Genomic DNA, 1,153,433 nt, shown 5'->3' on the forward strand with positions numbered 1-1,153,433 from the left:
TTACCTTGAGGACTAAAGTGCACCTGACCTATGTTATGGTATTTTCAATTCCCTGATATGCATGCAAAAGCTGGACAATGAATCAGGAAGACAGAAGAAGAATTGGTGCCTTTGAATTATGGTGTTGATGAAAAATATTGAATATATCATGGACTGACAGAAGAATAAACAAGTCTATATCGGAAGAAGTACAGCCAGAATGCTCCTTAGAAGCAAGGATGGTGAGACATTGTGCAACATACTTTGGACAGGTTATCAGGAGGGACCAGTCCCTGGAGGAGGACATCATGCTTGGTAAAGTAGAGGGTCACTGAAAAAGAGAAAGACCCTCAATAAGATGGATTGACACGGTGGCTACAACAATGGGCTCAAACATAGCAATGATTGTGAGGATGGCCTGGGATCAGGCAGTATTTCATTCTGTTGTACGTATGGTCACACTATCAGTCGGAACTGACTCAACAGCACCTAACAGCAACAACAAATATCTAGAGATAGATTTATATTTGTAGCTAGATATAAACATATATAATTTTGAAACAAAGTATGAGCCATAGTAATGTACATATATGGAGCCCTGGTGGTGCAGTGGTTAAGAGCTCAGCTGCTAACCAAAATGTCAGCAGTTTGAATCCTCCAGCCACTCCTGGGAAACCCTATGGGGCAGTTCTACTCTGCCCTATAGGGTTGATATGAGTCAGAATTGACTTGATGGCAACGGGTTTGGTTTATGTATCTACATATTATTCAGCAACTTCCTTTTTCATTCTAAAACATATGAAAAATTATCGTTGTTAGTTGCTATCTGGTCCCACATGTGCAGAGTAGAACTGCTCCATATGGTTTTCGAGGTTGTGACTTTTGGGAAGCAGACCACCAGACCTGTCTTCTGAGATGCCTCTGGATGGGTTTAAATCTCATTTGTAATAAAAAAACAAAAAACAAAAAAACTGCTGATTAAAAAAAAAAGCTATGAGATATTATTTTGGCAAAGATGTTACCGTAAGGACTAACGTACGCCTGACCTGTGCTTTTCAACCTTTCAGCTAGTAGCAGAGAGCTTAATCATTTGCACCCAGGAACTGTATCTATGGTATATTACATAAAAGAAAAAAAAAAAAAGGCATGTATAGAGTGATCCCACTTTTGTAAAGTGTGTATGTGTGTAGGCAAAGAAAAAAATTCTGGGCAAATAGATCCCTCAGTGGAGAGAGTACAGATGATATTTAGTTTTCTATAGACATTTTCCTATTGTTTAACTTTTAAAAAATAATGAGAATGTATTAGTTTTTATATTAATTTTATAATCAGAATAACATCTGTTTTGTCATCAGGAGAAAAAACCATATTACTGGAAAACATGTCAGACCATTTGGCTGAGGTCTTATTGGACTATTGCGCTAACACCATCTGTCCTCTCATAGTTTGCAAATTAATATTAATATTAATATTCTGTCTCTTTGATTAGGTGGGGAGCTTAAGGGGCAGTGCATTTACATTAATGGGGAAGCAACAGCTCAGAAAAGGAGGTGAGGATGGTTGTACAAGTCGAAGAATGTCATCAGTGTCACTGAATTGTACATGTAGAAATGGTTGAATTGGTGTTTTGTTTTTTTTTTTAATTATGCTTTAGGTGAAAGTTTACAGCTCAAGTTAGTTTCTTATTCAGAAATTTGAATTGGTGTATATTTTGCTGTGTATATTCTCAACAACAACAAAATAAAATTGAAAAAATATTCTATATATTTGTAAGTTAGAATATGAGCTACATTAACTATATATGTTATATATTTGAGTGAATTATGACTACATTCAGGACTTCTGTTTCTAAATAAGACTAACCTTTGTGGTTTTATTGACTTGGATAGGTATTTCTAATAAGTGTAGCAATAACAGGGCAAAATGAAGACGCCACAAGGGGAAGAAATTAAAAACCACAATTATTTTGTGGCCATTTTTGTTGTTGCTGCAGGTTGTGAGATTGATTTCCTTTTTGCATCCAGAGAAGTAAGCTAAAAATAAACCTTCCAAGGTGAACAGAGAGAGACAGACTTTCTACACAACCTTCTGCCCTCTCTGGCATCCATTTTGTTTCCTTCCTGCCTGGCTGCAAGAAGAGGGTCTCCCTGCTATGTAGTATCATCGTTGTTAGCTGCTGTATAGTTGGCTCCAGCTGCTGGAAACAGAACAAAACATCGCCTAGTCCTGCGCCATCTTCACTACGGCTCGTATGCTCGCGGTCATTTTCGCAGCCATCATGTATTCTGAGTACCTTCCAACCTAGTGGGCTCATCCAGCCCTACAATAGACAATATTCTGTTTTGATCCACAGAGTTTTCATTGGCTAATTTTTTGTAAGTAGGTCTACCACCAGGGCTTTCTTTCCACTCTTAGTCTGGAAGCACCACTGAAACCTGTGCACCATGGGTGACCCTGCTGGTATTTGAACTACTGGTGACAGCAGCTTCCAGTATCACAGGAACACACAAGTCACCACAGAGAAAAAACTAACAGATAGGTGGTATATATATGGCTAAACTGGGGAGTTTGCTTAGGTAATTCCACAGCTCCTTCGTGCCCTTTCTCCTCTGAGGATGAATATTCTTCTACTCTCACCCTCATTTTCCTTATAAAATCTGCTCTCAGAGAAGGATCCAAAATGAGCTTGTATTAAGCTGTCACCTTGGCTCAAGGTATTTGTATTAAAATGGAGGAAAAACCTTAAGGCAAAAAAAAAAAAAAAAGGCAAAGCCAGGGCTTAAATGGTCAATCTCCAACTGTCTCCAGACCTTGACTTAATACTGTCTCAAGAAGAAAGCATCAAGATAATATACCCCTGTCTCTACATAAAGAGGTGAATTTATAGCAGTAGTGAAAGATTCTACTCCATAAAATTCTGACTCTGTGGATGTGGGTGTTCCTTTATGCCTTTGTGGATGTCTGTCCTCTGTCTGTCTGTCTGTCTGCCTTGTTTATTGTGTTTCTATTTCTTTTTCTGTCTTCGTTTTCCTCCTTTTTTTTTTTTTTTCTTTAACTTTTTCTCTTACTTGGCCATAATATATTAAAATATTTGTGTTATTTACTTTATCAAATAATTACATCTTCTATGTATTTTATCTTAAGAGTGAAACTTGGCTGTCTCTTATTTACAGGTTAGAGATCTGCCATACTTTATATTTCTTTGTAGCTCTTATCACTAACTGTCATTTATTTGTTCATAAAGCATTTATTTGCTTATCTCTCCCAACAGAATGTGAATCCCCTGAGGGCTGGGACTCAGTCTCCTTCTCTGCTGTGTCCCTCTACTCCCCACTCACCCAGAGGTCTTCATTCACCCTGTCCCAATCCTAATCCTCCCCCTCCCACTCCCCCTAAAAGTAGCCACATCTTGACTTTCATGTCACCACGCCCTTGCTTTCTTTATAGTTTTATCACCCAAGATGCATCCTTAAACCCTATAGTTTAATTTGGCTTTTAAAAAATCAACATATTTTAAGTCCCTTTTAATGTACAGGCTTCTCCTCCATTCTCCCCACCCCGTTTTCCTTACAATTTTAGTTCTGGAAGAAACTGAGTTGTTTGACTTGACTTGTAGAGCTTCCATGTCTGCATTTTGCCTATTGCATTCTCCTGTAATTTACTCTGTTCTTCTGTTTTCTGTATTTTCTATAAATTGGTAGTGAGATTATGGACTTGATCAGATTCAGATACAGTTTTGGGGCAAGACTCCTTCATAGGTGGCATATAAATGATATGTAATACCATGTAATACCTGATTGTCTTTCTCAATGTAATGTTGGCAGTCGCTGATGCTCAGCCTAAATCCATTAATTCAGTAGGACTTGCAAAATAGCAATATTCAGATTTGTTTAGTAGGTGAAATACTTCCATAGTGAGAAACTCCTCCTCAACTTCTATTTACTTACTTTGTATACGAAAGGCAGAATAAATGCTTCTGGGCTTCCTTCACCTTGGTGATTCCACATGATACATTTCTGCCCAGTATAATATAAACAGAAATCTGTTGATGGCATTCCGAGAAGCTTGTGCTTTTTCTGATAAAAGGGAAACGCATAGCTAGAACTGTCCCATGCTTTCAACTCTCTTGAATGCAGAAATGATTTCTGAAACTCCGATGTCATTTTGCAATCTTGAGTTGAAAACCTGAGGTACAAGTTGAGAGAATCAGAAGCATGGGCCCTGGCATTGTTGCACTCCTGAACCAATGCCAGCATCTGCCACCACCAGAATTCTAATTATGTAAGAAAAATAACCCCTTAGCTTTTAAGCCACCATATGTTGGGCTTTCTGATACTTGCAGTTGATCACATTTTTCTTCTTCTTTTTTTTTTTTTTTTAATTTTTATCGTATTTTAAGTGAAAGTTTACAAATCAAGTCAATCTTGATCACATTCTTAACAGCAGGTGTCTAAGAATAAATCTATCGAAAGACATGCAAAACATTTTTGGAAGAAATTTCATGGAAGAACATGAAAATAGTCTTGAAATAAAAGGGTATATATATATATACCATTTTCATGGGTGAGAAGACCCTATGTCAGAATCAAATTTCTTAAGAATTAATCAAAACTCAATGTAATTCCAACTAAAATTCTAATGGGACTTTCAAGGAACTTGACAAACAGTATAAAATTCATTTGGAAGAGTAGTTATGAATAATAAAGAAATTTTGTAGAAGAAGGAGAATGGATTTGCCCATCGGGCATCAAGATTTATTATAAAACTTTGGTGTTATTGGATCAGGGTAGACAAAAAACTAAAGGGACAAATTAGAAAACTCAGAATCAGAACTACTCAGATGTGGAAACTTGATATATCATGGAGGTAGCATTACCAATTATTGGGGAAAGTAGAGACTATTCAATTAGTGGTATTAGGACAATTAAAGAAATTTTTTCCCTACTCCACACCACACACAAAATAAATTCCATATGGATTTGACACTTAAAATTAAAGAGCAGAACTTCAAATCATTTAGAAGAAATTATAAGAGATTTCTTTATGAACTCAAATTTTATGTATCAAAAGAAATACCATTAAATGAAAAGCTCCTATCTGCAAAACATCTCACAACATGGATCAATCTGGAGAGCATTATGCTGAGTGAAATAAGTCAATCACAAAACGACAAATATTGTATGAGATCACTATTATAAAAACCCAAGAAAAGGTTTACACACAGGAAAAAAAAAAAAGCAATCTTTGGTGGTTATGAAGGCAGTGAGAGGTGGAGAGGGGAAATCACTAACTAGATATTAGACAAGTGTTAACTTTGGTGAAGGGAAAGATAACACAATATAGGGGAAGTCAGTACAATTTGACCAAGGCAAAGTCATAGAAGCTTCCTAGACACATCCAAACACCTTGAGGGACCAAGTTACTGGGGCTGAGGGCTGGAGACCATGGTCTCGGGAGACATCTAGGTCAACTGGCATAACATAGTTCATAAAGAAAATATTCTACATCCTACTTTAGTGAGTAGCGACTAGAGTCTTAAAAGCTCTTGAGTGGCCATCTAAGATACATCTATTGGTCCCATCCCATCTGCAGCAAAGGAGAATGAAGAAAACCAAAGACACAAATACTAGTTCAAAGGACTAATAGACCGCTTGAACCACAGCCTCTACCGGCTTGAGTCCAGAAGAACTGGATGGTGCCCAGCTACCATTACCAACTGCTCTGACAGGGATCACAACAGAGGGTCCTGGACAGAGCTGGAGAAAAATGTAGAACAAAATTCAAATTCACACACACAAAAAAGACTGAGACTGGAGGAATCCCTGAGACTATGGCCCATGGACACCCTACTAACTCAGAACTGAAGCCACTCTTGAAGTCCACCTTTCAGCCAAAGATTAGACAGGCCTATAAAACAAAGAATAACACATGTGAGGAACATGTTTCTTAGTTCAGTCAGGTGTATGAGATCAAATGGGCAACACCTGCCCAAAAGCAAAGACAGAAGGCAGGAAGGGACAGGAAAATGAATGAATGAATATGGGATAGAAAAGTAAAGGGGGAGAGTACTGACACAATGCAGGGATTGCAACCAAGGTCACAAAACAATTTGTGTATAAAGTTTTTGATTGAGAAACTAATTTGCGCTGTAAACCTTCACCTGAAGCATAATAAAATAAAATGAAATAAAGCTTCAGATTGGTAGAAGACATTTATAATGCAAATAAATGACAACGGTACTAGTATCAAGAATGCACAAATCCTACAAATTCATGAAATAATAAAACGTAAATATAATAATAAATTGATAAAGAGAGTGAATAATTCATAGAATAGGAATCCTGAAAGACCAGTAATTTTATGAAATTATGTTTAACTTCACTACTAATCAGAGAAATGCAAAGTAAAACAACAATGAGCCTCTTTTTCACTGACAAATAATTGACAAAATTTAAAAGTCTAACACTAATCAAGTAAGGATGTTAGGGAAATGAGAACTTTCATTTGTTATTGGTATGAGTCTAAATGGTCACAACCATTTTAGAGAGCTTTTGGTAAAATCAAAGTTGAAGATAGCCAGCAATCCTATCTATAGATATATACCTTAGAGAAACACTTATGCACAAGTCAATATGAACAAGGACATTCCTTGACGCATTTTTGCAAATCTGGGAAAAACTGGAAGTAACTTAAATGTGCATCAACCAGAAAATAGGTGTACTAAAACGATATTCTAGACAGCAGTTAAATGATCTGGTGTTTACCTATTAGCATAAGATAAATTACAAATACATGTTATAAAGAGAAAAAAGGGAGGTTGCAGACTAAATAGAGTGTGATAATATTTAAAACTTGAAAACAAGCAAAACAGTAGTACATATCATTTGCGGATATATACTTGTGTGGTAAAATATGACAAAACAAATGGAAATGATGTAGAACAATATTTATAGAGTGATTATCACAAGAAAGAGAGAAAGAGAGGCTTCCAATGATTTGAAATAATTGTATTTACAGAGTGAGTACTATAGCCGTATATTATACAATTCAGTTAGGCTTAAAAGTTTATATAACTTTATAAGGGTCTAAGAAAATAGTCTGCAGTCAATGGAATGAAAACATACGTGTCTGCTCTTGGTTTTTAGAATTGCTGCAGTTATATCAATGAAGCAGCAATCTATATTCCTTGGGTAACTTGGAAAATGGGAGCCACATTTTGGTTTTAGCTAAGTTGTCCTTCATTTTATTTGTCATTTATAAATGCAACTCAAGTTGGGTTTGTGTGACTTAGGTGGAATTATTCAGTCAACCGTTGCAACTTTCTCGAGTGTCATATCTGCAAGGTAGTAGGAAATTCAAAATAAATATAAAATATATTCCCTAAACTCAAGGAACATAAAATCTAATTCTAGAAATAAGACATAGCACAACATGAAATCAAGTGTGGGCTAACTTGTATGTCATGTGCTATAGGGATTCAGAACATGCGTTCAATGTGGGCCCTGTTAGCAGTTGCTGAGATTTCATGAAGTAAATGAAATCTGAGCTGGGTTTTTAAAAATCAGTAGGATTTACTCTGGTGCGGACAGAATTTAAAAGCAAGACTTTCCGCTTGCTCCTCTCTTGTTCTGAATATTCACTGTCATCAACCATTGATACTGGATTTAAAAGCAGTAGAAATTGTTGAATTGGTGTTCTGTTGCGTGTATTGTCAACAACAACATAAGTAAAATGAATTATTTAAAGAAGCAGCTCAACTCAAAAAAAAATTTTTTTTGTCATTTTCCTGTAAGTCTAAAATTATTTCAAAACAAAAGCTAAAAGGTATCTCTTTGTGCATATAGTTATATGCTTGGAGTTTTTCTTGAAACTCTAAGATGTAGTTATCTTTGGGTGGGTAGATGGTAAGTGAAACTGGTAAATGGTAAAAGTTTGGGGACAGAAGAGAGGTTTTTCCTTGGATAACCTTTTATTCCATTTGAATTCTCCAGAGATAATAAATGTTTATTGTTGTTTTCAGACACAATGTTTTGAGGCAATTTGTTTTGCAGCAGTAGACAAAGAATATACTAGGTGACTCCTAGCAAAATAGAACTGCTGTAGGAGAAAAATGACAATCTGAATCAACAAAAAAAAAAAAAAAAAAAAGAGAGAGAGAGAGAGAGAAAGAAAATTTAATAAGATTTAATTATAGCGTAAAGAGAATTTCTAATGGCTTCATAGGGCTATCCAGCCAATTGCTCTAATGCTGTTTTTAGAGTTACTTTTCTACCCTCTAGTTTGGTGAGTAATGCCTGGGGTATTAAAAGCTTTTGAGAGGCCATCCAAAATACATTTTGGTCTCTATTTGCCTGGAGCAGCAGAGGAAGAAGGAGATCCAGGAACCAGAGAAGGAACTAGACTGCAGGTCTACTTGCCTCCAGGAACTACTGCCTCCTTTGCCATAAGAACCAGAAGGACTGGATGGTGAATGTTTTGATCAAGAATTCAGTACATGAGTGCTGATGGAAAGGGTGAAAAACGTGGAGCAGAATTTCAACTTTTGGATAGAATCCAGACTTACTAAACCCACTGAGGCTGGAGGAACCCCTGAATCTGTTGCCCTGAGAAAATGTTTGAACCTTGAATGGAAACTATCCCCTGAAGTCATCTTCAAACTAAATAATAGTTTAGCTGAATTAGTAAAGTGCTTGCCATGAGTACGCTCTTTTAAAAAATTATGTGAGATCAATTTGTCAACAGTAACTCTCAAGCACGGATGAGTAGTTTACGGGGCAGTGAGTCTATGTCAATGGTGGTGAAATAATTTCGGGAGAGATGGCAGAAGTGGTGACACAATTGAAGAATGTAACTTCGTCATTGAACTATACATGTACAAATCATTGAAAGGGGGTATGATCTTCTGTATATATTTCCACCAAAATTAAAATAAAAAAAACAATAACAACAAAAAAAGAATTTCTGGAAACTTAAAGTGTGATTTTCAAGTTTCACATTCAGTAGATAAATTAAAAGAAAGGATGGTCACATTGAAACCTGAATTAGTGGCCTGGAAAATAAGTGGAAGAAAGATTTCAGAATACAGAGGGAGAAAAAAGCAATAGAAATGATGGAAAAAACAAAAGACTTGAGGGGCAGATATAGGAGATGCAACATGTAAATAATAAGGTTATCAGGTGGAGAAAAAGGAATAAATGGAGGAAGGCAATAATTTAAAAAGAAGAAAATCTAAGCTAAAGTACCATGTGAATCTGAAGATTGAAAGGGCTTACTGAGTTTCAGTCAGATTGATAAATAACAAAAAACACACATGCATGGCCTTCCACACAGGCATATCCTGATAAAATTCCTGAACACCCCGGATCAAAATAATAATCTTAGAATCTGTCCAAAAGAAAGTTATTTAAAAAAGGAAAAATATCAGCCTGGCATTAGGTTTCTCATTAAATACCCAAAGTTAGAGACTATGAAATAAAATTCACCGATTACTGACAAAAAAACAAGCGAACAAAAAAACCGTACTCAAGAATCTATACCCAGCTCAGATATCATTCATCTGCTAGGGTGAAAAAAAGGTCTGTGTGGATCCACAAATACTCAAAAAACATCGCAGACGTCGCCGATCCAGGACACAAACAGCAATGGAATCAGAACTGGAGCAGGGGAGGCCGGCATACATAGGATTTACAGTGAGTTACATTTGAAAATGGATATAATACATTTTATTGGGAAAGCAATCTGGCAGTAACTCCTAAAATTAAAAATATGCATATCTCTGTTCCAGTCATCTCTTTCCTGCTCGTCCTTAGAAATAAAGGCGGCATATATAAGAACATGCATACCGAAAAAAAAAAAAACATTGCCGTGGAGTGGATTCTGACACATAGCAACCCCAGAGGACAGAGAAGAACTGCCCCATAGGGCTTTCAAGCAGCGACTGATGGGTTCCAACTGTCAATCTTTTGTTTAGCAGCTGCAGTTCTTAACCACTGCACACTAGGGCTCCAAGAATACGCATGTAAGGACTTATATTGCAGCACTTTTTGTAGGAACACAAAATGTAAATCAAAGGTGTCTGCCCACCAATAGGGAAACAACTGACTGAATTTTGGTATAGCCACGTCATAGAATATTAAGCAACAAAGAATATTACATTACTTATCAATTGGCTTGGAGAGATTTCCACCATGAATTTTTATTAAGAAAAGGAAACACAGAAATTGTAACCCTCTTTTTTTCTTCCATAAATAAATAAGGAGAAAATTCTCACAAATACATGTTTATATAATTAAGACAGTATGGAGTACAGTGTGCAAGGACGCACTCTAGGTTGTTAACATTGCTGGGAGCAGGGAGATGGGGCCAGAGGGGAAGTTAGCAACAGGGGAGCTAAGCAAGAGTTAATTCAATAATTCATTGTAAGTGTAGCACCTGTATATAGTGGGCTGGTGCTTTGTAAATAAAACTTTAAATTTGTGAAAATGAACATACGTTTTAGTGTAGCTTTTATGGTTGTTTTTCTAATCATAGGGCTCTGGCAGAATGGTTGTTCTACCTAAATCAGGGATGTATGCTATACTATCAAAGCTTACCTATGCAAATTCTCTCCTGTAGAAACTGAAATAAAGAGACTTTTAATGTAGGTTCTGAAACAAAGCCAAACCAGCAGTTCTTCTGAAACCTGGCAGACGGCCTGTTGGTCATTATTTGCCATTCTTTCCCAAACAAATACTTGTGAAAAAATGGGTTCAAAAGCCAGAGGTAGATAATCTTTAAGACCTATGTGATTTTAGAAATTAAATAAACTTGTGATTCACATAACCCCACTGTCACAGAAATAGTAGTATATATGGACATATATATGGGCATTAATGTATGGAAACTAATAATCTACTTTTGCATATCAGTAATATGATAGTTTCAACTTTTTAATCATATAAATTGCATATATTATTCACTCCTAGGGCGATCTCTCAGTCCCTTCATTGATTTGCATAAATTTTTCATATTCAAAGTTAGGAAAATTTTGGAGTCATTCAGTAATAAAAAAATAATGAAGTTCTTTTAAGTAGTAAAATAGAGGGCACCTAATTTTTGCTTAAAGAAGAAACTTCTTCAATAAGTATATCTATATGATTGATCAAGTTTAATGTATTAACTCTGTGGATATTTGCATTTTTAGAAGGAAAAAAGCTCTAGGACAAAGGAATAATATTCTAAAATAATATTTCCAGCATCAATGAAAATATGGGTTTGGCGCCTTGTTGGCAGGGAGGCTTCCGCCATGCCAATAAGTAGAACCAAGTTACTCCTATCCACTTGGTACCCTGCCCTTCATCAGACTCCACCCATCAGAACCCACCTCACATGCAGACCCCCCACGTTGATTAGAACAATTACCAGAATTCTCTGTGTTAATTTCCGACCTGATCTGTCTCTGACTTGGAAAGTGTAGCCTCTCTACCGAACATCCTCCTTCTAATTCCACACTCCGTCCCTAAATTCTAATCTACTTCGGATCATCTAGACCTGGGGTTTGTGCTTGGCCACCCAGGTGCAGTTTGACTTTCCACTTTCTCAGATCAAATGGCTTTGATCTAACTCCCCCTCTCTCCTTCCCAGGGCCATGTATCAGCCTTAAGAGTCCTGATGGAAAGCTACATGGAATGTAAAATTATAATCATAAGATTGCTGGAGAAGTGTGGAATTGAGTGATTTTAAAGGCTAAAGGTTCTATCAGAGTTAATATATGAAAGTACTGCCAAGTAGATGGTCAAGTTGGCCACTCAGTACGTCTCCATCTATGAGGCTTAGAGTAGCAGTGCCAAATGCCGTTATCTCAGGATTTGGCACTGCTTTCAAGATTTCCTTTCTATTCCTTGTTGACTCATTGTTTTTAGAGAGGCGAATAATACCACTTGATTGTCTAACTCAGTTCTTCATACTTGGACTTAAGAGACAGTTTCCTGTAGATATTATATTTCACTTATGAAGTATTGATTGTATTATTATAACCAGAATGTTCCCAAGTTCTCCAGGTTTTGGAGGTCATTCTCGTCTAGTGCTAAATTAGCAGGCTCTAAGGTCCCATCTCCATTTCCAAGGTTGTCCTTGTGCTTTGGATTTCTGCTCTACTCCTGCCAATCATCTTTTGCTCTCGTATAACTTCCTGCGCTCCCCCCCCCCGGCTCCTTTGTTCTCCTAATAACCATAATCCCCAAATGTAGGTACAGACCTCTGCCTTGATTCCTCAAAGAACAATAAAACCAGACTTTGTGTATTAGCCAAGACCCATGATTGCAAGAGAGAGAAACTCAACTCGAGCTGGTTTTAAAGAGTAACAACAGCAACAACAAAGACCCAAGCCATAGTGTTTTCGATCGCCTCCTGTGCATGTGAAAGCTGGATGATGAATAAAGAAGACCAAAGAAGAATTGATGCCTTTGAATTGTGGTGTTGGAGAAGAATATTGAATATATGATGGACTGCCAAAAGAGTGAACAAATCTATCTTGGAATAAGTACAACCAGAATGCTTCTTAGAAGCAAGGATGGCAAGACTACATCTCACACACTTTGGACATGTCAGGAGGGATCAGCCCCTGGAGAAGGACATCATGCTTGGTAAAGTGGATAGTCAGTGAAAAAGAGGAAGGCCCTCAATGAAATGGATTGACACAGTGGCTGCAAAAATGGGCTTAAGCACAACAACGATTGTGAGGATGGCGCAGAACCAGACAATGTCACGTTCTGTTGTACCTAGTGTTGCTATGAGTCAGAACTGACTTGATGGCACCTAACAACAACAACAATGTAATGCAATGAAAATCTAGAAGGTAGATGTAGTTCAAGGCTCAGCTGGATTCCTGGACTCAAACAATATGATCACAAATTGGTTTCTCTTCATCTCTGGCCCCTGCTTTCCTGTTTGGCTTCATTCTCCTGCAGGCTCTTCTGAGTGGTAGCAGAGAAGGCATTGCAAGCTCCAGGCTTACACTCCTACTGCCTTCATAAACCCAGATGTCTTGGATTCTTAGTGTTGCTACAACAGAAATACCATAAGTGGGTGACTTTAATGAACAGAAATTTATTTTCTCACAGTTGGGAGTCTAGAAGTCCAAATCAGGGCACCAGCTCTAGGGAAAGGTCCTTGTCTCTTTTCAACTTTTGTTTCTCAGTTCATTGTTGATCTCCATGTGGCATCAGTCACCACCACCCATCTCTGCACATTTGTGCTTGCTTGCTTCTCTGCCTAATCTCCTTTTATATCTCAAAGGTGATTGCTTTAAGACACACTCTACATGATATGGATTCATTAACATAACAAAGAAACCCTATTCCCACATGGAAGTACAATCACATGTGTATGGGTTAAAATTTCAACACATATTTTGGGAGGACACAATTCAATCCATAACACCAGAGGAAAGAAGGCATCTCTTCTTTCCAACAAATATCCCATGGTTGGGTCTTTTGATGTTTGGCTTGGGTTCCTAGTTTATTCCTTCAATAATCACTATGAACAATATGACCACTGCTCTTGGAGATTAGGGGTTAGAGTAGAGGTGTTGAGGGTGAGGAATCAAACCCACGCAACACTCATGGATAAGAATGGGAAGGAGTGACTTCTGAAGGAAAAACAGCTTCAAGATATTAGAGGAAAAAGGGATGCTGAAAAGTTAAAAACAAAACAAAATGACAGATGCTCACCACATTAATGAAAGAAAATCACTGTGCAGAAAAGAAAAAAATAATTGACCTTAAAACTAGTACATACTGGATGTCCTGATTTCTACATCCATCTCTACAAAGGGCTGCTCTATTGGCCATTGTTCTCCAAGTTCCTGATGGCAGGAATATCCTCCAGATACTGGATGATTGATGGGGGACTCCCCGACTTTGAACCCCTATCAGGGTGCAAATCCTCAACTACCCCATTTTTTTTTCTACAAAGAGAAGGAAATCTTTCCTTTTTGCTCCTCCCTTTCTCCAATACCATAGTCCTCTTCCTGCAGAGCCTCAACTCTACTCATAAAGGAAGGTGATATTTTACATCATCCTGCAGAGCTATTCTGGGTTTAATTTTGTATGATCAAACTCCTCATTCCAAACCCATTGCCACTGAGTCAGTTTCGACTCATAGTGACCCTACAGGACAGAGTAGAACTGCCCTATAGGGTTTTCAAGGCTATAATCTTCTCCATAGAGTGGCTGGTGAGTTCAAACCATGGATCTTTCAGTTAACAGCTGAGCACTTAACTACTGTGCCACCAGTGCTCCTCGTGTGATCAAAAGGCCTATTGAAATGTTTTTCCCAAATCAAATGTGTCGCCTCAAGCCTCAAATGAGAATTACCTTTCCATCTAAATGAGAAGACTGCTTATGTCAGGTTGGACACGTGTTTACATGTAACAGAAAAACCCAATATCATGACTTAAGATAGACGCTTATCTCTTTTTTAGTAAAAAAGTCTAGAGATAGGTACTCTAGGCTGGATTGGTGGCTCCAGGCCACGAGGGACCATGGTGCCTTTTATCTTGCTGCTCTGACCAGAAGACCAATTGCTGGCTGCAGGAAGGAGCAAAGAGGAAGGGGTGAGGAGGGCCTGCCGTTTTCTTTAGAGACTTCTAGAGGTCCTAGACTACCCTTCTGCTTATATCTCCTTGGCCAAATGCAGTTGCCACATCTAGCCAAAAAGAGGCTAGGAAATGTAGGCTTTTAACCGAGCCTTTTAACTGAGGAAGGAGAAAAATGGCTATTGAAGGAGGAAGCTGGCAGTAGCAGTGCCTGTCACATTGTTGTTGATGGCGTATAGCCATCAAGGTGTCTGTAATACTGACTGCCCTGGCTCCTCACTGTGCTCCTTTGACTCCTAGAGTTCCAGGATGCCTCTCTGTTATCCCTGGGCACTGTTCTCAAACCTGTATTTGAGCTTATATTTTGCTAGTCTATGATTCCTAAAAAGAGCCCTGGTGCACAATGGTTAAGCACTGAGGCTGTTAACCAAAAGGCCATTGGTTCGAATTCACCAGAGGCTCCGAGGGAGAAAAGACTTGGAGATCTGCTCCTGTAAAGATTACCAAACAAAACCCTTTGCCATCCAGTTGCTTCCAACTCATAATGACCCAGCTGGTGGATACGAACTGCTGACATTTTGGTTAGCAGCCAAGCTTTTACTCACTGCAACATCAGGGCTCCCTGTACAGGTTGTTGTTGTTAGATGCCATCGAATCGGTTCCGAGACATAGCGACCCTACGTACAACAGAATGAAACACTGAGCGGTCATGTACCATCCTCACAATCTTTGTTTTGCTTGAGCCCATTGTTGCAGCCATCTCATTGAAGATCTTCCTCTTTTTCACTGACCCTCTACTTTACCAAGCATGATGTTCTTCTGATCCCTCCTCATAACACGTCCAAAGTATGTGAGATGAAGTCTCGCCATCCTCACTTCTAAGTATTTTGGCTGTTACTTCTTCCAAGACAGATTTGTTTGTTCTTTTGGCTGTCCGTGGTTGTCTTACTTATCTAGTGCTGCTATAACAGAAATATCACAAGTTGATGGCTTTAATGAAGAGAAATTTATTCTCTCACAGTTTAAGAGGCTAGAAGTCCAAATTCAGGGCATCAGCTCCAAGGAAAGTCTCTTTTTGTCTGCTCTCAAGGAAGGTCCTTGTCATCAATCTTCCCCTGGATTAGGAGCTTCTCTGCACTAGGAACTCCAGGTCCAAAAGATGCCCTATTCTCCTGGTTCTTGTTTCTTGGTGGTATGAGGTCCCCGTGTCTCTCTGCTTGCTTCTCTCTTTTATATCTCAAAAGAGATTGGCTTAAGACACAATCTAATCTTGTTGATTGAGTCCTGCATCATTGACATAACTCACTAATCCCATCTCATTAACATCACAGAGATAGGATTTACAACACATGGGAAAACCACAAAATGGTGCACAATCACACAATACTGGGAATCATGGCCTAGCCAAATTGATACGCATATTTTTGGGGGACACGCTTCAATCCATGACAATGGTATATTCAATATTCTTCACCAGCACCGTAATTCAAAGGCATCAATTCTTCTTTGAGCTTCCTTATTCATTGTCCAGATGTTGCATGCATATGAGGGGATTGAAAATACCATGGCTTGAGTCAGGCACACCTTAATCCTTAAAGTGACATCTTTGCTCTTTAACACTTTAAAGAGGTCTTTTGTAGCAGATTTGTCCATTGCAATGCGTCCTTTGATTTCCTGACTGCTGCATCTGTGGGTGTCGATTATGGATTCAAGTAAAATGAAATTCTTGAACACTTCAATCTTTTCTCCATTTATCATGGTGTTGCTTATTGGTCCAATTGTGAGGATTTTTGTTTACTTTATGTTGAGGTGTAATCCATACTAAAGGTTGTGGTCTTTGATCTTCATCAGTAAGTGCTTCAAGTCCTCTTCACTTTCAGCAAGCAAGGTCTTGTCATCTACGTAATGCAGGTTGTTAATGAGTCTTCCTCCAATCCTGATGCTCCATTCTTCTTCATATACTCCAGCTTCTCAGATTATTTTCTGAGCATACAGATTGAATAAGTATGGTGAAAGGACACAACCCTGATGCACACCTAAAATTTCCAAAAAAAAAAACCTAACCCATTGCTGTTGAGTCAATTCCGACTCATAGTGACCCTACAGGACAGAGTAGAACTGCCCCATAGGGTTTCCACGGAGCAGCCAGGGTATTTGAACTGCCAACCTTTTGGTTAGCAGCCAAGCTCTTAACCACTGCACCCCCAGGGCTCCACCTAAAGGTCACAGCCTAGGAAACTCTGTGGGGCAATTCTACTCTGTCCTATAAGGTCACTATAAGTTGGAGTCGGCTTGATGGCATACAACAACATGGTTCCTAAAACTTAGTGCAATTTTAGTGTTATATAAAGTAGTAAGTTTGACAACCCTGAAAAATAAGTTTTGATAAATTTAAGCAATCACTAATAAGTCCCAAAGCAAAGCTAAGAGGAATGCATGTAAAAGTCATTTAAAAAAGTTTTCATTTAGAACCTATCATAAATATTTGACACTCAGGCAGAAAATGCTAACTATAAAAGGGGAACCTGAAGGAACCTCAAAGGACCTCATGATGATGAAGAAGTTCTGTATGTTGACTGTGTCAACATCAGCACCCTGGTTGTGATACTGTACTATAGTTTTGCAAGATGTTACCATTGTGGGAAACTGGGTAAAGGGTATACTGGATCTTTCCTCTTAACAACTGTATATGGAACTATAATTTCCTCAAAATAAAAAGATTAATTTATAAAAGTCAGCAGCATTTTATTGCAGGTAAATTATGTACGTATCGTAAGAAGTTCTTTATTTTTTAAATCTTTTATTATGAGAATTTGAAATATATTTTTAAAAAAGAGTACAGTGTAATAAAACTTCGTGTACTTATCACGCGACTTCAATAATTATCAAACTTTTGCCCACATTATTTTATCTGTCTGTCCTGCAACTTTTTCCCCCTTCTGGATTATTTTAAAGCAAATCCCAGGCATCATATTATTTTATCCACAAATAGGACTATTTTGAAACTGGAGGGACCCCAAGTAAGAGGAACAAAGGACATAAAACTCCATAATCGACAATTAAAGTAGCAATTTTCGAACACTGTAAAAATTTGTATGTCACTGATTCCTGGAGACAAGGAAGTAATGAAGTGTGTGGGTAGAGAGGAGGGCTACAAAGAAAGGACACAAAGTGTGGTGGTAGGCAGAATAATGACCCCCCCCATTGATCCCCCAGCCCCAAAAAACCAAACCCATTGCTGTCGAGTCGATTCCGATTCATAGGGACCCTATAGGACAGAGTAGAACTGCCCCATAGAGTTTCCAAGGAGCACCTGGCAGATTCTGATTGCCGACCTCTTGGTTAGCAGCTGTAGCACTTAACCACTACGCCACCAGGGTTTCCCAACCTACAAATATGTCACATGATAAAGAGGAATTGAGGCTGCTGCTGGAATACATGTTGCTTATCGGGGAGATCAGTCTGGATTATGCCAGTAAATCCAATCTAATCACAAAGGTCCTTAACGATGGGAGAGGAAGCAGAAGGAGTGAGCCAGAGGGAGAAGTGATTATGAAAAAAAGTCAGTGTGCTGCAGTATAATAAGAAATCATCTGCCATTGCTGGCTTTGAAGGTGGAGGAAGGGGACCATGAGGCAAGGAATGTAGATGGCATCTGGAAGTTAGGAAAGGCAAAGAAACTAACTCTCCTCCAAAAGGGGAACATGGTCTTGCTGACACCTTGATTTTAGCCCAGTGAGACTCATGTTGGAATTCTAACCTACAAAGCTGGAAGTTAATAAACTTGTGTTGTTTAAGCCACCACTGTTGTGACAATGGCAATAGAAAACTAATATACAGAGTAAGATTGTACCACAATTTTGGCAGTGCTGCAATGACTGTAAATAGAGAAGAGGACGCGAACTTTAACGAGGAAATTTTATCATGTGAGAAACGGTATCTTCATAGATTCGAATAATTTAACCAGACAATAATGTAATTTCCCTAATTCCTTAGACATGGAGTCCTACACATGGCAAAAAGCCTCAGTTATAAAGTCCCGCTTTTGTACTACAGATGTGAGTCAGCAGTATTGCATAAAATTTGAAAACGGAAAAAAGGAATGGACACCCTCTACTGGTAGCAAATAAAATAGACTTTTGATGTTTTGAATTCTTTTTTCTTTGTCCATCATGGGAATAGTTAGGTCTACCCAGACCTATCACAGGTGGGGTCTCTGTATTATACATGGGCCTATGAGCCCCATGGAGACCACATAGAGATATGATGCAGCCCTGAATCTAATTATAGGCATGCTCTCACAGTGGATCAAATTTAGCTGGTTATTTTAACAATCAGTGAATGGAGAAGTACTTCTTTGTATGAAATGTTCTGGTCAGTTTATTGTTTTTTTGGTAGAACCTCTTCTTTTAAAGATTTCAGTGTAAGAGTTTGTCTTAGGTCAGGTTCTTTAGAGAAGCAAAACCAGTAAAGTATATAAATATATATACAGAGAGAGAGATTTATGTCAAGGAAATGGCTCATAAGGTTGTAGATGCTGAACTGTCCCAAGTCCATGGGTCAGGATTGAGGTTTCTCCTGATGCACATAGCCACAGGGGCTGGTGAACCCAAGATCAGCAGGTCAGAGAGCAGAGCTGTTGTTCACAGGACATGAAAATCGATGAATTCCTAAGATCGACAGGTAAGCTGCTAGCTCAAAAATCAAGAAATGGAGGCCAGATGAACAGGAGCCAGCTGCAGGATCCAGAACGAGTAAATGCCCACAACCCTTGCCAGAATATGCAGGTCACACACCCAAGGAAACTCCCTTTCAACTGAATGGCTGCTCACAGCAGATCCCATTATGGAGGTGATCACATAATATCAAATCTCATCATGGAAGTGATCACACAATTACACAACTATGAAACCACTGAGAACCATGGCCCAGCCAAGTTGACACACAACCTTAACCATCACAGAGGTGCTGTAAGACAAATTTCTTTTCCCAGATAAAACACTTACATGGTCAGTGAAGACAAAAGAAACCAGCCTCAAGCATGCTTACTTACTAACAAAATTTATTCCAAGATTCAACGTAATAATTAATGTGTAAATTATTTTTGTTTAGTAATTATAAGGAAACCCTGGTGGCATAGTGGTTAAGTGCTACGTCTGCTACCCAAGAGTTCAGCAGTTCAAATCCACCAGGCGCTCCTTGGAAACTCTATGGGGCAGTTCTACTCTGACCTACAGGGTCGCTATGAGTTGGAATCGACTCAACAGCAGTGGGTTTTTTGGTAGTAATTATAACTGTGTTAGTAATTGTATGCTGAGAAAATGATCCGAGAAGCTGGACTATATAAGGAAGAATGGAGGAAGACTCATTAACAACCTGCATTATGCAAATGACACAACCGTGCCTGTTGAAAGTGTTGAAGCACTTACTGATGAAGATCAAAGATCACAGTGTGGATTACACCTCAACATAAACAAAAATCTTCACAACTGGACCAACAAGCGACATCATGATAAAGGGAGAAAAGATTGAAGTTGTGGAGGATTTCATTTTACTTGGACCCATAATCAACACCCATGGAAGCAGCAGCCAGGAAATCAAATGACGCATTGCATTGGGCAAATCTGCTGCAAAGGATCTCTTTAAAGTGTTGGAAAGCAAAGGTGTCACCTTGAAGACTAAGGTGTGCCTGATCCAAACCATGGTATTTTCAATCGCATCATATGCATGTGAAAGCTGGAAAATGAATAAGGAAGACCGAAGAAGAACTGACGCCTTTGAGTTGTGGTGTTGGCAACAAACGTTGAATATACCATGGACTGCCAAAAGAACAAACAAATCTGTCTTGGAAGAAGTAAAACCAGAATGCTCCTTAGAAGCAAGGATAGCGAGAATTCATCTTACATACTTTGGACATGCTGTCAGGAGGAATTAGTCCCTGGAGGAGGGCATCATGCTTGATAAAGTACAGGGTCAGCGGAAAAGAGGAAGACCCTCAATGAGATGGATTGACACAGTGACTGCAACAATGGGCTCAAGCATAACAACCATTGCAAGCATGGTGAAGGACCGGGCAGTGTTTCGTCCTGTGGTACACAAGTTTGCTGAGTTGGAACCGACTCTACGACACCTAACAACAATGACAACAGTAATTTAGTTTCTGAAATTTTAGGCCTCCCCCACCAAAAAAAATCCCTTCATCGATGATGAGGAGTTAGTAAGAGAATTCTTCAGAACTGTTGTACGGATTGTAGTTCTAATTTTAAAAACTAAGATATTATTTCTAAAAAAAAAATCATTAAACAACTTTATTTTTCCTGATTTGTCTCTCATGCAAAAGGTTGTTTACCTGTAGCTTAGAGCTTTGTCATTTGGGTTGGAAAACTTCATTTGCCCTTTTTCAACCGTCTCCTCTCATTCTGGGCAAACTCTCCAGAACATGGGGGTTAAATATGAGAGGGAAGAATGAAAGAGCAAAAGAAAAGGAGGATTTTCTAGACGTCTCGAGTCTAGACTTTTATATATATATATATATCGATAGAGCCCTCACAGTGCTGTATTAAAAATCGTGTTTTCAAAGGCATTATGCTGAGTGAAATTAGTCAGTTACAACGGACAAATATTGTATAAGACCACTATTGTAAGAACTCGAGAAATACTTTAAACAGAGAAGAATATATTCTTTGATGGTTACGAGAAGGGGGAGGGAGGGAGGGAACGAGAGGAGTATTCACTAATTAGATAGTAGATAAGAACTACTTTAAGTGAAGGGAAAGATAACACACAATACAGGAGAGGTCAGCACAACAGGACTAAACCAAAAGCAAAGAAGTTTCCTGAATAAACTGAATGCTTCGAAGGCCAGCGTAGCAGGGGTGGGGGCTTGGGGACCATGGTCTCAGGGGACATCTAAGTCAACTGGCATAATAAAATCTATTAAGAAAACATTCTGCATCCCACTTTGGAGAGTGGCATCTGGGGTCTTAAATGCTAGCAAGCGGCCATCTAAAATGCATCAATTGTTCTCAACCCACTGGGATTGAAGGAGAATGAACATCAAGGTCCAAGGTCACAAGGTAATTATGAGCCCAAGAGACAGAAAGGGCCACAAGAACCAGAGACTACATCATCCTGAGACCAGAACTAGATGGTCCCGGCTACAACCGATGACTGCCCTGACAGGGAACACAACAGAGAACCCCTGAGGGAGCAGGAGAGCAGTGGGATGCAGACCTCAAATTCTCATAAAAGGATCAGACTTAATGGTCTGACTGAGACTAGAAGGACCCTGGTGGTCATGGTTTCCAGACCTTCTGTTAGCCCAAGACAGGAACCATTCCCAAAGCAACTCTTCAGACAGGGATTGGGCTGGACAATGGGATAGAAAATGATGCTGGCGAAGAATGAACTTCTTGGATCAAGTAGACACATGAGACTATGTGGGCAGCTCCCGTCTGGAGTGGAGATGAGAGGGCGGACGGGGTCAGAAGCCGGTGGAATGGACATGAAAAGAGGGAGTGGAGGGAAGGAGTCTGCTGTCTCATTAGGGGGAGAGCAATTAGTATATAGCAAGGTGTATATAAATTTTTGTATGAGAGACTGACTTGATTTGCAAACTTTCACTTAAAGCACAATAAAAATTAAAAAAAAATCACGTTTTCTTTGCTTGGCTTCTTGTATTGAAAAATCCTATTTCCTTTGCTGGCTTCCCCCCTCCCCCCACCCCTACCCCAGCTTTGCATTTGAATTCTGATTTTGCTTGGAGGTTATATATAAACTACGTTTCTCCTGCATAGTGGAATTAAGAACATTGCCAACATAACTCCATTGAGCTCCCTAATTATAAACCCCTTCAAAGTACTTGCCTGCCCTCCGTTGGAGAGCAGTCTTGGCAGCAGCAGCTCCAACTGACTTCTTTCCTTGTACAAAGAAATAAAGGAGACTTTTCTGTTCTCCCACCTCAGTCTCTCATTTATTGGCTAATACGAGTCATGTGAGCAAGAACCTGGGGTTTCTACCCGGTAATAGTTCTGGCGAGAGAGCCAGGAACCGTCTGCTTGGTTCCTGAGGTGAATCGGAAGACAGACTGGCCCTGCTGTCTGGCACCACCAGGAGGTTTCTTCTGGAGACCTTGGAGCAGCTCTGAAAGCTAATCCTCCTGGGATACAAACGATGGCTCTGTGAGAGACACAAAATGAGCCTGGGTTGTTTCGTAAGTGCCTAGGTAAGACCTTAGAAGAGTCTCAATAAATTCACCATTGAGGGAATTAGGAATCTGAGGTTATTTGGTAAATAACAGGGTAATTCCAAGATAAGGCCTTAGAAGAGTCCCAAGAAGCAGGAGGCATAAAAGGCTTAGGTACATGTTAAATTGGTGCACCAGACTAGGTTGTGTGAGTGTGTAAGTATGTGTATCCAGAGAATGGGGAACGTTCAAGGAATCCCAGAATGCAGCCCTCTAAGATGAATCCTTAAGAACTGGGAACAGAGACTCGGACAGACATGGCTCTGGCGGAACGCTTGTCTCTTTCCTACTTTTGTCTCTTTAAATATATGCCAAATCAAACTTCTCATTTTGTTTTACTGAACTTTGTGGTATTTTCACCCTACAAGAGTTAATGGTGTAGTTGTTGCAGGGATTCTAAAACCATGAATCCAGTCAACCTCGAGGAGACCTGGACTGTGGAACAGCAGCTGGCAAAAAGAGAGGTCCTATCTTCTGGACCCAAACATTTGCACTCCATGTCCCTTTGACACCAATGGGGTGATTGTGCTCAGAAAGCAAGCCTTTGCTTATTCTTTTTGTTCTCTTCTTCATGTTTTTTGAAGTTTCGTTTGGCATATTTGTTTAAAAAATTGGTTGTTTAAGGAGAATCTTGGATTTTTGCTTGATTGTTTAAGAGTAATATCTAATAACTCTTGGTGAATTGCAGTTTAGGTCTGGATTCGGGCATATGAAACATTAAAGAGGTAATTCTATTTTCAAAGAACTCAAAGCCACTATAAGCCACAAAAATTCAGGCACTGGCCTACCAGTAAAAGCCATTAAGGTGGTCACTGGCTCTCATCATGAGCGTTAAAGACTGCTGTGACAGGAAAGGTGGTCGAGAGAGAGGTTAGAGTACTAGGCTTCCCGCCACCTGCAAGCAAACTTCACGCAACGAAGGTACACATCGGCCTAAGCGAAACACTGTCCAAACCCCACAGAGTTTCTTGTTAGGTTTCTTTTTGTGACTCAGAGAAAATCTGGAAAATAGCGCTCTGTTTTGCCAAATTTGCAGGGGAGGTGGTGGTTCCTGACTTGTTTTGCCAAATTCTCAGGGAGAGATGGCAGCTTCTGACCTGTGTTAAGAAATTTTCAGGAAGAAGTGGTAGCTCCATACCTGTTTTATGATACAGTTTCTCAATAAAGAATCACAAAATTAAAATTAAAATCACCAGTAGCTACTTTAAAGTACTTGCCAGTTGGAGGAACTACTATATTTAAGGTCTAAAATAAGAGACTAGGGCTCTGGCCAGCATAATGAATTAAGCTCAAAAAGAAGGAAACCGAAAGCTTAAAACTTAGAGCTTAGCACCTTTGATAAATGAGCCTAGATTTCCCCCTGCTACTGAGACACTGGTTTGGGGGTCATATTTACATACACTTTGAGAAACTAGACTCCTCATATCACTGTTGTGTGTGGTGTTGTTCAGTGAGTTTATGTGGTCTTTCTGTGTTGCTTTGTTCTGAGAGCTTGCTGCTGATCTAGAGCATTATGTCTGTTTCCGTCTTGTATCAGGTTGTATAGGCTATAGCTGAGAATTGCTGTTTTTTACAAGGCTGTCTTAGAACCTCAGTTCTTTTCTCATCTAAGAAAAACTGCGTCTTGTGTCTGTCTCATGATATAGATTTTTAGTAGCTACATTGAAAAACTTTATGTTTAAGTCAATTTAAAAGCAAAACCTTTCCAAGTAACTTAAGCTAGATATTATATGAAACGTGTTTTATTTAAGGAAAAAGAATAATTTTGTCTTAAAGTAAAACCAGTAGTTTCAGAGTGGGTAAAAGGAGGCATAGGACAAGCCTGGGGTGGTGGGAGGGGGGAAGGCTAGGCAAGAGTAGATGGATTCATTTACAAAATTGCTAAAGAGCTTTGGTATTTACTGGGTGGTAGCCTTTCAAAGGAAACCCTGGTGGCGTAGTGGTTAAGTGCTATGGCTGCTAACCAAGAGGTAAGCAGTTTGAGTCCACCAGGTGCTCCTTGGAAACTCTATTGGGCAGTTCTACTCTGTCCTATAGGGTCACTATGAGTCGGAATCTTTTGGGTTTTAGCCTTTCAAAATGCCTAAATCAATTTAAACATATGTAAATTAATTCAAATGGCCTAATCTTGTCTTCTACCATGAGTCAAAAATAGAGAGGATGGGGAAATATCAGGCTTCCCTAGTCCCCAGTCTCCAAGGTCATATAGCTCTAGGAAGGTTAATATAGTTATCAGAAATTAGGTGGATTCCCACAAAAAGAAGCAATCTTTGATGGTTAGGAGGGAGAGGAGGGGTGGAGATGGAAAAACGGTAAATAGACAGTAGATAAGTGGTAACTTTGGTGAAGACAGTACACAATACTGGGGAAGCCAGCATAACTTGTACAAGGCAAGGCCATGGAAACTCCATAGACACATCCAAACTCCTTGAGGAACTGAACTGCTGGACTGAGGGCTGTGGGGACCATAGTTTCAGGGAACATCTAGCTCAATTGGCATAACATAATTTATAAAGAAAATGTTCTACATTCTACATCAATGAGTAGCATCTGGGGTCTTAACCTGTGAGCCACCATCTAAGATAAAACACTGGTCTCACCCCTTCTGGAGCAAGGGAGAACAGAAAAAAACTAAAGATACAAGGGAAAGATTAGTCCAAAGGACTGATAAACCACATCTACCACGGCCTCCACCAGGCTGAGTCCAGTACAACTTCCACTACTGACTGCTCTGACAGAGATCACAATAGAGGGTCCCAGACAGAGCTAGAGGAAAATGTAGAACAAAATACTAACTCACAAAAAAAGACCAGACTTACTGGTCTGACGGAGACTGAAGAAACCTGAAGACACCCTTTTAGCTCAGTAATGAAGTCACTCCTGAGGTTCACCCTTCAGCCAAAGATTAGACAGACCCATAAAACAAAATAGGACTAAAGGGACACACCAGCCTAGGGACAAGGACTAGAAGGCAGGAGGGGGACAGGAAAGCAGGTAAAACGGAGACCAAGGTCCAGAAGGGAGATTATTGACATGTTGTGGGGTTGTTAACCAAAGTCATAAAACAATATGTGTACTAATTGTTTAACGAGAAACTAGTTTGTTCTGTAAACCTTCATCTAAAGTACAATTAAAAAGAAAAATTGGGTGGGTCCCAATCATAAAAGAACTTTAAACAAGCTCTCTCTGTCGTAGGGGAACTTTAAGTAGCCAAAGGAAAAAAAAAAAAAAGAGAAATCACCATGAGACACAACTGAAACGGCCTGGGAAAATGTTTTCGACCCTTGCCAGACACTTAAGGTTATGTCCACATCAATGAATTGGTCAGCTGAGCAGAGACATTGTGATTTCCAGAGCCAGCTGATAAAAACTTTAAGGGCTAAAATTAGATTGGGAAAATATGGGAAACTGTAAAAGTTGAATGAAAACTTAGCATAAACAGACTTTCTTTCAACAACAGTTATGTTTTATGGTATATGAATTTAAAATAATTTCTAAGACCTTTTAGGTAACTTACTGAAGTTAAATTGAGTTAATAGATATTTGCCATAATTTTTTTTTTTTTATAATTTGAGCTTACATACTCTTGCTTTTTATGACACAAGAGAAAGTCTGCTAATGAGTGTTAATTTTTGCCATTTTAAAAGAATGTTCTATAAGAGATATACAACAAAGACAATGTTTAAGAGGTTCATTAAAAAATTTATTTGATAGATTCAAAAATTTTATCTGTCTGACTAAAGTTTAATGGTTTAATTCATGATTTTTTTTTTTTTAGTGTTAAATAGGATATAAAACAAAGAATTGGGTCTGTCACTGTTGAAATAACAAAATTTTCTTTTATTTCTGAGTTTAAGGGTCAATTTATTCTTGGGATAATCTGCCTCGAAGGCAAAGGTTCGGTCTCTCATTAGAATAAGATCCCTGAATTGAAAACCAAGCCACAGGGCTTAAAAAAAAAAAAGCTAAGGTTTTTACTTTAACATTTTTGGCTAAATAACTTTATTGTTTCACGGTGACCTATAATAAACTCCTGACAACTCTGAAACTTCATGGAAAGCCACAAAACTTTTATAAAGGAAAAGTGCTAAAATGTTTTATTTAATAACTTACATGGAATGTGCAGTCAAAATCAACAGAAACACCAGATTCACTTTAGGTCAAAATTTGTATGTTAGTAGTTTTTAAAGAAAATGTTCTACATTCTACTTTGGTGAATAGCATCTGGGGTCTTAAAAGCCTGTGAGTGGCCATCTAAGATACTCCACTGTTCTCACCCCTTCTGGAGCAAGGAAGAATGAAAAAAAGCTAAAGACCCAAGGGAAAGATTAGTCTAAAGGACTAATTGGACTATGACTACCACAGCCCCTACCAGACTGAGTCCAGTACAACTAGATGGTGCCTGGCTACCACCACTGACTGCTCTGACAGGGATCCCAAAGAGGGTCCCAGACAGAACTGGAGGAAAATATAGAACAAAATTCTAACTCATAAAAAAGACCAGATTTACTGGTCTGACAGAGACTGGAAAAACCCTGAGGGTATGGCCCCTGGACACCCTTTCAGCTCAGTAAGGAAGTCACTCCTGGGGTTCACCCTTCAGCCGAAGATTAGACAGGTCCACAAAACAAAATAAGACTAAAGGGGCATACCAGCCCAGGGCCAAGGCCTAGAAGGCAGAAGGGGACAGGAAAGCTGGTAATAGGGAACCCAAGGTTGTGAAGGTAGACTGTTGACATGTCGTGGGGTTGTTAACCGATGTCATAAAACACTATGTGCACTACCTGTTTAATGAGAAGCTAGTTTGTTCTGTAAACCTTCACCTAAAGCACAATAAAAAAAGAATTTATGCATTAGTATTTCCTATTATGTTTTTGCCTAGTATTAGATAGCGAACACATGTCATGCCATGATTTTATTATTTCTTTATTGCTAGGAAACTCTGGTGGCATAGTGGTTAAGAGCTACAACTGCTATCCCAGAGGTTGGCAGTTCAAAGATATACCAGGTGCTTCTTAGAAACCGTATGGGGAAGTTTGACTCTGTCCTATAGGGTCGCTATGAGTCAGAAGTTTATCGCTAACTTGGCTGCTACTTTATTTTTTTTTAATCTAGCATCAAAGCCAATGGTTTGACTGGGGCACTCACATCATTTACCTATGAAGTCTTTTTATTACTATTGGGGAATTTATTACTATTGGGGAATTTAGAATTGATAATCTTGGTATATCCTGACTGTATGGTATTATGTCTCAAAATTATTATACAGTATATTTTATCTGAAGCTCTTTAAAAATAAGGTTAATCATTATATTTAAAAATATTTTTGTCTGGAGTTTTTTTTTTCAAACTGTCTTTGGTTCTGAATTTTTTTTTTATAATTAAGAGTATTATGTTTATAAATTAATCATGGCCATATTAAGATTTGTCATCTGCAGATAAGTTTTTATGTTGCTCATTTGCTGAAAACATTAGGCCAAAATATCTAAACAAAAAGATGGGCTATATTAGACTTATGAAAAGAACTGTGACTAGACTGAATCAAGATTTCCAAAACTCTTATGCAGAAGCTGATAGGTTCACAGACGGTGGCTTATCCAGAATCACATGGAACAGAGATTAACTGCATAAGACTGAGTAAAGGAATACTATGGGTTTTATGTGGGGACATTGCTGATGTTTTAAGGTCCTACTTTCTGAACAGAATAAACAATTTTCCTTGCTCCTAAATTATTTAACTAATGGGTTTAGATATTACAACTCTTAAATTAGAAGTTCCTCTCTCATAAAAACAGTTTTGTGACACTTCTGTTTCTGAGAAATTGACCCATGACTGTTAATAGGTGAACCAAGAAGGGGCAGCTTACCCTCGAGAAGACCACTTAGTATGTTTTAAACAGATTAACTGAAGACCTTCAACAGGAGAGGTCCATCCTATATTATCTTGTTAACCATGTATTCCCTAAGGAAAATCTGATCGTCACATGTGAATTTTTCTATACCTTCTGTTTCCTGTAGATAACTTTGTGTGCTCCTTATGGATATAATTGAATTGGAGAAATCTTTAAGAAATTTGTCAGTCACTAAAATAGCAAACAAAGTTGCTAGAGGGATTAAAAACAACAGTAATCTCTGACTTCATTAGCCAAGGTGAAGTGAGAGAACAAAATAGCCTTAGATTTTTTTATTAGCCCAAGAAAGTGTAGTCTGTGCTGTGGCAAATACCTCTTGTTGCATTTGGAGAAATAACACAGGAGAAGCAAAACAAGGTATACATAGAATTAGACAGCAAGCTACTTGGCTACACACTGTAACAACCTTACAAACACCAGATTTATTTGGTTATTACCATCAAGAATAAGTATATGGGCTAGATCACTACTGCAAGGGATAGTAATATTCTTAGTTTGCATCATGATAGTATTAGGCATAATAAAGCTTATCTTCTATTGTCTTATAAAAGGGGGCCTCAGGCTAAGATGTTGATGTACATTGAGTCTGCTCACTTTGGCAATGCGATCGATGAAAACGTCACTCTTACTTAAGAGCCTGGTGAAGTACCAGATGGTATCTGGTGGAAAACCACTACCATGAGTTTAAACAGCCTGCCATGGCCACCATCTAAGGGCTTGACTAAGTCCAAGTATTAATATCTCCATTCAAAAGAAAAGAGTGATTTAGGAGATAATATTAGAGCCATTATTCCCTGTCCTTGAGCATAAAGAATGTGACCCATCTGGAGCTCCACTCTCAAAGACTCATAAAGACACATGAGCTGGGCCCTGAGGTATAAAGACGATAGCTAAGACAATTTGAAAAAAAAAGAGAAAGACAGCAAACAATATAGGGGAGGTCAGCACAATTGGACTAAACCAAAAGCAAAGAAGTTTCCTGAATAAACTAAATGCTCCAAAGGCCAGTGTAGCAGGGGCAGGGGTCTGGGGACCATGGTTTCAGGGGACATCTGAGTCAATTGGCATAATAAAATCTATCAAGAAAACATTCTGCATCCCACTTTGAAGAGTGGCATCTGGAGTCTTAAATGCTAGCAAGCAGCTATCTAAGATGAATCAATGGGTCTCAAACCATCTGGATCAAAGGAGAATGAAGAACACCAAGGACACAAGGCGATTACAAGCCCAAGAGACAGAAAGGGCCACATGAACCAGAGACTACATCATCCTGAGACCAGAAGAACTAGATGGTGCCCGGCTACAACCAATGACTGCCCTGACAGGGAACACAACAGAGAACCCCTGAGGGAGCAGGACAGCAGTGGGATGCAGACCTCAAATTCTCATAAAAGGATCAGACTTAATGGTGTGACTGAGACTAGAAGGACCCTGGTGGTCATGGTCCCCAGACTTTCTGTTGGCCGAGGACAGGAACCATTCCAGAAGGAAAATCTTCAGACATGGATTGGATTGGACAATGGGTTGGAGAGGAATGCTGGTGAGGAGTGAGCTTCTTGGATCAGGTGGACATTTGAGACTATGTTGGCATCTCCTGCCTGGAGGGGGTTAGAAGCTGACGAAATGGACACAAAAAGAGAGTGGAGGGAGAGAGCGGGCTGTCTCGTTATGGGGAGAGTAAGTGGGAGTGTGTAGCAAGGTGTATATGGGTTTTTGTGTGAGAGACTAACTTGATTTGTAAACTTTCACTTAAAGCACAATAAAAATTATATAAAAAAAAAGAGAATCTTTTAGGGAGACATTCACATAAACAGAGCATAAATGCCACTCTTTTTCTTTAATATCTAGTAAATAGTTAAAAGCCAACAAGGGGTTAGTACCAACAAGGAAAGGCCTAGATCCAATATTTGCCCCTCCCTGATAATATGCCAAACAATTCCAAGCCAGGCTCTAGTTCAAAATGAACACTGGTCTTGAATGACCAATGTTCAAAGAGAATTGGAAGGAGTGAGACAGAGCTCCCACAGTGCTGTATTAAAAATCATGTTTTCTTTGCCTGGCTTCTTGTATTAAAAATCCTATTTCCTTTGCTGGGCTCCCCCCAGCCCCCAGCTTTGCATCTTAATCCTGATTTTGCTTGGAGGTTATATATAAACCCCATCCTTGGAAACCCTATGGGGCAGTTCTACTCCGTCCTATAGGGAGGCTATGAGATGGAACCAACTCAATGGCAATGGGTGGGTTTATACCTGCATAGTATGACTAAGAATGTTGCTGACCTAACTTGAAAGAGCTCCCTAGCTGTAAGCCGGTTTAAAAGTAACTTGCCTGCCCATTCTTGGCGAGCAGTCTTGGCAGCAGCAACTCTGACTGACTCCTTTCCTTGTACAATGAAATAAAGATGGGTTTCCTGTTCTCCCACCTCGGTCTCTTGGCTATTGGCCAATACTAGTCATGCCTAGCAATAACCTAGGTATATATATAAAAATATATACACATATCCCCCCCCCCCAAAATGCAAATCCGTTGCCATCGCGTCAATTCTGACTCATAGTGACCCTATAGGACAGAGTAGAACTGCCCCAAGGGTTTCTAAAGAGTGCCTGGTAGATTCGAACTGCCATCCTTTTTTTTTTTTTTTTTTTTTTATAATAACTTTTATTAAGCTTCAAGTGAACGTTTACAAATCCAATCAGTCTGTCACATATAAGTTTACATACATCTCACTCCCTACTCCCACTTACTCTCCCCGTCTTGAGTCAGCCCTTTCAGTCTCTCCTTTCTTGACAATTTTGCCGGCTTCCCTCTCTCTCTATCCTCCCATCCCCCCTCCAGGCAAGAGTTGCCAACACAATCTCAAGTGTCCACCTGATATAATTAGCTCACTCTTCATCAGCATCTCTCTCCCACCCGCTGACCAGTCCCTTTCATTTCTGATGAGTTGTCTTCGGGGATGGTTCCTGTCCTGTGTCAACTGAAGGTCTGGGGAGCATGGCCGCCGGGATTCCTCCAGTCTCAGTCAGACCATTAAGTTTGGTCTTGTTATGAGAATTTGGGGTCTGCATCCCACTGATCTCCTGCTCCCTCAGGGGTCCTCTGCTGAGCTCCCTGTCAGGGCAGTCATCGATTGTGGCCGGGCACCAACTAGTTCTTCTGGTCTCAGGATGATGTAGGTCTCTGGTTCATGTGGCCCTTTCTGTCTCTTGGGCTCTTAGTTGTCGTGTGGCCTTGGTGTTCTTCATTTTCCTTTGCTCCAGGTGGGTTGAGACCAATTGCTGCATCTTAGATGGCTGCTTGTTAGCATTTAAGACCCCAGACGCCACATTTCAAAGTGGGATGCAGAATGATTTCATAATAGAATTATTTTGCCAATTGACTTAGAAGTCCCCACAAACCATGTTCCCCAGACCCCCGCGCTTGCTCCGCTGACCTTTGAAGCATTCATTTTATCCCGGCAACTTCTTTGCTTTTGGTCCAGTCCAATTGAGCTGACCTTCCATGTATTGAGTGTTGTCTTTCCCTTCACCTAAAGCAGTTCTTATCTACTGATTAATCAATAAAAAACCCTCTCCCACCCTCCCTCCCTCCCCCCCTCGTAACCACAAAAGTATGTGTTCTTCTCAGGTTTACTATTTCTCAAGATCTTATAATAGTGGTCTTATACAATATTTGTCCTTTTGCCTCTGACTAATTTTGCTCAGCATAATGCCTTCCAGGTTCCTCCATGTTATGAAATGTTTCAGAGATTCGTCACTGTTCTTTATCGATGCGTAGTATTCCATTGTGTGAATATACCACAATTTATTTACCCATTCATCCGTTGATGGACACCTTGGTTGCTTCCAACTTTTTGCTATTGTAAACAGAGCTGCAATAAACATGGGTGTGCATATATCTGTTTGTATGAAGGCTCTTGTATCTCTAGGGTATATTCCTAGGAGTGGGATTTCTGGGTTGTATGGTAGTTCTATTTCTAACTGTTTAAGATAACGCCAGATAGATTTCCAAAGTGGTTGTACCATTTTACATTCCCACCAGCAGTGTATGAGAGTTCCAATCTCTCCACAGCCTCTCCAACATTTATTATTTTGTGTTTTTTGGATTAATGCCAGCCTTGCTGGTGTGAGATGGAATCTCATCGTAGTTTTAATTTGCATTTCTCTAATGACTAATGATCAAGAGCATTTTCTCATGTATCTGTTGGCTGCCTGAATATCTTCTTTAGTGAAATGTGTGTTCATATCCTTTGCCCACTTCTTGATTGGGTTGTTTGTCTTTTTGTGGTTGAGTTTTGACAGAATCATGTAGATTTTAGAGATCAGGCGCTGGTCGGAGATGTCATAGCTGAATATTCTTTCCCAATCTGTAGGTGGTCTTTTTACTCTTTTGGTGAAGTCTTTAGATGAGCATAGGTGTTTGATTTTTAGGAGCTCCCAGTTATCTGGTTTCTCTTCATCATTTTTGGTAATGTTTTGTATTCTGTTTATGCCCTGTATTAGGGCTCCTAGGGTTGTCCCTATTTTTTCTTCCATGATCTTTATCGTTTTAGTCTTTATGTTTAGGTCTTTGATCCACTTGGAGTTAGTTTTTGTGCATGGTGTGAGGTATGGGTCCTGTTTCATTCTTTTGCAAATGGATATCCAGTTATGCCAGCACCATTTGTTAAAAAGACTATCATTTCCCCAATTGACTGACACTGGTCCTTTGTCAAATATCAGCTGCTCATACGTGGATGGATTTATATTTGGGTTCTCAATTCTGTTCCATTGGTCTATGTACCTGTTGTTGTACCAGTACCAGGCTGTTTTGACTACTGTAGCTGTATAATAGGTTCTGAAATCAGGTAGAGTGAGGCCTCCCACTTTCTTCTTCTTTTTCAGTAATGCTTTGCTTATCCAGTGGTTCTTTCCCTTCCATATGAAATTAGTGATTTGTTTCTCTATCCCCTTAAAATATGACATTGGTATTTGGATTGGAAGTGCGTTATATGTATAGATGGCTTTTGTTAGAATAGACATTTTTACTATGTTAAGTCTTCCTATCCAAGAGCAGGGTATGTTTTTCCACTTAAGTATGTCCTTTTGAATTTCTTGTAGCAGAGTTTTATAGTTTTCTTTGTATAGGTCTTTTACATCCTTGGTAAGATTTATTCCTAAGTATTTTATCTTCTTGGGGGCTACTGTGAATGGTATTGATTTGGTTATTTCCTCTTCGGTGTTCTTTTTGTTGATGTAGAGGAATCCAAGTGATTTTTGTATGTTTATTTTATAACTTGAGACTCTGCCAAACTCTTCTATTAGTTTCAGTAGTTTTCTGGAGGATTCCTTAGGGTTTTCCATGTATACGATCATGTCATCTGCAAATAGTGATAGCTTTACTTCCTCCTTGCCAATCTGGATACCCTTTATTTCTTTGTCTAGCCTAATTGCCCTGGCTAGGACTTCAAGTACGATGTTGAATAAGAGCGGTGATAAAGGGCATCCTTGTCTGGTTCCCGTTCTCAAGGGAAATGCTTTCAGGTTCTCTCCATTTAGAGTGATATTGGCTGTTGGCTTTGCATAGATGCCCTTTATTATGTTGAGGAATTTTCCTTCAATTCCTATTTTGGTAAGAGTTTTTATCATAAATGGGTGTTGAACTTTGTCAAATGCCTTTTCTGCATCTATTGATAAGATCGTGTGGTTTTTATCTTTTGTTTTATTTATGTGATGGATTACATTAATGGTTTTTCTGATATTAAACCAGCCTTGCATACCTGTTATAAATCCCACTTGATCAGGGTGAATTATTTTTTTGATGTGTTGTTGGATTCTATTGGCTAGAATTTTGTTGAGGATTTTTGCATCTATGTTCATGAGGGATATAGGTCTAAAATTTTCTTTTTTTGTAATGTCTTTACCTGGTTTTGGTATCAGGGAGATGGTAGCTTCATAGAATGAGTTGGGTAGTGTTCCGTCTTTTTCTATGCTTTGAAATACCTTCAGTAGTAATGGTGTTAAGTCTTCTCTGAAGGTTTGGTAGAACTCTGCAGTGAAGCCGTCTGGGCCAGGACTTTTTTTTTGTTGAAAGTTTTTTGATTACCGTTTCAATCTCTTTTTTTGTTATGGGTCTATTTAGTTGTTCTACTTCTGAATGTGTTAGTTTAGGTAGGTAGTATTTTTCCAAGAATTTATCCATTTCTTCTAGGTTTTCAAATTTGTTAGAGTACAATTTTACGTAGTAATCTGAAATGATTCTTTTAATTTCATTTGGCTCTGTTGTGTTATGGTCCTTCTCGTTTCTTATTCGGGTTATTTGTTTCCTTTCCTGTATTTCTTTAGTCAGTCTAGCCAATGGTTTATCAATTTTGTTAATTTTTTCAAAGAACCAGCTTTTGGCTTAGTTAATTCTTTCAATTGTTTTTCTGTTCTCTAATTCATTTAGTTCAGCTCTAATTTTTATTATTTGTTTTCTTCTGGTGCCTGATGGGTTCTTTTGTTGCTCACTTTCTATTTGTTCAAGTTGTCAGGACAGTTCTCTGATTTTGGCTCTTTCTTCTTTTTGTATCGAACTGCCATCCTTTTGGTTACCAGCCCCAGCTCTTAAACACTGTGCCACCAGGGTTTCCATATATACATATAAAATACTTTTACGTATATTTATATATAATAAATTTTATATGTTCATATATTCTATATATTATATACATTTATACAAGTTTTTATTTGATATATGTGTATTATATATACATAGAGAAAAAGAGCAAGCTCTGTATAAATTAGGACTCTTTGGTGAAAGTGAAAAACTCATCTGACCTAGAATGAGTTCTTCTTTTCCAACAGATTTCTAAGCAGAGATTCTTCTCAGTCATCTTAACATTTTGCATCTCACCACCTCATCTCCAGTAACCTCAGCACGTTTTTGGTAAAAACTCATTCATTTGCCCATTCTTTATTTAACAAATGTTTATTGAGTGCCTTGTATATTTTTTTTGTATATTACGGGGATATCCTGAGCACTGGAGATTCAGTGATTAAGATAGAAAAGATTGCTGCTTTCCTAGGATTTATAGTATAGTGGGGGAGAAGGAAAAATTGACTGAATAAAATTCAAATTAAGGAAGCATACTATGAAAGAAACAAAAGAATGTGATTGATACTAACAGCAGAGACTATTTAGATAGAGTGGTCAGGGAAGGTGTTTTTGAAGAGGTGACATTTAGTACATAGGGGATGGACCAGAGGGAATCATGCAAGGGGCAGGGCAGCATTGTAGGCAGTTGGAATAGCATGTGGAATGAGCTTGGGGTATTTGGTGACGTGCAAGAAGACTAGTGTGGCCAGAGTGTGGTAAGAGACAGATGAAGATACAAGCATAACATGAAGGTACAAAGATAGGCAGACACCTTGTCATGAAGTTTTCTTAGGCCATGGTATGTAAATTGGATATTACTCTAAGAATTACGAAGATTTTCAAGCAGGAGAGTGACATGATCAAATTTATGTTTGAAGATGATCACTCTTGCTGCTATGTAGAGGATGAATTAAAATGGGTCAAATGGGGAAGGCAGGAGACTAGCCAAGAGCCTATGGAAGTAGCCCAAGTGGCCTTAACTAAGATGGGGAAAGTTGAGGTGGAGAAAAAAGGTATGGATCTTCAATATACTGGTATTTTGGAGATAGAATGGACAGGGCTCACTGAGGAATTAGATATGGTAAAGTACGGAAAAGAGATGAACCAAGGTTCACTTTGGGATTTCTGGCTTGAGCCACTGGAAGGCTAGTGGAACTATCATTTACAATGATTTGGGTGTAAGTAACAGAAAGCTTTGGCTTAAACAAAAAGAAATGTTTGAGTTCATGTAAGTTCAGAGGGAGAACAGTCTTTAGGATTCACTTACTCTAGGGATTGTGGCTCCACTTCTCTACAAGACTTTTAGCTTTACCCTAGTCTATGTGTTAACTTTACCCTCAGGATGATAGTGAGATGGCTATACTAGTTTCAACCATCATATCCTGACATGTCAACATCCAATCAAAGAAGAGAGATTCTTTCACCTTAAGGTTTTAAGCAAGTGTCCTAAGGCTCACTCTCATTGGACTGTGTGGGTACAAGCCCAGCCAGGGAATGGGTACATACATGACCAGGGAACGAAATGTGGTGATTGACTTAAACTGACCAGAACCCACGCTTGGAACAAAGAGTGTGGCTTCCCCATGGTCATTTGTGCGGCCTGGGGGAAGCAAGGGATACATGTCTGAACCAGGATTCTGTCAGGACACAAACGAGAAATGTGTTCAGGGCTGGCTGCAAGAGGCCAGGAAAGATTTCCCCCTAGATCCTTCAGAGAGAGAGCACGGCCCTGCTGACACCTTGATTTTAGAATTCTAGCCTCCAGAACTATGAGAAGGAGCCCTGGTGGTGCAGTGGTTTAAGGTATTGACTGTTAACCAGACGGTCAGCTTTCATAAACCACCAGCAGCTAGGCGGGAGAAAGATGTGGCAGTCTGCTTCTGTAGAGATTTACAGCCTTGGAAACCCTATGGGGCTGCTATGAGTGGGAATCAACTAGGTGGTAGTGGATAGAACTATGAGAGAGTGGATTTTCATTTTTTTAAGCCACCTACTTTGTGGTACTTTGTTATGGAAGCCCTAAGAAACTAATACAGTTTCTTCGTTTTTTGTTTTGGTACCCATTGCTGTCCAGTCGATTCCGATTCATAGTGACCCTCTAGGACAGAGTAAAACTGCCACATAGGGTTTCCAAGGAGCGGCTGGTGGATTTAAACTGCCAACCTTTTGGTTAGTGGTGGAGTATAGATGTTACTAAAGCATTTAAATGCAACTGGAAATGACCCACTAGGAACAGGGAAGGGGCAAGTATGTGTTGTTCTGTAAATGTTGATCGAATCGTAAGAACTCTGCAGGGATGTGAAATAGTTTTGGTAGAGTTAATTTTAACCCCACTCAATTTAAAAGGAGGCTAATAAGCAAAGTAAAAAAAACTTTTTAAAGAATTTGATGACAGCTTGTTTGTTGTCGGGATTACATACTGTATTTGAAAGGAGTTTTATAATATCTATAAATTTTTTAAATATGATGTGCTTTTTATTTCAAAAATCAAATCTAAACTCTAATTCTTTGATTCTTTGTACCAAATAATGTTGGTTTAGATACTTCCTGAAATTAATATTTGTTTCTTTTTTGTTTCTCTCTCTCTCTTTTTTAATTATTGTAGTAAATATATATAACAAAACATTTGTCAATTCAATAATTTTTACATGTATTAACATTAATTATAATTTTTGTGTCATTCTCCCTAAAGCTAAATACTGGCTATGAGTCAGAAGAACTGAATTCTAGTCTTGGCTCCATCATATAATGTCATTTAATTATTTATTCTTTATACATCATCTAATCTCTATAAACTTCATTAATCTCCACTTGCTGCCTGGGGGAAGCAAGGAATACATGTCTGAACTAGGATTCGGTTAGGAAAAAACAAGAATTCAGAGCTGGCTGGAAGAGGCAAGGAAATGTAGTTATAAAGACTAAATGAAACAGCATGTTCTAAAACTATAAAGGTTTTGATCAACCCAGTAATATTAAAATCATATCTGTATTATCGTTTTTTATTATAATTTAAGAATCCTAACCAAAAAAACCAAACTCATTTCCATCGAGTCAATTCCAACTCATAGTGCCCCTAGAGGCCACAGTAGAACTGCCCCACAGGGTTTCCAAGGAGTGCCTGGTGGATTTAAACTGCCAAAGTTTTGGTTAGCAGCCTTGGCTCTTAACCACTACACCCCTTTCCCTCAACTCCAAACTCCAATTTTTCTGCCTCTCTCAAGGTAAAGGCCACTGAGCCTTTAGGCATTTGGTTGCAAATGAGGTCTTGGGCTCTGCAAGTCACAGTTCAAAGGACCACTGTAAGGGCTGCTGCACTATGCCTTGAACGACTAAAACCCAGAAACCAGTGCCATCGAGTCAATTCTGACTCATAGCGACCCTATAGGACAGAGTAGAACTGCCCCATAGAGTTTCCAAGGAGCGCCTGGTGGATTCTGTGTGTGAGGAGGCAAGCAGGAGTGAGGACTGGGAGGAAACTCTCTTGGAAAATGTTCACCCACATATATCTCTGAAAGTCTTTTTTTTTTTATTGTGCTTTAGATGGAGGTTTACAGAGCAAACAAGTTTCTCATTAAACAATTAATACAAGTATTGTTTTGTGACATTGGTTGTCAACCCCACTACATGTCAATGTTCTCTCCTTCTTGACCTAGAGTTCCCCATTACCAGCTTTCCTATACCCTCCTGCCTTCTCGTCCTTGCCCCTGGGCTGGTGTGCCCCTTTAGTCTCATTTTATGGGCCTGTCTAATTTCCAGCTGAAGGGTGAGCCTCGGGAATGGCTTTGTTACTGAGCTATAAGTGTATCTGGAGGCCATATTCTTAGGGTTTCTCCAGTCTTTGTCAGACCAGTAAGTCTGGTCTTTTGTGTGTGTGTATATCTCTGAAAATTCTTGATGAGGGAGATTGGTGCAGTATTATGTGAAAGTTTGGGGACTTCATGGCCCATAAGAGCCAAAAAGGAATTGTGTAGCTTCTCCTGAGGTGGGACAGCACAAAGAGATAAGGCAGCAGAAAAGCTTCTTCCAGGTGCTTCAGCAAGTGACTGATAACCTGCTTCTTTCCATATCATTGACCCATAGGGATACACCTTCCACCATTGTGCCACTGCCATCATTTAGAGTACTCTAAAAACCAGACTTGAATTCCAAGTGAGACAACTAAGAAAAATAACCACTAAAAGAGCTCCTAGCCGGAGAAAAGATGCTCAGTCAGAACAAATAGAATGCACACCCAACAAAATACAACTAATGAAGGGGCTCCATTCATGCTTGCCACCTGCTAGCACCTACATTTCTTTGCTAGAATGCTTTTTCTGCCTACCGGAGCACACCTTTCTGCCCATCTGGTGGGCTGGGGTGCAGGAACTACGAATAGCCCTTAAGCAATGACCTACGGAAGTTTAAATGGACATATATATATATATAGTAAATCCCTGGTTTACGACCAGCCCTGGTGGTGCAATGCTTAAGGCCTCAGCTGCTAAGCAAAAGGTAGGCAGTTCAAAGCCACCAGCTGCTCCTTGGAAGCCCTATGGGACAGTTCTACTCTGTGCTATAGGGTTCCTATGAGTCAGAATCGACTTGATGGCAATGGTTTTTTTTTCCCCCTGGGTTATGAATGTCCAACTTATGGCCAACTCTTACTTTAATATTATGTAAATTTGATCTCACTTTGAAACAATTGAACCAACCCCTATTTGCAATATTCTTTTTTTTTTTTAATAATTTTTATTGTGCTTTAAGTGAAAGTTTACAAATCAAGTCAGTCTGTCACATATAAGCTTATATACACCTTACTCCATACTCCCACTTACTCTCCCCCAATGAGTCAGCCCGCTCCCTCCTTCCAGTCTCTCCTTTCGTAACAATTTTGCCAGTTTCTAACCCTCTCTACCCTCCTATCTCCCCTCCAGACAGGAGATGCCCGCACAGTCTCAAGTGTCCTCCTGATACAAGTAGCTCACTCTTCATCGGCATCTCTCTCCAACCCATTGTCCAGTCCCTTCCATGTCTGAAGAGTTGGCTTCGGGAATGGTTCCTGTCCTGGGCCAACAGAAGGTTTGGGGACCATGACCACCACGATTCCTCTAGTCTCAGTCAGACCATTAAGTCTGGTCTTTTTATGAGAATTTGGGGTCTGCATCCCACTGATCTCCTGCTCCCTCAGGGGTTCTCTGTTGTGCTCCCTGTCAGGGCAGTCATCGATTGTGGCTGGGCACCAACTAGTTCTTCTGGTCTCAGGATGATGTAGGTCTCTGGTTCATGTGGCCCTTTCTGTTTCTTGGGCTCATAGTTACCGTGTGGCCTTGGTGTTCTTCATTCTCCTTTGATCCAGGTGGGTTGAGACCAATTGATGCATCTTAGCTGGCCGCTTGTTAGCATTTAAGTGGGATGCAGAATGTTTTCATAATAGAATTATTTTGCCAATTGACTTAGAAGTCCCCTTAAGCCATAATCCCCAAACCCCCGCCCTTGCTCCGCTGACCTTTGAAGCATTCAGTTTATCCCGGAAACTTCTTTGCTTTTGGTCCAGTCCATTTGAGCTGACCTTCGTGTATTGAGTATTGTCCTTCCCTTCACCTAAAGTAGTTCTTATCTACTAACTAATCAGTAAATAACCCTCTCCCACCCTCCCTCCCTCCCTGCCTCGTAACCACAAAAGTATGTGTTCTTCTCAGTTTAAACTATTTCTCAAGATCTTATAATAGTGGTCTTATACCATATTTGTCCTTTTGCAACTGACTAATTTCACTCAGCATAATGCCTTCCAGGTTCCTCCACGTTATGAAATGTTTCACAGATTCATCACTGTTCTTTATCGATGCGTAGTATTCCATTGTGTGAATATACCATAATTTATTTAACCATTCATCTGTTGATGGACACCTTGGTTGCTTCCAGCTTTTTATTTGCAATAAATTCTTAATCACAATCACCTTTACTGCTGCAGGGGCAGCTTTAAAATCATTGAAAAGACTTTAAGCCTTTTCTTGTACTAAAACCAAACTAAAGTAGGCCAAATAAGGACTGTATGCACCTGTTCTGACTTAGCTACTATCTAAGTTTTCCAAGGCTGCTACAACAGAAATACCATAAGTGGATGGCTTTAACTAGCAGAAATTTATTCTCTCATAGTTTAGGAAGCTAGAAGTCCAAATTTAGGAAGCCAGCTCTAGGGGAAGGCTTTTTTTCTCTGTTAGCTCTGGGGGAAGATCCTTGTCATCAATCTTCCCCTGTTCTAGAGCTTCTCAGTGCAGGGACCCGGGGACCAAAGGATGCACTCTGCTCCCAGTACTTCTTTCCTGGTGGCATGAGGCTCCCCCTTCTTTCTTTTATATCTCAAAAGAGATTGATTCCAGATACAACTTAATCATGTAGATTGAGTCCTGTCTCATTAACATAACTGCCTCTAATCCTGCTTCATTAACATAATAGTGGTTAGGATTTACAATACATAGGATAATCACCCCCCCATGCATCTGTCAGTTTGTTTTACTGTAGGGGCTTTGTGATGCTGGAAGCTATAGCACCTATATACAAGTACCAGCAGGGTCACCCATGGCAGACAGGTTTCAGCTGAGCTTCCAGACTAAGACTAGGAAGAAAGACCCAGAGGTCTACTTCTGAAAAGAATTAGCCAGTGAAAATCTTATTAATAGCAGCGGAACATTGTCTGGCATAGTGCCAGAAGATGAGCCCCTCAGGTTGGGTGGCACTCAAAAGATAGCTGGGAAAGAGCGCCTCCTTAGAGTCAACCTTAATGATGTGAATACAGTCGAGCTTTCCGGACCTTCATTTGCTGATGTGGCAAGACTCAAAATGAGAAGAAACAACTGCAAACATCCATTAATAATCTGAACATGGAATGTATGAAGTATGAATCTAGGAAAATTGGAAATTGTCAGAAATGACATGGAATGCATAAATATCGATATCCTAGGCATTAGTTAGCTGAAATGGAGTGGTACTGGCCATTTTGAATCTGACAATCATATGGTCTACTATGCGAGGAATGAAAAATTGAAGAGAAACGGTGTTGTATTCATCGCCAAAAAGAACATTTCAAGATCTATCCTGAAGTACGATGCAGTTAGTGATAGGATAATAGCCATACACCTACAAGGAAGACCAGTTAATAACACTATTATTCAAATTTACACACCAACCACTAAGGCCAAACATGAAAAAATTGAAGATTTTTACCAACTTCTGCAGTCTGAAATTGATCGAACATGCAATTGGGATGCATTGATAATTACTGGTGATTGGAATGCAAAAGTTGGAGACAAAGAAGGATTGGTAATTGGAAAATATGGCCTTGGTGATAGAAATGATGCTGGAGATTACATGATAGAAGTTTGCAAGACCAACTTCTTCATTGCAAATACCTTTTTTCACCAACATAAACTGTGACTATACACATGGACCTCACCAGATGGAATACACAGGAATCAAATTGACTACATCTGTGGAAAGAGATGATGGAAAAGCTCAATATCATCATTAGTCAGAACAAGGCCAGGGGCTGACTGTGGAACAGACCACCAACTGCTTATATGCAAGTTCAAGTTGAAACTGAATAAAACTAGCACAAGTCCACAAGAGCCAAAATATGACCTTTAGTATATCCCACCTGAATTTAGAGACCATCTCAAGAATAGATTTGATGCATTGAACACTAATGACTGAAGACCAGGTGAGTTGTGGAATGACAGCAAGGACATCATCATGAAGAAAGCAAGAGGCCATTAAAAAGAAAGGAAAGAAAGAAAAGACCAAAATGGAGGTCAGAAGCGACTATGAAACTTACTTTTGAAGGTTGAGTAGCTAAACTGAAAGGAAGAAAATGATGAAGTAAAAGAGCTGAACAGCAAATTTCAAAGGGAGGCTTGAGAAGACAAAGTAAACTGCTGTAATGTCATATGCAAAGACCCTGGGGTTAGAAAAGCAAAAGGGAAAAACATGCTTGGCATTTCTCAAACTGAAAGAACTGAAGGAAAAATTCAAGCCTCAAGTTGCAATATTGAAGGATTCTATAGGGAAAAAATTAAAGGATGCAGGAAGCAACAAAAGAAGATGGAAGGAATACGTATAGTCACTATACCAAAAAGAATTGGTTGATGTTCAATCATTTCAGGAGGTAGCATATAATCAGAAACCATCGGTACTGAAGGAAGAAGTCCAAGCTGCACTGAAGGCATTGGCAAAAAACAAGGCTCCAGAAATTGACGGAATACCAAGTGAAATGTTTCCACAAATGGATGCAGCACTGCAAGTGCTCACTCCTCTATGCCAAGAAATTTGGAAGGCAGCTACTTGGCCAACTGACTGGAAGACATCTGTATTTATGACTATTCCCAAGAAAGGTGATCCAACCAAATGCGGAAATTATTGAACAATATCATTAATGTCACACACAAGTAAAATTTTGCTGAAGATCATTCAAAAGTGGCTGCAGTAGAGCATCAACAGGGAATTGCCAGAAATTCAACCTGGATTCAGAAGAGGACGTGGAAGAAGGGCTATCACAGTTATGTCAGATGAATCTTGGCTGAAAGCAGAGAATACCAGAGAGATGTTTACTTGTGTTTCATTAACTATGCAAAGACATTTGACTGTGTGAACCATAACAAATTATGGACAATATTTTGAAAAATGGGAATTCCAGAGCACTGAATTGTGCTCATAAGGAACCTGTACATAGATCAAGGGGCAGCTGTTTGAAAAGAACAATGGGATACTGCGTAGTTTAAAGCCAGGAAAGGTGTGCATCAGGGTTATATCCTTTCACCATACTTATTCAATCTGTATGCTGAACAAATAATCTGAGATGCTGGACTATATGAAGAAGAACAGGGCATCAGGATTGGAGGAGGATTCATTGACAATCTTGCTTGCTGAAAGTGAAGAGGACTTGAAGTACTTACTGATGAATATCAAAGACCACAGCCTTTAGTATGGATTACACCTCAACATAAAGAACACAGAAATCCTCACAACTGGACCAATAAGCAGCATTACGAAAAATGGAGAAAAGATTAAAGTTGTCAAGGATTTCGTTTTACTTGGCTCCACAATCAACATCGTGGAAGCAGTAGTCCAAAAGTAAAAGATGCATTGCATTGGGCAAATCTGTTGCAAAAGATTTCTTTAAAGTGTTGAAAAGATGTCACCTTGAAGACTAAGGTGTACCTGACCCAAGCCATGATGTCTTCTATTGCCTCATACGCATTCAAAAGCTGTACCACGAATAAGGAAGACTGAAGAATTGACGCCTTTGAATTGTGGTGTTGGAGAAGAATACTGAATATACCATGGTCTGCCAAAAGAATGAACAAATCAGTCTTGGAAGAAGTACAATCAATATGCTCTTTGGAAGCAAGAATGGCAAGACTTCATCTCACATACTTTGGACATATTATCAGGAGGGACCAGTCCCTGGAGAAGGATATCACGCTTGGTAAAGTAGAGGGTCAGCGAAAAAGAGGAAGATTCTCAACAAGATTGAGTGACATGGGGGCTGCAACAATGGGGTTAAGCATAACAATGATTGTAAGGATGGTGCAGGACTGGCAGTGTTTCATTCTGTTGTACATAGGGTCACTGTGAGTCGGAACTAACTTGGTGGCACCTAACAACAACAACAACAGGATAATCACATCAGATCACAAAATGGAGGACAACCACACCATAGTGGGAATCATGGCCTAGATAAGTTGACACATATTTTTTTGGGGACACAATTCAATCCCAAATACCTATGAATTTGACTTAAAGGTACACTTTTATATATATACTTACATATACACACACATACATATATACACACACACATTCACATACATATACACTGGGCTGGATTACCCAATAAGGAAGGCTCAATTGTGCCTTCCTACCAATCTGCAGTGCACAATTTCACTTGTCCCCCACCACATGAAAGATTTCGTGAAATCCATGTGAAATTGCTTACCACGGATTGTAAGTAAATACAATTAAGTCTGTGAGTACCTTACTCAATGCAAGCTGGTGTATATGGTGCTTACAGGTTAATCCACCCCTGCATATATGTATGTTTATATACCCCATCTCCCTTACTCCTTGACTGGAATAACTCTCAGGTGTGTCGCCCCAGAGTCCTCCAGTGGTTTTAAGCTAATTTTTTACAAAACTAATTTTCTTAATAATGAACACTTCATCGACTTTCTTTCTTGACTCACTTCCCCTACCCTACTCCACTGCCAGTGTTTGCCAAGATCACCTCCCACATAAACTACTTTCACTGAAATAATTTTCTCAGGGTCGGCCTCTTAGGAAACCCAGATTAAGACTGGTACTGCGTCAAGAGGGACTGAAGGAAGCAAATGGAATACTCTAGCCTTTGCTCTCCTATTTGACTTCTAGAATACTTTCAGCTGGGCCTTATCCTTCAGGCAGGAGATTGGAAGGATTTTCTCTTTAGAAAATTTAACTAGCCAGGAAGAATGACTGGAGGATACTGATGCCATCTGTTCCCAATCAATAGCCCAGCTAGATCAGCCTACAGTGAAGCTCTCAGAAAACAAGTTCCACCCACGCGCGCTGAGTTTCCAGTTAGCTTCATTAGCACTTTGCTCTTCATCTTTTTAGTGCCCTTTTTTTTTTAACTCTTAAATGTGAGTGGCAGTCAAGGACCATGCTAGAGACCAAATTAATAGCAAAAAGTAGCTGGAGGAGTAAGAAACTATTCAAAGGAACAAAACTTAAAAAATGTATTATTAGTATCCTCACAAAGAAGAAAAATATATCCATGAAGTAAGAATATAATAAAAGAAAGGAACACTTAACATTTATTTACTTAAAGAAAGGGATATTTGAAGGACAAAGATAATTCTAGAAAAATAAAAATACATTGTAAAAAAAATGAAAAACTGTGTAGATGGTTGGAAGATAAATTTGAAGAATTCATCAAGAAAGAGTAAAAAGACAAGGATGGAAAACAGGAGTTAAAATAGTGACAGGCTTCCTATACAATGATAAGGGAGTTTGAGCTTGAGCATACACAGAGGGAGCTACCAGAGGCTGAGAAGATAGTAACCTGTTCACATCTGAATAAAACAGAGCAAAACAAAACTTGGGTAGCTGCACCGGTAGAGAATGGAGGCAAAGCTGCTGGTTAGGTATTTCTCACAAGACTGTGAAGAAATGAATAACCTAAAGACTGGACATTTGGACAGAAATTAAGAGAAAAGACAGATTAGATGGTAGAATAGACTAAACTCATTACTGAGCAGGTGTGGGGGCCGGTTGGGTCTGATATAAGAGAGAAAGGAGGAGAACGGGTAGATTCAGTTTCTCCAAGGATCCTGAACGGATTGAATTCTATTAAGCAAGATGAGGAGTGAATCAGGACAAGCAGGTTGGAGGAGTGTGTGTGCAGAGGGTGGAATGCAGATCACAAGTTCAGCTCAATCAGTATTTTCTAAGATCTCACTATGTTCCAGACACTGGGATAAAGTCCTTGTTTTCCAAAATTGGGGCTGGGCGCTCAAAGGAGGGGGCAGAAGTGAGCCGCCTCAAACATGGCATACCTTCTTCAGGGGCTTGAAAGTGAAAGCAGGCACAGCCCTAGGCCTGGAGGTGGATGGCGCGGCGGCGAGGGTGTGTGCAATATTTTTGGTGAACTGACCATTGGCATCAGCCCTGAAGAGATACAAGCACTTCTCAGTCACCGAAAGGCGCTCAGACCATGCCAGATACCCGGCAGCCTGCACCGGTGTCTACAGGATAAACCGTCCCTCTAGACTTCCTAGTAGTTGAGAAACCTGGCAGGGCGCGCATGCGTGTATCCACCACTGCGCTCCGTCGAAGGCGGCGGGAAGTTGGTTTTCCGAGTAGCAACTGAGCCACTTGAAGACGGATTGGACAGGGCGAGCCAATAAAAAAACGTTTCATTGGCTTAGCTTGCACAGCTCCCGACTCTCCAGCTTCCCATTGGACCTTTCAAGCGGAGCAGGGGCGTGGCTCCCGGAGTTCCGCCCCGCGCCTTGGCCCAGCCTCGGGGTCCAAGGCTGAGGGAGCCGGACGGAAGTGAGCGGGTCCCGCCCCCACCCCCTCCTTCTCTGGCTTTCGTTGGAGCCGCCGCTGTAGCTACTGCCGTTGCTCGCTTTCGGGCGAGCCGGAGTCTCTGTGCCGTACCCTCGGTCCCCGGCCGCGCGGAGCCGGGATGCACTGCTCCTACTGTGGGTCCTTATCATGGAGACCAAACGGGTGGAAATTCCCGGCAGCGTCCTGGATGATCTCTGCAGGTACCCTGGCGCCCCGCGCTCGTTGGCCACGCTCCCTTTCGTCGCCTCCTCGGCCTCCGTGTTCTCTCAGATCTGCCGACCTCCAGAGTCCTCCCGGACTTTTCCGCGCCCCTCACACCCCGTCCTTGCTTTCCCGTCCCGCCGTTGCCCGCTTTCTGCCGTTGACCGTTCTCTCAGACACCACCCCTCTTTTCCCTCTGCAGCCTTCCTGTTTCTCACGGTCCCCTCCATCCTTCCCCGCGGAGCACCCAGAATTTCCTCATTTTCTTTTTCCCCAGCTATTTTGCGTTCCCGCAAGTGAAGGCGCTTCCTCAAAGCTTCAGCGTTTTTCGGCTGCCTCTTTCCCTTCCCCCTCCCATTGTTTTTTTTCCGCCTCTCTGACTTTCACCGACCGTTTTTCCACCTCTTTCCGCCGCCTCATTCCCGGGTTCTGTAGATAAGCCCCCACTGTTCTAAGCCTTAGAATCCCGGGCGCCCGGACCTACGCAAGGAGCAGTTTTCAAATTGACTGCTCTTCCTGTGTTCTTAGATGTCCTTGGCGTTCTCTGTAAATTCATATGAGCAGTTAGTCTTTGTGCCCACCTAGGGACTCCAAAAAAAAAAAAATTTTTTTTTTTTTGTTCATTTGGGGGAAGGGGGAGTCCAGAGCTGCTTTTCTTTTCATCTCTTAATTACCCTTAAGGAAGTTCTCAACCACAGGGTTTTAAGTCATGATATGCTTCTCAAAATAAATTTTCTGCATCAGCTTACCAGTTGTTATTTCAGATAGCCAACACGTGTACAATTGGACTTAAAATATTATATGAAGTAATATTTTTGGTATACCCTGGGCTCTCGCCGGGTGTATGTGAGTTGTGAAATAAGTTAGATTGCAAATGAGTAAGAACTCCGATGCAATAACACCCCATTTAGTTACGCGCACTGCCATCAAGTCAGTTCCGACTCTTAGTGATCCCGCAGGATTTCCAAGGGTGTAAACCTTTATCGAAGCTGACTACCGTACCTTCTTCGTGGAGCCGCTAGTGGTTTCGAACCGGCAAGCTTTGGGTTAGCAGTCCATCGCTTTTACCATTGCGCCACCCACAGCTCTTAACTTCTGTGGCCAACTTCTACCAGTGGTGTCGTAGTCACGCTTTTTTTTTTTTTTTTAATGGGAAGGAAAAAGCTAGTATTTGTGGAGTTTCTACTCTGAGCACTGGGTGCTCCTTTCACATATATCATTTAATTCTCGCAACAACCCTATTTAGTAGGTGCAATTATTTCCATTTTCATCAGAACGGAGAGGTTGTAATTTACACAAGGTCACATTCACTGTAATTGAGAAAATCGGGATTTGCAACGTAGGTCCCTTTCTTTCCAGTGCCTGTGCTTTTTCTTCTACACCAGGAGGATGTAATAGGGAGTTAAGTCAAACAGTTTAAACCTCACACCAAAAAAATACATGTATATAAGTAAATGGACTAATTTTGCAACTAATAAGAACTATTGACACAGTACTTTTCGGGTGATATTTAATTATAATTTTTGGAAATGATAAGTTCAGGTGAACCACTTACAAGTTTAAAAGGTACTTATTTTCTGTGATTCCAAATTTGGTAAGAAAAGAAAAAACCTGAGTATGGGTAAATGACTAGAAGAACGTGTACCAAAAATGGGAATTACGGGATTATGATCTTTATTTTCTTTATGTTTCCAATATTTTTAAAAGGATGTGCATATTATTAGAAAAAAATTCAGGTGACACTTTGGAAAGGTGAGCAGTAATTACGTGTGAGTTAATAGCGACAAGAGTTGATTTAGAAAAAGATAGGGCGATCTTACACTTTTTACAGGGCATCTAAACTAAAGTTTTCCTACTGGTCTCAGGATTAATTTGTATATTACCAAGGATTACATCATTTAAAGAAGTCATATCAGCCATTAGGAAGGTGATTGATTTTATATATGGAATCTGTTCACAAAACAATTATATTGTGTTTTGCAAGCAATGTGTTCAACATCTGTTAAGTGTTACTTGGTTTTCCAGTGAGTGTATTTAGGCTATTTTCTCATGCAAATCTTTTGGAGTAGAGTTAACTTTTTTCTTCTCTAAGAAAAAAATTTATCCAAGTAATTGATTTTTTTTTCCCCCCCTCTACAACTAAGGATGATGTGTTTCACAATTAGGGCTAGCCATTTGCTAAACTAATAATGAAATCATATAACCGTTTCATACAACTTCAAGTTTTAAAAAGTAATACTGTTTTCAAGTTAATGTTTACAGTATCTTCATTAAGTAATTTAAAGATTTTTAATGTTAATTCAAGTTTTGATTGGGTTTTTCCAAAAAGTTTTTTACGCTTAGAATTTGTTTAAATTTCTATAAAAATAAAACTTAAGTTGAAAGAGGTTTAATTTTTTGTACTACTTTGCTCTTGTATTTTTAATTTTATGAATTTTGTTTAGACCCTTGTTGTTACTCCCTTCATTTTCCACTAAATTCTACAGCTTATTATTAGTATATTTAGGAGGTTTTTTGGTAGATTACATATTCCTGCTAATCCTACCTACTCCAGTCTTTCATGTAAGCCTCTTCTATTCTAAAGCAATCTCTCCACCATTCCCATATATTAATGTTTTAGAAAGCTGTAAAACTTGAGATTTATTTTTATGTGAAAAATTAGAGGAGGAGACTTAAATTTTCAAAATGTGACTTTAACGCCCATTAGACTGCTTAATATCTAAGGGATGGGATGTTACTTTTCACATGGTTTAATATGTAACATTTCATTTACTGGAATACTGTGCAGCCCTTAGAAATTCCTAAGGCAACTTGCTGAGGGAAAATACTTATGTTTTGAAAAGATGTACACAGTGTACTATTGAGTGTAATACTTATTTAGTAATTTGATGCTAGTTTTGAAAACCTTCTGTGTGTATGTGCGTGTGTTTGCATAAACACAGGAATAATCTGGAAGAATATACCCTTAACTACTAACAGTGGTTACTTGTGGGTGGAATGGAATGAAAAGAGAGGAAGGGAAGTCTACAATCTTCTAGTGAACACATGTTGCTTTGTAATTAGAAACGTATGTATAAAAATGTAAATCTGCAGGATTTGGTGCACCATGATTTTTTCATATTTAAAGATTTTTGACAGAGCTCAATTAGTAACAATGTTTGCCTTGAACATTGTGCTCTTGAAGATTATCTATATGAGTTCAAATTGACAACAGTAACTCTAAAGCACAGAAGAGGGTTACAAGGGGTAGAGTCTAAGTTAATGGTGATGAAACAATATGGGTAGAGATAGAATGGTGACAGTGTGAAGTATGTAACCACTGTCATTCAACTGTACATGTAAAAGCTGTTGAATGGGTGTTGTGTATATTTTCACGGGGTGGGGAACCCCAACAAATACAGCTTTTCGATACTATTTAAACTCAATTATCAAAAAAATGAAAAGTATGTTTTTTAAGTTGAAACCCAAAACTGCAATTTGGCCATTTGTTTCTCTTTCAAGGAAATGCTTAGAATTTTTAAAAAGCTCTTTTGTTAAAGAATTAGTGAGGCAACTCTAGTGTTAAAAGGCGAAAGGTATTTTCTCACAACTAATGTTGCTGCTATTTTGGTGATAGAATAGACTAATTAATTTGTGCTCATCTTCAGCTTGCCATTTTAGTGTGGAATTCTACTGAAGCATTTTTGTACTAATTGCCTTTCCTTGTGCTAATGTTCTATGTGTGGGAACATTGAAAAGATGCATTCTGTGAGGTAGAGAGAAACTTTTTCCGTAACAAATTACTGTAAAAGCCTTTTTTACCAGCTATTTTTTTATTAGTATATGTGTCATATGTGTGTTTGTGTATACACATACATAAAACACGTATACATGTATACGCATTTAAATCTTCAAAGCAGGCCAAAACAGTCACAAAATGTAAGTGTTAAATATGTGCAATTTTCATTTATCTAAATTTCCTTTTTGTTATAAACTTCCTTAAAGACCTCCTCCACTATTAACTATATTTAAAAAAATTGTATTTTGTTGTTGTTGAGAATATACAGAACAAAACACACCAACCAACTCAACAGTTCTGCAGGTACAGTTCAGTGACACTGACTATTCTTCGAATTGTGCGGCCATTCTCTCCCTCCTTTTTCTGAGTTAACATAAACTCACTGCCCCCCAAGGTTCCATTTAATCTTTAAAGTTGCTGATGTCTCTTTGACCCCATACAATTAGTTCTTAAAAGAGCATAATGCTCAAGGCAGACTTTTCTTTTTTTCACAAGTTACAGCTTTTAATTGTTAAAGTCCTAATGCAAATGGTTTAAAAACAAAAGAGTTTGTAAATGAAAAGCAGCAGTCTCCTGTCCTACTTGTTTCTGTCCCTGTGCTGTGCTTCCAGGGCATCTGCTTTTACTTGTTTTATGTTGGATTCTCTGTTAGGTACTTCACTATTTTTAAATATACTTGTATTGGTTTCTTGTTTTATCAACTTTAGATGTTAGATTGAGGATTTAGTTTACCTTGTTAGATATTAGGAAACCCTGATGGCCTTGTGGTTAAGAGTTCGGCTGCTAACCAAAACGTGGGCAGTTCGAATCTACCAGGCACTCCCTGGAAACCCCGTGGGGCAGTTCTCCTCTATCTTACAGGGTTGCCATAAGTTGGAATCGACTTGATGGCAACAGGTTTTGGTTTTTTCAGGTTTTGTTAGATATTAGGTAAAGGTTTGGTTTATTACACCCTTGTTGCCTTTGCCCTACTTCCAACATGATTATATTACTATTTTAAGTTGTTTTGTTTGTTACCTTTGTGACTTGAATATACTTAAAATTGTATTTCTGCTTTATAAACTTATAAGACAATCTCTAAAGTCTCTGCTTGATGAGGTGAGGCAGTTAACGTTCTGTCTTTTCTTCTTAACCATTCCTTCAGCTTCTCTCCAGGTGAATTTAAAAATATTAAGCTTGATAATACAGTTTAGTCCTCATTATTCACAGATTCCATGTTTGTGAATTTGCCTAGTTGCTGAAGTTTACTTGTAACCCCAAAATCAATACTCATGTGTTTTCATGGTCATTTGCAGACTTGAATAAAGTGGTGAAAAATTTGAGTTGCCTGAGGTGCACATTTCCACCCTAAGTTGAATAGGCAGCACACTGTTTTCCAGTTTCAGCTCTTATACTGTAAACAAGTGTCCTTTTCATGTAATTTTTTTTTTTTTTGCATTTTTGTGTTTTTGTTGGTGATTTTGCTATTTAAAATGGCCCCCAAGCATAGTACTGAAGTACTTTCTAGTGTTCCTAAGTGCAAGAAGGCTGTGATGTGCCTTATGGAGAAAATGTGTGTTAAATAGACTTTGTTTAGGCATGAGTTACAATGCTGTTGACCATGAGTTCAGTGTTAATGAATAAACAGTATGTATTAAGTAAGGAGTCTTGAAACAGTAACACACGTACATAATACAAGGTTATGTAATGTTCATTTGAAAATGTTGTGATCAAAGGTATTGGCTAATTCAGCATTCACAGTGTAATTTATAGAACATAACTATTGCTAACAATGAAAATTTACTTACATTCCATTTTGCAATCTTAATGAAGTTTCTTGTACTTTTTACTGTTGGTTGATTGCAGAAGTGGACCAATAAGAATAATATAACTGTGTAAACTATTTTTTCACTGTAGAGGCAAATCAGGGGCTAGGATTTTATGTCTTTTTTGTGGGGCTGTTGACAAGATCCCTTTGTTAGGGATCTTAGGGAGAGTGTCCAGATAGATTCTCCTTATAGTCTACAAATTGGTCAAAATGATGCTACCTTTGGGAAGGAAGCGTATGCCTTGATTTCTTCCAGCTATTTTTTTTTTAATTAAAAAAATTTTTTAAATTTTTATTGTGTTTTAAGTGAAAGTTTACAAGTCAAGTCAGTGTCTCATACAAAAATTTATATACACATTGCTGTGCACTCCTGGAAACCCTGGTGGCGTAGTGGTTAAGTGGTATAGCTGCTAAACAAAAGGTCAGCAGTTCGAATCCGCCAGGCGCTCCTTGGAAACTCTACGGGGCAGTTCTACTGTGTCCTATAGGGTCACTATGAGTCGGACTCGACTCGATGGCAGTGGGGTTGGATTGGTTTTTTGGTAGGTACTCCCAGTTGCTCTCCTCTTAATGAGACAGCACACTCCTTCTCTCTACCCTGTATTCCCCGTGTCCATTCAGCCAGCTTCTGTCCCCCTATGCCTTCTCATCTCCCCTCCAGACAGGAGCTGCCCACATAGTCTTATATGTCCCTTCCAGCTATTCTTGGAAAAAAAAAAAAAAAAATTTTTTTTTTGATTGATTTTCTGTTCTAATTTTAGGTTTTTGCTTCATACTTGGACTATGATTCTGTTGTCCATCTGTGACTTTCCCCCAGAGTTTCTACATACTCATTTTTCCTTGCATCTGTACCTTTGTTATATACATCTACTCCAATTCTAGTCTATAGAATTCCTCCCCAGATTGTTCTCCTGGAGACCTCCACCCTTTTATTCCAATCTGGACTGGTTGCTCCCTAGCCTTGCCAAACAGCTGGCATGCTAGAATTCGCATTTACATATCCCCCAGGTTGTATACATTCACTCATGTTTAATCCTTTTGTGGTTTTCATTCTTGTTTTGCTAGTGTACATTCTAAAGTAGCTTCCGGGAGGTAAGTTTTCTTTTTTTTTGAAAAAATTTTTGTTGTACTTTTTTTTAGATGAAAGTTTACACGACAAACTAGTTTCTCATCAAGCAGTTAGTACAAACATTGTTCCATGACATTGTTTAACAGCCTCACGACATGTCAACACTCTTCTTCTCAACCTTGGATTCCCTATTACCAGCTTTCCTGTTGGGGAGGTAAATTTTCTAAGTCATTGTGTGACTAAAATGTTACTTCTCATCTTACACTTAATTTATGCTCTCAGGTGGTCCAGGGTCAGCACTTTGAGAAGCAAGGTTTTTATGTTCCAGTGCTTTTGTTAAGTTTAGTTTAGTAATGATAGTTTTAATTTCTAAGGGAACATATTCTCTGAGTGTGCCTTAAAAATAAATAGAGCTGCCCTGGAAAGGGAAATTTCTTTGAAGACCTTAGTTATAATTAGTTCCAGTTCTAACCCCAGTTTTCTTCTGGTTGCTGAATTATATTTTCTGTAGGGTCAGTTTTTTGGCTTGTTGAATTTTATCTTTGTCCTCTCCCAGGTTTTCCTTAGATGTTGGGTGATTCTTGGTTGCATTTTTATATTTAAGATGAGTCTGTAGATGGGCTTATTTATTGATAGGCCTCTCTTTTATGTGTATAGATAGAGAGCTGGCTCTTATGCTATGGACCCTTCAAATGCCAGTGTGTGGAATCTTTGTTCTGGGGCATCATCACTCAATCTGTCTACTAAAGTTAGGAAAGAACCCTCAGGCATTACACTGAGTGAAATAAGGCAATCACAAAAGGACAAATATCGTATGAGACTACTACTATAAAAACTCATGAAAAGGTTTACACACGAAAAGAAATAATCTTTGATGGTTATAAGGGAGGGGAGGGGTGAGAATGGACAAAACACTCAGTGGACAATAGATAACTGATTCCTTTGGTGAAAGGTAAGACAGTACACAATACTGGGGAAGCCAGCACAGCTTGTACAAGGCAAGTTCATGGAAGCTTCAGACATATCTAAACTCTCTGAGGGACTGAACTGCTGGGCCGAGGGCTTTGCAGACCATGGTCTCGGGGAGCATCTAGCTCAATTGGCATAACATAGTTTATAAAGAAAATGTTCTGCCTTCTGCTTTGGTGAGTAGCCCCTGGGGTCATAAAAGCCTGTGAGTGGCTATCCAGGATACTTCACTGGTCTCACCTGTTCTGTAGCAAGGAAAAATAAAGAAAACTAAAAGATACAAGGTAAAGGTTAGTCCAGAGGACTAATGGACTGCATCTTCCGTGGCCTCCACCAGACTGAGTCCAGTACAGCTGGATGCTACCCGGCTACCACCACTGACTGCTCTAGCAGGGATCACAATACAGGGTCCTGGAAAGAGCTGGAGAAAAATGTTGAACAAAATTCTAACTCAGAAAGAAGACCAGACTTGCCGGCCTGACAGAGTCTGGAAAAACCCTGAGAGCATGGCCCTGATACGCCCTTTCAGCTCAGTAATGAAGTTACTCCTGAGGTTCACCCTTCAGTCAAAGGTTGGACAGGCACATAAAATCAGACTAAAGGGGCACACCAGCCCAGGGGCAAGGGCTAGAAGGCAAGAGGGAACCGGAAAGCTGGTAATAGGGAACCCAAGGTTGAGAAGGGAGAGTGTTGACATGTCGTGGGGTTGTTAACCAGTGTCATAAAACAATATGTATTAACTTTAATGAGAAACTAAAATACAAGGAAAGGAAAAAAAAAAAAACGCTCCTCAGGTGTTGTGGTGTTCCTCCATTCCCCCCTCCCCCTCGCTTTGCCGGGGAAACATCTGTCAGAGGCGTGAACACTCTACTTTTTACATGAACAGACCTTGCCATTACCCAGTGTTTTTTGCCGCATTGCTTATTCCCAGTTTACCTTTTTTCCACTTGAGGGTGTGTTGGGACAGGGATAAGGTTGACTTTTTCCTTGTCTGAGGCATTTTCTTTTCACATTTTAAGTTGTGGCTAATATCCTCTGTAAACATGTTAAAATGAAGATTTCTAGGTAAAGATATTATATTGAACACAAACAATTGCTTTTGTTTCTTCCCTTCCGAAACTCCACTAAAACAGTAAATGCATAAACCTACAGGAAAGGGAAGAATGTGTTCAAGACATGAGCAACAAAGTTCTGAAAATTAAAACAGAGGGAAAAGTGGTATGAGACTTAGCAGACCTGAAAGAAGTGAATGAGAGACTACTGTAGTAGTGTTAATCTGCTCTGGATTATACTGCAAAATGGGAAAACCAAATTTATACATCTTGTATACTGAAAGTCCTGCCTGCTTCCCCGACGCAGTTCCTAGAATGACAGCAGGTTTTTACCTTCCAGGCAGGAGACTGGAAGATTCTTCTGTAGGCAGTCTGACCAGCCCCAAAAGAAAGACTTAAGGATACTGACAGTAAAGGTTCCTTAGCTAAATGGCCTAGATACATCCCCTTAAATTATGCCTCATAGCTTGATAAGCCTCCTAAACAGCTTTGTGGTCTAATACACTTAAATATGAACATCTGAGAAAGGCCTCTTAATATGAAAGGTGGAGATCAAAATTGACAGCAACCAGGAAGAACCAGACTATGCAAACAGAAGAAAGCTTAAAAACAAACAAAACTTAAATTGGTCTTCTTCAAGAGGTAGATTTTTTGCAACTATGAAATAAGGACAGGATATAAAAGCATAATTAAAAAAACTAAAAAGTGCTTTTGGAAACTGAAAATATGAGAGCAGAAACAAAAACCTCAATAGAAGGGTTGGAAGTGAAGTGATGGAAAAAAAAAAAAAAACTAGAGGGGGAAAAATCAGAGGTAGGAAATATCAGAGGAAAGACAAGAGTCATAGGTGAATTCGGTCCAGGAGGTAAAGAAAAGGAGAATGGAGAGTGGGAGGAAATCATCAGCAAGACAATTCAAGAAAACTTGAGCATCGAAGGACTTGAGTTTCCAGTTAGGATCCATTGAATAGTCAGCCCAGTGGGTGAAAAATAAAAACCAAAAATCAAACTCAACTGCTGTCAAGTTGATTCCAACTCATAGCGAATCCATAGGGTTTCCAAGAACGTAAATTTTTACCGAAGCAGACTACCGCATCTTTCTCCCAGGAAGTGGCTGGTGGGTTCGAACTGCCGACCTTTTGGTTAGTGGCTGAGTGCTTTTAACTACTGTGCCACCAGGACTCCTTGGATAAACAGTAGTCACTGGGAAATTTCAGAAAACTGGGGACAGAAGGTATGAATATGCAAAGTATTAAGAATCTGAATGGCTTGAATCTTCTCAACATCAAAATTGAAAGCAAGGAGCAATGTCTTCAAAATCCTGAAGGTAAATGATTTCCAACTTAGAATTCTTTACTCAGGCAAATTATTAAGTGTGAAGATATTTTCAGATGTACAGTGTCTGAATGTTTACCTTCCCTGTATCCTTCCTCCAAAAGGTATGGAGACTATACTTCCCATGAAAACAAAGTAAATCAAGGAGGAGGAAGACAGGATTAAGAAACATGAGATCTAATACAGGATAAAGGCATAGGAAGCCATAGGATCCTAGCGAAGAGATGGTATAGAATAGCAGATGTGCACTAGGTGTAGAGGGCAACCAGTCCGGATTGGGACAGGTCAGAAGACTCTAGGAAAAGCTTCAAGGTGAAACTGCTGCATTTGAATGAGCATCTTGAGAAAACATTTAGAGAAATGGTAGAGGGTTGAATTGGTGACAACTACAGAGAAAATGAAGCAAAAGAAAAGACAATTATTAATTACAGGGAGAAGAAAGAATTGTTCAGGAAAGGAAAAAAATCATGGTTTACCACATGGTTTAGTTGTGAATTGTGTTTACAGAGTCATAATAATGTAGAGACTGAATGTTGATCTAATCAGTAGTTCTCAGCTGGGATGAATTTGTTCCTCCCCAGGAACATTTGGCAATATCTGACATTTTTGATTGTCACAGTTGGGAGGGTGCTACTGCCATCTAATGGGTAGAGGCTAGAGACGCTGCTAAACATTCTGCAGGGTGCAGGACAGCCCTTCACAACACAGAACTACCTGCTCTAAAATGTCAATATGCTAAGCTTGAGAAACTTTGACCTAACCAAAACCATGATATAATTTTGTTGGGAGAACGGAGAAATGAGAAGGGTGAATGGGATGGGAATGAGAATAGTTATTCCTCATCTTCTATAGTGGAAGCCAATAGGAAATGCCCCAAACAGAAAATAAATAATAGGTGCGGTATTTTTTGAGACATGGAAGTAAATTAAATAAGGTCAGATTAAAAAGGGCTAATCTTTACGGTGTTCTTTGGATGTATCCCTTATGTACCACCCAGTGATCAGTATGGGATCTGTGTAGTCATCTGTCTCATAGTTCAATCCTCAGTCTGTGGCACGCTGTTAGAATCTAATCCAAGCACGCACAGATTGGGGATGGACTCCGGAGTTCATAAACAACTTTATGGGGCCGTTTCTCTGAGCCTCCCCTTTTTTGGTCCCCTGACCAAAAAGTTACTCTGCTGTGAACTTTTCTTTGACTGTGCTCATGTTTGGGACCAAGCAGCTGGAGAACAAAGAAAGCAAAAAAGCAGTAGAGGTTGGCCCTACTCTCATGGGACCACAATTGTAGCAAGTGGAGAGGAAGTTTCCCTTCTTTTAGCCTCTTTGGATCCCCATTGATGCTATTGTTGTTGCTACCTCTGGAATCATGAGATTGCTTGGGGGGGCTGGAGCATAAAAGAATGGAGAAGAGAAAACAAAGAATTTCTCTCACTAACTCAAGAGTGTTTGGAGACCCCATTACACCCCTTTTCTTGGTCCTTGAGGCAGATGTCACTAGAGGGCTTCTCCTGGAGCTCTCTGTCCCCTGATGTCCACTTCTATGCCCCCTCCCCTCCATCCAGGTCAGGGAGTGCAGTGGGGGGGGGGCAGGTGGGGAATGGTGAATTTACTTATAATACAGGTAGTCCCCAGTTTACAATGTAATTGAGTTATGATGAACTGCACTTAAAACTGTCCCTTTTTTGGGTACTTCTTATCGTTAGTAATATGTACTACATACAGTGTTGCACGAAGTAATTTGCTAATGTTATTCTCAGGTGTTCGTTCGCAGATGTCCAGTTTTATGATTTACTGTTAAAAATGCTGCCTTGCAACAGGCAAGAAATGCTGAAGAAGAAAGAAATAGAGAAGACGAGGAAGGAGAGAAGTTGTCAAAAATTTTTACAGTGAAAGGATTAGCCAGAGTTTTTTCTAAACTAAATTGAGCTTCAGTTGCTTGAAAACATAGACCCAAATGCTGGTTGCTTTGCTAATAGTCAATAGGCAGATTTGGGAAGCAGTGAGATGTTACTGAGAAATTTGTGAAGAAAAAAAGACAAAAACCATACAGACAACTGTCAGTAATTTTCTGACTAGAAACGCCTTCCCCATTCCCAGGTGATAATCCAGGTGATCCAGAACCTTCCACAAATGGAGTTATTACTGCAGCTGACAAAATGCCAACATCGTTCAACTCCTTTCTTCATCATCAGTAAATTTTTATGATTAGTGGATTTTTTTGTGTATGTATTTATTAAAATCTATCTTTAAGTTTATATGTAATGTTTCCAACTTCCAAAGACAAAGATTGGATTCTTAAAGATACTGATAATAAAAGGCAATAATGAAAACTAAAAACAGAGGTATTCGACTTATGTCAGAGCCGACTTATAGTGGGTCATTGGGGCGGAACCAGATTGTAAATTGGGGGCTACCTGTGCTGGTCTTCCTTAATTTTGCTACTTAATTTTACTTTTTAGAGCCCTCAAATAGTTGTTCTGTGCATTCTGTTCGGGTTTTATAGCTGTGATTTAGGGAGGGACGAATTGGAGTGTACTTAACTCCATTTTACCAGGAATGGGAACCTATATGAACATTTAAAAGATAAATTTTAATGGGAATAAAAAGTTGCAGAGACAAAGAATGTTACCTCAGTGAGCTAATTTAGAAGGGTTTATGGACAATTATAAAAATTAGATAATTGCTGAAATGGGAAGTCTGAGAGTGTTAAAAGTCTGTTCATAGGAGCCTGGTTTATCTCTATAGAAGAATGAGTTGTAAGTCTTGAAGAATGAATTAGGAGTTTGTTTGGTGGACAAGGGAAGAGGACGATAGATACAGTGTACGGATGGTAACTTAGGGCACCTTCAGAAATTAGGCAGCTTGGCTGTGTAAATCTCACAGGGTGTTAGAAGAGGTTGGGCACATGGGCAGGGACCAGATTCCAAATACTATACAGAAAAGTTTAAATTTTATATCTTAGATAACGTCATTAGGTAGCATGTTATATATTTTACTGTAGCGTATGTAAAACTTAAGCTCCTTTTTCTCCAGAATTTTTCCATATTGAAATGTAGATGAGTATGCGTACATTTGTCCTATCAATCATTCCCTTACTGGAATATTACATTACTTTTTAATTTAAAGGAAGCCCTGGTGGCGTAGTGGTTAAGTGCTACGACTGCCAACCAAAAGGTTGGCAGTTCAAATCCACCAGGTGCACCTTGGAAACTCAATGGGGCAGTTCTACTGTGTTCTATAGAGTCCCTTTGAGTTGGAATTGACTCGATGGCAGTGGGTTTGGTTTGGTTTTTTAATTTAAAAGTATTTTTTGAGGTTTAATTTGAAACTTGGAGACAACCAAAAATCATTTAGGATCAAAGCTAAATTAAATGGTCAAACATTTTTATCTTAAAAAATGTGATTTTTAAAAACCACTGGACTTTTTTTTTGTCTAGTTTGAACTGTTTCCAAAGATGGCTAGAAAAAATGCTCAGTAGTGGAAAATGTGATTGGTAGCTGCCTGAGGTGACTGCAGTGAATGACATTCACTTAGACAAATAAATTCTGATTTGCCTAACAAAAAAGCATGGCAGTGGGTTTGGTTTTGGTTTATCTTAATCACCGCATGTGTTCATATAAAAACCAAAAAACCAAGGCCATTGCTGCTGAGTCAGTTCAAGACTCTTAGTGACCCTATATTTGTGTGATATATGCCCTTGGAAATGTTACCAGATACTGGAGGAACTCCTGGTAAAGATTGTTTTCTTGTTCACCTTTAGTTTGTTATTAGTTGATCTCTGTACTTGTGAGCAGAGGGTAAATGGACTCTTAAAGTCTTTTAGGAATGAGATACATGTCATATATTCTTTTTTTTAAGACTATAATAATTTTCCCAAATATTGCTTCCTTGATCAGAATTGCTTATGGGCCCTCTTCTGTGTTGATGGGTCAGGGATGAAGCAGTTAATTGACCAAAACGAATTGCTGTGGTTTGTAAATGTAATTTTTATATGTGTTTTGTTTTTTGACAGCCGATTTATTTTGCATATTCCGAGCGAGGAAAGAGACAATGCAATCCGAGTGTGTTTTCAGATTGAACTTGCCCATTGGTTTTACTTGGATTTCTACATGCAGAACACACCAGGATTACCTCAGTGTGGGATAAGAGACTTTGCTAAAGCTGATATCCTTTTTATTAGTGTAATGATTGTCTTTCATTCTTGTTAATAAAATATTTTAGCACAAATTTCCTTTTGCTTGTCTTTGAGATTTATAGCATATAAATACGACATACTCGATTTCTAAAAATGGTTGAATGTAAATAGTAACCACAAATTACAAGTTTTCTAATATAGACCCCTTGAAATATATACCGATGATTAGAATTAAATATAGTTTTCTTTTTTTATCAAGTAATTAAAGCTAGCCTGTTTCTAGGACTGATCTGTATTTCACTTTTCTCTTGTTGCATATAGCCAGAACTTTTTTTTTTTTTTAAATGATTTTTATTGTGCTTTAAGTGAAAGTTTACAAATCAAGTCAGTCTCTCACACAAAAACCCATATACACCTTGCTACACACTCCCAACTACTCTCCCCCTAATGAGACAGCCCACTCTCTCCCTCCACTCTCTCTTTTTGTGTCCATTTCGCCAGCTTCTAACCCCCTCCATCCTCTCATCTCCCCTCCAGGCAGGAGATGCCAACATAGTCTCAAGTGTCCACCTCATCCAAGAAGCTCACTCCTCCCCAGCATCCCTCTCCAACCCATTGTCCAGTCCAATCCATGTCTGAAGAGTTTAGCCAGATAATCTTAAGCCGTTATCTTTCTAGGAGAGAAATTTCTTAATTATTAAATTCTCTGTGTTCAAAGCAAGGAGCCCTAGTGGCACAATGATTAAGCACTCGACTGCTAACCTAAAGGTTGGTGGTTTGAACCCACCAGAGGTTCCACAGGAAAAAAGACCTGGCGATCTGCTCCCGTAAAGATTTACAGCCTAGGAAGCCCTATGGGGACAGTTCTACTCTGTTCTATAGGGTCATTATGAGTTGGAATCGACTCGATGGCATACAACAATGACAACATGTTCAAAGCAGGAATTTTTTTTTTTTTAATTTTACTGAGTTTTTGATGGAAGTTTATATACAGTAAGTTAGGTTTCCATTTGACAGTTTCAGCACAAACCGTTCTGGACATTAGTTACATTTATCACAATGTGTCAACATTCTCTTTGTGTTGTTTGTTCTTTTTCCAGTACTCTAGTTTCCCTGCCCCCTTATCTTCCCATCTTTACTTTAGAGTAATTGTTGACCTTTAGTTCTCATACCGATGGCTTATAAGTAGAACACTGATATTATGGGTAATATCCTTTATTTTGTTGGCCGCTGTGTATTTCGCTAAAGGGTGATAAAGGAATAGGCTTAGTTCTAGGTTTAAAGAGTATTGCAGGGCGATAGTCTCAGAGAGTCCTCTGTTCTCTGCTGTTCCAGTTTGTCTTGCTTTTCTGTTTCAAATAAGAATTTGAGTTCTGGTCCACATTTCCCCCCCATTCTATCTGGAACCACTTATTGTGACTCTGGTCAGAACAGTCAGTGGTGGTAGCTGGGCATCATCTAGTTCTTCTGGTCTTAGGGTAGATGAGGTTGTGGCTCATGGAGACTTGTTTCTTCTCTCAGCTTTTGGTTACCCTCTTACTGTTTTGCACCAGCTGAGTAAAGACCCCATAGTTGTGTCTTAGATGACCTTAAAGCAATATGTTTGATTCTATGGCAAATACAAAGAAGTCATTGCCTTCCAAGAAGGCTTTTTTTTTCCATAAGACAGAAGCATATCAATTTATTCATTGTAAAAGATTTGCGTGAATATTTAAGATTTTAAAAGAAGCTGTGTTGAAAAGGTAAAAATGATGAACAGCTAATGATCCTGATATTAAATGTTTTTAGAATTTGGAAAAAGATGGAAAGATTTTAGGCAAAGCTATATTTTTCAGAGAATATAGGATTTTCTAAACAGAGATGGGGTATATGTAAAGAGAAGTAATTGAGGAGAATTGGAAAGTTGGCAATTATAAGGGATATCTTGTGAAGTAAATTAGTTTGTATTGAGTAGAGGGTTATTATTTTTTTTAGAGGGTTATTATAGCTCCCTAATTTTTTTAATAGGAGATGTGAATGGGAAGATACATAAGTGGGAATTGTGAGAGTTTTTAAGTCTTGAGTCAAGGTGCTTTGATTTTTTATTCTGTAGATCTCTGTTTTTAACCATGGATCATATGTTCAAATAGAATTGTACCAACAAACCCAGTGAGGACCTAAAATACCCTCACACTCAGCTTCTAATCACTTTCTTTGAGCCCGCTGAAATAAAGACTTCCTAGGGCTCTGCAGAAAATGGACGAAACACTGTTCTAGATAACTGTTAACCATAGGAAGTTTTTGAGTAAGGGTAAAGAATATTACTCATATCATCTGAAAATGGTATTCAAGAAAATAATAATTGGCAGGATAAATTGAATGTAGCCTGGACTAATACAGTACTTGAGATATGGAGCAATAAGGTCCTGAACCCTAGTAGAGGGACAACAAAGAAAAGACTGATGGGAGACAGATTACAAAGGAAGAAATGAAATCACCAAAGCTTTTTGACTGATGAAATATGTAGAAATGAACGCGGAATCAAAGCGAATGGAAGTATCTTGAGTACCCTCTTTGTTAAAGACTCAATGATGGACTCTATGGAGAATACATAGAAGACTTTGCTTTTAAACAGTTATCTATCTAAAGAAACAATTAAAACAGCCGGATCTCTAATTCTTTTGGTATTGCTGTGTTTTGTAGAGACTTAGGGTTTTGTCAGTGCAACTTTGCATACTTTGGAGTTCTGGATAATATTTCATCTCTAAGAAGAGACGGAAAGGAAGTTACTATGGTGTATGGTAAATTATGATAGGGTAGTACAGGGATCGTAGAGAACAGAAGAGGAATACCAAACCCAGATTTGGGGGCTAGATAGAAGACTTCTTTGGAAGAAGTGATTGCTAAGAACTGTGTAAGGGAGTCAAAGAAGTTAAATATGATTCACTTGTAGAGTAAGTGGTGAAGGAGAGGAGATGATGCTGGAGAGTTAGTTGGGGGCTAAAGTTAGTAGGGGTCTTGTAGGCCATAGTTCTTCAGACACTATCCATAAGAACAGTAGGGGAATAAAAACACAAACCCATTGCCATCAAGTTGATTCTGAATCACAGAGACCCTATAGGACAGAGTAGGGTTTCAAGGCCGTGATCTTTACGGAAGCAGACTGCCACATCTTAATTCTGCTGAGTGGCTGGTGGGTTCAGACCGCTTCAGACTGCTGACCTATTGATTAGCAGCCAGACACTTAACCACTGTCCCACCAGGGCTCCTTAACAGAGGCATACAGGAGGTTATCTTTTTAATTAAAGTTTTTATTTTGGAAAAAAAACTTAAATTTACAGAAAAGTTGAAGGAATATTACAGTGAACTGCCCTAATATCCTTCATATGGATTTGCCCATTGTTAACATTTTGCTACATTTGGTTTTTTTCTCTCAAAAATGGTGTTTTAAAAGACTACTTTGGAATAGTGTGGGCAGTGAACTGGAGGAAGGCAGGACTAGAGAACCTGCCTTGTTTCAGTAATTTATGAGAGGGCCAATGTAAACTTGTTGCAAAAGTGAATTGAAAAAAGAAAAAAAAAAGTGAAGAGGTCAAATTTGAAAGCTTTTTGGGAGATAAAATTGGTGATGACTTGGATGTCTGAGAAAAAGTAGAAGAATCAAGGCTGGTACTCAGGTTTCTGGTTTGTGCAGTTGAGTGGATAGGTGTGCTATCCCATTCATAGAAGAATACAGGAGAAGAATTTCTGTGGGGGAAATGGTGGGCTTGGTTATGGACAAGTTGAGTTTGTGATACCTTGGGGGTATTGGGGTAGAGAGGCTGCATACTGTAAAAGTTAATAGCATGTGTTACGGAGTCAGATTCCCCAGAATCCCAACTCTGTCATCTACTAACTGTTCCAGAGTCTTGTGATTTTTCTTCAGTTAGTTGGCCAGTTGATTCCAACTCAGGATGACCCCACGTGTGCAGAGTAGAACTGCTTCATGGGGTTTTCAAGGCTGAGACCTTTTGGAAGCAGATCACGAGGTCTTACTTCCCAGGCACCTCTGGGTAGGTTTGAACCGCCAACCATTTGGTTAGTAGTCCCACACTTAACCATTTGTACCACCTAGGGACGACTTTTCTTCAGTAGCATTTAGCAACTTGGGTATTCTGAATTTGCCCCAGGGTTTTGCTAGCGTGTGTATTCAGAGGACAATGAGGAAAAGGAGTTGAGAATATTATTAAGAGATTAAAGTGATGGGCCATGGAGTTTATGGAAGAAAATAATAGCAGGATGGTGCTAATAGGGGAAAAGGAAGAGTCAAAGGTTGATGTAGGGTAATGATGTAGTGAAGAAAGCTGTAGAAGGTTGTGATCAGAATATTTTATTTTGATCAAATTGCCAGGATAGTTCTAGTAATGGCAAGGTCTAGAGTGTTGCTGTGGTAGGTAGGTGGTCCCTCAAGTGGGAGTGCATGTGAAGGACAAGGAATTGAGACTAGAGTTTGAGATGAGTTTGTCATAGAGAAATGGTATCACTTCAGATAATGGTAGGATTTGGGATGGTGATTACTGTCCAGATGTATATACCTAGAGCATATTTTTCATGTTTTTACAAAAATGTTTGAGATCAAAGAGAGTATCAAAACCACTGAATTGTTGGAGAAATGAGAGAATATGTGTAATCCAAGGAACATGTGGTTAAAATTCTTAAATTTTCTTATTAACCAGTCCCCACACATGTGATCGCCATCAGTCTGAATCGACTTATGACAACTGGTAAACTGGTAGTAACCTTCCTTCTGTTTTCTTGTTAAAGCCTCTGTAGTCCGGATTAAAGAGTCAAAGTAATTTGGTTTGGGGGTTAAGGAAGTCATAGTAGTCAAGAATTTTAGTCAAAATTTTGAAGGGGTAGTTAACAAATATGCAGTACATGCTATAGGCTTTTTCTAGTGGAATATATTATTCCATGAAATAAAAATTGTGCTTAAAAAATTTCCACTCCTGCGATTGAATTGAATTGCTATCCCCCCCAGCCCCCCCAAAAAAGTCCAGTTGCCACTGAGTTGATTCTTACTCATGGAGACCCCGTGTGTTAGACTGGTTAAATAAATTATGTAAGAATTTTAGGTACTGACCCTGGTGGCTTAGTGGTTAAGAGCTACGGCTGCTAACCAAAAGGTCAGCAGTTCAGATTCACCAGGTGCTCCTTGTAAACTGTATGGGGTAGTTTTACTCTGTCCTGTAGGGTCGCTATGAGATGGAATTGACTGGAGGGCAACAGGTTTGGTTTTTTTTTTTTTTTTTTTTGCTGTGTGCTGTGGAGCCCCTTCTGACTCATAGCAACCCTATAGGGATTCCTAGGCTGTAATCGTTATAGCAGTGGATTCTCCTGTGGAGCCACTGATGGATTCGAGCTACCAACTGTTTAGCAGCCGAGTACTCGTTGCGCCACCAGGGCTCCTTTAAATACTATTAAGTACTGTTAAATATGAAGGAGGGTAGAAGAGTTGTCTGTGGGGAAATTAATATCATCTAAGATTCGTTTTGTCACTTGCTAATTGTGTGGAATTGGGCAGGTACTTAATGGGTTCTTTTCAGTGTTAATTACAAGTATATCTTAAACTTCAGTTGATTCAGGCAACTCAGTTATTTTGTTGTGGTCTTTTGGTAGAAAAGGACTAGCTAAATGAAGTCTGTAAAAGTTTCCGAACTTAAGTCAGGTGATTTAATTTTTCTCACTAAATCTTTTTCTTTCTAAAGAAGTTGTCTAATGGGTAGAAAAATAAGATAGCAGATGGAGGTTTTACCTCTTTGTGAAACTGATGCCCCTTGAAATTAGGAACACTGAAGGGAAAAGGAAGAGAGACGAAACACACAAACTGGATAAGCACAATTGGAAGTTATCATTGTTCCTGGGTCTTTTTATATCAGTTTCTCTGTGGTTAATTTTTTAATGGAAAACTATTCATTTATTTACAATTTATACTTAGCAATGACTTTAAAACACATAAGGGCTTTTATTAAACATCTAAAGCCAGACTTTTATTGGGACATACTTTCAGAATCTTTGCAAGCCTGCATAGAACCTTAACAGCTTCAGGGAATGGTTAATGTTGCATCCACACTTTGTGTCTTTCTTTCTCCCAATATGAAGGCATGGAATAATTACATTCAGATTAACGTCATGCCTGTGTTTGAACTGCAGTGTTGTTATAGATGGTTTTTTTTCAAGGGGCTATTTGCAGGTCTTTTCAGTTCTTAGTATTACTATAAAAACAAATGATAAAATACGAGACAAGTTTTTTAAATAGAAAATTGTAGAACTCATGCAATTCAGATGAATAGCATGAATTTAATGTTTGTGCTTAAACTAGACCTGATCACAGTGTGAATATGACGTTGACTCCTTTGAGGGTGTTTTGGGTTTGATGTGCTTACAGTACCAGCTCTTCTTACCACCTTTCTCTGCTTCATCTGTGACGAAACCTTTCTTTCTGTAGCCTGTTTGGCCCTAACCCATCAATTGCATATTAGATTGCTTTTTGTTTCTAATAGCCCACAGCAATTAATACAGTAGTAGTGCTGTTACTGCTTCTGAAATCAAGTGGCAGTACTTGATACAGGTGGTCATCCAGATGATTGAAAATATGCCCATATTACATGTTTTTATGTTAACATTGAAATGAAAACACGAAACATAGAAGTTTTTATAGAGGACTTGAGGACACTTAAGAAACATCATAAATTATACTTTGAGAAACACTATCATACGTTACAATTTTTGCGCACACTTTCCATAATAGTGTTACAGTGATGAGGCGTTTGCTAATGTGGAGTATTAGAAGCTTGAAGTACACAAAGAGTTTCAGGATTTAGAATGTGTTTCCTTTCTTAAAAAAAAAAAAGGCATACTGCCTCATTTTGAGGGCGTGCCCAATTTCTTTTGAAACTGGCTGTATTTTCCTTAATATTTAGATTTACCTTTCTCCTTAATCCTTACTAAATCTTCATTAAAAATATTTTTTAATTGTAAAAGCAGTACATGTACATGGTAAAGAAATTCAAACAGTATAGAACTTTATCCCCAGTTCTCCTTCCCAGAGTTAACCAGTTTCACAACTTCTTTTGTTCTTTCGATGATTTCTTCCTGTCACCAGTATAGGTGTACTGTACTTCTTTTTCTTGCTACCAGTTTCGGTGGTTCTTTACTCCATGATATGATGAATTTGGTTTCCATAATGAGAAGTGCTTGTGTTCACATGGTTCAGAGTTCATTTGTGTTACCTTAGGGATCCAAGGCTAATGAGTACCCAAAACTTTCTTAACTTTGTGTCCAGGCTAAATGCATGAGTTAACAGTATCTTGGTCAAGAGAAAACAAATGTGGAAAAAAACTTGGTGATGAGTTGTATAATTTCATATAAAATACACAGTTAATTTAGATGGATCTCTTTCTGTAAGTGCTCACGTTATGTTAATGAAGAAAGTAGCTTCCTTGACACTACTTATACTTTTCAGTCATTGTCCATTTTTGCTGCCTCAAGGTGAAGATGTGGAAAAAGTTTTGGATGAATGGAAAGAGTATAAAATGGGAGTACCAACATATGGTGCGATTATTCTTGATGAGACACTTGAAAATGTGAGTGAAATAACATAAAGGATTTTTTTGTGAAATGGTAGTCAGCTATTAATTTTTATCTTAGTAACAAATGCATTTTTTTTGAACTGCGGTTTGAAAATATACTGAGGTTTTAGTGCTAAAAGGCCGAATTCTTAACATGTTTAGCTTGTCTGTTTTCTGGGTCTTGGAATTTTATTCTTGGTTTGCAGTGTGACTTAGTGCAAGGAAATGTCATTTCATTTTGGAAGAAATATTTTTAAAATGTGCAGAATACCTTCCCTCACACTAATGGTAGCACATATATTGACTCATAGAAGATACTTAAACCAACTACTGTATAAAATTATTGGTCATAAGTTACTTTAAGTAAGGAAAAAAACACCTTTAATTTAGAAAGGAGCCTGGGAAAGGAGGGCAAGTTTTAGTTTTATCTCTGCTTTTTTGTAGGTACTACTGGTTCAGGGATATCTAGCAAAATCGGGCTGGGGATTTCCGAAAGGAAAAGTAAATAAAGAAGAAGCTCCTCATGATTGTGCTGCTAGAGAGGTAAGCTCCCGCACTCTGAAACCGTGTAACATTTGGTTGTTACGATCTGAGTGTGGTTTTTTTTAAGCCGTATGGACTTATATGTGTGGATAGTCTAGCCCTTTTTCCAGAACTTGACTGCATGATGAAGTAACTTACCTTTTATGTGTTTTTATAACTTGGTTCTCTTTTCCATATCTCCCTCATTTTTTCTTGCCCTATCCATTTTCTTTTTTTTTAATATGTATGTCTTTTTATGATGGTATCTTTTCCATCTTTATGTTTAGAATTGATTTTGTATTTTGCAACTTTGCTGAAGTCACTTATTTCTAGTAGTGTTTTTGTAGATTCCAGTGGATTTTCTACATAGATGATCGTGTTTGTGAATCAGGACAGTTTTACACCTTCCCTTTTCATCTGGGTGGTTTTATCTCTTTTTCTTGCCTTACCGTACTGGCTAGATCCACCAGTACCATGTTGAATAGAAGTGGTGAGAGTGAATATCCTTGCCTTGTTCCAGATCTTAGGGGGAAAGTTTTTATAGTCTTTTACCATTAGATATGCCGTTAGCTAAAATGTTTCTGGTTTTGGTATTAGGGTAATGTTGCCCTCGTAGGATGAGTTGGGAAGTGTTCCTTCTTATCAATTTCTGGAAGAGTTTGTGTAGAATTGTTACTGTTTTTTCCTTAAATGTTTGGTACAATTCACCAGTGAATCCATCTGGGCCTGGAGTTTTCTTTGTGGGAAGGTTTTTAAATAAAAAATTAAAGATGTTTAAATAGATATAGTACCATATAGATTATCTGTTTCTTCTTGGGTACACTTTGGTTTGTGTCCTTCAGAGAATATATCCATTTCATCATAAAGTTATCAAATTTGTTGGCATAAAGTTCATAATATTCCCTCCTCCTCTTAGTATCTGTCTAATCTGTGGCATCTTTCCTGAGACTGGTAATTTGTGTCTTCTCTCTAAAGAGTCTAAATTTTTATCAATTTCATTTACCTTCTAAAAGAACAAACTTCTAGTTTCATAGATTTTTCTCTGTTTTTTTCTTCTTCATATTTCATTGATTTCCACACTGATCTTTTATTTCTTTTCTTTTGCTTATTTGGGTTTAATTTGTTCTTCATCTGGTTTCTTAAGGTAGAAGTCGAGGCCATTGATTCGAGACCTCTCTTTTCTGATTTGAAGAGTACTGGACACTTATTTTGTACACTGTCCCTCAATTTGGGCTTATCTTAAATTTCCTCATCCATAAATTTAAGTTATGCATTTTTGGAAGAATACGACAGAAATGTACCATTCAAAGTGCATCATGAGGAGACATATGATGTCACTATGTCTCATTACTGTTGATAATTTTCATTACTTGGTTAAGGAGGGATATACCTGCTGGGTTTCTCTACTGGAAAGCAACTTTTTTGTTCATCGTAATTAATTAGTGTCTTTTGGAGAGACATTTTGGAACTATAATATCTTTTTCTCATCATACTTTATATTATCTCATTTAATTTGCCTAATAAGCCTGTAGAAATAGAAGTATTGATTTTCAATTTATAGTTTTAAAAAACAGGCTCTGGGAATTAAGTGACTTGTTGAAGGTCAGGATTAGCATTTGGGTCTAGCCATAAAGTCAGTTGTTTGCACTGTGCCGCCCCAAAAATGATCTAAGCAGTTACAAAATTGAGAAAGAAAAAGTATAAATTACATTCTAAACATTATATTTCATTCTATGTCAAATGGTATTTACTTTTGATATTAATATGTGAATATAGACCCCTGGTGGTTCAATGGTTAAGAACTTGGCTGCTAATCAAAAGGTCAGCAGTTCGAATCGATCAGTTGCTCTTTGGAAACCCTAGGGGGGCATTTCTACTCTGTCCTGTAGGGTCACTAAGAGCTGGAACCGACTCGGTGGCATATAAGAACAACAACATGTGAATACAGGTAATTACTAATTCAATCAGCATGTCTTTTTTTTTTTCCGTAGTGCACTGTATCAGCTAACGTGCGACGTGTTTTACTTATTGCCTATTGCCTCTCTTTGCCACTACATTATAAAGCCACCAGTTGCTATAGAGTTTGATTCTGACTCCTGTGTGTCAGAGTTGAACTGTGTTCCATAGGGTTTTCAATGGCTGATTTTTGGGAAGTAGATCACCAGGCCATTCTTTCGAGGTACCTCTGGGTGGACTTGAACCTCAAAAGTTACAGCCTAGGGACTCCTCACACTACATTGTAGGCACCTTGAAAACAGAGATTGTAATATGTTTTGTCTGCTGCTGAATCCCCACCACTTTTAGTTCTAACAGCAACTCTATGAGATTGTTAACTCCATCTGATAGGTCAGTTTAGTGACATGTGTGAGGTCTCGTAGTTAGCAGAATTAGGGATGCAAACCCTGGTAGTATGGCTCTGGAGTTCATGTTCTTAATCGCTAAATAGAGGCACCCAAGAAATATTTGTGAATATACGTGTATTTCTCCGTGTACGCGTGCACACACATACACATGGAAACAGAAGAAATCTGTGATTTTTAAGTATATTTTTTAACTAACATTCGATCATTGTGATTTTTTCCCCGTTTTAGAGTTTTTGTTTTGCCCTGAAGGTAAAACAGGCATTCTTAGATTATTCCTTTCATAATAAGAATTAATCCGAATTGCAAAAACTTTTTATTCTAAATAGCATCTTTTTAGATGATAAAGGAATTTTGCAGGAAAGTCTCGGCTTTCATTTATATAGATTTTGGGATCAAAATCTTTAAAAGCAAGTCTTTTGACTTCTTTTTCTGATTTTAAATTTCTGTGTCAAAAAAGAGAAAAGCTTTGGGTTTAAGATGAAATGTTGCTATTTTTGAGTGATGATGATGAAGTACTGAACTAGTGATCCTAGAATTGCAATACATCTTTCTGCCACTTGGTGGTACTGCAGTACGATAGAAACGGCACTGCCTGAGAATGGGGAAAACAACTAGTATTAAGGCTAGTTGGAGGGGAAAAAAAGACTTATTCCATTCTTTTGTGTTAATACCTTACTGTTCCTTTTAATTTTCACTGTATTGACATATGAGGAGAGGTATTGTTTTAATTTTTTAGCTGCCAATTAGACTTAGGCTGATGACTTGAACATTTTCTTTTCCTTTGCTTTTAAGTTATGTAGTTTTACCTTACCCGTGGGCGTTTTTCTCTTATTTAAAGTGGCTAACGTTTTTGTTCATTATAGCATCCTCAGAGTTACATTAATGTTATAGTTTCACTAAACATGGCAATCCAGAGGTGTTTTTGTTAAGTACTAGCAGAATTCGACTCATCCTTTGTATGTGGGCTTAGCCAAAAGAAGCAGTGCAAGCAAGCAGGCTTCTCAGGGACAAGGTATAAGGGCCATCTTAACTGCAGTAATTTCCAGTCTTTTTGACCTTTTGTTTCACCTTTGTTAAAACTTAATTATTAATGGATAATATTATTCAGTGAAGTAGATTTTGGACAGGGATGTAAAAAATGTTTTCTAGGTATTGTTAAAAGCAAAGCCAAACCCGTTGCCGTTGAGTCAATTCTGATTCATAGTGACCCTGTAGGATAGAGTGGAACTGCCCCATGGGGTTTCCAAGGAGTAGGAAGTAAATTTGAACTGCTCTTCTTTTGGTTAGCAGGTGAGCGCTTAACCACTGAGCCACGAGAACTCTAAGCATGTGTTAGTATAACCTTATTGTCATTTGGTAAATCATGTATGATAGGGATTTTGCAGTGTAGAGCACTGTCTTGGCAATTCATCCCTGGGTTCGAGGTTTCATATTATTGCTTATTATTTGGCAAAACAATGTATTATAGGAATGAAGCTGACTGATATACACTTATGATTAATCTTGATAAAATTTGGACAAAGGCACTATTAGTTGATTCAGTCTTCCTCTTCCTGCGGACTTTTAGGATGTAGATTATAGTCAAAGGATTTTATTGTTTGTCTATGCTGGTGCTCTTTGGGGAGCACTTTTTTTTGTTTTTTTGTCAATCTATCTTGTTAACGGTCTTCCTCTTTTCTTTAAATTGTGTTTTAGATGAAGGTTTACAGAGCAAATTAATTTCTCATTAAGTGATTAATACCCCATGACATGTTAACACTCTCCCCTTGTCGACCTTGGGTTCCCTGTTACCAGCTTTCCTCTCCCCTCCTGCCTTCGTGTCCTCGCTCCTAGGCTAGTGTGCTCCTTTAGTCTTGTTTTGTTTATGGGCCTGTCTAAACTTTGGTTGAAGGGTGAACCTCAGGAGTGACTTCAGTACTGAGTTAAAAGGGTGTTTGGGGCCACAGTCTTGGGTTTTTCCAGTCTCCATTAGACTAGTAAGCCTGGTCTTTTTTTGTGAGTTAGAGTTTTGTTCTACATTTTTCTCCACCTCTGTCTGTGGCCTTCTATTATGATCCCTGTCAGAGCAGTCAGTGATGGTAGCCAGGTACCATCTAGTTGTGCTGGACTCATTGTGGTAGAGGCTGTGGTAGTTGTGACCCATTAGTCCTTTGGACTAATCTTTCCCTTGTGTCTTTGGTTTTCCTCATTCTCCGTTGCCCCAGACAGGGTGGGACCAGTGGAGTATCTTAGATGGCAGCTCACAAGATTTTAAGACCTCAGACACTTGGGTAGCACATTTTTTTTATCTTCAGTGGGAATTTTTATCTGCGATTGTTTGTGAAGTTAATGCTGTTCCGTATGACAGAAGAATTAACAGTGTATTAAAGGAATGGATTTGGTTCACACAACATGTGATATTATGATTTCTGTCCTTGGTGTCCGAACATGTAAGTGAGCTATTGAAACTTCTCCCTGGTAAGTATTTAATGAGAGTGAATACCTAATTTTAGAGGCAGATCTATCTTTAGATAGATCTTCTAAGAATGAGGTTATGTTCCTGTTGCTTTTAATTACATTTGTTCCAAGTTTGGTTGTAGGGTGTTTGAATCTGCCTGTGCTAGTATTGTTGGCCTGTTTGATTTTGCCCTACATTGTACTGCTTCCTTCCATATAATTCCTCGGTTGTAGCCATTTCCAGATATTTAAATGGAATACTTTTCTTATTTAGATGGAAAACTATTTATGGTTCGAGTACTAGGTGAAGTGTAAACAGCAGAATAGGATAATGCCTGTGACATCCTTCATAAGGTGCTGCACCTCAACATACAAACACTTCTAACCCAGGCTGAGGTAGGCACCTTCACTCTACTCTCATAGCACCCACCTACTGCTTAGAATGTAGGATATCATATTACAATTACTTTTTCCTCTTTAGGCTGAGCTTCTTAAAGATTAGTGACTGCTTTATTCATTTCTGAATCTATTGCCTAGGATAGTACCTGTTCCTTGTTAAGTGCTCGGTGTATGTTTGAGTGAATACATTAAAAAAAAATATATATATATATATATATTAGTTATGTAAGACTCTTTAAAAAGTTGTATTAGTATTGAAATAATTGGAAGTATAGAGAAAAATAGTAAGAATAATACAAAGACTTCTGTACCCAGATTGACCAGTTAACATTTTAACATATTTGCCTTATTACACTTGATACATGTATATGTGTATGTTTTCTGTTTTTGCTTAATTAATAGTAAACAGTTCTTCAGTCTTTATTCAATATTTATTTTATTAACCGTTTATTCCGTTAGGTACTATTTGTAACACAAAGATAATAGATTCTGCCCACCAGAAACTTAGATTACACAATTTACTTTTGGCGTAGTTTCTATGATTATATACATCTTAATGAGGACTTTTATTTCTGATTATAAAGTATTATTCAAAGAAGAGAGCTAAAGAGAGTAACTGTAAAAGTAGAAGTAAGACCCTTATGTAATCTATTTCTGAAATTTTTTTGTTGAAGCATAAGTACATAAGGTGCATTAATCTTAATGGAAATGGAATGCATAAGGATAAATATCTTAGGTATTGATGAGCGGAAATGGACTGGAATTGGCCATTTTGAATTGGACAGTCATATGGTCTACTTTACCAGGAATGACAAAGAGGAATGGTGTTGCATTCATCCTCAAAAAGAATATTACAAGATCTATCCTGAAGTACAGTGCTGTCGGTGATAGGATAATACCCATATGCCTAAAGGCAGACCAGTTAATACGACTGTTACTCAAATTTACTCACCAACCACTAATGCCAAAGGTGAAAAAATTGAAGATTTTTACCAACTTCTGCAGTTTGAAATTGATCAAACATGCAATCAAGTCTCATTGATAATTACTGGTGATTGAAATGCAAAAGCTGGACACGAAGAAGCATCACTAGTTGGAAGATATGGCCTTGGTGATAGAAGTGATGCTGGAAATCACATGATATAATATTGCAAGACCAATGACTTATCACAAATACATTTTTCAGTAACATAACAACTGTACACGTGGACCTCACCGGATGGAATGCATAGGAATCAAATTGTTCACATCTCCGGAAAGAAGTGATGGAGAAGCTTAGTATCATCAGTCAGAACAAGGCCAGGGGCCAACTGCAGAACAGACCATCAATTACTCAGATGCAAGTTCAAGCTGAAGCTGAAGAAAATTAGAACAAGTTAACAAGAGCCAAAATATGACCTTGGGTATATCCCACCTCAATTTAGAGAGCATCTCAAGAATAGATTTGACACACTGAACACTAATGGCCAAAGACCAGACGAGTTGTGGGATGACATCAAAGATATCATATATGAAGAAAGCAAAGGGTCATTAAAAAGATGGGAAAGAAAAAGGACCAAAATGGATGTCAGAAGAGACTCTGAAACTTGCTTTTGAAAGTAGAGCAGCTAAAGCAAATGGAAGAAATGATGATGTAAAAGAGCTGAACAAAAGATTTCAAAGGGTGGCTTGAGAAGATAAAGTAAAGTATTATAATGACATGTGCAAAGGCCCTGGATTTAGAAAACCAAAAGGAAAGAACACGCTCGGCATTTCTCAGACAAAATAAATAAATGAGACCTCATAAAAATGAAAAACTTTGGTTCATTAAAAGACTTAACCAAAAACGTGAAAAGACAAGCTACCAACTGGGAGAATATCTTCAAAAACCATATACCTGATAAGGATGTAATAACCCAAAAAAATATATATATATATATGTATGTGTGTGTGTGTATATATATATGTATAAAACTTTTGACAACTTAACAAAAAGACAACCCAATCATAAAATGGGCAAAGGACTTGAATAGACATTTCAGCAAAGAGGACATTCAAATGGCCACCAAATACATGAAAAGATGCTCAGCCTCATTAACCATCAGAGAGATACAGTTCAAAATCATGACAATCTACCATTTCACTCCCACTGGGATGGCTAAGATAAAAATAAAACTAATAATAATAATAAAAAAAAAATAGCAAGTGTTGGTGAGGGTATGGGGAAATTGGACCCTTTATCCATTGCTAGTGGGAGTGCAAAATGGTACAGCTGCTGTGGAAAACAGTGGCGCTTCCTCAAAAAACTAAAAATTAGGACTACCATATGACCCACCAATTCCACTTCTAGGTATATACCCGAAAGTCTTGAAAGCAGAGACTCTAAAAGAAATGTGTACATCAGTGTTCACTGCAGCACTATTCACAATAGCCAAAAGGTGGAAACAACTGCCCATCAGAAAGTGAATGGGTAAACAAAATACAGTACATACATACAATAGGGTATTACTTAGCCAGTAGAAAAATGAAGTCTCGATACATGCTACAGTATGGATGGAGCTGGAAGGCATTATGCTGAGTGAAATAAGCCAATCGCAAAATGACAAATATTGTATGACTATGCTTATGTAAAAAGATAAGAAAAGGCAAATGTAGTGTATTATTTTTTTTTTTTGATATGATGCTGATTTCTTTTGGCTAGAATTTTGAGAATTTTTGCATCTATATTCATGAGAGATATTGGTCTATAATTTTCTTTTTTTGTGGTATCTTTGCCTAGTTTTGGTATCAGCTTTATGCTGGCTTCATAGAATGAATTCGGAAGTATCGCTTCCTTATCTATGTTTTGAAATAGTTTGAGTAGTACTGGTGTAAGCTCTTCTTTGAAATTTTGGTAGAATTCTCCAGTAAAGCCAGCTGGGCCAGGGCTTTTTTTTGCTGGGAGTGTTTTTTTATTACCTTGTCAGTCTCTTTTCTTGTTATGGGTCTGTTCAGATTTTCAGCATCATTTTGTGTTAGTTTGGGTAGGTTGTGTGTCTCTAGAAATTTGTCCATTTCATCTAGCTTTTCAAATTTGTTGGAATGTAGTTTTTCATAATTCTCTGTTAGGATTCTTTTTATTTCAGTTGAGACTGTTGTAATGTTCCCCATTTCATTCCTTATTTGAGTTACTTGCGTTCTCTCCTGTTTTTCTTTTGTCAGTTTGGCCAGTGGTTTGTCAATTTTGATCCTTTCAGTGAACCAACTTTCGGTTTTGTTGATTCTTTTCTATGGTTTTACTGTTCTCTATTTCATTTATTTCTGTGAAGCATCTCATAATATGGATGCACCTGGAGGACGTTATGCTGAGTGAAATAAGTCAGTCACAAAAGGACAAATATTGTATGAGACCACTACTGTAAAAACTCATGAAAAGATTTGCATACAAAAAGAAACAGTATTTGATGGTTATCGAGGGGGGAGAGGTGGAGATGGGAAAACACTTAATAGACAATAGATAAGTGGTAATTTGGTGAAGGGCAGGACAGTACACAATACTGGAGAAGCCAGCAGAAGCGATACAAGGCAAGCCCATGGTAGTGCCATAGACATGTGGACCTGAGGGACTGAATTGCTGGGCTGAGGGCTTTGGGGACCATGGTTTCAGGGAACCTCCAGCTCATTTGGCATACAGAGTATATAAAGAATATGTTCTACATTCCACTTTGGTGAGTACTGTCTGGGGTCTTAAAAGCCTGTGAGTAGCCATCTAGGATACTCCATTGGTCTCACCGCATCAGGAACAAGGAAGAATGAAGGAAACTAAAGACATAGGGAAAGATTAGTCCAGAGGACTAATGGACCACATGTACCACAGCCTCCACCAGACCGAGTCCAGTACAATTAGATAGTGCCTGGCTACCACTGACTACTCTGACAGGGATCACAATAGAGGGTCCCAGACAGAGCTGGAGAAAAATGTAGAATGAAGTTCCAACTCAAAAAGAAAGATCAAACTTTCTGGCCTGACAGAGACTGGAGAGACCCTGAGAGTATGGCCCCCGGACACCCTTTCAGCTCAGTAATGAGGCCACTCCTGAGGTTCACCCTTCAGCCAAAGAATGAAACAAAACAAGACTAAAGGGGCGTACCAGCCTTGGGGCAAGGACTGAAAAGTAGGAGGGAACAGGACAGCTGGTAACAGGGAACCCAGGGTTGAGAAGGAAAAGTGTTGACACATGGGGTTGTTAACCAGTGTCATACAACAATGTGCGTACTGTTTGATGAGAAACTAGTTTGTTCTGTAAGCCTTCACCTAAAGTTCAATTAAAAAAAAAAAAAAACAAATGTATAAGAAACCAAAGTTTATTAGTGGTTACCATAGATGGGAGGGAGGGGGAAGCGGGGGGTTAACATTGATAGAAAAATTGCATTGATTAATGGTAGGATTGTACAGCCAGTTATTGTAATTGATGTCAATAAGTTCTCCACTTGTAAAAAGTTGAATTCACAAAAGTTGTGTGATAGATATATTTATAACAATGACAAAAAAAAAAAAACTACTTAGGCTACTTATGTACAAACACCTCATGGAATTTGGTTCCTTGGTTTGGAGGTTTAGGGTCATGGTTTCATGGGACATCCCAGTTGATTGGCCTAATAACACGTTTATTGTGTCTGTTCTACCCGGTAGTTTGTTGTGTAGTGCCTGGGGTCTTAACAGCTTGCAGGCAGCCATCCAAGGCACAAAAATTGGCCTCTATTCACCTGGGGCAACAGAGGAAGGAGAGTCAGGAATTGGAGGAGGATATGGAATGTGTGGCTAATTGCCTCCATGAACAATTGCCTACTTTGCCATGAGTCCAGAAGAACTGGATAGTGGCTCACTACTGTTACTGAACATTTTGATCAAAGATTCCATAGAACTCTAGTCAAAAGGAGGGGAAATGGAGAACAGAATTTCAAATTCTCATGAACTTTTGACTTTCTGGAGCCATAAAGGGTAAACGAACCCCTAAAACTGTTGCCCTGAGATCATCTTTAAATCTTAAACCAAAAATATACCTTGAAATCATCTTAAAACCAAACAGTAGTGAAAAAGGTTTGCCTTGAGTATTGTAAGGATCCTTGGTGACTCAGTGGTTGAAGTGATGGACTGCTAACTGAAAGGTCGGCAGTTCAAAACCACCAGTGGCTCCGCAGGAGAAAGATGTGAAATTCTGCTTCTGTAGAGATTTACAGGCTTGGAAACTCGATGGGGTCGCTGTGAGTTGGAATGGAGCTGGTGGCAGTGGGTTTGGTTTGAGCATTGTGCTCTTTTAAAAACTGTCTAAATGGTTTAAAAATGATAACAGCACTGAAAGATTAGATAGAAACCTTAGGGGGCAGTGAGTTTATTTTAATGGAGGAGGAACAACTCAGAAATAGAGGGTGAGAATGGTTGCACAGCTTGAAGCATGTAATCGGTGTCACTAAATTGTACATGTAGAAACTGTTGATGGTATATGTTTTGCTGTGTATATTCTTAACAACAACAACAAAATAAATTAAAAAAAAAGAATGTTACTAGAAGGAAAATTTTAAAGCTAGAAGAGATGGATGGTTTTTAAGTTCATCTTCTTTATTGTGCTTTAGGTGAAAGTTTACAGAGCATATTAGTTTCTCATTAAACAATTAATACACAGATTGTTTTGTGTGACATTGGTTGCCAATCCTGCAATGTGTTAACACTCTTCCTTTCTCGACCTTGGGTTTCCATTTCCATTCATCCAGTTTTCCTGTCCCTTCCTGCCTTCTCGTCTTTGCTTTTGGGCTGGCATGCCTGTTTAGTCTCATATACATGGTTGAACTATGTGTGTTATTGAATGGTTTATAGGCCTGTGTAATCTTTGGCTGAAGGGTGAGTTTCAGGAGTGACTTCAATGCTGAGTTTTAAGGGTGTCCAGGGGCAGTATTCTCGGGGTTTCTCCAGTCTCTGTCAGACCAGTAAGTCTGGTATTTGTGAGTTTGAGTTTTGTACTACATTTTTCTCCTGCTCTGTCCGGGACCCTCTATTGTGATCCATGTCAGAGCAGTTGGCTGGTGGTAGCTGGATGTGATCTAGTTGTACTGGACTCAGTCTGGTGGATGCTGTGGTAGTTGTGGTCCGTTAGTCCTTTGGACTAGTGGTTTTCAGTTTTAAACAGAAGCCGAGTATGCTAATCAGATTAGGCAAGGTTTCTCTTATTGAAGGGGAAGGTGAGGGTTTGTTACCATGTTAATTCCTTACATTGCTATTTTCCTAGTCTCTCCTCTTCCTCACACAATCCTCTCCCCTGCCACCCCACTGAGGCACTGCCAAGGGAGGGCAGTTTTAATCTAGTCCAGTAGTTTTTATTTCTTTTGCGTTTACAACCCCCCTCCCCCCTCACCCAAACACACCTACACAAATGTGGTTATAGCTGTACTTTTAGAATCTGTCCGTAACAATCCAGTGTTCACAGGGTTGAAAAATAGTTACGTATGTGCAGGTCATTTTTTAGTGTACAGCTTAGTATATGTATAGATTCATGGACTCTGAAGTAAATCCATACATGGTCCTGAGTGGTTTACTTCCCTCAGATTGAGAAACACTCATGTGTTCCAACATCTGCCTTCATTTAGTAGATGAAGAAACTTAAGTCCAGTTACGTAAACAGGCTTTTCCATAGTCAGCCAGTTAGGTAATGAGACAGCTAGAACTAGAACCTGGAATCTTCTGACTCCCTGCTTAGTCTTTGTATGCCTTTAATTGCCTGGATGTTTCTGAATTGTTGCCTTTGAAATCAAGTTTAGTGAACTGGAGTCCAACAGCTGAAGTTAAAAATCTGAATCCAAATTCGTTATTTCTAGGTCTTTGAAGAAACTGGTTTTGATATCAAAGACTATATTTGTAAGGATGATTACATTGAACTTCGGATCAATGACCAGCTTGCTCGTTTGTACATCATCCCAGGAGTTCCAAAAGACACAAAATTCAACCCGAAAACTAGAAGAGAAATTCGGGTATGTAACAATTAAAACTATTTGCAGGTTTGCTGGACAGTATCCCAAAAGAATGAAGTAGGCAATTGTTCTTAGAAACTCCGTAATAATAACTAACTAAATTTTTTCTTCTGTATTTCAGAATATTGAGTGGTTCTCGATTGAGAAATTGCCCTGTCATAGAAATGATATGACCCCAAAATCCAAACTTGGTTTGGCACCTAACAAATTTTTTATGGCCATTCCATTTATCAGGTATGTTCGTATTTGTTGTAATACAAACTAACCATGATTTTGATAATTAATTTCTTTATATAGCCAAGTTTTAAAAATAAATCCTTGTTTCTAGACCATTAAGAGATTGGCTTTCTCGAAGATTTGGAGATTCCTCAGATAGTGACAATGGATTTTCCTCAGCTGGCAGCACACCAGCCAAACCCACTGTGGAAAAATTAAGGTAAAGAAAAATATTCATAGGTTCTGAGTTGCTGGTAGATTTTAATACAATAGCATTTTGCTTTTAAAGTTTGCAGAGGTGTATTATTCCTTGTATAGCTACTATTTTGTTACTAGTCTAACAGATAATAGAATTTTTTTTTTCTTAAGGATTTTGATGAAATAAAAAAGGTTAATTGGAGTGCAAAAGAGCTTCAGGCAGATTTTAAAATAGTATACTCAAGAGGGTACTAGTTTTTTAGATGGATAGGTTGAAAATTAGAAAAAAGAGAAGAAAAATGTCATCTGTGGATGTATGTGTGTAGTTTTTTTTGTTTTAATATTCTTAATATTTAATATTCTATTTGAGAGAGAACTGAATTCGTATGGAGGAGTGAATGTGGATATATTGAACTCTGATTTTATATAGAAGAGATGAAGAGTGCCAAAATGTAATTTTTCAAAGTCATAATGATAGACCTCTGAAGACTTTGGATTGTTTTTTTTTCTTTCTTTCCTTAGCATAGAGTGTGCATTATTTTTGTGGTTAGCTGCTATCGAGTTGGCCCCTGACTCATGGTGACCCCATGCACAACAGAATGGAATGCAGCCTGGTCCTGTGCATCCCAGTGATGGGTTGTGGGTTGAAACATTGTGATCCGTAGGGTTTTCATTGGCTGATTTTTGGAAGTAAATTGCCAGGCCTCTCTTCCTACTTCGTCTTAGTCTGCAGACTCTGCTGAAACCTGTTCAGCATCATAGCAGCATGCAAACCTCCACTGACAGACCGGTGGTGGCTGCATGAGGTCTGTTGGCTAAGAAGCAAATCTGGGTCTCCTACGTGGAAGGGGAGAAGTTTGCTGCTCAGCCACCACTGACCATGTGTCTGCATCATAGTGACTATTACATGGACGTGAACCTGAAAGAACATTTTCCTGATTGGAACTTAATTGTATCCAAATCACAATTATAGAGTAGGCTGGAGAAGTAACTTTGTTAAATTAGAATATATATTTTTAATAAGCTTGCTAGAACTTTGCCTGTAATAATGGGTTCACAGAAAGTTGCTCTTTTGAATTTTCTCAGTGTGGGTGTGTGTTTTTTTACGTGTGGTATGATTCCTAGAGTTTTTGGTCTTGGTGGGTGGAGTGAAGAGATAATGGAGCAACCTCTCTAACTAAATTTCCACTTTCTTATGTAGGGTGGTAGTTTCTTGTTTTTGTTTTGAGCTTATAGGCTAATATCTGTGATGATGTGTTAGAGGTAACATCTGAATTTTGTCTAAAGAAAAGGTTGAGAACAATTTTATTACAACTTTTTCAATAGGAAAGGGGAAGAACTCAAATGCGCTGTTCTGAAAGAGTCTTACTATAATGTGGTTTTTGGAATCAGTGAGTCTGGGCTGTATTATACATGTAAGTGGTACTACCTAATGAGATTTCTTACCTTATATTACAAAGTACTGCATGAGTACAACCTTTTAGACCCTGACTCCTTTGCATAAGAACTTTAGACTGGGTCTTTATTTAATTTTCTTATCCCGTTGTCTTGGGACCTTTAATTTTTTGCTTTAGAATACAGTATAATTTCTCAGATCTTCTTCCTGTGTGGCTGAGGTCCATAACTGACCTGTGTAGGATCAGATCTCATATTTTAAACTTCCTAATATGAATGTGTGTTGTCCCATTAAGAAGGAAAATCCACCTACGTTTGTTTCAAAAAAAATTTTTTTTTAAATCATTTTCTTCAGATTTGAAGAATGATCACTTATAGGTAGGAGGTGGTATGGATAATTTAATAAAGCCAATAGGGATTTTAAAAACAGGTTATTAATTCAGTCAACAAATATTAATTGAATACCAGGCTCTTTTTTAGGTGTGAGTGATAAAGCAGTAGACAGAGACAAGAATCCCTGCCCCTCATGGCACTTACATTCCCGTGGGAGGGAACAGACAATAAGTAAGGAATTCAGACATGTAAATAGGTAAGATAAACTATCAAGGTGTTAGAAGAAATACAAGCAAAATTTTTCTTCGTCTGAATTTTTATATTTTGTATCTTTGTACAGTCGAACCAAATTCCGCCACAGCCAGCAGTTATTTCCTGAGGGTTCTCCTGGCGACCAGTGGGTAAAGCACAGGCAGCCACTGCAACAAAAGCCATATAATAATCATTCTGAAACGTCTGACCTCTTAAAAGCCAAGGTGAGTAGTGTACGTTTGAAAAATTTCAGACCGTGAGATCGTTTGGCAAATGAATTGAGGAATTCCCGTATCTTTAGCTCTGTAAGCAAATTAATAGTTTATAGAGTTCTGAATTGTTAATCAAAGGCTCCTGTGTTCTTACTTGTGATTTAAAGCACGCTGAAGTTCCTTTACAGTTTGCATATGAATCCGATGTAGAAAATCATAGGGACTAACTTCTGGCTTTGGTATACATGTGCTGCCAGTGGAAGATTTATTTAAAAACAAACAAAAATCATAAGGAAAATATCTTCCAGATATAAGATGTATTGGCTTTTGTTGGGGGAAAAAAGTAACAGCGTATTGTAAAATTTCACTTTCATTCTGCTTTTTTCAGTATACTTTTTAAAAGAAGAAAAAGTAAAAAGGAAGAGTGACACACAATAACCAAAAAACCAAACCCACTGCCGTCGAGTCGGTTCTGACTCATAGCGACCCTATGGGACAGAGTAGAACTGCACCATAGAGTTTCCAAGGAGCGCCTGGCGGATTCGAACTGCTGACCTCTTGGTTAGCAGCTATAGCACTTAACCACTACGCCACCAGGGTTTCCTCACAGGCAATAGAAAGGCTAAAATAAAATACACAGATAATATCAAGTATTAGTAAGGATGTGGAGAAACTTGAACTCTTGTATATTTTTCTGGGAAATATAAATTGGTAGAATTACTTGAGAAAATTGAAATATGTATATATACTCAAGAACATTGGTGTGTCCGGTGATCCAGCAATTTCACTCTTAGGTATATACCCAAGAGAAGCGTGTGCATTCATCAAAAGGCATACACAATCATGCATCACTGAATGTCCACGATACGTTCTGTGAAATAAGATGTTATGTGATTTGTATGTTATGTGAACACCATATTATATGATGCTGCTGCCTTTGAGTTGAAGCATACACTGTTACATGGTAAACATTTTATTTGTAAGTAGAGAAAGTTCACATCTCAAACGGGAAGCAACCAGAATGTCTGTTAACAGTGGAATGGACACTGGAACTAATAGAAAGACTCAGCAGAGTACCAGGATACAAGATAAACATACAAAAATAAGTTGCATTCCTATACACCAATAAAGAAAACTATGAAAAGGAAATCAGGAAAGCGATACCATTTATAAAAGCCCCTAAACAAAGAAAATACGTGGGAATAAATCTAACCAGGGGCGTAAAAGACCTATACAAAGAAAACTACAAAACACTACTGCAAGAAACCAAGAGAGACCTACATAAATGGAAAAACATACCATGCTCACGGATAGGTAGACTGAACATTGTGAAAATGTCAGTTCTACCCAGAGTAATCTACAAATGCAATGCAATCCCAATCCAAATACCAACAGCATTCTTTAAAGAGATGAAAAAACTAATCATTAACTTTATATGTAAAGGGGAGAGGCCCCAAATATATAAAGCACTACTGAAGAAAAAGAACAAAGTAGGAGGCCTTGTACTACCTAACCCCAGAACCTACAGTAGTCAGAACAGCCTGGTACTGGCACAGTGATAGACACTTAGACCAATGGAACAGAATTGAGAACCCATGTGTAAATCCATCTACCTGTGGCCACCTGATCTGTGATGAAGGCTCAACATCCATTAAATAGCAAAAAGACAGTCTTTTTAACAAATGGTGCTGGCAAAACTGGATGGTCATCTGTAATTAAAAAAAAAAAAAGGAACAGAACCCATACCTCACATCATATACAAGAACTAATGTAAAATGGATCAAAGACCTAAATATAAAACTGAGAACTATAAAGAACATGGAAATAAAAATAGGGTTCAACACTATGGGTCCTAAAATATGGCATAAACAGCTGTAAACTATAGCAAGACACAGGCATGAGAAAATGAGCCAGATAAATGGGATGTCCTAAAAGTTAAACACACTTATCAAAAGACTTCACCAAAGAATAAAAAGAAAAAAAAAATGGGATGGATAAATAAATTGTAGTGTAGTCATATACTAGAATACTATACAGCAATGTGAATGAGTAAATTATTGTTGCACACATCATTGATTTATCGTGCATACTTGTTGTTAGCTGCTGTCAAGCCATCTGTGACTCATGGCGACCTTATGTGCTACAGAACAAAATATTGCTTGGTCCTGTGTCATGCTTAAGATTACCGGTATGGTCAAGTCCATTGTTGTGGTTATTATAGCCAATCTGTCTCATCAAGGGTTTCCCATGCCTTCATTGGCCCTTTACTTCACCAAACATGATGTCCTCCTCTTGAAATTGATCCATTCTGATGATATGTCCAAAGCTATTGAGTTTTTCATTGGCAAATTTTTGGAAGTGGATTGCCAGGTCTTTCTTCCTCATTTTTGTGCTGAGTAGTTTATATGTTGTCTTTTCTTCTTATTCGTTGTTGATTTTGTTTCTGCTGAGTCTCTATTTTTTTCTTGTATTTTATTTTGATGAGTAGGATAGTTAGTCTCCTTTGTGGTTACCTTAATATTTACTCCTATTTTTCTAAGTTTAAGCCTAAATTTTATTTCTTTATATCACCTCGTCTTCCTCTCCATATGAAAGACCTATGACTACATTTCTTAGTGCTTCTTTATTATTTTAAAGTTGTCTTCTTTTATGTAATAACATCGCTGTTTCCGTTTTGAGTGTTATCTTTATCTTGATTTATTTTTGTGATTTCCCTGTGTGGTTAACATCTGATTGCTCTGTCCAGTGTTCTGGCCTTGGGTTGATACCTGATATTATTGATTTTCTAACCAAAGAATTCTTTAGTATATCTTGTAGTTTTGGTTTGGTTTTTATGAATTCCCTAAAATTTTGTTAATCTGGAAATGTCTTAAATTTCACCTTCATATTTAAGAGACAGTTTTGCTGGATATATGATTCTTGGCTGGCAGTTTTTTTCCTTCAGAGCTTTGTATAAGTCATCCCATTGCCTTCTTGCCTCATGGTTTCTGCTGAGTAGTCCAAGCTTATTCTTACTGACTGTCCTTTGTAGGTGACTTTTCATTTATCCCTAGCTGCTCTTTAAATTCTCTCTTTGGTTTTGGCAAGTTTGATTATAATACGTCTTGGTGACTTTCTTTTAAAATCTCCTTATGTGGAGTTCATTGAGCATCTTGGATTGATGCCTTCTCATCTTTCATGATACGAGGGAAGTTTTCTGCCAACAAATCTTGCACAATTATCTCTGTTTTTTCTGTTATCCCTCCCTGTTCTGGTACTACGATCACTCGTGGGTTATTTCTCTTGATAGAGTCCCACATGATTCTTAAGGTTTCTTCATTTTTTTTTTAATTCATTTATCTGATTTTTCTTCAAATACATTGGTGCCAAGTGCCTTATCTTCAAGGTCCCTCATTCTTCCTTCCACTTGCTTGATTTTGCTCCTCTGACTTTTTATTGAGTTGTCTAATTCTGTAATTTTACTGTTAATCTTCTGAATTTCTGATTGCTGTGTCTCTATGGATTCTTGCAGCTTATTAAATTTTTCGTTATGTTCTTTAATAACCTTTTTAATTTCTTCAGCTGTTTTATCTCTGTGTTCCTTGGCTTGTTCTGCATATTGCCTGATCTCCTTCCTGATATGATGCCTTGAAGAGCTCTGTATGTTAATCTTTTGAATTCTGCATCCGGTAATTCCAGGAAAGTACCTTCATCCAGAAGATCCTTTGATTCTCTGTTTTGAGAGGTTGCTGAGGCGATCGTGCTCTCTTTTGTTATGTGAGCTGATATTGACTGTTGTCTCTGAACCATCTATAAGTTATTTCATTGGTTTATGTATGCTTACTGTATCCTAGTTTCTTGCTTTGTTTGCTTTTGATATGCCCAGATGGATTGCTTGAGTGAGCTAGCTTGATTATTTTCGCCTTTGGAGCTCTGACATACTGTCACCAGATGGCTAGAGCTGTTACCAGGTAAATGAGCTTATGAGTCCATTCACTTTTCTTGTGTGGATTCAGTTCAGGTGTCCAGGTTGCTGGTCATCAAGTGTGTGGTACAGGCTCTGTCCTACAGTTTTGGAGGGTCAGGGGTGGTTGGTGTAGGTACTGCTACCTGGTTGCAGCAGGGGGTCATGTTCTGAACAAGGCAGGGGGCTGGGAATCATCCCCGAGTGTCTCTGAGGAAAGCGTGTCCCTGTTCCTAGAGGGTACAGGTGGGTGGGTTCTACAGACTGACTGTAGGCACCCAGTGCTTTTGGTTGTAAGGACTGAGAGGTACCAGTTATCTTTGTACTTGTTGCAGGTGGCTGGGTGACTTGAGTAGAGCACCAGTCCGTACGCCCCTGATGTGGGTAGGTGAGGACCCTGTTAAATAGGCAAAGCGGTGTGAAATATCAAACACCCCCCTCTCTACTACACAGCTTAAACAGTTGCAGTCTGCCAGCAAGGGCTTATTTTCCTGAAATAGGCCCACACAGGTCCATGCAGGGGGGAAAGGTATTCAAAGTCCACAGACTGTTTATGCCTGGATAGGAGCTGCTTCTGTCTTGAGCTCCCCAGGTTAGTGGAACTGACAAATTATCTTTTCCCCCTGTTGCGGATTTATTCCTTCTCGAAGTCCGGGAGCATGCCTCGGGGCACTCAAATAGGCCTATCTCAGGCCCAGGAAAATCAACAGCCACTGAAGCAGGCTTGGGGGTGGGGGGCGCAGTAAGATATATGCGAGTACTCAGCTTTTGCCGAGAGCACCGTTCTTCTCGGGTCTGGATGTATGAGCAGGCTGTGCGGCTGGCTGCTTCTCCCTGAGGAAACTACGGCTGAATGCTACTACTAGCCCGCCTGTAGCTGCTCCCGGGAGTGGTGCCTGAGGGATCCCAGCAATTCAGGTCTGGTAACTGCTCTCCGCATCTAAACTGACTCTCCTTCCCCTGCCGCTCAGTCTGTTTTCTGACTTTGCCCTTGATGTTCAGGGCTCCTAGCTTGTCATCAATAAAACCATTTCACTTGATTTTTTGGGCCTTTGTTGTAAGAGGGATCACCGTAAGCATCTGGTTATTCCACCATCATGGCCCCGCCTCAGGTCCTTCTTCCTTATCTTAGTCTGGAAGCTCTGCCATAACTTGTCCACCACAGGCGACCCTGCTGGTATCATAGCTTCCAGTGTCATAGCAACATGCAAGTTGCCGCAGAATGACATACTGACAGGCAGTGGTCTTGCAATCATAATGTCCAGCAACAGAGGCCAGTAACAAAAGGCACGTGATTCCATTTGTAAAAAGTTCCAAAAAAGATAAAAAACTAATCTATGATGAAGTTATCTTTTAGGGGGTAGTGACTGGGACGGGGCTTTTGGAGTCCTAATAGGGACTTTAGGGGTGCCAATTCTATGGTTGCCTTCAGTTTGAAAATTAATCAAGTGACATGCTTTTGATTTGTATACTTTTTCTGTGTGTGGTGACCTGGTGGTTAAGCCCTTGGCTGCCAGCTGAAAGGTTGGCAGTTTGAACCCACCAGGGAGAAAGATGTAGCATCTGCTTCTGTAAAGATTACAGCCTAGGCAACCCTGTGGGCCAGTTCTACTCTGTCCTGTAAGTTCACTATGAGTCAAAATTGACTCAATGGCAGCAGGTTTGTTTGTTTGTTTGTTTTGAAGTTGTCAAGGATTTCGTTTTATTTGGGTCCACAGTTAACACCCATGGAAGCAGTAGTCAGGAAATCAAGTGACGCATCCCGTCGGGCATATCTGCTGCAAAAGACCTCTTTAAAGTGTTAAAAAGCAAAGATGTCACTTTGAGGACTATGATGCACCTGACCCAAGCCATGGTGTTTTTTTTTTTTAAATTGTGCTTTAAGTGAAAGTTTACAAATCAAGTCAGTCTCATACAAAAGTTTATATACACCTTGCTGTATACTCCTAGTTGCTCTCCCCCTAATGGGGTGGCACACTCCTTTTCTCCACCCTGTATTTCCCATGTCCACTCAGCCAGCTTCTGTCCCCCTCTGCATTCTTATTCCCTTCCAGACAGGAGCTGCCTACGTAGCCTGATGTCTACTTGAGCCAAGAAGCTCACTCCTCACCATTATCATTTTCTGTCTTATAGTCCAGTCCAATCCCTGTCTGAAGAGTTGGCTTTGGGAATAGTTCCTGTCTTGGGCTAATAGAAGGCCTGGGGACCATGACCTCTGGGGTCCCTCTAGTTTCAGACCATTAAGTCTGGTCTTTTTTATGAGAATCTGAGGTCTGCATCCCACTGCTTACCTACTCCGTCAGGGATTCTCTGTTGCGTTCCCTGTCAGGGCAGTCATCTGTTGTAGCCAGACACCATCTAGTTCTTCTGGTCTCAGGCTGATGCAGTCTCTGATTTATGTGACCTTTTCTGTCTCTTGGGCTCATAATTACCTTGTGTCTTTGGTGTTCTTCATTCTCCTTTGCTCCATGTGGGTTGAGACCAATTGATGCATCTTGGATGGCCGCTTGCTAGCATTTAAGACCCCAGATGATACTCACCAAAGTGGGTGGGATGCAGAATGTTTTCTTAATAGATTTTATTATGCCAGTTGACCTAGATGTCCCCTGAAACTGCAGTCCCCAGGCTTTGAAGCATTTGGTTTATTCAGGAAACTTCTTTGCTTTTGATTTAGTCCAGTTGTGCTGATCTCTTCTGTATTGTGTGTTGTCTTTTCCTTCACCTAAAAAAATTCTTGTCTACTATCTAATTAGTGAATACCCCTCTTCCTTCCTCCTTCCCCACCCTAGTAACCATCAAAGAATATTTTCTTCTCCGTTTAAACTATTTCTTGAGTTCTTATAATAATGATCTCATACAATATTTGTCCTTTTGCAATTGACTAATTTCACTCAGCATAATGCCTTCCAGGTTCCTCCATGTTACGAAATGTTTCATGGATTCATCATTGTTCTTTATCGATGCGTAGTTTTCCATTGTGTGAATATGCCATAATGTATTTTTTTTTATTTATCGTTTGTTGATGGGCACCTTGGTTGCTGCCATCTTTTTGCTACTGTAAACAGTGTTGCAGTGAACATGGGTGTGCATATATCTGTTCGTGTAAAGGCTCTTATTTCTCTAGAATATATTCCAAGGACTGGGGTTGCTGGATCATATGGTAGTTCTATTTCTAGCTTTTTAAGGAAGCGCCAGATCAATTTCCAAAGTGGTTGCACCATTTTACATTCCGCCTATCTGTGTATAAGTGTCCCAGTCTCTCTACAACCTCTCCGACATTATTTTGTGTTTTTTGGATTAATGCCAGCCTCGTTGGAGTGAGATGAAGTCTCATTGTAGTTTTGATTTGCATTTCTCTAAAGGCTAATGATTGTGGACATTTCCTCATGTATTTGTTAGTTACCTGAATGTTTTCTTTAGTGAAGTGCCTCTTCATATCCATTGCCCATTTTTTAATTGGGTTATTTGTCTTTTTGGAGTTGAATTTTTGAAGTATCTTGTAGATTTTAGAGATTAGATACTGATCGGAAATGTCATAGCTAAAAACTTTTTCCCAGCCTGTAGGTAGTCTTTTGGTGAAGTCTTTGGATGAGCATAGGCATTTGATTTTTAGGAGTTCCCAGTTATCTAGTTTCTCATCTGGTGTTTGTGCATTGTTAGTAAGGTTTTGAATAGTGTTTATGCTATGTATTAGGGCTCTTAGCGTTGTCTCTGTTTTTTCTCCCATGACCTTTATCATTCTAGATTTTATATTTAGGTCTTTGATCCATTTTGAGTTCGTTTTTGTGCATGGTGTGAGGTATGGGTCTTGTTTCATTTTTTTGCAGATGGATATCCAGTTATGCCAACACCATTTATGAAAGAGACTGTGTTTTCCCTATTTAACTGACTTTGAGCCTTTGTCAAATATCAGCTGCTCATATGTGGATGGGTTTATGTCTGGATTCTCAATTCTGTTCCATTAGTCTGTGTATCTTGTACCATTACCAGGCTGTTTTGACTACAGTGGTGGTATAATAGGTTCTGAAATCAGGTAGTGTGAGGCTTTCCACTTTGCTCTTCTTTTTCAGTAATGCTTTACTTATCCGGGGCCTCTTTCCCTTCCATATGAAGTTGGTGATTTGTTTCTCCATCTCATTAAAAAAAAGTCGTTGGAATTTGGATCAGAATTACGTTGTAGTTACAGATAGCTTTCGGTAGAATAGGCGTTTTTACAATGTTGAGTCTTTATCTCTGAGCAAGGTATGTTTTTCCACTTTAGTAAGTGTCTTTTGGTTTCTTGGAGTAGTGTCTTGTAGTTTTCTTTGTATAGGTCTTTTACATCTCTGGGTGGTTTTATTCTTAAGTATTTTATCTTCTTGGGGGCTGCTGTAAACTGTATTGATCTGGTGATTTCCTCTTCGATGTTCTCTTTGTTTTGGTGTAGGGGAATCCAACTGGTTTTTGTATGTTTATCTTGTATCCTGGTACTCTGCTGAACTCTTCTATTAGTTTCAGTAGTTTTCTTGAGGATTCTGTAGAGTTTTCTGTGTATAAGATCATGTCATATGCAAATAGAGATACTTTTACTTCTTCCTTATGAATCTGGATGTCCTTTATTTCTTTATCTAGCCTAATTGCTCTGGCTAGGACTTCCAGCACAGTGTTGAATAAGAGTGGTGATAAAGGTTATCCTTGTTTGGTTCCCAACGTCAAGGGGAATGCTTTCAGACTCTCTCCATTTAGGGTGATATTTGTTGGCTGTTGGCTTTGTATGAATGCCCTTTATTATGCTGGGGAATTTTCCTTCTATTCCTATTTTGCTGAGAGATTTTATCATGAATGAATGTTAGGCTTTGTCAAATGGTTTTTCTGCATCAATTGATAAGATCCTGTGGTTCTTGACTTTTGTTTTATTGATATGATGGATTACGTTGATTGTTTTTCTAATGTTGAACCATCTCTGCACAGCTGGTATGAATCCCACTTTGTCATGGTGAATTACTTTTTTTTTTAATAATTTTTATTGAGCTTTAAGTAAACGTTTACAAATCAAGTCAGTCTGTCACATATAAGCTTATATACACCTTACTCCATACTCCCACTTACTCTCCCCCTAATGAGTCCGCCCTTCCAGGCTCTCCTTTCGTGACAATTTTGCCAGTTTCTAACCCTCTCTACCCTCCCATCTCCCCTCCAGACAGGAGATGCCAACACAGTCTCAAGTGTCCACCTGATACAAGTAGCTCACTCTTCATCAGCATCTCTCTCCAGCCCACTGTCCAGTCCCTTCCATGTCTGATGAGTTGTCTTTGGGAATGGTTCCTGTCCTGGGCCAACAGAAGGTTTGGGGACCATGACCGATGGGATTCCTCTAGTCTCAGTCAGACCATTAAGTCTGGTCTTTTTTTTTTTTTTTAAACTTTTATTGAGCTTCAAGTGAACGTTTACAAATCAAGTCAGACTGTCAGATATAAGTTTATATACGCTTTACTCCATACTCCCACTTGCTCTCCCCCTAATGAGTCAGCCCTTCCAGTCTCTCCTTTTGTGACAATTTTGCCAGCTTCCAACTCTCTCTATCCTCCCATCCCCTCTCCAGACAGGAGATGCCAGCACAGTCTCAAGTGTCCACCTGATACAAATAGCTCACTCTTCATCAGCATCTCTCTCCTACCCACTGTCCAGTCCCTTCCATGTCTGATGAGTTGTCTTCGGGAATGGTTCCTGTCCTGTGCCAACAGAAGGTTTGGGGACCATGACCACCAGGATTCCTCTAGTCTCAGTCAGACCATTAAGTCTGGTCTTTTTGTGAGAATTTGGGGTCTGCATCCCACTGATCTCCTGCTCGCTCAGGGGTTCTCCATTGTGCTCCCTATCAGGGCAGTCATCTGTTGTGACCAGGCACCAACTAATTCTTCTGGTCTCAGGATGATGTAAGTCTCTGATTCCTGTGGCCCTTTCTGTCTCTTGGGCTCATACTTATCGGATGACCTTGGTGTTCTTCATTCTCCTTTGATCCAGGTGGGTTGAGACCAATTGATGCATCTTAGATGGCCGCTTGTTAGCATTTAAGACCCCAGACGCCACATTTCAAAGTGGGATGCAGAATGTTTTCATAATAGAATTATTTTGCCAATTGACTTAGAAGTCCCCTTAAGCCATAGTCTCCAAACCCCCGCCCTTGCTCCGCTAACCTTTGAAGCATTCAGTTTATCCTGGAAATTTCTTTGCTTTTGGTCCAGTCCAGTTGAGCTGACCTTCCGTGTATTGAGTATTGTCCTTCCCTTCACCTAAAGTAGTTCTTATCTATTAAAAAAAAACAAAAACTAACTAATCAGTAAATAACCCTCTCCCACCCTCCCTCCCTCCCCTCCCGTAACCACAAAAGTATGTGTTCTTCTCAGTTTATACTGTTTCTCAAGATCTTATAATAGTGGTCTTATACAATATTTGTCCTTTTGCCTCTGACTAATTTCACTCAGCATAATCCCTTCCAGGTTCCTCCATGTTATGAAATGTTTCACAGATTCGTCACTGTTCTTTATCGATGCATAGTATTCCATTGTGTGAATATACCACAATTTATTTACCCATTCATCCGTTGATGGACACCTTGGTTGCTTCCAGCTTTTTGCTATTGTAAACAGAGCTGCAATAAACATGGGTGTGCATATATCTGTTCGTGTGAAGGCTCTTATTTCTCTAAGGTATATTCCGAAGAGTGGGATTTCTGGGTTGTAGGGTAGTTCTATTTCTAACTTTTTAAGAAAATGCCAGATAGATTTGCAAAGTGGTTGTACCATTTTACATTCCCACCAGCAGTGTATAAGAGTTTCAGTCTCTCCGCAGCCTCTCCAACATTTATTCTTTTGTGTTTTTTGGATTAATGCCAGCCTTGTTGGAGTGAGATGGAATCTCATCATAGTTTTAGTTTTCATTTCTCTAATGGCTAACGATCGAGAGCATTTTCTCATGTATCTGTTAGCTGCCTGAATATTTTCTTTAGTGAAGTGCATGTTCATATCCTTTGCCCACTTCTTGATTGGGTTGTTTGTCTTTTTGTGATTGAGTTTTAACAGAATCATATAGATTTTAGAGATCAGGCCCTGGTCGGAGATGTCATAGCTGAAAATTCTTTCCCAGTCTGTAGGTGGTCTTTTTACTCTTTTGGTGAAGTCTTTAGATGAGCATAGGTGTTTGATTTTTAGGAGCTCCCAGTTATCTGGTTTCCCTTCGTCATTTTTGGTAAAGTTTTGTATTCTTTTTATGCCTTGAATTAGGGCTCCTAAGGTTGTCCCTATTTTTTCTTCCATGATCTTTATCGTTTTAGTCTTTATGTTTAGGTCTTTGATCCACTTGGAGTTAGTTTTTGTGCATGGCGTGAGGTATGGGTCCTGTTTCATTCTTTTGCAAATGGATATCCAGTTATGCCAGCACCATTTGTTAAAAAGGCTATCTTTTCCCCAATTAACTGACACTGGTCCTTTGTCAAATATCAGCTGCTCATACATGGATGGATTTATATCTGGGTTCTCAATTCTGTTCCATTGCTCTATGTGCCTGTTGTTGTACCAGTACCAGGCTGTTTTGACTACTGTGGCTGTATAATAGGTTCTAAAATCAGGTAGAGTGAGGCCTCCCACTTTCTTCTTCTTTTTCAGTAATGCTTTACTTATCCGAGGCTTCTTTCCTTTCCATATGAAGTTGGTGATTTGTTTCTCCATCACATTAAAAAATGTCATTGGAATTTGGATCGGAAATGCATTGTATGTATAGATGGCTTTTGGTAGAATAGATATTTTTACTATGTTAAGTCTTCCTATCCATGAGCAAGGTATGTTTTTCCACTTAAGTAGGTCCTTTTGAATTTGTTGTAGTAGTACTTTGTAATTTTCTTTATATAGGTCTTTTACATCTTTGGTAAGAATTATTCCTAAGTATTTTATCTTTTTGGGGGCTACTGTGAATGGCATTGATTTGGTGATTTCCTCTTCGATGTTCTTTTTGTTGATGTAGAGGAATCCAAGTGATTTTTGTATGTTTATCTTATAACCTGAGACTCTGCCAAACTCTTCTATTAGTTTCAGTAGTTTTCTGGAGGATACCTTAGGGTTTTCTGTGTATAAGATCATGTCATCTGCAAATAGAGATAATTTCACTACCTCCTTGCCAGTCCGGATGCCCTTTATTTCTTTGTCTAGCCTAATTGCTCTGGCTAGGACCTCTAGCCGAATGTTGAATAAGAACGGTGATAAAGGGCATCCTTGTCTGGTTCCCGTTCTCAAGGGAAATGCTTTCAGGCTCTCTCCATTTAGGGTGATGTTGGCTGTTGGCTTTGTATAGATGCACTTTATTACATTGAGATATTTTCCTTTAATTCCTTTTTTTCTGAGAGTTTTTTTTATCATGAATGGTTGTTGGACTTTGTCAAATGCCTCTTCTGCATCAATTGATAAGATCATGTGGTTTTTGTCTTTTATTTATATGGTGGATTACATTAATGGTTTTTCTAATATTAAACCAACCTTGCATACCTGGTATAAATCACACTTGGTTGTGGTGGATTATTTTTTTGATATGTTGTTGAATTCTCTTGGCTAGAATATTGTTGAGGATTTTTACGTGTTTGTTCGCGAGGGATATTGGTCTGTAATTTTCTTTTTTTGTGATGTCTTTACCTGGTTTTGGTATCAGGGATATGGTGGCTTCATAGAATGAGTTAGGCAGTATTCCGTCATTTTCTATGCTTTGAAATACCTTTCGTAGTAGTGGTGTTAACTCTTCTGTGAAGGTTTGGTAGAACTCTGCGGTAAAGCCATCTGGGCCAGGGCTTTTTTTGTTGGGGGTGTTTTGATTACCGTTTTCAATCTCTTTTTTTGTTATGGGTCTATTTAGTTGTTCTACTTCTGATTGTGTTAGTTTAGGTAGGTAGTGTTTTTCCAGGAATTCATCCATTTATTCAAGGTTTGCAAATTTGTTAGGGTACAATTTTTCATAATAATCTGATATGATTTTTTTAATTTCCATTGGGTCTGTTGTGATGTGGCCCATCTCGTCTCTTATTCGGGTTATTTGTTTCCTTTCCTGTATTTCTTTAGTCAGTCTGGCCAATGGTTTATCAATTTTGTTAATTTTTTGAAAGAAGCAGCTTTAGGCTTTGTTAATTCTTTCAATTGTTTTTCTGTTCTCTAATTCATTTAGTTCAGCTCTAATTTTTATTATTTGTTTTCTTCTGGTGCCTGATGGATTCTTTTGTTGCTCACTTTCTATTTGTTCAAGTTGTAGGGACAGTTCTCTGATTTGGGCTCTTCTTTTTGTATGTGTGCATTTATCGATATAAATTGGCCTCTGAGCACTGCTTTTGCTGTGTCCCAGAGGTTTTGATAGGAAGTATTTTCATTCTTGTTGCATTCTATGAATTTCTTTATTCCCTTTTAATGTCTTCTATAACCCAGGCTTTTTTCAGGGGGGTATTGTTCAGTTTCCAAGTGTTTGATTTCTTTTCCCTAATTTTTCTGTTATTGATTTCCACTTTTATGGCCTTGTGATCTGAGAAGATGCTTTGTAATATTTCGATGTTTTGGATTCTGCAAAGGTTTGTTTTATGACCTAATATGTGGTCTATTCTAGAGAATGTTCCATGTGCGCTAGAAAAAAAAGTATACTTTATAGCAGTTGGGTGAAGAGTTCTGTATAAGTCAATGAGGTTAAGTTGGTTGATTGTAGTAATTAGGTCTTCCGTGTCTGTATTGAGCTTCTTACTGGATGTCCTGTCCTTCTCCGAAAGTGGTGTGTTGAAGTCTCCTACTATAATTGTGGAGGTGTCTATCTCACTTTTCAGTTCTGTTAAAATTTGTTTAATGTATCTTGCAGCCCTGTCATTGGGTGCATAAATATTTAATATGGTTGTATCTTCCTGGTCAATTGTCCCTTTAATCATTATGTAGTGTCCTTCTTTATCCTTTGGGTGAATTTAAGTTTAAAGTCTATTTTGTCAGAAATTAATATTGCTACTCCTCTTCTTTTTTGCTTATTGTTTGCTTGCTATATTTTTTTCCATCCTTTGAGTTTTAGTTTGTTTTTGTCTCTAAGGTGTGTCTCTTGTAGGCAACATATAGACAGTTCGTGTTTCTTCATCCGGTATGAGACTCTCTGTCTCTTTATTGGTGCGTTTAGTCCATTTACATTCAGCGTAATTATAGATAAGTATGTGTAGTCCATTTACATTCAGCGTAATTATAGATATGTGTTTAGTGCTGTCATTTTGATGACTTTTTATGTGTGTTGTTGACAATTTCATTTTTCCACTCACTTTTTTGTGCTGAGACGGTTTTCTTTGTAACTTGCGTGTTCCTCATGTTCATAGTATTTGACTTTATGTTTGCTGAGTCGTTATGTTTTTCTTGGTTTTTATTTTGAGTTATGGAGTTGTTATACCTCTTTGTGAATTACTTTTTTGATATGTCGTAGAATTGTATTGGCTAGAATTTTGTTGAGGATTTTTGCACTAAATTCATGAGGGATATAGGTGTATAATTTTCTTTTTTTGAGCACGTTTGGTTTTTAATACGTGAATTTTTCTTTTTAAGGAGAGGGTAGTTTATTTTTTGTGGAACAAAGGATAGCACTGTTTCAGAAGCCTTGGTGCTGAGCCTGAATTAAAAGTGTGTGATAACATGAGATTCCGGAAGCTGTATTTCCCTCCCGTATTTTATTTTAGGTTAGCATCTTATTTCCAAGCTGTTTTAGCAACTGGTTGATTTTTTTTTTTTTTTGTATGTGTGTTTAAGTAAATAAACATTTTATTTCTATATTCTTAAATAATAATAAAATTATTATTTTATTTATATTGTTTTAGCCAGCTCTCTTAAGTTGCAATCTTTTCAAGATCTTTAAGGACATGTTAACATTAAAAACTTTGGATGGTTTTAGTTAAACTGAGAATTTTTTTGTTGTAAAATTAATTCATTGTTAAAGCAATATAATGGCAAGATGCAGTCTCATTTTACTCTCAGGCTACTTGCATATTCAGGGTTAACATTAGGTTTTAGGGCTAAAATTTAGGGATGATGGTCCAAATTTAAAACAGCAGTCTTTATTATCATTTAGTATAGAAGAGACTGTTTATTTAATAGTGCTTGTTTGTTGAGTAATAATTTAAAGCCAGTTGTAGAGTAACAGTTGACCATATCTGCTGCCTATTTCTTGCTCTTAAGAGCTCTGACTTTTGTTCCCTCAGCATTCCCCTCATGGAGAAGTTCCTTTTGATATGCAGATAAGGTTTTCAAACTCGTTATTCTCCCCTTTCTATTTTTTGTTTTCTTTACTTTTTTTTAAACTCATACATTTGTTCCACTTGTGCATTATAAACAAAATCTGTAAGCAGAAATAGGATAATGCAAGAGATAGGGAAAGATTTCTAGGGACCATTGTATTTGCAATTTAATACTTTTTAGAGAAATGCTTTCTGAAGCATTGTCTTCTATAAGGAAATATATTGGTACGGTGTGGTTTCCCAGTGTTTTATGAATTTTTTTTTGTGGGCTTTGCTAAACATATGTATAGGGATATGTTCTTTTGTCCTATTACATTACATTAATATGTTTATATTTTATTTCAAAAATAGAATCAAAATATGAGGGGAAATGGCAGAAAACAGTATCAAGACTCCCCCAATCAGAAGAAAAGAACAAATGGCGTCCACAGCCAGCCAGCAAAGCAGCAGAATCCCTTGATGGTAAGATTTAAGGCTCCCATGTTACGTTGGCAGGTCAGACTTCTTAAGAGAGGGGCAAGGGCATTGTGAAGGCACGGTATGGAATGCTATTTGCCTTGCTCTATTTTTAAAATACTGATAAGATTTTGTGGTGCTACATTGTTCACTAAAATGTTTGTGTGCTGAAAATGTCTCTGGCTACTTTTAATTATAAGTTTAAAGAAGTTTAATTATAAGTTTAACATTGATTCAGTTGTACATCTAATCTTTTTTTTTTTTTTTTAAATTTTTATTAAGCTTCAAGTGAACATTTACCATTCCAATCAGTCTGTCACATGTAGGTTTACATACATCTTACTCCCTTCCCCCACTTGCTCTCCCCCTATTGAGTCAGCCCTTACAGTCTCTCGTTTCGTGCCAATTTTACCTTCTTCCCTCTCTCTCTATCTTCCCATCCCCCCTCCAGTCAAGAGTTGCCAACACACTCTCCTGTGTCCACCTGATTTAATTAGCTCACTCTTCATCAGTATCTCTCTCCCCCTCACTGACCAGTCCTTTTCATGCCTGATGATTTGTCTTCGGGGATGGTTCCTGTCCTGTGCCATCAGAAGTTCTGGGGAGCATTGTCTCTGGGATTCCTCTAGTCGCAATCATACCATTAGGTGTGGTGTTTTAATGAGAATTTGGGGTCTGCATCCCATTGGTCTCCTGCTCCCTCAGGAGTTGTCTGTTGTGTTCCCTGACAGGGCAGACATCGATTGTGGCTGGGCACCAACTAGTTCTTCTGGTCTCAGGATATTGTAGGTCTCTGGTTCAAGTGGCCCTTTCTGTCTCTTGGGTTCTTAGTTGTCGTGTGACCTTGGTGTTCTTCCTTTGCCTTTGCTCCCGGTGGGTTGAGACCAATTAATGTATTTTAGATGGCTGCTTGTTGGCATTTAGGACCCCAGGTGCCACAATTCAAAGTGGGATGCAGAGTGTTTTCATAATAGAATTGTTTTGCCCATTGATTTAGAAGTCCTCTCAAACCAAGTTCCCCAGACCCCAGCCCCTGCTTCGCTATCCTTTGAAGCTTTCATTTTATCTCGGAAACCTCTTTACTTTTAATCCTGTCCAATTAGGCTGACCTTCCATGTTTTGAGTGTTGTCTTTCCCTTCACCCAAAGCAGTTCCCATCTACAGATTGATCAATAAAAAGCCCTCTCCCTCCCTCCCTCCCTCCCTCCCTCCCCCCTTTGTAACCACAAAAGTATGTATTCTTTTCCGTTTTTTCTATTTCTCAAGATCTTATAATAGTGGTCTTATACAATATTTGTCCTTTTGTAACTGACTCATTTCGCTCAGCATAATGCCTTCCAGATTCCTCCATGTTATGAAGTGTTTCCGAGATTCGTCACTGTTCTTTATCGATGCGTAGTATTCCATTGTGTGAATATACCACAATTTATTTACCCATTCGTCCGTTGATGGACATCTTGGTTGCTTCCAGCTTTTTGCTATTGTAAACAGAGCTGCAATAAACATGGGTGTGCATATATCTGTTTGTGTGAAGGGTCTTGTATTTTTAGGGTATATTCCGAGGAGTGGGATTTCTGGGTTGTATGGTAGTTCTATTTCTAACTGTTTAAGATAACGCCAGATGGATTTCCAAAGTGGTTGTACCATTTTACAACCCCACCAGCAGTGTATGAGAGTTCCAGTCTCTCCGCAGCCTCTCCAACATTTATTATTTTGTGTTTTTTGAATTAATGCCAGTCTAGTTGGTGTCAGATGGAATCTCATCGTAGTTTTAATTTGCATTTCTCTAATGACTAATGATCGAGAGCATTTTCTCATGTATCTGTTGGCTGCCTGAATATCTTCCTTAGTGAAATGTGTGTTCATATCCTTTGCCCACTTCTTGATTGGGTTGTTTGTCTTTTTGTGGTTGAGTTTTGACAGAATCATGTAGATTTTAGAGATCAGGCGCTGGTCTGAGATGTCATAGCTGAATATTCTTTCCCAGTCTGTAGGTGGTCTTTTAACTCTTTTGGTGAAGTCTTTAGATGAGCATAGGTGTTTGATTTTTAGGAGCTCCCAGTTATCTGGTTTCTCTTCATCATTTTTGGCAATGTTTTGTATTCTGTTTATGCCCTGTATTAGGGCTCCTAAGGTTGTCCCAATTTTTTCTTCCATGATTTTTATCGTTTTAGTCTTTATGTTTAGGTCTTTGATCCACTTGGAGTTAGTTTTTGTGCATGGTGTGAGGTATGGGTCCTGTTTCATTCTTTTGCAAATGGATATCCAGTTATGCCAGCACCATTTGTTAAAAAGACTATTATTTCCCCAATTGACTGACACTGGTCCTTTGTCAAATATCAGCTGCTCATAAATAGATGGATTTATATCTGGATTCTCAATTCTGTTCCATTGGTCTATGTGCCTGTTGTTGTACCAGTACCAGGCTGTTTTGACTACTGTAGCTATATAATAGGTTCTGAAATCAGGTAGGGTGAGGCCTCCCACTTTCTTCTTCTTTTTCAGTAATGTTTTGCTTATCCGGGGGTTCTTTCCTTTCCCTATGAAATTAGTGATTTGTTTCTCTATTCCCTTAAAGTATGACATTGGTATTTGGATTGGAAGTGCGTTGTATGTATAAATGGCTTTTGGTAGAATAGACATTTTTACTATGTTAAGTCTTCCTATCCATGAGCAGGGTATGTTTTTCCATTTAAGTGTGTCCTTTTGAATTTCTTGTAGCAGAATTTTATAGTTTTCTTTGTATAGGTCTTTTACATCCTTGGTAAGATTTATTCCTAAGTATTTTATCTTCTTGGGGCCTACTGTGAATGGTATTGATTTGGTTATTTCCTCTTCGGTGTTCTTTTTGTTGATGTAGAGGAATCCAAGTGATTTTTGTATGTTTATTTTATATCCTGAGACTCTTCCAAACTCTTCTATTAGTTTCAGTAGTTTTCTGGAGGATTTCTTAGGGTTTTCCATGTATACGATCATGTCATCTGCAAATAGTGATAGCTTTACTTCCTCCTTACCAATCTGGATACCCTTTATTTCTTTGTCTAGCCTAATTGCTCTGGCTAGGACTTCAAGTACGATGTTGAATAAGAGTGGTGATAAAGGGCATCCTTGTCTGGTTCCCGTTCTCAAGGGAAATGCTTTCAGGTTCTCTCCATTTAGAGTGATATTGGCCGTCGGCTTTGCATAGATGCCCTTTATTATGTTGAGGAATTTTCCTTCAATTCCTATTTTGGTGAGAGTTTTTATCATAAATGGGTGTTGGACTTTGTCAAATGCCTTTTCTGCATCAATTGATAAGATCATGTGGTTTTTGTCTTTTGTTTTATTTATGTGATGGATTACATTAATGGTTTTTCTGATATTAAACCAGCCTTGCATACCTGGTATAAATCCCACTTGATCAGGGTGAATTATTTTTTTGATGTGTTGTTGGATTCTATTGGCTAGAATTTTATTAAGGATTTTTGCATCTATGTTCATGAGGGATATAGGTCTAAAATTTTCTTTTTTTGTAATGTCTTTACCTGGTTTTGGTATCAGGGAGATGGTAGCTTCATAGAATGAGTTGGGTAGTATTCCGTCTTTTTCTATACTTTGAAATACCTTCAATAGTAATGGTGTTAAGTCTTCCCTGAAGGTATGGTAGAACTCTACAGTGAAGCCATCTGGGCCAGGACTTTTTTTTGTTGGGAGTTTTTTGATTACCGTTTCAATCTCTTTTTTTGTTATGGGTCTATTTAGTTTTTCTACTTCTGAATGTGTTAGTTTAGGTAAGTAGTATTGTTCCAAGAATTTATCCATTTCTTCTAGGTTTTCAAATTTGTTAGAGTACAATTTTATGTAGTAATCTGATATGATTCTTTTGATTTCATTTGGTTCTGTTGTGATGTGGTCCTTCTCGTTTCTTATTCGGGTTATTTGTTTCCTTTCCTGTTTTTCTTTAGTCAGTCTAGCCAATGGTTTATCAATTTTGTTAATTTTTTGAAAGAAGCAGCTTTTGCCTTTGTTAATTCTTTCAATTGTTTTTCTGTTCTCTAATTCATTTAGTTCAGCTCTAATTTTTATTATTTGTTTTCTTCTGGTGCCTGATGGATTCTTTTGTTGCTCACTTTCTATTTGTTCAAGTTGTCGGGACAGTTCTCTGATTTTGTCTCTTTCTTCTTTTTGTATGTGTGCATTTATCGATATAAATTGGCCTCTGAGCACTGCTTTTGCTGTGTCCCAGAGGTTTTGATAGGAAGTATTTTCATTCTCGTTGCTTTCTAAGAATTTCCTTATTCCCTCCTTGATGTCTTCTATAACCCAGTCTTTTTTCAGGAGGGTATTGTTCATTTTCCAAGTATTTGATTTCTTTTCCCTAGTTTTTCTGTTATTGATTTCTAGCTTCATTGCCTTGTGGTCTGAGAAGATGCTTTGTAATATTTCGATGTTTTGGATTCTGGAAAGATTTGTTTTATGCCCTGATATGTGGTCTATTCTAGAGAATGTTCCATGTGCGCTAGAAAAAAAAGTATATTTTGCAGCAGTTGGGTGGAGAGTTCTGTATAAGTCAATGAGGTCAAGTTGGTTGATTGTTGTAAGTAGGTCTTCCGTGTCTCTATTGAGCTTCTTACTGGATGTCCTGTCCTTCTCCGAAAGTGGTGTGTTGAAGTCTCCTACTATATATGTGGAGGTGTCTATCTCACTTTTCAATTCTGTTAAAATTTGATTTATGTATCTTGCAGCCCTGTCATTAGGTGCGTAAATATTTAATATGGTTATGTCTTCCTGATCAATTGTCCCTTTTATCATTATATAGTGTCCTTCTTTATCCTTTGTGGCGGATTTAAGTCTAAAGTCTATTTTGTCAGAAATTAATATTGCTACTCCTCTTCTTTTTTGCTTATTGTTTGCTTGATATATTTTTTTCCATCCTTTGAGTTTTAGTTTGTTTGTGTCTCTAAGTCTAAGGTGTGTCTCTTGTAGACAGCATATAGATGGATCGTGTTTTTTTATCCAGTCTGTGACTCTCTGTCTCTTTATTGGTGCATTTAGTCCATTTACATTCAGCGTAATTATAGATAAGTAAGTTTTTAGTGCTGTCATTTTGATGCCTTTTCATGTGTGTTGTTGGCCATTTCATTTTTCCACATGCTTTTTTGTGCTGAGACGTTTTTCTTAGTAGCTTGTGAGATCCTCATTTTCATAATGTTTAACTTTGTGTTTATTGAGTCATTACGTTTTTCTTGGCTTTTTTCTTGAGTTATGGGATTGATATTCCTTTTTGTGGTTACCTTTTTATTTACCCCTATTTTTCTAAGTAAAAACCTAACTTGTATCCTTCTATTTCGCCTTGTATCACTCTCCATCTGGCAGTTCAATGCCTCCTATATTTAGTCCTTCTTTTTGTTTATTTTGATCGTTTATCTATTGATTTCCATGATTTCCTGTTGTGTGTATTATTTTGTTTATTTATTTATTTTTTAGAATTAGTCTTAATTTGTTTGTTTTTGTGCTTTCCCTGTTTGATTTGCGTTGATATCAGGACGTTCTGTTTTGTGACCTTGTATTGTGCTGGTACCTGATATTATTGGTCATCCGGCCAAACAATCTCCTTTAGCATTTCTTGCAGTCTTGGTTTAGTTTTTGCAAATTCTCTAAACTTGTGTTTATCTGTAAATATCTTAATTTCTCCTTCATATTTCAGAGAGAGTTTTGCTGGATATATGATCCTTGGTTGGCAGTTTTTCTCGTTTAGTGCTCTGTATATGTCGTCCCATTCCCTTCTTGCCTGCATGGTTTCTGCTGAGTAGTCTGAACTTATTCTTATTGATTCTCCCTTGAAGGAAACCTTTCTTTTCTCCCTGGCTGCTTTTAAAATTTTCTGTTTGTCTTTGGTTTTGGCAAGTTTGATGATGATATGTCTTGGTGTTTTTCTTTTTGGATCAATCTTAATTGGGGTTCGATGAGCATCTTGGATAGATATCCTTTCTTCTTTCATGATGTCAGGGAAGTTTTGTGTCAGGAGTTCTTCAACTATTTTCTCTGTGTTTTCTGTCCCCCCTCCCTGTTCTGGGACTCCAATCACTCGCAAGTTATCCTTCTTGATAGAGTCCCACATGATTCTTAGGGTTTCTTCATTTTTTTTTAATTCTTTTATCTGATTTTTTTTCAGCTATGTTGGTGTTGTTTCCCTGGTCCTCCAGAAGTCCCAGTCTACATTCTAATTGCTCGAGTCTGCTCCTCTGACTTTCTATTGCGTTGTCAAATTCTGTAATTTTATTGTTAATCTTTTGGATTTCTACATGCTGTCTCTCTATGGATTCTTGCAACTTGTTAATTTTTCCACTATGTTCTTGAATAATCTTTTTGAGTTCTTCAACAGTTTTATCAGTGTGTTCCTTGGCTTTTTCTGCATTTATCCTAATTTCATTTGTGATATCTTTAAGCATTCTGTAAATTAGTTTTTTATATTCTGTATCTGATAATTCCAGGATTGTATCTTCATTTGGGAAAGATTTTGATTCTTTTGTTTGGGGGGTTGGAGAAGCTGTCATGGTCTGTTTCTTTATGTGGTTTGATATGGACTGCTGTCTCCGAGCCATCACTGGGAAACTAGATTTTCCAAGTAGTCAGCTAAAAAAAAATGCAGTCAGATCCCTATCTGAATTCTCTCTCTGGCTTCGGGTATTCGGATGTTAATGGGGTCGCCTGGGGAGGGTGGGGGAGGGATCTGAGAGCTAGGAGTGTAGCACCACAGATTGTAGAGCTGAACACCACGTTCACGCTCCGCCCCAGTTCGCCAAAATCCGGGCTGGACGGGTCCCTGGCTAGGACACTGCTTTCCTTGCTCGGAAACCAGTCAATTCCTCCTGGGGACTTCCTCCGGTGCGCGGCACCGCTCGTGGGCACTGGGTGGGCGTTTCCCGCAGGAACGGGTGGGCCCGCCCCCAGGGTCTATTCAGGCGATTATAATTAGGTCCCGCGGTCACGCCCCGCCTGTGCGCGCGCCCAAATCCCAGCGGGGTGACTTCCGGGTTAAGACGCTGCTTTCCCTGTTCGGGAACCAGTCACTTCCTCCCCGGGACTTCTCCTTCCAGAGCGCCACACCTCTCGCGCGAACTGGTTTGGGGTCACCTGCACGGCCAGGTGGGCCCGCCCCCTGGGTCAATTCAGGGCAATAAAAATGGACTCCGTGCTCACGCCCCGCTCGTGCGCGCGCCCAAGCCCCAGCAGGATGGCACCCCGTCTGGGACGCTACTTTCTGCGCTTCGGGACCAATCAGTTCCTCTGCACGGCCCGGTGGGCCCGCCCCCTGGGTCAATTCAGGGCAATAAAAATGGACTCCGCGCTCACGCCCCGCTCGTGCGCGCGCCCAAGCCCCGGCAAGACGGCACCCTGTCTGGGACGCTACTTTCTGCGCTTCGGGACCAATCAGTTCCTCCCGGGGACTTCTCCTTCCGGTGTGCCACACCTCTCGCGCAAACTGGGAGGGCGTCACTCGCACGACCAGGTGGTCCCGCCCCCTGGGTCAATTCAGGGTAATAAAAATGGACCGCGCGCTCATGCCCTGCGCGCGCGCATGCGCGCGCGCGTGCCCAGATCCCAGCGGAATGGCTGCCCGTCTGGGATGCTGCTTTCCCTGTTTTGAGACCAGACACTTCCGGGGATTTCTCCCTCTGGTGTGCCGTGCCACACGCGCGGACTGGGTGTGCGTCCTCCCGCACGAACGTGTGGGCCCCGCCCTGGGGTCACTTTAGGGAAATACAGTTGACCCCCCACCCGCTCGCGCCCCGTTGGCTTCTCACCTAACTCCCGGCGGGACGGCACCCCAGCTGGGACGCTGTTCTCCCCCCTCCCAGATCAGTCACTGCCTCCCGGGTGCTTCTCCCTCCGGCTGCGCCCCTACGCCGCCCGCGCCAACCTGCTAGGCTTCCTCCCGGGATGGGTTCGGGGGGGAAGGGGTGGGCCCCCTTTCTGTGCCGTCTGCCCCCCTGGGCTCTGCCCCCGATCGAGCTCCGAAGGTCACCTGCCTGGTGCGCTGGCTCCTAGTTCTGAAAACAGTCGCTGTCTGCCCGTATTTGTTCGTTTTCCGTCTCTAAGTCTGTGCTTGTTGTTCAGAGTTCGTAGATTGTTACGTATGTGATCGATTCACTTGTTTTTCCGAGTCTTTGTTGCAAGAGGGATCCGCGGTAGCGTCCACCTAGTCCGCCATCTTGGCCCCCGCCTCTAATCTTTGTTTTTTATGTGGGTATTTACATTCATTAATTCTTTGAAAAGAATGTATAGTCAGCAAAGTTTTTTAGAGTAATTTCTTGGCTATTGATCTGTGTCCTAAACAGTCTTTATTATTTTAATGAAGTGAGAAATTTGAGAGAGTGTCATAGTGTATTTTTTTTTAAGTTTATAGAATTTAGGAAATATAAAGTAAGAGACAACACTCATAGCCAGTGCCATGTGCGTTAGACTAGGCCTAAAAAGACAAATAACATTTTTGAGGCATTTCCTTCTATTCTTTGTTCCATTTTCTTCTATTCTGTGTTTCAGAAAGTTATTGACAACAAATGGTCTCACAGCTTAGTATTTTTTTTAAGTCCTGATATCTGTTGGATTTTCTTATTGCAGCTTCGCCTGTTTTTTCATTCTCAGTGGGTAATAATAGTAATTTCAAATTTTCAGCAAAAATACTTTGAATTCTTGGAGTGCTGTTTATTTTTCATTTAGGGTTTAATGACCCCTACCAGTTCACAGGAAACCCTGGTGGTGTAGTGGTTAAGTGCTACAGCTGCTAACCAAAGGGTCGGCAGTTCACATCCACCAGGCGCTCCCTGCAAACTCTGTGGGGGCAGTTCTACTGTCCTATAGGGTCGCTATGAGTTGGAGTCGACTAGATGGCACTTGGGTTTGCTTGGTGTTTTTTTGTACCGGTTCACATGTATTAAAGATCAGTTTAGTGTCAAACTACTTGTCCTTCACTATTAATCGCATTTTATTCTGGTAAAAACATTGACAGCAACAAAGGAGACAATCTTAATAGATGATTTAAAGGATTTTAATAAAATTCAACATCTGTTTCTAGCAAAAACGGGACAGAAAAATACTCTCTTAAAATGATAATACTGTAAAAATATTAATTTTTTCTAAATAAATATATAATTTAATTTAGCACCAACCAAAATCCTGTGGGTTTTTGGAGGAACTTCATAAATGACTCTCAGATTCATCCAGAAGAACTTGAGTAAATTTTTTCAAAGTTTTTTAAAAGAGTTAATGAACAAACAGTTCATAAGAAATAAAAGTGATTGGTTAAATTTTATGTGTAATCAGAGAATGCAAATTAAAATAGGATACTACTTTCTGCCATCAGATCGGCAAATAGAAAGATTGATGAGACCTCAGTACAGTTGGGAGACCTGGTAGCACAGTGGTTAAGAGCTTGGCTGCTGACCAAGAGGTCGGCGGCAGCTCCTTGGAAACCCTGTGGAGTGGTTCTGCTCTGTCCTGTAGGGTCGCTATGAGCTGGAATCACCTTGACAGCAGTGGGTTTTTTGGTTTCAGTGTCAATGAGTGTATTGGGAACAAGTAAAATTTGTTAATTGGTACAGCTTTTCTAGAAAGCTGTTGGATTATATCTATCAAACGCATGAAAAAGTGCTTACCTGTTTTCCATAGAAAGGGAATTTAAGAAATATTTACCCCATTACTTCTTTATGATAATGAAAAAATGGAAACAACCTGAATCTCTAAGAAGATGTTAAATGCCATATTATTGATTAGATTACTGGGTAGTCTTTAAAATGATGGAGTGAATTTATATTTATGCAAAAAAGGAGTATGTTTGCCATATATTTAGTACATCAAAAAGTCGGCTTCAGTACAGTAATGTGTGTAATCCTACTTAAAAATTACACAATTGTGTAAAAATACAGCTTCATAGAAAAAAAAAGCTGGAAAACATGTATACCAGAATATTAATAGCAATTATCTCTGGGTTGAGAGATTTAATTAATAATTTTTTTTTCCCTCTTTTAATGCTCTTCTACAATGTGAATGTAATGAACTAAAAAAGTTTTAGGCTTAAACAATAAATACATAAAAAATACAAGAAAAGTACCAATGAGAAAATGGATGTGGTGGTTATAATTCTGATTCAGTTTTCTTCCTGGGAAGTGTGATAATGTATCTTCCGATTTGTTACAAGTAAAATAACTTAGGATAGTGTGTTCTCTCTGTTTTTTTTAATTAGAAATGTGAAAAAAAATTTCATCCACGAAAACTTCAGGATAATTTTGAAACAGGCAAGTCAATTTTCTGTCATTTTAAAATCTCTTCTTGTGGGACTTGGTTTGGTTTTGGCCTAACTTTGATTTTAGACAGGAAGATAGTACATATTCTGCAGAGAGAGTTCATATATGTGGTCAAGTTCTCTTAATACAAAATTGGCTAAAACGAAAATACTTAAATGATCAAGGTGAAATTATTTGCCCTTCTAATGTGCTATTTCGTTTGTAGCTGTCCAGCCTTCATGCTGTGTATGAGTATTGTAAATAAATAATTGCTTAGGGGTTAAAACAAGAGTGGAACTAAATACAAAGCTGAGGATATCTAGTTCTTGAGTATTTGTAGGGGGATAACTAACTTGAGAGGGGAAACATTTTTGTCTTGTTTTAGTGGTAAGGATGGCTAAAGTTTAAAGGTTGTGCTTAAGGATAGCTTTTATTAAAGATCACACTTGCAGCTTCTCTTCCTTATCAAAAGTAGATCTGTGATCTGATTTGGAAAGTAAGGATAACGTAGAAGACGCTTTAATAGATGTCATTTGGAAGTACAGGAGACTATTTTTTCTTAGGTGCTATTTTGAATTGTATGAAATTGCCTACGAAGTAGATATACATTATTCACCATCTAAATTTAATGCTTTCATGTAGAAAAGCCTAAGAAATGTGAAGCAATATAATTATATTCCTAATTCGAGGTAAAAGTTATTTTACCTTAAATTTGAAAAGATGCATTAACCCTGTTTTGGAAAGTTAAGGTTAACTGAAGAAGTAGAAACTGTCATTAGAGTTTAGAAAAGTTACAGGGGTAGATGTCCTCTTAATAGGACTTTTCTGGCCACCTTGGGTGGTGGAAATGATGTCAGAAATAGTTTGTAAAAAATTTTTAAAAGCTGTGTTTTCTGGAACGCTAAAGAAGGCACAGTGTAACATAGTATATCCAGCTTAGTTGGGCATGATACGGATATATAAATCTTTAAGTTCTCAATCTTGTGAAAAAATTATAAAAGGATTCTTAGGATTCATTTCAGCCTTTCTTTCTGCCTTAGCCTCTTCGTGTCCATTTGAAACCTCGTTTCCTGGTCAGGTCCCTGCTTTATTTTAAAAAAAAAAAAAAAGACCAGATAAACTGGAGTGGGTTATACTCCTGGAAATCTGGATTTTTCTCTAGGTTAATATACTCCCTGAAGACTTGATAAGCATTAACTTTATTGTTCCAGAGTTATGATTTTTACAGTTCTTATAATTGTAATCTTCACAATGCTTACATTTTGATCTCTGTCAGGAAGTTCCCATTATGTTTGCACAATATACAAATATAGGAAAGTGAATGTCAAGCATGAATGCCAAGGGTCTTAAAGGCTGAGATTAAGATTTTGAAAATTAGTTTAGAAATAAGCAGTAATACGTTATCAATTCGGGGAAAGGACAGTATCTTGGTGGTTCTATTTAGATTAGGTTCAGAGTGTGGAAAGAAAAACATACACTCTATGTTCCTTTATAACAAAAGGTGGAGGGCAGGGCAGTATTTGATTTTTTTCTAAATGACTGAGCTTGTTTATTTTGTTTTTTAAACAGATGCTGTATATGACTTACCTTGCTCTGGTGAAGACCAATTGCTAGAACATGCTGAGGGACAGTCTGTGACATGTAATGGACATTGCAAGTTCCCATTTTCATCCAGAACCTTTTTGAGTTTCAAGTTTGATCATAATGCCATAATGAAAATCTTGGATCTTTGATAGCAGCAAATGTGTTATGGAAGTACCAAGATCAGAGACCTATTGCATTTGAGTGTGTCTTCAAGCCTTACCTTTCTCAGGTGTTTTAAAGAAATGCAGGGGGGCGGTGATGTTTCTGAACAGATTGCTCTTGGTTCAGAGGAGAGAGTGGCAAGAAACACGAGTTTGCACTGTAAATGCTGTTACAACTTTTTATACAGATGTACCTTTTCAGTGTTTGGCTACCTAAGTTGCCTTTTTTGAGGGCATTCTTTCTTTGTGATTGTGAGCTTTATTTTGTATTCTGGTCAAGAAAAGTGTTTGATTCATCATGAAATAGCCAAGTTAACGGGAATCCTCCATCTGCCCATTACATGATTGCAACAATGGTCTATATATATTGACATTCTTTAAAAAAAAAAAAAAAGGAAAACTTAAAATACACTATTATTACATTAACATGAGTGCTGAAGTATCACAGAAGTCAAGATTGCAGGTCATCTGCTTTGGTGGCATTTTGCACATTTATCTGCTTTTGATCACTTAGACTCTGATCCTCCTCTGCCTAGGGTCTTGTTGAAAGTTTTATTTAGAGCCAGCATCTGCAATATTATGTTCACATTCAAAATGAACTCTTAGCACTTCATTAAAGGACAAAGTCCGCAGCCTGGAAAGGGATCGAGTAGGATGGGCACGATGCTGTAATTTGAGTTGGGCTGTATGCAGTCAGGAAACCAGTGAGACTGCTGGGCGAGAGGGTAGCAGAGAAACGTGGAGGCTGGAACCCAGCAGCTACTTCGGTCATGTCTTTACCATCCTGCCTCCAGCCCTTTTTAGTATTGTATTTAGTATTGTAAAATGATTTTGTTCTTGTGAAAATTTCCTCTATACTATAGTTGTGTAAATATGTATGTAAAACAGACATTAGATTTTCCATTGCATCTCAGTGTTGATATGTGTAAACTGATGTTAGGTTCCGGTTAGCAGTAGTAACAGAGAACGCTGTGCTTTTATTGGCATGCTGAAACCTCTGGAGTGAGGAGAAAGGGTCTGCAACCACGTACAAAGTATTTCACTAGGGGGAGAGTCGAAATGTGAAAGTAACACACATAACTCACTCCTAGGAATGCATCTTGTTCTTTCAGGATTTTTAAATCCCAATAAGGGTAGCAATGTACGTTTTAAGAAAGATTTCAGCTATAATTGAGGACAATCACCAGGGCTTAAAGGGTCTTTAGTGTTTTGGGTGCATCTGACCTCATGGAAGGTATTTCTTTGTGAGGGGAGGTGTGCAAGCATATGGGCGGGGGCATCTGTCATGTGGGTTTTTTAAATCTTTTATGTGTGGTATCCACAAGGTATATCTCTGCTTGTAGATGTTATTGTAGAAGTTTTCATTCTGAATAGGTAGCCTGTTTAAAAGGGGCTCTATTTAACCCAGTGGGCCTTTTAAAGGAAGCCACTATTGTAAGGCATTCACTTGGTGTTACTTTGCTTTAGCTTTGAAATGGCTTAATTTTTAAGGCTAAATTCTATTTATTAATGAAAGTGTCACCCTCTTGGTGCTAAGCAGGAGAATTCACAATTTTAGCAGTTAGAATTAGGTTATCTAGAATCTTGCATCTTGTAATGTGACAAATTTGTGAATCCTGTGACTTTTTTTTTAATGCATTATATGGTCATGTTTGGAAGCTCTTACTGTTTCCAGAAATAAAGCTGCTTTGCTTGGGTCTCTTTGAGCCATATTTATAGTTGGTCCCAGCATTCCAGATTTCTGTCAACACGTCAAAGGAGTGAAAACTTAACTTTGTCTGGCAGGTGAATCATTGTCACTTATTTACTGCCATCCTGGAAACCATTTAATTGTGCGCATGTTTATTTTATTTTATGTGCGCATGCACGCAGGTGCATATGCTCTCTAAGTGAGTACCTTGGTGAGTCTATCAGGCGCCAAGAGTTGATTCTTCAGCTCACAATGCTAAAGTAAAAGAGGTTAGTTATCAGAAGTATGGCCTTTCACGGTGTTGAGCCTCTTCAAGAACCAACAGATATCTCTTTTCAATCACTGGTAGTTTAACTGGTTAAATGTCATTGCTGTTGTGCTGCTTCATTTAATGCACTGTGGAACCAAATAAGGATATTATTGGTGTGGGATTGTGATAATTTTAGACTTTCAGCTCTCTTGACGGTTTGGGATAAAAAATGTTAAAAAGATGTGAGTTGAAGCTTATGTGTGTGATGTGAATTAACTATGCAGAATATGTATAAGTTGGATGTACCTATTTTATATACATCCACTGTACTTATTCCCTTGAACCTGTGTATTAATTTCTCAGTGTTCAAGTTTAGAAAGGCCATGCTTAGTACAGAAACTGGATTTCTCCTTGAGAAATTTAGCATGGTTTGAGGAAATCAAGAGATAAAGGAGTATGCTGAATATGCAATATTTACTTCTACTGTGTGCTGCATTTTTAGAAGGTAAATGAGAAGAGTAGTTGTATTGGCTTCATTTTTTTTTTTTTAATTTTTTATTGTGCTTTAGATGAAAGTTTACAAAGCAAATTAGTTTCCCATTTGATACTTTGTACATAAAGTGTTCCACGACATTGGTTGCATTTCCCACAGTATGTCAGCACTCTCCCCATTTCCACCCTGGGTTCCCTGTTCTCTTTCGTGGGGATTTTCTACTCCTTCCTGCCTTCTCTTCTTTGCTTTTGGGCAAATGTCTGTTTGATACCGTATAAATTGATTGTTCTAAGGAACAGGTTCCTTTTGGGTGTTACTGTTTATTTTATAGACCTGTCTATTGTTTGGCTGAACGGTGGTTTCTGGGAATGGCTTCAGTTCCAGATAAGAGCCTTGGCCATAGTCTCGGGGGTCCCTCCAGTCCCTATTGGACTAATAAGTCCGATCTTTTTTGGTGAATTTGATTTTTTGTTCTCCATTTTTCTCCTGCTCTGTCTGGGATCCTCTCTTGTGATCCCCGTGGCTTCATTATGTTTTGTCTTTGAGAGAGAAATTGGTCTTTGAATTCACTTTTTAAATGTTTTTTTCCCAACCTTACATGTTCTAAGGTGCAGTGCACTGTGAATCTTTCATTTTTAAAAGTTTTGTAGGTGCTTTTATGTATAACTTTTATGATTTATGTTAGATGAATTGTTTTTGTACTTAACCATCGTAATCCAAAATAAGGGGTATAGTTTACATGCTTTTCATAAGTGTTTATTAAGAAATAGCAAATGAATGGTTTTAGGATTTCAAACAGTGATAGTCTCCTGAGAAATGAACATTTGGAGAGGTCCAAGAACCCTGGTGGCATAATGGTTAAGAGCTACGGCTCCTAACCAAAAGGTCGGCAGTTGAATCCACCAGGCGCTCCTTGGAAACCCTATGGGACAGTTCTGCTCGGTCCTGTAGGGTCGCTATGAGTCAGAATTGACTCAACGGCAACGGGTTAAGAACCTAATAGAACTCTTTTAGCATGGATGAGATCTGAGTAAGGTGTTTGAAAATTAAGTTGGATGTCTTAGTTAATATATAAAGGCAAGTTTCCTGTGTTGTCAAAGGAATTGTGGTGACTGCTTGCTTGCTGCTTTGAGCTTTGGAGATCCTTATTTTTCTATTAATATCTATAATCAGTAAGTACAGATTTATAGCAAAATTAATTTTATGCTATAAGATTGGGTGGGTACTTTTAAGGCTTTAGTAATTTTGTGTGGAATGTAAAACAGAAACTCTAAGTGAATAACATCCCTCCACCGTAAGAATTAAATTCTTCTGTAAAATTCAGCATATTGTGGTCTCTAGAAAAGGTCAGGTGTGAGTGCGTGTGTGCATAAAAAACATTTCATCCCTGTTCCCTTACTTACTATTTTTTTTTGCTCTCCAACAATTAAACAGTAAGCAGCAAAGTCAGTTATAAAAGGTAGACTTTGTGCCAACTTTTCTTATTGTGATAACCTCTTTTGATTTTTCTTTATTTTTGTACCAGTGGACTTTTCCCCACCTGCTCAGAGATTTTGTTTTGATAAAGAATGCTGTACTTACCTGTTGAAATCTGTTGTTTCAGTATTTATCTGAGGCAGTATTTTCTTTGTGTATTAATCATAGTTATAATAAAGTTAGATGCATCAACATTTCTTTGAAGAAAAATAAATGTTACCTAGTAATTTTGACTTGGATTATTTTCTAGTTTGGAATAAGGGGTTTATATGTATTGTTGTAACTTTAGTAATACCCAAAAGACAATGTTACTTTTTCTGAAGGTATCCTTTACCTTTAAGTACCTGTCCCTAGATAAACAGGTATTAGGAAAACAATTTTGTTAAACTTTATTCCTGATGGCTTGGAGAGGCCTAGCTAGAGTTCCTCATTTTATATCGTAAAGGGCATTTGTATAATTGCCAAAAATCTAAAAATTAGATTATGATGAGCTTTTTCAGCATCTTTCTCTTCTTAGAATTGAGTTGCTGTTGCAGTTTGCACACCCCATGTCATAGATATGGCAGATTGCAAATGAGCAATACAAGCTTGGTCCCATGCTTTCAAAGCAAGTTTTGGATTGCAATTAAAGTATAATAGGCTATTGTTATAGAACAAAATTGCCCAGAAGGTAGAAGACAGCTGTAGTTGTTTGGTTAAAGAGTATAAGGAAGGTATTTTAGAAGGCTAGACATACTTGTCTAGAAATGTGACCATTGAGTAGCCCAAACATAGCCTAATGTATGTGGCCATTACCAGGCTTTCCCCAGCTCTGGATAAAGTTAACTTTTTCTAATTTTTTCTCACTTTTTAAAAGACCAGTGTTTAGGAGTCTGGTCCTTTGTGTGCTGATAATTTACAACTCCAGCCACACTGAAGTGCTCTGCTTTCCTATAGAAAGACAATCTAGGTATGTCCACCCTACCAGTCAGGTGTGTGTCATAGTCATTTTCACAGTGGTGGTTAGACATTTGTCCTGTATAGGATAGGAGTGGACTTGAAGGAATGGTCTTCTTCAGCTGAGTTGCTTGAACTTTAACATAGTACAAAGAAGTGTAAAGAAAAAAAAATATATATGTATATATAGAGAGAGAGAGAGTATTGAAAATCTTCTTGAGAAATGTTCATAATTGAATCTTTAATCTGGGTCCCCAGAGTAATGAAATCTCCAGTCAGGAAATTCCATCTATCGTGAGTCTCCTGTGATTAACAGAGGGGATGGTCTAGCTATGACAGCAGCTTGAAAGCATGATCATCTGAGAGGGATTAACCTTGACAAGATGCTTGCATTAGCTGGGTTGTGTTGGTCAAGAGTGCTCTGGGAGAGACTGAATCCAGAAATCAGTTGCCTGTGTTTGTAACTCTGTCCTACATGAACCATCTTAACAGACTTCAGTCCTTTAGCCCAGTGCAAGAGTCAGGGTCTGAATGTATGTTTCCTTTTTGGTGGAAGGGTTCTTGGAGGTGGCTGGCCTTTTTATTTGGTTATTGGCCACTGTCTGTTGCATGCCATTTAAATACCTGTTGTTTCTTAAGCAGCTTTCTTGGTGTGTCTGGTGAGGAAGAGAGCATCGAGTCTCTTTTTTCCCCATTGTGTTTTTATTTGTGCTACAACCCTATGATAAATCTGTAGGAATTTGTAATCAGTGATCATATTCTTCTCTTGCAAAGATGATCTCATTTGGGCCACAAGCAGGTTAGGAGTATGGACACCTGTGCTCTGAGTCTTCCAGTGTACTAGCTGTTCGGGAACAGAGAGGAGATTCCTGTGTGGCTCTAGGGGAAACGGGCATTGTTCTGGTGGTCCTCAGCCTTTAAGAGAATAGTGAACTTTTTGAGATAGAATGCAAATTATGGTGTGAACCATTTTGGGCACAACTCTACGTTGCTATTAATTTCTCAAGTTTTACGAAATTAGCTAGTTTTTTGTAACATGACATCTTGGCTTTTCCTTTCCTGATACTAGGAATAGACTGGCAGCAAAATAAAGGTTATCAACTGTGAATGAATTTAGAAAGGCAATAACTATTGCTCAGTATTTTGGTTGGTTAAATGTGTTGAAACTCTTGGAACATATGAGTAGGAGTGGCCTTGCACTCTTCATGGTCTCATCACATACTATGTGTATGATATGCACTGACAGAAAAGCACAGAAGATGTATCTGCAAGAGTTTGTGCATTTTGCTACTGTCCCGGGCACTGCTGTCTGTACTGTTCATTTTAGATTTGTGTTTGGATCTTACACAAGCAATCATTTAATTTCAAATGCAAGTGTCCAAAGAACTGAGTCTTTAATTTTACTCTTTTGCTCATATTTCAGATTAGATAGCTAAAATGACTTCCATTTTATAAATATTGCGAGCTGTTTTTCTTCAGTAATAAAGAAAAAACTGTGAGCTGTTTTGCTTATAATATATATATTTTTACTTGTAAGTTTTTGAAGTTTTCTTAATTCTATAAGGTGTTAACCCTATAATAGTACTTTATGGAAATAATCCTTGGTAAGTTTTAACTCATCCTAGACCTGTGTACAATTCAGACTTTTAATTTTACCCCTCGGCTTTAATGAAAAGTTAAAACAATTTTATTTCAGAATAGAATGATTAATCAAATGGAGTTATAAATCATGTATTAATTAGCCAATTTAAGTGAAACCCTCTTATGTAAGATTGTCTTTAGTCTAATCAGAATGAGGGCATAAAGTTTAGTTTGGAAGGGAGAAAGACAGGTTTTTTATTATACCCTATTTCCAAAACAAGATTTGCTTTTACACATGCTGTGGCGAATAGGTGATGCTTATGAAAGATACTTAGTGTTCTTGGGAGTAGGTTTTAGTCTAGACTCTAAAGACACTTGAGTCATGCTAAGCAACTTATTTGGGACCTACAAAAGCTGGTAGAAAAAAATGAAATAGTCTCACTAAATATATGATACTCATATGAGAGAACTGGACTTTACAAATCTCAGTAATAATTTTTGTTTTATGTGAAGTGATTTTAACATTTAATCTTTGCCTAAATGATAAAAAAAAAAAAACCTAACAGTGTTTTATTACTTCACTTTCTAGGGCATTTTAATGCCTGGAGAAAGACTATAAATAAACCATTGAAGTGCTTCTGTCCATGGTAGTAATGAAGTTCTTGGAGTTTTTGGTTTATTGTCAAACATTTAGGGAGAGCAGATGAGGAACCAAAAAATACCTGTTGGATTCACTTTGTAGTTATAAGAATTGATATCTTTAGAGTGGACTCTGCGTTCTTTTTATTACATTCTGGCTGAACCATAGCATTGTCTCTTTCCCTCAGTGTTAATGAAACGATAAAGAATGATTTTTCACTTATATGGGGTTTCTAGTGACTCATGTTTATAAATTAGATTTAAATGTTTGCTGGATTACTGTACTTCCAAAGAAGACTAGAAGTGCCAGCCATACTCTTCATTGAGAAAATAAAATCCTCTGTCTTAACAGGTATTAAATGTTACAACTTTTTGATGTAAATATCAGTTTAGAAATTAAAAATCTTTTGTCTTATTATAAAATCGAATTTGAGTTATGGAAGTTTTCTCTTGAATTTTGAAACAATTTTACAATTGACTGTTCAAATTCTGGCTTTCTGTAAAAACATGTTAAATTTAGACTACTTGTAGTGCAATATTAATAAAATTTGCTGCTTTGATCACTTTTAGTTACTACCTTAACCTGGCTTGTGCTGTTGTTAATAAACAAGTGTGAGATAAAGTATGTTTATATAATAAAAGGTAGAGAGTCTGAAAAAAACAAAAATATGGTTGGGTTGTTGCTTTAAAGCAAGATTATAGTGGAGGACTTGATGTGAGTTAAAAAAAGATGTGAGTTAGATATGTAAAATCTGGTACTTAAATTTCTGCTGTAACCAGGTTTTCCAAATCGGATGCTTGAAGAAGAAATAATTATTTTCCATTAAAGACCTAATCTATATATGGCCAAAGGTACTCTGCTTCAGCAGTGATAGTCTTCCTCTAACAGACGTGGTGCAAAGCTGCTTGCTGTCCTTTCTTGTACTTTTAATTCTTGATTTTATTCCCTGTCTGAGCAACTCTTAAAAAGGAAAAAATCCTCCAATAGCTAACTTCCCATTTATGGCACATTGTGAGAACAAAACCAAGTAAAGATGGGCAATAAATAGGGTTTCCTTGGCTGTTGGGCGTTTTGACTTACTAATCTTACTTCTAGGCTCTTGCTTTTGGCTTTTTTTTTTCTTTCCCCAGTTGCTGTGGAGGTGATTCCAACTCATGGTGACCCTGTGTGTGTCAGAGTAGAACTGTACTCCATAGGATTTTCAATGGCTGATTTTTTTGGAATTAGATCTCCAGGCCTTTGTTCCGAGGTACCTTGTGTGGACTGCAGCTGCCAGCATTTTAGGTAGCAGCTGAACGTGTTAACCGTTAGCACTGCTTAGGACTCTCCTGCTTTAATGTGAAGCATCACAGGTTTGATATTTCCATGTTAGACAGTCTTACAGAAAACAGCTTTACCCTTAACACTGTTAAAAGTAGTACATCATGGCATTAGAAATATTTATTCAGAATATAAGAACGTTTGTAAAATATTATAAATGTCTCTGTATAAATAAATGGAATTTTTTTAAACAATTCTATATCAAATAACACAAAGTAGCTATTTTACAGGAGCTAAAACTAAAGGCATCTGGAAACACTTAAAGCCATAGAAGTGAAGAATCTAAAAAATTACAAGGTAGAAGTACAGTGGTAAGTGACAGCTTAAAATGAAGCGTTCAGTACAAACAGTAGAACAATACTGACAAATGCAAACTTAGTCACATGTGCTTTAATAAGTGACAGTACATTCAAGCAGGTTTTTCTACTTCAAGTGGCATAAAAGTAGCATGTTTTCAAATAATAGGAAACCTAAATCTCATGCAAAGTAAATAAATCTTGACAAAAAATCTTGACAAAGTATCTAAAAACTGATTAGAAGGAGAAAAAAAGTTAACACGTTTCATTATCTTTGCATTAGGTTCAAATAAAAGCAGAGTATTAGAGGCTCTCATTCACCGGCAGTCCTGCTGTGAGCGCTGTAAGTGGATGGCAGGGCGAGAATGACTACACCGAAGCAGGTGTGGGAGAACTTTAGTGTGGCCTGCTCTGTGCGCTGAGCTGATTGATAGACGACTCCTGGGCGAATGACGTGCAAGGATTGCTGGTCAAGGATGTGATTATCTAACAGTAGTTTTGTTAGGGGGATAGAATGGTTTTTCTCGCTCAGATGCGATGTGATAATTTACCCACTTGAAATCTTAACCAAAAATCTAATGGTCTGCATGTGAACTGTCTTCCTCTGGTACTGTATTTTTAGTACAAGAATGCATGTAACATAACAGTTGCTATTCAGCTTGGACCTTTGTTTGTATTGTAACAGCTGCTGTGTGCCCAGTGGTGCTGTGTTGCCAACAGCCAGCATCACACTGATAATTCTGATTTCAGTTCTAAAGTCAGTGCTTGGCACCCGAAGGCAGGAGATAACTAAGTCACAGGTTCAGACTGGCCCATAGAAACAAAGTTTTCATTGACTAGAGTAGGCTTTGGATAAACTTCAATAAGGACTGTTTTTGTGCAGCAAAGGCATAATTTTTGTTGTGTAATAAGCTATACCTCTTGTACAAAGTAGTACCCAGCTTCTGGACACAGAATTAGCAAGCCTCATTAAAAGGTGGTGATTATATCATTCCTTGTCAAATATACGGTTCCACTGTTTAAACAGAAAAACAGTTCCTGTGATTATTTTTTTTATTCTACAACACTTCTACCTAGTGCAGAGGAAAAAAAAAAAAATGTAAATGTTACTTATATTCCTCCTTCCCCAACCAAAAACAGACACATCCTTGGCAACCCTCTGGCTGCTCCCTAATTAAAGTTCAAATGGAGAAATTGCAGCCAGAGAAATTTTTCTCCTGTTGAGGCTCTTTCTAACTACAGATCTGTTTGCTACCTCTTGAAGCAGGTACAGCTGTACACTTATTAAACATGGTTTTTTCATTTTAAATAAGTCTGTATGTAGACTGGATGGGTCATAGTCCCTATTACACATTTGCCAATGGTTGAAACTTATGGAGGGACACTTTTAGAAGTCATTAATGACAGTTTTGATGTTTTCTGTAGTCTTGATGTCATTTCATTTAAAACATGAGCATGTCAGCATTAACCCCAAACTCTCTTGAGGGTGAATTAATAAGATTAAAAAATAATTGCAGGATAATTTTTGGGCTATAGGAAATGTTCTGAATTCATGCCAGTAGCATCAGCAGTCCAGCCCTGATAGGTAATCTGTATGCAACTAGGAGACTTTTAAAGTTTTCCTCAGAGTAGTAAAATCCTTACTACTCCTATCCTAACAGTTTTTAAGTAAAAGCCCATAGTCTTTAAGTTGGACTACATGTCAAGACTCTAATTAGAGAAATTTCTGAGATCCCTGTAAAGTATGGCTGCCGGCTCAGAGGACAACTTAGGAAGAAGTACATGCATCTGAAAGAAGGATTAAGCAATTATATTTAACCGGCACTTAGTTTTTTATTAACATTCCAGTTTTAGGCAGCGTAGATATTAACCTTCAGAAACCCAACATACCAGCAGATGAGCGTGAATGTTAAAAGTTAATTACCTCCATTGGTAAGGTAGCCTCCTTAGCCTGTGACTTTTAACTCAGGCCATTTAGTTTGCCTCAATTCAGCAGTGCAAAATACACTCCAAGGGAACTGTGAAATGGGTCCTTTTCCTCTTGCCCATTTCACCAAGAGCCAAAGGCTAAAAGAGAAGGTAATTGCCTAAAAGGGGTAACCACTGAGGAATTGGAAAGAAGACAAAAATTTCAAAGTCTGAGGTTTTTAACCTCATATAAGTTAGAATCAAGACCACTATTTGCCCCTGAGGGGAATGTTAATGTAAACCAGCTTCTGTTTAGAGAAAAAATTCATATAGAGTCAGCTTACAAAAAAAGAATTACATTCCCCAGTCACCTGCAGTCATTTAATCAGCGCACTTTCAGTAGACCCCACAGTTAGCATAACCAAGTGCCTGTTGGTTCACCTTCAAAAGGGATTGTGTCTTAGGAAGTATTTGAAAAATACAAGGAAGGAATATAAACCATTTCATAGATCTTTTATTCTATACATTTATAAATGTAACAGTTTTGCCCGGGAAATGGTTCTCACCCAGTCACCACATATTTAAAAGCATTAGGTTGAAGTATAAACTCAAAATAAGGCCAGGTAGGATCAGTAATACTGGGGCCCAGGATGGAGGAGCCTTTGCTGTCTGGAGGAGTTATATGACCCTATTAAGTGTGGGTCCTTTGTTTTAATTTGGAGCAAAAATGGTAGGCAAAGGTCAGCAGGCAGAATTTTATCTCTGCTTCAGCCACGTTTTTTATGCAGTGTTGGTGAAAACGATAAACTGTCCCTTCTGATGCTTGTTTAGTCACGAGAAAGCTGTGAACGAACCACTGTGCACATCCCAGTTTGTTCAACGGCAGGCTCTAGGTAAGCTGGAAAATTGGTGAAAACTGTTATCTATGAAAAAAAAATTTGTGCATACTTTCTTTAGCCAAAACATTTTCCTCATGATAAAATGCAAATTTATCCAAAGAGTAAAAATTGGTTAAAAAAAAACTTGCTTACAACCACCAACTTTGAGTAACTGATAGATTCAAAGAGAAGACAGTGGGCATTTTCCCAGTGATCAGAGCACCCTAAAGCTGATCCTTCCAGATGGGTACTAGTTGATTTTTTTGGAGACAGGTGGTTGCTTTTGGGATAGAATGCCTCCTCTTCTCCTAGGTGGTGACTGGAGTACCCTTCCCCATTGTGCAGAAGGCTGAGGAGTTTGTGTCATACACGTTCTCTGAGAATAGAGACCTTTAGCTCATGGACATGGGGACTTTAATGCAGGAACTTGGTCATAAGCAAAACAATTTATAGCTCACTGTGGAATTTGGATTTTTCTTATAGGGGACTTTGGGTGGTCCTCAGGTGCTACAGAATAAATTGCAAGCAGTCCTTTAAAACATATCAGTGTAGGGCAGCTACAAAATTGAAAGAAGGCAGAGGGTGAGATAGAGAAGGCTACAAGTAGAAAAGGAATGATGAATATATTTTAAGACAGAGGACCCTCCTGAAAGCAATTCAGGTACTTTGGTCCTGCCTGTCCTTGTTGGCATTTTGCCTGAGATTTAACCATAATGTTAACCATCACCATGTCTCTATAAAAACCCACTGCTGTCGAGTCATTTCCGACTCATCTCTAGGAGATAAAAAAGGGGACCTTAACAGCCAGTCTAGAAAAGGACATCATGTCTAGTAAAGTACAGGGTCATCGAAAAGGAGTGTAATCCTCCGTGAGATAGATTGATATGGTGGCTACAAAGGTGGGCTCAAACATACCAATGACTGAAGATGGCCCAGGATTGGGTACTGTTTTTGTTCTGCTATGCATTAGGGATGTAATGAATTGGGCTGGATGACAACTAACAATCACTGCCTCTACCACCATTCCCTCCTCCTTCATACTGGAAGGAGCAAGTCTTGAATTGGGGCAGGACTGGCCTCGCCAAACATCCAGTTACCTACTCCATGTCTGACAAGGCACAGCTTCTTTCTCAGAGACAAGTCCAGAGCTATGTATATATTCATGTAGTTAAGTTTTGATTCATAGAAAACATCAATTTTGTAGTGCCCTGGGCTGGGGGGAAAAGTGCTAAGAAATGGTTCTCTGCTTTTGAGGAAACTCCTAATAAAATTTTAGTTCCATTGTACCTGTCAACGGAATTGTAATTCTTGGCTCCACTGGGAAGGAAAAATCCCAGACTCAAGAGTTCCCTTTGCAGCTCCTGCCTCCAATATGAAAGATGAGGGAAGATTTTATTTTCTCAGTACAAAACTGTTAAGGGATAGCCATGGGGGTGCGCTACTTGTAACTTCAACATATCTAGGGATATAAAGACACCATGGACTATCTTCTGTGATCTGAAACTCCAGAACAGCCTTCTGAGTGACAGCCTGTATCTTGTAGTTGATACATGGGACTTGGAAACCAAAGCCTTGCAAATGAGCACTTCTGCTAGATGCTGGAATCACACATCCTGTGTGTCAGAGGTTTGCCCTGAAGGAACAAAGAGGAGAATTTGGGGATGCCAGAAGATAAACCCACTGTCTACCAAAAACAGAAGAAAAAAATGGAAAATCCTATAAAACAAATGGCTGGGATCCCACTGACGCACAATCTCTTGAACATACAAGGAGAATGAGAACGTGAATGCTGAAAGCAAAAGCAAGGTACTGCTGCTGATCATGGCACACAGAACATGTATTTACATACCATCTGTGGGCCTGGGAGGGGAGGAACACCATCCTCTCTAGATATAGTCCACACAGTGCCACTCGTCCCAAGGGGCTGAGTCTATCGCACTCCATTGTCCAAGTGCTGACCTACCTGCCAACCTTCCCTTTTCCGATTCTCCCAACAGGTACTCTGCCCTCAAGGGCCTTTCTCCCCTTGGTGGCCTGCTATAGTTTTACTTCTACAGCCAGACCTTTGGTGCCTGAAAGCCTGTTAGAGTGAAGTTTCGTTGGTGTGTGGCCTCGAGTTCTCCTCCTCCAGCAGAGCTATTCTTTGCTTGAGCATCCTCACTTGAGTCTCATGTCTTTCCACCATGGCCATCATCTGGGACTCCAACTTCTTCAGTTTGTTTTGATGCTTCTTCTTTGCTTTCTCATAGGCAGCCACTAGGTTGCTATATGGGAATGAGAGAAATGAGAGTGAAGATTCATCCTAAGTAGCATTGAGGCATACTGTCTTGTCCAACTGGGTAACCCAGGACTATTAAGCACCACTCCGAAGAAAGAGTGGCCACTCAGACTCTTCATAAAGAATCTGAAATCAGGTGGTTAGAGGAAGCATAACATCAGTATTTCAACACTCATGGCCATTCATCTGTTGGCATAACCATGATTATGTCAACACAACTGCCGGGGACTTGTCTGTCTTAACACAATAGGAAGGGTTTTGCGTATGAGTCAAAACCAACTATTCAAACCAACTGAACCCAAAATACATAAGCAGAAAAGGTACCTGAATTCCAGAAATCTGTTACTTAAATACAAATATGTTAATATCTGAATTATACGTGTGAAAGTGGTTGAATTGTCAAATGTTCTGTTACCCATATTTCTACCATAATTTGAAAAAACAGTGCCGCTCTTCTAATCTTTTTTGGAAAATTGTTTTCATAAAAATGCCATTTGTGTTACATGTAGTAAATTTATCTGTAAAATATTTGTCCATTTTAATTTCTAATAAAGATCGATATAATTTACATATACAAAAGCTTTTCTGAGGCTCTTATTTTTTAATGAGTTTAAAGGGGTTTTGAGGCCAGGTAGTTTCAGACCACTGCCTTAGAGAAGTGATTCCTAACGTGTTCCAACATATTATAAAGTGTTGCTCAAATAAAAGGTTCAGTAGCCAATTTTGTTTGAAAAACATTGGCTTAAACAGTTGTTTTCTACTGTATGACTTCTCAGAACGGTTACCCTATGAAGTATCAAGAGGGCACCACAGTACTAAAACATTTTCCAAATGTATTTGGCCCAAGGACCCGTCTTTACCAAGCCTCTTAGGACCTGTACCGTGGAACACCTTAGGAAATGCTGCTAAGGAAGACCAGGCTCTGAAAAGGGCAGTTGAGGAATCACCGCTGTCTAGAGTTGGTTCCCGGGAGTTATGGAAATGTTTTCCCTGGTGCAGTGTCTACATGTGACATTAATCTAAGTACCACTGGGGATCTATCTACAGATGGAGATTTTTACCTGTTGGCCCGTTTTAGGTCATTAACGAACTCTGCTGATTGCTGGTGTCTAATCTCACTGCTCTTGGTGAGTCTTTCCAAGGCGCTCACCAGCTCTTGTACTCTGGCCTTCAACTTCTTTTCTCTGTATCAAGGAGAGAGAACAGAAGCTGAGTGACTTGAGATGGTGGTAGGGGTGGCAAGAAGCGGGGAGGTCCAGTGTGCCACGTCAAAGGGCAAGGGTATGGAAAGGAAAATACTGCAGGGCCAGGAGCACCACTCTCGCCTTAGTAGAGCAGGAATACCTTCTTACCACAGCGTTGTCACAAGCCAGCTGAGCCTGTTCCTTTACTGATAGGGTCCTTTAGAGATCTTAAATATGTGTCAGAGGAATCCCGTTTGTAGTCAGGTGGGGAAAGAAGCTAATCTGTAGAAGTTACTTTATGCTACGGCATACCAGATCCTCAGCAGGCAATGGGTCAGTCTGGCCACAAACCCTTGGTTTCCTCCTTTTCTAAGTGTCTTGAGCACCTCCTGAGCCACTCAGGGATTCAAGAATGCTTCTGTCTTCTCTGGACTGGGCTGCCTACTTTGGACAAATCTGTGCTCACTGAAACCAACCTGATCCTACCCTGCAAAAACCAAACAAAAATGGTAGTAGTGGAGTAGTGGAATTGTTATTTTCTTTATTTTAAAAATCCTCATTTGCCTTTGGAGCCCTGATGGCGCAGTGGTTAAGAGCTTGCTTGGCTGCTAACCAAAAGGTCAACAGTTTGAATCGACCAGCCACTCCTTGGAAGCCCTACGGGGCAGTTCTCTGTCCTATAGGGTCGCTATGAGTCAGAATCAACTCACAGGCAACGGGTTTGTTTTTTTTTTTGTTGTTCGTTTGTTTCCCTTTAAAGAAATTATATTCGCAGATTGATCTGATTGCCCTCATTCAGGGCTGAAGAAGCTTCCAGTTCTGTGGATTCTTTATTACTTTACTAATCCAAGTAATTGACTTCTAGGAGTAAGTGAAGAGAGGCTTTGAGTCCAATCAGTGTCCTGCCTTCCTCTGACTCCCACCTGAGCACAAGACCTGGGCAGGGTAACGAGTCAGCAGCCTTCCCTGACACCCCTTCTTCCTCCTCTGTCACGTTCCTCACACTTAGCACAATGTGTGATTACAGTGAAGCCTCTGAGAGACAGAACTTGACAGGACTGCCTTGTTTTCTCGGGGCTCGCAAGTTTTCTGACTTGGACAGGGTGCAGTCTTACTACTTTTCTATCACTTGTTTTAATGGAAAGTATTTGAGTTTTCCTTTTCTGACACGTTTCTGCCTTAGGTGCTGGCTTTTGAAGGCTTTGCTGTGTCTATTACATATTTGAGCTCATTGGGCTCCCCTTTAGTACTTAGGCTTGAGGGTGGAAAGGGCCTTACTTGGTTTGGTTCCCTCAGGTGTCCCCAGTGCTGGATGCACTACCCCAGTGATAACTTCTCAGTGATGATGGTGGGTAAGAAAGCTTTAGGACAGCTCACTTGCTGAAGGTTTTGATTGCTTGGAACATACTGAGAGACCAGGATTTATGGAAGGGGTTCCTCTAAAAAGGACTGTGTATGGAATGTAAATTAGTACAATCCTTTTGTAAGGCGAATTGGCAGTATCTAGCAAGATAAAAAATGACTCGTTGGACTGACAACTTGACTCAGAGGAATTTACCTTACAGAGATAGAATTTGCATAGGTTACCAAGGATACATGAGATACAGCTGGGTTCACTTCAGCACTGGTTCCAAAAATTACAATGGGAAACAACCAGGGGACTGGTTGAATTAATCAAGGATATCCATACTGTTGAAATGCTCTGCAGTTGTTTTAAAAACATACTGATTTGCACTAGCACAGAAGGGCCTCTGATATACTGTTAAATAAAAAGGATGATGCCAGTTTTATAAAAACAACTAAAACTTCTCTTCGTGCATATACCTGATGTACTGCAACAGTAGACTAGAAGGCCAAACACCAGATAGTGGTTAACTCCTCACCTCAGGGGGTGAGGGAATGCTTTCATTTTCTGCTTTACTCAGTTTTGCACTTAGAATTTTTTTGCAATTTCGTAATTTTTTAAAACTGGTTTTTGTAAAGTTTATGAGCTAGAATCTTAGTTATGTGTCCTGTTGGAGGGGCATGGGAAGGTGACCGCCAGGGGTGCAAGTGTCTCCTTAGAGGGTGTCCAGTGGTACAGACCGTGCTTCTCCCTTCCTAGCCTTCAAATATCTAATCTTTCATATCTCTGCCTCTAGCTAACATGAGGGCAAGTCAGGCTCTCCTAACTAATTAGTGAAGAAAGGAATACAACACAGAAATCCGGGCCTGCTGCTTCTGAGTGAGGATGGAGAGAAGATCTTTAGGGCAAACCTAGCAACCAGTCCAGTATCCCTGTGAGGCAGTCTTCAGTGAGTTCTCCCACCCATGCTTGGGTCCAGCCCCAGCCACAGGCAGTCTGCTCAGAGCTGGTCGTACTTCCTACTGGAGTCCCAGAATGGCCGCATTTCCCACCAAAAGAAAGAATGGTATCCTGGGCAGGGCAGCGCCCTCCTTCTCCCCTCAGCTCCTACTTTTAGCTTTCCAAGCAGTCCTTGCTAGCTGAGGGGGAGGTTAGGAGAGCTGGAGGGATTTCTCCCCTATTCCCTCTGGCTAGAAAGGCTTATTTGTCTTTAGGAATCCTGGGTGGTACAAATGGTTGAGCATTGACTACTAACTGAAAGGTTGGTTCAAACCCACCCAGAGGCATCTTAGAAGAAAGGCCTGGTAATCTGTTTCTGAAAGATCACAGCCATGAAAAGCCTATGGAGCAGTCTACTCCATACATGGGGTCATGAGTTGGAATCCACTCAACAGCAACTGATTTGTTATTTGTTTTCTATTTTGTTGCTGTTTTGATTCTTTTTATTTCATTCTAGAGTTGATTTACAGCATAAAGAGAAAAAAAAAATTGTGAAAAGAATCTAAAATGTAACCATAAACTCAGTAAGAAATTGACAACAAAAAACTTTACCCAGAGCAATACTACCCCCGACTCCCAATCACCACCACACCCCTTCCCCATTCTCAAGACTGGGAGAGTACAGAATACCCTACAGAAAACAAAGGCTTTTTCCTTCCCCAGCAGCCAGGCCCTAAGGGGGCCAGATGGAACTTTCTGGACCTGGCAGGCTCCAGTGGAGGACAGAACCCCAGAAGGCAGGAGAGGCCCTCACAGACGGTGCCCAACCCAGCTGGGGTCGTGGGGGTGGTTCTTCTCCACTGGGAGCTGAGAACTGGTACAGAAGCTCCTCTGGCCTCAGGAAAGGAGATGGGAAAGGACTTCTGGTGCAAACTCCAGAGGAGAGCTATGATGCTGGCTTATTTAAAGATGTAAACAGAAGGCCAAACCTCAAACTTAAACATAAATCAGAGTTATTTTACCTGTTTTCATTTGAGGGAAATGGGTGCATACAGTAAAGGAGTCATTACTCTGGTGTCACTCATCTGGACCCAAATGCTAACCCACCATGCAGGAGCAGCTTCTCTGCACTGCCATCCAGTAAGGCAGCCATCAGCCATTATGCGGCTACTGAGTACTTGAAATGTGGTAGGTCCAAACGGGTATGTGCTAAGTGTAAATACACACAGGAATTAGAAAACTTAATATATGGGAGAAGAAGGAAGGTAAAATATCTCTAATTTTAAAATACTGATTACTTATTGAAACGATAACACCGTGAATATACTGGGGTAAATATTAAAATCTCACCTTTTTCTTTTAATACATTTTTTTTTAATGTGTCTACCGGAAAACTTAAAATTACATACGTGGCTTGCATTTGAGGCTCATGTTATACTTCTGTTGACCTGTGGTGTTCTAGAGCACATTTAAGATTACCGGGTCTTTTCCCTGGAAATTTCTGATTTACTAGGTTTGGGTGGAGGCCTTGGAATTGTAGTGTCCCAGGTGGCTCTTATTACCAGGCAAATTCAAGAAACTGGCGAGGTAGGGCCTTTCACCTGGGTCTGAGGACAAGCTCCGTGTGGTCTGAGAACTGAACTTGGACGCAAAATTACACGCACAGGCATATTTTCCTAAAGTCTACAACTTTTGTCAGACTTTCAAAGGATGACTTGAAAAAAGTTAAGAACCATAAATTTGCTAATCCAAGTTCACTTTGAAACCTCTACCATTCGTGGTGCAGGTTCCTTCTAGTTTTTAATTCAAATTGGCTTTCAGTTAAGGAAGAATATACTTGGTTTGTATAGATAATAAAGTTAAAATGAGAACTTTCATAGGTTCCATGTAGAGGAGAAAGTAAAAATTAAACACTGCACATTTCACTTGCCCACTCAATAATAATGCATTTATATACGGTATTCTAGAAACCCTGGTGGCGTTGTGGTTAAGTGCTACGGCTGCTAACCAGAAGGTCAGCAGTTCGAACCCACCAGGTGCTCCTTGGAAACTCTATGGGGCAGTTCTACTCTGTCCTATAGGGTTGCTATGAGTCGGAATCGACAGCAACGGGTTTGGTTTTGGGTATACGGTATTCTAGAATGCCTAGACCTGCATATTCCCTTCCTTCCTTGTTTTATTCCCACTAGTATAGGCACTCAAAAACATAAGCCTGCTCCATCAAATAAAAACAAAACTGGTGGATTATAACATTGCTGTGGAAACCCAGGACACCTTGTACACACATGGACTTCAGTCACAAGTCTTCCCCCTCCAGTGTTTGCACCTCTCACCAGAAATGAGTTATTTCCAGTCACAAAAGGTCCTCTGGAGTCTTACTCTAACCACAAAGAGATGCTTTTTTAAAAATTGAAACAATTTTAAACAGTGGAATATAGTGAAGACCCAGAGAATTGGTGATGCAGACTTAGGTGGGAATTTCGATGTAATAAGAAAATCCAAGCTGGGTGGGAGACTGAATGAGCATTTGAGGTAGTACTTGTCAGGGTACCTGGTTAGTCTGGAAGGATGGCTTTCTGAGTAATCACTGAAGAAACCTTTATTTCCCCTAAAATAAAAAGGCAAGCAGCAGTACTTTGTGATTAGAGAGAGTCCAAATGAGGATCTGCAGGGGTCAACAGGGCGAGAGCCCAGTCCTGATGAGGAGTAAGTGGCTTTGCTGCTGGGCCAGGAAACCTTTCTGAGGAGCTGTAATCAGACCAAACCACAGGGAGTTGCAGCTATGTGGCCACAAGGCCTGGAATTTCTTAGTAATTGCTAATTTACACTGAATTAGTCACCGAAAGAATTGTCTGCACATGTTGTTTGTCTCTTTTTCACCTTCCATTCAGTCTTTAACCCCAATCAGCCTCTGTCTCCAATAAAGCTGCTCGCCAAGGTCACCAGTGATCTCTGTGTTGCCACATCTAATGGCCACTCTGTTCTCATCGTACTTGACCTACCAGCATCAGCTGGCATGGGTGACCACTCTGTCCTCCTTGACCACGTCTTTACTCTTGGCTTTTACGACGCTAAGAGTGTCTGGATTTCAACTTATTTTACTGGCCGCTGGCTTCTGCCTTCCTAACTCCACCTCTGAATACTGGAGGTCGCTTAGGACTTGGCCCAGGAACGTCTTTTATATGTTACACTCTTTTGAAATGATTCTCTCCAGTCCCATTTATTTTCCCAAAAGCTATGTATATAATTAAAAAAAAAAACCTTCCAAATCTTTATTTTCAGGCCTTTCCTCAGAACTCTGGGCTTGTCTATTTGACATCTTCATTTAATAAGTATTTTCAATTTAACATGTCCAAAGCAGAACTTTTGAATTTACCTCCCCAATTACTTCCTCCTCCCCACGGGAGCAAATGGCAACACAATCCACCCAGCGGCTTGGAGCCATTCTTTATTTTTCCCGTTTCCTCATCCTCCACATCCCTCACTAGCAAACCGTCTACCCAGTCTTGTCTTCTTTCCATTTCTGCCACAACCAGCCAGTCCAGGCTGCCATCGTTTCTCTCCTGGATAACCACAACAGCCTCTTAATTGGTTTCTCTGCTCCAGACTTCGCACCCCTCTAATCTGGCTTTCACAGAGTAGCCAGAGTAATTTTGTTAAAAAGGCAAATTTGCTTGTACTGCAACCCTTTAGTGCATTTCACTTGCATTTGAAATAAAACCTGTGGTCTTACTTTGACCAATAAAGGCCTGCCTTCTGATGTCATCTCCCCCTTGCTTACTGTGCTTCCATCACAGGAATTCTGTCAGTTCTAAGCCTATGTCAGGCTCTTGGCCACCACAGAACCTGGTGCAGTGGGTTCCCTCTGCTTGGGATGTACTTCCTGCATTCTCTGCTCCTTCTATTCCTTCTTAGCTCACACATCACCTCCTCACAGAGGTCCACCTTGACCACCCCATCTAACAAATTTCCCAAAGTTACTACATTGTGGCGCTATGTTATTTCCTCCATTTGTACTCACTGCAATCCACATTTAAGTAGAAATATATATATCTATGAGCCTTGGTGGTGCAACGGTTAAAGTGGTTGGCTGCTAACTGAAAGCTGTTCTGAGGGAGAAAGATGTGGCAGTCTGCTTCTGTAAAGATTACGGCCTTGGACCCTATGGAGTTCTCCTGTATCCTCTAGGGTGGTTATGAGTTGGAATCAACTCAGTGGCAACGGGTTTGGTTTTGTTTTGGTATTTTACATGTATAGGAATATGTCCATGCATACACACACACACTGACAGAGAAATCCCCAGTTACTATATTACATCATTGTATTTAGTCCTTTTGTGGTACTCATCACACCCCATGAAATTTTTTTTAGCACATACAGCAAGGGGATAATACCTATCTCTAAGGGCTTTACAGGGGTGAGCATTCTCACAATCTGTTGAGGCTAGTACTATAATTATGCTAATTTTCAGACAGGAGCCTGAGGTACCTTAAGAGACTCCCCTACAGCCAGCAGGCCTGTAGAGCTGGGATTCAAACCCAGGCCACTGTCTGCACAGCCTGTGCTTTTAAGCTTCTTGCCAAAGTATCCTGTGATTCTTAAAGGGAATATGCTGGAGCACAAAATAAACGATCTCTGGTTAAGGGCATGGACCTGTAGAAGGGTTAAGTGTCCCCAGATGATAATGTTCAGCTGGTGTCATGTTTGAGTGCCAGGAGTAGCAGCAAGGTGATGGTAATAGTCTAACTCTTTTCCTGTGAGCATATTTCTTGTCCAGGAAATGTGTAGTTTTCAGAGGCACACCACTACCTTTGCCAGTGGGGGTAGGTGACTGATGCTTTCCATCACTCTGCCTCTGTTAGATCCCACGTAAGGCCTTCTCAGGTCCCTGGGTAGCACACACGGTTTGTACTTGACTGCTTAACCTAAACGTTGGTGGTTTGAACCCACTCAGTGGTGCCACAGAGGAGAGCCCTGGTGATCTGCTTCTGTAAAGATTACAGCCAAGAAAACTGTAGGGAGCACAGTTCTACATATGGGGTCGCAGTGAATTGGAATCGACTTGATAGCAAGGGGTTTGGTTTTTTTTTTTTAAGGGCTTCTCTCTAGCTTTTGGAACATCAGGTGAATGATAGAAATTAAAAGAAATCTTAGTTAAACAACACCCATCTCGGCCCCTTGGGTGAGCATCAGTCTTAATCTATGCCTTTCCAGGCCCTGGCTCTGGAGCTTAGCGATTTATTTCTGTGATAATGAACTGTGGGGCACACTTTGTATTCCATTAATGTACTGCATACCCATGTGCATGTATGGAATTCTAAACACAACTTCTATTGCTTGATTGCTATTATAAATCAGCCAAATATGAAGAATCAGCAAGTGCAAGTTTAATAAAACAGCACCTTTTAAAATAATGGTCCTACTGATAAAATGGTAAAGATTCTGCTGCTCGTTTGCTCAGTGGGGGCTCCCTCTTTGAAAAGAACCCCCACTTAGTTCCCTTTTCATTTCCTCCCATTACTTACATGGCTCAAAACAGTATTACTTTATTGCTCCTGAAATAGGGATCAACTGGTGCCTTCTTTGTTTATTCCCCTCATGGCCAAATGTTGGTTCCTACAAGATATCTAGAGCTCGGCAGACATTTTTGAATCTTGTACTAGGATTGTAACTGTGAGGAGGCTTGCTGGGGTTTGTGCTAATAGCCAAGGGCTCTGTGGTCACTGATGGGTAAAGAGTAGTCAGTGCAGCAGGGGCTCAGAGAAGAGCAGAAGGTGGCTGATGGAAGCTTCAGGAAGGTGAGCATTCTGATTGGAGGGGGGTGAAAAGGAGGGGCCCACAGGTGTGGAGAGACAGAGGGCTAAAGGATATACTTACTCTCAGAAAGATGAGTTGTCCAGAGTAGCTTGACTACAGATCATGTGTAAGGGAAACATTTGAAATAGGGGCCAGGAGACTAAGCTAGGGACCTACAGATGATCTTCAATGCCAAGTCATTGAAGGTTTTTATGCAGAACAACCTGATTAGAAGTGTGCTTTAAGGTATTTTGGTGGAAGAACATAGATGAGACTAAAGGCAGAATGGCCCATCAGGATGCTACTCTAAGTTCTGAGGAATTGAAGGCCAAACTCAGGAGAAGGCAATGCAAATGGAAAGGAATGGATAGAGTTTTGAGGGAAGAAACGATAATGATCAGCTGCTAAGAGGCAGAGATAGGAGATTTTGAAGTTGTAACCCTAGATCATTAGAATAGAATTTTTAATGTAAATAGGGAATTCTGAAGAAGAGACCAATTTCAAAAGGCAGGTGGAGACAGATTAGAATTTCTCTTTTGGACTTGCTGTGCTTTAAGGCTCTAACATAATATCTGGGTGGAGATGCCCAATGGGCAGAGAGAGGTAAAGCTGAGATAATTGAGGGACCACTTAGAAGGAACAGTTGAGTCAAGGAAGTTGAAGTCAAAACTGGCTGAATAAGCCATAATTCCTGCCTGAAAGCCTGAAAGGAACTTTCTTCTGCGGGAAGAGTTTGGAGGGTTGGTAGTGGAACCAGGCACATTAAGAAACAAGAGGAATGGAAGGGTTCTATGACAGAGGGAAATTCAGGACATATGGGAACCAAAAAGAAGGGAGGAGGGTATTGTCATTTCTGCTTGGAGGTGGATGAAGGGAATATCCATTTTATAGACAGGGTAAAGTCACGATGTGAGTGTTCGGGACATGGGGCTGAGTAGGGGTGAGAGTTGGAACCACCTCGATGGCACCTAACAACGACAAATCTTTATAGAAGCAGACTGCCACATCTTTCTCCTGTGGAGTGGCTGGTGGGTTCAAATCGCTGACCTTTCTGTTACCAGCCAAGCATTCAACTGCTGCGCCACCAGAGCTCCTCAAAAGAAAGCAAGCAGGGTCAAATCTTAAAAGAGAGCAAGCAGGTTTGAATGCAAGACAGTTGGGAGGCATTGGAAGGTTTTAAGTAATGGGGTGTGGTAGGCAGATTTCTAAGGCGACCTCAGATTTCTAAGGTGCCCCCTAGTGTACACAGACCTCCCAGTTATTAAACACCAATCCAGGTACTGCTGAGGTGAGATTTTGCAGATGTAATTAGGACCCAGAAACAGTTGACTTTAAAGAGATTATCCTGAGTGAACCTGACCTATCAGATGAGCCCTTAAAAGAGAGCAGGCTCTTTGTAGAGATTTAAAGCATGAGAGGGATTTGATGCCAGGAAGGTTCTCACTGGCTTTGAGGAGGAAGGGGGTGTGCAACAAGGAATGTGAGCAGCCTCTAGGAGCTGAGAGTGATGCCTGGCCAACAGCCAGCAAGAAGAAGGCACCTCAGTCCTACAGGTGCAAGGAACTTGATTCTGCCCACAAGCAGAACGAGCTTGGAAGTGGATTCTTCCCAGTAGCTGCCAGATAAGAATATAGCTCTGCCGATAACCTTGATTTCGGCCTGGAAGACCCTGAGCAGAGAGCCCAGACTTCTGACCTACAAACCGTGAGCTAATAAATGAGAGTTGTTTTAAACTGGTGAATTTGTGGTAATTTGCATCTTTTAAGGTTACTCCTTGGCCCTGAAAGATTTCCCCCTTTAATTATGTCATTTTGAGGAGCACACAGATGCTCTATATATTAAAAAAAAAAAAAAAAGTTTCCTTGATAGCTCTCCCATCATAACAAAACTTCTTAAACCAATTGTCTTGACCTCTTACCTCTCCCCTTTTAAACTTACTCCAATTTGTAGTGGTTGGCCCATTGCTTTGAAGCACTGTTCTTTGCTTGGCTTTTGTGCTACCCCATGCTGGTAGACGTTTCAGGATCTCTGTCTTTGCTCTCTCTTCTGCCTAGAATCTTCTTGGTCTGGATTTTCTCTTGATGGTACTCTCTCTTTGGTTCTGGTTTCTGCCCAGTCACCCCTGCCCAGTCCAGTGCACCCCTCACATTTTTGTACATCATTTGCCTTTGTAGCCCTTACTGCTATCTGAAATTATATTGTCTGTGGACTTGTTTATTGTGTGTCTCCCTCCTACCCTCAATGAGCTGTCTGGATAGGAGCCTTGCCTGTCTGCTTGACTGCTCCAGGGCCTCAAACCATGCTTGCCTGTCCTGACTCTTAGTAAACATTTATTGCATAATGTGTGGGAGGATGCTGAGATTTGAGTCAAGGAGATTAGTAGAGGGCCTACAGCAGCTTAGAAGATGATGAGCACTTGACTGGGTAGTCATGAGGGGATGGTAAGAAGGAGCAGTAACACAAGAGGAGGATATGAAGATATAAAGAAGGGGCTGAGATCGAATAAGAGCTAGTAAGCATCAGAGAGAGGGCCCATGAGCCAGGAGAACTGGTTCTTTAGGGGCCACAATGCAAGCAGAGGCAGGGGAAGTGTTTTAAAGTGTCAACCAAGTGAGAGAGAGAAAGATCTGAGAAAAGATCAAGAGCATAGCACCCTTAGGCAGCCATTGGTGCCATACCTCCGTCTTGTGGGTAGTGGGCCACCTGCAGTGAGGGACAAGAGACCAGGGAGGAGTAAGAGGCTACAGACTTGGACTAAGTCCCAGGTTGGGTCCTTGGCTCCATCATCCTAAGCCACATGCCTGTCTGTCCTTTCTCACTGTTGGGTTGCAAGTGCCAATTCCGTCTCAGTTGGTTGGAGTTGAGGTTCTACCACCCAAGCCATGCTTAGTGAGACAGAGGTTAGCTTTGGCAAGGAAGAGGGACATCTTCCTTGAAGATAGGAAGGAAGGTGCTGAGGAAGAGTTGAAGAAACAGAATATGCTCTCAATTAATTAGCAAATGTGACCGAGATTGTGGGTGGAGGGTAGAACTGTAGGGGCTTTTGGGAGGTTTGCAGGGAGGCCTACTGCAAACCATAGACAATAAAAGCATTTAAGCTTTTTAGGAGATGCCAAATTGATCTTATATTATTGCCATCATTAGAGAATGTTTGCATCTACTATATTAAAATTTACACTACTAAATTAGGTCCAAAGAGGAGCCTGTCAAGAAAGAGAAAAGGAGAGAAAGAAGAAGCGAGAGTTCTTGGTGTCCTAGAGCGAAGACGAGTCAGCATGAGGTGCCCTTTGGACTTCCCTCATCATGAATGATCCACACAGTGGTGAAGTCCCATGGTTTGGGGGTGCTCCCACTCGATCTCATTGAACGCTGGGACTTAGCCCCTTCCTGCCTTGGCAACTCCACTGCCACTCAGGGTCACGTCCAGCTCCTCCAGACTAATCATACCAGGAGCCCGGTTGCAGGGATCTTACATACAGCCCTCAGGGCTTACTTGGTACTCAACTAAGACAATGGTCTATGTGCTTCTCTTCTGGGGGATGAGTCGGTGCTTCCCGTCACTGGACAAACTGGCCACAGCAACCATTTATTGCATTTACTTAGCATTTTACGGAACCATCTGGAACACAAGCAGACGTGTGGCATACATATACTGAAGGGCTCAAGCAGAGCCCCCAGGGGGTGTAACTGACTGACTTCAGCTTCCCCCAGGAGCAGGGCGGCCGACTTCTGCAGGGAGCTGTGTCACACCTGGAGCCAGGTCCTGATGTCTCCCGGAGCTGAGAGCTGAGCAGAGCTTTAGGGGCAAGCGAAAGGTAGATGTGAAACCGTCCGAAGCAGCGCTACACTACATGCTGCTTCTCACCCTGTTGAACGCCCCTTTCTTGTCTTTCCCGTCTCGCAGCATCCTTATCTGATAACCAGTATAACACTGGGTCAGCGTATGGCTTTGCTTCTCAGGTGTGCTTTGCGACAGCGCCTTCCTACATAGCAGTTCACTCGCACTCAGCATTTGGTGGGCAAAGGCAGGAAGCTGTACCAGGAGCACAGAGGTTCCTGTTTGCCCAGAACCGTGCACATGATGGTGGCTGCCGTCTTCCGATAAACCCACCTGCAGGGGCTCAGCTCACACTTAACCTGTAGGCACACCCTCTGCCAGCACATGTGGGCTGCAGGTGGTCCAGCAGGGAGCTCGGAGGCACAAGATTGTCCCACTGGCTCCCTGTGTGACCTTGGGAAATCACTCAGCCTTGCTGTGCCAGCCCCTGGCTGGATCATACAAAGAGCAACACCTGCTCCTCACTGCCTGACGAGAACACAATGGAGATGAAAGGGGCTACTTCTCTCCACTGCGCTTAGGTCCCAAGGGCAGGTCTGCACACACCAGAGAAGTACCAAGGGCTGTTTCTGATAAATTCCTTTTATATAACTGCATTTTTATACTTCACTTCAGATCGTTCAGTTTTATTTTACTAGGTAGGACCAAGGAGGGGCAAGGGAGGGATCTAAGATGGAGAAGCATTTTGTAATACGCAGCCTGTGCAGACAACAGCAAAAACAAGATACCCTGATAACAAAACACCTCATGTGCAAGACTGGAAACCTGGTTATCCAGATGGGATTTTATGGCAATACCAGAGCTAGTAAACCACAATAAATGTTTGTGGAACTGGTGGGAATGTAATCAGACCAGATGGGAATTATACTGTAAATGTGTGACTGCATGGAGTCCTGATTTTGTTCCAGGCAGAAGTTGGGAAGAAGTTTTATTTTGCAATAATAAATAAATAAATATTTTGCAATAATAAAAGATAATTTGGCATCTCTTTAAAAGCCTAAAGGAGCCATAGGTGGCACAAATAGTTAAGTGCTCGACTATGTTGGTGTTTTGAACCCACCCAGAGGCACCTTGGAAGACAAGTCTGGTGATCTGCTTCCAAAAGGTCACAGCCTTGGAAATCCCATGGAGCAGTTTTACTCTGCACACATCGGGTCACCATGAGTTGGAATCAACTTGACAGCAACTAACAACAACAACAACAAAAAAGCTTAGATGAATTTACTGTCTATTGATTGCAGAATTAAAAAAAAAAAAAAAGAGAGAGACCCAGAGTTGTGTGGCAAGGGCCCTATTGAGGTTGAAGCCCAGCGGGCTAAGGGGAGCCAGAGTGGGTATGGGCAACAACACAAAGCCAGAGCTGAAATTCCACAAGCACCTCCTTGCGGGTGGCTGGTTCTCCTCAAGACAGGACCACTGCTTAGCTTCTTCCCCGCTCCCTTATCTATACCTGCTCTTCTCAATCTAGATGCCAGGCCCACAGCTTTGGTGCCTGGAACATCCCTCTTCAAGCAAGGAGTGTTTGGGAAAATGCTGGTAAGATTCCCCCAACTGACCTCAGCTGCTAGAGCTCGGTAGTGATTTCATACCTTCAAAAAAGGTGTTAGTTTCCTCTTAATTTTAAAAAATAAAAAAAGGCCCCTAAACCTCAGCTCTCAAGTGTCCATATTATATACTCTCATGAAATAATCTTTCCAGTTTCTAAGCTATATTTACAGTATAATTACGTTATTTTCCTTTAGCCCTGTGGGTTCTTTTTTGGCTCCGTATATCTGAATGCTGATTAGAAATCCATGCTAACCAACTTAAAGGCTGGTTATTGGAAGTCCATCGTGACTGACAGAACAAATGAAATCTCTTACGTTTAGTCAGCAGAACCTGCTTCCTACTTGTGCCAGAGAAGGCCTGTATGGTTTGGGGAATTTGAAAAATTTAGGGGCTTGGCTTACAGATACAATATCCAAATGGCTCCTTTTGGAGCCAGGGAGTGGATTCTCATCCCATGTTTCTGGCACAGTCAAGCCGTTAGGATTTACCTGTGCTGCGTCTCTCTCCCGCCCCAAGCTATGCAACTACAATTTAACCACATGGTCAGAGGCATTGGCAATGTAAAAACAGAGCTATTACAACTTGGAAGGAAAGACAAAAAGTGACAGTGAGTAAATCAGGAGGGTAGTGAAGTTCCCCACAGGGCAGCCTTCCACCACCATCAGCTGGGAGGCCCTACGCTAAGACGGATAGCCCTGGCTGGATCGAGACAGCAAACAGAGTGTGTACTGCAGCCTTCCCCTCCCACCCCAAACCCCCAGAAATGATGGAAAAGATATTTTCCCTGAGCATGTAGAAACCAAGGAGGGTGCTCCATAGACCAGAAACAGTGGTCATAAAAAATGATTTTTTTTTTTTTCTTCCTGATGAAGAAAGCCATAACTCAGAATTCACAGAGAATAGAAGTGCTGCAAAAGAAAGGAGAATCAGAGGTGCTCCCACCAGAGGTGTTGGCTATCAGGAACAGGACGGGTCTGATGGTTGGGTCAGACAGCCGTCTGAATGGCTGTTATCAGCCAGAAGGAATAGAAAGCCCAGAAGATAAGCTTCTCCTACAGCCTGACTGACGGCACATCACAAGGCCTGGCTACATTTTCTGGGTGGTGGGCTGTAATAGGAGTCCCTGGATGGCGCAACTAACATGCTTGACTGCTGGCTGAAAGGCTGGAGGTTAGAGTCCACTCAGAGGTGCCTTGGAAGAAAGGCCTGGCAATCAATTAAAAAAATAAGCCACTGAAAACTGACACACACGGGGTTGCCATGAGTCTGAATTGACTCCACAGCAACTGTTTCTCTAGGCTGTAATAAGCAGATAAGGTACTCACAAACAAGCTACCTGGGAATTTCACACACGAGGACCAACACAAACAAGAACCACCAAATATTTAAGGAAGGCCAATACCCAGAAAGAGTCACAAAACTCAACTCAAAAAAGAATTTGCATGTGAGGAAACAGTTAATACAGTGGACAAAATAAGGGTTTAGAATAAGTACAATAAAGATCCTCAGAGATGGAAGAGGACATCACTTCATTAAAAAAGAGAGAGATTTGGTCACCCAAATAAAAACTCAACAGATAGGCCAAACACAGTGGAGATCAGTAAAGGATAAATTAGTGAGCTGGAACACTGGACTGAAGGATTCTCTCTAAGGCTGCCCTGTCCGGTACAGCAGCCACTAGCTGGTCCTCGCTGAGGTGTGCCGTAGGTGTAAAATCATACGTAGGATTCTGAAGACTTAGTACAAAAAAAAGAAAACAAAATATCTCATGTAGTTTTTTTTTTTTTTTAAATATTGATTATATGCTGAAATGACAATATTTTAGATATACTGGGTTAAATTAATTAAAACATTCTAGTAAGATGTGAAATAAAAACTTACCTCTGGTTTTCCAACTAAATCCCCAAATGTGATATAAGAAATTATTTTCCCAACTTAAAAAAAAAAAAAAAATAAGAAAACTAACTTCACATGTATCTTTTTACATTTTAAAATGCGTTTACTAGAAAATTTTAAACTGTATCTGTGGTTCACATTGTATTTCTATTGGCAGGACTGCTCTAGAACATAATACAAAAAGGCAGTGATAGCACGGAAAGCTAAGATACGGAAGACAGAGCGAGATGAATCAGCACCTGTTTCTCCTTGCTGAAGGGGAGAAAAAATGGAGGGGAAGAAACACTGAAAAAATAGAGGAAAAATTCCCAGAGCTGAAGAAATAGAGGAGGCCCTCTGACCTAGAAGGCCACCAGGGCAGGAAGAAAGCATTCCCACTGAAATCAGATTGCCTGCCTTCACCGGCGCTATTTACCGCTGTCCTGGAGGTTCTAGCCAAGGCAGCAACACAACAAAAAAGGAAAGGGAGAGACAAGACTTCCTTATTTGCTGATAAAATGATTGCCTATATACTTGCCCCTTCCCTCCTCTTTCGAAAGGCCCGACAAAACAGTATGTCTCCATTTCTGGTCCCCAAAGTCATGGGCAAAAGTAGCACCTCCTCCTTCCCTGGCAGGCTTGTCGTATCCATGACGAGCTGATGGGAGCAGCCAACACAACCCAGAACAGAGCCTTTGCTCCTAGAACAAATCGCTCAAGGGGTCGTGGGACAGGTGCTTACCGGCGGATAGCATTGGTGAACTCCGCAGCCAGCTCACTCTCATTGCATGCCGTCCTGAGCTCAGCCAGGGACAGAGCTGGGGAGGTAGCATCAGCACACTCCTAAGAAGAGCAAAGCATTTTTGTTAAGACCTGAAACAATTACCGAGAGCACCTTGGAAACTCTTGCCTGCTCTGCAGCCGAACACGTTAGGGGAACGGTGCAGCAGCGGCATCGTGGGCGCACAGCAGCACCCTCAGATCATATTGAAGGGTGTAGTCTGGCAGCAAATGCAAACAAGTCTCCTCTGCTCCCAGATATGTGGTACCTTCCCAGGCTGACTGGTGGGTGATGCCTGACGCGTTCAGAGCACTCGCTGTGTGCCAGGCTGGTCTACGCCCTCCTCACATGTTAATTAATCACTGGAACAAACTGCTGAAGCAGGTACTATTATTATTTCTTTCATTGTGGTAAATATATATGTAACAAGACATTTGCCATTTTAACAATTATCAAATGCACAGTTTAATGACATTAATTATATTCATCACATTTTTTAACCATTACTCTTATCTGCTACTGAATTTTTCCATCACTCTTAGCAGAAACTTAGTGTCCCCTAAGGATTGAGTTCTGTTTCCCCCTCCCTCCTGCCTGCCTTGGGTGACCACTAAAAAACTTTGGTCCCTATGCACTTGCCTATTCTAGATATTTCATGTAAGGGGGATCATACAGTATTTGTCCTTCTGTGACTTTTTTCTCTCAGCATTTTCAATGTTCACCCATGCTGTAGCACGCATCAGACTTCGGTTCTCTTTATGGCTGAGTAATATTCCGTTATTATATACGCACCACATCATTTTTATCCATTCATCTGTTGATGGGAATGTAGGCTGTTTCCACTTTTGGCTATTGTGAATAGTGCTGTAATGAACGCTGGTGTGCAAGTATCTATGTTCCAGGGGAGATACTATTATCCTCATTTCCCAGAGGAAGAAACTAAGGCACAGAGAAATTAAGTTGCCCAAAGTCACCAGCTAGAAATGATGGAACCAGGATTCAAACCCAGGCCCCCTGGCTCCAGATCAGTGCTTTTAACCACTAGGTTAAGCCTTTTATGATCTGTAAAGAACACAAGTCAGGAATATAAGTTTCCTTGCTGCCCTATCCCACTTCTCCGTAGGAGAAAACCAATGTTACCAAAATTTAAAACTTTCACTGGGTTCGATATAATCATCTAGAAGTCCCAGAAAAGAAGGGGGAAAGAAGCAGCACAGCCCCCACCCATGTATTAGCGTTCGACAGAGCCCTAGACATCATCCCAACCAAATCCTGATTCCACAGATGAGGAAATATAAGAGCCAGAACTCCTAAATCCCAGCTAAGACCACCCCTGAAGCAATGATCATATCTGACTGAACACTCTCCTTTCTCTGTGTATAGACAGAGGGTGGCAGCTACGCGACACAGAAAAATGGCTTGGGGGAGGCACTTATCTGATAATTTACTCAATATACATTTACTGAGGGGCTACTACATCCCAAGCCTGAGAATAGAAAAGCTGGAATGTAAACAAATTTATATAATTTAAATTTGTTTATATCACAATGTGATGAGTACTATAAAGAGGTATGAACCCCGTGCTGGAAACCCAGATGACAGGAGCCTAAAGTGTCTCCCTCAACCTGCTCTGATAAAGGAATGCCACTATACCCGGGGGTCCCTCTGCAGCAGCACTGCCAGCATCTGAACACCCCTTTCCTCTACCGTGCCTGCCACCTTGCCTGCCTTCTCTCCCTCTTCTCCATCTCGCTGTCCTTGTAGACCCAGCGCAAGCCCCCCCTTCCGCCAGCCCACGGAACCTGTCTAGATTCCCACAACACCCATTTGATGTTAACATTTCCTAAGACCGTGAGCTTCTTAAAGACAGGGACTGTCTTTGTTTCGGAGTCCCTGGGCGATACAAATGGTTAACATGCCTGGCTGCTAACCAAAAGGTTGGAGGTTTGAGTCCACCCAGAGGCGCCACGTAACAACAACCTGGCAATCTACTTCCAAAAATCAGCCACTGAAAACCCTGTGAAGCACAGTTCTACTGTGACACACATGGGGTTGCCATGTGTCGGGGTTTTTGTCTCACCCTCTGAGCCTCTCACTAAACATATTTGGTAATATCTGTTGAATATAAATAAGAACTGCAAGAGCCTGATGGAACTTGCATAAGATTTGGGACCCAGCTGTGTTGGCTGGAGGGAATTTTTATAAAGAAGCCCAAACACTCATCCAGTGGAGCAAGAATGGATGTTCTAGACCTACAACTTGGTCCACCACCTGTTTTTGTAGCCTACAAGCTAAGAATGTTTTTTACATGTTTAAAAGGCTGGGAAAAGAAAAAATTTTGTGAAATGTAAAAACTATATGAAATTCAAATGATAATGCCCATAAATAAGAGCTACTGGAACACAGTCAGGTCCTTTTGTTTATATATGGGCCCTGGATGCTTCTGAGCTACAACTACACAGTGGCACAGTTGAATCATCACAGTGGAGTCCATCTGGCCAGCAAATCCTAAAATCTTTACTATCTGGCCCTTTACAGGAAAGTTTACTGACCCCTGTTCTACACGGCTTGCCTCAGCTACCAGCAAACGCTCCCGAATAAATTGCCCAGAAGGGAGATTTACAGGAAGAGTAAATGGATCTAACATTTGAAAGACAAGATAATCCAACTTATTCTAATTTCATTACCTGAGGAACACAAGGTATTTTATAACGGCCTCTTGCTCTAATGGAAAAAAAAAAAAAAACATTTGGCCTTTTCCCTCAGAGAGATTTCTGTACTTTGAAGCCACTCCGTGAAACACAGTGAGGCCACCAGTCAAAATAAACAGCAGGAGCTGGGGCAGAAAGCTCAGTTCATGGGCCTCTGGCAAGAACACAGTGAACCCGTTTCCACCACACCTACGAACACACTTGGGAACACTGGGGCTCTGTCCCAAAGCAACTGCTACCAAACGCAAAAGGCTATAAAAAGGTTTTTAAGGGGCTTGCGTGGAACAGAAAACACCATCTTCCTGAGTCCTGATGCTGCTGTCTGAAACGGCACTGTGTCGGCTTCTGCCCACCCCGCCCATTGCCTCAACTCCCCAGGCGTTTGGCAGACAGCTTCACAGTGCCCTCAGCACAGCTACCTTATCTGAAGCTGAAGTCAGATCATGTCACTGCTCTGTGGAAAGTCCTTCAGCAGATCCTCTCTGTCCTCAGGACAACGCGGCCGGCCGGCGACCTCTCCAGCCATTGTCATCAACTCCCCTTTCCTCCAGGTCTTTGCACATGCTGTTCCATTTGCTGAGAGCAAGCCTTCTCCGCTCCCTGGCCCTTCTGCCCCAGTGCTTTTTCAACAGGCTAACTCCCACTCTTCACGAGGTCTCAGCTCAGAAGTTCATTTCTTCCAGCAGAGCTGTCCTGACTCTAGTGCCCAGCCTGTTGATCCTCGCACTCAGGGCACCGTACTGTGATCATCTGTTTGCCCATCAGTCTTCCCCCAGGGATGTAAATTCTTGGAAGACAGACCTTGTGATGTTTGCCACGGCACGGCCTCCAGCACCTTGCCCACGGTCAGGGCACACATTTACTGGCTGCGTGGATGAATGGAAAGCAGCTAGGGTCTCACGAGAGCTGGCCCAGCTGGGTGCCAGGGCTGTGTGCTACCTTGGTTCCTCAGGAGGTGAGAGGTGGGGAAAGTGTAGCTGGGTCTATCTGTATGTAAAGCCTGCTTCAGAGTTCTGAGCTAGTTAAACCAGTTGCTGTCAAGTCAACTCTGACTCCTGACAGCCCCATGTGTATCAGAGTAGAACTGTGCTCCATAGGGTTTTTAAGGGCTGATATCTCAGAAGTAGATTGCCAGGCCTTTGTTCTGAGGCATTTCTGGGTGGACTCGGACCCTCAGAGTTTTGGTTTGTGGCTGAGTGCGAGTGTATGAACTGTTTGCACCACTCAGGGACTCCCTTACCTGTTTAGGGAGTGACAATTCCCTGCCATGGGGTATCAGCACTGCTCTATTCTTCCTAAGCACATAATTCCCCTGGAGACTGCCCTGCATTCTTGCCAGCCCGGCCACGAGAGGCCACTCGCCAGGACAGCAGCAAGTCAGTACATGCCCACAAACCCTGGCTCGAACAAACGGGTCGACAGAAGCTAGGATTGGTTAGGAATAGAAAATACAACACACAGAATACATGGTACCCTAGGACCCTCATTTTCTAGGGTCCAGAAGCTTTTTTTTCTTTCTCCAGTACAGTATTTGGAATAATTCTGAGATACAAGATGATTGAATGAATTTGGATTCTAGAAAAAAGACCTGTGGGCTGATGGGAGTGTTTGAGTTTACCAGATTGTATTGCCAGACTTCCTACTCGGTGATGATAAACACTGTGGACTCTCAGGGCCTGGCTTCCACCTCCTCTGCCTTCAGGCTGCTCCTGCTCACCACCTCATCGAGGACTAGAAAAGCCGCCAGAAGCTGGGGAGGCCACGCAGACAAGAGGAAAAGAGCCTGCTAGCCGGAGGCGGGGCAAGTCCTGGTTCTGCAGTTTGTAAGCTAGGATATGCTTCATTTTTTGGGGGGGGGGGGGCATCTCATTTTCCTCATGTAAAATAGGATAACTCCTCTTCATAATAAATGCAGTGATTGGTACAGAACCTGGCATGATAAGTTTTCAACAATTGCTGGCTGCTATGTGAAAGGTGATTAGAAAAAGGAGGTGAAACCTATCAGACTATTGGGCACTATCACAGATTACTCTTCTGATAAGTCTATGATATGTGAAAATGTTTCAGCTATTAGATAAAATCAGCTTATTCCCTACCCCCAGCCCCCCCTCCATTATGTGGATTTGGTTTCCTTGCGCTCAACTTGTCACCTTTTTCTTGAATATCCATACCTCCTATGCAAGTAAAGAAACTGAGGCAGTGGGACAGGGAGGTGTAGCCAGTGGTAGCAAGGCAGGCAACAAGACCTGAGCCCGAGGAGTCCCCGGTGCCCTCAGCCCTACCTTGCCAGACTTGTCCTTGCCGCCGCTGCTTGTGGAGCTGAGGGACCGCATACGCTGCTCCTTCTGCTCCTCCACCTCGGACTTCAGGTGCTCAATGTGCACCAGGTAGGCCTGCTCCTGGGCCTCCCGGGTGCTCAGCTTCAGCTCCAGAGCCTTCTTCTCTTTCTCCAGCAGGTAGAGCTGGGCCTTCAGCTCAGCCATCTCCTCCTGAGGAGCAAGAATCACAGCATATGAGGCACGCGACCTGACAGCAGGGTTAGGTGTGGGAAAGTGGATGAATGAGATGGGGGCTGTGGCTGGAACTCATGGACTTATGAGTTATCACTCTGAAGCTAAAGATTACTAGAAGATGACATGACAGCTGTCTCCACGTGTCTGAAGGACTCTATGGACTAGAACTAAGATAAAGGGGTACAAGTTATAGGCAAACAGATTTTGGTTCAATGTGAGAAACTAAACTAGGCAGCTAGAACCACTTTCTCCCCTCCTGCAGTGGGCACATCTGCCCTGCTGGAAACGTCCTCTGGCCTGAAGAGGCTGAGCTTCACCAGTCAAAGAGGTCACCCATCCAAGGCTGGGTCTGACTTATTCCTTCCAATTTCCATTTCACTTTCCCTGTTGGCACCTTGTTTGCCCTGCAGCTGAGCAGGCTGGTGGATAGTACCCACTGCAGTGATATTATCCCCCAGCTCTTATCTACTTCTGAGGACCCAAATGAAATCAACAGATAGTCCATCACAAGTGACCATACATCAGATAACTTCTAATGGTATCTTAAAAAAACCCGCTGCCGTCAAGTGGATTCCGACTCATAGTGACCCCATAGGTTTCCAAGGCTGTAAATCTCTACGGAAGCAGACTGCCACATCTTGCTCCCATGGATCTGCTGGTGGTTTTAAACTGCTGACCTTTTGGTTAGCAGTCAATTGCTTTAACCAGTATCTCAGAGAACTCAAAATAGAGTTTTCAGTGGAGAATAAGAAGTGAATCCAAATTGGGAGAATGCTATACTGGAACCAGGAGCCAGTTACAATGATAACCACTACCATTTATTGAGCACTTACCACTGTGTTAAGTGTTTCACGTGAAAAAGCTCCTTTAATCCTCCTAGTATCTCTATCCACAGATGAGAAACTGAGACCTGGAGAGTCAAATTCGCCTGCCCAGGTTACTGGGTAAGTTATGGACCCAGGGTTTGAACCTAGGCCATCCAGCTTGGAACTCAGGCTCTTAACCACTAAGCTGTACTACCTCCCTCCCTTTCAAGATGAGCCCATGCATGGCCTAGGCTCCCCTCACCCCTACTTGAAGATAAGTCCGCCACCACATGGCCACCAAGTCCAGCTCCTCAGCCATCTCTACGATCCCTGACTCGAAAGGATGCTTCATAAAGCAGAGTCACTACCTTGAGATCAACCCATCAAAGTCACTAATTCTGTCCATCCCTGAAGTAACCCTTCTGAGGTAATAAGCCACAGGCCTGGTGGGCCCTCCTGGATTAGCCAGAGTCCTTCATGGTGATGACTCACCAGACCCAGCGGTAAAATTTTCATTTTCCAATGTGGGGATGTACCTAGAGAGCATATTAACCACCAAGGCTTGTAGTACTCAGGGGTGGAGGGTATTATACCATGGAGAGGGCGGTGTGATCAGTGATTACGCAAAACAGCATGCTAAACCTTTTCTAAATATCAGGCATAAAAACCAGAATGAAAGGTGTTTCCATATGCAGAAGCTTTCTCATTTTTTGCCATTAGAAGCAAGATTGTGAAGGTTATGCCAACACTGCATACTGAATTAATGTGGGTGGATAATTACTCTGAGAACAAACATAAACCAAGCTTCAAAGAAGGAACAAGAAGTCCATAGGTGCCAGAAAAGAAGAGGGAACTCCACCAGAGAGGAAAGGCAGGGTGGACACAGCGCTGGCCAAGAGAGGCATCAGACCTGGATGCCAGCCCTATGACCTGGGACTTTAACGTCAGTGCAAGGGCAGGGCTTTGGCCTCTGTGTGCTGGAACTGAGGCCCCCACACGAGCTTGGACTTTTGTAGTACTGCCTAGAATAGACTAGGAAACTTCCTCTCTGGAGCTGTGGCAAGGGCACTTGTCATCTCTCAGGTTCTGGGTACTGAAAGAAGGAAATGTCTCCCTGAGGAATCAAAACTTCAAACTCGTGTCATGTCTTGCTGTGGTACAAGAATAGTAAAGCCAGAAAGTAATAAAAACTAGTCCTAAACCTCTACAACCCACAGTTCTCAACAGATCTAAACACAGAACCATTCTGTAGGGACATCTGCAACCCAAGACTCAGGACTCCCATGGAAAACACAGTGTCTACTGAAGATGAGCTAGTCCATGTTCTTCCCTCACCCTCCCTCCCTACAGACACGCACACACACACACACACACACACACACACTCACTCACTCTTGAAGAGGAAATGACCACCTTGAGGTAGAATCAGCAGATGCAACCCAAGTGAGAATTAGCACTTTACAAGAACCAGAAATAACAAAATGTGAAAAACTATAAACACATCAAACAATTAAAGAGATAAAGGAATAGAAGCCATCATGAAAGAGTATTCAAAAAAGAAGAGTGGATTTGAAAGGGAACCATGTAGATCATCTAGAAATGAAAAAGTACATACTGAAGATCATGTACAAGAAGGCGGGGAAAAAAACAAAACAAAACAAAAAAAACACCCAAACCAGAAAGTTAAGTTTCTGAGTTGTCTCCTGGAACAAAACGGTGAAATCCAACATAATGTGCCCAGTAATGGATTTGGTAGGATAAGCACATGAAGCACTGGCGGGACACATGGGGAAGTGGGATGACTCTGACGTTCATCTCTGAGAAGATTCCTAAGATGGAAACCAAGTCAGAATGCTAGCAGTGGTGTCCCTTGATCAGAATATTATGGGTTATTTGCCTCCCAGCTTTTTATGGTTTCAGCTCTTCTAGAAAATTTCTCAGATGAGTACATATTTTATTTTTAAGTGGTAAAGGGAATATTAGAGTTTTGAGTCCACCAAAAATGTCTTTCTTGGCCAGAATTAAACCAAATTTCCTACATAACACATTTGTCTGAATATCAAAAGGAAATTCTTAGTCTTTGGCCAGAGAAAACGATGACTGGAATAACTAATGGAAGGGCAGTCTCATGACTCATGCCACAGGGTGCAAGGGTCTGCAGAGGGGGCTCCTGACTGGGGAAAAATGTCATTGTGCTTATGGAGCCAAGGCTCACATCATGGGCAGTGAGAGGAGAAATAAGTCAACTTGTGTGAGGATCCTCCAGAGAAAACAGAAGTCAAGATCTGGGCTGAGTCGGTGGGCTTGAGACAAGCAAGCTCGGAAACAAAGGGATGATTCCTGCATCTGCTACCACTGCCCAGAGTCCTCCAAGGGTTCACTAGGCTCAAGCTGGCGCAGCCTCCCAGGGCAGAGACAAGCTGAATAAGTTAGCCCTGCGTATGTCAGGCATGACTGCTCTGATGGCCCCTCTCCTCTCCAGGGGTGTGCAACAGGGCAGAGGTCTACATCACTTCACAGCTCAAACCTCAGTGCATTTTCCTGAGGACAGTGTTGGTCTCGACAGGAGACTGGTCATGAGTTATTAGCTCAGCATGCTGCAACACACTCTGACCTGCTGCCCTGCCTCTAGTTCTTATACTGACTATGACCCCCACGTCTCGACACTGCAGAATCCAAGGCTGTGCAAATCAGGCCTTTACTCACAGGAGCACGGAGTTTGGCGAACAGACTTGGAAACATGGCTTCGATTCTACCCTTCACTCCCTGCGCCCCACAGCAACAGGGCCTGGCAGCAGAGGCCTGTGCTCCACCCAGGCCTGCAGGAACAGCCCCAAGCAGGCGCCCACCCTGGGTGTAGGTCTGCTGAGATGAAGTTGCAGCAATAGTGTCTGCCCCCTGGACGGGATCATGTTCTTAGGAGCCGTCTTCTGAGGAGAGCAGTCGAAGGTGCAGACTTAGTGTCTGGCACCCTGGCCAGAAACAGCCATGTGTCCTGTTGGAGGGATGGTAGTTTATCTACTTCCCAGTGAGGGACCCTAGCCTTCCAAGAAAGCTTTCCCTGCTTTAGAAACACCAGCAGATAACTCTCATCTTTGGGACAGCAGCCCAAGATATTATCAGGAAACACCGACAGAACAACACTAGTGAAGCTTCACGGGGAGGGCACTGGAATCCGTGCACACCCGACACGGTGCCAAAAGCAAAGGCTGTCAGGAAACCAGGGCTCTCGTCTAAATTCTGCAACTGGCCTTGTTGCACATCTCCTCCTGCCTCAAGGCAACATCCGAATCATCAAGCCTGGACACCAGGAAGGACCTTTAAGCATTCTTGAGATTGGGAGTCATATTAGATGGACAGAGGCATAACTCAACTGTTAGGGATTGAATTGCCCCCTGCAAACATATGTTGGAATCCAAACCCCTATACATGTGGATGTAATCCCATTTAGGAATAGGGTTTTCTTTGTTATGTTAAATGAGGCCATGGCAGTGGATGGTGTGTTCTAAACCTAATCACTTCTAAGTTATAAAAAGAGCGAATTAGACACAGAGACAGTCCCAGGGAGAAGACAGATGCTATCTGATGCTATAGAAATGGAGGCAGATGAATCTACAAGCCCAGGAATTCGAAGAACTGCCGACTACTAGAAGCTGAAATAGAAGAAGGACCTTCCTTTAGAGCCACACTCTGAATTTGGACTTCTAGCCATGAGAAAATAAATGTCTGTTCTTCAAAGCCACCCACTTGAAGTATTTCTGTTACATTAGCACTAACAAGACCCTCAAGGAGATGGGCTGACACAGTGGTTGCAACAATGGGCTTAAGTCTAACAATGATCATGAAGATGGCACAAGACCAGGCAGTGTTTCAGTCTACTGTACACAGGGTCACTGTGAGTTGGAACTGACTTGACAGCACCTAACAGCAACAAACGTAGACACTCTATCCTATTGAGGCTAAACTGGGTGTTTCAAAGCTGTGACACCTGAGGCATCCTCTGGAGATCAACTCACCCCTCAGGGAACACGTTGGGCCCAAATAACTCCCAGACATAGTGAAAACAGCCCATTCCACAAATGAGGTTCTGGCTCTCCTCTGGGGAGAGATGACTGAACGTGGATGAGGTTGATTTCTTGTCATCTGCTTGCCCTGCTTTCAGAGGGCCATTTATGTCTCCTTCTTATGACAGCCTAGTGGATGGGCACAGGGTCAGTGGGCAGGACCACACCAGTAAGTCTACCTTCATGGCCATCAGCTCCTGCATCAGCACGGCGTTCTCTAGGTCCAGCCTCTGGCTGTCTCCCCGAGGCTTGACGTCGTAACTGAGGGGGTCAATGTGGATGCTCTCCAGCTCCAGCATGGTCAGCTTGACAGCAGCCCTGTCATTCTTGAGCTGCTGGATGTAATCCTTCAGCCTCTGTTCATCTTCCTTAGTGAACTCGGTATCGCAGCTACTGGCTGTGGAGCTGGTTGTGCTGAGAAGAGAAAAAGCACCCATTGCTGTCATTCCTAATAGATCTTTTTCCTCACTCTTCTCCACATCTCCAATACTCAACAGTGTTTAGCTGATAGTAAAAAAAAAAAAAAAAAAAAAAAATTCTTCATGAGACAGGAAATCAATACCTCCTTTTAGGACAGAAATGAGATATGTATGAAGATTAATAGCAATGTTTATACCCTTGGACACAGTATTGTGGGCCCTAGAAATAAATTCTAAGGAAATAATTCTACCAAAGCAAAAAGATACACACAAAGATGTCTATGTAATATGATGTAAAACACGGCTCAGATTATAGTACAAAAAGAAATTATGTGGTCATTACAATAATAATAATTATTACAAGGCTGGAGATATTTTAAATGCGGGAACAGGAAGAAGAGTACTGCGTGCACAATAAAAAAAAATTGGTGTACACGTGGACAGGACTTACTAAAGGGATATGTTAAGGGAACAGAGCAAGTTGAAGAATAAAATATGTATGACATGTTCTATAGACATGTACACACACACACCTAAAACTGCTGGCAGCAGACCCCTTGGGGGCAGGAGCTGGAAAGAGTGGTAGTGAAGCGGGATGTTTTGCTCTGATTAACTGGTGTTACTTCAGTCTTGTACCAGGAAAGATATAGGTGTTAAGACTACCATGATAAGTCAAAAACCAGGGTGCCCCAGGCCTCCACATCCACCACAGAGACTCAGGCCAGTCCAAGAGGCACTTGTCAGCTGATGCCTAAGAGTGACTGGCCAGGGGCTTCCAGACTGAACCCTGGGCCTGTGGTGACCTGTGAAGGTTCTGGGGGATGAAGACCACCCTGAAAGTGTAAGCACAGTGGGAAAATGGAGGCCATTGCTCTTAAGAGGGTTCTGGCCTTTCCTGATAAAGTTACCTTTGAGTAGACTTGAACGAGGTGAGAAAGGGAGCTGTGGTGATATTCAGAGGAAGAGTGATCCAGCCAGAGGATACGGCAAATGCAAAGGCCCTGAGGCAGCAAGCCTGGCTAGTGAGAAAGAGATTGTGGCTGAAGCAGAGTCAGCCAAGGGAGAGAAGTAGGAGGTTAGGTCAGAGGTATGGGGCGGGGGCAGGGTGTCAGGTCATGTAACATAAGATATGTATCCCTTTCTCTAGAATTAAAATGGAAGCTGCTAGAGGTTTTTTTTTTTTTTTTTTTTAATTTTTTTAGAGAGTTTTTAATAGAGCAGTGACATGATCCCTATGGCTGTTGTGCTAAGAAGACAGGCAGTAAGGCAGGGGCAGAGAAGACCTGTTAGGAGGCCATTGCGACAACGCTGGGCAGAAATGGTGGAAGCTTAGGTCAGGGTGGGGGCAGGCACGGCAGCGAGAGGGATAAACATAGTAATTTTTAATCATCACTATTTGTTTTTTCAAGCTTTCTTTTAATGAGGCTGAGAAGGGAGAAAATGAAATGCCCTCCAGTTGGAACACTTCAGGTGCTATTTCATAATGAAATGATGCTGCTCCAGAGAAGCGTGAAAGAGCAATGTGCAGAGTGGAGGGTGCTGGGCAGCCTGGTGGTGCGTGTGGGGATGGGAGCTGCCGATGGAGAGGGACTTACCCAAGGGAGCCAACAAGGGCCCTCCCTCATCACCTCAGCAGTCTTCATGAAAGGCCTGCCTGCAGCAGCTTTGTGGTACACATGCCTTGTACAAAACCTAAGTCTCACTCTGGGAGCTCACTTTCTCAGAGTATCAACACTGACAGGAGGGACAGGCATCTGATGTCCCACAGACAGATGAGCAACACAATTAAAACAAACTGAAGCAGTGGCATTGTTCATGAAGCATTCCACAGGGAGGAGCGAGAGGCACCAAGAGTTCAGACAGTGCAGGGCTGTAGATGGCAACCTTCTCTTTCAGAGAGTCAGGAGGATCAGGTATGAGATCCTTCCCAGTGCAGCTAGAACTTCCTCGTCTTTCTTTTCATAAAAAATTAATTTGAAAACTTTCAAGCATCTAGAAAAAATGGAAGAGAATCACCATCGCTACATCTACCACCTAGATGACATTCTGGGATACTGTCTTCAAACTACATTTTTTAGAAAGAAAACTACCCCTGGAGTACATTTTGTTTCCTTTCATTTAAAAAAGTAATTGCAAAATTCAAACAGCACTAAAAGCTACAGTTCTCTTATTACTCTGTAGGCACTGAAGTGATAGTATTTTGGCATTTTTCCATGTGACAGGATGGTCTACCCCAGGGGTTCTCAAGGATGGTCACAGGCTGGCATCACCTGGGAACTTGTTAGAAACGGACATTTTCAGCTACCCCTCCCCCGCAACTACAGAATTAAAAATGATGGGGTGGAGTCCACTCCAGATAATACTGGTAAACAATCAGAACCACTGGTCTGCCTCATAGGATAAATCGGCATTTGCCAAGAAGCCTGTGAGGTAAGGGGACCCTCTCAGATTTTCTAGATAGGAGCCACTAATTATTGTTCCTCTGCCAAGTTCTAGCTCTATGGCCTACAGTAACTTGCCTAACTTCTTTGGACTGTGGTAAAGTGGGGAGGGACACTCATGGTTCCCACCTCATCAGGTGTGGAAAGAACACACAGGTCCTGAAGAAGGCAGGACGGCTAGTGCTGCCATACGGCACTTGTCCTGGGGGAGGAGGATGCATGGGCAGCAGCCTTCCTGACAGCTGTTCTAATGGCCCCAAAACACCCAGCAGCAAGCTTAGGGACCTTCATAGGATGTTAGCCAGCTACCAGGCCACTCACAAGCTCAGAAAACCTCCACCCAAGGAAGCAGAAAAGCAGCAAAGAAGCAGGTGCTTGAGGGGACCGGACGAACACCTACTACAGTTTAGAACATGTGTGTGGGAGGCCAGAGACTGGCAGGCTCTAGGGCCCGTGGCTGCACAGGGAAGTCTTTTTTTTTTTTTAATCTCCTTTGCTATGACTAGAGCTGTCAGAAAGGAAGGAAAGGAGAAAAGAACAAAAGCTCAATCCACAGATCCTACCCTGCAGGAAGCTCAGAGCACAATGCTTTTACCAGAGGAAAGTTTAATTTCCAGATAAGCCCCAGGAAACTGTAGCCCCTCCAGCTTCCTTCTGTCCCTTCCAGGACATCATGGGGACAGATCAGGCGAGGTTAATTACAAATCTGCTTTATGCCCTTAATGTTCCACTGCAGAATATGATTATGACAATGGCAAAAAGAGGGGAGTCACCAGCCTTTTCTCTAGCCTCCCGCAGACAAAGGTGCTGGCGGTCTCCCGAGGGCCTGCCGCTGGCCTCTGGGTGAGGGTTAAGTCATCCATTAACTCTCCCAGCTTGGACTGCTGGATGATCTCAGTTGTCAGAGGGGAATAAATCACTTTCTGTCCAGGCTGTGTTATTTCTCCTCTGCAGGGTGGGAGGCTGGATGTGAGGGGGATTGTGGGGGGTTGTAGGGGAAGGGTGTAGATGAAGAAAACCCGAGCCCCAGAATGGAGGAGCTGCGCATTTTTGGCTTTTTGCTCTGGTTTCGCAAGGAGCTAGGCCAGGCCTCTTGGGTTTCTCCTTATGGTGAAGCTGTTTGAGTTCAATCAGGCTGGCTCTAGTCTGTATCTTTTCTCTGCCAGTGATCTTTCCCAGTGAGCAACACAGACACCGCCAGCCAGCAGCTGGGAAGAAACACATGGCGGCAGGCTGTGGACCACTCCACTCTTGTGCCTGCCCAGTCCACTATGTGACATTTTAGTGAAACCAGCCATTCATTTTCAATGTTTTCTCTGTCTCTCTCCACCGTGCCCCATTCCCATCCTCAAGATAACGCTGAACACAACTCATTGAAAGAAAGATTCATTTTTTCTTCTGCTTCCTCAGCTCATCTTAGCAGAAAGATAGAAAGGTGTTTCATTTCTTTTGCTTAAAAAATCAGAGTTGGAGTTTTCCTGAAGTTTTTATCAACATATGCTTAGGAGGAGCCCCAGTGGCACAGTGGTTAAGAGCTCGGCTGCTAACCAAAAGAAAGGTTGGTGGTTCAAATCCATTGGCTGCTCCTTGGAAACCTTATGGGCCAGGTCTACTCAGTCCTACAGGGCCGGTATGAGTTGGAATTGACTTGATAGCAAAAAAAAAAAATTTTTTTATGTTGAGGAAGCGAGTCAGGCAGTCAACATTAGTTACTCTATTCATTAAAAAATTGTACTTTCTGATAAGACCATAGTTGTTTTCAAAAACGAAATAGCAATATCTCCGGGCTCCCGTGAACAGAATTAACTTCGCTATAATTTTTACTCTCCTGGATGGTAACCACCCCTCTGCTGCTGCTCTCCAAAACCATTAACCCTCCTGTCATGAGTGTTTGCTGGCAGAAATGCATCCGGAGGCCGGACACTCAGTGTGCCCTTGCCGAGATCTTGAACAACAGCTGACTGTCACTCTGATTAGAATTCTCTGTGGTAGTTGAGTTGCAATGGGAGGAAAAGGGGAGCTGGTGGTCCATATACAGTTCTCACTCAGAAACTTTCTTTTCTTTTTCCATAAATTTGACATGGGGGAACATCTGTGCTAGAATGGTAAGATTTACAAACAAAATTATTGCAATTATTATAATTATGAAAAAGGTCTGCTGGTTTGGAAATTTTTACAGAACCCACATTTTAGATAAAATAGTCTAGTTAGTTGTATCAGGTTCTAAGAATCACCCCACATCAATGCCTTGTGTTTTTTGTACCTGCTCTGAGCTGCCCTGATTTGGGTAGGTGTGTGGAAGTGAATTTTTAAAGTGAATTTAATGAAATCTGAGCTAAAGGCCTCTGTGCTTTGATTGGAAGATCCACTTGAGACTGAAATTAGTTCAAGGGCCATTCTTTTGTGAGGTCATCCTTGAAAGTAGAGGCTTATTTATGAATTCATCTCAATTTGCAGACTTGTATTACAAAAATTAAATATCTCTAAGAAAACTGTCAAAACCAAGGGTCATCTATATGTTAAAAGTATTTCTAACAAATATTCAAAAACAGAGTCTCTGCTAAATAGATGGTGACAAAATGTCCCCGGCTCCTGCCTGGTCCCAAATTTGTCTCTGATTCAGATTAAAACAAACAAACAAAAAAAAATTATATGGGGTGAGAGGGTGGAAAGGTATGAACAAAAGATATGGAGCAAAGACTTTATAAGCTACTGGTGCAACATAGGTGCCCTGGTGCAGTGGTTAAGAACTCAGCTGCTAACCAAAAAGTCAGCAGTTGGAATCCACCAGGTGTTCCCTGGAAACCCTATGGGGCAGTTTTACTCTGTCTTATAGGGTTGCTATGAGTTGGAATCGACTGGACGGCAATGTGTTTGTTTGGTGGTTTGGGTGCAACATAAATTTCCTGGCAACCTCATTCTGATGTTAACTAATTCAAAAGAAAAATATCACTCACAACGTTAGAGCTACATTCCTATTCTAAATGAACACGGAAATTATGGATTATACACATCTGGAAAAATCACTAAGAAAAACATCTGCTTTGTGTATTTAAACAGAAGAATCTGGTTTTGAGGAAAAAAATTATACTCTGTGCTTCATTGAATAAGACAATTGTTGCTGGGGTCAAAAGGAAATAATTCCCTTGTGTTTGTGGTAACTGGCCACGTGTGTTACTGGGAATGACCCCTTTCCTGGGGCACCAGACCCAGCCAAGACAGTTTAAGTGGAGGCACTGAGGTAGATGGCTGAGTTCTGCTAGCTGGAAAAGAGAGGGGAACATTAAATTTCCTGTCGGTCATCAAGAAAACATCAGTATTTCTCCCTTGGCTCTTGAGGTGCAGTCTACTCTTATGTGGTTCTGGTCACTTGATCTACAAGTAGACACTTTTTTAAAATTCCATGAGACTGAACGTGGTACAGTGGAAGGAGCAACACACTTGGTGCTAAAGTCCAGGTCCGAGTCCTGGTTTTTATCAGGCTTGTGACCTTACGCAGCAAGTCACTTACACATCTCTGAGCCAAGATTCTCTCACCTGTGAGTGCTGGATAAGTTACCCTTTCTGTTTTCACATGAGGCTCTCTAACAACGTACTTTCTAGATTGGGTACTGGTGTATAAGGGGAACACATTTGTGTTTTTAGGACTTCAGTGGAAGAAAGGGTAACTGGAAAAGGCTTCATTTTGATAGACTCCCCTCTACCACACACACAAAAAGAATCAAATGACTTTGGCAAATTGTGCTTGGCAAAGTCTTCATTGTCCCCCCCCCCCCCCCGCCCATCTTTTTCAAGTGCTAATTTTGAAAGCTTACAAAGGACAGAAGCACAGGGGAAAGGGGAATGGAGCATGGAGATAGGATGCAGTGGTCTGGGCTTTGAGCACTTAGGGACTATTTGCAGCTACCTTACAAAAAAAAAAAAAAACAAAAACCCATTGCCACTGAATTGATTCTGACTCCTAGTGACCCTTTAGGACAGAATGGAAGTGGCCCATAGGGTTTCCAAGGCTGTAAGGTTTACAGAAGCAGACTGCCACATCTTTCTCCTGAGGAGTGGCTGGTGGGTCAAACCAACGACCTTTAGGTTAGCAGATGAATTCTTAACCACTGTGACACCAGGATTCCTTTGCAGCTACCTTAGCTACCCCTAATCCTTCCTAGAAAGCAAGAATTATAAAGAAATGGTGAACAAGGAGGTGGGGTAAGATGGTGAAGTGACTGGATACTCCCATTTACTCCCGCAGCAAATAACTCACAGAACAACAAATAAAAACAAGCACAGACTGAGATCACAGAACTCCAGATAGCAGCTGAGGTATTAGAGAGTCAGGTGAATCCAAAAGCAGAGGAGATGAGGAAAGCATTTGTCCTACCTGCTATCATCAGAAGTGCTCATGTATCATAGCCATTTTGGGATAAGGCTGGTTAACATCCCAAACACAGAACACAGAAAAGGAGTTAATCTGAGGATGTTCTAGCCCAACTGTTTTTTTAAGGTGGTGCAGATTGGCCATGGGAGTGTTCAGGCTGTGCAATTGAGAGAGGGCAAAGGGAGACCCTGGTGGACAGACAGTGGGACCAGAAGATACTGCAATGGCAGCAGGATGAAAGGAATACTTCAGACTGACAGGGACAAAGGAAATGGCCTACAGCAGGGTACTGTGGGAGTGTCTGTGCAGGGGCACCAGTGAAGGGAAGACACAGAGAGCTCTATACCATCACCACAGGAAAGTCAAGCCCTACTACTTACAGCAAAGTCTCCAAACAACTAAACCCTCCTCTCCTCGTGCGTGTGTATTGAATTCCAGAGACCAAGCATATAGAACTCCTGAACCAACACTGGAAAAAAACCTAGGGATAAGAGTGCCATCTAGTGGTTCTCAGGAGGAGATATCAAGCCCATTCTTGCTGGCCATTTTGACTCATAACCTGCCAGGCTGAGAGAAGTTGCCTGTGGGGTTTCCAGAGCTGTGAATCTTTGTGGAGGTGGTCAGGTGTATCTTTCTCCCACAGAGTGGCTGGTGGGTATGGGCCCTGGCCTTTTGGTTGGCAACTGGGAACTTGGCTACTGTGCCACCAGAGCACAAAAATCATTAACCTAAACTGACAACATAAACAAACAGAAAAGAGTAAAAGAAGCCAAAAACTACTAGAAAAAAAGAAATAATGATCCATGTGTGCTAAAAATGTTTTTCAGGGCACCCAATCAGAAAATTTACCCACAATTAAAAAAAAAAATTCAACCAAAATAATAATAAAGCACACAGAAAACAAACTAATGGAGTTCAGGAAGCAAACGGAGGAACAAAATGAGAAACTTAGAAAAGAAACTGAAAACATTAAAAAAAAAAATCCAAAGAGTGCTACTGGAATTGAAGAATAAAACATCTGAATTAGAAAAAGTAAGAGAAAACTCAACAAAAGAGTTGAACACACAAAAGACAGAATAAGTGAAACAGAAGACAAAATAACTGACCTTACCAAGTCTCAAGAAAAACAAGAGAAAAGAACAAAGTAAACAAACCCAAAGGAAATGCGGGATTCAATTAAGAAATCTAACATTAGAATTACTGAAATCCCAGCGGGCCATGACAACAATAAAGCCAACAGAAACAACTTTCTGAGAGATAATCAAAGAGAATTTCCCAGACCTGAACAGAGAGCCAAGTCTGCAAATGCAGGAACCTGCATGAATCCCAATCAGAAGAGACACAAAAAGATCAATTCTGTGACATATCCTAATACGGAGAGAATTCTGAAATTGAAAACCAAAGGCAAGGAGAGAATTCTAAAAGCAGCAAGAGAAAAAGCAATATAACATACTAGGGTCTTCCATAAGAATCAGTGCAGATTTCTCCCCAGAAACTCCAGAGGCCGGAAGACAATGATGAAGTGATACATATAAAATACTGAACCAAAACAAATGCCAACCAAGAATTCTTTATCCAGCAAAGTTGTTATTCAAAAACAAGGGGGAAATCAAGACACTCCCAAAGGAGCAGAAGCTCTGGGAATTTGCCATTACCAGACCAGCTTTGCAAGTATTACTCAAGGGAGTATTCTAAATGGAAAAGCAAGAGCATTAAGAAATAAGTATAAAGTAAACTTATCGAATATAAGTTATGTATTGATATTAATGGAGATACATCAACAGAAAAGGGGAGGGAGAAGCATATCAGAAAATATTTATTTTGCTAAGGTTCTTTTCACTGTTGTTCATATGTCAAATGTTGTTGTAACTGTAAGTTGTGTAATGTGACATATGTAGTAACCACTAATAAATCACCAAGAAGAAACATTCAGAGGGAGGAAGATAACATCATAAGAAAACAACCCAATACAAAAACAGAAAAATCAGAAAAAAACAAAGAAGATATTACTCAAAAAGCAAATAGCAAAATGTGTGAAACAGACACTTCATTTTCAGTAATAACCGTAAATGTAAATGGTCTAAACACTGCATGAAAAAGGCAGAGTGACAGAATGGATTTAACAAAAAAAAGAAAAGATCTATCCTTTTCCCCATTTACAATAAACACATCTTAGATATAAGGACAAAAACAGACTGAAAATAAATAAAAGGTGGAGAAAAATATTCCATGTAAGAAGTAAGCAGAAAAAAGCAGGGGTACTGATATCAGATAAAACAGACTTTAAATCAGAATCTATTAAAGAGATAAAGGACATTACAGAATCCAGCAAGAAGACAGAACAGTTACAAATATATACATAACTTACAGCAATACACCAAAATACATGAAACAAATACTGTCCAATAGGAAAGGTAAAATAGATAACTCTACAATAATAGTAGGCGACTTCAACACACCACTTTCAGTTATAGACATAATATCTAAAAAGAAGATCACTAAGGACATCGGGAACTTAGATAAAACCATAAGCCAATAAGACCTAATATATATCGAATACTCCACCCAATATCAGAACAAGACAAATTCTTCTTCTGCCCTCCCGGATGGTTTTCCAGAATAGGCCATATGCTAGGATATGAAACAAGTCTCAACAAATTTACAAAGATCAAAATCATACGAAGCATCTTCTCTGAATATAACAGTATGAAGCTAGAAATTAACAACAGGATAAATAAGGAAAAAAGAATAAATACATGGAAAGTAAATAATACACTACTAAAAACTATTGGGTCATAGAAGAAATCAAAAGTGAAATTAAAAACTTCCTAGAATCAAATGAAAATAGAAACACAAACATATCAAAACCTTTGGGACATAGCAAAAGCAGTACTCAGCGGGGAAATTATAACAATAAATGCCTACATTAAAAAAGAAGAAAGATCCAAAATCATGAACTTAAACAACTTGAACAAATAGAAAAGGAAGAGGAAAAGAAGCCAAAAGCTACTAGAAAAAAAAGAAACAATAAAGATCAAGACAGAAATAAATTAAAAATAGAAAAACAAGTGAAAGAATTAACACAAAGTCAGAAGCTGGTTCTTTGAAAGGATGCAGTGTGAGGAATTACTTAGATGGCCTTTCTTGCCATGGTCTTGTTAACTCCCACCCGGGTGATTGGGCAGGGCTGTACAAATAAGATAATTGTGGCCCACCAAGGCGACTGGTCAGTTTTGCCTTAAAAGAGAAAAGAGCCCACCACCACCACCGCCAAGGAAGGAGAAACTGGCAGGAGAGACCTGCAGGAGATGACACAGTGGGCTTCCTGGCCCAGGGACCAAGAAAGCTGAGTGCCTGTAGGCAGAGACTTGAGGGCCAGGGAGAAGCCTACTCCTGACCCACAAATTTGGGACTTGCCAGCCTCCACAGCCATGTGAGCCATTTCCTTTATATGGTTCGTGTGTTCTGTGGGACGTTGTAGGGAATTAGGGAACCCAAAGACAGGAGGGATAGTACTGAGGAGAAAGGGAGTAGTTGATGTTAGAGATGATAGAGCACTATACAGCTTGGAAAAGTTGGACATTTGGGACATCTTTAACCTCTGCCTCGTAGGAACCAGCTTTGTGCTGATCCTTATAAAAGAAATTATTAATTTAAGGATCAAAAGAATAGACAAACTAATGGCTAGATTAAAAAAAAAAAGAACAGGGAAATAACCAAATTAAAAATGAAACTGGTGACATTACAGCCAATTTAACAGAGATAAAGACCATAACTGAATACTATGAAAAATTATACTCCAACAAATTTGAAAACCTACATGAAACGGACAAATTCCTATAAACATACTACCTACCCAAACTAACACAGAGTAGAAAATTTAAACATACCCATTTCAAAAGAAGAGATAGAAGATGTCATCCAAAAACTGCTAACAACAACAACAAAAGCCCAGGACCAGATGGCTACCCTGGAGAATTCTACCAAATATTCAGAGGAGAGCTGACACTAACCCTACTCAATCTCTTCAAAAACACAGAAGAGGAAGAGAACACTATCGAATGCCATGAAGCCAGCATAACCCTGATACCTAAACCAGGAAAAGACATAACAAAAAAGGGAAATTACAGACCATTATCCCTTATAAACATAGATGCAAAAAACTTCAACAAAGTTCTAGCCAACAGACTTCAGCAACATATCAAAAAGATCATGTACCATGATCAAGTGGAATTCATACCAAGATTATAAGGGTGGATCAACATTAGAAAATCAATGTAATCTACCACCATATAAAGAAAACAAAGGAAAAGAACTCTGTGATCATATCAATTGCTGCAGAAAAGGCATTCGATAAAATTCAACACCCTTTCCTGATAAAAACTCTCAGCAAAATAGAAATAGAAAGAACATTTCTCAACAAAATTAAGGGCATATATGCAAAACCAACAGCCAATATTATACTCAGTGGAGAAAGGCTGAGAGCCTTCCTTCCCTTTGAGAACGGGAACAAGACCAAATCAAAGCCAAACCCATGCCGTCGAGTCGATTCTGACTCGTAGCGACCCTATAGGACAGAGTAGAACTGCCCGATAGAGTGGGAACAAGACAAGGATGCCCATTATCACCTCTCTTACTCAACATCAGGGGGGCGCTGGTGACATAGTGATTAAAGCGCTTGGCTGCTAACCAAAAGGTCAGCATTTTGAACCCACCAGCTGCTCCACAGAAGAAAGATGTGCAGTTCGCTTCTGTAAAGATTTACAGTCTTGGAAACCCTATGGGATGGTTCTACTCTGTCCGATAGGGCTGTTATGAATAGGAATCAACTCGACGGTAGGTTTGTTTTTTTGCTTATTCAGCATTGTACTGGAGCCCTGGGGGTGCAATGGTTAAATCTTGGCTGCTAACCAAAAGGTCGACCATTTTTTAATCCTAGTGAAGTGAGTAGCATCTGGGGTCTTAAAAGCTTGTAAGTGGCCATTTAAGACACAATTACTGTTTCACCAGGAGCAAAACAGTAAGAAGGTAACCAAAAACAAAAACAAGAAACAAGTCTACAATACCCACAACCTCTTTTACCCTGAGACCAGAACTAGATGGTGCCTGGCTACCACCACTGATCATTCTGACTGGGGTCACAATAGTGGTCCTGGACAGACTGGGAGAAAAATATGGAGCAGAACTCAAATACTTACTAACAAAATAAAAGCCAGACAAACTGGAACATCAGAGAACAGAAGACCCCCTAACCCTGAGATACCCTTTAAACCTAGAACTGGGCCTATTCCCTGAGATCACGTTTTAGCAAAAGAGCAGTGGCACATAAAATAAACGATATTACCTGTAAGATAGGTTCCCTACTTAAAAACCATCAGTATGAGATGAAAAGGTCAACAGTTTCTCAAAAGCAAAGATGAGGAGATAAGGGGGCGGGGGAACTAGAGTACTGGAAAGGGAACAAATAGAACACAATTAAAGAGAATGTTGACACACTGTGATAGATCAAACTAATGTCACTGAACAGTTTGTATGGAAATTGTCAAATGGGAACGTAGCTTGTTCTGTAAACCTCACCATCACCTTTAATAGAAACTCAGTACCCTTTAAGCAATAACTCCCATTTTCCCCTCTTGCCTGCCCCTGGTAACCACTAATAAACTCTGACCTCCATGCATTCCCTATCTAGAACTGGGACCACACTTCACGCTTGGCACTGTGAGCTGCCAGTGCACAGGTACAGATCTGACTGGTCAGTGAGGCAGCTCCGGAATGGACCATCAGGTGGAATCTTGGAAAAAGCAAGGTTTTGGTGTCAAACAGACATGGACTGGCATCCCAGCTTTGCACTGGATGACCTGGAGCCAAGTCACTTTTCTCAGTCTCAGTTTCTTCATGTGTAAAATAAAGGTTTTGGAAAAAAAAGAAAAAGGGGAACATGGTTGAACCTTGAAAACATGCTGAGTGAAATAAGTCAGTTACATAAAAGGACAAATACTGCATGATCTCACTTACACAAAATTGGCAAATATACGGAAACCAAAGCTTATTAGTGGTCACCAGAGGTGGGAGGGAGGGGAAAAAAGGGGAGTCAGTGCTTAGGGGGCACTGGGTTTCTGTTAATGGAGTGGAATAATTTGGAAAAGGATAGTGCTGATGGTTGCACAACATGACAAACACAGCCAATGCACTGGATTGTACGTGTAAAAATTTTTGAACTGGCAAATGTTTTGTTATATATACTTTTACTACAATTAAAACAAAAAATGGTGAAAAAACAATATGGGAGAAAGGATACCAGACAAAAAGGTAGTTCGGGTCCCATCTCTACCCCTTCTCTTTGGGTTGTAGTTTTCACGTTGGCAAAATGAGATGGCTCCTTCCCAGCCCTCCCATTCTGATTCTCTGACTCCTTTTTGGGTAAAGCAGGCTGTAGGCCTGAGGAGAAGTCTGCCCTTACCCCGGCCAGGCAGTCCTGAGAGCCGGATCACTGCACGTCAAGCCAAGTGAACAGACCACACGTGGCCTCGACATCCTTCACCTGGAGGAAAGACTGGGCATTACCTGGTGTGGCTGTTGGAGGACAGGCTCTCCCAGGGCTGCACACTGCAGCCGGCCACAGCAAAGGCACCCCCGCAGCTGCCGTCCAGCTTCATGAGCAGAGCTTTGGCAGCGTTCTCCGCCGTCTTCCGGCAGTCATGAGCCCGCTTGAGCATCTGAGTGATGTTTTCATCCCCTGATTGGTCCCCTACATTGCAGAGAAGCCAATGGATTAGTCAACATGTGTCTGAATAAGGCAAGTCTGGGAACGAACTTGGTGATAAGCAAGTACTCAGGGCAGAAGGGGTGTGGTAGAAAGGAAAAGCAAAGGACAGCCAACAAGGGGATCTGAGTTCTGGGCTTGGCTCTGTCATTTAGTAGCTGTATCTGGGAAGGCATCTGTCTGCTCTGGGCTCCACTTTCCTCATCTACAAATGAAGGGGTTGTCCAATGTGATCTCTGAGATCTGTTTTCAGCACTAACATGCTATGATTTTCTAATTACCCAGGCTCCTGTCTTTGCCTCCCACTTGGTCACAAGTTTGGCCATTCTTTCATGTGCTGGCACTTTTTTGTGAGCGAGGGCAGGGAGAAATCAAAGCAAACTGTGCCATATCTACAGCTTTGCTTAGAGCTTTGTATAGGCAAGAGAGACCGAAATGAATGGTTAAAATGAGAACTTTATCCCTTCTCCCTACCCCTGAACTCCTGGCAGCCACTAATCTTTTTTAAGGGGTGAATAGGTGGAACACAAGACATCTGTAGGGCAGTGAAACCACTCAGTACGATACTGTAATGGTGGACACAAGATATTATGCATTTGTCAAAACCCACAGGACTGTACAACACTAAAGAGCGAACCTTAATGTAAACCATGGACTTCAGTTAAAAATATGGATCAGTGTAGGTTCATAAATTGTAACAAATGTACCACACTAATTCAAGATGCTAATAATAGAGGAAACTGTGTGTGGGGAGAGGGGACGTATGGGAACTCTGTACTTTCTGCGTAATTTTTCTGTAAATCTAAAACTGCTCTAAAAAATAAAAGAAAGTTAAAAAGAGAGAGGACTTTAGATTGTGCTGAATTTTCTGAACTGATGCTATCTGTGACATTTCCCTCGGCTTCGTCAGGGGTGGTGAACTCAGGTAACTGGGCTGGAGCAAGACACTGGGGAGCGGTGGGCATCATCCCAGAAACTGACAGTGACTTCCCTGCCCACAACCTTGTTGTGTCTAAAAAACTGGGCTGGCCGAACAAGTCACTAGTTTGCTACCTCTGCAGCCTAGATCCATGCTTTCTGGAATATTTTCAAGTGAAATCTTATGCTGAAGACTAATACACAATAGGTAAATGTGGAACCAGTAGAAGTGGACAAGGTTTGGCAGGGATATGCTCAGCTTCCTCACTCTCTCTAACTGCTGAGTCTCAAAGAAATTACTCCAGCTCTGCAAGGCACAGTTTGAAAACCACTGGCCTAAATCATCTAGAATGAATATAATGAATGCCTGTGAAGTGGGCAAGAAACAAACAAAGAAACCGCAGTAACTGATAGTGTGGGTAAAAGTCACTAACTAATACTTGCTCTGCTGTGCAACTATATGGTACGCTGGGGCAGAGTGGCAAGTTAATGGCTGCTGTCCGTAGGACAAAGCCCATTGCTGTCGAGTCGATTCCAACTCATGACTACCCCATGTGTTAAAGAGTAGAACTGCTCCACAGGGTTTTCTTGGTTGTGATCCTTAAGGAAGTGGATTGCCAGGTCTTTCTTCCATGGTGCTGCTGGGTGTGTTTGAACCACCACCTTTAGGTTGGTAATCAAGTGCAAACCATTTGCCCAGCCAGGGATCTTCAGTAGGACCAACGCTTCTTTTTTAAAATTTAAGCCAACCCTCAGCTCTATGTAGAGTGGGAAGGATATGGGGGTGGGCATGCCCCTCAGGCTAAGGTTCCTCGGACCTCCATTCATTTCTCTGACCACCTTCATACCTTTCTTTTTCCCACAAATAAAATATATTAATCTCACTAAGTGACTGCTCTTTGAATCTGCTCTGAAGTGGGCATATTACTCACTGGTTTGTCTTATATATGTGAGCTACCCAATGTTAGCCAAATATAAAGCATTTCATTATTGATTTTAAAGATTTTAAATGCAGATTTATTTAAGCATTTTTAGCTTCTACTATGGAACTGTGCTGCGCAGGTACAAGGTTAATAAAAGCTGCTTTTTCAGGATAAAATGGTTTAAGATATTCGTCTGATACAACCTAGAAATAAGATGATTGATTTTTTTCTGTAATTGATCGTTTTTCTTAATACATATATTTAAATTAAAAAAGAAGAACTAATAGCAGGCTAAGATCATTTTAGGATCTGTTTCATAGGAGAACAAAGTTTTATGGTTTAGTTAGAAGACCCTGAAAAATGAGGTTTCTAATGGAAATGCTGGCAGGGTTTCCACTTCTGGGCTAGGATTGTAATTACTATTAAAAAAAAAAAAAAAAGACCCAGAGGGAAGTGTGGAGGGTGGTCACCCATATCAACGAAGGCCTGCTCCCATGCTCGGTAACTTGGATGTGAAGCAGGAAATTAATAATGCTCAAGATACTTCCCTTCCTTCAGATCTGCTTCAGATTCCTGTGCATGTCAAAACCAAAGAAGGAAAAACATACCCTTTTTTTTTTCTCCAGTGAATGTTCTGTATAAAAGCTAGACCCCAGAAAAAAGGAGGGAGGAGCTGGAAAGAATACAGGGAGATGCGTTTGGGAGGTGCCTTGGTTATGACTGTATTTGTAGGGTACATGCTAGAAGAGCAAGCCCCAATGGAGGCTCACAGACCTTGACAGAAATGTGCAAACCCCGAGGCACCTCAGAAGAAAGGCCTGGCAATCTGCTTCTGAAAAATCAGCCATTGAAAGCCCTGTGGAGCATACAGGTTGAGGTTGACTTGGTGGCAACTGGTTTCCCCTTACTCAAAATTGAAAGGCAGAAGGGGGCCACTGCAGATCTTGAGATACAGATCATATGACCATGGGGGTGGGGGAAAGGAAGGGAGTAGGGAGGTGAGGTGGATGAGCAGACGTACCGGGGCTCATGGGCTTAGCATTCTCTGAAGCTGACAGCATGGAGCGTACAACTAATTCCTCCTTATTCATAAGATACCTGGAGATGAGGTTGGGGGAACCCAGGCTTCAAAACTACCCCAAAAGACATACTAAGAAAAAGCACAGCCACTAAAAGCAACAAGATAAGGCAAAGGCCACATGCACAGCAAAGGGGCCCTCCACAACCAGCACCGCAGTGGGAGGCCGTGGAGAAGTCGGGTCCTTTAATCACTGTGAGCCTCCCGCTCCATCTGGTCCTACTGTCAGCCCAGAAGAGTATGTTTCCTAAGAGGGGCTGTTTGTTTTAACTTGTCTGTAATTCTGTTTCCACTCCAGTTCTTACTGCATTCAACATAAACAATTTACTCACTTAGTCATGAGGAAAAGTGAAAAACACACTTGACAAGCGAATTTCATGTTGTTGGGAGACGATCCAAAGCTAACAGCTGGATACGTGGGTGGTGAGCAAAGGAGGTAGGGAAACCAGACAGGAAAAAGGGTGGAGGGACTCAGGTACCACTCACCAGCAGAGGACCCTACACCAGCTGCTCGGAACTGCCCCAGGATGAGGCTCTGCTCACTATCGGCCAGCGCCAGGAGGAGTTCGTAGGCTTCTATGCACTGCTCGCTGAAATGCAAACACAGGGTCCTCAACTGCAGCAGGGAACGAGGAGCATCTTCAGTGCCAGCACAATTTCCTGGTAGCGAGGCAGCTCTGGATCCACCTCTCAGCCTCATTATCCACATAAGCAGAGGGATCGCCCACGAATATTCCCCGGAAAAAGCCAGTGGCTTGTTCACTGTTGCTGTCAGTTGCCCTTGAGTCAATTCCGACTCATGACGACTTTATGTGTGCAGGGTAGCATTGGTCCATAGGGTTTTCCAAGCTGTGACCTTTCGGAAGTGGATCACCAGGCCTGTCTTCCGAGATGCCTCTGAGTAGGTCTGAACTGCCAGCCCTTCGGCTAGTAGTCAAGAGCTTAACCATTTGTGCCACCCAGGGACTCCTTTGCTTTACACTAAAAAAAAATCAAAACCAAACCCATTGGCGTCGAGTTGATTCCGACTCATAGCGACCCTGTAAGGCAGAGTAGAACTGCCCCATAGGGTTTCCAAGGAGTGGCTGGTGGATTTGAACTGCTGACCTTTTGATCAGCAGCTGAACTCTTAACCACTGCACCACCAGGGCTCCTTACTTTACGATAGGATATAGAAAAATAAAAGAGAAGCAATAAAGCTGGGAGAGGCAAGTTTGTTATCCCTTTGAGGATCAGCTAAATGGGAAACAAATATACTTGTAGAAGTGCGAACAGTTAAAGCACTCAGCTGCTAACCAAAAGGTTGGAGGTTTGAGTCCACCCAGAGGTGGCTGGGAAGAAAGGCCTGTTGATCCACTTCTGAAGAATCGGCCACTGAAAATCCTATAAAGCATAGCTCTACTCTGACACACACGGGGTTGCCATGAGTTGGGAGTCGACTTGACGACAGCCGGTAGACAGCCTCCAAGATGGCTCCCAAAGATCCCCACCTCCTGAGAGCCACACTCTGGTGTAGTCTCCCCCCGCCCCCCACCCGCCACAGTACCAGGGTGGTCTGTGCCACCAGTAGAATATGGTTATTACAAAATACTGTGGCTTCTACTTTGGTCTCTTTCCCACTTCACTTTCTCTCTTGGATCATTTGCTCTGGGAGGAGCAGCTGACATGTCTTGAAGACACTCAGAAAGCCCCGTGGAGAGGCCCAAGTGGTAAGGAACTAAGGCTTCTAGCCAACAGATAAGAAAATGCTGAGAAATCCAGCCAACATTTAGGAAAGACACAAGGAATCTGGCCAAGAACCACGTGGATGAACTTTCTTAGAAGCAGATCTTCCAGCCCCAGTTAAAGCTTCAGATGATAAAGCTCTGCCTGACAGCTTGACGGAACCTCATGAGATCCTGAGCCAGAACCGCCCAGGTAAGCCATTCCCAAATTCCTACCCTCGGCAACTGTGACATAACAAGCGATTCATTACACCACAATAGATAATATAGCACCTCACAAGGTGCACTGCTTTGATCTAGACCTGCACTGTTCAATGTAGGAGTAGCCGCTAGCCACATACGGCTATTCAAATGTAAATTTTTTAAAGTTTAAAAAAGTGGCAAGGTCAGTTTCTCAGATAGGAATATTTCACATGTTCAGTAGCCACATGTGGCTACTGGTTACCATATTGGACAGCACAGATACAGAATGGTTACATTACTGCAGAAAGTTTTTTTACTTTGCTTGTAAAATGCTTGTAAAATTGTCTCATGAAATATTCTTGGGCCTTCACAAAATCTATGACAAGAGTTTGCCTCTGGGTTTCTTTGTGTCCATCGTCCACTGGGCAAACGAAGTAAAGGATCAAAGAAGGTCCCCCTTCCATCACTGCCTGAGACCCACATGGATCCATGTCCACATAGGAGGGACAGCATAACACCTGCGTGGTCCCAAGCAAGATGGGTGCAGTAGCAAAATTTCCCCTTTAGGTAAATAACGGAGTAGTCTCCAAGATAAGCAGGGGAAATGTTGCTTTAGCCAACATTTAGTCAACAGACCATGTTTTGGATTGTCTTTACTTTCATCCACCTTTACTGAGAGTTAAGGAAAAGGGCCCAATCACTAGCTCTGGGGATTGGCAGCTCTTCCTTTCAAGGACAGTCCATCCTCCAGGCTGGAGATGCTGGGACATTTCCTCATCTGTAGGGGTGTGTGAATGTGAAGAAAGATGTTTCTGATGCAAGGCAGACTGTGGGCACAGAGCAGCCTATTCTAAGAGTTACCATAGACAGATCATCTGGTTACTTTGGTGTGTTTGTAAACTAGTATGATTGCTCTCTAGCTTTGGTCTCATATATTTTGTTTTTTGAACAAACGTCAATGTTTCTTAAAATAATACTGAGCTTTTTAGAGGATGTGAAGAGTGAGATACAGTCACTACTCTGGGACCTTGGCACACATGCCTAAGTGGTGATACTAATATGATAAATCCATAAAAACAATAATAAAGCATAGTTTTGTGGCTATTACTAAGCAAGCAATAATTTAAAAATAGATAAATTCCAAAGCTGATGAGGCTTAAAAAATGTGGCACATTCATACTCCAGTGACCCATCAATGAATGGACTGTAGTCATTTCAAATGGCTTGTTTTTAACGGAAAAACATTGGTGGCAAGCCGGAAGAGCCATGGAAATATTCATATCCTTTGACCTATAATTCCTACCCTAGGGATTTTATCCTGAGGAAAACATTCAAAAGGCATAAATTTTCTGTATTAAATTATTAACCATAGAATTACTTTCAATATCAAAAACTCTTCAAAAGTCTAAATGTCTTTTAGAGAAATGAGTAAATACAAATAACAATACATAAACTTGATGCAGGGGATACAGTCATTCAAAATAAATGGAGGCTATTAAGCAACATTTTTAAAAAGTATAACAATGAACTACATAAAACATACATGAGTAAGAATAAAGACTTAAAAATATTTAAAACAAAAATGGGTATTTTGAATGCTTTTACTTGAATGAAATAAAATTGACCATGCTAGCAGAAACATACCTGTTTACTAATCCCATATTCATTACGCTCATTTTCTTATTTGCTACAGAGACATAGAATGATTTTCAATATGTATTACACTAATATTTGCTGGTCCGACTCCCCAGTTACGTCTTCTAAAAGACTGTTTTCTGCTTCCATGCAGAAAGTTATTATGGATGCATTTCTAAATTACAGTAACTACACAGGTATAGATGTGTGGCTTCCCCACTTCCGACTGCTTGCCCACCTGTACTGTAAGGCCAGCCTCAGCGCTGTGGCGTTGGATTCATATTTTCCCACCAGCATGCTCATCCGCTCAGCATTGCTTTTGCATTCCTCCAGGGTTATGGTTAGGAGGTCATTTTGGGATTTGAGGTGTTCGATGCGGCTACAAAGGAAGAAAATCACTTGCAAATTTTACCGTTGGATTATAATTAATTTCAGTAGTCTAACCTATATTCAAAGAGCCCTGGTGGTGCAGTGGTTAAGTGCTCTATTGCCAATGGAAAGGTTTGAACCTACCTGTCGCTCCATGGGAGAAAGATGTGGCAGTCTGCTTCCATAAAGACTATGCCTTGGAAACCCTATGGGGGCAGTTCTACTCTGTCCTATAAGGTCTCTGTGAGTCGGAATCGACTCAATGGCAATGGGTTGATGGGTTAACCTATATTCAGGTCAGAATGCATGTTAGGATGGGGGCTTATCGCAGGCTTTAGCAAATGCAACTTACACAAAATAATAAAGAAGTAGCTCTAAATAAATGAATCAGGAGATTCTGTGTGAATTGGAAATAAAAAATAAGTCCTATGGTCATTTCCCATTCTGTCACTCATACATCCTTTCTGTGTTTGACCTGTGTCAGGTACAGTGCTAGGCTCTGGGGATACACCTGGTAAAGGAGACACCGCCTGACCTTGAGGCCCTCACGAGAGTAACGTTGGGTACGCTTCGGTAAGCTAGCCTCCACAGGGTCAAATGAAAATCAGCATCATCACCATGGTTACTATTTGTTGAACTCTTGCTCAATAATCCTCCCGGTAAACTCTCTGCTTCCATGCTTGCCCCATCCCTTTCCATTCATCACACCTGTAAATCAGATCTTGTTTTTCTCTTACTTAAAACTCTTTAATGGTTTCCAACTACACTTAGAATAAAGAGTAAACTTTGTCCATGCCCTCAAAATCCAAATACAACCCAGCCCCTGCCTATTTGGCCACCCTTGCTCATGAACGCGCCCCTTTCACTCCACCATTTCAGTCACGCTGGACTTTGGACAGTTCCTACTTCTTGCTGACCTCCTTCTAGCCTTGAAGTTGATGAGTTGGCCCCTAGGACTCTTCTTAGCTTATCATATGGCCGCTCCTTTTTATCCTTAAAAATCTCAACTTAAATCTCTTCAAAAAAGTCTTCTCTGACCACCTGTCTGAAACAGACATCCCACCCCGCCCTTGTTACTCTGTCACAGGGTCCTATTTATTCTTGGAACTTTTAAAAGTAATCTCGTTTGTTTCCTTTTTGTCTATCTCCCCTCACAGAATATAAGCTTCTTGAAAGCAGGGACCTTGCCTATTTGATTTTTCTTTGAATGCTAAATAGCCTAACACATATTTGTGCTTAAAATAGATTTATTGAATGATGAAACACACTTTTGATAAGTATAATCCTACCTCCTCAACATACTCACACACAATCACAAAGTTAAAGGCTCTCTCTTTTGTTTATTTATTTTTGACAGTAATAGGCCTCTAACTTTGAGATAAGTGGTTAAATAACAGGTATCAGGACATACTGGTAGGTTATTGCCAGGAACCCATAGTTTCTACTACCATCTATGATCACAAAGAGAACAATGGACATGAGATCAAAGGGCAGGGGTTGGAATTCTGGCTCAGACTATTTAATAGCTCTGGACCCAAGGCAAGTCACTCAACTGCTAAATCCTTGTTTTCTCATTTGCAAAATGAACTGCCCTATCCTAACAAATTGAGGATTAAGTGACATTTCTGTGAAGGCCCTTTGTAAACTGCTAACCACCACAGTAATGTGAACTACCAGCATCAAACATTCCCCCTTCTGTGGTCTTTCCTGAAAGCACATAGCTGAGGAGAAAGGAACCTTCCCAAGTCCAGCCACAAAGCAGGCTGGTTAAATCCCAGAATCTGTAGAGAGGAGGTCCTCACTAAACTGAGGGCCCCCTGAAGGCATCTGACTTTGTTAAATTACAAAGGGCAAATTTGATTCAATTTTTGAGCATCCCCTGTCCAGTGATACTTAGAGGGCTGCTGCTTCTTTACTGCTACACAGTAATCATCATTTAATAGGAAAACCATTTAATTTCAAGATTTAAAATGACCTACATTGCCATATTTCCTCACTTCTCAAGAACTATATTAAACAGTTTCAAATCATGAAGGATGAACATGATAATTCAATTTATTCAGGTTTGCCATACCCGAGGGGAATGGCATTGAGCAATGGTGAACAGCAGATAGTATCCACATTTCTTCCTGGTTAGTTCATAAGACTTTCAAACCCATACTATGTTCTCCCACTAAAGGTTTGTAGGTCAAGGCAGCCACACCATGCTTTGGTGTAATTTAACAGTCTGTTCTGCCATCGGGAAGCCAATTGTGAGGCAAAGTGGTTACCCTGGTTTGGCCCTGGTCCTTCTCCTTTGCTTTTTTAGTAACTCCCTCACTGCTGGAATGACACACAACCAGTGTTTGCCAAGAGGCAGGAGGACAAACTCAAACCACCTTTATTGTGAGACTTGGGAAGAATCCACAAAACTGGGTATATGGTAAAATTATTTTATGTAGAACTGTTAGGATATGATGTAGGGACTCAGAATTGCACAAAATTCAAACAGCATAAATAAAATTAGGCAATCATCTGGAAGAGAGAGAGGGTCAGACCAGCTTGCCTGTTGTAAATGCATGCCTGGTCAATCCCAGAAACGTCTAGATCAAATTGCCTTTGCTGGTTCCGGGTAGCTCAAGGCGCCCCTGGGACTCTACCTCAACATTGTGGAACTTCTCTCTGTGGGTATTTCTGTAGCACAGACCATCTTTGACCTAATTACCGTTCTATATGGACTGCTCCCAGGACTGGCTACATACTCTGTAAAGTCCAATGCAAAATGTAAACGCGGGGTCCCTTGTTCATAAATTATTAAGAATTTAAAAAGGTGACAGCAAAGCAGTAAAGCAAGTGTGGGGTCCTTCTAAGTGCAATGCCCTGTGTGGTTGCATAGATCCCCTGCCTGTGGGGCCAGCCTTGACTGCTGCAAGCACTCCGTTGATGACTGAGATGGCTGGAAACTCACAGTCCCACCAGCAGGACAGCATCAGCCCATGCCACATACACAAACCAACTTGCCTGGATCTTTGGAAAGGGAAGCGAAAGGGTGATAAAGACACTGAGACACTCTGCACCATTCCAACAGGGTAAGCCCTTCCGCTAAACTGAGAAGACAGGAAACAAAACCTGTGCAGTAACTATAAACTAAGCTTTGCTATGATGTCTTCTTCTGTATGTAAAATGAAAGATCTCATATGATTAGCAATTCACAAGAATCACAGTCATGGCCAGACTGAGTTCCAAGGGCAGAGATCAATCCACTGCTGACTCCTAACACCGACCACAGTGCCAGGCACTAGTAGTTGCTCAGTAAATGGCTGCTGAATGTACAAATGATTGACAATAGCACCCAGACCATCACAATGAGGTAGAAAAAAGGGGAGGCTATTTGACGATACAGTCATTGCTAAATGCATCACACATTATAAAAGGCTGTTATTTATTATTGCATCCTCACAAGAACCTTTGTATTAGGTAGGACAGGGAAGGTTGTTCCCATGTTAGACTCAGAAAGGCTAAAGGACATCTCTAAGCTAAAATGAATGGAATTGGGACTTGACCAAGCCCTCTGACTCCAAGTCCAGTGCCCTCTCCATTCCACCGTGAAGATGACAATACAGAGTAATAAGGAAGAAGCCTCATCATTTCCCCTCACCCTACCCACCCACCCAGATACATAAGATTTCTCCTCACCTATTCAGCCGCTCTGTTTCCACCTCAAACTCTCTAATTTTGCTTTCTGAGATGGCAGATCCATGTGAGTAGAGTGTTTGGAAGATCTCTTGGATGTTGGAGCAATCCTGAAGGGAGTGGGCCAGGTGTTCTGCCACGCTGCTGGATACCTGTGTGAGTGAGCATTAATTCCCTTTTTTTTCTTTTATTGTACTTTAGATGAAGGTTTACAGAACAAACTAGTTTCTCATCAAACAGTTAGTACACACATTGTCCTATAACATTGGTTAACAACCCCACGACACGTCAACACTCTCCCTTCTCGATCCTGGGTTCCCTATTACCAGCGTTCCTGTTCCCTCTTGCCTTCCAGCCCCTGCCTCAGGTCTGGTGCAGCCCTTTAGTCTTATTTTTTTCCATGGGTCTGTTCAATCTTTGGCTGAAGGGTAAACCTCAGGAGTGACCTCATTACTGAGCTGACAGGGTGTCCGGGGGCCATACTCTCAGGGTTTCTCCAGTCTGTCAGGCCAGCAAGTCTGGTCTTTCTTTTTGAGTTAGAAATTTGTTCTACATTTTTCTCCAAGCTCTGTCCAGGACCCTCTATTGTGATCCCTGTCAGAGCAGTCAGTGGTGGTAGCTGGGCACCATCTCATTGTTCTGGACTCAGTCTGTTGGAGGTTGTGGTAGATGTGGTCCATTAGTCCATTAATTCCCCTTTGGACAGTGTCTGTTGCTTCAGGATTGCTGCGGCATGCTTTGCAAGGAAAGCAATTTAAAGCTGACATTCTTTGAGAATCAGGCATCAGGAAATGTTTATCCTGATCTTTCTCAGTTTGTATAATTTAATTCTAGTGTAAAAAGCTAACTACTGTGAAAGCTGTACATAAAACAGGATCAAAATACAGCTGCACCCTCCAAGTATGTGCTACTAGGCAGCAGGACAGAGGAGATCATAGTCTCTACAACTTTGGATGGGGCAATGGTGGTTCAGTGGTAGAATTCTCACCTTCCATGTAAGGGAGCCAGGTGAATGTGGGAAGAAGGAGAAACCAGAGTTGATTGGTAGGAGGAAAGCCTCCCTGAATGCAGGAATTAATGAACAGTAAATGTGGGGCTTTGGTGGCTCAGGGATAAAATTCTTGCCTTCTACGCAGAAGACCTGGGTTCACATCCCGGCCAACGTACTTCATACACAGCCATCACCTGTCTGTCAGTAAAGGCTTGCATGCTGCTATAATGCTGAATAGGTTTCAGTGGAGCTTCCAGACTAAGATGGACTAGGATGAAAGGCCAGGAAGCTACTTCTGAAAATCAGCCAATGAAAACCCTATGGATCACAAGGGCTGATCTCTTTGTGCGTGGGGTTGCCATGTGTCGAAGACTGACTTGAAAGCAGCTAACAACGATAAAACTGGAAGTTTGGACTCTCCTCTGCCTTCCTCTACTCCAGGCCATTATCTCTGGTTACTGTAGCCAAGTAGAATGGCTGACTCCTTTATTTTCACAATCTGGTTTTTTGCATGATATCTAATGTATGTAATTTTCGCTCAATGCAAAATTCTAAATTAGGGCTTTAAAAGTGCTCTTCAGGCTGTTTCCAGCCCCGAGGATCAAATAGCTGGTTCTTCTGGCCTCATTTCCAATCCTAAAAAGTATCCCTAAGGGAACTGGAACTACTCCCTTTTCACCATCCATCAGCTCTTAAAGCTGCAAGGGCTCACAGGCTCTACAAATGACAACTCTGGGTCTAAACTGGGAAGTTCTGGTCCTTCATCACACGGGGCTACACTCCAGAGGCAGCGTTCATCCTCACTGGAGAGCACATGCCCTTTCAAGAGGGTGTAGGAGAGGTAAAGTTCTTTCACAGCTTCATGACTCAGTCTCTGGGGTAGCAGGGTGAAAGAAAACAGAAACTTCACGACTTTCATCTCCAGCACCAGTAACTAGACCTAAATCATTTTTCTGAATAGTTTCCAGTAGAGAGAAACAAAAAACAAACAAAAAAAATTCCCTTAGAGCTGAAAAAGAATGTACCATGTGGAAACAGCTATACATTTTAATCCGATCCTTTGGAAGGATATCAAATATGACTTATTATTATAATTAACTGGTTTACTGGAGGTGAACTTTGGAAGTTCTTCCATCGTCTGTAAGTCACTGTCTGGGTAGCTCTCTTGGACAGTTTCTTGTTTTGCCTGTTGTGAACACTTACCCCTATGCTACTGATTTCTGAGCCCAGGACTGGCCGGTCAGACGATGAGGATTCGGACCTTGTCTTTGATAGCTTCACCCTCTCAGCAATCTTAAAAATCAAAACAAACAACAAAATGACCAAAAAACTACACATCATTCCCCAGATAAACTTGTTCACGCTGTTTATACAGCGCTACCATTTAATCATGCCAACTAAAATGATGAATCAACAGTTCACTTGTCTGCCTTTTCTACCATCAACTTAACCCAAGGTTTCTCAACCTCAGTACTACTGACATTTTGAACCAGATACGTATTTGTTGTGAGCACTGTCCTGTGCATTGTAGGGTATTTAGCAGCATCCCTGGCCTCTTCCCACTAGATTCAAGTGGCAATCCTTCCACAGCCATAAGCATCAAAAAAGTCTCCAGACATTGCCTAATGTCCCTTGGAGGGGAAAAAAATTGGCCCTGGTTGGGAACCACTGGTTTAAGCTAACTTACTGAACTTGATAGTTGAGAACCAACTGTATTGTAGAGACCAGTAAGGTTACCTGGCAAGAGGACACACATCACATTAACAGCCTGTCCATGGGAGACTCAACCAATGCATGTAGGGGCTGTGGCAGGGCTTGGGTGGTGCTGTTTCTCACAACTATCATAGCCTGCCTATCGCAATCCATTTTTCTGCTGACAGGGCTGTCCATCTTTTGAGCAGGGAGATCACTGGTTCAATACTCAGGGTCCCTCACTGGGATGAACCTTAGTCCTTGAGAGCAGCTCTCCATCCCCCCTGAAGTATTGCAGAGCTTGACAAAATGTCTCACTTCCCACAATGACTTGTCAGCGGTGACATTCTCCAGCCGGTTGATTAATGAGAGCTGGCATCCAGGTTGCAGCCAAGAGAGACTTAAAACTATTAGTGGGTTATCTCTCCCTGCAGCTCTGGTAGAGGAGCCCTGCACTAGACCCTGGGGAAGGCCTTGGGGCCTGGCTGAGCTAATCGTGTGCCTGCACAGCCTGCGTGCTTGGTGGAGGCTGGTGCTTCCAGATACCAGGAGGAGTTCCTGTCCGTCCACAGGAGCTCACCTTGGCGATGGGAATGTCATTGCTGCTGCTGCTTGTGCTCAGCTCTCCAGTGCTGGGGTTAATTGGGCGGTTAGCTGAAGTCAGGCGGCCAGGGCTGGAGGGACCTGTGGCCTGCACACTCTGTAGTCGAGTTTGGAGCTCTCGAACCTGAAATAATAGTGACTTTAGATACATTTGGCAGTTTCCCTGGCAAAAGAACCAGATTGGTGGATGGTGGGCTTTTATTTACATGAAGGGTTCAATATCACTGAAAAACTAAATAGGTTGCATCCATATAAAAGTTACTGTATTCCTAGCTAGACCTGCCAGTGACCATCATCTGTTCTTCACAAGTATGACGTGGGCATGCTATCTAAGTCACTGAAAGCTTTTAGCAGACAATGTTTGAGGAATGTGTATTTTATTCAGCCCTGTGTGTCTGTAGATGGAAACCCTGGTGGCTACGACTGCTAAACCAAAGCATCAGCAGTTTGAATCCGGGTGTGCCTTGGAAACTCTACGGGGCAATTCTACCCTGTCCTATAGGGTCGCTATGTGTCAGAATCGACTTGATGGCAGGGGTTTGTTTTTTTTTTTTTTTGGCTGAGGTGTCTGCAGATAGAGGATCCCAGGTGGAATCTCCACTCTCACGGGACTTGAAGCTCAGAGAAGGAAAAAGATAATTTCAATACAAGTGCACGTGAGTGCTGTAAGTATCTGTCTGGAGTGCTATAAAGCAAGAAATCAAACTCAAGTTGATGCTGACTCATAGTGACCCTACAGGACAGAAGAGAACTGCCCTATAGGGTTTTTAAGGCGCGACTGGCGGATTCAAACTGCTGACCTTTTGGTTAGCTTCTGAGTTCTTAACCACAGTGCCAGAAAATGGGAAGAAGTCATTTGACCTAAGGTCGTGCACAGAAAGCTTAACAAGGGTAGCAGTACTGGAGCAGAGGCTTAAAGGTGCACAGAGTTACGATAGACAAGGGAGGGCTGGCTTTGAGAAGGTAGCATGGGTGATGGGGAAGAAACTGCACAAGCATCACCAAGACATGCTATGCTTGAAGAACTGCAGGTTATTCAGTCTGCATGGTTTCAAAGAGAGATCTGCACTGGGAGGGAGCACAGACTAAGAGGAAGGGTCAGTGATGGCACAAACAGCTTTTCCCCAAGTGACTTCAAGATGGGCTTGTCCCTGGGATAGTGGGAAGGAATATCTGAATAGCCTCATTTAAAGAAGAAACACAGTGCCCTTTGAATGACATTTAAAACACACATTTACCCATTCAGAATTCCAATGCTCAAATTCTGCTTCTCTGTGGTTATGGCTCAGTGACTGCCAAAGGGAGAAGAGTTAAAATAAGTGAAGGTAGCTGGTAGAACTTGGGTTTTTCTGATTAGCTTGATCACAGTTTTATTGTCATGGTGGAATGTCTACCTTAAAGGACGAACTGACTACAGACCAAAGGGCCCTTGTAAATGGGCACCAGACATCTAAGGCAGGGCTTTCCAAACATTAAGGAGTACCAGTATCCTCTGGGAGGCTTCTTAAAGCAGATTCCAGGGCCCCCTCCCCAGAGATTCTGATTAAGTAGGTCTAGGATGAGGTCTCAGAATTGCCATATCTTATAAGCTCCTAGGTGATGCTGATGCTGCCGAACAGGGGACCACACCTTGCGTAGCACTCATCTAAAGGAGTCTCAAGGCCATGCAGCACTTAGTCCCAGAGACAGGAAGAACAGAGCCACACCCCTGCAATAGCCCTGACGCCAAAACCCTTCTAGGCAAGGGTAGAGAACAGGCTCTCGTGGATCCACTCTGAAAGCTAATGGAAAGCTTTTCATATATGTCTTGGATGTTTCCATCTTGCTAAATTAGGAACCAAAAGTAATTGAAATTTCAATAATTCATCAACATATTAGAAGCCAAAGTAGGAAAATTCCCTCAGATTAAATTGCACTCAATAGTGAAACAGCTAAAAAAAAGTCTAACGTTCTGCTGTGGCTGCCAGTCACTGTGGGTTGATGGAAATGTGTATCATCTTCATAACACGCCAGACACAGCACTGACCTCAAAATAGTTTAAAGCCTAGAAAAACATATGCTTGTGGAAGCCAACTGGTATTGCTGATGAGAGATTACAGGGCTCGTTTTGGAATGGTCCCTGACAAATCCAGCACGGGCAGCCTGTTTGAATGCTTTGGGTATGCCGCATGGCAGAGGGTTAGGGCTCTTCTTCCCCTCAGGCCGGCTTCCTGACACCAGGGACACAAACCTTCTGAAAGGGAAACCTCCCCAGGGTAGACCATGGATTCCAGTTTCTACTGCTGGGAAAGTCTGAGGAGGCCCTGAATAGTTAACGATGTTAAACACCATCACTCTGAAACCTAAACGGTGTCTGAATTGTACACGGAACAATCACCGGTCTATTCCTAGAATCCCAATAAGCCCGCTTGTCTTGCTTTTTAAAAAATATAAATTTTACAAAATCTACATTAAAAACCACCCATGTTTTAAAAATGTTTCTTCTTCCAATCACAAAAGTAAAACATGTTCACTGTGTAAAACTTAGATGACACAAAAAAATAAAAACAGAAAAACTGTCAGCATCCTCACTATACGGAGATGATTTCTTCTAGTTATCTTCCAAAGAGCGTGCACACACACATGCACACACACGTGTGTGCGTGCTTAAAATGATTTCTAAATCAAAATATCCATTCTCACTTAAAAATCTTTGGACCCAGAGAATGTCTTTGAAAACTAAAGTATGATAAACACGCCTATTTTGGGCTATGCTTTATTATTTAATGATGATCGTTAGCCAGTGACAAAAAAATCCAGCTGACGAGTGTGTAGTGAGCCTGTCATAGAAACAGAGAGACAGCTGGGCGAGGTGAACAGGGTTCTCCTCCTCTTGATTTTGGGGGAGAGGATATTATTTAAATTTAAAAGAATAAATGCACCAAAATGAAGTTCCCAACCAATTTGCTGGTTAAGCTTCAGGTTTGTCATACTGTGGCTGCATGTTGCTAAGATGCTGGAAGCTATGCTGCCAATATTTCAAATACCTGCAGAATCACCTATGGTGGACAGGTTTCAGCAGAGCTTCCGGACTAAGACAGACAAGGGAGAAAGGCCTGATGATCTACTTCCGAAAATTAGCCAGTAAGAACCCTGTGGATCACAACAGAACACTGTCTGATATAGCACTGGAAGATGAGCCCCCCCCAGGCTGGAAGGCAGTACACAAAGGCTGCAACTATGGACTCCAGCATACCAAGGGTCATGAAGATGGCACAAGGCCAGCAACATTTCACTCTGTTATGTGTGGGGTCGCCATGAGCCAGAGCCAACACAATGGCAACAACAACCGGCTTGGGAGAGGGGCAGAGACACAGCTATCAAAGTCCTCACTTTTGTTCTCACCTATGTTTCAGCAGGGATACTTTTATTAAAGGAAATATGGTCCTCTCTACAAAACAAGTATTTTCGAGTCAGGGAAGAGCTAGAAATCATGGCTAACCTAAGGCAGGGACTGATACTTATGGAAAAATCATTGATCTTCCTTCATAGCCTTTCTAATCTGAGAAATGATTTCAGCAGCCATTTTCTCATTTCTCTCAAAGTTAGCATATAGTCAACGCCCATCTAGGAAACAGGAGAGAAGTTCATTCATTATATAGATTGGAATCCTGGTAGAATATGAAGTTAAGATTTGTGTCTTCCAGGGGCTCAGAGTCAGGCCGATCTTTGCAATGTGAACCGTACTCTGAAAAGGGATACCAAGAAAGGGGTGTAGAATTGTGGAAGAAGAAATACCTCTGCCTGTGCAGAGCAGGAAATGCTGGAAAATTTAATCTTGAATGTTGGTAGCTATTGACGAAGCAAAGAAAGGACAGAAGGCAATGGAGAGGCTCTGAAAGGTTTCAAGTAAGGAAGTAATATTAAAATGTCATAATCCTGCTTCTCTTGGGTATATCTTAATGACTCCCAAAGGGAGAAAAAGGTTTTATAAAGATCATTTGATTAGAGAAGGTAATGGATTGTAGTGTGGAAGAGAAAGGAGATGATTCAAGAGGTATACTGACAGTTCAGGTAAGAATGGCAAGGGCCCAAACAGTGAAGTGGGAATAAAGAGGGCAAACTCTCGACCAGCATTGTCCAATAGAACCTCCTGCAACACTGTTCCATGTGGTAACCTCTAGTAGCCTGTGGATACTGAGCACTTGCCATGTGCCTACTGCACCCAAAGAACTGAATTTTTAATTTCATGTGAATTTTGCATGTTGCAAGCAGCTACTGTATTGGTCAGTGCAGTTCTGGAACTATTCAAGGAGGTAAAAAATACCCAAATTTGTGGCTGGGATGACTAGGCAGATCATGGTGCCACTCAGCAAAGTGAGGAAAATGTGAGGAGTTGATTTTTTCAGGGAGAAATGGGGATGCCGAACCCTGGTGGCACAGTAGTTAAGAGCTCAGCTGCTAACCAAAAGGTCAGCAGTTCAAATCTACCAGTCACTTGTTGGAAACCCTATAGGGTTGCTATGAATTGGAATAAACTTGATGGCAACAGGTTTTTTTTTTTTTTTTTTTAATGGAGATGCCAGCTTCGGACATGCTGAATTTGAGGAAACTCTCAGGCAGATGAGTGGGAATGTTCAGTCAACAACTAGAAATATAAGTTTGAGGAAAGGAGATCAGAACTGGATATGCAGATTTAGGCATTTTGGGTGTGGGTAAGCCTGCCCAGGGTGGAGGTGGGTGTGGAGATGGGGGCCTACGAAAGCTAGAGAAAGTGAAAGGTCAAGGTCAAAAAGAAAGGCAGTAAGGGGACAGGAAGAAGGGGGTACCTCTTTCTGTGGGAGGGATGAAGAGGAGAGGATGGGCAATAAGAAGGGTGAGTTTGCAGATCAGAGAGGGAGGATGGGAAACAGAGGGGTTCCCTTCTGATGGTTTCTATTTTCTTTAAAAGACTTGAGGCTCTCTGCCAGGAGTGAGAGAGAAAATAGCAGATGTCAGAAATGAGAAAGGAAGCTGACTTAGGAGTCCTCCTCCCCCGTCCCCGCCCCCCCCCGCCCCCGTCCCCAAAAGCTTACACAGCAACATTGAGAACTTAGCTGAAGGCTTTTATTCAAGATGGTAGACTTAGCAGTGATTTCTTCAAACTCTGAAGACCTCATTAAAATAACAGTAAATAATAAAAAAGAATTAAAACCATAACAATGAAGAGAATGTGTTTGGGGTACTAGCAGAAACAAGATTTTGGCACATACCTAGAAGGCAAAATGAAAGAGAGTTCTAATGCAAGAAACAGAATGGACAAAGTCAAATTCTATAATACATATGCAAAGAGAGGTGGCCAGTCTACCCAGAATAACAATGGCAGGGTTTAAGATTCTGCCTTGGCAGGTTTTACGCAGGACAAGAATGAAAAGTAGAGCTGAAAACAGGAGGAGTAATTGGACACGGAGCTGAAAATTTCCAGCACTGCACAGCCTCAGCTGAAGTAAACAGGCACTCCTCCCATTAAAAATGCATAGAAATGCTGAATAAAAAGGAACAATGAGAAAGAAATTCATTGCCAAGGTTAAAAGAAAGACAGCAAAATCTCCAGGTGTCAAAAATAAAGCTGGAGAGGTGAGGAGGGAGGCAGTGCTGCACCAAGAGAGCCAGGCCTGGAATGTGAGTGCTGGGAGGGGCAGGGAGGGAGAGCCGCCCCTGCAAGTCAGGCTGCTGGAGCTGTTCCTCCCACACAAAGCCTGGAGCCTTCCTGCCCCGCCCATCTGTGAAGAGTGGACTCAAAGTGCTGCCCATAGGCCAAGAGGAACTCTGGGGCTGTGCCGGGGACCTGTGACACATTTGGGTGTGGTGTCCAAATTTATATTATCTGCATATTGTGGGTTCCCAAACTTACAAACTAACCTTGAAAACTGGTCCGGATTATGCCAGGCCACCCACTGCCTCAGAGGCCTTATTTGTAAATCATCTAAAATCACTAGGGATCACGGGACCTAAGCCTCCAGTGACTGAAAGCCCTGGAGACCCAGGGAAGACAACTAGGAAGCTGCCAGACACGGAAGGATAACTGCAGAGAGAGGAGGATAAAACAAGAGCGCAGCAACATAAATCAGGAGAGGAAAGCACCCTAGAAGAAATTAAAATGAAGCAATCAGTAAATTGTTTTAAAAGAAATACACTTAGAATCTTTAAAAAAAGAATCATATACATAAATAATAAGGAACTGTGAAACAAAAATAGATATCACATAAGAATAGGTAGATGAGAAAAAGGGCCAATGGAAAATGTAGACAACAAAATACAACCCATGTACAGGTTTAACTCTAGACTGGATAAACTGAAAAGAGACCTGGCGAATTAGAACACGGTATATGAGCGACTCGATGGCATGGGGTTGGGTATATAGACATTAACTCAGAAATAAGCATGGGGGAGCTAAAAAAAACCCACCAAACCCACTCCCATCGAGTCGATCACGGACTCATAGTGACTCTACAGGACAGAGTAGAACCACCCCATAGAGTTTCCAAGGAGCACGTGGTGGATTCGAACTGCTGACCTTTTGGTTAGCAGCTGTAGCTCTTAATCACTATGCCACAAGGGGGAGCTAAAAAGAGATAAACTATGTAAGTGTACTTCTTTAGTTAAGAGACGTAAGTGATGGACTGAAGCTCCAATATACTTTTATTTATTTTTTTATGTGTAAGGACGCAATATAAGTTTCAAAAAGGTACAATAAACCAATGGATTATGGTGGCGGTAGGTACTTTGAGATGCTAGCTAGGAGCCCTGCAAGTGGGCTGCCAGTTTTCCATTCCTGGGCTACACTGAAGCATACTGTCATGTACAATATAATCCTAAGAAACCTTTTAAACTGCTGGAAATGGAACCTAGAACGTATCTCTAAGCCAGCCATTTCAGTTTGAGACCAAGTCATGGCATATGTCAGTCTGTCAAGGATGCTGTTATTCCCCAGGCAAACCTTAGAGGTTGAAATAATATTTTCTTGAAAATTCGTGCACCAAAGAAAATTTAGCTATTTTATACACAATAAATATTAATACTTTCTCAGGTAAGCAGATGAATTATCAGATTTAAATTCTGACTCCTTTGAAGACAGCTGCTATTCAGAAATATTAATTAAAACCCAAGCCCTTACACTCCTCAGTATGTTCACTACCAGCTATTAGAGATTCAACATGTTCTTCTGATCATTGTTTTATTTTCTTATTTTCATCTTTAATCAGTTCATACGCTCAGTATATGGGCAGTATTTTTTGGCTTTGTAGTGCATGTTTGAATCTGTTTTAATAACGTGATTAACTATCACTTTTAAAATCTGTGGATATGGCCATTTTGAAATGTTTTAAACTCAGGAAATTTGATAGCTTTTTTATAGATTACCTGTAGAGATTGGAACTGCCAAAAAATAGCTTAAGCAGCCCTTTGGGTATTCTAAAATAGGGATACCAACATACTTTTAAAGGAGTTCCAGAGGAAGAGAACACAGGGAGTGACAGAGAAACAATATTTGAAAAGGAAATAGGCAAGTTTTCCAGACGTGAAGACAGTAGGTGTGGCAGCTTTACAATATACCCATAATTTCTTTGATACTTTCTCCATCAAGAGGTAGGGATGCCACGTGACTTCTGAGGCTAGAGGCAGTGCTGTTTCGTCTGGCTTTCCCTTAAGATACTCGCCCTGGGAGCCTAGCCCCTATATTGTAAGGAAGCCCAGGACACTTGGGGAGGATGCTTGTGGGAGTTCTGGCCAACAGCCCTAGATGACAGCCAGCCTCAACCACCAGACATAGGAGTAAGGAAATATTCAAGGTGATTCTGAAGTAGGCCACCATCTGACTGAAAGCACATCAGACCCCAAGTGAGAACTGCCCCAACTGAGCCCAGTCAATCTCAGAACCATGCAGGAGAACAATAAATGATTGTTACTTATGTCTCTCAATTTGTGGTCATTTGTTATGCAGTTATAGGTAACTAGAACAGTAGGAATAAAAAAAAACTAACTTCATATCTAAGACACGCTGTAGTGCAAATGCAGGGGGGAAACAGGATAAAGGGATAATTTAAACGCGATCTAGAGGGACAGGTACCTTAAGCTCTGAGGAAAGGGCTGTTTAACTCACTACTGTAACCGTCAATACCTTGACCAGTGTGCGACAGTCCTGGTCTCAATAAAACGTTAAATATTGTTAAAAAAAAAAAAAAAAAACTGTCTCCCTAAAAATCCAGTACTCATCTAGACTACTGTGGTAGGCTGACTAATGCTCTCCCCAAAGATGTCCACATCCTAATCCCTGAAATCTGTGAACATGTTGCATGACCAAAGGGAATTTGCAGATGTGATTAATTAAGGCTGCTGCGATGGGAAGGGTATCCTGGATTACCCAGGTGGGCCTAATGTAATGAAAACGGTCCTTATAAGAGGGAGGCAGGAGTGTCAGAGATTTGAAGACAAAGACTTGCTGGCTTTGAAGATGCAGAAAGGAGCATGAGTCATGGAATGAAGTGGCCTCCAGAAGCTAGAAAAGGAAATAGATTCTTCCCTAGAGCCTCAGAAGGAACACAGGCCTGCTGATACTCAATTTTGCTTCAGTGAAACCCATTTTGGACTTCTGATCTCTACAACTGGAAGATAATAAATTTGTGTTGTTCTAAGTTGCAAGATTTGTGGTGATGTTATAACAGCAACAGGAAACTAACGACAACTGTTGTCAAGAGTGGGGGCAAAAATGAAGGCATTCTCAGACAAAGATTAAGAATTTACCATCCGTACACCTTTGCTGAAAGAACTTCCTAAGGACAGATGGTTTTCAGAAACAAGACAATTAAACTCAGGAAAAGAATAGGATGAAAGCAACAACGATGAGCACAAAAACTGGCAGGGATGTAAGGGCAGAAGAGACCTCCTGCACTGCTGGTGAGACGATGGACCAGTGAGCCATAGTGGAGCTCATTGCAATACTAGGCCAAAGTAAGGATACGCACACCAAGATTCAACAACCTCATCCCTGGTGTGTATTCCAGAGAAATTCTCACATGGAATGGAAGGAGACATGCACAGGGTACGTATATGCACTCGAGTGCTGTTTATGGTAGCAGGGAATAGTGGGAGGCAATCCTAGTTGTCCACCAAAGTGAAATGGGATGGGTGGCCACAGGAGAATACCAGGAAGCAGTTAGACACATCAGACCAGGTGTATATGCAGCCATGTGGACAGCCCTTGAAATTAGAGTGCCGAGGGGAAAAAAGTTAGCCTATAACACAATAATATTTATGGGAATTAAAAATAACACATAAACCACTGTGTATCTCATAAGGACATACACAAATGGGGGAAAGAAGTGGGGTATAAAAGGAAGAATAAATTAAAAGAGGGACCTTGCAGAGACTAATGATGAGTGTGCCTCTAACTAAGGAATGTAATTAGCTGATCCCTCCGTCCCTGAAGGCCAAGTTAAAAAAATAAGTAAAATAAATAAAGGGGTGAGAGAGTAAGAGCACAAGAGATAACGTGCAGCCAGAGATCGAGATGCTGGCAATTAAGAATTTGGTGCCAAAGAAGACTCAGCGGTGTTGGCGTCAGAAGTGAGTTTCTGGAACAGGGGAAGTTTAATGAAAATGTAAGGCTCGGGCTAGTATAATAAAGATAGGTCAGCTATAGGGACACACCAGTCTCCCAGGGCAATTGTAGGAGCTCAGACCAGGCGACTGAATTAGCTGATGAAGTCATCTGTGAATGCAGTTCGCAGCAGATGAGTGACAAGCAGGAAGGAAAGGTGACGGAGTCCCAAGTAGGATTAGAAACGTTATTATTAGCCATAAAATAATGAGTCTGTTTCACTTACGATATGCAGCAGTGCTCACCGGGTAGTTGTAATTTCAGGCAATTAGGCTGTAATTCATAATTTCACTGTGTAATGGAGCTGGGTGAGATGAGATGACTTCTACACTGTAGAAAGTTGGGAACCACCAGGCTGGAAAAGCTCCACTTAATGAGATTTAGGCCATTGTAGTTCTGGGAAAACTGCTTCCTAAAAGCCCAGGGTCTGCAAGTATTTTGCAGAAAACCATTCCACTATTGCAGATTTTAGAAGACTTTTCTTGGAGCCCTCAAATAAGTGAGAAATCAGAATTTATTTATAGAAATTATATATTCGTTCCTATAAATCTCATTTACATGGTATTGCAGGAAATTAGTCTTTTATTGTTAATGGCAATTTAAGTAGGCTGAAAACGAAAAGAAAGACTACAGAATAGAAAAAAGGAAAGCAAGGCCAGCAGCGTTCTCATCTCTGGAGATTTGATAGGTGTATTGTTTCCTCTTTGTTTTATAGCCTGCTAAAGAACCTGGAACTGATTATCATAATGGTTGTGTCAGGAAAAGGTCAGTGTTCTGGCTGTCTTCCTAATTTCTTACCAGCTTTCCAACAAATGGAGTCAGCTAAACAGCCTGAGTCCTCACATGAGCAGGGAGGCCAGGGATAGATAAGCCCACACTGGGGCCCGACAAGTGAAAAAGTTACCTCACAATTTCCACGGCACGTATGTGCATAAAGCTCGTTTACAGTGACTAGGAACTGTTTCCAGAGAAGAGGTGAAGGAATCATAGTTCTGAGGATTCTCTGCCTTGGATCCCACTTCACTTCCTCAAACTGCAGAGAGGAGGGGTGATGTGTTCTACCAACGATGCTCAGGTCTAGATAAAATACTGACACAAACAGCTGCGTCTCTCTGAAACAAAGCTGATTTTGCCTTCACTTAGTGCTGTCTTAGAACACCCGGAAACTTGACTTGCGGAACCCAAAGGAATGCGTACCACGTAACTGTAATAGAGGACGTTGTACTAACTTGTGGTCTGAGCGGAAGTAAGGGATAGAATGGGGAAAAGGGTGAAGACTAAAGCATAGGAAAGTAGCCCAAACAATAGAAAAATGGAAACTGCATCTCATAATAAGGCTATTATAGAGTTCCAAAAAAAAAAAAAAAAAGAGTTCCAGGGTGGTGCAAATGGTTCAATGCTGGACTGCTAACCAAAGTTTGGTAGTTCAAACCCATCCAGAGGTGCCTCAGAAGACAGGCCTGGTGATCTGCTTCTGAAAGGTCAGTCTCGAAAACCTTATGGAGCAGTTCTACTCTATATACATAGTGTCATCACGAGTTGGAATTGACTTGATGGCAACTAACAACAAATAATATGGGCCTTGAGTAAGTCCTGCTTTGCCCTTGGAGGTGCCTGTTTTTAGTCTGAAAACGCTCAAAGAAAATGTTAATACTACCAATATATTAACAAGTCCTTTTAAAAAAACAAACAAACCCTGTTTTAAACATCAAGCTCTTTCAAGCTTGCATTGGTAAACAGAAAAAGGTGGTACAAGTCTGCCTTCATTTATTGGATAAGCATAAAGGTTCTGTGCCGCGCCTGCATTGCCTCCTTGCCTTTGGAGCCCCACAGCCGCCATGTCGGGCTGGACACTTCTCTCTACTCTTGCTTTCCCTGCTGCAGTGACCCAGGTGCAGGCAGGCTCTTCACAGCAGGTAGGTTCCTCCTCAGATGTGGAGTTCATCAAGGCCATACTGCAGAGCCAGGAGTGAGTAGAAGGTAGCAGAACAGCTTTGGTTCTCGCTTCTGCTTACTCCACCAGCAGAGGGACAGCTGGAGACCCTGGAGAAGCTCTTGGGCCCTGTCCAGTGGGTGCTGCAGGACACTGCCTCTCCCTTCCTGTCACTGAGGTGCCCTATACCACTTTGTTGACTCAGTGGCTCACAGAGGGGTCTGGGCATATATTCTGTAAAAGAGCTGCCTAGTGACTCTGATACACATGTTGACAGCCACCCCAGGATGGATAGCAAAACTGCCTGTTTCTCTGGGACTTGGATTCACATCCAAGCCTATTTGGTATCACACTCAAAGCAAAGAAGCCCGCTGTGTCAGAAACATGTACTGCTCAACAGATAGCCACGTGGTGCTACTCCATATTTCTCAGTTCCTTATGGTTGGGTGGAGCCATCTGTCTAGTTCTGGCCAATGGGCTATGAGCTGAAGTATTTAGGAGCCAGGTTAAGACCCTTCGGCTCTACAGCTAGTAATGTTTTAGATGTTGGCTGCTCTCAGCCTGGTGCCTGAGTGAATATACAGAGCAGAGCCATGTTACTATTCCTAAACCTGCATTGGACAGGTAGTGCAAATGAGAAACAAGCTTTTTTGGTGTGCCATGACACTGAGACTTTGGGTGTTCATTTGTTACTGCAGTATAACCTAGTCTGATTCTGACTGATATACCAGCCAGACATAAGAAGAGCCACCTGAGACCCATTGAGGATACAAGAGTGCAAGTACCGGAACCAGACTCCACTCCTCTCAGCCCCCTCCCACAGAGCTAGATTAGGGCTGGGAGGAATAGTGTTGAGACAGGGCTTGTTTTTACAAATCTATTATTAATTTGAACTTAGCTAATGTTGGCGTCTGCTTCCTTATCATAAATAGAAACTTCGAAGAAGAAATGGAATGAATAAGATATGAACGAAGTTCCATAAAGGACAAAAGAGAAGACTATGCCTTTATATGAATACCAGACCATTAAAGCTGGGAAATACAGATCATTCTCCCTAATCCTACTTTATTTTTGGATTGTTTAATTTGAAAATTAAGGAAGAGTACTAAAGAAAAAAAAAAAAAACCTCCTATACTTTCACTGCCTTGATTTAGCCTCTGTTAATATTTTGTTATGGGGGCAGTGATGGTTCAGTGGTAAAATTCTCACCTTCCATGTGGGAGACCTGAGTTCAATTCCCAGCCAATGCAACTTATGCACAGTTACCACCTGTCAGTGTGGCTTGTGTGTTGCTATGATGCTGAACAGGTTTCAGCTGAACTTCCAGACTAAGCCAGATTACGGAGAAAAGAATGAAGATCTACTTCTAAAAATTAGCCAGTGAGAACTCTACGGATCACAACAGCCCGGTCTGCAACCGGTCATAGATGGGGATGGCGCAGGACCAGGCAGAGTTATGTTGCACTGTGCAGGAATGGGGTAACCATCAGTCCATGCTGACTCAACAGCTAACAACAATATTTTGGCAAATTAGCTTCCACTCTATTTCCATGTATACACTTCTACATTTTAAAAATACGATTATATGAATACATTCATAAAAAAAAAAAAGAACACTACAGAAAAGTTCAAGTACCCTTTTGACCTACACTCCTAGGCATGCTGTCCCTTCCTCCCGCACCACATAATCTTTATGAGATTGGTTTATGCTATTCTGGTCTATTTAAGAAAAGCCGTAGTGGTGCAGTGGTTAAGCACTCAGCTGCTAACCTAAAGGTCAGTGGTTTGAACCCATCAGCCACACCACGGGTGGATATGGCAGTCTGCTTCTATAAGGATTTACAGCCTTGGAAACCCTGTGGGGCAGTTATACTCTGTCCCATAGTGTTGCTATGAGTTGGAATCAACTCAATAGCAATGGGTTTTGTTTGGGTTGGTATATTTTAAATACTTTCACACACACACATATAAATTCATAGCAAATACAATATAATGTATAAATTCATAGTGATATAAAGTAAATATGAAGCATTGTTCTGTAGTTCCTGCATTTTCCATACACAGACACTATGGTCAAGAAAAGCATCAGGGAGGGGAGAGGCAGAGTGGGAAAAGCTCAACAAGAGACCTCAGGCCAAATAAGGCTAAAACAGATTTGAGGGCAAAACAAAAGTTAGGTCTTTATTTTACCTACATTAGGTCACAACAATTTCACTTTCAAAAATTGTTACTGCTTTTTAGTTAAAAATATCAAAGTGATCCTGACTTAGCATGTAACAGGAGACAATCTAGACAAAGAAAAGGGCTGCCTCAGAGACAGACCACACTCTGGACATACAGTATGACACTGTAAATCTTATTTCCCAGTCAGGGTGGGCAGCCTAGTAGTGAATATATATTAAAAGTGAATTAATTAGTAGAAAAATACATACATGGCCAACCTTTAAGATAATTACTCTTTCTAAGCAGACCCTTCAGTTTAATTCTGATTCCCCTTTTACCAACTCCCTTAAGCATGACCACTAAACAAAGTGCCCTTGGAGATAAAGTGGTATGTGTACAAGGTATACAAATTTGTTGTTTGCATCCCATTAAGAAATTGACACCAATCAATTCAGAACAAATGGCTCTGGGGGAAGATCTTTGGGTCATAGAATAGGATACTCCATAAATCGCCCCAGTTGGTGGGTTCACGGGACAAGTGCCTGACCTGTGTGTTTTTCTGCACACTTGGGTGAACACAACAGCACTGGATGACCCCTCTGGGGTCTTTCCTGCACGAGAATGACTAGGAGTAGACGCTGTTCAGCCCCATCATGCCTCTCACAATCACAAACATAAAAGTGGCCCAAAGGAGTATAAAACAGGATTGTTACTTTTAAAGCTTATGAAGTAAACTGGCCCTCAGAGAGTGGCAACGTATGAAGGAAATTTCTCTTTTCTTCTTACCTTCATCTACCCTTCCTTTCACCCCTCCTCTCCACCTCCTTCCCCATCCCCAACAAAGAGGGACTAGGTGTTACTTTCTGTTAAGGAGGGTGAGTGAGAGGAAGGAAAAGGTCACTGAAGCACTATGAAGTTTACCTGACCTTTTCCTTAACCATGGAGCCAAATAACAGCCATTTAAAAATCTAGAGTTTAGAGTCCTCACTTATATATTAAGAGACTTTAGCTGAACTGGGTGATTCCACTTTTATTACATGTGTCTTATGAACACAGAACAATGAAACCCCTTCATAAAAATGATACTGTATTTATGTATTGAGAGGAACTCATTAGGAAATGACAGACACGTGCTTCTTATAGAAACACAGCCCTCCTCACTCTCAACCAAAATCTTCAGAAAGCCAGGCTAATGTAACTAACAATAAGGGTTTTTAAGACATTTTGAGCAGGAGTAGGAAAAGTAGAGAGGAAAAAAATTTCTGATTAGCGTGACTTTTATATGGTTCAGAACATTGTGTCATCTAGTCACTTAGGTTTACTATGGTGATGACCAGGGAGTCAAAGCAGACGGCAGATCCCAAGGAAAGAAGAAGCCAAGGAGATGTAGATGGAACTTATTCCTGGCCATGCTGAAAATACCCAGGTGGGCATGAGGTACAAGGCAGAAACTGCTACCACCACCTTATGCTGTGAACTGTACAACTCTCTGAAGAACTTGTCCAAAATCTCAGAAAGAACTTGTGTTTTGGCTCAAGTCTTTGATTAAATGGACCACAGATTCATGTGGCTGCAGTCACATCATGCTTGCTTTACCAAACAATTTGAGGAAAGTGTTTATCGTTTTTACTACATGGCAGTTGACCTAACAATCTATGTGAACAACACTGTACCCTGCCATCACCTGCCCCTCCTATGAGCTCCCGGCCACAACCTGTATCGACCCCGCTCTAGCTGCTGACACACACCATTGTAATGACCTCTTACTTGCCTGTCTCCCCAGATCCTTGAAGCCAGGGAACATGTCCTGTTCTGTCTGGTACAGAGGTAACACCTAGTCATGCTTATGAAACAAATGAATGAAGGAAGAGCAAAGTGCCTCCTTTCTGGTGTAATTAATTCTACCTGGCCTAAATTAAGCCCACATCTTCAAGTGTGAGGAAATGAATGGTTATTTTACAGAGCATGCAGAAATAAATGATTATCTCATTTAATAATGAACTTGGACCAATAATACAAATTGTCTGCCTGTTGTTCCTTAGTTACTGCTCTGCAAAGCAGCCCAGTCTGTGAACTGAATACATTAAAGATCTAATTTAATTAAATCTTGAACAAGGCTCAGAAAACCTACTGAGAGCACTTCGTTTAATTACAGGCATGGGGACAAGTACCAATCCTATTGATCTGGTCAGTTTAAGTTTTATGCAATGAATGTGGGCAAAGAACAAAACCAAAACAAAGCTTGTGGCCCCAGTTGCTTTTTGGTCCCTTTTGATGAACTGTGGGTTCAAGGCTGCTACAAAGCCAGGAAAGACAAACCAGCCATGTATCATGTGGTACTTACAGGATGGAAAGGAAACCGTTCTGCAGTCACTCCACAGAGCTACGTATCACGAACAGAAGACAATGCCAACAACAAAAGACAGATTCCTCCCCAAGGAAATGAAATATATTGGGTGGTGGGGGGAGTCATCCAGCATTCGAAGTCATCTAGTAAATTCTACAAGAGCCACAATTGTCTTGAAATGCAAATGCTGTGTGTACCAATTCCTGAGGACATTTCCAGTTGAGAAAGAGATACAGGTCCTTAGCATTTTATTATTTGGGAGTAATTTGAATATAAATTATGCAAATTTATATAAAAGCATATTAACTAGATAAATATAAAAGGTAATATACATGATTAGAAGACAGGTTTTGACTAGAATGCATATAGAGAGAAAAAAGATAAATTTTTCAATGTCAACCTTAGAGTCATTCAAATATCTAAGGAGCCTTAGGAAAAAAAGATGGTACAGTGTTAGACCTGCTGGATCACTCAACAGGTAACTTTAGATTTGGCCTCAAATAACTACTGACATTTTTTGAGCATTTACTATGTGCCAGGCATTGTCTAAGTGTTTTATGAGTATTATCTAAATTTCAAGCAATCCTGCATTGGCTACTTTTGTCCCCACTTCATAGCAGAGTAAACTGCAGCACAGAGAGGGTAGATGACTTGGTCAGCCAGGCTATGAACTCAGGCAGCCTGGCTCTGGAGTCTCTGGTATGTAGTACCACATACTATGCTACTCTCAATATTGACCACCTGAGTTGGAGAAAACAAAGGGAGAAGAAGGTTGGCTTTTTACATTTTGCTAGTTATAGTCAAGGGCTGTCTTGTGCTTTAGTAATTCAAGTGTGAGGAAGGAATTTATTTTGAACCACAATATATAATTACACCTAAGAGCAATATTTCCTTCACAAAACATGCACCATCAGAAGGTATACTAAAAGCAAGCACACCAATTAGGGCCTTAGTCATAACAATCAGGGAGTGGAACCTAGGAAATTACAGGAGGTGCGGGCTTTGGCACTAAATAAATGTCATTAGGTTGCCCAGATAGAGCCTTTGCTGACTGGGGTGGTTTACACCTGCTGATGCAAGTATGTAGCGTGGTATCTGATATAGCTGGTACCGAAAATATGCTTAGGCACATGAGTTCAGCCAAGAGAGGCAGGAGTACTGGCCTTTTAATTATGACATTACTGACATATAAGGAAGAGAGTGGATAACATTCAAAAATAGTCATTTCTTCCATACCCATGCATAATAAAAAAAACATAGCAACTAAAAAACCTTGTATGGGGATTAAAAACAGAATGATTTATACATGTTGTTGATCTTTTTAAAGAATAAGCTATTTCCAAGGTGCTCATTAAGGAAGAAAAAGCAACGGTGAGGGGTGATGAGACTTACTAGAATTTTTTTTCCCTGTTTCAACTTTATGTGTGTGCGAAATTACCAGTCAGGGTACAACTAGAAAGCAAGCTTCTACTATTGCAAAGGTCAAGAAAGAGAGTAAGGTGGGTCTACTAATTCAAAGTGAAGTTCAGAGGGAACTGTTTCTGATTGAAGAATTCATTGCTTCACTCTAAGCCCAATCACAGCTCAAATTCACAGCCAAACAAAGAAGAACTTGTGGGTTCCTGGGAAAAAACGCTATCTGGAAAACTGAGTGCTTTAACAATTCACCCAGACATTTTTATCCTGAAACATCAGCTCCTGTAGTAATGGCTGTATCTCCTAAACAAAGTGTTCTCAAATTAGTTCAGGTGGTGAAACCGTTGGTACACTGGGCAGAATACCAGGAATTAAACACATATACACACGCACACAGAGCAGTTGACAGAGTCAATTTGAACTCATGGCAATTCTATGTGTGTCAAGAGTAGAACTGTGTTCCACAGGATTTTCAATGGCTGATACTAATATACGATAATCTCAATTTTAGAAGTCCCTGGGTGCCCAACTGGTAAGTGCTCAATGATTAACAGAAAGATTGGCGGTTTGAACCCACCCAGAGGTGCCTCAGAAACAAGGCCTGCTGATCCGCTTCCAAATGTCACAGCCTTGAAAACCCTATGGAGCAGTTAGTTCTACTCTGCACAAATGGGGTCACCATGAGTTGGTATCGACTTGATGGCAACGGATTTTTATTTTAACTTTAATAAGTTTGCACTGGATAACATTTTACATTAGATTCTGTACAGATACGTGAGAGCAGGTAATATAAGGTTAAAGAAAATTTTGTAGAAAAAAAACCTGAAACAAGTGAAAATTCTATATTTTGTTTCCAATTTGTAAAACACATAGTTAGTCTATCTTAAAAGAAGGACATTTTAATTGAGGTTGGGGGAGACATGCATTCCTTGGAGAGTGGTTTGAGAATTACCGCCCTAATATAACTGTACTGTGCACTTAGACCTGAGATTGCAAATTTTTTTTAAGTCTTACCTCCACACCTTTGCACTTTGAAATGACTTTGTAGCAAGAAAGAGATAGTGATTTCCAACACTACAAATGCCACAAAATTCCTGGGCCTGACTTTGGCTTTATACACTAGCTTCTCTCACCCCATGCCAGGAAAGGCCTGCCCCATTAGGTGCGGTACTCTCACCCTCCTCCGGAGCCGGTCCCGCTCCTCCCGGATGGCATTCATGGTGGCCTTGGTCCTGTTCAGCTCCTCCTCTTTGCTGCACAGCATGGCAGTCAGGCTCTCATTCTCTTCCCTCAGCCCAGCTAGCTCCTTCTCCCACCGAGAACGCTCTTCAGCCAGGTTGGGGTACAGATCTCGGCCGAGCACCCCCTCAATCTCCTCGACTGTCTGTAAAACACAATCACCAAGAACAGCCAAGTGAATTGCCTTGGAGAAAGGGGAGAGGAAGAAAACAGGCCAGAGAGCAGCAAATGTCCACAAAGAAGTCGATTCTAGAGACACTTCAATGCAAGTAGTATCATGACTAGTGATGCCCCCCAAATCGTTCTCACCCCATTTTCAGTGAGGGTCTATGACTTAACCTGGGTCATAGTCTGTGTTACCCAGTAGTTCCCAGAGTAAGAAAAACACAGTCCGTCCCCGGTGTTTAAGTCTATCTGTGGCACTAACTGCTATGTCCACACAAATGGTTATCTCCCTCATTCAAGCTCCAGAACTGGTGAATACACGTGACCAGACAAAAAGCCAATTATTAGTCCTGATAACGCAATGACAAACATGGAGCTGCAAACTGCATATAAAATCTAACTTGGACTTTCCTAAATTATAGGCCTCCCATGTTCAAACTCAGCAGTAAGATAGGTCCCATCACCATTACCAGCTTTTATTTATTTTTTTCCTTTTGTAATCTTTTTTAAATAATGTTTATTGTGCTTTAAGTGAAAGTTTACAAATCAAGCCAGTCTCTCACACAAAAACCCACATGCACCTTGCTACACACTCCCAATTACTCTCCCCATAATGAGACAGCCTGCTCTCTCCCTCCACTCTCTCTTTTCGTGTCCTTTTCGCCAGATTCTAACCCCCTCCACCCTCTCATCTCCCCTCCAGGCAGGAGATGCCAAATAGTCTCAAGTATCCACCTGATCCAAGAAGCTCACTCCTCACCAGCATCCCTCTCCAACCCATTGTCCAATCCAATCCATGTCTGAAGAGTTGGCTTCGGGAATGGTTCCTGTCCTGGGCCAACAGAAGGTCTGGGGGCCATGACCACCAGGGTCCTTCCAGTCTCAGTCAGACCATTAAGTCTGGTCTTATGAGAATTTGGGGTCTGCATCCCACTGCTCTCCTGCTCCCTCAGGGGTTCTCTGTAGTGTTCCCTGTCAGGGCAGTCACCAGTTGTAGCTGGGCACCATCTAGTTCTTCTGGTCTCAGGATGATGTGGCCCCTTCTGTCTCTTGGGCTTGTAATCACCTTGTGTCCTTGGAGTTCATTCTCCTTTGATCCAGGTGGGTTGAGACCAATTGATGCATCTTAGATGGCTGCTTGCTAGGGTTTAAGACCCCAGATGCCACTCTTCAAAGTGGGATGCAGAATGTTTTCTTAATAGATTTTATTATGCCAATTGACTTAGATGTCCCCTGAAACCATGATCCCCAGGCCCCTGCCCCTGGTACGCTGGCCTTTGAAGCATTCAGTTTATTCAGGAAACTTCTTTGCGTTTGGTATAGTCCAATTGTGCTGACCTCCCCTGTATTGTATGCTCTTTCCCTTCACCTAAATTAGTTCTTATCTACTATCTAATTAGTGAAGACCCCTCTCCTACCCCCGCTCCCTCCTGCCTCTCATAAGCACAAAAGAATGTTTTCTTCTCAGTTTAAACTATTTCTCAAGTTCTTATAATAGTGGTTTTATAGAATATTTGTCCTTTTGCAACTGACTAATTTCACTCAGCATAACGCCTTCCAGGTTCCTCCATGTTATGAAACGTTTCACAGATTCGTCACTGTTCTTTATTGATACGTAGTTTTCCATTTTTTTTTCTTTTTTTTAGTATTCCATTGTGTGAATATACCATAATTTATTTATCCATTCATCTGTCGATGGGCACCTTGGTTGCTTCCATGTTTTTGCTATTGTAAACAATGCTGCAATAAACATGAGTGTGCCATATATCTGTTCATGTAAAGGCTCTTATTTCTCTAGGATATATTTCAAGGAGTGGGATTGCTGGATCGTAAGGTAGTTCTATTTCCAGCTTTTTAAGGAAGTGCCAAATCGATTTCCAAAGTGGTTGTACCATTTGACATTCCCACCGGCAGTGTAGAAGTGTTCCAATCTCTCCACAGCCTCTCTGATATTTATTATTTTGTGTTTTTTGGATTAATGCCAGCCTTGTTGGAGTGAGACGAAATCTCACTGTAGTTTTGATCTGCATTTCTCTAATGGCTAATGATCATTACCAGCTTTTAGAATCGCATCAGAATTCCGATAGTGTGACTGAGGCTCAGTCCCAAGATGGGAAAGTTAAAAACAAACCGCAGTGACACAGGGGAGAGGAAAGGTTTCTAAGACAGCAGGGGTTTAATTAATTAATAAGACAGCTAGGAACAAAAAACAGCAGAATCTTAATAGTACGTGGAAATAAAGAATTAAAAAAATTATTTAAAAGAGTACCAATGGGAAAGAAACATGCATAAAATTAGGGGGAAAAAAGCAAAAAAGGAAGCACTCATGCTGCTTGCTTTCAGGAACTATTCACTCACATTTATTGTCTTGTGGAAAAGGAAGCATAAGTCTACTGATATTAAAAGAGGAGAGAGAACTCGTGTATAGGGGTAGAAGACAGTGAAGGAACATGAGAAATGGAAGGCCTCAGAAACAAAAACCCTAAGGGTATATCATTCTCAGATGCTTGCACTGGCTCCCAGATGAAGATGGTTGGCCAAATCTTGCTGTCACCTTCCCTATGTTGTGCTTTGTCCTTCTTTTCAAATCTGAGATTCTTATCCTACTTGGTTCTGCTCTAGGCCCACGATGCCCCTTTCTGGTTGGCACAACCAGAGGCCAAGGCTAACACCCAGGTTGACACTGCAATCAAATATAGAGCCTAGAAGACTCCAGAGAAAGAAACACCCGTGGTTGCTTCTCCCCATCCCAAACCACATCAACTGTATATTTATAAATAAAGATGGAAAACCAGCTGTATCATAAACATGTGTCATAGTTTACATTGAGATACCACAGCTCTTCTGTGAAAGCCAGGACTCCTGTTGATGGAAACTTGGATGTACACTTGGACCTACAGTCCTAAGATATGTTCCCAATAACACATCACATTTTCCCTTGCACAGGCTCCTCCCAGACTTTGAAGTTAGGCAATGTTTGAATGGCTATGCTCAGGTAACTAAGCTGGTTAAGTTACATGAAGATACCAGAGGCCTGGTATCAGTAGGACTTGTCTTTTCCATTATCCATGATGAGTTGATGCAGATACAGAAAATTTCTCTCATCTGATCAGTAGTAAAGTGGTTGCTTATGAAAGCATTTGAGAGTCCCAGCTTGGGAAGGATGACTTATTCTTTGTCAAGACAACAGGCCCATTCAGACCCTGAACCTCCCTCTTGTTAGCACCATGAATTGGTAACTCCTGGAATAATATTCTAGAGGCCTTAAAGCTTTAGTAAAAACATCCAAGTTAATAAACGAGCCACACTAAAACGATGTGGTTCAACACTCATACTCTAATAGTTTCCAAGTATGTTGTTCTTTTTGCTGCAGAACAAGTGATCTTGGCTATCAATGACTTTTTCTGATGTAATTCAGCCCAGTAAGAATTTATGAGACTCCTACTTCCACCTGGTGGCCCAGTCGATATATAGTATGGCTTTCATAGAAACATTTATCCCTAACAGATATTTGAGAAAACCAAAGACAGGGATGTGACCAATCTCCTCATATGATCTGGAAGGGTCTGATAGAGGAGTGGCAGGGGGCCCTACCTTAATAGCCAAGTCACAGTGTTCGCTGGCCGTGGTCAGCTGCTCGATGTGCCTGTCCACCTCGGCCACGGAGAGGCTGCAGCTGCTCTTCTTCCTGCCGCAGACGACACTCTCCAGCCCCGTCAAGACCCTCTGCAGTTCTGAGTTCAGGTCGCTGCAGTTATCTGTGAGTAAATGTGGACAAAAAGGCATTAAGCAGGTAAGCGGACAATGAACGCTCTTGCTCATCTCACTACTGGGGGACCCCTGGAAGATGACATTTCCAAGTTCAGCACCACCCAGCCTGACTTCACAGGCTGCCAGCACTGCCCATGAGGTTTGGAGCTGCAATTTAAAGTTCTTTACTAAGGATTTTCAGACCACGGTCAGTTTGCAAATGCTCTGCCACCCTGAATTATCTTTCATGTGAAGGCAGCCACATCTTGAGTTTCTTTAAAAAGAACAAAGAAGTGCCTCAGAAGGGGCTGCTGGGGCTTTAGAAGTCTTCTGGTCACCTTCCTCCTTGGCCATTCAGTCAAGCACCAACTACAGAAGAGTTTCACCTAAGAAGATCCCACAACTTTAGTAAATAAACATAACAAAAAGCCCCAGAAGAAGGAGAGACTTTAGGCACTAAAAAAAAAACAGAAACCATGTAAGAGATAACCCTTGCCCTCAAGAAGCTTATATCAGGATGTTTTTCTAATAACCTATTGACATAATCTATCACTTCAATTTAACCCAGGTTCTTCCATGAGGGGAAAAATAAACCGTTCTAACAAATTTCATATTGTTCTCTGTGTACCCAATTCTAATAATTGGTTTCTGACTTTAAAGTCTGAATTACCTTTATTTGCTGGACACCCAGGGCCTGGTCAAGAAAGGAGGATTAACCATAATCTTAACGTGAGCTAGACAGACCTTGGCACATAATTTCTTGGGAAGGAAATTGTTTAAAGTCAAATTCAAATTTCTTACCCTGATAGTTTGGGTTCTGTGTATCAACATGCCATTCATTATTGCTGCAAGTCAGGTGTTGACTATATGCAAGCTCTCAAGGTATGTCCTTTCCCTACATCTAGCCTGTCAGCATGGACTGCGTGTTGCTATGATGCTGAACAGGTTTCCGTGGAGCTTCCAGACTAAGACGAATAGGAAAAAAGGCCTGGTGATCTACTTCCGAAAATCAGCCAGTGAAAACCCTATGGATCACAACAATCAGATCCCCAACCAGTTATGCGTATGGTGTAGGATTGGGCAAGCATTTTGTTCTGTTGTGTGTAGGGTCCCCCGCGAGTCAGGGGCCAACTAGACAGTAGCTAACAATAACACACCCAGCCTGATTTCTACTCGAAAGAAGCTCAGTGTCTTCAGCTTCTCTTCTGCTCTCCTTTCTTCTCACAGGTCCCATGCAGTAAAATGGTCACTGGCTTTTGGTGATTACCTATGGAAGGCTTCAAGAAAACTATTAGTACTATTTGAGTCGGGTTTCTCAGAACATTTTAGTCAACCTCATGTGGCTACCTGTATCTCTAAGTTCCTTTAGGGAGAAGACAAGCCTGAGGCTCTCCCTCTAACCAAGGCACACCATATTCCATCTACCTTTTGAACCTGTTCTTCCCTGATCTCTCCCACCTCTGTGAATGGCACCATCATCTACCCAGTTACTCAGGCTAATGCTGTGAGGCAACCTTGACCTCCTTTTGCCTCACATTCCAAATCCAATCCATCTTGTTATCCCAAAATGTATCCCACAACTGACCTATTCTCACCACCTCCACTAATACTGCCTGGTCCAAGCCACCGTCACTTCTCTCCTGGGCTACCATAACAACCTCCTATCTCCACTTCCCACACTGGAGCCAAAGTGAGCCTCTTAAAGACATAGATCATGTTATGCTCCTAGCCCAAACTATCTAGTGGCTTTCCATTGTCCAAACTCCTTATCATAGTAACAAAAGTCAAAACTCCTTACCATAGTCTATAAGACCCTGCATGATGGAGACCAGTGGTTTTCAACCCAGGCTGCGCCATGAATGCCCTAAGGAGCTTTTATAAAGTACCAATGTCCAGGCCCCACCCCAGACCAATTAAATCACAATCTCTGGGGGTGGGGCTCAAGCATTGAAAATCTAAAAAAAATTTCACAGATAACTCTAGAGTATGGTCAGGGTGAAAGCCACTGATCTAGACCTTGCCTCATCTGTCTACCTTCCCCGTCATTCACCACGTTCTGTTCACATTCCTGGCCTTTTCTCCATCTCTGGAACACACCAAACTCCTCCAAGGGCTTCCTTTACCTTTGCTGTTTCCTCTGCCTAACTGATTTTCACCCACATCTCCACTGATCATTCAGCTCTCAGCTCAAATGCCCCCTCTTATCAGCTTACCTAAAGCACGGAGTTTCAGCTCCTCTCCTCACAGGCCCTACCCCATTACCTTATTTTCTTTCTAGCAATTATCATTATCTGATCTGACTTCTGTGTTTGTTATTTCTCCTCTACTAAAATGCAAGCTCCATGAAAGAAGGGACTGTGTCTTCCTCACTATGTATTTTCACCATAGAATAGTGAGAGTGATCCAAAATCATTTTCTGAATAAACAAATACAGACACTACATCACTGTATATTAAGAGACAGCAAAACTAGAAACACAGACTCTCAGCCTTACAAATTTTCCCGTGTTCTGGATCATGCTGTGAGCTGCTAACAGTTGGGAGACATTCACTACTGTAGAAGGCTCTCTGGAGGTGGAGGGCAAGTGCCCACCACCAACTCACTCACAGCAAGGGGTTTGGGGGAGAGGAGCAGCACTCCCCAGAGAGCACACATGCCAATGAAACTGTCTCCTGCACACACTTAATTCCAGGATGATAATCAGAGAGGTTTCTCAGAATGATCATCCACCTCAAGGGTACAGGGTTTCTTGGTACCCTGAGCTGGAGTGAACACACATTTCTTAATTATTTGCATTATTAAGCACTTGCAAGTGGAATGAGGAAGAAAGATACCTCCCTTCAGCCATCCCATGCATTTCCCAAGCACAGCTCTACCCGATGCAATAATCATATTGAGCATGTCAGTGGAGGAGCTCTCATAGAGCAGGACTCAAGAGGGGGCAACCAGGCTGTCTCCTGAAGATGCTGGGCTATGAGGAAAACGAGGAGGATCTAGGGATCTCACTAGTATTCCTTTCTCATTCTTTACTCAGTTGCTGAGCCCTGGCCTCAGGTGAGAAGCAGGGGTACAAGGATGAATAAAAGACTGTCCCCCACTCTGAAAGGAGCCCTGGTGGTGCAGTGGTTGAGCGCTCAGCTGCTAACTGAAAGGTTTATGGTTCAAACCCACCAGCCACTCCAGGGGAGAAAGATGTGGCAATCTGCTTCTGTAAAGATTACAGCCTTGGATACCTTAATGGGGCAGTTCTACTCTGTCCTTTAGCATTGCTATGAGTCAGAATTGACTCAATGGCAACGGGTTTTCTCCACTCTGAGAGGCTCAGAGATGTATAAGACAAACTCCACAGCCCTTTCTCAGCTGTCTGCTATCACTCTGGGGAAGGAACCCTGGGGGCCTCAGTACAAGTACAGGAGAAAGGATCAGGAGGACATGAAGAAGCTTTTAAAATTAACATACAGACTAGTAACAGCTAATGGTCATCTCCCCTTTAAACCAAGGAGGGCTATTAATGCTTACTTCGGTTTTTGGAAGCAGAGTGTGAAAATGTAGGTTGGATGATGAACCTAAGCAATGTACTCCAGCCTAGTTGTCCACAGAGCTCTGCACTGTGGTTTTATACACACCCCATTAATGATCAGATGACACCTGGTTGTCCTTTGTCATTGTTCCCTGTTTGGAACTTCACACAAGAGCAGATATTCTGGGTTGCCTGGCTGAGTACCATCACATAGTGCCAATCATTCACTATCATTCACCTCCAGTATCAACACTATTCAACGTGGTATTTAATTATCCTTTACAGTAAGTGGTGTATTCTTTTAAATACATGCTTAGAATAAATTTCAAACTCCTCCCCATGTCTACAATGCCCTGCACAATCTGGCCTCTGCCAGGGTTCAGAGCTTCAATACCAAAGTCTGAGGCAGTTGGAGTTTCCACAAAAGAGAAGAGGTGTGATCTTAAGGGACCAGAAGGAACGAGATAAGCCAAGACAAGGGACCAAGTGTTCTAAAGTCATGCAAAAGGTGCCTCATTTAGGTGACAGTCAACACCGACTTAGGATCCTGAGATGGAACGATATAGTTCCTTTGGTTCAATTGGAACCTCTGACAGTTTAAAAAGTGCTTTTACACACATCATCACATTCCATCCTACCAGGCAGGTGAGTGAGCCTTGCTTCAGAGAGGAGGACTCTGACGCTTGGAGAGCTTCAGTTAGTCATCACTCAGGCTGCACAGCAGGTGGGCAGCAGAGCTGGAGCTTCAGTGTTAGCCTTCCATGTCCAGGGCTGTTTTCCCCACACCAGTCCAAGCTAGAACAAGTATTTCTGTGCAAACAAGCAAGCCAGCTCAGCCAAGCACATGTGCATGCCTACCCACAGTCGCTGCTTCCCAAAAGAGGAGACAGAGGAACAGAAAGCATGATGGAGGAATTAACTTTAAGTAGACTCAGAAAAGTTAAGGGTATTTATTGTAATTCCTAGGCCAACCACTAAAAAAAAAATGCAAAAAAGAAGTATAGCCAAAACCAATAGATAAAATACAATTCTAAAAAATATCCTATCTATCTGAAAGAAGAAAGGGGGAACAGAAGAACAAAAAACAGATGGAACAAATAGAAAACAAATAGTAAATTGGAAGACTCAAATCAACCATATCATTATTATATTAAATATTAATGGGCCAAATACAACACAAAAAGAAGATATTATCAGAATGGATTAAAAAAGCAAGACCCAGCTAATGCTGCCTTCAAGAGATGCATTTTAAATATAAAGACACAGATCGGTTGAAAGTAAAAGGATAGAGAAAGCTATATCATACAAACAGCAAGCGTAAGAAGGCTGGAGTTGCTATATTAACACCAGATGAAGTAGACTTTAAGATAAAGAATATGGCCAGAGAGAGAAGGACATTTCATTATGACAGAAGAGTAAATTCAATCAGAAAGCCAAACAATCATAAATGTGTATGTACCTAATAACAGAGCTTCAAAATACCTGAAACAAAAATTGACATAGTTAAAGAGAGAAGCAGACTAATTCACCATCATAGTTGAATATTATAACACCCCTCTCTCAGCAACTGAAGAACACCTAGACAAAAAGTCAGTAAGGATATAGAAGATCTGAACACTATAAAGTACCTGGACCTAATCGGGTATAGACCACTTCATCCAAGAACTGCAGAATACACGTTCTTTTCAAAAGCAAGTGTAGATACATGAGATAAACCATATGCTGGACTACAACAAAGTCTCAAAAACTTAGATGAAAAGCTTTGACTATGTTTTTTAAACACAATGGAATTAAAAATACCAGTATGATACCAGAAACTTCCCAAATATTCGGAAATTAAACAATTAGGACGGGGAAGTCCTGGTATGTTGAAAGTAATGGCTGCAATAACAAACAAGCCCAGGATCAGGAATAATTAAGAACAGTTTCTCTGTGGGGGAGGGAAGAGAAGCAGGCATACAGTACTTCTTAGAAGGCACATAAAGGCTGACTTCCCAGTTTCCTGCAGAAAAGCCCATTGTTTTCTGAAGCCTGAACCAAACTTGATGCTGTTGAGTCGATTCCGACTCATAGCAACATGGCTTTTTGTGCATATTTAAAAATACAGAGAGTAACCAGTTTCTAAATAATAAAGTCTCAGTAACTAAATAAATAAGGGCATAATTAGCTGCTCTAAAAATATTTCAGTGAGTAAAGTGGGAAAATAAAAACAGACAGACATATATGAAACAGAAAAACAGGAATGCCAGTATATTCAGAAAGGATCTGACCTATTTTAATTTTCCCTGTATGGGTAGGAGGCAAGAGAAAGAAGAAAGTAGAGATACAAGAAATATTAAGAACTAGTGGGAATAACTGATTCTTTAAAACTATGGCATATCTGTCACGGAATGCCAACGCCAAGGGTGACACTGAGGTAGACATCCTGCTGCACCTCGGGCTATGCTGTCCTTCTCATGCGAATGGAAACAGCTCTGTGCCTCCTCCTTGATACGAAGAAGGTCAATTTGTATCAAATATACATTCTTCTAATACAGTTTATTTACATTATACCTCTTTTCAAAAAAAAAAAAATTTTTTTTTAGGTATTTTATAGCAATTAAGCCCAGATATGGGGAAAACATAGTAATTGAGATGAGGGAAAGCCCAAGGAAGCAGAGAGATGCTAATGCAGCTAATGGAACTGCCTATTCCATTTAAGCCTGAGCTTCCTGGCAGCCACAGCAAAAATGAATTATCTCCTGTCAAAAAGCAGGAAGCATTCCAGTTTCACTGGGGAGACATTGTGCTTTGGCAATAAATGCTAAGAGAATTGAGGTACAAGAGACTTAACTTGCTGCATTAAGAGATATGATTCCCAGTCTCCTCAGACACAGTTTGACACATGTGCTGATTACACATGATTTCTTCTTATACCCAGTAAAACTAAAGCTGCAGACCATTAAAGTACAATGTAAAGATAATTCTGGGAAGGGCTAAGCTAACATAATCTTGGCATTCAGCTTTCTAGTTGTCTAACTTGCTGTAAAGATGAAACAGTGCACAGAAGAATAAATGGTATGGACACGTCCCTTACACCAGAGGATGCAATCCAGCCACCTGCAGCCAAAGATGTGTTTTGTTTTGTTGGCAGTGTTATGGTGTCTGGCATGGCCTTGGTCTTTTTTCATATTTTTAAAACAGCTTTTGAATTAATTATCAATATCTAAAAATATTAGAATTCATGGCTACTCTTGTAAATTTAGAGGCTGGGTCTTACAATGCTGGGCCAAGCTGCTAACATGATAACTGTCAGCGGAGTGGCCAGCAGCTGGCCGCTTTGGACTCAGCGTGTCCTTAGCTCCCCAGGGCTCTGCTCCCCTCCCTGTCCTTCACTGCCCGTCGTCTCCCTGTCCTTCGCTGCCCATCGTCTCTGTAGGAGTCTGCAATTCCTGCCTTCCCCTGCCTTTTCTAAATGTAACTTTTTTCAGTTACACTTCTGACAGGAACTGGAGAAAAGACAGTTCAGGTTATATTTTTCTCTCTTTTTTTTTAAATTGTGCTTTAGATGAAGGCTTACAGAACAAATTAGTTTCTCATTAAACAATTAATACACACTGTTTTGTGACATTGGTTGCCAACTCCTCGATTTGTCAATACTTTCCCCATTTCTATTCAACTAGCTTTCCTGTCCCCTCCTGCTTTCTCATCTTTGCCCCTGGGCTGGTATGTCCATTAAGTCTAGTATATATGGTTGAGCTATGTGTATTATTGTTTGTTTTATGGGCCTGTCTAATCTTTTTTTTTCTTTTTTTTAATAATTTTTATTGTGCTTTAAGTGAAAGTTTACAAATCAAGTCAGCCTCTCACACAAAAACCCATATGCGCCTTGGTACACACTCCCAATTACTCCCCCCCTAATGAGACAGCCCGCTGTCTCCCTCCACTCTCTCTTTCCGCGTCCATTTCACCAGCTTCTAACCCCCTCCACCCTCTCATCTCCCCTCCAGGCAGGAGATGCCAACATACTCTCAAGTGTCCACCTGATCCAAGAAGCTCACTCCTCACCAGCTCCCTGTCCAACCCTTTGTCCAGTCTAATCCATGTCTGAAGAGTTGGCTTCAGGAATGGTTCCCTGTCCTGGGCCAACAGAAGGTCTGGGGGCCATGACCACCGGGGTCCTTCCAGTCTCAGTCAGACCATTAAGGCTGGTCTTATGAGAATTTGGGGTCTGCATCCCACTGCTCTCCTGCTCCCTCAGGGGTTCTCTGTAGTGTTCCCTGTCAGGGCAGTCACCGGTTGTAGCCAGGCACCATCTAGTTCTTCTGGTCTCAGGATGATGTAGTCGCTGGTTCATGTGGCCCTCTCTGTCTCTTGGGCTCATAATCACCTTGTGTCCTTGGTGTTCTTCATTCTCCTTTGATCCAGGTGGGTTAAGACCAATTGATGTATCTTAGATGGCTGCTTGCTAGCGTTAAGACCCCAGACGCCACTCTTCAGAGTGGGATGCAGAATGTTTTCTTAATAGATTTTATTATGCCAATTGACTTAGATGTCCCCTGAAACCATGATCCCCAGACCCCTGTCCCTGCCACGCTGGGCCTGTCTAATCTTTGGCTGAAGGGTGAACGCCAGGAGTGACTTCACTACTGAGTTAAAAGGGTGTCTGGGGGCCATATTCTCAGGGTTTCTCCAGTCACTGTAAGGTTATATTTTTCTGATGAGAACTTGGAGCCTTAAATTTTTATGATCCCATTTGACGAAAGATCCATATGCTTTGGAACTCTGGAAAGGGGGTAATAGGATATTTATGGCAAAGAAAATTAAGAAGCCTAACCAGCATTCTTGCTTGGTCACACAAATACTAGTGGGCAAGGCTGGTTTTCTTCTTCCTCCCCCAGGAATAATTCTGTCTACCCCACAGTTGCACAACATCGACTATACCAGAGTTGGTTCACTTTGAATCAGGTGTTAAGGACGGTGTGTTTCCCCACATGCCTCCCCTTCTCCATAAAAACCCTAACCCAAATAAAAAACACAAGATGGCTAATCTAAGATACTCCACCGGTCTCACCCCATCAGGAGCAAGGGAGAATGAAGAAAACCAAAGACAAAAGGGCAAGATTAGTCCAAAGGACTAATAGACCCCAACTACCACAGCCTCCACCAGACTGAGTCCAATACAACTAGATGGTACCCAACTACCACCACTGACTGTTCTGACAAAGATCACAATAGAGAGTCCTGGACAGAGCTGGAGAAAATTGTAGAACAAAATTTTAACTCACAAAAAAAGACCAGGCTCACTGACCTGACCTGACAGAGACTGGAAAAACCCTGAAAGTATGGCCCCAAACACCATTTTAGCTCAGTAATGAAGTCACTCCTGAGGTTCACCCTTCAGCCAAAGATTAGACAGGCCCATAAAACAAAATGAGACTAAAGAGGCACACCAGCTCAGGGGCAAGGACTAGAAGGCAAGAGAGGACAGGAAGCTAGTAATAGGGAACCCAAGTTTGAAAAGGGAGAGTGTTGACATGTTGTGGGGTTGGTAAGCAATGCTGGTAACCAATGGTGAAACAATATGTGCACTAATTGTTTAATGAGAAGCTAGTTTGTTCTGTAAACCTTAATGTAAAGTACAATCATAAAAAAAAAAATTTATAAAGAACTCAAACTCAAGAAACCAGTTAGGAGGTAGTATAAGCTTAAGTTTTGTTTTAACTCAGGCTAAATAAATAATATGCTTGTTACAGATGGAACTGTGTCCCTGCAAAATGTGTTGTAAATCCTAACCTCTATGCCTGTGGTCATAATCCTATTTGGGAATGGGTTGTCTTTACTATGTTAATGAGCAGGATTAGTGTAGGGTGTGTCTTGAGTCAAACACAAAATATAAAAGAAGCAAATTAAGCAAGCAGAAATAGGTGAAGATAGGTGCTAAACTACATGGAGATCTCCAAGGAACCAGGGGACAGAAGCTGAAGAGACAAAGACCTTCCCCAAGAGCCAAATGAGAGAGAAAGCCTCGCCTCAGAGCTGGTTTCCTGAATTCGGAGTTTTGGCTTCCTAAACTATGAGAAAATAAATTTGTTTGTTAAAAGCCATCCACTTGTGGTATTTCTGTTACAGCAGCACTAGTGAAAAAACTAAGATTAATGCTTAATAGTAGAAATCACATAAATGTTGGGTCTTTTAAAAAAATCAATTGACAATGTTACTGAACTGTACTTGTAGAATTTGTTGCAATGACATGTTTTGTTACGTGTATTTTCACCACAAGAAAATGATTACATTTCTGCAAAAAACAAAACAAAAACAAGATGGCTAGATGTTAGAAACATATCCCATATCTACTTGATTCTGAGCAGCCCAGCCTTCTCCAGAATGAATCTCCTCCAAATTATGATCACAGCTTCAAAAAGTACATACTCCTGGCATTTGCTTCACAGTTGGTAAAGTGTATGCCTAGTTTGGAAGCCCCTCATTCCTCCTCTCACTAATGGCTCCTTTTTAAGTTCCTGCTTGGAAATCTCCTCCTCCAGGAAGTACTCCCTGATTAAGTATAAAATAGCCTCTATTTACTTCTTTTTGGAGCTACCACATTCCTCATAATTACCTACTGACCAGCATGTCGACCCTACTAAGCTCACCGACTTAGCTCATTTGTGAATTTATTCCCAGAGACTCACAATGCTGTGCATGGCGCTCGAGAAAAAGAGGATGACTTGAAAACTTGAAAGAAATGAATAAGCCAATTTTTAAAAGTATCAAGTTTTTGTTAACCTACTGAATGATCAAGTACCATTAACTTTAAGACATATCACATCAGGTATCATATCCTGCTAAAAAGGCAGAGAGCTTTCAATTAAGATCCCCAAGGTAGAAAGCTGCACTGAAGTTACAGAGATATTAACAACAATGAATTTTAGTCACAATGGTGTGGCAATAGTGGTAGAGTCTAAGAAATGGAAACAGCTGAAGGCCTGCTGTGAACGCTCCCAAAGTCTTACCTGGGTGGGTTGTAGCAGGACAGGCCATAACCACAGCCCTCACCACCTGCCATGGCCTGACATATGCCCCCCCATCCCTACCCCCTCTTCTGACCACGCATACATCATGCCTTGTAAAGTCATTCAAAGTGGAGGAAAGAGCTAGAGATTCTCTTAGCATAAATATAGACACTCTGCTAAAAGATAAGATGCTATATCCTAGCTATTTCAGATCTTGTCATAGCTCTAAGGCTGAAACCAGGAGGGCTGTTGCTTTCTGTGAGTTTCTTTGTAATAGTCCATTCTACTTTGCATGGAGTAAAAAAACAAAAACAAAACAAAACAAAAAAAAACCCCACTGTGGTCGAGTTGATTCCGACCCATAGCGACCCTACTGGACAGAGTAGAACTGCCCCACAGAGTTTCCAAGGAGCGCCTGGCAGATTCGAACCACAGACCTTTTGGTTAGCAGCCATAGCTTTTAACCACTATGCCACCAGGGTTTCCGCATGGAGTAAAGCCCCTCTAACTCCATCAAGCAATACATAAAAACAATAAAACATAGAAAATGATAACAGAATAATGGACTTCCTAGTCTGAATGCCAAGGAGAAGACTGAGGGTCTGAGAGGAAAGGAGTAAGACAGTCCACAGAGGTTACCCCTGCATAATGTACCACATGCCCATGACTACCTAAGACAAGAGCATATATATATATTTTTTTATGGTGTGCAGTTTAACAGCATCTCAATGTCACCACTAATGGACAAAACAGCAAATGAACCTCCTGCTATGACACTGTAGTGAGGACACACCATCATCCACGTATGGGCTAGCAAAAAAAGAATAAAAGAAGTTAACACTAATCTAATAACGGGAAAACAATTAGATTGAAAGATTTTCTGCTAAACTACTGGCCTAGACTCCTCAAAGATGTCAATGTCAGTGAAGCCCAAAGTAAAAAAAAAGGGGGTGGGGTTATTCTATAATTAAAGAGAATAAAGAGAAATCATAATTAAATGTAATGCCTGAGTCTTGACTGGATTCTGGCTCAAAACAACAAAAGACATTAGTGGGACAACTGGGGAAATTTGAATATGGATTGTGTGCTAATGTTTGATGAATTTTAAATTTATTGGGTGCTTTATACAGAGAAGGTCTTTGTTCTTAGGAGATTTATGGTGGGATGGAATACACAGGAATTAAACCAACTATATCTGTGGAAATAAATAAAGAAGAAGCTCAATATCATCAGTCAGAACAAGGTCAGGGGCCAACTCTGAACAGACCATCAATTGCTAATATGCAAGTTCAAGCTGAAGCTAAGAAAGTTAAAACAGGTCCACGAGAGCCAAAGTACAACCTTGAGTATATTCCATCTGAATTTAGAGACCATCTCAAGGACAGACTTGATGCATTGAACACTAATGACTGAAGACCAGATGAGTTATAGAATGACAAGGACATCATACACGAAGAAAGCAAAAGGTCATTAAAAAGACAGGAAAGAAAGAAAAGACCAAAACGGATGTCAGAAGAGACTTCGAAGCTTGCTCTTGGACATCGAGTAGCTAAAGTGAATGGAAATAATGGAGTAAAAGGGCCTAACAGAAGATTTCAAAGGGCAGCTCGACAAGAAAAAGTATCATAATAAAACGTGCAAAGACCTGGAGAAAGAAAACCAAAGGGGAGAACATGCTCAGCATTTCTCAAGCTGAAAGAACTGAAGAAAAAATTCAAGCCTTGAGTTGCTATATTGAAGGATTCTACTGGCAAAATATTTAACAACGCAAGAAGCCTAAAAAGAAGACGGAAGGAACACAGAGTGACTGTATCAAAAAAAGCTGGTAGACGTGCCACCATTTCAGGAGGTAGCTTATGATCAAGAACCGATGGTACAGAAGGAAGAAGTCCAAGCTGCTCTGAATGGAATGGTGAAAAACGAGGCTCCAGGAATTGATGGCATACCAACCAAGATATTTCAACAAACAGATGCAGCACTGGAAGTGCTGACTCATCTATGCCAAGAAATCCGGACAACAGCTACTTGGCCAACTGACTGAAGAGGTCCGTATTTGTGCCCATTCCAAAGACAGGTGGTTCAACAAAATGCAGAAATTGTGAGACAATATCATTAATATCACACTCAAGTAAAATTCTGCTGAAGATCATTCAAAAACAGCTGCAGCAGTATATCGACAGGGAACTGCCAGAAATTCAGGCCGGTTTCAGAAGAGGACGTGGAACCAGGGATATCATTGCTGATGTCAGATGGATCCTGGCTGAAAGCAGAGAATACCAGAAGGATGTTTACCTGTGTTTCATTGACTGTGCAAAGGCACTTGACTATGTGGATCATAACAAATTACGGATAACATTGTGAAGAATAGAATTCCAGAACACTTAATTGGGTACATGAGGAACCTGTACATAGACCAAAAGGCAGTCATTTGAAAAGAACAAGGGGATACTTTGTGGTTTAAAATCAGGAAAGGCGTGCATCAAGGCTGCATCCTTTCTCTATACTTATTCAATCTGTATACTGAGCAAATAATCCAAGAAGCTGGACTATATATGAAGAAGAATGCAGCATCAGGATTGGAGGAAGATTCATTAACAACCCGTGATATGCAGATGACACAACGTCGCTTGCTGAAAGTGAAGAGGACTTGAAGCACTTACTGAAGAAGATCAAAGAGTGCAACCTTCAGTACAGATTACACCTCAACACAATCAACACCTATGGAAGCAGCAGTCAGGAAATCAAATGGAGTATTTTCATCGGGCAAATCTGCTGGAAAAGATCTCTTTAAAGTGTTAAAAAAAAAACCAAAAAACAAAGATGTCACCTTGAAGACTAAGATGTGCCTGACCTAAGTCATGGTGTTTTCGATCACCTCATATGCACACGAAAGCTGGACAACAAATAAGAACACTGAAGAACTGATGCCTCTGAATTAGGATGCTGGCAAAGAATATTGAATATATCATTGGCCACCAGAAGAACGAACAAATCTGTCTTGGAAGAAGCACAACCAGAATGTTCCTTAGAAGCTAGGACGGTGAGAGTAAACTGTGCTCCACAGGGTTTTCAATGGCTGGTTTTTCAGAACTTCATTACCAGGCCTTCTTCCAAGGCACTTCTGGGTGGACTTGAACATCCAACATTTCAGTTACCTGAGCGCATTAACTGTTTAAGCCACGCAGGGTCTCCTGCCTGTACACAGAAGCTACCAGACAATGTGCCAGGTACTGGGGATATGAGGTGCAGAATCTGCCACCAGATTGCTATACTCCCACGGTCAAATTCCTCACACCTGGAATAACATCCAGACTCCTTATCTTGGCCTAAAACCAAAAAAAACCCCATTGTTATCGAGTTGATTCTGACTCATAGTGACTCTATAGGACAGAGTAGAACTGCCCCATTTGGCTTGCAAGGAGCAACTGGTGGGTTCGAACTGCCAACCTTTTGGTTGGCAGCCTGAGCTCTTAACCACTGCGTCACCAGGCCCCTACCTTGGCCTACAGGGCCTCAAAGGACCTGGGCGCCCTCCTCCCCATGTGTCAGGCCTCAACCTCTTTCACTCTCCATTTTTCTCCCAGCTCTGACCACAATAGCCTCCTTGATGTCCTTCAAACCTGGCCAGAGTTTCTTGCCTCAGTGTCTCTGCATTAGCTGTTCCTTCTGCCTGGAGTCCTCTTTCCTAAAATTTACACATGGCTTCTCCCTTATGCCAGTCAGATGGCTTTTCATCAGACAGGCTGTCATGGATTGAAATATGTACCCCCAAAATGTGTGTATCAACTTGGTTATGCCATGGTTCCCAGTATTGTGTGGTCGTCCTCCACTTTGTGATTGTAATTTTATGTTGAGAGGATCAGAGTGGGATTATAACACTACTCTTACTCAGGTCACCTCCCTGATCCAATGCAAAGGGAGTTTCCCTGGCATGGAGCCTGTACCACCTTTTATCTCTCAAGAGACAGAAGGAAAGGGAAGCAAGCAGAGAATTGGGGACCTCATACCACCAAGAAAGCAGCACCAGGAGCAGAGCATGTCCTTTAGACATTGGGTCCCTGTGCCTGAGAAGCTCCTCAACCGTGGGAAGGTTGAAGACAAGGACCTTCTTCCAGAGCCGACAGAGAGAAAGCCTTCCCTTGGAGCTGACACCCTGAATTTGGACTTTTAGCCTACTTTACTGTGAGAAAATAAATTTCTCTTTTTTAAAGCTATCCACTTGTGGTACTTCTGTTATAGCAGCACTAGATGACTAAAACAGAGGCCTTCCCTGGCTGCTCTATCTAGAGCAGTACAACATCTACTCCATCCCCTACACAGTCACTCTCTTCCCTTTCTCTGCGGTATTTTTCTTCACAGTAATTAGTACTACCTGATGATAGACTGTGTTTGTGTTTATTTAGTTATGTATTATCAGTGTTGCTATGACGCTGAACAGGTTTCAGCAGAGCTTCCAGACCAAGATGGACTAGGAAGAAAGGCCTGGCAGTCTACTTCCAAAATTCTGCCAATGACAACCCTATGGATCACAACAGGGCAATCCCCAACTGATCATGGGGATGGTGTAGGACTGGGCAGCATTTTGGTCCATTGTGCATGGGTCGGCTCGGGTCTGACTCCATGGCAGCCAACCACAACAGCAATCTGTCTCTCACACTGGAGTACAGGCTCTGTGCAGGCAGGGGCTTAAACTCTCTTGTTCACCAGCCTAACAGTGCCTGCACATAGGAAGGGCTTAAATATTTGAGTAGCAATGAATGTTACCTTAGAGCTCATAGTTCTTTGGAAGATGCAGACGAGTAAATAAGAAACGACAAACAGTGGAGTAAGGACCAGAACAGAAAGCATAGAGGGAGCCCCTAGTGTCAACCTCAGACAGGAGCATCAGAGAAAGCCCAGGTAAGCAGAAATCTGAGGGATGAAGAGAAGCATGCAGGTGAAGAGGAGGGGGTGGCAGAGAGGATTCTGGGCAGAAGGGCAGCCCTGCCAGGTCCCTGAGGAGGGCAGGCACTTGGGGACAGCTACTGGGGAGTTCATTAAGGCTCTCACACAAAGTGCAGTCAATGTGTTTGTTAATCGGAACTGGACATCTGCCTCTCCTTGTTCGTTTGCCATTTTCCAATTAAATTGCTTCAATAGGGAAAAAAGCTTCCATATATAAACACCATTATAGGAAATCATTAAAAAGCAGCCATTTCATTACGGTTGCTATATTTGCAAACCTGCATTAAGGAACCAGAGGTTTTTTTTGAGCTGGATTTTATATGCAGAGTTTGCCACGATGTATTTGCGGATCTCTTTTAAAGATAACAGGAATAAGTCCAGCCTATTTACTTCTTTTTATTTACTTCATCAAAAAAGCACTTTTCTGCTATATTCAAACTCTACCCATCACAGCCAGGCTGACCCTTCAGTAAGCTGACTTCTGAGCACTCATGGAAGGGCCTGGAGACGCAAACCAGCAACTTAGAAAGTACTTTGACTCACTAAAACACGTTGTTTTATAAAGGAGAAAGGGCCCTGGCCTCTGTCACATTGCATCTTAAATAAATTGGGTTAAGCCTGGTCACACAATTGTTTGGAAAACAAAGGTAACAAAGCTAAGGTAGAAACTGTGGCTTGGGATCTTTATTTCCTCAATTTGGTGAAGAGTTCCAGTTAAAAGAAAGGCTGGATATAATAGCTAACATGCTTTGCTGACTTACTCTGTGTCTGGCAATGACATACATCCTCACATTTAATCTCCAACCTTGAAGGAGGCCCTGTTAGTTTCCTCACCTGTTAAATCAGGGTAACAAAGTTCAGAGAGGGGTAATAATTTCTCCAAGGCCACACAGCTAAGAAGTTCTTTTTGTTGTTGCTGCCAAGTGTTTCTGCAGATGGCTTTGCCTTTACAGTTCCCTGTTTAACCGGTAAAACATGCCTGTGGTTGGTGTGCTACTACTGCAATCCTTTGAGGTCTCTAGTGCTGATGGGGGAATTGAGGGAGCAGCTGTGTGATCACAAACACCTGGCTTAATAGCAGAGTGTTTGTGGTTAAACGAGATTTCGCAGATCTCCATATTAGAAACAACACTCAGACCAAATTATTCTGGGCATTGCAACAGAGCAGAGCGCAGACGTGTGTACCACGGGCTCACTGCATCATGCGTGTCAGAGCATGTTTAGTGTACTCTCCAGCAGGCGGTTTTCCCAAGTCTGTTAACAGAACAGCAAAACTTGTCTGGAGCAATTGTTTGTAAAACAAACAAAATCCTTTGTCGGATAGGCCTCTGCATTAGTATTTTGAGATCTCTTCTGGTTTTTGGTGAGAAATTATTTTTCTGGGATTTAGCAATACTAAACAATTATTCCTTCTGGTTGAAAGGAAGTGTAAGATACCTTGCTTGGGTGCTGGTGCTATCATTTAGATGTTTCCTCAGTAGCAGTTTTTGGAGTTCTGGCTTTTTGGCACAGCTATGACTATGAAATGTGTTTAACATTAAAGCCAGCCTGTCCTGGCTTAATGGCTGATGAGGCTTAATGGCTTCAGGAAAAATGTTTAGATGTGTCAAATAGTTGCTAAGAGCGGGGATGGGGAGTGGGTAACAGGGCAGGGAAAAGGAGCCCTGTCTTTTCCAACAACAATTTCTGTAGACTTGGGGAGAGTGTTTACCAAAGGCAAGGCAGTGTGCTTCCAAGTTTCAGCTTGGCAGAGGCCTAGGCACAACTTTCTCTGGTTGACCGGCTTCTGGGTTTGTCTGACACCAGCCGCCTCTGCCATGCTTCCCAAGTTCAATCCCAAATTCAATCCATGCTGCCAAATTCAATCCCAAGGATCATACTTGTGTACCTACTGTATACTGGTGGGGAAACTGGTGCCACATTCACCCTGGCCCCCAAGATTGGTCCCCTGGGTCTGTCTCCCAAAAAGGCTTGGTACGTTGCCGGAGCACTTAGTGACTGGATTATGCTGAAACTGAGCAGTTAGAACAGAAGGCCCTCATTCCTTCACCATATTTAAGAATACCCACCATATTCTGCCTCTGCCCTGATCATCAAAGCCCTCAAAGAACTCAGAAACAGGAAGAAGCAGAAAAATATTAAACACAGTGGAAATACCTCTTTGGATGAGATTGTCAATGCTGCTTGACAGATGCGACACCAATCTTTAGCCAGAGAACTCTTTAGAACCATTAAAGAGATCCAGGGGACAGCCTGGAGCCCAAGAGTGCAGTGGTTAAGAGTTCGGCTGCTAACCAAAAGGTTAGTAGTTTGAATCCACCAGCTGCTCCTTGGAAACCCTATAGGGTACTTCTACTTCGTCCTACAGGGGCACTATGAGTCGGAATCGACTCCACAGCAACTGACTTGGTTTTTGTTTTTTTTGTAGACAGCCTAACCTGTGGAATACAGTGCTGATGGGCTCTACCCTCCTGACACCACAGATAACACCAACTGTGGTGTAGAGGAATCTCAGCTAAGAACTACAAAGAAAAATATTTCAATAAAGATTCATTTAATAACAACCCTCACTTTCCCCTCCCTTCCCCACCCCTCCACCCCTACCCCCCTCTCCCCCAAAAAGGGCAAGGCAGCCTATTTGGAGAATACTTGCTTTTTGTGAGGAATGAGGTGGCTAGGTAGTCAATTATCCTCCAGCAAAGATTTTTAAAAAGAGAATCAGAGTACTTGTAACCTGATTCTGCAACTTCGAGGAAGCAGTCCACAGGTTGTAAAGGTTACAGGAGACTGAAAATAACACCCTAACCAGTTGATGCAACAAATCAAAGCCCTTTGTTGCCTTTTTTCTTCTCCTTACTTTAACTGGGCAACTTAATTTCTCCCAAGAGGTCCGAGATGCTATTGGTTATCTCTGAGAACCAGATCCAGGGCAAGGCTTTGAAATTTGGAAAACCGATTCACTGGAGCATTCTCTGAGGTGACTGTGTGCTTTCGCTCAGAGATCTGAGCCTGAATAAACAAGACCTGTCTGCAAGTTAGCACAGTTCAAGTGCTAACATTCAGTCCACTTAAAATCATTCCGGAACTTTCTTTCAGTAACCAGGGCTGAGAGCAGTAAGTTATTGATCCACTTCAGTTTATGTCACTTTAGAATATTTCCTGTATATTCTAGTGTTCAATAATTTTTCAGTCCCCAAATAGACTTGGGGTATAAACTGGAATTAGAAAGGGATCAATCTTCAACATTTATTCAAAATAAGCTTCCATTATTGTTGGGATTCATAAATCCCTTTTCTAATATGAACAGTCTTTGTTTTCCAAACAGACCGTATCTCCTAAGGTTCGTTGTTATTTTGGTTGCTGGAAACTCATGACATATTTTCTCTTAAAACCAGCATCATAAAGGAATGTTAGCTACTAAGATGAGCCTCCGACAACCTATCTGATCTATAAGGTAAATGAAGTATGGGGCCTTAGTAGTGTTATTACCGACCCCAACCATCATTGCGAACATTGTCTCTATGAGGAAGCACTTTGTAGACCACATTTGGATGCCAGAGACACATCTTCCCTCTCTCTTGGCTATTGAGAAACTCTCTCACTCCTGCCCCAGTGAGAGCCGCAGGGCCCAAGAGAAGCACTGATTGCAGGCTTACTGCACAACAGCACTGTCCTCTAAGTTGGCTGGAGACAACCTCCCTGAAGAGGGGGCTCTGGAGCTGAGCTGGGTGATCCGGCCACTGAGAAAGGACCATTTTGGGCAGAACTTAGTGAACCTGGGGGAGAGTGGTCAGAGGTGAGGACCAAGAGCTGGGCAGGGTCCACTGATGGAGACGGCGGGAGACAGTTTCAGCCTGAAGCTTGCAGGGGCCCCTTTACTCCTCAGTACATTTCTGCCTGGTTAATGCTGGTTAATGCTGGTAGCAGAACACAGCTCTCAATAACCTCGGTTTTATTTGGCCTCAGCAGCAATCATACTGCTGACTACTTCTGATGATCTTATTCCTTCTCTGCACCGCTGACTTCGAGGACATCGCTCTCCCCATTTTCTTCCTACATCTTTCGCTGATTGATTGGTTGGTTGGTTGATTCACTTATTTATTCCAACAAGTATTTTTAGAACAGATACTACATACCAGGCACCGTGGCAAGCTCTGGTGATATACTAGCAGATAAAACAAACCTGTGTTTCTGCCCAGTGGAGTTTAGTGGGAGAGATGGTCAAGCAAATAAATATAAACACATGATTTAAAATTTCAGCGGGATATAAGAAAACAAAATGGGGCAGTGACTGGGCCAGCACAGGAACTTGCTTTCTGAGGCGTTGCTTTTAAACTGAGACGGAAATGATGAGAGCTGCATTTCTGCCAAGAGCTCCTGCTGAGTCTCCTTATTGGCTTGTGTCCCCAGGGTGCAGTCCTGGGCTCTCTCCACTTCTCACTCTACTGATCAGCAGCCATGGCTTCAGTTACCAGCCACAAACATCCTGATGTTTCCCAACTGCTTTTCTTCAGCCCAGACCTCTCCTCTTGGTTTCTTATCTGTATACCTACCGCTTCCTAAGCATCTCCATCTGGAACTCTTCACACACATCAAATTCATGACTAAATCAAAACACATTATCTCTACTACCGTCCCCTCCTGATAAAGCAAAACAAAAGTCAAAGCAACCTAGTCCTTTTGCCATGCTCCCATTTTGGTGACTGGCCGCATTGTCTATCAGTTATGCAAACTCCCACTTCCTGCCTCACCCTGTTTCCCAGCCCTTCAGCAAATCTTGTCAACTTCACACCTTTTCTACACCTAATCCTACCACCCTAATCCTAGCAACAATTTTGCCCACCTAGACTTTTGCAATGGTTTTCTAGTCGGCCTCTCCCATTCCCTCTTGATCTTTCTCTACACTACAGAAAGAATGATTGATTTGAAATGAAAATCTAATCATCTCCTCCCCTCCCCCAACTATTTAAAATCTTTCCGTAGCTTCCTATAGGTTTTTGGATAAAGGCCAAAGTCTCTAACAAGGGCTACAAGACTGTGTGATCAAGCCTCTGTCTACTTCTTCAGCCTCTATCTCACATCTCTCTGCCCTCAAGCTACAACACTTCTCTCCTCCTTGAATTTACTCTGCATATAAGACAAAAAAAAAAAAAAAAATTTTTTTTTTTTATAAGACCCTGACCCCCACCCGTGGCTGAATGCTATCTCTTCTGGATTTCAGCCCAAATACTAAGACTTGAAGAAGCCTTCCTGGAACCATTCTGAACCAAATTCCTTTGATACACTCTTCTGCTACTATGCTCCTTGATGTTGAGATGCAGTAAAACAGATGGAGGTAGAAAGGGTGTAAAATTGGCAAGATTTGCTAACGGATTGGAAACAGAGGGTGAGGGAGGAAGCATGTGTGTGTGGGGGGGGTGGGGGGAGTTCCCATAAATGTAATAGTCTCTTTCCCCAACTAAACTTTAAGTTCCATGAAAGCCACACTGTATTTATTCTTCCAACTCCTGGTTCTTCTTCTAGCTCTCCCTACATGTGAACATTTCCTAAGACATGGTGCTCCTCCTTTTGACTCCTAGCCTTTACAACCAGAGAGGTCTCTTTAGTTCAGATGACCTCAAATACTGTTATCCTCAACCCCAAACTCTCTCCAAAGATCAAGGTAGGCATTTCCAACTAGACCGGTGGTTTTGCTACATTTTGAATGGAAACTACAGAACATTTTATTTGGCAAACTAGTACAGACACACACACAACTAATAAATTTCATGAAACAAAACTGTCACTATTTTTCCTGTCCTATTTAATTTTTTTTTTTCATATAATTTCAAGATCCACTAATGGGTCATGACCTGTAGTTTAAAACACACTGTACTAGATATTTCTACATGGACATTTCCCCTCAATCTCAAACATATTATATCTATTTCCCAACTCATTTCTCAATCAAGCCTCCTTACTAAGGAGTATGATCAATCTCTTAGTCACTCTGGATCAACATGTTAGAATCATTTTGGACTCCTCTTTCTTACCCAACAGTTGCTAAAAACCAATTGGTTCTTTCACTGCAATGTGTTGCCATCCCTCCCATCTTTTCCATCCTCACCACTTTAGTTCAGATTTTACTGTAACTTGGAATGCTTGCTGCAGTAACTTCTTAACTAGTTCCCTGCTTCTGGAATTTTCAATTAGAGGTGACATATGTTTGAAATCACAAACATATCAGAATAAAGGTCTAATTTAGCTCTCCAGTTCCACTCTAACCAACAAACTAGTATGTATCCCAGGGACTGAAATGGATGTGCCTTCATCCACTCACCAGACTTCTTGAATTATTTATTTTAATTCAGCCTGCCTCACATTTCTTAAAATTCTTGTCACAATCCAGAGGCCAAACTCTGGCTTAGTGGTAATGTAAGGCAGACTTACCCATGTCAGCAGTGACCATGGTAGACTGGTTTTCGGGGATGGAGACAGAGGTCTGGTCTTGGTCCATGCTTCGAGAGTCCTCATTGACCTCGTGTTGGCTCTGACTGAGCTCTGACCGCAGTTCTGAGTACTCATCTTCCTCTCTGAGAAAAAAAAAAGGAGAGTCAGCCACCACTGACAGAGGATGTAAGACAAATCCATAGAGAATATGTCTTTTAAAGACAAGAAGGAGACATTCAGAGAGAAGACAAACAGATCTTCCTCCAAAACACATGGACCAGGCTTCCTTTCAGGTCAATTAGATGGTCGCATCTATGGTCGGTGTGTGAAACTGAAAGGCTGCTTCGGTGTCCTCATACTTACTTGTGTATAGATTCATCTATCAGCCCACTGGAAACTTTTTCCCCTTCAAAGATTTCCTCAAGAAATCAGATTTCTTCGCTTCTCAGATTCTGGGATGAAAAAAACTGATAAAGCTACTAGTACTGAGGTACAGTAAGAAAAAAAACCAAGCAGAGTCTGATGAACAGAGTGGCACACCCCATCACCTGGAGGGCCCCACTGGTGGGCTTTCTTCTTGAAAGAGTACACACAGAGATGCTGGGGCTGGAGGTACTGGAAAACTTGCACCTGTCTGTGTAGGCCTCACTGGGTCCTTTGAAACATAAATGGATCAGTAAGTCTAAGAAATACCACACTTACTTTCCCCAAAGAAAGTGGGTAAGATCAGAGGGATGGAAAAGAGGAAGGGGTAAGGACAAAAAATGAGAGACAGAATACCGCTCAAAGGTCTATTTCCTTCAACTTGCATTTGCTAACAGGAGGCCAACATTTAAATGCAGCCACATTGCATTTTCACATGTATACCTAATGCATTCTCTGTCCTTCACAGATTCCCAGACCTTTAGTTCCTGAATTGTACTATTAGCATGCCAGGAAAACTGAGAACTGGGGTATGTATTTCAAAGCACATGCATCTCCCCCTCCCTGACCACCACTACACACTGGACATAAACCAAAAAAAAACCAAACCCGTTGCTGTTGAGTCAATTCCGACTCATAGCGACCCTATAGGACAGAGTAGAACCGCCCCATAGAGTTTCCAAGGAGACCCTGGTGGATTTGAACTGCCAACCTTCAGGTTAGCAGCCATAGCACTTAACCACTATGCCACCAGAGTTTCCATACATTGGACATAGGTATAAAAAAAAAAACCCATTGCCATCCAATCTATTCTGACTCACAGCAACCCTATAGGATGGAATAGAACTGCCACATAGGGTTCCCAAGGAGCTCCTGGTGGAATTGAACTGTGGACCTTTTGGTTAACAGCCATAGCTTATAACCACTATGCCACCAGGGTTTCCAGGTATGGAGAGGGCAAAATCAACCCTCTTTCAAGTATTTATTTTACAAATGGGCCAGAAAAGAAAGCAGTCAGGGGATTAATTGTGGATTTGGGAAGCCCACCGGTGTGTGCTCAGCCCCAAGGGGAGGATGTCTGTGAAGAAATCTCGGAAGAGGTGAAATCCTCTTAGCCTGGCATTCATTGTAAGTTCTCAACAACCACAGGGACAGAAAGTCTAGAGTCTTGGGTTTTGGGTAGACCAAGATGATAAGTGGTGATCACTGAGGTTGGGGAAAAGCAAGTGCCATTTTAAACTGGGGAGATGGATCTATAAATTAGAGAAAAGTGAAGACTCTCCAGAGTTCTTGGTTCTCTTAAGAAATCAACAGCTTCCCCCTGGTGTGATTCAGATGAGTCCTTGCTTTCTTAGGCATTTTTAATAAAAGACAAGTAGAAATCTAGGAAGACTTTTAAAAGACAGAAAGCCCCCAGCTATGCAAAATATGAATTAGAATGGGAGTGGTAAAGACAAACAATACAGGTTACTGTTCCATGAATAAGTTAATTATTAGACATCTCATCTGCCAAAGCCAACTATAATTAGCTTTAGGAACAAAAACAATCAAAAAGTACTCTTAAGAGTCACCTTTTTGGTATAGAGGGTAATTGTTTGTGCACTGATACATCAGCTTTCCTTTCAGTCAGCACTTAAAATTCTGATTTTAGTTAACAGGAAATTGTGTGCATGATGAATAAATTACCTTTGTGGCATGGCCAATGTAATCAGCTTCTGCTTGGCTGAGGATGTTTACAGCCAAGAAAGCTAATGATAAATGCTGCTGCTGTTTCCCTGGTATAAATGGCATTTATAAAATCTTTAATAGCCACCTTAAGCTTTCCTGGCTTGGCAGGGTCCAAATCATATAGTGCCTGCCAAATCTCCTCCTTTGTACTGAATTATTTCCAGGGATTATTGGGATGAACTTTGTAAAAGAATGAATAGGGAAGGGGCTGGAAAGGGAAGCTGTTGATTATAGGAAACAATCCCTCCTGAGGTCAGAACACAGTCTGAAGGAGAATTATACCTCACAAGAAATATCATCTTAGAAGGCTTTCAGTGGAATGAAATTCAAACTAAGGTTCCCCACTCAAAATATTTGAGCGCCAAAACAAGGATAGGAAAGCACAGACTAGCTGGATTTGTCTTCCAGGAAAGAAACATGTTCACAACCCATTCTAACCTAGGAAGGATGCTGTGGGTGAATACAGGAGGGGCGTCTGGGGCTGCCGGTGTCGGTAGTGACCAGGGAAGACCTCCTGGATGAAGCAAGATCAAGATGAGTGCAAGACAAGTAGCTTTTAGATATGTCCTGAGGGTGGAAGGGCACACGCAAAGGCTCAGAGTTGTGAAGGTATGTAGCTACATAAGTATAAGTGGTTCAGTATGACTGAAACCAAAATGGGGTGCAGAATGGAAAAACGAGGCTGGAGAAGCACTCAGGGACCTCAAGACCAAGGATGCTTTTCTGCTAAGCTAAGAGGCTCAAGCTTGATCCTGAAAGTATTTGGAGGCTACTGAGGATCTCCCAGCAGAGCAACATGGTCAGATTGTGATTTAATCTGGTGGCTATGGAGAAAAGACTTAAGGAGGCCAAGGATAGTGACTGCAAGATTCCAGGCAAGAAATGATACAGGCCTTACCCCAGTGACTTGCCCAGGGGTATATAATTACAGAAGTGACAGTGGGTAGCAAGGAGGAGGCAGGTTCAAGAGATATTTAGGAGGTAGCATCCATGGGACCCTGGATGTTAGAGATGGTGAGAAAGGTTCCAGGGATGACTCCAAGGTTTCAGGGTAGATGGTGAACCTTGGAAGAGGGAGGATCTCAAAAGGAAATCATGGGTGGGAAGAAATACTCTGGACAGAGAAAACAGACTGTGAGAAAGCTCAGGGCCTGCTGGAGGAGAGGCAACAAAAACACATGCAAGTAAAGCAAATAGTACTCGGAGGTGGAAAGCTACCTTGCAAAAACATCAGGGAGCATTTTGAGAACTAGTTATAAAAGAGTTAAACTGAGTAAATGTTAGAAAGTTTGCTCAAATGTGTTGTTTCTCCCATTGACTTTGGCAAAACACCATGCAGTTGCATATTCATCTTGTCTCCCACCTGCATCATTCCTTAAACGAGGTTGGAGCCCGGGACTGGAAAACAGCAAAGCTAATTGTCTCAGGGCCTGTTGGGAGTCAACCTGGGATCACAGCATAGATAACCAACTGATGCTCAGGGGCTTCCTCTCTCTCCTCTATTATGCAGAAGCACTGGTCCATCAAGAGTGATGGGACACAGATGTCAAAAATACTCTAAGGGCATTTTTTCACAAAGACACAAATCCGAGGTGCACTTGCCAGGCTGCTCTACGCCGCAGGGAGTCACCGACCTAGTGATGGTGTCTAGCTGACCACACAGCATCAGCATCTCAAAGTGACTGCACTGATTCCCTTCTTTTGTACATAGTAGTAACTCCTGTCAAGTGATAAATTACTTCTTTGGGGGAAAAAGTACCTCCCAAAAGAACACCAACTGCTAATGCTGATGATCAAAAAGAAGACAAAGTGGAAAGGTCCAAGAAATGATCATTTTAAATCAGACAACTAGAAGCTTTGTTAGACTGATGAATGTGGATAATTATATGCTATTGTGGTAGTTTCATAATTAGGGAATTATAAAGTTCTCAGGTATTTTTCTTTGGAACATAAAAGGTCATCTCACAGTATTTTAAACGTGTATTATTTGATTCACTTAGAAGCATCTGTAAAGTGTGTTCTCGTCATTCTACCTAGAGTTGCAATAATAATGCTGCTAGCTTTGGAAACCCTGGGGTATAGTGGTTAAGAGCTATGGGTGCTAGCCAAGAGGTCGGCAGTTCGAATCCACCAAGCGCTCCTTGGAAACTCTACGGGGCAGTTCTACTGTCCTATATGGTTGCTATGTGTCACAATCAACTTGATGGCAGTGGGTTTGGTTTTGGTTTGCTAGCTTCAAAAAGAAAGAAAAAGCTTCTAAGGAGGCAGGCATTGCACACACACACCTCTGTAATCACTGGCAGGGGCAGAAAAGTCACTAACTGTTCAAATTGGAAGTGATCTTAGAGACCATCTCACCTAGGATGGGTACCTTTATTTTATAAATGAGATAAACGAGGCCTCAAGAGGCAAAGTGACTTATACAGGATTATGTAATGAGTTAGTAGCGCAGCCTAAGTCCTTTCTAAATTTAGTACCAATGAAACAGCCATCTACTACTGTGGCTCAAGAAAAATATTTTTTATTGTTCTTTATTTTTAAAGATCATGTCTCGTTATTCATTATGGGTGAAAGGAACCAATCAGAAAAGGGAAAAGTCAGTGAAAGTATAACTCTCACCTGCTGTGCAGACTTCAAGCTGAAGTATTATGAAGTCTGCAGCATTTGATAAAATATCATATATCATTAGCTATCCTTATAAAAAAAAAAATTATAGCTACTCTATTTTCGGCACACACTCATGCCTTGTCACTGGAGAGGAGTAATCTGTGAAGAAGATCCAGGGGAGACAACTGTCTTCCTTGGCAACAGTCAGTCAACTGTGGGCAGCCAACCCAGCCTACCTGGCCTGGTGTTTTTTATTGAACCACATTCTGTCATTCTTAAAATTAGAGGTAGTCTTTCCCTGAAATGGCTGTCATTCTTTTAAAGAACAAAGAATTTTTATAGATAATAAGGAGGAAAAGTATTCCTTTCAGTACCCTCAGAAGATCTGTACCAGGAAAGAAGTGATGAGTCAAGCACTATTCCTCTTGGAATTCTACTTGCTCGTGCATTTTCCATTGAGCTGACAGAAAGATCTGACTCATGCATGAGTCTTTTGGTGAATAAGTGAACAAACAGGATTTTGAAATGCTCTCCTCTGTATGTAATAATCTGTCGTTATCAATTTAGTGCCAGTTTTAACAAGATCTAATTGATATGGAATCCAAATTCAAGAACTTCCAAATAGTGAACAAGGGTTTAATATACCGCATACAGGAATACTGTATATATATATATGTATATATGTATATCAGCAAATGGTTATTGCTCAGCTACTAACCAAAAAAACTGGAGGTTCAAGCCTACTCAGAGATGCGTTGAAAGAATGGCCTGACAATCTACAATCTACTCCCACAAAGTCAGCCATTGAAAACACTTGGAGAACAGCTCTACTCTGACGCATATGGGGTTGCCATGAGTCAGAATCAACTCCACAGCTATTGGTTAAATTGATACGCACATACATATATTTATTTATTACTTCTTAGGCCATAAATAAATCAGAACACCATGTTTTGTTGGGAGATAAAGAGGCTTTGGCTGCACTGTGTTTGAAATGCAGGAACATCAAATGGACAGATCCAGCATGCAGGTTAAAGTGTGGGCCTAAAGATCAGGAGAGAGATCAGGCTCACAGGGGCGGGTCTGAAGTCTTAAAGGTCGGATTATATTACAGTAGATGGAGACTTTGGATATTATCTCAGTCCCAAAATGAGGGGCATTTTGGAGACAAGGAAGCTGGGGCCCAGAAGGGTTAACTGCTATGCCTGTGGTCATACACCTAGAAGGCTGCTTCCATTCAAAGTAAAGGTGTGGAGAGGAGTGCCCAGGACAAGAGCCGAGGTTGAGGATAGATGCCAAGGAAAGAAGAGAAGACCCAGGAATGACGGGTCCTAGAGGTTTGAGAAGAACACATCAGAAGGAAAGGAGAACTTAAGGTAAAGTGCTGTAGAAAATGACCTGTAACAAGAAAAAGCCATTGGATTTTGCAGTTAAGAAATCATTGGTGATTTAAAAAAAAAAAACGTTTCAGTAAACTGTCAGGGTCAGAAGCCAGGCAGCAGTGGGCTAAAGAACAAACTGGAAATGAAGCAGAAAACATGGACTACTCATGAGAGCTGGCAGTGAAAGGCTCATATTATGAGAGTAGCTTATGGGAAAAGAAAATAATCTCCCTGGGAAACAAAAGATCTCATGTTTAATTCGTTTAGACTTATTTTTTCAGATTTAAAGTGAACTACTGATGTACTTTTTTTTTTTAATGATTTATTTTTGTTGTTGTTGAAAATATACACAGCAGCATATATACCATTTCTACATGTACAATTCAGCGACGTCGATTACATTCTCCAAGTTGTGCAAACATTCTCACCCTCTTTTTCTGAATTGTTTCTCCACCGCTAACATAAACTTACTGCCCCCTAAGGTTTCTATCTAACTTTTTGAATTGGCTGTGGTCAATTTGATCCTATATATATAGTTCTTAAAAGAGCACAATTCTCAAGGCAGACATTCTTTACTAATTAAAAAAAAAAAAACCATTGCTGTTGAATCAGTTCAGACTTATAGCAACCCTATAGGACAGAGCAGAATTGCCCCATATGATGTGCTTTTCCATTTTCCCCATCCTATTATATAATCTCCCAAGTCAGATGAGCAATAATAATAATAATAAAAGCCACTTATATTTACAACAATGACAAAAAAAAAAAAAAAAGTAGCTGCTGAGGCTGCTTATGTATAACCAAACACCTCAAGGGATTTGGTTCCTTGGTTTAGAGTCATAGTTTCATGGGATATCCCAGTTAATTTGCCTACTAATGCATTTAGTGGTTCTGTTCTACCTCCTGGTTCGTTGCATAGTGCCTGGAGCCTAAAAAGCTTGCAAGTGGCCATCCAAGGCACAATTGGTTGCTATTCACCTGGAGCAACAGAGGAAGAAGGAGAGTCAAGAATAGGAGAAAGATATGGAATGTGCAGCTAATTGCCTTCTTTGCTATGAGACCAGAAGAACTGGATGGTACCTGGCTACCATTACTGAATGTTTTGATCAAAGATGGCATAGAAGAACCCTAATCAAAAGGGGGAAAATGTAGAACAGAATTTCAAATTCTCATTGACTCTGGACTTTCTGGAGCCATAGAGGGTGGATAAGCCCCTGAAACTATTGTTTTCAGATCATCTTTAAACCTTAAACCAAAAATATCCCTGAAGTCATCTCAAAAGTGAACTATAGTTTAGCTTAACTAAAAAAGGTTGGCCTTGAGAATTATGCTCATTTAAGATCTACCTACAATGGATAAAATTAACAACAGCAACTGGAAAGATTAGATAAGAACCTTAGGGAGCATGGTGTATGTTAATGAAGGAGTTTATGTTAATGAAAGAGGAATACCTCAGAAGATGAGGGAGAGAATGGTAGCACAATCCCAAGAATGTAATCAATGTCACTAAATTGTACATGTAGAAAATGCTGAATTGGTGTATGTTTTGCTGTGTATATTCTCAAGAACAACAAAATAAATGAAGTTTAGGGAAAAAAGCCACTCATAACATATAGTTAAGTAAAAAAGCACATATTAGAAAACACAGTGTACTGTATGACCCAATTTGTGTAAAATACTCATGAATAAAATTTTTACAAGGCCATTTATATACAAAATGCCCAGTGTTTATTTCTAGGAGATGAGGTTTCGGATGCAAAGAAAACAAAAATCCTCACGACTGGCCAATAAGCAACATCATGATAAATGGAGAAAAGACTGAAGTTGTCAAGGATTTCATTTTACTTGGATCCACAGTCAATGACTGTGGAAGCAGCAGTCAAGAAATCAGACAATGCATTGCATTGGACAAATCTGCTGCAAAAGGCCTCTTTAGAGTGTTGAAAAGCAAAGATGTCACTTTGAGGACTAAGGTGCACCTGACCCAAGCCATGGTGTTTTCAGTTGCTTCATATGCATCTGAAAGCTGGACAATGAATGAGGAAGACCAAAGAATTGACACCTTAGAATTGTGGTGTTGGCGAGGAATACTGAATGTACCATGGACTGTCAGAGGAATGAACAAATCTGTCTTGGAAGAAGAACAACCAGAATGCTCCTTAGAAGCAAGGATGGTAAGACTACATCTCACATACTTTGGACATGTTATCAGGAGGAATCAGTCCCTGGAGAAGGACATCATGCTTGGTAAAGCAGAAGGTCAGTGGAAAAAAGGCCCTCAACGAGAGGGACTGACACAGTGGCTGCAACAATGGGCTCAAGCATAACAATGATTGCGAGGATGGTGCAGGACTGGGTAGTGTTTTGTTGTGTTGTACACAGGGTCACTACGAATCGGAACCAACCTGACTGCACTGAACAACAACAACAGGCAGAATCCAGTGAGGAAAACAAACTACGCTGGGTGTTTTAAGTGAAGAAGGGAGGGTGGGTGGAAGCCACCCCGAGCTGTCATGTTTGCCATCACAGCTGCAGTCACTCAAAGATCAGGAAACTGCTGCTGCCTTCATACCTGGTCCACAGCCCCAGACAGGGCTGCACCTGGCAGTGGAATGAAGAGTCTGGCCAGTCAATGCACCAAAGCCTGTGTCAGCAACCACTGTCATGGCCTGGGGGAGAATGGCTCCCACCTCCCTTCTGTCTTCCAAACCCACGCAAGGACATCTGACTGGTGAAGCTATTTATGTGGTCTGGAAAGTAGTCCTAATGGTCTAGCCCCTTTGATTCTGGGAAGGTTAAATAGATGGGTAGAAATGGACCAAGTGCCAGACAATAACCTCACAGTCTACCCTCTTTGGCTACTCAGCAAACATAAGCACCCTTTTACTCACATTAAAACTTCCAAATTGCAACAGCAATGGCACCAAGCTTCTGTAGCTGTCCCTTGCTCCAATATAAAAGGAAACCATTAGTTATTGTATCCACTGCTACATGATCTTCACTCCTCTTCTATTTCAATGACAAACTCACCTGGATATCTTATAACCTAACTACTAAATTATAACTTTATAATTTATAAACCAACTAAACTTACGTAGGAGTACTGGTGGCACAGTGGTTAAGAGCTCAGCTGTTTACCAGAAGGTTGGCAGTTTGAATCCACAGCCGCTCCTTGGAAACCTTATGGGGCAATTCTGCTCTGTCCTATAGGGTCACTATGAGTCAGATTCGACTTGACGGCAATGGGTTTTGAACATTATGTAAACTCATAGGGGAAAATAAGAGGAAAAAGAAAATTGCCTAGCCTCAAGGTTGGTGGCTTGAACCCACCAACCATTCTGTGACAGAAAAGACCTAGCGATCAGCTCCCATAAAAATTTCAGCCTAGGAAACCCTATGGGGCAGTTTTAGGGTCACTATGTGTTGGAATCAACTCGACGGCATACAACAGAAACAACAATAATATAAAAAAGCAAGAAAATAGCCATCATTTCTGCGAATCCATGTATTCTACCTATGAGAACAGCAGCACCATATACTGTTTCTAGTTGGTAGCATTTACCACATCTCCAGGGCATGGAAAAATGATACCCCTCAGATAGTGTCATAACTAGGCCCAATGGGATGGACTCAGGCCCAAATGCCACTTGCCGCCTGTCCTTCATAAGCCCCACTCTGACTGGTAGACTTTGGTGGCATTTTGGGTCTCCAGGGACTGCCATCAGCTCAGAGCCAGTGTCCAGTAATGTCCCCAGAATATGGTTATCTCTTTTCCCCATGGCACAGTCACCCTTGTAAGTGGCTGTGTTCTCTTTGAGATGGCTAGAAGGAAGATTTACTGTCCCCAGTTGTGGCAGGGTTGTACACATCTTCCCCTTCATTCAAGGGGCTCTGGATCTATGAACTGGGTCAGATAAGGGAACTTAATGAGAGACCATGATTTTCGATGGTGGTGGCAAGTCAAGTTCACCAGTTTTTTGTTTGTTTGTCTTACTATAAACAATAAGTAAGACTATAGTAGGTTGCCTATTTATGTCAGTCAGTCCTAGAAACCCCATGACCTATTGTTGTTGTTAGGTGCTGTCGAGTCAGTTCCTACTCATAGCAACCGTATGCACAATAGAACGAAACAGTGCCTGGTCCTGTGCCACCCTCACAATTGTTGCTATGCTTGAGCCCATTGTTGCAGCCACTGTGTCAATTCATCTCATTGAAGATCTTTGTTGTTTTCACTGACCCTCCACTTTACCAAGCATGATGTCCTTCTCCATGGATTGATGCCTCCTGACAACATGTCCAAAGTATGTGAAATTCAGTCTCGCCATCCATGCCTCCAAGGAGCATTCTCGTTGTACTTCTTCCAAGACAGATTTGTTCTTGACCAATTAGCCACTAACAAAGATCCCTACAGGTCAAATCATTTTGATTACTACTCAGACCCTGTTGCCTAATACAGTGACCAAGTCTACGTTGATTTCAGCAGTTAAGTGGTATCAAGAACCCCATTTTAACAATGTCATCTCCAACTCAACTTTCCTGATTCCCTAGGCCTCTGGATTCCATCTACATTAAATCAGGGAAGCTCTGGCATTTCAACATCATTTAATGTAGCCCTCAGCAGAGTCCAGGTTTCAGTCACTCAAACTGCCTGAGCTAAATTCTGGATTCAGAATCTTTGGTAGTCATATAAATAAATTCATCATCAATCCAACGCTGTATTCCTCTCTCCCTGGTCTAGAATTCTTAAACCTTAACCCCACACATCCATTTCTATGAAATTAAATTAACAAAATCTTACAAATCTTTTGGCATGTTAGCTGTATCTTTCAAGGTTGGACTTTCTTCTTATCCCACTGGGGCATCTTGGAATTTGACTAATTTTAGGTCTAGAGGAATGGAGGAGGAGAAGGGCATGAAGATATCTGGTATCCCCTTTCAAGGTAAATACCTCCGATATTATTTCAGTCTCTAAGAATGGTAGGACTAGCTTTATCAAGATGGAAAAGAGACTGCTTCTGTTGGAAGGGAAACTCAGTGGTATTTGCACAAGCTAGGTATTTGAAGTCATTTGACTCTACCCAAATATCCCCATTCAAATTCTCAGTTTCATCTTTTTCTATCAATGTTCAATCTTCACGTAAGAGACCTAATGTGGCTTTGAATTCAGCTTACACTGGAATCCAGCAACCTGCAGTATCTAACTCTTGGCTACATTAGCCATGTGGCTATAAGAGATGAAGCAGAAAACATGGACTACTCTGATTGTGACCTGAGATTAAAAATTCAAAACTATGAGCTTGTCATTTTCTTTAAGCAATTCATTATTGCTTAAATGTAGATATACCACAGCTATGTAAACTATTCCCTTTTCAATGTTTTTTTTCAGCTTCTGAAATAAATTACTGACTCAAGCCCAGATTGAAAGTAGAAGAGATTCTGTAACAGCATGGCACCTGACTAGAGTGACAATCAATTGTCTAGACCCTGGATATGAGGGCAGTTTGATTTCATCCGAGAAGTTCCAGTGGTGCAGTGGTTAAGTGCTCAGCTGCTAATCAAAAGGTCAGTGGTTTGAATTCACCAGCCATTCTGAGGAAGAAAATATGGCAGTCTGCTTCCATAAAAGATCACAGCCTTGGAAATCCTATGGGCAGTTCTACTCTGTCTAATAGGGTTGTTATGAGTTGGAATCAACTGGATGGCAGTAGGTTTGGGTTTGAGTTCATCCAAGGTGTCTCGTTCCTGCTGTATCAGGCCTATCGCAGCATCTCAGGACCTGAGGTCAAACCAATGTCCTAGAGTCCTTGGGCTGGGGAGCTGCCTTAGCCATTGCAGCTCAGAGGATAAGAAGACCCTTGTCTTGCTGGCCCACATGTCTGCCCATCTTCCAGCCTTGCAGGGCGTCCCCTCAAGGAGGGGCCAGCTCATTTACATAATAAAAACTGGCAGAATCTAATGTGACATCTGCACAGATATAATCTCTCTTAAATAAAAAGTACTAACGAATGTTTATGGTCAAGAAGCTCACTGTATTTTAACATGAAGCAGTTCGGCCATTACATTTAAACATCCTGAAATTGAGTTTTCTAGTTGATGTGTGAGGCATTTTTTTTTTTTCACAACTCACTGAGCCCATTTGCCTTCACCTTCTCAAATGTTTAAAAGAGCAATACGTTTTAATGGAAATTACAAATTTGCCTGTGTCCTCTGTTGGGCTCCTTTACATTTGCTATAATCATTTCTTTAGGCTAAAAATTCTATTCTGCTCATGTATTTCTAACCTACAATCATTCTGAAGACCAGGATACAATTTTAAAGGCTTGAGGTTCCAAGTTGGAACATGAAATTTATTGTGTGGCTCCAGCTCAGTGCAAATTTTTCCACAATTATGCCCAAAAAAACAGAGGCCCATCAGTACCCTCATCAAGTAGCCCTGTCATTACTGTTACTTTCAGAGTTGGAAAAAAATGCATCCAAAGTTTCCTCTGACCCAGGACTTCTAGAGCATGAATTTAAAGTAGCTGCCTCTAAAAATGTTTTAATTGCGGCTTGCACAAACACAGCACAAACAAAGTACCCTTTCTTCAGAAAGGTAGGTGCCAACCACTTGCTTTCCTCAGAGCTGCTCCCTGAGCTCAGCCAGTAAGATAAATGTTCTCATCTCTGGCTCAGCAAGTAATTTAAAGCAATCCCCTCCTCTAAACGAGGGCAGGCAGTCACACCAACTTAGTACTGTGTGCGGGAGATTTAGTGAATGATGAACAAGGAAAGCAGGAACCCTGCCACTTTTTTTTTTTCATTATGTAAAATTTATTTGTAAATTAGAGTTAAGAGAACAGAAATCACCATATGAAGATAACTATTACTAATATCTTGGTATATTTATTTCTAGCATTTTTCTATTTCTAAATATAAATATGAGGAGCCCTGCTGGAACAATAGATAAGCGCTTGGCTGTTAACCGAAAGGTCAACGGTTCAAACCCACCAGTTGCTCCACAGGAGAAAAATGTGGCAGTCTGCTTCCATAAAGACTACAGCCTTGGAAGCCCAGTGGGCAGTTCTGCTGGATCCTATAGGGTCTCTATGAGTCAAAATTGACTTGAAGGCAATGGGTTTGAATATATGTCTACAAAATTGGGAGTTTAATGGCCTCTACATTTTTTTTTATCCTGCCCTTTTTCATTGTGATAAAAATATATACGACAAAACATTTGCCATTTCAACATTTTTTACATGTACAATTCAGTGACATTAATCATGATTATCATGTTGTACAACCATCATCCCTGTTTCCAAATTTTTCCATCTCTTTTAACAGGAAGCCCAATGCCCCCTAAGCAATAGTTCCTTTTCCCCCCTTTCCTCTCACTTTAGGTAATCACTAATAATCTTTGGTCTCCATACATTAGCCTACTCTAGATATTTCGGGTAAGTGGAGTCATACTGTATTTGTCCTTTTATAACTGACTTATTTCATTCAGCATAATGTTTTCTTTTTCTCATGAACTATTTATTGATTTACACACAGTGTTTAAATCTATTCATTGAACATCAAATTGTAACCCTCAGAAATGTTATAGTCTGGCTTCTAATGTAGACTGCCCTCTTTAAACTCCCAATTCCTTTTCACTGAAAATAGCATTTTAAGCACAGGTTTTTTTTTTTTTTTAATAATTTTATTTATTTTGTTGCTGTTGTTGAGAATATACACAGCAGAACATACACCAATACAACAGTTTCTACATGTACCATTAAGTTGACATTGATCACATTCTTCGTTGTGCAACCATTCTCTCCCTCCTTTTCTGAGTTGTTCCTCCCCTATTACCATAAATTCACTGCCCCCTAAGACTCCTATCTAATGTTTCCAGTTGCTATTGTCAATTTGATTCCGCGTAGACAGTTCTTAAAAGAGCATAATGCTCTCAAGGCGGGCATTTTTTTTTTTTTACTATTTAAGCTAAACTACTACTGTTTGGTTTTAAGAAGATTTCATGGATTATTTTTGGTTTGAGGTTCAAAGATTATCTCAGGGCAATAGTTTCAGGGGCTCATCCAACCTTCATGGCTCCAGGATGTCTGGAGTCTGTGAGAATTTAAAATTCTGTTTTACATTTTTCTCCTTTTGATCAGTATTCTGTGGAATCTTTTGTCAAACTCTTCAGTAATGCTAGCTGGGCAGCATCCAGTTCTTCTGGTCTCATGGCAAAGGAGGTATCAGGATATTGTTTTCAAGGTTCATCCATGTTATAAGCATGTATCAAGACTTTGTTTCTTTTTATGGCTGAGTAATATTCCATCATAGGTACGTACCACATTTTGTTTATCCATTTATCTGATGATGGAATTAGTCTGTTTCTACCTTTCGGCTATTGGGAACAGTGCTGCAAAGACCATTTGGTGTACAAGTATTTGTTTGTGTTCCTGCTTTCAATTCTTTTTGGTAATATACCTAGGAGTAGAACTGCTGGATCATAAAGTCAAATTCTGTTTAACTTTTTTGAGGAAACACTGAACTATTTTCCACAGTGCCTGCCAGTCACTTTTATGGAAAGAAAATTAAGGCAGAAATATTCTGGACTCTGACCCTTTGCTAAGTATAACTTCAAAGCTGTCCTTTAATAATTTCAAGCTCAGTTTTTCATCAATAAAATGATGGATCACATCTTGCCTCCTATCTTAGGAGTCAGGTAAGAGGATAATAAGCCAGTGATGGTAAAGCAACTTGAAGTAAGCTCAAAATATTATTAGATTATCTAGAAGCCTACAGTAATGCTTAGTTATAAGCCACATCCACAAATCTCTTAAGATCCTCCAGGGAGGCACAGAGCTTACACATCTAGAGCGGACCTAATGAACCAAAGAGAGGGGGGTAGGTATGCTGGTCTCCAAGACAGACGGGAACACCATTTAGAACCAGTTAATAAAGCACTTTACTTAACTTCAGAGAGTCTGTACTCTTATCCATAAACTGGTTTATTCTTACCCTGTCTACCTCCATTGTGCGGATCAATGTCGGAACAGGATAAGGGAGGTGAAATCTCATAGTTAATAAAGCCTAGAGAAAGTACTTTATAAATCGTAAAATTATAGTTACAAATAAAACATCATCATAATTTCAGGAGGACCACTTCAACTCCAAGACCCATGGTATGGCACAGAGGGCAGAGAGAAAGCCATGACTTGGACCCTCTTTACCTGATAGTGGTGCCTTGCAAACGGTCTATCTTCTTATTGAGCTCTGCGATGATGCTGTGGAGCTCTGTGATGCGCTCCTCGTACCGAAGCGTCGTTCGCTCCTGGACATCCTCATGCTCTCTCATGAGGTGGGACTGCTCACACTAGGATCAGAGAATAGAAGTGCCAATGAGTTGATGCCCCTATAGATGAGTGATTTCAAGTTTTACGGCCTCAACCCATCAAAACCTCAACACAGAGTATGCCCAAAATAAAACACCTGCCTGCTCACTTGTCTGGCAATCCTAAGAACCACATTAACAGCTACATTTTACAATGTCCATGGTGGACATCTGAGTTTTTGCCTTCTTTGGGGAAACACTGCATATAGTCTTTGTGAGATTATACAAGTACCCTACTTTCGCCCGAGCCAAGAAGTGAGGACGCGGCCCAAACTGGACTCAGCTATCTTCTTTTGAGGACTTAGTCTTGAGTGGATGAACCTAAGGCTGCTTGGAGTTGATTCTCCTGACTGAGCATCCTGAAGAGACTGCCCCTTAGCTGCTGCTGCCATATCCCTAGAACTTGCTCCCAGAGTTCCTTTATGGCTATTCAGTTGTCTCTTCTTACCAATTCCTTCCTTTTTTTGCTGATTTTGTCAGGGTACGCATCAGCTGCTTTTAGACTAAATAATCTTAAGTGTTCTAATGCTATTTCTCACCTGGCTATGTTATCTGCAGTCATAATGCTTTCCAATATTCTTTCCTACCAGACACTAAAAGCTCCTCGAAGGCAGTGACTAAGTGTTTTCATTATTTAGCTCTACCAGTTGCCATTGAGTCAATGCTGACTCGTAGAGACTTCACGTGTGTTAGAGTAGAACTGTGCTCCAACGGGTTTTCAGTGGCTGATTTTTTTTTAGAAGTAGACTGCCAGGCCTTTCTTCTAAGGTGTGTCTAAAACCAAAACCAAACCCATTGCTGTTGAGTTGATTCCGACTCATAGTGACCCTTTATGACAGAGTAGAACTGCCCCATAGGGTTTCCATGGCTGTAAATCTTTCCAGAAGCAGACTGCCACATCCTTCTCCTGTGGAGCAGCTGGCAGTTCCAAACTGCTGACCTTTTGGTTAGCAGCCACTGCACCACCAGGGTTCCTAAGGTACCTCTAGATGGATCCAAACTTCCAACCTTTCAGGTAGCAATCAAGGACGCAAACTGTATGCATCACCCAGGGTCTCTGTTTAGCCCTAAGCACCGGGCATATGGCTGGTTTACTGTGATGATCTGTAAGTGCTTGGAATGAATGAACTGCAATGTCATCAGTGTCAGGATGGCTACTTTGCAGAAATAATAACAAAAGAGGCTAAGGAGCTTTGCTTACTCAGCGTTTGATGTACTAAGAGGCAATAGGTACTATAAATACATTTTTGTAACCAGAGTTTAAATTCTAAGGAGCCCCTTTCACCTCTTCCTCTTTTCTCCACCCTCCTGAGCCTCCCTCCAACCCCTGCCAGTCACTGTGCAGCTAATCTAATTCACATTATAAAGAACACTCCTCAGTGATGACACAAGTAGTCCAGCTTATGTCTCTGTCTACTACATTCAGCCTCAATTAATTTCCTGTCTAGCAGAGGAATTCTAATTTCATTTTCAACAAGATTTTTTTTTCTAATGCCAAGAGCCTGCTTTGTAGGTTTGCACTGTCAGCTGGTAGCAGGCAGGAAAGGGTAAGACTTCTTATCTACCAACCCTAACACCCTCCCCCACTTTTAGTAGCATAGCACAGAGGCTATACTGGGCGGGACAAAAAGGCTTCAAAGGTAAGAACAACTGTATGCTAAGCGTAACTCAGTACCGAAAAAGAAGCACTCGGCAAAGAGGTCTGACGATAAAGAGGTCTGACAAATGCTGTCAGCATAAATCATGGCAGGGACCACACCTATGAACATAGCCCTTAATATCAGCTTGACCAGTATTACAGTGGTTACTGCTTGGGGATTGCTCTGAGCTTCAGAAGCAAGACAGGAGGCATGGAGTAGTCACTCTCAGAGAAATGGTGACATGAATTACTGTTCTTTGGGACAAGCTGAAACATCAAATAACCTTCAGTCAAGGTCAAGTGCCTGGCTGCTAACCAAAATGTTAGCTGCACGAACCCACCCAATGGTCCCTTGGGAGAAAGACCTGACGATCTGTTCCTATAAAAGGTCACAGCCTAGGAAATCCTATGGGGCAGTTCTACTCTGTCACATGGGGTTGCTATGAGTCGGAAGTCGACTTGATGGCATCTAACAACAACAACGCTAAACTGAAAGGTTGGTGGTTCAAATCAAACTACTGATGCTGTGAAAGAAAGGCCTGGAGATCTAGTTCCATAAGATCACAGCCACTGCAAATCCTATGGAATGCAGTTCTACTCTGACATACATGGGGTCACTGACTCAATGGCAATGGGTTTTCAAGATGAAGAACACAGGGAATAAATGGAATCAGGAGCAAGGATTAAGGCCAAGTGAAAAACCGCATGTACACGGAGGCTTTTCTAAACAGAACTAGACTGTTGTTGTGATTGCGCCCACAATGGGTCACAATGCTGCCTGATTATGTGCCATCCCCATGATTGGCTGTGGATTGGGCTGTCGTGATCCATAGAGTTTCATGGTTGATTTTCAGAAGTAGATTGCCAGGCCTTTCTCCCTAGTCTCTTACTCTAGAAGTTCCACTGAGACATGTCCAGCATCATGGCAACACAAAGCCCTCCAATGACAGATGTATGGTGGCTAAGCATGAGGTGCATTGGCTAGGAATTGAACCTGAGTCTCCCGACTGTAATAAGCCACAAATACTCTTCTCATGAATTTACCCATCTACAATCCTCTACACTTAAAAAGGAATAAAAGAAGTCCATAAATGATAGCGTTTCCAAGAAAAACATAAAGACTCAGCAAACATAAAGTCGAACTATGAAAATGAGGATCTCACAATTTACAAAGAAAAACGTCTCAGCACAAAAAAGTAAGTGGAAAAATGAAATTGTCAACAACACACACAAAAAGGCATCAAAATGACAACACTAAACACATACTTATCTATAATTACGCTGAATGTAAATGGACTAAATGCACCAATAAAGAGACAGAGAGTCTCAGACTGGATAAAGAAACACGATCCATTTATATGCTGCCTACAAGAGACACACCTTAGGCTTAGAGACACAAACAAACTAAAACTCAAAGGATGGAAAAAAATATATCAAGCAAACAACAAGCAAAAAATAGCAGGAGTAGCAATACTAATTTCTGACAAAATAGACTTTAAAGTTAAATCCACCACAAAGGATAAAGAAGGACACTACATAACGATTAAAGGGACAGTTGACCAGGAAGACAAAACCACGTTAAATATTTATGCACCCAATGACAGGACTGCAAGATACATAAAACAAACTTTAACAGAACTGAAAAGTGAGATAGACACCTCCACAATTACAGTAGGAGACTTCAACACACCACTTTCAGAGAAGGACAGGACTTCCAGTAAGAAGCTCAATAGAGACACAGAAGACCTAATTGCTACAATCAACCAACTTGACCCCATAGATTTATACAGGACACTCCTCCCAACTGCTGCAAAGTATACTTTTTTTTCCAGCGCACATGAACACTCTCTAGAATAGACCATATATTAGGTCATAAAACAAACCTTTGCAGGATCCAAAACATCCAAATATTACAAAGCATCTTCTCAGACCACAAGGCCATAAAAGTGGAAATCAATAACAGAAAAATTAGGGAAAAGAAATCAAATACTTGGAAACTGAACAATACCCTGCTGAAAAAAGACTGGGTTATAGAAGACTTTAAGGAGGGAATAAAGAAATTCATAGAATGCAACGAGAATGAAAACACTTCCTATCAAAACCTCTGGGACACAGCAAAAGCAGTGCTCAGAGGCCAATTTATATAGATAAATGCACACATACGAAAAGAAGAAAGAGCCAAAATCAGAGAACTGTCCCTACAACTTAAACAAATAGAAAGTGAGCAACAAAAGAATCCATCAGGCACCAGAAGAAAACAAATAATATAAATTAGAGCTGAACTAAATGAATTAGAGAACAGAAAAACAATTGAAAGAATTAACAAAGCCTAAAGCTGGTTCTTTGAAAAAAATTAACAAAATTGATAAACCATTGGCCAGACTGACTAAAGAAATACAGGAAAGGAAACAAATAACCTGAATAAGAGACGAGATGGGCCACATCACAACAGACCCAACTGAAATTAAAAGAATCATAACAGATTATTACGAAAAACTGTACTCTAACAAATTTGCAAACCTAGAAGAAATGGATGAATTCCTGGAAAAACATGACCTACCTAAACTAACACAATCAGAAGTAGAACAACTAAATAGACCCATAACAAAAAAAGAGATTGAAACGCTAATCAAAAAACTCCCAACAAAAAAAAGCCCTGGCCCGGACGGCTTTACTGCAGAGTTCTACCAAACTTTCAGAGAAGAGTTAACACCACTACTACTAAAGGTATTTCAAAGAATAGAAAATGACGGAATACTGCCTAACTCATTCTATGAAGCCACCATCTCCCTGATACCAAAACCAGGTAAAGACATCACAAAAAAAGAAAATTACAGACCTATATATCCCTCATGAACATACATGCAAAAATCCTCAACAAAATCCCAGCCAAGAGAATTCAACAACATATCAAAAAAATAATCCACCACGACCAAGTGGGATTTATACCAGTTATGCAAGGCTGGGTTAATATTAGAAAAACCATTAATGTAATCCACCGTATAAATAAAACAAAAGACAAAAACCACATGATCTTATCAATTGATGCAGAAAAGGCATTTGACAAAGTCCAACACCCATTCATGATAAAAACTCTCAGCAAAATAGGAATTGAAGGAAAATTCCTCAACATAATAAAGGGCATCTATACAAAGACAAAGCCAACATCATTCTAAATGGAGAGAGCCTGAAAGCATTTCCCTTGAGAAAACGGGAACCAGACAAGGATGTCCTTTATCACCGCTCTTACTCAACACTGTGCTAGAAGTCCTACCCAGAGCAATTAGGCTAGACAAAGAAATAAAGGGCATCCGGATTGACAAGAAGGAAGTAAAATTATCTCTATTTGCAGGTGACATGATCTTATACACAGAAAACCCTAAGGAATCCTCCAGAAAACTACTGAAACTAATAGAAGAGTTTGGCAGAGTCTCAGGTTATAAGATAAACATGCAAAAATCACTTGGATTCCTCTACATCAACAAAAAGAACATCGAAGAGGAAATCGCCAAATCAATACCATTCACAGTAACCCCCAAGAAGATAAAATATTTAGGAATAAATCTTACCTAAGATGTAAAAGACCTATACAAAGAAAACTACAAAGTACTAGTGCAAGAAACTAAAAAGGACCTACATAAGTGGAAAAACATACCTTGCTCATGGATAGGAAGACTTAACATAGTAAAAATGTCTATTCTACCAAAAGCCATCTATACATACAATGCACTTGCAATCCAAATTCCAATGACATTTTTTAATGTGATGGAGAAACAAATCACCAACTTCATATGGAAGGGAAAGAAGCCCCAGATAAGTAAATCATTACTGAAAAAGAAGAAGAAAGTGGGAGGCCTCACTCTACCTGATTTCAGAACCTATTACACAGCCACAGTAGTCAAAACAGCCTGGTACTGGTACAACAACAGACACATAGACCAATGGAACAGAATTGAGAACCCAGATATAAATCCATCCACGTATGAGCAGCTGATATTTGACAAAGGCCCAGTGTCAGTTAATTGGGGAAAGGATAGTCTTTTTAACAAATGGTGCTGGCATAACTTCATATCTATTTGCAAAAAAATGAAACAGGACCCATACCTCACACCATGCACAAAAACTAACTCCAAGTGGATCAAAGACCTAAACATAAAGACTAAAACGATAAAGATCATGGAAGAAAAAAATAGGGACAACCTTAGGAGCCCTAATTCAAGGCATAAACAGAATACAAAACATTACCAAAAATGATGAAGAGAAACCAGATAACTGGGAGCTCCTAAAAATCAAACACCTATGCTCATCTAAAGACTTCACCAAAAGAGTAAAAAGACCACCTACAGATTGGGAAAGAATTTTTGGCTATGACATCTCCGACCGGCACCTGATCTCTAAAATCTATATGATTCTGTCAAAACTCAACCACAAAAAGACAAACAACCCAATCAAGAAGTGGGCAAAGGATATGAACACACATTTCACTAAAGAAGATATTCAGGCAGCTAACAGATACATGAGAAAATGCTCTCGATCATTAGCCATTAGAGAAATGAAAATTAAAACTATGATGAGATTCCATCTCACTCCAACAAGGCTGGCATTAATCCAAAAAACACAAAAGAATAAATGTTGGAGAGGCTTCGGAGAGATTGGAACTCTTATACACTGCTGGTGGGAATGTCAAATGGTACAACCACTTTGGAAATCTATCTGGCATTTTCTTAAAAAGTTAGAAATAGAACTACCATACAACCCAGAAATCCCACTCTTCGGAATACACCCTAGAGAAATAAGAGCCTTCACACAAACAGATATACCCATGTTTATTGCAGCTCTGTTTACAATAGCAAAAAGCTAGAAGCAACCAAGGTGTCCATCAATGGATGAATGGTTAAATAAATTGTGGTATATTCATACAATGGAATACTACGCATCGATAAAGAACAGTGACGAATCTGTGAAGCATTTCATAACATGGAGGAACCTGGAAGGCATTATGCTGAGTGAAATTAGTCAGAGGCAAAAGGACAAATATTGTATAAGACCACTATTATAGGATCTTGAGAAATAGTATAAAATGAGAAGAACACATACTTTTCTGGTTACGAGGCGGGGAGGGAGGGAGGGTGGGAGAGGGTTTTTTACTGATTAGTTAAGTAGATAAGGTGAGGTGAAGGACAATACTCAATACACGGAAGGTCAGCTCAACTGGACTGGACCAAAAGCAAAGAAGTTTCCAGGATAAACTGAATGCTTCAAAGGTCAGCGGAGCAAGGGCGGGGGTTTGGGGAACATGGTTTAAGGGGACTTCTAAGTCAATTGGTAAAATAATTCTATTATGAAAACATGCTGCATCCCACTTTGAAATGCGGCGTCTGGGGTCTTAAATGCTAACAAGTGGCCATCTAATTGGTCTAACTGGTCTCAATCCACCTGGATCAAAGGAGAATGAAGAACACCAAGGTCACACGATAACTATGAGCCCAAGAGACAGAAAGGGCCACATGAACCAGAGACCTACATCATCCTGAGACCAGAAGAACTAGTTGGTGCCTGGCCACAACCGATGTCTGCCCTGACAGGGAGCACAATGGAGAACCCCTGAGGGAGCAGGAGATCAGTGGGATGCAGACCCCAAATTCTCATAAAAAGACCAGACTTAATGGTCTAACTGAGACTAGAGGAATCCTGGTGGTCATGGTCTCCAAACCTTCTGTTGGCCCAGGACAGGAACCATTCCCGAAGACAACTCATCAGACATGAAAAGGACTGGACAGTGGGTTGGAGAGAGATGCTGATGAAGAGTAAGCTACTTTTATCAAGTGGACACTTGAGACTGTGTTGGCATCTCCTGTCTGGAGGGGAGATAGGAGGGTAGAGAGGGTTAGAAACTGGCAAAATTGTCACGAAAGGAGAGACTGGAAGGAGGGAGCGGGCTGACTGATTAGGGGGAGAGCAATTGGGAGTATGGAGTAAGGTGTATATAAGCTTATACGTGACAGACTGACTTGATTTGTAAACTTTCACTTAAAGCACAACAAATATTTAAAAAAAAAATGATAGTGTTTCAAAGACCATTTCTGTCAATAAATAAAAATGCTTCTTATTTCTTGGGAACATACTAGCAGAAGAATACTGCTCCTTCCAATCCCCACAAAGTATCTATGAGCTTTTATGATTGATCTTTACTTCCACCTTAAATTGTGTGTGTGTATATGTGCGTATACAGACAACAAAAAGGTCACCAATTCCAGGTCTTAAAATAATGACAGAACAATGTCTGGTCCCTGGCCTGGATCTCATCTATGCCACAACTCCTCCACTGCCCTGTTACCGGTTCGTCCTCTCAGATTTTCCATGTTCAGCCCTTTAGCAAACTACTTCCCTTTCCAACCTCAATGAGCTCTCAGCCTCCCTTAATTTTCCACCCACTCTTCTTCCTTTGCAGTCTTTACAGGCCAACAGGCCACCACTGCCACGCCTAGGCTGACAAGGCTCTGCAAAATCTACTTAAGAATAAAAATGTATAAGTGTTTATATGAGAAAAATGGTACACAATCAATTCATAACCACAAAACCAACTCTGGGCATTACTGTTGCCTGTATTCAGCTGCCTAGAAGGTTAGGATCCTGTGGGGCTGCCCAGGTTGTAGATATATTGGATGGTCTTTGCCTAGATCATGACAGCAAGCTATTTGATACTGTACCATCTTTGCCCCTGCCTCTAACTGGAAAGTCTGCCTGGAGGGTGTGTGTGTGAACAAGAGACAACAGGAAGCCTGGTGATTCAGTCAAGTGGAACAGCACTTACAGCTAAAAGGAGAAAAAAGCTTCGTAATGTATATTTGGAACTCAGGTGTTCCCATTTAGGAGTAGCAACAAGAATTTATTGGAGAAAAATTTCTCTTGGCTGAGGACAAAGACATCTGGTTTAAATACCTAAGTTTCTCTACAAGTATCTAGCTATCTATTTTTCACTGAATAGTGTCTATATTTTTTAAATGGTATAAAGTCTCCATAATTTAATACTTTCTTTATAAAAAACCAAACCAAACTCATTGTCATCAAGTTGATTCCAACTCATAGCAACCCTACAGGACAGAGTAGAACTGCCCCATAGGGTTTCCAAGGAGCGGCTGGTGGATTCGTACTGCCAACTTTTTGGTTAGCAGCTGTAGCTCACCATAGCTCTCAACCACTGTGCCACTTTCTCTATAAATATTAGATGTTTGTTGATTTCCTATAACATATAAGGTACTGTGTTAGGTACTGTAGGAGAGGTGACTGTGACATATACTTTGGAGAAAAACGTGGTCACAGTTTCCTGGTGGACCGAAAGAATCCCAGACATTTCTTTTAAGGAGAACAAGAAACATGGACAGCAGTGTGCATGGGGGAACGAGTAAGGAAGGCACTGAAAAGAGAATGTTGTTGCGGGCAGTTGAGTTGATTCCAACTCATGGTAACCCTATATGGCAGAGTAGAACTGCCCCACAGCGTTTCCTAGGCTGTAATCTTTACAGATATTGAGGTCTTTTCTCCCTCGGAGCGGCTGATGGGTTCAAACCACCAATCTTTCGGTTAGCAGTACTGGAAAATTATTATCAAACTCATAGCACTGAGATGCATGACTGGCTAAGAAAACAACACCCATGGTTCATCTGTATCAATCAACATCCCCTTGAGGTATCATATTAAACACACTTCACTCATTCTGTGCATGCTCATTGCACCCAGTCTAAGGGATGTGGCAGCAGTGATCTCAAAGCTTAGTGAAAACCACTCGAGATTTCCCAAGCTGTGCTGCAGGAGAAAACAGCAATTCTCAAGTGGGCAGCCGGTAGGAGGGAACAAGCTGTCACCTGCAGGAGCCAAAGACCCCAACACAACGCCCTTGTTAAGCAGCTCCCATTCCTGCCCAAGAGCGCATCCCAGGGATGTGGTACTTCAGCGCAGGAGAAGTGGAAGATGAGGTGCGTACTCAGGACAGACAAAGCCATTCTGTGCACATGCGCGGCTTTCCGGCCCTGGTGTCCTGCCACACAGGCAGGACTGGCCTTTAAAGTGGGGCCCCAATATTGTTACAGACCTTGTGCCTCTCATCATCCTGTTTCCCACTAGCTGTGAGAGCGTTTTGTAAGCTGAGAGCACGTTTGATTTTGGGTGTTCTGTTTCCCAACATCCTAGGCTGGGCCTAGCTTCATGCCTCACCTTCACGTAAGAGTCACCTGTGGACTATCCCAGTGAAGCCTCATGAAGAAAGATACAGTGACAACAACAAAACAGAAAAAGGGATATTACTTCTATGACAAGGAACCCTGGTGGCACAACCGCTGAGCACTCAACTGCTAACCAGAAGATGGTAGCTTGAACTTACCCAGAGGCTCCATGGGAGATAAGACACACCCATCTGCTCCTGTAAAGATTTCGGCCAGAAAATCCTACTCTGCCATGTAGGGTTCTATGAGTAGGAATCAACTCAACAGCACCTCACAACAACTTCTATGATTACTACTTAATATTTGCATAAGCTTTTCAATTTCTAAGTTACAAATTATAGGCGCTTAAAAAAATGACAAAAGACTCATCCATTTTCTTGTAATCCATTAACACATTCCCTTCTCAAGTGTTTATTCCCCTCCAGTACTTTCTTATACACATCTTGGCTCCACTAGGAGTACCAGGTGGGGCACACATCCTTTGAAGTATCAGTTCCCCATATGGTAGCTAGGAGGGGTGTTCACCACCATGCAAACACATGGTGGGATAATATTTCCATGCTTCCCTTGAGCTAGATATGGCCACTTGACTTGTTTTGGTTAATGAGATAGGTATGAAAGTGAATAGATGCATTTTTGGCTAGAAGCCTTTAAGAGCCCCTGTACAACTTGCCGTACTCTCTTCCCCAGGTCAGGGCTACCGGCAACCTTCTAGATGGTAGAAGGTCATCAGTTTGGGAGCCTGGGGTGAGGACAATGCAGCACAGAGCCCCTGCCAGCCTTAGCGAACTCCTAGCATGAGCAAGAAACAAATTTTTAAGCCATTGAAAATTTGGGGTTATTTGTCATCACTGCATATCCTGACTGATACAACTATTTTATACATGAGAAAACAGGCAAAAAAAAAAAAAAAAAAAAAAAGCGAAGTGATGGATATATTGGCACCCAGGTAACAAGCAGAAGGAAGCATACTCTGATTCCTGTTTATGCCGTCAAGGACCGCAACTGTTGTAGCCACAGTCTTCACCCTTCTACTTCTTCCCCTCCAGCTCTTTGACCTGTGGGCTTATTCCTCCTTGCCATTTACCTAAGGATCTCAAGTGGTGCAGAGTGGTCCCACCTTATTCTTGGGCCTTGAAACACTTCTTGTGAAACTCCAGAAAACACAAATACTATAACTTATACCAAAGCAGAGATAGAAACACCCAGACAGCTCTCTCCTCAGCCCCACAGGGGCCCTGAAGCAGAAAAAGGTGATGCAAGGGGGTGTAAAAAAGGGGAATTCAAATCCCCTATAGCTTCCACCAAGTCAGGTATTCAGCAACAACTTACTTAGCAGCCTGAGGTACAACTTATTCTAACAAAACTTGCTCATTAGAGATTATTATTATTTTCTTCCTACTGTACAGGAACACCCCACACAGTTTCAGCTGAACAAAATAAGAAATGGTCTCCAGCAACATGCTACTAATTTTCTATTGTTGGAGGAAATTGCATCCAGTGTCCTCCTTCCTCCCAGCCTAAATTCAGTTTTATCATAGCCAGATAACCTGTGGTTGCTGCATCTTTCTTGCTATGAATTTCTGGAGGTTAGTATCATTAGGAGTTTGGACTTCAAGCTACAACAGATTTTCAATTTAAAAGGAAAAAAAAAAAAAAAGAGATTGGATATGATGAAATTCTATTTTTCCTGAATTTCTTCTGACACTTAATACACACATCAAGTTTCCTTTCAAGATCTCAGCTCTCCGATCCTGATGATGAAACAAATTAAAACTCTACAGAAATCCTGTGTCTAGTCACATAAGTTAGTGAAATTGCCTATGTGGAAAAATGCTTACTAAAGGCAAGCAACATTGTCATTACAACCACCAGAAACACAGCCCTTTAGGCTCCTCTTTGCTAATGGTGCAATCCAGGGATGAAGCCATGATCCAGCCTGAGACAGGCTGGCCTGAAAACTTGAGCCTCTGTTGGAAAAACTCTGTGCAATGTGGTGATGCTAAGTAGCTTTACGGTTTTGTTAATGTTCTTCACTGGGTTTTATCTTACTCCACAGAGACCACTGAACTTTAATCATCACTTTAGTCTCAGACTTCAAACCTAAGAACATCATGAATGAGATTTTTGAAAAATGCAGTGCCATCATTAATTTGTTAACCCTTCTCAACCATCCTGTGAAGGGGTCAAGATCACTCTCTTTTTAAGTATGCTAAAAAGTGATGTTACTTTCTCAAGGTCTCATTGAATTGGTTGCTAGTAATACCTCTCAGGGTGTTTTCATCCTCATTCTAAGTCCTTGCCCAGCTTCTCCTGAAGGGAAGGTGGGGGAAATCAAGCCAGTTAAACAAAGAGGCACTAGCACAAATGGAAATGCCATTGAAGAGTGAAGCAGCCATAGCAGTTCACCAAAGAAGAATATAAACAAATTGGGAGGAGGAAGGAGGTGAGCACTAACAAAGCAAATGAGATGCAAATTACATCTTTAAACATCCCAGAAAGAAAAAAAAAAGGATAAAAGAAAATACGTTCTGCGTTACATTTAACGAAAACTGTGTTTTCTCCCTGAAAGCCAAGAGACAGAAAATTCAGGAGGCTTTTTTTTATACGGAGCACTGGTGACTCAGTGGTTAAGAGCTTGGCTGCTAACCAAAAGGTCAGCAGTTCAAATCCACCAGCTGCTCCTTAGAAACCCTATGGGGCAGTTCTACCCTGTCCTATAGGGTCGCTGTGGTTGGAATCAACTCGATGGCAATGGGTGTTAAATTTCAAAGGCACAGAGCTTAGAAATAGAAAGCATTCCATATTACAGCTACCTGGTTATAAAGGGGGTCATGAGTTTGTTTGATATATTTCCTTCTGTAGTATTTAAAAAATACGGTAAGATAATTTTAAATAATTGTTGGTACTAAATAAATAGCAGTTACGCTGGAAGCATAAAATTGGTACTATACAGTCATCCCTTGATAACCATGGGGGATTGGTTCCAGAACCCCCACAGATGCCAAAATTTGAAGATGTTCAAGTCTCTTAAATAAAATAGCACAGTATTTGCATATAACCTATGCGCATCCTCCCACATGCTTGAAATCATCTCTAGATTACTTATAATACCTAATACAAATGTAAATGTTATGTAAACCGTTGTTTCATTACAATTAAAGACTTGCTCTGGTAGGTAGCCTTTCTCATCTATGAGTTTCTTGAGCTCTTCTGGGAATGCTGATTCTGCCTTGACATTAGTGCAGTGTGGTTCTCCTGTGATCTTTCAGTTCCTGAAGCAGTAGTGCTATACACAGCTAGCCAGCAATCCCTTACTAGCCTTGCACTCTTCCTTCTCACTTTCCTCAGCTTCCTCACGCTTAGCCTTTAAGTGGTTGCTTTGACCACTCCATTGCTTTTTAGGAGCCATTTTTTCACAGAAACAAAGGGTTTACACAAGTTGTGAACAAACAAGACGCAATGTGATCAATACTCAAACAACTAAGGATCTGTGAAACAGCTACAGCACAGCGTGCCTACACATCACTTCATTTAAGTGGATTCAGCATAGTGATTTCGTGTGGCAAACTCACGTTTTGATTTTCGGTCCGCAGTTGGATGAATCTGTGGATGCAGGACCTGCAGATATGGAGGGCTGACTATATATGATCTTAGCCTGTTTGCCACAAGCCTGTTTTCCACAGGTCCTTAGAATGTTGGCACAAATGCATGCATGCATCTATGCACCTGTTTGACTTGGAACGGTAGGGATATCTAAACCCAATTAAACTGTGCCCCATGCCCCACCCCTATCTAGGTCCCCTTTGGATGCTAAGGGCAGCCTGGGCAGCATAAGGGGCAGTACAGGATGTAGTACAGCTATGAATTCCCACTGTCTCAGTTATCTAGTGCTGCTATAACAGAAATACCATAAGTGGGTGGCTTTAACAAACAAGAATTGTTTTTTTCTCACATTTTAGGAGGCCAGGAATCTGAATTCTGGGTGTTGGCTCTAGAGGAAGGCTTTCTATCTCTGTTGGCTCTGGGGGAAGGACCTTGTTTCTTTCCAGCTATGTTTCCTGGTTCCTTGGAGACCTCATGTGGCCTGGCATCTATCTTCCCGCATCTCTTCTTACTTGCTTCTTTGCTTGCTCAATCTGTTTCTTTTATGTCTCAAACAAGATTGACTTAAGAAACATCCTGCGCTAATACTGCCTCATTAACAAAGAAAACCCCATTCCCAATTGGGACTATAACCACAGGTATAGGGTTAGGCTTTGCAACACATGTTTTTGGGGGACACAATTCAACCCATAGCACTCACCAAACTGGATTCAAATCCTGACTCTTGGTACTTTCTAGCTGTGTAATCTTGAGCAAGACATTCAAGTTCCCTAAGCCTCAGTTTCCTCATTGATAAAATGGAGATATTAATAGCATCTGTGCCAGAGACAATTATGAGAAATGAGTGAAATAAAGTACCTGGAATACTTGGCATACTGTCTGGCACAACATAGAGCTAAAGAAATGTTATTATTATCACTACTGACATAAGCTAATAGTGGTGCTATATAATAATAAGCTGTAGGGGGCAGATGTTAAGATGGTCCCTCTGATAACTGTGCCTCCTTATAATCATGTCTTTGTGTAAGCCCCTCCCCTGAGTGCAGGCAGACTTGTGACTTGCTTCTAACTAATAGAACATGACAAAGTTGATGAGATGTCACACCCATGATTACATTATATTATTTAAGACTCCGTCTTGCTAGTAGACTTATTCTAGAATCTTCCTATCCACTGGTGGCTTTGAAGAAGCAAACTGCCCTGGGTCCTCTAACCACAAGGAAATAAATTCTGCCAAAGACCTCAACGAGCCTGGAGGGGGACCCTCCCCCAGCTGAGCCTCCAGTCCTGGCCAACCTCTTGAATGTCACCTTGCAGAGACCCTAGCTAAGCCATGTCTGGACTCCTGATCCACAGAAATGAAACGGGTGTTGTTTTAAGTCAGTAAATTTGTGGGTGGTTTGTTATGCAGCAATAGAAAACTCATACAAGAGTATGTTGTTATCCCCATCATATAGACATTGGGCTCCTTTACCCAGCTATTCCCTTCCCATCACTGCTCTCAAAACTCTGCCTACAGGTTGATTTTATGACCCTGTATAACGAATGAATCTTCTAACAATTGCCCTACAGATGTTAAAATTTTTTTTTTTTTAATGATTTCTGATGAACACAATCACCATTTACATTTTAGTTTAATCATAGCACTGAGTAATACTTAGAGAGCTGGTAAAACTTACTAAAGCCACAGAACATACATTTACACATGAATTTGTTCTTTCAGAAAGTAGAAAAGCCTCAACCATGAACAACCCACCAAGGTACATAACACAGAAACCATGGCACTATTGTTTTTATTTTATTTTTTTGCTTCACTCTCATCTTTATAAAAGATATAAGATTGACAAATAAGACATTTATTCATATTCTCTCTCCTGGGCCCCAGTGTCTGAACCGGGAAGACATCTCCAATGAAAGGACAGAGTAATTTTTAAGCCTATTTACTGTCAGAAAGTAAACAAGAGAGTTAACTAATGGGGCTATGAAGTGACCATTGTCATCAGGGGTAAAATCAGCTATCAAAAGCTATTGCATGGAATGACTTGATTTTAAATAAAGTCAAAAGGGAGCTGAATCAATTCTTGACATAGCAGAGAAATGGTCTTCCACTATCCGTTTACCATCCATTGCACAAGCTGCTCTGTCTTTGTTTCCTTAAATTTTAATAAGTACCTCCCAGGTCACCTTTTAAAATCCAAGATTGTGATATTTGCCAGCTTCCAGTTAAAAGCACTCAGTTTTTTCTTTTTAAAGAAATTCTCACTGATAATAACTATTAACAATGGCTAGCTTTGGGTGTTTGTAAATTAGAAAGCTCAGTCACTTATCACCACTTCTTTGTTTCTTTAATATAAAAATAACTACTTTCTCTTTAAAAAACGTATGTAACAAAACATGTTTTAAACCACCAGAGCCTACCACTGAAACATTATAATGCTTCTTTCCAGTTTTTTTTTTTAACTACCACAAAGAGAGAAGGAAAATACTTTAAAATTTTCATCTAGGTAAAACAAAAACCTGAAGAGGATTGTCATATATAACATATGGGTTGTAGAAAGAGGAACAAAGAAAAATGGAGAAAATTGTCAAAGAATGAGTACAAAAACATTTATAAAATAAGACATGAGTTTTCAAAATGAAAGTATTTACTAAATGTCAATCGTGATGAATGAAATAAGATTCATAACTATAATGTGAGGTTTAATTTACAACAACCAAGCCTAGAAAACAAATAACCAATGCCTCCAAAAAGCTTTAAAAAAAAAAAATTAACCTAGAGCTCTATGTACTACCAAAATATTAGTAAACTGTGGGTGCAGAGAACAACACTGGTGGCCTAGTCTTGGCCCTGGTACTGAACTATTCGTGTGACCCTGGATAAGCGAGTTAATCTCTCTGGGCTTCAGATCCTTGCCAGTAAAATGTAGAAGTAGCTGAACTTTACAAAGGGCTTTTCCCCCATTCAAACAGTCTATGATTATAAGACTTTTTTTTTCCCCCCAAAAAAACTTCCCATAGATGATTTTGGAGAGACTGTAGGGGCAGCCTAGTTTTTGGATCTCTCTGAACTCCTACACAGAAATATACAGGACAACTACATAAAACCCCAAACCAAACCTGTTGCCGCTGAGTCGATTTCGATGCATAGAGACCCTATAGGACAGAGTAGAACTGCCCCACAGGGTTTCCAAGGAGCAGCTGGTGGATTCTAACTGCTCTTAACCACTGTGCCAACAGGGCTCCATACAACTACATAGCAACATCAAAATCTCAGAGACAAGTTAATCCCCTGAACAACAAAATGCAAGCAGTTAAGGGCAAACCAATACCAGACACAAGCCCTGAGTGGCATCTGTGTGGGTAGGAACTGAGGAAGCAAAAAGGTTGATAGATTAGAGAACTGGAAAGCCCCAAAATAACCAAAAGGTGTTCCTAGAAAAGTGAGGAGGGCCAATTTAGGAACAGCAGCTAAAGCCAAAGAAGTTTTGAATGATCCAAGTGTCAGTGAGTGCAAGGGACCCACAGTAAGATTTGATGAGGCTAAAACAGTTCCTATGAGCTTTCAAGACTGGTCCCAGGGCTCCTTTCCAGGAGGAGAAACTCCTGGCAGTAGGGTAAAAATTGAACAGAATAGGGATAACAGAGATAAAGGAATGAAGAGAATGGAGTAGGTGAGGGAAACACAGTGAGAAGTCTCAGAAAGTAGGCTGCCATATTTTTTAACACTTCATGAAAACAACAGAAGACTAAGCTCTATGAACTTAGAAAAGCTATCTTGAACCCTGCCACTTAAACATTCAAGGAAACTATTTTTCACATAAAAATGAAAAACAGGAAAGAACCAAGGTCAAATACCACATAAAGTTATAAGAAACAGAATAAACAGCAGAATAATATCCCTATAAGCAACAAAAGCATGCCACAAAATAAACCCTCCCCCTAGAAGGATCAAAATAGACCAAAACTGTAGCCTGCCATTTTAAAATAAGCTAAAAGACATTAAGGAAATGATATAAGACATGAAAGAACATAATTCGGAATTAGAAAAAACTCGGATATGAGGTGATAGAACACAGAAAAGAATTAGAAGTAAAACAAAAATGCATCTCAGAAATGAAGACTAAACTAGAAAGCACACAAAAAGGAATAAACACAACCTATAAAGACCCAAGGGAAACAAAATATGGAGAACAGAAAGATAAATAGAAGAAAGGGAGAGATACATAGAATTTAAGGTAAAGTGACAGAAGTTGAAGACAGGAAAGGCTACCATAAAAATAACAGGAGTATTTGAAAATCAAGGGAACAAATTCAATATTAAAAATCAAGGGAACAAATTCAATATTAGACACTATAATTTAAAAAAACTATCCCGAAATTGAAAGGAAACAAGATTTTAAGCTATGATCAAAAGAATATACAGGAAAAAAAAGAAAAATACACGGAAAACCTGAATATATCAAACCAGAACGACTAAGACCGAGACTTAAAGACTTACTCTAGTAAAATTATTGGATGTAAAAAAAGGTGAGAGAGAATCCTTCGGGCATCTAGAATAACCAAGTGTCTTGTAAGAGAAAGAAAGATTATTATCAGACTGATTGTAATACCCTATGCCAGAAAAAAATAAAGCAATGTATTCAAGGAAAGTAAAAATGAACCAAAGTTTTTAAATCCAGCAAAAAAGCCTTTTAAGTATATAGGACACAGACGCACTGCTATTAGCATGCAAAGACTTGGGGAAGATAATTCCCATGAGTCCTCCTGTAGGAATCTACTAGAAAACGAGCTTCAGACCAAAAAGTAAAAAAAGAAGGAACACTGATGTAAGGGCCAGTGGAGAGCATTAAACAGTTATACCTACTCCTACTTACCGACTATGTCATTGTTCAACATTTTGCATTTAGGACAACAGTAAAAAATCTACTACCTGACTATTTTGCGCACTAAGGAGGAAGCAAGGCAGGGGGAAGGGGGTGGGAAGAAGAATAAGATGGTGAGGTTCGTAAGAGCAAGCGAGGCCCCTGTCGATTCATATTACCCATATTACCCAGGTTGGGCAAAGGAGCCCAGCTGGCTGGCCTGCTGGCTGTGAGCTGAGCTGAACGCAGGGGAGGCTGGCAGTGCGTAGGAGGCAGGGATGGCTGGGCCAAGAGGACGCAGTGGGAGCCAGGCTGTAGGAGTTGGGCTGGGGGGCTCAGAAGTTTCTTCTTCCAAAGAAGGCTCTCTGCCGCCTCCACAGCTTTCACCAGGCCCAGGTGACCAGGCCTCACCTGCCTGCAGGCCCAGGAGCCACCCGCCACTGAGGCCGCATCTCCCAGGCCAGCAGAGCAGGAAGGTGGAGAGGTGAGGCTTGGGGGTCCGCAGTGAGGCCTGGAGTGCAGCCAGGTGATGGTGGGCCCCTGCTGCTCAAGAGGTGGCAGGCAACCCCTGACCACTACCACCACTTCCAACCCTCCACGGATTCCACAGCGGTGGGGAAGGTGATCCCAGAATGGGCCAGGAGTGCCCAATGAGTGGTGAGTGATGGGAGGGGAGACACTGGCACTGGAATTCTCACTCTCGCATGATGCCAGTTCTCGCGTAACAACCCGATCTTTGGAACCTAACCAAGTTAGGAGTGGGTATACTTGTAAAAGGCAAAATGAAGACTAAAGAGGAGAGAGTATAAGATGTAATGGCTGTATGGTCTGCTGATGTGGGTATCGTGCAACCCCAAAAACCTGAGAAAATGAGAAGAGCGTGACGCAAAAAAAAATTTTTTTTAACTCTTTTCAGTAACTATTGGTTGTGTTAATATTAACATTGTGATTCCAAGACTGTACATAACGTGGGATAAAGTAGTTGAATAATTATGGGATATTCTATCAACCTCTTTGAAGTTGTCAAGGATTTCATTTTACATGGATTCACAATCAATCCCCATGGAAGCAGCAGACGAGAAATCAAATGATGCATTGTATTGGGTAAATCTGGTGCAAAAGACCTCTCTAAAGTGTTTAAAAAGCAAAGATGTCACTTTGAGGACTAAGGTGCGCCTGACCCAAGCCATGGTGTTTTCAGTCGCTTCATATGCATCTGAAAGCTGGACATTGAATAAGGAAGACCAAGGAAGAATTGATGGCTTTGAGTTACAGCGTTGGCAAAGAATACCGAATATACCATGGACTGCCAAAAGAAGGAACAAATCTGTCTTGGAGGAAGTACAGTATGGCGAGACTACGCCTCACATACTTTTGACATGTTATTAGGAGGGACCAGACCCTGAAGAAGGACATCATGCTTGGTAAAGTAGAGGGTCAGAGAAAAAGAGGAAGCCCCTCAATGAGGTGGATTGACACAGTGGCTGCAACAATGGGATCAAACATAGCAAAGATTGTGAGGATGGAGCAGCAGCAGGCAGTGTTTCGTTCTGTTGTACATAGCGTCATTATAAGTCAGAAATGACTCGATGGCATCTAACAACAACAACTATAACTTTAAGAACCAGGATTCTCAGTGGAAAGAAAGGAGATACAGACGTAATAGAAAAGTAGTTAAGTAAAATATCCTGTAGTCCTGCATTTGAATTGGAAGCATTAGTATGAACTTCTAAGGTATTTTATCCTAAATTTTCTGAATGGATAGACAGATAGATATAGCCAGGTAATGTCCTGGCTCTGTCTACCAAAGAGTCCTAAAAACAATGACCAACTTACTAGCAACAAGCATCATTAGCACCCAGATTGTAGTCTTGAAATACCATTTCTTGCTGAAAGAAACCAGGGCTTGCTGGATAATGGGCAATTCCAGGTCTGAGGCAGATGAACCTAGAATAACTGCTAGGTTCATGTCAAAAGACCCAGGAGCCAACTTGAAGAGTCTCTGACTGCCTAAAGATATGATACTTTAGGCTGCTAAAAAGAAAATAATTGCAATGAATTAAAACCATAATGATTAAATCCATAATTACATTAAAAAAAAAAAGCAAGCACTCAGCAAACATAAAGTCAAATACTATGAAAATGAGGATCTCACAATTTACAAAGAAAAACATCTCAGCACAAAAAAGTGGAAAAATGAAATCGTCAACAACACACATAAAAAGGCATCAAAATGACAACACTATAAACACTTATCTATAATTATGCTGAATGTAAATGGACTAAATGCACCAATAAAGAGACAGAGAGTCTCAGACTGGATAAAGAAACACGATCCGTCTATATGCTGCCTACAACAGACACACCTTAGGCTTAGAGACACAAACAAACTAAAACTCAAAGGATGGAAAAAAATATATCAAGCAAACAATAAGGAAAAAAGGAGTAGCAATATTAATTTCTGACAAAATAGACTTTAAACTTAAATCCACCACAAAGGATAAAGAAGGACACTACATAATGATTAAAGGGACCACTGACCAGGAAGATATAACCATATTAAATATTTATGCACCCAATGACAGGGCTGCAAGAAACATAAATCAAATTTTAACAGAACTGAAAAGTGAGATAGACACCTCCACAATTATAGTAGGAGACTTCAACATACCACTTTCGGAGAAGGACAGGACTTCCAGTAAGAAGCTCAATAGAGACACGGAAGACCTAATTACAACAATCAACCAACTTGACCTCATTGACTTATACAGAACTCTCCACCCAACTGCTGCAAAGCATACTTTTTTTTCTAGCGCACATGGAACATTCTCTAGAATAGACCACATATTAGGTCATAAAACAAACCTTTGCAAAATCCAAAACACTGAAATATTACAAAGCATCTTCTCAGACCACAAGGCCATAAAAGTGGAAATCAATAACAGAAAAATTAGGGAAAAGAAATCAAATACTTGGAAACTGAACAATACCCTGCTGAAAAAAGACTGGGTTATAGAAGACATTTAGGAGGGAATAAGGAAATTCATAGAATGCAACGAGAATGAAAATACTTCCTATCAAAACCTCTGGGACACAGCAAAAGCAGTGCTCAGAGTCCAATTTATATTGATAAATGCACACATACAAAAAGAAGAAAGAGCCAAAATCAGAGAACTGTCCCTACAACTTGAACAAATAGAAAGTGAGCAACAAAAGAATCCATCAGGCACCAGAAGAAAACAAATAATAAAAATTAGAGCTGAACTAAATGAATTAGAGAACAGAAAAACAATTGAAAGAATTAACAAAGGCAAAAGCTGGTTCTTTGAAAAAATTAACAAAATTGATAAACCATTGGCTAGACTGACTAAAGAAATACAGGAAAGGAAACAAATAACCCAAATAAGAAACGAGAAAGGCCACATCACAACAGACCCAACTAAAAGATTATTAAAAGAATCATAACAGATTATTACGAAAAATTGTATTCTAACAAATTTGCAAACCTAGAAGAAATGGATGAATTCCTGGAAGAATACTACCTACCTAAACTAACACAACCAGAAGTAGAACAACTAAATAGACCCATAACAAAAAAAGAGATTGAAACGCTAATCAAAAAACTCCCAACAAAAAAAAGCCCTGGCCCGGACGGCTTTACTGCAGAGTTCTACCAAACTTTCAGAGAAGAGTTAACACCTCTACTACTAAAGGTATTTCAAAGCATAAAAAATGACGGAATACTACCTAACTCATTCTATGAAGCCACCATCTCCCTGATACCAAAACCAGGTAAAGACATCACATAAAAAGAAAATTACGGACCTATATATCCCTCGTGAACATACACGCAAAAATCCTCAACAAAATTCTAGCCAGTAGAATTCAACAACATATCAAAAAAATAACTCACCACGACCAAGTGGGATTTATACCAGGTATGCAAGGCTGGTTTAATATTAGAAAAACCATTAATGTAATCCACCATATAAATAAAACAAAAGACAAAAACCACATGATCTTATCGATTGATGCAGAAAAGGCATTTGACAAAGTCCAACACCCATTTATGATAAAAACTCTCACCAAAATAGGAATTGAAGGAAAATTCCTCAACATAATTAACGGCATCTACACAAAGCCAGCAGCCAACATCACTCTAAATGGAGAGAGCCTGAAAGCATTTGCCTTGAGAACAGGAACAAGACAAGGATGCCCTTTATCACCGCTCTTATTCAACATTGTGCTAGAAGTCCTACCCAGAGCAATTAGGCTAGACAAAGAAATAAAGGGCATCCGGATTGGCAAGGAGGAAGTAAAATTATCTCTCTTTGCAGATGACATGATCTTATACACAGAAAACCCTAAGGAATCCTCCAGAAAACTACTGAAACTAATAGAAGAGTTTGGCAGAGTCTCAGGTTATAAGATAAACATACAAAAATCACTTGGATTCCTCTACATCAACAAAAAGAACATCGAAGAGGAAATCACCAAATCAATACCATTCACAGTAGCCCCCAAGAAGATAAAATACTTAGGAATAAATCTTACCAAGGATGTAAAAGACCTATACAAAGAAAACTACAAAGCACTACTACAAGAAATTAAAAAGGACATACTTAAGCGGAAAAACATACCTTGCTCATAGATAGGAAGACTTAACATAGTAAAAATGTCTATTCTACCAAAAGCCATCTACACCTACAATGCACTTGCAATCCAAATTCCAATGTCATTTTTTAATGTGATAGAGAAACAAATCACCAACTTCATATGGAAGGGAAAGAAGCCCCGGATAAGCAAAGCATTATTGAAAAAGAAGAAGAAAGTGGGAGGCCTCATTCTACCTGATTTCAGAACCTCTTATACAGCCACAGTAGTCAAAACAGCCTGGTACTGGTACAACAACAGACACATAGACCAGTGGAACAGAACTGAGGACCCAGATATAAATCCATCCACATATGAGCAGCTGATATTTGACAAAGGCCCAGTGTCAGTTAATTGGGGAAAAGATAGTTTTTTTAACAAATGGTGCTGGCATAACTGGATATCCATTTGCAAAAAATTGAAACAGGACCCATACCTCACACCACGCACAAAAACTAACTCCAAGTACATCAAAGACCTAAACATAAAGACTAAAACAATAAAGATCATGGAAGAAAAAATAGGGACAACCTTAGGAGCCCTAATTCAAGGCATAAACAGAATACAAAACATTACCAAAAATGACGAAGAGAAACCAGATAACTGGGAGCTCCTAAAAATCAAACACCTATGCTCACCTGAAGACTTCACCAAAAGAGTAAAAAGACCACCTACAGACTGGGAAAGAATTTTCAGCTATGACATCTCCGACCAGTGCCTGATCTCTAAAATCTACATGATTCTGTCAAAACTCAACCACAAAAAGACAAACAACCCAATCAAGAAGTGGGCAAAGGATATGAACACACACTTCACTAAAGAAGATATTCAGGCAGCTAACAGATACATGAGAAAATGCTCTCGATCATTAGCCATTAGAGAAATGAAAATTAAAACTATGATGAGGTTCCATCTCACTCCAACAAGGCTGACATTAATCCAAAAAACACAAAATAATAAATGTTGGAGAGGCTTCGGAGAGATTGGAACTCTTATACACTGCTGGTGGGAATGTCAAATGGTACAACCACTTTGGAATCTGTCTGGCGTTGTCTTAAACAGTTAGAAATAGAACTACCATACAACCTAGAAATCCCACTCCTTGGAATATACCCTAGAGAAATAAGAGCCTTCACACAAACAGATATATGCACATCCACGTTTATTGCAGCTCTGTTTACAATAGCAAAAAGCTGGAAGCAACCAAGGTGTCCATCAACGGATGAATGGTTAAATAAATTGTGGTGTATTCACACAATGGAATACTACTCATCGATAAAGAATAGTGACGAATCTGTGAAACATTTCATAACATGGAGGAACCTGGAAGGCATTATGCTGAGTGAAATTAGTCAGAGGCAAAAGGACAAATATTGTATAAGACCACTATTATAGGATCTTGAGAAATAGTATAAACTGAGAAGAACACATACTTTTGTGGTTATGAGGCGGGGAGGGAGGGAGGGTGGGAGAGGGTTTTTTACTGATTAGTTAGTAGATAAGAACTGCTTTAGGTGAAGGGAAAGACAATACTCAATACATGGAAGGTCAGCTCAACTGGACTGGACCAAAAGCAAAGAAGTTTCCAGGATAAACTGAATGCTTCAAAGGTCAGCGGAGCAAGGGCGGGGGTTTGGAGAACATGGTTTAAGGGGACTTTTAAGTCAATTGGCAAAATAATTCTATTATGAAAACATTCTGCATCTCACTTTGAAATGTGGCGTCTGGGGTCTTAAATGCTAACAAGCAGCCATCTAAGATGCATCAATTGGTCTCAACCCACATGGATCAAAGGAGAATGAAGAACACCAAGGTCACATGATAACTATGAGCCCAAGAGACAGAAAGGGCCACATGAACCAGAGACTTACATCATCCTGAGACCAGAAGAACTACATGGTGCCCGGCCACAACTGATGTCTGCCCTGACAGGGAGCACAACAGAGAACCCCTGAGGGAACAGGAGATCAGTGGGATGCAGACCCCAAATTCTCATAAAAAGACCAGACTTAATGGTCTGACTGAGACTAGAGGAATCCTGGCGGTCATGGTCCCCAAACCTTCTGTTGGCTCAGGACAGGAACCATTCCCGAAGACAACTCATCAGACATGGAAGGGACTGGACAGTGGGTTGGAGAGAGATGCTAATGAAGAGTGAGCTACTTATATCAGGTGGACACTTGAGACTGTGTTGGCAACTCTTGTCTGGAGGGGGAATGGGAGGATAGAGAGAGAGGGAAGCTGGCAAAATTGTCACAAAAGGAGAGATTGGAAGGGCTGATTCATTAGGGGGAGAGCAAGTGGGAGTACGGAGTAAGGTGTATATAAACTTACATGTGACAGTCTGACTTGATTTGTAAACGTTCACTTGAAGCTCAATAAAAGTTAATAAAAAAAAATAAGCAAGCACATTCAGAGGATAATGGACAATCAATTCACTATTTTGAAAATTGTTAAATAAAAGAGAAAGAATCAAGCATTTAGCCTGCTTTTCTTCTGTGAGTAAACCCGGGTGGCATAATGGTTAAGAGCTACGGCTGCTAACCCAAAGGCTGGCAGTTCAAAAATCCACCAGATGCTCCTTGGAAACTCTACAGGGCAGTTCTACTTTGTCCTAGAGGGTAGCTATGAGTTGGAATCGACTCAACAACAATGGGTTTTTTTTTTCTTTTTTCTCTTCTATGAACTGTACCATTGTTTAAACAAATAGTAGATGATAGGAAAAGTCTCCATAAAAGCATTCCAACTAATAACTGAAAAAGTTACAACAGAATTAAAGTATTGTGATTTTGCAACATCTAAAGAATGTAAGCATTGAGTATCAACAGCTGCTAACATCACAAAGAGAGAGACAACTAGATGCTATATGCCTCTAGAGAAAAAACAAATGCTGTCTACAGTCTTGCCAAAGGGATGGGATATGAATCTGATTGAGCCTCTGGATAAAGTTGCCAATTTGCAGGAAATACAGGAGACAGAGGAACATGTTGAAATGTGCCATAAGTGTGCAAATCAGCAACATCCAGACTGTGGGAAACCCTGTATGTCAAATGGCCAGGTTTTAACAGGTAAATTATAAAGAAAATAAAGGAATGGACAGAAAACCTGTAGATTAAGAAATATAAAGGAAATACACATTTTTATAATAGGCAAGACTAAACTAAACTATACTGTCTAAAGGTATGCATATATGAGTGGTAAGGAAACACAAGGAAGCGATTACTATAAAAGTCAGGGTAGTGGTTCCTTTTTGGGGAAGTAAAATACAGAGTTTGGGCTGGGGCACATAGGGAAGCTTCTGGGGTGGTGGCAAGTTTTATTCCTCGACCTAGGTGGTTGTTTATGAGAGTGTTTGCTCATTAAGCTGTATATTTCTTTTGAGGGAATTTCTGTATGTTTTGTCTTAAAATAAGGAAATTAAAAAAAAAATTCCATGTTTTCTCTTAAAATAATTAAAAAAAAAAAAAATTCCATAGCCTCACCTGTGCCTTGGCCAATTTCTTCTCCAGAAGGTCCCGTTCCCGCTCTGTCTGCTGCAGACGCTTATTAAGCTCCACTATGTCTCCCTTTAGTGATGCCAGGGCTGCCAAATGGAGCTGTGGAGACAGAGGAAAAGAGCACAAGGTTAGACTGCTTCAGCAGAAACTCATTTCCTTTCCTCTATTCCCTGTAATTAGGGGGATCATATAAAATAATGTATTATCTAAAACAGGACACTTTTCTGAGCAAAAGTAAGTGCTATTAATTTGAGAGGGATAATGGGCATAAGTCATGTTCCAGGCAAGCTAGGTTAAATGGTCACCCTAAATGTAACATGGAGAACACTGCTGTGTGTGGGCAGTGGGATCTGATTTTTAGATGGAAAAATCACAATGCAAAGCAAAGCTCCTCATTCCAAGGGCTTTCCCTGAGTTATTCAATAAGGAGGGTATTAAGAGTTGGTGTGGGGCTGCCTGGCTTTCAGCATAAAAGTCAATGAAAATCAACTTGTATATTTGGGAAATATGAAAGTTGAATAGGGCACTCCTTACAGCTTTGAAATTTATTTACCCAAATTGCTGTGTGTACAACAGACAGACCAAGGGGCTGACTATTAATAAAGAAATGGGAGGGCTCACATTCCAAAATGGCCTCCTCTTAAAGTTAGCCCCCTTATTTTCTTGCCAGCTCCTCCTTCCTCACTGTCCTCCAGAAAGACTAAACTGATTGGATCCAAACCAAAAAAAAAACCAAACCCACTGCTTTTGATTCCAACTTATAGTGACCCTACAGAGCAGAGCAGAACTGCCCCGTAGGGTTTCCGAGGTTGTAAATCTTTACAGAAGCAGACTTACACCTTTCTCCTACAGAGCGGCTGGTGGGAGATTGATTGGACAGATGCTTCTTAAGTGCTACCTGGCCCTCTCCCAGGAGCAGAACCAGAACTCTGATAAATTATGCTATGAGAACACAAACCAAGGACCCATCCAGATCTCTTTCCCCACCCAACTCTCTCAGGTTAACTGGAGCTAGGAAGAATGTTCTTCAATAGATCTACAAGGGAATCACGCACTTCCAGAATCTTAACCTGACCAACTTTCAAGTTGTGAATGGTGAGCTTCAGCTGCACACAGAAGTCTACCAGGTCTTCTGTGGCTTTTCAGACTGATGGATGGATTTACCTTTGGGACCTGGTCAACATGCTGATGGCAGAGAAACACCACTCTTAAACTTTCTTTGCCCTGAGTTCTAGCTTCTCATTTATCTTCTCTGCCAATTCCAGGTGGAGCTCAGACAATTCCCTGGCAGAATGCTACATTATAGTTCAGTGAGCACGGAGAAACAGAACAATCTCTCCCTCTTTATAGGCTTTTTGTAGCTTCTGTCAAAAGAGATTTAAGGTAAAGAGTGAGCAAATAAATTTGATCTTTAAAGCTGGACACAGTTATGACGGTAGACAATTCAACTTAGAAGATTTTAATTTTGGGTTTAGAAAAATGCTCTTTTCTGCAATTAGCCTCAGCAAACTGCATGTTGGTTGGTATGTTTAGGGTGAGTAGTGGGGAGGAGGTAAAGGATGGGGACTGGGGTTTAAAAGCAGTTGTTTTTGTCAGAGTACAATAGCAGTGAATGTGACTTCGTTTAACTGCATTGGTGCTGTAAACCAACGGATCAATAGCTGACTGAAATCAGGAATGTCTGAAATTTAAAAAAGAAAATGTCAGGCAATCTGGCAGTATTTGCCCTCTCATGCAAGGCTGGGGCTGCTCACAAAAGGTCACTTTGGGTTTCAGATACATTTTATGTGATGATTTCTCAGCACAAATACCACAATGTTCACATTGTATGATATTTTTGAAACTGTGTTGTTCAAATGTGGCGGAGAGGAACAGAAATTCACTTCCTTAGACAGCTGGGTTGCCCACTGAGCCTGTGAGCTGCCAATCTGAGGATAGTCCTTCAGTATCAGACACTATGACACATTTTACTATTATGTCAAGTCTTGGGAGAAGATGCATCACCTCACCTCTGTTTTTTAAGAAATACAGGAATTGGAACAAGGATCTCAACTGTGTGAGCCTAGGCTTGCTTCCTCCCTCATAATATCTCCCTTCTCTTCTGGGGGAAAGGCTTGCCTGAAGAAGCTGGGGAAGGATTAGGGGAAAAGCTGACTGAGGAGGCAGTACACTCTACCACTGACTTTGTGAACAGAGCTAGATGGGGAGACAGAGTAGTTACTTCTAACATAGTATGTGACAGAGGGATCTGCCATGGGGAAGAGCACTGGGCTTGGAAGTGATGCTACCTTCTGGTCCATCATTTCTCCAGATCACCAGAAACGTCCATGGGATGTGTGTTTAGGGAAAGTTCTTTCATGTCTCTGGATGGAAGATGTCTTTCATAAAATGAAAGTAGGCCAGTTGTTCTTAACCTTCTTCAAGTCACAGATTTCATTAAGAATGTCGTGAATAAAGTGTGATGGGCTTTTCTCCCAGAGAAGACTATAAATTTGGGGTAAGTGCTTGTTTTCCATCTAATTAATGGTGATCAGAAACTCTGAAACCTATCCTGGAAGCCCAATTTAAGAAACATCTGGATTAGATGTCAGCTCTAATTCTATATAAGTTTTCTATACATTGTCTTATGTGTATTAAACATAAACATTTGAGTGGGGAAAAAGCCCTTTGTGCTTGCCTTCATTTACTTCCACAATTTCAGGCAAAGACCTAATTTAAGGTCCCATGAATAGCTTAGCACCAAAGCCAAGGCCACTAGTGATCTTTTCTCACTATAGGATATCGTACATGACAATAATTTTCCGTTTTTTCCAAGTGGATGGAATTTTTACTTAAAACATTTTAATTTTGATTATGTAAAAGAAATAAAATGTGGAATCCAGAATTTCTGGAGCCATGGAGGTTGGGTGAACTCCTGAAACTACTGCCCTGAGATAATCTTTAAACCTTAAACCAAAAATATCACCTGAAGTCTTCTTAAAACCAAACAGTGGGTTTAGCTTAACCAGCAAGGAATGTCTGCCTTGAGCACTGTGCTCTTTTAAACTTTATCTATATGGGATCAAATTGACAACAGCAATTCCAAAGATTAGATAGGGACCTCAGGAGGGCAGTGAATTTATGTTAATGGGGTTGGAACAACTCAGAAAAGGAAGGTGAGAAAGGATGGACAACTTGAAGGATGTAATCAATGTCGCTGAATTATATATGTAGAAATTGTTGAACGGGTGTATGTCCTGTTGTATATATTCTTAACAACAACAATAAAAATGAACTACCTTAAAAAGTAATGAAATGTAATAGAAAAATAAATTGGAAAGACAGCATTTTAATGTTTCAGTGGTGGGCTCTGGGTGCTTCAAATTTTTTCAGAGGGGGATTTTTTTTTTCCTATGTTGTTTTGAAACAGAAAGAGGTTATTTTTGTATTAATGAGATAATAAAATGGAGTTAAATGACTGTTTTCTACACATATAGACTGCAGCATAATAAAAACTTACAAAGGGTTATTTTCTTTCCTTGCTACATCATTTTTCCTTGTCCATCAGCTCTTCTGATAGAGGATAAAACTTGAAAAATGAAGAGGAACAAACACACATTGCTTAATGCTACTGACAATCAGCAGAAGTGACAACTACAGAGAGTGGGAGGTGGAATGGGGAGGAAGTTTGCCAACAAGTTGTAAGTCATGTTGCTTAGAACCTGGCTAAGGAGACAGACCACTCCCTTACTACTTGGTGACTGAGTCGGAGAGGAGCTGAGTTCTCACCAAAAGAATGAGCCCTGGGCACTCCCTGTGATTTTTCAGTTCAGCAGCTCTCCTGCTCTCACCTTATGACTACCTCAGTATACCTTCTCACTTATCAACATGGTTAGGTGCCAAAGATCAGGTCATTATGTGAAATTGGCATTATATGAAAATGGAGGATGACCACATCAGACACAAAATGGAGGATGACTACATCATTACATACCTGCCAAATTACATCATTACATACCTGCCAAACCACTGAGAATCACAACCCGTTCAAGTTGACACATAAGTTTAACCATCACAGCCAGTGTTAACTCTTCGCCTTACACCTTGGCATTTGTTACTGCCAGATGTACATTGTTAATGCACAAAATAGTTGGAAAGTAGATTTTTTACTTTTGTCATAAATGCAAAATGTCAGATAATGAGACAGTCAAAAAGTGAGGAGAAGGTGTCATCAAAAGTTGACTTGAATTCTATTCTTTTGGGATTTCACTCCCTTTACTCTGTCATAAACTCTAGTATCCCGACAAATTCAAAGATGGTTTGTGAGTGATACTACAAGTAATAGGAAGAAACCTGTCAAAGCAAGCATTGAGAAATAAGAAGTATAGGTATCTCCTGGGTAATTTTAAGAGTGGTTATAAATCCTGGAAAGGCAGATATACTAAAGCAAGCAAAACTGTGAAGAATCTATATAGGAAAATTATACTTCAGTTTTGGGGATCCCTTTACTCATATTCTGGTTTCTGAAATGGCCTCTAATTGAAGTCAGAGTTTCAGACATAGGACAATGAAGTAACATCAAGAAGATGTTTCTCTAACCAAAGAGAAAGAAAATATATGATGTTTGGAGTCTGTGTTTTCCTCAACATTCCTTCTCTTCATCCTCAGTAACAGAACCCTGATTTTTAGCTGGTCATATTACTGCTCAGCTAAAATACCACAGTTCCAAATTTCTCTTGCAGTTGTAGCAAGGTGTAGCTATGTGACAAATTTCTGTCCAATGAGATTTAAGTAGCAATATTGTATAGGAATTCTGGAAAAAAATTTTTTGAGAGTGGTCATATCCTTTTTCTTTTCCTCCATCCTTGCTGCCTGGTATGTTAATGTAATGGCTGGAGCTCTAGCAGCCATTTTGCTCCATAAAGATGAGGTCCACATCCTATGGAGATAAAAAGTGTCTGAGTCTCTAATAACTTTGTGGACTCATTCAACAACTTTGTACTGTCTAACCCTAGACTTCTGTAACAGATGAGCAAGAAATAGAACTCTTTTGTATAAACCACTATTATTTGAGCTATCCTGGCAAATGAAGCGGATCTAATCCTAATTTACACAGAATCAGATAAACCTGATTTCGAATTTCATTTATGCCACTTGTTGGCAGCATGTCTTTGGACAATATATTTAATCATTTTGTTACAGGATTGTCGTAAAGAGAAAATGTGGCAGCATCTATGAAGTGACTATACTATGTCTGGAGCCAGAGAGACACTCAGCAACTGTGTGTTTCCCCTTTGTTACCCATGTTTCAAGTCAACACCAATTTAACACCTTCTTCTCAGACTTGATAGACCACATCATAGGTGCTGACAGGGACAATGAGATAACAAAGACATCCCTGTCTTGGAAAAGCTTATTGCTTGGTTGATACCAGCCCACGACTGAGAGGCCAGAGAGTTCCTTTGTTGAATGCTGCTGAAGTCCTAAGAGTTATTGCAAGGAGCTGACTGCCAGGGCACTTAATTCTTCGTGAAATTTTAACACGAGGCCTAAGTGAGTTTGGGCTAGGACCTTAGAATTTCCTATACTAATTTGGGTCTAATGTGTGAATGGCATAAATCCCTACATACCTCCACTTCTGGAGATAAAAGTCCCCTAGGCGGCTTTGAGCTGTGCTTCAATATTCATTTTACGGTGTGTATCCAAAGGAAACAAACCCACCTGGAAATTCAGCTGCAAGATAACTGTCAAAATGATTATTACTTTTGGATGAAACATTTCTTGACTAAAATTTCACTGTTCAACTGGCTATAAGGACAGGCTTGCTTAGCCTCTGACAGATAAGTGTGCAGTCTCCAGGGCCCAGGTAAGAAGTGAACAACACCCCAGTGACAGCCTCTTCCGCAGGTTCTCCTGTGCTAAGTAGACAGATGTCCTTCCTATTACGTCATCTGCCACGAGACAAAGGATTTTGCACTTCTAAGATGCCTTTCTGACCCAGTAGCCCCACAATTCTGATGAGCCCCTCCAGCAGCATAACTGTATTTACAGTTATAAGGTGCTTCCCATCTTGTGGCTACTAGCAATAAAAACAATGACAAACACATCCCTGCACTATCCAGAGCATCCTGTGCATCATCTCATTCCATCTTCCCCACAACTCTGTAGCCATTCTTCCGAATTTGTAGAAATAGACATTAAAGCTGGGTACAAGTATTTTTCCCCAAGTACCACACTTGGTGAGGGGGGCCCAGGACTTGAATCTAGGCTGTCAAGCTCCAAACCCCTCATTTTTTACTTATCTTACTGGAACTTTAGTCTATTCTTCAAAATAGCACTGTCTTCAGAGGAATTAAAGGCTCCTGTAGCCACAAGTGATACACAGGAATGAGTTCATCCTGAGTCTTCTTCCAGATACAGGTACCACTGGGCACTGGAAGGTACCTATGGCTAAGCTGATCTTCCTTGCTCTGCTGAGAGGTAAGCTGTGCTTGTTCTCTTTCTTTCTCCTTCACTTGCCCTAAGCTACCTGAGGTGATTATGGAAGTTGTACCATTCACTGCCAGAGTGCCTATCTTTCCTTCCCACTAAGTGATGACGGGAACTCTCATTCTGTCCTTTTAACTGAGCCACTTGCCTTCCAGATAGAGAAGGCAATGGGTAGTACCAACTTCTTTCACCTAGTGACCTGTTCTCTGCATTAAGGGGGAAGAAACAAGTACAACTAAATTTACTTGACACAGACTCTTGGTGGGCTCTGTGCTACGTACTTTGTGCACTTGACCCAATTCAGTCAGCTTCAAAGTCCTGCAGAGGAAAGACAGTGTCAATACCCCAGTGCCAACCTCTGAAAAGAGTCTGATAATTCCAGGCAATTGGATAGTAATATGGAGCCCCTGGATGGTGCACACGGCTAATATGCTCAGTTGCCTAGCTAAGAGGTTGGAGGTTTGAGTCCATCCAGAGGTAACTTGGAAAAAGGCCTAGCCATCTACTTCTGGAAAATCAGCCACTGAAAAACCTGTGGAGCACAGTTCTACTCTGACACACCTGGTGTCACCATGAGTCTGGGTTGACTCAACAGCAACTGGTTTGTTTTTTGGTTTGGGGTAGTAATACAGAAGTAACAATATTAATAGTAACCACTCACTGAATACTTAATGGGTGTTGGGTGCTACAGTATCTCATTTAATCCTCGCAATGCTGTGAAATAAGTATTATTAGCTCCTGACAAAGGAGTAAATCAAGGCAAAGAAATTAGCCCAAACAAATGGTACTGGTAAAACTGGATATCCATCTGTAAAAAAATGAAACAGGACTCATACCTCACACCATATGCAAAAACTAACTCAAAGTGGATCAGAGACCTAAATATAAAACCTAAAACTATAAAGTTTATGGTAGAAAAATAGTGGCAACTCTAGGAGCCCTAATATATGGTATAAACAGAATACCAAACATAACTTAAAGTGCACAAACAGCAGAAGATAAGCTAGATGAATGGGACTCCCTAAAAATTAAACACTTATACTCATCAAAAGACTTCTCCAAAAGAATAAGAAGAGAACGTACAGTCTGGGAAAATTTGGCTATGACATATTCAACAAGAGTCTAATGTCTAAAATCTATAGAAAACTTCAACACCTCAACAATAAAAAGATCAAACAACCTAACTGAAAACTGGGCAAAGGATATGAAAAGACACCTCACCGAAGAAGACATCCAGATGGCTAACAAACATATGAAGAAACGCTTGAGATCATTAGCCATTAAACAACAATGAAAAACCAAACCTACTGCCTTTGAGTCGATTCTGACTCATAATTACCCTAAAGAACAGAGTAGAACTACCCCACAGGGTTTCCAAGACTGTAAATCTTCATGGAAGCAGACTGCTACATCTCTCTCCCACAGAGCAGCTGATTCCTTCAAACTGCTGACCTTTAGGTTAGCAGCCAAGTTTTTTAACCACTGAGTCACCAGGACTCCTTCATTAGCCATTAGAGAAATACATACCAAAATTATAATGAAATACCATCTCACCCCAACATTACTTGCACTAATCAAGAAAAAAAAAAAAAAACAGAAAATAACAAACATTGGAGATGTTGTAGAGACACTGGAATTCTTATACACTGCTGGTGGGGATATTAAAAAAAAAACCATTGCTATTGAGTCGATTCCGATTCATTGTGACCCTATAGGACGGAGTAGAACTGCCCCATAGAGTTTTCAAAGAGCACTTGGTGGATTTGAACTGCTGACCTTTCAGTTAGCAGCTGTAGCACTTAACCACTATGCCATTTTGAAAAATGGTATGGCACTTCCTCAAAAAAGCTAGAAATAGAAATATCATATGACCCAGCAATCCCACTCCTAAGTAATACCTAATCCCACTCCTAGGTATATATCTAAAGAAATAACAGCAGTGACATAAATAGGTACGTGCATACCCGTGTTCGTTGCAGCATTAGTCACAACAGCAAAAAGATGGAAATGACTTAAATGCCCATCAACAGATGAATGGATCAACAAACTGTGGTACATACACACAATGAAATACTACACAATGATCAAGAGTAAATGAAGAATCTCACAACAAGAATGAATTTGGAGGACATTATGCTAAGTGAAATAAGTCAAAAACAAAAGGACAAATATTGTATGAAACCACTATTATAAAGAAATAAGAAATGGCTTACATATACAATATGGGTGAAGTCAGCAAAACATGACCAAGGCATGGGAGGACACTGAGAGGAATACAAGAATAAAGGTCAATTACTACAGCACAGACAATCCTGCAACAATAGTATTAACAAACACTAATTTATGAATGGATGATACCTAGCTAGATAGATATGACAAGAGGTGTGGGAGGGCATAAGGAACATATCCAACTGCAGATATAGGTCTGGTGGTAGATATTTCTACATATTTAACTGTAGGTGCTGCTTATATAACAATACAGACAATAGAGCACTCATAGTTGACAGTCAGGGCAACTTCTTGGACATAACCAAACATCTCACTGGATGAAGTTCCTAGGCTTGAAGGTGAAGGGCCATAGAGAGGACATTTATGTCAATTGGCACAACATAGTTCATACAGACAAAGTTCTAAATCCTACTTTGGTGAGTAGCATCTGGGGTCCTAAAAGCTTGTGAGCGGCCATCTACGATAGAACTATTGGTCCCTTACTATCTGGAGCAAAAGAGAATAAAGAAAACCAAAGACCCAAAGGAGCAATTAGTCCAAAGGAGTAATCTGCCATATGAACCACAGCCTACCCCAAGACCGGAAGAACCACGTGGTGCCTGGTTACCGCTACAGGCTGTTCTGACTGGATCACAGCACAGGGTCCGGGACAAAGTGGGAGAAAAATTACAGAACAAAAAATCAAATTCACAAAAAAGGCGAGACTTACTGGTCTGGTAGAGACTGGAGGAACGCTGAGACTATGGCCCTAAGACACCCTTATGAACTGGAACTGAAGCCATTACTGGAGACCACCCATCAGCCAAAACATACACAGGCCCGTAAAATAAAAAAACAACACCCAAGAGGAGTATGTGCCTTAGAACAATCTATTATACGAAATCAAAAGAGCGACAAGCAAAGATGAGAAGGCAGAAAGGCGTAGCAACTCAAGACGAGATGGGAACCTAGGATGGAAATGTGGGGACAGCAGGTACATTGCATGGAATGGAACAAATGTCATGGAACACTTGTGTACAAACTATTGAATGGGAAACTATTTTGCTATATAAGCTTTTATCCGAACACAATTTAAAAAAAAAAAAAAGAAATTAGCCCAAAGTCAGAAAACTAATTAATACAGGTAGTCCCCAATGTACAACGTATTCTAGTTACAATGAACCGCACTTACAACCTGTACTACATACAATGTTGCAGTGTATAATTTGCTGATGTTATCATTCTCAGATGTTCACTCACAGATGTTCAATTTTATGATTTACTGATCAAAACGCTGCCATATACCAGGCAATAATGAAAAGTTAAAAAAAAAAAAAGGTATGGACTTGCGCCAGAACCGACTTATGACGGAGTTGTAGTTAAGTCAGAGAGAGGCCACCTGCAGTAAAACAGATAGGAACACACAGGCACTCCGTGCTCGTATCTTCTATGCTTTGTGCCTTGCTGGCACTTCCAACTCAACATGCCACTGCTCTCTGCCGCCTGGTGGGATGTATGTGCGTGTGTATCTGTGCATGTATGCAGGTAGGTGGGAGGATGTGGCAGTGGGAGGTGAGGTGTGCACATTGAGAGGGTTGGTACATGGGGAGAAGCAGGGTCAGGATCTCCATGGATGGGCAGCACACATGTGATCTCAGGTGGGGCCAGGGTGAGGTGGCAGGTAAGCCCTCTAGTAGTGGCAACAAGGCTTGGGGTTGGCAGTCAGCTCAGCTCTGTGTGAACTTGAGTGCCTCCCTTTACCTTCCTGTGTTTTTTATATCCTTTGTACCTGTAGGGTTTGTACCAGATGGTTGATTATACTCCTCTGATTTTACACCTGTAAGTGTGTACACCTGGCACAGTCACCTGGTCAGGCCCTGCCCTGAGTTCTGCTGAATCTTAGCTGTTCAAGAAGCTCCATTATAAACAGAAGTGATCAGCAAAGACTTTTCCCCTAGAAATTGAAAGAACACTCAGAATCATATGATATGTTAGCACTGGCAAAGGAATTTAAGAATGTCTAGTCCAATTCCCTTGTTCTAAAGAAACAAAGCTGAGACTCAGAGAAACAAGGCTCATCAAATTCAGACTTCCTGGTTCCCTGTCCAGAGGCTTCCTACTATCCCATATGGCAGTCCAAGAGCTCCCGGGTAGTGAATAAATGTGTATATTCCAGCCTTGTCCTTTGAAATAGCAGGACACATTTGCACATGAGAAAGCGGCCTCATTCAACTTCCTCTCCGAGACTCCCCATGCCCCGGGTGCCCTAATTCAGACACATAAAGAACAAAATCCCTGGCAAAAGAGTAGTGCTCCTTGCCAAATGGACACAATCGGGCCTGTTAGTGGCTTCCAGGACTGGAACACTCCTATTTACTGCTAGAATTCCAGCTAAGGGCACCTGCTGTGTGGTATTTCAAGAAAGGCTGCTCATAGCCTAGGAACTTAAAACTCATTAAATATCATCTACAAAAATTGCTCACTGCATGCAAAGTGCTTTTTGCTGCCCTAGATTGTCAACTCAGAAAGCAGCAGCTTTTTTGTTTTTCATTTTACCTGATAATTTAATTGAAAGGTCAGTGGTGCATGAGTTACTTTTTAAACCTCAGTTGCAATTCAGTTATTGAAAACAGCACCCTAAGGCCCTTCAACGTGGCAGCACATACCGTGCACATAAGAAGTATTCACCATGTCCGGCTGCCTGACACAGCTGAGAGTGCCAAATCACAAAGCAGAGCCCGGTAACTGTGAAGGCAATCATATCATCCCTCCTCAAACAAACAAAAAACTCATTGCCATTGAGTCGATTCCAACTCATATCGACCCTACAGGACAGACTAGAACTGCCCCATTTCCAAGGAGCGGCTGGTGGGATTCCAACTGCTGACCTTTTGGGGAGCAGCCATAGCACTGAACCACTGAGCCACCAGGGCTCCTAGATCGACCTAAAGAAATTTCTCCCTTGCCTCAAATAAAGTGTTGGGGCAACAACTCTCAAGGAGAGGTGTTCAAGACTGACCATCACAGCTTCGAAGATGACACTCAATCCCACTCCATCCCCAAATATATCCTCCAAAAATAAGTCACATAATTTATACTGGAAATAATACTAGCTAACCTGTATGCTTACTACATGCTGGCTGCTGTACTCAGCATATAACAAGCATTTCCTCAATTATTCTTCACACAACCTTATGAGGTGAGTACTATTGTTGTTATCCCTAATTTAAAGGGGTAGAAAGCAAGGCTTAGTCCTGATGGTGCAGTGGTTAAGTACTCAGCGATTAACTGAAAGGCTGGTGAATTGAACCCATCAGCAGCTCCGTGGGACAAAGATATGGTAGTCTGCTTCCGTAAAGATTACAGCCTTGGAAACCCTGTGGGGTAGTTCTACTCTGTCCTACAGATTCACTGTAAGTAGGAATCGACTCCACGGAAATGAGTTTGGTTTTTTAACTTGCCGAACTAGGTAAGTGGCAGAGCTAGGATGAAAGCTCAGGTCTGTCTCAGACCTCAGGTTATAAGCCTGGCTTCATAACCACCATGCCCCATGCCACTGCCTTGCAAGAATATCACAGAACTTTGAGATCCCTGTAGATACAGTTAAGAAGCTAAGGCCTCATACAGAGGGTTCTTTTTATAAGAGGGAAAAGCAGAATTGCAAAATTAGCGTGCAGTGGGTGGGGGTGGGAGGTAATAATTCTTTAAAGTTTTCAACATTTTGAGAAGCAAAAGACCATTTGGCTAGTACAAATCCCAAAAAGGAATCAGAGAAAAAAACTAATACCTAGCTATTTCTATATCCTATGAGAGAAAGTTAGGGGATTAACCCTTGAAAAGCATTTAATTATGTTTATTAAACATTATATGGGGAGAAAGATTACTTTAAATGCTAAATTTTAAAAATATTTAAAAATCCAAATAGTGGAATATTTCATATACATTTAAAATATTTATTATATAAATATTACAATACTAGCTATGCAAAATAAGCCACTTAGTTTTTTCACTAATAAATTCTTTTGGTGATGTTATTTTATGTTCAAGGAAAACTGAAATTATATGGGTATCAAGGATATTTGGAAAGAAAAGCAGGCAAAATTAAAGACACTGCAGTGAACTGGCAGCACACACTTAAATTTCAAGGTGGGCTGCATCCTAATGACAAATCATGAAGGAGATGAAGATGTAACAATTAAATCCGTCTAATCGGAAGACATGAATATTCTAGCGAGCACTAAGTACTGATGTGATCCCTGAGGCGGAAACTCCCGCAGAGAATTATATGAGCAGGAATGAGAGTTCCCTGACAAGGCCTGCATTGTTCGTAAGTTTTTACACTGATCCTCTTTAGGAGGTATTGAATTCCCCATTCTAGAGAAACCAAGTACCTTTACTGGTGAAACGGTTAATAAACCCTGCAGATCAGGCCAAGGCCAAAGCATTTTTACAGCAATGGTTGAAGCCCTTTGGAAGAACCCTATTTTTACTGATTGAGGACAATGTTTTTTCTTTAGAAAAACAACAGAGCATTTAAATTTGAGTATAACTAAAAAAATTTGAGTATACACAGATATAATTCATTGCCTTCTAGTCAATTCCGACCTATGGCAACCCCACGTGTTACAGAGTAGAACTGCTCCATAGGGTTTTCTTGGCTGTAATCTTTATGGAAGGAAATAGATCATCAGGCCTGTCTTCTGCAGTGCTGCTGGGTGGGTTTGAACCACCAGCCTTTAGATTAGTTGTTAGATGCCAATGAGTTGGTTCCGACTCACAGCAATTCTATGTACGACAGAATGAAACACTGCCCGGCCCTGCACCATCCTCACAATCTTTGCTGCACTTGAGCCTATTGTTGCAGCCACTGTGTCAATCCATCTTGTTCAGGGTTCTCTTTTTTTTTTTTTGCTGACCCTCTATAAAAAAAAAATTTTTTTTTTTCTTTCTACTTTACTAAACATGATGTCCTTCCCCAGGGACTGGTCCCTCCTAACAACATGTCCAAAGTAGGTAAAACAAAGTCTCGCCATCCTAACTTCTAAGGAGCATTTTAGCTGTATTTCTTCCACGACGGATTTGTTTGTCTTGTGGCAGTCCATACATACTCGATATTCTTTGCTGACACCACAATTCAAAGGCATCAACTCTTCAGCCTTCCTTTTGAATGCATATGAGGCAATTGAAAATACCATGGCTTGGGTTAGGTAAACCTTAGTCCTCAAAGTGACATCTTTGTTTTTTAACACTTTAAAGAGATCTTTTGCAGCAGATTTGCCCAATGCAACGTGTTGCCTGATTTCTTCACTGCTTTTCCCACAGGCATTGATTGTGGATCCAAGTAAAATGAAATTCTTCACAACTTCAATCTTTTCTCCGTTTATCATGATGTTGCTTTCTGGTCCAGCTGTGAGGATTTGTGTTTTGTTTATGTTGAGGTGTAATCCATACTGAAGGCTATGGTCTTTGATCTTCATCAGTAAGTGCCTCAAGTCCTCTTCACTTTCAGCAAACAAGGTTCTGTCATCGGCATATTGCAGATCTTCCTTCAACCCTGATGCCTCGTTGTTCCTCCTATAGCCCAACTTCTCGGATTATTTCCTGAGCATACAGATTGAATAAATATGGTGAAAGGACACAACCCTGACGTATATCTTTCTTGATTTTAAACCATGCACAGTATTCCCTTGCTCTGTTCCAATGACTGCCTTTTGGCCTGTCTACAGGTTCCACATGAGCATGTTTGAACTAGTAGTCATGTGCAGATGGTTTGTGCCACTCAAAGATCTATATATATACTTATATATTAACAGACACTTATACATATATGGATTTTATATGTATACAAAACTCAAGGCACATCCTTTCAGACTTTTATGTAAAGCAAAAAGATAGTGAGCCAATGTGTCGAATATTTTCAGATAGTCAACATGATCCTTTATAAATACATTCTCAACTTTTTAAAGATACTCTAACAGACATTACTTGATTTAAAGAAAATTACTTTAGAAAATATTTGATGCCATGCTATGCTCACTTTTCAGTGACGGCACAGGCAGACCCTGGCTTCTCTTTCTTGACCATGGGGCTGCCGCCTGATGGGCCATTTTTCTGCTCACTAGTACATCTAATCCAAAACACCAGGAGAGAGCAGACACATTTCATATCTGCTCAGTGTTCTCTCCCACCAGGGGCTCTGCTGATTGCTTCAGAGAACGGTGTGTTTAGATAGAAAGAAGAAAAGATTTTCAGGTGGAATCGTCTCTCCAGTGCTACTCTCAGGTAATATTACTCCCATTTAAAATCACCTTGTTCCCAGAAAGGAAGAAAATAGGAGTGTGATGAGAGGGAGAAAAAACAATGAGGAAAAATAGTTTAGTAATTAAAGTACATAGGCTTTGTTAAAAAACAAAACAAAAATACCAGACTTGGGTACCAGTTCAGTTTTGGGTAAACTGTTTAACTTACCTAAGTCTCAATTTACTCATAAAATGGGAACAATACCCACTCATACAGAGTTGTGAAGATTGTATGAAATACTGCAGGTACATCACAACCACAATGCCAGTGGTGGAAAGTCAGCCACAATGACTATTGTCATCTTAATTGTCATGATCATGTCATGCTTTTTACATGCTAAAAAGTAGCAAGATAAAATTGGGCCTTGGTAGCAGTGGCGGGTACTATCCTATCTCCACGGACAAGTCCTCATTAAGCAGTCAAAGTGGTTCATCACATTGGGTCTAGATCACGTCAGTCACAGTAACCTACATTTTGCCCTTCAACATGTATAACTGAATCAGCTGCTTCCTGCACCCTGACTGGGTCAGCAGGTGGGTAGACAAAAACATTAATCTTAAACAGTCTGGAAACTGGAATAGCCTCACGTCTAGTCTGCATCCTCCATCTTCTGGCCTCGTATCACTGAGATAAGAAATGATCAAAAATCAAGCATGACATAAATTAAAAAAACCCAGTTGCTACAGAGTCAATTCCAGCTTATAGCAACCCTATAGGACAGATCAGAACTGCCCCATTGGGTTTCCAAGGAATGGCTGGTGGATTTGAACTGCTGACCTTTTGGTTAGCTGCCACAGCTTTTAACCACTGCACCAATAGGGCTCTAGGACAAATACCCCCCCAAAAAAAAAAAAAAAAAGAAAAAACCTGTTGCTGTCAAGTCAATTCCGACTCATAGAGACTATACAGGACAGAGTAGAACTGCCCCATAGAGCTTCCAAGGAGTGGCTGGTGGATTTGAACTGCTGACCTTTTGGTTGGCATTCATAGCTCACTGTAGCTTTTAACCACTGTGCTACCAGGGCCCCAGGACATGTACAGTGACCCCAAGATGAATTACCACAAAAATTTATCTGAATGGCAAAGAGAAGAGAGATGAATTTACTGTAAGCAAAGATATGCATAAAGGTCTGTTCAGAACAGTAAGAAAGGAAAAATGGCTCGTTGAATAAATGACATGATATGTATAGAACATTATGTTGTCAATAAAATGGAGACATAGTAATTATCTAAGCACATTTCTCCATATGTACGACTCACTCTCTGTTCATTCAGGTTGCTGTCCTCCCCCACAACCACATAGAACAAGTTTTCCTTCTTCTCCACCAGCTCTCTATCACTTTACCCCTTCTTATTTTTCATAACACTTATCACTACCTGACATTATATCTTACTGGTTTTTGACTCTCTCCTCCATGAGACTATGAGATCCAAGAAGGCAGGATTATCAGTCAAAAGGCAGGAGATATAGCTAATGAACAAGAACAGTGCCTGGGACGTGGTAGAACCTCACAAAATATTTGTTGGGTGGATAAATTACAAACATAGATAAAAGGACTTTACATTATTATCTTTACCCCCATCACCTAGAATATCATCACTTCCAAAAGCTTCTGAAACAGTATGTTTAACATAATACTATTTTCAGCCAAAATACGCACTTATCTACCTAGAAAGCCACCTGGAAGGACATGTACTAAAACGTTAGCAGCATTCCCAGATTATCTCTGTAATGTAACTACGGATGATTTTATTTTCTTTTTTATGTTTACCATATTTTTTTTCTGTAATGAACATGTACTATTGGTATAAAAAATTAAAGAGTTTTCTTGGCCCTATGCAGAAATAAATATACAAATAAATATAATATGTGGTCCTAGCGCTCAACAAGCTCCCAGTGTCCTCAGGGAGATAAAACAAGAATTTTCAGAATCTGGGAGTTGGAAGGATCATTAGATGTTCTCTCATCCAACAGCCCAGCCAGTGCCAGAATCTTGTCTACAGTGCCTCCTGCAGATGGTATCTATGTCTATGTGATAAAGAGCTCAGCAACTCATCAGGCAGTGAAGCCTGTTCGCTGTTGGACAGCTATGGTTGTTTGCAAATTTTACGTTACACGGTGACTCTGAAATTGCCTCTTTGTAACTTCTCCCCATTGGTCTAGCCCTGTAAGTAGGACAAAATTAACTCTCTTTACTTCAACCTCTCCAAATAATTCATTGTTATCACTAACATTCTCTCATCAAATGTCCAAAACAACCCTCCTTTCCCCAGTGGCTCCCCAGGCTGCCAATGTTTCTTTTGATAACTGGTACCCAGGATGCTGTAGATGAGGTCTGCCCTGCACACTTGCTATGTGCCAGGGACTGTGCTGATCACTTTACATGGGTTTGCATTGAACTCTCACAGTAATCCAACAAGATAGGTGCTATTATTACCTCATTTCACAGATAAGGAAACTGAGGCACAGTCAGTTTTCTAGTGCCTGAGAACAAAAACCTTGAGGCTGACCTATCACGTTCACCAGTGCTGCATCTCCTTTACCATGGGCGTTCGGGGTCACTTTCAGACTGCACGATCTAGCGTGGGCCAAAGGAGTCTGAGGAGACAAGATTGCAGACTTGGATGGTACCCAGTACCAGATGGTTTAAAGCAATGCTGCTCAAATTAGAAAAACCACTGGTTCTAGGAGGGAGTTTCAGGGAGATCCCATGTACTTGCTTTTAGAATGCCTGCCACTGGAAGGAAGAAGCTACCTTGTGAGTCAAGGTCAGGGTGAACGCTGGAGGCCAGATAAGGGCTGTTTTACCCAAAGACCAGGGATCCTGCAAGTTAGCTGCCCACCCACTAAAGTGGATGCCTGCCCCATCTGCCAGCGCTAGCCTGGCCAGGGCCTCTGAGAATTTCACAATCCCTTGCCAAATCACAAAGATGTCAGAATTGCAGATAAAAGCTGCAGCACAAGGCAAGCGAGCCACAGACCAGGATGAAACCCTGTGGTTTGATTCTAGCTTGACAGCATTCCGGCTTCTTTCCTGTGAGGAGTTGCCTCTCCCTCCAAGGCAGCCTACCCTCCCACTGTGTCTTTAGAAACTACAACACAACAGTAATTTGGCCAGGCACATTAACAGCTCGGCATTATTTCAACAAACAATGCCTCCCCCTTTTTTATTTTTTCCTACCTACAAGGAACAGAAACATTTTATTGCATATGCCTTGCCAGTTTTCACTCTTAAATACTGACTTATTCTCTTTTCCCTGTCCCCTCCATTTCGTAGGCTAACTTTGAAATTAATGAAGTGCAGCAATGGGTGGGGTGGGGTGGGGTTGGGGTGGGGGTGGGTGGCAAGGCAGAACTCACTGACCACAGATGGGGCAGCTGAGGACAATGTGAGTTCTCCTGTACGGTGCTCTCCTCCACCTTTCAGCTGTTACACAGGGATTCGGTAACCCCCTTTAGAAAAGAAGCAGCAGAAAGACTAAATAAAGGACTGATAATATTTGAGTTGTTTCTGACCTTCTCTAAATGGAAAACACCCCACCCCAATGGGGAGGCACCATCTCCCACCTGAAATATGTGGCACCCAACAAGTGCTTGGGTCTGGACCTAGATGAAAGATGGTAACAGAGAGAGCATTTGGTTGCTCAGAGAGGTGGAGAGCTTTTGGGTAATCACAAATAGCATAGGGCCTCCTGGAAGTAAGGAGTTCTTCTATCACAGATTTTTGGAAACAGTATTGCTTCCTTTCCACCACATAGATTCATTTGCAAACTAAAGTCCTCCTGTGCTTATCATGGAGGATGGAAGGAGTGTACACTTCATATTTTCCCATTTCCAAGAAGTTCAATCTTAATCATTAGTTCAAACACGTCCCAGCCAAAGGAGGTGCCATCCACTCCCTAGTTTTCATGCAATGTCTATCCACTCACCCACACACACCTCTGCTCTTCTTGTAGACACAGTAAACCAAAACCATTGCTGTTGAGTCCAACTCATAGCAACCCTAAAGGAAAGAGTAGAACTGCCCCATAGAGTTTCCAAGGACTGCCTAATGGATTTGAACTGCCAACCTCTTGGTTAGCAGATGTAGCTCTTAACAACTACACCACCAGGGTTTCCACAGTTTTACTGCTCACTGCCTTTCTGTTTTCAGGAATCAAAATAAGGCAGCTTTTTTTAGGGGGGTTTTCTGTTTGTATTCTAGTACTGGGCCTATGGAGACCCTGGTTCCAACCCTGGCCTATAAGGTCACTGTGAATTGGAATTGACTCAATAGCAACGGGTTTGGTTTTTTGGTTTGGTGTATGTCCTAGAGCCCTGCTGGCACAGTGGTTAAGAGCCACAGCTGCCAACCAAAAGGTCAGCAGTTAGAATCCACCAGCTACTCCTTGGAAATTCCATGGGGCAGTTCTACTTTGTCCTATAGAGTCGCTATGAGTTGGAATTGACTCGAAGGCAAACAGATTTGGTTTGGTTAGTAAAACTATGAAAGATTCCCAGGCTGTTTAGGAGTGAGACATTTCCCACCTAGATAAAAATGTCACAGGAAAGCCCAAGTCCAGCAGTGACTAGAAATACTGCAGTTTCAACACACAAAAAACAAGATCTACCCAAATTATTAAAGCTAAGCCTAACTGCTGTGGAAGTTCACACTGTCCATCATTAGGCACAGGGCCACAGGGGCAGGAAAAAAAAAAAAAAAGATATTCAGATGCAGTCTCCTAAGAGGTCTGAACAAGTTAACCCTGTATGTTCGAAATTCTGAAATTCTAATGATGAAACAGGGGTGGTGATACTATGGTTTAAATTCAATCATCATCTTAAAATGGATGAAAAGGATTATAAGATCCAAAGACTCTGTGAGATAGTCCTTCCATCAATCTCAACACGGACATTTTTATATTATATAAAAAATGTCAAGCTTAGTTCTGGATTCCCAGAAAAATATCATAAATCTGAAATGGGATTATTTAGCTCAGAGAGGAGAAGGATGAAGGGCAAATTAGCACTAGCTGACAAGCATGTGATAACTCTTATACTCAGGGTAGTCACCAACTTATACAGCAAAAGGTAATGGGTTTAAATTTCAGCATGAAGGATTCAGGTTTGCTCTAAAAGTCTTTCCTGACAGTGACGCTTGTTATGTCTTAGGAGGCACGGCAATGACTATGGAATTGCTCTCCCGTAAAACCTTTCTAGACAGGGGAGATTCTCATCTCTCTGGGATAATGTGGGTGCCGTCCTGCCTGCAAGTTTAGTCTACAGCCCTCTTGAAATTCATTCCAGTCTGATGATTCCCTCATTTTACACCAGTAGACGCGCTGGGGTAAAAAAAGGTGAGTCAACACACAAAGCAATTATGGAGGGCATTTCTTTTCATGTGGCAAAGAAAAACAGAGGTTATTTCAAGGGAAGCATGGGGACCGCAATGTAGGTTTTTCTTTAAACCCCTGGCGATGATTCCTAACAGAGCAACGTTCACAGGAACACAGGATTTGCACACTTCATTCCCTGCGGTGCTGAGAGCTGTGGCATTTGCATTACAGCAGGGCCCAGGGCTACCCAGAAAATAACTGCAATAGAACTGGTTATTTATTTAATGTGATTTTTTTTTTTACATAAAGAAATAGCTCCTACTGCTCCCACAAATAACAGCCTAGAGTGGGAAAGGTAAAGAGAACTACTACCTCAAATTTGCAATTCAACAGATCTACACTGGATTTAGAAGCCCTGGTGGCACAGTGTTTAAGTGCTTGGCAGGTGTTAACTGAAAAGTCAGGGGTTGGAACCCACCAGCAGATGTAGCAGTCTGCTCTGGAAAGTTCTTCTCAGTCCTGTAGGGTCACTATGAGTCAGAATCTACTCGACGGGGATGAGTTTGGTTTTTCAATTAAACTCACTTTAATCCTTTAAAGTGATCTTTTCTGGGGCAGAGATACCTGATAGACAAATACCAACTTCCCCTCTCAATTACCATCTTAAAAGAAACCAAAATATTCAAAAATTGCCTGATGCCTCAGTATTTAAAACTTAATGCATTTCATTCCAGATGTTACCGTCTTCTGGACAATAGTTTTATGTTCACGAAGAAAAAAGTGCAACATATCATTTCCTGAGGAAACAGAGCCTTTGAGTAGCCTTATAAAGCAACAAAGCTATGCTGACGTTTCTTTAGTCATTCCACATACCTAGTATAATATTAAATCAAGGGCATGCCACAACACGCCCATTTGGAACTTAGACACCCGTACATGCTTGCATCAACATGGTGACTAGAGAGACATAAGGAATTGATAACTTACATGTGGAGTGTTAAAATTTTGCTGAAAATGTGCCCTTTTCCCAATTAATTCCAGATGTTAGGAGTAGCTTCATACCCATTTAGGCCAGTGCTTTTCATAATCTATTCTTTGAAATCTTCTGAAAAAATACATTTGCATGTTTTCCCCATCCCATTTTATAGACAAAAATGGAGATATTAACACACATTTAAAAAAAAACTTGTACCAAAAAAAAAAAAAAAAAAATTTGCTATGCCCTTTAAGTTAAATCATGTCCTCAGAAATAGATTACTAGAGTATATAAAAAAAAAAATTATAGAGAATGATAAATCTATGCTATGAAAGATGATAATATAAAGCAGACCTTACCTCTGTAGAATTCAAATTCCAGAATATACCATATGCACAAAAATGCTTACAGTTTATGATGTTCTGAATCTCCAAGCTGGAATAGTGGGCACAGGCCACAGCAACTTATACTTTTTCTGATATCTCTTGTTTTTTACTAAATCTATTTAGTGGATGGGAGGGGGAGGGAAGCACAGAGATTGTGGGTGGGCAGAGGCAACAGACTTATCAACAAGGCTAATTCCATGTACATTTTACCCCTTAAGGTCTGCAGAGGAGCCAAATGTACTAACGTGGAGTTGATTCTGACTCATGATGATCCCATATGTTACAAAATAGAACTGAGCTCCATAGGGTTTTCTTGGCTGTAATTTTATGGAAGAAGTTAGCCAGGACTTTGTTTTGTGGTGTCATTGGATAGGTTCAAACCACCAGCCTTTCTTTTAGCAGCAGAGTACAAACTGTGCAGTCCAGAGACCTCCTACATAGCAAAACCGGTCATCATCAAGTTAACTGTGACTCATAGTGACCCAATAGGACAGAGTCAAACTGCCCCATAGGATTTCCAAGGAGTGGCTGGTGGATTCAAACTGCTGACCTTTGGTTAGCAGATGAGCTTTTAACTGCTGCACCACTAGGGCTCCACAGAAGCTATCAACAGAGAGCATTGACTATACAAACAGAGCTTTAAGACAACCCCCAGTGTGCCTCCCCACACTCCCAGCCCTAGAGAATCGTAAGTCCCTTCTGTATAGAAATTTTGGAGCTACCACTCACTGCCTCAGACTCCCCACTTTCTGTGCCAGGAAGTGAGGAAAAAGGAGACAGTGATTCATACCGGGTAACATACGAAGAGGAAAAGGTAAAGGGAGAAAGAATTGAACCCAAAGGATGGAAAGAAAAGGAGTAAATAGAATAGGTATACAGTGTACAGAAGGTAGCCATTCTGAAAGAAACCAAGAAACCCAGAAGAAAGGAAAATAAGGAGAAGATAACAAAGAAATTAGCATTGTAGGTTAAAAAACAAAGACAAAAAATGGCCCTTTGAAAGACTTTTCCTTGGAGGATTGTTTCTGCACCTAAACATGCAAAGCTTTTACCTTCATTCCTCCCTGTAATGACATCCTCACACCCTCCCCACCAGCATACTCCCCAGGAGCATTCACGCTTAGATAATCGGGTGGAGATGGGCTGTGCATGGAGAAACAGCTTGAGGTTGTTCTCAAAAAAGAATTCTCTCATTTCAGACCCAGTCAAACCGCTCAGGTGCAGAGCAAGTGGGTTAACGCACAAGTTCAGAAAACCCTGTGTGGGTCTCATTCTGGCCAAGGGGAGACACAAGGGTTGGTTTCTTAAAATGCGTCAACTTGCCCTCTTCCTTGTGTGCAGTCACCTCTTGAACCGCTGTGGGATGACCTGAGAGAAAAATCGAAAGCTCAGCAACCAGGCACTCCTGTGTGACTGTTGTCAGGGAACAATCAGAGGGCTGTCTCGAAAACAAAATGCCTCATTTCTTTAATAGTAGCTATTCAGGCTTCTTTTTTTTCTTTTTTTATTCAGGCAGCAAGAGGCAATTCAGAGACCGGCCAGGAAAGTGCGCTGCTTGGGAGATCAGCATAAACAATATCGTTTCTATTCTGCTCCAGCTTTTATGCATTGCCCAACTTCATTTTGGTTAAATAAAGTACTTTCTTCTGGGGATGTCAAGTACATGATAGCTTAGCAAATAGCTACTACGCTACCTAGAATTGGATGGATATACCCCACATATCTAAACTCGAATGCAAAATTCTTAGTTTTTACAAAAATGCACAAATGGGTATTTTTTTAGGACAAGATTATTGTCAGGTATGGTCTTCATAGAAAGAAGTAACTCATGTGGAGTCTTAAGTAAAAATTTTATTTTCTTATATTACTTTTTTTTTTTTTCCAATTTCATTGTGCTTTAGGTGAAAGTTTACAGCACAACTGTGTTTCTCATTCAAAAACGTATACACAAATTGTTTTGTGACATTGATTGCAATCCCTGCAAGGTGTCAGCACTCTCCCCTTTCCACGCCGGGTCCCCTGTGTCCATTTGTCCAGTTTTCCTCGTTGCTTTTGGGCAGGTGTTGTCCATCTGGTCTCATACTTGATTGAACTAAGAAGCACATTCCTCATAGGTGTTATTGTTTGTTTTATACACCTGTCTAATCTTTGGCTAAAAGGTGGACTTTGGGAGTGCCTTCAGTTCTGAATTAGCAGGTTGTCTGGGGGTTATATTACTTTTTCACAAGGGCAAATGGAGCTGTAAAGATGTAACTTTTTTTTGTTCTTTTCATCTTTTTTTTCTCCTTTTATTCAATAGATTTTATTTATTTCCACCCCCTGGGTCTCTTAAAGTCATCCCCCTCTTGTAGAATTGGGCAAATACCATTTCCCACTTCTCAGGCAGGAAGTCACATTTGTGAAAATTTCTGATAAACCATAGCTGCATAAGTGGTGGGAAGCTCAGCTGCTGTGTGTGTGTGTGTGCGCATGTGTGCATGTGTGCGCGTGCGTGTGCACAGGTAACTAAAGTACCTCAGGGCCTAGACTCTGTCTCTCCCTGCACACCCCTGTTTCCTTATCAATTCTGTAGAAGATAATATCTACTCTGCCTACTTCCCAAAGATACGGGGCGGGGGGGTATTTATTAAGGTGTTATATGTTACAAGCACTATAAAAATGTTAATATATGATACAGTTCAAGGTGGTATTTAGTGACTTTTATATGTAACTCCCTTTTCTTGGGTCCTTAAAATCCATTTCTAACACACTTTATTATTCTTGCCTCATTAAGTTTGACAAGAATTCAGGCTATGGTAGGTAGCTTCTTTGTGAACAGGGTTAAGTACTTAAGAGTATAAGCAAGTAACTTTGCTTTGTTCTGCTCTCACAAAGGAGCCTAAGGAGTACTGACTGACCTTTAAGACATGACATCTGAGGGTTAGGGTGGGGATATGTTTAGTTGGCAGTCCTGAATGGTTTCTTACCTTGCCAGATGACCGGCAATATCTTTAAGCTAATGAGAGACTTTTAAAGTAAAGAGTGGGTGTTTGGCTCCCATGCTGATTTTTTTTTCCATCCTGAACTGGGACTTCAGCATGGGTATATGTGCCCTAAAGCTTTGGCTTCAAATACACTGGAAGCTGGTCTAGTCTCTTCTGAACGATTGTATTTTATAGGGGCATTTGGCCATGACTTCACTGAATTACAGAAAATGAGCTCCTGGAAATTCACTCAGATGTGTTCCCTCAACACAGAGTGTCTAATCACAACTGCCTATATCCATAAGGAAGTTCCTCACAAACATTGTAGAGCATAACTACAGCATGGTACAAGAAAATTATCCATCAGACAGGGAGCCATTCTCTTGGCTCTGAAGACTAAAGGAGGAAACACAAAAAATAAAACTGTTTCATCACTTTGGTAACCATTAGCCTTCGTCTCTTCCCCAAAATGCATTAAGCTTTAGTCCTGTAGCTGACAAGGGCAAAAATGCACAGGGGGTGGAGGCCCTCTAATCTAGAGAATGTAATTTGTTGACTCCATGTTTCATATCATCTCACAGGTGGTTACTGTGGCAGCTGTGGCAAAAGAATCCTCCAGAAATTTTGAGGTTTCTAGGCACAGAGAGCTTCAGAGATATCTGCTTGTTGCATCAAGAGGTCCTAGAACTCGTCAGTAATTGCCACTATCCCAAGAGCCTTCATATAAGGAATGCTCTCCCTTCCCTGCCCATGACTAGTCAGTCTACCACCGTTCTGGACCATCGGTTAAGCTTTCTGATCTAGAAAAAATAAAATGGAAAACTATCCAAACATGGGCTAACTGACTTCAGGCCCTGTTGGAGCCTTGAGAAAGAAAGGAATTTTTACCTAGGGAGAGGATTCTGTATGAGAATGCACAGGACATTTTTCTCCAAGTCAAGTATTGGAAGAGAACAGAGATACATACAACGGACATGTTGTTGTTGTGTGCCCTCAGGTCAATTCCAGCTCATAGCAACCCTATAGGATAGAGTAGAACTGCCCCATAGGGTTTCCAAGGAGCAGCTGGTAGATTTGAACTGCTAGCCTTTTGGTTAGCAGCCTGAGCTCTTAACCACTGCTCTAGCCCTCATAATGAACATAATTCAGGTCAAACAACCCAGGTACTTGACTTAGTATTGATCAAGTCCTACTTAAAAATGACACAAGATTCAGAACTGGCTGGCAAAGCTTCTGTTCATACGACCACAAAACAATGCAAGCAAGCATTTCAGGAGTCAAAAACACCTCTTCCAAGTTATTTAACCACCTAGGTAAGGGTTTGGAGGTTATTACAGCTATTCCGCTATTCCTTTGGATACGAATATGCTTCATTTCCCCTTCACACTATATGCGGTCAGTTTCAAAGTGCCACTTCCTATGGCTTTTTATCTGAGAAGTCTTTAATTATATGGTTGTGTGCATCTCTTCTCTTTCTAAGTAACCTTGTTTGACTAAAAAGTTGGGGTAACAGGTGTAAAATTTTGTTCTTTCCCCACCCCTTTTTAAACTTTGATATGTTGCTGTTAGGTACCATTGAGTCAATTCTAATTCATAGTGACTCCATGTGATGCAATAAAACTTCCCTATAGGGTTTTCTTGGCTATAATCTTTATGACAGCAGATCACCAGGTCCTGTGGAGTCACTGGGTAGATTTGAAACGCCAGCCTTTCAGTTAGCCACCAGAGCTCCTTAAACTCTGATATAACCCAGAACAAACCAGGGCACAAGAAAGATGACGACTCTTTAGCCCCACAGCCATCTGTCATCCATCTTTACTTAACATAATTACCTATGTGCTGAATGTACCATAATTTAACCACCAACAACCAATTACTGGATATGTAACCAATTTCCCTTGATACATAATGTTGCAATCTAGAACCTTAGGACAGCTTCCTGGAAAACTGGTTAAGCTTCTAAGTGTGCAATTGCCCTCTCCCCGCAAAAGCTATTGCAATATGTACTCCTGCCAGCTGTATCTATTTCATTTTACTCCACATTCTAGATATCATTAAAATAATTTTTTTACGGAGAAGAACACATACTTTTGTGGTTACAAAGAGGGGAGGGAGGGAGGGAGGGTTTTTATTCATCAATCAGTAGATAAGAACTGCTTTGGGTGAAGGGAAAGACAACACACAATACAAGGAAGGTCAGCCTAAGTGGACTGGACTAAAAGCAAAGAGGTTTCCGGGATAAAATGAAAGCTTCAAAGGTCAGCGGAGCAGGGGCTGGGGTCTGGGGAACATGGTTTGAGGAGACTTCTAAGTCAATGGGCAAAATAATTCTATTATGAAAACATTCTGCATCCCACTTTGAATTGTGGCGCCTGGGGTCCTAAATGCCAACAAGCGGCCATCTAAGATACATTAATTGGTCTCAACCCACCTGGAGCAAAGGCAAAGGAAGAACACCAAGGCCACAAGACAACTAAGAACCCAAGAGACAGAAAGGGCCACATGAACCAGAGACCTACATTATCCTGAGACCAGAAGAACTAGTTGGTGCCCGGCCACAATCGATGTCTGCCCTGTCAGGGAGCACAACAGACAACTCCTGAGGGAGCAGGAGGCCAATGGGATACAGACCCCAAATTCTCATGAAAAGACCATACCTAATGATATGAATGCGACTAGAGGAATCCCAGAGACAATGCTCCCCAGAACTTCTGATGGCACAGGACAGGAACCATCCCCAAAGACAAATCATCAGGCATGAAAAGGACTGGTCAGTGGAGGGGAGAGAGATGCTGATGAAGAGTGAGCCAATTAAATTAGGTGGACACTGGAGAGTATGTTGGCAACTCTTGACTGGAGGGGGGATGGGAAGATAGAGAGAGAGGGAAGATGGCAAAATTGGCATGAAACGAGAGAATGAAAGGGCTGACTCAATAGGGGGAGAGCAAGTGGGAGAAGGGAGTATGATGTATGTAAACCTACATGTGACAGACTGATTGGAATGGTAAATGCTCACTTGAAGCTTAATAAAAATTAATTAAAAATTACATACAATCCCAGGAAAAAAAAAATAATAATTTTTTTGCCAATATGGTTCTAAAATGACTTTTAGTTTTCATTTCCTTGATCATTTGAAGTTAAATGTTTTTTCATAAATCTATTAGACATGTGAATTTATTTTTTAATTACTTGTTCATGTTCTTTGCCATTTTGACACGATGTTGATTTCTTACATATTAACCTTAGATACAATTCTACAGATATTAATTTTTCACCATAAATATTACAAATATTCTTTCCCAGTTGGCTGTTCATCTTTTAATTTATATAGCATTCTTGACATCTATATGTTTTATATTTTTATGTAGTCTCCCTAAATCTTTTCCATTACAGATTTTTTTTTTGTTTGTTTAGAAAGTCATTCTTCACTCAGTTACCTATATTTTCTTCATTGTGGTTTTTTTAAAATGCAGTCATTTTTAAAATCTTTAACTCATCTAGAATTTCATTACATACATAACGTACAAACAACTTTGTTTTCATTTAATATTTGTCCTAGTACCACAGAATAATGAAATCCTGCTGTTCTGAAATGCAGCCTTTATATAGCTATATGCTTTATTTTACATTATTTTAATGATTGTGGGTGCTGTTGTGTGCCCATTCCAAATCATAGAAACCCTATAGGACACACTACAGCTGCCTCACAGCGTTTTCTAGGCTATAATGTCTATAGAGGATTGTCAGGTCTTTTCTCCCGAGCCACTGGTGGATTCAAACCTCCTCTCTTTCAGTTAGTAGCAGAGCGCTTAACCATTGTGCCACCAGGAGCTTAGTATTATAAAGTTTAATGTTGCATAGCATAAAATCTCCCTTTTGTTACTCAAAACAAATTTACCTCTTTGTTTATTCTTCCAGATAAATGTAAAGTCACTATATCAAGATATTTTAAATTTCACAGGGCTTTGGATCAGAACATTAAACTTCCTCTTCCCCCAAATCAGTGTACTTATTCATTTATAATACTGAATCCCACCTAAGAGCATAGACATTTCAGTTATCATTTGTAATTTTCTTTGTAAGGGCTCTTCGTAACCTAGACACAAATTTCTTGAGGACAAATGCCATGTCCGTTTTGTTCCTCAGTGTATCCTATTCCCAGCAGCACACACAATGTAAGCACACATATGGTTACTGAAAGAATGAAATCAAAGAGACCTAGAAAGTGTGTCTTATTTTGTACCTCTAACCCAAAATAACTAAAACAGCAACATAACCCTAAACGCACTTAATGTGTGTAAACTGAGAAAGTGAGCAAGGGTGTGCAGGGATTTATAGGCTACTGCATCTAACTCTGGAGTCCTTGTAGGATGTAAACAGTTAACAAGCTCAGCTGCTAACTAAAAGATTGGAGGTTCAAATCCACTAAGAGGCACAATGGAAGAAAAACCTGGTGATCTTCTACTGAAAAAATCAGCCATTGAAAACCCTGTGGAATGCAGTTCTACTCTGACACACATGGGTCCACAGCAACTGGTACTGGTCCTACACCCAACTCTGACTAATAGCACAACCAGCTCCAAAGAGAGGTATCATTGCAACAGTACCACAAAGGGCAAAAGAAAGAGTAAAAGGCCACTCCGGGGTAGATAAAGAGGAACTATAATCAAGAGATTAGGAATTCATGCTTGAGAACTATAGATACTCGTGAGAGTGAGGTCCTTTGTACACTGTTGCCACAGAGTAAAAGAGGTCAGCAAACTGCTTTAAAAAGTCCTAAACGAATGCTAAGAAAGATTTAGGGCATTTAAAGAGCAATGGCCCGGGGACAGCAGTGGGTAGAGAGAGAAGCATCCTGGGTCAACAAGATGACCTGAGTAAGTATTCCTGGCTTGTCTTCTTCCCAATTCCTTGCAGAAGGGATTCAACTAATACAACTCAGCCTGGAAGGAACCATGGTGGATCAGGCCCAGATTGCTGGTACTTGTCACCTGCATTACGTATGACACCAAAGGAATGCCTCCTTTGATCTAATAATTCCACTAGTTTTAGGATATATGCACAAAGATATTTATTGTAGCATTGTAATAATGACAAAAATGAAACTAAAAAGAAAACAATAACAAAAAGCCCTGAAACACAGGAATGCCCACCAGTAAAGGATGACAGAATAAACTGTGGTACATCCACATTTTGCAGTTGTGAAAAAGAATGAGATCTATTTCTCCACTGACTTGGAGAGAAAAAAAAAAACTGTTACATTGTTAGGTTAAAAAAAAGTTAGCCTAGGATATATATGTAGTATGATGATCTTTTTATTAAAACGTTCACTACATATATAAATATTTGTGTATTTTATATGGACACAGATGGGTGTTGAAGAACAAACCACCAAGATGTTGACATTGGTTATTGAAGGAGGTGGTTATAGAAGGGGAGAAAGAGACTAAGCTGGCTTTTTTATGGTATACTTTTATGTTGTTTGCTTTGTTACTGTGGGCATGGGTAGCTTTTGTGAAAGGAAAGGCTCATGAATTATTATTCTTGAAAATAAACAGATGTGTCAACAAATTTTGAAAAAATTGACATTAACAATGCAAATGTAAAATTACCTCAAAAAATTATCAGATGAAGAACAAACAAAATAATGAGCCCCATTAGAACATACTTGAGACAGTCAAGCTTTGATGACAATTAGTTTTCCTTTGATTTCAGGGACTTATTTATTCTACTTATCTCAAGACAGAGCTAATAGACTAAATGGTTTTGAAAAGTTCTAAATGGTTCTCAACGTTTGGGTATATTCCAGGAAGACTAAATTTATTTAGCTATTCACAGAGTGGCACATTTGACAGAGAAAATGCAAATTAGATCACTGTAGTTCGTGTTCTATTAGCCACTCAAACTGGAAGGAAAGAGGATAGATGAGAGGATGCTTCTGCTGCCGCAATTTATTTGACTTTTGAAAGCCTGTTCAACTTGCTCAGGAACATATTTAGGAGGTTGTAAGAGATTAAAAAAATCTGCTGTGGAATATTCCAGGGGATTAAAGATCAACTACATGATAAAACCAAAAACCAAACCTGTTGCTGTCGAGTCAATTCTGACTCATAGCAACCCTAGAGTCCTTACGATATACTCTAAAATATATTTATCTCTAAGGGGTCCCCAGTCAACCATCCCTAGAGGACTTTTTATAAATGCTTTCCAAACTGTGGGTTATTACCTCTGAATAGTCCCTGAAATAAGCGTCATGTGTTGTGATCAGCATGAGTCTAGATTTAAAAAAATAAAGTTTTAAAACCACTACCATAAATATTCCCTTCTTTCCTTCCCCTGTACTCTAACCTCAGGTCCTCAACCAGCAGGGGAAAAACATTTTCTCTCAAGTCTGAATAGCCACGTCCCGTGCTGACTTTCAAGGAGTTGATTTCTCAATTAAAAAAAAAAAAGTCAAGTTTAAGTACCTATTAGAAAATTCAAGACATAATTCTATTTTCCACTTCTCGGTAAGGTGTTTGTTATAATGAGTATGTGCCTTTGTCTTTGGATTTCTCCTGAGAAACAGTTCCTAAAGTCCCCTTCCTTGCATATTAAAACACCACATAAAAACAAGGGGGATTACAATAATCAAGTCATAATGCTGGGATGATGCTGATTTTCTAAGGAGTGCATTAATAGCTCAGCACTAGTTGCTGAGGTACAGAAAGGAACTGTGCTCTGAGTATAATAGCTAGTGAGCCCCAAAATCTGAAGTTACTTCTTGCAGCTGTGCTGCCAGGACTTTAGAGTCCAAAAACTGCTGTTGCCATCTGAGAACTCCCCAGAATTCTCAGAGGAAAAGACTAGAATGTGTGTAACACTCTAGAATATGTCTCAACGCATGGAAGTAAAACACTCATCTCAACGTCCAATGGTCATAGGTGACAGCTCCCTGTGCTCCAGATTTTCGCGTCCATGACATACCAGACCTCTGTACCCAGAGGGACATACTCAACCTACCCCAAACTCAACTTGCCTTCTTCCTTTGCAAGCCATCCCACCCCAATTGCCCACTCTGCAGTTCAATTAAACGAACAAATAAGTACCAAGCCCTAGCTTCTACGTGCCCATTTGCCTAAGCCAGAAATTTGCTTATCCTTTTTGAATTCTTCCTTCCTCCATCTCATTCTTATTATCGACGTCTGTTTATCTTCTTAAATCTTCTTAGAAACTGTCCACTCCTACCCATGCCCACCAGCCTCAGTCTAGCTCCGTGTACCACTGCTTACCTGATTGTAGCATCAGCGTTTTAACTGCTTTTCCTGCCTCCGACTTCTCTCCAAACTTCTCCAGTTCAAAGTGAACACTAAAGGGCAATTCTGATTATATCACTTCTCTTGCTAAAAGATAAATATAAACAACCACCACCACCATTTTGTGGCTGCCCTTTGCTCTCAGTAGAATTCAAATTCCTCAATGTGACCTAAGAACATTCCGCTCCCCAACCCTACCCAACACTGACCCAGCTGCAGTCCTTCAGACATGTCAGAGCCCCTCTCTGGCCCTGCCCCACAATCCTACTTAACTCCTACATAGCTTCTTCCCATGGCCTCTGGAAAGACTTCTCAAGCTCTATAAGCCTAGGTGGGTACCACTCCCATGTACTCCCAGGGGCCCTTCCTCATTCCTATCACAGCATTTACCACACTACCTTGATAGCCTCATTTCTTGGGTCCGTAAGCTCCTTGCCACCCAGTATTGCGTCTGACTGGTTTATATCACCCAGCTCTGTGCCTGACACAAAGTAGGTACTCAATAAATATGTACTGAAGATTAACATTAACCAGTTCTTCCGTGCGAAGCAATGGGAACTATGGGAAAAACTAAGCAAGGCACCAGAGGTCATTGTGTGGTTTGCACAATTACACAATGTGGACTTTAACCAACTGCGAAAAAACCATCCCATCAAACCGCTGAGGTGCATAGGGGTGGAAAACCTAGGGTGAGACGGTTATGCAGTAACCTAACCACATCATCTGAAAACAAAAGGAAGCACTGAAATAAATTCTATCATTCTGTTTATAATTATGAACAATGTCAACTAAATATATTTTACCATGAAAACCACTTTATGTAAAAAATTATACCAAAAAAAACCCCAAAAACCCACAATTGTAATAGTTATTAGATTTCTTCATAGGCTTTTCTACTTTTTATCTACAAATTTGGGTTTTCTTTTCAAAAACAGCTGTAATTATAGCATACATATACTGCTATTTTTGTGTTATTTTGCATGTTTTCCCATGTTGGTACACAATCTTCGTATTCATAATTTTAATGACTGAGTAAATTCCATCAAGCAAATATATCATAATTCTCTTAATTATATTTAGGTCATTTTTAATCTTTACTAATTTAAAATAATGCTGCAACATATAAAAATGATTTCTGTTCTCAAATTAGGACAAAATTAATCTTTTCCCCTTGACCTTAGAAGATTATTTTACTACCTGAAAGAATACACACTTGGGACGCTGTCCACAAGAACGATGCTCAAAAGGGCAGCTAATGTGAGAATGGGAGAAAGCCAGTCTTGCAAATCAAATCAAATCTGGTAGACAGAGGGGAATGAGCAAGAAAGGAAGCTGTGAATGGCAACAGTGAAGTTCTGAGAAGGGAAGAGAAGCAGCTGAAATGGGTAAGGTCAAAGCAGGAATGTGGGCAGGCATGAGGCAAATGGAATATATTCCTGAAAGACGGGGGAAAGCAAGTGTAGTTACTCTAGGTTCTCAGATCCTTAACTAATACTCCACCTTACACCTGTCCCTGTTCAGAAACGAGACATCATAGTGGTGACTGGGCTCTCTCAGTATCTCTGAGAGTGCAGCACCTTCCAGCAAGGTAAGCTAGCTATTGTTTGAGAGCAGAGGATTTTGACCTATCTTCAATAGCTGGGGAACTGGAAGGCAAATAAGGGGAGAACAGGGCTACCAGAGGATAAAATTATTTATGAGGATATGTTGGAGAACATACAAGAAGGAATGGAGTCCCTGGGTGGGGCAAATGGTTCATGCGCTCGGCTGCGAACTGAAAGGTTGGAGGTTTTGAGTCCACCCAGAAGTGCTTCAGAAGGAAGGCCTGGTGATCTACTTCTGCAAAAATCAGCCCCTGAAAGTTCTGTGGAGCACAGTTCTCCTCTGACACACATGGGGCCACCGCGAGTCAGGATGGACTTGACAGCAGTTAGTTATAAGAAGGGATAATAGAATCGAGACCCACTCCACCTCTGACAATTGGTCACTCAGTAGTACCCTCCTCACCCCAAAGTCCGGCCCTCGCAGCAACAGTTATACTTCTGCCAACAGCCTGATTCCTTCCTCAGTAGGCTTCCTATAATTAAAACCCTATTCAGCACTCATGTAAATATTTCTCATACAACGGTCATCTTTTATCATTCTTGTGCTAACCTCAACAACTTTCCCATTCTACTTCCACTGTGAAAGAATAATAAAAACCTCCCAGATAGCTCAGTCTTAATTAATATGTTCTGTTTTCTTTTCCTCCTACCCTGGTAGCACAGACCCAGCTCTAATGGAAGGCAAAGGGGGTCTGAAGTCTCCCTGCAAACAGACAGACCTGTGGTCTCAAGCAATTACAGTCATTTCTATCTATTCCATTTACTTTATATATACAAAATCTTATAATATTTATACATCCTCTAAGAAGCCAGGTTACCATTAAGCCTTGAATTCTGCAGTGCTTAGAAATAAGAAAAAATGGCCCACAAGTCATGCTTTACTGCTAAAAATGCTATGTACCTCATCTACCACCCCCACACCCATGCTTCTTTGGTGCCTCATTCAATACTCTACAGAGACCCTTTGCGAACATTGTCTGTGCTTTCAGCAATAACTGACATCCTTGTAAATCCATGTAACGTTCAGAGAATAAATCCAGTGCTCTCCGCTGCCCATACAGCAACATTAATCTTACGAACGGTACCACAGAACGTCCCCCTCTCCCTCCCTCCATCTGCTTTAAGTAGGGCAAGTATTTTACTCATGTTAATTGTTCTGACAGATGAGGATCAACACTGCTTTAATCCATTTGCAGCCTAGCACTGGGAACATTTGTCTTCTCAAATGCTGTTAGAGACAAGTACACTGGCTGTTAGTAACACGAGAGCTATTTCAGGGCAATGCTCAGCACCCTTAAGTGACTGGCTCCACTTTCCTTATGGTGGGATTCAAGGAAAATTCTTCCAGAAACTGGTTCTAGGTTTTTGGGTTGCCATTGTGGTGGTGTTTTGTTCTTTAAAAACAATGGATAGTAGGATTTTTATTAAATTAGGACAAATTGACTTTTGTTGATTTAAAGTGTTAGCTTATCTTCTCTTTGAACCAGTTAATCATATGCAAGTCCCCCAAAAGACAGAAGGATGCAGTCAAGTTCAGAAGGATTTTGCCATAAAATTGAACAACCCAGTTAGGAACCATGTCCTTTTTAGGAACTAGGTGAGTATGCCACCTAGATATGCTCACACTGGGAGCAGTAGAACCAAGGCCTCCAGAGTTGACAAGACCAGGAGCCTTAGAGATAAGGACCAAAACAGTTGCCATCGAGATGTCTCTGACTCATGACACCCCCATATGCTGCAAACTGTGCTAGAACTGTACTCCACAGGAGTTTTATACAGAGATATAGACATATGGTCAATGAATTATGTGATGGTCAAGGTTGTGTGCCAACTTGGCTGGGCCATGATTCTCAGTGGTTTGGCAACCGTATGATGTTGTGATCACTTCCATGATGAGATTTGATATAATGTGATCACCTCCATGATGGGATCTACTGTGAGTAGCCAATCAGTTGAAAGGGAATTTCCTTGGGCATGTGGCCTACGCTGAATATAAGTGGACATTCTGGCAAGGCTTGTGAGCTTTTGCTCGTTTGGATCCTGCAGCTGGTTCCTGTTTGTCTGACTCCCAGTTTTTGAAACTTGAGCTAGCAGCTTACTTGCGGTCTTGACTGCCGATCTTGGGATTCATCAATTGGTGATCTTCCTAGTCTGTGAGCAAGAGCCCTGCTCTCTGACCTACAGAATTTGGGTTCTCCAGCCCCATGGCTACGTGAATCAGAAGAAGCCTCTATCCTGACTCACCAACTTGGGACTTTCCAGCCTCTACAACTACGTGAGCCATTTCCTTGATATAAATCTCTCTCTGTATATACTTACATACTTTACTGGTTTTGCTTCTGTAGAGAACCCAGCCTAAGACAAACTACTTCATTTGCTTTATTTAAAATGTGCTTTTTAGTTTCAGTGACATAGGGTTTTCAAGGCTGTGACCTTTCAGATCAACAGGTCTTTTTTCTGAGGTGTCTCTGGGTGGGTTTGAACCGCTACCCTCGCAGTTAGTAACTCTGTGCTTAACCATTAGTGCCATTCAGGGACTCCAGAGATGATAAGATCAAGTGCCTTGGAGACAGACACACCGAGGTTCAAATCCCAGCTCCAGCACTTTTCACCTCTGTGACATGCTGCTGTGGGCAGTACAAGTATGAAATGATTTAGCACATCTAACACCTGGCAGTGGTTAACACCTGGCCCATGACTGTCCCTAGCCAAGGGCTTTGGGTGTGTTCACTTAAGTTACTGTTATGTATACCTAAGCCTTGGCTCTAAATTACCTGAAAAAGTAGCTTCATACGATGTGCTAGATATTCCTTACAGATTTCTATTTTTGCCCAGATGTGTAGTCAAAGAGGATTTCTACGGAAAATAAATACAAGCAGCCTGACGCCGTGCTCCCTCTCTTCTCCCCTCCCCCTGCCCCTGCTAAACATCACCCTAGGATAAAGCAGCTCTTCCCTGTCCTTTCCCAAGCAGTATTTCTTCACTAACATCTGGACTCCACTGGCCCATCTGTACCCACGGCTTAGCCCCTCACATGGTTTTGAATTTGTCATTTTCTCTTTCCTAATCCCTTTTTCTGTCATATTTTTATTTCCTCTTCAATTCCACTCTCTGTCTCCTCTGCTTTTAATTTAATAACCTTATACATTTCAAGTTTTCAGTACAGTGCTTCCAGCTCAGAAATCTAATGAAGAGAAATAACTATGGTATGACTCAGATTTACGGAACACATTGCAATAGAGAACTCACTTGCAAAATTCACTCCTTACCCTCTCAGAGGCATGACTACTGATTTCCTCTTCCTTCCCCACACCCCCTGCTTTTAGCCCTATTCAGGCTATACTGGTGAGAAGAGAGTAGTCAGACAGGAGAATATTCCAGGTGGCAGGCTCTTTTTTTCTTCAGATTCCAGGTATGAGGTTGGTTCAGAAAGGGGAAATGTGTAACCTGTAATGCCAGCAGCCCTCTTTGCCCAAGAATACGCACTTCCATATATGTTCATATATGCTAGGACCTCAAGGGTGTAAAAAATATATATGTTTTTTCTCTATACGAGGGAAAATATTAACACATTAATGGTAGGATCTCTGGATGGCAGGATTCCAGGTAATTTTTGTTTTAGCATTTTTCTGAGTTTCCAAATTTTATGAGGGACTTGAATTCCTTTTCTAACCAGAAAAACAAAACAAATAATCATATAAAGTCATTTATGTTCTCCCTATCACCGTTTGTCTTGCACTTGGAGCCCTGGTGGCACAGAGTGGTTAAGAGCTCAGCGGCTAACCAAAAGGTCAGCAGTTCAAATTCACCAGGTGCTCCTTGGAAACCCTATGGGTCAGTTCTACTCTGTCCTGTAGGGTCGCTATGAGTTGGAATTGACGCAGTGGCAATGTGTTTGTCATTATCTCCATTCAGCATCCTAGTTTACACGTCATCACTAACCCCGTTTGTGGTTAAATCTAAACTCATTCAGAGCAGTCACCTACAATTTTGAAGTACGGAAGGCTGGACTTGCCAAAGTGATTAGATTAATGCAACAGTGCCCTAAAAACCGACACGCATTCTTCTAAGCTCTGATTTTTATACTGAGACCAATATATCTCCACACAAACTATGACACCCATTAAAGACAACTTACATTACACCATGAGAAACAGACATACCCAAATTTAGACCATTTTTAGACATGGATTTTGATGAGAAGCTTTGATTCCCAGGAAGGAGTCTTACTGGATCGGTTACTACCAGAATATGCGTGGATGCTCACAGGCCTCTTCAGACCACACCAAGCAAATTTTAGACCCCTACTATTTGTCAGGCCACCATTATCAGCCTTGAGATGTTCTGACTAGAATTTAGAAATGGATTCTGATGAGCTACAGTTTTACTGAGACTCACGGGAGTTTGGTTGGACTGTTCTGTTATTTAAAATCTTTGAAGTCACTATTTAAGAAAATAAGAGATAATATCTATTAACTCCAAAGACATCTAAACTGATAGTATTCTACTAAAATACCTTGTATCTATAACTATAAAAAGGAATATAAATGAGAAATAACTCAGTGTTGTTATTGTGTGCTGTTGAGTCAATTTTGACTCAGTGACCCTATAAGACAGAGTAGAACTAACTGCCCATGAGGTTTCCTAGCCTATAATCTTTACTGGAGCAGACCGTAAGGTCTTTTCTCCAATGGAGCCACTGGTAGGTTCAAACCATTAACCTTTTGGTTGGCAGCCAAGCACATAACTGTTTATTGCAACACCAAGGCTGCTTCAACTCACTGTAGCCTTTGCTATATTCTGACTACGTGTTTGCCATCAGAAGAGTGGGGTCAAATTTGACTTTACCTGTCTGGGCCTCAGTTTTGCTAGCTACACAATGGGGTAACTAGCCCTCCAAAGAGGATGAAATGAGATGATGTGTGTGAATGAATGGAAACAGTAATGCAATTGACAACTGTGAAGTGTTGGGCTTACAAAATTAACCACAAAAGGCAAACCTCAAACCAGCCATTGCTGGATCATTTGACCAAACTGGAAGACATTAACCCAAATAGATCCCTTCATCACACGGAAAAGTCACATTTCCAAAACTGAAATCATAAAAAAAGAAAAAAGGGAAGACAATACAAGAAGTTCCTGGGCATGGTGGTTACAGTGCTGGTGGCACAGTGGTTAAGCACTCAGCTGCAAAAAGAAGTGTTGGTGGTTTGAACCCACCAGCCACTCCATGGGAGAAAGATGTGGCAGTCTGCTTCTGTAAAGATTTACAGCCTTGGAAACCCTATAGGGCAGGGCTACCCTGTCCTATGGGGTTGCTATGAGTCGTAAGTGACTCCTCGTAGTGGGCAGGATTCTGCCCTGGTACTTGTAAAGCAGGTCTTTGAACCAGTTACAGTTTAAACACTTGCTGAGAATCTGCATTTCTTTTTTTTTTTTCCCCATTATGTTTTAGGTGAAAGTTTACAGAGGAAATTAGTTTCCCATTCAATAGTTTGTACATGAAGTATTCCATGACATTGGCTGAATTTTCCTCAATGTGTCAGCACTCTCCTCATTTCCACCCTGGGTTCCCAGTTTCCTTTTGTCTGGATTTTGACCCCTTCTTGCTTTCTCATCTTTGTGTTTGGGCAAACGTTGTCCTTTTGATCTCGTATAACTAATTGTTTTAAGGAACACATTCCTCTCTGGTGTTATTGTTTATTTTATGGGCCTGTCCAGGGAATGGGTGAAAGGTAGTCTCTGGGAACGGCTTCAGTTCCAGGTCAAAAGGGTGTCATTTTAGGGCCATAGTCTTGAGGGTTCCTCTAATCTCTGTCAGACCGGTAAGGCTGGTCTTTTTCGTGAATTCGATTTTTTGTTCTGTGATTTTTCTCCCACTTTGCCTGGGATCCTCTGTTGTGATCCCATTCAGAGAGGTCTGTAGTGGTAGCTGGATACCATCTAGTTCTTCTGGTCTCAGGATCAGATTCAGTGTATCTGGGGTAGAAATGCAAATTCTCAGCAGGCGTTCAAATGGATGAAGCCCTGTTGTAAACTCACTACAGAGGTGTGGTGCTCTCCACAGGAAGCTGCTCCCTGTCAGCTGTGGCTCATCAGTACCACCTGTTCTTCCCTAACATCCTACTCAGAGGCCCTGCTGCAGTTACTATTACACTGTGTGTCTGTCAGCTCACTGGATGCTGCTGGAAGCATCTTCATTCTCTTGTTTCTGTAAGACAGGGCTTCAAACCAGTTCATTTCAGTTTGAGCCCCTTTTGAGAGCGGAGGGCCCATCCACTCACATTGTACCTGCCCTCCCAACAGAAATGCTTTTAAGGAGGTTTTTATAGGAGACGAGGGATTAAACTGTGTTATAGATGTAATATAGAATCTCTTCATTCAGTTAGCCTTTCGTGAATGGCTCATATGAAAGGTTCTTTCTTTAGCCCTCCAGAGCTTAGGATCTACTCTTCCATGATAGCACTCAAGCCAAACACAGTGCTATGTTGTTGTTGTTGTTAGGTGCCAGGGAGTCGGTTCTGACTCAGTGACCCTGTGTACAGCAGAATAAAACACTGTCCAGTCCTGCACCATCCTCATAATCATGGCTATGCTTGAGCCCACTGTTGCAGCCACTGTGTCAATCCATCTTCTTGAGGGTCTTCCTCTTTTTTGCTGACCCTCCACTTTACCAAGCATGATGTCCTTTTTCCAAGAACTGGTCCCTCCTGATAACATGTCCAGAGTGGGTAAGACAAGGTCTCACCATCCTTACGTCTAAGGAGCATTCTGGCCATACTTCTTCCAAGACAAGTTTGTTTGTTCCTCTGGCAGTCCATGGTATATTCAATATTCTTCACCAACACTATAATTCAAAGGCATCAATTCTTCGGTCTTCCTTATTCATTGTTTAATTTTTTCATGCATGTGAGGCGACTGAAAACACCATGGGTTGGGTCAGGCACACCTTAGTCCTCAAAGTGAGGACTTTGCTTTTTAACACTTTAAAGAGGTCTTTTGCAGCACTATAGAACAGTTAATTGAGCACACATTCTTTTTGCTAACTAAATGGTAAGTGATGCATTCAATATAAACACATTGGGTATCTATTGTGTGCCAGACATTCTGTCAGGTATGGAAAACTAAGACACTGTCTTACATTCAAAACACAAGACCTCAAAAGCTACACAAATATATGCACATGAAACATTGAAGCACTTAGTTTCTCCTCTTCCTGCACAACACATTATCACAGTGAATTTCGTATCTAATGCCAGTTTCCATATATGATGGAGAGCTCCTGGATTTACCTATTTGTAGCTCCTAGCACAATGACTAGCACACAGCCAGCACTCAAGGTATGTTTATCCATTGAGCAGTTTACAGCCTAGATAGGAGAAAGTTATATACCCAATAACTATGGTGTCATAGGAGGCCTTACTTGATCAGGGCCACAGTGGAAGTCCCAGTGATGTGCCGTAAATCAGCACAGGAGAGCTCAATTCAGACCCCTACTTAAGGTGACTTAGGGAGGGTTTTTTGGAGAGTGAGCATTTGAACTAGGCCTTGAAGTAGGGTTTCAACAGGTTAAAAAAATGAGAGATTAGGGGAGGGGGGAGATTGTCCAGGTGGGCAGAACAGTGTAAATGAATGCATCATAGGATTTATACTGGGCATGTAGCTGCCAGAGGATTGGCCTTATGCAGCTGGGGCTCTGGATCTCCTTATTGTTATTGATTTCAAAATCTGTCAGACTATTCTTAAGAATATTCTTTCCTTTCTTATCTCAGATGAAAGAGGGGTTCAGAATTGGTGTTATGGCCACTGATAAAAACATCATAATAATATAGTCAGTCACCTCCTCCTGGACATCTCCCTCCTTGGGAGGAACCTGGCTTAACCCAATGATTTTAGTTCCAAATTAGCCTGGAGGGAAACACTGCATTAGCTGCCCCTAATGACAATCCATCCTAAGTGGGATTCACAGGAATACTGTGTCCAGCATAGAGAAGGGCTAGGGTCTGGCCCAGAGCTGATCAGACATCTGGAGTCGTGTGCAGATCCCAAAACCACATCTTAAGAGCACCACAGGGAAACTGGAACCAGTCCAAAGAAACATGAGCTATGTGGAAATCATGACCAGTGAGGAACGTCTGCCAGAATTCTCTAAGCTCTATCTGAAAAAGAGATTTGGGGAGCAAGGGAAGGAGGGAGGAAGGTAAAGTCCTAACATCCATTTAGCTCCTTCCACTTCACTCCTTTCCTTTGTCCCCCTCACTCTTGGATCTTCACAACTCTGAATCCCATTTTTCAGTTGTATAAACTAAAGCCCATGGAGGTTAAAGGAACCATTCAAAGTCACAAAGCTGGTAAGCAGAAAGAATGTCTGACATCAAAACCCATTTCTACTTCCCTCCAAAGATTATTAGAGAAACAGCTGGCATTTAATTTTTAGAGGTCTTCCAAATAACTCTAGTCCTTAACATTAGAGTTTTTTCTTAGAAGACTGCTTTCCCACTTACAAGCACCGTGTATCTGTCAAGATGGGTTTGAATAACACCAATATTTTGGCAGAACATAATGAGATAATTCAGGTGCTTAATCCAAAACTCTGTTTCTATTTAAGGTTATCTAAAAAAGCGACAACAGATCCTAATTCCCTGCTACCGACTTTCCTCTCAACTTAACTAGTTTTCCCTAATTGCTAGTCACAGCTTAATTCTTTTGTTTGGACTAGTTAGAGATATGTTGGAAGAAAAATTAGACCAACTTGTAAAACTTTGCTGATTTGTGGAAGTGACCATGGCTTTATTCTATAGCGGTTCAGTTTTTATAATTTTATAGAAACAGAGGTCAATAGGCTTATTTCATTAAAAATATCAAGGGAAGGGATAGATAGGTATAAGTCAAGTGAGTAAGTCTGAAACTTTAGAACACATAAATTCTGTTTAAAATCTTTAGATCCCACTGACAGACAGTGGTATGCAGATGGCTGACAGCTTCAATTTCACATCTCCAAGTCTAGAATTACACGCTGAAATAGACAAGCAGACAATCTTAACTCTAAAGGACTAACTGACATACACTTAGTCAGAAAAAGAAGGAAAAAGTTACGGAAAACCTCTATCTGTCCTCCAACCCAAATCTCAAATCCCTTTTAACTGAAAGGGATGAGAAGGACTCCAAAGGCACCCCGGGGAGCCCATGGGAAAATATAATGATAATGCACTAGCCTACCTATTACATTGACTTTGGTCTAAAAACCTGGAATTAACTTTAAGCCACAGAAGGCTATTGGCCATTTGCTTCTAGTATGGTTGAAACATCACCTTTATGTTGAGAGAGTGTGCAAATTCACACCTACAGTTGGATCCTGACTGTAGAAGGTGTCTCTAAGATCAGGTCCCAGTTCTCCAGTCAATCTACTGGAACAGGAATAGGATTACTCTATGCAGTCAGATTTAACTTTACAAGACAGAAGTCCTATAGGTAACATCTCCTTCATGGGCCTGAGAACTGTGGAGAGAAACAACTGGTTTCGAGCAGCCAGAGGGAACATCAATGTTCCATGCTCACATGACTCATAAGAAGACCTCTTGGGACTGTACGCAGAGACTATCTTTTCTGAAATTCTAAAAATCCTGGTTAAAATATTCTAAAATTCACAGCTATATGATTCTCCAACCAATAGATTAGAGGCAGAAAATTAAAAGGCTAAAGACAGCTATACAGATTATCACAAGAATTGACAGGTGACAGAGAAGAAATAGAAAAATTATTCTAAAACACAAACTTATTTAAAAACCCACACAGTCTAGGACCACTGACAGAGACTCACAGCTTCACAGACCTCAGTAGCCCCTTAGTTATTACCATTTCCAACCATGCTAAGATAATTTATTACAAGTGTAGGAGAGAAATATGGTTTGGTAGCAAAGCATATAAAAGAGATTTAGGAATTCTAGTTCACACTAAGTTCACTGTGAATTAAGTGTGCTTTGGCTGCCAAGAGGCTACACAGTCTTAGGATCCAGCAGCAGAAGCTGTATGAGTAGTGTGAAAGAGGGTAATTCCACCCTTCTCAGCACTGGTCAGATGAGTTCCTTTCTGGGTTCCTTGTTTTGAAAAGAAGAACAAACAAGTATGTATTCATATGAGAGCCACCAGGACCCTGCGGAGATTTGGGTGGTTTTAGTGTAGAATTCTCGCCTTCTATTCAGGAAACTTGGGTTTGAATCCCAGCCAATGCATATCATGTACAGCTGCCACCCGACTGTCAGTGGAGGCTTGAGTGTTGCTATGAAGCTGGACAGGTTTCAGCAGAGCTTCCAGGCTAGGAAGAACGTCCTGGCAACCTAATTCTGAAAATGAGGCAATGGGAACCAATGGATCATGGTGGTCCAATCCACAATTGATCATCAGGATGGTGTAAGACTGGGCAGTGATTTGTGCCACTGCGCATGGGATTACCATGAGTCGGAGGCCAACTCGATGGCAGCTAACAACAATAATATGAATTGTTTATTCATTTATTTTGCAGGGGAATGATACATAAACCCAATAAACAAAACCAAACCAGCTGCCATTCAGTCAGTTCTGACTCACAGCAATGCCATGTGTATCAGATTAGAACTATGCTCCTCCACTTGGTGATATTTTGGAAGTAGATTGCCAGGCCTTTCTTCAGAAGCAGCTCTGGGTGACTCAAACTGCCAGTCTTCTGGTTGTCATCTGAGGTGTTAACCATCTGCACCATGCAGGGCCTCTATAAACCCAGTAGGTAGGACTAAATTCAAGCTGCTGCAGCTGAAGCAGGGTAAGGCCCCTGAGGGAACTTGCAGGTGGAATCCCTGGGGTTCCCCAGAGTAGTACCCACATCTGTGTTACAACTGATCTTCTCACTGCCACTAGTAATCCCATCATATCTGCACAGTGTCCCTTGCTCAGAATCTTTGTGGCTTTGCTTTGTCTTCAGCCCTGCATCTCAAACCAGGGGAATTCAAAGTGAAGTTAACAAGTGTGTGCCAGCAGGCACTTGATGCCACAGTGTACATGGCTTAGGAGTTACAAACTGGCCATACAGATGCCTTTTGTTTGGTTTGCCCACTCCTTCATCTGAACCTGTTCTAAATATGAATGGATTTAACATGAAAATATGTTTCCAGATTTCTTTAAATAACCAAAACTCTGGCAGCCCAGGGTCTGCGTCAGGCATGGGACAATGGACTAGGACTAATGGCAACTTCCCCCCGGCCTACTTTCGGCTTGCCACTGCCCTCCATCATTAACATCATGTCCTTTAAACCAAACAAATAAAATCAACTATTACACTTTATTTAACCTGCTGGTGCGATGGTTAAGCGTTCAGCTGCTAAACAAAAGGTTGGCAGTTTGAATCCCCCAGTCACTCCTTAGAAACCCTACAGGGCAGTTTTTCTCTGTCATATACGGTCGCTATGAGTTGGAATCGACTTTTTGGCAATGGGTTTGGTTTTTTGATTTTTGCCTGACATTTGAGTTTGTAAATACTGCCCTAGAGCAACACTTTCACTTGATTTACAAGTAACTTAAAATATTTTTATACTTAAGATCAATACAGGTGTTTTAGAGAAACAAAGCAAAACATGAGTGAACTTTTAAGAGAAAACATATATTAGCCCTGAGATGTTGAAGAACTGTCAAGCGCTTATGGAGGGTCACATGGGCTGTGTCCACTTCCTGAGGGGTGGAAGTTTCTACTCTGTATTTATTTTAGACCAGTGGTTCCCAACCAGGGGAAATTTACTCCCCAGGAAACATTTGGTAACGTCTGGAAATATTCTAGGTTTTCACAATGTGGTGCGGGGAAGGGAGGTGCGGAATGCTACTAGCATCTACTGCTAAACATCCTACAATTATCCAGCCCAAAGTGGCAAGTGTGAGAAACTCTATTTTAGGAGAATGTTTAAGAAGCACTGGGCTATAGGATATAGGCTATTTTGAGGCTGTTCAATATCTGGTCCCAACCAACTATTCCAAATTCATCTAAACTTTCATCTCCTGTCCTTTCTCCTCCATTCCTTAACTGCCCAGTCACTAGCAGTCTTTCCTCCACCCTTCACACACTCAATTTGGCCACACCATCCCTGAATATATTAACACCATACTTCTTTATCCCTACTTATCTTTCAAGATCACTGTCAATAATATCTCCTCCTAAAAGTTGACTCCAAGGTCTCCTTGCCGAAATTAGATAATTTTCTTCTGTGTGCTATTTAAAAAATTAAAACAAAACAATACAAAAAAACCACACCACTTTGCTAATACCACCACATTTGTTACAGGTTGCTCAATCTGTTTTTATTTACATAATTTAATTCTTACAACCTTGCTGTTTGATTGGTAACAAAAAGCATATATTAATGGGGTAGTTAAAAGCATAGGCTCTGGACGTGGGCACACCACGATAGGAATTTCTGCACTGCCTCTTATTAGCTCTGTGATTGATTATGGGTAGGTTTCTATAAAGATGGGGATAACAGTACCCTCAAATCTCTGGGTTGTTGTAAGGATCAGAGGAGCCTGCTACATATTATAGGAGCTACCAGGTCTAGCCCCAGGGTAGGTTCACTTCTGATAGCACAGCTAGCACTGGTTTTCTTTGTAGGTATCCCATTTGCACAAGGAAGGAGCCAGCACCAGCTTGAGAAGTGCCCTGTGTTCCTCAGAAATGGTGCTACTTGACCCCGGAACAGCTGGGATCCCCTGAGGAGCTAATAAAATTCTGAGAGAGTGCCTGTTTCTAAAATACAGGAAAAATAACCATCTATTCATGTTCACAGCAAGAGCCTAGTCCCAACTTGTGTGTCTCTTGTAAAATTTTTGACATAAAACAAATTTCACTAAGGGTTATGAATCCATTTACAAATCCGATAGCTTTACAAAGAATCATTATCAACCTGTGTAGGTTAGCCTTTTCGCATTAGCAGGAGGCATTCATATTTTACTGTGAGAACCCCTGTACACCATTTTAGGATTTACGTATTACGGAGTCTAAGCTGGCTGTGGAGACCTCGTCTCTTATATCGTGATGAGCACTAGACAAACTCCCAAACAATCTATAAGTATCAAACAAACGTGTGTCCATGATCACAGCAGAAAAAGCAAATGGACTCTTTCCCAAAGAGTGAGTTCTCACACATGTGAGCCACACCAAGTTAATGGAACCCAAGTTACAAGCCAGGATTCTACAGTTCTGTTGCACACTCAGAACAAAACAAGGGACAAAGACATAACAACAGAGCCATAAACAAATCTGGTGTGTAGCCCTGTCCCAGCATGATCTCATTATCACTCTAGCGATGGAAAGGAGCACCAAGTAAACCAAACCGTAAACGAGTCTCTCTAGGCCCTAGTGTTTTGAAAAGGGGATGTAAAACGGGCCATGCATTATTTAGAGTTAAGGAGGCAGGGGCCTCAGATAGGAAATGAAATAACAGATACAGCTTATATTAGTGCCAGCTTGTCCACGTTACATGCAAGCCTTGTGGTTGTTTCTGGATGCCCCGTTTCCCATTATAAATTCATCAGGGCCGTGACTGGATGTTGTCAAGCTTCATGAAAAGGCAAGAGCCAGGTGACAAACTAAATTCTTCATTGTTTTAAAAATAAGTACCTCCAAAAGGAGGTTTTTAAAAAGAAGATGCTAATTATTCTAGCATCATCATGAAATAGGTAATCAACAAATACAGAATCACGTGTTCTGCTACCACACAGGACAAAAAATATTATATTTTCAGTTTCACACAGCCACAGTGACTGCAGGAGCATGGCCGCAAGGTTTATATTGTTTTAATAAGTAAATTCTATCAACAGGTTGAAGGCTTTATTTTTCATATTCATTATGTAAAGTATTACAAACAACACAGTAGCAGAGGGGAAGAGCAGAGAAATGATTGAGGGTATCAGAGGTTTATGCATGAAGACACCATGTGTGAGGTCTCCGCATTCATCATCTCATTTACTCATCACAACAGGCTGTCAAGGTAGGTGCTATTGATTGTCCTCATCTTACATGTGTGAGGTAACTGAGTCTCAGAGGTGAAATAATTTGCCCAACGTCACACAGCTGGTAAGTGGCAGAGCTAGGAATCAAAAGGTCTGCCTGACTCCAAAGACATGCCTGTTACTTAGGTAAACTCTGAGCTCAAGTAACTACAAAAACAGAGCATAGGATACTAGAAACCAGTATTTAGATAGTGTAAATAAAAAAGGGATACTATTATGGCTTGAGCTGTGTCCCTCCAAAATACATGTTGGAATCCTAACCCCTATACCTGTAGATTTAATCCTACTTGGAAATAGGGTTTTCTTTGTTATATTAACGAGGCCCTATTTGTATTTTTGTATAGGGTGTGTCCTAAACCAAATCACGTCAGAGTTAAAAGGAGCAGCTGACAAGAAGCACAAATGGGGGAAGGTAGATGCCATGTGAAGATCACCAAGAGACCAAGGAATGCTGGAAGAGACAAGATCTTCCCCCCATAGCCAACAGAGTAAGGGCACCTTTCCCTAGAGCTGGTGCCCTGAATTCAGACTTCTAGCCTCCTGTACTATAAGAAAATAAATTTCTGTTCCTTAAAGCAACCCACTTGTATTTCTGTTACAACAGCATAGGCAACTAAGATAGTAAACAAGGTAAAGTATAATTGTGAGAAGAGAAACCTTGTTCCCTCACGGGACAAAGTTGAACTTTGTGCCACAAATTTTCTGAATGCAAAGCCCAGAGACAGCTTCACCTCCAAAGAACCAGGCCGTTTACTGAACCCTGAGAAAAGAAACCACTACGCAAAGCACTGCAAAAGTATCCCATGAGCCAAAAGAAACACAGAAACCACCTGACCTCAGACTTTGTCAGTGCTTCGTAGGGCTTCAAACCAGTGTTCACAAAACAATCCCTTGTGTGCACTTTGAGCCCATGAGCAGCCACTGTCCTCACCTGGCTCCAGACATCCTCCTCAAGGCGGGCTGCTGTCTTCTATTGTGACCTGACAGTCAACTGTTCCTGGAGCGTAAGATCTCAGTTGTGGCTCCAGTGGAGTGACTCACTGTAGACTACGGACCTAATTTCAGAGGACTGGAAAATGTAGCTTTGAAGGTTTCAGCCTAATTTTACACCTAAACAGAAGAGAATGGAGCTTGAAGAACTAGATGATCGACGCAGAGGCGGACCACACTGATCTGTTAAGAAGTTGTATCATAAAGGTTATGAAACAAAAAAAACCCATTGCCATCGAGTCGATTCCAACTCGTAGCAACTCTATAAGACAGAGAAGAACTGCCCCAAAGGGCTTCCAAGGAGTGGATGGTGGTTTAGAACTGCTAACCTTTTGTTTAGTAGCTGAACTATTAACCGCTACACCACCAGGGCTCCTAATGGTTATGAGGCAGGTGAAAAACAAGAGTGACCTCTCCTGAAACTATTGCCTTGAAATAATTTTTAAACCTTAAACCACAAATACCCCTGAAGTCTTCCTAAAACCAAACAGTTTAGCTTAACTAGTAAAGAATGTTTGCCTTAAGCACTGTGGTCTTTTAAGAACCACCTATGTATATGGGATCAAACTGACAACAGTAATTCGAAAGATTAGATAGGAACCTTAGTGGGCAGTAAGTTTATGTTAATGGAAGAGGAACAATTTGACAAAGGAATTAGAATGGTTGCACAACGGGAAGAACGAAATCGATGTCACTGAATTGTACATGTAGAAATTGGTGAATTGGTGTTATGTTCTGCTGTGTATATTCTCAACAATAATAAAAATAAAACAAGTTATAAAAAACAAGAATGACCTACTGACAAACACACCCGCACTTAGACGTTGATGTGGATGCAGCCTGTTCTGCGCAGCAGCTTACTCGGAGGAAAGACACTTGCTTTCACAAGCCTGCTGCCATGCAAACATATGCAGTCTCACTCGGACCTCCACACCAACATCTCCATTAAAATGTGGTCTTCTCTGGATTCATCATCTGCCTCACTCAGATTCAATGTAGACTGCTTTTATTTAAAACCCTCCCCCAGAAAAGCCCTCAAAGGATGAAGATTTGTGGCTACTAAGGTAATAACAAGAATGTGCGGCAATATTTGCAAGAAATTCCAAGTGAAAAGTTCCCCAAATATAGCCTCTGTGTTTTCTCTCTCTTACCAGAAAATATTTTAAACATAGAGTCCGGAATTGTACCATGCACTGACTACCCTGATCTAATGTTTGCCTTTGGTCATACTTGCTTCCAGGTTGTTTTCAAGGAAGTAGCATGCTATAGCTACACTTGAAGCCCCCTTCTGCACCCATCCTTGATCCCATTCTGTCCCTCAAAGACAACCACTCCACTGATGCTGATGTGAGCCTGTCCAACCACATTTTGTTACTTACAACTATACATAAATATCTTCCATTTTCTAGAAAAATGCGTTTGAAATATATTTTCCAAAATGGTGGTACCAATTTCCACTCTCACCTGCATTGTATGAGTGGTGATTCCTTCTTGTATTTACATTTTATATACAGTGTCCTCCAATACACATCCTTTTGCATCTTGCTTCCCCATTCACCATTATGTCTAAGATTATCCATGCTGACAGTAATATTAATGAAGTATTAATTTTAACTGCTTCCATTTTATTAGCTACAGTCTTAATGATATATTAACTTTAACTGCTGTATGGTATTCCATCCTGTCATGATGCCACAGTTTACAAGTTCTCCTACTGCTAGACATTTAGGCTGCCCCTAGTTTTCTACAAACAATGCTGTGAGGAACAGTCCTCTACTTGTCTACTTGTGATCAGAAGGACCATCTCTAGGATACATCTAAGAGTGTGATGTGCTAGGCTATCTTCCATTTTCCAGAAAAATGCATTTGAAATGTATTTTCCAAAATAGTGGTACCAATTTACACTCTCACCTGCGTTGTATGAGAGTGGCGATTGCTTCTCATCCTGATACAGCTTGTCTGATTAGAGTTTAATTTTTGATAAATGGATGGATGTGACAATCTTCTTCCACTCAATATTAGTGGCTATCATCATCATCAAAAAGCAGTCTCAAATTAAAATCCTGCCCTTTTGGGTACATGCTCATTTTACAGGTAGGGAAACAGACTGAGACATGAACTGAAGTGACCACCCAGGATCACTGTCAACTAGGGAGAGCCAGGACTCAGGTGGCTCCAAAACCCACAGCCTATGACTGTGCTGTGCTGCCTTACATTTCCCTTCAGAGTCGTGCCACACAACAGACAGCCCGAGAGTAAATAAGAGTGAATGCAAGCCCACTGAGAAAACAGGAGGCTCCAAGTGCTGAGGGCCCAAGAAGTGAGCAAGTTGAGGTGGGGGCAGTCATTGTTTTTTAAGCTTAGAAAAAAGAAGCACATTGTGTTCGAGGACAAGGTTGGGCATAACAAATTAAACTTAAAAAGGCTAATCGCTCATTTTTTACTAGCTACAATCTTAATTCAACAGCCCTTAAAGAAGCAGCCCTGCAATGACCACCATGGCAGCTGCGTAACGTTCTTGCAGCCAGACACCTAGGCCTTGTTCTTGGCTGCAGGTTACTACGAGAGGCTCAGTACCCCTACTGAGATCCTGGTCTAGAGGGCCAGTCAGGAATCTGCCTACCCATCTGCGGCTCACTACCCCTCCACCTGGTTCTTCTGTTAGCATCTGATCAGTCATTAAAGTGCCTATAAGGTCCCAATCATTCCTGCCTAGACAGCTGCTGTAATGATCCTCATCAAACTATTGTAAAGTGGCCTAGCTCCACAGCTTACAGGTCCAGTGACAAACGTGAGAGAACTAGAGTCTGTTGCTCCCATTTGCAAGACTGCTCTACTTCATGAAGGCTCTGACAAGCCATTTAGTCTCCATTGCCACATGGAGCGAAAGGGCTACAGGGAAGGATCATAAAAACAAATAGGGGTGACAGAAAGTTATGTTTCCCTAGACCCGGGTTTTCTGGCCCAGCAAGCAGCAGGGCAAAATCAAGTGGAAAAGAGCTACAAGAATTCTCTAATGCTAGAAAACCTTAAATGGTGCACTTCACAGGAAAAGAAGGAGCCTGGGACACAGAAGAGAAATGGCTCCAGATTAAAATAAATAAATCAAATCCAGGGAGAAAAACCTTGTTCCTGAATCACAGCTAAAGGGTGCTGATTTAACAGAGCAATGTAAAGCCATTTAAATATTAGTTCTCTCTTCTGCTGACAAAACAAAACAACAACAAAACTTACAGAGTGGGATGGGGTGAATAGCAGGCAAACCTGGTATCATATTCACTGTTTTCAATCTACTCAACTTCCCAGTCAGCTGTCTCAGCCTCTCATTTCATGTCAGCCCCAGCTTTGCTTCTGCCACTCTCCTTTCCTTCTGTCCCTCGCCTTTTTCCATCTCTCTCTCTGGTCCTGTCCCATCCAGGAGTATCACTGGCCATTGCGGGGAAATGAGGCTGCATACTTTCCATACCACCATTCTCCCCCACCTTCACCATGACATCTACCAATCCAGCCATGAAGAGGGACCCACACCTGAGAGTAACTGAAGACAACTCCTAGAGATGTAGTGATAAGGCCAAACTATTAGGTCAAGGCTGCCCTTTAAAACCCACCTCTGAGGAGGACAGTCTAGAAGGCTTCCAATCCAGAAAAGAAAATTCTCTGGGTGAGTCAGTTGTTAAGGATGATCAATCACGATAGGTAAGTTAAGAGTCTTTCATTGAGAACTTTTTTTCACTTTGTCTTGAATATGAGAATATATATTCTCTTCATAATTAGCAAATTTGCAAATTACGCAAACAGATGAGCAGAAAATATCACTTATAAACCCATGCACTATTTAAAATTTTATAACATGTCCTTTGTGTGTACTCATATGTGTGGATTAAACACACGCATGCATGAGCTTTGGGGTCATGTGGACCAGGTAGAGTCCTGGTTCTGACACTAACTGTGTGATGTACAATTTAACAATTTAAGCCTTAGTTTACTCATCTGTAAAATTTAGGGTTATACCACCTTGCCCAAAGGTTTGTGAGAACTAAGTGAAGTAATACATTGCAATGCACACAGCAGTCCCAGCATGGAAACACTTTCTAAGTGTTAGCAGCATCCTTCGTTTAGGCTCTGTATTAGTTTCCTACCACTGTTGTAACAAATTACCACAGATTTAGTGGCTTAAAACAACAGGGTTTATCTCACGGTTATGGGAGTCAGAAGCCCAAAATGGGTTTCAGTGGGCTGAGATCAAGGTGTCGGCAGGGCTAAGCTCCCTTCAGAGGCTCTAGGGGACATTTTCTTTCTTTGCCTTTTTTAGCTTCTAGTGGCTGCTGCTTCCTTGGCCCAGGGCCTCTTCCTCCATTTTCAAGACCAGCAGTGTAGCAGGTTCTTATCACTCTGACTCTGACCCTCTGCTTCCATAATCAAATCTCCTTCTACTCTCTTTCCTGCCTCCCTTTATAAAAATCCTTGTAATTACATCAGGCCCACCTGGATAATCCAGGCTCATCTCCTCACCTCAACATCCGTAATTGTATCTGCAAAGTCTCGTTTACCAGGTATGGTAGCATATTCGTATTTTCTAGGGATTAGAACATGGGGATCTTATTCAGCCTACCTCAGGCTCTTGCTATATTCAGCTGTTTGTGGATAATAACATGAATTCGTTACCAATATTTTTTCCAGTGATCTAAATTCTTTGGTATAAAAGGTTAACACAATTGTTGTTAAATGCTATTGTTCTTTTGTCACTTTGCCTACTAATTTTAAGCCTAGGAATTCCTTCCATATCCAGTCAAGTTTGTGTGTGTGTGCGTGTATTTTAAGTGATTTGGTCACAAAAAACATCATTGTTACAAATTTAAACAATACAGAAATACATACAGAGTGAAATGTGTCCCCCAACTCCCAGGTCTGCTCCTTACAGGAAACCACTCTTGGGTCCATTCTTCCAGAGTTTTATGTGCGCGTGCGCACACACACACGTGCATTTCCATTTGTTTACGGGGCTAATTTGGCTACCTAAGTCTATAGTCCAACTGGGATTTACTTTTGTGAATGGTACACACCTAGGAATTCTTCCTGTGATTTGTTTCTTTCTAATGAATGATTAACCTAAGTACTACTTAGGAAATATTTGTTATTTTTCTATAAAAGTGTGTTCTGTGAGCTATTCCTGTTTTTTCCATTTACCCACACCTGGGGATCATCTACCTGCCAATTCCACCTGTTTACAGGTACCACTGTTCACCTGGTGGCAGCTGCACAAATTGCAGAAATAGCCCTTGGGTGAAATTAACCAGCATCCAGAGGGCTAATTTTGTAAAATACAAGGCCATTAAGTGACGTAAAAGTCACTTTTCCTGTTTTATGGGGGGGGGGGGGAGCGCGAATGGTTACATTTGACAAGTAAATTGGTCTGTCTTGAATTTGTCACCAAGAAATCCAGGAATCCACCAGGCATACATGTCACTCACTGCATCATCTCCAGGGCCTTCCACAATACTTAGCACACACAGAACATCCTTGAGAAATTTATTTTGAATGAATGGAGTAAAAAAGCCTTTTGATGCCACGTGGTTGCCAAGTGATGAACACTGCTCACTAGGAAGGTTTCACAATCTTGAATTCCCTAATCAACAGTCATTTCTAGAGGAGTCATTGTAAAACTGAATTTAGAGGCTGTGCAAAAAACAAACGAAACAAGCCACGCCTAAAACAGCCATAAGGACAAAGGAACGAGCAAGCCTACAGCTCCTGTGCGAGACCTCCTTCTCTGTTTCTGTTTTGGTGGTGACATCACAGCCAGGCTGGCTGGCTGATTTGTCGGAAGCAGGAACGAGCAGGAACGTTTCATTATGAGTGAAACCAGGTCACCTCAGCTAAGAAGCAGCCACATCCGCTTCAGATGGTGACTGTGTTACAGGCGAGTACAGTGTTCAGTGAAGGGAACAGCAAAGGAAGCCAGGTCCAATACTGCACGTAGATCACACTTGGTGCGAGGACAGCTACAGGCCTCGTGAGGGCGTCAACCAATAAATAGTCAACAGCGGCATTCTTAGCTGAACATGTTCCAAATGGGTTGGCAGTGTTTATCACCATCACCCAGCCCCCAGCACAAAGCCACCAGGAAGAGAGAACCTCTCTGCTAATGTTCACAGACAGGCAGCAAAGTATAACAATCAGAACCCAGGGAGTTTCACTTATAGAATTAAGACAACCTGGTTTGAACCAGACACAAACAACCCTCCGGTTCAGCCTGACATAATTTAAAGAGGTCCCAAACACTTTCTCCATCTATTTATATGACAGACAAGTTAAACTCCTAAATGTTTCCACATCTCTTGTAATGTACTGTTCAAATTGCATGTGAAATTTATCACCCGCTCAGGGGCTTTGGGCCCGAGATCACTGGGACCCTGCCAACCTGACACAAGCTACGGGTCCGAAAAAGGTGGGGATCCTCCCAGCATTATCGGAGTCCCTTGGAAGAAGTAGGCTTCAGAAAAAGCCAGATGGAAGCTGCAGGAGATATCCAGGGAAACATATCAACAAGCAATTTCTGCCTATGGAATATTTGTAGACAGTGGAAGAGATTTTCATTGCTGGAACTCTGATCACAATATTCCTGTTCTCAAAAACTCTTTAGCAACTTCCTACTGCCTACAGTCTAGAGGCCACGCCCAGGCCTTAATGGTCCCTCCTCTTTCCAGCCATAACTCCCTCTGCTCCTCCATGTGAGGGTCAAACTGGTCAAGTCATAGCTGCCTTGTCCTGACCCCACACCAGTATCTGTCACACCCTCTGTGCAGAAGGCCATTTTCCATTCCAGCTATTAAAATCCTATCATCCTTAAGAGTTAGCCTCATTCACGGTATTACCCCTCAAGCAACTCAAGCAGAAACAGACTCTTCCTTCAATTTTTCATGCACAACATTTGTGTGGCACACATCTTTGACTGCAGTCATCTGTGTACATGAATCATCCTGCCTTTGGGGTTATACACGAAACAGCCCCATTATTCATTTACCATCTCCACTGTCCCACCCCCAGCACCCCACACCAGGTCTCAGAAGTGGCAGACACCCAATACGGTTGAACAGATGACTAGCCTTCCTTCCTGCTACTGGCCTCTCACAATAAACTCCAGTGCCCAGGAGGCTAAGCAGGTGGGATATGAGGAAAGTGGGCTAGGTGAAGCAGCAGGGAGTGGTACAGGCCATGGAGACATGAAGAAAGCACGCCCCCTTCACCACTGGGCTTCTGCTTCTCAGTTCCAGCATTCATTGCCATATAGGAATGTGGATCCCAGTTAGCCAGATATATAATTTTGTAAGAAAACCCAGAAATCTAGATTTTTAAGTAAAATATTTTGATGTGTAAAGGCTAATTATCAATTTTAATTCAAAAAATATTGTGTGGAAAAACAGAAGCATGTTCATGGGTTTCATTGGCACGACTGGGGCCTGCCCGAGCCATGGTATTTTCAATAGCCTCATCTGCATGCAAAAGCTGGACAACGACAATTGACAAATTGACATTTTGCATCCCACTTTAGAGAGTGGCATCTGGGGTCTTAAACGTTAGCCATCTAAGATGCATCAATTGGTCTCAACCCACCTGGAGCAAAGGAAAATGAAGAATACCAAAGACACAAGGTAATTATGAGCCCAAGAGACAGAAAGGGCCACATAAACCAGAGACTACATCAGCCTGAGACCAGAAGAACTAGATGGTGCCCGACTACAACTGATGAGTGCCCTGACAGGGAACAAAACAGAGAACCCCTGAGGGAGCAGGAGAGCAGTGGGATGCAGACCTCAAATTCTCATAAAAAGACCAGACTTAATGGTCTGACTGAGACTAGAAGGACTCCAGAGGTCATGGTCCCCAGGCCTTCTGTTAGCCCAAGACAGGAACCATTCCCAAAGCCAGATCTTCAGGCAGGGACTGGACTGGACTATGGGATAGAAAATGATACTGGTGAAGAGTGAGCTTCTTGGATCAAGCAGACACATGAGACTATGTGGGCAGCTCCTGTCTGGAGAAGAGATGAGGGGGCAGAGGGGGTCAGAAGCTGGCCGAAGGGACACGAAAACAAGAGAGTGGAGGGAAGGAGTGTGCTGTCTCATTAGAGGAAGAGCAACTAGGAGAATATATAGCAAGGTGTATATAAGTTTTTGTATGACAGACTGACATGGTTTGTAAACTTTCAATTAAAGCACAATAAAAAATAAAAAAAAAAAGCTGGGCAACAAAAAAGGAAGACCAAAGAAGAACCAATGCCTTTGAATTATGGTGTTGGTGAAGAATGTTGAATATACAAACAGCGAATATGGTTTATGTAAGGGGTTCTTAACTTGGAGTTCATGCACCTTGAATAGGATATGCTGAACTCCCTGAAACAATATAAAATGGTACCTGTGTGTATTTTTTCAGGGAAGAAGGTTTTCTGCTTGCAGATTCTTGAAAGAATTAACTAAAAATTAAAAAGAATTAAAACTCAAGTTTAAGAATGAATGAGTGCAAATAACCACTGTGGCAGGCACTGCACGTCACAGGCCATAGAACACACTCTCCAGTGGCTCCTGGGAAGTGGTGAGTGGTGGGAAATCTGTTGGGGCACGAAGTGGATGGATAAGATACTTAATCCCCAGTGGTGGCTAACTTCCTGAAGGAAATGACAACAAGAATAGAGAGAAAAATGTAACAAACTGCCAAGACTGACCTCACCCTCTCCCTCTCTAGAGGAACAAACGACACCCTGAAACACTTTGGATTTTCTGAGGATGGTCATGAAACTCAAGGGAAGGGATTTTCTTTGCTTCTTCCAGGAGAGGGCTGTTGATTTTGGAAGATGAAAGTGGACATGTATTACAGCAACGTAGGCAGTGATGAAAACAGGACTTTTTTTTTTTTTTTTAAATAATGTGTATAAAACACTAAAATGATGGCTCCTAAGAGGGGAAAAAGGGCATCTCATGAGCATTGGTGTAAAGAGATTTTGCAATGGAAAAACTGACAAGATAAATAAGTTTTAATGTGAAATTTGGGAGGTAGAAAAAGACATTTAGGTAAAACTTAAAAGCCTAGCCATGGTGGGAGAAAATAAATATGATAAATTACTGCAGAAGGGGCTTCAAACCTAAAAGGAAAAAAATAAAGTCAGCTGGAATATCATCATAAATGCACGGACTATGGGTAGTAAGGAGCCCTGGTGGCCCAGTGGTTAAGAGCTTGGCTGCCAGCCAAAAGGCCAGCAGTTTGAATCCACCAGCCACTCCTTGGAAACCCTATGGGGCAGTTCTACTCTGTCCTATAGGGTCACTACGAGTCAGAATCGACTCAACAGCAACAGGTAATACGTATGGGTAGTAAACATTATGAACCTGAAATTATGAAGGCAAGATGATCTCATACAAATATAGCTGTGGTAGAAGGTATATAGTAACAGAAAGGTATATCTCGCTCGACGAAAGCCATCTAGGAGGGTAGAGGAGAACAGCTCTGTATATCAGCTTCACGGTAGAAACGTGTGTGGCTGTAACAATACCTTCCTGACTGCCTGCTTCCACCAACTCCCTCCCCATTAGAACGCAGAAGACTACTGAAAGGAAGGTGATGGCAGGCTTCCATCCAACACCAAGATTTTCTGGTTTGATCAAAGAAGCTTTCTCCCACATTTAACTTCCAAATTCTATGTAGTTAGGCTAGCACTTGAGTCTGTATACCAAGCAGACTAAGACTAAGGAAGCTCCTTACCCATTTCAAACATATAGAAATGTTGGGTAAAAAACCTAGCCAACTTCATAAGCAAGACGGTCAATCCCCAGAAACAAAGAATTTCAAAGATAGAGCAATGAGGGGGCTTGAAGCTAGATGAGACCCCATAGCTACCTATGTGAGGCCAGGACTGGGAGAGGGCTTTTGTCAGCTAAAACTTTAAATGTATTTGCATTTTTGGACACAAACAAACTGAATTGGAAGAAGGGCAATGTGTGGGTAACAGTCTGCCATGGATATCATGGAATAAAATATGGTGGCTTATTTCAGATCAAACACTTAGTTTAATTCTTACGCTAAAACCCTGACACACTGAGAAAAAGCTTCTACTGTATCCGTCTAAACTTAACCTGCCATCACATATGCTTGGATCTGAGACTAGAAAACTCCTGGCCCACTGCATTCTAGCATCTCACCCCATGCATAAATCCGGGGCCCAAGTATGATGAAGCCCTAATCCATGGCACCTTACTGGAGACTTGAAAAATCTAAGACCCAACTAGCTTTTGTCTCCGTCACCCCTCCCAAGTTGTAGGATTTTCTAAACAAGCTTTCTTGCCTTTCAGAGTCATGCTTTTGACATTCTAATTTTTCGAACTTTCATTAAACCTTGAAAGAAAGATTTAAAGCAAGGTCTGGACCATATTTCAACGTTTAATTTTTAGGTGCTGTTATACTTCAAAGTAAGTAATTTAATTACGCAGAAAGGTTGGTTTAGTCAAGGTTCATTAATGCCCAAGACACACATTTCTTTCTCTTTAAAAGGGAAAAGTCTTGTTCTACTAAAGGGACAGATTAAACCAAGCAAGTTTTTACACTCAAGCTAATTGAGACCAGGGGAGGCAGGAATGAAGTGATTTCCTGACAGGCCATTCAAGCAACATGCCTTTAGGCAGGCTACCCTCACCCCAGCCATGAAAAGGGTGACAGAAGCCAGGAATGGCTCCACAGCCCTATGCTCTTCATCTTTCCTCTCATTCCCTCTCAATCCTCACTGGCTGCCAACCCAGCCAACTGAACAGCAAACTTTTCTAACACCAAAACAGTCTTCCTTCTTCCATGTCCCTGCACATCCCTACCCCCCCACCCCCACTGTTCATTCCCCCCTTTAACAGAAGCCACCAAACTTCTGCTGTCACCCTTCTGTGTCTTTAGACACCTCTGAATTTAGGTGTTTACCTTTTCAAAAAAGACACTAGAAAAAGTGGTGGAGGAGATTCACTAGGAAGTTCCAAAAAATTAAAGCAACCCCATGTTCTGCCTTGTGTCTAACCCAAGTCATGGTCTTTTCAATTGCCTCATATGCATGCAAAAGCTGGTTGATGACAATTGAAGACAAATTGATGCATTCTAATCGTGGTGTTGGAGACGAATATTGAATATACTGTACCAGAGACTGCTAAAAGAACGAGCAAATCGGTCTTAGAAGAAATACAAGCAGAATGCCCTTAGAAGCAAATATGGCAAGACTTACTCACTTACTTTGGACATGTCATGAGGAAAGCCCAAGTGGTAGAAAAGGACATCATGGTTGGTAGAGGGTTAGCGAAAATGATGGAAACCCTCAATGAGATGGATTGGCACAATAGTCAGAAAAATGGACCCAAACATACCAATGGCCATGAAGATGGCACAAGACTGGGCAATATTTTGTTCTGCTATATATAAGCTCACTATGAGTCAGAACAGACTCAGCAGCAACTAACAACAACAATAACAGTACTTCTGCCTGAGTGCATGGAGAACTTTAATGGGAAATGACTTTTTACTACTTTTTTAAAAAAAATACAAAAGACTCACTCTGTCCAAGCAGTCACTTCTTAATCTAGATTTATACTTCTTATTGAAAGCTATCTTGTTCCTCTTATACCCACTTATTCCTTTTGTTTTAAAAAACTGAGGTAAATGACCAAAATCAATACGCCAGGACTAATAACCTACACTGGGGTAGCTCCACCCTTCAGAGTTTGCTTTAAAGATTTTCTCCCCCCAGCTACCACCAATTTTCAATCCCTTTTGACAACACAATACATACAGTTGGTCTACAGAAGACCTATTCATCTTCGGAGTTCCTTTTTGGATGTGTTCATGTATTAGCAGTCATTCAGGATACGCTTACGGTGTATGTGGAAGGGACACAAAGACACACATGCTAACTCCATCTAGCATGCAGCACACACTCATATGGAATATTAGACTTCTAAGGCTATGGGGGCACTAGAAAAAAAAAAAAAGGCTGGGAATAAAACTGAAGGCAGAGAACAACATCATGACCCTCTCAGGGAGGTGAGAAGCTTTATTAAACTTTACAACTTCTCCCACAAGTGTTCCCCCAAATACCTTTCACTTCTGCACCAGTCCCAAGGAAAGTAAAAACTTCCCATTTTCGTACATTTCCTAGTGGCATACAACCTTCAGGATTTTTTCTTTTTTTTAACTAAATGGCACCTATTGAAAGAACAGTAACAACATACTCTCAACCCTGTTTTTCTATCCACAATACCTGCTCACTGCCAAGTTTAAATGTGACGTTAAATTGTATTCAATTCGGCAAAATAGTATTTGACTGCTGGCTACTAGCAAAAAGTGTACATATCTCCCTTTTCTCTTTCAGAACCTTTGAGCTCTCTTCCCATTTGTATACAGAGAAGGCACCACTCAGAACCAGAGGGTGGAAATGGAAAATTTGAGTTCACCTGTTTCAGTTTGGGCCTCACTCTTCTACCAACCCGGTATCTACCCACGCTCACATAAGAGGTATATGGGACTGTGAGATAGAAACCAGCTTCTAGGGTTTGCTCTCCAGGGCTTGCGCTCCTACCTTGTCAAGCACCGTAGTCCTCCTTTCCCCAGCATGGAATGAAGTCTTAACTAAACCTTGAGGTGTGGGAGGGCCACCATCAGGGTCCAGGGGTTGGTGCTGTGGCCGCCCGCCCCTTCAGTAGCCTTTTAATGAACTCAGTGACTCAGCGTCCCCTTCCCCCACTGTCCTCAGATCTCACTCCCCTCAATCGCAGCGATGTCCATGTGACAGTATGATGTTTCCACCGAGACTAATCCCATATCAATAAGAGCTTTCAGCACGCCCCAGGCCAGATTACTCTGTCTCACAACCACTTTGCTGACCTTCCCTGGGGGCCACAGAATACTCCCTGAGTGCGTACTATTTACAAGGGAAGTCGACATAAGCCAGCTCGCTTGGTGTGATGATTGCGCTTCCAAGGTTTGTGGCTTTAACAAAGTAACTCAGCAACCAATATTCAACCAGGCACCCTGTGAGCCGCTGGGATGAGAAAACAACACTGGATTTTACACAAATGCACCTATAAAAATCATTCTTGGGTCCCATAAACTACTACTACCATTGACAGAATATTTGTTTTTGTACACACTACTCCTACCACAAAATCAAAACAACACAAATAAAGGCTGCGCAGTAAATGACAGGTGAAGATGGGCTCCAAAATACCGCATTTGTGGGTGTGGCTACTAGATTTCTTTGACACAGATCCCAGGAAGGTAATATGGTATTTCAGTCTCAGATTAATCTGGACTAAGTACTATATACTTCATTAAAAAAAATAATGCTTTTGCCGCCAAGTTGATTCTAACTCATAGTAACCCTATAGTCTACAGGAATGTTTAAAAAATTACTAAAATTGATTAATTTTCTCAATCCATTCTAGGCTGATTCTTAAAAAAAATCTTAACAGAGGTAAATTAAACTAAACTTGAGAGAACGTGCCAGGGAAGCAGATTCCAAGCACGGATCCAATTTCCCTCCACTTCCCCGTTTCTTTTTCTGCTAGTTTTAGTCTGTTCCTAAAATATGACCGGTGACGCAAGAGAATGCTGGTCTCAATCCCACAACCTTTCTGAGCAGACAAGTAAGAAGAATCAGTATAAAGCCTCCAAGTACTGTCAGGGAGATAACTGCGTGTTCCCAGAGAACTGTTACGTGCCTGGGGAGTTGGTCTTCAGGTTTTGTGAGAAGTTTAATCAGCATCACAGGTAAGAACAAGTATGCTAGGCCATATATATAAAATCAGCACAAAGGATTTTTCCAGCAATAAATGCTGTCATGAAGTCATTCCAACAGATGAAGCCCTTAGCACGCAAAGCCCTCTTTTTCAGAGGATGAGAAGATTTACTGATCCTGAAAAAAAAGATTTTTAATTCTAAAACTGTGATGATAAAACCCATTGCCATTGAGTCGATTCAGACTCACAGTGACCCTCTAGGGCAGAGAAGAACTGCCCCACAGAGTTTCCAAGGAGTGGCTAGTGGATTTGAACTGTCGAACTTTTGGTTAGCAGACAAGCTCTTAACCACTATGCCACCAGGACTCCAAAACTGTGATGATAGGTTGATTTCCAAAATTCAACTTATTTCCTTTAGAAATAACACTAACATAAAAAACGCACCAAATAAACACTTTTAGTATTAATTGCTTTATCTGTGTGTTCCTCGGCTTGTTCTGCGTATTGCCTCATTTCCTTCCTGATGTCTTGAAGGGTTCTGTATATTAATCTTTTGTATTCTGCCTCTGGTAATTCCAGGAATGCAATTTCATCTAGTAGATCCCTGGATTTTTTGTTTTGAGAGCTTGTTTAAGTGATCATGGTCTGTTTCTTTATGTGACTTGATACTGACTGTTGTCTCTGAGCCATCTATAAGTTAATATATTAGTTTACTTTATGTTTGCTTACTGTGTCGTAGCTTCTTGCTTGTTTTGTTTTGATATGCCCAGTTGGGTTGCTTGAGTGAGCTAGCTTGATTATTTTGGTCTTTGGAGTTCTGACGTCCTGTCCCCAGATGGCTAGAGCTGTTATCAGGTATATGGTCTAGGAGTCCATTCACTTTTCTTGTATGAATTCGGCTCAGGTGTCCAGGTAGCTGATCATCAAGTGTGTGGTACAGGCTCTGTCCTACAGTCTTAGAGGCGCAGGGGTGATTGTTTTTGGTTGTAAGGACTGGGAGGTACCAGTTATCCTTGGACTACTGTCGCGGGTGGCTGGGTGACCTGAGTGGAACTACCAGTCCTTAGGCCCCTGATGTGGGTAGGTGAGGACCCTGTTTAATAGGCAAAGCAATATCAAACATCAAACACCCACCTCTCTGCCACATAGCTGAAACAGTTGGAGTCTGCCAGCAAGGGCCTATTCTCCTGAAACAGGCCCACACAGGTGCATCCAGAGGCGAAAGGTACTCAGAGTCCACGGACTGTTTATGCCTGGACAGGAGCCGCTTCTGTCCTGAGCTTCCCCAGTTAGAGGAGCTGAAAAGTTATCTTTTCTGTCAATTGCAAATTTATTCCTTCTCCAAGGCTGGGAGGATGGCTCTAGGTGCTCAACAGGGCCTATCTCAGGCCCAGAGAAATCAGCTGCTGAAGAGGGCTTGGGAGCAGGGGTTGGGGGGGGGGCGGGGGGAGATGGGGGGAGGCACATAAAAATATACGCAAGTACTTAGCTTTTGTTAAGAATGTCGTTCTTCTCTGGTTCCAGAGGTGTGAGTAGGCTGTGTGGCTGTGAGTAGGCTGTGTGGCTGTGAGTAGGCTATGTGGCTGGCTGCTTCTCCCTGAGGAAACTGCAGTGGAATGCTAGTATCAGCCTGCTGCCGCTGCTCCCAGAAATGGTGCCTGAGGGCTGCAGGCGATTCAGGTCTGGTAACTCCTCTCTGTTTCTGAACCATCTCTTCCTCCTCCTGCCCCTCAGTTAGTTTTCTAAGCTTGCCTTTGATGCTCAGTGCTCCTAGCTTGTCATAAATATACTCACTTCACTTGTTTTTTTGGTCTTTGTTGTAAAGAGGGCTCACCAGAAATGTCTATTCTGCCATCTTGGCTCTGCCTCTCTTACTTTTAGTATTAAAATATTTGATTCTCACTTTATGTCTCTGTTCAAACCAGTTGGATATCTGAGGGAGCTGTGAGAACACTACAGTGGAGAAATACCAGGGAAAGAGAGAAAACAGGCTATGGGCTAAAGAGTCAGAGGTTCCAGGTAGGAAAACAAGGTTGGCAAGAAACAGGAATTAAGTAAAGGTAGTTTGATTCAACTTTGCTTCTGTCACAAAATTCCAATTATTATCATAGGCTTGAGTAATTAGAACTATTTTCCAACCAAAATATCGTTTACAGCTTTGAAATAATAGGTGGATTAAATTCAAAGTGGATTAATTTGGAAAACTAAGTTGAACCCATTTTGAAGTTTCACTTTCACATGCACCAGTTGATAAATGCAAACATGTGATAAAGTAAATATCCAGAAACCTAGAATGAACCTTCCAGTAACTGTCCTTAAATCCAGCGTATGACAGGGCTTAACCAGGGAGTTTGAGGCTGTCTTCTGGTTTTATATACAAAACAGCAAAGAATTCCATCAGCCAAGAGTTGCCTCCTACTCTTGGTTAAGGAGATAGGCAATTCAAACCCCAGTTTTAGTCTTTTACCTCTTTCCCTCTTTCTTTAACCCTGCCTTACTAGCATTTTCCTCGATGAGTTCTTAAAACACGTGTTTTGTGTTGGTGAGTTGAGCATGCTTTATAGGAGAGGATGAAATGAACGTCAGCTTATGTAGTGTAAACCGCAGGACCTGAGTCAGGGTATGTGTACTTGAGATCTAGACTAATTAACAGCTGCAAGCCCATGGGCAGAGTTTAACTTCTGAGTCTCAATTTCCTCTGCTGTAATGAGAGCATTGCCCACTGTATTGGTTTCCTAGGGCAGCCATAAAAAAATACCACAAAGTAGGTGGCTTTAAAGAACAGAAATGTATTGTCTCACAGTTCTGGAGGCTGTGTTGATTCCTTAAAAGGCTTTGAGGGAAAATCTGTTCCATGCCTCTCCCCTAGCTTCTGGTAGCTCCAGGCATACGTTGGCTTGTAGCCGCAGAGTCACATGGCATCTTTCCTCCATCTCCTGTCTCTGTATCTGCTCTGTTTTTATAAGGACTATTTTTTATAGTCATATAGTTATATAGGATTAGGACCCTCTCTACTCTAGTATGACCTCAGGTTAACCTAACTGATAACATCTTCAAAGATCTATTTCCAAACAAGGTCATGTTCCCAGGAACCAGGGGTTAGGACTTCATCATATCTTTTGGGAGGACAGAATTCAAACCATAATGTCTGCCCTGCCTGATTACGTAACAAGACTGACCTGGTCAGGTATGTGAACATGACTTTATACTGTAGAGAAGGTAGGTGGATTAAATAGGATCGTGAAAATAAAGCTCCAGCTCTCCATGTCCCTTGTGCACTTCCCTCCCCCTTCTAGGCTCACCTCCCTCATTGGTAAAATGCGGATAACCATACCTGCTCTGTGTATCAGTCACTGTCAATATGAAGCTCAAATGATGCACTTGAAAATAAGTATTACAAAACTTACTATCGGAGGGCACATTCTTATCAGTCTTGAAGGGGCTTTCTATTCAAAGGCCATATGATCTGACAGTATTAATAGTTCCAAGGCTTAAAAAAAAATCTTAAAGAACATTTTTATATTGCACTGTATAAAAATATCTTATTTGCTTTAAATAGGAGAAATCTAACCATTTCAAATCAGTGGATTAGGAGTGAGGTGGTGCAGAAATGATGGGGGTACAGGAAGTAAAATGCAGAATTCTCCTAAATAAGACTATTGAAATCAGATTTAAAGTTGTTAATGAGGAACCTAAGTTGACACAGTACACAAACCAGCTTTGGAAGACCTGCTTCACGCTCCATCATCTTCTATAACACACCTGAAGGCATATGACAAGGATAGGGTCTCTTCTGTTCTGTCAGCCTGTGGCAGTCTGCGCAGGCCTTTTGCCAGCACGGAGAAAGGCCTACAGCTGGCAGCAAACACAGAACTCTGACATCTGGCATGAGCAGTGACACAACTGGATAACTCAATCCTGCATGATTGTCCCCAGCACCCAAATTTAGGATGACAAGTTACTGGAGCTTAGAGTCGTTCAGTCCAAACACCTACTATTACAGATAAGGAAATTAAGACTCGGCAACAAAGTGGGGGGAAAAAAAAAAGACCCCGAAAAACCAAACCCATTGTCCTTGAGTTGATTCTGACTCACAGTGACCCTATAGGACAGAACAGAACTGCCCCATAGGTTTTCCAAGGAGCGGCTGTTGGATTCAAACTGCTGATCTTTTGTTTAGCAGCCAAACACTTAAACACTGCACCCCAGGGCTCCAAAACCCATTGACATTGAGTCTATTCTGACTTATAGCAACCCTTCATAGAGTTTCCAAGGAGCAGCTGGTAGATTCGAACTGCAGCCCTTCTGGTTAGCAGCCAAATGCCTAAGCCCTGTGCCATCAGGGCTCCAGCAAAGTGAAGGCACTTGCTTAAGAAAAGTAGCATTGAAGCTTGACTGAGAACCCTGCTCCTGGGCTCCTTACCCAGGGCATACTCCATTGGTCTAGGGATGCTTTTCTGTACCTAACTGGAAACCTCATTTGCCGGTACATGTATATGCATCCTAAGACCCTGAAATTATCTTAGATCAGTTTCTCCACCTAGCTTGCTAAAAATCTTTGTTCCCCTAGCTTTTCATTAGAAAAATTATTTTCCAAATATTTAAGTATTTCAGGTGCTTTGAAGAACCCTAGTCTTGAACCATCTTGAATTTACAACATAGGTAAATCAGGTAATTCTTTTAATGAATCATTCTTAACATTTATATAGCCCCTTAGGGTTTTCATAGCTCTCATTTGATCCTTGCAGCATCTCTGTGACATAGGTAGGGCAGGGATTATTGCCCCCAACTTCTGTGAGACTCTAGAGAGGTAAACTAATTTATCCAGGGGCTGAACTAGAATAGATCCCAGGTCTTCTAACCATAATTCTGGCCCTCATTACTCCCTCTACTCATTCAACTACTCATTAAAAGCCTATTATACACTAGGCACTATGGCTGAAACCTAGGGAGTAAGGATGTTTAAAACAGAATCTAGGCTCTCAGGGAGCTGGCAATCTAATGGATACACACAGAGGTTACAAATACATGAACTCGGAGTTAGAAGTGAGGGCTTTTGAGTTGGACAGATTTACATTTGATACCAGACTCTACCACTTAGTTGTGTGACCACAGGAGAATCATGTATCCTCCTTAAACCAGTTTCCTCATCACAAAGGATTGCCATAAGGATTAAATGAGATAATGGATGAAAGATGTTTAACACGGGGTTTGGCTCATGGTAAGCACCCAATAAATACTAGCTGTTTTTATCGATGCAGAATAGTGATGGAGACATATGAAGGCTGGAACCAGGTCCGGCACCACTCACTCTAGGTTCAGAGGAGAGTGTTTCAGCAGAAACAGAATCTTAAGAGAATGGCTTTAATGATAAGGTTGTTCTTATACAAGGATCTTTCATTTCATCTGTCCATCCACGTAGTTATCCAGGGCCTAGCATGAGCACAGCACTTTACAAAATGATTCTCAGCAGGGCTCCCTTGAATAGAGGGCTTTCCTAGGGTGCTTAAAACACAAGTTCATTTACAAAAGTTATATTCACACAACTTTTCAGGGTTTTACCTACGGGGTGAAATGAGGCATATCTGTAGGCCATTTGATGCTAGCCAGTGGTAACAGCTTAAGAGAAACACACCTATAAAAAATAAACCTCAACATAATAGCTATTGGTAACAAAATAAAAATCCTTCCCCAGAGTCACCAGCTGAATGAAGACTCTACTCTCCACAACAGAGGCAGAGCCTGAGAGATTTCAGATTTAAGTTGTCTTTGAAGGAGAGAACTTATCGGGCCAAAAGCTTCTTCACAGATGATATTTTCTTACAAAAAGTTGCATAGATAATCCCACACTTTCCACTTGGTACTAGGATTTCAACTTCCTCTTTATTCATACATTTCAACTGGCCTGCACCTAGGAACCACATGGACGAATGTGGATGAAGCAAAGATGTGGCCAAAATGGGCTAGCCTGTGAACTTTCCTTTGAAATAAGGAAAGAGAAAAGTTATGCTGCTAAAGATAAAAGTATGAAAAAAGTCACCAGATATCATAATCCATAAACTGGACAGTTAGTTTAAATCAATCCCTTATATGGCAAACTACATGATAAGGAACTTGGCATCCGTCTGTCCATTCGCCTAATGAACACGACTAACTCCTTTCTACAAAGTTCCTTAATCTTATGCAGAAGGAAAACTATCATCCTTCAAGACTGCTCAGAAACTCTTCAGAGCTGGCCTCCTGGGCAGCTCTCACCTGCCTCAGGCTGCTTGCTGCCCTGTATAAAAAAACAAAGTACCACATTGTCCTCTGGATAATGATGTTAGCAACTTTCCCTAACTAGTCTTTTGAGGATGGTGGGATAAGACTTTCATTCTTATCTGAAATGCGAGGTGAAGAAACTGAAAAAAGAAACAAACAAAAAACTCAAGTCTTTCAAGCACAAAAGACACTACAGTTGTTGTGATGCAAGAAGGTAACACTCAGTTTTAGCGTATGCTAGAAACTAAGGCAGAAAGGAAGTAACAGAAAATTCAGATAACAAGAGTATTATGTGAAAAGTAAAAACACCTCCATTTCTTAAAAGTTCTTAGTGACAAACTCAAGAGACATCTCTCACCTGAGGAATTAATGGTTCCCACTACATTATCCAAAGGCAATATCGTCAACAATATATTCACAAAAATGCAGACACAGTTTCTTTTATTGCCCCTGTGTATGGTAACCAGTTGTGTCAAGTCATTTTTGACTCATGGTGATCCCACGTGTCTCTGAGTAGAACTGTGCTCCATAGGGTTTTCAATGGCTGATTTTTCAGAAGTAGACTGTCAGGCCTTTCTTCCAAGGAGCCTCTGGGTGGACTCCAACCTCCAACTTTTCGGTTAGCAGCCAAGTGCATTAACCATTTCTACCACCCAGGGACTTCTCTCTGTAACTCACTACAAAATTCAGAGGGCCAACACTGAGGTCAGCTCTAGAAGCAATTCCGCGAGGGTTAGGGGATGCAGTACCTGTCGATATCCTAAAAAAAAGTCAATATTCTATAGTGTCCTAATTTCACTCAAGGACAAATCCAAAAATACTTCAAGAAATAGATAGGTACAGACCACCTCCTAAACTATCTTCCCTAAATATCATCTCTCAGAACCAGAGTTTTTACAGAAGCTGTATATCAAACAGCAAGATTATATTCTGTATCCAAGGCCTGGGCTCTCCTGACAGGTTCTTACATTCCGAGATTCACCCTCTAAGCAATTCATTAATTCACACATACAAAACTCATTCTGATTTTAGGAAACACTTGACATGTTTACCTAAAGTCATAAAAAATAGACTTATTAAAATGCCTCAGAAGTACAGGATGCAGGGCTTCAAAAATTATTATCATTCCCAAAATGTTATTGCTCCCAAATGTCGTATATCAATGGCTCCCCAGTGAGTCATGCTCTGCCTAAGCAACACAACAGAACATCAGACTATGCCTAAGGCAATTCCACTGGGTTTCTCCAAATAGAGCCCATAAAGACTACAGAGGAAATAGAAAGATGACAGAATATCTGCACTTTATTTTAGACCTGTGCTGATTTCCTTTAGGCTTTGGATACATGACTACTTTTATGGCTGCAATAATTTAGTTTTAAAGACCCAGTGCAGAAATTTCTTTGGGGGAGGTGTTTTATATTAAGTTGTCAAGCAAAAAGCAAGGTATAATTTTTTTTTTTCCTCATTCAAGGACACCACTGCACTCAGTACAGGAAAGTCACTGCTGTCAAACATTAGGCAGTAGCTCCTGGTGTCAGCTGACCTACTTACACTCTCCTTGCATAGCCATTCTGACAGGGAATCATCTACTTCCAGAGACATCACATTTTGGTCAAGCTCCTATCACACTCATCTTACCTACACTTCCAAAAAAGAAATCCCAAATCAGGCAACAAAAAAAGGGTGAGTGGATAATGCTTTTGTTAAATTTATGAATGGATGTGTCTAGAGTATTACTCCATTTTTTAATTATAAAAATGGTGATCATACTTCAATTGGTTCTAACCCAGCTGGGGCAAAGGAGAATGAAGAACACCAAAGACACACGGAAAATATTAGCCCAAGAGACAGAAAGGGCCACATAAACCAGAGACTCCATCAGCTTGAAACCAGAAGAACTAGATGGCATCTGGCTACCACCAATGACTGCCCTGATAAGGAACACAACAGAGAGTCCCTGACGGAGCAGGAGAAAAGTGGGGTGCAGAACTCAAATTCTAGTAAAAAGACCAGACTTAATGGTCTGACTGAGACTGGAGGAACCCCAGAAGACATGCCCCCTGGACTCTCTGTTAGCCCAGAACTAAAACCATTCCCAAAGCCAACTCTTCAGACAAAGATTAGACTGGACTATAAGACCTAAAATGATACTCGTAAGGAATGTGTTTCTTAGTTCAAGTAGACACATGAGACTATGTGGGCAGCTCCTGTCCAGAGCCGAGATGAGAAGGCAGAAAAGGACAGGAGCTGGTTAAATGGACACAGGAAATCCGGGGTGGAAAGGAGGAGTGTGCTGTCACATTATGGAGAGAGGAACTAGGGTCACATAACAATATGTGTATAAATTTTTGTATGAGAAACTAACTTGAGCTGTAAACTTTCACTTAAAGCACAATAAAAAAAAATGGTGCTCACACTTGCAACCATCTGTTATGGACTGAATTGTGTCCCCCCAAAATATGTGTTGTAATTCCTAACCTTTATGCCTGTAGTTATAATCTCATTGGGGAATAGGTTGTCTGTTATGTTAATGAGGCAGGATTAGTGCAGAGTGTATCTTGAGTCAATCTCTTTTAAGATATAAAGAGATTACACAAGCAAGCTAGAAGAGAGATGGGGTAAGGCAGATGCGAAGACACATGGAGATCTCCAAGGAACCATGAAGCAGAAGTTGAAGAGACAAGGACCTTTTTCCAGAGCCAACAGAGAGATAAAGCTTCTCCCAGAACCTTCTAAATTGTGAGAAAATAAATTTCTGTTTGTTAAAGCCATCCACATGTGATATTTCTGTTACAGTAGCACTAGATAACTAAGACACCATCTCTGACACCAGTTTAAGATTTGAACTTAAAAAACATATGGTTGAGTTTTTTTTTTTCTTTTTCCTCTTTTTATTGCAGCCACCACAACTCAATCTCCCTAGCACATTCATTAGGGTCCTATAGCAGGTATTTTGGTATTATCAGGGACCAATTAGGGCAGGGAATGTGGTAACAAAGCTGTGGGTGGAAAGAGTGATCCTTTAAACCCTTGACGGTGCAACGAGATCTTTTTTCCCCCCAGATTAGTGACTCGGAGCAGGAATTAGGCATCTAAATATACCTTCTAATAATCTGCCCATATTCTCTTCCTTCTCCTCAATTCTCCCTCTTAAATATTCATTAAGTGTTTATTGAGGGTTTGATGCTCCGCTAAGCTGGGAGTGGTAGTAGTTTAGAAAATTTAAAAGAAGCCCTTATCTTAAACCTTATATTTGAGTCAGGAACACAAGAAATATAAGACCACCACCCTCACGAACACATACATAAAACCAATATTCAATATGATCCAGTGTAGCTGATAAATGTGTGTCCCCAAATTCATTGCAGTTGAAATTCAGACAGGGGTTGGGAATTATCAAGTGCAAGTGTGGCAGAGAATGTGAAGGTGAAATTTGGTGAGGTGAAAGGAAAGGGGACTTTCTGGAGAAAACACACACACAGGTCTACCGGTAAATGGAGGAACTGAAGACAGTGTACATGGGGAAGAAGGAGAAACCAAAGGTGACTGGTAGGAGACAAGCCTCCCTTAATGAGGGTATTAATGAACAGTAATTTACTGTCTTCCTCACGCATCTGTCAGTCTGTCGTACTGTGGGGAAATGGCATTGCATTCATCACCAAAAAAAAAAATTTTTTTTCAACCTCTATCCTGAAGTACAATGCTATCGGTGATATGATAATATTCATACATTTGCAAGGAAGACCAGTTAAAATGACTATTATTTAAACTGATGCACCAACCACTAAGGCCAAGATGAAGAAACTGAAGATTTTTATCAACTGCTGCAGTCTGAAATTGATTGAACATGCAATCAGGATGCACTGATAATTACCAGTGATCGGAATGTGAATGCTGGAAACAAGAAGGATAGGTAGTTGGAAAATACGGCCTTGGTGATAGAAAGGATGCCAGAGATCACATGATTGAATTTTGCAAGACCAATGACTTCTTCATTCCAAATATCTTTTTTCACCAACATAAAATGGCGACTATACACATGGACCTCACCAGATGGAGTACACAGGAATCATACTGACTACATCTGTGAGAAGAGACGATGGATGAGCTCGATATCATCAGTCAGAACAATGCCAGGGACCGACTCTGGATCAGACCATCAATTACTAATATGCAAGTTCAACTTAAACTGAAGGAAATTAGAACAAGTCCATGAGAGCCAAAGTAAGACCTTGAGTATATACCACCTGAATTTAGAGACCATCACAAGAATAGATTTGACACGTTGAACCAAAAACCAGACGACTTGTGGAATGACATCAAGGACATAATACATGAAGAAAGCAAAAGGCCATTAAAAAGACAGAAAAGAAAGAAAAGACCTAAATGGATGTCAGAAGAGACTCTGAAACTTGTTCTTGAACATCGAGTAGCTAAAGCAAAAGGAAGAAATGATGAAGTAAAAGAGCTGAACAGATTTCAAAGGGTAGCTTGAGAAGACAAAGTATAATGATGACCTGTGCAAAGACCTGGATACAGAAAACCAAAAGGGAAGAACACGCTCAACATTTCTCAAGCTGAAAGAACTGAAGAAAAAATTCAAGTCTCAAGTTGCAATACTGAAGGATTCTACGGGAAAAATATTAAATGACGCAGGAAGCATCAAAAGAAGATGGAATACACAGAGTCACTATACCATAAAGAATTGGTTGACATTCAATCATTTCAGGAGGTAACATATGATCAGGAATCAATGGTACTGAAGGCAGAAGTCCAAGCTGCACTGAAGGCACTAGTGAAAAACAAGGCTCCAGGAATTAACGGAATATCAATTGAGATGTTTCAACAAACCTTGGCAGCACTGGAGGTGCTCACTCATCTACGCCAAGAAATACGGAAGACAGCTTCCTGGCCAACTGACTGGAAGAGATCCATATTTATGCCTATTCCCAAGAAAGGTGATCCAACCGAATGTGGAAATTGTAGAACAATATCATTAATAACATACACAAGCAAAATTTTGCTGAAGATCATTCAAAAGTGGCTATAGCAGTATATACACAGGGAACTGCCAGAAATTCAAGTTGGATTTAGAAGAGGACGTCAAACCAAGGCTATCACTGCTGATGTCAGATGGATCCTGGCTGAAGAAGAGAATAGCAGAAAGATATTTACCTGTGTTTTATTGACTATGCAAAGGCATTTGACTGTGTGGATCATAACAAATTATGGATAGCATTGTGGAGAATGAGAATTCCAGAACACTTCATTGTGCTCCTGAGGAACCTGTACATAGATCAAGAGGCAGGGGTTCAAACAGAGCAAGGGGATACCGCATGGGTTAAAGCCAGGAAAGGCGTGTGTCAGGGCTGTATCCTTTCACCATACCTATTCAATATGTATGCTGAGCAAATAATTCGAGAAGCTGGACTATATGAAGAACAGGGCATCAGGATTGGAGGAAACTCATTAACAACCTCTGTTATGCAGAAGGTGAAGAGGACTTGAAGCACTTACTGATGAAATAAAGAAAACAAAAATCCTTACAACTGGACAAATAAGCAACATCATGATAAACAGAGAAAAGATTGAGGTTGTCAAGAATTTCATTTTACTTGGATCCACAATCAACACCATGATGCAGCAGTCAAGAAATCAAAAGATGTGTTGCATTGGGCAAATCGGCTGCAAAGACCTCTTTAAAGTGTTGAAAACCAAAGATGTCACCTTGAGGACTAAGGTGTGCCTGACGCAAGCCATGAAGTTTTCAGTTGCCTCATATGCATGAGAAAGCTGGGCAATAAATATGGAAGACCTAAGAAGATGCCCTTGAATTGTAGTGTTGGCAAAGAATATTGAATATACCATGGACTCCCAAAAGAACGAACAAATCTGTCTTGGAAGAAGTACAGCCAGAATGCTCCTTGGAAGCAAGGATGGTGAACTGCATCTCACATACTTCGGACATGTCAGGAGGGATCAGTCCCTGGAGAAGGACGCCATGCTTGGTGAAGCAGAGGATCAGTGAAAAAGAGGAAACCCTAAGCAAGATGGAGTGACACAGTGGCTACAACAATGGGGCTCAAGGATATCAACAATTGTGAGGATGGCACAGGACCAGTCAGTGTTTCATTCTGTTGTGCATGCAGTCACTATGAGTTGGAACTGACTTGACGGCACCTAACAACAACAATTTACGGTCTGAAACCCTGGTGGCATAGTGGTTAAGAGCTTGGTTGCTAACCAAAAGGTCGGCAGTTAGAATCCACCAGGCGCTCCTTGGAAACCCTATGGGGCAGTTCTACTCTGTCCTATAAGGTTGCTGTGAGTTGGAATTGACTCGATGGCAATGGGTTTTTTTGTTTTTTTTTTTTGTAATTTACTTTCAACTTGGGGCTTGATGGTTCAGGGGTATAATTCTTGCCTTCCATGCAGAAGATGGGGGCTCGATTCCCAGCCAATGCATCTCTTTCATGCACAGACATGCACCTGTCTTATCAGTGGAGGCATATATGTTGCTATGAAGCTGAACAAGTGTCAGTGGAACTTCCACACTAAGACAGACTAGGAAGAAAGGCCTGGTGATATACTTCTGAAAATCAGCCAATGAAAACACTATGGATCACAACAGTCTGATCCTGTTATGCATGGGGTTACCATGAATCAGGGGCCGACACAATGGCAGCTAACAACAACAATAATCATTTTTGAATAGTATAATATAATCAGTGGGCTAGAGATGCATGTGCTGGTTTTAATCTATACTCTAGAGGCTGTGATTTACCCTACACAGGATTACATACTACTGAAGTGTTTTTGCTAGCTTTCAAAAGATGCTAATCAAAAGATGCTTTCAAAAGATGTCACTTTAGAGGCAGCTACTTTAAGCACTTCACCTCTTTCAACACTAAAGGCTTTGTAAATTGGTATAATGGAGGTTAGAAATGGTTTCTTGTTGGTGAAATTGTAGTGTTTAAGATATATGCGTTAGCTAGAAACATGGTATAGGCACTCCATATGTGGATGAACAAGGTAAGAGAAGCTGACGAGCCCAGCCTCAACCTGTGCAATGGTGCCTACAGCTTGATTCTGAAATGATCCTATGTGCATCCACTGGCTTGGAGGTTTCTGATCACCTGATCCTAACGGCGTTGGCAGAACCCTGTCCCCAGAAATGTCACATTTGCTTCACGTTAACCTTTCATTTAAGGTATTGTTAGAGCATCTGAAATTCCTGAGAACCAGCTCAGTGACTGTTTTTTATGTACTTCTTACCTACTTACAAACAAGTATTTGTATACACAGCAAAATTTGGTGAGAGTCTTCTTTTACATCTGGAAACAAGACTGAGAGGGAGGAGACCTAAAACCCTTATCTACCTCTAGTATTGGAGGTTACTGATATATACCCCAAAACCCACTTAATTAAAGGTGACTAAATGGATTTAGAGGTCAGTGTGTAGCACATAGGAATGAAGACTTTTGGAAACAAACATATCATAAAAACATTCTTAGATGCATGAAAAAAGGGAATGGTTATGTGTGGCACATACCTGAGAAACAGAAATCAAAAGAGCAAATTACAATGGATTTTCATTAAAATTAGAACTTAAACAAGAAAGGCTTTAAGTATCTATAATTTTTATACCACTAAAATAACTGGTTTCCCTAAGAGAATGTTCCTAAGACACTGTAAGATCCCAAATATTATAGAAAGATTATATATATGCAGCTTAGTAAACTGTACTTTATTAAGACCTACATTTGAAAATTGAAGGGCATTTGATAACTCATTAGCTCTCCCAAAAAGACATACTGGTAAACACAGTTAGGTTGGTATATAAATTATGTATATAATCTGTTTATCCACATATATAATCAATATATATACATACATAACAGTATATATGTGTATATAATGATTATATATATATTGATTATATATGTGTATAGGCAGATACATTTTATGTAATATACATGCGTGTTTTTTTATATATTTGCATATACACACACAATCAATTCATACACAGACAATACAGATGCATCCAATGCTAAAAGAAAAGGCCATATCTCTCCTCTGCCAAGCAGCATAATATACATTTCTGGCTTGCTAATCTGGAATTTCTAGATTCTTTGGACATGGACATTTGTTGCTGACATCCACCGTCAGGCAGAGCTCCCTGACCTGGCTCCACTCCAGGGAAGGCCGCAGAGAAGGCTTCATACCATTCTTGGAAAGCAGTCAGTTATCACATGAAGCCTGATGTCTTAAAACCAAACAAATTCCACATCGCAGGCTGTTCCCCTATAATGCTAACATTCTTGGTTTTTACATACAACAATAAAGATGTAAGTCTCTAAACAGAGCCACCTCTATTTTACGATACCAATATTCAAACACAAAATTCTCCACCACTGTAGGCACCATTTATCACCACCAGCAATCTCATTCTCTCAACTCCCAAGCTCGTACTCCTCTTTCTATTATTCACTCACCAACACTTACTGTATACCACGGCACTATGCTAGGCACAGAGAACACAACACTGTGTAAGACCCAGCTCCTGCCCACAAGGAGCCCAGAGACAGACATTCATGTACTTTCTGGGTCACACAAGTTCTAGCATGTCGTTCCTCTTCTAACTACTGCTTAAAAAGGAGGGAGAGGAGGGACAAAAGCCATCTTGTTCCAACCCTTTAATCTATCTTCCTTCCTACTGTTTCTCTTCCTATCCACCTCCAATGGGAACTGGAACTTCACCCCTTTCTTTAATCATTTCAATCTTTAATTTCTCCCAAACACTTCCTCACTGTTTGTAGCGCTCAGCTACCTTCTTCCTTCTGAAGTGCATTCATTTTCCTTTTTAAAAATGCTTTTCTGCAAGGTTTGCTTTCTCGTGAAAAATGCTCTTGGCCTGTATTTTAGGATAACCCATAACTGTTTTGTACAGAAATTATGATAACCAAAATTGCTGCTATTATGTGCTATATGTCATTACTGCCCAAATTTGCCTGTGTTCCCTAGGGCATCTGCAACTTACTGATAGCTCTATGTATACCTTTCTAACTTTCCACTGAGAAGTATACTCATGGAACTAGGAATCGACATGAAAACAATCACAATCTCGAGGAGCTTAGTTTACTGGGCTAATAAGATACACCACAAGGTACTAAAATATTAACCAGAATGTGAACAAACGCTGCCCTACGAATGAAACAGTGCTACGGAGGGAGGCTTGGAAGGGGGGATAAAAAGATTTGATTTGTAGAAACTGTAAAATGCAAAGCATTAAGGTCTCACAATATTCATGGCTTTCAGTAAATGCTCATAACCAAAAAGACCCTTAAAGCAGTTCATACCAAGCTGTATTCTAATAAAATATTTAGTCCAAAAAAAAAAAAGAACAATAACTTAACCCGAAGAATGTGTGGAGCCTTAAGGATGAAGGACAAGCTAGCTACGCTGACAAGCTCCCCATGGTTTTAACAAACCCATGCCAAAGCATGTCAGATAACAGAGAGAAGGCAGCTGAAGGTCCCTTTCAGTACCCAGGGAGAGGGTGGGTACAATAAAATGCTTGCATGTTCTGAAGCTTCCTTACTAAAAAGGTCAGTTTCTCATTCCTGACATGCGCTTTCTTTCATACACATTCACAGTGGACCACCAACTTCCCTTTGTTACCCCTGTCACTCACAATTCTGTAACTCACCAAAAGCTAAGTTATCCAGAAGAGGACACCTAATCCTTAAGACCTTTTGAGTATGAAAGCATTTCCCTGCAGGATGCATCATTTATTTTTTCTCTCCTTCCTAAATCTTCCCTATTCCTGGGGCATATACACAGGACGAGAGACCCAACCAACCAAATCAGAATTTGTAGGGCTGGCATTTTTTGGAATGGTGTTGTTTCTCCTGTCTCTCCTACCAACCTCATTCCCTTATTCCAGACTTTAAATACAAGGCCATGCACAATCGTGTGAATTTATAGAAACTCAAAGCCACACACCAAGCAGCTCCAACTTTCAGCTCTGAAAGCCTCCCAGGTTGTAGTCAAGGCATGACATGTCCTTTGCGTATTCCCTGGGGTCTGCTTTCAAACCCACACAGGGAGGAGCTGAGGAGCTGCCAGAACTCTGCTACCAGGCCACATCCCAATGAGGAGACATCACCACATGTTCAATCCATTCAGAAGGCCCTTCCTGTTGACCATATCCACAGAACTCTCCATTTAATCAAATTCCATACATTTATTTACCTTGCGTGTTCGCCTGATTCACTCCTATACTGGGTGCTGCAGCTACAAAGGTGAATCCTTGAGTAGCTTAAGTCATAGTCAAACTAAGAAGTAAACACTTAAATACAACATGGCATGTGCTAGAACAAATTTGGGCATGAGATTCTACAAGATAGGTTTGTTCCTAGACTCCTCCACCTTCTTCATCCAACCACCAAATGTTTTCAGTTCCAACATCTAAATTCTTTTGAATCTCTACTCTTCTTCAGCTCCACCATCACCAACTTAGTTCAAGTCATCAGCATCTTGAGACCCCCTGGATCACTTTACTTGGCTAACTGTCCTTCCTGCTACTAATGTTACTGCTTTCCAAACCATTCTCCACACTGCAGCTGGAGTCATCTTTCAAAGCCCAAATTTGATGTGGTCCCTCACCTCCCATTTAAAAAAATATCAGTGAAATGTTCCACATGACCATCAGACTAAAGTCCAAATCATAATGCTGTTAGTAACCATTTCCTGCCCCTGCTCCCATATCTCACCAGCACCTGGTTCAGCCATATTGAAAAACTTGTAGTACCCCCAGATAACCTCACGTGACCCAGCCCCTGGGACTATGCACAAAAATAATTCCTTCTGCTCAGAACATGAGTCCCATCTCTTCTACCTTTACTTAGCTAGGTGCTCTCAGTCTTTTAAGTTTGGGCTTAGTTATTTCCTCTAAAAGTCTACTAACTCCACTAGATGCCTCTCTATGTTCCTTCCGTAAAACTTTCTAACATGTATTACAATTGCTTGTTAGCTCACCTACCTCCTCTATCAAACTCCAAAAAACTTGTGGGAACTAGATTGGAACCTTACATAGTCTCTTAATATCTGTTGAAAAAAAAAGAAATCAAAGGACATGAATTATGGTTTGTTTACCTTTATAATATCTTTTTTCTTAGCATAGTGCCTGACAGCAGCAGATGATTTATTTATTATTTATTGAATGGAAGGTCTAACTCTGCTTGTAGGCTTCAGTGTAAGGTTTCATAAAGTAACAGATCATCTGAGTCTTGAAGGAATAAAAATGGTTCAACCAAGGTTTGGGAAGACCCAGTTGTAATCATGGTGCCAGTGGTTGTCACTCTGGGAAGATCCTCAAATTAAAACAAATGCCAAGCCTACAGATCTGTTAGCCTTGTCTCCTTACACCAATCATGAGTGCCAGAGACAGATTCAGTTGGCCTGTCTTCAGCAATGTGACAAAGTACTTTATTTTGGTACCACAAAAGTCATGTTCTATATTATCGATTCCTGGCTTATACTATTATAACTTATTCAGTGGGCTTCCTTCCTACCTCTGCAATTGTGCCTTCTTATTCTGCTGCCCAATGAAGGTATAAACTGGTACTCCTCTAATTCAGTTACACCAAATAATTAAGACTAATTTTATTTGTACACATGAACTGTGGACATTTGTATGTTGCTGTGAGTCAAACAGTAAAATAGTTGGTTTGTTCTGTTATCACATATGCCCAAAAGTGGGAACAGTATGAAATGAAGTAAAGATATTCATATATCAATGGGGTATTACTAAAATCACCTACTAACAGCAACAAAGATTAAAGCTTTACCAAAATTCTGGTCATATTTGAGAAGCATTCTGCCCGTGCCTTGTGGATAATATATATTCTCAGACTTTTAATGAGAAATCCAAATTTTCTTCAACTACTTCAATACCTTTGGATACTTAAGTACCATAAAAAAAACTATAGTGTGTACTAGGCCCAAAACAGGTGGCCAGCATTATGACTCCATTTAAAAGAAAAAGGTTTTCAAAGACTTCAAATAATATGTTTTTGTTTGTTTAGTTTTTCTTTAGCATAAGACATTAGTTAATTTATACATACTCCATTTAAAATTTGAATTGCATTTCAAATATTTTACCATATAATTTCTCCCTTCGCTACCAGATAGCCTCAGTTACCACCTCCAGGCCAAAAAGAAGCCTTCATTTATTCATTTGACAAATACTTACTATATGCTAGACAGTAGCACTCTTACCTCTCAAAGTAGCCAGTAATTGCTTTGCTGTTCAATCAAAACTATTACTTCTCCATTATATCATTTGATAACAAAGCCCTCTCCTTCTACTATACCAAAGGTCAGCAAACTTTGGCCTATGAGCCAAATCTGGTCTGCCACCTGCTTTTGCAAATAAAGTTTTATTGGAACAAGCCACGCCTATTTATTTACATATACGTATAGCTGCTTTTGCTGCTAAGATGGCAGAGTTAAGTAGCTGTGACAGAGCCCATATGGCCTGTATCATATAACTGGCCTTTTACAGAAAAAGTATGCTAACCCCTGTTCTATATTATTATAACTTATTCTGTGGTTTTCTATGCCATCATATGCTCTTCTTATTCTGTTGTCATTGAAGGTATAAGCTGGTGCTCCCCAGGATTCTGTCAGTCTTTTTCTCACCCTACACATTCTCCTCCCTCCAAGATGGTTCCCAGGGCACCTGAACATCCCTCCATCAAGTTCTACAGTGTAATTACCTGTAAGCTTATCTGACTTCCCCAACAGACTGGACTCCTTTGAGAGCAGGATCCATGTTCTATTGCTGTAATTCAGCACAGTGACAAGCACACAGCAGACATACAAAAAATATCAACTATGTAGATGAATGCTTATAAAGTATTTTAGAAATAAATATACTTAAATGTTCTAGTTCAAGTTGAAGCTGAAGAAAATTAGAAGGAGTTCATTACAGCCAAAGTACAACCTTGAGTATATCCCACCTGAATTTAGAGACCATCTTAAGAATATATTTGACGTATTGAACACTAGTGACCAAAGACCAGACAAGTTGTGGAATGACATCAAGGACATCATACATGAAGAAAGCAAAAGGCCAATAAAAAGACAGCAAAGAAAGAAAAGACCAAAATGGATGTCAGAAGATACTCTGAAACTTGCTTTGAACTTTGAGTAACTAAAGCGAATGGAAGAAACGATAAAGTAAAAGAGCTGAACAGCTAAGATTTCAAAGTGCAGCTCAAGATGACAAAGTAAAATGACATGTGCAAAGACCTGGAGTTAGAAAACCAAAATGGAAGAACACACTCAGCATTTCTCAAGCTAAAGAACTGAAGAAAAAATTTAAGCCTCAAGTGGCAATGTTGAAGGATTCTGCAGGGAAAATATTAGACGATGCAGGAAGCATCAAAAGAAGATGGAAGGAACACACAGAGTCACTGTATCAAAAACAACTGACCTATGTTCAACCATTTCAGGAGGTAGCATATGATCAAGAACTGATGGTACTGAAGGAAGAAGTCGAAGCTGCACTGAGGCATTGGCAAAAAACAAGACTCCAGGAACTGATGGAATACCAAATGAGATGTTTCAACAAATGGATGCAATGCTGAAAGTGCTCACTCGTCTATGCCAAGAAATTTGGAAGACAGGTACCTGGCCAATCGACTGGAAAAAAAAAAGAAAAAGAGAGATCCATATTTAAGCCTATTCCAAAGAAAGGTAATCCAACCTAATGTGGAAATTATCAAACAATATCATTAATATCACGTGTAAGCAAAATTTTGCTGAAGATTATACAAAAGCAGCTGCAGCAGTACATCAACAGGGAACTGCCAGAAATTCAAGCTGGATCCAGAAGAGGACACGGAATGAAGGATATCATTGCTGATGCCAGATGAATCCTGACTGAAAGTAGAAAATACCAGAAAGATGTTTACCTGTGTTTTATTGACTATGCAAAGGCATTTGACTGCGTGGATCATAACAAATTATGGATAACATTGTGAAGAATGGGAATCCCAGAATACATAATTGTGCTCATGAGGAACCTGTACATAGATCAAGAGGCAATCGTTCAAACAGAACAAGGGGATGTCGCATAGTTTAAAGTCAGGAAAGTTGTGCGTCAGGGTTGTATCCTTTCACCATACCTATTCAACCTGTATGCTGAGCAAATAACCTGAGGAGATGGACTATATGAAGAAGAATGGAGCATCAGGATTGGAGGAATACTCATTAACAACCTGCATTTATGCAGATGACACAACCTTGCTTGCTGAAAATGAAGAGGACTTGAAGCACTTACTGATAAAGATCAAAGACCACAGCCTTCAGTATGGATTACATCTCAACATAAAGAAAACAAAAATCCTCACAACTGGACCAATAAGCAACATCATGATAAACAGAAAATACTAGTGTTGTCAAGGATTTTATTTTACTTGGATCCACAATCAATGTCCATGGAAGCAGCAGTCAAGAAATCAAACAATGCATTGCACTGGGCAAATCTGCTGCAAAAGAATTCTTTAAAGTGTTAAAAAGCAAAGATGTCATCTTAAGGACTAAGGTGCGCCTGAACCAAGCCATGGTTCAATCACCTCATATGCATGTGAAAGCTAGGCAGTGAATAATGAAGACCAAAGAAGAAGAATTGATGCCTTTGAGTTATGGTGCTGGTGAAGAATGTTGAATACACCATGGAACTCTTTCTTGGGAGAAATACAGCCAGTATGTTCCTTAGGAGCAAGGATAGGGAGACTTCGTCTCACATACTTTGGACATGTTATCAGGTGGGACAGTCCCTGGAGAAGAACATCATGCTTGGTAAAGAAGAGGGTCAGTGAAAAAGAGGAAAACCCTCAACAAAAAGGGCTGACACAGTGGTTGCAACAGTCGGCTTAAGCATAACAACGATCATGAAGATGGCACAGGACCGGGCAGTGTTTAGTTCTGTGGTCCATAGGGTGGCTATGAGTGGGAACTAACTGGACAGCACCTAACAACAACAAAAAAGTTTAGCTGTGGTTCCCTGGTGAAAAGCTAATCATTCAATTCATGAAGTTTCTAGTCTTTTGTAATATGAGTTTTGACCTTTCTGTAGGCAGCATGGGTGACAAATTGGAAACCCTGAACAGAGCACTTCTCATCTAGATAAGGGCTGAAAGTCTGGCTTTGCCATTTACTAGTTTTTTTTTTATGATCTTAGTTAAGGTGCTCCCTCTTGGAGCCTTAGTTGCCTCATCAGTGAAATGGTGATAATGGAATAATACCTATATCTTATGAAGTTGTTGTGAAAACAAGGATGTGTATAAAATACCTAGCACCATGTCAAGCAATTTTGCAGGTGTTCCATAAACAGGGGCTATTATTAATTTTATAGACAAGCTCTTCTGCTTTGGGACTCCAAGTACATTGACAATGAACATGGCTGTAATTGTCACTGCTTTTCACAGCAGGATCCCAGGCTCAGGTAGTAGCTTTATACTTCAAACGATAAAAGCAAGTGATTGGATCTTATATTAACAAAATTTCCCTTCAATATAAAACATGCAAAGCCTAAAAAGAGAGCTTTTTCTCATCCCCCACATTGCCTCATCAGTTAAAAAGCTTTAGTGTTGATACTAAATCAAAGCATCAACCAAATATTCTGTAAGTTCTTTTCCCCATAGATTTTACCATGACTTTTTTTTTTTTAAAGGTATAGCAAATACCTTAAAATTCAGACTGCAAAATTTTTAAAAGGGATTATTGTAGTAATCAAAAGGACAGTATTGAGCAAGCCAATTTTTAAGGCCTCACGATTTCAAAGGTACTTTTTTCTAAGCTAATACGAGGTGTGTGTGTGTTTAATTTCACCTTTCTTTAAAGGGAAAGGCTATCACACTGGGGCTGGAATAGAAGATGCTTGAATTTTGTGTGTGTCAAAATAAAAAGGGAGGGGTCAAAATCTCATAAGACCAGACTTAATGGTCTGACTGAGACTAGAAGGAACCCGGTGGTCACGGCCCCCAGACCTTCTGTTGGCCCAGGACAGGAACCATTCCTGAAGCCAACTCTTCAGACATGGATTGGACTGGACAATGGGTTGTAGATGGATGCTGGTGAAGAGTGAGCTTCTTGGATCAGGTGGACACTTGAGACTACGTTGGCATCTCCTGCCTGGAGGGGAGGTGAGAGGGTGGAGGGGGTTAGAAGCTGGTGAAATAGACACGAAAAGAGACTGGAGGGAGAGAGCGGGCTGTCTCATTAGGGGGACAGTAATTGGGAGTGTATAGCACGGTGTAGGTGTATATGGGTTTTTGTGTGAGAGACTGACTTGATTTGTAAACTTTCACTTAAAGCACAACAAAAATTATAAAAAAATAACAAAAAAAAACAAAAAGGGGGAGTTACACCAGGAAATTCACCAAAAAGGAAACACATACACATCCCAGCAGCTTTTAAAAAACATTTGGAGGGGCTAGCAATTCAGGGAAAAGAGTGGGGTTTTAAGTTAATTAGAGGAAAAGCTCTTCCACCTATACCCCCAAATTGATGCTGTAGTGCATCACATGACTATGATAGATGGTCATGGCTCTGTCATTTATCTTTTGGAGTGAAACTAGAGAATTCAGGCAGATCCCACTGAGCATTGATCATGGAAGTGCTATCCTATCCATTCCCAGGAGAGAACATTGAGAGGTCAGCAGGACATGCGCACATGTGGGTGGGTGTGTGTATGCATATGCATTCGCACACACATGCATCAAGCCTGAATATTTCCTCTTCCCTTCCAATCCGACATGTTTTAAAAGGGAGGGAAGTGTGAAGTCGACACCCAAAACAGAACTCTTCAGTAATTTCTACAGACTGATCTGCCCCACACTGACCAGACTCTGCAAATAGTTTAGTCTAGAAAAAAACCACAGCTTCTATCTGAGCTCTGGCTCCTAAGAAGAAACCACAGGGTGGTAGGGGTGGGGTGGGGTAGTGGAGCCCTCTACTTGGCTTTTCTTACCAACCTAACTGATCCTGCTTCATTCACAATAAACAGTCTCCTGAATGTACACTGGGCAGGTGGATACACATCCTGGCTATTATTATTATTTTTTTGTAGCTCTAACATAGCTTTGTAAGATCAGCTGGTATTTTTTTCACTGAGCCAAAAGGTTGGGGGTTGGGCAGAGCAGTGTTTCAGGAGCAGAGCTGAATATCAGAGGAGGGCAAAGGGCACCATGTGATCTACTGAGTGCCTCTGCTTTCTCCTTATTACAGACATTACCATCCACTCAACCAGGAGGGGAGAAGGTGGGTCAGAATAGCAGGTTAAATGCATTAAGGTTTTTACCCCTTCTGCCCTACAAATCCCACAAGTGCAACTAATGAGACAATGTTTAGAGGCAGAAAAAAACTGCATAGTAGCAGTGGGTGCATTTTGATTTACATGAATCAAAAAACTTAAAAAAAAAAAAAACTGTAAATAAATTAGGGAGCTATCTTTTTCACATGGATTCTTTTAGAATGTAAATGCCTTTTTTTTTTTAACATTTTATTTTGGTTTGGGTGACAGTTTACAGAGAAAATTAGTTTCCCATTCAACAATTTATACACATTTTGTTTCCTGACATTACTTGCAACCCCGTCAATGTGACAGCACTCTACCCACTTCCTCCCTGAATTCCCCATTTTCATTTGTCTATTTTTCCTGCCTCTTCCTACCTTCTGAGCTTAGTTTTTGGGCAAAGGGTGCCCTTTTGGTCTCCTGTGGTTGATTGTCCTGAAGACTATGACCCTCACTGGTGTTCAGTTTACTTTATAGGCCTGTCTATTATTTGGCTGAGAGGTGATCTCCGGGAGTGGGTTCAGTAACAGGTTTGAAATATGTCTAAGTGCCTTAGCCTCAGGGGTTTCACCAGTCTCTATCAGACCAGTAAGTCTGGTCTTTTTTATGAATTTGAATTTGGTTCTACATTTTTCTCCCTATCTATCCAGGACCTTCTACTGCGATCCCACTTAGAGAGGTCCGTAGTGGCAGCCAGGCAACATCTAGTTCTTTGAATGCCCTTTCAAGCATTTAAGTAATTGGGTCACACACAGCGTGTTTAGAATATTTTTTGCGTAAATCAAGAGATACTCTTCAACAAACCAGGCACACAAAAAAAATCTGTTTCAAATTTCTAACTACTTAAACAACAACAACAACAAAAACCTAAGTTAATTATTGCCCTTCAGAATAGAACGGGAAGATTATAAAAGTGACTTTTGAAATAATCATAGAGCTAAGATTACCCACATAAATTCTCGACATATTATAGTTAATACATAATTAGTGTTTTGTTTTGTTGATGGGGGTAAGAGTGGAGAATCTAAAAAAGAAAAAAAGCCCTTGTGTAAGGGAGAAACGCAGTAAAACAGCAGTTTTCAAACTGTTCTCTGCCTCCTGAAAGTGTTTCAGGTTTCTGCAAACAATAAGGTATTATCTGCCAAATACAGAAAATGCCTAAGGAGGTAACCTGTTCATTGCTTTTATCTTTGTTTTTTTTTAATGTTGGAGCGCTGAAGATTTCATTTTAGCAAAGAATTCTGTTGCCAAAAAGTTTGAAACTATTGTTTGAAAGGTGCCATGCAGTCTGTACAGAAGACGGCTTGGGGAAACAAACCCTGACGATGCACTCAGGAGACCTTTCCTGGGGCCCTTAACTCCTGTTATGACTTCAGTAGTAATTCACCAGCATTAAGAAACATTAATTAAAACTCAAGGGTAGTGTTGCACAACTGAGTAATGTAACTGCTGTCAATGAGTTTTACACCTGTAAAGGGCTGAACTAGAAAAAATTAAAAATAAAGCGTTACTCCTAGAAAAAACATTTATATTCATAGGTATGAAAGCCCAATTTAGTGAATTAGAAAAGAAAAAACTAGAGGATGTATATCACTTCAGTATCTCTTTCTGTGAGAAAACCGGTAAAATACAGTGGCAAATCATATCAAAGAAAAGGGAGAAAAAACAAGGCAGCATAATAACGAACAAGCACACACAAAAAAACTAAGCAATCAATTATATCTATCTATGAATACTTTTCAAATGGTTTTAACATGCTTTTTATTTTTTAAAAAAGTCTGTGAAGAACTATGAGTTAAAACATCAATATCTCAAAGACCAGGTAATTCCTCATTATATTAGTAATTGCATATTATTGACAGCCATACAATCATTGTTTAAAAATTTTAATACCGCTCAGCTGGGGAGGGGGGCAGTAAAATGAACCACCTTATGCCCATTTTCTCTACTTTTGTATATGGCTGAAATTTTCCATAATAAAGTGTGTTTTGTTTGCTTTTTTTTTTTTTTTAAGTCTTGACAGGCCAGATACTGTTATTAGAGGCTAAACTTCACGTGCCTCAATTATAGACCAGGAGGTTTGAGTGGGCCGTGAGAGATATTGATCCCTCTTTAGCATGTATAATCTGGCATTCAGAATAGCTCCCACTGTTGGGGTTTTTTTTTTTTTTTTTTTCCTACACTCATTTCCTCTCTATACCAGGGATATTGTAGAATCTGACCACCCAGGTACAAATGACTGTGGCTCAGCACATCCTCCAGATCAATGATTGCAATAAAGCCAGCCCATCTCATCAAAAATCCTTCTCCCCCTTTCACTTCACTTGGAAGCTCTAAAAATAGCAAAACAATCCAAAGACAAAGTGACTAAGGTAATTTCCCACAGAAATACAGAGGCACATTACTAAGCCAACTCAGACTAAGGGTAAGTATTTTTTTACCCAGTGTCGAGTTACGTTTGCTAAAAAATAACCACCACTAACACCATCACAGAGTCCTGGTAGTACAGTAGTTAAGAGCTTGGCTGTTCGAATCCACCAGCTTCTCCTTGGAAACCCTATGGGGTCGGTTCTACTCTGTCCTACAGGGTCGCTATGGGTCAGAATTGACCTGACAGCAATGAGTTTGGTTTTTAATGAGTGCATCACCACCAACACCATCCTCTTAATCCTCTTTGAAATCAGACAGGAAAACAAACTACAGTGGCAATGTGGCTTGGAAAAAGCACCTAACTAATTAACAGGAAAGCTAATAAATATGAAGCCATTTTATTTAAAGCTCAATGCTACAGTATCAGTTGGATTTACACCTCTTTGGGTCCCAGTTTGCTCCCCTATAAAAAATGAAATCAACCTCCCTGTGATCTAAGGCCCCTCCTGGGCATAAAGTTTACGAGTTTAAAGCTCTAACTATCATACCTAAAACCAGCTCTATTTTAGTCTCTTCTTCCATAAACTATTCTATTAAAGACAAGAAAATAAGCATTGGAGTGGTTAAAAATGAAAGGTGGTCCCAGCCAGACTTCACCTGAGTAAATTAAGTTTAGACTGTAGAATCTGTAGTGGTTCTTCACAAATATTCCTAGCACAGTCCCTCTCCTGTTCCCACGCATACTTTATTCTAAAAGGAAATTCACTTCAGGAAGTAATTATCAAGCACATATTATAAAAAGAGAAAAAAATATTTTTTTCTCTTTTTATAATAGCAAGTAAGTATTATAGATAAAGATCAAAGAAATACAGACCCTTTCTTTTTCTTTTCCAGTTTTGTGGTATAATTATACAATAAACTGCACATACTCAAGGTATACAATTAGAAAAGTTCCGTCACATGTATACACTAGTGTATTGGGATTGAAGGAAGACTCATTAACAACCTGCAATATACAAATGACACAACCTTGCTCGCTGAAAGTGAAGAGGACTTGAAGCACTTACTGATGGAGATCAAAGACTACAGCCTTTAGTATGGATTACACCTCAACATAAAACAAAAGTCCTCACAATTGGATCAATAAGCAATGTCATGACAAATGGAGAAAAGCTTGACGTTGTCAAGGATTTCATTTTACTTGGATCCACAATCAACATCCATGGAAACAGCAGTCAGGAAATCAAGCAACGTGTTACACTGGGCAAATCTGCTGCAAAAGACCTCTTTAAAGTGTTAAAAAGCAAAGATATCACTTTGAGGACTAAGCTATGCCTGACCCAAATCATAGCATTTTTAATCACTCATAGACATGTGACAGCTGAACAACAAATAAGACTGAAGAACTGATACATTTGAATTATGATGTTAGTGAAGAACACTGAATATACCAGAGGTGTATGTTGAATATAACTTTTATCTGTTTATTTTCTATTTGTGTATCTTTATCAGTAAAGTGTCTGTTCAAATCTTTTGCATATTCTTTAAATGATGAATACTGAATGTGCCAGACCGCCAGAAGAGTGAACAAATCTGTCTTGGAGGAAGTACAGCCAGAACACTCCTTAGAAGCAAGGAGGGATCAGTCCCTGGAGAAGGACATCATGCTGGGTAAAGTGGAGGCTCAGCAGAAAAGAGGAGGACACTCAAGCACATGGATTGACACAGTGGCTGCAACAATGGGCTCAAACACAGAAACGATTGTGAGATTGGCACAAGACCAGGCAGTGTTTCATACACAGGGTCACTATGAGTCGGAACTGACTGGATGGCACCTAACAACAAACAATGATACACCAGTGAAATCATCATCACAATTAAGATAATGAATATATCCATAAATTCCAAAAGCTTCCGCCTGCACCTTTGTAATCTTACCCTCCTAATCTGTCCCCTCTTCTCCAACCTCAGATAACCATTGATCTGCTTTCTGTCACTATAGATTAGCTTGCCTTTCCTAGAGTTGTACACCAATGGAATCATACACTCTGTGTTCTTATTTGTCTGACTTGTCTCACTCAGTTTAATTATTCTGAGATCCGTCCACATCGTTGCATGTATTAATACTTCGTTTCTTTTTATTGCTAAGTATTATTCTATTGTATTTTTATCCATTCACTTGTTGATGGACATTTTGGTCGTTTCCAGTTTTAGGCTATCACAAGTAAAGCTGTTACGAAGATTCACGTACAGGTGTTTAGAATGGCTGGGTAATATATACGGTGTATGCCTAGCTTTTTAAGAAACTGCCAAACTATTTTCCAGTTTGGTTGTACAATTTTGCATTCTCACCAGCAGTGTGTCAGAGTTCCAGATGTTCCACATATACACTGATGCTCGTTACTTTTTAGTTTCAGCCATCCTTTATTGGGTGTATAGTAGCATCTCATTGGGGTTTTCCTTCCCTTTTGCCAGTAGTTAATGAAACTGAGTACCTTTTATCTATTTATTTGCTACTGTATATCTTTATTGGTAAAGTCTGTTCAAATCTGTATGTTCTTTAAATGATGAGACTTTATATGGGCTGTTTCATCTTTATATTACTGGGTTTTAAGAGTTCTTCATGCATACTAAATACAAGTCTTTTGTCAGATACATGTTTTGCCAATATTTTTTCCCAGTTACTTGCCTTTTCATTTTAATAACAGTGCCGTTTGAAGAGCAATTTATTAATTTTTTTCTTTTACTATTCATGCTTTTTATGTTATGTTGAAGAAATCTTAAGTTAGGGAACCCAAACCAGGTTAGAACATTTTCTTCTATAAGTTTTATAGTTTTAGCTGTTACATTTAGGTCTATGACCCATTTCAAGTTCATTTTTGTGTATGTGTGACGTTAAGAATAAGGTGCAGAGTTTGGCAATTTTTCCAGCATCATTTGTTGGGAAGATTATAGCTTCCTCCTTGACTTGCCTTGTAATCTTTGTAAAAATCAACTGACCATATATTTGTGGGTCTATTTCTGGACTCTCTATTATGTTCCATTGAGTTAATTGTCTATCTTGTTGCTAAAACCACACTGCCTTAAATACTTTAACTTTATAAATTTTGAAATCAGGTATTCTATGTTCTCCAGCTTTGTTCTTTTTCAAAGTGATTTTGGCTAGCTTAAATCCTTTGTATTTCTATATGGATTTTAGAATCAGCTTGCCAATTTCTACAAAATGCTTCCTGGGATTTTCATTGAAATTATAGATCAATTGGTAAAGCATATCATAGCAACGCTGAGTCTTCTGATCCATGAATATCATATTTCTCTCCATTTATTTAAATTTTCTTTCACTTCTCTTAGCATGTTTGTATTTTTCAGTGCAGTAATCTTGACATCTGTTGTAAAATTTATCTCTAAGTATTTTATAGTTTTGATACTATCGCAAGTGACATTGGTTTGTGAAACTAGATGTTAGATAAAATCACTTTGGTGTCAGTGTAATTCCAATTTCTGATTGTTCATTCCTGGTATATAGAAATAGAATGGATTTTTCTATATTCCCCTTGTATCCTGTAATCTTGGTTAAATTCACTTATTAGTTGTAGTAACTTTTTGTAGATTCTGTACGATTTTCTATATGGACAATTATGTTGTCTGTAAATGAAGACAGTTTTATTTCTTTTACTTCCTTTTTGCGCTGACTAAAACAATGCTGAGTAGAAGCAGCAAGATGCTTGCCTTGTTCCCAATCTTAAAGGAGAATGCTTTCAGTTTTTCTTATATATCAAGTATGATGTTAGCTGGAGTTTCTTTCTTTCTTTGTAGTTGCCTTTTATCAGATTGAGAATGTTCCCTTCTATTCCTAATTTCCTGAGAGTTTTTATCATGAATGAATTGATATTTTGTTAAATTGTTTTTCCACATTTACTAAGACTCACAGGAGACAAAGCCAAGATGGCGGAATAGACAGATGCTTCCAGTGAGCCCTCTTACAACAAAGACCAGAAAAAACAAGTGAAACGAGTATATTTATGACAAGCTAGGACCCCTGAACATCAAAGGCAAACTTAGAAAATAAAGTGAGGCTGGGGGAGGAAGAGACAGTTCAGAAGTGGAGAGAAGTTACCGGACCTGAATTGTGGGGAGCGCTCAGGCACCATTCCTGGAGCAGCAGTAGTAGGCTGGTACTAGCGTTCCGCCACAGTTTCCTCAGGGAGAAGCAGCCAGCTACACAGCCTACTCACACCTCCAGAACCAGAGAAGAATGGTGCTCTTGGCAAAAGCTAAGTGCTTGTGTATATTTTACACCCCCCTTCCCAAACTGGCTTCATCAGCTAACTTCCCTGGGCCTGAGGTAGGCCCTGTTAAGCGCCTAGAGCCAACCTCCCAGCCTTGGAGAAGGAATAAATTTGCAACTGAGAGAAAAGATAATTTGCCAGCTCCACTAACCGGGGGAGCTCAGGACAGAAGCAGCTCCTGTCCAGGCATAAACAGTCCATGGGCTTTGAGTACCTTTCACCTCTGGATGGACCTGTGTGGGCCTATTTCAGGAGGCAGACTCCAACCATTTCAGCTGTGTGGTGGAGAGGTGGGTGTTTGATGTTTGACATTGCTTTGCCGATTAAACAGGGTCCTTCACCTACCCACGTCAGGGGCCTAAGGACTGGTGGCTCCACTCAGGTCACCCAGCCACCCATGACAGTGGTCCAAGGATAACTGGTACCTACAAGTCCTTACAATCAAAAACATTGGGTGCTCATGGTTCGTCTGCGGAACCCACCTACCAATATGCTCTAGGGAACAGGGACACGCTTCCCTCAGAGCCACATGGGGGATGATTCTCAGCCCCCTGCCTTGTTCAGAGGGTGACCCCCTGCTGCAACCAGATACCGGTATCTACACCAATCACCCCTGCCCCTCTAAGACTGTAGGACAGAGCCTGTACCACACACTTGATGATCAGCTACCTGGACACCTGAGCTGAATTCATACAAGAAATGTGAATGGACTCCTAGACTGATACACCTGATAACAGCTCTAGCCATCTGGGGACAGGACATCAGAGCTCCAAAGGCAAAAATAATCAAGCTAGCTCACTCAAGCAACCCAACTGGGCATATCAAAACAAAACAAAGCAAGAAGCTACGACACAGTAAGCAAACATAAAATAAACTAATACAATAACTTATAGATAGATTGGAGACAACAGTCAATATCAAGTCACATAAAGAAACAGACCATGATCACTTCAACAAGCTCTCAAAACAAAGAATCAAAGGATCTTCTAGATGAAAGTGACTTCCAGGAATTACCAGAGGCAGAATACAAAAGATTAATATACAGAATCCTTCAAGACATCAGGAAGGAAACGAGGAAATACGCAGAACAAGCCAAGGAACGCACAGATAAAACAACTGAAGAAATTAAAAAGATTATTCAGGAACATAATGAAAAATTTAATAAGCTGGAAAAATCCATGGACAGACAGCAATCAGAAATCCAGAAGATTAACAATAAAATTGCAGAAGTAGACAACTAAATAGAAAGCCAGAGGAGCAGAATTGAGCAAGTGGAAGGCAGAATTTGAGCTTGATGATAAAGACTCATATAATTTTCCTTCTTTAGTCTGTCAATGTGGTGAATAACACTGATTTTTAAATGTTTAATCAGCCTTGTATTCCTGGGATTAACTCCACTTGGTCATGATGTACTCTCATTTTTATATTGTTGGATTTGATTTGTTCAAAATTTTTACATCTATGCTCGTATGAATATTGGCCTGTATTTTTCTTTTACTCCAATGTCTTTTCTGATTTTGGTATCATGGTGAGGTTGGGAAGTGTTCCTTCTGCTTCAGTTTTCAGGAAGAATTGTTGTACAGTTGGTTTTATGTCTTACTCAAATTTAAGACCTCACCAGAAAAGCTAGGTCCTGTCTTATCTAGTAATATTCAAAAGACCCAGGGCCAACTACAATATCTCTGTCAGATGTTGAATATATAACAGGATAAAAATAAAATTAGTATAGGAATGTATAGGAAGGAGAGATTATGTAATTCTTACTTGGGGAGAGAAGAAGGGAATACTCAAATCATATTTCAAAATGGCATACAGTCCTGTTGACACACAGTCCTGTTGTTGACTTATGTGGCACTGATACAGTGCCAGGCACTCTTTTAGGATCCAGGAATGCAAAGAGGACCAAGACTTGACCCTTGGCCTCAAGAGGATTCCGAGTACAGCAGCAGTGGGAAGAGATATGCACTCTACAGAACACCTAACCTTAAGATAGTTTAGAGAACGGGTCTTCAAGGAAGAGTCCCTGAGGGTATGACACCTGAGCAATCAGATACAAAGGCACTAAAGGCAAAGCCTATCCCAGTTTTCATTACAGCTTAGTGCCTGGGGCTCAGATATTTTTCTTCAAATTCAAAGTTAAGCAGGGTTTGCCAGGCTAAGGAGGTCCCCCTTGGAATCCTTGGCACCAAGGTACATAGGCCCTTGGGAGGCATTTGAGTTTTTGAAACTAGATGTTAGACAAAATCAGGTGGGTGTCAGTGTCAAGCCTGTGATAGAAAGACTGGCTGCAGGGACAGGGAGCATGCAGCTAATAAGTGGCAGAGATGGAATTTGAACCTAGGTTATCTGACTCTAGATAGAACACATATTCTTCATAATTTTTAACACTATATTTGAATAATTTGTAATTTACAGGCTTAGAAAACTCAAGAGTGTATAGCAACTTATCAGGGTAATATGTCAATCATGTCTGTATCATCCCTGTCTCCTCCTTGATACCCTCTAGCCTGGTGGTTTCCAAACCTGGCTTATCAGGTTCTTGGAGAGATTCTTTCAGACCCTAAATCCCTACTTTGTACAATACCCCTGTCTATGCCTGAATGCTCAGACTAGGAATAGTGGTCTACTCTGTCTGCACAGTATATTAGAGGGCTACATCTCATTAGTGGCCTGGGCTAACACACTCTTAATTTCTACTCATAGGTCCTACAAGTGGGAATAAGTATCCCATGAATTCCAAAAAGACACATCTAATCCCATTCTCATATGAACATCCTTCAAAAACCTAAAGTCAGCTATCATCTCCTCTTCGGGCTTCTCTTCTTCAAGTTACTTTTGCTCTATTAATAGGGTCCCTCAAGCATTACTTGTAAGTCCTATTTGGTTTCCTCTCTAACCACTGTTATCACTTATGTTAATTTCCATTTTCATGAACTTCAATTAACTGTCACTTCTAACACTTAGGCTTTAAGCTTCATTGCCACCACACTGATATTTGAAATAATGCTTTAAAAAAAAAAAATAGACTTGGAAGTATTTATAGATCAGTTAATTCTACTCTACCCCTACTACCTTTTCAAGTTCAAAATAAGATACTATTTAAGCGGGGCACACCAGTACATTATTTCCTCTTTTGACCCTTAATTTCTTTTTCCCCACCTTCTCCTTAAAAGTCTGCTCTTACATAGTTAATGCATGCAAACTACTTTTCTTTATTCCAAATCTGAATTGGAGGGGCTGTAAACTAAAAATGCCTTTTTTCCTGGAGGAAGTATCTTTAACTTTAAGCATTTTCTGATGGTGGTATAACCATTAAATCATTTAAGCTCACTGCAGGAAAATCAGAAGCCTTTTAAGGCTCCCAGACTCAGCGAACAGAATGTTTTCTTCTGTGTAAATTTCAAAAGTTCCACCGGTAATCCAAACAACAGCTCTTCAAACAGGAGTCAATAGACGAAAAACTTTCAACTGAAAGGTCATAAAAAGAACCTTTCTGAAGTACAAACAATGGCCATGTGTAGCTGCTACTAACTTCAAATCTTTTACAGATGCAACAAGATAAGTCTAAGTTCACACTCCCTTTCACAGGAACAAATTCAAACACAGAATAGGAATGTGGCTCCTTAGAAAAAACTTTTGTCAGAGAATCAATTACACAGTCTAGAGAGGCTGAAAATTGAACAAAAGTTGGCATATAGACCATTGGTGAGGTGCCCAAATAGGATATAAGAGATGTAGAAGTGGTTGTTCTGCTCCCAGGCAGTTTACACCCAGGTTGTAAAGAAAGACACTGAAGAACAAGGCCATGTACACAAGAGCCAAACAGAAACTGGTACCTGTACAATACTTTTATCGATTCCCTAAAGCCTTTACATACATTGCCTTACTTGGTGATATCCTGTGAAATGGGAATTTACAGAGTTGATACAGAGTCACTGATGTCAACCTCACAAAACTGGTTATCTCAGTTGTGACCTGGACCCAGGTATGACACTAATCCTTATGTGTTTTCTCCCATATCCCACTGAACTAACATTATCAATGAATTTTGTTTCTAAAGCAATCCCATTGAGGTGTTCTGGTCATCACTATGCTAAAGACTTCATCTATGCTCCAATCCACCCCAGGTACTCACCATTTAAACACTGATACCATGTAGAATTGATCTACCTCTAAGAGCTAAACACCAAGATTCCCTTTTTTAACAAAAATCTTTTGACTACCCTTCCACTTCTCCCACAAACTCCTACTGAACTTTCTCTAAGCCTCAAGAGTCACCTCCTGACATTCACTGAAAATCGGTGAAATTTAGCTAAATTCCCCCGTTCACTCCTTCTGAACACTCACACCCTCATCCACCCTCAACTTCAGCAAGCACTTCATGATGGCAAGCCCCAGATTCCTTTGCCTCCTTGATCTTCTACATAATTACAATGGGAGGGTGGAAATCACAATCCAGGAAACCTATACCAGTCACCTCCTCTGTTCCTGGGTCATGGATGTGTGCTGGATAGGCACAGACACATGGCTCATTAGGGTACCAGGAAGCAGTGGGAATCATGCAATGCCAGAATAAGAATGTTAGATAATCTCATCAGATGCTTTCACTTTAGAAATGACAAAACCAAGATTAAAGAGAGTGAGCTAGCAGATGGCAGAGTCTGCACTAACACAAGAAAACTTCCTTGTTGAGGGTGGAGGGGGGCGGTTATTGAGATACTTAATGGATCAGAAGAGCCGGGATAGAACCAAAAACAGTAGCGTTGAATCCCTAGCAAGAGACTAATGTGAGTGGACAGGTAGAAGCTATGTTGGAGAAAAATGAAATGAGATGCTCAAATTTTAGTTAATAATCAACAGGAAGGAGCCCTGGTCGTGCAGTGGTTAAATGCTCAGCTGCTAACCAAAAGGTCAGTATTTGGAGAAAGATGTATTAGTCTACTTTTGCAAAGATTTACAGCCTTGGAAACCCTGTACGGCAGTTCTACTCTCTGTCCTGTAGGGTTGCCATGAGTCAAAACAGACTTAAGGGCAATGGGCTTGGTTTGTTTTTGTTTTTGTTTTTTAAACAACAGAAAATCTATGAACATTACTGCATAGGAATGCAACATGATGAAAAGGTTTGGAGAAGATTGCTCTGGCAGCCAGGCATAGAATGAAATCAGGCTTTCAAATGATAGCTTGCATTTTCAAATTAAGTTATGTGTATGTTTAAATGCCACAACATCTGCAAGTAACTGGCGATTTTGGTGTGAGGGTCTGGAGTTATTAAAGCACCATTTTAGAAGAAAAGATGGTGCAAGTCAAATAATTTCCATATGCTTTTCACAAGCTTTGAATTAAGCTAATTGAACACTTTCTAAAAGCAATAATGAACACTATCCCCTAAAATGTTAAAAGTGTTTATCTCTGGAATATAAAATTATGGGTAATTTAAATTTTTAAAATTCTAACTTTACAATGGTTTTCTTTGCAGTATTATCTGTACTTTGCATATTTACTTTCTATACCTTTGTAAATGAGTATAAGGGGAAGAACGCCTTACATAATAGTAGTGGTATCAGAGAGAGTGAGTTCAAAGTCTGCCTCTGCTATTAACCAGCTGAGTGGCTTCAATTTGGGTACTTTACTGATCTTAATAACCTTTTTTGCATCTGGAAATGGGGAAAATTGTACTTTATGTATTATTGCAAAATTAAGAATGTATATTACTATTGTTTGCTAAGGATAAAGCAATGTGGATGTTAGAGATATTTAATAGTAGCAGCGACATCAATCAAAATCAAGCCTCAGTTTTCATTTCACTTTTTCAACCAAAGTGACAAGACAATATATTTCTAAAAGAGACTAACTGATAATGTTGTACAATACTACAGCATTACCAAACTTTGGATGGTTAATAAAAATTGCTCATATTTCTCCAGACACATTTTATCTTCTTATAATTTTCTGTGCCTACTTTACCTCTAGGGTAACAACTATCAGTGGTATTTCAATACCATCTTCAAAGAATAAATTTCCCACTGTCATGGATTGGATTATGTCCCCCCAAAAATGTGTGTAGCAAATTGGTTAGGCCATGATTCCCAGTACTGTGTGGTTGTCCTCCATTTTGTGATTGTAATTTTATGTTGAGAGGATTAGGGTGGGATTGTAACACCACCCTTACTCAGGTCACCTCCCTGATCCAATGTAAACGGAGTTTCCCTGGGGTGTGGCCTGCACAACCTTTTATTTCTCAAGAGATGAAAAGAAAGCAAGCAGAGAGTTGGGAACCTCATACCACCAAGAAAGCAGCACAGGGAGCAGAGCGTGTCCTTTGGACCTCAGGTTCCGGCGCTGAGATGCTCCCAGACTAAGAGAAGGCTGACGCATCACAAGGACCTTCCTCCAGAGCCAACAGAGAAGGAAAGCCTTCCCCTGGAGCCAGCACCCTCAATTTGGACTCCTAGCCTACTGGACTGTGAGAGAATAAACTTCTCTTTGTTAAAGCCATCCACTTGTGGTATTTCTGTTATAGCAGCACTAGATGACTAAGACACACACTGTATCCAATGCACTAGAAAATATAAGCATTATTGACTCTGTCAAATAATCTTAGCTTCTATAAGAGATGCCAAAAGATTAGAGAAAACAATGTGAAACATCACCAAAAGATACTATACACTGTGTGGTATATAACCCTGACCCAAGCCATGGTGTTTTCAATCACCTCATATGCATGTGAAAGCTTGACAAAGAATAAGACTGAAGAAGAATTGATACCTTTGAGTTATGGTGTTGGTGAAGAATATTGAATATACCATGGACTGACAGAAAAACAAATCTGTCTTGGAAGAAGTACAGCCAGAATGTTTCTTAGAATCAAGGATGGCGAGACTTCATCTCACATACTTTGGACATTTATCAGGAGGGAACACTCCCTGAGGAGGAAATTATGCTTGGTAAAGTAGAAGGTCAAGGAAAAAAAGGAAGACCCTCAATGAGATGGACTGACACAGTGGCTGCAACAATGGGCTTAAGCATAACAACAATTGTGAGGATGGTGTAGGACAGGGCAGTGTTTCATTCTGTTGTACATATAGGGTCACCATGAGTTGGAACTGATTGATGGCACCTAACAACAACATGTAACCAAACCTCAGATGATTCAGACATCCATTTTCTAAATATTTCATTCCTGAGGTAGCCCAAACTTTACAAAATTCAAGTAATCTATATGGGGACTTTCAAATTAGAGAACATGGTTCCCAAGTTTGATGTCAGCTCCTGTTTTGTAGCTGTGACACTTGGTTCACTCATGTAACTAATCTTTGTACTTTAAGTGAATATGATTTATAGAAGATCTCCTCCCCACTTTTTTCCTCTTTAAACAAAGGTCAAATTACATGTTTTAGTAGACAACAGAACTTAAGTCCAGAGGATGGGATAGCTTATGAATTTTTCACGTGCAGGGTCCAAACCTTATACTACTTCTAAGACAACTATAGTGTCACTATGAGTCAGAATCGACTGGATGGCAGTGGGTTTTTTTTCTTTTTGGTATAACTATAATGGTTTTAAAGTATGAGGTGGATGTCAAGAACATTCTTTTTCTATCATAAAAGCCAAGTCCAAGGCAGATTTTTATTCCTCCTATAATATCTATTCTTTTCTATTACTACCCATTTTTTAGCACCTGCCATGAAATTCTTGTAATAAAGAGTATCTTTAAGGAAGACTGCTCATCAGCTATGGGCCTGATCTTTCACTCCTGGGCCATGCATCCTTCTGGTCAAATGTTGGTCTAGTCTCACCCAAACTAGGTAAACGTATTAAAGCACAACAGAGCTTATGCCAAGCAACTTGCAATTAATCTGCAAGTTATACTCTTTAATCTGAATAAGCCAGGGCTCAATTAGACCCAATAAATGAAAGGATTTATCTATTCAAGTACTTGTTGAATGAATGACATGGTTTGTAAACCTAACATACCATCATCATAAAGTTTTAAACATTCAGAGTAGGTATGAGGCCCAATCCAAGACAGTATGATGCTTAAGGCCTGGAAGCTCTAGTAAAAAACAAGACAATACAAAAGAAAATTAAACCATGACGAATCTGTGAAACATTTCATAACATGGAGGAACCTGGAAGGCATTATGCTGAGGGAAATTAGTCAGAGGCAAAAGGACAAATATTGTATAAGACCACTATTATAAGATCTTGAGAAATAGTATAAACTGAGAAGAACACATACTTTTGTGGTTATGAGGCGGGGAGGGAGGGAGGGTGGGAGAGGGTTTTTTACTGATTAGTTAGTAGATAAGAACTACTTTAGGTGAAGGGAAGGACAATACTTAATACACAGAAGGTCAGCTCAAATGGACTGGACCAAAAGCAAAGAAGTTTCCAGGATAAACTGAATGCTTCAAAGGTCAGCGAAGCAAGGGCAGGGGTTTGGGGACTATGGCTTAAGGGGACTTCTAAGTCAATTGGCAAAACAATACTATTATGAAAACATTCTGCATCCCACTTTGAAATGTGGCGTCTGGGGTCTTAAATGCTAACAAGCAGCCATCTAAGATGCATCAGTTGGTCTCAACCCACCTGGATCAAAGGAGAATGAAGAACACCAAGGTCACACAATAACTATGAGCCCAAGAGACAGAAAGGGCCACGTGAACCAGAGACTTACATCATCCTGAGACCAGAAGAACTACATGGTGTCTGGCCACAATCGATGACTGCCCTGACAGGGAGCACAACAGAGAACCCCTGAGGGAGCAGGAGATCAGTGGGATGCAGACCCCAAATTCTCATAAAAAGACCAGACTTAATGGTCTGACTGAGACTAGAGGAATCCCGGCGGTCATGGTCCCCAAACCTTCTGTTGGCCCAGGACAGGAACCATTCCCGAAGACAACTCATCAGACATGGAAGGGACTGGACAATGGGTTGGAGAGAGATGTTGATGAAGAGTGAGCTACTTGTATCAGGTGGACACTTGAGACTGTGTTGGCATCTCCTGTCTGGAGGGGAGATGGGAGGGTAGAGAGGGTTAGAAACTGGCAAAATTGTTACGAAAGGAGAGACCGGAAGGGCTGACTCATTAGGGGGAGAGTAAGTGGGAGTATGGAGTAAGGTGTATATAAGCTTATACGTGACAGACTGACTTGATTTGTAAACGTTCACTTAAAGCTCAATAAAAATTATTAAAAAAAAAAAGAAAGAAAGAAAATTAAACCAACCACTGCTGAAGGGGCACGCCTGAGTCTTTCCAGACTTTGCCAAAATTGCCCCACTCAGGATAGGAGTGATCCAAGGACAGAAGGGGCCCTGTTCCAGACCTGCCTCAGCCAGAATTGTATTTATCAAGTGGTTGGCAAGAAGCCAGCTGAACAAAGCTGTTACTTGTTCACCCTGGGACACCTAAGTCTTCTTCGTTTTCCCCATGAAGATTTCACTTCACTATCAGTCCCCCTCACTGTTTTGCAATTATTGAAAGATTCCTTTATTCTCTCAAACACCTGACTATCTTGAAGAAAATATGCTTCAATTATTTTTCCCATCAAGATTTAATATAGAACTCTCCTCCAAATTTGGGACCATTTGAGCATCAAAATGAAAACAGTAATGGATTATAACACACTGAATAGAAAAGAATTCATGAATTTATACTGATATTAAATTTTTTAAAAACAGGACTAGAGAAGGGGAAACTTTTTATAGAAGAATGTCAAGTGATAAACACAAAAGAGAAGAATCATTAATGGATATTGAACCCACTGGGTGAAACGTGTTGGGGAACAGGATGACCCCATAGTCTCAAAATATCACTTCAGAAATCTTTTCGTACAAAAGGAGAAAAGCCATCTTTACAATGGAGAAATTTGATGAACACCATCTTAAACTAGTGATCCAAGTTAACATTACTGTCTTGGTCATCTAGTGCTGCTATAACAGAAACAACACAAGTGGATGGCTTTAACAAAGAGAAATTTATTTCATCACAGTAAAGTAGGCTAAAAGTCCAAATTCAGGGTGTCAGCTTCAGGGGAAGGCTTTCTCTCTCTGTCAGCTCTGGAGGAAGGTCCTTTTCATCAGTCTTCCCTTGGTCTGGGAGCTTCTCCGCACAGGGACCCCGGGTCCAAAGAACGTGCTCTGCTCCCGGCACTGCTTTCTTGGTGGTATGAGGTCCCCCCTCTCTGCTTGCTTCCCTTTCCTTTTTATCTCTTGAGAGATAGAAGGTGGTGCAGGCCACACTCCAGTGAAATTCCTTTTACACTGGATCTGGGATGTGACCTGGGTAAGGGTGTTACAATCCCACTCTGATGGTCTTTAACATAAAATTACAATCACAACATGGAGGACAACGACACAATACTGGGAATCATGGCCCACCCAAGTTGACACATATTTTGGGGGACAGAATTCAATCCATGACAATTAACCAGTATAATAACACAAAATGACATCATGTGCCTACTGCTGTGATATGCTCAGAAGCATAACACATTATAATCCTGCAAAAGATATTTTCTTATGATTAGGTTCTGGTTAAACAATCAGAAAAATTTAAATTGAAGGACATTCTGCCAAACATCTGGCCTGGGTTTTTAAATAATGTTAGGTTATGAAAGACCAGTAAGAACTAGGGAACTAAGTTCTAGATTAAAAGAGACTAAAGAAGCATGACAACTAAATGCAGTTCATGAAATCTGATTAGATAGTAGATTTTTAAAAAAGTTACAAAGGATGTTATTGGGACAATTGGCAAAATTGGAGAATGAACTGAATATTAGACTGTAGTATTTTATCAATGTTAAATTTTCTGAAAATGATCACTGTATCATGTTATGTAGGAGGGCATCCTTGTTCTTAGGAGATATATGCCGAAGTATTTAGGTGGAAGGCATCATGACGTCTACAACTATCTCAAATGTTCAGAAAAAATATGTATAGACATTAGTACAGATGGAGAAATAAATCAAATGCAGCAAAAGTTAGAATCAGTGAAGTATATACAATGTTTGCTATACTATGCCTGCTACTTTTCTGAAGGTTTGTCATTTTTTCAAGAAAATTGTAATATGTACAGCTAAGGCTTTTTGATGGAGAGAAATTAAACCAAAATTATCCTGGAAGATATACAAAGTTACTAACAATCAACATAGCCATCGAAAGTGGTATAAAATTATTCATTCTTACAACTTTTGCAGAAAAAAAAAACAAAACACCCCAAGTCCATTCATTCAGTTGAATATTTATTGAGAGCCTATCATGTACTCAGCATTATTCTGGCTGTTGGGAACACTGCAGTATGCAAAACAAGTTCCTCCCCTATGCAACTTTGTTGTGAACAATAAAGACATGGTAATTCAGACAATGTTGGGGAATGCAAGGGATGGAGAGGTGGGGAGAGTGTTGCTTTTTATATAGATGGTCCAAAGGCCTTGTTGATAAGGTGAAATTCAAGCCAGGACCAAAAGGAAGTAAGGGAGCAAGACATGTGGATATTTGAGGAATGGCAAGTGCAAAGGCCCTAAGACAGAAAATGTAGGCATGCTAGAGGAACAGCCAGGGGACCAATGCTGTCTGGAGGATTGGAAGCAAAGGGAAAATCAGGTAATAGTGGTGGTGGTGAGGAGCCCTAGTGGCGCACTGGTTAAGCACTTGGCTGCTAACCAAAACATCACAGTTCACATCCACCAGCAGCTCTGTGGGACCTGGCAATCTGTTCCATAAAGATTACTGTCTAGGAAACCCCATAGGGCAGTTCTACTCTGTCACATGGAGTCTCTATGAATCGGAATCTACTCAACAGCACACAACAAGTGGTGGTGGTAGAGGGCGTTATGGTCTACTTTCAGGGTTTTGCAGCTTTTATCCTGAGTGACACTGCAAGTCAGTAGTGGATTCTGAGCAGAGGAATAATAGACTGCTTACATTTTAAAAGGATCACTCAGTTGGTGTGGTGAGAAAATACTGTCTGGGGCAATCATGGATGCAGAGAGAGCAGTTACAGAAACAAAAACCCAAAACAAACAAAAACAGGTGATACAGATGATAGCGACTTGGCCTAAGATGGTAGCAATGGGGATGATGACTAGTGGTCCAGTTTTGGAGAGTTTTTGAAGATAGCGACAGCATGACTATTGACAGACAGAATGCGGGGTATAAGGAAGAAGAATTAAGGAAGACACCAAGGTTTTTTACCTGGGCACAAGGAAGGACGGAATTGCCATTTGAATATGTGGGCTGTGAAAGGTTCGGGTGTAGGGGTGGGGGGAGGATAAGGAGTTTAGAATGCTTGGTTTGCAAAGCCTGTTAGATAGTCAAGTAAAGATATTGAAGAGGTAGTTGAATATGAGTCTGGAATGAGAGAGGTTTGCAGTGGTGATACAGATTTAAGAGTCAGTGTTTAGATGGTCTTTATGGCCTTAAGACTAGATGAGATGAAGGGAAGGATTGAGCTTTAGAGGGGAAGGAAGGACCAGCAAAGGAGACCAAGAAGGGGTGGCCAGTGAGGTAGGAGAAGAGTCAAATACGTTAAATACTTAGTAAATATACTTAATGGTGACTAGCAGCAACCAGAAACTGCAATTAGATAAATTTTCCAAGCAACTAATATTACAAAATATTAGTGGTTTCAACTAACACAGAAACAGAGGAATTGACTTTTTTTTGACAAAAAATTGTTAGTTCAGCAAAACCGATCCTTTGGAGGATCACAGGTACAACTCAATCTTTTCTAATGCCCTCTGTGCTAGTCTGGACCCAGTTCCACCAGAAGGTCTAAACAGTAACCTAGAGAACTTTTTTGCAATTATTGTATATGCCGCATTTCTTATCCACCAAAATTCTCCTCTTCTGCTAATGTGCAGTCGAAGGATGAAAGTACATTTAAGTCTCCATACTACAGGCAGTTTCCGGATTACGAACAAGTTCCATTCCTCAGTCTTTCTTTAAGCTGAATTTGTACGTAAATCAGGACAGTTAGGTACAATTCATATCTAACGCCAGCCAAATGTTTGTCTTAGTATACAGAATTGACTCGATGGCAATGGGTTTTTATATAGTGTACCTTTCTATGCATAGAAAACATTAAAGAAACACTTTCAGATACACTAAAACATCTTTAACACAATAATGCAATAATAATGCTTTGCTGTGTCACATGTTATTACAAAATATTGTACATACTTCAAATTTTTAATATAATAGGCTTTACTGGGGTTGGTTCATAACTATGGGTTGTATGTAAACTGGAATCCTGTAACCCAGGGGACTGCCTGTACCTCAATAATTCTCAGTTGCCAATTGAGAAGATGCTAAGTAGTATCATTCTAAAAATGGCCATTGTAGAGTCAAACTGTCTAATCCTTTTCCTACTACATTAGAGCAACAATACGACTTTTAAAAAAGCTGTTACTGGATTTAAGAACTTGCTTTCACTATTTAAAAATATCTTCATTAAAAATTCAATTTGATGACTCTCTTAGAGCTAACCCATCAATGTCCTTGAAATAGGACTCTCAAGTAGTGCAATTTGAGACATCACCACGGGAGAACTCACATCTCATACATAAACAACACAGAACACCACTGTATTTTAAGAACGTAATCAATCTGATATCACAAATGTTAATAAGAAAGCCTTAAACTAGTCCTACATGACAGATTAAAAACAAAAAACTTCCGTCTGCCACATTATACATCTTACCATTCCTTCTAGCACAGCAAGCCAAAAGCTACAGTACCCTGACATTTCTTCCTTTAAAGAAGCCTGAGAACATTCCAAAGTGAAATTTTCAATTTGGCAAATTTATGCCTCTGATCCAACAAGAATCATATAGTCCATCCAAACCAGAAAGAATGTGTTAATAATATAGCCTGACTTGGAAAAGACTTAACTCTTCTTCTTTGGAAGCTACAATTTGTACGCTAATTTGCATATAAACACAAATTATTTGCTGCACCTAGGAAAGAATCCTGGTGTCTGTTTCTAGCTCTGTGATATGCACCTGGCCCTGTGACTACGTCTCTGCATTGTGACTTCTCTAAAACAAAACCTACAGTTCCACTGACTTTCTCTTAAAACAGTTGAGCTACATTACAACACAGGGCTGCAAAACAGACATTATCCTTCAATTCTTACTAGCAAGCCCTGATGTACTCCCATATGTAACAAGAAATCGTTGGATTCTAAAGAGATGAGCCCAACAAACATTTTTCCCCAGCTAGAGATTCCCTGGTGGTGTAGTGGTTAAGTGCTACGGCTGCTGACCAAAGGGCTGGCAGTTCAAATCCGCCAGGTGCTCTTTGGAAACTCTATGGGGCAGTTCTACTCTGTCCTATAGGGTCACTATGAGTCGGAATCGACTCGACGGCACTGGGTTTGGTTTTTTGGTTTAGAGATTCCTTGGATTGTAGAATTTACATATTTCAGTCAAGTTTTTTAAGTTCTCACACTGTAAAGCAAATCTTATTTACCAATAATAAAAAAAAACAAACCCATTGCCACTGAGTCAACTCCGACTCATAGCAACCCTATAGGATAGAGTAGAACTGCCCCATGGGGTCTACCAAGGAGCAGCTGGTGGATTCAAACTGCTGACCTCTTGGTTTGCACCCATAGCTTGTAACCACTGCACCACCTGGGCTTCTAGTTGCCAATATTCTTACCTAATTCTAGAAATGTTTCCTCAAGGAGAAAAGTCTCAAGAGCTTGACCTTACTCATTGGTGAGAATTACAGAGATTAAGCCTTTTTTAAATTTGATTATTAGGGCACTGAGAGTGTCTACAACATTTCCCTATTTTAATGCTGCTCATTCCCAGAGTTTCACCCCTTCCCCATAAGAAATCCTTCTCCATTTTAGAAATTCTGTCTTAATCATCTAGTGCTACTATAACAGAAATACCATAAGAAATACTTCAAGAAACAGAAGTTTATTCTCTCACAGTCTAGCAGGCTAGAAGTCCAAATCCAGGCCATCAGCTCTAGGGCAAACGTTTCTCCCTCTGTTGGCTCTGGAGGAAGGTCCTTGTCATCAATCTTCCACTGGTTGAGGAGCTTCTCAGCACAGGGGCCCCAGGTCCAAAGCACGTGCTATGCTCCCAGTGCTTCTTTCTTGGTGGTATGAGGTCCCCCTGTCTCTCTGCTCACTTCTCTCTTTTATATCTCAGAGGAGATTGGCTTAAATTGTAGATTCATCTTGTAGATTGAGTCTACATAACTGCCACTAATTCCATCTCATTAACATCATAGAGATAGGATTTATAATACATAGGAAAATCACATCAGATGACAAAATGGTGGACAATCACACAATACTGGGAATCATGACGTAGCCTAGTTGACAGATACTTTTGGGGGACACGATTCAATCCATGACATTCCCTAATGTCACACAACCAACTCTTTAATCGAGGCGCTCAATCTGGACTGTATTGCCACCCATCACCAGTAAACAAGATCCCACCTAAAAATTGTCTGGGGTTTCAAATCCTTAAAAAGAGTATACTATTGCTTCTGCCTTTCACATTAGATACTCTCAACAAGTTTACTTAAAATGAAGGAGATCTGTTAAACAGATTCCAACTCAGAATATTCGCGTGACCACAGGACAGGACTGATGGTGCAGCTATTAGTCATGGCTGCCTCCCATGTTTCCTTTGTTCTTATAGCCAAATATGCTAATGATCTTCTCATTAATTCTTTTCCCTCCATATCATCTCTACACTAGAATTTTCTCCTAGAAAGGAAATGCTGATAAATTTTCTTGACACTTATAAAAGTTACAAATAATACATCTAAAATAATCATGATAATCAATTTGCCAATGTGTGTGAGAGATACACAGAAAAGATGCATTGAACTTGGAGACAGTGCTGCAGCCCATGGTTTTGTTGATGTCCAATGAGTTTTATCAGTTGTACACATTTATTTTAAGGCTATTTCACACATCAATGTACCTTATAAGCACGCAAATCTTAGTTTACCTTAGTACATATCAACTCTATCCACACTAATCTTTAAATTAAGGAGCCCTGGTGGTGCAGTGGTTAAGTGCTCAGCTGCTAACTGCAAGTTTGGCACTTCGAACCCACCAGCCGCTCTGTGGGAAAAAGATGTGGCATTCTGCTTCTGTAAAGATTACAGAAACCCTGTGGGGCAGTTCTAATCTGTGATATAGTGTTGCTATGAGTCGGAGTTGACTCAACAGTATCGGGTTTGGTTTTTAATCTCTAGTTTTTATTATATTCAACAATGTCTTAACTGGCACTAAGTTTCACAGAACCTCTATAACTTTAAATTTAAACTATTCATCTGTAGAGTGAATTCATAAACTGTGAAATACAATTACTCGGGTAGTTTATCACTACTTCAAACTCAAAGATTGTGTATTATTATTATTTACTACCTTAAAGGAAACTCTAATACATAAACAAATATAAAGCTTATCACTTCTAACATTGAACATTGTAAATTCCAGGGATGAAAGGACCAATATCTAAAGTATAGAAGCCACGTCACGTACATGGAAGTAGGGAAACATCATACCCAGAATCTTTCACAGATATGCATCAATAGTTTCTGCTTAGTACACTTCATATAGTATGACTGTACCCCACCCCCCAAAGCTGGAGTAAGAGGTCTCGGGGGTGGATGAGGGGTCCAGTTAGTTGACTTTTGGGGTCAGTCTTCCAGAATGTGATGCCTAGACACTAGCACAAACAGCACCAGGCTCTGTGAGCGGAAATGTCCACCTCGACCAGGCTACCAGTTTTTAGGTCTCTCCAAACACTCCCTTTGCCTCCCTAGTCTGGATTCACATACACTAAAAGGCCAAAACTGGTGATATCAGGGAATTTGTCAGCTTACTTGGTAGGTTTTTCACATGAAAGTTCAAATTCAAACTAATGCATAATTATATGCACGTATAGTCAATTTAACAACACTTCAAAAAACCTCTAACTCTAATGAAAGCTACCTTGAAAATTGATTAAAGCAAGAAAGGATCCATTAGAATGCTAAGAAGAATATAGAATTGCAAACTAAGTATCATTAATACAACATTTATGTGAGGCCAAGCTTTCATACAGATCTTCAGAAAAACCAAGACTCGTCGGTAAGGAATACAGTGTACCCAGCACCTTTAATGCGGCTTGAGGCCAGACCTCCTTGGCTTAACATAAACCAGGATATATCACTCACCATATGCCTTGGGCAAGTTTCTTTGCTTCTGTCCACTCATCTATCAAATGTAGATACTTTAAAGTATCTACGCAGGAGAAGAACCAGGTTTTGAGGAGTCTGAAGCTTATACAGTGTGGGTAGTCCTGTTTTAGAAAGATACAACTTTTTTTGTGCAAATTTGCAGACACATGATTGTGTGCACCCAGAGCTAGGCCTTTCCAGTGCCTTTGAAGTGGCCATGTAGGTGAGGAATCTTGAAGCTGAAGGCTCCTTAGCTACATGGCAAATCTAAGCACTTGACTGCTAACTCAAAGGTCAGTGGTTCAAGCCTACCAGCCACTCTGAGGGAGAAAGATGTGATATTCTGCTTCTGTAAAGATTTACAGCTGTGGAAACCCTATGGAACAGTTCTACTCTGTCCTACAGGGTTGCTATGAGTCGGCATCCACTCAATGATGGCATGCTTGTCACAGGGATTTAGATAGATAATACATTTGAAGCACTTAGCAAAGCATCCAGCATGCAGTAAAGTCCTCTATATACCTGACTATCATTGATATTAATGAAACAAAATTATGCAAGACAGCAAATGAAGGGTACAGGCTCATCTACTTTAGAACGAATGAAACAGGATCATTGGAAACAAATTGCTTTGAGACCAACTGGAATGTTTATTTACATGGGAAGTTAAATTGGTAAATGGATGTAACATTTACCGTATGGGTTGCAATGGCTGAAAATACCCATACTGGGGGAGGGTGGGGAGGCGGCAGTTACCAAAAGGGTTTTGATGTTTTCCTATAATACCTTAGATAACTAAACTTATATCCCAAATGCTTCTCCATGCCTCAGACTAGGATGCACCTCAGTTGTGAATTTAAGAAAAGGTGACCAAAGTAATCATGTTTCTTGCTCCGAGCAGAAATATCAATGCAATGACATCCCCTTCACTTGCCAGACTCTCTACAACCACAGGTGTTTTAATCCCTGCATCATTCCAAGAGACAATCTAGTGAGTGATCATGAGTGATTTGTCTATTGAACGAAGCACTCATTTGCCAGAGACTTACGGTTTTGGGGGTGATATAGGCACCCAGCTAATCAGCATGTATTTTCTTTTCTCTTTCTCTCTCTTCTCCTTTTCTCTACCTCTCTATCCCTCCCTTTCCCAGTCAGATGCTGAAAGCATGTCTGCCACTACGGGGAAGAAAGGCAGAAACATATGCTATTAAATCAACATTTCTTTGGGAATTAGATCCAAATCCATCCCAAGTCACCAAAGATACATTTAGCTGCCCCAAATCCCTAGATTGCAAATATTCTTCAATCCTAACTACTATGGAATTTTGTCTGTCTAACAGATGGGCTAGGGTGGATGGCCCTGCTTGTCAGAATCATTTCTGTTCATCCGACCATCCCCCACTTTCACATGGAAAGGAATTTACAAGACGGGGAGACTGAGGGGGAAAAATAGGAAGACGAAAGTATACATGATGCGGAATAAGTTTTAACACTATCTGCCACCAAGAGTGGGGAAAAAATGCTGAGCTATTTATCATTAACATAGAGTTAAACTTAATGATCCATTCTGACTAGCACCTAAAATAATAATAGACACTCAAAATTTGTTGACTAACTTTAGTAGCACTAAATTACTTTCAGGACCATTGTGGTGGCTTATGAAAATAAAATGGCTTAATCATTACTCTGACACTGAAAGAATATTTAAAGACATAAAGAAACCTATTATACCACATACTGTCATAATATTGCAAATTACCATTAAATAAAGCAGGTACTTTTGATCCAGTCACGTTCAACATTTAGCATACATGAGATGAATTCTTCACACTGACTTGTGGCACTGGAAGAGGTCTGAAATCTCATATAAATAAATTTGTATTTGAATAAAATCAAGTGTTTTGATCCTGCCAAGAAGAGCAGGCCTCTGAGAGCAACATTTCAGTGATAAAATGCAGTTGAGCTTACCAATTTCTTCCTTTGTGAAATGTGATGAGAAACAGCAACTCTGCATCAGACCAGAAGAGAGGAACATACCACAGGTGTGCGTCCTATACTTTAGGATACTGGGCCAAGTTCCCCTAAACAGGCTTTCTACAAAACCAAAATCCCTGAAAAGGTCTCTTCCCTGCCCGTAGTTTTTCACTTTCCTTCCAGAAAGATAGAAAAACAGAAAGCTACACTGAGTACAGATGTTATATATAGAAAACAACAAGAGTTAAAATGGGACTCTTCTTCCTGCCCATTTCCTCAAGGAAATGTAATGCCCCACCCAGCCTTGTACATAATACTATACTTCTTCATGGATCCGGATATGCAGACTACAAATAAACTTCAGCTGCTAAAAGCAGCTCAGGTTCCTCACAGAATGATAAACTCTTGGGTTCTAGCAATTCAGCCCAAAGATAAATGAAAAGACATACAAGCCTTAATGGAAGGAGATCAAACCAAGGACTTGATTCAATTAGTCAGGATTCTTGAACCCCCTGTGACAAGATTTAGGTGGTAACCTCAGCCCTCTGGCTAACTTCCAACTGCATGTTATTGTCAACAACACTCCTAAAATGCTTCCTTTAAGTTCCGCTTTCCTACGCTGTGCCCAACAGAATTTCTGGAATTGTTTAGGGGTGAGATGATTCTCCCAGCTCTAGGAGCTGCCCAAGATGAAAGGTGTCCTGTAAACTTGTTCAACAATAAAAATGGGCTCGATTTAAAAAAAAAAATCAATTCCGGGAACGACACAAAACTCTCCTCTCAACCTTCTTTTTCACTTCACATTCTACAGTCTTCAAAAGGTATGATTTCAGTACACATGAGAAATGAATCACAGAGGAATTTCCCTCTAATTAAAAACACCAGCCTCCTTGTTAGGTTAGGTTCCAATAACCAAACACATTCACATACCATATTACTTCCCAAATGGAACGCCTCAGTAAAATTTTAATCTGACCTGGGTATGCAATGGGAATAGTTTCTGTAGCCCACTTAACAGGAGAAAAGTAAATGATCCTCAGAGAAAAATTATATTTAAATAGAATACATAGCACTTCAGAATTAAAAAGATCCACTTGTACTTAGAGGAACTGTAGGGTGGGGGGGACTCCAACAAAATGATGAATGTGAATTTAACCATCTTCCCATCTGAGGGCACAGTGCAGGGGAAGTTCTCTTATGGCCAGTGTTCTTTCCGTGATACACCTATACAAGGAGACTCAAATCTGAGGATACACAACTTCGCTTACGGCATAAAGATGTTTCCTCAACCGGGCATGATTTCTCCTGTAGAGACCACTTTGGTAAAAAGACCTTCAGCACTTACATTCCTCCAGAAAACAAAGTCATTTTGAGAGTGCAGTATTTTAATTAAATGTTAAATCCAGCACTACAATTCCAATTTCACAGAAGCAGAAAGAACTAGAGTCTATACATATATCCGTTCTGCCTAATTTACCTACTTTTGGAAACTATGAGACTTTGCCAGGGTCTGCCAGACTTTTTGGAAGTCCAGGGGACTGAGGCAACATTAGGGGCCCTCTTGCTACCATTTCCTTCTGTTCCTCACCTACCAGGCTTGATTTCCTCAGGTTCAGGTCAGGCTCTGGGTGTCAGAGCTGGAATTCTATGAAAGGACAAGATGCTTGGTGCAAGATCCCCTTTTCAGAGCTCTCGGTGCCACACAACTAAGCCATGCTCACTAAAGACAGAGATGGCAGCTCTTAGGTGAGACATACTTGATCTGGGGTTTTCTATGTGCAATGACATTGCTGCATTTGCTGCCTGAGCCAAGGACAAAAACATGGAATGTGAATTTTAACAAACCCTAGAAATGCTGGCAGCAGACAGCCTGCCAGCCGAGGAGGCACAGTAGTGGTTAAGAGCACAGGTTCTAGAATCAGGCTCCCAAATTTAAATCTCAGCTGTGTTATTTACCAGCTATGAGACTTCGGATGAGTTGCTTGATTTTTTTGTGCCTCAGTTTTCTCATCCAAAAAAAAGGGGATAATTATGTCTAGGGTTGTAAAAGATTAATTAATTTAAAAGTGCTTAGAATAATGCCAATTTGTTGAGTGCAAACACTATATGTGTTTGCCTTCATTGTTAGTGAAATGTTACAGTTTTAAACACGTGTGAAATATTATACTTTTCCAAGTGAGGAACTCTGAGGGCCAGCAACAAAATATTAAGCTCAACACCAAGCTTAGGACAGAGCAGATGAAAAGTCAGATGAACATTCAGAGAAGAACCAAGGCCTATCATCAAGCTGATACCATGTATGTCCGGGGGGCAATGTGGGTGCCAGCCTGGGAGGCTGAGACAGGAGCGTGTTCCCAATGGGTCAATGCCCAGCAGTTTGCTTTCCCAGTAGTTCCCTATGCTTTCCTCCTCAACTAAATTAATAATGAAGTTTTAAAAATAATAATTCAGAATGTTTTTATTAAGAGAAAAGAAATTAGACTCATGTTAAATTGTATTCATTCTTTGACAAATCAAAAATGAAATCAGAAGGAAAGTGGTAAAAGGGGTTCCTAATACATTGAAAATCCTTCAGGTATTCATTAAATACTTGTAATTGACTGTACTTGCCTGTTCTGAAGAAAACTTGAAAATACATATGCTTTGAGGGAATAAATTTTGGAGTACACAATCCACTAAGAATCTTGCTTCTTAATAGTAACAATATGGTTTATATTTGAGTTAAATATTTAACTGGTATAAATATGCTACCAAGATCCCTGAGATGTAAATGCATACATTTTATTTCTACTTTTTAGTGGATACATTTTTGGCCATTATGTTCCAAGCTAACACCATAGGAATTTCTGAGTTTCATAGCTTAAAGATATTTTAATATGATCTAGGTATTTTCATTGAAATCATATACCACCCATTTGCAGAAAAGTGAAACAAGATCTATACCTGACACCATACACAAAAAGTAACTCAAAATGGATCCAAGACCTAAATGTAAAACCTAAAACTATAAAGATCATGGAAGAAAAAACAGGGGCAATGCTAGGTGCCCTAATATACAGCATAAACAGAATACCAAACATAACTAACAATATACAAACAGCAGAAGATAAAATGGATAACTGGGATCTCCTAGGAATTAGATACTTATGCTCATCAAAAGACTTCAACAAAAGAGTAAAAAGGGAATTTACAGATTGGGAAAAAAAAATTGGTTTTAACATATCTGACAAGAGTCTAATCTCTAAAATTTATAAAAACTTCAACACCTCCACAACAAAAAGACAAACAATCTAATTAAAAAAAAAAAAAATGGGCAAAGGACATGAACAAGCTGTTCACCAAAGAAGACATTCAAACGGCCAGGAAACACATGAAGAGATGTTCACGATCATTAGCCATTAAAGAGATGTAAATCAAAACCACAATGAGATACCATCTTACCCTAGCAATAACTGCACTGATCAAAAAAACAGAAAACAACAAATACCCGAGAGGTTGTGGGGAGATTGGAACTCATACACTGCTGGCGGGAACGTAAAACGGTACAACCACTATAGAAAATGGTACGGGCTTCCTTGAAAACCTAGGAATAGAAATACCATATGATCCAGCAATCCCACTCCTAGGTACACATCCTAGTGAAATAAGAGCCATAACATGAATAGACATATGAACACTCATGTTCATTGCAACAGTATTCACAATAGCAAAAAGATGGAAATAGCCTAAATTGTACATCGACAGATGAATAGATAAACAAATTGTGGTACATCCACACAGTGGAATGCTACACAATGATAAAAAATAATGATGAATCCATGAAACATCTCACACCATGGATGAACCTGGAGGACATTATGCTGATTGCAATGAGTCAATCACAAAAGGACAAATATTGTATGAGACCACTATTAGAAAAAGTCAACCCATAGAAAGAAACATTCTCTGATGGTTACCAGGGATAGGAAGGGAAGGGAGGGAAAATCACTAACTAGAAAGTAGACATGTGTTAAGTTTGGTGAAGGGAAAGGCAATATACAATATCACAATAGAAGGTCCCATTAGAGTGGGGAAAAAATGTAGAACAAAAATAAAATTCATTAAAAAACCAGACTTACTAGTCTGACAGAGACTGGAGGAACCCCTGAGACTATGGCCCTTAGACTCCCTTCTAACTTGGAACTGAAGTCACCCCCAGAGATCACCTTTCAGCTGAATAATAAATAGGCCTGTAAAATAAACAATAACACCTGTGAGGAAAGTGCTCCTTAGACCAGTCGTGTATATGAGACCAAAAGGGCAACATCAACCTAAAAGCAAAGATGAGAAGGCAGTGAGGGGCAGGAAAACTGGACCAATGGAAATGGAGAAGTCCAGGCAGTAAATGGAAGAGTGCGGACACATTACAGGGATTATAACCAAAGTCACGGAACAGTGTGTGTACAAATTACTGTATGGGGAACTAATTTGCCCTGTAAACCTTCACCTAAAGCACATTAAAAAAAAGAAAGAAATCATATACCACATGAGGGGAAATAAACAGGCATGTTCTATGAAAAGCAACTACCAACTCTTCCTACTCCTCATTTATCTTAAAGCTCAAAAATATTTTTATGGAAGAACCAACAACAAAATCACAAACCAGGAAAACTGGTGCCTCTGGAATTAGGAGGTCATAAAATTACCTAATCTTACTTCTGTGAAGGAAAATCCAAGTAAGGTTCAACTCTACAGAAGGGTCACTTACATTAAAATGATAGCTGTCAACCAAGGAGCCAGATGAGGAAACACAGAGCCTTCAGGTCTAAACCAAGTAGGAAAACAAGGAGGGGTTGTATGTCAGAGAAAGCACGGGCACACACACAGGGTAGAAGAGAGGGTACATTTGGAAGATAAAACTGGGCTTCCTCATTGATCAGCTCTCAGTACCACTGTAATGTCTGACCGATTCAGAAACCTCCAAGGCTGTCACAGGGCCAAGACAGACAGGAGTTTTGATGTGTGTTGGCTAGATGCAAACTATGGCTGGTGATTTAATTTCTGCTAAGGCAAGAGTGGTGAAAAACAATCAGGGTTGTCTCATGCTTCAAGTATCAGAATTGAATTATTTTCCAGCAACAGCAGAGAAATAATTTCCATGAATGAGTTTGATTGGGGTGGCGGGGGAGGACTAAACAGGGAGACAGAAGGAATTGTGCTTTGTGGATTTTCCCTTCAACAATAACAGAGTTAAAATATTTCTGGCTGTTAGATTGATACAGGACAGACATCAAGAATGCAGCTATATTTGGCTTCCCACATGGCAGAAGCACCAGTCATAGCAATACATGCTCAGCCTCACAGTCCCTTAAACTAAAGCAGATGATGCAAAAATTGCAAAGCTTTGGGTGGTGGCGGCACCTGAGTAGTTTGGAAGCCTTAACGAAGCAAAACACCAACTTATGTTTTAACATCTATCACTGCCTGATGGCACAGACATTTTTAAATCAGGCCAAGAGCTCTCAGAACTTTTAAAAACTGCAATAGTACCTGGGAAAAAGATATTTTTTTCTGTTTTGAGAACAAAGCAATTATATCACTGAAAGCCTAGGAAACAAAGAAATAAGTCACACATTCACTATCTAAAATAACTGTTAGCATTTTGTATATTTCGTTTGTCCTTTTTTTTTTTTTGGCTACTAAACATAATAACATATGAGAAATCAAGTGTTGCATTCTATTCTATCTTCTCAAAAAACTTTCTTCACCAAAGCTGTCAAATAAACAAACAAAGCCAGTACTTTAAACCAACTTTTGCTCACAGATTTCCCAACTTTATTCTATTGTTGTTTGTTCATTTGTTTTTTAATTCACAAACAGAGGCTTTTAATGCCAAGAGTTAAAAGTTTAAACAAAGAGCCAGGAGATTAAAAAAAAAAAAACATCAACACATTCAGAAACTCAGGGGATTAAACTGCACGTCGTCCTCCCACACCCAAATGGGCGTGGGATATGGTAAGCACTGCAGATCCAACCTGACCGGTGGTTTGCCTCGGAGTATCAAGGTGATGCAAGACGGCTGCCGGAAAGGATTAGTAGTCTTACATTTATAACATTAGCAGTCTCACATTTATAACAAAGTGCTATGTCCAGTTTCTGTAAAATGATTGTTTAGAACTTAAAACACATTTTCTAGGGAAACAGTACAAAAAGAGGGAGTTGTATTTTCAGTTTACTCTGCAAAATGTATTTATGGTTTAAACCAAATGTCTCAAAGATGAGGTAATTATGACAATTCATTAAGGCATGAAAATAATATTCATTTTTTTTTCATCTTATCCTTTAATGCCTAGTTTGTTACATTTTATAGGATACATAATATTTACATAGTAGTGCAGCTATTTTCTAAATAAGCATATATTGGAGATACAAGCTATAAAAGCTCAAACTTATGTTTTTTAAGAGAAGTTTGAAGAACACTTAGTTTGAAGGATAACACCAGCATTATTCTGATTTGTTGGGGTCTTTGGGTGGTGCAAATCGTTAAAGTGCTCACTGCTAACAGAAGGTTGGGGGTCTGAGTCCACCCAGAGGCACCTCAGAAGAAAGGTCTGGTGATCTTCTATGGTGATCTACTTATGAAAAATAAGCAACTGAAAACCTTATGGAGCACAGTTCTGCTCTGACACACAGGGGGTCGCTGTGAGTCAGAAGTGACTCGACAATAACTGTTACTCTGGTTTGTTACCATACTGATAACAAGATCGCTTTATAAAAACATGTTCCAACTGGGAGAGCCCCCAGGAATAGACCCATCATCGGAACATCCCATTATGCTGCGAGTTTCTTTCAGAGGTAAATTGGGTGATAGGAGTTTGGGATCCCAGAATAGAAGCTCTGAGAGGAATCAGGGCTAGGCTTTTCTCCAGGGGGACTCTCATGGAGCAGTAGTTCTTAATCTCCTTTAGTTAGGCCTCCTCTTAACTCTTACGTGGAATGGACCTTCTCACATATTTTCAGGGGTTTGATTCATGGACAAACTGAAGGCTATTCATCGTCCCAGGAAGCAGAATACAGACTCAGCAGCAACTAGAAAGGATCATCAGTTGTAGAGTCCAGAATGGATGAGAACTCAAGGTCTGATACATCCAAGTACAGCACGTTTGTGGGCAAATTCTTTAGTGGACATGGCTTGTGTGGATGGAGTCTAAATCTGTCCACCATAGATATACTCGTTGGTCATGTACACATTCTCATTAGTTAGATTTCCCACAGTGAACTGTCAACTGCTCTCTGGGTAAGTCCACATATGGCAGAAGACAGACTCCTGGTTCTGTACCAAGTCCTATCAGTTTCTGATCATTACCTGGTCTATTTCCAACTCAGTTTAGGTGACTGATTCGCCACATAGAGATTAGGTTGACACAAATCTCTTCTGGTGATTCATTATATCCTTTGTATCCTCAAATGGCTCCTTTCTGTTCCCCTGTTCAGCAAGTAAGACTTAACAAGTAGATGTACTTTCCCTCTACGAAGCAGATGAAGGTGGAAAGCTGTTATCATTGTCTACTCCATTTCTTTTGGTAAATGGCTCTCCTTCTTTCTGTGGGGTGCCATAAGGCTGCTCCTCAAAAGGGACAGTCATAATATCCTGCACCCCCAGCGTAGTGACTACCCAAGGGAGACTTCCCTGTATCAATACGCACAAGCACAATCAAGAGATGGGGAGAGAGTGAGTCCTGAATATAACACCTGGGCCTCTGAATCCATTCATGGTTAAAGTCACTCTTAGACTTATTTAAAAAAAAAGAATTACATGAGCTAATTTTGTTGTTTGCTTAAGCTGATTTGAAATAGGTTTCTAAACCTTTCAAGTAAAATAATCCTAGAATTTAGGCCATATTGAACTGGCCCACCTACAATAGATTTGTAACCTGTGTATTTATAAAGCTATGGGAGTAAACATGTCCAGATCATTCAACTCAATGGGACATAAACTTATTCCATGGCCCATGATTTCCACTCTCCAGTTTAGGTAGCTTAATTACATCAAACCTCACCTCTCCCTTTGGTATGGGTTCCTTACTAGATCAGTGGGACTATTTATAGTAAGGATAGTTTCAGTGGAGATTGTTCGGATAGCACATTTCCCTTCCTCCAAAAGCCCGATGCCAACTGTAACAGGGTGTCTAGCCTTCCAGCCTATGCTAGACGGAGAACAAACTAGGCAACTGAATTCACACAGTGAATACACATCTGTGTGGGAACAGCAGATAAGAGTTTGCATTAGAGCCGACCCAAACCTATGCTTCAGGGGCCAAAGCCTCAGGACCAAAAGAGCTGAGGATCAGGGCATGCCCCCACGCTCCACAACATTTCACAGGGATGTCAGCTTGAGTCTCCAGGTCCAGTTTAAAACCCTTGGGTGCAGAGTATTTTGACTGTCCCACCTGAGGAGTAGCCTCTGGGCATCCCTGGAGTGAGAGGTCCGTGGCTTTTACACAAGCTGTCCTCCCCTTCAGCTATTTGCATTGGGAACAGACCTCGGAGCCCCAACCCTCATTCACAAAATAAGGAACTGGGTCCTAAAAAACTAAAAACCAAACCCAGAGCCATCGAGTCGATTCCGACTCACAGCGACCCTATAGGACAGGGTAGAACTGCCCCATAGAGTTTCCAAGGAGTACCTGGCAGATTTGAACTGCTGACCCTTTGGTTAGCAGCTGTAGCACTTAACCACTATGCCACCAGGGTTTCCCCAGGTCCTAAAGAGGGGAGTAATTTGACTCAAAGTACCGCAGAGGCAGGCAAGAGGAAACGTTCTCCTAGTCCCAAAAGGCTTCTCTTCTGGGACAGTGTGCAGCTGCAGCACACAAGCACCAATGTGCCATAGTCTTTGGTTGCTCTTTAAATTACTTGACTCAAATTGAGTAACAGCTGTAGGCCATTTACCAATCATTTAGAAATATCTTTAATTTAGTAGTAATAACAGGGTTTGAGTAATATGACATATTGATATAACTGCATAGGAACTCAACTGCCTTTCCTGTGGAGTATAACAACAGAAGTTCCTGGTTAAAAGCGGCAGGCTGACAACACATTATTTTGCTCTTCTTTCTAAGAGTCACTAAAATGATGACAAAAAAAAAAAAAGAAAGAAACAAGGGCAATAGGAAGGAAAATAAGAGCAGAGGAGTATTTCAACATGTTTTGGGAAGACAAGAGTCCTGACTGACTTAGCCTCCTCAACTTGGCCACCGCCTAAAGATCTTGCAGAGGAGAGAGCAACAAGAATAATTTGCCCTCATAAACACTCAGAGAGGACTGGTTGTGAATTTGGCCTATGGAACACAGGAGTGAGCCATCATGAGACTGGAAACAGAGGTGGACTGACAGATTATTTAGAGAGAGATTGGACTCCCAGGTCTCACCTTTAACCCTTCACAGCTACAGGACTAGTCTCCTCTCACTGTGACCACCTACCTTAAATTAGAGATAACTCTGCACACAGTAAGTGATGGAGACTGCACACATCAGACACTGCAGGCAACAGAAGTGAGGTTTGGGATAGAAAAAGAAAGGCATTAAATGAAAAAGTGCACTCTGAACATTGGGACACCATAACCCTCTCCTTTGCCAAAGTTTTGTTCCCCCAAATGCCTGAAGTCAGGCAGGTACTCCAAGATAGAAGATTAGAGGAATCTTCGCTGGAAAAACTGAGAAAAGACCTCCAGTTTTATTGTACAGACATTGTACAGAATAGTTGGTTCCATGCTCAATACCGCCTTCTCAAAGCCCACCTACTAACTAGTTTGGCCTATTCTTAAAGAACTTCCAATCAGCTTTTTCAGTTTTTTTTTTTTTAAGTAGGAGAAGATGCCCACATTGTTGTTGTTAGATGCTATCTAGTCGGTTCTGACTAACAGCGACCCCATGTGTGCAGGGCAGAAATGCTCCATAAGATTTTCAAGGCTGTGACTTTTTGGAAACAGATCTCCAAGTCTTTCCTCTGTGGTGCCTCTGGGTGGGTTTGAACTACCTACCTTTGGCTAGTCACTGAATGCTTAGCTGTGCCACTAGGGACTCGAAATTAATAAGAACTGTTTTAAAATTTTTTTTTAATTCAAGAATCTGAGTTTGTTATACATGCAATGACTCTTGTATCAAGTGGTTGGCCAAAACACAACTATCTTAGTACCATCTTAGATAGCCCAGGGCACTGGGTGTCTTAGTTATCCAGTGCTGCTATAACAGAAATACCACATGTGGGTGACTTTAACAAATAAATTAATTTTCTCACAGTTGGGAGGCTAGAAGTCTGAATTCAGTGCACTGGCCCTAAGGGAAGGCTTTCTCTCTCTGTCGGCTCTGGAAGAAGGTCCTTGTCTCTTGAGCTTCTATCCCTTGGCTTCTTGGTGCTTTTTGTGTGGCACAGCATCTATCTTCCCCCATCTCTGCTCTGCTGGCTGCTTGTTTGATCCCTTTTAAATCTCAAAAGAGATTGATTTAAGACACACCCTACACTGTCTCATTAACACAACAAAGAAAACCCACTCCCAAATGGGATTATACCACAGATATAGGGGCTAGGATTTACAACACATATTTTTTGGGAACACAATTCAATCCATAACACTGGGGGATCATCTGGTGCTCCAAGTCTGCACAGGGGTACACGGCTGAGAATACCTACAGGCACTGCCATTTAAGGGGAAGTCCCTGGATGGTACAAACAGTTCGTTAATGTGCTTGGCTGCTAGCTAAAAGGCTGTAGGCTTGGGTCCACTCAGAGGTGCCTCAGAAGAAAAGTCTGGTGATTCTACTTTTGAAAAATCAGCCATTGAAAACCCTATAGAGCACAGTTCTTCTCTGACACACATGGGGCTGCCAAGAGTTGGAACTGACTTGATACCCACCAGTTAAAACTTCAAACACGATCAGAGATGTGTAACCAGACTGACATGGCTCAAGACTTTGCAGCATAGGAAGTGAAGCTATGATTTTACAAAACATTCACAGGGGTCGGACATGACCAGGACGACTGATCCAGCCCTGGATTCCAGGACTCTGTGGTGATGAGCATTTCCACTCCCCGTTCAGGCTACGAGCATCAGATGAAACTAGATCACAGTGAGATGCCATGTCGGGAAATTCTTCTGTTTCCCTTGAATACTCATTTAAAAAAAATCTGTAAGCAAAACATCTAGTCCAGTCAGATGTTTTTAAGTAAAAACATCCAGTCTAGTAAATTCTGAAACTAACAACTATGCCCTCGGTATCCCATATTTTGCAAAAAATATATTCCAGAAGCCCAGTCTAAAAATGGCTGAGTCTGTAACCATGTTTTTCTCTTTCATTTTCCTTCCTTCCTTCCTTCCTCTTTCTTTTTTTTAATAGCGAGATAGTATCAGGTACTGGCACAATCAAACATGTTATTGCAGCTACACCATCCCTTTTCTGTAATGACTCATTAAAAAAAACCCAATCATTAGCACATATAAATGCAACTTAAAGAAGAGACAATTTTATTTAAAAATTTTTTTTTTATCTACTTACACAGCAGCACTTGTGGGAACTAAATCCTGGCTTCAGAAAAATGATTCAAAAGTATTCATCACACCTACTGTTTTTACTCTTCTTCCTGTTTAAAAACTCTCATTGTCTCTCTCTGCCTCTTGAACTAAGTTACCAGCTCCCAGCCTGGCACTCAGAGGCAATGGGGCTGGCGGCTCTTGGGCCACAGTCTCCATGCTGCTCTCCATTCACCCTACAGTCCAGCTGGGCAACACCATGGTATTTTCCAGCATATTCAACATTTTCCCATCTCCGCTCCTTAGTTCAGGCTCAACTACAATCTTCCTCTGCTCCTCCCACCCATTCAATGCCAGAAGAAAGAGCCCATCCAGATTTGAATTCTATACATGGTGCTATGCACTGGACTGAAACACAATTACAGCTTAATACCCAGCAACAGGAAGCAGATGGCAGAATTTACTACAGTACAGGCAGAGTAAACATATGGATATCTGGTTAAGATGTTTCTTTGGATTGTATACCTTGAAATAGTGAAATATCTAAAACTAATTCTGACAGGTCTGGCTTATCTAATAAGCAAACTTCTAAATGAGAATGTGCCTCCCCACCCTCAAATAGCGTAGATGATATGAATATAATTAGCCTCAATTCCTTATGTAGTTTTAACAATACAGAATGATCACCTGTATTTCAATGAAATAGAAATATATAAAATAACCACAGTTAAATAATCTAAAATAGAGTTACATGTTAAAACATGTAGATACAAATACATTTTGATCTTCTAATACTTATACTTTGAGCAAATGGGGAAAATACTCCAAGTTACAGAATATTTGATATAACCTCTAGAACTGAAATGAGAATGTTTTTACCATCTGCTCTGAAGTTTAGCCTGTACCTTATGAAACTGTAGAAGCCTGGGCTTTAAAAAAAAAAGTTTAATGTAGCATTTTTAAATGCAACATTTGGCTACTAGGAGTATCTCTTGGGATTGAGAATTTACTTAGTCTGAAAGATGAAATGTAAGACACCAAAAGAAAGGAAACAAAATTACAGCAAATCCACACACATACTCCCACTGGATAAGTTGTTCCACTAAGTGAGTTTACTGAGTTCTACTCCTGGAAGCTGGTAGTGAAGAAAGTTAAACAATGGGAAGAGATGCCTCCCTACAGTAATAAGGAAAACAATGCTTTGCTTTACTACTATCCCCAAAACACCAACTCTAAATACTCTTTTAAGTATAAGCCCCCCCATAATAAACCTGTTGCTGTCCAGTCGATTTTAACTCCTACAGGCCCTCTAGGACAGAGTAGACTGGAACTATCCCAAAGAGTTTCTGAGGAGCGGCTGGTGAATTAGAACTACCAGCCTCTTTGTTAGCAGCCGTAGCTCTTAACCACTGTGCCAACACTCCCCAAATACATAACAAATGAAAACTCACTGTGACAACAAATTGGTCAAATAAAATCTTCTGAGTTTCTCAATTGTTGTTCAACTAGCAATGCTGCCTACAAGAATGCAAAGATTAATATCAATTAAAGCACACAAACTTGCTAGATTAAGTCATCTGGGTAGCTCTTGCTTCTGCAAACCACATAAAAGGTAATCTATTTTCCCATGATGGTTCAACCTAAAGACTCTTGAGGAGCAAACCAAAGAAATTTCTTATGTACGCTCTTGCATTCTTCAAGTGATCTGGTTTTTTGTTTTTCTTCACCCAATTCAACTTCTTAAACTAATCTCCACAAACCATCAACAACCCAATTAGTTAGAGAGAAGGATGAGCAGAGAGGACGCTTGCCACAGTGTGTCTGGAGTCCCTAAGTGGTGCAAATGGACCCCTGGTGACATAGTGGTTAAGAGCTTGGCTGCTAACCAAAAGGGCAGGAGTTGGAATCCACCAGCCACTTCTTGGGAACACTATGGGGCAGTTCTACTCCATCCTATAGGGTCACTATGACTTGGAATTGATTGCAAAGTGTTTGGTTTTTGTTCTGCTTTGAGTGGTGCAAATGATTAATGGGATCAACTGCTATATGAAAGGTCTGAAGTTCAAGGCTACCCAGAGGTGCCTCAAAAGAAAGCCTGGTGATCTACCTCCAAAAAATCAGACATTGAAAACCCTATGAAGCACAGTTGTATTCTAACACACATGGGGTCAACATAAGTCAGAATTAACTCCACAGCAACAGTCTCCCGTCCCACCCCCCAAGTCTTTGGAGCAACCAAGGTCATAAGGCCAACACAAAGTGGGTTATGAGGACAATAGTTGGTTTGGAACCCAGCATTAGAAACAAAACTCCTGGTGATTAATGTTGAAACTGTGCCATCAGCCTGCAATCTTCCTAGGGGATGAATAGCTTCTCAGTTTCTGTAACATCTATGTCTAACAAAACCTCATACTCTTATTTCACTCATTATTCATCCCCTCCCCCAAAATGATGGAAAATCCAAAGGGATCCAAGTCATAAAGAACTCCTATTGTGACAATTTAAAACCCATTCAATCATAGCAACTGCCACTTTGAAAGGGAAAAAAGTCACCAGGAGTAAGGGCCAACAATGTAATCAGCACCTAATGGGATCAGAAAATGTCTGGAAGTCTGGGCTCACAAGGACACTGAGGCCAAGCAGGAGAATAGTGTTATTTTAGAGGTTTGGAAAAAAGATCTCGTTATAAAGGTTTTGAGATAAGATCCTAGACAAAAGTATTTTCCAAGGGGAAGATGGAGGAAAAAGAATAAAATAATGTTAGAAAACAGGGTCATTTGGATTAAGTTAAAAAAGACGATTTACTGGAAGAGAATTTGATAAAAAACGGTAGCAAAATAGCATTCAGCCAGAATTTCAAGACTCTCCCTAACAACTCAGATTCTAGACGTTTTTGGATTCCAGAGGCAGTTAAAGCATGTTTCCACTTGCTTGCCCCAATCAGACACTTAGTACAGTGATATCACTAAGTTGAAATATGATTTAAATAGGTAAGTGGAAAGTCAATTTGTTCTTCCAAAAGCAATTTTCAGTAAAAAGTAAAGTTTCATCTTGATTTAGAAGAGGGATATAAAGGAGAAGAGGTTATCCCAGTAGAAAGAAGGGCAACGATGTTGTACTATGGAATTTAGGGGAATCCTTATCTGTCTTCCAGATTAGGGGAGGAGAAGGAAAGTGGTGGCTTTAATTTTTACAACGGAAATGCCAAGGGGCTGTTTTGGTGAGTGCCTGCCATTTGCCAGCTCAACCAGGAATCTGGAGGAATGGAAAGAAGAGACAGTTAATTCTGTTTTTGGTCACAGACGGGCTGAGAGCCAAGTAAATGAATCCTAAGAGGAGATAGTGTCTTTTGTTTCCAGTTGTCAGCTTTTTATTATTTTATGAAAGCTGTCTCATCACTTTCTGTGATTATGGTTAAAAAAAAAAAAAAAAACCCTATTATTTTATCTTGTGAACTCTCTCGACATTGTCCTTCATTAAGTTACACCACTGCTCCTATAAACTGCTCTACTCTTCTGCTTAATCGTAACAGAGATAGAGGATGGCTGCAATGCAGACAGTTTCCAAATCCAGTCACTGAAGTCATAGGTTTAGGACCTGAAAATAGCTTCAGGTCACAAACCAGCCCCCTTCATATTTAAATATGTAAAACCCAAAGCCCAGAATGATCAGGAAACTTGGTGAGGTTCTCTCTGACTTTTAGAGGCTAAGCTGTGAATCTAACCCAGCTTTCCTAACTTGGTCCACTCTTCTATCCACTGGGGAACCCATTCTTTCCACCTTCTGTCCTCAAATGGTTGATGGAAAAGGAAAGTGCTGGACACTGGAGATGTTAAGTCTTAAGGCATGATCGAGGGGAGGCAAGGCTTATACATGAAGATATAAGCAATAATAGGTGGTGGATCAGCAACAAATCCTCAAGAATTCAGAGGAGGAAGGCTTTGGCAAGGGAGACTTTGTAAAAGCAATGGGCATTCAAAGAAGACTTGAAGGAAGAGTGGAAATCCTGTGTTGAAACCCTGGTAGCCTTCTAAATGCTTAAAGAGACATGGATCAACTCTTCTTGGTCCAGTACATTTACCAACGAAGAGTTCTAAGTAACCAAGCTATTTCCATTCTCCTATGCCACAGTAAGGAGCCCCGGTGGTGCAGTGGTTATGAGCTCGGCTGCTAACCAAAAGGTCAGCAATATGAGTCCACCAGCCACTCCTTGGAAACACTGTGGGGCAGTTCTACTTTGTCCTATAGGGTCGCTATAAGTCACAATCGACTTGATGGCAACAGGTTTTGGTTTGATTTTATCCCACAGTAAATGGAGAAAGGATTGAAGTTGTCAAGGATTTCATTTTACTTGAATCAGTAATAAACGCCCACGGAAGCAGCAGTCAAGAAATCAAACTACACACTGCACTGTGTTGAAAAGTGTTTCTTTAAAGTGTTGAAAAGCAAAAATGTCACTTTAAGGACTAAGGTGCCCTTGACCCAAACCATGGTGTTTTCAGTTGCCTCCTATGCATGTGAAAGCTGGACAATGAATATGGAAGACCTATGAAGAACTGATGCCTCTGAATTTTGGTGTTGGCAAAGAATATTGAATATACCACAGACTGCCAAAAGAACAGACAAATCTGTGTTGGAAGAAGTACAGCCAGAATGCTCCTTAGAGGTAAGGATGGCGAGACTTCGTCTCACATGCTTTGGACATGTTATCAAGAGGGACCAGTCCCTTGAGAAGGACATCATGCTTGGTAAAGTAGAGGGTCAGCAGAAAAGAGGAAGACCCTCAACAAGATGGATTGACACAGTAGCTGCAACAATGGGCTCAAGCTAACAATTGTGAGGATGGCACAGGACTGGGCAATATTTCGTTCTCTTGTACATAGGGTTTCTATGAGTCAGAACCTACTCAATGGCACCTAACAACAACATCCCACAGTACAGTGAGCCCTGATGACGCAGTGGTTAAAGTGCTCAGCTGCCAACCAAAAGGTCATTGGCTTGGACCCACCAGCCAGCTGTCCATTGGAGAAAAATGTGGCAGTCTGCTTACATAAAGATTTACAGCCTTGGAAACCCCATGGGGCAGCTCTACTCTGTCCTATAGGGTCACTACGAGTCGGAATTGACTCAAGGCGGTGGGTTTGGTTTGGTGATACCACAGTACTACCCTTGGTCTGCCAGTTTGTCATACTGTGGTGGCTTGCATGTTGCTATGATGCTGGAAGCTATGCCACTGGTATACCAGCAGGGTCACTCATGGTGGACAGGTTTCAGTGGTGCTTCCAGACTAAAAACACAATAGGAAGAAAGACCTAGTAATCTACTTCTGAAAATTAGCCAATGAAAACCTTATGGATCCCAACAGAACATAATACTTTGGACAGATAATCAGAAAGGATCAATTGCTGGAGGAGGACATCATGCTTGATGAAGCGGCAGGCTGGTGAGGGAAACACATCGTCCTCTAAACCAGGAACAGGACAGAGCAGCAATTTCTGTCTAAATACCGGATCGAGCCCCACACTTTACAACAATTATTCTCCTTCAAAGATGCCAATCACAACGGGACGATTCACTTAAACTTTTAAGGACCAAATAAAACACAGATAGCTCAGGAGTTCCATGGTGGATGAGGACGGCTAGCTTTCCCTACTTTACTGAGATCAAGCTAGGAAAAAACACTCCTCTTGGACCCGTCTTGCATTGTGCAAGCCAGATACTCACTTGTTTCCTTCATAGCTTTCTGTGAAGACAAAATTTTCTTTTATGTCTGACAAACTCTTACACTTTCTGTTCTGGCCCCATTCTTTCCAATCTCCGCCCAACTGCTGTACCATTCATTATTTCTTCTCCTTTGCATCTTCTGTCCGTCTTCCTGATTCCTACACCTCAGCCCACAAACATGCTCAAATTGATATGGCTGTCTCTGCATGTCTGTGTGTTTGGAGCATGTACAATATACATGTGACTAATGAGTTTTGTCTTTGAATTGTGGTGTTGGTGAAGAATATTGAATACATTGTGGACTACCAAAAGAAACAAACAAATCTGTCTTGGAAGAAGTACAACCAGAATGCTCCTTAGAAGCAAGGATGGCAAGACTTCATCTCACATACTTGAATATGCTATCAGGAGGGATCAGTCCCTGGAGAAAGACATCATGCTTGGTAAAGTAGAGGGTCAGCTAAAAAGAAGAAGACCCTCAAGAGGTGGATTGACACAGTGACCGCAACAATGGACTCTAGCATAGCAACAATCATGAGGATGGTACAGGACTGGGCAGTGTTTTGTTCTGTTGTACATAGAGTTGCTATGAGTTGGAATCGACTTGATGGCACCAAACAACAACAATGGGTTTCAGGGGCAGAGAGCAGAGCTATGCAGAACAGCATGCTTCATCTCACTTTTGGACCTGCCCAACCAGGACCAAAGCCTCCCCGCCCCTGCCCGCACACACACACACACACACACAAGAACAGTTGCCCTCAAGTCATTTCTAACTCATGGTGACCCCATGTGTGCAGAGTAGAACTGTGCTCCATTGGGTTTTCAAGGCTATGAAGCAGATTGCCAGGACTTTGTTCCAAGGCACCTCTAGGTGGGTTCAAATCATCAGCCTTTCAGTTAGTAGCTGAGTGCTAAATTGTTTGTACGACTCAGGTACTCCCAACCAAGACTAGGGCTGGACAAATTTATCAGATGGATGCAGTTGGCCTTCAGCCCCCTCTTACTACTGTTCCTTATTCTGGTGTCACCCTTCACCGTCAATTCTTTGGTTTTACCACTGACCAAACGAACACTCTGTGATTCTAAGACATGCCATGTTACTAACAGCTTCAGACACTGAAGCACAGTCTTCAAGAAGGGGGGAAAAAAATCATGGCAAAATTTCAGGAACTACCACCAAACAATAAGTGAAATATCTGGAAAGAGCAGAACTTCCTTTGCCTTCTGAAACCTAATTCCAAAAAAAATTTTGTCCTCGTAAAGCCAGTCTCACTTCCCATAGTGTCTCACAGATGAATTGTATACAGCAGGAGTAAAAGAAGATCAAAGAAGACTCACCAGTCTTGCACGTTACACAGGCAAGAGGAGACCAACTGCTATCACGGATGAGACAATCATCGAGGGGTGGCTCCCCAGGATTCCCAATCTCTCAAGCAAAGATGATGAGAATAATTGACTGTTCGAATGTCAGAGATGGGAAAATTGCCTGGAAGATCACCTAGTCTAACTAACCTCCTTGGTTTACACAAGAGGAAAAGGAGATGTGCCAAAAAAAAATAAATAAAATAAAAACCTGCCCAAAGGTCTCAGAGCAAGATAGTGACAGAGTGATCTTGGATTAAGAATGTTTCTTAATTCATCATTCAAATTCATTCTGCTACCACAGCTCACTACCTCCCTACATCTGTTTTTTTACATGCTGAGACATATGTCTTTATTAAAAAAAAAAAAAAAAAGTTACTTAGATTACCAGGCCTTTTCTGTGATCCTGTGTTCTTGCTATTGGAATCTTAACATCAATCACAAAGTTATGTCACACGCTTCCTGAGAAGTGGATGGAACTGTTTATGTAAGCAGTGTGGGGAATTCGGATCAAATATTCAGTGACTCGAAACTGAAGACAAAGACAGCCAGCACTGGAAAATGCATGTGGCTTTTTCTAACGGGCTAGGTTCCAGCATGTGTAATACTACACCCTCCACTTCCTAGGTTCTGGTGACTGGAAATCTTGGGGTTAGTCCAAGGTCAATCTACACACACAATGGGAACTAACTCCCTAGGATGGTCTTAGAAAAACACAGCCCCCAAAACAGGTAAACTTAGGCCAGATCATTCCAATACACTGTCTCAACTGACAATGTTCTGTCCAACTGTTATATTACAGAAAGGATTTATATCTTTCCTTATTGAATTAGGAGGCCGAGATTTTATCCAGAAGAATTTCTTATAGTACCGGTTCAACAATACAATCAAAATGGCTTTATTCAGCTCTGTTTTCCTGCATGTGAACATATCCCATATTGTCCAGAGGGAAATAAGGTTTTTTTTCCTCTCTTAGCTTACGAGCCTCAGAAGGAGTATTCCAGTTGGCTTAACATCGCCTTTGTGAAGGGCGGATGTGCTAACCACATCTTCAAGAATATTTACATCAGTCTGGCCAAGCCAAAAAGTACTCTCCTCCATAACTTTTAATCAGTACAAACGCTTTTTTCTTTTTAAACAAAAACATCAGTATTGCCTACGTTAGATTTCAACTTTCAGAATTAAGGTTTCCATATTATCCCACTCATTTGTGCTTGGAAAAGAAATACCACAAGAAAGTGAACTAAAAGGAACTTCAAGAAAGAGACAGCTTCTCTGATCATTTGGAACCTTTTACAGTGGGTAACTGTAGCATACTCTAAAGCCAGGGTAACAAACGCAGGACTTCAGAGGCCTGGCAAGTAACTACATGAAAAGAGGCCAGGGGTAAGTTCATATTCACATAATGAATGAGTGGTAGGGGCTGTGGCCAGCTGGATAAGGCATGGCTCCACCAGAAGGAGCCAAAGCTCCTTATGCTTAGTCAGTTACTACAGTGAGAAAGATCATTCCAGTGTTGCCAGATCTTTCAATTTCTCTAGATGAACCACCAATCAAGCATTTTTATGAATGCTCAATTTTTTAAAATGTTAACTCAAATTGAAAACAGAATATGATAAAACAAGGTTTGATACCAACAAAACACACCCATGGGCTAGACTTGATTGCTGAGTTTCCAGTTTGCTACCTTTCTTCTATAGGAAGTAGAAATAATGCATATTCAGTGACTACTGTTAAAACTAGATTAGAAGTCTCAAGAAACCCCCTGGTGACCTAAGGGCCTGAAACCCTCTGGTGGCCTGAAGAGGCAAATGAGCCGAGACAGCAACTTAACTAAGATTTCATGGGCTTAAGAGACAATCAAAACATTCAGATTCTCCATAAAATCACTGGGTTAAGGCAAATAAAACCCCACCCTTTGTCCAACACGAAATCAACCTAGAGGCCTTCTCTCTATTCACTCAACCCTATTTCCCCATTTACCTCAAAAATACCTAGTCATCCTTGACAGCCTGCCAACATCTAACCAGCAGCTAAGCCCTGTTGATTTAATTCTGGAATTTTCTAAATCACTTCTTGCCTTTGTTCCCATCCTATTACCTTGGCTCAGACCCTCGTCCATTGCCTGAACCACTGAAGTTACCACTGCACCCTCAGACTCCTGTTTCTCTTTCTTCCTACCTTGTCCCAACCCTAGTCCAGTCTACATACTATTACCAAAGTGATTTTTGAAGTGTGCATATGATTAACTCTCAAGCATGCAGGAAACTGCTAATAGTGCTTGCCTCTGGGAGGCGGAACTGTAGAGCTTAGAAGACTGCATTTGAGGAAGGCTTATATTTCCCCGGCATGTCCCTCTAGGCTTTGTGAATTGATATATTTATTTTTACCATGAATTACTTTTTCAAAATTAATTTTTTTTAATGTAATACCCAGACTTCTACATTAAGAAGCAGGACATTCCTCCATCCGAACCACTAACATGGAGCATGTCGGTAGACTTTAGATTTTTATAAAAGTCAGATGAGAACATACTGAGAAACGAACAATAGCAAAGTGTGGGGCACATACAGGAGAAGGCAGGAGCAGAGGTGGAGGTTGGCAGGAACTGAGATTAGAAGAAGCATAAAAATGGAAAGGAGTCTCTGAAGAACTGCCTGTAGAACGGTGGCACAACTCGGGTAACCGTTCCCCAGTCCACTTAGGCAGCAGCAGGGTTTCCTCCTGGTCTGAAGTCCCCGACATCTACTCTCCAAGGCAAGAAAGCGAGCTGCCAGGGAGGGGTAGGATTCTGAGTATGGGACTGGCATCCCACAGTGGGAACCTCTTCTCTGACACTGAGGGAACCTCAACCTGTCTTGCTTGCTCCACCTGTACACACCCTACAGTGAAACCAGATCTCTTATGTACTACACCCTTAATTTCAGAGCTCACAACCAGCGCTCCCAGCAGGGGCAGCAGATGTGTGTAAGAGCACGGAAAAAATTAGGTCATCTACCTAAATAATAGGTAGATGACCTAATTTTTTCCGTGCTCTTACACGCAGTGACGTCACTGGCTGGTTTTGACCTATGATAATCAACCTAGCCCTCATTCGTGAATATAGGTAATTTAAAAATTCACCACCTATGAAGCTAGATGAACAAGGAGCCCTAGTGGTGCAATGGTTAAGCGCTTAGCTGCTAAAAGACCTGGCAACCTGTTCCTGTCAAGATTTTTGTTGTGTGCCATGGGGTCCACTCCGACTCACAGGGACCCTATATGACAGAGTAGAATTGCCCTGTAGGGTTTCCCCTAGGCTGTAAGTCTTTACAGGAGCAGACCACTAGGTCTGCAGCTAGTGGGTTCGAACCACCAACTTTTCAGTTAACCCTTGGTTAGCCAAATGCTTAATCATTGCCACCAGGGCTCCTTCACATAAAGATTACAGCCTAGGAAACCCTATGGGACAGTTCTACTTTGTCATATAGGGTTACTGTGAGTTGGAACTGACCTTACAGCACACAATAAAACAAAAGAACAACAGGAGTCCCTGGGTGGTGAAAACAATGTGCTCAGCTGCTAACCAAAAGGTTAGAAGTTCAAGTCTACCCAGAGATGCCCGGGAAGAAAGGCCTGGTGATCTACTTCCAAAAAAATCAGCATTGAAAACCCTACTGAGCACAGTTCTACATTGGCATACATGGGGTTACTATGAGTCAGAGTCAACTCAATTTAAAAAAGAGAGAGACAAATATCAAAGAAACAGAACCAACCCCCCCAAAAATAAATAAATAAAACAGTAATTCACGATGCAAAAGAGAATTTTGGGGAGTAGGGAATTTGAGCGTTGTCAAAAAAAATTAGACAATGTATAATACATCCATGAAACAAGATCATTATTATGAAAACAAAAAGAATACACTGACATTTAAAAATAAAAAGGCTGAAATAAAGGGTAATCCGCAGAAAACTAGGTTGGGGGAGGGAGGAAAGAGAAAATTTGATAAGAGTTACAATTCTAGAAGGCCTAACTTCAAATTACCGAATTTACCAAAAAATGGGACAGGGGGAGGTGGTAGAAAGTAAACAATGACAGAATAAGAGAAATTCCAAGAGCTGAGGCACATTAGTCTTCAGTCTGAAAGAAACCACAGGTGCTGAGCAAAATGAATGAATAAAGATAGACTCTCATGAAATGTCACAATATCAAGGAGAAAGAAGAGTCTAAGCTTCCAAAGAAAGGTTCACACAAAGGAACAGGACTCCCAGCATTAAATGTTAGATGCCAATTCCTTTCAAATGCTGATTCTAAATTTGGAATTTCATATCCAGCCAAATTACCAATTACTTATGAGGGCAGGTAACCACTGGCTCAAAGTAGACTTGCCATGTGTGCCCTTTTGGAAAATTTACTTCAAAATATACTCCAGCAAAATTAAAAAGATATCTAAAAGAGAAAATGGAGGTTACAAGAAATAGTGGAATTAATCTCAGGATAAAAAAGAAAAATATCATGATGACAGCTAGGCAGCAAGTCTAGAAAGCAGTTAGTCTATAATAAAGTACAGGCAATCCCCTACTTATGATATATTTAAGTTATGACAAACCACACTTATGACTGTCTTTTTTTTTTAATATCTCGTCTTCAGCAACATGTACTACATACAATATTGCAGCATGTAATTTGCTGATATTATCATTCTCAGGCCAACCCCCAAAGACAAAAAAGATCAGACTTATAAAGATACTGCTAATAAAAGGCAATAACTGGGGGGGGGGGGCGGGGGGAAAGGCATTTGACTTACATCAGAACTGACTTACAACAGAGTCTTCAGAAAGGAACCTGTCATAAGTCAGGGACTGCCTGTATTCAAAGAAGTTATAAAATTAAGAGAGTAAAGTATAGTGTTGAGGGAAAGAAGACACTTGCTACTTCTGTTAATGAGAAATTAGAACATCCAGGAAGAACAAGGCTGTACAAATGTCATGGTCCATACCTGAAGAAAACAAAAACGTGCCATGATTGTTAGCAACCGACCAAAAAGACAGAATCTGACGTAGGTGCCCAGAACATCTCCCTTTAAGTGGCCTAAGCTTAGTTAGAAACATAGGATTCCATCTTTGTGTCCATTAATATGTTTTGATACCACTTTGAACCAACCAAGAACAAAAGCAGACCATTTCCTTGATCTCCTTGGATTTTTCCAAGAGCGTAAAAAGATACCACTAAATGGCTGAGTAAACCTCCATATCAACCCCTTTCTCTTTTCCTGCCTCTACCATATACCTTTTTTTAATCTTAAAAAAAAAAAAAAAAAAGTGTAACCTTGATTTCCCAGCCTTCCTTGCAATATGACCACACAGTCAAGGAAATGCGAGCTGAAGTCCTTGGAGGAATGGAGCATCTTTTAGAAATAAAAAAGCATATTTTTGCTAGGAGAAAGCCTCGCCCTTTTCTCTTCCCTCTTCTTCCTACTATTTGGAGACCGAGGATGAAAGTAACATATTAAGACTGGTGGACAGGACGGTAGAAGATTCAAAATAACCTCCATGAACGCCTGCGCCTTGGATGGCTTTCCTTTGGGTTTCTTGTTATAAAAGAATACTAACCTTTTATTTATTTAAGACATTAGTTGGATATATTTTATTTGTCACAGAACACATTCCTAACTGAAACAAGGATTCAATTTCCTATTTTGAATAAACCAGTTTCAGCTGGGTTCCTAACATCTCCAAAGAACAGAGGTTTAACTAATATATGTTCTTTTTTGCATTCTGCTCCAGAGGGAAAAAAGCCCCAGTCAAAGGCCAAATCCTTTACCTCCAGTTTCAGGAGAAATATGGCATTACGGAGGGTCCTATAGAGCCTCAGCCATAGGCTAAGCTGAATACGGGACACCAGGCTAACAAGACCCCACATCTGCTCTCCTGGGCCACAGTAAAATGGGGGTGGAGAGTTTACAAACACATAAAATACTGTCAGAGTATGGGATTATGTTATTGCTAGCACAATATTACTAGAGATCTGGTAATATTTCAGAATCTAGCAAATTCTAAAACTCTTAAGTGCTTGTTTGGAGTGATCCAGGCATGTCAACAATTTATTCACCAAAAAACTCTTTAATTATGCACCAAACAATGGCATGGATAAGCCAAAATACTATTTTATTTGAATAAATTTGTATTTTATATTGGGTGTGTCTATTGTTCTGGAAATTCACCTAATTCCAAATAAACTGAATCCAAATGGAAGGTTCTAATTTATTCCTGGCTCTCCCCAGTTTCCATGCAAGAGGACAGATAGCTAGTACCACCATGCTAACTGAATCAGAGCTTTATCCTCATCCCAGTATTTTTTATTTCATTCTTCATTTAACAATATTTGATGAGCACCTACTATGTCAGAGGCTGTGTCAAATGTGGATATGCTAGAAAAGAAGAGAACACCTGCCCTCAAAGGACTTACATCTACTGGGGCCAGGCAGTGGCATGGAGAGTTCAGACAGGGAAAAGTCACCAAGCTATTACGATATATTGCATGGAGTGCTAGGAAGAAGAAATTAGAGAGTACTGAGGAAGAAGACCTAGAAAATATAAGGTGTGGCTAGCATGGGTTCTCCCGATAGAGAAAACAGCATACACAAAGGTTTAGAGGCAAGATACAACCTAGCTTGTTCAAGAACTTGAACTTCAAGTTCAAGGAACTTGTGCACATGTACATTTAGGTAGACAGTTGTACCATTTAATGAGATGAAGAACTTGGAGAAGCGCAGATGTGAGCAGGAACATGAATTCATTTCTAGACATTTCTACAGTTTGGGGTGCCATTGAGATATCCAAATGGGTTTTAAGTGGGCAGCCTCATAGGTTAAGAACTAGACAGTCACTGCAGGCAGTGACACCCACCTTTCCACCTGACACTGATATTTAGTGTAGCCTCAAGTCCAAGAAAGGAGTGACTGTGGCCTTCAAACCTGGGTCAATGACAATTTTTACTTTATTTCTACACCATATCAGCTTTTTGCTTTTTTTTTTTGCAGAAAAAACTAGTAATGTGAAATCCAGAAGCCATTACAGAGCTAAATTATGATCATAATAGAGCTCTCCAAGGTTCAGATCTCTCCAGCAGGAGGCGGTCTGGCAGAAGGTCAGCTGGATACTCCATTATCCTTCTTCCTATATCTGATGGATCCAGGTGGTTGTCACAAATTCACCTCTCTGCATTTTCCCCTCTATTTTGTCAGTGGAGATTAGTGGAAGTTTGTGGTATTGAGAAACATGGGCACCTGGGCATTTGTGGGATTGAGCATACTCCATTTTAACTTCATGAGCTTTTGGCATATACTCCAGGCCTCTTCCAGTCATTCTGGCCCAGCGTGCCATGTGGGATCACAGTTTAGGATGGGGACAGACTGGGCATCAACACTGAGGCTGTGACTGAGTCTGAGCAAACCTCCAGAGAATACATGGAGTTAGAAATAAGAGGTCCAAGGGCAGAGCCCCAAGGAACTCAGCAATAATGGGGCATACCAAGGAAGAAAAGGCTGATGCCAAGAGGAAGAGAAGGCTAAGAACGACCCCAGGCAAAGAAGCCATGGTCAGAAAGAAGAGAGCTGTCACTCAACAGAATCTGATTGGGGGAGAGCATTCAAGTGAGAAAGAGACTGAGAAGTAGATTTAATAAGAAGGCATCTTGATGAGCTTGTTAAGAAGAGCTGAGTGAGAAGTGAAAGAAGTGATAACTCAGAAGGTACAGATAACCGTTTGAGAAAGGTTAGCAATAGAGAAGCAATGAAGTGGAGGGAAAGCAGTAGCTCCGTGTGTATGAAGAGATTTAAATACACACAGCTGTTGGGAAGGACTCATTACAGAGGGAAAGCCTGGAGATGATGAAAACGAAGTAAATTATAGGACAAAGCATCAGAGGGAGCTGAAAGAGTGATATCTAGAGCCCATGTGGAAAGGAAACATCTTCCACTATGGGTGGGAGGGCAATGGTACAGTGCAGGAGCATGCAAGTCTGGTGACAAGATAAGGAAGTCAACTCGGTGGCTCTTGGTAAAGCAGGAGGCCAGGGCATTTGCTGAAATTGATTGAGAGAAGTGATCAGGTATGAAGTTTGATGACAGCAGAGATTTCAAATAAATGGAATAAAATAGAGAGTTAGCCAAGGCAGTGTTTTTCAAAGATCAGGTTGCAAGGGGTCCTGAATATTTAAAAAAGGAAAAAGATCAGAATATATTGCATATAGTAAGGGCAATGGAGCCCTGGTGGTGCAGTGGGTAAGAGCTACAACTGCTAATCAAAAGGTCAGCAGTTTGAATCCACCAGCCACTCCTTGGATACACTGTGGGGAAGTTCTATTCTGTCCTATATGGTTGCTGTGAGTCGGAATCAACTGGGCAGCCATGGGTTTGGTTTTTTGGTTTCTTAGTAAGGGCAAGTACTGTACTTATGAAGACTCATGTTTGTGGATATACTGAGTCATGATGTAAAATATTCTTTCTGTGCATAGCAGTCAAAATATGTGACAGTCAATAGTCAAGGACATAGAAGGAATCTCTAAGGAGAACTGAGGACTCAGGTGAGTTGGAAACCATTTCATTTGTGGTGGCACTAATCTACGGTGTTATGGTTTGTGCCTCACACCCGGCAGGGGTTAGAGGAGGTAATTAAATTTAAACGTTCCTCTTAAATGCTGTTACTCAAGGAACAAACACATACAAAATATATAAAGGAATCTATCTTATCACTTACTCTACCTAATTATGCTAATTAAAACTTTTGAAGTAATTTGACAGTAAATTACCAGGCCCTACAAGTAGAACACTGTTTGACCATACAATTAGGCTTTTTGCTATTCATTAAAATTCTTACACCAAAAGATGTTTAAGGGATCTATTTAACTTGTAGGTATATCACGTGCTTGGAGTAAAAAGGTTAAAAGGTATTTTATTTTAAAACCACCCACATTATAATGACTTACAATAGCAAAAAGCAAGACAAAAAACACACAACCCCATTATTAAACACTCTCTAATAATTAGAGCCAAATCAATTCTCTCTTAGAAAGGTACTTCTCCACCCCAAAGGAACAACAACAAAAAAAAAGTGACTCCATTAACAGAGAAATGCATTTATTTTCCGCTCTCAGTCATTTGTGAGATGCCCCATTATGAGAGGAGCCCCAATTGAAACAGTCAAAAAAAATGACCATTCCCATCTTTTTCATTCAGCCAAATACCAAATGCTATTCAGAGATCAACACTGTCCTTCGAAATCATTTAACCCTGATTTCTAACCCCGGGAGTTGGCTTCCTGGGTTAGAAGGCAGCCTTTGGAAATACAGAAAGCTGCCAGGTAATCGACTCCTACCCCCAGGACCCTCCAAGACATTTAATAGACTCATTATCATTCACTAAAGGAAAACAAAATTGTTAAGCATTTTGCTCTTAATACGCTACCAAAGTCATTTGCAAAGATAGCTGTGAAGCCACTTTATTTCTTTATCTCCAGTAATTACTTCAGGGGGAAATAAAGCATAAATCTCCAGGAATAAATGGCAAAAATATATACAGCTTTCATTTTTCTCTTTAGGATGATTCTGATTCCTAAGGGCATTATAATCTTCATCATATAAAAAGTGAAGCTATTTTATGTGTGACACTGAACAGCGGACCACAGAATGCAGTATTTTACTCAGGCAAATATTTATTTTTTAAAAAAAATCAAGCCTCGACTTTACCAAAATGTACCAATAAGTTCTAACGACAAAAAGACTCCAGAAAAAAAAAAGAAAAAGGTGAATACTTTTGCCGATTAATGATTATCTTTCATCATGGCCTGAATTCACTACAAATTTAAGAGCAGAAAATGCAATGACATCCAGCTCTGCAAAAAATTCTTCAAACAAAAGAAATTGGTCTAAGCCAATGGTTTTCAAACTTCCTGGTCTCGGGACCCCTTTATGTTCTTAAATTATTGGGGATCCCAAAGAGCTTTTGCTTATATAGGTTATATCTATTGCTATTTACATATTCAAAATTCACTAAGAAATTTAAAAAAATGTATTCATTTTAAAATGGCTTTAAAAACTAATTGTATACACTACCCTAAGTACTGTATATGAAAAATAACTATATTTTCCAAAATAAAATAATTCAATGAGGAGAATGGCATGTTTTGCATTTTTGCAAAATTTCTTTGATGTCTAGCTTAATAGAAGACAATAGATTTTCATGTCTGCATCTGCATGCAATCCATTGCGATATGTTGTTTATGTTGAAGTATACGAAGACGATCTGGCCGCAAACATACATGTAGCTGGAAAACGGAGAGGTATTTTAATGACCTTTTCAGGTAATAGTCTTCTTTGGTGCTTCACCAGTATTACAAGTGATAGCTTCTTAAAAGTTCATTGCAATGTGAAATCTGAAACCTTAGAACTGTCTCTACTCTGTTTTACATTAAAATCCAGTGGTTTAGCTTCCACTCTGAAAGGATCCTGTGCATGATTTCGGAAAGTCCTTGTTCACTGAGTTACACAGTTCTTCTGTTGACACATTTCTGTATTTTACAAGCCATTAGGAAATATAAAAAAAAAAAAATCACATTCATTAATATCACCAAAGTTTAGAAAAATCTGTGTAAGAATTGGGAAGCTAATGGATCACATCTACCATAGCCTCCACCAGATCAAGTCCAGTACTGGATGGTGCCCGGCTACCACCACTGACTGCTCTGACAGAGGGTCCCAGACAGAGCTGAAGAAAAATGTAGAACAAAATTCTAACTCATAAAAAAAGACCAGACTTAACTGGCCTAAAAGAGATTGCAGAAACCCCGGAGTATGGCCCCCGGATACCCTTTCAGCTTAGTAATGAAGTCACTCCCGAGGTTCACCTTTAGCCAAAGATTAGGCCCATAAAACAAAATGAGGCTAAAGGGGCACACCAGCCCAGGGGCAAGGACTAGACGGCAGGAGGGGACAGGAAAGCTGGAAATAGGGAACCCAAGGTCGAGAAGAGAGGTGTTGACCTGTTGTGAGGTTGTTATCCAATGTCATAAAACAATATGTGTACTAACTGTTTAATGAGAACTAGTTTGTTTTGTAAACCTTCATCTAAAGTACAAAAAAAAAAAAGAAAAAAGAATTGGGAAGCTGTCAAGTACAGGGTTGCAAATACAAGTTTTCCAAAATTTCAATTCTCACTTTTCACTTGACTGCTCAAATTTTATCACTGGCAACAAATACTGTCAAGTATTTTCCCTGAAATGATAGGCATCTCATTTATTTCTGAGAAAATATATGGTAAATATACAAATTTGAAAACCATCATCTGTCTGTGAGTCGTTCTTTCAAGTAAAAATGGCGTTCCACGAAAAAAGCAACTAGTTCAGCTCTCAGTTGGGTTGCCCAAGAGTTTTTCCTTGAGGCAATCATTATATTTCAGTATATAGCAGAGATACTATATGTATTCTTTTCATTTCATTACACAGAATATTTAAAAAGCCACATATTCAATGCACAGCATTAATAAGTTTTACTGCTTCATCAAGGACATTAGGTGGAACTGGATAAATTTTTTTAGCTGCAAGTGTGGGGTCATGAAGAACAGAATGACTGCTAATATATTTTGATACCATGGCCTTGATTTGTCCAAATGTCACGCAGTAAAAAAGGTAAATAATGACAGTATTCTTACAAATCACCACTCATCTGTCAGTTTGTCATACTGTGGTAGCTTTGCTTGTTGTGATTCTGGAAGCTATGCCACTGGTTTTACAAATACCAGCAGGGTCACTCATGGTGGATAGGTTTCAGCAGAGCTTCCAAACTAAGACAGACTAGGAAGAAAGGCCTGGCAATCTATGCCCAAAAATTAGCCAATGAAAACCCTATAGATCACAACAGAATATTGTCCGATGCAGTGATGGAAGATAAGCCTCCTAGGTTGGAAGGCACTCAAAATACACAGTGGTTGCAACAATAGACTAGAGTACCTAAGGATCATGAAAATGGCACAGCACTGGGCAACGTTTTATTCTGTTGTAATGGGGTCACCATAAGTCAGAGTGAACTCAACGGCAACCAGCAACAATATTATTATGAAAATAGTTTTGACACTGCAGACGCCTTGAAAGTGTCTTGGGAATATTCAGGGGCCTAGAGAGTATACTTTGAGAACTTCTGGTTTCACATTCAGGTAGGACTAAATCTATTAACTGGAAAACTTATTATTGCTAAAAAGAAAGGGGAAAACATAAAGCAAAATACCCAACATTCTCCCCATATATTTCACAAGCCATTAGGAAGCGAAGAGTTTACCTCCTCAGGAAGCAACGTATTTAGAAAGCAATTTAGTGATACACTTTTGAAACCCAAGTTCATATTTCTTGACTCTAATTAAACTTCCGAGACTCAGTTCTAAGGGAGCACCTATGTATACCATGTAAGATACTAGAGATAGAGATAAACGAGGCATTTGTTTCCTAAGCACTTACAGTGAACAGAGATGCTATTTTGCAATTCATAATAAACAAAAATTGGAAATGGCTTAAGTGTTTAAAAGGGGATTGGTTACAAAACACCCTCATAATGAATTATGTGACCATTATACTTTTCACAAATAATTTAATGATATAATGTTGAAAGGAAAAAAGGAACAAAAATTGTATATATTAGTTATACTTTTAAAAATTTTGCATACCTGTTTCAAAACCAAACCCAAAACTTTTTCTTAAGCAGAAGGCAAACATATATTCCTTTCAGAGGGGAATTTAAAAATAGGCAGTCATTAATACCAAATATTTACTCTGATGGAAAAACCTGACAAATATTATCATCTATATTTAAGATAGGAGTCCCTGGGTGGCACCAACGGTTAAGGACTCAACTACCACCCAAAAGGTTGGCTGTTCAAACCCACCCAAAGACGCCTTGGAAGACAGGCCTGGAGATCTGCTTCCCAAAGGTCACAGGCTTGAAAACCCTATGGAGCAGTTCTACTCTGCACACATGGGGTTGCCGTAAGTTGGAACTGATGCGATGACAACTAACAACAAACATCTTCGAGATAGATTTAAATGAAAAAACAAAACTGCGCATTCAACTTAACTGACACGAACAAAAAGGAATTAAGTAGAAATTCTATCCTATTATACTGAGCATGGAAGAAATAAGGCCCTGTTTTTTGGTACAAAAGGGGGGGAAAAAGCATACATTTGTACGTTCTTCTCCAAAGCACTATCATTTTGAGCATTTGAAAGGATGGATTTTGTCCAAAATGACATTTCTGCTTATCACTTTCTTTTATTATGAAGTATCCCCATGATGCAGTACAATTCTTGAAACCTATTTTCAAAAGATGCTGCCTGACAACATAATTTTATGTTACCAAAGTACACACAAAGCTTACTGTTAAAAAAAAAAAAAAATTCAAGGGTCCATGTGTCCACTCACCTATCTGCTAATGAAGACCTGGAAAGACAGATTAACCAGTCCCTCATCAACTCAAAAGCATTAACTTTCTCATGTATGTTTCAACAGCTCTTTTTAAAGAAAAGATTCATGTTAAACAAAAGAGGTATTTTCAGGAGGTTACCTGAAATAAATGCATCCTTTCAAGTGCCCTGTACTTTCAGGTTCCTAAAACTTGTTTAATACATGACTATGAATAAAAGTACAACAGATTTCCAACAGAAGTAATGTCAATTCCATGACTTTAGACACATTACTTCTACTTTTTTCAACTATCTTGCTATCAGCCAGAAAGGAAAAAGTGTTAAAACACATACTTGGATTGAGTTTTATGAGAAAAGTTATCATCTTTCAGTTCTGATAATTACGTATATGTAAATCACCTTTTCTTGACTGCAAAGTATTCAGGACTGAATCCATCTTTTATGTCTTATCTTCTCACTGTCTACCAGATGAAAGTCTTTAGATGGATGGCACCAAATACCAGCAGTTATTGTTATTGGGTATTTATGTGCAAATATTTATACACATTATCTTTTATTCCCACAATAACCTCAGATTTGGATTATCGTCTTACTAAATATAAAAAAACTGAAGATAAAGTAACTAGTTCCCAGTCAGTTTTTAAGTAACACAACTGGGATCAGAATGCAGGTTTAGCGGTAAACAAGTGGTTCTCAAACTGGAGTACATCACAATCACCTGGAGGGCCTGTTAACAAATGCCTGGACCCACTGCCTGACCTTCTGATTTAGTAGGTCTGGAGTGGCACAGGAGCAGCCCTGGTGGCACAGTGGTTAAGAGTATAGCTGCTAACCAAAAGGTCAACAGTTCAAATCTACCAGATGCTCCTTGGAAACCCTATGGGGCAGTGCTACTGTGTCCTACTGGGTCACTATGAGTTGGAATTGACTCAACAGCAATGGGTTTGGAGGAGAATGGGACCAAGAGCTGCATTTCTAACAAGTTTCTAGGTGATGCTGATGCTGCTGGTCCAGGGCACCAACACTTTGAGAACTATTGCTCTAAAGCACATTAGCCAATGCTGTCTTACAGAGGGTTGAATGTATACAAGAAAGAAATGAAGGTTAACACAGCCACCAAATTTATCTAGGTTGGAATTCTTACACAGTTTTCAAAAGTCAATTCAAGAAACACTTTTTCCTACTTGTATTTTTTTCTACTCTCAATCTAAGCCCTTCAAGAAGACCTAATTCAGGTGTAGTGCAATGGATCACTTTTGTGTGGCCTTTCTTGCCATGGTCTGAATCCAGATTGTAACCTGTCACTTCCCTTATAAACTCTACAACTGTGAGTATGGTCTGTGAGTTCTGTGTGGCCACAGCAATGAATTATAGAACCCAGCAGAGAAGTAGAGAGTGCGGTGGGAGGGACGGCTGGTGTCAGAATTGGTAAAGACGGCAGAGAGAGGAGGCATGTCTGATCTCTGTCTCATAGGAATCAGCCTTGATTCTCCTTCGCCCTTGTGAAGTTAGAGGAGGTCAGATACTGCCACAGCATTCTTATATCAGGATACAATTCGCCTTTGGTTTACAGACCAGAAAGTCTGTAGAACCACCACTATTCCTACTGTTATGGCAGCAAAAGACTGATAAGAAACCACAAGTCTTCCAGTTCTTCACCTTTTAGAGGGGGAAGTGTTCTCAAGTTAGAAAAGAACAAATAAAAATATGGCCCCTAACAACTAGATAGTGTTGGTGTCTCTTCTAAGCCAATCAACCATCTAGCAGCATCTGCTGGAGTTAAAAAAGCCAGAGAGATTTCCTACTTGACTAGTTAGGGGAAAATAAAACTAAATCTAAGTGACTATGATGGAGAGGGCCCTTAATGGGAAGGGAAGCTGATGGCAAAAGACAAGGAAATGGAATGTACAAGAGAAGACATCTTCTCAGAACATTAACTCTGGATCAGATATTGGCTACTGCACCAAAGAATCATAGCTGGGTTACTATTGATTAATCAATAGCAGCCTTAATTCACTTGGACAACTGAAAAACTATGAGGTTCAACGAAACAAACCTCCCCTTAAGTAAGCTGTGAAATTGGTATCATTAAAACATGGCTCTCTTTCGGAGGCAGAGCCAAGATGGCAGAATAGACAGACACTTCCCTCGAATCCTCTTTACAACAAAGACTCGAAAAAACAAGTGAAACGAGTATATTTGTGACAAGCTGGGAGCCCTGAGCATCAAAGGCAAGCTTAGACAATGAACTGAGGGCAGGGGGAGGAAAAGGCAGTTCAGAAGTGGAGAGGAGTTGCAGGACCTGAATCGAGGGAAGCCCTCAGGCATCATTAGCGGCAGCAGCAGCTGGCTGGTACTGGCGTTAGGCCACAGATTCCTCAGGGAGAAGCAGCCAGCCATGCAGCCCACTCACACCTCTAGAACCTGAGGAGAACGGCGCTCTTGGCAAAAGCTAAGTACTTGTGTATATTTTACCGTGCCCCCCCCACCCCCAATCTGGCTTCAGCAGCTGAATCCCTGGGCCTGAGATAGACCCTGGTGAGCACCTAGAGCCATCCTCCTGGCCCTGGGGAAGGAAAAAATTTGCAAATGGGGGAAAAAGATAATTTGCTAGCTCCATTAACCAGAGGAGCTCAGGACAGAAGTGGCTCCTGTCTAGGCATAAACCATCCCTGGACCTTGAGCACCTTTCCCTTCTGCATGGACCTGTGTGGGCCTATTTTGGGAGAATAGGCCCTTGTTGGCAAACTCCAACCATTTTAGCTGTGCAGTGCAGAGGTGGGTGTTTGATGTTTGACATTGCTTTGCCTATTAAACAAGGTCCTCACCTACCCACAATCAGGGACCTAAGGACTGGTAGCTCCACTCAGGACATCCAGCCACCAGTGACAGGGGTCCAAAGATAACTGGTACCTCCCAGTCCTTACAACAAAAAATTTGTGTGCCCATGGTCCCTCTGCAGAACCCACCCACCAGGGAACAGAGACACATTTTCCTCAGAGACACTTGGGGGTCGGTTCTGAGCCCGCTGCCTTGTTCAGAGCATGACCCCCTGCTGCAATCAGATACTGGTATATACACAAATCACCTCTGCACCTCTAAGACTGCAGGACAGAGCCTATACCACACACTTGATGATCAGCTACCTGGACACCTGAGCTGAATTCATACAAAAAAAGTGAATGGACTCCTAGACTGATATACCTGATAACAGCTCTAGCCAGCTGGCGACAGGACACCAGAGCTCCAAAGGTGAAAATAACCAAGCTAGTTCACTCAAGCAATCCATAGGGGTACACCAAAACAAAACTAAGCAAGCAGCTATGACACAGTAAGCAAGCATAAATTGATACAATAACTTACAGATGGCTCGGAGACAACAGTCGATATCAAGTCATATAAAAAAACACACCATGATCACCTCGACAGGCTCTCAAAACAAAGAATCCAGGGATCTTCTGGTGAAAGTGCATTCCTGGAATTACCAGATGCAGAATACAAAAGTTTAATATACAGAACCCTTCAAGACATCAGGAAGGAAATGAGGGAATACACAGAACAAGCCAAGGCACACACAGATAAAGCAAGTGAATATATTAGAAAGATTATTCAGGGACATAATGAAAAGTTTAATAAGCTGGAAAAATCCATAGACACACAGCAATCAGAAATTCAGAAGATTACCAATAAAATTACAGAATTAGATAACTCAATAGAAAGTCAGAGGAGCAGAACTGAGCAAGTAGAAGCCAGAACATCTGAACCAGAAGATAAATCACTTGGCACTAATATATTTGAAGAAAAATCAGACAAAAGAATTAAAAAAAAAAATGAAGAAACCTTAAGAATCATGTGGGACTCTATCAAGAGAAATAACCTACCAGTGATTGGAGTACCAGAACAGGGAGGGATAACAGAAAATACAGAGAAAATTGTTGAAGATTTGTTGGCACAAAACTTCCCTGATATTGTGAAAGACGAGAAGATATCTATCCAAGATGCTCATCGAACTCCACATAAGGTAGATCTTAAAAGAAAGTCACCAAGACATATTATAATCAAGCTTGCCGAAACCAAAGATAAAGAGACAATTATAAGAGCAGTGAGGGATAAGCGAAAAGTCACCTACAAGGGAGAACCAATAAGAATAAGCTTGGACTACTCCGCAGAAACCATGCAGGTGAGAAGGCAATGGGATGACATATTTAAATAATTGAAGGAAAAAAACTGCCTGCCAAGAATCACATATCCATCAAAAGTGTCTCTTAAATATGAGGTGAAATTAAGACATTTCCAGATAAACACAAGTTGAGGGGCTTCGTAAACACCAAACCAAAACTACAAGAAATACTAAAAGGAGTTCTTTGGTTAGAAAATCCATAATATCAGGTATCAACCCAAGACTAGAACAGTGGTAAGAGCAATCAGAACTCAACCCAGACAGAGAAATCCAAAAAACCAAAGAAATATTAAAAAAAAAAAAAAAGTCCAACACAGGATAACAGCAATGTTATTATATAAAAGAAGACAACATTAAAATAATAAAGAGGGACTAAGAAATGTAATCATACACCTTCCATATGGAGAGGAAGACACAGCGATACAAAGAATTAAAAGTTAGTTTTAAATTTAGAAAAATAGGGGTAAATAATAAGGTAACCACAAAGGAGACAAACTGTCCTACTCATCAAAATAAAATACAAGGGAAAAATACAGACTCAGCAGAAACAAAATCAACAACAACAAATACAAGGAAAGGACAATATATAAAGAAAATCTACTCAGCACATAAAATCAAGTGGGAAAAAGAAACTGTCAACACACAAAAAAACACATCAAAATAATAGCACTAAATTCACACCTATCCATAATTACCCTGAATGTAAATGGACTAAATGCACCAATAAAGAGACAGAGAGTGGCACAATGGATTAAAAAACAAGATCCGTTTATACGCTGCCTTCAAGAGACACACCTTAGACTTAGAGAAACAAACTACAACTCAAAGGATGGAAAAAAAATATACCAAGCAAACAACAATCAAAAAAGAGCCAGAGTGGCAATATTAATTTCTGACAAAATAGACTTTAAAGTTAAATCCATCAGAAAGGATAAGGAAGGACACTATATAATGATTAAAGGGACAATACACCAAGAAGGTGTAACCACATTAAATATTTATGCACCCAATGACAGGGCTGCAAGATACATAAAACAAACTCCATCAGCATTGAAAAGCGAGATAGACAGCTCCACAATAATAGTAGGAGACTTCAACACACCACTTTCGGTGAAGGACAGGACATCCAGAAAAAAGCTCAATAAAGACACGGAAGATCTAAATGCCACAATCAACCAACTTGACCTCATAGACATATACAGAACACTCCACCCAACAGCAACCAACTATCCTTTCTTTTCTAGTGCACATGGAACATTCTCTAGAATAGACCACATATTAGGTCATAAAGCAAGCCTTAGCAGACTCCAAAACATTGAAATATTACAAAGCATCTTCTCTGACCATAAGGCCATAAAAGTGGAAATCAATAACAGGAAAAAGAAATCAAACACTTGGAAAGTGAACAATACCCTGCTCAAAAAAGACTGGATTATAGAAGATATTACGGATGGAATAAAGAAATGCAGAGAATCCAATGAGAATGAAAACACTTCCTATCAGAACCTTTGGGACACAGCAAAAGTGTTGTTCAGAGGTCAATTTATATCAATAAATGCACACATCCGAAAAGAAGGGCCAAAATCAAAGAACTATCCCTACAACTTGAACAAATAGAGAGCAACAAAAGAAACCCACAGGCACCAGAAGAAAACAAGTAATAAAAATTAGAGCTGAACTAAAAAAAAAAAAATGAAATAGAAAAACAATCAAAAGAATTAACAAGACCAAAAGCTGGTTTTTTGAAAAAAAAAAAAAAATCAACAAAATTGATAAACCACTGGCCAAACTGACAAAAGAAAAACAGGAGAGGAAGCAAATAACCCAAATAAGAAATGAGATGGGCCATATCACAACAGACCCAACTGAAATTAAAAGAATCATATCAGATTACTATGAAAAACTATACTCAAACAAATTTGAAAACCTAGAAGAAGTGGATGAATTCCTAGAAACATACTACCTACCTAAACTAACACAAACAGAGGTAGAACAACTAAATAGACCCATAACAAAAGAAGAGATTGAAAACGTAATCAAAAAACTCCCAACAAAAAAAAAGCGCTGGTCCAGACAGCTTCACTGCAGAGTTCTACCAAACTTTCAGAGAAGAGTTAACACCACCACTACTAAAGATATTTCAGAGCATAGAAAAGGATGGAATACTACCAAACTCATTCTACGAAGCCACCATATCCCTGATACCAAAACCAGGTAAGAACATCACAAGAAAAGAAAATTATAGACCTATATCCCTCATGAATGTACGTGCAAAAATCCTCAAAAAAATTCTAGCCAATAGAATTTAACAACATATCAAAAAAATAATTCACCATGACCAAGTGGGATTCATACCAGGTATGCAGGGATGGTTCAACATTAGAAAAACAATTAATGTAATCCACCACATAAATAAAAGACAAGAATCACATGATTTTATCAATAGATGCAGAAAGGGCATTTGACAAAGTTCAACACTCATTCATGATAAAAACTCTCAGCAAAATAGGAATAGAAGGAACATTCCTCAACATAATAACGGGCATTTATACAAAGCCAACAGCCAGTATCAGCCTAAATGGAGAGAGTCTGAAACCATTCCCATTGAGATTGGGAACCAGACAAGGATGTCCTTTATCACCACTCTTATTCAACATTGTGCTGGAAGTCCTAGCCAGAGCAATTAGGCTAGATAAAGAAATAAAGGGCATCCAGATTGGCAAGGAAGAAGTCAAAGTATCTCTATTTGCAGATGATATGATCTTATACACAGAAAACCCTAAGGAATCCTTCAGAAAACTACTGAAACTAATAGAAGAGTTCAGCAGAGTATTGGGATACAAGATAAACATATAAAAATCAGTTGGATTCCTCTACACCAACAAAGAGAACATTGAAGAGGAAGTCACCAAATCAATGCCATTTACAGTAGCCCCCAAGAAGATGAAATACTTGGGAATAAATCTTACCAGAGATATAAAAGACTTATGCAAAGAAAACTACAGTACACTTCTGCAAGAAACCAAAAGAGACTTACATAAGTGGAAAAACGTACCTTGCACACGGATAGGAAGACTTAACATTATTAAAATGTCTGTTCTACCAAAAATGATTTATACATTTAATGTAATTCTGATCCGAACCCCAAGGACATTCCTTAGTGAGACGGAGAAACAAATCACCAATTTCATATGGAAGGGCAAGAGGTCCCAGATAAATAAGGCATTATTGAAAAAGAACAAAGTGGGAGGCCTTACTTTACCTGATTTTAGAAGCTATTATACTGCCACATTAGTCACAACAGCCTGGTACTGGTACAACAACAGATACATGGACCAATGAAACAGAATTGAGAATCCAGAAATAAATCCATCCACATATGAGCAGTTGATATTTGACAAAGGCCCCAAAACACTTAAATGGGGAAAAGACAGTCTTTTTAACAAACGGTGCTGGCATAACTGGATATCCATCTGCAAAAAAATGAAACAAGACCATACCTCACTCCATGCACAAAAACTAACTCAAAATGGATCAAAGACCTAAATAAAAAATCTAAAACAATAAAGATCATGGAAGAAAAAATAGGGACAATGTTAGGAGCCCTAATGCCTGGCATAAACAGTATACAAAACATTACTAACAATGCAGAAGTAAAACTAGATAACTGGGAGCTCCTAAAAATCAAACACCTATGCCCATCCAAAGACTTCACCAAAAGAGTAAAAAGACTACCTACAGACTGGGAAAAAGTTTTTAGCTATGATATTTCTGATCAGTGCCTGATCTCTAAAATGTACATGATACTGCAAAAACTCAACTGCAAAAAGACAAATAACCCAATTAAAAAATGGGCAAAAGATATGAATGGACACTTCACTAAAGAAGACATTCAGGTAGCTAACAGATATATGGGAAACGTTCACGATCATTAGCCATTAGAGAAATGCAGATCAAAACTACAATGAGATTTCATCTCACTCCAACAAGGCTGCCATTAATCCAAAAAACACAAAAGAATAAATGTTGGAGAGGCTGTGGAGAGATTGGAACACTTATACACTGCTGGTGGGAATGTCAAATGGTACAACCACTTTGGAAATCGATTTGGCGCTTCCTTAAAAAGCTAGAAATAGAACTACCATAGGATCCACCAATCCCACTCCTTGGAATATATCCTAGAGAAATAAGAGCCTTTATACGAACAGATATATGCACACCCATGTTTACTGCAGCACTGTTTACAATAGGAAAAAGTTGGAAGCAACTAAGGTGCCCATCAATGGATGAATGGAAAAATAAATTATGGTATATTCACACGATGGAATACTACACATCGATAAAGAACAGTGAGGAATCTGTGAAACATTTCATAACATGGAGGAATCTGTAAGGCATTATGCTGAGTGAAATTAGTGAGTTGCAAAAGGACAAATATTGTATAAGACCACTATTAAAAGAACTTGAGAAATAGTTTAAACTGAGAACAAAACATTCTTTTGTGGTTAGGAGAGGAGGGAGGGTGGGAGGGTTGGAGTAGGGGATTCACTAATTAGTTGGTAGATAAGAACTACTTTAGGTGAAGGCAAAGACAACACACAACACAGGGGAGGTCAGCACAATTGGACTAAACCAAAAGCAAAGAAGTTTTCTGAATAAACTGAATGCTTCAAAGGCCAGTGTAGCAGGGGCAGGGGCCCAGGGACCATGGTTTCAGGGGACATCTAAGTCAACTGGCATAATAAAATCTATTAAGAAAACGTTCTGCATCCCACTTTGAAGAGTGGCATCTGGGGTCTTAAATGCTAGCAAGCAGCCATCTAAGATGCACCAATTGGTCTCAACCTACCTGGATCAAAGGAGAATGAAGAACATCAAGGACACAAGGCGATTATGAGCCCAAGAGACAGAGAGGGCCACATGAACCAGAGACTACATCATCCTGAGACCAGAAGAACTAGATGGTGCCTGGCTACCACCGATGACTACCCTGACAGGGAACACAACAGAGAACCCCTGAGGGAGCAGGACAGCAGTGGGATGCAGACCCCAAATTCTCATAAGACCAGACTTAATGGTCTGACTGAGACTAGAAGGACCCCGGTGGTCATGGCCCCCAGACCTTCTGTTGGCCCAGGACAGGAACTGTTCCCGAAGCCAACTCTTCAGACATGGATTGGATTGGACAATGGGTTGGAGAGGGATGCTGGTGAGGAGTGAGCTTCTTGGATCAGGTGGATACTTGAGACTATTTGGCATCTCCTGCCTGGAGGGGAGATGAGAGGGTGGAGGGGGTTAGAATCTGGCGAAAAGGACACGAAAAGAGAAAAGAGAGAGTGGAGGGAGAGAGCAGGCTGTCTCATTAGGGGGAGAGTAATTGGGAGTGTGTAGCAAGGCGTATATGGGTTTTTGTGTGAGAGACTGACTTGATTTGTAAACTTTCGCTTAAAGCACAATAAAAATTATTTTAAAAATTAAAAAAAAACAAACATGTCTCTTTGAAATTGTTTGAAACTCTCCTACCGAAACGCACACATTTTCAGCAGCATTTCATATCTCAGAGTAACATAGCTTTCCAGGACAGGGCAAAAAGATTACAATAATTTCATTGCAGGGAATTCAGTCTGAAAAATAAAAGCTATCATACAACTCTTACCTAAGGGGGTTATCTCCAGGAGCATCTTAATTTTCCTGAGCCATTCATGGTGTGACAGAAAACAGCTTGACTCCCTCTTATATACCAGTTCCACACAAATCAAAACACAAACCCCACATCTCAATGCAAGAAAAAACAAATAACTGAGAGGCATTAAATTAAAAAAAAAAAAGGAAAAAGGAAGGAAAGCAGTGGGCTTATATTTAAAGGGAATGAGGAAAAAAGAAAAAAGAAATACCCTGGTCGTACTGGAAGCCCTACACTGATTTCTACAACATGACTTTGCCTAAATCATGCTGTCATCTTGGGTCCTGTAAATCTTCAGTTCATAGAGGTGTTCTAGGAGTGAAAAGAGATGCGAGGTAGTAATGCTCATTGGGAACAAAAATTAAGGGATCATCAAGGATGTGATTTTTAGTATTTAAGTGAGTTTATACGGTAATGCCCTCTAAAACTGCTTCTTAAAAACAGCACACTTGGTTGGTTGAGCATGTAAAGAAACTAGAACCCTCATACCCTGGGCATGGAAATGTATAATGGTACAGCCACTTTGGAAAATAATTTGGAAGCTTCTTGAAAAGTTAAACATACACTGTCCACACGACCAGCTATTCCACTCCTAATCGTCATTTTAGGTACTTATACTCAAGAGAAATAAAAGCATACGTCCATAAAAAGTCCTATACACAAATGTTAACTGCAGTTTTATGCATAATAGCCAAAAACTAGAAACAATGCAAATGGCCATCAACAGGTGAAGAGACTGTGGTAATGTACAAATTGTGTTGCATCCATCCAATGAAACGCTACTCAGCAATAAAAAGGAATGAATTATTGATACATACAACAAAATGAATGAATCTCAAAACCATTATGCTGAGTGAAAGACACCAGACAAAAAAGGGTACATGTGGTATGATTCCATTTATATAAAATTCAATAAAAAGCAACTCATCTAAAGTGACAGATCAATGACTGCGCAAGAAACAGAAAGGGAATAGAGAGGAGCTAAAGGAAACTTTTGAGGATGATGGATATGTTCATGGAGATGGTTTCATGGGTGTATATGTGTATCAAAACTACTCAAATTGCACACCTTAAATATGTGCCGTATTTGTATGTCAATTATACCTCAATAAAACAGTTTTTAAAAAATAGCATACTATTGAGGAAGGATAGGTATGAATTTCAGTGGCTAAACCACAGATTAGAAAAGGAAACTCTGTAATTCTAATTTGGGCTTCACACAAAAGCACTGTACTATATTCTGGGAGCATTGTTGGCTCCCCTTGATGCCTGCATGGAGGGCCTCAGTCATGGGTCAACCACATAAAAGACTCATCTTGGTAATTATTTGCTCCCAGCACTAAACCTAGCTCACTGAACTTAAAAATCTTTCTTCTATTTCAAGGGTTACTTAGAACACTAGGTCCTGTAGGGTTTATGAAAAGATTAAAATATTTAGGACTCATATTCAATGAAAGCTCTTCTCATCCACTTCAGCTATTTCAAAAGCAAATGGTCCCTTTGCTCATACGTGATGCTCTAGGGGTCTGCAAACTATGACCCGGGGGCCAAATTTGCCCTCTTATGTGTTTTTGTGTGGCTCACAAACTAAGAATAGTTTTCACATTTTTAAATGGTTGAAATAAAATGAAAAGAAGAACATCTCGTGACGTGGAAAAATTATTTAAAATTCGAAATAATTTACATATTGTTTTTGGCCGCTTTTACTCTATGATGGCAAGATTGACTAATTGCCCTGAAAGCCTAAAATATTTACTATTTGGTCCTTTAAAGAAAAGGTTTACCTACCCTGTTCTAGGTCCTTAATTTTTCTTATATGGGGTCAAGGGGATAAGAGTCATCTCAGGTTTTGAAGTTAACTTACAAAGTGGTAAGTTAAAAAAATCAGCATGAAAACACTATTTGCATTAAAAAATAATTCTCCCCCCAAAAAAGATTATTAAGAGTTCAAAGTTTAGCATAAAATGACATTCCAAACACTGAACTTGTTATTAAAAAAAAAAAAAAAAGTTACATGTATAACCCAGGCCTGATAAGCAATACTATTATTTCAGATACAGGTTCCCAACTGGTGTCCTACACTCAAACAGAATAATGAATAAAAAAAGAAAGGATGTGGGGTCTGGGAGAAGACGGATGGCACAGTTCTTTGAGTTTGCTTCTTTATTAGTTTTTACCAGCATTCCTTTGCCTCTTTACAAAACTCAATCTACATATTACCCCTGACCCAAAAGGCCACATGTCCCCATTAACTTCTGGGAATCATTGCACCAGCCATTCTGATCATCTGCTTTGAGGAAATGACTCTTACTGATGTTACTGTTATACATAAAGAGGCGGCCAGTGGCACACAGATATCCAGACTCATACATTCAAAGCCCAAAGTTGAAGGCAGAGAGCTACTACAAGAACCTAGCTCTCTTTTACACAGCCCCTACCCACCAAGCAAGCCTCTAACTTTACCCCAGGCAGTGAAGCAGAGGGAATCAAAAGGCCAGGCAAATAACCTGATAGAAGAATCACCATGGTTTGCCAGAAGCACTGTGGATAAAGGCCACATAGGTTTACTTAAAACTTATAGAGAATCCATAACTTCAGGGTCTGTACCTAGAACTTCACAGGGTCCAGCCAAAGCAGAACCAAGCCAAATCACTGAGAATATGTCCATCATTACAATCTTAGTCCAAGTGCTATATGCCTTATGTTTTGTTCTTCTCAGCACATCTCCCTCATTCTTCTCTCACTGCAGACCAACTTCTATTTCCCAGTTCACATATTTCCAGGGTTTACATCTCCCCTGTTTCAGACACAATCAAGCTAGGTGTAGAAATCATCCTCCCAGTTTCCAGATGCCCAGGAGACAGGTCAAGTTCACAGGTCCCAGTGTAATTGTAAATGTAGTGCAGAGGACTGCCCAGAAAATGAGGGGGAGACTTGGACAGACAATACTTTAAGTATCCGTATTATGTGCCAAAGGAATGCTGGTAAAAACTAATAAAGTTTGGGAGAGTAATCTATATAAATTTAAGCAGAAAGACAGTAATCTGCCTCCAAAGACAAATCTAATAAGGCCTAACAAGTCTAACAGTATGGGGCACTCTCAACATTTGATGTCAACTTTTATTAAAAACCTAGGTCCCCTGCCAAACTACAGGAGAAACTGGTGTTCTTTCTTAGGGTTCCTTTTGCTTCACTCTTTTTGTTTAGACACCGGAGAGCTATCTATACTTTTTGGTCCCAGCTTCCGCCTGCCTATTCCATCTACAGCACTCAACACACACACCACCACCACCCACCATTCAAAAATCACCACCACTACTGGGAAAAAACCCTATAGGAAAAAAATAAAAGTTAGATGTTCATTTTCCCAGGTGGGACTTCTCTCCTGTTTACCCAGCAACAATCAATGACACCATTTAAAAATGTGTTACACAACACAACAGAGCGTCTTAAAAATGCAGCCAGGGTCAGTCCTTTAATTCTCAGTATCTTACATCTGACCCTTATTAGATTTATTTTGGAGAGGGATGGGCAACCGATGCGATAGCATCACCTCTTACATTTAAAGGCATCTTAGCATTTACAAAACCTTTTCGAACATCTTGTCTCATATGAAGTGATCTTTAACATTCCAGCAAGGGAACTAACTACCTTGTACAGATCAAAAACATAAGGCTCAAAGCAATTAGGTGTCAAGCTCAAGCCAACACATTAGGTAGTGGAATGAGATCAGGGATCCAGGTCACTTTTCAAGTCCAGGGCACTTTATTGTTTTGCTTCATTTTGTTTTTTAAATAATGGCCTAAGTTACTGACCAGTTAACATGTGGCCTTGGGCCAATAACAAATTGGGTCAGAGGATCCTGCACAGACATGACTTGGCCAACAGTTAGCTAATTAAGAGAACTTAGCAATGATCGCATTATTAAACCATTTCGGCAGAACAGGTTTAGTGCTCCCCTGTATCCTAGGGCTCTCTCTCTGCCACTCTTCCCTCCTCCCCTCCCACAGCAGGCCTTTCCCCAGAGCTCAGCCCTCTGCTCTCCTTTCTTTAAACTCTGCCCTGGAGACTCTCATCAGCTCTCATGGACTCAACCACCTACTCAACAAATATGACTTCTCAAGAGTCTCCTCAGTCTGGCAATTCAGATTTGCTATCATCTGCCCAAATGAAACTATATCTAAACATTATCTTCTCACCCCTAGAACTCATTTTCTTCAGAAAAACATACCATAAATGTTCATATACATTATCTTACCCTCACATTAAGTTTGGGAGGTAAAGAAGGCAGCGCTATCCTTCCCATTTAGTAGGTGAGGCATGTAAGGCATGCCACTCAACCTCTGAGCCCATTTCTATCAGGGCACCACTCCCTAAACACTCGACCCCCAAATCAAAACCCGGCTACATACTTAAACATGCTATCAACATCGATGAACCTTGAAAACATTATGTTAAGTGAAAGAATCCAGTTACAAAAGACCACATATTGTATGATTCCATTTTTATGAAATGCCCCAAATCAGCAAACCCAAAGAGACAAAAAGTAGATTAATGGTTGCCTAGAACTGAGGGGAAGAGATTGGGGGTGACTGCTAATGGGTACAGGTTTCTTTTGGGCGTGAAGAAAATGTTTTAAAATAGTTGTACAATCTTGTGCCAAAACTAGAACTATTGAATAGCAGCACACTTTAAATAGATGAAATCTATGGTATATGAATTATATCTCAATAAAGCTGAAAAATAACTTCTATAATTATATGTAATATCTTACTCAAAAAAAAGATATGTCTGCTGAAACAGAATTTGTATTAAAGTAGAATAAAATAAAGTGGAATGGATGAGGGGAAAAAAACAAAACAATTCAGCTACATCTTAGATTCCTCTCTGCCCACTTCCTTTACAATCTCTCTCCCACACCAAATTCTGTCACTTTTGTATCCAACAGTGCTTCCATCTTAATCCAATCTTTCCAATTAGACACAGTGGCTGCAACAATGGGCTCAAAAATAAGGATTTGGAGAATGGTGCAGGACCAGGCAGTGTTTCTGTTGTACACAGGGTTGCTATGAATTGGAACCAACTCAAGGGCACCTAACAACAATCTTTGCAAGTCTGGGTCACTGAGACTACTTTTTCCCCTCCCTACCAAATCTCCAGTCTTTTCTCTATTTAAATCATCCTACACAAAGACGTCAAAATTCATCTTCCACAAAGGACCATTTTCCTGCTAAAACTCTATAGTGATTTCTCCTAGAGTAGCCAATGATATTAATACCTAACTCAGCATAGAATATGAAGAGGTCCTTAAGAGTCTAACTGAAACACCTTTTCCCACATCATCTAGAGGCCTTATCCAATCACGAGTTGTCTGATCAACTCTCCCTGGAAGGAGACACAAAGTCTCCCTTAATTTATTAAAGATCATGAGCTCCTTGGAATAACGGTTCACCCAGATTGCTCTCCCTCTCACACACACACACACATTCCTCCTCCACCACCACCACCATCCCCAGAAATCCCATCTTCCTGCTTATGAGAAATCCTTCTGAATATACTACCTTCATCAATTTCCCTAACCATGCCAAATAATAATGTCGTTTCTCTCAACATCTAGCATTAATGACTCACTTGGTACTTAACAAGAGAAGACAATCTTGCATCAGTTTCTCAGTCAGCGTCAAAAGGCAGCTAAGGCAGCTAGATGATGTTATGTCCTCTGTATCCTCCCTCCCTCCACTAGGCCTAGCACGCTGTTATACACAAAGTCCTCCTCAGTTTATTAAAGACCACGAGCTCCCTGGAATGATGGTTCACCCAGTTAATATTTAATTCAGCACCCCAGAAGCTGTTGGCAAAACAAACTTTTTTAGTTTGGGGAGTGGTTTTTTTTTTTTTTTTTTTAACGAAACCAAACTTATTTGATCTGGCCTTAATAACCAAAACCAAATCAAAGCCATTGCCATCAAGTCGAATTCAATTCATAGCGACCCTGTAATTTTTTTTTCTTTTTTTTTTAACCTCCCATTAATAAATCTTTGGTTATCTGGGATCTAGTTTTAACTAGGTTCTACAGCAGTTCCAAACACTGAGTTTAAGGAAAAAAATGTTATCTAAGACAAACCACCTTGGAGGAGCCAAAGATGTTACCCAATGGTATCTCAATTGGTTAGTGATAACAGAAAGACAGAAATATTAACATTGATTGATGTTATATATAAAGGCCAGGGAGCCCTGGTGGCACAGTGGTTAAGAGTTCAACTGCTAACTGAAAGGTCAGCAGTTCGAACCCACCAGCCCCTCCTTGAAAACCTTATGGTGCAGTTCTACTCTGTCCTATAGGGTCGCTATGAGTCAGAATTGACTCGACAACATTGGGTTTGGTTTAGTTTTCATTATAAAGGCCAGACCTTTTCTCAAAGATGAGAATACAGGGGAGAAGCAACGGGTACCAAAGTGATGAAAGAAGAAGGGAAGCAACAATTAGAAACAGGGAAGTTAGCAGTAGAAGTAGCAGGACCATAGGATCGGTGAGCATTTGACAGAGTTGACAGGGATGAAGAAACAAAAATCAGACCATCTTTGCAACCTGGAGGGAAACAGGCATAGTAACTCTGCTTACAAAAGCCCCTGAACACCAGCAAGCAAGTTCCTTTCCTGGCATCAGGGCCCTGCAGTATCTTTCAAGGTGGAGACTGGGCCTTTTGACTCCAACAGGCTCTAATGCAGGGAACCAGAGGCAAATTAACTCTTTGCTTTAAGCTTTTTCAAAGAAAGCCTGAATGGTAGAGAACACTTATGTGTTTAAGCTCTGTTTTCTTGAATTTAGCTACTGCAATGATAACACACCAAAGTACTTCCTTCATATCTCTAGAATGTGTTTTTTACACCGAAATCAAAACAAATTATTAAACTGTGTTAGCTTTCTAAATCTGATTAATGTGATTCTCAAGGACTCCCACAAACTGTTTGCCATTTATTACACTTGCTAATTAGGAGCTGTAAGGTCTTTATCTTCCCCAACCTACAGTCACATGCTCAGGACTGAGCTTTGCTAAAAGCAGGACTCCTGGCTAATACCGTTAATGAGTTTAACACTGCCAAAATGTCAATGGTTTTTCATTTGGTCAGAAAGGGCCTAATTTATCTAGTTCAGCTGCCCTCGGTAATTTTCATTGAAATGTCAGAGCAGCAATCAGGAGAAACAAATGGCAATAAAGATGATTACTAAAAGGGTAGCAAAGAACACCCCACTGACAGACTGCTTTTATTTTTCCTCCACCACTGCAAGATTTAGTTCAGAGATAAGGCTAAAGAGTACACAGAGTTCAGCACCAAAGAGGAACCACATAGTTGGTCTCAAGAACAATTCCAGTTTTGTAATTTTGAAACATGTACAATAGAAGCAGCTTAACTGGAAGCCTCCCAAAAGAAAAAAGAGCATGAAGAAATATTTCAGGGGAAGAGATGGGAAGAGCTGTGCTGTTTAACATACTTTGCTTCCATTCAGAACAGATCCCAGGATGCTACGAAAAGCACACCTGAGGGGGAGATGCCTCTAGATTGTTTTTATCATTTTTGCACTTAAAAAATTTGCTTACAACTTATTCAAGGCAAAATAAATCTCAAGATTCCTTCTTTAGCAATTCCAATTTATCCTTTTTTAAATAAGCATACATAGTAACAAGCATAATATTTCCAAGAGTCAGTAATGGGTAGATCATCGGTGCCAGGATGTCCGAACTTAGTAGCCAAGCACTTAAGCTAATTGCAACAGAACAGGGGAGAGAGCCAGTGCATGTCTGTGGATTTTGGTGTCTGGATTCAGCCTTTCACAGACAGAATTCCAAAGTTTACCATGGGCACACATCAAATTCATCCAAATTATTATGAAAAAGAATTACAAATAAAAATAAGTAAAGCACTCAACCTAGTCCCCAAAGTCTGACTTCATATAGAATAAAATGGTAATACATTCCAGGCTCCCAAGATATCAATATTATCCTCTTTGCCCCCACCCATCCTCTCTCTGACTCCTTTTACCCCACATAACGAGACATAGAGTTTTCCATGTTTTCTGATGCAAGGCTCATTTGAACTTTTCAGTTTACTGGGTGAAGTAGAGAAGATGGTAACAAGGTCCCTGCTTAGAAATTTGAGAAATGGAAATTTCAATACCAAATTACATGTGATTTAAGTCCCTAACTTCCATGCATGTTACCTCCTGAATAACTCAGTTCGTCTTTGCTATTTTAATCAAAGGGTTTTTGATTACTACCAATATGGGAGTTAAGAAAAAGCCTTAGAAAGATGATTATTTCACTTTACCTCTTAAATTTCCCTGCAAAAAAAATAAGCAAATACACAAATTAAAAAGTTGGCATATATGGGCTTAATCCAATCTCTCCTTGAGGAAAATTAACACTTTGCTACCCAGGCTAAAAAATCTGATTCATTTAATTTTCTATCAATCTAGCTTAACCAGTTTAATCAAGACACTGATTGATAGAGTATTACTTAAAATTGGAACCTTAAATGATCAAGTATGTTTCCTTTAAGATAATGAAAGGAAATATTTTTATCTAAAAGGCCTTTGTTTACAACATTTCTTGCCTGGAATAACCAGAATGATGTCATGCTGCTGACTTGGCTGCTATGGATTCCTATGGCCATAAGAAATGTCTTGGTTTTCCTTGACTTGGTTTCTCCATCGTTATTAACAATGGCATAGCTGTTACCTTTTCTACCAATTACCCAGATCATTGGATTCACAATTCGGTATATAAGGGCTAAACACTGTGTACACAGTGATGGTCCCCAGGCTCAAGTCTTAAAAAGAAGACAGACAAAACCCACAGAACGAGACTTAGCTTATTAAAAGAAACACAAAACAAAACAAAAACAAAAGGTTTCTTGTGATTGATTAGCCTTGCTTTAGCAAAGAATTTCCTAAAGTTAGAACTGTTGGTTATCAACATCAGAAATAGGGTGACCAACCAGCCTGGTTTGCTCAAGATTACTGCAGTTTTGAAGTCCTTGAGCAGAGCAAACGGTTAAAGCAATTGGCTGCTAACCAGAAGGTTGAAGGTGTACCCCCACCCAGAGTGTCTCCGAAGAAAGCCCTGGTGATCCACTTCTGAAAAACACAGTCACGGAAAGACCAGTGGAGCACAGATGGGATGGACACACGTGGGGTTGCCACGAATTAGAGCTGACTCGATGGCAACTGGTTTATTTGGATTTTAGCACGGAAAATCTTGGGCAAACCTAGTTGATTATCTTGAGAAGCTCAAATGAGTAACATATTTGCATAATCAAAAATGACTGATCGACTTAACCAATATAAGTACTTCAAACTCAATTCTTTAGAGTAAAAATTGGCTCTTGATTACATTAACATGTCTATGTTTTATCTTTTCTTGAATTTCTAGTTGCACCAAAGGGAAATAAGACATGGTTAGTGTAGTTACCCGAGAATCTGCCACTTACTGCGTGACTTTCGGCAAGTTGCCTAGCCTCTCTGCCTCAAGGTCTTCATTAAGATTGGCACACAGTAAGCAGTCAAATGTGAGCTGGTATTATCTTTAATACTGTAAGCCTAGTGGTATGGCTATTGTTATCCTGGCAATTTTTATAAATACCACCTATCGACCATACACACACTGTGGTTGATGGGCGGTAAATATATACTTTTTTTTCTTTTTTTTCACCCAGAGGACCTGTAAGTACAACCAGGTTAATATGTTCTCCCTTTACCTTGCTAGATCTGCATAAAAAATAAAGAAGCAATTTAATTTTCTTCTTCCATTTAAGATTGGGTTTTACTATGTTTATTTTAGCATAATCAAATGATAGAAAACTCTTTTAATGACAAAGTGTTTCTTTCTCAGAAATTCCTAATTACCAGGATGTATTTGTCCACGTTAGGATATATGTTCCCTTTTCTAACAGCTAACTTAGGAATAGAAATAAGCTTATCAGAATTCTAGCAACATCAGTAACAAAACATAATTAGCTCCTTGGAATTTATGAGTCTATTCTTTGAACAAAATACAGTAATTATTCTTTTAAAAATGAATACGATAACACATAGATTGCAAGGAAACAGCACTTCAGTGAATGAATTATGGGACATTACTCTCCTATCATATCTGACTGGGTTCCTTTTAGTTTGTTGTCCTTCATTCATTTGAATTTTCAATCTCAAGCTAATAAAACCATTGACCGTCAAGTGGGTAGGCAGCACAGAATCACAAAAATGTAATAATGTTGATGAGGTGGCTGCTGACTCTTGGGGCTGCTAACAACAGGGAGTATAGAAACGGGGCAAGAAATAGGTTAAAGAATTAGTTTTGTCACCAATGTAAAAACATTAATGAACCGAGGAGAGAGTACTATTAATCCCATGGTAACAGAAAGGAAAATAAAGAACCTCTTAATTTACCATACTGATCAGAATGGTCCCTGAGGGGACTAAGAGGGATGTTGGACAAAATTTTGGAGTGGAAAAAAGGAAAGAAGCATTTTCTCCAAAGCAGGAAATTGATTTATGACCAATTACTGAATCAACGTATAGATCCTACAAATAGCAGGAATAACATGAATGTGGTTTTTCTTTCCCCTTCTGGTAAAGTTCTATTATCAGCTACAGCACATTATATAAGGGGATCAGAGGTCCGTGACTTGTTCTGGATTTTCTAAAGGAAAGTGCAATAGATGAGCAATGAGATCTTAGGGAAGTTAACAAAAAACTGGGAATCAGGATTCTGTGCTCTATTCTGAGTCATGCCTTCAAAATGCAGGGTCTTTCTTAACTGGGTATTCCTCGATTTTCCAGCATTGTATTAGATATTACCCCCACGCATAGGTCAGTTTGTCGTACTTTGGTGACTTGCATGTTGCTGTGATGCTGGAAGCTATACTACTGGTATTTCAAGTACCAGCAGAGTCACCCATGGCGGGAAGGTTTCAGCTGAGCTTCCAGACTCACACAGACAAGGAAGAAGGACCTGGCAGTCTACTTCTGAAAAAAAGTGGTGAAAATCTTATGAATAGCAGCAGAACATTGTCTGATACAGTGCCAGAAGATGAACCCCTCAGATTGGAAGATACTCAAAATATGACTGGGGAACAGCTGCCTCCTCAAAGTAGAGTCAACCTTAATAACATGGATGGAGTCAAGCTTTTGGGCCCTTCATTTGCTGATGTGGCACAACTCAAAATGAGAAGAAACAGCTGCAAACATCCATTAATAACAGGAACATGGAATATACGAAGTATGAATCTAGGAAAATTGGAAATCGTCAAAAATGAAATGGAATGCATCGACAACAATAGCATTAGTGAGCTATAATGGACTAGTATTGGCCATTTTGAATCAGACAATCATATGGTCTACTATGCCAGGAATGACAACTTGAAGAGGAATGGCACTGTACTCACTGTCAAAAAGAACATTTCAAGATCTATCCTGAAGTACAACGCTGTCAGTGATGGGATATTATCCATACGCCTACAAGGAAGACCAGGTAATATGGCTATTATTCAAATTTATGCATAAACCACTAACGCCAAAGATGAGGAAATTAAAGATTTTTACCAACTTCTGCCGTCTGAAATTGATCAAACATGCAATCAAATGCACTGATAATTACTGGTGGTTGGAATGTGAAAGTTGAAAACAAAAAAGAGGCAACAGTGGCTGGAAAATATGGCCTTGATTAAAGAAATGATGCTGGAGATCACATGATAAAATTTTGCAAGACCAAATACTTCTTCATTGCAAATACCTTTTTCCAACAACATAAACAGCAACTATACACTTGGACCTCGTCAAATGGAACACACAGGAATCAAATCGACTACATCTGTGGAAAGAGATGATGGAAAAGCTCAATATCATCAGCCAGAACAAGGCCAGGGGCTGACTGCAGAATAGACCATCAATTGCTCATATGCAAGTTCAAGTTGAAGCTGAAGAAAATTAGAACAAGTCCATGAGAGCCAAAGTACGACCTTGAATATATCCCACCTGAATTTAAAGACCATTTCAAGAATAGATTTGATGCATTGAACACTAATGAGCGAAGACTAGACAATTGTGGAATGATGTCAAGGACATCGTACATGAAAAAAGCAAGAAGGCATTGAAAAGACAGGAAAGAAATAAAAGACCAAAACAGATATCAGAAGAGATTCTGAAGCTTGCTCTTGAATGTAGAATAGCTAAAGCGAAAGGAAAAAATGATGAAGAGAGCTGAACAGAAGATTTCAAAGGATGGCTCAAGAAGACAAAGTACTATAATGAAATGTGCAAAGACCTGGATATAGAAAACGAAAGAGAAGAACATGCTTGGCATTTCTCAAGCTAAAAGAAGCAAAGAAAAAATTCAAGCTTCGGGTTACAATATTGAAGGGTTCTATGGGGAAAACACTGAATGGCGCAGGAAGCATCAAAAGAAGATGAAACAAATACACAGAGTCCCTATACCCAAAAGAATTGGTTGATGTTCAACCGTTTTAGGAGGTAGCATATGATCAGGAAAGCAATGGTACTGAAGGAAGAGGTCCAAGCTGTACTGAAGGCATTGTCGGAAAAAAACCCTCCAGGAATTGATGGAATATCAACTGAGATGTTTCAACAAACAGATGCAGCACTGGAAGTGCTCACTTTATGCCAAGAAATTTGGAAGATAGCTACCTGGCCAACCGACTGGAAGAGACTCATATTTGTGCCCATTTCAGAGAGGTGATCCAACTGAACGTGGAAATTATTGAAAAATATCATGAGCAAGTAAAATTTTGCTGAAGATCATTCAAAAGTAGCCACAGCAGTACATCAACAGTGAACTTCCAGAAATTCAAGCTGGATTCAGAAGAGGAGTGGAACAAGGGACATCCCTGTTGATGTCAGATGAATCTCAGCTGAAAGCAGAGAATACCAGAAAGATGTTTATCTGTGTTTTATTGACTATGCAAAGACATTCGACTATGTGGATCATAACAAATTATGAATAACATTGCAAAGAATGGAAATTCCAGAACACTTAATTGTTCTCATGAAGAACCAGTACATAGACTAAGAGGCAGTCATTTGAACAGAACAAAAGGATACTGAGTGGTTTACAGTCAGGAAAGGTATGTGTTAGGGTTGTATCCTTTCATCATACTTATTCAATCTGTATGCAGAGCAAATAATCCAAGAAGCTGGACCATATGAAGAAGAAGGGGGCATCAGGATTGGAGGAACACTCATTAACAACCTGCGTCATGCAGTTGACACAACCTTGTTTGCCGAAAACAAAGAAGACTTGAAGCACTTGAACTGATGAAGATCAAAGACGACAGCCTTCAGTATGGATTACACCTCAAGAGAAAGAAAACAAAAATCTTCACAATTGGGCCAATAAGCAACATCATGATAAACGGAGAAAAGATCGAAATTGTCAAGGATTTCATTTTACTTGGATCCACAATCAGCGCCCATGGAAACAGCAGTCAGGAAATCAAAAGACGCATTGCATTGGGCAAATACGCTGCAAAACGCCTCTTTAAAGTGTTAAAAGGCAAAGATACCACTTTAAGGACTAAGGTGAGCCTAACCCAAGCCATGGTGTTTTCAGTTGCCTCATATGCATGCCTTTGAATTAAGGTGTTGGCTAAGAATATTGAATATACCATGGACTGCCAGAAGAATGAACCAATCTGCATTGGAAGAACTACAACCAGAATGTTCCTTAGAAGCAAGGACGGCAGGACTTCTCACATACTTTGGACACGTTTTATCAGGAGGAATCAGTCCTTGGAGAAGTAGACAGTCAGCAAAAAAGAGGTAGACCCTCAACGAGATGGATTGACAGAGTGGCTACAATAATGGATTTCAGCATAACAATTGTGAGGTTTGGTGTGGGACTGGGCAGTGTTCCTTTCTGTTGTACATAGGGTCGCTGTGAGTAGGAGCTGACTCGATGGCGCCTAACAACAACAAATTAGGTATTACAGAGGGACAGCAGAAGAGTGCATAAAATACTAGACACCCTCAGCCCCTGAAGGTGCTTACAAGCTAGTAGGGGAGGAAAAACTTAAGCATGGGAAATAGGGCCACGTTTTAAAGAAAGCACCCATGTGTGCATGTAAAGACTAAATGCAATAGGATTTTTATAAAAGAGGGTTGAGTACAGGCATGTGGTGTCAAGCAGTCAGTGCTTTAAGAGGACCAAATAAGGGTATTTTCATGATTAAATTGCATTAAGCAAAGGGATGCAAATAACACTATATGAATGGTCACAGCAATTAAGATCACAAATCTCCTCATCCATAATAAAACTGGGTAATGAAACAAACGGAGTAATATCAAAACTAGGTAGCTTAAAAAGCCCCTCCACATGAAATATGCTGTTCCTTGCCTCTTCTCTTAATCCTCCCAGGCTTACCCACCATGCTACAGTCCTAATTCCTCTCCCATTTATGGGCTGCTCTCAGGGCTTATCTGTAGGGCTGACATACAGAGGAAGAGAGAGTATCACCCCACAAATCCCAGCTTCTCCAGCATACACAAATTGCTTAACATTGTACACCCAAACTGCCATATTAAATGGGGTAGGGGAACTCCAGGAAGGTCACTGAAAAGTCCTACGTAGAGGATTTCCTTCAGTCCTGTTATCAGACAGCACCTACCTCCTATGGCAGCCTCTCTGCTTGTCACAATGTATAGTAAATAGGATTCTGGGCATTTGAAACTGGCCAGTTCCTTCCTCTACTTCTCTACAGATGGTGCAATTCTGACTCTCTCCTAGAAAAGGGGAAACCAACAGTGAAGTATCTGTACTAAGGTGGGATAATTTAATTTCCACTAAAGATACTCTGAAGTCTAACAAAACTGAGACAAGACTAGCACTCTGAAAGCTATTTCCAATCATTCAGTGGGTAAAGTTGTTACTAAAATCCTTTGATGGGCCTAATACTGGGCTATTGGAATCACAGAGAACAAATGCTTTCATCATTCAAGCTCCCACAATCAACTCTATTTTCATAAATACTCATTTTTGAATGAATTTTATACCTTATGCTTGGGAATATATTTGCATTGAATGACATTTCTGGGTAGGAGACCAGGCTCTGCCACCTCCGTGGATCCCCAGTTTGGCTTCCAGCATGCCAGAGAAGAGGGGGCAGAGGAAACGAGGCCAGCTTCCAGATGGCTTCGCTCCCACAGCTTGTGGCCTTCCCTTTACTTCCTGAAAGCAACAAAGACTTAAGACAGTCCTAGCAACCAGAGCCTCCAGCCAGTTGGACATCCAGGGTGGGCCATTAATGAACTCCTTTAAAAAATTAGAAGAAAAAAAAAAAAAAGGAAAACCCTCATCCTGAGGCTACAAAGAGACCCCTCCATTCTGCTACAAAAATAGCTACTCTGATTCCAAGAGCTAAACTGATTACATGGCAGAGCCAAGCCAGTGGGTTAAAAGTTGCTGTAGATGAGCATTTTGATCATAGCTACTTTACATAAAAATTAAATAAAGCCTTTAGCTGTAGAATTTAGCACAACAGTCCAACCTGAGGAATTCTCAAATAATAATTCTGTTGTTATTTATACGAAGTCACCATTGAAACAGAGAAACACTGGTGACTCACAATGGTAATACCCCTTGGCCAAAAAGTAAAATTCAGCAGCCCCTGAGATTAAAAAGGATTCCACTGTGCCCCAGGGCTTAAGCTGCCTACATTTGACTGGTTCACAGAAGCCTTTGCTCCAGTGGATTAATACTAGATCACACAGAGGTAGTAAATATCAACGCACATCAAAGAATGAGTAGTACCTTACTGGATGTTCAAAAGATGTTTTAAAAAACACCATTCTAAAATTTGTTTCACTTTGGTAGTTTAAAAAAAAAAAAAAAAAACAGTAGGCTAACTACTTTCCCCCCACCCCCCAACACACACTCCTACTGATCATAAACTCATGGCCAGTGGCCACAGTTATGCTGGCTCTAAAGGGTGGCCAAACCCATTGCTGTCAGGTCGATTTCCACTCATAGTGACCCTATATGACAGAGCAGACCTGCCCCACAGGGTTTCCAAAGCTATAATCTTTACAGAAGCAGACTGCCATATCTTTCTCCGAGGAGCCACTGGTGGATTCAAACCACTGACCTTTTGGTTAGCGGGCAAGCACTTAACCAGTATGCCACCAGGTCTCAAAGGGTGACCAGCACAGGAATTGTGCGCTAGCCTTCCTGGCTCCTAAACCTGCTACCAAGCCTTCCTTATCTCTCTAACATGCTGCCTGGCTGGCTTCTGACAGGACAGCAGCATTCCTCTCCATTTTAAAGGAATTTTTAAATAAGCAACAGGCAAGAAGACTAAGTAAGCAGGCCTGGGTGGGACAACAGATGGTCCTAATTTATTATAGCCTGTGTGCTTGTTTTTTTTAAACTGACCTTTCAGTCTCTGGATTATTTTACAAAGACCACCCCAGGGCCTAGAGGTACCCTTGTTTTTTCTTCTTTAACGTCAGAACCAACTGTGCACTATGTAGTGCTCAGTCTTCTTGTTTACACACACACACACACACACACACACTCCCCCTCTGATCTACCCAAAGATGTAATGAACACAAAAATACGTAGATGCATTATTTACATGAGCAAAACTGAAAATGTCAAGTATTTATTCAATCACAAATTATGATACATAAGATGGAATACTACAGTTATTAAAAAAATCAAGCCTTTGGGGAAAAAAACCAAGGGGAAGCTTGAGAAACAGCAGGACATGATACTATGAAACCCAATTATGATCCCTTTAAAGAAATAACTAAAAGAACATACTAAAATGGCACCTGGTAAGTAGAATTAGAAGATTTTTGCTTACTCATTCATTTTCCAAATTTTCTGTGAACATGCATTGCCTTTATTTTTACACCCACACACCCTGACGCCTTACCCTCTCCTCTCTTTAAGTCAAAGGTGGAAATGCTCATGTGATATGATGAACTAATCAGATTTTTCTTAAAAAATTAAAGAACCGTGACTTATAAAGCACAACCTGTTTCAGATTCTGAATCATAAACATGTATGTATATTATATGTATAAAATCCTGGAAAGCAGAGACTAAATTCCTTTAATTTACATTTGCCAACACACAGTACCATTTGATTGCGTCATACTACTCCTTTTTTATGTGGTACGACAGACACACCTACTGTGGAAAGACAGGAAAAAACTACAGGACAACATCAGGCGTCATTCCATTCTGTATCATGAGTGAATAGGTGTGAAGATCGAAGGTTCCTTCTGAGCTAAAGAGCCTTATTACCTAACAGTCTATTGCACATTTCCGCTTTGCTGACCAACATGCATCTAACTCAGCATGTCCAAATCTAGACTCATCATTCCTCAGAAATAAGACTCTCCTACCAAGTCTCCAATCTCAACTACCAGCACAATCCTCCCAGAAACCTGGGCATCATCCCTGATGCCACTCCTTCCCTATGATCTATTCACTCATACACCCACCCCTGGGTTCTGTAGTTGCCAGCTCTTAAGGCCATGACTATATGGTCTGAGAAGACAGCAATCATTCTGCAAGTAGCACGGGACTTCTGGAATCAAACCCAATTTTAACACTGGCCCTACAATCTACTATATATGGGACCTTGGGCAAAATCCTTAATCTCTCTGAGCTTTTTTCTATTCCCTCACTGCCATATGGTCATAAAGATCAGGTCTGCCTCATGGGGCTGTTGCAAGGTTTCAATTAGGCCATTCACTCAAAAATGAATGTTGAGGGTTAGGCACTATGCAAGTGCTTATAATCAATGGTAAATGCCAGCCAGGTCTGGTAAATTCTAACTTCACAGGCTTTACACTATATAATTTTACCGTTGTCTTCTTTTACATAATAAGATCGCTGTTACCCTGTTTTGAGTTTTTTTTTTTTTTAATCTTGCTTTGTTTTTTTTATTTCCCTGTCTGGGTTGGCTTCTGATTGCTCTGCCCAGTGTTCTAGTTCTTGGGTTGATACCTGATATTATTGATTTTCTAACCAAAGAACTCCCTTTAGTATTTCTTGTAGTTTTGGTTCAGTTTTGACGAATTCCCTAAACTTCTGTTTATCTGGAAATGTCCTCATTTCACCTTCATATTTAAGAGACAGTTTTGCTGGATATATGATTCTTGGCTGGCAATTTTTTTCCTTCAATTTCTTAAGTCAGTCATCCCATTGCCTTCTCGCCTGCATGGTTTCTGCCAAGTAGTCCGAGCTTATCCTTATTGGCTCTCCTTTGTAGGTGACTTTTCTTTTATCCCTCTCTGCTCTTATAATTCTCTATCTTTGGTTTTGGCAAGTTTGATTATAATGTGTCTTGGTGACTTTCTTTTAAAATCTACCTTATGTGGAGTTGATAAGCATCTTGGATAGATATCTTCCCATCTTTCACAATATCAGGGAAGTTTTCTGCCAACAAATCTTCAACAATTCTCCCTGTATTTTGTTATCCCTCCCTGTTCTGGTACTCCAATCACTCGTAGGTTATTTCTCTTGATAGAGTCCCACATGATTCTTAAGATTTCTTCATTTTTTAAAATTCTTTTATCTGATTTTTCTTCAAATATATTAGCACCAAGTGATTTGTCTTTGAGTTCAGAAATTCTGGCTTCTACTTGCTCAATTCTGCTCCTCTGACTTTCTATTGAGTTGTCTATTTCTGTAATTTTATTGTTAGTCTCCTGAATTTCTGACTGCTGTCTATGGATTTTTCCAGCTTATTAAATTTTTCATTATGTTCCTGAAGAATCTTTTTAATTTCTTTATCTGTGTGTGCCTTGGCTTGTTCTGTGTATTGCCTCATTTCCTTCCTGATGTCTTCAAGGGTTCTGTGTATGAATCTTTTGTATTCTGTCTCTAGTAAATCCAGGAATGCACTTTCATCTAGAAGATCCCTGGATTCTTTGTTTTGAGAGCTTGTTGAGGTGATCATGGTCTGTTTCTTTATGTGACTTGATATTGACTGGTGTCTCCAAGCCATCTATAAGTTACCATATTAGTTTATGCTTGCTTAGTGTGTCATAGCTTCTTGCTTTGTTTTGGTTTTGATATGCCCAAATGGGTTGCTTGAGTGAACCAGCTTGATTATTTTCACCTTGGAGCTCTGACGTCCTGTAGCTGATCATCAAGTGTGTGGTATAGGCTCTGTCCTACAGTCTTAGAGTGGCAGGGGTGATTGATGTATGTACCAGTATCTGACTGTAGCAGGGAGGTCACACTCTGAACAAGGCAGAGGGCTGAGAACTGACCCCCGAGTGTCTCTAAGGAAAGCATGTCCCTGTTTCCTAGAGCGTGCAGGTGGGTGGGTTCTGCAGACAGACCATGGGCACCCAAAGTTTTTGGTTGTAACAACTGGGAGGTACCAGTTATCCTTGGACCACTGTTGCGGGTGGCTAGGTGACCTGAGTGGCGCTACCAGTCCTTAGGCCCCTGATGTGGGTAGGTGAGGACCCTGTTTAATAGGCAAAGCAATGTCAAATATCAAACACCCACCTCTCCACTGCACAGCTGAAAAGGTTGGAATCTGCCAACAAGGGCCTATGTTCCTGAAATAGGCACACACAGGTCCCTGCAGAGGGGAAAGGTATTCAAAGTCCATGGACCATTTATGCCTGGACAGGAGCCACTTCTGTCCTGGCTCCCCCAGTTAGTGGAGCTGGCTAATTATCTTTTCCCCCAATTGCAAATTTTTTCCTCCCCAAGGCCGGGAAGATGGCTCTATGCACTCAACAAGGCCTATCTCAGGCCCAGGGAATTCAGCCGCTGAAACCAGCTTGGGGGTGGGGGGGACATGGTAAAATCTATGCAAGTACTTAGCTTTTGCCAAGAGCGCCGTTCTTCTCTGGTTCCTGAGGTGTGAGTAGGCTGTGTGGCTGGCTGCTTCTCCCTCAGGAAACTGCGGCCAAATGCTAGTACCAGCCAGCCGCCGCTGCTCTTGGGAATGGTGCCTGAGGGCTCCTGGCAGTTCAGGTCAGGTAACTTCTCTCCGCTTCTGAACTGTCTCTTCCTCCCCCTGCCCCTCTGTTCATTTTCTAAGCTTGTCTTTGATGCTTAGGGCTCCTAGCTTGTCATAAATATACTTGTTTCACTTGTTTTCTCGGGTCTTTGTTGTAAAGAGAGCTCACCGGAAGCCTCAGTCTATTCCGCCATTTTGGCTCACAGGCCAAGATTCTCACAGTATATAATTTTATCCAGGTTCTCACAGTATATAATTTTAGAAAGGATATTTCACTTGAACATCCAACAAGGCATTACTCCATTCTCACATGTATGTTGATACTTACCTGCGTAGACCATAGGAGCACAAGGGAGTGAATGGAACCTAGACCAGGATGGGAATTCAGGGCAGGTTTTCCAAGGGAACTAACATCTAAAGTGAATTCCACGGGATTATCAGAAGCTAGATAAGTAAAGGTTGAGGATATGGATAGTGTACCAGCAAAGGTACAGCAAATATGAAGTTCTGAAGTCAAGAGACAAGTATATATTGAAGGCACTAAAAGTAGTTGAGCTGGCCAGAGGCTAGAATGTGAGGGTAAGAAGTGGCCAGAGATATAGCTGGAGAGGTCAACAGGGGCTAAGGGGCTAGATGCCCTGAAATGAAGAGTTTTAAGCAGGGGAATGACCAAAAATAAAAATGCATGCAAAGTGTTTAGCATGTTTGAGTGCTACCCTTGTACAATATCTAACTGGTCCAGGGAAATCTGAGCTTCCCTTCTCTGGACAGTCCAGGCTCTAGCTGCTTCATGCAGCTCTTCCTCTCTCATCCCCATTCATCCTGGGCTAGGTTAGCAGGCAGCAGGCTCCTGCCCTTCTGTTTCTTGAGCTCCATAATCCCATGAAAAGACTCGTGAACTGCAGGGAAAGGGCTATCTTTCATCTAGAAGGTAAAAGGACACAAACACAGAGAGGAGGTCTACGAGGGGGTCTCGGCAGAGAGCTTCCATATGCCCAGGGTACGTACTTACCCTGCCAACAGCACAATGTTCACTCTCTCCAAAGCCTTTATTGGCCTCATCATATGTAATCATAAACCTCCTGAGCCTTAGTTAGCATTGGGCCCCCACTCATTGGCCTCAGGTGTGGTTCTACTTGCAAGAAGAAGAACCAAAAGCCAAATTATTTACTGCTAAGGGGTTCCACACCAAGCACCTTAAGTACTATAATTGCCTTAACTTTTACCACTATATAGTCAAGTTTAGGCTGCCAGAATTTTACTATCGAATGTCTTTTCATTTAAGCTGGTCTCCTCCTACTAGTTATTAAAGTATTTTTAAAAAGTAATTTATACCCCATAAGCAAGGGAAAATGAAGAAAACCGCAGCCAAACGGGACAAATTAGTTCAAAGGACTAATGTACCATGTACTACAACTATCACAGCCTCTACCAGACTGAGTCCAGCACAACTAGATGGTGTCCGGCTACCAACACTGACTGTTCTGACAGGGATCACAATAAAGGGTTCTGGACAGATCTGGAGAAAAATGTCTAACAAAAATGTCTAACTCACAAAAAAAAAAAAAAAAAAGACCAGATTTACTGGTCTGACAGAGACTGGAAAAACCCCAAGAGTGGCACCCAGACACCCTTTTAACTCAGTACTGAAGTCACTCCTGATGTTCACCCTTCAGCCAAAGGTTAGACAGGCCCATAAAACAAAACAGGACTCAATGGGCACACCAGCCCAGGGGCAAAGACAAGAAGGCAGGAGGGGACAGGTAAGCTGGATGAATGGAAATGGGGAACCCAAAATCAAGGAGGGGAGAGTGTTGACACATTGTGGGGTTGGTAACCAGTGCTGCAAAACAATATGTGTATTGCTTAATGAGAAACTAATTTGCTCTGTAAGCCTTCACGTAAAGCACAATAAAAAAAGTAATTTATGTGTGAAGAATGTTAAAAAGGCAAATGATTTGTTACATATATTTTACTACAATTAAAAAAAAAAGCTGTATGTTTGCTGTGTATATTCTCAACAACAACAAAATTTTTAAAAAGGCAATTAAAATTTTTTTCTCAATTTACTTGGTGACTTAAAGGGAGAAATGTAAAGGGGAAAGCCCATTAGTCTTTATTTAACTGGGCTCTTTGATAGTCAGAATAGCAATGAAAATGTTCATTTCAAGTCATAAACCACACAACTGATCATGCTAACTTTCTGATCCCAACTGCTGTGCTAAGTGGCATTTATAAGCCTCATCATTTTGTAGAATACGAGCCAATCTTCCCGTCCAGCCCACATAAGCGCCAGAGGTTCAGGGTGCTCAGAGTCATCCAAAGCATCCTGAGCTGACTGATTTGATGAAAACTTAATTCTACCTCTGAGGAACATTACAGTGTCACATTTTGAATGAGATCCAACCAGTAACCCAAACCTCACTGGAATCCCTTATTAGCTTTATACTGTAGTAACCTATGAACACTGATATTTTTAAAAACCCAAATTAGTGAAATGAATTTAAATCTTTATCTTTCCCACAGGATTAAGAATCATTCACCCAAGAAAAGCAATTAACATATTTCTGCCACTGGCAAGTGAATACTGAAGCTTAACAGCATAGACTTCCCTAACTTTGTAAGAAAGGATGTCTTTTTACATTCAGGGCACAATTATATAGAGAATTAGCCCCCCCCCACCTTCCTCAAATATTACATATTCATTTCTAATTTGATAAGGCTAGAGGCAGTGGGTTACCATTCTCATGAATGCTAATAATCTTACTTTAAATTAAATGACCAATGACGAATATACATTTAACAGTAATTTCTAACAAGATGCTTTTAAATATCAGAACTATTATTGTACATCATTAAACAACCACGGTTTTGTTGTACTGAAAGTAACATATTTTTAAAACTGTAGTTTAGCCTTTGACATGCATAAAGGGAATACTTGCAAGATGAAACAGAAGTAATTTTGCACCTTATCACTTCAATTGAAGTATTTGAACATAATATTGCTATCCTTCACATTTATCATTTCTAACACTATCTGCAACAATTCCAGCTCCTGGAGCTACTTCAGCATCCTAGGACCAGAAGCTGTTTCCAATCAGACTTCAGTTGACCTCTTTGCTTCCCAAGAGAGAACGCCCAGGGGTCAGGTGCAGATGCTTCCATGAGATTCATTTGGAAGCAAAATACTACAACCCCAGTCTTACTGGGTAGATCCATGGGGCTCAGTTTTTGCTTTGAGAAGGAGACAGAGGGGAGGTGTAGCCAGGATCTAACCTCAGGGAGAGGGACGACGGGGCTTCCTTCTGCCACTGATAATTGCCCTTTGTGTACAAGGAGCCCTGGTATGCACTGGTTAAGCACTCAGCTGTTAATGGAAAGGTTGATGGTTTGAAATCACCAACCGCTCCACAGAAGATGTGCTAGTCTGCTTCCATAAAGATTACAGCCTCGGAAACTCCATGGGGCAGTCTGGGGCAGTCCTACTCTGTCCTACAGGGTCACTATGAGCCGAACTTGAAGGCAACAAGGTAGCTCTTTGTGTATCTTTCCAGCCTCTTAGTCCTATTTTCTTTTTACTTCTTATCATTCTTAACTATCATGTATCCTGTCAACCATGCTGCAAGAATGTCTTCTGGAGAGACAGCATTTGCCCTCCCCGGGGAAGCTTCTGAGACACAGAGATACATGAACAGATTGTATTATAGAGCCCTAGGTGGTAAGTCAGGGGAATGAGCAGAGTGCTGCCAGACCACATGGGGTACTTAGCACTAACTGCAAGTTGAGGAAAGTCTCCTAGAGGAGGGGACATGTTGTTGGGCCTAGAAGATGAGCTGGTGCACAAAGAGAGAAAGATCACTGCTAAAAGAGGAACGAGTATGAGCTTTGGTTTGAGAGGGCAGAAGGGGTTGGAGAAGGAAGAATAGTGACTACAAGAAGTTTCTGTATTACTCAAGACCTAAACTTCTCCTTTACCAAATGGATATTCAGATCAATCTGGGTTAGAAACACAGATTCATGAGGCAACACCTTAGAGGTGGTAGTTTAAGGGCAACAGGAAAGGATAGCATCTCTGCAGGAGACAGAGTTCACGGAGATGAGCCAGAGAGGGAAGTTCAAGAAGATCCAAAGCTCCACAACTAAAAAATAACAGGTGTCAGAAATGAGGGCTCAGGTCTGTGGCTCCTGTCAGTTTCCCTCCCACTTCCCTCAAGGTACATGATCCTCAGTAAATGACCAAACTGCCTAACAACTTGAAGATGCTAGAGGGAACATTCCGCTACTTTTTCCTTTCTGACCATTAGAGACAAAACCTCAACAGAGTACCAGAGGCTTAAATAAAGAAAAACTTTCCAACGGGGGCGGAGGGGGGGGAACCCATTGCTGCTGAGTCGATTCTGACTCATAGTGACCTTTTAGAACAGAATAGAACTGCCCCATAGGGTTTCCAAGGAGTGGCAAGTAGATTCGAACTGCTGACCTCTGGTTAGCAGCTGAGCTCTTAACCACTGTGCCACCAAGGAAACAGAGATGGCCTTCACTGTTGTGGGGCTCATCCCAAGTCCTTCCAAACCCACTTTCAACACCACCCCTCCACCCCCCCATGCCTCCTCCATACAGCATTGTTACCCCAAAGCAGAGTTCCCACCAGTGCTGCAGTTAACATGTGACAGCTTGTAAGGGCATTCACAAAGTGTATATCACTGATAAAACCTGACCTCCGGGAAAGAAAGGGTTACGTAACACATGAACACAGTCTGTGTCTCTGTACTGCATCCCTGTTCTGGACATGGATATGTGCCCTGCAGTGCTTTTCCTCTCCCATGTTATGCCTCCAATCAGAATGGTGGTCAGTGCCTGGGCATTCAAGGAATTGAAGACCCTACATCTGGGGATATAGTACAAAATAAAATTTAAAAGCAATCTCTATTGCCACTTTTCTGCTCATTAGCGTATTGGCTCTGTACATCTAAAAAAGAAATTAACACCTTTCTTTTCTAAGACTTGCCAAAAAGGTAATGACCTTTAGACATCAAGGTCCAGAAAGAAAATCATCAGCAGGCTGTCGGACCCTCAGGATTCACTGGATATTGTCTTCATGACATTATTTGTCTCCATTTAAGAACTTATATTAAATTATTTCAGCGCTCACTTACAATGACTCCTACTAATGCTTATATATATAAAGTGATTCTGTTCTCCTTGGCACCATTACTGGAGCAAATAAGCATTTTGGTAGCAAAATAGTAATAATAGCATCAGCATTAGCTAACAATTACTGTGTACTGGAAACCCTGGTGGTGTAGTGGTTAAGAGCTACAGGTGCTAACCAAAAGATCAGCAGTTTGAATCTACCAGGTGCTCCTTGGAAACAATGGGGCAGTTCTATTCTGTCCTACAGGGTCGCTGTGAGTTGGAACTGACTCAACTGCAAGGACTTTTTTTTTTTTTTTTTTTAACCAGGCACTGTGATAAGCACTACATGGGTTATGTCATTGATCTTTATAACACTTGTCTGGGGTAGGTACTCTTATTATAACCATTTTATAAAGAAGAATGAGCAGCCCAGAGAAGTAACTTTCCCAAGATCACCTAACTAGCAAGCGGCAGAGCTATGATTTCAGAGCCCACAACTTTACCACAACCTAGTTTCATAGACAGGGAAACTGAGGTGATGAATCAAGTGACTTGGCCTGGTGGAGAAGTTAGCAGAGAGGCTGAACAGAGAGGCCTTTCCTAGTCATTCAGCATGTTATCCTGACCCTAGTATGTCAAGATAGCTAGATGAGGACATTTTAATGTCAAATAAGAAAGATGTCCCCTCTTTGACACTTGGGGAATTAAAGGGTTTGAAGGCAACTTTATCAGCAACAGGCACTTACTTCAGCAGTAATTACACACGTGTCCAGACAGTAGTTTCATAAGCGGCTCAGATGTCCAAAATAAGAAGCAATCTTTGGAAGTCTATCAGTCACACCAGAAGGCATACTGCTTTCTGCCCCCTGCTTACCTCAGGAGATACACCAAAGAAGAAGAGCCCAAATTTGAGTGTAAATGTACCCATTCTAAGTTGGAAGTAAAAATTCCTCCTGTTCGGGGGTACAACTCACCTATTGTTCCCCCAACTCACTCTTAGTACCCTGTTAAACAGTCCAGATGAAGTAGCCTCTGGACTATCCCATTCCCACAGTTCCCTATATGATGCTTACTCTCACCCAAGCACTTAATCACAAGTGTTTCCAATCAAACATGGAAATAAATTAGATTATGGTTTAACCAGGATTAGATTCACGGCACCAAGAAATAAAGTCACAGTTATCTAATCTAACAGGCCAGGCTCAGACTTCCTGACTACCCTCCACAGGCCTCTCTCGCTTAAGCCCTCTCCTAAAACTGCTCTTTAAAGACTGTGAAATCACAGCCTGTTAGTGGAGAAATGTAACTCTTCCAATGCCATGACATAACTCTAGCATTGCTAGAGATCATCTAGTCATGTAGTAAGCAGAGTTGTTGGTTCTCAGCCTGTGAAATGTAACCTGGCCACAGCCCCTCTTTAGAGTGTCCCTTTGTCCTGGGTACCAAGGAAGAGCTTCAAGGGCCTGGGTAGAGCCCATTTGTTTTCCCTGGATAAGCAGTTGGTTCACTTTCAGGCTTCTTTTTATACTCACTCTCACTCCATCTGGAATTACCACAAGGAGTGTGTGCTTTGCAAAGCCCCAACCGCGGAGAAAATCAGACACGGAAAAAGGAGAGGGTTGTGCACCCACAACTCACAGCAGCTGGCAAACCAGCCAGACGGTAAGCCCATCTCATCATTCCCCCAAAACAGAATGCAACTGCTCTTCTGAATTTTTATACCTTCTAGGCCCCAACAAACTTGGCCAATAAAAACCTTTCGAAGGCAAACAACTACAATAAACCCAAAAATCACAGAGCTGAAATCAAATTCTTCTAATTATTTTAAGAGTGCGATCTGTAGTAGTGTTGTGTGTAGACAGGATTTACTGAAGAAATCGACTTCTTCCTTTTAATAGTGATAGAATATTTACAAAACACATCTTGCATACTTTAAGGCTCAACAAACATCCTGTGATACAGAAACAGGAAGTTGAGGCAGGAGAGGCAAGGAAAAAAAAAACACCCTGGGAGTTTAAAAAAAAACTCCCTCTCCCACTAGCCAACCTTATCCAGGCTTCACTTTCCTTATCAGTCAAGTAAAAGATTTGGACAAGATAAATCTCAAATTGAAGATCTACTTAAGGGTACCTCCGATAGAAGCATCCTCTTTGATTCCATGCTTACCAGACAACTTTCTGGTCATGATCTGACTGCCAAGTAGCTTTTCGATAGGAAAAAAATATCAGCATTCCAGTCTCCTTGGAGCTATATTTGTTATACCTCGATAAACTGATATTAAGGTTCATAAAAATAAAGTCAGTGATTCTAAATAATTGAAGGAAATTGGTCCAAATGACAGCAGAAAGTAGAGCCCAGTTTTCCTAATTTAGAACCAGCCTATATTCTACACCATCAGCTTCCATCAACACTGGACCATCAATCAAGCGAAGGCAATTTTCAAGTCATTGAAATGGTAGTGGCCATTCCACTCAGTTCTTTAAACCATCTCTTTTAAGGCAAAAATGAACTCAATATACTGAGATGTCAAAAAATAATTACAGTTTATTTTTATGGAGTATAACAGTTATTTCTGATTACATAAAATAGGACACAATTTGAAAGTTTGGGAATATATATAGGTTTTAAAGGCATGAATAAAGTAATAAAGGGAAGCATTTGATGGCTGCCCACTCTTTACTCTCTTCTGAAAATATTTTCTTTAATTGGCTCTTGAGAAATGACCTTCTTGATTTTCCTCCTACCCCACTGGCCATTGCTCAAGGGTCTTTGCTAGCTCCTCCTCCTCCCCACAAGTCCTCCACCCTGCCCAGAAAAATATATACATATGAAAAGGATTTTTTAAGACATCAGTTCAGATCTATATTTAAAACTGTCCAGAGAAATCCAGATTCTCTTCCATTGCCTAGAAGACTGTAGGTGATCTGGCCACCACTAATTTCTCATCTCCAACACTCTCCTTACTCACTGCCTCCCAGCCTCCTTGCCGCTTTGTAAACACTCCAAGCATGTTCTGGCCTCTGTACTTTGGCCCTCTCTCTTCCCTCTGCCTGAAATGCTCATCCCCACCTTCACATGACTCATCTCATTTCATTTGGTCTTCCCTGACCACTACAATAACATCCCTCTCTCCTTCATTCCCTGCATATTTTTTCTTTACGTTGTTTTTAGTTGCAATTGAGTCGATTCCAAGACACAATAACCCTATACCAGACATACGTCTGTCTATATGTGTTGTCTGTCTTCCACTACAATGTAGGATACATTAGAATCCAGACTGTCAGTTTTGTTTGTTGCTGTGACCTAAGAACAACAGCTGGCATGTAGAAGACACACAATACTTGTTAAATGAATATACGAGCAGGGAATAGGTTACTATCTACTTACTCAAATGTGTACTTTAATCAAATAGAAAAAGTAGTCAATGTAACACTTCTGTCACACTAAAATGGCAATTGGGATCTGGTCCAAACAAATGACTTTGAAGTTTAGTGATGCACTAAGATGTTACATATTGGGGTAGACGCTGGCAATACATGAACAATTTTACTCCATCCCTGCCTTCAAAGATCTCACGGTCTCCCCAGAGAGGCAGACATATGCGTGAATGATTATAGTTAAGTGTTCTAAACACAGGTGAAGGAAGGAACAACTAATCCGGAGAGGCCAGAAGGGGCTGGGTTAGAGAGCAAGGAGGAGTCGGAAATGTGCCATGTATTCTATGGACAAGTTCACACAACCCATAGGAAAACAGACAAGCAATTACTCCCACACTTACAATGCAACCAACCAGAGAACTCCATTGCTTTTTTAACTCTAAGGCAATCTTTTTCCATGTTGGCATTCTTCCTTTGACTGCTGCTTCAATATTATTCTCAAATCCAGCTGGAGTTTTTAACTGACAGGCGTGTACGCTCACACTGAGGTTTCCTGAAGATTTCTCTTCCCAGTAATCAAACTACTTTGGTTTAAGACACTTTTTTTTTTTTTTTGGGTTTAAGATTCATTTAATCTCTGGCCCCATGTCCCTTGTCATGTGTTCTAAGCATTGACCAAAACTCATAACAAGGAATCTCCCTCAAAATATCCCACCAAACAAGCACCAAGTAGCTTTTGCCACACTACTTTCCCAGCCCCACAGGCTTTTATTGCTTATTTACAAGTAACTTTAACCTACAGTGAACCTAAACTCTAACCTATAGCTTTTTGTACGGCAAGTAGAATCAATAGCTGCTAATTATGGTTGTTTCCCGCCTCCCCCACACCCCCAACCACTTTCTCAAGGTGTAACCTATTTGCTGAGTTTAAAGAATACACTGAAAGATTTGTATATATAAGGTACCTTATAATCTCAGTCAAATCTTCCAAAAGGTATCCTCTTTACCCTATATACGAATTTTGAGTGTTTACATTCAGCAAGAGAAAAAAGGGCACTTGATAAAAAATTAAAAAATTTTAAAAGAGGGTAGCTCTGCTATCCCAGTATTTACTCTATAAATTAAACTTCTGTTTATCTGTGCAATCCAGGTTATTCTCCACTTGCTTCTCGTAAGAGTGAAAGATTCCACTGCTAGAGTTCAGGTAGGTGTGGTTGGGGCAGCGTCCAAGAAAATATCTGCATATGATTTATCTCCGTCATGACATTCCCTTGCTTGTGTAAGTAATCCATATCTCAACATCGATCAGTTTTCTGGGTTCTTTTTGGCTTGTCTGATGCTGTACTTTCTCTGACATAAACCCGTCTCCCAGAATATTTAAAACGTATTCTTGGTTTTCTGAAATTTGATTTCTGGGATCAAAAACTAAATTTGAATTCTTTGTTCATCAACAACTTCTTACTTTTGCCATAAATGCTTGTTTTATCTTCCAATTGCTGTCTCGTTTTGGAGGAAGCCTCCCACATGACCTGCCTTGGGTAAGTTAGCTTCAGGGAGCTCGTAGGAGAACAACCTTGAGTTTATTTCCTGAGTATCACCATCACGTTCCCTATTCTAGATAGGTGTTCCCACTCGCTCAAGGTTCTGGTACTTCAAATCCAGCAGCAACATTCCCTTAAGGCACTTTCTTAAGATGAAAAATCTTGCTGTTAATATAAAAGCTTCCCAACTGGACAAAGCACTTGCTGAGAATCAAGGTTTTCTTGTTGCTGTTGTACATTTTCATCTGTTCAAGTCTGTGGCTCTCTCAGTCCCTGATCACCTGCCTGGTCTTTTCACCATTCTCCTCTTCGCATACTACATTTCCTCTACTTTTTTGTTGTTGTTGTTACTTTGACTACCACCTCAGTTCCTGCCACATGAAACATCTCTGTGGCTTTATTTACTTCTTGCCCACTGGGTTTGACTTATGGCCTCAATGCCATGTTCAGCAACTGCTTTCTCAAGACTTGGCTACCAGCTGCTGCCTTGCCATGCAGTCTAGGTCCTCTACTGGATGAGGATCAACTATTCCCTATTGACAAAACTGCTTTTAGGACTCTGGAAAGTTTATGCTTAGAATTCCTCAGCCACTTGGAGGTGCCATCAGTGAACATATCCCTTTATTCTAATCATATCCATTTCATTTTTATAAAGAATGCTTATCTGGATATTGCAGAGAGATTATAATACAAACCAAGTTAAACAGGCTTATTAAATAGAATAAGCCCTCCTAAAAACCTGATCAAAAGCTGAGAGCAGTAACAGAAACTAATAAAAGGAAACAGTGTACAAATAGAGGAGCTCTGGAGACAGACTACCTGGACTGGAATCCTGACCCTATCATTTACAGCTTGTATAACCTTGTTTAGCTATTTTACCTCTCGATGCCACAATTTCTGCACCTGTAAAAAAAAAAAAAAAAAAACTTTTTTTTTTTTTTTTAATACAGGGTCATTATGAGTCAGAATTGACTCTACGGCAATGAATTTGGGTTTTTAACATGCGGATAACAGACTATATCTCATAGTTTTTTGATAATTAAACATGTTGATACCTGGGAAGGACTTCGAAAATACTGGCTATTGCAAATCATACAATGAACAGGTGAAAACCAAATAAAAACAAAAACGATCGCCTAGGCATTGGAAATTAAGAGACCAGGGTTGTGACAAGGCTCTGTCATTTACTATAATTGTGGCCTCTGAGGTGAATTTAAAACAGTTGCAAATTCTTTGTCAAACTCCTCTTGGAGAGGTGGGTTCTATTTCTTCACCCCTTTAAATATAGACTGAGCATATAGCTGTGTTGATCAATAGAACACACATAAGTGAACCTGTGCCAGTTGGAATACTACATTTTAAGAGAACTGACAGCTCCCACTTCCTCCCTCCTTGGAACCTAGAGGCCATGATGAAAGGAAGCCCAAGCAACCACATGGGGAGGCCCATGTGGAAGAGAACTGAGGTGATATCCCAGTTTGCAGTGGCACCAGCTTGCCAGTCCTGTGATTAAGCCATGGTGGAAGCATATTCTCTAGCCCGTCACAGACACAAGCCTTCTCCGCCGAACTCCAACCAAATTGCAAAATCATGAGCAAATAAGATTGTTGTTATTTTAAGCCCCTAAATTTTGGGGCAGTTTGTTACATAGCCATGTTGTTGTTAGTTGCCATTGGTTGATTCCGACTCATGGCAACTCCAAGTGTGCGGAGTAGGCTGCTCCATAGGGTTTTTAAGGCTTTTACCTTTCAGAAGCCGATCACCTAGCCTGTTTTCTAAGATGCCTCTGGGTGGGTTCAAACTGTTTATCTTTTGGCTAGTAGTTGAGCGCTTAACAGCTTATGCCACCCAGAGACTCCTTACATAGTCATAAAAAAAATAGGTAACCAAAAAAAAAAGCCTCAAACCAAGCACTTAACATCAGTTCCTCAAATTTTGCACTTACAAAAAAGGAAAGGGAGAGAAGAAACAAGGTGTTCATTTATTCAAACATTTGCAGAGCACCTACTATGTGTCAACCTCTGCATGATGTCTTGGAGTCAATGTAGTAAACACCACGTATACTAACACTGCTCTTTTGGTGCTTAGACAGACATTAAATAAACCATTACAATGAAGTGTGGTTATAAAAAGACAAAGGAGTATAAATAATGGGGTGTGGGAATATTAGATGATCACTCAGGCCACTTCCAACTCTGATATTTTATAACTTGATGATGGAGAATAAGTATATCTGTGAGATGGCCACTTGGGTATAGTTAACAGAAATAATCTAGACAGCAATTTTCTTCTACACAATTGTACTTAATTAAAGCATCAGTGAAGAGGTGGGGTTCCAGGGGTTCCCCAACAAATAAATGCCTAGATTCAGAAGTGTAATGATCTGATGAAAAGGGCTTTGAATAAACAGATATGGAGAGAAAAACAAAGTATGGCTCCCAGGAGCTGTCTAGGTTTCAAAGCAAATAGTGACAAGAGAGTTTTACATGTTCATTGTTTGTGTAATGTTTAAAAGGAAGAAAAAAATATACATTGACTGCTTTGGACAAATTATTCTTTGAGTAAGAAAAAAACTTTTTTTTCCATCCTCAGAGGTTTTAATGATTGCCAGGAATGAACAAAGATGAGTTTTTATTTTTCCTACATACATAGAACAAACAGATCCAGTAGACAGCTTTTCTGAAAGGAAGATTAAATTCAAGTTTTACTCTGATATTGCGGCACCTTAAGACATCTTCCTCCTGAAGCCTGAATTTATTCTCAGAGCCAAGAGATTTGATTGTGATGGTGAAGCAAGGCTCAACTACATACTGGCCTCACAGGTTTTACCAAGACAGAGCTAACTGCTCACTATAACCCATAAGGATGAAGATGGAGATAAGAGCCTTCCCTTGACAAACCTTGCAGAGAATTTAATCTAATGGCACTGAAAAGTGTGGCTGCTCAGATTCTTGATGGTGAGACAGTGGAGTTGAAAGTTTAACATTTAATTTTCTAAGTACTTTTGATTTGGCTGACATTGAAGTCCTTCCTTAACCTCATATTAAAAGAAGAAAACCATCATTTGAGTATTTGACAGGGGCAGTTAACAGCTAAGAAAAAAGAAGCAGTAGCCAATTCATCCTCCTCAAATTTTCCTTTTACACTTCTATTGTTAATGCTAAGGATTAGTACACTTCGATGAAAGTGTTCAGACTTGATATAAGCCATCTGTGGTGTTAGATAAATAAAATGTATCTGAATGGCTACAGGTAGAGGCAACTTTACTATCTTCTGTAATCAACTCACAGAATCTTCCAGGCTATTGTTCAAACTAGAGAAACAAAAGGAACACATCCATGAATTTCCTGTTTTTCGCTTAAGGTTCTCACACATGCAAAACACCGCATGCCCGACACTCAGCTGTAGGTCTCCTAATCATGTATGCCTCACATCCAAATCCCCCTGCTTCTCTTGTATCTAAGCTTTCCTGGAGCACTATGGGCAGGGGCCAACACCTCGACTGTTGACCAATGCTTGCTGTTTTCACTAACGAGATCAGCAGATTACAACTAGAATTGATTAAAGTCACTCCCCCTTGTCAAGGACGTTATGGAGTCAGTGTCAACATTATTGTCAAAGAGTCAATGACTCCTGTGACTAGGACCCTCCTGAAGGAGGTAAGCTCACAAGTCAACACCAATGAGAAAGGCCTCTTGTTTATGATCTCGGAATAATGCTGGGTCCTTTCAGAGCTCTTCCTTCCCATGCAATGCCTGCTCAACTTCAGGCCGAATCTGACCCCATGGTGACCTCCAGACACCATTGAGGCTCCTGAGCAGTAAGAGATATGACACAAAGGGGCCACTGAGGGTTTTTATTACTTCTGCTTCCAGGTGAGGAGGAGGAGTCAACATCAAAAGAGGGTGGCCACTTTACACCACAAGAAGTTAAAACAAAACCAGTGCTTAAAAACAAAGAAAAATTACAGGAAAAGAAACTCTCCTTTACACAAAAGAACTGATTCGAGAAATACAAATGAATTGACACTAATCTATGGATATTACAGAAAATGGTAAATTCTGAAGCATTTATTGATTAAGCTTGAACTGAGATTTCAATTGATTAAATTTGAACGAAGATTTAAGGTCCACATGGTATAAGCCTCACCTCATTCTCACTCCACTACAAATTCTCTTTACACATAGACTAATTTAAAATATGTAAAATAAATAAATAAATAACTACCCTTACAAACTATTATAACTACCCAATCTGCAGGGAAACTAGGACTGGAAGGACAGAGAAGCAACTAAATTATGGAACCTAGAACTGGCTCAAAAGAAGAAAAAATGAATCAGCAGACACGAAGAAAGAAAAGAAAATTTGGTAAAGGATACAGTTGGGGCAGAAACTTATTTCCTTAGGGACACGACTAGACTATATTTTATAATGCTCAAATATTACTATTCTAACTAATTCTGGGGCCACAGTACATATAACGCTTTCATTTGGCCACACGCTTTCTAGTGAGTAACTAAAGAGTGGGCTTAACTAGGCAAAGAATGGAATTTTACCTTGCACCTGAGCTTCATAGATACCTGCTCATCCAGTGCACCCACCCACTGTGCCAATACAATTAAAGTCAATCCAGATTCTTTTTTCTCCATTCAGTGTTCTAGCTACCCTCATCCTAAATCTGTGATTCATTTTAAACAAAGGTAACAGAGCAGCATACTTCAGGTGACTGAGAGTTGAAACCACCACAAAGAGAAACAACCTGAACGGCTTGGCAAAGACTCCGTGTCAGTTTTTGCTTTTTAGATGACATTAATAGAGAAGTCAAAGGCTTCTCTTTAAATACTGCTTAGTTAGGCAGCCAGGGCCCTGGCTTCTATTTCAGATTTGAGACCTCTCCTCGCATGTAACCAAAACCAAACCAAATCTGTTGCCCTTGAGTGGATTCCGACTCACAGTGACCTTGTAGGACAGAGTAGAACCGCCTCACGGGATGTCCAAGGAGCAGCTCGTGGATTCAAACTGCCAGCCTTTTGGTTTGCAGCCATAGCTCTTTAGCACTGTGCCACCTGGGCACCCCTCTGCATGTAAAGTTGGCCAAAATCTCTTAGGTCCTCCTGCTTCCTTTTTCTAAATTAAATTCTCTTGTCTCCTGAGCCTTCTACATGACAGATGGAAACACCAGAATGAGGGAATGCCTCTACCTCATTCATCCAACACCTTCAAAATGTTATTCCAAGTCGAGCAGGAACACCACCATAACAAGACGGTGAGAACACCAAACCCGGCCAACTGCATTCACTGTAGGATACCAGCCGCAGACCTTTTCCGATTTCTCCCCGATCTTCTCCTCCCCCACCACCCGCCCTCTCCCCCGGAGTGAAGGCTGCATCCTTTCATTTTCCCTACGCCGTCAGTAATCTGACATCACCGCTATCTGCCTTCCGGCTGTTTTTACAATGGTCTCCTTTTCTTCCCCTTTTCTCTCTCCAGCCATACTCGAGAAGCATTTTTGCCCCCATAAAACGGCTCAGTGATGGTACTAAGAGCGAAAACCACAGCCATCAAGCCTCCTGCTGTAGACACTTCCCCATCTCTTTGGAGCACCCAGTTCTGTAGGTTTCCCATCACCACTTTCCAGGTACTCAAAGCCTTGGGGGATGTGCCCGAGGCATCCCTAAAGTCATCAGAAAGGTGGCTTTGAGCATCTTACCGCTCACATATTTGCATACTGTTTGATACAGCTTTAATTTCAAAGCTGCTCTCAAACACTCAAGTGGGTATCTTACTGTCAGAGCCCAGGAATTGCAAATGCGCTTGCCTCAAAGACTCCGGTGTCCAGTCCCGGGCAGGAAATAAAGTTCTAAGCGGCTTTGATGTGCTTCCTCCCCAACACCCCTTTCCCTGCGCAAGTCGTTCTTCTCCGCCCGAGAAGAGACCACCTTGCCTGAACTTAACCAAACGCATCACACGGTGGGACCAAAGTAGAAGACAACACAATCCAATGTGCTCCCTCCTTCCTCCAGCCATCAAATCAGTTACTTAAACTCAGTTGGGATCCCTGGGCATTCTACCTACCACGAGAAGGAATGTTGTATATAAACTGGGGGAAGGGGGTGGGAAGAGACAGGGGATCCGGACTGCGGAGAGTAAAACGCCTTGGCCAGAGCTCGGACCTTTTTTTAAGCCACTCGTTTCAGGCTGAAATATCAACCCAGTTCAGGTCATTTCCTGAGTAGCACTACAAGTTAAAACAAGATCCAGAAAATCTATTAATTTTTAATTGGGCTGCCTCCAGACTGGGAGCCCGATGGAGGCGGGGGACGGAATAGAGGGGTTTGTTCCAAAAGCAAAATGCCCGAGAAACTCGAGCTCCCGACCTCAGCTGTTTCTTACCTCACTCAGCTCGGCCGAGGAGTCATTTCCATATTTCAGGGCAACTCCAGAATTCATGACTGCACTTTTCAGAGCCCGGCTCTTCCTCCTTCAGGTCTCGGAGCTTCAGAGTTGGGCTTAACAGGCTGTATATCCACTGTTCGGTCCCTTCTCGTACATTTTAGTCTAGACAGCCATTTTCACCCAGGACAGTTTTGAGCCCAAATGAAGGATGCAAACACTTCCAAAGGGAGCCAGGGCCGGCTCGCGTTTCACGGACGAGCCATTGCTGCAAGAAGCTCGGTGGCGTGGCGCGCACGCAGCGGCAGAGCCGGAGCGGGGAACGGCCTGCGCGCTCCGACTGCGGGTCCCCGGGCAATGCCACCCTCGCGCTGCCTCGTCAGTCCTACTGCGCCTCGCCTCTCCCCATTCCAAGGCTGGAGGACACCTCTCAGCAGGCTCCCGCACTCCGGAAAGCTTAGGCGAGCTGCAGGAGAAACCACGGCAGCCGACCCAGGAAGATCCGCGCCTCCGGTTCCGGTGAAGGAAAAGAAAGCTAGAGAGAGACAGAGCAGAGCTGCGCTTCACGCCGAAGTTTCTCCCTTTGAATCGTCTGGAGTTGTAAGTGGTTTCTGATTGAACACAGCTGTCTAGCTGCTGGCTACGCGTTGAGCGGAGGAGGCGGGGCCAGAAACAGGGAAAAAAACGGGGAGGGGGGGGAGCAAGGAGGCCGAGCAGAGGAGACAGTGCTGTGAGAGCAGGCATCCTTCCAGATCTCTGCGATAGTAATTACAAGACCCAAATCCAGGAGAAAGAGAGAAACAGGAAAAGCCACCTGAATAATCGTACAGGGAAAAAAAAAAAAAAAGACATCCCTCATAGGAGCCACTTTCCATGATTTAATAAGGTCAAGGCAAATCCGAACACTACATCGGGCAGCGCTGTGCATTTCTCATGGTACATTAAGATTTTACAAGATTTTCCCTGATCAGTCTAAAGTCAATATTGAGGGTGTAAATTCACTGTCAAACTCACTCTCTTTGCTGCTGGGCCAGAGTACATTTTCTGCATGTCCATAATAAAGATGAAGATGCCCCCATCCCTTGAAAGATGTACGATAGGCTCACATTTTCAATCCTCCCCAACCCCAGGCCTTCCTTAAAAATCTAACCGCTCATCTAAGCAGAGCGGGATTTGTCTTTCTGAAGTTTGGAGTATGAATCAGAAAATATTCAAAGGGCTGTTTTATCCAGTCAGCGCCTGAGATCTGAGCCTCCCTTCAGGCTTGAGTTCCTCTGAGGTAAAAACATGCTGTGTCTATAGAAAACCAAAACAAAACAACAAACAAAAACTTCCTTTGAGTCTATTTCGACTCAGAGTGACCCTATAGGACAGAGTAGAACTGCCCCTTACGGTTTCCAAGGAGCGCCTGATGGATTCGAACTGCCGACATTTTGGTTAGCGGCCGTAGCTCTTAACCACTATGCTACCAGGGTTTCCAAATTGAAAATAAGAGGTTTTAATTCTTCCTGTTGAAAATAAGGGAGACTCCCCTCCTCCCCCTCTTCTTTCAGAATTCACTTTAGGTAACTTGTAAATTGCTTCTCTGTAACTTTGAAAAGCATGTAAATCAAGGACTTGGGAACCATCTCTTTTGAAATGTAATCATCAAGGAAGATCACATCCTTACCTCCCAGTTTCCTGGAAGGACATTAGCATAACTTCAGATATCTGTCCATAAACGCACTAGAAAATTAACAATATTATTTGAAAACATAAATGTAATGGCTCGTATCCGCTAAGCTATGTGAGTCCCTGGGTGGCCCAAATGGTTAAGCACTGGACTACTGACACATGGTTGGTGGTTCAAACCCACCCAGAGATGCCTCAGAAGTAAGGCCTGGTGACCAAAAGGTCACAGCCTTGAAAACCCTATGGAGTGCAGTCATACTCAGCACATTTGGTGTCTCCATGAGTTGGAACATACTTGTCAGCTGATTGGAAACTAACAACAACATATAATATTGGAGATTCCTTTCTGTCTCTACAATCTCTTCAGAAGATTGCCTGTGATGTATCACATTCTGGTTTAATGCTTATTCAATAATAAAACTTTTCTTTCTCTTCTATTTTTGTGGAGAGGTTTTCTGGGTTGGGAGTAGATTTTGTCTTTCCTAACTTCTCCCCAACAGAGGGAGGCAAGGGGGAGGCTGGGATTTTCTCTCTGTAAAAGCTAAAGTCCCACTGGACTTGAGATGCACTGAAAAATACTCTGATCCTTTAAAGTAGTAGGAAGGAGCCCTGGTGGCACAGTGGTCAAAGCACTCAGCTGCTAACCAAAAGGCTGTCGGTTCAAGCCCACCAGCTACTTTGCAGGAGAAAGATGTGGCAGTCTGCTTCCATAAAGATGGAAAACTTAAGGTCACTATTAGTTGGAACTGACTCAAAGGCAGTGGGTTTGATGGGAAAACAGTAGATCTGCAGGATTGCTTAAGAAGCCTCATCAGTCTTTTTCTACACACTGGAAACAAGAATGTCTCCAGCCCCAATAACAGACCTCGGCATTTCCTGAAGCCTTCTATGAAAAAGCCATTGTATTGTTAACTTCAAAGGTACTTTTTTTAATCAAATGGAATGTTTATTTTGCTCTTTAAGAAGCAAAGGGCTCAACACTTACATATGTCTTCTTACCCATTCACCTTCCTGTTGAGTTCATTCATGCCTGGTGGAAGCAATGTGAGGATGAAGAAGAGTTTGCTGCTCTTTTTGGAGCACTTGCTCCCAAGTTCTGGGGCACTGCCAAGCTACAGCACATCAGGGAACGCTCTTCTGCATAGGGAGGGAGGGGAAACCGCACTGTTTATTTATTAATTTTAATTAAATACCTGTTGAGAACTGGCATGTGCTTGGAGCTGGAGAATACAAAAATATAAGGAAGACTCAGGCATTGCCCTTGCTGTAAAGTGTTTACAGTCTCATAAAACATGAACAGAAATGACAATTCTAGATAGAAAATGATACTTGCCATAAAAACAACACATAAAGGTTGGTTACAGCTCAGAAGAGGGAAATCTTTGGCTGGGCAGAGCCAGGAGAAGACAACTCTGTGAAGGAATCTCAGGAGAGGCAGCACGTGAGTTGATCTTTGAAGAATGGCCAGATGAAGTAGAGATGGGGAGTAAGGAGAAGGTATTCTGGGTAATGGAACCACAGTGAGGAAAACATGAAGGCAGAACGTGCAAGGCATGTGTGAGGGACGTCAGGTGTTCCATTCTAGAACGGAACCTGTGTTAGAAGAGTGAACCGAAGCCAGACCATGGATGGTTTTGAGTGCCAGACTAAAGAAATGAGACTTCTTAACAGACAATGGAGAGCCACTAAAGGTTTTCGATCACAGAAATAGTAAGGATCAGAACTTTAAGATATTCCAATAGATTTGTATCATGCTCATGACTAACTTACATGAATTCAAATAGAGTGGTGTAGAATGTGATTCTGTGTGATACACATTTTTCATTCTACATGCCCCCTAAAATCAAGCAAATGACTTCATCTGGTAGTCGACCAAAAGAACAGTCATCTGTTCCAAGAGTGGAAGAAAAACTGGCCGTGTTGAATTACTGAAAAACACTATGTCTGTAGATTCTACTTTATGGACAATATAAAGTGTTTTCAGAGGTAATGCTAAATATATAGGATTTTCTTCTCAAATACTGACATCAGTACTTAACCCCTACATAAGATGCAAGCCCACCACAATCTGGCAGCAGCAGACGTGGTAAATTGAAAGTGGGGAATGAAGTGTGCCATTTGAACTATCACAACAGTCCAACCAAAAGCCAAAACCAAACCCGTTGCCATCGATTCTATTCCGACCCTACAGAAGGTATAAAAAAAAGGTGGGTGGAGGCTGAAGTAAGTAAGGGCAATGAAAATGGAAAAAAGGGAGCAGATTCTATAGAGAGTAGACAGAAACTGTGAGCGGATTGATTATGGGTAATGGAAAGAAGAGAACTAAAAATAACCTGTAGATTTAGAACCTGGCTTATTGGGAACAGGGCAGTGATTGCCCCAAAAATAGAGATTCCAAGAGAATAGGTTTAGGAGGAAATTAAGTTCAGGATATCACAAATTCGAGGTGTCATCTGGATATTCAAGTGAAGATGTTCAGTAGGAAGCTTGAAGTGGAGCTATAGAGATAACTCAGGGTTGAGATAGAAATGAGGGCTTGAGGTTATCCCTACTAGAATAATAAATGAAAGCATGAAATAAGATAAAGTTGCCAAGGAAGAGAAGACAAAGAAAAGAGAAGTGATCTGAGGACATTATCTTAAGGCAGGTCTTTAAGGCAGGGTAAAAAGTACAAGAGGAAATAGCCAGGAAGGCAAGTTAGAGAAGTAGGAAGATAACCAGGAGAACACAGTGCTTGGGAGTCTAAGGGAAGAGATGTTATGATAGAGGGGCAGCAACAATATTACGTGCTACAGAAGGAGAGAGGAGTCTTTATACTGAGAAAAGATCACTTCAAACACATTAATGTCCTTTAAAGATCAATTTCTATAAAGCTGTGGAGACAGAAAGCAGATTATCTGAGGGAATAAGGAGGGACTGGGGGCAGTGACTGTATACTACTCTTTCTGTAAATTTGATGGAGACAGGAAATCAGGATATGAGATGGTCTCTTAGATTAGGTAAGAAATACTGAGTAGATGGTAGAATAGGCATATCTGTAGACTGGGGCTAAGAGAAACCCTGGAGATACAAGAGAGAACAGGAATGGAGCAAACTTCCTGGAAGGGGAGGAAAGAAAGGGGTCAAGGACAAAAAACCTAAGATTAGCTTTGGAGTAGGCTTAGAGGAGAAGTGGGTTCTGATATTCCTTCCTAGGAGACCAGGAATGGCTGAGAAAACTGGAGAATTTATAAACTAGGAAAGGGAAGACCTCAGAGATACATGATAGCTAATAGCATATATTTGAATAATTATCCAGCTTCCTCTGTATGACTGTGGAAGGGAAAGGAACACTAATGATAACTTGTAAATAAGCACATTTTGATTTCAGGAAAGGGAGGCCACAGAATTGTTTGTCAATGCAAGGAGACTAGAGTAGTTGTGATCCTAACCCCAGAAATTGTTCAAGCGTAGATTAAGGTTGGTGAGGCACATGGAAAGCCAGTAAAGAATAGAGCTTCATGGGGGAGGGGGGTAGTATTGGGGGGAGCTCCAAATTGGTTTTCTTCTAATCTAAGATTCCATGAAATGAAGATTGTTTGCTATACCTTAAATGTCTTTTTTTTTTTTTTAAATCTCTTAGTCTGATCAGGAATCAGGCTGGGAATCTACTAGCAAGGACGCTAAGCTATTGCTGTAGACAATATGCAACTGGATCAATATCCTAAGAATATCAGAAATGCAAGGAGCACCTCAGCATGTCATCTCACCACACTGGAGGAGAATAAAGCCCCAAGTGTGTTTCCAGCGTAAGAAGAGGCCTCAAGATTAGAGCTCACCCTGCAAATCCTTTTACATTCTGGCTGCCTCAGCATAATTACTCCAGGAAAGTGTCTCTAGTTCTCCTGCTTCCACAGTGATTAAGCTTATATTGAGAGGTGTGGGCAGGAGGTGACAGGGAACTCATCAAGTAAGGTCAAGAAGCAGGTCCAAGGTTCAGTCTGGGCAATAGTTTGGTGCCTAGGTTCTTCTCCATCCTGGCCTTATCTTCCCTAAAGGCTAAACCCTTCTCTTCTGGTCCTGGGAGACAATGAGGCAGCAGCAGTTCTGGAATGAGTTTCTAGGTAAGCAGAAGCTGCGGTTTGCATGAGCAGACAAGTCTGTGCACTGTTTCCATGCTGTAGACACACCAGTATTGCCTTTCTGCTGTCAGGTGCAGTCTGGCCTCTCTATATGTCTGCTGTCCTCAGTGAATCCCTACACAACAGGGTTTCTACTTAGGGTCTTGTCTGTACCTTCTACTAATAATGAATGTCAGGTTATTTGAAGTAATCCTAGGGAAAGCCTTTAACCTCTAGCATTAAAGAAATTGGAAACCCTAGTGGCATAGTGGTTAAGTGCTACGGCTGCTAACCAAAGGGTCGGCAGTTCGAATCCACCAGGCGCTCCTTGGAAACTCTACGGGGCAGTTCTACTCTGTCCTATAGGGTTGCTATGAGTTGGAATTGACTCAACAGCACTGGGTTTGGTTTGGGTTTTTTGAGGATATTGACTGAGAATTTGGGATTGACTGCCTTGAACTCCCACAGCTCTCTTTGAACTCTCTGTCTCTCCTCCTGGATTGTCCAAGCTGCTCTTGCCTGGTACAGCAGACCACAATGCAAGTCAGAAAAGGACCCTAACTTCAAAATTATCTCCTTCCCCCTTGACTTTCTTAAGCTAAACAGAAATTCTAGACCTCAGATTTTAGGAAGAAAGCAATCTAATTAAGCTAATTCACACAAAGGTGAGAAACACTCATAATCTTCTCAACCGTGCCCAAAGCATTTACATTGTAAAAAGAGAATGCTTTGAAATAATTCTCAAATTAGTGTGATTTCTCAAAGTAGAAAGTGAATTTTGAGAGGAAAGGGGGATTTCAGGAGAGTCAGGAAGTCTCAGGCCCCTAAACCCTTGAGAGTCATAAAAGACAGGGAGTCTCCAAAGTATATACTAAGAAGAATTTCCTGCCCTCAATCTATCAGCCCACCCTCAAGACTCTAGAAATATTTTCCCTATCCCAACTCCTGTGGCTCTCTGCTCAGCCCAGCTCTTTCTTTAGGCCCTGCGCCAGGCCTGAGTCAGGTCGGGAGTATCTGGCCAGCTTCAGAGGTCTGCCCCATCACAGACATCATTTGCTTTAGGTGCTCTAGTTTAGGAAGCTTAGACTTGTTGTTAGGTGCCGTTGAGTCGGTTCCGACTCATGGTGACCCTATGCACAACAGAGCAAAACACTGCCCAGTCCTGCACCATCTTTACAATCACTGTTATGCTTGAGTTCATTGTTGCAGCCACTGTGTCAATCCAGCTCGTTGAGGGTCTTCCTCTTTTCCACTGACCCTGTACTTTGCCAAGCATGATGCCCTTCTCCAGGGACCGATCCCTCCTGACAACATGTCCAAAGTATGTAAAATGCAGTCTCACCATCCTTGCTTCTAAGGAGCATTCTGGTTGTACTTCTCCAAAGACAGATTTGTTCGTTCTTCTGGCAGTCCATGGTATATTCAATATTCTTTGCCAGCACCACAATTCAAAGGCATCAATTCTTCTTAGGTCTTCATTATTTATTGTCCAGCTTTCACATGCATATGATGCGATTGAAAATACCATGGCTTGGGTCAGGCGCAAGGTGATGTCTTTGCTCTTCGACACTTTAAAGAGGTCCTTGGCAGCATATTTGCCCAATGCAATGCATCTCTTGATTTCTTGACCGCTGTTTCCATGGGTGTTGATTGTGGATCCAAGCAAAATGAAATCCTTGACAACTTCAATCTTTTCTCCGTTTATCATGATGTTGCTCATTGGTCCAGTTGTGAGGATTTTTGTTTTCTTTATGTTGAGGTGCAATCCATACTGAAGGCTGTGGTCTTTGATCTTCATTAATAAGTGCTTCAAGTCCTTTCCACTTTTAGCAATCAAGATTGTGTCATCTGCATAACGCGGGATGTATGAATCTAGGAAAGTTGGAAATCGTCAAAAATGAAATGGAACACATAAACATCGATATCCTAGGCATTAGTGAGCTGAAATGGACTGGTATCGGCCATTTTGAGTCAGACAATCATATAGTCTACTATGCTGGGAATGACAACTTGAAGAGGAATGGTGTTGCATTCATCGTCAAAAAGAACATTTCAAGATCTATCCTGACGTACAATGCTGTCAGTGATAGGATAATATCCATAACCTATAAGTAAGACCAGTTAATATGACTGTTATTCAAATTTAGGCACCAACTATTAGGGCCAAAGATGAAGAAATAGAAGATTTTTACCAACTTCTGCAGTCTGAAATTGATGAAACATGCAATCAAGATGCATTGATAATTACTGGCGATTGGAATGCAAAAGTTGGAAACAAAGAAGGATCAGTAGTTGGAAAATATGGCCTTGGCAATAGAAACAATGCCAGAGATCGGATGATAGAATTTTGCAAGACCAACGACTTCTTCATTGCAAATACCTTCTTTCACCAACATAAACGGCAACTATACTTTTTTCTTTATACACATGGACCTCACCAGATGGAACACACAGAAATCAAATTGACTACATCTGTGGAAAGAGATGATGGAAAAGCTCAATAACATCAGTCAGAACAAGGCCAGGGGCCGACTGTGGAACAGACCATCATTTGCTCCTATGCAAGTTCAAGCTGAAACTGAAGAAAATCAGAGCAAGTCCATGAGAGCCAAAATACGACATTGAGTATATCCCATCTGAATTTAGAGGCCATCTGAAGAATAGATTTGACACATTGAACACTAGTGACCGAGGATCAGGTGAGTTGTGGAATGACATCAAGGACATCATCCATGAAGAAAGCGAGAGGTCATTGAAAAGACAGGAAAGAAAGATAAGATCAAGATGGATGTCAGAGGAGACTCTGAAACTTGCTCTCGAACGTCGAGCAGCTAAAGCAAAAGGAAGAATTGATGAAGTAAAAAACTGAATGGAAGATTTCAAAGGGCGGCTCGAGAAGACAACGTAAAGTATTATAATGACATGTGCAAAGAGCTGGAGATGGAAAACCAAAAGGGAAGAACATGCTCGGTGTTTCTAAGCTGAAAGAATTGAGGAAAAAATTCAAGCCTCGAGTTGCAGTAGTGAAGGATTCTATGGAGAAAATATTAAACGACGCAGGAAGCTTCAAAAGAAGATGGAAGGAACACACAGAGGCATTATACCAAAAAGAATTATTTGATGTTCAACCATTTCAAGAGGTAACATATGACCAGGAACCAATGGTACTGAAGGAAGAAGTCCAAGCTGCTCCAAGTCCAAGGCATTGGCGAAGTCCAAGGCATTGGCGAAGTCCAAGGCATTGGCGAAGTCCAAGGCATTGGCGAAGTCCAAGGCACTGGTGAAAAACAAGGCTCCAGGAATTGATGGGATATCAATCGAGATGTTTCAACAAACAGATGCAACACTGGAGGCGCTCACTGGTCTATGCCAAGAAATATGGAAGACAGCTTTCTGGCCAACTGACTGGAAGAGGTCCATATTTATGCCTATTCCCAAGAAAGGTGACCCAACCAAATGTGGAAATTATAGAACAATATCATTAATATCACACACAAGCAAAATTTTGATGAAGATCGCTCAAAAACGGCTGCAGCAGTATATTGACAGCGAACTGCCAGAAATTCAGGCCGGTTTCAGAAGAGGACGTGGAACCAAGGATATCATTGCTGATGTCAGATGGATCCTGGCTAAAAGCAGAGAATACCAGAAGGATGTTTACCTGTGTTTTATTGACTATGCAAAGGCATTTGACTGTGTGGATCATAACAAACTATGGATAACACTGCGAAGAATGGGAATTCCAGAACACTTAACTGTGCTCATGAGGAACCTTTACATAGATCAAGAGGCAGTTGTTTGGACGGAACAAGGGGATACTGATTGGTTTAAAGTCAGGAAAGGTGTATATCAGAGTTGTATTCTTTCGCCATACCTATTCAACCTGTATACTGAGCAAATAATACGAGAAGCTGGAATACATGAAGCTTGGACTAGATGATCTTTATCCCTGATCTCTGCATCTCAGAGAACAGAACATTGAAAGGTCCAAAAGGAACCTTATAATCACCTAGCTCATCCCTGCATCCCCCTTATGTAGGTGAGACACACAGGGTCAGCAAGTTTAAGTGCCATTCATTCAAAAAAAGCAAAGCATCCGCTATATGCCAGACATTGCACTGGGCCCTGGGATTCAGTGTTAAACAGGACAGAAAAGATCCCTGCCTTCACAGAGCTACCATGCTTGGTGGAAAATGATTATTAAACAAATAAAGACGATAGTTACAGCTTGTGATTGGTGCTACAAAGAAACCAAACAGGAGCTTTGATGGGGGGAGGGCAGGCCTTTTAAAAAATAGAGAAGGCCTCTATGGGGAAAAGGCATTCCAGTCTGAAGGTCAAGAAAATGCCAATGGGCAAAGAGTAGGGGAAGGGTGGTCCAGAAAGAGAGACCAGTAAGTGCAAAGGTACTGGGGCAGAAAAGGGCTTGGTCATATCAATAAATTTTAATATTTCAATATAGTTTAAAATTTTATTTGATTTAAATTTAAATTTGAATAAAAAGTGGACAGTGTGATGGAACATGCGTGTAGGCCATGGCAAGGCATGCACATTTCATTCTGTGTACACAGGGAAGCCACAGGAGGATTTTAAGACCAAGTCCAATTTACATTTTTAAAAAATTTTTGTTGTGTTTTATGTGAAAGTCTACACAGCAAACTAGGTTCCCATTTAACAATTTTCTACAAATTTTTCCATGACATTGGTTATAATTTTTACAATGTGTCAACATTCTCATTATTTCCATTCTGTTTGTTCTATTTCCATTGATCTAGCTTCCCTGCCCCTCTTTGCCATCTTATCTTTGCTTTGGGGTAAATGTTGAACTTTTGGTCTCATATATTTGATTGTTTAAGGGAGCATATTACTCACAGGTGATATTGTTTATTTTATAAGCCAATCTTGTATTTGGCTGAAAGGTGACTTCCGGGAATGGCTTCAGTTCCAAGCTCAAAGGGTATGGTAGGGTGATAGTCTCAGGGTTTCCTCTAGTCTCTATTGGTCCAGTAAGTGTGCCCATTTTTAGGAATTTGAGTTTTGTTCTACATTTTTCTCCCATTCTATCTAGCACTGTCTATTGTGTCCCTGGTCAGAATGGTTGGTAGTGGTAGCTGGGCACCATCTAGTTCTTATAGTCTCAGGTTCTTGTGGGCTATTAGTCCTGTGGACTAGTTTCTTCTTTGAGTCTTTGGTTTCCTTCATTCTCTTTTGCTCCAGTTGAGTAGAGACAATAGTTCTATTTTAGATGGTCACTTAAAAGCTTTTAAGACCCCAAACGCTACTCGCTAGGATATAGAACACTATCTTTATGAACTATGTTATGCCAGTTGACTGAGTTGTCCAATGAGACTATGACCCTAAACCTTTTAACCCAGTAAACCAATTCCTTGAGGTGTTTGGATATGTCTAGGAAGTCTCCATAACCGTGCCCCCTATGTGCTTTATCATACATACAAATATATACATGCAGCATACACAAATGCCTTCCTATACACATATATGCATATATATCTACCTGTGTAACCACACACATATTTTTGGTTGTTACTGTTGTTGCAAAATTGTATATGTTATAAAAAACCAAAAAAACAAACCCATTGCTGTTGAGTCGACCTTGACTCATAGCCACCCTACAGGACAGAGTAGAACTGCCCCGTAGAGTTTCCAAGGAGCGCCTGGTGAATTCAAACTGCTGACGTCTTGGTTAGCAGCCATAGCACTTAACCACTATGCCACCAGGGTTTCCGTATATGTTACAGCATTTACCAAAATTGTCCCTTATCCTTGCATATTTCTTAGTGTCTTCAGTTAGCTCTGTCAAGTTGTACAGACTTCACCTTTTTATTGGGTATTGCATTTTTGATCACAAAAACAACAAGTGTCTACTATTTGGAAAGCGATTCCCCCTCCGTCCCCCTCCCATGCCTGGTAACCATCAAAGAACGTTGCTTTCTGTGTGTAGAGCTTGTTCTTAATTTAACTTTTCATAAAAGTGAGACCATACAATATTTGTCCTTTTGTGATTGACTTATTTCACTAAGCATAATGTCCTCCAGATTCCTCCATGGTATGTTTCTCATGCTTCTCATTACTCTTAAGGGTTGTTTAGTGTTCCATTATATGTATGTACCACAATTTGCTTATCCATTCATCCACTGATGGGCACTTAGGTTGTTTCCATCTTTTTGCTATTGTGAAAATGCTGCAATGCCAATTTACATTTTAAAAAGATAAATCTGTTCCAATACAAACATTATCACTGGATAACTTAAAAGTAGATAAAATTCCTCCTTTATAGAAGAATTCCTACCAGTGAAGAAAGAAATGATAGAATATTACTATTTTGCAACCCTTAATGAATTAATAAACTTCGGTATTGAGCAAAATGGCTACTAACATCACAAAAAGAGAGAGAACCAGATACATGCCTTCTGATGGAAGAGTACAATACCACCTATGAAATAGTCTCGGGAATTTTTAACATGAAAGAACATGTTACATTTGGCACGGAGATGCAATCAGCAAAATCCAGACTACAACTTTATAGGACAAAAAATCTGATTTCTTCAACAAAACAATTATAAAGAGGGAAAAAAGTGAGCAAACGAATGAGAAAGAAGACTGATGGAGTAGGAACCCTATAGATTAAAAAGAGACTCAAAAGACATACACCAATATTCATTGTAGTACTTTTCACAATAATCAAAATGTGGAAACAACCAAAATGTCCATCAACAGATGAATAGATAAGCAAAATGTGGTGTTTGTGTGCATGTGTGAGTGTGTATATATATACAAGGAAATGTTACTCAGCCTTAAAGGGAAATGAAATCCTGATACACATGACAACATGGCTAAACCTTGAAAACATTATGCCGAATGAAATATGTCAGTCACAAAAGGACAAATATGTATGATCTTACTTACATGAAATAAGCAAAAATGTTCTTTGATGGTTACCAGGGATGGGAGCGGGACGGGGGGGAATTACCTTCCAAAAAGTAGACATTTGTTATTTTTGTGATCGAAAATGCAATACCTGATAACAGGTGAAGTCTGCACAACTTGACAGAGCTAACTGAAGACACTAAGAAGTATGCAAGGATAAGGGACGATTTTGGTAAATGCTATAAGTTTATGTTAATGGTGGTGGAATAATTTGAAAAAGGAGAGCAAGAATGGTTGTACAACTTGAAGAATGTAATCAATGTCACTGAATTATATATGTAGAAATTGTTGAATTGGCATGTTTTGCTGTGTATACTTTTACTACCAAAAAAAAGAAAAGACATATAAAACCAAATGCAATGTATAGGCATCAGAACTTCTTTAGGATCTTGATTCAAACAAACTAACTAAAAAAATATGGCATTTATGAGACATTTGGAAGTATACTTACTGGATATTCGATAATAATGAAGAAATTATTATTACTGTTTTTAGATGTGTTAATGGCATTGTGGCAACACTTTTAAAAAGTGTGTTTATCTTTCAGAGATATATATTGAAATATTTAGGGGTGAAATGATATGTCTGGGATTCCTGTAAAAATAACAGAGGAATCAGAAAAATAGATGGGGCTATCAATGAAACAAGATTGACATGAGTTGGTAACTCACGATAATTAACATGAGTTAAAGCTAGGTGTCAGGTACACGGAAGTTTATGCTATTCTTTCTCTGTGCATGTATATGTTTGAAAATATTCATAATAAACATATTTAAAAACTATAATTCTACCTTTTATGTAAAGAATGAATTGTGAGTGCTATAAAGTAGAACAAAGAAACCTGTTAAAGATTATTATAGTGGTCTAGATGAGAGCTTGAAACTTAGTGAAGATGAAGATGGTGAGAAATGGATGGATTCGAGATATATTTTTGAGGACTTGATGAATGATTGAATGCAGGTAATGAGACAAAGGGAGGAATAAAGGATGGTTACTAGTTTAGCTGGACCATATGAAGAATAGCGCACCATCAGGATTGCAGGAAGACTCATTAACAACCTGTAATATGCAGATGACATAACCTTGCTTGCTGAAAGTGAACAGGACTTGAAGCACTTATTGATGAAGATCAAAGACTACAGCCTTCAGTATGGATTACACCTTAACATAAAGAAAACAAAAATCCTCACAACTGGACCAATAAGCAACATCTTGATAAACAGAGAAAAGATTGAAGTTGTCAAGGATTTCATTTTGCTTGGATCCACAATCAACGCCCATGGAAGCAGCAGTCAAGAAATCAACAGACGCATTGTGCTTGGCAAATCTGCGGCAAAAGACCTCTTTAAAGTGTTAAAAAGCAAAGATGTCACTTTAAGGACTAAGATGCACCTGACCCAAGCCATAGTGTTTTCAACTGCATCATACGCATGCGAAAGTTGGACAACGAATAAGGAAGACCGAAGAAGAATTGATGCCTTTCAGTTATGGTGTTGGGGAAGAGTATTGAATATACTATGGACTGCCAGAAGAATGAACCAATTTGTCTTGGAAGAAGTACAGCCAGAATACTCCTTAGAAGCAGAGATGTTAAGGCTTTGTCTTGCATGCTTTGGATAGGTTATCAGGAGGGACCAGTCCCTGGAGAAAGTCATCATGCTTGGTAAAGTAGACGGTCAGTTAAAAACAGGAAGACCCTCAATGAGATGGATTGATACAGTTGCTGCAATGAGCTCAAGCATAACAATTGTGAGGATGGTGCAGAACTGGGCAGTGTTTCATTCTGCTGTACACAAGGGCACTAACAACAACCATTTTTTGGCTTGAACAACCTGGGTTTGGGGGAATCAAGAGTTCCATTCTGGACAATTAAATTTGACATTCCTATTTGACATCTAAGAGGATATGAATAGGAGTTGGATATATGAGTCTTGGGTTCAGGGGGAAATCAAGGCTAAACAGATGGATTTAGAAGATATCTGCACATAAATTACACAGTAGGAACTGTGAGAGCTGGAACACCGTGAGACTGCCTTGTTTTTCTGGGTCTCACGAGTCTTCTGCCTTTGACAGGGTGCAGTCTTACAACTTTTCTATCGCTCTCTATTAAAAAAAAAAAAAAAAACATTGCCATTGAGTCAGTTCTGACTCATAGTGACCCTATATGACAGAGTAGAACTGCCCCACAGGGTTTCTAAGGCTATAATCTTTATGGAAACAGCCTGCCACTTCTTTCTCCCAAGGAGCGGCTGATGGGTTCAAACGACCAACCTTTCAGTTAGCAGCCGAGTACTTAACCACTGTGCCACCAGGGCTCCTCTATTGCTCTCTATTAGTGGAAAATATTTGTGTTTTCTTCCTCTGACAGGTTTCTATGTTACAGAAGTTCCAGTTTTGCAGGTTTTAGTGTAACTGATGTATAAAATTCGTGAGGTCACCTAGGGAGAGAGTGAGTTCAAACAAAGATGCAGTCCCAGGATGGATCACTGAGGTGCTCCAATATTTCCAGGTTGGATAAAGAAAGGGAATCCCATAAGGAAAAGCAAGCTTAAGAAAGAGTATCCAGAGAGGAAGAGAAAATCTGAAGACTGTGATGTCATAGACACCAAAAGAGATGAATGTTTCAAGGAGAACGAAAATCTGCATGGAATGCTGGTAGAGTTCAAGAAAGTTGACAAGGAAGAATCTTCTTTTGGTTTTGGAAATCACTTGGTGACCTTGAGAGGAGCAATTTCATTAAGTGGTGGAGATGGACAGAAGCTAGATTAGTGTGGACTGGATACAATTAGTGTGGATTGAATACAAGGAGGTGAAAAAGTTGAAAGAGCACATGTAGATAAAACTTTGAGAAGTGTTTTGCCCAAAGCCTCACTACTAGAACTATCAGAATGAGATCTTGAACTAAATTCTAACTCTTATTTCTGAGCTTTTCTCTTTACTCTGTCCCTTCAATCAAGCTATTTTAGAGTACTTAGACCGGTGGTGCTGTGGTTAAAGCACTTGGCTTCTAAACGAAAGGTCAGAGGTTCAAACCCACCAGCTGCTCCACAGAAGAAAGATGTGGCAGTACGCTTCCCTAAAGACTGCAGCCTTGGAAACCCAATAGGGGCAGTTCTATTCTCTCCTACAGGGTCTCTATGAGTCATAATTGACTCAACGGCGGTAGGTTTTTTTGGCTGGGATTGGAGAATCTGGGCTGTTATCATGGTGGACCCCTCCCCTAAACTGATAATTGAAGTCTGTTCCCTCAAAGTTGGGATTTCATCTTATTATTTTTGAAGTCTGCTATACTGCTTTAGACTCAGTGACTTATTGCTGTGAAGTAGATGGAATGCAGTAGATAATTTGGTTAGTCTATGTTTAAAATTTGCTAAGAAAAAAAAATAGTTGAAAACTGTTTCCTGATTAAATCTCACACATAGAACAAACAAAAAATCTAGCCTTCTCCAACTGTAAATATAACTCAAGCAAGAAAGTACCACTGCGGTGTCTGTCCATCTCATTAGCTATATTCATGGACTGCTACGCCTTCTCATAACTTAGAAGCATTTGGCATAAACATCCCTGACATTATCAGTGAGGGGTTCCTATTTCAGATTCACTACCTTATGCAAGTGCATCATGTGATGTTCCTAAAATCTCTTTCTGTTTGATGAAATATTTTGGAGCCCCAAAATTAGTATCTATTATCATCTTGCCTAAATATTGAGTGTATCTTTCAAAAATCTTTACTAATGCATTCTCCAGATTCCTTTGAGCTATATCAAATACTCAATGGAAAGGAAAAATGATCATTGGGGGCAAGGGATTTGGAAACCAGTGAAAGCTTTTAAAAAATGTTTCAAGTGCTCCCAGGAGTACCTACACATGATCAATCTCCTGGAGAGAAAAACGAAAAAAAAAAAAAAAAATTAAATAAATGCACAAAAGCAGATCTAGTAAAAGTTGGAGAACATGTTTAAATTAAACGAATTCCAAATGCCTGCCACTGTTATTTTGTGAGCTCTTTGGGAGGCTAAAACAGTACCATTCCATTACTTTCTTTTAGCTAGAAGATGTTGTAGCACTTGCCCCAAAGGGGCAGTGAAATGATTAGTATAATAGAATGCCTCATATACCTAATGACAAAGGAGGAAGTTAACCTGGCATCTTACCAAGCGAGGGTAAAGAAGGAAGGCACAGGCTGGGGAAAGCCATCTTCCCAGCCGTTGAGTCCAGGAAGTGCCAGTGGATGGACTGCTATGGTGGAGATTTCCAGTAGGGACCCCCTGAGGCATGAGGAATGGGGTCTTGGGTGTCTTGATAATTCAGCTTCCCTCCCCCGCCCAAGCTCAGTTCTGCACAACTGCTATGCGAGCTCAAACCTTCCCTCCGGAACAAATGCTCTTAAATCAGCACCTCCACCATGACCCTTACTTGTGCTCAGTTAATGCTTTTTCCTCTGTGTACCAGGCACTTTCACTAGGGCTTGACATCACACAAAATTATGTCTAAAATTGAACTTTTCACTTCCCACCAAATACCAGCTTTAATTTCAGCTTTTAAATTGCTGTAAATGGAATCCTCAGCTTCAAGTCTAATAACTTTGGGGTCATTTTCCGTTCCCTCCCTTTTCAACTCCTTTTCCAGTCATTTAGCCCTTCCTTCTCCACTTTTACTGCCTACAACTTCTTTCAGGCCTTATCCCTTTAAGTTCTGGTAACAATAACTTGCTGATATGACCCAACTACAAATCTTTCTGCATACTCTAGCCCAGCTATTTTCCCCTAAAATGTAGCTTTCTATCATGTCATTCTACGATTCAGTCTTTTTGTTTTGTTTTGTTTTCTTTTTAAAAGTTGAGATATAATTCACATACCATAAAATCCACCATTTTAAAATATCCAATTCAGTGGTTTTTAGCATATTCAGGGGGTTGAAGGACCACCCCAGTTCCAGATGCCATAGAGTCAGTTTTGACTCATGGTGACCCCATGTGTTGCGGAGTAGAACTACACTCCACAGGGTTTTCATGGCTGTGACCTTTCAGAAGCAGGCCTTTCTTCCAAAGCATCTCTGGGTGGGTTTGAACCACTAGCCTTTCGGTTAGTAGCCAAGCACTTAACTGCACACCCAGCGACTCCTTACTACTGGCTAATTTTAGAATATTTTCATTGCCCCCAAAAGAAATTCTATACCCATTAGCAGTCACTCTCCATTCACCCTTCCCCCCCGCCAGCCCTTGGCAACCACTAGTCTACTTTCTGTCTCTATGGATTTGACTATTCTGGGCATTTTATATAAATGGGATTGAATAATATATGACCCTTTATGTCTGGTTTCTTTTACTTATTTCTCCACACCCTTGCCATAACTTGTTATTGACTGTCTCTTTTATTTTAGCCATCCTATTGGAGCCCTGGTGGTGCGGTGGTTAAGAGCACAACCGATAACCAAAAGGCTGGCAGTTCGAATCCACCAGCCGCTCTTTGGAAACCCTATGGCGCAGTTCTACTCTGTCCTATGGCGTCGCTATAAGTTAGAATCCACTCAACAGCAACTGTTTTTTTTTTTTTTTTTAAATGGGTGTGAAGTGGTATCTTACTGTGATTTTGTTTGAGTTATTTGTCTTTTTATTATTGACTTGTAGAAGTTCTTTATATATTCTAGATACTAGATCCTTATTGGAAGTACAATTTACAAATATTTTCTTCTATTCTGTGGGTTGTATTTTCACTTTCTTCATGGTATCCTTTGAAGCAAAAGTGTTTAATTTTGATGAAGTCCAAGTTATCCATTTCTTTTGTTTCTTGTGCTTTTGGTGTCAGACTGAAGAACTTATTACCTAATGCAAGGTCACAAAAATTTACTCCGGTTTTATTCTAAGACTTTTATATAGCTTTAGCATTTAGATCTATGCTCCATTTCAAGTTAATTTTTTATGGTTTGAGACAAGGGTTGAACTTTTTTTTTTTTGCATGTGGTGATCCAGTTGTCCTAGAACTGTTATTAAAAAGACTATTCTTTCCTCATGGGATTGTCTGGGCAAACTTATCAGAAATTGACCAAAAATGTGAGGGTTTATTTCTGAACTCTCAGCTCTATTCCATCGATCTATATTTTATATGTCTATATTTATGTCAGTACTATATAGCCTTCATTACTGTAGTTTTATAGTAAGTTTTGAAATTAGGAAATGTAAATCCTCCCTCTTTGTTTTTTATCAAGGTTGTTTTGGTTATGCTGGGTCCTTTGCATTTCCATGTGAATTTTAGAATCAGCTTGTTAATTTCTGCAACGAAGTCAGCTGGGATTTTGATAGGAGTGCATTGACTCTATAGATGTACTTGGGGAATATTGGCATCTTAACACTATGAGGTCTCCCAAATCATGAACATGGGATTTTTTCTACTTCAATGTTTTGTAGTTTTCAGTATACTAGTCTCATATTTCTTTTGTTAAATTTATTCCTAAATACTTTATTCTTTTTGAATCTATTGTAAATGGAATTGTTTTCTTATTTTTATTTTTGGATTATTCATTGCTAGTTACAGAAATGCAGCTGATTTTTGTATATTGATCTTATATCCTGCAATCTTTCTGAACTCCTTTATTAGTTCCAATAATTTTGTGTGTGTGTGTGTGTGTGTGTGTGCGTATGTGTATCCTTTAATATTTTCTGTATACAAGATCATGCCATCTGAAATAAAACTAGTTTGGATGTCTTTTATCTCTTTTTCTTGCCTGTTTGCCCTGGTTTGAACCTCTAGTACAATGTTGAATAGAATTGGAAAGAGTGGACATCCTTGTCTTGTTCCTGATCCTAGGAGCAAAGTATTCAGTTTTTCACCATTACATATGATATTAGCTGAGGATTTTTTCATAAATATCCTTTGTTCTCCACACAGCATACAACCAGACATTCTGAGTGTTTTTGAGTACACATGTGACACAGACCAAGAAAGAGCCTCAGCAGAACCTTTAACTCTCCACGATTGGCCCCACTGGGCTGTAAGTTTGCCTTGGCACGTGGGTTAGAAGGTCCAGCAGACTAACATTAGTGCTCTTCCAAAAGTTTTGCTTATTAACCTTGGTTCTGGCCTTTGATTCTCTATTTTCTATGTAGAGTTAATCTGCCAATGAGCTTTGCTCTCCATTAGTAAATAAAATACTATTTTATAATACAATGCATTACAAATTCTATTTAGTATTTATGTTCTTTGCAAATAAAGTTGGTGATCTTTACTACAGATTGAAGCTCTTTTAAGGTGAAGACTAGAAGAGGTTTAATTTATAAATCCCCCAATCTGACCAGCTGCCCTCATCCATATATCCCCTTATCCTTATTAGAAAATCCCCACATTCATAATAATATACATGTCAGGGAACTTTTCTCAGAAAGCAGCCCCCAAAAGTACTCTTTTATTGTTCAAGTTGTTCATATTCTTCATGTAATGAATATGGTAATGTATCCAGTACGTGCTCAATAAATTACAGGTGTTATGCTGAATCATGTGAAATTGCCATTTTTATTGAATCAAAAATAGTAAAATCAATAATTTGAAATGGTTCAGCTTAATCCTCAGTTCTGTTTCCCAAAGCCAGTTTGGAAAGTCAAGTTTGAATGATGCTATGCAAGCAATCTCAACAATATCCAGAGGAGTCAAATGGCCTTCATGTACTCTTTTTTTAAAAATAACAGCAGAAATTTAGGATGATTGGACCATTCCTCTCTAATGCCCAGGACACCTTGGGACACAAAGCAGACCTTCAAGAGATGTTTGTTCTATTAAGTAGGAGAACCTGCTTAACATTAACCACACTCACAACTAAATGACTTTTAAGATAATTTGATAATTTTGCTCAAAATACTTTAAATTAAAAACTGATGTAGTGAATCAAAATAATAATAATGAATAGCAAGAAAAAGGGAAAAATTAGTTTACAGGTCTCATCTGCTAGCAAAGCCAACTACCTATGTCTTGACGGAAATGAATTCTTGTAAGAGTTGAATATCCTCCTAGAGCTCATTTATATTTCTGTCATGATCCAATAAGTTCCAAGAGCGAGAGAAATCACATTTCACATAAGCCCTCGCACATCTAATCTGCAATCTACACTTTTAATTTATACCCGGAAAGTGAATGAATGAGCAACTACAGGAATATAAAAGCTAGGGTCATATAAACACAATGCATAATTCTATTACACCTGATGCCCAGCTCTGAACAAATAAACTCCATTCCACGTGCTGGCTTTGCATCAAAGAGGGTAAACCAAACTGCTCTCCCATCCCCTGGCACACATACAACATCTGTCAAATGACACGGCATTCAGCCCAACCCATGGACTTGATCCTACAGATATATTTCTAAAATCAAGTTTTCATTTTAATAGCATTCCCTTTTAATTTAAGCAAACCAAAATGGAAATAACATTGGCACACATGCAGAAGTATAGTGAAAATGTCTTCTTGGACAAAGCTATTTTAATGAAAGCAACACTATGCAGGCTCCCTGACTCCTCCTCAGTACTCAACCAGCCAAATTAGATTCACTTCACTGGCTGTCTTCATTAGATTTCACAAAATGGGGGACTATCCAAAGTAAATAAAAGGTGAGGGTTTTCCTTAAAGCAGGATGCTAGGTTTTGAACACAAATATTCAGATTAAGTGAAACAACTTGATTAAACCCATAATTCAAGATAATGATGAACTGAATGCTGGAATTCAGCTACCTGACACATTTTAGCATATGAATTAAATTTTCTGTTAGCTTAGCCACTTAAAAAAAAAAAAAAAAACTGTATTCAAACACGTCCCTTCAGGGAACTGGCCATATGTGGAACTAACAGACTCCTGGGCCCACATGGGGCTTGGCTTGCAATTTCTGAGTTTGTTGGAAAACTGAGCTTATCACATTGCATTAGAATGGACACTGGCATTTATTTGAGCATATGACACTCTAATGGGCATGTATATCTAATCAAGTGTGCCATCACTCAGATATACGCAGGTGTACCAGCAATTGTTTTCATGATTGATAATACTAAAAGGGATGTTTAGATCAGATGCTAGAGCAGGCACTTCAAATAAGGAGGCAAGTGCATGTGGCAGTGATGGGGAGAAAGCTGTAATGGTGTACGACATGGATTTTCCTAAGTACATTCACAACTCGTAGCAAAACGATTTCCATAAAACCCTCATTCCACAAATAGAATTCAAAAATGGGATGGTAGCATATGGTCATGTAAATTGTAATGCAACCCACATGTCTTCTACAACCCCAGTGTGGATGGGCTAATGAAGATGCAAATAGAGAAAGGTACCTTTTTTTATCCTATTAAGCTGACTACCTTGGGACACCCAGATGGCCCAGGGATTCCAGAACCATTTTGTGAATACCTAGAGGAAAAAACATGATCAGGATATAATTTCAGCCTCCATACTTAAGTCTCACAGATTTAAGATGTTATATAGCTAAAACATCATAAGATGTATAGGGTGACCTAAGTGCTCTATAAATTATACACTAGGAAAAAGGTAGCAAATCAATTCTAAGGAAGTAGAGGCCAGATGATTTCTAATTATTGATACTGAACTGTAGGGAGATGGATTGAATTTTGTGAAGGAAATTAGATATATCTGAGCAAGCCTATGAAGAATTGGGGAGGTGCTACATTTTGAGTTCACATATTCTGTAAATCACAGTACTAAGTACCTCACACACGTATCACTGTTCTTGCAATTTTGAGATGAAGGTAACTGAAGCTCAGAGTGGGTAAGCAATTTCCCTAAAGTCGCAAAGGTATTAAGTGCCTTATGTGAGATGTGAATTTGAAGTCTTTCTGATTCCAAAGTCCATTCTTTTTCTACGCTAGTGTTCACTAAGGTAGTCTTTAATGTATCACCTTTATAACTTTTGTCACAACTATGTACCCATACTTGACATATTAAGTATCATAATCTACTTAATGTTTTTATTTAAATTGATACATTTACACTTATGATATTTATTTAAAATGAAAATTTTATAATACTATTATTGATAGAAACTCAGGGGCCACCAGCAAAGGCAGGTATAGAAATAAATTCAGTTTTAGCTAAATACTATTGCCTAGCCAGAGCTCTGGACCTGGGGCCTGCCTTTTTCTTGCAAGGAAGAGCTATTTAAAGAACTTCTTGCACCACAATGAAGTTTTTCTCTTGACATATACAGAGGAACTGAAAGAAAACTAAAAGGGGAATTGTTTCTGCCACGTGATACAGTCTTATTTGACTCTACGTGGATGTGCCACTTTAATCACTATGTCTACCACCTGTGGCACCCTGGTCACACTTTGGGGAAGTGCGCCCCACAGATGAACATTTTTTGTCATCTGGAGCAAGGGAAAATAGAAGGGAATTTGTTTGATGTCATCATTTTTTTCAAATAAAAATGCAATCAGAAAAAACCTAGATCAATGCTTGCCTGTATGACTAGGTTAGATTTTATACGTAGTAAGTCAGGACCACACTCAATATTAAGCACAGGGCTAAATTCTTACAGAGGGCAGTGGGGGTTCAATGGTAGAATCCTCACCTCCCATGCAGGAGACCTGGGAATGGGTTTAATGTCTGGCCAACGCACCTCAAGTGCAGCCACCATTCAGCTATCAGTGGGTGCTGTGTGTTGCTACGATGCTGAAAAGATTTCAGTGGAGCTTCCAAACTAAGACAGACCTGGAAGAAAGGCCTGGAAATCTGCTTCTGAAAAATAGCCAGTGAAAACCCAGTGAATCACAAGGGTCCAATTCCATTGTGCATGGGGTTGTCATGAGTCAGGGGCTGACCTGACAGCAGTAACAACAACAAATTCTTATAACACTGATGTCTGACAGCCTTCAAGTATGCTGGTTCTAGGAACTATTGACTCTCGCTTGCCATCTTTCCTGGTTAAACTACAGTGAACATCACCAGGCCCCAGGGCCCTTTTATAAAACTTCACCTTAGAGAAGACAGGCTGGAAGCTCATTGTGCCTTGTTTATTCCTGGGCACATCTGGCTCACATACCTGGCCAGTTGATACCCAGTTATTTCTCAATACAATTCTGTCCTGTGCTTTTCCTCACTTCTACAAAAGGTACAGAATGACAGCATGGCCATTAGAGTATGGAGATCAACACCATGAAATGCTAAAAAGCCAACTCCATGTATCAAACTGAATGACCAAAAGATATTTTTACATTGTTATTTCGAAGGTATTTTGTTTTGTTTCCTACCCATTACCTATTAAAAAAAATTTTATTTTATTTTATTTTTTTACCGATTACCATTGATTAATTCTGATTCACAGCAACCTTATACAAGAGTAGAGCTGCCTGTAGGGTTTCCAAGGTTGTAATATTTACGGAAGCAGACTATCACATGTTTCTCCTGTGTGGCTGGTGGGTTCGAACTGCCACCCTTTAGGTGGTTAGCAGCCAAGCACTTAGCCACTGTTCCATGATTGCTCTTTTTGTTTCCTAATCTTTTATAATTTGACTCACTATCATGTTTAAAAATGTAAATAAACTTCCGCAAAAATTAAACAGTACCTAGACTTTTTGTATTTTATATGTATGTGGTATGTCTTCCCAAAAAGCCAACATTCACATGCATATGTTCAAACCTATTATGTAGCATAAGTGTGTGTGCATATCTACAGATATACACACATACCCACCCAGACCCAGTGCTGTCATACATACATAATATAGTATATATAGTAGCTGTTTGTCTTATAAAACTAAATTCCAGCACCAGAAAGGGCAATGGATCCTAACTGGGAAATACGTAGAGTTGAAAGAAATGCAAATTCAGAGTCATGGCAGGAAGCAGAGTTTCAAATGGTGATGAAATAGTACAGAAGACAACACTATGAAAACCACACCAGAGTCACTGCAAAAACAATTGAAATGTCGCTGTGGTTGGAGCAGGGTACTAAGAGGCAAAGAAGCCTGATAACCTATAAGCCCTCTCCTTGTTACAAATATTTATATTTCTGGAGAAATACATGTTTATTTTAGAATTAGGAAAGCATACCGCTTAGATCTTAAAATTTCCAGGAGCCAGCGAGTAGTTTAATTATTAACAGAGTTCGCTAGTCAAAATATTGCCTAAAAAAAAGGTGGTTCTTTCACATATTTACTCCTCTTTTTGCAATTTCAAGGCCAGGCCCAGTGACCGAAAACCATGGTGGGTAAATCTGTATTTAGGTGAGATCTTGCTCTCTAATATAATTTGGCCAGATTTTGGAAATGTGAAGAGACAGCTGACTTGAATGCCAATCATTTCATCCCTTTCTAGCAAGTGCAGGGAAAAGTTACTAAAAACAAAATCTATTCTCAACCCAGAAGACCTCTCCACAAAAATAGAAGAAAAGTTTTATTACTGAATAAGCATTAAACCAGAATGTGATGCACAATCCGCTAAAGAAACTGCGAAGACAGAAGGGAATTTTAACTATACTATACTACAAGGGTACAGCACGTTACATTCATGTTTGCATAAGAATATTGTTAATTTCCTGGTATCCTCATGGCAGGAGGTGGATTTGCAGCTTGGGGCTGGGCCACCTGCTCAGCTCCTTCCAGGAAACAGGAAGGCAGGGGAAGGTCATCTGAAGTTACATTTCAGGAGACACCTTAGATTTACATACAGGTAGTCCCCAGTTCACAACAGGGCTCCGTTCCCATCGTAAGGTGGTTCTGACGTAAATCAAACACCTCAGTTTTTTTTTTTTTTTTTTTTAGTTTTCCTTGTTATTACCTTTTAAAATTATCAGTGTCTTTATAAATCTGATCTTTATCTTTCCAACTCATCCTTACATTTTTCAGCAGCTTCAACATCAGTGCTTCCTGCTTCTCCAGTTACACGCGTATCTTGTAAGCCAAATCTGTGTTTGAAACACTGCCAGCCCTTGCTGGCATTAAAGTACTCACAGTAGTCTTCTTCCTGCTGTTCCTTCAGGTTTTCAAAAAGGTGCATGTTTTTGTTTGAAACATCAGTAAACTCATAGGAATCCTCTTCTGGATTTGGTCTTCTATCCAAATCAATAGTTTCTCCACCTCATTGATTGACCCTTGCCTCTTCTTTGTTAAAATTGTCGATTTTATACCAATAGCTCCTTTAACTGCCTCCAAAATCCTATTCTTATCCTTAATGATTGTCAAAACAGTTGAATGAGACAATCTTCCTCATGTGCTATTTCGTCGACTTTCCTTCCATCATGGGCCTTAATGATCTTCATCTTTATATCGATGTCTAGAGACTTCCTCACCTTTTTTGGATTAGAACTTTCAGTGGCATGACTTCTCTTGCTAGACATATTGTTGGAGGTATAGGCAGTGCAGGTGTTACAGTTAGAGAAATTTGAACAGCTTGGCTTCAGGGTAACAACTGATGCTTCTTAGAGCAAACAACAACAGTGAATAAGATCACAGTATTTTTTTTTTATAAGCCTGGTCTACAATAAAATTTGCATCAGTGTCGTAACAATGAAGTTGGAGTGTTATCAGCATGTGCAGTTCAATTGTCATCGGTCATTAGAGTGACCACTGCCCAACTTTCTATCCGTTTTGACTCCCAACACCAACTTCATTGCAGACCAGGTCATAGCCTGCTATACGGCAGTGTTTTGAACAGTAAATCATAAAACTGAACATCCGAGAATGATAACATCAGCAAATCACATGCTGCAACATTGTATGTAGTACATATTCTTACAATAAGATGTAAAGGACGGTCAAAAGGACTGTGTGGTTTGTAGTAACTCGAATACGTCATAAGTCTAGGACTACCTATACTTTTCAAAGATGCAAAGAATTTACAGTTACAAGTTATCTAATATGAATTCTGAAAGAGCAGGTGTGGAGAGGTGCCTCTTCCCTATTTTCAACAAAAACGATTAAAACTTCTTATTAACAATTTGTGTTTTTCCTTACACAGGTGTCAATGTTGCACCAATGGTACTTTCTCAAATATTTTTAATATATTTACTTCCTTGAGTTGACACAATTATATAAACAGCTAAATCTTTATTTAAAAGGAAAAGCACAGACACAAAACAGTATTTCTTCATATACTAATGCAGTAATTTCCCTTCATTTTAGAGTGCAATATCTTCAGAACAACTGAAACCACTAAGAATAAAGTTAAGAAAAAAGAAACAAGAATGATAAGCAATTCTCATTTTGTTGAAATCTGAAAGTACAGAATTTCTATTCTTAATTGAAATCTAGAAACAAAACTAAAAGGTATCTCTTCCATTCCTGTAAACAAACAAACAAACCCCATCGAGTCGATTCAGCCAAGTGCTTTAACCATTGTGCAACCAGGGCTCCGTCTCTTCCATAGCCTAGTTCAAAAACCAGTTTCTTTGTAAAAAAAAAAAAGAAAACCAATAGGGAAAAGCTTATTCTCAGGGTCATCACTTCAGTAATTTGGACTCCAATTTTCAAGCCTTCGTTTTTTGGAGCCAGACACACAGTTTTTTTTTTTTTTTTTTTTTACCTTTTACTAATTCCAGGGAAGAAAGCTGTCAGGGAGAAGGTAAAGCCTACGTTAGAGCTCGGCCTTCTGGATTTGAGAGGAACTGCACCAGGTGGGTACAGAGGCCACAGCAGGAAAAAACCCTAAGGATCCAATGGTGACGTTATGTGGTTAATAGTCAAAACACATAAAAACATCGTCTTGATTGGAGTTATAAGATGCTGCTGCCTTTTATTCCTGAATTTGACTCCAGAAAAACAAATGCTGTATTTTTTTGAAGTTCAAAAAGCTTTCTGTAAGTGCAATGCCCTAGGTTGGGTACTAAAGAGCAGTGCTTCTTAAACTCTAAGGCATAGGAATCACCTGAGAGCTTGTGAATAATGCAGACTTTAATTCACCTGTCTGGGGTGATGCCCAAGATTTGCATTTATTACAAGCTCCCAGGTGCTGTGGGTACCACTGGCCGGTGGTCCACACTTGAAGGTAAGGATATACAGGGCACACTTCTGCAGCTTTCCCTGAATTTACTGTTTAGTGTGGAAAACAGGTAATTAAATATGTAACCATCATAGTTTGACTTTAAATCATTCCTTCTTACTAATTATCCAATATGGTTGTAATAAATTTTGATTTGGATATGTGTGTATTAAAAATTCTTTTCATAAATTGAATTGTGCCCATAGAAACTACTGAATTGGTGAATGTTCTGATGTGTATATTTGCACTACGATAAAAAAAGATCAAATACTTTAAAAATATATTTTAAAAATTCTTTTTTATAAATATATTGAAACACGTAATTCTATAAAATAACCCTACAGAAAGAGATGCAAAAGATAAATCTGCTATTAACAGCATTATTTAAAAAAGAATGAAGGGCATCAATTACGTGAAAACAAAAATTGGACAAGTTTCCTGGCTGAAATGAAAGTGTTTCATTAAATAAAGAGGAAATCAACCTTTCCTACCCTCATCCAATTACTTATTCAATTAAGTTTCTAAGATGAAGTCAACCTTAACCAGTGATGTTCACTTTATATCTTTTTAAGCCCTCCTATTTTAAACAGTTGGCAGACTTAGAAGATAAGGATTTCCTATTCATTCAACAAATATTTTTTCAGCATCAACGATGTGTTAGGCACAGGGCTGAGTGCAGGGGACAGAGAGTGAATGGAGGGGTAGGGGGAGAAGAAATAAACAAGTAAACAATTAATTTGTAATAGTTAAATTGGGATAGAAGATGGAGCCAGTCTCAAAGACAGCCCTAAGTTTCTTTCAGTAAGTTTCTACTGACCTAAATTCAAGTTTGAAACAAAAATTCATCCCCCCATAGATACTAAAAACCTGCTGCCATTGAGTAGAGTCTGACACATAGCAACACTATAGGACAGAGTAGAACTGCCCCACAGGGTTTCCTAGACTATAAATCTTTATGGAAGCAGACTGCCACACCTTTCTTCCTTGGGGCCACTAGTGGGTTTGAACCACTGACCTTTTGGTTGGCAGCTGAGAGCTTAACCACTGTGCCACCAGGGCTCCTTTTGTGGACATTAAAAAAACAAACCAAAGCTGTTGCCATCCAGTTGATTCCTACTCATAGCAACCCTATAAGACAGAGTAGAACTGCCCCTAGAGCTTCCAAGGAATGGCTGGTGGATTGGAATGGCCGACCTTTTGGTTAGCAGCCATAGCTCTTAACTGCTGTGCCACCAGGCTTTCATTTTATAATCAGATGACTCCCTAGACTTCACTGCAGTCTTCTACAGCTGTCTGAGGCAACTGTCCAAAATCACAAGCAGCCCAGAGAAACTTAAACCTAAGTGATAATCTTGAATATGTTATAGAAAAACTAAGAGCCATTTTCTTAATGGAAAGCATTACAATGCATGATGCCATTCCAATCAAGGTTTAATTTAGTTGAAGTCAGACTTTTAAGGGTACAAACCTGTATAATAAGTCACTCCAGTCAAATTTCACAGGACTTTTAAATCATCAATCCACAGCCAACCCTGATAGGGTTTTACCCCTCAGATACTAGAGTTACATACTTTTTGATTAATTGAAAACATCCCTAGCTAACAAGGTCTAACAGAGACTTGATCTTAATGCACCTGAATTCTGGAAAGCTTCAGTCAAAGCTGGGAATTTGGATAGCATTGTAAAAAGGTGAGCTGAGGTGACTCTGAGTGTGTGTGGGTGTAGGGCAAATGTGTAAGTTAGGGTTTCATTCACATTTTTGATTGTAAGTTAGATGTTTTGTTTAGATTAAAGCCATTAGTGGGCACAAGTAGGAACAATGTATTTGAATGCGATGCGGTTTGAATTTCTCACCTCTATGAATCAAAAAAAGGACCCCTGGTGCACAGTGGTTAAGCGTTTGGCTGTTAACCAAAAGGTCAGGGGTTCAAATCTACTAGCCACTCCACGAGAGAAAGATGTGGCAGTCTGCTTCTGTAAGGATTACAGCCTTGGAAACTCTATGGGGCAGTCCTGCTCTGTCCTAAAGGGTGGTTATTAGTAGGAATCGACTTGACAGCAATGAGTTTTGGGTATGAATCAAAACAGGAGTCCCTTGTTAACAGTTAAGCGCTTGGCTACTAATTGAAAGGTTGATGGTTCAAGCCACCCAGAAGCACCTTGGAAGAAAGGCCTAATCTGCTTCTGAAAGATCACAGCCATGAAAACTCTACAGAGTACAAATCTACTCTAAAACACATGGGGTCACCATAAGTCAGAACTGACTCAATACCAACTGTCTTTTTGTTTATGAATCAAAACTAGGGAGGAGAATAATATGGGTCACACAGAAGAGCCCAGACAGAATTAGGACTACCTGGTTAAAAGGTTATTTCTGATTCCATAATAAAGGGGAAGTTGGAAGACATAATAGAAATCACTACACATTATTTATATGTATTTAGTTTTAATATATCTTCTATGGTTCTCACTGCAGACTACCAATCCAGTCATTCTCAATACTCTTCTTGTCACCTTCATACATCCTCATGCTAAGGAACCCCTTCAAGTATTGTTAAACATATGATGTCTAAACTGGAATGGGTTATATCAGACTATTTAGAGTCAAGATTCTGTAAATGGTTCCTCATTTAAGAATTCTCTCTTAATAAGGCCTCTTTCTATAATGAAATGAAAATTTTATTCCCCTAAAATTTTTCTTAAAAAGCATACTGTGTTTCTTTGAAAGAAATATTCTGATAAACCACTCAGGGTGGCAGCGTAAAATCTGAAGGAAGTGTTGAGTGACAAAGGATGATTGTTAAACTACAACACATATGATCAGGGAGGACTGAGCACTCCTCCTAAGAAGGAGAAGGAAATACAGAGTGGTTTGTGAGCAAGTGCACTGCTTGGGTAAAGGGTATAGAGCAATCCCATTGCCGTTGAGTTGATTCTGACTCCTAATGACCCTGTAGGACAGAGTAGGACTGCCCCATAGAGTTTCTAAGTAGCACCTGGTGGATTCGAACTGTGGACCTTTTGGTTAGCAGCAGTAGTTCTTAACTACTACGCCACCAGGGTTTCCAGGTGTAGAATATGAAGACCAAAATCTCAGACCTGGGACTGAGGGGTGTTGCTGGAGGACAGAAGTGTTTAATACAGACTTTTAAGCTCTTTGCTTAAGAAGTGAGGGGAAGGCGGGGAAGGGGGGGGGAAGCTTGGAGGAAATTTACAGATGCAATAAATCTCCTCCGTGTCCTTGTCCCTTACTAAAATCCGTTTTGCTCGCCGATTCTTTTGTCATCATAGACTCTTTGCTGAGTTCCAAATCCCAGTTAAAATGGGGCAAAAATAGAGATGGTACAAACAGACGACAACAAAGGGCAAAGGGGCCATTGACATTTGGGTGATTATTATTATTAGTTTTTAGTATGAAACAGATTACTGATATCTGTAAACATAGAATAAAATCTAACAATAAATGATTATTCTTAACAGAAGCTTAATTGACACCGTAATTCATGGATCTGCTAATCTTTTTCTTCCTTAGTGTCTGACAATGTTCTTGAGCTTATGTGAGTGCCAAATAAGTAGTGTTTTACCCTTCCCCTAAGGAGCCCTGGCTGTGCAGTAGTTAAGAGCTTGGCTGCTCACTGAACAGTCGCTGGTTTGAAACCACCAGTCACTCACTCTCCGTGGTAGAAAGATGTAACTGTCAGCTTCCATAAAAATTACAGCCTTGTAAACCCTACGAGACAGTTCTACTCTGTCCTGTAGGGTCTCTTTGAGTTGGAATTGAGTATACAGCACCTGGTTTTTGTTTGTTTGTTTGTTTATGCCTCTCCTGAGAGAAACCTATGGCACAATAAGTGATAGTTGGGGAGGGATGGAGAGGGTCAGGCTTGAAAGAGAAGCTGGCCATCTAAGGATTAAATGAGAAGACATAGGCAAGGCCCCTCCACCAATGTCTGACATATAATAAACACTTAATAAATGTGACCAATTATTATTAATAATAATAGTAAAGCAGTAAGCCAAATCAGTTGCCACTGATTCTGATTTATGGCATCCCTGTATGTGTCAGGGTAGAACTCTGCTTCTCAGGGTTTTCTATGGTTCATTTTTCAAAAGTAGATTGCCAGGCCTTTCTTCCCAGACACCTCTGGGTGGACTACTCAAACCTCCCACCTATTACTATTAATTCACAGACCTAAGGGAGACAGGGCTGGGGAGGGGATTACTTCTCTGCCTCTCTGCCACCAAAAGAACCTGATGGCAAGTCAAGGTGGGGTTCACCTCTCACTACTAACTCTTTCTTTCCACCTTTAAGTCTAGTTGAAAAAAAACCTTCAGCATTCCTGGCAATTAGATTGAGGTTTCTGGGTTCCAAAGACATCTTTGATGATGCCTCTAACTAGATCAAAGTGGCAGGTACATTTCTCTCAGCATTTAATGCTAATCCATCCTGTCATCTAGGCGTAAAATAACTACACAACTATGTCAGGAGGCCCCAACATAAATCCCCAGGAGTTTTAATTACTCTCAGTGACAGTGTATTTATACTATCAGAGAAATGAACACACAATCAGTGGAATTGTGTGTGTGTGTGTGTGGTGGCCCAGGCTATCATCAGGACAGTCCGGGCATATTTTCCTATGAAGGAATAAAGATCAGGAGCCCTTATCCACTCAGGGTTGGCGAGACAGCACTGCATCCCACAGGACAGGTCAGGAGAAGGGATGATTCCCCAATGGAACTTCCTATGGGGCATATAAATGAGTGTTTACAAGCTCAAGCTGAAGAGTCAAGATAAACCAGCGTTCAAATCTCAGCCTGCTACAACCTCATTGTTTTATTTTAGACAACCTCTGTAATCCTGGATTTCCTCACCTGTAAACAGGCATTATAATTATGTTGTTGTTGGTGTTAGGTGCCTTCAAGTGGGTACCGACTCATAGTGACCCTAGGTACAACACAACGAAACACTGCCTGGTCCTGTGCTACCCTGACAATCATTGCTATGTTTCAGCCCATTGTTGCAGCCACTGTGTCAATCCATCTCATTGAGGGTCTTCCTCTCTTTTGCTGACCCTCTACTTTGCCAAACATGATGTCCTTCTCCAGGGACTGATCCCTCCTGATAACATGTCCAAAGTATGTGAGACACAGTCTCATCATCCTTGCTTCTAAGAAGCATTCTGGTTGTACTTCTTCCGAGACAGATTTGTTCATTCTTTTGGCAGCCCCTGGTGTATTCAGTGCTCTTCGCAAACACCACAATTTGAAGGCATCAATTTTTCTTCGGTCTTTCTTACTCATTGTCTAGCTTTTGCATGCATATGAGGTGACTTGTGTCTTCAGGGTGATATCTTTGCTTTTCAACACTTTAAAGGGGTCTTTTGCAGCAGATTTGCCCAACGCAGTGTGTCTTCTGATTTCTTGACTCCTGCTTCTATGGGTGTTGGTTTTGGATCCAAGTAAAATGAAATCCTTGACAACTTCAATCTTTTCTCCATTTATCCTGACATTGCTTATTGGTCCAGTAGTGAGGATTTTTGTTTTTCTTTATGTTGAGGTGTAATCCATACTGAAGGCTATGGTCTTTGATCTTCATCAGTAAGTGCTTTAAGTCCTCTTTACTTTCGGCAAGCAAAGTTGTGTCATCTGCATAACGCAGGTTGTTAATGAGTCTTCTTCCAATTCTGATGCCCTATTCTCCTTCATACAGTCCAGCTTCTCAGATTATTTGCTCAACCTACAGATTGAATATCTCAAGTAGATATATAAGACTAAATGGGCAGCTCCTGTCTGGAGGTGAGATAAGAAGGTAAAAAGGGACAGGAGCTGGTTGAATGGGCATGGGAAATCCGGGGTGGAAAGAAGGAGTGTGCTGTCACATTACAGGGAGAGCAACTAGGGTCAGATAACAATGTGTGTATAAATTTTTGTATGAGAAACTACCTTGAACTGTAAACTTTCACTTAAAGCACAATAAAAAAAAAAAAAAGAAAAGAAAGAAAGAAAAAAAAAAGCAAAATGTCACCTTGAGGACTAAGGTGTGCCTGACCTACCCAACCCACCAGGCTTTGGTATTTTCAATTACTTCATACGCATGTGAAAGCCAGATAATGAATAAGGAAGCTCTAAGAACAATTGTTATTGAAGAAGAATTGATGCCTTTGAATTATGGTGTTGGTGAAGAATACTGAATATACCATGGACTGCCAGAAGAACGAACAAATCTGTCTTGGAAGAAGTACAGCCAGAATGCTCCTTAGAAGGGAAGATGGCAAGATTTGTCTCACTTACTTTGGACGTGTTATCAGGAGGGACCAGTCCCTGGAGAAGGACATCACGCTTGGCAAAGTAGAGGGTCAGAAAAAAGAGGAAGACCCTCAATGAGATGGGTTGATACAGTGGCTGCAACAACGGGCTCAAACAGCAACAATTGTGAGGATGGTGCGGGACCTGGCAGTGTTTCCTTCTGTTGTACACAGGGTCACTATGAGTCTGAACTGACTTGACAGCACCTAATGACAACAACAACAATCTCTTTCTCTGAGGAGTGGCTGGGGAGTTGGAACCGCTGACCTTTTGGTTAGCAGCCAAGTGCTTACCCACTGCACCGTCAGGACTTTTTCTCCCCTCCCCTACACACCAGGAACGGTAGAGAAATGCAAACAAAGTGGTGATTGTCAGGCGTCTAGATATGTGTCCACTGCCCCCTAGTGTGTACTTTAAAATTTGCAAAATTCCTTTACCCTGCTTAATCAAAGATCTTCACCCCGAAGACAGTAGAAAACAGCATAAAACATGAACCTCTGTTGAATTATATCTACTAGAATCATTAGAAAAAAAAAAAAGTAAATTATTAAGACAGTACAATCTGATGATCTCCTTCTACCTTTCTATCTTTTGGTGCTGACATTTTTATCAGGCCCTATAAAAGGACTGGAGTAACCGAGTGGTGCAAAATGTTAATGTACTCGGCTGCTAACTGAAAGGCTGGAGGTTCAAGTCCACCCAGAGACCTGGTGATCTACTCCTGAAAAATTAGCCATTGAAAACCCTATGGAGCACAGTTCTACTCTGACCCACATGAGGTTGCCATGAGTTGGAATCAATTTGACAATTTTTTTTTCCCCCCAAATAAATGAATTAGTTGTTTTAGTCCACCAGATTGTCAAAAGGGCAGGAGAGATGAAAAATATTTAACAACTGTGGTACAGGCACCAGTCAAGGCTGACTAGAACAGATGCCAACCTATGGCAGCTGGTAGCAGTGCTAGCGCCTGTCCTGGAGGTCCCTGCAGGGCCAGCATTAATCCCTTAGCTGCTGAATTGTGGGGAGCTTGGTGGTTCCTGGGAGAGATAACTAGGTAACCAGGAGAGTAGGGAGGCTAGAACAGAAGTATATCAATATTTTAGCAACTCATCATTTCCACTAGAGTGTTCTGGCTGTGCATTAGCTCCATAAAAGGAAATTGGAGGACATCGGAAGAACAATCCAGAACCACTCGATGGGGTGTTCAACAGCAAAGATCTAAGGAAAGGACAAAGGAGCCCCACATTTGCTCCCAGCAACTGTTCCTCCTCTTGCCAACAACCAGAAACATCCTCCTAGCCCATGGCAGGGGTGTGGTATCAGTGGTGGGGTGTCAGGAAATCCTCCTCTAGTTCTGGTTCTCCTACTTCCTCGTATGTGACCTTGAAGAAATCTTTTAATCTGGGCCTTATTGTTCCCATTTTTAAGATAGAGAGGTTAGACAAAGTTTTTTTAAGGATCCTCTTATCTCTAAAAAAAAAAAAAACTTATCTCTAGGTAGGAATTATTACTTTTTCATGTTATGATATTTTCTATGAATTCTACATACAATATAATTTTATGTAATTTCTAAAGACAATATCTTGAGATAGTTCCTTAGCCCACAAAAATGTGCTCAGTATAAATGTCTTGAAATCTTCTTGAGAGAACTCATTTCTTCAGAATGTTTTTAGGTTCTCCTCCCAAATTCTACCCCAAATTTATCCACTTGTTGGTAACAAGGTTTGTTTCTGATAATTTGATGGGGGAGAAACAGCAAAAATAACTGCTATTATTTATTGAGCACCTACCTGCAGGAATTAAGAATTTTATATCTCATTTAATTCTCATGACATCCATATGAGAAAGGTATTATTATTCCTATCTTGAGAACACAGAGGCTAAAAGATATCAAATGACTTGTCCAAGGTCACACCTTAGAGCATAGCTTGTGTTGCTGAAGTCCACATTCTTCTTTTTTTTTTTTTTAGGTGAAAATTTACAGCTGAAGTTAATTTCTCATACAAAAATTTATACACATATTGTTATGTGACACTAGTTGCAATTCCTGTAATGTGACAGCACACTTACACTTTCCAGTCTGGGTTTCCTGCGTCCTTTCAACCAGCTGCTGTCCATTCCTGCCTTCTCAGCATGCCTCCGGACAGGAGCTGCCCTTTTGGTCTTGTGTTTCTGCTTGAACTAAGAAGCACTCTCTTCATGAGTATTATTTTATGTTTTGTAGTTCGGTCTAATCTTTGTCTGAAGAGTGGGCCCTGGGAATGGTTTTAGTTCAAGGTTAACAGAGCGTCTGGGGACCATGGCTTCAGGGGTTCCTCCAGTCTTAAGTCAGACCATTAAATCTGGTCTTTTTAAGTGAATTTGAGCTCTGCTCCATACTTTTCTCCACTCCATCAGGGACTCTCTGTTGTGTTCCCTGTCAGGGCAGTCATTGGTGGTAGCTGGGCACCATCTAGTTCTTCTGGTCTCAGGCTGATGGAGGCTCTGGTTTATGTGGCCCTTTTATCTCTTGGGTTAATATTTTCCTTGCGTCTTTAGTCAAAATTCTTAATTATCTTTGGTGGTAAAGAGTCCTTTCTTTTAGGAAATGATGGTGATCATAGGTACATTGATTTTTGCTTTTTGGCAACATAAATAGTTGGCAAGTCTCAATCTTTTGAAATGTTGCTGGTTCATGAAATTACAATTTTGGGGAGCCATTGCTTTTTTAGAGTAGCAGTATGAACATGTTTTTGTGCAGGTACTTTGTTCATTCCCAAGATTAAAAGCTTCCCAAGATAAAAAGGCATGGTGATGCACCTGCCTTTTGTACATGTTGTTGATGATAATTTGTTGGTAAGGAGAGTCATATTATCTGTTCACAGTCTTAGGCATAGAGGACAAAGAAGGGGATTCCTCCGGCCACTCTATATTAGCCAGCCCTTCCATACAGAAGAAACAGAAGCTAGCCTAGATTCAGGGGCAGGGGGAACATAAGAGTAAGCTTATGTTGACTCAAACCCATTGTGGTTTGAGTCAATTTGGACTCATAGCGACCCTCTTGTATAGAGTAGAACTGCCCCATAGGGTTCCAAGACCGTAATCTTTATAAAAGCCAGACTGCCACATCTTTCTTCCACTAAAAGAGCCAGTGGGTTAGAATCACTGACCTTTCGGTTAACAGCTAAGTTCTTAACCACTGCGCCACCAAGACTTCTTAGAATAAACTTAGATTCTGCTAAATACGAATAGAAAACCTCTCTAGAAGAAACTAATACCTTAAATCACCAATTCTGTGTTTGCAGATTTTATACAAAATACAACAATACTAACAGCCACAATTTTTTTTTCTTAAGCTTTTAATTGTAAAATAAAACACACACATGCAAACAAATGTAAGGTGGGTGAACTATTACAAATTTTGTTTTAACAATATATCTAAGATATTATTCTATGCCAGTAGATCTATAGATCTGCTTCATTCTTCATAACAGCTACACAGCACTGCATTGTATAGATGTAAAATAATTTATTAAATAAGGATCCCACTGGTGGGCCTTTAAGTCATTTTCAATCTCTTGCTAATAGAAGCAATGTGGCAATCAATATCCAGGCATATATGTCTTGGTGCATATGGGCAGGAATATCTATAGATAAATTCCTAGATCTATCAGTTTTAGACCTTATATAATGACTTCCTGCTACACTAGAGGAGAATTTTGATCATTTATGCCACCCACTGCCTTGCCTCTTATTTTTAGCTCCTGTTTATTTATATTGTAAATTCAGATCATCACACCTTTGTCTAGAGTTGTGTCACCTGTAGACTGTATTCCTTGACTCCCCACTTGGAAAGATAAGTTTTAGCACCTTTACCCTTTAACCCTTTCCATCTCCCACCTGTGTTCTCTGTACTTTCACACTGTCAAGGTTGATGACATTTATATTCTGTTCTTCAACCATAATTAAAGCTTTTGTCCTTCATCTATAGTTGATCTTAAAAGTTTAAAATCAGCAAATGATGTTAACATTATTATGGCTGTGTAATAACTATTTACTACAGTACCAAGCGGCTCACAACAACTGTACTTCTTTATATTTCAGCTTTTGATTTTTCCTGAAGTTTCTAATTGAAATTGTGGGAGTTTTTCTCCTTCTATTTATTTACTTATTTTTTTTTTTATTGTACTTTAGATGAAGGTTTGCAGAACAAACTGGCTTCTCATTAGACAATTAGTACACATATTGTTTTATGACATTGATTACCAACCCCATGACACTTTCACACTCTCCCTTCTTGACCTTTGGCTCCCTATTACTAGCTTTCCTGTCTCCTCCTGCCTTCCAGACCTTGCCCCTGGGCTGGTGTGTCCCTTTAGTCTAATTTTGTAACAGCAACAGTTTTTAAAGAGCATCTTCATTTTCACAAATAAATTAAGAAAGACCTTTGTCAAATTCTTAAGTTTTTCCCCAATAGGGTTTGTAATTTCAACAGACTGTTAGAACTTCGTCTCAAATTCAATGATTGCAGCCTATTTTAGAGATTAAAATGTGCTTGAAAAGGCTTTTAAGAACTCAATCTTTACGAAGAATTAGAATACACCATAATAAATCATCTCTTTATGATTATGGAAATCTTCCAAATGGCAACTAAATATCCAAAGGAGTAACTCTTCTTTTCTCATGCCCTTTTTCTTTGGCGGGGGAGGGGAGGTGGGAAGAGACAACTGCTGCACTCCAATGCTGTGTGCTTAACGAGAGCACGTGCTGGATGGTTTCACTGGGTATGTACACCCATATTCTCCTTTATGCTCACCAGGGAATGAAGTAAGGTGTCTTATTTGTAAACTCTGGCAGAGCTTGAGGCTACCAGTTCCAAGTTTCCCTGGAGAGGTAATAAATTCCTTCAGAGATAGGGAGTTTTTAAGACTCTCACTATTTTTCTTTCTATTCTCCTACAGGAAGTACTAGATTCAGGACCTAAGAGACATTGGGGGGGGGGGCGGGGAGAAGGGAGGGACAGACATGTGGGAGGGCTTTCTCACAGAAGGGAGAATGAGGGTGCTGGAGGTACAGGTGGAGGATGGTTGACAAAGCAGAATGAATGGATCTAGAAGTTTTATAAGAAAGGGAAAGAGTCGTTAAGAGACTGACTGGGTCTAGCCTAATCTAAAGTTGTCCCCTAGTGGGGGCATCCTCTACTACTAAGTGCTTTATTTGTTAACTCCTATCTAGTTCTCTATTTTCACTACCAGTAAACAAATAAACAAAATGCAAAGTCAAAGTATAAATTTCAAGAGAAAGGAGAAACATGATTCTCATATAAATATAGAATGAACTCTTGTCAAAGATTTCTTTAATTCACTGAGGAACCCGGCAAGATGATAAAGCTGATTCAAAAAATGACAGAAGAAACTGGCAAATACATATTGTTGTGGTGTGCTGTCAAGTGGATTCTGATTCACGGTGACCCTATAGGACAGAATAGAACTGCCCCGTAGGATTTCCTAGGCTGTAATCTTTATGGGAAAGGAGCCCTGTGGCACAGTGGTTTAAGTGCTCGGCTGCTAACTGAAAGGTCAGTGCTTCAAACCCGCCAGCTACTCCCTGGAAGGAAGATGTGGCAGTCTGCTTCTGTGAAGATAACAGCCTTGGAAACCTTGTGGGGGCAGTTCTACTCTGTCCCATAGGTCCGCTATGAAATAGACTTGACAGCAACCAGTTTTGGGTTTGGAATCTTTATGGGAGCAGATTGCCAGATCTTTTCACCCTTGGAGCTGCTGGTGGGTTCAAAACCATTAACCTTTCAGTTAGCCCTCGAGCACCTAACCACTGTGTTACCAGGGCTCTGGTGGTAAATATATAGTCAATGGAAAAAAGAATACTGGATAAGATCACCACACATTTAGTTACAAAACAGGTTATTGTCTTACAGGGCAATAAAATGTATCATTTGGGGTTATCTTTTCTGGTAGACAAAAATAATTTACATCTCTACTAGACAAAAGCCACTGATAACTTATCAATCTTCTCCAAAATTAACATCTAAATTTACAGAGTCTGGATGCTAGTTACTAGTAAACGGTAAGCCAAACAAAGCTACAACCCTGGAGTACTAGATGACCCTTAAGAACCTTCTAGATGATGCTCTAACAAGACTTTGAAATGGCACCAGGTGATCTTTTTGCTTTATATCCAAGTTTTTGATTATTTTTCTTAAGAGCCTTCAAGCCCCTTGATTTCTGAAATAGCATGGTAGGGTAAAACAGAAATTACATCCCAATAGGTAATACATGTATACAAGAAGATATAATAAGGGGAGTAGCAGCTGAAAAGTGTAAAAAACCCCACCTCACAGTATCCCAGAGTTAGAGAAAAAGGGAAATGAACCAAAAGGCAATATGAAACACTGGGAAGTTGATCAGGTGGGTAAACCAAAAACAAGACCTCTATCTTACGACTGCTACACATCACTCTACATGGTTGTTGTTGTTAGGTGCGGTCAGGTTGGTTCTGACTCATAGTAACCCTATGTACAACGGAATGAAACATTGCCCAGTCTTGTGCCATCCTCACAATTGTTGTTATGCTTCAGCCCATTGTTGCAGCCACTGTGTCAACCCATCTTGTTGACAGTCTTCCTCTTCTTCACTGGTCCTCTACTTTACTAAGCATGATGTTCTTCTGCAGGAACAGATCCCTTCTATTAACATGTCCAAAGTATGTAAGATGTAGTCTTGCCACCCTTGCTTCTAAGGAATATTCTGGTTGTACTTCTTCCAAGACAGATTTGTTTGTTCTTTTGGTGGTCCATGGTATATTCAATATTCTTTGCTAATACCATAATTCAAAGGCATCAATTCTTCTTTGGTCTTCCTTCTTCATCATCCAGATTTTGCACGCATATGAGGCGATTGAAAACACCATGGCTTGGGGTCAGGCGTACCTTAGTCTTCAGTGTGACATCTTTGCTTTTCAGCAATTTAAAGAGGTCTTTTGCAGCAGATTTGCTCAAGGCAATGTGTCTTTTGATTTTTTGACTGCTGCTTCCATGGGTGTTGATTGTGGATCCAACTAAAATGAAATCCTTGACAACTTCAATCTTTTCCTCGTTTATCATGGTCCAGTTGTGAGGATTTTTGTTTTCTTTATGTTGAGATGTAATCTATACTGAAGGCAGTAGTCTTTGATTTTCATCAGCAAGTGCTTCAAGTCCTCTTCTTTCTCAGCAAGCAAGGTTGTGTCATGGGCATATCGCAGGTTGTTAATGAATCTTCTTCCAATCCTGGTGCCCATTCTTCTTCATATAGTCCAGCTTCTTGGATTATTTGCTCAGCATACAGATTGAATAAGTATGGTGAAAGGATACAACCCTGCTGCACACCTTTCCTGACAAACCACACAGTATCCCCTTGTTCTGGTCACATGACAGCTTCTTGATCTATGTACAGGTTTTTCATGAGTGCAATTAAGTGTTCTGGAATTCCCATTCTTCACAACATTACCCACAAGTTATTATGATCCACACAGTTGAATGACTTTGCATAGGCGATAAAACACAGGTAAACATTCTTCTGGTATTCTCTGCTTCAACCAGGATCCATCTGACATGAGCAATGATATCCCTGGTTCCATGTCCTCTTCCGAACCCAGCTTGAATTTCTGGCAGTTCCCTGTAGATATACTGCTGCAGCCGCTTTTGAATCATCTTCAACAAAATTTTACACTTGTGTGATACTAATGATATTGTTCAATAATTTCCACATTTGGTTGGGAATAGGCATAAATATGAATCTCTTCCAGTTGGTTGGGCAGGTAGCCATCTTCCAAATTTCTTGACATGGATGAGTGAGCACTTCCAGTGCTGCATCCGTTTGTTGAAACGTCTTAGTTGGTATTGTCAGTTCCCGAAGCTTTGTTTTTTACCAATGCCTTCAGTGCCTCTTGGACTTCTTCCTTCAGTACCGTTGGTTCCTGATCATATGCTACCTCCTGAAACGGTTGAAAGTCGACCAGTTCTTTTTGATATAGTGACTCCGTGTATTCCTTCCATTTTCTTTTGATGCTTTCTTCATCGTTTAATATTTTCCCCGTAGAATCCTTCAATATTGCAACTCAAGGCTTGAATTTTTTCTTCAGTTCTTTCAGCTTGAGAAATGCAGAGTGTGTTCTTTCCTTTTGGGTTTCTATCTCCAGGTCTTTGCACACACACACTCAAAAAACTAAACCCGCTGCTGTTGAGTCGATTCCGACTCATAACGACCCTATAGGACAGAGTAGAACTGCCCCACAGAGTTTCCAAGAAGCACCTGGAGGATTTGAACTGCCGACCTGTTGGTTAGCAGCCATAGCACTTAACCATTATGTTACCAGGTCTTTGCATATGTCATTATAATACTTTATTTTGTCTTCTTGAGCTGTTTCTTTAAAGCTTCTGTTCAGGTCTTTGACTTCATTGTTTCTTCCTTTTGCTTTAGCTACTTTATGTTTAAGAGCAAGTTTCAGAGTCTCTTCTGACATCCATTTTGGTCTTTTCTTTCTTTCCTGTCTTTTTAATAATCTCTTGCTTTCTTCATATATTATGTCCTTGATGTCATTCCACAACTCGTCTGGTCTTCGGTCATTAGTGTTCAACACATCAAATCTATTCTTGGGATGGTCTCTAAATTCAGCTAGGATGTACTCAATTCTTCACTTTGGCTCTTGTGGACTTCTTCTTTTCTTCAGCTTCAACTTGAACTTGCCTATGAGCAATTGGTCTGTTCCACAGTTAGCCCCGGCCTTGTTCTGACTGATAGTGAGTTTTCTATGGTCTCTTTCCACAGATGTAGTCGATTTAATTCCTGTGTATTCCATCTGGTGAGGTCCAAGTGTTAATCGCTGTTTATGCTGGTGAGAAAAGGTATTTGCAGTGAAGAAGCCGATGGTCTTGCAAAATTCTATCATGCTATCTCAGGCATCATTTCTGTCACCATTTTCCAACTATTAATCCTTCTTCTTCGTCTCCAACTTTTACATTCCAATCATCAGTCATTATCAATGCATCCTGAATGCATGTTTGATCAATTTCAGAGTATACAAGTTGGTAAATATCTTCAATTTCTTTATCTTTGGCCTTAGTGGTTGGTGCATAAATTTGAATAATCGTCATATTAAGTGGTCTTCCTTGTAGGCGTATGTATATTATCCTATCACTGACAGTGCTGTACTTCAGGACAGATCTTGAAATGTTCTTTTTGACGATGAATGCAATGCCATTCCTTTCCAATTTGTCATTCTTGGCATAACAGACCATATGATTGTCTGATTCAAAATGGCCAATACCAGTCCATTTCGGGTTACTAATGCCTAGGATGTTGATGTTTATGCATTCCATTTCATTTTTGACGATTTCCAATTTTCCTAGAATGATACTTTGTACATTCCATGTTCTGATTATTAGTGGATATTTGCAGTTGTTTCTTCTTATTTTGAGTCGTGCCACATCAGCGAATGAAGGTCGCGGAAGCTTGACTCCATCTACATCATTAATGTCAACTCTACTTTGAGGAGGCAGCTCTTCCCCAGTTGTATTTTGACTGCCTTCCAATCTGAGGGGCTCATCTTCTGGCACTATATCAGACAATGTTCTGCTGCTATTCATAAGGTTTTCACCGGATAATTCTTTTTAGAAGTATACTGCGGGGTCCTTCTTGTCTGTCTTAGTCTGGAAGCTCAACTGAAACATGTCTGCCATGGGTGACTCTGCTGGTATTTCAATACCGATGGTATAGCTTCTAGCATCACAGCAACACACAAGCCCCCACAGTATGACAAACTGGCAGATGCAGGGAGGCTGTGGTAGTTGTGGTCCATTAGTCCTTTGGACTAATCTTTCCCTTGTGTCTTTGGTTTTCTTCATTCTCCCTTGCTCCATACGGGTTGGAACAAGAGGAGTATCTTAGATGACTGCTCACAAGCTTTTAAGTCCCCAGACGATAGATGACTGCTCACAAGCTTTTAAGTCCCCAGACGATACTCACCAAAGTAGGATGTAGAACATTTTCTTTGTAAACTATGTTATGCCATTTGAGCTAGATGTTCCCCCGAGACCAGGATCCCTAGCCCTTAGCCCAGTAATTTGGTCCCTCAGGGAGTTCGGATGTAGATACAATTGTAAATCAACTTCCAATGCCAAGATGTTGTAATCGGCCTAAGGAAAGAAGTTGCTTGGAGTTTGTGATAGCTGTTAGATAAACAAAGTAGCAAAACCTGCCATTTCAGTTTTTAAATTCACTTCATTTTAATTGTACAACTCACAACTATCTTTTTTCTCTCGTTGAAAATGTGAATTAACTTTGCAAAAAAACTATAAGCAAAAATGTAAATTTTCAAATGGGAAAATTTGAAACCAGATTGTCCAAAGGATTTTACAGGAAGATAGCACTGTGCAGCAGAATGCAGAATGCAGACATGACTCTTTATCTGCCTGGAAATGACACAGGCTGTGCTTACAATGTCATCACTTGAAATGTTAGGGAAAAACTCACGTAAAACAGGGCATTTCCTCACAGATAGCTGGTATTTTAGACAACTAACAACACAAAGCCAAATATATTCTTCTCTGTGTGTAACCAAGGTGTATTTATTTATTCGGAGCCATGGTGGTGCAGTGGTTAAGCATTCAGCTGCTAACCAAAAAACTGGCAGTTCGAATCCACTAGCCACTCCTTAGAAACCCTGTGGAGGCAGTTCTACTCTGTCCTGTAGGGTCAGTATGAGTCAGAATTGACTTGACAGCATTGGGTTTTGTTTTATTTTATTTACCTACTTTTATTTCTGTTTCAATCATTTGGAAGTGACAATTCAAGATTTTGAATTTTTTTATCAACTTATTTTGGTTTGTTTGAACAAAGCTGGAGAAGATATTCTAGGCCCTTCCTAGCCTCTTCCTCAATAATCCAGTATTTTATTTGCATTGTTTCAATTCCCTGAAACTCTAAAGGGTGATAAGCATGTCCTGTGCTAAAGAATTTCTTCTTTTTCAGTTCTGCACAATGCCCAGAAGGGGGTGTTAGCAGAATAAGCAGCCTTGCCCTGACTACCAAACCAGGATACATCCTCTTGACAAAAGGTTTCTGTCTCAGAATCCCGAACTTGGCAAATTGCTTTAAAGATCATAGCACCTTAACACTACAAAAGGAGAATTGGAAAATTCTCTAATATTAAGAGAAAGTCAAGCTACATAACAAATTGGTGAAGACGTTTTAAATGAAGGAAGACAGGGCTAGGAGCTGGGGGAGACAAACGGTGATTTTTACTTCTCACCAACTTTCTGTAGTGGTTGGAGTATTTGATGTCTTGTCCGCGGCTACTTTCAAGGTATAATTAATTTTAAACAACATCAATTAATTAATACTTTTATTAATAAAAGGTTAAAGTTAAACAAGCAGCATGTCTGAAAGAATCTACCTAGAACTTGACATTTTTGTTCAGGACTCTTTCAGTCCTGTATCTAGATAATAAACTTTGGTTATTCATTTATTTTTTATTAACTTTTATTGAGCTTCAAGTGAACGTTTACAAATCAAGTCAGACTGTCACATACAAGTTTACATACACCTTACTCTGTACTCCCACTTGCTCTCCCCCTAATGAGTCAGCCCTTCCAGTCTCTCCTTTCGTGACAATTTTGCCAGCTTCCAACTCTCTCTATCCTCCCATCCCCCCTCCAGACAGGAGATGCCAACACAGTCTCAAGTGTCCACCTGATATAATTAGCTCACTCTTCATCAGCATCTCTCTCCTACCCACTGTCCAGTCCCTTTCATGTCTGATGAGTTGTCTTCGGGAATGGTTCCTGTCCTGGGCCAACAGAAGGTTTGGGGACCATGACAGCCGGGATTCCTCTAGTCTCAGTCAGACCATTAAGTATGGTCCTTTTGTGAGAATTTGGGGTCTACATCCCACTGATCTCCTGTTCCCTCAGGGGTTCTCTGTTGTGCTCCCTGTCAGGGCAGTCATCGATTGTGGCCGGGCACCAACTAGTTCTTCTGGTCTCAGGATGATGTAGGTCTCTGGTTCATGTGGCCCTTTCTGTCTCTTGGGCTCATAGTTATCGTGTGACCTTGGTGTTCTTCATTCTCCTTTGATCCAGGTGGGTTGAGACCAATTGATGCATCTTAGATGGCCGCTTGTTAGCATTTAAGACCCCAGACGCCACATTTCAAAGTGGGATGCAGAATGTTTTCATAATAGAGTTATTTTGCCAATTGACTTAGAAGTTCCCTTAAACCATGGTCCCCAAGCCCCCACCCTTGCTCTGCTGACCTTTGAAGCATTCAGTTTATCCTGGAAACTTCTTTGCTTTTGGTCCAGTCCAGTTGAGCTGACCTTCCATGTATTGAGTGGTTATTTTTTAATGTTTCAGAATGCTTAAGTATGTCGCTACTCATAATCTGTCACATTACAATTTAGACTTGCAGTCTTCCCTGGTAATTCCCATCTATGGAGAGAAAAATCCATCAGAGAACAGGCATTGCAGCTTTCCCACTGCATCTTCTCTTCACAAAACTCCTAATGTAGCTTATATTGCTTTGCTGATAGCTTTATGAATGAGGTTCAAGTTGCCATGGCAGTTTCATTGCAGCTCTGTGGTGGCTTGGTACTATATCAGTTTAGCTCAGCTGGAACAATGTTTCCCAGAATTCTCTCCCCTGCATGGCTCTGTATGGCCACGAGAGACATTCTGTTCGAAATCTAGAAGGTAGAAGTGAAGAAATCATACATTTTATGCACTGATAGCTGGTACAAGGTACCAAGCCATGCAGCAGCTCACACATGCTGTTCCTGGTCTGCTGGCTTACCTACTTGGTGTGGGGCAGCACCTGGGCATGGAGCAACTCCAGCTCCCACCAGATCTACTCCTTCAGCTTCTCTGAGTTCTGGGCTGTGTACATGAGCAGCTCTGTGACGAAGCGTGCCAGCTTCTCCTACAGGTCACCCACAGCATCCAGGTTGGCCAAGAGACAGAAGTGAGTTCCAATTTGTCCTCATGGGTACCAGTTTGTTTTTGCTATCATCTACATCCAGTTTTCCTTCTCAGTTGCTGGTCTGACAGGGCTATAGTAACTTCAGAATCAACACTAGATGCAGAAGCAACAACCTGCATAGACTGCTCCACCAGTTCCCACATTTGTGTAAGGCTAATCCTCATAATAAACCCCTTATTCTGTATCTATCACACGTAGCTGTTCTGCTTCTCTGATTAAACTCTGACAGTGACCAGCTTCTATGTATAATATCATCTTGCTGCCTTTGGGTTTTAAACAGTGTGTTAAGCCTCAGAGCCATGGTATCCACTGTCTTAGGTAGAAAGAGAAGATAAATATTTGGTAGTAGGAGAAAAGGGAAGATTAGAAGGGTAAAAACCTGTGTAAGAAGCTTCTAGAAGCTTCTCAATACTAAAAATGCCTGTGTCAGTTATCAATTTATTGTCTCTCATCTCCAAAGTTACCTTCTTTGACCTGCTTTGAGATACTGAAGGTAGAACCTGTTAACATTTCTCCTTTGTCAATAGAGGATGCTGAAGGGATCCTGAAGGAGGAAGAATTCTCTTCCTGGTTCTCTTGAATTCTTCTTTGCTTGTTCTTATGGTAGGTGGAGGACAGCAGTGTGCAGGACACCCAGTGGTGCTCGCTTCTAGTAAGCTTCAGTGATACCCCTGTGAAGGACATCTCAGAGGGTTTTGCCACCACCGCAACGAGCAGCTTCCTAGTGAATTCTGTTGGTACTCCCTTGGGCACCAGTGAATCTTGCAGATGTCCCGAGGGTGTTATCCCAGCAAGCTGGTGGTCGTTTCCTGCTTGCCAGCCTTGGCCTATAGCATCTCAGGGAACTTCTCCACCATCCAGTGGGCCACACTCTCTCCAATGAGGTTTGAATTTCTTTTAAATTCGTTCCTTCCTTTGGTACACTTAGTCCTAAAAGTAGTGGCAGTTCCCTATATGTGCTATTTCTGTATTCTTTAGAATTTTCTTTACCCCTTAGTAAATCATCCCTGCTGCTAGTTAATAATTCTTTCCATTAAATTTTCCCTGTGTGAATTACTGTGCTTCTGTCTTCTAACTGGACATGGACTGCTCTTAATAGCTATTTAGAAAAAAAAAAAAAAAAAACAGAACTTACGTTTTATCAGTTCAGACTTTGTTTTAGAAGGAACATAAGTTATTTTTACTGTGATCATAGAAGTAAAGAGATTGTCCAAATGTTCAGTTTACAGAAGCTATTTGTTTGCTTGGGCCACCTAGAAGGGAAATTTCTCAGGCTGGCCTCCATGGACATCCGTGAGAAAACCCTAAGTCCATTATTACTATGGAAACAAACCACCCTAAGCACAATGGTTAAAACAACAGTCGTTTGTTATTTCTTGCAGGTCTGACAGAAAAATACACTCCGCCTTTATGGGAGGACTCCAAAGCCATACAACAAATTGTGAGGATATATATAGAAAGGGGTGAAGAACTGAAGTAAAAAATGCACTCTACCACAGGGTACAAGAACAATTATTAAAAGTCTGCAAACTTAACTGGTAGTTTTAAGTTTTGTATTTTCAATTCAGTAAGAATTAGAATAAGTGATATAATCAATGCCACAGGACTTCAGTCCCTGCACTGCATTTATGATCCACTTCTTGCCTAGGGATCATCATAAGTGAGTGTGCAAAACATTGGAGCTAAAGCTTTTAAAATATTTATTCAGTGTGTTCCAGTGAACAATCATTTAATTATTTATGTGTTTTTTCATAAGCATTTTATAGACATACAGTAAAACCTGCGAAAGCCGTAAACTGTGTAAGGCAGAAAGTGCTGAGAAAAGGAAAATGCAAATATTTTCCACTAAAATGAGTGATACAAAAGTAGTGAGACTGCACCTTATCAAAGGCAGAAAGCTTGCAAGACTCAGAAAAAGAAGGCAGTCCCGTTGCGTTCTGGCTGTCACAGGTTTTACTACACAGGGTATAACAATTTCAAGTGTGTACATATTGTAACAATAATCAAATTATGATTGAAATATTTTCCTCTCTCTGTTTTTTAAACCAGTAAAGTCCAAATTAAGGAGCAGAAAGGAGTATATCCTATTAATTCGTAATATCTGGTACCACAGAAGAATTCTAGTTAAGGAATAGACTTTGTAGATACCCAGTTTAGTAATTAACTCTGTACAAGTTACTCACTTACTGGTAATCACACATCGTTTTGGAGTCCACCTGGCCTTAGTGATGAGAGTGAAGTCCCTAGTCACACTAGCAGCTTTGGAGCACTTAACATTACTGGCAGTGCTAGAAGTGGTACAATGTTCAGCTCAATGAAAAAGACGATAATCGGATATGTCCCCTGGAGTCCAAAATAAAAATACTCGTATTGGAATACAGACAGGCTTAAAGATGTATTCTACAAACCAAAAAGTACTCACCGTGTTGGCCAGCTCCAGATAGCTTCCTCCTACAGAGCTGCTAAAACACGGAGGCTGTGTGAGCAGTTTGTGGAGAGCAGCCCGCTGATGCAGAGCATTCCCACTGCACTCCAGCAGCTTCTGCAGGGCAGGCTGGCTCTGCAAGTCTGGGCTCTGGAGGTCCCTGGCACCTGAGTCGTATTCCCAGCTCTCCCTGGCCGCTGACAAGGCACCTAGGTCCAGGAAAATAGAAAGACATTTCCTTCGTTAGCCTGTGGGTGGTCAATAGGCAATGATTTGGAACCGCTTAACCCTTCCATGTGCCAGCATGTCAGAACACATATGGTGCCCAGGCTGCCTTCTAAGCACTTTCCTTCTCAAGTTGACACATGCGGAGTCTGTAGATAAAAGCAGTTTTAGCAAAGCATTCAGAAATAACTATCCAATGAATATACAGCCCCCAAACAGAAATGCTTTTAAAAAAAAAGCACTGGAGAGGCAAGAAAAGGAAATCCAGATCAAAGACGCATCTGTCTCTGATTTACACAGGGTAGGAACTGTATTATTAATCTTCTTCCTAGTGATCTCTTTTTACAACTGAGTAAGAAGGAAGCAAGAGAGAGGATAGAATTAAGACGTGGCACTTGGTCATGATTTTCTAGTATTGATTTACTCTGGAGAAAGTTAGAGGAAGCTATACGGTATTTTCCAGTTAGGTGTGGCCATTTGGTTGAGTTCTGGGCAATAGAATGTGAACAGAAGTAATCATCATCACTTCCTGGTCTGGGTCATAAAAACTCTACAAAACCATCCAAGCCCTTGGCCTTCTGGCTTGGTTCAGATGAGCATGGCACCCTTGAAGACATGTAGTAAGGAGAGCTGAGCCACAAGATGGAAAAAGTCTGTTCCCTGAATCACCTCTTGCAGGAAAGCTGTCTGCTGATCCTGAATCTCCTGTTTTGATTTCCTTCACTATAGGAAAGAAACTTCTAGAATGTTTGATTCACCATAGATTGTTGGTTTGTTTGTAAGAACAGCTACTATTACCTTGATTATTAAAGCAGACTAGAATTTAATAAAAATTACTAATAATTACAATGCAATGGGAAAGTACACAGAAATAGGATACCTAGAGGAGAGGTACCTAACTCAGCCACCTGGAGAGGGGTGGGAAATGCTCATGGGAAGCTAACTGGAAGAGAAAGCTGGATGCTCGGTGGTCAGCCTTGCTAGAAAAATCTAGTTTTTCTGAATTGGAGGTAAAGCCTGCTTCCACATGTTGCCCACTTCCAAACAGAAGCCCTTGTAGGTTCATCTGATTGGTGGAGCCTGACTCACATGCCTTTGCCCTAGCTACAAGGAAGGCTGAGAAATTTAGTTTTCTGGCCCTTACTTTGGGAAGGTAGAATTTGTAAGGTGAGAAGCTTTCCAAACATAGAAAGGGTGTTTAAAAGGTTCAGGGCAGCCAGAAAACAAGACAAAGATCTACACATAGCCAGGTACTGAGGATACTGCCGTGAGGATTATAAATGTGGCTGTGGTCCCGGCTCACGGAGTTTTCATTCTGGTGGAACATTAATACATGACTTTTAATGACAGACAAGAGAACTCATTAAAGTGATTAAATTTGTGCTATAAAATGTGGACATACAGAGATTACAATTTTCTTTAGTATAATTCCATATAGGAAGCTATAAATGATGTGAAGTTCTGACATGAATGTCCAATCTCCCCATATTAGGTCTTGGTGAATTTAATCAAGCACTTCAGATGTTTCCGTCTACTGTCCGTGCTTTGCTCATCTTCCTCAGTCAGTCTGACCCAATGCTGTCACAACGCTGTATAGCTGGGGTGACATGTCTTTGCATCGAAGCAGACAATTCTTCCATTCTGTTACAAATGCTCAAAATTCATTTCAAAGTTGAAGTCTATCAATGGTATTGCAAGGGAAGTTTTGCTTCCTTCAAGAGAGACTGCAAATTCCATCCCTCCCTCCCCTTGTTCCTCTGAGTGCTCTGTTACCTAGCTAGCTGCCCCACGTTCTCAGTCCTGGCTCTGGCTCCACGTGGCAAGAAGACAGACTAAGGTTAGGTAGAAAAACGGATCCTCCAACACTGGGTTGAATCATGGATGACCTCTATCTCATATAAAAGACAAATAAACACAGGGTTGGATCCTTGCCTTTTATTTTGCCACAGTATCCCCAGCACCTTGCACACTGCCTGTAACATATCAGGCATATTAATAAACATTTATTGAATGGATGACTGATTTATCCATGGTTGTAGTAGCCCAGAGTTCCACTTTTTAGCCTGGAAAAGCAACATGGAAATTACTTTTTAAGATCAAAATAAATTATACACTTAAACTTTTTCTTTATGCACACAGGGAGCCTCATTTTCAGATAATAAAATACAATAGTCCTGGGATAAGACACACGAAGGAAGCTTCACTTGAAATTTATTTTGCTGTATTAACAGACCCAAACCCAGTTTCTGGCAGAGTCATGCAACTGGTTTAGCCAAGCTCCACATTCATCCGGAAGATCAAAAGGCCCTTATACTCTTACCGCAGCAATTTCTGCTGAAGTGATGCTGAGCAACACAGATCCTCTGCTAAGGAGCCAAGTCAATCATATTAGCATCCACATAGATGGACCATAAAAAGGGGAGTAAAAAACCCAGTGCCGTCGAGTCGATTCCGACTCATAAAAAAGGGGAGTAGGCTGTATTAAATTACCCTCTCTCAGTCTGTCTCCACATCAGATTTTCCTGGATAAACACCAACATTCCTGAGGCAAAAATCTAAGTCATTTAATTAGGATGATTTCACTGAAAAACTTCAAAAATGTAGGTCTGGAACCATCTTGGTTTTGCTCTTTGAGGCATGATGGCACCTAATGGTTTTAGGCTCATACTCAGCCTCTTGCCATCCTCTGTTTACTCCTTTGCTAACCTCAAAGTGGTTCCAGTGCTTCAGGAAAGAAAGCTGAAGATATTCCCTTTTTTCTTTTTCCGCTCTGTTTCTCCCTCCCCCAACCCCTTCCGCCTGCCCTCCAACAGATCTTCTTTTCTTTTTTAAAATTTTATTTACTTATTCATGTTGTTGTTGAGAATATATGCTGCAAACATACACTGATTCAACCATTTCTACATGTACAATCCAGTGACATTGATTACATTCTTCTATTTGTGCAACCATTCTTACCCTCCTTTTCTGAGTTGTTCCTTCCCCATTAACATAAACTCACTGCCCCCTAAGGTTCCTATCTAGTCTTTAACTCAGTACTGAAGTCACTCCTGAGGTTCACCCTTCAGCCAAAGATTAGACAGAGCCATAAAACAAACGATAATACACATAGCTCAACCATGTATACCAGACAAAAGGGGCACACCAGCCCAAGGGCAAGGACGAGAAGGCAGAAGAGGATGGGAAAGCTGGACAAATGGAAATGGGTTGTTCCCAAAAAGGTTGAGAAGGGAGGAGTGATGACATGTCACGGGGTTGGTAACCAATGTCACAAAACAATATGGGTATTAATTGCTCCATAAACTTTCATCTAAAGCACACACACAAAAAAAAGACTTCAGAGGATATTTTTGGTTTAAGATTTAAAGACTATCTCAAGGCAACAGTTTCAAGGGTCTATCCAGGTTCCATGGCTCCAGAAAGTCTGGAAGTCCATTAAAATTTGAAATTCTGTCCTACATTTCCCCCCTTTTGAACAAAGATTCTCCTACAGACTCTTTGATCAAAATATCCAGCAATGGTAGCTGGGCATCATCCAGTTCTTCTGATCTGATGGCAAAGGGGGCAGTTGTTCATGGAGGCATTTAGCCACACATTCCATTTCCTCCTCTTATTCCTGACTCATTTTTCCTCTGTTGTTCCAGGTGAAGAGAAGCCAACTGCTGTGACTTAGATGGCCACTTGCAAGCTTTCAAGACCCCAGGCACTATGCAACAAACTAGGAGGTAGAACAGAAGCACTCAACACGTTACAGGCCAATTAACTGGGATGTCCCATGAAACCATGACGCTAAACCTCTAAACCAAGGAACCAAATCCTATGCAGTTATATGTAAGACTGCTTTTTTGTCATTGTTGTAAATACGTTTATTATATCACTTTTGCTAATTCAACTTTTTACATGTATACAACTTAATGACAGCAATTACAATAATCGGTTGTATAACCCTACCCTTAATCAATGTGATTTTTCTATCACTGTAAACTGAAACTCAGTACTCCATAAACAATAGCTCCCCTTCCCCCCTCCCTCCCACTCCTGATAACAACTAAGAAACTTTGGTGTCTGTACGTTTGCCTTTTTTTTTTTTTTAATTTAAGTGAGGTCATACAATATTTGTCCTTTTGTGATTGACTCCCAACAGATCTTGACTACTCACTAAGTACTTGATACTATCAGAGATAGCAGAAGTATCAATTCAAAGCCAAGACAAAATTCCTGCTTTAAGAACTCACTGTCTGGTGGAAGGGTAGAATTGGTTCTATGACTTTTCTGAAGCATTCAAAAAAAATTTTTTTTTTTTCCTGCAGCAGCAATGGGAGGCAGTGGGAGATGGGGCTTATGGGTTTCAAATATCTCTTTTATTAAATCTGTGGTGAAAGGTGGAAACCCTGGTGGCACAGTTGTTAAGAGCTCGGCCGATAACCAAAAGGTTGGCAGTTCAAATCCACTAGGCTCTCCTTGGAAACTCTATGGGGCAGTTCTACTCAGTCCTATAGGGTTGTTATGAGTTGGAATTGACTGGGTGGCAATGGACTTGGTTTTTGGTGGTGAAAAGTGAGGAAAGAGTTCTTTTATCTTCTCCAGAATCTGTATTGTGCATTAACAGGAAAGCTATTTCCCAAATTATTCTTCACTAGAAGAAAGTTTGTAAATATACCACCAGGTTAAAAATCTCCTAGTTCTGCTTAATATTTCTCTTTTAAAAATATATTAAGTGAGAGATATATTAAGTATGTAATTCCAGTACGATTTAAGTTTTGCTTGGTATCTGCACATTGGGTCAGTGGTCTCATGAATTCTCTTGTAACACATCTCTTCATAAAAACCTGCTCATCTCTGGGAGATAAAAAAAAAAAAAAAAGCATGGCTGTTCTTTTCTTAATGTGGACACCATAACTGTTCTGTCTCTCTTACTCACTAGGTTCTAGCCAGGATGGCCTTCTTTCAGCATCTCTAACATGACAAGTACTTTTAAGGACCAGGCCTTCACTTGTTATTCCTGTGCTTGAAATGCTCTTTTCCACATTCTTTGCCTGGCTCAGGTCTCAGTCTCCCTAAGCTCTTAAACAAATGACAAAACCTTTGGTATAAGCTCTAGTAAGTTGAATACCAAAAAAAAAAAAAAAAAAAAGCCCCACAAAAACCAAACCAATTGCTGTTGAGTTGATGCCAACTCATGGCAACCCTATGTGTTACAGAGGAGAGCTGCTCCATAGGGTTTTCTTGACTGTAATCTTTACTGAAGTAGATCTCCAGGACTTCCTTCTGCCACATGGCTGGGTGGGTTTGAACTGCCAACCTTTAGGTTAGCAGTCAAGGGCAAACTGTGCTACTTGGGGACCTTCAGTGGGTTGAATAATGCCCCCTCCAAATTCATGTCCACCTGGAACCTCAGAATGTGACCTTATTTGGAAATAGGGTCTTTTCAGATGTAATTAGTTAAGCTAAATTCATACTGGATTAAGGTGGACCCTAAGCCCAATGACTGGTGTCTTTATAAGAAGCGGAGAGGACACACAAAGATACACACAGGGAAGAAGACCACGTGGAGACAGTGGCGGAGATTGGAGTCAAGCTGCTACAAACCAAGGAACTCCAGGAGTCCCCCGAGGCTGAAAGAGGGCAGGGAGAATTCTCCCTAGAACCTTCAGAGGGAGCGTAGCCCTGCCGACACCTTAATTTAGACTTCTGGCCCTCTGAACTGTGACAGAATAGATTTCTCTTGCTTTAAGCCCCTAAATTTGTGGTAATTTGTTATGGAAACCCTAGAAAACGAATACACGAATTCTTATAGCACTCTTATCACATTCACACAGGAAGTAAAAAGCCTGGGGTCATGAGCACTAGCTTTGGCTTTAGGCTTTCTGTGTTTGGGTCCCAGCTGTGCCCTAGCAACTACATCATCTTGGACAAACTGGTAAAATGAGAAGAATAATAGTAATTACCACAAAAGGTAATTGTGAAAATGAAAAAAAATAAAGATTATAAAGTTTAAACATTTTTCTACATGGTCCTTCCGTCATTACTATCCAAATGTGAAGTTTTCTTTTTATTTGCAGGCTTACAAAAACATATTGCCTAATAATAATTAGACATTAAGTGATCTCACAGATATTCATGGGCATTTTTAAACCCATATAGAATTGACATCCTATTAAAGGTCCCTTAAATATTCTGTCTGGCCTGGAGAGTCACCCCTAGAATTCTTAACTTTGGTCAGTCCACATATGATAACAGCCACTACAACTGTCCATACTGGTCACTCAGCAAAGTGTATGAGGCACTTGAGCCATGGAGTGATTTTTTCTTCTTTTACTTACCATATGCACAAGATTGTTTTCTACAATAACTAAGCTGGACAAGTTGAAAATTCTTAAGTCATTTTTTTCCCTCAGGAATAGTATGAAGAAATAATCTCTTTACACAACTGACAAAGTCACTTTTAGGTACTAGTAGGGAGCCCTGGTGGCACAGCATTTATGTGTTCGGTAAGTACTTGGTGCTAAATGAAAGATTGGGGGTTAAGCCCCCTAGCCTCTCCACAGAAGAAAGATGTGGCAGTCTGCTTCTGTAAAGATTTACAGCCTGGGAACCCTATGGGGTCAGTTCTACCCTGTCCTATAGGGTCACTGTAGGAATTGACACAAAGGCAATGGGTTCAGTTTTGGCTTTTCCCCCATATAAGCTTACCATTATTCCATTGTCTATTGGGAGATAATACTTGTAGTTCACTAATATAGTCCCATTGATTAAGATGAGCTAGGTTATGGTGCAGTAACAAAAAGCCCCCAAATCTCAATGGCTCTTTCCTCCTCACACTACAGCTTGAAGATCAGCTGACGGCTCCGTTCACGGTGGTCACTCAGGGTCATCAGTTGTTGTGCTAACAGGAAAAGTGCTCTGGAGGGTACCACGGTGGCAACTAGCTGCTGTGGCACAAAAGTGACTCACACTGCTCATAACTCATTGGCCACACCTTGTCCTACGGCCTGATCAAACCATGAGGAGATCCAGGCCATGCAATCTTACCATGTGTCCCGAAGAGGGAAAACTGAAAATATTTGTCAAACACATGAGTGAAATGTCAGAGTTTAATTTTGGTTAGATTTTCACATTCTTTCAAATGATAACATCTGATTTTTTTGTTGTTGTTGTTGCTGTTGTTCTATTTCCTTTTTTACACTATGATCAACCACATGTCCTGAATATTATTACTATTCAACATCCAGAGTCATTGCCAGACATTGTTCTTGGTCTGTTAAAGGAAGAGTGTAGCAACAGCGCTACAATTCTTTCACGGAAAAATATTCAGAAAAAGTTATTTGCCTACAACACTCTTATTCTGTCAGTATTCTGATCCTTTGTCAAATTTTGTTAATTTTCACAATATGAAATCATGCTATAAGTTAACTGCAAATGAACATACACACAGACTGCCCTAGCAAAATGCCACAAAGTAGGTGACTTTTAAGAATGGAAATTAATTTTATTTATTTGATCACTGCTTTTAGAGGTTAGATGTACAAATCAGAGTCTCAGCCCGTTGATTTCTTCTGGGGGCTTTGAGAGAGGAACTGTTCCCTGCTGCCCTCCTGGCTTCTGGTGGCTGCTGGCAATCCTTGGTGTGCCTTCGCTGGTTAGAGACACATCTGTCTCCATCATCACTTGGCATCTGTCTTCTCCATGTGCCACACTCTTTCTGTGTCTGTCCTTTTCTAAGACCTCAGAAGGGATTAGGACCTATCCTACTCCGGTAGGACTTCATTAACTTAACTAATAATATCTGCAAAGAAAAATTTCTATCTCCCCAAACAGGTCACATTTACTGGTGCAGGTGTTAGGATTTCAATTATATCTTTTTGAACGATACAATTCAATCCATAACCCACCCATTGCTGTCGAGGTGATTCCGACACATAACCCTATAGGACAGAGTAGAACTACCTTATAGGGTTTCCAAGGAGCGGCTGGTAGATTCGAACTGCTGAACTTTTGGTTAGCAGCCGTAGCTCTTAACCACTGAGCCACTAGGGCTCTAATCCATAACCAGGGGCGGATTATCCAATAAGCAAGATAAGCACAGCCTTACCTGTACTTACTTACTAATCCGTAGTGAACAATTTTCATATGGGTTTTTGGGTCATCCGCCCCGTCAAGGATTGTAAATTTGAAAAGAGGCTTTGATACGGTAGGAGAGTGCTGTGGGGTTGGGAGAGAGACAGATGCCAGCCATACCAGAAGCAAAATCTCTGATGTGGTAAAAAAAAAAAAAAAGTGAAATTGTTTACCACAGATGATCTAGTAAGCAAGGTAAGCACTGTGCTTACCTTGCCTTTGGATCATCTGCCCCTGTCCATAACATGTATAGATATGTTCCCCACTCCCCCCAGCTTTTACATTAAAGACAGAAGTAAATAGTATGCTAAAAAAAATAGTGAAGCTGCCAGACCCCCCCCAAAAAACTTTATTCTTATTTTTGCCTATATTTCCACAATTGAAAAACTAGGAAAAATAAATGCTGAACAAGTTCACCTTAGGTAAAGGCAGACAGAGCTAGATCAGGTGGGTGAATCAAAGGAAATACAGTAGAAGCGCCAAGTTCAGGGGTGCCAACCGGGACACGTTACCAAAGGTCAGAGAGTCCTTATTCGGATTTGGGGGTTTGTCCTTTCCTTGTTTCTATTACCTTTTCAAACTGTAACTTAACCTCTCTCCTGCCCTGCTGCCTCAAATGATAGCTCCTAAAGAGCTAAAACAACTGGTCTAAACTGGGAATAATAAACAGGTAGGGTTCCCTGTACTGGGGAACGCATGCTGTTTTTACTGAAGATTCTCCATTAAACTTTGTTCCCGTTGTTGTTACCTATTGTTGAGTCAACCCTCGATTTATGGTGACCTCAGGTAAAATGGAACAAAAGGCTACCTGGTCCTGTGCCATCCCCATTGTTGATTACAGATCAGATTGCTGGGATCCATAGGGTTTTCAGTGGCTGATTTTCAGAAGCAGCTCGCTAGGCCTTTCTTCCTCCTCCATCTTAATCTGGAAGTTCTGCTGGAGCCTGTTCCGCGTCAGAGCAACACAGCAGTGACAGATGCGTGGTGGCTGAGCATGTGGTACATCGGCTGGGAATTGGACCGGAGTCTCCCTCATGGAAGGTGAGATTCCACCACTGAACCGCCACTGCCCCTAAATTTGGTTACTGAGGGGAATGACATTCACTTGCAGTGATGACGAGATAGCCACTGAGCAGTCCTAGGCCAGTTAGGAAACTGATGCACTGGATCCCTGTAAGTCCTAAAGGCCAAGGCCCTCCCAGAGCCCAGGGGTCACCGTGCACACAGAATCAAAGGAGACCATCATTTCTGCCACTGCAACTCCTACAGGGAACTCTGAGGTAAGAAGGAAGCTGCACTTTTAAAAAAAACTGGATATCTAGTGCTTGGAAATGGCAAAGCACAGATATTTATTTTATCAGAAAAGCACAGGAAACAAGTGGCAATTTGACAAGTTTATAAAATACAGCACTGGGAAAACCCTGCTTTCAGGGAGAATGCTGAAACAGAAATTCTGCCAATCACTGAGATCCTTGCTCTGCTGGATACTTGGCAGCTACACGCTAGTGCTTTAATCCCATCTTCAAAGTGCCACCCGGGTTCGGCTCCAAGGCCTGCAGTTACTGTACTCATTCACGAGAGGCACCGTGCCACCTTCCCAGCATGCCAAGACTCCCAGGAGAATAAGGCAAGCCAAAGAATTTGGAGCACCTAGAATTCACTTTAAAGATACTAGCAACCATCAAAAAGAAAAAAAAAAATCATAATAGCTAACATTTATTCAAAGCCCATTAGCGGCCTGGCACTGTTCTAAGCATTTTACATTTGTTATCTTATTTGGCCCTAACCACAGCCTATGAATAGCTACAGTTATTTTTACCATTTTCAGAAGAGGACATTTTACCCTCTTTCAGCTTAACTTTCTAGAAACTTGCTCATTTGCACAGCAGAGCGGTTAAGGGCTGGGTTTTGTAATCAGACCCCTTGGGGTCAAATCAAGGGTTACCATTACTAGCTACAGGACCTCAAGGAAGTTGTTTAACGTAAGCCTCAATTCCTTCTTCTTTAAACATGGGTAATAACATGCACTTCATAGGGGTGTTGTGAAAAGTAAAAAAGATTAAAATATGCACAGCATTTAGGACAACCCCTCACATATGGAAAATGATCAACAAATGTTAACAATTATCTAGTCACACATCACAATTCTGTTTCTTTGGGTCCGTTTTAGACAACTTTACAGGGAGGAGCATATATATATATATGTACATGTATATGGGGGAAAATATATACTTTCTTCCAGTTTCTACTACAATTTTTCATTCTTAAAAAACAAAATCTTTGGCACCTAACCAGTGCCTAAAATTTCTTCCAAAAGCTTTGTATTTAATATTAAAACTGTCATGTTGTTGTTGTGTGTTGTGTGCTGTTGAGTCGATTTTGACTCATAGCAACCTCATGTGACAGTAGAATTGCCCTGTAGGGTTTTCTAGGCTGTAATTCTTATGGAAGCAGATTGCCAGGTCTTTCTCTTACGGAGCTGCTGGGTGGGTTCGAACTGCCAACCTTTTGGTTAGCAGTTGAGTGCTTAACCATTGTACTACCAGGGCTCCTAATCTTGTCATAAAACCAAAAAAACCCATCGTCATCGAGTTGATTCTAACTCATAGCGATTCTATAGGACAGAGTAGAACTGACCCCATAGGGTTTCCAAGGAACGGCTGGTGGATTTCAACTGCTAACCTTTTGGTTAGCAGCCGTAGCATGCTGTAAATCTTGTCATAAAGACAATAAAATAGTCAATTAGGTCAGGGCCAAAGTTACGGTTTCTCTGAGTATGGACTATTTCATTACTACGTCAATGTCTTTGGTTATAGGGTTTGATAGACTTTGCTTTCCGATTTCCTTGGTCAGTTCTCATCTCTAGAGGACAATTGGCCTTCCCAAAATTTGTGGCCAGGGCTATGAGGAAATCTGCAAAGGCCAACGGCAACAGCAGCAACTTGGAAGCAGAGTAGGCATACTTTACTCATCAGACTACCACAGCTGCTCCTCTGTTTTGTTTTATCTCCAGCTCCTTTTCCATCCTCCGTTGAATGCTGGGGCCTCTCATCACATTACAGGCAGATAATAATACATGGTGTTTAGGGCATCCTGAGACCCATAGTAATAGTATTTTATGATAGTCCCAGCGCTTTAGTCATGTGGGTTGTTTAGACAACATTGCCTGTTTTACCCTCAGCGGCAAGACAGAAATATTCCTTTCAAAATACTAGAAGCAGCTACCTTTCTGAATTTAGAACTACTACACAGAGAGAAAGAAGCATGGGAGAATTTGAGCAAATTGGCTGCCAGGTGTCAGCCTTTCCTTTCACAGAATATTACTGTTTCTATAAAATAATGACATCAACAGAAGCAGTGGTAAATCGTTTAGCCCACAACAGATTCACCACACGAGCCTTTAGTCATTTATTAATGTCAATGGTTGGCATGAAATTCAGGACCCTGATCCCCATGGGGGCCTCTAGCTTCCTTCAGCACAAATTACATTGCAAACACAGGCCAATTGTCTTAAAATCTGTGCCTGTGGTCACAAGGAGAATTGGGCGGGAAAGGATAGATAAATAGAGCCTATCTATCCTTCTCCTGGGAGAAAACAAAAGGCAAAAAGCAATTCAAAGCACATGTCCTACTAACGGGGAGGTAAATAATACTATCTCAAAGGCTGGATGTAAGTCAGTTCTTTGGCCTTTGACTACCTTCAGGAAGTGAGCCTATTAGTATCCTCTTTGAATATATGTCATGTGTGTCTGATCTAGGGACAAGGTACTGAATTTCAATGCAACACTGGGGACAGAGTAGAAGATGTGTTCTGAAATCTACCCCCCACCCAGACTGTTGATAGGTGACAAGAAAGAGAGAAATGAGGAAATGCATCACCATTTGTGGATATTTTTCAGTGCCCCACTGTGTACAAGTAGGTTTGACAATCCTTAATGTTTTTAAGCGCAAGCTTGAGAACACTTAACAGGAAGTATTTCAGAGGCAACCAAAGGGGCAGCTGGAATAAGCAGCCTTTACAATTCTCCTCCAACTTGAGATTCTATTGTTCCATTCTTCACTGAATTTAATACCGAAGGCCAAGTGCCTGTTCTTTGGCAGTTAATAATTTCATTATGAAAGCACAGATGAAACAGGCATCTTTAACTTTTTTAAAAAAAACTAAAAATAATATTTGGCAGTTTATAATCTTGGTTTCTTTAAACTTGATATAAGAAGGAAATAAGAGGGGTGATTCGGAGCTAAAGAACTCAAAGGAGAGTTTAGGGAGTGTTAAAATGAAGAGGCAATGGAGCAAAAAAGTGTTAATTGAGTTTCACTTGAACAGGGTAGAATTTGATCATTTAGACCCCCTGAGACCGGCTAGGAGTAGGGGTAACACCCACATGAGTCCAGATGAGTTTAAATTTTTTTTTTTTTTTTTTAAGATTTGTCTCCCTTGGATAGAAGGCAGAGACTGTATTTTGGATCAATTTGTCTTTCTCTTACAAGGCATATTAATGGGCCATGTATTCAGTAAGCTCTTGATAGTCACTCATTTTTAATTGCCATAAATGGCAGACTGTGAATGAGGATAGTGCTAATCTGGGCCTGCTCTCTGCTGTGAAAAGCGACACACACATCCTCTGGTTGGCATGCTCATCAGGCTTATCGTACTTTCTGGCTGAAAATCAGCCTAATCAAAATGGAGAATACCGGGGCGGGGGCGGGGGGGGACACAAAGAGGAATAAAAAAAATGATTCTTAATTCAGTTTCTTAACAAAAAGTAGAATTTTAATATTCTTTCTTAAAAGTTAGTATCTTTCACTTATTTCCTTAATGTGATGAATTTTCTAATGTTAAACCAAGCTTGTATTCCAGAGTCAAACCCCAACATAGACAAAATATATTATATCTTGTTTATATACTGCTAATTTTGGTTTGTTAATATTGTGTTAAGGAGCCCTGGTAGTGCAATAGCTAAGCACTCAGCTGTGAACCAAAACGCTGGCAGTTCGAACCCACCAGCTGCTCCTCTGGAGAAGGACATGGCAGTCTGCTCCCGTAAAGATTACAGCCTAGGAAACCCTACGCGGCACTTCCATTCTGTCCTCCAGGGTGGCTGTGAGTTGGAATCAACTCGAAGACAACAGACTTTTGGTTTTAATACTGTGCTTAAGATTTTTGCATATATGTTCACGGGTAAAACTGGCTTATGGTTTTCCCTTCTCATTCTGTCCTTGCCATGTTCCAGTATTAAGGTTATGTATGAGTCTGTACAAGACTGGAATTATTTGTTCTTTGACTGACAGGTAGGCCTTCCCAATGGCTCTGTCTGGGCCTAGAGTTTTCTTTGTAGGCAAAATTTAAAAATTAGTTTTAATTTTACTCATAGTTATAGAATTATTCATATTTTATAATCCTTAATGAATCAGTTTTAGTAAGTTATTTTTTTGGAAATTTGTCTATTTCTTCTAAACTTTAAAATGTATTGGCAAAATGCTGTTCATAATAGTTTTTTTTTTTAGTGGTTTTTACATAGTTTTTATTTATATGTAAAAAAACTTTGAACTTAGTAAAAAATATGGAATGTTTCACAGATTTGCGTGTCATCCTTACACAGGGGCCATGCTAATTTTCTCTGTATTGTTCCAATTTTAGTATATGTGCTGCCAAAGCAAGCACTCCTAATAGTTTTTTGTTGTTGTCGTTTGCATCTACAGCATCTGTAGTGATGTCCTATTTTAACTCCTGGTTTTGGTTATAATAAATCCTGACTGGGCCACCTAGCCTGCCAATAATAGTGTAGACTTGGCTGGATGGCACCATCTCGACTCCAATGCCCCACTCCTGACTTTCAGCCAGCCTAGTATATATATATATTTTTTTTTAGTATATATCTAACTGAGAAACTCAGATATTGCCATATAATCAATAGCACCCAGAGGCTTTACTTTCCAAATATGGTACAGAAAAAGTTTGTGGTCCTGAGAGCCTTCCTAAATTTCATGTTGGAATGGGTTGCCTACTTGACTGTAAATTTTTCCACTCAAAGATCAATCCTTGAACACAGTCTTTTTTTTTCTCTCTAAAAGTTATTCTTTTTTCACTTTAGCAGTCTTCCCATGAAGTTATCAATTTCAAAAATCTTTTCAAAGAACTATCGCTTGCCATTATTGTACCTCTATATTATGTGCTTGCTTTCTATTTTATTAATTTTTGCTCTTTGTTATATCCTTTATTTTGCTGTTCTTTTTCTAAATTCTTGGTATAGAGGCTCAGCTCAGCATTTTTTTCTTTTCTAATATATGCATTTAAAGCTATCGAATTTCCTCTAAGTGCTGCTTGCGTTGCATCTCAATCACTATTTTCATACTCTTTCAACTCAAATTATTTTTAAATTTTCATCATAATTTCTTCTTTGACTCATGGACTATTTAAGAGTATGTTTCGTAATTTCCTAGTATATGGAGTTTGGGCAATGTTATTGATTAATGGTTTCATTGCACTGTGTTACAAAACATGGTCTGTGTTATTTCAATCCCTTTTAATTTCTTGAGACTTGTTTTATGGCCTGTAGATGATCAATTTTTATAAATATTCCATGTATATTTGAAAAGAAGGTATATCTTGCAGTTGTTGGGTGAAGTGGGTTAAGATTGTGCTGGGCCATGATTCTCAGTGTTTATACGTAATCACTCCCATGATGGGATCCGTTGTGAGTAGCCAATCAGTTGAAAGGGAGTTTCCTTGGGCGTGTAGCCTGCATCTGAATATAAGTAGATGTTCTTGCTTTTGCCCTCTCTGGATCCTGCAGCTGCCTCCTATTCGTCTGACCTCTGGTTCTTGGAACTTGAATTAGCAGCTTACCTGCCAACCTTGGGATCTGTCGATCTTTACAGCCTGTGAGCAAGAGCCCTGCTCTCCAACCTGCCAATCTTGAGTTCGCCAGTCCCTGTGGCTACGTCAATCAAGAGAAGCCTCTATCCTGAACCAGTGACTTGGGATGTTTCAGCCTCTATGATTGTGTGAGCTGTTTTCTTGATATAAATCTCTCTCTGTATACATATATTCATACGCTTTACTGGTTTTGCTTCTCTAGACAACTCAGCCTAAGACAAATTCTTTTTAATTTTTTGAGACTTGTTTTATGGCCTGCAGATGATCCCATTTTATACATATTCCATGAACATTTGAAAAGCAGGTATATCTTGCAGTTGTTGGGTGAAGTGGGTTTTGTATGTTCATTGTGTTAAGCTTATTAATTGGGTCATTCAAATCTTATAGATCCTCACTATTTTTTTATCCATTTGTTCTATTAATTAATAAGAAAGGTGTTAAAATATTTCAAAATGATTGTGGACTGCTGTTTTATCTTGTAGGTATCAATTTTTGCTTCAAATATTTTGAGGCCATTTATTAGGCATAAATAAATTTTAAATTGTGACATTTTTCTGGTGAATTTAATCCTTTACCATTTTGAAATAAGCTGTTTCTAACAATGCTTTTTAACTTAAAAGCAATTTTGTTTCCTATTATAATTACCCCAGATTCCTTTTGGTGAAGAAGACCTAAAATATATTTTTCCATCCTTTTCCTTTTAATATTTTTGTACCCTTTGATTTGATTTATCCCTTGTAAACAGCCTATAGGTAGATTTTTAAAATACATTCTTACTGTGTCATTTAACTGTAGTGTTTAATCTATTTGCATTTCATTGAATTACTAATACAGGGATTAATTTTTTCAATCTCCTTTTTTTCCTCCTTTCTATCTACCTATCCTGTTTCTTTTTTCCCATTTTTCTTGCCTTCTTGAATATTTTTCTCATTCCATTTTTTATCTCTACAGGTTTGAGAGTTAAACTTTTTGTAATTTTAGTGATTACCCTAGAAATTACAACATGCATCCTTAACATCAAAATCTAAAATTTTTTAGTTCCTTTACACATCTTTGAACAGTATAAGGACCTTAGAAAACTTGAACTATATCTTACTCCCAATTGATATGCTACTATTGTTGTGTATTTTATTCCCTACCCCCTTTTAAAGCTCTAAGACAAGGTTATTGCTATTTTATACAGTTTATTTAAGTTTCTCTACATATTTACCACTGTCTTTTACTCTTTCAACTCAGAACTTCTGTGTGGAGCCAATCTCCTTTTCTTTGCAATATATCCTTTAGAATTTCTTTTAATGGAGGTCTTCTGATGGCAACTTTACTAGGTTTATTATGTCTTTATTTCACCGTTGTTCTTGAAAGATATTTTTGCTGGGCATGATGTGTTGTCAGTTGTCTTCTGGGTTGCTTCATGGAAGGTAATCTTCTTTAAAAATATTTTCTAAGTTTTCTCTTTGTCTTTGGTGTTCAACAGTCACACAATAATGTGTCTATCTAATTATGCTACTTGATATGTATATCTCTTTTTATTTTTCCTGCTTAAGACTCATTGGGGTTCTGGAACCCATTGGTTAATATCATCTATCAGTTTTCAAAAATTCTTAGACATTCTGAGGTGGGGCCAAGACGGTGTAGTCAGATGCTTCCTGTCATCCCTCTTACGACAAAGACCCCCCAAAACAAGTGAATAAATTATATATGACAACCTAGGAGCTCTGAATATCAAAGGCAAAGTTGAAAATCAGACTGAGTAGCAGGGGGAGGGAGAGACAGTTCAGCAGGAGAGAGGAGTTGCCAGACCTGACCTGGTAGGAACCGGCATCCTGCAGTCTGGATCCACTGGTGTGAACATGGTGAGGCAAGCAGCAGCGTTAGGGATGTTTTCCACATCGGGAGAGACTGAGCAGCAGAGGGTCCACTCACAACTCCAGAATCAGTGAAAAGCAGCTCTCAATTGGCAAAAGATAAGTATATGTGTGTAAAGTACCATGCAGATCCAAAAAACCCCTTTGGGAAAGGCCTCTCTCCCATTTACCTGCCCACTTCCTGCTCTGCACTGAGTCTGAGCTGGATTCAGAGACTGCCATATTCCCTGGACTGGAAGTAGGACCTATCCTGCGCCCTGAGCCATTCTCTGGCCTTAGAGAGGGAACAAATTAACAAAGAGAAAAAAAAAAAACTGCCAGCTCCCCTAAGCCAGGGACTCAGGGCAGAAATAGCTCCTTTGCCTAGGCACAGGCATAAGGGATTCGCAGACTTTGAATGCCTTTCACCCCGGCATAGACCTGTGTGGGCCCATTTCAACAGTGTAGGCCCTTATTAGCATAGTACATCAGGGTATATACCTGAGGTCTAGCCTCGACTGTATCAGCTATATGGTGGAGAGTCACATTTGTGATATTTGACATTGCTCTGCCTATTAAGCAGGGTCCTCATCTACCCACATCAGGGGCCTGAGGACTGGTGCCTCCATCCATGTCAGCTAGCCACCCATGACAGGGGTCTAATAAGTGGTGCCTCCCAGTCCTTACAGCCAACAGCACTGGGTGCCCATAGTCTGGCTGAAAAACCTACCCACCTATGTGCTCAAGGGAATACAGACATATTTTCCTGACAGACACTCAGGGACAGTTTTCAGCTCCCTGCCTTGCTTGGCACATGACTCCCTACTGCAGCCAGTTACCTGTGCCTACACCAATAACCCCTGCCCATCTAGGACTGTAGGTGAGAGCCTGCACCACACACTTGGTGTCCGACTACCTGGACACCTGAGCTGAATCCATACAGGAAAAGTAAACAGACTCCAGGGCTCACATGCCTAGTAACAGTTCTAACTACTTGGTAACAGGACGTTAGAGCTTCAAAGGCATAAATAATCAAACTAGATCACATGAGCAGCCTATTTGGGATATCAAAACAAAACAAACAAACAAAAAAACCAAGAAGGTAGGACAAAATAAGCAAACATAAATAAATACAAGAACTTATTGATGGCTCGGAGACAACAGTCAATAAAAAATCACATAAAGGGACAGATCATGATGGCTTCAGCAAGCTCCCAAAACAAAGAATCGAGAAATCTTCTGGGTGAAGAGAATTTCCTGGAATTACTGGAGGTAGAACACAAAAGATTAATATACAGAACTCATCAAGAGATCAGGAAGGAGATCAGGCAAAATGCAGAACAAACCAAGGGGTACACAGACAAAGCAATAGAGGAACTTAAGAAGACTACAGAAGAGCATAATGACAAATTGAATAGGCTGCAAGAATCCATAGAGAGACAGCAAACAGAAATCCAGAAGATTAACTATAAAATATCAGAATTATACAACTCAATAGAAAGTCAGAGGAGCAGAACTGAAACAATGGAAGTCAGAATTAGTGAAACTGAAGATAAAGCACTTGATACCAACACATCTGAGGAAAAATCAGATAAAAGAATTAAAAGAAAATGGAAAAAAAATCTTAAGAATTACATTGGACTCTATCAAGAGGAATAACCAGAAGTGATTGGAGTACCAGAACAGGGCGGGGGGATAACAGAAAATACAGAGAGAATTGTTGAAGACTTGTTGGCTGAAAACTTCCCTGATATCATGAAAGATGAGAAGATATCTATCTAAGATGCTCATAGAATCCCACAAAAGGTAGATCCCAAAAGAAAGACCCAACACATATTATAATCAAACTTGCCAAAACCAAAGACAGAGAATTTTAAGAGCAGCTAAGGATAAATGAAAAGTCATCTACAGAACAGAGTAAATGAGAGTAAGCTCGGACTACTCAGCAGAAACCATGCAGGCAAGAAGGCAATGGGATGACATATATGAAGCCTTGAAGGAAAAAAAATGCCAGCCAAGAATTATATATCCAGCAAAACTGTCTCTCAAATATGTGGCGAAATTAGGACATTTACAGATAAACAGATGTTTAGGGAATTTGCTAAAACCAAACCAAAATTACAAGAAATACCAAAGGGAGTCCTCTGGTTAGAAAATCAAAAACATCAGATGCCAACCTAAGGCTAGAACACAGGACAAAGCAACAAGATACCAAGCCACACAGGGAAATCACAAAAATAAATCAAAGCTAAAACACTCAAAATAGGGAAACAGAGACGTCATTATGTAAAAGATGACAACATTAAAACAAAAAAGAGGGACTAAAAAATGTAGTCATAGATCTTTCATATGGAAAAGAAGGCAAGGTGATATAAAGAAATAAAAGATTGTTTTAAACTTGGAAAAATAGGAATAAATATTAAGGTTAACCACAAGGGAAACTAACAACCCTACACATAAAAATAAAAAAACAAGAAAAACATAAAAATTCAACAAATACAAAATCAACAATAACAAAAAAGACGAAAGATAAATACATAAAGGAAAATGACTCAGCACAAAAAATTAAGTGGAACAAGGAAACTGTCAACAACAAAACCAACAAACCTCAACCCATTGCCGTCAAGTTGATTCTGACTCCTAGTGACCGTATAGATCAGAGCAGAACTGCCCTAGAGAGTTTCCAAGGAACACCTGGTGAATTCAAACTGTTAACCTTTTGATTAGCAGACATAGCTCTTAACCACTACACCACCACGGTTTCCTGTCAACAACAACACACAAAAAAAAGACATCAAAATGACAGCACTAAACTCATACCTATCAATAATTACACTGAAAGTAATTTGACTAAATGCACCAATAAAGAGACAGAGAGTGGCATAATGGATTAAAAAAAAAAAAAAAAAAGATCTGTCTATATGCTGCCTACCAGACACACCTTAGACTTGAAGACACAAACAAACTAAAACTCAAAAGATGGAAAAAAATATATCAAGCAAACAACAATCAAAAAAGCAAGAGTGGCAACATTAATTTCTGACAAAATAGACTTTAAAGTAAAATCCACTCTAAAGGATAAGGAAGGATACAATATAATGATTAAAAGGTCAATACCCCAGGAGGACATGACCATATTAAATATTTACACACCCAAGGACAGTGTTCCAAAATACATAACACTCTAACAGCACTGAAAAGAGAGACAGACAGCTCCATAATAACAGTAGGAGACTCCACAAAATCACTTTTGATGAAGGACAGAACATCCACAAAAAAGCTCAATAAAGTCACAGAGGATCTAAACGCCACAATCAACCAACCTGATCTCATAGACATATACAGAACACTCCATCCACCCAACAGCAGCCAACTATACTTTCTTTTCCAATGCACTGGGGCCATTTACCAGAATAGACCACATATTACACCATAAAGCAAGCCTTAACAGAATCCAAAACATCAAAATATTACAAAGCATCTTTTCTGAACTTAAAGCCATAAAAGTAGAAAGCAATAACAGAAAAAGCAAGAAAAAAAATCAAACATATGGAAATTGAACAACAGCTTGCTAAAAAACTACTGGGTTATAGAAGAAATTAAGGATGGAATAAAGAAATTCACAGAACCAAATGAGAATAAAAACACATCCTACCAAAATCTTTGGGACACAGCAAAAGCAGTGCTCAGAGGTCAGTTTATAGCAATGAATGCACACATTCAAAAAGAAGGGCCAAAATAAAAGCATTAACCCTACAACTTGAACAAATAGAGAGCAGCAAAAGAAGCTCTTGAGCACCAGAAGAAAGCAAATAATAAAAATCAGAGAAAAATTAAATGAAATAGAGAACAGAAAAACAATTGAAAGAGTTAACAAGGCCAAAAGTTAGTTCTTTGAAAAGATCAACAAAATCGATAAGCCACTGGTCAAACTGACAAAAGAAAAACAGGAGAGGAAGTGAATAACCTGAATAAAAAATGAAATAGGCAATACCACAACTGACCCAACTGAAATTAAAAGAATCATAATAGAATACTACAAAAAATTGTACTCTAACAAATTTGAAAACCTCGAAGAAATGGACAAATTTCTAGAAACACACTACCTACCTAAACTAACACAAACAGAGGTAGAACAACTAAATAAATCTATAACAAAAGAAGAGATGGAAAAGATAATTTAAAAACTCCCAACAACAACAACAAAAACCCCTGGTCCCGATGGCTTCCCTGGAGAATTCTACCAAACTTTCAGAGAAGAGTTAACACCACTACTACCAAAGGTATTTCAGAGCTTAGAAAAGGATGGAATACTCCCAAACTTACTGTATGAAGCCAGCATAACTCTGATACCAAAACTAAGTAAACATACCACAAAAATAGAAAATTACAGGCCAATATCCCTCATGAACTGAGACACAAAAATCTTCAACAAAATTCTAGCCAATAGAATTCAACAGCATATCAAAAAAGTTAATTCACCACAAGCAAGTGGGATTCATACCAGGTATGCAGGGATGGTTCAACATTAGAAAAACAATCAATGTAATCAATCACATAAATAAAACAAAAGACAAGAACCACACGAACTTATCAATTGATGCAGAAAAGGCATTTGACAAAGTTCGACACCCATTCATGATAAAAACTCTCAGCAAAAGAGGAATAGCAGGGAAATTTATACAAATAATAAAGGACAACATAATAAAGCGCATTTATACAAAAGCCAACGGCCAACATTATCCAAAATGGAGACAGTCTAAAAGCATTTCCCTTGAGAACGGGAATCAGACAACCATTAGCACCACTCTTATTCAACATTGCGTTGCAGGTCCTAGACAGGGCAATTAGGCTAGAAAAAGAAATAAAGGGCATCCAAATTGGTAAGGAAGAAGTAAAAGTATCTCTATTTGCAGATGATATGATCTTATACACCGAAAACCCTAAGGACTCCACAAGAAAACTACTGGAACTAATAGAAGATTTCAGCAAAGTATCGGGATACAAGATAAACATACAAAAATCAGTTGGATTCCTCTATACCAACAAAGAAAATATCAAAGCAGAAATCCCCAAATCAATACCGTTTACAGTAACCCCCAAGAAGTTAAAATACTTGGGAGTAAGTCTAACCATAGACGTAAAAGACCTATACAAAGAAAACCACAAGACACTACTGCAAGAATCCAAGAGACCTACATAAGTGGAAAAACATTGCTTGCTCATGGATAGGAAGACTCAACATTGTGAAAACGTCTATTTTACCCAAAGCAGTCTAAGATACGATGCAATCCCAATCCAAATTCCAATGGTATTTTTTAATGAGATGGAGAAACAAATCACCAACTTCATTTGGAAAGGGAAGAGACCCCAGATCAGTAAAGCCCTACTGAAGGAGAACAAAGTGGGAGGCCTCACATTACTGGATTTTAGATCCTACTATATATATATTTTTTATACCGCCATGGTAGTCAAAACAGCCTGGTACTGGTACAACAGATACATAGGCCAATGGAACAGAATTGAGAATCCAGACGTTAAGCCATCCACCTATGAGCAGCTGATATTTGACAAAGGCCCAAAATCTGTTTAACTGGGGAAACAGTCTTTTTAACAAATGGTGCTGGTATAACTGGATATCCACCCTGAAGAAAATGGAACAAGACCGATACCTCACACCATGCACAAAAACTAACTCAAAATGGATCAAAAACCTAAATATAAAATCTAAAATGATAAAGATCATGAAAGAAAAAATAGGGACAATGCTAGGAGCCCTAACACATGGCATAAACAGAATACAAACATTACTAACAATGCACAAACACCAGAAGAGAAACTAGATAACTGGGAGCTCCTAAAAATCAAACATGCTCATCAAAAGACTTCACCAAAAGAGTAAGAAAACAAACCAAAGACTGGGAAAAAATTTTTGGCTACAGCAAATCTGGTCAGCATATAACCTCTAAAATCTACAGGATACTGCAAAACCTCAACAGCAAAAAGACAAGTAACCCAATTAAAAAATGGGCAAAGGATATGAACAGGTACTTCACCATAGAAGACATTCAGGTGGCAAACGGATACTTGAGGAAATGCTCACGATCATTAGCCATTAGAGAAATGCAAATCAAAACTATAATGAGATATCATCTCACCCCAACAAAGCCAGCATTAATCAAAAAAAAAACACAAAATAATAAATGTTGGAGAGGTTGTGGACAGACTGGAACACTTATACACTGCTGGAGGGAGTGTAAAATGGTACAACATTGGAAATCGATTTGGCACTTCCTTAAAAAGCTAGAAATAGAAGTATCATAAGATCCAGCAATTCCACTCCTTGGAATATATCCTAGAGAAATAAGAGCCCTCACACGAATAGATATATGCACACTCATGTTCACTGCAGCACTGTTCACAATAGCAAAAAGATGGAAAAAACCTAGGTGCCCAACAACAGGTGAATGGATAAACCAAATATGGTATATTCACACAATGGAATACTACACATCGACAAAGAACAATGATGAATCTGTGAAATGTCTCATAACATGGATGAATCTGGAAGGCATTATGCTGAGTGAAATTAGTGGCAAAAGGACAAATATTGTATAAGACCACTATTAGAAGAACTCAAGAAAAGTTTTAAACACAGAAGAAAACATTTTCTGATGGATGAGGGCGGGGAGGGAGGGAGCAAGGTATTCACTAACTAGGTAAAACCCACGGCCATCGAGTCAATTCCGACTCATAGCAACCATATAGAACAGAGTAGAACTGCCCCATAGAGTTACAAAGGAGCTTCTGGTGGATTTGAACTGCCAAGCTCTTGATTAGCAGCCTTAGTACTTAACCACTACGCCACCAGGGTTTCCTACTAGATAGTAGACAAGAATTATTTTAGGTGAAGGGAAGGGCAACACACAATACCAGGGGAAGTTAGCACAACTGGACTAAACCAAAAGCTAAGTAATTTTCTGAATACAACCAAACACTTCGAGGGACAGAGTAGCAGGGCCTGGGGACCATGGTTTCAGGAGACATCTATGTCAACTGGCATAACAAAGCTTATTAAGAAAATGTTCTGCATCCCACTTTGGTGAGTGGTGTCTGGAGTCTTAAAAGCTACCAAAGGGCCATCTAAGATGCATCAATTGGCCCCCAACCCACCAGGAGCAAAGGAGAATGAAGAACATCAAAGACATAAGAAAAAATATGAGCCAAAGAGACAGAAAGGGCCACACAAACCAGAGACTCCATCAGCCTCAGACCAGAAGAACTAGATGGTGCTCGGCTGGAGCGGGAGAAAAGTGGGTTCTAGAACTCAAATTCTAGTAAAAAGATTAGACTTGATGGTGTGACTGAGACTGGAGGGACACCAGAAGACATGGCTCCCAGACTCTCTGTTAGCCCAGAACTGAAATCATTCCTGAAGCCAACTCTTCAGACAAAGATTAGACTGGGCTATAAGACATAAAATGATACTGGTGAAGAGTGTGATTCTTGGCTCAAGTAGATACATGAGACTAAAGGGGAAGCTCCTGTGTGGAGATGAAATGAGAAGGCCGAAGGGGAAAGGAGCTGGTTGAATGAACACAGAAAATACAGGGTAGAGAGGAGGAGTGTGCTGTCACATTGTAGGGAGAGCAACTAGGGTCATGTAACAATGCTGTATAACTTTTTGTATGAGAAACTGATTGGAATTGTAAACTTTCACTTAAAGCATACACACACACACACACACACACACACACAAAATTCTTAGATATTACTTCAAGTGCTGCTTCTGCCCTATTCTTTGTTTCCTCTCCTTCTGGAAATCCAATTTTATGTTAAACATGCCTGATTCTTGCTCTCTTTTTTACATTTTATAATCTTTTTGTTCTTCCGTGCTTTCTGAATGCTTTCTAACCTCTCTTCTAGTTTACTAATCTTCTCTTTAGCTCACACTAATTTGTTGTTAACTTTAATTGAGCTTTCATTTCACTTATAATATTTCTTATTCCTAGGTGGTTATTTGGTTCTTTTCAAACCTGCTTGATATTTTTGGTTTTATTTTTCTAGATTAAATTTTCTTTGTGAATAGAGCATAATTACTTTATATTCTGAGTCTGATAATTCCAATAAATGAAATCTTGGTGAGTTCTTTTAGTGTTAATTCTTGCTTATGCACAGCATCCCTATACACTTACTAATTTTAGATACTGAGTTACTCATATTCCCTGGAAAATTATTTACAGATACTCCTTTAGATCTGTTTTAACTCACTTCCAGGGCAATTTGCCTTGTAGTGCTCTGAGGGTAGTACCTGGGGTGGATGTAATTCTGGTTCAACCTTACACAGACAGTTGTGTAAGGCAATGTTTTCCATATCCTAGCTTTTTAGAAAGCTCCCCAAAAAGGGTCTCTTATTTGACCCACTGAGCAGTTCTTGGAATTTATCTTGTTCTCAGGGCTCACAAGGCCATGTAATCCAAAGTTCAATTTTACCAGATTCACAAACCTCAATGTAAAAATGGGCTTTGGTGCTCCAGCCTTCCTCATTCGCTTAGATTTCAGATGCATAAATCCTTACTATTTTGCTAGATATTCAGTGTTTTTTTAAGGACTTAAAAATAGTTACTTCAGCTTCTTAAATTGTTTTTAGTTGGAGGACATGCCCTGATATCTAATCCTGTTACTTGTTATGGAAGTCAATATTTGATCTCTAAATTAATCATGACTATGTATATTTTGGAGCCCAGTTGGTGCAGTGGTTAAGAGCTCAGCTGCTAACCTAAAGGTTGGTAGTTCAAATCCACTAGCCACTGTTTGGAAACCATACAGGGCAGTTCTACTCTGTCCTGTAGGGTCGCTATGAGTTAGAATCAACTCAATGGCAATGGGTTTTTTTATGTAAAATATGATGATATAAACTATATATTTACAGGTGGACCATGATTAACTTTCCCTTCTGAAACAATTTTTTGGGGGCTAGGATTAATAATTTTTTTTTTTTGTATTTTCATTTGTTTAGTTTTCTGTATCAGAAATTCAACATCAAATTCTTAACCAATTACCTAAATCTCTCAATAATTTAGGATGCATAGATATTCCATCAAATTTAGTTCGCAGAATTTCTCCTGAAGCTTTCTAACCTACTTCAGTCTGGACTAATTACAATAACCATTATCCTGGGAATTCCCTTCACCTTTCACATGTTTTTAATCTCTTTTTTTCATGGTTCCAAGTATTTCTCTCTCTAGGTTAACTCCCTTGTTTTTTAGAGGTCCAACAGTTTTCTAAGAAATTAGGTAGGGAAGTAAATTTTTTGAGACTTTCCATGTACGAAAACATTTATATTCTATCTTTATACTTCATAAACTGTTCAATTGATAAGGAATTATAGTTTGGAAACCTAGAATTCCTTTGGCATTTTGAAGACACTGTTGATTCAATATCTGTCAATGTTGTTTTTAAGAAGTCAGAAGTCATTCTGAATCTAGATCTTTTGGATCTGGCCTGTTTTGTTTTCCTCTTTCAAAGTTCGAAGCATCTATACTTTGTCCCCAGTGATAAAAAATTTCACAATGATGCATGTCTTAAGTGGGTCAGTATTTATCTATTATGATAAAACTGTAAAACCTGTTGCCCTTGAGTTGATTCCTACTCATAGCGACCCTGTAGGACAGAGTAGAACTGCCCCATAGAGTTTCCAAGGATTCCCTGGTAGATTCGAACTGCCAATCCTTTGGTTACCAGCAGTAGCAATTAACCACTATGCCACCAGGGCTCCCATCTATTATGAGAGGTAGAGCATTTCCATCAAGAAACTCATGTCCTTCAGTTTGGAGGAAATTGTCATGAACTGTTATGTTGATGATTTCTTCCCCTCTGGCTTCTTTTTCTAGAACGCCTATCATTTGAATGTTGCACATCCTGTACCAGCCCTCTAATTTTCTTACCATTTTTCTAAGTTCTATTTCTTTGTCTTTTGCTCCTTTTTCTGGAATATTTTCTCATACTGATTTCTCATTCTTTTTGCTGAGTTTATTATTTATACCATATTTTTTCAAAAGATTTTTTTTAATGTTCCCTTTTACTCTGTTTTGTTTTGTGGATACAATACTTTCTCCTGTTTTTCAGAGTATATTAATGAGAGATTTTTTGCTATATTTTCCTTTCAGAGTTTCTACTCCCTTTAAGTTACCTTTTCTGTTGGTTTTAATATCTATTTCTCACTTTAGAGAAATTCCTTAGATTTCTAGTGCTCCTTGATAGTTTGCTTCTTTGGACCAAATGATCTACTCCAGCTCTAAGATCCTAGTTCTCCACTATCAAAATTATGGTGGCCTTTTTTTTTTATGGGGACCAGTTTAGGAAACACAGATCCGTCTCAAACAAGATGAGTGGGAATTTTATTGGGTCAGGCCTAGGCAAAACATAAGAGACAAAACGTGCTCTTCATAATTCCTGTTTCCCTCTTCCTTCTCCTGGTTTCTTCTACAACGTTAATTTTCCCTCATCTAACCTCTGTTCTTCAGGATTTCTCCCATGTCTTCTTCCCTCATTAGAGCCAATTCTAGTGAAAGAAATCTGACTATGTCATTAATACACAGTGTGAATAACTGATAAATTTAAATATGTATTTGGCTTTCAAATTTTTTTTAATTTGTTTTGTTGTTGTTGTTGAGCAAAACATATACCAATTCAACAGTTCCTACATGTACGATTCAGTGACAACGATTATGTTCTTCAAGTTATTTAGCCAGTCTCACCCTCCTTTTCTGAGTTGTTCCTCCTCCATTAATGTAAACTTGCTGCCTCCCTAAGGTTCCTATCTTTTGAATTGCTGTTGTCAATTTGATCCCATAAAAATAGTTCTTGGAACAGTCTAATGTTCAAGGCAGATGTTTTTTAGTGGTTAAGCCAAACTATTGTTTGGTTTTAAGAAGACTTCAGGGAATATTTTTGGTCTAAGGTTTAAAGATTACCTCAGGGCAAGGGTTTCTTGTATTTGGCTGTTTAAAAGTGAATAAAAAAGCATTTGTCAGGGATAAACCAAAGGAATTTACTCTGAGGATGAAACTTAGTCAATACTTCAGCAAATCAGAAAAAAGTATAAGAAATTAGACAACTCGTTTAATAAAAACAAATTCTTGTCCTACATGGTTGGCACCCCCATGTGTCTGTCAGTTTGTCGTACTGTGGGGGCTTGTGTGTTACTGTGATGCTGCAAGCTATGCCACCAGTATTCAGATACCAGCAGGGTCACCCATAGAAAACAGGTTTCAGCTGAGCTTCCAGACTAAGATAGACTAGGAAGAAGGACCTGGCACTCTACTTCTGAAAAGTATTAGCCAGTGAAAATCTTATGAATAGCAGCAGAACATTGTCTGATATAGTGCTGGAAGATAAGCCCCCCAGGTTGGAAGGCACACAAAAGATGACTGAGGAAGAGCTGCCTCTTCAAAGTAGAGTCGACTTTAATGATGTGGATGGAGTAAAGCTTTCGGGACCTTCATTTGCTGATGTGGCATGACTCAAAATGAGAAGAAACAGCTGCAAACATTCATTAATAATCGGAACCTGGAACGTACGAAGTATGAATCTAGGAAAATGTGAAATCGTCAAAAATGAAATGGAACCCATAAACATCAATATCCTAGGCATTAGTGAGCTGAAATGGACCGGTATTGGCCATTTTGAGTTGGACAATCATATAGTCTACTATGCTGAGAATGACAACTTGAAGAGGAATGGTGTTGCATTCATCGTCAAAAAGAACGTTTCAAGATCTATCCTGAAGTACAATGCTGTCAGTGATACGATAATATCCATACGCCTACAAGTACAAGGAAGACTGGTTAATACGACTATTATTCAAATTTACGCACCAACCACTAGGGCCAAAGATGAAGAATTAGAAGATTTTTTTGCAGTCTGAAATTGATTGAACACGCAATCAAGATGCATTGATAATTACTGGTGATTGGAATGCGAAAGTTGGAAACAAAGAAGAAGGATCAGTAGTTGGAAAATGTGGCCTTGGTGATAGAAACAATGCTGGAGATCGAATGATAGAATTTTGCAAGACCAACGACTTCTTCATTGCAAATACCTTCTTTCACCAACATAAACAGCGACTATACACATGGACCTCACCAGATGGAACACACAGAAATCAAATTGACTACATCTGTGGAAAGAGATGATGGAAAAGCTCAATATCATCAGCCAGAATAAGGCCAGGGGCCGACTGTGGAACAGACCATCAATTGCTCCTATGCAAGTTCAAGCTGAAACTGAAGAAAATCAGAGCAAGTCCACGAGAGCCAAAATATGACCTTGAGTATATCCCATCTGAATTTAGAGACAATCTCAAGAATAGATTTGATGCATTGAACACTAGTGACTGAAGACCAGACGAGTTGTGGAATGACATCAAGGACATCATCCATGAAGAAAGCAAGAGGTCACTGAAAAGACAAGAAAGAAATAAAAGACCAAGGTGGATGTCAGAGGAGACTCTGAAACATGCTCTTGAACGTCGAGCAGCTAAAGCAAAAGGAAGAATTCATGAGGTAAAAGAACTGAACAGAAGATTTCAAAGGGCCTCTTGAGAAGACAAAAAAAAAGTATTGTAATGACATGTGCAAAGAGCTGGAGATGGCAAACCAAAAGGGAAGAACACGCTTGGAGTTTCTTAAGCTGAAAGAACTGAAGAAAAAAATCAAGCTTCGAGTTGCAATAGTGAAGGATTCCATGGGGAAAATATTAAATGATGCAGGAAGCATCAAAAGATGGAAAGAATACACAGAGTCACTATATGAAAAAGAATTAGTCAATATTCAACCATTTCAAGAGGTGGCATATGATCAGGAACCAATGGTACTGAAGTTCAAGCTGCTCTGAAAGCACTGGTGAAAAACAAGGCTCCAGGAATTGATGAAATATCAGCTGAGGTGTTTCAAAAAACAGATGCAGTGCTGGAGGTGCTCACTCGTCTATGCCAAGAAATATGGAAGACAGCTTCCTGGCCAACTGATTGGAAGAGATCCATATTTATGCCTATTCCTAAGAAAGGTGATCCAACCGAATGTGGAAATTATAGAACAATATCATTAATATCACATGCAAGCAAAATTCCGCTGAAGATCATTCAAAAATGGCTGCAGCAGTATATCAACAGGGAACTGCCAGAAATTCAGGCTGGATTCAGAAGAGGACGTGGAACCAGGGATATCACTGCTGATGTCAGATGGATCCTGACTGAAAGCAGAGAATACCAGAAGGCTGTTTACCTGTGTTTTATTGACTATGCAAAGGCATTCGACTGTGTGGATCATAACAAACTATGGATAACACTGGGAAGAACGGGAATTCCAGAACACTTAATTGCGCTCATGAGGAACCTGTACATAGATCAAGAGGCAGTTGTTCGGACAGAACAAGGGGACACAGATTGGTTTAAAGTCAGGAAAGGTGTGCGTCAGGGTTGTATTCTTTCACCATATCTATTTAATCTGTATGCTGAACAAATAATGAGAAGCTGGACTATATGAAGAAGAATGGGGCATCAAGATTGGAGGAAGACTCATTAACAACCTGCGTTATGCAGATGACACAACCTTGCTTGCTGAAAATGAAGAGGACTTGAAGCACTTACTAATGAATGAAGATCAAAGACTACAGCCTTCAGTATGGATTACACCTCAACATAAAGAAAACAAAAATCCTCACAACTGGACCAATGAGCAACATCACGATAAACGGAGAAAAGATTGAAGTTGTCAAGGATTTCATTTTACTTGGATCCGCAATCAACACCCATGGAAGCAGCAGTCAAGAAATCAAAAGGCGCATTGCATTGGGCAAACTGCTGCAAAGGACCTCTTCAAAGCGTTGAAGAGCAAAGATGTCACCCTGAAGACTAAGGTGCGCCTGACCCAAGCCACGGTATTTTCAAACGCATCATATGCATGTGAAAGGTGGACAATGAATAAGGAAGACCAAAGAAGAGTTGACGCCTTTGAATTGTGGTGTTGGCGAAGAATATTGAACATACCATGGACTGCCAAAAGAACGAACAAATCTGTCTTCAAAGAAGTACAACCAGAATTCTCCTTAGAGCAAGGATGGTGAGACTGCGTCTTACATACGTTGGACGTGTTGTCAGGAGGGATCAGTCCCTGGAGAAGGACATCATGCTTGGCAGAGTACAGGGTCAGCGGAAAAGAGGAAGACCCTCAAGGAGGTGGATTGACACAGTGGCTGCAACAATGAGCTGAAGCATAACAACGATTTTAAGGATGGTGTAGGACCGGGCAGTGTTTCGTTCTGTTGTGCATAGGGTCGCTATGAGTCGGAATCAGCTTGACGGCACCTAACAACAACAACAATATGGTTGGCAATGGAGGGGGAATTTCTACAATGGAAGCTATAGGAGAACCTTACTATCTCAACTATTGACCTTCAAGATTAACCTTTTCCTACAATTCACCTCTTCTTTGGGATTTCTCCCTAATGACCCCTGAAAACACTTCCAGGCCATGAAGAGGGACCACGGCTCAAAGATGAACATCAAGTTCTTCCTTAATACCCAAAAGCAAAACCGAGCAAAGTAGCAGTGTTTATAGAAGATTTTTTGAACTTCTCAAGGACATCTAAAGAGAAATTAACATAAAGATGGCATGGAACTAGATAATCTGGTATGCCAGAGGTACCTTGTTCTTTGTGGGTACTAGTTGTATCCCATCCTCCTTCCTAGTCCAGCCCTATATTCAGGTTATTATCCTAATTCCCAGCATTCAGAAACATGAATAGTCTGATTCTTCTTTTTCTAAAAACAAGAGATGAAGGCTCAGAGAGAAGCCAACTTCTACTGGTCTGACTTAAGGCCTTTCTTGTGGCAGAGGCTGCAAACTGGTGGCTTATGGACTATGTCTAGTCCACAGATATATATTGCTAGGTCTGCTCTACTTAAAAAACAAAAAAAATTTAGTTGTAAGCATTTAAATTTGGACGAGATCACATTAAAAAAAAAAAACACTTTTCAGCAATGAAACACACACACACAGACACACATAAACACAGATCTGACAACACGTGACCCCCACTGGTACATGGAAAAGGTTGGCTGGAGTTTTTAAGTATTGTGCTGCTGGCTGCAGTCTCCATTTCGCCAGTTTCACTCATTTATATCGTCTACCTGTCATTGCTTCTGAGTTACAGTTCTCTGAGGACCTACTGTCCCCCAGGTAATGAACTGGCAAGAACCATCAGCAATCACCTTCCCTTTCAGGGAAGACCCCACACTACCAATCTCAAGGCTGTGGTGGCCTTGTAGACCCAAGTATATTATGCCATAGTCGCAATATTTGTTCAGGAGATGCACACTTATAATGCAGTGGTTTTGTTATAAGGAGGGTTTTTGCTGACAAAAACTAGTATTAATGGGTAGCATTTTGGAGATGGATACGCCCGAAGTAAGTACAATGTTTACATACATACTGCAGGGTGAAAATGTAAGCATTTACGTCTCTGAAAGTCTGAGTCTAATTACTGTTGTTGAAATGAGACAAGGTATCTGAAAAAAACTTTTGAAGGACAAAATAAACTAAGGGAAAAAGAAAAGATGAAAGTGGAAAGTTCTAGAAAATATAAGTATTTTGAGTGCCTCAGGCTCTGGCATTAAAGCAACAGAGAGGTAAGACTGAAAACTAAATTTACGCTTCAGGAATCTAGTGTCACATTTTCACACCTAACTCTCTTAATATACCAGTTGCCATCGAGTCGACTCCAACTCACGGTGACCCCATGTGCATCAGAATAGAACTGTACTACACAGGGTTTCCAATGGCTGATTTTTGGGATGCAGATGCCAGGCCTTTCTTCTGAGGTGCCTCTGGGTGAACTTGAGCCGTCGATCTTTCAGTTAGCAACTGAGTGCGCCACCCAGGGATTCCAGCTCTTTACATAGAAATTCCTAACAGGAAGGAAAAAAAAATCTTTAGAAACCTGAATTCTAAGTTTTTGTTAGTATAGTAAAAGAAAAAGAGGAAAGGATACAGGGAGCGTGAATTAGTAGAAAGACAATTAAGGGAGGAGCAAAGAGATTTACATTCTCATTCTAGCCATGTCAGGAACCAGCCATGCCACTTCTCTTGCCACAAATAGCACTTAACCCCTCTGGGTCTCCATTTCCTCATCTATACTATTTAGAGGCTTAAATCAGTTGATATTTAACAGACCCGTTGGGTTGTAATCTTGTGATTCAAGGGCAAAATTTTGTCAAAGTACTCTAAATCTTAAATCACATAAATCAAAGAAAACGCCAAGAAAGAAATCTGAGATGGTAATCTTTCTCGCCTTAAAATTTATCTAGAACTGACCAATATGTATCCATAAAATTGGAGGTAAATAAATACACACGGTACCAGATTAAGTACTGCTTCAACTATGAAGCAAAAATATTTTTTCTTGTAGATCAAACCCAGTGCCGTCGAGTCGATTCCGACTCATAGTGACCCTATAGGACAGAGTAGAACTGCCCCATAGAGTTTCCAAGGAGCGCCTGGCGGATTTAAACTGCTGACTCTTTGGTTAGCAGACATAGCACTTAACCACTACGCCACCAGGGTTTCCCTTCTTGTAGATAGTAAACTTAAATGGATCAGCTGGAAATCACAGAAAGTTCTTCCAAAACAACCTTACAAATTTAACTGATTTAAGCAACAATTTATTAATGCCTTTTCATTTGTTTTCCAATAAACTTGCAGTAATTTTACAAGAGATAAAACAGGAAGCAAAATACAAGCCTTCCTGAGGCTTTTGCAATTATAACGTTGAGTGACAGATTCTCTAGAATGAACAATGGACAATGGAATAGTCTGGCCAAACCAAACACTTTCTGTGAGCAGACTGAGGCTTTATCTCAGCCAAGTAATCATTTTTATTTCATGAAAAATATCTAAGATCATGCCAAGTCACATCGCTGCCCCTGAAATTGGAACGGTTTTAATGTCCCATAAAAACAGTGGCACTTAATAAATTGCTTCAGTTAAATCATGCTGCAGAGAGAAAATAGATGAACAATTTTATTCTGTTATGTGTGGTTCAAAAGATATGACCAACACAGGTGATCCCTGCTACCCTTTATGCCAGGGTTCCTGCTTGAGGTTAGTACAGCTGACTAAATTGAGGTGACTGATGTCATTGGGAAGTGGGATAAAATAATACATTCAAAAGGAACAGCACCAAACAGCTTGAAACACACTGACAGCATACAAAATGAAGAAGTAAGAAGGATCTAGTTTACACTACTTGAGACATCATTTTTAAAAGAATTTAGACCACCACAGAACAATGTATTGAATTACACAAGGTACTAATCTACGAAACAGTTCTAAAATTTTTAGCAAGTGAGAATCCAGTGATCTTATATATGCTTGCTTAGAAGTTAAAAAAAATTTTTTTTTTCCTTCTTAGATCTTCCTTTACTTTTCCTTCTGTGTGCAGTAATTGCAGAACAGAAAGATGATATCCAGTGTACCACAATTAGAGTTTGACATTGTAAGTGCAGATTTTAAAGTTTACACCAAGAAATGCTGAATAAAGATGATGAACTGAAATTCAAATATACCCAATAGAGAACCATTTTCATTCTGACAGATAAATGTATACATCTGACTCTTGATTATTCTCATTGTCTTAGATGGTGTCTAAACTCATTTATTATTGTTGGTTTCATTAGCTGTTTTGTACTTACATTTAAATAAATATGTGTGTTCAATTATCTGAAAACCCACAACACCTCAATAATAACCCGTGAGGACATAACTTGGTGGGGGTAAGAGAAGGCACTTTACAGTTTCCTGTCCCATACTCTTGTTCAGAAGATATCTTGGCCTCTTCCCACAGATACCATGACTTCTCAGGTTAACCCTAAACAGATTTTCTTTCTTTTTTATTGTTTCATCTTTTCCCTGTATTAGGGAGCCCTGGTGGTGCGGTGATTTAGAGCTCAGCTGCTAACCAAAAGTTCGGCAGTTTGAATCCACTAGCCACTCCTTGGAATCTCTATGGGGCAGTTCCATTCTGTCCTACAGAGTTGCTATGAGTTGGAATTAACTCAGTGGCAATGGGTTTGGTTTGTGCTTTGGTTAGGGAAAAGGAAGAAGTTCAGTTTTAATGGGTGATGCTGATCTGCAGATTACTAAATCTATTAAATAGATTAAGGACATTATAATGTTATATCCTGGATTATGTTCATAATTTGAAAGCGAGATTTGCCACATATAAGCTATTGCTAGGTAATCAAGATTTTCCTGCGTTAAAATGTTTTCACTGCAGGGTTGCTTCCTTGTACATGCTGAGTTGGGGCTTCTATTTTATTTTATTTTTCCCTTTTACATCAAAGCCACCCTAGAAAATGCCTTTGCTGGCAGTCTTAACGATGTGTGGACAGCCTTAGATCCTCTTCATTCTGTGGCCCTGAGGGGCTCTCTAAGTCACTGCCTGGTACCAGAGCCGTTGTCAGCTCATATGCTAAGAGCTCTCATATCCCAAAACAGACAAACTAGAAGAATAATAAGCTCCAAGGTTTACGCTTTTCAAGGAATCCCTTAATACGTGCTTCTCATTCTTTTCACCAATGTACTCCAAAGGCAGAGGAGAGTCTAAGAAGTCTGAGGGATAGGATGAATTATCTCAAGCCAGGAATTTCTTTGGCATTTCATATTTGGCATTTCATATTTTATCTTAAAAATGCACTTGAATTTTGAATTCTACTTCACGATATATCAGCCGTTGCTTTAGTAGTATTTTTTTTATTTACCAAGTTACACAGCTTTTCCTCCAGATAATCAAGTAAATTGATGTTTTAGAAGATGCCCCATGTTTGTCTTGGGGCTTTTAGTAGCCCCCACTGCCACTGTTACATACTGGCTTTTATGACTTAATATGCTTTTATAGCACAATATGAATAGCTGTTGCTGTTGTTAGGTGCCAACCAAGTTGGTTCTGACTCATAGCGACCCTATGTACAACAGAACGAAACACTGCCTGATTCTGCGCCATCCTCATAATTGTTGTTATGCTTAAGCCCATTGTTGCAGCCACTGTGTCAATCCAGCTCATTGAGGGTCTTCCTCTTTTTTGCTGACCCTCTTCTTTACCAAGCATGATGTCCTTCTCCAGGGAATGATCCCTCCTGACAACATGTCCAAAGTATGTCAGATTAGTCTCGCCATCCTTGCTTCTAAGGAGCATTCTGGTTGTACTTCTTCCAAAACACATTTGTTCATTCTTTTGACAGTCCATGGTATATTCCATATTCTTCTCCAACTCCACAATTCAAAGGCATCAATTCTTCTTTGGTCTTCCTTATTCATCATCCAGCTTTCACATGCATAGGAGGGGCTATTGAAAACACCATGGCTTGGGTCAGGCACACCTTAGTCTTCAAGGTGACATCTTTGCTTTTCAACACTTTAAAGAGGCCTTTTGCAGCAGATTTACCTAAGGCAATGCATTGTTTGATTTCTTGACTGCTGCTTCCATGGGTGTTGATTGTGGATCCAAGTAAAATGAAATCCTTGACTTCAATCTTTTCTCCATTTATCAGGTTGTTGCTTATTGGTCCAGTTTTGAGGATATTGGGTTTTCTGTATGCTGAGGCATAATCCATACTGAAGGCTGTGGTCTTTGATCTTCATCAGTAAGTGCTTCAAGTCCTCTTCATTTTCAGCAAGCAAGGTTGTGTCATCTGCACTAAGCAGCTTGTTAATGAGCCTTCTTCTGATCTTGATGCCCCGTTCTTCTTCATATAGTCCAGCTTCTCGGATTATTTGCTCAGCATACAGACTGAATAGGTATGGTGAAAGGATAAAACCCTGATGCACACCTTTCCTGACTCCACATACTTTTCTGAATCTGGCTTGAATTCTGGCATTTCCCTGTCAATATAGTGCTGCAGCCACTTTTGAATGACCTTCAGCAAAATTTTACTTGTGTGTGATATTAATGATGTTGTTCAATAATTTCCACATTTGGTTGGATCACCTTTCTTGGGAATAGGCATAAATATGGATCTTTTCCAGGCGGTTGGCCAGGTAGCTATCTTTCCAAATTTCTTGGCATAGACGAGTGAGGACTTCTAGTATTGCACTGGTTTGTTGAAACATCTCAATTGGTATTCAGTCAATTCCTGGAGCCTTGTTTTTTGCCAATGCCTTCAGTGACTCTTGGACTTCTTCCTTCAGTACCATTGGTTCCTGCTTATATGGTACCTCCCAAAGTGGTTGAACATCGACCAATTCTTTTTGGTACAGTGACTTTGTGTATTCCTTCCATCTTCTTTTGATGCTTCCTGGATTGTTTAATATTTTCCCCATAGAATCCTTCAATATTGCAACTCGAGGCTTGAATTTTTTCTTCAGTTCTTTCAGCTTGAGAAATGCAGAGTGTGTTCTTCCCTTTTGGTTTTCCAGCTCCAGGTCTTTGCACATGTCATTATAATACTTTACTTTGTCTTCTCAAGCCACCCTTTGAAATCTTCTGTTCAGCTCTTTGACTTCATCATTTCTTCCTTTTGCTTTAGCTACTCTATGTCCAAGAGCAAGTTTCAGAGTCTCTTCTGACATCCATTTTGGTCTTTTCTTTCTTTCCTGTCTTTTTTAATGACCTCTTACCTTCTTCATGTATGATGTCTTTGATGCTATTCCACAACTCGTCTGGTCTTTGGTCAATAGTGTTCAATATGTGAGCTTCCAGACTAAGACAGACTAGGAAGAAGGACCAAGCAGTCTACTTCTGAAAAGAGTTAGCCAGTGAAAACCTTATGAATAGCAGCAGAACATTGTTTGATATAGTGCCAGAAGATGAGCCCCTCAGATTGGAAGGCACTTAAAATATGACTAGGGAAGATCTGCTTCCTCAAAGTAGAGTCGACCTTAATGACGTGGATGGACTCAAGCTTTTGGGCCCTTCATTTGCTGATGTGGCACCACTCAAAATGAGAAGAAACAGCTGCAAACATTCATTAATAATTGGAACATGGAATGTATGATGTATGAATCTGGGAAAATTGGAAGTCCTCAAAAATTAAATGGAACACAAAAACATTGATATCCTAGACATTAGCTGAAATGGACTGGTATTGGCCATTTTGAATCAGACAACTATGCTGGTCTACTATGCTGGGAATGACAACTTGAAGAGGAGTGGTGTTGCATCCATCATCAAAACGAACATTCCAAGATCCATCCTGAAGCACAATGCTGTCAGTGATAGGATAATATCCATACATCTACAGGGAAGGCCAGTAAATACAACTATTATTCAAATTTATACACCAATCACTAAGGCCAAAAATGAAGAAATTGAAGATTTTTACCAACTTCTGCAGTCTAAAATTAATAAAACATGCAATCAGGATGCATTGATAATTACTGGAGACTGGAACGCTAAAGTTGGAAACAAAGAAGGATCAGTATTTGGGAAATAAAGCCTTGGTGATAGAAGGAATGCCAGAGATCTCATGATAGAATTTTGCAAGACAGACAACTTCTTCTTTGCAAATACCTTTTTTCACCAACATAAATGGCGACTGTGCATGTGGACCTCGCCAAATGGAATACACAGGAATTAAATCAACTACCTCTGTAGAAAGAGACAACGGAAAAGCTCAATATCATCAGAGAAACAAAGCCAGGGGCTAACTGTGGAAAAGAAAAAAAAAAAAATTTTTTTTTCTTTCTAAGAGACCAAAAATTGCTCATGTGCAAGTTCAAGTCGAAACTGAAGAAAATTAGAACAAGTCCATGAGAGCCAAAGTATGATCTTGAGTGTATCCCACCTGAATTTAGAGACCATCTCAAGTATAGATTTTACGAGTTGAGCACTAATGACCAAAGACCAGCTGGGTTGTGGAATATGAAGAGCAAGGATATTGAATTTAATTAGGAGTTAACTACTTTCTATTGATCTCTTCTCCAACTCATCACTACCTAAGTATGCTTCCTTATCATACATACCTCCAATTCTTTCAGTTCAACAAGTTGAGCTTGGGCTTTATTTCTTTCAAATGTCCTCCCTGGCTTCTCTGCCCAACAATGATTCTACTTTATTAATTCCTTTCGCATGTCTCGTTTGCCTCACACATTTTTCACTTGATTGTATGTAATTCTGTTCTTCTTGTTGCTGTTGTTGGTTGCTGTCGAGTCAATTCTGAGTCATTGCGACTTCACGTGTGCAGAGTAGAACTGCTTCATAGGGTTTTCAAGACTGACCTTTTGGAAGCAGATCACCAGGCCTGTCTTCTGAGGCACCTCTGGGTGGGTTCAAACTGCCAAACTTTTGGCTAGTAGTTGGGCACTTAACCATTTGTATCACCCAGGGACTCTAATCCTGTGCTAGTTCTATTTATATCTTTTGTCTTGATTCATAATTCCTAAGGTAATTCCCTGTGAAACCCTATGGGGCGTTGCATAGTGTCGCTATGAATTGGAAACGACTCAATAGCACTATTTTTTTTTTTTTTATCACTTATTTACTGGTACATAACAAGCTACCAAAAAACTTAATGACTTAAAGCAGCAACAATTTATTATTTTTCATGATCCTAGGGTCAACAGTCTGGGCTACGCTCAGTTTGGTGGTTTTTCAGCTTGTCTCTCCGGGGGTCACCCATGTGGCTGCAGTCATCTGGTAGCTTGACTGGGGCTGAAGGGACTAAGATGTCCTCATTCACATGCCTGGGGCCTGAACGCTGGCTGTTAGCTGGGCATCTCTCTATGGTCTCTCATATGTTGGTCTAGCCAAGTCTTCCTTACATGGTAGCAGAAGTGTTTTAAGAGATAAAGGAGGAAGGTGCAAAGCATTTTGAGGTCTAGGCTCCAAACTCACACAACTTCATAACATTCTGCTGGTCAAAGTAAACCACAGAGGTACCCTGAGTACAAGGACTGGAGAAACAGATTCTACCTTTTGAAAGGAGGAGCTGAAAAATATCATGGGCATGTTTTTAAATTAAGCACAGCATACTTTTTATTTCTTTTGTCAATTTAGCAGCAAGTATCATAGTGAAAGAAACCCTAATGGGTTAATGGTTAAGAGCTGTGGCTACTAACAAAAAGGTCAGCAGTTTGAATCCACCAGGTGCTCCTTGGAAACCCCATGGGGCAGTCTACTCAGTCTTATAGGGTCTCTATGAGTTGGAATCGACTCGACAGCAAGAAGTTTGGTTTTTTGGTTTTATCATAGTGAAGGCACTTACTAGATACTAGCTGAAATGAACTCAATGTTTTATTTCACTCAGTTTGAGACTATAATCTCAGGACAAGAACAGATTTGATGGAAAAAATTAACCTTGATAAGACTTATTAATCTTTACCTATAACTCATTAATTGGAGTCATTTCTTTTAAAAATTGTCCATATGCAAACACACATCTTATTTCAAAGGAATAGCTGTAACTCATAGAAAGAGGTCCATGCTTTGAAGGTTGACAATAAGCCAACAAATAGTTGCTACACGTGGGACTAAATACTATGTGCTCATTGATTGGCTCATTCATTGATCAAATATTCACTCAGTGCTTGTTATATGTCAGGCATTGTGCTATTGTTTCAGGATGCATAATCTAATAGAAGAGATACATACAAATGGATAATTACAAGTATGGTTCATAATTACAATGCTAGATATAGGCACAGGATATAATGGAAACACATAGTACCTACCAATACATTAAAAAAAAAAGTTAAAATCTGTTTGTGTGACATGACACACATGAAACTCCTAGTAGCTAAATATATACATGTACATATTAGTATTATATTGTTATTAAAGCCTTTTAGCAACAAGAAAGTACATATACAAAGAAATGAAAGGAAGCAAGATTTACATTATAGGACCACGCAGTGGACATCTGTTATTTTCATCTGCCCAGCATTTATTCACCCTTCTTATGGTGATGGCACCTTGATTCCACCTGCCCTCCCCTCCGCCCCCAACTCTCAGTCCATATGATGTGGAGTGAGGCAATTACATCCCAGTCTCAGTATCTGAGCACGAGATACAGGCCAGGTCAATCAGAACACTGCATTCTTCTGGACAGAGTAACTTGTTCAGAGATAGGTATATGACCCAAGAAGAGCTAGTGAGACCAATTTCCAGGACTTCTGTGGAGCTGCAGTGACGAGAAAATCATTCGTTTCCCTTGAGGTTGCTCAGTAGAATGGGTATAGGCCTGGGGCTGCTGAGGATAAGGCCAGTCCTGAGAGAAAGGGCTCAGACATTGAAAGAGAAAGACTGATACCATTTGAGCCTCTGGATTCATTCTTCAGATACAACATCCTAGACTTTTCCAATAAATTCTCTGTCTTAATTAATTTTTTTTTTAAGCATTTAGTTGCATGTCACTTGTCACTAATAAAACTCTAGCTAATACAGGAACAAAACTGAAAAAGCAGGTTTGAAGGTTATATGTAGGGGTCAAAAAGAAGGTCAGCATTACTGAAGCAAAGGGTTCATGTGGGGAAGGAATGGGAAACAAAATGGGATAATATAGGATAAGCCCATGGATAGTAAGGAGTATTATTATCCAAAGGGTCCAGATATAGTTGTTATTGTTAGCTGCTGTCAGGTTGGCCCCTGACTCATGGGACCCCACTCACAACAGGACCAGACCATTGTGATTCCCAGGGTTTTCACTGGCTGATTTTTTGGAAGTAGATCACCGGGTCTTTCTTCCTAATCTGTCTTAGCCTGGAAGCTCCACTGAGACCTGTTCAGCATCACATCAACACACAAGCCTCATTGACAGATGGGTGGAGGCTACACTTGAGGTGCACTGGCTGGGAATCAAACCTGAATCTCTCACATGGAAGGTGAGAATTCTACCATTGAACCATGACTGCCCCCTTCATATATAGAAGAGTCTATTAAGTAGACAAAAGAGAATCACTCATTTCATTGTACCACGAGTAAATATTAACAATATTAGGAAGTCATGGCAGCATCAACTAAAATCAGCAACTTGCAGGCAGAAGGAATAGCTAGAAGAAAATTGCAGTAGTTATAGAACACAGGAAGAGCACCCAGATTAGACCATGGCAAGGCTAAACTGAGAAATATGAACTGAAGAATCAATGGGGATTAGGGAATGCTCAAGACAGGAAGGAGAATGGTTGAGGAAGAGTTGCAAGTAGTCTAAGTTAATCAAAGAACTGACCAAGTCTACCTAAACTAAATCTAAAAACAGTCAGACAATTGCTTGACATACCATTCTCAGTATGCAACTAAAGAACGTGAAATGGTACCTACTACCTAAAGATTTTAGAAGCCTATTCTAACTCCCAACTAAGTGGTAAAAAAAAAAAAAAAAAAGTGGTAGAGTAAGCTAAATAAACGTATCGCTCACCTTATGACGTAAGGCTTAGAGTATATATACAAAACAAAAAAGCTTCCTAAAACCTTCGATTGAGGCTGAAAGCTATTGTGACTAAGCTGCCTGTGCAGTACTGTTAACAGTGAATCAATCTCACGGGTGATTTTATTTAAAAGACTTTATGTTAATTATTAATTGTTCACCCTGAGCCCATAGGGGACTTAAACCACTTTCTATTTTCTTAAATCATCAGCCAAAACTGTGTATGCTAGGGCCAATTCAATTGGATTGGAAAATGCCTTCCTGTTTCCCTTAACAGAAAAAAAACCCCAACAATATTTAAGAGTAGCATTTATTCTAGAAAATTGGGATATGTCAGGGCTAGACAGGTTTGTGTATATTAAGTAGTTGTGGTTTTAATTTTTTTTGAAAGCAAGAAACCAAACAGAAATTGAGGAGGCTACTTACTTGTTCTTTAAATCTGCCAAGGAATGGCTTGCGAGGCCTGGAATCCTGTCTACACCATGTATTCTTTGATCTGACCTTTAATTTTGGGTTCCTGTTAAGGGGGATTCTTTTTTGTTTGTTTGGTTTTCAATAGTATTTCCAATTTATAACTGCAAACACGTATGTGTACACAATGTATTTTAAAAATGGGCTTTATAACGTATATGGTTTTGTCACCTAGTTTGTCGTGAATATTTTCCCTTGTCTTCTGCAACAGTTAGAATACTTGCTTAAAATGGAAAAATCATAAATTAAGTCAGTCTTGTTGGGGAAACTTAGATTTAATTTTTTTTCCAAAGCAGACTTCATTCTCCTTATAATTCCTTGAGAAAACAGGGGCAGTCTTGGGAGAATTCTTTTGCTGTTGGTTTCTCTGAGCAACCTCAGCAGTTTCTGTGTTCCTCATGGACCACAGGGGCACTCTCGGAGCAGTCATGAAGACTGATGCACCACCTGGGAATATATAGCTCAAGGAAAAGACAATAAAGAGCCTTTGAAGATACAGGCTATTGGAAACCGTGCGCAGTGCTCTAATCTTAGCATAAATTAAATCTGGTTGTATTAATTAGCAGGTTTTAATGTCTACAGTCTTAAACACTGTTTTAAAACCATGGGGGATTTGACTCAAATAAGTTTCTAGGCTCTCTGAGACCTGACCAAAGAAAGATAAACAAGTACCCCCAAAGATTTGAAATCACAGACAGACAAAAACCTCATTAGGCAATAGAGCAGTTTTGTTTTGTGAGCATGTCAAAGGCCATCATCCTGGACTGATTGCTTTTTCACTCTTTCACTTTATTCACACATTTGACATTGAGTGTGGAAATCATGTGCAAAGTTTACAGCTTAGTGGAAGTAAAAGGCTATTTAAAAGAACATGTTTAAATAAAGGCTCAGTTGGAATTGTTAACATATATAAATACTAGTGTGAGAAAAAAAAAACGTTTTTTAAAACTCCACAGTCTTCTTTAATTGCAAAAAAGTACAACTTTTAAAAATGAAAATTACAAATAATTACAAGGAATCTTGTGTGCCATCAAGTCGATTTCGACTTATAGCAACTCCATGCGACAGAGAAGAACTGCCCCATAGGGTTTTCTAGGCTATAATCTTTACAGAAGCAGGTTGCCAGGTCTTTTTCCCACAGAACTGCTGGATGGGTTCAAAAATTGCCAACTTTTCGGATAGTAGCCCAGCAATTATCCATTGAGCTACCAGAGCTTCTTGTAAGGAGTCTAGATTATTTTGTTCTCCTTTTGGAAATCAGACAGCAGACAAAAAGCCTCACAACTGTTTTGGTTTAATGTATGCTGTCACTGTGTTGCTAAAGACTTGGGCTTTATCTAACAGAAATTGTCCTTAGATTGTCCCCCTGGGGATCATGTATCTCCAATTTCTTGGAATGGCCTCTGGATGGCAGTGTTCTTTTAGTTTGCATTTTGGTCGTCAAGACAAAGCGTTCTTTATTGCAGGAGACTCAAAGAATCATCTCTTTGAATAAACAACTTTTTGTGTTCTCCATCCTTTACTAGTTCTGTGGTGTAGAGTAAGTCACTTAACTTCTTTCAGCCTCCATTTCTTCCTCTATCTAAGAAGGGTTCTATGCTAAATTTGGAATGTAGTTGCAAGGATTAGAGGGGATAATGATTAATTATAACACCTATTATTAATTGAAGCCCACTGTGAATACGCACAGTGTAGGAGCTTTACAGGTTGTCTTAGGCTGGGTTCTCTAGAGAAGCAAAACCAGTAAAGCATGTTTATATTTATATCAAGGAAGTGGCTCACGCGGTTGTAGAGGCTGATAGTCTATTGCATGGCTAGCTCTTTCCTGTTATTCAGATTTCAGCTTAAATATTCTCTCCTCACAGATGCCTTCCCTCATTCACCCTTTCACATGCCACTTATTCTTGTCTAGCATTATCTTATGTGCTTACTTGATCAAAGTTCTGCTATTAGAGTCCTCAAGACCTTGCTTGTTGTGTTTACTGCTTTACCCCAGGACTTAGAGCACTTCCTGACATATGGTAGATGCTCAATGCACATTTGTTTAATGAAGGATAGAGAGAATAGACCAATGAAAGAGTCATGTACTGTGTTCATGCTCTTTTAAGGATACATAGAAGTACGAAGCATGTTTGTAGACACTAAGGATCTTAGAATTTAATTGTAGACTCATAAGCACCTGTCAAGTTAAATAGCGATAAGGTTTAAATTGGAGTCAACAGAACTTTAGAAACTACTGAATGGTGCAGAAGGTCTACAAGGAGATCTAAGGCTTTCAGGAAAGAGTTCAGATTTTACTTATTACTAGAATAAGGAGTGAAATAGAAAGAATATCGTACTGTTGTGAGAAAAGCCTACGAAAAATTTAGGTGTAATATTATGGGAAGGAAGGATTCCTTCCCATAATATTTGAAAGCTCTATATTAAACTAGATTTAATCTTTTTTTTTTTTTTAGTGCAAGGCCTTCAGATCTTTACTATGCTGATTGTGTCTTGTGAATCTCTAGGAGAAGAATAAATCATCTAGCTTTTCTCAACCTTAATTGATCTAACCTTTTATTTACAGTGCTTATCTTAGGGCTTACATTCTTTGCTCAAATATACTTTGGGGAAAAATCAAGGTACTTGGGCAACTATACCATACTAGATTTTTTCATCTTTTAAAAATCTACTTATAAACAATGTTTTTAAATTTTTATGTCTTTCAGGCACTAGTTATATAATTTAATGGTTATAGCAACAATGGTAACAAAAATGATTACAATTCTGAGTATTTACTATGCACCAGACAATTTGCTAGGCACTTTATTTGTATACTGTGCTAGAGGGATTAACCCCAGGCTGAGTTGCCACGCAGCTTGGGCTAGGTTCTTGATTATTCTAAGCTTCAGGTTTGCTATCTTTAAAGACAGGAGAGATGCAGGTACTAATAACTGCATTACCTGCATTATGCAATCCTTGGAAGGATTTAATAATATATCACATGTGTGATGGTTAAGATTGTGTGTCAGCTTGGCTGGGTCATGATTCTTAGTGTTTTGGTAGTCGTATAATGCTGTGATGGCTTCCCTGTTGAGAGTTGATATGTGATCACCACCACGATGGGATCTGCTGTGAGTAGCAATCAGTTGAAAGGGAGTTTCCTTAGCGTGTGGCCTGCATCTGAATATAAGTGGACATTCTGGCTTTTGCCTGCTCTGGATCCTGCAGCTGGCTCCCATTCGTCTCCAGTTCTTGGGACTTGAACTAGCAGCTTACCTGTGGTCTTGCCTGGCAATCTTGGGATCTGTCGATCTTCACAGCCTGTGAGCAAGAACCCTGCTCTCTGACCCGATCTTGGGTTCACCAGTCCCTGTGGCTATGTGAATCAGGAGAAGCCTCTATCCTGAGTCAAGACTTGGGACATTCCAGCTTCTACAACCACGCGAGCCACTTCCTTGAGATGTATATATATATATATATATATATATACGCTTTACTGGTTCTGCTTCTCTAAAGAACCCAGCCTAAGACAACATGTAAAGCCCCTGAAACAGGAAGGCAGAACATCACCTTGTTTGACGTCAGCTGGGAACATGTGTGTTGGATGATTCAAACATTCACCACTCTACTCATGTCTGTGAATGACCACAGAAGTGCTGCAAGTATTGATTTTGGGGTTATAAACTAATTTTAGCAAGTCAGCAAATTAGCAAATACATAATCTGTGAATAATGAGCATCAGCTGTGTAACCAGATTCTGTCCACCTCCTTTGTTCTTTTGCCACCACCCTTGTCCATATTACCATCATGTCTTGCCTTGACTACTAAAACAGCCTGTAACTGGCCTCTCTGATTCATTCCTTAACTCCCTACATTTCATTCTTTACCCTGCAGTCGTAGTAGTCTTTTAAAGATATAAAGGCATACTTAGGTTGTTCTCATGCTAAAACTCTCTTATGGTTTCACATTGCTTTAAAATAAAATCCAACTCCTTGCCGTGGTCTGGCCCACACCCACCACTCCAAGTTGATCTCATATTGATTCCCCCAGCTTACTCTGCATGCTCCAGCCACACTGTCCTTCCTTCTGTTCCTGTGATTTAGTAAGTTCAGGCAGCCTCTGGGCCTTCACCCTGGTTATAATGGTTCAAGGTTGGCTATATTGGTTCAATGGTCAATGGTAATGAATCAAATATATATCCTAAATAAGTAGTTTTTAAATAGAAACACACATAAAACAAGATTACGTATTGACTGGTTGATGAAAATGTTGTGACCAGAGGCTTGCAGGAACCTTATTCCATATTTCCTCTAGGAGCAATGGCTCAGTATTCACTAATTCATTGTTCACAGTGACTTTATAGAACATAACTGCTGTGAATAACAAGAAGAGACAGTACTTTGGACTTGTTGGTTGGATCAAACAGGTAGATGGGGGATATCTGGGAGAAGAGTAAGCCTGGGAGTAAGAGTGGGGAAGGGAATAAAAAATCCTTTTTGGCCATGTTAATGGTGAGAAATCTATAAGAGATCAAGGAATATGTGCCAATTTTACCTGATTTTTCAGTTCAAAGTAAAAAAAAAAAAAACAAAGTAAAGGGCAGGGCTAAACACATACATTTGGGAGTAACAGGTAAAAAAAATAGTGTTTAAAACCAGGAGACCACATGATATCATCTAGAGAGAGAATGTAGCCCCAAGACACTTGAAAATTTAGAAGTAGTACAGGGAAACAGGAGCCAAGAAAAGGAGACGGAGAAAGGAAAACCAATAAGGTAGGAGGAAACCCATGAGAATATGGTGTCAGGAAGTCAGATAGAATGAAGTGTTGCCACGATGAGGGAGTAGTCAGCTGACTCAAATGCTGAAGACCTAGATGACAGAAAAGGAACCACTGGATTGGCCAATATAGAGGCAACACAAGAGTTAAAGATGGATAAGAACGAGAGATGAGGACTAATAAGCATTCAGTGTAGGCAATCTATTCAAAAAGTTTTGCTGTGAAGTGGAGTAGAGAAATGGGGCAGTAGCTGGAAGGGACACAGAGTCAAGAGAGGATTTTCTCCCCCACCCCAAGGCAGGACATACTAGAGTTTATCTGTATAGGCTTGGGAGAGATTAATGATATAGAAAAGAAGGTAAGTAACTGAACACACAAATGTTTAATTACTGTAAAATTTTAAATGTATTTGATTCACATTAGACTAAAAAGGAGGTTGTTTTCTAACATATGAGTTTTTATTGTGACAATCTCCAGGACTTCATATTGGGTGGTAATAGTAAGTTACCATGAGCTTAACATGGATTTAGTGCTTTATTATGTGCTAAACCCATAGACATTGTTTTATGTGCCTTAGTATATACTAGTGCCTCTATTCCTAGTAGGGTAGGCATAATAATTACTCCCATTTTGCATTTGAAGAAACTGAGATAGAGAGGTTAAGCAACTTATCTAGTGTCATGTAGGCAGTAAGTGACAGAACCAGGATTTACACTCAAGTAATCAGACTCTGAAATCTTAACTACCATGATAAACCAGTCAGAGGCTTCACATCTGCTGGTACGTCCTCAGTTCATGACATGCTTTATGATTCATCTCCTCTCAGGTACCTCTTCTTTCTCTGAGGGCATAGAGTTATAAAAAGGTTGAATGGGAACTGTTTTCCAAACCCTTTCTCTAGCCAAGGCAATGCTACAAGATGGTCAAGCCATCACTGTAGATGTGGGCAGCAACTCTTTCAAAACTGTTATTTTTAGAAAACCAATAAACATATACTACACATTAGAACATTTTTTGACAATAAACGGTAGTTTTTTCCAGATAAATATTCCTTCTATAACATACTTGATACAAATATATACATCACTTTAATAGCTGTATGGTATTCAATCATAGGAATGTACCACAGTTTACTTAACCCTTCAAAAACATGTGTGTGTGCTTATATATTTATATAAAAATCCATGTTCTTGGCAGAAAATACAGCTTAGCAAAAAGAATCCCACTCATTCCTTCATTTAATAAATATTTACTGAATGTCCGCTTTGTGCTATGCAACCATTACAAATCAGGCTTTACAGTACCACTTAAAAGCATAGGGAAAATGCTCACACAAAAACAAAGGAAAAATTGTAGGACATAAAACTATATAGACAGCATGCAAACAAATTAGTTAAAAAAAAATGACGCGCACGCACGCGTGCACGCACACACACACACACACACATACATATACACACACAGGAGAGAGACAGGCCAGAAACAAATACACCAAACATAAGCAGTAGTTATTATTTCTGGGTTATGAGATTAAAGATGATTTTTATTTTCTTATGTTTGTCTTATTTTTCTAAAATGAACATATATTACCTTAATAATCAAAAAGTGTTACTTCAAAAATTAAATATTTCTACATATTATGCCAAGAGCAGATGCATTACCACACATTTGATTTGAAACTAAATGGAACTCATTAAGGTGGTAAGGCAAAGGGGAAATGCAAACATTTTTATCATTTCAATTGCTCAATAATAATGCTCCAAATTATTCCACCGCCAGAAGCATTGTTCAGGGTGTGTACGTGTGTGTTAGGGGACACTACATAATTATCTATGCTACTTAGCAGATATATATATATATGTATATATATATACATGAAATGATGGCAATTAACATGGAGCTTTACTTCTTGCCACTAGATCTACTTAGCAGAGAAAGAAGTAGGAAGAGGGAGCCAGGAGACATTTTAAGGAAAGAAAAAAATCCCTTAAGTACAAATAGAAAACTGAGATACTTTTCTCTGTACCTTTGTTCCAACTACCCTTTAAGAGCCTTTTTCCTTTTCTTTTTAACTTTTTATTGTGAAAAATTTCAAACATTCAAAAGTATGTATATTTGTATACTTAAAAATATGTATAATAAAGCCCATGTTTCCATCATCCAGTTTAAAATTTATCAACATTTTTAAGAACTTTCTTTTCAACTGCTTATCTCACACCAGTAAGAAATAATAATATTTATGAACAGGAAAACTGCCTTTATAGGAAAAAAATTAGCATTAAATAAAAACAAAACGGTTTTTAAAAACCTCATCCCACAGAACTGCGCTAAGCTTTGAAGTGCCCAGATAGTAGTTTCTAAGGCCTGCTGATGCAGTTACTGCCTTTCCCATTCATTTGCCCAATCTCTCTAATCTCAAATGGCCACAGTTCTTTGAGTACATTATTACACCTGGAAAACAGAAGAACCAAAATAAAGAAAGAAAGCAGTAAGCCAGGCACTGTGAAGCTATAGGACGGAGCTGAGGGAAATAGTGAGCATTCACCAAATATGGCAAGAAGATGTCCCCAGGATAAGCCAGCAACAGGCAGAGAGGCCACCTTCATTTTACAGGGATCACAAAGCAGGGTTAGTGGGGCGCCATCAGGCTGTCACCTGGTTGTACCTACCCAAACTGTTGTCACTGCTCGTGGGCCAGGAAGCGATTCTATCCCTCAGCTTCTTCTTTTTACAAGAGTTGTCTGACTTCACAGAAAGTTCAACTTCCTCCTTTCTAATTTCTCGAACAAGCTGCATGCGGCACCTTGTAAAATCCTGGAAGGAAATCTTTCCATTTTCATCTGTGCCCAGTTGGTTCATGATCTCAGCCACAGACTCTTCCATGTTTAACTGGCGACAGACCATCAACAGGTCATTTCTACAAGAGTTGAACAGAAGAAAACTTTTGAGCTAAAGAAAGTGATGAATGAAAAAAAAAAAAAACCAACAACGTATTTCTCATATAGAAGTAAACACTAAACTTATTTCCAGTTTTCCTGTTACTTCTACAAAACCCTGTTCCATCTGGGTTATCCTAAACAAGAACTCCATTATTATTTGGAAGAATGAGGCAACTTTTAATCCTTTGTTCTCTTTTCCTGTCTCCACGCCCTCCCCTCCCTTTCTTCCTTTTGAAATTGATGGAACACCTGTAGAGTGTAGCACTATAATCTCACTGTAAGATAAAGTTACAGAACATAGAGAAGACATTGTTTCTACTCTTGGCAGAGTTTAAAATCTAGTCAAGTTGTAAAAGAACAACAAAGATTTTAACAAGCTCAGTTTTCAGCTTTCGGAACCAATGAGCTAACTTTAGTACTTCTTTAAGATACTATTTAACCTCGGCTTTCATGATTGAATGCTTGCTTATTTCTGTTTTTTCTTGCTATTCTTTCAGTATTTTCCATCTTCTCCTCAGCAATTAGTAAGCCCTCAGCACAAGTTCAGAGGTTCGAGTCCACCCAGAGGTACATCGGAAGAATGGTCTGATAATCTACTTCCAAAACACCCAGTCATTGAAAACCCTATGAAACACAGTTCTATTCTGACACACATGGGGTTGCCAAGAGTCATAACTGACTTGATGGCAACTGCTAACTGGTAAGGCTCAGAGCAGGGGTCAAAATCCCAAATGCCTTCTGGGACTAGCCATGTAACGTAAATGTGTCAAGCGGATGAGTCTAAGACAAGAGAGGTTTGCAGAGTCTGTGGCTGGACCAGAGAAGTATATCTAGCTTAAAGGCTGTCAAATTAAAAAAGAGAGAGAGAGAACAATAAAAAGAACACTATACAAGCCAAGAACAAGTATCCAGAGGCCATCTGTTTGACCCCTGACACATGTTTTGTTCTTTTCTCTCTACACAAACTTCTTTGGGAAATATTTTGTTCATACTGTTTCAACTATAATTCTCAGCAAAGATCAAGGAATTCTAGAATTCAAGAACTGGAAAAGATAAGAAACTAGTCCATGATCACAAAGCTAATTAATACTCCTGTCTCAAAACACAAAAGGTTCAGTCATCTTTAGAACACGACCAATTTGGTGTTTATTGATACCTGAAAACTAACCATGAAAAGATCAATTTCTCTTCCAGTCACTCTTCACAAATTCCTTCTCATGGTCAATGTTACTACGATCTCCCCAAGTTCCATAGGCTCACAGAGTTGCAAAAATTTATAATATCTTCTCATTTACTACACCACATCACTTCTAAGTCCACTTTCCCAACTCCCTCTCCCCAAGTTCCCAGTGTCCAATTCATCATCAAATTTCTGTTGGTCCTGTTCCTGAAATGCTTTTACATGTCCTCTTGATTATGTTTTCAGTGGGTCCAACACTATCCAAGACCTTTCTCAGTTTGTGCCAGGCCTATTACTCTAGTCTCCTTAGCTGATCACTCTGCTTTGATTTTATGTTATAAAGAATTTTTACACGTTTTATTTTATCTTGTTGTGTTTATGCCTGTGTATATATGTATATATGCATAAAATATAATATACATATATACACAGGCATAAACACAACAAGATAAAATGCACATAAACCCATTGCCATAGAGTCGATTCCAACTCATAGCAACACTATAGGACACAGCAGAACCCTATAAAACAGGTTTCCAAGGAATGGCTGGTGGTATCAAACTACCGACCTTTTGGTTAGCAGCCAGGCTGTTAACCACTGCTCTACCAGGACTATATGTATTTATATATATACACACATAAATATATATATATAGTCAATGGTGGATGAGTGAATGAATAAATACACATGATATGAAATTATTAGTGCTAATTTTTCATTCTTCTGTAGTAGTGTTATACATACATACCCTCACCTTTGCCTCTGAGCCAAGGACACTCACGATCACTAGTCACTGGTTGCTGTCAATTCCAACTCATGGTGACCCCAAGAGTGTGAGAGTACAACTGTGCTCCATAGGATTTTTTAAAATAATTTATTTATTTTTTTATTGTTGTTGAAAATATATACAGCACAACATAACACCAATTTAACAATTTCTACATGTACAATTCAGTGATACTGATTACATTCTTAGAGTCATGCAGCGATTCTCACCTTCCTTTTCCGAATTGTTCTTCCCCCGTTAACATAAACTCACTGCTCCTTAAGTTTCCTACCTGTTCTTTCAAGTTGCCATTGTCAATTTGATTCCATATAGATAGTTTTTAAAAAAGCACAATATTCAAGGTAGACATTCTTTACTAGTTAAACTAAATTATTATTTGGTTTAAAGAAGACTTTAGGGAATATTTTTTGTACAAGTTTTAAAGATGATGTCAGGGTGATACTTTCAGGGGTTCATCCAGCCTCCATGGCTCCAGAAAATCTGGCTTCCGTGTAAATTTGAAATCCTATTCTGTATTTTCCCCCCTTTTGATCAAGATTCCTCTATAGAATCTTGATCAAAATATTCAGTAATGTTAGCCGGGCATCATCCAGTTCTGGTCTCATGGCAAAGCAGAGAATTGTTCACGGAAGCAATCAGTCACACGTTCCATTTCCTCCTCTTATTCCTGACTGTCCCTCTTCCTTTGTTGCTCCAGGAGAACAGAAACCAATTATTGTGTCTTGGATGGCCTCTTTCAGGGTTTTAAGACCCCAGGCACTACACATAGTGTTTTCAGTGGCTGATTTTTCAGAAGTAGACTGCCAGGTCTTTCTTCTGAGGTGCCTCTGTCAGACTAGAACTTCCAATTTTTCTTTAGTAGCCAAGGGCATTAACCATTAGTACCACTTATGGACTCTGACACTCACTGTAAGTGCGTCCTTCCATACCTGTTAACTTCAGGATTGACATGTAACTTACTTTGACCAATGAAATGTTAGGGGACATGAGTTTACACAGCTGGGCTCATCTCTTTCCCCTTCTGCTATCATCATGAGAAGCACATATCATGGTAATGATTACCTTTCTAGCCCGAGCCCCAGAATGAGCCATTCCAGCCAATCTGCACACTTGTAGCCTGAAACACAGCTGTTCCAGCTGACCCAAAGATGTGTGATCAAGAGCTTATTATTGTTTAAATCACTGAGATTTTGGATTGTAACCCAGCAATAGCTGACTGATACACTGGAATAGTGTTTTTTGAAATGCATTCATATGCTTATCTTTTTTGCCCTTCTCTGTATACAACCTGCCTAGTATTCAGCTGGATTCATACAAGGCTTAGCGATGATTAAGATTGCTAAAGCGGTAATACAAACAGAAAAAAAAAGGGTCGATGTTCAGATTTTACGTTCTAAAATAAGATTAAAAAAAGATTTTTAGAAAATAATCTTAAAAATTAGGCTTGCTGGAAATACAGAGATTTTCTAAATTCCAAAAGCTCACATAATAAAATGTGAACATCCATAATCTCTGGTGGTAAGGATACCATGTCTCCATTTTCTCCTTTTTGCCTACGTGTATTTCTTACCTTTCTACAACACAGCGCACTGCTTTCACAAATTGCTTTCAGTTTTTTTTTTTTTAATAACTTTTATTAAGCTTCAAGTGAACGTTTACAAATCCAGTCAGTCTGTCACATATAAGTTTACATACATCTCACTCCCTACTCCCACTTGCTCTCCCCCTCTTGAGTCAGCCCTTTCAGTCTCTCCTTTCTTGACAATTTTGCCTGCTTCCCTCTCTCTCTACCCTCCCATCCCCCCCTCCAGACAAGAGTTGCCAACACAATCTCAAGTGTCCACCTGATATAATTAGCTCACTCTTCATCAGCGTCTCTCTCCCACCCACTGACCAGTCCCTTTCATTTCTGATGAGTTGTCTTCGGGGATGGTTCCTGTCCTGTGTCAACAGAAGGTCTGGGGAGCATGGCCGCCGAGATTCCTCCAGTCTCAGTCAGACCATTAAGTTTGGTCTTTTTATGAGAATTTGGGGTCTGTATCCCACTGATCTCCTGCTCCCTCAGGGGTCCTCTGCTGTGCTCCCTGTCAGGGCAGTCATCGATTGTGGCCGGGCACCAACTAGTTCTTCTGGTCTCAGGATGATGTAGGTCTCTGGTTCATGTGGCCCTTTCTGTCTCTTGGGCTCTTAGTTGTCATGTGGCCTTGGTGTTCTTCATTTTCACTTTCAGTTTTTAGGTTTTGAAAATGGGGATAATAATAATACCTGTCTCAGAGGGTTGTTCTGAAGATAAATGAGATGTAGGTAAAGCACTTAACATAGTTCCTGGAACATATTAAGTTCTCAATAAACAGTAGCCATTATTATAACCATTTTATAATTATTGATCATAGCTCTTTCACAATGCCCTAGTTTCGTGAGTAAGTCTTTAGAATTAAGCATGGACTGCTCAGGGAAAAGAATGCTTACTGAACTCAGCCGCCTACCTCACTAAGTAGAACAGTCTATCCGCACAGGCCCACGCCTTCTCCCTGCCTGTGGCCTACTTAAGTACATAGTGCACCCTGCTGAGCAACTCAGCTCTGTCCAGACTTGAGAAGCCCTATTCTTCAAAAAGCAGCTCAATGAAAGGGTCTGTTTCTTAGAAATACCAATTCAGAGGAGAATCTGTAATGTAATTTTTATTTTTTAAAATATAAGCCATTCACAGGGTGATACAAGAAATCAAAAATAAAATATATTTTACTTTACTAAACTAAACCAGTTGTAATCTTTAAAGAGAATTTAAGAAGTGCCAGTTTTCAAAACTAAATCAAAGCTAAATTCTTTGACTATATAGAGATACAGAACTAATAATAACAACCATCCAACCTGCAGACGAAGTACTGTTATCCCCACTCAACAAACTAAGATGTGAAGGCTGACTCACACAGAGCTAATATACAGCTGAGCCAGGAATCTAAACCAAACCAGTCTGATTCCAAAGCTCTTGTTCTTTCTGCCATCTGAAACCTTGGATCTCAATGACACCTAAATTTTGGCATGTGAACAAGTAAGTTTAGCACTAATATGAGCAGCTTGATTATCAAAGGTCATTAATTAACAAAACTTTTATATTAAACCAGAAAGACTACATTTATCTATTGATGTGTTGTTATCTTTCTATGTTAAATATGCATGGAAAGACAAAGCTATATTTTGTCATCAACATACGAGAAAGTAAAGTTACAGGAGAGTAAAAAATTTCCAAAAGCTGTCCTTTATATAGCAAGAGCTAAGCCTAGAGAACTTGGATCACATGATTTTGGGGGGAAGCCATTGTGCTCAGTTGTTGAAAATGGCTCCCAATGAATCTTGCCATCCTGTGCCTATGCCCATTGGCAACGTGTCTTTGCCATTCAGTAACGGTAGCTGGGCACCATCCATTTCTTCTAGTTTCATGGCAGAGATGGTAGTAGTTCATGGAGGCCATTAAATCTGCAGTCCATTTCCTTCTCCATTTTCTCGTCCTTTTCTCCCTCTCTTCTCTTTCTTTTAAACTCCACATCTCATCTACCACTAAATCCTATTGGTTCTACTTTCAAAAAATACTATACAGATGACCATTCCTCAATTCCTTTAACAGCTACCACTGTGCCATTCTCATCTCTCACCGTACTACTGACAATTTCTTACCTGGTCTCCAGGCTTCCACTCTAATACCTTTACAGGCCATTCCTCACCTGCACCCAGAGGTATTAAAAAAATGGAGATCTGGCCATTGTCCTACTCAGAACCTCCTAATTGTTTCCCTTAGGATAAAATAAAAAGTTCTTAAACAAATGATCTTCCCCTGTCTCATTCTCTGACCATGTTTCCTACCCCTCTTTCCCTCACTCACTCCCGCCTAGTCACTCTGATCTTGCTGCTCTTCAAACATGCCAATTTCTGCCTCTAGGATTTTGCATTTGCTGTTCCTTCACTCTGGAATGCTCTACCCTCAGACATTCATGTTTTGTTTCCTCAGTTCATTCAAGGTCTCAGTTCAGATGTCACCTTCTCGAGCGGCCTCCTTTGATCACCTTACCTAAAATGAACCTCTTTCAGTCTTTCAGTTATACATTATCAAGTCAATTAATAGTAATTATTAATTGACTTGATAATGTATAATTGCATGTTTATTTATTATCTACTCATCAGGCTCCATAAGGCCAGAGATTTTGTTTATTTCATCCTTGTATCTACAGTGCATAAAACTTGCTGGCACATATTAGGCACTCAATAAGGATTTGTTGATGGCCGAAAGAAAGAATGAATGAAGGTTCAGCTCAAATCGCTGACTTGGTGCAGTCTTGTCAGCTCAGGCCTGCATTAGTGTCATCTTTCCAATAACACTGAGCACCTCACCATTCCTTCAGTAACTATGCACTGCTGCTTTGTGACAAGTTTTGAATTGTTCTAAACTTTCGTTTCTTTCCTCTTTATTATTTTCACACATTCAAGTCTTATCTTTCTAGCCTGGCCACAAACTCCTGGAAGCCAGGCATCTTAGCTATCTAGTGCTGCTATAACAGAAATACCACAATTAGATGGCTTTAACAAAGATAAGTTTATTCTCTCATATTTTAGGAGGCTAGAGTCCAAATTCAGGGTGCCAACTACAGGGGAAGGCTTTCTCTCTCTCTCGGTTCTGGAGGAAGGTCCTTGTCATCAATCTTCCCCTAGTCTAGGAGTTTCTCAGTGTAGGACCTCAGGTCCAAAGGATAAGCTTTGCTTCAGGTTCTTCTTTCTGGGTGGAATGGAATGAGGTCCCCCTGTGTCTCTGCCTGCTTCTCTCTTTTATATCTCAAAAGAGATTGACTCAAGATACAACCTAATCCTATAACTTGAGTCCTGCCTCATTAACATAACTGCCTCTAATCCTGCTTCATTAATATCACGTTGTTGTTGTTGTTAGGTACCATTGAGTCAGTTCCAACTCATAGCGACCTATGTACGACAGAATGAAACACTGCTCGGTCCTGCACCAGCCTCACAATTGTCGCTATGCTTGAGCCCATTGTTGCACCACTGTATCAATCCATTTCATTGAGGGGCTTCCTCCTTTTTGCTAACCCTTTTCTTCACAAAGCATGACATCCTTCACCAGAGACTGATCCCTCCTGATAACGTGTCCAAAGTACGTGAGACACAGTCTTGCCATCCTTGCGTCTAAGGATCACCCTGGCTGTACTTTTTCCAGGACAGATTTGTTCATTCTTCTGGCAGTCCATGGTATATTCAACATTCTTTGCCAATACCAGAATTCAAAGGCATCAATTCTTCAACGTTTCTTATTCATCATCCAGCTTTTGCATGTATATGAGGTGACTGAATACATCATGGATTAGGTCAAGCGCACCTTAGTCTTCAAGGTGACATCTTTGCTTTTCACTACTTTCAAGAGATGTTCTGCAGCAGATTTGCTTCTGATCCCTTGACTGCTGCTTCCATGGGCCTTGATTGTAGATCCAAGAAAAATGAAATCCTTGACAACGTCAGTCTTTTCTCCATTATTCATGATGTTGCTTACTGGTTCAGTTGTGAGGATTTTTGTTTTCTTTTTATGTTGAGGTGTAATCCATACTGAGGGCTGTGGTCTTTGATCTTCATTGGTAAGTACCTCAAGTTCTCTTCACTTTCAACAAGCAAGGTTGTGTCATCTGCATAGTGTAGGTTGTTAATGAGTCTTCCTCCAATCCTGATGCCCCATTCTTCTTCACCGAGCCCAGCTTCTCAGATTATTTGCTCAGCATACAGACTGAATAGATACGGTGAAAGGATACAACCCTGATGCACACCTTTCCTGACTTTAAGCCACGCAGTATCCCCTTGTTCTGTTTGAACAACTAACTCTTGATCTATGTACAGGTTCCTCAGGAGCACAATTTAGTGTTCTGGAATTCCTATTCTTCGCAATGTTATCTATAATCTGTTATATCCACACAGTCAAATGCCTTTGCATAGTCAATAAAACACAGGTAAATATCTTTCTGGTATTCTCCGCTTTCAGCCAAGGTTCTTCTGACATGAGCAATTACAGCCCTGGTTCCACGTACTTTAGTGAATCTTGCTTGAATTTCTGGCAGTTTCCCATCAGTATACTGCTGTAGCCGCTTTCGAATAATCTTCGGCAAATTTTACTTACGTGTAATATAGATTGTATTGGTCGATAATTTCTGCATTTGGTTGGATCACCTATCTTGGGAATAGGCATAAATATGGATCTCTTCCACTTGGTTGGCCAGGTAGCTATCTTCCAAATTTCTTGGCATAGACGACTGAGCACTTCCATGGCTCCCTCTGTTGCAACATCTCAACTGGTATCCTGTCAATTCCTGAAGGCTTATTTTTTGCCAATGCCTTCATTGCAGCTTGGACTTCTTCCTTCAGTATCATTGGTTCCTGATCATATGCTACCTCCTGAAATGACTGAATGTTGACCAATTATTTTGGGTACAGTGACTGTATTCCTTCCATCTTCTTTGGACACTTCCTGAGTTGTTTAATATTTTCCCTGTAGAATTCTTCAGTATTGCAACTGGAGCCTTGAATTTTTTCTTCAGTTCTTTCAGCTTGAGAAATGCCGAGTGTGTTCTTGCCTTTTGGTTTTCTATCTCTAGGTCTTTGCACATGTCATTATAATGCTTTATCTTCTTGAGCCACCCTTTGAAATCTTCTGTTCAGCTCTTTATTTCACCATTTCTTCTTTTTGCTTTAGCTACTTGATGTTCAAGAGCAAGTTTCAGAGTCTCTTCGGACATCTATTTTGGTCTTTTCTTTCTTTCCTCTCTTTTAAATAACCTACATTAACAATGTAAATCCTACATTAACCTCATAGATGTAGGATTTACAACATATAGGAAAATCATATCGGATGACAAAATAGTGGACAATCACACATACTGGGAATCATTGCCTAGCCAAGTTGACACATATTTTTTGGGGACACAATTCAAACCATTACCACCAGAGTTGGCCCTACATTAATCTACTTTGGGATCTGTGCAGCACCCAGCACATCGCCTTGTACACGGCAGACTTCTATTATGTTTGTTTGGTGGATTGATTCATAAACTCTGAGAAACTAAAAATGATCACTCTTTGAAGGAATCCTGTCTTTATTCGATATTTTCCCTCATATACGTCTCTTTGTATCTTTCCACAGAACACAGCACATAGAATGCCCATTAAGTATTAATGACTGATGGACAAAAACAGAAACAAAACCTGTAGCCTTGTTGGTAGTGTATCTTGACAGTTTCTCTGCCCTAGGCAGGGAAAGCTTCTCGGAGAAAGAGATATTAAGCTGAGATTGTCTAAAACTAAGTACAGCAGAGAACTATTTCCATAGCAGTAACATCATCACATAAGATAAAGCACCTGCCTTTAAAAAAAAAATTTTATTGTGTTAAAACATATATGTGTGTGTGTTTTTTTTATTGTGTTTTAGATAAAGGTTTTAGAGCAAATTAGTTTCTAATTAAACAATTAATACACATATTATTTTGTGACATTGGTTGCCAATCCCATGATGTGTCAGCACTCTCCCCTTCTGAGCCTTGGGTTTCCCATTACCAGCTTTCCTGTCCCCTCCTGCCTTCTCGTCCTTGCCTCTGGGCTGCTGTGCCCATTTAGTCTCATTTTGTTTTATGGGCCTGTCTAATCTTCGGCTGAAGGTTGAACTTCAAGAGTGACTTTAGTACTGAATTAAACGGGTGTCTGGGGCCATATTCTTGGGGTTTCTCCAGTCTGTTAGACCAGTAAGTCTTGTCTTTTATTTTTTTGGTGAGTTAGAATTTTGTTCTACATTTTTCTCTAGCTCTGTCTGGGACCCTCTATGGAGATCCCTATCAGAGCAGTCAGTGGTGGTAGCCGGGCGCCATCTCGTGCTGGACTCAGTCTGGTGGAGGCTGTGGTAGTTGCGGTCCATTAGTCCTTTGGACTAATCTTTCCCTTGTGTCTTTGGTTTTCTTCATTCTACCTTGCTCCAGATGGGAGTATCTTAGATGGCCACTAACAAGCTTTTTAGACCCCAGATGCTTCTCACCAAAGTCCCCCCACAAAGTAGGATGTAGAAAATTTTCTTTATAAACTTTCTTATGCCAGTTGAGCTAGATGTCCCCCAAGACCATGGTCCTCACAGCCCTCAGCCCAGTAATTTGGTTCCTCAGGAAGTTTGGATGTGTCTATAAAGCTTCCTTGACCCTGCCTTGATCAAGTTATGCTGATTTCCCCAGTATTGTGTACTGTCTTACCCTTCACCAAAGTTACCACTTATCTATTGTCTATTTAGTGTTTTTCGCTCCCCACCTATCCCCTCCCTCGTAACCATCAAAGATTGTTTCTTTCTGCGTGTAAAGCTTTTTATGAGTAAAACATATATTTAAAAAACTTTGTTGGTGGCATAGTGGTGAAGAGCTACAGTTGCTAACCGAAAGGTCGGCAGTTCAAATAACCAGGTGCTCTTTGGAAACTCTATGGGGAAGTTCTACTCAGTCAAATACAGTCACCATGAGTTGGAATCAACTCAACGGCAATGGGTTTGGCTTGGTTTTGGGTGTAAGTGTAAAACAGGGACCCCGGTGGCTCAGTAGTTAAGTGCTTGGCTGCTAACTGAAAGGTCAGTGGTTTGAATCCATCAGTCACTATACGGGAGAAAGATGTGGCAGTCTGCTTCCATAAAGATTACAGCCTTGAAAACCCTATGGGGTAGTTCTACTCTGTTTTATGGGGTTGCTATGGGTCAGAATTGACTCAACAGCATGGGTTTTGTTTTAAGTGTAAAATTCAGTGACATTAATTAACATTCATCATGTTGTACAACCATCACCATTATCCATTTCCAAATGTTTTTCATACCCTAAACAGAAACTCTGTATACTTTAAACAATAACTTCATATTTCCCCTTCTCCCCAGTTCGTGGTTTACTAATAAACTTTGGTCTCTATGCATTTGCCTACTCTAGATACTTCTTATAAGTGGAATCATATAATATTTGTTGTACTGTGTCAGATTTATTTCACTCATCATAATGTTTTCAAGGTTCAATCATGTTGTAGCATGTATCAAAACTTCATTTTTCTTTATGGCTGTGTAACATTCCATTTGTATGGATATACCATATTTTGCTTATCCATTCATCTGATGATGGACACTTGGGTTATTTCTACCTTTGGCTGTTGTAACTAATGCTGCAATCGTGTTGGTATAAAAGTGTCTTTTTGAGTTCCTGCTTTCAAGTTTTTTGGGTATATACTTAGGAGTGGAATTGGTAGGTCATAGGATAATTCTATGCTTAACTTTTTAGAAACTGCTACACTGTTTTTCACAGTGATTGCATCATTTTACATTCCCACCAGCAATGGACGAGAGTTTCAATTTCTCCATATCCACCCCACCACTTGTTATTTTCCATTTTTCTGAAAATAGCCATCTTAGTGGAGGTGAAATAGTAGGCAACTGTCTTATTAAGAAAAAAAACAAAAAACTTTTTTATGTTATTTCAGAAAAACATATTCATCATAGAAAATGTAGATAAGTAAAAAGGAGAAAATATAAATTATTTACAATCCTTCCATCTAGCAACAACTACAGTGAACATGTTGGTGAATATCCTTACAGCCTTTTTAATTCTAAATCATCATTGTTATGAGTGCTCTGAAAGATGTCTTACACTTATTCATATTCATACATATATATCTTATCTCCAGAGTATATCACCATAAAGTGAGAAAGGAACAGGCTCCAGTTTATAGCAAAGAAACCGACCAAATCACGTAATATACACTTACGTAGAAACATCAATCACTAGGCAGCAGAACTAAAATATGACTGAAGATTGATACTTCTAGCTCAAAACTGCATGGCTCCACTATGCACAGCTATTACTTTCTGTGTAAAAAAAGTCCTCTTTTCTCTTGGTTATTCTTCTTCCTTATAAAGAAATTGAGTAGGAAGTAGAAATTCAATGAAGCTTTTTATCATTCAAGGAAATTCACAGCCTAACATCAGGAATAGATAATAGGAAAGATGGGTTTAAGTCTCACAGGCTCAGGGGCAGAGAAAAACACTATTCTTCCCTGTAACAATACTCAGTTCTAAACGTAGATGAGTAAGGGCTACACAAAGTCAATCATTACTTTAAGTAATAGGTCACATGGCTCTGCTCAAAATTCTCAATTAACAGAGACCCGTGGACCTAGTAGGTACTTCAGAAATAGTTGCTCATAAAAGAACTACAAAAAAAGTCTAAAAGCCTGGTTTTCCCCTAACTGTTCCATTCGAGTGGCACAAAAATGTCATTTGGAAGACCCCACATTCAGTTCTACAAATATTCAAACTTCTTATTTCTGTTAATGGTGATGGAATAATTTGGAAATAGATAGTGGCTGCACATCACGATGAATGGAATCAAGGTCACTGAATTTTACACGTAAAACAATGTTGAATTGGCAAGTGCTTTGCTATGTATATTTTTACCACAATTAAAAAAAAAAAAAAATCCTTGCCTAGAGTACACCCCAAGGGGTCAGTTTCCATGCTACAAACTGGAGTCTATATGAAAAATATCATAAATAAGTCATTTGAATGTAGGTTTCTAATGTTTTGTTATATATAGGTATACCACAATTTTTTAATTTTTTTTAAAAAAGCAGGTTTCTGGGCTACAGCTGTCAGAAGAAGCAAATGCATTTACCTTTCATCACTGCTTCTTAGTAAAATTATGAAAGTGAAGTACAAAATAAATAAGTGAGCAAACAAGCCCACAGTTAAGATAAAAGGGGAAGACGTTATTAAAGGATGAGAGAGCTCAATAAATTCCAGAAAGATGTAAAAGAGATGGGAGCATGTTGATGGATGATACAGGCACTAAAAAATCCTTGCCTAAAGTGTGTAGAGACCAAAGCTTTTCAGTGGTTACCAGGGACGGGAGGGAAGGGGAAAAGGGGAGTCGTTGTTTAGGGGAAACTGAGTTTCTGTTAATGGAAATGGAATAATTTAGAAGCAGTGGTGATGGCTGTACATCAAGATGAATGTAATCAGGGTCACCGGATTGTATGTGTAAAAAATGTTGAATTGGCAAGGGTTTTGTTATACATGCATTTTAGCATAATAAGATAAACAAAAAAATCCTTGCCTAGAGTACACCCCAGGGGAGCTCCTGAGGCAGTGGCAGCCAGGCTACTGCCTAGAAACCATGAGGGTTCTGGGTTCAGAGTAAGCCAGCATGATCAATGGGGAGAAGGAGAATGGGACTGAGAGCAGTAGGACTATCCTCACCCTTCACAGCATATACAGATACTGCTCAAAGTTGATATAGCAGGATATAGAAGTAGAAGCATATTAATCAGTATTATGGAAGAAATGGTCAGGAGAACTAAAAGCACAACTGGTGAAGAAGATTTGGGGAGTAGGCTTGGATGTGGAGAGGGAAACAGGGCAGGATATTTGTGTTTTGTCGTAAGCTCTTCTGTACCAGGAGTCCCTGGGACCTGGTGCAAACAGTTAACAAGCTTAGCTCCCAACTGAAAACTTGGAGTTTCGAGTCCACCCACAGGTGCATCACAAGAAAGACCTGGTGATCTTCTACTGAAAAATCAGCCATTGAAAAGTTCTACTCTGATAGGCACGGGTTTGCCATGAGTCAGTATTGACTTGATGGCTACTTGTTTGTTCCGCACCATTTTATTTTAAACATATGCATGAATTTCTTCGATAAAAGTAATGCTTTCAAATGCAAACAACCAAACAGGTCACTAATTTAGTCTGAAATATGACTGGCAAAAGATTAGTATTTAAATATACAAAGAGTTCCTATAGTACATTAAGAAAAAGAAAACGATCTAAGATATAAACAAAGAAAACCAGAATGGCCAATACAGATGTGAAAAGATTCTCAACCTCACTATAAATAAGAAAAATGCAAATTAAAACAAACAATAGGATATTGTTTCAACACCTACAGGATTGGCAAAAATGTCAGTCTGACAATACCAAATATTGACAAGGAAGTAGAAACTTTGACATGGTGTGGGTGGAAGAAAAACCGGTACCGACTCTTTAGATAGGACTCTGGTGATATCTAAAAAGATAGAGATAAGCATGGCCTTCAGCCCAGAAATTCAACTTTTAGTTGTATGTACTAGAGAAACTTGTGCATGGACACAAGGCGACATGCATGCTATTTGTAACAACAAAGAATTAGAAACAGCATAATAATATTAACACTCATGCTGATAATAATAGCTAATGTGTATTAGATACTTATTGTGTGCCAGACCTTGAGCAAGTGCTTTATATATATATTAACTTAATCCTATGAAGTTGGTACTATTGCTATCTCCACTGTAGGAAATTGAGGAACAGAGGGGTTAAGTAACTAGTCCAGATGCCTATCAACAGAAAATGGATATATAAACTGAAGTAGTCAGATAGTGAAATACCATAGAACAGTGATTTTTAAAGAAACACTGCTACAATGTACCATCATAGATAAATCTCAAAAACAAGTGGTGGGTAAAAAACTCAAGTTGAATGACATAAACAATATGACAGCATTTATTTAAAGTTTAAAAATATACGAAATAACTATGAATTATATATGGATCTACATATTGGTAATAGCTAATATAAGGTCAAGAAGCACATATATCAACTTGAAAGTGATGAGGGAGGGAAGGGAATCAGATTAGAGATTAGAGAAAGCTATACCACAAAAACCAAACCCATTGCCACTGAGTTGATTCTGCCTCATAGCGACCCTATAGGACAGAGTAGAACTGCCCTGTCATGTTTCTAAGGCTGTAGTCTTTATGGAGGCAGACTGCCATATCTTTCTCCTGTGGAGCAGCTGGTGGGTTTGAACCACCAACCTTTTGGTTAGCAGATGAGTGCTTTAACCACTGAGCAACCAGGGATCCTTGGGAAAAGTATAAAGGGGGCTTAATATACATTTGTATTATCGTATTTAAAAAGCATAGCTAATTATGACACAGTGCTTAACATTTCTTAAATCTAGGTAAGGAGTATATATGTATTCATTATAGATATTCTGTAATTTTCCATATTTTAAAATCTTTCTTAATAAAAAAAAATCTAACACATAAAAAAACAAAACAAAGAAAACAAATTTGGCCTGAGGCCATGGTGGGAGGGTAAAACTTTGAAAACGAACAAAGTCATTCATAGCAGTAAGCACTGATAGGATGTGTCTCTCGGAATTAATCAAATTAGATGATCCAAAATGTCATGCAGGAATTTTGTTCACATTTACAGAGTACAGAGGATATGATTATTTTCCTTGTATAATTTTCTAAAAGTAGAATTGTTTTTGGTGGTGTTGGCTGCTGTTGAGTCGATTTTGACACATGGCAACCCCATGTGTTGCAGAGTAGAACCGTGTTCCAAAGTGTTTCCAAGCCTATGACCTTTCAGAAGCAAATCACTAGGCCTGTCTTCCAAGGCATCTCTGGGTGGGTTTGAACCACCAACCTTGCAGCTAGTAGTTGACCACTTAACCATTTGAGCCACTCAGGGATGCCCCAATCTATCAATACAAATTTCCAAAATTCCTTCTAGAAATGTATACCAATTTATAGTCCCACCAGCAGTGTTCAAGCTGCCTACACTTTAGCTATGATTCCCAAGAGCAGTCTAATTCATTGTTTTTGTCTCCTCACTTCGTTTTCTGCAAAGGCATTCAGATCACATAAGCCCAGAGACACATTCCTTTCTTTCTTTGCAGTGCTTAACATATCAATGGCTGCCTTTTCCTCGAAACTCCTTCCTGCTTCAGCTTGTGAAACAGCCCGATTTTCTTCCCGCCCCCCTACCTCCCATATGACCGCTCCTTCTCAAACTTCTTGCTTGTTCTAAAATACCCATGTTACCCAAAGCCTTGTCCTTGGCTCTCTGTTTTTTTCACGTTATAGGCTCTCTATAGGTGATCGAATCTAAATGTATGGCCTTAACTACCACTTATATGTGGGTGAATCCCAAATCTCTATCTCCAGTTAAGTAGAAATCCATTTTCTACTAAATAGTATACATTCATCTTGAGCTCCAAGTCTTAAATTGAATTCATCATCTTATACCTCTCTACAAGTTTACCCCTCCTATCTACATAAATTACACCAACCAGTCAGCCCATGTCAGAAATCGGGAAGTTATCAAATATATCCCCTCATTTATCCCCACACTCAATCAGTCACCAAGAGCCAGGGATTCTGATATTTAAATAGCTCTCACATCTGTCCTATGCTGATCATCCCCATGGCCCTCACCACTTTCCACCTGGTTTACTACAATGATCTCCTAATAGGTCTTCCTCTCTCCAACTGGCAGCCAAAAAATTCTACTAAGCTTTCCTCCTTAAAGTTCTTTATTTGTTCCCCAAGACTTTCAGCTTAATACCCAAGTTTCTTGCTTTATAGCCAAGACCCATCAGAATATGGTTTGTGCCTACCTCTCTAGCCTCATCTCCTTGCTGAACTAGGCAACCTTCAATTTAGCCTCACTGACTTTCTTTAGTTTTCCTAAGAGGCACTGTTATTTTACATACCCATATTTTGCACATGTCCATCCCTCTGTTTAGAACATCGTTTCCTTTTCCTTTTGCCAAACTTTAGTCCATGCTTCATAACTCAGATTGAACAGTGTCTCCTTCAGATATCTTCCCTAAGTATCTCATGTATCTCGCAGCCTAATTTGATGTACCTTCTCTATGTTACTGAGACACGTGGGCTTGCTTTTATCACACATCTCATGCCACACTAATTATTGATTTATTTTCTCTCTCTTCCACTAGAGTTTGGCAAAGCACGGCCTGCTGTCAAATCTTCTGATGTCTGTTTTTGTAAATCAAATTTATTGGAACACAGTTATACCCATTAGGTGATGTTTTGTCTATGGCTGCTTCTGCACTACAATGGCAGAGTTGAGTAGTTACGACAGAAGCCAGATGGCCCACAAAACAAAATGGATTTATTATCTGGTCCTTTACAGAAAGAATATGCAAACTCCTGTACTAGACTGTAAATTCCTAGCAGACAGGGCTCATTCTTTGTTCATCTTTGAATTCCTAACACTCGATATATTACAAAAGAAAAAACCCATTGCAGCTGAGTCGATTCCAACTCGTAGTGAACCTACAGGACAGAGTAGAACTGCCCCATAGGGTTTCAAAGCTGTAAATCTTTAGGGAAGCAGACTGCTACATCTTTTTCCCATGGAGTGGATTCGAACCACTGACCTTTCAGTTAGCAGCCACATGTTTTATCCACTGCCACTACACCACCAGGGCTCCTACTTGATATATCCAAATCTGTTGCTGTTGAATCAATTTTGACTCAGAGCAGCCCTATAGGACAGAGTACTGTATAGGAAACCCCATAAGGTTTCCAAGGATTGGCTGGTAGATTCGAACTGCCAACCTTTTGGTTAGTAGCCAAGCACTTAACCACTGTGCCTAAATATGTGCATATTAAATAAATGAATGAATGGGTGAACAAAATGTTGGATGTGAGGTAAAAGGGGTAGGGAGAGAAAAACAATAAGAACCAACAACACCATTTCACCTTTGCTACATTCACACTCCAATTTGCAAGTACAAATTAAAACAAGTTGAGATCATTAGGTTTTTAAACATCTAGTACATATACTGGCCTCCATGCCCTTCAAGCAAATAACCTAAACTTTCTATATTAGTGGTGCTCCAATCTGGCTGCACATCATAATCACTTGGGGGGCTTTTAAAACATATTCATGTTTATGCCCCACAGCCAACAAACTAAATCAGAATGGAGAAGGCAGCCAGCACTGGTTATTTGTTAAAAAGCTTTCTAAGTGATTCAGAGAAGAACATTTGTTCTAAACCAACAGTGCTAGGGAATGAGGTGCTAAGATACACTGAAAATCTTAGTGATTAAACAACAACAACAAAAAAAAGGTTTCATTGTGGCAATTGTGGTACTTGCAAGATAAAAGGGAAATGGATATTTTAAAACACTTCTCTAAAGGAATAGAAACAAAAAGGAATTTAAGCTCCATGAAGATGGATATTTTTGTCCCTTTTGTTCATTGTTGTATTCCTAATACGTACCTGGTACCTAGCATATAATAGGTGATTAATAGATGTATGATGAATGTATGAGTGATTTCTTCACTTGCTATTGATCAACCAGGAGCCCCTGATTCCAAATAATCCAGTTAATTGAAATTTTATACATGAACAAGGCAAACTGGCAAATACAATGTTCAGTAAACCAAGAAACAACCTTTTTTAGAACCGTAAGCATTACATTCTACAACTTAAATAGGTCTTCTTATGTTATGAAGAGGAAGCAGAGATGCTACTGTGGATAAATGCACCTAGCCCCTTAAAAAAAAAAGTCAGCTGTAATCTGAAAACCAAAAGGGAAAACACATGGGATGAGAACATAAAAAACCATGAAGGAAAATGAATATTAATTGGTGATATTACCTAAAAACTCAAATGATTGGACCTTCCCACTATGCTCTTACCAAAGTCCGCTAAGGTAATTGATGCCTGTGTCTGGCTCAAAATTGAGCCTATGTCTTCAGATTCCCTCTCTTCCCTTCTCTGTGTGTCTCAAAACATACTACTAGAAATGATGAAAATGTTGGTCAAATTCTTATTTCTGAAAAAAATTCTTTGGTTGTGGTTACGAACTTGAAAATGATACAGAAAAATAGAGAAGACAATACAAAAAGTCAAGATTGGAAGAAAGGAACACTTTAAGTTACCTAATTGATATTATAAAGATACCTTTTTCAAAGTTTCAACCCTGATGGGATATTGAGATATGAACTTTTGTAAAACCAGAATTTCTCATTACCAGTTTCCGTAATATTATCTGATTATTTTGAAACATATTTTAAACCTTGTGAATTAATATTTGTGGCTTAGAACTGTGCTGTCCAATATGGTAACCACTAGCCCCATGTGGTTATTGAAGTTTACATTTAAACCAATTAGAATGAAATCCAATTACACATTTAGTTCCTCAGTTGCACTAGCTCAATGGCCACATGTGGCTAATGGCTACCGTATTAGATAGCACAGATATGGAACATTTCCATCGTCACAGAAAATTCTATTGGACAACACTGAAAAAATAAATTAGAGTGAACTATTTTCAAATAGCTTCAGGCAATAGTATTAGTCAAGCAAGGACATTGTTAAAAAAAATTCCGGGTGAAAGATTTATCAGGCATGGAAGGGGGAAGGTTGTAGAGGGTGAGCAGGTGGAGGGATATGTATGTTTCCTAAAGGGAGCATCAGTTTTATCTTCTTATATTTGAGTTATTGCAAAATTAATTCTTTCTGATGTTTACCCTGAACTTCCTTAGAGTTCGTTGAAAACCTGAATAGCCAAGAAATAATGAACAGCCAAGAATAGTCACTGACATGATGGTTACCCCTCACCAGATGAAATGTCAAGAATGACAAAAAGCCAACATTCAAGAAGACAGCATCTGTGAACAAGGTGAAGGCATTGGCAAAAAACAAGCCTCCAGGAACTGACGGCATACCAATTGAGATGTTTCAACAAACAGCTGTAGCACTGGAAATACTGACTCGTCTATACCAAGAAACTTGGAAGACAGCTACCTGCCCAACTGACTGGAAGAGATCTATATTTATGCCTGTTCCCAAGAAAGGTGATCCCACCGAATGCGGAAATTATCCAACAATATCATTAATATCACACTCAAGTAAAATTTTGCTGAAGATCATTCAAAAGTGGCTGCAGCAGTATATTGGCAGGGAACTGCCAGAAATTCAAGCCAGATTCAGAAAAGGACGTGGAATCAGGGATATCATTGCTGATGTTGGATGGATCCTGCCTGAAAGCAGAGCATACCAGAAAGATGTTTACCTGTGTTGTACTGACTATGCAAAGGCATTCGACTGTGCGGATCATAATAAATTATGGATAACATTTCAAAGAATGGGAATTACAGAACATTTAATTGTGCTCATGAGGAACCTGTACGTGGATCAAAAGGCAGTCATTCAAATAGAACAGTGGGATACTGCGTGGTTTAAAGTCAGGAAAGGTGTGCATCAGGGTTGGATCCTTGCACCACACCTATTCAACCTGTATGCTAAGCAAATAATCCGAGAAGCTGGACTATATGAAGAAGAATGGGGCATGAGGGTTGGAGGAAGACTCATTAACAACTTGCGTTATGCAGATGACACAACCTTGCTTGCTGAAAGTGAAGAAGACTTGAAGTACTTACTGATGAAGATCAAAGACCACAGCCTTCAGTACGGATTACACCTCAACATAAAACCCCCAGAACACCTCAACATACAGAAAACAAAAATCCTCACAACTGGACCAATAAGCAACATTTCGATAAATGGAGAAAAGATTGAAGTTGCCAAGGATTTCATTTTAGTTGGATCCACAATCAACACACATGGAAGCAGCAGTCACAAAATCAAAAGATGCATTGCATTGGGCAAATCTGCTGCAAAAGACCTCTTTAAATTGTTGAAAAGCAGTGATGTCACCTTGAAGACTAAGTTGTGCCTGACCCAATCCATGGTGTTTTCAATCACATCACATGCGTGCTAAAGCTGAACAATGAATAAGGAAGAACAAAGATGAACTGATGCCTTTGAAGTGTGGTATTAGTGAAGAATATTGAATATACCATGGACTGCCAAAAGAATGAACAAATCTGTCTTGGAAGAAGTACAACCAAAATGCTGCTTAGTAGCAAGGATGGTGAGACTATGTCTCACATACTTTGGACATGTTATCAGGACAGATAAGTCCCTGGAGAAGGACATCATGGTTGGTAAAGTAGAGGGTCAGCGAAAAAGAGGAGACCCTCAATGAGATGGATTGACACAGTGGCTGCAACAACGAGCCCAAATGTAGCGATCATTGTGAGGATGGTGCGGGACCAGGCAGTGTTTTGTTCAGTTGTACACAGGATGGCTATGGTCGGAATTGACTTGATGCTGCTTATCAACAACAATCAACATGTAGGCATTCCTGGATGGCACAGACAGTGGGCCACTGAGCTACTAACTGAAAGGCTGGTGGTTTGAATCTACCCAGAGGTGCCTCACAAGAACGGCCTGGTGATCTACTTCTGAAAAATCAGTCATTGAAAACCCTATGGAGCACAGTCCTACTCTAACAAGAATAGGGTTGCTGTGGGGTCACACATAGGCTTCGAATTGACTCTACAGCAATTGGTTTGGTTTTGGTTTTATCAACATTCAAGTAAAAGAAAATATTTTTGTGTTTCCCCTTGGATAATTTTTTAAAAGCAAAAAATTAGCATTATGTATCAAGCAAGATTCATCCTATCTTCACGACTATTTATAAAGATTTCTCAAAAGCAGCCTCTGCCATTCATGGGGAAAAACACTCACTTGAAGCACCTGTGTTTCAGAGGCTGTGCTAGATGTTTTAGATGTATTATTTTATTTAATCCTCACAATAACTTTTAGGGATATTATTTCCATTTTTTTCTTTTTTTTAAATTATACTTTAGATGAAGCATTACAGAACAAACTTGTTTCTCATTAAATAGTTAGTACACATATTGTTTTATGACATTGGTTAACAACCCCATGACATGTCACCACCCTACCTTCTCAGCCTTGGGTTCCCTATTACCAGCTTTCCCATACCCTCCTGCCTTCTAGTTCTTGGGCCAGGGCTGGTGTGTCCCTTTAGCCTCATTCTGTTTTATGGGCCTGTCCAATCTCTGGCTGAAGAGAACCTCAGGAGTGACCTCATTACTGAGCTGAAAGGGTGTCTGGGGCCATACTCTCAGGGTTTCTCCAATCTCTGTTAGGCCAGCAAGTCTGGCCTTTCTTTTTGAGTTAGAATTTTATTTTACACTTTTTTCCAACTGTGTCCGGGACCCTCTACTGTGAACCCTGCCAGAGCACTCAGTGGTGGTAGCCCGGCACCATCTAGTTGTACTGGACTCCGTCTGGTGGAGGCTGTGGTAGGATATTATCTCCATTTTATAGGGTCTGTCAGTTTGTCGTGAGATGGAACTTATCTCTAGTTCCTGGAATCCTACTTGGAACAGAGCAGGTACTTAAACAGGTTGATGGATGAATGAATGAACAAAGGGCACTTATGGAGCACAGTTCTACTCTGACACAGGTGGAGTTGCCATGAGTCAGAATCAACTTGATGGCAACTGTGTTGGTGTCTTTTTTTCTGGTAATCTCAATAAAAGACATAGAACCTTGCAGTGGGCACTCAGTAAATACTTACTAACTGAAAACTATATAAGCAATAGTGGTCAGTATGACAAATGTATAAGTGGTTGCTAATATATAAATTCCTCTTTAAAAATCTTATTCCAGAACTAGGGCTGAACAACTGATGCCAGATCCAACAACTATGTAAGGCAGTCATAAGAAAAGTGAGGACACATGGAAAAGGCCTAAGATAGAAACGTTGGGACAATGAAAGAGTTTGGGAAGTGTACAATCTTTTATTTAAAACTTATTTTTAGGCGTCTTTTAACATCACTTCCAGAATAGTTCCACAATTGTTATCCTCTCAGATCATTTTAGCTCACACCTTTATGGGAAAATTATAACACATACATAATGCCATCATTATAAAAGACATTTTCACCAGCATTTTTTCATAAAGGCACAAAGATTTATATTACAACATGTATTTAACATATAAAAAGACTCATACCTGCTATTAATGATAAACTTGTAATTACATACATATTTTCCATCACAGAAGAAGAGTAGGTAAAGTGGTAATAAAAGATTAAGTAATCATTTTCATCAATGCTATTCGATTGAATAACCAAGGCTAAGAAGTTTTTTTTTTTAATAATATAAATGTTTTTATATTATAAAATTTTTTTCGAAATTTTACACCTAGTGGAATATTGGCTCTTGACCCCTAGCTCTTTAAAATGAAGCAGTCTCATAAAACGAAATGAGACTTACAGGGCACACCACCCCAGGGGGAATGACCAGAAGGCAGAAGGGACAGGAGAGCTGGTGACTGGGAACCCACGGTCTAGGAGGGAGACTGTTGACATGTCGTGGTGTTGGTAACCAATGCCACAAAATAATATGTGTACTAATTGTTTAACGAGAAGATAGTTCTGTAACCTTCACCTAAAGTACAGTAATAAAAAAGAATTGACAACAGTAACTTGAAAGATTAGATAGGAACCTTAGGGGGCACTGAGTTTATGTTAATAGGGGAGGAATAACTCAGAAAATGAGGGTGAAAATTGTTGCACAACTCTAAGAATGTAATCAATGTCACTGAATTGTACATATAGAAATGGTTGAATTGGTGTATTTTGCTGTGTATATTGTCAACAACAACAACAAAAGGAATTCAAAAAAGAAAAACCTCTGAATAATCTTTAAATCTTAAACCAAACGTATCCCCTGAAGTCTTCTTTAAACCAAACAATAATTTAGTTTAACTAGTAAAGTATGACTGCCTTGAGCACCGCGTTCCCTTAAAGAGCTACCTAAATGGGATCAAATTGAGAACAGCAACTGGAAAGATCAGATAGGAAACTTAGGGGGCAGTAAGTTTATGATAATGGGGGAAGAACAATTTGAGAAAAGGAAGGTGAGACTGGTTGCACAATTTGAAGAATGTAATCAATGTCACTGAATTGTACACATAGAAATTGTTGAATTGCTGTATGTTCTGCTGTGCATATTTTCAACAACAACAACAAAAATAAATTATTTAAAAAGAAAAACAAAACAAGGAAAAATAATGAAGTGGCCTACCAACAAACCCTGCCACCAGAGGCTTTGAGAACCAGCTACCCAGACACCCTTCCCCCTCCTTCCATCCCTTCCATCCTCTGTCTCTTGGTCTCATTCTCTCTAGCATCTAATACCCTCTCAGTTCTTCCTGCTTATCAAGTCATTTGGACCGTAAGTCCAACCTCCTAACCTGCATCTACTCTGCTCACACACAGTGAGGGCTTGATGCACCCATAAGTCAGAATAGGAAATGTTTCTGATGTTTATTCTGGCTTCTTGCATCCCTCCATGGCTGGGACAGCAACCTAGACCTCTCCCTGAGGGTGACACTTAGACACTTGCAAACTTCCCCAAACTATTATTTATATTCTCTTCACTAGCACTTAAGATATTCAGCCCCAAGAGAGCTTCTTCAGCGGGCATAGACATCGTATTAAAATTCTCCCAAACATATTCCAAAGTACTTTACGTTTAGAAAATGGAATCAAAGCAGAAATAATATGGAAGGAAATGCTGTTTAGATTTTTCTTTTTTTGATGGGTAAAAAAATGAAATGTTCTTTTCAGGCACAATTTTATCTTGTATTCCATTTACTCTCTCAGATTCTAATTAAAATATCATGACATGAAAAGCAGACAAGGCCTTGTAGTCTGATCACAGACATGAGAATGAGAAGACTTAATCCCATACATACTACAGCCCCAGGCAAGAAATTTTGTCATTGTGCCTCATTTCCTCAAGTATTACATGGATGTATCACATTTGTCATACTATGAAAAACAAGCCACGGCAACAACTTTTATAACAATATGTTTGCCATACGAGCTAGAAAGTCACTAGAATTATAGACATTTTCTATATTATTTTTTTAAGTTCCATTCGTGACAGATATTTTTGTAGAATAAAATAAAATAAATATCAAGATGAAGATAAACAAAAAAGATATACAAAATACAAATCCAATTCTAAAATTAAATTCAACTCTGTCAAATTGCTATCAAAGTTTCTCAACACTTCCAATTTCTGTTCTTACCTCATTGCAGATTGGCAAGAAAAGCACTCATCTGTGGACCACTCTTTAAGTACCTGTTCTGGAAGTCATGAATATGGCTAAGACAATTTCTTACTTCGTAAATTAGAGATCAATGAGGGAACAATGCCAGGGTCTTAGGTAGCTCTGCCTCTTTGTTTACCTTGGCATATCATTGTAAGGAAAGGAAGTGTACACAGTAATAACATTTATGTCTATGTTCAATAATCTTAAAACACAGTATTGGGGAAATAACCCACAGAAATGCCATTGTGGCTTTATATTTATAATAATTTAAGTTAAAGCAGAATCCTTGAATCTCTATCTATATCCATATCCATGTCTATATCTATTTTCCTCAACTAACCATGACATCGATACTTAAGTGAGCACTGTGAGCTTGGTGCTCTACAACGTTGAATAAAAATTATCTTTATACTTTAGAAGTTTGGAATACAAACCATATCCCATGTTGCAGTTGTTTGGTGCTGTTGAGTCGATTCTGACTCATAGCCACCCTGTGTACAACAGAACAAAACACTGCCTGGTCCTGTGCCACTTTCACCATCATTGCTATGTTTGAGCTTATTGTTGCAGCCACTGTGTCAATCCATCTTGTTGAGGGTCTCCTCTTTTTCACTGACCCTCTACCTTACCAAGCATAATGTTCTTTTCTGGGGACTGGTCCCTCCTGATAACATGCCCAAAGTACGTGAGATGAAGTCTTGCCATCCTCGCTTCTAAGGAGCATTCTGGCTATACTTTCTCCAAGACAGACCTGTTCATTCTTCTGGCAGTCCATGATATATTCAGTATTCTTCACCAACACCATAACTGAAAGGCATCAATTCTATAATCTATATCCCATAGATTATAGAATATATACATACATATATAATCTGTATTTCCTAGATTATAAAATAATAAGCACAGGGAGGGAGAAATGGGGAGCTTGCTCTGGTTTGTACACGGATGTGTAGTGTTAGTACAGTGACTGAGGGAGGAGGGCTGGTAAAGTTACAACAGGAGTAATAAAAAAGCTGTTTGGATAAGAAGAAGGAGTGAAAATGAAGGTGAGGGACAAAAGGAAGGAAGGATGCAGCAGAGGGAGAGGGCTGCACGCTCCAGGGAGCTGGGAAGTCGGCAGGGAGGGAACCGTGATAGCTAGGATACCACCTACACTTTCGGCTTAAAGGTTGAAGCTTCAGTTTGTTTCTTTATTTGAGGGTGGAAGATTTCCTCCTGTGTCGCTTTTAAAATCAAGGAAAATAAACTAACCTCCCTAATGCCTCTGAATTGCCAAAATCAGGGGTTCAGAAACATCAGCACTTGCTTTAATCCTCTTGGTTAAGAGAAAACACATATAGAAACAAGCCTATCTCATATCGAGGCTGTGAGCAATGCCCTCCAACGGCTGGAAAAGAACAATGTGGTGAGGAGTGTTGGAAAATGAGTCCTGATCACAGACAGAAAGTCACCAATGTAACATAAGTGAGCCCAGAGGCCTGGACTGTGGCCAAGTTCAGAAATAAATAACTTCCAGTGACAAAAGCTGGGTCTAGGATTTAAAAGTACATGTCACTCATTACCTACTGGTGAGACTATAACTTGCTACAACATCTACGGCAGTTTGGCAGCATTTGTCAAAATGAAAAAGGCACATACCTTTGACCTAGCAATTCCATTTCTGGAAATGTATCCCACACTGATACGTGCTAAACAATGAGTGTACAGTGTACAGGGTTATTCAGTGTAGAACTGTTTGCATTAGCAAAATATTGGAAATAACCTAAATATTCACCAGTAGGAGTCTGGATAAATAAATTATGGGCCATTCATATGATGTCATGAATAGTTTAAAAAGAATGAAGCAACTTTATATAATGGTGGTATAAATTTCAAAATAGATCAAGTTAAGACAAGGCAGGCGTAGATCAGTGCACATGGCATCCTGCCATGCGTATCAAAGAAGAAGTAGACTATGTGCCTAGATGCACTTGGTGTGCACACACTCCTTCTGAAGGCTACTGAAGTGACCATTACAGGGACTGCCTTTGGAGAGGGGTCTGTGTCTGGAGGACAGGCATAGGACAAAAACTTACTCTGCTATATCTATCTATCTTTTTTCGGACACATTTTGAATTTTTATTTACATGAATGCATAACACATTTTTAAAAAAGCTACCACCAGCACTACAGTGGCAGTCAAGATCCTGGAAGTTAAAGAGGAGTGTGAGAGAAAAATGAACCAAGGGAGCTTAGCTTTGGCATCCAGTGACCTGCCAAGAGGAAAACCAGATGCCTCCTTACAGTGTATCAGCTTACAGGTTATTATGGTTATTATCCTGTCAAGATTTTTTAGTAGCTTGCATTTTACACTTAGCCTTGACAACAGTTCTCTTCAATTCTCCAAAACTTGCTAATTAATCTTCTGAAAATGACGTATGGAATAAGGGCGTCAGTATATGATATTTAAACAGGATTTAATTACCTGTTAGCTGCAGAGAATTTGAAGTTTTTCATTCTCCAAACTTTGTAAAGATAAAAAAGTACTCAGGGTCTACTGGGCAAAGTGATGTTGGGAGGAAAGTCATATAAGACATGTTGTAGGTTTTATAAAATAAAACATTATAAATATTATTATTTCCAGTATGTAGCATATGACTGTGTGATTACACTATAATTACATTTTGAACATCACTGTATGATCTTTGGAAACCCTGCTGGTATAGTGTTTAAGAGTTCAGCTGTTAACCAAAAGGTGGGCAGTTCCAATCCACCAGGTGCTCCGTGGAAACCCTATGGGGCAGTTCTACTCTGTCCTATTATCTTCAAGGAGCCCAGGTGGTGCAACAGCTAAGCACTCAGCTACTAACCAGAAGGTTGGCAGTTCCAACCCACTCTGCAGCTCTGTGAGAAAGACCTGGAGATCTGCTTCCATAAAGATTATAGCCAAGAAAATCCTATGAGTCAGTTCTACTGGGTCATGTGGGGTCACTATGTGTCAGAACAACAACAATTACACATGATCTTCAAAGCAGAGCATCATTTTCCCCTGGTGATTCAGAAAATCAAGATACTCTCCATGGTCCGTTCCTCTTCTAAGGAACTATATCATAAAAGCTAGACAATTCAAGGCTAATTATTCCAAACCAACATATAAATTAAAAGTTTGAAGGCTCATCTTAGAAATTATAACTGGGAGAAAAACATTTACACTTGCTAAAAGCCATACTTCTTGTCTCCACTATCTAATGTGCAATTTGTTCATCCTGAAAAATTATGGTGAAGTTAAACACAAACAGCATTTTCTACGTTAATTACAGACAAATCTTCTTCCCTGCAATTTACATCTTAGAATCCAGCTCTATGCTGTTCTATTTCCTTCCAGCTGAAAGAAAGAAGTTGCTAGCTCAACATTGTCTTGCATGTGGATTCTGCTTTTAATGAAAAAAGTAAGACTGTCACAAATTCATTTATACCATGGGATGACAATTCTAGTCCCATTTCAGAGTTTTCTAAAATTACCCAAATCAGACACACGCAATTGGGATATCATAAACTGTTGCCTGAGTAAATGTATTACGGGTTCTCCTCAAGCAGAAACTCCATGGTGGTCCCCTCTCCTCTCCTCTGAACCAGCAATACAAAGAGTTCTAACAATCCTGTTTGTAGTCTACATCTGTACCCACCCGCGAAAGCATAATTAAGTCACATTTTTTTTTTTCAAATCAGTCTAAATATAGCTGGTTATCTGTTCAGAATAATGATTGAAAAATAATCTTTTCAAGAAAAGCCAATGAAAAAAGTTAAGAAGTACAAATAAACGCAGGTTAAGTTTAACCATGTGTCTATTTATATAGAGAACTTAGTGTCACTGATGTCCTACCAGCAGGGCCAAGCAGAAGATCTGCATCCAGGGAATCTCAGTGGGGTTTCAAAGGATCCACGAAAAGGAGCAGGTGCCATCATTAGGTTGGCCTTAAACGTTACGCACCTGGAGCCTTGTCCCTCTGAAGAGAACTAGCATGTATTGATAACATACGTTGTGCCTGGCAAAGTGTTAGGAGCTTTACAGCTTGATGAGGGTCATGCGAAACACACGTATTGTTGTAACCCGTGTATTTATGTAATAAAATCATAAACATCTTTCCATGACAATAACTATGGCACTGTGCTGCCATTTTTAATATCTGCAAAGTGTGCACTATATAAGTACAGCATAATACGGTTTTTTTAAATTTAATTTCCATCTTTTTTCTCTTATAAAAATGCTGCGATTAGCATCCTTGTGCACTTCTCTGATTGCTTCTTAAGTTAAATTACTACGGTTAGAATCGCTAGGTCAAAGAAATACACTTAATAAGGGCTTTCTCGGATCCCTGGGTGGCACAAATGGTTAGCTGAAAGGTTGGCAGTTCAAACCCACCCAGAGGCACCTCAAAAGACAGGCCTGGCAATCTGCTTTGGAAGGTCACAGCCTTGAAAATCCTATAGAGCAGCTCTGCTCAGCATACATGGGATCACCATCAGCTGGAACTGATGGCAACTTGATGGCAACAGCCAACAACAAGGGCTTTCATGCGTGTCAAACAGCCCTATAGGAAATAGTTCTATAGACAGGCTTGAGCTAAATTTACTGTTACTGACTTTTTATCAGTCTTGCATTTTCCACAAACCTATACCAATGCTGGGTATTCTTTTTTTTTTTTTCAAACTAATGCAAAAAATTATTAACTTGGGGTTTCATCCTTTAAGTGCACAAAGATAAAAATTTTGAAAATACTTTCCGTGACAGTGTGGGGTAATAGCCACTCTCATGCATTATTAGTATAAGTGTAAATTGTTACAATTTCTATGGAGAAAATTTGGCATTATCTTTAAACTTAAAATACACACTTTTTGACCTAGCATTTAGGGAATTACCTTACTGATATACTCATATATGCCAAATGACCTATGTACAAGGATTTTATTGCAACACTGTTTTATAAATATAAATGGAGGGAAACAATTTAAAGGTTCATCAAAAACAGGCCAGTAAAATAAATTGTGGTTCATTTGCATAATGGAGTATGATGCAACTGTTAGAAAGAATGAGGTTCCAACTTTTCTGTATGCTTGAAAATTTTCATTAAAAAAGTTAGGTGGTAGTTTATAAAGAAAATGTTCTACATCCTACTTTGGTAAGTAGTGTCTGGGGTCTTAAAAGCTTATGAGCAGCCATCTATGATACTCCACTGTCTCGCCCTGTCTGGAGCAAGGGGGAATGAAGAAAACCAAAGACACAAGGGGAAGATTAGTCCAAAGGACTAATGTACCACAACTAACACAGCCTTCACTAGACTGAGTTCAGCACAACTAAATGATGCTTGTCTACTACCACTGACTGCTCTGACTGGGATCACAATAGAGGGTCCAAACAGAGCTGGAGAAAAATGTAGAACAATATTCTAACTCACACACACACACAAAAGACTAGACTTGCTGATCTGACGGAGACTGGAGAAACCCTGACAGTATGGGCCTTAGACATCCTTTTTAACTCAGTACTGAAGTCGCTCCTGAGGTTCACTCTTCAGATTAGACAGACCCATTAAATAAAAGGAGACTAAATGGGCATACAAGCCCAGGACAAGGACGAGAAGACAGGAGGGGACAGGAAAACTGGTAGTGGGGAACCCAAGGTCGAGACGGGGAGAGTATTGACATGTCATGATGTTGGCACCCAATGTCATAAAACAATATGTGTATTAATAGTTTAATGAGAAACTAATTGGCTCTGTAAACCTTCATCTAAGGTGAAATAAAAAAAAAGTTACGTGGATAAAGAACAAGGCATCTATATATGTATTGATATGGGAAAACTTCCAAAATAACTGTTATGTGAAAAAAGCAAGTATAGAACAGTATGTAGTATGTCAGTGAAGGACTTCATACATGAAGAAAGCAAGATGTCATTAAAAAGACAGGGAAGAAAGAAAAGACCAAAATGGATGTCAGAAGAGACTCTGAAACTTGCTCTTGAACACTGAATAGCTAAAGCAAAAGGAAGAAATTACGAACTAAGGGTTGAACAGAAGATTTCAAAGGGTGGCTCGAGAAGACAAAGTAAAATGAAGGTTTATAATGACATGTGAAAAGACGTGGAGATGGAAAACCAAAAGGGAAGAACATGCTCTGCATTTCTCAAGCTGAAAGAACTGAAGAAAAAATTCAAGCCTAAAGTTGCAATATTGGGGAAAATATTAAATGACTCAGGAAGCATCAAAAGAAGATGGAAAGAGTACAGAGTGACTATACCAAAAAGAATTGGTCAACATTTAACCATTTCAGGAAGTACCATATAAGCAGGAACCAACGGTACTGAAGGAAGAAGTCCAAGCTGCACTGAAGGCACTGGTGAAAAACAAGGCTCCAGGAATTGACGGAATACCAATTGAGATGTTTCAACAAACAGATGCAGCACTGGAAGTGCTCACTCATCTATGCCAAGAAATTTGGGAGACAGCTACCTGGCCAACCGACAGAAGAGATCCACATTTATGCTTATTCCCAAGAAAGCTGATCCTACTGAATGCAGAAATTATCCAATAATATCATTAATATCACATGCAAGTACAATCTTGCTAAAGATCATTCAAAAGCAGCTGCAGCAGTATCTCCACAGGGAACTGCCAGATATTCAATCCAGATTCAGAAGAAGACGCAGAACCAGGGATATCATTGCTGATGTCAGACGGATCCTGGCTGAAAGCAAATACCAGAAAGATGTTTACCTGTGTTTTATTGACCATGCAAAGGCATTCAACTGTGTGGATCATAACAAATTATGGATAACATTGCGAAGAATGTAAATTCCAGAACACTTAATTGTGCTCATGAGGAACCTGTACATAGATGAAGAGGGGGTTGTTTGAACAGGACAATGGGATGCTGCGTGGTTTAAAGTTAGGAAAGGTGTCTGTCTGGGTTATATCCTTGCACCATACCTATTCAATCTGTATGCGGAGCAAATAATCTGAGAAGCAGGACTGTATGAAGAAGGATGGGGCATCAGGATTGGAGGAAGACTTATTAACAACCTGTGTTATGCAGATGACACTATCTTGCTGAAAGCACTTACTGATGAAGATTAAAGACCTCAGCCTTAGTATGGATTACACCTCAACATAAAGAAAACAAAAATCCTCACAACTGGACCAATAAGCAACATCATGATGAACAGAGAAAAGATTGAAGTTGTCCAGGATTTCATTTTGCTTGGATCCACAATCAACACCCATGGAAGCAGCAGTCAAGAAATCAAAAGACACATTGCCTTGGGCAAATTTACTGCAAAAGAACTCTTTAAAGTGTTGAAAAGCAAAGATGTCACCTTGAAGACTAAGGTGCGCCTGACCCAAGCCATGGTATTTTCAATCACCTCCAATGCACGTGAAAGCTGGATGATGAAAAAGGAAACCCAAAGAATTGATGCCTTTGAATTACAGGTTTGGAAATGAATATTGAGTATACCATGGACTGCCAAAAGAACAAACAAATCTGCCTTGGAAGAAGTATAACCATAATGCTCCTTAGAAGCAAGGATACTGAGATGTCTCACATACTTTCGACATGTTGTTAGGAAGGTTCAGTCCTTGGAGAAGGACATTATGCTTGGTAATGTAGAGGGTCGTTGAAAAAGAAGAAGACCTTCAATGAGATGGATTGACACAGTGGCTGCAACAATGGGTTTAAGCATAAGAATGATCGTGAGGATGGAGCAGAATGGGGAAATGTTTCATTCTATTGTACATAGCGTCACTACGAGTCAGAACCGACTCGATGGCACCTAACAACAACGACAAATGTATATGTGTGTGTATATACATACCCGTGTTCATGGATAACCTCTGAAGGAGTTCATAAGAAAGTAGTTAGTTGCCTTTAGGGAGGAGAATGGAGTGGCCAGAGAATAGCATGGGAGGAGAGAAACATAGCTTTAATTGTATATAATTTTATATCCTGGAATTTTGTAGCATGTATACATATTACCTATTCAATAATAAACAAATAATAAATGATTATTATCTCTTCTTAATTTACATTTTTGACAACTAGAAGGTGAATAGATCTTCATTCAGCTATTGGCTGTTAATAGTTCTTATTTTGTCAATTGCCATTTCATACTGCCATCTAACACAGATCTTTCCAAAACTCCTATAACAGTTTTAAAGTCATTTTTCAACGTATAGAATTTGAAACTACATGTTGGTTTTTCCTAAGGCTTTCTTTTTATCCTTGTATTTGATTTAAGCTTTAGGTATGATCTCAGTTTTAAATACAGTAGGAAAAAACGAAAGTCTCCAGAACCACATTTGGATAGACATAAGTTAACCTTTCCAAGGCGTGGGAGGCCCCAGCATATTAGAACAACCCTGCTGTTCTGCTACCCTAGTTGTGTGAAATTTCTTCACAAATTTAAGCCTTGGTCAGGTTTAGTGAAAAGGGAATTAAAAAGAATCTACCTCGGAAGTGTATTGTGAGGATTAAATAAGACAATATGTGTAAATCTCTTAGTATGGTGAGTGGCACATGGAAAGCACTTAACAAGTCATATCAGCAATGTCATCATCACCATGAAGATGAACACAAAAATACAGCTGTCTATAAAGATGAAGGCAGGGGCGGGGGAGGGGGGATGGGAAATGACTGCTAATAGTGTGGGGTTTCTTTCTGGGTTGACAAAAATATTCTGGAATTAGTGGTAATGGTTGTACAACTTTGTGACTATACAAAAAACCATTGAATTGTACACTTTAAAAGGGTGAATTTTATGGTACGTGAATTATAACTCATCTTTTTTTTTAATCTATGGACTATTTGGAACACCCTGAAATTATATTGCTATTAATATGCAAATTTTTGCCCTTTAAATATGACTCTATGAAAAAGAAGAGTAGTAAAGAAAATTAAAACTGACATTGAAGGAGTATCTCCTGTGGATCAGGCATTGTGCTGGGTGCTGAGGGCATGGAGGGAATAGTTTACAATCCAGTCCCTCAAGGGGTTCAGTCAAGAGATTGTAGGGGGGAGCGGGGGAGGAATTGGGATCGGCTGCTATTAGGTTCCAGGTTTCTTTTCCAGGTATGGAAATGCTCTGGAATTAAACAGTGGTGATGGCTATACAACATAGTGAATATACGAGAAAACCCGAAATTGTACACTTTAAAATGGTGAATTTCATGTTATATGAAATATATTTCAATTAAAAAATAAGGAAATGAATTCATCAATTGTGCCAAAGGTTACCCATAGTTAAGATTAGGCAATGTAATTTAGAAAAATGATTTTATGTTGCCCATGGAAGAAAAAAAAGCAGATGCAGAAACAACAAAAGCCAGTTAGACACAAACTAGTCACAATTCAAAAGAAAAGAAACCTGATAGCACTACTTGCAAAATTTCTGTTACATGAGGATTATACCAAACAACTCAGGGAAGACATTTTTGCTGTGTCCCATGAGCAATTTTATCAAATCTTTCCATTGACTTCAAGCAACAGTATTTCAAGCAGGGATCATCTCTGTGAAGTCAATTTTAACACATAAAGCTGACAGTGATTCTTCTTCCCTCCAAAGATGTTACATTACAGGATCCCAAAACCAGAGTTCAGAACAAAAACTAAGAATAACCTGACAGCAGGTCCAGAGGTGTGCCTTCCACTACACATTAATATGTTTGTGAATGTGAGGAGGGATTATTCCATTTTTAAAAATCTGTCACACACTGGTCTATTTTTCCAAAAGTCTCTTGAATTAGGCATGCCATTAGTCCCATTAACTCAGTTTTTTTCACGACAAAAATAATAGCAGGCAGGGCAGCAGCACAACTATTATCTATTTTTACTTCCTACATTGATTTTTTTAAAACTCTCTTTACAGGAAATTTAAGCCAATTAGCCCTTTTGTCCTTTGGAAGTGATTCTAAGCACTAAAATTAAATCTAATATATTTAAATCTTCTAAAAATACTGACTTTACATTATAAGTCAATAATTTGAACTTCACAAAGATCTATAATTAGCAGAAAGTATGCAGAAGAAGTTCAAATATGATATATTTTCCTGGAATAATTCTTTCGACAATCTTCCCTGGAGTTAATTGCTCTGGGAAAACACGACTATTTACTCTAATTTTATCACAGTATTGACTAGTCAGAGAGATAACATACTATATGGGACCATCACATATATTAAGGGTTTCCTGGGGATTGTGATCCAACAGTGTATCAACAATTTTTTATCCCTGTCTGTTGACTATTGAAGCCTCAGGTTTCCCAAGCTCACATTTGCAAGATCCTGAGCTTTTCTGGGTTAGACCTTCTGCAACATACTGCAGGAGGGCTCAGATTCTTTTTCTGTGACTGTTCTGCTCTACTAGTTTTCATTTGCTTCAAGGAGCTGCTGAACAAACATCCAAGTGGCTAACACATATTCTTGGACCTATCTACTGACTCCTTCCCCATTGCTTTTGCCAATTAATTTCTATTTTTACTTAATTCCTCATTCTATGAAGCTCCAGAGTCCTTGAGATAGCCGATTTCTCAGGCTACCTGGGTGCTTTGCTGTTTTATTCACCGCTTTCTAAAAGGTACTTCCCATCGCTAACGCTAGTGACGGTAGAAATAAGGATGAGGCTGTAGGGTTGCTTCGGATAACTGTTTTTGCCATGTTTTCAGCTATTACTAAGTGTTTGAAGACCTTAGGAGGGACAGAATATGAATTAATAAATCCTTAATGACAGCAGTAAAATTACAGTTAATTTCAGGCAGTGATATGCTGGTGAATGTTTAACAAGTGGCTGTCTGGGGAGAAAATGCCCTTATTTGGGGCGTTTGCTGAATTTTTTTTTTTTTTTTTGCTGATTTCTGTGGTTAAATACTCCCACCATGGCTGATTTCAAACTACCAACATGATGTCACTGAACGTGAATTTGGGAAGAGATGTGCAATAAAAAAAAAAAAAATTTTTTTTTCAATAGCACCTCACAATACAGTGTTTCTATCATACAGATACAATAGACGTAAATAAGCTCAACATAGCTAATAGTAAAATACAGTTAAATAGGAAGTGATGAGTTTTGAGTATTTATTACCTTTATTGTTAATATAATGCATTTCATTGTATGCTTATGTGATTTAATTCTTAATAATGGCCCTGTTTAATAATGGCTTGCAAAATTCCTGAAAATTTAGCAATTGTCTTTTGTAAGCCGGTATGAACCAGCTCCATCCAGCACACTATTGATTACAGAGTATATGAGACCTATAGATCACCATCAGTATATTGTGGCATGGCCAGACATGGTGTAGCTCATTGGAAGTGCCTGGGTGACTTGAGGAGTCTGCAGTCTGGACCTAGATGAGCTCAATGAGAATGCATAAACTTTAAAGAGACAGACCTAGCTGGAGGAGCTAGAAGAATTCTGACATATCATTGTAGAAAAGTAGGTATCAGTGAATCCTATACAAAATGACTGGGTTGACAGGGTCATCTAGTTAAATGAGGGAGACTGCATCTATTTATTTACCTTAATAGTTTCCTTTCAATTCTCCCTGAAAGCACCCTAAAAGATAAAAAAGGCATAAAACCATAACAAGAAGGAGAACAAAGGACAAGATTAGAACAACCGAATTTTAGAAGTTGCAAGGCAGATGGATGAGTGGATTTAGCTCACCAGAGAAAGTCTGAGTGAAGCAGGACTTCAGCCAGGCTCAGAGACAGGAGAGCCAGGGAGTCCAGGTAAAGCTCAAAACAGAATGATTCACTGAATGTCAGTGTAAGAACCCATTAGATTCTTACTTCTCCTCCCCACTCCAGCACAATCAAGTGACTATTTCTTCCCAACCCAGGCAGAAAATCAGAGCATTATTTACTATGAAGGTTGATCCCAGACTGATTCTGGATTCAGGGCCACCAAGCCCAGTGAGGATAATAGCACAGTCTTGAAATTGGGGAATTAAAAGGAAGTTTACTTGTTGAATGGTAAAAAGCCTCTTTTCCTCCACTCAGCTCTGACAACCCTGGCTACTAGCTTTATACTACCCAGGCAGGAGACTAAAGGATTTTCCTCTGAGCATATTTCCTGGACCAAGAGAAGATATCTATATATGCTAAAGACTGGGCAAGGGAAAGAGGGATCGCCCATTGAAACAGCTAGCTCACTCAGATCATCCTATTATAAAGCCTATCAGGCAAAAAGTCCTCCCACCTTGACAAAGAACTTTTTTTTTTAATATATAATTTTTATTGTGCTTTAAATGAAAGTTTACAAATCAAGTCAGTCTCTCACACAAAAACCCATATACACCTTGCTACACACTCCCAATTAGTCTCCCCCTAATGAGACAGCCTGCTCTCTCCCTCCACTCTCTCTTTTCATGTCCATTTCGTCAGCTTCTAACCCCCTCCACCCTCTTATCTCTCCTCTGGGCAGGAGATGCTTACATGGTCTCAAGTGTTCACCTGATCCAAGAAGCTCACTCCTCACCAGCATCCCTCTCCAACCCATTGTCCAGTCCAATCCATGTCTGAAGAGTTGGCTTCAGGAATGGTTCCTGTCCTGGGCCAACAGAAGGTCTGGGGGCCATGACCACCAGGGTCCTTCTAGTCTCAGTCAGACCATTAAGTCTGGTCTTTTTATGAGAATTTGGGGTCTGCATCCCACTGCTCTCCTGCTCCCTCAGGAATTCTCTGTTGTGTTCCCTGTCAGGGCAGTCATCGGTTGTAGCCGGGCACCATCTAGTTCTTCTGGTCTCAGGATGATGTAGTCTCTGGTTCATGCGGCCCTCTCTGTCTCTTGGGCTCGTAATTGCCTTGTGTCCTTGGCGTTCTTCATTCTCCTTTGATACAGGTGGGTTGAGACCAATTGATGCATCTTAGATGGCTGCTTGCTAGCGTTTAAGACTCCAGATGCCACTCTTCAAAGTGGGATGCAGAATGTTTTCTTAATAGATTTTATTATGCCAACTGACTTAGACGTCCCCTGAAACCATGGTCCCCAGACCCCTGCTACGCTGGCCTTTGAAGCATTCAGTTTATTCAGGAAACTTCTTTGCTTTTGGTTTAGTCCAATTGTGCTGACCTCCCCTGCGTTGTGTGCTGTCTTTCCCTTCACCTAAAGTAGTTCTTATCTACTACCTAATTAGTGAATGCCCCCTCCCACCCTCCCTCCCTCTCCCCTCTTGTAACCACAAAAGAATGTTTTCTTCTCATTTTAAACTTTCTCAAGAATTTCTTTTTTTAAAACATCATTTTATTTATGTTGTTGTTGTTGTTGAGGATATACACAGCAAAACATACACCAATTCAACAGTTTCTACATGTGCCATTTAGTCACATTGATTACATTCTTTGCATTGTGTAACCATTCTCACCATCCTTTTCTTAGTTGTTCTGAGAAAGAACTTCTAATCAGCTTTGTTGTGCCTCACTCTTAAATATGAGACAGGTAAGGACTACTAGACATTTGAAGAGGGCATTTCACATAAAAGAGAAAGACAAGACTAATGGGGTAGAAAAAGGGGAACTCGGGAAATAGAGAAATAATGCTGTAACAGAAAAAAAAATCATCATGGACGTTCTTAGAGAGTTAAATGACGATATAATTTTTAGGGATCAAGAATAGGAAGAAATAAAAATTAGAATACTCAGAGAAAAAGAACAACATAAAAAGATCTTGAAAATTAAATGTATGGTAGCAGAAACTCAAATTGTAGTATAAAATTGGAAGGTAAAGTTGAGCAAATCTCCCAGAAAATAGGCCAATAAGGAATGAAAACCAAAGAACTGGAAAATATGAGAGAAAAAGGAAAGAATTAGATTATTTTAGAATATTTAACATACAAATTACAGGAGTTCGAAAAAGAATGACAGAGAAGATAAAGAGGAGGAAACCATCATAGATAGGTTTAAGAAAATTTCCTAGAACTGAAGGATATGAGTTTCCATAAGAGAGAGTACATAAAGTAATTAGTATAATGGGTAATAAAACAGGTCCGTACCCATACTATGGCACATTAACATTAAATTTTGGAACACTGGGGCAAAGAAGATTCTAAAAGCTTCCAGAACTAAAAAAAGAAAAACAATAACAGGTCTCTTACAAAGTATTGGGAATGATAACCAAATCCATTTTTTTTTTAATAGGCTAGTGGATGCTAGAAGACACTGGGTGTCATAGATTGAATAATGTCCCCTCCAAAATGTGTGTATCAACTTGGTTAGGCCATGATTCCCAGTGTTGTGTGGTTGTTTTCCATTTTGTGACTGTAATTTTATGTTAAAGAGGATGAGGGTGGGATTGTAACATCCTTATTCAGATCACATACTTGATCCAATGTAAAGGGCGTTTCCGTGGGGTATGGCTTGCACCACCTTTTACCTCTCAAGAGATAAAAAAGGAAGGGAAGTGAGCAGAGAGGGGGCACCTCATACTACCAAGAAAGCAGTATTGGGAGCAGAGTACATCCTTTGGACCCAGGGCCCGGGTGTCTGAGAAGCTCCTAGTCCAGGGGAAGACTGATAAGAAGGTCGACAGAGAGAGAAAGACTTCACCTGGAGCTGACGCCCTGAATTTGGACTTTTAGCCTACTTTACTGTGAGGAAATAAACTTCTCTTTGTTGAAACCATCTACTTGTGGTATTTCTGTTATAGCAGCACTAGATAACTAAGACACTGGGACAATCTCTTCAAAATCCCAAGAAAAAATAAGTTCCAATCTCAAATTCTATGTCCAATCAAACTGTCAATCAAATGAAAGGACAGAATTAAGACAATTCTCAAAACATTTAACTGTCACACACATTATCTCAGGAAGCTGCTAGAGGAAGGACACCCCCAAAAGAAGGGTGTTGTCAAGACAGACAGGCATATGGTATATTGGGTTTGGCTTCATATAACCAAAAACCAAGTAAAAGTGGCATAAACAAGTCTGAATATTGATTTAACCAAACATGACAATTGCAAGGATTAGTAAAGGGATAATGAGTGTGTATTCAGAGGAGGGAGAGCTAAATCTATCATATTCCTTGGTATATAATACCTACAGTTGAATAAATAGCATTATAAGCAAGTTATTATAAATTACAGAAGAAACCATGAAAAAAAAAAAAAAAAACAGCCTAAAGTGTTACATGTGTCATACAGAAAAGAATCTTAAGTAAGGAGGGGTGAACAGACAAGTGCCATTTTTCATTATGAATCTTGAATATCTATCTGATTAATAACCAGGTATACTGTCGCCGTTGAGCCAATTCCAACTCATAGCGACCCTAAAGGATAGAGTAGAACTGCCCCATAGGGTTTCCAAGGAGACCCTGGTGGATTCAAACTGCCAATCTTTTGGTTAGTAGCCATAGCTCTTAACCACTACGCCACCAGGGTTTCCAATAACCATATTTAACTTTGATTAAATATGTGTGGGGGTGGGTGGGTACTGGTTAGGGTTATGGAAGCTGGCAATGCTCTGAAACCCAGGGAACTAGAAGTCATTAAGTGAGTCTGTTATAGACGGCAGAACCTCAGCCATCAGGTAAAAGCTTGAAAGATATGGTTTCCCTCCCTGGAGTGGGATGAACAAGAATAAAGAAGGCTGGTCCTCAAGGGACTGAGGACTGGTAGGTTTCCAAGGCAGGCAACGAGCAATGCCAGGAAACAAGGCAAAGTGGGGAATTGGGTATCAAAACTGGGACACCTGTATCAGAGCCTGCCTGGCAGCCAACACATCCAGATGCTACAGCCCAGGGTGCTTGGAAATTACTCTTTATCTCCCTCTTGACTGAGCTAAGGATCAGGATGAGGCTGAGCCTGGCAGATGAGAGGCAAAGGGAAAGAAGCAGCACTAGAAACCTGGAAGACTGACAAACACTAAGTCAACACCAGCTATTAGATCTGAGAGCTGTAGGTTTTTCTCTTCCTTGAAAATGTCTGTTACACACCTAATGAGTGCCATGCATGTTGTTGTTAGGTGCCTTCAGTCAATTTTGACTCATAGTGACCCAATGTTAATACTAGAACTTTCCCATAGGGTTTCCTAGGGGGAATCTATCTGTATCCTTTATGGGAGCAGATGGCCAGGTCTTGTCTCCTATAAAGCCTCTGGGTGGGTTCGGTTAGCAGCCAAGCTCTTAACTACTGGACCACCAGGGCTCCTTCAGGCCATACATAACCCGTTGCCATCGAGTGTTCTGACTGATCGTGACCTTGTAAGACAGAGTAAAACTGCCCCCATAGTTTCCAAGGCTATAGGCTTTATGGAAGCAGACTGCCACATCTTTCTCTCATGGAGTAACTGGCGCGTGCAAACCGCTGACTTTTCATTAGCAGCTGAGTGCTTAACCACTGTGCCACCAGTGCTCTGAGTACCATACATAGCCCCTCAAAATTTATCCCCAAGACTAGTTAAAATGTACTGTATTCATGCAATGAAATTATATGTGGTCAATGAAACAAAAATTTAAGGTTCCTTGAATAGCTTTTCTGTTTTGATATAGGAGCCACCATTTCCTACTTCCGCTCTGCACCTTCTTCATGTCTGGAACATGGTACCTAGAAATCCAGCACATATGTGTGGGCAGAGCCATTCTGCCACACCAAGGCAACAAGCATGATGCAAGCCCTACATTCTAGGAATGGCAGAGCATGAAGATGAAAAAGAAGATTCATTGGAGGCATCACTGAGCCAACTACCACAAATTCTTGATGCCTGTAATAAAAGTAAACACATTTTTAACTGATGTGTGTCCCCAATGTGAAGGGGATGGGTTTGATTGGAAACCACACCTTCTAGTAGTTTTACCATTTCAGAAACTCAAAATTCACACCTCTACAATCTACTGGGAGTGAAAAATGAGTTCAATACTCTCCCCCAGGACTCCTGCTTGGAGTAATTACCTCTCCACAAACAAAAGCCACAAAACTCATCCTCAAATAAAATTGCTTTTGAGGACTCTGGAGAACTCAAAGTGTCCATACATAGTACGTGTTGCCTTATCACATCCTAATTGGTATTTTTTCTAACCTTATTGTACAGATGGGAAAACCGAGGGACACACCTTTCCCAGGTCCAAGCCATGTGTTAGGATAATGAGTTAGAAAGCATGTTTATCATCCTGAAAAGTGTGCTAAAAATAAATTTGAATATAGCATATGAAAGGCATTTATAACTAGTTTAAAAATTCTTGGCCAGTTCAAATGAATTGCTTACTCTGAAAAAGCTATAAGAAGAAATGTGTCATTTCACTAATATGCAATTAAAGCAATTAAAAACATTTCCCAAATGCTTATGTGGACCACTGCTGATACAAGCTGCTGCTATTCCAGAACTGATTGGAAAAAGTACCCACTAATTTCTCTGCATGGAAGAAACATATTGTTGACATCTTGCAAGAAAATCAAGTTATTCAACTTAATAGGTCAGTACAAGAAACAAAACCCTGTTTACCAGGCAGAATATTTTGCTGTGTTTGTGTTTCCTCTGATCTAAGTTTGCTAGCTTTGAATGCTGCTTTTAAACTAATGCACACAAATGGCATTTGATATGGCCTACTTTATTCATTAAAACAAAGTGAAAATCATTTCGAGCTTCTTATTTAATTAATCCATTATACTTAACCTTCCAGTATTTTACTATTTGAAAGTCCTGCAACCACTATTAACATTATACAAATATGTTTTACATTACTGAATTTAAGAAATTTAGTACCCAATAAAACTCTCAGCAGGAATATTGTTATTAAATGTGTTCATTAAGCCTAACCAAATTAATTAACAGTCAAGTGCTGAGGAACTCTCATACAGCAGTGGATTATGCTCCATATACATAGTGTGCTAATTCAACAAATGAACATAAACATTCTCAGAAAAAAAATCCAGGAAGGTTACTGAAACCATGCACTTGTGGAAATTGGTTCCTCCAAAGTAAATGTCTAGGCTTGTCTGAAACTTGCTCCTCATCACACCATCTATAGGTAATTTTCAATTAAGTGTACAACTGGTTCTAGCTCCTCCCTCCCTTATGCCTGTAATGACATGACTGGAAATAATGTGCTTTTTAGTTCTACAATTAATAACTAGTCTTAGCTGGCACAACCCAGCATTTTCAGAAGGCTCCTACAAAGAAAATCTTCAGCCTCCAGCACAAAGATGATCTTTTCACAACAAGAAAAAAAAAACCCCAAGTAGAGGAATGTCAACAGATTTTAATGTAACTAATAGCTCTTTGGACCTCTTCCCTTATGCCCTGCAGCGGATGCTGTGATGAGCCACCAGATCTCCCATTAAGGACTGAAGCACACATTCTCTCAGCTGCCAGGAGTGTTGGCTGCTGAAGGCTCAGGACTGAGCTCCTTTCTGCAAAAGGAAGCCACCTCACCCAAGATTATGCCTCTTCCCTAGGGGCAGTCCCTATCCAGTGACTGGTTGATGTGAGTATACAAAGTCCTGGTTTCCTTGTCTTCTCACTTCCAGGGCTTCTCATAAGATCTGCTGAGGCCTGTCTTGTAACTGTCTCACAGTTTAACTTCTACATTTACTTTGCTTCCTTTACTTCCTCATAGGTGTTGATTCAAAAACGCTTCCCAACAAACCGTCTACACATAAATCTCCATTACAGAGTCTGTTTCATGGGGAACCCAAGCTAAGACACCCCATACCTCAGGAAGAATTTAAGGGGAAACCCATCTATACAGTTGGCCTTCTGTAAAGAAGTTAATTTCAACCAAACATGGTTGAACTCTAGATTAAGAGTTCAATTCTTCACAGTCAAAAGAACAAATTTAGGTCCCCAAAGAGAGGTTCTAGCAGCCCCTAGGTTCACTATCTTAAAATAACAAGATGATATCAGGCTGAACTGTTTCCAGGTCTAGCTAATGACCTAGATCTACAAGGTAGTTATGCTGGGTCAGAACTTACTACTGTATCTCTAATCATACTATATCCAAGTATCCCGCTATCTATCAGCTTTCCTTCACTGAAGCAAAGGGGGGGGGAGGGGGGAAACGTTATGTATACTTTTTTTGGGGAGGAAGAATAAGGGAATATGTAATATAAATATATTTAATAAATTTCTCACAAATGCATAATTTGTTTCCTTCTTTAACTTCCCTTTTCCCCTTTTTCTCAACTTCTTTTATTTTTTTCTCATTCAGTACCAGTGCCTTGACTCAAGAGTGATGCCCATTTTTATTTTCAGGTTCTGTCTGGACCAGCTGATGTGATTCTGTTCAGGGTTCTAGAGACTGCTGGGCAGTAGCCTAATGATCTTTAGAGAAATTCTGAGAGAGCTTTATATAATGAGGAGCTCACAAAATATGAAGACTGCTGAAACTAAATTAGCAAACATATAAATAAGTGAATGAGCAAAGAAACTAGCACAATGAATGAGATTAGCTACCCATTGAAGTAACATATCCTGTGAGATAACCCTGTGGTAAGAAAAACAGTAAAACCCAATCAAGGCCACATCCTTGTATACTTGGGCCTGAAATACAGTCACAACAGACACTGTGATTTAAGCAAATGCCAGGAGAGATCACGTTCACAGATAGAGGCAGCCATTAGAATTAACCAACAGATTCCCCTTCTTCTGGATCCAAGCAACCTTCTGATTAGAGCCTGGCTTTCTGTGTCTATTTCCCCACTTGAGAGACTGAGAGAGTATGTGTGATTCTGTTAATACACATGTTCCATTGCACTTAGCAGTTACTTTTCCAACACCAAATTAGAAAAATGGCGTTATAGAAGGTATATTAGTCTTTCATGAATTTTGCTAACACAAATTAGCCCCACTGAGCCTGGGGAAATGATAAAATCTAGTTTCAGGACCTGCAAATCTGACACTGCACCCTGGGCCATGAAGTCCCCATTAAGGTATGCTACCGAGTAAAGCTCTTCACGTGTGGATAGCTGGCCTTCGTAAGTTATTTTAGGGACAATGGTGAGGTGAGCTGGAGTGTATTAAAGGGGAGCCTTGACCGCCAAATTTAAGATGGGCTTTTATTCTTTATGCAAGGGCCTAGCCCTACTACGGTAATGACATGAGCATACTCTATGTTAAGAAAATGAACGTGGCAGCATATAAAAGACAGGATGGAAGCTAAAGACAGTAGGCAAGAAAGATAGTAAACACCTACTGCAGTTGTTCAGGAGAATTCGAAACTGTTTAGTGGAATTAGAGAGGATGTATGTGAGCAGTACCGCAAAAGAAGAACCAATAGGTCTTGGTGACCTTGTTTGTAGGAGGGCATGGGAGAGAAAGATTCAGGGTCTGGGTGACTGGAAAACTGAGAAATAAGAAGCTGGTGGGTACAAGGGTTAAATGATATTTAGAGGACAGTTGAGAATGAAGAGACAGCAGGTGGAATTAATCATCAAGCAGTTGTAATGAGCGGCTTGTGATCTGGGGAGATGTTGGATTACAGAAATAAGCTTCTGAGTTAATGGTGCAGGGTTGACACCTGAAATTATAGAAATAATACGTACACTGAGAGGAACCAAGAGAGGGACCAAGCCTTGTGGAATGCTAAAATGGGCATCATAGGAAGAGAAGGAGGAGAGGAGCTAGTGGTAACAGAAAAGAATGAGGGAAATTGAGACGCCTCATAAGAGGTGGCTTTGGTCTCTGTAGAGTAGAAAGTAAGATCATTAACTGAGTGAGAAGGAAAAGGAAGAGCTTGAGGTGCTGACAGGGTGAGGGAAAACTGTCCAGGGGATTATGATAGGGAGTAAAGAGGTGAAGAGAAGATTGACTGAACAGAGGTAAGGCCCTAACCGGGTTAGTTTACATGATTGATGAAAGGTTTCCTGGGTACTACAAAGCTGGACGCAGAGATGCTGTTCAGGGACACCTGGGCACTGACTTGGCTTTCTTCCTACCCCCACCCACAACAAGCCATGATGATGTGTCCTTAACGGTGGCTACCTTGAGGTAGTAGCTTAGTAGTTAAGAATGTGGGCTCCACAAAGGAAAATGAAGAACACCAAAGACACAAGGAAAATATGAGCTCAAGAGAGTAGAAAGGGCCACATAAACCAGAGACTGCATCAGTCTGAGACCAGAAGAACTAGATGGTGCCTGGCTAACACCAATGACCAGCCTGACAGGGAATACAACAGAGAGTCCCTGACGGAGGAGGAGAAAAGCAGGATGCAGAACTCAAATTCTGGTAAAAAGACCAGACTCAAATGGTTTGACTGAGACTGGAGGGACCCCAGAAGCCATGGCCCCCAGAATCTCTGTTAGCCCAAAATTAAAACCATTCCCGAAGCCAACTCTTCAAAAATTAGACTGGACTATAAGACATAAAACGATACTTTCCAAGAGTGTGCTTCTTAGCTCAAGCAGATACATGAGACTAAATGGGCAGATCCTGTCTGGAGGCAAGAGGAGAAGGCAGAAAGCGACAGGAGCTGACTGGATGGACACGGGAAATACAGGGTGGAAAGGAGGAGTGTGCTGTCACATTACAGGGAAAGCAACTAGGGTCACATAGCAATGTATATAAAAATTTTTACATGAAAAACTAACTTCAACTGTAAACTTTCGATTGAAGCACAATTAAAAAAACAAAACAAACATGAAAGAGACACAGACCTTGCCCTCCAGTCTTGGGGGGGAAGAGGGGGAGGGGAACGAGAAACAATTTAAAAAAAAAAAAGAATGTGGACTCCAGAGCTGTAGTACCTCCTGTTTAAACTCAGCTCTGGCATTTATTTATCATATGACTTGAGGCAAGTTACTTAAACTGTCCCTTCCTCAATTTTCTGTCAATAAATTGGAAATAACAAAAAGATCCATCCTGGAGAGATATGAGAACTAAACACATTAATAGATAGTATACTTTATGAGGTTAGTACTATTATTATTCTCATGTTACAGATGAAGAAACGGAGACTCATAGGTCACGCATCTAGTAATAGTCAAATCCAGTCTATATAATCAGAAGTTTATGCTCTTAACCATTATGTTATATTGCTCCCAGTATTAACCAATTAATTTGCCTAGTAATATGACATTAGCATTTATATTAAAAGAATAAAAAAAGAATACAAGGACAGAAAACAAAATCCTCACAGCTGGACCAATAAGCAACATCATGAAATGGAGAAAATATAAAATTTGTAAAGGATTTCATTTTACTTGGGTCCGCAATCAATGCCCATGGAAGCAGCAGTCAAGAAATCAAACGACACATTACATTTTGCAAATCTGCTGTAAAACATCTCTTTAAAGTGTTAAAAAGCAAAGATGTCACTTTAAGGACTAAGGTGCACCTGACCGAAGCCATGGTGTTTTTAGGTCACTTCGTATGCATATGAAAGCTGGACAATAAGTAAGGAAGACCAAAAAAGAATTGATGCTTTTGAATTATGGTGTTGGAGAAGGAGACTGAATATATCATGGACTGCCAAAAGAAAGAACAAATCTGTCTTGGAGGAAGTATAGCCAGAATGCTCATTAGAAGCAAGGATGGTGAGACTTCGTCTCACATACTTTGGATATGTTATCAGGAGGGACCAGTCCCTGGAGAAGGACATCACGCTTGGTAAAGCAGAGGGTCACTGAAAAAGGGGAAGACCTTCAACAAGATGGATTGACACAGGGGCTGCAACAATGGGCTCAAACACAGCAACGACTGTGAGGGTGGTGCAGGACCAGGCGGTGTTTCGTTCTGTTGTACACAGGGTCACGAAGAGTCGGAACTGACTCAATGGCACCTAACAACAACAGCTCATGTAGGGAAAGTGCTTCTTAGATCAATAAAGTATACAAGAACAAATGGGCAACACCTGCCCCAAAGCAAAGACGAGAAGGCAGGAAGGCACAGGAAAACTGGACAAATGGATACGGGGAACCTGGGGTGGAAAGGGGGAGTGCTGACACATTGTGGGGACTGTAACCAATGTCACAAAACAATTTGTGCGTCAATTTTTGAATGAAAAACTAATTTATTTTATAAACTTGCACCTAAAGCACAATAAAGTAAAATAAAAGATTTTGAGGAGAAAAGAAAAATAAAACCTTTCCCTTAGTCTACCAAACTTTTTTGGAAGGGGTTGTGATGAGGAGTTATTAGGTGTAATATCAATTACAAAAAGAATGGTCAAGAATACAGAAAAGTTCAAAATGGAAATAAAATTTCCAAGGGTTCTTTTTCAAATATAACCAATATGGAGTTTGAACAGGAGAGAGATTAATAAGAAAATCAAAATTGAATAAACTAGAGGCTAACTCAGCTTCTGTTTTTTCTAGCCTTTCCATTTTCACTAGTCTCAGTGCTACTTCTGTGAATCTAATAGTGAAAGAAGCACATATGGAGAAGTAAAAGATTTCCAGTGCACTGTCAGCTTAATGAGGAAACTCTGGTGGCATAGCGCTTAAGTGCTACGGCTGCTCACCAGAGGTTCAGCAGTTCGAATCCACCGGGCGCTCCTTGGAAACTCTATGGGGCAGTTCTACTCTGTCCTATAGGGTCACTATGAGTTAGAACCAACTCGACGGCACCAGGTTTTTGGGTTCGGTCAGCTTAATGCTTTACAAATAGTTTTCGAGGGCTCTTTAAAAAGTTTATCTAATACCTTAATAAACTTGATTAAAAAAAAAAGTTTATCTATATTGCTGTCTACAATGACAGACATCACAATGTTCTGTTTACTTCTAGAAATAAAACAGCTTAAAAATATTATTATTATTTTTTAGTCTCAATACTTTTTTTTTCTCTGAGTTATCTCACCAGGGAAATAGGGAAAGACAAGCAGAGGCAAAGGCAAGAGAGTGTCAGGGAAGACAGCTTCTTGCAGACTGGGCTTTCTCATCTGTATGTCCCCTGGCTGCCCTCAGCACAGAACCTAACGTGCAGGCACGCACTGAATAAACACAGGCTGAACTGACTGACTGTGGCAGAGATGAACGAGGTAAAAAGAAAATCACTTTCTTTTATTGCTCGCTTATCCCTTTTGTGTTCTGTGTAGCCCAAGGATAAAGACAATGAGGCATGAGGTATTCACTCAGAATGATTAATAATTACCTTCGGATTATGAAGGAACATCACACCTAAAATCCTAAATTGTCAGGGTCATTGAATATTTGCATTTCACAAAATTCTGCGTAACAGAGGACACATACATTTGCTACACACAGACCCACACACACGAAACACTCGGAGATAAAGCAGAAATAGTACTGTACTCAGATGATATGTTTTTGCTCAAAATTCCCTGAGCCATACTTCTAAAATCAAATCTTCCCCAGTTATCCCACCTCTCTTTCGCTCTCATTTTATTCTTCAGATGCTTTAGATGCATGAGCTCCTTGTCTATTTTCCTGATAGAGCTATTCCAGAGCCTCGAGCAGTGATTTCATTATCACCATGGCTGCTCTTGGGCATAGGGTAAGTGAATAAAAACAATCCGTGAAGCAGATTTTGCTGGGAGGGGGCTGATGAGGGGCAGGAAGCCCCAGCTTTTGCTACTTCCCATTTCCTGTTTGCTCCTTCAGTGCCACTCCATAGGTGGGTGAAGGTATCCTAAAATCAGCACTGAAGCTGTTAACATCAACAGCTTATAAGACCTAAGGATGGAGCAAGCAGGGCACTGAGGATCTGGGAAGGATACTCACTTTCCAGCGAGGAATACAGAAGGAGAGACCTGATTTCTGCTCCTAATGATCTCATCAACTCATTTGGTGACCGTAGCAAGTGACTTGTGTTCCCTGCCCCTCAGTTTATTTTCAGAAAAGGGGGATTTTAACCAGAAATTGTTAAGGTCTTTTCCACTTTGTGATTCTATATTTGAAAAGATGCATTCTCAAGGGGTCCATCCATTACATGGTGAGGATCAAGAGCTGAGGCAGGTTAAGAACTCCTGATATGCAGCAGACAAATCTGCTTTAAGTACTACTAGCCACCTCTTGGAAACCTTGGTGGCATAGTGGCTAAGAGCTACGGCTGCTAACCAAAAGATCAGCAGTTCAAATCCACCAGGCACTCCTTGGAAACCCAACAGGGCAGTTCTACTCTGTCTTATAGGGTCGCTATGAGTCAGAATCAACTTGACGGCAATGGGTTCATTTTTTTTTTTTTTTGCCACCTCTTATTAGCAGTGTGATTTTTGGCACATAACTTGTCTGAATATCATCTGTAAAATGGGGATGAAGCTCATACAGTTATTGTGAGCATTAAATGCAATAATTTCTGACATGTTACCTATCTCATATTGCTATCTTCTGGAATTGCATTATATCATAATGGCCTAAAGCTGGGCCTTTCTACTACACTAGCACTAAGTTACTGTATTAAATGCTATTCAGTATAACACATATCTTAGAATATTCTAGAAGGAAATTGGTAAACAAATAATTTTCAAGTATCAGTGGACACTCTTTTCAACATTGCCAGGCACTGTGGGGAAGCTAAAAATTATATGTCATTTTCTTTCAAGTAATTTTATATTTAGTTGGGGAAATCATTAGAGGTTATAATACTAAAATATTAAACTAATTAGAGGTTATAATATTAAAATATTAAACTAAGTATGGGAAAAGAGGTGCTAATTTTGTCTTTTCCTAAGTCTTGTAAGAAGAGAAAAAAGAAATCAGAAGACTGAAGTTGCCTAGAAGGTGTCAGAGCTTCCTCAGGAAGGCTCCGCTGGCTGAGAGGCGATCCATAGTAGACAAGGGGGCAGTGCCTTCTAAGACCACAATTCCTGAAACCAAAGATTAAGCACCAGAAAAAATAAAATCCTTAGGGGCCAAGGATCACTCTGAGTGGACATTCCACAATGCAGGGTTAAGGTATGAACTGTGGAAACAATCCAAAAACCATGTTGAAAATCCCAAAGGATCATATGGAAATTTGGGAACCAAAGCTCAATTTGGAATAGGCATAAAAAGCCTGGGTGAATAGGAGGTCCAGAGTTAAGTTTTAGTGAAGTCATAGACCTGATTATAAAGTCCTGCTAAGTGCATTTAAAGTGGCTAGTAACCCAAATTCGCATAAAAAGACCAGACTTAATGGTCTGACTGAGACTAGAGGAATCCCGGCGGCCATGGTCCCTAAACCTTCTGTTGGCACAGGACAGGAACCATCCCCGAAGACAACTCATCAGACATGAAAGGGACTGGACAGTGGGTAGGAGAGAGATGCTGATGAAGAGTGAGCTAATTATATCAGGTGGACACTTGAGACTGTGTTGGCAACTCTTGTCTGGAGGGGGAATGGGAGGATAGAGAGAGAGGGAAGCTGGCAAAATTGTCACAAAAGGAGAGACTGGAAGGGCTGACTCATTAGGGGGAGAGCAAGTGGGAGTACGGAGTAAGGTGTATATAAACTTATATGTGACCGTCTGACTTGATTTGTAAACGTTCACTTGAAGCTCAATAAAAGTTAAGTATAAATAAATAAATAAATAAAGTGGCTAGTAAGGTCTCTGGGTGGTACAAACAGTCTGCACCCAAATACTAACCTAAAGGCTGGTGATTCGAACCTACCCAGTGGTGCCTTGGGAGAAAGCTCTGGTCATCTCCTTCCATAAACATTATAAACAAGAAAACCTGACGGAGCTCAGTTCCGCTCTGTAACAGGTGAGATTATCCAGAGCCTGAACGACCACAAACCGGTACCTTAGACACAGCCCAGACCCAGCCAAACCCACTGCTGTCCAGGAGATCCCGACTCACAGCAACACTGTAGGACACAATAGAACTGCCCCATAGTTCTGGTGGCATGATATACTGTTAATTTCTAGTAACTGATCCTCTTTTCCTCAACTCTGTTTGAATCTCTCCCTGAGGGTTTGCAGGTATCTGTATATATTATGACCCCACGATGATTTTTCTGAATTTAGAGCTGGAACAGGTTGTAGAAATCACCTAGTCCAACCACCTCCTTTGACAGGTGAGGAAGACCACATGCTCCATATGAATACGTTTTGACATTCCCTTAAAGTTGTCTCATTCCACAAAGGCTTTTTTTTTTTTTTTTTAAAGACTTATCTTTTTTTTTTTTTAAACTTGAGATACTATTAAATTGGCTAGAATCCAAATAAACACATCCTCCCATTTTCTCTCTGCAGGTCTGGTCTGCCTCTCATAGATGGAAGACGCTACCTCTGAGACTGTTCAACACACGGAGGCGTCTGTGCTCATGTCAAAAGTCCAGCCATGTCTGGAGCTGCCCCAGGGGGCCCACTGAGGGAGAGCCTTTTGAGACAGAGGGCCAGCTGCCTCCTTCCTGGGCAATCGCTGGAAGACAGCCAGCAAATAACTGGGTCTTTGCTGACTTTCAGAAGTCCTATGGGGCTGGAATCTGGCCACCATTTGGGGAGAGTTGAAGAGGGATGGAAATGGGGAATAGGAGGAGAAGGAAGGAAAATGAAAACTACTTTAGAAACAACAAAATTGAAATCTGTATTTACCACCAATGTAAATAAAATATGGAACATTATTATTATATCTCACAATAGGAATGGTTCTGTCACTTGCCTACCCTCAGCTTCCAAAAGTGTTTTAATTATGCCAAGACTTAGAGCACTTTTATAAGACCCACAGGGTGAGCAGGCACTGCACTATGAGTGGGGTCAATTGGTCTTGCCTCTCCTTTCTTCTCCTTTTTGATGAATAATCTTTGAAGAAAGAACATATGTGGAAGAGCTATGAGTCTGGTAAGGATACGTGAAAATATCATGGTTCCAGACACAACTGGCTTCACATCAGAAAAATCTTTCATTTTGTTAAATATTTTGTTTAAGTATTAAGCTTAAGTAAAGCCAGACACAAGAATACAGTCTAAATAGCAAAGAAAGGCAGCAATGTCCTGAATTGAAAGGAAACAAATACATGGCTCCCCAGGCTGGCAGACTCTGCTGACACAGAATGGCAGCTGTAGTTCCAAGGACCCCTGAAGTCTTTTATTATTCAGATTCGATACACCACCTTCAGCTTTGATGCAATGAGACCCTAGTTTTTTTTTAAACCTTAGCCTTTGTATTGCTAGTAGGAATAAGCACCCTGTTTTTGCACATTAAAGATTTTCTCTTCAATATTTTTTCCAGCATTATAAAATTGCCATCTTAAAAAATCGGTAGTATAAACTCCTTAGATTTCAATGGTCATGGAGAAGTACAAGGTGCCTGAAGAGGGGTTGATCTTTACAAAATCTCCAAAGCAATTATACAAACGAAGGCATAAAATTTGATTCTGCACTTGCCAGTCTTGTATTTGATGTATTCCTCTCTAATGCAGAAGGGTTGCAATATAGATTGAATTTTTAATTAACCAGTTTTGGGTAACATATATTGCATGTAACAGGTAACAGTTAATACTGTTTGTTGGATGCTCTGATTTACTTCTAATGTTCAACAAGTCATCAGTGCTTGCTCAGTCTTTAATGGTCACCAGGAAAATCCCATGGAAGGCTAGCTCCCCTCCTTATGCAGAATAAAATTGCACATATGGTTCATGAACTAATCAATTGTGTAATTACTCTCAGGTCAGGGCAGACTGGAATCCAATTTGATATCCCTTAGCACGAGGAATTCAAGTGCAAGAAACAAACCTAATTTTAAATGCTAGGGAACAGGGCCTATTAGGAAAGCTAAAAGAAACAAATTGTTTAACCTGGAAAAGACAAAGCTGAAGAATGTTCAAATAAAAGGTCTTTCTGAAAATATGAAAAACAGAAAAGACAGGAAAACAAAGAACAAGAATAAAATGAGACCAATTACAGGGATGTGAGGGATTCAACACTGTATTTGATGACTTCCTTCCTTCCTCCCTGTCTCCTTTCTTTTCCCTCTTTCCTTCCTTTCTACAGTGTGTCTTAGGTATGTACTCTCAGCAAGACATGGGTTGGGTGCTGCCTTACTTTCCTGTGAGTTCAGTAGAGTCTCATCTAAAGATAAAGGAATAAAGTAGAAGTCAGCTTATTTAAAATTCCTTTCTTCTTTTTTGAGGAAAGTGGAACATGGTAGAGTGGAACAGGAAAAGAACAATATTCAAACTTGGAGCACTCACTGAGTAGGTTATGAGGTGAAACTCCTCCTTATTAGCAGCTTCTGAGCCACAGGGCAGTCTGCCTACATGTGGGTTTGAAGGTGGAGGAAGACAACAGCCATGAGCTTATCTCTTTGGTCATATTTGTCTGAACTGATCCTAACAGAACCGTCAAAGAACAACAAATAAATGATGATTTCAAAAGCATATGTATTGCTGGGTTAGAAACTTTAAAAAATTTTATTTCTAGTCTTGTCTGGGATTTTGGATGAGGATGACTAGGCAGTCTCATGTGTGGCTGGAGCGACGGCACCTATGCTGTACTGGGAGTAGGATGCACTGGGATATGACTTTTTCTTTTAAAAAAGCTTACCTTTTCCTTCATAAGAACACATGCTCATTATGTACACTTCGAAAAAAAACTGCCAATATTTTAGGGAATTTTAAAAAATGTTTTTATGAACATTGAAAGGCAATCTCCTCATATATACCCTCCCCCAAGTCCCTAAGAACGAAATGCATTCATTAGACTCTTTCCTTGAGTTAGAGTAGAAGTTGACAATTAAAATCAAATTGGTGAAAAATAACATTAAAGTTACCTTGTTACTAATACCTCACCTGGGATTAGTTTATTAATTTAAGCCTAGAGAACAGCCTCTAGGAACCTGGCAGGCCGTGGAGGGGCTCATTCAGGCTACTGAAGAGTCTCTAGGAAGAGGCCAAAGGCAAGCTCCACTGGCTGCTATGGGGTGAACTGTGGGTCTGGCCCTGGTGGGGACCCAGCAGATTGAGACCGTTCTTTTGGCAGATATAACTGCCTTTGACTGATATGGTGCCCAAAAACCTGGCAGCACCACAAACAGAAATGTGTGAGAACCCAGGAGATAAAGCATTTTGGCTAGGACCATTTGCTTATCATGACCCTTATGGGACTCTGCATGCTTTTCAAAGAGCTTAACAGGTGTTCTCACAGCATAAGCTACATTAAGATGTGCTTGTAAGGTGGTTCAGCATTTCCACTCCCTCTCTAGAGCTGATTTTAGATTTCACAAGCATTTTAAAACATGTTCCTTTTAAACTGCCTCTTCCACAGTACACATGCACCTACGTGCCTGAGAAAATGTCAGTCTGAAATGCACCATCAGCATCTTGGTAAGGTCTATAGAAGGCAAACTCTTGGAATACTTTTACAAAGATTTGCCTTTCTATTCTGGAAGAGGACTCTCAATTTTCATTCTTATTATCAAAAGGGAATAGGTTTTCCCTTTTGATAATAGCTTATTATCAAAAGCCTTGTAGGTTGCAATTCCTCCTTTCTGAGGCAACCTCTGCTTTCTTTTTCTTGTCCTTTTCCCCCCATTCCCTCTCTGACTCACATTCTGTCTGCTTATTTTATTCACACACATCTTTCCTTTTCCACAATTGTTTGATTTCTGTCTTCCCACAACCTAGGCCAGCTTACGCCACCACATCATTTGGCCCCCTTAGGTAGAATTCAGGAAATAAAATAAGATTCCCGCCTGGTGGCATACTCCTAACCACTCTGATGAGATGATTTAGCCCACTAACCTTTCACCTTATCTTCAGACTCCTGAGATGAATCCCAGCACTAGGAAGTCTGGAGACTCATCTGGACTGATCCAGACTGTCTCTAGAAGCCTTGGAGGAGATTGTGGTGGTGGAGAGAGTATGGAAAGGAAATATGGCTTTAATATAATAATAATTGCCAAACAAAAAAAAAACCAAACCCACTTCCCTCGAGTTGATTCCGACTCATAGTGACCCTATAGGACAGAGTAGAATGCCCCATAGAGTTTCCAAGGAGCACCTGGCGGATTCAAACTGGTGACCCTTTGGTTAGCAGCCATAGCACTTAACCACTACAACATTAGGGTTTCCAGCACTTATTAAGCACTTACATATTCTAAACATGGAATACCCAAGAATCATACTGATTACATCTGTGCAAAGAGACAGTGGAGAAGCTCAATATCATCAGTCAGAATAAGGCCAGGGGCCAACTGTGGAATAGACCATCAATTGCTTGCATGCAAGTTTCAGTTGAAGCTGAAGAAAATTAAAACAAATCCACAAGAGCCAAAGTACGACCATTAAGTATATCCCACCTGAATTTAGAGACCATTTCAAGAATAGATTTGACGCATTGAACACTAATGACTGAAGACCAGATGAGCTGTGGGATGACATCAAGGACATCAAACATGAAGAAAGCAAAATGTCATACAAAAGACAGAAAAGAAAAAAAAGAAAGACCAAAATGGATGTCAGAAGAAACTCTGAAACTTGCTCTTGAGTGTAGAGTAGCTAAAGCTAATGGAAGAAATGATGAAGTAAAAGAGCTGAACAGAAGATTTCAAAGGGCAGCTTGAGAAGATGAAGTACAGTATTATAATGAAATGTGCAAAGACCTGGCATTAGAAAACCAAAAGGGAAGAACATGCTTGGCATTTCTCAAGTTGAAAGAATTGAAGAAAAAATTCAAACCTCTACCTGCAATATTGAAGGATTCTACGGGCAAAAAATTGAACAATGCGGAAAGCATCAAAAGAAGATGGACGGTCGATAAAGAACAGTGACGAATCTGTGAAACATTTCATAACATGGAGGAACCTGGAAGGCATTATGCTGAGCGAAATTAGTCAGAGGCCAAAGGACAAATATTGTATGAGACCACTATTATAAGATCTTGAGAAATAGTAAAAACTGAGAAGAACACATACTTTTGTGGTTACGAAGGGGGGAGGGAGGGAGAGGGTTTTTTATTGATTAATCAGTAGATAAGAATTGCTTTGGGTGAAGGGAAAGACAACACTCAATACATGGAAGGTCAGCTCAATTGGACCGGACCAAAAGCAGAGAAGTTTCCAGGATAAAATGAATGCTTCAAAGGTCAGCGGAGCAGGGGCAGGGGTCTGGGGAACATGGTTTGAGGGGACTTCTAAGTCAATTGGCAAAATAACTCTATTGTGAAAACATTCTGCATCCCACTTTGAAATGTGGCGTCTGGGGTCTTAAATGCTAACAAGCAGCCATCTAAGATGCATCAATTGGTCTCAACCCACCTGGAGCAAAGGAAAATGAAGAACACCAAGGTCACATGACAACTAAGAGCCCAAGAGACAGAAAGGGCCACATGAACCAGAGACCTACGTCATCCTGAGACCAGAAGAACTAGTTGGTGGCCGGACACAATCGATGACTGCCCTGACAGGGAGCACAACAGAGAACTCCTGAGGGAGCAGGAGATTAGTGGGATGCAGACCCCAAATTCTCATAAAAAGACCATACTTAATGGTCTGACTGAGACTAGAGGAATCCCGGCGGCCATGCTCCCCAGACCTTCTGTTGGCACAGGACAGGAACCATCCCCGAAGACAACTCATCAGACATGAAAGGGACTGGCCAGCGGGTGGGAGAGAGATGCTGATGAAGAGTGAGCTAATTAAATCAGGTGGACACTTGACAGTGTGTTGGCAACTCTTGTCTGGAGGGGGGATGGGAGGATAGAGAGAGAGGGAAGCTGGCAAAATTGTCACGAAAGGAGAGACTGAAAGGGCTGACTCAACAGGGGGAGAGCAAGTGGGAGTAGGGAGTAAGATGTATGTAAACTTATATGTGACAGACTGATTGGATTTGTAAACGTTCACTTGAAGCTTAATAAAAGTTAATTTAAAAAAAAAGAAGAAGAAGATGGACGGAACACACAAAGTCAATGTACCAAAAAGAATTGGTGGATGTTCAACCATTTCAGGAGGTAGCATGTGATCAAGAACCTATGGTACTGAAGGAAGAAACCCAAGCTGTACTGCAGGCACTAGTGAAAAACAAGGCTCCAGGAATTGATGGAACACCATTTGAGATGTTTCAACAAATTGGACCAATCCTAGATAGACAGGCAAGACTGTAGGCTGCTGGCCCAAGTCCCAAGAACTGGAGGTCAGATGCTGATGAGCTGAATGCAGGATCCAGAGCATAGCAAAAGCAAGTGAGCTTTGCCAGAAATTTCACATATATTGGACGTGGGCCATGCCCCTAAGGAAATTCCCTTCCAATTGATTGGCTACTTATAGCAGATCTAACCATGGAGGTGATCACATTATATCAGATTTCATCATGGAAGTGATTATATCATCATACAACTACCAAACTACATTGTAACTGCCAAAACACTAAGAATCATGGCCCAGCCAAGTTGACACACAACCTTAACAATCACAATCACATGCAAGTAAAATTTTGCTAAAGATAATTTAAAAATGGTGGCAACAGTATATAAACAGGGAAATGACAGAAATTCAAGCTGGATTCGGAAGAGGACATAGAAAAAGGATATCATTGCTTATGTCAGAGGGATCTCGGCTGAAAGCAGAACATACCAGAAAGATGTTTACTTGTGTCTTATTCATTTTGCAAAGCATTTGACTGTCTGGATCATGACAAATTATGGATAACATTGCGAAGAATGGGAATTCCAGAACACTTAATTGTGCTCATGAGGCAATTGTACATAGAATAAGAGGCAGTTGTTCCAAAAGAACAAGAGGATACCACATGGTGTAAAAACAGGAAAAGTGTGCATCAGGCTTGTATCCTTTTACGACACTTATTCGATCAGTACGCTGAGCAAATAATTCAAGAAGTTGGACTATACCAAGGAGATGGTGACATCAGGATTGGAGGAGGACTCGGTAACAACCTGCCATATGCAGATGACACAACCTTGCTTGCTGAAAGTAAAGAGGACTTGAAGCACTTACTGATGAAAATCAAAGACCACAGCCTTCAGTATGGATTACACCTCGACATAAAGAAAACAGAAATCCTCACAAATGGCCCAATAAGCCAAATCATGATAAATGGAGAAAGTAGTGAAGCTGTCAATGATTTCATTTTACTCGGATCCACAACCAAAGCTCATGGAAGAAGTCAAATGATGTATTGCATTGGGAAAGTCTGTGGCAAAAAAAAAAAGACCTCTTTAAAGTGTTAAAAACCAAAGATGTCACCTTGAGGACTAAGGTGCACCTGACCCTAGCCATAATATTTTCATATGCATGTGGAAGCTGGACAATGATTAAGGAAGACCGAGGAAAATTGATGACTTTGAATTATAGTGTTGGCAAGGAATATTGAATACTCCATGGACTGCCAAAAGAACAAACAAATCTTTTTTGGAATAAGTACAACCAGAATGCTCCTTAGAAGCAAGGATGGCAAGACTCCATTTTACCCACGTTGAACATGTTATCAGGAGGGATCAGTCCCTGGAGAAGGACATCATGCTTGGTAAAGTATAGGGTCAGCTAAAAAGAGGAACACCCTCAACGAGATGGACTGACACAAGTGGCTGCAACAACAGGCTCAAACATTACAGAGATTGTGAGGATGGTACAGGACCGGGCACTGTTTCGTTGTGTTGTATATAAGGTCGCTATGAGTCAAAACTGACTTGATGGCACCTAACAACAACAACATGCTCCAAACAAAGCTCCTGGTTAAAGCAAACAATTTACCTGTTCAGTTGCTAACCAAAAGGCTAGAGGTTCTAGTCCACCCAGAGGCATCTCAGAAGAAAGGCCTGGTAGCCACTTCTGAAAACTCAGCCACTGAAAACCCTGTGGAGTATAGGTTTACTCTGACACAGGTGGGGCTGTCATGAATCAAAATTAACTCAACAGCAACTTTTTTTTTTTTAATGTTTCCAACATTGTTCTACAAACTTTATATTTATGTAGCTTTAAGTGTACTTAAAAGCAGAGAATACACTCCATCTTCAAAATTTTTTAATTATATGACCTGCATGAAAAAATTTAGAGACCCTCTTTTCAACTGAACACTGAACTGTTTCTATAGTTATAAATAAACACATACATACATATCAAACTATCAAAAAGAAAAAATGGCTAAAAGTAGAGAAAACAATAACACTAAGAAAAACATTTCAAATACTCTGACTGAGGTTGTATTTATTTACATGCATACCCTCCACAGGGCTCTTCTTTCCCTCTTTATTATAATAAAAGGTGTCAAGTGGTTAAGAGCTATGGCTGCTAACCAAAATGTCGGTAGTTGGAATCCACCAGCTGCCCCTTGGAAACCCTATGGGGCAGTTCTACTTTGTCCTATAGAGTCGCTATGAGTTGGAAGCAACTCCACAGCACCTAACAAGAACAACAAGGTAAAGCAAAGGAGCGCTGGTTGCGCAGTGTTTAAGTGCTTGGCAGCCGACCAAAAGTTGGTGGTTTGAACACACAAGCCGCTCTGTGGGAAAAAGATGTGGCAGTCCGCTTCCACAGAGATTACAGCCTTGGAAACCCTGTGGGGCACTTCTGCTCTGTCCTTTAAAGTCACTACGAGTTGGAATTGACTTGACGGCAAGGGAGGTAAGGTAAAGCAAAGGGTTATGTAACAGGAGATGAACACATACATACACATACATAAAATTTCAACAACTAGCATTTTAAATTCAATTTACAGTTTATCAAGAACATTTACTTACATTATTTCACTGGTCACCATGATAACCCTGTGAGGCAGATATCATTTATATCATCTCCATTTTATAGATTAGGAAAACTGAGGCTTGGAACGGTTTCATCATTTGCTCAAGCCACACACCAAGTCTTTTAGATATCTACTACTGCATACCAAGTCACCCTAAAATTTAGGGTGAATTTAAAAAATCAGTTTATAATTTCTTATGATCCTATGGGCTTGCTGGGTTAGTTGGGCAGTTCTTCTGCTCTACATGGTGTCAACTGGGAGCTTGGCTGGAATATCCAAAGTGGCTTCACTCACGTGTTTGGCTGTACGTGCTGGCTGTAGTCTGGGGCACCTCAGGTCTCCACATGGTCTCTCATCCTCCAAGGCTTCTCTCCTCATGGCCTCCCAGCAGGATTGTTCACACTTCTTTACAAAACAGCTGGCTTCCAATAGGGCAAAACCAGAACTTGACAGGCCTCTTAAGGCCTAGAACTGGAAGTCACACAGCATCACTTCTGTTGCATTCTATCAGTTAAAGCAAGCCATAGGGACAGCCAGATTCAAGGAGAAGGAAAGGGATTCAATCTCTTGATGGAGAAGCCACATGCATGCACAGGAATGGAAAGAATTGTAGGTAGCCATACTTGCAAACCATCTGCCACAGCCAGAGGACATTGTTGTAACTCAGAAAGATCAGTGGGAATGCCACTATTCCACTAATTCTTTAATGTTCAAATCTGAGGTTATGGTTTGATTACAGATACACACACACACAGGTGTAAGAAATTAGTTCCCCACTGCTTTCAGATGGTATTGGCATCTTTGCAATTTTGTCTTTATTTCTCCTTTATTTGGAAGGCATTGGTGAACCTGGAACCATGTACAAATGTTTGCTAATTTAACTTCATAATCTATATTCAGTAAGGTCTTTAAGAGCAGCGTTGTTGTTATGTGCCAGGAGGTGACAAAGTATATTCAAGGGGGTACTGATACCCTATACTTGCTAATAAATATTAATGGCAAAGAGCCACTGGGCAGCAGAAATAACAAGAAGTTGGCTGTTTTATATGACTTGACTCACAGCCTTATGAAATTTTTCAGCTTGAAGGCACCTTGAATGGTCACCTAGTTAAACCCTCTTTTCAGAAATATTGTTACATCTGAGATTCCCTTAGGCATGAAACTCCTCCAACATGCCTTTTTCTCCTAACACATCTACTTCTCTGAACCCCCAGTGCACATACACATAAACACACACATATGCAAACACAGTCCCACCATGAAAAAATGCTACAGAACAGCTATTTCATAAATGAATAAAAATGACAACTGAGGTTCTTTTTTTTTTTCTTTCTTTCTTCAGATTTCCACATGGCTCTTGAAGTAACTGGAGTCCTCGTGAGTGTCACAGTCAAAGCTGTCGTCATTAGTGCTTCACCAGGCAGCAATGGCTGTGACTCTCCCCCACTCAGCCAAGGGCAGGCGTGACCATTCCCTTTCTGGTTTTGAACAATCAGGAAAGATGTTTCACTCCTCTGTGAAAGCAGGCCTGGCTTAAAAGGGGCTTTACAGTTGCCTTCCAGTTGTATGATTTGTCTCCACAGTTTACTGGGATGGCATAAGAAGAAGAAAATCACAGAAGAGAAGATTCCTGGGATGAAGGTCTGGTATTTAGTAATTGAGGTTTAGTTGTTTAAAAAAATTTTTTGGTTGTTTTAAAAAATTGTTAATGATTTTTAAAATTATTAATGTTATATTTTTGCTAGTTACCACTGAGTTGGCTTCAACTCATAGTGATCTTATGTATAACAGAATGAAACGTTGCTGGGTTCTGTGCCATCTTCGTGATTGTTGGTCTGTTTGGGCTCATCTTTCAGCACCATATAGGGCAATAGTCTATTGGGATTCAGAATGTTTTCATTGGCTAGTTTTTGGCAGTAGATCATCTGGTCTTTCTTCTTAGTCTGCCTTAGTCTGGAAGCTCTGCTGAGAATTATGCACCATGGCTGAATCGGTTGGTATTTGAAATACTGGTGCCATAGCTTCCAGTATCATAGCAACAGGCAAGCCACTACAGTATGACAAACATACAGATGGGTGGTGGTATTAAAGTAATAAATGTACATGAAAAAATATTTGAAAAAGAGCCCCTTCGAAATTGCTGATGTTCTTTCCTTTTAAAAAGAAATAGCTTTGTTTTTATTTTAATGTAATTCAATAAATTTTGTAGAGGAATTGAGGACCCAAGGCAGAAGGGTAGTTTTCTTGAAAAGGTGTCATTACCAATTCTTTAAATATTAGTCATAATAAAACTCCAAATAAGACTAATTAGGCTAACAACTTTAATATTTTAACCATGTCAGCTGACTCCAGAGAGATAATCATCAACAAACGTTATAACAAGAGCATATAAATTCAAAACATGTTCCCACATCTTCAACATTAATTTGAAGTACTTAATATTTGCTGTATAAGAGCGACAGATTTAAAGAATTCTGTTATCTATAAAATTATCAGTTGAAAAATCAAATTTATATAATGGGAAAATCAATTAACATATATATTTTGGTAGTTATGTAAATATTTTTGTCTTTTTTTAAAGGATATATCAGGAAATACTAATTTTGGAGGGGGAATAATATATGTATGCATACATACAGTCATATATTGGATAACAGTAAATAAATCGTAACTGACTGAAATAAATGATTATATCTCGAGGGTTCTCGCACATACACACTCAGAGATGGCGTGCTCATCCTTCGCTGTCTGTCCATGGCCTCCAGGGTAAAATCCAAACTTTTTCACCTGATTCACCAAGCATTTCATGTTGCACTCCCTTCCCACCTGTTTGTCTCATCCTCTCTCCCTGCCATGGATCCCCTTATACACGACATCTTGCAGTTCCCAAAGGCACTGTGGTCCCTTGCTCCTGTATTCCTTATCCTCTACTTGGAAAACCCTCTTCACACCCATCACTTGGCTCAGCTGACTCCTCATGGCAGCAGGTTCCTGTCTTTTCTAGTTGAACCAAGCCTGAAAGGCTACCACCCCTTTCGCCCAGTTTTCCTCACCTTGCATACCTATTCTTTACTAGGTCAGGGCTCCTAGAGGGCAGAGGAAGCAATTTTTACCTGCCTTCCCACCACCATCCCACCCTGCACTTGGCATATGGTTAGAATTCAATAAATATCCATTCAGTAAACAAGGTCACATCTCAGGAATCTATAACTAACATAACCTGTTGCCATTGAGTCAATTCCAATTCATAGTGACCCTATAGATTGCCATACCTAATCCTCACAGCTGCCCTCTGAGGTGAAAAAAGTCAAAAGGCTCTTTTCCAAATCTATTGGGGTTGGATTTGGAAAGACAAGTTCTGAATTTCAGAGATTTTTGTATTTTAGAAAGGTAATACATCATATTAAACAATGTATGATATAATACCCCCAGAAGGGTCTGGGGCAGCACCAACAATCAAATACATTTATATTTCTGCTACCACATATATGAATAATCACACTAAGGAGAACAAATAAAGACCGTAAATAGACTCTGGTTGGTTCAGGTCACGTTTTGTTCCCAACTGAGCTTGCAGCAAACTGATGAAAAAGCTGTCAGTTTTAGAGCCTTTTGAATTTCAGAATTGCAAACAAAGGGGTATGGACCTGCATGATTATCTCTATATGCTTTAGAGATGAAGAAACTGAGGCACAGAAAGGTTAAGTAACTTGCCCAAGAGCATATACTGTACAGTTAAGAAACTAGAATTCAGTGTTTTAATGACTAATTCTAGAACCCTAGTCTTTAAAAAAAATCTAAGTTATGTAACATTTGACATACACAAAAGAATATACATACTATTAAAAAAAAAAATCTGTTGCCTTTGAGTTGATTTCAACTCATAGCGAACTTATAGTTCTACAGAATAGAACTGCCCCGTAGGGTTTCCAAGGAAAGGCTGGTGGATTTGAACTGCTGACCTTTTGGTTAGTAGCCATAGCTCTTAACCACTGTGCTACCAGGGCTCTATATATAACATGTACATAAGCTAATGCATAATAATTAAAATAATAAAATAGAAATAAATCTGCTACCCAATTTACAGATTATGAATCCTCCTCAACCACGGGTTACAACACTGCAGGGCAGGCTAAAGCTAAGTTATTTATGGCTGTGTTAAACATAGGCTGAGTTACAACGGCTTTGAATGTCAGTTTCCTGGGTAGGGCACAGAAGTCACACAGCTATGATGCCAGACAGCCTTGACCAGGGTAAATTAAGCCATTTTGTAACGTCATGGGACATGTGTGGTACAAAGAGTTTGCATTTGACTGCTAACGTAAGGTTGGCAGTTTGAACCCACCCAGTGGCACCGTGGAAGAAAGGTTTGGCAATTCACTTCCGTAAAGATAACAGCCAAGAAAACCCTACGGAGCAGTTCTACTCTGTAACACATAGGGTGGCTATGAATCAGAATCGACTCCACAGCAACAGATTTGGGTTTTTTTTCGTTTTGTTGTAAGAAAGGAAAGAAATCATAATTGCTTCTGACATGTAAAAATTAGACAATTTGAGGTATCGATAAATGAGGGCTGTGTCATAAGACACCACAGGTAAAAGTGTAACAGTGTATAAGACCAGAACAGGCTATTGTGTGCTGCTTGTATAGGCCAGCGTAACAAGAGCAAGGGGCTATTTGTTGACCTTAGCTGCTGGGCCTATTAGAAGGAGCTAGAGGGGAAGGCTTAGAGAGGAAGGTTTGAGGGCTTACACACAGAGAGTGCCCAGGGCCTTGATCAGCAAGTGTATGCTGCAGATAATGATAAAACTCAAAGTGACCTGGCTTATTTAATAAGCATTTTCAGGGGCCTTCAGCATGGGAATTGACCAGAGAAACCGTCACCTACATCAAAAGTTCAGAAGATGAAAGGGTTTTCACCTTAACGAAGTAGAACTTACTTTGTGGGAGAGTTATCGATTAATGGGCCTTCATCCTAAGATCAAACATCTTCAAACTTGCCAGATACCAGCCTCTCTCAGTCAGCTTGGTCAAGAAGATACCAGCAAGCTGACAGGCCCAACCAAGACCAGGGGAGGGCGCTCTGAGTAGGGGATTTAAAAATTTTTTTTACCAGTTCCTGTGGAGTTGTCTTAGACTCACGCGACCGCATGTGTGTCAGAGTAGAACTGTGCTCCACAGGGCTTTACATGGCCAATTTTTAGAAGTAGAATAACAGACCTTTCTTCCAATGTACCTCTGGGTACACTAAAGCCTCCAATCTTTTGATTAGCAGACAATCATGTTAACCATGGCACCATCCATGAGTAGGGGGTGGAAACAAAGAACTCTATAGGACAAGTGAGGGTATGTGTGTGTGTGTGTGTGAATATAAATGAAGGTTCCAGAAAATAAATTTTTTGGAAAAAATCAGAATTTTATGTTCACTGAATTTCATTTGACCTATGAACTCTCTGCTATTCTCTGACAGGTGGGAGAGGAGGAGACATATAAGAAGTAATTGGAATAGAGCGTAAGAGATGAACATTTCAGGCCAGAAAAAAATACCCACAGATGTTTAAAACAACAACAATTGTGGAATCTACAAAATTATAGCTACATTCTGAAGAATACAGAATTATAACAGAATGCCTGGAGAGATCCTCTGTCCAAATGGAGTATCAGTTCAGGAAGGGCTACAAGAAGCTTTTTTTTTTTTTTTAAATAATTTTTATTGTGTTTTAAGTGAAAGTTTACAAATCAAGTCAGTCTGTCACATATAAGCTTATATACACCTTACTACATACTCCCATTTACTCTCTCCCTAATGAGTCAGCCCGCTCCCTTCTTCCAGTCTCTCTTTTCATGACCGTTTTGCCAGTTTCTAACCCTCTCTACCCTCCCATCTCCCCTCCAGACAGGAGATGCCAATACAGTCTCATGTGTCCACCTGATACAAGTAGCTCACTCTTCATCAGCATCTCTCTCCAACCCATTGTCCAGTCCCTTCCATGTCTGATAAGTAGTCTTCGGGAATGGTTCCTGTCCTGGGCCAACAGAAGGTTTGGGGACCATGACTGCTGGGGTTCTTCTAGTCTCAGTCAGACCATTAAGTATGGTCTTTTTATGAGAATTTGGGGTCTGCATCCCACTGTTCTCCTGCTCCCTCAGGAGTTCTCTGTTGTGTTCCCTGTCAGGGCAGTCTCTGGTTGTGGCCAGGCACCATCTAGTTCTTCTGGTCTCAGGATGATGTAAGTCTCTAGTACAAGAAGCTTTTTTATTCACACCAAATGATCAGGCTGCCAAGAGAAACAGGCATGACAGCTTACTAAATAAAGAGTATGTTACTATAAACCCACTGCCACCGAGTCGATTGTGACTCATAGCGACCCTATAGGACAGAGTAGAACTGCCCTCTAGAGTTTCCAAGGAGCACCTGGTGGATTCGAACTGCCGATCTCTTGGTTAACAGCTGTAGCACTTAACCACTACGTCACCGGCGTTTCCATATATATATATATATGAAGGTGTTACTCTTTAGTGATATATTTTAAAGCATTTTCAGAAATGAAGGCTAGTCTGAAAGGTAAAGTAAAAAGGTTTAAGACACTTGCCTGATAACCTTACCCCATTAATGTCTACACAATGCATTATAAACTGAGAAGGGGAAAAGATTTTCTTAAAACGGTACTTTTCTTGCTTTATGTGCCAAATTTGGGTTAAAGTACTTTAAAACTAGTTGCAGATCACCCACAGAGCTGGGGCTCTGGCATTCTGGGACTGTTCATGTGGTGATGCGACTTCTGCTGACCCAGCCGTTCCCTCACTTTCTACTTTTATTTCTGGGCATTGCCTCCTTTTAAAACACCTTGCAGCTCTGATCTCAAATTTGCTGACAGACTTGGATTTTCTGGGCTGCCTGTTTTATAGTCCCCAGGGCAGTGCTCAATGGAAATATTGGGAAATAGCACCTCAGGTTGCAAGATTTTTTTGAAGCCTCCAGAAAGTTGATTTTACCCCAGTCAAAACAACACCTTTAACACATTCTGGAGATGTCATTAGCGGTAGAGTATAGCTATCAGTCCTGCATCTGTGCAGTTACTCAATTCTGAGTCCAGGTGACAAACACAAGGAGAGAGAGCAGTTAAATCAGATCTCGATATAGTAAGAAAAACCTCAAAAGCAGTTTCTTGTCTAGCTGCTGCAGAAAAACCTAGAAACCTGTGCAAAAAGGGTACTTTTATACTACTCAGCCATAAAGAGAAATGCAGTCCTGATGGATGAACCTTGAAAACATTACGCTAAGTGAAATAAATCAGTTACAAAAGGACAAAAATATGATACCACTTACATGAACTATCTAGAATAGGCAAGTGTACGGAGACAAAATTTGATTAGTAGTTACCAGGAATAGGTGGGAGGGAGAGGCAAAGAAGGACTCAATGCTTAGCAGACACTGAGCTTCTGTTAAGAGTGATAGAAAATCTGGTAATAGATAAGGCTGATGGTTGAACAACATGATGAACATAAGTTAACGTTACTGACCTGTACACATGAAGAATGTTGAAATGGCAAATGTTTTGTTACATATATATTTACAACAAAAGGGCACTTTTTATGTTTATGGAAATAAATTGCCTATGCAAATGAAAATAAATGTAGTGTTGTACCAATTATGCAAAATGGCAATTTTTTTATTTAATTCAAAGAAGCAAACAAACTTCATTGATTCTTTCCACAAATATTTATTGAGCACCTACAATGTGCCAGGTTATTGTACCAGGCTTGGGAATTCAATAATGGACAAAACGAGACACAATCCCTGCACTCAAGAGGCTCAGGGTTAAGTGGATTATAAAGATATTACAAAAAATCCCACAAATGAAGGTATCATTACAAACTGAGATAAGTGCTCAGAGATAAGAATGATGGGGGTGGGGGTCAGGGAAGGCTGAAACAGTGGTTCTTGAGTGGAGTCCAGAAGGTAGAGAATAGCTGGGTGTACCAAGCTGCATGAAAGCTGGATGGGAGCTAGGGCAAACTGAAACGTTGGAGAAGCTGAAACGGGAAGAGGACTAGAGTGGTTGGTGTGCAGAGAGCCAGGAATAAAGGGAGCAAGATGAGGCAGGAGAGAAAGGAGGAAGTAGAATCACGCAGGGGCCTTTGTTGGCCATAATAAGGGTGTCTTAGCTGTAGTGCTGCTATAACAGAAATACCACAAGTGGATGGCTTTAACAAAGAGAAATTTATTCTCTCACAGTCTGGGAAGCTAGAAGTCCAAATTCAGAGTGCCAGCTCTTCCTTTCTGTCAGTTCTGGAGGAAGGTCCATGTCATCAATCTTCCCTTGGTCTAGGAGCTTCTCTGCTCAGAAACCTCAGGTCCAAAGGACATTCTCTGCTCCCGGCACTGCTCTCTTGGTATGAGGTCCCCATGTCTCTCTACTTGCTTCTCTCTTTTATATTTCAAAAGAGATTGACTTAAAACACAATTTAATTTGTAGATTGAGTCCTGCCTCATTAACATAACTGGCACTAATCCTGCCTCATTAACATCATACAGATAGGATTTACAACACATAGGAAAATCACATCAGATGATGAAACAGTGGACAATCACACAATACTGGGAATCATGGCCTAGCCAAATTGATACACATATTTTTTGGGGACACAAATTCATGACAAAGGGTTTTTGATTCACTTGAAGTGTTTTAAGCTGAGGCAACATGTTCAGATTCAAAAAGATCTCTCTGGCAAGTAGAGAATGGTGGTTTGGAGGGGGCCAAAGGGATAAGGGAAGTTCAGTTCAAAATATCTACAGTACTCCAGGTTAGGGAATATGGGTGGTAGCAATGGATATGGAAAGAATCAAACAGATATGAGATTTATAAGGTGAAATAACAGGACTTGGTGTAGTGAGTTCAGGGAAATTTGGGGCCGATCAAGGAAAAAGACATGATCACAAGATAGCAGTGCTGCACAACAAGCTACTTATTGGGGCTGATCCATTGACAAGTAAAATAGGGTAGTTCCCTACTGCAGGAGGTCTTCCAGAGACAAGCAACCCAGGAAGCCACCAGAAGGGGAAGAGGGCAAGGAAACTCCCAGGAAAGAGAAGAAGGAGAAGGAGGCTTAATTATGCCTAGGCGATGTTTTTCTGCAGCAAGGTGGAGAGTCTCTGGACCAGAAAGTGGCAAAGAACAGCAGCAACTTGGGGTCCTTTATCTTATCTATGGCTAGCAGATGTTGGGCACAGTTTTGCAGGATATATAAAGCAGGCAGGCTTTAAATGGCTAAAAATCTGCTAATTTGGGCTATTTTTAAACAACTGGATATGAACAAATTTGAGTTTCTTACTGGTGGGCTTGTTTTTTTTGGTTAATGAGCCTCAGTTTACTATAAAGAAATAAACAACCTAAGACTAACACCAGGGCTTCCAACTGATTTCTTTTGGTTTGACCCCCTGCTAAGAATTTGCCTTATTTATCCCAGATATACTGAATCTGAATCTACATTTTAACAATATTTCCAGGTGATTCACCTCAGAATCCATAAGAATCACACGGGGATATTGTTAAAATATAGATTCTGATACAGTATATCTGGGGTGGAAATGCAAATTTTCAGCAGGGAGCAGAAACGAACTGAACTGGTTTGAAGCCCTGGCTGGTACACTAACACAGAGAGGCCATCTTTGGCTCATTTATATAGTTCTTGGTGATAAACTCAGTATGGGAGTTTATCAAGGACAATGCCAAGTTTTGTTCTGGCTCGTGTATGTGGTCACATTGAATGAGATAGGCAAGATGGGAAGATTAGATTTTGGAGGAGAGATCGTAAGTCTGATATTAGGCTTGTTGAGTTTGAGATGCTTTTGAAACAGCTGTTGGAGATGTCTTATAGGCAATTGGGTTAATTAGTTATGCAGATCTGAGACCCAGAAGAGAGGTCTGAGCTGGACATTGGCTCTGGGAATCGCTGGCATATAAAAACACAACTGAAGCTGAAATGGTAAATAAGAATGTTTAAAGAGACTTTGTGGAGTTAAAAGAGGAGTGGGCAAAGTTGATGGCTTGGAAATTCTAACACTTAACAGTTACATAGAAGAGATGAGCCTACAAATGAGAGAGAAGATATGGAAACAGAGAAAGCAAGAAAAGTGCAGCTTCATGGGAGCCGAGTAAAGAGGATGTGTTTCCAACAAGGCCAGCATTAATCCAGAAAACACAAAATAATACACATTATGGAGAGACTGGAATACTTATACACTGCTGGTGGGAACGTAAAACGGTACAACCACTTTGGAAATCGATTTGATGCTTCCTTAAAAAGCTAGAAACAGAACTACTATACGATCCAGAAATCCCACTCCTTGGAGTATATCCTAGAGAAATAAGAGCCTTTACATGAACAGATATATGCACACCCATATTCATTGCAGCACTGTTTACAATAGCAAAAACATGGAAGCAACCAAGGTGCCCATCAACGGATTAATGGATAAATAAATTATGGTATATTCACGCAATGGAATACTACGTATCGATAGAGAATAGTGACGAATCTGTGAAACATTTCATAACATGGAGGAATCTGGAAGGCATTATGCTGAGTGAAATTAGTCAGTTGCAAAAGGACAAATATTGTATGAGACCAGTATTATAAGAACTCGAGAAATAGTTTAAACAGAGAAGAAAATATTCTTTGATGGTTACAAGAGGGGGGAGGGAAGGAGGGAGGGAGAGTGGTATTCACTAAATAGTAGATAAGAACTATTTTAGGTGAAGGGAAAGACAATACACAGTGTAGGAGAGGTCAGCACAACTGGACTAAACCAGAAGCAGAGAAGTTTCCTGAACAAACTGAACGCTTCGAAGGCCAACGCAGCAGAGGCAGGGCTTGAGGGGGATATCTAAGTCAATTGGCATAATAAAATCTATTAAGAAAACATTCTGCATCCCACATTCGAGAGTGGCATCTGGGGTCTTAAATGCTAGCAAGTGGCCATCTAAGATGCATCAATTGGTCTCAATCCACCTGGACCAAAGAAAAATGAAGAACACCAAAGACACAAGGTAATTATAAGCCCAAGAGACAGAAAAGGCCACATAAGCCAGAGACTACATCAGCCTGAGACCAGAAGAACTATATGGTGCTCAGCTACAACCGATGACTGCCCTGACAGGGAACACAACAGAGAACCCCTGAGGGAGCAGGTGAGTAGTCGAATGCAGACCCCAAATTCTCGTAAAAAGACCAGACTTTATGGTCTGACTGAGACTAGAAGGACCCTGGTGGTCATGGCCCCCAGACCTTCTGTCAGCCCAAGACAAGGACCATTCCCAAAGCCAACTTTTCAGACAGGGATTGGACTGAACGATGAGATAGAAAAAGATGCTGGTGAAGAATGAGCTTCTTGGATCAAGTAGACACTTGAGACTATGTTGGCATCTCCTATCTTGAGTGCCAGCTCTTCCTCTCTGTCGGCTGGCGAAATGGACACGAAAAGAGAGAGTGGAGGGAAGGAATGGGCTGTCTCATTAAGGGGAGAGCCATTAGGATATACAGCAAGGTGTATATACATTTTCCTATGAGAGACTGACTTGATTAACAAACTTTCACTTAAAGAACAATAAAAATTAAAAAAAAAAAAGAGGATGTGTTCAGAGGCAGACAATGGCCAACATGGTTGATGAGAGGTTATACATGGTGTGGGACTGAACATTTTATTTAAGCTGTCATTTTATTTGCTAAGAAGAAGGTCACCAGCTACCTTAGCATCCTTTTAAAGGAGTGATGAGAGTGATAGATGCCAGAATTGAGTGGCCTGAGGAGTTTATGAGAAGTACGAAAACGGAAAAAATATAGACAAACCAAGAGAATCAAGCAGAAAACTTTCTCACTAAGACTAAAAGCTAAAGTCCTTGCAATGATATAAAAGGCCATAAAGTTTGTCCCCTTCCTTTTTCATCTCCTACTATTCTTCCCAGTCTCACCCCACCCATACTGAACTCTTTATTCCTCTTTGAATGCATCAGGCATACTCTCACCTCAGGGCTTTTGCATTTGCTGTTTCTTCTATTAGAAATCTTGTTTCTCCAGATAAATAAACGGCTACTTACTCACTCTTTGCAGGTCTTTGCTCAAAAATTATTTTCTCAGCAAGATCTCCTTTAACTACAACATTTAACATTACTATTAACATTCTTTTAGCTACTCTGTGTTCAAGAACAAGTTTTGGAGTCTCTTCTGACATCCGCTTTGGTCTTTTCTTTTGTTTCTGTCTTTTTAATGACCTCTTGCTTTCATGTATGATGTCATCCCATAACTCCTCTGGTCTTCAGTCATTAGTATTCAGTGCTTAAAATCTATTCTTGAGAAGGTCTTTAAATTCAGGTGGAATATACTTTAAATTGAGGTCATACTTTAGCTCTCGTGGACTTGTTTTAATTTTCTTTGGCTTCAACTTGAACTTGCATATGAGCAATTGATAGTCTGTTCCATAGTCAGCCCCTGGCCTTGTTCTGACAGATGATATTTTGGTTTTCCATTGTCTTCTTCCACAGATGTAGGCAATTTGATTCCTATGTATTCCATCTGGCGAGGCCCATGTGTATAGTCACCATTTATGTTGTTGAAAAAAGGAATTTCCAATGACTAAGACTCTGACATGTTCTAGAGTAGCAAAAGCAAATAAAAGAAATTATGAAGTAGAAAAGCTGAACAGAAGATTTCAAAGCACAGTTCGAGAAGACAAAGTATTACAATGAAATGTGCAAAGACAAGGAGTTCAAAAACCAAAAGGGAAGAACACACTTGGCATTTTTCAAGCTGAAAGAACTGAAGAAAAGAGTCAAGCCTCAAGTTGCAATATTGAAGGATACTATGGGCAAAAGTTGAATAATGCAGGAAGCATCAAAAGAACATGGAAGGAATACATAGAATCACTGTACCAAAAAGAATTGGTCGACACTCAACCATTTCAGGAGGTAGCATATGATCAAGAACCGATGGTACTGAGGAAAGGAATTTAAGCTGCACTGAAGGCATTGGTGAAAAACAAGGCTCCAGGGATTGATGAAATACCATTTGAGATGTTTCAACAAATGAATGAAATGCTGGAAGTGCTCACTCGCCTAGGCCATGAAATTTGGAAGACAGCTACCTGGCCAACCAATTGAAAGAGATCTTTATTTGTGTCCATTTCAAAGAAAGGTGATCCAACAGAATGGGGAAATTATCAAACAATACCATTAATACCACACACAAGTATAAATTTCCTGAAGATCATTCAAAAATGGCTGCAGCAGTACACTGACAGGGAACTATCAGAAATTCAAGCCAGAACCAGAAGAGGACATGGAACCAGGGATATCATTGCTCGTGTCAGATGGATCTTGGCTAAAAGCAGAGAATACCAGAAAGACATTTACCTATGTTTTACTGACTATACAAACGCATTCGACTGTGTGGATCACAACAAATTATGGATAACATTACAAAGAATCAGAATTCTAGAACTCTTAACTGTGTTCATGAGGAACCTGCACATAGACCAAGAGGCAGTCATTCAAACAGAACAAAGGATGCTATGTGGTTTAAAATCAGGAAAGGTGTGCATCAGAGTTGCATCCTTTCACCATACTTATTCAATCTGTATGCCGAGGAAATAATTCCAGAAGCTGGACTATATGAAGAAGAATGGGGCAACAGGATTGGAGGAAGGCTCGTTAACAACCTGTAATATGCAGATGACACAACCTTGCCCGCTGAAAGCGAAGAGGACTTGAAGCACTTACTGATGAAGATCAAAGTCTACAGCCTTCAGTATGGATTATACTTCAACCTAAAGAAAACAAAAATCCTCACAACTGGACCAATAAACAACATCATGATAAATGGAGAAAATATTGAAGTTGTCAAGGATTTCATTTTATTTGGATCCACAATCAATGCCCATGGAAGCAGCAGTCAAGAAATCAAACAATATATTGCAGTGGGCAGATCTGCTGCAAAAGACCTCTTTAAAGTATTAAAAAGCAAAGATGTCTCTTTGAGGACTAAAGCGTGCCTGACTCAAGCCATGATACTTTCAATCACCTAATACGCATGTGAAAGCTGAGCAATGAATAAGGAAAACTGAAGAAGAATTGACGCCTTTGAACTGTGGCATTGGGGGAGAATATTGAATATACCGTGGACTGCCAAAAGATCGAACAAATCTGTCTTGGAAGAAGTAAAACCAGAATGCTCCTTAGAAGCAAGGATTGTCACACATACATATTATCAGGACGGATCAGTCCCTGGAGAAAGACATCATGCTTGGTGAAGTGGAGGGTCAGTGAAAAAGAGGAAGACCCTCAATGAAATGGATTGACACAGTGGCTGCAACAATGGGCTCAAGCATAACAACGATTGTCAGGATGGCGCAGAACCGGGCAGTGTTTTGTTCTATTGTACATAGGGTGGCTATGAATCGGAACTGACTTGATGGCACCTAACAACAACAATTACATTAATTCTGTTGTACAATCATCACCAATATTCATTGCCAAATTTTCTATCACCATAAACAAAAACTCAATGCTTCCTAAACAGTGACTCTCCCATTCCCCACCCTCCCATCTCTGGTAACCACTAATAAACTTTGATCTCTACACATTTGCTATTCCAGATATTTCATATAAGTGAGGTCATATACCATATTTTTGTGCAAATAATATGTGCCTCAGGCTTTTGGTTGCCAGCCGCACACCCTGCCCCCATCCTTGCAAGTGCACTGTGCTAATTTTTTTATAGCAAAGTTTAAAAAATAAACTGGCAAAGCAGCACCTATGAAAATATCTCACAGGGGGAGGGTATGGCCAGCAAACAAACACAAAAAGTGCATTTTATTTGCATAAAAAGTATGGTAATTGTCCTTTTGTGATTGACTTCACTGGGCATAATGTTTTCAAGGTTTATCCACGTAAGACCAAATACTTTTTAAAGGCATAAGTTATATTACTACTATTGGGCAGCTATTCCTCTGTGCAAACAGTGGGCATTCAATAAATGTTTAAAAATAAAAATTAATACTCAAATTTGCTCTAGTATGATGGTCATCAGGTGCTGTAAGTACTGAAGATACACGTGGAAATCCATGAAGTGAAACCACCCTGAACAGCAAATGATGCCTCTAACGGAACCCGTATTCTTTTACCAGCAAAATAAGGGACTTTAACAGACTAACTGACAAAGTCATTTCCATTGTCATCGAGTCGATTTCAACTCAAAATGACGCTATGGTACAGAGTAGAACTGCCCCATAAGGTTTCCAAGAAGCAGCTGGTGGATTCGAACTGCGGGCGTTTTGGTTAGCAGCTGTAGTTCTTAACCACTGCACCACCAGGGCTCCCACAATTCACTGGCAAGGTAATGTTCTTTGGAATTTTCTCATTCCATGTTATTTCATAGATGGTAATTCCGGCAGCATGTAAGCATACAGTGGGAAACAGGTTGATATCAGCAGAGGAGTTTTTCTGTATTTTAGAAATGAGAAAAATAAAAATATTCTGTCTTACAAGTATGGAAGCAGTACCATATTTTGACTTAAGGTAGTACTAACCCATCAGTTCATTCATTCACTATTGACTTAGCATCTATGTAAAAAGAACAGTGTCAGATGGTGTGAGAGATACAAAGGCATGGTTGTTGCATTAATGAAGCTTATAAGCTAGTAGGTGAAAGAAATTGAATAGAAATTACTACAATACAAGTTAATATTGGGTATATTCTTTATTCATATTTTATTATTACTTTAAAATGTTTATTTTCTGTGAATACCCAGTAACCATAGAGAAAAATGGACTGTAAATATCAGTTACAAAATCTTCTCTTTCTAAACTCTTGTATACGCTGAAATAGGATAGAAAAGTGTGGGCAACTGTCCATCAACTTTTCAATAATTTGTATCCAATAGAATGCAAAATTCAGAGTAGTTTTTAAGTATACTTCATCTCAAAGCCTTTACTCAGGAACTGACAAAAGAACCTTACCAACAGTCCAATGCTTTTGAAAATATTTACTGGACGGAATTGAAGGCTATTGGGATGATAACAACTCAAAGTAGAGAAACTATGAATTAATTAGTGTTAGTTCATAAGCAAACACCAAACAATTGCCTAATAGAGACTAATGCAAATAGTGTGCATTTCAATAATAATATGCCATCACCAAAATCCTGAGTTTGTACCTACAATTTATAAAATCAAAGTGTTTCAGTCCTGGCAAAGACATTAAGATTATTTTAAGAAGAAGAAACTGGCTACAGGAGTTTCTGTGACTTGACTAACTTACATGACTAGTTAGTAGCTGGGGCACTGAATCTCTGTCACACTGGAATTATAGATTAAGTAAATGCAAACAGTAGATATTTTCAAATATAAATTCTTCAGTTTCTTCTACATTGCACAAAAACCTGATAAATGTTTTCCTAAAAATTCTAAAGGGTTTGGAATTGCCATTACACAAAGAACAATTTCATTTTTCTGATTGATATTCTTTTTTTTTTATTTAGTAAGTTTCTATTGTATTGGGCATTGAGGTTACAAAGACAGAAGTCAAGCAAACCATAGTCTCTGACTTGAGTATTTTGGGAGAAAGGGCATAAAAATAGTGAGAATATTAAATGTGAGCAGTGCTGGTCTAGAGGTGTGTGCAAAGGACTGAGATACCAGGAAAGTATCCAGACAGAAAGCGCTGCATGAGAACTGAGTCTAGAAAAAATGAGAAGGTGCTCCCAGTGCAGATAAGGGGGAGAGAGGGTACTTAGAGAAGGAGCCCAGGTGCAAAGCACAGATTTCGGAACAGCCTTGCATGCTGTAGAATAGAATGGGAGAGGAGCACAGCAAGAGATAACGCTGGAAAAGTGTGCAGGAACCTAGCCAGATGGAAAAGGCCTTAAATTAAATATCCCTAAAAGGTCTCTGTGGTACAAATGGTTTGTGCTCATCTACTAACCTAAAGGTTGGAGGTTCAAACCCACCCAGTGGGACTAAGGCAGAGGTCCCCAGTCTGTGGAAAATTCCACTGCCTCAAGCAGCTTGCTTGGCCTGCCTTGTAACTTTGCATTAGAATCCTAGTTCCTTTGCTTGGCCTGCTCCATAAAAATCCTGGCGATACATGAAGTTATATGTAAACCACATTGTGCCTGCGTAGTTTGATTAAGAATGTTGCTGACGTAACTTGTACGAACTCCCTACATGTAAACCCCTTAAGAATAACCTTTCCCCTCACGCAGAGCAGTCTTGGCGGCAACAGCTCCGACTGACTCCTTTCCTTGTGCAAAGAAACAAAGGCATCTTTCTGCTCTCCTACCTCGGTCTCCCCTTTATTGGCCAGTATGAGTCACACAAAGCAGAACCTGGGGTTCCCACCTGGCAACAGGACCACAAAAGAAAGGCCTGGCAATCTGCTCCCAAAAAGATTACAGCCAAGAAAATCCTACGGAACAGCTCTACTCTAATATATGAGGTCACCATGAGCTGAAATTGACTCCATGGAAGTGTTTGATCTTTTTAGTTTTGTTTTTTTTTTTCAAAAGGACTCTGTACTTATTTGTAAGGAACAGGCAAACTGTTGAGGGGTTTTAAGAAGAGTGGCATGATCACCTTTGCATTATAGAAAAATGACGTCAGTGTCAGTAGTGTATGGCCTGGAAGGGGCAAGCCTACAGGCTAGGACAAGAGGACAGCAATTCTGGTTAGGGATGAAGGAGCTTAGGAAACCAAGAAGGGAGAGGGAGATGAACAGTGTTGACTTCACACTTTGTCAGTAATGAACATAAAACTGCCAACACATTTCTTAGAAGGCTAAATACTTCCCCAGCATTAATAGTCTCTCGGTGATTTCATCCTGTTTTTATTACTTGCGAAATAAATTCAGGTTTCAATTCTATATTACATTAGACAGTAAACATAAAATCCTTTCCTAAAGCATTAATCTCTAATGCAGAATATTCTGCTAAACTTGTTGTTTCTCAGAAAGAAGTTCTGAATTTTTGTACATAAGTGTAAAATTCAAGTTTGAAAAAAATTAAGAACTTCTGACATTTAGAGGAAATGCAGCCACATCTTTTAAGGAAAACGGACCTCTTACCCTATTTTCTTACTTCCTTCATCTATACCACAAATCTGGGCATGGTGACCTTTCAAACAATAGACAAAATGTGTCCTATCCAATGGTACTTGACATAATGTTGAATAGGTGCCTAATTAGCACCAATATCAAGTTTAAAATGCTTTTTCTAGTATTTTCTATTCTGTTGATGTGAATATTTTTAAAAGTTTAAACAAAGGTTTATCTATTTGGAATTCTCCAAACAACAATGTTTTAACTAGATATTTAACTAAGGGCTATGCTTAAATTCAGCTAACAACTGTCACATTAGACAGAAATCTTTAATGCACTCTGGTCAATCTAGAAATATATTACATTTATATTTTCACTTTGTTAGGTGCCGGGGATCCAAATTTTTGAAAAATGAAATGGTTTAGAGAGTCTCTTTGCCTGTCCATCATTTTTCCTTTTATACTTAGAGTCATCAATAATCAGTGGCATGAATTTAGTAATTATTCATTTACATATTTAAACTGACATTTTGAAATGACAATGAGAAGCTGACAATTAACTTTTATTCTCTAAGGAAATGCCCTTTTTCTCCATATGGCTTCCACTCAGGGGCTAAAGCTTAAAGAGATTTTCAATTTAAGGAAAAGAAAAGTCTCCCCAGCTGAGACCACCATGTAACTTCATTTAGGATGCAAATGCCTCATCTCCTGTACAAAGAATTTAAATGCCAGTCCCGCTGATGCTAAGAACCCAGTTCTAAAATGAAAAGTCATCCTCACCATAGACCTTGAGTAAATTAAACAGCAGAGAACTCTAAGGGAAAGTATGTTTTCTTGTGTTAGCTGGGCATCATGTGTGGTGGAAAGGCCTTCAACTAGGAGTCCTGTGGTTAGTCCTTTCCCTTGGGAGGTCTTCACCTTAAAATAAAGATATTAATTCCTGTTGCAAGGATTAAATGAGATAATGTATGGATTAATTCATTATAAACCATAAAGACTTCTATAAACATAAGGCATTATGTTTGATTTTCACTCACATGCTAACTCAAAATAAAAAGACTGAAATTAAGATGTGTGCCAAGAAAAAAAACAAAAAAACCTTGGAAAATATAGATACTAAAAATATCTGTGACCAAATAGAATTACAGATTCAACACAATCCCTAGCAAAACTCCAGCCATATTTTTTTTTTAAGAAATTGACAAGCTGATTATTAAAATTCATATGGAAACTAAAGGCTAAAACAACCTTGAAACAGGAGAACAAAGTTGGAAGACACACACTTTCTAATTTCCATAATGAGTATAAAGCTATAGAAAGTGTGGTACTGCCATAAGGATAGACATATAGATCATTGGAATAGAATTGAAAGTCCAGAAATAAACCCTTATATTTTGGGGCAAATCTGATGCAAAGGCCTCTTTAAAGTGTTAAAAAGCAAAGATGTCACCTTAAGGACTAAGGTGAGCCTGACCCAAGGCATGGTATTTTCAATTGCCTCATATGCATGCAAAAGCTGGACAACAAATAAGGAAAACCATAGAAAAACAGATGTCTCTGAATTATGCTGTTGGTGAAGAACATTGAATATACCATGGACTGTCAAAAGAATAAACCTATCTGTCTTGGAAGAAGTACAGCCAGAATGTTCCTCAGCAATAAGGATGGCGAGACTTCATCTCACCTATTTTGGACATGTTATCAGGAGGGAGGAGTCCCTGAAGAAGAGTGACCTTCGTAAAACAGAAGGTCAGTGAAAAAGAGGAAGACCCTCAATAAGATGGATTGACACAGTGGCTGTAACAATGGGCTCAAGCATAACAACGATTGTGAGGATGGCGCAGGACTGGGCAGTGTTTCGTTCCGTTATAAGGTTATACGTAGGGTCACTTTGAGTCGGAACGGACTCAAAGGCACCTAATAACAAAGAACAACATTTTTGGGCAATTGATTTTTGAAAAGGGATTTAAGACAATGGGAAAAGGATACTCTTTTCAACAAAAGGTGCTGAAAAAACTGGATAGCCACATGCAAAAGAATGAAGCTGCACCCCTTCCTCATACCACACACAAAATGAGCCCAAATCTAATTAGACCATAAAACTAGATGTTAAGGGCTAAAACTATAAAACTATTGGAAGAAAATACAGAAGTAAATCTTTGTAACCTTGGGTTAGGTAAAGCCTTCTTAGATATGACATCAAAAATATATGTGACAAAAGGCCACATATTGTTTTATTTCATGTATACAAAATATCTATAATAGGCAAATCTATAAAGACAGAAAGGAGCCCTGGTGGCATAATGGTTAAGTGCTTGGCTGTTAATTTAAAGATTGGCCATTCAAACTCGCCAGCCACTTCTTGAGATAAAGACCTGGAGATCTATTCCTGTAAGGATCAGCGCAGGAAACTCTTTGGAGCAGTTCTACTCTGTCATGTAGGTTTAGCGCAGCCAGAATCAACTTGATGTCAAACAACAACACGGAGACAGAAAGAAGATTAGTGGTTGTCTAGCGTTGAGGAGGTTGGGTGGAAATAGAAGGTAAGTGCTAAAGAGTACAGGGCTTCTATTTGAGATGATGGAAATGTTCTAAAATTATTGTGGTGCTAGATGCACAATTTTGTGACTGTACTAAAAACCACTGAATGGTACACTTGAATTATTTATTTTTTATTGTACTTTAGATGAAGATTTACAGAAAAACTAGCTTCTCATTAAACAGTTAGTACACATATTGTTTTATGAAATTGGTTAACAACCCCACGACATGTCAACACTCTCCCTTCTTGACCTTGGGCTCCCTATTACCAGCTTCCTGTCCCCTTCCACCTTCTATGCCTTGCCCCTGTGAATTGTATACTTTAAATGGATGAGTTGTTTAGTATGTGAATTCTATTTCAATAAGGCTGTTAAAAATAATAATTTTAAGAAAGCATGTAAAAAGCAGCATTGAGTACTGGTCAAGATTCTCTCTTGAGAACCAGGGATATGAGTTTAAGTTCAAACCTTACTAACTGGAATCTTGGGCAAATAACAATCTCTCTGAGCTTTGTTTCCTCATCTTTAAATTGTGTGTAATAATAGGTCCTTTTTTCAAAGTGGCTATTGTTGAGTGTTAGGTGAAATCATGTATATAAAGTGCTTACTTAGCACAGGGCGTAGTACACAGTAAACATACAACAATGTTAATTATTAAAAAAAAAAAGGATACATGGGTCTGGACTGTAGGTAGTAGTTTAAAAACAGGTTGTTTGAGGTATTGCTGTAAATGTTATTATAAAAATCGTTTGTAAGAAAAATCAACAATTACGATGTTTCCAGATGGGTAGACTCACTTTGGAGCACTCAGTAAAAAGAGAAGGCAGGACTCTACCTCAGTTCATGAAAGAATTACAGAGACTAAATTTACCCTCCCATCTAAAACAACTAGAAAACCAGACAAAATATATGAAACAATGATTTCCAGACATTAGGCAACAGGCAATGAAGGGCTATGATGCCTTAATAAGGGGAAACTAGCAAGATAAGCCCCCTAATTAGGCCAACTGTTCCAGGCTAGAGAACAAAAGGGAGAATTCAAACAACATCCAGTGGTCTCAGCGAGTTGAGAAGACAGAGAACAAAGTCGAGAAAGTCAAGGTGAACAGAATTTGTGGTGCACAGAGAAAGTTCCAGAGGTCTTCAGAAGCTAAATTAGCCCTAGACTAAAGATTGCTTTGGTCCTACCCAACAAAGCTTAAAGGTAGGCCTCCAAAGGATAGAAATTCAACTTCATGCTAGAACAAAGTAAGGAATACAACAAAAGACAGCACCCAACAAGTTAAGATGTCTGACATCCAATAAAAATTATCAGGCATGCAAAGAAGTAGGAATATGTCCCATAAACAGCAGAAAAATCAATCATCAGAAACAGACCCAGAAATGAGAGGTAATAGAATTAGCAGACAAGGCTGTTAGAACAGCAATTATTAACACATTACATATGTTCAAATGAGGCTTCTAGAGGTGAAAAATATTATATCTGAAATGTGAATGAGGTTAATAACACCAAGATAATGCAGAAGAAAAGATCAGTGAACTTGAAGATATAGTAATAGTAACTATCCAAAATGACACACAGAGAGAAAAAAGAAGATGAGGGAAAAATTAACACAGCCTCTAATACATGTGTAATTGATACATGTGTAACTGGAGTCCAAGAAAGAAAGGGGAGAAGGGACAGAAAAGATATTTGAAGAAATAATGGCTGAAATTTTCCAAATTTGGTATAAACAGTAAATCTATGGACTCAAGAATTTCAACAAACCCCAAGCAGAGATGAGAGTTTTATCACCCCATTTTATTGCTGAGGAAATCAAGACATAGAAAGGGTCTAGTATCAAGTAGTGTAGCTAATAAGTGGCAGAGCTTAGAGTGAACTCAACTCTCCTGACTTCCGATCCAATGCTGCAGGGAATAACATGACCTGACTTACATTCATTAGGTCACTCTGTACGCTTAGCCTGAGTGTGTTGGGGGGAGGAGGGTGGGGGGAGGGCTGGGAGTGGGACAAGAGTAGAAGTAGGAACCTTTTATAATAATCTCAGTGAGAGTGAGATGATTTGGACCTCAGAGGTAATAGTGAAGGTGGTGAGAAACAGCTGAATATTAGCTGTATTTTAAAGAGGGAATTGGTGGGATTGCTGATGGATTGGATGTAGTGTTAGAAAAGAGAATACAGATGACTTCATGTTTTTGACTTCAGCCTCTAGCAAGGGAGTAACATTTGCTGTGATAGGGAAAACTGAGAGGATGAGTTGGTGAGGAAAGTCAGGAATTTGGTTTTGTGCATGATAAGTCTGAGATGCCTCAGACTTTCAAGTTGATTGAGTATGCATTTACTGGATATACTAGTCTCAAATTCAAGGAAGGCGGTGGGGCCAGAGATATGCAAAAAGCATAAAGGTGGTAGACAATGACTGAAGTTTGGGAAGTTCTAGGCTAAATGATCCTTAAGGGTCCTTAGATAAGAAGAACTTGTGATTCAAATAATGTAGCACCATGTGATCGGGCTAAACAACAGTCTCTTAGAACTCTCACAGAGGGCCCTTCTTATCATTATGGTTTCTCTCACACTATTTGCTTGGTGGGGATTAGCCACTTTTCTTTCCTTTGCTTGTGCGTTATCATCTTGCATGGCTACTGCGAGTGTTACGTGAGCTACATACAATACCTGGTGAGCACTCAATAAGTTTTAGCTCTTTCTTATTTTAAATACAGAATTCTGTTTCTCAAAACAAATGCAGTTTTACATGAACATGAACGTTCATAGCGCCTTTATTCTTAATAGCCTCAAACTAGAAAAAATGTCTATCAACAAATGAATGGATAAACAAATTGTGGTGTATTCATACAATGGAATGCTACTCAGTAATAAAAACAAAGGAACTACTGATATATCCAGTATGCATGAATCTCACAGGCATGATGCTGCCTGGAAAAAAAAAAGTCAGACAAAAAAAGCACACACAACCATTTATATGAAACACTAAAAGACAAATCTAATAATGACAGAAATCAGTTCCATGGTTGCAGGACCGAGGTCAGGATAGAAACTGACCAGAACTAGGGACACAAGGAAAATTTTGGGGGTTATGAAAATGCTCTTTATCTTCAGTGTGGTGGTAGTTGTAGAGATACACAAATTTATCAAAACTTATTGAATTATACACTGAAAATAGGCATATTTTACTGTATGTCAGTAATCAAAAATACTGCATAGCACACTGTTTACAAGAGCAAAAAGATGGAACCAACCAAGGTGCCCATCAATGGATGACTGGATAAATAAATTATGGTATATTCACACAGTGGAATACTACACGTAGATAAAGCACAATGATGAATCCGTGAAACATTTCATAACGTGGAGGAATTTGGAAGGCATTATGCTTGCTGAAAGTGAAGAGGACCTGAAGCACTTACTAATGAAGATCAAAGATCACAGCCTTCAGTATGGATTACACCTCAACATAAAGAAAACAAAAATCCTCACAACTGGACCAATGAGCAACATCATGATAAATGGAGAAAAGATTGAAGTTGTCAAGGATTTCATTTTACTTGGATCCGCAATCAACACCCATGGAAGCAGCAGTCAAGAAATCAAAAGACGCGTTGCATTGGGCAAATCTGCTGCAAAGGACCTCTTCAAAGTCTTGAAGAGCAAAGATGTCACCCTGAAGACTAAGGTGCGCCTGACCCAAGCCATGGTATTTTCAATCACATCATATGCGTGTGAAAGCTGGACAATGAATAAGGAAGACCAAAGAAGAGTCGATGCTTTTGAACTGTGGTGTTGGCAAAGAATATTGAATATACCATGGACTGCCAAAAGAATGAACAAATCTGTCTTGGAGGAAGTGCGGCCAGAATGCTCTAAGGAGGCAAGGATGGCGAGACTGCATCTTACATACTTTGGACATGTTGTCAGGAGGGATCAGTCCCTGGGAAAGCACATCACGCTTGGCAGAGTACAGGGTCAGCGGAAAAGAGGAAGACTCTCAACGAGGTGGATTGACACTGTGGCTGCAACAATGAGCTCAAGCATAACAACGATTGTAAGGATGGCGCAGAACCGGGCAGTGTTTCATTCTGTTGTGTGTAGGGTAGCTATGAGTCGGAACCGACTCGACGGCAGCTAACAACAACAACATGCTGAGTGAAATTAGTCAGTTGCAAAAGGACAAATATTGTATGAGACCACTATTATAAGAATTCAAGAAATAGTTTATACAGAGAAGAAAATATTCTTTGATGGTTACAAGAGTGGGGAGGAAGGGAGGGAGGGAGAGAGGTTTTCACTAATTAGATAGTAGACAAGAACTATTTTAGGTGAAGGGAAAGACAACACACAATACAGGAGAGGTCAGCACAACTGGACTAAACCAAAAGCAAAGAAGTTTCCTGAATAAAGTGGATGCTTCGAAGGCCAGCGTAGCAGGGGCAGGGGTTTGGGGCCCATGGTTTCAGGGGACATCTAAGTCAATTGGCATAATAAAATCTATTAAGAAAACATTTTGCATCCCACTTTGGAGAGTGGCATCTGGGGTCTTAAATGCTAGCAAGTGGTCATCTAAGATGCATCAATTGGTTTCAATCCACCTGGACCAAAGGAGAATGAAGAACATCAAAGACACAAGGTAATTATGAGTCCAAGAGACAGAAAGGGCCACATAAACCAGAGAAAACATCAGCCTAAGAACAGAAGAACTAGATGGTGCCCAGCTACAACCGAAGACTGCCCGGACAGGGAACACAACAGAGAACCCCTGAGGGAGCAGGAGAGCAGTGGGATGCAGGCCTCAAATTCTTGTAAAAGAGCCAGACTTAATGGTCTGACTGAGACTAGAAGGACCCCGTAGGTCATGGTCCCCAGATCTTCTGTTAGCCCAAGACAGGAACCGTTCTCAAATCCAACTCTTCAGACAGGGATTGGACTGCACTTGGGAGAGAAAATGATACTGGTGAAGATCGAGCTTCTTGGATCAAGTAGACACGAGACTATGTGGGCAGCTCCTGTCTGGAGGGGAGATGAGAGGGCAGAAGGGGTCAGAAGCTGGTCAAATGAACATAAAAATAGAGAGTGGAGGGAAGGAGTGTGCTGTCTCATTAGAGGTGGAGCAACTAGGAGTATATAACAAGGCGTATATAAATTTTTATATGAGAGATTGACTTGATTTGTAAACTTTCACATAAAGCACAATAAATTTTTTTTTTTTAAATACTGCATATCAAAGAGTTAGATCTTCTGCAGTGGAGTCACTGGGAGGCTGTGGGGGTATAGACTATACTATGTGACACTCTCAGAGGGGTGACACCAAAATGGCTAACTATAAAATTTTTGTGTACTGTTTCAACAGAAATTTATTTTTTATTAAAAAATGCCTGTAGTTGTAACAAAACATTTTTTTGTAAGCCTAGCTTACACGTATCAATGTAACTACAAGGCTAAAATTCTATGCTAATTTACTTTTTGAACCTCCTAATTTGCTCTGATCAGAGCTGTGATTATTACTCAATTATAATGATGCTTTGAATCGCATGGTTTCCACCTGCACATGCTACAAGTATGCACTGTTGTTTTCGTTGCTGCCAGTGCTTTTATAGTCACTGAATTTCCCAAGTTTTCTGGTGTTTTAGCCACAATACTGTGGTAATTAGTATTTGTGAAATATATCAATAACTTCTTTGAGAATGAAGTAGTAATTAAAGGAAAAGAAGGAGCGATATATGGGAATTACGATTTACAAGTAACATTACTACAAAAAACATTACTAAGGATTCTGTAAGGTCTGATACTGGAAAAGTCTAGGGCGGCGGGGGAGGGGGAATGACACCATGAGTTACCACACTGGGTGACACCAACCATAGTGATGTCACTGATCTTCTGGGTTCCTGGAAACCAGATTTGACCCATTCAAAATTCTCTTTTCCATATTGTTTACAAGCATAATACTGTTGTTATTAGGTGCCGTCCAGTCGGTTCCAACTCGTAGCAACCCCACAAACAAAAAAATGAAATGCTGCCCAGTCTTGTGCCATTCTAATAATCATTGCTATGTTTGAGCCCACTGATGCAGCCACTGTGTCAGTCCATCTAGTTGAGGGTTCTCCTCTTTTCTGTTGACCCTCCACTTTACCATGTATGATGTTCTCCTCCAGGGACTGGTCCCTCCTGATTGTTGTTGCTGTAGTTAGAAGCCATCCAGTCGGTTCCGACTCATAGTGACCCTATGTACAACAGAACAAAACACTGCCTGGTCCTGTGCCATCCTCACAATCATTGCAGCCACTGTGTCAACCCATCTCATTGGAGTGTAACTCTTTTTTGCTGATCCTCTACTTTACCAGGCATGATGTTCTCCTCTAGGGAATGGTCCCTCCTAATAACATGCCCAAAGTATGTGAGACAAAGTCTTGCCATCCTTGCTTCTAATGAGCATTCTGGTTGTACTTCTTCCAAGACATATTTGTTCATTCTTCTGGCAGTCCATGGCATATTCAATATTCTTCGCCAACACCATAATTCAAAGACGGCAATTCTTCTTCGGACTTCCTTTTTCACTGTCTACCTTTTGCATGCATACAAGGTGATTGAGATCACCATGGCTTCAGTCAGGCCCACCTCAGTCTTTAAAGTGAAATCTTTGCTTTTTAACACTTTAAAGAGGTCTTTTGCAGCAGATTTGCCTAATGCAATGTGTTGTTTGATTTCTTGACTGCTGCTTTCATGGGCATTGATTGTGGATTCAAGTAAAGCAAAATCATTGACAACTTCAATATTTTCTCCATTTACCATGGTGCTGCTTATTAGTCCAGTTGTGAGGATTTTTGTTTTCCTTGTGTTGACATGTAATCCATACTGAAGGCTGTGGTCTTTGATCTTCATCAGTAAGTGCTTCAAGTACTCTTCACTTTCAGCAAGCAAGGTTGTATCATCTGCTACATATTGCAGGTTGTTAATGAGTCTTCCTCCAATCCTGATTCTGCCTTCTTCTTCATATAATCCAGTTTCTTGGATTATTTACTCAGCATGCAGCCTGAATAGGTATGGTGAAAGGATACAACCTGCTGCATAGCTTTCTTGACTTTAAACCATGCAGTACCCCCTTGTTCTGTTTGAAAGACTGTCTCTTGGTCTAAGTACAGGTTTCTCATGAGCACAATTAAGTGTTCTGAAATTGACATTATTCATAATGTTACCCAAAATTTCATTGACTATGCAAAGACAGTCGAATGTCTTTGCGTAGTCAATAAAACACACGTAAACACCTTTCTGGTATTCTCTCCTTTCATCCAGGATCCATCTGATATCAGCAATGATATCCCCTGTTCCAAGTCTTTTTCTGAATCCAGCTTAAATTTCTGGCAGTTCCCTGTGCATGTACTGCTGCAGCCGCTTTTGAATGATCTTCAGCAAAATTTTATTTGTGTGTATTATTGATGACATTGTTCCATAATTGCCTCATTCTGTTGGATCACCTTTCTTTGAAATGGGCACAAATATGGATTTCTTCCAGTTGGTTGGCCAGGTAGCTGTCTTCCAAATTTCTGGGCATAGACGAGTGAGCACCTCCAGTGCTGCAACCATTTGTTGAAACATCTCAATTGGTATTCTGTCAATTTCTGGAGGCTTGTTTTTTTGCCAGTGCCTTCAGTGTCTCTTGGACTTCTTCCTTCAGTACCATCAGTTCCTGGTCATATGCTACCTCCTGAAATAGTTGAATGTCAAACAATTATTTTTGGTACAGTGACTCTGTGTATTCCTTCCATTTTCTTTTGATGCTTCCTGGGTCGTTTAATATTTTCCCCGTGGAATCCTTCAACATTCCAACTTGAGGCTTGAATTTTTTATTCAGTTCTTTTGGCTTCAGACGTGATGAGTGTATTCTTCTCTTTCAGTTTTCTCTCTCCAGGTCTTTGCACGTTTCATTATAATACTTTAGTTTGTCTTCTCGAGCCGCTCTTTAAAATCTTCTTTTCATGACTTTGACTTCATCATTTCTTCCTTTCAATTTAGCTACTCTGCATTCAAGAGCAAGTCTGAGTCTCTTCTGACATCCATTCTGGTCTTTTCTTTCTTTCCTGTCTTTTTTGTTTATTTTTTCTTGCTTTCTTCATATATGATGTCCTTGATGTCATTCCACAACTCCTCTTATCTTTGGTGATTAGTGTTCAGTGTCTCAAATCTTTTCTTGACATAGCCCTAAATTCAGGTGGGATATACTCAAGGTCATGCTTTCTCTTGTGGACTTGTTCTAATTTTCCTCAACTTCAACTTGTGTATGAGTAATTGATGGTCTGTTCCACAGTCAGCCCCTGGCCTTGTTCTCACTGATGATACTGAGCTTTTCCATTGTCTCTTTCCATGGATGCAGTCGATTTGATTCCTATGTATTCCATCTGTCAAAGTACACATGTATAGTCGCCGTTTACTTTGCTGAAAAAAGGTATTTGTGATGAAGATGTCGTCAGTCTTACAAAATTCTATCATATGATCTCTGGCATCATTTCTATCACCAAGGCCGTATCTTCCAACTACGAATCCTTCTTCTTTGTTTCCAGCTTTTGAATTCCAATCACCAGTAATTATCAATGTATCTTGACTGCATGTTTGATCAATTTTAGGCTGCAAAAGTTGGTAAAAATCTTCAATTTCTTCATCTTTGGCCTTAGTGGTTGGTATGTAAATTTGAATAACAGTGGTATTAACTGGTCTTCCTTGTAGGCGTATGGGTATTATCCTATCACTGACAGTGTTGTACTTCAGGATAGATCTTGAAATGTTCTTTTTGATGATGAATGCAACACCATTCCCCTTCAATTTGTCATTCCCAGCATAGTATACCATATGATTGTCTTATTCAAAATGGCCAATACCAGTCCATTTCAGCTTACTTAATGCTTAGGATATTGATTTTTATGCATTCCATTTCATTTTTGACAACTTCTAATTTTCCTAGATTCATACTTTGTACATTCCATGTTCTGATTATTGATGTATGTTTGCAGATGTTTCTTCTCATTTTGAGTTGTACCACATTAGCAAATGAAGGTCCAAAATGCTTGACTCCACCCATGTCATTAAGATCTATTCTATTTTGAGGAAGCAGCTCTTCCCCAGTCATGTTTTGAGTGCCTTCCAACCTGACAGGCTCATCTTCTGGCACTATATCAGATAATGTCCTGCTGCTACTCATAAGGTTTTCACTAGCCAATTTTTCAGAAGTAGCCTGCCAGGTACGTCTTCCTAGTCTGTCTTAGTGTGGAAGCTTCACTGAAACCTGTCCACCAAGGGTGACCCTGCTGGTATTTGAAATATTGGTGGCAAAGCATCCAGTATCACAACAACACGCAAGCAACCACAGTATGACAAGCTGACAGACACATGGTGGGTCCCTGTTGATAACACGCCCAAAATAGGTAAGATGAGGTCATGCCATCCCTGCTTCTAAGGAGCATTCTGTCTATACTTCCTCCAAGACAGACTTGTTCGTTCTTCTGGTAGTCCATGGTATACTCAATATTTTTCACCAACACCATAATTCAAAGGCATCAGTTCTCCTTCAGACTTCCTTATTCATTGTCCAGTTTTCATATCCATATGAGATGAATGAAAATACCATGGGTTGGGTCACTGGCATTTTTATCCTCAAGGTGACATGTTTGCTTTTTAATACTTTAAAGAGGTTTTTTGCAGCAAATTTGACCAATGCAGTATATCCTTTTATGTCTTGACTGCTGTTTCCATGGCCATTGATTGTGGATCCAAGTAAAACAAAAATCCTTGACAATTCCAATCTTTTCTGCATTAATCATGATGTTGCTTATTGGGCCAGTTGTGAGGATTTTTGTTTACTTTATGTTAAAGTGTAATCCTTACCTAAGGCCGTAGTCTTTGATCTTCATCACTAAGTGCTTCAAGTCCCCTTCACTTCCAGCAATGAAATCTAATAACCAAATCAAATCCATTGCCATCGAGTTGATTCCAACTCATAGCAACACTGAAGGACAGGATAGAACTGCCCCATTGGGTTTTCAAGGCTGTAATCATTACAGAAGCAGACTGCCGCATCTTTCTCCCGCAGAGCAGCTAGTGGGTTCAAACTGTTGTTGACCTTTTGGTTAGCAGCAGAGCACTTAACCACTGTGCACCAAGGCCCCTTACAATCCTAATAGGGCCATATTTTTTTTATCTTGAGCTACCTCCTTTTTTTTTTTTTACCTCAAGGAGAGCCATGAGGGTGTTTTTTTTTTTTTAAAAAAAAAACTAATTTAAAAATTAAATAGAATCATATTGTTCTTTGATTTATTTTGGTAGGCTAATTGTTTTATGAATGACCTTCTTAGACCTTTCTTCACACTTTACCAGATTTCTTTTTTCTTCCTTTTTCCCCACTTAGGTTCAGTTTATACTTTTCTGAGTGACACTGTGGTTTGATTGTAGCTTTGAGGCTTTCAGTATCACTCAGCTGCTTTGATGTATGGCTTTGGTTATGCTACTTTTTGCCTCACTAGAGATGCTCTTTTAAAATTATGTTCCAAAGTTATCACCTCCAAGAATAAATACATTGCAGGTTTCATCCTTATGTCATGGGCATTTACTTGGCCTTGATACAAGGAATCTATAGGTCAACATCCTTCTATTTTTTTTTTTTTTTTAACCTTCTGTTGATGTGGCTCCTTCAAACCTTTAAAAGCCAAGTGGCTCCTTTCTCTTGGTTCCCCAAACCAAACTTCTGCTACTACTGACCAAGGAGAGAATAGGTGATTATGTTCAATATGTGAATCTATAGTTCTTTAGTTAAACACACTACAGTATTCCCTGTTCAACCTGAAAACCTTTTCATGGTTGTCCTTGTTGCGGTTGTTTAAAGACTACTGATACAAGTGTCCTCAAAAGAACTGCAGTCCATACATTTCACCGATAATTCCCGGTTAGTAAGAATTAAGAAATTAACTAGATACATAGAACAATGAAGATTGTTTATTCTGGCATTACATAAAACACCAATTTCTAACCTTTGCACTTTGCCACACTCTGAAATTTGAATGTTACTTACAATTTCCACCACCTGGTGATAACATAGTTGCCATTGCTTCTCAGCATGAATCAGGTTGTTATTCTCGGTTACACGACTAGAAAACTTCAACCTCTCAATGCTTCCTTAAGAATACTAGTCCTGATTACTGTCTGAGAATCTTCCATTGACACCTTCTGGTAAGACTGGGGAACCAACATCAATACTTGCAGAAAGGGTGTTAGAAGCTTAGAAGAAAATCCTATAGAAAATAGTGGAGCCCCCTTTAAAGAAATGCTGCATCCCTGAATATTCTGATGCCACAGAGGTTTATATTAAGTAGTAAAACACAACCTAAATACTCTGAATCAAAAAATGATTTAGAAGACTTGACTTTGAATGCAAAGAAGTTTTAGGACAACCGTAACAATTTATTTTGCCTGTTTGTTTTCCTCTTATATATATGCACGAGAGTGAAATATAACAGAAATCTATGTCTAAAAAGAGAGTTCTTCCAATAAGAAGAATAAAATAAAAATTCTAAGTGGTGAGAAATATTTTATCATAGTTTAATTGGTACCTAAAATAATTATGCACCCCAGTCTATGGAATTTTAGATTTAACGAAATTCCAAAGCAGATAATTGGAAACAACCTAAATGTCCAAAAATAAGGGAATAATTAAATTAATTATATAAATAAATAATGGAATGCTATAAGCAAGTCACATTTCCCAGTCTTGTTAAACAGTTTTATTGAGATATAATTCACACACCGTAAAATTCACCCATTTAAATGTACAATTTAATGGTTTTTAGTATACTCAGTGTTGTGCAAGCATCACCACAATTTAAGAGCATTTTTATCATCACAAAAAGAAACATCACACCCCTTAGCTGTCACCTACCAATGCCCCATCTGTCCCTGTCCTAAGCAATCATTAATCTACTTTCTATTTCTATATATTTGGCCATTGTATATAAATGGAATCATATGTGTTTTTTTGTGATTGACTTCTTCAACTTAGCGTGTTTTCAAGGTTCATCTGTATTGTAGCATATATAAGTACTTCATTCCTTTTTATAGCTGAATAATATTCAACTGTATGGATATACCAGATTTTGTTTATCCACCAATGAGTTGATGAACATTTAAGTCATTTCCAGTTTTTGCCTATTATGAATAATATTGTTATGAACATCTGTGTACAAGTTTCTATATGGTCATACATGTTCATTTCTCACTAGTTTTTTTTTTTTTTATACAACTAGGAGTGAATGGGTCAAATGGTAACTCTATGTTTGACTTTTTAAGGAACTTACAGACTGCTTGTCCAAAGAGGCTGCTCCATTTTACATTCTCACCAACAGCAAGTCAGGGTTCTAACTTCTCCATAACCTCATCAACACTTGTTATTATCCGACTTTTTGATTCTAACCATTCTAGTGGGTGTGAAGTGATATCTTATTATGATTTTGATTTGCATTTCCCTGATGACTAATGATGTTGAACATCTTTTCATGTGCTTACTGGTCATTTGGAGCCCTGGCGACACAGTGGTTAAGAGTCAGGCTGCTAACCAAAAGGTCAGCAGTTCCACTCCACCAGTCGCTCCTTGGAAACTCTATGGGGAAGTTCACCTATAGGGTTGCTGTAAGTCGGAATTGACTCAACAGCAACGGGTTTGGTTTTATTTTTTTGGTTATTGCTCATTTATGTGTCTCCTTAGGAGAACTATCTACTCAGATTCTTTGCACATTTTAAAAATTGGGTTATTTGACTTTTTATTATTGAGTTGTAAGAGTTCTTTATATATTCTAGATACTAGTCCCTTATCAGACATCCGATTTACAAACATTTTATCCCATTCTGTGGATTGTCTTTTCGTTTTCTTTATAGTGTCCTTTGAACCACAAAATTTTTAATTTTGATGAAGTCCAATTTATCAATTTTTTTTCTTTTGTACCCTATGCTTTTGGTATCATATCTGAGAATCTATTGCCAAATCCAAGGTCTTGAGGATTTAATCTTATAATTCCTTCTAAAAGTTCTATAGTTTGGGTCATGAAGATTTACTCTTATAATTCCTTCTAAAAATTTTGGCTTTTAGACTCTTAGACTTAAGTCTGATGCATTTTGAATTAACATTTATATATGGTGTCAGGTAAGGGTTCAACTTCACATTTTTTCATGAGGATATCTAGTCATCCCAGAACAATTTGTTGAAATGACCATTCTTTTCCCACCGAATAGTCTTGGCACTTTTGTCAAAAATCAATTGACCATAGATACAGGGGTTTATTTCTGGACTCTCCTTGCCTCTATTCCATTAATCTATATGTCTATCCTCATGCTAGTATAGTACCACACTATTTTGATTATCACGGCTTTGTAGTAAGATTTGAAATTGGGAAGTATGAGTCCTCCAACTTTGTTTTTCATCAAGATTGTTTTGGCTCTTTTGGAGTCCCTTGAGTTTCCATAAGAATTTTAGGATCAGCTTGTCAATTTCTGTTAAAAGAAAAAAAAAAAAGCTGGGATTCTGATAGGGATTGCATTGAATCTGTAGATTAATTTTGGGAGCACTGCTATCTTAAAAATATTAAGTCTTCCAATTTGTGAACATGGAATGCCTATTTATCTAATCATTTTGAATGTACTAGCGGAATGGTATGATGTAAATATATCACTGGAAAAACAGAAAAGTGATATTCCTTAGGTTATAGAATTAAGAATCATTTTGATTTTATTTTTATGCATTTGTTTTTTTCAAATTTTTTATGAGACTATCTTTCGTATAACCAGAGAAAGATTATTTTCAAAAGGAAAATATTCTTTAATAAAATATACTCACAATATTTCATACACATCCAATATGCTTGAGGATAAAAATGCTTAATAGAGATTTTCAATATACATGAACATACCACTGTTTATTCTTGGTCATTTATTCACCAGAATTTGCTGATTGTGTGCTACTTGGCACACTCTGTGCTAGGTCCTGAGTATATTGTTTGAACAAAACAGACGTGATTCCTTCTCTCAAGGAAGCTACATCTAGTGGGAAAATGACAATAAACAGAAACACAAAGTAGCAAATAGAAATGAAGTTACATGTTGTAAAGGGTACTTTGAAAGAAAGCAATCAGGCACTGTGATGGAGAATAATGGCAGGGTAGACCAAAGACACTTCCATATAGCGAGCAAGACAGTAACATCTGAACTGAGACTTAGGAACTAGATATAAGTGTTGGTTTTAGATATTTTTCAAAATGTTCAAGATAAGTACTTTATTACAATTAAGGGTAAAAACAAGAAACTTTGAAATTCCAAAGGGAAGATCATTTCAATGACTAGAATAATACCTCCCATCTTATAACATGATCTTCAATGCCATAAAATGTGGGGTCAAGTGGCTGTAAGGTTAATGAACTGCACTGAATGAGCCAGATATGGTCCCACTGTGCAGTCCAAATCCTTCCCTGTCCCAGCTGCGGTTTGGTGCCACCTGATGGTGGTTGTCTGCTCTAGCTTAACTATCCATGGGGATGATTCTGGGTCTTTCTGGCAGGTGGGGAGTTCCAGGATAGAGGCAAGAAATCCAGGATTCTCCAGTTACCTGATGCTTTTTTTGTCAGCCCGAAGGAGAAGGCTCAGAGCCTCACCCTGTACCTCCTTGCTTCCTGAGATGATGTACTCTGACATTTCCCCTCTGGCCTCAGTCTCTCTTCCATTTATCCCACCTTCAAACATAAAACCTTCAATCCACTCCTGTTTGAGAATGAGGGGTAGGCAGAGGACTGGAGCCAATACAGGGGAATTTTAGTTATAATGGGGATTTTATTATACTTATTGGTTGCTACTTGTTTATCCAATATCGATTCTCCATTCTTAGTAACAGAATTCGGATTTCATTTAGGAAGCAATGTACCCAGCAGAATTACATACTTCCTAAGACTCTTGTAGGTACGCATAGTTATGTGATGCAGTTGAACCAATCAAATGTCAGTTAAGGGATTTGGGAAAGCTGTCTTTTAAGTAAAGCCTTCTTTTATTTCTTTCACCCAAGAATATGGAAATGAGGCTGCATATAGAGGAATCATCTTAAGATCATGAGATAACCGTGATGATGAATGCTTTATGCAAAGCATGGTGATGCAGAAAAATGGAAGGAAGCAGAGGCATTGACGCTATTGTGGAGTGCCAGCCTGGATGGCTCACCTCCAGACTTCCACTAGTGAGAAAAGTCAACCCATAACTGACTATGGTTAGATTTCTATCACACAGGGCCAACTAAAGTCCTAATCGATACTGCTGCCTACCATGAGCATGAACTCAATATTCTTCAAAGAATCTGAGGTTTTAAATGTTCTAATATAAAATCTAATGCTCATAGTTACAAGACAAAAAGAAAAAAAAATCACAACAAGCCAAAAAAAAAAAACCCAGTGCCGCGCAGTCAATTCTGACTCATAGCGACCCTATATAACAGGAGTAGCGTTTCCTTCAGAAAGGAAGTCATTAATGCCCGCTATCCATTAACTCCAATTCCCAAGCCATACCAAATAATATATATGACAGGTAAAACTGTGTTTACTATAAAAACACAAGTTACTTGGTGCTCTTTCTCAATGAGATTATCATTCCTAAGCTCCTATATGGAAATTCTGGCAGAGTAAATTAATTTCCAGGGCAACCCCACCCACGGTAAAAGTTACAGCTTAGGGTCCATTAATGCACATACCTTTAACTTTCAATAAGGTAGACACATTAAAGTGATGTGGTTAAAGGAATGTTAACAGTTTTTTCCACTTCTGTCCACTGTATTCTGAAACCTTTTTTTACCACCATCTCCTTACACACAATGCCTCCGCCTCCAAAACAGTCATTTCATTTTGCTTACAAAATACTTTATCCTTTCAAGTGAATATGGCTACTACACAAAATAATATGATCATTTACACAGAAGGTATGTAGTCTAGATAAGGCAACATATTAATAGGCCAGAGTAGAGGGAGAATTCTGCTAGCCTTCTATGCGAACTATTGCCCATGTAAAATTGAATTCTTTTTGCACCCCTAGCTTGAGAGTGTAGATTGCTTTCATTATCACAAATGAGATAACAGCTTTTGAAGTAGGAAAGCAACAACAAAATATCTAAACGCTGTAATAGTATTTTTTTTAAATCGAAGAATTGAAAAAAAAAAGGAAAGATTTCCAGATAGAAATCTATGTGGGGTTAACTAGAATTACTTTTTTTTTTTTATTTCAGAACAGAATTACTATATAAAGTTTTCTGCTATGTTTCTAATGTTTCCCAGTGAAATCTTTAAAAAGTAGTAAAATTCAAAGAGTTATCATAATTGGGTCAAGAGTTGTGATTATTTTTCTAATTGTCAGATACATATTAAATAACATGTTTTAGAGATCTTTTTTAAAAAGTCCCACTTTTTTTCCCCCTCTAGGTAAACAAGAACAATCAGCAAGACCCAATCCTAATTTTGTGAAAGAATCTCTACCATCACCCAAACAAAGGCTTTAAAGAAACATGTAACGCACAACTTTAGGCTGCCTTACTTCACTGAAGGCAATTCAAATTTCAGCGCGCATTGTCTTCAGCGCCCTGTGTCAATCTTTCATAGAAGCATATTGTAAAACACTATGATTGCCTTTTTCACGGCCAGCGTTATAAAAATTTAGGGAAGTTATAAAAATTTAGGCAGTAGTAATTATTTAAGGAGCCCTAATTTTTTTTTTTTTTTTAGTGGCGCACTGGTCAAGCTAACTGAAAGGTCTGGGGTTGAAACCATCAGCCTCCTCAGGAGAAAAGAATGAACGACCTCTCCCTTAAAGATGACAGGCTAGGAAAACCTGTGGGATAGTTCTACTCTGCCAGATGGGGTTGCTATGACTCCGAATCGACTGGACGACGGCAGAGTTGTTGTTTTTTGTTTGTTTTGTGTTTTAGTAATTATTTGGCCAATCCCTACCAGCTCCGCGGTAGAAAGCCGCAAAACCGCCGCTGTAGAGGTTTTGAAAGCAAACACCGCTAGGGTTCTGAATGGAGGCGCAGACGCGCCCAGGAGACACCTCCCAAGGTTCACCTAGTTAGCGGGTGGAGCTGGAGTAGGGAGCCGGCTCTGTATTCCAGGCTCACTTCCAAATCCGCAGTTTGCGCCTGAGCGCTTCATTCCCCCCAGGCTAGTGTGAATAAACCGGTACTGGGTGTGAAACTAAGCCCATCCTTTGGGCTCTGAAGTTCGGAATTCAGGATCTCTGTGGCTCATGAAAGTTCTTTACGGCTTGTTTTCATGCCCGACTTTGTCACTGAGAGCGCATCCCTCTCTCGGTCGCGCCCGGGGGCTGTCCACCAAGCAGACGGACAGATCGCTGCCCGGTACCACCGCATCTTGACACCCAGAAGCCCAAGGCTACCGGGCAGCGCCTCCTACCCGGGGAGGGCGATCAGAACTCATTTCCCCACAGGCAGGATTCCTTGAATCCGAGATCCCAGGGCCCCGTTCCTTAGACTGCAAGAGGAAGACTTGCATTTAAAGAGATGTCTCCCAACGCCCAGACAAAGACGACGCTGGGAAAAGTTGGACCAACTGGCACCTCCAAAAGGCGAGCAGAGCAGCCTCTCGGCCTCGGTGGCCGAGCCGGCGACGCCCTCCCAAAGTCGCAGCCAACTTTTCCCGTGCGCTTCCGAGCAACTTGCTGCAAGTTGGGACGGAGGGGCAGAGGAGAGGTCAAGGGCAGCGCCTAGGGGCTGGTCTAGTCCCAGCCGGTTCCCCGCACCTCTCCGCCTACCTGCTGATGTATCCGTCCCCGTCGCCGTCGCACGTCTGGAAGAGGCGCCGCATCCTCTCCTCTTCGCCAGTGCTGGACGTGTCGCTGCTGCTGCTGCCGCCGCCGCCGCCGCTGCTGCCGCCGCTGGCGCTCCCCGTCGCGGCCGCTGCGGCCGCCATCATGCGCCCGCTCCCTGCTCGGGAGGAGGAGGACGCGCGGCAGGAGGAGGAATCCGTGAGGCGCTGAAGCTCCTCGCAGCCCCGAACCTGCCTGACAACGGAGCATGCCCAGTGGCCGCCGGGGCGCTCTGGGCGAGGGATTCCACCTCTCCGGGTTTTGCCCGGGCGGGGAAGATGGGCGCTCCGGAATCGCCCGAGTTGGCACCTTAGGGGAGAGGGAGGAGCGAAAGGTGGCTCAGGGAGCCAGGGAGCCAAGGGCGATGACGAAGACTCGAGGGGAGGCCGAGTACACGGGAGGCCCCCAGGAGGACTGTCATCATCGTGCTTCCGGCCACGATGCAGGCCCCTGACACTTGAAGACGCTTCAGGCAGAGGGGCGGGTGTTCTCGCCGGAGAACTCCTACCGCCCGGAGTCGAGGCTTTCTTTCCCAGGAAGAGATAAACACTCCGTTTTGCAAACGCTGAGCGGTGCTCGTGATCCCACTTTCTAGAACTGCGCTGGGATCTGTCCTCATAGCCCAAATGCGGCCTGGAATGCCTGTTTTTTTTCTGCATTTTAAACACCTGTTAGGAATTCGACCTCCGTATTCGACTGGGTTTTCACTGCGTTTCCGTGTGGCATTCATTGTGTACGTTGGGTACATTTCTGAAAATGGCTTACCCTCCGGACCTAGCATCGCTAGAATTTGCCCCAGCATAATAGATGGTCTCATTTGATCCACACAACAGACTTGAAACATGGCAATGTTATTATTAGCCCTCTGAAGTAGGAGGTAGGTAACCACCTGATAGGGTTATCTTAAGGATAAAATGAAATAGTATATAATACGCTTAGAACAATGTCTGGAGCCTACTAAGTGTTTAACAAATGTCTCCATTATCCCTAACTTACAGAAAGGGAAACTTTAGTTTTAAGAAAACTGAGGCACAAGACTTGACCAAGGTCCCAGGCATAGTGTCAGGGCAGAGAGTCAAAACCTAGGCAGTCTAACTCCAGTGCAGGAGGCCTTAAACACTATCCTTCCACCATAGCAAAAAGGAAGCCACAATGAACCAATTTGTGGTTTAGTGAATGACTCATTACTCTTTCTTGGGCTCACCACCAGAGGGCTATGAAGTCCTGTAGTGGCTTTAAAGCATGTCTGCAGATTCTTTAGTATACCTCTCATCAAGAGATGGAGCCTATTGCCATTCCCTTAACTTGGATGGGTCTTTGTGACTGTCTGGACTTCTGAGGCTAGGTTAGTAAAGGCAATACAGCTTCTACCTGGTTCTCTAGGACACACACCTTTGAAGCTCTGATGTTTCATGAAAGACATTTGGCCACCCTGAAACTGCCATGATGAGGAGACCATGCAGAGAGATCATGTTAAGACAGAAAGAGATGCCCAAGGATCCCAACTATTCCAGCCCACAGATGTGTGAATCTTCCCAGAACAGGAGTCATACCTTAATGAGTGAGTGAGTAAGCCTTCAGATGATCCAGCCCTAGTCATTGCAACTACACGAAATATCTTGAGCAAAACCCACCTAGCTGACTCTAGCCAACCCCCAGAGCTCTGATGATAATAATACAATGATTGTTGTTTTAAGCCACTACGTTTTGGGGTGATTTGTTATGAAGTAATAGATGACTGAAACAAATCCATATGACTTGGGACTGTTGGCCAGGTAGAAGGAAGGTGTCTTTGCCCTCTCCCTTTCTTCACTTCATCCCATTCACCCGTTCCCACTGCCGTTGAGTCGATTCTGACTCATAGCGAACCCTACAGGACAGAGTAGAACTTCCCCATAGAGCTTCCAAAGAGCGCCTCGCGGATTCGAACTGCCAACCTTTTGGGTAGCATCCGTAGCACTTAACCACTATGCCATCAGGGTTTCCATTTGTTGTACTTAGGTGCTGTCAAATGAGTTCCGACTTACAGCAACTCTATGTACAACAGAACGAAACACTGCCTGGTCCTGCACCATCCTCACAATTGTTGCTATGCTTGAGCGCATTGTTGCAGCCAATGTGTCAACCCATCTCGTTGAGTGTCTTCCTCTTTTTTGCTGACCCTTTAACACGCATGATGTCCTTCTCCAGAGACTGATGCCTCCTGATAACATATCCAAAGTATGTGAGACGTCTCGTCATTCTTGCTTCCAAGGAGCATTCTGGTTGTACTACTTCTAAAACAGATTTGTTCTTCTTTTGGCAGTCCATGGTATATTCAATATTCTTCCTCAACACCACAATTCAAAGGCGGTCAATTCTTCTTCAGTCTTCCAGCTTTCACATGCCTTTGAGGCGATTGAAAACACCATGGCCTGAGTCGGGTGCACCTTAGCCTTCAAGTGACATCTTTGCTTTTCAACACTTTAAAGAGGTCTTTTGCAGCAGATTTGCCTAATGCAATGTGTCTCTTGATTTCTTGACTGCTGCTTCTGTGGGTGTTGATTATGGATCCTATTGTGGATTTGAACAAAACAAGGGGATACTGTGAGGCTTAAAGTCAGAAAAGGTGTGCATCAGGGTTGTATCCTTTCACCATACCTATTCAATCTACATGCTTGAGCAAATAGTCTGAGAACCTGGATTATATGAAGAAGAACGCAGCATCAGGTTAGGAGGAAGTCTCACAAACAACCTGCAATATGTAGATGACACAATCTTGCTTGCTGACAGTGAAGAGGACTTGAAGCACTTATTGATGAAGCTCAAAGACCATGGCCGGACTATACCTCAACATAAAAAGAAAACGAAAATTCTCACAAACTGGACCAATAAGCAACATCATGATAAACAGAGACAAGACTGAAGTTGTCAAGGATCCCTATTTTAGTTATTTTTAGTTTTGTATGTTCCTAGTATTTTGAGAAACTTATAAGCATACAATGAACAGGATATCATCTTAGAGAAATTCTGTAAGTATGCCCAATATTTGCTTAAAATATGCTACTTGCAACCAGTGGCATCACTAGAGTTGGTGTCACCAATGATAACTCATGGTGTCACCCCGCCCCCCCATGGACCTCCTCCTGTACCATACCATACGGAATTCTTTGTAATGCTTTTTGTACTAATGTTACTCAGAAATCATAATTCCCATATATCACTCCTTCTTTTCCTTTAATTACTACTTCATGCTCAAAACAGTTATTGATATAGGTTCACAAATACTAATTACCACAATATTGTATCTAAAACACCAGAAAATTTGACAAAATCAGCAATTATAAAACCACCCACCAGCAGCAACGAAAACAAAAATGTGTGCTTCTATCACGTGCAGGTGGAAACCATATGATCTGAAGCATCATTGTAATTGGATAATGACAGCTCTGACCAGAGGGCATTAGAAGGTTCAAAAAGTAAATAGCACAGCGTTTTAGATTTGTAGGTATATTGATACATGTAAGCTTGGCTTATGAAAAATATTTTTGTTGCTATAACTAACTATAAGGATATTTTTATAAAAAATAATAAATTTCTGCCAAAACAGTGCACAAAAATTTTATAGGCAGTCGTTTTTGTGTCATCGCCTCTGACTGTGCCAGCCAGTGTGGTCCATACCCCCTGTAACCCACCAATGATGCCACTGCTAGCAACAAAAATATTCCTGTCTGCAATAGGACAAGATCCGAGGACCAAGTTTAAAATAAAGACTATAAAAATTTCGAAATCTTTATTTTTCATAGGATAAAAATCTTATTATAGTCCGACAATATAGCCAGACAGGAATTGTTATCCTCAAATCCTCCTACAGAACTGATAGTTTTTTGGGGGGGGTGGGGTGGGGACAGAGAAAAAATTTTTCAATACAACATACATGGAGAGTCTGGAATTCCAAAGAGTTTTCCAAGATTTGAGATGATTTCTTTATAACCACGTTCCATGTATACAGAAAAAAAAAAAAAAAAAAGCAGAGGGTAAACCACAACCAATTATATTTCAAAGCAAAAAATGTTTATCTCCTGAGATAATGTATGCACAACAGCTCTAGAGGTTTAAATTCAAACCATTTTGAATTAAATCTCAACACACAAAAAAGTGGATCTTGACAAATTTCCTAAACAACCTTTGCTCGTGCTTGGGTAACTCAGAAACGGCTGAACAGGTTAGGTTCAACCTTCCAGAAATGAACTTGCTTCTGAGCTCATATGAAGCGTGAGAAATTTCAGCTGAAAAGGTTACTTGGAGGGGCAGGGGATTTGTAAGTCATTGAAAACAGAGATGTCACATGAATGTAAATATGATAAATTGTAAAGTAGGAACATGGAATGAGATCAGTACCCATGGCCATAAATCTAACAGGAATAGTTATGTGTTAATTTCCAAAGTTTTTATGTATTTATCTGAGGCGAGTACATAGCTCAACATCTTTGTCCTTATCCAGGTTTCTTTCTTTTTTTTTTTTTTCCTTCTTAAATTCCTCTTGGTTATAACACTTCATGTTTATGTAGTGCATTTCAAATTGTTGTTGTAAGATGCAGTTGAGTCAGCTCCAACTCACAGCGACCCTATGTACAACAGAACGAAACACTGCCCGGTCCTGCGCCACCTTCACAATTGTTGCTAGGCTTGAACCCATTGTTGCAGCCACTGTGTCAATCCATCCAGTTGAGGGTCTTCCTCTTTTTCGCTGACCCTGTACATTAACAAGCAGGATGTCCTTCTACAGGGCATGATCCCTCCTGATAACATATCCAAAGTATGTGAGATTAGTCTTGCCATTCTTGCTTTTAAGTATGCTGGCTGTACTTCTTCCAAGACAGATTTGTTGGTTCTTTTGGCAGTCCATGGTATATTCAATATTCTTCCCCAACGCCACAATTCAAAGGGGTCAGTTCTTCTTCTGTCTTCTTTATTAAGCGTCCAGCTTTCGCATGCATATGAGGCGATTGAAAACACCATGGCTTGAATCGGGTGCACCTTCGCCTTCAAGGTGATATCTTTGCTTTTCCACACTTTAAAGAGATCTTTTACAGCAGATTTGCCCAGTGTAATGCATCTTTTGATTTCTTGACTACTGCTTCCATGGGTGTTGATTGTGGATCCAAGTAAAACAAATTCCTTGACAACTTCAAACTTTTCTTCATTTTTCATTATGTTGCTTATTGATCCAGTTGTGAGGATTTTTGTTTTCTTTATGTTGAAGTGTAATCCATACTGAAGGCTGTGGTCTTAGATCTTCATTAGTAAATGTTTTAAGCCCACTTCACTTTCAGCAAGCAATGTGGTGTCATTTGCATAATGCAGGTTGTTAATAAGTCTTCCTCTAATCCGGACGCCACGTTCCTCTTCATATAGTCCATCTTCTCAGATTCTTTGCTCAGCATACAGATTTAATAAGTATGGTGAAATGGTACAGCCCTGACACACACCCTTCCTGACTTTAAACCATGCAGTGTTCCCTTGTTTTGTTTGAACAACTGCATCTTGATCTACGTACAGGTTCCTCATGAGCACAATTAAGTGTTCTGGAATTCCCATTCTTCGAAATGTTACCATAACTTGTTATGATTCACACAGTCAAATGCCATTGCATAATCAATGAAACACAGGTAAACATTTTTTCTAGTATTCTCTGCTTTCAGCCAGGATCCATCTGACATGGCAATGATATCCCTGGTTCCACTTCCTTTTCTGAATCCGGCTTGAATTTTTGGTAATTCGCTGTCTAGTATACTGCTGCAGCTGCTTTCAGATGATCTTCAGCAAAATTTTACTTGTGTGTGATATTAATGATATTGTTCCATAATTTCCACTTTTGGTGGGATCGCCTTTCTTGGGAATAGGCATAAATATGGATCTCTTTTAGTTGTTGGCCAGCAGTTATCTTCCAAATTTCTTGGCATAGAGGAGTGAGCACTTTAATGGCTGCATCCGTTTGTTGAAACCAATCTCAACTGACATTCCATCAATTCCTGGAGCCTTGTTTTTCGCCAATGCCTTGAGTACAGCTTGAACTTCTTCCTTCAGTACCATTGGTTTCTGATCATATGCTACCTCCTGAAATGGTTGAACATCGAACAATTCTTTTTGGTATAGTGTGACTGTGTATTCCTTCCATCTTCTTTTGATGCTTCCTGTGTTGTTTAATATTTTCCCTGTAGAGTTCTTCAGTATTGCAACTGGAGGCTTGGATTTTTTCTTCAGTTCTTTCAGCTTGAGAAACGCTGAGCATGTTTGTCCCTCTTGTTTGTTTGTTTGTTTTTTTATCTCCAGGTCTTTGCACATGTCATTATAATACTTTACTTTGTCTTCTCCAGCTACCCTTTGAAATCTTCTGCTCAGCTCTTTTACTTCATCATTCTTCCTTTCACTTTAACTACTCGAATTTCAAGAGCAAATTTCAGAATCTCTTTTGACATCCATTTTGGTCTTTTCTTTCTTTCCTGAATTTTTAATGATTCTTGCTTTTGTCATATATGATGTCCTTAATGTCATTCTACAACTCCTCTGGCCTTCGGTCATTAGTGTTCAGCTCGTGAAATTTATTCTTGAGATTGTCTCTACATTCAGGGCAGATATACTCAAGGTCGTATTTTGGCTCTCATGGACTTGTTCTAATTTTCTTCGACTTCAACTTGAACATGCATGGGAGCAATTAATTACCTGTTTCGCAGTCTGCCCCCGGCCTTGTTCTGACTGATGATACTGAGCTTTTCCATTGTGTTTTTTCACATATGTAGTCAATTTGATTCCTGTGTATTCTATCTGGCAAGGTCCGTGTGTATTGTCACTATTTATGTTGTTGAAAAAAGGTATTTGCAATGAAGAAGTCACTGGTCCTGTAAAATCCTGTAATGCAATCTTTGGCACCATTTCTATCATCAAGGCCATGTTTTCCAACTACCAATCCTTCTTTGTTTCCAACTTTCGAATTTCAGTCAACAGTAATTATCAATGCATCCTGATTGCGTGTTCGGTTAATTTAAGACTGAAGAAGTTGGTAAAAATCTTCAATTTCTTCATATTTGGCCTCAGTGGCTGGTGCATAAATTTGAATAATAGTTGTATTAACTGGTCTTCCTTGCAGGTGTTGCTGCAAAGGACCTCTTCAAAGTGTTGAAGAGCAAAAATGTCACCCTGAAGACTAAGGTGCGCCTGACCCAAGCCATGGTATTTTCAATCGCATCATGTGGGTGTGAAAGCTGGACAATGAATAAGGAAGACCAAAGAAGAGCTGACGCCTTTGAATTGTGGTGTTGGTGAAGAATATTGAGTACACCATGGACTGCCAAAAGAACGAACAAATCTGTCTTGGGAGAAGTGCAGCCAGAATGCTCCTTAGAGGCAAGGAAGGAGAGACTGTCTTACATACTTTGGACGTGTTGTCAGGAGGCGTCAGTCCCTTAGAGAAGGAAATCATGCTTGGCAGAGTACAGGGTCAGCGGAAAAGAGGAAGCCCCTCAACTAGGAGGATTGACTCAGTGGCTGCAACAATGAGCTCAAGCATAACAACGATTGTAAGGATGGTGCAGGACCGGGCAGCATTTCGTTCTGTTGTGCATAGGGTCGCTATGAGTCAGAACTGACTCAACAGCACCTACCAACAACAATAACCTTGCAGGTGTATGGGTATTATCCTATCACTGACAACATTGTACTTCAGGATGGATCTTGAAATGTTCTTTTTGAGGATGAATGCAACGCCATTCCTCTTTGAGTTGTCATTCCCAGCATAGTAGACCACGTGATTGTCTGATTTAAAATGGCCAGTACTGGCCCATTTCAGCTCACTAATGCCTAGGATATCGATGTTTAGGTGTTCCATTTCATTTTTGATGATTTCCAATTTTCCTAGAATCATACATTCCACGTTTCGATTATCAATGGATGTTTGCAGCTGTTTCTTCTCATTTTGAGTCATGCCACATCGGCAAATGAAGGTCCCAAAAGCTTGTCTCCAACCACATCATTAAGGCTGACTCTACTTGGAGGAAGGCAGGTCTTCCCCAGTTGCATTTAGAGTGCCTTCCAACCTGAGGGGCTCATTTTTTGGCACTATATGAGACAATGTTCTGCTGCTATTCATAAGTTTTTCACTGGCTAATTCTTTCAGAAGTTGGCCACCAGGTCCCTCTTCCTTGTTGATCTTAGTCTGGAAACTCAGCTGAAACCTGCCTGCCATGGGTGACCCTCCTGATATTTGAATACCAGTGGCATACCGTCCAGCATCACAGCAACACCCAAGCCCCCACGTAGGACAGATTGACAAATGTGCGGGGGGTTTCAAATTACACTGTACATATTCTAAGATATATCATCCTATATGTCTAAAGTTACCCCTTAAAAACAAATAAAACAACTGCAGTGCTGCTCTTAAACTGATTATCTGGTGCTTTAGCCAAATTCTTGGTTTAGTAGAACTATTTTTTGGACCACATGCTAAGGTTGGAGTGAGGGTTTCTGTGGTGCCCTCTGCCAGTCTTTCTCTGTAGGGTTTTTATGAGCCTTGCTTAGTTCCTGTATCCTTCAGGAAGTCTTCCTTCACCATTCCAGGTAACATTTGATCTTCCAGAGCTCTCTTAACCTGAGGCACACATTTTGAGAGCACAGTCAGGTAGTTTAGTGGTGATTCTCACCCCCATCACCTCCAGCATGAATTATTTATTATTAAATGATGTTGTAAACTCCTGAGGGAAAATAGTGAGGCAGAGTTGAGGTAGCTAGACTAACTTTTATTGAGCCTTATCACAAATCAGTAATCATACTTACATATATTACCTTACTTAATGTTATCCAAAAAAACCCACCAAACTTGTTGCCATGGGATCAGTTTCGACCCATAGCAACCCAATAGCACGGAGCAGAACTGTTCTATAGGATTTTCAAGTCTGTTTTTTTTTTTTTAAATCTTTACAGAAGCAAGCTGCCACATCTTTCTCTCATGGAGTGGGCTGGTGGGTCGAACGGCTGACCTTTTGGTTAGCAGCTGAGCACTTAACCACTGCCCCAGGGCTCCATTTGGTGGGGGTAGGTATTTAGTATTCCTATTTATCGTGTGGGGGGTGGTGGATGAGTGTAATTAGATCCAGAAAGGTTAAGTAATATGCCCAAATGAAGGAGGTAAGCTTGAACTTGTATCTACCTATCAAACCCATGTTCTTTATATTTACTTCGTATTCTCTTAATGTTGGAAACTCTGGTGATGTAGTGGTTAAGTGCTGTGGCTGCTAACCGAGAGGTTGGCAGTTCAAATCCGCCTCGTGCTCCTTGGAAACTCTATAGGGCAGTTCTATTCTGTCCTATAGGGTCGTTATGAGTTGGAATCGACTCGACAGCAGTGGATTTGATTTCCTTTTTGTTTTTGGTCTTAATATCAGGGCCAGTGTTATGTATATGTTAGGCATTATACTTTTTCAATAACACTGAAAAGAGGCAGTTGTTGTGTGTCATCAAGTCGATTTTAACTCGCAGCAACCGTATATGACAGAGTAGAACTGCCCCGTAGGGTTTTCTTGGCTGTAATCCTTACAAAAGCAGATTGGCAGGTCTTTCTCCCGAAGAGCAGCTTGGTGGGTTTGAACCACCTACCCTTTCGGTTAGTAGCCCCACACTTAACTGTTTTGCCACCAGGGCTCCTTCTATATCTATAAGCAGAGGAAAAAGGGGCTACTAATTATAAGCTTTATATATTTATAAGACGTCATCATGCGTTTTTATAATCTGTCACAGGTGGGGCTCTCTAGGAAGTAGACTCTAAGCCTTTACGGTTGGATTGCGTATATTATCAACATGCAGGGCGTTTAATAGGGAGTGCCCTTAAGATCAGGAGCACTCGTGGCACAGTGGTTAAGAGCTCAGCTGCTATCCGAAAGGTTGGCCATTTGAATTCACCAGTTGCACCTTGGAAACCCTATGGGGCAGTTCTACTCTGTCCTAATCGACTGGATGGCAACGAGTTTGTTTTGTTTTTTTGGCCCTTAGGATCAACATGTATTAAAGGAGGTGTAGGAAGCAGGTTTGGGCAGGGTCATGCTGTGGTGCAAGCCTGAGGGCAGCCTTGGCTAACCTCATGGGGAGTTCTTGAGCAAATCTTGGCTTATAACAATTTCTTATTGCTGCTGTAACAAATTACCAAAAATTTAGTGGCTTAAAACAATGCAAATTTACTATCTTACATACAGTTCTGGAGATCAGAAGTCCAAAATGGATCTCACTGGGCTAAATTCAAGGTTCTGACATGGCTATGTTTATTCCAGAGGCTCTAGTGGACAACCTGTTTTCTTGCCTTTTCCAGCTTCTAGAGGTAGCCTGTATTCCGTAACTCATACTTAAAGCCGGCTGCGCAGCACCTTCAAATCTGTTTCTGATCTGACCTACTCTTCTACCTCCTTCTTAAACTTTAAAGGACCTTATGATTACACTAAGGAGCCCTGGTGATGTAGTGGTTAAGCACTCAGCTGCTAAGCAAAAGGTCAGCTGTTCAAATCCACCAGCCATTTCACGGGAGAAAGATGTGGAAGTCTGCTTCTGCAAAGACTATTGTTGTTGTTAGGTGCTGTAGAGTTAGTTTCGACTCGTAGCAACCCTATGTACAACAGAACAAAACACTGCCCAGTCCTGCACTATCCTCAAGATTGTTGCTATGCTTGAGCCCACTGTTGCAGCCACTGTCAATCCATCTCCTTAAAGGTCTTCCTCTTTGTCGCCGACCCTCTGTTTTACCAAGCATGATGTTCTTCTCTAGCGAGTGCTCCCTCCTGATAACAGGTCCAAAGTATGTGAGATGTAGTCTCGCCATCCCTTGCTTCTAAGGAGCCTTCTGTCCGTACTTCTTCCAAGGCAGATTTGTTTGTTCTTCTGGCAGTTCATGGTATATTCAATATTCTTTGCCAACATCATAACTCAAAGGCATCAGTTCTTCCTCAGTCTTTCTTATTCTTTATCCAGCTTTCGCATACATATAAGGCAATTGAAAACATCATGACTTGGGTCAGACACACCTTAGTCCTCAAAGTGACATCTTTTTCAGCAGATTTGCCCAATGTACTGGGTTGTTTGATTTCTTGACTGCTGCTTCCATGACATTGATTGTGGATCCAAATAAAATGAAATCCCTGACAACTTCACTGTTTTCTGTTTATCATGATGTTGCATAAAGATTACAGCCTTGGAAACTCTATGGGGTACTTCTACTCTGTCCTATAGGGTCACTATGAGTCAGTTTTGTTTTGTTTTGGGTGATTACACTGGGCCCATCCATATAATCCTGGAATAATCTCCCGATTTTAAATTCAATCTTAATTCTATCTTCAACCTTAATTCCTTTTGCCATGTAAGATAACATATTTATAGATTCTAAGGATTAAGAGGAGCCCTGGTGGCATAGTGGTTAAGAGCTTTTCTACTAACCAAAATGTTGGCAGTTTGAATCCACCAGCCTTGGAAACCCTATGGGGCATCTTTGGGGGGCAATTACTCTGCCTATCACATGGTCCATCAGATTGTCCTATACTGAATTGAAATGGGTGGGCCTTTATATCTCTGCTTGAATCTGTCATTGGTTGAAGACTGTCCCAGGAAAGTTGTAACCTTGGGTGAGGTGACTTTCTGTAGCTGAAAGTGTTGACAGCCGAAGGCTGCCAGCTGGAAGCACTCCTAGCAGCTAGGAAACAAATCCTTTCTTGAAGGGAGATTAGGTGTTTCATCTTTGGGTCCACACAAAGTCAAAGAGCTTGAGTTCAAATCATGTCTATGCTAATTACTTCCCAGGTGATCTTTGACAAATTACTTAACCTGTCAGAGTTTTCAGCTTCTTTATCTGCAAAATGGGTGTATAGTGTTACTCACTTCATAGGGATATTGTGAAAATTCCAGGAGATAGTGCATGAGAAGCAAAGCATTTGGCTCATTAAGAAGAGTTCAATGAAACTCAGCTGTTATTTTTATTACAGTACTGGGTCAGGCTATACATCATGATCTTTTTAGAGCCTTTATTGTTGGATTGCCAGTATCATCAGACTTTCTATTTTTAAATGTTTTCTATTCTTTTTTCTGAGTTCAGATATAGGAGGGTACCTGTATAGTAGTTAGATTTAAATCTCTGGAGACTGGGCCTTTTTTTTTTTTTTTGTACAACATCACCTCCCATAGTCAAGGGGCTTGCATTTCTTCTTGAAGTTGAAGAGTATGGCAAACACAATAGGGAATACTTGGGGTAGGATTAGCGTGTATATGCTTATATACTTTCATCAGTCTCCCATTACCTCAGATGATGACTGGCTCTCCAGCCATCTACACCTCAGCTATGGTGGGTTGGCTGGCTGTGAAGAGGAACCAGGTGCTCAATATCACTTGACTTTAAATAATCCCTAACTAATACCACCTCTTGTAGAGAGCCTAGACCAAACCAAGCCCACTGCTGTTGAGTCAATTCCAACCATAGAGACTCCACAGGGTCTCCAAGGCTGTAAATCTGTAAGGAAGCAGACTGCCACATCCTTCTCCCGAAAAGTGGCTGGTGGTTTACGAACTGCCAACCTTTTGGTTAGCAGTCGATCACTTTAACCGTTGCACCACCAGCGTTCCTTGTAAAGAACCTAGGAATCCTGAATTTAAGCTGAGCAACTACCTTCTGCCAAGGATCAGCTGATCTGATCCTCAGTGAAAGAAATGGTGAGGTCAGGAGCCTGAAGACAAAGCTTCATTCCAACCGCAGATGTAAAGGTCTTAGGCAGTGATTTTCAAACTGCAGGTTGCAACACATTAGTGGATCATAAAATCGTTTTAGTGGGTAGTGACCAGCTTTTTATACAATTATAAAATAGACAATATTTAAATTTATCTTACAAAATGTTGTTGTTATATGCTGTCAAGTTGATTCCAACTCGTAGCGACCTTATAAGACAGAAAAGAACTGCCCATAGGTTTTCCTAGGCTGTAATCTGTACGACAGTGGATTGCCAGGTCTTTTCTCCCATGGAGCTGATGGTGAGTTTGAGTCACTGACCTTCTGGTTAGTAGCCAAGTGCTTAACCATTGTACCATCAGGGCTCCTTTTTACATAGCAGGCTTAGACATTGTTTCTTAAAACTTTTTCATTTTGTGTATTTATATGTTTTTCTGGGCTACAGTGCAAAGAGAGTGTATATCTGGTACGGTAAGCAAGAACAATTACCCTGACACTCTTAGCCTTGATTTCTTTTTTTTAAATCAAGAATGGCTTGAGGCATTTCTTTTATTCCTCTCTATTTTGCTCATCTTCTATTCATCACACTTAGGGTGATCAGGGGAGAATGCGTTTTATTTCTGTTCCTCCTACTCCCCTTCTCAGTTCCAGGTAGTGCCCAGGTTGGGCCAAGAAAGCTGACCGGTTCCATTTCTCACCTCTAGCAGGCGAAGTTGTCAGGAGTGAGCCTACCCTTAACTGGAATTCTAACAGCCTCATTTCCTTACAATTCTACAAGGACATAAGCCTGCTGACATATTTACATCATCCCCATCATCAAAAACACATAGCTGCTTCACCTCCCAGTAAGGCAAATTTCCTCTGCCGTCAGACCATAGTTGAGACTCACAATGATGACCTAGTGCCACTGGTTTCTTGCTTGAGCCTTTCGACCTGCTTTTCTATGCTCCCTTTGAGTGGTTTTCAGGGTTGTGACATGGTACCTTCTCTTATATACCATCCACCTTGCTTAGCAAGTTCTATGTGAGCTTCTCCAAACCTCTTCTTACTATGCATCTTTTTAAAATTCCATCTCCTTAAAAAAATAAAACAACAGCAAAAATAAACCTGTCAAGTCTTAAGTAGTTTTTCTTCTCTCCTTAGTCATGTTCAGCATGAGATCACAAGTGCTCTAAAAATATACACTGTATTTACTGACCTATCACATTCACATTTTGGGGGCTGAGATTTAGTGTTTGGGAGATAATTTTAAGGGTATTCTAAATATTTTGAAGCACAGTCTTTATAAATACCCATTTAAAATTTTAAACTCTAAGACTGTCTTAGTTATCTAGTGCTGCTATAATAGAAATACCACAAGTGGCTTTAACAAAGAGAAATTAATTTTCTCACAGCCTAGTAGGTTAGGAGTCCAAATTGAGGCCATCAGCTCCAGGGCAAGACTTTGTCTGTCAATCCAGGGTGAAGTTCCTTCTCATCAATCTTCCCCTGGACTAGGAGCTTCTCTGCACAGGAGCCGCAGGGCCAAAGGACATGTTTTGCTCCCAGCATTGCTTTCCTGGTGATAGGAGGCCTCCCTGTCTTCCTGCTCACTTCTCTCTTTTATATCCCAGAAGAAACTGGCTCAAGATACAACCCAATCTTGTAGATTAAGTCCTGCCTCATTAATGTAACTGCTGTCTATCCCCACTCATTAACATCATAGAGGCAGGATTTACAACCCATAAAAAAAAATTTTAAAAAACCAACCCATAGTAAAATCGTATCAGATGACAAAATGGTGAACAATCACACAATACTGGGAATCATGGCCTAGTCAAAGTGATAACACATATTTTGGGCAGACACAATTCAATCCATGACAAAGACCTAGGAGACCATGTCTATTTATATTTTTCTGTATGGGTGCTGGTTATATTAGTGTTTGATGTTTTACATGATGATTGGGATATTCTATAACACTATAGTGAATAAGAAAAACAGGAAGAATATAAACTAGTGTATACCATCTCCCAGAGGGAGTCTATTTTTACGATTTTTAAATATAGGCAATACCTCACATGACCCCAATAGCTGTCATCTCAATTTTAGTATGATTCCTGCTGTTACTGCAATAGTTCACAGAAGTTGTAAGTTAAAATCAATGACATTCATGACCCAAGACAAAAGCAAAATAGCTTTCTAGTACCACCTTGTGGCTAACCTATTAATACACATTTTAAACTGATTACATAGGTAGATACATATACTGCACAGAGATTAGCAAAATATGCATTTTTGGACGTGTGTGTGCCTGTGTGTGTGTGTGTATATGTGTATAGATGGATGGATGGATGGATGAACACATAGATGGATAGGCAGCCACCAGGGCTCCAAACTTCAGGTAGTAGGGACGAATTTCATTCCACAGATTCAGATGCGCAGGACTTAATTTATATGCACTTAACTTAATCTCAATTAATTCAGGGGTCACCTAGTCCTTCCTCCAGGCTCACATCTCAGTTCTAGAGCTCCTGTGGAGTGTTGATGCATCAAGAGGTATGGGAAGGGGGTTCTGATCTTTGGTCATAAAGCAATATAGGTCACTGCTGAGACGTTCATGGCTTACTTCCACCTGCAAAACTCCTTCAGGTCTGGTTTATCTCTCTGCCCTTTCTGGACCTCTCTTTGGCACCAGGAATTATTCTGCTACTATAGATTACATAAAAAAAAAAATTTTTTTTTTTTTTTTTTTTTTATGTATCACAGAGAGCCCCACTGAACCCCACCTGCCTAGACACACTATGTCGCTGTTCTTTCCTGACCTGCCTCTCTAGGCCTCCACCTGGCAAGGCAGCATAAATCATATGTTCTAGCATCTCCCAAACCACCTGAGACTTTTGTTTTGTTTCCCTGTAGGAAATTGAGGAGCAGGACTCAGGATCATTTTTAGTGACTCACGGGCATGTAAGTACATGACTTCTTCCTCCCTCAATTATGAAAAATTGTTTTCTAATCTTTGTAGTGAGAAGTCTTGCCTTGACTTTGATTTTCTCCCAAATCTATTGTACTACGTTATTTCTGTTTCTCCCATATCCTAGGCTTTTGAAACTGAAATGTCAAAAAGGGGTCTTTTTTCCTCTGTTTTCTGTGAACATATTTGTAGGAGAACTGTTTGGTGCCTTACTCAAATTCCTGTAATGTTCCAGCCCAGAGCTGCTATAAGTGTGCCTCAGCCATCTAGTGCTGCTATAGCAGAAATACCACAAGTGGCTTTAACAAACACGAGATTTATTCCCTCACAGTCTAGGAGGCTAGAAGACCAAATTCAGGGTGCCAGCTTCAGGGGAAAGCTTTCTCTCTCCGTAGCCTCTGTGGGAAGGTCCTTGTCATCATTCTTCTCATGGTCTAAGAGCTTTTCAGTGCAGGGACCCCGGGTCCAAAAGACATGCTCCATTCCTGGTGTTTCTTTCTTGGCGGCATTAGGTCCACCTCTTCTCTGCTGCCTTCTCTCTTTTATACCTCAAAAGAGACTGGCTGAAGATACAACCTAATCCTGTAGATTGAGTCCTGCCTTAATAACATAACTGCCTATAATTCTGCCTCATTAACATAACTATTTCTAACCCTGCCTCATTAACATCATAGAGGTTAGAGTTTACAACACTTAAACTATAATCATATTAGATCACAGAATGGAGGACAACCACACAATACTGGGAATCATGGCCTACCCAAGTTGACACACATTTTTGGAGGACACAATTCAATCCATAACAAAGTATTGGCTGATAGCTCAAAGCTGTCCCCTTCTCCAGGGAATTGCTCTCCACCAAAGGATACTGTCTCATTTGGAAAGCAACTCCCAATCCCTCCAATCCTCCCACACTGACTTAGCCCTTGTTCATGTAACTTACTTTGACTGGGGATACAAAACTTCAGAACTTTCTTCAATATGGAGCCACCTCTGTGGTGCAATTTATGTTCCAGAGGTTTCTTGTAGAATCAAACTAATGTTGTTTTCCACTGAGAGACCATTATTGCTTAGTTTTTCTCTGCCCCAATCCTTCTTCCTTCACTCCTCTTCTCCTGAAAGCACATGCCCATATAATTACTTGAACAAGAATCCCTTTCTCAGGTGCTGCTTCTAGGGAACCAAAATCGATTGAAGACAATCTTCCTTTCCTGAGACAATGGGTTCTAAATGATATAGCTGAACAAGGGAGAAAGGGTGGAGAGGTGGCAAAGTAGAGGTGTTAAGGCGGCAAAGGATGGAATTAAATATCAGTAACAGCAACAATAAAAGCATATTGATTATGTTTTAAGAGTATCTTGCCCTACCAGGCTAATTTTATATATGAGAAGAGAGTCATCTAGAGCAGTTTCCCTACTGCTGTGCCTTTGTATGCTGGCATGCCACGAGTGGTTTACAGGCTTATCAAATATATCATATATTGATTCCCCCCTCCTCCCTTGCTCCTTGAAAAAGCTGGGTAAGACCTGGGGCAGCTAGATCTCTGAGGCGAGTTACTTACAGCCAAGACCAGCCTTATCTCTATCTATACATATTCGTCAGCACAAGCTATCTGTTTTTATCAGTTATCTATTGCTGTGCAACAAGCCCAATGCCAACCTTAGTTGCTTTAAACAATATCTATTTTATTTGCTAAAATTGTCTGTGGGTCAACAATTTGTGTTCCATTCAGCTAGGAGGTTCTTCTTCTGATCTTATCTGTGGTCACTTGTGTGGTTGCTGTCATCTGGCAACTTGTCTGAGGCCAGATTTTCCAAAAGGGCTTCTATCATATATCTAGCAATTGATGCTGGCTGACGGTTGGGCCATATGCCTCCAGCAAGCTAGCTCAAGCTTCTTTACTTAGTAGAAGAAGAGTTCCCAGCAGCAAGAAAAAGTAAGCCCTAATGCGCAAATACTTTCCAAGCCTCTGCTTCTGTCATATTTGTTGATGTTCCTATGCCAAATTAAGTTCCTTGGCCAAGTTACATGGTCAGGGTGGGAGAGAACTATACAAGGGTATGAATATAGGGAGGTGTGATTTTTCAGGGCCCGTTAATGCAATAATCTACCATACTGTTTGTCTTAGTTATCTAGTGCTCTGATAACACAAACACCGCAAGTGAATGGATTTAACAAACAGATATTTACTCTCTCACAGTATAGGAGGTTAGAAGTCCGAAATCAGGGTTCCGACTTCAGGGGAAGGCTTTCTCTCTCTGTTGGCTCTGGGGGAAGATCCTTGTCATCAATCTTCCCCTGGTCTAGGAGTTTCTTAGCACAGGGATCCTGGGTCCAAAGGATGCACTTTTCTCCTAGTACCTCTTTCTTGGTTGTATGATGTCCCCATCCTCTTTGCTTGCTTCTCTTTTTTATATCTCAAAAGAGATTGACTCAAGATACAACATAATCCTGTAGACTGAGTCCTTCCTCATTAACATTACTGCCTCTAATCCTGCATCATTAACATAGAGGTTAGATTTACAACACATGGGATAATCACAACAGATCATAAAATGGTGGACAACCACACAATACTGGGAATCATGGCCTACGCAAGTCGATACTTATTTTGGAGGGACACAATTCAATCCATAACACCGTTGTAATGAACACCTCCAAAAATCTCAGTGGCTTACTAAAACCATGGTTTATTTCTTACTCATGTCAGTCCAGCGTAGATTGGTGAGGTGACTCTCTTTACCACAGTATTTTAGAGAACAAAGCTCCTTCCAAGTCCTAGCTTTACCACTGTCTAATGCCTTCTCGGCACTGGGAATGCCTTCTAGCACACCAGAGAGGTCAGAGAATGGAGGTTTCAAGAGAGGTTTTAGGAATCAGGCCTGTAAGTGGTGTACATCAGTTTCATCCACATTCCAATGGCCAGAACTCAGTCGTATGGTACCACTCAACAGCAAGGGGGTTGGGAAATAACATGTCACCCAGGAAAGAGATGGGAAACATTTATTGGTAAGCATTAATAGTCTTTGCCACAGTTGCCAGAAGGTCACCAGATAACACTGGTTATTTACACACATCCTACCTGTGCCACCCAATATCCTGTCCTGTCACTGCATTCACGATCTGTGTTTGATACACAGTCCTCTCCATTAAGTCCAGGTGTGTCACCTCATGGTCAGGTGACCTATGTGCTAAAAAGACTATTCTATGCCCCCACCCACCTACTCTATATAAAGTGAGGGACTGGGGCTAGGATAACTTCAGTAAAGCTCTCCTTTAGAAAAGCAGGAGTGCAGGCACACAGCAGTACTCGTTGGACTATAGTGATTGTTGAACCTTGCTGAACAGATATTGTGAATGCCCCCTACCATGGAGATGGGAGAAATTCCTTGTTTAGGTCCTAATTCTGCTCTCTGGGAGGGCTATCTTTGCCTATTTTTCTTTATGTTCCCTGGCTCCACCCTCTGTAGGCTCTTTCTTGTCCATCACCCTACTTAACCGCATTTAGAGTCAGCATTGGAAAGAATTTCCTCCTTGGGGGTTGCACAACTTCTAAGGTCTGCTTCCCACTGGAACAAACTTGGAGGGGGCGGCAGCGAAGGTTGTTTCACTGCTAGAACAATAAACAAAAAATTTTTATATTCTGACTTGAGATTTTGTTGAAAAGATATTTTCCTCCAAACTTTGTAGGCTTCAGACTTATTTACCTCCATTCCAGTCAGTTTTGTACACAACCACTGTCAAAGTTCATTTCTAAATATAATTTTTCAGTCCGATTTAGATCTTTGGTTCTGTACTCCCACGTCTCTTTTTCTTTACTTGAGGCCAACTTGAAGCTATCTGAAACAATAAGTAATAAGAAGAAACACGTATAATCTGATCTTTTCTATAGGGTTGAGTCATTTGCTCACTGAGAAGTTTTATTGGTTGTTTGCTCCTCAAAGCCTTTCAAAATCTCGTCTTTCACTGTTTAAAACCTAGCAACAGCTGACTTTCTAAACTTAAAAGACTCTGAATTTCTAGACTCTTTATTCTCTTTCAGTTCTGCTTACAAGACAGCCAAATTCTTTCCTGAGTTTATCTTTTTCAAGTAGTGACTTATCAAATGTAGCCAATAAACACCAACACACGCTTTTAATTTGGAGCAATGTTAGACTTCCAGAAAAGTTGCAAAAATAGTACAGAGCTCCCATATACCCTTCATCCAGCTTCCTTGAATGTAAACATTTTACATAACCAGGAAATGAAATCAGGAAATGAATACACCTTATTCAAATTTTGCCAGTTTTCCCACTATTATCTTTTTTCTGGTCCAGGTTCCAGTCCAGGAATCCTTGCTGCATTTAGTTTTTGAATCTCCTTCTTCCTTACATGAAGATTAAAAAAAAAGAGTAGTATACTATAAATATTGCTTTGCAGTTTTTGTTTGTCATTTAATCAATACATCAGCTCATGGAAATCTTCCTCATTCAGTTTTTTTAAAACTTTTAATTTTGAGACAATTGTTGATTCACAGACAATTGTAAAAATATTACAATCGATCCTGTATTCCCTTGACCCAGTTTTCCTCAGTGTTAACATCTAGTGTAACTATAGTACAATATCGCAACCAGAAAATTGATATCTATGCAATCCACAAACCTTACACGGATTTCACCAGTTTTACCCGCACTCATTTGTGTATGTATATGTACGTGTATGTTACATGTGTGTATTTAGATTTATGCCACTTTATCTCATACAAAACAGTTCCACCACACGGCTCCCTTGTGTTACCCTTTTTAGTCATTGTCACTGCCCTCCTTTCCTCCTCTTCCCTAACCCTTGGCAACGACTAATCTGTTTTCCATCTCTATAATTCTGACATTTCAAGAATGTTGAATAAATGGAATCATATTGTATGTAACATTTTGAGATTTTTTTTCTCTCAGAATAATTTCATTGAGATCCATCCAAGTTGTTGCATGTATTAATAGTTTGTTCTGTATATAGCACTAACAACAGTTATTTCTGAATATATTCCATGGTATGGGTATATCATAGTTCGTTTAACCATTCACCAGTTGAAAGGCATTGGGTTGTTTCTAGTTTTGGGCTATTACATATAAAGCTGCTGTAAACATTTGTGTGCATTCTTGTTATATAAGATGATAAATGTCCCTATTTGGGGCCTCTTTTGCTTGGATTTTCTGTTCCTTGAAGCCAAAGCATCTTAACCAGTACTGAATGTAAAGGATGAGCTTGGAACTCTGCTAAGCACTTTATCTGCATGAAGTAATTTAATATACATTAATCCCCATAATAACACTGTGATGAAGGTGTTTTATCATATACATTTTACTCATGGGGAAATAATAGCATAGTTAAATACCTTGCTTTAAACCACACAACTATAAAATAGGAAAAACAAAGATAACTTGAAATCCTTTATAAATATTTTATACCTCCCCTACCTTTTAATTTTTCTCTGAAACACATGTAAAAAGTAAAATTGCGGTGTTCTGCTTTTAAGCACCTAGAAATTCCTATGGGCATATAAAAATATTAGAGAATGTAGAATTTGACAAACATTGTATCTTATTGCTAAGTAGCTTTAGACAAGTCGTTATTCTCGTGTATTTCAAACACATTCTATACCATTGCTAGGCACTAGGAATACAAACATTTAGGCATTTCAATACCTAATGATAGCTAGGTACTTAACATATGCTGTATTCACATCAAGGCTATAAAATTAGTCTTACGTATACCCATTTAAGGATGAGAAAATTGAAGCTCAGGGAGGCTAATTAGGTAGTTCAAGCCACAAAGCTAATAAATGATGGGGTCAATAAATGGCGGAACTAAGAGGAGATGGTGTGCGATTGATAGCAGTATGTGTCTGACCCCCATGCAAAATGTTTTCAGTTTTATCATAACACATTTGGTGCATCTAGATATTACCTACTTTCTATGTTTTGTCCTAGAATGAAGATGGGTTTCATGATTTGCTGGCCTAGTTTCCATCCCTATCCCAGTAATTATCAACAGCACGGTGTTGGGGCAATTTTTTAATCTCTTTTAGTCTCAGTTTCCTCATTTGTGTCATGGGTAATAGAACTACTTCACGTGGTTTTTTATAGAACTCAGTACTTCATATGGTTTAAATATACTAATAGAACTACTCCACATGGAGATTAGGGAAAATAAAGACAATGTCCCCATTGAGGGTTTTATTATTGCATAGCTAAGGAAATTATGATCTACTGAGATCAAGGTAGTAATAAATGTTCACCCAGTTCATTGGAGACTGTCTTAGGCTGGGTTCTCTAAAGAAGCAAAACCAATAAAGCACATAAATACATATATAAAAAATAATATAGAGACATTTATATTAAGGAAATGGCTCACGTAGTTGTAGAGGCTGGAATTCAGGTCAGGCTGGAGGCTTCTCCTGATTCATGTAGCTGCAGGGGCTGGGGAAACCAGGATTGGCAAGTCAGACAGCAGGGCTTTGGTTCATAGGCTGTGAAGACCGATGAATCCAAAGATGGGCAGGCAAGACAGTAGTTAAACTGCTAGCTCAAATCCCAAGAGCCAGAGGTCAGATTAAAAGAAGCCAGCACACGATCCAGTGCGAGCAAAAGCCCATGAGCCTTGCCAGAAAGTCCACTTATATTAGATGCAGTTTACACTCCCAAAGAAACTCCCTTTCGACTGATTGGCTACTCACAGCAGATCCCATCATGGAGGGGATCACATTGTATCAAATCTCATCACGCAGGTGATCACATCATTATATGAATGACAAACTATATCATAACTGCCAAACCACCCAGATTCATGGCCCAACCAATTTGACACTCAATGTAAACGATCACAGTGACCATGCCAGGGCCATGAGGAGGACCTGCTCATTCAGTACTGTTTCTATTAGTAGACAAAAGATATTAGGAGTTCAGAGATTATGATTAAAGTTTTCTGAGGGCAGAGATGACCAATCCTAATTCTAGATTCTAAAATATGGCCAACTAATACATATTTACAGCATTCCTATATTTCTAGGTGTGGATGAAATAATGGCAAACAAGGTATACAAGGTCTCTGCTCTTAAGGAGCTTATATCCTAGTGATAATAGCAAATAATAAATGAATGAATATTTTCAAACAGTGGCAGATGATAACAGACTGAGGTGAGAGAGGTTATCTAGGTAAAGGATGGGGTCCTTCCTTAGATGATAAGAAAGAGATGTCCATGTGAAGTTCTGGAAGATTGTTCTGTGCAGTAGGAAACTATGCAAGTATAAATTCCTCAGAAGGTAACAAACTTGATGTGTTCAAGAGACAGAAAAATATTATTACATCTGAGGATTTAAAGTGAGGGTGAGAGTGGTGGGAGATAAGATCATGAAGGTAGGCAAGGTCCGATCACTTAGGGTCGTAATATGGAATTGACTGTTTGTTCTAGTTGCAACGGGGAGCCATTGGAGGGCTGTGGTAGAGGTGCAATCCTAACTAGTTTATGAACTTAAAAGATCACTCTGGTTGCTCTCTGGAGATTGGATGATAGGAAGCAACCACGGTGGCTAGGATTGGGTTTATGTTAGTGGGATTGTATATAAGCAAGAGAAAGTTCTCTTACCCTTCCCTGATCTTTCAAATTAAAGGGGCCCATTCCATCACATTATATAGCACTTATTACTACCATTTAATCATCTACCAAACTTGTTGCCTCTCCTCCCCACTTAGGGTTGCCAGATAAAATATAGATGACCACCTAAATTTGAATTTCAGATACACAACAAATAATTTTTTAGTATATGTATGCCCAAAATATTGCATAGGAGATTCTTATGCTAAAAAAGTATTCCTTATTACCTAAAATTCAAATTAACTGGGTATCCTGTATTTTTATTTGCTAAATCTTGCAACCCTACACACACTAGAATGTAAATTCCACGAGACCAGGAACCTTGTCTATCTTGTTCCCCAAAGTATATCAAGGGACTAGCAATACACAGAGTCAGTGTACCGAAAAGAATTGGTTGACATTCAACCATTTCAGGAGGTATCATGTGATCAGGAACCAATGGTACTGAAGGAAGAAGTCCAAGTTGCACTGAAAGCATTGGTGAAAAACAAAGCTCCAAAATTGACAGAATACCAATTGAGGTGTTTTGACAAACGGATACAGCCATGAAAGTGCTCACTCCTCTAGGACAAGAAATTTGGAAGACAGTTACCTGGCCAACAGACTGGAAAAGACCCATATTTATGGCTATTCCCAAGAAAGGTGATCCTACCGAAAGCAGAAATTATTGAACAATATCATTAATATCACACACAAATAAAATTTTGCTGAAGATCATTCAAAAGTGGCTGCAGCAGTGTATCTACGGGGAATGGCCAGAAATTCAAGCTGGATTCAGAAGACACGGAACCAGGGATATCATTGCTGATGTCAGATGGACCTTGGCTGAAAGCAGAGAATACCAGAAAGATGTTTACCTGTGTTTTATTGACTATGCAAAGGCATTTGACTGTGTGGATCATAGCAAATCATGGATAACAGTGCAAAGAATGGAAATTCTATAACATTTAATTGTGCTCAAAGGAACCTGTACATAGATCAATAGGCAGTTGTTTGTAATGAACAAGGGGATGCTGCTTGGTTTAAAGTCAGGAAAGGTGTGTGTCAAGGTTGTATCCTTGTACCATACCTATTCAATCTGTATGCTGACCAAATAATCCGAGAAACTGGATTATATGAAGAAGAACGTGGCATCAGGATTGGAGGAAGATTCATTAATAACATGCGATATGCAGATGACAACCTTACTTGCTGAAAGAGGACTTGAAGCACTTACTGATGAAGATCAAAGCCCACAGCTTTCAGTACGGATTACACCTCAACATAAAGAAAACAAAAATCCTCACAACTGGACCAAAAAGCCACATCATGTTAAATGGAGAAAAGGTTGAAGTTGTCAAGGGTTTCATTTTACTTGGATCCACAATTAACACCCATGGAAGCAGCAGTCAGGAAATCAAAAGATGCATCGCATTTGGCAAATCTGCTGCAAAAGATCTCATTAAAGTGTTGAAAAGCAATGATGTCACCTTGAAGACTAATGTGTGCCTGACCCAAGCCATGATGTTTTCAATCGTCTCATATGCACGTGAAAGCCAAACGATGAATCAGGAAGACCAAAGAACTGATTCCTTTGAGTTGTGGTATTGGAGAATAATACGCTGCCAAAAGAATGAATAAATCTGTCTTGGAAGAAGTACAAACAGAACGCTCCCTATAAGCAACTATGGCGAGACTAGTCTCACGTTGGACATGTCGTTAGAAGGCATCAGTCCCTGGAGAAGAACATCATGCTTGGTGAAGCAGACGGTCAGCCAAAAAGAGGAAGAAGCTCAATGAAATGGATTGACACACTGGCTACAACAGTGGGGTTAAGGATAACGATTGTGAGGATGGCACAGGACCAGGCAGTGTTTCGTTCATGAACAGAGGGCTGTTAGGAGTCGGAACGGATTGACTGCATTTAACAACAAGCATAGTGGCAGGCATATAGTGGGAGCCCATACATGTTTATTTAATGAATTAATAAAGGATGAAACCAAATGATGAGTGACGATAAAAGAACGAACGAGACTCGTGACAGAAAGGAGGGAGAAGACATGAAATATCTGCTTGGTGAGCACCGGTTGCGAGGCGCGGCGCGGCGCCCAGCTGAGGTCACGGGCGCCGGCGGCCCTGGTGACGTCACCACGCCTGCGCTTTGGAGCTCGCTGAGGCTCTAGTGGCGCGGGCGCTTCCTCGCCTTTTCTGGTGACTGAGGGGCTTTGCTGTGACCCCGACACAGCCCAGGCTACCTGCCGAGCCGTCAGGTCCTAGCAGTGGCCTTCGGGGACCACTGCCCCGGCATTGGCCGCCAGCCTTCAGGTCTGGGCCGCTCTCCCGCGGGGAGAACATCTCCTCAGGACCATGTCCAGGCCGAGTAGCGTCTCTCCGCGGCCCCCAGCTCCCGGCGGGGGCGGTGGAGGCGGAAGCGGCGGTGGAGGGGGCGGCCCAGCGCAGTGTGGCCTCGGGGGCGGTGGCCGGGCCAGGGGGCTGAAGGACATTCGTATCGACGAGGAGGTGAAGATAGCAGTCAATATCGCCCTGGAGCGATTCCGGTACGGGGACCAGAGAGGTGAGGTTCCTGACAGGGACCCCGCCGGCTGGCGTTCCCCCAAACTCGGACCTTCGGAGTGAGCGGGCTGCCCCCTCCACCTCAGAGAAGGAGAGAGGACCTGGGCCGCCCACCCTAACCCACCCGAGTGAGCCGGCGACCTTCCTACTCCTTGCGGCCTCAGAGGCGGGCCGGGGGCTGGGACCGCGGTAGCTCGCCCTCGGGTGGGATGTGTAGGACCGAACAGTGTCCCTCGGATCGGTAGGGTTATGGGGCACTTTGCCTGGCGTCAGAAGGCGAAAAGGTCAGGTTGTTACCCGTGACAGAGGCATTTCTTTCTCCGTGGAGAGGCTAAGCCACTGTCTTTTAGGTACTGGTATTTGATATCTTTTTTTTTTTAAGTAAAAGATTGTAGTCTTATCAGAGTCGTGTTTAACCTATAAAAGTAGAAGAATAGAAGGAAATCAAACATAAATACATTGGCAATATGTGGTGCTTTGTTCAAATCCTAGGAGCGTTATAAACATTGAAAAAAGTTAAACCTGTTGCGGCATGTGAAGCATCTTCCGTGTCTCTTAAGGTTAGAAAGCTGCTTGTCTTGGGTCACCAAATGCAGAACCAGCAGCCGACCTGTGGTGATCTGTACGATGTATATTCAGTGTTCATCCTGGGTCGCTGGGTTAAAAAGGGGACCCCCTAACTCTGGAAGCTTATGGTCCAAAACAGAATGACCTGAACAGAGTGATTCTGAACTTACATCAAACAAATGTAAAACCTGAGCAATATATAACTACAAAATTCAGCCTGAAATATTGAAATATGAATTCTCTGAAGTTTCAAAAGCAAAGCAAATTGAGTTTGATGTTGAGCTTTCATAATGGTTGAGCATACCTCATCGTTGATGGAAGTTAACATTTTGTTAAAACAAGTGAGGACTAAGTTAAGGTAGTAAAATATGTCCATTAGCCATTATACCAAGTCAAGATTGCAGCACAAATAGGAGTACTGTTTGATGAACATCAGAGTTCTTTATCACATTTAGGTCTAATACTTAGATGACATTTTATTAATATGAAAATTCTGGTAGACATTTAGTAGTTATTGAGTTAATATCTAAAAAAAAATATATCTACATATCAAAAATTTAGTAAGAATAAATATGATTATATGCTTGTGATTTTTTATTTCATATTTTGCATATATGTGTGTATTGAAGCACCTTGAAAGAAAGTTGCCTATCCAGAAGTGGTACTGACGATTTTATGTCTTTTTCCATATAGAAATGGAATTTCCTTCTTCTTTGACCAGTACTGAAAGAGCCTTTATTCATCGATTGAGTCAGTCTCTTGGTTTGGTCTCTAAAAGTAAAGGGTAAGCTGATAACTCTCTTTATTTAAAAAGGAAAAGATTATTTGCAAAAAAAAGGGAAAATGTTTCTGACTACACTTAAATAGTTATTATTGTTTTAGATTCACATTGTTAATTACCTGCATGTAGATAGACTATCAGATCTGTACTCAGTTGACATCTCTTCCTCCTGTGCTCCCTAGCCCTGCGGCAAAAAAAAAAAAAAGCTAAGTTTTAACGTGTAAGAAAAAATAGTTTAAAACTTGAAGTTGATTGCTTGAGAAAAATGTTTTCTTTTTTAATAGAAATAAAGTACCTATTTTTTAAAGAATGAATGGAAAAATGATACTAAGTACAGTTATTTATAGAGCTTATCTCTGTAATTATAAGCTTTAGATCAAATTCTTATTGTTTTCTTTCCTACCGAGAAGTGAAGAATCTGATGATTAGAAATGGTTAAGTGGAGCAGGAAGAAACTACGTAGTGTGTGTGTGTTTCACTGACCAATAGGGGAAAAAGTCATTTGAGCCATCCAAATTTAAGAACTCTAAAATTCTGTGGAGCTGTTTCATTTTGGGAATAGAGATTGTGAGATTGATAAAGAACAGAGTTTCTCAATATTGTCACTATTACAGTTTGGTCTGGTAAACAAATAATTTATAAGATCAGCACAAAGCTGGTTCCTATGAGGTGGAGGTTAAAGATGTCCCAATTGGGCAACTTTTCCAGACTGCTATACTACTCTATCATCTATAACATCGACTACTTTCTTTCCTCTCAGTACCCTCCCTCCCATCTTTGGGTTTGCTAATTTGCTGCAGCGTCTCACAGAACTCACAACCTGTGTACAGGAAATAGCTCATGCAGTTGTAGAGGCTGGCAGGTCCCAAATCTGTGGGTCAGGAGTAGGCCTCTCCCAACCCATGTGGCTGCAGGGGCTGATGAACTCAAACCAGAAGTTCAGACCACAGGCTGCTAGCTCACAAGGTTGCAGAAGTTGACAATCAGGTCACAATACGCCACCAGCCCATGGGGCTGCAGAGGCCCGCGAATCCTAGAATCGGCAAGTCAGATTGCAGACCTCTGGCGCCAGTCCCAAGAAGCAGAAGTCAATCAATCATGGGATCCTGAGGCACAGAGAGAGAGCCCTGCCAGGGCATCCACGCATATACCTTAGAGGCGGGCCACACCACATGGAAGGGCATAACTTGAGTAAGGGTGGGACTTAAATCACACCCTCCTGCAATGCTGTGACCCAAGGGCCCAAAACACACCCCACACCAGTCCTGCCTCATCAACATGTAGAGGTCAGAATCCACAACACATGAAGTGGAGGATAGCCAAACAATATTGAGAATAATGGCCTAGCCAAGTTCACACATATCGCCAACAGGTTCTGTATACCTTATTTGCATAGTCCCACTCAGTCATTGTGTATAAGTCACAAAGACTATGGCTGGAAGGGCCATATTAAGTAATTCATTTCACTGCAGCTGGAGAATTCTTTGTTGGTGGGCTGTCATTTACATTGTAGGATGTTTAGCATATGTGGCTTCTACCCACTAGAAGCTGATAATATCTACCATACCAGTTGTGACAGTGCCTCTAGACATTGCCATGTGTCCCTTCTGATATAGAGGACGGACAAATATAAAATTTCAGCTTACCTGTTTTTAGGTTAAGAAGAGGGAAAATAAAACTACACACCTACACACACACATCACACATTATGTATATGTCAAGTAAGAATGAGTAGGAAAATCCTGAGATTAAAGTATGTTTTCTCAGAAAAATACTGAGAATGAGTGTCTTGCGTGTGAATGCCCGGTGCTAGATTAGTGACCCAGACGAGGGATTTAGCTTAAGTGAATGTGTAATTGTGGTTAGGTTCTTGAGCATGCTCAAATTATAGTCTAGTAGGTAAAATACTGTACTGGAAAATAAAAATCCTTTATTCAAAAACACCTGGGCCAAATATGTTTTGAGATTCAGATTTTAGAAAAGGATTATGGTGCATTTGCCGTGTATTATGCAGTACCCCTAATAAAGTATTGGTGTCGCCTTTAATCACATTAATATTTCTGTTGGAAAAATGTATGAATATTCACAGAGAGATTATAAATTAAGACTTTAAATACCCTCATGCCAGCTGGGTCAGGTTTTGTTGCTAAATTACGTTGTTGCAAACTTACAGAAAAACTTACAGTTTTCATAGCTTTTTGGGTTTCAGCATTGCAGATAAGGGGTGGGCCTGTAGTACAAAAGACCTGTTAATAAATGCACAGTTCTTAGCTACATCATTTATGTGATTTTGAGTTCCAAACAGTTGACTTAGAAATAACCATTAGAAATGACTCTTAGAAAAGCAGTCTGTTTTAGAATTGACTACCTCTGCTTCAGTTCAGTATCATGATCACTTAAGGTATGACCCAGAATGGACAGACATCTAGGGAGGGGGTGAGCAAGAAAGAAATTATCAGGACAAAGAAGAAGGATTAGGGAACCTTGAGTCAGAGAGAGAGAGAAAGAGGGAAAAGGAAAGAGATGCTAAGGGAAGCAAGGCATCCCTACCTGCTCATCCAGTCCCCAATATCTGTTTCCCAAACCTTCTTATCAAACATCCTAGTTCCCTCTTTCACCTTTTCATCTTTGTGCAAACTAAGTAACCATATTTATCTAATGACCCTCATGATTTTCAAATACCTTTCTTCCTTTTCACAGGTATGAAAGTGTGTCTTCTTAGGAAAATCTAAAGGAAAGAATATGTATGTTTTCTCAGCAAAATATGAAGAACTAAATTACGTTGAATATACTTGTCAATCCTCTAATTTTTTTCACTTATATGAGAATTTGTTCCTGAGTTATATTTCAACGGTTTTGTGATCACTCTTGGGCAAAGATTTTTTTCCACCCTTCAGCGTTAAATTCATGGCCTTTATTGTTGTTGTTGTTGGTAATTTCCATGGAGTCAGCTCCAAATCATGGTGACCATAATGAAATGTTGCCTGGTCCTGTGCCATCTTCATGAGCGTTGGTATGTTTGAGTCCGTTATTGAAGCTGTTATGTCAGTCCACCTCACTGAGGGTCACCCTCATTTTTGCCGACCCTTTTCATAGACTTTACAATTTAGTTTTTTGGCTATTTTTACTTTGTGCCTGATAATTACAGTTCCTCAGTACATATTTGAGAGACAACCTGGTATAGAGGAAAGGGTAAGAAATCTGGGTTCTACTTCCAGTCTCTCACTGCCTCATCCTTTAGCTTTGGTTAAGTTCCTAAACTTTGAAGGCCTGTTTTCTTAAATGTAGTAAATGAAGGGTTAATCTTTTCATTTTAATGATGATTTTAATATTCTGTAGTTTATTTTAAGGAGCCCTGATGACACAGTGGTTAAGCACTGACCTGCTAACCGAAAGGTTTGAACCCATCAGCCACTCTGTGGGAGAAAGATGTGGCAGTCTGCTCCGTAAAGATTTACAGCCTTGGAATCCCTATGGGGCTGTTCTGCTCTGCCCTATAGGGTCACTAGGAGTTGGAATTGACTCAATGGCAATGGGGGTAGTTTATTTTGAGCTTCTTTTAAGGTTTTTAAAAATAGCTTTCAGGCTTCCTGTGTGATAATTTGCAATTTCTTTCTCATCAATTTCTCCTTTTTGCCATCATTTCTTTCAAAATGAAGCCATGTGTGTTGGATTTTGGTTTCCATCTTCTACTAAAGAATTGAATTTAGTTTGGTTTTGATTATTTTTTTTAATTGCTCATCTTTTGATGAAAATGTTCTTCTTAGAGTAATATACCCGTTTTGTGATCTTTGTATATCCTGAAATTTTCTTTGAAACTCTAGTCAGATTTCCCAAACCAAAATCTTCACCTCTTTACAGTTTGTTTACTTTTTTCCCCAACTAAGACCCCTGTGCTTTGGTCCTAAGAGCACATTTTTCTTAATTTTTAGTTTGTTTATGAACAAAACAAAATCCCTTGCCTCTTCTTCTTAGTCCAGGTTAGACAGAATGGAATTTACAAAATAAACTTTTAAATGGAATTTACAAAATAAAAGCTTGTGGATGAGAAAATATAAAGTATATGAAGGTAGGTTTTCCAAGTACATGTTTCTTATCCTGTGCTTGCTGAAGTCTCTGCTTACTGGGTACCTGACAGCTGTACTTAGAAGGCTCAACTCTAGAAGAAAACTCCCTTTTCAGATTTGGCTTACTGCTTCCATTGCCTTCTACCTTGAAAGGTTGCATTAAAGTGATCAACTCTAGTTAGTGAATTTTTGGATGTCCACTGGGGAAAACTATGGTTTCCAATAATTATAAAAGCAGCTAAAATTTGTTAAGTGCTCTTGTGTTAGGTGCTTCAAATGGATTATTATTTAATCCTCACAACAATCTTGTGGGTTCTGTTATTAACATCTGGTGCTTACATAGCAGATGAGGCAATTAAAGCTTAGAGTAGGTTAAATAATTTTTCAAGGCCACACAACTAGTAAATGGAAGAGCCGGAATTTAAACAAAGTTAATGTTCAGTTAATTTTTGATGTTCACAGTAAATTCATAGCAATGTACTGTCAAGAGTATTGTCATAGCAAGGTATTGTCAGGAGTTAGAATGAAAACATTATAGGGCTTATCCTCCACGCTGCTTTCTAGGCTATGAAGGCCACAAAAAGAACAAATTTACCACAACTATAGTGACCATGGTATGAAAGCAACTGTGTTTAGTGAAAAAAATAAAGTTAACTGGTTGGTTTTTTAGTTTCTAGGTAATCATAAAAAAGTGTGAATTAGTATGTTACAAACTTTAAGAAAATTATAATTCTGTATTACAGTATTGGAGAGGAAATGGTTAAAATTATTTTAATTGTTTATCCCTACGGCATCACTTAAGAATGGCACACAATGACAACAAATACTTGTTAAGGAATAGATGACACCATAGAAAGTTTACAGTTCATTAAAGGATTCACTAATGAATTTTCAGAAATTAAAAATCTTAGTAAATTGAAGGGCTCATTTAGTAGATTTAGATAGCTACAGCTTTATGGATTAATTACAAGTTTAATATCAGTCTTAAGATGAAGATATTATTGAACAATTTAATATCTTAGGAAAATTAAAAAACTATCCATGTAATTTTCATTGTATTTGTAGCTGTGTTGCATATTTCTATAATATGATAGTGACATTAACAAATAGTTAAAAATTTCTGAAGAATTTGGGTAATTTTTTAAAATATAAGAAATGATGTTTTTCTGACTATAATTATAATAATAAACCTAAACCAAACCAATTGCCTTTGCATCATATGTGACTCATGGCGACCCCCATGATCAATGATTGTGACCTTTTGGAAATAGATTGGCAGGCCTTCTTCTGAGGTGCCTCTGGATGGATTTGAATTGACAGTTTTTTGGTTAAGTGTTCTGCTGCTAACCAAAAGGTCAGCAGTTGAAATCCACCAGCCGCTCCTTGGAGACACTATGGGGCAGTTCTACCATGTCCTCTAGGGTCGCTGTGAGTCAGAATCATCTAGATGACAGTGGGTTTTTTTGTTGTTGTTAACTAAGCACTCAACAGTTTGTGCCACAGGGCTTCTTAATTATAATAATAAAAACTTTTATTTAGTGCTTACCCTTTAACAGATACTGTATTTTACATGCATTATCTCATTTAATCATATGATGGTCCTTTGAGGTAGCTATTACAGGTTTCCCTTGCTATCCGAGAGTAGAGCGTTCCTATGAAGCCTTTCATAAGTGGAAATGGCATAAAGCGAAGAAGCAGTTACCATTAATTTGTATGGAAAGAACTTTTGAGCATTCCCAGACCCCAAAAATAACCTACCAAATCATAGCAAATAACGCATAAAACTTTTATGAGCTCTCTTAGCTTTCTGATACCATAGGATACACTGTGCTAACAGATGCACAAAACAAATCGAGTTAAAGCACAGATGCTCACAGACACAGTTCAACAGTATGGTGGCTTAATGCCGAGATGCTGAGTGTAGTTCCCAGGGAAGGAGCTTGGTGATGCCACTCTCGCTGCTTGGGATACGCGCTGCATCTTTAATGGCTTGCTGCAAAACAAACCATGAAAGCTATTTCTGCTTTTTGCCTTTTTTCTTAAAAGCTAAAATCCTCTTCGAATTTCTTTTGGTTAGTGAAAACAGGTACTAATGTAGGTCTTTTGTAAAAGCAAAAAGGTGTAAAGCGAACTTTGGAAAAGCAGAGGATACCTGTATTTTTATCTTAGACTCAGAGCCACAGTTTGCTTATGATCCCACAGCTGGAGTAGTAGAGCTGGAATTCAGACCCAGGTCTGTATGCCTTCAGAACCTGAGCCCTTAACCAGTACTACACTGCTAGGTTAGGGACATGTGTGATTAAATCAGTCAAAACACATTTGAAGACTTCCTGTGTGATAACATTGTATAAAAGGCATGGTCAGTCCTGGGCCGGTTGAAGAAACAAATACTCCTGTATTACATAACTTGAGAACAATTATAAATCATTATTACCTTACAATTAAAGGCTAGGGCTAGAAACTTTGAAAAAGTTCATTAAAAAAAAAAAATGTACATCTGAAAATAGTTGTTAGGAATGCTGATATATGCTTTTTTGGTCCAACCACTTAACTTGGCTCTCTTAACAGATCTTCATGGAGTGTGACATTACATTACCAGCATGCTGTGGAAACATTCAGTGGGACATTCTAGTGTGAATGGTGAACTGTAACTTTTTCATTATCATTTCTAGATTCTTTTGTTCAAGTTGGTCTCCCTCTGTATGCTTCCCAGCATGTGTTAACTGGTGATGTTTTATCTACTATGAAGCCTGTTAGAGACAAACTTTAAAACTTATAGGTAAGTAAGCCTTTTTTGTTGATTTATAATAGGCTTTGTAACATTTTAAAATTATAAATGAAAATGGTCTTTTGACCATTTTAGCACCAGGCCCCTCTACTGATTTTTTTTTGGAGTGGGAGGACTTTCAGTATCTTATCTCAAAGCATTTTGATTTTTAAAAATGTTTTGCTTGAGATGTATTTTCTGAGTAGGCTTATATCATATGTGAACAGATTGACTATATGTGGTAAATAAATGATTTTTATTGATATTCAGGAAGGGAGCAAATAGATACCTAACTGTGAGGAAAAAAGATGGATCAGAAGCAGCTCATGCAATGATGACCTGTAATTTGACTCATAATACAAAACATGCTGTTAGGAGCCTAATTCAAAGATTTCCTGTCACCAATAAAGAGCGTACTGAACTTCTGCCTAAAACGGAAAGAGGGAATGTGTTTGCAGTTGAAGCTGGTATGTGTTTTCTGGGGAGCTTCCTTGTTTATCCTATTATTTGATGACTGTTCTTTTTCCATTTTAGATTTATTTTTAAAAGCTAAGATGAAATAAGATTTCTCATTTTGAATGGAGATTGTTAAAAATGACTGAAAGTTGTGAAAATTTTGGAATGAAATGTAACGTGAAGGCATGTCATAGAGTTGATACAAGTTTTTAGAAAAATGTTATACTAATAAACCAAACCAAACACATGCTTTCGAGTTGATTCTGAGTCAGCGACCCTATAGGACAGACTAGAACTGCCCCATAGGGTTTCCAAGGAGTGGCTGGTGGATTCATATAGGACCTTATAGCAACCTTATAGGTAAGAATTTCCCCTATTTCACAGTTGAAGAAACTAGGGCTTAGAGAAGTTAAATAATATGTTCACGTCCGCTCAACCAGCCAGTAAGCTGCATTGCTGGGATTAGACTGCAAGGGCTGGACTTTTCCTATATTACACTGCCATGACATACTAACAAGTAAGATTTTGAATTGGGGGCTTAGCTTCTGGTAAAAGACAGGACAGAGTCTTTAGTACATTAACTTGCTCAAAGGTAGATAAATGTGTATTTAGATTATAAAATGAAGTTGTAATTTTATTATTTGAAAAAATAACTTCTCTAATGAGAAAATTATTTTATCTTCTATACCCAACTACCTACCTGTTGCCGTCGAGTCGATTCCGACTCATACCTACCACCACACTCATAGCAACCCTATAAGACAGAGTAGGACTGCCCCATAGGGTATCCAAGGAGTGCTTGCTGAATTTGAACTGCCAACCTTTTCATTAGCAGCAGCAGCAGCTCTTAACCACTAAGCCACCAGAGTTTCCTAATAACCTATAGTGGTATAATTTGCGTAATTGTTACTGTCTGTTGGCGTGGGTCTGCATGATATAGGAAACACAGGATCCCCGATACCAAGAAACTTTTTTAAACAGATACACAACATTTTGAGCTATGTGAAGAATATAAAACACATTGTGCCTGTTTTTTATTTCTTCTTGGTTAGTTAAATGTGAATGTTGGCAAAAATGTTCAGTTAGGAAATTTGTTAAGCATTAGAGCCTTATATTTACAAATATTATTCTATTTGATCTTAAGTGTATAACTTCAAACGTGTTATTTTCCTTTTTCTTAATGTGTTTTCATATTGTATGTAACAGATTTTATAAGTTGGATACATTATGTTTCATACTATAAAATTTTAATTTTCTGTGATATTATTGATGGAAACCTAAAGCAAGCCTCAAGAGCATTTTAGAGTATCAAAATTGTCTTTAATGGTTATTGATGATTGACTTTTGTGCATTTTTAAGCACCATGCACCAAAAATACTGTGGAGAAATTAGTGTTTTAATTGATACTGAAATTTGTAACATGTTCTGTAAAGATATTAAGCGTAGGATTACAACAGATTTTAAGGCAGTGCTTGCTAACTTTATGTAGACTGAATAGAGAAGAAACACTTAAAAGGAATTAATTAGCCTTAATAATTTGAAAGGTTAGAAACTATCTTTGTTTTTATGCTTGTTTTTCAATGTTGATCATAATTTTTTTGCTCTTTTTTCATTTTCAAAGAAAATCGGGAAATGAGCAAGACAAGTGGACGACTTAACAATGGTATACCTCAGATTCCAGTGAAAAGAGGAGAATCCGAATTTGATTCTTTCAGGCAATCTCTTCCAGTGTTTGAGAAACAAGAAGAAATTGTTAAAATAATTAAAGAGAATAAAGTAGTTTTGATTGTGGGAGAAACTGGGTCAGGAAAGACCACACAGGTTTGTTTCTTTTTTGTTGTTTATAGGACAAGAAAGAAATATTTTATCCCATTTTGTAGTTTTATATCAAATCTATAGCACATGTATTTTAGAGATAACATACATAAAATACTTAGCAAAATGTTTTGCACATAGTGGCTAAATTAGAAGTAATATTAATAACAACAAATATTATAAAGTTGACTGTAGAATGGAATTGATATGACAGATGAGGTTTGGATGTTTAGAATCAAGGTGGTTCATCATCATAAAGTTTTACTAATAGGACAACAGATGGGAAGTAAGGCATGATGATATGACTTTTTCCTGTTTATATTCCTTAACTTTCAGTATATTAAAAGAGTAAAATGACTTTGCTTTTGCTAGAGATTCAGATAAGATAGTCAATATAATTGTGCATTTTCTTCTTTTATGGACAAATAAATTTGCTTTTCACAATTGCCTAAGATTTCCTGTGGTTGTATTGGTTGGTTTAATAACTTGAGTGGTGAGAGAGGTTGACCAGAAACCTCACCAGAGTCATTTATTTGTAAGACCTAACCATTTTCACAGAAGTATAACTCTTTATCCCTAAAACTTGAGTCTGTAAAACTAAATAATTGAAAGCATGACGAGATTTTTATCTGAAAACAATATATAATGTTTTTCTTTTACGCTTAAGTAAAATTCCATAAAGTCATTCCAGAGACTCTATCCAGATATCTTAGATTGTTATAATTGTTTTAATATTGGGGTAAATTTTGCCACTAGGCCTTAAGTGTAACAGTGTATTTATATTTAGTAGAGATTATGGAGTTTTGATAAAATATAACAAATGTTTTTATTTAAATGTCCTTGCTAATGATATTTGTATATTGGAATAATAGATGCCTGTTTTCACAATTATGTATATCATTTTATAAAATATGAAAAGATACTTGAGAATTTAACTAGGAATTAAATATACTTTTTCTTTTCAAGAAGAAACTATAAATCTAATGGGTTTAAACCTAAGAAATATTTGTAACTTGTTCAAGGAGTTAAAGAAAAATGCCACATTAAAATTACTAGTGTTTCTGTTTTATGAAATATAAACTTAACATAGCAGAATTTAAAGTTAATATCATTAGCCAGCTCCATCTTACCTTTAGTGATATTAGGTATTTGCAGAACTGTTTGAATTGTTTTTCTAATTCATGTTCGTTGTGTTAAATTCGAACATTATAGAAAATATTACGTAGGAAGTAAATGAGTTCTAATTCTCCTGCCACCCTTCTTCCCCCTACATTAGTCCAAAACTTGGACTATATTTTTCTGTTATTGTTTTGTTCTCATTATACCATTGACATACATTGTTTTATTTTTCTTTTGGCAAACTTGGGATAATATCATATGCACATTTTGAATCTTGCTTTTTTTCACTTAACAGGTAGTGGCTATTTAGAGAGATGCCTCATTTTAAAAACAATTCCATAGTATTCCTGATCATTTCTGTAGTAGCAGTTTATTTTGTGGCTGGGTTTTTGTAAGGATTATCTCATTTAAACCTTTCAATAAGCCTAAGACATGTAGACTTTATTATCTCCTTTTCAGATGAGGAATAAAAATAGAAACTTAGAGATGTTAACCTTCCCAAATTCACATAGCTAGGAAGTGGCAGAGCAGGAATTCAGACAAACTATCTTGCTCTTGTAATGTGCAATGAAACCTGTGAGAGCTAGATTTCAGCGGGGCTGCCTTGTCTTCTCAGGTCTCACAAGTTTTCTGCCTTTGACAGGATGCGGTCTTACCACTTTTCTGCCAGTCATTTTAGTGGAAAATATTTGAGTTTTCCTTCTCTGACAGTTTTTACCTTACACAGGTTCCGGCTTTCGCAGGTTTTACTGTACTTACTTTCGTACAGTGTATCATAATATTTTATTGCTTATTTGTGGGACTGTTTCAGTAGGATAAATTCCGAGACGTGGAAATGCTGGATCAAAGAAAGGATATGGCAGTTAAAATTTTAATAGCTATATTAACTAGCTATTGTCCAATAACTTTAAACAGTATTGAAAGTATTGAATGTTCCCATTTCTCTAAAGCCTGAGCAACAATGGAATAATTTTGTTTTACCTTTATCAATCTGACAAGCAAAATATGTTTTAATTTATAGTTCTTTGAGAATTAAGTATCTTTTCATCTGCTTATTGTATATTTGTTTATATTCTGTGAATTCCTTATTTATATCCCATTTTCTCTTGCCTTAATCACTGCTGAATTTATTTTTAAGAGTGCTTTATATATTATATATATATCTGTAATTTAATAGAAAAGTAATTTCTCCAAGCTTTTTGTTTGCTTTTTAGTTTTGCTTATGGCACCTTTACTTATTTAGTAGTTTTGTATTTTTTTTAATCAAATCTGTTTTTTTTTTTTTAAGGGCTTCTGCGTTACGGACAATGCTTAGAAAGGCTTTTCCTACCCCAAGATCATAAAAATATTTTCCTATACATATTTTATTCTAATACTTTTATACTTAGTTTTAAAAATCCACTTTGAATTTATTTTATTGTATCCTATCAGTAGAAATCTAATTTTTTTTGATATCTAGTTGTTCCAGTATAACTGTTATTTAGTAGCCTATCCTTTTCCCAATTTAAGATGCCACTTTTAATCAAATACTAAGTTTTTATAGTGCCTGTGTCTCTTTCAGAAACCCCGTGGTGTAGTGGTTAAGAGCTCGGCTGCTAACCAAAAGGTCAGCAGTTTGAATCCACCGGGTGCTCCTCAGAAACCCTATGGGGAAGGTCAGCTCTGTCCTATAGGGTTGCTATGAGTCGAAAATGACTTGATGCCAATGAGTTTGGTTTGGTGTTTTTTGTTTTTTTTTTTGATTTAGGTCTATTTCTGGAATTTTTGTTATGTATGTTTAATCATCTTTTCTTACACCAGGATCCACTTTTTTGCTTTTTAAATTTTACAGTATATATTACTATGTATAAAGATACTAGAATATATATGTATTATAGTTATTTTACAATATTCTTCATTATCGTCTATTTTTAAACAATTCTTGGTGGTTCTTGTGTATTTATGTTTCTGGATAAACTAGTAAAAGTCAGAGAATGAGAAATGCATGAAGAGATGCTCTCTGTCATTCGTAGTTAAAGAAATAAAAATCAAAACAATTATATTTTTTAACTATTAGATTAGCAGAAATGAAAAAATTGATGATACCTAGTATTGGCATGGATATTGAAAAATCAGCACCTTCTGCTTTTTTGGTAGAAGTATGAGTGGTTTAGAGGACAGTTTGGTAATTTTTCTCTGTAAATTAAAGAATTCATATACTCTTTGACTCAGCATTTTCACTGCTGGTAATTTATGGTACATATATCTTTGCAAAAGTATGTGAAGATAGATGTCCACTGTAGCATTGTTTAAAATAGCAAGCAACAACATCAATAATAACATACCTAAAAAATTGACAATGACTTAAACGTATAGTTAGGTTTGTTACAGCACATCCATAAGATGGAGTCTGAAATGAATTAGGTAGATCTGATACATGAATGAAAATTGCAAACATTAAAAACAATAATCACTCTTCTGTGAATAAAAAAGATGTTTATATACACAAATACACTGAATTGTGTAACTTTTTTTTTCCCCCTGAAAGAGTATGTAAGAAAGTTAGCAGTAGTTAATTTCATACAGGGGACTGTGGGTAGTGGTGGTAGGGGAAAGTTTTTTCTTTTTAATTTAAAGCTTTCTGAACTGATTGAATTTTATTTAAAGAAGGGTATCCACAACCTGAAATTATGGACCATTTTTCATTTCTTTATGCTTTTCATAATTAAAAAAGAGCCCAATGGGATTTTGATTGTCATTTCATTGACTTTATAGAATAATTTGGGGAGAATGAGGAATATGGCTTTTTTTTTTTAAATTTTTATATTACTGAGGTTTTCTTTTACGTTCTTCAGCATTTTATACTCTTTTTTATGTAAGCCTTTACTATTTATTGGTAAGTTTTTTTTTAGGTATGTTAGCTTTAGTTTCTATTGTGAACAAGATCTTTTTAAATTACATTTTCTAGCTGATTATTAAGCTACTTGAAAGTTGATTTCCTTATGATTATTTCATATTTTGACATGTTATAGAACTTTTCCAGCTTGAATAGCTTTTCAGTGCATTCACTTGGATTTTCTGGTATACAATTATGTCATAATATTTTAAAACTTGTTTCAGATTCCTCAGTTCCTTTTAGATGATTGCTTCAAAAATGGTATCCCCTGCCGTATATTTTGTACTCAGCCAAGACGATTAGCAGCAATTGCTGTGGCTGAAAGAGTTGCTGCAGAGAGAAGAGAAAGGATTGGTCAGACAATTGGGTATCAGATTCGATTAGAAAGCAGGTAAAGATAATCCTCCTGTAGCTTCTTTTATCATGCTTACATTTAGGAGTAAATGTTTACATTTCACATTTAAAAATAGGGACAGTGCTAATCAAAACATTAGATGATCATTTTGCTCCAAGTATCAGGATACAGAGTTGGTGTCTAAAATCACTGAGTTTTTTGAATAAATATTGTTTCAAAGTATGATGGTCAGAGCATAAGGGAAACTAAGTTATTGTTTTTCTCCTTTTTAAAGAGCTCTATGTTGATAGGGTTTAATAATGTAGTAACATTTAGGAGAATGTATTTTATATAGTTTGAGTTCCAAAATGACATCAGATCTATTACCCATTTAAATTTGTGAAGATGGAGCACTGATCATCACAATAATTATTTGAATATTCAGAGAATAGTTACAAGCTTGGGCCAAAAATACAAATCCTGTTTCGTAGGTTGAAATTAGTGCAAGTTACTTTACCTCTTTGAGCTTGTTTCCTCATCTAAAACATTAGGCTAATAAAAGCATCTAGAGCACAGGTATGATGTGAAATTTAAACATTCGATAAATGTTAGTGACGGAATTTATTATTAGTAGCAATGATATGAAGGAGCCCTGGTGGTATAGTATTTAAGCGCTCAACTGCTGAGAGGTTGATGGTTGAAACCCACCATCTGCTATTTGGGAAAAAGATGTGGCAGTCTGCTCCCGTGAAGACTTACAGCCTTGGATACCCTTGGGGCAGTTCTGTTCTGTCTTGTAGGGTTGTTATGAGTCAGAATGGACTCAACGACAGTGAGTTTTGTTTTGGGGGGGGTTTTAGTAATGGTACTAGTAATATCTACTTGACAAATAATACCGTTTCTATGTACTCTGAATAGTTTGGATATAGTGATTCAAAAAGCTGATTGTGTAAATATTCACTTATAATGTACTTTATCCCCAAGCAAAAAGTGTTTGTCTTTTTTTAAAAAAATCTATTTAGGTTCCTTGACAAAAAGCTGTTTGAGATACAGTGAAACCTGTGAGAGTTGGAACTCAACAGGACTACCTTGTTTTTTTGGGCATGCAAGTTTTCTGCCTTTGACAGTGTGGAAAACATCTATTGTTTGTTTTAGTGAAAAATATTTAGTGCAAAATTTTTGAGTTTTTCTTCTCCGGCAGGTTTCCACCTTTACACAGGTTGCAGCTGTAATAAATTTATGACTTTATCAGGCATAAAATATATATTTTGCATAATTTTGCTAATAAGCCATGTGTACCAGTACACTATTAATTAGTAATATTTATTAAAGTACCTATAAGACCAGCATTTAATATGATCATATTTTAATTACATACAAGATTTGTAGTTGTCCACATTATTTTGGTTTTTTTAAAAGGGTTTCTCCAAAGACACTTCTGACATTTTGCACTAATGGAGTATTACTTCGCACGTTGATGGCGGGAGACAGTACATTGTCAACTGTGACACATGTTATTGTGGTAAGAGTATTGTTGAAAATTTTCCATGGAGAACTCAGATTGCTTGTTTATGGGCATGATTAAATTTTAAGTAAGCAATTACATTTTTGGAATACATGGAAACTAATTCTTTTGAACAGCTTACTATAGTCAAGTAATTTTTTGTTGTATATAATTATTAGAAATAAATGTTTTTGCATTGACTAATGATTTCTTACCATCAGGTTTATGGGGGGAAATAAAATTAGGAGGTAGGTTTTTTTTTAAATGTACATTTTATACATGAAAACAATTAATGTACTTAGATTTCTCCAGAAATGGTGAAAGTTTTCTTTTTTCTCTATGGTCATCTGATGCCCCTTTAGTATTCTGTATTTCCAGTATTAGGGGTGTATTTCATAAGTCATTTAACTTCATGGTTAAGCTGCTAATAAAGCTGATGAAATAAGCAGATCAGTTCCCCCCTTAGTAAAGAATTTTTAAGCTTTTATACAGTTTATCCAAAAAAAACTAAGTTTTATAAGCTTGCAGAAAGCAGCTGTTGGAAACTTAATAGTTCTGTGTCTTGCATCCAAAGGATGCATTTGAACCTGATACTAACAGAAGCATATTTAGATAGATTTTGTATTAAAGCTACATTAAATTAGACTTCACTAATATAGAATTTGCTGTAGTTTCTTTGGTTTTATGTCCTGTAGAAAAAAGGTTAGTACTTTGTTATCTGCAGTAGTTTTTTAATGTCTGATTATTTCTGAATTGTCTATAATACAAAATTTTAATTAATATTGACTGGCTTTGTCCACATTTAATTTGAATGAGTATAAAATCCAGCAGCTCCATTATTTTAAAGACTTAGTCATCCATAATGTTTTAACTGTTACATCATTTTATTTTTGTTTATTGCAGGATGAAGTACACGAAAGGGATCGATTTAGTGATTTTTTACTTACAAAGTTAAGAGATTTGTTGCAAAAGCACCCAACTTTGAAACTAATTCTTTCCAGTGCTGCACTGGATGTAAATCTCTTTATAAGATATTTTGGAAGCTGTCCAGTGATACATAGTAAGTTAAATGATTAGATTTCTTCTGGAATTTTTATGAAAGAACAAATATGGTATGATTATGTTTATTCTAACAAATTGTTTCCTCTGAGATACTGCTTCATTAGTCATGTCTTAATATTTCTACACTTTTATTCCACCCACAGCTCTCTAATACTGTATAGTGAGCCCAATGCTCTAGCCTTAAAAAGAAATATGCTTTATTTGACCCTGTATTCCCACTTAAATTCATTCTCATGGCTTCTTGAGTGTATTGCTAGACTCCTTGAAAGAGTAGTCTCTACTCCCGTGTTTACCTCCCATTCACTTCCAGATATGCTGCTGCTTAACTTTTGCCCTTGTTCTTTAACAAAAACTGCTCTTGCTACTAAACTTTATTTATTTTACTGTACTTTAGATGAAGGTTTACAGAGAAAACTAGCTTCTCGTTAAACAATTAATGTACACATTGTTTTATGACATTGGTTTCCAATCCTACGATGTGTCAACACTCTCCCCTTCTCGACCTTAGGTTCCCTATTACCAGCTTTTTTGTCCTCTCCTGTCTTTTCATCCTTGCCCCTAGGCTGGTATGCCCATTTAGTCTTGTTTTGTTTTATGGGCCTGTCTAATCTTTGGCTGAAGGGCGAACCTTAGGAGTGACTTCATTACTGAGCTAAAAGGGTGTCCAGGGCCCATACTCTTGGAGTTTCTCAAGAATGTGTCGTACCAGTACGTCTGGTCTTTTTTTTTTTTTTTTGAGTTAGAATTTTGTTCTTCATTTTTCTCCAGCTCTGTCCGGGACCCTGTATTGTGATCCCTGTCAGAGCAGTTGGTGGTGGTAGCTGGGAACCATCTAGTTGTGCTGGACTTAGTCTGGTGGAGGCTGTGGTAATTGTGGTCTTAGTTATCTCTAAGATATACATTGACTGTTTTTTAAAATTCCTATTATTTAGTACAGGGAAGACCATTTGAAGTAAAAGAAATGTTTTTGGAAGATATTTTAAGAACCACTGGATATACAAATAAAGAAATGTTAAAGTACAAAAAGGAAAAACAACGAGGTAAGCTTTTTATTAAATAAATTAGTATTGATAGTGACTTTTTTGAATACTCCAGTTTTATATTATGGAGATAGGACACTTTAAAGTGTTTTTCTCTTACATATAATTGTGTACATTTTATTAGAATATTATCCCAAATGTATCTTTTGATGAGTTCTACTTCATAGCTTATGGCCAGAAGTTAAAATCTATGGAGCGGAATTGAACGTGGATGCCAGAGTTGGGAGGCTAAGTGTGTCTGTATCCAAAGATTCAACCACAGTTTTAAGGGGGCAGAAGAGTATGTGAGTATGTGCTGGCTGCCCACAACGTATTTCACAAGACAGGGACAGGGAATGGGTGGATGGGGGTGAAAAGAGTAGCATGTGAGCAACAATATGCCAATCTGTGACACTAATGTCAAGTTTTCAGTGTCTTGATTTTGTTACGGGATTGCATCTATACTTTGAATTTAGCATTATTTGCCTTTTAATACATCTCTCATAATGACTTATATCCTGGCTTTTATGTTAGGGTTTAGATCACTTTGCTTACTTTTACCTACATTATTCATGACAGAAGACTTGGCTTCAAGTTTTGATTGCCTCATTTGCTCTGAATGACCTTGGACAAATACTTTAACTACTTTGTGTCTTGGAGTCTCGAATCTCTTGAAAAATGTAGTTGGCAAAACCTATTTCATAGGACAGGGCCGGATCACTGATATGTAGAATATATAAAACTAGATCTTGAAGCTCTTCAAGGTGAAAATTGTATATTACTTGTATCTCAAACAACTAGCATAGTGGTAGGAGTTCAATAAATAGTTTACTACAAAGTGTTATATGAATATTAATCATTGATTAAGAAAATATAGCACAGTTGCTCCTCAGTATCCACAGGGAGTTATTGGGTTCAGGACCCCCACCAAAATCTGGGGTTACTTAAATTCCTTATATAAAAAGGCGTTGTATTACATATAACCTGTGCACATCCTCCCATACACTTTAAATCATCTCTAGGTTACTTGTAATACCTAATACAGTGTAAATGCTATAGAAATAGATAATGCTTACACTTAACACTTAATGCTTTTTTTCCCCCACGAATATTTTCAGTCCACGGTTAGTTGAATCCACATATTCAGAACCCATGGATATGGAGGGCTGACTGTATAGCTAAAAATATTCTTATTTAAATTATGGAATTACTTAGAAGTCAACTTCTTACTAATAGATGAAAAGAGGAAGATATTAAGTAGTTTCCTGTGTCATTATCGTTCAGTATAACGTATTTTATTGAATGCTCCTAATTAATATATTTAAAAAAACAGTAACCTGAAAGTAAGGCCAACTTTTAAGTATTATCAGACTTACTTTTTAAAAACAAAGGAATATATTTCAGAAAGCCAAGATTTTATCTTGTATTTTTTTTTTTGGTAATCTTTTTAGAAGAGAAACAACAAACAACGCTTACAGAATGGTACTCAGCTCAGGAGAATACTTTCAAACCTGAGTCTCAGAGGCAGAGAACTGTTCCAAATGTAACTGAAGAATACGACTTACTAGATGATGGCGGTGATGCTGTCTTTAGTCAGTTGGTAAGACATCAGTGGTTTCACAGTGATATTTTGAATGAAAATTATATAAAGAACATTTTGTGAGATTATAATTTTTAAATGCATAATTACAGCATCATTCTGTTAGTTTATTTTAGACTATAGGCAGTCCCTGGATTACGAATGAGTACCGTTCCTAAATCTGACTGTAAGTCAGATCTATACGTAAGTTGGAACAGTTAGATATGATTTGTATCTCACATCAGTTAGTCAAATGTTTGTCTTAATATATAGTATATAGTGTGCCTTTCTGTGCATAAAAAACATGAAAGTAACAGTTCCAGATACATGAAAACATCTTTAACATAATAATACAGCAATAATAATGGTAATATTTTGATGCATGTCACAAAGTAGCATCTGCTTGTTGTAATGAACCATTGTATGTACCTGGAAGTTTTAATATAATACAGGCATTGCCTGGGTTATGAACATCCAACTTACATACGACTCTTTACGAACCAACCCCTGTAAAGCCTTTTATATTAAAAATTCGAGGTACATACAATCATAAGAACAAACTGGGTGCTACTTTGTGATGCACATCAAAAATGTTATCATTATTACTGTGTCATTATGTTAAAGATGTTTTAGTGTATCTGAAAGTGTTTCTCTCATGTTTTTTTATGCATAGAAAAGTACACTAATACTGTATACTAAAGACAAACGTGTGAGTAACTGATGTTAGACGTGTACCATGCTTAGCTGTCCCAACTTACTTACAAATTCGACTTAAAGTCAGATTTAGGAACAGAACTTGTTCGTAATCTGGAGACTGCCTGTAGGTTTTACAGAGGTTGGTTCTTAACTACGGGTTGCACATAAGTTGAATGCTCATAACCCAGGGACTGCCTGTACAACATGCATTTCAGAAAAGCTTTCCAGATGCTTTTTAGAAAAAAACTACTTTTGAGCAGAAGGTACACTTTGCAGATACACTCGGAGTTTTCTGCCATTGTTTAAAGTTAGAATACATCCAGATAAAATATTCATGAGCTTTTAAAAATACTTTTAAAGAATATTTAAAAATTGCTATTTAGCATAGGGAAGACTCATTTGGTTCAATGAAGACCATTTTGACCATGTGAATCAGTGATTCTTAAGCCCAGCTGCACATTAGCTTCACCTGAGGAGAGTGGACAGTGCTGTGGAGTCAGGAATCTGGCCCCCACCACGGGAGATTCTCAGGCACTTGCTCTGGGCCAGTACCTGGCATGAGTGTTAAACACCTTCAGGCGATAACTCTCTCTGACATACAGCTGAGAGAGAAAACTACTGGCGTTGCTGTGCATTTAACGACATTCTATCAGAAGCACATTTGTTTAATATTGTGACTGGGTTATAGTCCTTTGCTGACAAGCTTTTTCTCATACAAAAGATGAATGTAAGAAAGAAAGATAGTATTGTGAGTGATAATATTTGTGATGAAATTAGAAATTTTTATGTCAAAACCTTTGTTATCATATGATTAGTAGTTTTTGTGGCCATATCATTCTTTGCCAGTGAGTGTTAAGCTATTAGGTGATTTATAATCTTTGCATTTGTTTGTTTTAAAGACAGAGAAAGATGTGAATTGCCTTGAGCCATGGTTAATAAAGGAAATGGATGCTTGTCTTTCTGACATATGGCTACATAAAGATGTTGATGCTTTTGCTCAGGTCTTTCACCTTATTTTAACTGAAAATGTTAGTGGTAAGTTTAATTTATTAAAAAAAATTATTACTCTTGCCATTACTTATGGTGGAAGTGTAGTTTAATTGAAAATGTATTTACTACATTTTTTGTTCACAACTAATAATTTGTTCTTTTGAGTACTTATGTTATTTCAGAAGTACAAATCAGTATCTTATTAACATAATAGAATAAATAAATTTTGTGCTAAATCAGGAATTCTTAACTTTGGGTCTTCAGAATAATTTTGTGAGGTCTTTGGCTCCATGGCAATTACGTGCAAAAAATTTTTTTTCATATATGTGCATGCACATATGCGCTATTTCCCCACCTATAGCATAGGGAGGGGATCTTTAGTTTTCTTTGGATTCTCAAAAGATTTGTGATTTCAAAAATGGAAGGAAAAAAAACTGTTGCTGTAGATTATTCGTTTAATAAGTGAAAATGCTAGCATATTTTAGTTACATGAGCTGAAGTTCTAATTCACGTGTACATACTTTGTCGTGTGACATGTTTTCACTAATGAAATTTAACCTAATTTTTGTTAGTTGATTATGGTCGATATTAGCAATCAGGTGAGTTTCAGAACCCTAAAGGCTTCTTTGCAAAAGGCAAAATGAAGGATCATGTCAGTATGATCTGGAAAGGATACAGATGTCAAGCAGTTTATTCCCTCGCCTAAATCTGTCAGCGATATTTGACATAGTTATTACTTCCTTCTTGAAACGTTTTCTTCAGTCAGCTTCTGATACCCACACTTGCTGATTTTCTTCTCATCTCACTGGCTGCAACTTTTTGGTTTACTGAACAAGAAAAAAAAAGAAAACTTCCTGTTTTTCTTGATCATTAAATTTGGAATGCTCCAGGACTCAGTCCTTAAACTTTATTTCTTTCTATGTTTATTCCCTAGATGATCTCATCTAGTCATGGGTTTAAGTATCTACGTAAAATGACCCCTAATTTTATGTTTTCAGTCTTGACCTCTCCTATGACTTCCACACACCTGATTACATGACGTCTCCAGTTATGTCTATTAGATGAATGAAGCTGGATATGCCCCCAAACAATTTTTGATCCCTTTTCCACCTTCATCACTCTCAGCCTGCTCTTTCCTTAGTGGTATACTTTTCAGTAAGTGGCACTACCATTCCCCTGGTTGCTGAGGCAACAAAACATGAAGTCATTCTTGACTTTACTGTCAAACCCCACATTCAACTCATTAGCAAATTCTGTTGGTTTTAGCTTCTAAATAAATCTTGAATCTGACCACATCTCACTTCCCTTACTGCTGCCATCCTACTCCAAGCCAACATTTCTCTCCTGGGCTATTGCAGTAGCCTACTAACTGCTTCTATTCTTGTCTTAGTGTAGTGCATTCTCCATAGAACAAGCACAGTGATCCTTTCATAAAGGAAATCTGATTATTAGATTATGCTACTTCCCAGCTCTTAACCCTTTCATGAATTTCCCTTATGCTCTGAATAAGTCAAAGTCCTTCTCATGATTTGGTCCCTGGCTACCTTTACTGATGTCATTTTCTACCACTCTTTTCCTTTGTTCACTGTGCTTTAGGCACAGTTCTTTTTTTGCTGTTCCTCATGTATACCGGCACATTCCCATCTTTGCCCCTTTGCTTTTGATCTTTCATATGCCAGGAATGCTGTCCCTGCAGTCCCCACAGATACTCATAGGGTCCACTGTCTTAAAGTTTATTTAAATCTCTACTTAGATATTGCCTTCTCAGAGAGGCCTTTTCTAATCACCTTACTAAAATTGCACTCTTTTTCACTATTTCTCATTATCCTGCTTTATTATTTTTCTTGTACTTTCATTACCTCATATCATGTATTTTTCATTTTTTCTACTATCTTTCACTCACTAGAATGTTAACTACATGAGGACAGAAACCTTGTCTGTTTTACTCATTTCTTTATTCCCAGAGGTTCATAGTAAATGCTCAATAAATATTTGTTGAATAATTATATAACTTCTAAATATAAATGATAATCTGAACATGTTTAGTGACAGGAAGCGCACTACCTTTCTTGAGAACACTCATTTGAATTTGGATTGTTTGAATTGTTAATTTTTTTTAATATTTTGAGCTGAAATCTACCTATCTAGCGTCTAGCTTTTTCTGCTTTTGTGGTGATACCGAAGAGATTTAGTGTCTCTTTATGCCTAACAGACTGTCAGGTATAGGAAGATAGTTATTATTTCACCTTTAATTTTTTTGCTTCTGGGCTGACAATATCTATTATTTCAGCTATTCCTTTTTACGTTGACATATCCAGTCATAATACCCTGATACCCTGGTCCCTCTTCTCTAGTAATGTTCTAGTTTGTTCCTCTTAAAAAGCATGGCGTCTAGTCTTGAGTGTTAATCTCTTAGTGATCAGTTTAAGTTAGGCCAGTCAGCTTAGGGTTGCATGAGTCGGAATTGACTCTATGGCAATGGGTTTGGCTTTATTTATTTATTTATTTTGGTATCTGCCTAAAAACCTCTAATTTAGCTCGTGATCGTTATAGCTCTTTGCCAACCACGTTGTCTTACTGATTCATATTATCTTTGAAATTCCTAATTTTTTTTTTTCATATGTGATTTTATTAAATTAATCCCCACATCTTATACTTAAGGAGTGCTGGTGGCACAATGGTTAATCATTCAGCTGCTAACTAGAGAGATAAGCAGCTCTAATCCACTGGCAGCTCCTACTAGGCCAGTTATGCTCTGTGCTGTATGGTCGCTATGACTCAGCAACAGGCTCGGTTTTTGTTTTTTTGTCTTACACTTGTTGGTTTGAAATTTTTTGAGCTTAAGACATTGTGTTTATTTCTTTTAAATTTCATCTTGTAGTGAGACTTGGCTCATTGTTTCAGCTTAAGAGTTTTTTTTCTCAATTCTAATTATTATCTAGTATATAAATAAGCTTTCTCAGTTTATTAATTTGAGGGGCCTGGGTCAATGATCAAGCACTGTGGTATGCTAAAAGAGGCCTTAGGCCAAAATTCTTTGGGTATGGTCATTAAAGCAGTTGTTCAAGCAGAAAGAGATAAAGCTCTTTTGGCATATGTTGTTCTTTGTCTTAACACTGTGAGGCATATACCCATCCCAGTTTACAGGTGAAAAGGCAGAGTTTAGAGAGTTAACTTGCTCACGATCCCACAGCTAATCAATGATTTATGCCCAGGCAATTTGTGTATTCTTTTTTTTTTTTATGACTACCTTATTCTTTTTTTCTAAGCTTTACTTATTTTATTGTTGTTGAGACTATTCACAGCAAAACATACACCAATTCATTGGTTTCTACATGTACAATTTAGTGACATTAACTACGTTATTTGTGTTGTGCAACCATTCTCACCCTCCTTTTCTGACTTGTTCCTTCCTCAGCATAAATTCACTGCCCCCTAAGTTCCTATCTTAAGAGTTGCTGTTGTCAATTTGATCCCATATCGCTAGTTCTTAAAAGAACTGGGTCAAAGCCCTAGTTTCACCATTTTTTTTTTTTAGTAGTCTGTATTTTGAAGAATAATTTCTGTATTTGAAAATGTGAGTATTTTTCATCTCCAGTTTTCTTGCGATCTTTTCCCGTCTATTTTGTCTTCAGTATTTACTGGAAGCAGTTTAGCAGTCTTATCTAAAAGTTAAAAGATTTCAACTCTAGGACATTGCTTTGTTAAAATAAAAAAAAAAAACCCATTGCTGTCAAGTTGATTCCGACTCATAGTGGCCCTATAGGACAGAGTAGAACTGCCCCATAGGGTTTCCAAGGAGTGCTTGGTAGATTCGAACTGCCGACCTTATGGTTATCAGCCGTAGCTCTTAAGTCTACACCACCAGGGTTTCCTTGTTAAAATAAAATAGTACCGTTAAAATATTTATGAAACACTTGAAATATTTAAGTCTTACCCTTGACCCACTTCCTAGATATTCCTTTAGTGAATATTAGACTGTTATTATTATTTTTTTAATTAATTTTTATTAAGCTTCAAGTGAACATTTACCATTCCAATCAGTCTGTCACATGTAAGTTTACATACATCTTACTCCCTTCTCTCACTTGCTCTCCCCCTATTGAGTCAGCCCTTTCAGTCTCTCGTTTCGTGCCAATTTTGCCGTCTTCCTTCTCTCTCTATCTTCCCATCCCCCCTCCAGTCAAGAGTTGCCAACACACTCTCCAGTGTCCACCTGATTTTAGACTGTTATTTTGACATTGTTGATCATCGTATGAACCCAGGCTCTTCTTCTTTATAGTTTTATTGAACGTTACTATTCCAATATTTGAAGCCATGTGAAGTAAACTAAAATGTTACTATAGCTCTGTGAACAGGTATTCACTTTCTAATCTTTATATTTTTATTCTAAAATCTCAACTCTTGGTTGGCATCAGAGTTGAAACTACCTTGGGCTTCACAAATTTCTTTTAACACCATCATTTTTCCTTTGGGATCCCACAGAAACAGTAATTAGCTGGTTTAATAAGATTAGGCATCTTCTGTCATGCTGACTGTATTAGTTATCTATACCTACATGACAAATGATTCTGAAACTTTGCAGCTTGTGAAACATTATCTCACATAGTGTCTGAAAGTCAAGAATGTGGGAGTAACGTAGCTGAGTGGTTCTGGCTCGTAGTTTCTCATCAGGTTGTAGTTAAGCTGTTAGCAGGGACTACAGTCATCTCTACGTTTTCTGGAGCTGGAGGAACTACTTCCAGGAAGGCTCACATACATGGCTCTTGGCAAGAGGCCTCAGTTTGTCATTGGCTGCTGGCAGAAGGCTTCAGTTTCTTGCCATCTGGGCCTCTCCATAGGGCTGCCTTATTGTCCCTAGGACATGGCAGCTGGCTTCTTTCCGAGCAAGCGATCCAAAAGGAAGATGGAGACAGAGCAAACAGGAAGCTGTAGTTACCTTTTATGACCTACTGTCTAAAGTTACACACCGTCACTTCTGCTTTATTCTGTTTGTTAGAAGTGAGTCACTAAGTGCAGCTGACATTCAAGGGAAAGGGACTTAGGCTCCATCTCATGAAGGCAGGAATAATAATGAATTTTTTAGACATTTTAAAACTCCCACATTTATTCATATCCCTCTGCCCCAAATACATGCATTTTGAGACTGTTCTTCAAGGTTGTGGATTAAATACTCAGTTGATGTAGTAATTCTCACGGAGTGAGCATAGATCTAATCACTTAATAGACTTCTTTAAAAATACATACGCCTGGCCATCCCAGGCCTACTGAATATGAATCTAGGAGTAAGACATGTCTGTCTGTGTTTTCAAAAAATAAACAAAAGGCTTTTAGACCCCTTTGTTGTTGTTGTGTGCTGTCGAGTCAATTCCAACTCATAGTGACCCTATAGGACAGAGTAGAACTGCCCCATAGGGTTTCCTAGGCTATAATCTTTACGGGAGCAAATTGTCAGGTCTTATCTCCCATGGAGCGGCTGGTGGGTTCAAACTGCTGACTTTCCATTAGCAGCCAAGTACTTAATCATTGTACCACCAGGGCCTGTTAGACCCATCTACCCTGTTTAAAAACCATTAATTTATATCAGTAATGTATAGCATGTTTTAGAGTATTACTGAATAATGAGGGTAATTGGGTATATATGGAAAATTAAATTTTCCCGTTTGTAATTAGGATAGAATTTATCACTGAGATATTTTTCAGTAATGATTTTTTTTTTTCTGAAATTACCAATTTTATAATTTAAGCAAAGTAGTGCTAGGTCATTATATTACATTTCTTCAGAAGTATATCTAAGAAAGAACTTAAATAGAACCTTAATTGTTTTTTCTCGTAGAGGGATTTTATGGGAAGTAAACTTTCACCACCATTATTTATTCCCATTAAGTGTCTTGGAAAATAGTAGCCAGGAATGATGGAGGGAAACAAGGCAAAACAAAACGACAACAAAAAAAGCATCTTAAACCTTATATTTGAAGCCTTCTCAGTTAAACTTTTAAGCATTAATTACTAGCTACTGAAGGAAACTAACCATTTAACTTTTTGGTTCTTGATTGCACCTTGTCATTTGGTGACTGAGGCAATAATATGTAGATTTAGGAAGATTATTTAAAGGTTCTCCAAGTTAGTAGGTTCCCTTTTCTGTTTTAATTATCTAGATGAATTTAAAATAGTTTAACAAATATCTTTCCTTCTCCTACTTTCCAGTGTCTATTCCATCCTGTTTATGCTAAGGCATATCAATATCAGAGTTCCCTGGATTATCTGAAGGGTATTATAATGCTGTTATCATGTAGTTACTTGGAGGGGCAATTCTTATGTGAACACAAAGGGACAGGTTAATTCTCCTGCAATTCAATTCTTTGATTAAAAACTCTTTTTAATTAAAATGGTTTTAAATAATTCAGAAACCTAACAGTTCTGTTTTTGTTTTCTTTTAGTCGATTACAGGCACAGTGAAACCAGTGCAACAGCCCTGATGGTTGCTGCAGGACGAGGTTTCACAAGTCAAGTAGAACAGTTAATTAGTATGGGAGCCAATGTCCATAGTAAAGCATCAAATGGCTGGTAATTTCTTCTAACCTGCATCCATTCTTTGTATCATTTGTATAGCTACACATATCTTTTTCGATTCCTTTTGCTTATTTTTATATTAAAAGCTATTGTGTCACATAAAAGCTATTGTGTCATAATTGTTTGTACACCTCTGTTTTAATGACAAAGTAAATAATTTTGAGAGGCCAGTTTTATAATTTTAAGAACATTATTTCTGTGTCTTAATTTGGTATGTTTTGAATTTTGGTAGGATGGCTTTAGATTGGGCAAAACACTTTGGACAAACTGAAATTGTGGATCTTCTAGAATCTTACAGGTAAAACTTTATACTATAGTTTTTACCTCCTTTTTTAAAAGCTTAGCCATGTAAATTGAAAAACCAAAAAACCTTGTGCTGTCGAGTCGATTCTGACTCATAGCAACCCTATAGGACAGAGTAGAACTGCCCCACAAAGTTTCCAAGGAGCGCCTGGCGGATTCAAACTGCTGACCCTTTGGTTAGCAGCCACAGCACTTAACCACTATGCCACCAGGGTTTCCATGTAAATCATAGAATGTGATAAATTAGGTTATTTATAGCCTGTTGTCCAGAGATTGGAGCCCTGGTAGTGCAGCAGTTAAGAGTTCGGCTGCTAACGAAAAGGTTGGCAGTTTGAATCCACCAGCTACTCCTTGGAAACCCTATGGGGCAGTTCACCTCTGTCCTGTACGGTCGCTATGATTTGGAATTGGCTCAACGGCAACAGATATTTTGGTTTATCCAGAGATTTTTTTTTTTTTTGGTAATTCTAAGGAATATTTCTGTGAGGTTTTATTTTGTAGGTTGTTGATAATGTCTAGTGTGTTATAATATTTACATTTTAATTTGAAAAATCAGATGGGAGATTTCCGATTAAACATGATAAATAGAACGTATGTATTTATCTCTGCATTTTCCTAAAATATCACTAAAATGATGATGAAGGAATATAAAAGTTGTAAACTGACCAAGTCAAAGAGAAAGCAGAGACATAGCTTATGGGAGGTGTTAGTGAACTTTTGGACAAAAGATAGCTGATGGATTAGTGATAATTGACTTAACTGAAACCTTAGCACCTACAGAGGGGAATACTGATAAGAAACAAACTCATTTTAGTTTTGGAACTCCTGAAAGGCTCATTCAACTACCTGTGAAGGAATCAGTGAAAGGGCTGAAAAAAATAGTGGGATGGGTTAAGATTTTTATGAGGAACAATTAGGACTCCAGATTCCCTTCTCCCTTGCTACCAGGTAGTACCCTTGCCCACCTTGGTAGGAAGTAGAGGATTTAGTAAAAAAATTAAGCCTTGGAGGCTTGTGGCTTTAGGATTATTAAAAAATCGACCATAGAGGCTTTGGATTTGGGATTACCATATAGTGGGGAGTGGGGTGAGGTATCAAACAAACAAAAAAAGGTTTTAAGTCAAAGTCTGCTGACTGAAAGTTGTGATACCATCCACTGCCTTTGCTTATCATCACCTACCACCTTTTTCTGTTTGGAGCTTATATTCTTTGGCAGAAAACTTGAGAATTCTTTCCTGGAAAAAAAGACCATGCCTGGAGAAAAGATTTAGAAATACAGAACATTTGGTGTTCCTTCGACGAAATGATTATCTTTTAAACTAGATAACGCAACAATCCTGCCTGTGCCCGTGAAGTTTTTTGGTGCTTTACTCTTTATTAGGGAGTCCCTGGGTTGTGCAAGTGGTTAAGTGTTCAACTACTAGCTGAAAGGCTGGTGGGTTCAAGGTTGGTGGTTCAAGACTCACCCAGAGGTGTTTTGGAAGACAGGCCTGGTGATCTCTTTCTAGAAGGTCAAAGCCTTGAAAACACTATGGAGCACAGTTCTGCTCTGACACACATGGGGTCACTATGAGTCAAAATTGACTTGATGGCAACTAGCAGCAACTCTTTATGAGTAAATGGCTAAGGATTGACCACCAGGCTTTTGGGGGGAAAAAGCATCTACAAATCAAAACAAAAGAAAACAACGACCAAAAAAACCCAGAACCGAGATGAAACTAAGAACTAGTGAACTGAAGACAACGTCAGAAACAAAACTGTAATAGAAAAATTTGCATTCGTGAAACAAAAACAATGCGCTATAGAAAAGGAACAGAATACAAGTTTTTGCTCAAATTTCATCTCATTACCCTTTTTAGTATTGCAGTCTACCTCCCTGTGCTGTTGATCCCCCTTCACCTGTTCTACTTTTTCTTTTTTCCACGGACCCTACTATCTTCTGATATACTATATAATTTACTCATTTACTATATTTATTGATTTGTCCATCTCTTCCCTCAACTAGACTTTAGTAAGCTCCTTGTCTCTGTTCAAGAACTGTTTGGATATAGTAGATATTCAGAGAATATTTATTGAATGAGTGAATGAACAAGAAAGAGCCCTTGGCAGTTAAAAAAACAGAAAACAAACAAAAAAAGAAAAAACTGGAGGGTTGTAAGATAAAATTGAGAAAACTTTCCAAAAAGTAGGAAAACAAGATGAGATGGAAAATTGTAGAAAAAAGATAAGAAAAATTTACTTCCTGTGTACCCTTTATTAGATAGCTGTTAGAGAATGTGCTCCACAAAGTAAGTAAAACAGTAGACCCCACACAGGAAAGGTGAAAGAAATGCCCAGGATGCTGATGAATCCAAGTGTTAGGATAAGAGCCATCCAGCAGGCCTAGGCCTCATAGGAGTGGAAGATGGAGGGCTCAAACAGGGAATTTTCTGAGGGGGGAGAATAGATTGCCTATTATTTTTAACTGCATTAAAAAGGCTTATGAATCTAAAGGATTAATGATCAGTACACGTAAAACTAAGCAAATAAAAAGTACCCTAGGAAAAGCAGAAAGTTACAGAAGGAGGTGTAACCATAGTTCACTGTTTGACTCAGTGGTTTAGTGTTTACATAGTCACGGCTAAGTAAAGACTGAATAAGGATTTAACAGAAGTAGAGATTGGTGTGGGTGGGAAGTATATGGAGGTGGTGACCTCATTTTTCATTAATTGGAGGTTCACAGATAATGACTAAATTGTTAAACCAGTAAATAGAGTATATGCATGTTGCTTAGAAATATTCCAGTAAATACCAAAAGAAATAACAAAAAGTATTGAAAGAGATCCTTCTTAGGATGAGATCCTTCTTAGTATGAATTAGGAGTGAAGAAGGATTTTTTTTTTTTTTATAAAACCTTTTATTAGCATCATGTACATGTATTGTTTGATTAAAAAAAAATCAGAAAGGCACTACTTTAAAAAATACTATGAATCTAATCTATCATTTAGAATATCATTTAGATAATTAGAGATTTTAGATTTAATGTACTTTGTAATACATAGCTTCTGTTTTCAGTCTATAAAATCCTCAAAAGGAAAAAAAAATTGAGTCTGAAGTTAAAATATATTAAAATACCCATTATTTAAGAACATGTAAAATTTTTTATTTCACCTATGTTTTTGTATTTAATTTTATAGATGTAGTCTTAGACATTAAAACAAAACAAAAACCCAAATCCAAAAACACATTGCCCTTGAGTCCATTCTGAAGTAAATGTTTGAAGTATGAAATGAGTTGTGTTACTTTAAATTCATTTAATGATAATGTAGGTTACAGAGTCCCAAACTTCTTTGCAGATCCAAAGACTAATTCTGGTGTGGTGGGTTTTATTGTCATTTCAGTGATAGCACCTAGAACTTTGAATTCTCTTAGTGCTAATACTTTGAATGTTCTAGACATTCTTTGGTAAATGTTAGGTAAAGCTCACTAGACAATACAGATTTCCAAGTAAAGCAATTATCTGGATAGTATTTTAATTAACATGCTGACTGGGCTTTTTTTTTATTCTCAGAGATCATGACATTATCAATTAAAAATTTCAAATGTTTAAAATTAAGTTTATTATGTTTGCTGGATTATTGATAATTGATATCTAAAGTTTAAAGCTTTAAACAAGGAACATAATGCTGCTTTATTAATCTGTTAAACAGTAAGAAAATAATAAACTTAAAATGTTTTAAAATGGATCTTGAAATTCAAAGTACTGCAGTTGTAAAGTTGTATATGTTTCATATTTCCTGTAGAGAAAGCAATCTTATGCTATTTTTCTGCTAAGCCCTTTAGGAGAGATTGTGCTGGAATGAATTTCCAAAAATCCTTTTGAACTTCCTAGAAATCCTGTTGATAATTACTAGAGATGGCAGTAATTTTTTTTGTTTGTTTGTTTTTTGGTCTTTTTTTGACATACAGCATGAAGAAAGCAAGATATTTATTTCAGTAATTTATGTTATTCTGGCTTTTAGAAAATGGCATTACCCAATTAAGAGTCATGTTAAACTGAGCCTATAGAAATTTTTTTTTATGTGACAATATTCATGAGAGTGTTGTTTATAATAATGAACAATTAGAAACAACCTATTAAGAAAATATAAATGATGACCACAAGTTTGTATTTGTTAGCAGTTTTGTTGAAATATAATTCATATAATATACAATCATTTAAGTATATAATATAGTGGTTTTTAGTATATTCAGAGATATGCAACCATCACCACAGTCAATTTTAGAGTATTTCCATCACTTTGAAAAGAAACCTGTATCCGTTAATAGTCACTTTCTATTTACCCTCAACCCTCCCAGCCCTAGCCAGTCACTAGTCTACTTTCTCTATTTATAGATTTGCCTATTCTTGATGTTTCATATAAATGGAATATGATATGTCATCTTTTATGATTGGCTTCTTTCACTTAAAAAAAAAAAAAACCCAGTGCTTTCACTTAGCATAGTGTTCTTATGGTCTATTCATATTGTAGCATGTATCAGTACAACTTTATGGTACAGTAAAACTTCGGAAAGCCAGAACCTGTGTAAGGCGGAAACCTGTCAGAGAAGAAAAACTCAAATATTTTCCACTAAGAGAGAGTGATAGAAAAGTGATAACCTGCACCCTGTCAAAGGTAGAAAACTTGGCTAGAGCCTGGAAAACAAGGCAGTCCCACTGAGTTCCATCTCTCACAGATTTCACTCTATATCCACACTGTGTATATACCGCAGGTTGTTGATTGATTCATTCATCACTTGATGAATATTTGGGTTGTTTCCACTTTTTAGCTATTAGGAATGATGCTGTTATGAACATTTGTGTACAAGTTTTGATGTAGACGTAAGTTCTAATTTCTCGTATATATTTCTAGTAGTAGAATTACTGATAATTTTTCAACATTTTGAGGAACTGCCGAAGTGGCTGTACCATTTTACTACTCCTAGCAGCAATGTATGAGGGTTCCGGTTTCTTCATTCCCTTGTTAACACTTGTTATTGTCTGTTTTTTTATTATAGCCATCCTAGTGAGTGCGAAGTAGAGTACTATGTAGTTGTGGTTTTGACTTGCATTTTCTCGGTGGCTAATGATGTTGAGCTTTTTTTCATGTGCTTATTGGCAATTTGCGTATTTTTTTTAGAGGAATGCCTTAAGATTTTTTCTTAAAGCACTTATTACTAGATTTTACTTAGAAAAATGTGCTTGAAACCAGAGCAGGAATTATATTATAGCTATCACATTAAGTAACATTTACCCTCTTCAGAGTTTATTAGAAATTTGAAGAAGGACACAATGGGAATCATAACATTTAAGGATTACTTTTTTTTAATGAAAATTGACTTCATCTTTTTTTCAGTGCTTCATTGGAATTTGGAAATCTAGATGAAAGTTCTCTGGTTCAAACAAATGGAAGTGACCTCAGTACAGAAGACAGAGAGCTCCTGAAAGCTTATCATCATAGTTTTGATGATGAAAAAGTAGACTTGGATTTGATCATGCATCTTCTGTACAATATCTGTCATAGTTGTGATGCTGGTAAATAAGCATTGTCTATTTTTTTATAAGAACTGGAACAAAAATGTATACTATGATTTAAAAATTAACATTTCTGTGTATAAATTTTTATATAATTGCTCTGATAGTAATGCTTGAATAATCTCGTAAATGTTATTGTTATTAGTAATACTTAAATACATATGATATAGTTCCTTATAGTATCAACTTTCTGTTGATTGGTTCTGATTTCAAGATGAGATTTAAGATTAAAAAATAATTTTCTTATAAGGTGCAATATTAATTTTCCTACCTGGATATGATGAAATTGTTGGATTGAGGGATCGCATCCTGTTTGATGACAAGCGGTTTGCTGACAATACACATAGGTAAAAGCTGAAGTTTTATGTTTGTTGCTTTAGATAACAGACTGGTACTATAGTATATATTCTCTTTCATTTGTCAACAGGTATCAAGTCTTTATGCTTCATTCAAATATGCAAACATCTGATCAAAAGAAGGTATTAAAAAATCCACCTGCAGGTGTTCGAAAAATAGTAAGCTTCATAAAATCTCTTTTCTATTTTTATTTCTCATTGGTTCTATTTTCATATTAATTATAAAATAACATCCTATTACAGATCCTTTCCACCAATATTGCTGAAACCAGCATCACAGTCAATGATGTTGTCTTTGTTATTGATTCTGGTAAGGTGAAAGAGGTATGTTCAGGTAAATTGTATTATTATGTAAATGAAGAAGGTTAAATTCCACTTTAACAAATGCTTTCACAAACAGAATTCACTCTAACAGGAAAATTTCTAATTCTAGATGATTTTAACATAGTAGCAATTGTTGATTTCACTAAAATGAACGTATAGTGTATCTTGTTACAATTAACAAATTATACTGGAGAAAGATATAGCAGTTTGTTTCCATAAAAGAGTACAGCCTTGGAAACCCTATGGGGCAGTTCTACTCTGTCCTGTAGGGTCGCGATGAGTCAGAATCAACTGGATGCCAATGAGTTTTTTAACAAATTATACAAAAAATTTAGCTTCTGCTCATTAAATACTAGGAAAAAGGTAAAGCTGTTGGGTAGTTATAGTAAAACTTAAAATAATATGAGAATTTGATTATATATTTTATACTTTTTCTTTTTGTATCTGAGTCTGGATTCTTTCCCTCTTGTTCATTGTTATATCCTCAGGTCATTACCTACAGTTGTTGTAAAAAAAGATATTTAGTTCAAGGGAACCACGCTGAAAGAAAGCAAACAAACATAAACCATGATCAGTCGGCAAACTGCAGCCAGAGAGCTAAATCTGGCCCACAACCTCATTTTGTAAATAAACTTTTATTGGAACACAGCCACTCCTACCCTTTTACTTATGGTTCCTGGCTGCTTTCATACTGCAATAGCAGATTTAAATTATTACTACAGAGACCCTGTGGACTCCAAAGCCTAAAGTATTTACTCTCTGGCCCTTTACATAAAAAGTTTGCCAACCTCTGGTATAAGCAGAAGGCAGCATTCATTTCTTTTCAGCATTGCAATGCCCAGAAATTCTCAATTCCCTAAACTTTTGGTAGATCCTTTCACTGAAAGAATGAGTGATTGAGGCAGTTAATTTTTCAAGGGAAGAAATATTATACATGTTTAGAAAGCAAATACCTGATCTAGTGGAGATATTTTTAACGTGAAAAATGTTAATTGCTTTATAATGTTTTTAATATAATTTTTAGGAATATCTTATGAAAACAAAATTTTATTATAAAATTTGTACATATTCATCATAGTTGGTTATACTGTAAAGGAGAGATAAATTTTATTATAAGAACACAATAATGAATATTAATGCTAAAAATATGAATGGTGAGACAGTGGAAATTCTGATTTTATTGCCATAAAATTACCTAAAATTGATGAAATAGATTAAGAATAAATATTTTAAAAGATTATTTAGATATTATTTATTTATATGGTAAACCATGATTAAACCATGGCGGTAATGTCGAAAAGGTAATTATTTTAGATAAAAAATTGACAGATGTTAACATTTTATTAGAAACTAAGTAAACAGCATCTTTTCTAAAAATTTTTGTATTTTAACTTAGGAAGACCGTTTTTATTTGCTCTATGTAGTTATTTTATGAAAGGAAAAGTAAGTGAATGTTTTAAGCATATGTTCTATTCGGGAATGCATTTTTTTAAAATATTTCTCTAGTAAAGTTAAACTTCAGCTTCTTTGAGGAAATAAAAGGTAGTTATTTTTCTTTTTCACTTTTTCCTTTGTAACATTTTGGAAAGACTAGCTTCACTAACAGCCCAGTAGGAGGTAAAATGGGAGAGGTTAAAAATTCTCCACTTTGGTTAGTTTAGTAATTGTTCTTACACCCCTCCAGATAATCTCCCTTAAAAGTATTCCAAAAACTGCCTTTTCTCTATCACTCCTATTCCCCAAAATGGTATAAATTGCGATAGAAAATAAGCACAATAGAACAGATTAGTGCTTTGCAATTTTGATACCTTATGAGAGCTGCCTGCCATTATCCACCTTTAGCAGAGAGAAACACGTAGCTCAGCAAGGCACAGAATGAGACGTTTTCTAGCTCTTGAGTTTTCATCTTTTTTTTTTAGAATGATTGTAATCAGAAAATCTGGATTTTTTTTTTCTTAATCGGTACTTTGTTCTAATTATGTAATCAATAGGGACTTTGAATTAAACTTGACATGTTAAAATATGTTGATAAAGTTTCTTAGTATTTCCTTTGAAATACCTTTTATGTTCTTAAAGATGTTTTAAATGTTACAGAAGTCCTTTGATGCACTGAATTTTGTTACAATGTTAAAAATGGTGTGGATTTCTAAAGCTAGTGCCATACAACGAAAAGGCAGGTAATGTATATTTTAATGGACGTTCATTCAGTTGCCTACAAAATGATAACATTTTCGTATTACATATTTAGTGTATATTCCACTTTCTATAAAATATTAAATGATTCGTATTAGTTTTAATTTTATATTATTTTTGCAAAACAAACAATTTTAATACTTTATAAAATGCAAACTTATGTTACATTAAAATTAAAAACTTTTGTCCAGTATAATCCACACTTAGAAAACATGGAAACTAAAAGTAAAAAAAAAAAAATGTAGTATGGGACAAAGGGCTGATTTTCTTTTTCAAAAAAACTCTTTAAAATTACTTAAGTAAAGATCAGTAATCCAGTTTAACAAAATAAAAATCTTCACAACTGGACCAATAAGTAACACCATTGAATTGTGTCTCCCCAGAGTATCTGTCAACTTGGCTAGGCCCTGATTCCCGGTGTTGAATATTGTCTACCATTTTGTCATTTGATGTGATTTCTCTATGTTTTGTAAATCTTATCACTGTGATACAATGAGATGGATTAGTGGCAGGGCAGCTATATTGATGAGATTTACAAAATTAGATAGTGTCTTAAGCCAGTCTCCTTTGAGATATAAAAGAGAGAAGCGAGCGGAGAGTCAGGAGAACCATACCACCAAGAAAGCAATGGCGGGAGGAGAGTGTGTCCTTTGGATCTGAGGTTCCTGTGTGGAGAAGCTCCTAGATCAAGGGAAGATTGATGACATGGACCTTCCTCTAGGGGCGACAGAGAAAGCCTTCTCCTGGAGCAGATGCCCTGAATTTGGACTTCTAGCCTACTAGACTGTGAAAGAATAAATTTCTCTTTGTTAAAGCCATCCACTTGTGGTATTTCTGTTATAGCAGAACTAGTTAACTAAGACAATCATGGTAACAAAATATTGATGTCAAGGATTTCATTCACTTGGATTTAAAATCAATGTTCACGGAAGCAGCAGTCAAGAAATCAAATGTGGACTACATTGGGCAAATCTGCTGCAAAAGACCTCTTTAGAATTTTAAAAAGCAAAGATGTCACTTTGATGACTAAAGTACGCCTGACCCAAGCCATGGTGTTTTCAATTGCCTTATATACATGTGAAAGCAAGGAAGACCAAAGCATTTGAATTATGGTGTTGATGAAGAATATTGAATGTACCATGGACTGACTGTCAGAAGAATAAACAAATTCATCTTGGTGGGAGTACGCCCAGAATGCTCATTAGAAATTACGATGGTGAGACTTTGTCTCAGTTACTTTGGACACATTGTCAATCGGGACCAATCCCTGGAGAAGGACTTCATACTTGGTAAAGTGGATGGTCAGTGAAAAAGAGACCCTCAGTGAGATGGACTGACACAGTGACTGCAGCGGTGGACTCAAACATAGCAACCGTTGTGAGGATGGTGCAGAGCCGGGCAACATTTTGTTCTTTTATACATGCCGTTCGCTATGAGTTGGAGGTGACGCAGTTGCACGTAACAACAACAATCCAATTAAAATGAATAGAGGATATAGGTAGACAGTTTATCAAAATAAGAAATGTGCATGGCCCATTAATCTGTTAACTTCACACATACCACCTAATATACCCAAAGAAATGCGTAATTGAATGTATGAAGGGTGGTGGTGGTAAGGAGTAAGGTAGGGTCAAGGATGTCAGTCATGTTTCTGTCTTGGGAAATTTTGTAGATGGTGGTGCCATTGTCAGAGAAAATGGGAAGAACAGTTATTTTGGGGAGAAGAATTAACTTTTGGTTGTGTTGAGTTTGAGTTGACTGGAAAGTCCAAGTGGAGCTGTCCAGGAGGCTTCTGAAGTATATGCCTAGGATTAGGATAAGGAGATCTAGGATAGATGGAGTTTGAAGTTAAGGGACTAATAAGATCACTTGTAGAGAAAGACTAGAGTAAGAAGAGCAGAGGGTCCAGCCTCAAAGGAACATCAACATTTAAGGATTGGGCAAAGATAGAAATTCTTCAGAGAAGGCTGAGTATGTGGGAAAGCTGAAGGATGTGGTAAATGGGAAATCAGGGAAAAGAGTATTTGATGAAGGAAGGAGTGGTCCAACAGTGTCAGATTTTATATCTCTTACCTGCCTTTGCCCAATCCTTAAATGTAGGCTTGATCCTTGGCTCTTCTCATATTGTTTGGAGGGCTGGTGACCCCATGGTTAAGTGATAACAGCTGCTAGCCAAAAAGATTGGCAGTTCAAATCCACCAGCAGCTCCTTGCAAACCCTATGGAGCACTTCTGCTCTGTCCTATAGGGGTCGCTATGAGTCGGAATCGACTCGAGGGCAGTGAGTTTGGTTTTTGTCACATTGTTTTGTAGTTATGCTTGCCTCCTTTTGGACTGTGAGCTCCTTGAGAACAGGGATATTTTTGTATCTCTCACAGCATATTCATCTCAGCCACTAGGTGATACGATGATTTTGGGTGAATTTTAAAGAGACTGCTTTTCCTCAAGATACGTTTTTGCTACTTGCCAACAAATTATAAAGAGATAACTTTTCCTCAAGATACTTTTCTGGTACTTGCCAGGAACTTATACAAGATTCTATAATGATGGAGCCCTGGTTTCTCAGTGGTTAAGAGCTCAGGCTGCTAACCGAAAGGTCAGCAGTTTCAATCTACCATCTGCTCCTTGGAAACCCTGTGGGGCAGTTCTGCAGTGTCCTGTGGGTCGCTATAAGTCAGAACCGACTTGACGGCAATGGATTTTTTGCGGGGGGGATGGTTTCTATGATGTTGAGGTAAATGGCACCCCCTGGAGTTGTGTAATGCACAACTGTAATTAGTGGCCCCCAGCACAGTGCTTGATATCAGTTATTAAAACTGATTGAATTTAAATTACCATGTATTTATTCATGCTTTGTTTTTCACTTATTTTCATGTGTATGTTATTTCTTTTGATTTTTAGCATAGCCGTAGGTAGTGTATCAGGTAGATGTCGTAATGAATCTCACTGTATAAATGAGATAACCGAATCCTAGACAAATTAATTAAGGTTTCTTAGTGGAGAACTGTCAAGAGTATGGATCCAAACTCAGATGGCTTCATCCTGGTTCATTGTTTTGTCATCTTAAACCACATTGCTTTTTACAGTATCTTTAAGTATTATAGCCTTTATTCCTGTTGAGTCTTAATTCTGCATTTTATTTCTAAGGGCGGGGCGATGTAGACCTGGAATCTGTTTCCGTCTGTTCAGTAGACTCCGATTCCAGAATATGTTGGAATTTCAGACTCCGGAACTTTTGAGAATGCCATTACAGGTAACTCTAAAGAGTTTTTGTGTGTAGGAAAATTTTAGCTCATAACAACTGGACTTTTACAAATCAGTTTATAAAAGCGAAATTATAAAATGAATATTTTAAAGGATAATTATGTATGTAACAGAAAATTTTTTCTATATATTCATGTATCTTCAAAAACTTTTAGGAATTCCTTGAGTACGTTTAAATTATGATGCAGCTTACAGGTATATTGTATTTTGTATGCAACATTTTAGGAGTCTGTCAACTGTATAGTGTTTACCTTCTAAATTCTCAGTAAGGCTTGTAAAACAAATTATTTATGGCCAAAGATAGTACCAAAATATGTTTCAGGTGCAGAAACTACCTTGATGATTTGGAATTGAGTTCACTATTAATGGTTTTCTGATTTCATGGAAAAGCCAGACACTAATTTTTAGGAAAAGCTTCCAGAAGTACATTAATTTGAATCTTAGGTATACTGGGCTAGGTGCTGGCTTCTAAACTTTTACAGGCACACTGGATCCATCATGTTTCTGGCATCCATGTACCTAGATGACCTCCCTCTCCCACCTAGGTGTGATTTTTTTTTTTTTTTTCCTGTTAGGTTAAAATCCATATTTCCTAACAAGAGCCTAAATGATCTGCTTCTGCTTGTATCCCCAGCTTTTTTTCCTGCCATTCTTCCTCTTTCTATCCATACTAGTATTTAGTTCCTCAAGTACATCTTATTTCCTTCTACCTTAGGGCCTTCACATGTGTTACCCCTCTCCCTAGAATCACCCTCCTCTTTTATAGTTAATTCCTACTCAATCTTTACATCTTAATTTAAGTGTCACTTTCTGAGGGAAATTCGTCTTTAACTTCCAGTGGCATCCCTCTCCTGCTATTGCCCGAATGTGGTTAAACCTCTCATTTTACGTCTTTTAGTTTCTTGCTTTCTTTAAAACGCTCTCACAGTTGTAATTAAGTAACCAGTTATATAACTAGTTGTTTAATGTCTGTTTTTCACACTACCATGTAAACTCCATGAGGGCAGGCACTTGTTAGCCTGTCTTCTTTTTCTCTAACTTGCTGCGTAGTTACCTTTCCACCTAGTAAGCACTTAAATATTTGTTGAAAGGATAAAAGATTCTAGAATGTGTAGTATAAAGGAAAAAAAATTTTATTTTAGAAATAATGTTTAAAAATGACCTACTTCTATTGAGACTAACTAGTAGTTAAAAAAAATTGCTGGTCATTTGGACAGTGACTTTTATTGTTAAGTATAAGAACTGTGTGAGGAGACATTGGCAGTGGGAGCAGTGGTAATCTTGATGTGAGTTGATGAAGGTCTTTATTAAGATTCTGACTTCTAGGGGAAAGTATGAACCCATCATTCCTAGAAAGATATTGTTCCCTCTACTATTTAGTCTAATCCAAGATTACTAGTCTGTGTTTGGGAAATATAATGCCCATGATTTCTTTAAAAGTCAATATTATATGTTCTTTAATTTAAAAAAATTTTTAATACTTTGATTTACAGGAACTTTGTTTACATACCAAGCTGTTAGCCCCAATTAATTGTCCCATTGCTGATTTCCTTATGAAAGCTCCTGAACCTCCACCAGCTTTGATTGTAAGGAATGCTGTACAGATGCTAAAGGTTAGTGTTTTAATAGTTTTATTTTACCTGAAATTTAAACCAAATGAGTCTATCTCTTAACTAATTTTGTACTTGTTAAAAAATTATCTTATGTGATTGTACATTTTGAATAATAATACTCTGGTAGTAATTATAGTACAACAGTAGGTATAGTTTTTCTACATAATAAAGTTGAAACGAATACCATGTTTTTTATGAAGTGTGATAGCAAAATAAAATTTATATTTCTTGTTGGTTTTTAAGTATGTAGTTTGGCTAAACATAGTTTTGCTCATGTCAAATTCTGTTCTTTGTCCTTTTATTTAGACAATAGATGCCATGGATACATGGGAAGATCTGACTGAACTTGGATATCATTTGGCTGACTTGCCAGTAGAACCACATCTTGGTAAAATGGTCCTATGTGCTGTTGTTTTAAAGTGTCTGGACCCCATCCTTACTATTGCCTGCACATTAGCCTATCGAGATCCGTTTGTATTGCCAACTCAGGCCTCTCAAAAACGTGCAGCTATGCTTTGTAGGAAACGTTTCACTGCAGGAACTTTCAGTGACCATATGGCACTTCTCAGGGCATTCCAGGTACTGCTATTAGTGTGACTTTATTGCTGAAAATGTTAATGATTAAACTCATTTCAGGGCAAGTGTAGCAATTAAAAAAAAGAGACATGATTCCGATAATTATGTTTCATTATGAAATCACATTTTATTAATAATCCAGAAAAATCCCTTTCTGCTGTTAATGTTAAAATTATCACATTTTTTCTTTACTTTTTTTCATTTTCTCAATATTTTTATTATAAGTATGTATATGTATATGTGTATGTATATATATTTATTTACACTTATGCTTGTATTTGTTTTTTTAATACCTGAGTTTTTGTCTTTAAATCGTGTCTTGGGCAAGGAATGCTGTCAAATTTTAGTTAAGAAATACCCCATTCAAAGTACGTAAAATAAGGTTTGGAGTAAAATTATCTTGAATTTAATACAGGTGATCCTTGGCTTACGAATGAGATTCATTCCTAACTGTGTCTTTAAGTCAAATTTGTAGGGATATCGGAACAGGTACATAGGGTTCTCATTTAACCTTACTTTAGAACAAGAGGAAGGAGCCCTGGTGGAACAGTGGCTAAAGCAATCCACTGCTAACCGAAAGGTGGGTGGTTCGAAACCACCAGTGGCTGCGCGGGAGAATGATGTGGCAGTCTCCTTATTTACAGTGTTGGAAACCCTATGGGGTCGCTGTGAGTTGGAATCGACTCGGTGGCAGTTTGGGGTTGGGTTAGAGCAAGAGGAGTGCTGGTGGTGCAGTGGTTAAGAGCTTGTCTGCCAGCCTAAAGATGAGCAGTTTGAATCCATCAGCCACTCCTTGGAAACCCTATGGGGCACTTCTGCTCTGTCCTATAGGATTGCTATGAGTTGGAATCACCTAGATGGCAACGGGTTTTAGAGCAAGAAAAGGCTAGAAGCCTTTTCAGCGATTTAAAAGCTGCATGTGCAGCAAGTGAAGGAGATTGTGATGAAGAATTCGTTGCACGTAGAGGTTGGTTCAGTCGTTTCAAAGTGAGGGCAAGTTTACATAATGTTAAAGGGCAAGGACAAGTTGTCTGTAAGTTCACTGTCACCTGCTGACTGCCTGTATTTATTAATTCTTTAGAGTATATCTTTTTCTTGAATATGCTAAGAACTTTATGTTACAAAGCAAAATCCAAAAATCACTTGAAACCCTTTAAGATAATAGGAGAAATTGAAGAGATAAATGGGAAAGAAAAGGGTAATGGAATTCCATGGAAGGGAAATTAAATATAACCGAGAAATTCAGGCACATGGGGAGGAATATGTTATTTCTTGAAAAGATAGGCATCCTGTTTATCCTTAAATTCTCTTAAATATAGGTTGAACCTGTCCTTTTTTAAAATTCCACTTTGTTTATGCAGAAAGTACTTTTTCAGGCGTACAGCATTTTTCCAGTATATATAATTTTAAAAAATCGTGAGCTCTTTTGTGAGCATTATTGAACAATAAATGATGCATTGTTGTTAATTAGGTCTATTTGGTAACCATGGATTATAGTAGATCAGCTGAATGCTAATAATTAGAGGGAGATTTGGAGTAGAATTCTTATCTGTATTTTGCTTTTCTCCAGTTCCTTTAAAAGCAGAGAGGATAAATTACTGCTTTGATCTTTCCATCATACTGCAAACAAAATAACCCATTTTCCATGGGGAGCTTTTTTATATTTGTACTGCAAGTAGGCAGTTTCTAGAAATCCCACTGTGCATTCTTAGATTGGGAGGTTGATAGGTTATTTTATGGAAGACCAAAGGGATAGGATTCTTAGATATAAATGGTTTTGTAATGGCGTAGTTGAAAACCTCCCATACTTTTATAGAAAAAAATCAGCAGAAGCTTCTGAAAAGGTAAATATTTTTACATAGGTGGTCATTTAGGTTACTCGATAGCTAGTTCTCATTGGTAATTCGTAAACTCAGTAGCTTTCAGAGCATTGGAGCATATATATTAATGATAAATCTTATTTGATTGGAAAGTCTTAGATTTTATAGACTAATTAGAAGAATTGGCCTTGAGTGGTTAATGTAGTTTTTTACTTTGCTGCCTCGCTAAGAAAACCAAAAACCAAACCCAACCTACTGCCATCAAGTCGATTCCAACTCATAGCGACCCTATAGGACAGAGTAGAACTGCCCCGTAGAATTTCCAAGGAGCACCTGGTGGATTCGAACTGCCAACCTTTTGGTTAGCAGCCGTAGCACTTAACCATTATGGCACCAAGTTTCCCCTCACGAAGAAGTGACTGGTAAATATGTCTTGTTATATAGTTATTCTATTTTTATAGGCATGGCAGAAGGCACGGAGTGATGGGTGGGAGCGAGCCTTCTGTGAAAAGAATTTTCTTTCACAAGCAACCATGGAAATAATCATAGGCATGCGAACTCAGTTGCTTGGTCAACTTAGAGCATCAGGTAAATTTCCCCCAAAGAGTCTATTTAGAAGCCACTTAGAGCACCCTGCCCATGCATCATAGTATTTCTAGTGTTAACTTATGCCATCTTATTTTACAACATTATCATTTATATCTTATATTCATGAAATGCTTTTAAAAAGACTCTTATGGCCTTAACTTTTGTTTGTTGATTAAAAGAGAAATGATATTGAAGAAGCTGAGGTTGAGAAATAATGTGAACAGAATCTATACCCTGTTGATACTGTTGGTCACGAACAATTTATTTCTTGGCAAAGATCATTTTAGATCTTATAGTCATTGTACTTTTTTCATCATTATTATTGAATATTTATCTAGCTCTATGAAATAGAAATTACAAGAATAAGATTGATATGAATGATGATCTTTATATTTGTGAATGATAAAACAGCTGGTAATCACTTGAAGATACTTGCTTTTTTTTTTTTTTTTAAAAAAAAGGATGCCAGGATTTCTACTTCCATTTAGAATTTTTTCTTTGAATTTGTTTTTTGCAGCATAGTACACTGAAGAGATAGAAAAAAAAGTACCAGAACCTGGATTCACAGATTAGCTGATGTATCATAGTAATGTAAGGAATGAACCAGAGGATTTAGAGTTGTCTCCAATATGGGGAAATAAGAAAGGCTGTTGAAATTCAAGCAAGAACACTCTATATTTACTTGACTGCACCTTCAGAATTACTGTCTGTCATAACCAAAATATTATTTATATGTGTCAAAAGAATGGTTTAGGGCAGTGGTTCCAGCTTTGAATTGAGTACACGTGTAATAGTAACTTAAAGAGCACCTTATTGTGAGAATGTGCATTTCTTAAAAAAGACTTAAACTTTCTTAGAATACTGGTATTATGTTCTAAACATCCCATAGGAGATTCCATTAATTGTTGTAGAATTGAATATTATTAAACATATCATGTGAATTATACAATGTTTTGTAAAAGCATGAGCAAATTTGAAAGCTTCTTTTATACAGTAGAAAAAGTTGGTGTGTTTTTTTCCTTTCTAGGTTTTGTTAGAGCACGAGGTGGTGGTGACATTCGAGATGTTAACACAAACTCTGAGAACTGGGCTGTTGTGAAAGCTGCATTGGTGGCAGGCATGTATCCTAATTTAGTCCACGTGGACAGAGAGAATGTAGTATTGACAGCGCAAAAGGAAAAAAAAGTACGGTTTCATCCCACTTCAGTTCTCAGTCAACCTCAGTATAAAAAGGTAAAACATTTGTAATCCTCTTAGGCCCTGCAGTGAAACTAATCCAATTTAGATAGCCAATGAATCCAATGAAAAATGTTCCAAATATCTACCTCTTTGAAAAGTTTTTATGTTTACATACATATGCACACATATGCATATATGGATACATACATATATATGTGTATAAAACCAAACCAAACCCAGTGCTGTCGAGTTGATTCCGACTCATAGCGACCCTATAGGACAGAGTAGAACTGCCCCATAGAGTTTCCAAGAAGCGCCTGGCGGATTTGAACTGCTGACCTTTTGGTTAGCAGCCATAGCACTTAACCACTACGCCACGAGGGTTTTCATATATGTGTATATGTATGTATAATTAAATACTGGAACAAAATTTTGATTGAATCTTAGAAGACGTAATATGTTAAATAATGAATGCTTTTCTACAGATTATATGAGCGGATGACTTGCTTTTAATTTTTGCTTGGGTACTAATACACATCATCTGTTTCGTTGAGGAACTTTTTTTACATTTTAGGTGATAAATAAGGTTAACAATTTTTAAAATTTATTTTCCTAATAGATTCCTCCAGCAAATGGTCAAGCTGCAGCAATTCAGGCACTGCCCACAGATTGGCTTATTTATGATGAAATGACCAGAGCCCATAGGATAGCTAATATTAGATGTTGTTCGGCAGTGACGCCTGTCACTGTATTGGTGTTCTGTGGGCCAGCTAGGTTGGCAAGTAATGCTCTTCAGGAACCTTCGTCCTTCAGAGGTAAATATATTATGTATTATGTAATGTGTATTATAAGGGAATAAACTCTGTTTGGAACAAATTGCTTTTTACTAAACCATATTGTGAAATTTTAAAAAATTTATGTAGCAGTAGCTCCCTTTGGATACGTTAAGACTAATTAAGAAATATTATTGTTAAGATTGATTCCTAAGGTAACCTGACATTGATTTGTGCATTTTTGATAAATCTTACTGATGGGAAGAAATTTGCTTTTCTTTTCTACTTGTATTTAAATGATAGTATACCATAAAACCAAGAACACCCATTGCCATTGAATTGATTCCAACTCATAGCGACCTTATAGGACAGAGTAGAACTGCCCTGTAGGGTTTCCAAGGAGCAGCTGTTGGATTCGAACTGCCATCCTTTTGGTTAGCAGCCGTAGCTTTTAACCACTGCTCCACTAGGGCTCCAATTGTACTATAAAGATAATTGTTTAAAGAAAGTAGTCATAATAGTCACTCATAATCCCATTACCCTTATGTAACACTTTTTAAAATGTTATACATTTTTTCTAAACGTTTATGTTTTAAATTATTTCACCCAGACTGTTATGTTATATTCTGCTATTTTCATTTTACAAAATATCAGAAACATTTTAAAATAATATGTATTAATACCTGCAAAGTATTCTACATTGAAGTGACATCATTCATTTAGACTGCCCCTTTACCACTGGATATCTTGATTGTTCCCAGTTTTTTGTTTTTGGTGATTCAACAAAATATTTATTGGGGACTTACTGTATGTCAGGTACTGTGCTAGGCATCGAGGATGTAACAGAATACAAGATAGGCAAGCTGTTTCTGGCCTCGTAGAATTTACACAATAGTGGGGATAGACAGAGTAAACCAGTAAATAATCCGTGCACAGTGTTATGAAGGAAATAAAAAGAGGGCTGCCATAGGGGTGGTCTACTTTAGAAAGGGAGCCTAGGCAGGCTTCTCTGATGACATAAAATTTAAGATGAGACCTGAAATTTAAGACGAGACCTAAAGTATGAGAAGAAGCCAGCCATTTGAAGAAGTGGAAATACGATGTAGGTAAAGGAGGATGGCAAGTACAAGATTCTGCACTAGGAGATAATCTAGGAAATGACAGAAAAGCTGTGTGAATGCAGCTCCAAGATCAAGGGAGAGTTGGGTATGACACGGTTGAAAAGGAAGGCATGAATCTTGTAGGTCATGGTAAGTGCAAGGGAAGCCATTGAAGGAAATGATGTGATGTGATTTATGTTCAGAAAGATCATTTTGGCTGCTGGAATTGTTTGCTGAAGGGGGAAGAAGGGACGAGAGGAAGCCAGGTAGGAAGCTCTTGTAGTGATTTTCTAAATAAAGATGATGCAGAATAGGCTGGTGCAGCTGATTTGTAGAGAAGTAGATTCAAAATTATTTTGGAGGTAGTAGTAACTGTTTTTTTAATGGGTTTAGTAGTAACTGTTGTCAGAATTGACTGGACGGCACTGGGTTGGGTAGTAACTGTTGGATTGAATGTGGGTGGCAAGGCAAAGGAAGGAGTTGTCAGATATGACTCTCAGGTTTTTTACTTTAGTAGCTTGCTGAATTATTGGTGCCACTTAATTGAAGTTCAGAAAACTGAGAGGATCAGCTTAGGTAGAGGGGAAATCAAGAGTTCTGTTCTGGATGTGTTAAATTTGAGATGGATAAGACATCCTAAGTGAGGTTTTTTTTGTTTGTTTCCCCCCAGGAGGCAGTGGATACATATGTCTAGAGCTTAGGGAAGAAGCATGGGATAGCAGTATAAATTTGGAAGCCCTCAGTTTGTAGATGGTATTTAAAGATATGTGAATGGATTTCCTAAACAGTGCTCTTGACCAAATTCTGTGGAATTCTAATATTTAGAATTTGAGTAGAGGAAGAAAGAGTGGCCAGAGGTTGGAGATGAATATATGTCCAGAGAAATGGTCAGCTGTATTGAATGTTATTTTGAGAGATTGAAAAAGATGTGGACTGAAAATTCTATGTTATATTTGGTGGTTGGAAGTCATTGATGACTTTGACAAGAGCAGTTTCAATGCAGCGATGAGTACAGAAGCCTTATTGGTGGTGTTGGGTGGGGTAGGTTAAGTTTATATGGAGGAAGGAGAAATGGCATGGTAGGTAGCGCTTCTGAGATTTATCATTAAGGTGGGGGCATGGACACATTCACGTCTTCATCTGAGTGTTCTTTTGCTTATGTTAAATTTTTTCCTTGAGATAAAATTTCTTGAAATGGAAATTACGTGATAAAAGTACATAAATATTATTCCTGGTTTTTCTTCCATACACAGTCATATTGAGGCCATCAGGAGAGAATTTCATTGCACAATGTCATCATTGGGTGCTAGTTTTAAAAAAGAAATCTATTTACAGATTCATTTGCATTTAAAAAAGTTTTATCCCTGTCAAAAAGAAATAATCCTCCATGTATCTGTTTATATTTTCCTTTAGTTGAATTACTTATTTCATCCTTTGCCCAGTTACTTATTTGGGTACTGATGTTTTTCTTACAAGTTTGAATGAAAGCTTTATGATTTTAAAGTTATTAGCCCTTTTTCTGTCATATTCAATGTAATCTTTTATCCTTTTTAGTTTTACATATTTTGAGTTTGTGTTTTGATTACCGTATATTCAAATTGGTTCATCTTTTCCTATGCTGTTTACATTCAAAGCTGAGAAAGTTGCATTTCTCCATTGATCTGATAAGTATTTGGCTTATGTTTTTCTATTTTTTTTTTATTTTCTGTCATTTGCTTTTTTTTTACATTAAAATTCATATTTTGTTTCAGTTTATTGTTGAATTTCTATTTCTCATTTGAAACTATTAATTTCAAAACATAACATTGGGAAACTTTTGAATCAGTGGATTTTAAGGTGAAAAACAAGAATAAAGCAAAAAAGCCAAACCTATTGCCATTGAGTGAATTCCAACTTACAGTGACCCCAGGTGTGTCAGAGTACAACTGTGCTCCATAGGGTTTTCAGTGGCTTTGTCATTTCGGAAGTATTTAGCCAGGCCTTTCTTCCTAGTGTAATTTGCTTTTAAAATATTTAGTTTTCTCAACTAAATTCAAAGTATAGATCTAACTTTTCTTCCATAGTGCTTTTTTCTCAGCTGCACGATTTATCAGACAATCCTTATGTATCCTCTTTTAGAAAGCTTCCATGATTGCATATTAAATTTAGCATCTTTTTCTAAACTTTATATTTCATTCCTTCTGCTTTTGTATTGCACCATCTTGTTTACTTCTGTTGATTACTGATATATTCTCAGAGAGTAGAGAATCTACTTGTAACTCTTTGCTACTTTCCTGTTTTTAAGTTATTGTTTGATAATTTATCTTTTTTTTACCTTGTTGTAACCCTTTCTCAACCAACAAATCTTTTGTGATTTTAATTTACTATTTGCTTCCAGGAAATTTAGTATATTCTTCTATTTAGCCATACCTCTGGTGGCACAGTGATTAAGAGCTTGACTGCTAACCAAAAGGTTGGCAATTTGAATACATCAGTCGCCCCTGGGAAACCCTATGGGGCAGTTCTGCGTTGTCCTGTAGGGTTGCTATGAGTCGGAATCAACTGGACAGCAACAGGTTTTTGGTCTATTAATATTAGCAATATATCTTCTTTGGTTACTTTTATAAAGGTCAGGCATATTTCTTAAAATGATTCTTAAGATTTGTTGTTCTTGAATTGTTACGGTGAATGGGTTTTCTTTGTGTCATTTATCTGCTGATCTTAATAGAATACTATTATAGACATTAGTATATTTTATTTACCATATTATATAATTAAATTCTTATATTTATTAAATTATGTTAACCTTCAGATGGTCATATTTTGTTACCAAAATTTATTCCTTTTGTTATTTCTTTTTCAAGACCTTTGAAAACTGTAATAATGGCCCACTTTGTCTTTTTGAGTTTGAAAGCTTTGAATTCTAAAGTTGTAGCATTGAATATAATAATTTTTGTTTTAATAAAAGTAATTTTTATTAAATTAAGAATTCTTCTGTTTTTATATTTTCAAAAATAAATGTTAAATTTATTAAATAGCTTTCAAATCAGAATTTGTTTAGCCTAGTGTTACGATATATAGGTTTTCTTATGGAGCTATCCTTTTTTTTCTTAAGGCCAAGTTGGATTTATTGCATTGTTGAATATTTTGCTAGAATTTTATTTAAAATTCTTATATTTATGTTTCTTAGTGAGCCTGACCTGTGTATGTGCATGTGTGTGCATGTTTGTACTTGTGTACACTCAGTTATCTTTTTTTAATTAAGTTTTAGAATTAGGTTCTGATTTGTCTCATTGAAGGAATTGGTCGTTATTTTATTCTATGAAATTTTGAAAGACTTGGTTTGGATTTCTTTGTTGGTATTCTTTAACAACATTCTCAATGTCTTTCTTAGTGTTCTGTTTGAGTTTTTCTATTTCTTGGTTTTTCAATTTTAGCTTTATTTAAATTTCTTTTAAGGTTTCAAATTTCTTATTCTGTAATTATGCATTCTATATCTATTTAACTTAAAACACATTTTATATAAATTTTTATATTATTATCCATACTTATGATTCGGTAGATTTATGTTTTCTTCCTCCTTTTTTAAATTTTCCAGAGATCGTTTATTTATTAACCTTTTCAGTGAACTAAGTTATAGTTTTAACTTTAGCATTTTGTCTTTTGTAATTTATCTTTTTTTTCCTAATTTTTTTATTTGGGTTCTTTGCTATTTTTCTAAAATTTACGTTGATATGTAGTTTTTCTCCTTTTTCTTTTAAACCAAAAACTATGAATTTAAATATTACTTTGACCACATTCTGTAGTTCTTGGTATATAGTGTTTTCATATTTTTTTTTATGTTCTTAATTTTTATATTCATCCAGTTATTTAAAGATTCTGTTTTAACTTCTAAGTTCTTGGTCTTTTTTATTTTGTTGCATTGTGATTCAGAGATTGTAGTTTTTAAAATGTCTTTTCAAAAATTTATTTTTGTTAATATTGAGATTTAATTTGTGACCTATTGGGTTTGGCAAAGTCCCCATACAAATTGTTAGTAAATCAGGAGGATTTGTGTAAACAAATATCTATTCTGCTTGCTTTTTTGTTGTGATGTAAGATGGTAAAAGTAGGTTTTTTTTTTTTTTAATATGTGTTTGAACAGCGGATGGTATTCCTAATGACAGTAGTGATAGTGAAATGGAAGATAGAACTACTGCCAATTTGGCAACTTTGAAACTTGATGAGTGGCTCAGTTTCAAACTGGATCCAGAGGTAAGTGACTTTTTAGTAGTACAATAAATCTCCTTCATTCAGTTAATGTCAGTTAATATACAGTGTGATAAAAATTTTGTCTTCAATATCAAGCCCTAAGTAATAAAGAATATAGCTATTTTTTTAGTTTTCATAGGGTCCTCATGCATTCACTGTTATATTGGAGTTTGTTTACTAGAAGACTTGAAAAACTAGGTGTGGCTCAGTATTTAAGCATTGTTAATATTTGAGTATTTTTTGTGTAAGTAAGAAAATATTGAATACATAAATAAAAGAACCCCCTTTATTTTGTGTAACTCTCTAAGAATAAAATATGAGTTCATTCTGTTTTCTCTTTTCACATTCCTCTCAACTCAGATGTATGGATGCTTCTTTTCAAATTATAAGTTTTTCTGATAAAGTTTTCTCTTAATTCCATCTCTGCTTTTCAAGATTACTATTTTATATCTTTTTTTTTTTTTTGACAGCCAAGCTATCAGTAGTTAATAATTGCTAGGTTTACTTTTTTTTTTTTGACCATTCACTCATTCTTCACTTCAACTTACTGCAGTCTCACTTTCATCCCTACTGACAATTCACTGAAACTGTGTTTGCCAAGATCAACGGTGTTTTCCATGTTGTCAGAACCAGTCTGCTGTCCTTGATAAATCTGACCTCTCTCTAGTATTTGTACCGTTGTCCTTAAAATTCTGCCTTTCCCTGTTTTTTCTCTTCACCTTTGCCCCAACTTCTTTGCCACCAGTTAATGTGATGTTAACCTTTCCTGATTCTTCTTCTTTCTCTCTGGCTATTCTTTCTTAGGTTCTTTCACTGACTCTTCTGTATGTATTTTTGTGCCTTAAATGTCACATGTTCCCCGGAACTCTGCTCTTCTCACTCTCTTTGCATAGCCCCTGGGGACCTTGCCTCTTTGTGTAGATTTAGTTACCATTTATGCACTGATGACTCCCAAGACTGTATCTCCAGCATAGGCCCTTCTCCTGAGCTCTGGACCTAGGAACCCAGCTGCTTTCTGGACACCATCATTGGCTGTTCTACAGGCACTCAAATACAGTAGGAATAGAACTAAGTGTGTTTTCCTTTATTCGCTTTTCTGATACTTTTCTAGTGTTAATCACTGCCTCTCTCATTGAACTATTTCATTTAGTTCTATGTCTCTAGTGGCTAGCATATGGTAAATTTTATTTCATTCAACAACAACAACAACAAAATGAAGCTAAGTAAATTATATGAAATGTAAAGCATGTTTTTTGGAAACAGTTGAAGACCTTAACTAATGAACAAATAGTTGTCTTGCATGTGTGATATACATTTTGTTTGTATCTGTTTGCACTGAGGCAACTATTTATTATAGGCAGCCAGTTTACTGCTGCAGCTCAGGCAGAAGTGGCATAGCTTGTTTTTGCGTCGAATGAGAGCTCCGTCTAAACCTTGGTCTCAAGTTGATGAAGCTACGATAAGAGCAATTATTGCTGTTTTAAGCACTGAAGAACAGTCAGCAGGTTTACAACAACCATCTGGGATTGGGCAAAGGCCAAGACCTATGTCTTCAGAAGAACTTCCTTTGGCATCATCTTGGAGGTCAAATAATAGTAGGAAAAGTTCAGCAGATACTGAATTTGCTGATGAGTCTACTACTGCAGAAAGGTAAATTTATAACATTTTGTCAAAATGGGAGCCAGTTTCTCCAGGAAAATATATCATTTCTCATAAAGTCATATCCTACGAGGATCTTTTAAAATTATTTTTTTTATAATCTAAGACACATAAAAGGCTATAATAAAATGGCAAGAGATTTTTATTTTTAGAATATAATTTTTATAAGTATATGTAATATGAAAGATTTCAAGCTATTGGAATCTGAGTTATTTAATAAGAAAATTCTTTGTTAGGAAAATCTCAAACTGTTTAATTTCCATAATTTACAAATTTAGGACCTCTTTTTTTAAGAGTGGAACACTTTTTTACTGTATGTTTTAGTTGATATATGTCAAATGACATCTTTCCTGGATACCCTATAGTGAGATGTGCTGGCTATGGTTATTTAAAAGAAATTCCCCATGCACTTTACCTAGATATTATTATACTTGGGAAGCAGTCCTACTGAAAAGTACTTGATTCATTCATTTATTCAGTGATAGATTGAATGCCTGTTGTTCTAGGTGTGGGATACAGTCATGTGCAAAATGGCTGTGTATAAAAGAGCCAATTACCAAACAGACAAGGTCTCTTCCCTCAGAGTTTATATTTTGTTGACAGGAGGCATAAATAAGTTGGCAAGTTTACTGTCATGTAACAAAATTTCTGTTACAGTTTAGCTAAATCCTTGTATTCTTTCTAAAAAAAAAAAAAAAGGAGCCCTAGTGGTGTGATGGTTAAGCACTTGACTGCTGCCCAAAAGGTTAGTGGTTCCAACCTACCAGTGGCTCCATGGGAGAAAAGACCTGGCAATCTATCCTTGTAAATACTGCAGCCTAGGAAACCATATGAGGGCAGTTCTGCTCCATCATTTAGGGTCACTATAAGTTGGAATCGCCTCAATGGTACCTCACAGTAATACTTAACAATTAGATGCGGTGATGTTTTTGTTTATTAATTGATTGCCAATGATATGAGATCTCTTATGTTAACTTTTTGTGTTAAAATGCTTATTTATAATATAGTAGTATTTGTAATAGTGGTTATAATAGATCTTTGGCCGTGATTCATAAATATTTCTGGTTGTAAAAGCATTTGTTGGAATTAAAGTTTCTTTACATCAGTTAAATAAAAAGGTATTGTTTACCCTGTTAGAATTGATAACAAAGACATCATACTGGCCTGTGGTGCTAGTTTTGGCAATATTGGTAGAAATACTATAGTAAGAATATGGTTTCATAGTTAAAAAACTGAAAATAGAAAAAATGGAAACACAAAAGATTCTGTGTGTTGGTTACTATTTTTTAAGAATTGTCAGATGGGGTTTTAATACCTTCTTTTGAATGAAGCATAAAGTCCAGATATCAGTTAAGATTTCATTTAAGAAGGAATAATATATATTGGTCTCCAGATTCTTTAAATATTACATTTCAGGAATAATCCAGCCAATTGCCAAGAAAACTTTCTCATAGTATGTGTGCCTAAGCCTTTCTTTCTAGCGTAGATCCTGCTGAGTGAAAGGATAAGAGGGAAAGTCATATTCTGTATTTAGAAACTTCCCACTTTTTGAAAACATTTTCCAAAAGTTTGCTTGAATATTAGTTGTTTATAATACGGGAATACATTTTCAGAGAAGTCATCATATAGTAGTGTTGTTCCTAGACTAGCTAATAAAAAACCTGTTAGAGCCATAACGAGACTATATGTATATGTGTGTATGTGTGAGTGTATACATACACGTATGTATACAGTCACACATACACACATTTTAAAAAATAAAGCTTCCCTTTTTTTCTTTTTAAAAGTAATACATATTTAATAAAAATTGGGAAATACAAGGGGAAAAGGCAAAATTATTAAGTGTAGCATTAGTTATACTTTAGAATCTGATTTAAATGCATTCTTTCAACCTATGATATCGTCTTCTCCTACAAGTTGCAGCTTGACGCTCTTCATTCTCTTACCTGTTGAGCGGTCTTACCTGTTGAGCGGTGAGATAAAGCGTTTCATCAGCTCTCAGGCTTTTGGTGGTGTTAATTAAAGTCAATTAACTTGGTAAGGAATAGAATGAGGACTCCTAGGAAGAGTGTTTCTGAAGGGAGAAGTTACAGTCTTTGTGGGATTACTTCTTGAGGAAAAGGTTTAGATTTTTCACTCTAGGTGGAAAGGTTTATGGGAAACCTTCTCTCCCTCCCTTTTCCTTCCACCTTTCTATTTTCCGAGGAAGTCCAATGTGAGAGAGATTAAAGCTAGAATAGAGCTCAGAGCCTTGTCAAAACATCAATTTGAAAACCTCATTTTTAGATGTTCATTTCTATTGGCAACATTATTTTTATTTTAATAAGTTTTTACCTTACGAAGTTCTGTCACCTAATTTTCACATTAGAGACAAAGGTAAGAATGTAGAATTTTAGAGGTTGTAACTGGATAATCAATTGGAACTCAATTCACTTGGAAAAAAAATTGTAAAAGTTATCATTTTACACTCTTACCAAGTTTTTGTTTGTGTTTCAGATATGCATCCATTATATATTTTATTGTTAAGGTTTTTAGGCTTTAGCTATTTAAAAAATTACATTTGTGAAAGAATCCTGGATCTAAGATATTTATTGAAAGAGAAGTAAATTGTGAGATAAAACTATTTTAACTTATCTTGAAAGTAGAGTAATTATAGTTGCAAGGCTATGAAAGCATGCAATTATATAACTATTGAAGACCTGTGTTTTAAATTTATTTATTGTAAATATTGTCAAACACAGAAAATAAATGCAAAACCCTAATGAACTCCATATCCCAGATTCAACAGTCACCAAATTTTTACTTGCTATATTATTGTTCAGCATTTTCATCTCTTGCCTTCTTCATTATTTTGCTTACATATTTCAAAGTAAATCCTGAAATTGTCATTTTACCCTTCCATATTTAAATTGGCATCTCTTAAAAAGAGGGCATTTTTTTCCTACAAAACTTCAATCTATTTGTCAATCCCAGTAAAGTTATTATTTTCCCAATCGTCTCAAACTGCTGATTTATTTGAAACAACATCCGTGGAGAATTTGTACTTGGCTGTCAGGTATTACATGAAAATTGGGGGAAGGTGGAGTGGGTGATATTCAAGTAAAACGCATTGTTGTCGTTATTGTTAGGTGCCGTTGAATTGGTTATGACTCATAGCAACCCTGTGTACACCAGAACGAAACACTGCCTGGTCCTGCATCATCCTCACAATTGTTGCTATGTTTGAGCCCATTGTTGGCAGCCAGTGTGTTGTTCCATCTCACTGAGGGTCGTCTTCTTTTTTGCTGACCCTCTGTTTTACCAAGTATGATGTCTTTCTCCAGGGACTGGTCCCTCCTGATAACATGCCCAAAGTACATGAGATGAAGTCTCCCCAACCTTGCTTCTAAGGAGCATTCTTGCTGTACTTCTTCTAAGACAGATTTGTTCATTCTCTGGCAATCCATGGTATATTCAGTATTCTTCGCCAACACCATATTTAAAGGTGTCAGTTCTTCTTCAGCCTTCCTTATTCGTTGTCCAGCTTCCACATGCATATGAGACTATCGAAAATACTGGCTTGAGTCAGCTGGACCTTAGTCCTCAAGGTGACATCTTTGCTTTTTAACTCTTTGAAGAGGTCTTTTGCAGCACATTTGCCCAGTACAGTGTGTCTCTTGATTTCTTAACTGCTGTTTCCATGGGCATTGATTTTGAATCCAAGTAAAACGAAATCCTTGACAACTTTGCATATTTTCTCCATTTATTATGATGTTACTTATTGGTCCAGTTGTGAGGATTTTTCTGTTTTTAATGTTAAAGTATAATCTATACTGAAGGCTGTAGTCTTTGATCTTCATCAGTAAGTGCTTCAAGTCCACTTCACTTTCAGCAAGCAAGGTTGAGTCATCTGCATATCTTCAGGTTGTTAATGACTCTTCCTTCAGTCCTGATGCTGCATTCGTCATCATATAGTCCAGCTTCTTGGATTATTTGCTCAGCATACAAGAGCCATTAGTATAGATATATTTTAATAAATTTTATAGTGTTGAAAACATTAAATATCAGTATACGATTTTATAATGGGTAAAGGACTCTCCTATGCCATCATAAAAGAAGTTAGGAATTTCATAAGGTAAATAAACCTGTTGCTGTCAAGTCAGTTCCGACTCATAGCGACCCTATAAAACAGAGTAGAACTGCCCCGTAGGGTTTCCAAGGCTGTAATCTTTATGGAAGCAGACTGCCACATCTTTCTCCTGCGGAGTAGCTGGTGGTTTGAACTGCTGACCTTTTGGTTAGCAGCCAACTTCCTAACCACTTTGCCACCAGGGCTCCATTGTAAGGTAAATACTTGGGTATTTTTAAATATTAGAGAATTTAATATCCTTATTTTTGTGGATTTTTAAAACAGATTTTTACCTATTGTTCTGTGAAAGTATACCCTAATAGTCCCAACTGTTTTTTAACTTCCAAATATAGTAGAAGAATGAAATTCCCTTTTTAAGTTAGATACTGTTCCATAAATCATAATGTCGTTGGGAGTTGGGTTGAAATGACGTCTGCTTTCCGTTATAAACTTAAGTGTAATTAATCTTTACTTCCTCCTTATCATTCAAGAGTATTGATGAAATCTCCATCTCCAGCGTTACACCCACCTCAGAAGTACAAAGATAGAGGAATTTTACATCCTAAACGAAACACTGATGACCGATCAGATCAATCTTCTGTGAAATCCACAGACAGCAGTAGTTACCCAAGTCCTTGTGCCAGCCCTTCTCCACCATCCTCAGGAAAGGTAAAGTATCTAAAACATAGTAAGGAACAGATTTGTAGCATGCCTAATGTTATATGCTCAGACAAAATTACAAAAAAAAATTATACTTTTAAGTCCCTGTTCCGGACACAAACTGAAGCTGGCAAACTTGAAACACTTTGAGTAAATTTTTTATTTTTTCGTGCTTGCCAAACGTTTCTAGTTATTAACATCTTGGAGTGTTTTAAAACTTGAACACCAATGGCATGTAACTAGGCAGTTTACTGTTGCCTTTCTGCTTTATGATCTCTTTTATTAGAAACAAACAACAAAAGATTATCTTGTTAATTTTAGTTTATAATTTCAGAATTAAAAACATTAGTTTCTTTCAATTCTTAATTGATTTCTGCAATTCAGTGGTTATATTAAAAACACAAGGTAGGATGGGATTAGGAAGGTGAGAAATGTTCATATGGAATTGAGAACTATATCTTTTTTTATAATATGAATGATTTCAGTGTTTAGAATGTGTTTGTTTTTACTTTCCTATGCTGCAAATACCTGTGTAAGTATTTAATTAATGATTATGTATCTACATACTGTGTTTTGGTGAAAAAGTCTACCCTAAACAAGAGAAAAAAGAAATATTTTTGTGGATTTGCTTTCCTAAGTTTTTTTAGTTTATTTTAAACACATTTATTAAGGTATAATTTGCACCCCAAAATTCACCAATTTAAACTGCCCAATTAAAAGAATTATGACAAATGTATACAATCGTGTAACCACTACCATAATCATGTACAAAAGCCATTCACCCCTAGCCCCTGGCAACCACTGATCTGCCTTCTGTCTGTAGAATATTTTTAGAATTTCCTGTAAATAGAGTTATAAATACGTAGTTTTCAATCCTTCAAAGGCCTGAGTAGCAGGGACTGGGGTCTGGGAACCATAGTTTCAGGGGACACCTAGGTCAATTGGCATAACAAAATGTATTAAGAAAACATTCTGCATCCCACTTTGGTGATGGGGTCTTAAATGCTAGCAAGCGGCCATGTAAGATGCATCAATTGGTCTTAACCCACCTGGAGAAAAACAGAACGAAGAACAGCAAAGACACAAGGTAAATATGAGCCCAAGAGACAGAAAAGGTCACATAAACCGGAGACTTCTATCAGCCTGAGACCGGAAGAACTAGGTGGTACCCGGCTACTAGATGGTGGTGGGCTACCACCAATGACTGCCCTGACAGGGAGTACAACAGAGAATCCCTGATGGAGCAGGAGAATAGTGCAATACAGACCTCAAGTTTTCATGAAAAGATCAGACTTAACGGTCTGACCAAGACTGGAGGGGCCCCAGAAGTCATGGCCCCCAGACTGTCTGTTAGCCCAAGATGAACCATTCCCAAAGGCAACTCTTCAGACAGGAATTGGACTAGACTATAAGATAGAAAATGATACTGGTGAGGAGGGCGCTTCTTGGCTGAAGTAGACACATGAGACTATGTGGGCAGCTCCTGTCTGGAGGCGAGATGAGAAGACAGAGGAGTACAGGAGCTGGTTGAATGGACATGGGGAATACAGGGTGGAGAGGAAGAGTGTGCTGTCACATGAGGGGGAGAGCAGCGAGGGTTACATAGCAAGGTGTGTGTAAGTTTTTGTATGAGAGACTGACTTGATTTGTAAACTTTCACTTAAAGCACAGTAAATAAAAAAGAATGTGGCTTTTTGTGTCTTATATCACTTACTATAATGCTTTTGAAATGAATCCGTATTGTTTCATTAGTTTATTCCGTTTTATTGCTAAGTAGCAGTCCATTGTATGGATATACCACAATTTGTTTATCCATTCACCAGTTCATAGAAATTTAGGTTGTTTCCGGTTTTCGGCTATTATGAATAAAGTTGCTATAAACATTCAAGTATAAGTTTTTATGTGGAAATACATTTTCTTTTCTTTGATAAATACCTAGGAGTGATATTGTTCAATTGTGTCATACATGTGTGAAACTACCCGTTTTCCAAAATGAGTGTACTGTTTTGCATTTTCTCCAGCAATCTATGAGAGTTTCAGTTGTTTCATGTCCTTGACAATACTTGACATGTCTTTTTAATTTTAGTCATTCTAGTGGGTATATAATGATATCGTATTGTGGTTTTAATTTGCGTTTCCCTAGTGACTAATGATATTGAACACTTTTTCATGTGCGTATCTGCCATTCGTTTTTCTTCTTTGTTGAGGTGTCTGTTCAAATTTGTTGTCTTTTTTTTTTCTGTTTATTAGTTGTGTGTTTTTATTGTGTTCTCAGAGCTTGTTGTATATTCTGGATATAAGTCTTATACATGTTTTGCAAATTTTTTTCTGAGAATCTATGGCTTGCCTTTCTATTTTCTTAACAATGTCTTTTTTCTGTTATAATCTATACCCAACAAAACATATAACATCAGTTTCTGCGTGTACACTTCAGTAATACTGATTACATTCTTCAAATTGTGTACCCATTTTTACTCTCTTTTTCCAAATTATCCCACCACCATTAGCATACCTACAATGCACTTCAAGCTGAAACTGCCTGTTTCCCCCTCCCTTCTATCTTCGGTAACCACTAATTATTTAACCCTGGTGGTGTAGTTGTTAAGTGCTACAGCTGCCAACCAAAGGGTCGACAGTTTGAATCCACCAGGCGTTCCTTGGAAACTCTATGGGGCAGTTCTACTCTGTCCTATAGGGTCGCTATGAGTCGGAATCGACTCGACGGCACTGGGTTTGGTTTTTTGGTTTTTATATATTTGTTTTCTGTAAATGATATCAAACAGTATTTGCCCCTTGTGTCTGACTTGTTTCGCTCGGCATAATATCCTCAAGGTTCATCCATGTTGTGGCATGCAGACATACTTCATACCTCTTTATAGTTGAACGATATTCCATTGTATGTATATACCACATTTGGCTTATCCATTCATCAATTGATGGACATTTCAGTTGTTGTCACCTTTTGGCTATTGTGAATAGTGCTGCAGTAAACATTGGTGTACATATGTCTGTCTGTGTCGCTGCTTTCAGGTCTTTTGGGTGTATACTTAATGCTTTTTGAAGACCAAGTGTTTTTTAATTTTGATGGTCTGTCTTACCCATTTTTTCTATTCATATTTTTTATGTCATAAGGAATCGTTGCATAATCCAAGGTCAGAAAGATTTTCTCCTAATCTTTCCTTTTAGAAGTTTTGTAACTGGAGCTCTTATGGTTAGGTATGTGATCTATCAGGAGTTAATTTTAACATTGGTGTACATATGTCTGTCTGTGTCGCTGCTTTCAGGTCTTTTGGGTGTATACTTAACAATGCTTTTTGAAGACCAAGTGTTTTTTAATTTTGATGGTCTCTCTTACCCATTTTTTCTATTATGGTTCATATTTTTTATGTCATAAGGAATCGTTGCATAATCCAAGGTCAGAAAGATTTTCTCCTAATCTTTCCTTTTAGAAGTTTTGTAACTGGAGCTCTTATGGTTAGGTATATGATCTATCAGTAGTTAATTTTTTTTAAGATAATGTAGTATGGGCCAACGTTCATTATTTGACTTACAGCTATGCAATTGTTCCAGCATTACTTGTGGAAAAGGTTATTCTTATTTAATTACCTTGGCACGTTTGTCAAAAAATCAGTTGAATATGTATGTATTGTCCCTTTATTGAACTCTATTCTGTTTCACTGATCTGTATATTCTTTTGCCAGTGCCACACTGATTTGCTTATAGTAGCTTTATAATTTGTGAAATAAGTTAATGTTTTTCTCTTGGTTCTTTTTCAAAATTGTTTTGGCTATTGTAGGTTATTTGTATTTTTACAAACATTTTAGAATCAGCTAGTCAATTTTTATGGAAAAGTTTTTTGATAATTTGAGTGGGATCGTATTGAATTTATAGATCAATTTAGAGAAAACTGACAGTTAACAATTTTATTCTTCCAATCCATGAACATAGTATATCTCACCATTTATTTAGATATGCTTTAATTTCTCTCAACAATGTTTTGTCGATTTCAGAGTCCAGATCTTACACATTTTTTGTTAAATTTATCCCTAAATAGTTCATATTTTGATGCTATTGTTTTTTAAAATTTAGATTCTAATTGTTCATTGCTAGTATGTAGAAATACATCTGATTTTTTTAATGTTATCCCAGTATCCCATGACCTTACTTTACCTCATTTATTAATTCTAGTAGTTTGTGCGCATGTGTGTGTGTGTTTAAATTTCTCAGGATTTTCTACGTGAGTAGTCACATCTTCAATCAATAAATATAGTTTTACTTTTTTCCTTTCCAATCTGGGTGCTGTTTATTTCTTTTCCTTACTCTATTTCACTGGCTAGGACCTCCAGTAAAATGAGAGTGGACATCTTTGCCTTGATCTTAGGAGGAAAGTATCAAATTTTTTACCATTTAGTATGATGGCGAGTGTAGATTCATTGTTGATGCCATTCAAAAAGAATTTTCCTTATTTAAACTCTTATTTTATTCATTGTGGCCAACTATTTTATCTCTTATCTCACATTAACACGAGTATATTTAAGCTCCGCCCCCCTTCTTTGCCTGTTCATTCAAAGGCATGAGGAGCCCAAAGTGGCCAGGTGGCAGTCTTAACTTCCAGTTCAGTGGAATTATTGTTGTGTTTCCTGATGGAAGCAGTTCTCCCTTTGGAACTAAGACCACTAGACTAGCAAAGTATAGGGTCACAGGGAGTGGAAGTAAAAATTTTGCTAGTGGATCACTAGGGGTTATAGTGAATGGTGCCACACCCATTTATGGTTTTAGGTTTTGGAAGTTTATTGAAATTTTTCTGAAAGTACATTTGGAGTATAAATCAAAGTTGGTAATCCAGAACACTTTCTTGATAAAAATTTTTGAATATTCTGAAAAGAGTACTTGGTTTTGGCTGTTTAACCTCATTTTGATTGACCTCGCGTAGGTTTTCAGGCAGAATGGAGCTATTTGCCTTTGGTGGATATCTGGTAAAATATTTTGGTTTATATGTTTATGAAGATGTTATTTAATGGAGCCTGTTGATTTGAAAGGTCAAATTGCCTTTCAAGAACTTATGCATTCTTTTGTAGGGCTCAAAATCTCCATCACCAAGACCAAACATGCCTGTTCGATACTTCATAATGAAGAGTAGCAATTTGAGAAACCTTGAGATTTCTCAGCAGAAGGGTATCTGGTCTACAACCCCTAGTAATGAGCGGAAGCTAAATCGAGCTTTTTGGGAAAGCAGCATGGTTTACTTGGTATTTTCTGTTCAAGGATCTGGGCATTTCCAGGTGAGCCATCCTGAAACAGTGAAATGGGGTTGTTCTGGCTGCAGTTTAGACTACAGAGATCAAAAAACCTGGCTTTTTATTTCATCAGAACACAGGAATACTTTTGCTTGACTGAGAATGAGGAGTATATTGCTCCTCTTCAAGAGAACAATAGAACAGTGATCCTTTTGTTTTTGCCTTGTCTTACTAGAGCCTCTTCAGATTAACAGTTTCTTCTGAAGATAATTTTAGATGTGCTAATTCCCAGGTGGATTAAAAGTAGTGAGAAACTTGACCTTCTGGTAAAATGTTTATTTAAATAAACCAAGAAAGTTAGTGTCAACAATTAAGACACTTAGTGTGGTTTCTTAACTCATTTTGACTTAATATATGTCAGAATTTATAAAATAGTGAATTTATTATATGATATCAATTACTATAATTTTCAGAAATAAGAGTTTGGAAGTTTTTTTATATCTATCATGGAATAAATGTGGACTTAGAGTTGTTGCTATATTATTTAGAAAATACCTATTAATATTTGAAATTGTTAGAAGACTGCGATTGGCCTTTCTGTAAAATTTGCTAGTATTATTAACTAAATCTTTTTATAAAAATACATTTAACAAGCAGCTAATTTTTTTTTGTTATGTATCTTATTTTTATATACATTTTTAACTTAAACTAAAGATTTAGAGCGTTATCAGGTAAATTGAATCTAGTTTAATATCTTGTTCACCCCCACACCTTCCCCCCACTTTACCTACAGGGATTTTCTAGGATGTCTTCTGAGATTGGAAGGGAGAAGAGTCAGGATTGGGGCTCAGCTGGACTAGGAGGAGTATTTAAGGTGGAATGGATACGAAAAGAAAGTCTTCCCTTTCAGTTTGCACACCATTTGCTCAATCCTTGGAATGATAACAAGAAAGTCCAGATAAGTAGAGATGGGCAGGTATGTAATGGCATTTACAGTGTTTTTTTTTTTTTTTTTTCACTTTTCTTTTTGTTTTACTTTGCTGTTATTCAGTGATTTGTTTGAGTAGCAAATTGTATATTCCTTATGCACTTGGGAAACAGTGGTTCAGATTTGTTAAGGAGCTAGTAAAAACCTACTTGTAAATGTGTCTGATAGAGCTCATTGCTTTTTTAACATTTTTTAAGTTTGGCTTCTCTCTGTCTTTGCATATATAAAATCATTTATAGGCCACTTCATGGAGGGTCTTGTTGTCTTACTAAAGATCTCAGCAAAACAAAACGCAATTCTGAATTAATTTGACTAAAGTTGTAAGAAGAAAATAGTAATTAACTTCTTTATAGCTTTAACTATTTATATGAAGTAAATAACAAACTTTTAATATTCTAGTTGTTTTATTTCTGTTGTTTTGCTTTGCCTTCAGGATGCTGCTGGCATAGATTTTAAACTAGTTAAGGTGACAGGAATTAAAATATGTTGATAATATACTGTGCTAACTGCTTCATATGATCTAATTTAATCCTTATGCATAAAATGAGTTATTGGCCCAATTTTATGTAGGCGAAAATAGACTCAGAAGGATTAATTTTACTGAAGGTCACATAACTAATAATTGATTTGAACTAGTGTGACTCACTTCAAATCATTATGTGAAAAGTGTTTGGATTCTTTTTAAGTCCCTATCAGATGTATCATGCCACAAGGGGATAATAAAGGGATATCCACAGCCCCCCCAAAATTGAATAAAAACATTTTAGTTTTTATCCTATAATAGCGATTTTCAAATAAATCTAAATTATTCTTAAGATATGAATGCTCAGTCAACTAAGATAGTTTCTCAGAAAACAAAACATATAATAGGTTTTACAGTAAATCTTGGGAAGTTCAAGCTGAGTGCTTTTGCCAAACCCTATTAAAAGCAAAATCCATTATTTCCAGTTAGAAAGTTTCCAGAGGTGTTCCATGGAAATCTCTCAACCATTTTGTAACAGATAGTTGAGATATTTGCAGGTTGGCACTACAAGCCTGGAAGTCAACTCAATAAATCTAAAAACGTAGAATTAGACCAGTGCACATCATATGATTTTAGCATGTTCTAGTAGAAAAATGAAATTTATTTTCTTAAGTTTTTATCAGTATAGGTTTTGATGATTAAAAAAAGCACATTTCAATCTAATTATTTTTGCTTACTTTGACTTTTGATTTATCTAGGAACTAGAACCTCAAGTTGGTGAACAGTTGCTGCAGTTATGGGAACGCCTTCCATTAGGAGAAAAAAACCCAACTGATTGACACTCAGGTTATAGCATACTTTAGTACTGGTGGTGTTTGTCATCATTAAGAACATCTTTCAGATTACTTATATATATATTTTTTACCTTTCCAGAACTTTTAGTTGCTGAAGAACATCATGCCTATTTATAACCACTGAACGCACTGATTTCTGAAAACTGAGATGAGGTTATGTGTTATAAATGGGCTTCTTTAGAATGTTTCAAAACTGCTCAGTGTAAAAAAAGGATCATCTTAATTTTCATAATGATCATAGGGAATTATCACTTACTGTTTGTAATTGTAGGTTTAGTAGTTTCATTTTTTGACACAGAACAGCATTATTTTAAACATACTTACTTTATAAAGTTAAACATTTCATTTGTTTAAAAGACTGATTTATAACACTAATGATTTTTTAATGCACAGTAAATTATTTTCTTTTAATAAAGGTCTGAACCATATCATTTAAACACTGTTTTATAACAGTCAACTCTTAAGATGTATCACTAAAAACAAGCAGAAACAACTAAATTCTAAAAATGTCACTTTTAAAGCTAGTACATGCTGGAAAGGACTATTCGTTCTGCCATTTTTAACTTGATATACATTAATGAAAAAAGAAATGTTCTTTTTCAGCAGTTATGAAATGTAGTAAAATCTGAAAAAAGGTAGAGAGTTTCTCCCTGCTTTTGATCAGATCAAAGTTAGTGCTCAGTTTTATTCCTGGTCCTGCTTCATTTAACCTGTTTTGAACCATACACATTCCTTCCTCTCACTTTACAACCTTTACATGTCTTATGTGAACACAAATTATGGCCTCTTTGTTTTGGCTAGGGAAATTTGATTTAGACTATTTAAAAAGTTTTAACAAGTTTAAAAAATTGCTTAACAGGAGAAGTAGTTTGGTTGGTGTATGTCTTCCAAACTAAAGCCTGTAACCAACACAGTTCTAAATGCCTTCTCCCATTTTTCTTTTTAGTATTTTTTCTCTTATTTATGCTTTTGGTGATGATTTTTCTTTGTTGCATTTGTGGCTTAATAAACGGGAAGTAATTTTTTTGTAAATCTGTGCTGGGGCCAACTCATATTTCTTTGCCACCTCAGAATTATTTGATTTTATCTGTTTACTACTGCTGTCTATAAAGCTTCCTTAGAGAGTTTTGAAGGGCAAAACAGAGGTACAGGGAAAAATGAAAGAAATGTCTTGGTTAACAGCTCAGCTCTAAATAGAACAGGTTTGATAGCAGTTCTCATGCTACGTTTGGGTTATTGTTTAGAAAGAAAAACAAACGCGAACTTTCTTTAAACACAGACGGAAACTTCAAAGTCCTTGTGCTTCTGTATTTGAGGACAAAGAAATGGAAAAATCACACACACACAAAAAAAACCCACAGGTCAACATAAAATCTTAAGAGCTGTTCTCCTTTGTCTGAGAAACATTATATATTGGTGCATTAGTTTACAATGCCAGCTGTGATTTTTGTGTTTGTGGCGATTAAATTTTTGTTTTATTCTTTGAGACATACCTGTAAATTGAGCTTATATGAATTATGTTGCACTGTATGATGTGTATTAGTTCTTTTCTTGTTAGAGCAACTTTTGTCTTCCTGATTATGTATTTTGTTTAGATATATGTATTTATCAGTTCTCAGTGTTATGAATTTGGAAGTAAGGATTTTTAAAAAATAGAACTTAATTTCCTTTTTTTTTTTTTAATATCTAGTCCTGTATGTAATGATAGGGTTTGTTGGTATTTAAAATGAATACAATTTGAATGTAGTAAAAATGCTGATTTTGAAAGAGATGAACTTTAAATATACTTATTAAATAAAATTTTATTGAATTATTCAGATCTTGTTATTTCTGATACTGTATAAAAGGACCGCTTAGATAATATTGAATTTCAAACACTCTGAAGAATATTAAATTAATAGATTAGGTAATGGTTTGATTTTAACCCTTCCCCCTGAAAAAATTTGCCTAATTAATGAAGGGGAACAGTAAAAGTCTCAAAGCATATGTTTATAGTCTTTTAAATATTAATAAAATGTTCACAAGTAGGAAATCTATACTATTAAGTTGAAATGTTTCTATATACAGTGAAATGTACCTTGTGCTTAATAAATGTTAAAATTTTTGTCTAAACACCCAAGGGGAAATCATTTATAGTACAATATCCTGGTAGTTAACCCTGTTTTTAGCTGAAGAATTCAGTTCTGTTCTGTCAACTAGTTCATTTTTTGTTTCTGTCAGCTATCATTCATTTAGAAAACACAGAGTATCTACTGTTTGCCAAGTGTCTTAGTTATCTGGTTCTGCTATAACAGAAATACCATAAGTGGATGGCTTTAACAAAGATAAATTTATTCTCTCAAGTCTAGAAGGCTAGAAGTCCGAATTCAAGGTGCCAGCTCCTGGAGAATGCTCTCTCGGTTCTGGGGGAAGGTCTTTGTCATCAGTCTTCCCCTGGTCTAGGAGCTTCTCAGCGCAGGGACCCCATGTCCAAAAGACACACTCCACTCCTGACACTGCTTTCTTGGTAGCATGAGGTCCCTCTCCTCATTGCTCTATTCTCTCTTTATATCTCAAAAAGAGATTGACTCAAGATACAACCTAATTCTGTGTATTGAATCCTGCCTCATTAACATCATAGAGGTTAGGATTTACAACACAGGATAATCACATCAGGTTACAAAATGGTGGACAACCACACAATACTGGGAATCATGGCCTAGCCAAGTTGACATACATTTTGGGGGACACAGTTCAATCCATAACACCAAGTAATGTCCAAGTGTTTCTATGTAGAAAGTCACAGTATGTTAGATACTTGGTCTCCATCAGTCTTTCATCTCCCAGAGAAATTTAGCATGTTTTAGTTTGTTTTCACTGATTCACTGGGAGTAGTTCATTGTCCGTTATAATAAATATTTTTGAGTATCATTTACAGTGGCATACTAAGATCTATCAAGTACATACTTGCTGTCCAGGAGGAGCTTAGAGTCTTTGGAGTAACCGTTTTATTTGGCCTAGTATACCAGTGGGTAGTATACCAGTTACCAGTTGCTGTCAGGTCTGCTCCAACTCCTGGCGATTCCATGTATGTCAGAGTATAGTTGTGCTTCACAGGATTTTCAAAGGCTGATTTTTCGGAAGTAGACTGTCAGGCCTTTCCTCTGAAGTGCCTCTGAGTGGACTAAAATTTCCAACCCTTTTGTTAGCCACAAAGTGCTTTAACTATTTGCACCACTCAGGGACCCCTTGGTCTAGTATATAACGGAAAACCAAACCCACTGCCATTGAGTCGATTCCAACTCGTAGTGACTTTATAGGACAGAATAAAACTGATCCATAGGGTTTCCAAGGCCGTAATATTTACAGAAGCATACTGCCACGTCTTTCTCCTGTGGAGAAAGTAGCCAAGCTCTTAACCAGTGTACCACCACGCTCCTCCTGGTCTAGTATTAGTACCATAAAATTGATATGTACCGGGCATTTAAGAGGTGTACGAACATTGAAGACTTCATGGTGGAGGTGCATTTGAGGATGCCTTTAAGGATAGATGTTATCATTAGCTGCCATGGAGTCAGCTTCCAACTCATGGTGACCTCATGCACAATGAAATGAAATGCCTAGCCCTGCACCATCCCCATGATGGGTTGTAGACTGGATCGTTGTGATTGTAGGGTTTTCATTGGCTATTTTTCAGAAGTAGATTGACAAGCCTTCTTGGTTTGTCTTAGTCTAAAAGCTCCTCTGAAACCTATTGAGCATCATAGCAACATCTAAACCACCATTGACAGAAGGGTGGTGGCTGTGCATGCAGTGCATTGGCCAAGAATCGAACCTGGGTCTCTTGCATGGAAGGCAAGAATTCTACCACTGAACCACCACTGCTGCCATTTTAAGAATGGAAAAAAATTGTAAAATGATTGGGATAGAAAACTAAAAAAATAGTGAAAAGCTGGGAAAGGATAAGGTATATTTGGGAAACAGTCCATATTAGCTACTTCACAAGCTTTTGCATAAGAGTTTTGCAATGTGAAATATAGTGTTCATAAGAAAAGCTAAGGAACATGAATTGAATCCAGTGGATCTTGAACTTTAAAGTGCAACTGATGTGCCTATTAAAAACACTTCAATACTGGATCTGATCAATACATTTGTAATAGGGCTCAAGAATTTACATTTTTAGCAAACATCAGAGACTGTTGATTCAAATTGACCATGTATCACATTGAAACAGATGGATAAAATTAAAGAAGATAGCTTTGGGTATTAAAGTTCACCAGGCATCAACATGAAATATTCATATTATGTTTAGCCATTTTAGTGCATTAAAATAATGGAGTTGATTGAAATGCTAAAAGTAGAGATAATGAAGCATTTACCTTATCGTGTCAATGAAATAAAGAGTTGAAGCCTGACTCCAGCACTAGGGATGAAAACAAATTGCTTAATATTTCTGGATTTCTAGTTTCCATGTCTGAAAAGTAGAAACAGTATCTTCCCTATCTATATCACAGGGCTGTTGGGAGGATCAGATGAGAGAGCATTTGGAAAACTATGAACACTACACAAATATAAGTACTTCATATTAATGCCTAACAGTGCCCAACACACTCAAATATTGTAGCTCCCTAACATATATTTATTCAATAAATACATGTTCAGTGCCTATTATATCTAGGCACGGGAGTATAGCATTGAACAAATCCTTGCCCTCACAGAGTTTATATTGTAGTGGCTTATGTCCTGAGACTATCTTGAATCCCCTCATAATATGCAGGAAAATATACTATGTATCCAGTGATGAGAGGACTGCAAGCCCATTGGCCTAGGAACGTGGAGTTGAAGATGCATAAATTGGTGAATTTGGTAGTCATCAGCATACAGATGATATTTAAAAATTTAATTTGGGGGGTTTAAGGGCAATATTCACCCCTCTTTCTCTTGACTAAGTTCAAAACCACTTAAGGTAGAAGGGGGTCAAAATATTAAAATGACATCAAACCTGGAATAATATAAGTATATACACATATCTTTGTGTATATATGTGTGCATAGAGATAATGAAAAAGGAAAAGGGCAATTTGTAACAGGAACAGGCCACTGGAAACTTTGCCCATAATAACAGCAAAGAACAAATGTCATATATTCCAGTTTACCATGATCAGTCCCCCCATGGGTCTGTAAGTTTGTCGTACAGTGGGGATTTGCACATTGCTGTGATGCTGGAAGCTATACCACTGGAATTCAAACACCAGCAGAGTCACCTTTGGCAGACAGGTTTCAGCTGAGCTTCCAGACTAAGACAGACTAGGAAGTAAGAAGTGGCAGTCTACTTCTGAAAAGAATTAGCCAGTGAAAACATTATAGGTAACAGCAAAACATTGATATAGTTCTCGAATATGAGCCCCTCACTTGGAGGGCACTCAAAAATGACTGTGGAAAAGCTGTCTCCTCAAAGTAGAGTCGACCTTAATGACATGGGTGCAGTCAAGCTTTCAGGACCTTTATTTGCTGATGTGGCATGACTCAAAATAAGAAGAAACAGCTGCAAACATCTATTAATAATCAGAACCTGGAATGTACAAAGTATGAATCTAGGAAAATTGGAAATCATCAAAAATGAAATGGAATGCATAAACATCGATATCCTGTGCATCAGTGAGCTGTAATGGACTGGGTAGGCATCAGTGAGCCATAATGGACTGGGTAGGTATCAGTGAGCCGAAATGGACTGGTATTGGCCATTTTGAATCAAACAATCATATGGTCTATTATACTGGGAATGAAACTTGAAGGGGAATGATGATACATTCATCATCAAGAACATTTCAAGATCTATCCTGAAGTACAACAGTAATAGGATAATAGCCATATTCCTACAAGAAAACCAGTTTATAAGACTATTATTCAAATCTATGCACCAATCACTAAGGCCAAAGATGAAGAAATAAAAGATTTTTACCAACTTCTGCAGTCTGATATTGATTGAACATGCAATCAGGATGTATTAATAATTACTGGTGATTGGAATGTGAAAATTGGAACCAAAGAAGGATCTGTAGTCAGAAAATACGGCCTTGGTGATAGAAACAACACAGGAGATCGCATGATAGAATTTTGTAAGACCAACAACTTATTTACAAATACCTTTTTTCAACAACATAAATGGCGACTATACACATGAACCTAACCAGAAGGAATGCACAGGAATCTGTGGAAAGAGATGATGGAAAAGCTCAATATCATCAGCCAGAACAAGGCCAGGGGCCAACTGCAGAACAGACCACCAATTGCTCATATGCAAGTTCAAGTTAAAACTGAAGAAATTTAGAACAAGTCCATGAGAGCCAAAGTATGAGTACATCCCACATGAATTTAGAGAACATCACAAGAATAAATTTGACACGTTGAACACTAATGACCAAAGACCAGATGAGTTGTGGAATGACATCAAGGACATCATACACAAAGAAAGCAAAAGGTCATTAAAAAGACAAGAAAGAAAGAAAAGACCAAAATTGGTGTCAGAAGAGACTCTGAAACTTGCTCTTGAAAGTTGAGCAGCTAAAGCTAATGGAAGAAATGATGAAGTAAGAACTGAATAGGAGATTTCAAAGGGCGGCTGGAGAAGACAAAGGAAAGTATTACAACGACATGTGCAATGACCCGGAGGTATAAAACTAATCAGAAGAACACACTCGACATTTCTAAAGCTGAAAGAAATGAAAAAAAAATTCAAACCTCGAGTTGCAATAGTGAATGATTCTATGCAGAAAATATTAAACAATGCAGGAAACATCAAAAGAAAATGGAAGGAGTAGGGGGGCCGAGACGGCGGAATAGCCAGATGCTTCTGGCAACCCTTCTTACAACAAAGACCCCCCAAAAAACAAGTGAGATGATTAAATTTCTGACAAACTAGGAGCCCTGAACGTCAAAGGCAAAGGTAGAAAACGGACTGAGCGGCAGGTGGAGGGAAAGAAGGTTCAGAAGCGAAGAGGATTTGCCGGACCTGAATAGCTGGGATCCCTCAGGCACCATTCCCGGGAGCGGCTGCAGCAGGCTGATAGTAGCATTTGGCTGCAGTTTCCTCAGGGAGAAGCAGCCAGCTGCACAGCCTACTCGTACGTCCGGAACCATACAATAATGGCACTCTCGGCAAAAGCTAAGTACTTGTGTATACAGCCCCCCACCCCCAAGCTGGCTTCAGAGGCTGTTGATCTCCCTGGGCCTGAGATAGGCCCTGCTGAGTGCCTGGATGCATTCTCACAGCCTTGAAGGATGAATAAATCCCCAAATTCCACTAACCGGGGAGCTCCAGACATAAGCGGCTCCTGTCCAGGCACGAACGGTCTGTGTAGTTTGAATATCTTTCTTCCCTGCGTGGACCTGTGTGGGCCCATTTCAGGAGAACAGGCACTTGTTGGCAGACTGCAACTGTTTAAGCTGTGCGGTGGAGAGGTGGGTGTCTGATGATTGACACCACTTTGCTGATTAAACAGGGCCCTCACCTACCCACAGCAGGGGCCTAAGGACTGGTGGCTCCACACAGGTCACCCAGCCACCCGTGACAGGGGTCCAAGGATAACTGGTACCTCCCAGTCCTTACAACCAAAAACATTGGGTGCCCATGGCCCATCTGCAGAACCCATCCACCTGTACGATTTAGGGAACAGGGACACGCTTTCCTCAGGGTCACTTGGGGGGCGATTCTCAGCCCACTGCCTTGTTCAGAGCATGACTCCCTGCTGCACTCAAATACCAGTACCTACACCAATCACCACTGCCCCTCTAAGTCTGTAGGACAGAGCCTATACCACACACTTGATGACCAGCTACCTGGACACCTGAGCTGAATCCATACAAGAAAAGTGAACAGAAGACTCCTAGACTGATATACCTGATAACAGCTCTAACCATCTAGTGACAGGAAGTCAGAGCTTCAAAGGTAAAATAATCAAGCTAGCTCACTCAAGCAACCCATTCGGGCATATCAAAACAAAACAAAGCAAGAAACTAGGATACAGTAAATAAACATAAACTAATACAATAACTTATAGATGGCTCGGAGACAACAATCAATATCAAATCACAAAAAGAAACAGACTATGATCACTTCAACAAGCTCTCAAAACAAAGGATCTTGTAGATGAAAGTGCCTGTCTGGAATTAGCAGATGCAGACTACAAAAGATTAATACACAGAACTCTTCAAGACATCAGGAAGGAGATCAGGCAATATGCAGAAAAAGCCAAGGAACACACACATAAAACAGTTGAAGAAATTAAAAAGGCTATTTAAGAACATAGTGAAAAACTTAATAAGCTGCAAAAATCCATAGAGAGACAGCAATCAGAAATTCAGAAGATTAGCAATAAAATTACAGAATTAGACAACTCAATAGAAAGTCAGAGGAGCAGAATTGAGCAACTGGAAGGTAGAATTGGTGAGCTTGACGATAAAGCACTTGGCACCAATATATTTGAAGAAAAATCAGATAAAATAATTTAAAACAATGAAGAAACCTTAAGAATCATGTGGGACTCTATCAAGAGAAATAACCTACCAGAACAGGGTGGGATAACAGAAAATACAGAGAGAATTGTTGAAGATTTCTTGGCAGAAAACTCTGATATTGTGAAAGATGAGAAGATATCTATCAAGATGCTCATCTAACTCCACATAAGGTAGATGTTACAAGAAAGTCACCAAGACCTATTATAATCAAACTTGCTGAAACCAAAGATAAAGAGAGGATTTTAAAAGCAGCTAGGGATAAACGAAAAGTCACCTACAAAGGAGAGCCAATAAGAATAAGCTTGGACTACTCGGCAGAAACCATGCAGGCAAGAAGGCAGTGGGATGACTTATTTAAAAAACTGAAGGAAAAAAATTGCCTGCCAAGAATCATATGTCCAGCAAAACTGTTTCTTACATATGAAGGTGACACGAGGACATTTCCAGATAAACAGAAGTTTAGGGAATTTGTAAAAACCAAACCAAAGCTACCAGAAATACTAAAGAGAGTTCTTCGGTTAGAAAATCAAGAATATCAGGTAACAACCCAAGACTAGAACACTGGGCAGAGCAATCAGAAGTCAACCCAGACAGGGAAATAAAAAAAACAAACCAAGATTCTTAAAAAAGCTCAAAGCAGGATAACAGAGATTGTATTATGCAAAAGAAGACAACATTAAAATAATAAAGAGGTACTAAGAAATGTAATCATAGATCTTCCATATGGAGAGGAAGATACGGCGATACAAAGAAATAAAATTTAGGTTTAAATTTAGTAAAATAGGGGTAAGTAATAAGGTAACCACAAAGGAGACAAACTATCCTACTCATCAAAATAAAATACAAGAAAAAAATAGAAGGCACAAACAAAATCAACAATGAATATGAGGAAAGGATAATAATGTACTCAGCACATAAAATTAAGTGGGAAAAAGAAATGGTCAACAACACACACACAAAAAAAAATCAAGATGATAGCACTAAATTCATACCTATCCATAATTTTGCTGAATGCAAATGGACTAAACGGCCCAATAAGAAGACAGAGAGTGGCAGAATGGGTTAAAAAACAAGATCTGTCTATATGCTGCCTACAAGAGACACACCTTAGACTTAGAGACACAAACAAACTAAAACTCAAAGGATGGAAAAAAATATATCAAGCAAACAACAATCAAAAAAGAGCAGGAGTGGCAATATTAATTTCTGACAAAATAGACTTTGAAGTTAAATCCATCAGAAAGGATAAGGAAGGACACTATGTAATGATTAAAGGGACAATATACCAGGAAGATATAACCATATTAAATATTTATGCATCCAATGACAAGGCTGCAAGATACATAAAACAAACTCTATCAGCACTGAAAAGTGAGATAGCTCCACAATAATAGTAGGAGACACACAATAATAGTAGGAGACACACCACTTTTGGTGAAGGACAGGACATCCAGAAAGAAGCTCAATAAAGACACAGAAGATCTAAATGCCACAATCAACCAAGTTGACCTCATAGACATATACAGAACACTCCACCCAACAGCAAACAACTATACTTTCTTTTCTAGTGCACATGGAACATTCTCTAGAATAGACCACATATTAGGTCAATAAAGCAAGCCTTAGCAGAATCCAAAACATTGAAATATTATAAACCATCTTCTCTGACCAGAAGGTCATAAAAGTAGAAATCAATAACAGAAAAAGCAGGAAAAAGAAATCAAACACTTGGAAAGTGAACAATACCCTGCTCAAAAAAGACTGGATTTTAGAAATCATTAAGGATGGAATAAAGAAATTCATAGAATCCAATGAGAATGAAAAGACTTCTTATCAAAACCTTTGGGACACAGCGAAAGCAGTGCTTAGAGGTCAATTTATATCAATAAATGCACACAACTAAAAAGAAGAAAGGGCCAAAATGAAAGAATTATTCCTACAGCTTGAACAAATAGAAAGAGAAAAATAAAAGAAACCCTCAAGCACTAGAAGAAAACAAATAATAAAAATTAGAGCTGAACTAAGTGAAATAGAAAACAGAAAAACAATTCAAAGAGTTAACAAGACAAAAAGCTGGTTCTTTGAAAAAAACAACAAAATTGATAAACCACTGGCCAAACTGACCAAAGAAACACAGAAGAAGCAAATAACCAGAATAAGAAATGAGATGGGGGATATTACAACAGACCCAACTGAAATTGAAAGAATCATATCAGCTTACTATGAGAAATTGTACTCTAACAAATTTGAAAACCTAGAAGAAATGGATGAATTTCTAGAAACACACTACCTACCTAAACTAACACAAACAGAGGCAGAACAACTAAATAGACCCATAGCAAAAGAAGAGATTGAAAAGGTAATCAAAAACTCCCAACAAAAAAAATGCCCTGGCCTGGATGGCTTCACTGCAGAGTTCTACCAAATTTTCAGAGAATGGTTAACACCACTACTACTAAAGGTATTTCAAAGCATAGAAAAGGAGGGAATACTACCAAACTCATTCTATAGCCACCATATCCCTGATACCAACACCAGGTAAAAACACCACAAAAAAGAAAATTATAGACCTATCTCTCATGAATGTAGATGCAAGAATCCTCAACAAAATTCTAGCCAATAGAGTTCAACAATATATCAAAAAAATAATTCACCCTGACCAAGTGGGATTCATACCAGGTATGCAGGGATGGTTCAACATTAGAAAAACAATTAATGTAATTCACCACATAAATAAAAGACAAGAATCACATGATTTTATCGATTGATGCAGAAAAGGCATTTGACAAAGTTCAACACCCACTCATGATAAAAACTCTTAGCAAAATAGAAATAGAAGGAAAATTCCTCAACATAATAAAGGGCATCTATACAAAGCCAACAGCCAACATCGTCCTAAATGGGGAGAGCCTGAAAGCATTCCCCTTGAGATCCAGCACCAGACAAGGATGCCCTTTATCACCACTCTTATTCAACATTGTGCTGGAGGTCCTAGCCAGAGAAATTTATTCTAGATAAAGAAAAAAAGGGTATTCAGACTGGTAAGAAAGAAGTAAAAGTATCTCTATTTGCAGATGACATGATGTTATACACAGAAAACCTTAAGGAATCCTCAAGAAAACTACTGAAACGAATAGAAGAGTTCAGCAGAGTATCAGGATACAAGATAAACACAAAAATCAGTTGGATTCCTCTACACCAACAAAAAGAACATCGAGGAGGAAATCACCAAATGAGTACTATGTACAGTAGCCCCCAAGAAAATATAATACTTAGGAATAAATCTTACTGGAGATGTAAAAGATCTATACATAGAAATCCACAAGACACTACTGCAAGAAACCAAAAGAGATCTATGTATGTGGAAAAACACAACTTGCTCATGGATAGGAAGACTTAACATTGTAAAATTGTCTCTTTTACCAAAAGCCACCTATAGATACAATGAAATTTGATCCAAATTCCAAAGACATTTTTTGATGAGATAGAGAAACCAATCACCAAATTCATATGGAAGGGAAAGAGGCCCCGGATAAGTAAAGCATTACCGAAAAAAAACAAAGTGGGAGGCCTCACTCTACCTGATTTTACAAATTATTATGCCACAACAGTTGTCAAAAAAGCCTGGTAATGGTACAACAACAGATACATAGACCAATGGAACAGAATTGAGAATCCAGACATAAATCCATCCACATATGAGCAGCTGATATTTGACAAAGACCCAAATTCAGTTAAATGGGGAAAAGACAGTCTCTTTAACAAATGGTGCTGGCATAACTGGATATCCATCTGCAAAAAGGTGGAACAAGACCTATACCTCACACCGTGCACAAAAACTAACTCAAAATGGATCAAATACCTAAATATAAAATCTAAAACAATAAAGATCATGGAAGAAAAAATAGGGACAACACTAGGAGCCCTAATACATGGCATAAACAGTATACAAAACATTACTAACAATGCAGAAGAGAAACTAGATAACTGGGAGCTCCTAAAAATCAAACACTATGCTCATCCAAAGACTTCAACAAAAGAGTAAAAAGATTACCTACAGACTTGGAAAAAGTTTTTAGCTATGACATTTCTGATAAGTGATCTCTAAAGTCTACATGATACTGCAAAAACTCAACTGCAAAAAGACAAATAACCAGTTAAAAAATGGGCAGAAGATATGAACAGACACTTCACTTAAGAAGACATTTAGGTGACAAACAGATACAGGATGAAATGCTCACCATCATTAGCCATTAGAGAAATGCAAATCAAAACTACAATGAGATTCCATCTTATTCCAACAAGGCTGGCATTAATCCAAGGAACACAAAATAATAAATGTTGGAGAGGGTGTGAAGAGACTGGAACACTTATAAACTGCTGGTGGGAGTGTAAAATGGTACAACCACTTTGGAAATCAATTTGGTGTTTCCTTAAAAAGGTAGAAATAGAACTACCATACGATCCAGCAATCCCACTCCTTGGAATATATCCTAGAGAAATAAGGGCCTTTACATGAACAGATATACGCACACCCATGTTCATTGCAGTACTGTTTACAATAACAAAAAGATGGAAGCAACCAAGGTGCCCATCAATGAATGAATGGATAAACTATGGTATATTTGCACAATGGAATACTGTGCATCAATGAAGGAACAATGATGAATCCATGAAACATTTCATAACATGGAGGAATCTGGAAGGCATTATGCTGAGTGAGATTAGTCAGTTGCAAAAGGACAAATATTGTATAAGACCAATAATATAAGAACTCAAGAAATTGTTTAAACAGAAAAGAATTGTTACAAGAGGGGGGAGCGAGGGAGAGGGCTTTTCACTAATTAGTGGATAGAAACTGTTTTAGGTGAAGGAAAAGACAACACACAATACAGGAGAGGTCAGCACAACTGGACTAAACCAAAACCAAAGAAGTCTCTTGAATAAACTGAACACTATGAAGGCCAGTGTAGCAAGGGCAGGGGTTTGGGGCCCATGGTTTCAGGGGACATCTAAGTCAATTGGCATAATAAAATATATTAAGATAACATTCTGCATCCCACTTTCGAGAGCGGCATCTGGGGTCTTAAACACTAGCACACAGCCATCTAAGATGCATCAATTGGTCTCAACCCACCTGGACCAAAGGAGAATGAAGAACACCAAAGACACAAGGTAATTATGAGCTCAAGAGACAGAAAGGGCCACATAAACCAGAGACTACATCAGCCTGAGACCAGAAAAACTAGATGGTGCCCGGCTACAACTGATGACTGCTTTGACAGGGAACACAAGAGAGAACCCCTGAGGGAGCAGGAAAGCAGTGTGAAGGAGACCCCAAATTCTTGTAAAAAGACCAGACTTAATGGTCTGAGTGAGACTAGAAGGACCCCGGTGGTCATGGTCCCCAGACCTTCTGTTAGCTCAAGACAGGAAACGTTTTCAAAGCCAACTCTTCAGACAGGGATTGGACTGCACAATGGGGTAGAAAATGATACTAGGAAAAGTAAGCTTCTTGGATCAAATAGACACATGAGACCATGTTGGCATCTCCTGTCTAGAGCGGAGATGCAAGGGCAGAGGGGGTTGGATGCTGGCCAAATGGTCAGGAAAATAGAGAGTGAATGGAAGAAGTGTGCTGTCTCTTTAGGGGGAGAGCAATTAGGAGTATATAGCAAGGTGTGTATAAATTTTTGTATGAGAGATTGACTTGATTTGTAAACTTTCACTTAAAGCACAATAAAAATCAAAGAAAAAAAGATTAAAAAAGAAGAGAGAGAGAGAGATGGAAGGAATACACAGTGTCAGTATACCAAAAAGAATTGGTCGACCTTCAACCATTTTAGGAGGTAACATATGATCAGAAACTGATCATACTGAAGGAAGAAGTCCATCCTGTACTGAAGGCATTGGCAAAAAAAAACTCCAGGAACTGATGGAATACCAAGCGAGACGTTTCATCAAACAAATGCACCACTGGAAGTACTCACTTGTCTATGCCAGGACATTCAGAAGACAGCTACTTGGCTAATGGACCGGAAGAGATCCATATTTGTGCCCATTCCAAAGAAAGGTGATCCAACAGAAAATGTCCTCACATTTATTGAAAAGTGTTTGTCTGGGTTGTATACTTGTGCCATGCCTATTCAATCTGTATGCTGAAAAATTATCCCAGAAGCTGGACTACATGAAGAAGAATGCGGCTTCAGGATTGGAGGAGGACTCATTAACAACCTGTGTTATGCAGATGGCACAATCTTGCTTGCTGGAAGTGAAAAGGACTTGAAGCACTTACTGATGAAGATCAAAGACCACAGCTTTCAGTATGGATTACACCTCAACATAAAGAAAACAAAAATCCTCAAAACTGGACCAAAGAGCAACGTCATGATAAACGGAGGAAAGATTGAAGTTGTCAAGGATTTCATTTTACTTGGATCCACAATCAACACCCATGAAGCAGCAATCAAGAAATCAAATGATGCATTGTACTGGGCAAATCTGCTGCAAAGACCTCTTTGAATTGTTAAAAAGCAAAGATGTTACCTTGAAGACTAAGCTGCACCTGACCCAAGCCATGGTGTTTTCAATTGCTTCATAAGCATGGAAACCTGGACAATGAATAAGGAAGACAGGAGAAGAATTGACAGCTTTGGATTGTGGTACTGGCAACGAATACTGAATATACCATGGACTGCCAAAATGACAGACAAATCTGTCTTGGAAGAAGTACAACCAGAATTCTCCTTAGAATTGAAGATGATGAGAGTACATTTCACTTACTTTGGACATATTATCAGAAGGAATCAGTCCCTGGAGAAGGACATCATGCTTGGTAGAGCGTCAGTGAAAAAGAGGAAGACCCTTGACAAGATGGATTGATACAGTGGCTTCAACAATGGGCTCAAGCATGACAGTGATTCTTAGGATGACACAGGACTGGGCAGTGTTTCGTTCTGTTGTACATGAGTTTGCTATAAGTCAGACCGACTGGACAACACCTTACAACGACAACGATAGTAATTCAATGTTTAACTTTTTGAGGAACTGCCAAGCTGTTTTCCAAAGTGGCTTCACCATTTACAATCTCACCAGAAATGTATGAGGGTTCCAGTTTTTCCGCATCCTTGCCAACATTTGTTATTATCTGTCTTTTTGATTATACCCATTCTAGTGGGAGTGAAGTGATGATATCTTATTGCGGTTTTGATTTGCGTTCCCTGATGGCTAATGATGTTCAGCACCTTTTCATGTGTTTATTGGCCACTTGTATATCTTCTTGGAGAAATGCCTATTTAGATCCTTTGCCCCTTTTTAAACTGGGTTATTTCTCTTTTTATTGTTGAGCTGTAAAAGTTCTTTATATATTCTAGATAAAATTCCCACCTTACATATATGATTTACAAATACTTCCTCTGTCTGAGAATTGTCTTTTCACTTTCTTGATGCACAAAAACTTAAAATTTTGATGCAGTCCAATTTATCTTTTCTTTTGTTGCTTTTGGTGTCATATCTAATGCTTAATACAAGGTCACAAAATTAACTCCTATATTTCCTTTTAAGAGTTTTATAGTTTTTGCTCTTCCATGTACATCTATGATCAATTTTAAGTTAAATTTTGCATATGGTGTGAGGTAGGGGCTCAACTTCATTCTTTAGGATGCAGCCATCCAGTTGTCCTTGTAACATTTGTTTAAAAGACTGTTCTTTCTTCGTTAAATTGTCTTGACATTCTTGTCAAAAATCAGTTGACCATAAGTGTAAGTGTTTATTTGTGGACTCTCAATTCTATTGTGTTGAGATATATATATATATTCTCATGCTAGTAGCACACTCTCTTGAATATTGTAGCTTTGTAGTAAATTTTGAAATAGGGATATATGAGTTCTCCAATTTTGTTCTTTATCAAGATTGCTTTGGCTGTTCTTGGTTTCTTACATTTTCATAGGAATTTTATGATCTGATTGACAATATCTGCAAGAAGAGGTAGCTGGGATTTTGATAGAGGTTGAATTGAATTTGCAGATCAATTGGGAAATATTGCTATCTTAACAGTATTTAAGCCTCCCCATCTGTGAGCGTGGGATTTGTTTCCATTTATCTACATCTTCTTTAATTTCTCTTAGTGATGTTTTGTAGTTTACAGTACACAAATCTTGCATCTCTTATTAAAATTATTCTTAAGTATTTGTCTTAGGCTGGGTTTTGTAGAGAAGCAAACCTGTAAAGCATATAAATATATGTATATATAGAGAGATTTATATCAAGGAAACAGCTCACGCAATTATAGAGGGTGGACGGTTCCAACTCCATAGATCAGGATAAAGCCCTCTCCTGATGCAACTGCAGGGGCTGGTAAGCCCAAGATTGGCAGGTCGGAGAGCAGGGCTCCCATTCACAGGCTGTGAAGGTCGAGGAATCCTGAGATTGGCAGGCAAGATCACAAGGCTTCTCCTGATTCACGTAGCTGCAGGGGCTGGTGAGCCCAAGATCGGCAGGTTGGAGAGCAGGACTTTTGCTCACAAGGTGTGAATATCGACGAATTCCAAGACTGGCAGGTAAGCTGCTTGCTCAATCCCCAAACCGGAGGTCAAACAGCAAGAGGCAGCTGCAGGTTCCAGAACAAGACAAAAACCTTGGCAAGGTGAGCAGGAAGGTAATAGGCAGCAGAAGGTGGAGAGATGAAGACTGAGGGGGCAGTGAGCCACCACAGGCCTCACCCTCATTGGTACCACTCAGCAGATTCCATCATGGGGGTGACCACATATCAGATTTCAACAGGGAAGTGATCACAACATTATACAACTGCCAAAACACTGAGAATCATAGCCCAGCCAAGTTGACAATCATAACCATCAAAGTATTTTATTCTTTTTATTGCTATTTTAAATGGAATTTTTTAAAATATCATTTTCACATGGTTTATTGATAGTGTATAGAAATACATGATTTTTGTATACTGATTTTTTATCCTGGAATCTTACTGAACTCATTTTTTAATGTTAATAGTTTTTCTTGAGCTGCTTCCAGAATTTTTCCTTTGTCTTTGGTTTTAGTGAGTGTGATTATGATACGCCTTGGTGTTTTTCTTTTGGGGTCTATCCTTCATGGGGTTCGTTGAGTTTCTTGGATGGTCAGCTTCTCATCATCTATGGTAGTAGGGAAGTTTTCTGTCAGCAATTCTTCAACGATCCTCTCTGTGTTTTCCTGTTTCTCTCCCTGTTCTGAAACTCTGATCACTTGTAAATTTTTGATTTTGATTCCATCCCACATAATTCTCAAGGCTTCTTCATTTTTCCCCATTCTTTTTTTCTGATTTTTCCTCAAACAGAGTTGTATCCAAGTGTTTTTCTTCAGTTTCACTGATTCTGTCTTCCATCATTTCAAACCTGTTCCTCAGCCCTTCTATGACACTGTCCATTTCTGAAATCTAGTTGTTTATCTTTTGGATTTCTAATTGTTGTTTGTGTATGATTCCTAGTTGTGAATTATTTTGACATTTTGTCTCTGGATTGCTTTCCTGAATTTTCCACTTTTTCTCTGTATTTTCCATGAATTTATCTGCCTTTTCCAAAAATTTGTCTATTTTTTCCTCATTTTTGTCTGCTTTTTGCTTCAAATCTTGGACTGCTCTGAATATTAGAGATTTGAATTCCCTTTCAGGTAGTTCTAGTGCCTTTTCTTCTACTGGAAAGTCATCTGATGTTTTATTTTGGTTTCATACTGGACCCATCCTGTCCCTTTTTAAATATGTTTTGATATTATCTGCTGTCTTTGAGACATTTTCAGTAGTTATTTTCTTCATTTCTTAATTGTAGATTTGTTTGTTTTACCCTGCTATTTTGTTTTATTTGGTTAAGTCTGAGCAGGCGGGCTGTGCATTCTTTGTTGTTTGGTCATCTGTAGTCATGATACTTTTCACCTCCTTGTCCAGTGGGCAAAGCCATTCATTCAGCTATGGTGTAGCAGGGCAGGTCCAGCTGAAGGGGAGGGACTGGAATGGGTTGTTTGTGGCATGTAATAGAGCCAACAGGGCAGGTCAGGAATCAGTGCTGGGCAGGTTCCAGGAGGCCCTGCCTGTGCTGCTTGGAGGTGTGATGTTTAGTGCATGGTGCAGGTATGCAGAAAAGAGGGGGAAGCTAATAGGGATATGGGAAAGAGGAGAGAAAAACAGGAGCCGAAAACAAACAAGCAAAAAGAAAGAGAAAAAAGAAGAGTGCTAAGGCAGCCTACTGTTGGAGTGGAGAGATGAGAAACCAAGAAATGGAGAAAAGCAAAAAGGAAAAAAAAAAGGGAAAAAGAAAGAAAAAAAATAGATAAAAATTTGGAAAAGAAAAAGAAAACACCCCAGGAGTCCTGGAGTCCCACCAGTGGGGCTGCTAAGACCAGGGAAGTGGCTCTCAGGCTGCACAGTATAGCCTGGCTAGAGGGGGCAAAGCTGTCACACAGCATCAGCTATTCAGGAGATAGGAAAAAAAGATAAGTGTAGAGAGATGAGAACTGAGAAATGAAGACAGACAGAAAGGGAAAAAGAGAGAGAAAAGGAAAAAAAGAAGAAGAAAAAAGGAATGCCTCTAGGGATCACACCTACGTGGCTGCACAGATTGGGGGGGTGGGTAGCTCCTAAGCTGTGCAGTCAGCCCAACTAGAAGGGTCTCCCAAGTTGTGAAAAGAAAAAGAAACAAAACAGAACAAACCAAAACAAGGGGAAAAAAAGCCCCAGGGATCCCACTAGCATAGTGTTTCAGGCTGGGGAGTGGTTCCCCAGTTGAACGTGGCTTCACAGGCTTTCAAGAAGAGGCAAAGATGGCACATGGAGCCAGGTATTCTGGAGGAAGGAGAGGGAGATGGTAGGAGGCACAGAAGAAACCAAAAGAGTCGGAAGGAAGCAATACCAGCTCAGCGGCCTGGCCAGTGTGGACCGGGCAAATCCAAGCATCCTTAGGCCAAAGCATTTGCCTCCTGGCAAAGAGACTGTGACTGGTGGGAAGCAGAGGAGGCTGAAGGGGTTGGGGGGCAGAAGAGGGGGTAGGAAAGCATATAGCATGCATTACTGGGTGGTCTGTCTCCTGCTGGGAACTTCCTGAAGCTGCTTTCTTGTACTCCCTGTCCGCTGGTCTCTGACATGGGTGGGACAGATCCAAGGGCATTGATGCTGCACTTCCCAGCTGGCTGAGCCTCCACAGCCAGCCAGAAAACTCAGAGGTAGAGCAGTGGGGAGAGAATGGAGGGTGGGAAAGCATCTATCACTGGTTACTGGATGCTCTGTCTCCTGCTGGGAGTTCCATGAAACTGTTTTCCCATGCTCCCTGTGTGCCGATCTTTGACTGGAGTCCAAGACAGCAGATTTGTGCTGCATTAGTAGATGTGGCCCTCTGCTCATATCTCTTCTCACTTTCCATCCTCTGCTGTTTCTTATTCCATTTGGTGCTTGGCTGAGTTTCCCTATCTCTTCATTTGGCACTTCAGGTTCCAGGAATGATGTTTGTGTTTTACTTAGTTTTTCGGGTCTTTGCTGTGGAGGTGTGGTGTTTCTGTCTATGGCGCCGTGTTGGTTGGAAGCCCCTATTAATGCTAATAGTTTTGATGTCAATTACTTAGGATTTTCTATACACAAGATCATGTCATCTGAGACTAGAGAGAGTTTAACTTCTTTTTCAAAATGGATATCTTTTATTTCTTTTCTTATCTAGTTGTCCTGGCTAGAACTCCCAATAAAATGCTCACTAGAAGTGGTTAGAGTGGACATCCTTGTCTTGTTCGTCATCTTAGGGAGAAAGCATTCAGTCTTTTGCCATTAAATATGATGACAGTTGTGAATTTTTCGTAAATGACCTTTATCAGGTTGAGGAAGTTCCCTTCTTTTCCTATTTTGTTCAGGTTTATTTTCAACCATAAAATAGTGTTGGATTTTGTCAAATACTTTTTCTGTGTTTGTTGAAACAGTCATGTGGTTTTTGTTTGTTATTGCACTAGTATATTACATTGTTTGATTTTCGTATATTAAGCCAGCCTTGCATTCCTAGGATAAATCCCATTTGGTCATGTTGTGCAAGCCATTTTATGTGTTGCTGAATTTTGTTTGCTTGTATTTTGCTGAGGATTTTTGTGTTTATATTTATAAGACTTTGTAAACTGATTCATATTGGTTTGTAATTTTCTTTTCTGGTATTGTCTTTGAATTGGCATCAGGGAAATACTAGACACAAAAATGAGTTGTTAAGAGTTTGTGAAGTGTTTGCATTAAATCGTTAAATGTTTGGTAGAATTTACTGCTGAAGTCATTTGGGCTTGCTTGGGCTTTTCTTTGTAGGAAGTGTTTTGATGATTAAATCAATATCTTGTATATTTATTCAGATTTTCTATTTCTTCTTGAGTCACTTTCCATACCGTGTCTTTCTAGAAATTTTTCCATTTTGCCAAGGTTATCTAATTTTTTGGCATACAGTTTTTTGTACTATTCCCTTATGAGGATTTTTATTTCTGGAAGGTCTGTAGTGATGTCTTTTTTTTTTTTTATTCCTGATATTAGTAAGCTGAGTCCTCTCCTTTCTTGGTCAGTCTAGCGAAAGGTTTGTCAATTTCATCTATCCTTTTAAAAGTCTCCAAGCCTTTGCTGAGGGGCGCTCTGTGTATTATGCAGTATGACTTCAAAGTTCTAACAGGCAATTTATAACTTTGTCTTAGCCTTCAATTCCTGTTTGCACAGAGCCTCCAGGCCAACCAGAGGTAAGAGGTTAATGCCTTCTGAGGTCTTTCCTAGGTTTGCACACAGCTCTGCACATGTGCGTGGCCTTCTAGATTCTTAAGAACATGTTGAAATATTTTTAGCCCCCATGGACATCTGGCTCCCCACTTTTTACCTTTATTTTGTTTTTTGTTAGTTTCTTGTTAGCGCAACTGGTAATGTTGCCTCCAGCAGCTTTAATGTTAAACAATTGACCATTATAATTTCAAATAATTATTTTGCCTAATTCTCTGTTTCTCTTTCATCTGTGACTCCAAATACATGTATGTTATACTGTTTGATATTATCCACAAGTCGTTGGTGCTCTACTTACTTTTTTTTTTAATAATTTTTATTGTGCTTTAAGTGAAAGTTTACAAATCAAGTCAGTCTGTCACATATAAGCTTATATACACCTTACTCCATATTCCCACTTTCTCTCCCCCAATGAGTCAACCCACTCCCTCCTTCCAGTCTCTCCTTTCATGACGATTTTGCCAGTTTCTAACCCTCTCTATGCTCCTATCTCCCCTCCAGACAGGAGATGCCAACACAGTCTCAAGTGTCCACCTGATACAAGTAGCTCACTCTTCGTCAGCATCTCTTTCCAACCCATTGTCCAGTCCCTCCCATGTCTGATGAGTTGTCTTCGGGAATGGTTCCTGTCCTGGGCCAACAGAAGGTTTGGGGACCATGACCGCCGGGATTCCTCCAGTCTCAGTCAGACCATTAAGTCTGGTCTTTTTATGAGAATTTGGGGTCTGCATCCCACTGTTCTCCTGTTCCCTCAGGGGTTCTCCGTTGTGCTCCCTGTCAGGGCAGTCATCGGTTGTGGCCGGGCACCATCTAGTTCTTCTGGTCTCAGGCTGATGTAAGTCTCTGGTTCATGTGGCCCTTTCTGTCTCTTGGGCTCATAGTTATCGTGTGACCTTGGTGTTCTTCATTCTCCTTTGATCCAGGTGGGTTGAGACAAATTGATGCATCTTAGATGGCTGCTTGTTAGCATTTAAGACCCCAGATGCCACATTTCAAAGTGAGAGGCAGAATGTTTTCATAATAGAATTATTTTGCCAATTGATTTAGAAGTCCCCGCAAACCATGTTCCCCAGACTCCCGCCCTTGCTCCGCTGACCTTTGAAGCATTCATTTTATCCCGGAAACTTCTTTGCTTTTGGTCCAGTCCAATTGAGCTGACCTTTCATGTATTGAGTGTTGTCTTTCCCTTCACCTAAAGCAGTTCTTATCTACTGATTAATCAATAAAAAACCCTCTCCCACCCTCCCTCCCTCCCCCCTTCGTAACCACAAAAGTATGTGTTCTTCTCAGGTTTACTATTTCTCAAGATCTTGTAATAGTGGTCTTATACAATATTTGTCCTTTTGCCTCTGACTAATTTCGCTCAGCATAATGCCTTCCAGGTTCCTCCATGTTATGAAATGTTTCAGAGATTCGTCACTGTTCTTTATCGATGCGTAGTATTCCATTGTGTGAATATACCACAATTTATTTACCCATTCATCCGTTGATGGACACCTTGGTTGCTTCCAACTTTTTGCTATTGTAAACAGAGCTGCAATAAACATGGGTGTGCATATATCTGTTTGTATGAAGGCTCTTGTATCTCTAGGGTATATTCCGAGGAGTGGGATTTCTGGGTTGTATGGTAGTTCTATTTCTAACTGTTTCAGATAACGCCAGATACATTTCCAAAGTGGTTGTACCATTTTACATTCCCACCAGCAGTGTATAAGAGTTCCAATCTCTCCGCAGCCTCTCCAACATTTATTATTTTGTGTTTTTTGGATTAATGCCAGCCTTGCTGGTGTGAGATGGAATCTCATTGTAGTTTTAATTTGCATTTCTCTAATGGCTAATGATCGAGAGCATTTTCTCATGTATCTGTTGGCTGCCTGAATATCTTCTTTAGTGAAATGTGTGTTCATATCCTTTGCCCACTTTTTGATTGGGTTGTTTGTCTTTTTGTGGTTGAGTTTTGACAGAATCATGTAGATTTTAGAGATCAGGCCCTGGTCGGAGATGTCATAGCTGAAAATTCTTTCCCAGTCTGTAGGTGGTCTTTTTACTCTTTTGGTGAAGTGTTTAGATGAGCATAGGTGTTTGATTTTTAGGAGCTCCCAGTTATCAGGTTTCTCTTCATCATTTTTGGTGATGTTTTGTATTCTGTTTATACCTTGTATTAGGGCTCCTAGGGTTGTCCCAATTTTTTCTTCCATGATCTTTATCGTTTTAGTCTTTATGTTCAGGTCTTTGATCCACTTGGAGTTAGTTTTTGTGCATGGTGTGAGGTATGGGTCCTGTTTCATTCTTTTGCAAATGGATATCCAGTTATGCCAGCACCATTTGTTAAAAAAACTATCTTTTCCCCAATTAACTGACACTGGTCCTTTGTCAAATATCAGCTGCTCATACGTGGATGGATTTATATCTGGGTTCTCAATTCTGTTCCACTGGTCTATGTGCCTGTTGTTGTACCAGTACCAGGCTGTTTTGACTACTGTGGCTGTATAATAGCTTCTGAAATCAGGTAGAGTGAGGCCTCCCACTTTCTTCTTCTTTTTCAGTAATGCTTTGCTTATCCGGGGCTTCTTTCCCTTCCATATGAAATTGGTGATTTGTTTCTCTATCCCCTTAAAATATGACATTGGAGTTTGGATCGGAAGTGCGTTATATGTATAGATGGGTTTTGGTAGAATAGACATTTTTACTATGTTAAGTCTTCCTATCCATGAGCAAGGTATGTTTTTCCACTTAAGTATGTCCTTTTGAATTTCTTGTAGTAGAGCTTTGTAGTTTTCTTTGTATAGGTCTTTTACATCCTTGGTAAGATTTATTCCTAAGTATTTTATCTTCTTGGGGGCTACTGTGAATGGTATTGATTTGGTTATTTCCCTTCGGTGTTCTTTTTGTTGATGTAGAGGAATCCAAGTGATTTTTGTATGTTTATTTTATAACCTGAGACTCTGCCAAACTCTTCTCTTAGTTTCAGTAGTTTTCTGGAGGATTCCTTAGGGTTTTCTGTGTATAAGATCATGTCATCTGCAAATAGTGATAACTTTACTTCCTCCTTGCCAATCCGGATACCTTTTATTTCTTTGTCTAGCCTAATTGCCCTGGCTAGGACTTCAAGTACGATGTTGAATAAGAGCGGTGATAAAGGGCATCCTTGTCTGGTTCCCGTTCTCAAGGGAAATGCTTTCAGGTTCTCTCCATTTAGAGTGATATTGGCTGTTGGCTTTGCATAGATGCCCTTTATTATGTTGAGGAATTTTCCTTCAATTCCTATTTTGGTAAGAGTTCTTATTATAAATGGGTGTTGGACTTTGTCAAATGCCTTTTCTGCATCAATTGATAAGATCGTGTGGTTTTTATCTTTTGTTTTATTTATGTGATGGATTACATTAATGGTTTTTCTGATATTAAACCAGCCTTGCATACCTGGTATAAATCCCACTTGATCATGGTGAATTATTTTTTTGATGTGTTGTTGGATTCTATTGGCTAGAATTTTGTTGAGGATTTTTGCATCTATGTTCATGAGGGATATAGGTCTATAATTTTCTTTTTTTGTAATGTCTTTACCTGGTTTTGGTATCAGGGAGATGGTGGCTTCATAGAATGAGTTGGGTAGTATTCCGTCATTTTCTATGCTTTGGAATACCTTCAGAAGTAGTGGTGTTAACTCTTCCCTGAAAGTTTGGTAGAACTCTGCAGTGAAGCCGTCCGGGCCAGGGCTTTTTTTTGTTGGAAGTTTTTTGATTACCGTTTCAATCTCTTTTTTTGTTATGAGTCTACTTAGTTGTTCTACTTCTGAATGTGTTAGTTTAGGTAGGTAGTGCTTTTCCAAGAATTCATCCATTTCTTCTAGGTTTTCAAATTTGTTAGGGTACAATTTTTTGTAGTAATCTGAAATGATTCTTTTAATTTCATTTGGTTCTGTTGTGATGTGGTCCTTCTCGTTTCTTATTCGGGTTATTTGTTTCCTTTCCTGTATTTCTTTAGTCAGTCTAGCCAATGATTTATCAATTTTGTTAATTTTTTCAAAGAACCAGCTTTTGGCTTTGTTAATTCTTTCAATTGTTTTTCTATTCTCTAATTCATTTAGTTCAGCTCTAATTTTTATTATTTGTTTTCTTCTGGTGCCTGATGGGTTCTTTTGTTGCTCACTTTCTATTTGTTTAAGTTGTAGGGACAGTTCTCTGATTTTGGCTCTTTCTTCTTTTTGTATGTGTGCGTTTATCGATATAAATTGGCCTCTGAGCACTGCCTTTGCTGTGTCCCAGAGGTTTTGATAGGAAGTATTTTCATTCTCCTTGCCTTCTATGAATTTCCTTATTCCCTCCTTGATGTCTTCTATAACCCAGTCTTTTTTCAGGAGGGTATTGTTCATTTTCCAAGTATTTGATTTCTTTTCCTTAGTTTTTCTGTTATTGATTTCTAGTTTTATTGCCTTGTGGTCTGAGAAGATGCTTTGTAATATTTCGATGTTTTGGACTCTGCAAAGATTTGTTTTATGACCTAATATATGGTCTATTCTAGAGAATGTTCCATGTGCACTAGAAAAGAAAGTATACTTGGTTGCTGTTAGGTGGAGTGTTCTGTATATGTCTACGAGGTCAACTTGGTTGATTGTGGCATTTAGATCTTCTGTGTCTTTATTGAGCTTCTTTCTGGATGTGCTGTCCTTCATCGAAAGTGGTGTGTTGAAGCCTCCTACTATTATTGTGGAGCTGTGTATCTTACTTTTCAATGCTGATAGAGTTTGCTTTATGTATCTTGCAGCCCTGTCATTGAGTGCATAAATATTTAATATGGCTATATCTTCTTGGTGTATTGTCCCTTTAATCATTGTATAGTGTCCTTCCTTATCCTTTTGATGGATTTAACTTTAAAGTCTATTTTGTCAGAAATTAATATTGCCACTCCTGCTCTTTTTTGATTGTTGTTTTCGTGATATATTTTTTTCCATCCTTTGAGTTGTACTTTGTTTGTGTCTCTAAGTCTAAGGTGTGTCTCTTGTAGGCAGCATATAGACGGGTCTTGTTTTTTAATCCATTCTGCCACTCTCTGTCTCTTTATTGGTGCATTTAGTCCATTTACATTCAGGGTAATTATGGATAGGTATGAATTTAGTGCTATCATTTTGATGTCTTTTTTTGTGTGTTGACAGCTTCTTTTTCCCACTTGATTTTATGTGCTGAGATTTTCTTTGTGTATTGTCCTTGCCTCATATTTGCTGTTGTTGATTTTTTTTTCCTGCTGAGTCTATTTTTCCCTTGTATTTTATTTTGATGAGTAGGATAGTTTGTCTCCTTTGTGGTTACCTTATTATTTACCCCTATTTTTCTAAATTTATAACTAACTTTTATTTCTTTGCATCTCCGTATCTTCCTCTCCATTTGGAAGGTCTACGATTACATTTCTTCTTCCCTCTTTATTATTTTAATGTTGTCTTCTTTTATATAATAACATCACAGTTACCCTGTGTTGGGCTTTAAAAAAATTTTTTTTTTTAATCTTGCTTTGTTTTTTGTTTTGGATTTCCCTGTCTGGGTTGACTTCTGGTTGCTCTGCCTAGTGTTCTAGTCTTGGGTCGATACCTGATATTACTGATTTTCTAACCCAAGAACTCCCTTTAGTATTTCTTGTAATTTGGGTTTGGTTTTTACGAATTCCCTCAACTTGTGTTTATCTGGAAATGTCTTAATTTCACCTTCATATTTAAGAGACAGTTTTGATGGATATATGATTCTTGGCAGGCAATTTTTTTCCTTCATTTTTTTAAATACGTCATCCCATTGCCTTCTTGCCTGCATGGATTCTGCCGAGTAGTCCGAGCTTATTCTTATTGGCTCTGCCTTATAGGTGACTTTTCGCTTATTGCTCACTGCTCTTAGAATTGTCTCTTTATCTTTGGTTTTGGCAAGCTTGATTATAATATGTCTTGGTGACTTTCTTTTAAGATCTACCTTATGTGGAGTTCGATGAGCATCTTGGATAGATATCTTCTCATCTTTCACAATATCAGGGAAGTTTTCTGCCAACAAATCCTCAACAATTTTCTCTGTATTATCTGTTATCCCTCCCTGTTCTGGTACTCCAATCACTGGTAGGTTATTTCTCTTGATAGAGTCCCACATGATTCTTAAGATTTCTTCATTTTTTAAAATTCTTTTATCTGATTTTTCTTCAAATATATTAGTGCCAAGTGATTTGTCAAGTTCAGAAATTCTAGCTTTTACTTGCTCAATTCTGCTCCTCTGACTTTTTATTGAGTTGTCTAATTCTGTAATTTTATTGTTAATCTCCTGAATTTCTGATTGATGTGTGTCTGTGGATTTTTCCAGCTTATTAAACTTTTCATTATGTTCCTGAATAATCTTTCTGAGTTCTTCTGTTGCTTTATCTGTGTGTTCCTTGGCTTGTTCTGTGTATTGCCTCATTTCCTTCCTGATGTCTTGAAGGGCTCTGTATATTAAACTTTTGTATTCTGCATCTGGTAATTCCAGGAATGCACTTTCATCTAGAAGATCCCTGGATTCTTTGTTTTCAGAGTCTGTTGAGGTGATCACGGTCTGTTTGTTTATGTGACTTGATACTGACTGTTGTCTCCGAGCCATCTGTAAGTTATTGTATCAGTTTATGCTTGCTTACTGTGTCATAGCTGCTTGCTTTGTTTTGTTTTGATATACCTCTATGGGTTGCTTGAGTGAGCTAGCTTGATTATTTTCACCTTTGGAGCTCTGGTGTCCTGTCCCCAGCTGGCTAGAGCTGTTATCAGGTATATCAGTTTAGGAGTCCATTCAGTTTTCTTATATGAATTCAGCCCAGGTGTCCAGGTAGCTGATATCGAGTGTGTGGTATAGGCTCTGTCCTACAGTCTTAGAGGGGCAGGGGTGATTGGTGTATATACCTGTATCTGATTGCAGCAGGGGGTCACACTCTGAACAAGGTAGGGGGATGAGAACTGACCCCCAAGTGTCTCTGAGGAAAACGCATCTCTGTTCCCTACAGCATGCTGGTGGGTGGGCTCTGCAGAGGGACCATGGGCTCCCAAAGTTTTTGTTGTACGGGCTGGGAGGTACCAGTTATCCCTTGATCCCTGTCGTGGGTGGCTGGGCAACCCAAGTGGAGCCACCAGTCCTTAGGTCCCTGTTGTGGGTAGGTGAGGACCTTGTTTAATAGGCAATGTCAAAGGTCAAACAGCCACCTCTCCATTGCACAGCTGAAATGGTTGGAGTTTGCCAACAAGGGCCTATTCTCCCGAAATAGGCCCATACAGGTCCATGCAGAAGGGAAAGGTGCTCAAGGTCCATGGATGGTTTATGCCTGGACAGGAGCTGCTCTTGTCCTGAGCTCTCCCAGTTAATGGAGCTAGCAAATTATCTTTTCCTCCCAGTTGCAAATTTTTTCCTTCCCCAAGGCTGGGAGGATGGCTCCAGGTGCTCACCAGGGTCTATCTCAGTCCTAGGGATTGAGCCGCTGAAGCTGGCTTGGGAGCGGGGTGGGGTGGGGGGGGGTCAGTAAAATATATGCAAGTACTTAGCTTTTGCCTAGAGCGCAGTTCTCCTCAGATTCCGGAGATGTGAGTGGGCTGTGTGGATGGCTGCTTCTCTCTGAGGAAACTGTGGCTCAATGCTAGCACCAGCCCGCCGCTGCCGCAGCTCCAGGAATGGTGCCCGAGGGCTCCCTGCGATTCAGGTCCGGTAACTCCTCTCTGCTTCTGAACGGTCTCTTCTTTCCCCTGCCCCTCAGTTGTCTAAGCTTGCCTTTGATGCTCAGGGCTCCCAGCTTATGACGAATATACTCGTTTCCCTTGTTTTTTCGGGTCTTTGTTGTAAGGAGAGCTCAGCAGAAGCGTCTGTCTATTCCGCCATCTCGGCTCCACCTCCTGAGGATTCTTTTGATGGTTCCTGAAAGTCATTCATCTTGTCGTTGTTGTTGTTGTTAGGTGCTGTCAAGTAAGTTCCGACTCATAGTGACCCTACAGGATAGAGTAAATCTACTCCATAGGGTTTCCAAGGAGTGGCTGGTGGATTTGAACAGCCAACCTTTTGATTAGCAGCCAAGCTCTTAACCACCATGGCACCTGGGTGTTTCTCTCTCCTTAAAAACTAATTTCTGCCTGTATTCATGTGCCATTTTCAGTAAAGAAGTTAGGATTGTCTTGCTGCCTGGTTTAGGGTGGATGCTACTGGACTTTGCTGCTGAAAGTCATTAGCACATGGACCACGTTCTTGGCCTCAGTCCTTCAGGCAGAAGGCTATGTAGTAAATAGCGTGCCATTGGGGGGGCACACGAGGGAATTCTTTCAGCCCATTAGGAAAGAGGCATGGCCAAATCAAACACCAAAACAGAGAAGTTACCCTGAGACCTGCTATGCCTCTAAAGGAATGTGAAGCTTTGCAACTCACCCTGGTCTAGGAGCCCACAGGCAACTCATAACATTCAATAGACATTAATGGTTTCCTCCATGGAGCCAGGCTCTGTGCTGGGTTATGGGGTTACAGGGAGAAAGAAAGATTTATCAAGGGCATGATGCTTAAGTTGCTTTCTGGGGTCAAGTCTTCCTTGGTTCCAAAGAGAAGTGAGAAAATTGCAGTGGTCTCATTGTTTCCACATTTCTATATGAAGAAAAGAACACACAAACTTCATTTTCTAGAAAGGGAACCAGAGGCTTTATTTTGGAGGCTGGGGCACTTCTTTGAGGGTGACCCCTGGCCTTGCCTAACCCACCCACACATTCTTAGAATGGGGTCCTTTCAAGAGCTCATACCTAGTTGTGTTTCCATAACTGAAGATGTGAGTGACCTTTGGCTTCCTTGGAAGGCAGAGGATGCCTTCTGCTTCTCCTTCTCCTCCTTTTTCTTAGAAATGGATGCCTGAGCTTTAGGTGGCACACCCCACATTGTGGTATTAGACGTGGCCCCTTGAGTTCCATTCCCGAGTTCCATCCCTGGCATCCTGGTCTGTGGGTTGGTTTCTGGCAGGTAGAAATGGGTAGTTCTATTTTAGGTGCTTCCAGCCTCACTCTGGAGTGGAAGACAATTGGCTAGGGTGAACACTTGGGGGGATCTGTGTGTTCTTTGTCTAAGTGAATCCACTATCCTCAGATAAAGTCTCTACATTTTCTCTGGAAGTTCAGTTTCTGTTGAAGGGAGGTCTGTGCAGTTCCTAATGGTTCTAAGATGCCAGAGACTTCCTAGGTTTCCAAAGATAATTTCTGGGCTTCCTTTTTGCCAGTTTTACAAATATACCTCTGACTTCTTGGTCATGTTCTTGGGAGCTCTCTGGCTTTGGGGTCTGGGGTCATAGATAAAGGAACGCAGGCAGGACTGTCTTGATTGCGGGGGTTAGTTCTTGGGGCTCTCTGGACCACATTGATAGATACAGCATTCAGTTTGGGGCTCAAGTGCTGCCCAGGACGGTGTGCCTGTGCCATGCTCTGGACCGTTTGCTGCCCTGGTTTCCCCATTCTTTCTCTCTGCCCTCCCTCCAGGCTGCACAGTCCTTTTCTACCTTTTACCCATAGTCACTGACATGATGTTCTAGTGTATAATGCCCTTCCATGTGCAGACTTAGGTTTTTGAGGAAACAAGAAACATGTTTTTCAGGGAGGAAAAGTCTTTGATGACCAGAATTAATTATAATGGGAATTTATGGATTTAAAGTAAAAGAAAACAATTAGGTCTGGAAAATATACCTTAGAAGAGGTTCTTTAAGTGGAAATACGTGGACTGTGTGGCATGCTTTGTTTTGTGGCTGGCATGGAATGTATTGAATCAGGAGGCTGGAACTTGCCCGAGAAGCTAGGAAGGAGAGGGAAAGCTAACCACCAGCATTGAGGAAAGGATCAGAAATAGGAGCCACGACCTTCCTGGGGAATGGTTGTAACTCCTCTTTCTTTTCTTAGGAGAGCAGGTATGAATGCCAATGAATGAAGGGGACACTGTCTTACTAATCTGTTCTATTGTATAAAACACGTAAGCCATTTGATCACACTAACCATGGCTCACCAGAGAGCAATCACGCTGCAGTCTTCTCAAGAACCCACCAGAAGGGGAGGAGGAGCAGAATGGGAGAGAAGGAGTTAGCAATGACATTACTTTTTTTTCTTCCCCACAAAGAACAAACAACAAACAAACAAACAAAAAACTAACCAAAGTAAATAGGAAAAACATGAGGATGTGAGCCAGCATTGGCCAAATGTATCCAAGGTTTTCTGATGGGCCTGGTTTTTTGAACAGGATTTTCACGATGCAGATGCTTCTCTAGCCCTAACGAGTTGAATTCTTCCCTGCTGGATCTTCTGACACAGTGAGAGGAGGCTTTGGTATAACTGCCCCTTGAGACATTATTACAATCACTTTGTGCCCTCCTTCAGCTTATTTTTAATTACAAGGTCTATTGCATTGTTAAATTATTAACTCTGACAATTACTTATCTTGACATTTTCTTATCTTGATGCAAATGAAAACAGCAAGGTCATGTTAACTTGCTCGAAGTTTTGGTTGGTTGCAGCTTAAATTAAGCAGGATCTGATCAGCAAATGTTTGCAGTTCAGGGGCGGTCAGGCTTGTGAGGATGAGCTAATGGAAGTGGGGCTGAGAGAACTTGGCACACACATGTGCTTGTTCAGGGGCAGCTGGGGCTGGGTTGGAGGCAGCGCTTCTGAGGACGTTGGAGGTGCCATTGCCGGTGATCCTGGGCCATGTGCAGATAAGCCCTGGGCTCTGAGACGCTGTCTTTGCTCTGAGCTAGACAGACTGAGGCAGTCAAGGGGCAGAAGGCATTGCTCTGCCTCTCCTGACGTCCCATCTCAGCTCAGGCTCACTTTCCCCTGTCACCTCTGCCTTTCTAAGTCCCACTCACCTTCTAAGGCAGGTTCCAGACCATTTCCTTCCAGGAGCCCTTCCTTGACCCCTCTCAGCCCACGCTGACTTCTTTCTTGGGCCTCCTGTGGTACTTACTGTGTGACAACACTGGCAACAACAATGCAACTAAACAACAATAACTGACATTTACTGAGTGCTTACTGGGTGCCTAATCCCCTGTCCACGGTAGGCTCTTGGTACGTGTTCACAAAAGCTGAGCATGGCAGGACCTCATCGTCATGCTACCTTCTGTCCAGCAGGGGGTAGTGTGACTACATCATGAAGGGGATCCACCTTCCTTACTTGGTCTCAGGAAACCAAAACCTTGTAGTTTTTGCCGGATACTGAAAAGATGCTTCTTCTGGCTTTGACAGTGAGTTCAAGAGTTCAAGTCTCTGAGAGACAGAGAGAGAGAGAGCGCAAAAGGAAGCACAACTATCACCTTCCTCACCTTGGTAAAAGGACAGAGGCACTTGGGGGTTATCCATCAGTCATTTTGTGTGTTCAATCCCCAGATCCATCGACTCACTGAGGGCAAAGGGCAGGCATGAACTTGGAGAATGCTGATCCCATGGCAGGGCACTTGGCAACTTGCTTCCTCTAAGATACACAGATTATTCCCAAACCAGAGAGCCACTTGGTAGAAAGGAGGGATCGAAGTGCACTGACCCCCAGATGTGCTATGCACATGAATTAATGAGTACCACTGTTGAGAGATGAGCTGGGTATTTGGGACGGTTGGTTCAGTACGCAAATCCTTTGGATGTCTACAGCTTCTCAGCCAGAAGCCTCTGAAAAGCCCCTCTCTTTCCTAGAACCTGGGGAGGCAGTTGTAGCCAGGGTATGATTCCCGGAGGCAAGGGAATGAAAGAGTGGGACGTGGCTGTGCCACGCCCTGATTTCTCTTGCCTGTGAAGGACCTCAGCTGAAAGTGAGGTAGAAGCTGACTCCCGCTCTGGGCAATTTCTGTTCACCCATCTCCCTGTGTGGTCTGGCTGGTTTGGGGAACAGGAGAGAACTTTTCAGATGATTCCACAGAATTTTTCACAAAACTGGTGTTTGCTAAGGACCCTAAAAGGCTGATTTTTTTTTTTTCTTTTCTGGAGGAGGAATTTTTGTATGTGGTCCCCAGCAGAGATAGGCTGGGAGATTTCTCCGATTGGCCTCTGTGGGGAGTCCAGATCCTGGGTCCCTCGGCACAGCCCACATTTGTGGCTCTAGCTCTGATGGACTTAAAAATCCATGGTGCTGGCCAGCTCCTGGCTTCAGAAGTGTCCTTGGTGCAGATGTTCAAAGCAGCTCTGAGTTATCTTTACAGCTTCTCTACATTCCCCCACTATTCTCTAGGTCCCTGAGAAAAGAAAATGCTAATTTATAATGGTCTGCTGGTTCCTCCCCCATTCTCCCCACCACCAACCATCCCCTACTAATAGGCAGTGGGAGAATATCAATCAGAAAGTTTTCGAACCATAAAATGTTTGCAGGTCCAAAAGCAGTGCCCATATTCCAGGCCTCTTGCTCCCCGTGCCCGGGCCTGACTCCATACCCAGTCTTCATTGTACAAAGTGTTGTTTGGAGAGATTTGCCTTTCAATGTGACTGAGGAGAAAATGTTTCCTGATTCCTGACCTGGTCAATCATTTGGGGCCATTTGTGAACTCTGTTTTAAGAGGTAATATCATCGTCATCATCATCACCTTAATCATCACCATGTTGGGCATTTGTGAACACTTTAACAGTAGAAGTCCCTATGTGATGTAAATGGTTCGTGCTCAACTGCTAACCTAAAGATTGGGGGTTTGAACCCACCCAGTGGTACTGCAGAAGATAGATCTGGTGATTTGCTTCCTTTAAGATTACAGCCAAGAAAACCCTATGGAGCAGTTCTACTCTGCTCTGAGTCAGAACTGTCTTGATGGCAGCTAACAACAACAGGTTCGTCACATGGATTATCCAATTTAATTCCCACAAGAGCCCTATGATGTAGGCACCATTAAAAACCAATTGCCTCGTGATTAGTGTCTGGGTTCTTAGAAGTTTGTGAGCAGTGATCTAAGATACATGTATTAGTGCCATCCCACTCTAAGCAAAGGAGAATGAAGAAAAACAAAGGCACAAGGAAAATATTAGCCTAAAGGACTAAAGGACCAAATGAACCAGAAACACCACCTACCTGACACCAGAACAACGATATGGTCCCTGGCTGCCACCAGAGACCATCCTGACAGGGAACACAGCACAGTCCCAGAATGAGCAGGAGAAAAATGTAGAACAGACTATTCAAGTTCATATAAAAAGACCAGACTTAGTGTTCTGAAGCCCAGCCGCAGCCGCAGCCGCAGCCGCAGCCCCAGCCCCAGCTCCAGCCCTAGCCCCAGCCCCAGCCCCAGCCCCACCCCACCCCATCCAGCCTAACCTAGCCTAGATAGGGTAGATTAGATTATGTTGGGTTAGATTAGACTTCAGTAACCTAGCCTAGCCTACCCTAGCCTAGCCTACAGGTTAGGTTAAATTTGAGTATCCCAGCCTAGCCTAGCCTTGCCTAGGTTAGATTAGAGTGGCCCAGCCTTACCTATCCTTGCACAGGTTATATTAGTTTACATTAGGTTAGATTAGAGTAGCCTAGCCTAGCCTAGATTAGATTAGATTGACAGGCATATTAGAGAATAAATAACACGCTTGCTGCACTAGGCAAGTCTCGGTTTGGTTCATTTCACCTCGGCTTGGCCTGGCTGGGCTCCTCTTGTGTAGACTCTGCGTCCTTTGCTCTCCATGTCTGGGCTTTCTTTGCTCACCTTGGCTTAGCCTGGCCCTGCCACAGCACCATGCAGGTCTTGCAAGTGAATCGTTTGATGACCAATAGCCTACATACACCTTCAAGGCTGAAGTTTAAGGGGATAGAGGTTGTTAGAAGTTGGAGGATTTGGGAGAGAGAGTTGTTAACGTTATATGTGTTATTGCTCAGAGCAGTGAGGGGTAGTTCTCTCTCGCCTCAAGTCTAGCAATAGGGTTTCAGGAAGATCACTTGGAAAGCTTGGATGTATCCTCTGGACTTGGCCTGGCTGGTGTCTGATACACCTAAAGAGTCTACAAGTGAGATGCAGTGGGTGGGGGTTGGGGAGAAAAGAGAGTGGGGAGAGAGGGGAGAGAATGGGAGATACATTTATAGCCAACCATGCCTTTACCGATTGCAAGATCATTGATGCCAAAGTAATTCTTTTAGACCAGATATAAGCCATATGAGGTAGAGCACTGACCTTAGAATACTGATCAACAGGGAAGAATGCAGAGCATGAAGATATATGTGTCTCATATGAATACTCACCAAATGGAACCCACTATAAAGGAGGATCTTAATAATCAGGTGGACATGGTGGCGTGTTCTATAGAGGGAGGCAACCTCATTTCCCATTTACGCCAGTGCTTGCTCAATGGACCAGTGAACAAAGAACCCATGGGACAAGAAATGGAGACTACACATTGGGTCAAAACATGGACTTCTCTTCTCCAAGGCTGATCTGATTATCTATCACCACAGTTGCTAAGTGCTAAAAGTGCCAGCAACAGAGACAATACTGAGCCTCTGATATAGCATAGTTCCTTGGGGTGTTTGACCCTTTCCAACATGGAGGGAACAGTGATTTGTTCTCCCTCTAATAGACAAATATTCTGGATATGGATTTGCCTTCTCTGTGTTTAATGCTTTTGCCAGCACTATTCATAAACTTATGAAATGCCCTATTCATCATTATGATATTCATTCAACATTGCTTCAGACATAGGAACTCATTTCACTGTAAAAGAAAAAAGAAATGTGGCAATGGGTTCATGCTCATGGCATTCACTGTTCTTACCATGTACCCTGTTACCCAGAAGTAGCTAGTCTGTTCTTAGGTTGAACCATATGAAATTGCCAATATTCAATTGTTCTGTTTCTTAATTAGCAATTTCAATGATTCAACACAATGAATCAGTGGAACGGCTTACTGAAGGTTCACGTATGGCAACAGTTGCAAGAGAACACCCCACAAGTTGGGCTCTGCCTTACAGGATGCTGCATGCTTTGAATAGGACCCATGTATAGTTCTGTTCTCCTATAGTCAGAAAAGAAGAATCTAAAAATCAAGAAGATGAAAGTGGGAGTACTTCCCTTCGTTCCTATGCCTAATAACCCACTCAGGTAATTTTTGGCTTCCTGGCCCCACAACTTTGGGCTCAGTAAGTTTGCAGTATTTTCGGTTTCCAAGGGAGGAATTCTTCTACCAGGAGACACAACAATGACACAATTGAATTGGAAGTTGAGACTCTCACCTGGCCCCTGTGGGCTCCTCGTGACACTGAACCAACAGGCAAAGAAGGGGTTTACTGTACTGGTTGGGGTGATTGACCCTGATTACTAATAAATTCATTGTTTCACTTAAGCTAGTTTGAGTTGGTTTTCTGTCTTTTGCAACAAAGATACACAGTGAGGAGTTCAGTCACTACTGAATTATAAATTAGTTTCTCTTCTACCTGTTTAGGTTGCTCGATGTCTGGGCCACGGAGTAAAAAAAAAAAAAAAAAAAAAAATTTTTGTAGCATGTATAATTCATGTTTTTTCAATAGGTGGAAGCTTACCTTCTGACCTGGTTCTTGACTACCCCTGAAAATATAGTCCACTATGGGGTCAGAATGAGAGTGTATGCTCAGAGAAAGCAGCGTAGAATGGGACCAAACTTTTGGCTTACACTTTGGTCATTTAAAACAAAAAATGAAAAAAAAAATGAGCAATTTCACAATTGCTTTCCCCAAACACTTCCCAGGGCTTCTGAAACTTTCTGCAGTACAAAGTTTGATGGCTTGAGGTATGAATCAGAACTCTAAAAAAAGTCACTCTTTTTTCCCTTCCTTGTTCAATGTCCAGTGATGCCTATTTAATGAATCAGAAATGAGATCCCTGGTGTCTACATCAGGGCTTTGAGAATCTTATCTGGTGGTGCAACTTTCTCTCAGAATTAATGTGCTACACGGTGATGGGGATGAATAAACTCGTTAGAAGAGCTAACCTATTTCCTCATTGTCACCTAACAACATTCATTGTGTGTGTGCTTAGAATAATGTCTTTTCTGCAAGCCAAATGGGAAAAAGCTCTAATGTATTTCCCTGAATTTGGCCTGCCACTATTGTAAATTACCTTACTTAATGGACTTTGGGATTCTGTTATCTATTTGGAAACTTCTGAGCTCCAGGAGAACCAAACCAAGTGTCTTAATCCCCAGGACAGGAAGGCAGGCTTAGAAGATTTACAACTCCGTGAACATCATTATTGATGTCTGTTTTGTTTTGCAAACAACTTTCCTGTGGAATAAGTGCTTATGATGAGGCTGCAGGCACTTTTTTTGATAAGTAGCCCTGAAATAATGACTACCAGGGTCCATAAATCCCCTCCGGAAATCAACATGCCAGTAAAGAATTTGGCAATTATTCCAACCTCGCCCCCACCCCAGTCACACATGGGAGCCCTGCCAAGGCCCTCAGCAACCTTTGAGTCATTTATTAAGAACAGCTAAAATAATCATAACAGTAACAGCGAGGGCAGCTCACATTTGTAGAACACTTTTCAGCTTACACTGAACCACAGACATAATTTATCTCACCGGATGAAATGGCAGGGCAAGGAAGCTATCGTTGTCCCTATTCCACAGATGTGGAAACTGAGGCTCAGATAGGCCACCTGGTAGTGAGGGGCAGAAGCAGAGTGGAGCCTGGGCCTCCTGATTCACATCTAGTGAGCGTCCTTGCTCTTTATCACGCTCTCCTTGTGTCGGGGGACAAGGCATGTCCCACCTGCCCCCGATGCTGGGAGTGCACATAGGCTTATGCCTGAGCTGGGGGAGATGAAGAGGCTAAAACTGGTCTTGAGATTATAGTTTTTATTTAAACTGGTTTAGATAGGACTTTTTAATGCCTGAAGATGAGGTCCTCCTTACTGCCAAAAGGGAGCCCACAAGAGATGGGACTTGCCTGAGATGTCTCCAATGGTCAGGGAAGGAGATCTGAAGGCGGGAGTTTGGAGGCTGAGGTGAGAGAAGTAAAATGTAAAGCTCTTGCCTGTACCACAGAACCTCCGTAACATCAAGGTGAAGAGGAGCCACAGAAACCACAGGGGCTTGGGATAGGAGGAGGGATCTGATCTCAGTGTTGAAGGGTGACAGGGAGGAGGGGTGTGAGTGCAGTGCAGAGAGCAGGGTAAGTGGAGGCCAGTCTCAGCACGCCTGCCTGGCTCCCTGCAAGTGGGACGCTGCCACATATTTTTGGGCCAGGCCCACCTTGGTGACCACACACATTCCTCCCAGCTGCCGCAGCCCTGACTGGCCCTTTAGTGCCTCCACAATTCTGGAGAAGCACCGTGCCCATGCCCCAACTCCCTCTAAGCCTGAGAAGCAGCGTTTTATAAACACCCATGTCGACCAAATCTTAAATATCTTACCCCTGGGAGTTTTATTACCCAGGGGCAGAATTGTAAGTAGGTGCTACCTGGGGTGTGACTAGAGGAGCTAGAGAGTACAGGGAGAGGAACCGGGTCTGACTGCAGCTGGTCAGCCCTGACTCTAGAACTACGCCCTCATCCCCTTGCTAACGCCAAGTATACTGTCAGGGCTGCCAGGAAGGAGTGGGATGGAACCCCTGTGGCAGCCTTTGGTCACACAGAGAAGTGCTTTCAGTAGAATCCCCTTATCACAACATGTACATGTTGTTGTTAGCTGCCATCGAGTTGACCCCAGGCACAATGGAACTAAACACTGCCTGGTTCTGTACTGTTCCATGACTGGTTATGGGTCATACTACTGAGATCTATAGGGTTTTCACTGGCTGATTTTCAGAAGTAAGTTGCTAGACCTTTCTTCCTAGTCTAGTCTGGAAGCTCACTGAAACCTGTTCAGTATCATAGCAACATGCAAGCCTCCACTGACAGATGGGTGATGGCTGTGCATGAGTGCATTGGCTGGAAACCAAACCCAGGTCTCCTGCGTGGATGGAGAGAATTATACCATGGGACAATCACTGCCCCCTAAACTGCACACATCTATATCTAAATGTGTATAGAGTATGACTAGAGGGAAAGATACCTAAATTGGAACAGTGCTTATTCTTGGGGTGATGGGGTTGTGGGTGATTTTGTTTATCTCTGTATTTTTCCATATTTTCTAAAATGACTTACTTTTTTCTTTTAAATTGAACTTTAGATGAAGGTTTACAGAACAAGCTAGTTTCTCATCAAACTGTTACTACACACATTGTTGTATGACATTGGTTAACAACCCCATGACTTGTTAGTACTCTCCCTTCTCAACCCTGGGTCCCTTATTACCAGCTTTCCTGTTCCCTCCTGCCTTCCAGTCCCTGCCCCAGGGCTGGTGTGCCCCTATAGTCTTGTTTTGTTTCATGGGCCTGTTCAATCTTTGACTGAAGGGTGAACCTCAGCAGTGGCCTCATTAATGAGCTGAGAGTGTGTTGGGGGCCATACTCTTAGGGTTTCTGTAGTCTCTGTCAGTCCAGCAAGTCTGGTCTTTCTTTCTGAGTTAGAGTTTTGTTCCACGTTTTTCTCCACCTCTGTCCAGGACAGTCTACTGTGATCCCTGTCAGAGCAGTCAGTGGTGGTAGCCTGGTACCATCGAGTTGTACTGGACTCAGTCTGGTGGAGGCCATGGTAGATGTGGTCCATTAGTCCTTTGGACTAATCTTTCCCTTGTGTCTTTAGTTTTCTTCATTCTTCCTTGCTCCCAAAGGGGCGAGACCAGTGGAGTGTCCTAGATGGCTGCTCACAGGCTTTTAAGACCCCAGACGCTACTCACCAAAGTAGAATGTAGAACATTTTCTTTATAAACTCTGTCATGCCAATTGAGTTAGATGTTCCCCGAGACCATGGTCCCCACAGCAATTTGGTTCCTCAGGGAGTTTGGGTGTGTCTATGGAGCTACCAGGGCCCTGCCTTGTACAGGCTGTGCTGGCTTCCCCAGTGTTGTGCACTGTCTTACCCTTCAGCAAAGTTACCACTTATCTATTAAGTGTTTTTCCCTCCCCACCCCTCCCCATCCTCATAACCATCAAAGATTGTTTCTTTTTGTATGTAAACCTTTTCATGAGTTTTTGCAGTAGTGGTCTTATACAATATTTGTCCTTTTGTGGTTGACTTATTTCGCTCAGCATAATGCCCTCCAGATGCATCCATGTTATGTGATGCTTCACAGATTCAGTGTTGTTTTTAGCATTGCGTAATACTCCATTGTGTGTATGTACCACAGTTTATTTATCCATTCATCTGTTGATGGGCATCTCGGTTGTTTCCATCTTTTTGGTCTTGTGAACAATGCTGCAATGAACATGAGTGTACGTATATCTATCCGTGTGACGACTCTTATTTCTCTAGGATATACTCCTAGGAGCGGGATTGCTGGATCATATGGTATTTGAATCCACCAAGCGCTCCTTGGAAACTCTACAGGGCAGTTCTACTCTGTCCTATAGGGTCGCTGTGAGTTGGAATTGACTCGACGGCAGTGGGTTGGGTTTATGGTATTTCTATTTCTAGCTTTCTAAGGAAGTGCCATATCATTTTCCAAAATGGTTGTATCATTTTGCATTCCCACCAGCAGTGGATAAGAGTTCCGATCTCCCCGCAACCTTTCTAATATTTGTTATTTTCCATTTTATTGGTTCATACCAGTAATGCTGGGGTGAGATGGTATGTCACTGTGGTTTTGATTTGCATTTCTCTGATGGCTAGAGATGATGACCATTTCCTCATGTGTCTGTTGGCCGCTTGAGTGTCTTTGGTGAAGTGTCTGTTTATATCCTTTGCCCATTTTTTAATCGGATTATTTGTCTTTGTTGTAGAGGTGTTGGATTTTCTTGTAGATTTTAGAGATTAGAGCTTTGTCTGATTTGTAATAGCCAAAATTTTTTTTTTTCCCAGCCTGTGTTCTCTTTTTAATCTTCTGGTGAGCTTTTTTGATGAGCATAAGTGTTTAATTTTTAGCAGATCCCAGTTATCTAGCTTATCCTCTGGAGTTTATATGTTGTTGCTTGTGATTTATATCCTGTTAATGCCGTGTTTTAGGGCCTCTCGTGTTGATCCTATTTTTTCTTCTATGAACTTCATAGCTTTTTGGCTTTATATTTAGGTCTTTATCCATTTTGAGTTAGTTTTTGTATATGGCGTGAAGTATGGGTCCTGTTTCATTTTTTTGCAGATGGACATCCAATTTTTCCAGCACCATTTGTTAAAAAGACTGTCTTTTCCCCATTTGATGGACTTTGGGCCCTTGTCAAAAATCAGGCGACCATAAGTGGATGGATTTACATCTGGCTTCTCAATTCTGTTCCATTGGTCAATGTATCCATTGTCGTACCAGTACCAGGCTGTTTTGACTATCGTAGCTGTGTAGTAAGTAAGTTCTGAGGTCAGGTAGTGAAGGTCCTCCTACTTTATTCTTCTTGTTCAGTAGTGCTTTACTTATCTGGGGCCTCTTTCCTTTCCATACAAAGTTAATGATAAGTTTTTCCATCTCTTTAAAGAATGTTGTTGATATTTGGATTGGTATTGCATTGTATTTGTAAATCACTTTGGGTAGAGTTGTCATTTTCACAATGCTGAGTCTACCTATTCATGAGCATGGTATGTTTTTCCATTTATATAGATCTCTTTTGGTTTCTTGCAGTAGTGTTTTGTAGTTTTCTTTGTATAGGTCTTTTACATCCCTGGTTAGATTTACTCCCATTTTTTAAGGGACCGTTTATTATAAATGGTCTTGTTTTCATGATTTCCTTTCCATCGTTCTCTTTATTAGTATATAGGAATCCAACTGATTTTTGTATGTTGATCTTGTATCCTGCTACTCTGTTGAATCTATTAGTTCCAGTAGTTTTTTGGTGGAGTCTTTTGGATTTTCTAAGTATAGCATCATAATCATCTGCAAATAGGGAGAGTTTAACTTCTCATTACCAATCTGGATGCCCTTTATTTGTTTCTTGCCTTATTGCTCTAGCTAAGACTTCCAACACTATGTTAAATAAGAGTGATGATAAAGGGCATCTTTGCCTTGTTCTTGTTCTCAAGGGGAATGTTTTCATCTTCTCTCCATTGAAAATGATGTTGGTCATTGGTTTTGCATTAAAAAAAACCCTACTGAGTCGATTCCGACTCATAGCGACCATATAGGACAGGTTAGAACTGCCCCGTAGAGTTACCAAGGAGTACCTGGTGGATTCGAGTTGCTGCCCTTTTCATTAGCAGCAGTAGCACTTAACCACTACACCACCAGGGTTTCCTGGTTTTGCATAGATGCCCTTTATTATGTTGAGAAATTTCCCTTCTATATTTTATTGAGAGTTTTTAATAGAAATGGGTGTTGGACTTTGTGGAATGCCTTTTCTGCGTCGATTGAGATGATCATGTAATTCTTTTCTTTCCTTTTATTCATGCGGTGGATTACGTCGGTTGATTTTCTAATGTTGAACCATCCTTGCATAGCTGGTATGAATCCTACTTGGTCATGGTGCATTATTTTTTTAATATGTTGCTGAATGCTATTAGCTAGAATTTCGTTGAGAATTTTTGCATCTATATTCATGAGAGATATTGGTCTGTAATTTTTTTTTTTAATTTTATTTTTTTGTGGTGTCTTTGCCTGGTTTTTGTATCAGGGTTTTGCTCACTTCATAGAATGAATTTGGAAGTATCCCTCCCTTTTCTATGTTCTGAAATAGTTTGAGTAGTACTGGCATAAGCTCTTCTCTGAATGTTTGGTAGAATTCTCCAGTAAAGCCATCTGGGCCAGGGGTTTTTTTGGTTGGGAGTTTTTTTTTTTTTTTAATTACCTTTTCAATCTCTTCTTGTGTTATGGGTTTGTTCGGATTTTCAATGTCATTTTGTGTTAGTTTGGGGTAGTAATGTGTCTCTAGAAATTTCTCCATTTCCTCTAGGTTTTCAAATTTATTGGAGTATAGTTTTTTATAATATTCTATTATGATCCTCTTGATTTCAGCTGGATCTGTTATAATGTCCTCCATTTCATTTCTTATTTGGTTAATTTGCGTTCTTTCCTGTTTTTCTGTTGTCAGTTTGGCCAGTACTTTGTTGACTTTGTTGATCCTTTCAAAGAACCAACTTTTGTTTTTTTTGATCTTTTCTACTGTTTTTCTATTCTCTATTTTATTTCTGCTCTGCTCTTTGTTATTTCCTTTCTTCTGGTGGCTGTGGGCTTCTTTTGCTGTTCTCTTTCTATTTGTTCAAGTTGTGTAACTAATGTTCTGACTTTTTCCCTTTCTTTTTATTTGATGTGTACACCTAGTGTCATAAATTGACCTCTGAGGACTGCCTTTGCTGTGTCCCAAAGGTTTTGGTGTGACGTGTTTTCAGTCTCGTTTGATTCTAGGAACTTTCCGATTCCATCTTTGATTTCTTCTATTACTCAGTGGTTTTTAATCAGGGAGTTATTCAGTTTCCATGTAATTGATTTTTTTTTCCTTGCTGTTCCTGTTGTTAATTTCTACTTTAATGACATTGTGGTCAGAGAAGATACTTTGTATTGTCTCTATGCTTTGGATTTTGTTGAGGGTTGCTCTGTGGCCTAAGATGTGGTCTATTCTGGAGAATGTTCCATGTACATTGGAAAAAAATGTGTACTTTGCAGGTGTTGGGTGGAGTATTCTATATATGTCTATGAGGCCAGGTTAGCTGATTGTGCTGTTTAGCTCTTCTGTATCTTTGTTGAGTTTCTTTCTAGATGTTCTGTCCTTTACTGAGAGTGGTGTGTTGAACTCTCCTACTATTATTGTGGAACTGCTAATTTCGGTTTTCAGTGCTGTTGGAGTTTGTTTTATATATTTTGGAGCCTTGTTATTGGTGCATAGATGTTTATTATGGTTAAGTCTTCATGACGGATTGTCCCTTTAATCATTGTATAGCGCCCTTCTTTGTATTTTATGGTGGATTTTGTTTTAAAGTCCATCTTATCTGAGATTAGTATTGCCACTCCTGCTCTTTTTTGGTAGATATTTGCTTGATATATCTTTTCCATCCTTTGATTTTTAATAAATTTATGTCTTTGTTTCTAAGGTGTGTCTCTTGTAGACAGCATATCAATGGATCCTGTTTTTTACCCATTCTGTCACTCTGGGTCTCTTTATGGGTGCATTTAGGCCATTTACATTCAGTGTAATTATTGATAGATGTGAGTTTATTGCTGTCATTTTGTGGTGCTAACATTTTCTTTGTTCCTCTTACTCTCCTGTGCTGAGTTCCTTTTGTTTGTGGATTTCTTCATTTCTTTAGTTTTTGTAGATTTTGTTTTTATTAAGACTTTATGTTTTTCATCCTTATTTTGATGAGTAGGTTTGTTAACTTTCTTTGTGGTTACCTTGAAATTTACCCTTATCTTCCTAGGTTGAACCAGTCTATTCTTACTTGGTATGGCCTTGCCTTCCTCTCCATTAGAAAGTTCTATACCTATACCGTTTATTCCCTTTTTTATTGTTCTGATGTTGTTGTCATTAACCTCCCCGATACACTGTTGTTATTCTTTTGGTTTTGATTAGTCCTTGAGAGTTCATTTCCTAGGTTGGTATCTGGCTGGTACAATCTTGCATCCTAGTTTCAGGCTGTGGTCTGATGTTTGTTTTCAGACTGAAGGACTCCTTTTAATAGTTCTTGTAAGTTTGGTTTGTTTTTTACATATTCCCTTAATTTCTGTTTATCTGGAAATGTCCTAATTTCACCATCATATTTGAACGAAAGTTTTGCAGGATATATGATTCTTGGTTGGCAATTTTTTTTCTTTCAAGGTTTTATATATGTCATCCCATTGCCCTCTTGCCTGCATGATTTCTGCTGAATAGTCAGAGCTTAGTCTTATTGTTTGTCCTCTGTATGTGACTTTTTGTTTTTCTCGAGCTGCTCGCAGAATTTTTTCTTTGTCTTTGGTTTTAGTGAGTGTGATTATGATTTGTCTTGGTGATTTTCTTTTGGGGTCTATCGTATATGTGGTTTGCTGAGCTTCTTGGATGATCAGCTTTTCATCATTCATGGTATTAGGGAAGTTCTCTGTCAGTAATTCTTCAATGATCTTCTCTGTGTTTTCCGTTTTCTTTCCCTGTTCTGGAACTCTGATCACTCGAAAATTTTTGTTTTTGATTGTATCCCACATAATTCTCAGAGTTTCTTCATTCTTTTTTCTGATTTTTCCCCAAACAGAGTTGTATCCAAGCATTTGTCTTCAATTTTGCTGATTCTCTCTTTCATTGTTTCAAACCTACTCCTTAGCCCTTCTATGACACTGTCCGTTTCTGAAATCTTGTTGTTTATCATTTGGATTTCTAATTGTTGTTTTTGTATGGTTTCTAGTTGCGAGTTTATTTTGGCATTTTATTCCTGTACTACTTTCCCGAATTGTTCTATTCTTTGTCTGTATTTTCCATGAATTTGTCTGCCTTTTCCATAAATTTGTCTATTTTTTCCTCATTTTTGTCTGCTTTTTGCTTCAACTCTTGGATTGCTCTCAATATTAGAGATTTGAATTCCCTTTCAGGTAGTTCTAGTGCCTTTTCTTCTACTGGAAAGTCATCCGGTGTTTTATTTTGGTTGCCTACTGGAACGATTCCATCTTTTTTTTTTTTTTTAATATGTTTTGATATTGTCTGCTGTCGTTGGGACATTCAGTAGTTATTTTCTTTGTTTCTTGATTGTAGACTTGTTTGTTTCATCCTGCTTTTTTGTTTTATTTGGTTAAGTCTGAGCAGGTGGGCTGTGCATTGTTTATTATTTGCTTGTCTGTGGTCACAATACTTTTCACTTCTTTGTCCAATGGGCAGGGCCAGTCAATCAGCTATCGTGCAGCAGGGCAGGTCCAACTGAAGAGGAGGGGCTAGGATGGGTTGTCTGTGGCATTTACTATGGCCGACAGGGCAGGCCAGGAATCAGGGCTGGGCAGGTTCCAGTAGGCTGTATCTGTGCTGCTTGGGGGTGTGATGTTCAGCGCACAGTGCAGGTAGGCAGGAAAGAGGAGGGAGGTTGCTAAGATGACTTACTTTTGCAGTTAGAAAAAATGAATATGCCGATTCATGAGCATGCCAGTCACCAGGGCTGATGAGAAACCCAGCGTCTGGCATATTTTAGGGAGGGCTCTTTCCCTCCCTAGAGTCATGCCCTCATTCTTCATTTCAGGGAGGGCTCATTCCCTCCCTAGAGCCAGGATTCTTGGGGGGCCTGTACAGTCCAGAGCATTAGGAGGGAGCCTCAGGTCTTAGATCTTCCCTGGTCCCCTTTGCTGTGGCATCAAGGCTGGACCTCTGTCAGGTGCACCATGCAGCTGTCCCCTTTGAGGTCCTGCCAGTTTTTAGGAAGTGCCTATCTAGGCCTGCGACACAGGTCTCTATTGATTGTGAAACCTAGAAACCAAACCACCAGCCCTTTATCATGTTTAGGAAAAGTGCCCAAAATTTGCAGTGAGAGCAAAACACAAGTTCATACGCAAATAAACTGCCCTGCATTGTGTATGTTTTTACACATGCTCCAGAAAGACCAAATAGGGACAATGGGCTTTTGTGCGGAAGCTGCTGCAGTGTGTATGGAGTTGGAAAAGGTCATGGAAGGGCAGGTGGACTCATAGTGTGAGTTCCAGAAAGGCAAGGGTGGGGTCTTTGCAGCCCCATGTCTGGCACAGAGGGTGCAGCAGCAGTGAATCTGGGGTGGGAGGGCTAAGGGAGGATTTGACCTCTCAGTCTAAAAAGGTCCAGGGCAAAGATCATGATCAAAGTGAACAACATGGAGGCCTCAAATGTGTGGCCCTGGATTACATCTCTCCACCTTGTCCATTATTCCTCTGGGCCATCCTATGAGCCTGGATCCAGAGTTTCAAGGGGGAAGGGGCACGGGACACTTTGTAGGGCTTCTTCTTCCTCCTGTGAGCCTGAGCCTACTCCTGTCTGGGTCAATCTGGCCCCCTGGTAGCTGGGCTGCTGGTACTGGGACCTCTGTCTTGAGGACATGCCAACGTACTATCTCTCCATCAGGTCAGGACAATGGGGCAGGCCTCTACCAGGACTAAGTTTGATTTGACTTAAACATGACAGAGACATCCTCAAGAAGTACCAACAGGATAGTGGTGATGGTTGCTCAACATGATGAACATAATTAATGGTACTAAATTGTACATGTAAAAAAGTTGAAATGGCAAATGTTTTGTTATGTGTATATATCTACATATATGTATATATGGAGCCCTGGGGGCACAGTGGTTAAGTGCTCAGCTGCTAATCAAAAGGTCAGCAGTTCAAACCCGCTACAGGCCCCACAGGAGAAAGATGTGGTGCTCTGCTTCCATAAAGGTCACAGCCTGGAAACTCTATGGGACAGTTCTACTCTGTCCTATAGGATTGTGTCTTAGTCATCTGGTGCTGCTATAACAGAAACACCACAAGTGGATTGCTTTAACAAAGAGAAATTTATTTCTTCACAGTAAAGTAGGCTCAAAGTCCAAATTTGGGGCACCAGCTCCAGGGGAAGGCTTTGTCTCTCTCTATTGGACTTCTCATCAGTAGTCCCCCAGACTGGGAACTTCTCTGCTCAAGGACCCTGGGTCCAAAGGGCACACTCTGCTCCCAGGACTGCTTTCTTGGAGGTATGATGTCCCCTGTCTCTCTGCTTGCTTCTCTCTTTTATAGCTCAAGGGGTTGCCTCAAGTCACAATCCAATCTTTTAGACTGAGTCCTGTCTCACTAACACAACTGCTACCATCCTCCCTCATTAACATCATAGAGGCAGGATTTACAACATATAGGAAAATCACGCAATACTGGGAATCATGGTCCAGGCAAACTGATACACACATATTTGGAGGGACATAATTCAATCCATGACAGGTTGCTATGACTCAGATTCGACTTGACAACAATGGGTATATATATTTATTGGTATATATATAAATATTAAAAAAATTTTTTTTTTTTTTTAATAAATATATATACACTTACCACAATAAAAAAACAAACAAAAAAAGAAATGCCAACAGGAACCTCCCATCAAGAGGAGAGCTTCAATTTGTCTTCCTGGTAGCCCTGCTCAGACTTTGGCCCTCTCCCATGAGCCCCTGCAAGCTCTCGCTGAGTCCCTTGAGCACATTGGTGGCTGCTCACCTCCAGCCTTGTCTCGTACCCTGTGCTTGAGGTGGGAGCTCTACCTCCTCTCTCTCCTTAGGTTCTCAGTGGGGAGGCCTGGTGGGCTCCGCACAGCTTCACAGAGCCAGCAGGTGAGGCCCCAGCAAGTGTGTAGCAGTTGCAATGGGTTCCCACAGCCCAGCTCTGCCCCTGAGAAAGACCCTCTCAGCTGGGCTGCCTGAGGCCAAGAAGTCTGGACTATTTTCATTTTCTAGGCCTCTGAAAGATTAAAAACCAAAGACATGCCAAGACAGGGCTATAAAATCAGTGGTATATTTTAAATGCTCACATTTAACAAATTACTGCTTTTAACATTAAAACCTCACTTGGAATAATGCCGAAAGTCTAAATGTGAGGAGGTGATTGTGAATGATAGGCTTAGGCCAAAAAGACCTCCTGCCCTGGCCACCAGGTTAGGCCCTAAGTCTCAATGGGGAGCTTTCGGGCTGCTGTGTGCCTCATCAGGGCCTGTCTCAGTAACTAGGCAGCTCCTTCCTTCCTCCTCTTCCTCCTTCTTCCTCTGCCTCTCCCCTCGTCTTTCTCCATTTCCTTCTTCTCCCCTCTTCCCCCTTTCCACTGTGTGGATTTGCTGTCATATGTAGCCATTTCTCTTATTTTGGGTTATTTGGGTCATTTGCATCTTTTTGCTATTATTAATAAAGTAGAAGGTCAGCAAAAGAGAGGAAAACCTTCAATGAGAAGGATTGACAAAGTGGCTGCAACAATGGGCTCAACCATAACAACAATTGTGAGGATTGTGCAGAACTAGGCAAAGCTTCGTTCTGTTCTACATGGAGTCCCTGTGAGTTGTAACTGACTTGACGGGACCTGACAACAGCACAGTAATGCTGCAGTAAGCCTCCTTGCACATAAATCTTTATGTATATCTCTGATAATGTGATTTGTCAAGCGTCCCTGTGCACAGACCCAGCTTGGGGAGTGGAGGGTCTCCTGTCCAAGAGGATCATAACTAGACATAAATCCCCATTTGCAGAGCTATCTTCCACTTAGCGACAGTATAGCACATGCTGGCTTTGAGCTAAGCGTTTCTTTACCTTCCTGATCTCATTTGCATCTTCCCCACAACCCCAGGTTGACAGATGAGGGAACTGAGGCACAGACAAAGGCTAATTAATTGCCCAAGAACAGAGTAAGTGGCAATGCTGGAACTTAGAAACAAAACAAAACAAACCCACCATGGTGCAAAGAGATGGTAGCTCTGATATGAATGTAAATAAGGTTGTCTTTAGCGCGCTGACCCCAAGCACCCACCCCTGCCTTGCTCATGTGTTCACCTTCTCCGCCGCTCTGGTTTCACACACCCCGTCTTCTAGGAGAGTGTTCAGAGCTCTCTCAATCCAGGACTGTTGAGCCTGACACTTCATCTGCATTTGTTTAGCTCAAAGCTCCTGCCCACCTCCATCTACCACAACTGAAGAGAAGTAAACTTCAAACTGTCTTTGGAGCAGGAACAGCACGTTCTCAGTAGGGGGAGCCGCTGTGACTCATTGTTAGGCGTGGAGCCACTGGAGACATTCTCCTTGACAAGGAAGGGCCACAGTGGCCAGCATAGCTTTGCAGGTCCAAGGCCCTGTCCAAGCAACCCTGAGTAGAGAGGATGTCCCCTGTGGTGCTTCTGGAGGTCCCCCATGGTCTCCCAGGAGCCAGGTCCCTACAGCCTCCTCCACAGAGGTTTTCAGGAAAGAGATCCAGACTGCAGCAGCACAAACACAAACCCGGTCTCCACTCACACACACACACACACACACACACACACACACACACACATTGTTGGGTGCCCCACTCCAAGCCTGCAATGCTCCTGGGCCCACCTTTCCATGATGTTCTTCTTCCTGCCAAAACCTGAGGTATCCGTGAATAAAAAGCAGAGAGTGAAACCACAATGCTGCCGAGTGTGTGTATGGGGGTGTTGTGGGTTGAATTGTGTCCCCCACAAAAGATATGATGAAGTCCTAAACCTGGGTTCCTCTGAATGTGACCTTACTTGGAAAGAACATTTTGTCGATAGTAATTAGATAAAGTCATACTGGAGTAGGAAGAAGAAAATCAAACTGGTTGCTGTCAAGTTGAACCAACTCATGGTGACCCTCATCTTGGAAGAAGTTCAGCCAGAATGCTCCTTAGAAGCAAGAATGGCAAAACTTCGTCTCATATACTTTGGACATATTATCAGGAGGGATCAGTTCCTGGAGAAGGTTATCATGCTTGGTAAAATAGAGGGTCGGCGAAAAAGAGGAAGACCCTCAATGAGATGGACTGAAGCAGTGGCTGCAACAATGGGCTCAAACACAGCAAAGATTGTGAGGATGGCGCAGGAACAGGCAGTGTTTCGTTCTGTTGTACATAGGGCTGCTATGAGCTGGAACCAACTTGACAACACCTAAGAACAACAACAAAGTAGGTCACCAGGCCTTTCTTCTGAGGTGCCTCTGGGTGGACTTGAACCCCCAACCTTGCCATTAGCAGCTGAGCATGTTAATATTTGCACCAGCCAACACCTAGTGTCCTTTTAAGAAGGCCATAAGAAGACAGAGAGACAAGTGATGACAGAGGCAGAGACTGGAGTGATGCAGCCACCACAAGCCAAGGAATGCCAATGGTTGCAGGCAACTACCAGAAAGAAACTTGGAAGGATTCTTCCCTAGAACCTTCAGAGAGAGCGTGGCCCTGCTGACACCTTGATTTTGGATTTCTGGACTCCAGAACTGTGAGAGGATACATTTCTGCTATTGTAAGCTGCCCAGTTTGTAGTAATTTGTTACGGCAGCCCCAGAAAACTGACACTGAGGGTGAATGGGAGAGTGTAGCCCACATGAGGCACTAGACTCCCATCCCTGAGGCCTCAAAGTTGTCATTGAGAGACGAAGAAAGTGTTAGAGCAGGGTTTTTACCCAAAGTCCAAGGAGAAGAAAACATATTCAAAACATAGCTCATAAACCTACACTCTCAGGAGTCTTAATGGGTTGTCCTGGGGCCTTGCCCATTTTTTTAGATTTTTTAACCTTCTTGGTCATGACGGGCCAGATATCTGATGTCTGAAGACTCTGGTCTTGCTAAGAAGTTTTCTGATGTCATAGGGCCAATACTGAGATTGGATTCTGTATGTCCAAACTAGGGAGCACAGAGTAATTTTCTTTAAAAAAAAGAAAAAAGCCAGTTGCCCTTGCGTCAACTCTGGCTCGTGGCACAGCTGTGTGGGTCAGAGTAGGACTGTGCTCCATAGGTCTGACAATGGCAGATTTTTTGGAAGTACACTGCCAGGCCTTTCTTCTGAGGCACCCTCTGGGTGGATTCAAACCACCAGCCTTTTGGTTGGCAGCTGAGCACCTTAACCATTTGCAGCACCCAGGGACTTCTCATTATGTCTGCTAACTCTATAAGCTCTAGGAGGGCAGGCGTTTTGTCTCTTTTGTTCACTTCTGTATCCCCAGTGCCTAGAACGTGCCTGGCACATAGTGGGTGCTCAAAAAATATTTATCGAATCAATAAATCAGAAAACTTTGTTGCTTTACAGAGACACACACTGTGATCACAAACCCATGTGGAAGGAGGCAGATTGAGCACAAACTTTTTTATCTGAAAGAATAATAACCAATGCTACGGTGCCTTGAACTTCTTCAAGGTACTTTACATGCATCGTATCATTTTATTCTATTTGTACAATAGGCCATAGAGTGTGCACAGTAGGCATTATGATTACCATGTGACTGATGGAAAACTGAAGCTGTGTGGGATACAGTGACTTGCCAATGTGACACAGGGTTGGGGCGGGCCTGGAGCAGGAACCCGGCTCTCCTGATGGAGACCATGCCCTGGGCCCTGGATCAGGACTGTTATTAATTTATTAATTTTGACTTGAATCTTGACATTGAAAAAGAAAACAACACTGGCTCACTCAGCATTTCCTAAAGTACATTTCCAGAATTCTAGGCCCTCGAGATGCTTTATGAAAAAATCTGCCAACTATTGTCCCTCTCACAGAGGAACTGCATCACACACACGTACCAAAATTTCTGAGAAGCCCCGCAGTAAGGGAACCCACTTAACTTATTTGGGTCCAGTGTTTCCCTCTGGTGTGGGGCCTTGGAAGCCTCCCTCCCTCTCTCTCCCTCCCTCCATTCCTTCCTTCACTTTTTTCTTCCTTCCTTCCTTCTTTCTCTCTCTTCTGCAGTAGACAATTTGGATGTCGCTCAATTTCTTGGTTTCTTCCTTACAAGAACAGCCCTTGTGTACATTTTCAGATGATGACATGGGGTGGGCGGGTGGTGGGGGGCCGTTGGGGAGAAGGGCACAGGGCAAAAACCTTGGTTCTGGTAACAAATACTCCTGGGCTCTCGTGCTTGCTCATCCTTTTGGGAAGGATGGTTGGGCAGCTGGGGTGGGTGGGCTCCCTCAGGAGGGTGGAGGCACACTGCCTCAGGGCTAGCTAGGGGGCCGGGAAGGACAGGAAAGAGAAGAACGCACTGTCTGCCAGCTGCGGTCCTGGAACAAAGTGGAGCAGTCCATGACTGATTATTTTCTTCTCCTGGATAGCTCTGCCTCCTCTAACGGCAGCTCTCTGGGCCTGATTACATTACCTCTCTCCATGTAGATTCATCTCAAACTTGTTTGATGCTTCTCCAAAGGCCTCCATCTGCTTTCCCCACCACTCTTGACAGGTGGCTAACACAGTTCTCCGAGGCCCCCCAAACACCAGAAAGCATCTTCCACAGAACTAACTTGGCTTTTATGTCACATTTCTGTCTCCCCGTTGTGCATTTGCTGTAACGGCAGACATTTGTATGAAAATGGAACCCATGTTTGTGAGGGCTCATCTGCTCAGGCTGCCTGGTGAGGAGGCACCAGGGAGGCAATCTGCCCGCTCTGGTGCCCACCCACGCACTCCATGGCTCCCCACGCAGGACTTCCCCGGCCTCTCAGAGAAGGGGTTGGCATCAGGCTGGGATTTATGCTGCGAGTGGGCCTCCCAGGGCCGCAGCAGCACCTGCTTTGACCCTGCAATAGCGTCGCTCCTGTCTCTGAGCAGATGTCCTGTCCTGGGCTTGGCCCTCGGTGCAGGCTGCGCTGGGGTGTGCAGGGCCAGGGAGAGGCAAGCGGCGTGTCGCCAGGCTCAGAGGACTCCAACAGACCAACTGAGTTGCAGATGATTCTCTGTAGGATACATCAAGAGAGGTGTCAGGCTTGAGTGAGACCAACCCACACCCAGGCCTGATGCAAATAAATGCAAGCGCATCTTTACCATCCTCACACATCCCTGTGAGCATGAAACTTTGGTGTTTACAAAGCACTCTCACCCTCATTTGGTGTTTTATAGTGGGAAACCACAGAATGTGGAGGGGAGTTATCTGCTCCAGCCCTGGACTTGGGGCTCCAACTCCAAACTCAATGCCCTGCACCTAGGGACTGGTTACTCAGTAAGCAAGGTATGCTCAGGCTTAGTTATGTTAACTCAGTAATCTGTAGCACACAATTTCTCACAAGGCACAAACACCCTCAAGGGGACCAAATAAATAACTCGATTGTCATGGGAAGGCTGGGTCTAGAGTAGTCTGCAACAAGGGAGGTGCTGAGGGTGCAGGGGTGTGGGACATCCAAGGTGGCAGCTGCCTCCTGGGGTGAGCTTTGTGGGGACAGGGCCCTGTCCTAACAGCTGTTCTTGGGAGTCTTGGCTGTCTTCTGAGAGCAGTCTCCTGGGAATGCAGGCCTGTCCTGGGCTGTCCACTTGGGCACCTGTGGTTTCTTGGACTTAGAGGTATCAGGTACATCCTGAGGGCTCTCCTGGACTTCCTGTGACTACTGCCACACTTGTGACTATTTTACCTGGATTTTGGTGAAATCGTGCACTACAGATTAGTAAGTAAACACAATGAAGCTCATGTATGCCTTGCTTATTGTAAGCTGGTACACACCATGCTTACTGCTGAGTCCACCCCTGCAGCCTGCACCAGTAGGTCGGGGTCAGGGAATTCCAAGTGACAGGCTGTGCCCAAGGGAGTCCAGGCTGGGGTGGGGTGGGGTGGGGTGGAGGTAGCACCTGAGAGTGAGGCTGGGAGGGGCCAAGCCCTGAAGATGAGGACCCGCTCTGCTATGTGGCTCAGAGTGAGTACCTTGGAGGGCCTCCCATCTTCACTTTGTCTGTGTGGTTCAGGGGGACCTCCCCCACACCATCGCTACCCCCAGGAGTGCATTAGACTCAGGCCTAGCCAAGGCAGCAAATGCCTATTGAGCACCCACTCTGGCAGGCACTGTTCAGGTGCCAGGGATATAGCAGTGAATAAAACAGGCAAAACTGCCTGCCACCATGGAACTTACATTCTGGTGCAGAAAGACAGACAGTAGACAAAGTAAGTAAGATATATACTATATTGGAAGGTTATGAATGCTTTGGAGAAAAATAAAGCCTGGGAATGGGGATAAATGTTAGGAGTGGCAATTTAAATAGGGGACACAGACCAAGAAGGTGGCATTTAAATAAAGACTAAAGGAAGTGAGAGAACAGCCACTGCAGAAGTCAGGTGAAGAGCAGCCAGACAGAAGGAACAGAAGGTGCAAAGTCCTTGAGGCAGGAGAGTACCAGAAGGGTTTGACAAATAAATAGCAAGGAGCCCATTGTAATGAGAGCTGAGGGGGAGAGGATTTGGTGGTGGGGTCAGAGGGAGGGACTTGACTTTTTCTCAGAGTGAGAAGGGAAGACATTGGAGGGTTTTAAGCAGAGAAGCGACAACATGTTTTAACCCATTAACATCATTTAAAGGGAACACTTCAACTACTGTGTTGGGAATGGATGGTGGGGGCAAGGGTGGGAGTAGGGAGACTGGTTAGGAGGCAAGTGATGGTGCTGGGGGGCCTGGACCAGGGAGGAGGCAGAGTGCATATATTTTGAAGTATTTGCTGATGGTTTGGGTATGGAACGTGAGAGAAAGGGAGGAAGTGAGAACGCTGTGGCACGAGCAGGTGGAAGAATGGATTCCCATTAGCTGGGAGATGGATGAATGCAGGAAGAACAGACTTGTGACAAACAGGTCGGGATTCCCATCCTGGAACCATTAGATTTGTGAGGCCTATCGGAAATCCAAGTGAGTCTGGAGCTCGGCGAGGTTTGGGCTGGAGATGTAAAATTGGAAAGGGCCAGCAGGTGGAGGCATTTTAAGACATGAGACTGGATGATATTGTAGATGGAAAAAGCTTGTGCCTGAAGTCTCCAATGTTACCTGGTCAGAGAGATGAGGAGAAAGTAACAAAGCTTCTGGAAGGGAGCCACCAGGGAGGTGGCAGGACAACCAGGAAGGCATGCTGTCCTGGAAGCCACACCAAGTGTTTCAGGGAGGAGGCCTAGCACACATTGCATTCTCCTGGCCACAGCGCTTTGTTTGGGCCTGTGACCCAGGTCGGTCTAATCGGGGTATAATCAGGGCTCTTACTGGCATCATGGAGAATCATATTGTTTAGCTGGAGGCAGAGCAGCTGGTAGCCATTTTAGTACCACCACCGGGGAAGAGCCTGCTTGAGTGAACAGCCAGCACAGAGATCAAAACTGTGGAGACACAGAGGGAGACAGAGCCTCGATGGCATCATTCCAGCCCTGAATCCAGCCACGCCTGAAGCCCCTAGACTTTTAGTCACATCAGTCAATAATTTCCTAGTTTTGCTTAAGTCAGTTTGAGTTGCATTTCTGTCATTTGCAACCCAAAGAGTTCTGACCAAAGCAGTAATGTGCTCTCACTCTGATATAATCCACATGGAGAGAACACCCTACACTGCCATACTGCCATTCTGAGACCCCTCCCCCAAAGCAGACACATGTTCCATGTGGCACTGGGTCTTCTGTCCGCAGGGGGCATCTTATACTAACCATCTTTGTCTGAGGCTGAGCACAGAGGGATCAAGGAGATAGCAATGGAGAGTCACTGAAGGGAGATTTTTTTGTTTGTGGGTTTATTATTTTTTTGAAGAGTGTGAATGACAGAACCATACCTGTACTTTCTACTTCAAGGACTGAGAGGGAGATGGGCTGAAGGGGCTGGGGCTGTGAGGAGGGGTGGAGGGACATCAAAAGGATGAGGACCTGAACTCAGGAGCAGGCAGGGGAGATACCTCAAGAGAAATAGAAATCTTCAAGAATTGTGACGTATTGACCTGAGGGGTCAGGGGAAGCATAGATTTAAGGAGGACTGCTGTTTTTTTGGTTAAAGCAACTGGGAGGGGGCAGTGGTAGAGCCACAGAATCAGAGAATGTGCCCCTAGAGCAGAAAAATCAGGCCCGATCTCCCCAGGCCCCCTCTGCCTCGTATTGTTCTCTCTTCCTCTATCTACACGTTAGTTTTTGAAGGACATTTTCCGTCCCTGCCTTGAAGCCACTTAATTCATTAGTTCTTCATCATTTATGTCCCATTTCATTATGTTATAATCTTTATAGTTGTTAATTTGCATTTCATTTCCTGCGGTGACAAAAAAACCCTACCTATGAAAAATGTTATTGTTGTAAATATTAATACAAGTCACAAATGATCACCATCCAGACCACATTGCTCATAGCAACAGCTCCCTTTGTCGGAGGCTGGGAGGATTCAGGGTAATTACCAAAAGCAAGAAACCCACACGCCCCGAGGGCTGAATGAGGCAGAACTGGCCACAAGCACTGAGACAATATTAAAAGAGAAAGAAAAAATCAGCACTTGAGGAAAGATGAAAACCCACTTTTGTACTTACTGCCACTCTCAACCAGATCCCATGCTCTGCCTGCACCTGAGTACCTCAGAGGCTCAAGAAAGACAGATGGCTGCTTCCATGGCTGGTGAGGGGGAGCCTGTGACTATAAAGGTAAGAGGGTGAGAGAAGCCAAGATGAGGCCTTCCCCAGAGGAGAGACAGGGAGAAGCCTGATGTGGCCCTAGGAGGGAGGGGAAGGGCATGCTGCCACACAGACAACCAAACCCCTCAATTGTTTCTCTCCTCACATAGAATAGGACTCTTGCCTCTGTGTCTTTTTAAGGAAAATTGTTCTTCAAAGTCTTCTCTCTGTCTGGTGACCAGAGACGACGAACACTTCAGTCCCCTGAATGAGCTGCCTCAACATCTAGGCCTGGAAAGGAATACTTGTCCCTCCTTAGAAATTCTGCAGCACTATAAGAAAGAAGTACCTGATCCAAGCCATGGTATTTTTAATTGCCTCATATGCGTGTGAAAGCTGGACAATGAATAAAGAAGACCGAAGGAGAATTGATGCCTTTGAATTACCATGTTGGCAAAGAATATTGAATGTACCATGGACTGCCAGAAGAACGGACAAATCTGTCTTCGAAGTCAGAATGCTCCTTAGAAGTTAGAATCATGAGACTTCATCTCATGTATTTTGGACATGTTATCAGGAGGGACCAGTCCCCGGAGAAGGACATCATGGTTGGTAAAGTAGATGGTCAGCAAAAAAGAGGAAGAGCCTCAATGAGATGGAATGACACAGTGGCTGTAACAATGGGCTCGAGCATAGCAATGATTGTGAAGATGGTGCAGGACTGAACGGTGTTTTGTTCTGCTGTACGTGGATGGGGTTGCTATGAGTTGGAACCAACTCAGCAGCACCTAACAGCAACAACAAGAACATAAGAAGTACTGGAGCAAACCATACTCCACCAGCTGGAGCCCAATGCTGTGCTAGAGAGGTAAAGACTGAGAATGCTGTCCCCACCATGGGTCTGTTAGCGTGGCTTGGCTCCAGAACATATCTGTGTCCCTCCCTGACCTCAGACTAGCCCCCACCTGCATCTGACCCCAGGATGAGCCCTGACCTGGTCACAGGCCTACCCAGACTTCACCTCCAGACTGAGCCCTTATTCTGGCCTCACTACTGCTCCAGTTACTGGTCCCAGACCAGAGCCCCAGTTCCACCCACCTTCTCTCCAGTGTAGCCTTGGCCTTGGTGGAACTCTTGGGTCTCTCCACTATCACTCACACCAAGCTCACATATTGATGAAACAGGGAGGCAGGGGAAATTCCTCTCCTAGGAGCCCTCTCCCCTCCTCTTCTCTTCTTCAGGTGCTTCTCACCCTCTACTGGCAACTCCAGGCTCTCTTTCCTCCAGAAAGCCTTCTCCAGTCACCCTATCCCTCATTCACCTCTCCCCACCTTGTGCAACCCTGAGAGCTAGTCCTTAACTTTTTGGTTCTATGTGGTTTTCTCACAAACCTTAATAACATCCACCATTCCCTATGCCTGTATTAGGCACCAGGCACTGTGCTAGTTAGTCTTCACTTGCCTTAGCCCATTTAACCCTCCCACAAGCCCAGGAGCTTGGGGTTACCATTGTGTTCATTTTGCAGAGGAGAAAACAGGCTCAGAGAAGGGAAGCAACTTGCTCAAAGCCATTCAACTCAAGTAAGTAGCAAATCTAGGGTTTGAACCAGGTGCCCTAGCTCTTTCTTTTTAAAACTGTCGCATTTTGGAAAATTTCAAACCCACAGAAAAATGGAAAAAGCTGTACAACGAGCAGCTGTGTACCTGTGTTAACATTTTGCCTTATCCACTCCATTTTTCTCTCTCTTCACGCACACACACACACACACACAATATTCTGTTGCCAAACCAGCCAAAAATAGCTGGGGCATTGTGATGCTTCAGTGTGCATCTTCCAAGAACAAAGACTTACTCAAGATTCATACAATCTAGGGCAGTCTCCCCACTGCCTTTTTCTTCATAACATTGACTGTTCGAAATGTCTCACCTGGTTGTCTGCATTAGGTCTGAAGATCTGGATTTGACTGATAATTTAGCACCCGTAGGCAATCCTGGTACCTTCCACTACATCCAGTCAGGAGGTACAAAGTGTCAGGCCATCCATTCTTGGTGAAGTGTGACCTCTTGGTTAAGGTGGTAACTGCCAGATCTCTCCGTTATAAAGTCACATTTCCACTTTATAAATGTTAAGTACTCTGTGGGGGCGAATCTTTGGGACGATGTGAAAATCCTTTTCCCCAACAACCTTTCTTCCAATAGTGGTAGCATTTATTCATGATTCTTAACTGACTCAATTCTATCATTTCTTCTACATTTATTAGCTGGCATTTCCAAAAAGAAGAGATTTTTCTTTTTCCATTTCTTCCTTCTCTATCCTTCTGTATTGAACTCTATGAACTTCTAGATTTTTTTCCTTCATTTAATGTGTTATAATCTCTATGGTTGTCATTGTTCTTTGTGATGCTAAATTTGCCCGAAATTTGGCCACTGGGAGCCCCTTTAGATGGGTTCTTCTGTTTTTTTTAGATGTGTCTCCATTAGTCTTTGATCATTCTCTTGCTTCCTGGTCCAAGATACTTCAAGTTCACTGTGCACTTTCTCTGCTTTAGAACTGGAATCAGCCATTTTTCCAGGATCCCTAGTTCTTTTTCCTTTTGTCTCCTCACAGCTGGGCATAGAGAATACACTTAACTAATTCTTGTAGAATAGGTCTCTTGGAGAAAAAAAAAAAAAAAAATTTTGAGAGCTCTTTAAAATACTGATCACTATTTGAAGGTGGTGTTTTCAGTGGTGATGGTCATGACTTTTGGGCAGTGACAAATCACCAACCGGAACACCGAGCCTGGGCTAAGGTATCAGCAAAGCATGGGCACTGCAGTGGGTTGAACTGTGGCCCCAAAAGATATGTTCACACCCTAGCACCTGTGAATGTAACCTCATTTGGAAAAAGGGTCTTTGAAGATGTAATAAAGCTAAGGATCTTGAGATAAGATCACTCTAGATTATCTGATGAGCCCTAACTCCAGTGACAAGTGCTCTTATAAAAGATGGAAGAGAAGACACAGCCAGGGGAGGAGAAAGCCATGTGAAGATGGAGGCAGAGATTGGAGTTAATGCCCATATAAGCCAGGAAACACCTGGAGCCACCAGAAGCTGGCAGAGGCAGAGAAAGATTCTCCCCTAGGGTCTTCAGACTCCTTGATATTGGACTACTGGTCTCCAAAACTGTGAGAGAATAGATTTCTATTGTTTTAAGCCACGCAGTTTGTGGTAATTTGTTATGGCAACTCTAGGGAACTCATACAGGCACCAAGAAAAAAAATTGTCTGAAAAATCATGGAAGTAGTTAACATGGTAGAAGTCAGAACTGTGTGAAAGCACCTTACACTCATTGCATAGTTTGCTGCTGTTTTTATTTTGAGTTGCCTGGGAGGAGGGAAAGGGAGTTCTGGTGACACAGTGGTTAAAGTGCTTCTCTGCTAAGCCTAAGGTTGGCAGTTTGAACCCACCAGCAGCTCCACGAGAGGAAGATGTGGTAGTCTGCTTCCATGAAGATTTACAGCCTTGGAAACCCTATGTGGCAGTTCTACTCTGTCCTGTGGGGTTGCTATGAGTCAGAACGAACTTGGCAGCAGTGGGTTTGGGTTTTTTTTTGGCTTTTGGGAGGAGGGATCATAATTGTTTCAATGCTTGGAGCCTCTAAGGTCTTGGCGCAGCTCTGCCCTGTGTCCCTGACAGCTGTGTTGTGGGCTGGTGTCTGACATGGTCTGTAGATGGTTGGCACAACCCCCCAGATGTGGAGTCTGCCCATGGCCCTGCACCCAGGGATCTGTGGGGCTGCCTCCCTCATGAGGCTGCCATCCTAGCCTGACAGCCCACAGCAGTGCAGAAGGGTACCCTGGGTGTCCTGTAGGCTTCTGGACAGTCTCCATTTCTTGGTCTGTGCACCCAGGGCTATGTAACTCGAGAGGATTGGGGTATGGGGCGGGGAGGCTAAGGTGACACTGATGTGCTGGTCTGGAGTGGTCATCACAGCTGTTCATTCACTTGCTAATTCTGAAACTGTCTGGCTGGGGGAGTAGCCCCTAAAGTGCAGATTTGTAGCCCAAACTGCAAGTCTAGGGAGACATCTGTGGGGGTTGGAAAAGCAAGGAGTCTGATCTGAGAGAAAGCTGTGAGCTGTGAGGCGCAGCAGCCCAGAGGGGGTGACCTGTGAGGGGCGTGTACTGGAGGCACAAGAATGTGGACTTGTGGCAAACCCCACTAACCCCCACACACTGGTGACTAATTGTGGGGTGTCTGGCCAGGTCTAGCCCAGAGAAGAGATGGGTACTTCTCTCAGCATTTCTCTCAGAAGAGCCAAAGCTCATTCTGTGTGGGAATTTTTCTGATTTCAGGATTTGCCGAGTATTTTTCTCCCCTTAGTGGTTTGGAGCTTTTGATAAGACGAGTCCTCAGGGATGAACTAAGTCAGCCTGGCAACCTGGGCCACGTGAAGGAGACTCCAGAGGAGTGTTTTCTGCAGAAGCCTCCACCCGCTGTTATGTTTTTGTGCAACCCAAAATACCAGGTACCAGTTGCCGTCAAGATGAAGCCGACTCATCGTGACCCCATGTGTGTCATAGTAGAACAGGGTTTTTCAAAAACTGATTTTTTAGAAGCAGATCACCAGGCTTTTCTTCCAAGGTGTTTCTGGGTAAAATTGAACCCCCAACCTTTCGGTTAGCAGCCAAATGCATTAATAGCTTTCACCACCCAGGGGACCTCCCCTATCCCAAATTAAAAAAAAAAAAAAAAAAAGCGTTGGAATCCTAACTGCTATCCCTGCAGATGTAACCCTGTTTGGGAATAGGGTCTTCTTTGTTATGTTAATGACATAGCAGTGTAGTGTCTCTCCTAAACCTAATCCTGCCTGAGTTATAAAAGAGCAGGTTAGGCACAGGAGGAAGCACAAATGGGGGAAGACAGATGCCACATGAAGATTGCCAAGGAAAAGAGGAAGCCTGGGGCTATGGGGGCTGAAAGAGAAAAGGATCTTCCCCAAGAGCCAACAGAGGGAGAGCATTTCCCTAGAGCCAGTGTTCTGAATTTGGACTTCTAGTCTCTTGAACTGTGAGAAAATAAACTTCTGTTCTTTATAGGCACCCACTTGTGGTATTTCTCTTACAGTAGCGCCAGCTAAATAAGACACCCCTGTCCCTGTGACATGCAGAACCTCAGCCTCAGACTAGAGAAGGGCAGGGGGAGATGACCTTGGGCTCCAAGCTGAGCCCTCTGGCTCTAGAAGAGCAACCTTGCTGTGGACCTTCTGATCTCCACTAACAGCCACACAGAACCATAAATTGTGATTAGGGAAAGGCGCCAGTTGGCAATGACATATAAAAAAGTTCGTGATTAGTGAACTGTAAAAGCTAACATGACATGCTCATAATTGGGATGTATTTACTGCATGAAAAAACGCTACTCTGCCATTCGGACAAAGTGACTTTGAGGAAACTTTCTAAAGGACACTGACACAACTTCCCTCTTTTGCTTACCAAACAGCAATAACCATTATTGATGGCGCTTTTCAAATGGCAGCTACAGAGAGAGAGGGGCTGTGATTTCTTGTCAGAACTGCTTTATGATGTCGTATTTTCCGGGTGTTTAAGAAGCCCTGTTCATTTGTGGCATTATCCTAGGTGATTTATGGACCCTCAAAGAGCTTACTTCATTTTGATGTTTTACGCATTTACTTTTTTTACAACAAAGCTTATTCCAATATAATCAATGGAGGTTTCTCTCTCCAGCCTGGGAGGGGAGTACCGTGCGTGTTTATAGTAAAATCAATATGAGGATAAATGGACAGCAAAGAAAGTCCCTTGTCAGGATAGAAAGAGGCTTGTAAGACCCTGGCCTAGCAGCAAAGCTGTCAGCAGGGGTGGGTCCAGTGACCAGCCTTGCTTCCTGTGGCTGGGAGTTGTCCCCCCATTGACCCGCCCAAAAGGACCCTGGGAGCAACCCAGCCAGGCAGTGGGGAGAGGGCTTAGCCATATAATTATTAAATAGGGTTGTTCATAAGCAAGCCCCCTGCAAGTATCATTAATATTTGATGCTGTTTGAATATATGTTTTCTAATTAAAGTATCAGGACCAGGGTTGTATGCTTTCACCATAATTATTCACTCTGTATGATGAGCAAATAATCAGAGAACCTGGACTATACGAAGAAGAATGTAGCATTAGGATTGGTAGAAGATTCATTAACAACCTGGGTTATGCAGATGGCACAACCTTGCTTGCCAAAGATGAAGGGGACTTGAAGTACTTACTGATGAAGATCAAAGACCACAGCCTTCAGTATCGATTATACCTCAACATAAAGAAAACAAAAATCCTCACAACTGGAGCAATAAGCAAATCATGATAAATGGAGAAAATAATGACCTTGTCAAGGATTTCATTTTACTTAAATCTACAATCAACGCCCATGGAAGCAGCAGTGAAGAAATCAAACGATGTATTCCAGTAGGCAAATCGGCTACAAAAGGCCTCTTTAAAGTATTGAAAAGCAAAGATGCCACTTTAAGGACTAAGGTATTTTCAATAGCATCATGTGCATGCAAAAGCTGGACAATGAATAAAGAAGACTGAAGAAGAATTGATGCCTTTGAATTATTATGTTGGTGAAGAACATTGAATATATCACGGACTGCTATGAGAATGAACAAATCTGTCTTGGAAGTAGTACAGCCAGGGTGGTCCTTGGAAGAGAGGATGGTGAGATTTTGTCTTACATAGTTGGACATGTTATCAGGAGGGACCAGTCCCTAGAGAAGGACATCATGCTTGGTAAGGTAGAGGGTCAGAAAAAGAGAGGAAGACCCTTGACAAGACGGGTTGATATAGTGGCTACAACAATGGGCTCAAGCATAACAATGATTGTGAAGATGGCGCAGAACTGGGCAGTGTTTCATTCTCTTGTACATAGGGTTGCTTTGAGCCAGGACTAACTTGACTGCACCTAACAATAACACAGCAACTAAAGTAAAAAATAATTCCCAAATACATCAATGTTACAACATTCGCTTCCTAGAGGATAAAAAAGCAGATGGCTAGCTTGCATTAGGCTAGCTTGGCCTAACGTTCCCTGAAGGAGACCTCATAGCTGCAGAGGCCCCTGGAGGATCCCCAGATCTGCTTGCTCATTTCTTCCCCAAGTCAATGTCAGGGGAGTACCCACATCCAATCAAGGACCAAGTATTACATTTGGTTGCTGCCCATGACCTTTTGAGGAACCCAGCAGCCAGGGTCAATGACTCTCCAGGCCTGGGGGGTGAAGATGTTTGGATGGGGAGCTTGGTTATCGGGCTGGGAAGATAATTATTCATTACTGAGAACAAGCACAAGTGAAACACCATGACACTCAGGGCTTCATCCCTGGTAATTGATGGGCCCCAGTAATTGAGCACTTATGTCTCTAAGTGCTTTACATCGTTAATTAGATATACTCGGGAACCCTAGCAAGGGCGAGTCAGCATGAGCAGGGTTACCTCCAACAGAATGTGAGAAGCCGAGCTGCCCACTGAAGGTCACCAACATGTTTAAAGCCTGAGTGTAGGCCCAGGCCTGGGTGCCCAACTCTTGGGCCCAAGAGCAGGGTCCCAGGCTCCTCTCAAAGGGTAGAAGCCAAAGCCCAGCCAGAGGAAGGCTGGGGTGCCCACCAGGTCCTGGCTAAGCATTCCTGGGCCCAGGATTGGATTTAGCCTCCTTCCCTCAAGGGAAGCCCAGCAGGACATCAACCTCTTGACCCCACAACTAAGCGCGCCCAGCGGCAAATATGGGTTCCCATCAGGTCATGAGTTGGACACCAAAAATTGTCATTCAAATCAAATTTTAAATTCATTAAGGAAGTTGTGTTCAAACTCCAGGTGAATCCTTTACCAAAGTAAAAAAATTATTTTGTTAGGTGAATAATTTGTCCCTAAGGTATCAAGTGGAAACTCTGGTGGCATAGTGGTTAAGTGGTACGGCTGCTAACCAAAGGGTCAGCATTTCAAATCTGCCAGGCGCTCCTTGGAAACCCTATGGGGCAGTTCTACTCTGTCCTATAGTGTCTCTATGAGTCGGAATCGACTCGACAGCACTGGGTTTGATTTTGTTGGTTTTAATGTATCAAGTTTCCACGAATTATGTTTTCTGAAAATGACCACATAGGAACAGGAGCGAAAAGCACAGAGTCTGGAATTGAACTACCTGGATTTGAGACTTTGCCTCACCACAGATCCCTCACAAGTATAAGCCTCGGTTCCTCACCTATACAATGGGGATTGTAAAATAGCTACCTCGAAGGGTGATTATGAGGAGTCCTTAAGGCAATGTCTGTGAAATGCTTAACTAAGTAGATGGCACATAACAATAAAAAAATGTTGCCTAGCTCTTTTTTATTATCATTATGTGATTATTTATTAATTGTTATTATCTTTACTGCCAACCAGACAAACAAAACTGCACAGAATTTAGCTCAGGTCTAAGGACTCCTGCAGGCCACTCAGACTGCACTAAAACCTGGAAGAAGTCCCCATGGCCCCACCCATGACCATAAGCTTGGGGCGCTCATGGGGTGGGACTGTCAGATCAAAAGGGCTGGGGGCACTTGGAGCTTAGGGAGGGTGTCTGGGGCTTATCTATTCATTGTCCACCACAAAGCTCCAAGAGAATGGTAAGCTCAGTTCGCTTGTCCAAGGATCACCCCAGACTAGACTGTCTAGCTCACGACTGAGTGGCTTGATCACATTCTTTAATCTCTCTTTAACCTTAGTTTCTTTGCCAAATGAGAATAACACCAGTTTCCCAGAATGGTGATGACTGAATGGTATTCAGCATAGAAAGGCTTTGCTCAGGCGCTGGCATGGGGTGCTCTAGAGTAGCTGCTGGCTGGATAAGGCTGCCATAAAGAGTGCTAACCTGATCCTGAATGCTCTTCTGGGGCAGCTCCCAGATTTGGTAGCCTTCACCATGAGTGGGAATGGCCTAGCAACCAGGTCCAGGCCTCCACCAGGTCCAGGCCTGTCTGGATGATCCCACCCCCACATTGCAGGTCCAGAGTGGAGAGTCTTTCTCAGAGAGCAAGTGGAAGGCTGATTCCAGTGGCTCCCAGCTGAGAGAGGACCCATTCTGGGGGTACCTGCTTGGAATCCACTGTGAGCTGCTTCTGCTCCCCCTGGCCACGCTATTTTTCAAAGATGTGACCCAATGAAGCATTTACTGCTCCAATAGGGTGGAGATCTCCTCAGCAGCGCAGCCACACACGGCCTCTGCAGCAGCTGTTACCCTCTTATCTCTTCCTCAGGCCTTGCCAAAGATCTTCTTCATTTTCACACCCAGTGGTGGTTTATAATGCCTCTAACATGTTTCCCAAGAAAGGAGGCTCCACATGATCACAGAACTTCTGTGAAGAAGCCTTTTGTTTGATACAAGCTGTTTGGATTTTGCGTGTTTTCTTCTTTTTTGGAGAGCAAACAATTTTAATTACAATTATGATGTACTTATAGACAAATTGTGACTCCAGTCTGGAAGTTTTAATAGTTGAAAAGCAGTTCCACAGTGCTTGGCCAGGCAGTGTTGGCCTCTGAAATGACCACCCACTCCAGAGCACCCTTGTCTTAGTCATCTAGTGCTGATATAACAGAAAACCACAAGTGGATGGCTTTAACAAACAGAAATTTATTTTCTCATGGTTTAGGAGGCTAGAAGTCCAAATTCAGAGTTCTGGCTGTCTGGGAAGGCTTTTTCTCTCTGTCAGCTCTGGGGAAGGTCCTAGTCTCCTTTCAACATCTATGGGCCTGATGTTCCTTGGAGATTTCTATGTGTCTTGGAATCAATCTTCCCCTGGGGCTAGGAGGTTTTCAGACCAGGTACCCCAGGTCCGAAGGATACTCAGCTCCCAGCTCTTCTTTCTTGGTGATATTGAAATCCCTCTTTCTCTGCTCTTTTCTCTCTGCTTTTATCTCTTGTAGAGTAGTGAGGGGCAGTGACTCAAGATATATTCCACCCTAATCCTGAGTCACTAACATAATAGACATAACCTAATCCTCATTCACATGATCTAATCCTGCCTCATTAACATAACAGACAACTCACTCCTAAGTGGGAACATAACCACAGGAATAGAGGCTAGGATTTATAACACATCACAAAATGGAGGACAACCACCCAATACTGGTAATCATGGCCTAGCCAAGTTGGCATATATTTTGGGGGGACACAATTCAATCTACAACAACCCTCAAACATGAGTAATTCTGGGGCAAAAGGAAGTAAGATGGGGGAGCCGGGGAGGCCCAGAAGGGGCTTCACAGCTGATTCATGGTGTATGGATGCCACTGCTGAATTGGCAAGGAGCATCTTACATGGTGGAGGTGGGGTACCAGCCTGGAGTTGTGGAGAATGGGGACATCAGGCATCCCAACTGCAGGGGGACCTTTGTACTTGGTAGCAGGCAGTGTGGGCCGGGCAGTGCTGACTTTCTCATGAAGCCTTTAGCTCTTCCCCTTGACTTGCCCCAGAAGCATCCTCCAAGATTCTTAGCTGGCTCTGGAGCAAACAATCTCTTTTGTGAGAAATCTTCACAGGTTAAAGGAGGTGGAGAAAGTTTGAGCCTGGTTCACTCCTCTGTCCAGATGCTCACAGTAGCTCCAATTCCGGAATGCTGCCTGCCGCATGATTCCCTGGGCCTCCGTTTGTTTCTGTAATGAGTATGGACAAACCTAGGGCACGGGGTGGCAGAGCCCTTGATCCTGCCTGGCTGGGTGGGATGTGCAGATATTCTTGGGCCTCAGAAGAGCCTATAATTCTACGTGGCTGCAGATTGTTTTGCTGGGGGGGAGGGGTGGAGGTCTAGGAGGGCTCATTTCCTGGCACACTGCAGAATGTCTCCCAGCTATCCCCCTGAGCCCTCCCAATTGCCAATCTGGGGGATGCAGCAGGCACCTGGGCTTGCCAGCAAATCCCAAACCTTGCAGTTAGGATACCCCAGTTCTCCCACAGGACCCTGCTTCAGAACTGTCACGACAGGGATGCGTTTGTAAGCACCAGGGCCGGGTGTCCCTGCAGGAGGACTTGACACCGCATGTTCCCAAATCACAAGCAATGGCAGCGCGGCTGTCATCACATTTTGTTATTTTCTGTCTGCATTTACATAACATTTCTGCAAACTGCTTTATAATCATTTCATTAGCCATTCATTTGCTTAATTACACAGCCCTCAATTCAGTTAGGAAATCTGATTTTAAATTCCAGTTTCCAAGACTGCAAGTTTTAATTCATGAAAACTTTTTCCCCCCTTAGAAGTTAGAAACATTTCCAGAATTTGAGCAGTGACTGGCTCAGGAATGCAGAGTGAAAGACAAATTTTAAAAGCGGCTGCGGTGGTGGCTGGAGTCCCTGGGTGGAGCAAATGGTTAAGCGCTTGCCTTCTAGCCGAAAGGTTGGAGGTTTGAACCTACCCAGAGGTGCCTTGGAGGACAGGCCTGGTGATCTACTTCCGAAAGATCACAGCCTTGAAATCCCTGCAGAGCAGTTCTACTCTGCACACATGGAGTTGCCACAACGGCATGGGGTAGACGCGACGGCAACCACCACCACCACCACCAACAGCAGCATGGGTGGGTGGCCTGGTTCTAAGGCTGCCCGGCACCCTGAAGCAGGAAGGGTGGCAGGGAGAGCACTAATGGTGGCGGTTAGACAAGGCTCAATTACTAAGGAAGACTCACAGTTTTCAAAATGACAGTGCTTACAAATCTGTGTTTTATTGCAGGCAAGGATACAATACAGCAGCAACACTGACAGTTCGAAAATGTATCACCGCCAAAGACTGCCTCACAGCACAGTCTGGACAGGCCAGGCCCAGGCTGCAATTGTCCCCCCTCTAAAGGGTCACTCCAGATGAACTTTCTCTCTTGGGTAGGAACCGCTGACGTGCAGGAGCACCTTGGAACTAGGAAGGCCAAAATGGAGTCTTGGTGGAGGCTTCCTGTACCTTGCTGGTGGCATGGGCATATTTCTTGTGGCATACCCAGCCCTGATAGTAGAGGCTGTGGGAGCGGGGGAATCTCATGAGATCAGGTGCAAATCATCAATCTCTCTGTCATCAATAAACGATGCTGTCAAGCTGGTACAAATCACCCTGAAACTCCCTGGACCCGTGGTTACAGGCGACACTATTAATCAGTAAAATTTCTGCTGTAACCAGGGGTCAGAGCTGTGCAAGTATATCTCTTATTTCAGTAACAGCCAAGTCCCATTCCAGGCCTGTGTCCAAGAATGAAGAGAGCATAGAACCCGCCACCTGCCCTGACAGCATAAGCCTGGGGGGTTCCAAAGGGAGCCACAGGGCTGAGTCTGCAAGGGGACAGTGCTCCCCACCCTGACTGTGGCCACAGCCCTCCCTCATCCCCTGTGACCATGGGTCTACTGCCTCTTTCTCCTCCTATCCATTCTTCATATCACCTCTGATTCTGAGCATGAAAACTTGATCACATCTTGATTTGGACATCATCCTCTCCATGAGGCATTCCTATGCACCTGATTTAAAATCACAGCCCTCTTCCCACACCCTCTATTCTATTTTCCTGCTTCATTTTTCTTTTTCATTTATAGCTAGCATACTATTCATCTTAGTTTCCTAGGCTGCCATAACAAAATACCACAAATGGGTGACTTTAAAGAACAAAAATTTATTGCCTCACAGTATTGGAGGCTACAAGCCTGAATTCTGGGTATTGGCTCTAGGGGAGGCTCAATCCTTGTTGGTAGACCTAGGTGTTCCTTGGTGTTGCTTAACTTGTAGACAGTTCCTCACATGCTCGCTTCCCCATATGTATGTCTGTCTGTGTCTCCTTTTTCTTTTTATAAGACACCACTCAGAAGTGAGTAGGTTTAGGACCCACCCTGCTCCAGAAGGGCCTCCAGTAGTATTAACATAACAAACTAAAACCCTTATTTCCAAATAGGGTCAAATTTATAGGTACAGGGGTTAGGAATTCAATATAACTTTTTGAGGGAAACAATTCAGTCCCTAACACTATACTTTGCTCTTTTGTCATATTTATTTTCTCTGTCTTCCACTAAATTGCAGGTGTCATAAGGCAGGAATTATCTGTTTTGTGCACAAGTTCCAGCTTCACCACACCCTGGCTCTGTAATTTTTTTATTGCACTTTAGACGAAGCTTTACAGAACAAATTAGTTTCTCATCAAACAGTCAGTACATACGTTGTTCTATGACACTGGTTAACAAACCCACGATATGTCAACACTCTTCCCTCTCAATCCTGGGTTCCCCACTACCAGCTTTCCTGTTTCCTCCTGCTTTCCAGTCCCTGCCCGAGGGCTGGTATATCCCTTCAGTCTTGCTTTGTTCCGTGGGCCTGTTTAATCTTTGACTGAAGGGTGAACCTCAGGAGTGACCTCATTACTGAGCTGAAAGTGTATCCAGGGGCCTTACTCTCAGAGTTTTTCCAGTCTCTGTCAGGCCGGCAAATCTGGTCTTTCTTTTTGAGTTAGAATTTTTTTCTGTGTTTTTCTCCAGCTCTGTCTAGGGCACTCTATTGTGATCCCTGTCAGTGGTGGTAGCTGGGCACCATCTAGCTGTTCTGGACTCAGTCTGGTGGAGGCCATGGTAGATGTGGTCCATTAGTCCTTTGGACTAATCTTTCCCTTGTGTAATAGATTGAATTGTGTCCACCAAAAATGTGTCAACTTGGTTAGGCCATGTGTGGTTGTCCTCCATTTTGTGATTTTCCTGAGTGTTATAAATCATAATCTCTGCCTGTGGTTAAAAGGATTAGGGTGGGATGTAACACCCTTGCTCAGGCCACATCCCTGATCCAATGTAAAGGGATTTTCCCTGGGGTGTGGCCTGCACCACGTTTTGTCTCTCAAGAGATGACAGGGGAGCAAGCAGAGAGTTGGGGACTTCATACCAGGAGCAGAGTGTGTCCTTCGGACCTGGGGTCCCTGTGCCTGAGAAGCTCCTCGACCATGGGAAGATTGAGGACAAGGACCTTTCTTCAAAGCTGACAGAGAGAGAAAGCCTTCCTCTGGAGCTGATGCCATGAATTTGGATTTGTAACCTACTAGACTGTGAGAAAAAAAAATTCTCTTTGTTACAGCCATCCACTTGTGGTATTTCTGTTATGCCAGCACTAGATGACTACGACACCTTGCATCTTTAATTTTCTTCATTCTTCCTTGCTCCTGAAGGTGTGAGAGCAGTGGAGTATCCTAGATATTTCTCACAGGCTTTTAAGACCCCAGATGCTACTCACCAAAGTAGAATACAGGACATAATATTCTCTAGAAAATATGTTATGCCAATTGAGCTAGATATTCCCTGAGACCATGGTCCCCACAGCCCTCAGCTCAGCAATTTAGTCCCTTAGGGAGTTTGGCTGTGTCTCTGGAGCCACCATGACCTTGCCTTGTACCTGGCTCTGTAATTTTGGTTGCAGCACTTGTCAGTGCTTCTGCTTCTTCCGATGTGAAACAGAGGTGATAATAATAGTTTCCTTAAGGTGAAGGATCCAATTAGCCAATTTTATATAAAACACATATTTATAAAATGGGTATTTGGTGGCACAGTAGTTAAGGATTCCACTGCTAACTAAAACGTGGGTGGTTGAAGCCATCAGCTACTCCATGGGATGTGGCAATCTGCTTCTGTAAAGATTACAGCCTTGGAAGCCCTCTAGGGCAGTTCTGCCCTGTCCTGCAGGGTTGCTGTGAGTTGGAATCCACTTGATGGCAAAGTTTTTTTTATTTTTATTGTGCTTCAAGTGAAAGTTTACAAATCAAGTCAGTTTCTCACACAAAAACTTATATACACCTTGCTACATACTCCCAATTACTCCCCCCCAATGAGACAGCCCGCTGTCTCCCTCCACTCTTCTCTTTTCGTGTCCATTTCACCAGCTTCTAACCCCCTCTACCCTCTCATCTCCCCTCCAGGCACGAGATGCCAACATAGTCTCAAGTGTCCACCTGATCCAAGAAGCTCACTCCTCACCAGCATCCCTCTCCAACCTATTGTCCAGTTCAACCCTTGTCTGAAGAGTTGGCTTTGGGGTTGATTCCTGTCCTGGGCCAACAGAAAGTCTGGGGGCCATGACCACCAGGGTCCTTCCAGTCTCAGTCAGACCATTAAATCTGGTCTTTTTTGAGAATTTGGGGTCTGCATCCCACTGCTCTCCTGCTCCCTCAGGGATTCTCTGTTGTATTCCCTGTCAGGGCAGTCATTGGTTGTAGCCAGGTACCATCTAGTTCTTCTGGCCTCAGGCTGATGTAGTCTCTGGTTTATGTGGCCTTTTCTGTCTCTTGGGTTGTAATTACCTTGTGTCCTTGGTGTTCTTCATTCTCCTTTGATCCAGGTGGGTTGAGACCAATTGATGTAGCTTAGATGGCCACTTGAGAGCATTTAAGACCCCAGCTGCCACTCTCCAAAGTGGGTTACAGAATGTTTTCTTAATAGATTTTATTATGCCAATTGACTTAGTTGTTCCCTACAACCATGGTCCCCAAACCCCTGCCCCTGCTATGCTGGCCTTCGAAGCATTTAGTTTATTCAGGAAACTTCTCTGCTTTTGGTTTAGTCCAGTTGTGCTGACCTCACCTGTATTGCATGTTGTCGTTCCCTTCACCTAAAGTAGTTCTTATCTTCTATCTGATTAGTGAATATCCCTCTCCCACCCTGCCTCCCTCCCCCTTCTCGTAACCATCAAAGAATATTTTCTTCTCTGTTTAAACTATTTCTTGAGTTCTTATAACAGTGGTCTTATACAATATTTGTCCCTTTGCACTGACTAATTTCACTCAGCATAATGCCTTCCAGATTCCTCCATGTTATGAAATGTTTCACAGATTCATCAGTGTTCTTTATTGATGCGTAGCATTCCATTGTGTGGATATACCATAATTTACTTATCCATTCATCCATCGATGGGCACCTTGGTTGCTTCCATCTTTTTGCTATTGTAAACAGTGCTGCAGTAAACATGGGTGTGCATATATCTGTTCGTGTAAAGGCTCTTTTTTCTCTAGGATATATTCCAGGAAGTGTGATTGCTGGATCATATGATAGTTCTATTTCTAGCTTTTTAAAAAAAAAAAAAAAATTTTTTTTTTTAAGGGAGCGCCAAATCGATTTCCAAAGTGGTTGTATCATTTTACATTCCCACCAGCAGTATATAAGTGTTCCAATCTTTCCACAGCCTCTCCAACATTTATTATTTTGTGTTTTTTGGATTAATGCCAGCCTTGTTGGAGTGAAATGAAATCTCCTTGTAGTTTTGGTTTGCATTTCTCTAATGTCTAATGGTTGCGAGCATTTCCTCATGTATCTGTTAGCTACTTGAATGTCTTCTTTAGTGAAGTGTCTGTTCATATCTTTTGCCTATTTTTAAATTGGGTTATTTGTCTTTTCGTAGTTGAGTTTTTGGAGTAGCACATAGATTTTAGAGATTAAGCACTGATGGGAAATGTCATAGCTAAAAACTTTTTCCCAGTCTGTAGGTAATCTTTTTACTCTTTTGGTGAAGTCTTTGGATGAGCATAGGTGTTTGATTTTTAGGAGCTCCCAGTTATCTAGTTTTTCTTCTGCATTGTTAGAAATGTTTTGTATACTGTTTATGGCAATGTTTTTTTTTTGTTGTTAATAATATTCGTGTGTGTGTGTGTGTATCAGGAGCCTGCAGTGCTCCGTTGTAGAACTGTGATATTCTTGGCTCTTTTACTCAATATTTTTGATTAATGACTTGGCTGAGGACATTAATATGCTAATCAAATTTGGAGTTGATATACACACAGGGGTTAAATTTCCGTCAGGTATAAGATGATCTTCGACTGCATATACTGAGTCAATGTCTCTACTTGCTGCTTAAAACCCATCACTGGCTCCCCTGGCTTTCAGAATCCTCAGCTGGGACCCCTCTCAAGCTTGGCAAAACTGCCTTTTTTTCTCTCCCCACAACCCCGCATGTACCTACCATTTGCCACCACCAGCTGCCTCCTGGTCCCTTAATGAGCCTTGTACATTAACCCTCCCCCCCTTCATACATGCTGTCCCCCTGCCTGGAATTCCCTGTCATTCTTCTCCTTCCGTCACCAGCAACATCCCCCACACCCCCAGCCCCTCAGTGTCTAACCATCTTTCAAGGCCCAGTTGAAATGTCACTTCCTCTGAATGCCCATCCCCACCCTACTTCCCCCAGACCAAATCCATTGTTATTGCACCTGCCCCTGCATTGTGACAGACAGAGTCTGTGTGACCACCTGCCTACGAGCTGTGAGGCCTCAAGGGAAAGGCTAAGATAATTTCTACAACCACTACAAGGGCTACCACCATCAAATGCCGGGCAGTGGGAAAATGGTTGACAGATTACCTTGTTTGATTTCCCAGTCTTCCCAAGAGGCAGGTATGTGAGTATCCTCATTTTAGAGAGGAGGAATGTGAGGCTTGGAGAGGCTGAGAAACTTACTTAGTGTCACACAACTAGTAAGCGGTAGAGCCAAGAGTCAAATCCAGACTTGATGACTCCAAAAACCTATCCTATTAGCCACCGCTACCCTGTGTCTCCTCCCACTAGCTTGTTTATATTTGTATATGCCGAGATGTTAGTGAAATACCACTTCCCCATGCCTCTGCTTTTCCCTCATTGCTCCTGGCTTCTCGCCCCACCCCTCGTTGTACTTGGTTGATGGATTTGGAAGAGGAAATGGGCACCATACCTGCCCCCAGACATCTCGTGCCCCCAGCTGCATTCAGAACTGCTATGTCCCCACCTGACTGGGTGGGCACAACAAACAACCAACCCACTGCCGTCTAGTCGATTCCGACTCATAGCGACCCTATAGGACAGAGTAGAACTGCCCCATAGATTTTCCAAGGAGCGCCCGGTGGATTTGAACCGCTGACCTTTTGGTTAGCAGCCGTAGCTCTTAACCACTGCACCATCAGGGCTCAGGTTTGAAGGAAGCACAAGTTTTATGGTTGAGTTGACTCCAACTTATGGCAACCCTATGTGTGTCAGAGTACAACTGTGCTCCATAGGTATAAAGCAGGCCACCAGGCCTTTCTTCTGAGGCAGCTTGGGGTGAGCTGAAACCTCCAACCAAGTGCATCAACCATTTGCACCACCCAGGGACTCCAGACACCAGCAGCGGGAACTGCAGACTGCCTCACGTAGCACCCTGGCCAAAAGCAGAGACGCTGCTTGAAGCAGGCACAGGATGCGCACAGGGCCCAGAAGCTGTGAGGCCCAGAGAACTTGGCCTGCCCCCAAAGGCCACAGCCTCACATTCTCTGCCAACTGGCCACAGGGCCACCTGCAGGATGCTAAGCAGATGGAGGCCAGGCCAGTGGGAGAAGTGCCAATGACAACTTCAAAACACCAGTTGTACCAAGGGACTACCATCTCCCTTAACCCCAGTCTCATTAAGCACCAGCAAGAGATCACCCCAAACTCAGGATCATTACTCTACACTGTTGCTCTAGCTTCTCCCTTGTTCCGGTGCCCTAGTTTTGTCCACAGAGCATCTCCGTTTTGTGCAGAATCTGGTCCTGCCCCTCCCTCTGCCATTCCTCACTATCTTTTCCTATCTTTGTTTGATTCAGGACATTTTTAACAGTGCCCAGGAAATATTTAATTTAATGGGACCTACTGAGTAAGCCCCACCTTCTCTGCCTTTAAACTCTGAGCCAATGAGATATAAGACACTAAGGCAGCTAAGAGACTACAAGGTCGCCTCTATTTCTGAACAGGCTGAATCAGCGACCATGGCTTGCATCTGAGGGCAAGTGGGCTTTCTCATACTCTACCCCAAAATTAGGTACACTTGCCCTCCCAGGCCCTGGGCTCTTCCACCAGTTCTGCCGCTGGGGCTGAGAAGATGGAAGAAAGCAGAGGCACAGGGGCTACCATGTGCCTGGCCAAGGCCCTCAGCAACTCCCTCCTCTCCACTTCCCTCTCTCTATGTAACAGTATCAGCAACTTTTATTAAGTGTCTATTGTGTGCAAAGCACTTTACAGGTAGCACTGAATTTAATCCTCACCAGCCCTCTGTTTCCCACTACAGCTGAGATCAGAGAGGCTAAGCTGGAGCCCCTTGCTGAAGGCCCCAGTGCCTCTGCAGGATCAGGGACCCAAGGAGTGTACCCTGACTTGGGATGGGTGGGCCTCAGCCCTGAAGATGCACCAGGTGACTGTGGGCAAAACTCCTCACCCCTCAGGGCCTCCGGTACCTGAGGAGGCCAGGCTGCCTCTCAAAGTCCTCAGAGGAGCAAATGAAGGCACCCTGAGAAGATAAAGTGCTTAAAGGACAAGGAGGCAGCAGGAGGAAAGGGAGGAGAAAGGAGGCCTACTCACAGCCAGGCAGACACAATAGAAAGCCAGTGACTGCCCAGCCTGGAGTTGCCCAGGTGCCCAACACACACGACTCACTGGGCACTGCTCTGCCTTCTATAGTCACTTGTCCATCTTGGCATCTGATCACCCAGCACCAGACACTGAGGCTCAGGGGATCTTAACACATTAGTGGCTTTTGATCCAGCCCTGTTTCCTCCAGTTAAAAATAAGGCTCATAAATTGAGGCCATGCCCTAGGGGACTGCAATGTTATAAGCTCATCACCTGATGATGTTCAAACCTAGTTATAAAAATATACAGCACCTCGGCACCAGGAAGTGGTGACCTACTTTATACCTCGTGGACTGATTCTCATTTGGCAGAGCAAAGTCCAGGTCCTCGTTCCGGGTTTAAATTCCCAACAACTTGTGGTTGTTCTGATTCCTCTTCTTAAGCCTGAGCCCCTAACTTGTGTGTTCTTCTCAGACTAACGATGGACATGCTCCACTCCTGGCCCACTCAGCAAAGCCCCACAGAGCACAGGTTCACTGGGAACCGGGGTTGGAGACTTGCTGGTTTTTCCTACTGTCTCCACCATCAGAGTGTTGGGCTCCTGGAGTGAGAAAGAAGGCTTTTCTCCTCCCTCGCTGAGTCTGGTACCCTGGACCCCAGCAGGATGAGCCCTGCTGGTCCATTGGCTTTTGTCCTCGCTCTTCTTATCCCTGAAAGTACAGTAAGCTCCAGAACTTCCCACCTTGGAGCCTCTCCTGGATCCATTCCTTCTTCATCCACTCATTCAACAAGTGTCACTGAGTTGGTCTGTAAGCCAGGTTGTGGCAGGCACCAGGGCACACAGATGTGAAATCAGCCCACATGGAGCCCACGGTCTAGTGGGGAGGTATGCATTTATTTACCTGGTTGTCACCTGAGTATACCAAACCCAAAAACCAAACCCACTGCTGTCGAGTCGATTCCGACTCATAGCGACCCTATAGGACAGAGTAGAACTGCCCATAGAGTTTCCAAGAAGCAGCTGGTGGGTTTGAACTGCTGATGTTTTGGTTAGCAGCCATAGCACTTAACCACTACGCCACCAGGGTACAAATTTACAACAGTGGTAAAGGCCAAGAAAGGGAGGCATGTATGTTGTCAGGCATCTGAACTGGCCAAAAACCTATGTGTGATTTTTCAGGCCTGGCCCCAGGCAATGACAAACGCTCTACCTGGCGGGCCTCGGGGGGAAGCTGCCTGCCCCAACCAGACTTGGTACACAGCCAGGGCATGGCAGTCTCTGAGGGGAGTTAGTCAAGGATGCAGGCACCTCTGGCCACCCATACTCTAATGCATAGCTGCATTCTGAGCCCACACCAAAAAACCAAACCCATTCCGACTCATACCCACCCCACAGGACAGGGTAGGACTGCCCATAGGGTTTCCAAGGCTGTAATGTTTATGGGAGCAGACTGCCACGTCTTTCTCTTGAGGGGCATCTAGTAGGTTTGAACCACCAACCTTTTGGTTAGTAGCCAGTACTTAACCACTGTTCCACCACCCACCACCAGGGCACCATATTCCGATCGCAGGTGCTTCCACTTTAGAGGCCTCTTTGCGCGGGCCTTGGTGCGGCCTTCCTCAGGTACCTCAGGTCAAACCTCCTAATCAGGGGGAAGGGGAGGAACCTTGAAGACGTTTTTTCCTTGTCTGACTCTGTACTCAGTTACTTTTCCGTTCCTAGCCCTTCCCCTTCCCCCTTGGTCCATAAAACTGCAGAAGCGTTTTGTTTAGGGTTTCCTGGGCAGTGAGATGGGGCACCACGTCTGCGATGATCCACCTGGCCGTCATCAGAAGAATGGAACAGGGGAACGTTGAAGTCTTCTCCGGGTTAACCTCTAGCTTATACCATCACAGTAAGCGATTCAAGGCTTGACTGTTTCTTTTTTGGCTTGTTGTCTTAATCTGCTGCTTCAACGCCTGGGTGAATCTCAGCTCAGCTCAGCTCTGGACACATGGCACTAAGAGAGCTGACAGCATGGAGGTTGAATCCAGTCACTGAAGTTAGGGAAGGCTCCCTGGAGAAAGCTGAGGGAAGTGAGATCTGAAGACAGGAGGAGGCAGCAGGGTGGGAGTGTTGGGGGAGGAGAGTGCAGTCAGGAACTAGGCTATGGAGCAGAGTGTGGGAGGTCAGCCGAGGAAGGTCCCCCCCACCCCCTGGGGTCACCTGACCATAGGTCCCCTCAGCCAGTGACAGGTAACCTTGCACCCACCCTGCCAGAGTCTGCAAGGGCCCTGTTCTTAGGTCTCCTCCTGGTCCTCCTCCTCTAACACCCCTGCCTCCAGCAGGCTGGACACACAGTGGGTGTGTATGTAGCAAGCCCTGTCTAGGTTGAACTAAAGAACAGTTCTTCATTTTTCTATTAACCTTCTTAAGCTCTCAAGGTGTACGTAGCCTCTGTGAGGGCACACGATAGCTCAGAATCCCTATAGCGCGGGGCCACGTGACCGGTCAAGGTTGGTAGAGATGACAGGGTGTACGCATTCTGCCCATCACACTCTGCCTTTCAGTTGCCTTGGGCAAATGCCAACACCTACCTCTGCCCCTCAATGTGGATTTCGAATATACTCTTCTTGGTTTTCATTTTTTAAAGACATATTTTTCCCATGGCAAAAAGGATAAGGAGATTGTTTGCTTGCTGTGGAAGTAGGGAGCCCTCGTATTTGACAGATTTAGAAGTTTGGCCTGAGAATTGAGATTGCTTCTTTCTACCTGCTGCCTCCTGGTTGTTTTCAGCTTCTCACACATCAGTGGTGTCAGATATCCCTGTCACCTGAGCTGTGTGTGTCTAGTGTGCCTGTTGTGGCTGGGTCTGATGAGGTTCCAGGTAGAGGCCTCATAGGTGCTGCATCTGGAAGGATCCTTGGGGGATGGTCCCGTGAACATGGTGGGTGTGTGACAGTGGTAAGGACAGCCCAAGGCAACACAAAGTGTCTCTGTCCCAAGGAACCCATAGGGCCTCTCAAAAGCCAACTGTCGGACCTGGGGGATGCAAGGTCCTTCTCCGGCATAAACGCCCCATCACCACATTGTGCCTTCTCTCCTTCCACATTTTAATCACAGTAATCTTCTCACATGGGGTGGAGCTGGCACATTCTGCCCTTATCCTTGAAGGGCTCTGGCCTTATTTGTGGGTGCAAGTTCTAGTGAGGTCCCAGCAACTTCCTCACGCTAGAGCTGGGTCTCTAATCATTTCCAAGGCTGTATCCCAGCCCTGTTTGTGGAAATGCCTAATCTTCCATATGGGCCTCTTGGAAGCAGTTTCCCTGCCTCTCCTCACATTCTGCCAGGTCAGGACCGCCCCCCCCGCCCCCCGCCACCTGCCCCACTGCAAGACCTAGGACATGAGCTGGGAGGAGTCTCCAAATCTCCAAGAGCTAGAACTTGGCATTAGAGGGTGTGGCTAAATAGATTATTACTGCTATCCTTTATGAAACAATTAGAGTATAATTAAGTCAATGAATTGGGCAATGAAGTCAATGAATTGGGCAGCTTCCCACTGGTCTTTCATTTATTTCCCTCAAAAATAGTACTATGAAATATGTAGGTAGGTTAGGCGGGTTTTACTAACCCCATTTGCTAAGAGAGGAAACTGAGGCCCAGAGAGGCTGTTTGACTTGCCCAAGTTTTCTCAGCAGTCAGTGCCCTGCCATGAAGCCCTAGTACTGGGTTCCCTGCACACGGTCTCGTCCAGGAAACAAAACTAACACACAGATAGGGATGCACTTTGTCCCCTACCCTCCGCTCCCCGATTATAAAAGCTCTCAGAGAGAGACAGGTTGGCGGTGCCTACCCTGCTTTTACCAAAACACACCTCCAGAGGATCTGGCTGGAGAGGCGGGTGTGGTTTTTGGGGTCTGGCATGTACCTGGCCACATGCAGAGCTCCCAGGACAAGAGAAGGATCAGGTTGTACAGGATGAATGTGTGGTGTCTCCCAACCTGACCACGAGGTAGCTCTTAAGGACTGGAGATGGGTGTCGGGCTTCCCAGGCCCTCTGCGAAGTGTGTCTGCTGGTTAATGACCTGGGGAGGGCCAGGGCTCTGAGGGGGCAGACAGAACTGTCAGGGCCAGAATGTGGAAGGGTAGACGTGGACAGCCCTGGGCACAAGTGAGGAGAGAAGTAGGGACCCTGGGAGGCCCAAGCTGACCCATTCTCAAAGAGGAAAAGGATACGTGTCTCAGCCCAGACTCCAGTAGTCCTGGCTAGGCCTGTCCTGGAAGGGGCCTCTGGAAACGGGGCCCCATCTCTATGTTCAGAATCCCTGTGCTCCTGGTACCCTGCCTGCCCTGCCTGATGCATTATTAATGAGGCAGCCTTCATTGCCAGTTTTTGGATAGCTAATTTGTTCCTACAATCATGATTTCAAATATCACATGAATAATTCAGAAAATTATTTTACTGTAGTTAGATAAGCCTGCTAGTTGTCAGATATCTGAATAAATTAGCTCCTCCATTGGCATGGCGGGGTGGTGCTAGCTGGGCAGTGGGGGACTAACCCAGCCACCGCGGCGCTCAGAACTTGGATTCAGGGGCCAGACCTGCCTTGGGGCTGTGGGGGAACAGCTCCACCATTTGTCACAGAGGAGCCTGGTTGCTGTGGAGGGTGGGCTGGTCACAATGGCAGTCAGAGTCCTCTCCCCAGATCTGGATATGGCTGCTCACCAAGCCCCAGCTGGTACAGAATGACCCCTCCAGCTCAGAAATGGAGACAAGTGTCCATCTTCCACCTGTGAAGTAGCTGGCTGTGCCATGTGGCTGTCAGACATGGGAAGGTCCCCCTACTACCCCTCCTCCCCTACTCACTCACTTGTAAAGACCCCCTTCAGGAAAGTAGGGCATAGGTAGAAATTCACACATCCTGGCTCCATCCCTTACTATGTTATATCAGAGAATTTGCTTCACCTCTTTGAGCCTCAGTTTCTTCATCTGTAAAGTTTGTACAATATTTCCAGAACTGCCTCACTCACTGGGTTTCTGTAAGAGATTAAAATGAAGTAATAGATGTGTAAAAACTTTGTAAACTATAACAAAGCAAACACCAAACCAGTTGCCTTCAAGTGGATTCCAACTCATGGTGACTCCGTGTGTTTTAGAGTAGAACTGCTCCATAGGGTTTTCTCAGTTATAATATTTTACAAAAGCAGATCGCCAGGTCTTTCTTTTGTGGAACTGCTGGGTGGGTTCAAACTGCTGACTACTAGTTTAGTAGTTGAGCAAAAACTGTATGTGCCATGTAGGGATCTTATAGAATATTGCAAAATATAAGGGTTACTCTGTGCCTCCTCCTTCCAGACAGAGCCTTCTCTCGTCCCCCCTTCATACGTACCTGAGAAAAGGTAAGTCCAGTCCCTTTCCCTAACACCCATGCTGGTATCTGAGAACCTAAGCAGTTCACCATTTATGGAGCAATCGGTCATCATATGCCAATCACTGCCTCTGACTTCAGTCCTTTATGCTCCCAATATGCAGCCATTCTTCAGAACAACCCTGGCTGGGACAAGGTGTCACCTGTGAAGGGTCCCTGCTTGCTGTGCCCACCTGCACCAGCAGCAGCAAAACTTCCAGTCTTTGAGGATGGAGCCAGCTCTGGTGTAACCATCTGTCTGAGAAGAACCATGGGTGAAGGCAGATGAGTTAAGGCCCCGTTAGAGGCAGGCTGAGAACCCCAGACCAGGAAAAAGAGGAGGCCGTGACCTGGAGTATTACCGCCCATGCTAGGCACCCTAGCAATGGCATGTGCTAACCAAAGGCCTATTGAAAGAATGACTCAGTCCCTCAGTCCAGCTCCATAGAGGAGGCCCCGGCCATAGGGGAGTCCCAGCTGGAGCTTAGGTTAAGCCTGAAGGTGAGGAGCAGCTGGGCCAGGGCCTGCGAGGCTGAGAGTAAGATCAGCACTTGGGCACCCAGGGCCTCTGGCTGAGGTGCAGTTAAGGTCTGGGGCCCCACTCAGGGGAGGGCAGCCTGGAAGGATGGGAGAGAGGACCAAAGGCCAGGGGGTGCAGGGTCCAAGCTGGGGTTCCAGGGAGAGTGAGGGCAGGGGATGTGGTCGAAGGCAGCATAACGAAAAGACTAATAACACAGGTTCTGGCTCAGACCTTGGTTCCATCCTGATGCCACATTGGGCAAGAGATGCGGCCTTTCTAGACTTAAGTTTTCTCATCTTTAAAGTGGGTTTAGTAATCACTCAGCTCCAAGCATTGTGGTGGTGGTGGTGGTGATGGTGTTAGCTGTCATCAAGTGGGCCCCCAGCTCACGGTGGCCCCGTGCACAATGGGATCAGGCTGTTGTGAACCACAGGGTTTTCATTGGCTCATTTTCAGAAGTAGATCACCAGGCCTTTCTTCCTAGTCCATCTTAGCCTGGAAGCTCTGCTGAAACCTGTTTAGCATCATAGCAACATGCCAGCTTTCACTAACAAATGGGTGCTGGCTGTGCATGAGGTGCTTAAGCTGGAAGTCAAACCTGGGTCTCCGGCATGGAAGGCGAGAGTTCTACCACTGAACCACCACTGTCCCCTGCACTGTTGTGTAGATGACACGAAATAGTGCCTTGGAAGCAGCTCTCACACTGCCTAGCATACAGGGAGGGCTCAGTAAATGTTACCTACTGTCACTACCGAGATCATTGTACCTATTATTATTATGATCATCATTGGTTCCCAGGAACTTCTCAGCTGCCCTAAACTGCAGAACTTCACTCTGGAGTCCTGGTCCGGCTGGCACTGAGACACAGGGGTAGGGGATGTGGACACTGCCCACCCCTTTCAGCAGCTCTTCCCGAGACTAACAGTGAGTGTCTTCTCCTCCATTGACCACTGCCTACCACCTAGGAGCCCAGAACCTCCTCATTGTCTTCACCCTTCACCATAGCCTTTTTCTCTGTGTCACACCCTCAGGTCCAGCTTAGATGCTCTCAGGGATGCATAGTGGGAGGGGCAGAGGAGACTCGACATCCTTAGAGACACGTGGCTGATTTAACTGAGGGCATCTATTGAAGCACCCAGGGTCGGCCAACTGGGGCCTGTGGAGGGCATCCTGGGGAGGCATCTGAGGGCTGTGCTGCCCTCTCTCTGGGGGAGCTTGAGGAGAGTGTGGGGAGACCAGACCTGCCCAGGGAGGAGGGGTCAGAGTACTACACCAGGACCCTATGGAGGGAGGAGCAAGGGGATGGCCAGGCTGAGATTCTGGATGCAAACAGAGCTGCTGAGCAAGCCATTTATTAGGATCTTGGCGACAGGTGTTTAAAAGGAAAAATATTTGCATGTGTATGTTTCTTCAAAATGATTAATATTCAAACTAGTGTTGGAGAGCCAAATCACTAAAGTGTAACTAGGCAGAAAACTTCTCTGACAGCTTGTAATTTTCAGTCCCTTCCACCATTCCCCTCCCACCTCATTCCCTGAAATATCTCTGTGCTTATACAAACTTGTTCTGAAATGGCAGCAGCTCTATGGGAATTAATTTCTGATACTCACCATGCTGTGACACCTGACCCTCTAGGTCAAAAGGGTGGCTTCTCTGTGACCAGCCAGCTCTAGATTCCCACCTCCTGACAGTCCCCCCTCCCCACAGGGCATCCCCCTGCTCTTCACACCCCAGAGACCCCATCCGACCACACAGAGCCAGCAACTTCAGCATCACCCCCTTGTCTGCAGAACAAAGTGTGAACTCCTCTTCTGGAAATTGACAGGAGGCCCCAATTAGCTTCCCATCCCTATGGCCTTTGCTTACCTCTGTCGCAACTGGCTTAGGCCCCGAGTCTCCTGAGCACAATCTATTCACCCCACCGGCTGTCATTCATGCTGGCCTCGACAGGACTGCTTTCGCTGCCCTTGCACCGTCTTCTTTCAGAGTTCTTCAGGGCCTGCTTCCCCTTAGCCAAATATAACTTCATTTTACACTTTAGAAAACTAACCTGGAAGAAAGGAATTTTAACAGTTATTTTTATTTCTCAGCTTTAGATAGAGCAGACTTTAAATGTGCCATTCCAGCTTAGAGATTGTTTCTAATCTTGTAAGGTACGCATGGAGGGATGAAGTTCACAGCAGCTTTGATCTCATAATCTTTGACAGACCTTGGGTTCTATACGGAGATGGATAGGAAGCCAAGGCCATGCATGTCTCCCTGGCACCCAAAGGCTCTCAGAGGCCCCCAGACCTCTGCTATTGACTCACAGATCTGAATCTAGCCACTGCCTTTCAGGTAGGGAGAGCAGGTGCCCCCTTCACAGGTGTGACCATGATGAAAAACATTAGGGAACAACCATCCAACTTCTCTTCCTCTCTCCACCTTCTCCCCAAGCCCTTCCTCAACTGGGAAAATGCCAGCTTTTGTGTGATCAGTCAAATTTATACTGGGAAGGACAGAGACACATAAGCTGGAAGAAGAAAAACTGATAAAAGCAGGAGGAGAGGCAGAAGAGATCAGGGCACCTACAGCGTCTGGGTGGAATGTCGTTAAGGGTGGGGCACAGCTGCATGTGGGTGGGATGCTGACAGCAAAGGTAGAGAAAGAAGGCTTATGAATTTTTGCTATGCTTTATGAATGGAATCTCCCTTTGGAGATTCAGGTTTAGATTGCTGTGCAATTATATTTAATTTTTAAACTGATACTTTTTTGAAAGCAAAGTTATACCCAGACGGGCCCATGAGGCAGCCTAACTTTGTATGGCTTTCAGGGCCCAGATACTCCCACTGAGAGAAGTGGGAGCATCCATGGTCACATACATGTCATTTATAGTTCAGCTAGTGACCACACCCAGACAGTGCCATTTCTCCTAGGGAATCCTAGAGTGTGGGTGAAATTACACTCACCACACACCCAAACATAACATGAGAAGGTTAGACATAAGTAAAAAGTAATGCAATTTGGGGGCACCCCACTACATGACCATTAAGAAAATTGCCCTGAAAGATACTGAAGCTTAGAAGACAATCCAGACCAAAAAGAGAAAAATTAAAAAGAAAACCTCAGTATAATATATCAAAACATATAGGGTGTTGCTAAAACTGCATTATTCTAAGTTTCTATGTCCCTGGGAAAGACTAAACACACACACACACACACAGAATAAACTAAGTTTCTACATTAAAGACCTCAGAGATGTAATAAGCTAAGAGGCCAAGAAAATTAGGAAAGCAAGCAATAATACAGCTGAATAAACAAGGCAGGAAAAATGAGTATTGATGGACAAAACCGATAATTAGGCCTTTGGAAAAAATCCACAAAGCCATTAGCCCAACTGATCAAATAAAGGACAAAAATATAAACACAATCAGAAATGAAACGTGAGCTGCAACAAATAATACAAAAGAGATTCGTGAGATTTGGGAGGGAGTATCAATCTCATTTATATAAATAAGTACGTGGCTATCTGGGAGAAGTCCAAGATTTGTCATTGGGTTACCTCCATGTGTCAGCTGTTGGACTACATTTATCACATTTCTCAGGTCTACAATTTCTCAGAAGGGCATCGGTGGTTCAGTGGTAGAATTCTCGCCTTCCATGCGAGAGACCCAGGTTCAATTCCCGGCCCGTGCATGCCATGTGCAGCCACCACCTGCCTGTCTGTCGGTGGAGGCTTGTGTGTTGCTATGATGCTGAACAGGTCTCAGCGGGGCTTCCAGACTAAGATGGACTAGGAATAAAAACCTGGTGATTCACTTCTGAAAATCAGCTGGTGAAAACACTTGGATCCTAACAGTCCAATCTGCAACCAGTCATGGGCAGCGTTTCGTTCCATGGTGCATGGGGCACTCATGAAACAACCACAATGTTTTCTATAGTAGTTTGGTCTACTTGCTCTGTCATTCTGAGAGTTCAATGTACAGTTAGGGGCATTTCTGTCCATCTTTCTTCAGTTGTGCAAATGGTTTGCACTTGACTACTAACATAAAGGCTGGCGGTTTGAACCCACCCAGTAGCACTGCGGAAGAAAGGCCTGGAGATCTGCTTTAGTAAAGATTGCAGCCAAGAAAACTGTATGGAGCAGTTCTACTCTGTAACACTTGGGGTCGCCATGAGTTGAAGTAGACTCAACGGCAACAAGTTTTTATTTTTTAGTTTTCTTGCATCTATTTTGTGGCCATGGTGTTTAAGCCACACATTTGGTTGTGTTGGGCCGTCGTTACTTCATATTTTGATTTATGTTTTACCCTTCTCTTATAACGTTGTGTGCCTCTCTCTACTCTTTGCTACCAAATATGCTTTATCTGTTATAATGTAACTCATGTTTTGTTTTTTTTTCCCCCATAGACGACAAATCTTAGGGGGAAATTTTATCTTTTACTATTTATGTGTTTTGATTTGTTAGCGTTTCTATAGACAACATAGGTTTTTTATTTTGTTTTAGGATTCATTCATAGATTTTTTCACGTATTATTTGTTACTCAAGTGTACGTGCAGGCTGAATGATTAGCACTGGGGACACTGGGAGGAACATGGCTTCTGGCTCTGCCCTCACAGCCCAGTGAAATTCCTTCTTTCAGCAGGGAGGTCGGCTCAGCTGAGTTTCATGTTAGAAATGCACAGAGATGGCATACTCTGTCTCAGTAAAGGAAGAGTGAGGCAGAGGAGAAAAGTAAGAAGAGAAAGACCACAAGTGAAGAAGAAAGGAAAAGAGGCAAGAAAAGGCAAGGGAAGTACTTCAGTGTTGTGGTTAGGGTGTTTAAGATTATTGATACAAAATATTGAGAGAAGTGCTGTTTTCTTGCCACCAGAGGCAGAAGATGGCCTGTTCCACCGGCCAGAAGGAATCTGGATGGTAGAGGGATTAGGGCCATGGGCAATTGCCATATTCCTTTCCTAGCATTCTCCAACCCCAAATCCCTTCCCTTCTAATTCACTGTCTTTGTCCCCAGGGAGCCTGAAAGCAGCAAGTAATGTTCTTTGTTCTCAAACTCCTCTGAGTGAGCCAAGTCCCCAAACCCTCCATTCTCATCATAACAGGGAACTCCCCAGTGATTGCTGGGAAAAATTGGGCTCCTCCCTAGAGCAGTGTACCCACTTTCTGTCTTTGAAGGTGGTGGGCCATCACCTGATGCCTCCCTTGCCCCTGACATAACTCTAACATATGTGCCTCTGACCTGTGAGAGAGGGCTACAGATCCCACAGCCTTGGAGACCATCCCATTCAGCTGGCAGGTACAGTGTGGCAAAGATACCTGCTCAAGCTGCCAAGCTGGCAGCCTGATCCATTGGCCCTCTGGGTGGGCATTGGTACTGTCCTCACTGGGCAACAAACTCTGCACCCAGATGGGACAGCCAAGCCTGAGACCACTCAGCATCCAGTCTGCTGCCCTGCCCTGCTACTGCCAGGAGCCTTCTCACTTTGATTTTCAGCTCCCATCCAGCCCTAGAGTGAGTGCATCCATCACCCCTATGGCTTCCACCCTGGAACCTTCAGAATTGAAGAGGCCTTTGCTGAAATATGCTCTATTAATAGAAGCCACGGGCCTAAGCCCTCCCCTGACTGTCTCTGGACTGGAATTTCTAACGTAGCCAACTTTATCCTAATCATCATTGGTCATAAGGGGTGGCCCTAAAACCCCATAAACCAAGCAGCATGGGGAAGGGATGAACAGGCTCAGAAATAAATTACAAACCCTGGTGGCTCTGTGATGTGATCCTGAGGCTCAAGGACTTGGGACAGTTACCATTGCCCAGGCTTAGGAACCTCCCCTGGCAGCTCATTGCAGAGGGTTGGGAGTTGGGGTAGGATGGGGGGTGGGTTGGTACCATGCTTGTATATGCTGTATAGGGAGCAGTGGCTGAGTGGACCCCATGGTATCAGAAAACATGGGTGAAGCAGCAGCTTCCATTGTATGAGAATGCGACTCGCTCCAGGGCATGTGTCCCCACTCCATCTACCTTCAGAGGCAGCACACAGCAAGCACAGCCAACATCTCTGCCCCAGTCCTGGGTTTGTCTCCAACAGTGTCCACTGAAAAAGCTAAGAGCTGTCTACTCACCATCTCACTGAAGACTTACAGCCACCTTATAAGCCAGGTTTTATTATTATTCCCATTCTTCAGGTCAAGTCACCAGCCCAAGATCTCAAAGCCAGAAAATGGCAGAACTGGGGTTTGAACTTGGGTGTCTTTGACTGCAGAGTCTGTGTTTTAAGTACTTCATTCCACTTCCCTCCAGCACATAATCAGGGGCTGGAGGGGAGGCCAGGCCTGGGATCTTTTCTGGACCCTATGTTCTCTGAGTCCCTTCTCCATCCTAGTTAGACCCACTCAGAAAAAAGAGGATATCCACCATGTTGGGCCAGCTCTTGAGATCAAGAGCCTGGTGAGTCCAAGGCTCTTGCTTAAGGCCTGTAGGCCAGAGGTGGGGGATGGCTGGCCTGCAAACCTTCCATATTCCAGCTGTACTTGAATCCCAGACACAGCCATCCACAGAGATCAGAGGTAACCCAAAGGCTAGATGGAGGGCTCAACTCCCCTCTCAGCATCCTACTGCACCCTCAGTCCCAGAGGGCAGGGCAGGTGTGCGGATTCCACAGCCCTTCTGTGACCTCCCCTAGCTCAGCCCACTGGGCCATGGTAGTCCGGCGTCAGTTATCCACACCCCTGTCAAGGGTTCTCTCTAAAGCTTAGCCACAACAGGGACTGACACCCATTCTTGCCCCCAGACACCTAAGACTGGCTTTGGGATACATCCCAGGGTCTGCATTTCTATTTTTTGTAGCTGGAAAAACCCTGCATAAGTTTCCCCCTGCTAAATTGTTTGATGCTGACCAGGGCCAGGAGTGTACAGAAACTAGAATGAAAGTTAAATATTGTCTCAGACAGTTCACACTTGGAGGAAAGCTGCCTGGGATGCTGAAACCTTGGGAACACTCTGAAAATTTTGAAACCTCAGAAGTAATGAAAAGGGGTGCCTGTGACTAATCTTGGGAGGACCACATTCATTTGTAAATCTTCATTATTCCTATTTAACATTTCTGAGTCTCCCTAACACCAAAAAAAAAGAAAAAAAAAAGAAAAAAAAATCAACATGGACCTTGGTTTTGGGCTCTCTTCATCAAATCGTCTATCTTACTGGGAAACCTGGAGATTTGGAACTCTCACATCTGCTGCGTGTCTACCTCAGTGTGTCCCTAAGAGATCCCTAACCTACGTGTGAATGTGAGGGATGGGGTGAGGTGGATATGTGGGATACTGATAGCTGGGCATGTGCAGTCCCAAACTCCCTGAACCTCCTTGTCTGTGCGGTCAGGATGGTTCCCAGGGAAGGTCACTCAAGAAGTTCATGAGCCAGGCACCCAACCTTGCTACCTGGCCCTCCTCAGCAGCAGCTGAAACGCACAACCTGAGCCTGCCAGCATAAGAGGGGACCGGTCCCACCTCTGCCACTGCTCCACCCAGACTCACACATCTGCAGTCTCCACCCCAGCAGGGCTCTGGAATGTTTGCAGCCTTGGAAATAGTCAGAACGTGCTAAAAATGCAGTGACAACAGCTGTCCTTGGAGGATATTTTTAAGTGTGGTAGGATCTGAGAGTCATTAGTGCCAGAACTGTGGGGTTCATCTTATTTTTACAGACAAACTGCTATATCTCAGGTCACACCCTCAAACACCCACACCCTTGTATCCAGGGCTGAGACCCTACCCCCTAGTACTGGGGACCACAGCCAACAGTACCCTGAGGGCTGTCCACATTAGGTTCCGAATCTGTATTCTACCTTGGACAGAGTCTAGTCTGCAGAGGTAGGTCGCCCACGTCATTCACTTCTCCCAGCATGGGCACATTTGAAGGAGAGCATTTCCCATGAGGCCCATCCAAGGGAATGGTAATGTTTGGGGCCCTCTGGGCATGCAGGCTATGCCTGGTAAAGGGACGCTCCGATGGAACAGGCATGGTTGGCCCCTCCGATCAGTGTCAGAGGCCCAGGCTGCAGGGGACCTGAGCTCCATCAGCGCCCACTGATGCAAGTGCTTTCTGGCTTCAGAGCAGGACCTGGCTTCTTCTTTGCTCTGATGTACTGGATGAAGCAAGCACCCTGGGGAGAGAGCTTGGGAACTGCAGAGGAAAGCAATGACTTCTGACACCAGCCTTCTGGACCTGGACCAACCTTCCTAGGTTAAGGGCACAGCCCTTTCACACAACTGCCCTCACTTCAGGCACCAGCTGCAAGTTTGGGGGTACCTAGGCCATTCTCACTTCTGACCAGCTGACTACAAATTCAGGGAGTCCTACTACCTTGTCAGGTTGATAATTCACTAGAATGATTCACAGAACTCAGGAAAGCACTATACTTATGATTACAGTTTTGTTATAGCAAAAGGATAAAAATCAGAACCAACCAAAGGGAGGGACACATAGGGTGAAGTCTGGGAGGGTCCCAGTCATGAAGCTTCTGTTTCCTGTCCCCAGAGAGTCAGGATGTGTTACCCTCCTGGCACACTGATGTGTGACAATATGCAGAATATTGCCAACCAGGGGAGCTCACCCAAGCTTCAGCATCCAGAGGTTTTATGGGGTTCCATTACATAGGTACGATTGACTAAATCATTGTCCACATGGTCGAACTCAATCTCCAGCCCCCTCTCCTCCCGAGAGGTCCCACTGACTGAAAGGCCCAGCCAACCCTCTAATCACATGGTTGGTCTTTCTAGAGTGGTCTTTCCCAGCCTGAGTCATCTCATTGGCACATACTATTTAGGGGCCCACCTAGAGTCACCTTGTTAGCATGACCTATCACGTGTGGTCCAATGGGCCCACCATGAATAGCAAGGACACTCCTGTCACTCAGGATATTCCAAGGGTTTAGAGGCTATCTCCCAGGAACTGGGGCCAAAGGCAGTCAAATTTCTTATTGCACAACTCTGTACTTTTCAGAATTGCCCCCCAGATGACTTTTCCCTTTAGATCAGCACTGTCCTATACAAATATAATGCAAGCCACAAATGTAATTTTAAATTTTCTAGTAGTCACATTGAAAAAAAAAAGTAACATTAATTTTAGGAACCCTGGTTGCACAGTGGTTAAAGCACTCAGCCGCTAACCAAAAACCCACCAGCTGCTCCGAAGGAGAAAAACATGGCAGTCTGTTTCCTTAAAGATTTACAGGCCTTGGAAACCCTATGGAGCAGTTTTACTCTGTCCTGTAGAGTCGCTATGAGTTGGAATCAACTCAATCACAGCGGATTTAACATTAACTAAAAAAAAATTTTATCGTGGTAAAATATATATAAGAAAACGTTTGCCATTTCAATCATTTTTAGCATACAGTTCAGTGACAGTAATTACGTTCACCATGCTGTGAAACAATCACCACTATCCATTTCCAAATTTTTCATCATTCTTAACAGAAACTCAATACCCCTTAAGCAATACCCCCATCTCCCCTTCCCACTTCCCCCTGGTAACCATGAATAACTGTTAGTTTCTAGGCATTTGCTTATTCCAAATATTTCATCTAAATGGGGTCTCGTGATGTTTGTCCTTTTGTGCTTGACTTACTTCACTCAGCTTAATGTTTTCAAGGTTACTCCATGTTGTAGTATGTATCAGAACTTCATTTCTCTTTATGACTGAGTAATATTCCATTGTGTGTGCTGTATTTTGTTTATACATTCATCTGTGGATGGGCATTTAGATTGTTTCCAGCTTTTGGCTATTGTGAATTGTGCTTCTATGAATATGTGTGTACATGTACTTATTTGAGTTCCTGTCTTCAATTTTTTTTGGTATATATCTAGTAGTGGAATTGCTGGATCATATGGTAACTATATTTAACTTTTTGAGGAACCATCAAACTGTTTTCCACTGCGGCTGCACTATTTGACATTCCCACCAGCAATGGACGAGAGCTCCAATTTCTCCATGTCTTCGACACTTGATATTTTCCACTTTTTCAGATAAGAACCATTCTACTGGGGGTAAAGTGGTATCTCATTGTGGTTTTGACTTGTATTTTTGTAATGACATTAAGTATCTTTTCATGTGCTTATTGGCCATTTGTATATCTTCTTTGGTGAAATATCTATTCAAGTCATTTGCCCATTTTTAAATTGGGTTGTCTTTCTGTTGTTGAGTTGTAGGACATAAATTTTAATAATTCATTTTATTTAAACCAGTGAATCCAAAATACAATTATTTCAACATGTAATCAATACATAAAATGATTAACAAGATAGTTTACTTTTTTTTTTTTGTATAAAGTCTTTGAAATCTGGAGTGTATTTTAAACTTACACAACATCTCAATTCAGACTATCCACAATTTCAAGTGCTCAGTAGCACATGTGTCTAGTGGCTACCATATTGGACAGTGTAGGTTTAGAGCCTGTTCTAGATGAGAAAGTAGGAGGGCCAGTGGGAGGAGGGGAATAGTTCCTGGACAGGCAGATAACACACCATTCACTGGTGCCTTTTTCCAGGGAATCCAGAAGAGCAAGCAGTGATAGGGTCAGTCCCCAGGCCTTTGGACATGCTGTTCCCTCTCCAGATAGCTACTGCTCATGGTGGTCACAACAAGGACCAGGTCCTGGGGCAGCCAATGGTTCACCACACAGGCTAAAAAGAGTTTAGTGGCAAACTTACTCGGGGTATGGGGCCCATGGATAGACAGCTTCCCCAGTGGTGTCACTAGGGTTGGTGTCGCCCAGTGTCACGCAGTGGTATCACTAGGGTTGGTGTCATGCCCACCCATCATAACCCTCCTCCAGTACTAGACCATATAAATCCTTAGTAATGTTTTTTGTACTAATGTTAGTCTTAAATCATAATTCCCGTATATCATTCCTTTTTCTTTAATTACTACTTCGTTCTCAAAAAAGTTATCAATACAGGTTCGCAAATACTAATTACCACAATATTGTAGCTACATCACCAGAAAATTTGACAAAATCAGGAACTATAAAAACACCGGCAGGGATAAAAACAACAGTGTGCGTTTGTAGCACATACAGATGAAACCACATGATTTGAAGTGTCATTGTAATTGGGTAATAATGACAGCTCTGACTGGAGTGCATTAAAAAGTTCAAAAAGTAAATTAACGTGGAGTTTTAGCCTTGTAGGTATATTGATACATGTAAGCTGAGCTTACAAAAAATATTTTTGTTGTTATAACTAACCGGGGATATTTTTATAGACAGCCATTTTGGTGTCACCCCCTCTGACAGTGTTACTTGGTGTGGTTTGCACCCCCCGCACCCCCATAGTGATGACACGGAATTTCCCCCACCCCCTCCCACCTCCCCCCACAATACCATTTCTCGGCGAGGTAGGGATCAAGATCATTAATTCTTCAACAAATATGCTGACTGCATGCGAGGCACTGCTCCAGGAGGCCAGTGGGGCTAGGGCTGGGTGAGTGAGGAGGAAGGAGGGGGAGAGGTAAAGGGGAGCAGACCCATGTCATGTGGGTGCTGGTGGGCCTTTGTAAGGACTTTGGTTTTCACCCTGGGTAAGGTTAAAGGCCACTAGAGGGTTTTGAGAAGGGCAGTGACGTGATCTGACTTACCTTTTACCAGGCTGCTGGATATGGAATTGGATTAGTTTTTTATTGCTGCTGTAACAAATTACCACACACTGAGTGGCTTAAGACAACACAAATTTATTATCTTAGCCTCCTGGGGGTCAGAAGTCGGACACAGTGTCACTGGGCTACAGCCAAGGTGTTGGTAGGGCTGCACACTCTTTCCTGTGTGTTCTTGGGTATGATCGATTGGTTTCCTTGCTCAGTCAGGTGATGGCAGAATTCTATTCCGTGTGGTTGTAAGACTGAAGTGCCCGTTTCCTTGTGTTGTCAGCTGGGACACTCTTAGCTCCCAGAGGCCTTTCTCTGACCCTTGTGCATGGCCCTACATCTCAGAACCAGCATTGAGTCCTTCTCAAGCTGCCGTCAACCTGACCTTCTTTGGTCAACACTGTTCTCTGTGACCGCAGCCGGGAAAGGTTCTGTGATTTTAAGGACTCCTGTGATTTTTTTTTTTTTTGTGATTAGACTGGGCCCACCTTCTTCCATTCTCCCACCTCCTCCATCAACTCTACCCTACCCTTGCCCTTCCTCCTTCCTCTGCCTCTTCTGTTTGCTCTTTTTCCTCCTCCTATTTCTTCTCCACCTCCTCCTGGTTGAAGGAGGAGTTGAAGCCAATTTGGGAGTAGCTTGTTGCTGGAGTCTAATGGCGGGGGGTGATGGTGGTAGGTTTGGTGTTCACGAGCTGCCTGGGTGTTGTTGCTGGGGTCGAGGTGGAGAGACCTGAAGGTCTTTCTGTCCCAGGTTTCTGACTTTTAGGGAAAAGGTGGGGAGGTCTCACTTCCTGTGTGAGGAGCCCTTGAGGCAGGGACTATCATGGGGGTGGGCCTTCTGCAAGCCGAGGTGGCCATCTTGGAGGAACGCCTGTGGCTGTGACCTTCATGGGCTCCTTATTTGGGATAGTGGCAAGTCATGTCATTAAGATGAATGTGTGTTTTGGTAAAGGGTGTAAATATCTGAATAGCGTCCTCTCCAGCCCCATCTGTCACCCTGTGTTTATTCAGTGACTGGTACATAAGCTAGAAGGCATGCAGTGTTATTTCGGGCTTTGAGTTTTAAAGTATATTAAAGGAGTTTACTGAAAACTCTTGGCAAACAGATAAAATACAATTACTCTAATTCCCAAGGCATTGCAGACAGAATGTCCTGGAAACCTGCAGTGTAATAATTCACAGGGAACCATCGCAGGCAGCCTTTGAGATATCAAAAGCGCTGCTTTTGTAAACTTCAGAGGTGGCCAAGAGCTGTCCCTTGGGAGACCCTCGTCCTGTGTTTTATTAACCTCTCTGTTTTCTGGCTGAGGAGCCAGAGGGGTGATCTAGCCCGTGGGGCTGGCTCCTGCCCTCGTGAGCTATTCTAGGGTTACTGTGTGTGAAGGAGGAGGGGGTGACACCTTCCCCGGCTCCCCAGAGCTGTCTGTCCATGTGACCTTTGCTGGTTAGTCACCTGGCACCATGGGGAATTCTGGCTCCCCGTGAAATTACCAGGACTCTTAACCTCTTCCTGGGAAATGGAGTCTTTTTGTGGGACTTAGGGAAGGAAGATATTAATGATCAGGTTTCTCAGCCTCCCAGGGGATTTGATTTCCAAGTTAAACACAGGGGACATAGGACAATTTCTGATGTACTGTAGTTGCCACCCCATAAGCTTGGATAAGATCCCACGGATATTCTGGTCTCCCTGGATTCCCCCCACTTGCCAGGGAGATGAGAGAGTGCGGGAGACCCAGACCACCCAGGGAAGAGAGTTGGTGAACAGTTGGTGCATAGCTTCTGGGCACTACATAGTCAGAGGTAGGCAACAGCTGGAGGGCCAGAGCTTTGGGAGCCCCGGACCCCTTTCCTGGAGAGGGAGCAGAGAATGGTCCCTCTTTGGACAGGGCTTCCAGTGGCTCCCAGGGCTGAAGCCGAGGGCTGGCCCACTCCTCAAAAGCTGGGCCTGGGTCTGCCTCGCTGAAGGCTATGGCCTGGAGCACCATAGTCGGTGAATGAGGAGTCTCTCACAGGCACTGCACAGAGTGGGCAGAGGCAAGGGGTAGAGCCACCTAGCCTCTTGAGTACAGGAATGTGTATCTCTCTGTGACCAAGTTCTCACAGCAGAGCAGCCCCTGGTGAGAGGAAGGTCTCCCACGGAGCAGACAGTGCAGCTGCCAAACCTAAATCGGTTGCGTGAGAAAATGTCATTGGAGTGGGGAGAGTGCCGGGACACCAGGTAGAATGAAAGTTTAGAGGGGGCGACTTCTGGACACTCACTTTTCACCCGCACCTTTAGTTCACTGTGACATTGCACCTCTCATGTGTGTTGCAAAAATTCAGTGATAACAACCACCTCCCCAAACAGTACTGCCCGAGATTGACGGAGCATATGCTTCCAGGGGCTCCAGGAGCTGCTAAGGTCCTCATTGGCATGCCTCTTGTGCTGTCATTTGGCGGGGGAGGGTGCCCACAGAGGGGGGTGCCCACAGAGCCTCCAACCAGAGTCTGGCTTTGATGTTTCTAAACTTGGCTGCTTGTTTTCTTTTTCTTTAAGGCTATACTTCAGGCTTCCAGCCACAAACGAGTATTACCTGGTCCTGTGACTTAGCACGCATGGCCTCATTCATAGTTAGGTGTCCTGCTCGAAGCTCAGGCCAGTCAGGGCTCCACTGGGTGTGGGGACTGGGAGAATCCTAGGCAGCCCACATGGACTTGACCTGGACTCCTTTTCAGCCCTGGGTTTACTGGGGCCTGTGTAATTGATAGCTTTAGTTGAGATTTAATTGCTTAGACAGAACAGTATAGAAAGTCTCTCTTGGGAGATACAGGAATTAGACCTGCTTAACTCAGCTGACCCCTTCTCATCCACAGCCGCTGTTTAAAAGCACCCTCTTCTACCACAAGCCAGACTGTATAAGTGGTGCCGTTTAAAGTAGTTGTATGCTGGGGCTACTTATTAATCTAGCATTAGTCACGGTAGTTAAGCTTTTAGAGATAATGAAATGTAAATGTGCCTCCACAACACGCAGTGTTTCCTGAAACTGAACACATCTGAGAAGAAAAATTTTTGCACTAAGATTACAGAGAATATTAATTGTGTGGATTTACATGCTGTACAGATGGCATTGCAGATGCTGGGCATAGTCAGAACTACACCACCAACAAGCAGAAAAGAGGAGCCAGGGCTTTTCTTTACTGTTTCAGTTGGGCATGTTGCCTTAACTAGTTTCTGAAGGGTTCCCACTTGAGCTTTATGGATGAAGAAACAGAGGCTCAGAAGGTTTAAGAAGCCTGTCCAAGGTGATTCAGTGGTAGAATTCTTGCCTTCCATGTGGGAGACGTGGGTTCGATTCCCAGCCAGTACACCTCAAGTGCAGCCACCACCGGTCTGTCAGTGGAGGCTAGCATGTTGCTATGATGCTGGACAGGTTTCAGTGAAGCGTCTAGACTAAGATGGACTAGGAAGAAAGGTCTGACAATCTACTTCCAAACATCAGCCAGTGAAAACCCTGTGGATCACATGAGGTCCCATCTTGACCATGGGGATAGTGCAGCTCCAGGCAGCAATTTGTCCTATTGCACACAGGGTCACCGTGAGTTGAGGTCAGATTCGATGACAGCTAACAACAACAACCAAGGCCCCAATGGGTTAGAGGCAGAGCTGGGCAGAGCTTGGGTGTTGAGCCTGGGCAGATTGACTTCAACAGCGGCTCTTCACTAGCTGGCCACAGGTGTGCTTCCAGGCTGCCTTTCCACCTGTGTCCCTGGAGGGGGCCTCAGCTAGTTACTCCACACCTATCCTGACCACCTCTGCAACCCCTACCCACCTGAAGGCATAAATAGCTAGTAATTATTACTTTTTATAATTAACAAGTATCAATTATTGAGTGTCTGTGTACGTTAGGCATCATGCCAGCCCTTGGGTTTACTCTCACTCCTGGAGCTGATATCTCAGCATCCAACAAATACCACCAAGTAGGTTGCAATTACAAATTATGCTAAGGGCTATGAAGGTAAAGAAAGTGATGAGATATTGTAAAGGATGGGAATAATAATAATAACAGCTGATACTAATTATTTATTATGTGCTTACACAGTTCAAAATGCTTTAAATGGATTATGCCCTTTTATCTGAATTAACTCCATTTTACAGATAAGGAAATGAAGGCACAGAGAGGTTAAATAACTTGCCCATGATCACAAAGCTAGTAAGAATCAAACCAGGAAGTTTGATTCCAAGTCCTCTGCTGTTAACCACTATGCTTTATTGTCTCTTAAAAAAAGAAAAAGTAAGTTTGGTTTAGAAGGGAGGTAGGGGAAGCTTTCCAGAGGAAGCAGTGTTTAAACAGGCCCTGAGAAGTGAGTTGGTCTGGTGGAGGGTTGGTCAGGCGTGGTACAGTATCGTGCAAGATGGAGGTAGAGCATAGGAAAGCCCTAGGGAAGGAAAGACCTTGGTACTTTAGGGAGAAAACAGTGACCATGGGGCTGAGCCTGGAGAGGGACCAGAGGGGTACAGGTCAGTTACTCGGGGACTCTGGTCTCTAAAAGCCAAGAACGTCATGCCAGGGTTTAAAATAGGAGAGTGACAATCTCGGTACACGAGGGGCATCTGTTGACTTAGAGTCAGTTTTCAGATTTTGAGGGAAGGGGAGAGCCAGGCCGAGGTGGTATGGCCCATGGCATGGCAGGGTAAGTGCGTGTGTGTCCTTCTGAGGCAGGACAGTCAGTGAATACACTAGACATTGGCATGTGCATTTATCTCTGAGAAAACTGCAGCCTTGCTATGGCTTATTTCAAAGATTACAGCCCCAAGGAAAGCAACACATTGGTTAACATTGCCCTGTGGTTTATGAGTCCCGGGACCCCTGCCTCTTAGAGGTGAGCAGACTCTATTTGTAGCATAGAAGGAAGGCTTCCTTTTGTGTTAAAAAGAAAAAGAATACAACACAGATCTTGGTGGCTGCCATGCCCTCAGAGCAAAAGGAGATGAGGACTGAAGAAGTACCTGGTTCTGCCCTTATGTGGGGGCTCTTTGGAGGGGGGGATTTCTGTTGTTACATCATTATTATTTAAAAAAATGTTTTTGGTGAAAATGTATACAACAAAAGATATACCATTTCTGCAATTTCAACATGCCTGATTCAGTGAAATTGATTACCTTCTTCAATTTGCACCACTATTTTTGCTACCCTTTTCCAAATCTTTCTACGACCATTAACATAAACTTAGTGCCCCTTAAGCTTCTCATCTAACCTTTCGAGTTGTCATTTCGATCCCACGTAGATAATTCTTTAAAAAAATTCAGGAGATAGTTTTGGTTTGTGGTTTAAAGATTATCTCAGGGCAATAGTTTCAGGGGTTCGACCAGCCTCAGACTGGTTCCAGGAAGCCTGGATTCCATTGACAATTTGAAATTCTGTTCTACATTTTTATCCCTTTTGATAAAAATTCTTCCATAGAATCTTTGATCAACATTCAATAATTGCCAGTGGGTACCATTCAGTTCTGGTCTCATGACATAGGAGGCAGTTGTTCACAAGGCAGACACACATTCTGTTTCCTCCTCCAATTCCTGACTCTCCTTCTTTCTTTGCTATTCCAGGTGAATGGAGACCAACTGTTGTAGCTTGGATGGCCACTTTCAAGCTTTTAAGACCCCAGACACTACGCAATGAACTAGGAGGTAGAACAGGAGTACCGAAAAACAGTAATAGGCCAATTGACTGGGATGTCCCAGGTACGTTATTCTCTTAGGTCTAGGTGAAATACTAGAGTCTGAGACAGTGACTGGTGTAGGTGGGGAGCTGGGAAGATACAACACACTTTTCATAGAAAACAAATACATCAGTGGTGCAGTTGAAAGGAAGTGAGTTTACCTGCTGAAAGAAAGTCCTGTAGGAACTTAGAGGAATGTAGAGCGAAAGGTCTTGGAGGGCTTCCTGGATGAGGCAGGCCTTGAGCTGGACTCTATGGCTCCTAGAGCAGTGATCCTTAAAGCCCTAAAATCCTCAGCAGAAGAGTCCTGGCCCTGGGGAAAGGCCTCACTTTTGTTAGATCTTCATGAGACTCCATGAGCCAAGGTTAAGATTACAGACCTTGGAATCTAGTCCAGGCTTCTCATTCGGTGGCCAAGCTTTGGGGCAATGGTTCCCCACCTGTAGGCTCTGGAGTTTCTACACAGGAGGGAGGGGCTCAGGGGCAGGTGTCTGCAGAAGGGTGGAGCTAGAGGACTAGTGTGTTTGCATGGTGCTTCATATAAGCAGGAAACATGGTCGACTATCCTGCCAACTGTTTGATCATTGATGGAGCCACCTTTAGTTCTGCCACTGCTATCGGGGCCTGATCTGAAGCCATTGCTGGGCTGAGAGCTGCTCGCCAAGACCAGCCTTCGCTTCTGTTCTTACATCCGTGGGCAGAGACTTGGACATTTTTCAATCTACTAAGGGCTGTTCTTGACCTAGAACAACCTCTCACTCTTCTGTCTGCTCAAATCCCAACTATCCTTCAGAGCTTTTTTTTAATGCTTCTTCCTCCACTCGCTATGAGCTCCACAAGGGCAGGGCTTTCTGGTTTTGTTCACTGATGTATCCCAGTGTGTAGAGCAGGGCCTGGTGTGTAGTAGGTGCTCAGTGAATATTTGTTGAATGAACAAATGAGGCTTCCTCAGCCCTCCAGCCTTGGGGTCCCCATGAGATTTTTTTTTTTTGCCAATCCCAGCTGACATTTATTGAATTCATCCCTATTGACAGTATTTTGCAAGCTCTCACTCCCCTCCCAGACAGGGAGCTCTGGGACCATATTGGCTATCCCTGTGCTTTACAGCCCCTCACTGGCACTGGACAAAGTATTATTGAGCAGTGTTTGAAAGAATCGTATGTGCTTTTGTAGAGCTGGAAAGGACCAAAGGGCCCATCTAGCTGAGTGGTTTTCAATTTTTTTGACTGCCAGCCACAATCCAGTATCCACAAATGTATACAAATTACTGAAATAAAATTTCATAAAATTACACTTACCATTTTTATTGGAGAAACATTTTGATATTTTCTATTGTATTAGACGCTTTTTCATTAAAAAAAAAAAAAGCTTATCACAACCATCTAAAGTGATTTCACAACTCACTAATGGATTTCATCTACTGTTAGAAAAGCCCAACCTTCTCTTTATACATTTGGGGAAACTGAGGAAGAACGGTAAATGAGTGGCATCACTGGGATGAAACCCAAGATGCCAGGCTGATTGCACCATACTGTGTTCACAGCAGGAGCCCTGGTGGTGCAGTGGTTAAAGCGCTCAGCTGCTTCGTGGGAGAGATTCTGCTTCTGTAAAGATTACAGCCTTGGAAACCTTATGGGGCGGTTCTGCTCTGTCCTGTAGGGTCACTGTGAGTTGGAATAGACTCGACGGCGGTGGGTTCGGTTTGGTTTTGTGTTCAGAGTGCACCACTTGAGGGGTAGCACGTGGCAGCCTCTCTCTTGGAGGCACAGAGTGGGACCGATGGGAAGAGGAGCAGATGCTGGCTGGTTACTCCCGGGCTCCTAGTCAGACTTGGAGGCAGGGGGGCTCACCTGTGGGCTGAGAGTCCCCCAAACACACAACCTGGGCAAACCTTCAAAACTGAATCTGCCTCAAAGACACCCAACATCTCGTGAGGTATTTCGGGTCATTCCAATTCCCCCCTCTCAGCTTTGCCCCTTAATAGCTGTGTGGCCCTGGGAACGTAATTCATCTCTCTGAGCCTCTTTTTCTGTATTCATGAAACGGACATGATAATTCATACCACACCGTGTTGTGGTGACGGGAATTAGGTAATTGCTCCAGACCCCTTGGCCTTTTTGCATTTCCTCCAGCACCCTTGGCTCCTTCCCACCTCAGGGTCTTTGACTCGTGATTCTCTCTGCTTTTCTGCTCTATGGCTGCTTCTCCGCCTTCAGGTCTCAGCAAGGCCTCCCTAGAGTGTGGTTCCCTCCCTCCTTGTCTCCTACTTCATACCATTTGTCACATGTTCTAACCGCAGACTTGCTCACTTTCTTGCTGGTTTCCTGTGTGCCTCCCTCACTAGACTGAAGGCTTGGTCAAATCAGGGGCCAAGTGTGCTTTACTGCTGTATGTCCAAGTGCCTAGCACTTTGGTGCCCCACTGTCCTGGTTTGCCTGGGACTGAGGGGTTTCCTGGAATACAGGACTTTCAGTGCTAAAACTGAGATGGCCCTGGGAAACTGGACCAACTGGTTACCCTGCTAGCATGGTGCAGGCACTAGACAGGTTTTTGATAAGTGGTGGTGGTGGTTGTGTCTTGTATGTGGCAAGACTATACAGGCTGGGCTAAGCACAGTGGTACGTGCAGGGATTTTGTGGTATATGAGGCAGATGGGAGGCAACTGAAGAATTAGAACCTTATTTTCTGGGCAATAGGGAGCCATGATAGGTCTCTGAGGTCTGCTGGGCTTCTCCTGGGAAAAAACCCCACTACTGCCACCAAGCTGATTCTGACTCATAGTGACTCCTGGGAAGGCCTAGGGATTCCTGTGCTGGAATCCCTGTGTTGGGGGCACTGGGTTCCATCTAGGCCTTCTCCTGGGAGGCCCAGGCACCTCTGTCTAGGACTTTTCCAGCCCCTAAGCTGCAGCCGGCACCTGCAGGACTCAGGGAACCTCTCTGAGACCCAGTGCAGAGAGAGCCTCAGCTTGCCCACAGTTCCCCCTCCCCCATTTGAATATTCTGAATGGAGCTGATTGCCTAAATTGAAGGTATTATGCTATAATGATAGTTATAATTAAAACTATTATCATCTGAAAGAGACCAGAACATGGGAAACCACTGCAAAGACTTAGAGCTTTTAAAGCTTGTTTTTGAACCAGATAAAAGCTTCTTTGTGTGGAGTGTTTTAAAGAGAGGGAGTGTGCCAGTGGGCACCTGTGGGCTCAAATGCAGCTCCCACTCAGCCAGGACGAGAGTCTGGGTCACAGAGGGATGGGTGGGGGCAGCTGGGATATGTGGTCCAGGGGTGGCAGCCACCCAGCTTCTTTGAGGGCCCAGGCCCAGGGCCTGTTGTCACAGATGCATCGCACCTCCACATTCGGGAAGTAGAGAATGTGGTGGGAGAGAAAGTCTGGGCCTGGAGGTATGAGACCTGGGAGCCTTCAGATGGCAACAGGAGGAGAAGGTGGCTCTAGAGTGGGCAGCTCAAGGAAGGCCTGGGTTGGTAGGCACCGGGGTTCGCAGCAGGCCTGGGCTTGGCAGCCTGGGACTCCCAGGGCGAGCAGCAGCTCTTCTAAGACCATTTGCCTCATACTTCCCTCTTCCCTGGTCTCTCATCTGAACTGTAAGCTGCTGAGGTTAGGTTCTGGGCCCTTAGCTGCCCTCTCAGCCTCCCTGAGCACAAGCCAGGGGAGCAGCAGACACGTTCTGGTTTTTTGCTTGTTTAATTTTTTTATCCAGGTTCTGTGAACATGGGTTTAGAGAACCCAAATAGAACTACTAGGCTTATAGTGAAAGATGGAAGTCCTACCTCCTTGCTACTCCCAGCTCCCAGGAATGATGGCTTTCAAATGTTTGTGCTGTTTTCTCCTGTACTATGGTCATAGTTCTATGTACCTTGATTTTACTGCTATTGTTTTTTGTTTTTCATTTTCAATATGATCCATTGACTTCCTTCTGTGGAAGGAAGGATTTCTTATTTTTCTTACCTGCATGGGATCCTTCCTGCCCCCACCACAGGTGTCCCTTCCCTCATCCTCCTGGGAATGTGAAAGCATCATTTTGGGTTAAATCAGTATTCAATGTTTACATTATTATAATCATGTAACTATTATTCGCAGCAAGCCGCATGTAGTACTATAGTTATATTTTTTCTTGTACAATTTTAAAAATATGTATAATTTTACTTTGTTGTTGTTGAGAATATACACAGCAAAACATACACCAATTCAACAGTTTCTACAGGTACCATTTAGTGACGTTGATCCAATTCTTCGAGTTGTGTAACCATTCTCACCCTTCTTTTCTGAGTTGTTCCTCCCCTGTTAACATAAATTCATTGCCCCCAAGTTCCTATCTAATCTTTCTCATTGCTATTTTCAATTTGATCCCATATAGATAGTTCCTAAAAGAACATAATGCTCAAGGCAGACTTTTTTTTTTTTACTAGTTAAGCTGAACTATTGTTTGGTTTCTTGAGGGGATACTTCTGGTTTAAGGTTTAAAGATTACCTCGGGGCAATAGGTTCATCCAAGCTTCATGATACCAGGAAATCTGTGTTCAATGTTTATATTATTATAATCATGTAACTATTATTCACAGCAAGCCACATGTAGTACTATGGTTATATTTTTTCTTGTACAATTTTTTAAATACGTTTAAGTTTACTTTGTTGTTGAGAATATACACAGCAAAACATACACCACTTCAACAGTTTCTACATAAAAAAATTAAACAAATGTGGAGTCCATGAGAATTTGAAATTCTGTTCTGCATTTCTCCTCTTTGGATCAGAATTCTTCTATGGACTCTTCGCTGAAAATGTTCAGCAGTGGTAGCCAGGTACCATCCAGTTCTTCTGGTCTCATGCCAAAGGAGGCAGTTGTTCATGGAGGCCATCAGCCACACATTCCGTATCCTCTTCCTATTCCTGACTCTCCTTCTTTGTTGCTCCAGCAGAATAAAGACCAATTGCTGTGTTTTGTACAACTTTTAATTTTCTCAGAAGTTAGTAATTGCCCCATTTCTTTTCTTTTGTGTTGTTTCATATGTACCAATTATGAATTATTTCCCAAACTCTATGACTGAACTGGAAATCTCTGAATATTTCAGACACATCAGGCATGTTTGGTTTATATATGCTTGTTTTGTTTATTTTGGAGCCTCCAGCCCCCAGCTCCTACCTGGACTGTTGTTCTCTGGCCAAGAAACACCCCAGATTCTTACCTTAGATGTTCTCCTCACCATCTTTCCGTCACATCCTCTGCATCCCCTGACCCACTTCATCAATTTCTTGAATTCTTTCCTCCTTTTGGGGAGTAGTTCCTTCAGCAACTTGAGAAAGGGTGAATTGGAAGTTCATTTTCTAAGAATTTGTTTATCTGAAAATGTCTTTATTCTAGCCCACCTTTGATTGATAGTATGGCTGATTGTACATTGGATATAATTTTCCCTCAGTTTTGAAGGTATTGTTCTATTGTTTTCTAGCTTCCATTGTTCTTGAAACATCAGATGTCTTTCACATTCGGAGGTTTATACGTGACCTGCTTGGTTTCTTTGGAAGTTTTTTAGGGTTTCTCTTTATTTTTGTCTTCCACATTTCACGATGATGTTCTTTGGAATTTTATTTTTATGGTGCCAGGCACTTGGAGGATCCATTAAATCTTTTTTTTTTTTTTTTTAAATTTTATTTTATTGTGCTTTAGGTGAAAGTTTACAGAGCAAATTAGTTTCTCATTCAAAAATTTCTACACAAATCATTTCATGATATTGGTTGCGATCCCTGCAATGCATTTGTACTCTCCCCCTCTCCACCCTGGGTTCCCTGTGTCCACAGTTTTCCTGTACCTTCCTGCCTTCTCGCGTTTGCTTTTGGGCAGGTGTTGCCTATTTGGTCTCGTATATTTGACTGACTAAGAAGCACATTCCTCACGTGTTATTGTTTGTTTTAGTGACTGAAAGGTGGACTTCAGGAGAGACGTCAGTTCTGAGTTAAAAGGGTATCCGTGGGTCATAGTCTCAGAGATTCCTCTGGTCTCTGTTAGACCAGTAAGTCTGGTTTTTTTCTTGTGTACTTGAGTTTTGTTCCCCAGGTTTCCTGTTTCCATTTGTCCTGTTTTCCTATACCTTCCTGCCTTCTTGGCGCTGCTTTTAGGTAGGTGTTGCCCATTTAGTCCATTTACATGTTTGAGTTAATGTGTTGTTTGTTTTATAGACCTGTGTAATCTCTGGCTGAAGATTAAACTTCAGGAGTGACTTCAGTACTGAGTTAAAAAGGTGTCTGGGGGCCGTAGTCTCAGGGTTCTTCCAGTCTCTGTCAGGCCAGTAAGTCTGGTCTTTTTTGTGAATCTGAATTTTGTTCTACATTTTTCTTCTGCTCTGTCTGGAACCCTCTATTGTGATCCCTGTCAGAGTGATAGTGACAGCAAGGCACCACGTAGTTCTTCTGGGCTCAGGTTCATGCAGTCCATTAGTCCTTTGGACTAACATTTCCCTTGTGTCTTTGGTTTTCTTCAGTCTCCCTTGGTCCAGATGGGGTGGGACCATTGAAGTATCTTAGATGGCTGCTCACAAACTTTTAAGACCCCAGATGCTGCTTACCAAAATAGGATGTAAAACATTTTCTTTATAAACTATATTATGGCAATAGAGCTAGATGTTTCCCAAGTCCATAGTCCCCAGCCCTCAGGCCAGTAATTCAGTCTTTCAGGGAGTTTGGATGTGTCTATGAAGCTTCCATGACCTTGCCTAGGTCAAGTTGTGCTGACTTCCCCAGTATTGTGTACTGTCTTACCCTTCACCAAAGTTACCACTTATCTATTGTTTTTCCCTCCTCATTCCTCCCCTCTCTTGTAACCATCAAAGATTGTTTCTTTCTATGTGTAAACCTTTTCATGAATTTTTGTAACAGTGGCCTCATACAGTATTTGTCCTTTTGTGATTGACTTATTCAGCATAATGCCCTCCAGATTCATCCATTTTGTGAGATGTTTTGCAGATTCATCATTGTTCTTTATGTTGTGTAGTATTCCATTGTATGTATGTATTATAGTTTGTTATCCATTCATCTGCTGATGGGCGCCCAAGTTGTTTCCATCTTTTTTCTGTTGTGAATAATGTTGCAATGAACATGCGTGTACATATGTATATTTGTGTCATGGCTCTTATTTCTCTAGGATATACTCCTAGGAGTGGGATTGCTGGATCACATGATGTTTCTATTTCTAGCTTTTTAAGGAAGCACCATATCGTTTTCCAAAAATGGTTGTACCATTTTGCTTTCCCACCAGCACTGCATAAGAGTTCCAATCTCCCCGCAGCCTCTCAACATTTATTTTCAGTTTTTTTTTTTTTTTTGAGCCAATAATGTTGGGGTGAGATGGTATCTCACTGTAGTTTTGATCTGCATTTCTCTAATGGCTAATGATCGCAAGCAGTTCCTCATGTGCCTGTTAGCCACTTGAATGTCGTCTTTGGGGAAGTGCCTGTTCATATTCTTTGCCCATTTTTAAATTGGATTATTTGTCTTTTTATTGTTATGGTGTTACAGTTTCTTACTGATTTTAGAGATTAGATCCTTGTCAGATGTGTCATAGCCAAAAAAATTTTCCCAGTCTGTAGGTTCTCTTTTTACTCTTTTGGTGAAGTCTTTCGATGAGCATAAGTATTTAATTTTTTAGGAGTTTTTTAGTTATCTAATTTACCTTCTGGTGTTTGTGCATTGTTAGTTCTGGTTTGTATCCTATTTATGCCATGTATTAGGTTTTTTTTTTTTTATTAGGGTCCCTAGTGTCCCTATTTTTTCTTCCATGATCTTTATAGTTTTAGGTTTTATGTTTAGGTCTTTGATCTATTTTGAATTAGTTTTCGTGTATGGTGTCGTGTGGTAGCTGTTATTTCTCTAGGGTGTATTCCTAGGAGTGGGACTGCTGGATCATATAGTATTTCTATTTCTAGCTTTCAGAGGAAACTTCATATTGTTTTCCATAGTGGTTGTACCATTTTACATTCCCAGCAGCAGTACATGAAAGCTTCAATCTCCCCACAAGCTCACCAGCCTTACTGTTTCCTGAATTTTTGATCAGTGCCATTCTTGCAGGGATGGGATGATATCTCATCATGGTTTTGATTTGCATCTCACTAATGGCTGAGGATCACGAGCACCTTATCATATGTTTGTTGGCTGCTTGAATGTCCTCTTTGGTAAAGTGTTCATGTCATTTGCTCATTTTTTGATTGGGTTGTTTGTCTTTTCATTGTTGAGTTGTTGAAGTTTTCTATATATTTTAGAGATCAGCCTTTATTAGCTCTGTCATTGCCAAAGATTTTTTCCCAGTCTGTAGGTTTTCTTTCTACAATCTTGGAAAAATTTTTTGATGAGCATAAGTATTTAATTTTTAGGTGGTTCCAGTTATCTAGTTTATCTTCTGAAGTTTGTACATTTTTAGATATGCTCGATATTCTATTTATGTCATAAATTAGTGCCCCCAGTGTTGTCCCTACGTTTTCTGTCATGAACTTTATAGTTTTAGGTTTTACATCTAGGTCTTTGATCCAATTTGAGTTAGTTTTTGTGTATGGGGTGAGGTATGGATACTGTTTCATTTTTCTGCAAAAGGATATCCAGTTTTGCTGGCTCTATTTGTTGAAGAGGCTATGTCTTCCCCATTTAATGGACTTCAACCCTTTGTAGACCAGGTGTCCATAGGTGGAAGGATTTATTTCTGGGTGGATCCATTAAATCTTGGAATTCATCCCTTTCAGTTCTGGGACAGTATCTTATTATTATTTTTTGATAAATAAATATCAACATTGCATCCACTCTGTTTTCTATATTTTCTTTTTCTGTAACCCCTATTAGTTGGTGGATGAGCCTCTTGGATTATTCCTTGAATTTTCTTATCTTTTTTATTTTCTATCTTTTTCTTCTATTTTGAGGAAGGTTTCCTTCACTTTATTTTTCAGACATCCTGTTGATTTTTAAAATTTCTGCTACCATATTTTTAATGTTCAATAGTTTTATCCTGTTCTTCTGTTCATTTTTATAGACTCCTTGTTCTTATTTCATAAATGCAATATCTTCTCTTATTTTTCTGAGGGTATTAAAATACATGCAGACATACGTATCATTTTCTTCTGTTTCCTGCAACTTCTCTATTGTACATTGGAATCTTTTTTATGTGTTTCTCATTTGCTTTGATCTCTGTCTTTTAGTTAGGGACTTCTCTCAAATGTCTGGTGATCTTTGTCTTTTCACATGTATTTGAGAGTGAGGTACCAGATAGCTCTTTGGAAGCTGTATATTTGGGTGGGGCTTGCAGACTAGTGGGCTTCAGTATAGGGTGATGAGTAGGAGCTTGGCTATTTCAGCTTAGGGTTCCCCAGTGTCAGTATCTTTATGCCTTTCTCTTGGGGTGGTCAGTTTTTCCAAAGAGAAATTTTCCTATCATCTGCCTTTGGAGAGGGGAGAGAGTAGGCTGGGCTGCAAACCTTCTGGAAGCTTAGTGGGAGAAGAAGACAGCATGAAGTTGTCGCCATTCAGTGTATACACTTGCTCTTATTTGACCTGTTTTTAATATGGCCCCTCACCCCTGTCCTCAGCTGTGTCTGCTGCCCCTGAGTTTAGAACTTCATTGGCTCAAATTCTTAAGAGAGTCAACCTCCCATCTCTTGTTATGATAGCGGAAGGGTTAGAAGCTGGGAACAGACTTTTCTTCCACAAGTCCTTCTGTTTGTTGCATAGGTGAAGAAGCATAATATCTTTAATTCCTGGGCCTTTCTGGGTTTGAACAGGTTTGCTCGTACAAATGTAAGTTTAGGGTTCAGGTTTCTCTGATCTGCAAAGTCAAGTTAGCTCTTGCCCGTCTGTTTTCCAGCTTCCTAACTGTTGTTGATATAACTTGTCTCTGTCATCTCTCTGTTCTTGGGGTTTCTGGCACTTTTAGCCTTCACCACCATTTTAGGGGGCTATAAGGTGAGCAGGAATAAATGTGTATGCTTAGTCCTCCATGTTTACCCTGAAATCCTGATTTTCTTCTTTATGTTGGAAGCACAAGCAGAGGCACAGCTCATCTGTTCATTATTTGTCCTCACCAGGATATCCTTTACCACAATCCTGTTTACTTGCTGGGATGCTTTTGTATGTAATTAATAGAAAGCCTAACTCAAAATGGCTTAAATAGTAGAGGGATTTATTTAACTCATGTGACAAGTAGTTCTAAGGCAGGGCAGTCCCAGGTTTGGTTAATTCAGCAGTTCAACAATGTCATCAAGGATACAAGCTCTTTCCATTTTTTGACTCCATTCTAGTGCCCTCATTGTCACAAAATTGTTGTCATGGCCCTCATGTCCTTGCACACAAATGTCCAGATGCAGAAAATATAGCATTCCTTCCTTGTTTCACTACCTTTAAAAATATATAATTGTTTCTTTGAATGGGTGTTACATTCACAAGTTTGCAAATCTAAAATAATTAAAAAGGTATGCAATAAAGTGCCTCTTATTAATCATATCTCTATCTGCTCACTAACAGAACTTTCTTGCGTATTCTACCAGAATCTCTTTATGTAATGAGGTATATTACAAGCAAATATGAATATATAGTTTCATCTATACCACTTCCATTTTCTTGAAATGATAGGATACTCTAAGCATTTTTGACATCTTATTTTTTTTTCACCTAGCAAAATTTTTGGTACATAAAGTGCATCATCAATATGGTTTTATTGTTGTATCTTTGTATTTTGTGGAGATATTAAATTTATTTAATCAGTCATCTTTTGGTAGACATTTAAGTTGTTTCCAATATTTGCTGTTATAACCATTTCTGCAAAAATGTTAGTGTTTCTGTAGGATAATTTCCAAAAAGTGGAATTGCTGGGGCAAGAGGGATATGCATTTGTACCCCTGACAGATCCTATCAAATGTCCCTTTCTGGGGGTTATACCAGTTTATAACCAGCTTATACTGGGGCTAACAATTTGCATTTCCACCACAGACATAGTGAATCAGAATCTACATTTTAACAAGGTCCCCAGATGATTCTTATGTTTGATAAATTTTGGAAACCACTGCTCTACATATTGCATTAGGCAAATCTGCTGCAGAAGACCTCTTTAAGGTGTTAAAAAGCAAAGATGTCACTGTGAGGACTCAGGTGCGCCTAACTCAAACCATAGTGTTTTCAACTGTCTCATACGCATGTGAAAGTTGGGCAATGAATAAGGAAGACTGAAAAAGAATTGATGCCTTTGAATTGAGGTGTTGGTGAAGAATATTGAATATACCATGGACGGCCAGAAGAATGAACAAATCTGTCTTGGAAGGAATGTGGCCAGAATGCTCCTTAGAACCAAAGATGGCAAGACTTTGCCTCACTTACTTTGGACATGTGATCAGGGGACCAATCTCTAGAGAAGAACATCATGCTTGTTAAAGTAGAGGGAGATGAATTGACACAGTGGCTGCAACAATGGGCTCAAACAAAACAATGATTGTGAGGATAGCGCAGGACCAGGCAGTGTTTCGCTCTGGGTTGCTGTGAGTCGGAACCAACTGGACAGCACCTAACAACAACAGCTCTACTGCTAGTGGTTTTCAGAATTGGTCACTAACCAGCAGCATGAGCATTTCCTGGGAACTTGTTAAAAATGCAAATTGTCAGCAGTAGCTCAAACCAGAATTGAATGGAAGCCCTGGTGTACTCCCACCAGCAGTGTATGAGGTACCTGTTTCCCCACACCAAGAGGGTGTGTTATCAACATTTTGGACCCTTGCCTTTGGACCCATGCAGAGCTGATAGGTGAAAATTGGTCCTTATCTCTCTACTTGAGAGGTAAGACCCATTCCCAGGGGTTTCTCCAGCAGACTTGTTCTACTAAGCAATGTCTCCTTGGCCAGAATTTTGTAATGTGCCTCTTCCCAAGCCAGTTACTGACAAAAGGAATGAGATTACCTTGGTTGGCTTCAGGTTAATTGACATTCGCATCCTGTGCATAGATGTCTGGACACATCAGGGCTCTATGTTAGCAAGGGAGATGGGGATAATGGCACTGGGTAGGCACCCATCAGGGTCCGTGGCCATATTCCTGGTCCACCAACCTGCTAGAGTTGTTGGCCTCAGTCAGACCTGTGTCTCCAAGATCAGACAAATCTGTTCTGGGGAGTTCCCGTTCTCATGTGGTCAATGCCAGTTGGCTTCCTGAGTGAGAGGATGGCTTGTGGTTGTGGAAATAGCTCTAGAACTGAACACACCTGGGTTCATATTCCCACGTTGCCACTTGCTAGTTACATGACCACTTAGCTTCTTTAAGTCTCAGTTTTCTGAGTTGTGAAACTGCTCCAGGAATTTTATCTCAAGGGGCTGTTGGGAGGGTGAAAAATATAGCATGTCCAGCCCAGGACCCGGTGCACAGGGAGTGTTCAGGAAGGGGTGGTCCTGACTCAGGTTTCCTGTCTCCCAGAGGGCAGGGAGAGTAGCCCACCAACTGCCTTGGGCCCTGAGCTCCTGGGGTGGGGGGTGGTGGGAGCTTATTGTCTCTGTTTCTGCAGGCCCAGCACATAGCTGGGCTTCCAAAAGGGGCTCATTCTATGCTTGTTGAATGAGAGAACAGCAATATATTAGTGCGAAAACTGCTGCTACACGCCCCAATAGCATTTAGCTTTCTCAGCCATACTGAGGCAGAATTTCCCTTGACACTAATCTGTATTCAATCATTTACACATTCCGTGGCTCACGATGACACGCACTGTTTATCTACAGCATCAACTCAATATTGATTTATCAATGCCCATCTTGTACGAGGATCAGTAACTTAATTGCATCTCTAGCCAACATGGGGATACAACCTGTTTGCCATGTAGAGAGCCCTGGGAGCCTAGAGCCTGGTGAAGCCTTTGCTCACTGTGAGTTTTCCACACACAATGTGGTTGGATGGCCAGTGCACCAGGTCCTGAGTAGTGCATAGGGATAGCGTCAGGTGTGTGTGATACAGACGAGTGAGAGGGCTTTGCCTACTCAGAACAGTCATCTTGTGGGAAAGACTGGGGAGGGGACTCATTGCAGCTTGTGTGGGCTTCTCTTTTGTGACTTCTTCTGGGGTAGGTGTTAACCCGTTTAGCTCTGCCTGCCTCTCTGGCCATTTCTCTGGTCAATTGAACACCTCATACTAGAGATGTCTTTAATCTTGTCTATCCTCTGGGCCTGCGACACACATAGTAGGAGCTCAATGAAAGCTGGTTGAATGCTTCAGAATAAAACGCATCATCTTACGCAATTTCTCCTGGTGTTAGATGGTCTAGGAGCTGGAGAGGGCTGCGAGGCTTGGCGAGGCCTAGGCACTAGGTGGCGCTGTGTCAAAGTCTGAGATAGGGAGCCTGGAAGGAAAGCCGAAAGAGCTCTAGAATCTACCCAACTTTAAAATTAAACAGAAAATGATGACTGAGCATTTCTAACCTTTTTAACATTGAAATTATACTGAAAAGCTTTATTTTATAAATTTTAGGGATTTGCAATTAATCAACTGTTATATTATTCATTTATTAAGCACCTACTAAGCGCAAGCGCCAGGCAAGCTATTAGCATATTAACTCTGATGGAGTCTTCCTTTTTATGTAACACGTCCACCTGTCTAATCTATCTATATTACTTACCTTTTAGAGGGATACATTGATGAATTGCTCTATTAAAGAGAATAAAGATATTTAAAGTCTTTAATGGGAAAGGAATCACAAAGGAATTTTTAAGACTAACTTAGAATTGAGTAGAAGGTTCAGCACATTATGCTAATTTTTTTTCAGAAGCTGAACAGCTTAGAGGGGAAAAAATTAGCCTGTTCCCATCTTGTTGCAGAGGCCGGGTAATCTATGTCTCATCAATGCTAACAAATATACCTCTTAATAGCAGTTTGTGTTTGTAACAGTGAGAAATGCTTCCCTGGAAAATATTATTAGCACTTACATTATCTTACAGATTACACTCTCTCTCAACTGAGGGTCCCAGTAAAAATATAATAGCAGATTGCAGCCGATGGGCTTTCTATTTTTATGGTGGAGACTTCATTATTCTGCAAAATTGAAAGAAATTCTTTGAGTACACACATACGCAAGTGCCGGAGCCCAAGCTGGTTAAGAAGTTGGGGTTTGGAATGCAGTCTTCTAGGACCCCAGGCATCCTTCTTTCAATGTTGGGGAAGCTGAAGGAGCTGGCAGAGTCTGTGGAGGTGGAAGTGGTGCCACCTAGGACAGGAAGAGTGAAGGGTAGCTCTGAGCAAGTCCCAGGCCTGGCTCTGCCCCAGCCTCACCTGAGTGCCTCACATTTGCTCAGTGGACACCTTCCCTGCTGGGACTGCTGGCTCCAGGAAGACAGGAAGCAGGGTGCCTGGTCCCTGCTGTGGCCTCAGTCCCCTTTACAGTGCTGGTACATCTGAGTGCCCAGCAATCTGATGATCCGGTGAGGCTGTCACCCAAGGACCCAGCTAGTGTGTCTGCTGGGATATAACCTTCCTGGCCACCCTCGAGGCCCTGGGCAGGAGCCTAGGTTCAGGCTGTGATCCTGCTGAGCCTAGTGGGAGGGCAGAGGAGAGAATGAGGAAGCAAGAGGACTCCTGGAGGAGGTGGGGCAAGACATAAAGACAGGAGGGAAAGACACTCTAGGTGCAGGAAAGACAGAAGCAGAGGTGGGGAAGCAGGAATAAGATTAAGGTACATGTTAGGGGACAAGTAGCAGGGCAAGGAGGAACCAGCTTGATGTGCCCCCGGGCTTTCAGACCCCAAGGAGAACTTAGTCCTAAGGCCCCCCACTTCCCATTCCTTTTTTCCCCTCACAGAGCACTTGGGGCTTTTCTGTCCTGAAAGGGCCTTTTCCCTTTCTCAAAGGCCAAGGGGTGGTATCAGCCATGTCTCTGGGAACTGCACTGCTGACTGGCTGTGATTCTGTGAGCACGATCCGGTCCTCCCGGTATGTAAGCCCAGCAGCCCGTTCATTTCTCCGTGGGTAGCCAAGTATGCTGAACAGGGCGGGGGCTCCCTGAGAAGGCACAGTCCAGGGAAGGAAACAGACTCATCAGATAGGGTGCTGCAGTCCAAATGCCATGTTGGGAGTCTCACCCACAAGTCTGTGTGTCCCCTGGCTGAGCTTAGAGCATGGCCCCTAGCACATCCTGGTCTCTGTAGACTGAAGAGACTTCAGGTTCAGCTGATCATGGGGTGCAGGGACTGGAGCTAAGCCTAGGAAGGGCTGAAACACAGGCTGGAGAAAGGCATTATAGACTGGTGCACTGGCAAGCACAAAGGCTCGAAGGTGGAAAATACTGTCATGTGAGAGGTGAGCCTGGCTGTCTGAAGTGTGGGGTGCAGGAAGTGGAGTGCCTGCGGGGCCAGACTACAGGGGGCCTGGGATGTCAGAGGGAGGGGTCTTCACCTGCCCCTCCTCTGCTTTTCTGCTCAGCGTTCCTGCACAGGATGTACCCAGATGTGGTGGCATCCCAAGGGCAGAACTATGGCAACCTCCACATGTTGGCCAGGCTGCTCCACTGCCTGGTAGACAGAGTAGGTTCAAGAGCTGCTGGAAGGACAAGGAGCTCCAACTGGAAGCTTCACTGAGGAACAGGGTTGGCCTCTCTCCCTGGCAAATGCTTAAAGGGACCCCAAACCTTTTTCTGGAAGGAGGAATGGTTGTGGAGGGTCTAGTATAGATCTCCCAGCAGGGCTGGGGGTCACTGTAGGGGCTATCACCCCCTTTGGCCAGGCATGGAGCTCAGGTTCCCTAGGGGATAAATGAGCCTGGGGCTCTGGCAACCTCTCCGCCCAGGCAGCGCACACACTGTGCCACAGCCACTTCTTACGGACGGGGCATCAAGGTAAGACTCCTGTGCACGTCTGCTCACTCACATCCCACAAACCCTGTGGGGTCTGTGCCAGAGAAGATGCCCTGGCTCCTGGAGGTCCAGGGTCTGGCTGGGCTGGCTTAGGCCTGGGCAGAGGCCCAGCCTGTGTGCAGTGTGGAATGTTTCAAGGGGCAGAGGTGGGAGAGAAATGATCAGGGTCTGTTCTTTGCTTAAAAATCTGAGCCTGAGCAGTGCCACTGCAGCTCCTTAACTCTGGATAGTTAGTTTTCCTCTTAGAGCTGAAGGGCAAGAACTACCCAGGATAGGCTGCTATGTTCAGGGAGAGAATAAAGAAAAACAGCCACCTTACCATGCAAAGGAGCATGTAAGGAGCCAAATATCCTGTGCTCCGAATAAACCATGGCCATTTATCAGCTTAGGGGAAAGAACAAAATTGAGAAGGACATTTTTTTTCTGAGTGGCAGAGTCCAACCTCCTTACAGGGCACTAGAAGCCTTCTGTGCTGTCCCTGCGCACCCTCACCTGCAACCATCCCTTACCCCCAGCCATCCCACCAGGGGTGAGGGCTGCCCCCAGTCCTACCAGACCTGGCACCGTTCCTCTGCCTCCAGTGCCCTTTGCTGTCATCCAGCCCTGGGTCAGAGTCACCTTCTCTGGAAGCCTTCCCTGGTTCTTAGAGCAGAGGAGCCCCTGACAGACCCATCCCAAACCTGGGACTCATCTGGTCACACATATACCAGGCTGTTCATGCCTCATCTCTCCTATATGATAGTTGGGTCCCTTGAGGGTGGGTACTATCTTTTTTTTGTCTCTCTAGCTCCAGGACCGTGCCTGAGATAATGTTTGGGGTATGAATGAATGAGATACAGAGGATGAATTTCAACAACTTGGCTGACAAGGATGGGGAAAGAGCCCTGGTGGTGCACCAGTTAAGTGCTTGGCTGATAACTGAAAGGTTAACAGTTCGAACCCACCTAGTGGCTCTGTGGGAGAAAGACCTGGAGATCCGCTCTTGCAAAGATTTCATTCGAGAAAACCCTGTGGGGGCAATTCTACCCTGTCACATGGGGTCTCTATGCATCAGAAACTCAGCAGCACACAACGACGGGGAGGTGGGCAGTGCAGGAAACAGGGCTGGGCAGGGCCTGGCATGAAGCATATGGGCTAAATAAATACAGGCTAGTTCCCGGAGGGCTGTGTGTCTGTATACTTTAATAATTGCTGCTAGTTAATGTTCTTTTCCTCTGTGATATTGGGGCACGTATTTTGAGGATGCATTTTTTATTTGATTCACCTCTATATTGCCACAGTCTAGTTCAGGACTTGGCACTCAGTAGGAGCTTAATAAATACTTATTGACTAAATAAGCAACTGATTAAACTTAGTTTGTCACAAATGTAAGCGGGTCTCTTTGTGCCTCTGGGCCTCAATTTCTCCATATGTAGAAGGGAATGAGTTGGGGAGATGCCTAAGTCCTTGTGAGCTCTAGGCACTGTGACTCTGAATCTGGCTGTTGTAGGGTTTCTCCAAGTGTCTATCACTCCCTCCTTCCCCAGGGCCCTGAAAAGGTATGTGAGGGAGGTTGAGGGTAACATGTGTCTAGAAGAGAGGTAAGTGATGGTGTGGGGGCAGATGCTCTAGGCCCCAAGGGGTCCCAGCAGATCCAGAGGCCCAAGGCACACAGCTCAGCCCCTGCTGGCCCCAGAGCCTGGCCTCCATATCCTTCTGCAGAGCCTGTAGGGGAGCCTGCCCTTTTGGGGAGTGTGCCCTGGAAGACAGTTAGGGGCTGGTACTACGGTGATGGGCTGCCATGACTAGCTGGGCACCGAGGGCTGCTGACCCTGGCTACTATGGGGGAGGGGAGGAAAGAGGCAGGGAGAACAGCCATTGGTGTGAACAGATGTGTTGTCTGTGAAAGCTCATGCTCTCTCACCTTCCCGGGCTGAGGGAAGGAGAAGCAGAGCCCAGGCAGAGGCTTAACAAGGAGGAAGAAGGCCTCTGAGCTGTTGGGACTCTGTACCTTGCTCCCTTGAGGAAAGGGCCAGAGTATCCTAATCCTTTAAAAAAAATAATAAATAGGAGGAGGCAAATTAAACTACTCTCCTCTGACGAGACCTGCAGTGTGCAGAGCTGTGCACATATTTAATGGTGAGGCAGGACATAGTGGAATGAAAGTATACACGTGCATGGGTATGTGTGGTGCCGAGCAGTGGGCCTCACTGCAGGTAACTGCAATTGAGGGAGGGCCTTTGTCTGTATCTGTAAGGCTCTTGTATCTTGGGGTGGTAATTTTCCTTTGAGCTAGGTTACCAATGCTTTCAGAACCAAGCAGAGGAAGGAAGCTGGGCTCTTGCCATTTGGTAAGTATACTTCCGCTTCATTTATTTCTAGGTGTGGGCCCTGCGCTCAGCTGGGCCTGGGGTCCAGGTACGCACAAACCATACCACATGCCTCTCTGTAGGCTTTAGCAGCTTGGGGCCTTTGTGTCATAGAGAAGAGAGCTCACTCCAGAGCAAGTGGGCCTGGCCCTTCTCCACCCTCTTCCACTTATTTGAGACCCCGTTCTGTGGAAGCTGCCAGCATTCCTGCTGTGTGATCCCCACATGTGCAGTCAGCTTGGCCTCTCTGGGGTTTGGTTTCCCTGCACAGAGAGAGCAATAACTTCTCTGTGACTGCCTTCATGGCACTCCATGAGCTTATGTGCCAGTTATCCCTGGTCAGTAAGTGTCCCCTGGGGGTCACAGTACGAAATACCTGGGATGTGCCAGGTCAGCTCTAGGCAGCAGCAGGAAGGCTCAGTGAGCCCGGCAGGGACTTGTCTGGGAGTGGGTGTGGGGAGGGACTTCTGTGAGGGGTTAGATTTGCACCAGACTGCCTTCTGTTTAGCTTGACTCAGGACTGCAGTCAAGCAGTAGGTGGGTTTGGTCAACTGTGGCATTTATTGTCCAAAGGGGGGGGGCGCCTGGGAGAAGTCAGCTAGGGAGTCAAGCATCCACTTGGTTGTGGGGAGACTGAAGAGCTGAGGAACAGGTTTCTGTGTCAGGGAGTGGGTCCCCAGTTCAGCTGAGGAAAGCAGAGGCACACCCAAGAATCCCTTTTGTTGCTTTTGTTCCTCCTCTGCTGATTCTCCTCTCCCTCTCTCCTGATCTAGCAAAGAGAGCTTGGGACTTTTGGGAAGCTTTCTTGAGAGCCTAGGGAACAGGGTTTGTTCAAATTGAGGGTTTAAAGAGAGGCCATAAACCTCTCTGAGTTCAGGTTTCTATTATACGTGGAGAATATAGAAGCTGATGATAGTGTATGAAAATTCAATAAACCTTGAAAACAGCATCAGGGTTGATATCTGTAATTTAAAATAATGGATACCAAGAAATTGTTTCTCATTTATCTCTAGTGCTGAGATTGTGGCACCAAACAGACTTCATTAGGCGTAGATTTGAAAAAAGAAAAAAGGAGCGTCATTTATCTCAATCAATGACAGAGGCGGGAGGTAGCTGATGATTGTGTTTAATAATACCCGACCAACGAAAGACTCAGTTCTTTCAGACTTTGGGACGTGTAAACAGATACACAAAAACCACTTCATAGCGACAAGGTACAGAAACTTGAAGTCTCATTCTGATATATAAGTACTACTTTTGGTTTGTTAAGCTGCACATTTGGCTTGTGGTATTGTTCAGAAATTGGAGAACGAGATGAGAAGGGGCTGAGGCTGTGGCTAAGTCCCGGGACCACATCTGGTCAGAAGTCCCCCCAGCCAGGAGCCTTGAACTGAAGCTGGGGTGCCTGAAAGAGGAGGTCTCTTGTAGACCAGTTACTGTCTTTGATTTCTCAAGATGGGCTGTGTTGGCTGGAGGCCATGGTCTGCCCCTGAATCTGAGAACAGCGAGATTCCTGGAGAACGCGTGCACGTGTGTGTGTGTGTGTGTGTGTGTGTGTATAAGAGGCGATGTCTGGGCTTTTCCCTAGTGAGTCAGGATGTAGCATTCCTTTTTTTTTTTTTTGCAGTGTTCCCATTTCAGAAAAGAAAGATCCAGGAGTCCAGTTCCTGCAAGTGGCAAATTGGCAAAGCAGAAGACCATCCATATGAGAGTAATTGACTCCCTTTCTAGGACAAAGAACATTTTATATAAGACCTTTAGCTCCTGGACAATCCCCTCCTTGGCCGGAGGTCAAGGAGCAAGGCCTGCTGCTGAGACTGAGCCTACAGGGGTTCTGGAAGTGGGTTTGGGTTTGGAAGACCAAAATTTGGATCATCTGTTTCTTCGGCCATATGCTGGAACAGGTGCCATGTGCCGGGTGTGGTGATGTCCAATGCCAGGGCAAGGTGTCAGGATGTTAAATGGTCAGGGACTTGGGTAACTCTGTGGGCACTCAGCTGGGCTGGAGTAGAGGGTTCCCAGGGAGCTCCCCACATTGCTAACTTGTAAACTACTGCCCATTCTTCAAGCAGACACCCCCTGTTTCTGTAGCAAACACTGCTTGTGTCTCTGATATGTTTCAGACATAGCTTTGAATCTGATATGTTTCAGACATAGCTTTGAATCGGTTTGTTCCAGTACAAACCCCTGCTGAGAATTTGCATTTCTAACAAGTTCATCCCCCCCACCCCACAAAAAAACAAAACCAAACCCATTGCCGTGGAGTCAATTCCAGCTCATAGTGACCCTAAAGGACAGAGTGGAACTGCCCCAAGGGTAGCCTGGTAGATTCAAGCTGCCAGTCTTTTGGTTAGCAGCCCTAGCTCTTAACCATTATGCCACCAGGGTTTCCAACAAGTTCCCAGGCAATGCTAATGCTGCTGCTGATTAGAGACCAATTTTGAGAACCACTAGTAGAGCCAAAAAACCAAAACCAAACCCATCTCTGTTCAAGTCAATTCCGACTCATGGCAACCCCTGTAGGACAGAGTAGAACTGCCCCAGTAGGTTTTCCGAGGAGCAGCTGGTGGATTCCAACTGCTGATGTTTTAGTTAGCAGCCAAACACTTAACCACTGCACCACTAGGGCTCCACTAGTAGAGCAGTAGTTCTCAAAATCTATTATACGTAAGAATCACCTGAGGATCTTGTTAAACTGTAGATTCTGATTCAGCATATCTGGCGTGGAAATGCACATTCTTAGCAGTGGCGTGAACCCGAACAAACTGGTTTGAAGCTCTGTTTTCAGGTACAGGTCCTGCATGTGAGCCTCTTCCCCCAACTACACCCCTTGCCCCCCTCCACACACACTCACTGAAAACAGCAAGCCTAGTTCTTCTAGCTGTAGCAGCCAGGGACATCTTGCTGTTGGAAAATGGATCAAAGAATGTTAATTGATCAAATTAAATGCCGCACTAAATAATTCACCTTTTCTCATGTGAGCAACTTTGCAGGGACTGAAGTAGGAAGCAGGAATTTTCATGCTGATAGCTGTGTAAGCAGGGGAGGGGAGGACATGTTTGTTTTCCTGAAGTGTTACAAAATGTGTGAGAACCAACGTCTTCACTTATTAAATCTAGCCCTATAGGAATACAGTGCCAAGATTTTCTATCTCAACCTGATTTTTAGAGTCAGGTGACAGGGACATGGAGTGGGTTGAGAGGAAGGATGAAGTGGGAGGAAGAGCTGATGGAACTGGTAATGCTTTGCCTGGAGAAGAGGAGACTCAGGGGAACAAGAAGGAACCCCTGCTATGGTAGGCTGAATATATTCCCTCAGAGATGTTCATGTCCTAAGCCCCAAACCTATGAATATGCTCCGTTACAGGGCAAAAGGGACTTAGGAGATGTGACTATGTTAAGGGCCTTGAGATGGGGAGATTATCCTGGTTCATCCAGGTGAGCCCAGTGCAATCCCATGGGTCCTTCTAAAAGATAGAAGGGTTGGAGAGAGAGAAAGAGATAACGATACCAGTAGTAGAGGTTGGAGTGAAGCTGCTATAAGCCAGTGTATGAAGGCAGCCTCTAGAAGCTGGAAAAGGCACAAGATGGATTCTCCCCTGGAGCTTCCAGAAGGATAGCAACTCTACTGACAGCTTGATTTTAGCTCTCTAAGACCCATTTTGGACTTCTGACCTCTTGAACTGTAAGGTAATAAATCTGTGTTGTAAGCTGCTAAATTTGTGGTAATTTTTTATAGTAGCAACAGGAAACTAATACATCCACCCTTGCCAGGCTCTCTTTGCAGCTCGCCATTTGCCTAAAATAACGTAATTTCTCCACTCCTTTGTGGCACTTGTGGAAAGCAGATATTCTTTATTAGAATTATAATTAGTAACATTTCTAATCACTAATGTGACGATCTCTGTGTTAAGTATTCTACCTGCTCTAGCCTGTTTAGTCCTTACAACAACCCCATATGTCAGGTACAATAGTTATGCCAACTGTATTAGTTATCTATTGCTGTATAACAAATTACCTCAACATACAGCACCTTAAATGACCAACATTTATTATCTCACAGTTTCAGTGGGTCAGGAATCCAGGAGAAGCCTAGCTGGGTGGTTCTTTCTTAATGCGTCTCATGAGATAGCTGTCAAGGTGTTAGATGGGGATGTAGTCAGCTCAAGGCCTGACTGTGGGAGAATCTGCTTCCCAGCTCACTTGCATGGTTGTTGGTAGATCTCAGGTTCTCTGGCTGTTGGCTGGAGGCTTCAGTTCATTGCCATATAGGTGTCTCCGTATGGCTGCTCACCAAATGGCAGCTTATTTCCCCCAGAGGAAAAGGGAGAGAGAGAGAGAGGAAAGAAAGGAGGAAGAGGGAAAGAGAGAACTTGTCAGGAGACAGCCCCAGCAAGGAAAGACCCTAACTGTGCTTCCTGGCAGATAATCCGAAGAACTGACACATAACCCTTTCCAGATTCATGAGTTCAGGGAAACTTACTGAGATGGGCAAACAGCTTCTCTCCAGTGGTGGCTGGCTGGAGTATTTTCTGCAACCACCTAGCAAGAACCCAAGCTTATATACCATTCTAGTTGGGACCAAGGCTCATTGTTTTCTCCCACATCCTTGGGCAGTCAGTGTTCCTGGGGACTTCACGTCCCAGCCCAGATGTTTTCCTTCTTGTTGCTAAGGTACTCTTCGGCCTTGGCTGCTGGCCCAGTCATGCCACTCCAGGTGTTGTACCTTAGCCGGAGTCCATCCCAAATTCATCCCCAGCATGTTTCGGGGAAGAGCAAAGCTGATTCCATTAGGGAGGGGATGCATATAGCTGAATAGCATTACCCTACAGAACTCAAACGGAAGCCACAGTCTTTACAACACTCTTGTAAGTGATGTCCTATCATTTCCACTGCATTCTATTCATTAGAAGCCAGTGACTAGATCCAGCCCACATTCAAGGGGAGGGATTGCACAAAGGTGTGAATACAGGAGGTAGGATCTTAAGGGACTATCTTAGAAGCTGCTTACACACCCACTTTACAGATGGGATAACTAGGTCCAGAGAGGTTAAGCTAGTAAAAGAGCTTGGATTTGAGTCCAGCTCTATGTGATCCCCCAGCTGACATCCGTAACCATTTTACTCTCTTGCTTTGATGAAGCCTGTGTTAATCACTTCAGCCACCCTTGAGCCTTGTTTTGATGCCCATCCTTGCACCCATAGCCCTTATATGCATCTCACACGAGGGCCACTCTTCCCTGTGTGTCTGGCTTATGTCTGCCCTGCTAGGTGGGACGATGAGCAGGCACAAGGCAGATGCTTTTTTTGAATAAATAAGCAAAGCAAGGAATGAAGGGATGAGTTTAACTCTTTTAAAAAAAACTCACTAAGAGAGAAGGGCGTCCTGGCAATGTGGGGCCACAGGGTGAGCGGTCCTTCTGTGATGGGAAGGACTGTGTGTGGATGTCTGTTTTCTGTATTTGGTCATCTCTAAGTTTTCCCTAGGGCCTCAGAAGCTCACCACCTAGGCAGCTACCTCGACCAGTCTTTTCTGACTCTATCTCTTGGGCCCTGTGGCACAGTGGGAGGAAACAACAGTGCCCAAGAGGTCTGGTTTAGTCTCCTTAGCTTTTTAAGGGACCATTGTGGGGATAGGAGATGGTCATCAGTGTCTCCTGGACAGTCTGGGGGAGTGGTGTCCATTGTGGGCTACGGTGCCTTGTTCCTCTTTCCTGTTGGGGGCAGGTGGGAGTGGGACAAAGCTCAGAGTACCCTATAAGGCCAATCTCTTCCCCAGGTTGCGAAGGAGATTTTGTCCCTCTTGGATTCAGAACATTGGTGTTGCCTTCTCAATGCTGGGGCCTTCAGGCCAGTGATCTCAAAGTGTCCTCCCTGGACCAGAGCGTCACCATCACCTGGAACTTATTAGAACTGCAAACTCTTGGCCTTTCCTCCTCATACCTACAGAATCAGAAACTCTAGGGGTGGTGGCCAGCAATCTGTACTTTTAACAAACTCTATAGATGATTCTAATGCATGATAAAGTGTGAGAACCAGTGCTCTAGGCCTTAAAAATTTAAATTACCTGCAGCTTAGGATTCATTTGGGAACCCTGGTGGCGTAGTGGTTAAGTGCTACGGCTGTTAACCAAAAGGTCGGCAGTTCAAATCTACCAGGCGCTCCTTGGAAACTCTATGGGGCAATTCTACTCTGTCCTATGGGGTCGCTATGAGTCGGACTCGACTGGACTGCAGCAGGTTTTTTTTATGGGTAGAATTCATTTATTTATTAATCACCATTGTGTGTATTTATAAATACATTAAAAAAAAGGTGAGTCGATTGCAACTCATGGCGACCTCATGTGTGCAGAGAAGAGCTGTTCCATAGGATTTCCAAGGCTGTGACAGGCCTTTCTTCTGAGGAATCTCTATGCGGGTTTGAACCGCCAAGCTATTGGCTAGTGGCTGAACATTTATCTACTTACACCACCCGGAGATTCCTATAAATATGTTTAATGTTTAATAAAATTGAGATTTGACTATAGATATTATTTTGTATCCTGCTTTTTAAGCATTTCTCCATGTCCTAGCCGCTCTTCTTCTACGCTATTTTTTCATAGCTGCATAGTACCCCAAGGCTAGAATGCAATAGTTTAATCAGTCCCGGACCTGATGCATTCAGTCCTTGGAGAGGGCATTGATTGGAAACCCTACTCAGCTGTAGTCACAGCACAAACAGATGGTCAGCAAAACCAATTAACCTCTCTCTCTCCCTCTGCCCTGGAGGGTGGGACCAGTGAGAAGGCTAATGAGAGTCCAGCCTTTGGGGGCCAGGGGCCTGGCCTGGCTCCCAGCCATGGGATGTTGATAAAGAGGCAGATGAAGGAACTACTACAAGTTTAGTGAGTGCCCAGAAGTGGGTTTTTGTGGGAAGTCATAAGCTCTGAGGCTGTGTGACTGAGAATGCCCTGGTGGTAAGAACAGAGACAAAGAAGAGACAAAGCCCTGGCAGTAGGAACAGAGAAAAAAAGAGACAAGGAAGACTGATCCAGTTTTGGCATTAAAAAACCAAACAAAAACAAACCAAACCCCTCCTGCCCAACAACCTTTTCTGTATATGCACAGAAAAACATGTGCAAGGATATAAAGCAAAATGTTAATGTGATTTCTGAGTGTTGATGTTATGAGAAATTTTTATTTTCTTTTTATTGCTTATCCTTGTTTTCTGAATTTTCCATAATGAACACTTTTGTAATATAAAAAATATGAAAAAAGAAAATGAGGGAAGTCATGAAGAGCAGTTGTTTTGGGTGGAAGATGCTGGAAGGTCCTGTTTAGTTGTGCTGAGATGAAGGAGTCCATGGGTGCTGAGAAATGCAGCTTAGAAGGTGGAGAGGGTTAGTGTTCAAGGCATGAGTTTGTGAATTTTTCTCCTCAAAATGGCCTGAGAGGCCATGGGCTGGACTGAACATTCTGAGGCTGGAGAGAGGACCGTGGCCTTGCCAGTTGATTGAAAGACCCTTGTTGGGTTAGAGAAAGAGCTGGAAGGAGGGGCTCCTCAGCTAGCAAGCAGATCGGGTGCTGGGGGGTTGGGTATGTGTTCCACAGCGTGGCCAGCGTCTGTGTGATCACCTCACCAGTGGGAAGACAGAGGCTGGATCCCTGACTCAGGTTCCACAGATCCTGGGCCGAGGGGCCTTGGCTGACAGGAAGGCATCCAATCCCAGAATCACCTTCCAGATGAGGCTGATTAGGAAGGAGTCAGAACTATTAACCTCTTTTTCTTCTCCTCGGCTTTCACTCATCGCAATGCCCTGAGGAAGGAACCTTGAAAGACAGCGCTCAAATGAGTTTCAGTGACATCTAATCTTACGCCGAAGGGGCTGTGCTGGTTTTTTATTAAAGTTCATTACTTTCAATTACGGAAGAGGCGGTTTGGTGGGTTTAGGTTTTAAAACTAATTGAACCATTTCCCCCACTCCTCTCCCCTGTGTAAAACGTTCTCACCCTTTGGTCCAGAGAAAAATTTCTTCATTTTAAGGAAATGTATTTATCCTTGAAGGGCATGGAGAATTGAAGAAAACATAAGAGGCTTGACTTGGAAGTCAGGGAGGAAGAGAGTGCAGTGCTGTGAGCTAGCCCGGGATCACTCGAAATCCGGCACCAACAGAGAGGAGTCCTGTTGTGCTAGATTTGTGTGTCCTCGTCGGTATTTGCATTCTTGGCAATTCTCCACCCGCTAGTCTGTGTGCCTGAGACCAGGAGGCTGCTTCAAGGGAAAGCTTTGTAAGGCTGATGGAGGGCCGACTAGAGGGAGAATGGATTAGTTCTGAGATCAGCAGATTCTCTTCTCTCTCTTCCCTCACTCTCCCCATCCTCACAATAAGGTTTCTGGACTGGAAAAAAATTATTACTGGAGATATTGCTTAAAAGAAACTGAAATAGGGAGGCCGGCCTTCCATGGGGGCCTTGAAGAGTTTCATAAAAGGTGTGGGGTAAGGGGCTGGGGCATGGCAATCAGGCTTCTTGCACAGAATCTTAGCTCTGCACACCAAGCTACCAATTTGATTTGTGATTTTTTTCTAAAGCATTTCTTCAGAGGTCCTATTCTGGAAGCGATGCAACCCAGTGAGAGGTGGACTTGGGAATAGGAAGCTGGGTCCTTGAGGCTCTTGCTGCATGATGGGGGTGCTGGGAGGCCATGCTGTCCTCCCTGGACAGGGGCTGGAAAGGGCTGTTGTGGGGACAAGTGAGACAGGGCTTTCATCTTCCCAGGTGAGAGCCAGAGTCCATGTGGCAAGACTGGGATGAGGTATGAAGTGTTTTGCCCAAGTAGAAGCCGGAATTTCTGGGTTTCTGGTTACTTTGCTCCCTGCCTTTAATTTTGATCTGAAGAGAGAGATGGGGAAGATGAGGCACGGGAGGAAGGGTCTGCTGTTCCGGTGGAGCTGTTGGTGGAAAGGGTGGTGATTGCTCTGGGGTCTGGTCCACCTGTTGTCTGGCCCTCCAGGAGGTGGCTGTCAGGCGCTCCACAGAATCTGACCTTGGTTTCCTGTGAGCCTCTCTTCTTCCCTCCCTGTCGGTTGTCATGGTGCCTTTTATTGCCTGGTACTGTGGGATTTGCAGTGGGGTTACAAAGTGATGAAGAAACTGTCCCTAATGGCTAGCAGCTTACTGCTTAGCAAAGGAGATGCCACATGTCCATACCTGATCGTGCTCCCAGCAGAGGGGTGCTGCCTGTGACATTCAGGTGGCAGTTGGAACATGGACTCATGGAAGGCTTTATAGGTAAAGAGCACGTTTCCTGGGCTCTGCAGGATTTGACAGGGGGTCTTTGAGGGAAAGGCATTCCAGGCTATGGTGCCAGCAAGAGAGGCCTGGAAGTGTGTGAGAGCAGAGTACGATGGGGAGAGGTTCAGCTCTGGAGTGAGGGCAAGTAGGGGAGTTCAGGCAGGGGGCAGGAGGGAATTGGATGTCAGTAGTGGGGAACTTTGAGCACCATTTAAAGGAGCTTGGGCCTGGAAGAGGAAGCCTCAGAAGTTTGATAGTCTGAACACCAGGGCTGAGGTGGCAGTTGGGGGAGAGAGGAGGAGGTGGACAAGGGAGATTTGGAAGCTGTTGGGGAAGGTGGAGTGGGGATTATCCTTCTTGGCCCTGATGATCACCAAAGAAAACACAGCCAAATGGTGAATCAGCCAGGTGCCCCTGATTCTGTTGTTAGGGAACTTGACTAGGAAACAGGGAATCCCTGGCTTTTAACTCTACTGGGCACCTGAGGAGCTGAAGTGTCATGCCCACCTAGAGCTGACAATGACAGCTCTTTCTTCTGTACTCATTGTCTAGATCATGCCCAGCCTACATTCCCACCTGGGTCTGGAACTGCTGAGTTGGTCCAACTCCTCCTGACCCTCTATCTCATCCCACTGTATACCCAGGGCCCTGAGTGTCAGACACCAAAACCCTAAGAAAAGCCCTTGATCCACTAAAGAGCCTGTCAGTGAGAGGGTTCTTGGTGAGCCTGGGGAAGGTGAGGTGGTGGGGATAGGTGAGCCCAGGCTGGCACTTGAGATGTGTCATTGTTTTATTAAAGTTTAAAATTTAATAAAATAAAATTTCTGGGAGATGTTCCAGCTCCTCATACATCACCCAGCTTCTTGCTGATGCAGCATGTTGCGTGCACAGCCATGCCACCCGCCCCTGGATGTCAGAAATGGAAGGTTTGGTGGCTGTGGAGGTGGCTGGTGGCCTGATCCACACTCACCAGGGATGGGGGTGGGCATGGAGCTCGGGCCAAGGTCAGACCAATTTTATGTTCTTGGTGGTACTGTTGAAGAACCCCAGACTTCTCAGTCCACCAAACGTTTCTGCTTCATTGGCAGCAGAGTGGTCCTTGAACCAGTTGTTGAGGGTCAACTGACAGTGCTTAAATGCTCACTTGGGGAGGAGTTGAGCAGAGTAAAAAAACAGACTGTAAGGCCAAATGTAGCCACAACTCAAGCTCTGCTGTTTTCTCACTGTCTGATTTGCTGAGCCCCTCTTCATCTGTAAGATGGCAACAAGAGCACCTCCCTCGTTGGGTTAGATCCAGGTAGCACGTGGGGTGGGAGGGGGGGGGGCGGTGCTTAGCATGGTGCTGGCCCTCAGCGAACAATGAATAAGTGGTCACTTTTTCACTTTTATCATTGGCTGAATGATGCTGGACATTAGGTCACTGTCCTCATAAAGCCTATGATCAAAAATGAGAAGATGGGTAAGTACATGTTGTTGTTAGGTACCATCGAGTGCTTTCCGACTCATAGCCACACTGTGTACACCAGAACAAGACACTGCCCCACCTTGCGCCATCCTCACAATCATTATGTTTGAGCCCATTGTTGCAACCACTGTGTCAGTCCGTTTCGTTGAGGGTATTTCTCTTTTTCGATGACCTTCTACTTTACCAAGCATGGTGTCCTTTTCCAGGGACTGATCCCTCCTGATAAATATTTCCAAAGTCTGTGAGACAATGTAGTCTTGCCATCCTTGCTTCTAAGGAGCATTCTGGTTGTACTTGAAATATTTAGAGGTGTTCTAAGTACTGTGAGAAGCACCAGTAGAAGGTACGTGTATGTGTATGCAATCTGGGGAGGCTTCTAGGAAGATGTGATTTTTGATCTGGCCTTTTAAGGAAGAGGCTTTCAATTTAAAAAGAATCTAGAGAAACCTGATAATCACTACCTCAGCCAGGTGGTCATGGTTAATGTCAAAGGTGATAAATCATGTCGCTAATCAGTACTCTTGTGATAAGAATGGCACTTTACCTCTGTGGTCTTCTAAGAATCCACAACCCTAGTCCAACCATGAGAAACATAACAGACAAATTCCATTAGAGGGGTGTTCTACCAAATACCCGACCAGTATTCCTCAAAACTGTCAAAGTCATCAAAAATAAGGATAGCCTGAGAAACCCTTAACAGCCAAGAGGAGCCCAAGGAGACATGACAACTAAATGCAACATGGCAGCCTGGATGGGATCCTGGAACTGAAAAATGACATTAGGGAAAAGCTAAGGAATTTCGAATAAATAAGAAATAATTTTTCATTAGTTAATGGGGACAGGGGATCTAAGTTCATTTTCTCTGAGAAGGGAAGAGCTGAGGAAAGTTTAGGATATGATTATTGTCCCAGGGGACAGTAAGAGTGATTAAAGGCTTTAGCCAAAGGCTGGAACTCCAGCCATCACTGATGCTAACAAAAATAGCTGTCAAGCCAAATTTAGGCTACAGCAGGTATCTATTGGCCTGGGGCTTTGACCTCCTTTCTGAGCATGTCATTTAGTGTCTATAGGGCAGTCTGGTCCTCCAATAAATCTTACTGACTACCTACCCAGCATCAGGCAGGGGTCCTGGCCCCATGAAGCTCACAGCCTGGTGGGGGACTGGTGAGGACCCAGGCCATGGCTTAGGGAGTGGTGAATATTGTATAAAGTGGGCACCTGCACTAGCTGGAGTGGTGAGTGAGGGAGACCTCCTGGGTGAAGTGAGCTCTAAGCTGAGTCCCACAGCATGAAGTGCGGGTAAGCATGAGCACAGGCCTCAGGGGAAGAAGCCCCATGGAGACTCCCTGGTGCCAGTGCTGGGCACTTGGTCCAAGGCCTCCTCACCTCAGACACGGTCATACTACCTCTGACCGTGCAGAGCCCCTCAAGGCAATTGGGGTGACAACATTTTTTAAAAAATCAGAGAACTGAGTACCATTTGGCCCAGATTTCCAGAGGAGAGAGCAGTGAGACATTTGCATGAAGGCCTTGGAGGGTCTGGAACTCTCTGCTATCATTCGTGCCTTTCCTTTTAATCGGTATTTATTTTTAAATATCTGTCTAATGTATAATGCAAGTGTAGGCTCTTGAGGCCATCGCCTCTGCTTTCAGCTCTGTTTCTAAAATCCCATTTATGGAGGACAAATAGCTTTTGGGTAAAAGACTCTTTGCCTCTTCAAAGAAACAGTTAGCGGGCTGTTCTCTCCCAGCTGTGCCTGACTGTGGTTGGGGCAACAAAGTGAGATTATTTTAATTCCATTTAAACTCTCTGGGGGTCTGGCTGTGGAGGGAGGCAGCTGCTTTCTTTGCTGCTCATGCTCCTTATAAAACTTCTGAGTAGATGTCTTGGGGTGGGCGAGAAGGGGGATGGTGGCGGCCCTGGCAGGGACTTCTTTCTGTGCATGGATCCCCCACCATAACCCGGGGAACTGTGCCCTGGATTTTTCTAACTTCAAAGACTCTCTCAGCAGGATCTTTGTGGTTATGACTCAGGAGTGTGTGTTTGCTGAGTTTGTGAGTATTGTATGTGTGTGTGTGGGGGGGGGGGGCGTTCCCAGAACCATGTGGCTGACTGAATTTGTTAAGCAGCACACTCATTCCATCAGCTACAATTAATTGAGCACCAACTGTGTACCAGTTACTGGCCATACAAAGCTACAAAGTTGCAGTGTGGTGGGTTAATAAGTCATGGGGAAGGCATAGTGTGGGGAGCTGTGGGAGTGCAGAGGAGAAAAGCTCAGGCAGGAGGAAGCAGGAAAGAGAAGGAGGTCAGGGAAGGCTTCCTGGAGGAGGTGGCAGTGTCTAGGCTGAGTTCTGGAGGATTAGCAAAGGTCACTCCTCTGTCACTTTCCTCCTCTAGCATGGGAGCACTGGGTCTGCCATATGCGGTTTTACACCTTGTGAGGCATGCCATGAGATGGGGATGTGCCAGACACATGACTGCTCAAGGGACCTTGGAGGTCAGGGGCAGCTGGTACCAGAATCCGCCTGCTGTTAGGTAAGTTGTCTCAGGCAGGGGAGTAGGGCGTGGGCGTGTTGCTCATGCTCAGAGCCTTGGACTAGTTGGGGGACAAGATAGTTAGGAACAAACAGTAGGAGGTGTTACATCTCCCAGCAAAAGGACTCAATCAAGAGGTGGCCCCTGCTGGCAGAGAAGGGAATTGCCTTGTTAAATCCATCAAGGACCAAGGGAGATGAGTGTATCCCCGATCTCAGAGGTGACATGGGGGGGGGGCACCAGGGACCTCAAGTGGTTTCTCCTGCCAGGAGGATCATTTGGCTGTAATGGTAGGTCTTAGATCTGTAGTCAGGAGTGAGAGGGACATGACATGGTCACCAGATCCACCTTCCCTTTTCAGCTGGTGCTAAAGAGGTCCAGGGGCTCTTCTTGCTTTTGTTTAACCTAAAAATGGCCCTGTCCAGTTGGCCAAGGGGTATGATTCCTGGGTGGGATCTGGAGGACTTGTGGGTTTCTTCCTCAGGAATGTGGAGGCTGGCAGGCCCTGGGTACCCTTGCTTGGGCCTTGTGGAGTATGACTGAGACCACACAGACTCTTGGGCCTGGTCGCTGGCAGAGTCTGGGCACTGGTGGCAGGTTCACTGCCCTCTCAGAGAGCCAGCCCTGGAGCTGGGTGTGGTCCTGGAGGCTGGGCCAGGAGCTGTGCCCATCGGTGTGCCAAGGGGGAGCCAGGGAGCCAGGCCTGACCAGATGGCTCACCTGGCATCTGCTGGTGTGGTTGCAACCACCAACATGCTTTCAATATATAACTGATATAAAATGCAGGACCTGGCTTAGGGATTTTCTGGGTGATATTATGAGGTCACCTAGCCTGGCTTTGCCTCAGTTTTGTTTTTTATTTTGTGGCTTCAGTTTTGTCATCTATAAAGTGTGGCTAGCTGAGATTGTTTTGGACATTCAATGCTTCACTAGTGTGGGTTGTTATTCCAAATCTGGTGTCCCCAGTTTACCCCTGTGTTCTGCAAAGTACCCTTTCCCCATCCCTCTATTAGGACCCAGTGATCGAGGGAGAGGCTAGACTAGAAGACCTGCCAGGGCTGCCTCTCTGGTGACTCAGCTCTAGAAGCACAGAAAAAAGTCAGAGTAAAAATGTGAAGATGAACTTAACAGCAAGGACCTCAAAATAGCTCCCTTGACAGCTTGGGATGGGTGGGTAGTGCTAATTTTATCTGCCTGCATTTCCTCAATTCACAGTGACAGCAGAATGCCCTTCCCAGATACGGCCATGCTGTTTACAGTGGCTTTTGGGATGGGATATGGCCCCTGCCAGGCTGGCTACCACCTAGTACACTCCATGTGAGCACAGAGACCCACTTGCTCTCCATGAAAGGCTAATTGTTGTCTCTCTCCAGTTTTTTCTTCTGCAGAATCCCATGCTGCAAAGGCCCGCACTCTGGGGATAGCGTCTTGCCTGGACTTTGGGCAGAGTGATGTGCTGCTGTTGTTGGCTGCCATCGAGTTGGCGCCCAGCTCATGGTGGCCCCATGCAAGACAAGATGAAACAATACCCAATCCTGTGCCATCCCCACGGTTGGTTATGGATCTATAGGTTTTTTGTTGTTGTTGTTATTGAGAAAATACACAGCAAAACATACACCAAGTCAACAGTTTCTGCGTGTACAATTTAGTGTCGTTGATTACATTCTTTGAGTTGTGCGACTATTCTCACCCTCCTTTTCTGAGTTGCTCCTCCCCCATTAACATAAACTCACTGCCCCCTAAGGCTCCTATCTAGTCTTTTGAGTTGCTGTTGTCACTTTGATCCCATATAGATAGTTCTTAAAAGAGCATAATGCTCAAGGCAGACCTTTTTTACTAGTTGTTTGGTTTTAAGAAGACTTCAGGGAGTATTTTTGGTTTAAGGCTTAAAGATTATCTCAGGGCAATAGTTTCAGGGGTTCATTCATACTCCATGGCTCCAGAAAGTCTGGAGTCTATGAGAATTTAAAATTCTGTTAAGCATTTTCTCCTTTTTGGTCAGGATTCTTCTGTGAAATCTTTGATTAAAATGTTCAGTAAAGGTAGCTGGGCACCATCCAGTTCTTCTGGTCTCATAGCAAAGGAGGCAGTTTTTCATGGAGGTCAGTAGCCATACATTCCACATTCTCCTGCTATTTCTGACTCTCCTTCCTCTGTTGTTTCCGGTGAATAGAGACCAGTTGTTGTGCCTTGGGTGGCTGCTTGCGAGCTTTTAAGAGCCCAGACACTATGTAACAAACTAGGAGGTAGAACAGAAGCATTAAACATGTTATTAGGCCAGTTGACTGGGATGTCCCATGAAACCATGACCCTAAATTTCCAAACCAAGGAACCAAATCCCATGAGGTGTTTGGCTGTACATAAGCAGCCTTAGCAGCTACTTTTTTTTGTCATTGTTGTAAATATATCTATCACACAACTTTTGCCAGTTCAGCATTTTACAGGTGTACAACTTATTGACAGTAGTTACAATAATTGGCTATGCAACTCTACCCTTAATCAATGCAATTTTTCCATCACTGTTAACTCCTCTCTCTTCCCTCCCTCCTGCCCCTGGTAACCACTAATAAACTTTGGCATCTATACATTTGTTTTTTCTTGTCTTTATAAGTGAGGTCATACAATATTTGTCCTTTTGTGATTGACTTATTTTGCTCAGCATAATGTCTTCCAGTTCCATTTATACCGAAGCAGGTGTCAAGACTTCATTTCTCCTACTTGCTGAGTAGTATTCCATTGTGTGTATGTACCACATTTTGTTGATCCATTCATCTGTTGATGGACATTTAGGTTGTTTCCATCTTTTGGCTATGGTGAATATTGCTGCAAAGGACATTGGAGTACAAATCTCTTTTTGAGTCTCTGCTTTCAAGTGTTTTGGGTATATACCTAGGAGTGGAATTGCTGGATCATATGGTAGTTCTATTTTTAGTTTTTTGAGGAACAACCACACTGCTTTCTACAACAGCTCTACAATTTTGCGTTCTCACCAGCGATGGGTGAGGGTCCCAATTTCCCCACATCCTTACCAACACCCTGCTATTTTTTTTTTTTATAAGCCATCATAGTGGGAGCGAAATGATATCTCATTGTGGTTTTGATTTGCATCTCTCTGATGGCTAATAACGCTGAACATCTTTTCAAGTGTTTGGTGGCCATTTGAATGTCATCTTTGGTGAAATATCTATTCAAGTGCTTTGTCCATTTTATGATTGGGTTATTTGTCTTTTTGTTGTTAAGTTGTTGAAGTTTTATATGTATTTTGGTTATTAGATTCTTGTCAGATATATGGTTTCCGAAGATATTCTCCCTGTTGATAGTTTATCTTTTCACTTTTTTGGTAAAGTCTTTTGATGAACAAAAGTTTTTAATTTTTATGAGGTCCCACTTATTTATTTTATTTTTTGCTGTTTGTACTTTTTTTTTTATTAGATAATTTATTGTTAAAAGGTAGGCCTGATGGCATTCCTCCTACTTGTTCTTCTAAGAATTTTGTGGGTTTAGTTTTCACATTTAGGTCCTTTATCCATTTTTTTTTCCCCATTGTGCTTCAGGTGAAAGTTTACAGAGCATATTATCTTCTCATTCAAAAACTTATACACATATTGTTTCATGACATTGGTTACAACCCCCACAATGTATCAGTACTCTCCTCTTTTCTATCTCAGGTTCCCCTGTTACCACTTTCCCAGTTTTCCTGTCATTTCCTGCTTTCTCATCTTTGCTTTTGGGCAGGTGTTGTTTGGGCTGCCATACCTGGTTGATCTAAGAATCACATTCTGCACGCGTGTTATTGTTTGCTTCATAGATCTGTCTAATCTTTGGCTGAAAGACGAACTTCGGGAGCAGCTTCTGTTCTGAGTTAGAAGGTTGTCCAGGATCCATAGCCTCGGGGGTTCCTCTAGTCTCTGTCAGACTAGTAAGCCTGGTCTTTTTTGTGAATTTGAGTTTTGTCCTGTATTTTTCTCCCACTCTGTCCAGGCCTTCTATTATGATCCTCGTCAGGGTGGTTGGTGGTGGTAGCCAGGCGCTATGCAGTTCTTCTGGGCTTAGGCTGTTGGAGGCCATGGTTCATTAGTCTTTTGGACTAATATTTTCTTTGTGTCTATGGTTTTCTTCGCTCTCCTTTGCTCTGGATAGGATGGGACCGATAGATGTATCTTAGATGGCTGCTCACAAGTTTTTAAGACCCCAGACGCTACTTACCAAAATAGCATGTAGAATGTTTTGTTTCTTTTTTATCGTGATTTAGTCAGTTTACAGAGCAAATTAGTTTCTCATTAAACAATACGCATATTGTTTTGTGACATTGAGTTGTCAATCCTACACGTGTCAACACCAACTGCTTCTCAACCCTGGGTTCCCCATTTCCATTCATCCAGCTTTCCTATGTCTCCCCACCCGCACCCCCCCGCCTTCTCATCCTTGCTGCTGGGCTTGTGTGTCCATGTAGTCTCGTATACATGGTTGAGCCACTTGTATTATTATTTGTTTTATAGGCCTGTCTAATCTTCGGCTAAAGGGTGAACCTCAGGAGTGACTTCAGTACTGAGTTAAAAAGGTGTTCAGGGACCATAATCTCAGGGTTTCTCCAGTCTCTGTCAGACCAGTAAGTCTGGTCTTTTTTTGTGAGTTAGAATTGTGTTCTACTTTTTTCTCCACTCTATTTGGGACCCTCTATTGTCATCTCTGTCAGAGCAGTCATTGGTGGTAGCTGGGCATCATCTAGTTGTGCTGGACTGTCTGGTGGAGGCTGTGATAGTTGTAATCCATTAGCCCTTTGAACTACTATTTTTCTTGTGTCTTTGGTTTTCTCCATTCTCCTTTCCTCTGGATAGGATGGGACCAATAGATGTATCTTAGATGGCCACTCATGAGCTTTTAAGACCCCAGACGCTACTCACCAAAGTAGGATATGGAACATTTTCTTTATAAACTATCTTATGCCAATTGACGTAGATGTCCCCCAAGACCATGGTCCCTAGCCCTTAGCTCCAGTAACTAGGTCTCTCAAGGTGTTTGGATGAGTCTAGGAAGCTTCTATGACTGTGCCGCCTTTGAGCTCTATTATATATATGAGTATACATGCTGTACATACAAATATGTATGTAGAAACATACACAGCCTAACCTATATATGTATGTGGATGGACTCCTGTACACCCTCCTTCCTGTATTCAGCATACACATCTGCCTATGTATCTGCCTATAAGGTCTTTTTTTTTTTTTTTTTTTTGCTGTTGTGGTAGGGTTGTAGATGCTATAGTATTTACTGTGTTGCCTCTCTCTTTTTTTCCTTATGTTCCTCTAAGAATCTTTGTCTTGGTCAGGTTATGCTGACTTCCCTTACATTGTGTATTGTCTGCTCCTTCCCCAAATTTAACACTTATCTACCATCTAGTTTTCATCTTACTTGGATCCACAATCAACACCCATGGAGGCAGCAGTCAAGAAATCAAAAGGTGCATTGCATTGGGCAAATCTGCTGTGAAAAACTTCTTTAAAGTGTTGAAAAACAAAGATGTCACCTTAAGGGCTAAGGTGCGCCTGACCCATGGTATTTTCAATTGCATCATATGCATGGGAAAGCTGGACAATGAATAAAGAATATAGAAGAAGAATTGACACCTTTGAATTGTGGTGTTGGCAAAGAATATTGAATATACCATAGACTGCCAAAAGAATGAACAAATCTTTTTTGGAAGAAGTACAACCAGAGTGCCCCTTAGAAGCAAGGATGGCAAGGCTATGCCTTATTTACTTTGGACATGTTATCAGGAGGGATCAGTCCCTGGGGAAGGACATCATGCTTGGTAAAGTAGAGGGTCAGCAAAAAAGAGGAAGACCCTCAACAAGATGAATTGACACAGTGACTGCAACAATGGGGTCCAGCATAAAAACAATTGTAAGGATGGTGCAGAACCTGGCAGGGTTTTGTTCTTTGGTACATAGAGTCTCTGTGAGTCAGAACCAACTCAAGGGCACCTAACAACAACAACAACACCACTATCCAGTTAGTGATTTCCCCTCCCACGTCTCCCATTCCTTGTAACCATCAAAGATTGTTTCTTCCTGTGTATAAAGCTTTTCTTTGGTTTTTATAATAGTCATCTTATATAATATTTGTCCTTTTGTGAATGACTTATTTCACTTAGCATAATGCCCACCAGATTCACCCATGTTGCGAGATGTTTCATGAATTCATCATTGTTCTTTATCATTGCATAGTATTCCATTGTGTATATGTACATAATTTGTTTATCCATTCTTCTGTTGATGGGCACTTACACTGTTTTCCTCTTTTTGTTATGGTGAGTAATGTTGAAATGAACATAGGTGTGCATATGTCTATTTGTGTGATGGCTCTTATTTCTCTAGGATATATTTCTAGGAGTGGAATTGCTGGGTTATATGGTATTTCTATTTCTAGCTTTTTGAGGAAATGCCATATCATTTTCCATAGTGCTTGTACCATTTTACATTCCCACCAGCAGTGTATTAGAGTTCCAATCTCTCTACAGCCTCTCTAACATGTACCATTTCCTGAATTTTTGTTCAGTGCCATTCTTGTAGTGATGAGATGGTATCTCATTGTGGTTTTGATTTGCATCTCTCTAATTTTTTTAATGGCTAATGGGAGCCCTGGGCTCAGTGGTTAAGAGCTTGGCTGCTAACCAAAAAGTTGGCAGTTTGAATACACCAGCCACTCCTTGGAAACCACATGGAGCAGTTCTATTCTGTCCTGTGGGGTCGCTGTCAGTAGGAGTTAACTTGACAGCAACTGATTTGGTTTTTTGTTTAATGATCGTAAGCATCTTGTCATGTATTTTTTGACTGCCTGAATGTCCTCTTTGGTGAAGTGTCTGTTCGTGTTCTTTGCCCATTTTGTGATTGGGTTGCTTGTCTTTCTACTGTTGAGTTGTTGGAGTTCTCTGTATATGTTAGAGATTAAACCTTTATCAAATATATTTTCCCAGTCTGTAGATTCTCTTTTCATTCTCTTGGAAAAGTCTTTTCATGAACTTAAGTATTTAATTTTTAGGAGGTCCCAATTATCTAGTTTATCTTCTGGAGTTTACGTATTTTTAGTTATGCTTGATATTCTACATATGCCATAAATCAGGGCCCTGAGTGTTGTCCCTCTGTTTTATTTCATGAACTTTATAGTTTTACATTTAGGTCTTTGATGCATTTTGAGTTAGTTTTTGTGTATGGTGTGAGGTATGGATCCTGTTTCATTTTTCTGCAAGTGGATACCCAGTTTTGCCAGCATCTTTTGTTAAAGAGATTATTTATCCCCCATTTAATGGACTTCTGTCCTTTGTAGAAGTTCAGGTGTCCATAGGTGGATGGATTTATATCTGGGTGCTCAGTTCTGTTCCATTGGTCTATATATCATTGTCCAGTACCAGGCTGTTTTGACTACTGTAGCTGTATAGTCGGTTCTGAGATCAGGTCATGTGAGGCCTCCTACTTTGCTCTTCTTTCTCAGCAATGCTTTACTTATCTGCGAGCTTTTTCCTTTCCATATAAAGTTGATGATTAATTTTTCCATGTCATTAAAGAATGTTGTTGGAATTTGGATTGCAATTGCTTTGTATCCACAGGTTGCTTTGGGTAGTGTTGACATTTTCCCAATGTTAACTCTTCCTAACCATGAGCATGGTATGTTTTTCCATTCATGAAATTTTCTTTTATTTTCTTGCAGGTAGTGTTTTGTAGTTTTCTTTGTAAAAGTTTTTTACATCCCTAGTTAGGTTAAATTCCTAAGTATTTTATTTTTTTGGCGGGGGCTATTGAAAATGGTATTGTCTTCCTGATTTCTTTTTTGGAGTTCTCTTTGTTAGTGTAGATAAATCCAACTGGGTTTTGTATGTTGATCTTGTACCCTGCCACTTTGCTAAATCATTCTATTAGTTCCAGTAGATTTCTTGTGGATTCTCTGGGATTTTCTATGTATAGGTTCGTATCACCTGCGAATAGGGATAATTTTACTTCTTCCTTACCAATTTGGATGCACTTTATTTACCTTTCTTGCCTTATTGTGCTAGCTAAGACTGGGCAATGCAATGTTGAATACAAGTGGTAGTAAGGGGCATCCTCCTTTGATTCCTGTTCTTAGGGAGAATGCTTTCAGTCTCTCTCCATTGAGAATAATGTTTGCTGTTGATTTTGTGTATATGCCCTTAATTATATTGAGAAATTTCCCTTTTATTCCTATTTTGCTAAGAGTTTTTTTTGTTTAATCAAGAATGAGTATTGAACATTATCAAATGTCTTTTCTGCATTGATTGAGATGATCATGAGATTCTTTTATTTTGCTTATGTGGTGGATCACTTTGATTTTATAATGCTGAATCATCATTGCATGTTGTTGTTGTTATGTGCCATTGAATTGGTTTCAACTCATAGCAACCCTATGTACGACAGAACCAAACACTACCCCGTCTTGCGCCATCCTCACAATCATTGTTATGTTTGAGCCAATTGTTGCAGCCACTGTGCCAATCCATCTCATCTAGAATCTTCCTCTTTTTAACTGACCCTGTACTTTACCAAGCATGATGTTCTTTTCCAGGGACTGGTCCCTCCTGATAACATGTCCAAAGTATGTGAGACAAAGTCTCACCACCCTCATTTCCAAGGAGTACTCTGGTTGTATTTCTTCCAAGGCAAACTTGTTTGTTCTTCTGGCAGTCCATGGTATATTCGATATTTTTCACCAACACCACAATTCAAAGGTACCAATTCTTCTTTGGCCTTCCTTATTCATTGTCTAGCTTTTGAATGCTTATGAGGCAATTGAAAATATCGTGGCTTGGGTCAGGCGCATCTTAGCCCTCAAAGTGACATCTTTGCTTTTGAACACTTTAAAGAACTCTTTTGCAGTAGGTTTGTCCAATGCAATATGTCGTTTGATTTCCTGACTGCTGTTTCCATGAGCACTCATTGTGGATCCAAGTAAAATGAAACCTTTGACAGCTTCAATCTTTTCTGCATTTATCATGATGTTGCTTATTGGTCCAGTTGTAAGGACTTTTGTTTTCTTGACATTGAGGTGTAATCCATACTGAAAGCTGTAGTCTGTGATCTTCATCAATAGGGCATCAAGTCCTCTTCACTTTCAGCAAGCAAGGTTGTGTCATCTGCATATCACAAGTTATTAATGAGTCTTCTACCAATCCTAATGCCACATTCCTTTTCATATAGTCGAACTTCTCAGATTATTTGCTCAGTGTACAGATTGAATAAGTAAGGTGAAAGGATACAGCTCTGACACATACCTTTCTTGATTTTAAACCATGTAGTATCCCCTGCTCTGTTGAATGGCTGCCTCTTGATCTAAATACAGGTTACACATGAGCACAATTAAGTATTCTGGAATTCCCATTCTTGGCAATATTATTCATAATTTGTTATGAGCCACATAGTCAAATGCCTTTGCATAGTCAATAAAATACAGGTAAACCTCTTTCTGGTATTCTCTGCTTTCAACCAATATCCACCTGATATCAGCAGTGATACCCCTTGTCCTTCATCCTTTTCTGAATCTGGCTTGAATTTCTGGCAGTTCCCTGTTGATGTACTGCTGCATCTGCTTTTGAGTGGTCTTCAGCAAAATTTTACTTGTGGGTGATGTTAATGATATTGCTCAATAATTTCTGCATTCAGTTGGATCACTTTTATTTGGAATGGGTACAAATATGGATCTCTTCCAGTCTGTTGACCAGGTAGCTGTCTCCCAAATTTCTTGGCATAGACGAGTGAATACCTCCAGCACTGCATCCATTTGTTGAAACATCTCAATTTATATTCCGTCAATTCTTGTTTTTGTATTCTGTCAAGCCTTGTTTTTCACCAATGCCTTCAGTGCAACTTGAACTTCTTCCTTCAATGCCATCGTTTTTTTTTCTTTTTTTATTGTGCTTTAAGTGAAAGTTTACAATTCAAGTCAGTTTCTCATACAAAAACTTATACACATATTGTTATGTGACCCCAGTTGCTTTCCCTATAATGTGACAGCACACTCTTCCTCTCTACCTTGTATTTCCCATGTCCATTCAACCAGCTCCTGTCCCTCTCTGCCTTCTCATCTTACCTCCGGACAGGAGCTGCTCACTTAGTCTCATGTGTCTACTTGAGCTAAGAAGCACACTCCTCACCAGTATCATTTTATGTCTTACAGTCCAGTCTAATATTTGTCTGAAGAGCTGTCTTCAGGAATGGTTTTAGTTTTGGGATAACAGAGAGTTCGGGGGCCATATCGTCTGGGGTCTCTCCAGTCTCGGTCAGACCATTAAGTCTGGTGTTTTTACTAGAATTTGAGTTCTGCACCCCACTTTTCTCCTGCTCCATTAGGGACTCTCTGTTGTGTTCCCTGTCAGAGCAGTCACTAGTGGTAGTTGGGCACCATCTAGTTCTTTCAGTCTTAGGCTAATGGAGTCTCTGGCTTATGTGGCCCTTTCTGTCTCTTGGGCTTATATTTTCCTTGTATCTTTGGTGTTCTTCATTCTTCTTTGCTCCAGGTGGGTTGGAGCCAATTAATGCATCTTAGGTGGCCATTTGCTAGCTTTTAAGACCCCGGACTCCACTCACCAAGTTGGGATGCCGAATGTTTTCCTAATAAACTTTGTTATGCCAAGTGACCAAATGTCCCCTGAAACCCTGGTCCCCAAACCCCTGCCCCTCCTACTCTGTCCCTCAAAATGTTTGGTTGTATTCAGGAAACTTTTTACTTTTGATTTAGTCCAGTTGTGCTGACTTCCCCTGTATTGTGTGTTGTCTTTCCTTTCACCTAAAATAGTTCTTGTCTACTATGTAGTTAGTGAATACCACTCTCCCTCCCTCCCCTCCCTCGTAACCATCAAAGAATGTTTTCCTCTCTGTTTAAACCTTTTCTTGAATTCTTATAATAATGATCTCATACAATATTTGTCCTTTAATGCCATTGGTTCTTGATCATATTCTAACTGCTGAAGTGGTTGAATGTTGACCAATTCTTTTTGGTACAGTGATTCTGTGTATTCCGTCCGCCATCCTTGCATACCTGGTATGAATCCAATTTGGTCATAATATATTATTTTTTTGTGATAAGCTGTTGGATTCTATTGACTAGAATTTTGTTGAGAATTTTTGTATCAATGTTCATGTGGGATATTTGTCTATGATTTTCTTTTTTGGTTGTATCTCTGCCTGGCTTTGGTTTTAGGATTATGCTGGATTCATAGAAAGAATTTGGAGTATTCTTTCCTTTTCTATGTTCTGGAATAATTTGAGTAGTATTAGTGTTAACTCTTTTCTGAATGTCTGGTAGAATTTTCCAGTGAAATTGTCTGGGCTAGGGCTTTTTTGTTGTTGTTGTTGGTAGGTTTTTTTAATGACCTCTTCAATTTTTTCTTTTGTTATGGTTCTATTCAGGTTTTCTGACTCAGTTTGTATTAGTTCAGGTAGGTAATGTGTTTCTAAGAATTTGTCCATTTTCTCTAGGTTTTCAAATTTGTTGGAGTATATGAAGAAGAATGGGGCATCAGGATTGGAGGAAAACTCATTAACAGTCTGCATTATGCAGATGACACAACCTTGCTTGCTGAATGAGAAGAGGACTTGAAGCACTTACTGATGAAAACCAAAGACCATAGCCTTCAGTAAGGATTGTACCTCAACGTAAAGAAAACAAAAATCCTTAGAACTGGACCAATAAGCAACATCATGATAAATGGAGAAAAGATTGAAGTTGTGAAGGATTTCATTTAACTTGGATCCACAGTCAACACCCACGGAAACAGCAGTGAAGAAATCAAATGATGCATTGCATTAGGCCAATCTGGTACAAAAGGTAGCAGATTTAAGGTGTTGAAAAGCAAAGATGTCACCTTGAAGACTAAGGTGTGCCTGATCCAAGCCATGGTGTTTTCAGTTGCCTCATATGGATGTGAAAGCTGGATGATGAATAAGGAAGATGGAAGAAGAATTAACGCCTTGGAATTGTGGTGTTGGAGAATACTGAATATACCATAGACTGCCAAAAGATCAAACAAATCTATCTTGGAAGAAATATGACCAGAATGCTCCTTAGAAGCAAGGATAGCAAGATTGCGTCTCACATACTTTGGACATGTTATCAGGATGGATCGGTCCCTGGAGAAGGACATCATGCTTGGTAAAGCAGAGGATCATCAAAAAAAGAGGAAGACCCTCAATGAGATAGATTGACACAGTAGCTGCAACAGTGAGCTTAAGCATAGCAATGATTGTGGGAATGGCACAGGACCGAGCAGTGTTTCCCTCTGTTGTACATGAGGTTGCTGTGAGTTGGAAATGACTCAATGGCACCTAACAACAACAAATTTTTCATAGTGCTCTGTTATGATTCTTTTTATTTCATTTGGTTCTATTGTGATGTTGCTCATCTCATTTCTAATTTGGGTTATTTGCATCTCCGTTTTTTCTTTTGTCAATTTTTCCAGTGGTGGGTTGATTTTATTGCTCTCGTCAAAGAACCAACTTCTAGTCTTGGTTGTTTCAATTGTTTTTCTGTTTTATCTGTTTTTGCTCTTGTCTTTTTTATTTCCTTTCTTCTGGTGGCTGTGGGCTCCTTTTGCTGCTCTTTTTCTATTTGTTCAAGTTGTAGGGGTAAGGTATTGATTTTGGCCCTTTTTTTTGGATACTTGCACTTATTGCTATGAATTGGCCTCTGAGAACTGCTTTTGCTGTGTCCCAATGGTTTTGCTATGTTGTGTTTTCATTCTTGTTTGATTCTAGCAATTTTATTTTTAATTTCTTCTATTACCCAGTTGTTTTTAAGCATGGCATTGTTCAGCTTCCAAGTATTTGGTTTTTTTTTTTTTGTTCTTCCTGTTATTAATTTCTGACTTTATAGTATTGTGATCTGAGAAGATGCTTTGTGTTATTTCGGTATTTTTTTAATTTATTGAGGCTTGCTTTGTGGCCTAGGATATGATCTATTCTAGAGACTGATCCATGTGTGCTGGAGAAGAATGTGTACTGTGCTGCTGTTGGGTGGAATGCTCTGTATATGCCTGTGAAGTCAAGTTGATTGATTGTGTTATTTAGATCTTCTGTATCTTTGTTGAGTTTCTTTCTAGTTGTTCTGTCCATTTTTGAAAGTTGTGTGTTAAAGTTTACTATTATTGTAGAACTGTTTACTTCTCTTCATTTCTGTTAGGGTTTGTTTTATGTATCTTGGAACTCTGTCACCGGGTACGCAGATATTTATTAGGATTATGTCCTCTTGGTGGATTGATCCTTTTGTTGTTATGTAACGTCCTTCCTTGTCTCTTATGATGGAGTTTAATTTAAAGTCTATTTTATCAGACATTAATATTGTAACTTCTACTCTTTTTGGGTTACTGTTTGCTTGATATGTTTTTTCCCATCCTTTGATTTTTAACCTCTTTATGTCTTTGTGTCTAAGGTGTGTTTATTGTAGGCAATACAAAAATAGGTCATGTTTTTTAATCCATTCTGCCACTCTCCGTCTTTTGACTGGTGCATTTAACCCTTTTACATTCAAGGTGATTATCAATAGATAGGAACTTACCACTGTCATTTTGTTATGCATTTGTGTGTGTGTGTGTGGTATTCACAGTTTCTTTGTTCTGCTTAATTTTGTTCTTTTTGTTCATGGATTGTCTTTTTATTTCCTTCAGTTTTGTCTATTTTGTGTTTACTGAGTCTTTTTTATTTTCTTCTTTATTTTGGTGGGTAGGTTTGTTAATTTCCTTTGTGCTTACTGTGAGGTTTACCTTTATCATCCTATGTTTAAAACAGTCTGTTATTTTTAGATATCGCCTTCGCTTCCTCTCTATATGGAAGTTCCATAACTACACCAGTCTTTCCTTCTTTTTGTTTTGAAGTTGTTGCCAGTTTCAGATTGGTATCTCTGGTTCCCTGTTTTTGGTTCTGCCTTTTTGTTTTACTTTTGAGATTTCTCTTTTTGTGTTGGCATTTTGGTGATAACATTGTGTGGCTTACTCTTAGGCTGATGTCTACTGCTTTGGTTCTGTATCCAAGGGTCTCCCTTTAATATTTCTTTTAAGGATGGTTTGGTTTTTACAAATTCCCTTAATTTCTGTTTATCTGGGAATGTCCTAATTTTACCGTTGTATTTGAGAGACAGTTGGCTGGATGTGTGATCCTTGGTTAATGATTCTTTTCTTTAAGGGTTTTATATAAGTCATTCCATGCATTCTTGCCTGCATAATCTCTGCCGAGAAATCAGAGCTTAGTTTTACCGGAGTTCCTTTGTAGGTGATATTTCATTTTTCCTGAGCTGCTCTCAGAATTCTTTCTTTATCCTTGTATTTGGAAAGCTTGATTATGATGTTTTGGTGACTTTCTTTTGAGGTCTATCCTGTATGGGGTTAATTGAGCTTCTTGGATGGAAATCTCCTCTTTCATGATATTGGGGTCATTTTTTTTTTTTCTTCCAGAAAATCTTCAAAAATTCTCTGTGCTTTTTTAGTCTCTTCCTGTTCAGAGATTCACATCACACATAGATTATTCCTCTTCATAATGTCACACATAATGCTTAGGCATCCTTTTTTTTTTTTTTTTTCATTCTTTTTTCTGATTCTTCCTCAAAGAAATTGCTATCAAGGGGATTTGTCCTCTATTTCATTCTTCTGTTGTTTCAATTCTATTTCTATGTCCTTCCATTGAATTATCTATTTCTGATATTGTTAATCTTCTGGATTTTTAGTTGCTGTTTTTGTATGATTTCTAATTGTCTATTTAATTCATCATTTTGTTCTTTTATTGTTTTCCTGAATTCTTCTAGAGTTCTGTCTGTATTTGCCTTGATCTCTTTGAGGACCCTATATATTTAAGCCTTTTGAATTCATTATTAGGCAGTTCCATTACCATCTCTTCCTCAGGAAGATTTTCTGCCCCTTTATTTTGGTCATTTGGTTGATCTGTTTTATCTTGTTTCTTTTTATGATTTGATATTGTCTGCTGTCTCTGATGCATGAAGGTGTTATTTTATTTATGATTTTTTTGTTTAGTTCAGTTTTGATTTATCAGTGTGGGTAGGTGAGGCATGCTTCAGTGATCACTCATCTGGCAGCACAGGGGCATTCACTTACCACCTCTAGCTGGACAGGGCAATAGCAGGCAGGGTGAACCCTTGGTGCTTTTCACTGTACATGTACTGTCTGTACAGGCATTCTCAGAGTTACTCACTGGATGAGTGGGCAATGGGCAAGGAGCAAGGCAGGCATCTGGGATGTGCTGAGGAGCTCCTTCCCAATAAGGAGAGGCAGGGTGGTTGGCTGGGTACACACATGTACTTTTCCCTGTGAGAGAGAGGTGGGTTAGTTGGCTGGGGAGCATGCAGGTGCTATCTCTGAAGGGAGAAGGGTGGGGTGGGCAACCAGGGGGTGCAGGCGCTGTCTGCATTGGGGAGGCGGGTGGCCAGGGGTCGTGCAGGCTCTCTCCTGGGTGGGGGAGGGGTGGGGTGGGTGGCCAGGGGGTTGCGCAGGTGCTCTCCTGGGCAGAGAGGGCTGAGTAGGGTGGCTGGAGTTCACACAGGCACTCTCCTGGATGGAAGAGGGGTGGGGTAGGCAGCTGAGGGCTGCACAGGTGCTCTCTGTGGTGGGGATGGGGAGGGTGGTCAGTTGGGTGCTCATAGGCACTCTTTCGGGAGCGGGGAAGGGTGGGGCGGGTGCTGGTCAGGGGGATGGAGAAAAGAGAGAGAGAAAAAAAGGAGGAATTCTTCTATTCTGTGCTCACTACCTGCCCTACTGGTCAGTACCACTTCTGGAGAGTCACCCTGTCTTTGGGCCCTGGCTCCCTCCCTGTTCTGCGTATGCTGGCATCCTGAAGCTTTCGCCCTCCTTCCTGTACTTTCCCTCCTTAGCTCCCGTTCATGTGCTGTTCACCTTTTTTCACTACAGGTATGTGGGCACCGTTTCTCTGTGTCCTATTGGGAGTTCTGTGATGTTGTCTTCCTGTGCTCCTCACCCAGAGTTGTTGCTGGCTTTGTCTCAAAATGGCCCTGCTGTGCCAGGCTGTTTGGCAGGGGGTCTCTACTAGGTATCTCTCCCCATTTGCTGCTGTCATTCAGTTTCTTTTTCAAATCAGTGTTTAATCTAATTCTGTATCCTTTCAGTTGATACTCAAGATCTGTATCTGTTTCACTTTGTTTCTTGGATCTTTGCTGTAGAGAAAGTGTGGTGTGTCTGGCTAGGCTGCCATCTTGAATCCAACCCCTTGAATTTCTTTTTGTGTGTGGGGCGAGGCATGGATCATGTTTCATTTTTCTGCATGTGGAAATCCAATTTTCCTAGCATCATTTATTGAAGAGACTCTTCTTTTCCTATCGAATGGACTTAGCACCCTTGTGAAATATCAGTTGACCATAGATGTGTGGTTATTTCTGGGCTCCCAATTCTATTCCATTGGTCTATGTGCCTATTGCTATACCAGTAGCAGGGTGTTTTGATTAATGTAGCTGTATAGTATGATTTAAAATCAGAAAGTGTGAGCCCTTCTACTTTGTTCTTCTCTTTCAACATTGCTTTAGCTATTTGCAGCATCTTGCCATTCCATATAAAGTTGAGGATTTGTTTATTTCTGTAAATAAGGTCGTTAGAATTTTGATCAGGATTGCATTGACTCTATAGATCGATTTGTGTAGTATTGACATCTTAACAATATTAAGTCTTCTGATCCATGAGCACGGAACATCTTTCCATTTATTTAAGTCTTCTTTAATCTCTTTCAGCAGTGTTTTATAGTTGTCATTGTATAACTTCATGTCCTTGGTTAGATTTATTCCTAGGCATGTTATTCTCTTAATGCTATTATAAATGGAATTGTTTTCCTAATTTCCCTTTCAGGTTTCTCATTGCTGATGTATAAAAACCCAACTGATTTTTGTTTGTTGATCTTCTATCCTGCAACTTTGCTAAATTCCTCTATTAGCTCTAGAAGTTTTCTTGTGGACTCTTTTGAATATTCCATACGTAAGATCATATCATCAGCAAATAGAGATAATTTTACATCTTCCTTTTCAATCTGAATACTTTTTATTTCTTTTGTCTTATTGCTCTGGCTAGGACTTCTAATACAGTATCGAGTAGAAGTGGTGAGAGTGGGTACCCTCGTCTTGTTCCCGATTTCAAGGGGAAAGCTCTGAGTCTTTTTCCATTACGTATAATGTCTGCTGTTGACTTTTCATATATGCCCTCGATCATATTGAGGAATTTCACTTTTATTCCAATCTTCTTTAGGGTTTTCATCAAGAAAAGGTGTTGGATTTTGTCAAATGCTTTTTCTGCATCCATAGAGATGATCATGTTGTTCTTTTCCTTTGTTCTATTGATGTGGTGTATTATGTTGACTGATTTTCTAAGGTTGAGTCATCCCTGCATTCCTGTGATAAATCCTACTTTGGTCATGGTGTATGACTCTTTTAATATGCTCTTGGACTCTGTTCCTAATACTTAGTTGAGGCCTTTTGCATCTATATTCATAAGAGTTGTTGGCTTGTAGTTTTCTTGTGGCATTTTTGTCTGGTTTTAGTATGAGCGTTATGTTTGTTTCATAGAATGAGTTAGGAAGTATTCCTTCCTTCTCTATCTTTTGGAAGAGTTTAAGTAGTATTGGTGTCAATTCTTCTCTAAACGTTTGGTAGAATTCCCCAGTGAAACTATCTGCTCCCAGACTTTTTTTGAGGGGGAGATTTTTGATCACTAATTCAATCTCTTCATTTGTTATGGGTCTGTTGAGACTTTCTATTCCCTCTTGAGTCAGTTTGGATATGTTGTGTGCTTCTACAAATTTATCCATTTCATCTAGGTTATCCAGTTTGTTGCCAAACATTTGTTCATAGTATCCTGTCATAACTCTATTTCTTTTGGGTCAGTTGAAATTGTCCCCTCTTTCCTTTTTTATTTTGGTTATTTGCATCTTTTCTCTTCTTTTCTTTGTTAGCCTATGTCTTAGTTACGTTGCGCTGCTATAACAGAAATTCTGCAGGTGGCTGGCTGTAACAAAGTCCAAGTTTAGGGCATCAGCTTCAGGGAAAGTCTTTCTCTTTCTCTTGGTTCTGGAGGAAGGTCCTCATCCTCAGTCTTCCCTGGGCTAGGAGCTTCTCCACACACGAACCCCAGTTCCAAAGGACTCACCCTGCTCCTGGTGTTTCTCTCTTGGTGGTATGAGTTCCCCAACTCTCTGCTTGCTTCCCTTTCCTTTTATCTCTTGTAAGATAAAAGGTGGTGCAGGCCACACACCAGGAAAATTCCCTTTACCTTGGATCAGGGATGTGACCTTATTAAGGGTGTTGCAATCCCACCCTAATCCTCTTTACCATAATATTATAATCACAAAATGGAGGACAACTACACAATACTGGGAATTGTGGCCTAACCAAGTTGACACGTATTTTTTGGTGACTCGATTCAATCCATGACAGCCTAGCTAAAGGTTTGTCAATTTTATTAATCTTTTCAAAGAACCAACTTCTGGTTTTAATGAGTCTCTCCATTGTTTTTGATTTTATTTATTTATGTTCTGATCTTTGCTATTTCCTTTCTTCTGTCAGTTTAGGCTAAGTTTTCTCTTCCCTTTCTAGTTCCCAGAGTTGTTGAGTCAGGCTATTAATCTGAGACCTTTCTTCTTTCTTCACATAGGCATTTATTGCAATAAGCTTCCGTCTGAGTACTGCCTTCACTGCATCCCATAAGTTTTGGTATGTTGTGCTTTCATTTTCATTCGACTGTAAGAAATTTGTCATTTCTTCCTTATGCATTGGTAGTTTAATAGTGTGTTATCTAATTTCCGTAAGTTTGCATATTTTCCAGGTTTTTTTGTTATTCATTTCTAGCTTCACTCTGTTGTGGTCAGAGAAAATACTTTGTATGATTTCAATCTTTTTAAGTTTATCAAGACTTGCTTTGTGGCCTAAAATGTGATTTATCCTGGAGAATGATCCATGTGCACTGGGGTAGAATACATATTGTGCTGCTTTGGGTGGGGCGTTCTATATATGTCTGTTAAGTCTAGTTGGTTTATAGTGTCATTCAGGTCCTCTGTTTGCTTGTTGATCTACTTTCTAGATGTCTGTCCAGTATTGAAAATGGTGTGTTGCTGTCTCCAACTATTGTTGTAGTATTATCTATTTCTCCCTTCAATTCTATCAGTGTTTGCTTTATATGTTTAGGTGCCCTGATGTTGGATGCATGTATATTTATGATTGTTAAATCTTCTTGATTAATTGACTCTCTTGTCACTATATAATGTCCATCTTTATCTCTTCTGACAGATTTTGTCTTAAAGTCTACTTTTTCTGCTATTAAGATTGCCACCTGAGCTCTCTTTTGGTTATTATTTGGATGGAATATTATTTTTCCATCCTTTACTTTCAACCTATTTGCATCCTTGGGTTTAAGATGTGTCTCTTGTGAACAGCACATAGTTCGATCACGTGTTTTTTTTTAATCCACTTTGCCACACTCTGCCTTTTGATTGGAGCATTTAGTCTATTACATTCACTGAAATTACTGTTAAGAAGTGACTTACTTCAGCCATTTTATTATTTGTTTTTTACCTGTCTTATGTCTTCTTTGTCTTTGTCCGTTAGCACTGCTTGCTTTTGTGCTTTGTTGGTTTATTGCAGTGAGCCTTTTTGGTTCCCTTCTCCTTTTCTTTTGTGTATTTTTTTAAAATATATTTTTATATATTTTCTTAGTGGTTACCATCTCCTACTGACTTTGAAGAAATCAGCTGCCATGTTTTGGAGAGAGTCACATGGCTGGGATGTAAGGGCAGCCTCTAGGGGCTTAGAATGACCCTTCGCTCTCAGAAAATGAGGACCTCAGTCCTACAACTGCAAAAAACTGAATTTTGTCAACAACCTGGATGTCCTTAGAAATGGATTCTACCCTAGTCAAGCCTTAAGATGAGACTGCAGCCCAGCTGATACCTAGATTTCAGCCTTGTAAGACTCTGAGCAGAGACTGCAGTGGAGTTGCCCCTGAACTCCTGACCTACAGAACTGTGAGATAATAATAATAATGGTGTAGTTTCAAGTTGCTAAATTGTGGTAATCTGTTACACATTAATAGAAAATAAATATACTGGGAAGCACCTCTGTCTGAGCTTCTGGCAGTGTCTAGTCTCCAGGGAGTCAGGGCCTGTAGCAGCAGAGGTTGTGGCCTGAGTTGTGGCTTCCATTGTGGTCATGGTGGCTCAGTTTCTGGTAGCCTATTTGAGACCTCTGAGCCTCTGGCTCACCTCCCGCAGACCCCCAATCACAGGACAGCCCATTTTTTATGGCCTTGCACAGCCACATTTTATTGTCGAATTAGTAGGAATAGCAGCAGCATTTTAGTGGCTGTTTGGGAGCTGTATATTAGCGATTGTATTAATAAGTGCACAGTGACAGGAGACCAGTGAGAGTGAGAAAATGAGACACAGTATTTATCCCCAGTGCAAAATCTCTTTTTATTATTAAAGACACTAGGTTAACTGAGGATAGATTTAATACCTGCTGGTAATTTTATTGGATAATCAGCAGCCCAGGGTCTCCACCTCAGCCTGAGCTCTGGAACCCTCATCTATGCCCACTGGATACTTGGAGAAGCTGCAGGGTTAGGAAGTTGTATATGTGGGCACTTTCTCGGGGCTTCCCCTGGGGCTACAGGTATGGGGGCAGGACCCTGGCCAGCTGCATAACTGATATGAGAAAGGGCGAGTGCCTAACACATTTGGAGATGGGCACTATGAGATCAGTGCAAGCTGTGAGGCTTCTGAAGGAAGAGATTCCAGAAAGAGCATCAGAATTGGTGCAGACCCACCTCTGACTTGGAACTCACTGCTGGGGTTTTGTTCTCTAAGGGGAGCCACTACAGGACAGAGGGAGGCAGAGCTGGGAGGTCTTGTGTTCTAGACAAGTTAGCCTCTGCCCCTCATCTTGTGCTCTGTCTCCTCCAGCTGGGTCTGCTATCCAAAGAGGCCTGGACTTGGAGAGGGATATGCATGCCTGGTGCTGACTTGGGGGCTAAGGGTACTGAGTGGGAGGAACTTGGGGCCATGGCTGCCTGGGTAGCTGTTTGAAGACTCCTGAAAATCCTTAGGCTTTATGAAAACTTTAGAGGAGGCATAGAGGATAGAATATCAGACATGAGAAGAAAGCGCAGAACTAAAAAATGCTGGCAGCCAGCAGTCCCAGCCTGGTCTCCCCTCCATGGACACACAAGCTCCCTCCAGTATGCTTTTCTTAACTTCAATCCAGCTCCCTTCACAGCTTCTGTCTGCTTCTTCTCAGCAGCCCTAGTCAGCGCTTGTTCCCTCTGTGCAGTCTCAGAGACCCTCATTGGACCGTTTTTTTTTTTTTTTTTGGTTGTTGTTGTTTGTTTATTGTACTTTAGGTGAAGGTTTATAGAATAAACTAGCTTCTCATTAAACAGTTTTAATTACACATATTGTTTCATGACATTGGTTAACACCCCCACGATATGTCAATACTCTCCCTTCTTGATCTTGTGTTCCCTATTACCAGCTTTCCTGTCCCCTCTTCTTGCCTTCTAGTCCTTGCCCCTGGGCTGGCATCCTCCTTTAGTCTAATCTTGTTTTATGGGCCTGTCTAATCTTCGGATGAAGGGTGAACCTCAGGAGTGACTTCATAACTGACCTAGAAGGGTATCTGGGGGCCATACTCTCAGGGTTTCTCTGGTCTCTGTCAGGCCAGTAAGTTTGGTCTTTTTTCATGCATTAGAATTTTGTTTAACGTTTTTCTCCAGTTTGAACCTGTTCTTTGCCTCTTCTTCTGCTCCCCTCAGCAGACCTTGGAGGTCAGAAGACGTGATGACAGGTGAGAGGTTCATGTGGCATAGGCGTGAAGGAACATGTCATCATGAACAGAACATGGCTTTGCAGTAAAACAGACCTGGGCTTACATCCTGGCCCTGTAGTATGCTAGGCATGCAATCAGAGTAAGTCACTTGACTCCTGTGCCTCCCTGCTGTCAACCGTCAGTGATGGCCACCATCTCTACCTCACAGGGGGTGGTTGTGAGGGCCAAAAAAGACAATAAACGTCTGTAAAGGACTTAGTACGCTGCCTGTGCATACAGGCATACCTCGTTTTATTGCACTTCAAAGATATCACGGTTTTTACAAATTGAAGGTTTGTGGCAGCCCTGTATCAAGCAAGTTGATTGGCACCATTTTTCCAACAGCATGTGCTCACTTCATGTCTCTGTATCACATTTTGGTAGTTCTCACAGTATTTCAAACTTTTTCATTATTATTATGTCTTTTACAGTGATCTGTTATCAGTGATCTTTGATGTTACCATTGTAATCGTTTTGGGGCTCCACTGACCAGCCATTCCCTCATCTCTCTCCCTCTCCTCGGGCCTCCCTACTTCCTGAGGCAGGACAATATTGAAATTAGGCCAGTTAATAACCCTACAATGGCCTGTAACTGTTCAAGTGAAAAGAAGAACCACATGTCTCTCACTTTAAATCAAAAGCTAAAAATGAGTAAGCTCAGTGAGGAAGGCATGTTGATAGCTGAGATAGCCCAAAAGCTAGGCCTCTTGCAGCAAACAGTTAGCTAAGTTGTGAACGCAAAGGCCAAGTTCTTGAAGGAAATTAAAAGTGCTACTTCAGTGAACACACAAATGATAAGAAAGCAAAACATCCTTATTGCTGACACGGAGAAAGTTTTGGTGGTCTGGATATAAGATCAAATCAGCCACAACATCCCCTTAAGCCAAAGTCTCATCCAGAGCAAGGCCCTAACTCTCTTCAGTTCTATGAAGGCTAAGAGGGGTGAGGAGGCTGCAGAAGAAAAGTATGAGGCTAGCAGCGATTGGTTCATGAGGTTTAAGGAAAGAAGCCATCTCCATAACATAAAAATTCAAGACGAAGCAAGTGCTGATGTAGAAGCTGCAGCAAGTTATCCAGAAGATCTAGCGAATTGATGAAGGCAGCTACACTAAAAAACGGGTTTTTAACGTAGGCGAAATAGCCTTATATCGGATGAAGACACCATCTAGGACTTCCACATCTAGAGAGAGTCAATGCCTAGCTTCAAAGGACAGGCTGACTCTCTTGTTAGGGGCTAATGCAGCTGGTGACTTTAAGTTGAAGCCAATGCTCATTTACCATTCTGAAAGTCTTAGAACCCTTAGGAATTACCCTAAATATACTCTGCCTATGCTTATAGATGGAGCAGCAAAGCCTGGAAGACAGCACATCTGTTTACAGCACGGTTTACTGAATATTTAAGCCCAACTATTGAGAGCTACTGTTCAGAAAAAAAAAGGATTCCTTTCAAAATATTACTGCTTATTGACAACGCACCTGGTCACCCAAGAGCTCTGATGGAGATGTTCAAAGAGATTAAATATATATATATATATATATATTTTAACACAACATCCATTCTGCAGCCTCTGGATTAAAGAGTAATTTCAAGTCTTCTTGAAATATATTTCGTAAAGCTATAGCTGGCATAGATAGTGATTCCCCTGATGGATCTGGGCAAAGGAAATTGAAAACCTTCTGGAAAGGATTCACCATTCTAGATTCATGATTCCTGGGAGGAGGCCAAAATATCAACATTAACAGGAGTTTGGAAGAAGTTGATTCCAACCTTCATGGGTGACTTTGAGGGGTTCAAGACTTCAGTGGAGGAAGTAAGTGCAGATGTGGTGGAAATAATAAGAACTAGAATTAGAAAAGGCGCCTGAAGATGTGTCTGAATTGCTTCAATCTCATGATAAAACTTTAATGGATGAGAAGCTGCTTCTTATGGATGAGCAAAGAAAGTGGTTTCTTGAGATGGAATCTACTACTGGTGAAGATACTGTGAACATTGTTGAAATGATGACAAGAATTTAGAATTTTACATCAACTGAGTTGATAAAGCATTGGCAGGGTTTGAGAGGACTGACTCCAATTTTGAAAGAATTTCCACTGTGGGTAAAATGCTATCAAACAGCATCGCATGCTACAGAGAAAACTTTCATGAAAGGAAAAGTCAATTGATGGGGCAAACTTCATCATTGTCTTATTTTAAGAAATAGCTACAGTGACCACAACCTTCAGCAACCACCATCCTGATCAGTCAGCAGCCATCAACATCAAGGCAAGACCCTCCATCAGCAAAAAGATTACAACTTACTGAATGGTTGTAATCAGATGATGGTTAGAATAGTTGTAACTCAGATGATGGGTAGAATTTTTTAGCAATGATGTATTTTTTTAAATTAAGGTATGTACTCTTTTTTTTTTTTTAGGCATAATGCTATTACATGTTTAATAGACTACAGCATAGTATAAACATAACTTTTACATGCACTGGGAAGCCAAAAAATTTGTGGACTCACTTTATTGCAATATTTGCTTTATTGTAGTGGTATGGAACTGAACCTGTAGTATCTCCTGGGTATTCCTGTAGCTGGTGCTCTGTATAGGGCACCCCATTATTTCTAGAAGGACTCAGGCTCTAGTATTCTCAGGGAAACCTCATGGATGATATTGAAGTTAATTTGTTCACTGTATTCTTTCTGAAAGTGTTTGTTGCTGGATGTTGGGGGTATAGTGTCTGGCACATAGTAGTTGCTCAGTAAGTCTTTATTGAGTGGCTGACTACAGAGATGATAGACAAAGTTCCTCTCCTTGGGGAACTCAGCCAAGATGGTGGTGAGTAGAGATATTTTCTGGTTTTCTTCCAGCCAGCATATCTTACTCTGATGCCTGGTGCCAAGGACACTTTGCAGATGCCTCCATCCCTGTGGGCCAGAAAAATTTACCCCTTGTTCTTCAGTCTGACATTCTTTTGGACACCAGTGGGTGATCATAGGGAGAGAGGGTGACTATGATATCCTTCTACCTGGAAAAGGCAGTCACCTGCTAACCTAGAGGCAGGTAGTCAGTGGTAGGTACCCTGTGGATACAGTCAGCATCTCTTAACCTCTTATGGGCATTAAAAAGCCTTCATTCCCTCCTTACCAAGTCAATTTTTCTGCTGAGCTCCTGTTGATCCTAAACTAGGCACAAACCTGTACGTGGTTGAGAGATGTACTGCTCTGAAGAACTTGAGCTGGATTCTGGGGTTGGAGAGCCTTTCCAGGGAAAGTTTACAAAGGATCAATTCACATCCCCTTCTGCTCAGTTCTTTTTGTAAAGAAGTTTCTTGTATCCAGGTTTTGCTCCCCAATATCAAGTCCTGGGTAGGCTGCTGGCCTGGCAGTGTCCTGGCTTGAATAACCAGCCTTGGAAACAGTCAGTAAAAGTCAACCCTGATGTCTGCTGCTCCTAAAGTTGAAGAAAGCAGATCGAAAGTGACTGTAGCTTTCTGGGCCTATGGGCATGTGGAGCTGGCAGCCTTTGGGGCCACTGGACCTTCACCTTCAAAGGCCAATTGTGCAGAGACCAGCAGGCATCCAGGTGCCTGTGATGGTTCAGCCGTTCTGGGGCTGAGGACTGGAAAATCTGTGTGATTGTTTATTGCCTCCATTTTTTATTATCAGCAAAACTTTAATTACAGCTCTCACTAAACCTACTACCTTCTGCCAGCGTTTACAAGGCAATAAATTTCTCCTTCTCTCCTTACACAATCTGAACCTCCAATAGAGCAGTGCATATGCACTGGAAGATATTGATTCCCCAAAGAAATTATAACAACATTTGTTCTCAAGTAAACACAGAGAGAGGCTATTATAACACTGAGGAAGAGTCGATTGTCTTTGCTTTATTAAACAACACAGCTCTCAATTGGAAGCACAACTAAATTATCCAGAGATTGGTAGAACAGACAGCAGCAATGCCTACAATGAGGCTTCAAGTGGGAGGACTCTGATGGAGAGGTTAGAAAGAAGCCTTTCTCCCCTTTCTCTGTGTTTCTCACTCCTTTGTTCAAACCAGCTTGTTCGCCCAGCCCCTCACCCCTGCATCCTTTACCATGGAAGAGCATTGATTGTGGCTCTCAGCTAGGGAGTGGGCAGCTCACTGCAAGCTGGCAGGAATGAAGCTTGCATAAGGCCTGCCAACTGGCTAATGGCCCCATGTGTATTGGCAGACAGTAAACAAAAGCCTTTTAAAAACTTCTTGTTGTGTTACTGGCAGGTGGAAAAGGTTGATGCATTCTTCAGCCTAATTTGGAAAATAGTGCATGGTACATCTTTGCTTTGGGACACCCAGAAATATATCCCACTGAGCAAAAGAGTGGTCAGCCATGACCTAGCTCCCATAAGGCAATTTGAGTCAGAATGTTTTATTATGAACAACTTGCTTCTACAGTCCCACAGGAGCAGTGGTGGAATCAAAAGTCTAAGGATGTTCTGTACAATGAATCTGGAAGAGGGGGAAATAATATGTAGAGATTTCTGAAAATTTTTGAAGAATTCACACCTTGTAGGACTAGGGTTTTTCCAGAATAGTCTTTGGGGTTAAAGCAGAGGTAGAGTGGAACAAAGCACCCTGGTGGCACAGTGGTTAAGTTCTTGACTGCTAACCAAAAGGTCACCAGTTCAAACCTACCAGTTGCTCCGCAGGAAAAAGATGTGGCAGTCAGCTTCTGTAAAGACTACAACCTTGGAAACCCTATGGGACAGTTCTACTGTGTTGTACAGGGTTGCTATAGGTCAAAATCAACTTGGTGGCAATGGGTTTGTGGTTTTGTTTTGGTTTAGAACAGAACATGAGAAGTAGTCTGAATTTTCTTTGCTCTAGTTGGGCTTGGAGAAATCAATGTTAGGAGTGAGTTTGAGTGAAACAGTAGTGGAGTCAGGCTATGCTAGCCAGAGTGGACAAAGCCTTGTTAAAATGGTGCCTGGGCTTCTCACTGGGTCTCTGGAAAGATTTGCCCAATAGCGATGTGGTAGATGCTGCCTCCCTGAAAGGCGAGTTCAGTTGAGTTGAAGTAAAAACTCCAAAACAGAGATGTCCCTCACCAAAACTTAGTTATGGTGGTCTTATCTCAGTTTTAAGAAATACCCACGTTAATGGAGAGGGAAGTTTCTACTTCTAGAAATGCAGACTACTTTGTTTTAGACTAGCATGCTATTAAGAACAACTGGAGAAATTGTGACAGATTGTATTTTTGATGGCTGTATCAATATTGATCTTCATACTGGAAAAGACAGCATGGGGGCCATGTCAGACCTCCTCTAACTTCACAAGGGGGAAGGAGAATCAAGATCAACAGCTCAAGGCCGATTCCTATGAGGCGAAGGTCAGACATTCCTTCTCTCTCTGCCATCTTTACCAATTCTGACACCAACAGTCCCTCCCACAGCACTCTAATTCTCTGCTGGGTTTTATAATGCATTGCAATGGCCACACAGAACTCACAGACAATACTCACAATAATGGAGTTTATTAGGGAAGTAACAGGTTACAATTCAGGCTCAGAAACACAATACAGTTCTTCCATCAGGACGGTCCATTTTCAGCTGTGCTCACAGGCACACCTTTCTCTGGCCCTGGGCCTGTGCTCTGCTCAGACAAGCATTACAAAGCTCTTTTAGTTCCTGCCAGTAAGTCCCCAAAGGCACCCCACTCCACCAGAAAGTCTTGGCCCAAATGTACTCAGCTTTCTCGCTCTGTGGGCTGGGAAGCCCACTGCACCGTCTCCTGTTAGTCTGTCCTGCTCTGTTTCACTGCCACTGCTTCTCTGGCTCTCCTTCCTTGGTGGTAGTGGGATCCTCTTCCCGCTGTGGAATTGGCTTTCTTTTAAGGCAAAACTGACCAGTCCCCTTGGTGGGCCACAATTGTCTCATTTGCACAGTCCCACCCAAGTGATTGTTATAAGACCATGGCAAGAAAGGCCACACAAAAGAGATCCATTGCCACTGCATATACCACATGCTCATACGTGTCACGTCTTCTTACAGCATGGCATTGACACTCCTCCATTGACAGGTGGGTTTTCTGTTCTTTCCCCTTGAACATGGATAAACTTTTGTAATTGTATTGATAACCGGAATGTGGCAGAAGTAAAGCTGCATGACTATGTCATAAAAGCTTCCCCCATCTCTCTCTCCTGAGATATGTGCCTTGTGAGCATTGAGCCAACCTATAAGAAATCCAAAACCAAAACAAATCCATTATCGTCATGTTGATTCCGACTCATAGCAACACTACAGGTCAAACTGCCCCAAGGGGTTTCTAAGGCAGTAATCTTTACAGAAGTAGACTGCCACATCTTTCTCCCATGGAGTGGCTGGTGGGTTCAAACCATTGACCTTTTGGTTAGCAGCCAAGTGCTTAACCACTGCACTGCCAGGGCTCCTGAAGTCCCCACTTGTAGCACTCACAAGGAGAGATTACACAGACAGAGATACCTGAAGAGCCCCAGCTATTCCAACTCTCAGTTATTTGAGCCTTCCCAGAGCAGGTACCAGACATGTGAGTAAAAGAACCTTTGAGATGACCCCAGCCAGAGTCATCATCTGACTGCAAAATTATGAGAGGCCCCATGCCAGCACCACCCAGCTGAGCTGCTCCTGAATTTCTAACCACAATAACTGTAAGAGATAATAAGTGATTTTTGCTGTTTTAAGCCACTGAGTTCTGGGGAATTTGCTATGCAGCCACAATAATTGGAATGCAGCTTCACAAAATTAATAAAAAAAATTTTAAGGGCTTCAGAAATCTGCTGAAGAAACAAAGAATTGGCTTAAGAAGCAGTATCTTTGAAAGAAGAGAAACTCAGGGAGAAGAGCCAGACGCTTGATGTTGCTTTTACCCCTAAGTTATTTGCTATCTTGAATGTAGCATCTGAGAGGCTGAGAAGCTGAGCAGAAAGTGGCTGCTAACTAACTGAGCAGTTGAGTATAGCTTTTGGCATTTTCACTGGGCTGAGAGAAAACTGGAGTTCAGAGTCTGCCAAGAAGGAAGGGCCCTGGAAAACACCCAAGGCTTTCCATTGTAACTGCTAAGAAGTAAAGTTGAGCTTAAAGTAGGCCAGCCCTCACGAAAGCTGAAAACTAAAAAAAAAAAAAAGACTGCCATTGAGTCGATTCCGACTCATAACGACCCCATAGGACAGAATAGATCTGCCCCATAGGGTTTCCATGGAGCGAATGGTGGATTCAAACTGCCAACCTTTTGGTTAGCAGGTGAGCTCTTAACTGCTGAAGTCCACCTATAAACCAGCTCAATCACTGATTAGATAAAAGTCATCTGTCCCTATTCTATCTGCCTGTCAGAAACAAAAATGAACCCTATCTTAAAAAAGGCAACATCAGCCAGAGACTCATGTTTTCTCTACAATATTTGGAATGAAACAAAAAATAACTAGGTATGCATAAAGACAAAAATTGACTAAAAACCAAGAGAAAATACATACAATAGAAATAGACTTACAGGAGATCTGGCAACCAGAGTTATTGGACATGAACTTTAAAGAAACTGATTAATATGTTCAAGAATTTAAATGACACTATAGAGAATGCCTGTGGAGAATGGTAAACTACAAAGTAATAAAATGAAAATATGAGAATTGAGAAACTCAATAACAGACTTCAGTAGAGAGATTTAACAGCATGTTATACACAGCTGAAGAGCAGATTTATTTAGATCAGAGCCAGCACAACTGAGGCCCACACACAGATGAGACCAGAGTGATGGATATTGGCTGTAAGATGCCCAAAAGTTGAGTAGAGAGGCAGAAGCATCAGAATCAGGATTCATGTAAGCTAGTAATCAGAGTCAAAGTTGTGTCCTGGTGTCATGACTGTTCTGGGCCCCAGATGTTTCTACTTATGTTTTCTAGGTAGCTTAATTGTACAGGTAGTGATGATATGGACCACTGAGGTTGTTATCTATTTTTTTGAGTGGGCTAGTCTAGGTGACTTTTATTTAATATCAAGGACAAACCTTGCAATATCTGGATTCTTGTTCTCAATTCATTTAGTTATTTTTTAAAAAGTTGTTTCCTTTTTATATTCAATGTATAATAATCAGAAAAAAGAGACAAGCAAGAATAATCACTCATAATCCTACTCCTGGAGGTAACTATTATTTTTTTATTGCGTTTCCTTCTAGTCACTTCCCTATTTCTCAAAAGATCTAATTTTATATATTATTTGATGACTTAAAAAAAACTTCTTTTATTGTATCAATAACATCTTTTAAAAGTCAACAAATATAGATTTACAGCATCCCTTTTTTGTTTTTAGTACCATTTAATGCTCTTTTTCTGATTCTATAATAATATGAAATAACACAGAAACCAAATTGGCTACCTCTGTGGAAAGAGACGATGGAAAAGCTCAATATCAGTCAGAACAAGGCCAGGGGCCGACTGTGGAACAGACCATCAATTGCTCATATGCAAGTTCAAGCTGAAACTGAAGAAAATCAGAGCAAGTCCACGAGAGCCAAAATATGACCTTGAGTATATCCCACCTGAATTTAGAGACCATCTGAACAACAGATTTGACACATTGAACACTAGTGACTGAAGGCCAGACGAGTTGCGGAATGACATCAAGGACATCATACATGAAGAAAGGAAGAGGTCACTGAAAAGACAGGAAAGAAAAGACCAAGATGGATGTCAGAGGAGACTCTGAAACTTTCTCTCGAGTGTCGAGCAGCTAAAGCAAAAGGAAGAATCGATGAAGTAAAAGAACTGAACAGAAGATTTCAAAGGGCCTCTCGAGAAGACAAAGTAAAGTATTATAATGACATGTGCAAAGAGCTGGAGGTGGAAAACCAAAAGGGAAGAACACGCTTGGCGTTTCTCAAGCTGAAAGAACTGAAGAAAAAATTCAAGCCTCGAGTTGCAATAGTGAAGGATTCCATGTGGAAAATATTAAATGATGCAGGAAGCATCAAAAGAAGATGGAAGGAATACACAGAGTCATTATACCAAAAAGATTTAGTCGATATTCAACCATTTCAAGAGGTGGCATATGATCAGGAACCGATGGTACTGAAGGAAGAAGTCCAAGTTGCTCTGAAGGCATTGGCAAAAAACAAGGCTCCAGGAATTGACGGAATATCAATTGAGATGTTTCAACAGATGCAGTGCTGGAGGTGGTCACTCGTCTATGCCAAGCAATATGGAAGACAGCTTCGTGGCCAACTGACTGGAAGAGATCCATATTTATGCCTATTCCCAAGAAAGGTGATCCAACCTAATGTGGAAATTATAGAACAATATCATTAATATCACACGCAAGCAAAATTTTGCTGAAGATCATTCAAAAATGGCTGCAGCAGTATATCGACAGGGAACTGCCAGAAATTCAGGTCGGTTTCAGAAGAGGACATGGAACCAGGGATTTCATTGCTGATGTCAGATGGATCCTGGCTGAAAGCAGAGAATACCAGAAGGATGTTTACCTGTGTTTTATTGACTATGCAAAGGCATTTGACTGTGTGGATCATAACAAACTATGGATAACACTGCGAAGAATGGGAATTCCAGAACACTTAATTGTGCTCATGAGGAACGTGTACATAGATCAAGAGGCAGTTGTTTGGACAGAACAAGGGGATACTGATGCGTTTAAAGACAGGAAAGGTGTGCACCAGGATTGTATTCTTTCACCATACCTATTTAATCTGTATGCTGAGCAAATAATACGAGAAGCTGGACTATATGAAGAAGAACGGGGCATCAGGATTGGAGGAAGACTCATTAACGATGTGCGTTATGCAGTTGATACAACCTTGCTTGCTGAAAGTGAAAAGGACTTGAAGAACTTACTAATGAAGATCAAAGACCACAGCCTTCAGTATGGGTTACACCTCAACATAAAGAAAACAAAAATCCTCACAACTGGTCCAATGAGCAACATCACGATAAATGGAGAAAAGATTGAAGTTGTCAAGGATTTCATTTTACTTGGATCCACAATCAACAGCCATGGAAGCAGCAGTCAAGAAATCAAAAGATGCATTGCATTGGGAAAATCTACTGCAAAGGATCCCTTTAAAGTGTTGAAGAGCAAAGATGTCACCTTGAAGACTAAGGTGCGCCTGACCCAAGCCATGGTATTTTCAATCACATCATATGCATGTGAAAGCTGGACAATAAGTAAGGAAGACCAAAGAACAGTTGATGCTTTGAATTGTGGTGTTGGCGAAGAATGTTGAATACACCATGGACTCCCAAAAGAACGAACATATCTGTCTTGGAAGAAGTGTGGCCAGAATGCTTCCTTAGAGGCAAGGATGGCGAGACTGCGTCTTACATACTTTGGACGTATTGTCAGGAGGGATGAGTCCCTGGAGAAGGACATCATGCTTGGCAGAGTACAGGGTCAGCAGAAAAGAGGAAGACCCTCAAGGAGGTGGATTGACACAGTGGCTGCAACAATGAGCTCAAGCATAACAACGATTGTACGGATGGCGCAGGACTGAGCAGTGTTTCATTCTGTTGTGCATAGGGTCGCTATGAGTCGGAACTGACTTGATGGCACCTAACAACAACAACAACATAACATGAAAGATACAAAAAGTAGAAATAAGGAAATTAACATATCTAGAGATAATCACTATTTCCATTTTTGGTGGAAAATTTCCAGTATTTTATCCATGTATGTATATAAATTTTAATCCCCCACCCCTAAATAAAATTAGGCTCATATTAAGCATGGCAACATTATTTTTAGTGACTGAATTGTATTCCTCTGTATCAGTGCTGTTATTAGTAAGCCATCAGTATCAGTTTACCGTCTTTAATTTATGTGGTTCCTTACCTTTAGTCATTTACTTGTTTTTTATTTTTATTTTTGCCATCACAACCAGTGCTACATTGATCAATTGTATAATCTATATTTTGTGGCAATTATCTATCTTTTTCTTAGAAAAAACTCTTACTGTAGAATTGCTTGATCAAAGGGTATGTCCATGCGTGCCTTTCAGGTCATATTTCCAAACTGCCCTCTAGAAAAGCCATGCCAACTAACATTCCCATCAGCAGAGGGTCTCTTCACTCCCTGCTCTGACCACATGGGACATGATTCCCCTTGTGAATCTTCACGAAGCCAGTAGATGAAAAATGAAGTCTCCGTGTTTAAATTCTACATTTCTTTGATTTTTAATGAGGTTGAACATTTTCTCCCATGGTCATTGTTCATTTGTATTTCTTCTGTTGTTAATTTCCTGGTGATTCTAGATTATTTTTCTGTGAGATTAAAATAGAGATATGTCTGATTTCTTTAGGTGAAGTCTCTTGCTCAGAGTTCTAGATAGAATTGTGCCCAAACGCCCTTTTCATTTTTTTTTTTTTTAACCTCAGGTCCAAAGGGTTTATTCTAAATTGTCTGTTGGAGAGATTATATCTAGTCTTACAATGTCTGAACTGAAAAAGCTCATAGAAGTCTCTAATTAACTACCTAGTGCCCTTGAGTCGATTCCAACTCATAGCGACCCTATAGGATGGAGTAGAACTGCCCCATTGAGTTTCCAAGGAGCGCCTGGTGGATTTGAACTGCCGACCCTCTGGTTAGCAGCTGTAGCACTACAATACATAGGAAAATCACATCGGATGATAGAATGATGGACAGTCACACAAAACTGGAAATCATGGGCTAGCCACGCTGACACACATTTTTGGGGGACAAAACTCAATCCACAACAAAGACACTCATTCCATTTGCCAGTTTTACAGATGGGGAAAACAGACCTCAAGAGGACAAGGGGCGTGCTCACAGTCACTTGACATACCTTTCTGTTACTGAACCCCAGACCTGCCAATAATCTGGACACTGGTCTTTGGGAAAGAGAAAGTAACTTTATTGCAATGTGCAGAGCAAGGAGCTATTTCAGACAGGCTAGGTTAGATTTGCTGCAGTAACAAACAACCCACCAAATATCAGTGACTTAATACAGAAGTGTATTTCTTGCTCACAGGGGTTCGGTGGGGCCTCTACTCATCACAGTCACTCTTGGAGCTGGGCTGATGGGGGATCCATCTCTACACGTGCTTCTGTGGCCATCTTGGCAGGATGAGGGGATACATATGGCAAGTCATTCACTGATTCTTTTGAGGAAGGGGTTGGCAAACAATAATCTATGGCCAAATCCAATCTGCCACCTGTTTTTGTACATTCTGCAGGGCAAGAATGATTTTTACAATTTTAAACCTTAAACCAAAAATACACCCTGAAGTCTTCTTTAAACCAAATAATAGTTTAGCTTAAGTAGTAAAGAATGTCTGCCTTGAGCACTGTGTTGTTTTAAAGAAATACCTATATGGGATCAAACTGACAATAGCAACTAGAAAGGTTAGCTAGGCTTAGGGAGACAGTGAGTTTACATTAATGAGGGAGGAAAAACTCAGAAAAGGAGGAAGAAAATGTTGCACAACTTGAAGAATGTAATCAATGTCACTGAATTGTACATGTAGAAACTGTTGAATTGGTGTATCTTCTGCTATCTATATTTTTAACAACAACAAAAATGCTATTTCAAAAAATTGAAAGAATATTTTGTGACACATGAATAGTATATAAAATTCAAATTTCAATGTATATAAATAAAATTTTATTGGAACACAGCTGCACCCACTCAGTTACATATCATCTATGGCTGTTTTGTGCTTTAACAGTAGAATTGAGTAGTATGACAGTGACCATATGGCCCAGAAAGCTTAAAATATTTACTGTCTGTCCTTTTACAGAAAAAGTTTGTCAACTCCTGTTTTAAAGCATCTACCTGGAAGTAAGATGTGATTCTTATGTTCACATTTTATTAGCCAAAACAAATTACACGGCTTTACCTAACTCCAAAAACGATGGGTAAATGCACATGAAGAGAACTGGAAATGCTTGGTGAATAGCGCTTATGGCTACCCCACAGACAGAGTGAAGGTGAACATCTACCTAGTATCTGGCTGAGATCATACCAGTTCTTAATTAAATGAATCTGAACTGAAGATAATTTAGTATGTGTTTATCAAAAGCCTGGACTGAGTATGTTGATACGAACCCAGCCCTCCCTCAGAATGACTGCCATCGATCTGTGATTACTCGCATAACTGCAATATACAACTTGATAATAACAGCTGGAGAAATTTATAAGCAACCCAATGAGCAATTTCAAGAAAAATCAATTCCAGGTCTCCCAAGTACAAGGGGACATTTAATACTGTAAATTGTCTGAGCTCAGCTAGAACGGGAGAAAGAAAACATTTATTTTTTTATTCACAGTCTCTTTTTGAGTAAGTGATTTTGACCCTTATCTAGGAGAAACGTTTCCCAAGCAATGCAGGAAGAGAAACAGCCAGGCTGACACTGCTTCCTGAGATATTGTAAGCCCCTCACTGGCTTCAGACCAGTCTCATTTAAGTCTGTTAAGTGCTAAAAACCAAAAAACTAAACCTGTTGCCATCGAGTCACCTAGGTTTCCTGCTAAGTGCTAAGTAAACCATTAAGTAAAGAAGAAATGTGAGTCATTTCAAAAGGTGATCTCAGGGCTGCTGGATTCAGAGCCCTCCTGAGATGCAGACACAGGTTTAGCTTTCCTCCTTAGAGTTCCATGGCCCGTGGCCCTTCCCAGTCACTCTGTGCCCCTTGGACACACAGACCAAGGCGGGTGTGCTCAGGAATCCTGCCCAGCAGCTCCGGAGTAACTGAGGCCACTGGGTCAGTCGGCCTGGCTCAGTTCTTCCTGCCTGAGATGTTTTCTCCCTGCCTTCTTTCCTACAAATTACAATTTCTTTCTTTTTAAAAGTCTCCTGATAGCTCTTGTGCTTTTTTGCAAACCACAATTGTTTATAATGAATCATCCCCAGAGGACACGCCTTCATGAAGTCTTTCCTACTTCCTTATGGTTCTGGCAACTGAGTAATCAGAGGATATAAGAGCCCTTGTTCCCGGCCATAAAATAATTTTATAGAGATATAATTAGCCACAGTATTATCTTCATTTGGACTTAGCCATGCTTAATGTCCTATAAGAGTTGTTTACGAGGTGATATGAATGGTAATGGTATTAATAATGTGGTTAGCCAGAAGTATCAATATTTTCCACCACTTACTGCCTCCTAATGAGGTTACGTGTGGAGTTTTGGAATGGGGATGAGCTGGTGGATTTATAGAAATTTGTAAGAAAGCATTTAAGAGTCATTAAAAATAATTTGGGCACCCCAAAATATAGGGCCTTGTTCTTCTTTGGGTTAGTACCTCAGAGAACATAACCAGGTCAGAGTAATGACCCTAAAGAGGGCCAAAATATATCTTGGGCTCATCCAGGCCCCCCACTTCCTGCCTGACTCCGGAGAGCATGACTTCTGGGAGCCCAGAGGGTGTGCTAGGAAGGGAGGAGCTGCGGGAGGGAGGGTCTCCGTGTACACAGGTCCCAGTGGCCCTGGACCTTCATGCACTTTGCTCTTTCCATGCTTCTACTGATGCCTTCCCCAGCTGCAATGCCCACCCCTAGCCCATCCAGAACCTTCCTTGTGGCTTATCTCTCTTGCTACCTCTTCCAGGAAGCGCTTAGAGCACTTATCCGAGGTTTGAAATTATTCCAGTCTCTGCTGTGGATAGCTTTAGCTTGTGGACTGCCTTGTCTTCCTAGCAAGAATGTGGGGTCTTTGAGGTGGGGACTATGTTTCTCATTTTATTATCTCTTACAATACAGGCCAGAAATAGGCTTGTATCCCCCACCATCTACCCCAGCCCTGTGTCTCCCAGCACTCTGACAGGTACTTAACAACTCCCAGGTACTCCAGGAATTACAAGGGCTAGAGCTGAGGAGGCTTTAGATGCCATTTAGTCTAGCTGGTCGCTTTACAGGTAGGGAAGCTGAGGCTTAGAGACCCTGTCTTTAAAGGTCCCATGTGCTAAGCAGAAAGCTGGGAACAGAGCTCATCCCTCCCAGTGTCTGGGCCAAACTTTTGAATGGATGGATGAGATGGGAAAGAAGAGTCACAGAAGAAGCTCCAGTGCTGGGCTGGGGGTGGTTTAAGCCATGCCCCAGAGTCCCTGATAATTGCTTAATTGAAGAAGACTTCTTTAGCAGCAGCCAGGCAATGCAGTGGACAGAGTGCTGGGACAGGAGGCAGGAGGCCAGCATCAGGTGCTTGTTCTACCACTTCCAAGCCTGGCCATTCCTGAGCCTCAGTTTCCATGTCTGGGAAGTCGGGATTATTTTCTGCCCTGGTGGCCTCTCTGTGTGCTTATGGGAGTCACAGGAAAGACTTGCTTGGAAAGTGCTTGTTCTTCACTGTTCACCTCCCTGGCCTGGGCAAGACTGGGCAGGGTTGTAGGAAGAATGTGAATACATTGAGCAGGGGCCTCTCCCATGGCCCTTTCCACTAGATTTGCAATGGTGGCCCCCCTTACTCCATTAGGCAGGCCTTCCAGCCCAGGTCCCCAGCAGGGCCTCTTCGAGCTGCTTTACCCCTTGTTGGGCAGCGCACCCAGGGGAGCAGAGAGCATATGGCCAGCAGTCTGACACTAACACTGATACATCCTCCTGGTTTATGGCAGCAAGCCAGCTCAGCTGGGGATTAGCTCAGCTCTGATGCACCTTCCATTCCCCCACCCCTCTGAGCCTTTTACAGCTACTTGGGTACTCAAGCCTGAGCACAAATTGAAAACTATCAGCTGCTGCATTAGGGCTATGACAATCTCACTAGGCCGTCTGTTCCACAGAAATAGACACACGCTTGTTGGTCTTGTCACGGGAGCCTGCTTTACAGGGGTAGTGTCAGGGAAACTTTATCAGAGAAACTGAGGGCAGAGCTGGGCTAACCCAATCTTGGCTATCATCAGTGGGGACTCTGCTGCTCAGAGGAAGTGAGGTCTTATTCAAGCCCTCATGGGGAGCCTTGAACCTGGGCTGACTACTGGATCCCAGACTCAGAGGGTCTCCTCACAAAGGTAAGCTGTTCCCAAGGGCACAGGGATTATTACTGTAAAGGCAGAAAACAGATGATGGGTTGCTCTGGACAAACCCTAGGACAGGGCTTCTGGGAAGGCCTTATTACTCTGGAAGGTTTTAGAAATGGCCTCTTTGAGGAGATCAGACGCCCTGAGAGAAATAGATATGAGGTTCTTTCATTATTCTGTAGGCTGAGACCCTTGGGAGTGAGCAGTTTCGGTCATTTCCTAATTTCGGAGGTCAGCAGTGTCACCAGGGCCCTCTCTCTTCTCTCTTTAACAACAGTAGGAAAGTGTCAGTTTGTGAATTCCTGAGGGTTGGTGGCTGTGTCTGATTCCTTTCGTTGGCAGCCACACTTGGTGCTCAATAAACAGTAGGTGCTGAATAAGTGAATGAGTGAAGAGGGCACAAGGAAGGAAGATTGGTTTGGCCTTTGGTACCAGAAACCAAGAAACGTTTATGAGTCGTTTCTTGAAGGGAAGTGAACAATCCCTCTGGTTCTTACCTGATGTGATAGCGCCATTCAGAGGCCCCAGAAGTGTGGCTTGTGGGCGTAGTGAGCGGCCCTGGGAGTGCTACTGCACTTCCCACTCTTCCCCTTGACATCAAGGCTGCCTGTCTGTTGTATATGTTTCCTCTTAGCCCAACTCAGAACCTATTATGCCATCGTAAATTGAGTTACAGCATCAAAAGCTCTTTGTTTAGTGAACCAAGCACTTTGTATTAGCTCCTACATCTGTCTTGTTACTTTGCGTCATCTTTGCTAGAAGCCTGCGTGCCTGTCCTTGAGGAGAGAGCTGTAAGATTAAGTGATTTATTAAATCTATTTAGTTCTTTTGGTTATTCTTAAATGGGATAAACAGTGCTGTTAGGGCTCCAGTCTTTACAGGGGAGGAGAACCAAGGGTCCAGTGTCCCACTTGGTCTGAGGGGATCATGGCCTCCAATACCCAGTTGCTGAGAATGCAGTTGGGTTTCCCCTATACTCTAATTAGACACTGTTGGTTACAAATAGTTAACAGGTAGCACAAAAATTCCTACAGAGTAGATTCAGGGAAGTGAGGATTATTACTATTGCCAATTCTTTGCACTTGTACAGTTTCAAAAACAGCACTTCTTTGCTCTATAAAAGTAATACGGTGCCTATGGTAGAAAATCTGGAAAATATAGACAAAATGCAAAGAAAAATTCCTAATCCTACCACTGAGGGTGACACAGCGTTAACCCTTGGTGTGTATACTTCTAGAAACTGTTTTCCAGGCATATGTGAATGTGGCGTGTGTGTGTGTGTCTGTATCTATACGTATGTGTTTATAACATAAAAGAAAGGGATCAAATGTGTACTTTTTTTTATCTTCATAGCCATGATTTCTTTGGTGTCTCAGAAAGCTGACTGAGTGGTCAGCTCAGACAAAGCCTTCCTTGCTCCCCAGCCGTCTCCCTCCCCCAGTAATTCTGCTCCAGCTTAACACACCACAGGGCAATTGAAAGCCAATCACGTGTCACTAACACCCAAAGATATTTTTCCATTGATGTAGAGTTTCCATGTTGCTGCGTGGGACAGGAGTTCGGGATGCCTACCATCTGGCTTTCCTCGATGGATCTGTCACCCAGGAAATACCAAGCCCTCTAAGCTTCTTGGCTGCTTTTCTCTACTGGGGGCCTGGACTGGATATTGATGTGCCCCTGTGTGGCTGACCTGTCAGGTTTTGAGGCAGATCTTGGTCCTTGAGCCCTGGAGGTTCCCCAGTGATGCCCGTGTCTCCTGCTCTGTCCTTTGTCATTGAAGATGACTGTCTGCTGCTTGAGGGTGGTCCCAGGGAATTGTGTGACCAGCCTTACATGTAGTATACAGAATTTGGGGTGGGATGGGGTAAAGAAAGCCCATGGCTTTGCAGGCCTTTTCAGCTTGTGGAGGAAAATATTAATGAGGTCTAGAAACTTACATATCTTCTCCTTAGTCTTAAGAAAAACCCAATTTTTCTTCTCTTAGTCACTCACAAGTGATGTTAAAGGATCTCTATCTTGGTGCCAATATATACAAGAGTATTTTCTCAATGTCCACTTTCCAGTTTCCCAGAGAAATCAATCCTCCTTGTCAGAAACACACAGTCCTGAGACTGTATCTGCATCAATATTAGCTGAGCTCGGGCTGTGAGCAGGGAGCAGGGCGTTCAAGGGTAGGGAGCGACACTCCTTATTCAATATTCTCTGACTTCTGAGCACGCCCTGACTTGGTTCAGTCGATCACCCTGCTGCTGTCAGGAAGACTGCCCTTGAACATGGCTGAGCAATTCATTACCTGTTGGAGGCACCCAGGTGTGTGTGCACAGGGCTGCATTGGGGGCTCATTTAATTGGCTTAGTAATTAAAAGCAAACAAAACCAGGATGGAGCCCTAGTGGTGTTGCTGGGGGCATTGAGGCAGAAACAAGCAGGAAGACAGCCATATTCTGGAGCCCAGGAAGATGCTGTATCATGAGAGGTGACAGAGTGCTTATTTCCTGGAGTGGGGAAGCAAATGGCTTTACTGCAGGTCATCTTCAGGATCCAAGAAGTTTTCACTCCCATCTGTGCCTGGGGTGGGTCTGTTACTGAGCCACAGCTGGGCCTTCTGTGGTGAGAGAGAAGGAGGTAGGGCCTGTTCTCAGATCACTGCCTTGCTGGGCCCCTTTATTGGAATCATACTGGGGGTTAGTGATGTCCTAAGAACAGACTGAATTTTAGCTCTTAAGTAAGTGGCAAGGCGGGATTCAAACCCAGAGCTTCCTGACCCCAAAGTCATGCTCTTGTGCTTTTTCCCATGGGTTGGGATGTATGAGGGGTTGAATGGTGGCTCGCAAGAGATATTTCTGTGGTCTAATCCTGGAAACCTATGAATGTGACCTTATTTGGAAAAATGGTCTTTGCAGATATAATTAAGCTAAGGCTCTTGAGATGAGGAGATCATCCTGGATCATCAGGGGTGGGACCTAAATCCAATGACGAGTATCCTTATAAGACAGAGGCAGAGGGAGATTTGAGACAGTAAGAAGAGGAAAAGACACAGAAGAAGAGGAGGCAGAGACTGGAGCAATGTAGCCACTAGTCAAGGAAGGCAGCCACTAGAAGCTAGAAGAGGCAAAGAATGGATTCTCCCTCAGAGCTTCCAGAAGGGGCATGGCCTCCAGAACTGTGAGTAAATAAAGTTCTGTTCTTTTAAGCCACCCAGTTTGTGGAGATTTGTTATGGCTGTCCTAGGAAGCTAATCCAGGGTGGTTCACTATCCGTCAGAAGCCTTGCTGGGGATCTCCGTCTCTTTGCAATCATAGCAGCACCTCCTTGGAGATCAGAGGGAGTCCTGTTGGGATTGTGGCTTGGACACAGGGCCCCAGGGTACCATCTGAGTCCATCTCCAGGGCTGGCTGAGGGACTGACAGAGACATCCCAAGCTGCCATGGTCTTGGTGTCTTTCTTGTGTGCCACCCTCTCCCTGGAGTCCCCAGCCCCAAAACAGTGAAAGCATGCCTGATGCGACATCTATTTTTTATGAATGGGATTCTGCTCAGCTCAACCAAACCCAAACCTGTTGTCATCAAGTGGATTCTGACTCACAGCAACCCTGTAGGACAGAGCAGAACTGCCTCCATAGGTTTTCTAAGGAGAGGCTGGTGGATTTGAACTGCTGACCTTTTGGTTAGCAGCCAGGCTCTTAACCACTGCACCACCATTCCTCACAGGAAGTTGGTGCTGCTTTAGGCCTCTTGTCCTGAAATGGCCTCTCTTTTCCAGCCTCACCGGCAGGTGACCTCACAGGAAGGCTATAAATAGCAGCCTGGGCTGGGTTTTGAGTGCCTCTAAGTGGAAGCACAATCACTCGATGACAGTTCAGCCCGGGGGAGATGAGTGGTGCTGGGGGCCATCACTTCTTCTCCGCTCTGACAGTAATCAGAGAAGGCAGATGTCTCCGACAGCTGGGGCTAATGGGCTGTCAGGCAGGGCCGGGCCAGGTGGGACGTCCTGGTGCTCCCTGGCACTTGTCTAGCCCAGACTGAGGGTAATCAAGCGTGGGGCCTTGACGGCTTGGGCACTGACGTGGCCCCTCCCTGCTTGATGAGCCTCACCCAGGGATGGGGAGCTGCTCCATCCATCTTGGAAGTTTTATTTTTCATTTGTGGAAAATGGTCATTTGAATTATTGATGAGAGATTAAAACTAAGGTAATTCAGCTCAATTTTTCCAATAGCAAAACTATAATTAACCTAAAAGCAAAGGTCAATGTGGTATAAACGGCTGCAGGGCCACAGGAATTGCAGTGAAGATCTCTTCTGGGTTCAGTGTGGAAACTATGCAAGAAAAATCTTAGAAAGTGCTTTGAAATGAATTTATGATTCAAGACCCAAGTTTGGTGCCACCTGAAATAACTTCATCTCAGCCTCAGGACATTTTGAGCAAAGGATCAGCTGTGCTTGTTTCTTAAATATGTAACCCTGAACCAGGAGTGAGATGCTGGCCATCTGACCAAATCTATTTGGTTGTTTTGGTGATTCCTAAATGGGATAAAAAGTGGCACTGGGGCTCTAGTATTTGCAGTGGAGAGTACTGATGTCCAATGTCCCCTGGCTTTGGGAGATCATGGTGCCCATGGGTGTATGTCTTGAGGCAAAGTGATGTGGTAGCTGGGGAGCCAGGGAACCCAAAGCCAGGTTTGGACCATTCCTGAGTCCTGGTGTAACTCTGGACAAGCTCTGAGTCACTATGTGACCTCTGTGTGCCTGTTTGTGAAATGAGGAGGTAGGACCAGCTCCTGGACTCCTCCATCTCTGCCATTCCAGACTCTTGCCCTGTGGTTGTAATAAATGGTTCCAAAGATGGTAGTTAAAGGCCTGGCCTGTTTTCAGATAACTCAGCTGTCTCCTGCAGGGGAGCTGGAGCATGTCTTTGACTTTTCTGTCCAACCCTGGTGTAGGGTGTTTGTCTTTGTTGGGGTCCTGGACTGAGGGACCATTCAGTGACCTTGACAGGTTAAGGACTCAGCCATGTAGCACAGGATTTATCAATGGTTTCCTCCCAGTGCATGCCCGTCTCCATCTCTCCCCGCCTCCACAGCCTTTGCCTTTGGGCTTTGGACAGGAAAAGCCAGGCTGGGCTATGTTGACTGTGAGTGTCCTGGTGAGAAGCTGGCATCCAGTGGCACTTCTCTGATGAATCTGAGTGATGAAACACCTCTGATGAATCTGAATAATGATGGTAAAATATGTCTGGGCATTCACCTCTGAACCCTAGAAGTGGCTTTCAAATATATTTCTAGCAGAAAAACCCTTAAAAAATGCAACCTTATGAGTAATTCAATATGTATGACAAACAAAGGAGGTCCGGCTGCTTGCAGATACAGAGTGGAGGAGCTAAGGCGCTGCCTGCGTGGACCTTTCTCTCCCTAGGGACAGGCTAGCCTCTGCGGCGCCTTGAGCAGCCCCCTCATCCCAGGGTCTGCCGACCTCAGTCAGAAAACCATCCAAGGATAGGACAAACCTCCTCATTTTACAGAGGAGAGACTTGATGCTGAGAAAAGGGAGGTACTGGCCTGAGTGTCCAGTGGATTCACAGCTAAGCAGGACTCTCGTGAATTCTAACTTGGTGGGTATGGGGAGGGAAAGGAGAGAAGAGGGGATGGGAGAGAAGGGGTTTAGAGAAGAAGGGATGGTGGGGGAGGTGAGAAGGGAGGGGAGGGAATGGATTCCTGGTGCAGGGGCGTCCCTTGGGAGTAGGCTGGAGTCCTGTGCTGTGCCTCAGTGGACCACCAGGCTGCCTTGGGACACTGGCTTCTGACATTTTACCTTCAACTCCTTTCCTGGGAGGCTGAAGCTAATTTTGGGAAGAGCTAATTAGGATATACAGGTGACCCAGGAGTGCCTGGTGTGACCAGTTCTGGGCCCTGCTTTCTATCTCTCCTAACGATTTGTTCTTGTGTGTTTTTGTTTTGTTTTTAATTGTGGTAAAATACACATAGCATAACATTAATGATTTTAACCACTTTAAAGTGAACAATTCAGTGACAGTACATTCACAATGTTGTGCAAACATCACCTCTACTTCCAGAACATTTCCATCATCCCCAAAGGAAACTCCATACCCTTCTCCCTCTAACCCCTGACAACCACCAATCTGCATTTTGTCCCTGTGGATTTGCCTAGTCTAGATGTGTCATATAAATGGAACCATGCCATATGTGGCCTTTTGTGTCTAGTTTCACTCATTCTTGACCCTGCAGCACATGTAAGGTGCTTTGGCTTCGTTTTTTTTTTTTTTTTTTAATTTTTAATTGTGCTTTAAGTGAAAGTTTACAAATCACTTCAATCTCTCATACAAAAATTTATATACACCTTGCTGTATACTCCTGGTTGCTCTCCCCCTAATGAGACAGCACACTCCTTCTCTCCACCCTGTATTCCCCTGTCCATTCAGCCAGCTTCTGATCCCCTCTGCCCTTTCATCTCCCCTCTAGACAGGAGCTACCCACGTAGTCTCATGTGTCTACTTGAGCCAAGAAGCCCACTCCTCACCGGTACATTTTCTATCTTATAGTCCAGTCCAATCCCTGTCTGAAGAGTTGGCTTTGGGAGTGGTTCCAGTCTTGGACTAACAGAAGTTCTGGGGACCATGACCTCCGGAGTCCTTCTAGTCTCAGTCAGACCATGAAGTCTGGTCTTTTTACGAGAATTTGAGGTCTGAATCCCACTGCCCTGCTGCTCCCTCAGGGGTTCTCTGTTGTGTTCCGTGTCAGGGCAGTCTTCGGTTGTAGCCAGGCACCATCTAGTTCATCTGGTCTCAGGCTGATGTAGTCTCTGATTTATGTGGCCCTTTCTGTCTTTTGGGCTCATAATTATGTTGTGTCTTTGGCGTTCTTCATTCTGCTTTGCTCCAGGTAGTTTGAGACGAATTTATATATCTTAGATGGTTGCTTGCTAACGTTTAAGACCCCAGACAATACTCACCAAAGTGGGATGCAGAATGTTTTCTTAATAGATTTTATTATGCCAATTGACCTACATGTCCCCTGAAACCATGGTCCCCAAACCCCTGCCCCTGTTACTTTGGCCTTCAAAGTGTTGGGTTTATTCAGGAAGCTTCTTTGCTTTTGGTTTACTCCAGTTGTGCTGACCTCTCCTGTATTGTGTATTGTCTTTCCCTTCACCTAAAATATTTCTTATCGACTATCTAATTAGTAAATACCCCCTCCCTCCCTCCCACCCCACTCTGTTAACCATCAAATAACATTTTCTTCTCTGTTTAAACTATTTCTTGAGTTCTTATAATAGTGGTCTCATACAATATTTGTCCTTTTGCAACTGACTAATTTCATTCAGCATAATGCCTTTCAGATTCCTCCACGTTATGAAATGTTTCACGGATTCATCACTGTTCTTTATTGATGAGTAGTATTCCATTGTGTGAATATACCATGATTTATTTATCTGTTCATCCTTTGATGGGCATCTTGGTTGCTTCCATCTTTTTGCTATTGTAAACAGTGCTGCAATGAACATGGGTGTGTATATATCTGTTTGTGTAAAGGCTCTTATTTCTCTAGGATCTATTCCAAGGAGTGGGATTGCTGGATCATATGGCAGTTCTGTTTCTAGCTTTTTAAGGAAGCGCCAGATTGATTTCCAAAGTGGTTGTATCATTTTACATTCCCCCAGCAGTGTATAAGTGTTCCAATCTCTCCACAACCTCTCCAGCATTTATTATTTTGTGTTTTTTGTATTAATGCCAGCCTTGTTGGAGTGGGCAACCCTGGTGGTGCAGTGGTTAAGTGCTACGGCTCTTAACTAAGAGGTGAGCAGTTTGAATCCACCAGGCGCTCCTTGGAAACTCTAGGGGGCGGTTCTACTCTGTCCTGTAGGGTCGCTATGAGTTGGAATCGACTCGACGGCAGTGGGTTTGGTTTGGCTTTGGTTTGTTGGAGTGAGATGGAATCTCATTGTAATTTTGATTTGCATTTCTCTAAAGGCTAATGATCGTGAGCATTTCCTCAAGCATTGGTTAGCTACCTGAATGTCTTCTTTAGTAAAGTGCCTGTGCATATCCTTTGCCCATTTTTTAATTGGGTTATTTGCCTTTTCGTAGTTGAGTTTTTGCAGTATCATGTAGATTTTAGAGATCAAATGCTGATCGGAAATCTCATAGCTAAAAACTTTTTCCCAGTCTGTGAGTAATCTTTTCATTCATTTGGTGAAATCTTTGGATGAGCATAGGTGTTCGATTTTTAGGAGCTCCCAGTTATCTAATTTCTCTTCTGGTCTTTATGTGTTGTTACCAATGTTTCGTTTACTGTTTATGCCTGGTATTAGGGCTCCTAACATTGTCCCTATTTTTTCTTCCATGATCTTTCTCGTTTTAGATTTTATATTTAGGTCTTTGATCCATTTTGAGTTAGTTTTTGTGCCTGGTGTGAGATATGGGTCCTGTTTCATTTTTTTGCAAATGGATATCCAGTTATGCCAGCACCATTTGTTAAAGAGACTGTCTTTTTCCCATTTAACTGACTTTGGGCCTTTGTCAAATATCAGCTGCTCATATGTGCATGGATTTATGTCTGTATTCTCAATTCTGTTCCATTGGTTTATGTATCTGTTGTTGTACCAGTACCAGGCTGTTTTGACTACTGTGGTGGTGGTATAATATGTTTTAAATCAGGTAGTGTGAGGCCCCGCACTTTGTTCTTCTTTTTCGGTAATGCTTTACTTATCCGGGGCCTCTTTCTCTTTCATATGAAGTTGGTGATTTGTTCTCCATCTCATTAAAAAATGTTACTGGAATTTGGGTCACAATTTCATTGTATCTATAGATTGCTTTTGGTAGAATAGACATTTTTACAATGTCAAGTCTTCCTATCCATGAGCAACGTATTTTTTTCCACTTATGTAGGTCTCTTGATTTCTTACGGTAGCTTCTTGTAGTTTTCTTTGTACAGGTCTTCTACATCTTTGGTAAGATTTATTCGTCAGTATTTTATCTTCTTGGGGACTAATGCAAATGGTATTGATTTGGTGATTTCCTCTTCAGTGTTCTTTTTGTTGGTGTAAAGGAATCCAACTGATTTTTATATGTTTATCTAGTATCCCAACACTCTACTGAACTCTTCTATTAGTTTCAGTGGTTTTCTTGAGGATTCCTTAGGGTTTTCTGTGTATAAGATCATGTCACCTGCAAATAGAGATACTTTCACTTCTTCCTTGCCAACCTGGATGCCTTTATTTCCTTACGTAGCCTAATTGCTCTGACTAGGACCTCCAGCACAATGTTGAATAAGAATGGTGATAAAGGGCATCCTTGCCTGGTTCCCAGTCTCTAGGGGAATCTTTTCAGACTCTCTCCACTTAGGGTGATGTTGGCTATTGGCTTTGTATAAATGCCCTTTATTTTGTTGAGGAATTTTCCTTCTGTTCCTATTTTGCTGAGACTTTTTTTTATCATGAATGAGTGTTGAACTTTGTCAAATGCTTTTTCTGCGTCAATTGATAAGATCATGTGGTTCTTGTTTTTTGTTTTATTTGTATGATGGACTTCATTGATTGTTTTTCTAATGTTGAACCATCCGTGCATACCTGGTGTGAATCCCACTTGGTCTTGGTGAATTATTTTTTTGATATGTTGTTGACTTCTATTGGCTAGAATTTTGTTGAAGATTTAGCATCTAAGTTCATGAGGGACATAGGTCTGTAATTTTCTTTTTACTTGGTTTGGTATCAGGGATATGCTGGCTTCATAGAATGAATTTGGGAGTATTCTGCCCTTTTCTATGCTCTGAAATACATTTAGTTGTAGTGGTTTTAACTCTTCTCTGAAAGTTTGATAGAACTCTCCAGTGAAGCTGTCTGGGCCAGGGCTTTTTTGTTGTTGTTATTGGGAGTTTTTTAATTGTCTTTTCAATTTCTTCTTTTGTTATGGGTTTATTTAGTTGTTCTGTCTCTGTTTGTGTTAGTTTAGGTAGATAGTCTGTTTCTAGAAATTTATCCATTTCTTCTAGGTTTTCAAATTTGTTAGAGTATAATTTTCCATTGTAATCTGATAAGATTCCTTTAATTTCAATTGGGTCTGTTGTAATATCACCCATCTCATTTCTTATTCAGGTTGTTTGCTTCCTCTCCTGTTTTTCTTTTTCAGTTTGGCCAGTGGTTTATCAATTTTCTTTTGGTCTTATTAATTCTTTCAATTGTTTTTTCTGTTCTCTATTTCATTTAATTCTGATCTAATTTGTATTATTTGCTTTCTTCTGGTGCCTGAGGATTTCTTTCGTTGCTCTCTATTTGTTCAGGTCGTAGGGATAATTACTTGATTTTGGCACTTTCTTCTTTTTGGATGTATGCATTTTATTGATATAAATTGACCTATGAGCACTGCTTTAGCTGTGTCCTAAAGGTTCTGATAGGAAGTGTTTTCATTCTCATTGGCGGCTATGAATTTCTTTATTCCATCTGTAACGTCTTGTATAATTCAGTCATTTTTGAGCAGGATATTGTTCAGTTTCCAAGTGTTTGATTTCTTTTCCCGCTTTTTCTGTTATTGATTTCTACTTTTATGGCCTTATGGTCACAGAAGATGCTTTGTAATATTTCGATGGTTTGGATTCTGTTAAGGTTTTCTTTATGACCAAATATCTGATCTATTCTAGAGAATGTTCCATGTGTGCTGGAAAAGAAAGTGCACTTGCCTGCTGTTGGGTGGAGTGTTCTGTATATGTCTATGAGGTCACGTTACTTGATTGTGGTATTTAGATCTTCTGTGTCTTTATTGATCTTCTTTCTGGATGTTCTGTCCTTCACCAAAAGTGGTGTGTTGAAGTCTCCTACTATTATTGTGGAGCTTTCGATCCCGCTTTTCAATGCTGTTAGAGTTTGTTTTATGTATCTTGAAGCCCTGTCATTGGGTGTGTAAATATTTAATGTGGTTATATCCTCCTAGTATATTGTCCCTTTAATCATTGTTTAGTGTCCTTCCTTATCCTTTGTGGTGGATTTAACTTTAAAGTCTATTTTGTCAGAAATTAATATTGCCACTCCTGCTCTTTTTTGATTGTTGTTTGCTTGATATATATTTTTCCATCCTTTGAGTTTTAGTTTCTTTGTGTCTTTAAGTCTAAGGTGTGTCTCTTGTAGGTGGAATATGGACGGATCATGTTTTTTTATACATTCTGCCACTCTCTGTCTTTTTATTGGTGCATTTAGTCCATTTATATTCAGTGTAATTATGCATAGGTATGAGTTTTAGTGCTGTCATTTTGGTGTCTTTTTTGTGTGTTTTTGGCTGTTTCTTTTTCCCACTTAATTTTTTATGCTGAGTAGTTTATATATTGTCTTATTCATTGTTGTTGACTTTGTTTTTGCTGAGTCTTTAAGTTTTCCTTATATTTTATTTTGATGAGTAGAATTGTTAATCTCCTTTGTGGTTACCTTATTATTTACCCCTATTTTTCTAAGTTTAAACCTAACTTTTATTCCTTTGTAGTACCTTGACTTCCTTTCCATATGAAAACTCTATGACTACATTTTTTTAGTCCATCTTTATTGTTTTATGCTGTCATTTTTTACATAATGACATTGCTGTTGCCCTCTTTGGAGCATTTTTTTAAATTTTGATTTATTTTTGTGATTTCCTTATCTGGGTTGACATCTGGTAGCTCTCTCTTGTGTTGTAGTCTTGAGTTGACATTTGATATTATTGATTTTCTAGTCAGAGAACTCCCTTTAGTATTTCTTGTAGTTTTAATTTGGTTTTTACAAATTCCCTAAACTTCTGTTTATCTGGAAATGTCCTAATTTTGCCCTTATATTTAAGAGACAGTTTTGCTGGATATATGATTCTTTCCTGGCTTTTTTTTTCCTTCAGTGCTTTATATAAGTCATTCCATTGTCTTCTTTCTTGTGCGGTTTCTGCCGAGTAGTCCAAGCTTATTCTTATTTACTCTCCTTTGTAGGTGACTTTTCGTTTATTCCTAGCCACTCTTAACACTCTCTCTTTATCTTTGGTTTTGGTGTGTCTTGGTGACTTTCTTTTGATACCTACCTGAAGTGGAATTCAATGGGCATCTTGGATAGGCATCTTCTTATCGTTCACGATATCAGGGAAGTTTTGTGCCAACAAATCTTCAACCATTCTGTCCATATTTTCTGTTACCCCTCCCTGTTCTGGTACTTCAGTCGCTCGTAGGTTATCTCTCTTGATAAAGTCCCATGTTATTCTTAGGTTTTCTTTATTTCTTAAAATTCTTTTATCTGATTTTTCTTCGAATTATTGGTGCCAATTGTTTTATCTTCAACCTCACTAATTCTGCCTTCCACTTCCTCAATTCTGCTCCTCTGATTTTCTGTTGAGTTTTCTAATTCTGTAATTTTATTGTTAATCTTCTGAATTTGTGATTGCTGTCTCTCTATGGGTTCTTGCAGCCTATTAAATTTTTCATTTTGTTCTTGAATAACCTTTTTAATTTCTTCAACTGCTTTATCTGTGTGTTCCTTGGCTTGTTCTGCATTTTGCCAGATCTCATTCCTGATATCTTGAAGAGTTCCGTATATTAATCTTTTGTATTCTACATCTGGTAAGTCCAGGAAGACACCTTCATCTGGAAGATTCTCTGATTCTTTGTTTTGAGAGCTTGTTGAAGTGATCATGTTCTGCTTCTTTATGTGATTTGATATCAACTGTTGTCTCTGAGCCATCTATAAATTACTGTATTAACTTATTTTATGTTTGCTTACTGTATCCTAGCTTCTTGTTTTATTTTGTTTTGATATCCCAGATAGGCTGCTTGAGTGAGCTAGCTTGATTATTTTCACCTTTGAAGCTCTAACGTACTGTCACCAAATGGCTAGAGCTGCTACCAGGTATATGAGCCTAGAAATCCATTCACTTTTCTTGTTTGGATTCAGCTCAGGTGTCCAGGTAGTTGGTCATCAAGTATGTGGCACAGGCTCTGTCCTACAGTTTTAGAGGGTCAGGTGTCTGGTTGCAGCAATGGGTCATGCTCTGAACAAGGCAGGGGTCTGATGACTGTCCCCCAAGTGTCTGAGAGGAAAGTGCATCCCTGTTCCCTAGAGCAAACAGGTGGATGAGTTCTGTAGCCAGACCATGCACCCAATGCTTTTGGTTGTAAGGACTGGGAGGTAGTACTTATCCTTGGAAGTTGTCGTGGGTGGCTAGGTGACGTTGGTGGAGCCACCAGTCCTTAGGCCCCTGATATGGGTAGGTGAAGACCCTGTTTAATAGGCAAATATAAAACACCAAACCCAGTGCCATCGAGTCGATTCTGACTCATAGCGACCCTAGAGGACAGAGTAGAACTGCCCCGTAGAGTTTCCAAGAAGTGGCTGGCGGATTTGAACTGCCAAGCCTTTGGTTTGCAGTTGTACCACTTAACCACTATGCCACCAGGGTTTCTGTTTAATAGGCAAAGCGGTGTCAAATATCAAAGACCCACCCCTCCACCACACAGCTGAAACAGTTGCAGTCTGCCAACAAGGGCCTATTCTTCTGAAATGGGCCCACAAAGGTTCATGCATAGGTGAAAGTTCTTCAAAGTTCATGGACCGTTTGTGCCTGGACAGGAGCCACTTCTGTCCTGAGCTCCTCAGCTTAGTGGATCTGGCAGAGTATCTTTACCCCAAATTGTTAATTTATTCCTTCTCCAAGGCTGGGAGACTGCCTCAGGATGTGCAACAGAACTTATCTCAGGCCCAGGGAAATGGACAGCCACTGAAGCCAGCTTGGGGGCTGGGGAGCAGTAAAATAAACTCAAGTACTTAGCTTTTGCTGACAGTGGCATTTTTCTCTGTTTCCAGAGGTATGAGTAGGCTGTGTGGCTGGTATTTCTCCCTGAGGAAACTGCTCCCGGAATGCTACCGCCAGCCCTGCCCTAGTCATCCCAGGCGAACATGCCTGAAGGGTGCTGGTTTCTGCTGAGTCAGGTCCAGCAACGCCCTGCTTCTGAACCATCTCTCCCTCCCCTACCACTCAGTCCATCTTCTAACTTTGCCTTTGATGTTCAGGGGTTCTAGCTTGTCATATGTATAATTGTTTCACTTGTTTTTTCAGGTCTTTGTTGTAAGAGGCATCACCGGAAGTGTCTGACTACCCTGCCATCTGGCCCCGCCTCCCTCAGTCTGTCTTGGCTTCTTGACTTGAAGATTTACCTCATGTTTGTCTCCTGAATGCTTTGCTATGGGATTAAGTAGCTTCTATGCTACTTAATCACCTTTTAATATAACATATACCTTACTTATATCTATTGTTTATGCTCTGTTTCTGTAGCCACCTCCCCCCAAATGTAAGCTCCTCAAGGGCAGAGATATCCTCTATTTTGTTTACTGCTGTAGCTCAGGTAAGACCTCAGGAAAAACTGGTTGCCATCGACTCATTTGTGACTTATCGTGGTCCCATGTGTGTCAGAGTAGAACTGTGTTCCACAGAGTTTTCAATGGGTGATAATTTGGAAGTAGATCATCAGGCCTTTCTTCCAAGGTACCTCTGGCTGGACTAGAACCTCCAACCTTTCAGTTAGCAGCCAAGCTTGTTAACTCTTTGCACACCGAGGGACTCCAAGAACTTAATAGATATTATTAAAAGGATGAATGAATGAATAAATAAAATTTCCTTACCACATATCTGCAGACCTTTGATCTTTCTCTGGGGGGTTAATTTTCTGCCTTTTGTTTTTGTTTGTTGCCTTTTTTGGAGGGGGGGATGAGTTAAAGTTTGTAGGTTCCAATAAAAGGTATTTAATGTTTACTGAAGGACTGAAAGACTCTTTCTTTTTTTTTTTTTAATAATTTTTATTGTGCTTTAAGTGAAAGTTTACAAATCGAGTCAGTCTTTCACACAAAAACCCAGATACACCTTGCTACACATTCCCAATTAGTCTCCCCCTAATCAGGCAGCCTGCTCTCTCCCTCCATTCTCTCTTTTTGTGTCCATTTCACCAGCTTCTAACTCCCTCTACCCTCTCATCTCCCCTCCAGGCAGGAGATGCCAACATAGTTTCAAGTGTCCACCTGATCCAAGAAGCTCACTTCTCACCAGCATCCCTCTCCAATCCATTGTCCAGTCCAATCCATGTCTGAAGAGTTGGCTTCAGGAATGGTTCCTGTCCTGGGCCAACAGAAGGTCTGGGGGCCATGACCACCAGGGTCCTTCTAGTCTCAATCAGACCATTAAGTCTGGTCTTATGAGAATTTGGGGTCTGCATCCTACTACTGTCCTGCTCCCTCAGGGGTTCTCTGTTGTGTTCCCTGTCAGGGCAGTCATCAGTTGTAGCCGGGCACCATCTAGTTCTTCTGGTCTCAGGATGATGTAGTCTCTGGTTCATGTGTCCCCTTCTGTCTCTTGGGCTCATAATCACCTTGTGTCCTTGGTGTTCTTCATTCTCCTTTGATCCAGGTGGGTTGAGACCAAATGATGCATCTTTGATGGCTGCTTGCTAGCGTTTAAGACCCCAGACACCACTCTTCAAAGTGGGATGCAGAATGCTTTGTTAATAGATTTTATTATGCCAATTGACTTAAATGTCCCCTGAAACCATGGTCCCCAAACCCCTGCCCCTGCTATGCTGGCCTTCGAAGCATTCAGTTTATTCAGGGAACTTCTTTGCTTTTGGTTTAATCCAATAGTGCTGACCTCCCCTGTATTGTGTGCTGTCTTTCCCTTCATCTAAAGTAGTTCTTATCTACTATCTAATTAGTGAATGCCCCTCTTCCACCCTCCCTCCCTCTCCCATCTGGTAACCACAAAAGAATGTTTTCTTTTCAGTTTAAACTATTTCTCAAGTTCTTATAATAGTGGTCTTATACAATATTTGTCTTTTTGCAACTGACTAATTGCACTCAGCACAATGCCTTCCAGATTCCTCCATGTATGAAATGTCTCACAGATTCCTCACTGTTCTTTATCGATGTGTAGTATTCCATCGTGTGAATATACCATAATTTATTTATCCATTCAACCATTGATGGGCACCTTGGTTGCTTCCATGTTTTTGCTATTGTAAACAGTGCTGCAATAAACATGGGTGTGCATATATCTGTTCGTGTAAAGGCTCTTATTTCTCTAGGATATATTCCAAGGAGTGGGATTGAGGGATTGTATGGTAGTTCTATCTCTAGCTTTTTAAGGGAGTGCCAAATCGATTTCCAAAGTGGTTGTACCATTTGACATTCCCACCAGCAGTGTAGAAGTGTTCCAATCTCTCCACAGCCTCTCCAACATTTATTCTTTTGTGTTTTTTTGGATTAACCAGCCTTGTTGGAATGAGATGAAATCTCGTTGTAGTTTTGATCTGCATTTCTCTAATGGCTAATGATCGTGAACATTTCCTCATATATGTGTTAGCTACCTGAATGTCTTCTTTAGTGAAGTGTCTGTTCATATCTTTTGCCCATTTTTCAATTGGGTTATTTGTCTTTTTGCAGTTGAGTTTTTGCAGTATTATGTAGATTTTAGAGATCAGGTGCTGATCAGAAATGTCATAGCTAAAAATTTTTTCCCAGTCTGTAGGTAGCCTTTTTACTCTTTTGGTGAAGTCTTTGGATGACCATAGGTGTTTGAGAGTTATCTAGTTTTTCTAGTTTATCCAGTTATCTAGTTTTTCTTCTATGTTCTTTATAATGTTTTCCATACTGTTTATGCCATGTATTAGGGCTCCTAACGTTGTCCCTATTTTTTCTTCCATGATCTTTATCGTTTTAGATTTTTATTTAGGTCTTTGATACATCTTGAGTTAATTTTTGTGCATGGAGTGAGGTATGGGTCTTGTTTTATTTTTTTTACAGATGGATATCCAGTTATGCCAGCACCATTTGTTGAAAAGACTGTCTTTATCTCATTTAACTGTTTTGGGGCCTTTGTCAAATATCAACTGTTCATATGTGGATGGATTTACGTCTGGATTCTCAATTGTTTTCCATTGGTCCATGTATCTGTTGTTGTAACAGTACCAGGCTATTTTGACTACTGTGGGGGTATAATAGGTTCTAAAGTCAGGTAAAGTAAGGCCTCCCACTTTGTTCTTTTTTTTCAGTAATGCCTTATTTATCCTGGGCCTCTTTCCCTTCCATATGAAGTTGGTGATTTGTTTCTCCATCTCATTAAAGAATGTCGTTTGGGTTTGGATGGGAATTGTATTAAATATATAGATTGCTTTTGATAGAGTAGACATTTTCACAATGTGAAAAACTATTTCTTAAAGATTGGAAGGGGTACAGCCAGGATGCTCCTTAGAAGTAATGATGACGAGGCTTTGTCTCATATACTTTGGACATGTTATCAGGAGGAATCAGTCTCTGCAGAAGGACATCATGCTTGGTAAAACAGAGGATCAGTGAAACAGCGGGAAGACACTCAATGAGATGGATTGAGTCAGTGGCTGCAAGAATGGGCTTAAACATAGCAACAGCTGTGAGGATGGCCCAAGACACGGCAGTTTCGTTCTGTTGTACATAGGGTCGCTATGAGTTGGAACCAACTTGATGGCACCTAACAAGAGCAACAAAGATGGGATCCATGCTCTTTTTGAAATAATGCCTCCCCAAGAGTGTATGTCCGTGTGCTTACCATCCATACGATGATGTCAGTCTCTGGAATGTTAACATCCTTAACTTTACCACTTTACTTTGGACCCTGCTATTTTTTTTATTTCATATGGCTCCCTGCTCATCCTCCTTAGATTTTTGTAGTTTTTTTTACTCTGTTCTCACCTTCAGTAATGAGAAAATAAACAATGTTGTTGTGTGTGACCCCCGATTTTAATCGGATTTTAGAATGGTTTTGAATGAATGAATGAAGTTCTTGGGCTCTAAGAACACACTCTTATAGTAATGAGCTGAAACTATTACATTAATATCCTAAGGACCTCTCCCTTCCTCTGCTCAGATTGTTTGCAGACAGTAGTCAATGCTGCATATAAATTGAGGTCTCAAAAGGCTAAATGAACAATTAATTGGAAGCACTCCAAGCCCCTCAGAATGGAAATAGCTCTGCCATTGGGACAGGAAATCTACCTTCAGAGAGCCTTTGTTATTGAAGATGTGTACCTTGGACACATCTAGGGAATCTGGAATGAACTCTTGTTTATAAGGGTCCAAAGAGGCAAGGAGTGTTCATACATCAAAGACATAATTCTTTAGCATTTTGTTACAACAGCTTTTCTCTTTCATTGTGTAATGCAAAGCATTGGAGGAAAAGTCATCTCTGTCACTCAAGGAGGGCAGCAGGTTTGGCTTAGAAATGTGGGTGAATGTGACCCCCATGGACACTTGTCATCACTCTTCCCTTTTTACTGTACTGTATCCTCTCAGGCTCCTCATAAGACATTTCACACCTGATGCCCCTGCCTTTTTTGGCCCTCCTCCTTAGTGCCCCACCATGTTCCTGGCACTTAAATATTTCTGGCTGGTCTCCTAGCATTGAGGGTATCTCACTCCTCATCCTTTCTGTGTATATTGCCTTGTCTATAATTATCCTGCTCAAGAATCCTCAATGGCTCCCCATTGCCCACAGGATGAAGTAGGAGCTCCTCCCTCTGGCTGGTAGGCCCTGTGTGATATAGCCCTGTACTTCATACACAGTACCCTCTTCCATTCCCCAAATGTGTCCAGCTCTCCACTTGGGCTGAACTCTTCATAGTGCCCCTTCACTCCTTACACACACACACACACACACACACACGCATGTACACACACACTCACGCACATGCACAGACATCCCCACGGGCACACACATGCTCCTCTGCTAATTCCTGCCTCCAGGCTTTTGCTGGTACTGTTTCTAGGGTGGCTCACATTATTTGTTGTCCAAACTAGGATTGTTTTGATAATGAAAGCAAACAACATTAATATTTATGTTGGGACAAGGGGTGTAATTGGGTGGTCCCTAGAAACTAGAACGTGTGATCACCTTACTTATGCCCTACCCTTGTTCTCTTTCACGTTTTTCATCTCCATTCTCCCCTTCTACTATGTTCAAGTCTCTCCTGTCCTTGATGGCTCCTTTCCAGGAAGCTTCTCTTGGTAAGTTTGAGTTTCCAAGTCTAGATTATAAGGCTATATGCTAGAGGCCCTTTGTTTTCCCGTGCTCTGTGATTGCCTTCAGGGTAACTTCGAGTAAGCAAGGGATACCTGGATTAGGAGCATGTGTTCTGCAGTAGGAGGAGTCCTTCCTGTTAGCACAAAGAATTGGGTTGCAGGCAAGGGCATGAGATGTCACTCAGTTGCATGCTTTTATACATATACGTGTCGTGATCATTTGCCATTCTTTTTGGCTTTCCAGCATCTGAATATCTATCTTACTTTTTTGGAAATTTCCATCTTTTGAGGCAGAGCCTGTCTCCTAGTATATGCAATTGAAAATACCAAATACTCACTTTCTAGCCTCCTTTGCGACCAAGGTGCAAGAAGGACTATCTGGACTCCAGCCTGACAAGGGTGGCAGTGGTTCCAGTGGCAGTGGCAGTGGCTTGCATTGGGTGTTGGTATTGGTGGTGGCTCCAGCTGTGGTGTCCGCACCTGGGGCTGTGGCACCAGTGGTCGGTTCTCAGGACCAGCTCTGGAGTAGATATGGAGATCTGTTCCTAGCTGCATGCCTCCAAGCCTGGTTCTCTGGCCCTCCCAGTGACCCTGGAGATAATTTAGGGTATTTCATTACAAAATATGTTAAACATAAGCAAAAGACAGAGAAAAAAAAAAAAAATCCTGTAATGAACCCCTATACACTCACCAGGCAGATTCAACAATTATAAAAATTTACCTTACTTTCTTCCTCTCCCTCCCCTCCCTTTCAATCTCTCTGTCTAAAGAATTTTAAGACTATTTCACTCCTAATACTTCGATATGAATCTCTAAAAAATGAGGACATTTTCTTGTATAACCTTACCATTATTATCTTAGTAGCAAATTCCTTAGTTGATCTAATATCCAGTGTATATTTCCCTGTTGATCTCAAAAACGCCTGATTAGAGTTGTGTTTCAGTCATGAGTCACACAAGGTCCACACTTTGTATTTTGTTTTTAATTCTCTTTTAGGGGGCGAGGGTAATTTAGAGGTAGAATTCTTTTTTTTTTTTTTTTATTGTACTTTAGGTGAAGGTTTACAGAACAAACTGTTGTTCTTATGTGTCGTAGAGTCAGTTCCAACTCATAGCGACCCTGTGCACAACAGAACGAAACATCACCTGGTCCTGCACCATCCTCACAATTGTTGCTATGCTTGAGCCCATTGTTGCAGCCGCTGTGTCAATCCATCTCGTTGAGGGTCTTCCTCTTTTTTGCTGACCCTCTACTTTACGAAGCTTGATGTTCTTCTCCAGGGACTGATTCCTCCTGACAATATATCCAAAGTATGTGAGACATAGCCTTGCCATCCTTGCTTCTAAGGAGCATTCTGGTTGTACTTCTTCAAGACAGATTTGATTTTCTTTTGATAGTTTATGGTATATGTAATATTCTTCAACACCACAATTCAAAGGTGTCAATTCTTCTTTGGTCTTCTTTATTCGTTGTCCAGCTTTTGCGTGCATATAAGGCATTTGAAAACATCATAGTTTGGGTCAGGTGCACCTTAGTCCTCAGGGTGACATCTTTGCTTTTCCACCCTTTAAAGAGATCTTTTGCAGTCAATTTGCCCAGTGCAATGTACCTTTTGATTTCATGACTGCTGCTTCCATGAGTGTTGATTGTGAATCCAAGTAAAATGAAATTACACTGATTTTTACAGAACAAACTAACTTCTTATTAAAAGGGTAGTACATGTATTGTTTTATGACTTTGGTTAGCAACCCCACGATGTGTCAACACTCTCCCTTATCGAGCTTGGGCCCCCTATTACCAGCTTTCAGGTCCCCTCCTGCCTTCTAGTCCGTGCCTTGGGCTGGTGTGCCCTTTTCGTTAGTGGCAGAATTCTTGCCTTCCATGTGGGAGAACTGGGTTCAATTCTGGGCCAATGTACCTCATATGCAGCCACCACCTGTTTGTCATTGGAGGCTCGTGTGTTGCTATGACGCTGAACAAGGAGCCCTGATGGCACAATGATTAAGTGCTCAGATACTTACTGAAAAGCTAGTGGTTCAAATCTACCTAGCTACTCCATGGTGACTGACCTGGTGATTGCTCCTGTAAAAATTACAGCCTAGAATACCCCATGGGGCAGTTCTACGCTGCATGTGGGGTCTCTAGGAATAAAAAATTGTCGACACCTAACAACAGCAACACCATGATGCTGAGTAGGTTTCAACAGAACTTCTAAACTAAGATGGACTAGGAAGAAAGGTCTGGCGATCTACTTCTAAAAATCAGCCAAGAAAAACCCTATAGTTCACAAAGGTTCGATCTGTACACGGGGGCTCCATAAGTCAACAACTGACTTGACAGCAGCTAACAACAACAACAAAGTCTGTTTTACTGTAGTGTCATCCCACGTCATTGACTCACTGAGGAAACCCCATCTATTGTCCTATTGAAGGCCTTGTATTCTGGATTCCTCTCCTTGGTTCCTTGGGGTATCGTCTCAACTTGTCCCTCTATCCCTGGCATTCCCTGTAAACAGAAAGTTATCCAAAGAATTGGTTGGATTCAAGTTTAACAGTTTTGGCAAGACTGTTTCATAGTGATGCTGTGTACTTTACTTTCCGGTGCACCTGGGGGCTTATAATGCCTGTGGCTCTACTGTTAGGGCTACAAAGTTTGATTGATGAGTTTAGATGGTGGCAGCCTGAATCCTTCATTGCAAAATTGGGCTTTACCCCTTCCAGCAGCAGGTAATCTATGGGTACCAATTTAGCACCCTGTGAATATCCAGTTCCCCTTCAAGTTTTCACTTGTTTTGGCATCCATCAATTATCATTGTCTATTTTCTCTTTATTCATTATTCTTTAGTATATTGTGGTAGGCATTAAGTCATGATGGATCCCACAAGAAATTCCATGACTAATCAGAAGACAAAAGTTCTTTTCTCTAAAGAAGGGCCCTTCTCACTTTAATCAGTATTTTTTCAATTAGACAATTTCTTTCCTAACCTCCTTGTGAGCTGTCCAAAGTTTGACAACAGACTATAAGATAGTTTGCATTAAACTTTTAAAGGGATGCATTAAAACACGTTTTCAGAAAACAGCCTTCGAACAAAATCAGTGGCTTCTATTTAACTTCCCTGCAAATCTTAAATCTCCCCGATTGTTGAAAATTGTTGTTGTTGTTGTCACGTGCCATCGAGTCAGTTCCAACTCATAGCAACCCTATGTACAACAGAACAAAATACTGCCTGGTCCTATTTATTACCATGCTGTTTATTAGAACCCACTATTTATTTATAATGTACATTTTATTGCTCTCTAATATGTCTTTTTTTTCTCCAACAAGTTTTAAATCTCCAGGTAAAAAAGGGGTTAAGATATTACGTGTCTGGGTTCTTACTTTGTCCCTAGCTCAGGGCTGGCCCCAAATATTGCTTGGTGGGTTGGTAGACTGCTTTTTAGTTACCTAGAATAGAAATGAATAATGATGCCTAAATACAAGCACTGATGAAAGCCCAAGCTGCACTGGTTTGGGCTTTGGTGGATTGTTGTAGCTCTTGGGAACCTGTGCCTTATCTTTCTCCCCATAAAGTAATTGTTTCTCTCTGTTGTTCGGAGGCTAACAGACTATGTAACTTATAAATCACGGATGGGATGCTAGGAATGATAATGAAACTGAAAGATAATTCTAATGTTCCATAGAAAAAATGTACATCAAGTTGGGTAGGGGCTGAGAAGGTAACGTAGGTGCTAGACGAGACTTTGGTTTCAAGTGCTCTTACTGCCTGAGGGCAAGAAAATCAAGGTTGTAACCAGGAAAAGTGTTCCCTTGCATCTGATGGCACTATAATAACATAAACAATGACAAGTTCCATAAACATCACAAATGGAGGAATTTGCCTTGAAGTTCCTTCTGGGATCTAATCTAAAGAACATCTTGGTGAAACTGAGGTCACGAGGGAAGCAGAAATAAGCGAGAGAAATGTGGTGTGACAGCTGAACTACCCCAGCCTTCCCAGGCAAGCTCTGTGGGCTTTGTGGCAAAGGGCTCCTGGGGAAGAAGGCATTTGAAGATATGGTGGGAAGTGATTCTGGAGGAGACAAGACCTCAGCCACAGCAAGCCCTCAGGCCTGCTGATGCTAGACCCGGCAGAACAGGAGCTGTGCAGCCTGGGAAGAGGATCTGTAGTGAGAAGACCCAGGTTCGCGTCTTACCTCTGCCATTTGCTACAGCTGTGGAACTTGAACAAGTCACTTCAGTGCACCTATGAGTGGGTGCGCCCTCATCTGAAAAATGAGGCTGAAGCTAACACCTGATCGCCTAGTCAGGCTGCTGAGGACTAAATGCAGTCACGTCTCCAAGGGAGGAAGGGTAGTTGTCACGCTGTTCGTTGACAAACAAGGAGACGCTGGCCAGGAGAAGTTTATGTTAGGCCTTCCGGCCTGAATATACTTAGTGTTCAAGGCTTTTAGGCATTTCGTTTCTTAAAAACAGGGTTTTATTTTTAAAAATTAGAGTTGGAAATGTGAAGTTGAAAAACAGAAGGTCTTACCAGAACAATGTGTGTGTGGGCAGCCAGTTTCATCTTGATCTTTGGATATTTTGTGAATTTCTTGGCTCACCTAAACCTGCATGCAACCGCAATGCTGCCGTACATTATCAAGTAAAAACGACACAGATGTTTAACTTAGAGCCCACAGATCAAGGAAACCCTCAGGCTGTGCTTCATTCTGCAGAGAGGGTGAAATACCTTGCATTCATCCCAGGAGGTCAAACACCAAGTCCCTTAGGTCCCTGAGAGCTCAGCTGTGACACCCCCTGCTCTTTTCAGCCCCATGCAGAAAGAAGGAAAGAGCAGGCTGCGAGCAGTGTGGGAAACCAGGAGCTCTGGGTGCTATTGGAACACATCATCTAAAAGCTTCCTCAGGAGAGAATGTTTCCTCCTGGGAGCCCTGTACCTGGAAGCTATTCCTGTCCCCTCCTAGGTGGCGGGCCACAGAATGTGTGCCTACTTATTTAAAAGTGAAGTTGACTTCACTGTCGTGTACTAGGTGGTTCTTATTTTAGCTGAGCCCTATGGTGTGTGCCCTTAGGGCTGAAGGGAGGTATCCTCTCCATACCTGAGACAAGGAGCCAGTAGGTAGGGGCTGAAGCATTGAGACAGGGAAGCTGTGTGTAGGAGGTGGGTGTGTGGGTGGAGGGCTGGGCAGCTCTGCTTGGCTTTGTAAATCATGTTGATTTTCCTGGAAATAGTATGTGTGTGTGTGTTTGTCTTCAAAAACATCTTTTCTTGGAATTTGTTGGAAGAGAGGGGCTGAATGGGGGGCTCCAAGCCAAGTCTCCCCCTGAGATGAGTGTGTTCTCTCTGTGCTCACAACAGCACTACAGCTCTTACTTCTAGAAAATGAGTCTTAAAAGAGATGTGGTGTTGGTGTGGGAGAAGGTGTAGGGGTACAAAAAGCTGCTCTTCAAGGCAGATTAACCTCCAGCCTTCCCTGGAATCTGTGGAGTCTTCTCTGCCGTCTGCAGCCCTCTGTGGTTCAGCAGATTATACAGCTATCACAATGTGCTTCATGAATAGACTGTGGGAGCTGAATTTAATTTTAAGTCTGCCGGGAGATTCCAGCAGTGTGTTTCCGTGGTGCAGAATCATTATTTACAATGAAGCACTTACAGAGAAGTAGTAAAGTTAATGGAGGTTTCAGTGGAATTAGCCTTGTTAAGTTCCCCAGTAACACAGTGAGCTCCCCTCTCCAGTAGGTGAATCCTCAAGGAGGTGGTGAGCAGAATTCGCGGTGCTTGGGATGCGGGTGATGTTGGGAGGGAACCAAAGTGATGAGCCCCTGGCCAGCCTTCAGATACAAGTGGCTGGGCTCTCTGATGAGGCTGCTTGCCTAGCCAACAGCCCTTCTAGGGCTTTGCTGTGGGCTCCTGGCTCTGCAGCACCTTGCAGAGTAAATACTGTTGATCCTACCACCTGTTGTTGGCTCTTGCTGCTGCTGGAAGAAGGGTCAGGAGCTGGATTGCACGATGGGGAGATGCGAGGCACCCCCATGCCGTGCCTGAATCAGGCCCACTTCCCTGATGGGGTGATTATGTCACACAGGGTGGATGGCTATTCACTCAAGTCAGCCATGACCCTTTGGGTGCAGTTCTCCAGGGCAAGGTTGCTACGTCTGCCCTGTTCCCTCTGTGCCCAGGCGTTAAGAGGCAGGCAGATGTGGGTTTGAATCTGGATTCTGCTGGATGACCTTGAGCACCTTACATAGCCTCTCAAGCTTCATTTTCTTTATTTCTAAAATGGGGGCAATAATTACACAAACATCATACAGTTGTTGGAAGGATTATGAATTAAATGACATAAGGCATGGAAAACAGTACTGTGCCAGTCAACCTATAAATCATGCTGGTTATTTACTTTTTGTTTCTCGGCTTCTGCCCACCCTTCTATACTCACTATTTCTGAGAGTCTGCAAACTGTGTTTCCCAGACCAGATGGCTTCCTCTTAGATTCTGCCCAAAGGAGGCCCCGTAGGTAGACCAGAGGTGGGACAGGTGGGACATAGCTTCAGTTGCTATGGGCTTGAGAGTAGCCTCTGTTTCAAGTCTCCAGAGCTTAGGGAAGTGTGGAGGGGTCTGTGCTTCTGTCTGAGGAGTTGCTAGTAGCTTGGCCTTTAAAATCTACTTAGTCATTCATTTTACCTAATTAGCCAATGACCAAACATCAACCTGTAATGTTATTTTCTGCTTGGAATGACACTCACGGGGGCTTGGAGAGCTGGAATATTTTTATCTGCCACTTGATGGCCAAGCTTCCCCCCCCCCCCCCAAAAAAAAAAGCTTCCCAGCACTTGCTAAATCAGACCTCCAGAGGGGAGCGGAACCATTGGCCCCGCCCTAAGGGTTATCTGAGAGTTGCAGAACCTGGGAGCCAATCAATGCCCTATCCCTCAGGCTCCCATGGAGTGCCTGGTCAGCATTCCCATTGCAAATGTCTTTCCCTAGGCTTTTTATCTCTAGGAGGGGGAGTTGCGCTGCACAGACAGACTTGGCAAACCCTTGGTGGGTCTGAATCAGCAGAGTTAAGAGACAACCTGCATCCTAAGCAGGTAATCTGGACTGTGTAGACCCGCCCACTTGGCCAACTCTGTCACCATAAACAAAAACCAAACCTGTGCCGTCGAGTCGATTCCGACTCATAGCGACCCCGTAGACTCTGTCAGGCCATGCGTTTTCTCAGGATGGTCCTGGAGAGCTGGGGACTGAATGATGTGTTTAGAATAGCTCACTGGCCCAGAAAGCAAGGACTTCCCCCTCAGGTCTGCGCTCCCCATTTATAGCCTACCTGCCTCATGAGCATTCTCTCCCTCAGACAGGTTCACTCCCAGGGTGCATACTTCTGCCCTCCACTTCCTTTGCCCATGCCACCCACCTTACCAGGAAAGCCCTCTCCTCTTCATGAATGCAGATCTTATCTGTTCTTTAGGGCTCTAGGGAAACTTTCCTGGCTGTTCAGAGGCCTGCTTATCTCCCTCCTTCTTGACTTCCCTGCATGAGGGGTAATGTGTAACAGATACTTCAATTATGTTTTGTCTGGAATGAGTCTCCAAGTCTTTGCAAAAGTCAGGATAGAGTTTCTGTGTTGGGTCCTGTAATGCTTGGGGTTACATGACCAGTCCTAGAGGGGTACACGTTTCTCTCTTGGGGCCTTGAGTGCAATTCTGGGTACCATTACCAGAAAGTTAGAATTCTTTAGGGTATGGCTGTGTGGGACAACCAGCTAGGCTTTCCCCATATGTGAATAAGGGAGAAACATAGACCAAGGTTTCCAAATCTGACTTTGTGCCGGAAATACCTGGGGAATATTTAAAAATACAGTTCCTCGTTCTCACCTCCAGATATTCTGTTTTAATAGATCTGGGGGCATTTTGGGGGGGGCAAGGCCTGTAGCTTGTATTTTTTAAATCAGAGCTCTCACGTAATTCCAGTGTCCAGCAGAGTTTGGGAGCCCTGACATGGAATAACACATGAGCTGGCCAGTTACCCTTACAACTATCCCACATCCTGCATTTTGGGGGGCAGTCTTATTTCAAGTATTCTATTCCATTGTTCCTACAAACCCCTGGAATAGTCCAGAAGCCCCCTAAGTTGAATCTGTCAGGCAACCCCTCAGATACGAATAAAGCAGTAGAGGTTCACTAGTCCTCAAGTCACAAGGTAGGAAATGGAAACTGTACTCTTCCCATAAAAACAATTTAATCATGAAGTGCTTGATTTTTAATTCTCTTGGGACCTAAGATTTAGAAGGTACCTTAGCAAATAATAATTCAAGAGCCCCTGGAATAAGCCATGTTGCTCACGTGTGTGTATGTGTGTGTGTATATACATTATATATATATATATGGAGCCCTGCTGGTGCAGTGGTTAAGTGTTTGGCTGCTAACCAAAAGGTTGGCAGTTCAAATCTACCACCTGCTCCTTGGAAACGCTCTGCAGTAGTTCTACCCTGTCCTATAGGGTCATGATGAGTTGGAATTGACTCAACGGCAACAGGTTTGGTGGTTTTTTTTTTTTTTTTTGGTTTTGTGTATATATATATATATATATATACACATATATACACACACACACATATATGTGTGTATATACATATATTTTTTTAATTAAAAAATTTGTGCTTTAGGTGAAAGTTTACACAGCAAATTAGTTTCCCATTCAGTAGTTTGCACATAAAGTGTTCTATGACATTGGTTGCATGTCCCACAATGTGTCAGCACTCTCCCCATTTCCACGCTGGATTCCTCGTTTCCTTTCATCCGAATTTCCTACCCCTTTCTGCCCTCTCATCTTTGCGTTTGGGCAAATGCTGTCCTTTTGATCTTGTATAATTGATTTTTCTAAGGGACACGTTCCTCCCTGGTGTTATTGTTTATCTTATGGGCCTGTCTATTGTTTGGCTAAAAGGTGGTCTCCGGGAATGGCTTCAGCTCCAGGTCAGTAGGATGTCTCAGGGCCATAGTCTTGGGGCATGAATATGTATCTAAGGGGAAGTAAATTAGAACAAAATTTAAGAAAATATAAATACTTAAGCACAGTTTAGAACTTTCCCTATTTAACTCTAGTTATTCCTCATCATCAAGCCTCATCATCGAGCGTCTTAGTTACCTAGTGCTGCTGTAACACAAATACCACAAGCAGGTGGCTTTAAAGAACAGAAATCTGTTTTCTCACAGTTCTGGAGGCTCTACGTCCAAATCGGCATCTCAGCTATGTCCATTCCTTATCAGTAGTCCTGAGTGTTCCTTGACGTTCCTTAGCTTGTAGACAGTCCTCCCATGGCACCTATTTTCCCCTGTGCATGTCTTTGTCTATTCTGGTCTTGTTAACTCAGAAGTGATTAGGTTTAGGAGACAACAGATCCAACCTATACTGGTATGACCTCATTAACACAGCAAAAGAAAACCCTATTTCCAAACAGGATCACATCCACAGGTACAAAGGCCAGAAATTCAGCACATTTTTTGGAGACACAATTCAATTTCATAACATCTAGGTTTTGTATCCTATTTTCCAGATAATTTTAGACTCTTTCTCATTGCAGCACTTATGTTTCAAAATAACATTGGTGTTAGATGGGCCTTCAGGCTCCTGCTTGTGACTGTAGCCAACTTTTGCTGTTGACACAGTTGCTTTATTTACTGCTTTCCCTGAACTCTACCTTTCACTGTCTGAGCCTTCTCTGGCCCTTAATTTTTGTGAGGGTAAACTTCTTGATCCTTCAAGTTGTTAGAATGTTTGCTTCCCAGAGCATCAGAATGGCTGTAGCCACCCCCTGTGTTTTTCTGCATGATCCCCTTTCCAACCTGATGTGTCTCTTGGGCTGCCTGGTATCTCTCTCCTCCACAATGTCAGGGGCACCGGCATGGAACACTTAAAGATTATCCATCAACACCCCAGGGACTTCTGCCCAAATTTGCTTCCAAAAGAGGAACATGTTCTTTATGCTGAACACTTAAAGACTTTATTATTTTTTTGCCAAGTGTGGGTTTCTCACAATCTGCAATTGGAGTATGCCCATCTTGCCTCTTCCTCTTTTTGCTCCTCCTCCTGCCCCCGAGCCTGTGCTAAGACCCAGCTGGCCCTCAGGAAACACTCACTGTACTAAAATCCATTGAATTTCTCACTCTTCCCACGCTAAGTCCACCTCAGAGCCAAGTGCAGGGAAATATTAGTGTCAGGGTGTGGGTTCTCACTTCAGCAGACTGCTGCTGTCCCTGTTAACACGCTCTGGTTTCACAACTGCTGTAGTGTGGTATTTACCCCAGAACAATAAACATGGCAGAGGAGACATTGGCCAGCCAGGGATGGGATGCGTTAATATGAAGGGGTGTGATTCCTGCATCCTCTCAGATTTCCAAATCATCATCTTGTCTCTTTGGAATGAAATTGATCTCACCTTGTGCAACTGGTTTATAAAAAAAAAATAGGATTCATTAATTCTACTATTAGAAACAGGTCCCTATTAAAGTCGGTTAATAAACTGTGATAGTCCCTCAGTTGACCTGGAGCCAGAAAATACAGAAGCCTGATTATGGCAGTGCCCTGGGCAACAGTGCTGCTTCTAGTTACTGGCTGGGGAGGGCTGGCTCCTACCACTTACAAATACAATGAATCCAAGCCACTAAAAAGGGTTCTGTTGCAGAAATTTAGGGAAAAGAAAGAAAAATCAATGCAGACTCTGTGCTTTAATCTTAAGGCAGGAAAACCTTCATTGTTTAAAAAGATTAAATATATGAAGACCAAAACACATCCCAGCTTTGACATGCTTCTCTCATATCTACCCTGTGTGACTTGGTTGTTCTAGACCTGTGCTATCTAATACAGTAGCCACAATAGCCATGTGTGACTACTGAGCGTTTGAAATGTGGCTGGTCCAAATTGAAATATGCTGTAAGTATAAGATACACACTGGAGTTTGAAGACTTGGTATGAAAAATATACAAAACATCTGATTACTTTTTTTAACTTAAAAATAATTTCTATTTCAGTTTTCCTAATATGCATTTGGTTATCATAGATTTAAAAATATATGTTGTTGTTAGGTGCCATTGAGTTGGTTCCGACTCATAACGGAACTGTGAAACACTGCAGAAGGAAACACTGCTCAGTCTTGTGTCATCCTCACAATTGTTGGCTATGTTTGAGCTCATTGTTACAGCCACTGTGTTAATCAATCTTGTTGAGGGTCTTCTTCTTTTTCACTGACCCTCTACTCTATTAAGCATGATGTCCTTCTCCAGGGACTCGTCCCTCCTGATAAAGTGTCCAAAGTACATGAGATGACGTCTCACCATTCTCGTTTCCAAGGAGCATTCTGGCTGTACTTCTTCCAAAACAGATTTGTCCATTCTCCTGGCAGTTCATGGTATACTCAATATTCTTTGCCAACACCATAATTCAAATGCACCAATTTTTCTTCGGTCTTCCTCATTCATTGTCCAGCTTTCGCAAGTGAGGTGATTACAAATACCATGGCTTGGGTCAGGCGCACCTTAGCCCTCAGAGTGACATCTTTGCTTTTTAAAACTTTAAAGAGGTCTTTTGCAGCAGATTTGCCCAACACAATATGTCCTTTGATTTCTTGACTGCTGCTTCCGTGGGCATTGATTGAGAATCCAAGTAAAATGAAATCCTTCCAACTTCAATCTTTTCTCCGTTTATCATGATGTTGCTTATTGGTTCAGTTGTACTTTCGTTTTCTTTAAGTTGAGGTGTAATCCATAGTGAAGGCTGTGGTCTTTGATCTGCACCATTAAGTGCCTCAGGTCCTCTTCATTTTAGTAAATAAGATTGTGTCATTTGCATATTACATGTTGATGGGAGTCTTCCTCCCATCCTGATGCTGCATTCTTCTTCATATAGTCCAGCTTCTCAGATTATTTGCTCAGCATACAGAGTAAATAAGTGTGGTGAAAGGATACAACCCTGAAGCATACGTTTCCTAATTTTAAACCATGAAGCATGCCCTTGTTAGATGTTATATGTATATTTTCTCTTGTAAATACATATATATTTTACAAGAGAACTGGAATGCATTTAATTTAGGGGGGAAAATGTGATAAAGAGTCTAACAATACATGTAAAAGCTTCAACAACAGTAGAACAGTGGCTGGCACAAAGCAAGAACTTGGTAAACATCAGCCATTACTACTACAAGTACTACTACCACTACCCTTAGTACTATAAAGTCCTTTTAAGGGAAAAAAATCCCCAAATATTTATACCCAGAAATGAGCAGAAATTACTGAACATGTGTCTTATAAAGAATTTTTATAGGTATTTTAAAGCCATTCTCTTACTACTTTCTTATATTGATTACATGTTAAAATGAAAATATTTTGGATATTTTAGATGAAAGAAAACGTTATTAAAAGTAATTTCATATGTTTCTTTTTACTTGTTTTTAACATGTCCAGTTACAAATGTGGTTACATACGTTACTAAATGAATATTTTATAAGGATCAGCATGAAGCTGGTTCCTATGAGGTGAAGGTTAAAGATGACCCAAATGTCCAGCTTTTTCAAACCACGGTGCCACTCCATCACCTCTAGCATCAACTATTCCCCGCCCCCTTAGTACTCCCTCTCCTGTCTTTGGGTTTCATAATTTGCTGCAACCTCTCACAGAACTCATGAACCATACTTATAGTTAAGTGGTTTATTACAGAAGTAATGGGTTACAACTCAGGATCAGGAACAACTCAGGAAACAGTCTTGATCAGAACAGCTTCTCCCCACCCTCTGACCCTGGGCTCAGGGCCTTCTCGGGTAAATGTTACAACTCTTAGACCTGTGTCTGCAAGCCCCACCACAGTAGTCTTATGCTGGTCTCCTGGTTCCTGTCCTCCTGTGGCACTATTGTTCTAATTACTGCTGTGCCATCTCTCTCTTTTCTCTCTCACTGTCTTTGGGGTCATAGCTCCTCCTTCTCTCTCTCTGTGTCTCCCCTTAAGCCTAGTGGGATGACAAAACTGACCAATCCCCTTGTTATGGTTCCATATACCTTCTTTGCTGGGTCCCAACTTCATGAGCGTTCCATGTACCTTATTTGCATTAGTAGCAAGCGGTCTAATCCCTTTGGTAGGCTACAAGCACCTTATTTGCATAGCTCCACTCAATCATTGTATGGGAGTCACAAAGACTGTGGCCGGAAGGGCCATATTAATTCACAGAACAGCAGTTAAAAAAGTTTACGTATGTGGCTCACATTCATGGCTTACATAATATTTCCACTGAACAGTGAGGAGGGTAAAATTTCCTCCTGTTGAACAGGTGGCTGATGGCTTTTCATAGAGATGAGTGTGGTCTGTGGTCAAGATGATCACTGGCTTATCTCTGGCCTCTCCTTTGCTCAGAGTCTTCTCTTCCTGGAAAACCCATCAACAGAAGGCTAAAGAGATGGTAATGGGAGCAGTGGCCACTTCCCAGTTTGCTTTCTTCAAGCCCCAGCCCAGTTTGTTTTTTTCTTTGCTCAGACCAGAAGTGCTACCTTGCAGAACCTAGCCTAACCACCATGTCACAGAGTTCAGGAAATATTCAACAAACATTATTAAACACCTATTTTTTTTATAAGTGCCAGGCACTGTGCTGGGCACTGGGCTGCAGCAGTGGACACAGCAGATAAGTTCTTGTCCTCCTGGAGCTACAGTAGTGAAGACAGATAATAAATAAGTACATAAATAAATGAATGCAATGCCTTTAGGCAGTGATAAAACCTGTTGCCATTGATTCTGATTCATGACAACCCCATGTGTTGCAGAGTTGAACTGTACTCCATTGAGTTTTCAAGGCTGTGGCCTTTCAGAAGCAGATTGCCAAACCTGTCTTCGGAGGCGATTCTGGGTTGGTTTGACTATCAACCTTTCAGTTATTGGTTGAGTGCAAGTGGAGGGAGCTTAGGCAGTGATAGGTGCATGGATATAAAATAAAGCAGGGACATTGAATCACAAATGCCAGGGTGTTGGGGGCTATTTTAAACTGGATGGTCTGGGAGGGCCTTTTCTGAGGAGGTAACATTTGACTTGGGATTTGGATGGCAAGAAAGATGTGAAAGCCGAATGCTCCAGGCAGAGGGATTAGCAAGTACAAAGGCCCCAGGTTAGACCAAGCTTGATGTGTTTGAAGCAGGACTTCAAATCAGTTCTAACCCCTGCTGAGAATTTGCATTTCCACCCCCAGATATACCGAATCAGAATCTACACTTTAACAAGATCCCTAGGAATTGGTCCCTAACCAGCAACATTAGCATCACCTGTGAATGTGTTAGAAATGCAAATTCTCAGCAGGTGTTCGAACGAACTAATCAGTTCAAAGCCTTGATCTGAGGAAGAGAAAGAAGGCCAATAAGGGGGTGAGAGGAACTGAGGTTGGAGAAGTGCCAGGGGATAGGTCACTAGTCCTTTGGCCATGACAAGTAGTTCAGATGTTAGTCTAAGATACTCTGGGAAGCCATTGGATGGTTTCAAGTAGGGGAATGACCCATTCTGATTCAGGTTTTCAAAGATCACCCTGGCTCCTCTGTGGTGGACAGACCACAGAGAGAAAAGCACGGAAGCAGAATGCCAGCTGAGGTGGTCTTTCCGGGTAAGAAATTGTTGTGACTTCAACCAGGATGATAGGAAGTGGATGGAAAGAGACGGTCTGAGTCGAAATTTCTTTTGGTGATATAGCTGACTGGAGTGGCTGTTTGGTTGTGGGGAGTGAGGGAAAGAGAGACAATGTAGATGACTCTTGATTCTTCTCCTGAGCAACTGGATAGACGGATAATGGTATCCTTTACTGAGATGGAGAAGCCTGAGGGAGCCCTGAATTTGGCAACAGGTAGGGCATTAAGAGAGTGTCGAGAGTGCAGTTTCAGACATGTTAAGCTAAAGACTCCTTTAGACATCCCCAGTGGAGACACTAAGGAGCATCTTGGGTGTCTGAACATAGATAGAGCTCAGGCAAAAGGTCTGGGCCTGTGACCTAAGTGTGGAAACCATGGGCATATATTTGACATTGGAAGCCATGGGTCTGAATGGAATCCCCAAGGGTTGCGAAGGTAGAAGGGGGAATGGAAGAGCTCTGAGAACCCTGGGCTATGGGGACTCCAGCATTTAGAGGTTGAGCAGAGGAAGAAGGACCAGCATGGAGAAGGTAAACTTGATTGAAGGCTCAGAAGCCAAACCTGAAAAGAATCTAACATGCCTCAGCCCTGGTTGGCTCCAGGTGTGAGCTCTTAGTTTCTGGCCCTTTGATGATTCTTGTTTGAGAAATTCTCAGGCCTCAGGGTTGGGTGAAAAAGAGAACATAGCTCAGGGCTGCCTCGGCAGCTCTCCTGCTGGCCTCTGAGTCCCAGGCTGCACCAGGATGCTATGAGAGCAGCTTTTGTTCAGGATGGGATTTCAGCCAGGTCCCGGTTTCTAAGAGTAATCAGGGAAGGCTTCGTGGAAGAGGCAAGCCCTGAGCAAGCCTTAAAGGTCAAGAGGAATTTAGATGAGAGAAGCCAAAAATTTGAGGCAGGAATGAGTGTGGGGTGCATGGGGGGAGGGATAAAGAGAAGCAGGGATTATGAAGAGGTCTAAGTGTGGTAAATCAGCTAAGTTGTGAAGAGTCTATATAGGAACTCAGTCTTTTTTTTTTTTTTCAGAAGCAGAGGTGGTGCGTGCATGCGTAAGGGAAATGTGGTTGGACAGACCCACTGGTGCCTGCCTGAAAACAGTGCAGCACTTTTGATGAGCACAAGGGTGAGATGAGGGTGATGGTTGAGGCTGATTAATCTGGCTGTGGCAATGGGAAGGGCAAATGAATTTTTGAAATGAAATAAAATCTGCAAAAGCCAGAAACTATGTAAGGCAGAAACTTGTCAGAGAAGGAAAACTCAAATATTTTCCACTAAAATGAGCAATAGAAAAGTGGTAAGACTGCACCCTGTTAAAGGAGGAAAACTTGTGAGACCTGGATGAACAAAGCAGTCCTGTCAAGTTCTGGCTGTCTCAGATTTCACTGTACAAATACTGTGGCCATCGTGCCCAGGAGAGAGCTGGAGACAGGGCCCTGAGAAGGTCGTGGAGGAGGAACCAGGGGATTCAGATAGCCTTGAGGTTCTGGGCCAGCCCCTGGATGTAGCTGTGAGAGGGTGGGCCCAGGCAGATGGATGGTGGGGCAGGATTCAGATCCCCAGAAGCCCCACATGGGCAGGTTTCTGCCGAGGAAGTCCTTGGGGGTGAGACCCAAGTTCTCCTTGCTTTCAAGAGCCGGCTGAGTCTGTGGAGGGAGACTGGCCAGCACAACAGGTGGCAGTACCTACAGCCTGTATGCACCTGTTCCAACTGCAAGTACATGGCCACTGTCTTGGTCATCTAGTGCTGCTATAACAGAAACACCGTAAGTAGATGGCTTTAACAAAGAGAAATTTATTTCTTCACAGTACAAGTACGCTAAAAGTCCAAATTCAGGGTATTAGCTCCAGGGGAAGGCTTTCTGTCAGCCTTCTCATCAACTTTCCCCTAAACGAGGAGCTTCTCTGTTCAGGGACCCCGGGTCCAAAGGACACACTCTGCTTCCACCACTGCTTTCTTTCTGGTATGAGGTCCCCACTCTCTGTTAGCTTCCCTTTCCTTTTATCTCTTAAGAGGTAAAAGGTGATGCAGGCCATACCCCGCGGAAACTCCCTTTACATTGGATCAGGGTTGTGATCTGGTAAGGGTGTTACAATCCCACCCTAATCCTCTTTAACATAAAATTACAATCACAAAATGGAGGACAGCCACAGAATACTGGGAATCAGGGCGTAACCAAGTTAATACACATATTTTGGGGGTGACATAATGTAATCCACGACAACGATTATGTGTAATTATTTATTAAAGGTAACTATTTATTACTTGTTTATTAAAGTTATCTATTAAATGAATAAATCATTTACTAAGTATTTATTAAATGAGTAATTTCTTGATTATTTATTAAATGCCTGCCCTGCCTTTGTACATCATGGTATTCCCAAGCCCCAGCACTGGGCCCAGCAAACAGCAAGTGCTCAAATAGTACTGTGGATTGATTAAAAGCACCTTTCAGGGCTGCCAGGCAACTTCCACAGGGGAGCCTGTCCTGCCTGCCTTTTCCAGGCAGTCCCAAGTGGGAAGGGGTGGGGGAGCAGGTGGAGTTTCTCACACATTTGCCTGTGACAGTTGTGACTGCCTGCCTTGTAGAGTGGCGCTCACAGCCTTCTGCCCCATCCTCGGCCTGGTCCTGGCTCTTTCTTACTGTCTCCTGCCTGTGATGACAACTGGTCTCATCTTGTCATGTGGTCCCTTGGGGTTTTTTTTTTTTTTAGTACATTGTTCCTTTTTTGTTGTTGTGACCCTGACTTGGGGGTGGACACTATTTCTTTGAGCTTTGAAACCCCAGATCTAGTTGTTGAGACTTCTATATAACGTAGGGTACAGACCCTGGGGGGGGATACGGGAGCACACTAAACTGAGTGCTTGGGGTTAGCGAGATACACTGCTGCACCCACCTTCAGTGCCCACGTTACCCTCTTACTATGAGGCCTCTTGCCTACTATTAGGAAATGGTCCTTCTTCCCTCTGGCCCTTGTATGATGGCCACACGACCCATGGGTTGTTCATGCATCCCGTTCAAACAACTGTCCTTGAGGTGAACAGGTTGAGCTGTTAGTTGCTGTGCATCCTACAGACCAAACAATTCTGGTGGTTTTACTGAATTTGGTTTTTTTTTTTTTTTCCACATCATTTTCCAGATTCTGTCAGCTGTCAGGTTTCATGTGCAGAGTGGGCAGAGTAAAGGGTATGTTTGCATCTCACAGCATTTGGGTTGTCACATGGGCTCCTTCAATGACTTTGGGGGAGGCACGAGGGAAAACATTCCAGCAGGCTCAATTTCACCATCAAGCTTTGAAAGCCATTCTGAAGGATACAAGCCAAGATACCATACTTAACTTTTCTGTTTAGTTTTTTAATTTTTTTTTTAATACTGCAAAGTTCACACTGAACTCCCTTAACATCTGGGCTTCCAGCTGCAGGTGTTTGCCTTGGTTCCCAGCCCCGTACTAGCCCTGAAGCCTGAACGGGTTTGAGAACAATATGACAAGAGTCATGTCTGGTAGCAGTTAATTGGCTTGGACTGCCAGGATGGAGCCTGAGCTTCTCCAGATGTGCCCCCGATTGAGTGATGTGGCTCCCTTCCATTTGTGCCTACTTTGCCATGGGGCAGTGCCCGCCTCCGCACACCTCCCTGGATGTAAACCTGTGGGTCCCATGTGCACTCAGTGCTCTGGCTACTGAGAAAAGCCACATGCTGTGTTTCCTGCTGGAAACGTGCCAAGTCTTAAAGGGGAGAATCTCATGTTCTAGTTTGGAGTGGCAACATTTATAGATGTTTAAATCATGTGGGAAAATAAACGTTTGACTATATTAATACCTCCAACCTCAGTTGAGGTTTTTACCTTCTATGCCTTAAAAACTTGAAATTCAGTGTGTAACCTGAGAAAGATTTATTTGAGGCTGTGCGGTTGGGACACCACTTCTCTCAAGGTGTTCGTGGTGTCTGGTGGGTGGAGAGACAGATGGGGAAACCTGAGGCAGGAGAAGGCAGTGTCTGAGTGCCAGAAGAAGCTGAATGCAGGAAGGCTGGGGTGCAGCTGGGATAGGGAGGATTCAGGGTGGAGACTAGGAAGTCGTCCCAGAAGGTGCCACCAGAAGCACGAGGAAAAGACACCATCTCTACCTTCAGAAGACAAGATGGGCTCATGAGCTGTAAAGCAGATGCTGTCTAACTGTGTGAACTGGGAGTTCCTGGGAGGTTCAAAGCCCTGGTGGTGCAGTGGTTAAGAGCTTAGCTGCTAACCAAAAGGTCGGTGGTTTGAATCCCCTGGCCACTTCTTGGAAACCCTATGGGGCATCTACTCTGTCTTGTTGTTGTTATTGTTGTTAAGTGTCGTGGAGTCAATTCTAACTCATAGCAACACTATGTACAACAGGATGAAACATTGCCCAATCCTGTACCATCCTCATGATCGTTGTTATGCTTGAGCCCATCATTACAGCCACTGTGTCAATCCGTCTTGTTGAGGGTCTTCTTCTTCACTGACCCTCTACTTTACCGAGCATGTTCTTTCTCCGGGGACTGATCCCTCCCAATAACATATCCAAAGTATGCGAGGTGAAGTCTCATCATCCTCGTTTCTAAGGAGCATTTTGGCTCTACTTCTTCCAAGACAGATTTGTTCATTCTTTTGGCAGTCCATAGTATATTTAATATTTTTTGCCAACACCATAATTCAAAGACATCAATTCTCTGGTCTTTCTTATTCATTGTCAGCTTTTGCATGCGTAAGAGGTGGTTGAAAATACCATGACTTGGGTCAGATGCACGTTAGTCCTCAAAGTGACATCTTGGCTTTTGAACACTTTAAAGAGGTCTTTTGTAGACGATTTGCCCAATGCAATGCATTCATTGTTTGATTTCTTGACTGCTGCTTCCACGGATGTTGATTGTGGATCCAAGTAAAATGAAATCCTTGACAACTTCAGTCTTTTCTCCATTTATCATGATGTTGCTTATTGGTCCAGTTGTGAGGATTTTTGTTTTCTTTATGTTGAGATGTAATCCATCCTGAAGGCTGTAGTCTTTGATCTGCATCAGTAAGTGCTTCAAGTCCTCTTCACTTTCAGCAAGCAGGGTCATGTTATCTGTATAACTCAGGTTGTTAATGAGTCTTCCTCCCATCCTGATGCCTCATTCTTTTTCACATAATGCAGTTCTCGAATTATTCGCTCAGCATACAAATTGAATAAGTATGGTGAAAGGATACAACTCTGATGCACGTCTTTCCTGATTTTAAACCACACAGTATCCCCTCGTTCTGTTTGAATGGCTGCCTGTTGATCTACGTACAGATTCCTCCAAAGCACAATTAAGTGTTCACTATTAGTTGGAATTGACTTGATGGCAAGGGGTGTGGTTTTTTTGGTTTGGGGGTGGTGCAAAGGTTAGCACTCAGCTACTAACCAAAAGGTTGGAGGTTTGAATCCAACCAGAGTGCCTCAGAAGAATGGCCTGGTGATCTGTTTCTAAAAAACCAGCCGTTGAAAACCCTATGTAGCACAATTCCACTCTGACACATGCGGGGTTGCCATGGGTGGGAATCAATTTGGCGGCAACTAGTTTTGTTTTTTTAGTTTCATTTGGATTTTTCAGTGAGAGGACATGACACCCTGTGCATCGGGGAAGAGAGTCTTCAAGAGGTAGCCCTGTGATACTCCCACCACCCAGGTGTCTGCAGCTGTGGTTACAGGACATCCTCACTGACATTCAGAGGCAGCGTTCAGCTGGTGGAAAGAGAGGGAACAAAGCGCTGAGGGAGAGAAGCAGCACGGCCCGCTTCCTTAAATTTTGAGCATCCTCCTGTGTGGTTTAGCATCTGTTTGCAGGACATTCTCTTTGATTATTCCATTTGTCCTCCATTTAAAGTGTGAGAAGCCCCTTTGACCCTATACAAGCCTGTCATAAAAGAATGTTTTAAGAAAAACTCTCTGAAGAAGGATTCTATTTACAGAAATGCAATTTGAAAACAGTCTCCAGCTGTACAGCCAGGTGAGGTGAGCGGCACGCATGGGTTAATGCTTGCAGTTCTCATGCAGCAGCCTCCCCTAAAAGACACTGAGCGTTTTAGCTGGGATAAGTAAACGTTGGGTATGGTTTGCTGTCGGGAGACTGAGGAACAGCGAGGGGGGGAGATGTGCACTTTCTTCCCACCCTTCACTCTGGACCCAGCAGGCCTCTTGATGTTAAGAGGCTGTTTAACAGCAGAAGGAATCCTGTTATTGTTCTGAGGAGGTTGACGGGGTACTTATGAATATCTATGACATTTATGCATATTCACGAGGCATAGGTGTGATTAAATGACCCACACCTGAACCCTTTTCGGGAGTGCCCTCCAAAGGCACGAGTTTTCAGGAGTGCCCTCTCATCCATGAGCTAGGCATCTGCCCTCCCCTGGGTGGGCCCTGTAAGGGCTGAGCTCCTTCGGTAACATCTGCCATTGGATCACCTACGGGTACTTGTCTTCCTGTTTTTACACAGCAGGATGTCTCCCTATTTTTACACTGCTGAAGATCTTCAGTTACGGGGCAACTTCTTTTTGGCGAAAACAAGTCAACTCGGCTCCTAACTGAAAGGTTGGCAGTTTGAATCCACCCAGAGGTGCCTTGGAAGAAAGGCCTGATGACCTGCTTCCAGAAGATCACAACCATGAAAACCCTAGGTACAGTTCTACTCTGGCACACAGTAATCAAATAGACAGCAACTGGTTTTTTGTTGTTGTTGTTGTTTCATTGGTAACAGAAGCTGATACACCTGGTACAGGCAATCCTGCAGCACTGAGGAGCGAATTTGTCTATGGGCCAGAAGAGGGAAGGAAGTGAGAAGGCTTGTGTACTTCCTATTTCCTCACCAGGTATTTAATTTACTCTGGGATCCAAGGCAAGTCCTGTGCCTTCCCGAATCCACTCTGTGGACTCAAGATAATGCCGCTTGCCTTCTTTCCAAACAGCTCTGAAGGCTGAGAATGGCAGCCAAGTACAGAAGCTACTCAGTGGTCCAGATCCAGTCCATAATTCCAAGGAGGTGATGGGTGAGTGTGGATGTTGTGGGGCATCTGAAAACATGCAAAACCTGTCCTCATCAAGTCTAGGTTTCACCTGCACCTCCACTAACTCAGCACACTGGGGGCTGAACCTCTTCTATGTCCTTAAGTGGGTTGGGTGCGTGGCTTCCAAACATCCTATAGAATGTATGGAATTCTGCCCCTTGGCTTTCCTAATGCTGATGCTGGGAGCTTGTTCTGACCCTGGCCGTGTGACAATAAACCACTGTAACTTGGCTTTCCAGGTTTCCTCCAGAACCAGGCTCTTATATCTTTCAAGTTATGCCTCATCCTAGAAGATAACTTTGCAGACCTGAGTCCCAGTTTTAACCTGAGTTTGTGGCACAGGTAACATTCCCTTGCCTTGTTTTCCTTCTGTACGAAGCTTCATGACCCATCCTTGCACCTTCAGTATCCAGCCCCAGACCTTATACAACCTATCGCGTCAATTCTGACTTATGGTGACCTCATGTGTTACAAAACAGAACTGCTCCATAGGATTTGTCGTGTATTTACTTGGCTGTAACCTTTAACCTTTATGAAAGCAGATTGCCAGGCCTTCTGTAGTGCTGCTGGGTGGGTTCAAACTGCCATCCTTTAGGTTAAAAGCCAATTGCAAACCACGTGAGCGGCCCCGGGATGACCTCATACAAAGTAAGTGCTTAATGAACATGGTGAACTGCCTCGCAGGAGGAGTTACTCTGTGGGAAGTCCTCTTGGTGGTCATGGGGCACTTCAATTTCCATGTCTCTGGGTGGTGAGCAGTACCTGCCACCCCCAGCAGCCCCGTCCCTGACCTGACTCACCACCTTGGCAGAGTCTGCCTATGGGTGTGTGGTTCCTTGGCTTGGCATACCTGGCTCTTTCCTGATCCTTCATTCTGATTGGATTGGGCACCTCGGGGCAGGGATGCTTCTTATCCACCTCCTCCTGGTCTCAGTCCTGGGCCCAGTCCCTGAACATGGAGCTCAGGAAACGTTTTCTCCTGCTGTGGCTCATTGGAGACCCACTCTGAGTTGCTTTAATATTAAAACATGTGGGCAGGAGGGGACCAGACAAGTGAACTAATTACAGAGCTTTCTGTGAGGCAAAAGAACAAATAATCAGCACAAAACATACAGGTAATCCCTGATTTATGATGGGGTTTCACTCTGACAACTCTGACATAAGTAGGTTTTGACCTAAGTCAAATATCTTTTATTATTGCCTTTTATATCAGTGTCTCTATAAATCGGACTTTGTCTTTGGAGGTTGGCATGAGAATGATAACATCAGCAAATTATGTGTTATAACATTGTATATAGTACATATTACTAATGACAAAATGTACAGAAAAAAAAAAGGATGGTTGTAAGTGTAGTTCATAGTAACTTGAATATGTTGTAAGTTGAAGACTACCTGTACTGTGATAAGGAAGCCTGCACTTTTGTTTACTGACACGCATCTCTGCTTCAAGCTATTTTAAAAAATGACTATTTCATTTGCAAGGTGATAAAAGAATGGAAATTTACCTATAAGCGTCTCTGTAATTGAGTGCCTAGGTGTAGGATGAATAGCAGAAGCAAATTACCCACGATGGGCCAACACTCTGCTTTCCTAGGCCTGTGCTTTCTATTCTTCCTGCTCAATAGAGGACATTGTCTGGTCCACCAAATCATCCAAACACAGATAATGTTGTCAAAGAACAGCTTTATTAGATATCAGAGACCGATACAAAAGCAGCTACCCTCACAGCATTTCAACTTCAATTCTTTCCTACATGACTCAAAAAATAAATTTGTTTTGTGGTGCACAGATGATGAGTTTGACAGGTTTTCAGAACAGAAAATAAAAGTTAGCAGAATTGGTTGGGGCGATTCCCAAAAATTACATTAGCCTGTCTACCATACGTGGGGATGGAGGCTATTTGATGAGGTGGAATAGGTGGGTGTTAAGGTGGTTTGTACATTCTGCCACATGAAGACCACCACGGCAAGGTCCAGAGTAGCAAAATTGAGCTAAGAAGCCTGGTTGAGAACTGAGGGCTCGGGAGGGGCTACACCCACAGTCTCCATGGCCAAGGCATTTCTTAGAGAACTCAAAACAGTACTCAGATAACAGCACCTTGGAAGTCTCAGCTCTGTTGGGAGAACTGAGCAGAAAGCAGGGCACAGACACCCTGGGGGTAGGGCAGTTATACAGAAGAGAAGAAAACCAAACCGAATGTGCTGGTCTGGAGTCGATTCTGACTCATGGCGATCCCGCATGTGCACAGTAGAACTACTCCATTGGATTTTCAAGGCTGTGACCTTTCAGAAGCAGATCTCTGGACCTGTCTTGCAAGACACCGCTGAGTGGGTTCAAACTGACGACCTTTTAGTTAGTAGTAGTGCGCTTAACCAGTTGCACCACCTAGGGAGAGAAAAAGGGAATCACTTCTCCACAGTGCTGCCATAGAAACCTTGAGGAAGTCTCTCTGAGGATCTCTTTACATTTGTTTGTTTTCTCTTTATTGAAAAGATAATATAATAACAGGAAATCTTACCAAAAAAATAACACCATAATCTCAGCACTGTAACATGATGACAGTGAGATCTTTGTATTTTTTTTTCCCACATGCACTAGGCAGTTGGGCTCTTCTGCTCCTTCTTCTCTCACCCTATTGCTGGAGCGTGGCACCCACCTTCTTTCTGGGGCATATGCCAAGTCAGGATAGCCCAGGGGACTTGGGTGGTAAAGCTCAGGGAAGAACAAAGGCAGAAAATCTGTGGAGTATCCCACAGAGTATCCCACAGGCTGTGCCCAGGGTGGACTCCCAGAAAGACTAGGGGCCCGTCTTAGTCTGGGTTCTTTAGAGATGCAAAACCAGTGAGACTTATATAAATATTGTTGTTGTTAGGTGCCGTCCAGTCAGTTCCGACTCATAGCGACCCTATGAACAACAGAACGAAGCACTGTCCGGTCCTGAGCCATCCTTGCAATCGTTGTTATGCTTGAGCTCATTGTTGCAGCCACTGTGTCAATCCACCTCATTGAGGGTCTTCGTCTTTTCCGCTGACCCTGTATTCTGCCAAGCATGATGTCCTTTTCCAGGGACTCATCCCTGCTGACGACACATCCAAAGTATGTAAGACACAGTCTCACCGTCCTTGCCTCTAAGGAGCATTCTGGCTGCACTTCTTCCAAGACAGATTTGTTCGTTCTTTTGGCAGTCCGTGGTATATTCAATATTCTTTACCAACACCACAATTCAAAGGCTTCAGCTCTTCTTCAGTCTTCCCTACTCATTGTCCAGCTTTCATATGCATATGATGCTATTGAAAATACCATGGCTTGGGTCAGGCGCACCTTAGTCTTCAGGGTGACATCTTTGCTCTTCAACACTTTGAAGAGGTCCTTTGCAGCAGATTTGCCCAATGCAATGCGTCTCTTGATTTCTTGACTGCAGCTTCCGTGGCTGTTGATTGTGGATCCAAGTAAAATGAAATCCTTGACAATTTCAATCTTTTCTCTGTTTATCATGATGTTGCTCATTGGTCTAGTTGTGAGGATTTTTGTTTTTTTATGTTGAGGTGTAATCCATAATGATCTTCATTAGTAAGTGCTTCAAGTCCTCTTCACTTTCAGCAAGCAAGGTTGTGTCATCTGCATAATGCAGGTTGTTAATGAGTCTTCCTCCAATCCTGATACCCTGTTCTTCTTCATATAGTCCAGCTTCTTGTATTATTTGTTCAGCATACAGATTAAATAGGTATGGAGAAAGAATAAAACCCTGACACACACCTTTCCTGACTTTAAACCAATCAGTATGACTTGTTCTGTCTGAACAACTGCCTCTGGATCTATGTAATGGTTCCTCATGAGCACAATGAAGTGTTCTGGAATTCCCATTCTTCGCAGTGTTATCCATAGTTTGTTATGATCCACACAGTCAAATGCCTTTACATAGTCAATAAAACACAGGTAAACATCCTTCTGGTATTCTCTGCTTTCAGCCAGGATCCATCTGACATCAGCAATGATATCCCTGGTTCCACGTCCTCTTCTGAAACCGACCTGAATTTCTGGCAGTTCCCTGTCGATATACTGCTGCAGCCGTTTTTGAATGATCTTCAGCAAAGTTTTGCTTGCGTGTCATATTAACGATATTGTTCTATAATTTCCACATTTGGTTGGATCACCTTTCTTGGGAATAGGCATAAATATGGATCTCTTCCAGTCAGGAAATCTCTTCCATTTACATATATATATATGTAAATCTCTCTCACTAGATATAGGACACAATCTCTCTCTCTCTCTCTCATTATATATAGTGAAAGAGAGAGAGATTGTTTCCTAGCAATTGTGGGGGCTGGCAACATGGGATTTCAGGGGCTGGTGAACCCAAAATCTGTAGGTCAGGCAGCAGACCGGAGACTTCTGCAGGCTTACTTCCGTAAAACTGGAGGTCAGGCGAAGAGGAGAAAGAAGGAGCAAGCTTTACCAGAACATGCATTTATATACTGGAGGCAGGCCACACCCCCAAGGAAACTCCACTTTCAACTGATTGGCTGATCACATCAGATGACATCATTGCTGGTGATTAAATTATGGAAGGGCAACCAGTCCATGCCTGCCAAGTCAGTGAGAATCATAGCCTAGCCAAGTCAACCCATAACATTAACCACCGTACTAACTGGTGAATGTTTGACCATGAGATCAGGCTCCCCTTCACTCCCTCCCCAGGGGCCTGACTCTGCTGCATTCATAAGCTTGATGGGGAAATGGCCTGGGAAACAGTAGGGAAGGGAGCTGGATGAAGGAGTGCTGAGTCTGAAGACTGAAGGGGCCCCAAAAGTGGGGTTATTGGAGGGACAAACAGGAATTTAAGAGACCGTGGAAGCAATGGAGGTAAGGAAACACCACAAAACAAATCCGATCCTGGCTCTCACAGAGCTTAAAAACAGCCAAAGAAGCAAGTATTGAACATAAAGAAAACCATCACACAGTTGGTTAATGTATTGCTTAATGACAAGGATGTAAGTGCTCTAAAGGAGAGGCACAGGGTCTTCAGACAGCTAGCCCTGACCTTGTTCATGGGTCAGGGGGCTTCTTCAAGACGGTGCCGTTAAGCTGAGACCTGAAGGGTGGAGTGGATTTCAGTGAGGCAAAAGGGCTGGGGAAGGGTGGGCAGAAGAGAAGTGTGCTTCAGATACCAGGGCTCTGAGCCTGGCAGGGGCCAGGGAGTCGGCTGTGAGGGGCAATGTGTGGGCTGGAGGCCATGCTGGGGGTTAACGTCTCCACTTACCACCCTGGCTCTCCTGTGGGTAGACGCCTGGTTCCGTCCTCACCAGAGACGTCAGCTGCTGACTCTTAAGTTCCTCTGAGCATGGAAGAATGGCTTTTGTCTTACTCCCCTCTGAGGGTGCCTCCTGGAGGGAAAGAAGGTCTCTAACTGCACTGAGGCTGAGCCCTCACAGGGTAGGACCCGCTGTTATCATGCTAATTGGGGTTGTTGTGCAGCTGTGGTGGCTCCAAAGAGGCTGGTGGCAGTGGAGGTGGCAAGAGGCATCCAAGATATGGTTTGGAGGTAAAGCCACCTGGACTCTGGGATGCAGTTGGATGGGTTGGGAGTGGTGAGGAATCAAGGGTGATTTCAAAGTCTGTGGGCTGGTGGATGGTAGAGCCATTCACTGAAGTTCAGCAGACGGGAAAGAGGCTGATTTGGAGGAAGTAAAAACACACAAGAGTTCTGTCTTGGGAGGGTTTGACTTTGAGGAGATGCCCAGGAAACTGTTGGATATATGGGTATGGGCTGGAGAACCCAGTATGAGAGTTGTCAGCCCAGAAATGGTGAGTGAATCCACAGCGGTGGGCGAGTGTGTAGGGTGGGGAAGACCAGGCCTGAGCCTCAGGAATGGAAACCAAATATTTGGAGGCCTTCGAAAGAGACGCAGCCAGCAAACAGATAACCCCGATGGGCGAAGGCGACATCCGACTGTGATAAATCATGCTGGCACTGCCGCTGCTGCAGATGGCAGCTCCGTGGACCCCCCTGGGCACCGGGGGCCTGTCACCAGGTGATGAATGAAGGCTGTTCCCCACCACCCACCTCCCACCAGTGCCTGCTTCCTGCCACCACCAGACAGTCCCACAGGGGCAGAGAAAATAGCTGAGCAGGCTTGCCGTGACATCTTGTTAAAAGTGACTTTTAAAACTTCTTATAATTGTTGATAAAAAGGCCCACTGCTCCAAAGACTCTGTGGTAGAAGAAGGAACGTCATTATAGAAGAAATTTCTGGGGTGGGGCAGGGGTGAAACATTCCGGTAAATTGGCCAGGTGGCATTTGCAGCTCCAGGCTTGTATTTCAGAAGCCATTAAAAGCCCCTGAAGAAAGTACTGCAAAGGAGTTGTTTTGAGAAAGGGAGATGCTTTTTGGAGGAGGGGGAGGAGAAAATGTCAGTTGTAGGGCTTACAGTGGGGAAAGGAAGTGAGAGGCCTCTGTTCCCCTAAACCTTGGTGGCCCACTATGCCCAGGAATGTCCCCCCCTGCCCCGCCCCGCCACACTGCCTGTGCACGATCCCACCAAGGCCGCACCCCTTCCCCCTTTCTGTCACTCTCCCCCTACTTGGAATGACCTCACCATCATTCTTTCTGAAGTTAATCCATTTCATATACTCCTTTTCCTAAATTGCCCTGGCCCCAAATAGCCCTAACTGAACTCCCATGGCGTACAGTGTGTGCACGACCCGCCCTTTTCCCAGCAATCTTGTGGTGCATAATGTCTACACAACTATTGTTGAATTGTGGCCCTCAAAAAGGTTATGTTCAAATTCTAACTCCCTGTGAATGCAGAGGCATAGTGGTGAGTTGTGGTGGGTCGGTAGGGGGGCACTTGCTCCCAGGCACAAATCTAAGGGGGCTCTAGACAAGGCTGGCTGGAGAATCTCCCCCTGACCCTGTTAATGGGGGGAGGGTAACAGAAACTTAGAGATTGCCCCTGGGGTCTCCTTTACCCTCACTATGCCTCTGTGTGAATGTGACTTTATTTGGAAGCTGGGTCTTTGCAGGTGTAGTTAAGATGAGGTCATACTGGAGTAGGGTGGACCCTAAATCCAGTATGACTGGTGTCTGAATAAGAAGACGGAGAGAGGCAGAGGCAGACCCACAGAGGGAAGAAGGCTATGTGACGAAGAAGGCAGAGACTGGAAAAATGCGCCTACAAGCCAAGGAACGCCATGGATTGCCAGCAACATGAGGAGCTAAGAGAAAGGCACGAAACAGACACTCTCCTAGATAAAAAGGCCCACTGCTCCGAAGACTCTGTGGTAGAAGAAGGAACGTCATTTTAGAAGAAATTTCTGGGGTGGGGCAGGGGTGAAGCCTTCAGAAAGGCCATGGCCCTGCCAACACATTGATTTCAGACTTCCAGCCCCCAGAACTGTGAGAGAATAAATTTCAGTGATTTTAAGCCACCCAGTTTGTGGTAATTGTTATACAGCTGTCCTAGGACGTGAATACAAAGCCGCACACTTGTTTATGGCTAGGACCCTCATGCTGCTGTTTACTGCAGGTCTCTAATTCACTCCTAGCTGGCTGTGATATATGCTAGAAAGATGGGTGCTCAGGTGCTAGGAGTGGGATTAGCTCTGCAGAAGCATCCGCAGCTCCTTTCCTCCTTGCTGAGTGGGCAGGCCACTGTAGGGAGCTGGCCCACTGCAAGCATCTGTCTCTGTCTGGGCAGGGGCGGATTAGCCAATAGGAAAAGTAAGTATGGTGCTTATCTTGCTTACCTGATCACCTGTAGTGAACAATTTCACATTTTTTCACCACATCAAAGATTCCGCTTCTAGGTATGGTTGTGTCTTTCCCAAATTTACAGTCCCTGACAGGGATGAATTACCCAGTAAGCAAGGTAAGCATGGGCCTACTTGTACTTATAAATCTGTAGTGACCAATTTCACATGAGTTTCACAAGGTAAGCCCATGCTTCACTGCTTACTGGGTAAACTGACCCTATGCCTGGGCCTTGTCACACCCCATGTAGGGCTGCCTTAGCAAATACAGGCAGGGTGAGTAAATGGTGTGGTGGTGTCTGTTTGTGGTGTTTCTGTGGCTGTTAAGGTTTGAACAGCTAGGCAAGCTGGGCCAAGGGAGTACTGCCCAGCAGAACAACCTGGGAGAGAGGTAAGATTATCAAGCATTTGCATGTAGCACTCAACAACCTCCAGCTGGGGGCACGGCAGGAGGGATTACCTGGTGCCTCCTCAGCATGGACACAGAGTGTCTCTGGTCCAAGTGGGATCCCAGTATGAGTTGCAGACAGGTGTGCTTCTGGGAAGGCAGAGCTGCTCACTTGCCAGGAGCTTAAAGAGGTGTGGAGATGATGGGCAGTATCTGTGGTTTAGCAGTCTCCCGTCTTGGAACCTCCTGAGTCCCAGCCCTGGGGCAACATGGGATGCTTCAGTGACCTCATGAATTTTCCTTTCTGCTGAAGCTAGCTCAAGTAGGCATTGTGGTCCCTCTTGGTCATTTCCACAGTGCCAGACCAAAGAGATCCTCAGACATGGCTCAAACCTAGACTCTGGGAAGGAACAAAGGGGGACCTGGTGTTGGCTCCTAGATTTTGTCTGTGGGGCTGGGGCCCATGTGATTCTGGATAAATCCCAGCATTAGAAGACCTTGGTCATTTAGTCCTAGCTCAACTGCTGAGAAGAGGGGCAAGTTGAACTGAGGAGAAGCATTGACTCTCAGTCAGGGGTAGCTGGCTAGCTCGATTCACTCATTCACTCACTCATTCATTCATGGCCCTGTGTAAGAGGATGGGGATACAATGCCTAAGTCTGTGCCCTTGAGGTGTGGGAGACAGAATATCAGGTGCTATATGGGAGGCACAAAGGGTTCTGTGTTTGGGGTCATGGGGCTGCAAGATCTGTTGAGGAGCATGTGTGTCGATCTGAAGGGAAATGAGAGGCTTATTTGTTTTCAGCCTGATGGGGAGAAAACTCTGAAGGAGGAAATCACTCCAGAAAGAGAGAATAAAATAAATGAGGAAGTTGGGAATAGCCTGTGCCTGTGGGTGGGCAGAGGGTACAGTAATATTCAGCAGGAGCCTGGCACTGTTTGGCTGCCACTTGCTTTTAGTTCAGCTGCAGGTGTTGCTGGATTCCCACACGAAGGAAGTGCTGAAGGTCCAGCTGTTCTTTGTTGTCAAGTGTGTGATGGGGGAGACCTTTGGCATGTCCAGGCTTCTGTGGGTGTTCATTGGGTTTCCAGAGCAGGTATGACTGGAGATTCACAGCAGGATTTTTTTTTGGTCTCTGTGGGATGAGACTTGGGGCAAGATGATTGACTTCAGAGCATCTTTGGGGAACAAGCCACTGCCCAAGAAATGAAGTAGATTTTTGGATCAGAGAAGGAACAAGTGTTGAGATGGAAGAGCTGGTTGAAGGGTAATGGAAACAAAGTGCCCCAGCCCTGGGGAAGGGCAGGGTTGAATTGACTCCTGAGAAGAACTGAGAGGAGGACCTGGGTCCGATGCAGTCCACTCTTCATGGAGCCTGGGATGGGCACCACTGATTTCTAAGCTTTCTCAAAGCTTTATGGTATTGTTCACGAATCTAGTACCATGAATTTATTTCTTTGTGGTTACAAAAGGGGCATGTGTGTTCATCTGAGAGACAGTTGTGTAGGAGATGTATTGGAAAATGGGCCGAGGAGGAATGAGGGCTGGCAACAGAAGTAGAAGGCTGGGTGACTAGGGAAAGAATGGGTGCATAGGGCAGGATTGTCAGAGACTGAGAAGACTGTTTGGATTTTTAATGCTTGGGAGCCTCTGTGAATCCCAGAGAGGATGCCAGGTGTCCCCCTCCTGCCATGCATACCTACGTTCACATACCCTACATCCATATGAACACCAGGCTTTAGGTAATGGTGTTTCCCCTACTTATTGGTGGTTCCCAGGTGGGGAATTACGCTTCATATAAGAGGAGGCCGTGTTTCCTAAGGCCTCGCAGAAAGATGACTCCTGTGAACAGTTGCTTCTCATTCTAGAAGTTCTTCTAGACACTATTTCATTCCATTTCAGAAGGTTCTTTTTGGTACAAGTCCTGTGTGATGCTGTTAAAGCTGCCTAGAGCCAACGAATGATATTGGGAAATTCCACATTTGTTGCTTCCTTCTTGGAAATTCCCAATGAATGTTAGCATTTCAAAGCCTCGGAGAAGTCCTTCGGCAAAAGAAACTTGTTAAACTTTCTTTAATGCCGTGTTTCCTAAACTTCTTTGCCCACAATTCCCTTTTGTTAGAGAAAGCCTGTTAATATCCTGTGAAAGCCATCATTCCACATAAACATTTTGGGGCACTCTTATTACTTTTTTCATGCTAAGTACCTTGTGGACTCACAAACTCTACGTTTCTTCCCACAGTGAAAATTAGGAAGGGTGTTTATCATCTGGCCTAATGTGGCCTTCTCCAGGCTTTGTGCAGGCCTGCTAGACCGAGAGAGAAGATATATCTGTTCCCTCAGCACCACTTAGTGAGCTCCTGCGCCAGCCTGAGTTGCAGACCGACTGCTTCCCAGTTCACCCAGAATGTTTGGCCCAATGGCCAGTCTATACATTCACCGTCACAGCCAAATGAAGCTCAGCTGGGGCCAGGGAGCTCCAAGGAGGACAGGATTTGAGCAGAAATACTTCATCTGTTGAATCCCCTGTCTCCTGTAGCAGCTCAGGCCCTGGGCTTGTCTGATTGTCTTGTTTTGCACAGAATGATAAAATATTCAAAGAAACACATCCAGGTTTGAAAACCTTTATGTCAAGGCACCAGGGACAACTTGAACACATGTGACAGGAACCACAAGAACTTGGAGTGAGGAACAGAGGGGCAAAGAGAGGAAGGACGACCCGTTTCAGAGGTGGGGCTTCCTTGAAAGGGGCCAGGGCTGGCCACCCCCCTGCTGGCTGACCCACTGCCTGGAAGGACATGGTAGTGACAAGTGCAGTGACAGAGCACTGGATTGAGAGGCTTGTAGTGTATCCTTGTGCTTCTCTGCTGGTAAAACTGGGTGTGCTAACCACATGTTCTCTGGAGTTTGTCAAGGTTTTAGGATCCTATTGGAAGCTGGTTTGTTGGTTCACACATTTGTTACCAGTGCTACCTGGACTCCTGGTGAGATGAATTGAACCCAGTGGCCATTCTAGAAGGGAGGACTGCCTCTAGAGGGCCCATCCGATTCTGTTGCTCAGACAGAATCCAGGCTTTCCTGTTCACAGATTTCTGGAGCTGTTGACAGTCACATGTAAGGGTCAGTGTGGCATTAGCCAGCCACATTTCTGAGCTGACCCCCGGGGTCAGCTGTGACTTGGCTCTTGATGGGTACCCTCACCAGTGTTATGTCTGCAACCCTGTCTGTGTCTGGGGGTGGGGTCTTGCTCAGGGCACAGATGCAGACATGGCCTCTTGGCATGTCTGACACAAATTGTGAGCCTCTCAAGGGCCTTGTCTGGACCTCTGCCCTGGCCTTGGCACTGCTGTGGCCCTTGCTTAGACTGGCCTGAGCTGACACAAGTCAGAGATGACCATGGAATGACCACAGCAGCATCAATAGAGCATGAGTGTGGGACTCTGTGGTGGTGCAGCCCCCATGCTCAAGGGCATGTTCACACCCTTGGCCCAGGGAAAGAATGAGCAGCTTCTCCTCGGATGATTGATTAGCAGCCTGGGTTTCCATTTGCCAAGGTACCTCAGAAGCACACAAGCAGATGGCTTCTTGGGGAATTCCTCCCGGGAATGGGCTTCTACAAATTCAACACCATGAGGAAATCCAATATTCAAATGAGAGAAGAAAATAGGAAGCAAAATATACTCTCTTCAATGTTCCATCTAAGTTAAAACATGGATACGGAGCTGGAGGTCTCAGAAATGGTCTCCACTCCCCTCCCAGTCCAAGGGAGAGAAACAAGCCTGGGGCCATATCTGACCTGGGTAAGGGAAGAGGCTACGCTGATGTCTGAGGGGTGCTTCCAGGAGACAGCAGGATGTGGGGCTTCAGCTCAATTCAGCACACTTTGTTTGAGCAGCTACTATATGCTCGTTCTGTGCCAATCTGCATACTCAGGTCAGTTAGCTCATGGGTTCAAAAGCACAGATTTTAGGACTTCAGACATAGACCTGGGTTCTAGTCCTGGCTTGGCCACTTTCCAGCTATGAGACCTTGAACCAGGGGCTTAGGCTCTTCGAGCCTTAAGTTTTTCAGTCTGTGAAATGGGGATCATAGTACTTATAGGGTTATTAAAGGAATTAAATGAGCTGGTCTGGTGATAGAATTCTTGTCTTCCATGAGGGAGACCCTGGTTTGATTCCCACCCAATGCACCTTATATGCAGCCACCACCCGTCTGTTAGTGAAGGCTTGCGTGCTGCTATGATGCTGAATAGATTTCCAGTTTTTTTTTTCCAGGTTAAGATAGACTAGGAAGAAAGGCCTGGTGATCTATTCCCAAAAATCAGCCCACGAAAGCCCTGTGGATCGCAATGGTCTGATCCGCAACTGATCATGAGTGTGGCGCGGAACGGGGTATCATTTTGTTCTGTTGTGCGTGGCTTGCCATGAGCTGGGGGCCTACCTGATGGCAGCTAACAATGACAGGGTTTAACAATGACAACAACAGTGCATGCCGAGAACTTATCCCAGTGCCTGGCTCCCATCACACCCTGGCTAAGCCTGTGGCACTTTGCAGCAGCCCTCATCCCAGCAGCAGGTAGAGATGATGTGTCTATGTTAGAGAAGGCAAAGCTGAGGCTGAGAGAGCTTGTGTGATCTTTTCAGAAATCGCTCCATCTGGTCCTGGTTCATCAGGGACTAGGATTGGGGTCTCTCAGTTTTTCCGGTAGGCTCTCCTATCCCTACTGTAAGTGGTGGTCTATCCCCAGGTCTGGGATGAAGAGCCTGCTGGGTGGATCTTGGTCATCGCTGCTCTTTGGCAAGGTCAGGCCATTAAAAGCATGTTCTAATTTTACGTTTTTTTCTTCCTTTCCAAGAAAAGTATTTATGGAACTTCAAGATATTAGAAAGCCTGCCCAGATCCATACCCCAAAGTTGGCAAGGATCGTCCACTCTGAGAGGGGAGAGGTCTGAGAAGCCTGAGAGGCCCTGTCCCCTGAGCTCTGACCTTCCCCTTCCTGATCCGAGCCCAGGTTTTGCAGCATCACTTTCCCTGTCTGGCATTTGGCTTCTCCTGTTCTTTCCCTAAGGCTTGGTCCCATTAATGTTTATGAGCAAATAAAACTTGGATTGCTGCTTTGGGCTGTGGGATAACTCGTGTCTTGGGGAGGGACGTCTAATTTATCATAATCCCTCTCCTTTGACTTTTCATGACTTCCAATGCATTCTCCTTTAGGCAGATGAATGAAAAGAGTGGCATTGTGGTTAAAACAGACGCCTTGCTTTCCCCACCTAAACTCAGCACCACTGGTTCCCTAATAGGAGTGGGATGAGAGTCAGCCTGAGTGTTGGTAACGTGGATGTTGTTTTTGTGTTAATCCCTATACGAGCATGCGTGGAGGAGGCAGCTCTGGGTTGTCAGCTGGTTTCCCAGAGAATGAGGTCTCAGGGCAGGGCTGGGGGATATGTTTGTGGTGATTTGCATGAAGGAGGTGAGAATACCCCATTCCCTCCTTGGAGCAAGAAACTGACCAACATCACTCATTAATTCAAGGACAAAATCCAGTTGAACTGGTATCTGGTGCCAAGTAGACCCCCATTTTTGTACCAAATGTATCATTTTTCTTTTCCTAAATGTGCATAGACCTATATGGAACACTTTTTTATGGACTTGGAGGGGTAGTCTTTGTGAGGCCAGAGTGGAGTTGAGGGGAGAGAAGGGAGACAGTGGGAAGCCCTAATTGGGCTGCATTATGGAGATGTACCTTCAGGAGGGGTAGCTATGTTCCTTCCGGAGCTGTTGATGGGGCTGCGAGCTAGGCAGGAGGAAGGTAATTATACTGTTACATGTCACTCTGATCTCAAGGGGCCAAATTAGCTGGCTTTCTAAAACTAGGGTTTACTTTTGACTTTTTAATTTATAGGTTGATGCAGATGCATGATAGTTCACTCCCAAATCTTTGGAATAGTTGAGGTGTCCCTGGCACTGCAGGTGAGATTGAGAGGAGCAAAACATTGTCCTGCCACTGAGGATCTCGCAGGTTAACAGGGAATATAGAACAGATCACAACCAATGATGATGCCCAGCACAATGGGAAAATGGCCAATGGAAAGGCACAGAGAAAAGTCAAGGGCAAGACCTCCACATCAATGCAAAGGCTTCATGGAGGATGAGAGGGGAAGCTGGCCCATGAAGGATGCATAGGATTTCCACAAGTAGAGGTAGCATAGGCCAGGCTTCTGGGGAAAGGCCACCTGAAGCATGTGTGTAGACAGAAAGATGGGGGTGGTTTGGCAAGAGTACCTGTGGAGGAAAGTCCCAGGAAAGTGCCTGGAACCAAACAGGCCGTAAACCAAAACCAAACTCATTGGCTGTCGAGTCCAAATTATAGTGACCTTAGAAGACAGGGTAGAACTGTCCTCAAAGGATTTCCAAGGAGTGGCTGGTGGATTTGAACTGCTGACCTTTTGGTTAACAGCCGAGCTCTTAACCATTGTTCCACCAAGGCTCTGATCAGGCCTTGTTGTGTTGTTGTTAGGTGCCGTCGAGTCGGTTCCAACTCATAGCGACCCTATGCACAACAGAACGAAACACTACCCAGCCCTGCGTCATCCTTACAGTCGTAGTTATGCTTGAGCTCATTGTTGCAGCCACTGTGTCACTCCACCTCGTTGAGGGTCTTCTTCTTTTCTGCTGACCCTGTACTTTGCCAAGCATGATGTCCTTCTCCAGAGACTGATCCCTCCTGACAACATGTCCAAAGCATGTAAGATGCAGTCTCGCCATCCTTGCTTCTAAGGAGCATTCTGGTTGTACTTCTTCTAAGACAGATCTGTTTATTCTTTTGGCAGTCCATGGCATACTCAATATTCTTCGCCAACACCACAGTTCAAAGGCATCAGTTCTTCTTTGGTCTTCCTTATTCATTGCCCAGCTTTCACATGCACATGATGCTATTGAAAATACCATGGCTTGGGTCAGGCGCACCTTAGTCTTCAGGGTGACATCTTTGCTCTTCAACACTTTAAAGAGGTCCTTTGCAGCAGATTTACCCAACGCAATGTGTCTTTGGATTTCTCGACTGCTGCTTCCATGGCTGTTGATTGTGGATTCAAGTAAAATGAAATCCTTGACAACTTCAATCTTTTCTCCATTTATCATGATGTTGCTCATTGGTCCAGTTGTGAGGGTTTTTATTTTCTTTATGTTGAGGTGTAATCCATACTGAAGGCTATGCTCTTTGATCTTCATTAGTAAGTGCTTCAAGTCCTTTTTACTTTCAGCAAGCAAGGTTGTGTCATCTGCATAACACAGGTTGTTAATGGGTCTTCCTCTAATCCTGATGCCTCGTTGTTCTTCATATAGTCCAGCTTCTTGTATTATTTTCTCAGCATACAGATTGAATAGGTATGGTGAAAGAACACAACTGTGACGTACGCCTTTCCTGACTTTAAACTAATCAGTATCCCCTTGTTCTGCCCAAAAAGCTGCCTCTTGATCTATGTAAAGGTTCCTCATGAGCACAATTAAGTGTTCTAGAATTCCCATTCTTCACCATGTTATCCATAATTTGTTATGATCCACACAGTTGAATGTCTTTGCATAGTCAATAAAACACAGGTAGACATCCTTCTGGTATTCTCTGCTTTCAGCCAGGATCCATCTGACATCAGCAATGATAGCCCTGGTTCCACGTCCTCTTCTGTTCTGAAACCGACCTGAATTTCTGGCAGTTCCCTGTCGATATACTGTTGCAGCCACTTTTGAATGATCTTCTGCAAAATTTTTCTTGTGTATGATATTGTTCTATAATTTCCACATTCAGTTGGATCACCTTTCTTGGGAATAGGCATAAATATGGATCTCTTCCAGTCAGTTGGCTAGGAAGCTGTCTTTCATATTTCTTGGCCTAGATAAGTGAGCACCTCCAGCATTGCATTCATTTGTTGAAACGTCTCAATTGATGCTCTGTGGGTATTTGTAGAAAAAATGTAGGAGTGAATGGCTGGGCCTTCACTCATTCAACAAATATTTACTGAGTGAATACTATGTGCTGGATACTACGCTGGAGGCTGGACATCAGCTGTGAACAAAACAGACAAGTATCACTCCCTTGTGAGCTTACATTCTAGCAGGGAGACAGACAATAAACAATGTGTAGAGTATGTTAGGAAGAGCTAAGTGTGAGGGAAAAAGAATAAGAATGAGTGGAATCAGATTGGGGAATGGGAACACAGGGGGTGTGAGTTGCAGGAGCAGGGGGGCAGCTTGCAGTTTTGTCCAGGGAAGCAGAGTAGGCCTCTGAGAAGAGGACATTTGGACAATCTGAGAAGGATATAAGGAGCTAAGCAGATGGATATTTGGGGAAAGAGCATTCTAGGAAGAGGGAAGAGCAAGTGCACAAGACCCTGATACCAGAGCCTGCCTGGCATACTTCGGGAGCAGTGAGTTGGTGAGAAGGTGGGGAGGAAGAAAGGCCAGAGGAGCAAGGGCAGCTGCTAGGCCAGTGTGGGACTTCGGACTTTACCTGAGTGCTATTGGGACCTCTGGAGGGTTTTGAGCAGAGGAGTGACATGACCCGACTTCTGTTTTAAGTCTCATTCTGTCTGTTGTGTGAAAATGACTATTTGGGGACAAGGCTGGAAGCAGGGAGACCAGTTAGGAGGCTGCTGGGGTCTCAGCATGAGGTGAGAGAGGGGATGGGGGCTTGGGCTGGTGGTGCTGTGGAGGTGCTGTGAAGTGCTTCTGATCTAGACCTGTACTGTTTCTTCACCTGCTGAGGTGGGATGTCAGAGACAGAGGGGAGAAGTATGACTCCATGGTGTCAGCCTCAGCAGTTGGGTGGGGAAGGCTGTGGTGGAGAGCAGGTGGAGGTTGGACTGGGGGCTGTTTAGGCATCTTGAGCCTGTTGACATCATGTGGAGATGCTGGGAGGCAGGTAGCTTTCTTAGCCTGGAGTTCTAGAGAGAGGTCCGGGCTCGAGCCATGGCATGGGATAAGATCACCAAGTGGCTTACAGAGAAGAATGTAAAGACAATCGTGGCTAATATTTTATTGATTTTTAGGTGCCAGGCATTCTGCTAAGCACTGCCCAGCATTCTTTCTCTTCATCTCTGTTACCACCCAATGAAGTGGGAGCTGCTATTTTCCCTGCTTCACAAGTGAGGAAGCAAAGGGCCCAAGAGGTTAAGTAAGTTACCCAAGATCACACAGGTGCTAAGGGTCAGAGCTAGAATTTGCACTCAGGTTTGCCTGTCTCTAAATTTTCTTTTCTTCTTCTTTGTTTAATTGCTGCACTTACTGGCTGTCTAAACTTTGGATCTATTTGTGTGCTTGATGGGGAGCCAATGAAGGTTCTGAGCAGAGAAAGGACTCTGTTAGAGCTGTGGGTTGGGAAGAGGCACCTGGGAACTTGGCAACTTCTGCAGAATGCACGGAGTAGGGAGAGGGGTAGAGGCCAGAGGCAAGGAGCATGGAGGTTTGTCCACCTAGTAGGAATAGGAGATGGAACTCTGCGAAGGGCTTTTCCTGAGAGGGGAGAACTCAGTTGTGGCAAATCCAGTCTCCTTGGCATCCTGTCTTTTTTCCAGAACTGAGTCTTCTTGCCAAGCTGCAGGTCCCTGGCAATTTGGTAATGGATCCCATATGGGGCTTCTGCCTTTTTTATTTCTAAACAGTCCCACAGATTTGAATGGATCAGAAGAGTCATTGAACAATTATCTAGTGATTAGCTTCCTCATGGAGTCCAGAGAGAATTACTGGAAGAAAATTGGTAAATTCTTTTCATTCTTAATAAAACCTAACATTATCTTGGTAATGCCTGATATTAAGAGTTCAAAGTCACCTCTATACCATTGATCTTCAAAGGAAGAGATTTCCTAATTTACTTGACAAGGGCCGAAAAGACGTGGGTGAGGTTTCCTGCAGATGGGGGGTTTTAGAAATTGAATAAATTTGTAACAGTGTGCAACCTCCCTGCTGCACCCTCCACTGAGTTCCCTTTAAATCAGTGGGTTTGGTTGCAGCATGGACCCCCTGAGCATGCAGAGCCTGCTGAGGGGCAGGGTCCCCCTCCAAGAGGGCTGGAACCCTCATTTCTATCCCTGGTCTGAGAGGAGCTGATTCTGTGCTGTTTAATTGAGCTGGTTTAAAGTAGCAGAAGAAAGGTGTGCTCATTGCAGTCAGCCTCTTGGGAAGCAGATACTTCTAGGGTGTTAATGTTCTCTCTCCTCTTCCTGAGAAAAACCTTTCTCAATAAAAATGAGTTGTCAGCTGCTCCTGAAAAAAAAAAACCCTATAAATTGATTTGGGCTCTGTCCATTACAGATAGCTTCTATGTGAGGAACCTGTATAAATTTTAGTCAGGGAGTGTTTAAAATGGCAAATTTCAGAGCAAAGGTTTAAAAAAAAACCATAAATAAGACTGCAGAAGTAATGGAAGTATTTATAAGCACCTGTGGAATTCCACACAAGAACAATGAGCATGGTTCGGGTGCCAAGAGATTGACCGAGGTGTTGTGTTTCTTTACTTGGCCTCTCTGCTCAGAGAGGCTGGACTTGGAGAAGCCATGTAGATAGAAGTGGTAGAGAGGGGATTTGTCACTGTCAGGAGCAGTGGCAAGTCCAGGCTCCAGGGTGCTAGTGGAAGTGGAATTGGCCAAGGATCAGGGCCTCAAGTGAGCCACCATTCCAGGTTTACCACATGCCTTGCCTTGTGGGAAGATACTAATGTTTTTGTGACCACGTAATGCTCACAACAAGCCGTGGGCAGTCAGAGCAGTGTCTACATCCCATTCTCCAGATAAGGACACTGAAGCAGAGTGGCTTGTCCAAGTTGGAAGCCATTGTTGGAAGCCTGAGGAGAGCCAGTGGCTCCTAGGCTTGTACTTTCCCCATTGTGTTTTTTTTCCTCCCCATGTTAAACTCACCTCTCCCCAGTTATTCAGTGTCTGCTCCAAGCCAGGCCCTGGGCTGGGTGTGGAGACGTGGGGAGACACATCAGTGTGCCTCACTCATGGTTTTTACTTTACCTGTCTTTGGCATATCCCCTCCCCCAAATCCATAACTAACATTCATTCATTCAGGAAGCATTTACTGAACACCAGCTTTGTTGCAGGCCCTATGCCAGGTGCTCAATAAATAATACAACGCACAAATGTGTGGTCCAAGAGATCAGTGCTGAGTGGCCCGGCAGGGGCAAGACTAGCATGTGGGGCAGGGGTGGGTGCAGACTTCCTGGAAAAGGTAGGACTGAGCTGGAGCCTCAAGGATTTGGGGTGGACAGGGAGCTCCCAGTTGGGAGGGGGCAGAGTAAACAAAGGTCCGGGGTGAGAGTGTGGGGAGGTGTGGCGTTGTGCAGACTTGAGTAACCAAGCTGGACAGCAGGTAAGCCACTCCTGGCAGTGTCACCTGTGGGATCTGCCCCCTGTGAAGCCTGGGCCTCCCCTAGAGCTTGTTGTTCTGGGTGTTGGAGTCCAGTCTGGGGTCTTCTGGCTATACCCAGGAGCTGAAGTGCAGGTCACCAGAGCTGGGGGTGGGGCTGGTGGTGTGCTGGGAGGGCAGCCTCTTTTTCTTCGTTCTCTTTCTTTTCTTCCTCCTGGCTCTAGGGTCAGTCAGGTCAGTCAGGTCCTATGCTCCTCCGGGAAGTCATTGCAGAGTAAGCCTCTGAGGCCCTTCTGCCTGCAGATTTGTATCAAACTGTGACCCTTGCCCTGAGTTTGATTCTGGCTGTCCATCTTGTTTCCCCCAGGCAGCCTGGTTTCTCTGAGGGCAACCTTCTGTTGTCCTGAAGATCCCAGCCCAGGCCTGGACATGTGATGAGTGTCCCCCAAATAGGGTTGCCAGATAAAATATAGGACACCCAGTTACATTTGAATTTCAAATAAATTATGAAGTATAAACCCAATCCCTAACCTACTGCCGTCGAGTCGATTCCGACTCATAACCCAGATGTCCCAAATATTGCATGGGCTATTGCATGTAATAGTTGAGACATACTAAAAAAAAAGTGTTTGCTGTTTATCTGAGATTCAAATTTAACTGGGCATTCTGTTTTTGTGTTGTTTTGTTTTTTATCTACATTTGGCAACTCTACCTTAGAAGGCTTATTGGTTAGTTATCAAAACTCAAGGATTTCTAGGTACATGGGACTTCAAAGTTTAAGAAACCAAGCTCACCTAGAAGTATAGAATGGTACAGAGGTTAGGAGCCTGGGCTCTGAGTCAGCCTGCTTGGGTTGACATCCCATCTTACTTATGTACTAACTATGGTGGAAACCCTGGTGGCGTAGTAGTTAAATGCTACGGCTGCTAACAAAAGTTCAGCAGTTCAAATCCACCAGGAGCTCCTTGGAAACTCTATGGGGACAGTTCTACCCTGTCCTATAGCGTTGCTATGAGTCAGAATCGACTCAATGGCATGGGTTTTTATTCTATTCTATTCTATTTTAACTATAGGGCCTTGGGCAAGTTATCACTCCAGGCCTTAGTTTTCTTATCTTTGATGTGGGAATGGTTCTAGTCCCTACCTCATGGATGAGGAATAAATGAGATAATCCCTGGAAAGTGATAGCACAGTTTTTGGTGCTTGATAGTGCTCAACAGAGTGGTAGCTGCCATTATGATTATGATTATTATTACCACCACCACCTAATGAGGCCACACAGGTGCTCTGTACTGCCCTTAGGAAGCCTCTCTGCTCCCTCAATCCCTGTCTCTCCTCTGTGAGTGAGTCTGCCCCTTCCTGTCCCCTGATTGTATTTTTCAAGCAAAGGCTAGATTTGTTTAGACCCACCAGGCCTCCATCCCTGCCTGGAAACATCCTGCCTCCACCTAATGCAACTCAGTTTATGCCCACAAACGCAACTCGGGTAGCAAGTCCTTTGGTAGACTTTATAATGGGACGTAGATCATTACAGATGGAACTCAGGTTTTACAAAATATTTTAGGAGGTAGATAAATTAGATCATGAAAATGCATAAGGGACATCAATTATGCAGAAGCCAGAAGAATTATTTTAATGTGATCTGGCCTCAGTTTTTGCCCATGAAACATTTAACTGCGGCCATTAAAGCAGAAAACACCCCCTTGCTCCCTACTTCAGAGAAGGGGATCATCCAGGGTGCAGGCCTTCTCCAAGGACAGTATAAAGTATAGGATGATAGGCTTTGCTGGTGAGTGCGTGGGGAGTAAAAGGCCACCTGGGAAGTGTAGAAAATTGGGACTGGACTTGTTTGTGGGGCAAAGAATTTTCAGGGGCTCTGGGAACATGTGGCCAGCTGAGGACTCAGTTGGGGTTGACTCTTCTGGCTCTTTCCACCTAGGGCAGAAAGGTGCACATCAGAATATTACGGGTGAACTGGTAGAGACACTGTGACTCCTGGGTCCTCCAAAATCCTCCAGAGGTGTCAGGCTTGTCCTTCCTCCTGCCTAATAGCAGCTTGGGCCTCAGTAGGCCGGCATCTGCCAAGTTCATACAGGCTTGATGCTACAGGTGAACATGGGCACCAGGGGGTGAGGGGAGAAGGGACAGGGGACTGTGACCCTGCAAACAAACTGTCCATGTCATCTTCCTCCATGCAGCTTCAGCAACCGTTGCTGGTCCAAGAAATGGCCATGATTTCTGTCCCGAGAGAAGCGAACCTTACTCTGAGCCCTTGATTTGGCCCTTGATTTTGCTCTTCACTCAGGAGTCCTTGAGTGTTCCTTATCCCCATCTGGTGTGAGCTTTTGTAAGGCAGGGCCATTCTTCCTCCCTGTCCTCTGGCCCCTGTGGGCATTAGCTAGGCTTATGGGTGCCCCATCTAGGCCACTTGTGGGGAGGGAGTTGGTCACCAGCTAGAAGTATGTTGGGCAACATTCCCAGGCCTCCTTCTCACCTGTGGCTGGTCACTCTTGGTCTATCTGGTATCTCTTTGAATCAGGGTGTGTTTATACCTGGAGCTGGTCTCTTTGCTTTAGGACCATTTGTTTCTTGGAGCACAGCTGTAAACAGCAGAAGCAAAAGGGAAAGATAGCAGTGACTGCCACTCTCAGCAGCGTGTCCTCAGTGGGGTCAGCTAAGAGTAGTTTGTAAGGTTAAGTAAAGGGAGACAGAGCAGGTGGTGAGTGCGCCTGGGTCAGGCATCAATCTTGTTCCTCTTTCCTTCTAGAGGCCGCAGGAGAAGGAATATGCTCCTCATTGGCTGGGTGTTTGTTACCAAATCGTGAGTTTGAGCCGCCTGCCAAAAGCCAATACTGAGACAGGAAGAGGTAAGCAAAAAGAGGGTTTTATTGAGTACCAGTATTCAAAAGACAAAAAAACAAGACAGAGGGGGTTAAATTTCTCCCAAATTCTGTCTAATTCTAAAGAGCTAGCGAGAGAGTTTTAAAGGGGGAAGGTCAGGGTTACCTAATGTTTTGAGCACGTAGTTCGCAGATGGTCTTATACATCACAAAACAACTACAAAAAACTCTTTATTAAACTAAAGATATGCATGTCAGACATCTGGACTCTAATCAGTATGTTTGTAACAGGCTGAAAAAAACTCACATAAAAATCTCTTGGCTAGTGGAACTGTTCTGCCAAGTCCACTCTGGCTGAGATAGGGAGCAAGAAAGTTTTAGATTAAAAATGTTAGGAGCCTTTGTGCTGTTTTGTAGGCTGAAGGCCATTTCTCAAGAGAACAAAAAAGAAAAGAGAGTCCAAGGCCACAGGAGCTGAGAGAGCTCTGCACCCCTTTGGAAGAGACTGGTGTAGCTTGTGTAATAAAAAAATGTTTAGAGATTACTTAAAGCATCATTATGGCGTTAGTTATGTCAAGCTCTCAGTCACCCATTTTGAATAGGAGAAAACACGTTGTAAGGTATTAGGGTGTTTGTTATGTTTAAGAGTAGAACAGGCTGCTCAGCTATATCTTGAACAGAACCTGCGCCATTTTCTAAAAACTAGAGATTAATCACAGCTGATACAGTTATACTAAAACAAACTAGAAAAATATATTCCCTCTACCTTAATATTTAAAACAGTACAGAAAATGTATTTTCTCTACTTCAGGTTGTCATCATCTCCCTGACCCTATTCCCCTGGGGTCTCTAGTCCTTCCTCCAAAGTCATCATTTTACTGGGTGTCATGGATTGAATTGTGTCCCCCCAAAATATGTGTCAACTTGGTTAGGCCATGATTCCCAGTATTGTATGGCTGTCCGCCATTTTGTGATTGATATAGTTTTCCCATGTGTTATAAATCCTAATCTCTGCCTGTGGTTAATGAAGCAAGATTATATTATGTTAAAGGGGATTAGGGTGGGATGGAACACCCTTGCTCAGGTCACACCTCAATTCAATGTAAAGGCAGTTTCCCTGGAGTGTGGCCTGAACCACCTTTTATCTTACGAGAGATGAAAGGGAAGGGAAGTGAACAGAGAGTTGGGGACCTCCTACCACCAAAAAAGCAGTGCCGGGAGCAGAGCATGCCCTTTGGACCCAGGGTTCCTGCACGGAGAAGCTCCTAGTCCAGAGGGAGATTGATGACAAGGACCTTCCTCCGGAGCCAACAGAGAAAGCCTTCCTCTGGAGTAATAAAAAACCCTGAATTTGGACTTCTAGCCTACTAGACTGTAAGAGAATAAACTCCTGTTTAATAAACTTCTCTTTGTCAAAGCCATCCACTTGTAGTATTTCTGTTACAGCAGCACTAGATGACTAAGACACTGCGTCTTGCTTATTTCTGCCCTGTTACTAGGCAAGAATGAAGTCTTTTTCTTGGAGTGGAAGAAGCAGTTGTGAAGCAGGCAACCATGAAAAGGTTATTAACCATCCCGTAATAGTTGTTTTTCAGAAAAGTCTACTCTTGCTACATTTTTGTTATAACTTTTGCTACAGTACTTCACCACGATTGGTTGAATTCCCAGGTTTCTTCTCTTCTTCTGGCGGGAGGCATACTAACTCCAGCAGTAGCCAGCTGTCACCTTTTTGGACCCCAAAACTCAAAGACCTCATTCACCAAAAATTAGGCGTATGCCACTTGCGGACTTCGTGCGCACCTTCCTGTCACAAGACTGAAGATCCTCCTCTTGTTGCTCATGCGTATGTACGTCACTCCCTATCAAGGGAAATCTGTCCTGGTTCAGGAAGCTGGCAGCTTTAGCTCACGAGACCCTGCCTGTCTCCCAGTTTGCAAACTGCAAATAAACCTTTCTGTTCTCCCAGCTCTGCGTCTGGCTGACTTCAGTTCACTAGTCTGCTTGACAAGAGCCTATTAGTTGATGGGTTCAGTTGTATGAGTTCCTCACTTATACCGCAGGCTTGGGATTCTGACAGACCTAGGATCATACCCCCTGCTCTGCCACTCACAAGTTGTGTGAACTGGATAAATTATGTAACTTCTCTAGGCCTCAGTTTTCTCAGCTATAGAATAGGGATAAAAATGATGCCTATCTCACATCATGGAGCTCTGGTGGCATAGAGATTAAGAGCGCAGCTGCTAACCAAAAGGTCAGCAGTTTGAATCCACCAGCCGCCCCTTGGAAACCCTATGGGACAATTCTTCTCTGTCCTATAGGATCACTATGAGTTAGAACCCTCTTGATGGCACCTAACAACAACACAATATCTCACATCATACATGTAAAGTGGATCTGAGCAGTACTCTTCAAGGAATAGTGTATTCCCCTTGCGGGTAGGGAGGTGTGTATGAGGTCTTTAACCCTGCTTAGCCTTTCAGCTTTCCAGAATTTGGGGGCAAGCACTTAGCTTTCCTGGCCTCAGTTAATTCGTCCATGAAATAACATTAGTATGTAGTCAGATTGCCATAAATATCAGAGTCAGTTTTTTATATGCCGAAATCATTTCTCACCAGAGTACACCCTACCCATCTACTTTAATCTTGAGTTGTTGGACCATTATTACTATTATTAATGACAATACCAGTTGTTGTTGAGTCACTTCCAACTCACAGCAACCCCATGTGTGTCAGAGTAGACATGTGCTCCACAGGGTTTTCATGGCTGTGACTTTTCAGGAGCATATCATCAGGCCTTTCTTCTAAGGTGCCTCTGGGTGGGTCTGAACTGCCAACCTTTCAATTAGTAGCCCAGCGCATAACCGTTCGTGCCACCCAGGGACTCATAGCTAACATTTATCTAGAGCTCCTCATGGAAGAGCACTGAGCTAAAAGCAGGCATTTTCCCATTTACCCCTCACCACTCGATGTGATGGATGCAATTGAGATCTAGAGATGTTAAGCAACATGCCTGAGGTCTTAGAACTAGTAAGTGGAAGAGACAGGATTTGAACCTGGGCAGTCTGGCTCCTGAGCAAAGAAACAACAGGCAAGCCTGCACGGGAGGGGCTTTGTTAAGCCTGTGAGCCCACTGTTCTAGAATGAGGTGGACTGTAACTGGGGGTGCAAGGAGTTTCTGCTGTTTTCTACAAACCTGGAAGGAGCCCCAGGAAGGTGGTTTCATTTTCTCTTGGATTACAATATCAGTCAAGCTGCTTGAACTTTTCTTGAATTAAAGACCAGTTTGGAGAGAGAAATACTTCCCCAAAGCACTTTGGGATGCTTGCCTGTTGAAAAGGACAAGGTAGCTAGCACAGCACACAAAAAAAGAAAAGGGCACAGGGCTGGCTCAGCCATTTTGTGAGCTGACAACTGAAAAGAACTTTGTTTTTGCCTCTTAGGCATTTCACATCCACTGGAAAGAAAGTTTAAAAGATATGGCCTGGAGCTCAGACTAGGCAAGAGATTCTACCCTGATAAAGGTAGCAAGAGGATCTGTGAGGGTGCAGGTCCATTGGGCTGTGGCTGGGTTGTTTACAGATTTATATAGAGATAAGGCTAGTGTACTGCCCCAACCACGGTACTTTTGAGAGTGAAAGGTGTTATTAATAATTATGCTGGGATAGATGGCATTATATGGGGATGATCCTTAGGTGCGATTGTAAATAATTCCTGTTTATTTATTAAAGCAGCCCCTCTGGCCTCTGTTGAGCAGAATCCTGTTTATGTAGTTTGAGTTATGCTCACATTTAAAAGCCACCTGACAGTTTACCATGCTGAGGTCGACAGTTAAAAGGCAGGAAGGTTTCTTGGAACAGGAAAGCTACAGAAGGTTTTTGGAAGGCAAGAGGGCTGCAAAGCTGTGAGCATTTGGGGGTTGGATGGTGCAAATGCTTAACATGCTTGGCTACTAATTGAAAGGTTGGAGGTTTGAGCCCACCTTGAGGTGCCTCAGAAACAAGGCCAGGCAATCTAATCCCAAAAAACCAGCCGTGGAAAACTCTGTGGAACGTAGTTCGGCTCTGACCCACGTGGGGGTCTCTGTGAGTCTGGGGAAGAATGTGGCAGACAAGGAAAGCTGTAGGGGCCCTGTACAAATGTTTACCAATAGCAGCAGAGTCCTGATTTTAAAATAAGTCCTCACTGATTTGACAGAAGGAAAAGTGCCTGTTTAAAATTTGTATTTCTTGATTACCAGGAGACTAAATATTTTTCTACAGATTTGTTCTCCTTTTGTATTTTTTTCTTTCTTTTTTTTTGTGAAACACCTGTCTGGCTTTTGCCCATTGTTTACAGCTGTCATTGAATAGTTCAGAGAAGAGGGGGATGGGAGTTGGTGAGTCTGAGTTTGCTACTTTCCACTGCCTTCCGTGGGTATTTGTGTCAACTGTATTTACTCCTATATGGAATAAACCCAACTGAACCTTCTGGAGGCCAATGTGAAAACCCAAGAAAATTGCACTCTCTTTAATCAAATTTCCTGCACTATGAGTGGTTATTAAACATTTTATGTGGAATTGTAATTACTGATTAAGGCCAATATCAGTAGTCTCAGATAATCAGTACATAACGCTAATTAGAAGGTACATAGTAACCCAAATGAGTTGTCTACAGCAATTTGGGCATTGCCATAATTGTTGGCAAGCTGAACTTGGGGGTGGGCATGCGGGGTGGGGTGGGAACATGTATCAAAGCTGGGTTGATGGGCAGGGTAAATGCAATGTGGCAAAAATCACTCTGCTGATTCAAAAGACTCTTGCCAGGTGAGCTGTTTTGCCTTGTGGGTAACATGGTGGGCTGTATCGCACCCTCCTGTCTCCAGAAACGTAGTGCCTGGGTTAGTTAACAGGGTCTTACCCTGAATGGCAGGAGGCATTAATCACTGCCACACCTGCCTGTTTACATGTCCCTCTGGGCCTCCCATCCCTTCCACACCCCTAATCCCCCACCCCCAGTATTGCTTAATGTTACTAGCTTTGTTTGGCATGTTTCTTGTGGAGAGTTTGGTTCTACTTCTAGCAGGGGAAGCTGAACATGCTTCCCTGAGGGTTAAACCGGTTGCTGATGAGTGGATTCTGACTCATGGTGACCCCATGTGTCAGAGTAGAACTGTGTTCCATAGGGTTTTCAGTGGCTGATTTTTCAGAAGTAGATTGCCAGGCCGTCCTTCTGAGGTGCCTCAAGGTGGATTTGAACCACCAACCTTTCAGTTAACAGTGGAGCATTAAACACTTGCACCACCCAGGGCTCCACAGTGAAGGTTACCGGCTATAAAATATGTGGGTCACATTGGCATCCTAGCTCGGGCCACTCAGGTGTCATGGATTGAATTATGTCCCCCCAAAAATATGTGTATCAACTTGGTTAGGCCATGATTGCCAGTATTGCGTGGTTGTCCTCCATTTTGTGACTGTAATTTTATGTTGAGAGGATTAGGGTGGGATTTCAACACCACCCTTACTCAGGTCACCTCCCTGATCCAAGATAAAGGGAGTTTCCCTGGGGCGTGGCCTGCACCACCTTTTATCTCTCAAGAGATATAAGGAAAGGGAAACAAGCAGAGAGTTGGGGACCTCATACCACCAGAAAGCAGCACCAGGAGCAGAGCATGTCCTTTGGACATGGGGTCCCTGCACCTGAGAAGCTCCCTGAGCAGGGGAAGATTGAGGACAAGGACCTTCCTTCGGAGCTGACAGAGAGAGAAAGCCTTCCCCTAGAGCTGATGCCCTGAATTTGGACTTGTAACCCACTAGACTTGAGAAAATAAATTTCACTTGTTAAAGCCATCCACTTATGATATCTCTGTTATGGCAGCACTAGATGACTAAAATACAAGGGGCTTGTATACTTTGTGGGAAGAAGGAGGAGTCTTTGGCCCCAGGTCCTGATGTCTCGTTGGAGCCATGCTGAGCTATTCCCTCCTGAGAGGCTTCCTCAGCCTTGGGGTGGTGTCTCCTTTCTCCCTGGGAAGCAGGATAGAAATGACCAGCAGAGACCCGTGAAGAGGGGGTAAGAATGTGCAGTGGGGGCCAGAGAGGGAGGAGAGTCCATTCATGCTGTCCATGGGAGTCTACTCTTGGCTGTTTGTTGGTGGTGGCTTTGAAATCAGAATCCCAGCTCCACTTTCTACTAGCTCTGGTTCTTTGGGGAAGTCGCTGAACCTCTTTGAGCTGCAGTTTCCTCATATGTCAGTATAAGATGATGACACCTGCCTTGCAAAGTATGGTCCGTTCGTTGAGGAGTACAGATAATTTAGAGAGAAAGCAGAGCCTTGTCAAAAGAGCAGACTCTGGAGCCAGGTGACCTGGCTTTAAATCCCTGTGCCATGCCTCTTATTAGCTATATGACTTGAACAAACAAGTGATTCAGCCTCTGAGTCTTAGTTTTCTTACACATAAAAGGAAAATAATAATAGTCCCTTCCTTTCCAGGTTGTTCTGGGGATTAAATGAATTGTAAGGAATTTAGAATAGTAAGCGGTACAGACATGCTTGTTAAGTATAAATAAATAAAAAGTGATGTAAACACAGTTGTTACTGTCAGGCAGTGCTAACAAAGTGCTGAAAACGTCCACTGTGCTAAGTGCTGGGAAAGCAAGAGGCGAATAAGCCAGGCCAAGTTCCTATCCTACAGTTTACTGGGAATGACAATAAACAAGGAAACAAACAAGCTAACTTCAGATGGCGATTCCTGCCATTAAGGAAACTAAAGCAGGGTAAAGTGGCAAAGAGTGTGGGGTGGGAGGGGAGGCTATTTTAGGTAGTTGGAGCCAGTGGCATTGGAGTGGACACCTTAATGAAAGGAGGGAACGAGTCATGGGGAGGAGGCAGAGGAAAAGCAGGGACAGAGACCCTTAGGAGATGAAGTCAGTGCTCTGCTCGTGTCCGCATGGTCTTCTCCCCAAGCTCCTGTGCGCTCCTGTGTGCCTTCCCTCCAATGGCTAGCACCTGCTGCTCTTCGTTGGTGGATGACCTCAGATTGCTGGAAACTCCCTCCACACGGAGAGCAGGGAGTGCTTTGGAATTTTCAACCTCCTTGGGTGCAGCCTTTAACTGATGACTGGTTGGCTCAGTCATGTACATGTGCCAGTCCCCTGACCCCTGATGGAGATGACTCCCAGGAGTTACCCACACACACTTTCCAGGGCTCCCTGAGGGACTGAGTCAGAGTCACCTCTGTGGGACTTTGCTAGATAGTACTCACTTGCTTGGCCTCCTTCCCTTCCTGATCACTTCCCTACTGGCTTTCGTGGGAAGGTCTCTTCACAATTCACCTTCATGTGAATCCTCCTCTCACCTACTGCTTCTGGGAAGCCTAAGACAGACCCTGAGTCAGGAACAAGTGTGACGTGTTGAAGGAACAATGTAGAAGGCCAGCAGAGGGCTGAGGAAGTTAGATGGAGGAGAGGCTGGAGAGGTAGGCAGGGGCTAGATCATTTGGGACTGTGGAGGTTATGATAGATTTGGTTTTTCCCAAGAGCAATGGGAAGTTCTTAAGCAGGGTAGTAACATGATAGGATTTATTTTATAAAAAGATCTCTCTGGCTTCTGTACAGAGAACAGACTGTTAGAGGGCTAGAGTGGAAACAGGGAGACCAGTTAGGGTGCTTTTGCAATCACCCAGAAAGGAGATGACATGTTGTCAAGGGGATAGGTTTGGGATTTGTTCTGGAGAATCGTAGATGATTGGTGACTGTTTATGTTTAAGACATAAGGATTCTGTTTTATAGTTTGCTTAAAGTCATAGCAAGTCTAAGAGTTCAAGTGGAGACTATGGGCTGGTGGTGATCCCACAGTGGTGCTTACGCCATGGACCTTCCCACTCCCTACCACAGACACAGTAAGTGACCTCTTCTTGCTCTAGCCTTTTCGTGACTTCACTTTGTAGCTTGTCCCTGCTCTCATGCTGCATTCGTACCTACTGCTAGACTGTGCCCAGTGGGGCCTTGTTTGAAGAGTCGTATGGGAAGACCCTGGCCTGGACGATGAGGTCTTGGGCAGACACTGGCCGCTCTCCGGGCCTGTTTCCTTACTGTGGAATGAAGGCATCAGGTCTGGGAGCACCAAGGCCCTTCTGAGGCAGATTCTAGGGATTTTTGAAAGGAGGCTTAGGAGACAGCTTTGCCTGAGGTGTAAAAGGCCAAAGGCTTTCTTTTCCCCAGAGGCACCACTTAGACATAACTTCTGTGACATAAAGGTTGTGAGTGCCTGAGCAGGTCAGTGTGCAGCGCAGCCTCCCATGGGCTTGGAACTCTCATGAGCCCCTTGGGGAACTCTGAGCACAAGGGCGAGACAGGAACCCACCTTAGCTGAGGGTGGCTTGAGCTGGAATCCATTTTGCTTCTGTAAGTAAAGCCAACATCACTTCAGAAAACAATGACAGTCATTCAAAGTTATGTTTCTTCAAGAAATTAAGTATCTGGAATATTAAAATGCTTAGCTCTCACTCTCATGCTCCCTGGGGACAGTTCTTGAGAGAAATAAAATCCTTTCAACATGAGAGAGAAAGGTCTGTGGTGAGCTTCAGTGGGTGGTGGATTTTCTTTGAAAAACCTTTCTCCCAGGCTGCACATCTTTTCATGATTAGAATACTGAGGCGAAGGCTGCAGGTGGCTGGCTCCGGGCAGGGTCTGTGGTCTAATTCCCAGGGTATATCATCAGGTGGGCAGTTGTGGAGGGTGTACATCCCTGGGTGCAGGGCAGCCCCGCAGTGACTCAAGGATCACTAAAAGGCTAGGAAGCCCTGCCTCTAGAGCCCTAGGGCCTACTAGACAGCTCTTATTTTTGTTAACTGCTATTGAATCAGTCCCTGTCTCTTGGTGACCCCACACACAATGTAATGAAATGCTACTCTGCCCTGCACCATCCCCATGATCAGTTGCGAATCAGACTGTTGTAATCCAGAGGGTTTTCATTGGCTGATTTTTGGAAGTAGATTGCCAGGCCTTTCTTCCTAGTCCATCTCAGTCTGAAAGCTCTACTGAAACCTGTTCAGCATCATAGCAACATGCAAGCCTCCACTGACAGATGGGTGGTGGTTGCACATGAGGTGCCTTGGCCAGGAATCAAACCTGGGTATCCCACATGGAAGGTGAGAATTCTACCACTGAACCACCAGTCCCACCTGGCTAGCTGGTTATAGACGGCCTTTTCTGCGATGAATGCCCTCTAGTGAGGATTTATATGGGACGTGGATGTTTTCAGGCCCACTCTGTGCTCACTCTGAGTGGTTCTTCTTCAGACCTGTCTTTGTCACCAGTGCCTCAATCTTATTCTAAGTTCCCAATCAGCCATCAACGTGTTAGTGACCGACTATAAATCAGTGTAGATTTATCAGGCTCTTTCTCATTCCATGTGATGTGGACAACTTAATGTACTTTCTGAGTTTCTGCCTATCGGGAGGATTTCCCTTCACTATTTTCTTTCGGGGCCACCTTGAGTGGCCTTGCAATATATTAGCCATTCATTTCTGACTGGTGCCGGCATACTGTGCAAACTCATCAGGAAACCAGGCCATGCTTTTTCCTTCTCTATTTATTGATTGAAGGAGTCCTAGTGGCACAGTGGTTAACTGGCCTGCTGGGAACTGAAAGATTGGCAGTTCGAACCCAGTAGCCGCTCTGTGGGAGAAAGATGGGGCAGTCTGTTTCTGTAAATATTACAGCCTGGGAAACCCTATGCGGCAGTTCTACTCTGCCCTGTGGGGTTGCTATGAGTCAGAATTGACTAAATGGCAATGGTTTAAAACAAAAAAAAAAAATTTTTTTTTGTATTGATTATAGGAAACTCCCTAAGAGGCACAGGTGTGGGATGAAGCAGATGCGGTAAAGCAGTAGGAGGAAGTACCACGGGCGCCTGGGCCGCCTAACGTGTAATTTACTCTGACTCTCTGGACCTGTTGAAGCTGGATCCTATATACAGTATTTCCATTTGACAATGGAATTCTATTGCATACTCCAAATTTTGTGATTCGTGGGTCATATAACAGTTCATGATGGGTGGTTTGTGTCACATAGTCACTTGGCATTCTGCGGTCTGGTGTTCAGTCTCTGCCAGTACTTAGTAGGAAGGCAGAGGCTGCTTTACAAATGGGGAATTATTACTGGCAGAGCTCTGACTCTAAAACCTTGGGATCTGGGCCGTGAGTTTCCTATCGGGGCTTGCCTGAGGCTCTGCATAAAATCTCTAGCTGCCACAGATACTTCTGGTATAATTGGATATATGAGGCACCAAATAACATGGAAGCTTATAGCCAGGACCTTATGTAGAAACTTCTCTTGATCCAGACCCCTCTCAGAACTGGCAAACCTACTAGTTACCTATTAAATAGGCCAGGATGCCCAAATAGGGAATACGTTTCTTTCACAATCCAAAGAGGCCCAATCAAGTGTGTCTTGATTGGAAGGGAAAACAACTTGTTTCTCACTTCATAGCTAATATCCTTATATGTTCCAGATTACTACACTCTTAGAAATTCCACTTATGTGTCAGGTACTTGAAGTTTTATGGGGTATGTCACCCATTTTCTGGCATGCGTATGTCTTGCTAAAATATATATGGTATTTACTCTTTCCTAATCAACAGGTTTTTTTTTTTTTTTAATCAACAGGTTAAGTTAGCAAAATGGTATCAATGTTATAGACCAGTGGAATTTTCTATGAGATAGCAAGACAATTAAGTTCCATCCAGACTATATATATCGTGACAGAGAGCAGAAGAGTCAAGATAGCTTTGGGATAAGAAGACAGCGAAGATATAGTGTTATCCCTGCCATGTGAAGGTAAAGAGCTTCTGATTATTTCTATTAACTAAGATTTGTTAGGTCAATAACTGCACACATTTTTATGCAAGGTAAATCTGGTTTCCTTGGATGGGGATAAGCCTGTGCCTCAGCCAGGAAGGAATTTTCAAGAGGATTTAGAGGTTCAAAGTTGTCATCTACCTAAATGTTCCCCTCCCATATATCAAAGTCTAATGTCTTCTCCACCAGTGCCCTTGTATTAGCACAGTATTTCTCAACTTCAGCACAATTGACATTTTGGGCTGAATAATTCTTTTTTATGGAGGGGGTCTGTCCTGTGCAATGCCGGATGTTTACAACATCTCTGTCTTCCCTAGATACCAGTAGTGTCCCCTACTCCAGTTGTGGCAACCCAAAATATCTTCAGACACTGCCAAATGTTCCCTAGGGAGCAAATTAGCCCCGGTTGAAAATGATTGCTTTAGCATAGGAGACCTCATGAAGATATATATGCATTGGCACTGCAGCTCTGTAATGCTTACTTAGGACTTCTGCTTGATTCCCGGCCACATCTGCCCTGCAGCTACAGATGATGAGGAACTTCCTCAAACTCAGCCATGAAGAGTTTCTGATTTTCCATTTGTTTTGCTCAAGAATTCAAGATTTTCATTTTGTTCTTTTTGTGTGTGTGTGCATATACTCTCTATAGCCATCAGAAGAAGTTAGCCCACTTCAGGGTTGTTGAAATCACCATTGTTACTACAGTGACAAAGTGACACAGCCGCTTCAGATACTAGCACTTTGTCTTCCACCTGCACTCCATCATATGCCATCACCAGTAGTAGCTTGGACAATTTTAATGCCATTGCTTATTATCACTGTCTCATTTACCCTTAGAAAAGAGCTTCTCCACGCTTTCATCAAGTAGATGAGTAGTCCAATCCCCAAATCCTATTTTTATGGCCTATTTTCTGGGGCCATTTCCAGTACCACTTATAATAACTTTCAGAAGAAAGATGGCTCACTCAAAAGAGTAAGGTTGAAGGTTCAAGAAATCCCAGAAGAAAGGCCTGGCCACGTATTTCCGAAAAATCAGCCATTGCAAACCGTACAGAACACAGTTCTACTCTTACTCTTATGGGGTCATCACAAGGCAGAATCGGCTTGATGGCAACTGGTTTTGGTTTTTAACAAAAGGACTATTTATAAAGGTGTGAGTAGAATTAAAGGAGCCAACAAAAGGATGGTGAAGCACCCAGGAACTAGTAAAAGCAGTAGCCATTACTGCCTGTAGACTAGAAGAGGAAGGAGAAACCCAGTGGAAGTTGTAGACAAGAGGGGGGAGTCTCCCAAGTTGTTGTAGCCTTAAGTAAAGAAATGCAGCCACTGCTAACGCATTTTGGTAGGAGAGGAGCCAGGGGAATGAACACTCTAACCCCTCTCCTTCCCTGCCTTTAATCTCCTCCTGGTGCCTCCTATTGCCTGAACTGGAAGCCAGAGAGGAGGAAAACCCACTTATAGAATCTGTATGTGCCAGCCTCTTGGGGGCACAGAGCAGGAATGGAAAAGAATATGGAGGGACAAATCAGGAAAGCGGCTAAGCAGGGTTATCAACTATTTCTCAACTTTTTTTTTTGTCATATGAATTTATTTTGCAGTAATTTAATGTTTCCTTTTAATAAGAATTTTAAAAATCACTTAATTTTTGAGTGGTGTTTAATAAAGACAGGAGTCCTTGGGTGATGCAAACAGCTAATGCTGAAAGGTTGGAGACTCGAGTTCACCCAGAGGCACCTCGGAAAAAAGGCTTGGTGATCTACTTCTAAAAATCAGCCTTGAAAACCCTGTGAAGCACAGCTCTCCACTAACACACATGGGGTTACCGTGAGTCAGAATCAACTTGACAACTGGCTTATGATAAAGACATAATTTTAATTGAAAAATTTAGATCACTACTTTGTTTAAGTTTATTATGAAGCTCATTTCACACATAGTATTTAATAATATTAATCATGTATTAGAACAAATTAAGCTTCTTCCCGTAATTTAATAATAATAAATAAAAAATAATAGCTAACATTTCTTTTTTTTTATTTTTATATATTAGGTGCTATACTACTCATTGCATGTATTAGTTAATTTCTTTTTAGTTACACAAGAAAAGGAATGCTTTGTCAAAAAATAACTTATGGCATCTATCATGCTTGCTGAGTACCTGATATATATTAAAATGCAGATTGAAATTTAGCTACATGGCTCAACATTAAACAGACAAAACTGCTTTCATGACCTGGTGTTTTGGATTCTTGCATTTTGTACTAAAAAACATAAAACCAAACCAAAAACCAGTTTATTTATTCACTCGAACATTTTATTGTGGTTTGGGTGAAAGTTTACAGAGAAAATCAGTTTCACTTTCAACACTTTGTACGTATTTTGTTTGGTGGCATTAGTTGCAATCCCCTCAGTGTGACAGCACTCTGTACCCCCTTCCTCCCTGGGTTCCCTGTTTCCATTCACCCATCTTTCCCCGCCCCTTCCTGCTTTCTGAATGTTGTTTCCAGGCACATGCTGCCCTCTTGGTCTCATATGGTTGATTATTCTGAGGAGAACATTCCTCACAGATGTTATTGTCAACTTTATAGTCCTGTCTATTGTTTGGCTGAAAGGTAATCTCCAGGAGTGGGTTCTGTTCCAGGTTTCAAGAGTGTCTAAGGGGCATAGTCTAAGGGGTTCCACCAGTCTCTATCAGAGCAGTTAAGTTTGGTCTTTTTTATGAATTTGGATTTTGTTCCAAGTTTTTCTCACTTTGTCCATGATCTTCTATCTTGATCCCAATCAGAGCAGTCAGTAGTGATAGCCGGGCACCATCTAGTTCTTCTGGTCTCAGGCTAGTGGAGACTGTGGTTCCTGTGGTCCATTAGTCCTTTGAACTAACTGTTTCCTTGAGTCTTTGATTTTCTTCACTTTTCTTTGCTCCAGTTGGGAAGAGACAGATAATTGTATCTTAGATGGTAGCTTGAAAGCGTTTAAGATCCCAAACGTTACTCACCAAAGTAGGATATAGAACATTGTCTTTATTGATTGTGTTATACCAGTTGACCTAGATGTCCCCTGATACTATGGTCCTAAGCCTTCAAGCCCAGTGACCCAGTCCCTCAAGGTGTTTGGTTATACCTAAAAAATTTTCATAATATTACCCCGTTTTTTTTTTGTTTTGTTTTGTTTTCGTATGCCCTACTGTATACATAGATATATTTGCAGCACAAATATGTATGTACAAATATCTTCTGCCAAGCCTATATATGCTTGTGGGTATACTTTCATATGCCATCCCACACCTGTTCAGCTCACATACCTACCTATGTATTCACTTCTAAATTATTGTTTGTTATTACCGTTATTGGAGGATTGTGTAGGTAATAGTATTCACCGTTGTTTCCCTTTAGCTCTTGTGTTCCTTCCAGTGTCTTCTTTTGCCTTGGTCATGTTGTGCTGACATCCCCTTGCTGTGTATTGCTTTCCCTTTACCCAAATTGGCTATTGTCTAGTTAGTGATTTTCCCTCCCTCCCTCCCCCATCCCTGGTAACCATCAAAGAACGTTTCTTTCTGTGTGTAAACCTTTTCTTGACTTGTGATAATCGTGGTCTCATACAATATTTGTTCTTTTGTGATTGACTTATTTCACTCAGCAAAAAGTCCTACAAATTCATCTACATTCAAATGGTTTATCTTTACAATGTTTGTGTTATGTTTTAAATACGAAGATAAGAGAGATGATTTCATTCTGTTGTTTGTAAGTACTTTGCCATAAATAACATATTGTGTGTATGTCGTTGTTAAGTGCCATTGAGTCGGTTCTGACACATAGTGATCCTATGTAGAACAGAATGAAACACTGTCTGATCCTGTGCTGTCCTCACAATGGTTGCTATGTTTCAGCCCATTGTTGCAGCCACTGTGTCAATCCATCTCACTGAGGGTCTTCCTCTTTTTTGCGGACTCTCTACCAAGCATGACGTCCTTCTCGAGGGACCGGTCCTTGCTGATAACATGTTCAAAGTACGTAAGACGAAGTCTTGCCATCCTCTCTTCTAAGGAGCATTCTGGCTGTACTTCTTCCAAGACAGATTTGTTCATTCTTTGGCAGTCCATGGTACATTTGATATTCTTTGCCAACACCATGATTCAAATACATCAACTCTTCCTCAGTCTTCCTTATTCATTGTCCAGCTTTCATATGCATATGAAAAGATTGAAAATACCATGGCTTGAGTCAGGTGCACCTTAGTCCTTAAAGTGACATCTTTGCTTTTTAACACTTTAGAGAGGGCTTTTCCTGTTCTCAGGGGGAATGTTTTCAGCCTCTCTCCATTAAGAATGATATTGGCTGTTGGTTTTGTACAGATGCCCTTTATTATGTTGAGGTATTTCCCTTCTATTCCTATTTCATTGAGAGTTTTTATCAGGAATGGGTGTTGGTCTTCATCGAATGCCTTCTTTGTGTCAACTGAGATGACCATGTGATTCTTTTGTTTATTTATGTGGTGGATTATGTTGATGGATTTTCTAATGTTGAACTACCCATGAATATCTGGTATGAATTCCACTTGGTCAGGATGTATTTTTTTATATGATGCTGAATTCTATTGGCTAGAATTTTTTGAGAATTTTTGCGACTATATTCAGGAGAGATATTGGTCTGTAATTTTCTTTTTTGTGATGTCTTTGCCTGGTTTTTATATCAGGGTTGTGCTGGCTTTATAAAATGAATTTAGAAGTATCTCTTCCTTTTCTGTGTTCTGAAATAGTTTGAGTAGTATTAGCGTGGGTTCTTCACTGAATGTTTGGTAGAATTCTTCACTGAAGTCATCTGGGCCAGGACCTTTTTTTTGTTGGGAATTTTTTTGTTGTTTTTTAAAATCTTTTCAATCTCTTGTTATGACTCTGTTCAGATTTTCTACCTCAGTTTGTGTTAGTTTAGGTAGGTGGTATATTTCTAGAAATCTGTCCATTTCTTCTAGGTTTTCAAATTTGTTGGAGTATAGTTTTTCATAGTACTCTGTTATGATCCTTTTTATTTAAGTTGGGTCTATTGTAATGTCCCCCGTTTCATTTCTTATTTGGGTTATTTGCTTCTTCTTCTGTTTTTCTTTTGTCAATTTGGCCAATAGTTTGTCAATTTTGTTGATCCTTTTAAAGAACCAACTTTTGGTTTTGTCAATTCTTTCTATTGTTTTTCCATTATCACCACTATTTAACATTGTGCTGGAAGCCCTAGCTAGAGCAATAAGGCAAGAAAAAGAAATAAAGGGCATCCACACTGGTAAGGAAGAAGTAAACTATCCCTATTTGCAGATGATATGATACTATACATGGAGAAACCAAAGAACTCCACAAGAAAACAACTGGAACTAATAGAAAGATTCAGCAGAGCAGTGGGATACAAGATAAATATAGAAAAATCAGTTAGGTTCCTATACACCAATAAAGAGAACTACAGAAAGGAAACCAGGAAAGTGATACCATTTATTTCTAATAGCCCCTAAAAAAAAAAAAAACTTAGGAATAAATCTAACTAGGGATGTAAAAGACCTATACAAAGAAAACTACAAAACACTACTGCAAGGAACCAAGAGACCTATATAAATGGAAAAACATACCATGCTCACGGATAGGTAAACTCAACATTGTGAAGATGTCAACTCTACCCAAAGCAATCTGCAAATACAATGCAATCCTGATCCAAATACCAACAGCATCCTTTATTGAGATGGAAAAACTAATAATTAACTTTATACAGAAAGGAAAGAGGCCCTGGATAAGCAAAGCACTATTGAAAAAAAAATAATAAAGTAGGAGGCCTCACACTTGCTGGCCTCAGAACCTACTGTACAGCTAAGGTAATCAAGACAGCCTGGCACTGGTGCAACAACAGATGCATACACCAGTGGGACAGAATCAAGAACCCTGAGGTAAAGTCATCCACCTGTGGACACCTGGGAAACCCCGGTGGCGTAGTGATTAAGTGCTACAGCTGCTAACCAAAAGGTTGGCAGTTTGAATCCATGAGGCATTCCTTGGAAACTCTATGGGGCTGTTCCACTCTGTCCTATAGGGTCGCTCTGAGTCCGAATCAATTTGACAGCGACAGGTTTGGTTTTTTGCTATGATCACTCGATCTTTAACAAAGACCCCAAGTCCATTAAATGGAGAAAAGAAAGTCTTTTTAACAAATGGTGCTGGCAAAACTGGATGTCCACCTGCCAAAAAGGGAGAAGGACCCACACCTCACACCATACACAAAAACTAATTCAAAATGGATCAAAGACCTAAATATAAAACTAAAAATTATAAAGACCATAGGAAAAAAAATAGGGTCAACACTAGAGGCTGTACACAGCATAAATATGATACAAATAATAACTAACAATACACAAGCACCAGAAGATAAGCTAGATAGTTGGAGTCTTCTAAAAATTAACAATTACGCTCATCGATAAACTTCACCAAAGGAGGGAAAGACAACACACAATACAGGGGAAGTCAGCCCAATTGGAGTAAACCAAAAGCAAAGAAATTTCCTGAATAAACTGAATGCTTCAAACGCCAGCATATGAGGGGCAGAGGTTTGGGGACCATGGTTTCAGGGGACATCTAAGTCAATTGGCATAATAAAGTCTATTAAGAAAACATTCTGCATCCCACTTTGAAGAGTGGCATCTGGGGTCTTAAATGCTAGCAAGCAGCCGTCTAAGATGCATCAATGAGTTTCAACCCACCTGGATCAAAGGAGAATGAACACCAAGGACACAAGGTAATTATGAGCCCATGTGACAGAAAGGGCCACATGAACCAGAGACTACATCATCCTGAGACCAGAAGAACTAGATGGTGCCCAGCTACAACCGATGACTGCCCTGACAGGGAACACAACGGAGAACCCCTGAGGGAGCAGGAGAGCAGTGGGATAAAAATGCAGACCCCAAATTCTCATAAAAAAGACCAGACTTTAGGGTCTGACTGAGACTAGAAGGACCCTGGTGGTCATGGCCCCCAGACCTTCTGTTGGCCCAGGACAGAAACCATTCCCGAAGCCAACTCTTCAGACATGGATTGTACTGGACAATGGGTTGGAGAGGAATGCTGGTGAGGAGTGAGCTTCTTGGATCAGGTGGACACTTGAAACTATGTTGGCATCTCCTGCCTGGAGGGGAGATGAGAGGGTAGAGGGGGTTAGAAGCTGGCGAAATGGACACAAGAAGAGAGAGTGGAGGGAGGGAGCCAGCTGTCTCATTAGGGGGAGAGTAATTGGGAGTATGTAGCAAGGTGTATATAAGTTTTTGTGTGAGAGACTGACTTGATTTGTAAATTTTCACTTAAAGCACAATAAAAATTATTAAAAAAAAAAAAAAAACTTCACCAAAAGAGTAAAAGGAGAACCTATGGACTGGGAAAAAATTTTTGGCTATGACATACCCAACAAAGATCTCTAAAATCTACAGGAAAGTCCAACACCTCTACAACAAAAAGACAAACAATCCAATTAAAAAATGAGCAAAGGATATGAACAGTATGAACAGGCACTTCACCAAAGACTTTCAAGTGGCCAACAGACATATGAGGAAATGCTCCTAATCACCAGCCATTAAAGAAATGCAAATCAAAACTACAGTGAAATACCATCTCATCTCAACATTACAGGGATGAATAAAAAAAAAAAAAAACAGAAAAGAACAAATGTTGGAGAGGCTACGGGGAGATTGGAACTCTTATGCACTGCTGGTGGGAAAGTAAAGTGGTACAACTGTTCTGAAAAATGATATGGTGCTTCCTTAAAAAGCTGGAAATAGAAATACCATGTGATCCAGCAATCCCTCTCCTAGGAATATATCCTAGAGAAATAAGAGCCATCACACAAATAGACATATTCACAGCCATGCTTGTTGCATCATTATTCACAATAGCAAAAAGATGGAAACAACCTAAGTGTCCATCAACAGATGAATGGATAAGCAAACTATAGTATATACACATAACGCAATACTACAAAACAATAAAGGAAAACGATGAGTCTGCAAAACACTTGTTTACTATCTAGTCAGTGATTTCCTCTCTCCTCACTCCCCACCCACATAACCATCAAAGAATTTTTTTTTTTTCCTGTGTATAAACCTTTTCTTGAGTTCTTGTAATAGTGGTCTCATACAATATTTGTCCTTTTGTAACTAATTTATTTCGCTCAGCATAATGCCCTCCAGATTCATCCATGTTATGAGATGTTTTACAGACTCATCATTGTTATTTAACATTACGTAGTGTTCCATTGTGTGTATGTACCATCATTTGTTTATCTATTTATCTGTTGGTGGTTGTTTAGGTTTTCTCCATCTTTTTGCCAGCTGAAAACAGCGATTGGAGGTGTTTGCTATTGTGAACAATGCTGCAATGAACATGTATGTGCATATGTCTATTCTTGTGACGGTTCTTATTTCTCTAGGGTATATTCCTAGGAGTGGGATTTGCTGGATCATATGGTATTTCCGTTTCTAGCTTTTTAAGGAAGTGCCCTATCAATTCCCAAAGTGGTTGTACCACATTACATTTCCACCAGCAGTACATAAGAGTTCCAATCTCTGCACAACTTGTCTAACATTTGTTTTTTTCTGTTTTTTGATTAGTGCCAGTATTGTTGGAGTGAAATGATTTCTCATTGTAGTTTTGATTTGCATTTCTCTAATGGCTAGTGATTGCGAGCATTTCCTCACTTGTCTGTTAGTTGCCTGAATGTCGTCTTGGTGAAGTGCCTGTTCATATCCTTTTGCCCATCTTTTAGCTGGATTATTTGTCTTTTTGTTACTGAGGTCTTGAGGTATTTTGTAAGTTTTAGAGATTAGGTCTTTGCTGGATATGTCATAGCCAGAAATATTTCCCAGTCTGTATGTTCTCTTTTTAGTCTTTGGTGAAGTCTTTGGATGAGTGTTAAGTGTTTAATTTTTAGGAGCTCCCAGTTATCTAGTTTCTCTTCTGGTATTTGTGCATTGTTAGTTATGGTTTGTGTACTATTTATGCCATGTATTAGGGCCCCTAGTTTCTTTTATACATGTTGATATTTGAAGTAGTAACGACATCTAGATGTACTATATGTGATTTCTGATCAGATGAGTGCAACTTACTTATCTGGCAAAAATCAGCCTGGAGTGATTTTGCAGAATTATTATCCTTTTTTATGATCTTCATTAATTTGTTGTATTTTAACATCAGTGTTTCTTATGCTTTCTGATTTTAACCAATGGCCCATTATGAGTATAAATTAAATAATGTATGGCTAAGAATAAGGGCATTTTAAAAGAGCATAACAATCCAGCCCTCTGTGGCAGATAGCACTTGTTCAGCTAAAGTACACATTGATTAAGAAATGGCTTTGTTAGCAGGGTCAGCTGGTCTTCACTAACTGCCATTCTTGCTCTCTTGATGCACATTAAGGAGTACTTTAAATTTTAAATAATTATTTTATATGCTTTTTTTTTTCCATGGAAATGGAAACCCTTACTATGAGATAAACTCTTGTTGCTGTTGTCGTTAGGTGCCCTCTTGTCAATTCAGACTCAGAGTGACCCCGTGTACAACAGAATGAAACACTGCCGAGTCCTGAGCTATCTTAGTTATCTAGTGCTGCTATAATAGAAATACCACAAATGAATGGCTTTAACAAAGAGAAATTTATTCTCTCACAGTATAGTAAGCTGGAAGTCTGGATTCAGGGTGCCAGCTCCAGGGGAAGGCTTTCTTTCTGTGTTGGCTCTGAAGGAAAGGCCTTGACATTGATCTTCCCCTCATCTAGGCGTACTTATCACTGGGACTCTGGGTCCAAAGGACACACTATTCTGGTTCTTGTTTCTTGCTGGAATAAGGTTCCCATGTCTTTCTGCTCCCTTCTCTCTTTTATATTTCAAAAGAGATTGACTTAAAACACAACCTAATCCTGTAGATTGAATCCTGCCTCATTAGCATAACTACCACTAATCTCACCTCATAAATATCATAGAGAAAGGATTTGCAACACATAGGAAAAACACATCAGATGACAAAATGGTGGACAAACACATAATGCTGGGAATCATGGCCTAGCCAAGATGACACATATTTTGGGGGGGACACAATTCAATCCATGATGTGTGCTATCCTCGTGATCGTTGCTATGTTTGAGCCCATTGTTGCAGTCACTGTGTCAATCCATCTTGTAGAGGCTCTCTTGTCTTTTTCTGTGAACTTCTACTGTACCAGTGATGATATCCTTCTCCAGGGACTGGTCCCTTCTGATAATATGTCCAGTGTACATGAGTCTTGCCATCCTCACTTCTAAGGAGAATTCTGGCTGAATTCTTCCAAGACACATTTGTTCATTCTTCTGGCAGTCCATGGCATATTCAATATTCTTTGCCAACATCCTAATTCAAATGTATCAATTTTTCTCTGGTCTTCCTTATTCATTGTCCAGCTCTTGCATGCATATTAGGTGATTGAGAATACCATGGCTTAGGTCAGGCACATCTTATTCTTCAAGGTGACATCTTTGCTTTTAAAAGCCTAAAAGTTCTTTTGTAGCAGATTTGCTCAGTGTAATACATCATTTGATTTCCTGAGTGCTGCCTCCATAGGCATTGATTGTGGATCCAAATAAAATGAAATCCTTGACAATGCCAATATTTTCTCCATTTATCATGATGTTGCTTATTGGTCCAGTTGTGAGGATTTTTGTTTTCTTTATGTTGAGGTGCAATCTGTTCTGAAGGCTGTAGTCTTTTATCTTCATCAGTAAGTGCTACCATCCATAAACCTCCAGAAGGTTTGTAGATGTCCATTTGCGTTAGGCTGTGTGAGAGGTTTCTTTGGTTCTACCCTGGTTTTGCCACTGATGATGCTTTGGGCCACAAACCTATGCAGGAAGCAGGGAAGGGATAACCAGGCCTTTTAGAGTAGAGAATCAGCTTCCAGGAGACCAGGTGTCCAGCATGTTAGAGCTGGAAGAGACATTGGGGTCATATGATTCACGTCTCCTTTTTTTCCCCTTGAGTTTCTTAAAATTTTTTATTATTGTTGTTGAAAATACACACAGCAGAACATAGATCAATTCAACAATTTCTGCATGTACAATTCAATGACATTGATTACATTCCTCAAGTTGTGCAACCATTTTCTCCCCTCATTTCTGAATTGTTGCTCCCCACTAACTGCCTCCTAAGCTTTCTATCTAACCTTTCAAGTCGCTGTTGTGAATTTGATCCCATGATGTTCAAGGCAGACAGCCTTTACTATTTAAGATAAATTGTTGTTTGGTTTAAAGAATAATTCAGGAGGGTAGTATTTGTTTAGGGTTTAAAGATTATCTCAAGGCAATAGTTTCAGGGATTTATCCAGCCTCAATGGATCAAGGAAGTCTGGATTCCATGAGAATTTGAAATTTAGTTTCACTTTCCTCCTTTTGATCAGGATTCTCCGGTAGAATCTTTGATCAAAATGTTCCGTAATGGTAGCCAGGTACCGTCCAGTTCTTTCAGTCTCACGTGTTGTTGCTCCAGGTGAATTGCACACCCCCCCGCTTTTTTTTTTTTTTTTTTTAATATTCTGTATTGAGGAGGAAACAGAATACAGAGACTTACCAGTGTCAGAGTGTGATGGGAGCCAACACTGTTTCTTCTCTCCTCATAAATGATTCCAGAAAATGTTTGTTGGTTGAGCATATTTCCCTGGGGATCATGGCCCTTGTTTCAAGTGGTGTGCATAATGATTTCCTCATCTACTGTACCAGGTGGCCTGCTGAGGCAGGGTGAGTGGCAGAGACAGGCATTTCTCTCTGGAATCCAGAAACTATTTCAAATCCTGGCCTCTGATGTGTGCCCAGGGTCTCTCAAGTAGATGTAGGTACATGTGGTTCTCTTGTGCATTTAGAAAGCATCACTCAAAAAGTCTTCATTGAAACCAGGGGCTGAACGTAAGGCTGGCAAGGGAGGTTGAAACGCCCTGATTTCTTGGCTGCAGGCTGTGTCCTATTTGGAGACACAATCTAGCATCCACATGATACTCTTTGTGATCATCAGGATAGACTCAGAGAGCCTCCAACACCTGATGCAGAATGCTGGTAAAAGTGGCTGCCTTCCTTGGGTGTCAAGGAGTCCCAGCAGAGGAGCCAACTTCTCTGCACTGAAACACTCTTCAAAGCCTTTTTAAATTGGAGCTTTATTCTCTTTTCCTTGTTTTCCATAACAGAGGCTCCCTGTTCTCTGAGGGAAGATTCGGGGTAATCATTTTGCTGGCTGGTGCCTCTGTCTGCCACCCTGCATAGCCGATAGCCCAGGCTGGCAGTGGTTTCGGGGCAGGCACCAGAGCAAACCTTACACAAAGATGAAACTCTCGGCAGATGTGCCTGCAGAAATAGCAGGTGAAGTCTTTTGGTTCTGACAGTTTTCTTTTGCAAAATGCAGGAAAAATTCCCTTCCCCATTCATTTGGGGGAAGTCTCCAGTTTACTCTCTCACTCCAGGCTATGGCTGAGTGTGAGTTCAGAGTGGCTGCCTTATTGGTTATGCAGAGTGGTTCTTGTCCTTTGTAGGTTCACATAGCCCTTTGAGAATCAAGGAAAGCATGCACAGGCGTACTAAGTTTGTGAGTACTTCTAGTGGTGGTTGTCGGATGGTCACAGACCACCCAGAAATCCATACACGTCAAGTTCAGGACACTGAGGTATGCTAACATCTGTGGTTCTGTGTCACTGAGAGTCAGACCCAGAACATTCCCACCCTACTCCCTGTTCCTTCCTAGAGGCAGCTGACTGAAGAGAGATGGATGTGAAACCTGGGTGGAGGATCCCCTTCACACAGGCAAGATTTAGCTGCTGACGAGCCTCTTCTCCATGTTTCTTCCTATACTTTACTGATTCCTATTCCTCCTCCTATTCTGTCAGCACAAGTATTTTCCAAAGTTCTGACCTTAGCTTTCATCTTATCTCTCTAAATCCTCTCCCTGAGTAGTTTCGATCACTCCTTCACCTCTTTGCCAATGATTCCTGCTTGAGTTTTCAGTCCTGTGTCTCTCTCAAGCTCCAGATTTATTTCCAGTTGCCTCCAGACACCTCTCAAACCCAGCACCCATCCTGAGCTCCCACCGCTCCTGTAACTCACTCACTCTACTCCTCTCTTTGTGCTGCTTCTCTTAGCTGACTGCTGTTAGTCTCTCCATTTCCTATGGACTGCTAGACTCTTAGCATGGATCCACTCGAGGTTTTCCATAATCAGGACCCAATTGTAGCAGATGCTATTGATGCCCTGCTTATCTTCCTTATATAGATAGATGAGAGATAGAAAGCTGCCAATGAGTCGACTATGATTCATGGCGACCTTACGTGCAGTAGAATAAGATGTAGCACAGTAATGTGTCATTCTCATGATCACAGGTGTGTTTCAGTCCATCATTTCAGCTATTGTGCCAATCCATCTTATTTAGGGTCTCTCTTGCCCTTGCTGGCTCTCTGCTTCACCAAACATGATGTCCTTCTCTGGTGATTGATCCCTTCTGATGATGTGGCCAAGACAAATGAGTCAGACAAGGTTCTGTTGTGATCCATAGGCTTTCATTGGCTAATTTTTAGAAGTAGCTGTCTAGGTCTTTCTTCCCAGTCTGTCTTAATCTGGAAGCCCCACTGAAACCTGTTCACCATGGGTGACCCTGCTGCTATTTGAAATACCCGTGGTGTAGCTTCCAGGATCACAGCAACACACAAACCACCACAGTACGACAAACAAATAGATGGGTAGTTACTCATCTCCCTTACCATTTCAGTACACCCAGGCCCAACCTCCACCTGCCAATATCTGCATCTCTGTATACCTGAGGGCTTTCTCAGGAAGTGCCAGGGCACAAATGCCACTCCCTGACAGCAGCCTTCAACAAATAAATGACTGATGGGAGTTAATATGCAAATACTGCAGCTTCTTACCTCTTGGGTGGACTAACTCTGAGATGTTTGCTCTGCTTTGGCTCCCAGAGTTTCCCAATAGGGTTAAGCTCCAGTAGCCCTCAGGGGTAACTATCTTGATACTTCATCCTTTATTGGCTGCCTTCCCTTTGATGTCTCACATTCCTACTTCCCTACAGGTGTTTACTCCCAAATACACTACTTACACTCAAAGCTTTGGTTCAGGATCTGCTTCTACGGGAATGCAAATTAAGTCACCAGTTAATTCTCTCCTACTCTACCTCCTCACCAGAGGTTCTGCCTTTCCCTGATCATCTCCTTCTCCTGCCTTCACATCTTTGCTTGTACCTAGTCTTCCACCTGGGAAGTGTCCCCATCTCTGACTTCTGGAGTCCTGCCATGTCTAGGTTCACCTGAAAGGTGATCTCTTCTAGGAAGTCTTTCCAGGGGTCCCACCCAGCACCCTCCCCCTCCACCGCCATCTGCTGTGCCCTTCTTTACATTGTACTGTTATTTATTGCATTCAATGTCTGAGGCCTCTTTTATGTTTTTATTTCTTACAACACCTAACACAGTGCTTGGCACTTGGGCCTTCAACAAATGCTTGTAGAATTGAACTCCCCCAGCTCCCCAAATCATCCAGACCCTCTCCTTTCACTCATTTTGCCAAGACTCTCATTCTGATACTCAGTGACCATCTTTCCTCGGAGGCGAGATGAATCCCCTTCTCTGAACTGTCCTCCTGGCTCAGGGTGAAAAAGGGCTTTTAAAATTCATCAGGCAATCAGCATACTCAGACATGTATTCGGCATTGAGCCTAAGGGTAGGAAAGTGCAAGGGTGAGCCTTACATTCAAGGTGTTAACAATTAATCCATTGGTTCAAGGGTAGGCAAACTTTCTCTGTAGGAGGCCAAATAATATCCTAGGCTTCATAGGATACATGCAGCCACTATCATATATTCTTATTTTACAACCCTTTAAAAATGTAAGAACCATTCTTAGTTCTCAGGTAGTACAAAAACAGACCATGGGCTGAACTTGGCCCGTGGGCTAGAGTTTGCTGACCCATTTATTAGTTCAACAATTCATTAATAAGCATTTATTGAGGACCTACTCTGTGCCTGCAACCTGTTTGGCAAAGTTGTTCCTTCAGGCTGGGTGCATATCTGCATGTCTGAGAACAGTCCTGAGAAGCTGGAAAGAGTTGACCTCAGTGCTGATCCATAGTGATGGCTGTGACCCAGGGAGGGTTTCCCTTTCCTGCACTACCCTGCAAGGCTTCTCCGGAACCACATAACTCTCTCGACCTGATTACACAATTTTAATTTCAGCTGTCTCTTGCACCCTAACTGGCAGCTACTTCTTATTGAATTTTCTGTGTGATGGCATAATATCACCTCTGCTTTTACTGGCCCCTATTTTAACCTCCTAATTTTTTTAATAGGCTCCAATCCTTTCCCTCTCCCCACCACATTTGCTACCTGCCCTTCTCTTGTTATTACAACTTCTCTCCTCCATTGTGCTCCTGCCTCTGGGTTCATACAACTCTTCTCCTGTCCTGTCCTATCAGGGGCTGTAATAGATTGAATTGTGTCCCCCCAAAATATGTGTCAGTTTGGTTAGACCATGTGTGGTTGTCCTATATTTTGTGATTTTCCTGTGTGTTTTAAATCATAATCTCTGCCTGTGGTTAAAAGGATTAGGGTGGGATGTAACACTCTTGCTCAGGTCACCTCCCTGATCCAATGTAAAGGGAGTTTACCTGGGGCATAGCCTGCACCACCTTTTATCAAGAGATAAAAGGAGAGGGAAGCTAGTAGAGAGTTGGGGACCTCATACCACCAAGAAAGCAGTGCCAGGAGCAGAGCACATCCTTTGGACCTAAGGTTCCCACACTGAGATTCTCCCAGACCAAGGGAAGACTGATGCATCCATCACAAGGACCTTCCTTCAGAGTCAGCAGAGAGAGAAACCCTTCTGCTGGAGCTGATACACCTGAATTTGGACTTGTAACCTACTAGACTGTGAGAAAATAAATTTCTCTTTGTTAAAACCATCCGCTTGTTGTATCTCTGTTATAGAAGCACTAGATAACTAAGACAGGGGGCTTCTCAAGAATCGAAGATGGCCTCTCTGATACCAAACAAACGAAAAACCCAAAAGAACAAAAACCAGTTTCCATTGAGTTGATTCCAACTCATGGCAACCCCACGTGCATCAGAGAAGAACTGACCTCCAGAGGATTTTCAGTGACTGATTTTTTGGAAGTAGATCACCAGACACTTCTTCTGAGTCACCTCTGGGTCGACTCAAACTTCCAACCTTTTGGTTAGCAAACAAGTATGTTAACCATTTGTATCACCCAGGGACCCCTGATAGTCAAATCTCTCCCATTGCTGGTCCCCAGGGCCCTGATGTTGGCCTGAGGTCACAGCAGGTGACCAGTGAGGTATCCACTTGTGGGCTGCAACTCACCACTGTTTTGGACTCAGGGTTTCCTGAGTGTCAGACCCTGCCCTGCCCCTTCTACCACACTGGATGCCTTCATGATGAATTAGACCCCTTAGGATCCTTGCCCGCTTCATGTCAAAGGATTTATTCATGTGCTGGTTAATTCGGTTTTTGCAATCAATAATAAATAATAACATTTTCTATGAAGAACCCTCCCTGGATATGCACAGATACATGATAAATAGGAATCTTATGCCTTAAATACCACCCTCCAACATCGTTCTCCACTTATAGTTACCTGTCTTGGTCTAGTGCTGCTGTAACAGAAATACCACAAGTGGATGGCTTTAACAAAGAGAAATTTATTCTCTTACTGTCTAGTAGGCTACACGTCCAAATTCAGGGCGTCAGCTGTAGGGTAAGGCTTCCTCTCTCTGTCGGCTCTAGAGGAAGGTCCTTGTCATCAATCTTCCCCGGTCTGAGAGCATCTCAGTGCAGGAACCTCAGGTCCAAAGGACACACTCTGTTCCCAGCACGGCTTTCTTGGTGGTGTGAGGTCCCCATGTCTCTCTGCTCACTTCTCTGTTTTATATCTCAAAAGAGATTGACTTAAGACACTACCTAATTTTATATACCTCATCAATATAACTGCCCCTAATCCATCGGGGCAGTTCTACTCTGTCTTACAGGGTTGCTATGAGTTGGAATCGACTCGACAGCCATGGCTGGGTTTAATCCATCTTATTATATCATAGTGATAGGACTTACAACATATAGGAAAATCACATAAAATGGTGGAGAATCACTAAAGTGGTGGACAACCACACAATACTGAGAATTACGGCCCAACTAAGTGGACTTTTTTTAAGTGGACAGATATTTTCGGGGCACATGATTTGATCCATGACATTACCCATTCTACAGAAATCCACTCTAACAGAGGAGAGATAATTTGCACATTCCAACGTTTCCCTTGCTTTGCAGAAGAATTCATTTCCAGCCTTTATAAAGTCGCAAGCTCCCTAAGTGCATTTTAAGTGGTTTTATTTGCAAGACTTAGATTCAGGTGTAACTTTCCAGGAGGATAGGGACTGCATAAAGTGAGGCGTATTCATACTCACCGGGAGAAAATTGTTACCCCGTGTATGTGAGGAAAAGATAATCTGCAAGCCTGATGTGGATGCCCTACCCCCAAATTCCACAGGGCAGTGAGTATCACATTCCAGAATGCAGAGTTCTTCTGCTCTTTTATCTTAGATGCTCACCTGTAAGAACCCCTCTCTGGAATCCTGAAAAGTCAAGATCTGAGGCTTCAGGTGGAATGTGATTATGATCCGTTGAAGGAACTCAACAGATCATGATGATATTTGAACAGAACCCTCAGAGAGCTCTTCTCACTGAAGAGGACCTTGTATCAGATTTCTCTTTGCTCAGAGGTTCTTAACTTGGTGTTTTCAGACCCCAAGGGGTCCACTTGTGGGCTTCAGGAATCCCTCATAAAATTGCATGCAGTTTTACGTGCCTGGGTTTGAGTGCATTCTTTTGGGGAGAGAGTTTAGGACCTTCATGGGGTTTGCAATGGATTTAGGACCCCTAAAAAGCTCACCCGTGGTACAGTGTCAGAAGATGAGATGCACCATGATGGGGGCTTCCTTGGGTTATTGTCTCCTGGAACAGTGGTGCATAGGAGGTGCCCAGTGCATGTTTGTGGGTTGAATGGTTCCGTAAGTGAGTGAATGAGATGTCTGCACCAGGATTTGAACCTGAGCTACTCTGATCCCAAAGTACCTGCCCCGCACCCTCCCAAAGGAAAGAGGCTACATTGGTTTTCCAGGAAAGCTGGGCTGGGAGCAGGGCACAGAGGAGGAAAGAAAAAGTTGTATTCACCAAAGACCCAAACTGCAAATCAAAGACCCAAATCACTGCAAAAGAAATCTCAAAGCAATAACCAAAAAAAAGATTGCAAGAGGAAAGATAAATTGGATTTTCTGAGGCTCACTCCCTGAGCAGTCACCTTTGAGCCTTGGGAGGGTTTGGGCTTTGGCCAGCCCCGGATGTCAGTGGGCAGGGACTGTGGCACAAAGCACTTCTGAAGCGAGTGTTGTGGGAGGCAGCTGCCTTGGGCCACCTTGGGCTCTGGTCCTAGTTAGCAGAGCATGGGCTAGGCTGCTGCCATGTTCTTTTCCAGAAATGGCGTCGGGGCGCTGCCACGGGCCCAGAGTGAAGCAGTCTGCTGAGGTGGAAAGGGCACTGTCCTGAGAGACAGGGGGCCTGGTTTCTGGTCTGGCTTTGACATGTGGCCCACCTCAGGTCATCTGCTTCCCCCTCTGGATTTCAATCCCTCTCTCTTCCTGTGGAAGGGTTAGCAGCATCTGGTTTTTTCTTCACAGGGTTGGCTCAAGGTGACAGTGAGGAGTTGTGACTTGACCTTATCAACTGTAAGATGCAGAAGGCAGCGGAAACAAACAAAGGAGGGTCTACATGTGCTGGACAGGGGTCGTCCTGTTTGGGGTGAGGGTCTATGTGGTTATCTCCTATGGCCAGCTGGTCTAGCAGATGCTCCTAGGGAAATTCATGGACAGTCAATGTTGGTAGGAGCCTGGGTACGCATGGAAGGTGGCCCAGAGGAGCTGTGATACTGTCACAAAGGATCACCTATTACCCTGTGTGAGGAGAGTGGCTTGTCAAGAAAGTCAAGGAAGGAGGTGGCAGGCCTCCATCTGTGCCCTAAGCCGATGATCTGGTCTTCTAGAGCCGTGTAATTAATTCCAAGGTATCAGAAGGGCTGAGAAGAGCAGACTGGCTTAGCACACCAGCAGTGGCAGAGCAGGTACTGGCTCTTCTTTAGAACAAACGTGACCAGTGGCCTCACCCAGAATTGTGGACACACCTGCTGAGGTCTCCTGGACATGCAGTTAATAGAGGGATTTGTGTCAAAGTAGCTGGTGATTTCCTGATTCCAAATCCCGCATGGGAGACGAGGGATTTTTAGCTTTTTAGGACTCCTGAGGTTTAGGCTAAATAACACTGCAAATGGTGCTTCTCGACCCTGAGACCATTTCCAAGGGAGATGGCAGAACTGTCAGGAATGATACATGGCCCCTTTGGTTTGGAGGGTTTAATGCCATCCTGCTCATAAGCAGGAGGAAATAGACATGTGGTTGCCTTCCTGGCATCCATCCCACCCCGCTGCCCCAGGTATAGTATCCTCATGGTTTGAGTGGCTGTGATTGGTCCAAGCCTGTCAGAGAAATCCCACTTCCTCCCTTGCTAGAGGGGTAGGTAAAGAGATGATCCGATCAGAACAAGGCTTAGGGGTTTGGTTTATTGTTTCTGGAAAATGGAACCCTCTTTCCCTCTGGATGTGAAAAGTAAAGCATGGTGTGCTGGCTGCTGTTGGCAGCCATTATATGACCATGAGGGAAGCTGATCTGAAGACAAAGTTAATACACTAAGGGGAACGGGGCAGAGAAGATCACAGAGAAATGGAGGTGGATTTTCTTGTTGCATGAGTCAATAAACCCCCTTTATCAATCAAGTCCTTTTGAGTTGGGTTTTCTGATTCTTGCATGGAGTGTTTCTTAACTGACACAAGGTGCGGGGACTTGTTGGTTTCTCAGGATCCTCTTAGTCATAGAAGTCAGTGATTTGACTTTGGAGTCTGTGTCCCGGGGCTACAGCCAGAGGCAGGTGGAAATAAAAATTTGGGGCTGCTGCTTGAGGTCTACTGTTCTGCTTGGAAACCCAAAGGCTGGCGTACTGGAAGTTGATTTGTGCCAAGTACAGAGACACGGCCTCTTTAATCCAGTCGTTACCAGTCTATTAGTCATGGAGAGACCCTCTTTGCATGGATGGGCACTTAGTCTAAAGGTTGGTCTAGCCTGTGGTTCGCTAGGGGTCTGGGATGGTCTAGATCTAGAAGAATCCAACCAGAAAATTTAGATGTGCTCTTCAAATGGCATGTGGATTGGAAACTACTAGTGAATTAAGAGAATCATCTCTTCTAAGTTGTGTTCTTGCCTCCCAGGGTCAATTATCTGTAAGTCATAGAGCTCACTCTGGTACTTAAAATTGCACAGTTCCTAAGCCCGTGTGTCAGGGGAAGCCAAACAAATAGACTTCTATTTTACAAATCCACAGACATTCCCACAAAGCCTCCCTTAACTGTCTCTGGCAGTCAGAAAATTAATAGACGAAGCTGACAATGTGTGAAATGATTGTGCGTGCTGAGGTCTCAGAGGATAACATAATGTCTTCACTAGAAACGACTGGAAAGATGAGGACCTGTAGCACGAGACAGATGGCTAAAAAAAAGAAAGCCTACCATGGGTTAAATGCCATCATTACAGGCTCTCTCCAGCAGGAAGTAGCTGTTAAGCCTTTGCAGCCTGCCTGACACTGGGTTGGGGACCCAGGAATCCAGGTGTGCTGGATGTTGTTAAAGAAGGGGAAAAGCTTCCTTGATCTCGAGAAGCTTCCCAGTCAGCCTGGGAAAAGAAGGCACATGTATCTCACAGGCACGCCATCATTTAAGGCTGTTAGTGTTCTAAGAAATTTGGAAGAAGGAAATGATTGTTGGGATCTGGGCTTTCTCAAGGGAAATGGGGCTTGAATTAGACTTCAAAGGAATTGAGCAAATTATTATTTGGACTAGAATTATATATAACCGAATGAACCTTGAAGCAGCCATCCATTGGCTGGGGCTTGGAGATTTTATTTACTGAGAATGTTGGAATAAAATTTATTATAACAAGAATTGGCCTGCCCTGTATTTGTCCTATATTTAAAACATGTAATTTTTCACAGTAACAGCAGAGAACATGAAATTTAAATGTAGGCTTCTCTATGGAGTCTTGGAAATGACTTTTCTTCCTGGATGGAATTGGACTATTGACTGTGTTAGGTTTGGAGGTGATTGAGCAAATAGTATTTTCTATTTGATCTTATTATATTTTAATCACATTGCAAGAAATGTCAGAATAGTACAAAATGAGAAACTTCACAAGCTCATATTTCATTATGAAGTCAGTTTGTACAGAGCCTTGGAAGGGGCCTCACTCACATTGATTTGCTGCAGTGATCAATTATGACTCAGCTCTAAAGGGAGGACACCGGTGTGCAAGAAGCTTTCTCCATGCTGGGTCTGAAGGTCACTCTGCCCCATCCCTCTACCTGGGGCTGGCCACACTGCTCCCTGTTTTATGGTGTGACTTGAATCTGGAGGTCATTGGATGAAATATCACTCAATGTTCCTCTGATTTGCTAATACATCAAGCCATCATGGCTGAACAAATATCGCCTGTGGGCTAAATCATACTTTGAGATATCCATTTTTTCTTGTGTTTTTCCTCTCTACTTTCTTTCCACTCATGCAAGTAGCAGCCTTGGGGTTTCACTGCCTCAGTGCAACTGCTTGGTCAGCCTGCAAGCAGAAGTCACCTACGTGACTTGTTGGCTTTTCTTTCCTAGAAGCCTAAACCTATGGTAAGGAGCTCTGGTGGCACAAACGGTTAAGTGCTCAGCCGCTAACTGAAAGGTTGATAATTCGAACCCACCGAGTAGCTCTGTGGGAGAAAGACCTGGCTTCTATAAAGATTACAGACAAGAAAACCCTGTGGAGCGGTTCTACTCTGTCACATGGAGTTGCTATGTGTTGGAATCAACTTGATGGCACCTAACAACAATAACAACAAGGATGAATGGAATTTGAGAGAAGAGAGAGAGTTTGTGGGGGAGACAAGAGGCAGAGAATTCCCCATCCCTCAAACTGAGATTGCCCTGTCTGGGTACACAAAGTTTGGGTGGGAAGACCCAGACATGGGCATCTACAGAGACTGGACTACAGCCATGGAATCCCATGTCCCTGCATGATGACATAGAGGCAGCGGGAGCCCCAACTGCACAAGACAGCAGAGGTAATGAGGAAGTCAGGGGCCAGCCAGCAGCTCCTGGAAAGTAAAGGTTCCTAGTACCCTTTCTAGGAACCACATAATTCTGGTGAGACTGGGAGGACATGATCCCCAGATAACTTTGTGGCCCTTTCATGTCCAAGGCTCTGTGGCTCCCATTCACCACTCAAGGAACTCACGGCCAAAGCCAGTCCTTCTGGTATCCCTAGTCTAGTCTCCCTGGGTGGCCAGTCAACCATCCCCTCTAAGACCCGGTGCCTCCTCAGGATGCAGCTAAGGCAGGGCATAGACCCAGTTCTTCTCAAGATCTGCCAGCCTCTGCCAGCCCCTGCAGCTTCCAAGGACAGCCCCTTTCTCCTACTGCCCTCACAGGCTTCCTGTGGGGTCTGCGAAACTGGAGTGTAGAAGTCAGGAAAAAGTGCTCAGCCCATCTGATTCTTCTGTAGCAGCCAAATACAAAGTACATACTTGGCATCTAATATATTTTTCTATCTTGCTTGTTAAACAGAAAAACATAATGAAAAACACAAAATCCTCCCTTTTCCCAACACCTGGCCAGTGGCTTGACCGCAGCCTCATGAGAGACCTAAGCCAGAGCCACGCAGCTAAGCTCCTCTCAAATATTAGACCTTTTAGAACTCCATGAGATAATAAATGCTCATTGCTGTTCCAAGCTGCTAAGTTTTGGGGTAATTTGTTATAGAGCAATAAATATAGAGTATTTATTTTTTCTTTATTGACTTGTAAGAGCTTTTTATGTACTAAATATTCATTATTTGCAGATACATGTTATAAATATCCCTTGGAATTTTCATTGAATCTGCGTTGAATTTATAATTACTTTGAGAAGAAGCGAATATCGAGTCTTCTAGTCTAGGAACGTGGATTTAAATCTTTTACGTGCTGTAGTAAATTTGGTTGTTTTATTTGTTTAGGTCCTGTCCCCTTTTTTTCTTATGTTTATTCTTGGGGTGATTTACATTTTTTGTTCTTAGTGTGAATGAGATTTATTTTTATTTTATATTTTCTTTATAATTTCAATTGATTATTGTTGATAGAACTATGTTAACAGTAACTAAACATTGATGAACTCAGTGATATATAAGATTCTCAAGTTGCCTGGGTTAAATTCTCTGAATCTTAGTGGCCCTGCCTGTAAAATGGGGATAATACTAGTACATCCCTTACTGCGTGGGTGGGGAGGATGAAATCAGATAATCTATGTAAGGGGTTGAGCACTGTGCCTGGCACGGGGCAACTAACTAACCTGTTGCCATCAGGTCAATTCCGATGGAAACATGTCATAAATATTTGCTGCTATTATTCTTATTAATCATAAAAAATATTAAATATTTGGAAATAAAACCAAACATTACTTACACTGACTTCCTTGACTCCAAAGAAACCAACCCTATCTTGAGAGTGTTTGTGTGCAGTTCACCTCACGGCTTGTTTGACCCTGACAGGACTCTAGGCTGCCCTCCTCCCGTGGCAGAGAGCTCAGACTACGTTTCAGGTGTGTCAAACTCTTAGATTTGAAATCCCTCGTAGGCTGTACAAATTAGCTTTATTTTATATTGTATCTACGTAGAGTTATGGCCTCTTGACTTCAACATTCAAATTTATGTGAATATCATGCAAATGATGCTTCCCTGAACGTCTAGAGCCTCAGGGTGTCTCCCTCTGAGGTCTCCGATGGCTTAGAGCTCCTAGCTCTGTGTTTACAAGTTCCTTCAACTCGTCTCTCTGAGGAACAGCTTAAGGCTCCCCTATTCATTCTCCCGCTATTCTGAGGACTCCCCAAGGGTGTGGCCCCTGGCCCAATCAGCTCAGCAAACACGAGTAACACAATGTTAGACAAATCTGTTCCTCTTAGAGTTTTGCTAAGCCCCCAAAGGTGGAGAACAAAACCTTAGGTGCCAAATACCCCACATTCTTTTTGTGTTTATTTGTTTTTATTGCACTTTAGATGAAGTTTTACAGAACAAACCAATTTCTCTTCAAATAGCACACATATCATTCCCTGACATTGGTTAACAACCCCATGACACATCAACACTCCCCCCATCTCAACCCTGGGTTCCCCATCACCAGCTTTCCTGTCCCCTCCTGCCTTCTAGTCCCTGCCCCTGGGCTGGTGTGCTCCTTTAGTCTTGTCCTGTTTCATGGGCCTGTTCAATCTCCGGCTAAAGTGTGAACCTCAGGAGTGACTTGATTACTGAGCTAAAAGGGAGCCCAGGGGCCATACTCTCAGGGTTTCTGTAGTCTCTGTCAGGCCAGCAAGCCTGGTCTTTCTTTTTGAGGTGGAATTTTGTTCTACATTTTTTTCTAGCTCTGTCCAGGAACCTCCACTGTGATCCCCGTCAGAGCAGTCAGTGGTGGTAGCCAGGTACCATCTAGTTGTACTAGACTCAGTCTGGTGGAGGCTGTGGTAGATGTGGTCCATTAGTCCTTTGGACTAATCTCTCCCTTGTATCTGTAGTTTTCGTCATTATCCCTTGTAGTTTTATCTGTAGTTTTCTTCATTATCGGGAGCTGGCCCCTCCTGATCCCTCTCTACCCACATAGTCCACTGTCCCCCTCACCCCCTGCCAGCCACATTCCACCGCAGGACCTAACATCTTGTAATGGTTGATTTCACATGTCAACTTGGTTAGACTATGTAATCAGACACTTTCCAGGTGTTGCTGTGAAGTATTTTGTACAGGTAGTTAACATCTACAATCAGTTGACTTTAAGTGAAGGAGATTACCCTCCATAATGTGGGTGAGACAAATCCAATTAGATGAAAGCCTTAACTGTAATAGCTGAGGTTTCCCAGAGAAGAACAAATTCTGCGTAAAGACTGTGGCCTCAACTTCTGTCGAGTTCCCAGCCTGCCCTTCTGCCCAGAAGATTTCTGACTTGCTGGTCCCAATAATCCTGTGAGCCAACTCTTTAATATAAATCTGTTTTTCCTCTATTGATTCTATTTCTCTAGAGAACTATGACGGATACACATCTGCTGGTCCCTCCACCTGAAATGTTCTTACCCTAGATGTCTGCACAATTCTCTTCCTCTCCTCCTTCAGGTATCGACTCAAATACCACTTTCTCCCCCTGCCTAAAATTACAACCCCACTTTTCCCAGCTGCCTGCCCTACTGAACATGTTATGTATTTTATTTGTTTATTGCCTCTATCTCCCAGTAGAATATAAATAAAACCTATGAAGGCAAGGGTGGTGGTTGTAGTTTGCCTGTTTGTTCATTGATGTATTGATGCAGCCTGGTGTTCAATAAAATTTGTGGATGAATGATAGTGATCAAACAGCTATGAGACTTGCCAGAGATTTTCCCCTAGCACAGGGACAAGGGCCTGAACACACACAGGTGATTAAAGGACATAACTGTGAGAGGCAATAAGGTTGCTTTCTGCTTGTACTCTGCCAGGTTCTCCCTGTGAGCTCCAAAGCATTGTGGAACTGAGGCTCATTGTTCAAGGTGCTAATAATATAGTCAGTAAGGTAAAGCAAAAAGGGCTATAACCCAGGTGGGAGAAGTCACATGTGGGCTGGATTTTGAAGAAGCAAATAGAAGCCCATTAGGCAGAAAAAGGGAGTGTACATTTTGGATGAGATATACATCCATATTTGAAGTGTGGGGAGATGTGGGGTGGGGTCCAGAGTGTGTGTGAGAAGAAAGGCATGAGGATCTGATGGGAGAGTCACGTATGTTTGCTACTTTGGGTTCAGGGCATTTCTGAGCTCAAAACCTCATGGGGCAGGATAATGAGGGTACCCAGGGTTTGGCAGATAAAGGTACAGAGTCAATGCTGCTGCTATCATCCCAGGACCAGCTCTTGGTCATTAGAATATGTAGAGGGAATAAAAATGATGTTTCCAGCCAACTAGGACGCAGTGAGGGTGCCAGCATCCCATTTCCAGGAACAAGCCTCTGCAACCGCAGTCCAGCTCTGAATAGAAGTCCCACTTGTGCAAGTGATGGGATGTTTTTATTCCCATAGTGGATGTGTTGTAGGTTTGATGGTGCATGACTGAGAGTCTGACTTCTGGGGCCCAAAGAGTGGCAGCCCATCACCTCTTGGCCCACACTATAGGCATTCGGCTCTTTATCATATTCTGGTTTCTTATTGGTGGCAGACACCCAAAGCTCTTATTAGCATATTAGTCCCATTTGTAGCACATCAGTCCCAGTGTACCAGTGGCACCTTCTCAATGTGGACATACGGATAAAGAAGAGTGGGGAGAGTGAGGCTGCGTATTAGTTAGCTATTGCTACCATAAAGCTTCATAAAAAATACTCCCCAGACTCAGACTTTGGCAACAACAAATGCTTGTTCTCAGGTTCAGGGATCTGCAGGTCAAAAGTGGTCCAGCTGATACGCTTTGCTGGGAAGCTGGGCTGGACTGCAGGCTACAGGTCGGATTTGGGCCTGTTCTGTGTGTGTGTCCCAGGACCGAGGCTCAAGAGGCAGTAGCCACCCAGGTAGTGTTCCTCTCCTAGGGGATTGCAAAGCACAGAGCCCAAGCTAAACAGCACACTCACATTTAAGGCCTCTGCACCTTTCACTTCTGCTAGCCTTCCATTGGGCAAAACAAGTCACATGACCAAGCTGAACACTAATGGGCTGGAAAACATACTCCGTCGACAGAGGAAGGGGAAGAAGACGAATGCATAGTTGTTGAATTGTAATCCAAATTTTCACAGGCTGCAACTGGGAGAAAAAGCATTACAAAGTTTAGGGAGTAGGGGTTTTGGAAGCAGGCATTAATAAGTGTGTTCCTCAGAGACATTAGTATTTCACTAAGATTTTTTTATTTTATAATTTTATTTCAGTTGTTGAGAATACATACAATACACCAACATACACCAATTAGACCATTACTACATGTAGAAATCAGTGACATTAATTACATTCTTTAAGTTGTGCAATGAACTAGGAGGTAGAACAAAAGCCCTGAACACATTATTAGGGCAATTAATTGAGATGTCCCATGCAACCATGAACCCCTAAACCTCCAAACCAAGGACCAAATCCCATGAGATGTTTGGTTGTATATAAGCAGACTCAGCAGCTACTCTTTTTGTTTGTTTGTCATTGTTGTAAATATATCTATTACACAACCTTTGCCAGTTCAACTTTTTACAGGTGTACAACTTATTGACAGCAATTACATTAATTGGCTGTGCTACCCTACCCTTAATCACTGCAATTTTTCTGTTACTGTAAACCAAAACTCAGTACTCCATAAGCAATGACCCCATCTTTCTGCCTCCTGCTATCCTTGGTAACTACTATTAAATTTTGACATCTATACATTTGCTTGTTCTTGTCTTTTTATATAAGTGAGGTCGTATAATTTTTGTCTTTTTGTGATTGATTTATTGCACTCAGCATAAAGTCTTCCAGCTCCATTCGTGTTGTACTTGTATCAAGACTTCATTTCTCTTACTGGCTGGGTAGTATTCCATTGTATGTATGGACCACATTTTGTTTATCCATTCATATATCGATTGGCATTTAGGTTGTTTTTACTTTTTGACTATTGTGAATAGTGTTGCAATGAACACTGATGTACAAGTATCTGTTAGAGTCTCTGCTTTCCTGTCTTTTGGGTATATACCTGCAGTGCAGTGAATTACTTAATATGGCCCTTCTAGCCATAGTCTTTGTGACTCCCACACAATGACTGGGCAGGACTGTGCAAATGCTTATGGTCCACCAAGGGGATTGGACAGCTTGATGCTAATGCAAATAAGGTGTACAGAACCTGGGATTTTTAAGGCTATGTTTCAGCTTTGTTGGGCCATGATTTTCAGTGGTTTGGCAGTTATGTAATGATGTAATTTGGCAGTTATGTAATGATGTAGTCATCTTCCAATTTGTGGTCTGACCTAATCGTTCTCCATTTTGTGATCTGACGTAATTAGCTACCATTTTGTGATGTGCTGTTAATTGTAGCCTCTATGCCTGTAGTTATGGTCCCATTTGGGAATGATTTGTCTGTTATGTTCATGAGGCAGGATCGTTGTCATCGTTTGGTGCCGTCAAGTTGCTTCTGACTCATAGCGACACTATGTACGACAGGATGAAACACAGCCGGGTGCCGTGCCATCCTCACAATTGTTATGCTTAAGCCCATTGTTGCAGCCACTGTATCAGTCCATCTTGTTGAGGGTCTTCTCTTTTTCACTGTCTACTTTACCAAGCATGATGCCCTTCTCTAGGACTGGTCCAAGATGAGAGTGGGATGTATCTTACCAGAGGGTGTGACTCAAGTCATCACCCTTATCCTAGTCACCACCTTTATCCTCCTTATTCGAGTCACACCCTTATACTGCCTTGCTCAAGGAAGGGAAGGTTCTTTGAGGGTATGGTATGCATTATATATACATACAGATGTTTTGACAAAGCTCTCTCTCTTACTCTGGATCCTGCACCCAGGTCATCATCATCTGACCTCCAGTTCTTGGAACTGAACCAGCAGCCTATCATCTGATGTGATTCACCAGCTTCTGCAGCCTTGTGAGCCAGCAGCCTCTCATCTGACTTGGCAATTTGGGTTCGTCAGCCCTTGCCACCATGTGAGTCAGGAGAAGCCTCCAGCCTAATCCCTGACCCAGCGATTTGGGACTTGCCAGCCTCTACAACCATGTGAGCCATTTCCTTAACAGTTTGTGAGTCCCATGAGATGTTGCAGTGAATTATGGATCCCAAAGATGGGTGGGAGAGTACTGAGGGGAGGAGGAGTAGCTGATGTTAGAGATGATGGAGTGGTACAGCAGTTTGGAAAAGCTGGATATTTGGGACATCTTTAACTGTGCCTCATAGGGACCATATTTGTGCTGATCCTTCTAGAAGAAATTATTCTTTTAATACCTAGGAGTGGAATTGCTGCATCATAGGGTAGTTCTATTTTTAGTTTTTTAAGGAAGTGCCACATAGATAGTTTTTCACAACAGGTGCACCATTTTGCATTCTCACCAGCAGTGGAGAAGAGTTCTAATTTCCCCACATCCTTGTCAACATTTGTTACTATTTTTTTTTTTTTATGTTAGCCATCCTAGTGGGAGTGAAATGGTATCTCATTTTGGTTTTGATTTGCATCTCTGTAATGGCTAATGATGTTGAGCATCTTCTCATGTGTTATGTGGCCATTTGAATGCCCTTTTTGGTGAAATATCTACTCAAGTCCTCTGCCCATTTTATGATTGGGTTATTTGCCTTTTTGTTGTTAAATTGTCCAAGTTTTGTATATATTTTGGCTATTAGGTTCTTACCAGATATATGGTTTCTGAAGATACTCTCCCAGTTGGTAGCCTGCCTTTTTACTTTTTTGATAAAGACTTTTGATGAACAAAGTTTTTAATTTTTATGGGGTCTCTTTTATTTATTTCATCTTTTGAAGTTTGTGCTTTAGTTACTGTATTAGATAATCCATTGTTAATAGCCAGGTTTGACATTGCTTCTGCATTTTCTTCTAAGAATTTTATGGTTTTCATTTTCACATTTAGGTCTTTAATTAATTTTGAATTTGTTTTTGTGTATGGTGTGAGGAATGTATCCTGTTTCATTTTTCTGCATGTAGAAATTCAATTTTCCTAACACCATTTATTGAAGAGACTATTCTTTCTGCATTGAATGGACTTAGCACCCTTGTCAAATATCAGTTGACCATAGATGTGTGGGTTTATTTCTGGACTTTCAATTCTATCACATTGGTCTATGTGTCTATTGTTATACTGGTACCAGACTGTTTTGATTAAAGTAGCTATATAATATGTTTTAAAATCAGGAGGTGTGAGTCCTCCTATTTTGTTCTTCTCTTTCAACATTGCTTTAGCTATTCAGGGCCTCTTGCCATTCCAAATAAAGTCCAGGACTGATTTTTCCATTTCTGTATTGAAGTTTATTGGAATTTTGATCAGAATTGCATTGGATCTATAGATCTTTTTGAGTAGTATTGACATATTAACAATTTTAATTCTTCCAATCCATGAACATGGAACATCTTTTCTTATATTTAAGTCTCCTTTAATCTCGTTCAACAGCGTTTTTTTAATTCTCATTTTATAAATCTTTCACGTCCCTGGTTAAATTTATTCCTAGATATTTTATTCTCTTATACTCTTGTAAATGGGATTGTTTCTTTAATTTCCCTCTCAGATTTCTCATTGCTGGTGTATACAAACCAATTGACTTTTGTTTGTTGACCTTGTACCCTGCAACTTTGCTAAATTCCTCTATTAGCTCTACAGGATTTCCTGTGACTCTTTGGCATTTTTTATATATAGGATCATGTTATCCACAAATAAAGATACTTTTTCTTTCCAATCTGGATTTTTAAAATTTCTTTTTCTTGTCTTATTGCTCTGGATACAACTTCTAATACAATATTCAGTAGAAGTGGTGAGAGATGGCACCTTTATCTTGTTTCCAATTTCAAAGGTAAAACTCTCAATCTTTCTTCATTAAGTATAGTGTTGGCTGTTGGCTTTTCATAGATGCACTAAATCATACTGAGGACATTCCCTTCTATTTCAATCTTCCTGAGGGTTTTCATCAAGAAAGGGTGTTGGATTTTATCAAATGCTTTTTCTGCACCCATAGAGATGATCATGAGATTCTTTTCCTTTGTTCTGTTGATGTGGTGTATTACATTGGTTCATTTTCTAATGTCGAACCATTCCTGTATCCCTCTTGGTCATGTTGTATGAATTTTAAATATGCTGTTGGATTCTGTTCACTAGTATTTTGTTGAGGATGTATATTTTTAAGTTTTCACAGACTTCACACCTTGAAGATACAAAAGATTTTCTGAAGAATGAAGTACTATGACAATTTGATGGGATAGTTTGTGTTGTGTACAGGGTGAGAGCTTGGCATTTTCTCCCATGTCACATCACACAGGTGTGCTATCCTGCTCTTGTCTGCATCTCGCCTCCTTCTGCTGCAAATATGGAATGATACAGTCTTTCATGGAATGGAAGCCAGCCAATTTTCCTTTGTTCATGATGGATGATTGGCTATATTTGACTCCTTATTTGTGCTATGAGCTCAAAACCATCTTAGCTTATGAATTCTACTAACATTTCTACTTTAGCAATAATATACAGACTTGTAGTTTATGTTGGATGTACTGAATCTTATCTATAGGGAAGAAAAGCAAATGACACATTACATTGGGCAAATCTGCTGCAAAAGATCTCTTTAAAGTGTTAAAAAGCAAAGATGTCACTTTAAGTACTAAGGTATGCCTGACCAAGCCATGGTGTTTTCAAACACCTCATATGCATGTGAAAGCTGGACAATGAGTAGAGAACACCAAAAAGGAATCCATGCCTTTGAATTGTACTGTTGGTGGAGAGTATTGAGTATACTGTGGACTGCCAGAAGAACAAACAAATCTGTCTTGGAAGAAGTACAGCCAGAATGCTCATTAGAAGTGAGAATGGTGAGACTTTGTCTCACATACTTTGGACACGTTATCAGGAGGGACCAGTTCCTGGAGAAGGATATCATGCTTGGTGGAGTACAGGATCAGTGAAAAAGAGGAAAACACTCAACAAGATGGGTTGACATAGTGGCTGCAAAGATGGGCTCAAGCATAACGATTGTGAGGGTGGCACCGGACCATGCAGTGTTTCGTTCCATTGTACATAGGGTTGCTATGAGTCAGAACTGATTTGACAGCATCAACCAACAACAACAATATGGGGGAGGATGGATAAAGAAAGGTGAGCTCTTTGGGGATATGACTCAAGATCTGTCCTCCTGAGGCAGTGTTCCTCTTGACTACCACCATATATGCCAAGGAATTGGAGCTTGATCCAAGATAGTACTAGGTCTTCTAACTTCTTTCTTTCTCTCTCCCTCCCTTCCTTTCAGCACAGAGCATAATCTGATCTGTTTTTAAAAAGCTAGCTAACTGGTGTCTGTGCAAAATTGATCTGGTCAGGAGGTGATGAGAAGTTCAACTAGGACAGTGACAGGAAAAAACTTGGAGGTATAATGGTCAAGATCAAATGAGTTTGATTTTGGAGCTGCTGATTTTGAGGTGTGTGGTGGTGCTGCCCAGATTCCTCCTTCAGAGCTGAAGCATTCATTCCCCCAGCTGGTCTGGGAGTTGGTTCATAATGGCTCAGAGCTGTGTCCCTCTCCGGGCCTTAACCTTGGAAAGGAACTACATTGTCCAATGGTCGTGGAAACTTGGAAAGAAATGGTTACCTGAAGGAAGGAGTGATGAGCAGAGAAGACAATCTGAGAATTTCCTTTGGATTTGGCAACATAGAAGTTATTGGTGACTTTAGCAAGAGGAATTTATGAGGGGGGCAAGGTCTGGATTGCAGGGGGAGAAGGTCACCTGAGAAGCAATGAGGCATTGCTGGACCTGAGTCTTGAAGGAAGGTTAGGACACAGGACATGGGAAGACCTGGCAGGCACGGGGAACTATGCGAGCAGAGGAACCCAGCCCCCAGAGTGGCTGTGTGTGTATATGGGAGGAAAGTTGGGGGCGATAGCTAGAGAAGTGGGGTGACACCAGGCCAGTCTATCTTAAATAGTAAGTTGTGGAGCTCAAGCAGAATCAACCAGGCTGTCTCCACAAATGTGTGCAAGTTGCACTGGGTTCTGGATACTGCCATATAGTGGGAACTAGACTTTCTGTCCTCAGTATGTGGACCTGACCATTCCCACTTGGTGGATGTTTTGACTGTGGTTCCTTGAGCTCCATGTTTATAAATGGCTGAATAAATTTCCTGAAGCAAGTCCTTTAAGCCAATTTAATTCCTTGATCAATTTTCTATCATTTCTAGTAAACTTGTTTCTAATATCTTATTAATTTTATTTTTATCTTATTTTCTAAGAGTTTAATTTTGTGAAATTGCATAGGAAAGATTTAATACAAATTTCAAGTTGTATCCATGATAAATTTTGTCATCGTGACCATTCTTTATATCAAATCCAATTTTCTTGGACAAATATTTGCAGATCTAAATTTTATCAAGACAATTTGATCTTTCTTTTTTAATTCTATAACAAATTATACGGTGTAAAATTTAAACTATTATTTGTTCTATTTTGAGGGGATCATTATTTTGTTCTATTTTGAGGAGATCATTAGTTTTAATAAAATTCATTCTGACTTATAGTGACCCTATAGGACAGATTAGAATGCCCTATAGGGTTTCTAAGGCTGTAATCTTTATGGGAGCAGACTGCGACATTTTTCTCCTGTGGAGTGGCTGGTGGGTTCGAATTACAACCTTTCGGTTAGCAGCTGAGCAGTTAACCACTGCATCACCAAGGCTCCTTAAAAGGTGGATAGTTATATTTATTTCTTCACTGATTTATTATAAAACTAAGTTCAGGCTCCCTGAGACGGTTCAGATTTGCTGTATTGTCCAGATTTACCTGTTGCTGTTGAGTCAGTTCAGACTCATAGTAACCCCACATGTTTCAGAGTAGAACTGTGCTCCATAGAGTTTTCAATGACTGTCATCTTAAGCAAGTAGATTACCAGGCCTTTCTTCTGCAGCACCATTGGGTGGATTTGAACTGCCAATCTTTCGGTTAGTGGGCAAGTGCAAACTATTTGCTCCATGTCCAGGCTGATTGAATTGCGAGTCTAATTCTTCTGTATGTTTCTGATGACTCTGCATGCTGTGTATGAATCACCTTCTCTGGTAGACTATGGTGGCATCGTGATATTCTCAGGGTCAATCCAGAGCAGCTGAGCTTCCTGCCTTGACTACATGAAAGCCCCCCAGCACTGAGGGCTCACTCTCTGCCAGTCACCATGGTAATATTTTGCACTCATTATCTCATTGAATTCTTCTTGTACCCCATTTTATAGAGATGGAAATTACAGCTTAGAGAAGTTAAAGGGTATAACTGGAATTTGAATGGAGATTTGTCTGAATCTTAGGTCTAAAGTTTAAACCCCTGTATTATATTTGTGCGCTCAGCAGATAGCCACTTACTGTCTGAAGTTATTGGGGTGAAGATGGGTTATGGTCGTAGAATGGCTGGTTCAGACTCTCCTTTCTCCCACTGCTACACACCTAGAGATACCACAAATGCAGAAGCAAAGGCCCAGAGAAAAGAAGGCATAAACCCAAGGTCAAATAGTAATTGGGCGTCACAGCTGGCTAGACCCCAGGTTTTCAGTTCCTGTGCCATCTCCTTGTGGTGGCCATTGCCCAGCTTAGTTCAGCTGCCTGTACACTTATCTGCAAGCCTTCTCCAACTCAGTACGGGCAGCCAATTTGGTGGGGAAACAGGTCAGTCTGAGTCACTCGAGACTGGAGACTCTTGGAGCCAAATTTTCTTTATTTTGAGAATAAGTGAATGGAGCCTGTTAAATCACTGGCTAGAAGTGACACATCTGTCACTTGCCACATGACTGTCCCATATTCTTGAGGCTCTCTTTAGGGTCTAATTTCCCCATTTGGAGGAGCAGAGTGGGACCTGCCAGGCCTCTCTTTCTTGTTTGTGGGACACTGAGCCAGGAGAGCAGAGGAGATGGCTGCCTGCCGATAGAACTTTCTGTTCATCTCATGAACCCAGGAACATGGTGTCAATTGTCTTTCTGGCCTCAAATAATGCACTTGGGTATCTCAAGCCCTGAAACAACCATCAAGTAAACGAGACTGTCAGAAGGCTTTTTCTTTACAAAATATTTACTTTATCTGATCGCAAAATGAATACTGGTTCATTGTGGTACCATTTTCCTTCAAAGGGATTATTTCATAATAACCATCATAGTTAAAACCGTAACAGTAGGCGAATCAGAAAGAAGTCTTGTTTTTTCCATTCCTTTTGTGAAAAGCCTTCACTGCACAAGGAAAGGAAGCATGGGTCTCAGAGCATGAGAACATATCTGCACATTTGAGCTAATTAGAAGGAGAGAAAACTGACCGGCCAGTAACATGCTGGAGGCTTCTGTCTAGTATGAAAGGTTTGTACTGGCAGCCAGTGGTCTGACGTTGAGACCCTACTCTCCCTCATGACCTCTGCACAGTGACAAATGATCACAGCTATCTATGTATTGGAAGAGAACTTTCTAAACTCTGCATCTCAAATATTTTCCACTCATGTGAGAAATGAAAGTCTGTTGTGAGGTGAAAGCTGTGGCTGGAAGATTACTGGGAAATTTGTAGAATCACTGAGAGTGTTGTTGCCTTTGCAGAGGGCCACAGAGATGCTGAGCAAATAATCCTAGAAGCTAGACTATATGCAGAAGAATAAGGCATCAGAACTGGTGAAGGATTTACTAACAGCCTGTGTTATACAGATGACACAACCTCGCTTGCCGAAAACGAAGAGGACTTGAAGCACTTACTGATGAAGATCAAAACTACAGCCTTCGGTATAGTTTATACCTCAACATAAAGCAAATAAAAATCCTCACGACTGGACCAATGAGCAACATCATGACAAACGGAGAAAATGTTGACATTGTCAAGGATTTCATTTTACCTGGAGCCACAGTCATTGTCTGTGGAAGCAGCAGTCAGGAAATCAAACGGCCAGGTATTGCACTGGGCAAATCTGTTACAAAAGACCTCTTTGAAATGTTTAAAAGCAAAGACACCACTTTGAGGACTAAGGTGTGCCTGACCCAAACCATGATATTTTCAGTCGCCTCATACATATGCAAAAGCTGGACGATGAATCAGGAAGATCAAAGAAGAATTGATGACTTTGAATTATGGTGTTATTTAAGAATATTGAACACACCACGGACTGCCAGAAGAACGAATAAGTCTGTCTCGGAAGAAATACTATCAGAATGCTCCTTGGAAGTGAGGATGGTACTTTGTACTTTAACATGTACTTTGGACACGTTATCAGGATGGACCAGTCCCTGGAGAAGGACGTTATCCTTGTTAAAGTAGGGGGTCAACGAAAAGGAGGAAGGCCCCCCACGAAATGGATTGACACAGTGGCTGCAACAATGGGCTCAAACATAGCAATGATTGCAAGGATGGTGCAGGACTGGGTGGTGTTTTGTTCTGTTGTACGTAGGACTGCTATTTGTCAGAACTGACTGGACAGCACCTACCAACAATCGCAGCAGCAGCAGCAGCAGTAACAACAACACAGAGATGCTGGGTTAATCATTAAGTGGAGCCTTTGCTCTTTGAAACTGGAGATTCTCCTGTTTTTAATATTCCTCCCAAAATGAGGCCCAAACCCAAGGATCTTGTTCTGATTGAGTTGTTTTTAGCAGCTTGGTCAAAAGCAAGCCCAAAGGCCTCTCTTTGTCAGTCTGCCTCCTTTGTTGTCCTCAGTGGGAGAATGTGGCCCAGATCCTTCCCTGGTTTAGCAACTCAGGGCGACAGTAGCTCGGGTGTGTGTTCCGGGACGGCAGGGCTTGCACAGCCACCCCCAGAGTTTGCTGCCTTCGCTGCCCTGGGGACCGCAGGCTCCATTAGCAGTAGAGAGGGCGAAGAAAGCCCAATATCGCTGATCCCACCGGTGAGTGTTCTTTTGTTTGACTCCATTAGCAACTGACCTACCAGATGCTTCTGGACTCTTCTTACTGATAGCTTTGGGCGGAGAAAGAAGGAATTGCTGTCGCATCTTCCAAAAGCATTTTGTAAAAGAACTGTTTATTCTAGGTACAGTCTATTTTGCCCAGCGCCTCTCAGACAGTCAATAATTCCAGTTTGTTTATGATTATCCTTGCTCCCTCCTCCTCCATCTGCCACCTGACTTTGCGCCTCTGTCTGCAGTCGCCCCACTGAATGTGGGGGCATCTGCCTCTCTAATGACTGGCCACGGCAATCTCGACTGTTCAATATGGCTAGATGAAGGAAACATTTAATTTCTACTATATGGAGCACTCCAAAGCCAGATCTGACAACTGTTCCGCTGCACACTAGTATTTCACAATTTCTTTAGATAACAAAAAGAAACAGGTTTTTACTCTCAGAGGAATATATTTACAAGATGGGAAGTTGATAACTAGGCCACTAGAATGACAAATGGTTCTGAAATACATTGTGTATTGACTTTGATGAACACACACGGCCTTCTGTGAGATGGAATTCTTCCAGTGTCTTGTTCTTAGCCTGAAGGGCCTGCAAAGGTTGGAGCAAGAAGCAAGGCCTGGGTCCTGCTTCCTGGGCTGCCTTGGAGTCTGAGGAGAGGGAGCTTCTGTGTGAGGGCCTCTGGGATAGGCATGAGTGCCAGGTAGGAGCTCAGAGGGAGGGAGATCCCTGGGGGTGAGGGTTGGGGTATGGGTCAGAAGAAGCTTCATGCAGAGTGGGGTGTGAATAGGTGGTGAAGGGGAGAGTTAGGGGGACAGGGAGGATAAAGACATCCAAACTGTATTGTGGAGTGAAAGTGAAGGGGACCTGGGTGGAGGGGGCCACTCTGTGCAGAGAGAGGGCTGGGAATGAGCTCTCAGGCCACAGTTTTCTGACCTGGGCCAAGAAGGCACAGTAATCATACGTGGGAAGCAGAGAGAAGATGTGCCTTCTGCCTCAGTCCTGTGGCTATGGAAGGAGGGGTCTCAGAGGCAAGGACAATGTTGTTGTTGTTGTTGTTAGTTGCCATCGGTTGAGATGATTCAGACTCGTGGCAACACCATGTGTGCAGAGTAAAACTGCTCCACAGGGTTTTCGAGGTGGTGACCTCTTGGAAACAGATTACCAGGCCCATCTTCTGAGGTGCTTCTGGGTATGTTCAAATCACCAACCTCTTGGCTAGTAGTCCAGCACTTAATAAACCATATGCGCCATCCAGGGACTTGGCAAGGATGAGAACAACAAGGACTACCATTATGGGCGTTCGTGGTGTGCCGGGCTCTGGGACCAGCCACTTAGGGACGTTTTAGTAGAATCTTGAAGGCCAAGTGCCAGGGATAGGAGCCTGGGACAGGGAGGTGGGCCAGTCTCCTCAGAGCCTTTTGCGAGGTGGATTCTTGCTCCCATCCTGGAGACTTGTTTTTTCCTCTGCTTCTCCCTCACCATGGGCCATGACCTGGAGCCCACAGTCCAGAGAGGCACAGAACCCTCACCCATGATGCTCCTATTTGTGCCAAACCTCAGCTGGTCCCTCCTGCGATGACAAACTGGGGTCTGGGCCGGAGTGGTGGGGGCAGGGGGCAGGGCAGAGAAGGTGGGAATCAGAAAGCTCCCCTTGACCTCCTGAAAAAGCAGCTGTTCTCAGAGACTGGAGCCGTGAAGGAATGTGCACAGGAAGTCTGCCACGATTCTCCAAAATAGCACCTTCTACTGACATTTCGCTTCAATTCCCCACTGCTTTGAGCTTTTCTGTATAATTAATTGGTGGAGCAAGTGCCTGACCTGGATTGCATAGGTAATTTGTAGGTCAGGCACCTACCAGAAAAGACGTTTTCTTGGGGCCCCTGTAGGCCCTGTGTCTTCCCGGTATCATCCTCTCCTGCCACTGCTGTGTGAAAATCTCGCCAAGCTGCAACTTGCTTCTTGGCTCAAAATTATGATTTTATCCATGCCCCACTCTACAATAATCTTGAGTCAGCTCACACCGTGGTGGAGTGAATTCCTACAGATCTGTGTGGGGAACCCCTGAAGAGAAGAGGATTTTGTGACCTCTTCTCTGCAGAACACATTTAACTTAAGAAGGAAGTGGATTAAATAAGTTTTGTTGTGAGATTTGTACAATGTCTCTTGAGCTGTTATAATACAGGCTTAAGCGTTCTTCCCTAAACCCTACTCAAGTCACTTCTAAGGCTCAAGGTGATTTAGTGATGATGTGATGTTTTTATTTTTGACACTTCCACTTTGCAAAAGGCTAAAGAGAGTGGCAGGGATTGTGGGAGGGAAGAGCCTGAATGTCAGACACACCCTGTAAGGCTGGTCCCAAGCTCAGCACTCTCATCAGTTAAGTAGGCCAGTAATAAGGATGCGGGAGGCTTTGGAAAGGGCAAAATATGAGCACATTAAGTGTGTGTGGGTGGGTCTTGGCCCTTTACTTTCAGTCTGTGGCTGTTACCGCACCTAGCAGCCAGACATCTGAACAGGTTCTGCACTGCTCAGAGGTGCTCAGTCGACAAGCAAATGGGGCTGAAATCCAGACTGCACTATGATGCCAACCTGTGTGTTCTTGGGCTGTTGACCCAGTAGGTAGAGTTTTCTGATTCATACAAAGGTACAGTAGAGGCTGGTGGCACTGGCTGGGTATCCTCAGGCTGGTCTCAGAGTGGAGCCTGATAGCTGTGAAGGCCACAGCCTGTGAATCCCACCAAGAAATGTCCCCAGTGCCTTAACTCCCTGCAGTCTGGCTTCTCCTTTGCCACTACCCTGAAATGACTCTCCTGCCACTGGTTCCTAGTGGCCCTCCTCTGACCTTCACCATCAGTACATTCGTTAAGGGGCTTGGAGCACAATCCATGGAGTGTGCCAGTGAGCACTGACTGATTAATGTCTGGCCCGTTATCTACCCCTGGCCACTGCTGAGAGGTTTCCTCCGCCTGTGGCTTTCATTTCCTTCTCCTGCCCTGAGGCCTGGTCCTGGCACCAAAGGTCCATCCTTGAGAGGCTGTGTCTATTCCCACAGTCTCCTGCATCTGCTCCTGGCCTGTGGCCCCTAACTTTGCATCTCCAGCCCAGATTACTACAAGAGAGCTGCTCTTGGAAATCTCTCACCTATAGTCTCCACTCCACCTCTCTTTCTTTGTCTCTGCCTTTTTTCCGCCTTTCCCCCAAATGGCTAAGGGGACAGGGCCTAGGGCTTCTGCCTCAACCTTCCAAAGCCCTTACTGAGTCATAATGTTGAGTTGGTCTATATTTAAGGAGAAACTCTTTTGGCCTAACTCTGCTGCCTCCAGTCCAGAGCAAAAGACTTCTATATCAGTCTGCCCACCTCTCTGAACCCCTCATAGGGGGGAGCTGCAAACCCCCATTTGGCAATTGAGAAATTTCCTTTTGCTTCTATGCATAAATTCCTCCTAAAGACTTTACTGGGTAAGGAGCAGTTTGTTGAAAGTAGGATTTGAGGGTTCAAAACTGAGCACTTCAGCCATTTAGCTGCTCTTGGGACTCCTTCACCCATTACCTATCAAATCAATCTGTCTAACTTCATTCTCCTGCTTCAGTCCAACACCAGCCCCACTCCCAGTTTCTCCTGAGCCAGGTCTGAGCCAGGGAGAGGGAGAGGAGACAGTCAAGGACACAAAGAAGTTTCCCAGAATCTCTTTAGCTGCTAATAAAAACAAAAAGAAAATTAACCCAGATTCATTCTCTAATCACTAGATCTTATTAGAGTCTGATTACATAATCTATCGAGGTTTACATACACTCTTAACCTGTTTTTTTAATTTGTGTTAATAGACCTTGAGAGCCTGGTGTTGGACTCATACATCTGGTGGGTTGGGAGGGCTGAGACAACTTATTGTAAGCACAAATCTGGAAGAACCAGAGGTCTCTGCACTAATGAGAGGTTGTTATTAACAGCGGTTGCTTTGTGCTATGGGATTTGCAATCAGGATTGATCAGCACTTCAATAGAGGGTAGCTAAATTACCAAGTGCCACCACTCTGATACAGACATCATCGGGTCTGAGTTCTCTGGGGGTAGTTCTTTAGCTTCCACAGACATGGCCAAGCTAGCTGGAGAGCACTGGGAAAGGAAATGTTTATAGACTATTGGGCTGGGGAGATCACAGCAAATTTAGGGTATTGGTCTGCCCCTGTGCCCTAGAGTTCTAGGCTCTGCCTCCCTTGCTCCCTGTTCTGCAGAGGGCAAAATACAAAACAAAAAAACCCAAACCCAAAAACAACTAAACCCGTTGCCATGGAGTAGATTGCAGTTCATTGTGACACTGTATGTTACAGAGCAGAACTCCTTCATAAGCAGGTGACCAGCCCTTTTTTCTGTGGGGTACATTCGAACTGCCAGCCTTTGGGCTAGCAGCCAAAGCATTGCACCACAGAGGCCAATCCCCAAAGGAGACCTGTGGAGGAATGTCCATATAAGGCAGTATAAACAACAGGATTTGAGCAGGGTGTGCGGTGGTCAAAGGGAAGCTCCTCATCAGTCCTCACAGTGCTTCTAGTGGCCAGGAAGAGTTACTGGAGCATTTCCTTCAGCTTCCTCACGGAACCTGGAATAGGGATGTCTGTAATCTGTCCTGTATTTTCTTATGGTGGCATAGTGATTAAGAGTTACAGCTGTTAACCAAAAGGTCAGCAGTTCAGATCCACCAGGCACTCCTTGGAAACTCTATGGGGAGGCTCAGTCAGAATCGACTCTACTCGACGGCAACGGGTTTGGTTTTTTTTTTTTTTTTGACTAGGGAGTTTAGCAGTTAGCAGTGACCTACCACTGTTATTTTCAATGGTTAGTTTTGCCATTTTATTACCTAAATTCCTATTCTTTTTCTCTTTTATTTCTTGGTGAAAACAGAACATAGCTCTTTGTATACTGTCAATGTCTCTTTGTAATATCAGTTTTCCTTCTAGGCTGGTTCTTGTTCATTTAGCTTGGAATTGGTATTTCATTTGGTCACTGCTAGCAGTTTGTCTGGTTTTTGGGGCCAGAAATTACTATTTTTTCTGCCTGGGGCGGGGGGAGGGAGGGGAAGGTCACTACATTTGGGAAGCAATTTCCCCAGAATCAGGGGCCAAACAGATTTTATGATTCAGAGGTTAAATGTATTTTTTTGCTTTGTAAGGCTTTAATTTTCCTTTGGAAGAAATATACAAATACCTGTTTGCATATGTCTGTCTGAAAGAAGAACAGACCCATGCAGATTCACAGACTTTCATTTAAAATCTTCACTGATTTTAAAAAAGAGGGGAGGAGAATCCTATACAGATTTAAGGCCTGCTTGCTAACTCATGTGCCCTTCAAAATGATATTATGTCGAACGCTTTTGAATCCACAATTTGTAGATCTCAAATCCTTTGAAACAAGGAATGACAAGACAACCCTTGAGTACAAAGCCTTCTCACGACTGTTTCAAGGATAATACGGTTGTCTCAACTGAATGGAGTTCTTAATATTAGTTTTTTGTGCTTTATTTTTTGAAGCATTAAAAAACTTGTTTTGCCTAATATATTAGCATTCATTTTGCAGCTTTGAAAACTAATCCTACTTTGAAAGGAGAGTTTTAAATTTGAAATATGAGGCTTGTATAGCGGTGCCTTGAAATCATTAACCGCCCCTTCAGTATTAATTGCAGGTATATCCATCATGGGGAACTTATTTGTCATTAACATGAGGGGGGATGCAAAGGCAAAAGCTCCTGGAACCACTCCAGGGGCAGTGCTGTCACTCAAAACTTTGTTCTGGAATCGATCTGACCTCAGAAATGGGCTGTACCTATTGACAAAATGACAGTTTGTAATTTTAACAAAGCTGACAACTGGCAGTTCTACCAAATGGAGAGTTGGTTTGTGAATGAATCTGCCACGGAGATTTGGCCCTGAGCAAAGTTTTTGTGGGTAAGTCTGGTGAGCTTGAGGGGACAACTTGGAATCTTTGTTGAATTCTGTGTTTCTGCCAAGGATGCAGCTTATTTGCAACCCAGCCCAGCTGCCGTGGGCTTGGCCTGCTTGGGGAATGTGGCATTTGTTTTCCTTCAGGTCTCTGGTTAATGGAACATGAATTAGCATATACGCTATACATGGATATATTTTTTACACAGACACCCCTGCCCCCAGAGCCTTCATGGCTGGTCTTCTTATGTGCTTATTGACTTGCGTGCTATTGATTCCCTGTTGGCGTTGGTAGCTTTTCACTTTTTGCTCTCACTCAGCTATTTTGCTGTTAAATTCTAATCTGAGTCTAAAACATTTTCCAATAAAGGCAAAACTTGAAGATCATCCAGTTGGAAGGAAGCTAGCTCTATAGAGGGCCCTTGGGGTATTTCCACTGAAAGGGTTTTACCTGCATTGAGGAGCTACTACTTCCCACTCCAGAGACCGTTCTGGTCAAGGTAGGATGGATCAGCTCTGAGAGTCTCTTTATTAAAATTGTCTTTTTGTTTCTGACCTAAGTCCTCTGGTTTCTTCCAGAATGTCATCTTTCTAGTATAAATGAGAGAAGAATGATAGATCTGAGTCTTCATTCCTAGAACGAGCAACCTTGACCCTTATGCTGGCAGACTTTTCCAGCTCTGACTTCCAGCCTGGCTCTTTGAGGGGCCAGCAAATTTACTAAGGTGTTGTGGTCCAGGTATAGGAATATCCAGTTTACTTTGCTTTTCAATAAATTCAATTCAACAAACACTTATTGAGTGCGGGCTCTGTAAAATTACCATGGAAACCCAAGTGGAACCTTTAAAATACTCGGGGGGAATTGTTCAAAGTCCTCACATCCCATCGACACTTCAGTGCACAGGAAGGGTGCACCTTAGTCCAACTTGACCCTCGTTGCATGCTTGCATTTAGCCTAAGCAGCAGAAAGGGGGAAACAGATTGAGGAAAAATTGTAAAGCCGATAATAAGGCTTCTTGTTCCTGGCGGTATAATGTGGGGCTCCCGGGGAAGAAGGGTGAGGAATCAGAGCTTTGATTTCTGTCGGAGCAAAGAGCTGAGTTCAGTTACAGCTGTCTCTGCTTGATGGTATCATCGCCCACACACTCTGCGCCAGGGCAGGACCTACAAAGGGATGCCTGAGTGCCTGGTGACAGCCTTGTTTGCAGCACCTTGCAGCACAGCAGGGGCCGTGGGCTCCAGAAGATCAAAGCCTTCATTGTGTGAGGGCTCATCACACAGCAGGACAGGATTTGTCCCTGACACAAAGGCTAGAGAGCCACAGAATCATGGGCCTGCGGGAGTCTTAGAAAAATCAAGGGACCCCGTGCTGTTTAATTTTAAGTAAACAGCAGTTCCAACTGTGCTTACAGAAGTTCCAACTCAGAGAAGGGGCTTCAACATTTAAGATCCTTGCAATGTTTAGAAATCTTTGGGTTACAAGTGAACAAAAAACAAACATGCAAAACCTAGCAAATTGGCTTAAACCATGAATGAAATATACTGGTTCAGTTAACAGAAAAGTTGTTAACTGGTTCAGTTAACAGAAAAGTTGTTAACTGGTTCAGTTAACAAACAAGGCACCGCTATACAAGCCTCATGTTTAAGCAAATTGGCTTAAACCATGAATGAAATGTACTGGTTCAGTTAACAGAAAAGTTGAGGTGTGAGTTCAGATGAGTATTGATCCAGGACCCAAGAATGCCACCAAAGACACAATTTCTTTCAATTTCTCTGTTCTTTCTTTTTGGCTGATTTCCTAGGTGGGTCTGAGCTGGCTGCCAGCAGTTTCTAGGGCTTCAGGCTTCTTCCTTCATGTCTAGCAGGAAGTAGAAAACATCTTCTCAACTTTCCCCACAATCCTTGAGATTCACCCTAATTGGATTGGCTTGGGTCAAGTGCCCACTCCTGAATCAGTCTCTAGTGGACAGAAGGAGCTCACATGTCTACCTTTGGGGTACAGTCATCTTTTTGAGAACCAAATAGAAATGAGGAGCTATTGAAGAATGGAAAGATTCAGGAAGGCAAATGACAATGTCCATGATAACTTAACAAAGGAAATGACTTGGCCTATGTCTTTGCCTGCTAGACTTTGTTTACAGATAATGATAACCAACAACTTAGATTCATAAATGTCAGCAGGGGAGTTGGGGAGTTTACTATTGAATCTCAAAGAATCTAATATGCCGAACATTTCATTCGCATTGTATTATTTCTTACATAAATTCCTGAGTTCATTATCATCAATCCTTTTGTTCAGATGAGGAAACTGAGGTAGAGAACAGATAAGTGACTTGCCCAAAGTTAGTAAGTGGTAAGTAGAGTTAACATTTGAACCCAGGTCTGTGACTGCAAGTTCCATGTTTTTAAAGGCATGATACCAGAACTACCCACTATGTTATACAAGTGGCAGGGTAAGAATTTTCCACCAACAAAGGGTTTGAGTCTTTTTCTGAGCCCTCTAGCCTTTCTACATGTCTGTCAGTTTGTTGTACTGTGGTGGCTTGCGTGTTTCTGCGATACTGGAAGCTTCGCCACTAGTATTTCAAAATACCAGCAGGGTCGCCCTTTGTAAACAGGTTTCCACGGAGTTTCCAGACTAAGACAGACTAGGAAGAAGGACCTGACAGCCTACTTCTAAAGAAATTGGCCAGTGAAAACCTCATGAATAGCAGTGGAACAGTGTCTGATATAGTGCAGGAGGTGAGCTCCTCAGGCTGGAAGGCACTCAAAACATGACTGGGAAGACCTGCCTCCTTAACAGTAGAGTCAACCTTCATGATCTTATACACAGAAAACCCTAAGGAATCCTCCTGAAAACTACTGAAACTAATAGAAGAGTTCAGCAGAGTATCGGGATATAAGATAAACATATAAAAATCAGTTGGGTTCCTCTACACCAACAAAAAGAACATCGAAGAGGAAATCACCAAATCAATGCCATTTATAGTAGCCCCCAAGAAGATAAAATACTTAGGAATAAATCTTACCAGAGATGTAAAAGACTTATACAAAGAAAACTACAGTATACTTCTGCAAGAAACCAAAAGAGACTTACATAAGTGGAAGAACATACCTTGCTCATGGGTAGGAAGACTTAACATTATAAAAATGTCTCTTCTACCAAAAGCAATCTATACATTTAATGCAATTCTGATCCAAATCCCAACGACATTCTTTAATGAGATGGAGAAACAAATCACCAACTTCATATGGAAGGGAAAGAGGCCCTGGATAAATAAGGCATTACTGAAAAAGAAGAACAAAGCGAGAGGCCTTACTTTACCTGATTTTAGAAACTATTATGCTGCCGCAGTAGTCAAAACAGCCTGGTACTGGTACAACAACAGATACATGGACCAATGGAACAGAAGTGAGAATTCAGACATAAATCCATCCACATATGAGCAGCTGATATTTGACAAAGGCCCCCAAACAGTTAAACGGGGAAAAGACAGCCTTTTTAACAAATGGTGCTGGCATAACTGGATATCCATCTGCAAAAAAATGAAACAAGACCCATACCTCACTCCATGCACAAAAACTAACTCAAAATGGATCAAAGACCTAAGTATAAAATCTAAAATAATAAAGACCATGGAAGAAAAAATAGGGACAACATTAGGAGCCCTAATACATGGCATAAACAGTATAGAAAACATTATAAAGAACATAGAAGAAAAACTAGATAACTGGGAGCTCCTAAAAATCAAACACTTATGCTCATCCAAAGACTTCACCAAAAGAGTAAAAAGACTACCTACAGACTGGGAAAAGTTTTTAGCTATGACATTTCGGATCAGCGCCTGATCTCTAGAATCTACATAATACTGCAAAAACTCAACTGCAAAAAGACAAATAACCCAATTAAAAAATGGGCAAAAGCTATGAATAGATGCTTCCCTAAAGAAGACATTCAGGTAGCTAACACATATATGAGGAAATGTTCACGATCATTAGCCATTAGAGAAATGCAGATCAAAACTACAATGAGATTTCATCTCACTCCAACAAGGCTGCCATTAATCCAAAAAACACAAAAGAATAAATGTTGGAGAGGCTGTGGAGAGATTGGAACACTTCTATACTGCTGGTGGGATGTCAAATGGTACGACCACTTTGGAAATCGATTTGGCGCTTCCTTAAAAAGCTAGAGACAGAACTACCATACGATCCAGCAATCCCACTCCTTGGAATATATCCTAGAGAAATAAGAGCCTTTACACGAACAGATATATGCACACCCATGTTTATTGCAGCTCTGTTTACAATAGCAAAAAGCTGGAAGCAACCAAGGTGCCCATCAAAGGATGAATGGATAAATAAATTATGGTATATTCACACAATGGAATACTGCACATCGATAAAGAACAGTGAGGAATCTGTGAAACATTTCATAACATGGAGGAACCTGGAAGGCATTATGCTGAGTGAAATTAGTCAGCTGCAAAAGGACAAATATTGTATAAGACCAGTATTATAAGAACTTGAGAAATAGTTTAAACTGAGAAGAAAACATTCTTTTGTGGTTATGAGAGGGGGGAGGGAGGGAGGGTGGGAGAGAGGTATTCACTAATTAGATAGTTGATAAGAACTACTTTAGGTGAAGGGAAAGACAGCACACAGTACAGGGGAGTTCAGCACAACTGGACTAAACCAAAAGCAAAGAAGTCTCCTGAATAAACTGAATGTTTTGAAGGCCAGCGTAGCAGGGGCACAGGTCTGGGGACCGTGGTTTCAAGGGACATCTAAGTCAATTGGCATAATAAAATCTATTAACAAAGCATTCTGCATCCCACTTTGAAGAGTGGTGTCTGGGGTCTTAAACGCTAGCAAGCAGCCATCTAAGATGCATCAATTGGTCTCAACCCACCTGGATCAAAGGAGAAAGAAGAACACCAAGGACACAAGGTGATTACGAGCCCAAGAGACAGAAAGGGCCACATGAACCAGCGACTACATCATCTTGAGACCAGAAGAACTAGATGGTGCCCGGCTACAACTGATGATGGCCCTGACAGGAAACACAACAGAGAACCCCTGAGGGAGCAGGACAGCAGTGGGATGCAGACCCCAAATTCTCATAACACTAGACTTAATGGACTGACTGAGACTGGAAGGACCCCGGTGGTCATGGCCCCCAGACTTTCTGTTGCCCCAGGACAGGAACCATTCCTGAAGCCAACACTTCAGACATGGATTGGGTTGGAGAGGGATACTGGTGAGGAGTGAGCTTCTTGGATCAGGTGGACACTTGAGACTATGTTGGCATCTCCTGCCTGGAGGGGAGATGAGAGGGTGGAGGGGATTAGAAGCTGGCGAAAAGGACACGAAAAGAGAGAGTGGAGGGAGAGAGCAGGCTGTCTCATTAGGGGGAGAGTAATTGGGAGTGTGTAGCAAGGTGTATATGGGTTTTTGTGTGAGATACTGACTTGATTTGTAAACTTTCACTTAAAGCACAATAAAAATTATTAAAAAAAACCAGATAGACAAAAAAAAAATAGTTGAGTTATTCTTAATGACGTGGAGGGAGTTAAGGTTTCAGGACCTTCATCTGATGATGTGGTATGACTCAAAATGAGAAGAAACAGCTGCAAACATCCATTAATAATAGGTATGTGGAATGTACGAAATATGAATCTAGCAAAATTGGAAGTCAAAAATGTAGTGGAACATACAAAGATCAAACTTCGTAGGCATTAGTGAGCTGACATGGACTACTGTTGGCCATTTTGGATCAGACAGTCATATGGTCTATTATGTCAGGAATGACGACTTGAAGAGGAATGGTGTTGTGTTCATCCTCAGAAAGAACATTTCAAAATCTATCCTGAAGTACAATACTGTAAGTGATAGGATAATATCCATATGCCTACATGGAAGACTAGTTAATACAACTATTGTTCAAATTTATGCAACAACCACTTTAAGGCCAAGAAAGAAGAAATTGAAAAAATTTTTTATCAACTTCTGCAGTCTGAAATTGATCAAACACGAAATCAAGATACATTGATAATTACTGGCAATTGGAACGTGAAAGTTGGAAATGAAGGATTGGTAGTTGGAAAATACGGCCTTGGTGATAGAAACAATGCCAGAAATTGCATGATAAGGTTTTGTAAGACCAACAACTTTTTCATTGCCAATACCCTTTTGCAACAACATAAGCAGTGACTATACACATGGACTTCGCCAGATGGAATACACAGGAATCAAATCTACTACATCTGGCTGTTTCTCCGGCTGGAACCATGGAGGGTGTCGAAGAGGAGAAAAAGAAGATTCCTGCTGTGCCAGAAACCCTTAAGAAAAAGAGAAGGAATTTCGCAGAACTAAAAATCAAGCGCCTGAGAAAGAAGTTTGCCCAAAAGATGCTTCAAAAGGCAAGGAGGAAGCTTATTTATGAAAAAGCTTAGCACTATCACGAGGAATATAGGCAAATGTACAGGACTGAAATTCGAATGGCTAGGATGGCAAGAAAAGCTGGCAACTTCTACGTACCTGCAGAACTCAACTTGGCATTTGTTATCAGGGTCAGAGGTATCAGTGGTGTGAGCCCAAAGTTAGAAAGGTGTTGCAGCTTCTTCACCTTTGCCAGATCGTCAATGACACCTTTGTTAAGCTCCACAAGGCTTCAATTAACATGCTGAGAATTGTGGAACCATGTATTGCATGGGGTACCCAAACCTGAAGTCAGGGAATGAACTGATCTGTGAGCGTGGTTATGGCAAGATCGATAAGAATCGAATTGCCCTGACAGATAACACTTTGATTGCAGGATCTCTTGGTAAATATGACATCATCTGCATGGAGGATCTGATTCATGAGATCTATACCGCTGGGAAACACTTCAAAGAAGCAAGCAACTTCCTGTGGCCCTTCAAATTATCTTCTCCATGAGGTGGAATGAAGAAAAAGACCACCCATTTTGTAGAAGGTGGAGATGCTGGCGACAAGGAAGACCAGACCAAGAGACTTATTAGAAGGATGAACTAAGGTGTCTACCATGATTATTTTTGTAATCTGATCCGTTAATAAAACCATGACTGCTTTCAAATTGAAATATTGTACTGGTGACTTTTTGTCAACCTGCCCCCTTCCCTTTATTATTATGGCAAATCTTGGTGTGTGATAAAATTAAGCCAAAAGAACTGCCCATTGCGTGTAAACCTAGGGTCCAGTTTTCATCTTGTGAAAAAACCTTACAGAAAAAAAGAATTTTAACTTCTGAATTCTGCCAAGATGTGTTGTTTCCTTTTAATAAAGCCTATTTCACAAGCCAAAAAAAAAAAAAATCTACTACATCTGTGGAAAGAGAAGATGGAAAAGCTCTGTATTATCAGTTAGAACAAGTCCAGGAGCCGACTGTGGAACAGACCATCAATTGTTCATATGCAAGAGGTCCAAGCTGCACTGAAGGCACTGGTGAAAAACAAGGCTCCGGGAATGGAGGGAATACCAGTTGAGATGTTTCAACAAACAGATGCAGCACTGGAAATACTCACTCATTTATGCCAAGAAATTTGGAAGGCAGCTACCTGGCCAACCTATCGGAAGAGATCCATATTTATACCCATTCCAAAGAAAGGCTACCCAACAGAATGTGGAAATTAATGAACAATATCATTAATATCACACACAAGTAAAATATTGCTGAAGATCATTCAAAAGCAATTGCAGCAGTACATCGACAGGAAGCTGCCAGAAATTCAAGCTGGAGTCAGAAGAGGATGTGGAATGAGGAATGTCATTGCTGATGTCAGACAGATCCTGGCAAAAGCAGAGAATACCAGAAAGATGTTTACCTGTGTTTTACTGAATATGCAAAGGCGTTCGACTATGTGGACCATAAGAAATTGTGGATAACATTGCGAAGAATGAGAATTCCAGAACATTTCATTGTGCTCATGAGGAACTTGTGCTTAGACCAAGAGGCAGTCATTTGAACAGAATAAGAGGATACTGCGTGGTTTAAACTTAAGAAAAGTGTGGCGGTATATCCTTTTACTGTACTTATTCAATCTCTATGCTGAGCAAATAATTCAAGAAGCTGGACTATATGAAGAACATGGCCTCAGGAATGGAGAAAGACTCATTAACAGCATGTGATATGCAACCTTGCTTGCCAAAAGCAAAAAGGACTTGAAGCACTTACTGATAAAGACCAAAGACTACAGCCTTCAGTATGGATTAAAAATCAACATAAAGAAAACAAAAATCCTCATCCCTTCAATCCCCAGGGGAGAAAAGTTGATGTTGTAAAGGATTTCATTTTACTTGGATCCACAGTCAACGTTCAAGGAAGCAGCATTCAAGAAATTAAACGACACATTGCATTGGGCAAATCTGCTGCAAAAGACCTCTTTAAAGTGTTAAAAAGCAAAGATGTCATTTTGAGGACTAAGGTGTGCCTGACCCAGACTGTGGTATTTTCAGTCACCTCATATGCATGTGAAAGCTGGACAATGAATCAGGAAGACTGAAGGAAGAATTGATGCCTTTGGATTATGGTGTTGGCGAAGAATTTTGAACATACCATGGACTGCAAGAAGAATGAACAAATTTGTTTTGGAAGAAGTACAGCCAGGATATTCATTAGAAGCAAGGATGGCGAGTTTCATCTCACATATTTTGAACATGTTATCAGGAGGAACCAGTCCCCAGAGAAGGGCATCATACTTGGCAAAGCAGAAAGTCTGCAAAAAAGAAGATCCTCAAGGAGGTGAATTGACACTGTGGCTGCAACAATGGGCTCAAGAATAGCAATGATTGTGAGGATGGCAAATGACCAGACAGTGTTTTGTTCTGGTGTATGTAGGATCACTATGAGTTGGAACTGACTGGACAGCACCTAACAACAACTGACCTTTCTAGAGAAATACTTTCCATGTTCCTGGGTTCTAGGCCTGTTCTTGGAGCCCTGGTAGCACTGTTGTTCAGAGCTAAGGCTGCTAACCGAAAGATGGGCGGTTCAAATCCTCCAGCCGCTCTTTGGAAACCCTATAGGGCAGTTTTTCTCTGTCCTATTTGGTGCTATGAGTTGGAATTAGATGGTAGGCAATGGGTTACGGTTACGAGTTAGGCCTGTTCTTGCCACTACCACACCATAAGACCTTGAGTACACAGTTTGCCTTCTCCTGGCTCTCAGCTGCCTCACTTGTAAAATGGGAATTTGAACTAGGTAGTCTCTCAGGCCATTTTCAACTCACACAACTTAGAACTCTCTGAGTCTGAATAGTGCTTGGAATTTTTTGCTCCTGGTAGACAGAAGGATTTTTTTTCCCCTAGTATACTTCTTCCTGTGGAGAGATGGTTCCTTTAATATGTTCTTGTTTTCCCCGTAAATAAAAGGAATATTCAAATATCTTCCTTGTGAATCTCGAAGACTGTGAAAACCAAACCAAGCCAGTTGCTGTTGAGTTGATTCCAACTCATGATGACCCCATGTGTTTCAGAGTAGAATTGTGCTTCATAGAGTTTACAAGGCTATGATCTTTTGAAATTAGATTGCCAGTCCTTTTTTCCAAGGTGCCTCTGGGTGGATTTGAACCACCAACATTTTGATTAGCAGCTGAACTAAGAATGTGAAGAGGCAAACAGAGCATGCCCAAGAATGACTTCCAGTAGGATGATGGTAAGTCTACCTGACATACGTGCCTTCCTCTGTGGCCTTTGATCCCCACTGCAGGCATTCCTGTCACCATTTAGGCAGGCATTCTGCCTGAGGGCTCCCTCTCAGGGTATGCACATAGATCCTTCAGGAACACTTCAGAGCCACAATAGCCTCCAGTCTAGAGGATCAGCATGGAAGAGACAATTCCCCATTCTCATCCCTTCAATCTCCAGAGGAGAAAAGTTGAATTTTTAGTAACTTGTTGTGCCTTTCATGCAGTGCCTTTTTTGTACCACCTCCTTAGAACTACCCCTCTGGTGGCCATCGTCTGAGCCCATGTGTGTCACTCCCTTGCTCTGTATGTACCAACTCTCTAGTACTGCCAACAATCTGCCCCATAGCAGTTCCATCTGCAATTTCATTTTTCCTCCATTTGTGTACGTATCTCTGTCACTAACGTTGAAAATAGCCTTGGTTTCCTTATATATCATCTCCCTTTTCATTTGGGGAGCATTGATTTTTCTTCCCTTTGTGCATGCCTGCCTCAGCGTGGTTGATGGTGGTGCTTAGCTGGTGTCTGCAGTGCTGTCTGTGGTGTTGGAAAGCTGGGGTTTGGGGACTTGTGATGACGCTTCTAATTGTAGCTGGATGTACCTGGTCCACGTGTGTCTGCTCAGTGTGCTCCATAGGGCAGGCCTGCTTGTTGCTAGACATCATGTTGGCCAAGCACCAGGATGATCGACTGTGTCATTGTTTATGTTAATGAGCTGCTTTGCTGCCATGTGGACCCATCGGAGGTAAGAGGATGCAGGTATCCACAGCACTAATGTCCTGACCCCCATGCACAGAAGGCCACACAGGCAAAATGTCACATTCACATCCTGGGACCTTCTGCAGGTCTTGAAAGCTGAAGTTCTGTACAGCATGGTCCATTATGACATGGATCTGTTTGCCCCAGAGAGGTGAACTGTTCTAGGGGTCAGAGAGGGATGGAGTCTTCCAAAGATGTCAGAGGCCAGCTCTGAGTTGTGAAGTGTGGTACCGAACATTTTCTTAAAGATATAAACTGTTCCTCTACCACACCTTACACCTACCCTCAGTCCTAAGAGCTAGTAGAGAGAGGCCACACTGTCTTCTCACTCTGTTCTGGTTTAGCTAATTAAAGACTGGCCTGTGGGAAAATGCAGTGCCCAAGGCTGCATCACAGAGCAGGAAGAGTGGGGACCTGCATTTTATTGTGCCATCCCTGAGCCTTGCCTTTCCCGCCTGGGGAGGTAGGGCTCTGTGATCCCTGGTGGTTTTCTGCCTCTTGCAGTCTATTACATGATGTGGTGGATGCCATTGGTGCCCCGTCCTGATTGCCTTTCCTGCCAATGCCCCTGCTCCCTGGTTGTTAATAGTCCACAGTTCTCTAGGAATTGCCCTCTGACAAATGGGAGCTGCCTTGCCCAGGTAGTTTCACCACTTCCCCATCCCTGGGGAGCAGTCCAGGGCCAATGCCTGCTTGACAGCCCACTTGTCTCAGGGTGGGACCAGCCTTGTGGGGCAGTTTGTGCTTCAGAGCATGCCGGAGGACCAGCTGAAATGACTCCAGTTGCAACCACCTCCTGCTTGCTTCTTCTACTGTCCTGTTCTTCATTCCCTTTCTCTTGAGAACACTTGCAATACATCAAATGAATCCAAATCCTTGTCTTAGGCCCTGCTTCTAGGGAATCTGAGATACGTGGTTACCATTAACCAGGGTTGTGTCATCAGCATAGGATTGCCTAGGAACCCATTAATGGTATGTGTGCGTGTATCCTCCATTCATCCCAGTTGTCATGCCAGCCCATTCTCCTTCCTTGCCTCCCTCCCTTTCTTTCATTTTCTTTCCTTTACTGTTTCATATGCCTGCGTACACACCCTCCCATCCATTCATCCATTCATCCACCCTTCCACTCATCCATTCCTCCAGAGACCGAGCTTCAAACCTTCCCATATGGCAGAAGGATCAAAAGATTTTTTCCAGATGGAGACTGCTTGAGGCCACCTTACGCTTCTACCCAGAAACCCAGTGCCGTCGAGTTGATTCCAACTCATAGACTTCTAGGTTGAACTTAATTTCTGCTCCTTTAGAGATTGGTTAAGACTTCGAAACAGACGGGTGGATGCCATGGCTTCCGGCCGAGAAGAACACCCGTCTCGAAGTGGAACATGGCCTCATGGATCCAGCACTGACACACCTTTCATAATGTTCTACAATATCATGAGTTTGTTTCCCTCAAGGCTCACCACCCGGCCCCTGAGTCACTGGCAGAAGCAGGAGAGGGAGCGTCTTTTGTTTACAAATAGTGTAAGAAAAATCGAGGTGAATTATCCAGCTGCTGTGTGAATGCTGTATTGATTACAGAGCACCAATCAAATTAGCTGTCAGAAGAGAATGCAGATGGCACAATGTGGAATGGATTTTCTATATCCCCTAATTGCATTACTTCAATCAGCAGGTGAACATTGCATGGCCTGCGGTGGGGCTTGGAAGGTGGAGGAGTGGGGGAGTGGGTTGACACAGACTGTCTGGGCCTGGCTGAGGATGTGTGGTTTGAGTGTCCCGAGTACGTTGATATCAAGATTGAGGCATTAACAAAATGGGTCTGGGTTGCTTTATAGATTAAATGCAGGGCAAGGGCAGGACTTCAAGAATGTGCTTACAGGAGAGAATGCCTCCCCCAACCTCGGAGCTTGGAGAAGTGTCAATCCCTAGCATAAGCAGATTGAAACAACTCTCTTCCATCTTTTGAAGGTTTATTGCTAGTGGTTAAAAGCCTTTGTTCCGTTCTAAATCTCAGCTCCACTCCTTACTAGCTGGGTGATCTTTGGCGGTGACTTTTCTGAGTATCAGTATCCTCACACAGCTCTTGTCAGGAATAGAGAAGATTGTGTATATAAAATGTTTAGCACAGCACCTTGTACATAGTTTGTGCTTAATAAACCTGAACTTTTCCTACTGAAGGCCATTTGCCTTTCTTTTGGGTGCTTGGAGATTTAGAAGGGCTCCCAGGTTAGATTGTGGAATGGCTGGTTTGATGATGGGCAAAGATCCACACCCAAAATTCTTGCTCTTCTCATAAACTCTCCTGTCAGAGTTTGTGAACTTCAGAAACGGCTCTTCCTCTGACTGAGCAAGATAAACACGTAAGATCTTGCTGAAGACCCAGGCTGGTGGAGCCTTAATTCTCTGCTGGTGGCATGTTTGGGTTTTGTAGCTATTCTCTTCTCTCTCTCATAGCCAGCATGCACCAGTAGGCTCCTGTCCATGATAAATGCAAAGCCCACTCAGTTGAAAAACTGTTTCATATTTAAAAAATAAACAAACAAAGCCTTCATTGGTTTCTTAGGCTGTGTGTGGCAGAATTTTGTGTTATCTACAGTTTGGGATAATTTGTGGTTCTCCCTCTGGGCTGGGGTGCTCTGTTTAACTGAGAGTTGAATCTAGCAAGAATTTCAGCTTGATTCTCAGTAAAAAAATTGCAGGGGCTTGTGGGTAGTCATCTTGTTGTCCTGCAACTTGGAGCTCTGAGAGGCGCAGCTGCCTCCATGATGGCGCGGTGCTGGCTAAAGGCAATTGACCAGTGGACTACAAACCAGCAAGGCCTATGGCAGAGATGTATCTCTACATCGGGGCTGCTGCAGCCTGCAACTCAGGACCCCCATAAATTCTGGGTGAAAAAACCTAGGCAGGAGTGAGGAGGAAGGGTGGGTAATATCTAGGCGAGGAGGGGGGCAAGGGGGGCAGCCTATGCTCTGACTCTGAGTTGATACCTGATGGAAGTAAAAGCTCCATTTTACAGTTGTCTCAGTCTTGGGGTGGCATCCACAACTCCTATAAACTGTGACTGCAGCTCCAGGCTATCTTTGACTGTCCATTTTGTGGTCACTTGCTCCTATCATCAAAAAATCCTTCCTCTCATCTCCCCGCCCCACCTAAAACTTTATCCTTTCTTAGTCAAGTGCATTCTTTTCCCCAGAAGAAAGGAGGTAGCACTTAAGGGGCTGCCAGAAGACTGCATCAGGGCCTGGCTTGCTATTTGAAGAAGATGAATAAATTCTTTGGGTCAGAAAGACAAGTTACTCTCACCACCACCACCACCTCCAGGCTGAGCAGAGTAGGGTGATGCAGGCAGAGGAGGGGAATTGGGAGCCTGTTCAAGCCACAAAGACTCATTCACGTGATCCATCCTCAGGCACTAGGTCACAAAATGTGGCTTCGATCAGATACGACCAGATCATAGATGGAGAGGACAGAGGCTCAGCCCAGGTCTACTCATGTCCTCCTTCCACATCCATAATGAGAGGCCTGGGGACCAGTGTAAACCAAAACCAAACCCGTTTCCATGGAGTTGATTCTGAGTCATAACGACCCTATAGGAGAGTGCAGAACTGCCCTATAGGGTTTCCAAGCAGCAGCTGGTGGATTCGAACCGCAGACCTTTTGGTTAGCAGCCAAGCTCTTAACTACTGCACCACCAGGGCTCCAGGGACCAGGGTAGGGGGTATGAAGTATTCTTTGTTTTGTAAGAAGCACGCACACACGAGCAAGCACACCTCAGGAAGTTCACAGTTCAGAGTACTGAACTCTTCAGAGAGAAAACTCCAAGGAAATCTAATTAGGAAGTCTGTAATCCAATAAGCCTCTGTGCTTTGTGGCGGGGGAGGGTGCTGGGAGGTAGAAGCCTAGCCACTCTTTACATCTGGCTTGGTGGGAGCCACCGGTGAGGGTAGCCCAGCTGGGATACTGATGAAATGCTCCTGCTCAATGGACCAGAGACAGAAGCGAGCACATACTGAGAGCCATCTCATTACTCTAAGCTCTGAGAAATGCAGACACTGCCTAGGAAGGTCCTGAGGTGTCCTCACTCTTCCTTCCTGTGTACACTAGGGATTCCCAGGTACAATGCAGGCATGTCGCCAAAGATAGAATACTGAAGTCTCCCAGAATCAGCCTCTCACTTTATTGGATTATGGCTGACACTGAGAAGGCTGGAGTCCATGCCAAAATCCATCTCCTGCTAGCCCCAGGTTGCCAAGCTGAAGGTTGGACTACCAGCAAGCTGGTCGTCAGAACCAGGAGGACCAAGTATCTTTGGTTCTACTTCCTTACCCTGACTAATACCTATTCCCTCTCTTCCTTCTCCATCACAACCCTGGTTCACAGACCCTTGGCATCTCTTGTCTGGACCAGAGGCCCTCACCTGTGATCCTGGGAGCTGTTGTGCATCCAGGGAAGTGATGAGAAGAACCACAAGTAATATATGACTGCTAGTATTAAAGCACCCATTTTTCAAACTAATTTACTTTTTTTCTAGACTAGCAAATTCAAGGTTGTTGCTAAAAATGTCACTTTCCTTTGTTGTTGTTTTGATGGAAGATAAGAGGTATCATTACAGGAAGAGCTTGGCGAATAGTGTGTGGCCTGCAGGAGTGGGTCATGCATGTGAACACTGTTGGATTAAAATAGGAGCTGGTGTCCTGGACTTAAAACAATCTCTTATGTGGCTTTTCTGTCTTCAGTCTTGCCTCCTCCAATACACCCTCCACATTGCAGACAGAAAGATTTTTCTGGAACACAACTGAGCATGTGTCTTAGGCTGAGTTCTCTACAGATGCAAAACCAGTAAAGCATATAAATATATATACAGAGAGATTTATATCAAGGAAATGGCTCAGGTGGTTGTAGAGGTTGTAATGTCCCAAGTCTGTGTTTCAGGAAAGAGGTTTCTCCTGATCCATATAACTGCAGGGACTGGTGAGCCCAAGATCAGCAGGCCAGAGAGCAGGGCTGTTGGTCACAGGCTGTGAAGATCGATGAAGCCCAAGATCGACAGGCAAGACTGCATGTAAGCTTCTAGCTCAAGTCCCAAGAACCGGAAGTCAGACCAAAAGGGATCAGCTACAGGATCCAGAACAAGCAAAAACCCTCTAGCCCTGCCTGAACATCCATCCGCACTTGATGCAGGCCACATACCCAAGGAAACTCTCCTTCAACTGACTGGCTACTCACAGCAGATCCCACCATGGGGGTGATCATGTATTAAATCTCAACAGAGAAGTGATCACAGCATTATACGGTAACCAAAACACTGAGAATCATGGCCCAGCCTTAATCATCATAGCATATCTTTCATGGTTTCCATTTTCCAAAGGTCAAAGCCCACACTACTTGGCACACTCTTTGGCATGGCTACAGAGCCCTGCATATTGGGCTTCTGGTTCCGCCTAACCCCCAGACACAGGGTAGCCCTGTTTTCTTGTCACCTGATAGGGTCAAGGCCAGGGATGGTGGCGTATAGAAAACAAATAGTTCTACCCATTGACTGTCTTTTTCTGCACTCCTAGCACTAGAGAGTGAAGGCCTGTCTTAGAGAGTCAGAAAATTTGTCATGCAGAACATGAGCCTTGGCAATTCTGCCATGATTTAACTGTGTTTTCTCTCCCCCTCTTTCTGGTGCTGGAGCATTAGGGAGGTCTTCAGGAAATACTTCCCTGATCTTTCAAAAAAAAAAAAAACAAACAGATCTTTAGGACCATACAAATTGAGGGGTAGTAAAAATAAAGTCCACAACCATTATGATGATGTAGGGTACCTCTTCAGCTGGTAGAGGCCCCAGCTTGCTTGTGACAAAATAGACCTACACTGACAGGTTGGCAAATATGCTTTTCTCTTGTAGCTGCAAAGAAACCTTCAGACTCTCATTAATAGACCATGAGTCAGAGGCAGAAAGGGAACAGCAGTGATTAATAATGGCAAAGGTTGTCTGGTGACTGGGTATGTACTTTGATGCAGGGAAAAAAAAAAAAAAAAAAAGCCAGCATCGAAGATTCTGGGGCCTGTTCCTTTCTAAATGCATGTTGATTGTGGAGTGATGTTAGCATAATGTGGGGTAGTGGTGATGGTGTTAGTTATTGATTCTGCTCTGACTCATGATGACCCCATGCATAACAGAATGAAACACTGCCCAGTCCCGTACCATCTTCAGGATCATTAGTATATTTGAGTCCATTGTTGCTGCCATTGTGCCAATCAATCCATTGAGGGTTTCCTTCATCTTCTTTACCAAATACTATGTCCTTCTCAGGCAATCTGTCTCGCCTGATGATGTGTCCATAGTAAGCAAATCTTGGACAATAGGCTGTGATTCACAGGATTTTCATTGGCTATTCCAGAAGAAGATCTCCAGGTCTTTCTTCCTAGTCTGTCTTAGTGCAGAAGTTTTGCAGAAACCTGTCCATCATGGGTGACCCCACTAGTATTTGAAATACATTGGCATAGCTTTCAGCATCATAGCAACATGCAGGCCACCACACTAGGACAAACTGACAGATGGGTGGTGATAACGTGGGGTACACTGTGTTTCTGGTGCCTTGCGGGGGGACTCACTTCTTTTTTTTTTAATTGTGCTTTAGGTGAAAGTTACAGCTCAAGTTCATTTCTCATTCAAAATTTTATACTCATATTGTTTGGTGACATTGGTTGCAATCCCCACAATATGACAACATGCTCCCCCTTTCCACCCTGTGCCCATTCGTCCAGTTGCTGTCCCTTCCCACCCTCGTGTCTTGCTTTTGGACAGGAGTTGCCCATTTGGTCTCTTATATCTAATTGAGCTAAAATGCAGGCTCCTCATGTGTTACTTTCTGTTTTATAGGCCTGTCTAATCTCTGTCTGAAAAGTGGGCTTTGGGAATGGTTTTAATTCTGCATTAACAGAGTGGGGCAGGGGGCATAGTTTTGGGGGTTTCTCCAGGCTCTGTCAGACCAGTAAGCCTGGTCTTTTTGGTGAATTTGAATTCTGTTCTACATGTTTCTCCCACTCTGTCTGGGACTCTGTTGTGCAGGGGACTCACTTGTGATGGACATGTGTGAAGGGGTACTTTCATTGACTGCTGGGGGAGACCTGCCAGAAGAAGATTGATATCATGAGGTGGGGAACTTCTTGATGTGGAGCTTCCTCTGACAGCGCTACAGGACTTCCTGTTGTGTGAATACCTGGGCTGGTCTGAGCTACACAGTCCTCTGCTTGCTTCCACATTCTCATGCTGGTTTATCTGGGGTGGTGATAAGCACATATGCAAGATGCTGTCCCTGAAAGCAAGCAGGAGTCCAGAGAAGGAAAAAATGACAGATGTGGAGGGCAGAGAGTACAGATCTGAGACTTGGATAACTGGGACCCTTGCAGAAGAGAGCAGAACAGATGAAATAGAAGAGATATATTACAGAGGAAAATTTTGAGCTCAGAAAAGGCATGTGGATGCAGATTGAAAGGGCTTGCCATGCTCCAGGCAGGATGAGTGAAATGAGATGTACATCTAGCTATAGCACAGTGGTCCTTTTAAAGTTTTTTATTATGAAAACCTTTGAGGATATGCACAAGTAGAGAGTTAGTACAGTGAAACATCTCATGTGCCGATTACCCAGATTTTTATAATGATCAGAATTTTGCTGTGTTTGCTTTATCTATCCTGTTTTTTTCTTCTTTCCTTTTATTTTCTTTCTTTTAGTTTTTTTTTTTTGTACATTTGATGAAGGTTTACAGAGCAAATTAATTTCTCAGTAAACAATTAATACACATACTGCTTTGTGAAATTGGTTGCCAACCCCATGACATGTCAGCCCTCTCCCTTCTTGACCTTGGGTTCCCCATTACCAATTTTTCTGTCTCCTCCTGCCTTCTTGTCCTTGCCCCTGGGCTGAAGTGCCATTTAGTTTTCTCTTATGGGCCTGTCTAATCTTTGGCTAAAGGGTTAACCTCAGGAGAGACTTCATTACTGAACAAAAAATGTGTCCAGGGGCCATACTCTTGGGGTTTCTCCAGTCTCTGCTAGACCAGTAAGTCTGGTCTTTTTTTGTGAGATAGAATTTTGTTCTATGTTTTTCTCCAGCTCTGTCTGGGCCCCTCTATTGTGATTCCTGTCAGAGCAGTCAGTGGTGGTAGCCAGGCACCACCTAGTTGTGCGGGACTCAGTTTGGTGAAGACAGTGGTAGTTGTGGTCCATTAGTCATTTGAGCTAATCTTTTCTTTGTGTCTTAGGTTTTCTTCATTCTCCCTTGCTCCTGATGGGGTGACGCCAGTAAACTGTCTTAGATGGCCACTCACAAGCTTTTAAGACCCCATATGCTACTTTTTGTTTGGGATGCTCCTCACCAAAGTAGAATGTAGAACATTTTCTTTATAAACTATGTTATGCCAATTGAGCTAAATGTTCTCTTAGGCATAATTTTTGCTGAAATATTTCAAAGTTAAATCCTAGGCATCATATCATCCCCCACTACATACTCAGTATGCATCTCTAAAAATGAGGATATTTTCTTATATAGCTACAATGCCATTTATCATAACTGTGTGAGTTATTTTTATTTGTCAGCTTGGCTAGGCTATACTACCCAGCTATTGAATCAAACACTAATCTAGAAGTTGCTTTGAAGGTATTTTGTAGATGGGGTTAATAGCTACAGTCAGTTGACTTTATAAAGGAGATTGTCCTCTGTAATCTGGGAGAGCCTCATCTGATCAGTTCAAAGGCCTTAAGAGCTAAACTGAGGTTTCCCTGAGAAAAAATTTCATCTGTGGACTGCAGTCGCTACTGCCCAAGAGTTTCCAGGCTATTGGCCTGCCCTGTGGATTTTGGACTTGCCTAGCCAGATCTCACAAACACATGAACCAATTCCTTGAAATAAATCTCTTTATATGTATGTATGAATCTCTCTCTATATATCTATATACATAGAGAGAAAAAAAAAAAAAACTGAAAAACTTACTCTTTCTGTTTCTCTGGTGGAAACCTGACTGATACAATACCTAAAAAAAATTAGCAATAATCTTGGTATCGTCTAATATCTAGCCATAATAAAAATTTCCTGAATGTTAAGAAAATGGGTTTTTTTGTGATTGGTTTGTTTGAATCATGATCTAAACAAAGTCCATACATTTGTTTGCTGTGGTGGTTTTGATATGTCCCCAAATTTTTGACACTCCTTTCAAAAGGTGGAGCCCAGTTCTCATCCCCTTGAATGTGGGCTGGACTTAGCCCTAACAAAGAATGCTTGTAACAAAGAATGTGGCAGAAGTAACAGTGTATGACTTCCAAGGCTGGATCATAAAGCCATTGGATCTTCCATCTTACATTTCTCTTGGATTTTTCACTGCTGGGGAAAGCCAGTTGCTATGTTGTGAGGACACTCAGGCAGAAAGGAGAAGTCCACATGGGGAAGCACTGAGGCCTCCCACCAACAACCAGCCACGACTGACGGCCATGGAAGGGAATCACCTCGGAGTACATCCTCAGTCCCGGGCAAACCCTCAGATGAGGTTACAACCTCAGCCAACACGTTTGACAGCAGTCTCATGAGAGATCCTGAGCCAGAACCACTCAGCTATTCCATTCTGAATTCCTGACGCACAGAAATTGTGAGGTAGTAAATGTTTGCTGTTTTCAGCCACTAAGTTCAGGGGAATTTGTTATACAGCAATAGATAACTAAGTCAGTTACGATTCTTAAGTCTGTTTTAACCTAGAACACTCTCTCTCACCTTTATTTTTATTTTCCTACCCCATGGATTATAGAAACTAGGTCAGTTGTTCTGTAGGATGTCCCATCACTTCCCTGCAGTGTCATCTGGCTTATTCTTCGGTCCTCTGCGTTTCTTGTAAATGGAAGTCACCTCCAGAACCTTGATTTGACTTCAACATTTTTGGCAAGTATGTGATGCTTTGTGCTTCAAATTATGAATATCCAGAGGTACCCAGTGTCTGGTGCATCAGTTTTAGTGCTGTTAAGATTGGTCTATGGGCTCAGGTGGTCTGGTAATATTTTGAAATTTCAAGGACAAAGGGGAAAAAAATCATATATGCAGGAATGTAAGCAGTACAACTAGCTCACAAACAATGGGACACGGAATGAAAGAACTTTATAATCAGCCAAGCTGGCCTTTATGTATGAGTGAAGACGGAAATTCAGAAATAGATACCAACCGCATATACTTCTTGGAGGAAAAAAAAACCCTTGAGAATGTATGTCACTCATTCATTCATTCATTCAACAGATAATTGAGAGCCTTGGTTGTGTCCAGGCACTATGCTAGGTAGGAGCTAGAACTCAAACTGTCCAGAAAGGAATGAAATTGAGGACTTGAGCATAGAGAAGCCGAGCGTGGAATGAAGGGCCTGGCGGTGAGTCCTAAACCAGCAACACATAGTGAGGAGTCTCAGTAATCATCATCAGTCTGGCTGTAAAATTGGGGCTGGGCTATTAGTCTGAGCCAGCTCAGGTGGCTCCCTCTGTCAGAGTAGCTGATAGGAAGTAGGGACAGAGAGCTCAGGAACCCCTGGGCTGTGGGCAGTGGAATCCTAGACTAAATCCCACTATTGCCTGAGGGCCTGCATGTATGGATCAGAGAACAGCATCATCATGGGAAAGCGTAAGATCCAGAGCTGGGCAGGCAGCAAGAAGTGAGTGGCTGATCCAGAGCAGGCAAGAAGGGGAGCCCAGCAGGGAAGCTGTGCAGAGGAAAGTGGGCAGTGCTGATCAGAGGGTAGTTTTTGCTGTAATAGGGTAAGGGGGCAAAGCCTGCTGATGATGGATGTCCTTTCTGGAAGTTTCTTGTCCTATTCCTGGGGCTGGGCTAGGGATATGAAGGGGCATTAAAGGGGCTTAGAGCAAACAGATCCCAGAGATCCCAGGGAACGGTAGAGATGGCCCCCAACAGCCCTCTGGTTCTGCCAGTGTCTCTTCCGTTGGGAGTTCTGGGATCCACTGACTGTGGAATCACCCAATTTGCAGGGCAGTCTTCCTCATGGCCCACAGTACAGGCCAGCAATGATCAGTACACAGGTCCAGGTTGGTAGCCTCTGCCACAGCCTCCTCTCCTCGTGCTAGTAAACAGGCTCAGGAGCCCTGGCTGTTCACAGACTGCCTGACGGAAGGCTTCCTGCCTCTCCTGCACAGACTGAGGCGCCTGGCACTGGATTAACCTAAGGAGTACCCACCAGTGGTCTCATCTGCCTCGACCCCGGGCACCAGTAGGAAGCACACGGGTTAATTGTGCAGGAATCACCTGGTGCCCCTCAGCTGGGGTAGGGAGTGCCTCTCAGACGATGCAATGCATGGGCAGGGATCTCTCCTGCCCTCTGGGAAGAAGGGCTGAGAGAAAAGCTTTAGAGAAGCTGGAAATGTAGAATAAGGGAAAAGAAGGAAGACCATTTTTAGAGATAATTAGAAAATGCTTTTATTCATTTGCAAGTAAATCTCTGACTAAATTCACCCTCAGTAGGTAGTGCTTGCTCTGCTTCTTCTGGTGAGCTGTCACTGCGCCTCAGGGCCGTGGCTCTGCGACTAAGTGGGCCTTCCGCTGCCTGCCAGCCTTCCCTTTGTCTGGCTTTATTTCTTTTCCTTTTTTTTTTTTTTTATTACTACTCTCAACAGATAGTATAAAAATAACTCCCATGGCCAAGCTTTGAATCTCCAATTGGTTTGTTTTTTTCCGCCCCTCAGTATGTGTAAGCCCCTCGCCTATCAGTTCCCTCAGAAACTTCCCTCCTGTTTTCTAGGTGCTGTGTAAATAGAGAGCTGGATGAGGTGTCAGAGTGTTTGCATTCTTAGCTTGCAGTATGGCTTTAGGGTGTCTCTCAGCCTCTCTGATTTCCTGTGATATTCTCATCTTAAGCCTTCCATGCAGGGCTGTGTGGAGACTGATTGGGATACTTTCTAAAGGGTTGGTGAGTTGCTTTGTGTCCGTCCTTGCCTTCAGGCCAGGGCTTGTCCAGTCCAGCCTGGAAGGTGAATGGGCTACTCTGGAGAGTCTGTGAACATAGACAACTTGACCTCAGGTCCCTGACAGAGCTTTCCAGTGTGGCTCCTGTATCAGGCAACCCTAAATCTCACATGTTGTTTCTTGGGTCCTTCTCTGTGCTGTGTATATAGAAAGAAGCTACCCTGACCCTACATACAGACTGCCTGGGCGTTCCAAAGCAGCTGGGGTCAGAGCAGCTCCCTGGTCCTAAAGTGTCCTAGCCAGGGCCAGAGACTGTACATCCACCCCCAAGGACCACCTCCCATGTCTTCCCCTGGGCACATCTAAGCCATTAAGCATTCCTTTCTTGGTCATATTTCCCACTCTCTTCTTGTTTTAGTTTCTGCCTTTCAAGTTCTACTGTGTTCCCCAATTACTCCAGAAGCCAGGCAGATGGACTGATTTCTTTAGCCAAAATGAAATTTTAAAATCATCTCAAAGTGAATGGGATGCTCAGATGTTTCAGTTAACTCACACGCTTCTCCTCGATGGCTCGTTTGCCATTACCAGAATGTCCGTCTTTTAATAAGCCATCTGGGCAAGGCTATACCTCCCTTCAGAAGGCGTCTGGCAGCTTTGCTGGACTTGATCAAGGATATTGTTGACTAGAAATGGCCAGCTGGAGCAGTGAGCTCCCCGACTTGTGTGTGGGAGGGGTCGGGGCGGGTGGCGATTCAGGCTGGGAAAGACAAGTCAGATCATCCTGTCCAGGCCTCTGTTACAAGGCTGTGGAGCCTGAGGACTCGGAGGGCAATGAGCCGCCTGGGGCCACACAACTGGGAATGAAGGCTAGGTCTTTTGACTCTTGGTGTATCTCCTTTCATTCCACATAAAAAAGGGGCTTAATAAGACTTTGGTAGAAAAATGAATGGATGACTCTTTTTCAAGAATAATATCAAGAGTCTGGTGAGAGGGCACAGTTGGAAGGCTTGAACTCTTACTCCCACTCCAGCCACTACCCAAGAAATAAGAAATGGGTAAGGTTATAACTTCCCAAATCACTTTGACATCTGGTCTTCAGTCTCATGTTCCAGGTCCCCTAGGTCTGTTCATATGAGGGGAATCAAGTCCTAAAAATGACTGCTTCAGTCAGGCTAAACACACATCAACTTCATTCAGATTTGCACTATGAAAGTCAATTTACTAGTTATTAGTGGACAAGGGGTCTGCCGGACCAGGGAACCATGTCGCTTTGCAGGAGGCTGTGTCTTCTGGAGGGGCGTTAATTATCAGAAGGCTCTCTGATGAGCCCAGAATTAGAGCCAGGAGTTCTGGGTATTCTTAGGGGTGTTCCCACTGAACTCTCCCCTCTGCTCCTGGGGCTCTTTTCTTCTAAAGCCCTGGGCCAGGCCTTTTCAGGATCTGACATCCATCACCCTGGATTGGGGCCTAGGGCAGTTCAAAGGACTGAGCTCTCTATAACTCCTTGTTTTCTGAGTCATATAATTTTGAAAATTTCCTTCTCCCCTTCTCCCATCATTTAGTAGTGTGTGTTGGTGGTTGGTAAATTTACCATTTAGTCAGTAGGTGGTAGAATATTGAGGTAGGAGGAATAAATGTCACCCAGAGATCTTGGGCTTGATATTGGATGCAATCACTAGATATGACTTTGGGCTGAATACTTTTGGGAGGGGATGAAATGGTAACACAGTGTTAGGTGGGTGAATTTACAAAGCCATGTGTGAGGAAACCCCCACAAGGAACACTTATTGAGCACTTGTAGGGTACCGGGCACTGTGCTAAGTTTCCACATGCATTATTTAATTTAATCCTCCCCAAAACCCATTGCCGTTGAGCCAATTCCGACTCATAGCAACCCGATAGGACAGAGTAGAGCTGCTCCATAGGGTTTCCAAGGAGCAGCTGGTGGATTCTTTGGTTAGCAGCTGAACTCTTAACCACCACACCACCAGGGCTCCTTAATCCTCCCAGCAACCCTTAATAGAGATACTACCCGTATTTTACAAATGAGGAAACAGACATAGAAAGTTTAAGTAGCTCTCCCAAGGGTATGTGTTGTTTAAGCCAGGATTCTATCCTAAATAGTCTGGCTCCAAAATTTTAAGTTATGCTGCTTCCTGGAAGGGTGTGTGTACGTGCGTGTGTTCGCATGCACGCACCTGTACATGCTCATGAAGCTACGTAAGCAGGCGGGCACCAGCCAGCCAAGGGCTTATATGTGATGCGCTTTTTAAATTTTAGGAGCTTAGCGTGTCTTTCCCTTTTTCTGGTATCTCCCTCCCTCTTTCTAGTAAAAGCACCCCACCATCTCTTGGGGATCTTCTCTCACCTGATTTCAGGGATTGTTGCTCCCAGCACTAGACCAAGGACTTAACTGGGCCTATCAGGCACTTTTTCCTAGACTTTAAAGCTAGAGGCTGTGCCCTAAGGAGGTCACCATGAGCTCATGCACAGAGGAAGTTCTTGGGCTGGTTTGATTCCTAGCCTTCTCAAGACTTTTAATTCTCTGAGGAACCCTTTATCTTTCTAAGAAATTCCTCTTTCCCCTTTCTTCCTTCCTTCTTTCCTTCCTTCCTTCCATCCTACCTCCCTCCCTCCCTCCCTCCCTTCCTATGTCCATTCCTCCCTCCCTTCCTTCTGTCTTTTCATTCTTCTTTCTTTCTCCATAAGTTAATTGTGTGTGTTGCTTATAACCAAAGACCCTTACCAATACTCTCCCCACCTCTTCTTATGCAGGAGTCCAGCCTGGTTACAGACCATTCTGTTTCTAAGTCACTTCATACCATGTTGCAGTTTCCAAGGGGAAGTTGCCACATTAAGGATGGTTTTATGCCATGTCAAGCTGATTCCAGCTCTAATAAAGAAGCTTTAAGGGCCTAGAGTCACACCCTCTTTTTAGTTCTAACTCTTCAGTTCCATCCCTCAACATCCAGAGGCTCTTGCTTGGGGAGCATGGAGTCCTGCTTCCAACGTTAGAGAGTTGGAGACCTATATACCTTCAGTCAGGTCAAGAATCCCAGATGGAACACATACTGCTATATGATTTGCAGGTATGGGGATGCATTTGGTGTACCCCAGCAAGATAACTCTTTCAATGATGGAAGAAGAGATGATGGTGGCTATATATATGTGTGTGTGTGTGTGTGTGTGTGTGTGTTTAAACCAGTGTTCTGGTGTGTCTGCTACAATTCCTTTGTTGTTAATAGATGATACAGAGTCAGTTCCTGTTCACAGCCACCCTATGTACAACAGAGCAAAACACTGCCCAGTCTTGCATCATCCTCACAACAGTTGCTATGTTTGAGTCCGTTGTTATAGCCGCTGTGTCAATTCATCTCATTGAGGGTCTTCCTCTTTTTTGCTGACCCTTTATTTACCAAGCATAATGTCCTTCTCCAGGGACCAGTCCCTCCCGATAACATGTCCAAAGTACCTGAGACGAAGTCTTGCCATCCTCACTTCTAGGGAGCATTCTGGTTGTACTTCTTCCAAGACAGATTTGTTTGTTCTTCTGGCAGACCATGGTATATTCAATATTCTTCACCAACACCATAATTCAAAGTAATCAATTCTTCTTATGTCTTCCCTATTCATTCTCCAGCTTTCACATGCATATGATGTGATTGCAAATGCCATGGCTTGGGGCAGGTGTACCTTAGTCCTCAGGGTAATATCTTTGCTCTTGAATACTTGAAAGAGGTCTTTTGCAGCAGATTAGCCCAATGCAATATCTCATTTGATTTCTTGACTACTGCTTTCATGGGTGTTGATTGTGGATCCAAGTAAAATGAAATCCTTGACAACTTTAATAATTTATCAATGAGAGCCAAAGTATGACCTTGAGTATATCCCACCAGAATTTAGAGACTATCGCAAGAATAGATTTGACACACTGAACACTAATGACCCGACGAGTTGTGTGATGACATCAAGGACTTCATACATGAAGAAAGCAAAAGGCCATTAAAAAGGCAGAAAAGGAAGAAAAGACCAAAATGGATGTCAGAAGAGACTCTGAAACTTGCTGTTGACCGTCGCTAAGGCGAAAGGAAGAAATAATGAAGTAAAAGAGCGGAACAGAAGATTTCAAAAGGTGGCACAAGAAGACAAAGTAAAATATTATAATGAAACGTGCAAAGACACAGAGTTAGAAAACCAAAAGGGAAGAACAATCCCTTAACCCTCCAGGAAGCAGCCATCTCTATTTCAGCTTCCACTACTGTCAAACTAAATCTCCCTCTAGTCATTAAAATGCCTTTTGTTGTTGCAAAGTTTGCTGCATGTTGGAGCTTTTCTATTTCGTTTTCTGTCGGGCTACTTAGGAAAGTTGATGGCTCTCTGAGTCCCTGCATCTTCTCTTTGTCTAGGATATAGTTAACTCTAGATGTGGGATATGATTTGTATAATGTGAAGACATGATTGAGAAGAAAGTGATGCTTCCCACCTGCCACCCGGCTTTCGAGTGCATGGTTAACACACTGACATGCCACTGGCTCCAATTTGCACCTTGGTAATAATTCAAACATTAACACAGGAGGCTGTAGACTTTGAAAAAATGAAACTGCTTTTATATGAAACAGTGCTTTATCTTGCATGTGAAGTGGTGATATGCCTTTCTTAATTTCCTTCGGCAAAGAATGGAGGTAAAAGAAAGAATTGTTCAAACTGGTTTTATTTTCAATATTTGAAGTCTGATTGGTTTTACAAATTGAATCCCTTCATACTTTTTTGAAGCTGAAGTTGTATTATTCAGCTGGGATCCTCTTCCTGCACAAGGAGCTCTATTAGGAGCCAACTGCCCTGCCTTTCTTGAAGCTATTCCTTCATTATTTCCAGTGCACACAATACTAAAACACGTTAAACCCTACAACTGAAAGAAAGACCCCTACAGCCACAAAAACCCTTTGGTTTCTTCTTTGGCTCCTTCATGGGGATAAAGGGAATTGGGATAATTTCCGTGGCTGCAGCATTTCCTGGAGGAGTGTGAGGAAGGCTGTGCCACAGTGAGGGGAAGCTCTCCACAAAGGACTTCGATAGAGAAGCTGCCCTTCCCACTGGATGGGGCCCCACCAGCTTCAGGACTGAATTGTGCCCCACCCCCCACCACCAATATGTGTTGGAATCCTAACTCTTATACCTGTGGAACTCTGATGGGGCAGTGGTTAAATGCTTGGCTGCTAACTGAAAGGTGGGTGGTTCAAACCCTCCAGATGCTTCGTGGGAGAAAAGACCTGCTCTCATAAAGATTACAGCCTAGGAAACCTTATCAGCTCAAGGTACACACAACAACAACATTTTTTGTGAATAGAATCCCATTTGGGAATAGGGTTTTCTTTGTTATGTTAACGAGTCTATATCAGTGTGGGTGTGTCTTAAACAAACCACTTTTCTTCTTTCCCAAGAGCTGACAGAGAGCCTTCCCCTACAGCTGGTACCCTGAATTCAGACTTCTAGCTTTCTAAACTGTGAGAAAATAAATGTCTGTTTGTTAAAGCCACTCCCTTGTAGTATTCCTGTTACAGCAGCACTTAAAACCACCTTTGCAATAAGAGTATTTTAAGGGACCGTCAGCTGTCTTGTGCTCAGGTGTGGTTGTCATCTCTCATACCAAGTACACCTGGTGCCTAGCAAAGTTGAGTACCCTAAGGGTCTCGGTAAGGGCTTCATGAGTGACATGACTGAGTTAGGTCATGCAATTGCTTTTAAGCCTGATCTTCCTCTTGTATATGTGGGTAAGATAGAATTAGGCCCAGGGGTCAGACACAGGGACCCTGACTAGCTCGTATGGGTATCAGTTTCACAAGGAAGAAATGTTAGCCAATCTTCTAGTTTTCTCAGCTAATAGTGAGCAGAATCACTCAGCGTTCTTGGGAAAGTAAAAGCCATAAGGATGGTCTGATGATAACATTGAACTTAGCTGTCTGTCTCCAAGCTGTTCTTTCGAACAAAGAGCGAGGAAGAGAGATGATGGGGGATGATTATCCTTTAAAGTTTTATCTCAAGAAATACACAGATGCTGACAAAATTCCTGATCTGGCCTCTGCCCTCTCCTTCTTTTTTTTTTTCCCAAAGTGGTCTCCCTAGTCCAATAAATGGAAGTCCATCTTATACCCAACAGGAGGTAACTGCCTTTTTTCACATGATCGACAGTGGGTTTGGAGTTATGAAAACAGAGCTCCAGCCCCAAACACTCATACACCTTCTCTCAAATATTATGAAGGGTGCTATTAATAATTCCTTCATTGTGCAGAGCTTCATCCTATTCTAAATCTCCACATTCATTGTGGGGTTTTATCATCACCATGATGTTTACATGAGTGCCAGTGTGTGGTCCAGGTCAACACACCCAGAGTTGAGAAAACCGTCAGCTGGTGACCCCAGGCTCATAGCCAGGATTTGAAAAATGGCAGGAATGAGGCAGGGGCAGGACTTTGAAGGCTGATCATCTCTATGAGTAACAATTTAAAAGCATGGCATGTGTATCTGAAAGAGATTCACCTCCTAAACAAAACAAATCACAGGCCTGAGGAGTGGGTGGCTCATGGAGTACACATGTCTGGAAGAACAGTCATTTACTGACAGAATAACACCGCGTCTCAGTAATAGGCCATTTTCCCCATCACTGCACAGAACTAACCAACCTCCAAGCTGCATCTAAGTTGTCATTTCTGAATCTATTTTGAGCTTTTTGCTGGCAAAGTCAACACTCTCTAAAGATAGTCAACCTTACCACAAACTTTACGGTTGGGGCTTTTTAAAAGCACAGTATATTCTAAGATTTATATAAAAATGGAAAGGACCTAGAATAGCTAAAGCAATTTTTAAAAAGAACACTATTGGAGGACTTAACAAACCTGATTTCAAGACTTACTATAAAGCTCCAGTAATCAAAATGATGTGGTTTTGGCATAAGTATAGACATATAGATCAATGAAACGGGATAGAGTCTAGAAATAGACCCTCACATATATGGTCAATTGATTTCGACAAATATGCCCAGGTAATTCAATGAAGAAAGGACGGTCTTTTCAACAAATGGTGCTAGAAGAGCTGGATGTTCATATGGAAAAAAAAAAAAAAAAAGAAATAGAGCTTTTACCTTATCCCACACACAAAAATTAACTCAAAATGGGCCAGAGGCCTAAAGAAAATGCAAAAACTATAAAACTTCCAGAAAAAGAGAAAATCTTTGTGACCTTGGGATAGCCAAAGATTCTTAGCACATAAAAGCACAAATTAGAACATGAAATTGATAAATTTGACTTCATCTAAATTAAAATATTCTGCTCTTTGAAAAATTGTTAAAGAGGTGAAATGTTAAGCCACAGATTGAGAAATTTTTTTCATTATGTATTTCTGACAAAGATCTTATATCCAGAATACATAAAGAACCTCACAACTTAATACTAAGAAGACAAATACCCGATTTTAAAAAAAAAAAGGGCAGAAGATTTGAACAGACACTTCAACACACACAAATCCTGACTTAATATATTCCTGCACTCATTCAACAATATTTACCAAGTGCCCGCTCTACGTCAGGCATCACCTTAGGCACTGGAAATACAGCCATGAACAGAAGCAACTGTCTCTGCCCTCATGAGACTTATAACCAAATGGAAATCAAACCCAAATATTCATTTTTATGAATCCAAATCAAAATTCCACAAAAAAAAAAAAAAAAAAAAAAAGGAGCTCTTAGAGAATTTCTTAAATGACTAGATTGGAATAACATCCTCCAAATCAGTATTCATTCAGTCTAAGTATCTGTCCCTTAGCCGGTGGCCAGTTGCTTTTGGCAATTCTACTGACTGGTTCCTGAGAATCAGAGTCTGTCCTGAGCCAGGCTGAGCCTCCAGGCAGCTCCTCTCTGGTCTGTAAATGGCTTCCTCAGATTCCCATCTGGAAAGCAAGTTCTAGGGATTCATGATGGCAGACAGCACACCTATGGGGCCCTAACTTCAGAAGTTCCAAAGAGGTCTGTGAGAGAAATACTTTTTCTTTTGGACAATACTGTTATTTCCTTGGGATGGCAGAAGTATGCTGACTTTTTTAAAAAACTTGCTTTATTTTATATTGTTAAAAAAAAATAACTTCATGGAGGTATAATTTGCATACAACAAAATGTATCCATTGTAAGCATACACCTTGATAAATATTGACAAGTTTGTACACCCATGTAACTACCAACCACAATCAAAATACAGAAAATTTCCATTCCAGCAGGAAGTTTCCCAGTGCCCATCCCCTCCAATCCTACCAACCCCAGATAAATTCTGATCTGCTTTCTGTCACCACAGATTAGATTCATCTTTTCTAGATTTTCGCATAAATAAAATCATACAGTCTGCATTCTTTTGTGTGTGGTTTCTTTTACTCAGTATACTGTTTTTGACAGTCACCCATGTCATTCTTTTTTTTATTGCTGAGTATTATGCCACTGTATGGCTATACTACTATTTGTCTATCCATTCACTTCTTGATGAGCCTATGGAATGTTTCCAGAGTCGGAACCAACTCGACGGCACTGGGCTCTGGGTTGGTATTTCACCTAAAGTTTTAGAGTGAATCTATTTTCATTTCAGTTGAGTAAATATCTAGGAGTAGAATTAATGGATCTTATTGGAAGTGTATTTTTAACTTCATGAGAAACTTTTAAACTGTTTCACAAAGTGGTCTTGTCATTGGACATTCTCATCAGCAAAGTATGAGAGTTCAGTTGTTCCACATCGTCTCCAACACTTGGTATTTTTTTTTTTTTTTTATTGTAGCCATTCCAATGTGTGTGTAGTGGTGTCTACCTGTGGTTTTGATTTGCATTTCCTTAATAACTAATAATTTTGCTGAAGATTATTCAAAAGCAACTGCAGCAATGCGTTGACAAGGAACTGCCAGAAATCCAAGCTGGATTCAGAAAAGGATGTGGAATGAGGGATATCATTGCTGATGTCAGATGGATCTTAGCTGAAAGCAGAGAATTCCAGATAGATGTTCACCTGTGTTTTACTGACTATGCAAAGGCATTCAACTCTGTGGATCATAACAAATTGTGGATAACATTGTGAAGAATGAAAATTCCAGAGTACTTAATCGTGCTCATGTGGGACCTGTACATAGACCAAGAGGCAGTTGTTCAGACAGAACAAGGGGATACTGCATCGTTTAAAGTGAGGAAAGGTGTGCATCAGGGTTGTATCATTTAACCATACTTATTCATTCCATATGTGGAGAAAATAATCCGAGAAGCTGGACCAGATGAAGAAGAACACAGGATCAGGATTGGCGGAAGACTCATTAACAACCTGCAATATGCAGATGACACAACCTTCCTTGCTGAAAGCAAAGAAGACTTGAAGCATTTACTGATGAAGATCATAGACTACAGCCTTCAGTATGGATTATACCTCAACATAAATGAAATAAAAATCCTCACAACTGGACCAAAAAGCAAGATCATGATAAATGGAGAAAAGATTGAAGTTTTCAAGGATTTCATTTTATTTGGATCCAGAATCAATGCCCATGGAAGCAGCAGTCAAGAAATCAAATAGTGCATTGCTGACTTGACGGCACCTAACAACAATGATTAATGATGTTATCTTTTTATTTGCTTATTGGCCACTCATGTATTACAGTTTATCCATTATCATATTAGTGTGGTTTATTTATTTATTTTTCCAGTGCATTAGTCGAGATAAACTAGGTTATGCTGCAGTAACAGTCCCCCCAAGCTCAGTGTGATAAAATGACAAAAGTTTATCTTTCACACAGAACTAGTTACATGGTCTTGCCTGACTACAGAAAGCTGAGAGATACAGTTTTCCATATTTCCAGAAAAGGAGGAATATGAAATGAGATTTTGTGAACACCTAGCATTGTTTCTGCTATATTAAACTTAGGATATGTTAAGTTTACACCTCGAGGCAAGTTTCTCCTGATGGCCTGAATTTTTTGACAAAGTGAGCTTTCTGTGACGTGAACACAGCTCTTCTGATGTCTAGCTGGGTGCCATGCTTCCTTGTCCTTTTGAACTTTTGCTTGTGCAGATCTTTCCATCTGGAGTGCTCTCCATTTTTCTTGTTGGATGAGCTAAAATTCTGATTCATTCTTAGAAATTCAATTAAGAGTTACTTCTTCCAATGATCCATCCTTGGTCTGTGGCCATGATTAACTGACATACATTTGGACACTTAACTGCGCTTGACCTAGCCCTTGGTTGTATATAATCACATGGTTTCTAACAATCTAAGGATTGTTTCCTCAATTAGTTCATAAGCTCTTAGAAAGTAGAGTTGGAACGGTGCTTTCTTTTGCTGTTACCCAGCAAAAGGCTGAGCAGAAGATGGATGCTCGATAAGTTTGTGTTTTCTATAAATATTGGTAGAAAAAAACCAGGGACTGGAAGCATCTATTCGGTGGAGTTGAGCCAAGAAAGCAGAGCAGCCCAGGTTTAGCAGGTGTGTGCCACACAAGGGTTCTTGACATTCCTCCCAAATGTTCTATGGTTGGGGAAGATTCCACAAGGCCTTCCACAATGTGATGTCGTGGCAGGTATTTACTTACCTGTCTCACGCCTCCCAGTTCCCTCTGAGGAAAACAAACCAAGTGGATCATCAAAAATAGAGTCTTATGCGCTGTGGGCTGCTTGTCCTCTGAACAGTTTAACAGCTCTGCCCCCAGGTCCCTTCATTACCCGCCTAAGTGAAGTTAATCTGCTCTCTTTCCCCTAAGCCTGTGCAGGAGTATAATGAACAACAGGCTTAATCACTCTGGTATCAAGATATTCCTTTCAGTCTGTGCAAATGTTCTTGGGTGTGTAATGTGAACATGCTGCACTCATTTGGAGCCATTGTTCTTACTAAATGAGAAAATGCAAATGAAGTACTCAGAGTACCATGCCATAACTCGCTGCATAAAATTCTTGACATCAACATGAAGCTACTTAGCATAATTTTCTTGTTAATAAACTGCCAATTTAGTCATTTAGGTTTCAGCTTCTAAAGAATGCAACTGCATCACACTGGATTTTCTTTCTCTTACACATGCCTGAGTTTATTATTTTGATGTTTGTGTTAAAACAGGAAATTGGAGTTTGTGTGATTATTTGGAGATCTTCTACCCAAATTTGTTTACTTTCATAATTCAGGGAATCCTCACTCATTTGAAAGGCGAAACATCATTTTTCAGAGCATTTTCTTCTACTCAGGACAAGATTTCCATATTTAAAATGACTGAGGAACATCTCGAGGGTTTGACAGACTAAAGGCTATGCTGTTGGGACTGGCCCAGGGGGCCACAGCTGCCCTGACCCAAGTGATCTTAAAGGAGATGAAGAGACTCAAGAGGGTGAGAGATGCCTTGCAGATGCCTGGGGTTCCAGGTCTGTGCAAAAACCTTGCTTATGGAGTCCTCATCCTTTGCTGTTTCCTCTTTCTGGCCATGCTCCTGCCACACCAGCCTCCTTGCTGGCCATTCCCTTCTCCTTTCGAGGAATCCCCATGCACCTACTATGTTACTATGTGCCAGTCATGAAGGTGATGCTGAGCTACTCTTATACCCTAATGGGGGAGACAAATGCTAATCAATGAATTGCACAACCACAATTAAAATGCAATGCAGGAGAGGCTCATGGAGCTCAGTTCTGCCATCAAGAGCTGACAGTCAAGATTTACCCACATGTCAAAAGTTGGCAGAAGGCTTACCAAGCTTAACTTATCTGCCAAGTTTTCCAGTTCTCTGGGTTGTTGTGAAGTTTTAGGCACAGCCTAACTAAAGGAGTCAGATATTTTTTGAGCATTCCATGCCAGGTGGTACAAATATTTAACATATGCAGCTGCTAACCAAGCGGTTGGAGGTTCGAGTCCCCCCAGAGGTGCCATGGAAGAAAGGTCTATCCTCTTCTGAAAAATGAGTCTTTGAAAACCCTGTGGAGCACAGTTCTACCCTGACACACATGGGGCTGCCGTGAGTCAGAATTGGCTCAGTGGCAACTGTTTTTAACTCCAGGTGAGACACTATCTCAGGCACAATACACAGAGCTCTCAGCTTCCCAGTGAGACAACTGGAGGGCGGCTGGACCTGGCCTTTAGGAGTGTGGGCTTTGGGATCAGGCAGCCATGAGTTAGACTATGGGCTACACAATTTCACCTCTCTCAAATGAGCAAATATGTCAGGGAGTTGTTGGGAGGATTTAATGAGATCATGGAGCCTAATACCTGGCACATGGAAAGGGCTTAGTAAATAGTGGTTCTCTGATGTTCCTAGAAAGGAGGCGTTTTGCCCGTCTGGTGTTTTGCATCACTCTGTTTAGGCCAGGGCTCAGCTGGAGGAAAGTCACTGTGAAGCTGCCTCCAACCATATCATCATTGTGTGACTCAAGCTGGAACCCAGCCAGGCCCCTGGTGCTGTTTCCTCTTCAGTGGGTAATTGGACAGGGACCTGGGAGAATCAGGTCCCCCCTGGTGAGTTGCTCATTACTGTGCGAAAAGTCTGGCAGCTCCCCTTTCTGTGTCTCTGGGATTCTAGTTTGCAGGAGCTTTTGTGGGATAACCGATGCCTATAGACGAGAATTGCTTCTCACAACAGAGTGTGGAGGACTGAGACACCTTCACCCTGATTTAAATTTTGGTAGAAAACAAGCTGTCCCACCTTTCCTAGATTGGTTGTTGTCTCTTCTCTGAAGTCCTCAGATCTTGCCCAGGCAGGGAGATCAAGGACTCTGCTTCCCACCCATCTAGGACCCAGAGGCCTGGTTTATACAGCAGATGAAAGCTCCCTAGGAGGGGGTTGGATAGGCCCAAACACGGGGCGTCCTGGGAAGACGGAAGGTTCCCTTGAAGCTGCCTGATATCTAGCTTGAGCCTGTGATTTCTGGATTGACTGCGTCTATCCTGCCTTCTTGGGAAGTCTGTGTATTTTTCTTGCCTCCTTTTAAATTTCAGGTTCTCTGCAACACCATTTGTTTGCCTGATTTTTTTTTTTTATCTTGCCAAATGATTTTAATAACATCATAATAATAAAACCCCAAAGGCTTACTATGTGCCTGACTCTCTCAGACCTGAATGTGTTTTAACCCATTTAATCATCAGAACAATCCTATAAAGTAATACTGTGCATCTTATTTTGCAGATAAGAAAACTAGGAAACAGAGAGGTCAAATAATGTTCATAGTGTCACACTGCCTGGAAGTACATTTGCCTGCTTTTTACAGTGTAAATGTAGCAGAAGTCAGCTCAGGATCTTGCAGGGATGGGTACCCTGGCAGATCCAGGGCAGCTGAAAGCAGGCAAGGGAGATGGGTCCTATGCTATTTCTTGCCCATCAGATCATGTGTTTTGCTCTGCTTTTTACGGGCTTGCTCAACTCAAATGCTGGAGTGATAATCCCAACCCATCATTTATCCTTTGTTCATTCTAATAATTAGTACACTTGCAATTATCACATAAATTCAAAAAGATAAGCTAAAAATAAACACATCTTTATACTTTTATTTTCCTTTTCAAGATAGAGAAAAAAAGGTTCCAGTAAAGGTTTTTTTTGGTTTGTTTTGTTTTTTTCGTCTTCACCATGAATTTTGTCCCTGTTTTGTGTGGATTCGCACAGAGGCCTTTGTTTCTGGTAACTATTAGCCTTAGATAACAAGGGCCTTTTCCTATATTTCTTTATAAAACATCAGTTGGTTCAGTTCTGATGTCAAAAGCAGGATATAATTCTAGCCTTCCAATGAGTCTCAGATACCAACTTCTCACATGTTCATCTGTCTTCAGCCAGGTGGGGAGGGGAGGTGAAGCACCTTTGAGGACATGCATGGCCCCTAGAGCCCTGCCATGTACCACTGTGGGGTCCAGAGTTCCCCTAATTTTCCAGAAACTTTATTGCCTCATGCGCGCTAGCCTTCAAAGTGGTCCCCTGGGGGGATCCTGGCACTCTGGTCGGCTGGGCTTTTGGTGCTGAAATCTGCCTGGACAGTCTCCAGGACAAATCCAAGGTGAACTCAGTGACGGGGCTCAGCTTGTGTTTGTAAATAAACTGGTGGTTCCACGCTGAGTCACCTTCACAGGGCTTTGTTTCTCAGTGTGAAACTGTCTCAGAGCTGGGCACTGTGCCCACTTTATCTAATCCCCATTTTATAGATGTTGATACTGAGCCTTAGGATGCTTCAGTAACTTGCCAGGTCACAGCTATTGAGAGGCAGGGCCAGGATTTGAACTCAGTCAGTCTGGCTTTGGAATCCATGTTTCAGCCCACTCTGCCAAGCTACCTCTCTATGGGGGTCACTTCACACCAGTAGGAGCATCACAGGAACAGACTGTAGCAGGCAGGGCCCACTCTGCTTCTGTTTGCAACCCCACAAGGCCTATTTTTGAAGCACCACAGTTGCCCAATCAATACTGGGACGATGTCATTGATTTTAGTGGCATTTAGATCACAAGAGTCTGTCTGGAGCTGCGCCCCGAGATTTATGCTCCCTACATCTATTAGGGCTAATGGGAAATGCGTGCATAAATCATGAGTGGTGACGGGAGCTACGGCTGGGAGTTGCCCTCAGTGTATTTTAACTGCCTGCTCTGGATTAGAATGCTCATCCTATCTAGCTATCATGTATCTCCTGGTATCAGTTGTTGGTTTTCTTAGGGAGGCCTGGAGGTGGGGAGAAAAGTCCAAAGACTCTGGGCTGGATATTTTGTAGCTGTGTGATCTTGGGTATGTTACATCACCTATCTGAGCTGTCCTTAGTCTTCACATCTGTAAAATGAAGCTAACACCTCAGTGTGCTGTTATGAGAAGAGTTAAACCTCTGAGCCCAGCAAATGTCAGCACTGCCTTTCTTCTTGCCACTTCTCTTAGTACAAATGCTCTTGATCTGGCATCCATAGGTCAGCCTTGGGAATGGGGGAGTTGTGTCAGGGAAGCCCCTGGAAGGGAATGCATCAGGTAGTTTGCATCATAGAGGAGGATTTTGGTTGGGGGAAGGTCCATGTGCTTTTTTTTTAATTAATTATTTTTTTTATTGTGCTTTAGGTGAAGATTTACAGCTCAAGTTAATTTCTCATTCAAAAATTTATACATATATTGTTTTGTGACATTGGCACAACCCCTACAATGTGGAAGCACACTCCTTCTTTCCACCCCATGTTCCCTGTGTCCATTTGACCAGTTCCTGTCCCTTTCTGCCTTCTCATCCTGCTTTTGGTCTCGTATATCTGAATGAACTAAGAAGCATATTCTTCATGTGTACTATTTGCTGTTTTATAGTCCCATCTAATCTTTGTCTGAAGAGTGGGCTGCGGAAATGGTTTCAGTTCTGAGTTAACAGAGTGTCCAGGGGCCATAGTTTCCGGTGTTCCTCCGGTCTCTGTCAGACCATTAAGTCTGGTCTTTTTGCGTAAATATGAATTCTGTTCTACATTTTTCTCCTGCTCTGTCCAGGACTCTGTTGTGTTCTCTGGGTGGTCATTGGTAGTAGCCGGGCACCATCTAGTTCTTCTGGTCTCAGGTTTGTGGAGTCTCTGGTTCATTTGGTCCTTTAGTCCTTTGGGCTAGTATTTTCCTTATGTCTTTGCTTTTCTTCTTTCTCCTTTGCTTTAAGTGGGATGGGACCAACAGATGTATCTTAGATGGCTGCATGCAAGCTTTTAGGACAAAGTTTTGAGAGTTTTCCCAAGGGGTCACTGGACTCAAAAAATTAGATCAAACCATGAGCTTCTGAAGGGCAGTTTTTTTCCTGTCTGTAACCTCATTGCTGAGCTCTGTGTCTACCCCCAGTAGATATTAGCAGATGCTTGCTGAGTGAACAAATGAACAGTCCTTTCTTTCTGAAGTTCTGAGCTCTGTGTACTTCCAGATGTAGGATGTCTAGTTGTCTTTCTCTGTGGATTCTGAACCGTGACCCCACCCAGGACTGTCTTTCCCAAGGTGAAGAGACCTGATGCTAGGCAGCGTGTCCAATTGATTGGCCAGGCCTACCAGTGCCCACCCTCAACGGATGCTCTCAGGGACCACCTGCACAATTCCTCCTGGCTTCCTTCCCTTCCCTTCTGATTTCATCCTTCAGCACCTTTGCGGAGGTGTCTCAGCTTGATTGAGCCAGGCTGTCTTTGATCTGTTTAGTGGAGGCTGAGTTTCCACCCAATCCCTGTATCACCTGTGTAGTTATGATCTGCTCCCAAAACGATAGAGAGAATCAACAAAACTAAAATTTGGCTGTTTGAAAAGATGAATAAAATTGACAAACTTTAGCTAGATTAACAAGAGAGAGGATGCAAATAACTAAAATCAGAAATATATGTAGGGACATTACTACCTGTCATACAGAAATTAAAAAAAAAAAAAGATAAGAGAATGCTATGAACAATTCTATGCCAATAAATTAGATAATCTAGATAAAATGGACAAATTACTAGAAACATACAAGTTATCTAAACTAACTCAAGAAGAAATAGAAAATCTCAACAAACCTATAACAAGTGAAGAGGTTGAATCAGTAATCAAAAATTTCCCAGCAAAGAAAAGCCCAGGACCAGATGGCTTCACTGGTGAATTCTACCAAACACTTAAAGAAGAATTAACACCAGTCCTTCTCAAACTCTTCCAAAAAATAGAAGCGGAGGGAATACTTCTGAATTCATTCTATGAGGCCAGCATTACCCTAATACTAAAGCCAGGTAAAGACAACACGAGGAAATAAAACTACAGACCAATATTCCTTACGAATTTAGATAGAAAAATCTTCAGAAAGATACTAGCAAATCAAATCCAACAGCATGTGAAAAGAATTATATACCATAAACAGCTGGGATTTATCCAAGAATGCAAAGGTGGTTCAACGTAAGAAAATCAATCAATGTAATACACCACACTAATAGAATGAAGGGAAACCCCCCACATACACACATGATCATCTCAATTGATGCAGAAAAGGCATTTGACAAAATCCAACACTCTTTCATGATAAAAACACTCCACAAACTAGGAATAGAAGGGAAATTCCTCAATATAATAAAGTGTATTTTCAAGAAACCCACAGCTGATATCATACGCAACAGAGAAAGACTAAAAGCTTTCCCTCTAACACTTGAAACAAGATAAGGCGGCTCACTTTCATTCCTGATAGTCAACATTGTCCTGGCAGTTCTGGCTGGAACAATTTAAAAAAACAGTTAGGCAAGAGAAATAAAAGGTATCCGAGTTATAAAAGAAGTTAAGCTATATTCACAGATGACAAGATCCTATATACAGAAAATTCCAAAGATTCACAAGAAAGCTACTAGAGCTAATAAACTCATTCAGCAAAGTTGCAGGGTACAATATCTACATACAAAAGTCAGTTGTGCGATGAACAATCTGGAAACAATTCTGGTTACAATAACATCTAACAGAATAAAATACCCAGGAATAGATTTAATCAGGAAGGGAAAGTCTTGTAAACTATAAAACATTGCTGAAAGAAATTAAAAGAGACTGAAATAAATGGAAAGAGCCCATGTTCATGGATTGGAAGGCTTAATATTGTTAAGACATCATTACTACCCAAAGCAGTCTACATATTCAATGCAATCTGTACCAAAATTCCAATACCATTTTTGCAGAAATGGAAAAGCTGATCTTCAAAATCATATGGAATTCCAAAGGACCTTGAACAGCCAAAATGATCTTGAAAAAGAAAAAAAAAAAAGTAGGACTCATCCTTCTCAATTTCAAAACTTTCTAGAAAGTTACAGTAATCAAAACAAGTATGATACAGATGAACAAACACAGGCCAATGTAAAACTACAGACCAATATTCCTTATGAATTTAGATAGTAAAATGGTATTGGAATTTTGGTACAGATTGCATTGACTATGTAGACTGCTTTGGGTAGTAATGATATCTTAACAATATTAAGCCTTCCAATCCATGAACATGGGCTCTTTCCATTTATTTCAGTCTCTTTTAATTTCTTTCAGCAATGTTTTATAGTTTACAAGACTTTCCCTTCCTGATTAAATCTATTCCTGGGTATTTTATTCTGTTAGGTGTTATTGTAACCAGAATTGTTTCCAGATTGTTCATCGCACAACTGACTTTTGTATATAGATATTGTACCCCGCAACTTTGCTGAATGAGTTTATTAGCTCTAGTAGCTTTCTTGTGAATCTTTGGAATTTTCTGTATATAGGATCTTGTCATCTGTGTACAGGTGAACAAACACAGAATTTCTTCCAAACTGTCTGGGTTCGGTTCAATCCACCCCCCTGCTGAGAATTTGCATTTCTAACAAGTTCCCAGGCGATGTTAATACTGCCGCTTAGGGACCAGTTCTGAGAACCACTAGTAGAGCAAAGTTCTCAAAATTTTTTATAGGTAAGAATCACCTGGGGATCTTGTTAAAATGTAGATTCTGATTCAGTATATCTGGGGTTGAAATGCAAGTTTTCAGCAGGGATCAAACTGAAATGAACTGGCTCAAAGCCCTGGATAAATAAAATGTGCCACATACACATACAAAGCCATAAAGAGAAAATACATGCTGTGACATAGATGAACCTTGAAAACATTATGCTAAATGAAATAAGTTAAACACAAAAGGACAAATTTTGTATGATCTCACTTATAGGAAATAGGTAGAAAGGCAAATGAGTAGAGACAGAAACTAGATCAGAGGTGCCCAGGAGTTGGGATGGGGCAAATGGAAGTTATTGCTTAATGGGTACAGAGTTTCCATAATGGTATCTTCCTTCAGGAACAGAGCTTCCTGGGAACTGGGGCCTCTATTTTGCCAGCACTGGGACTCAAGAGAGGTCATTCTGCTCTTTGGTACCTAAATTTTCTGACTGAGAAAACTGGCAGGTGTACACGCCAACCCAAATCCAGAGAGGCTGTGAAGCTCAGAGAAGTATTAGGTTCCGTCATAAAAGAGGACGATTAGAAACAAAGGTTTCTTCTATTCATTTGCTCATTTATACATGCATTCATTCATTCTGCAAGTTTTTACTGTTTCTGACACTATTTTAAGTGTTGGAACACAGGCGAGGTAGTCATATCCTGATTATGTGAAAATTTGGTGGCTACTCTGCTCTCGCCTTACCAGGCTGTTGTGAGCCACTCAACTGTCTAGCTATATACTTGTCCTTGAATGTTGGCTCTTTGCTTGTGCTTTGACCATTTTTGTACAACAACCAGGCTGCACAGCCAGGTGTCCAGGTCTGGGTCATGCTTTTGAACCAGCTCTATGGGTACCTCTGCATAGCCAGGTTGGGGCCGAAGGCTGTGGAGTGGCAGTGAATGAGAAAGGAGAAGTCATGGTCTCATCATCGGGGCACCTGCTGCCACTCAGAAAGGTAAATTTGTGCTCACTGAAGCCATGCCCAAGTTCATGAGGGTCTGATCCACCTGTGAGAGGAGGATAAGAGGGAGGTCCTATAGAATTTGTCATCCGAACTGGACACTTGAGTGAAAGGACACTATTAATAAATACAGTGGACAATAGGCGTAATCAAGATTGTCCTCGACCACCTGGGACATCTGGTCTCCCTGTCATGCCAGGCTGAAAGGCTAGGGAATTCTTCGTGAAGAGAGGCATCTCAGGCTGAGCTCGACAGAGGGCACGATTTGGTAGTCAGATCGCAGGTCCCCAGGAAGCAATCCAGGGAAGGAATGACTTGCTCAGAGTTACCAACTGTCCTAGTGGTAACCCTTTTGGAAAGTCTGCTTTCCTCTTTCTCCAAGGAATAAACATCTTCAAAGTTGATGACTGATGTCTGGGGCAGCGCTGAGCACCGCCTTCCCAAGTGCTGGGCTGGGCAGGAGTGCTGCCCCTGCCTCCTGGGCTCTCTCCCGGTGCCCATCCACACCAGCCTCTGTCTGGCTCTGGATCCCCCGGATGGAGATTTTCCTGGATTGCAAAGCAGGAAAGAAACATCACCAGGATCTGCAGGGGTTGTTTCCGAAATTCGCTGTCTTTCTGGTCCTCCTGCCGAGTGTGCCCTAGGGAGAGCACACTGCCGCTTCCACAAATTTACAGAGATGTGTCAAAGTCCTGTCATCTCCAAGCCAATAAAAATAAAACTAACGGCCTACATAAAAGTGACTAGATAGCCCTCCTGCCTGATGGCTCCTTTCAAGTTGGCTCGGGGGATGAACATCATGGCTGAGCCTACTGCCTCTGCCTCTGGAGCGTATTTTACAGTGGAGACTCAGACCCTTCAGGTGGCTTGAGATGAAGCCATCGTTTCTCTGGGCCTCTGAGCAGAGAGGGATGAAAGAATGAAGGGAAAGCATGACCAGGGCAAGTCTCTGTCCCAAGAAGGTAGACCCAAGGGCTCCAGCCCGTACTGAAGCACTCTGAGGTGGCCCGAGGCCTCTCAATGGGGCTGAGCCCAGCCAATAGCTGTGTGGCTGTATTTCATTATGGAAAATAATCGACCCTGAAAGTGCTCTTCCCCCTGCTGAGGTAGGAAAAATATACCGAAAAAAATCCATTGAAATGGCCAGTGCTTTTCAGAATAAGTGACGCCAGTCCTTCTAGGGCTCATGTCTCAAGCAGAAGTCAGATGTGGAGTTTGTATATGAAGCACAGGATCTAGTTCATCTGACAGGCCTGACAGCCAGTGACTCAAGATTGGGACTGATTCTAGGGAATAAATGTGCTCTTATCTTGGTCCAATCACTGTAAAACCCTCCATTCCCTCCCCCATCTTCTCAGCTACTCCTAAAGTGGTCAAAAGGGGTTTCACATTGGTGGTCTATAATCTGGGAAGATTTTCTGCCTGCCCGTCTATAACTACTGTGCTTCCCTTTGATGTGGGCCATGTGTCTAAGATTTTGTGTGTAGAATGATTTCTAAGTTGAATTCTTTTTAATACTCTGGGGAAGTTTGTTATAGATTGATATTACCACCAATAAACCAAAAACAAAAATCAAACCCACTGCCATCGAGTTGATTCTGACTCATAGCAACCCTATAGGACAGAGTAGAACTGCCCCATAGAGTTTCCAAGGAGCACCTGGCAGATTCAAACTGTCAAACTCTTGGTTAGCAGCCGTAGCACTTAACCACTATGCCACCAGGGTTTCCTTACCAGCAATAGTACTGGGTAATATTTGTTGAGTGACTGTTATGTGCCAGCGACTGCCTGGGGCGGTATAGCAGTGAACACAACATCAAGGTCCCCATTCTCATAGAATTTGTTTGCTAGACCAGGAGAGGGATCTTCACCAGCTTTCCTTTCCCCTGGAAGTTAAGGCGAGCTCTGGTTTTCCCATAATCCCAACCCACCCAAAATGACACACCCACTACATAGGTGACCCCCTCCCCATCCTGTTTGGCTGGTTCCCAAATTTTAAAAGTTGAGAACCAGAGATGATGATAATGTCAGGAGATACAGCTGCAGCCCCTTTGGCTATGTGCTTAGGAGAATGTATAGCAGAGGTGCGATGGACCATCCCGTATGGCTCTGTGGTTCTGTTGTCCCTTCCCTGTGCCAGGTGGGGTGAGCTGGTGGCTGTGAACAGCCTGTGGAGCAAGGTGTGTTCAACTCCCACAGAGCAGGGTCAGGGCCTCAGGTCCTGCACTGAGGTGGCTGGTAGGTGATCAGGCACATTATCAAGGGCAGAGGCCACCAGGGAAGTGGCTGTAGTGTAGCAAGCCAGCCACCCCCAAATAGAACAAAGACCCAAGCCAGGCAGAGAAATGCCAGAGCAGACCACAGAGGGGATGAAAGGGACATTGCCAGGAAACCCCTCATAGAAGGCCTGCTAAACAAAAAAAACCAAACCTGTTGCAGTCAAGTCGATTGTGACTTATTGTGACCCTACAGCACAGAGTAGAACTGCCCCACAGGGTTTCTAAGGCTGTAAATCTTTTTTTTTTTTTCTTTAATAACTTTTATTAAGCTTCAAGTGAACGTTTACAAATCCAATCAGTCTGTCACATATAAGTTTACATACATCTCACTCCCTACTCCCACTTGCTCTCCCCCTCTTGAGTCAGCCCTTTCAGTCTCTCCTTTCTTGACAATTTTGCCGGCTTCCCTCTCTCTCTATCCTCCCATGCCCCCTCCAGACAAGAGTTGCCAACACAATCTCAAGTGTCCACCTGATATAATTAGCTCGCTCTTCATCAGCGTCTCTCTCCCACCCGCTGACCAGTCCCTCTCATGTCTGATGAGTTGTCTTCGGGGATGGTTCCTGTCCTGTGCCAACAGAAGGTCTGGGGAGCATGGCCGCCGGGATTCCTCTAGTCTCAGTCAGACCATTAAGTTTGGTCTTTTAATGAGAATTTGGGGTCTGTATCCCACTGATCTCCTGCTCCCTCAGGGGTCCTCTGCTGTGCTCCCTGTCAGGGCAGTCATCGATTGTGGCCGGGCACCAACTAGTTCTTCTGGTCTCAGGATGATGTAGGTCTCCGGTTCACGTGGCCCTTTCTGACTCTTGGGCTCTTAGTTGTCGTGTGGCCTTGGTGTTCTTCATTTTCCTTTGCTCCAGGTGGGTTGAGACCAATTGCTGCATCTTAGATGGCTGCTTGTTAGCATTTAAGACCCCAGACGCCACATTTCAAAGTGGAATGCAGAATGATTTCATAATAGAATTATTTTGCCAGTTGACTTAGAAGTCCCCGCAAACCATGTTCCCCAGACCCCAGCGCTTGCTCCGCTGACCTTTGAAGCATTCATTTTATCCCGGAAACTTCTCTGCTTTTGGTCCAGTCCAATTGAGCTGACCTTCCAAGTATTGAGTGTTGTCTTTCCCTTCACCTAAAGCAGTTCTTATCTACTGATTAATCAATTAAAAAACCCTCTCCCACCCTCCCTCCCTCCCCCCCTCGTAACCACAAAAGTATGTGTTCTTCTCAGTTTATACTATTTCTCAAGATCTTATAATAGTGGTCTTATACAATATTTGTCCTTTTGCCTCTGACTAATTTCGCTCAGCATAATGCCTTCCAGGTTCCTCCATGTTATGAAATGTTTCACAGATTCGTCACTGTTCTTTATCGATGCGTAGTATTCCATTGTGTGAATATACCACAATTTATTTACCCATTCATCCGTTGATGGACACCTTGGTTGCTTCCAACTTTTTGCTATTGTAAACAGAGCTGCAATAAACATGGGTGTGCATATATCTGTTTGTATGAAGGCTCTTGTATCTCTAGGGTATATTCCCAGGAGTGGGATTTCTGGGTTGTATGGTAGTTCTATTTCTAACTGTTTAAGATAACGCCAGATAGATTTCCAAAGTGGTTGTACCATTTTACATTCCCACCAGCAGAGTATGAGAGTTCCAATCTCTCCGCAGCCTCTCCAACATTTATTATTTTGTGTTTTTTGGATTAATGCCAGCCTTGCTGGTGTGAGATGGAATCTCATCGTAGTTTTAATTTGCATTTTTCTAATGGCTAATGATCGAGAGCGTTTTCTCATGTATCTGTTGGCTGCCTGAATATCTTCTTTAGTGAAATGTGTGTTCATATCCTTTGCCCACTTCTTGATTGGGTTGTTTGTCTTTTTGTGGTTGAGTTTTGACAGAATCATGTAGATTTTAGAGATCAGGCGCTGGTCGGAGATGTCATAGCTGAAAATTCTTTCCCAGTCTGTAGGTGGTCTTTTTACTCTTTTGGAGAAGTCTTTAGATGAGCATAGGTGTTTGATTTTTAGGAGCTCCCAGTTATCGGGTTTCTCTTCATCATTTTTGGTAATATTTTGTATTCTGTTTATACCTTGTATTAGGGCTCCTAGAGTTGTCCCAATCTTTTCTTCCATGATCTTTATCGTTTTAGTCTTTATGTTTAGGTCTTTGATCCACTTGGAGTTAGTTTTTGTGCATGGTGTGAGGTATGAGTCCTGTTTCATTTTTTTGCAAATGGATATCCAGTTATGCCAGCACCATTTGTTAAAAAGGCTATCTTTTCCCCAATTAATTGACACTGGTCCTTTGTCAAATATCAGCTGCTCATACGTGGATGAATCTATGTCTGGGTTCTCAATTCTGTTCCATTGGTCTATGTGCCTGTTGTTGTACCAGTACCAGGCTGTTTTGACTACTGTGGCTGTGTAATAGGTTCTGAAGTCAGGTAGAGTGAGGCCTCCCACTTTCTTCTTCTTTTTCAGTAGTGCTTTGCTTATCCGGGGCTTCTTTCCCTTCCATATGAAATTGGTGATTTGTTTCTCTATCCCCTTAAAATATGACATTGGAATTTGGATCGGAAGTGCGTTAAATGTATAGATGGCTTTTGGTAGAATAGACATTTTTACTATGTTAAGTCTTCCTATCCATGAGCAAGGTATGTTTTTCCACTTAAGTATGTCCTTTTGAATTTCTTGTAGTAGAGCTTTGTAGTTTTCTTTGTATAGATCTTTTACATCCTTGGCAAGATTTATTCCTAAGTATCTTATCTTCTTGGGGGCTACTGTGAATGGTATTGATTTGGTTATTCCCTCTTCGGTGTTCTTTTTGTTGATGTAGAGGAATCCAGGTGATTTTTGTATGTTTATTTCATAACCTGAGACTCTGCCAAACTCTTGTATTAGTTTCAGTAGTTTTCTGGAGGATTCCTTAGGGTTTCCTGTGTGTATAATCATGTCATCTGCAAATAGTGATAACTTTACTTCTTCCTTGCCAATCCGGATACCTTTTATTTCTTTGTCTAGCCTAATTGCCCTGGCTAGGACTTCTAGCACGATGTTGAATAAGAGCGGTGATAAAGGGCATCCTTGTCTGGTTCCCGTTCTCAAGGGAAATGCTTTCAGGTTCTCTCCATTCAGAGTGATATTGGCTGTTGGCTTTGCATAGATGCCCTTTATTATGTTGAGGAATTTTCCTTCAATTCCTATTTTGGTAAGAGTTTTTATCATGAATGGGTGTTGGACTTTGTCAAATGCCTTTTCTGCATCAATTGATAAGATCATGTGGTTTTTGTCTTTTGTTTTATTTATGTGGTGTATTACATTAATGGTTTTTCTGATATTAAACCAGCCTTGCATACCTGGTATAAATCCCACTTGATCAGGGTGAATTATTTTTTTGATGTGTTGTTGGATTCTATTGGCTAGAATTTTGTTGAGGATTTTTGCATCAATGTTCATGAGGGATATAGGTCTATAATTTTCTTTTTTTGTAATGTCTTTACCTGGTTTTGGTATCAGGGAGATGGTGGCTTCATAGAATGAGTTGGGTAGTATTCCGTCATTTTCTATGCTTTGGAATACCTTCAGAAGTAGTGGTGTTAACTCTTCTCTGAAAGTTTGGTAGAACTCTGCAGTGAAGCTGTTCGGGCCAGGGCTTTTTTTTGTTGGGAGTTTTTTGATTACCGTTTCAATCTCTTTTTTTGTTATGGGTCTATTTAGTTGTTCTACTTCTGAATGTGTTAGTTTAGGTAGGTAGTGTTTTTCCAGGAATTCATCCATTTCTTCTAGGTTTTCAAATTTGTTAGAGTACAATTTTTTGTAGTAATCTGAAATGATTCTTTTAATTTCATTTGGTTCTGTTGTGATGTGGTCCTTCTCGTTTCTTATTCGGGTTATTTGTTTCCTTTCCTGTATTTCTTTAGTCAGTCTAGCCAATGGGTTATCAATTTTGTTAATTTTTTCAAAGAACCAGCTTTTGGCTTTGTTAATTCTTTCAATTGTTTTCTGTTCTCTAATTCATTTAGTTCAGCTCTAATTTTTATTATTTATTTTCTTCTGGTGCCTGATGGATTCTTTTGTTGCTCACTTTCTATTTGTTCAAGTTGTCGGGACAGTTCTCTGATTTTGGCTCTTTCTTCTTTTTGTATGTGTGCATTTATCGATATAAATTGGCCTCTGAGCACTGCTTTTGCTGTGTCCCAGAAGTTTTGATAGGAAGTATTTTCATTCTCGTTGCTTTCTATGAATTTCCTTATTCCCTCCTTGATGTCTTCTATAACCCAGTCTTTTTTCAGGAGGGTATTGTTCATTTTCCAAGTATTTGATTTCTTTTCCCTAGTTTTTCTGTTATTGATCTCTAGTTTTATTGCCTTGTGGTCTGAGAAGATGCTTTGTAATATTTCGATGTTTTGGACTCTGCAAAGGTTTGTTTTATGACTTAATATGTGGTCTATTCTAGAGAATGTTCCATGTGCGCTAGAAAAAAAAGTACATTTTGCAGCAGTTGGGTGGAGAGTTCTGTATAAGTCAATGAGGTCAAGTTGGTTGATTGTTGTAATTAGATCTTCCGTGTCTCTATTGAGCTTCTTACTGGATGTCCTGTCCTTCTCCGAAAGTGGTGTGTTGAAGTCTCCTACTATAATTGTGGAGGTATCTATCTCAGTTTTCAATTCTGTTAAAATTTGATTTATGTATCTTGCAGCCCTGTCACTGGGTGCATAAATATTTAATATGGTTATGTCTTCCTGATCAATTGTCCCTTTTATCATTATATAGTGTCCTTCTTTATCCTTTGTGGTGGATTTAAGTCTAAAGTCTATTTTGTCAGAAATTAATATTGCTACTCGTCTTTTTTGCTTATTGTTTGCTTGATATACTTTTTTCCATCCTTTGAGTTTTAGTTTGTTTGTGTCTCTAAGTCTAAGGTGTGTCTCTTGTAGGCAGCATATAGATGGATCGTGTTTCTTTATCCAGTCTGTGACTCTCTGTCTCTTTATTGGTGCATTTAGTCCATTTACATTCAGGGTAATGATAGATAAATAAGTTTTTAGTGCTGTCATTTTGATGCCTTTTTATGTGTGTTGTTGACAATTTCATTTTTCCATATACTTTTTTGTGCTGAGACGTTTTTCTTAGTAAATTGTGAGATCCTCATTTTCATAGTGTTTGACTTTATGTTAGTTAAGTCGTTACGTTTTTCTTGGTTTTTATCTTGAGTTATAGAGTTGTTATACCTTTTTGTGGTTACCTTATTATTTACCCCTATTTTTCTAAGTAAAAACCTAACTTGTATTGTTCTATATCGCCTTGTATCACTCTCCATATGGCAGTTCAATGCCTCCTGTATTTAGTCCCTCTTTTTCATTATTGTGATCTTTTACCTGTTGCCTTCCATGATTCCCTGTTATGTGTATTTTTTTTTAATTAATATTAATTTGTTTGTTTTTGTGATTTCCCTATTTGAGTTGATATCAGGACGTTCTGTTTTGTGACCTTGTGTTGTGCTGATATCTGATATTATTGGTTCTCTGACCAAACAATATCCTTTAGTATTTCTTGTAGCTTTGGTTTGGTTTTTGCAAATTCTCTAAACTTGTGTTTGTCTGTAAATATCTTAATTTCGCCTTCATATTTCAGAGAGAGTTTTGCTGGATATATGATCCTTGGCTGGCAGTTTTTCTCCTTCAGTGTTCTGTATATGTCGTCCCATTCCCTTCTTGCCTGCATGGTTTCTGCTGAGTAGTCTGAACTTATTCTTATTGATTCTCCCTTGAAGGAAACCTTTCTTTTCTCCCTGGCTGCTTTTAAAATTTTCTGTTTATCTTTGGTTTTGGTGAGTTTGATGATAATATGTCTTGGTGTTTTTCTTTTTGGATCAATCTTAAATGGGGTTCGATGAGCATCTTGGATAGATATCCTTTCGTCTTTCATGATGTCAGGGAAGTTTTCTGTCAGGAGTTCTTCAACTATTTTCTCTGTGTTTTCTGTCCCCGCTCCTTGTTCTGGGACTCCAATCATCCGCAGGTTATCCTTCTTGATAGAGTCCCACATAATTCTTAGGGTTTCTTCATTTTTTTTAATTCTTTTATCTGATTTTTTTTCAGCTATGTTGGTGTTGATTCCCTGGTCCTCCAGATGTCCCAGTCTGCATTCTAATTGCTCGAGTCTGCTCCTCTGACTTCCTAGTGCGTTGTCTCATTCTGTAATTTTATTGTTAATCTTTTGGATTTCTACATGTTGTCTCTCTATGGATTCTTGCAACTTATTAATTTTTCCACTATGTTCTTGAATAATCTTTTTGAGTTCTTCAACAGTTTTATCAGTGTGTTCCTTGGCTTTTTCTGCAGTTATCCTAATTTCATTTGTGATATCTTTAAGCTTCTGTAAATTAGTTTTTTATATTCCGTATCTGATAATTCCAGGATTGTATCTTCATTTGGGAAAGATTTTGATTCTTTTGTTTGGGGGTTTGGAGAAGCTGTCATGGTCTGCTTCTTTAAGTGGTTTGATATGGATTGTTGTCTCCGAGCCATCACTGGGAAACTAGTTTTTCCAGAAAACCCGCTAAAAAAAAAATGCAGTCAGACCCCTATCAGAGTTCTCTCTCTGGCTCAGGCTATTCGGATGTTAATGAAGCCGCCTGGGGAGGGTGGGGGAGGGAACAGAGAGATAGGAGAGTAGCACCTCAGAATATAGCCAGAGTTGCTTGTCTTGCTTGGAATGACTATTATATCTGAGATTCCTGCGGGCGCGTCACCTATGTGTGCTGGCTGTGTGGAGATTGCCCGGGGGGTCTGGCCAGCTGGAGTCACGGTCAGATCCTCCGCTTCCAGCCCCATGCCCAGCGTCAAGGCTCCTCTACTGGGACGGTGCACTCTCGACTCCAAAATCAGTCGCTGCCTCCCGGGGACTTCTCATCCCTCCAGCCGTGTGGCCGTGCCGCCTCCGCGAACCAGGTGGGCCCCCTCCCGGGGGTAGTTCAGATGGGTGGAGCAACTCCCCGTGCTTGTGCCGTGACCGAGTGTCCCGGCTGGGACGCTGTTCTCCCCGTTCCAATACCAGTCGCTGCCTCCCGGGGACTTCTCCTACCGGCTGCATCCCACGCCGCCCACGCAACCCGGCTGGGCCCCTTCCCGAGGTTAGTTCAGGGAGGTGGAGCAGCTCTCCGTGTTTATGCCGTACCTGCGTCCAGTCCAGATCCCGGCGAGACGGTTCCCCGGCTGGGACGCTGCTCTTCCTGCTCCAAGACCAGTCACTGCCTCCCGGGGACTTCTCCTACCGGCTGCGTCCCACGCCCCCCACGGAACCGGCTGGTCTCCCTCCCGGGGTTAGTTCAGGGGGGTGGAGCAGCTCTCTGTGCTTGTGCTGTACCTGACTGGTATGCTGGCTCCAGGCTCTGGAAACAATCGCTGCTTCCCCGTATTAGTTCGTTCTCCATCTCTAAATCTGTGTTTGTTGTTCAGGGTTCGTAGATTGTTATGTATGTGATCGATTCACTTGTTTTTCCGTGTCTTTGTTGTAAGAGGGATCCGAGGTAGCGTCTGCCTAGTCCGCCATCTTGGCTCCGCCCCCTCTAAGGCTGTAAATCTTTGCGGAAACAGACTGCCACATCTTTCTCCCTCGGAGTGGTTGGTGGGTTCAAGCCCCTGGCCTTTTGGTTAGCAGCCAAGTGCTCAACCACTGCGCCACTTGGACTCCTAAAAAGTCCTGCAGAGAGGTCCAAATAAACACAAACCATCTCAATTTAGAGGAGAGAAAGGCAACCTGGACATCTGTGTCCACATTTTTAATGAACTGGATTTCTTCCTTCCTTCCTTTCTCCTCCCTCCTTTTCTTTTTTGTTACAAATTGTCTTTCCTTTTTAAAATCTCATTGTGTTTTAGGTGAAAGTTTACAGCCCAAATTAGTTTCTCATTCAAAAATTTAAACACAAATTGTTTTTTGACATTGGTCACATTCCCTGCAATGTGTCAACACTCTCCTCCTTTCCCTTCCACCCTGGGTTCCCTGTGTCCATTCATGTAGGTTTCCTGTCCCTTCCTGCCTTCTTGTCTTTGCTCTTGGGCAGGTGTTGCCCATTTGGTTTCCTATCCTTGATCGAACTAAGAAGCACAATCCTAACTTGAGTTACTGTTTGTTTTATAGGCCTTTCTAGTCTTTGGCTGAAAGGTGGACTTTGGAAGTGGCTTCAGTTCTGACTTAGCAGGCTGTTGGGGGGCCATAGCCTCAGATATTCCTCCAGTCTCTGTCAGACCAGTAAGTCTGGTCTTTTTTCGTGAATTTGAATTTTGTTCTATATTTTTCTCCTGCTCTGTCCGGGACCCTCTATCGTGATCCCTGTCAGAGCGGTTGGTCGTGGTAGCTGGGCACCGTGTACTTCTCCTGGGCTCAGGCTGGTAGAGGATGCGGTTCAAGTGGTCCATTGGTCCTTTAGACTAATATTTTCCTTGTGTCTTTGATTTCCTTCATTCTCCTTTGCTCCAAACAGATGATCCTCTCTCCTTTTCTTGTCTGGCACTCCCTCTTCCTTCCTCCCTTCCCTCCTTCATCTCTGTCCCTCCTTCTCCCTTTTCTTTCCCCTTCTTTCCTCCTTTCCTCTTTTCTTTCTATCCCACAGCTATTTACTGAGCAGTATCATGTATCAGGCTCTGTCCTAGGCACTGAACCTTCACATTCCCAGGCTTGAAGGCTCCCACACAGCAGTTTCCAAGCTGACAATTAAAGGAACCCTGTGGGAGCAGAGGCCCCCGAACTCAGTGCTCTGAGCCGGGATGATTCCCCTGTAAGTGCAGCCTAAAGTGCTAACTGGAGGCTGGGCTAAGGAAGGGCTGTGCAGACAAAGGCTCTGAGGTAGCTGTGAGATGGCCCACTCTGTGGGAGACCTTGGCTGCCCACTGAGGCCATCTGTGAGCTTTACACACACAGATGCCTGGGCTGCCCTGAAGATGCCAATTTAATTGGCCTGGGATGTGGCCTGATCCTAACAAGCAGCCGAGAAGACAACCACTGGTCTGGGAAGGGGCTTTAAGTAAGTGGAGGAGAGAGAAGGCTGGGGCTTCTGATGAAAGTGGGTAGGTGTAGGAGAATGTGAGAGCTGCAGAGGGTAGGAAGAGTGGTCTTCCAGGGAAGCCAGCTCCCAGTCCAGAACAAGCATAGGGAACCCTACGTAAAGGAGCTGTGGATGACAGAGAGGATTGCAATAAAAAAGTCCCAGAGGCCACTAGGAAGGGTTAGCAAGGGCAGTGCAGTGAGGGGCAACCCATGGCAAGAAATGAATGAAGCCAACCAGAAGCCTCTGTGTGCTGGCCAGAGCTCTGGAGAGTGGCCAGAGAGTGCTCCATTGGGGGACAGGCACATCTGTGAGGCTTCCCCTACTGCAGCCCACCCCTAATCTGCTACAGCTTCCAGGGAGGCGAGGACTGCTTTGTGAGCGATACAGGGACAAGTCCTAGTTCATCTCCACTAATATGCCAGAAGAAGATAGGAGAAGTGTGGGGTGGAGTTGTTGTTGTCAGGTGCTGTGAGTTGGTTTCAATTTACAGTGACACTATAGACAATAGAACGAAGTACTGCCCAGTCCTGAGCTATCCTCACAATCATTGCTATGCCTGAGCCCGTTGTTGTAGCCACTGTGCCAGTCCATCTCATTGAGGATCTTCCTCTTTTTCGCTGACCCTCACTTTACCAAGCATGATGTCCTCCAGGGGCTGGTGCCTCCTGATAACACGTCCAAAGTACGTGAGACAAAGCCTCGTCATCCTCACTTCCAAGAAGCACTCTGGCTGTACTTCTTCTAAGACAGATTTTTTCACTCTTCCGGCAGTTTGCGGTATATTCAATATTCTTCACCAACGTCATAATTCAAAGACATCAATTCTTCTTTGGTCTTCCTTATTCATTGTCCAGCTTTCATGTGCATATGAGGTGATTGGAAATATCACGGCTTGGGTCAGGCGCACCTTAGTCCTCAAGGTGACATCTTTGCTTCTTAACACTTTTAAGAGGTCTTTTGCAGCAGATTTACCCAGTAAAATATGTCAGTTGATTTCTCGACTGCTGCTTCCATGGGCATTGATTATGGATCCAAGTATAATGAAATCCTTTACAACATCAGTCTTTTCTCTGTTTATCATTATGTTGCTTATTGGTCCAATTGTCAGGATTTTTGTTTCCTTATGTTGAGGTGTAATCCATACTGAAGGTTGTAGTCTTCGATCTTCATCAGTAACTGCTTAAAGTCCTCTTTGCCTTCAGCAAGCAAAGTTTTGCTATCTGCATATCATAGGTTGTTAATCAGTCTTCCTCCAGTCCTGATTCGGCATTCTTCTTCACACGCTCCACTTTGATTATTTGCTCAGCATACAGATTGAATAAGTATAGTGAAAGGAGACAGCCTTGATGCATACCTTTCCTGACTTTAAACCATGCAGCATCCTCTTGTGTTCGAACACGTGCCTCTTGGTCTATGTAGAGTTTCCGCATAAGCACAACTAAGTATTCTGGAATTCCCATTCTTCGCAATGTTATCTATAGTTTGTGATCCACACAGTTGAATGCCTTTGCATAGTCACTAAAACAATTCCATGGAGCAAACAATTGGGTAGAAAATGTTAACCAAACAGAAATTTACCAAGCTTCTCTGTGTAGCCGGCCCTGTGACAGGTACTTGTGTGGGGTAATAGGGAGTGCAAGAAAGCCTAGTGTGTACTTACAAAGCACCCACCTAGTGCAGGGCCTGCAGGGTACGTCATGGACAGAGGAAAATAAGACACAGCCCTTGATCCCCAGGTTCTCATCCAGAGGGGCAGAACAGGAGTGACACAAGGAGAAACCAACAGCATTCGGTGCATGTACAGACAATCATAAAAGATTGAAGGGGAGAGGTGGGCACTCAGAGGAATAGTTGAGGAAGCTTCTTGGAGAATTGCGATCGAGGCCAGGAAACTCCCACAATGAGTGTGGTATGAGGACATAGGCAGAAGCAGGCACCTCCCAGCCCTGTTCTGATGTTGTGTCTCCTGTAGCAGAAATCATGCACGGATCTCAGATGCCAGCTTGCCTACCCTGGCTGTGTTCTCCAGGAACTCTTGCCTTTCCCCTTTCCCAGTAGACCCTGCTCTCTCGTTTTTTGCCTCATGGAAAGCAAGGTCAGTGGCCCCTCACTTGGTGTGAGGCTGATTCTTCTGCAAAACAGTGAGCTACAACTACTGAGAGCTGTCTTTGGACAAAACTCTGGTATGACCCGCTGAATTCCTTCTGTCGTCCTATACTTCCTCCTCTGGAGAAATTTCTGTTCAATCCTTAGAGTACAGCATCCCACAGCCAGCTCACTTCATCCGTGAGGCAGACAGACAAAAGGGCTTTTTCAAAGCTTATGGCAGAAGCAGAATTCAAACTCAGAGCTCTGAGCTCTTCCACCTGGACCAGGCTGCTGGGTTGTTTTCTAAGCCAACTGCGGCCTTTTTTCCTGTGTGTGCATCATTCATTCCCCCCTAATTGTTCAGCGTTATTTGGTTTTATTGTTGCATTTAGGTCCTGGGAGATGATTACGTTCCATGAAACAGAGTGATTGATTGACCTTTTGAAATGTCAGTAGCCGTTCCCTGGCTCCAGGGGATTTTGTGGGCTTCATCATCCGTTGCCTCCTGGGCCGAGTGAGCAAACCTCCTCTATAATTGGCAATCCATTAGTTGAGAGGGGAGCTTCTAGTGCCACAGGGCTTGGCAACTGCTTACAGGCAAGGTCCTGGAGGAACTGGGGCACAAAATCCTCCCTATCATTTAAGCAAACCCTGCCACTGAATTGGGTTAGGGAATGACAGGAGCGATTGCAGGGAAGAGGAGAAACTTGGATGCCGTTGTGTGAGTCAGCAGATGGCCTCATGTGCGACTGAGCCAGGTGCTAATTCAGTCCTGTGATGGACTACTGAAGAAGAGTGAGACTTGACTCACCCAAGCCTTGTATCATCATGGATGTGTGGCTCCTGCTAAAGGAATGGTTGTGTGTTTCTGAGATGATGGTATTGCAGTGCGAGAGATCACCATTTCCTGCCCTGCCACCTCTTCCTCTGGTAGTGACTGGGACCACCAGGCCCCCTGAGCCTCCTCACGTGGGTGGAAGTACTAGACTTTCCACGTTTGGGCTGTGGCTTCCCAAGGCCTCATGGAGACATGTTCAGTGCCAGAGAATCATGGAAGTTGCTATGGAGTGGGGTATGGGGGGTAGTCTTTATACCACTTTAAGCTTACTCAGGGAACAGTATACTTTTCCATGTCTTCCTTCTTCTGACATCTTCCATTAGACATGATTTCCAAACCTGAGTGCTCTGGCACACCAAGATGGAGGGATGGGATTAAACCATCATGTTTCTATTGCCTTGGTTGGAGGTGGTAAGAACCGTGGTGGAAGGGTACTGTCTGTAAGTTTATATTTGTCAGTGTGTGCAAGTCTGTAATTTATACAGTAAAGGTTGGATTTTCTAGCAATCAGAAAGCTTTGTTAAGTGAAATTTATGAAGTTGCCCAGCACAAAAGATGATCAAGATTCTCAGTGTTGATTACAAGCCTTAGGAGTGTCTTAAATGCCTTCAAATTCACTCATTATTAAATTGTAGTATATTTTATTTTATTCCTTCATAAGTTGGAAGTTTTAGTATGGCAACTCTAGTAAGTAACCAAGATAGTTAACTAACTAGAACATCCTTTACTTAGCTTTATTGGGTAAACTTCTGCTAATATCACCGGTTAATTTTCCAGTATTGATTATAATGGTAATACACAAGTACTTATAAGCATAATGACAATTTTAATTTCATGAATGCTTACTAGAAACCAGAACTCGTGTGCTAAATACTTTGTATGTATTTTGTTTAATCATCTCAACAACCCTTTTAAGTAGGTATTATTATTCCCATTGAACAGGTGGGGTATAGAGACCACAAAGGAAGGGGTAGAGGGCTGCTTGACTCTAAATTCTGTGCCTTTAGCCATTGTACTATCCTGCCTTCCTATTACAACGTTGTTGGACACCTACTCCATTGACAGACATTGTGAGAGTGATTGTGAGAGACTCAGCCCAACTTGAAGTCTATTTAGAGAGGTGGTCCTGCCCATAGAAAAAAATTAATTTTTTTTTTTTTCTGGAGAAAAGAAATACAAAGGTGCTTGAGGTTCCTTGCCATGTGAATGATTCAAACAGCAAGAAGTGCTAAAGCCACCCAGTGCCTCTGTGTGTGCGTGTGTGAGAGAGAGAGAGAGAGGAAGAGAGGGGGGATCACCTGGAAGCGGGCAGCTTGACTTGAACCTGGGACAATGTATTATTATTCAAGATGATGAGGAGATGGGTGAGGGCTCTGGCTGGGAGGCCTAAGGACCCAGGTGGAGGGAAAGAAGAATGAAAATGCTGACTCAGACAGGCATTGAGTTTCTGTGTGTTGCAAACCCCACACCCCTGGCTTGCGGGGTTGCCCCTGGAAAAAGATGGGGTGGCTGGCTGATGAGCCCCCTATCCGCCAGGCAGGACCTTGCAGATTCAGAGGGACCTACAATTCTCATTCTTAAGGTGGTTGACAGGGCGACATGGCCCCACAGCCAGGAGGGGAGCAGGAGGCTTGGTGGTGGCCATGGCAGGAGAGAGACAGGGGCTCACTGTTCCAGAAGGTGTGTGGAGCCTGCAGGCAGCTGCTTTGTCATGCCATTCACCACAGCCAGACTTCATCTGTGAAGCACACATTCCACAACCTTCACCTACCACATGCCTCAGGCCCTTTTAGCCAGTATAAAATTCAGCCCCGTAAAAGAATGTATTATCAGCCGAACTTATAACTCCCCAGGGAGTGGAAATAGTGGGGTGAATTGTGGCCCCTAAAAGATATTCCCATGTCCTGTGAATGTGGCCATATTTGGAAAAAGGATCTTTGCAGATGTAATTAATTTAAGGTTACCTAGAGATGAAATCATCATGGATTACCTAAGATGGGGCATGGGGCTGAGTGGGGTAGGTTGCTAAATCCAATAACAGCTATCTTTATCATGACTGTGAGTTCAGCCTTGACTTGGAGACACAGAGATCATGCGGCTTTTACAGTTCTCCACTCTTCTGCTCTAGATCTTCCATCAGAGCTGTGCCTATAGGATCCCAGAGTTGCTGGGCAATTCCTTGAAGTTTGGCTTAAACCAGTTTCTTGGCACTACTAGCTAAAAATCAAATGCAAAAAAAAAACCCAAGAAACAAAAAACTTCAGGTTAGTTATGGGACAGAATTTTCCAGTTTCCCCTTTATCATGCAGACAGAACTATTTACTGAATTCGCCTCAATTTTCATTCAGGAGTCTCCCCTGTGTTCTCTGCCTGGTTTTGCTGACCTCAGGTGGCATGGCTCAACCCTGCCTGGGCACGCCCCGCTTTTCTCAGGAGTGTTTTTATATCAGCCACTGAACAGGGATTGACCCTATCGTTTCTTCCTGCCTCTTGCCTCTTCCTCCAGCTTTCTGCGCCCTCAAGTGTGCGCTGGAGGGGCCCACAGTCTAGCAATGTTAGGGCACAGGGGGCCTCCCTACAGGCCTCTACACTAGGACAGTCTGACTCTGTTGTAAGTAGTGGCTATCCACAAGTGTGTTTCCAACCCAGTGATTTTCCTTCAGAGACTTTCTTCCTGTGTTACCTTTCAATGGAAAAATTAGGAGCCTGGATTGCCTAAGGAGAAAATCTTGCAGCCTGCATTAGCTGTGTGTCCTGGAGCAGGAGTAGCTATGCTGGGTCCCAGGCAGCGTTCCTTGCCTTGCCCTGTGGTCCTCTTTTCTCTCTGGGGTCTTCCTCTTTGGAAGCCCACCTGGCCTGTGGTACAAGTTTGTGTCCTCAGCAGATTTCTGTCCTTCTCCTCCTGCCCAGGATCCTGCAGGGCTTCCATCATGTTTTATGTTTTTGCACCAGGCTGAGTCTGGGGGTTTCTGCAGGAGCCTCAAGGTCTCCTTTTATAAGCAGCTCCATTTCCTTGCTGGAAGTTTCCCCATATACACAGCCCTTTTGTATTCTGGCCAGCCTCTCTCTTTGGACTGCCCAGACTTGTGGTCATTTACATGCCTTGTCTAATGTTCTACATAAGTGTCTGGAGAAGAACAGTCACTTGAGCTTGCTGCAGTGATCATCAATGTCCCACATGGGCATGTGCTTGGCAGAGACCGTCCTAGCACATAATCTCGGCTCTTGTATAATTGATGAATCCATGGATGGAGAGGCAGAGCCTTGGGAAGCTGTGACTCAGCCTGACCCTGGCTTTGTCATGCCTTCCCCTCCCCGGCCCCTCGAAGTTGCTGTCTGTGCGGGAGCCCCTTTGTAATGATCTAATTGGAACGGTAACAGATGTAGCATTCTGCCACAGCTAACAGCGAGATTGGAATTTGAGGAGACGCAGAGACAAATTACCTTTGAATTTTCTTGCAGCCATAAAAGCTTTTACTGTATAGTAATTTTCCATTTCTGCTGCAGGCGTATTTGCATATTGCTTAACAATTTATCTCCTGTCATTTGTCAGATATTATCCATCTCCTGTTAATAAGCTAAGACAGGTCACATTAAGACTTTGCAGGCCTCCCGTGCTCACTGTCAGCTGGGCTCTCCTGCCCACAGGGCTTCCCTGTTGTGGGAGTGAGCACGGCACAGCGGGGCTGCAGCTCGGCTCTGTACCCAGGGCTCTGTCTGCACGTCTTCCACTCCTGTCCTCCTGTGCGGAGAAGACAGGCAATTGGCATGTGATGTCCCTATTCATGACTGCATGCCTGGCTCTTGGTAATTCTACTCTCCCTAAGGACTGGGCTCTCTGCACGAATGGAACTAGTTAACCCTGGATTCTACTCTTGGCTCTGGCTCTCCATCTCTCCAAGATTTTTGTCCAACTCAGTTTTCCCCATTTCTAGAACAGGGGGTTAATTAACAACTTTTTAGTAAAAGCACTAGCACCCATTCTTCTAAACTAAAATTTCTACCAAAAACCAAACCTGTTGCCATCAAGGCAATTCCAACTCATAGCAACCCTATAGAACAGAATAGAACTGCCCATAGGGTTTCCAAGGAGCTGCTGGTGGATTCTAACTGCTGACCTTTTGGTTAGCAGCCATAGCTCTTAACCACACTGCTCCACCAGGTGGAACCCTAATATATAGAACAGGCAAATGAGCTGCCTTGGGGGATAAGTGAAGAATGGTGTTGTACATCCCTGCCTATTTCCACTGACCCCTCTTGCTTCCCACACAGACAGGCCCCCCAGGCACCTACTGGACACTTGGGCCCCATGGAACCTAGTGGGAATGTGCCTGGTGAAATGTTCTTGGTCACTGCTCTTGCCCTGACGCTCTGAGTTCTGGACTATCAGAACATTTATTCAGCACTTGCTGCTGGCCCGACTCTGCGCTCAGGGTGAGGACCGTTTGGGTTGTCCAGTTCTCAAGATGCTAGGACTCTGCTCACTCTGAGTCCTGAACTGGTAGTAGTAGGCTCAGTTGGCCATTGGTGGACAGATTTTGAGATGAAAGAAAAATGGTTTGATGCTGAATGTGTGATTAGATTTGCATAATTGAACTGGAATAGAATTAAAGGGTCATATGTTTATATTCATCTCATATTTTTTTTTGTTTTTTTTATGTTTATATTCATCTCATAGCTCATAGAGAATCGACTCGACAGCACTGGGTTTTTTGTTGGTTTTGGATGTTTATACAGCGATGCCTAAAATCAGATTGCAGAGATGTCTGCTCAGTAGTAAAACACGTTCCTTAGGGAGATGTTGGTATCTGCTTCCCAGAATCTCCGTAAGAGCTGGAGAGACAATTGTGGGGGATGGTTTTGGAGATACCTGTTGAGGGGGTAGGGGGACTAACGACAATGATAGTGGTTACCGAGCGTGTCCTGGGTCACAGGCCATGTACTAAATGACATATAGACATCCTCTTTGAATCATCTCAACACTCTGTGAGGTGGGCACTATTACTATGCCCCTTTTCACAGGTAAGGAAACTGAGGCTCAGAATGGTTAAGCTAGTGAGGCAGGAAGACGGTTTTGAACCCAGACAGTGTGACTGCAGAACCCGCTCTTAGCTATTGTCTGTGGAATTGAGTGGGGTGAGCTCAAGCATTTGCATGGAGTGTGTGCTCATCCATTTTACTGGGGAAACCACAGAAGTGTATTCTATTGCGTGTACTTCGCAAGTTGTCCTGTTCTTCCATGTTTTTACCACGATTTGTATTTATAAGTTTGATCCCTGCCATTCTTTTGATCTGAAAATAAAGTGTCAAAATATGCCAATCAGAAAATGTGTGCACAGTAGTGAGCAGTACTAGATACTGAGCAGGTTGAGCCACATCCTTCAATTGTGGTTGACTGTGTTCTCCAGCGATGCCAGCATGTACTCAGCCATGCAGGGAGCCTGAGGCTGCCCTCTTTAACTATGCTTTTCTTTCCTTCTGACCAGGTTCTCACCTGGTTTTTGTATTCAGCATGGCAGGTCCTTCCTTAAGGCAATCACCCAGTCAAGCCTTAACAGTTGTCATAATCATTATAGAGACACTGACATATCTCATTCACACAGAATGTGCCTGAGGACCAGCCTGTGTCTGAACTGCAAAGAGAGGCCCACCATTCTCAAGGCCATGGGGCAGCTCTGCACTTTTGTCATTCTTACGTTCCTGGTATCTGGAAGACAATCAAAATCCTGTGTAATTTCCAAATGAGGGCTGTGAATAACTTTTTCCTAATGTGGAACTAGATCCCTTTAAAGAGTCTTCACACCTCACCTCACTGATCCTTCTGAGGTCATTCTATACCCATTACATTGATGAGAAAACTGAGGCTCTTAGAAATGAAATGACTTAACTAAAGTCATATGGTAGCCGGGCTAGTGGAGTACTGAGGAGAATGCGCTGCCTGGGTTCACCTCTTGGCTCTGCTCTTGGGAGCTATATGACTGGTAGATTGAGGGATTGTTCTCAGGTCTTCATTCTGTCCTAGGATAGAATTCACATCCACATCCTTTGCCGTAAGACTTGGTATAGGCAAAGTATATACTTCCCTGCCCACATCCGGTATATTTAGCTTGGCCATGTGGCTTTCTTTGGCCAATGGAATATTATTGGATTGATGTGAGCAGAGGCTTTCGATGTTCTTGCTTTGTTTGGCTTGCTCTCTGTGCTCCTTGATTTGTCATTTGGAAAGCTTGCCCAATATGGTTGCTGATCCTTCATCATGGGCCTCAGAATGAAGCCTTTGGGACAAACGTGAATCCAACAAGAAGTTTGGAGTCCAGTCTGGTACAGCCGAGCCCAGCCTAGATTAGCCAAATTACAACTGTTAGCCTGAAAATAAATATTTGTGGTATAAGGCACTGTGATTGTTGAAGTTGTTTGTTATGCAGCAGAGTGACTAATTTGAGAGGCAGAGCCAACAAGCCACGAGAAACAGATGCATCATGCTGACCCTTTGCAGCAAAGACTAGAAAAACTAAGTAAAACAGATACAAATGTCAACCCTGGAACCCTAAGCATTAAATGAAAGGATAAAGAACTAGATCAAACATCGAATGGAAGAAGAAACTGATAGAAAACAGACAATGAGGCAAGATACAGACTGGAGGTCCCCTGCCATCTAACACAGCATGGCATTTCTGTCTTGGAACACAGCAATAATCCTGGACAGGGAGTAAAGGAAGGCAACTTCAGGGAACCCCCAACAAGAGACAGAGCACCTGGTAACCAGAGATACATGCTTCCCAACCCCTCAAACTTCTGCCCTATATGCCACCTCTATCCTTTTCTAACAGAGCATGCTGCGCCCCTTGGCTAGACAACCACTAGCCCGCTACCACCCTGAGCCCATCCTGCCCCCACCCAATGGCTCCTGTCATGCCATTTTTTTTTCTTTTTTCCCTTTCTTCCTTTTCTTTCTCCCTCCCAACTGTCTCTGTATGCCACCGCCCACCCCTTCCCACTTGGCCGTGCTGTACCACCTTGACTAGAGAGCCACTGGCCCACCACAAGCCTGAGTCTGCCCCACCCTTGCCCACTGGCTCCTGCCATGCCTCCATTATTATTTTTCCTTTCTTTTCTTTTTATTTTCTTTCCCCCTCCCATCTAGCCCCGTAAGCCACCTCCTTTCCCTTCCCACTGGCCCTTGGGCCCACCCTGCCCCCTCTCACTGGCCCTTACCATGCAGCTAGTTTTAAATTTTATTTTAAAAAAATTTATTTATTTAATTTTCTCTCTTTCTTCCTTTTCTTTCTCCCTCCCATCTAGACCTGCACACCAACTCCATCCCCTTCCCCCTAAACCCTACCACTCCACCATGGTTAGATAGCCACCAGCCTCCCACTGCCCCTGGTTCAGCTCACCCCTTCCTGCAGCCCTCACCATGCCACGATTTTTTTTTCTTTTTCTTTCTCCATCCCACCTAGCCCAGTACTTCACCTCCCCTCCCTTCCTACTGGCCTCCAGGTGTACCCTGCTCCCACTGGCTAGCCCCCACTGGGCTGCCTTTTTTTTTTTCTTTCCTTTTCTTTCTCCCTTCCACCTAGCCTTGCATATCACCTCCCTCTCTTCCACTGGGCTATGCCATACCACCGTAACTAGAGAACCATCAAACCAAAGTCTCTCTGAGTCCACCCCGCCCCACCTGCTGGCTCCCACCATGACACCACCTTTTTTTCTCTTTATTTTCTTTCCCCCTTCCACCTAGCCCTGCAAGCCACCTCCACTTCCTTCCCAGCGGACCTCAAGTTCACCCCACCTCCACTAGCCAGCCTTCACTACACCATCAGTTATTTCCTCTTTATTTCCTCCACCTAGCCCCCTAGGCCACTCCCCCACTCCCCCTTCCTGCCAGTTCCTGATGCATTGCTGTGGATAGAGTGCCACCAGCACACCAACTTGCCACTGCCCCGGGTCCACCCCATCCCAACCCCCCAGCCCCCACCATGCTGCCATTTAGTTTATTCTTTTTTATTTTTCTTTCTTTTTTTCCTCCCCGCCCCCGCTTCAGCCATGCATGCCACCCCTCTTCCCACTGGCCCCTGCCATGCTGTCTCAACCAGAGCATCCCCAGTGCGCAGGCCTGCTTGTGCACCAAGTTTGCACTGCGCCTCCCCTCCTGCCACTTGACCACCTGCTGAATGGTGGGAAGCCGGCCCATACCACTTCCAGTCCTACACCCCCCCCATCTGGTGAGGGGTGAATGCTCCCACACCACTGAATCACCCTCAGCCACCTCGCCAAACCAGTATACAGTAAAGTGGGTTCACTCTGCCTGCTGCTGTTCTGCCCACCCAGACAAGGTGGTGGGAGCTATCATGCCCACAGATTAATAAGCAGCAAAACACGCCTGGCCTACCAACCCTGACATATCAAAATAAGACAAAAAAGCAGGATGAAACAAAGGAACATACAATCAATAAACAAAGAAAATAATACCTTCATGTCTCAGAGACAGCAGACAATATAAAAAAGCAGGATAGGATAGCTCTAGCAAGTGACCAAAATAAAGCATCAGATGACCTTCCAGTAGAAGAAAAGGCAGTGGAGCTACCTCATATGGAATTCAAAAGACTAATATTTAGGGCTTTCCAAGAGATTAAGAAAGAAATCAAGGAAAACATAGACAAAACCAAGGAAAAAATACACAAAATCATGGAAAACACAGACAAAGCAATAGAAGAATTCAGGAGAATAATACAAGAACAAAACATCAAAATAAATAAACAATTAGAAATCATACAAAAACAACAATTAGAAATTCAAAAGATAACAAAATTTCAGAAATGGACAACTTAATAGAGAATTTTAGGAGCAAATTTGAAACAACAGAAGGCAGGGTTAGCGAGATTGAAAACAAATCCATGGATGCCATTTTTTTTTTTGAGGAAAAATCAGAGAAAACAAAGAAAAATGAAGAAAACCTAAGAATTTTCTGGGCTATAATCAAAAACAAACGTTTGCATGTGATCAGAGTTCCCGAACAGGGGGACAAATGGGAAACACAGAAATGATTGTTGAAGATTTGTGGGCAGAAACCTTCCTAAATATCATAAAAAAATGACAAGCTGACCATTCAAGGAGCTCAACAAATCTCATATAGGATAAACCCCCAAAGGAAGAAACCAAAATGTATCATAATCACACTTGCCAAAACCAAAGACAAAGAAAGAATCCTGAGAGCAGCCTGAAAAACTGAAACATCATTTACAAAGGGAAACAATCAGACTAAGCTCTGATTACTCGGCAGGGCCTATGCAGGCAAGAAGGTAATGGGATGACATGTATAAAACCTTGAAAGGAAAAAACTGCCAGCCAAGAATAATATATCCTGCAAAACTCTCTCTCAAATATGACGGCAAAATTAAGACATTTCCAGATAAACAGAAATTTAGGAAATTTGTAAAAACCAAACCCAGCTTACAAGAAATATTAAAGAGTCCTTTGATTAGAGAACCAACATCAAACAGCAACCAGAGTCTAGGACACATGACAACATCAACAAGATTCCAACCTAGGCAAAGAACTCTCAAAAATAAAATAAAGCTAAAAGACTTAAAATAGAGAGACAGAGATGTCAATCTATAAATGACAATAACTTCAAAACAATAAAAGGGAAAACAAATGGTATAGGTATACAACTTTCAAATGAAGAGGAAGTCAAGACAATCCAAAAAACACCCACTGCCATCAAGTCGATTCCAACTCATAGCGACCCTATAGGACAGGGTAGAACTGCCCGGTAGAGTTTCCAGGGAGCACCTGGTGGATTAAAACTGCTGAACTCTTGGTTAGGAGCTGTAGCACTTAACCACTATGCCACCAGGGTTTCCAAGACAATATCAAGTAATAAAAGACTGGTTCAAACTAAAGAAGATAAGGGTAAATTTCAGAATAACCACAAAGAAAGTTAACAAACCTACTCATCAGAATAAAAAAAGAAGAAAAACATAAAGATTCAGTAAACACAAAATCTATAATAATGAAAGAAAACCCACAAACAAAAGGAACTCAGTACAGAAAAGTAAGAGGAATGAAGAAAATGTCAGCCCCACAAAGAGAAAGAAAAAGAAAAGGCACTCATATCTATCAATAATCACACTGAATGTAAATGGCTTAAATGCACCTGTAAAGAGACAGAGGATGGCAGAACGGATTAAAAAAAAAATAACCCATCAATATGCTGTCTACAAGAAACACACCTTAGACACAAAGACATCAATATATTAAAAATCAAAGGATGGAAAAAATATATCAAGTAAACAGTAACCAAAAAAGGGCAGGAGTGGCAATACTAATCTCAGATAAAATAGACTTTAAGGCAAAATCAATCATAAAAGACAGGAAAAGATATTGTATAATGATTAAAGGAACAATCTATCAAGAAGATATAACCACAATAAATAGCTACATATCAATGACAGGGCTGCAAAATATACAAAACAAACTCTAACAGCCCTGAAAAGAGAAATAGACTGTTCCACAATAACAGTAGGACACTTCAACACACCACTCTTGGTAAAGAGCAAAACTTCCAGAAAGAAACACATCAAAGATACATAAGATCTAAAGGCCAAAATCAACCAACTTGACCTCATAGACACATATAGAACACCCCACCCAACAGCAGCAGAATATATATACTCTTTTCTAGTGCACATGGAACATTCTCCAGAATAGACTACATTTTAGGCAACAAAGCAACTCTCAATAAAATCCAAACCAAAACAAACAAACAAAAACCCAAACCTGTTGCCACCAAGTTGATTCTGATTCATAGCGACCCTATAGGACAGAGTTGAACTGCCCCATAGAGTTTCTAAGTAGCAGATGGTGAATGCCAATGGCTGACCTTTGGTTAGCAGCCACGCCTTTAACCACTGCACCACCAGCACTCCCAATAAAATCCAAAACATCATAATAATACAAAGCATTCTCTCTAATCATCACACTATAAAAGAAGAAGGCAATAACAGGAAGACCAAAGAAAAAAACCTCAAATACATGGAAACTGAATAACGCCTTGCTTAAAAACAACTGGGTAATAGAAAAAATCAAAGAGGGAATAAAATATTCCTAGAATCAAATGAGAATGAAACACATATCATACCAAAACCTTTGCGATATAGCATATGTGGTGCTCAGAGGTCAGCTCATAGCAATAAATGTACAGATGAAAAAAAGAACAGGCCAAAATCAAAGCATTAGCCCTACAAATCAAGCAAATAAAAAGGGAACAGCAAAAGAAGCCCACAGGCACCAGAAGAAAGGAAATAACAAAGATAAGATCAGAAATAAATGAAATAGCAAAAACAAAACCCATTGCCGTCGAGTTGATTCCAACTCATAGAGACCCTATAGTACAGAGTAGAACTGCCCCGTAGACTTTCCAAGGAGTGCTTGGTGGATTTCTGTGACCTCTTTGGTTAGTAGCTATAACACTTAACCACTACACCACCAGGGTTTATAGAGAACAGGAAAAACAATAGAAAGAATCAACAAGACCAAAAGTTGTTCTTTTTGAAAAAATTAACAAAATCGACAAACTATTGGCCAAACTGACAAAAGAAAACAAAAGAGGAAGCAAATAACACACATAAGAAATGAGATGGGGGGGGGGGGGGACATTACAACAGATCCAACTGAAATAAAAAGGATCATAACAGAATACTATGAAAAACTGTACTGTAACAAATTTGAGAACCTAGAGGAAATGGGCAAATTTCTAGAAACACACTACTTGCCTAAATTAACTCAAACTGAAACAGAAAATCTGAACAGATCTGTAACAAGAGAAGCGACTGAAGAGGTAATAAACCACCACCCCCCCTCAAAAAAAAAGCCCTGGCCCAGACGTCTTCCTGTAGAATTCTACCAAACATTCAGAGAAGAGCTTACACCAGTACTACTCAAGCTATTTCAGAGCACAGAAAAGGAAGGAGTACTCCCAAATTCATTCTGTGAAGCCAACATAACCCTGATAACAAAGCCAGGCAAAGACACCATAAAAAAATAAAATTACGTCCAATATCTCTCATGAATATAGATGCAAAAATTCTCAAAATTCTAGCCAATAAAGTTCAGTATCATATCAAAAAAAAAAAAAAAACCATGACCAATTGGGATTCATATCAGGTATGCAAGGACGGTTCAACATTAGAAACTTAATCAACATGATCAACCACATAAATACAACAAAAGAAAATAATCACATGATCATATCAATCAATGCAAAGAAGGCATTTGATAAAGTCCAACACTTATTCCTGATACAAATTCCCAATAATATAGGAAAAGAAGGGAAATTCCTCAACATAATAAAGGGCATCTATACAAAAATGTTTTTTTTATACAAAACCAGTGCGGAGCCCTGGTGGCACAGTGGTTAAGAGCTTGGCTGCTAACCAAAAAAGGTCAGCAGTTCAAATCCACCAGCCGCTCCTTGGGAACCCTAAGGGGAAGTTCTACTCTGTCCTGTTGAGTCCCTGTGAGTTGGAATCAGCTCAGTGACAATGGGTCTAGGGTCTATACAAAACCAACAGCCAACATCACTCTCAGCAGAGAGAAGCTGAAAGCATTCCCCCTGAGAACGGGAACAAAACAAGGATGTCCTTTATCACCACTACTATTTAACATTGTGCTGGAAGTTCTAGCTAGAGCAATACGGTAAGAAAAAGAAATAAAGGGCATCCAAATTGGAAAGGAAGAAGTAATAATATCCCTATTCACAGACAATATCATCCTATACATAAAGAAATCCAATGATTCCACAAGAAAATTACTGGAACTAATAGCAAGATTCAGCAGGATATAAGATCAACATAAAAAAATCCGTTGGATGCCTGTAAAACAAAAAGAGAACTTCAAAAAGGAAATCAGGAAAACAATACCATTTACAATAGCCCCTAAATATATAAAATACTTAGGAATAAATCTAACCAGGGCCATAAAAGATCTATTCAAAGAAAGCTGTAAAACACTGTTGCAAGGAACCAAAAGAGACCCACATAAATGGAAGAACATATCGTGCTCAAGGATAGGAAGACTTAACATTGTGGAAATGTCGATTCTACTCAGAGAGATCTACAGATGTAATGCAATCCCAATCAAAATACCAACAGTACTCTGTAATGAGATGGAAAAGCAAATCACTAACTTTATATGGAAAGGAAAAAGGCTCTGAATAAGCAAAGCATTGTTGAAGGAAAAGAACAAAGTAGGAGGCCTCATGCTACCTGATCTCAGAACCTGCTATATGGCCATGAAAGTCAAAGCAGCCTGGTACTGGTATGACAGGCATATAGACCAATGGAACAGAACTGAGAACCCAGACATAAATCCATCTACCTCTGGTCAGCTGATGTCATGGATTGAATTGTGTCCCCCTAAAATATCTGTCAACTTTGGCTAGGTCATGATTCCCAGTATTGTATGATTATCATTTTGTCATCTGATGTGATTTCCTCATGTGTTTTAAATCCTATCACTATGATGTAATAAGATGGATTAGTGGCAGTTAGTGTCTTAAGCCAATCTCTTTTGGGATATAAAAGAGAGAAGCAAGCAGAGAGACAGGGAGACTTCATACCACCAAGAAAGCAACACCAGGAGCAGGGCACATCCTTTGGACCTAAGGTTCCTGTGCTGAGATGCTCCCAGACCGAGGGAAGATTGATGACAAGAACCTTCCCCCAGAACTGACAGAGAAAGCCTTCCCCTGGAGCTGGCACCCTGAATTCAGACTTCTAGCCTACTGGACTGTGAGAGAATAAACTTCTCTTTGTTAAAGCCATCCACTTGTGGTATTTCTGTTACAGCAGCACTAGATAACTAAAACAGCTGATCTTTGACAAAGGAGATTTCTCCATTTTCTCTTTAAATGGAGAAAAGACAGTCTTTTTAACAAATGGTGCTGGCAAAACTGGATGTCCTTCAGTGAAAAATTGAAACAGAACTCATACCTCATAAAAAAAAAAATACCATACACAAAAACAGACTCAAAATGGATCAAAGGCCTAAACATATAATCTAAAATGATAAAGATCATGGTCAAAAAAATAGGGACAACACTAGGGGCCCTAATACATGACATAAATAGACTACGAACCATAACTAAGAATGTACAAACACCAGAAAAAACCCAGATAACTGGGAGCTCCTAAAAATTAAACACTTAGGCCCATCAGAAGACTTTACCAAAAGAGTAGAAAAGAGAGCCTACAGACTGGGAAAAAAAATTTGGCTGCACCATATCTGACAAGGTCCAATCTCTAAACTCTACAGAATGCTTCAATATATCAATAAAAAAAGACATAATTCAATTTAAAAAATGGACAAAGGATATGAAAAGACATTTCTCCAAAGAAGACATTCAGGCAGCTAATAGACACATGAGGAAATGCTTGCAATCATTACCATTAGAGAAATGCAAATCAAAACTACAATGAGATACCATCTTACCCTGACATTACCAGCACTAATAATAATAAATTAAAAAAAAAAAAAAAAACAGAAAATAAGAGATGTTGGAGAGGTTGTGGGGAGGTTGGAACTCTTATGCACTGCAGGTGAGAATGTAAAATGGTACAGCCATCATGGAAAATGACATGATGCATCCTTAAAAAGCTAGAAATAGAAATACCATGCAACCCAGCAATCCCACTCCTAGGAACATATCCTAGAGAAATAAGAGCAGTGACATGAACAGACATATGCACACCCATGTTCATTGCAGCATTATTCACAGTACAAAAAGATGGAAACAATCTAAGTGCCCATCAACAGATGAATGTGTAAACAAATTAAGGTACATACATAAAATGGAATATTACCCAAAGATAAAGAACAATAATGAATCCATGAAACAGCTCATGATGTGGGTGAATCTGGAGGGCATTATGCTGAGTCAAATAAGTCAATCACAAAATGACAAATATTGTATGAGACCACTATTACAAAAGCCCAAGAAAAGGTTTACACACAGAAAAAAACAATCTTTGATGGTTACGAGGTAGGGGAGGGGAAAACACTAGATAGTAGACAAATGTTAATTTTGTGAAGGGAAAGAGAACACACAACCTAGGGAAAGTCAGCCACAGCTTGGCCAAGGCAAAACCATAGAAGCTTCCTAGACACATCCAAACAACTCAATGGACTGAGTTACTGGGCTGAGGGCTGGGAACCATGGTTTCAGGGGACATCTAGGTCAATTGGCATAACATACTCCATAAAGAAAATGTTCTGCATTCTGCTTTGGTGAGTAGTGTCTGGGGTCTTAAAAGCTTACAAGTGGCCATCTAAAATACATCTATTAGTCCCATCACATTTGGAGCACAGAAGAATGAAGAAAGTAAAGACACAAAGAAAACATTAGTCCAGAGGACTAATGGACCACATGAATGACAGCCTCAACCAGCCTGAGTCTGGAAGAACTAGATGGCGCCCAGCTACCACCACCAACTGCTCTGACAGGGATCACAATAGAGGGTTCCAGAGAGGGAGAAAAATGTAGAACAAAATTCAAATTCACACACACACAGAAGACCAGATGTAGTGATTTGACAGAGACTGGAGGAATCCCTGAGACTATGGCCCTTCCTTGGACACCCTGAACTGAATCCACTCTAGAAGCCCATTTTTCAGCCAAAGATTAGACAAGCCTGTTTATAAAACAAACAATAACACTCATGAGAAACGTGCTTTTTAGTTCAGGTAAGTATACGAGACCAAATGAGCAACACCTGCCCAAAAGAAAGATATGAAGGCAGGAGGGGACAGAAAATCTGGATGAATAGACATGGTAACCCAGCGTGTAAAGAGAAAGGGGGAGAGTGCTGACATATTGCGGGTATTGCAACCAACGTCACAAACCAATTCGTGTATAAATTTTTGAATAAGAAACCGATTTGTGCCGTAAACTTTCACTTAAAACACACACACACACACACACAACCCCAACTGACTAATTCAATGTCCTTGGGCAAGTAGGTAACTCTTCTCCACGGTGAAATAGAGACACTAATACCGACCGTGTAGAATTGTCGTGAGGATGAAATAAGCAGAGTTTGGGCGCTGACTAAGGACTCGGTGCGGCTTTAGATGCAGCTGCGGTCGGTGGTAGAGGGGTGCTCCCTGACTATAGGGCAGAGGTAGTTTCCAGCAGATTTTGCCCCTTTCTGGCTTCCTAGCCCGAAATAGGTATGGCTCACTGAAACAAGTGGAATCTGGCATGGGTTACTCAGGCGCTGACCGGGGCTCCGGTTATCTAAGTGGTATCCTGGGAAGTCTCAAGGCGAATACATTTTCACTCCTTTTAGCCATTTTCCATGTCATACCGTTGCCCTCTGAGAGAAGGCGGCTGGTCCGAGGTACCTCCAGATGATGACTTGCTGCCCTTTTTCAGGCTGGATTGAGGGACCATCACTTAAGGTGCTGATCTTGTCACCATCATCTGGTAACTGAAAGGTCAGGGCAGCTGATGCCTTGGCTTCTGAAGAGAAACCAAAGGCTTTGTGAATCCCATGCAGTTGTATCCTCTGAGGGACACCCATTAAGTCTTATAAAACTGCTGCCCGGGCCCCTAGGTCTCAGACCACCCTGAGGGGCCTGTGGGACATGGTTGTACAGTAGATCAAGAGCTCGGCATTCTCAAGGAGCTTTTAGGGCAAACCTGAGACCTGTCTCCCTTTTCTAATAGTGAAATCATACCCCACCTATCGAGTGCCGTCTACTTGCAGGTGTGTGCTGAGAATGCCTGAAGCATTATCACATGTAATAATCATAGTTTGATGGGATCAGTACTATTTTTATCATTGTTTTACAGAAGAGGAAATAGAAGCTAAGAGAGGGAAAGTACCTTCCCCAAGGTCACATGGCCAAGAAGTGGCAGAGCTGGAATCTAGACCAAGATCTGTGACTTCAGGGCTGGTCTTTTCATTGCAGCATGGTTATCCCTGTCTGTCTGTGTCTGTCCTCCTCTCTCTTTCCCTGGGGTCAGTCGGATGAGGTCCAGCCCTTTAGTATAGGCACTCTCGGCCATCTCTGGCAATTCCCTGTTCCTGGCTTCTGGAACAGTGCTCCTCCGCTTCCCCAAGGTGGTTGCTATTCCCCAAGGTTGCTATTGCCTGATACCTCTGGATGTGAGCAGGGTGTGAATTATACGTAAGAGTATAAAACAGTTATTTTTTCCTTGTGGCATTGACTTAGTCTGGGGTTAGAGGGCTGCCTTCTTGTTTTGTGCCTCCCATGGAACCATGCGCACAGTGGGGGCTTGATAAATTTCCATTGAACTAAATTGAAAGGAAAAGGGATGAGACTGTCATTTAAAAAAAAAATTGATAGAGCTCTATTGGGAATAAAACTTTTAGACTGTGGGTAAAGACTTGGAAATGAGCCCTTAACTTTTAGAGTTGTCCTTTTCTGAACACCTTTCTTCCCCTGGTGACAGGAGACAGGGATAGATGCCAGTAGGGTGTGATGAACTGTATCTTCTCAGGCAGGGAAGGAACTGTTAAGAATCTCAGCTTGTTCTGGAGCCTTGAAGACTTTGGGAGGATGGTCTTGCAGCACGTTCTGGAAAGTGGTGACCTGCCTTGGGCCATGGGCACCTGGCCCTCATTTCCCTGCGTCTGAGGCAAGAGCCAGGAACCTGGGTCCTGCAGAGGGGAATCCCTGAAGCCTGCCATCTGCTCCATCATGCCAGAGGGGCCCCATTTCAGGTTGGGTTTACACATTCAGCCTTTTTAAAAGAAAGATTCTGACAAGTGGGGCTTTAGTTTTCACTCCTCATTAGCTGTTGATATGCCTTGGAACTTCTTGGGAAATTCATGCAAATGTGAGGGGAAAGGGAAGCTGTCTTTTCCATTGCCTCTGAGACAGAGAGGATGAACGTGTGTGCATTTGTTGGGGAGGTATGTCAGGATGGCTTGGGGCAGGTGAGTGTGGCTGGTGGAGGGGCTGGCTCTGGGGAGCAGATACTGAATTGGACGGGCTGTGTTACACCCAGGGGTGGGCTGAGTTGACCTTGGCTCCAGGTTCTCCAAGTCCTCCCTCATGGAAGTAGATGTGAGAGTGGGATTCTTTGGCGGCTTCTCCCAGCTCTGGCCTGCCAGTGAGCACGCATGTGGCTTATGTAATGCCTTCGCTATTCATGGCAGGGACAAAGAGGAGAGCAGCACAAAAGATGTGCCCACAGTTGCCATGGCAGTGTCCAAACCCCCCTCACTGCCCTCCACTAATTCCCTGTAATCGCCCTGTGTTTCAGGCTCTGCAGCTGAGGTTGCCATGCTTTCTGGGTCCAGGACCTCAGCACAAGGGCGTTGGATCTCCTCCACTGCAGAAGGTCCTCTGAGGCAAGCTGGGGGTCACTTTAGGCTTCAGGGGCCCCAGGTTGCAACTTTCAGCCCCATACCAGTATTTTCAAACTCCTTCTAGGCACATGCACATTCAGTCACTCACTCCCACATCCCACACAGAGACTGTCTGAGAGGTGTTTTCCCCAAGTGAGCTGCCCAGCTGGGACTTCCTTCTCTTCTCTCCCCAAGACCCTTCCTGCCTAACCCAGATGAATTAGAGCCACACAAAAAATCTATCTACCCACTGTCCACCCATCATTGAGTACAGTTATTCACTCAACAGATACTTTTTTGAGGATGGCCACATGCCAGGGAAATGTACAACATAGAACTGATTGGCATTGACTTTTAGGCAGGGGAGATGAAGTTACTAAAACAAGGAGCACAGCAGTCTAAAAGGAGGGCCCAAAGGACTTTGAAGGCTAGAGGAGATCAGCTTGGAGGAATGGTTCTACACTGAGCTTCCAAAAAATACTTTAGGAAATTGGAGGTACGGCAAGGAGATTCTTGAACAGGGGTCAGCACAAGTAGAGGCACAAGGAGCGGGAACCTGGGCACATTCAGGGCACAGGCCCTGTGATGGCCCCTGGGGGTGTGTGAAGAGGCCAGGGTGTAGAGAAGGCAGGCACCAGGACATCAACAAGATCCTAAGACAAAGCTCAGGGCTGGGCACCAGTCCCATCCTCAGAGGCTCCAGAAAATATTAGGACATTCAAAGGCCAAATACATCTCCCTGCAAACCAGGAATGAGCAGAGAATGTGGGAAGAGAGGTAGGACAATATGGATATCAAGCGCTTAGCTCTGGAGCCAGACAGTATGAGCTCTGTGGCAGGCTCCCACATACTAGTTATGTGATCGTGGGTCCACCATGCAACTTTTCTGACCCCAGTGTCCTCATCATGGAGATGGTGAGATTGGCCTCATAGGGTTATAAATGAAGATTAAATTAGATTTTACATATATAGATACATAGGTAGGTAAATAGATATAGATACGTTGTTAGGCACTGTCGAGCGTGTATGTGTTCTAAGCACAGACTCTCCTACAATATTTAAATGGAGCTGGATTTTTGGGAGAAGTGTGGCTTTAGATCTCAGGGGAGAAGAGATGGGAGAGGTGGTCTGGGCCTGACCAAGAATAGAGAACAGAAGCAATAAATCTGGGCTTTGTTTTATAGGAAGAACAGACCCTCCCAAAGTTGGCCTTGGTGGAGGCCACCGTGAATTTAAAGAGATTAGCTGAGGCAGGTGCTGGATGTGCATGCTGGGTTTGGGGACCTCACCAGCACCTTAGCTACTATGGCCACTGCTCCACTGTCTCTGATCTCTGGTCTCTTCAGTCTTAGGGAGAGGAATACTTGAGTGGGGCTGTCTATATACAAATCCCTTGAAATAAAATGGTGATTTCAGGAAAACAAAAGTTCTATCTGCTAGGACAGTCGGGAACCCTTCTGATGTTTGACAGCAGGAAGCTGCGCCTCCCTGTCCCTTAAGCGTGGCACACACAGGTGTAGTAGGAAGCTTGTAGTGATGGGTGAGGGTGCCAGCTGTTGTGTTGGGAGCCAGGGCCACAGACCTTGGATGTGAGCCTGAACCCAATGTGGAGAGTGATGGTAATAATTTGGAACTCAGAGGGAATATTGAGAAAGTCCTAGCAAAGCTACATTGCTGGTGGGCGCTCAGAAGCTGGTAGCTATGATAATGCTTATGGTGATGGTCATGATAAAGAAGAGGCTGAATAAAGAGGACTGCAGTTGACGTACAGCAGCATCATGGCCGTCTTGGCAGGCTTGTTATTTCATTGTCAGTTGCTACTGAGGAAGGCTGTTTCCCTGAGATGGGAAGGACCTAGGAGTCCCAGCCCTTATCTGATGCCACAACACAGATGGATCAAAACAAGACTAGAGGTAACAAGTGCTGGAAGGGAAATAGGGACAGGAGCATTAGAAGGGCATGATGTACTCCTCCTTCATGGCATTTATAATTATGGATTTATCTGGGAGAATATTAGAGTATTTGTCTCCCATGCTAAGCCACCAGTTCCAAGAGGGCAGACATCCTGTTTGGTTTTAGCCACCATTTTGTCCCCTGAGCCTAGCAAAGCACGTGCCCAGTGAATATTTGTGAATGAATGTTGTTGAGTGAAAGGAAGAGACCAGAGAGTTTCTGTGGGTGGATGAGGGGTGCAGAGAAAGCTGAGGATCATCGAGGCTAAGCCATTTTAAGCTCTAAGGGGTTACCGAGCCCTTGTAGCACTCACAGATGGGGCCTGCTCTGGGCCCAGGACAGCAGGGTGATACAGAGACAACAATTCTGGGAGACAGGTCCTTCATCTCCTCTTCCAGGTACCTTTGCTGTTCTAGGTACAAGTAGTATCAGTTGATGATTTTCCTGGCTTTTTTGAGGGCTTGGAGGGGTTGAGGTCCAAAGCTTGGAGCTTTTGGGGCCTCCACACAGAACTCTTGACAGGGGTTGTAATGCCTGATGCAGAAGGTATTTATCCACAGTTACATGGCAGTCAGAGTTGTTGGGAAGACAGAGCTGGGGTAACCAAGTCAATTAGCCTATCAGTAAAATATGTTGGCTGATATTAACCCACCCTGATCCCGCTCAAAATGTCAAATCAGAATTTCCTGTTCCCTCTGGATGAAAATGGAGATGCAGTTTTCCTCAGGAGACATGTAGGGTGTTGTGATTCGGGAGGATGTAACAAATTTTTTATAATTGCATAATTTGTATATAATTCCTTGTAATAAAGTGTGATGATTATGGTTTTGTTTTTATAAAAGGCTCCCTAATCTTCTAATTATGAAAGGATGTTTTCTGGGCTTCAGAAGGATTCGTCATTAAAAGTTTTTTATTTTTTAAAAACCTTTACGAGACTCAGCATAGAGTTTGGATTCTGCTAGTTACATGCCCTTCAGTAGGCTCAGATGAGGCTATGGCCCCATCTACCCCAGCTCCCCATCACCCTAGACAGAGAGAGAGCTTTCTCATCAATGGGAATCCTTCCATACCTGCCAGGAATGTTATCTCCTAAAGCAAAATATCTGGCTACATTTATTTCACATCCATTCAACAAGTATGTATTGAGCACCTACTGTGTGTCAGGTACCATTGTAGACCTGCTATTACAGACCTCCGTACATAAGAGTGAGATGGGGTGAGAGCTATGAGAGCGAGGCATGCAGTGGGGTGAAAGCAGATGACAGTGGACCTGACCTCATCAGGAAAGTCTGCTGGGCTCCTGAGGAAGTGACATTTGAGCTGTGAAGGGTGGGAAGAGCATTTCAAGCTAAGGGAGCAGCATGAGGTGGAAGAAGTATGACCTGTTCTCTTCTCATACTTGAGGAGGCAGCAGTTCTTCCTATCTCTCCCCCCGCCCCCTTGTGGCCAGAGCAGCTATCTTGTCTTGGTGTATGGGGAGCTCATGTTCCTGCTAGAGACGCCAGAGCCCCTGTCACCCCACCAGAGCCCAGCCTTTTCCGTCAACATCCTCAAAAAGGGGTTCTCTTTGTGTAGCTTCTCTGCTGAGCAACAGTGGCTCTGGGGACTGAATCCAGGTTTTGTTGCACAAGCTTTAGGCTCCTGCCATCTGTCACTATATCTCACCCGGGTTTGGCAACAGCTATTACACCATCTTTCACAGCCAGAGAGCTCTTTATGTAGGACAAGCCTGACACTTGGTGTTCTTGGTCAAACTTTTTATTGGTCTCTCACCATCAAAGGAAGGAATCCACGCTCACACTCCACCAGCCTCAGGGCTTCTCAAGTCCCAGGACCTCTGCTCTACACCCCAGACACCTGACTCATCCCTGGCTCAGGATGTGCCCAGTGCATACTTCTCAGGGCCTTTGCACAGGCCATTTACTCTCCTTGGAGCACACTCTCCTTCTGAACCCAATTCTATTCCTTATCCATCTGGCAAATTCCTATCCATCCCTCAGTTCTCAGCTTAAAAGTTACCTCGTCAGGGAGACCTTCCCTGACTCCTGCTGTGCCTCCTTGATCTCCTTCTTCATTAATCATCTACTCGATTCTGACTCATAGCGATCCTATAGGACAGAGCAGAACTGATCCATAGGATTTCCAAGGAGTGGTTGGTGGATTCGAACTGCAGACCATAGCTCTTAACCACTGTGCCATCAGTGCTCCACCCACTGCTGTGGAGTTAATTCCGACTCATTGCAACCCTATAGGGCTAAATAGAACTGCTCTATGCGGTTTCCAAGAAGCAGCTGGTGGATTCAAACTACTGACCTTTTGGTTAGCAGCTGAACACTTAACCACTGTACCACCAGGGCTCCTTCCTTCTCCATTACATGGTTATAGATGCTTGCTTAGTATCAGTTTTCCCCTTCTGGACTGTAAATTCCATGAGACCAAACACACGTCTGTCCTATTCGCAGTGCAGTATCTCCTTGATGTCTACACAGCACCTGGCACAGAGGAGGTACTCAGTTAATGAGTGGGTGAGTGAGGAAGTGGCAAAGTTACAGCTGGGGCTGCCTGGCTCCTGCCCCCTCTCACTCACTGGGCTGCTCTCAACTACTTCAGGGCGGGCTTTTCCTGGGATGGTTCCCACAGACCCTATCCCTGCACAGGCGGTGGCTTCCTGTTGACATAAATGGCAGAGCATCTCCTAAGTGCCATTGCTCTGCTTGTTGAGCAAGTCAGTCTGGGGGACAGTGTGCCCTGCTCCCATGTACCCCAGCCATGTAGGGGGATGTGAGCAGGTGTCCATGGGAGACTTGGACCAAAGAGAAGATGAGGGTGTGGTGGCTCAGCCTTCAGTCCTTCCTGAGACAGAGATAAGGAATTCAGAAAGAAGTAAAGAAGTGATGTGTGGGATCTGTGCTTTGGGATTCTCTGCTCTGGACAGCCCAGAACTTAGATGTGGGCCAGAGCCTCAACCGGCTTGCTGGCATGGCAATGCTAGCCAGGCTGGCCATCCATTTGGTGTGAGTCTGGAGTGTTCGCCAACAATGCAGACCTCTGGGAGAAGACATTAGAGATGCATTGTTTCTGGAGGCTGCAACAGAGTATATTGCTGACAATTATGTATTTCTGATCCATTAAAGAATGCTTTGGCATAGGAAATACAGATTAGGAATGAAATTGCAATATAATCAAATTGCATTTTTATGGAAAGTACTACATTTTTCTCTAAATAAAATTCAGTAACAAAATTTTATTTGCTTTTCCCCTAAAATGACTTTTCAAATTGATTTTTCAGGGAAATTGTAAAAACCAATGAGGTTAAGGGGAAGAGGGTCTAATCCAGAGGCCCCTGATCCAAAGTACGGCAGGGTTATGATTGGAAAGTCAAGGATACCTCAGGCTCAGAGCTGCCCTGATCCTCAAAGAAGTCCCAACCAGTTAGCTCATCTTTCACAGAGCTCTCTGGGAGGTGGCATATATCCTGAGATGCCCCTGCTGGGGTGGAGGAAACATGACAATTAACAAAGGATGGCTTGTTCTTTCTGAGTCATCCCACGTTAATGGAATAGCAGGCAGGTGTTCAGAAGAAAATTACTAGAAGAAGCAGATATGAGGTTTAGAGTTTGGAAACTGCTGGAAAAGAGGATGTGCAAATCACTGCCTCTACAGGCAAAGGTTTGCAAAAAGGATTTTAAACGGTGCCTGCATTGCCCCCAAAGCATTCAAAAGGAGAGTCAAAAATTCAGTTCATCCTGCCAGTGTTTTTCCTGAATCTTATATTTGGAAACATCTGGAGAATCACTGGAATTTATCATTCACCCAGATGCTTGGCACTTCCGACATGGGGCCAGCTGTATGCACACAGGCAGGAATTGAAAATGATTTATTCTTTCTCTAATAACCGTAATCAACTGCCAGGTTTTCAATAACTGTAATCAACCATCACGTATTTATTGATCTCTTATACTAGGCATATGCAAGGTACAAGAAACATATGTCATGATCCTTCCACTTAAGAAAAGTGGCACCTTGTTTGAGAGATGAAATCAACCAGAGTGGCGTGCTTCACTCTTGGCTCTTTCTCTGGTCCTAACCAGAATGTTCTTCCTGGGAATTGGATAGGAACCAGGGAGAGTTGGGGCAGTCAGGAAGACTTCCTGGAGGAGGGGAAGTAGACCTGAATTTAAGACAATAATTTAGGCTAATTTAGGATGGAGTCCCTTTATGTGAAGGGAGGGAGATGGGCATGTTCGAAACAGGAACAAAAGTGTGGAGGTGAGGATGAGTTGACTTGGGGAAGTAGAGTTTAAATGGAAGTGTGTAGGGAAGTTTTGTTGGGGAAGTTACAGCACTAGCCTGCTTGTAGGTATGGGTTAAGTTTTGGGGAGCAAAGAACAGTCAGCTTGAATACATAGGATGGGGCCAAATGGGCAGAGATCTTGACTCCCCAAAGAAAAGAGAGTTTCCTTCATTTAGGGGACAGTGGTTCCCAAATGAGTGGCTCAGAGTTAGTGCAGAGGATCCTCCCATCCATGTGCCCGACGCAGTACTGTCTATAGTTCAGTCTGATGATAGCTCTCACATGTATTCACAACTGTACCTGAATACACTGAAGCTGCTGTGGAAAAATGCAAATTTATTTAAAAGGTTTACTGAATTCAAATGACATTATGGATTGTCTCAAGCAATGCTTTCTAAATTATATAACAATCCTTGGGTTTAAGAGTTGTTTTTGATGTTGAGAAGAGGGCTTCCAGCCTCAGCAGTGCAGTTATCCATGGGAGGCGTTTGGGCAAGGGAGGGGCTGGTTCCACTTGTGCTCTGAGGAGATGGTTCTGGAGCTGAGGTGAGGGCACATTGGAGGCATAGAAGGGGGGAGGCTCCTGGCCAGCAGGACCACTATGGAAAGAAGAGGTGTGAGGGGCTAGAAAGATGGGGTGTAGCAGACCCTCATGGAGCATTGGGTGGTGCAAATGGTTAAGCACTCAACTGCTAACTGAAAGGTTGGCAGTTCAAACCACCCAGAGGCACCTTGGAAGAAGGCCCTCACAATCTCCTTCCAAAACATCATAGTCTTCAGAACCCTGTGGAGCATAGTTCAACTCCTTGAGTTGGCACCGACTCTAGGGCAACAGGTTTGGTTTTGGTGGCAGACCCTGGGGAGGGGCAGATGGCGAGGGAGTTGGCTGCTCTGCTCAGGGAAGGCAAGCGATGACATCAGTACACCTCCCCTTTCTGCATGGTGCTCCATCTCTGCCAGGGCTCCCACCACCCTGAGTGGGTAGCTGCCACCCACACCCAGGAGCTCAAAGACCAAGCTGTGTGAGGGGCCTACAGGTTTTGTTTTCCCAGGTTATATGATTGGATGGTCCACTCATGCATTTGCACAGACCCCAGCAGTGCTGTGAGCCCAAAGTGCAATGATGCAACTACTTTTAGGCCCAGTGTGAGGGCAAAATAGAAAGCCAAGAGAAGACAGCAGCTAAACACACCTTTCTACCCTGTACACTGTCACCACTGTGGGCCCTGTGCCATGTGTGCTGAGGAAGTCACGGTAATTGATTTAGAAAAAAATGAGTCCCGAGTCAGACCTGAAGATACGGTATTCATCCCCCTTGAAGATTAAATCCAGTTGTCTGGCTTTTGTGTGAGGTCTGTCTACAGAATCTGTGTTCTGTTCTCAGAATGCCTGGAACGAGAATAGTGGAGAATAATGTCTTTTTTGAGGCTAAGTCATAAAGCATTTTCTAGTCAATGACAAAGGAAAAGAACCTTTTTGTGGCAGAGGGAACTAGCTGCCCCCCAACATCCATTCTCCTCTTCTTCTCTGGAGCCATTGGCTTTTTAGCTGGGTACATGGTTGCATTTCTCAGCCTCCCTGACAGCTAGATTTGGCCATTTTACTAAATTCTGGCCAATGGAATGTGAGCAAAATAATGCAAGCAGCTTCCAGGATGTGCCCTTAAAGGCCATGCTTTCTACTGACCCTTTTTTAGGGTTCTGTTTTTTTTGGAATACAGACACAGTGTGGCCGAGACATCTGAGGCCCTGAGGATGAGACAGCCCCCTTGGGATGGGTGGAACAATCGGATGGGAGGAGCCTGAGTCCCTGACACCATGAAGCACCCATATGCCACCCCTGAACTGATGATGCCCAGATTGTTGTGCAGCGGAGAAACAGATGTCTTCCTTATTTAAGTAAGCTACTATGATTTTGGGTCTCTGTTCACAGCAACTACCTCTACATTCTTATTTATAATTCTTTAATTTGAAAGTTGAAGGTGTGCAGTTGGAGAATAAGGAAAGGGTATAAGCAAACCACTTTAAGATTTTGGCAACTCAAAAATATTGGGTTTTGCTGCCTTGGGGCATTCCTTCATGAGTGGGAGGAATAAAAGGCTTTCTAAAGACCTGGCCATTTGCAATGGGTTTTGAAAAATTACCGTCCTGGAAGCTTCCCTTGGCTACTCCTCAGCTCCCTCTCCTCCTTCCTCTCTGCCTCTGCCTATCACTGCCCCATTGAGGATCTTATCGTCTTCACTTGCTGGATTGAGATGTAAGCTCCAAGAGGGCAGGGGCTTTGTTTTGTTCACTGCTTATCCTCCCACCAGAAAGAGTGCTTGGTAGATAATCAGTGCTCAGTAAATGTTCATTGAATTAATGTGCATAGAGCTCAGGCCCTATCTCCCAGCCTCCATGCTTACTGCCCTCTTCCCCACCCAGTCCACGCAGTCCTTCTTCATAATCTTTCTATCATGTAGATCCTACCACCCAACCCATGCTCCTCACTCAACCTGTCATGGGTTCCCACTGACTGCAGGACAGTCTATACACCTTGAGTTGTGACCCATGAGGTCCTGATGATCTGGCGGTGGCCTGTAGCTCAGTCCCAGTCCTCTCCGCATGTACCCTGAGCCACTGGCTCGGTCCACTGTACCACTTGCAGCTCTCAGGCCCTGGCGCTGTTTCCTGCGTCTATGCCTGTGCGTGTTTTGCTGCCCCTACTTGGAATGTCATTCCCAAATCCTTCACCTGCTGGGCTTCTCATCCTCTGAGACTCGGCTCCTGCTGACCTCTTCCCACCCACCCCTGCCTTTCTGCTTCCACAATGCCAATCATACTTCCATTGTACAATTTGCTGCAATAGAAGTCAGTTGTCTGGAGGTTGCCCACCTGTTTCATGGCTACCTGATTACAGAGCCCAGGTTACCTTCACCTTAGTTCCTGGTACTCAGAGTAGACACTAATGAAAGTGACAAGTGAATCAAGTGACCCTGGCTTTATCCTGTCTTTTTAAGTTTGGATGGATCATTTCCCTTATCCGTTTGGTCTCAGTCCCTTCATATGTGAAATGGGCAGTAGGAGGATTATTATCCCCATCTCATGTGACCTTTGTAAGTATCAAGGGAACGTGCATGGGAAAGTGTCACCTCTGCTTGGATATTGATATACACATCAGTTGTCCAAGTTGTGTCCTTGGGATAGCTTCTGTGCCACATCCAACAAATAGGATTGATTCTGAACACTGAACCAAATGAACTGCCAAAAGGATGGGCCTCGCTTATTTGTGCATACACTTATAAAGTCCTTACGGTGCGCCAGAGCCCATTTAAGCATTTTACTGTATTGCCTCATTTAATCCTATCTGCCACTCTCTGATCTAGATTCTTTCCTTATCCCTCTTTTACAGATAGAGGAACTGAGGAAAGATTAAAACCATAGTTCAGCCGTAAAGAGAAATGAAGTTCTTATATATGCTACAACATGGATGAATCTTGAAAACATTGTGTTGAGTAAAATCGGTCAGTTATGAAAGGACAAATATTATATAATTCCACTTATATGAAATGTCTAGAATGGGCAAGTGTAAAGAGATCAAGGTTAGTGGTTTGTTGTTTCATTGTTAGTTGCCATTGAATTGATTCTGGCTCATGGCAACTCCATGTGTACAGAATAGAACTACTCCATACGGTTTTCAAGGCTGTGACCTTTTGCGAGTGGATCACTAGGCCTTTCTTCCAGGGTGCCTCTGGGTGGATTCAAACGGCCACTCTTTCGGCTAATAGTCGAGCACTTAATCGTTTGCACCACCCAAGGGGGAGAGGAGGACTCAGAGCTTGTTAAGGGGGATGGAAAAATTGGGGAACAGATAAGGATGATGGTTTATACAACACAATGAACGTATTTAATGTCTCTGAACTGTACATGTGAATTGTGGAAATGGCAAAAGCTTTGTCACATATGTATTTACCACAATTAAAAAACAAAAAACAAAACCATTGCTTAAGGGGCAGAGCTAGTGAGTGGAGGACCGGGGGTCTGAACCCAGGTGTCCTGGCTCTGGAGTCTGGGCTGTTAAACATTGTACACGCTACCTCCTCAAGGCCAGCCAGGGCTGAAGGGCTGGTAGCTTTGTCGTGGCAAAGGTGTGGGATGCCCATAGTCGTGACTTTTATTTAGCACTGGAGGAGAAAGTAGAAAGCCGAACCCAGAGTCCCATGTGCTGTCCGGTGGGCTCCTTGTAGATGCAGTGCCAGGCGATTTCACAGTAAGGAATGCAGACCTCTTAATCAGGTGATCTGACAACTGCACCATTTGCCAGGGAAATTATGCCCCTCTAGAAGTGATTGTGGGGAGAATAAGAAAAATAAATGAGTCAGGAGTATGTCAGAGCTGATAAGCCTCGGGGACAGGGCTGGAACACAGTGAGGACAGGTTTTTTAAGGCAGTCACTGGCAGAGTGATTGGGACTGGCTTCACACACATTCATCACTGAGGAATTGGGCTCACCCACCTAATGCCAGCGCTGACTGAGAGCCCACCTCCTCTGCTCGTACCTGGCTAGCTGTTCCAGACTTCCATAGCTATGATGACCAGCATATAGCGGATGCCTAATTGTGCTCAGAAAACCCCACTGAGGGTCTATAGGTGAAGGAAAAGGAAGGGTGAGGCAATCTCATCGTGGGTAGGATTTGTAGAAGTACCAGAAAGCAGCATGAGCGTCCTGGCTTTGCTGGGTGATGGCAGACGCAATGAGTAGCCTTCACTTGCATCAATGCAGCGTTTCACTGTTTCCAAGCACACACACATCTCTTGCTTTTTCTTCCACGTTCTGCACGTCTGGGTTTTGTTTCTTCTGTAGACACAGCAGATCCTGGGCCCTTGATAGCTACTACTGTATGAACAAAGATGTTCTCTTTGGACCTTTTTTAGCTCCTCCATTCCAGTGCAGACAACTAAGGACCTTGTTCCAATGTAAGCTGCCGCATTCCTTCTCAGGTGTCATATTTAAAGCCTACAAACTTTGACTTGAATGGGAAAGGGACAGGGCTTGTTATCTCATAGCCAGATTTCTATCAGAAGGAATACCATGAGCATCCAGAAGAGTGGACAGGCCCCATCCCAGGAGAGATGAGGGATTCCCAAGAGCAGGTCCCTGACAGTCCTCAGCACCAGGGAAACGTTGTCTTTGCCCTTTGAAAATTAGAATTGTGTTTCTGCCACCACTGGTCAGTTGACCCTGCCAGGGCTAGACAGGCCTGGTCACTTGGTCTAGAGTTCAATGTTGTTAATTACCTATTTGTTGGAGAAGGATTTATAGGCTCTTTGGAACAGGTCTTCTGCGTGTAGGCTAAAGCGAGGTGGTTGCCATTTAAATCTTGTGACAAACACATCTTAATTCCTGGCTTCTCTTTGGAAAGAAGCAGAATGCTTAATAAAACAGTGAATAATAATTTGGGGATGTTCATTATTTACAGATGCCCCAGGTCATCAGTAAATTATGCAGCCCTCAATTATGCTTGATTTCTCCTTCCACAGAGCCATCTCTCCAGACTGCTATCACCGTGGGTGATATCTGTGCACCAGTTAATTGTACCATGAGGACAGTTTCCCATTTCTTGAAATGCTTCAAGTCCCCTGGCTGAATGCTTATGTTCCACAAACTCTGTAACTCAATGGTGAGTCCCTGGGCGCTTGGAGGAAGAAAGCAAGACCAAGGATTAGGTTTAGCAGAGAATCTGTGCATGCCGCTGTCTGCTGAATATCAAAGAAACGCCTCAGTGGGTATTTGGAGGGAAGAATTTTAAAGTCTCAGATGCAGAAACTATCTGGGGTGAAGGGGAAAGTCAGCACCAGTCAGCGTCAGTCAGCACCAGCAGCTGCCACCCTGAGCTGGGGAAGCTCATGGCGTCTGAGAAGCAACAAGTGAGGAAGCTGAGCCCGGGTTAAATCACTTGCCCAGAGGCACACAACCAAGGGGGAGTTAAGGTTCAAATCTTCTCCTCCCTAAACTCTTCCCTTTGCATCCATGCGGGGTTGACCAGGAAGGCAGGAAGGGAGGCAGAGTGTCGTGAGGGTGCAGGGCAGCAGCTGGCCGGGCAAGGTGAGCATCCGCCTCCTGCCTTTTGCTTACCCGTCACTTTCAGTGCAGTGCTTGGGATGTATCTGAAAGCTAGACCTTCCCCTAACGCGGAGCTTAATGATCCCTTTAACGCTTGAGCGGTAGCATCACTTCTCTCTCTCGCCTGTTCCCTGTCAGCCATGGGGCATTAAACCGGTGATAAAAATGCCTTTTTGGTATGGTCCACAACCTCACCAAGAGGCTCCCGGTAGCAGTATAGCCATCCAGCATGAAATGAAGAGGCAATCACCGCCGATGAGGCGGGGAGATGAGCTATGCAGGCGGGCAATTAGTAGAGTCCACGTCCTGGGTCTCGTCCTTCAGTATCTCCTTGCGCCGCATCCACGCGCCGCATCCACTCGCCCCCACCCGGCAGCGAGGGCTCGGTCCACGAAATTCCTCCGCTGAAGTTCAGTTCTTATTTAAAAAAAAAAAAAATAGTTGCTGTGGAGTCAGAATAAAACTGCTCCATAGGGTTTCCGAGGCTGTAAATTTCTCTGGAAGCAGACTGCCACATCTTTCTCCCGCAGGGTGGCTGGTGGGTTCGAACTGGCAACCATTAGGTTAGCTTCCTAGTGCTTAACTAACCCCTGCCACCCGGACTCCTTGTCCAATTCTTAGGTAGGTGTTTTTCCTTTCCGTTCTGTGTTTGGGCCAGCAGCAGGAACTCCTGTGTGTCTTCAATCCTATGGAACACAGCATTCCTGACCCATGTGACCCCTGAGGACCAACGTCCTCGGTTATGCTTTCTATCCATAAAATATACCACACAAATGAAAAAGAAAAAAAAAGGAAAGGAAAGCAGTGTCCCGTTATGGATAAGCATTAACATGATGCTGCATTTGGAGCTGGAAACAGGAGCCATTTATTTGAAGAAAATCTGATCTTGATACATGAGCTGCGAATGTGCCGACTTCTCTGTCGTGCAAACACGGCCCTCACGTTTGATTTATACGGTGTGGCTGTGACGTTTCTTCCCCCAATTAAAAATGAACCTAGAAAAATCATTAATTTAACCATTGTATATTAAATTTGCATTAAAACATCCGTTTGTCTGTATTTACATGTGAGTTATTGAAAATGTGAGCTCATGAATTCCAATTTTTAAGATCACATGCCAAATATTGAAGATAAATTTTATTTATTTCTGCAATTAATTCTGTGAGAACAAATAGCTCTAATTTAGGGGATGGCAGATGTAACTGTCCGCTGGTACCCTCCTTGCATAACAAACATTACATGCGTCTCTTCTCCTTAGGGTTTTCCTGTGGCTGTAGCTGGTCTCAAGATATGCAAATATTAATTAGCCATCTTAGTGTACCTTTTGCTTCCAACCACCCTCAGCAGACACGCCTAGAAAATCCTTGGGAAAATATGGACGTGTCAAATCTCTCTCTCTCTCTTTTTCTGCTTCTCTGTGTTGTGCAAAGGCTTCAGCCATATCCCAAACGCTAAACAAAAATTTCTTCAAAAGGTATCTTGACATTAGCCACTTCAGTTTCCCATCCAAATGGCTCAGCAGTGTCCAAACAAATCTTGGGAAGCCAAGGTACACAGATTTTACTCTGCTTCAGTGGAGGAGTTGGCTCCAGGTCACTGCCCCCACACAGTCCTCAGCCTCAGCCTCGACAAGTGGATCATCAGGAAGGGAGGCTATTACCCACGCTCTCAGCCTCAGCACCCAGGACTGCTGGTTAAATGTAGGACTTTGCACAGCTCTCTGGCTGCCTCATGCTCTTTCTGTGGGAGGCCACCCCCATCAGCCCACCTTTCCTGGGCTGGGCCCTATTTGTAGGCTACAGCCAGTCAGGGCACAGTGGGTTTTGGGACACAGGAGGCTGGGGTTCCAGCTGCTTGGCTACAGGGACACATGGTGCTCCAGCTGGCTTGTTCTCAGAAGCTCTGCCCCCAGGGCACCCAGTTGCTTTTTGTCATCATCCAGGTGTCTAGAAAGGGGTGTCTTTTCCTTAAAGGCTTTCTTTTGGTAGATGGCTGCGCATATTTCCCACACTGGTGTTAAGCAAGTAGGTACTTTCCACGCCCATTGGGTAATATGTAGGTTTTATGTTATTAAACCAAAAACCAAACGCATTGCTGTTGAGTCAATTTCAACTCATACTGACCCTATAGGAAAGAGTAGAACTGCCCCAGAGGGTTTCCAAGAAGCAGCTGGTAGACTTGAACTGCCCACCTTTTGGTTGGCAGCCAAGCTCTTAATCACTGTGCCACCAGAGCTGTGTTATACTTTCATTACTTGTTAGTCCAAGGTGGTCCCTACCCTAAGGAGCAAAACAGGCAGTGACGATGCAAAGTACTAGGTGCTGTGATCAGGGACAGACCAGGGGAGTTGAGAGCAAGAGTGGGGGGAGCCCATTCTGAATCAGCTGCTGGCTGTCTGGGTGACTAAACTCACACTTTTGTCCCTATAGGGTTTTTGCTCCATCAAAAAGTCCCCTTAGTTGCACTCTGATAGTTGAAATGTCTGTACACAGACAGCAGCCACACCCCCTCCTCTCCAGGCATACAGTGCTGTGGGCAGGGCCATCATCTTGGAGAAAGAGGACGTTTGGCCAGGAGGAGCTGTGTCTTATGAGAGGTCCTTCCATTGTACCATGAAGAGCTGAGCCTCTGGCTCACCCAGTGTCCCTTCTGCAATCAGGGCTGGGGCCTGTCCTCCAAGGACCATACCACCATGGGCCCACCTGGAAGAGGCCACTTTCTCTGTGCCAGGAGCTTGCTTCCTGAGCTTGACTTGGTGGTCTGGTCCCCTGGGTCTGATTCAGGGGCTGCTCCAAGCCTAGTCCTGGCCTTAGCCTCTGCTGGTGGCCTCTGGCTTCAGGCTGCCTTTTCTATAAAGGAAGGATAGGCTGAGCTGGGAACACTGGGTGCTTCAGGGACCAGGCCCATCCTGCTGGGAGTGATGAGTTGTTGAAACAGATGCTTTTCTATCACAGGAGCTTCCAGTAGGTGGAGTTTCCCCTGGCCCTGCTCCCCTTCCAGGGAGGCTCCTGCTTCTCCCTTCTGATCAGCAGCATTTCCAAAATCACCTTTTGTAATAGTCAGCCCCAGGAACATGCACAAGTACACCACATTATTAATGACAATTGTCATGCCAGGTATTTTGTTTTTCCATTTCCCTCAGTAACAGGATATTTAGACATTCTCCCCTTTTATTTTCAAAGACTAAATCACTTTTACATTTTGGCTTTAGAATATATTAACATATCTGGGAACGGATCACAAACTCAGTGGGGCTGCAGCCCATCCTTCTGGTGGCTCCAGATGGGAAACATCTGACTCAGGACTGCTCGAGTCAGGAAGGGATGTAACGCACATCTTTTATTTCCTGGAGTTTGGAGACCATATGCCTGGGTTGTGGAGGTTTGCCCTGCTTCACTCCCTGTCCTGGCCTGAGCCTCACCTGCGTTAGAGACAGCTCTGGAAAGCAGGGGGCAGGCGTCTACTTGCCAAGGCCTACCCTGGGTCTGGCCTCCCTGAAGGCCTGGACAGGTGGGCATCTGGAAGCAAAGCTACCTGGGGCAAGAAGGTCGAGTTTGGGGCTGGTGCCAACCCACCCACCTGCCACCTTCCTTCCCACATTCGCCCTCCCTTGCAGGAGACTGGCACTGCCACTGCTACTGCAAACAATGAGAGCATGAGAATTACTGTGGGGGGTAGCCCATCACACCCATGTGGGGCCGAGGCCTGAAGTGAGCTCACTTCTGCCTGTCCTGGCTGCCCCAGCCATGCAGGACCCAGGAGAGGGGCCACAGCACCCAGGTGAAAGGACCTTGGCTTTAGAACCCCACAGAGCTGGGTTTGGTTTTGACTCTTCCCATGACTGGCTGCATCACCTTGGGCAAGTCATTCCCTGATCTGAACTTCAGCTTCCTCAACTGTAAAATCAGGTGATTAACAGCATCTATTATAGTGGCATAGTGGCTAAGTGCTACAGCTACTAACCTAAAGGTCAGCAGTTCAAATCCACCAGGCGCTCCCTGGAAACCCTATGGGGCAGTTCTAGTCAGTCTTATAGAGTTGCTATGAGTCAGAATCAACTCTACGGCAATGAGTTTGGTTTTTTTGGTTTATTATAAGGATAACAGGAGATGGTGCGTGTAATGTTACTAACACAAGACCCAGAACAGTACAAGTGTTTGCAGATGGTGGCTGCACTGCTGTCAGTATTATTTATTCTGCCGTTTCCAGATTACCACATGGAATTGTGTCTACCCTCCCCTCTGCCAGAAGGTGGTGATGGGTTACATTTAAGGAGGGGCCTTCTTCTGTGGGGCTAATAAGGAGTGTCCATTTGACAGATGTTTATTGAGGACCCATTGGGAGTCACGTTGTCCTATAATCGGGACCATGGGCTGTTTCTTGCCCTTCATGAGATCATGGCCAAGAAGAAATGGGGCCATGTGCTATGGAAGCTCTGGGCAGGGAGTGCTCACTTTAGGCTGAGAAGAACACTCAGAAGGCTGCCTGGGGGAGATGGCATAAGGCAGGACTGGGCAGGTGAGGCCCACCTTCTTGGGGAGAATCCTCATGTTTGGAGCTGTACTTACTTCCCAGTCCTCAGTTCAGGTATTACACATCTGGTAGGAACTCTTGGTTCGCAGATGTGCCTCTTCCCTTAACTGTATGCTTCTAGGGAAGGGACGATAGTGTGGTGTTTGTCTCTCCAGAAGCCAGCACGGGACCTCATAGTCAGCCTCAGCAATGTTGAACAAATGAATGAGTACATGAACAAATGAACGAAAATGTGAATGAATGAATGAGAAGGCATGGAAGCTTGCGCCATATTGTAGAAGGCAATTTGGACTTTATTATGTGGATCTTGGGGAGCCAGTCAAGTTTTTTCTTTGAAATAACCAGACATTATGACTTAAAGAATCAAAATAAAAGAAGATACCTACCTGCCATTCTGACATCCTAGCACATGTCACCATTTTGGCTTTCCTGAGTTCTATAGGGTCATTATAAGTCCAAATCGACTCAACAGCAATGGGTTTTTTTTTGTTTGTTTTTGTTTTTGTTTTTGTTTTTTTGAGTCCCTGGCTGGCACGGTTAAGTGCTTGACTACTAATGGACAGGTTGTCAGTTTGAACCTACCCAGCGACATTTCAGAAGAAAGGCCTGGTAATCTGCTTCTGAAAGGTCACGCCTTGAAAACCCTATAGAGTACAGTTCTACTTTGCCACCATGAATTGGAATTGACTCGATGACAACTGCTCATTATAGTCTTATTCACGGCCATAAATGCATCTTACCTAGTTTTGGTCCCCATGGGACAGACTGCTTTGGGAGGGTGGCTCTGGTGGTGGCAGGAAGCTACCTAGAGGGGGAGAGGAAGCAGTGTGCCCATGGGTAGAGGTGAGGGGCCTGTTGCTATAGACCAGGGGAGGGTACTGGGGTCTGGGTGGGCCTGTGGTGTGAGGGCTTAATGCAGTGAAAGGGCAGGGAGGGGGCTATGTGCTGAGGCTTTGAGGAGGCAGAGCTTCCTGAAAAGGACAGCACTTCCTGCCTGACTCAGACCTGAGCAGGCAGTCTGCTCTGCAAACTGGTGACTGGCTGGGGCTTTTATGCAGGTGCTGTCAGAGACTTTATTTTCAGGAATTCCCTTATCAGGCCTGGAAGTAATCTAATCAATTTCCAGCTCTCTAAGCCTGTACCCAGGATGTCAACTCTCTGCTATCCTAGGGTGGTGGACCTATCTTCTGGGGTTCTTCAAGAGCTGGAAAACACCTCAAGGTCAGATGTTCAAGGGACCACAATTCCCACTGTGCTGAAAAGACTTGACATGGCAGGCTCGAGACCACTATCATTAGAAAGGCCTGACTGCAAGGTTGGTGCTTGGCTATTTGGAAACTTGGCTAGTAAACAGTTCCCCACACTGAAATAAAAATCCTAAGTGATAAGTGTGGCTTGCTATGCCTAGACTGTTCAAACAACATGGTTTATGCTGAATGCCTGCTTCCTGGGAATCTGGAATTTTGGTATATGCTAGGCAGAAGGTGCCTATATGACCAGCCTCCAATAAAAACCTTGGGCTCTAATGGTCTTCCCTGGGCAGAAACATCAGAGTCGTTAGGTGACACAAATGGTTAAGAGCTCATCTGCTAACCAAAAGGTTGGCAGTTCAAACCCACGTAGAGGTGCCTCAGAAGAAAGACCTGACAATCAACTTCCAAAAAAATCAGCCATTGAAAACCCTGTGGAGCACAGTTCTATTCTAACACACGTGGGGTCAGCATAAATTGGAATCTACTCAGCGGTAACTGGTTTGGTTTGGCAGAAACATCGGACACATGTTGCTATGTTTTCATTGCTGGGGAAAGAGCATGCTCTGTGTGACCCTTCATGGAAGTGAGGGAGTATAAGGAAAACTGCACATGGGTTCCTCCAGACTCCACCTATACCTTTCCCCTTATCATCTAGCAGGGTATCCTTACTATGTCACTGTAGCAAATCTTGCTGTAAGTACAGCTATATGCTGAGTCCTGGGAGTGGACTTGGGGACTTCTTGAGACACCTATCATCACCAGCCTCTCTGCCTTCTTCTAGGCTGTGGGCATGTTAGGGTAAGGCACCTGCCGTGCACTCATCTATGTATCCATTTCTTCTTAACCTGGGCCATAACTGTCATCAGTACCCGTAACTGCTTGACCTAGTCTGATTGCCATGTGGTGAGACCCAGACAAAATGTGTCTCATAGAAGAAAACAGTAATAATGATGATGATAACAACAATAGTAGGAGCTGCCCTTTATTGAGCATTTACTATGCAGAAGGCACTTTGCGTCCAAACTGCTAATATCAATAGTCAGTTCTCAGTCTTTGTCTTATGCAGCCTCTCAGGAGCATTTGATAAAGCTGATAACGGCTTCCTTCTTGAAATACTTAGCTACTGGGTCGGTACTGTCAAGTCCAATCAAGATCTGGTTAGGAAATGATAAACCATACCTGTTTTTTATTTATTTTAACTGATAGAAATTGCTGAAAGTAATACTGTCACTAGAGCTAAGGAACAAAGGGAAGAGATTGAATTTAGCAGAATGTAGAAGCTTGGAAGAGGGGCCCAATGGAGCTGGGACTAAAGACATCTGAGGAGGTGGCACTGCTCAACTGATGTTAGAATAAGCTGGAAACTAGAGTCAGCTGCCCTTTCCTGAGCAAAGGAACAAGAAGCAGACATGCAAAAGAAAGTTCCTCCAGCGTTCCTCCTTCCCTCTAGTGTCTCTATAAGCAAAATCCAAAAGAATCCAGGTGGCAAAGGAAAAATATAGTCTCAAGTCCTAGCACCAGCTCAAAAGCAGAATGTAGAATAGAGGGTTTAGGTCTAAGACAATAAATAGCTTGTTCGTTGGCACGGTCCGCCCCCTTTGATTACTCAGCATTCATACACACCCTCCCATACACATATCTGAACCTTCACACAACAATTTATGTATTTATCTAACATGATACAACTATCTTTTGTACAAATGAAGGCACTCTCTCTTCCAAAAGGGGAGACACAAAATACCAACAGTCATTGTATTCATCTCGGTTGAAGCTGATTATTGCTTTGATTCAGTTATGGTTCCACATAAACATCTATAATATAAAGGCTAAATTTTGAAGTTATCACTACCAATAACCCTTTTATAAAATAATGGGAAAGGGGAGCAAGGAGAGAGAAACTGGTTGATACGTATACAAGCAGGAAGGAAAATATGCATAGGGCCTACAGTCTTTGTTCTGTCTGATCACAAGGCTATTATTGATACATGCAACTCTTTTCTCCCACTGACCTTTCCATGTTCTCTTGCCCTCATCTGGTTGGAGTTCTTCACCTGATGAGGTGTCTGAAACTTTCATTCCTGAAGGCCTTAATCCACAGTGGTCCTGCTTTTTTTGATTGCTGTGGTTTTCCATTAACTTCAAGTGGACTTGGAAGTACCAAGAGATATTCCAGAGAATCCTCTGAGTTCCAGACATAGTCCTTCCTGCCTCTGTTATGTAGCTGCAACTCAATTCCCTTGCCAAACAGGTTTAATTATCCCAGGACAGTAGTCCCTGTTTGTTTCATCACACAAGAAAATCCCTTGACTTGAAACTATGTAAGCATCCAATTGGTGTCATTACTTTTGTGTCTCCTGGTGGATGCATTCTTCCCTTGAGCAGGAAGACTTCCAAACCAGCAGAGATCAAAGTTTCAAGGAAGGAAAGAAAAATTCTGAGTGGGTTGATTATTAGATGCAATGATGAGAGGTGCCATTCTCACTCCCACCCCTTGAATCCCAGCCCCAAGTATTCTGGCTATATGAAAAACAGTACCATGTATCAGATGCTGATTCAAAGCTTATCCTGTATCCTGTAATTCAGAATTTCACCTTTCTGGGTGTTGTCTCCAACTGATGTAACTGTGTCTTTGATTTGCCATGCCACCATTCTATCAGACCAACTGCTTCTGGGTGATGGGGTGTATGGTAAGAGCAGTGAATTCTTGGGTTTGAGGGCATTTCTGTTTCCAGTGCTGTGAAAGGAGTCCTTTGATTAGAAGCAATTCACCATGATAGTGAATAAGCAATTCCCTTAGTTCTTTTCTATCTGTCCCTGCTACCCCTTATCCCCACCCCCACCCCACCCTTTCTTCTCAGTCTCCTTTGCTGGCTTCTCCTCTTCTCACCAGCCTCTAAATACTGACTTATTCAGGTCTTAACCCTTGGTACTCTTTTCTTCTGTATCTACATTCCCTTCCTAGGATCTCATCAGAGCTTTAAATGCTACCTATGTGCTGATGATTCCCAAATTTATATCTCCAGCCCTTTTCCCCTGAAGTCCAGGTTTGTATATCCTACTGTCAACTCAACAGCTCTACTTGTATATCTAATGGGCCTCTCAAAATGAGCATGTCCGCAAGTGAACTCTTGATTTCCCCCTTGGAACATGCACACAAACACACACATACACATACACATGCTCATACACGGACCTGTTTCTCCCCAAGTCTTCCCCATCTCAGTCAATGCTACCAATATTCATGCATTTGCTGCTCAGATCTGTATTTTGTGATTATCTTTTCTTTTTCTTATATTTTACCTCCAAGTGCTCAGCAAATTCTGTCACCTTCATCTTCAGAATAAATCAATAATCTGAGCAGTTATTGGCAGTTTATTTTCTCCTCCTGTCTTAGTTACCCAGTGCTGCTATAATACAATATATCACAAGTGAGTGGCTTTAAAGAACAGAAGTATATTTTCTCACAGTTCTGGAGGCTCAAAGTCCCAATTAGGGCCTTTCCTTGCCAATAGCCCCAGTTGTTCCTTGGTTCCTCGGGGTTCCTTGGCTTGTAGATGAGCCTTACATGGCATCTATTTTCCCCTGTGTGTGTCTCTCTGTATCCAGTCTGCTCTTTTTATAACCCAGAAGTGATTAGGTTTAGAATCCACCCTACACGGATATGACCTCAAATGACTGATTGATTGCATTACATTAAATTGCAGTATAGAAAGTGATTACAGTACATAACACCTACAGGTATAGGGGTTAGAATTCTAACACATACTTTTAGAGGATACAATTCAATCCATAATACCAGCCAAGTCCAATCCACCATTATCTTTTGTTTGAATTATTATATCGGCCCTCCTTCTGCCTCCCTAGAGTTTATTCTCAACACAGTAGCTAGGGTGATCCTCTTAAAATGTTTTCTTCATAGTACACATCACAACACAGCATAAGCTACATTTATTAGATTATGCACATATTAAAATGTAAGCTCAACAAGAGTGAGGACTTTAACTGGGTGGTCACTCCTATCTTCCAAGCATCTAGAATGGTGCCTGGAATGTTGCAGTTTTTGGTAATTATTTCTTGAATAAGTAAATGAATAAACACAAAATCTTATTTAATCCTTACAATAACCCTTTGTTTGAGGACATGAAAACTCAAAGAGATTACATACCTTGACTAAAGTTATTGAGCTATTAGGTGGCAGGTTCAGAATTTGAATTTTCTTCTGGTTAAAAGCTCGGCTGCTAACCAAAAGGTCAGCAGTTTGAATCCAACAGCTGCTCCTCAGAAACCCTATGGGGCGATTCTACTCTGTCCTATAGGGTCACTATGAGTTGGAATTGACTCAACGGCAATGGGTTCAGATTATTCAGTCCAAAGATGTTGATCTTGGTGCCCTACTTGCCTCTCTTCTGCAACTGTGTTGACTTCCTAGACCGCTGAAAGCCTGGAGAGAGTGTTTTTCTAGGATCAGAAATTAAGAATATAACTCCCCATTTATGAACCTCCACTTTATGCACTTGCAGGATACATTTCACAAGCCTTCTGGCTGGTGTCTCCAGTGGCTGGAACCAAAGTTTGCTCCTTCATGTAGTGAGCTTTCTGCACTAGGCTTTTACAGTTCTTAGCTGGCCCATCGCTTGGAGGGCAAAGTGCAGCAGAGACCTCAGGTGTCGTTGATGTTCCTTCGCTTGAGCAGCAGGGTAAAGGCACTTCTGGATCCACGTCCACTTTCCAGTTGGAGTCCAAACCATAAAACTGCCCAGGTCCTGAGGAGTTCATCCAAATGGACTCAAGCTCTCTACGTTTGCCTCCCTAGAAAACAGTCTTAGCAGAAGAATTTTTATTCGAGGGCAAATTAACGTTTTATGGATTCAGGTTGACTTATGTAAGAATGATTCTCTATTTGAAGATTTCAGCTTTTAAACAGAGGCTCGATTTGTCAATTTTGGATTTGGTTTTACAAGCACTATCTTTTTAGGAGGCTAAATTTGTGTGAGCATGAATGTGCTAATGAAACATGACATTTTCCTCTATTAAATGCACCTTCTCCAGGGAAGGGTTCTAAAAGAGTTCATAAAACTTCACATGGCATTTCGGGAAGCACATCATGATATCACTGGATGTTTGAAAGCAGGACTAAAACCCTCGTGGTGGAAAAGGGCTCAAAGTAATTTAAACTACTAAAATCAAAAGACTAAAAAGAATACAGAATTAGACAGGAGAAGTAAGGGACACATTTTTTCCCCCCTTTCCAGTTTCTGATGAACAAACTGGCTTGCAGATGTAAGAAATTTCCATTATGACAATATTTACAATTTAATTTTCAAACTGACACAAACTTGACTCAATTTTTTCCAAAGAAGCCCAAAAGAACCATCTATCTTTTAAACATCTGAGCCTGTAGATTTAGTCAAAATCAAAACCTCATGGTGTTCTTGCTTCTTCATGTCATAGAAAATTGACAATATTAATACTAATGTTCTTGGCTGTTAAGCTCCAAATTGGTTATTATCAAAACAATAAGGCTGAAGAGAAGGCTATTCTAAAAAAAAAGAAAAATGTACAGAGAAGAGTTACATTTCAAAGCATTTTGAGAAATTGGATCTTGAAAAAAGAAAGTAACTAATAAAGAGTCTTGTTAAAAGCAGTATTGCTTTCAGAGAGCTAAGAATATCATGGAGTTTAAAGTGTTTCTTAACAAAAGGTATTGTTACAAGCTTTCTCCATCTATTGGAAAGTGATTGAAAAGTAACCAGAAAAATCCCAGAGGTAGCATTGGTCCATGGGATTACAGGAAAGGAAAAAATGTCAAATCTAATTTTTCCAAACTAATTTCATTGTTTTAAAAAAATCCTTAGCATAAGATATTTCTTGGAAAACAAATACGATCAATGGCAATTAATCCTCCCATCCACTATTATATTTTGCTCTGGTCTCTAGAAATTCCTCTTTTATCCTCTTGCTGTTATTAGTTGCCATTGAGTTGATTCTGACTCACAGCAACCTTATGTATAATAGAATGAAACATTGCCAGCCTTGTGCCATCTTCACAACCATTTGCACATTTGAGTACATTCAGACAATATTTTGTTGGATTCCATAGGGTTTTCATTGGCTAATTTTCAGAAGCAGAACACCAGGTCTTTCTTCGTAGTCTGCCTTAATTTCTAAGCTCTGTCAAAACCTGTTCTCCTTGGGTAACCCTGCTGGTATTTGAAATACCAGTGGCATAGCTTCTACCATCATAGCAACATATAAGCCACCACAGTAGGACAAGCTGAGACTGGGAGACCTTGGCAAAAATGTCAGTCACTATTTCTAATTGTCAATTTAAAAATGCACTCTCCGCATTTTAAATTACTCCGTGTTCTCATTTCCATTCCATATTAGTTTCTAGGGCTTCTCTAACAAATTACTTGACTGCATAGCTTAAAAGGAGCTCTGGGGCACAGTGGTTAAGTGCTCAGCCTTTCCTCTGGAAAAGATGCGGCTGTCTGTTTCTGTGAAGATTACAGCCTTGGAAACCCTACGGGGCAGTTTTGCTCTCTCCTATAGGGTCATTATGAGTCAGGATCAGCTCGATCGCAAGGTTGGGTGGCTTTAAACAGCAGAAATTTATTCTCTCATAGTTTTTTTTTTTTTTTTTCATAGTTCAGGAGGCCAAAAATCCAAAATCAAGATTAGGGTGGAATTGCAGTGGCCTCTACCACCCGCCTGTCATTTGTCATACTGTGGTGGCTTGCATGTTGCTATGATGCTGGAAGCTATGCCACCAGTATTTCTAATATCAGCAGGGTCACCCATGGTGGATGGATTTCAGTAGAGGTTCCAGACTAAGAAAAACTAGGAAGAAAGGCCTGGTGATCTATTTCTGAAACTCTGTGGATCAGAACAGAATATTGCCTGATATAGTGCTGGAAGATGAGCCCCCTAGGTTGGAAGGCACTACACAATAGCCACAACAACAGACTCAAACAGACCAACAATTGTGAAGATGGTGCAGGATCTGGAAACTTTTCATCCTGTTACACATAAGGTTGTCATGAGTCGGAGCCGGCTGGATGGCAACTAACAACAGCTGACAGCTTTGGACTAAATGGGAAAAATGCCATGAGAAGCAAATGGTTCCCATACAGCTGATGCCCTTAGTGGAAACCGCCCTTGAGTACCCAGATGATTGTGTATGATGTAAGTTAGCAGCAGAGAAGCCGCGATCCATTGAATGACAATGGGGAGGGGGCCTTCACCCATGTGGGAGGAGACACCAGAGGAAGAGCCTTTGGGCTGGGCTACATTGAATGACAATGGGGGGGCTCTGAGAGCTGCTGTGTCACACACAGCCTGGTATTGTAATAATAGTTCATAGTGATTACTAGAGTCATAAAAAAAGTTTAATTACATTCCTGAGACCCCTTTTTATTGAGGCCAGAACAATAAGAGTTGCACTGTAGAAAAATTACAGTAAAAATAAAAAGTAAGTTCTAGGATTTAGATGAGCCTGGAGAAGTTTCCCTGAATCTTGCCTCCCTCCTCCCCTGTTTTCTTGATGCCTTTGTCCCTCTGCTATAGCCTTATCAAGCTCTGCCTTGAGTTATGGTCCCTTTTACTTGTATCTTTCCCCCTCCTCCCCACTAGATTGGAGTCCCTGGAGACAGAGAAGATGTTTTATTTTCTACCCACAGCTCTGTGCACATAATAGCCCTTAAATAAGCTTTTGTTGATTTGCATAGAATTAAAGTTTGGTATCTGGAAAAGTTAGTTAAATTGGAGAATTCAACTTAGAGACAGGTTGAGTTGAATTTGAATCCACAATTTCCGGCGAATATCATTAGATGCCAAATTAGGGCCCTGAATCAGTTAATGAGGGGATCTTGGTTACTTTTGAGTGACAGGAGTGCTGAGAAGTCACCCTCTTACACCTTATTTTAGGGGAGGAAGAGCCAGCACTGAGAAGCAACCAGAGTACAGGCTGGAGAAGATACCCTACCATGGTGGTGGAGGGGGAGGCCTAGATGCCCAGTTTGGGCTGCTCCTCTGGCCTGGTGGTTGCCGTGGCTCCTGAATCACAGCCAGAGGGGCTGGAGGTGCCACACCTAATGCTCCTGGATAGCCCGGTTTTTGCCTGCTTGCAGCTGATTCTTCCAGACACCTTGGGGCGGGAGGCAGAAACCAGCTCTCCCCTCAGCTCCATGGTGCAGGTCTGGGGGCTGTGGCAGGAGAGACCTCATTTCCCCACACCACCCTAGATGCTGTGTCTTCTCTCTGAACTCTGGGCAGAAAATTTGTTCCTGTGACCTCTGCTGTCTCAGTTGAATCAATTTGTTCTCTTGAATCTTTCTCTTATTTCAGTTAACACCATTGGTCTTTTCTTTTAGACAAAAATCATTTATTTACTCATTCATTTGTGAATAAGAGCATGGGCTTTGGAGTCAGAGAGATATGAGGCTTAATCTTTGCTCAGCCACTGTATCCATCAGGATGGATGAGGCTATGCTATAATGATAATCCCAAATCTCAGTGATTTAAAACAAAAGAGAGTTATTTCATCATCATGTTTCAGGTCCATGGTGGGTCGGCTGGGGGCTCTGTTCCAAGTGTCACTCAGAGGCCTGGGCTGAATGAGCAGCCACCACCCAGCTCATTGTTGGGTACCAGGGCTAGAGGACCAGGACATGGCAAATCATGCATTTGTTTTAAATTCTTTCTCCTGGAAATGATACTTGTTGCTTCCACTTGAATTTTATTGTCTAAAGAAAGCCCCGTGACTCTGCTCAACTTTGATTCCACCAAGTGCCTTGAAAAGAGAATTGGCTAACAGGGTATTAGTTAACAGCTCTGATGACCGAAAAACCGTTTACTAGTTGTACGATCTTAAGTGGTCATGGGATCTTGCTCTAAGCCTTAGTTTCACCTGCAAAATAGAAATAAGAGCAGCACCTTTCTCACTGGTTATTGTGAGAATTAGAAGTGAAGATACGTGTGTATTGGTTAGCTAGTGTTGTGTAACAAACCACCCCAACCTTAGTGACTTAAATGACAAGCGTTACTTAGCTCATGGTTTTGTTCTTTGACAATGTAGGCTGAGTTCATCTGGACAGATTTTCTGGTCTAGACTGGGTTCTCTCATGCATATGTAATCACCTAGAGGTTAGCTGGAAACCCTGGTGGCGTACTGGTTAAGTGCTATGGCTGCTAACCAGAGGGTCAGCAGTTCAAACCCACCAGGTGCTCCTTGGAAACCCTATGGGGCAGTTCTACTCTGTCCTGTAGGGTCGCTTGACGGCACTGGGTGTTTTTTTTTATAGGTTAGCTGGGTGACTCTGCTTCTGGAGGTTGTCTATCTGTCAGCTGGGTGCCTCAGTTCTTTTTCATGAGATCTCTCATCATTTAGCTGGCTAGTTCAGGTTTATTCCATGATAAGGACAGGGGTCCAAGAATGAGAGAAAGAATAGAAGGAGTCTTGAAGCCTAGGCTTGGAACTGGCACATCATCACTTCTTCTTCCCCCTGTGGTCCAAAGAAAACAACAAAGCCAGCCTAGATTCAAAGGGTGGGGAGCAATTCCACATCTCGATGGGTGGAACTGCAAAGCCAAACTGAAAACGTGTAGTTGTATGGAGGGATGGAGAATCAAGGCCATTTGTGCAGTATACCACAATCCACTCTCCGTTAAAACACTCATGTCCCTTCTACATACAAAACTCAATTTCTACCTCCCAAGACCCTCACAACTCCCATCCAATCATGACATAATGCTCAAACCCAGGATCTTGTAATTTACAACAAGTCCGAATGTAGCAGTTCTTGGTCTAGAGATCTAATGAACAGAAAAGTCAAGTAATCTCCCTCCCAGACACCCAACATACAACAGTAAAAGAGAAAAGCATAACAGCAATAACCACTCTTATTTGAAACACAGTAACCATTGGTATGTAATCATCCTGAAATCCTGCTAGGCAAAAATGATGCCAGGTCCCCCAACTCTGGGGGTGGGGAGTGTTTCTTGATTAGACCGCAAGTTCTGCTTCCTGGGAATGACGCCTTATTTGTTTCCACAGCTCTTGACTCTGATACCTGGGTTTTTGGCTCTGCCCTTTGAGACATGCTTTCTTTTCCATCATGCTCCTTGGCTACTTCCAAAGAAATGATCACTGTAGATAGCTCAGTTAGTTTCTCAGTCTGCTTCCTGCCTGTGAAACGTTAGGGATCCAGAGGCCTTTTATTGCAACTTGAATAGTCTCAGTTTCTTGTAGTTCAGGCTGGCAGGACTTATTCCAGCATGACTCATTTTAAAAATGTTGTGGGGTTTCTATATATTTAATGAATATATAGGAATCGACTCGACGGCACTGGCGTCATAGGAGTTCAAAAAGCCATACCTTTCTCTCTAGACTTACTGCTATGTTGTGATTAGGTTTCTGTGGAAACTTCCCAAAGCCCTTCTGTTCATCTGGGAAGTTATACTGTGCAATACATTACTCTTCAGTCCCGTGGAGACTGAAAGTAGTGGGATGACATATTCAAAATGTATAAAGTTGTTTCAGGGCTAATAATGTAATTTGGATGACATAGTAGCACAAGCAAGAAGGAAGGGAACACAGCTATATGAAAGAGGGGGTATTACTACCAAAATTACAGAAAGAAAAAGAATTATAAGGGAATACTATTAAAAATTATATGCCAACAAATGAGATAACCTTGATGAAATAGACAAGTTTCTAGAAAGAAACTACCAAAATGGACTCAGGAATAAATAGAAAATATAACGTATAACAAGTAAAGTATTTAATTAGTAATTTAAAAACTTACCACAAAGAAAAGCCCAGGAGGTTTCACTAGTGAATTCTATGAAACATTTAAAGAAGAATTAACATCAGTATAGCACCAACTCTTCCAAAAAATAGAAGAAAGAACATTCCCAATTTATTCCATGAGGCCAGTATTAACCTGATACCAAAGCCAGATAAAGACACCACGAGAAAACTATAGACCAACATCCACTATGCGTATAGATGCAAAAACTCTCAAAATCCAGAAACATATAAAAAGGATTATTTTTCCCAAGAATGCAAGGTTGCTTGAACATATGAAAATAAACCAATATAATATATATAAATAGAATAAAGAACAAAAACCACATGATGGTCTAAATAGACACAAAAAAGGCATTTGACAAAATCCAACACACTTTCATGATTAAAACTCTCAACAAACTAAAAATAGAAGGCAATATCTTCAACCTGATAAAGGACGTCTATGAAAAACCCACAGCTAACATCATACTTAATGGTGAATGACTAAGATCATCACCCCTAAGATTAGAAGCAAGAAGAAATGTCAATTTTCACTACTTCAACATTGTACTGGAAGGCAATTAGGCAAGAAGGCATAAAAGGCATCTAGATTGTAAAGGAAGAAGTAATAAAATTTCTATCTGCAGATGACAAAAACTTGTGTATAGGAAATTCTAAGGAATCCACACACGAAAAAATTATCAGCTAATGATGAGTTCAGCAAGATTCTAGGATTCAAGACCAATGTACAAATTTCGCAGTAGTTAAAGCGCTCGTTTGCTAACTGGAAAGTTGGTAGTTTAAACCCACCAACTGCACCATGGGAGAAAGATGTGACAGTCTGCTTCCATAAAGATTTGCAGCCTTGGAAACCCTATTGGGAAGCTCTACTCTGTCCTATGGGGTCACTTTGAGTTGGAATTGACTTAATGGCAATGGGTTTCTTTCTCTTTTTTTAATATACAAATTTAGATTATGTTTCTGTATACTAGCAAAGACTGATCTGAAAGTGAATTTTTTTTTTAAATCCATTTACAATAGAATCAAAAAGAATAAAATACTTAGGAATAAGTGTAATAAAAGAGATAAATGTAACAAGCTTGTACAGTGTAAACAACAAAACATTGTTGAAAGAAATTAAAGAAGACCTTAAAAAAAGGAAAGAAATCCTCTGTTCAGGGAACGGAAGATAATATTGTTAAGGTGGCATTACTCTTCAATTTGATCTGAAGTCTCAGTGCAGTTGATCTCAAATTCCCAGTTGGTTTTTCTGCAGAAATGGACAAGCTGACCCTAAGATTCACATGGGTCATTTTGTCAATCTGTGAATAGAGTCAGGGACCCAGAATAGCCAAAACAATCTTGAAAAAAGGAACAATGTTGAAGGGCTCACACTTTCTGGTTTTGCTATATAATATGGACAAATTGGAACCCTCATACATTGCTGGTGGGAATGTAAAATGGTGTAGCCTCTTTAGAAAACAGTTTGGCCACATTCCTTGGCTCATTGCCCATATAATTCTAACCTGTGCTTCCTTCATCACAGTTCTTTCTCAGATTTTGACACTCCTGTCCTCCTCTTAAAAGAACCCTTATAGGGCCCACCTGGATAATATCCCCATCTGGAAATTATTATTTTAATCACATCTTCAAATAGCTTTTGCAATGTAAGGTCCCAGGAATTAGAATGTGGACATCTTTGGGGGAGTCTTTATTCTGCCTATCATAATAGGTTGTACTTTCCATTCTTCTATAAGTGTGGCTATATAACTTGCTTTGAACATCAAATGTAAGCAGAAGAGATATGTTTGGCTACTGAAAACAAGCATTTAATTGTTAGTGCGAGCCCCTGTGATTCTCTGTCTCTTATCTCAAAGGAATGTGGAAGCTTTTCGTCAAGATGGCACCTCTGTCAGCTTGGGTCCCTAAGTGAACATGATGAGTGGGACCTCCTGCAAACCCTGGCTGGACAAGTAGTTTGAACAAATACATAAACTTTTGTTGTGCTAAAAAAATCAATTGATCATATATCTGTGAGTCTCTTTCTGAGTTTTCTATTCCATTTCATGTATTTATCTTTATGCCATACCACACTATCTTGATTATGTAGCTTTATATGTCTTCAAATCAGGTAGTATAAGTGAGTCCTTAATTCTTAATTTTCAAAATTGTTTTGGTTATTCTTGATTTTTTTTAATTTGTGTGTGAATTTTAGAATCAACTTGTCAGTTTCTAAAAAAAAAAACTCTGAAATTTTGATTGGGATTTATTTTGGAAACCCTGGTGGCATAGTGGTTAAGTGCTATGGCTGCTAACCAAGAGGTCAGCAGTTCGAATCCACCAGGCGCTCCTTGGAAACTCTATCAGGCAGTTCTACTCTGTCCTATAGGGTCGCTATGAGCTGGGATTGACTCGACGGCAGTGGGTTTAGTTTTTTTTTTTATAGCTCAATTTGGAAAGAACTGACATCTCAACAATATTGAGTTTTCTGGTCCATTAACATGGCTTGTCTATCCATTTATTTAGGTCTTCTTTAACTTCTTTCAGCAATGTTTGCAATTTTCATTGTACGGGTCTTGTACAACTTTTTGTATGATTTATTTGTACTTATTTTTTGATATTGTAAGTATTATTTTTGAATGTTCATTTCTAAATACATAGTGATAGAATTGACTTTTGCCTATTGATCTTATATCCTCCAACCTTGCTAAATTCTCTTATTAGTTCTAGAGACAATTTGAAGATTCACAGGGTTTTCTGTCTTGACAATCCGTGAATAAAGTCAGTTTTACTTCTCCCTTTCTAGTCTGGATTTTTTTTACATTTCTTTTTTCTTGCTTTGTTGCACTGGCTAGGGCCTTAAAAGCAATGTTGAATGTAAACGGTGAGAGTGGGTATCCTTGCCTTATTCCTGATCTTAGTGGGAAAGCATTTAGTTTCTCACCATTAAGTATGATGTTAATGTAGGTTTTTCATAGATGCTCTTGTTCAGTGGCTCTGTGGGTATCTAGTGGGGCAGGTGGATGAAGTGGGCACTCAGCTGGGTCCCAGACAAGCACTGTCAGGCCAAGCTACTCAGAGGGCAAGGGCATATGCCAGCCCTTTCTGACATTAGACCATGGTAGGACTTGTCCCCAGCTGAAGGACCTCATGCTGCATAGTTCCTGTTATCTATCTCTCTAGTGAATTTGTACTGTTTTGAATAGCTTAGACGAAAACAAACATTGTCCTGAGCACTGTTGTCTCACTTTTATAAAGTAGGAAAATGCAGAAGAACAAAGGGTGCAGACAGAAACATCCAGGTTAAGAGGCTGGGCCAGTCAGCCTGATATTGGTCTGGGCCAGGTGTCCTAAGGGCACAGGTGCATGCAGGAGTCCTCCTGCAGACAACTTACCTTTCCTCAGAGGAAACCATCTCCAATCCACCTCCTCAGAGCTTCTTCTTTTGTCATTACTGTCATTTCTGCCACCACCACCCATCACTGTCATCCTCTCTGTCTTAGCCATCGAGTGCTGCTGTAACAGAAATACCACAAGTGGATGACTTTAACAAGGAGAAGTTTATTTCCTCACAGTACAGTAAGCTAAAAGTCCAAATTTAGGGCGTCAGCTCCAGGGGAAGCCTTTCTCCCTCTGTCAGCTCTGGGGGAAGGTCCTTGTCATCAATCTTCACCCACTCTAGGGGCTTCTCCACACAGGGACCCTGAGCCCAAAGGACATGCTTCGCTCCCAGCACTGCTTGCTTCCCTGCCTTTTTATCTCTTGTAAGATAAAAGGTGGTGCAGGCCACACCCCAAGGGAACTCCCTTTACATTTGATCAGGGATGTGGCTTTAGTAAGGGCGTTACAATTCCACCCTAATCCTCTTTAACACAAAATTACAATCACAAAATGGAGGACAACCACACAATACTGGGAATCATGGCCAAGACAAATGGATACGCCCATTTTGGTGGGGTGGGGGACATAATTCAATCCATGACACTCTCCTTTGAGCGACTATCATGTGTCCCCCATGTAACTTCTGACAGCCAGTGCCCACATGAAATCATTCTGTTTTATATCCCCAAATGCCCAGACACTGAAGATCAGGGTTATAAAGAAGCCCTCAGCAAGGACGAGCCTCCTTGGGTGCAGGGTGGCTGACATGGAGTCTCATTTCTACCTAATGCTCACACCCAATTCCAGGGTCAGGGACCCTCATCTGTCCCACCCTCTAACCAGGAGAGTAGGACAGTGTTGCTGCCCCTCCATGGGGAATTGTATTTCAGGTGAAGAACCAAGGGAGGGTGACACCTGTCCAGCTCCAAGGATAAAACTCTAGGGGGCAATTAGGCTGTTGAAGAGATGACTTTGGTGAAGGGATTTCCCTGGTGCTCCTTTAATCCTATCAGTGAGGCATCCGATTATGCCACCTAGATGAGGCTGTAATTACGAAAATATTCTGAATTGTGATGCTAATTGGAAATTTGCTAAACGGAAATGAATTTTTAACATCATAATTTTCCTTTTCCTTTTTATCTCATTCATGTTCTTTCTGGCTGTCACTTCATAAGGGCAAATGAAACTTGAAAACATTTCTTGTCCCTTCGGCTTGTGACATATTTAGATTTCACCACATCTTGGAATTTTTCTGGGCTCTTCTAAAGTACCATCTTGCAGCACCATGCCTGATGGGCCCGTGTTCATTTGTTTTAATGATAACTGATTCCGCCCCCAACAGTCATTCCTCCTTGGATAGCCTTAATTTCAGCTTCATGATGCCACAAAGTAGAATGTCCAAGACTCCATTGGAGTGAGAGATGTCACCCAAGTGGGGCTCACACATCCCCAGGCCTGCCCAGTCTTGGCTATTATAAGATCATGTGAGCAGTGGTAACCCAGATGTCAGGAGGTGTTGTACAGCCCTGGCTTGTACAACTCTGGCCCTTGGCTCTCCTGCATATTTTGACAGGTCACTGGGGGTATCTCTTGGGCTCACAGACTAGCTAGCTCCCTCGGCTTGCTTACCTTAGAGGAGCCAGAGTTGTGTGGTGGTCCATGCTTCTCTCTTGTTTGTCATACTCCTGTTGGCAGGTATGGCAGCATTTAGTGAAACCACTCTGCAGTTTTACTTACAACCCTCCCCTGACCAGACAGGGCCTGAATTGCTGGTTCTCATGTGGCTCTGTTCATAACCTCCCCTACCCTCTGACTCCTGAAGCTTTGTCTTCTCCTCAGGATGTGTGGTCCCTCAGTTCCTTATACAAAAGACAGGTGCTGACCCCACCGCAGTCCGTAGATGTGCCTGAGGTGGCTGATCCCTGATGCCTGCCCAACTCAGGAATATATTCCAATATGTTGTGAACAGCATACAAGTACTTTCAAGTGCTGAAAATCATTTTTGAGGTTAGGTTACAGGTTTAGCACCTTCTAGTTCTGTCACAAAGAGTCCCTGAGTAGCACAAACAGTTAAATGCTTGGCTACTAACTGCAAGGTTGGAGGTTCGAATCCACCCAGAGGTGCCTTGGCTGAAAGGCCTGGAGATCTACTTCTGAAAGGCCACGGCCTTTGAAAACCCTGTGGAGCACAGTTCTACCCTGAGGCACAAGCAGTTGCCATGAGTTGAAATCAGCTCAACAGCAACTGGTTTGCTTGTTTTAGTCCTGTCACAAGGAGCCCCTCAGCTGCTCATTGGTTCACTTACCACAAATGTGCAAGTGAGGAGTGTTAGCAGGCCTGAAAGGTGGGCATGAGTCCTTAACCTGCCAAAAGCATTGATTCACCACTGAATTCAATGTTGTTCATTCATTCAGCAAATATTTTTTATGTGTCTACAGTGTGTCAGCAGCTTGAACCCAGCAGCTGCCCTGCAGGAGAAAAATGTGGCAGTCTGCTTCAGTAAAGATTACAGGCATACCTCTTTTTATTGCACATCACTTTATTGTGCTTTGCAGCTATTGCATTTGTTACAAATTGAAGGTTTATGGCAACCCTGGGCCGAGCAAGTATATCCGCTCCATTTTTCCAACAGCACGTGCTCACTTTGTGTCTCTGTGTCACACTTTAATAATTCTTGCAATATTTCAAACTTTTTCGTAATTACTGTATCTGCTATAGTGATCTGGGATCTTTGATATTACTATCGTAATTGCTTTGGGGCACCACAAACCATGTCCATATAAGACAGTAAATTAATAGATAAATGTTGTGTGTGTTCTGTCTGCTCCACCGACCAGCTCTTCCCCCATCTCTCCTCCTCTCCTCAGGCCTCCCTATTTCCTGAGACATGGTGATATTGAAATTAAGCCAATTAATAAGCCTACAATGGCCTCTAAGTGTTCAAGTGAAAGAGTCACATGTCTCTCACTTTAAATCAAAAGCTAAAGATGATTAAGCTTAATGAGGAAGATATGTTGAACGTCAAGATAGGCAGAAAGCTAAACCTCTTGTGCCAAACAGTTAACCAAGTTATGAATGTGAAGGAAAAGTTCTTGAAGGAATTAAGAGTGCTACTCCAGTGAACACATAAATGAGGAAAAAGCGAAACAACCTTATTGCTGACATGGACAAAGCTTTAGTGGTCTGGATAGAAAATCAAATGAGCCACAGCACTCCCTTAAGCCAAAGCTGAATCCGGAGCAAGGCCCTAACTATCTTCAATTCTATGAAGGCTGAGAGAGGTGAGAAAGCAGCAGGAGAAAAATATGAAGCTAGCAGAGGTTGGTTCATGAGATTTAAGGAAAGAAACTGCCTCCATAACATAAAAGTGCAAGGTGAGCTGATGTAGAAGCTGCAGCAAGTTATGTGGAAGATCTAGCTAAGATAATTGATGAAGGTGGCTACACTAAACAATAGATTTTCAGTGTGGACGAAACAGTCTTATACTGGAAGGAGATACTATCTAGGACTTCCGTAACTAGAGAGGAGATGCCAAAGCCTGGCTTCAAAGCTTCAAAGGACAAGCTGACTCTCTTGCTAAGGGTTAATGCAGCTGGTAACTTTAAATTGAAGCCTATGCTTATTTGTTGTTAGGTGCCACCGAGTCTGTTCCAACTCGTAGTGACCATATGTACAACAGAACGAAACACTGCCAGATCCTGTGCCATCCCCACAATTGTTATGCTTGAGTCCCTTGTCACAGCCACTGTGTCAATTCATCTCATTAAGGGTCTTCCTCTCTTTTGCTGACTTTCGACTTTACCGGATGATGTCCTTGTCCAGAGATTGGTCCCTCCAGATAGCATGTCCCCAGTATGTGAGACGAAGTCTCGCCATTTTTACTTTTAATGAGCATTCCAACAGTACTTCTTTCAAGACAGATTTGTTCATTCTTTTGGCAGTCCATGGTATATTCAATGCTCATTTACCATTCCAAAACTCCTAGCGCCCTTAGGAATTATGCTAAATCTACTCTGTTTGCTCTATAAATGGAACAACAAAGTCTGGAGGACAGCACATCTGTTTACAACACGGTTTACTGAATATTTTAATCCCACTGTTGAGACGTACTGCTCAGAAAAAAAGATTCCTTTCAAAATATTACTGCTCATTGACAATGTACCTGGTCCCCCAAGAGCTCTGATGGAGATGTACAAGGAGATTAATGTTATTTTCATGCCTGCTAACACAACATCCATACTCCAGCCCATGGATCAAGGAGTAATTGCAACTTTCAAGTCTTCTTATTTAAGGAATACATTTCATAAGGCTATAGCTGCCGTAGATAGTGGTCTGATGGATCTGGACAAAGTAAACTGAAAACCTTCTGGAAAGGATTCACCATTCTAGGTGCCATTAAGAACATTCATGATTCATGGGAGGAGGTCAAAATATTGACATTAGCAGGAGTTTAGAAGAAGTTGATTCCAACCCTCCTGGATGACTTTGAGGGGTTTAAGACTTTAGAGGAGAAAGTAACTGCAGATGTGGTAGGAATAGTAAGAGAACTAGAATTCAAATAGAGCCTGAAGATGTGACTGAATCACTGCCCTCTTATGATAAAACTTCAATGGGTGAGGAGTTGCTTCTTATGGATGAGCAAAAAAAGTGGCTTCTTGAGATATAATCTATACCTGGTGAAGGTGTTGTGAACCCTGGTGAAAAGACAACAAAGAATTTAGAATATTACATAAACTTAGTTGATAAAGCAGAAGCAGGGTTTGAGAGGACTGACTCCAACTTTGAAAGAAGCTCTACTGTGGATAAATGCTATCAAACAGATAGCATTTTAAGAAATTGCCAAAAACCACCCCAACCTTTAGGAACCACCACTCAGTCAACATTAAGGCGAGACCCTCTGCCAACAAAAAGATTGCAACTCACTGAAGGCTCAAGGTGATGGTTAGCATTTTTTAGCAATAAAGTATTTTTTAATTAAAGTATTACATTTTTTGACACAATGCTGTTGTACACTTAATAGACTGCAGTATAGTGTAAACATAACTTTTATATGCACTGGGAAACCAAAAACTCATGTGACTCACTTCATTGTGATATTTGCCTTATTGCACTATACAGACAATATCTCCAAGGTATGTCTGTCCAGCTCTACTCTGTACCATAGGGTTGCTATGAGTCAGAATTGACTCGACGGCAATGGTAATGGGATTGTGTGCAAGCACTGTTTTAGGTGAGGGGGCATGTGGTGAACAAAACACATTGAAATCCCTGCCCTTATGGAGCTTACATTCCGGTAAGAAAAAACAATAATAAAGAAATAAATTTATGTGTCAGAGATGATGAGTGTATGCAGAAAGATGCAGCAGGGAAGGGAGGGTGGGCTAGGATTGGGAATGTTGCAATTGTAAGTAATCAGGGTGATGCTGGACATGGTGAAGTGAAGGAGCCTTGCAGCTATCTGATGAAGAACATTCTAGGCAGAGGTAGAATGTGTCTGAGGAACAAACTCACCAGCTGGAGCTGAGTGAATCAGGGTAGAGTTGTATGAGATGGGGCCAAAGAGGGTCTTAGATGACCTTTTAAGGAATTTGGCTTGGATGCTATGTAAGATGGGAAGCCACAGAGGGCTTAGAACATTGACATGACATGATCCATATTATTTTTTTTTTATTGTGCTTTAAGTGAAAGTTTACAAATCAAGTCAGTCTCTCATACAAAAATTTATATACACCTTGCTATATACTCCTAATTGCTCTCCACCTCCACTCTCTCTTTTTGTGTCCATTTGGCCAGCTTCTGACCCCCTCTGCCCTCTCATCTCCCCTCCAGACAGGAGATGCAAATATAGTCTCATGTGTCTAGTTGATCCATTCTCCACCAGTATCATTTTCTATCCCATTGTCCAGTCCAATCCATATTATGTTTTTAAAAAATCACTCTCTGGCTGTGGTGTTAATAGTAGATTGTCAGAGGAAGACAGCAGAGTCAGGGAGGAGAGCATTGCAAAAATCTAGGCTGGCAGTGATGGTGGCTTGGAACAGAATAATCATGGCAGTGGAGGTAACAAATGGTCATATTCTGGACACATTTTTAATATGGAGCCAACAGAACTTAGCTGATGGGCTGAAAGTGGATGTGAGAGAAGGCCAAATTGAGGATGACTGCAAGGCTTTTTGCCCTAAGTGACCAGAAGTGTGGTGCTGTGATTTTCTGAGAATGAGAAGACTGGGGAGGAGAACTTTTGTGGAGGAAGATCGGCGAAGCTCAGATATTAAATAACAACAAAAAACAGTCGCCCTCGCATCTCACAATGATGCCATGTGTGCCAGAATAAAACTGTGCTCCATAGGGTTTCCAATGACTGGTGTTTTGGAAGTAGATCACGAGGCTTTTCCCAAGGCCCCTCTAGGTGGACTGGAGCCTCTAACCTTTTGGTTAGCAGCTGAGTGCATTAACTCTTTGCACCACCCAGGGACTCCCAGACATTAAAGAGGCAGTTGGATACATGAACCTGCTTGGAACTCAGTGGTGGAGATAGAAATTTGGGTATCATCAGCATTTTGATGGTATTTATAGCCAGGAGTCTAGAATATAATTCAGATATCAGGGGAATAATGATTCTTTAAAAATACATCTGTAGCAATGTTTTCAGCAAGTAAAGGACAACTCTTAAGGAACTCTTTTCAGTAGGAGAGGAACTTAATGTCTATTCCATTTCTTTGTCCAATTGTGTATTTTAATCCTGAATAAAAGGCTAAAAAATTTTTTTTTACAGTTAAGAAAGGAAGATTAACATAGAACTGCTTCATAATCAGATTCAAATTGTGGTTCCCTCTTGAGGGGTTTTCAGAGGAAAGAGCAGCCCAGAAAAACTCGATTGCCTGGAAAGGTTCTTCTGTGCTTTGCTGAATGGGGAGAACACGGTGTTAAATCTACCCGGGCTCAAGGAAATGGACTTTTTCTTTTTTAAACCGTGAACAGTTGAGAAAAAGCTTTTAACATTTTAAATATCCCTTAACCATAGATATTTATTTCTGTGAACTGATTTACATATAATTAGAATACCTGCAGGCTCTAAGGGGGAAAATATATCCTTATTCCGAGCTATAGAAATACAATGTTGGAGGCTTTGCAGGGAACAGAGAACAATAAAATGGGAGAAAAGTATCAGAGTTCAATTTCTTTTATAATTTGCCAATATTTTTAAGGCTTCCAAATAGATTTTTTAAAAAGCAGCTGTGGGGAGGCAGTTCTCTATTTTCCATCAATTTTCTAATTAAAACAGGATTGGAGGTGGGGGGGATGGACTTTGCTCACTGAAATGATTCTTTACATTGAAGGGGCTGTAGCATGAATTCCATAACAGCATTGTATAATATCTGAACAGCTTGGCTAGTTTGCTTGCAGATGAGATTTTGCTGGATCTTACAAGTTATTCCTTTGGTGATTATTTTTTTGTTAATTGGCTAGTTGTAAGGCAATGGTTTTTTTTTTTTTTTTTTTAAGGTAAATGGGAGACTCCCACACCTGACTTGCCTATGGAAGATTTATCCAGTATTTAGCCAGTGCACGCAGGACCTAGCAATAACACCACACCTGAGTTGCCATAGTCTTGAGTGACCCAGGTGCTCTCTGATTCTCCTGCAGCCTCACTGAACTGACTTCAAGCAGAAGTGCCTCCCTGGACAGGCCCTGAGCAAAAGGCTGCGCTGGAGGCATGGCTGTGCTCATTTGCTCTGCATTTTCCTGCCAGATGGGTATTTTCAGATTTGGAATGCAGAGGAGAGGGAGGAGACCCTTTCAGCTCTCTCTGTTACGTGCCCTGATTCAGCCAGATGTTTTCAGGTCTAGCACTTTGCTTTCAGAAGAGAGTTTCTGGACGGTAGATCCCAGTTCTTCTTCAATCACAGAAGCAAAGGTTGCTTTCTTAGTTAAACTTATACTAGTACAAACTTGGATCCCAATAGTTACCAGTTCTACAGGGTAAGAGATCAAGGTGGAATCTGGGCACTGAGAGAGCTATTCTCAGGGGTGAATCCCTGAGGCATAGAATTTTGTGCTCACTGAACACCCAGGTGCTCCTTCCTGCTTCTCAGACCCTTTTGCAGTCAGGTTCTGGCCTCTGCCTAGTTCTGCCCAATGGACTGTGTGTAAAAGCAGTGGGTGTCACTTCCATGCCCAGGCATTTGAAAGTGGGTGGGACTTATTTATCCCCTCTCTTCTTCTTGTTGTAATAAGATGGGAGAGGACCAGATGAATTCTTGAGTCACCATGGACTATGGCCAGAAGAAGCCTCATTGGATTGTGATGTGAATGAGAAAAAAAAATGTTTGTCGAGCTAAGCCAACAAGAGTTAAGGATTTAGTTGTTACTGCAGCATAGCAGAGCTTATCCTAACTAATACAATCCCTTTCTCAAAGTCACTTTCAAACTTCATGTGGTCTTAGTCATTGGTGTGGTTTTGGCCTAAGAATACATAGGCTTCAAAGAAGGATGCAAATATTGCTTTCTTTAGGGCCACTACAACCCTGCTTATTAGTGGTGGGAGATTTTCTGATAATCAGGACCCAGGTAACCAGATATGTGTAAGGGTCAACTCTTAGGTTTGGCCTGTAATTCTATTTTCTATAATTTGCATGAAATTAAGTTGCTCTCCCTTACTAATCACAGACTTGATCACCAATAGAGAAAACAAAATCCCATTTAAAATTGTGTGTGTTGGTTCATTTTTCACCTAACTTTGAAGTGATTCATGACTCTCTAAGCTAATAAAACACCTTGCTGAAATAAAACGTTCCATCCAAGCAAATAAAAACTCTGACAGAGTTACTGTATGGCATTTCCTGGGGAGCTATAACTATGATAGCTAGTTCATTGAGAACTAAGTAGAAAACCCAAACACTGACAAAGCTGCAAAGAAGAAATGAATCACCACTGGGGGGTCTGTGCCAGGAAGCACTTCGGGGTCATAAAATATATGGACTCTCAGTGTGAGAGGGCTTTGAGTGGGCAGCCAGGCTGGCTTCTTACCTCAGGCATGCCAGAGCTATCATTTACCCAGCATCAAATGTTCGCACAGTTTCTCTTCTGCACCCCTGCATGCCAGACTCTGTGAGGAGAGAAGGAACAGTGGGGGCTGTGTTTCTCTTATCAAGAGGCCTGTGGATCTGCTGGGGAGGGGAGATTTGTTTGAGGATGTAATAAACCACTGAAGAGTTAATGAGCTTAAGAAAGCATATACATACTTGTGGTTTTCAAAAGAATGGGCTGCACCAGTCCGTATCTTCTGATTAGAGCCCCCACCCACTGTGTCCTCATTGCTGGTGTCATCCTCTTAGAGTCATCCCTTGACTGGGTCCCCTCATAGCATCTTTGACAGGTGGTCCTTTGATCTATGTTCAAATATTTCCAGTGTCTGCTAACTTAGTATCCATCAAAAAAGGCCTCTTGGACAGTTTTTTATGTTAAGTTTCAACCTGCTTTCACCGAGCTTCTACCTACAGATATAAGATTTGCCTTCAGGATTAATACTGTGCAAATCTAATCCATCTCTTACATGACAAAAACCCACTGCTGTCGAGTCGATTCCAACTCATAGTGACCTTACATGACAGAATAGAACTTCCCAGTAGGGTTTCCAAGGAGCGGCTGGTGGATTCGAACTGCCAGCCTTTTGGTTAACAGCCAAATGCTTAACCACTACGCCACCAGGGCTCCCCTCACATGACAGCCCTATGGATATTTGCTTATAGCTATCAGGCCACTATACACATGGACCTTGCCAGAGGGAACACACAGAAATCAAATTGACTACATCTGTGGAAAGAGATGATGGAAAAGCTCGGTATCTTCAGTCAGAACAAGGCCAGAGGCCGACTGTGGAACAGACCATCAGTTGCTCATACGCAAGTTCAAGCCGAAACTGAAGAAAATCAGAGCAAGTCCACGAGACCCAAAATATGACCTTGAATATATCCCACCTGAATTTAGAGACCATCTCAAGAACAGATTTGATGCATTGAGCCCTAGAGACCGAAGACCAGAAGAGTTGTGGAATTACATCAAGGACATCACACATGAAGAAAGCAAGAGATCATTGAAAAGACAGGAAAGGAAGAAAAGACCAAGATAGATGTCAGAGGAGACTCTGAAACTTGCTCTCAAACGTCAAGCAGCTAAAGCAAAAGGAAGAATTGATGAATTAAAAGAACTGAACAGAAGATTTCAAAGGGTATCTCAAGAAGACAAAGTAAAGTATTATAATGACATGTGCAAAGAGCTGGAGATGGAAAACCAAAAGGGAAGAATATTTTCAGCATTTCTCAAGCTGAAAGAACTGAAGAAAAAATTCAAGACCCGAGTTGCAATTGTGAAGGATTCTATGGGGAAAAAAGTAAACGACGCAGGAAGCATCAAAAGAAGGTGGAAAGAATACACAGAGTAATTATACCAAAAAGAATTAGTCAATGTTCAACCATTTCAAGAGGTGACTTACGATCAGGAACCGATGGTACTGAAGGAAGAAGTCCAAGCTGCTCTGAAGGCATTGGCAAAAAACAAGGCTCCAGGAATTGATGGAATATCAATTGAGATGTTTGAACAAACAGATGCAGTGCTGGAGGTGCTCACTCGTCTATGCGAAGAAACATGGAAGACAGCTTCCTGGCCCACTGACTGGAAGAGACCCATATTTATGCCTATTCCCAAGAAAGGTGATCCAACCAAATGTGGAAATTACAGAACAATATCATTAATATCACACACAAGCAAAATTTTGCTGAAGATCATGCAAAAACAGCCACAGCAGTATATCAACAGGGGACTGCCAGAAATTCAGGACGGTTTCAGAAGAAGATGTGGAACCAGGGATATCGTTGCTGATGTCAGGTGGATCCTGGCTGAAAGCAGAGAATACCAGAAGGATGTTTACCTGTGTTTTATTGACTATGCAAAGGCATTCGACTGTGTGGATCATAACAAATTATGGGTAACATTGCGAGGAATAGGAATTCCAGAACACTTAATTGTGCTCATGAAGAACCTTTACACAGATCCAGAGGCAGTTGTTCAGACAGAGCAAGGGGATACTGATTGGTTTAAAGTCAGGAAAGGTGTGTGTCAGGATTGTATCCTTTCAGCATACAAATTCAATCTGTATGCTGAGAAAATAATACAAGAAGCTGGACTATATGAAGAACGGGGCACCAGGATTGGAGGAAGACTCATTAACAACCTGCGTTATGCAGATGACACAACCTTGCTTGCTGAAAGTGAAGAGGACCTGAAGCACTTACTAATGAAGATCAAAGGCCACAGCCTTCAGTTTGGACTGCACCTCAACATAAAGAAAACAAAAATCCTCACAACTGGACCAATGAGCACCATCATGATAAACGGAGAAAAGATTGAAGTTGTCCAGGATTTCATTTCACTTGGATCCACAATCAACAGCCATGGAAGCAGCAGTCAAGAAATCCAAAGACACATTGCATTGGGTAACTCTGCTGCAAAGGGCCTCTTTAAAGTGTTGAAGAGCAAAGATATCACCTTAAAGACCAAGGTACACCTGACCTAAGCCATGTCATTTCCAGTCGCATCATATGCATGTGAAAACTGGACAATGAATAAGGAAGACCGAAGAAGAATTGATGCCTTTGAGTTGTGGTGTTGGCGAAGGATATTGAATATACCATGGACTGCCAGAAGAAGAAGTACAACCAGAATGCTCCTTAGAAGCAAGTATGGCAAGACTGCATCTTACATACTTTGGATGTGTTGTCAGGAGGGATCAGTCCCTGGAGAAGGACATCATGCTTGGCAGAGTACAGGGTCAGCAAAAGAGGAAGACCTTCAATGAGGTGTATTGACAGTGGCTGCAACAATGAGCTCAAGCATAACAATGATGTAAGGATGGCTTAGGACTGGGCAGTGTTTCGTTCAGTTGTGCATAGGGTCGCTATGAGTCGGAACTGACTCGAAGGCACCTGACAACAACAGTAACAATCAGGCCATGTCTCCCCACATACACACACAGCTCTACATATCTTCTCTCCAGGCTGAGCATTCTAGCTTTACTCAGAAGCATGGCATGATTTCACCTACTAGGTGGCCTCCTTGGCTTGCTGCAGTTGTCAGATGCCCTTGGCTCACAGGTCTGAGGTCCCTGTTGTTTACACTTACCCCGGCTGCCTTTCTGCCTCAAGGTATAGCACCAGCCCACAGAAGGTGGCAGAGCACCCTGGCTTTAAAAGTTTCTTTGTGCCAACTTATATATCCTAAGATGAAGTCACTGGATAAATTCCCTTTCTGACTCCATTCTTACGTCATTCAACTATAGCAGAAAGGTAAGCCATTATAACAAAACAATGTGTGTGCAGCACCGGAACACCACTTACTTCATGCTGGCAGTAAAGTAGAT

The 1,153,433-nt window shown here is 41.2% G+C and overlaps 3 protein-coding genes, 3 non-coding genes and 1 pseudogene across 16 annotated transcripts; 4 read left to right on the plus strand and 3 right to left on the minus strand.

The window, feature by feature from the left end:
* The first annotated feature begins 47,393 nt into the window (after window positions 1-47,393).
* DCP2 (decapping mRNA 2) lies at window positions 47,394-112,743 on the plus strand. 3 transcript variants are annotated; one of them, XM_023548145.2, is made up of 12 exons: window positions 47,396-47,607; window positions 59,717-59,841; window positions 61,633-61,784; window positions 69,232-69,359; window positions 69,789-69,887; window positions 81,893-82,045; window positions 82,167-82,279; window positions 82,374-82,481; window positions 84,528-84,663; window positions 100,203-100,313; window positions 110,533-110,584; window positions 112,142-112,743. In XM_023548145.2, the coding sequence occupies exons 3-12, from the start codon at window positions 61,730-61,732 to the stop codon at window positions 112,303-112,305; spliced, it is 1,119 nt and encodes a 372-aa protein (XP_023403913.1). In that variant the 5' UTR covers window positions 47,396-47,607; window positions 59,717-59,841; window positions 61,633-61,729; the 3' UTR covers window positions 112,306-112,743. The 3 variants fall into 3 exon arrangements, with proteins under 3 accessions (XP_010588156.1, XP_023403913.1, XP_064131122.1); XM_064275052.1 differs by lacking the exon at window positions 47,396-47,607 and adding an exon at window positions 57,475-57,609; XM_010589854.3 differs by lacking the exon at window positions 59,717-59,841 and having other exon boundaries at window positions 47,394-47,607.
* Window positions 112,744-114,793: 2,050 nt separating this feature from the next.
* MCC (MCC regulator of WNT signaling pathway) lies at window positions 114,794-656,924 on the minus strand. Of its 3 annotated transcripts, XM_064275022.1 has the most exons (20): window positions 656,750-656,924; window positions 557,668-557,915; window positions 507,280-507,491; window positions 267,726-267,839; window positions 241,101-241,243; window positions 225,761-225,903; window positions 203,720-203,883; window positions 199,899-200,105; window positions 182,485-182,538; window positions 181,224-181,370; window positions 180,155-180,244; window positions 177,964-178,112; window positions 174,158-174,298; window positions 170,864-170,967; window positions 167,260-167,443; window positions 153,643-153,877; window positions 148,363-148,569; window positions 143,331-143,431; window positions 127,125-127,247; window positions 114,794-126,049 (listed from the first exon to the last, which is right to left on the minus strand). In XM_064275022.1, the coding sequence occupies exons 1-20, from the start codon at window positions 656,908-656,910 to the stop codon at window positions 125,869-125,871; spliced, it is 3,108 nt and encodes a 1,035-aa protein (XP_064131092.1). In that variant the 5' UTR covers window positions 656,911-656,924; the 3' UTR covers window positions 114,794-125,868. The 3 variants fall into 3 exon arrangements, with proteins under 3 accessions (XP_064131092.1, XP_064131101.1, XP_064131104.1); XM_064275031.1 differs by lacking the exon at window positions 182,485-182,538; XM_064275034.1 differs by lacking the exons at window positions 507,280-507,491; window positions 557,668-557,915; window positions 656,750-656,924 and adding an exon at window positions 457,857-458,472.
* Window positions 521,184-521,290, minus strand: LOC111751873 (U6 spliceosomal RNA). The gene has a single exon (XR_002786933.1). It is a non-coding gene; the product is annotated as a U6 spliceosomal RNA (small nuclear RNA).
* A 25,322-nt stretch (window positions 656,925-682,246) lies between the features above and the next one.
* Window positions 682,247-753,049, plus strand: YTHDC2 (YTH N6-methyladenosine RNA binding protein C2). Of its 7 annotated transcripts, none has more exons than XM_010589879.3 (30): window positions 682,247-682,667; window positions 683,927-684,017; window positions 691,119-691,315; window positions 692,926-693,125; window positions 697,338-697,504; window positions 698,867-698,969; window positions 699,855-700,011; window positions 700,946-701,053; window positions 702,484-702,632; window positions 704,207-704,342; window positions 710,738-710,864; window positions 711,103-711,168; window positions 716,549-716,727; window positions 716,978-717,074; window positions 717,155-717,242; window positions 717,327-717,407; window positions 719,502-719,584; window positions 722,747-722,852; window positions 724,357-724,476; window positions 724,783-725,055; window positions 727,334-727,460; window positions 728,488-728,693; window positions 729,259-729,454; window positions 734,636-734,745; window positions 736,100-736,392; window positions 741,001-741,178; window positions 746,248-746,451; window positions 747,200-747,382; window positions 748,616-748,703; window positions 748,791-753,049. In XM_010589879.3, exons 1-29 carry the CDS (start codon window positions 682,460-682,462, stop codon window positions 748,694-748,696), a joined length of 4,314 nt encoding a protein of 1,437 aa, XP_010588181.2. In that variant the 5' UTR covers window positions 682,247-682,459; the 3' UTR covers window positions 748,697-748,703; window positions 748,791-753,049. The 7 variants fall into 7 exon arrangements, with proteins under 7 accessions (XP_010588181.2, XP_003405061.2, XP_023403937.2 ...); XM_023548175.2 differs by adding an exon at window positions 690,754-690,860 and having other exon boundaries at window positions 682,647-682,667; window positions 748,616-753,048; XM_003405013.4 differs by having other exon boundaries at window positions 748,616-753,048.
* TRNAG-UCC (transfer RNA glycine (anticodon UCC)) lies at window positions 752,505-752,575 on the minus strand. The gene has a single exon. It is a non-coding gene; the product is annotated as a tRNA-Gly (tRNA).
* Window positions 753,050-834,668: 81,619 nt separating the features above from the next.
* On the plus strand, window positions 834,669-834,739 carry TRNAG-UCC (transfer RNA glycine (anticodon UCC)). The gene has a single exon. It is a non-coding gene; the product is annotated as a tRNA-Gly (tRNA).
* A 205,629-nt stretch (window positions 834,740-1,040,368) lies between these two features.
* On the plus strand, window positions 1,040,369-1,041,345 carry LOC100660535 (large ribosomal subunit protein uL30-like; annotated as a pseudogene).
* The last annotated feature ends 112,088 nt before the right edge of the window (window positions 1,041,346-1,153,433 follow it).

The sequence above is a fragment of the Loxodonta africana genome, chromosome 2 (assembly GCF_030014295.1).
Source record: "Loxodonta africana isolate mLoxAfr1 chromosome 2, mLoxAfr1.hap2, whole genome shotgun sequence".
Lineage (NCBI taxonomy): Eukaryota > Metazoa > Chordata > Mammalia > Proboscidea > Elephantidae > Loxodonta > Loxodonta africana.

Excerpts from the sequence above, each read along its gene's own strand:
- MCC (XM_064275022.1), bottom strand. The coding sequence starts at position 656,910 with ATGATGGCGGCCGCAGCGGCCGCGACGGGGAGCGCCAGCGGCGGCAGC. Across the intron at positions 178,113-180,154 it reads CAGAAATCAGTAGCATAGGG|GTATCCAGCAGCGTGGCAGA; the intron begins GTAAGTGTTCAC and ends TCACTCACACAG. Across the intron at positions 167,444-170,863 it reads TGGTGTAGGGTCCTCTGCTG|GGGACCAATCAGGGGATGAA; the intron begins GTGAGTGGTACC and ends TCTGCAATGTAG.
- YTHDC2 (XM_010589879.3), top strand. The coding sequence starts at position 682,460 with ATGTCCAGGCCGAGTAGCGTCTCTCCGCGGCCCCCAGCTCCCGGCGGG. Across the intron at positions 682,668-683,926 it reads CCGGTACGGGGACCAGAGAG|AAATGGAATTTCCTTCTTCT; the intron begins GTGAGGTTCCTG and ends TTTTCCATATAG. Across the intron at positions 736,393-741,000 it reads GAGTCTACTACTGCAGAAAG|AGTATTGATGAAATCTCCAT; the intron begins GTAAATTTATAA and ends TTATCATTCAAG.
- DCP2 (XM_010589854.3), top strand. The coding sequence starts at position 47,555 with ATGGAGACCAAACGGGTGGAAATTCCCGGCAGCGTCCTGGATGATCTC. Across the intron at positions 61,785-69,231 it reads AAGAGACTTTGCTAAAGCTG|TTTTCAGTCATTGTCCATTT; the intron begins ATATCCTTTTTA and ends CACTACTTATAC. Across the intron at positions 82,046-82,166 it reads AAACTAGAAGAGAAATTCGG|AATATTGAGTGGTTCTCGAT; the intron begins GTATGTAACAAT and ends TCTGTATTTCAG.